Consider the following 1153433-nt stretch of genomic DNA (forward strand, 5'->3'; position numbering starts at 1 on the left):
CCCTCTTTTCTCCTCAGAAGAAATTATTGAATGGGGAACAATTTGCTGACGTTTGTTTTTTCATTTCTGTTTTGTTTGTAATATTGAATAGAATAATTACCCCGTTTGTATGGCGATTTGAATCTGAATTGAATCAGGATTTAGGTCTATATATACCTGAATCGAATTGAATCCGGATTTGTCGATCCTATCCGACTCGGGGAGCTGAATCGAATCGAAAATATTCATATATACCAAACGAATTGAATACTCGAGATATAATTTATGGTGGAAATTGTGTGTGATTGTCTTCTTATTTGCAAATTTTACTGTATGTGTGTATTATGATATCTAGTTTTACTTGCACTTTGTTTTTGGTTAGATTTTTCTATTTTACTGCAAATATATTTAAAAGAAAAATTGTGTTTTCGATTCTATTTCAATTCGATTCCTCGATCTGGTACTTCCATATACCTGGATCGAAATTTCGATTCAGTTTCAATTCGATCTTTAAATCGGTCATACAAACGGGGTAAATATGTGACAAAATGTGACGCCACAACCTCCTTAAACGGAGTTCAGGGAACCACTAAAAAAAAAAACCAAAGATGAAAATGTTCTATTTCAATCGTTTCTGTTTTGTAGGGGAAACTCCATTTTTTTTTAACTCGTTGTATAGTCTTTCCTTGTTTAACAAATTCATAATTATGTAAATAATTTGTCAATAACTGACAAATAAAAGCAGATACATAACATTATACAAATTCAATGCACAACTATTTAGAAAGAACAATGGTGGTGGCCGGTCAATGTTTCCCCAACTCTACAAAAAATGAATCGCGGATGTAAGAGAAGGAAGGAGCAGTCAAAAAAATAAAAATAAAAAACCATTCACATCCGACCGTAGCGTTGCCGAATTGGCACGGTCGTGTACTTTTGGTGTTTTTTTTTTAATTAAATGGTACTGTGGTTCTCTAATGGCTTGAAATGCCACACTAGAAAAATGTATATTAAGGATAAAATATTTACAACATTTAGTTAATTTGACCTTATGTCGCACCCCCTATGTATGGACTTATATTTTTAATTAACTTATTCCTTGATGCTTTTATTTACTTGTTATGTTTCTTTGAAACTTTGAGGGCTTCGCCACACCGAAAAGGTATGCTGTACCTACGGGTAAGTGTATGAAAAAAATTCCGCATCTTAACGTTGATGTACGGGTTTGGAATTTTTTTTGCAAACATACCATTATCGAATACTGTCTTGTGTGGCCATTCATTAAGTTCTTATTATAATTAAATAAATTTACTAGTTTTGCGCTTAATAATTCTCATTAGTTATGCCTTTAGTCTTCAGACTTGTTTTTACTTTTATGTTTCAGTCACGAAATGGCCCAAATTGGCACCTGTTGTTAACATTGGCACTTTAGAAAAAATATTTCCCAGTAACGCCTCCGACGCACAGTGGAACGTCTAGTACAAAATTCCGGACATTGGGTGAAAATTTTTTTTTCATTCTTGTAAATATTTTTTGTTTGTTAATCATAGAAAATTGTCCCTTCTTTCATAATCCACAAGTTATTTTTATCGAAATGTTTTGGTTTCCAAGATACAGAGTCTAAAGTGGGGACTATTCACAAGAAAAAAAATTATGTTTTTCTTTGAAATTTTCATACTCTTATATCTGTATAATTTTTTAAGATATCTTCTTGAAATAAATTTTGTTGATAAGATACTGATATCTAAAATATATATTTAAGAAAAAAATCTTAAAGTTATATTTCTAAATAATTCTAAAATACGTTTTTCTATAACCCTTTTTGAAAATTTCTCTTCAACTTTCAAGAGGCTTTTAAAATGCTTACATATGCCCGCTTTCTTAGTAGTCTAGAATGAAAGCTTAATATTTTGTGTGTAATATTTAAAAAAAATTGGATCCGACCGAATCCGACCCCGTTTTTTAGAGCACCATCTTTATAAATTTAACCCTTTAGGTAGTATTTTTTCCTATCTGTAAAGGAGAGGGTTGGTGTTATTTGGCTAGCTTAAAGTGACATGGGGTATAACCCAGTGCCAATAATTTTTGAAAATAAAAAAATTATTAGCTGCATATGGGTGGTGGGAGAATTTAGGATAAATGGTATATGAAAGGGGAAAAATAAATTGCCCACAAAAAAATTGGGGGAAAGAGGGTGGGTGGGCGAAAAAGTGGGGTGGGTGTCAAAAATCATGGTTTTTTACGATTTCTGTCAAAACTAGACGTCCCATCGAAAAAAGTCAAATGCAAAAGTTGTAGGTAGTATAAATGTCTACAACTTTTACTCATACAATTTTTTTCTATAACCTCAAAAATATTGGAAAAAATGCAAAAATACGATTTTTTTATTTTTTATTTTTATCTTTTACAAAAATGGTTTAAATTTAACAAAACTTGTTTAAAAACTACTTTGTTATGTTTTCTATCTATTAAAAATGTTTTTTGAGCAAAAAGTGAATTTTTGGATTTTTGACGAATTTAATTTGAAAAAATAGCCTATTTTTCAATCAAAAAAGTTACCGAAAAAATTTTTGATTTTTGAAAATTTTGGAATGCAATTATTTAGCTTAAAACGGGTTTTTAAAGATTGTGTGGAAAAACTATACTTTTGTTTTAGAAAATATTGAGAAAAATTGAAAAAGACAAAAAAACGATTTTTAAGATCGATTTTTCCGTAAATGACAGTAATATTGGCGAGAAATAATTTTCCATAGAAACTAAATTATACTTTTCTAATGGCCTTTGACCTTTTTAATTTGAATCTAGCATTAGAATAGCTCTAACGTGAAAAGTTTTTGAGATATTGAATTTTGAACGTCCAAAACACTATTTTTGTGATGTTTTGCATGGTCATATCTCAAAAACGTGATGTGATAGAATTTTTCTGACTTCGGATTTTTGACTAGTGAATTCGAACAGGGCAGAAAAAATCGAATGCCTTGTTAGAATTCACTAGTCAAAAAGTTTTTTTTATAGAAATCAAAGTTAATTTTTCTAATGGTTTTTTGTGCGCTGAGCTCGAATTCGAAGTCAATAAAATTCTATCACATCACGTTTTTGAGATATTTAATTTTATGTGTAGTAAAATAAGGATTTGGTAGTTTTTGTATGTTAACAGCTATTTTAAGTAAAAAAAATTAAAGAACTAAAAATTTTTTGTGATTTTTTATTGGATTCAATTCTGTGATTTTTAAGAAGCAATATAGCAAAAACCGTTTTAGGATCCGTTCATTAGATCAGAAGTTACAGTCCCATGACCACTTTTTGATAGTTTCGATCCACTGTGCAACGTCTCACCTACATAAAGGGGCCAAGGCATAGAAACCGTCGCATCCGTTGATTTGTCGACGGATTTTATTGACCTTGATAAACAACATTTTTATAAGAACCAATTCGTATATTAGTTGGACTTGATGACTGCCGTGTGTTTGTAGGTCTGTTTTCGTGAGAACTTATGTATTTTATTGAATTGTCCGTTGAATGGACTCTTAAAAACGTATAAAAAAAAAAAATTCATATCCCCACTTTAAATAAGTTGAAAATATATAGGGTTGTTTTATTTTCATAACAATGAGTTCAGTCAATGAGGAATGAAATGCAGTGGTTCCGACAAAAGATGTAACGTCTGCTAAGTTTGGATGCAGAATTGAAGAGGGGTTTATCCTGAGTATAAATCCTAGAGAAAAAAATAGTACTGTGTTACGGTAAAATTTATCGCAACAAAAACCAGCTTTCGCTGCTTACTTTCCCCGTTCTCTTTTCGTTGCGGCTGCAAAATACTAGCGAAGTTGAGGGCAACCTTGGTCCCATCAGCCATTGGTGTACCTAGCCAGTGTTTTGCAAAAGCGACAAAAACAGGTGTTCGTGTTGAAGTTCGAGTTGGACAGATGGTCCTATATATTGTCTTTTGAAAATGCCAGCGGATGAGCTGAAGAAGTAACGAGTCAGAGGACTCTTACTTACAACATAACATTAACGATAACATCAAGTTAAACATCAACATAAACATTTACATCAACACAGTAATTTTATTTTAACGTAAGGTAATAATTTTGACGTAAAGTAACATAATTGAAAATCTTTTATATATATGTAAGCCTAATGGGTCTTTAACGCTTTTAAATTTTTAGTTTAGTTCATTAAAAAGACTTATCGGAATAAGGGGTTATAGTTTGGGAAATTCGTTCCTCCTTTCTTCTCGAAAAGTTTGATTTTAGAATTTTGTTCACTCTTCGAAACACTCGCGAATATTTTATGATTAACTGGGAGAATGCTCAGCGAAAGCTTTTTCTCGATTTTAATTCTTTTTATTTTCCTCGTAGAATGTAGTTGGGTTTGGGTCTGAACTCAGCCATTTAGTTTCGGCAAGTTTTGGAAGACCTCCAATAACTTGCTGAATCCGTGTTTGTGTGTGTGAGAGTAAAGTTTCGTTGAGACTCAACAACGGTGGCTTTCCTTAAGAGAAGAAGAGAAGCTTCCAGGAAGCCGGGAATCCGTGACCGACGATCACGAAAACGATTGACTGGATGTATGTATGTGTGAGAGAATGGAATGGTCGAGGGAGGAATGTAATGATGGGGATTTAGCTTGGAAGTTTACTTTTTGGTGAGCTTACCAAGCGAACAGTCTGAAAATTTTTGAGGAGGAAAAAAACAAAAGAGGAAAAATCGAGAAAAGGATTTTGGAGAAGAAGTTGAAATCGAAGAAAGAAGTTGATTTGGAGAAAAAGAAGTTTTTCGAGGAGTGAAGAAAATTGGGGAAAACTTTTGAGGAAGATTAGGAGGCGACAAAAGATAAGTAGAGTGTAAAATAAAAAAAAAAAAAATCAATTGCGAAAAAGCAATTTGTTTTTTTTATATTTGATAGATAAATTGTTTTATTCCGAAAGTTCTTTTTTTATTCGTGTTATAATTCGAGTTTTGGAATTTTTGCTAATTTTTTTTGTCATAAAAAAAATTCCTGGCGCCCATTTTTATTGCAAGTACCCCACTGTACTTGTAATAAAATATTCTCATTAGATACCTAAATTGATTGATTCGACAATCAATAAAATTTTTCAGATTAATAAAATTCTTCCTCCACTGAACCCAGCCCAGCTGAGCAGTCGTGGTGGTAGCTTTTATTAACGAGCTACTTGATGCACTTTTTTTTCTTACATTCTCTTTTGATATCGTGTTCTTGTTTTTATCTGTCAAACTTAAGTCATTCGCGTTTAAAACATTCGTCGCATCGGTGCGTAAATAATTATAATTTTGTTTATTGGGATTTTCGTGAAATCCATCGCGGTTTTTAAGTTCGTTATAAATAATTAATTTAGTAAATATAAAGATAAAGTTTTGAAAAACAAAACAAAATATTTGATAACCAACCCCTTTTTGGCCTAAGAAAAAGTGTAACAACTGGGGAAAGTAAGATACCTAATTATATTTCGAATCTAAAAAGCCCTTGCACATTTTCTGTTCCACCAGGCGTTCTCGAGATATTGAGACTAATGCGTTTTTCAAAATGGCGGACGCCTCACAAGACCAAATAATACGCAAACTGAGATTTATACTCAGGATAAGCCCCTCTTCAATACTGCATCCAAACTGAGCAGACAGACAACTGTCGGATTTTTTCCCATTGACTGAACTAAATGAAAGTTTAAGAAAAGAAAAAGTCAACAAGTCAAAAATTTGTTACGTTATCTCTTTCATAACAATAATATTGTTAGACAGTGACATCTTAAATGAAAAAAAAAATGCATTCTTATTTCCCCACCTAAATAAGTAAAATAAAAAACGCATTTTTATTTCCATTATATAACTCTGTTTCTGTTGTTAGATTGGGACAAACCTTAGCCAACGATAGATGACATCTTTCTCACACACACTCCCCACCTCCACCTCAACTAGTCGAAAATAATGTGTCATTTAAATACGGTTGTAGTGTTATGTAAAGTATAACACAAGGTGGAGAGGGAGAAGTAGTCGAGTAGTCCAACAGATAGGTTCATGCTGTGATTGTGTTGCTCCCACTTCCACCTCCCACCAGAATAGAACACTTTATATGGAACATTTTGTTGCTTAAATTTGTTTTATTTTTTATAGTTGGCCTCTGACCTCCATCGAAAAAGGTGGTTGTGTTACTTCCTTTTTATACTTTTTTTTCCTATAGGTATCTACCTGTCATCCTTATTGCAATTGTCAGGTTGGTATTAATTGATGATAAATACTGAAATTCGTTGTCTTTTTAAAATCAATTATTAAATTTTAATATTCATCAACTATAGTTGACAATAGCAATTGGGGTGACAATCTTCTAACGAACCAAAAAAAAAACATAAAATTCTGATAGTTGGGTAGGTGCATAAATATGACACAAAAGACCTGCCCATATGGCAAATATATAGGTATATTAGAATTCTTTTTATTAGGTGGGGTTTTTGTTTGATTTTTAACTTATCATGTGTTAAATAAATAAACAAGGAATGGGGTTGTTTTTTTGCATAAAAAGATTAAACCACACCCATTTTCGTTAAAATCTATTAAAATAACCAATGAGAATCGATATTCTCTTATTTATGTTTCCATAATTCCATATCGTTCCTCGCAATTGTTGCCAACCCAAAAATCACATGTCATAGCTTAACATAACTTTAGAATTCGTAATTCTAGTTTTTCGTAACTTCGGTTTCGCGGAACTTTGGCGGCCGTAACTCTGTCGCCCGTAACTCTGTTATTCGTAACTCCGTTACCATTTCACGGATTCCGGGGGCTAGCAAAGTAATGCCGCAGATTAGACAAAATCTGAGAGTTTCGAGTTGGATGTTGAGTTGGAGTTGGGGATTGTTACCTCAGACCGAACAAATTTTTTTTTTTTAGGAATCACAAAACTTTTTTATCAACTATATGTAACTGCAGTCGATTCTTAATTCCGCTAAAGCAAATGGTCATTAGAACTGTGTCGAAGTGAAAAACTTGCCAATTTCTTTTTTAAGTATTTTTTAGGAGAAATTCCTAGTAAAAACTTTAAAATAGCTCTGTTTAAAAATGTACTGAATATAAATTGGTCGAATATTCGGCGGCAATGTAAATTGTTTGATATAAATTGCGAGCGTAAGCGAGGAAGAAAATTTTTTTGAAGAAATAAGTTTGAACCATTCTTAGGCTTTATACAAAAAATTAGTACGTTCAATTTTATATATAAAAACATTGAAAAATGAAATTTTTCTCGCACTGAAATTTTGTAGCAAAAAATTGATATATTCTATTATATCAATCAAGTTCTAAATTGCATCGGGAATATTTAAAAATAAAAATTTTAAATAATCCAAGTTGTTTGGCATGAACTAAGTACTTCACTTTTAAATTAAACTTTAAACTTAAATTGTTTAATTTTCTAATTTTAAACAATTTGATAAAAGAATGTTTTACACTCTCTGGAGTGTAGGATATCTACGTTTATTTTCGTTTATATACTGGATTTAAGCTTAACATAGAACAAAAGTGGGTAACAAGCAACTGAAGATATTTCGGACAGTAGAAAAGATGTCGGAAAGATTTAAATAAATTTAACGGTAATATTTCAAAAACGAGATTTGATCGAATATTCCTGTCTTCGGATTCGAGTTCAGCAACCCTTTGAAGAGTATAGTTTAGTCTCGGCGCCAAAAACCTTGTATAAAAACTTGTGTTATTTAAAGGATTCTTAAAAGAACATTTTAAGAACATGGTGGTTTAGGAAATGATCAAAGAGATAATGAGGTAATGGTAAACCCCATAACTCCCCCCCCCCCCCTAATACAGCTATGCTCTTAGGCAGCATATTGTCCATTCCGAAATCCAGTGACCGTTTGTTTAATGTCCCTTAAATTGGTGATTAAAGGAAAGTTGTGGATTATTGTCACTGCATATGCTCCTCAAATTGGATGTGAGCTGGTGGAAAAAGATGCATTTTGGCACAACCTTCTTAAGGACATCCCAAAGAAAGAGTTTTTGTTGTAAATGGACATTTCGGGGAAAACAAACGAAGACTATGAAGATTGCCATGGAGGCCTCGGATACGGCATCAGGAACTCTTCTGGTGAAGACACAGGGGCGTACACACCATTGGGGCAAGCGAGGCCGTGCCCCGCAGCCCCCGTCACGCCCCAGGGCCCCGAATGGAGACAATGCAGAGAAGGCAACTTTTATACAAGATACTTGGCACAAGATTTCCATTCTGTGTAAGTTCCATTCAACTCTAGCCTGCTACATGGTAAGAAACAGGGTTTTCTTTTCCTGGAGAAAAAGAGAGGCTGTGTTTTGGAAGCATTCAATTTGATTTTCCAATCATTGCAATAAGCTTGAATTTCGTTCAGAGCAGATTGCAAATTAGTTTCAATTACAGAACCAATCTTTTGAATAAATGCAAATATCAAAGATTGCGGTCTTACAGTTTTGAGGTTTAGGAAAACCGTGTGTATAAAAAATATACAATAAAGGTCCAAGCCAGATACTCCCAGATAGCCATTTTAATTTTTAAAAAATCAACTTTTTGAATTTTTTTTTTATGCCATTCGTTTGTGATAGCAATAAAAAGTTTTGTGACTCGCTAGGTTTTTAGTTATTAACAAAATAAAAAAAAAGTACCAGTTAGCCATTTTTTTTTCAAAACTGAAATAGTATGGACTTTTTTATACTCATTCGATCAGAAATCGTTTGTGACTCCCGAACATATCAATAAAATCGTTTGTGACAACTTAGTTTTCGAGAAAAATAAGAAAAACTAATTAAATTTCACCACACTTTCATTTTGTTTATCAATATGGGCGAAGCTATGCATAATTTCATGATGCTGAGGTGAGTTTTTATACTTTGAGGTGAGCAACATGCTGCAAATGTATACAAGTATAGAAGATTGTTTGTAAGCATAGACTACTGTTGTTTCTACTTCAATGAAGGAAAATGGAGTTTGAATTTTTAATTTATAAATCAAAATAAGTCAGCGACCACCATTTTCATCTAAACTCTTATGGGTAAACCTTATCTAATGTTTAAGTTCATTCTATTGAAAATTGTTAACATATTTCGAATTTACTAACAAAATCGTTTGCGGTTTAACAAATTGTTTGTGATAGCCTATTTTCCAAAATCTTGTAGTGGCTGGTCTAAATTTTTACTCATTCCATTTGAAATTGTTTAAACTATTAGAATTTACTAAAGAAATCGTTTGTGACAACCTAGTTTGTTTGTGATAGCCTATTTTCCAAAATATTTCTGTGGCTAGTCTAAATTTTTAGTCATTCCATTTGAAATTGTTTAAACTAATACAATTTACTAAAGAAATCGTTTGTGACAACCTAGTTTGTTTGTGATAGCCTATTTTCCAAAATCTTTCTGTGACTGGTCTAAATGTTTACTCATTTCATTTGAATTTGTTTAAACTATTAGAATTTACCACAGAAATCGTTTGTGATAACCTAGTTTGTTTGTGATAGCTTATTTTCCAAAACTGCATAGATAATGGCTGGTTCCATTGAAAATTGTTGATTAATTTTACAGTTTAATTTCTATGACAGATTTGTATACAAGAAGGAGGACAATAACTTAGCTGAACTATTTTATTTTACTGTATTTTTGCATTTTTTATTATTATTTTTATTTTGATAAGAAAATTTCCTTGTTGGTGTTTGTATCAACATTCATTACCTATCTCGCTCTCTCCCATTTAGTTTCTTCATCTCTAAAAATCAACCCTCTCTTTTCTAATACCTATATCAAAGAAGTTGTTAAACATGTTGCTTAAAGTGTAGCCATGATCAAAATCTGGAGAAATGTAAAGCGAAATTTATTTGTAAAAATTATAGTGAAGAAGAGACTATTCTTATCAAAATAAAAATAATAATAAAAAACGCAAAAATACAATAAAATAAAATAATTCAGCTAAGTTATTGTCCTACTTCTTGTATACAAATCTGTCATAGAAATTTAACTGTAAAATTAATCAACAATTTTCAATGCAACCAGCCATTATCTATGTAGGTTTGGAAAATAGGCTATCACAAACAAACTAGGTTATCACAAACGATTTCTTTGGTAAATTCTAATAGTTTAAACAATTTCAAATGAAATGAGTAAAAATTTAGACCAGCAACAGAAAGATTTTGGAAAATAGGCTATCACAAACAAACTAGGTTGTCACAAACGATTTCTTTAGTAAATTGTATTAGTTTAAACAATTTCAAATGGAATGAGTAAAAATTTAGACCAGCCACAGAAAGATTTTGGAAAATAGGCTATCACAAACAAACTAGGTTGTCACAAACGATTTTTTTAGTAAATTGTATTAGTTTTAACAATTTCAAATGGAATGAGTAAACATTTAGGCCAGCCACAGAAAGATTTTGGAAAATAGGCTATCACAAACAAACTAGGTTGTCACAAACGATTTCTTTAGTAAATTCTAATAGTTTAAACAATTTCAAATGGAATGAGTAAAAATTTAGACCAGCCACTACAAGATTTTGGAAAATAGGCTATCACAAACAATTTGTTAAACCGCAAACGATTTTGTTAGTAAATTCGAAATATGTTAACAATTTTCAATAGAATGAATTTAAACATTAGATAAGGTTTACCCATAAGAGTTTAGATGAAAATGGTAGTCGCTGACTTATTTTGATTTATAAATTAAAACTTCAAACTCTTCAAACTTCATTGAAGTAGAAACAACAGTAGTTTATGCTTACAAACAATCTTTTATACTTGTATACATTTGCAACATGTTGCTCACCTCAGAGTATAAAAACTCACCTCAGCATCATGAATCCTATGCATAGCTCCCCCCATATTGATAAGGGCAATTCCATGGTAACTCACGTTACATTCACAAAAATTTCCGATACATAAATAATTTTTTTTTTGTTAATTTTAATATCAATTGATACGAATTTACTATCCATGAACGGAGCATAACCATTTCTTTCATAATTAACAAACAAATTTTTCTTTAATTTTAGTATTTGCTTGGGATAAATAAAAGTATGATGGTAACTCACGATACAAAAATCGGACACGAGATTTAAGAGTCCCACAGTATGAAGTTTTTCTGCGAAATTAAGAATCTTAATTTGTTTTAAATGAAGATTCCATACATAAAAAATTACAAACTTTTAATATTAGTGACAAAACCAAACATTTATTCGATATTTCGAGGAAAAATTTTAAAATGTTTAGGTAACTCACGCTACATTATTTTGGTAACTCATGTTACCTGCGATTTGTGGTTCCAAAAGTAAAGAAAAGATGCATTTTCACTCAAGTTTTTTTTAAATCGAATATTGTGTAACGAAGCTTGCTTAAATGTTAATTTATTTTAGCAATCACGAGGGCATATTGTCATGGTCACTATTAGATTCATCCAATTTTCTGGGGGCTTGTTTTTCCGTCATTTTCATGTGAAATTCTTCTGTAATTGGCAGCTTATGCTTTAAAAATGCTTTAAGATTATTTATTCTCCTTGAATTTAATTTCTATCCATAAGAGAATACAACAAAGAATCTTTTCTTGCAACTTGCATAAAGTGTTACCGTTTGTAAATAGTAATTTGCTATTACAAAAAGTAAAAAAAACTGCATAATTTGTTCAAAATTCGTGTCCACTTTTTCATGGAATTACCCATAAACAAAATGAAATGTAAGTTTTAAAATAAAAAAATGGTATGATACCAAGTTTTTTTTAAATTATTTCTTGGTAAAAATAAAAACCATTAAAATATTAGTATTAAAATAGTTATAGGTAAGGCCGAAAGGCATTAGAATTAAGAAAAATGAAGTATAACTTAGAGTGACCGTATAGGGCCAGTAAGTTTGTTGTAAGTAATTGATGCTAGTTTTTATGAATTTTTGTCTAGCTTTAAGATAGTTTTAAGTTGATGAATAATAAATTTTTTTTTTTTTTTTTTTGTCCGTGGGTAGCTGTTGAAATCTTCAAAAGATTCTATGAGGCCCGGAAAACGCGTGCTCATAGATATGTGCGACTCTTAACCACTAAAACCACCTCCTACTCCCGATTGCAACTAAGTTCAGATGGAACTTATCTAGCAATTTATCTTTCTCGAAGTTAAGTTACGTGTTGTAGGTAACAACTTTCCGATGAAAGTTCCTACTGATGATATTTAAAAATAAATAAATAACATTTGTTTTAAATTAAATCATTTAAGTAATGGTTTAAATTTTGTTATCAAAAAAATACTTTAAAGGAAGCTAAACAAATAAAATCTCTAAAACATTTAAATTTATATTAATCAATGCCGATATTTTGAAATAAGGGAATTAAATTGAAAAATTTCACTGTACCAAATCGGAAGGTTTAGTCCTTCGCAAACGTCGTACTAAGTTTGTCTCGTCGAGAATTTCTAGTATTGTTCTATTAGTATGTTCGACTAACCGTTTTCGATGTTTTTGGGCAAACGTTTTTATTTCTTCGCGAACCGTGGGGATTCCAAGATCCCTGTGAAGATCTTCGTTTCTTATATACCACGGCGCATTTACAAATGATCTTAATAATTTATTTTCAAAGGTTTGTAATCTATTTAAATTTGTATAGCGGGTACAACCCCAGAGTTGAATACCATATGTCCAGACAGGCTTAAATACTTGCTTGTAAACTAATAATTTGTTTTCAATACTAAGTCTAGAATGTTGTCCGAGCAACCAGTACATTTCTCTTAACTTAATATTTAACTGATCACATTTAGTTTTAACATGCGGTTTCCATTTTAATTTCGCGTCGAGAGTCATCCCGAGATATTTTGCCTCATTTGCAAATGGGACTTGAGTAGTATTAATAAAAAGAGGTAGTCTATTTATTTTCTTATATGTAAAGTCCACGTGGACTGACTTAAATTCGTTGAGTGCTATTCGCCACGTTTGTGTCCATTCATTGACATTGTTAAGAGCATTTTGCAATTTACTTGTCGATTCGTTAATTGTTTTGCCTACTGCAAGTATTGCGGTGTCGTCAGCAAAAGTAGCTACAATTGTGTTTTCTGTTTGAGGTATATCGCGTGTGAATAGAAGGTACAGAATGGGACCTAAAACACTACCTTGTGGTAGCCCAGCCACTATTTCCCTAAAGTCTGAGTAATCATTTCCGTGCCTAACGCGAAAAATTCTGTTCTCTAGATATTCTCTAAGAATGATAAAGAGTCCTTCAGGTAGGACTTGTCTTAACTTGAATTTGAGACCCTCGTGCCATACTTTATCAAAAGCTTGAGACACACCTAAAAAGACCGCTGAACAAATTTTCTTTTCTTCGAAAGCTTTCTCAATGACATCGGTGATTCTATGTACTTGATCAATCGTCGAGTGCTTGCTTCTAAAACCGAACTGGTGTTCAGGTATAAGACCTTTTTCTTCTATTATTGGCTGGAGGCGCTGCAAAAATATTCTCTCAAAAACCTTTGATACTACAGGAAGCAGTGAAATGGGTCTGTATGATTTCTTTTCATGTGATGGTTTACCAGGTTTCAAGACCATTATTACTTCTGCGACTTTCCATTGGTTTGGAATATATTCTAACCTAAGAGTGGCATTCATTATGTATAGATGTATAGGAGGTTTATTAAACCTTTCCGTGGGAGCATTTTAAGAATTTCCGCAGTAATTAAGTCGTATCCTGGACCTTTTTTTGACTTTAGCTTCTTAATTTCTTTGTTTAATTCGGCAAGCGTAACATTTCTTGTGATGAAGCTTTCACTTGACGTTATATTCATATTTATACTATCATCCAATGCTTGCCCATTGAATGGTTTGAATGTTTCCTCTAGGTAATCAGCGAAAACGTTTGCTTTCTCTTTGTCGCTTCTTGCCCATTCATTTTGGTCTTTCATAATTGGAGGTGCTGGAACTTTAGGTTTTTTCGTGGCTTTTATAGCTTTCCATAGAGAGTAGTTAGATTCTTTACCTGCCGTCAAATTTTCAAGGTAATTTTTAGCTTCGCGGTTCTTGAAATCTGATATCATCTTTTTAAGTAAATTACTTAAGTGATTTAAATTAGATTTGTGTTGAGGAGCACGAGTTTGTTGCCATTTTTTGCGCGCTTTTCGCTTTTCTTTAAGAACGTCTTTTATCTCTTGGGGATTTTTAGCATCTTTGTACCCTGAAATTTCTCTTTGGCAAGGGGTATTGTTCCATGCGGCTTTTTGGATAATATTCACAAAATTATCTACCGCTGCTTCAAGCTCAAGAGGTGTTTGTAGTGATACCCTTAATTCAGCATTATCCTCAATATCTTTCTTAAAGCCTTCTCAGTTAGTTTTACCGTTTGTTAGCCTAGGTGGTATTTCAATTTTAACAAGACTTTCGCTCATTGTGAGAATAACGGGAGAGTGGTCAGAGAAAAGATCAAAGCATTCCGTTACTTTAATTCGATTTGACGGTATTCCCCTGACTATAAAGAAATCAATCAAATCAGGTATTTTGGAGGAATCTGCCAGCCAATAAGTTGGTTTTCCAGTAGAATGAAAGTCACAATTATTCTCCATACCGGCTTCGTATAATGCTCGGCCCTTTTGAAATATGCATCTAGAGCCCCAAAACGTGTGCTTAGCGTTAAAATCGCCACCAATGATTAACGTTGGTCTAAGTGATTTTAGTAAGTTTGAAAATTCATTTCTATCGATTTTGTACCGCGGAGGGCAGTATATTGATGAAATATTCAATGCATCATGTTTAGTTTTAACCTGCACACTTATAAGCTGCATCGATTCAAGTTCAAGCTTTAAGCCAATCGAGTGTTTGATACATTCTTTTATATATAATGATGCTCCGCCCCTTGCTTTGTTCGACGGATGAATTGCGTAATAATCTAAAAAACCGTTTATATTGAAATTTGATTCTCTTTTAACATGGGTTTCTGATATCAAAAAAATGTCAATATCTTGTTCCCGTATAACCATTTCTAGTTCTCCAAGTCTCTGCCATAATCCATTGGCATTCCACGTAATAATTTTAAGGTTTTCCATCATGTTTTCTTGTATACCGTTGGGGTCGAATAAAATCTTCAATTTTAGCTAGCCTATCACATATTCTATTATTAAGTTTGACCTGATCCTCAAATTTTGACAAGATTAAAGCCAGACATTGAGAAAATGCGTCAGGTTCAGGATGATTTATTACGGGTGTAGCTGCCGCTTTGGCGTATGAGTTTGCACTACTTTTTTCTGGAGACGTCTTTGATGTTGATGGCGTTGTATTTTCTTTGCCGGTATTGGGTCTTACTGTATTTGCCCTTTTAGGTGTCTTAGAAATTGGGTTTTCTGTTTGCTTCAATGGTTTTCTTTGTGTGTGAGTTTTTTCTCGGCGTTTTTGTAGCTTTTTGGCTACTTCACAGCCTCTATAGCTTGCCGGGTGACTTCCATTGCAATTAATGCACTTCGCTGGAGTTTTGCTATTTCCGGTACAGTCTGCAGTTAAATGTTTTCCCGCGCATTTCACACACCTAGGTTCTTTTTTGCAATAGGTTTGCATGTGGTTGAAACCTTGACAGCGTTTACACTGAGGTACTTGCTTTGTACGGTTTCTTAGAGGTTCGATCTTTACAACGAGGTTAAGTATTGTTTTAATTTTGTAGATTTCCTCTAGTTTTTCTGTTTTATCAAACGTGAGTAGGAATAGTGGGAGGCCACGTTGTACCACGACTGTTTCTTTATCTTTTTGTTGTTTTTCCTTCTTGACGATGTTTTCAGCATTTAAAATCTTGTAATTTTGTTCTTTAAGATCACTGATGACATCATTTTTTTGGCATGAGTAGTGTAAGCCCCTCGCCACGACGCGTAAAGGTCTTTCCGATTTGTTTTCGTATGTGTACCACTCTACTTTTTCTTCGTTTAGTCTTCGCGAAAGGAGACGATAGTTATCGGAGTCTTTTACACAAACTTTCCACTTGTTGTTATTAAGCGAGATAACTTTAAAATTCGGCGGCGGTAACGCCTTTAAAATAGTTTGTAATTTATTGAACTCCGCAACCCCGACAACATTAATCGGTGGCGGTGGCCTTATTTTAACAGGTTTTTCTTTGTTATTTTTATCGTTTTCTTTATTTACTTCTACATTCGCTTCTTCCGTTTCGGAAGAGGATGCATCCTCTGGTGGAGACGAAGCTTTACGTTTTTTGGTACGTCTTTTTGAGGATCTTTTCGTTTCACGTTCTAGTTCTTCTTCGTCTGTTTTATATTCAACAATATCCACTTGCTGTGGAGTTTCTTTTGATTCTATTTCTGTTTTAGTTTTTTTTCAACATTAACATAACATTTTCTTTGCGAAGAATATCGACTTCTTGCTGTGTTTTCTTTAAGGCCTCATTTTCATTTCTTAGAAATTTTATTTCTTCTTTCAACTCTTGATAGAGTTGCAATGTTTCGTCGAGCCTTTGACGAAGATCTTTATTGTCTTTTACAAGACTTTGTACTTTCTCTGAGTCTTCTTTTGCACGCTCTGGCGTTTTGGGCGGACTCTTTTGCCCGGATACACTCGATGTTGGTGGTGGTGATCGAGTTATCATGGGTTTTCTTGAAAACGGATTTATCAAGTGTTCGAATTGGAATAATTGGCTGTCACCAGAATCCTTAGAGCCGACCTCCGAAGAGGGTGGATTTTCCAGAAAATCTGAATTGCCACCTGGGGTATTATATCTTTCTGTTTTATTCATTCCATATTTTGTATACGTCATTCTCAGTATACGGAGGGTGGATTTTAGTCGCCTCTTACGACAGGCATGCCTACCTCGGGTATATTCTTTCTTTTCCCCTAACCGAAGGGGTATATAATAAAAATGAATTTAAAATGAAAAAAAAAAAATGAAAGTGTGGTGAAATTTAATTAGTTTTTCTTATTTTTCTCGAAAACTAAGTTGTCACGAACGATTTTATTGATATATTCGGGAGTCACAAACGATTTCTGATCGTATGAGTATAAAAAAAAACCATACTATTTCAGTTTAAAAAAAAATGGCTAACTGGTACTTTTTTTTTAAGTTTGTTAATAACTAAAAAACTAGTGAGTCACAAAACTTTTTATTGCTGTCACAAACAGTCACAAACGAATCACAAACGATTGGCATAAAAAAAATTCAAAAAGTTGATTTTTAAAAATTAAAATGGCTATCTGGGAGCATCTGTCCAAGCCCCTATCTTGGGGTACACCTGCCACAAATTCAACTACATTAGATTACAATTTATTTATAGATACTTTGAAAGTTCGTTTTGAAATAAAAGATGCTATTTTTTTGACCAGATATAGGGGGAAATTCAACTTTACGAGTTTGTGTATCAGCCCATCATTGCAAACAGTGTCAAATGTGTCGTCGAGCAAGACCATGCCCGTGCTTCTTCTGGAAGCAAAATTGTGTTTAATATCCTTTGATATTCTGTCAACTTGATGAACAGTACTGTGATGCCTCCTAAAACCAAATTGTTCTTGGGGCAAGATTTCATATTGGTCAACATGTGATAGAAGCTTGTTTTTGATGATTTTTTCTAACAGAACTTAGCAAGCTTATTGGCCTATTACTAGGCGGCACATTAGCATTTTTTCCTGGCTTAGGAATAGGAATGATTTTAGCAATGTTCCACTCGTATCCTAGCATAAAACAACCGTCAAAAATCGTTTTGAGGTACTTTGTACCTATTTAAGGCAGATTTTTTAAAAAATAGGTTTTTATTCCATCAAAGCCAGGAGATTAAGTGTTTTTAGGGGCTTTTAAAATACTGCTCAATTCATCAATAACTATTAAATCATCAATACCATCAATAGTTCTTGAATTTAAAGATTGAATCGACTGACTTACATTTGTTTCAATATTGATATTGACCGCAAAGTTACTTGCAACTAAATGGTAAGCACAAAATTCACTTGCAAGAGCACAAGCCCCTACTAACAATTTTGCTTCTATAATGCTTTACAGAAGCAACAATTGCATCTGTAAAGCTTTATAGAACCAAAATTGATTGTCGGGGCTTTTTCTTCTTTGGGAAGTATGACGTTATTTCCTACCCTAAAAGCCGGGATATGTGTCCTTTTCTTTTTAACTACTTTTATGATATTCCAGAAAGGCTTACTTCCTTTACTTGATCCCTGTAGTTTATGGTTCCAGGTTTGGTTTCTGAAACTATCAGTAGATGATTTATTTATTTCATTCATAGTTTTCATTTCAGAGTGATAGTATGGATCTCTTGTCCTAATCCATAAAGTTCTGAATTTATTTCTTATTTTAATGGATTCTACAATTTGAGGTGGAAAAGCACTACCAGTATCTCGACTCTTAACTTTTTGTGGAACACCTTGTTCTATACTTTCATGTACACATAATGTAAAAGTGTTAATTGCTTCATCTATTTGTGCAGTATTAATATCGTTTACACTAACCATAGGTATCTGTCTTAATTTTTGACTCAGATATCTCTTAAATCCTTTCCAATTAGTATTTTTGTAATCATAAATCGTATTGCATGTTTGAATAGGAGTGGAATAATTGATTTCTATTATCACAGGTAGGTGGTTTGAACTGAGATCATTTTCAACATGAGGCTGATTAAAAAGTTCAGGCATGTTAATTAAAAATAAATCTAACGTGGATGGATTCGTACACGTTAGGAGGTATACAGGTTAAATCATATAGGCAGGATAAATAATATTAAACGGATGCCTTGAATTCAAGCCAGACAAAATATTTCACCATGAGTTTGCTGTAATGCAACCCCAGTTCCTATGTCTAGCATTGAAATCTCCTCCTACTAAAAATATATCATTTGTTGTAACTAATTTACGAAGATCATTTCTGAAATTATATCTATAGTTTGTGAGGATGAACCTCCTGGAAAATAAATCGAAAACATTTTAATTGAATGACCATTTTCAAATGGTATTTCAATTCCAATATTTTCAATACATTTACATTTGATAACACTGGTCAACAAGGTTTTTGCCACAACAACCAAAATATACTTTTCTAGTAGTTTTTGATGTGCTGAACTCTAATCTGAAGTCAAAAAATTGTTATTGGCCTCCGTTTTTGAAATATTACCGTTAGAAAATGTTTTCGAGGCTATGTTTTTATGTGGGGTAGTTCATTTTGAATTAATTTATAACGGTGCCTATAAGAACTGGTTTTATTATTTTCGATATCTCTTTAGATTAAGCTTAGTTTCTCTTTGGCTCATTAACTGAAACTTAAGATATCTCTAGCAATAATAGAGATATCGGGAAAATTTAAACAGTTTTTGAAAGAAATATCTGTTCTTATAATCACCGTTACAAATTTGTTTATATTGAAATACCCCACATAAAAACAGAACTTCAAAAACAGCCAAAATGACGATTTTTATCATTTTATAACGGCAATATTTCAAAAACGGATTCCAATAAAATTTTTCTGACTTCAGATTCAGATTCAACACCCCAAAAGTATATTTTGGTTCATGTGGCAAAAAAAAGATATATTTTGTTGACCAGTGTAATAGGTAGCAAAGTGTGTTTGACAGATCTCTTAAAAACAACGGCAACACCACCCCCACTTCTCTCAACTCAGTGTAAGCGATAGACAACATAGTCTTTATTGGAAATATTAACATTACTATCTCACCTAGTTTCACTTAATAAACTTATGTCAATATTATGTTTGCTTAGGAAAGTATTAAATCGTTCGGCCTTTGTATTGCATCGACCGAGGAGAGTTATCATTTCTGCTGTGAGAGAGTTGATTTCTTCCGTAGAGAAAAGTTCATTTGTCCCAGCAAAACCGGTTTTGGGAGTTGGATGGTGTTGGCAGCTTCAGTTGGTCTTGGGACTTTGGACCGCTTGTGTCGTGAGTACACAGAAAAGTCATTGATGTTTGGTGTGATTGCTTGCTGCATCGGATGATGAATTGTATTTGTTGTAGTCAATGTGTTGTGGTGTGATCTATTTCGTAATGATAAGTTAAGTCTTATTTTATTGAAACTTTGTCGGCTGATGCAGTTTGGGTCATCAGCTTTATGGGTTTCGTTGCAATTAGCACATTTAATGTCAATGGAATCACAATTTTTTGATTTCGTGGTTTTGCGAACATTTAGCACAATGAGTTCTGACAGGGCAATTCTTCTCCACGTGCCCGTACATCTGGCAATTGTAATATTGTGACATTTTGCTTCTTTGCCTTCGGACAAAGTCCCATTTCACTTGAGTTTTGTAGATTGAACGAAATTGTCTTTTTAGTTCATTTAATTTTATCGAACCACACTCAAGTTAGACCAAATAGAAAATATCTATGAAAGTGTCATAGTTTTTTATTTTATAATTTTAATGTTAAGTCATTCAAGACCGAGGGTTAGTAATTCTTTTTATAGTTCATCAACTTTTAGCATAAGTTCATGAAATAATGCATGAACATTTTCAATAGTTTTTTGCAAAACGCAGACCGAGGGAATTTTAGATTTTCTCTTATAGAGCGGGCGGCCACTGCAGAAACGCTCAACTCATCGAGCTAAAGAAAATTTCAAATGGGAAGTGAAAGAGGGCTATTAGTAGTTACGAAAACCACAGGTCTTCCCGTTCGCATCCTGGCACGATTGGCGTGGTAAAGTGCATTGTGCATCTCATAGTAACTCTATGACAATATTGGTGTCAAATTAAAGGTGATATTGTCAGCTATCAAAATTCAGAGGTCTTCCGGGCGAAAGTCTGGCAGTTTTGTCATGCGGCCCGTTTTAAGGTTAGAAGCGATGAAAGTGAGTTTTTTCATAAAGTCTTGTTTTTTGGTATTTTGGTCGATGAGTTAAGGAGTTTTTTCGCTATAAAATAAAAATAAGAGCTATTAGCATTTAAATATAAAACGATGTTTTGGAAAAAGCTTGATAGATTATTAACAATGACCCAAAGTATATGCAAAACTACGAATAATTCACGAAAAAGTCTCAAATAATACGCTGCGCCCCTTACAATTTACCGAATTAAAAGGCGAATTTAATTTCAAATTAAAGCTAATAATGTCTTCTTTTGAAAACCAGAGGTCTTCCAAGCCAAAAATTGGAAGTTAGGTCACGCAGCTTGTTTTAAGGTTAGGAGCGTTTTTCACTTAAAACGTTCACCCAGGCTGTGGGGTGAAATGTCAAGATGTGGCTTGGAAGACCTCTGGTTTTCAAAAGAAGACATAATAGCTCTTATTTTTATTTTATAGCGAAAAAACTCCTTAACTCATCGACCAAAATACAAAAAAACAAGACTTTATGAAAAAACTTACTTTCATCGCTTCTAACCTTAAAACGGGCCGCATGACAAAACTGCCAGTTTTTCGCCCGGAAGACCTCTGAATTTTGATAGCTGACAATATAACCTTTAATTTGACACCAATATTGTCTTTTAACTCTATGAGATTCACAATGCACTTTACCACGCCAATCGTGCCAGGATGCGAACGGGAAGACCTGTGGTTTTCGTAACTACTAATAGCCCTATTTCACTTCCCATTTGAAATTTTCTTTAGCTCGATGAGTTGAGCGTTTCTGCAGTGGCCGCCCGGACTATTAGATTCTTCTGGCGTTTGCAGAGGAATAAAACGATTTCGCTCTTTAGTGCTCATTTTTTGGTTTTTATTCAGTGAAGACATAATGTCTTAACTGTTTGGAGAGCGAGATCTCTTAGAAATTTTGCTTTACTTGTAAATACCGCACAGAATGGAATACACGTCTTACGCATTCAAATAGCCCATTTGTACTGATTGCATTTTATCTAGTGATTTCCTAGTTGTTGCAAGATCGGTTCTTTTGTGCCAAGCTACCGCACCATAGGTTATTATAGGTCTTACCATCATGGTCAACATCCATCTTAGGATGTATGGTTTGCAGCCCCATGAATTGCTTGCTAATCTTTTGCAAATCATTAAGGCTTTCGTAACTTTACCAGTGGTTAATTCTACGTGTTTGTTCCAGAGGAGTGTGATACCTAGATATTAAACCTCCTTCTGTGTTTTTATTACTTCTCCAACTTATCTTATAGGTTTCATACGGGTAAGAAGTCTTTTTTTGGTAAATGGTATAATTGTTGTCTTTGTAGGATTGATATCAAGTCCAGCCCATAGACACCATTTCGGAATACTTTTCAATCCTCCTTGAATAAAATCGCAAAGAGTTTCTTCAAACTTCCCACTGGCTGTTATTACTATATCATCGGCAAAATCGAGCGTATACCTTGGGAATTCAAATTTTCTAATAGTTCATCAACAACAATACTCCAAAGCAAGGTTAAAGAACCCCTCCCTGAGGACAACCTCTTGTTTTGATGATAGTTTGTACATTAGATGCCCTTACCTCAGCTGTTCTTGTGCTCAGCATTTAATCGATCCATATCACTACAGTGATAGCCTTACAAGAGTTTTGTTTACAGCGACATGTGAGGTGTTATCAAATGCTCCCTCTATGTCTAGAAAGGAATAGAGGGCTTTTTCTTTTGCATCCAAAGCTTTTTGTATGGAATTAGTTAGTTCGAAAAGGGCAGTTTTCCTGCCCTGTAAGCGTGCTGGCGATGGTTAAGTGGCATATTTATTAAAACTTCTGATCTAATGAAGTAATCTATTACTTTCTCCAAAGTCTACAGCAAAAAAAGATGTCAGGCTAATTGGCCTGAATGACTTTAGATGGGTTGTATCTCTCTTCCCAATTCTTGGAATAAAAATAACTTTAGCTCTTCTCCACAGGCTTGGTACATCCCCAAGTGCCATGCTACTACGAAGTATGCTTATAATGTACGGCATCAGGTCTTCCGCCCATTTTTTTTTAGTAAAATAGGGAAGATACCATCGACACCTGGTGACTTAAAAGGTTATAAAAAAAAAACACTGCTAGGTGTTTCAAAAGGACACACCCAAAAAGGAAAAGAAACATGGTGATGGAATGATGAAGCTAAAGCAGTCGTAAAAGCTTTCAAAGCTAGTGCCCCTCTAATAATAGTCCAAGAGCTAGTGGCACATTTGACTAAGGTAGCTCTTGTAAGGCTGAAAATTCGTACAGTGGTAGTTTTTAGCATGCTAAGTAAGAAAATCTTGGTCTGGCAGGCCTCAGCGGTGCACATCATATTAATATATATGACCTTGAAAGTGTAACTTTCATTTTTTTTTGCCCAAAATTTGGCTTTGAAATCGATTATTTCAAAAAGTATTGATTAAAATAACTTGATTTATAAATTAATATAAAGTGTAATATTCTGCCTTTTGAAAAATGTATCACTCATAACTGTAAGTGTTGCCGTCGTTTTTAAATATTTTTTTTTTTTTATTTTGAGTTACTTTTTTAGAAAACTGGTCCTCCCTCCTAAACTTAGGGAGATAGACCCCCCTCCCATAGTAAAAAATGCTTGTATTTAATTCCTCTACAAGAATCCGTTACTAATTCCGCATTAGTTATCATAATTTCCCCAAAAAATATGAATACAAAAATAAAAATCTACACCAAAAATGGTTTTCTAAGACGGAGAAAATTAGTAACGGATTCTTGTGAAATACAAGCATTTTTTACTACGGGAGGGGAGGCCTATCTCCCCCCGTTTAGGAGGGAGGGGCAATTTTCTAAAAAAGTAACTCAAAATAAAAAAAAAAAATATTTAAAAACGACGGCAACACCTACAGTTATGAGTGATACATTTTTCAAAAGGCAGAATATTACACTTTATATTAATTTTTAAATCAAGTTAGTTTAATCAATACTTTTTGAAATAATCGATTTCAAAGTCAAATTTTGGGCAAAAAAAGTTGAAAGTTACACTTTCAAGGTCATATACAGGGTGATTCAGGAGTAATAAGCCAAAAAGCTAGAGCGTGTAGGTTAGGTCGAGACAAGAAAAAAATCGTATGGCAGGAGGGGTCTATATCCCTTCGTTTAGCGGGGAGGGGCAATTAAAAAAAAAAATTGACTTAATTTGGAAAAAAAATTATTAAAAATCAAAGGTTATACTTACAATAAAGTATATCTTTTTGTTATATCTTTTTGTAAAGTCAAAACATTAGTCCTTTACAAAATTTTTAAACAAAGCCATTTTATGGCACAGTTTTTGAAAAAGTAATTTTAAAATCAAAATTTTGAAAAAAAAAATTGGAAAAAAAATTTCAAACTAATTTTTTTCAAAATTTCATGTAATTAAGTACCTACTAATTTAGTTTTTAAAATTCGATGCTCTTATTTATTTTTAAACAAAAACAGAAAACCAGATTCAAAAATATCTTGTCGTTTTCGAGAAACTAACAAAAAACCAAACTACTTTTTTCTAAAAAACCTCTTTATTTTCTGTTTTACGTAGCTGGACTTGTTGATAAATTAATTTATGAAACATTAACCATTCATCAATTATTTTTTAAAAATTCAGACTTAAATAAGGATACAATAAAGTGATACCGTATTAGATTAACCCTGAATTGATCAACTTTTTTCACCTAAAAACTTACCTGAGAATTTTTCTTATTATGTTTGGGGTGCTCGCTGCCATGGATTCTAGCTGCAACGGTCTTAAGGCAGTATAATTGTTTTATTTTAATGAAAAATAATGAAATGATACTTGCGCAAGCAGTTCAAAATAAAAAAAAGGACTTTTTAGATCATATTCTTTAATTTTTAAAGGTTTCAAGAGAATCATTTTTTCCTAGATAACATTTGAATTCTTTTCCTTCGTATTTGCCATGTCTCTTGTCATCGATTAATCTTTTGGATGTACATTATTATTTGTTATTCAATTTCCATTAAGAAATTGCGATTTTATTGCCTAAAAGCCCTTAAAGCTAAAATCCATGGGCGGCGAGCACCATGGAAAATGAAAAAATTTATTCAGGGTTAATCTAATACTGTATCACTATATTGTATTCTTATTTAAGTCTGAATTTTTAAAAAAGTAATTAACGAAGGGTTAAAGTTTCATAAATTAATTTATCAACAAGTCCAGCCACGTAAAACAGAAAATAAAGAGGTTTTTTGAGAAAAAAGTAGTTTTGTTTTTTTTGTTAATTTCTCAAAAACGTTAAAATATTTTTGAATCTAGCTTTCTGTTTTTGTTTAAAAATAAATAAAAGCATCGAATTTTAAAAACTAAATTAGTACTTAATTACATAAAATTTTGAAAAAAATTAGTTTGAATTTTTTTTTCAATTTTTTTTTCAAAATTTTAATTTTAAAAATTTTTCAAAAACTGTGCCATAAAATGGCTTGGTTTAAAAATTTTGTAAAAGGCTAATGTTTTCGCTTTACAAAAAGGTATAGCACGTTATTGTAAGTATAACCGTTGATTTAAAATAATTTTTTTTCCAAATTAAGTCAATTTTTTTTTTAAATTGCCCCTCCCCGCTAAACGAAGAGGAATAGACCCCCCCCCCTGCCATACGATTTTTTTCTTGTCTCGACCTTACCTACACGCTCTAGCTTTTTGGCACATTACTCCTACATGCGGTAGCGGTACGGGTAATTGTATGAAAAAAGTTCCACATCTGAACGTTGATATGTCAGTTTGAAATTTATTTCATACAATTACCCGTACCGCTCCCGCATGTACCCTCCGGTGTGGCCAAGCCTTTACAAGAGCTACCTTAGTCAAATGTGCCACTAGCTCTCCTACTATAATACAGAGCAAAAGTCACGCCACGAAGTGGAATATAGAAACTACAAGAAAGAAGCGAAGAAGGAAATGCGCCCAAATTGAAACAAAGAATACAGAAGAGCTAGATGAAATTTTTTCCCCGACTGCTGATGCTAATCAAGAGCTATGACAAAACGTGAATTAAGACGCAACCATCTTCAAAATAGCAGCTCAAAGAAGGAGAAATACTCAGGAGATCTGTTCGCCAAAGTTCATTAACAATGCTCAAGGCGAACTAATTGTGGAAAACGACGAAATCCACCACATTATATTGTTATGAACTTCTAAATGAACAATTTCTAAATATGTCATAATCGAAGAAGTTAGTGAGGCTGTAAAATACAACAAAAAGGGAAAAGCTGTTGGGCCAGACGAAATACCCTCAGAGTTTTGGAAAAAGGTGGGAGAAATCGGGTCTAGATGGCTCTTGTTTCCAAGCTTATAAAAGGTGATCGCATGACTTATCAATGGAGGGAAAGTAACCTTCTTCCAATATACAAAGGGAAGGAAATTATGAATAATTTCTGATCCACACAGGCCTATTCATGTCATTTATTTGAATGGAGTAGTGCTTCCCAAGTATGAAAAGTTCAAATATCTGCGGTCTATGATAAATAGTGAAGCTACTTGTGATGACGATATCAATCATCGCGTAAGCGTAGGGTGGATGAAGTGGCGCGAAAATTCTGCTATCTTCTGTGATCGAAAAATCCCCGTAAGCTGAAAGGAAGGCTCTACACCGCAGTTGTGCGTCCAGCACTCACATACGGTTCACAATGTTGGACAATGTAAAAAAAGTATGAGAGTAAGTTAATGGCAGCTGAGATGAAGATGCTTCGCATGACAGCAGGAGTAACAAAGCTTTATAGAATTAGAAGTACCTACGAAGATCCGAGGAAGCCTTCATGTTAAAAATACCATCTCCCAAAAAATTTAGCACGACCGACTCAGTTGGTATTACCATGTTCAAAGGAGAGACCCTGAGAACCGTCAAAAATGCAATATCATATAACGTTCCAACACGAAATAGAAAAAAAAGGTAGACCCAAAAACTCATGGTTCAGCCAAATGCAAAAACACCAACACTAAGGTGGCCTTAGAAATGGAACAATACACTGAGCCCAAAAACAACGTAAAATCAATGGAAACCACTTTGAATCAATCTAAAATCTATACATTTTTAGCCTTAAGTGGAAAATTATTGAATCAAAGTAGGGCACTTTGAATCTAAGTTGTTCACACATTAAAAAAAAATTAAAAAGAAAAACTGGCATCCGCTATTGATCGAACCTGCCACACCTAGGTTGACAGGCTTGTGCTTTACCACTGTGCCATCTCACTTATAAAAATTAATGTGGCAAACTGCAATTTAAGCATACGACGATTTTAAGAAAAATGTATGAATAAAATTAAATTTTACCCCAGCGAACCCCACAGGCGAATCACTAGTGTCAAGCAGATCCGTAGGATTGTTATGATCCCCTCCCTCGACATCGAGATCATAAAGGAAGAAGAATGATATATTAAACAATTAATAACAATTATAAACAATAACTTTCGACCACAGCAGTAAATTACCTCGCTGAAAAATAAACATACATCTCAAAAAGCACCCTGGTACACAGTTCTCCCATACACCCAGCCTGCCAGCCATTTTTAGCAGAACAATGGAGAACTTGCAACAACAACACCAATAACAGCAGCAACAACAAATGAAATAAAATGAGATTTTTATATTTTATATTTTATTTATTGTGAAAATTTCGTTTGCCAAAATGAAATTAAAAAGAAAAATTTCAGCGAAAAAAAAAAAGAAATCGTATTCTTTTTGTTAGAAATGTCACTTATTTTCGATAGTCGGTGTCAAAATGCCAAACGTCATTTATTCCGTATCGGGTACGACTTCGTCTCCATTTTATCGGAATGGAGATTTTCACCACATCCATACGCAATCGGCTCCGCGGTGATTATAATTTCCATACTAATTTGAGCCGCCGTGGAGCCCGTTGCGAGGCCGAGCTCGGACTCAGAGCCGATTCGGACTCGTTTGCCTGAATGGATGTCCTCCGATTGCTTATGTATGGGTGTGGTGAAATTCTCCATGCACAAAAAGAACCTGAAAAGGAATCGAAAAAAAGAACACGATGTTTTTTTTATTTTTCAACAAAAAAATTTTCATTTTATTTTCACAAACTAAATATTTTAACAATTTTCTGTTGATACAGCGACTGGAGTGGTGTTGCATGCAATTCGACAAATTGTGGAAATGAATTGTGGCTGTTGAATGTTAGTGGTGGTTTAACGCGTTGGTTTGCCGGAGAAGAAGATTTCCTAGGAAAACCACAAAATGATAATGATTAGAAAATTGGTAAGCTACATTTCAGCAATGCATACCTTCTTTTTGGGTTAAAATAATTAAATTTGTGAACAGGATTAATATTTATGAGGAGTCACGAGCACGACACGCAACACGAGAGGAACTGCCTTTGTCTTTCTTTCGTCAGTTCTCCTTTTCGCACTTTTCACCACGCTTCTACTTCGACTTTGTGTTCATACACAAAAAGTTGTAAGTGTGTGAGTTTAAACTCGTCTAATCTCAGATTAGGCGTTTCCAAATGGAGCAATTATACCTAAACTCCGTTTTTTTGCTTGAAGGGATTTTCCCCAACATCACTGACACCTCACAAGGCACAAGTAGAGGTGAAATGGATTTTATGACATTTCCGTATTCTCTTCAACAACTTATGACAGTAACAAAAATAATCAAAATTGTGATCTCCTCCTAAGCAGGTCACAACCACTGATCTCTGTTATATATTATAGAGATCAGTGGTCACAACTCACAAATTACTAGAGTTTTCACGTTTAGGTGTACATTATCTTTGTATATAAAAACTATAGTACTCTCCCCGATGAAGATTTTGTGTTTGTTTTCCAAACCACTGAGCTGCGTTCCTTTTCTAACAATAGTCAACAATGGTTGTTATGTCAAAAAATATTGTTGATGTGTCATTGTTAGAAATTGTTGGGTTTTTTGCATATCATTTAGGAACGATTTATGATTAGATATTGTTAAACTGTCAAACCATCAAAAAATATTGTTTTGAGAATACTTTTATTTGCATAATAAATTGTAACAAAAAATCATGTTTTTTAATCAAAATTAATTTTCTCGCATCATAAAATTACAAAAATCTTTGTGTTCGTTTTGTAAACAAAACAACCACTTTGACACATCAACAATTTCATGAGTGTTCAACTCATATCATGGAGGTGAGTTGGAAATAGTTACGATTTGTAACTATTTGACACTTCAAAACGAGTTTAGGAACTATGTTCATCTGTCAAATAGTTACAAATCGTAACTTTTTTGTAGTTTAGGAACGACAAAAGTTTACGATATTTAACAATAGTTAACTATTGTTAGATAAAGAACGCACCGCTGAGGCGCTGCGTTCGCCTGTCAAAAAGTTGTGGATTCTGTGTGCAGAAATAAATGAGGGAAATATTTGAAATACATATTTCTTTTAAAAATTATATGGAAATTGTAAGCTTAGTTTGAATACATAGGCTTTTAAATGGAATTGCTATACAATCACAAATAATTATATACAGATGTCTCATCTTCATAGAAAAAAGTGACATATGAAACTGAAAATCACCACTTTGAAGAGCTTTTAAAAAAGCTCTTTTCAATGAAAAATTTGAGAAAATTTAAAATGCTTTTTTTCTCTTTGGAATTCTGATTCTTTATTCCATAAACAAAAAATACCAAGACTGGAAACTCGGCGGTCAACTGATGTTTGCCTACAAGCTGCGAGGTGTGGTGAATGTCGTGAACTTATCGTTGTGTTCGTGTCCGATGTGTGGTGAATGTCGTGAATCTATAAATGTGTGCGTGTTAACGTCATTTACCAACTTGGTGGCTTTCACATATATTCACAGACAACACTGTACACAACAGGGTTTTGGGGGGAAAGACGTACGAAAGTTTCCAGTCTTAGTATTTTTTGTTTATGCTTTATTCTCTGATTCTCTTTTACGTGGTCTTTGAGATTGAGTATCATGTCATCATCATCATGTGTTTTCACGGCTCTCGCTCAGACAGAGCGAGAAGATCTTTTTGTATGGATAGAAAAGAAAATCATGGGCATAACGGTCTTGAGTTGGAATTGTTATTTTTCTGTATCTTTGATTTTTTTTTTGTATTCTTGTTGTGTTTTTGCATTGCAAAACCCCGTTTTAACTGTTTCTTTTTTAAGGTGGGATTTTTGAAAGAAAAATAGAGCTGTGTGTGTGCAGATGGATTGTGGACGTATTTAAAAAAACAACCTGAACAATAAATGAATTTTTTTCTCTAATATTTTTTTCATAAGGTAGGTTGGGATGAGGATTAATAATATGAGCATGAGGTGATCTGTGGTGTTGCAATATTGTTTCTCAATTAAAAAAATGGAAAGGCTAACAGAAAATCGTCGTTTTGAAGTAAAAGAGCACCAAAGAAAATAGAACTCAGATACGATTACCACTCAAGCCCGTTGTGCACATATTTTGTTTTCTTTCTGTCCATAGAAATAGACCTTGTGGCTTGAGTATCGAGTCTTCCTGGCGCAAGTTTTTTGTTTCTTTCTATCTCTTTCTATCAAAAGAAAATACGGTTGATGCTGGTCAGTCTGGCTCAACGAGAACGGTTCATGAAAAAAAAAAACAACAAAAAAACTTACTCAGTAGTTCAGTACCTAACCTACTCACAAAAGATATATTAGAGGAGAAAGAAAGAATAAGGAAGTTATGACAACGCATGTAGGCCTTGGACATGCGCATGAACCCAATGAACTCCGTTATGCTGATCCAGCAAATAAAACTCAAGCAACGGTTTCCCACGATCAGAGATACAGCTCAAATAACTGTATCAAGTATGAACTTGTCGCACTTCACACGATTGGCCAAAAAGTGTCTTATATCGAAGTGCAGTTATGTCGACTCAGCGAATCAGTGTGGGACAACTGCGGCAAAGAAACCAGAATTAGAATAAGTTAGTCTTAAGTTGGACTTGACAAAGCGAAGAACTAATAAATTATCTATAAGAATAATTGTCTTGGAAATTATTTCATTTTTTATAAATTGGTAGTAGGTCGAACCGTTGGGCCAACCCCTCAGGGGTTGGCATTCGCGTTTTTTTTAGCTATCCTTAAATGGATAAGCTTAACTGGCGCCCGAGCAGGGACAGGATAATTGCGTGTCCTTTTGTCCTTACTTTGTAATAAAGTATGAGTGGCTGTACCCATGGGAACACAGCGTGCCATACCTAAGTAGCTGGCAGTAAAATCAAAAATTACTAAAAAAAAACACTATACCCACAAGAGCATAGTGTGGTACATAAAAATTAATATACAAAGGACATAAGGACATGCTAGTGAAGGAATCGTGCCACGAGTAGGTTGCTTGCGATTATCAAAGCTTGCGACTAAAAGGGACAACCACGATACTTCCCTATCCTGTTCTCAGAACCCATGTTAAACATGTGCAATTCTGATGCATATACGCCAAAAAGTAAGGGGCAGCGCTGATGCGGCCTTGGTGAGCTACAATCTTTTTGATAATGATTGGACGTCCATCAAGAAGTGTCTCTCTCTTCACTACGCTGATAAGAGAGATATTAGAACTTTGGAGCATCAGTTAAGCCAATTGACGCAGAAAGGTTCGAAAATGGATGAGTTTTATGCGATGGTAAACCATCAGCTTTCACTCATCATTAACAAAGTCAAAACGGAATCTTTTTCGGAAGAAACTGTGAATGCTTTAATCGAATCGCACAGGAATCGTGCACTAGATGTCTTCATTCGAGGACTTAACGGGGATTTGTTTCGCATATTGATTGTGCAAAAACCTACAACACTTCCTGAGGCATATGCATCTTGTTTGGAGATGCAAAATTTGAATTTTCGCAGTCATGCGATCCATTCAAATAACGCACCTAATTCGGTGACGGCTCCAATTAACCAAACATTCAAACCTGATAATAAATTCCATTCCCTTATTTCCAAAAATCCAAAACCTTTTGTTCCTAGATATGACCAATTTCATTACCCTACAAAAACCAACTATCGTCCTATGATGCAAGGCCCACCTCCGCGACCAAATGCTCCGAAACCTCATGAAAAAATGGATATTGATCATTCGGTACAAACGAGGAAAGTAAATTACATGAATCGGCCGAGGGACAATAACCCTTTTAAGAGGAAAGCGCTGTCTGAAAAATATGCTCAGAAACAACAGAGACTTTTTCACACAGAAATTTGCAACGACGAAGTGGCAAATTACGAACAGGTTGCATTAGAAAACCTCAACGAAGATGACGAGGTAAATTTTATGATGGACGCTTATCCAGCGTACCATATATAGAATATGTAAAAAAAGATGGTACTGTCTTTAAATTTCTTGTTGATACTGGCTCCAACAAGAACTTTATCAGTCCATCCCTCGGAAAGGGAGCCAAAGAACTCAATGATCCATTTCCCGTTCGCTCGGCGGGCGGAAGAATAAAAATAACCAAAAGTGTTACCGGTGAATTCTTTAACTACATCGGTAACCACTCACTTCTGACCTTTTATGTTCTCCCAGGTCTGGAATCTTTCGATGGTATCATTGGCGATGATACACTTCGAGAGGTAGAAGCCGTAATTGATAGGAAAGAAAATACACTGACGATTAAACCTAACATAAAGCTTCCTTTAAAAAACAAATTTTCAAGACAGGTAAGCGTTTTGCTTGAGGATAGTCTACCTGAAAATATTCAAGGTAAGCTTGATAAAATAATCCAACGCTTTAATGATCTCTTCGGCCCAATTAGCAACAATGATCCAATTGACACTGCTGTGAAAGCAGAAATCCGTACTAACGACGACGAACCAATTTATTCCAAAATTTACCCCTATCCTTCCGCTCTGAGAGAGGTGGTGGAAAATGAAATTTCCGACTTGCTAAAAGAAGGAATTATACGTCCCTCAAAGAGTCCATACAATTCTCCAATATGGGTTGTACCAAAAAAACCCAAGCCTTCAGGGGAAAAACAATATCGCATGGTCATCGACTACAAACGTCTTAACCATGTTACAATTGCTGACGCGTATCCCATTCCCGACATAAATTCGACTCTTGCAAGTCTTGGTCATGCTAACTACTTTACAACAATAGATCTTACATCAGGCTTTCACCAAATTGTGATGAAACCCTCAAATGTACCAAAAACAGCATTTTCTACAATGAATGGGAAGTACGAATTCCTTAGACTTCCTTTTGGATTAAAAAATGCTCCTTCGATATTCCAAAGGATGATCGACGATGTCCTTAAAGAATACATAGGGAAACTTTGTTATGTCTATATTGATGACATCATAGTCTTCAGTAAAACCCTTGAAGAGCATTTGAAGAATGTGGAAATTATCTTTAGCAAATTAGCAACGCTAACCTTAAGGTAAACCTTGAAAAAACACAATTTCTTAAGAGTGAGGTCGAATTCTTGGGTTATATAATAACTGACAAAGGAATTCGAGCTGACCCAAAAAAAGTTACGGCAATTCAGAATCTCTTACCACCGGTGAACCTTAAAGAACTAAAAAGCTTCTTGAGACTAACCTCTTACTACCGTAAATTTATTCGCGATTATGCAAAGGTTGCAAAACCTTTAACAAACCTAACAAGAGGAGAAAACGCCCAAATGAAGGCTAACCAGTCTAAGAAGGTTAGCATTACATTGGATAGTAAGGCACTTGAAGCGTTTGACGAATTGAAAACCTTACTTACATCCTCAGAAATTTTGGCATTCCCAGATTTTGAGAAACCCTTTAACCTCACAACGGATGCATCAAATTATGCAATAGGAGCCGTTCTTTCGCAGGGTGAATCCGGCAAGGATAAACCTATTGCATACATATCTCGATCGCTCAATAGTAGTGAAGAAAGCTATGCGACTAACGAGAAAGAAATGCTTGCGATTGTTTGGGCTTTGGATAATTTGAGGTCCTACCTTTATGGGGCAAAAAAGATTAAGATCTTTACAGACCACCAGCCACTAACATTTGCTCTTGGGAATCGGAACTTCAATGCAAAGCTTAAACGATAGAGGATATAACTGCGAGCTAATATATAAACCAGGAAAATCCAATCTGGTTGCAGATGCTCTGTCACGGTTAAAAACGCAAGTCAATCACTTGACCTCTTCAGCAATGGCTGAACCGTCATCAAGTTCGCGACTTGCAACAAATCTCTCTATTACTGAAACAGCAAGTGAATCCGGTTCCTCGACCGAATCAGCAAATGAAAGTAAATTGTCCACAGACTCAGCAGGCGAAACAATCCATAGTGCTGACCAAGATAGTACCGACTTAATTCCGCATGTGGAAGCTCCTATTAACGTCTTCCGCAATCAGATAATCATTAAACTAGGAAAAGGTACTGAAATCTACGAAGAACCTCATCCTGGATACTCAAGACATTACGTTGCAGTTCAGAATTTGGACAAGGCTAGCCTTGCTGAAGTACTGAAAATTAAATTGCATCCAAACGTCCGTAACGGACTCAAAATTCCGGAAACTTGTTTAGGGTTGTTACAAGAAGTTTACCTTGAAAACTTTTCAAGATACAAGATCCGCATAACTCAAAGAGTTGTAGAAGATGTTAAAAACGAAGAAAGGGTTTATCGATTGATTTCTGAAGAACATAAAAGAGCCCACAGGAATGCGAAAGAAAATAAAGAACAATTACTCGAACGTTACTATTTTCCAAGAATGAATAGCCTTATAGAGAAATATGTGAAAAGTTGCGAAGTCTGTATTACAAATAAGTACGACAGACACCCTGTTCAACCCGAATTTCAACCTACACCTATCCCCTCATATCCTTGTGAGATTTTGCACATGGACATCCTTGAAGTTCAAAATGAACAGTACATAAGTTGTATAGATAAATTTTCCAAACTTGCAAAACTATTTCACATCAAGAATAGATCTTCTCTTCACTTGAGGGATAAAATAGTGAAAGTGTTACACTATTTCACTGTCCCAAAAATTTTAGTAATGGACAACGAAAGAAGTTTCGTAAGCCCAATTATCTTGGGGTTCATAAGAAAATTGAATATTAAAATTTATCAGAAACCTGTGCAACGCAGCGAGGTAAACGGTCAGGTGGAAAGGTTCCATTCAACAGTTCTTGAAATTTTCCGCTGTCTTAAAATGGAATACAAAGACCTCAGTCCGAAAGAGCTTTTAAATATCGCAGTTGACCGTTACAACAACACCATCCATTCCGTAACGAAAAGAAAGCCGTGCGATATATTCTTTAATAGAAGGTCAAGGTTTAATTATCAAGGTTTATTGAACTTTAGAATGAAAACTAACAATGAGTTACGAGAAATTATTTCAAAAACACAAAAAGCTAGCAATAAACGTAGGAATATTAAAAGGTCCTCACCAAAGAAATATGAAAGAGGCCAAGTAGTTTATGTAGCCCACAAGAATATAAGAGGTAAAAATAAGCCTCTGTACAAAAAAGAAATTGTCAAAAAGAACAACAGAGTTACAATTATAACAGATTCAGGTAGAAAAATTCACAAAGCTCATTTAAAGAATATAGAACCACAAAACTAAATTGCCAAAAAAGAAAATGGTCTTTGACCTTTACGTAAAATACAATTTTTAAAATTAAAAAATAGAAAACCCACATAACTACTTTACCACAAGAAATCCACATTACCGCTTCATTACACTATTCCATTATTAAAATTAATAAAGTCTAAATTTCAAACGCTTGAGTATGACACACATACTACACATATGTATTGGTATATTCAAAAAAAAAAAAAAAAAAAAAGAGAATGAATACTAAAATCTCGTATAAAAATATTCTAACGTAGAACACTAGAATTAAGGTTACAAATGTAAAAAAACAAAAAAAAAATATTTCTTTCAAAAAAATGTTTATTAACTGTAGTAAAATAAGAAAAGTAGTCCTTAAGATATTGAATGATAGTAATAATTCCTCTTAGGGTTCTCTTAGTCACAGCCGTGCAAGGGTTAAACATCTTCGAGTATAAAACGCCGCTGGTTTCACTGAAGGAAGGACGAGGATGGATCATAAATGGGAACTTTAAACTTATCCATGTAATTAACCTAACGCACTTCGAATATATGCTCGAAAAATTGACACAAGTTGTGAATGACAATATAAAAGAACAAGACAGAAAGTTAGTGATCGAATTTCATCTCAACCAGGCCTATGATCGGTTAAAACTATTGAGAAACAAACCATCTCGTAAAACAAGATCGGTAAACTGGATAGGAAGCGCTTGGAAATGGATAGCGGGAAACCCCGATGGAACTGACTGGAATCAAGTTCTGCAAACCGAGAAAGAAATTGCTGTAAATAACGACCTACAATATAAAATAAACAACAAGCTTCTCGAAACGGCTCAAGAAATGACGCAAAAATTGAATGCAATTATCGGCAGGATTAACAACGGAATAAAGGACATAATTTCCGACAAAATACAGCAAGACTTATTGAACGAAATCCTAGTTGTTAAAGGAGAGATAAACGAAATCGTGCGAGCATGTCAGATGGCCAAGAATGGCTTAATTAACACCAATCTTCTTGATAAGGAGGAAATCGGAAGACTCATCAATGAAGTTGAAACTCTACCATATTCTAATGAAATAGAGGCAATTGAATACGGAACACCATCAGTATTCACTAATGAAACTATGTTACCTTATATACTTTCCATGCCCAAAATAAGAAGCGAAGAATTTAACCTACTACAAACCAGAGCATCAATTAACGACGGAAAACAGATTGATCTGAATTTTAACAAAATCCTGATAAATCATAAGGAAACATATGGTATCGTCAGCAACTGCTTTTCCATGAACAACATGACAGTGTGTAGAGAGTCATCTCTAAAGAAAATTCCAGAACACGACTGCGTTACTCGACTATTAAAAGGCGGTCCAGCAACATGTACTTACCGCTCCAATTCTAGAGAAGTCATTGAACTAATAAATGGAGATACGATTTTCGTAACGAATTTCGAAGGCAAAATTAAATCAAGCAATATCTCAAGGGAACTCAAAGGCACGTTTATTATACAAATACATAATGAAACGATTCATCTTAACAACCAAACTTTTACGAGCCTTGCTGCAATATCCCTACAAGCCTTACCCCCACCTTTAGTTAATATTACCAAGCGAGAAGAAAAACTAGACCTCGGATTCGTTCACAATATTAGTCTCGAAAACATCAAACGCTTAGCTGATCTCCATGAAAATTTTAAGATGTCAATCGTTTCTGAAACAATCATTGTACTCCTGATTGGCTCCATTGTCTATTATCTCTGGAAAAGAATACATCCTAATCTTACCTTACCGCCAATAAGGATATCTGTCAATCCTACAGCGAATGAAGTCCAGCATCCAGTTCCACAGACCCGATCGCAGCACAATCAATTTCCTACCTTCAAAGTCACACAAAATTCTGACGTCATTGCTAATCTACGGGACGTAGATATTTAAAGGGGGAGGAGTTATGACAACGCATGTAGGCCTTGGACATGCGCATGAACCCAATGAACTCCGTTATGCTGATCCAGCAAATAAAACTCAAGCAACGGTTTCCCACGATCAGAGATACAGCTCAAATAACTGTATCAAGTATGAACTTGTCGCACTTCACACGATTGGCCAAAAAGTGTCTTATATCGAAGTGCAGTTATATCGACTCAGCGAATCAGCGTGGGACAACTGCGGCAATGACAAAGAAACCAGAATTAGAATAAGTTAGTCTTAAGTTGGACTTGACAAAGCGAAGAACTAATAAATTATCTATAAGAATAATTGTCGTGGAAGTTATTTCATTTTTTATAAATTGGTAGTAAGTCGAACCGTTGCACAGTGCGTCGATTGTATGGAGATGTTGGAAAAAAATCAAATTTTTGAAAATAAGTTGAGTTTGGAAAAAAAATTGTTTTTAAATGTTATTACAACACGTTTTACAAACTTTAGCGAAATTTCCACGCCCACTCCTGAGTGTGCATATTTATATCTAGAAAACGGCTTGCACAATTTGAATAAAATTGAAGAAATTTGATTATCTAGGCGAGTTCAAAAATACAAAATAGTGTCGACCCTATTCGCCCCCTGCCACGCCTACTTTTGTATACATGATTCAATCCAGGAACTTGTATGTATGGGAATTCGGGAAAAAATAAAAAAACAAGTGTTTTGCTAAGATTTCTTGATTTTCAGGCTCTAAATTTGATTGCATATTTAGTTTTGACTTCATTAACTGCGAAACACCACGCAATCGGGCTGTTGGGTTGGAAAAACAAGCATCAAAAAACTCCCTAGCGGAACACATTATGTAAAAAATACTCGTAAACAAACACTTGTTGCAAGAGAAAGAGCAGGCTTCTGCAAAAAAAACTTACTTTTTTTAAAAGGTATAATTGTTTACTTTCTTTAAATAAAAACACTTTTTTCCCATCGGACCCCACCAAAAATATATAGCTTATCGAAGTTAGTACTAAACACGCACAAAGAAGCTTTGATTTGGACTCTCAAAAAAAATATAAATTTACATGCAAAAAAAAATAATACAGTTAGAATAATTAAATTTTCTCTCCTGAATATGAATCTAGCAAAAAAAATATCATATGTTCTTTTTTTCTTCAACAAATGCTCTTTTGACCGTTAACTAAAAATCTTACTCTAATTATTTTTTTTTTTTTATTGATCTTCTGAGCATCTCTGACGACAGAAGATTGAACTTTATCATAAACTAACTGTTGATTCATTCACTCAGACTAATTACCTTGAATTTGGCATACTTGCTCCACATTTTTGGCAATTTTTTTTTTTGATTTTTTTCCACTAGTCGCCGCACTGTGCGTTGGGCCAACCCCTCAGGGGTTGGCGTTCGCGTTTTTTTAGCTATCCTTAAAAGGATAAGCTTAACTAGGAATATGTACCTACTTGTACATATTTGGGTTGGTTTTTTGTTTTTGTTGGTTTTTTTTTGCAATTTAGTTTTGTTTTTGTTTCCTTGGATGGCGGGATTGAGTAATTGTGTGTAGGTATGCAAAAGGATTGTGAATGCATTTTAAGAAAAGTAGTAGCAAAGATCATATAACTAGTAAAATGCTTACTCTGAAAGCCTTAAGTGAAACCGTAAATATGCCGGAAGTTGACATACATAATTTTGATGACGAACCGGAAACTCGAGAAATCACTTCCGAATTTTCCGAAATTGATCTTTTTTACGAAAATATGGATGATGAGGATGCAATGCGAAGGGAAATAATTTCGGACTCATATGTTTCCACAGAGTTGGCAGCAATGAGATATTTTGTTGGATATGTGGCATTTAAGACAATAAAAAAAATTAAATTGCAAGGAATGTGAACTTAAGTTCAGAAAGGAAGACGAAGTTTTGACTTGTAGCAGTGAAATGTTTATTTTCGCAAAAAACTATTCACAAAATTCTGATTTTGGAAATTTGTATGCTCCATCAGATGATTTTTTCAATATCTGTAGGACACACATAACCATATTCCGAAAAACCTTCGAAGAAGATAAAAATATAAAAAATATAAAAGAAACAATAGTATCAAGGTGTTTAGGAGAAAGGAGCTTAGCAAATATTTCATGGTTTGAAAAATAAAATACATTCTACCTTCACAGAACTAAAGCACTTGATTTCTTATTTTTAGTATATTAAGAAAGCATTGTGTATGGGCAGCAAAACAATTTGTTAAAAGTTAAAAAGAAAATATGAAAATATTGGAAGCTTGAGCATAAAGACGACTGTCTTCAGCTAACTTCCTCTTAGGCAGAGTTTTGTTCTAATCAAAAATGACTAATTTTGTTGAAACAATATTCTGAAAAGCAAACATGTAGGTAACCAATAATTAAATGGGCCAATAAAGGAAAGAAGAAACTTCTGTTTACATGATTTTTCTTATCTTTGTACTGTATATTCAATAAACGATTTAAAATAAAATGCACCACGTACTTGCTCTTGTAGTTCAAAGTACTTATAAGTACATATGTTAATCATTAAAAATGTAAATTTTTTGATGATAACATAACTATAGGTACCTATATCGTTAGAGCCATTTTCAAGAAAGTTGCAATTCCCCAGCTATTTAAAAATCTTGTATGGTATTTACACAAAAAAAAACAACCATGCATATTTAGGTATAACGTAAACATCATCCATACCAATTATCAACAAAATCCTTGCATCCGTTTAGGATGTAGCTTCATGTGCAGATGGGCGCACGGACACACACATACCGTCGCGGAAGTCATGATGAAAACCTTCATAATCGTAATTTTAGTTTTGATTAAAACCTCAAATTTTTTAAACGAAACCAAGAGGTAGGTAGGTAGGTTCTTGCCTAGAAAGCGAGTAAAAATATACGGTGTTAGCGGTTTTTTTTTTTAACAGCTCCCTTACTCGTTACTTACTTTGAGTGCATTGCTTAACTTTGAATGCATTTCTTGAGTCTGCATTTTACACATTATTTTTTAAAACACTTTTTTTTATTATTTTCTGAAACTCATTTTTATACCTATTATATTTTTTGTGCTATACAAGATACCTACCTTTTGTTACCTATTGAAACACAAAAAAGAAAAGAAAAATCCATAGAACAACGATTAAGCAACGAAGAAATACATATGTATAGTTAACTTAATGTCTGCACAAAAATTATCTCACCAAAAATATCGCACTCAAACGCAAACAATGTTTCCCCGTCCCTTATTTTATCCTATTATTTACCTAAACCTATGTAAGTACGTACCTAACCTACCTACCAACAAATAAACACACAAATAAACTTACCACTTAGGTATAATCCAAATAAAAGTTATTTTTGTCCTTTTGTATACTCTTTTTATCTAGCCATTTCGGCACCTGTTACCTATGTGATGCAATCCAAATAAAAAAAAGCTATCCGTATGCACACAGCAAAACGATTCTTTTTTCATGATCACTAAAAAGTGAAAAAATGCATAAATTCTAATAGATCCTCGTACCTATGCCTTTTAACAGAAAAGGAAAACAAATTACCTAAATCGTACACCTAGGTACGTATCCAAATGAGTATGTTCGAACCTGTTCGAACAATTTCAATTTTTTAAAATGATCGTTCGTGCTCGATCGTTTTCTCTCTATACTCGTAAATCATCTTACTCATAAACAAAAATACTCACAAACAAAACCACACAAATTGTTTGAACTCATGAGTATACTCGATCCTCAATACCCACGAACAGAATTACTCGTAAACAGATTGACTGTTCATAAACACTAGGCTTTACTCGAAATGATCGAAAGTGATTGAAATGTTCGAACGTGATCGAAAAATCATGAACAGTTTGAACAATGAAAACAATCACTTCAAATTTCTACGTCCTATAGGTACCTGTTGCATATTTTTTTTATTTAGGTTTTGAGGGTTGGTAGTTTGCGGTACAACTGCAATTAAAGCAGGTTATTTTAATTTTATAATTGTGGTGAAAAGGATTTTCAATGACTGAGTAAATAAAAAAGTAATTAGTCGTTAGGTAACAATACAAATGGGGTAGTGGGGAATGCCCAGTTAATTTGTGCAGGTAGGTGCGTAGTAGAAACATATCCCTAAAAAATATGCAATAATGCGATTTGGGATGATTGTTTTTAAAACAAATTACTATTTTTTCGGGTAGGTATATTGGCGAAATTACAAATCAATTACAAATAGAAAGATACATTCAGTTTAATTCGAAAGGCCCTGTGGATATTCTTCAATGGTGGTGTGAAAATAAAGGCCAATTCAAAAACCTTTATGAAGCACATAAAAACTTGAATTGTATTCCCGCAACATCAGCAGCATCAGAACGAGCATTTTCACAGGCTGGAAATATAATTACAGAACAACGATCGAGGTTGAACCCAGAAACTGTAAATAATTTAATGATTGCGAATTCAAACTTAAAGATAAATGCAATAGGGGTATTCACGATCCGATGCAACTGGTCTTGTATCATTTCAAAAGTGCAAAAGTGTAAAATCTTGCAACACTACAACAACAAAATATATGGATTGAAATTTTACAATGGTCTTGCACTTTTGCTATACCCTAACCCTATTGCAAAATAAAAATACAATGGTGTAAAATTTTTTTGACAGATGGCAGCTCGCCGTCGCGTGTCGCCCATGATGAACAGTTTATCTTTTTTATTCTTAACGGCCATATTATTCACTAGTTTAAAAAATACATCTGGATGTAAAGAAATTGAAATGTCAAAACTAAATCCAAATTAATGATATTCACTATCACACAGAGAAAAAATAGTCGTTTTTAACTATTTTTTAACTGTTTTCAAAGTTAAAATCGGAATAACTATTTTGGATTTGGATTTATTTTTGACATTTTACAATTTTACATCCAGATGTATTTTTTAAACTAGTGAATAATATGGCCGTTTATTCTTTTTTATTTTGTTTCTTTTGATGTAATTTGTGAAAATAAATTAACCCGAACACAACAAAGAATGAAATTATAAAAAAATTGAAAAAAAAGAAGAAGCATCGGTGGAAAGACAACTCCGTAAAAAAAAAGAGTGAAGCTGATATAATTCATATCATGAATTCCATTCAATATTTACTATAGATAAGAAGAGGTGCGTTCACGATCTATTGTATAAAAATAAAATTTTACACTTTTACTAGACCTGTTGCACCAGATCGTGAATACCCCTAATATAAATATTTTTTTTTTCATAAATACAAGTGTCATAATTTTTAAATTAATTTAATTTATTCAATTTTTTGTATCTAGCATTAAGTTTTATTTAATTTTTCTTTTTTTGTCTGTATTTACTTTAATTTTATTCTAATATGTTTTTCTTCATTTCATTATCTTGTCAAATTAATTAATTTAAATAAAACAAATGTAACTTGCTTTTGTGTACCAAACTGATTCTCTTTTATTTATGCTACAAGAAAAACCACCCTCGAACACTTTGAACATTTCCTTTCCAGTTCGAGTAATTTCGATCACATTGATCATAAACATTTTGTTCACGATCATTTTACTCGATTATACTCGAAAAGAAAAATGATCGTTTGAACTCGTTTGAAATGTAGGATTACTTACGAGTCATCATACTCCTAAACAGGAAAGCTCGAACATATTTGAGTTGTGTTGATTCTGTTTGTTCGAGATCGTTTTTTTCGAGTAAGTACTCGATGTTCGTAAACAATACTCGACTCGTTTGGTTCTCTGGTATTTACACACATTAAAATAAATTTCTATTTACCTATCCTCGAAAGTTTTATAAAAAAAAATACACCTACTCGAAATAAACTTATCAACCTGCTTAAACATACATATACCTACCCACCATTCTTCTTTTTTTCATCCCTTTTTTTAAAACAGCCCTCTCGTCGGCCTACTTGTGGGAAGCAATCCAGTTATGAAAAAAGAAAATATCTATAGGTACCTGCTTGCATCACAAAACGATCTTTTTTTGTTTTCATTTGCTTCTATTTAACTTACATCCCGGTCCTTCGCATTTAAGAAATGTATTAAAAATAACCCTCTCCTTCCCACTCATGATAAGATTTTTTTTAATGTTGCGAAGGATTTCTGCTTTATTATGATTTGGACCTATTGACAATTTGAGGGTTGAAATTCATTTTCAACAAAATATTTTTGGTTGGAATCATTTTTTTTTTATGCATTTATGCAAATGCATTTTTTAATAGAAATTTTTACAGCCCTGATCCACACCAAATAAATCTTTTTCAATATCAATAGATACATTACCTACCTCACTAAAGAAAATAACAAAAAACCAAGAATGATCATTTTTATCACTACCTACCTACCTACACTACCACTTGTTTGAATTTCTTTTTCCAACCAAAATAAAATGAACTACATTTTTCAAGGACGATTGCTGTCGCAAAGGAAAAAAAACCTACCTACATATTACGTGTGTACCTACATCTAAAAGCAATGCGCCTGTGCCTTGCGATTAATCAAAAAGGAAACAAAAATATAGAAATAGAAAACCACCCTCCACTTAAAAAAATAACTAAATATCTAACTACCATCGAAAAAAATTTAAAACAAAAAAAAACTTATCAACCTTCTTCTGCTTACACGTATACCTCAAGCACACCAGTCACTTGCTAAAGTTGTTTTTCTTCTTTTTTTCATCAATCTTTAAAACTAGCCATCTCGTCTTCGCCCTGCTTGTGCGAAGCAATCCAGTTGTGAAAAAAAAATATATACCCGCACGGCAAAACGATCCTTTTTGTTTTCATTTGTTCCTATTCAACTTAAATCTCGGTCCTTCGCATTTAATGTCGTTTTCTATTGACGAATCTCAGAATGAGATTTGTGAATTTGACAGCTGTAAGGGGGGGTGAAGAGGGGAAATAGTGGAAGAATCTCAGATTCCATGATCTATTTGCGTCTTGAGATTCAAAAAAATGACAAAAAAATGAATCTGAGATTCAAGAATCTGATTCTGGATTTTTATCAAGATTCACGCATACAAACACACGCACTTTCACACACACTCCTCTGTTTGACATTTGTGTGAACATTTGTTGTTGTTTTATTTTTTTTATACGCACAGATTTCGCACACAAATACAAAACTAGATTTCATATTCTATTTGCAGTGGAAAATCTGAGAATTTTACACAAAAATCTCAAAAGTCAATAGAAAACGACATAAGAAATATATTAAAAATAACTCTCTCTTTCCCACTCATGATAAGAACTTTTTTTTAATGTTGCGAAGGATTTCTGCTTTATTATGATTTGGACGTATTGACAATTTGAGGGTTTTGAAATTCATTTTGACACAATTTTGCTCATACACTCTTGTCATATATATATCTAAAATTGTTCTTATTTAAATTATTATTTTGAATCATGTGTTGTTATCAGTTTCCTGAATAATTTAAGAAAAAAAAAAAAAAAAAAATTATTCATATGTATATTCTCGCAGACAAATGTATTTTTTTATGTTTTTCCTTATTCGTATCAAAATTTAACTCGCTTCCTCCCATTAAATAAATTCATCTATAAAAATCAACTCTCTCTTTTCTACGCAGTCATCGAAAAATTTTAAAATGTTTCTCAACAATTTAATTCTTGGATACATGTTTTGGACCTATATGGGTAAAATCTGATGGTAGAAAATTTCAAGCACAGGACTTTGTTCTACGTGCGACATCTTTACTAATTTTCTCCGCCTTAGAAAACCATTTTTGGTTCAATTTTTTTTTTTTTTGTATTTTATATTTTTTGGGGAAATTACGATAGCTAAGGCGGGAAAAATTAGTAACGGATTCTTGCAGAGGAGTTAAATACAAGCATTTTTTACTATGAGAAGGGGGGGTCTATCTTCCCCCGTTTAGGAGGGAGGGGCAATTTTCTAAAAAAGTAACTCAAAATAAAAAAAAAATTATTAAAAAACGACGGCAACACCTACAGTTATGAGTGATACATTTTTCAAAAGGCAGAATATTACACTTTATATTAGTTTTTAAATCAAGTTATTTTAATCAATACTTTTTGAAATAATCGATTTCAAAGTCAAATTTTGGGCAAAAAAAGTTGAAAATTAAACTTTCAAGGTCAAATATATATATGATGTGCACCGCTGAGGCCTGCCAGACCAAGATTTTCTTACTAAGCATGCTGAAAGCTACCACTGTACGAATTTTCAGCCTTAAAAGAGCTACCTTAGTCAAATGTGCCACTAGCTCTTGGACTATAAGAAAAAAGTCTAGAGTATTTTCAGCCCGACCAGCGCAGCGCAGCGACGCACACTGGGGAAATTTGTATGGGAGTGCGGAAAAAACTCAATAAAAACTGAACCACTGAATCGATTTGGATGAAATTTTCAGGAATGACAGCTTAAGTCGTAAGAAATCATTATTATTCATTTGCACCCACTGCCACGCCCTTTTAAAAATATTGTAAGAGTAATAAAGGATCCAGATATTGTTCTTAGAAAATATAAAAAACTGCTATTAACAATTTACTTGTACCTAAAGCATTTTTTTATTTGTTTGTATTATTGGAACATTACATTAAATGGAAACGAATAACTCATAATACTGTTGTCCCGAATTATAGTTACAAAATACTCAAAAAACCACTTCTATCACATTTTATACAATTTAAAATAGATTGGCATCACAAATTTTTCAAGAGTTTATTCTGTTAAGAGAGCCATTACTCACTTAAATGACTCTGATTCTTCTTAGTAAAGGCATCTATTCTGTGACATTCTTCGTATGAAATGCTAAAAACTGCCATTATTATAAAACATTTAAGCTACATACCCATGTATAACGAAAATTCTGAAGCAAGGTCAGCAAATCAAATGTAATTTTTATGAAGTAGATTTATAAAAAAAAAAATCATGTGTGGAATTCACACGTGGTAGAAATGAAACCTTAAAAAATCATTTTTCTTGGAAAAACAAAATGGAAAACATCTAACTTTTTTCCCATCACCTTTAAATCCATTTTTTTTAATGACAACTTATAATAAATTTTATATCATCTGAAATCTTATTATAAATATTATCATATTTTTACGAAACCTACAAAAAAAAAGTAAGAATTTTTTAAAGCCAAAGCCAACCATGTCAAAATTCCAAACTGATATTACGGTACTTCCTACACTGATGGCTGGTCATCGGCAACAGATCTCCACAGGTGTTTTGAGGTATTTTTCAAGTTTTTCAATTTTAGATTGTGTAACTTGTAGAACACATACCGTTATGTGTGATATATATTACACGAAAGTTAAAATTATTAGCATGCGTATTAAAGTTAAATCAAATTTTCTATATCTATAAAAACAAAAAAGTTATAATCGATTGATTTTTCCTGTCGCTTTTTCGTTTCATCGTGTTTCAAATCACTACGATACTAAAGAAGTTTTCACTTCAAAAAGTGTTGCGAATTAATTTTACTTTCTCCATTTGTCTTTTCGGATAAAGATCTCTAGCTTGCAGCCAAATAAATAAAAATCTGACAAAAACGAGATTTTCTACTTTTCAATTTTCTCGAAAACTAGAAGACATAGAAACATATGGTTTTCAGTGTTTGGTAAGGAATCAATTAAGGCAGATTTCTTTATCATTCAATTTTGTATTTAAATCCCCAGTCTTGACAAAAATAGTATTGGACGTGTTTTTTTTTTTATTTTTTTTTTTTGTTATTTTAAGTAATTTTTAAGAAAATCATTTTTGCGACCAAATGAAGTTTTCAATTGCCGGTAAAAAACGCAGTGGCACCTGGTGGCACCCAAATTTGGCCTCTATGGAAAGGTAATTTCATAAGGAAAATGTTTTTAATAGTCTCTAACTGTAGGCAAGTGTAGCTAAAATTATATATACAAAAATATGAAAAAATCAAGCCATTTTTTTTTCTCTTTAAATAATTATATAAAATAATTAACATCTTTAAAATTAATAATTTCTTCGATTTACAATAGACAAATTATGGCATCTTTACGGAAAAATAAAAGTTTATGAGTCAGCTCAAGCAAAAAAAAAATTACACAACTTTAATTTCAGGGTATTTTCACTTCGTTTTTTATACTTTCAACAACTTGTCCCTTTACAAAGCTCTAAAAAGTAAACTACAAGTCCGATTTTAGTAATTCTTTCTGATTTTGATTCAGATTTTATTCTAGAATTTAGAAATAGTGTTGAAAATGTTCTCCGAGGTACTTAAAATTTTTGACTTTTTTCCGCAAAATCCCCAGTGTGCGACGTCCGAAATTCGAGTCGGCTCGTTGACTAGTTGAGTTAAGTGGTTTAACTCAGCAAAAATCTCAACATACCTTCCTTCGGGTGTTGTCTGGCCCGAAAAGCGAAGCCAAGAAGAATTGTGTGAATTGAAATCGCCCGTAATAACGATTTCAGTGTAAGTAATAAAGAGATAAAGGGAAACAATCCTTTGGATGGAGTCGGACAGAGCATCAAATTCTTTAGAAGTTGAATTACTGTTCATGTAAGGACTTCGATAAATAAAACATGTATGAATGATGCGCTTGTTTATTGTGAATTTGAACCACATGAAATTAAAATTAGTGTTAATGAATTGACCGTATTGTGGTTGAAGTTGATAGGCAACATCATTTCTAATGTATATGGCGAGACCGTTGTGGGAAAAGAATAATGGCACCAAGCAATACCCCTTTAGATTAAATTTTCACTTACCTGGGTATCACCTAGTGCCAGAACAGCTGGCCTGTTTTGTACAGTATAAATGTACACATCAGAAAAATTCGATCTAAGCCCACGAATGTTATATAAATTCCAATTTGAGCTTCAACAAAACAAACTATCACTAGTGTTATGCCTTAGTGACAATTTGTATCGATCCGCCCCTGGTTATTTATCAACACACACAATAATCTATCTGGAATCAAACTGATAACGATTGCGTCATTTTGAGAATAGGTTCCACTCGCGAAACCACAATCGTTATCAAGTCAGACTGCAAGTAAGATGGGGGTAGGAAAAGAAAGGATTACTCATATACTCGTGTACAGTGCACACTGAAGACAATTTGGGAGACGCGAGAGTTTTTGTTTTTGTTTTTTTCTTTTTTTTTGTTTGATAAGCCGTTGTTGTGTGGGTGATTAAACGATGCTATTGCAGTGGTTGTTTCTTTTGTCTTTGCACTTGGTGGGTATATGATTTTTTTTGTTGTATTTAACACTATTTGTAAAGTGGACATTTGTTGTCATTTTTTTTTCTTTTATTGCGGGAGAGGTATTGCGGTGTTGTTGTTGTTGGATATTTTTCTTTTATGATAAAATAATAATCGAAGAAAAAAAGAATTTGGCACTAGGGTGGTTCAAAATGTTTTGTTTTAATTAATTAAAAAAAAAAAAGATTTTCACTACAGAGAGATTCTGTAAGATATGGTTTATGAAATATACTTAATGTAAAATTGAGTATTTTCGCATAAGACGAGTCAGACAAATGCTATATTTTACATTTACTGTTGAAATTAAACCAAAATCGATTTAAATAATTTGATATAAATTTAATATTAAAATGCACAAAACAAACTTTCTGTGCACTAAAACTCATTTTTTTTTCAAAAATGCAAACAAAAATTAAAAATTGCCGTATTCTTTTCCTCATCACCCAATGGGATAGAATACCAGATGCGTTTTTTTTTTATAGAGGTTTCCCCAGTTAGTATTAAATTACAAAATATATATACAGGGTGTCCCACAGTCACCGCCCCCAAACGAAAACCATGGATTCCTGAGGTCATTTTACGTCGAAAAACTTAAGAGGTAATTTTCTCGTTTTCGTCCCGTTTTCGAGTTACCACGGTTTTTATGATTTTTGTTCTCTTTTCCCTTATCTGGCTTTGCCAAACTACGTTTGAAAGATTTTTTTACAACCAATCAAGAATTTATTACAGTTTTAGTTTGTCTCAAATTTTTTTTCTGCGGACAACCTTATCTCCACAATTCTACTCTACATCAAACACAAATTTTTTCGTTTTTTAAGATGTTTTTTACACTTTCATATCATTTAAGTAAAAAAAATGAGTATTAATTTTTTATTTAAATGAATTATCTAAAAACTTTTTGAGCTAATGTGGTTAAGAAAAGAACAAATAGATAAAGCTCAGAAAAAGTTTTTAATTCATTTAAATTAATTTTGTAGTTAAAAATTATATTTTTTTAATTCACTCAGTTTGTTTATTTTTTTAAATTACTTTCAGTAGCCTTTTTTATGAAATAAAACTTATTTTTTTTATGAAAATAAACTGGGCTTTAAATAAAAACACAAAAAAATTAATACTCATTAACGTGTTTTTTTTTAACTTAAATGATATGAAAGTGTAAAAAATAACTTAAAAAACGAAGAAAATTGTGTTTGATGCAAAATTGTGGAGATAAGGTTGAAAAAAAAGTTTCGAGACAAACTAAAACTTTTTTTTTTGTCCACGGGTAGCTAGTTGTTGAAATCTTCAAAAGATTCTATGACGACCGGAAAACGCGTGCTCATAGATATGTGGGACTCTTAACCACTAAAACCACCTCCTCCTCCCGATTGCAACTAAGTTCAAATGGAACTTATCTAGCAATTTATCTTTCTCGAAGTTAAGTTACGTGTTGTAGGTAACTTTCCGGTGAAAGTTCCTACTGATGATATTTAAAAATAAATAAATAACATTTGAATTAAATCATTTAAGTAATGGTTTAAATTTTGTTATCAAAAAAATATATTTTAAAGGAAGTTAAACAAATAAATCTCTTAAGGCCAATTTTTCGTCAGATAAACCTCAGATAGAGCTTTTTCCTAGGAATAAAAGTTTTTTTATATTGACATTAATTCTTCTGATAGTTTAATTGACGATTGAAAAATCAGGGCTAAAACATTTAAATTTATATTAATCAATGCCGATATTTTGAAATAAAGCAATTAAATTGAAAAATTTCACTGTACCAAATCGGAAGGTTTAGTCCTTCGCAAACGTCGTACTAAGTTTGTCTCGTCGAGAATTTCTAGTATTGTTCTATTAGTATGTTCGACTAACCGTTTTCTATACTTTCGGGCAAAAGTTTTTATTTCTTCGCGAACCGTGGGGATTTCAAGATCCCTGTGAACTGTGAAGATCTTCCTTTCCTAAATACCACGGCGCATTTACAAATGATCTTAATAATTTATTTTCAAAAGTTTGTGATCTATTTAAATTTGCATCGCGCGTACAATCCCAGAGTTGAATACCATATTATGTCCAGACAGGCTTAAGTACTTGCTTGTAAACTAATAATTTGTTTTCAATACTAAGTCGAGAATGTTGTCCGAGCAACCAGTACATTTCTCTTAATTTCATATTTAACTGATCACATTTATTTTTAACATACGGGTCGAGAGTCACACCGAGATATTTTGCCTCATTTGCAAATGGGACCTGAGTAGTATTAATAAAAACAGGTAGTCTATTTATTTGGTATACGTAAAGTCCACGTGGACTGACTTAAATTCGTTAAGCGCTATTCGCCATGTTTGTGTCCATTCATTGACATTATTAAGAGCATTTTGCAATTTACTTGTCGATTCGTTAATTGTTTTGCCTACTGCAAGTATTGCGGTATCGTCAGCAAAAGTTCCTACAATTGCGTTTTCAGTTTGAGGTATATCGCGTGTGAATAGAAGGTACAGAATGGGACCTAAAACACTACCTTGTGGTACCCCAGCCACTATTTCCCTAAGGTCTGAGTAATCATTTCCGTGTCTTACGTGGAGAATTCTGTTCTCTGGATATTCTGTAAGAATGGTAAAGAGTCCTTCAGGTAGGACTTGCGTTAATTTAAATTTGAGACCCTCGTGCCATACTTTATCAAAAGCTTGAGACACATCTAAAAAGACCGCTGAACAAATTTTCTTTTCTTCAAAAGCTTTCTCAAAGACATCGGTTATTCTATGCACTTGATCAATCGTCGAGTGCTTGCTTCTAAAACCGAACTGGTGTCAGGTATAAGACCTCTTTCTTCTATTATTGGCTGAAGACGCTCAAGAAATATTCTCTCAAAGACCTTCGACACTACAGGAAGAAGTGAAATGGGCCTGTACGATTTCTTTTCGTGAGATGGTTTTAGCGGTTTCAATACCATTATTACTTCTGCGACTTTCCATTGGTTTGGAATAAATTCTAACCCAAGAGTGGCATTCATTTTACATACCTATATAGGAGGTTTATTAAACCTTTTCGTGGGAGCATTTTAAGAATTTCTGCAGTAATTAGGTCGTATCCTGGTGCTTTTTTTTTGGCTTAAGCTTGTTAATTTCTTTATTTTATTCGGTGAGCGTAACAGTTCTTGTGATGAAGCTTTCACTTGACGTTATATTCATATTTATACTATCATTCAATGCTTGTCCATTGAATGGTTTGAATGTTTCCTCTAGATAATCAGCGAAAATTTTTGCTTTCTCTTTGTCGCTTCTTGCCCATTCATTGTGGTTTTTCATAATCGGAGGTGCTGAAAGCTTTGGTTTTTTCGTAGCTTTTATCGCTTTCCATAGAGAGTCGTTAGATTCTTTCCCTGCTGTTAAATTTTCAAGGTAATTTTTAGCTTCGCGGTTCTTGAAATCTGATATCATCTTTTTAAGCAAATTACTAAGGTGATTTAGATTAGCTTTGTGTTGAGGAGCTCGAGTTTGTTGCCATTTCTTCCGCGCTTTTCTTTAAGTACGTCTTTTATATCTTGGGGATATTTAGCGTCTTTGTACCCTGAAATTTCTCTTTGATAAGGGGTATTGTTCCATGCGGCTTTTTGGGCAATATGCACAAAATTATCTACCGCTTCTTCAAGCTCAAGGGGTGTTTGTGGTGGTACCTTTAATTCAACATAATCCTCAATATCTTTCTTAAAGCCAGCGTTGCCAGATTCCCCGATTTTTCGTATTTCTCCCGATTTTTGGAGCTATTTACGATTGTCCGATTTAATGTTTAAAATTTAGGTTTTCTCCCGATTTTCAACTCAAAAAACTATTTGCATACCTTAATCGTCACTTTTTTCATAGAAACATTTAAAATTTTGTTTTAATGCTAACAGAACTTCACTTGAACGTTTTAAAAATTCCTTTCGTTTAATTGGTTTTCTTTTTTTAACAGTTTTTGGTTTAAATCTACATATCTGTTTCATTCGCTGTTGCAGCCTTAAATTTATATATTATTATAAATTAAATTGTAAATCCTTACATTATTATCAATAAGAAAAAACATAGAATATTTGAATTTGCCGCCTAACTTAAACATGGAATTTAGTACAAACATATGTTTGCCTTTCTCTCAATAATTAAATTCACCACACTCTAAAATTGTACCTTCTTAATCATTGAAATTTAATTTGTAAAGTCTCTTAAAATTCGACCATCGATCGTACAAGTCATCTACTCATGCATTGTTGTTGCAATTTAAGAATAATAAAATTAAATTTATAACGTGGTACTAAGTTTAGTATTTTTTTAATATTATTCTGGAACAAATTCTATACAGAATTTTACATGGCGACCGTGACAGGACAATTATAGTGTCCAATTTAATAAAAAAACTATAGACAATTAAAGTGAAATAATCCCTTAAAAACTTTTAAAGACATTAAAGTGAAAGTGCTCGGTTTCGCGTTCGGTTGAAGCTGTACCCATCATCAAGGAAATCATCGAAAATACATAATTTATGGAATTAAAAAATATTGGTGAGTCTGTATCGTTCAATTTATTATATTAACCTTAAAATAAATTTACTGCGCCAACAAACCATTTAATAACCATCAAATCATTAAATTATCATTGATTCATTGAATTCCTCATTTAAACCTAAATCATCATTTAATCGTCGATTTCGATTATTGCACTCTCACGTATTATTTCACGCTTTCATACATATATAGTTTATACTAATATATTTAATAAAAAAAATCTAACCTTATAAGTTCTTTAAGCATTTATGCTATAAGAATCTTTTGGCAACTCTAAAAATTTGCATGATACATATCTAATATCGAAAAGATTGTTTTCTTGCACATCTCATATTGTTGAGATTCGTTTTTTCGTTCATAAAAAACTGGAATAAAAAATAGTTAAAAAATTCCATAATTTCGCTCGCAAAAGAATTCTCAATTCATCCACGTGACTCGCACATTAAAAATTGGATATTTGTACATATTGGAATTCTCTTACAAATTAGAACACACGCTAAAAAACAGGGTTCTCTTCTCTTTGTGTTCATCGGCTCGCGTTCATTCGGCTCATCATTTGGAAAAAACGATCATCTTCGTATCATCACTCTGCAGCTCATCAATCATCGTCTCCGGTAGTGGGGAAATTTTAACGAAAGCTTAATACATACTTCTAAATTCATCGCTATACTCATCATACATACATAAAATTATTCGTCGTTCAAGAGCATATGGTTGCTTAAGTTCTTTTATGTTGGAGAAATTAGAAAAGCTTGGTCGTACAATTTATTAGCACAAATAATTATATACAGATGTCTCATCTTCATAGAGAAAAGTGACATATGAAACTGAAAATCACCACTTTGAAGAGCTTTTAAAAAAGCTCTTTTCAATGAAAAATTTGAGAAAATTTAAAATGCTTTTTTTCTCTTTGGAATTTTGATTCTTTATTCTCGGATTCTCTTTTACGTGGTCTTTGAGATTGAGTATCATGTCATCATGTGTTTTCACGGCTCTCGCTCAGACAGAGCGAGAAGATCTTTTTGTATGGATAGAAAAGAAAAAAAATCATGGGCATAACGGTCTTGAGTTGGAATCGTTATTTTTCTGTATCTTTGATTTTTTTTCTTGTATTCTTGTTGTGTTTTTGCATTGCAAAATCCCGTTTTAACTGTTTCTTTTTTAAGGTGGGATTTTTGGAAGAAAAATAGAGCTGTGTGTGTGCACATGGATTGTGGACGTATTTAAAAAAACAACCTGAACAATAAATGCATTTTTTTCTCTAATATTTTTTTCATAAGGTAGGTTGGGATGAGGAATACAAATATGAGCATGAAGTGATCTGTGGTATTGCAATATTGTTTGTCAATTAATGTCGAATTCCTTTCAATTCAAAAATCGAATTTTCGGCGATCTCGAAGCGAATTTTTTCTGAAAATCATGCTCCATAGAAAAAAAATTCGCCTCAAACGAAGCAGAATTCGATTTTTTTTGAATCCCTCTTTTTTGAGAGATTTGCACACACACTTGGAACATTTGACATTTCTCAAACGTCAAGCTGACAGCTTTCTTCGTGTTGTTTGTTTATTTGAGAACATCAACTTCTAATAAAGAGTAAATTTTAATTGAATATCGTATTTTTATTGCGGAAAAATATGAAATAAATAAAAAAAAAACAATGTGCGATCAAAATATATTTTTTCCTGGCATAGTTCTTGTGAAAAAGTCAAATAACTGTTACTTTTCTTCTCGTAATTATCATCAGAAATTTTTTTCTCTGTAAAACCACAGCATACGGACAAAATAATAACCTTCTACTTCATTTTCACTCAGATCTTAATAATAACTGCAATTTCCCTTTGATTCTGATTAAAATAACTTTATATTACCAAAGAAAATAAACAAAATTATTGATCAAAGGAATCTCTGGTTTTATTTTGCAGAAATTGTTTTGGTTTCAGCTTGACGTTCATGTAAAAATTGTTGTCAAATGACACACATACAATCGCAAAAAGAATTCGGTCTGTTTTCATGTTCCTTTTTAACACCAAAAATTCGATTTTTTTGAGGTGATTCAAAAAATTGAAAGGAATTCGACATAAAAAAATGGAAAGGCAAACAGAAAATCGTCGTATTTGAAGGATAAGAGCACAAAAGAAAATAGCACTCAGATACGATTACAACTCAAGACCGTTGTGCACATATTTTTTTTTTCTGTCCATAGAAATAGACTTTGTGGCTCGAGTATCGAGTCGTCCTGGCGCACGTTTTTTGTTTCTTTCTATCAAAAGAATATACGGTTGACGCTGGTCAGTCTGGCTCAACAAGAACGGTTCATTAAAAAAACAACACAAAAAACTTACTCAGTAGTTCAGTACCTACTCACAAAATATCTACTATACTCTGTCCGATAAAAATTGGCAGTACAGGGAAGATAGGGCATTTGCATCTCACTCTGCTTCACGCCTTCTGTATATGTCTATCACATAAAAAAGCTCACACAGCGATGCCGCATTATCAAAAAAAAATGTTTCGAAAAGGTACCAGCGTTACCATTTTATCGGTAAAATTTCACAAAAACGAAAAAAAAATTAATTTTTCGTTTAACACCAAAATAACAAAACAAAAAATTCACTCATTTAAAACACAGCCCGACCCCAAGCAAGGGTAAACTATTTTTCCTGTTGAAATGTTAAAATGCATGTCAAAATTTTGACATTAACTGTTTTCCTTCATACACAAAATAAAAAACAAACAGCCACCAACACCACGACAACACATAATGCTTTTTTTCATTTTAAAAGCTTGAAAAAGCATTAATCCTGAAAGCTCTTTCAGAAAAATAATAGAAAAAGGAGTAGTTTATGAAGGAAGTTTACCAATGGTAACTCTTATGTATTGTAAATACTTTTAATAAAAAAGTTTTATCATTGAGTTTCATTCTGCCACAGATCGTGTGGCAGATCGGTCATAGGAGGGTGTACTTCGCTTAATAAAGAAATTACAACAACAATGCCATGGCGCGTCTGTGGTTTTCTTGTGTGTTTCAGGGGCATATTTGTCGTGAATTGCTTTTTGGCAGTCGTTAGGTCCCACTGATTTTTAAAAAGCTCTCCCATAAGGCCTGTACTGCCAATTTTTATCGGACAGAGTATAGAAGAGAAAGAAAGAATAAGGAATATGTACTTATGTATATCTACATAATTTGGGTTGGTTTTTTTTTTTGCAATTTAGTTTTGTTTTTGTTTCCTTGGATGGCGCGATTGCGAAATTGTGTGTAGGTATGCAAAAGGATTGTGAATGCATTTTTAGAAAGTAGGTAGAGGTACCTGATCAATGAATGAAATTTTGTTCTTTAATATTTTTTCATAGGATAGGTTAGGGTTAGGAATAAACACATGAGATCTGGTTATGGGATATTTTTTGTAAATCAAGGAAAAAAGAATGCATGCACAGTTTTATTTGTTTGCGCATTGATTTGTTTTGTCTTGAACTGGGGTATCAAATCATGAATATCTAAGTAGGTAGGTGAAACAAGTAGGTTGTACATATAGTAACATATTTGCTACACTTTGTTTTTAATTTTGATCAAGTTAAGTTAGTAGGTAGGTACATCGTACATACCTATGTCGATCAAATAGTAACTATGTACAAACGTTACTTAACGTAGGTAGAACACAGGTATACTTATTCAAATAAACTCATTTAAACCGTAGTCACTTTCTATACCTATCTATTTAAATCTTAACTAGCGTAAAAGTAAAAGCATTTTTGAAATATTTTGCTGAACTTAGGAAGTAGAGGTTACAACTCGATTTTTCAAATTCAGACTTGATATATTATTTTTTTACATTGACATTTAATAATAATAATCCAGTCAAATAAGAGTTTAACCTCGGAATGAATGTTAGTAGAAATTTTTTTTGCTCAATATCTTCCTTTTGCCATTCTATAACATATCTCAAAAGTCTAGAAAAATCTCATGTCCGCTTGTCGCGATTTCAAGGTCAAATCGCGAAATGAAGATTTTCAAAACTAGCAAAAATAGGCTATGGTATTATATACACATATGATACATGATTTCAAGGTATTTTTTAATGCTTATTCCAAAAAATCTAAAATCAAGACAATCTGACGTCTCTGGAAAAAGTTATACCTGTTTTTCATCTGTCAACTCATATTATTATAACAGTTGCAAACTTACTACCGAAAAACCCTTAAAAGTTATGGTAGATGAACCAAATTTAGCATGAAGATTTTAGAATCCATCATTATTAAAAATCAAAACAATCCATTACAAAAAATATATATACCTACGAAATAATAGTATTTTTTGATGGAGCGGCAAATTTTAGGTTATGCACTAAAGAAGATTCTTGTTCATCTTAGGAAAAAGTGCTAATAGGCTAATTTTTTTATTTTAATCTTTGTTTGGATATTCTTTAACTACCCTCAAAATCTAATCTATTTGTGTCAGATCAACATGAATAAGGTGCATTACTTTTCAGGGATGGTCAGGTTGACTTGTTTGTGAGTTTTGTTGGAATAAGTGTTAAAAAAATGGATTCAGCATTAAAAAATGCCTTGAAATCATGTATCATATGTGTATATAATACCATAGCCTATTTTTGCTAATTTTGAAAATCTCCATTTCGCGATTTGACCTTGCAATCGCGACAAGCGGACATGAGATTTTTCTAGACTTTTGAAATATGTTATAGAATGGCAAAAGGAAGATATTGAGCAAAAAAAATTTCTACTAACATTCATTCCGAGATTTACCCTTTTTTTCTCCTTATTTTACTGTATTATAAATAATTTATAATTTACATAAATCTCATCAAAGTAAATGTATGATTTATCTGCTGGCTGTTAAAACCATTGATGACACTCCCCAACACACAAAAATTTGCCAGACCGTTGTTTATCAATTCTTACTAAATTTAGGGTGCTGATTTCTAGAACAACATAATTTTTTTTCTAGCAGCTCTAGTTTTTAAATTATTCATACATGAAAAGGCATAGAAATTTATACAATTTTTTTTGTTACATTTTTTTTATTTAAAATTTTTTTTTTTGTATTTTTATTTAACTAACTGAATCGAAATACATTACATTAGAAACAAATTTTTCCAACAAAACTTTAAGAACGCTTGTAATAATAAAATCTAAAAAAATAGGTAGTATGAAATTACCCCAAAAATGTGAAAAATTAAAATATTTAAAAAAATAGAGTTCCTAGAAAGCACTCAGTGTGATTTCTAGGCTTAGTGAACCCAAATGCATTAGCTTCGATAAAAAAAAATTTTTGAAAATGTTAACAAGCAGTTAAAATAAGCATAACTTTAAAATTAGTACGAAAAAAATTTGCTCGGTCCCCTCCCAAAATGAAATCCTAGCTACGGCTATGTATGTAGCTGATAGTACGTATCTCATTGTTGTAGGTACATTATAATAGGCAGGTTTATGAACTTAAACTTGTTTTTATCAACTTTAGGTTTTGATCAACTACCTACGATTTTAATTCACAAAACAGAACATAAAAATTTATTTTACAAAAGAAATTATAAATTCTAGGTACAAAATAACAACACAGAGATTTTTCGGGGTCCGTAGCCAGAATCATGTAGAGACAAACAATATTTGAAAATAAGTAGGTAGGTATGTACTTACGAATTTTCAAAAACATAAAAATCTTTAAATTGAAATAGATACCTAGCTGCATTAAAAATACCTAATACATCATATAATTAAACGGCGAGCATAGTTTTTGTGGTACAAATTACCGGGCCCCCAAAAACCGAAGGGGCATAAATTATACACGGAACGAAAGAGAATGACGCGTAGATGTGCAGAATCACATTTTTTTTTACTTTTTATTAACCGAAATAACGAAATTAAACAAATTAAAATTCGATACAAAATAAAAAAAAACAAAAACAACTGGAATTCTATAGGAAAATTTCCAATCGACTGGAATGAAATGTCATTCATGACTGAATGAATGAATGAAAGCATTCAGCGAAAATCAAAAAACATTAAGGTGGGTTCACATTGGTGCGTTGTTTTAAGATCGCACGTAAACTATGGTTAACTTTCATTGTTTTAGTTATCTAAGTTTAGAAAGTAAGATGTTTGTTTTATTACCATGAATTTTTTTGTTAAAATCGAATTCTATTAAAATCAAGTCTATTACTAAGGTCCAATCTTTTGTAAACACTTTTGATACCAATGAAATCTATTTTCGTCCTTTTCTCTCTTCAAAGAACATAAGAATTTGTCAGCAATTACATGAAGCCTCAAGAGGCGCGATTTTTTTTAAACATAATGAGTGCAAAAGAGAAAAAAGATGAAAGAAAAAATTATCCGACCGGAGAGTAGTGGGTCGTGAGTCCGAGACTCTTTTTTGACGTTTCTTTTTCCACTTTTTCTTTTTTCAACATTCCCTCACATTTCTTTTTGCTTCTTGGTGCAATACAACAACAACAAATTTTAATTCTAAAGATTAAATGTCAAATTTGAGTCCTTGACTCAAGAGGCATCGTGTAATAGTACGCGCCTCACAGAATGATTACACACCCGACAAACAATTTTGGTTCTATAAAGCTTTACAGATGCAATTGTTGCTTCTTTAAAGCATTATAGAAGAAAAATTGTTAGTAGGGCAGCCACACAAAAAAATATAAAAGTTCTGACCTGGGATTGCGACTAAATTTTTCATATAGTTTTTGGGTCGCTGAAACCGAATCCGAAGTCCGTTTTGCTCCATCAAGTCAGGTTTTCGAGATAACCTCATAAAATGTCACGAAAACAAAAAATTTGATTCTCTGATCTGGATGTGCGAATATGTTAATCATACAGTTTTTGGATCACTGAATTCAGATTCGAAGTCAATTTCGCCCTATCACGTCAGGTTTCTGGGATATCCTCAAAAAAATGTCAAAACCAAAAAAACAAAAGTTTTTATCTGGGGTTGCGACTAAATTTTTCATATATTTTTGGGTCGCTGAAACCGAATCCGAAGTCTATTTTGGCGTATCACGTCAGGTTTTTGAAATATCCTCAAAAAAATGTCTAAACTAAAAAAATATGACATTTTTTGAGGATATCTCAAAAACCTGAAGTGATACGGAAAAATAGAGTTGGAATTCGGTTTTAGCAACCCAAAAACTATATGAAAAACCTAGACGCAACCCCAGATAAGAAATTTAGTTTTTTTGGTTTTGACATTTTTTTGAGGATATCTCAGAAACCTGACGTGATAGGGCAAAATTGACTTCGAATCTGGATTCAACGGTCCAAAAACTATATGCTTAACATATTTGCACATCCAGATCAGAAAAAAATTTTTTTGTTTTCGTGACATTTTTGAGGTTATCTCGAAAACCTGACGTGATGGGGAAAAACGGACTCCGGATTCGGTTTCAGCGACCCAAAAACTGAAAAACTATATGTAAAACTTAGTCGCAACCCCAGGTCAGAACTTTTATTTTTTTTTTGTGGCTGTGTATCAAAAGAAAATTCGAAAAAAGAGTCAAGCCTCTTGAGGCTTAATGTAATAGCTGACTTTGACAGTTCCTTTACCATTTTACCAAGTTTTCACTTCTAGACGTTTACATTTTTGAATAAAAGTCACTTATATTTTATCGCCGCATGGCAAAGCGTTTTTCTTATGAGGTTCAGGGAAACCTAACAAAAACGTCTTCTTTCTTCCTTATACCTTCCAGCAGAAAGCTTATTTTTTGGTTTAAAAAACAATTTTTGTAGTTTTTCCAAAAAAAAAAATAGCGCTAGAAAGAAATAAAAATTTTTTACTTTTGTAAATTTCCCACTTTTTCACTTTTTAGGCCATTGTGGTTATACCTTTAACAAATTGTTTTTATACAAAAAAAAATATAGTTTCCGCATATTTTGTTTTAATTTTCTAGCCCGAAAAAACATACTTTTGTACTTTTTCACTTTTGGAGCCAATGTAGTTAAAAGCCACTTTATGCAAAAAGTCAATAAGTCAACATTTTCAAACTCATTTTGTGATAGTTTTTTCGACCAAAAAATTAAAAATAATGATGCAGAAAGCTTGTTTTTTGGTTTGAAAAACAATTTTTGTAGTTTTTTTCAAAAACAAATGGAGCTTCAAAGAAATAATTTTTTTTAACTTTTGTAAATTTCCCACTTTTTCACTTTTTAGGTCATTGTAGTTATGGCTTTAACATGAAAAAAACGTTGTTGTGCGACGTTGTTGTGAACTCACCTTTGATAAATGTGAACCTATCTTTAATCATTAATAAGTATCTGAACGCATTCATTAAAATTTTAATGGAAACCTTACCACAAAAATCATTCCAAACTGGAAGTGCGATAAATAACGCCCTCTCCCTTCCGGAAATTTAAACTTCTACAAGCTAAGCTAAGACGAGAACCTACAAAGTATACAATGATGTGAATGACAAATTTGAGTGAAGTTGGTGGAAGTTGAATCATTGTATATATATTTCTAAGAATATATATACAATGGTTGAATGATTGAATGATGGAATTTGAATGAATGGAACATGAAACAGGTTGAATTGAATCGCAAAATGCAAGGTGGAAACACAATGCATTAAGGCGATTACACTTTGCATTTTCTTTTTCGATACTGTTTTTACGTAGTTGAGTGCGGTTAAAACGTAGTTCAACAATATCTAAATCAGGTTTAAAAAATATCAAAAAGTAGGTATATTATATATACCTGCAGTGGCGTACGTTGAGTCGCCGGGGCCCCGGGGTAAAACTAAATTTTGGGGCCCCTTTGATATTTGGGGGTTACAAAAAAAATTACGTATACACCATACGTTTTTTTTGTATGGCTTATTTATTTTTAGGTTTATTTTAATGTTTTAATATGTTCGACATAATTTTTTTTTATTTTGGGGCCCCTGAAAAATTATTTTTAGACCCTCAAAATTAAGTGCTTAGAGGCCCCTAAAATATAATATAATTTTTTTGGAGCCAAGAATTAATAGGTATTAGGGCCTCTGTTCTGAAGTAATATTCGGAATGCCACCAATAACGTAATGTTTCTATTTTGGGCCCTGATGTATTTATGTTGGGGCCCCTGAATTTATATTTAATTTTCCATTTGATTGTTTTGAACCACTTTTGAGGATCCTCAAATAATATTTTTTTGCTTTTTTGGGGCCCCTAATGTATTATTTGTGGTGGCAAAGATTTTTCAAGTAATAGTTTTTGGGGCCCTAAGATAAAATTATAATTTTTCTTTTAAAAAAGCAGTTTATTTTTTTTGGGGCTCCTGGGGTTACCTTTTTTTAAAATCATAATACACATATATTGTGTGGCTACCAATGCATTATACATTACACTGAATGACATAATTTGTCTCCCTGGTTACTTCGTAACTCAATTTATTCTGACAGTTTCCTTCTCTACATTGTCTCCAGTGAGGGCCCTGGGTTCGGTCGGGGGCCCCGGGGCACCGCCCCGCTTGCCCCAAGGGAGTGTACGCCCCTGTATACCTGTGTATTTTGTCTTCAAAATGTGTAGTTAATCGCAACAACAAATACTATACAAAATAATGAAACTATTTTGGTATAATTGTGTTTAAAGTTGTTGCAAATAAAAAAAAAACAAAGAAATTGGCGCTCGAATTTCGAGGGCAGGGTCGGCTAGTATGTATAAATATGCTAACAAATTTAAGGAGTATCTACCTATATTAATTTTGTTTAGCTTTTCAGTATTTTAACTTGGAAACAAATCGATATCTTTAAAACATATTGTAATGTTTTATTCCGGGTTCACAATAAAACTTATTTAATTTCCACTTATATTTCCGTTCAAATAAGAACACACTTTATTTCAACTCAATTTACTTTTATTATTCGCTCAAACAAACACACTTTTAAATCACTTTATTTACTACTAACAATTCGCAACACTTTATTTCACTTTGTACTGTACTCTTTCACTTTCAAGATTAAACTGTATCCGGTCGGTGTCTACGCTGCCTTTTATACCGGAATCTCGAGAACGTCCTCGAAGGCTCTCGTCCCTGTCTCTCGAAACTTCCTTTCCAGGAAGGGCACTTCATACTTCCAGTCTAGTGAGATATTTTTAGATGTGTTCAGTGGGATATTTTTAGATGTGTTCAGTGAGATATTTTTCTTAATTACTAAGGTCCGTTCACATTTCTACCTTTGCAGTAGTAGGTAGTGTGTTCAGACTTTTATCTTAAAAGTAGTTCAGTAATTCATCGTTACATTGCCCCCCTCTTAGGATTGTTCGTCCCGAACAACTCCATTGCTTCTATCACCATTATAACGATGTAAACGGTCACAATGAACTACCTTTAGTTTGCCTCTTACCCCTCTTTGTATACGGTAAACCACGTCGTTAATTCTGGTTATTACTGTGTAAGGGCCTTCCCAGTTTTGTTGTAGCTTCGGTGATAGTCCCTTTTGTCGGTGGGGATTGTAAAACCACACAAGTTCTCCTTCTTGAAACCCTGTTGCTGTCGCTCGTGCGTCATATCTTGTTTTCATCCTGTCACTAGACGCTTTTATATTTGTCCTTGTCCGTTGGTGAATGTCAGCCAGTGTTCCTTTCAGGTTATCTACATACTCATCCATTTCATGTGGCTCGTTTGGAACACTTCCAAATTTTATCTCACTTGGCAGACGTATTGTTGAGCCAAATAGGACTTCCGATGGTGTATGTCCAGTAGAACTATGTGTTGCACTTCTATAAGCCATCAAGAATAATGGAATATGTCGGTCCCAGTCTCGTTGATTATCATTGACTACTTTTGACAGGTGTTCATTAAGTGTCCTGTTAAATCGCTCAACCATCCCATCAGATTGTGGATGAAGCGGTGTTGTTCGCGTCTTCTTGATGCCAAGGAGTGAGCAAACCTCTTGAAAAATCTTAGATTCGAAGTTCCTTCCTTGGTCGGAATGAAGTTCCATGGGTACTCCGAACCTGCTCACCCAATGAAAGACAATCTTATCCACAACTGTTTTGGTTTCCTGGTTTGGAATGGCAAATGCCTCAGGCCATTTGCTGAAGTAGTCCATCACTACAAGGATGTATCGATTTCCGTTGTTGGTTTCGGGAAAAGGACCTGCTACGTCTATTGCAATTCTCTCAAAAGGTGCACCCACATTGTACTGCTGCATCTTGCTTTGGATTTTTCTAGCTGGTCCTTTGCTAGCGGCACAAGTATCACATTTTCGGCACCACTTTTCAACGTCTTCTCTCATACGTAACCAGTAGAATTGCTGTCGTAGCTTTTCCAGCGTCTTGTTGATGCCTAAATGGCCTCCAGAAGTTCCACCGTGCATCTCTCGGAGAACATCATTTACCTTTGACTGAGGTACGACTAGCTGCATTACATAGGATTTACCATCTGCGGATTCCCACTTACGCCTGAGTAGCCCTTCTTGCACATGAAGTGAGTCCCATTGTGCCCAATATGCTTTTAGAGTGGGGCTTCGGTCGGAGATGTCGGCCCATTCTGGTTTCTCTTGATGTTCCTTCCATGCAAGGATGGGTTCGATGTCCGAATCTTCCTGTTGGGCCATTCTGAGTTCTTCATTACTCCAGCCGCAAATGGGATCAGCTCTCGTTCTTCTAACAGCGACAACTTCCTTTTCTTCTAGTCGTGTGCAATGTTTGCAGTCTTGCTTGCACGGGCGTCGAGATAATGCGTCTGCATTTGAATGCAGTTTTCCTCTTCGATGTTGAATCTGACATTGATACGTCTGAAGTATCTCGATCCATCTTGCTACTTGACCCTCTGGATTTTTGAAGTTCAAAAGCCAATTTAGTGCACCATGATCTGTGCGAAGAAGGAACTTCTGTCCATAGATGTACTTATGGAAGTGCTTTGTTGCCAATACTAGAGCTAGAAGTTCCCTTCTGGTCACGCAATAGTTTCTTTCTTGTTTCGAGAGTACCTTGCTGAAATAGGCAACGACCTTTTCTTCTCCGTCATGAACTTGCGGTAAAACAGCACCAACTCCAACATTACTTGCATCTGCGTCAATGATGAATTGTTTGCCTGGAGTCGGATAGGCCAGCACAGGAGCTTCACATAACCGCAGCTTCAGTTCCTGAAAGCTTTTCTCACACTCACCTGACCATTTAAAGGGTTTACCCTTCTCCGTAAGTTGGTGCAAGCTTTTGGCGATTCTCGCAAAATCCTTCACAAATCGTCGATAGTACGTTGCCAGACCGAGGAAACTCCGAAGTTGATGCTTGTCCTGAGGGGTTGGCCAGTTCTTCACAGTGTCAACCTTTTCAGGATCAGTCTTCACTCCTTGGGATGAGATGATATGCCCCAAATATTTAACCTCGGTCTTGAAAAGTGCACATTTCTTTGGATTCAACTTAAGATGTGCTTCTAGTAGCCTCTGGAATACAGCCTTTAGGTTTTCACAATGGTCATCAAATGTTTTCCCGTAAACGATGACATCATCCAAATAGACTAGGCAAGATTTCCAGGTTAATCCATTTAAAACGCACTCCATTAAGCGCTCAAAAGTAGCTGGGGCATTGCATAGCCCAAACGGCATGACATTAAACTGCCACAGACCATTTCCTGTGGAGAAAGCCGTCTTCTCCCGATCTTCTGGATGGATTTCTACCTGCCAGTAGCCACTCTTCAAATCCAAAGTCGAAAACCATTGTGCTCCTTCCATTGCATCTAGAGTATCGCTGATTCTTGGCAGTGGGTAGCTGTCTTTCTTCGTCACATCATTCAGCCTGCGGTAGTCGACACAAAATCGAGTGCTTCCATCCTTCTTTTTGACGAGAACTACCGGTGATGCCCAAGGGCTTTTGGAATTTTCGATTAGCCCGTCTTTCTTCATTGTTGTTATCATTTCTTCAACTTCACCTTGTTTGGCCAAGGGGAGACGTCTTGCTGGTTGACGAATCGGCCTAGCATCTCCTGTATCGATTCGATGCTGCACCAGTTGTTTTCGGCCGTATTGCCCGCTGGGTGAAGAGAAGATATCAGCATATTCATGAAGAAGCCTTCCCGCAACATTAAGCTGATGTTGACTCAGGTTGTCTGAATTGAGAATTTGTTTCTTTAGTTTCTCCGAGTTCATAGTCATCTGTGTATCCACCTCGTTGATCTTAGTTATTGCGGCCACAGATTCACATTGCCCAACAACTTCTCCTTTCTTAAGCTTGATTGGGTACGGTTTGATGTTAAGTATCCGTACAGGTACCATGTTGTTCTTTGGTGCCACAAGAGTCTTCCCGATGATGATGTTTTCGGAACTTTGCTCAACTTCTGGTTCAACCATGAGGTATCGCTGGCTTCCAAAGTTCCCCTTTAACTTGGTCCACACAAAAACTTCTGAAGAAGGAGGCAGGCACATGTCTTCTTTGATGACAGTTCTAATTGTTGTCGAGTTTTCGTTGCCATAGACCATTGGAATCTCTACATTTCTGTATTTCAGGACTTGATTACCTATATCCAAAATGATTCCATGCTCCTTCATGAAGTCGATTCCAAGGATGCACTCGTCACATATATCTGCCACCAAAAACACATGTGAAAACTCTAGTTCAGCTATACGGATCGTAAGACGAACTTCTCCGTACACTCTTGCTGCTTCTCCTGTGGCGGTCTTCAGACGGTAGCTGTTGGTGTTATGTAGCCATGTCATCTTCACCAAGTCTCTTCGTACAATAGAGGCGGTGGCACCGGTGTCAATTGTAGCCACGTGTTGTTTGTTGTTTATGGTCGCTTCCACTGTCAGACTTTTGTTGTCTCGTTTAGTCTGTGAGACTTGAATTGTGGTTCTGGAGCCATTGATACCAGAAATCAGCTTCTGCCCCTCGAAGTTGGTTCTTACTCGTTTTCCCGAATGGGAATCAAGATGAGCATGAGTGTTAGTTGTATCGCTTACCTGTTGTTGGGCAATATTCCTGTTTCCACAGTGTTCGCAAGCAGTTCTTCTTGGTGGCAATCTGCACTGCCGCTGGAGATGTCCTGTCTTGTTACAGTTCCAGCATCGAGCAGCTCCGTCTCGCTGGTTTCTTTGGAACGCGAGTTTTTGACAAGAGCATTCCTCCACTGCAACTTCTCTTACCCGATGAACGCCTTGAGAAGCCTGTTCTGCTGCTTCCATAGTCAGTGCAAACGCTAATGCTTCAGGAAGGGAACGTTTTCCAGCTGTTCGAATTGCTCGCTGAAGATTTATATCAGATACAGCACGTACAAAGGCTTCTGTCGCAAACTGATTGATAATGTCGTCTCCTGCTGTCGGATATGCCAGATGAGCCAACCTTTCAATATCTGCTTGAAGTTGTTGCAGAGTTTCTCCTCTTTTCTGGACTCTTGTATTGAGTTGGACGCGGAAGACTTCCTGCATATGGCCATCTCCAAAGCGTTTTTCAATGACCTGGACAAGAGCGTTAAAGTTACCATTCTTTTCTGGTGGTAACGTTTGTAACAACTCAGCAGCAGGACCTCTAAGAGCAAGAGTCAGCGCTATACATTTGTCTTCGTCATCCCAGCCATTTGTTGTGGCAGCTGCCTCAAACTGTTTCTTGTAGATCGACCAAGAACTTTGTCCATCAAAGGTTGGTGGATGCATTTCCTTCTTCTTTAAATACTCACCAGAACTTTCTCGCACCTTAATTTTTCGAACCTTGTCAAGTTCTTCGGTAAAACTTTGCATTTTCACTTCCATTCCTTTCAATTTGCCATCGAATTTTATTTCTACTTTTTCGAGTTTTTCTTCAACTTTCTCGAACTTTTCTTGAGATTGTTTTTCAACACCTTTGATGGAAGCATCAAGAGCAATGAACTTGTTCTCGATAGCATCAAGCTTACCTTCGATGAGGTTTTTCTGTTCATCTAGAAGGTTCTTTTGCTCTGTGCGTTGTGTCTCAATTTTTTCGAGAACACTACTCTGTTGTTTTTCTAATTGTTCTCTCTGTTCCTTGCGTTGTGTCTCAATTTGTTCTTTCTGTTCTTCAAATTTTGCAAGGAGAACAGCCATCATGGATGACATATCGGAACTAGTACTTACTCGTTCTTCTATCATTTCAACCTCGAATTGAAATGTATCCAAATCTTCGTTTTTCTGGGTTAAATAATCCTGTAGACGAATAATGAGATCATTTTTCGATCCAGCAGTAGGAAGACTTCGCTTAGTCAATTCCGCCTTCAACTCAGTCAAACTTAACTGATTTAGTGTTTTACCCATTTTAACTTTTCAAAACGCGAGCACTTTTACTTATTTCAAAATGTTTTACACTTTGTTTATTGTTAAAACACACGCGCACTTTTTATTTTATTCGCGAAATTATCTGATTCGCACAAATAAATAAGTTTTATTCCACTTTTCTGACACCAATGTAATGTTTTATTCCGGGTTCACAATAAAACTTATTTAATTTCCACTTATATTTCCGTTCAAATAAGAACACACTTTATTTCAACTCAATTTACTTTTATTATTCGCTCAAACAAACACACTTTTAAATCACTTTATTTACTACTAACAATTCGCAACACTTTATTTCACTTTGTACTGTACTCTTTCACTTTCAAGATTAAACTGTATCCGGTCGGTGTCTACGCTGCCTTTTATACCGGAATCTCGAGACTCGAGAACGTCCTCGAAGGCTCTCGTCCCTGTCTCTCGAAACTTCCTTTCCAGGAAGGGCACTTCATACTTCCAGTCTAGTGGGATATTTTGAGATGTGTTCAGTGAGATATTTTTAGATGTGTTCAGTGGGATATTTTTAGATGTGTTCAGTGAGATATTTTTCTTAATTACTAAGGTCCGTTCACATTTCTACCTTTGCAGTAGTAGGTAGTGTGTTCAGACTTTTATCTTAAAAGTAGTTCAGTAATTCATCGTTACAATATTTTTAAAAAATCGTGCTAGTTAGATTATCTATAAATCAAGAACAGCGGAAACGGAGAACATTCAAATGTCTGGTTTGTCTTTGATCCATATTGCAGAAACAAAATATTTAAATAACTAAATACCTACTAAATTGAAAAAAAAAGGAAATAAATTCCTCCTTTCTTTAGTTCTGTTATTTTTCATGTCTTGTAGATAAACGAAGAGAATTACACATTCCAATTTTGTTGTTTCGTTTGTGTAGAGTTAAGGAAATTACTAATTTAATAATAAAATTATTTAGTGGAGTAACTGAAGCTCAAAAATGTTGTAAAGGGCGGAAACAGATCCGATATTCATGATCTTTTCTTACAAACGTCGGTAATTTAAAAATATTCTTATCTCTATGAAAAATTGTTGTGAAAAATTTAAATTACTTAAGACTTTAATTTGTGTTTTCTTGGTTTAAAAAAAAATCCTAAATGATATGAAAAGATTGCCTGGGTTATTTGAAGACATTGTTTAAGCGGCAGAAGCAATTTTCTAACAAATTGACAAATTTGAAAATCAAGTACGGAATTTGAAAGCAGTGTATTTGAGAAACTGGTCCCCAAACTCAGGATTTTGAACTAATCTTTCATTTCATTTAATATTTAGTAGGTATAACAGAACGGTCACGTGGTGAGCAATTACAGTGAAATTTAAACCTATAAAATTATGAAAATTATTATTAGATACCTAAACCATAAAAAATGATTTAGTTACTTCACTTATCAATTTAATTCAGATTATAATTTAATACAACATTTATTGATTCTGCATCAGCTTCGAAGTACATTAATCAACAGTATTTATTTCGCGCAATATTCTTATAGTATATGCATACAAGAGTGATTTATATGTATAGTTAAGTATGAATAAAACAAATTTTTCACAAAAAAAATCAAAAATTTTTGAGAAACCCAACCTTTTCTATAAAAGGTTTATTTTGGTCCTAAAACAAATTGATTTTCCCTCTACGGAATCACAAAAAACTCTTAGTTACCAATTTTCAAGTAGGAAAATCGCTACAGATCGAGATAGAGACAGACGGACAAAATTATTGCGAGACCCAATTTTTCGCTTTTTGTTATCTGGGTAATTCCATGAAAAAGTGGACACGAATTTTGAACAAATTATGCAGTCTTTTTTACTTTTTTTATTAGCAAATTACTATTTACAAACGGCAACTCTTTATGCAAGTTGCAAGAAAGGATTCTTTGTTGTATTCCCTTATGGATAGACATAAAATTCAGGAAGTTTAATAATCTTAATGCATTTTTATAGCATAAGCTTGCCAACAACAGAAGAATTTCACATGAAAATGACGGAAAAACAAGCAAACTGAAAATATGATGAGTCTAATAGTGACGATGACAATATCCCCTCGTGAGTGCTAAAATAAGTTAACATTTAAACAAGCTTCGTTACACACTATTCGATTAAAAAAAACTTGAGTGAAAATGCATCTTTTCTTTACTATTGGAATCAGAAATCGCAGGTAACATGAGTTACCAAAATAATGTAACGTGAGTTACCTAAATATTTTAAAATTTTTCCTCGAAATATTGAAAAAATGTTTGGTTTTGTCACTCATATTAAAAGCTTGTAATTCATTGAAAACAAATTAAGATTCTTAATTTCACATAAAAACTTCATACTGTCGGACTCTTAAAATTCGTGTCCGATTTTTGTAACGTGATTTACCATCAAACTTTTATTTTTCCCAAGCAAATGTTAAAAATAAAGACAATTTTTGAAGTTATACTTCTTTTGCGGCGGTGGGCTATGAAAATTTACTTTTTGACAAGAATGTCAAAGGGATTATGACGCGATCGCCATCTCCGAGACAGCAGGGCTGTCATTTCACATTAAGAGTTGGTAGTACCTACTTTAGTATTTAAAAATGCAGTTCGCCGCAGTACGGTAAAAAAAAAATACATAACACGTGGCAAGTTGCATGTTTCATGTCGCAAGTTGCATGTGGCAAGTTGCCAAAAAAAAACAAAAATGTAAATACTCTCATAAATAAAAGGAAAAGAAAACAACATATACGAGTACTAAATTAAACCTGTATTGATATAAAGGTCATCAATCGTAGATAAAATTTAATTTTTTTTTCTCAAAAATTTAACCCCGGAAATTGGTATGAAGATTCTTAATGTCCCTATATAAAGAATTTTTCATGCATAACTATATTCAGGGAAGTCAGATTGTCCTGGGTTAAGGTACGGAGATCTAGCATCAAGAAATTCCCTAAGATAACCATAAGCTGAGATTGTTAAAAAATTACTCTGTTTGATTATTGTAATAAAAATATAAAACAAAAATAATTAAAATGGAAAATATCAAATGGTATTCACTTATGTACATACATATACTGAGTGAGAAGTATAACTTCAGTCGCGTATACATGTGTGCACACATACTCTTTTTTTTAGTTAATTATGAAAGTAATAGTTATGCTCCATTCATGGATAGTAATTTCGTATCAATTTACATTAAAATTGAAAAAAAAATTATTTATGTGTTGGAAATTTTTGTGAATGTAACGTGAGTTACCATGGAATTGCCCATCTCGAGTTCGATTTTTTTAAGGATTTTTTAACTTGTCCGTAAATTGTAAACCGCAAGTAAAAAAATGAATTTGAAATTTAAAAGAATATTTTTTGGAAAAATAATTTAATTGAAAAAAAAAATAACAACTGAAAAAAAATGCATCAATAAAAAAATTTGTATTAGGTAGGTACAACAGAAAAATATTTGCATTAAAAATAAATTATTATTGCAACTAAAATTGTAAGAAGTTCGAGGTTCGACGAATATTAAAAATGAACTATTTATTGCCCACACCCCCTAACTTTGCATTGATTTGTTTTTTCTATGGAGATTTTTTTTAATTTGCAATAGGTACAGTTTTTTTTTAAGGCAAAATATTGTTTTTGTCAATAAAGATGGTGCAATAGTATTTTTTTAATGCAAAACATTATCAAGTTGCAGTAAATATTTGTTTTAAAAAAGAAAATTTTCACAAACCCATACACACCAGACACCACACTTGTGTGCACAACGTAGCGAACACACAAGTATATTGTCTATGGGCCGCCTTATGCACGCAACGACGTCATGACATGACGCCCCACGACATCGGCTTTATGTATACGCAGATACCCATACTATGCTCATGTTTATATTTCACCAACACTCTGCACCTCATATGTATGCCTAGATGTACACAATTGAACAATCTGATCGGTGCCCAGTGGCCATGAAATCTCAAAACCAGCCGACACTCTCTTATAAAATATTTTCAATTACATACAGTTTATGTACCTACATATCGTCGGCGTAAAGCAAAATTGTTCTTAGTCCTTAAGGAATCCTATGTACTTAGAACAATTTTGCTTTACGCCGACGATATATACCTATTTGAAATATTTCACAGCAGCTGATTGCTTAGAAAGTCAAAGACGAATTGAAATCACTTCTATCTCTGCTACCTACAAGCACTCCTTTTTTTTATTTTCGCGGGAGAGTGAGTAAGTTCATGGTCGTTAAGAGATCCTTTCTTATTGTTCTCTTTTTAAATTAAAAAAAAGCTTTTTTGTCGGCTGAAAAATTCTCTTCTCCTTTTTGATTCCAATTTAAAAAGCTCTTGTCGGCTGAAACGTGTCGGCTGGAAAAAATTTTGATGACAATTTTTTTCTATGGGATGCGATATCTGTATATAATTGTCTGTGTTATTAGCATCATCGCAACATTGTTGCTGCAGATAGTTGACATATGTACTTACATATATCAGAGCATTGTTATCATCAAACTTGTCTCATCGAAAGCTCACTTCGTTCGTCGGCTTAAGCTAGTCGCAGCTGTTTGAAGTTTAGTCGCATGCGAGTTAAACTTTCTCATTTTATTTAATATAAACTTTCTGCATTTATTTCCAAATCGAATTATATCAATTCATTATGACTGGCGAAGCAAATATTGCAAAAACTTTAGAAAATTTAAAAACAAATCGTGCTTCAACTAAGGGTAGAATTTCAAGAATCAAAACTCTTCTAGAAACTAAAACATTGGAGTTTACTGAGCTTGAATGTCGTTTGGGTATCTTAGAGTCTTATTTTAGACAAGCTCTTAATTATCAAACTAGGATAGAAGAGGCTAGTCCTACAGATACAGGTCGTGCTGAAATAGAGGAACTATATTGTTCAACCAAAAGTAAAATATTATCGCTGATGGGCAATAATAGGCGAAGCAGTATTGCACCTGGAGATACTACAATGTCGAATTTGGTACCTTTGTCTCGTCTTCCTCTGCAAAAGCTCCCTAAGTTTACGGGCAAATATGCAGATTATAAAAATTTTATTGGTTTATTCAAAACTTTAGTCCACAACGATAATTCGATTGCAAAGATTGAAAAGTTCAATCATTTGATTTCATGTTTGAGTGAACAAGCTTGTGGGACAATAAAATCATTTCAAGTAACGGAGGAAAATTATTCCAAGGCGTTCGCTCGACTCGAAGAGAGGTACAATAAAAAGGGTTTAATATTTATGGAATATATCTCGTCGCTCTTTGATCTACCTAAAATGAAAGGGGTTTCGGCATCTCAGCTTAGAAATTTGGTTGATGATACTTCTACTTTATTTGACTCACTCAAATCCTTAGCTACTCATGAAGAGATTTGCACTGGAATTATAATTCATTTAGTAATGTCGAAGGTAGATACCCAGACATACAACAAATGGAATGAATCTCTGGATCATTCCAAATTGCCAGCATGGGATCAATGTACAAAAACTTTAATTAATCGTTGCCAGTTTTTGGAAAGCAAAGAATCAAAAACTCCCAATGCTTTGGAAGTCTCTAGTTTTCCTAAATCACAAATTAAAAAGCCTTCGCATGTTTCTTTGTCATTGACAAAATCAATTTGCCTTTATTGTAAATCTTCAAATCATATGATTGTAGATTGCAACAAATTTAAAAACCTACGTGTCTACGACTGCTATAAGAAGGCAAAGACTCTATCACTTTGTATCAACTGCCTTAGTAAAGGCCATGGAGTCAAGGAGTGTTCTGCCAGTAAATGTAATGTTTGTTCGGATCCTCATCACATACTTCTGCATAGGTACGGAGAAACTCAACCTGAATCCTCAGGATCTGAAGCAGTTGCTGGACGGACTCGGACTTCTTTACTAAATTCAACATTCGATGATGCAGATTCTCAAATAGTTTTGGCTACTGTTGTTGTTAGGGTTCGCAATAGTAAAGGGGAATTCGTATTAGCTAGAGCTTTATTAGATTCAGGATCTTAGATAAACTTGATGACCCAATCATTAGCAAACAGTCTTCAGCTGAAGTTAATTCTTTGTCCAGTCAACATAAGCGGTGTTAGTGCTATAGGAACTAAGATTGATTCTCATACTATAACGACTTTACAATCTAGATTTGGAGGGTATGAGAAGAAGGTTGAGTTTTGGATTGCTCGTTCCATAACACACTTCCAACCCCAAAGGCAATTAATGATAGAAACTTGGAATATACCCAAAAATATTGAATTAGCCGACCCATGGTTCTACAAACCTCAAAGGGTTGATATGCTGCTAGGAGCTGAATTATTTTTTGATCTCATGGAATCAGGACAAGTTGCGTTAGGCCCAAATTTACCGGTTCTGCAAAATACAGCTGTACGTTGGATAGTGTCGGGCAGCTGTTATGGACAAGGGAAACGGAGCTGCTTCTTGGTGCAGCTTGTCAAAATGGTGGAAAGGTTTTGGACATTGGAAGAAGTACCTTTCAAATCTGTTCTCACTCCGGAACAAGAACGTTGTGAAGCTCATTTTATAGACAATTTCAAAGTTTTAGAAACGGGACGAATTCGTGTGAAATTACCATTTAAGGACAGTCCATACCAATTAGGTGATTCTTTGGATATAGCCAAGAAAAGGTTTTACTCTTTAGAAAAAAGATTGGACAAAACTCCTGAGATAAAAGCGCAGTATTCGCAGTTCATGCAAGAATATTTAAAACTTGGACACATGTCCCGTGTGAGGCACATCGCATTGAGTACACCCCATTGTTTTATGCCGCATCAATGTGTTATTCGCCCTGAAAGTTCGTCCACCAAATTAAGAGTAGTCTTCGATGCATCGTGCAAAACCAAGTGCAATTTGTCCCTCAACAATTTGCTTATGGTAGGATCCACTCAACAGGATGAATTGTTTTCAATCATTTTACGTTTTCGAAGTCATGAGTTTGCACTAACAGCTGACATACAAAAAATGTATCGTCAAATTGAAGTTGATCCTGATGATCGTCGTTATCAACTTATTCTTTGGAGATTTAACTCCAATGAAAGACTTCAAACCTAATGCTTAAATACAGTTACATATGGAACTGCATCTGCCCCATTTTTGCTCTAAATGAAATTGGTATTCGAAATCAAGCCCAATATCCTCTTGCAAGTAAAATTATTCAAAATGATTTCTAAGTGGATGATCTCATCACTGGGGCCAATTCTATTGAAGAACTTCGAAAAATTCAAGAAGATGTAACCCAGCTGCTAAGTGAATCCGGTTTTGAGTTGCATAAGTGGCACTCAAATGTTATATTAAAACCAGAAGTTAAAGATACCAAATTGGAACTGAAAATTGACGAAATGGAACAAACCAAAACCTTGGAATCGAATGGAATCCTAAGGACGATGTCTTTAATTTCTTTTCCAAAGACACTTTTTCGAGCAATCATTCGACCAAGCGCACTGTTCTTTCTGATGCAAGTAGAATTTTTGATCCTCTCGGACTTCTAGGACCAATTGTTGTAAAGGCAAAACTATTTCTACAGAGGCTGTGGGCTGCAAAGCTTAAGTGGGATGATGAGTTGCCTGACGAATTAAGAAGCTGTTGGATCGAGTACCTCGAAGACTTCAAAAATCTCAATATTCTTAAGATTCCTCGTTTCATTTTTCAATCAGAAATGAAAGCTCTACAAATACATGGTTTTTCTGATGCTTCTATGAAAGCATATGGTTGTTGCCTGTACGCCCGTTGTGTGGATGAGTTTGGTAACGTATCTGTGAGGCTGATAACTGGTAAGTCGAGAGTTGCTCCTACAAGAATACAATCCATACCGCGCTTAGAGCTTTGTGGTGCTCAACTGTTGGCAAAATTGTTTAAAAAGGTTGAAGAGGCAATAAAAGTAGAATGTAGCCAAGTTTTCTTTTGGGTGGATTCCGAAATTGTTCTTTATTGGATTTCGTCCTCAAGTAGTCTGCACGGAACGTTCGTAGCTAATAGAGTAAGTGACGTTCAGTCTCTAACCTCAAATGTTTGCTGGAGACATGTTAGATCAGAAAACAACCCTGCTGATCTTGTATCGCGAGGAAGTCTTGTCCAAGACTTGAATTCATCAATTTGGTTTGATGGTCCTGAATTTTTAAAATATCCTCCAAACCAATGGCCAGAAAATCCAAAGGTCGATCAATTGAATCTCGACTCTTCAATATTAGAAACAAAAAAGATAAAAACGGTGTTAGTCTGTTTCCAAGTCGATACGGAATTTTTGGAACGCCTGGGAAAATACAGTGACATAAGAAAAACAGTTCGAATAATTGCCTATATCCTGCGATTTCGCAAAATATCGAAGGGAAAAAATGAATTGAAGGGTACACCACTTTCTGCAGATGAATTGAACGAGGCTACCATGTCTCTGGTGTGGTCTTTTCAGCAGCAAAGTTTTTCAACAGAGATTGCAGAAATAAGTTCAAAAGACCCAAATCCATCTTTAAAAGGCTTAGCAAAACTATCTCCATTCCTGGATGTTACAGCAGGGAGTTACTTCGCGTTGGAGGTCGTATTCGAAATTCTGATGAGAATTACGACGTTAAATTTCCTATTATTTTGCCAGGTGATAGTCATTTTGTTAAGCAGTACATTCGACATCTTCACATTCAAAACTATCACGCAGGACCTCAAGCTCTTTTAGGTTTTATAAGAGATAGATTTTGGGTTACCAACGCACGACCCTTAGTAAGATCGATGATCTTCAAATGTGTTCATTGTAATAAATACAAACCAAAATTATGTGACCAAGTAATGGGAAATTTACCTAAAGATCGAGTTACACCTGGTAGACCATTCGAAATCTGTGGTGTTGATTTCTGCGGACCCATGCTAACCTCTTGGAAGATTCGTGGCAAGGTGCCATACAAATCATACGTTTCTGTATTTGTATGTTTTGTTACAAAAGCAGTTCATTTGGAACTTGTTTCCGATCTTAGCTCTGATGCATTTATTGCAGCCCTCAAGAGGTTGATAGGTAGAAGGGGTTGCCCTTCAAAAATTTATTGCGATAATGCAACCAATTTCGTTGGCGCAAAATCTAAATTAAAAGATTTTAGAGATTCCTTTTTTAAAGATTTAAATAAAAACACTATTCTTCAGTTCGTTGCAGATAAGGGAATCCAGTTCGAGTTCATTCCACCTCGAGCACCCCATTTCGGTGGTATCTGGGAGGTAGCGGTAAAGTCGGCAGAAACTCTACTCACGAGAACCTTTGGAGGCGCTATTCTTACCTTTGAAGAGCTCAACACTGCACTTGTTGAAGTTGAAGCCATACTAAATTCAAGGCCGATTACAGCGATGTCGTCAGATCCATCAGATTTCACCGCTCTGACACCTGGCCATTTTTTGATTGGCTGTCCAATTAATTCCTTTCCGGAACCGGAAAGAAACATTAATCAAATTTCTTTTCTTCATAGGTAGCAAAGAATAACGGCTCTAAAACATTGGAAGAGGTGGTCAACTGACTACCTGAGAAGTTTACAAGAGAGGTCTAAGTGGTTCAAGGTGAAACCAAATGTTGAAGAAGGATCCCTAGTGCTAATGCAAGACGAAAATCTACCACCCTACAAGTGGGCCATTGCCAGGGTTGAACGAGTTATCCGGGGCAATGACAATTATGTCCGAGTTGTCGATTTAAAGACTGCAGCTGGAAGATTTCGACGTCCAATCACAAAAATCGCACCACTCCACTTGGATTGAAAGCATGGCTTGTCAATGGGGCCGGAATGTTGCAGCCTTAAATTTATAAATTATTATAAATTAAATTGTAAATCCTTACATTATTATCAATAAGAAAAAACATAGAATATTTGAATTTGCCGCCTAACTTAAATATGGAATTTAGTACAAAACATATGTTTGCCTTTCTCTCAATAATTAAATTCACCACACTCTAAAATTGTACCTTCTTAATCATTGAAATTTAATTTGTAAAGTCTCTTAAAATTCGACCATCGATCGTACAAGTCATCTACTCATGCATTGTTGTTGCAATTTAAGAATAATAAAATTAAATTTATAACGTGGTACCAAAGATCATATAACTAGTAAAGATGTCGCACGTAGAACAAACTTCTGTGCTTGAAATTTTCTACCATCAGATTTTACCCATAGGTCCAAAACATGTATCCAAGAATTAAATTGTTGAGAAACATTTTAAAATTTTTCGATGACTGCGTAGAAAAGAGAGGGTTGATTTTTATAGATGAATTTATTTAATGGGAGGAAGCGAGATAGTAGTTAAATGTTGATACGAATAAGGAAAAGAAAAAAAAATACATTTGTCTGCGAGAATGTACCTATGAAATAATTTTTTTTTTGTTAAATTATTCAGGAAACTGATATTAACACATGATTCAAAATAATAATTTAAATAAGAATAATTTTAGAAATATATATGACAAGAGTGTATGAGCAAAATTGTGTGAAAATGAATTTCAACCCTCAAATTGTCAATAGGTCCAAATCATTATAATGCAGAAATCCTTCGCAACATTAAAAAAAAAGTTCTTATTATGAGTGGGAAAGAGAGAGTTATTTTTAATAGATTTCTTAAATGCGAAGGACCGAGATGTAAGTTGAATAGGAACAAATGAAAACAAAAAGGATCGTTTTGCCCAGAGATACCCAAAGGAGATGGGAAACTTTCGTACGTTTTACCCCCCAAAACCCATTTGTTTATTTCGTGTTGTTGTAATCTCTTTTGTATTCGTGAATAAATGTGAAAAACACACATAGTGTAGCCACGGTGTTTTTCCGCACACCTAAGCAAAAATGTCAATTTTTCACGCATACTTCGCCAAAAATGTATATTTTTTCACGCATACTTATCCAAAAATGTCTAAAGCAGCTTGTAGGCAAACCGCGTATGACGTCAGAAGTTTCTCATCTCTTTTGGGTATCTCTGGTTTTGCCGTGCGGGTATATATTTTTTTTCACAACTGGATTGCTTCGCACAAGCAGGGCGAAGACGAGATGGCTAGTTTTAAAGATTGATGAAAAAAAGAAGCAAAAACAACTTTTGCAAGTGACTGGTGTGCTTGAGGTGGGTAGGTATAGGTAGGTATACGTGTAAGCAGAAGAAGGTTGATAAGTTTTTTTTTGGTTTTAATTTTTTTTCGATGGTAGTTAGATATTTAGATATTTTTTTAAGTGGAGGGTGGTTTTCTATTTCTATATTTTTGTTTCCTTTTTGAATAATCGCAAAGGCACAGGCGCATTGCTTTTAGGTGTAAGTACACACGTAATATGTAGGTAGGATTTTTTTTCCTTTGCGACAGCAATCGTCCTTGAAAAATGTAGTTCATTGTATTTTGGTTGGAAAAAGAAATTCAAACAAGTGGTAGGTAGGTAGGTATAGCCCGGGAGCCAGCGTCATTATTCAATGTTAATGATGATAACGCTTAAATTATTTTTTTATCTGTAGTTTAGGCAAATGTAATCAACAAAATCGATGCCTGCCACCTCAACAGTGGGGCAATAAGTGGCAAAAAATTTTCAAAGTTGTAAAAAAAACGAGGTCACATGTCTAACATGATAAGACTTGAAACCGGTCTAGAACGTTAGTTGGCACTGCCTTGAGAAAAAAAAACCATGCCTGCCACCTGGACAGTGGGGCGAAGTTATCCTGCCGCTGACCTAAAGTTGTAAAAAAAACCGTCAAATTGTTATATGTGATAAGGGCTGAAGTATGTTTAGATAGTTAGTTTGACATTTAAAATAGAGGAAAAACCATGCCTGCCGCTTGCGTCCCGGGGAGAAGTCGCCGGCAGGATCGAAAATAGTTGCACTGTCGCATACTGTATACATTCCAAAAATATTTTGTTTTTGGGTAGAAATCTGGGAGAGAAACAATGTTTTGATGAATTTTGTAGACCTTTTAATAAAGAACACTGAAAAAATAATATCAGCTCTAAAAGTCTAATATCACTCCAAAAAAGGGGGCAAAGAGGGAAAAACACCCTTTTTAATCTATTAATTATTTAATTTTATCTAAACAGCTATGAAACTAAATGTATACAAGAAATATGCATATTTTTTGCATAATTTTATATCTTATAACAATAATATAAGTAAAAGGGGCACAAAGAAGGGCAAATGGGATACAAACACATTTTTATATGGTTTCTTGATAACCATATATTCAAAACGAAATTCTTTTAAAATAACACGGTGTAACACTCAAAATATACGCGGGCGGAGACCTATCAGGTTTTGTAGAGCTAGTCGCACTGAATACGAAACGGTATTTGAAAATCCCCTAACACCCCCAAAATCTGGAGTTACGGGCAAAAAAACGGTTTTTGGACCTTCACCCATTGAAAAAATTCTAGCTTCGACAATTTTTTACCCATTTTCGATTTTTGTACAGTTTCTGATAGAAGATAAATATACCTTTTTAACAATGTATAAAACATGTAACTCGGTTAAACCACTTAGAATTTATAAGATGTCAAAGTTCAAAAATTAAATTTTTTTTGTCATTTGCCCAACTTCGGCATCAATTTAAAGTATATGTTTTCAAAACAACATGCTATTTAAAAAATATATTCTAAAACTATATCTATTTCCCAATTGATCGAGGTATTTTTTATGAAAATCACTTCAAAATTGGCTTAGAAAAAAAAAATTTTCGATTTCAACCCAGATACAGAAATTCGAACTTTTAGGTATAGAACAAAAATGTTGTTTCGGCACGTAGTAGGATAAGTTGGACGCCAGGATTTGATGAAAAGTTTTTGTGGAGGAGCTCAATACAAACATTTTTTTTCTTTGGGAGGGTGGTCTATCTCCCCCCGTTTAGGTGGGAGGGGCATTTTTCTAAAAAAATTATCAAAATAAAAAAATTATTAAAAAACAACGGCAACACTTACAGTAATAAATGATACCATTTCCAAAAGGCAAAATTGTGCATTTGATTCTTATTTTTAAATCAATATAATATTACCAATAGTTTTTGAAATAATCGATTTCAAAGTTAAAAATAGGGGAAAAATTTTTTTTAAAACTCATTTTATACTATTTTTGTCCAGACTGTGAATTTTAGTAAATAAATTACTTAGACAGAAAACTGCTTCAATTAATTCCTTATCGAACAATGAAAACTGTATGTTTCTATGTCTTCTAGTTTTTGAGAAAATTGAAAAATAAAAACAAATAAAAACAAAAAATATTTTGAAAAAAGAAAAATCTGATAAAATAATTTTTCAATTTTCCCAAAAACTAGAAGACATAGAAACATACAGTTTTCACTGTTCGATAAGGAAATAATTGAGGCAGTTTTCTGTCTAAGTAATTTATTTACTAAAATTCACAGTCTGGACAAAAATAGTATAAAATGAGTTTTAAAAAAAATTTTTCCCCTATTTTTAACTTTGAAATCGATTATTTCAAAAACTATTGGTAATATTATATTGATTTAAAAATAAGAATTAAATGCACAATTTTGCCTTTTGGAAATGGTATCATTTATTACTGTAAGTGTTGCCGTTGTTTTTTAATAATTTTTTTATTTTGATAATTTTTTTAGAAAAATGCCCCTCCCATCTAAACGGGGGGAGATAGACCACCCTCCCAAAGAAAAAAAATGTTTGTATTGAGCTCCTCCACAAAAACTTTTCATCAAATCCTGGCGTCCAACTTATCCTACTACGTGCCGAAACAACATTTTTGTTCTATACCTAAAAGTTCGAATTTCTGTATCTGGGTTGAAATCGAAAATTTTTTTTTTCTAAGCCAATTTTGAAGTGATTTTCATAAAAAATACCTCGATCAATTGGGAAATAGATATAGTTTTAGAATATATTTTTTAAATAGCATGTTGTTTTGAAAACATATACTTTAAATTGATGCCGAAGTTGGGCAAATGACAAAAAAAATTTAATTTTTGAACTTTGACATCTTATAAATTCTAAGTGGTTTAACCGAGTTACATGTTTTATACATTGTTAAAAAGGTATATTTATCTTCTATCAGAAACTGTACAAAAATCGAAAATGGGTAAAAAATTGTCGAAGCTAGAATTTTTTCAATGGGTGAAGGTCCAAAAACCGTTTTTTGCCCGTAACTCCAGATTTTGGGGGTGTTAGGGGATTTTCAAATACCGTTTCGTATTCAGTGCGACTAGCTCTACAAAACCTGATAGGTCTCCGCCCGCGTATATTTTGAGTGTTACACCGTGTTATTTTAAAAGAATTTCGTTTTGAATATATGGTTATCAAGAAACCATATAAAAATGTGTTTGTATCCCATTTGCCCTTCTTTGTGCCCCTTTTACTTATATTATTGTTATAAGATATAAAATTATGCAAAAAATATGCATATTTCTTGTATACATTTAGTTTCATAGCTGTTTAGATAAAATTAAATAATTAATAGATTAAAAAGGCTGTTTTCCCTCTTTGCCCCCTTTTTTGGAGTGATATTAGACTTTTAGAGCTGATATTATTATTTCAGTGTTCTTTATTAAAAGGTCTACAAAATTCATCAAAACATTGTTTCTCTCCCAGATTTCTACCCAAAAACAAAATATTTTTGGAATGTATACAGTATGCGACAGTGCAACTATTTTCGATCCTGCCGGCGACTTCTCCCCGGGACGCAAGCGGCAGGCATGGTTTTTCCTCTATTTTAAATGTCAAACTAACTATCTAAACATACTTCAGCCCTTATCACATATAACAATTTGACGGTTTTTTTTACAACTTTAGGTCAGCGGCAGGATAACTTCGCCCCACTGTCCAGGTGGCAGGCATGGTTTTTTTTTCTCAAGGCAGTGCCAACTAACGTTCTAGACCGGTTTCAAGTCTTATCATGTTAGACATGTGACCTCGTTTTTTTTACAACTTTGAAAATTAACTGTAAATTAATGCACCACGGGTGCGCCTGCAGGCATCATTTTATGTTTTTCTAATGTAAAAACTGCCCGAAAAAAATAAATTCATCCATTATCAAATCTTTCAAAAATTAGTGACGCTGGCTCCCGGGCTAGTAGGTAGGTAGGAAGTGATAAAAATGATCATTCTTGGTTTGTTGTTATTTTCTTTAGTGAGGTAGGTTATGTAGGTAGGTATCTATTGATATTGAAAGATTTATTTAGTGTGGATCAGGGCTGTAAAAAGTTCTATTTAAAAATGCATTTGAAATTTTAAAAAAATTATTGGAACCAAAAATATTTTGCATAAAAAAATGTTATTGCAACTGAAGAATACCTATTTGGATTGAAAATTAAATTTTTATTGCAACTGAAAATATTTTGCACACAAAAAAATTAAAAATGTTGCATTAAATATTTGTTCATGATCTTAGGCGATTATCTTTGCATTTATGTTATTTTGCAATTATTAAAAATATACTATTGGAGATACAATAATCTTCTATAACTTATTTGAAAGGTAATAATGTAAAGGTGAATACCACAAAAGGATTCTTAAAAATTCAATCATTAAATAGGGTAAATAGGGGTAAAACGAAATTGCAATAAAGTGACTATTTTCTAAAAGCAACGTTGTAGAAAACTGATTTTTTTTTTAAATTGGTAGATACATTTATTGGAAGGCTAACGAAGGTATTGAAAAATTCTAGAAAATTTCAAAACTAAGTTATAAACGATTTTCTTAAACTAAAACATGAAGTAGACCTTTGACATAGTTGTAGGTAGGGGACATTTTTTTGACAATTTGAAAAATGCCATTTGAAAGATAATGCGTTTCAAAATATGAATTTTTGAAAAACTAAAACCTTTTTAGATTTTAGCCACACGATTTCAGATTTTTTGAAAGCTCCGAAAAATTGCTAAACATTAAAAATCACCCAAAAATACCTGCCCCTAAAAAGGTTTTTAGTTTTTCAAAAATTCATATTTTGAAACGCAGACCCTTAATTTTTTTTTCATTATCTTTCAAATGGCATTTTTCAAACTGTCAAAAAAATGTCCCCTACCTACAACTACCTATGCTGCCGTGCTAAGCAAAAAGGGCGCATATCCATTTTTGTAGTTTTGAGATAAATGCATTTTACTGACAAGGGAAAAAGTTGAGAATGGTAAGTGCGCTCAATTTCAAAAATGATTTTAAGATACTTGTAGTATGAAAATTTTAATTTTTAGTTTGCACAATAATTATATATTGTTCAAGCTTCCCAAATGCGTATCTAATTTTTTTTGTTTTATTTTTAGAGTTAGTAATAGATGCATTTTTCTATTGAGGAATACAGCGGAGTAATATTGTTGAGCTCATCTTCATTGACTATTTTGAGCCACTTGGAATTGGGAATGCGCTGTTTTTTGTTTGCATATAAATAAGGGATGGTTTCAGGATGTCAAATATGCCTTTAACTCAATTTTGGATTTTTGGCTCATGCGCCCTTTTTGCTTAGTACGGCAGTATGTCAAAGGTCTACTTCATGTTTTAGTTTAAGAAAATCGTTTATAACTTAGTTTTGAAATAATCGATTTCAAAGTTAAAAATAGGGGAAAAATTTTTTTTAAAACTCATTTTATACTATTTTTGTCCAGACTGTGAATTTTAGTAAATAAATTACTTAGACAGAAAACTGCTTCAATTAATTCCTTATCGAACAATGAAAACTGTATGTTTCTATGTCTTCTAGTTTTTGAGAAAATTGAAAAATAAAAACAAATAAAAACAAAAAATATTTTGAAAAAAGAAAAATCTGATAAAATAATTTTTCAATTTTCCCAAAAACTAGAAGACATAGAAACATACAGTTTTCACTGTTCGATAAGGAAATAATTGAGGCAGTTTTCTGTCTAAGTAATTTATTTACTAAAATTCACAGTCTGGACAAAAATAGTATAAAATGAGTTTTAAAAAAAATTTTTCCCCTATTTTTAACTTTGAAATCGATTATTTCAAAAACTATTGGTAATATTATATTGATTTAAAAATAAGAATTAAATGCACAATTTTGCCTTTTGGAAATGGTATCATTTATTACTGTAAGTGTTGCCGTTGTTTTTTAATAATTTTTTTATTTTGATAATTTTTTTAGAAAAATGCCCCTCCCATCTAAACGGGGGGAGATAGACCACCCTCCCAAAGAAAAAAAATGTTTGTATTGAGCTCCTCCACAAAAACTTTTCATCAAATCCTGGCGTCCAACTTATCCTACTACGTGCCGAAACAACATTTTTGTTCTATACCTAAAAGTTCGAATTTCTGTATCTGGGTTGAAATCGAAAATTTTTTTTTTCTAAGCCAATTTTGAAGTGATTTTCATAAAAAATACCTCGATCAATTGGGAAATAGATATAGTTTTAGAATATATTTTTTAAATAGCATGTTGTTTTGAAAACATATACTTTAAATTGATGCCGAAGTTGGGCAAATGACAAAAAAAATTTAATTTTTGAACTTTGACATCTTATAAATTCTAAGTGGTTTAACCGAGTTACATGTTTTATACATTGTTAAAAAGGTATATTTATCTTCTATCAGAAACTGTACAAAAATCGAAAATGGGTAAAAAATTGTCGAAGCTAGAATTTTTTCAATGGGTGAAGGTCCAAAAACCGTTTTTTGCCCGTAACTCCAGATTTTGGGGGTGTTAGGGGATTTTCAAATACCGTTTCGTATTCAGTGCGACTAGCTCTACAAAACCTGATAGGTCTCCGCCCGCGTATATTTTGAGTGTTACACCGTGTTATTTTAAAAGAATTTCGTTTTGAATATATGGTTATCAAGAAACCATATAAAAATGTGTTTGTATCCCATTTGCCCTTCTTTGTGCCCCTTTTACTTATATTATTGTTATAAGATATAAAATTATGCAAAAAATATGCATATTTCTTGTATACATTTAGTTTCATAGCTGTTTAGATAAAATTAAATAATTAATAGATTAAAAAGGGTGTTTTTCCCTCTTTGCCCCCTTTTTTGGAGTGATATTAGACTTTTAGAGCTGATATTATTATTTCAGTGTTCTTTATTAAAAGGTCTACAAAATTCATCAAAACATTGTTTCTCTCCCAGATTTCTACCCAAAAACAAAATATTTTTGGAATGTATACAGTATGCGACAGTGCAACTATTTTCGATCCTGCCGGCGACTTCTCCCCGGGACGCAAGCGGCAGGCATGGTTTTTCCTCTATTTTAAATGTCAAACTAACTATCTAAACATACTTCAGCCCTTATCACATATAACAATTTGACGGTTTTTTTTACAACTTTAGGTCAGCGGCAGGATAACTTCGCCCCACTGTCCAGGTGGCAGGCATGGTTTTTTTTTCTCAAGGCAGTGCCAACTAACGTTCTAGACCGGTTTCAAGTCTTATCATGTTAGACATGTGACCTCGTTTTTTTTACAACTTTGAAAATTAACTGTAAATTAATGCACCACGGGTGCGCCTGCAGGCATCATTTTATGTTTTTCTAATGTAAAAACTGCCCGAAAAAAATAAATTCATCCATTATCAAATCTTTCAAAAATTAGTGACGCTGGCTCCCGGGCTAGTAGGTAGGTAGGAAGTGATAAAAATGATCATTCTTGGTTTGTTGTTATTTTCTTTAGTGAGGTAGGTTATGTAGGTAGGTATCTATTGATATTGAAAGATTTATTTAGTGTGGATCAGGGCTGTAAAAAGTTCTATTTAAAAATGCATTTGAAATTTTAAAAAAATTATTGGAACCAAAAATATTTTGCATAAAAAAATGTTATTGCAACTGAAGAATACCTATTTGGATTGAAAATTAAATTTTTATTGCAACTGAAAATATTTTGCACACAAAAAAATTAAAAATGTTGCATTAAATATTTGTTCATGATCTTAGGCGATTATCTTTGCATTTATGTTATTTTGCAATTATTAAAAATATACTATTGGAGATACAATAATCTTCTATAACTTATTTGAAAGGTAATAATGTAAAGGTGAATACCACAAAAGGATTCTTAAAAATTCAATCATTAAATAGGGTAAATAGGGGTAAAACGAAATTGCAATAAAGTGACTATTTTCTAAAAGCAACGTTGTAGAAAACTGATTTTTTTTTTAAATTGGTAGATACATTTATTGGAAGGCTAACGAAGGTATTGAAAAATTCTAGAAAATTTCAAAACTAAGTTATAAACGATTTTCTTAAACTAAAACATGAAGTAGACCTTTGACATAGTTGTAGGTAGGGGACATTTTTTTGACAATTTGAAAAATGCCATTTGAAAGATAATGCGTTTCAAAATATGAATTTTTGAAAAACTAAAACCTTTTTAGATTTTAGCCACACGATTTCAGATTTTTTGAAAGCTCCGAAAAATTGCTAAACATTAAAAATCACCCAAAAATACCTGCCCCTAAAAAGGTTTTTAGTTTTTCAAAAATTCATATTTTGAAACGCAGACCCTTAATTTTTTTTTCATTATCTTTCAAATGGCATTTTTCAAACTGTCAAAAAAATGTCCCCTACCTACAACTACCTATGCTGCCGTGCTAAGCAAAAAGGGCGCATATCCATTTTTGTAGTTTTGAGATAAATGCATTTTACTGACAAGGGAAAAAGTTGAGAATGGTAAGTGCGCTCAATTTCAAAAATGATTTTAAGATACTTGTAGTATGAAAATTTTAATTTTTAGTTTGCACAATAATTATATATTGTTCAAGCTTCCCAAATGCGTATCTAATTTTTTTTGTTTTATTTTTAGAGTTAGTAATAGATGCATTTTTCTATTGAGGAATAAAGCGGAGTAATATTGTTGAGCTCATCTTCATTGACTATTTTGAGCCACTTGGAATTGGGAATGCGCTGTTTTTTGTTTGCATATAAATAAGGGATGGTTTCAGGATGTCAAATATGCCTTTAACTCAATTTTGGATTTTTGGCTCATGCGCCCTTTTTGCTTAGTACGGCAGTATGTCAAAGGTCTACTTCATGTTTTAGTTTAAGAAAATCGTTTATAACTTAGTTTTGAAATTTTCTAGAATTTTTCAATACCTTCGTTAGCCTTCCAATAAATGTATCTACCAATTTAAAAAAAAAATCAGTTTTCTACAACGTTGCTTTTAGAAAATAGTCACTTTATTGCAATTTCGTTTTACCCCTATTTACCCTATTTAATGATTGAATTTTTAAGAATCCTTTTGTGGTATTCACCTTTACATTATTACCTTTCAAATAAGTTATAGAAGATTTTTGTATCTCCAATAGTTTATTTTTAATAATTGCAAAATAACATAAATGCAAAGATAATCGCCTAAGATCATGAACAAATATTTAATGCAACATTTTTAATTTTTTTGTGTGCAAAATATTTTCAGTTGCAATAAAAATTTAATTTTCAATCCAAATAGGTATTCTTCAGTTGCAATAACATTTTTTTATGCAAAATATTTTTGGTTGCAATCATTTTTTTTAAATTTCAAATGCATTTTTAAATAGAACTTTTTACAGCCCTGATCCACACTAAATAAATCTTTCAATATCAATAGATACCTACCTACATAACCTACCTCACTAAAGAAAATAACAACAAACCAAGAATGATCATTTTTATCACTTCCTACCTACCTACCTACCTACCACTTGTTTGAATTTCTTTTTCCAACCAAAATACAATGAACTACATTTTTCAAGGACAATTGCTGTCGCAAAGGAAAAAAAATCCTACCTACATATTACGTGTGTACTTACACCTAAAAGCAATGCGCCTGTGCCTTTGCGATTATTCAAAAAGGAAACAAAAATATAGAAATAGAAAACCACCCTCCACTTAAAAAAATATCTAAATATCTAACTACCATCGAAAAAAAATTAAAACCAAAAAAAAACTTATCAACCTTCTTCTGCTTACACGTATACCTACCTATACCTACCCACCTTGTCAAGCACACCAGTCACTTGCAAAAGTTGTTTTTGCTTCTTTTTTTCATCAATCTTTAAAACTAGCCATCTCGTCTTCGCCCTGCTTGTGCGAAGCAATCCAGTTGTGAAAAAAAATATATACCCGCACGGCAAAACGATCCTTTTTGTTTTCATTTGTTCCTATTCAACTTACATCTCGGTCCTTCGCATTTAAGAAATCTATTAAAAATAACTCTCTCTTTCCCACTCATAATAAGAACTTTTTTTTTAATGTTGCGAAGGATTTCTGCATTATAATGATTTGGACCTATTGACAATTTGAGGGTTGAAATTCATTTTCACACAATTTTGCTCATACACTCTTGTCATATATATTTCTAAAATTATTCTTATTTAAATTATTATTTTGAATCATGTGTTAATATCAGTTTCCTGAATAATTTAACAAAAAAAAATTATTTCATAGGTACATTCTCGCAGACAAATGTATTTTTTTTTTCTTTTCCTTATTCGTATCAACATTTAACTACTATCTCGCTTCCTCCCATTAAATAAATTCATCTATAAAAATCAACCCTCTCTTTTCTACGCAGTCATCGAAAAATTTTAAAATGTTTCTCAACAATTTAATTCTTGGATACATGTTTTGGACCTATAGGTAAAATCTGATGGTAGAAAATTTCAAGCACAGAAGTTTGTTCTACGTGCGACATCTTTACTAGTTATATGATCTTTGGTGGTACTAAGTTTAGTTTTTTTTTAATATTATTCTGGAACAAAATCTATACAGAATTTTACATTCGCTATTTGTTTATTAAAATGGAAAAATATTTTAAAGGAATACGTGAGTACCAAAAAGGGTCATTCCGCAATTCATTATCGACAGGCGACATGACGTCAGTCTTGCTTCACTTAAAAGCGATAATCAATTTTTGTCAGACGATATTGTTTTGACGATTGAAAAATTTATTTCCGAGGGATATATTATATATTATGTTCGATTTAACCGAATTTCGGAATTTATTTCGTTATTACACCAGAGCGGGGTTATAAATATTATAAAAAAAATCCATTATAAAAAAAATTGCATGAAAATAATTTTATTTGCAAATGATAAAAAATTGCGTTAAAAAAATGCTAATATATTTAAATTAATTTAATGCAAAATATTTTTTTGTATTAGTTTCGGTATTCGGCCAAATAGTTAAACTATTCGGCCGAATACCGAATACCTGAAAAATAGGCCGAATACCGAATAGTGGCCAAATGTTCGAGGCATCTCTAGAAAAAAGGATATTGTAATGTTTTATTCCGGGTTCACAATAAAACTTATTTAATTTACACTTATATTTCCGTTCAAATAAGAACACACTTTATTTCAACTGAATTTACTTTTATTATTCCCTCAAACAAACACACTTTTAAATCACTTTATTTGCTACTAACAATTCGCAACACTTTATTTCACTTTGTACTGTACTCTTTCACTTTCAAGATTAAACTGTATCCGGTCGGTGTCTACGTTGCCCTTTTATACCGGAATCTCGAGACTCGAGAACGTCCTCGAAGGCTCTCGTCCCTGCCCCTCGAAACTTCCTTTCCAGGAAGGGCATTTCATACTTCCAGTCTAGTGGGATATTTTTAGATGTGTTCAGTGGGATATATTTAGATGTGTTCAGTGGGATATTTTGAGATGTGTTCAGTGGGATATTTTCTTAATTACTAAAGGTCCGTTCACATTTCTACCTTTGCAGTAGCAGGTAGTGTGTTCAGACTTTTATCTTAAAAGTAGTTCAGTAACTCATCGTTACAATATATTATATATTTTGGTTTTGTAATGTGGTGCGCGAAGCACTATTTGTCAGGTTTTTTGTCTTTTTTTCTTTATGTAGTTAAGTTTTTAGAATAATGTAAATTTCTTTCTTATACCTAATAAATACCTATTATTCTGTAGGTATGTACTACAGAAGCAAACTTTGCAAAGTGTTTGTAGGTCATGCACTAATTAGAACTAGGTAGTTTTTTTCAACTTGATCTCGAAAACTCGATCTAGAATGCGTTTAGTTTTTGGAACATTGTTGTGGTAGGTAAATGATAAGGAAGGTAGGTAGGTACACATTTGTGTATGTTTTCAAATTCCGGATGAATAAGGAAGTGGTTATTTTAATTTTAGGGTCCTTTTATTTATTTAATATCTAGGTAGGTATGTAAGTCTAAGTATAGTTATTAACTGTATGGAAAATATTTTCAGTTACTTATTTAAGTTACCTAATATACCTACATATTTCATATATTGACAAAATTTACTGCTGCAACAGCAATAAATGCAAAAATCCCTTTGATGTGCAAATCCAAACATGTCTGATCATAATTTTATGATCTAAAATCGTATAAAGACCTATCAACTCGCAAACCGCCTAATCTCAAAAAATCATTCCAGCAGATGCTTTTTTTGCATTCATTATGATCATAATGTCACATAGTATACTTATAGAAGATAATATATTGCGCATGTTGTTACACATACAAACAAAGAAAATAAAAAGTAACAAGCTGTCAAATTGCATGTGCGAAATAAAAAATAATCATTTTTATCAAAAAAACAACACCGACTTCCATGGATTAAAACTAGCTTTTATGGTTTTTCTAATAGTTCTTATGGCCAAAACTGAACGAAATTGAAATGGGACCACGCTGCAGGGACCAGCTTTCCAATACAAAATTAAGAATTATCAAAATTGGTTCACTCCGTCCAAAGTTATGAGGAGTTTTTGGAAGTCGGTAAAAATTGTAAACAAGAGAGTTGACCAATAAAAATCACAGAAAAGTGACAGTTCCTTTCTTTTGATCTACGATTTTGACAAACTGCGCGAACTAATAAATATGAAAACTCGGAATATATTACCTATATATGTGTACTGTGCTAATGACTATTATATATATATAATATTTTCTATATTTTCTCCAGTTCATCCTCAAACACCATATACATTATACATACACACATATTTACTATATGTACATACGCAAGCATGAATACCAAAAAGTCAACAAGAACATGAAAAACTATCCTTCTTCAATCCTTGCATAGAATACTGTCAAGTACATTATACAAACAAAGCACCCGCATAACACATCCTCTACCTATTTTTCCGCTAAGAAATTCTAATTATTATATATATGCAACATAATTCTCTGATGCACAAACAACTCAAATGAGAATGACATCCACCTGAGTCCGACCTCGGTCCGAATCGGCTCCGACGTGAGTCCGACCTCAACTACCGGCGCGGCGGCTCAAATTAGTATGGATTTAATAATCACCGCGGAGCCGATTGCATATGTATTGGTATTTTCACCACGATTTCTCTTTCGATTTTGTGTTCATACACAAAAAGTTGCAAGTGTGTGAGTGCAACCTCGTTTTTCGCGTTTTGAGGTCGGAGTGTCTTTTCTGAACTCGGTTTTCTTGCTTGAAGGGCAATATTCCAAACCAGTTTTCGTCCACAAACACCATATCAATATAAAGATCTATGTATGTACCTCATCCATGGCTCTGTCTAACATCCGCAGATCCGCTTTGTCATTAGGCGTGTTTTTTTGGCATCGCTATCTGCAGCCAAATTGTATTTCCCAAAAAAACGTATCCGCAGTTGCCCATCCGCAGCTGTCTAGCTGTCAGATAATAAAACAAAAACAACAAAACCGAATTTTATTCAAGATTATTTTTGAGTAGTTTTTACGCATAATTTATTGATTTTTAAACTTTAGAAATGAAACAGACCAAATTAAATTACTAAAAATGGATTTTCCTTATTTTCCATTTGTACATCCATCTGCATTTGTTCAAAGTTTGATTTTTTATTTGGGTTTTGCTTTCGGATAAGTTTTTGACATATTGGGATATGTTCGTAGATTTGGGTACAGTCGTCGTTCATGAATTTGGAGTTTTTATAGGTGGCCCGTTTATATGCAGGGTCGAAAGATCGAAATTGAAATTCGTATGTGAAATGTGGAAGACTTTTTTTAATTTTGACAATAAGGGTCAAAATTTGTATAAATAACTTTTACTTAACTTTAAGGTATAACTACAACGGCCACTTTTTGCAAAAAGTCAAAAAGTGAAAATTTTCAAACTCATTTTGTGATAGTTTTTCTGTCCACAAAATTAAAAATAATGATGCAGAAAGCTTATTTTTTGTTTTAAAAAACAATTTTTGTAGTTTTTTCCTAAAACAATTAGCGCTAGAAATAAATAAAAAATTTTTACTTTTGTAAATTTCCCACTTTTTCACTTTTTAGGTCATTGTAGTTATGGCTAAAGTCTCAAATAGATCATGAAATCTGAGACTTTTCCCCTTTTTCCTCACTTTACATCCACTTCTAGCTGTCAGATTCATAAATTTGAAAAAAGTGGACATATCCAAACTCATTTTTTGAAAGTTTCTGCATACCAAAATTAAAAGCAATGATGCAGACAACTTATTTCTTGATGTCAAAAACAATTTTTTTAGTTTTTTTTTAATATGGCGCTAGAAAGAAAAAAAAATACTTTTGCAAATAAAAACGACATTACAGAAAAATATTAAACACCGTATAATAATTATGTGCGACTTGTTCCTTGATTTTATTTCACTAAAAAGCATTTAAAGTTTAGAGTAGGTTAAGTTTTCATCAATGGTAAATATGTATATAAATGAAATGTAGAAATAATTTTATGTGTGCGTTCCAATACTAATTCAAAATAAACTTAAATAAAAGAACGCACTTTAAGTACGTTGCAGATTGCACTCTGCGAACATAGCTTCGAGACTCTTGAATTATCCGATTATCCGAAATTTTCTCCGATCGAGTATCGATACTCGAAAAAATGTCAATTTCTTATCCGCAGCTAGATTTAAGTTTAAGTTTTATCCGCAGCTGGGTGTTGTATTTGTAATACATGGAAGCTCCCACTGCAGATAGGGATAGCGGTGCCAAAAAAACACGCCTATTGAAAACAAAAATAACCCTTTTATCCACCTATCACTTTTCGCATTCTACATTTTTCTATCGTCATACTTCTTTTTTTGTATCTTCTTACTTCCAACTTGTTTATGTTCCAACTTCCAACAAAAAAAGAGGTATCTTAGAAAAAACAACCCTGGTGGTAAATCGATGAACTAAAATTAGCCGTTAATAGAAAGTAAAGATAAAAAAAATAGAGTTTTATTAATTGTGTTATTTTGCAATAATAAGTAGCTTTTTGATTAATTTTTTTTTGTTGTATCAATTAAAGAAGGTATTTTGTCATTTGGGGAAAATTATGTTGCTTTTTTCATATAACTACACTTTTAAAAATGCATTAGAAAAAGGGCAATTTTGATGTTTTTCATGAAATGATTATTCAAAAATAGGGCCAAAAATGAAAAATCCGCTCAGACCATATTCTAATTTTATCATTACCTTTAAATTGACATATATATCATATGTGTTTTCCACTTCAGTTTCTCTTAAACTAATGCAAGAAAAAAGTCGTTTTGGGCTATTTTGTAAAAATAGTCCAAGTAAGGTATGAACAAAACTAAAAAAATAAAAATGTGGCTAGACCATATATTAGATTAAATGTCAATCTTTCATAAGCAAATAAGTTTTTTGCAATAAGTGGTCTGTGAACCTCACAAACCGTGCAGAAATTTTCTAAATTTCTCGTTTTTCTCAAAATTTTGTCGGGAGGCCTCTTAATGTATTTGGGCTTTTAGGTGTCTTAGAAATTGGGTTTTCTGTTTGCTTCGTTGGTTTTCTTTGTGCGTGAGTTTTTTCTCGGCGTTTCTGTGGCTCTTTGGCTACTTCACAGCCTCTATAGCTTGCCGGGTGACTTCCATTGCAATTAATGCACTTCGCTGGACTTTTGCTATTTCCGGTACAGTCTGCAGTTAAAAGTTTTCCCGCGCATTTCACACATAGGTTCTTTTTTGCAATAGGTTTGCGTGTGGTTGAAACCTTGACAGCGTTTACACTGATGTACTTGCTTCGTACGGTTTCTTAGAGGTTCGATCTTATCAACGAGGTTAAGTATTGTTTTGATTTTGTAGATTTCCTCTAGTTTTTCTGTTTTCTCATACCACAACTGTTTCTTTATCTTTTTGTTGTATTTATTTCTTGATTATGTTTCAGCATCTAAGATCTTGTAATTCTTTTCTTTAAGATCATTAATGATGTCGTTTTTTGACATGAAGAGTGTAAGCCCCTCACCACGACGCACACTGGGGATTTTGCGGAAAAATGTCCAAAATTTAAAGTTCCTCGGAGAATATTTCAATAGTATTTCTAAATTCTAGAATAAAATCTGAATCAAAATCAGAAAGAATCACTAAAATCGGACTTGTAGTTTACTTTTTAGAGCTTTGTAAAGGGACAAGTTGTTGAAAGTATAAAAAACGAAGTGAAAATACCCTCAAATTAAAGCTGTGTAATTTTTTTTTAGCTTGAGCCGACTCATACACTTTTATTTTTCCGTAAAGAAGCCATCGTTTGTCTATTGTAAATCGAAGAAATTATTAATTTTAAAGATGTAAATTATTTTATATAATTATTTAGAGAAAAGAGAAAAAAATGGCTTGATTTTTTCATATTTTTGTATATATTATTTTAGCTACACTTGCCTACAGTTAGAGACTATTAAAAACTTTTTCCTTATAAAATTGCCTTTCGATGAAGGCCAAATTTGGGTGCCACCAGGTGCCACTGCGTTTTTTATTGGCAATTGAAAAATTCATTTGGTCGCAAAAATCATTTTCTTAAAAATTACTTAAAATAACAAAAAAATATTAAAAATCAATGGTAACACTTACAGTTATAAATGATACTTTTTATAAAAGCCAAAATATTAGGCTTAATTTGAGCTTTTAAATTCTTTAAGTTCTTTAAGTGAATTGTTTTTGAAATAATCGATTTCAAAGTCAAAATTTTGAAAAAAAAAATTAAAAAAAACATATCCAATACTATTTTTGACAAGGCTGGGGATTTGAATTCAATTTGAATGATGAAGAACACTGCCTTAATCAATTCCTTGCCAAATACTGAAATTCATATGTTTCTATGCGCTCTAGTTTTCGAGAAAATTGCAAAGTAAAAAATCTTGTTTTTTTGGCTGCAAGCTTGAAATTCTTATCCGAAAAGACAAATAGAGAAAATAAAATTAATTCGTAACACATTTTTTTACAAATCTACTACAATAAAATTGCATTTGACTTTTTGAACTTGGCTCAGAAAAATTAATTTTCGTTATATGTAACTGAAATGTATGCACATAATATATTGAAAACTATTCAAATTAAAAACGAATGAAAAGGGATTATGCGTCTTATTATTATACATTTTATTAATAATGAGAATTTTAAGCATTTCATGCGAAGATCTAAGCAGAAATCTAATGGAATGTCTCAAGATTTAAATTGAAATTATTATTGAAAAATTATATTATTAATGAAATAACACCACATATCTCTCAACCGATGACAGCGCCACCAAGGCGTGAATTAACGAACCCTAATAATAATAGAAAACAATAGGAAATCAATGCCGTCTGCCAAAATATAATTAATTTTACTTATTTAAAAATACTCTCATATAATATAACAGGTCTCAAAAGCAAACTTTTGCAACCAGATTTTTTTAATTACATTTTAGAATTTGATATTATCTTTCTTATTGAAACCTTTTTAGAGGAAAAAAATGAAAATGAATTTTATAAATATTTTAAAGATTATAAATTAACTTTTATTCCAGCAGTTAGATCCAATGTGCATGGGAGAGCTAGCGGAGGCATGTTATGTGGCATCAAAACTAAAATTAATCATTTCGTTCATTGTAAACTTGTTGAAAATAGGCTTGTTGTTAAAATTTCTACCAACCAACGTCAATTCAATATTTTGCCGGTCTACCTTAATTGCAATAGCTGGTTGAATGATTTTGAAAATTTACGCAATTTCTTAAACAATTCCTCGTTGGAAAATGTAATGATTGTCGGTGATCTTAACGCGCGAATTGGTGAATTTCAGAACTCTCCTGCTCATATATTACATGATTTGATGATTTTTGATGAGGTGAGAAATTCAAAGGATGAAACCCTTAACAGAAATGGTAGACTTTTAACGGAATTGCTAGAAGATTTTGGGTTGTTTGTATTAAATGGGGTAACAAGCGGTGACAAATATGGCGAACTTACTTTTATCAGCGGTCAAGGGCAATCAGTAATCGACTATTGTGCAATATCTGGAGAGTGGTGTAACTCAGTTGAAGACTTCCAGGTGCACTTGTCTAGTTTTTCAGCTCACTTGCCACTATTTGTCAAAATACGCTTCCACGAGAACATACAGCAGACGAACGTAGATATCAATCGAAAACTCAGATGGTTTGAAAATAAAGCTTCTCGGTACAAATCTCTTTTGAATCAGCATTACAATCTTCTCCCTCTTCAAGATGAGAGCAATGTTGAACAAATTGAGGAAAGCATTACTAGAGTAATTTACGCTTCAGCTGTATCTACAAGCACTAGCTCTACGCTCAATTTTAAAAATAAATGGTTTGATAAAGACTGTGTTAAACTTCGTAAGCTCTCATTCAAGTACTTGAAACTCTTTAGAAGAACTAACTCGGTTGCGTTTAAAAATATGTACTTACACTCAAACAAAGAATTCAAACAATTATGTCACGAGAAAAAAAGGCTTTATCTAAAAAATCTTGCAATGAACTTGCAGCACTCCAAAAATTCCAAAGAATTTTGGAATAATGTAAGAGAGTTAGGTGGGCAAAGTAGAAGTATGAAGATTTCTCTCGAAGCTGAGACTCTAGCTGCTCATTTTAAAACTCTATTGTTAGCGGAGGAGAATCTTCATACTTTTAGCTTTGCGCTACAAAATGAAGTTGTATCTGAACTAGACTGTCCGATTTCTTGTGAAGAGCTTGATTCAGTTCTGCTGGTTATGAAAAACAATAAGGCCCCGGGTTGTGATGGCATTCCAGTCGAATTCTTTAAAAACGGAACAGTACAACTGAAAAATTATATTGTGGATTATTTCAACAAGATATATAATAATGCTTGCGTTCCTTCTGGTTTTAACAAATCGCTTATTTTTGCAATATTTAAAAAAGGCGATGCTTCCCAAGCAGAAAATTATAGGGGAATCTCCATTCTAAATTCTCTCAGAAAGATCTTTGCCACAACTCTTTATGTTAGGCTTTCTACGTGGATAGAAAATTTTAATCGTCTCAGCATTTTTCAAGCAGGGTTTCGTTCCGGGTTTTCAACAACTGACCACATTTTCGCACTAACTAGCATAGCCAGAAAATATATTGAAATTAATAAAAAGTTATATGTTTGTTTTGTAGACTTCAAAGCAGCCTTTGACACAGTCAACAGGCAAGCTTTGATCTACAAACTGGCGGGCGTCGCTTGGAATATCCAGAAAGTTCTTGGTAGTATATGCGAAATTATTATCTTCCTCTAGTGCAACCGTGTGGGATGGATCCAAGCTGTCTGAATGGTTCCCAACTTCTGCAGGTGTTCCTCAGGGTTGCATTTTAAGCCCTATACTCTTCGCACTATACATTGACTCCATTTCTGAAATTCTTCCGGGTGGCGTTAGCTTCGCTGGTCAGCTAATAAAGGTTCTCCTTTATGCTGATGACTTGGTGTTGCTGGCTGAGAATCCTTCAACTCTGCAACTGCAAATAAACAAACTTCAGGCTTTCTGTGAGACATGGGATCTACATATCAACGTCTTGAAAACAAAAGTTATGGTTTTCGAGAACCGAAGGAGTAGAAGAGTGGAGACTTGGAGACTCAATAACCAGTCGATAGAAGTAGTTCCTGAGTTCAAGTACCTTGGCGTACTGTTGTCTAGCAACTTAAACTTTCGAAATCATGTGAAAGAAAAAAAAGTAGAGAAGCAAAGCTGGCACTCAACATAATGTGGCCAAAATTCTTCGCAAACCAAAACATTGATCTGTCCTCAAAGTATAATGTATTCAATGCCACAGTCAACACTTGTATGTGCTACGGGGTGCAGACATTTGGAGTAGACCCCTTTGAAGATTTCGAAACTGTACAGAGGTACTTTTTCAAGCGTTTATTCCGTCTACCAAACGCTACTCCTACCTACGCAATTCATGTGGAATCAGGTTTGCCACCCATTTACTTGCAAAATCTGAAAGCTCATTCTGTATTTTTAATAAAAGTAATGAAGAGAAGTGAAAATAGTTTACATAGGGCAGTGTTAACTAGGCTATTGCAAACAAATGCTTATCCTTTCAGAAATTGGTAACAGCTGGCGTTATCTCATGATATCGATTTATCTTTATCGGAAAATAACGTTAGCGACTGGCAAAATATGTTCGCAAGGGTCATAGCTAAAGAAGATGACAAAATATACGACCAGTTTTTAACAAGAGCGTCCTCATCACCTTCCAGATTTATTTACCGCAACCTTAACCACCAAATGTTAACCATTGAATGCTATTTCAACACAAAATTTTCGTCAAAAGTTTTAAGCACCATATTCAGAGCTAGAGTTGAATTATTAAATTTGAATTTCATGCCACATAGAGTCGATCTTCAGCAAACTTGTGATCTATGTAACAGGAGAGAGTCTGAAAATATTTACCACTTCATTGCTGTATGCCCAATTCTACAAGAAATCCGAAGATTACATTTCCAAGAAAGTTTTCTGTCCGTAAATAGTCTTTACGAAATATTAAATGGCGCCCGTGGTTGGCTCACCTTGTACAAATATTGCAATCATGCTATGACTTATCGTAATAGTTTTTTGTTAAATTAGTTCTCACAACAAGTCTCTATTCAATTTAAGGGCTGCAAATTATTGCTTTTAATCAAATCTTTATGTTTCAAATCATTAAAATTGATATTCTTTTTATGTTTTAAATCATTAAAATTACTAGTTTTGATGTTGCAAATCATTAAAATTGCTCAAACGTTTCTCGCTCTCCCATAATTTAATTTAAAAAAAAAAAAAAATTTATTTAAAAAAAAAACTTAAAAAATTTTAAAAAATATTAAAAATTTAAAATAATTGAAAATTTAAAAAATTTAAAATTTTAAAATTAAAAAATTAATATTTAATACTTAAAATTTAAAATTATATACAAATTTACTCCTCACATCTATGTTAATATAAACTTTTGTCTATTATTTTGTGTAATATTTATTTATGTAATTTATTATTTCAAATTTATTGTAAATCTTTTTGATACATCTTCTCTTTATATAATTTTATTTATTATACTGAAATGTCATTTCCGGCAGACGGCAGCATTGTCATGTCCGTATTTCCAATAGAAAAAAAAATTGTAATTTATCTAATGAATAAAGGAAGAATCTAATCTAATCTAAATCTTATTGAAAAATACAGGTCATCTGACCCCTTCGTTTATTAAGAAGAATCAAAAAGTGTTTTTTTTTTAAATAATTTTTAACTATAATTTTGGTTTTTTATTTTGCGTGGACGTGGCTCGACAACAGTACCTACTATGAGTTATTCTTTTCCATTTAATGTATTTAAAATCGATGAGGTGATTCCAATAATACAAAAAAATTAAAAAAAAAAAATGCTATAAGTACAAGTAAATTGAGAATCGGAATTCTTTATTACTCTCACAAATTTTTTTAAAAGGGCGTAGCAGTGGGCGGAAATGAATAATAATAATTTCTTACGACGAAAACTGTCATCCCTGAAAATTTCATCCAAATCTATTCAGTGGTTCAGTTTTTATTTAATTTTTTCCGCACTCCCATACAAATTTCCCCAGTGTGCGACGCGTAAAGGTCTTTCCGATTTGTTTTCGTATGTCTACCACTCTACTTTTTCTTCGTTCAGTCTTCGCGAAAGGAGACGATAATTATCGGAGTCCTTACGCAAACTTTCGACTTGTTGTTATTAAGCGAGACAACTTTGAAATTCGTTGGCGGTAAGGCCTTTAAAATGATTTGTAATTTATTGAACTCCGCAACTCCGACAACATTAATCGGTGGCGGTGGCCTTATTTTAACCGTTTTTTCTTTCATATTTGTATCTTTTGGTGTATTTACATCTTCTGCCTCGGAAGAAGAAGCACCCTCTGGTAAGGAGAGAACTTTACGTTTTTTGGTACGTCTTTTTGGTTTTTTTGAGGATCTTTCCGTTTCACGTTCTAGCTCTTCTTCGTCTGTTTTATATTCGTGAATAACCACTTGCTGTGGAGTTGTTTTTGTTTCTTGAAGTTGTGTTTGAGCTTTTTTTTAACATATCATTTTCCTTGCGGAGAAGATCGATTTCTTGATGGGCTTTCTTTAAGGCATCATTTTCAATTCTTAGAAAATTGATTTCTTCTTTCAACTCTTGATAGAGTTTCAATGTTTCGTCGAGTCTTTGACGAAGATCGTTATAGTCTTTTTCGAGACTTTCTTTTTTCTCTGAGTCTTCTTTTGCACGCTCTGGGTGGCGGTTTGGGCGAACTCTTTTGCCCGGTTGAACTCGATGTTGGTGGTGGTGATCGAGTTATCATGGGTTTTCTTGAAAACGGATTTATCAAGTGTTCGAATTGGAATAATTGGCTCTCCCCAGAATCCTTAGAGCCGACCTCCGAAGAAGGTGGATTTTCCAGAAAATCTGAATTGCCACCTGGGGTATTATATTTATCTGTTTTATTTATTCCATGTTTTTGTATACGTCACTCTCAGTATACGGAGGGTGGAATTTAGTCGCCTCTTACGACAGGCATGCCTACCTCGGGTATATTCTTTCTTTTCCCCTACCCGAAGGGGGTAAAACTAAAACTAATAAATTCTTGATTGGTTGTAAAAAAAATCTTTCAAATCAAACGTAGTTTGGCAAAGATAAGGCCAGTTAAACCACAAGAGAGCAAAATTCATAAAAACCGTGGTAACTCGAAAACGGGACGAAAACGAGAAAATAACCTCTTAAGTTTTTCGACTTAAAATGACCTCAGAAATCCATGGTTTTCATCTACGGCGGTGATTGTGGGACACCCTGTATATACAAAAAAAAGTAAATATTATTTATACTACATATTTACAAAAAGAATTAAAAATAAAACTATTCTTATAAAACTAAATATAATTGTACAATTAAATATAACATAACACTTCGAATTAAAGCAGATTTATATCACTTCCTAGATTTAAATCACTTGTCACTTTAAACTTATCACCAAAAACTTGTCACTTAGCACTTATCACTGAACAATAAATATTTAAAGAAAACACTTGATGGTTTCAAAGCACATATCACATAAAACTTATTACTTAACTAATTTCTAACTAACATTTATTACTTAAAAATTATCACTTATTTTTAAACACTTGTCTCTTGGGTAAACGTTCCAAAAACCTATAGGAAAAAAGAAACATCGCTGTAAAGTACATAAAAATTGATTAGTTACAGATATATATAAAAGTAATTAATAACACTGTGCAAGTTTTTTGAAAAAAATTTTTGAGACAGGTTCGCGATTAACTGTTTCGCCCTGTTTCGGACCCGAGAAATCGATTGGCGTCATTAGTTTTTCGATTTATCGGTACGACTTCGAACAAAATTTTTTTTGAAAGATTTTCAATTATTTTGAGAATTTTCCACTTGTTTTAGTCATTTTTCAACCAAAAACAATATTTATATTGCTAATTATTCTGCTCAAACGTTATTTGCTACCAGTAGAAAGACATTAAAAACAATTTTGAACAATTTATTTGAAAATTTAGTGATTTTTTTTGAAAAAATTTAAAAAATCGAAATTTTTTACATTGTTTATCGTTTTTTTCGCTGTTTTTGTTCTCTTTTGCACAAATACATAGCATGTTTTCTATTAAAAATTAATTTAACTGTTAATTTAGTGTTGGTTAAACTTCGACCTTCAATCGACAGCATCGATAACAAAAAAATATCGAGTATATCGATACTTCACAAAACTATCGATAGTTTCAATACTTCCAAATTATTTCACCACAAGGCTACCGATATTATCGATAATTTTTTTCTCAAAACTATCGATAATGGAAACTATCGATATCTACCAAACACTATGTTAATTCGTTGTTTATATCCAATGTCAAACGAAAACTTAACTTCTAGTTCAAATTGTGTTTAATTAATTTCAAAGCTATCGATAATATCGGTAGCCTTCTGGTAAATTAATTTGGAAGTATTGAAACTATCGATAGTCTTGTAAAGTATCGATATACTCGATATTTTTTTGTTATCGATGCTATCGATAGACTGTCGAAGTTTAACCAACACTAAATTAACAGTAAAATTAATATTTAATGGAAAACATGCAATGTATTTGTGCAAAAGAGAACAAAAACAGCGAAAAAACGATAAACAATGTAAAAAATTTCGATTTTTATTAAATTTTTCAAAAAAAATCACTAAATTTTCAAATAAATTGTTCAAGATTGTTTATAATGTCTTTCAACAGGTAGAAAATAACGTTTGAGCAGAATTTTAGCAATATAAATATTGTTTTTGGTTGAAAAATGACTAAAAAAAGTGGAAAATTCTCAAAATAATTGAAAATCTTTCAAAAAAAATTTTGTTCGAAGTCGTACCGATAAATCGAAAAACTAATGACGCCAATCGATTTCTCGGGTCCGAAATAGGGCGAAACAGTTAATCGCGCGCCTGTCAAGAATTTCGACTTGCACAGTGTAATAGCCGTTTTTTAAGATCTCATGTAGTTGTTGTAATACGTGTTAATTAATGATCAAGTGGTATAATAAAAAACGGCTAATATTTACAATATTTACAGTAATATTTAAAATATTAACAATAATATTTACAATAAAATTATAATATTAACAATAACATTTAGGGGAAGTGGGGGCAAGACCGCCTATGGAGGCAAGACCGTTTTTGTACTATGTTGTATGAAATAAATTGCTCGACTGGGGTCGCACGTACTTGCTCTTATGGTAAAAGTTACTCTAATGTCAAAGCTTTTTATTTAATGGTAAACGATCATATATGTGTTATAAAATGATAAAAATTAAGTTTTCGGGCTTAATGATCTTTCAGAGAATTAATGCAATTAATAAAAACTAATTAATTATTTTCCCAACTTTTCTCCGGTTTTTTTCCGGCTTCATCAGGGGATTTTCTTTATTAGTTTCTTAAAAACAAATGGCAGCACTATACATAATTGCACTTGTATTATCGGTGTCTTCTTTGTGGTTCATCGTCATTTTTATGTTTTGCTGGTTGCGGAGACTCTCCAACGTAAATCGTATACGCATACGTCTCTGTTTATGAATAAATTTTAACGTTATCAAAATCTGCATTGTGATCAAGATCTAGCATGTGTTGAAAGAGTGCTGTAGCTGCTTTCTTTTTCCTTATGTCATCTTCATGTTCTGACAGTCTGACTCCTAATGCGCGTTTGGCTGTGCCGATGCATGGTATAAAAAGACAAGGTGTGATCATTAGAGCCGCCATCTTTCTTAATGGGGTAATAAGGTTTTGACGTTTAATATTTGGCAAAGTCAAAGGCAACAACAATTTCCAAGACAAATTTGTTTACAACAACAATTTCAATGGGCAGCTGTCAAAACCTTAAGTAGCCAATTTTAAGTTTTGACAGTTCTCGATACTGAGTTTTTTCTAATGATCATACCTTCTCTCTTTATACTATGGCGCCGATGTATATCTACCTGCAATAATCGTTTCCTTTTCCTTTGCATGGGATAACATAAACAACATCATGCTGGTGTGTTTTCTTGATGGGTGGTTTTGTATTGGTGAATATTGCATTGAGTGTAGAGTTTGGTTTGTGAGCGAAAATAGTTTTTTGTCAATCAATTTCTATTGTTTTATTAAGAGTGATGTTATCAGTTAAGAGAGGGACGCATGTAAGTGAACAATATCTAAAGTTGCCAAGTTTCATATTTGTTGCTTGTTGATTGTTTATATTGTGTATTTTATGTATTTTTGTATTTATTAAATCGTCGATGATTCGGTTTAGTACAGGTAAAATAGGAATTTAAAAAAAAATTGTTACACTCATGAAACTTGGCAAAAAGTTTGCTTTGGGATAAGAACCAAGTACAAAAAAATCTATAAAAAAAAGTTGGGTGGAAGGGTGTTTTTTCGTGGACAAGAGGGAGGGAGTGAAGGTCAAAAATATACTGAAAAAAATTGTTTGTTCAATATCATCATATGACACATATTTTCAAGGTATTTTCTGATGCTGAATCTAATGACATAAAAATAAAGTCAATACGATTGCTCTAAGAAAAGTTATTGCCGATTAAAAACAAGGGTGCTTGTTTTTTTACCTCAACAAGTAAAATATAACCGAAACCCATATGAAAAACATGCTACACTTATAAAATTCGGGATGAAGGTTTTAGATAAAGCAGAGACAAAGGATTCATAAAGTTTTTAAAATTATTTTTGGTGAAAGGGTGTTTTTTTGATGGATTAAGTTGTGTGTGAGGAAGGTATCATAACAGCTAACTTAAATTTTACTAGTTTTTAAAACTTGGTGTAAATGTTTTGGTTGGTATAAGAAGTAAGAGTCTATAAAGTTACAAAATTATCTTGAGAGAAAGGGTGTTTTTTTTAAGAAATGATGAAATTCCGAAATAATACCACAAAATCTAGGAAAAAATTGTTACACCAATGAAAATTGGTAAAAATGTTTCATTTATAACAGAAACCAACAACCCAAAAAGTCTGCACAAATATTTTAGGTTAAAGGGTGTTTTTTTTGGGAAAATAGGGAAAATCCGCGAGAAGTCCAATAAAATAAAACGTACATTCACGAAATTCAATAAATATGTTCTCTTTCTCATGGGGATTACGAATAAAAAAAAAATGTAGAGAAAATATGGGTATATTTGGAAAAGTATGCAATACTAGAGTAGTACTAGTGGTATCCTATTTAAATTCAGGAATTATGTTACTTTTAAGATAAGAAACAAGAATCTAAAGTGTCTTTAAAAATTTCATGGTTAACAGGGTGTTTTTTTGAGTGAAAACAAAAATGATGGATTACCCTAATGAAATTTGTTGAAAACGTTGAATTTTTGATAGAAAGCAAGAATAAAGAGTTTTTATAACAAAAATTAGGTGAAAGGATGTTTTTTTCGAAGAGACAGTAAAATCTGTAATTGGTCCCAAAAAGCCAAGGATTCGTGTAAACGTCTAAGAACTTAAGTATTAACGTTTAATTTGTCATCAAAACCAAAAAAAAAATGAATCATTGGCTTTTTGGGACCAATGCAGATTTTACTGTCTCTTCGAAAAAAAAACACCCTTTTTATGAAAACTCTTTATTATTGCTTTCTATCCCAAAATCATTGATTTTACTAAATTTCATTAGGGTGACCCATCATTTTTCCTAGTTTTTGTGGTATTAATTCGGAATTTTATCATTTCTTAAAAAAAAACACCCTTTCACTCAAGATAATTTTGTACACTTTATAGACTCTTAATTCTTATACCAACCAAAACATTTACACTAAGTTTTAAAAACTAATAAAATTTAAGTCAGCTGTTATGATACCTTCCTCACACACAACTTAATCCATCAAAAAACCACCCTTTCACCAAAAATAATTTTAAGAACTTTATGAATCCCTTGTCCCAGCTTTATCTAAAACCTTCATCCCGAATTTTATAAGTGTAGCATGTTTTTCACATGGGTTTCGGTTATATTTTACTTGTTGAAGTAAAAAAACAAGCACCTTTGTTTTTAATCGGCAATAATTTTTCTTAGAGCAATCGTATTGACTTTATGTCATTAGATTCAGCGTCAAAAAATACCTTGAAAACATGTGTCATATGACGATATTCGACAAACAATTTTTTTCAGTATATTTTTGACCTTCACCCCCTCAATATGTCCGCGAAAAAACACCAGTATTGATTTTATTTTTGGATGTTTTCTTGGTGAACAATATTATCGCTGATGTTTAACACTTTGTTTATAAAATTTGAAGCTGTGTTGATCTTATATTTCATTGGTTATGAGGACATGATTTTTTCAATAGCTGTGTAGGTTGGTATATTCGTGAAAAGTGAAACTACATCGAATGAGACTAGTAAATCATCGTCTTCTAGTATGATATCTTTCAGTACTTAAAAATCTAATATCCGAAGAATTAAACGTTTAAAATGCCTTTCAAGTGAAAGAAAGAATTAAAGATATCATACTAGATCACGATGATTTACTACACAACCAATGATTTACACAGCTTCAAATTTTATAAATAAAGTGTTAGACATCAGCGATAATATTTTTCACCAAGAAAACAAACAAAAAATAAAATCAATACTGCAAATGAACCGAATCATCGACGATTTAATAAATACATAAAATACACAATATAAACAATCAAAAAGCAACAAAAATGAAACTTGGCAACCCTAGGTATTTTTCACTTACATACGTCCCTCTCTTAACAGATAACATCACTCTTAATAAAACAATAGAAATTGATAGATAAAAAACTATTTTCGCTCACAAACCAAACTCTACACTCAATGCAATATTCACCAATACAAAACCACCCATCAAGAAAACAGACCAGCATGCATGGTATAAAAAGACAAGTTATGATCATTAGAGCCGCCATCTTACAAAATGGGGTAGTAAGAGTTTGACGTTTAAATAATAATAATTTCCAAGACAAATTGGTTTACAACAGGCATGTCAAACTCAATGGTAACGAAGGGCCAAAACAGCGAGATCAAAATTTTTATGGGCCGCAGAAAAAAGTAGAACTAAAATTTTTATAAAATAAATTTATGAAAAACAGGAAAAATGATAACATTAATGTATTCCATTTACCATGTTTTTTCTAAGACCAAGGTTAGTTAGGCTGGATCTTATAGGTAACTCATTCCTCTTAATGACTTAAATAACAACTCGCATCGACAGGTACATTTAACAGGAAAAAAGCGAAGAAAATCAAGAGAACTTGTCTTTCAAAGACATAAATCTGCAAGCCTTTTTTCATATTCAGTATTAAAGTTAATATTTTTGTGCGGATTATTTTTGATACGACCGATAAAGATAGATACGGATTTAACTTAAAAAAAAGTAAAAGAATTCTTAAATTTCGATAAATAATAACATAAATAATAACGTGTAATAGGGATTAAGCTCTTAAAGACATTTTCGTTTTGATTCTACGATTTCGGAATAGGCTTGAGGCTCAAAGATTCTATATTTGTGCATAATGGGGTCCTTGCCATAAAACTAAGAATGTCACGTTATACTTCTATACAAAAATTAAATTATTGGATCGGTCTGGAAACTCTCCGGTCATGAAATCCATAAAAAAACGTCGTTTAGAGCTTATTTCCTTTTGTACGTTGTTTTTTATCAAAATTTAAAATCGACAAAAACTTTGAAAATTGAGCAACATGAAACAAAATTTGCATTTTTTTCGCTTGGGCCTAATAATATGGCAAGGTACTGTAAATTATAAACTTAAACTCAAAATTATTAAAAATGTGGAATGGGCCGCAGATTTATGCGTTGTGGGCCGCATGCGGCCCGCGAGCCGCAAGTTTGACATGCCTGGTTTACAACAACAATTTCAATGGGCAGCTGTCAAAAAATTAAGTAGCCATTTTTAAGTTTTGACAGTTCTCGATACAGAGTTTTTTCTAATGATCATACCTTCTCTTTTTATACCAGCATGATGTTGTTTATGTTATCCCATGCAAAGGAAAAATAATCGAGGATTGCTAGCAGATATACATCGGCACAACCAAACGCGCATTAGGAGTGAGATCTTCAGAACATGAAGATGACATAAGAAAAAAGAAAGCAGCTACAGCACTCTCACAACACATGCTAGATCTTGATCACAATGCAGATTTTGATAACGTTAAAATTTATTGATAAAGAGAGACGTATGGGTATACGATTTACGTTGGAGAGTCTCCGCATCCAGCAAAACATAAAAATGACGATGAACCACAAAGAAGACACCGATAATACAAGTGCAATGTATAGTGTTGCCATAACTTAAGCTGTGATACTAGTTTTAATTTTTGTTTGCTTATCAGTTTTTAAGGCTGAGTGGACCACGTAAAAATCGGGTTATCGTTTACAAATCGGTGAATAACTTTTACATTTTTAAAGATAATTGAATGAAATAAATTTTATTATTTAGATAATAAACAAGGCTAAATCCCCACAATTTCCAAATTTGTGCACTTGTAATTAAGAGAGAACAAAACATGATAAAATTTTCGTTCTTTTAGAACGAAATGAAAGACATTGGTTTGTTTCTTAGTTAGACTAAAATTTTTATTTTTTTTATTTCTATTTTGGATTGAGGTTGAATCAAACTACGGAGTAAAACTATTTTGAAAAACTAAAAATGTATTTTTCATAGAAAAAAATTAATCGAAACTGAAGCTATTTTTCCTTATGTTACAATGTTTGAACATGTATAACTTCTGCAATTATTGATAAAATTCATCGAAATAAAAAGAAATAAGTACCTCAACTCAAATACTAACACATTGATTAGTTTAAGAAATTTATATATTATATTTTTCAAAGTATGATTTTGATTTTTATTTTATTTAAAAGCTTAGTTTATGGACTATGGAGTAAAACTATATTTTGTTGGAAAATATTATTTTGTAACCCTCCAATCGCTTTTTAAGTAGTCCCAAAAACAATAAACTGTACTATGAAACCAGAATTTTTAGATTTTTTGTTATATTTTTTTAATTTTTTTTTCATTATTTTTTCTATCAATATCAAGTTAGAAAATAAGAATTGCTATAATAGTTTTCTTACAATTAATTTTTGAAAAAGAGTCTACTTTCCATTTTTTTCCTCAGAAATTCATGGAATGCGTATGTATTGGAATTTGTAGTTCAAACAAATTCCGCTGGCGCAGTTGTATCTCTCTCTCTTTATTATCTTCTATTTTGTTTCTACATGATCTCTCGCACTCGCTCTGTCGAGTGGTTGTTTGGTGGTATAAAGAATAAGATGAACTTAGGTATCTGCGTTCTACATATTGTTTGTACATAGGTTTTTCCATAAAAAAGGATTGGCGCCAGGCTAAGTGCATGCAAAGTGTTGTTGTATTTTTTTCGTGAAAATGAGAGGATATAGGAAATGAATCTCTCGCACGTTTGCAATGTATGGTATCTGGTGTTGCGTGGTAGGTATATGGAATAGGATAAACGAGTTTTTTTTTGTATTCTTGTTTTTTTTTTTTTAACTGGTTTATTCATCTCTTTCATAAATTTATGATGTTGCATGTTAGGTATTCTTCTGAGCAACTGTATGGATATATTTTTTTTCTATGAAAACAAAATTTGGAAAGACAGGCAGTCTGTAATGTTATTCGCATTATAATACAAAAATCTAAATTTTCGAATTTGACTTTATAGATGAAATTGTCTTTTTCTGTGAAATCGCGCACAACTATTCTGCTTCTCAATTACCTCATTTGTATAATTTTTCAAAACAAACTTATGAGAAATATGACCAGCCAAAAACTTCGCTTAGTAGGCGAAGATGGCATCTGTGAAGTCAAATGCCCATCATCAGTCAAAAACTTGACTATAAGCGATGCAGTTGAAAAGAAAAAACTAAAATATCTTCAGAAAAGCGGAGATACTTTTGTACTAAAAAAAAACGACGATTATTTTTATCAAGTGCAAGGACAACTGCACATTACAAAACGATCCCATTGTTTTTTTTGGTGTATGGACATCATGCGATTTTGTTTATATAAAAATACAAAAAGACGACTCATTTTGGGAGGACAAAATAAAAAAACAAACTACTAAATTTTTATAATAATCATTTTTTATTGGAATTATGTGATCCACGGATTCCAAGAAGTATGAGGGTATGGAATACGTAATATAACAGCAAACGATCTACTTTCTATTAGAATATTATTACTTTTCAAAACTATGTGTATTTTTCTAAATCTGTAACACTATTTTCTTTTTTCGTTCCATACCTTCAAATTAATTTTCAATATTCAGTAATATTGTATCTAAAGCAGTCTAACATTTAAATTGTTTTTTGTTTTTTTAGTTATAAGGAATTTGTTATGTTTATCACCTTTCTAAATAAACTATTGAGTATCTTGTACCTACTTTTAACCCCTTGTAACCCAACATCGGAAATTTTAAAATTAATAATGTCAATCGACTAGCCTTTAGCTATAATAAAACACGTATTTTTTAAAAATTCAATATCTTTATTATTTACTTAGTTATTTCGAAATTTAAGGAGTAAAAAAATAAGTTTAAATAATTTATTTTTTTAGATAAATGCAAAAATTGAAGCAAAAAACTTTCTAATATTTATTTTTAGGCGGATTCCTAAAATCCAAAAATAAAACCCCATTACTTTATGCAGAAAAAAATATTTTTTCTGAATTTCGTTGTTTTTACACAAATTTGCTTGTTTTCAAAAAAAGCTGAACTTTCAACTTTAACTGCCAGTTAAAAACTATTGGTGTCATTTTTTGAAAATATGATGTACTATTTCGATAAAGCAATATCTAAAAAATATGTTATAAGCTTCAAAAGAAGAAAAATATAGTTTTTGCAACTTTTGTGGGAACTTTGTTGGTTTGTAACAGATATGTCACATGGGGCTACAAGGGGTTAATAATGAAATAAAATGTATTGTTTTTATACCAAAACTAATTAAAATCCAAAAAATTATTATTATAATTTCGTATGTAAAAACAAAAAATATTTATTTATTTATTTTATCTAACTTAATTGAAGAAAAAAATAAACATATATACAGGGTGTCCCAAAAGTAATGAATCAAACGAAATATGCTGATAGGCCAACTTTAGGGCTCTCAGAATTTAGTAACTTGTTCATCCCAAATCCTTACGGTTTTCAATTTAATGCATTTTTTGTGAATTATCGAAAAATCTCGACTTTGCAACAGTATTTTGCTTCCTCCGGTCATAATTGTATTTTGTTTTTTACAATTCTTTCACTAAAACATTGGGTAATAAGAATAAATAATTATTTAATCAAAATATTTTTTATTTCATACGCCATTTTGCTGCAAATTAATTAACAGTTCCATGTTTTATAAAAACTCAATTACTTAATTTTTTTTCAGAGCAACACACTGCAAAAAATTTGTATGGTGTGACACAGGTTAATTATTTTAAAAACTTGCAGTGTTATTGCACTTTTCAAAAATGTATAAAAGTTTCCAAACTTGAAGTTAGAACAAAAGATATTACAATTTTAATGCACAAAACAGGCCTTTTCAGAGAAAAATAACAAAGAAAAATAAACACATTTCCTCGACTGTTGTTTGTTTATTTCTTTTTGAATAAAAGCCTCGATTTTTGTTTGTTATTTTGCTCTGAAAACCCCTGTTTTTTTTGCATTAAAATTGTAATATCTTTTTATATAATTTTTATACATTTTTGAAAATTGCAATAACACGGCAAGTTTTAAAAATAATAAACCAGTATCACACCATACAATTTTTTTTCGGGATGTTCCTCTCAAATAAAAGTAAGAAATTGAGTTTTTATAAAACATGGAACTGTTACATAATTTGCAGCAAAATGGCGTATGAAATAAAAAATATTTTGATTAAATAATTATTTCTTATTATTAGGCAATGTTTTAGTGAAAGAATTGTAAAAAACAAAAATCAATTATGACCGGAGGAGGCAAAATACTGTTGCAAAGTCGAGATTTATCGATAATTCACAAAAACTGCATTAAATTGAAAACCGTAAGGATTTGGGATGAACAAGTTACCAAATTCTGAAAGCCCTAAAGTTGGCATATCTGCATATTTCGTTTGATCCATTACTTTTGGGACACCCTGTATATGAATAACAATTATATCAATTAATAATATAATATATAAATCTATGTACAAATTCGAAAGAAAAAGTTAAAAACATTCAAATAAATAAACAAATATGTACCTAATAGTTTTAAAAAATAAACGTTTTATTTGCCAAAAAAAAAATGTTAAAAAAATTTGTTTTTAAACTACTAAAATAAATATCATCACTGAATACTATAACAAAGAAAAAAAAAGTCGATCAGATTCCTGCGCATACGAATATGTACTTGCAAAAGTTATATAGAATACCAAGTGATGTAGGTACATAGATGCGCAGAAAGATAGAAAAATTCAACACTGAATATCATACCATTTTTTTCTTCATAAATATACCTACCATGACTCTTGCACATAGAGTAAAACCAACGGAAAACGAAAACACAAGTGAATTCGGTTGCGCAAAGCAAAACCGCAATATACACTTGCAAGGCTTGCAACCCTTTTGCTCAGTGCCGGCTTAAGCACTACCGGCGCCCCTGGGCAAGATTGCAAGTGGCGCCTCTCAAAAAAAATTCATTTTAAAACAATTTTTTAAAATCACGAAAAAAAGCAATAGCAGATTATGTCTTACCTCTCATATACTTGTTAATGCATTTATTAACAATGTGCAGTTTATTAAAGTACATAAGGTTAACTAAAAAAAAAAAAATTAAATAATCATGTCATTTAGGCTCAATTGACAAGTTTACCTTTATATCTGACTTTTTTGTTAAAACACATTTAAAGACTAGGTACAGTTGGTTTTATTTGAACAATAATTTTTCAAAAACTTTTTCAACTAGGTACATTAATATCGTTTTCGATTGGAATCACTCAATGATTCACTCATTCTGAAACCCAATAAAAAAGTTTGAATCGCTTCCACTCAATTCTGAAATTTAATATCTGAATTGGTGAAAAATCAAATAATTTTTTTTTGTTTTTTCACTAGGAGAATAAAAAACTTGCAGCAGGCTTCTGAATGATTCCGGACGCTTCCGGACGGCCAATCGAAAACGACATACATTTAGAAGTATTAGGTTTGCTCGTTGCGAGCTCTAGGGCACTCTGGGTGGCTCCGAATTCGTTGTCCAAGAGATAATAAATTCGATGTTCGCTAAACTAAAGCTCTGAGGTGTTCGATGAAAAATGAAAACCCGAGAAACTCTGATTTTTTTGACAGTTAATTGACATGATTTAGAGTGCCCTGGAGGGGAGAACAACTAACAGACCTATTTTTTTATTCTCACACACGAACGTAGTTCTTATGAGAAATGGAGAAGCTGTCAATTTTTGGCTGAATTTTGGGTTTTCGGGATTTTGGTTTTTCGGGATTTTGGGATTCTGGGTTTTCGGAATTTTGGGGTTTCGAGTTTTTGGGTTTCCGGGATTTAGGGTTTTCTGGATTTTGGGCTTTCTGGATTTTTAATTTCGGGATTCTGTCCGTCTCCCTTCTGTGAATATTAGGATTGCCTAAGTCTTTCAAAAAAATTGGGGCGCCTTGTTCTTCAAAGAAGATTTTGGACACCATTGTCCTTCCGGAAGCCAAACAAATTAACCCAAAATTGGGGGGGCGCCTTCATTCTTCAAAAAGTTTAGGACAAACAAAACGAGCGCTGTTGAAAATGTAAAATAGAAAAAATTGGAGCGCCTTTGTGAAAGTAAAAATGAATAAAACATCGATTGGAAAGACTTCGTTATTTATATAACTTTTGTAAAAGTTCGGGGCGCCTGCGGCGCCCCTCAATTCTTGCGCCCCTGGGCGACGGCCCAGGCTGCCCCCCCCCTAAAACCGGCCCTGCTTTTGCTATTTCCTTGGTGCTGATTTGTTTTTTCTACCTAAATAGACTTTAATTTTATGACTTTGGTTCTCTAGAAAGGGAAAGAGAATGCAAATAAAGATACCGAGAGAGAACTGAGTTGAGATGACGTTGAACGTGAGAGATGTATGGCGAAGAAAGGTCACTAATACACACAAACTCATTTACATAAAGTCTGAGTTCGTCATTCGGGGACACCCACTCTTAATGTCAAATATTTATTTCCGGTTTTTGACTATGGAGTTAAGCTATATTTTGTTTGAAAATATTGTTTTGTAACCCTACAATTGCTTTTTAAGTAGTCCCAAAAAAAATAAGCTATACTTAGAAATCAAAATTTTTAATTTTTTTTTTTTTTTATTATTTTTTTTTTCCATTATTTTTTCTATCAAAATCAAGTTGGAAAACAAGATTTGCTGTAATACTTTTCTTACAATTAATTTTTTAAAAAGAGTCTACTTTCCATTTTTTTCCTCAGAAATTCATGGAATGCGTATGTATTGAAATTTGTAGTTCAAACAAATTCCGCTGGCGCTAGTTGTATCTCTCACATTATTATCTTCTATTTTGTTTCTACATGATCTCTCGCTCTCGCTCTGTTGAGTGTGTTTTGGTGGTATATAGAAAAAGATGGACTTAGGTATCTACATACATTGTTATTGTTTGTACATACACAGGTTTTTTCCATAAAAAAGTGTGGCGCCAGGCAAGCTAATCGCGCATGCAAAGTGTTGTTGTATTTTTTTTTCGCGAAAATGAGAAAAGAGAATAATGGATCTCTCGCACCAGAGATACCCAAAAGAGATGAGAAACTTCTGACGTCATACGGGTTTGCCTACAAGCTGCTTTAGACATTTTTGGATAAGTATGAGTGAAAAAATATACATTTTTGGCTAAGTATACGTGAAAGATCGTAGATTTTTGCTTAGGTGTGCGTAAAAACACCGTGTGTTTTTCACATTTATTCACGAATACAAAAGAGATTACAACAACACGAAATAAACAAATGGGTTTTGGGGGGTAATACGTACGAAAGTTTCCCATCTCCTTTGGGTATCTCTGTCTCGCACGGTCGCAATATTTAGTATCTGGTGTTGCGTGGTATAGGGTCAATGTGGGTAAATGTAAATAGGGGTAAATGAAAACATGACTCATAACAATCTTCAGTTAAATCCCTTTGATGCTTACATAAGTACAAATCGCGGACGCATGTATCTTTTAACTTATACGTCAAGCTCATTGCTGTCCAGAGAGAATTCATTCGACGAGCGTATTTTCCGTGAAAGATAATTTTTTAAAGTGCCAAACAAGTCGTTAGTCTTTCAGAAAAATTAAATATTTTTGCAGGTTCAATTAAGTCAGTATAATTTGCAAATGCTTTTTAGTTTTTAATTTTGATGTAGATTCTATGTGAAACAAACAAATTTTAAAATACAGGACATTTATGTCGATTTGCATGTGTTTACATTTACCCCAGAATATTTTTCACAATGGGTAAATGTAAACAACGTAACAACGGGTAAATATAAACATATATTTTTGCTGAAATTATTGGTTTTAATAAAAAAAAACGTATTTTTAGTCAATTACTATTGCTAAAGTGCCGCGGAGTCCAATTAAAGTAGCCAACACCATAAATTTCAGTGGAGGATGTTCCAAAATCGGTTTTTGATGCAAAAAAAAATATGCCGTTCAGAGCTGCTCACAATGCATTTTGGGTGCCTATATAAAGATTCAAATTAAGAAAACAAAAACTTTTATTGGAATTTGAAAAAGTTTTTGTCAAGTACCTTCTTGAACGTTTTTCAAGTTGTTATCCATATGATAAAGAGGAATTTCTAAATTTTAAACCACCGTTTACATTTACCCCGAATTTCTAAAAAAACACAAACATGGTGGGGTATTTGTAAACATGCCATATTTGACAGTAATTTAAACAACTTGGGAAATATTTGTTTATATTTATAAAGAAGAATTGCCATCATTTCATATTTGCATTTGAAGATACCATTAAAGTTGTTCCGTGAAAACATATAAAAATCTAAAGTCGAAAGAAAAAAAAGATTGTTTACATTTACCCACATTGACCCTATGGAATAGGAATAGGATAAACGAGTTTTTTTGTGTTCTTATTTTTTAAAAACTGGTTTTCTTATCTCTTTCATAAATGTAAGGTAGCCCCGTTCCATTGGAGGTGGTAGTTTACTCATGAGTAGATCTAGTACAAGAATTAACACATGATCTTCTACCACCTACAATGGAACAGGGCTGGTGTTGCATGTTAAGCGACCCATGCACACCGGAGCGACAAAATCAAAACTGTTTGATTTTTTTGTGTCGGTGTGTCATGATCGGTGTCCCGTCTGTGGTAAGGTGTACACACAAATGTGCGCACAAGTGTGAACACAAGAAGTGTCTTGCCTATGGGCCGCTTTAGGTATATAAAGCTAAGAATAAGAAGAAGAAATGTGCAACGTTTTATTTACGTGAAAATTTATATTTTTTATGAAACACTTTATTTATTGGCATTTAAGCATTAGTTACATTGGCTTAAAAGTGTAAAAGTACTTGAGTGAAAATTTTCAAACATAGATAGAAAACTTAAAAAAAGTTTAATTTTTTGATCTAAAAAACAATTTATATACACTTTTTCACATTAAACTAGCGCTAGCGAGAAAAAAATAACAAATGGAAAGAATAATTTCACATAAGTGCGCCTGGTGGGTGCAGCGCCTTACTATCACCAAACAAAAATAAATACATCCCTGTTTGTGAGATTTTCAATTTGACAGCTGTGGATTGAAAAAATCCAAGACAAAAGGACACTTTTATTTTAACAAATTTTATTATTTTTATGACTTAATTCTACCAGAAAACAATTCTAAATTATTCTACGATAATCTATTTATATGTATAAATTCATTTTACATACATTTATGTTGCAAATGAAGTGTATTCACATGTGAAAGGAAAGGGTCTCTGAATGGTTATAAAAATAGCTTTTGCACAATTTTACACAGCAATACATTATTGTTTTTATTGTTTTATCTGTTTTTTATTAACTAAGACTTATTTTCTCACTTTTTAATTCTATAAAAGTTTTTGCAATTGTGTTTAAGTATGATTTTAAAGGGTTTTTGAATTTGAATTACACTTTGGTTTTAATTCTTTCACACACCAGAATGGCTCGAAAGACAGCGTTGGATTTATTTTTGACAGTTTTTTTTCCACGCTATCCTACACTATAAAAGTGATATACACCCATTCCTGTACTTCTTATTCTTAGATATAAAGGTACTATTGTTAGTTCGTACTTTTTGGTGCTTCTGAGCAACTATGTGGAATCCACATTGTGGATATTTATTTTTCTATGAACAAAAAATTTGGAAAGACAAGAAAGGCGGTTTGTAATGTAATTCGTATTATAATACAAAAATCAAATTTTCGAATTCGATTATGGATGAAATTGTCTTGAAATCGCCCAACAACTGTTCCGCTTTTCAATTACTTCATTTGGAGTTTTTTGCATTTTTAGTTGTTAATTTTACTCAAGCACGCGTACCAAGTGATGTAGGTATACATTAGGGTGTCCGTTATTTCCCAAAGTGATGTTTTCGGGGGAGACACCCCCCAGATCGAAAGTTTAGGACCTAAATATGGGGAATTTAGCAAAACCAAATTTTTTGGGGGTCATTAACCCGTGCCTCTAGGGTCATACTTTCCCCATACAAATTTGTATAGGAAATTTTTAACTTTAACATAAATTTTTTTTTCTATCGAGTTAAATAATCTATTGTTAAAATGTTTGTTGATTCTGGTCGGAAAATAGTTCTTTTAAAAGATTACATTCGAAATTTCCCGTTAAAAATGTTTTTATATTTTATTTCGGTTTTAGAAATTATTAGCTGTTTTCGTAGTTTTTGCTTAACTATCACACAATTTTAAATGCAGTTTTATTGGTTTTTAATTCTTTTCAAATATTGCATTCAAAAATGTGTGTATAAATCAAAAATTTTAATTTTTTAAATTTTTATTTCAAATTTTTGCCGTTTTTATAATAAATAAATATTATTAAATACCTTACCCTTTTTTCTTTGCAACTTTTTTGATGTCCTTTCTTAGGTGGATAATTTTTAAACAAAATTCAATAAAAATATTGTAAACATATCTTTTTTAATTCGAGAAAAATAAATTTAAACGTATACAAACGGCAAAAATATCAAATAAAAATTTAAAAAAATTAAAATTTTTTATTCATTTCGTTGAAATTGAATAAGCAGTTTCTGAGATAATCGGATTTGAAAAAAAAAAACGGTTCTATGGCAGGTACCGTTAATAATGATTTTCCAAACAAAAATTTTTCATTAGAAGATAGACCTTAGCTTAAAACTAACATTTGAATTTTTTAAACAAAATCGTTGGAGCCGTTTTCGAGATATTTCAATTTTACTAACATCGGTATATGACAAGTACCGTTATTTTTGGTCCAAAAAAATTAATTCCAAAAACCCCTCTTGATATATAGGTAGTATCTATATCGCAAGTAAAAAATTGGTCTGGTTCTCTTTGCATGATATACCTACTGATACATCAGTTGGGATGGAATCCCCTTATTGGTTTTATTTTTTATGGATTCTCTCGTTAGGCAAAATCACATTTAATAAAAAACCAATCTTTAAAATAGTTTGTTTTCCTTTTTTTGTTTTATTTAATTAATTTAAATTTATAAAATTTGTTTTATAATTCAATGAATTTTAATTTTAAACAACCACGTTGTCTGACTGTGCAAAAAAAGAATTGGAAGATTTTACACTAGAAGATAAAAAGTAAAAGAAAAATGGCTGGTATTTCCGGAAGGTCGGTAATGCTCACACCATTAAAGCAGAGAAGAGCGAAGTTGGTCGCGTTTTAGTATGCATCATTCAACCCTGCAACAGAGATGTACAAGGAGGAATGAATGCATACTTTGAGCTGTAGATGGCGCGAACATTACCGGCCCCCTTGGCATATAGTAGGTGTGTTTTTTATTACCACCGGTCTTAACTGGTTAAAAAAAACGCCTCGGGGCTTAGCGAGAAAAATTGGCAGCACTGCATACTAAATGTTCCGAAATCAGCTGACACAAATAAATATAAAGTTGTCATATTTTTCGCTTTTGGGGTTTCTTGTGTGTTTTTGAAGAAAAAAAGTTTAAATAACTATTAAATAAATATTTAAAATAATAATTGTCATTCCAAACATCAGTTTTGATGTTTTTAAACAAATTCTAAACAATTTACGAACAAGTTAATTTGGTAGCACAGATTTAAATCTGTTGAAAAAGTTAAGCCCAGAGAATTCTCCGGGCTAAACAACTAAGCCCAAGGGGCTAAAGTGTTGTTGCATTTAACATGTAAATTGCTTAGCCCCGACTGCGTTTTTTTTGTAGAGCTAAGACCAGTGGTAATAAAAAACACACCGAGTGCCGAATAATAATTATATATAGTACATTTTTTTTTTTTTTTTTTTTTAGTAATTAAAAAATATATAAATTTTTATTTTGATTATATAATTCAAGAAAATTCAAATTTATGATAATTATTTTACTTAAAATTTAAGATATTGAACAATGATCTGGTTTCACTTCATTTCATTACATTGTTGTTTTTTTTTTTTTTTTGTAATTAAAAAATATATAAATTTTTATTTTGATTATATAATTCAAGAAATTTCAAATTTATTATACTTATTTTTTACTTAAAATTTAAGATATCGAACAATGATCTGGTTTCACTTCATTTCAGCTTTTTGAACTAATACTTCTGTTCGTTGATAGAGCTTGGAATTCGTGGAAAAAAATGATTGCTGACAATGAGTTATAAGACGTTGTTGAACGAATTGAATTTCGGGTTGAGTGATACTACTTGAATCAAACAAAATTGGTTTAATTTTTTTAGGGAATTTGATACGAATATAACGATACACATAGGAAAGAACTCTTAACGTTCGCGGTAACGATGAGAATCTCAATATGATATCTTCAGAAGTACTTACGGTAGTTAATGTCAAGACTGGTTTAATCTCTAAGACTTCGCATTGGGGTTCCATAGAAAGGCTCTCTGGCCATTGCGTTTGAGGTACGCTTAACCACGAAGGGCCTTGCCACCAAAGAACGCTATCCTTTAAATTCGATGAAGTGATCCCCCTTGTAGCAAGATCAGCAGGGTTATCGCTAGACCTTACATGATTCCAATTCCTATTGCCTACATTTTCGATAATTTCACTTGTTCGATTTGCAATGAATGTTTTACAGGTGCCTGGATGTTTTCTGAGCCAAGATAGGACGACAGAAGAATCAGTCTAGAAAAAAATTTGATAAGATCCGATTTACTCCAGTCAAAGCGTCGGAAAAAAGGGCCTCACCTTGCGATGAGAGGCACTGTCAGTTTTTATTTCATGGATCGATAGGGGTATATTTAAAAGGCTTAAACCCAATTTCTCACCACCTGATCATTCTTTTTAGCGGAGTTATTCACAAAAATGCATTTTTTGGGATATTTTACTTCTTAGCTAATATCTTTGCTCCAGATTATTGTAGACCAAAAAATAAACATACATTCTCTTCCTTATAATATTTTCTATCGTTGTATGTAATTTCATTGTATTTGAGTGAGTAAATATAAAATGGCAGCCATTTAAAGTCAAATTCTTGTTATTAAAAAACACATTTTTGTCATTATTTCGAAAAAAGCTTATATCATGACTGACATTTTTCTAACCAATTTTGTAGCTCTGTTCATGTCCTGCATTTTAAAGAAAAAATGAGCTCTTTATCACCAAAGATGGCCGAGCAATTGATAAATCAACGCATGCAAAACCGGTGCGAAAACACCCAAAAGTATCGTCTTTTGGGAATAACTCGACTTCAGAATGTCCTACGGCAAAAAATAAAGCAATGAATTGTTCGTTACAACATTTTCTATCAATTTAGTGCACAATATTTTTGTTGAAACAAATAAAAAATAAGTAATATTAAGTCAAAGTCGTTTTTTTGTTTAGCAAACTCTTGCCATATTATTTTGCAAACGGTGCTAGTATTGGCTAAGAAAATAAATAAATACAATTCCTTTAAATTATCTACACTTAAAAAAAAAATTAGCTCTCTACGACCCACACGAGCCGAGTAATTAATTTTTTAAAAAAGGTCCAAATGACCAACGAAAAAACATAAGACAAATTCTCTTATAATAAGAAACAATGAAAACAGCCCCTCTCACTGAGAACTAGTATTCGAATCATAAACAAGGGAAATTTTTTTGAATTTTCGTACGGATTAATTAATGCTTTCTTAAAATTATAATAGCTCGGCTCCCGTGGGTCGTAGAAAGCTAATTTTTTTTTTGAATTGTAGATAATTTAAAGGACTACAATAATATTTTATTTTCTTAGCCAATACTCGCACCGTTAGCAAAATAATAAGGCAAGAGTTTGCCAAACAAAAAAACGACTTTGACTTAATATTACTTATTTTTTATTTGTTTCAACAAAAAGATTGTGCACTAAATTGATAGAAAATGTTGTAACGAACAATTCATTGCTTTATTTTTTGCCGTAGGACATTCTGAAGTCGAGTTATTCCCAAAAAACGATATTTTTGGGTGTTTTCGCACCGGTTTTGCATGCGTTCATTTATCAATAGCTCAGCCATCTTTGGTGATAAAGAGCTCATTTTTTCTGTAAAATGCAGGACATGAACAGGGCTACAAAATAGGTTAGAAAAATGTCAATCATGATATAAGCTTTTTTCGAAATAATGGCAAAAATGTGTTTTTTAACAACAGGAATTTGACTTTAAATGGCTGCCATTTTATATTTACTCACTCAAATACAATGAAATTACTTACAACGATAGAAAATATTATAAGGAAGAGAATGTATGTTTATTTTTTGGTCTACAATAATCTGGAGCAAAGATATTAGCTTAGAAGTAAAATATCCCAAAAAATGCATTTTTGTGAATAACTCCGCTAAAAAGAATGATCAGGTGGTGAGAAATTGGGTTTAAGCCTTTTAAATATACCCCCATCGATTCATGAAATAAAAACAGACAGTGCCTCTCATCGCAAGGTCAAATGACGCTTTGACTGGAGTAATTGGTATTTGAGGAAGATAGGTTTTAATAAGTCTCGACAGAAGAAGAGCCCCACAGAGTTCTAAGCGAGGTATAGAAACAGATTTTACTGGAGCAACTTTGGACTTTGCGCATACTAGATGTTAATTTATAATTCCATCATGGTGCTGAACTCGCACGTAAAGGCAGGCAGCATATGCTTGTTCCGAGGAATCGCAATCGTCCATCTTTGTATTTTAATTAACTGAATTTCACTGAAAGCTTCTACAAAGGTTTTCCATATTAGAAAAGTGTTAGATTTGATGAGCTCATCACATTTAGTTTCTTCTATCCAAATCCTTTGCATTAGAATTTTTACAGTTACAATAATCGGAGCTAACCAGTCCGCAGGATCAAATAGTTTGGATTTTGTAGGAGTAGTTGAAAATTTGAGGGGTTGAGTTGTGAAGTAGAAAAAATCGTCTTTAGCGTTCCAACGAATCCCTTAAGTTATCGTGGTGCTGTCGGAATCGATTTTTAAAAAGTTTTCGCTTAGAACATGTTCAGAAGGAAGATGATCTAATAAAAAAGATGAGTTCGAAGTCCACTTTCGAAGTGGGAAGCCAGCAGAGTTTAGTGCTTCAATGACTTCGAGTTGGATACTTTTTGCCGTTTGAAGATCATGCGCAACGGAAAGAAGATCATCAACGTAAATATCGGATTCAATTACTTTTGCTGCCAGAGGATACTTAAGTCGAACGTCTTTTGAAAAATGCTTGAGTGTTCTAAGAGCACAGTTCACACCAAAGAATACAGTGAGAAGCTCACAGTCTGCAATACTCTCCACTGGTGAAGTTCTAAATAAAATACGTTGAAATTTTGTCTGATCGGGGTGTACCAAAATCTAGCGGTACATCTTTTCGATGTCCGCATTGAAAGCATATTTAAAAATTCTCCATTTGAGTATTATAGACGGCAAATCACTTTGGAGAGTGGGTCTAGCATAGAGGCAGTCATCAAGACTTTTACCGGTAGACGTGCTGCTTGAGGCGTTAAACACAACTCTTACTTTTGTAGAGTGACTCTCTGGCTTAAGAACTGCATGGTGAGGCAGATAGTATGGAGAAACATTAGTGGAATTGTATCTTTCATGAAGTGTAACTCTGCGCATATGGTTTAACGTAAGGTATTCGTTAAGCACCTGAGAATATTTATTTTGAAGTTCGGGTTTTTTCTGAAGATTAGGTTCTGTGCGAAAAAATTGTTGTAATGCAACATTTCTCGAGTTTCCAAGATAAGATGGTTCGAATTCAGGTTTAAAGGGTAAACTTACTACATATCTTCCATTGGGAAGTCTAAAGGTAGATTTCGTATAAAGGTCTTCACAGTATTTATCTTGTTCAGAAGCAAAGTGTTTTAGTCCAGAAACTTCTTCCAACTCCCAAAACCTTTTGACGCTTTTGTCAAGGGATTCATTATCCACGATACGAGTAGTGTAAGCCTGAACTGTGTGAGGGATTGGTCCGGAAAGACTCCAGCCGAAAACAGTTTTTTGAGCTAGCAGTGAATTTGAAATATGTTTAACACCATTACGTATAATGCTTGGGTAAAGATCTGCTCCGATAAGCAAATTTACTTGAGAAGAATTTTTGAAGGTTGGATTGGCTAAACAAAGTCCTTCTGATTCGTATGGATCAACTGAAGCAAATGACATACAAGGTAAATTATTTGTGAGTTTTTTAAGAATAAGTGCACTTGTGACGATTGATTCGCTTGGAGCTTCACTATTGATTATTGAAATCAGACATTTTTTGTTTGATTTAGCTGTCTGGGTACCACTGACTCCAAGAATCGAAATGTCTGAGGCTTTAGTTGGTAGGTTTAGACGTTGTTGAGTTGATTCTGTGATAATAGAAGACTCGGAACCAGGGTCAATCAAGACCCTTACGCGATGAATACCATCACGACCACGGATATCGATTAAAACTCTTCGATGAGCATGTACAAAAAAGTTCTGTTGTATTTCGTTTGATGAATGGGGAGATGGAGCGGACTGTATGTGAGAACATGATATATAATGGTCTGGGATGGGTGCTGAAGAACTATGACTAATATTCAAGAGGTGAGCTTGTGAGGTACGTGCTTGATTATCTTGTGCTACAAATGGGTTTGAAGCTGCATTGAGATCTCGAAAATTTGATGGTGAGCTCTGAGTCAAGTTTAGAAGTGAATGGTGTCTTTTATTGCATTGACTGCAAGAGTATCGACTGGAACAATTTGCAATGACATGATTTAAAGCTAAGCAATTGATACACATATTGTTTCGTTTTATTAAATCAATTCTCGCTTGCACGGGCATTTGTAAGAATTCAGAGCATTGACGGATATAATGTTGTCCGGAACACGCTTTACATACATAATCCTTTGTTTTTGTATGAAATAGGTTAATATGATTTTGTTTGCGTGAATAAGAGTTATCTGGTGTAGAATACATAATCCTTTGTTTTTGTATGAAATAGGTTAATATGATTTTGTTTGCGTGAATAAGAGTTAACTGGTGTAGAAGTGGTTTGCTTTGAAATCTTTCTAGGACTACTTGAAGATGAAGTATCTAAAATAGATTCTAGAACCTGAAAACGATTGCTTAAAAACTTGTTCATTTCTTCCCATGTTTGGAAAGAGATTGTTCCCACAGGGCGAGAGTGGTAGGAGGCAATCGATTAGCACAAACGAAAACAAGTATTGGGTCCTAAGTGTCGGTACATATACCTTGTATCTTAAGTGCTGACCTACAATCATTTATGTTTCTCTGAAGAGTCCTTATAGCGGAGGATGCTTCATCCTTGAAACCAGGGAGATTAAGTAATATTTTAATTTGATTATTCACCAAAATTCTCTTATTTTCATATTGTGACCGCAGTGCTTCCCATGCAAGATCAAAACTGGCGTTAGTCAGAGGAAATTTACTCACAACTTTATGAGCCTCCCCACTAGTTTTAGCTCTTAAATGGAACAGTTTTTCTACGGCTCCTAACTTTGGATGATTAAAGTAAACTGCTTGAAATATATCGCGAAAAGATGGCCATGACATGTAATCTCCCTTAAAAACCTCAGTGTCACAAGGTGGCAACTTAAGGCGGACGATTTTTCACCCTCAGTTTCATAAGATTGAACAGGAAATGAAATAGGTGTTTTAAGTTTTTGATTTTGAAGTGTAGATTGAAGTTCCAAAAATAGACTTAGCAAGCAATATAAGTCTCATTTGAACTAATGTATTTTTTTACTTTCGATATAGGTACTATAGGGCAAGTTTAGGATTCGTAAAAAAAATCGAACTCGAGATAACAATTTTACATGACATTACGATGATGGAGAATGCCAAAAAAGTGGGTCCGGCAATTCTGTCTGTCTGTCTGTCTGTCTGTCTGTCTGTCTGTGTGTCTGTCTCTATCTGGAGCTGCAGCCTAAACCAGTGAAGTGATTTTCTTCAAACTTGGTAGTTAGCAGTTTTTGGTGATTCCCTAGAGGGGAAATTGAAAATTTTTTTTTATGAACAAAACTAACGGTACTTGCCATATAACGGAAATAGAAAAGTTAATTTTTTTCAAAAACGGCTCTAACGATTTTGATTTAAATTTTTGTGTGTAGTACTACACATAAGAGCCAACTTTTAAAATAAAAAAAATATTTTTTGTACCGTTATTAATGGTACCTGTCATAGAACGGTTTTTTTCGTTTCTGAATATCTCGTACAACATTAACCGTAAGTAAAGATAATATTAAGAATTTAGAAAATTTTCAAAAAACGCATTTTTGGATTTTTAAAAAATATTTCAAATTTTTTTTTTTTGAAAAACCAATTTTTTGAAAACAGATCAATGAAAAATTTTGAAATTTAGTTTTTATGTGTAAATTAATTATTTCTTCAAAATGGCATACCAACTTTTTTTTTGAAAAATGTTAAAAAATTTTTATGCATAAAAAATTATTTTTTTAAAAAACGGCTCCTACAATTTTCGAAATTTTTTTTCTAAAAATACATTTTTATACAAGAAATAAAATGGCATATTTGTTTTTTTTTTAAGATAATTTAAAATGGAGTTTAATTAATTATAAAAACAGATTTAATTTTTTTATACTACTTATGAAATTTCTTCAAAATATCAAATTTTAAATTTCTTGAATAAAAAGCTTTAACATTATAGTTACTTTAAGCATAAGAGCAAGTACGTGCGACCCCAGTCTTGCAATTTATTTTTCTATAGTTTCAATATCTTGTGCACCTTTATATTCTGAAGATCTAATGCATGCCATATAATTTTCTTTGGTATCGGACCATAAGCTTCTAAGTTCTTCTTTGCGAGCTTCTAATGTACCCAAAGTATGGGTTTTCGCGGATACTTCTTTTGCTGCCGCATAGTACTTAACGAGTTGATCCGCAGAGAGAATGAAACTATCGAGTGATGACATTGCACGGATAAAAAATATTAATTAGAAATTGAAATTTCGTGGTCTGGAACTTTCCCCAAACTTCGCAGGGATAGTGAGTAATATTACTGTTTCTGAAACAGTAATGTAGATCCTAAAGGCAAAAAGTTATTCGATAAATGATGATTTGAAACTTAGTGGTCTCAAACTTTCCCCAAACTTCGCAGGGATATTGAGTAATATTACTGTTCAGATCGTTTCTGAAACAGCAATGTAGGTCTTTAAGATAAAAAACGTGGTTTGTTAAAAAATGAAGATTTGAAATTTGGTAGACTCGAACTTTTCCCAAACTTCGCAGGGATAGTGAGTAATATTACTGTTCAGATCGTTTCTGAAACAGCAATGGAGATCCTAAAAAGTTATTTGATAAATGATGATTTGAAATTTAGTGGTCTCAAACTTTCCCCAAACTTCGCAGGGATATTGAGTAATATTACTGTTCAGATCGTTTCTGAAACAGCAATGTAGGTCCTGGAGGTAAAAAACGTGATTTGATAAAAAATGAAGATTTGAAATTTGGTTGACTCGAACTTTCCCCAAACTTCGCAGGGATAGTGAGTAATATTACTGTTCAGATCGTTTCTGAAACAGCAATGTAGATCCTAAAGGCAAAAAGTTATTCGATAAATGATGATTTGAAATTTAGTGGTCTCAAACTTTCCCCAAACTTCGCAGGGATATTGAGTAATATTACTGTTCAGATCGTTTCTGAAACAGCAATGTAGGCCCTGAAGATAAAAAACGTGATTTGATAAAAAAATGAAGATTTGAAATTTGGTTGACTCGAACTTTCCCCAAACTTCGCAGGGATAGTGAGTAATATTACTGTTCAGATCGTTTCTGAAACAGCAATGTAGATCCTAAAAGCAAAAAGTTATTCGATAAATGATGATTTGAAATTTAGACAGTTACAAATATTTCTTCAATATTAAATTTCCAAAACCTTGGAATAGTTTCGATTGAAAAAAAATTTATAGAGAAAAAAATCTCTTATTCTACTTTACGAGATTAAAAGCTCTTTTTGAGGTAAGTACTGAAAATTTAAATTGATGACAATATTTTTTTTTATTAGTAAAACTAAACAAGTTTAGCATCTGAGTTATGTGTAAAAACACAACCTTTAATTTAATATATAAAAATAACCCCCTCTGTTTGGAAGCTAGAGCTAATTTTCTGCGAAAAACAGTGAAAATCAGAGATTTTTGATACTTTGAGCGAGTGTCGGCACCATTTGGACTTATCCAATCGAGCTGAAAAATCTGCAAAGGCGGAACATTTTATACGGTTCCCCCGAAAAAAATTCGACAAAAATTTTTTTCTATGGGAGTTGCGGTCACTCTAATACGTACATTTTAATTGCGTAAAACATAATTCACTTCGTATTTACCATAAACAAAAAATACCAAGACTGGAAACTCGGCGGTCAACTGACGTTTGCCTACAAGCTGCGAGGTGTGGTGAATTTCGTGAACCTATCGTTGTGTTCGTGTCCGATGTGTGGTGAATGTCGTGAATCTATAAATGTGTGCGTGTTAACCTCATTTACCAACGTGGGGGCTTTCACATATCTTCACAGACAACACTGTACACAAAAGGGTTTTGAGGGGAAAGACGTACGAAAGTTTCCAGTCCTGGTATTTTTTGTTTATGGTATTTACTTTTGTTTTTTTATAAAATATTCTCTGCTTCAAACAAGAACAAGTGTGGCAACACTTTTATTTTTGTTTGAATATAAGTTTTCAAACACAATGCAAAAAAAAATTTTACCATTGAAGAAATGATCCCCTTCAAGCAAGAAAACGGAGTTCAGAAAAGACACTCCAACCTCCGACCGAGAAAAACGGGGTTGCACTCACACACTTGCAAGTTTTTTTTTTTTTGAGGTAAGCATATTTCCATAGAGTAGGAACACAAAGTCGAAGGAGAAATCGTGGTGAAAAAACCAATACATATCAAATCGGCTCCGCGGTGATTATAATTTCCATACTAATTTGAGCCGCCTTCGGACCCGTTTCTGAGCCGAAGTTGGACTCAGCTCCGCCTGATGCGGAGATTCGGACCGAGGTCGGACTTGTTTGCTTGAAGGGTCTTTATATTTATGTATCCTGTATTTGCAGTGTAGGTACCGATGCACAAGGTATCTATTTGGTAAAATATAAACTTTATTTTGTCGTTCCCCTCAAAAGAACACACAAATGAATAAATGTTACTACTAAAATATACTGAATGGAATGGTATTGATATTTTATAAAAAAAAAAAATGAAATGAAAAGCAAATCAAAGCTCTTACCCGGTATACAATTTATAGTACATAGATGGATGATGATGATGTGTGCAAATGATGAAGTTGTTGACTGCTGTTGCATGACAGTGGCAATGGAAATTTGTCCGTTGTCTCTAATGATGTGTTGAATGTTTGGTATGGTGGTGTATGTAGATCAGGTTGACACCTTGATGGCTAATCTAATACGATCATGCGATGGACTATAGATGATGACGAAGATGATGGTGGTGGAGGCGTCAATAGAATGATGGTGGTTGACGTGAATATACCCATATACAAAAAAAATTTAAAGATTAAAAATTTTCGGATAGTAGGTACATAGATGGATGATGATGATGTGTGCAAATGATGAAGTTGTTGACTGCTGTTGGATGACAGTGGCAAAAAAAAATTTGTCCGTTGTCTCTAATGATGTGTTGAATGTTTGGTGTGGTGGTGTATGTAGATGAGGTTGACACCTTGATGGCTAATCTAATACGATCATGCGATCTGCTATAGATGATGACGAAGATGATGGTGGTGGAGGCGACAATAGAATGATGGTTGTTGACGTGAATATACCCATATACAATTTTTGTCTTTTTCCTTTTTTGGATAGTACATACATAGGTAGATGGATGATGATAATGTGTGCAAAACTTCAAATAATGAAGTTGTTGACTGTTGCTATCAATCGTGGTCTATGGACATAGACGACGACGAAAGCGATGTGGTATATGCGTCAATATGATCTATAGATGATGACGAAGATGATGGTGGTGGAGGCGTCAATAGAATGATGGTGGTTGACGTCAGTTTACCACAATCCGGCTCGATATGATCAAAATGTTGGGATGGAATCCCCTTATTGGTTTTATTTTTTGTGGATTCTCTCGTTAGGCAAAATCACATTTAATAAAAAACCAATCTTTAAAAAGGTTTGTTTTCCTTTTTTTGTTTTATTTAATTAAATTAAATTTATAAATTTTTTTTTATAATTTAATGAATTTTAATTTTAAACAACCACGTTGTCTGACTGTGCAAAAAAAGAATGGGAAGATTTTACACCAGAAGATAAAAAGTAAAAGAAAAATGGCTGGTATTTCCGGAAGGTCGGTAATGCTCACCATTGTATATATATTTCCATAGTACTATCATGAAGTCGAATTTAGTATTAGTTCATGTCTCCACTTTTTTGAGGTGGCGCTCAGTGTGTTTTTTTTCATACAAATTCTGCTTTTTCAAGTCACCACTAGAGTTCCTAAGATCGTTTCACTTCATGATAGTACTATGGAAATATATATACTATACAATGATGCTCACACCATTCCAGCAGAGAAGAGCGAAGTTGGTCGCGTTTTAGTATGCATCATTCAACCCTGCACCAGAGATGTACAAGGAGGAATGATGCATACTTTGAGCTGTAGATGGCGCGAACAACATCATCTAATCATCATATGCATCGTACACCATAAGCTGATAACTAAACACCTGACCTCTCTCAATTGAGAAAATCTCTGCAAAAAAAAAATAAACAAAAACAAAAAAAATAAACATAGCCATAACAAGTACACTCAAGTGGAAAAAAAAATGTCCTATTGGAAAAAAAACTATTACACTCCGGTGAAAAAAAAATGGTCAGGTTTTTTAACTTATAATTAAATTTTAAAAAAATCAATAACTAATTTATTTTAAATCTATTACAATAATTTACGGTTTCGCTTGATTTTAATTTAACCATCCCGTCGGTAAGAGTATACTTTTTTTTACGAAAAAAAACATGGATACCCAGTGCGATGCTAGCATTTGCCTTTTAGACAACAAATATACTCAAAAAATTCCGTATCGTGGACTTTGTGGTAAAATCTATTGAGACCCTTGTGAAACGTTTTTTCTCTAACCAATCAATTTTAGATAAAAAACTATCATCAATAGAGAAGACTCTTAGTTCGCGTAAAGAGCACTCTCACTGGCGCTTTGATAACATTAAAGAAGAAATCCGTTCTGCCATTGTTCCCATCTTAAATTCATATCCTTTTGATAAAATACTTGAGACATTAAAACCATTCGGTCTGACCTCGAAACATCACTACAATCCACATCAAAATCTGTATCTTCTGCTTCGTGTCAACTAACTTCAACCCTTTCCGAGCTAATATCAAAGATAAAGGACAATAACAATGAACTTACCATAACGCGCACTTTTTTGATGACATAATCGAAGAACTAAAAATAACCTCAAGCAAAATTGATCAAATTTCAACGAACTTTCAACCAATTGAACTACTATAATATTTTCTATTCTTGCCGAAATAACAGAATCAACTTTCAATCAAACTCTGGCACTCAATCCCCCTATCAATTATAATTCATCGATACTTGCCGAGCTAACGGAATCCAATCTCAGCACAACTCCCTCACTCAACCCCCCATCATTCAACGTCGCTCCAAGAGTCACTTCTTCTACCCAAACTGAAAATCCAACTTCGCCCGAGCCTTCTATCACTCGCTTCAACAACACAGGGACTATCAGCGAGTGGAATAATAGACTAAATAAATTGAAAGCCCAAAATGAATTCGACCCTTATTTTTTAAACAATACGCCGACTTATGTTGGAAGAATCTGGATCCAAAATCTTTTTCTGCGTAAATATAAAATCTCTACTGTCGAATGTGGAAAGATCAGCTCCACTAGCTTTAAAATTTATATTCCATCAAAATAACAATGGTTGTTTTGTTTTACTCATGAACCTATATACATATGTGGAAGATAATATTCAAATTTCTAAATGGATTAATGCGAAAATTTATCCCAAAGCAACCTTGCCAAATGTATTTAGCAATAAGAAAAATATTGTAACCAGATCTAAGAACAAATGTTCTCCTCCCACTTCTTCCATACTTCAAAATATATCTTCTTTAAAAAAATCCAAGAAATCCCCAACTCCGCAGCAAAAACGTATATCCTCTAACACGGCTGCAAGTGGACTGTATCCCAATTTTCTCCATTCCCACACCATTAACCCGCAACTAAACCTGTCAACCCCCGTCCTTTTTCTAGGACCTGCCCCACTAACCCTATGCCCGACATTATATCTCCCCCACTTTTTGATCTAACGCTTTCTCCCGCGGCGAAGCTCACAACCAAATTTGCCGCCCCTATTTCTACCAATGATGAGTTTGATGGTCGATATTTGACCTCTAGATTACGTGACAGAAAGCTTTACGAAAATGAAATATTTGACTGTTAACAGTCGAATTGTTTTTTCCTAAACACCGTTTATTTTTAATAAATATGATTTAAAATCATTTATGCTGGTTTATATTTTCATGATTTTAAATCATATTTATTAAAAATAAACGGTGTTCAGGAAAAAACAATTCGACTGTTAACAGTCAAATATTTCATCAATGCCATAGCAAGGCAGTAAAAATAGCTACAATTTATCTTCTTTGAAGACTTGTAGCAACTATATAATTCGCAGTTGCTCTATGCAGCTCGGATTATATGGAATCTCGATTTATTCGGGAAAATATGCGTCAAGACAAGGTGTAATGGTCATCTTCTGATGATCCCAACCATTACATCGGGGCGAAACGCATATATGAACACTTTTATGCTGGTTTATATTTTCATGATTTTAAATCATATTTATTTACGAAAATGTTCGTCTATACCTCTCCTATCTTTACAATAAGTCTGCTAATATTTGCATTAACGGCAAGACCAAAATGAATGTTTTGGTATCTATACAAAAAGAAGGTCTTCGAACTGACCCTCAACAAAATATATGTTCGCTTTCATGAAACCTTAAATATCCCTCCCTCTTCTGTTTTTAAAGACCTAGATACTTACGGTTTGCATTTACAATCAAAATGTTTACCTTTCGTTCGTCACGATAATAAACAATATATTTAACTATAATGTTGCTCTACAGCCTGTGTCTACAATTCGCCTTACCCTCTATTATCAGAATGTAAGAGGTCTTGGTACCAAAACTTCTAACGTCTATGGAGGGAATAAAAATATTCAATAGTGCGCACTACATTATGTAGTGCTGTTTCAACCGATTTCCCTTTACAATAAGCGTGTTGCGCTGTAGTTATAAGATTGGGATCTATGACATTACGCACGTGGATATCAATCATTCGTTCTAGAGTTTTAAGAAGGAATGATGATAAACTGATAGGTCGTCGGAGGTCTTTAGGATTGACATGAGAGAATTTGCCTGCTTTGGGTATGAATACAACTTTATCTTCTCTTCATAGGGCAGGGATGTGTTTCAAGTCTACACATCCATTCAGAATTATCTCTAAGATGGGAATGCGGATTTGTATGGTTTGAAGGCGTTGATGGCCCACTTTTAGCCCGGGAGCCAGCGTCATTATTCAATGTTAATGATGATAACGCTTAAATTATTTTTTTATCTGTAGTTTAGGCAAATGTAATCAACAAAATCGATGCCTGCCACCTCAACAGTGGGGCAATAAGTGGCAAAAAACTTTCAAAGTTGTAAAAAAAACGAGGTCACATGTCTAACATGATAAGACTTGAAACCGGTCTAGAACGTTAGTTGGCACTGCCTTGAGAAAGAAAAACCATGCCTGCCACCTGGACAGTGGGGCGAAGTTATCCTGCCGCTGACTTAAAGTTGTAAAAAAAACCGTCAAATTGTTATATGTGATAAGAGCTGAAGTATGTTTAGATAGTTAGTTTGACATTTAAAATAGAGGAAAAACCATGCCTGCCGCTTGCGTCCCGGGGAGAAGTCGCCGGCAGGATCGAAAATAGTCGCACTGTCGCATACTGTATACAATCCAAAAATATTTTGTTTTTGGGTAGAAATCTGGGAGAGAAACAATGTTTTGATGAATTTTGTAGACCTCTTAATAAAGAACACTGAAAAAATAATATCAGCTCTAAAAGTCTAATATCACTCCAAAAAAGGGGGCAAAGAGGGGAAAAACACCCTTTTTAATCTATTAATTATTTAATTTAAGTCTAAGATCCCGCCATAGGACGACCAACCCTCATCGTTATACCAGTTGAGAGTTATATTTTCTGAAAGCTAGTGTCTAAGGAAATAAATTGCACATGGGTTGCCTAGCGATATCCTGTCAAGGCATAGGGTTGCCAGGCCTTAAAGTTAATTTTTGCAAATTTTTGAATACGCGACCCTGCTTATATGGCAAGCCTAAGAGTTATAAAAAAAATATAATGTCATAGGAAATTTAATTTAAAAATTTTAACTTTCAGGATTTTTTAAAATTTCAACTTTGAGTAGGGTAAACAAAGGTGACTTTAGAAAAAGGGCAAAAATCTATTTTCTAAACAAAACGTGATAGAAATAAAATTGAAATTGGATTCGATAGATATTAAAAAAACATAAAAGCCACACATACAAATAAAAAATGTAAGAAATCTACATTTTATTTTTATTTATTTATTTTATTTTTCCTAACTTATCACATAAAAATTATTTAAAAAATCTTTCATTCTGATTTTTGGTGAATTATTTCTCAAATATCAAATTTGAGTGTCATGACTCTAAAAAGACTATATCTCGAGTTGTAGATTTTTTACATTTTTTATTTGTATGTGTGGCTTTTATGTTTTTTTAATATCTATCGAATCCAATTTCAATTTTATTTCTATCACGTTTTGTTTAGAAAATAGATTTTAGCCCTTTTTCTAAAGTCACCTTTGTTTACCCTACTCAAAGTTGAAATTTTAAAAAATCCTGAAAGTTAAAATTTTTAAATTAAATTTCCTATGACATTATATTTTTTTTATAACTCTTAGGCTTGCCATATAATCAGGGTCGCGTATTCAAAAATTTGCAAAAATTAACTTTAAGGCCTGGCAACCCTATGCCTTGACAGGATATCGCTAGGCAACCCATGTGCAATTTATTTCCTTAGACACTAGCTTTCAGAAAATATAACTCTCAACTGGTATAACGATGAGGGTTGGTCGTCCTATGGCGGGATCTTAGACTTAAATTAAATAATTAATAGATTAAAAAGGGTGTTTTTCCCCTCTTTGCCCCCTTTTTTGGAGTGATATTAGACTTTTAGAGCTGATATTATTTTTTCAGTGTTCTTTATTAAAAGGTCTACAAAATTCATCAAAACATTGTTTCTCTCCCAGATTTCTACCCAAAAACAAAATATTTTTGGATTGTATACAGTATGCGACAGTGCGACTATTTTCGATCCTGCCGGCGACTTCTCCCCGGGACGCAAGCGGCAGGCAAGGTTTTTCCTCTATTTTAAATGTCAAACTAACTATCTAAACATACTTCAGCTCTTATCACATATAACAATTTGACGGTTTTTTTTACAACTTTAAGTCAGCGGCAGGATAACTTCGCCCCACTGTCCAGGTGGCAGGCATGGTTTTTCTTTCTCAAGGCAGTGCCAACTAACGTTCTAGACCGGTTTCAAGTCTTATCATGTTAGACATGTGACCTCGTTTTTTTTACAACTTTGAAAATTAACTGTAAATTAATGCACCACGGGTGCGCCTGCAGGCATCGATTTTATGTTTTTCTAATGTAAAAACTGCCCGAAAAAAATAAATTCATCCATTATCAAATCTTTCAAAAATGAGTGACGCTGGCTCCCGGGCTATTTAGCTTCTCACTTGTAATCAGACCGAGATTGTTTTTTGAATTTGTTTCTGGCCCTAATGGATCGACTCTGTTTATAATGTTTGAGCTACTTGGAAAGTGAGTATATAGTAGCAAATTGAGTGATTCTTCACAGGAGTTGGTCCAGGCTCTTTTATTTGTTTTTAAGGCACTGGGCATTAAAGGGTTTGTTGAGAGAATTTTTCCTAATCTAGAGGCCTCTGAAGAGTCTTTTTTTTTCACAGAAATTTCTCCAAGAAGATGTTTTACATTTTCTTAGCTGTTTTTTGTAGACTTTCAGGGTTTCTTTGTATAGGTCCCAGTCTGAAATATATCTAGTAGATTTGGCGAGATTGAAAAGTTTTCTACAAGCTTATCTGTGCGGTTCTAGCATTGAGTTCCACCAGTGTGGTTTCTGCTTTCCTCTTACTTGTATGAGTGGGCAGGAGTTATTCATTGATAGGTTAAGGGCAGAAGTGAGATCATTGACTTTGTTGTCGAGATCGATTGTATTTGAGGGATAGCTTAGAAATTCGGGTTTAAGTAAGCTTTTCAGAGTTTCCCTGTATTTTTGCCAGTTAGTTTTGCGATAGTTTTGGAATGCTAACATCTGTAAGAGACAGCCGTACTTCCACTGGTGGGATCTAATCCGTTCAAAGACGAAGGAGGGTTAGCGCTACTTAAGGTCGACTCACCTTTCCTTTTATTTTTGTCAGCGTTTATTTTTCTTTCCGCCGAGCTAAATTTTGTCACTGGCGACTTAGCCTCTTTCGAGGCCAAACCCTCGCCGGCAGCCACGACATCTGCCGACACTTGAACGTATATCCCCATTCGATTTGCATTATTTTCGTTAGCTTTATCCATTTTTGTTTTTCAAGTTTTCTAACATTGAGTTTATTGTTGAGTTATGTTTGTGATGAAATCCTGCAGCTGGATTCCTGGAGGATTCCACGATAAGCACCCCCACCACGACAAGGTCAACTCAAAAAGGGTGTACGGAGAAGGGTAGACCCTTTAAATGGTCAGGTGAGTTTGAGAAAAGCTTTCAGGAACTGAAGCTGCGGTTATGTGAAGCTCCTGTGTTGGCCTATCAGACTCCAGGCAAACAATTCATCATTGACGTATATGCAAGTAATGTTGGAATTGGTGCCGTTTTATCGCAAGTTCATGACGGAGAAGAAAAGGTCGTTGCATATTTCAGCAAGGTATTTTCGAAACAAGAAAGAAACTATTGCGTGACCAGGAGGGAACTTCTTGCTCTAGTAGTGGCAACAAAGCACTTCCATAAGTACATCTATGGACAGAAGTTCCTTCTTCGTACAGATCATGGTGCACTAAATTGGCTTTTGAACTTCAAAAATCCAGAGGGTCAATTAGCAAGATGGATAGAGATACTTCAGATATATCACTGTCAGATTCAACATCGAAGAGGAAAGCTGCGTTCAAATGCAGACGCATTATTTCGACGCCCGTGCAAGCAAGACTGCAAGCATTGCACACGGCTAGAAGAAAATGAAGTTGTCGCTGTTAGACGAACGAGAGCTGATCCCATTTGCGGCTGAAGTAATGAAGAACTCAGGATGGCCCAACAGGAAGATTCGGACATCGAACCCATCCTTGCATGGAAGGAACATCAAGAGAAACCAGAATGGGCCGACATCTCTGACCGAAGTCCCACTCTCAAAGCATATTGGGCACAATATGACTCGTTTCATGTGCAAGAAGGGCTACTCAGGCGTAAGTGGGAATCTTCAGATGGTAAAACCTCTGTAATGCAGCTATTCGTACCTCAGTCAAAGGTTAATGATGTTCTCCGAGAGATGCACGATGGAACTTCTGGAGGTCACTTAGGCATCAAAAAAACGCTGGAAAAACTAAGACAACGATTCTACTGGTTACGTGCGAGAGAAAACGTCGAAAAGTGGTGCCGAAAATGTGATACTTGTGCCGCTAGCAAAGGACCAGCTAGAAAAATCCAAAGGAAGATGCAGCAGTACAATATGGGTACACACTTCGAGAGGATTGCAATAGACGTGGCAGGTCCTTTTCCCGAAACCAACAAAGGAAACCAGTATATCCTCGTAGTGATGGATTACTTCAGCAAGCGGCCTGAGGTATTTGCCATCCCAAACCAGGAAACCAAAACAGTTGTGGATAAGATTGTCTTTCATTGGATAAGCATATTCGGAGTACCCACGGAACTTCATTCCGACCAAGGAAGGAACTTCGAATCGAAGATCCTTCAAGAGGTTTGCTCACTCCTTGGCATAAAGAAGACGTGAACAATATCGCTTCATCCACAATCGGATGGGATGGTTGAGCGATTTAACAGGACACTTAAAGAACACCTGTCAAAAGTAGTCAATGATAAATCAACGAGACTTAGATCGACATATTCCATTATTCTTGATGGCTTATAGAAGTCACATAGTTCTACTGGACATACCCCATCGGAAGTCCTATTTGGCTCAACAATACGCCTGCCAAGTGAGATAAAATTTGGATGTGTTCCAAACGAGTCACATGAAATGGATGAGTACGTAGATAACCTGAAAGAAACACTGGCTGACATTTACCAACGGACAAGGACAAATAGAAAAGCGTCTAGTGACAGAATGAAAACAAGATATGACGCACGAGTGACAGCAACAGAGTTTCAAGAAGGAGAACTTGTGTGGTTTTACAATCCCCGCCGACAAAAGAGACTATCACCGAAGCTACAACAAAACTGGGAAGGCCCTTACACATTAATAACCAGAATCAACGATGTGGTTTACCATATACAGAGAGGGGTAAGAGGCAAACTAAAGGTAGTTCATTGTGACCGTTTACATCGTTATAATGGTGAAAGAAGCGATGGAGTTGTTCGGGACAAACAATCCTAAGAGGGGGGCAATGTAATGATTAATTACACTGGTCAACAAGGTTTTTGTTACAGACACCAAGATATACTTTTCTATAGGTTTTTTGGGTGCTGAGCTCGAATCCGAAGTCAAAAAAATTCTACCACATCACGTTTTTGAGATAATCCCGTTAGAAAATCGAAAATGCCGCTTTTTCACCAGTTTTCGAGATTTTTTCATAGCTTTTGGTTATTTCTTTTAAATAAACTTGTAACGGTTTCTAATAGAACTAAATCTTGTCTTTCAAAATCCGTTTAAATCTTTTAAAAATCTCTTATCTTCTTTGAGAAATCTGAAATTGAAATCACATGTTTGGTATATCTCATATTTATTTGCTTTTAATAGTAAATCTCGAAATGTTCTTTGCCAATCGCTTTCAAATTTTGACACAACGTTTCATTTACATTCCAGTAAGTTCTTATCTTGTTTTTAACAAGAAAAAAATTATATTTTTCTCACTAGTAATTATTTAGTATAAGTATCTGACACGGTTACGCTTTGATGTATTTCACTGCGATTAACCACCTTCGCAAATATAAAAACTTGCAAGATTCTAAATGGAACGTTGTGTCAAAATTTGAAAGCGATTGGCAAAGAACTTTTCGAGATTCGCAATTAAAAGTAAATAAACATGAGATATACCAAACACGTTGATTTCAATTTTAGATTTCTCTTCTTTGATAAGAGATTTTTAAAAGATTTAAACGGATTTTGAAAGACAACATTTAGTTCTATTAGAAACCGTTACAAATTTATTTAAAAGAAATAACCAAAAGCTAAGAAAAAATCTCGAAAACTGGTAAAAAAGCGGCATTTTCGATTTTCTAACGGGATTATCTCAAAAACGTGATGTGGTAGAATTTTTTTGACTTCGGATTTGAGCTCAGCACACCAAAATCTTATAGAAAAGTATACCTTGGTTTCTGTAACAAAAAAAAAGTTTAATTTTGTTGACCAGTGTTATTGAACAACTTCTAAGATAAAGATCTGAACACACTACCTACTACACCAAAGGTAGAAATGTGAAATCACCTTTAATAATTAAGAAACTACCTACCCTCTGAACACATCCCTCGACTGCTGAATATCCCTAGAAGGCTGAATATCCTGAAATATCCTACTAGACTGACAGTATGAAGCGCCCCTCCTGGAAAGGAAGTTTCGAGAAGCAAAGAGGAGAAGCTTCAAAGACATTCTCGAATCTCGAAATTCCGTTATAAAAGGGCAGCGTAGACACCGACCGGAGACAGTTTGATTTTGAAAGTTAAAGAGTACAGTACAAAGCGAATAATAAAAGTAAATTGAGTTATAATAAAGTGTGTTTTAATTTGAACGTAAAGATACGTGGAAATAAAATAAACGAAATAAGTTTTATTGTGAACCTGGAATAAAACATTACAATATTTTTGTGTTTTTGTTTTTTTTTTTTTTAATTAAGGTTTTTATAAAAAAAGAGACAAAAAAAAAACACAAATGAAAATAAAGATTAGTACATTGAGTCATTTGATACACTATGTAACAATTGTAACCAAATGTTCTATTGCCGCAGTAGTGGCCATTTGTGCTGCCGTCAAGGCTTGGATGTCAGCAGAAATTTGGTCCAATTTGCAACTAATTTGGTCTGCATACCCCTGCTTATTTTCCTCGGAAACTTGGATGATCTGAATAAGCTCATCGTCTGTAATTTTCATGGATTAAAGAAAAATGTAGTTACAAAATTTCACAAGTTTACCTAAGATAGTGTTGTTTTTTTTTTTCTTTTTGGTTTTTGCTCATCATCAGCATTTACCACATCGTCCACAAACACCGAATGTTCCACCGACTCTTCCGCTTCCAAATTTAGTGTTTGGCTTTTCGGATGTTCCGCAGCAGAAGTTTCTAAAAACTTGGAACATTTTGCCACAGGAACATTTGAATTGCCATTGACCACAACTCGGCCCGAGCAGGCCATAGCATGTTCCTCGAGTCTCTCTGCGTTTGTTTTGTGTTCACCCGTTTTATTTTTGTCCACCTTTTGTGAGCGGAGTTTGTAGGTAACGGCATACCTCCAGTTGTGGAAAACCTAAAAAGATATAAAAAAGACATACCTGTGTATGTATTTTATTTCAATAAAGAACGAGAATCATTGACAACTTAAATTAAACGAGTTTTAAAAAATGTAATTTATATTTTTTGGATAATAATTCTTGACATAAATTACAACTATAGGGGTGCTATTGAGGGACAGCAACGACGCTACATATAAACAAAATACTAAAGAGCAATATTATATATCTTTTTGTTCTAAAGTTGTTTTTTGCTGTCTGGATCCTAAAAGAAATGTTTTATATGTTCTGATTATAGTGATATGTACATTATGTAAACATCGTATAACACTGCTGGTGTTCATATCATGGTATGGAATCTTTCCAATCTGCAATACCCAATTGGGTATTGGGAATTGGGTATAAATGTGGTGTGCGGGAATGGCCTGAAAGTGGAAAGGCAAATGGTATTCCGTGGTATGGATAGCATAGCAGCAGTGGCTGTATGTAATCCATTTACTTTTTTGGAATTCATTTCATTCATATTTTTGCATTATTAATCCAAAGGTTTAATTTGTTATGAGTATGACAGATGATAAAAGATTTTAGTTCTGTTTGCTTTGTTCATAACAGATTCTCGTTTTCGAAGTTTCATAACAGAATTTTATAAAAGTTCGAACTCCTGATTACCAATTATAAAAGATCTTTTATGGATCATTCATAACAGAAAATTCATAGCAGAATTAAAGATTTCACAGAATAGGCCCAAATGTCTATGTTCTTATCTTTCTATTCTTAATGCCTATGTTGGTTACTTATGTAAATGTAATTTGTCTGTAGATAACTGTCAGTGAATGTCTTATCTTTATTTTACATACACATTGGGTTATCTATAGATTGGTTGTTTTCATGTTTGAACAATAAGAACCTAGGTACCTATATAATGTTTTGAATAAGCTCAAAATGAATAAAACGATTAATGATTAGCGTGGAAGTTCAATTTTTTATTTTCGTATTACGGAATTACATTCACAGTGGATTGTAGGCGCTTTAAGAACGCGACGCTGGTCAACCTAAGTTAGTATGTTTGGGAATTACTGAGGAGTTTTCTCCAGATATACACTTTACACTTTTCTTCTGGAGTGAACGCACATTATGAATTAAATTGCCAATTTTCTATATGAGATTTCCAGCCTTAATAAAGGTTGGAATATATTTGTGTTTTTTTTTCTTTCAGATAAAATTAGCAAATTCTTCTTTTTAACTTAGTATCTTACTAAAATGGCTTTAACAATTTACTAAATCGTTTAGAATTTTGCGCCATTTAATTTCGTTCAAGATTTTGGTGTCCTATTTTTGTATAGAAATTTTATTTCGTTTCTGCTGCGTACTAGGCTTGAAAAGTAACGTTTTTTGACAGCGCAGTTCCCCGCTCGGGGCTTAAAAAGAAAAACCCCTAATGTACCTAATGGTAAATACTCGACCTGATTTAAGTACAGCTGTGAAGTGAACATATTAAGCAGATATTTAAACGGGAACAATGAAGGAAAAATGTGAAAATATTATATTTTGATTTTGATGAAGCATTAAAGAGTTATGAAATTTTAAACTCAATACCAGAGTCTTTCCCATGTTAATCATATGGGAAACACAGCTCCCCTACAAAAATCTCTAAAAAATTTAGCTGAGCTTAAATTTAGTCAACAATTTCAGAAGCTCCAGCTTAAAAATCATAGTTATGCTTCCAACTGTATTTTATTTGTCACAGCTTAGCACACAAAAAAAGTGAAGAGAAAGGAGAAAAAGGCCAGCTAAAATTTTGCATGATCTGTGTACTAGACTTTGATTTTAATCGCCAAATTCAAAAGTTAATGAGCCGAATTTTGATAGACCGGAAATCAAAATTTTGAATAGCGAGTGAAATTTTCAAAGAATCTATTTGGCGTTAAAGAGTCGGTTCTGGCAACGCTGTTCCCATAGCATAGTATACCAATTTTATTGATTCACACCCATGCGCTAACATGTTGCATACATCCCTGGATACAAAGTTAGCTCAATGAAATGATTATCAGAATGTGTACCTTAACTGTAAAAAGCTGTTTCTAGAAAAATAATAAAAATAATTCCAAATTAAACGGTGCTATATTAATTATAACTTCGCTCAAACACAAAGATTTCTTTATATTAAAATTGGCAGGAATAATGATTGAGTGTTTCTTGTTACTGATTGAGTTTTTTAACATCAACAATCTTTTAAATGATTTCATCTAAAAATTGCTACTTCTCATATTAAAAGGATGCTCCCATGGATTATTTTCTTTGTCTAATCACAAGAATTATTTCGGTTTTCTATTTTAAAAAAATAAGTAATTAAATGTTTATCTCTCTACATTCTTAAATATTAAGTGGTTTTATATGCTAAACCATTTCAAAGGATGCAGGCCAATTTATTCTCCGAGATACAAAAGACTCACATCAAGAGTAGAAACACAAAGAGGAAAAAGGTTTCATTTTCTCTTAATAGATCGATTGGAGGCCCTAAAGATTCAATAGAGGCCACAAACATAGAAAAATATTTAAGTATTGATAAGACAAACACTTTGAAAAAAACGTATAAAAATAAAATATTGGAGGCCGATAGCAAAGTTATTATAAATAAGCATAACATAATGGAAGAAATTACTTTGGGTAGTAGAGAAAAGCGAGGCAGTTTTGGACGAAAACATATTCGTTTGAGAAATATGTTGAACTATGCAGATGTATATGATACTCTAAATGATTCCGGAAAAGATGTAAGTAATTATAATTCAATACTTTTTCCATTGAAAATTTTGCTAAGATAAAGAATTTAATAAATATTCCTTCTTACGTGACCTTTTTAATAAAATAACAAATTCTACTTTTGTGGGCTACAGGTCTTTTCTAACTTTCCTACTTGTATCAGTCGACGTTTCAGGTATTGATATACCTTTCTTCAGGACTCTATAAATGAAATTTCTTAAGAATAACAAATGAATACTGAATATCTATACTTACAATATTTTAAAAAATTTCAAACCTCTTAAGGTTTCTTAACAATCTGCTTGTCTCTTTTTTTATATATGGTAAAATATCCTAAAACTCAATAATAGAAGTCTTGAAAAAGACGTTTCGTATCATTGAAATTTCAAAATATTAAAATTTAATTATTTTATTTGATAAGAAATTCAGAATTTTTTTTATTTGAATTACACAAACAAATCTGATCTAAAAATTCAAGTTAAAAAAAGAGACAAAATTTAATCTTACGTATTTCTTTGGACAAACTGACTGTAAATACTGCTTATTTATTATAGAATAGAATATTGTTTCTTATTGACCGCAAAAAATCGATAACAAAATATAAAAACACAGATGAAATTTAGTTTTTAAATATTTATTATTTTATCGAATGCATTTCGAACCTTAAATTGAAAGTTCATCTTCAGCGTGAGTTTAATAAAACAAAATGAAATGAACAAAGCTGAAAATGACATTTAAAACAAAAACAACTCGCTTACAAAATTAAATAGCTTACAAAAATAGCTCGCTTACACAAAGTAAATAAATAACAAATTTTACATTAAAAAGAGATGACTCTATTGCACCAGCTTCTAAATATATTAAATTTATTTGTAGTTTGAATGAAAAAAGATTCGTAAGCATCTAACTTAGATGGATTATTTACTGTTTTTAAAATTTGTATGTTGTCAATAATTGGTGTAGGTAACAGAGTGAAACTCTGTGTTGTCGAAATTAAAGATGTGTGATGGTATCGCTTCTTGAATTTCCTTGTTAGTGGAGTAACTAAAGCTCAAAAATTGGCAATGTTAGGGAACCCGGCCGAACAGCTTAGATTTTGTTGATCTTTTTTTTCAAAGCGTCGTCGCGCGATTCCATACAATGAAATTTTAACAAGGAAACAAAAATTAAAACTGCATGCGGCGTTCTGCAGTGTCATGAACATAAGTTTAAAATAAGCAAAAATATATTTAAAGTAAGTTGATTTTTTTGAGTGAAACTAATAGTTGTGTATTTTATTATTTATCAAAGCTAGCTGGACAAACATTTTTTTTTTTTTATTATTTTTTGGTATTCTATGATGTTACCACAAAAAAAATGTGTTGTTAAGTCTTAAAATGGAAGAAAATTTAATTTTGTTTCAAAACCTTAGGCCCTTTATTTCAATTATTTGTTCTGACTTCGTCCAGCGTTTTAAAAATGTATACGCATGTATCTTTCGTGAAATGGTGCTTAGGACCTCGCTCAATATTCTATTTATCAGAATCCGTAAAGGGTTTTTGTGAATAGCTGCGGCCCCCATGCAATATTTTTGTTTGTTCAGATTTATTGGCCAAAAACGTATTTTCGATATTTTCAAAAATCGAAAATCAGATTTTTGTCAATCGCAAATTACTTTTTTAGACTCCTCATAATAATGTAAGACAAAAAGATTAAATAAAATTTGTCGATATCTTGCTTCGTTTTCGAGGTATAGATAGTTTTGATAAACAACTCCCAAAATCGATTGCTTGATGTCGGCTCTTCCCCACCTATTTTGTACATACATATATGTTCTCATATCGGACTCATAATTAGATATATATATCTGAAAATCAATAAGGCACTTGTAGAAATACATATTTAATATAATTAAACTAGTTTTCATAGCAAAAATTAAGTGTACTTGGAACCACGAATTTAGTTCCGCTAGATTGGCAAAATTGCACACTGTGCGTCGGTAATTAAAAATTATTTAAAGTTTATAGATTAAAAATTGTCGGTGTTGCCGTTTTAATTTTTTTTAAATTTAATTGAAGATTTTTGTGAACAAAAAAATTTTTTTTCCAAAAATTTTTCTTAAATTTCATAAATTAATTGATGCCAAAAGATGATCTACTAAATTCAAGGAAAAAAAATATATGGGAGTGAGGGACAATCTTCCATCGTTCAAGCGATAGATGCAATTTTCTTATTAATTGACTTCAAACACAAAAAAAAATATTAGAACATAACGGCAACACATAAAATACTTAAATATACATTTTTAAAAAGCTAGAAGCTTAGTCACATTTTTAAAATTAAAATTAAGTTAATTGAATGAAGGGCTTTTGAAAGTATGGAAATTGAACTCAAATAAAAAAAAAAAATAATTATAGACAAAATTTTAACATGTCGTTCTTAAAACTTTTATTTAATATAAAATACATTTATTTTCAATTTCTTGGGGCCACATTTTTTATGATTTGAAATTATAAATTTAAATTTAAGAGATAACAATGAGCTTCTGGCATTTTAAAAATGTATTTTAAAATATTGTAGGTGTTGCCGTTGTTTTCAAAATATTTTTTTTTTTGTGTTTGAAGTCAGATTGTGAGAAAATTGCATTTATCGCTTAAACGATGGAAGAATGTCCCTTACTCCACTATATTTTTTTCCTTAAATTACCTAGAGAATCTTTTGCTTTCCTTTGTTTTATGAAGTTTAAGCAAAAAAAAAATGGTTTTGTTAAAAAAAATTTAAGTTTAATTTTAAAAAACAATTCGACAATTTTTAATCTATAAACTTTGAAGTATTTTTAATTACCTAATTACAAAACCGTCAAAATCGTTTATAGCTGTTCGGCCGGGTTCCCTAATAATTTGATTTAGTTACTCTACTATGTTGTCTATTGTTCTTTCGTGTTCACTTGCTCTTGTCTTCAAAGCCCTTCTCGTCAGTCCAATGCAAGAGGCATCGCAGTCTTTGCAGGTGATTTTATGAGCACCACTTCGCTCAAGCATTGGTATAGAGTCTTTTGTAGTTCCAAGTGATAAACGAAGTTTGTTGTTGTTTTTGTGTACGATTTTTATGATTGATTTCTCATAGTATTTATGTAATTTGTTTGTGACATTCGGAACGAAAGCGATAGCCACTCGTCTTTGGTCAGATTTATTTGAAATACCTAACAGTCTGCGCGAAAAGAGTTGAAAGATTTCTTTTTCTTATTTTGTTTGAGTGTTTTATTATTAAATTGTCGCTTAAATGTTTGTTATTTTTTTGCCCCCACTTTAAAAAAAAAATAGCAAAATGGCTCTTTTTATTTATAGCTTAAGTTTTTGTTTTAAAAGATAAAAAATAGAACAGTTGACTTGAATTAAGAACGTAGATCTGGTTTCTGATTTCCAGCATTTAGTCGATTGAATTCCGAGAAGGTATATTAAGGGCCATTTTTTTCACTCGGAGTTGAACATAACTTGAGAATTTTTATATTAAAAATTCTCAAGTTTTGTTCAACTCCGAGTGAAAAAAATGGCCCTAAATGCTCGAGGCTGGATCTGCGGACAAGGTTCTTGAAACGCGGGTTATTTAAAAATGGTTTGGATGAAATTATGTTTGAAAACTCTTCATAGCAGTGCTTCAGCTGACAGCTTACGAAAATAGATTAATTGTAAAAATAAGCACTTCCTTGATGACAGCCCTTGATTTAATTAAACCAGGAAAAGATCATGAAAACTGGGTAAACCAAAGTCCAAATTAGTGTATAAATATCGAAAGTTTGCATATACATATTTTGTCAAGAACTGTTTTGTTTTTTGTTTTTTTTTTTAATTAATTTATTTTATTATTAAAAGTTTAACCTATGTCTTCGGTGATGTTTTATAATTTGTTTTTTTTTTTGCTTCACGAAATTTTATGATTGGCCCTTTTTGATTTTTTCCAGCGGCAACACTGCCACCATATGCGTGGTAGAAGGCCTTCCTTTTTTATATCGGTTTCGAAGTTGGACATAAACGCCTCTGCCAACAAAGGAGATAAACTGTTTCCCATACTTCAACCAAAATCATTGCTGTAAACACTTTATTTTATAAACAATGCTTGATTTTTCAGATTTGGAAAATTCGTCTTTTAAATATGAAAACAATGAAGTTCTTAATGTATTTGCTGATTTAAATGCTAAACGAACGTTTTCTTTATTCCTTATATGAGCGTTTAACCCATTAGCACCCGAGTGTAGTAAAAATTAAAAATAATGTATTTTTATGTTATTTTCCGTTTATTTAGATAAAAGTTAAGATATATAGAAAGAAAAATTATTTTTAAAAATTGTTGGTAAGGAGTTATGGGGTGTACTTTTTTTAGTACAATGGGATCATGCATACCATATTAATTTTCACAAATATTAGAATTTTCAAAACACTCTTTCGCAATGCATACTGTAACATTACACATTCAACAGCAACATTTTAACCATAAATGACATTTGCGACACTTTAGTTGTGTAGGCAGTTTTTTTTTTTTAAGAAACTGTTGTCTAGCGCTCTCTATAATGCGATTTTTGAGATATTGGAGTGTTAGTACTTTTGTAATTTTAAGTCGAACATTACCGTAGCTCTATTATTTTTATGTTGTCTTCATCGATGTCTTCTTCATCTGTCATACTGTCCAATGGTCAAAAAATAAGGGATATAAGATAAGGCCCAGGGACATAACCTCGCACGTACACCAAATCCTATCGTGTGTCCACCATTGTTTACACACCATTATTGCTTAAATATTATACAGTGCTTGCACTCAGTATTAGTGAAATATGTTTAGGAGGGGAAGGAGGACATACTGCTTCCCCGCAACTGCTTGGACACACTATTAGATATGGGGTAGGTGCGAAGTTGGTTGTATGCAAAGTTCCTTTGCATTTGAGGAATCTGGATTTAAAGATTCCTTTTGTTGGATACCTTTTGAAAACAAATATGCTAGGTGGGGTATAACTATATAAAATTCTGGTATGGACTGATGTCCCAATAAGGTGGGACATAAGTACAAAATCGAATTTTTCATTTGGGACTAATGTCCCACTTGAGTGGGACTTGAGTGGGTCATAAGCCCCAAAAAAGTGGGCGTAATGTCCCTAAGCCTTCTTTCTTTGAGCCAACTATATAAGCGTTGACTACTTCCGCATTGTTATAAACTAGGGCAGCACTAAAATTTTGGAAAAGTTTTTCATACAAATTTATACTGGGGATAGTATAAAATCCATTCAAAGTACTTGAAAGAAAAATGTATGTATGATCCCACTGTACTTTTTAAAGTACATTTAACTTTAGCTTTGCTTATCTCCGTATTTATGTATAAAAATATGATACAATTTATTATTTTCTTAATTTTGGGTTTATTTCCAATTGATTATTGCAGAAATAAGCAAAACATTTGGTCTATTAAATTTTTTTTTATATACAAACTTTTTCGACCGAAGCAAAAAGAAAAATAATTTAAAATGCTTTGCGCAAAAAGACAATTGGGTACACCCTAATTCAATTTTTAAAAAAATATATGTATTTGGAGAAATCAAAAACACTCAGTTAAATCTAAAAAACATCTTTAAACGAATATTTTATGTCCCCGACTGGTTTTGCATGCACAAAATCTCAATGCATTTCGCTGTACTTTAAAAAGTACAATGGAAGAGAATGGGTTAACATTCTATTTGAAAGATTTGGAATAAATAGAACACTTTTGTATGAAAACTGTGTAACATTTGTTACTAAATTTGCCTGAACCACTGGGTTCAAGTGTTTATTCAATAATGTTCTAATTATATTTAAAGGAAACGAATTGGCAAACTAGGTATCCGTGATTATTTTAATATTCTTTTGTCGAAAGACAATGTCACTGATATCCAATACTCTTTTTATGAAATTTTTTGCCGTATTGATTATAACTTGTTTAGGCTGTTTGGAATTATAACACTGTGCTACAAAATAAAAAAAAAATAAATACACCCGACAAACCACATTGTGAAGGCTGGTCGAATAATGCTAAAAATATTTTTGTTATATTTTTAGAACCCTCCTTTTTTGAAGTTATACTTCTTATGGGACGGTGGGTATGAAAATTTGTTTTTTGACAAGAATGTCAAAGGGATTATGACGCGATCGCCATCTCCGAGACAAATGGGCAGCAGGGCTGTCGTTTCCCCTTTAGAGTTGGGAGAACTTAAGTATTTAAAAATGCAAGTCGCAAGTTGCGTGTGGCATTTGGCAAGTACCATGTGGCATGAATCATGGTGCAAGTGCTTGTGGTATGTGGCAAGTAGCACGAGGCATGTGGCATTGAGTATGCAAAATGTAGCAAGTTGTATGTGGCAAGTTGCGTGTGGCAAGTTGCATGTGGCAAGTTGCATCTAGCAAGTTGCATCTGGCAAGTTGCATGTGGCAAATTGCATGTGGTAAGTTGCATAAAACAAAAACGTAAATAATCATAAATAGGTACAAGGAAAAGAAAACAACATAGACTAAAACTAAACTTGTACCTATTGATATAAAGGCCATCAATCGTAGATAAAATTTAATTTTTTTTTCTCAAAAATTTAGTTCCGGAAATTGGTTTGAAGATTCTTAATTTCCTATTATGAAGATTTTTTCATGCATAACTATATTCAGGGAAGTCAGATTGTCTTGGGTAAAGGTACGGAGATAGCATCAAAAAATTTCCTAAGAATACCATAAGCTGAGATTTTTTTTTTTTTTTTTTTTTTTTTTATAATTTACGCGCACTAAAGGGAGTTAAATACCCTTAATATGTTAAACACAGTGCGAGCTTCAGGAAAATAGGGAGGGATTTAAAAGGAGAAACCGATGCACATTAGTTTTAAAGCTCTGGACATTAAAATGGCAGGGAAAAACAGAGGCGGGTAATATATTCCACATTCGTGTGGTGCGGCTAAAGAAAGAATCTCTGTATTTGACGGTACGGTTAAATAAATACGCTGTTTGATTATTTTAAAAACAATATAAAACAAAAATAATAAAAATATCAAATGAAATTAATTTGATATACTGAGTGAGAAGTATAACTTCAGTCGCGTGTACATGTGTACACACACTCTTTTTTTTTATTTACAAAAAACCATTTTTACAGACTTTACGAGGTAATCTACCAATATCTCAGTCATTTTTTTAACAATTCTCAATGTGTTATATGTTTTTGGAAAGAGGGTTCTCAAACCTTTGAAATGATGTACATAAGTCTATTGTAGGTTTTTATCCCATAAATCTTGAAAAAGTGATTTTTTCCTCAATTTATTCAACTTTACCCATTTTTATTGCACAATAAAGCAAACAAAATAAATTGCACGACTGGGGTCGCACGTACTTGCTCTTATGCTTAAAGTAACTATAATGTTAAAGCTTTTTATTCAAGAAATTTAAAATTTGATATTTTGAAGAAATTTCATAAGTAGTATAAAAAAATTAAATCTGTTTTTATAATTAATTAAACTCCATTTTAAATTATCTTAAAAAAAAAAACAAATATGCCATTTTATTTCTTGTATAAAAATGTATTTTTAGAAAAAAATTTTCGAAAATTGTAGGAGCCGTTTTTTAAAAAAATAATTTTTTATGTATAAAAATGTTTTAACATTTTTCAAAAAAAAAGTTGGTATGCCATTTTGAAGAAATAATTAATTTACACATAAAAACTAAATTTCAAAATTTTTCATTGATCTGTTTTCAAAAAATTGATTTTTCAAAAAAAAATTTTGAAATATTTTTTAAAGATCCAAAAATGCGTTTTTTGAAAATTTTCTAAATTCTTAATATTATCTTTACTTACACACGTTTGTATAAAAAATTTCATTTAAATCGGGTTAATGTTGTACGAGATATTCAGAAACGAAAAAAACCGTTCTATGACAGGTACCATTAATAACGGTACAAAAAATATTTTTTTTATTTTAAAAGTTGGCTCTTATGTGTAGTACTACACACAAAAATTTAAATCAAAATCGTTAGAGCCGTTTTTGAAAAATATTAACTTTTCTATTTCCGTTATATGGCAAGTACCGTTAGTTTTGGTCATAAAAAAAAAATTTCAATTTCCCCTCTAGGGAATCACCAAAAACTGCTAACTACCAAGTTTGAAGAAAATCACTTCACTGGTTTAGGCTGCAGCTCCAGATAGAGACAGACACACAGACAGACAGACAGACAGACAGAATTGCCGGACTCACTTTTTTGGCATTCTCCATCATCGTAATGTCATGTAAAATTGTTATCTCGAGTTCGATTTTTTTTACGAATCCTAAACTTGCCCTATAGTACCTATATCGCAAGTAAAAAATAAAGTTAGGCATAAATTGGTGTATAGTTTTATTAAATTTGACCAAAACTGCGGAATGTAGGCTACATTTTCGTAACTAGAAAATATGGCATATCATGATGTGAATTGCAAGGTGCACAATAGGGTGCTCGTTATTTTAAAATAATTGTAATTTGTATGCTCCTAAGATCTTTTATTGTTGGAAATAAACTAAAAAAAAAATTTTCCAAGTTTCAAGGCTTTAACTTTATTCTAACCCGTGCCGCCAAGCGGTTGAAGTTTCTTATGGAAATAACATGGGGTTTCTTTTACCTTGTTCGATCAATTATAAAATTCCAGCCAAACCATTTGTTCAAAAAATTTAAAACTTTACAGACTCAAACTTTACAAATGTAGCTATCATGTGAACATTTTACAGATTTTTAATCGTTATAGGTAATTTTAGAGATTTAGCTTGGTAAAGAAAATCATTTTTTTAAATTAAAAAAAAAAATACATTTTTATTCACAAATAAGCATAGTATGTATATTTGAAACTTATATTCAATTCAAAGTTATATAATTAACTAGTTTTTTATTTATTTACTACAGTCCTTTTTCTTAAATCGGGAACAGGATTTTTGAATATCGATGTAAGTTGAAGAATGAATAGGTACACAATTAGTTTATTGTATAACTATGAATTGAATATACATTTTAAATATTCATACAATGCTTATTTGTGAATAAAATGTGTTTTTTAATTTTTTTGCATTAATAGTGTAAAAAGCGATTTTTGAGAAAGTCTGAAAAAAAATGATTTTCTTTACCAAGCTAAATCTCTAAAATTATAACGATTAAAAATCTGTAAAATGTTCACATGATAGCTATATTTATAAGGTTTGAGTCTGTAAAGTTTTAAAGTTTTTGAACAAATGGTTTGGCTGAAATTTAAGATTGACCGAACAAGGTAAAGAAACCCAATGTTATTCCCATAAGAAACTTCAACCGCTTGGCGGCACAGGTTAGAATAAAGTTAGAGACTTGAAACTTGGGGAATATTTTTTTTAGTTTATTTCCAACCATATTAGATCTTAGGAGCATACAAACATAGAACACATTTAGAATTGTTAAAAAAATGACTGAGATATTAATAGATTACCTCGTAAAGTCTGTAAAAATGGTTTTTTGTAAATAAAAAAAAAATGGAGGGTTCTAAAAATATAACAAAAATATTTTTATGCATTATTCGACCATACGAACAGCCTACACAATGTAGTTTGTCGGGTTAGGCCAGTCATTATGTCGGAAAAAACGGCTTAGAAATGCAAAATGACCGAGAAAGCTAGATTTTGGATATGTTGTAGAGGATGCTTAAAAAAGCTTAACTTGAAGTTTTCGACCAAGATTTCCTATGAGCTTTTTCCGCCATTTTGAAAAAAAGGATAAAATTGGTTTTTTGACAATAACTCGGCTATCTGACGAGATGCGAAAATTTTACAAAGAGCTTTTTTGTAGCTTTTAACGAGTTCTACAATTCATGCATACACATTTTTTGTGTATCATGAACCGTTTTCGAGATATCGATTAAAAAAGTCAAAAATTTAGGACATGCCATTTGTTTTTTGACATAATCTATTTTTGGGTGATGAATATCGAAAAAATTATTAACATAAAATTTGTAGACCACATTCAGACCTATAATGTCGTATTTTTATATTTTTTTTGGACAAAAATTACGACTTCCAGCCGGCCGCAAAATCGTTTAGTCCACTCCCACCGCCAAGCAAGCCGCCCGGCCCGTTCGGTTGTAAAAAAAACAATCATTCATGTTTTTTTTAATGTTTATATCATTATATCAGTAACACATACATACAAATGTATGTATTTATTTAATAAATAATGAGAAGTAGATGGTAATGGTTTTTTTGTCACCCCAATTTTATTAACCCAAATTTTGTAAATACAGTATACCGGTTTTTTGTGTTGATTGTGCATTTTGTAATTTGCTTCAATCTCAATATTATTTAGTTCATCAAAATTGCAATTAGATCAGTGCCAATAATTTTTGAAAATAAAAAAATTATTAGCAGCATTTATGATAAATGGTATATGAAAGCGGAAAAATAAATTGCCCACAAACTAATTGGTGGAAAGGAGGCGGGTGAATGCCTTGTTCGATTTCACTAGTCAAAAAGTTTTTTTTTATAGAAATCAAAGTATATTTTTCTAATGATTTTTTGTATGCTGAGGTCGAATCTTTAGTCAGAAAAATTCTATCACGTTGAGATATAAACATGCCAATACATCACAAAAATAGTGTTTTGAACGTTCAAAATTCAATATCTCAAAAACTTTGCACGTTAGAGCTATTCTAATGCTAGATTGAATTTAAATCTTCTTAAAAGGCCATTAGAAAAGTATAATTTGGTTTCTATGGAAAATTATTTCTCGCCAATATTATGTCATTTACGGAAAAATCTATCTTAAAAATCGTTTTTTTTTCAATTTTTCTCAATATTTTCTAAATCAAAAGTATAGTTTTGTATACAATCATAAAAGGTTTTAATCTAAGTAACTGCATTCCAAGCTTTTCAAAAATCAAAAACTTTTTGGATTGGCAAATAGCTATTTTATCAAATTAAATTCGTCAAAAATCCAAAAATTAACTTTTTGCTCAAAAAACATTTAAAATACATAGAAAACATAACAAAGTAATTTTTAACCAAGATTTGTTAAAATCAAACCATTTTGGTAAAAAATAAAAAAATCGTATTTTTTGCATTTTTTCAATATTTTTGAGATTATATAAATAAAATGGTTTTAGTAAAAGTTATGACACTTTTGTTACCCACAACTTTTGCATTTAACTTTTTTTGATAGGAGGTCTACTTTTGACAGAAATCGTAAAAAACCAAGATTTTCGACACCAACACTTTTTCGCCCACCCACCCTTTTCCACCAATTAGTTTATGGGCAATTTATTTTTCCGCTTTCATATACCATTTATCCTAAATGCTGCTAATAATTTTTCTATTTTCAAAAATTATTGGCACTGATCTAATTGCAATTTTGATGAACTAAATAATATAGAGATTGAAGCAAATTACAAAATGCACAATCAACACAAAAAGCCGGTATACTGTATTTACAAAATTTGGGTTAATAAAATTGGGGTAACAAAAAAACCATTACCATCTACTTTTCATTATTTATTAAATAAATACATACATTTGTATGTATGTGTTACTGATATAATGATATAAACATTAAAAAAAAAAACATGAATGATTGTTTTTTTTTACAACCGAACGGGCGGCTTGCTTGGCGGTGGGAGCGGACTAAACGACTTTGCGGCCAAAAAAACATATAAAAATACGACATTGTAGGTCTGAATGTGGTCTACAAATTTTATGTTAATAATTTTTTCGATATTCATCACCCAAAAATAGATTATGTCAAAAAACAAATGGCATGTCCTAAATTGTTGAATTTTTTAATCGATATCTCGAAAACGGTTCATGATACACAAAAAATGTGTATGCATGAATTGTAGAACTCGTTAAAAGCTACAAAAAAGCTCTTTGTAAAATTTTCGCATCTCGTCAGATAGCCGAGTTATTGTCAAAAAACCAATTTTATCCTTTTTTTCAAAATGGCGGAAAAAGCTCATAGGAAATCTTGGTCGAAAACTTCAAGTTAAGCTTTTTTAAGCATCCTCTACAACATCATGGTATAAAAAGAGAAGGTATGATCATTAGAAAAAAACTCAGTATTGAGGTTTTGACAGCCCAGCCCATTGAAATTGTTGTTGTAAACAAATTTGTCTTGGGAATTGTTGTTGCTTCTGACTTTGCCAAAAGCCAAACGTCAAAACCTTATTACCCCATTTTGTAAGATGGCGGCTCTAATGATCATACCTTGTCTTTTTATACCATGCTACAACATATCCAAAATTTAGCTTTCTCGGTCATTTTGCATTTCCAAATGTATATAATGACTGGCCTAGGTGTATTTTCAGTGTCGCACCGTGTACGTGTACCAGACAGATACCAGACATTGCGACCGTGCGAGAGATCCATTAGTCTCTTTTCTCATTTTCGCGAAAAAAAAAATACAACAACACTTTGCATGCGCGATTAGCTTGCCTGGCGCCTCTTTTTTTATGGAAAAAACCTGTGTACATATGTACAACCAATAACAATGTATGTACCTACATACCAGAGATCCAAATGAGTATGTTCGAACCTGTTCGAACAATTTCAATTTTTTAAAACGATCGTTCGTGCTCGATCGTTTTCTCTCTATACTCGTAAATCATCTTATACTCATAAACAAAAATACTCACAAACAAAACCACACAAATTGTTTGAACTCATGAGTATACTCGATCCTCAATACCCACGAACAGAATTACTCGTAAACAGATTGATTGTTCATAAATACTAGGCTTTACTCGAAATGATCGAAAGTGATTGAAATGTTCGAACGTGATCGAAAAATCATGAACAGTTTGAACAATGAAAACAACCACTTCAAATTTCTACGTCCTATAGGTACCTGTTGCATATTTTTTTTATTTAGGTTTTGCGGGTTGGTTGTTTGCGGTACAACTGCAATTAAAGCAGGTTATTTTAGTTTTATAATTGTGGTGAAAAGGATTTTCAATGACTGAGTAAATAAAAAAGTAATTAGTCGTTAGGTAACAATACAAATGGGGTAGTGGGGAATGCCTAGTTAATTTGTGCAGGTAGGTGCGTAGTAGAAACATATCCCTAAAAAAATATGCAATAATGCGATTTGGGATGATTGTTTTTAAAACAAATGACTATTTTTTCGGGTAGGTATATTGGGGAAATTACAAATCAATTACAAATAGAAAGATACATTCAGTTTAATACGAAAGGCCCTGTGGATATTCTTCAATGGTGGTGTGAAAATAAAGGCCAATTCAAAAACCTTTATGAAGCACATAAAATCTTGAATTGTATTCCCGCAACATCAGCAGCATCAGAACGAGCATTTTCACAGGCTGGAAATATAATTACAGAACAACGATCGAGGTTGAACCCAGAAACTGTAAATAATTTGATGATTGCGAATTCAAACTTAAAGATAAATCCAATATAAATAATTTTTTTTCATAAATAATTTCATAATAACTTTTAACTTAATTTAATTTATTCAATTTTTTGTATCTAGCATTAAGTTTTATTTAATTTTTCTTTTTTTTCTGTATTTACTTTAATTTTATTCTAATATGTTTTTCTTCATTTCATTATCTTGTCAAATTAATTAATTTAAATAAAACAAATGTAACTTGCTTTTGTGTACCAAACTGATTCTCTTTTATTTTTGCTACAAGAAAAACCACCCTCGAACACTTTGAACATTTCCTTTCCAGTTCGAGTAATTTCGATCACATTGATCATAAACATTTTGTTCAAGATCATTTTGCTGGATTATACTCGAAAAGAAAAATGATCGTTTGAACTCGTTTGAAATGTAGGATTACTTACGAGTCATCATACTCCTAAACAGGAAAGCTCAAACATATTTGAGTTGTGTTGATTTTGTTTGTTCGAGATCGTTTTTTTCGAGTAAGTACTCGATGTTCGTAAACAATACTCGACTCGTTTGGTTCTCTGGTAGATACCTAAGTCCATCTTTTTCTATATACCTACCACCAAACAACACTCAACAGAGCGAGTGCGAGAGATCATGTAGAAACAAATTAGAAGATAATAATGTGAGAGGTACAACTAGCGCCATCGGAATTTGTTTGAACTACAAATTCCAATACATACGCATTCCATGAATTTCTGAGGAAAAAATGGAAAGTAGACTTTTTTTTCAAAAATTAATTGTAAGAAAACTATTATAGCAATTCTTGTTTTCTAACTTGATATTGATAGAAAAATAAGAAAAACAAAATAAAAACATTGTAACAAAAAATTTAATAATTTTGGTTTCTAAGTTTAGCTTATTGTTTTTGGGACTACTTAAAAAGCAATTGTAGGGTTACAAAACAATATTTTCAAACAAAATATATCTTTACTCTTTACTCTTTACATAGTCAATAAACTAAGCTTTTAAATAAAATAAAAATCATAATTATACTTTGAAAAACAAATTAATTAAACCACTTTTAAAAAAAAAAAGTTAAGAAAAAATGACTTTTTAACATTTTTTGTTTTTTTAAGATCTTAAAACTTAATATATATTTCTTTAACTAATCAATGTGTTAGTATTTGAGTTGAGGTACTTATTTCTTTTTATTTCGATGAATGTTATTAATAAATTGCACGTGTTCAAACATTGTAACATGAGGAAAAATAGGTTCAGTTTCGATTAATTTTTTCTCCGTAGTTTGGTTCAATTTCAATCGAAAATAGAAATAAAAAAAATAAAAATTTTAGTCTAACGAAGAAACAAACCGCTATCTTTCAGGTCGTTCTAAGACAACGAAAATTTTATCATGTTTTGTTCTCTCTTAATTACAAGTGCACAAATTTGGAAACTGTGGGGATGAAGATATTCCTAAAATACATAAGCCAAAATGTACCTCAATTTGTTCTTCGCTTAGCGTTCCTTGTTATGAGTTATCTAAATATATTGTAAAAATTTTAAAAAACATAACTCTAAATTCTAAATATAATGTTAAAAATGCTTCATCGTTTATTTCAACAGTTTCTCCAATTATTTTAGAACAAGATAATATTCTTGTTTCTTTCGATGTAGTTTGATTATTTACAAACATTCCCATTCCATTAGTACTAGAATTGATCGAAAAAAGTTGGGACTCAATCAAAGAATAAACCACATTTCCGAAAAATAAATTCTTAAAAATCTTACGTTTTTGTGTGATTGATAATAATTTATTTAACGTTTCTATCAACAAAAACAAGGAGTTCCGATGGGAAGTCCTGCTTCTCCAATATTAGCAGATATTGTTATGGAAGCTTTATTAGATGAGGTTTTTGATAAAATTGCAGATAAGCCGAAAATAATAACAAAATATGTTGATGACATTTTTATAATCATGAAATCTAGTCATGTTAATTCTACTCTAACTGCTTTAAATTCTTTCCACCCGAAAATGTTTACAGTTGAGAATGAAAATAATGGAAAACTTCCATATCTTGACGTAATGGTAATAAGAAAAAACAACAAATTGATATATGATTGGTATAAGAAACCAACATCTTCGGGTCGTCTTATTAATTTTAATTCCGAACAGCCTAAACAAGTTATAATCAATACGGCAAAAAATTTCATAAAAAGAGTATTGGATATCAGTGACATTGTCTTTCGTCAAAAGAATATTAAAATAATCACGGATACCTTGTTTGCCTATTCATTTCCTTTAAATATAATTAGAATATTATTGAATCAACACTTTAACCCAGTGGTTCAGGCAAATTTAGTAACAAATGTTACAAAATTTTCTTACAAAAGTGTTCTATTTATTCAAAATCTTTCAAATATAATGTTAAACGCTCCTATAAGGAATAAAAAAACGTTCGTTTAGCATTTAAATCAGCAAATACATTAAGAACTTCATTGTTTTCATATTTAAAAGGCGAATTTTCCAAATTTGAAAAATCAAGCATTGTTTATAAAATAAAGTGTTTAGGTGATTGAACAAATCACTGTCCTTCGGAAACTTAAAATCACTGTCCTTGCAGAAACTTAAGACTGGGTTCCCTTTTTCAGCGAAGTCAGATCTCATGTAAAAGCATTTGTGTGTATTTGTGAATGTGTTTCGCTCTCTCGCCATCGAATTCTCTGGATTTTTCCTCTCAGGATGTTGGTTATGGTTTTCATTCATTAGGCGTGTTTTTTTGGCATCGCTATCTGCAGCCAAATTGTATTTCCCAAAAAAACGTATCCGCAGTTGCCCATCCGCAGCTGTCTAGCTGTCAGATAATAAAACAAAAACAACAAAACCGAATTTTATTCAAGATTATTTTTGAGTAGTTTTTACGCATAATTTATTGATTTTTAAACGTTAGAAATGAAACAGACCAAATTAAATTACTAAAAATGGATTTTCCTTATTTTCCATTTGTACATCCATCTGCATTTGTTCAAAGTTTGATTTTTTATTTGGGTTTTGCTTTCGGATAAGTTTTTGACATATTGGGATATGTTCGTAGATTTGGGTACAGTCGTCGTTCATGAATTTGGAGTTTTTATAGGTGGCCCGTTTATATGCAGGGTCGAAAGATCGAAATTGAAATTCGTATGTGAAATGTGGAAGACTTTTTTTAATTTTGACAATAAGGGTCAAAATTTGTATAAATAACTTTTACTTAACTTTAAGGTATAACTACAACGGCCACTTTTTGCAAAAAGTCAAAAAGTGAAAATTTTCAAACTCATTTTGTGATAGTTTTTCTGTCCACAAAATTAAAAATAATGATGCAGAAAGCTTATTTTTTGTTTTAAAAAACAATTTTTGTAGTTTTTTCCTAAAACAAATAGCGCTAGAAATAAATAAAAAATTTTTACTTTTGTAAATTTCCCACTTTTTCACTTTTTAGGTCATTGTAGTTATGGCTAAAGTCTCAAATAGATCATGAAATCTGAGACTTTTCCCCTTTTTCCTCACTTTACATCCACTTCTAGCTGTCAGATTCATAAATTTGAAAAAAGTGGACATATCCAAACTCATTTTTTGAAAGTTTCTGCATACCAAAATTAAAAGCAATGATGCAGACAACTTATTTCTTGATGTCAAAAACAATTTTTTTAGTTTTTTTTTAATATGGCGCTAGAAAGAAAAAAAAATACTTTTGCAAATAAAAACGACATTACAGAAAAATATTAAACACCGTATAATAATTATGTGCGACTTGTTCCTTGATTTTATTTCACTAAAAAGCATTTAAAGTTTAGAGTAGGTTAAGTTTTCATCAATGGTAAATATGTATATAAATGAAATGTAGAAATAATTTTATGTGTGCGTTCCAATACTAATTCAAAATAAACTTAAATAAAAGAACGCACTTTAAGTACGTTGCAGATTGCACTCTGCGAACATAGCTTCGAGACTCTTGATTTATCCGATTATCCGAAATTTTCTCCGATCGAGTATCGATACTCGAAAAAATGTCAATTTCTTATCCGCAGCTAGATTTAAGTTTAAGTTTTATCCGCAGCTGGGTGTTGTATTTGTAATACATGGAAGCTCCCACTGCAGATAGGGATAGCGGTGCCAAAAAAACACGCCTATTGTCTCTTTGTGAGATCGCCATCGCACTCACGCGTTCGGGGTGGCATGCAAATGGATGTAGGTATACATAGATCTTTATATGGATATGGTGTTTGTGGACGAAAACTGGTTTGAAATTCAATATTTTCATGAAAGATTTATGGAGTGTATACCTATTTATTTTTGAAATGAAAAAGAAACTTGTTTCCATGTTGATGTTGTGGATGGCATTTGAGTTTTTTGTGTATCAGAGAAATTTTTTGCATTATAATAATAATTATAGTTGTTCAGCGGAGAAGCAGGTAGAGGATGTGTTATGTGGGTTCATTGATATAATATACTTGACAGTATCCTGTGTGTAGTGTGTATAAAAATATGAGTAGGTAGATGCGCAGAAGGATTGATTTTCAGGTTCTTGCTTACTTTTGAGTTGTTCTTCGTTGAGAAATTTTTTGGCTAGCACTCGCGCTGACATGAAAATGTATGTACATACAATATATATAATGTTTAGGTTCATATGTGTATGTTGTTTGAGGATGGACTCGAGATAAATCTTGTATGACATTATGATAATGGAGAATGCCTCAAAAAGTGTCTCCTGAACTGATTTTTTGAAACTAAGGCCTCATGCTGATTGCAATAAATATTTAGCCGAGAATAAATTGATAGTTATGATTATGACTGTGTATAAAATTTAGCCTTGAATAAATATAGCTGTGTGAATTTGGATAGACCAAACAAACCAAGATTAATGCAAAGAATTTCGCTGACACTTGAAAAAAAAACCAAAAGTGTCAACTCGCACGCGCGAGTGCGATATTATAAACACGAAATGAATTTTTAGGAAAAACCCAAGTCAACAAGAACAAAACAACCCTTTTTGAAAACCAAAGATAATGAACTTGCAAAAAATATCTACTATCTACCTACTCTCTTCAGCATCTTCATAATTTCATGAATGATTTCTGCCTGCCTGAGTGAGGAAATAGGAAACAAAAAAAAAAGTATTATGTTAACACAAAAAAAAAAAAATATAACGAGAAAATGAGAGCGCAAGAGCAAGTTTTTTTTTTCAATAAATAGAAAAGAACAGAAAGAAAGAGTTCATCAGCGCCAGCTTATGCGTGGCATTCTTTTGAACTAAATTTGTATGTGTGCGTGATTAATGGAATTTTCAAAGTAAAAAAAGCTAAAATAGACACTTTTTCAACAATTTATATTAAAAATACTGTGAGCAAAAATATATATTTTTTTTTAAACTGATTTGAAATATAATGAAAAAAAAATAATAAAAATAAATTGTGGATGCTTTGACTGCCCCTTTCTCAAAAACAGAATGCAAATATTGGTTTATTAAAATCAAATTTTTAGTGGGTAAATAAAAAAAATATTTTTTTGGCAAACTGGCTGCATGAAAAACTTTATTAACTTCTTATTAAAAAAAACAAAAATATTTTAAAAAATAATCACGCTTTGCCCCACGACTAAAATGCTAAAAAAGTGCATTTTGACACTTTTCCTTCAAATTAACCGTTCAAACTAACTTCAAATTAAATTTTAGTAATTATTTTGGATTCTCCTTATTCCACTTTACAATTTTCTTTTTGTTTCATCTAAAAACACCAATAAATGGTAAAGTTATTCTAAGAAGAGTGAGTAAAAAAAACATGGAATTACAACATATTGACGAAGCTTTTTTTCTAATAAAAAAAAAAAAACATCTGTTGCGCCTACTGCATGAAAACACATTTGATCATTATAAAACAAAAACAAAAAAAATAAAAAGTTTATAAACAACCGTGCCCCAACCAAAATTCTGATTCAATATAGATTTGCAGAAAAAAAAAATCAATTTCGACTCTTATAAAAATCGCCAAAGAAATGTTTCTAAAATTTAAATGATGCAAAAATGTGCATACGTTTATTGCCTTTTCAAAAAGATTTCATAAGATTATCTTATAAACTGCAAAAGTTATAAAACAATAAGTCAACCATCTTCCATTAAAATGCTATGGAAACCCCCCCTTAAGAATGGAATCGCTCATCATAGATCAGATATAAATAGTGGGCATTCCCAAAAAACAGCATTAGCTTTGCATTGTATAGACGAAGGACATAGGCCAGATTTCAATAACATAGACATATTACAAACAGAAAAACATTATAGTAAAAGGATGTTACAAGAAATGTTACACATTTAAGATACAAATAATACTGTCAAATGTCAATGAAGGTCAGATTTTGACGGACTTAGCAGTATATACAGGGTGTCCCACAGTCACCGCCCCAAATGAAAACCATAGATTCCTGAGGTCATTCTAAGTCGAAAAACTTAAAAGACAATTTTCTCGTTTTCGTCGATTTTTCGATTTTTTGCGGTCAATAAGAAATAATATTCTATTCTATAATAAATAAGCAGTATTTATAGTCAATTTGTCCAAAGAAATATGTTAGATTAAATTTTGTCTCTTTTTTAACTTGAATTTTTAGATCAGATTTGTTTGTGTAATTCAAATTTCTTATCAAATAAAATAATTAAATTTTAATATTTTGAAATTTCAATGATACGAAACGTTTTTTTCAAGACATTTATTATTAAGTTTTAAGATATTTTACCATATATAAAAAAAGAGACAAGCAGATTGTTAAGAAACCTTAAGAGGTTTAAAAATTTTTTTAAATATTGTAAATATAGATATTTAGTATTTATTTTTTATTTATAAGAAATGTCATTTATAGAGTCCTGAAGAAAGGTGTATTAATACCTGAAACGTCGACTGATACAAGTAGGAAAATAAGAAAAGACCTGTAGCCCACAAAAGTAGAATTTGTTTAAGAATTTAATGTTTTGAGGCAATTTATTTTACTTTTACTTTTTTGCCAAGTTTCATGAGTGTACATTTTTTTTTTATTTGTTGATTTTATGTACTATTTTACCTGTACTATGAAGTTTTTGCACTCAAAACTAATTGTGAACAGCAAGTGTTTCGCTTAGGACCTCGACCTTGTTGATGATTTTGGACGGAATTTCAATATTACCACTTCTTGTGTTCCAAATCCGGCGGATTAAAATCCGTTTTCAATAAAAACGCAATTTTTTAAACGAAAAAAAAAATATATAAACAAACACTTGATAATAGCAATCATATTTTCTTATTTTTAAAGCATTCAAGAAAAATATTTTTTTCTATATACCATTTGACTTCTCTTCCTTAGTTTTTGTCTTTTCTAACCATTTGCTCAAATATAACATTTTTAAGATTAAAAAACAAGCTTCTTTAATTTTTTTTGTTCGTAATGAAAGAACAATGCCCAAGTTTCTCAGAAGGTAACATTCTTTCGCTTAGGATAATGGTAAAAATGATATTTGACCTATCAACCGAATTTCCGGTTTTCTCCTTGTTAAGTTTGCTGATTTAAAATGTTTTTCAAATCAGAACCTAAATTAGAACGAGCCCGTTCACAGTTTTATATGAGCATTCAAACCGAAAAACGATAAATACATACTTTTATTTAACGAAAAAATAAAAAAAAAATAAGCTGGAAAATCGTTATCACAACCCTTAATCACAGAAAACTGTAAAATTATGTTTAATACTGTTCTAGAGCAGGTGTTGGCTTGGCAGATATTTTTCAGGGAGAAAATTGCAGGGAACTTGAAATTTTAAATAGAAACTGATTTTTCAGGTGAAGATTGAATCTAGAATAGGTAGTTTTTGTTATTTGGGCCCACCAGGCCAATTTTCAAAGCCTGGTAGCGACCCCCAAATTTTATCGGATTTGGAAAATTTTTTTTTGACAATTTTTTTTTCATGAGAGGGAACCATTTGACGGGTTGGGAGAATGTAGTTTCAAAAGTTTTAAAATAAGCCGCACCCTAATACATATATCATTTTTTTTAAAATATATAAAAAAATGGCATCTTGGAATAGAACAAAGTGCGCAATTATCCACTGTGGAGCGACAAAAACTGAATGCCCAGATCCCATATGTAAGATTATTTGATTTCCCAAAAAAAGATACCACCTGTAAAGTAAACGCAATGGCTATCGTTAGTAGGAGAGTCACAAGAACATATAGAAAGCCTTAAATGGCCCTATATACATATGCAGCAAACATTTTGAGAAATCATTCATTTATTGGAAAAAAAATATTTAAGAAGGAATGCATATCCCTCGCTGTACTTGGAGCGATCTGAAGATATGTCTTGTTCACGTAGTGAATCTGTTCATTTTGATCCCAGCAACGCTAGAATTACTTACGAAAAGCAAAATGAAGGGCGCAGGGACATAAGTCCCCGGGACATAAGTCCCGAATTTTTTTCGGGACTAATGTCGCACTTTACTGGGTCATACGCCCCGAATCCAATTCGGGAATTATGTCCCACGTATTTTTTTTTTGCATAAATATACCTATAGAGACTACAGCTGACGAAATAATAGAACCGATATTGTTCTCTCGATTTTTTTTTCGTAGTACCAACTCCAATGTAAGGTACGGTTACAAGCTGTTGGAAAACAAAAGCAAAGTTTGCAAATTTATTGGTTGGTCGAAATTGCATCGCGACAAAATATAAACAAATGTATAAAGTGAAAGTTTATTAATTGAAATTTGTGATAACCGATATGAGTTCTTACCAGGGTTAAGCCTTAAGCGGAAAAAAATTTCTCAAATTCGAATCTCTTTAATTTGGACAACCCAAACGCGAAGCGCAAACAAATTTTGCCCACGGGAGAATCCATTTTGAGGTGTGGAAATGAAAATTCGAGCGAATTTTTGATTATGTCGAAAAAAACATGGTAATAAGGAACTAAGACGTTCACGGGTTATTAAAAAACAACGGCAACACTTACAGTTATGATTGATACTTTTTTCAAAAGTTAAGATTATATACTTAATACTAATTTTAAAATAAAGTTATTTAATCAGTTGTTTTTGAAATAAACGAGTGAGTCAGATAAAGAAAATAGTTTTTCTATTTTATCAAAAAGTAGGTAGAAAGTAAGGAACATATGATTTTCATGATCTGATAAGAAATCAATTGAGGCAAATTACTTATCAATCAATTTCGTATTGAAGTCCACAGTCTTTGTGAAAATTATATTCAATTGGATTGGGGAGATAGACCCCCTTCCCATAGTCAACAATGATTGTATTTAACCCCTCTACAAAATCTCATTATTAATTCTTGGTTCTTAAGTTATCGTACTTTCCCCTCAAATGTTTCTGTTTTACTTGAGTAAAACTAAAAATGCGAAAAAAAGATAGACTCAAATGGCCATACTTCGGTTAATTTTCAATGAAAAAACTTAAGTGAGCACAGCATTTTGAAGGAAATTTAATTTTCTTTTTTTCCTTAATGTTTATGCCTATCTCAACCAAAAAAAAAATGTTCAACTAAAAAAGCAAAAAAACTAAAAAATCGAATTTTTTTGATATTTTTTACATCATTGTTTCGGCTGTTTTGGTATGGAAATTTTTTTTTCAATTTTTAAAAAACGTTATTCTAATAGGGAATTCTCTACAAAAAGTTCTAAATGCAATATATCAAAATTTTGCTTACGAGATATATTGAAAAAACCAAAAAAGGGGCTTTTGCACCCCTATCTTCAATTTCCACCCTCTCATTTAATAGCACTCCGCGGTTTTATCTTCTCTTATAACACATTGAATGATTCCTGCAATAAAAACCCGTGAACGTCTTAGTTCCTTTCTGAATGACATAATCAATAGCCTATCAAGAGAATATTCCAATGAGGAAAAGTGGATTTCGCAATGCATTTTTTTTTTTTCGTTCTTCCTGTAGCTACAACTTTCTTCGGGATCAACTTGGTTTGCACTTGCCACATTCATCATCTTCCTTGGATAGACTGATAAACATAAAAAGCCTTTCTCCTGGGGCTCATATTAATGTTTTGAACGAAATAAGGAACGTAACATCAAAACTATCAGCAAAAGATGGAGAAGTCATTGAAATTTTTGACGAAATGAGTTTACAAAAAAATCTGACCTACAATAAATTCAAAGATGAAATTGAAGGTTTTGTGGATTATAGAAATAACCAAAGATCTAATGATTTTGCTAAATCTGCATGTGTGTTCATGATTCGCAGTGTATGTGGCAATTTTAAGCAGGTGTTATATCATGTTTTTTGTCCAAGCAATAATCATATGAAGCAACTTTGAAAAATTTAGATTGTTACCTTTATATTGCTTAAGATCAAAAGATATAACATGTTAAAAATCCATTATCTCTGGATTGTGAACATAAATTACTACAAATATAGTCCTAGTTATTAAATATTATCTATCTATGGTTAAAATTTCATTTACCGAACTATTAAAATAAAAAGATATAGGTATCTTAATAAAAAACCGTTAAAACGGTTTAACATAATTTGGTCAAAAATAATTTTAGAGCTCGTACATGCGTGCGCTGTGCATAACCAACACCTAAAAATAAAAAAGTACTCAAAACTATCCCTAAAAATAGGTGTTTTTCAAAAAATCATATTTCAAAACGCAACGCCTTAGAAATAAAATGCACGACTGGGGTCGCACGTACTTGCTCTTGCAGTTCAAAGCACTTTTATGTTAGTCTACTTGTAGATTATAAGAGCTGCCTCTATATATGTATATTTTTAAGAAATTTGGTTTATGTAGAGGAAGAACCGACATGGAAACTAAAATTTGTTAAATAAAATTTTCTTTTTGTTATTTGACTTTTTTGAGAAAAACAAAAAATGCAGTTTTATTGCAATTGCTTTGAATATTACGTATGCATAATTTAATCAAAATCGTTAGAGCCGTTTTCGAGAAAATTGCAATTACTAATTTAAGCCGACATTAGTGATTAAAAATAAAATGCACGACTGGGTCGCACGAACTTGCTCTTAGAGTTAAAGTTGCTTAAATTTAAAAAAAAAAATTAAATAAAATCTGAAATTAAATTGCCCTCCAAAACAAGTATGCAGTTTTGATTGATATATTAACATGCATTTTTAGAAAAAAAAATTTTCAAAATCGTTAGAGCCGTTTTTTAAAAAACTACTTTTTAATAAATAATTTTTTGGAAAAAAAGTCTTAGAATAAAATTGGTATGCCATTTTGTAGAAATCACTAATCAACATCTAAAAACAAAATTTCAAAAAAATTCAATGTCCCGTTTTCGAAAATTTGATTTTTCAAAAAAAAATTTTCAAAATTTTTTTAAAAATCCAAAAATATTTTTTTTTTAAATTTTATTTTTGGCTTATATTAAGATTATATAAATGCTTCTTCACAAAAAGTTTCGATGAAATCGAATAAGCAGTTTCGGAGATAATCGGATTTGAAAAAAACGGTTCTATGGCAGGTACCGTTAATAATGATTTTCAAAAAAAAATTTTTTCATTGAAAGATAGACCTTAGCTTAAAACTAACATTTGAATTTTTTAAACAAAATCGTTAGAGCCGTTTTCGAGATATTTCAATTTTACTAAAATCGGTATATGACAAGTACCGTTATTTTTGGTCCAAAAAAATTAATTCCAAAAAACCCTCTGGAGAGTCGCCAAATAACGCTACATACCAAGTTTGACATTAATCGGTCCATCCGTTTAGGCTGTAGCTCCTTATACAGACAGACTGACAGACTGACAGACTGACAGACTGACAGACTGACAGACTGACAGACTGACAGACTGACAGACTGACAGACTGACAGACTGACAGACTGACAGACTGACAGACTGACAGACTGACAGACTGACAGACTGACAGACTGACAGACTGACAGACTGACAGACTGACAGACTGACAGACTGACAGACTGACAGACTGACAGACTGACAGACTGACAGACTGACAGACTGACAGACTGACAGACTGACAGACTGACAGACTGACAGACTGACAGACTGACAGACTGACAGACTGACAGACTGACAGACTGACAGACTGACAGACTGACAGACTGACAGACTGACAGACTGACAGACTGACAGACTGACAGACTGACAGACTGACAGACTGACAGACTGACAGACTGACAGACTGACAGACTGACAGACTGACAGACTGACAGACTGACAGACTGACAGACTGACAGACTGACAGACTGACAGACTGACAGACTGACAGACTGACAGACTGACAGACTGACAGACTGACAGACTGACAGACTGACAGACTGACAGACTGACAGACTGACAGACTGACAGACTGACAGACTGACAGACTGACAGACTGACAGACTGACAGACAGACAGACGGACTTCCGGGACCCACTTTTTTGGCATTGTCTACCATCGTAATGTCATGGAAAAATGTTATCTCAACTTTTTTTTTTGTACGAATACATAACTTGATATATAGTACCTATATCGCAAGTAAAAAGGAAATACCATATTTCTATTATCCGTATTTTTAGAGAAAAACTAAAAACGCAGTTTTGTTGGAACTTTGTACAGCAATATGTGTGTTAAATTTAATCAAAATCGTTAGAGCCATTTTCGAGAAAAGTGCAATAACTCAAAAATTTTGTATGGGAGCTATACGTTCTAAGCGAGATATTAAAAAACAAAAAAAAAACAACCTTGGAAATTACAAAAAAAAACATCTATACCAAATTTCAAGAAAATTCGTTCACCCGTTTAGGCTGTAGCTACTTGTACAGATGGACGCACCGACGCACAGACCCACGGACGTCATGACGAAACCCACTTTTTTTTACTTCTTCATCATCGTAATGTTAGTTTTAATTCAAACCTCGATTTTTTTTTTTTTGATACAAAACCAATACTTGCCCTATTGAGCAAGTAAAAAATTAGTATAAGATGCCTGATTTTTTTCATCAATTTCATTAGCTTTCTAATGACACCTTTCAAAAAGAAAATGTATCCGCCGCACGGTTGTCCAAAATGACTTATCTCGTTGCAAAAATCATAACTTTTGAACGGATTGAGGTAGCGGTACAGTTTACACCTATGAATTTCAAGAAAATTGTTTTACAGTGTTTAGTAATCATCGACCGAAAACAGATTTTCTTAAAAAAAAAATATTTAAATTAAAATTGGTATGCCATTTTGTAGAAATCACTAATCCACATCTAAAAAAAAGTTGAGATAACATTTTTCCATGATATTACGATGATAGAGAATGCCAAAAAAGTTGGTCCCGGAAGTCTGTCTATCTGTCTGTCTGTATAAGGTTCTACAGCCTAAACGGATGGACCGATTGACTTCAAATTTGGTATGTAGCATTTTTTGGAGACCCTCCAGAGGGGTTTTTGGAATTAATTTTTTTAGACCAAAAATAACGGTACTTGTCATACACCAATTTCAGTAAAGTTGTAATTGCTCAAAAACGGCTCCAACGATTTTGTTTAAAAAATTGAAATGTAAGTTTTAAGACAAGGTCTATCTTTTAATGAAACATTTTTTTTTTGAAAATCATTATTAACGGTACCTGCCATAGAAGGGTTTTTTTTTTTAATCCGATATTCTCCGAAACGGCTTATTCGATTTCAACGAAACTTTTTGCGAAGAAGCACTTATATAACTCAAATATAAGCCAAAAATAAAATTAAAAAAAAAATAGTTTTTGGATTTGAAAAAAAAAAGACTTGTGTCACTCGAAGACTGCCGCGGTAAAGCTATTGCATTTCATTTTTTATCGACTTATGCAATTATAATTATTTATTTACCTACACTACACAAAAACAATGATTATGTTTTTTTTTATCTACCTATCAATTCATATACAACAACAAGGTCACATTTGAAAACATGCATACACACAATCTCATGTCATGAACTTCTCCAGACAAAAAAAAAGAAAACACAAGAATACTTTTTCTCTTCTGATTTAATATCGCAAGCGCAATTTCACAAATCACAAGAAGTTGAACAAGAAACAGAAGAATGGGAAGAGAAAAGAAAATACAGATAATTTTTTTGCTTCTGATTTATTCTGCAGACACAGCATTTATGGTCTTCTTCCTTACTCCTCTCTTTGTTGTCTAACACAATTTTTATAACCCTCTCTGTCTGACTTAAGGAAGTTGAACAAGAATCAGAAGAAAATAATAAAATACATACACAAACACACCATACCATACACGTATATAGCGAATTATCTATGTGTGGTGTTGGGGCGTAGTCGTACTTTTTTTTTTGTTCGTTTTCCTTTTTTCTTTTGTTGAATTAAAAACTTTTATTTTTCTTTTGTTTTTTTCTTTAGTTTAACTTTATTTATTTGATAATAATTTTCTTGAATCTATTACTTATAAACTGTCTTTTAGTTTAAAGTTTCAAGTTTTCTTTTTCTTTATGTAGTAGGTACTACTTGCGTGCTTGGTGTGGTGTGGTGACTGTCAACGATGAATGAGAAGAATGACTGACTGAATGGTTTTTTAATACTTAAGGTTGGCAGCAATGCCAATTTTTAATTCGGACCGGGAGGAAACGAAACGTGGGCGCGTTCGGGAATAGGGACAATTTGCGTTCCGCAATTTTCCAAAAAACGGAGTACGCAATTTTCCCTAAAACGGAATACGCTTTTTACGTAGTCGTTTGTGGTTCCCCCCGGTAGAATATTCTGAATTGAACATTACCGCCCGCCTTGCAACCTTGCAACAATAAAAGAGCTGAAACAAACCACCAACACACCAGAACAAATGATAAAGAGTTAAATTATTTAAATTTATGACTTCAATTAAATTTTAATAAAGTATTTAGTAATTTTAAATGTTACACTGAATAATAATTTCCAAAATTAAAAGTACGAGATACAAAATTTTATCCCTATGCTTGAAAATTCAAAAGGCAATAACTAAAATTTATGAGAAATGTTTTCATTATACTCAAATTCATCTATATTTAAGAAAAAATCGTTTTTCACTTTACTTTTGAGGTAGAAGGATGCAAATTTTGGCAATCGAGCGCGTGATTATTCCCTTTTCGGTTCGAATTTCCGCGACGCGAATTTTGTTATCATGTCCGGCGTGCACGTTGATGACTCTCCCAAGGCGCCACTCGTTTGGGGGCAAATTTTCATTTCGTATAATGACGAGATCGTCAATTTGAACATTTCTTACGGGATACTTATATTTATACCGTTTATGGAGTTCCTTTAAATATTCTTCTTTCCAACGAGCGCTTAGTTGATGATGAAGAATTTGCAACTTTCTCCACCGATTTATAATACTTAACGATTGATCTGAATATGACGGTTCGGGCAAACCATTTAACACTCCTCCAGTGAGGAAATGACCAGGGGTCAGTGGGACGATATCTGACACATCTTCAGACATCGGTGACAAGGGTCGCGAGTTCAAAGTGCATTCAATTCGGGTAACAAGGTAGTAAATTCTTCGAAGGTGAATTTTTCATTACCTGCTACCTTCCTGAAACGCCCTTTGAAACTCTTGACCCCCGCTTCCCACAACCCACCCATGTGGGGTGACCCTGGAGGGATAAAATTCCATTTTAGCTTGTGAGCAGCTGCACTAGGGCAATGTAAAAGTGATTTGTGAAAATCAGATAAAAGAACTTTGGATGCACCCACAAAGTTCGTGCCGTGATCTGAGAACATTTGTTCTGGAGTTCCCCGTCGAGAAATGAAACGAGTAAATGACGCAAGAAACGCTTGGGTTGTTAGCTCACTGACAAGTTCCAAGTGTATGGCACGCGTTGCAAAACATACAAAGATACAAACGTACCCTTTGTCTAAACGACATTTTCGACCATAATTACGTCTTAATGAGAAACGGACCCGCAAAATCCACTCCAGTATTCGTAAAAGGGCGACCTAAAAACGTTCTTTCTTTAGGTAACGCACCCATCAATTGGGTTTGAACATGTTTTTTGTACCGAGTACAAACTGTACACTTTGTAATACACTTTTTAACCAGATTTTTAACCTGCGGAATCCAATATTCCGATCTTATCATACGCATCATGATTTGAATTTCACCATGTAGTGAAAGCTCGTGAATGTATTGTATATAAAGTTGAACGAAAAGACATTTTACGGGAAGAAGTATGGGGAATTTTTCGTTATACGATAAAGTTGACAAAGCTAATCTCCCATTCGCACGCATGACACCCTTGTCATCAATAAAGGGATTGAACTTTCCCAACCAACTTTTCGACTCTAATTGTTTTCCCTGTACTAAATCACCATATTCTTTTTTGAAATATTTTTGTTGTGTGAATACAATTAACGTTTGTTCGGTTAGATTAAACTCTTCATATTGTAACGATGAATTACTGAACTACTTTTAAGATAAAAGTCTGAACACACTACCTACTACTGCAAAGGTAGAAATGTGAACGGACCTTTAGTAATTAAGAAAAATATCTCACTGAACACATCTAAAAATATCCCACTGAACACATCTAAAAATATCTCACTGAACACATCTCAAAATATCCCACTAGACTGGAAGTATGAAGTGCCCTTCCTGGAAAGGAAGTTTCGAGAGACAGGGACGAGAGCCTTCGATGACGTTCTCGAGTCTCGAGATTCCGGTATAAAAGGTAGCGTAGACACCGACCGGATACAGTTTAATCTTGAAAGTGAAAGAGTACAGTACAAAGTGAAATAAAGTGTTGCGAATTGTTAGTAGTAAATAAAGTGATTTAAAAGTGTGTTTGTTTGAGCGAATAATAAAAGTAAATTGAGTTGAAATAAAGTGTGTTCTTATTTGAACGGAAATATAAGTGGAAATTAAATAAGTTTTATTGTGAACCCGGAATAAAACATTACATTGGTGTCAGAAAAGTGGAATAAAACTTATTTATTTGTGCGAATCAGATAATTTCGCGAATAAAATAAAAAGTGCGCATGTGTTTTAACAATAAACAAAGTGTAAAACATTTTGAAATAAGTAAAAGTGCTCGCGTTTTGAAAAGTTAAAATGGGTAAAACACTAAATCAGTTAAGTTTGACTGAGTTGAAGGCGGAATTGACTAAGCGAAGTCTTCCTACTGCTGGATCGAAAAATGATCTCATTATTCGTCTACAGGATTATTTAACCCAGAAAAACGAAGATTTGGATACATTTCAATTCGAGGTTGAAATGATAGAAGAACGAGTAAGTACTAGTTCCGATATGTCATCCATGATGGCTGTTCTCCTTGCAAAATTTGAAGAACAGAAAGAACAAATTGAGACACAACGCAAGGAACAGAGAGAACAATTAGAAAAACAACAGAGTAGTGTTCTCGAAAAAATTGAGACACAACGCAAGGAACAGAGAGAACAAATGGAACAACAACGCACAGAGCAAAAGAACCTTCTAGATGAACAGAAAAACCTCATCGAAGGTAAGCTTGATGCTATCGAGAACAAGTTCATTGCTCTTGATGCTTCCATCAAAGGTGTTGAAAAACAATCTAAAGAAAAGTTGGAGAAAGTTGAAGAAAAACTCGAAAAAGTAGAAATAAAATTCGATGACAAATTGAAAGGAATGGAAGTGAAAATGCAAAGTTTTACCGAAGAACTTGACAAGGTTCGAAAAATTAAGGTGCGAGAAAGTTCTGGTGAGTATTTAAAGAAGAAGGAAATGCATCCACCAACCTTTGATGGACAAAGTTCTTGGTCGATCTACAAGAAACAGTTTGAGGCAGCTGCCACAACAAATGGCTGGGATGACGAAGACAAATGTATAGCGCTGACTCTTGCTCTTAGAGGTCCTGCTGCTGAGTTGTTACAAACGTTACCACCAGGAAAGAATGGTAACTTTAACGCTCTTGTCCAGGTCATTGAAAAACGCTTTGGAGATGGCCATATGCAGGAAGTCTTCCGCGTCCAACTCAATACAAGAGTCCAGAAAAGAGGAGAAACTCTGCAACAACTTCAAGCATATATTGAAAGGTTGGCTCATCTGGCATATCCGACAGCAGGAGACGACATTATCAATCAGTTTGCGACAGAAGCCTTTGTACGTGCTGTATCTGATATAAATCTTCAGCGAGCAATTCGAACAGCTGGAAAACGTTCCCTTCCTGAAGCATTAGCGTTTGCACTGACTATGGAAGCAGCAGAACAGGCTTCTCAAGGCGTTCATCGGGTAAGAGAAGTTGCAGTGGAGGAATGCTCTTGTCAAAAACTCGCGTTCCAAAGAAACCAGCGAGACGGAGCTGCTCGAACTGTAACAAAACTGGACATCTCCAGCGGCAGTGCAGATTGCCACCAAGAAGAACTGCTTGCCAACACTGTGGAAATAGGAATATTGCCCAACAACAGGTAAGCGATACAACTAACACTCATGCTCATCTTGATTCCCACTCGGGGAAACGAGTAAGAACCAACTTCGAGGGGCAGAAGCTGGTTTCTGGTATCGATGGCCCCAGAACCACAATTCAAGTCTCACAGACTAAACGCGACAACAAAAGTCTGACAGTGGAGGCGACCATAAACAACAAACAACACGTGGCTACAATTGACACCGGTGCCACCGCCTCCATTGTACGAAGAGACTTGGTGAAGATGACATGGCTACATAACACCAACAGCTACCTTCTGAATACCGCCACAGGAGAAGCAGCAAGAGTGTACGGAGAAGTTCGTCTTACGATCCGTGTAGCTGAACTAGAGTTTTCACATGTGTTTTTGGTGGCAGATATATGTGACGAGTGCATCATTGGAATCGACTTCATGAAGGAGCATGGAATCATTTTGGATATAGGTAATCAAGTCCTGAAATACAGAAATGTAGAGATTCCAATGGTCTATGGCAACGAAAACTCGACAACAATTGAATCGTTTATTTTCAAAACATGATAAGTCCACTTTTTTCAAAATTCGTTTTTTTAACTGAATATGTTCTTGGGGGATAACCACACCTGCCTTCAAAATTTGAAGCATCTACTCAGTCTATATTCGATTTTACAACTAAGAGAAAAAAATTTTTATTGTCAAAACATCATAAAAGTCCCGGACTTATCATCTTTTGAAAATAAACAGCAACTTTTTTATGAGTAATTGACTACACATAGAGAAACTGACTATATTGACTCGAAATCTTGAGTTGAAAGCGTCTTTCAAGTAAAATAACTACTCGAAACATTATATTCTATTCCCAAATGCAATTGTTTGATAGACTGAGGCTTTAAAAAAGTTGTATATTCATTTTAAAACTAATTTCACATTCGTTTATTTTCAAAGTATGATAAGTCCAAAATCGTTTTTATTTTTTATCTTTTAAACAATCGGTCCAAAGAGTAAATACCAAATGATATTCTGTAGCTAGGTAAAAGTTCTACAAAATATATTTTTTATACATTTTGCTACACTTAACAAAAGAAAATAGAACGTTTTTTTCTTCTCCTGAAAAATTTGAAATCATGGACTTATCATGTTTTGAAAATAAATGATTCAATTAGAACTGTCATCAAAGAAGACATGTGCCTGCCTCCTTCTTCAGAAGTTTTTGTGTGGACCAAGTTAAAGGGGAACTTTGGAAGCCATCGATACCTCATGGTTGAACCAGAAGTTGAGCAAAGTTCCCAAAACATCATCATCGGGAAGACTCTTGTGGCACCAAAGAACAACATGGTACCTGTACGGATACTTAACATCAAACCGTACCCAATCAAGCTTAAGAAAGGAGAAGTTGTTGGGCAATGTGAATCTGTGGCCGCAATAACTAAGATCAACGAGGTGGATACACAGATGACTATGAACTCGGAGAAACTAAAGAAACAAATTCTCAATTCAGACAACCTGAGTCAACATCAGCTTAATGTTGCGGGAAGGCTTCTTCATGAGTATGCTGATATCTTCTCTTCACCCAGCGGGCAATACGGCCGAACACAACTGGTGCAGCATCGAATCGATACAGGAGATGCTAGGCCGATTCGTCAACCAGCAAGTATCTTCTCTTCACCCAGCGGGCAATACGGCCGAACACAACTGGTGCAGCATCGAATCGATACAGGAGATGCTAGGCCGATTCGTCAACCAGCAAGACGTCTCCCCTTGGCCAAACAAGGTGAAGTTGAAGAAATGATAACAACAATGAAGAAAGACGGGCTAATCGAAAATTCCAAAAGCCCTTGGGCATCACCGGTAGTTCTCGTCAAAAAGAAGGATGGAAGCACTCGATTTTGTGTCGACTATCGCAGGCTGAATGATGTGACGAAGAAAGACAGCTACCCACTGCCAAGAATCAGTGATACTCTAGATGCAATGGAAGGAGCACAATGGTTTTCGACTTTGGATTTGAAGAGTGGCTACTGGCAGGTGGAAATCCATCCAGAAGATCGGGAGAAGACGGCTTTCTCCACAGGAAATGGTCTGTGGCAGTTTAATGTCATGCCGTTTGGGCTATGCAATGCCCCAGCTACTTTTGAGCGTTTGATGGAGTGCGTTTTGAATGGATTAACCTTTAAATCTTGCCTAGTCTATTTGGATGATGTCATCGTTTACGGAAAAACATTTGATGACCATTGTGAAAACCTAAAGGCTGTATTCCAGAGGCTACGAGAAGCACATCTTAAGTTGAATCCAAAGAAATGTGCACTTTTCAAGACCGAGGTTAAATATTTGGGCCATATCATCTCATCCCAAGGAGTGAAGACTGATCCTGAAAAAGTTGACACTGTGAAGAACTGGCCAACCCCTCAGGACAAGCATCAACTTCTATCAACGTACTATCGACGATTTGTGAAGGATTTTGCGAGAATCGCCAAAAGCTTGCATCAACTTACGGAGAAGGGTAAACCCTTTAAATGGTCAGGTGAGTGTGAGAAAAGCTTTCAGGAACTAAAGCTGCGGTTATGTGAAGTTCCTGTGCTGGCCTATCCGACTCCAGGTAAACAATTCATCATTGACGCAGATGCAAGTAATGTTGGAGTTGGTGCTGTTTTATCGCAAGTTCATGACGGAAAAGAAAAGGTCGTTGCCTATTTCAGCAAGGTACTCTCGAAACAAGAAAGAAATTATTGCGTGACCAGAAGGGAACTTCTAGCTCTAGTATTGGCAACAAAGCACTTCCATAAGTACATCTATGGACAGAAGTTCCTTCTTCGCACAGATCATGGTGCGCTAAATTGGCTTTTGAACTTCAAAAATCCAGAGGGTCAAGTAGCAAGATGGATCGAGATACTTCAGACGTATCAATGTCAGATTCAACATCGAAGAGGAAAGCTGCATTCAAATGCAGACGCATTATCTCGGCGCCCGTGCAAGCAAGACTGCAAGCATTGCACACGACTAGAAGAAAAGGAAGTTGTCGCTGTTAGAAGAACGAGAGCTGATCCCATTTGCGGCTGGAGTAATGAAGAACTCAGAATGGCCCAACAAGAAGATTCGGACATCGAACCCATCCTTGCATGGAAGGAACATCAAGAGAAACCAGAATGGGCCGACATCTCCGACCGAAGCCCCACTCTAAAAGCATATTGGGCACAATGGGACTCACCTCATGTGCAAGAAGGGCTACTCAGGCGTAAGTGGAAATCCGCAGATGGTAAATCCTATGTAATGCAGCTAGTCGTACCTCAGTCAAAGGTAAATGATGTTCTCCGAGAGATGCACAGTGGAACTTCTGGAGGCTATTTAGGCATCAACAAGACGCTGGAAAAGCTACGACAGCAATTCTACTGGTTACGTATGAGAGAAGACGTTGAAAAGTGGTGCCGAAAATGTGATACTTGTGCCGCTAGCAAAGGACCAGCTAGAAAAATCCAAAGCAAGATGCAGCAGTACAATGTGGGTGCACCTTTTGAGAGAATTGCAATAGACGTAGCAGGTCCTTTTCCCGAAACCAACAACGGAAATCGATACATCCTTGTAGTGATGGACTACCTGATGGACTACCTGATGCCTGAGGCATTTGCCATTCCAAACCAGGAAACCAAAACAGTTGTGGATAAGATTGTCTTTCATTGGGTGAGCAGGTTCGGAGTACCCATGGAACTTCATTCCGACCAAGGAAGGAACTTCGAATCTAAGATTTTTCAAGAGGTTTGCTCACTCCTTGGCATCAAGAAGACGCGAACAACACCGCTTCATCCACAATCTGATGGGATGGTTGAGCGATTTAACAGGACACTTAAGGAACACCTGTCAAAAGTAGTCAATGATAATCAACGAGACTGGGACCGACATATTCCATTATTCTTGATGGCTTATAGAAGTGCAACACATAGTTCTACTGGACATACACCATCGGAAGTCCTATTTGGCTCAACAATACGTCTGCCAAGTGAGATAAAATTTGGAAGTGTTCCAAACGAGCCACATGAAATGGATGAGTACGTAGATAACCTGAAAGGAACACTGGCTGACATTCACCAACGGACAAGGACAAATATAAAAGCGTCTAGTGACAGGATGAAAACAAGATATGACGCACCCACCGACAAAAGGGACTATCACCGAAGCTACAACAAAACTGGGAAGCCCCTACACAGTAATAACCAGAATTAACGACGTGGTTTACCGTATACAAAGAGGGGTAAGAGGCAAACTAAAGGTAGTTCATTGTGACCGTTTACATCGTTATAATGGTGATAGAAGCAATGGAGTTGTTCGGGACGAACAATCCTAAGAGGGGGGCAATGTAACGATGAATTACTGAACTACTTTTAAGATAAAAGTCTGAACACACTACCTACTACTGCAAAGGTAGAAATGTGAACGGACCTTTAGTAATTAAGAAAAATATCTCACTGAACACATCTAAAAATATCCCACTGAACACATCTAAAAATATCTCACTGAACACATCTCAAAATATCCCACACTGAACACATCTCAAAATATCCCACTAGACTGGAAGTATGTAGTGCCCTTCCTGGAAAGGAAGTTTCGAGAGACAGGGACGAGAGCCTTCGAGGACGTTCTCGAGTCTCGAGATTCCGGTATAAAAGGCAGCGTAGACACCGACCGGATACAGTTTAATCTTGAAAGTGAAAGAGTACAGTACAAAGTGAAATAAAGTGTTGCGAATTGTTAGTAGTAAATAAAGTGATTTAAAAGTGTGTTTGTTTGAGCGAATAATAAAAGTAAATTGAGTTGAAATAAAGTGTGTTCTTATTTGAACGGAAATATAAGTGGAAATTAAATAAGTTTTATTGTGAACCCGGAATAAAACATTACAATATGAAAGTTCTGACGATGAATATTTTGTGCCTCCATACCTTTTAAAAGAGTGATGAAACCGCTCCATGTAAGCAAATACGCACAAAGCCTTAGGCCAGTTTGAAAATTTAGCTAAATCTTCCTCGAAGTCCTGTACGACCTGTTGTTTAAACGATTTTACCTTTTTTACTTCTAAACATGACTCATCAACTGGTTCAAGCTTGGATTGTGGCCAAAATGATTGGGGTTTCAATAACCAGTGGGGACCGTTCCACCACAAAGAACTTTCTCTTAAATCCACAGGAGATACTCCTCTCGTGGCTAGATCCGCTGGGTTTTCACCCGAAACTACATGTGACCAATCAGTCATCGTCGTATTTTTCAAAATTTCTGCTGTTCTGTTTGCCACAAACGTTTGCCATGAACATGGTTGTTTTTGAAGCCAGGCTAAGACTATAGTGGAATCCATCCACAACATAACTAATGAAACATTTTGAATTTGAAGAGCTGTTGATAATAAACTGTTCAAAGATTATAATGGAATAAACTGATCATTTTAGATAGAAGAACTACCCCTTGCAACTCTAGCCTTGGTAAAGAGATAGTATTTACTGGCGCTACCTTTGATTTCGCCCACAAGAGATGGGAGGTAATTTTATTTTGTTGTTGGACTCGTAAGTAAATACATGCTGCATAAGCCTTTTCGGACGCATCACAGAATCCGTGAATCTGTGAAACAGCGTGCGGAGTGTATTCCACCCATCGTGGTATACTTACATTTGCAACCTCGGGCAAACTTGCCACAAATACTTTCCAACTCTGTTCGGTGGTGGGAAGAAGACAACTATCCCGTTCAATTTTATCCTTCCAAATTTGTTGCATCAGTATTTTTTCTGTGATCACAATAGGGGCCAACCACCCTATTGGATCATACAATTTTGCAATGACGGTTGGAACTGAACGTTTTGAGAAAGAGTTAGACTGTGGAATTGATTGCACCGAAAACGAAAATGTATCTAAAGTAGCCTTCCATTTTATGCCAAGCATTTTTACAGAACTTTTATCATCAATACTTAGGAAATCTTCGTTAAGAAGTGAACCTTTAGGCAGAGGACTCAGTAACTCCTTCGCATTCGACGTCCACTTTCTTAAATTGAAACCGGCAGACTTTAATACTTCAATTAATTCGAATTGAGATTCTACCGCAGTGGAAATGTCATGAGCCCCTGAAAGAACGTCATCTACAAAAAACTCGCTTAAAAGAATTTTTGATGCTTAAGGATGAGACCGATTTACTTCCTTAGCCAACTGATGCAAAGAACGAATTGCTAAATATGGGGAGCAGGAAACACCAAATGTAAGTGTTAACATTTCAAAAACGCTTAGATCATCTTTCGGATTCTGACAAAACAAAACTTTTTGAAAAGGTGTTTGATCGGGATATATTTTTATCTGTCGATACATTTTTTCGACATCACTGTTGAACACGTACTTATAAAGCCGCCAATTTAACATCAAGAGTGTTATATCCGTTTGAAGTGCCGGGCCTGGATACAACAAATCGTTTAAACTCTTCCCGTTTGAAGAGGAACATGATGCGTTGAAAACAACGCGAACCTTTGTTGTCAGGCTTTCCGGTTTAATCACTGCATGATGTGGCATAACATATGATTTGCCGTTTTCGTGAACCTTATCCGAGGAATCACTTGGTCTCATATGCCCTAAATCAATATATTCCGAATCGTACTCATTTTTAAGTATGGGACTATATAAAAGACGCTTTTCATTTCGTAGAAATTGACGTTTTGCAATTTCATACGAATTTCCTAACCCTGGACATTGAAAAGAATCGTCTTTAAACGGTAGCCTTACAACAAACCGACCCGTTTTATCTCGGTACGTTGTTTTTTCGAAAAGATTTTCGCAGAATTGTTCTGCGGCCGTTAAAAATAAGATTTGTGGAATCTCCTCAAAGAACAGCGATCGAGTATATTCGACATTATTTTGAGAAATGGGTGGTTCCAAAGGACCCAGCAATACCCATCCGAAAACTGTGTTCTGAGCCATAATTCGCTAAGGGAAAGTCAAACAAATTTTGAGTGTTTCCAATATCAATGGATATGGAAGGCAAACTGTCCGAAACCGTTTTAAGGACAAGTGCCCGAGCGGGAAGTGAAAATTTTTTATCGAATTTCGATCTGAGAGTGAATGAGCACATTTTGTTTGAAGTTGTTGTTACCGAGGAATTAACGCCTGCAACCGTTGCCCTAACCGATTGAACGGGCAATTTTAACTTTCTTTGAACTTCTTCAGAAATAAATGAGATTTCCAAACCCGGATCAATAAGCGCCCTCCACTCAAAATCAGAGTGATGGTGATGAATCCGAATCATCGCAGTAGCTAAAAGAGTTGTGCGTTTAGTTTTGGCAAAAAATGCGTTTGCCGAAACATTGGGGCTTTCTTCCGTACTTGAAAGCTTGAAATTTGAACTGTCCCTTGGTACAGTATGTTGTTGGGTATTTTGACTTGCAGCTGAAGTTGATAAAAAAAATTGTACCGCTACCTCAATCCGTTCAAAAGTTATGATTTTTGCAACGAGATAAGTCATTTTGGACAACCGTGCGCCGCCGCCGTGGCACTAGAAATTTGTAGAAAAGATGAATTAATAAAAAAAAAGGAGCAGAAATAAATGCACGCTTAACCTAGCTAGCCTATATCCTTTATCTCGAAGATCGGATTATAAGAACTCGAGCTGTAAAGACAATCATATCCCTTGAATTTTTTGTATTTACAAAAACAATGGAAAACTCTCCTGCACCTGCACTCAGCGCAACACCACCAACCAGAACAAAAAAAAAACATACAAAACTTATTTTTTTTGAAGAATGTGCGTATTGTGTGAGTGTGTGTGGTGTAGGTATTGAGAAAAAGAAAATACAAAAAATAACTTTAGCTCTTTCTTTGTCTTTTCTTTCATAGGAAAGAAGAGGTTTTTTTTCAAGAAAGAAGATGAGTGAGATGATTTTGTGTGTATTTACTGAATATGTTAAAGCTTTTGGAAAAGCTTTTTTTTAGTCAATTTCAGTTTCATACATATATCATTTCTCTCCATATGAATAAGACATCTCGTCGCCCGAGAGTTGTTTTGTCGTAAACTCCAAAATGCACTTTTTAAACTGGATATGTCATAATAGGTTTTAGAACGTTCTCTTTTCATTTCTGTTATCAGATTTGTCCTATCGTTTACCGTTACTGAGATAATTAGTGTGCATTTTGTCGTATATCCACAAAATAAGCATCGGATTAGCGTTGGTTTGTCGTAAGCGCCAACTTTTGGCGTTTACGACAAAAATTCTATGTATTTTTCAGCTTTTTTTTCTTCAGTATTGGTTTGTCGTACGTCGTACAAAACAGATAGGGTAGAAAATTTCGAACTTGTTTTGTCTTACATGTACACTCCGCTTCAACTGAATAAGCACACACATTTTCAAAGGTATTTGTCTATTTTTTCCTAAGATTGATCTTTCATGTAACATTTGATGATGTTTACAGTTAGCTTACGATGTTGAGAAACCAAATCAGAAAGAATAATTCTCAAAGTACCGCTATTTTTTTTCGTGTTCTCTTACAAAGTGCAAAGTGGTTTTTTTTCATTTGAAAAAGCTCAATTTTGATGGCCCCGATGACTTCAATTATGAATCCATCAAAATTAAACTTTTTCAAATGAGAAAAACCACTTTGCGTCACTCATTTTTCCAGCTCATATGGAGTCTAGAAAATTCTAAACGAATACCTTTTTGTTGCTTGTTTAAAGTTGGTTTCTTTTGGACTTTTAATGGGTTAAAATGATCCGTGCTGTTAATTACTCTGCGGAGTGTTGAAACACTTGCAGAAACACCAGCTTTTTGTTTGATTTTTGCCCCACAGTCAAATGAATTGGAGGAAGATCTCAAAATTTCTCGTCGATTAACTGCTATTTTTGCCGTTTTTTACCTTAATTCATATTTTTCCTGTACGAAGTTTTATTTTTGAGGTACGAATAGGCAACACACTAAAACTCCGATCAATTTTGGTAGCTATAGCAGACCCGGTCAGTTCTTGTTCCGTTAACAAATTAATTTTAGCTCTGTCGACAGTATTCAAAGCTTTTAATCTACTACTTTTTTTTAAATTTTAATTAAATGACAAAATCTCACTGAGAACATTTCAACCTTTGATTTGGTATGCCAAACACCACAAAACTCTCATAAACAGCGAAGATATTGACCTTGAAAGACCGTGTGTCTATTCAGTTGACGCAAAAAAAAACTGCATTTTTCCATATGGGACGCTTTGTAAGCGAACACGAAAAAAAATAGCGGTACTTTGAAAATTATTCTTTCCGATTTGGTTTCTCAACATCGTAAGCTAACTGTAAACATCATCAAATGTTACATGAAAGATCAATCTTGGGAAAAAATGGACAAAATAGCTTTGAAAATTTGTGTGCTTATTCAGTTGAAGCGGAGTGTATGTAGGTATATGACCCAAATAGAATATAAACAAATATAATAAACCTACTAGAAAAGTATTTATTAAAAATAAGGACTTCATGTGCTATAAGGACAATGAAATTAAAAACTAAGGGCTGCATTAAGCTTTGCGCTACTTGAGGTTTTGCACTATTCCTAGAGGTGCAAGGAAGAAAAATGTGCATCTGAGAGACATCTCATATGTATTTAATTTTGTCATGGTTCTTGTCGTTTGTTCCTGCCGCTAGATACTTGACCTCATCCTCGGTCACAAGTATCGCTTATAAATATGTACACTGGTTGATCTTCTATCGAACACAAGATCAAGAAGTCGACCGTGGGTCGCGGGCGCCGCACACTGGGGAAATTTGTATGGGAGTGCGGAAAAAATTAAATAAAAACTGAACCACTGAATAGATTTGAATGAAATTTTCAGGGATGACAGTTTTCGTCGTAAGAAATTATTATTATTCATTTCCGCCCACTGCCACGCCCTTTTAAAAAAATTGTGAGAGTAATAAAGAATTCCGATTCTCAATTTACTTGTACTTATAGCATTTTTTTTTTTAATTTTTTTGTATTATTGGAACCACCTCACCGATTTTAAATACATTAAATGGAAAAGAATAACTCATAGTAGGTACTGTTGTCGAGGTCCACGTCCACGCAAAATAAAAAACCCAAATTATAGTTAAAAATTATTAAAAAAAAAAACACTTTTTTCATTTTTTTATACAAATTTTTCAAAAGTTTATTCTTTTAAGAGAGCCATTTTTTCCTCAATTAAATGACTCTGATCCTTCTTAATAAAGGAATGGGTCAGATGATCTGTATTTTTCAATAATAATTTCAATTTAAATCTTGAGACATTAATAAAATGTATAATAATAAGACGCATAATCCCTTTTCACTCGTTTTTAATTTGAATAGTTTTCAATGTATTATGTACATACATTTCAGTTACATATAACGAAAATTAATTTTTCTGAGCCAAGTTCAAAAAATCAAATGTAATTTTATTGTAGTAGATTTGTAAAAAAATGTGTTACGAACTAATTTTATTTTCTCTATTTGTCTTTTCGGATAAGAATTTCAAGCTTGCAGCCAAAAAAACAAAAATCTGACAAAAAGGAGATTTTTTACTTTTCAATTTTCTCGAAAACTGGAAGGCATAGAAACATATGGTTTTCAGTGTTTGGTAAGGAATTAATTAAGGCAGTGTTCTTCATTATTCAAATTGAATTCAAATCCCCAGCCTTGTCAAAAATAGTATTGGATATGTTTTTTTAAATTTTTTTTTCAAAATTTTGACTTTGAAATCGATTATTTCAAAAACAATTCACTTAAAGAACTTAATTTAAAAGCTCAAATTAAGCCTAATATTTTGGCTTTTAAAAAAAGTGTCATTTATAACTGTAAGTGTTACCATTGATTTTTAATATTTTTTTGTTATTTTAAGTAATTTTTAAGAAAATGATTTTTGCGACCAAATGAAGTTTTCAATTACCAATAAAAAACGCAGTGGCACCTGGTGGCACCCAAATTTGGCCTTCATCGAAAGGGAATTTCATAAGGAAAAAGTTTTTAATAGTCTCTAACTGTAGGCAAGTGTAGCTAAAATTATATACACAAAAATATGGAAAAATCAAGCCATTTTTTTCTCTTTTCTTTAAATAATTATATAAAATAATCAACATCTTTAAAATTAATAATTTCTTCGATTTACAATAGACAAACGATGGCTTCTTTATGGAAAAAGAAAAGTGTATGAGTCGGCTCAAGCTAAAAAAAATTACACAGCTTTAATTTGAGGGTATTTTCATTTCGTTTTTTATACTTTCAACAACTTGTCCCTTTACAAAGCTCTAAAAAGTAAACTACAAGTCCGATTTTAGTAATTTTTTCTGATTTTGATTCAGATTTTATTCTAGAATTTAGAAATACTATTGAAATATTCTCCGAGGAACTTTAAATTTTGGACTTTTTTCCGCAAAATCCCCAGTGTGCGCCGCTTCGTTCAAGAGCGTTGTCTTGAGCGAAGTGAAAAAATGTCGCAGTTTTATTGTTTTATTGTTGTACACTTATTGATCTTGTCACTTCGTTCACGCGCGCTGTCTTCAACGAAGTAAAGTGAAAAAAAGGTTGCTGTTTTATTGCTGTATACTTATTGATCTTGTATCGAACACACAAGATCAACAAGTCGACTGTAGTCGTGGGCGCTAAGCCCGCGGCACCTCTTCGTTCATGCGCGTTGTCGTGAACGAAGCGAAAAGGGGTTGCTGTGAGTTTTGTTATTGCACCCGCTCGCAAAAAACACCTGCTGGTCGAAAATTATTTTTTTAAGGCGCCATTGTTCTTCGCTAAATTTGCGTTATTGTTTTGCAAATTTATGATACTGATGATACTTTTACACTATTTAATAAAGCGAGCGGTAGAAAAGTGGAATATAAAAGCTCATCAATATTTAAAACATATAAAAAGTCTACCATAGCAACTCCTGTAAATTTGTTCAGCCAATGTCTTCAAATTACTAAAAAATCTAACTCGATAACTAAGGATAAGATTATTTATATTAAAAGCCTTTTTATATTTATGCCTAAATCAGACCAAGAATATTATGAAGCGTCAAATCAAAAAATTAGAATAAATTCTTTAGTTTGATATTTATTTAATTTACTTTTATTTATGACCATATATTAATTTAACCAAACTTGGTTTATTTTTATTTTATTTCTTTCATATTTCATAGCCATAGGATGACTTTTATTTTTTGTTAAGACATTTTTTAAATTTTTTTTATGTTTATGGTCATATTTTTTGGTTTTTATTTATTTTAGATATATTTATTTTAATAATTGAGCCTCTAAGTCAAACCAATACTACTTCTATGTAATAAGAAACTATTTTTTAAATATTTAATTAATAAATAAAAACGAACTGTGAAAATTTTTTAATTTATTTTTTAGTATTGGAATTTTGTACGTGCGCCTACTTTGTCGTACGTGTACGGGATGGAAAAAAAATTTGATTTTGGTGGCGTTTACGACAAACTGATTTTGGATAAAAACCTTGATAATTTGAAAACTAAAATAGATGTGACAATTTTGACAACATAAATATAAAGAAGATATTCCACAAAATATTCTATTAAAAATTGAAAAAAATCTATCGGCCAGTTTTTTTTTTTATAAAAGCTCAAACCTTAAAATGCGATTTCCCAAAATTCCAAAATTGGCGTATACGACAAAACAATTCTCAGGCGACGATCTGTATAATTTATTATCTGTGATTATACTAAACCCCAAATAACTTCATTTAAAAGAGATAATTTTTTAAGTACGGGCTCCTGCTTTGAACAGCATCAAAGCCAAAACTTTGTGTTTACATTAACCCCAGAATATTGTTCATAATGGGGAAATGTAAACAACGCACAGTGGCCCATTTAGGCAAAAGTGCTTGCAATATTCATAATATAGTGAAAAACTTTTAGAAAAACTTTTTTAGATCACTGGATTCACAAATGTTTGGAGCTCGAGTACCTATTCGAAACAAATTTTCAATTTGGGTTATTGGTGTGTGTTGAACGCACCCAACACTGAGAAAGCAGCTCATGTAAAGAACGCATAATCAACTCGTTGAAATATGACAATTCAATTAACGAGTATGTCATTTTTTGCTCATCATCTGTGCTGTCACTTATTCTGTCATTCTTATCCATTATCCAAGTTGCAAGAAAAATAAAATTCTCCTTTTTCCAAATTAAAAAAAAGTGTGTCGTGTTTTTATTTAAAATTTAAAGATTTATTTAAAGTAAATTGTACAAAATAATTATAAAGGTTTACGCCGCAAACATTGGTCCTTCGAGCCTTCAAAGTTAAATTGAAAAAATATAATTTAATAAAGTGGATGTTAAAGGATTTAACCAAAGTGTGGTTCGAAGTGTGTTATAAAGGAGAAATATACATCACGAGGAGAAGACGCCATTTTGCCGCTTTCAAAGTGAGTAAAATTTTCTTTACATTTTATCATTTATTATCAATTTGCAATCAATTACAATGGCAACGAAGAAATTAAATGCAAAAATTTTACAACTTAAAAAAGATGTTGAAAATTTCGGCAAGAAAGGGAAGGCCATTTCCGAAAACTATGTCCAAACTAGGATAAAATTGCTGGAAGAGTTGTGGGAATCCGTAAACAAAATTTATGATGATTTTTTAGAATCTGATGAGGTTGGTGAAAAGGATGTGGATGCTGATGCTGGGGTAGGATCGGTATACGAACAATTTCGTGAGAATTATTGCGTTTTTAGAGCAAAGTTGTTTGATTCGCTGCAAAGCCTGGGTGGCAGCAGCAGTAGTGTATCAAAAGTAGTTGCTGATAAAGAAAAGGAGGTAAGAAAGGAGGATATTCATCTTCCAGCTATTAAATTACCTTCTTTTGATGGCTCCTATCAAAATTGGCCAAATTTTCACGATTTGTTTGTATCGCTAGTTGCTAGCAAAGATTCGCTTTCCGACATACAAAAAATGCATTATTTAAAAACGAGTTTGACAGGAGATGCAGAAAAGTTATTGCTGACTTTGAGTACTGAAAGTCGAAACTATGCTAAAGGATGGTCAATGCTGAAGGATAGGTATGATCACCCTCGCGTTCTTGTAAATATCCAGTTGAATACACTGTTCAACCTGCCGTCGTTAACTCAGGAGCGTGTGGAGTCGATCAAAGATCTTCTTTACACTTCGACACAAGTGATCCACAGCCTTGCAAATCTAAAAATTGAAGTTGAGCATTTAGATCCCATACTAATATTTCTGCTAGTACGAAAATTACCTGGGAAAACTCAACAGATGTGGGAGGAGAAGCTGAACGATCGAGAAAATCCGAAGCAGTTGCCAACTTTCCAGGAATTTACATCCTTCCTTGAGACAAGGTTCCGGACACTGGAAGCAGTCGATCAGCAGCACGGTCAGAGCTCATCAAACACATCACGGAGTTCTTCTCACAAAAATTCGTTCATCGCTCACGCTCAATCTGGAAAATCGAAACTTACTTGTAAAATATGCCTGAAAAATCAACATGCTGTAAGAAAATGTAATAAATTTTTAAAAATGAGTGTTACCGATCGTAGTCAGGTTATAAATAAATTGGGTTTGTGTCGAAACTGTCTAGGGTATAGTCACACATCAGATAGTTGTCCCAGTGGTCGTAGGTGTTTTCATTGCCAACAACCACATCACACTTTACTGCATGTAAATAATACTTCTTTTCAGCCTAGTCAACAACCTTCGAATTGGCAGCAACATGCTAACAACTCTCAGCCGCTACAACATCAGGTAATAAACAACAACCCGCCAAACCAGGTGCAGCAAAATACCCAAAGTACAAGTTTGAATGCAGAAGCTCCTTCGTTCCAAAGTTCAAGTAAACAACCGTCGACATCCAGCAACATAGTATCTCATCATTCTCATCACAGTAGTAAAACAAAAAACTCTCAAGTCTTACTGGCAACAGCCCTTGTGAAAGTGAAGTCTTCGTTAGGTGAATGGTTGACGATGCGAGCATTGTTGGATTCTGGTTCTGAGGCGTCGTTTATCACAGAGTATGCTGCCCAATTGCTACAGCTTAAATCTCAAGCAACTCAAATGGGGGTTTCCGGGTTGGGTTTAGTCAGCAGTGGCAAATCTCTTAAAATGGTGGATATCACTTTTGCTTCACACCATTCCACTTTTGCAACAACAGTGCAGGCTTATGTCTTAAAGTCACTGACTGGCCATTTGCCGGCCCGGACCCTTCACGTTGAGAATTGGACCCATCTCAACGATTATGTGCTCGCTGATCCTGAATTTTTCAAATCATCCAAAATTGATATTTTGCTTGGCAGTGATGTCTTAGCCGAACTTTTGTTGCCGGAGCTCATCCCACCAACAGACAAGTTGATGCCAGTCATGCAAAATACAACACTGGGATGGATCTTATTCGGAAAGGCTCCAATTGTATCTGAATCAAGTCAACAAGTCAGAAGTTTTTTGCAAATTTTACAAACAGACCTTCGAATATTCTGGGAATTGGAAGAAGCACCGTTCAAGCCATACTTAAAAGCCGAAGATGTTGAATGCGAAAATCATTTTATCAACAATGTTCAACGGACAGTTGATGGACGCTATCAAGTGGCATTACCGTTCAAGGGAAATGTTCATCCTGTTCTTGGCGATTCGTATCAAAGTGCTTTACGGCGATTCTATGGACTTGAGAGGCGTCTTGATGCAAATCAACAACTTCGAGACCAGTATTCAGAGTGCATCGAAGAATATATTCAAATGGGTCACATGAGCGAAGTCGACAAGAACAGCTTACCAGAAAATCAGCATTATTTCCTGCCGCATCATGCTGTCATCAAAGAAAGCAGTTCAACCACGAAATTAAGGGTGGTGTTTGACGCATCCGCTAAAACATCAAATGGAATTTCTTTGAACGATGCTATGTTGGTAGGTCCAGCACTTCAACAAAATATCTGCGACATAATTCTTCGGTGGAGGTTGTATAAATACACTTTTACAGCTGACATTGAGAAAATGTATCGTCAGATCTTGATAGCAGAGCAGGACAAAAATTATCAGCTGGTTCTATGGAGAAAAAATACTGATGAACTTATTAAAGTTTACAGGCTTAATACGGTTACCTTTGGTACAGCAGCCGCTCCATATCTTGCGATCCGAACTTTACAAAAGCTAGCAGATGATAATTCGACAAATCAAATTACATCCTCTATGATCCTTAACGAGATGTATGTAGACGATTTAATATCTGGAGGAAACACAGTTGCAGAAGCTAAAGAGAAAATAAAACAAATAAAATCAACGTTAGAGACAGCTGGATTTAACTTACGTAAATGGACTTCCAACTCTGATGAGGTACTATCGAGCATTCCAACAGGAGAACGGGAATCTTCATTCTCAATGCCTCCAGAAGATTCGGAACGAGTTAAAACGCTCGGTGTCCACTGGCTTCCTTCCGTTGATAAATTTTCTTTCTGCTACAATCCGCTTCCAAATCCACAGCCGACAAAACGATTCATTCTATCAACGATAGCACGACTTTTTGATCCCATGGGTTGGATTGCTCCATGCATTGTAAAGGCGAAAATGTTTATGCAACAACTGTGGGCGAAGAAGTTGTCATGGGATGAACAAATCGAATCGTCACTTCTGGAACAATGGAATGTTTTCTACAATGACTTGATAGCTATTAACAAGATCCAGTTTCCAAGGTGGGTAGAAACCATCGGTGATTTATCTCGAGTCGAGTTACATGGTTTCAGTGACGCTTCAGAAAAAGCATACGGAGCAGCAGTGTACTTGAGAGTCGAAGACGATAAAGGCCAGGCGAAAATGCATCTTCTCATTGCAAAATCCAGAGTTGCACCTGTGCAACCAGTTAGTCTTCCTCGTTTGGAACTTTGCGGTGCTGTGATGTTAGCCCAGTTGTTAGACTATGCAACTCAAGTTTTAGGCAACAAAAATATCAAGCAATTTGCATGGACTGACTCAACCATTACTCTCTCGTGGATTCGAGCATCACCAACCAAGTAAGAAACAGAGTTGGAGAAATACAGCGGTTGACCCCAATCAAAATATGGAAACATATTCCAACACAACATAATCCCGCAGACTTGGTTTCAAGAGGTGTTTTGCCATCGGATTTACTTGAAAATACATTATGGTGGAACGGGCCAGACTTTTTATGCGATGCCTGGGTTTTTCAGTATCCTACACAACCATTAATAAGAGTTCATCAAGCCGAGCGAATTTTTCCTCCAATCAACGAACTATTGCATAGATCTTCTGAAATCAATAAATTAATTCGAATTACTGGTTTGATTTTACGTTTCACTAATAATTCCAAAAATTACATACCCAACTGGAAAATCGGACCGATTTCTCCGAGTGAACTCGACGATGCAGCCAAAATATTGGTGAAAATAGCTCAACTCGAAATGTTTCCTGAAGGAATTATGAAATCCAGAGGCATGGCATCTCTGAATCCCTTCGTAGATCCTGACGGTATTATTCGTGTTGGTGGAAGATTGAAGAATGCTAACCTGCATTATGATCAACAGTATCCAATAATTCTTGCTCCAAATCATCATTTTACAAAATTGATTCTGCATGAAGCTCATGAAAAAACGCTCCACGGAGGCATTCAATTGATGATGGGTTATCTTCGGAAAAAATATTGGATTTTTCAAACTAAACGAATTGTTAAACAATACATTCATAAATGCACTATTTGTTATCGGTTCAGAACTAAGCCAGCGTATCAACTCATGGGAGAATTACCATCGCCTAGAGTCAATGTATCCAGACCATTTTCACATACCGGGGTTGACTATGCCGGGCCTATTAGTATCCGGGCTTGGAAAGGCCGTGGAGCAAAAACTTATAAAGGCTATCTAGCCATTTTCGTTTGTCTGGCGACTAAAGCCATTCATCTGGAAGCAGTGAGTGACCTCACTACTCAAGCTTTTCTAGCCGCTTTTCGACGTTTTACTTCACGTCGAGGTGTCTGTGGACAGATCTATAGTGATTGCGGCACAAACTTTAAAGGAGCTGAGTCAGAGTTGTATCGTCTTTTAAAAGATGCCACTCATGACTGGAAAAATGTTGCTGAAGCTTTATCGTCACAAGGAACCAAGTGGAATTTCATTCCTCCTGCTTCTCCCCACTTTGGAGGGTTATGGGAAGCCGGTGTGAAGAGTGTCAAACACCACTTCAAAAGAGTTGTTGGAAATGGGACACTCACTTTTGAGGAGCTCACCACGCTTCTGACTCAAATCGAAGCGTGTTTAAATTCGAGGCCTCTTTGTCCTTTAACCGAAAATCCTGATGACTTTCATGCTTTGACTCCAGCACATTTTTTAATTGGAGCTGAAATGTACTCCGTGCCAGAACCTGACCTTACGATCGGTAAGACGAGTTATACTGACCGGTGGAAGGCAATCCAATTCAGTCTACAAACTTTTTGGCATCACTGGCAATCAGAATATTTGGCCAGATTACAACAACGACCTAAATGGCTCAAATCGCAACCTCAACTTAAAATTGGAGATCTGGTTTTGATAAAAGATGAGAGACTCCCCCCTACGAAATGGAATCTAGGTAGAATTCTAGAAACCTTCCCAGGTAAAGATGACATCACCAGAGTTGTCAACCTGAAAACACAACAAGGCGAATTTAAAAGACCGGTAACAAAGCTATGTCCACTACCAATAAATGAGAATCAACATAATTTATCAAATCAAATCTAAACACAATCATCAATACCGAATCCTTTGCCCCTTCCGTATTTTCAATATTCAAATTTTGCTCACTTCAAAAGAAAACGCACTATGTCATAAAAATACTTAAAGTTGCTCACTTCAACCGAAAACGCAAATTGAAACACATATCTATACACACACACACACATATACACACACACATACATATATATACACACACACACACACACATACACATCCACACACATCCACACTAACATCCATACACATCCACACAAATACAAAATATCATGCATCACGTCATACAATGCTTACAATTTTCATCAACAAATTTTACTTTATTTGCTCATTTCAACTGAAAAACGCATATAAATAAATTTAACTCAATGTTCATTTCTTCATTTTGCTCCAAAATAATAAAAACTTGCTCATTTTATACGAAAAACGCAAAGTTAAATGCAAAAAAATGTTTAAATGGTCATATACTTTAAACAAAATGTACCGAAATTTAAAATAAATACGAATTAAATGCTCAATTATTTAAACAAATGCATTCAAAATGAATTCAAATGTAATTCGCTTAATAATCGAACGTATTTAAAATTTAATTCGCTTAAAATAAGAATAAATCAACATTTTAATATCAAATATAATAAATTTCATTCATTTGAAGTAATTTCATTGATTAAATCAACAAATTAATTCAAAATTCAACATTTAAAATCAAATGCTACAAAAATAGCAGTTGCTCAACTCAATCACACTTTACCAGTAGCAGTATAACAATTGGTGATCAAATTGCACATGACTAATAAGCTGCACATCTCTAACACATAAAGCATTGAAATTTAATTTTGGTAAATAATCGAATTTATACTTCTACTTAAACAAATTTCATCAAAATTCACTTACCTGGATCATCTGCTACATCTGCAACAACTTTTTTTGTCAATTTATTAACTTTTTTCACTACATTCAATTACACTAAAATTCAACACACAAAAAAAAATTACACATGAAGTACAACCGATGCCGTAATTAAAGGAATTTTCCATTGACAAACAAGCCAAGTTGTTGTTGTTTGCCTTCGTCTAACTCGTTGCTTTTATTAATGAACTAACGAGTTTCATATAAGGGAGCTGTATGAGCAACTTCATGGTATTTTTGGTATCATTCACATTTAGCAAAGACACAAACCAGATTTCATTGCTATCAATGTAGTTTATGTTGAAAATAATTTTCATAAACCCTTTTATTTGCCATGTATTTATGCTTTTTTGTTTCTTTTCATGTCTAAACCGAGATGAAACATAAATTTGAAACATTATTTCCAACACAAAACCAAGAAAATCAAGATCGAAAACCACATCTTTTGCCCGGGGAGAATGTTGAACGCACCCAACACTGAGAAAGCAGCTCATGTAAAGAACGCATAATCAACTCGTTGAAATATGACAATTCAATTAACGAGTATGTCATTTTTTGCTCATCATCTGTGCTGTCACTTACTCTGTCATTCTTATCCATCATCCAAGTTGCAAGAAAAATAAAATTCTCCTTTTTCCAAATTAAAAAAAAGTGTGTCGTGTTTTTATTTAAAATTTAAAGATTTATTTAAAGTAAATTGTACAAAATAATTATAAAGGTTTACGCCGCAAACAGTGTGCCTTATAGAGCAATTCAAAGTTAATAATTTTTTATTATGAAAAAAAAATCTGTTTTTTTTATTATTTTTTTCTTAGCTTTGAGTGGTAAAACTAGGAAGAGGGCTTCTAAAACGTTTTGATTTTTATTTTTTTTTTCAAATGCTGCGTAAATATTTAAACCAAAAATAAAAAAAAAAAATAAAAAAATTATGTTTTAATTGTTTAATTAAAGGCTGAGTGGACCACGTAAAAATCGGGTTATCGTTTACAAATCGGTGAATAACTTTTACATTTTTAAAGATAATTTAATGAAATAAATTTTATTATATAGATAATAAACAAGGCTAAATATCTTCATCCCCACAATTTCCAAATTTGTGCACTTGTAATTAAGAGAGAACAAAACATGATAAAATTTTCGTTCTTTTAGAACGACCTGAAAGACATTGGTTTGTTTCTTAGTTAGACTAAAATTTTTATTTTTTTTATTTCTATTTTGGATTGAGGTTGAATCAAACTACGGAGTAAAACTATTTTGAAAAACTAAAAATGTATTTTTCATAGAAAAAAATTAATCGAAACTGAAGCTATTTTTCCTTATGTTACAATGTTTGAACATGTATAACTTCTGCAATTATTGATAAAATTCATCGAAATAAAAAGAAATAAGTACCTCAACTCAAATACTAACACATTGATTAGTTTAAGAAATTTATATATTATATTTTTCAAAGTATGATTTTGATTTTTATTTTATTTAAAAGCTTAGTTTATGGACTATGGAGTAAAACTATATTTTGTTGGAAAATATTATTTTGTAACCCTCCAATCCCAAAAACAATAAACTGTACTATGAAACCAGAATTTTTAGATTTTTTGTTATATTTTTTTTATTTTTTTTTCATTATTTTTTCTATCAATATCAAGTTAGAAAATAAGAATTGCTATAATAGTTTTCTTACAATTAATTTTTGAAAAAGAGTCTACTTTCCATTTCTTTCCTCAGAAATTCATGGAATGCGTATGTATTGGAATTTGTAGTTCAAACAAATTCCGCTGGCGCTAGTTGTATCTCTCTCTTTATTATCTTTTATTTTGTTTCTACATGATCTCTTGCACTCGCTCTGTCGAGTGATTGTTTGGTGGTATAAAGAATAAGATGAACTTAGGTATCTGCATTCTACATATTGTTTGTATACATAGGTTTTTCCATAAAAAAGGATTGGCGCCAGGCTAAGTGCATGCAAAGTGTTGTTGTATTTTTTTCGCGAAAATGAGAGGATGAGAGAATATGGAATAGGATAAACGAGTTTTTTTTTGTATTCTTGTTTTTTTTTTTTAAACTGGTTTATTTATCTCTTTCATAAATTTATGATGTTGCATGTTAGGTATTCTTCTGAGCAACTGTATGGATATATTTTTTTCTATGAAAACAAATTTGGAAAGACAGGCAGTCTGTAATGTTATTCGCATTATAATACAAAAATCTAAATTTTCGAATTTGACTTTATAGATGAAATTGTCTTTTTCTGTGAAATCGCCCACAACTATTCTGCTTCTCAATTACCTCATTTGTATAATTTTTCAAAACAAACTTATGAGAAATATGACCAGTCAAAAACTTCGCTTAGTAGGCGAAGATGGCATCTGTGAAGTCAAATGCCCATCATCAGTCAAAAACCTGACTATAAGCGATGCAGTTGAAAAGAAAAAACTAAAATATCTTCAGAAAAGCGGAGATACTTTTGTACTAAAAAAAAACGACGATTATTTTTATCAAGTGCAAGGACAACTGCACATTACAAAACGATCCCATTGTTTTTTTGATGTATGGACATCATGCGATTTTGTTTATATAAAAATACAAAAAGACGACTCATTTTGGGAGGACAAAATAAAAAACAAACTACTAAATTTTTTTTATAATCATTTTTTATTGGAATTATGTGATCCACGGATTCCAAGAAGTATCAGGGTATGGAATACGTAATATAACAGCAAACGATCTACTTTCTATTAGAATATTATTATTTTTCAAAACTATGTGTATTTTTCTAAATCTGTAACACTATTTTCTTTTTTCGTTCCATACCTTCAAATTAATTTTCAATATTCACTAATTATTATATTTAAAGCAGTCTTACATTTAAATTGTTTTTTTAGTTATAAGGAATTTGTTATGTTTATCACCTTTCTAAATAAACTATTGAGTATCTTGTACCTACTTTTAACCCCTTGTAACCCAACATCGGAAATTTAAAATTAATAATGTCAATCGACTAGCCTTTAGCTATAATAAAACACGTATTTTTTAAAAATTCAATATCTTTATTATTTACTTAGTTATTTCGAAATTTAAGGAGTAAAAAAATAAGTTTAAATAATTTATTTTTGTAGATAAATGCAAAAATTAAAGCAAAAAACTTTCTAATATTTATTTTTAGGCGGATTCCTAAAATCCAAAAATAAAAAATAAAATAAAAAATATTTTTTTCTGAATTTCGTTGTTTTTACACAAATTTGCTTGTTTTCAAAAAAAGCCGAACTTTCAACTTTAACTGCCAGTTAAAAACTATTGGTGTCATTTATTGAAAATATGATGTACTATTTCGATAAAGCAATATCTAAAAAATATGTTATAAGCTTCAAAAGAAGAAAAATATAGTTTTTGCAACTTTTGTGGGAACTTTGTTGGTTTGTAACAGATATGTCACATGGGGCTACAAGGGGTTAATAATGAAATAAAATGTATTGTTTTTATACCAAAACTAATTAAAATCCAAAAAATTATTATTATAATTTCGTATGTAAAAACAAAAAATATTTATTTATTTATTTTATCTAACTTAATTGAAGAGAAAAATATACATATATACAGGGTGTCCCAAAAGTAATGAATCAAACGAAATATTCTGATAGGCCAACTTTAGGGCTCTCAGAATTTAGTAACTTGTTCATCCCAAATCCTTACGGTTTTCAATTTAATGCAGTTTTTGTGAATTATCGAAAAATCTCGACTTTGCAACAGTATTTTGCTTCCTCCGGTCATAATTGATTTTTGTTTTTTACAATTCTTTCACTAAAACATTGGCTAATAAGAATAAATAATTGTTTAATCAAAATATTTTTTATTTCATACGCCATTTTGCTGCAAATTAATTAACAGTTCCATGTTTTATAAAAACTCAATTACTTAATTTTTTTTCAGAGCAACACACTGCAAAAAATTTGTATGGTGTGACACAGGTTAATTATTTTAAAAACTTGCAGTGTTATTGCACTTTTCAAAAATGTATAAAAGTTTCCAAACTTGAAGTTAGAAAAAAGATATTACAATTTTAATGCAACAAAACAAGCCTTTTCAGAGAAAAATAACAAAGAAAAATAAACACATTTCCTCGACTGTTTTTTGTTTATTTCTTTTTGAATAAAAGCCTCGATTTTTGTTTGTTATTTTGCTCTGAAAACCCGTGTTTTTTTGCATTAAAATTGTAATATCTTTCGTTCTAATTTGAACTTTGGAAATTTTTATACATTTTTGAAAAGTGCAATAACACGGCAAGTTTTTAAAATAATAAACCAGTATCACACCATACAATTTTTTTTCGGGATGTTCCTCTCAAATAAAAGTAAGAAATTGAGTTTTTATAAAACATGGAACTGTTACATAATTTGCAGCAAAATGGCGTATGAAATAAAAAATATTTTGATTAAATAATTATTTCTTATTATTAGGCAATGTTTTAGTGAAAGAATTGTAAAAAACAAAAATCAATTATGCCCGGAGGAGGCAAAATACTGTTGCAAAGTCGAGATTTTTCGATAATTCACAAAAACTGCATTAAATTGAAAACCGTAAGGATTTGGGATGAACAAGTTACCAAATTCTGAGAGCCCTAAAGTTGGCCTATCTGCATATTTCGTTTGATCCATTACTTTTGGGACACCCTGTATATGAATAACAATAATATCAATTAATAATATAATATATAAATCTATGTACAAATTCGAGAGAAAAAGTTAAAAACATTCAAATAAATAAACAAATATGTACCTAATAGTTTTAAAAAATAAACGTTTTATTTGCCAAAAAAAAAATGTTGAAAAAATTTGTTTTTAAACTACTAAAATAAATATCATCACTGAATACTATAACAAGGAAAAAAAAAGTCGATCAGATTCCTGCGCCTACAAATACTTGCAAAAGTTATATAGAATACCAAGTGATGTAGGAACATAGATGTGCAGAAAGATAGAAAAATTCAACACTGAATATCATACCATTTTTTTCTTCATAAATATACCTACCATGACTCTTGCACATAGAGTAAAACCAACGGAAAACGAAAACACAAGTGAATTCGGTTGCGCAAAGCAAAACCGCAATACACACTTGGAAGGCTTGCAACCCTTTTTTTTTGCTATTTCCTTGATGCTGATTTGTTTTTTCTACCTAAATAGACTTTAATTTTATGACTTTGGTTCTCTAGAAAGGGAAAGAGAATGCAAATAAAGATACCGAGAGAGAACTGAGTTGAGATGACGTTGAACGTGAGAGATGTATGGCGAAGAAAGGTCACTAATACACACAAACTCATTTACATGAAGTCTGAGTTCGTCATTCGGGGACACCCACTCTTAATCGGATCGACATCGACGTTGCAGATTTCTTCGATGTCGGTTTCTGCCTGCATTTGATGGCTGCACATAGGTTGTTGAATCTCCGTAGTATCTGTTGAGCTTGGCGGTTCAGTTAGCTGTTCCGGTGAGGGTGGTTCTAATTTCTTGACTTTCAGTTTGCTGGATTCAGATTCCTCTTCAGTCTTTTGTTCGATATCCATCGGTTTAATATTAAAGGTGTATAGGTTAGATTGAGACTCGTCCGTCTTTTTTATGTCATTTGGTACATCTTCCACAAACTTCACATCCCTGCTTTTAGTGACAACTCGCGTTCCGGGTCTCCAAAGTCTGTATGTACCGTATTCGTTTTCGTATCCCACAATCATGTGCTTTTTACTCTTCGGGTCAAATTTTCCAATGTTGTGCCCTTTATCCAAAACGTATGCTTTTGTTCCGATGCACTTGAATTTCGACACGTCCGGCTTTTTTCCTGTCCACAGTTCTTCTGCTGTAGTGTTCCCGTTCATTTTTGTTGGACATCTGTTACGGATAAAAGCAGCCGTGCATATCAACTCCGCCCATAACATATCGGGCAAATTAGCTTCAAGTTTCAAGCATCTTGCCATTTCCAACAATGTCCTATGGCTCTTTCGGATATCCCGTTTTGCTGCGGAGTGTATGGTGCAGAGAACTCGTGAGTGATACCGTTTTGTTCAAGGAACTTTTCAAAATTATTGTTTGTGTACTCAGTTCCATTGTCACTTTTAAATGATTTAATAGACTCACCTATATGTTTTTCCGCAAAGGCTTTGTAGGATTTGAATTTATCTAACGCCTCACTTTTGTTTCTCATGAGGTACACTGAAATGTGTCGTGTAAAATCATCAATGAACGTAATGAAGTAAACTGATCTACTTAAAGATTCGGTACGCATAGGGCCGCATACTTCCGAATGGATTAGCTCTAATTTTCTGCTGTTTCTTTTGGCATCACACACAATGAATGGCTTAACTGATTGTTTCGCACAGATGCACGAATCACATTCCTTTTCCAGACGGTTTGGCAATCCAGTTACCATATTTTTCGACAGCATTTGCTTAAGCGACGCAAGATTTAGATGTCCCATCCTTTTGTGCCAAACTTCTAGGGAATTTGTACCATGGCTTGCCAAAAACGCTTGATGTTTCTCCTGGATTAGGAAAAGTCCATGCTTCTTCTCTGCCGTTATCAAAAGCTTTCCATTCTTTTTGTATATTTTGGCATGACGGTCTTCGAATATTACTTTCATTCCACGTTCGGTTGAGATTTTCTTTTAAGTCTGGGATATATAGCGTGTTGAACAGTTTGATGTCTTCTTCCGCATATGTTGAACGTCCCGATAGTATGGCCGTTCCAGTGCCTACGATGTTAACTTGGTTACCATTGGCCAAAGTCGCATACGTTTTTGTACCACATGGCTTTAAGCTTTAAAACAACGATCGGTTTGAGCACATGTGTGACGTGGCTCCTGAATCAAGACACCAAACTGTTTCTTCTTTCGAAATTCTGAAAGCCGATTGTTCTTGAACTGTAAATCCATACTCGTTATCATCGGTTTCAGTCGATTGTACATTCTTAACCTTTTCATTGCGTTGCGTTCAATCTTTCGCCTTATGTCCTCTCTTTCCGCACTTTCGGCAGTCGAAAGGGAATGAATTATTTTTCTTGGAGTTAAAAAACCTTTTTTGTCTGGGCTTTCCCTTGGAATAGAATGCTGTACTTGGCGTCATAGACAGATCTTTCTTTCGGTCACTAACTTCTAACAGCCGGGTACACACGATGTCAAGCTCCGGGTAACTACTTTGCGCATCAAACGCAGCCTGCACGTCTTTGTAGTCATCAGAAAGTCCATCCAGGAGTATGACCACCAACAAATCCTTGGATAGCTTAGCCTCCAACTCCTGTAGTCTGCTCACCGTTGTTTTAAATCCTCGAATAAACTCGCCCATAGTGTGATTGGGATCCATCTTTGTGTTAATAAGGCGCCTGAATTCCTCAGCCTTTTACCTTGGCCCCTTTCTATCGTAAGTTTCAGCTAAAAAAGTCCAAATATCATTAGAAAATCGTTTGTCTTTTACCAGAGTAATTATATTTGGCTCCAGCGACAGGATAAGTTCTGCTCTCGTGTCCATGTCCTTATCGTCACACGCTTGCTACAAGTTCCCTGACTCCCCAGTAGGGTGGAGTGAAAAAAAAGTTGTCTTATTTTTTGTTCTACATAGCCAGGATGGGTGCCATTTGGAACTTAAATAACAGCAAAAAAGTTTCAGATCGATCAAAGAAGTTTTAGAGGGTTCACAAGTCACTTGAAAAAAATGAAAACACCATAAAGGTTAATTTATGAAATTTTTTGAGTTTTTATTGTTTTACTCAGTTTTTTTGATTCGAAAAACATGTACATTATTATTTATTGTTCAATTTTCATTTAAAAATTACGATTTTATTGACTTAAGGCCCTTTCTGCAAGAATCCATGGGCGGCGAGCACCCGTAACCCCCATAATCCAGCCACTTAAAAACCAAAAATAAAGAAATTTCTTAGACAAAAATAGTTTTGGTTTTTTGTTAATTTCTCGAAAATGACAAGATGTTTTTGGATGCGGTTTTCTGTTTTTGTTTAAAAACAAATAAGAGCATCGAATTTTAAAAACCTAAGTAGTACTTAGTTACATAAAATTTTGAATTTTTTTTTTTTCAAAATTTTGATTTCGAAAAATAGGTAATTTTTCAAAAACTGTGCCAGAAAATGGCCATATTAAACATTTTTGTAAAAGACGGCTTTACAAAAAGGTGTAGCACATTATTGTAAGTATAACCGTTGATTTTTAATATTTTTTTGTTTCAAATTAAATAATTTCCTTTTTAAATTGCCCCTCCCCGCTAAACGAAGTCGAATAGACCCTCCTCCCATACGATTTTTTCTTGTCTCGACCGAACCTACACGCTCTAACTTTTTGGCACATTGCTCCATCTCTTTTGAAAATTGCTCCCAGTACATTACTTCCAACAAGCATGTACATTTTAAAGGGCGTTGTGAACCCTCAAGATATTTTTTGATCGGGCAGAGATTTGGTATGCTCTTTTTTGATGACTAATGGCACCCGTCCCTGGTATGTAGAAGAAGAAAAAAAAAAAGAAAAAAAAGTGCAGTTTCACTCCGCCCTACTCCCCAGGCCTTGGCAAAGTCCCTTTAACATATCCAGTTAATCGGACTTTATGGAGGATCGCCTCCATCTGCGGCTTCCACGATACAAAATTATCGCCATTGAATGGCTGGACACGATTTATTATATTTGTGTTCATTTCCAGGTTAGGGCATTTAAATTTTAATAAAACTTTCATTTCGAACCAAATAATAAAACAATTTTCTTTTAGTTAAATAATTTTAAGAATTTTAAGCAAACTGGGCCCATAACCTGGTGAAATAAAATACCGATTTAAAGAATATTATTGGATTTAATTATCAACGTAAACCAACTAACATGTTACTTATTGAAAGGTTCAAACAGGAAGAGAAGGAGAATTGATAGATAACGAGAATGACAGCTGATAAGAGATTATGATAAGGCAAACAGTGTTGCCGTTTAATAAACTAGTTATTGAATTCCAACATCCTCAAAAAAGCAAACTTTGCCTTCCATCGCCTTCACCCTCTGATGAAAAGAAGAACAGGATTGAGTCAGCCAACAAAACTCTTGATCTACAAGGAGCAGCTTCTGCGACCAGTCATTGTCTATAGCTTTCCGGTATGGTTACCATGCGCGTAGGAAGGAGGGGTCCTGGGTGGGCCAGGCCCACCCTAGAAAATCAATGGCCCACCCTAATAAAACCGAAAGTTCTACGGAACCTTTAGTCTGGTATTAGCTCCCACTAACATTTTTTTTTAATATCGCTTGCTGAGAATTATAGGGCTGTATGTATGTTTAATAATTTAATTAATTTTTAAATTAAAATTAATTTTTCAATTAAATTTAATTTTTTACAAAATTAAGATTTTTGGACGTCAAATATCTTTTAAACGGTTAGATAAACGAAAATGGTGTCCAAGGCCTTTTTTGTAGAGCGTTCAATTTCATACAAGAATAAGTAAAGAAACCTGCTAAAAAGCCGATTTATAAAAACATGATTTTTTTTAGTAGAAGGATAATATAAAAAATGGAAATTTGCAAAGCGAAGGACATTTCCATTAATACAAAGATTTCATATTTGGTGAGTATATTCTAGAGATGTCTGGCAATCTATCGGACATCGGAGTATAAAATCAAAAAAAAAAATTCGATTTTTTTGAACCAGCCTTGTGTTTATGTATATTTTTCTTAGTCAGCGATATGTATAAATACCCCGTTTATATGAGCAGTCTAAAAGGTCGGATTCAAAAATTAGCTTTTTCAATTTAGGCCGTGTGTGAATTGCGTTAAATAGTAAACAGCATGTACAATTCTTGACACTATTGAGGTTAATAAAAAATTTTCAGCTGTTAAAAATTTATTGGGTTAAATTTGAGTTAAATTTTTTTTGCTGATGCTTTTTTTTTTTTCTTTATTTAAAAGGAGTATCATGGCAGAAAAAAGGCAGACAAAATTCTAAAAATAATCCATACAGCTGAAATTTTTTTTATTAACCTCAATAGTGTCAAAAATTTTACACGGTGTTAACTATTTAACGCAATTCACACACAGCCTTAGACCGTGTGTGAATCGGATTAAATACTAAGCCGAGAATATATTTTTGATACTTTTGAGGTGAAAGGATAATTTCAGTTGTCAAAAATTTATCCTGCTCTAGGAGCCGGTTTAATTTTTATTTTCAGAGAATACATTTTTTGCAGAATTTTTGGAGTATTTTTTCAATAACTAATCAAAAACTGAAAATAAAGAAAGAAAATTGAAAAAATAGTACAAAATTATGAGTGTATATTAGGAAAAATTTATATTTTTCAATATATTTCGTTTTATTGATGATGAAAAAAATTGTTAGTTACCCATTAATGGCAACTCAAAAATAAAATTCACATGACAACGCGTGTTGGAAGTTTGTAAATTGTTAATATTTATACTTTTTTTTTAAATCATTATTTCTTTCGATTTGCAGAAAAAAAATATTTATCTACGTTAAAAATGTATCCAAATTCACACAGCTAAATTGAGCCAAAGATAATGTTTTATTCACCATACATTCAAATGTCAAAAATGTATCCTCTGCTAAATATTATGGCTTTAGAGTCACATAGTCACCCGCATACAACAACTTTTATTTACAAATTTTTATTTTTATATGTACATACACTTCTGGCTTAAGTTTCAAGAGCACCTTAAACAAAAAAATAAAGCAAATAAAATTGAAAACTTAAGTTTTTAAAGCCAATCGCTGTCATAAATTGCGACTGAATTCAACTTTTGTGTAGCTCAAAATAAAAGTGATGTAACTCCATCCAATTGCATTTCGATATATCAAGCTTTTAAAAAACGGAATACTATATTACAGTACACAATATAAAAAGAAAAACCACTTTTTATATTGAAAGATATTAACAAAATACGATATCATTGAGCAAAAAACACACATTAAAAAAAAAACACATTTACCGATCGAATATATGTATTATTAAAAATAAACTTTTGGCAAATTTTAAGTTATTAAAAACAACAGAGAGTGGCAAATTATTTGCCAATTAAAGGCGAAAATTAAATAAAATGCACGACTGTGTCACGTAGTTGCTGTAAACTAACACTTATGTTAGTTTACAGATTTAAATTTCAAAGAAATTTTGTTGATGTTGGGGAAGAGCCGACATTCAGGGCAAAGTTTTGTTAAATAATTTTTTTTGTTATTAGACTTTTTTGAGAAAAACTAAAAATGCAGTTTTACGCCTGCAAAGTTTAATCAAAATCGTTAGAGCCGTTTCAAGTTCAAGTTATTTGGTATAACTTGAAGAATTTGTATGGGTAGAAAAAGAACAAAAAAAAACAACTTTCAAATTTCTATAAAAATCATCTGTACCAAATTTGAAGAAAATCAGTCCACTGGTTTATGGCTGTGGAAATGTGTACAGATGGACGTACAGACGCACGGACAGAATTCCTAGATCCACTTTTTCTTAATTCTCCACCATCGTAATGTTGGTTTTGATTAACACCTCGACACGAAACCAATACTTGCCTTATATAGACGTAGTAAAAAAAAATTGCACACTAATGGTTATGGCTTCAGGTCGATGAAAACATCTGGCCCACCCTAGATGAAATCTCTAGCTACGCCCATGATGGTTACGGTGAGCATCCGTCCCGGTTAACCCGGGACTGTCCTGTATTTCAACAGCTTTTATTTGTCCCGTATTTGCACATTTTCTGATTTTATAAAAATAATAAGAAATCTCCTTAAAAAAAACCTTATTAATCGTTGATTTTAATAAGATTTCCTTATGAAATATATGGACGATAAAACAATATGGCAATCTGTTAGTTTTTAGCGGTCATATTTTTCTCTGTGTAGAGTAAGAAAAATTACTTGGACAGTTAAATGTCAGTGAAAAACGATTGAAAACTTTCCAATTATTCTAGCACAGTAAAGAATTTCGGTGGTTAAGCTGCGTAAATGTGCATAGAAAAACTAAATTTTCGTATTTCGTCGTGCTGGTTTTATATGAAAATTTTCACTTCAAGACTAGGCTTTAGTTTTAAAAATTTTTTGTCATTTTTTTAGTTCCAGCTTATATTTGTCGAGTTGAAAAGCTATATCAGTAAATGTTTTTTTTTTTATTGAACAAATATTTTTTTAGAAGTTATTAACAGTAGGTAGGTACCTATTATTATAAATCCGTTTTCTTGATTTCGTAAACGGCTTAAATGATTTCAACGAAAATGCTCCCATCAAATCGTGAAATCATGAAAACTCATTTTAAAAAAAATAAAATTTTTATTTTTGTGAAAAATCAATACTTTCAAAACGATCCAAAGAATTTTGTATCTGTCTCGGGTTTTGCTTCTAGAAATATGGTCACCGTAGGTATGGTACACCATCTCCGAGACAGCCATGAAGGAACTACAAATGATCGAGAGAAAAATACAGAGGATACCGGACTTATCTTCGACCGACAGCGCGCATAGGGGTATTTACCTTCAAAAACCGCTTAACGAAGTTGTACTTGACTAAAACCACTGATTAACAGTAATAAAGCTTTTTTCGAATGAATTTATGTATAAATAAAGTATTTTGGATTTGAATTCTGATATTTTTTCAATATCAATAAATATTTGATAGTTAAAATGTCACGGTTATATTTGTTCAATTGATAATAAAATATCAATTCGCCAAAAAATTTTTTTTAACTAAAACAGTCAATAATTTTTCACAAAATTAGAATCACTTAAAAGACGATAAAAGCTAGACGGGCACAACGAGCAGACATGACATCTTCCTCTTTAATATGATACCAAAAATGTTACCGAATAACACCGAATGATATCACAAAACGTCCATTATAAAAGCAGACAAATAAAAAAAAACTGCCTTTCTACTTACATTTCAAATAAATTCATTTTACAAAAAATTAAAGCTTCAAATGCAATGAATATTAGACTGGGCCAAAAAAAATAAAATATTTTTTTTTGAAAGTTACTTCGAAAATCTTGTTCAGGATGATGAAAAAAAAATTTGTTTAAATTTGAGCCGTTAAATATAATTTTAAGAGGTCTATCATCGGTGTTTTTTATTTTTATACATGATATGATGTGTTACAACAGAACTGCTAGACGATCAAAATAAAAAAAATTTCTGTTCATCTTAAATTTAAAAGATATTTATCAATAAAATGTTCAAATAAACTCAAAAGAATTTGATTTTGCTCATAAAAAAGTTCAAAGAAGTAAGTCATTTAGACCTGCCGAAATATGGTGTTTTACTTCATCCCAAAAATTCAAACCCTCACAACAGAAAAACTGCTTGATGAATAAGTCTGAAACTTTGCATATTAATTTCAGGTATATTAAGCTTCAATAATTAAGCCTCAGTTCAATCTTATCAGCCATAGAAATTAAATAGCGGTAAATTTTCTAAAAAACCATAAAAATGCCTATTTTGATAGCTTTTCTAAATTAATCTAAAAAATAAGAAAACAATTTGTTTAACAAAGCAAACTTAATTTCTTTGTAGAAAATTGAATGAAGTTTTAAATGTGTCCTTGAATATTCTGTACAGTGATCCGTTGTTGAGATATTGATAGTCAAAGTCAAAAGTATGGTTTTTGGTTTGATGACTCATATTGCAGTTAAAAAAAAATCGTAGAAGTTTGAAACAAAATGAATCTTAAAGCCAAATAAATAGCCTTTCTAAAAATAATAATCAGTTTTTTCAGAAAAAATTTTCCCACTTTCTTAAGAGAAAAGTAAAAACAAACAAAAATTGGAAAATTTTTGTTTTTTAACAGTTTCAACGATTTAGCTATTTTACCGTTAGAAAGAAAATATTTTAACATTTAATCCTAAAACGAATAGAGCTTTTACACGCTTTTTATTTTGTAATGATGCGATCATTTTTTACTGAGATACAACCTATCGAATATCACTAAAAAAATCACGATTTTTTTAATGTTCCCTTAATTTTTTGGGCTAGTGTATTATAATTATACAATAGCTACATATTATTGTAGAAGCAATCTTTAGTCGAAATTAACATTGTACTAGGCAAAGGAGAGAAACAACGAAAGTTTTTTTCTATTGGACCGAGCAAATTTTGGTAGTGAATAGGTATAACCAAAACATAAGTAAGCAGTTTTTTTAATCTATATGCGTCTGAATATCGAATTCAAAAGTTTGAAAACTTTAATGTTGAGCTTCCTATGGCTTTCGGGGGGTCAATAACGTGAGTTTTCCAATTAATATTATAATGTTATATTAAGGTTCGCAATAAAACTTATTTCGTTTATTTAATTTGCATTTATCTTTCCGTTCAAATAAAAACACACGTTATTTCAACTCAATTAACTTTTATTATTCGCTCAAACAAACACACTTCTACTACTAACAATTTCCAAGACTTTATTTCACCTTGTACTGTAATCTCACACTTTCTAAATTAAACTGTGTCCGGTCCCTGTCAGCGCCATCTATTTATAACCATAGTTCAAGTTCTGGAATTACTGGGAAATTTCTCGTCTTCTGCTTCTAGAAATTTCCTTTCCAAAAGGTGGCGCTGTGTACTTCCCATCCAGTGGGATATTTTGAGATATTCAGTATTCAAGGGAAATTATAACGGATGTGTTCCGAACTTCTGAACACTACCTTCTGAATCAGAAGGTAGGTAGTTTCATATTTATTAAAGGTGCGCTCACATGTCTACCTTCACAATTGTAGGTAGTGTGTTCAGACATTTTTTCTTAAAAGAAGAACAGTTATACATCGTTACATTGCCCCTTCTAAGGATTATTCGTCCCGAACACCTCCATCGCTTCTTTCACCATTATAACGATGTAAACGGTCACAATGAACTACCTTTGGTTTGCATCTTTACCCTTCTCTGCATACGAGAAAACACGTCGTTGGTTCTGGTTATTACTGTGTAAGGGCCTTCCGAGTTTTGTTGTAGCTTCGCTGATAGTCCCTTTTGTTGGTTAGGATTGTAAAACCACACAAGTTCTCCTTCTTAAAATCTTGTTGCTGTCACCCGTGCGTCATATCTTGTTTTCATCCTGTCACTAGACGTTTTTATATTTGTCCTTGTCCATTGGTAAATGTCAGCCAGTGTTTCTTTCAGGTTATATACATACTCATCTATTTCATGTGGCTTGTTTGGAACAAATCAAATAGGACTTGCCATCGAGGATAATGGAATATGTCGATCCCAGTCTCGTTGATTATCACTGACCACTTTTGACAGGTGTTCTTTAAGTGTCCTGTTGAATCGCTCAACCGTCCCATCAGATTGTGGATGAAGCGGTGTTGTTCGGGTCTTCTTGATGCCAAGGAGTGAGTAAACCTCTTGAAAGATCTAAGATTCGAAGTTTCTTCCTTGGTCGGAATGAAGTTCCAATGACACTCCGATCCTGCTCACTCAATGAAAGACAATCTTATCCACCACTGTTTTGGTTTCTTGGTTTGGGATGGCAAATGCCTCAGGCCACTTGCTGAAGTAGTCCATCATTACAAAGTTTCCGTTAATGGTTTTTGCCACGTACTTCTATTGCAATTCTCTCGAAAGGTATTCCCACATTGTACTGCTGCTTCTTGCTTTGGATTTTTCTAGCTGGCCCTATGCTAAATGCACAAGTATCACATTTTCGGCACCACTTTTCAACGTCTTCTCTCGCACGTAGCCACGTAGAATCGCTGTGGTCTCCAGAAGTTCCATCGTGCATCTCTCGAAAAATATCATTAAAATTTGACTGAGGTACGACTAGCTGCACTACATAGGATTTACCATCTGCGGATTCCCACTTATGCCTGAGTAGCCCTTCTTGCACATGAAGCGAGTCCCATTGTAACCAATATGCTTTGAGAGTGGGGCTTCGATCAGAGATGTCGGCCCATACTGGTTTCTTTTGATATTCCTTCCATCCAAGGATGGGTTCGATGTCCTGTTGGGCCATCCTGAGTTCTTGATTGCTCCAGCCGCAATTGGGATCAGCTTTCGTTCGTTTAACAGCGACAACTTCCTTTTCCTCTTGACGTTTGCAATGCTTACAGTCTTGCTTGCACGGGCACCGAGATAATGTGTCTGCATTTGAATGAAGCTTTCCTCTTCGATGTTGAATTTGGCATTGATACGTCTGACGTAGGGCTGTAAAAGTAACGACAAAACGAGTACCCGCATGTATACGTTACTTTTGATACTAATACTCGCATCAATAATACCGTTACTCGTTAATTTCGTATGTTTCGCATTTTTCGTATGTTTCGAGTGTTTCGCATGTTTCGTTACTTTCGCATGCTTCGTATGTTTCGTACATTTCGTATATTTCATGTATTTGATACGTTTCGTATGTTTGGTATTTTAAGTACAGTCGTCGGCATAATTATTTTGACTAATTTACAATTCTCGATCTGATAAGAATAATTTCTAACGGTTAAACTTTATATAGGTAAAGTTAGTGGTTATTTATTAAGTATGTTATGGTGAATCTCATGGTGGTCAAAGTAAGTCATATGATTGAAATTTGGCTTTCGGGCAGCTTTTTCGGTATTCTTCTTTTTCAATTTTGGTAAGGTACCTTTTGCTTATTTTAAGCATGTATCAAACTGTTGAACATGTTAAGGCTCAGATTCATAAAAAAAATTGGAAACATTTCTCAAATAAATATTAAAATTAGGGCATTTATTGTTACAAGTTAAAATTCCCGTTACCTGTTAAACAAATCAACGGAGAACTGATTTGTTTGCGTCAAAGTATGTCTTAGCTAATAAAGAAACACAAGAGTACGAGTACTGAGTAGAATCAGCCATGAATCTGTATAAAACAAAAAATTACACAAAAAAAGACAATTTTTTTTGCGTAGTTCACTTTGAATCCCAGATTGAACCCTTATATCATGGAGCTGGAAATGAAATCTCTAGGAAAGAATTCCTCCTCAGAAAGCAAAGATTCCCAGGAGACTTAGGAAACACAATTTTGGGATTTATTCAGCAAGAAAAGCACTAGTTAACCTCTTGAAAGCATGTTGAAAACTATGAAATTGGCAAAAAGCAAAAGTAGGTATGTTTCGTACGTTGGTATAATGGTGTAAAAATTTTTTTTTTTGAGAAAACCAAAAACAATTTGTATAATCTAAGCTTCATTTTAAGGCCATACAAATTAATTTAAGTTGCTTTGTTCTCGTGCTATAAGAGTTTAAAGGTAGCTATACTGATTTTTTTTCGATTTTTTTTAAATCAATTTTTTTTCTAAATTTTCGACAAAACTTTGGTAATTTTTTTTTTATATTCGTTCCCTAATCTTATCACAATTCTTTAGAGACCTTTATTTCAAAAGTACATCGCGCAGATCTCGGAATATTAACGCTTCAATACAACCATGTCGAACAATTTTTCATTTTTTTTCTATTGAGAGTGATTTTCAAACCTAGTTTTCTCTGCTTTTTTTTAGTTGAAAATTTTGCACTGAAAACAAAACATTTTTTTGAAAAACCAAAAAACTTTTGTACATTCTTAAGCTACATTTCAAGACCATTAACAAAAAGGTCATAAACACATTAGTTGCGGCCACATAGAGGAAATACCAAAATCGTTCTGTATAAATTATGTATTACCAATAACACAACGATACCTTGGCACTACCGTTTTTAACGAGACAAAAGTAAACTGCATATAATTATCTGGAGTTAGCATTCCGACTACTGTAACGATATCGATACGAGATGCTAAATGTGACAAAATTGAGTGTATCACTTCCTTTCTTATCTCATATATCGGATGATGTGTTTCGTATCTCGTATGTTTTGTTACTTCAGTACCCAGTAACGAAACATACGAGTAACGATACTGTTTAGAAAGTAACGTTTCGTTACTCGTTACTGAAGCAAATACCCGCAGTTTAGTAACGAAAACATACGATTTGCTACAGCTCTATCTGAAGTAACTCGATCCATCTTGCTACTTGACCCTCTGGATTTTTTTTTTATGAGCTAAATTAACAGTTAATTGTAATTGTGTTTGTTTTAAATATTAATTCTGCTGGCAGCTTCTTAACTCAGGTTGTTCAAGTCCGGTTTTCATTGTGAAGGTTGGATTAGGGAGGGGGTGAGGCTTTCAGCCACGATAGTGAGCTGATCCAGAATCAGCGTAGAAGGGATGTTCTCTTCGTCGTTGGTTGATATCAAATCCTCATCTGAAGTATTCTAGAATTTCCTGGGGTGGCTGGTCGTCTAAAGCATATCATTCAGATTTGGCTGTGTTGATTTTGAAGCCCCAGCGCTTATAAAACTCGTAAATTCGTCTTATGTGAGCTTCAACTTTCCTTGCGGCTAATATGGGTGACGATCTGAAATGAAGAAAGCTGTAAATAATTTTGATTAGTGAAATTGGAAATCTTAGCTGGAAGAGTTTGTGAATAAGTCCTTGTATCCAGACACTATCAAATGCTTTTTCTATGTCGAGAAAACACCCGACAGTGACTTGGTTTTCGTTTAGGGAGGCGACAACATCGTGTTGGAGTTTTAGGAGTGGATGGAATGTAGAGTGTTTTTCCCGGAATCCGAACTGCATATCAGGCACTATGCATTTGTCGCTGCAAAATGATTTCAGACGCCTAAGTATAAGCTCCTCGAGTATCTCGCTCATATTGCGTAGAAGTAAAATGGGCCTATATCCAGAGGAGGCTTCTTTCCGATAACACTATTGATCTTCTTGAAAGTATCCGGACCTGGCTTGATTGCTTGGAGTCTCTTCTGGAGCTGGATATCGTTGAAGTGCTGTACTGAGTTCCTAAACATAGTGTTTATACAGTTGAGTTCGCTGAGTACAGTTTGGTAGTTGCTGTTGTTGGTATTTAACTCCCTCTGGTGAATCCTTTGGAGCAGTTTCCTTAGCCGTTGTCTATGGTGGTAGAGGTTCTGGATATATATGGGCAGATATTGGTATTTATCTTTGAAGTCCTTCGCTGTTTCTGATTTTCTAGGGCAGTACTGACAGCATTCTCCAAGTCGTCAATTGCAGCATCGATCTGATTGTTTTGAAGATTGCTATTCTCTGCAGGTTGAATGATTGCTCTGCGATGTCTCTCTGAACCCTTGGAACATCCAGCTTAGAATAGTTGATGAATCCTTCTTCTGGCTGGTTTGCGGTGAGGATCTGGTGTTGTAGATTTATAGAGAGGATAACTGCTTCGTGGTCTGAGTCACTAGTGAGTGTTGTGCAAATATAGTTTCTCAATTCTGGTAGAATGAATACTAGGTTTGAAGTTGCAAGAAAGAAGTCAAGCGTTGATGGTGTTCTCGGGAATGTGGGCTTAGGTTTGTTGTAATCTTAATATTCCTGATAAAATTCCGGAGACAAAAAAATAAGACTCTAGTAATTTTTCATTTGATTTGAAAAACTTCTTCCGTCACACTTGAGTATTGAACCTAGACCAAGCGAGTTCAGAAGCCAGTACACTACGCACTGCGCTACCTCGCCCACGTGATTAGCTTCACCCAATTGCAGGTTTTCTTAGTTTATCAACATGCAAATGAATAGACTTAGCATTTTTACTAGCTCCTTCAAGTATGATTATTGTTGTTCGGCTCTTTCATGTTTTTCTCCATAGTCTTAAGCATAGCAACAATTCGTTTGCATATACGAAAGTAGGAAAGTGATTAGAAAGATGTTAGGCGCGGGCCCTGATTATTTTTCATCATATTATGTTTACAGTTTTTTCGTATGTTTCCATACTTTGCAGTAACTGCTTTTTGTTCCGTCAATTCCATTATAATCTTTGAACAACAACAACATCTTGAAGGTGCTACCACCAAGTGTTTTTGCATGTTGATAAACTAAGAAAACCTGCAATTGGGTGAAGCTAATCACGTGGGCGAGGTAGCGCAGTGCGTAGTGTACTGGCTTCTGAACTCGCTTGGTCTAGGTTCAATACTCAAGTGTGACGGAAGAAGTTTTTCAAATCAAATGAAAAATTACTAGACCAAGCACCACACATAAAATGGAATAAAAGGAGTCTGATGATCGGATTGGCATCCGTGAAACAGTACTGTAACTCTAGCCATAAAACACTTGGTGGTAGCACCTTCAAGATGTTGTTGTTGTTCAAAGATTATAATGGAATTGACGGAACAAAAAGCAGTCACTGCAAAGTATGGAAACATACGAAAAAACTGTAAACATAATATGATGAAAAATAATCAGGGCCCGCGCCTAACATCTTTCTAATCACTTTCCTACTTTCGTATATGCAAACGAATTGTTGCTATGCTTAAGACTATGGAGAAAAACATGAAAGAGCCGAACAACAATAATCATACTTGAAGGAGCTAGTAAAAATGCTAAGTCTATTCATTTGCATGTTGATAAACTAAGAAAACCTGCAATTGGGTGAAGCTAATCACGTGGGCGAGGTAGCGCAGTGCGTAGTGTACTGGCTTCTGAACTCGCTTGGTCTAGGTTCAATACTCAAGTGTGACGGAAGAAGTTTTTCAAATCAAATGAAAAATTACTGGACCAAGCACCACACATAAAATGGAATAAAAGGAGTCTGATGATCGGATTGGCATCCGTGAAACAGTACTGTAACTCTAGCCATAAAACACTTGGTGGTAGCACCTTCAAGATGTTGTTGTTGTTCAAAGATTATAATGGAATTGACGGAACAAAAAGCAGTCACTGCAAAGTATGGAAACATACGAAAAAACTGTAAAAAAAAAATAAGACGCTATATTCTTCTGGAAGTTTCTTCGAAGTTGAAGTACAATATCTTTTATTTTTCAGTTATAATACAGTAAAATAAGGAGAAAAAAGGGGTAAATCTCGGAATGAATGTTAGTAGAAATTTTTTTTGCTCAATATCTTCCTTTTGCCATTCTATAACATATCTCAAAAGTCTAGAAAAATCTCATGTTCGCTTGTCGCGATTTCAAGGTCAAATCGCGAAATGGAGATTTTCAAAATTAGCAAAAATAGGCTATGGTATTATATACACATATGATACATGATTTCAAGGTATTTTTTAATGCTGATTCCAAAAAATCTAAAATCAAGACAATCTGACGTCTCTGGAAAAAGTTATACCTGTTTTTCATCTGTCAACTCATATTATTATAACAGTTGCAAACTTACTGCCGAAAAACCCTTAAAAGTTATGGTAGATGAACCAAATTTTGCATGAAGATTTTAGAATCCATCATTATTAAAAATCAAAACAATCCATTACAAAAAATATATATACCTACGAAATAATGGTATTTTTTTTATGGAGGGGCAAATTTTAGGATATGCACTAAAGAAGATTCTTGTTCATCTTAGGAATAAGTGCTAATAGGCTAATTTTTTCATTTTAATCTTTGTTTGGATATTCTTTAACTACCCTCAAAAATCTAAAAAAATCTCATGTCCGCAAGTCCTAATTTTCTTGGTTTGAAAATAAGGTGCAGATTTTAAAAAATTAATAAGAAAAGTTTAAATTTGTATATGTATACCAACATAAGCGAAATGATTTTAAGGTATTTTTTAACACTTATTCCAACAAAACTCACAAACAAGTCAACCTGACCATCCCTGAAAAGTAATGCACCTTATTCATGTTGATCTGACACAAATATCTGAAGTGTTGTTTTTCAATTTTTTCAAATCTGCACCTTATCTTCAAACCAAGAAAATTAGGACTTGCGGACATGAGATTTTTTTAGATTTTTGAGGGTAGTTAAAGAATATCCAAACAAAGATTAAAATGAAAAAATTAGCCTATTAGCACTTATTCCTAAGATGAACAAGAATCTTCTTTAGTGCATATCCTAAAATTTGCCCCTCCATCAAAAAAATACCATTATTTCGTAGGTATATATATTTTTTGTAATGGATTGTTTTGATTTTTAATAATGATGGATTCTAAAATCTTCATGCAAAATTTGGTTCATCTACCATAACTTTTAAGGGTTTTTCGGCAGTAAGTTTGCAACTGTTATAATAATATGAGTTGACAGATGAAAAACAGGTATAACTTTTTCCAGAGACGTCAGATTGTCTTGATTTTAGATTTTTTGGAATCAGCATTAAAAAATACCTTGAAATCATGTATCATATGTGTATATAATACCATAGCCTATTTTTGCTAATTTTGAAAATCTCCATTTCGCGATTTGACCTTGAAATCGCGACAAGCGGACATGAGATTTTTCTAGACTTTTGAGATATGTTATAGAATGGCAAAAGGAAGATATTGAGCAAAAAAAATTTCTACTAACATTCATTCCGAGGTTAAACCCTTATTTGACTGGATTATTAGATATTTTTTGAATACAAAAAAGTGTTGCCAGTTTATACAAAGAAAAAAGTGTTACCACTTGTATAAAATAATTAATTTTAACTTTCAACATCCTCACTTAAAATGAATTTATTTAGAATGACAAATACCCATTTTATTAGCAAACATTTTAACTTTAATATTAGTATGTAAGTGGTTTTGTTAGTATGTCCGCGATCATATTTTCAGAGCTTACAGCTTGTAGTTGAATTTTGTTTTGAAGAATAGAGTCTTTTATAAAGTGATGACGAACATCTATATGTTTGGTCCGGGCGTGATATGATTCGTTCAAAGCTAGTTGTATGGCTCCATGATTGTCGCAAAAAAGTTGTGTTGCAGTTGACTGCGCACCAAATATTTCAGTTTCCAAACCTCTCAACCAAAGTGCTTCTTGTACCGCAACACCCATTGACATGTATTCTGAATCACACGTTGATAAGGCTGTATTTGCTTGTTTTTTCGAGCCCCAAGATACGGCTGCACCTTGTCTTAAGAATAAATAGCCACTAATTGATTTGCGGTCATCGGAGTCATTCGCGAAATCTGTATCACAAAAACCTTCAAGTTTCTCTCATTTTATTTACGAAGACATCTTTTTGCTTTTCATTTTTCCAAAAAAGAAGCAAGTCATCCACGTAAACAGCTAAGATAAGTACATTGCCATTGTACTAAAACCTCATTCTCATCTGATGGCTCTACCAAATCCTCACTATCATCTGCATTGCTCATAGAATCATATGTGGATTGATCTTCATTATCTGTTTCATCATTTTCGCTCTCGTTTGCTGGTGCTAGTAAATTCGTATCATCAGAATTTGCATATAAATGAATCCTCACTAAATTCTGTTCGTTCGACATATCGTTCATCTCATTGTCTTTCTTGGGTATTCGCAATATTTTCTGGTGCTTACTATCGGTGAAATACATCTGCTCTTCAATAAAAACAACATCTCGACTAATGTGTATTTTTCTTTCACTAGGATCATACAATCTATAAGCTTTGCTATTTTCACAGTAGCCTAGCATGATGCATTTCACCGACTTTGCATCCCACTTTTTTCGTCTTTCTTTGGGAACCATTTTCATTGCCACACAACCAAAAACTCGTAGATGCGACAGATTTTGTTTCATACCAGTCCACATTTCTTCTGGCGATTTATTACTCAGCTTTTTATTTGGCGTTCTATTAAGAAGATAAGAAGCGGTGTTTACTGCTTCTGCCCAGTAATTTTTTTTAAATTTCGCATCCATCATCATCGACCGAGCCTTTTCCACGAGAGTTCTATTCATGCGCTCCGCTATACCATTCTGCTGCGGATTATATGGCGCCGATGTTTGATGGATGATGCCACTCTCTTCACAAATTTTTCTAATGGCAGCATTGCAGAACTCTAAACCATTGTCTGTACGAAATACTTTAATCGCCCTACCTGTTTGATTTTCGACAAGATTTTTAAAAATTGGAATTTATTTTTCACCTCAGATTTATGCTTCATTGTATAAATAAATAATTTATTCAAATAATCATCAAGAAACGATACGTAATATGCAGCTCCACCCATGGAACTCTTCTCCATTGGCCCGCAAACATCGCTGTGTACCAGCTGAAGCAAGTCTGTTGTTTTGCTCACCGAAGACTTGAACGGAATCTTAGCCTGTTTTCCTTGCAAGCAAGAAATGCATTTACTATTCGACGCCCCTGCATTCGTTTCGACCTCTAACACGTCTTGGTGACATAGTTCTTGAATACTCGCATCTGCTGCATGACCCATACGCTGGTGCCAGAGTGTTTTGCTTTCAACAGCATAAGTTTTTTGTTCCGTATCGACGCCTAATTTGAACATATTATTTTGAAGACAGCAACTTGCAAGAATGTTGTTGTTACGAAGAATGATGCATTTATTACCCAAAAATCTCACATCGCAACCCTTCTGCGTCATCTGACTGACGGACAATAAATTTGTGCACACCTCAGGTACATACAAAACATCTTTAATTATAATTTTCTCAACAACATTATCATTCTTAATATTTATGCAAATATCACCTGTGCCTACCACCTTCAGTCTACTATTATTTGCAACTACAACGTATTGCTCATTTGTAAATGGATGGAAGTCTATGAAATCGTACCTGTTCTTAGCCATATGTGTCGTAGCACCGGAATCAACTATCCACCCATTGTCAGTGCAATTGAAATTAGCTGCAAAACTGGCCGCCAACGTCTTCTGGTTACTTGTTGATGATGATTTCTTTTTTTCTTTGCAATGCCTTGCAATATGACCATCTTTTCCGCAATTAAAGCAGGAAAACTGGCTGCTCTGATGTTCATTGGTCCTGTTTCTAGTGTAAGTTGATCGTTTTCCTTTCTGCCTGGTGTACATGGCCAATTCTGATTGTGAACCTCCTCCTAGTGAGTTGTAGCTTTCAAAATCTTGCAACAATTTGGTTTTGATGCGGTTTGCAGTTATTTTTATGTTGCCACTCTCAATCGCCATTATCATCGGTGCGAAATGCTCAGGCAGACCACTCAACATCAAACTCCCAACCCACTCATCATCCACAGTGAACCCTATTCAATTCAATTTTTGTGAGGTATCAACTATCGTATCCACATACTCACAAATATCCTTGCAGTTAACCAACTGCGTTGTAGTCAGCTTCCTTAGGAGACCACATCGTCGAGACAATCCGGAATCATCGTAAGTTGATTTCAACTTCGTCCAAATTTCTTTTGCTGTGGAAATTCCTTGGATGTGTACATATAGATTTGATGAAATGTACAACACCAGCCTTGATGTTGCCTTGATGTTGCCTTCTCGATAATTTCAGGTTTCGTCTCGGTGCCTTCAACAGCTTTCCAATAACCCTGCAGCTTCATTGCGTGCTCCACGCCAAACTTCCATGTGTGGTAGTTATCTCTACCCGTAAGTCTTTCAATTTCCATGAATTTTTCCATATTTAATTGGTTACTGGTCCCATAACCTGTTGTAATCTTAATATTCCTGAAAAAATTCCGGAGACAAAAAAGTGTTACCAGTTTATACAAAGAAAAAAGTGTTACCACTTGTATAAAATAATTAATTTTAACTTTCAACAAGGTTGAGAGATGATGACTAGGGAATGTTGATCACTCTTATCGTCCAGCCAGTTGACAATCGTATTTCCATCATTGTTGTTTTCGGTATCCATCCATCGCTGATGTCTTGCATTGAAGTCGCCACCGATGAGTCCATATGTACTTCTGCTGACAGTTTGGTGAAGGATTTGAAGATCGTGTCTTATTTCATTCAACCTTGCTGTGAAATTTCGTCCATTTCGAGCTGGATTGTGATGGCGCACTGTTGTCCAAAATGACTTATCTCGTTGCAAAAATCATAACTTTTGAACGGATTGAGGTAGCGGTACAATTTTTTTTTTAATTTGAAGGAAATTTCCAGGGCTGTTATACCAATGAATTTGAAGAAAATTGTTTTACAGGGTGTTTAGGAATCATCGGCCGAAAACCGATTTTCTTAAAAAAAAAAATACTTAAATTAAAATTGGTATGCCATTTTGTAGAAATCACTAATTCACATCTAAAAAAAGTTCAGATTACACTTTTCCATGATATTACGATTATAGAGAATGGCAAAAAAGTTGGTCCCGGAAGTCCGTCTGTCTGTCTGTCTGTATAAGGATCTACAGCCTAAACGGATGGACCGATTGGCTTCAAATTTGGTATGTAGCATTTTTTGGAGACCCTCCAGAGGGGTTTTTGGAATTAATTTTTTTGGGCCAAAAATAACGGTACTTGTCATACACCAATTTCAGTAAAGCTGTAATTGCTCAAAAACGGCTCCAACGATTTTGTTTAAAAAATTCAAATGAAAGTTTGAAAACAAGGTCTATCTTCTAATGAAAAATTTTTTTTTGGAAAATCATTATTAACGGTACCTGCCATAGAACGGTTTTTTTAAATCCGATATTCTCCGAAACGGCTTATTCGATTTCAACGAAACTTTTTTTGAAGAAGCACTCATATAACTCAAATATAGGCCAAAAATAAAATTTCAAAAAAAATAATTTTTAGATTTTTAAAAAAATTTTGAAATTTTTTTTTGAAAAATAAAATTTTCGAAAACGGGACATTGTATTTTTTTGAAATTTTGTTTTTAGATGTGGATTAGTGATTTCTACAAAATGGCATACCAATTTTAATTTAAACATTTTTTTAAAGAAAATCTGTTCCTTCTGCCTTCATTTTTTTTTCAAAGTACAAAATCTCGGCAGTGCGCAAGCATGCGCAGCTAAATATTTTTATTTTGGATCAACAATTGATTGGTACACATACCCTATTCGGCTTAATGCATGGAACCGTTTTTTTTCAAATCCGATATTCTCCGAAACGGCTTATTCGATTTCAACGAAACTTTTTGTGAAGAAGCACTTATATAACTCAAATATAAGCCAAAAATAAAATTAAAAAAAAAATAAATTTTGGATTTTTAAAAAAATTTTGAAATTTTTTTTTGAAAAATAAAATTTTCGAAAACGGGACATTGTATTTTTTTGAAATTTTGTTTTTAAATGTGGATTAGTGATTTCTACAAAATGGCATACCAATTTTAATTTAAACTTTTTTTTTAAAGAAAATCTGTTTTTGGCCGATGATTCCGAAACACCCTGTGAAATAATTTTATTGAAATTCATTGGTATAACAGCCCTAGAAATATCCTTCAAATAAAAAAAAAAATTGTACCGCTAACTCAATCCGTTCAAAAGTTATGATTTTTGCAACGAGATAAGTCATTTTGGACAACCGTGTGGCGGTAGCTTCGAAGCATTTTAGGCCGGGAATTGTCACTTTTCGGGCACAGTAGGCATTTTTATTGTGAAGGTACAGAGCAGTTCCTCTCTTTCCCTCGCTCTTGTCCGTTCTGAAAGTCTCGTAGTTGACGAAATCAATGTTGTTCCTCTGCGTTACATTTGTTTCGCTGATTAAGGCAATGTCCGGGTTGTTCTTTTTCAGGAAAAGGTTGAATGATGTTCTTTTTTCTAGGCTATATAACGAGTTAATGTTATAAGCCACTATTCGCTGTTTATGTAGGCGCATTAAGCGCTGCATAAGTCAAAGATAAAGGTGGCCAGGGCCATGGACTTCTGTTTTTCGCTTAGATAGTTGTAATTTGGTGGCACGGCGCTACGGGCTTTATCCATAACCGTAATTAGATCGGATCCAAACAGACGTTTAACCTCCTTCGTTAAGTTTTGTCCTGAGTTCTTTGCTCCATTAGAAGGTGATGGCGTTGCTACTGATGTCTTCTTTGGGGTCCTCACTGCTGGCTGAATCTGTGAAGTAGGGTTTCATAAGTGGATTAATTGTTGATTGTGGAACTGGCTTTTTTCTTGAAATAGCTGCAAAACTGATGGCTGGTTTGGTAAAGGTGCTAGCTGACTTGGTGACGAATTCTTGTTGGGCTTTCTTTTGGGTCAGAGCTTGTTTTTTTTCTTCTTGTTTCTTCTTAAGTGTGGGGCATCCTCTGTAATTGGCTGGGTGTCCCTCGGTTTTGCAGTTGGCGCACCAAACATCATGGGTAGAGTTGTCCTTGCGTGGGCATTCTCTGGCAGATGGCTGTCCTTGCACTTAACGCAGACGTAATTCATTCCGCAGTTCACTGCTACATGCCCAAAGCGCTGGCAGTTCCTACACTGGACTATATCATTGGCCTTGAAGCGCTCCCAGTAAACTTTATGGTTCATGATACTTGTCTTTGTGTAAACTTCTGCAACATCGCACGTCTTGCTAAGTTCTACAACAAAGCTGTTGAATCCTTTGTTGGAGGTCTTTCTTGACCTATAGGGGGAATGATGGGCAATCCTTCGATTTTAAGTTCCTCTTCAACTTCTATGGCACTGATGGTGAAGTGGATACCTTTCAGTAGCATCAAGGTTTTCCTGTCTTCTTTTGGGGTAAACGATAGATTTTGGATTTTCATCACTTTCAAATAGTTCCTTATCTCATCGTGGTCTTTTCTTTTTGTTGTACTGATTATGGTTTTTTTTCGTGTTAAGATTCTTCAGAGTAAAAACAAGCAGTTTTCCTTTAGCAAATCTGCGTATTTCAGCAATGTTCCCAGAGAAAACTATGATTGATGGCATGGCACTCTTTTTTGTTGTCTGGCTTGGAACTGCTAATGACTTTACTGGAATCGGCACAGTGGATGATGTGGTCGCCTCCTCCGCTGTGGTTATCGGTGCATCAGTGGGTTGAACACTTTGGTCGAGTACTTCAACAGGGGTGTCATTTTTCTTCTTTTTAGGGTCCTTCTTCTCTGATGTTTTCCTCTTTTTTCTTTTCACTTCCGTGAAGTCTGTTTCTAGATCGATCATTGGTCCGTTGGGTTCGGGTTCGTCCGTATCTGTTTCGATGGTTGATTGGATGTTAGTATCTTCCTCTTGTTGACGATCCATTAGTGCTGGTGGTATTATCGCGTGCTTATCGTGCAACTCCTTAACGAATCTGGGTATTACAGCCAGGGCCCAGGTCATCAATCATTCGAGTAAGGAGAGCCTCTAGTGCAGCGAATGCCGTTACCATGGTGAATTTTTCCATTGTTCCTCTTAATCTGGTGATTATCCTTCTTGCTTTCAATCCGGTGATTTATTACCACACACAATATTTTAAGAAAAACTTTGTGTAATCTTAAGTTAATTAGTTTGTTGGGGATAATCCTTTTTACTACCGCAGGGTAGTAAAACGGGTCCTTTGCACTAATTAATTTTTGGCGGATTAACTAGCTTGGGGAAAATCGTTTTGTCTGTTGACTTCTTGGAATTTCCTTCAGGTAACTGGCAGGTAGTTTTTGTGGTTACTGTCGGGGTGGTTTTTTTTTTTTAATTTTTAATCCGTACAATCGTCCGTGTCTACTGATTGCTCGTGCTGAACTGATGTAATAAAAAAGAACATTACTTGCATCTGCGTCTAAGAATTGTTTGCCTGGATTCGGATAGGCCAACACAGCAGCTTCACATAACCGCAGCTTCAGTTCCTGAAAGCTTTTCTCACACTCACCTGACCATTTAAAGGGTTTACCCTTCTCCGTAAGCTGGTCATCGTAAACGATGACAACATCCAAATAGACTAGGCAAGACTTCCAGGTTAATCCATTTAAAACACACTTCAGTAAACGCTCAAAAGTAACTGGAGCAATAAACTGCCATAGACCATTTCCTGTGGAGAAAGCCGTCTTTTCTCGATCTTCTGGAAAGATTTCCACCTGCCAAAAGCCATTCTTCAGTTCCAAAATCGAAAACCAATGTGCTCCTTCCATTGCATCGCTGATTCTTAGAAGTGGGTAGCTGTCTTTCTTCGTCACGTCATTCAGCCTGCGGTAGTCGACAAAAAATCGAATGCTTCCATCCTTCTTTTTGACGAGAACTACCTGTAATGCCCAAGGGCTTTTGGAATTTTGGATCAGCCCGTCTTTCTTCATTGTCGATATCATTTCTTCAACTTCACCTTGTTTGGCCAAGGGGAGACGTCTTGCTGGTTGACTAATAGGCCTAGCATCTCCTGTATCAATTATCAGTTGTTTTTTTTACTTAAAACTTTGTATCTATTCTATCTGTTAGTTTTATAGCAATGTTTAACAGAAAAAAGAATCTTAAAAAAAATTTACTTACGAGGTTCAAGTAGAAACGGGACGATATGGCAGATGAGCTAACCTTTCAATATTAGCTTGGAGTTGTTGCAGAGTTTCTCCTCTTTTCTGGACTTTTGTATTTACTTGGACGCGGAAGACTTCTTGCATATGGCCATCTCCAAAGCGTTTTTCAATGAGCTGGACAAGAGCGTTAAAGTTGTCATTATTTTCTGGTGGTAAAGTTTGCAATAACTCAGCAGCTGGACCTCTAAGGGCCAGTTGTACAAATATTTAATCCGTGGTTCAGCAACTTTTATCTTCTGAAATCGGTGGTAAGGTTCCGGTTTAGCACTGGTGCAAGGTCCAAATATGTAAAAATAGCCACATCCATGCTTGAACCGAAGTTGACCCGCAGCTAGTCCGCCGAAATCAGTGGGTTAAATTCCTGATCCGAGACTGAACCACGTTTGTACAACTGGCCCTAAGAGCAAGAGTCAGCGCTATACGTTTGTGTTCGTCATCCCAGCCATTTATTTTGGCAGCTGCCTCAAACAGTTTCTTGTAGATCCACCAAGAACTATGTCCATCAAAGGTTGGTGGATGCACTTCCTGCTTCTTTGGATACTCACCAGAAATTTCTCGGATCTTAATTTTCCTAACTTTGTCAAGTTCTTCGGTAGTACTTTGTTACACTTTTTCCGACGATATTATTAAAAAAAATAGTTAGGTACAACAACTATGATGACGATGATGACGACGACGGTATGATGACTATGAGCTGAAATTGTTCAGCGAATTCAAAGAAACAAAAAAAGTGTAACACACACAGCAAATTTATATGCTGCCACCACGGCTAAATCAGCAAGGGATGGGTTCAGCGAATATTATGATTTGATGATTATAATTTAATGAGCGAATTCAAATAAAATAAAAGGTAATAATAAAATTTTTGAATTCCAACTTACTTTCACCAGGGGCGTCGCAAGCTGAAATTTAAAAATGAAAAGGGAGCCAACAATTTTTTTTTGGAAAGGAAATTACAAACCTTTTGGAGCGAAAAACGACGATGGAAAATTAAAAAATAAAAAGAACGAATTTACTTTCTCTAGTGGAGATTTGAAAGCTTGCAATTAAGTAGGGCAAAACCCCAAAATCTTTTCAACCAATTCAACAAATAGTTTTAACTTATTAAAATGGAACGCTAAGTTCAGTTTTTCGAACTGTTCAAAAATTGAAACTAACTGGGTCGCGTGTCCAGCAATTTCGGGAAAATAAACCGAAACAAAAGCCAACGGATTTTTATGAAAAGGTTATCAAAATTCACCAACAATAAAACGAGTTATAATACCAAATATATTCGAATTCTACTTATCTTTTTTTTTCTGGATTGCCAACGATCCTATGTAACTTTTCCACCCCAATTTCACCCTTGACCACTCTGCCAATTTTCTTCCCAATTTTTCTTTTTCAAAAATATTAATTTTAACACACACTAAAATTTTTATTTTCGAAAACTATTTAACAAAACTATACTGCCGAAATTAAATTCTTTATCACTTTAAAATTTTTCTAACAATTATCTTTTTCACAATTTTTAATCTTTACTCTAAGCTTTCCAGTTTAAAAGTGAACGCCAGAAATTTTTCTTCCTGGACGATCCTTTTTCGCTCTCATACCCCCAGTGCTTTCGGCCAATCCGGAGCAGCCGATTCCGATCACGTCATTCAGCAACTCTCAGCTCATTGGCTGCAGAGCGCCCATGTCGGAATCAAACGGTCCTACTTACTCGCACTCTCATTCTCCCATGGTTTTGCGTTATCATCATGGAATTCGCCGGCAGTTGAATCGTTTCCAGTGGCGGGAATTCCATGAACGCATTCAGCCATTCATCCCCATTTTTTTTTACAAGATACAAAAAAAGAAAAGAATTAAAGTAAAAACAATCTAATTTCGGCTAACAAAATGCATTTGTCCCCACCAGGATTACTAATAAATGAGAAAAACTTGGCAAAGATGGCACCCAACCCCATTCATTTTTTTCTTTTGTAGGAAAGTTGGCAATCATTTGTTTTTCACCGTGATTCTAAAATTAATACCAGTGGACTTTTGTTAGATTTGGGGGAATAGAAAAATAACCTTAGCGTTCCATCTTTTACAAAAATATATATAGATATGTTGGGCCCTCGGCCATACTCAAATTTGAGTGTCTTCAGCAATCGGGAACCAAATGTTACCCGTGCTTTTGCTCGTATACCAATAACTTTTATGTCGACCATCTTTTGGTCAGTCTTCTGCATCAACCAGTTTTTGTTTGGCCATCTCTGGGCAGTTTTAATTATGTGTTTGGTTTGACCCCCTCTGGGCCGATTTTTGAAGTCAAGGCACGACCATCTGTCGGCATATTTCCATAATTAAGGCTCGACCACCTGTCGGCCGATTTTATTACTTCACACTCCCTCGGTACAATAGCAGAGTGCACTTCGTCGATTAGCACACCAATCCAATTTAGGTGTTAAGATCAAGTTTATTGTTTCTACAAATTTAAATTTACTGAAAGAGATTACCAATGGCTGATGACCCATGGCTGCCCTCGTCTCTCTCAGTAAATCGAAGGAAACACCTGTAAAGTAAACGGGAAGAAAGGGACAGAAAGACCAGTCATTGTTGCGGTAAATTTTACCGTAACAACTTTGCACTTCTATTTTTTCAAATTTGTCATCCACTTTCTCGAATTTTCCTTCTACTTTCTCGAGTTTTTCTTCAACTTTCTCGAACTTTTCTTGAGATTGGTTTTCAACGCCTTTACATCAAGAGCAACGAACTTGTTCTCCTCGATCGCATCAAGCTTATCTTCGATGAGGTTTTTGGGGAGAGTACGATAACTTAGGCGACAAGAATTAAAACGGTATTTTGTAGAGGATTTCAATACAATCATTTTTTACTTTAGGAGGGGGGCTATCTCCCCCCGTTTAAGCGGGAGGGGCAATTTTCTAAAATATGAAGTAAAATACAAAAAAAAAATTATTAAAAAAACAACAGTTTCAAAAGCCAGAATTATACAATGTACACTTAATTCGAGTTTTTAAATCAAATTATGTACCTATTTAAATTAATTGTTCTCGAAGTAATCAACTTCAAATGTCAAAATTTGAAAAAATGGTTGTCTGTAATGCCGGTTTACGGACGATGATTTTAAGATAACGTTGTCATAAGAAAACAGTGCTTTTATTTTCAAAAGCCAGAATTATACAATGTACACTTAAAACAAAAACTATACCATTAAAGCCAAATATTTCTTCTAAAGAATAAAACCATTTTTTAATTTTTACAATGCGCAAAAATTATTAAAAGAATTTATTAAAAACAATCATTTTTTATGAAAAAAATCACTTCCATCAGCCAAAAATCCATTTTTTGATATAACAATCTATAATAAATTTTATACTATCTGAAAGCCTATTATTTCAGCTCAAAATATTTATATCGCTCATGCCTGTGCGACGCCTACAAAAAGAGCTAGAAGCTTGAAGCCAATCAGTTTTCATAAAAAAAGCAAAAATATCAGTCTTTTTTATCTTCTCACGCCATTAAATTATTTTTTTTCTTTCACAACATATGTATATTAAATTTTATATCATAAGAAAGATTATTATTTCACCTTTCATATAACGCTTCAATCATATTTTTATGATGCATACAAAAAAAAGTAAGAATTTTTTTAAAGCCAACCATGTCGAAATGTCAAACTGAGAATACGGTACTTTCCACACTGGTGGTGTTTTACCCCTATTTACCCTATTAAATGCCGGAATTTTTAATAGTATATTTTTAATTGAAATTTTTGCCTCACTGCTAAAAATTTCAAGTGGAACCGGCGGCGCACTGTTGTCCAAAATGACTTATCTCGTTGCAAAAATCATAACTTTTGAACGGATTGAGGTAGCGGTACAGTTTTTTTTTTTAATTTGAAGGAAATTTCCAGGGCTGTTACACCAATGAATTTCAAGAAAATTGTTTTACAGGGTGTTTAGGAATCATCGGCCGAAAACCGATTTTCTTAAAAAAAAAAAATATTTAAATTAAAACTGGTATGCCATTTTGTAGAAATCACTAATTCACATCTAAAAAAAGTTCAGATTACACTTTTCCATGATATTACGATTATAGAGAATGCCAAAAAAGTTGGTCCCGGAAGTCTGTCTGTCTGTCTGTCTGTATAAGGATCTACAGCCTAAACGGATGGACCGATTGACTTCAAATTTGGTATGTAGCATTTTTTGGAGACCCTCCAGAGGGGTTTTTGGAATTAATTTTTTTGGGCCAAAAATAACGGTACTTGTCATACACCAATTTCAGTAAAGTTGTAATTGCTCAAAAACGGCTCCAACGATTTTGTTTAAAAAATTCAAATGTAAGTTTTAAAACAAGGTCTATCTTTTAATGAAAAAATTTTTTTTGGAAAATCATTATTAACGGTACCTGCCATAGAACGGTTTTTTTTAAATCCGATATTCTCCGAAACGGCTTATTTGATTTCAACGAAACTTTTTTTTGAAGAAGCACTTATATAACTCAAATATAAGACAAAAATAAAATTTCAAAAAAAATAATTTTTGGATTTTTAAAAAAAATTTGAAAATTTTTTTTGAAAAATAAAATTTTCGAAAACGGGACATTGTATTTTTTTGAAATTTTGTTTTTAGATGTGGATTAGTGATTTCTACAAAATGGCATACCAATTTTAATTTAAACATTTTTTTTAAGAAAATCTGTTCCTTCTGCCTTCTTTTTTTTTTCAAAGTACAAAATCTCGGCAGTGCGCAAGCATGCGCAGCTAAATGTTTTTATTTTGGATCAACAATTGGTTTTTGGTGGTACTAGGATAGAATAAACAAGTTGTGTTTTAGATTGTATGGGCAAGCTACCACCATTTATCGTTTTCAAAAGAGGCGCTGTTCAATGCAACATGGATGGATGGCAACATGCTTTCTTTTCAAGAATTCAGCTTTAAAGGAAGGAAGGAATACTTATTATTGTTAATGCATAGTGCAATGCGTAGCCAAATTGTATTATATTTTTATTTTAGTATGAAATATGATTCAATACCATTCTTTGACAGATGATAGAGCATCATCATACTTTGCAATTAAAAAATTCACATTAAAGTTATAATAAATCATTCCGGGGGTCCTAAATAATTTTGTTTTAGTTATTTGATTTAATTCATAAATATAATTGACTCTGAATTGAAATTTAGCTAAAAGCTAATAAAGAAGTGATAAATATGTTAGGAAACTCCGCCATACCATAAACAATTCACTGCCGTTTCTACCAGTACCAGCTTTATTATAGGATTTTGGTACTCTTTTATATTTCTTCAAATTTTGCCAGATCCATCTGAGCAGTACACTTCGTCTTACGTCCATATGAGTAATGGATGTGGCAAAATTTCTAGAAAACTTAGAAACAGAGATCAGATATAAATCTCAACCTTTTGATAGGTTCCTTAATAACTCTTATTTGTCGCCATTTTCAATAAAGGTCAAAAATAACCTTTGTTTTAAAAAAAGAAAATTTTCGGTCAAGGTCTGAGAGAAACCTTTATTTTGTATTTTTGTATGTTTCGGTCAACCAGTGAGATTTATCACTGAGAGAAAAAAATAAATCTCATCTGCAAATTTATCAATTCCTAGAGACATGGGAGTGGTGCCATATGAAAGCTTATATTCTCAGCTACCCGATAGTGGTATAATCGGGTTTTGGAATTTTTTCCAAAATTCCGAGAAAATCGCGTTTGAAAGTTGGAGTAAAATTTTTTTTCGAAAAATCTCCGAATCTTTGAACGCTCCTGGAAGCTAAACCGCTTGAGGGAAATTTTTGGGAGCGATGCCAAATGATAGCTTGTGTCATGCGCCTACGCTTTGCACATTGTCAGATTTTTAAAAAATCATCTTCCATGTTAAACCGCCACATCATGCCTATTTTTTCAGAATCGGGCTTAACTTTTTTTTTAAGTTCTCTCGGTTTGAGAACGCTCTCAAAACTCAGTATGATTTTGATTTTATAGAGGATATAATTATTTATGAACACTTCCAGGGTTCCAGGGAAGAAGCTATTGATACAAATTTAACAATTTCAGCGAGAAAAATTATTCTCGAAATTAATTTTAGCTGACACCTGTTCGCAATTTTTTTCAAATCGTGTCTCCCAAATTTTCAGAAATCTGCATTGCAGATTTTTTTTCATCGATTCTGCAGATTTTTCAAAATATTTTAATGGCAACACTGACTATAACAGATGATTTATGAAACGGACACTTACTATATGTTTGTAGCATACATTACCTATCTTTTAGTAAGAGCTTATGAATTGATTTTTCTACAATTCATAATTCAATCAAAGTCCCTGAGAGCTTCTGAATTGGATCTTCTCACGATTCACAAGTCAGAAATAGCTTATGAATTAAAATTTTGTCTAATTTACAATTACAAACTAGCTTGTGAATTAAATTTTTGTTTAATTCATAATTCAACACTAGCTTGTGAATTGAAAATTTGTTGAATTCATAATTCAAAGCTAGCTTATGAATTGAATTTATGTTCAATTCCTAATTGAAAACTAGCTTACGAGTTAAATTTTTGTTTAATTCAAGATTGAAAACTAGCTTGCGAATTAGATTTTTTTTCAAATCATTGAGTTCTAGCCCAGTAATTTTAGTCATTTTTAAGCCCAATCTGCGGAAAAATTCCTACTGGGCTGAATTTTGGTATACAGCTTAATGGCGGCTTTGTTATGAAGATGTGAAAAATCGACATTGATATCGTGTCCGCGTTAAGAGCTATAGGGGTCAAAAGGTCACGAAAAGTTTTTCGCAAATATCTCGCGACCTATTGATCGGAGGTCATCAGAGGTTATATAAAAATTGATGGTCGTGAAATTATCTACAACATATCGTCGCCCTAGTATTGGAGTGCCGTATACGCCAAATTGCATTTTTTGAACTAGGTATGCAGTCGTATGTTTTCGAAGTTGCTCTTTTCAAATCTGCTATCCGTTTTTTTTCTATCTTTTTTCGTTGCCGAGATATTCACTATTGTTTTGACAAAAACAAGAAATTTTGGCATTTACGTCAAATTTTGCATGCAATGCAAGAAAATTTTGAGAATTGTTTTGAGCTTGTTATCAATTTTCCAAACATGAATTCCATAGAAAAGAGCTTCTCAAGAGAAAAGTTGCAGAATACCTTATAACAGTACAAAATTAGCTGCTGAAAAAGCTTAATGGTAATTTAAGGTTTATACCAAGCTCAAAACTAAAATTGAACCATGTTTAAAAAGTGTGTTCTTAATAATGAAGGCACTTATTGTACAAAAAAGGGAAACATACAATATTTCCAAAAAACGTGGTTCCCCCTTTTGCATAATATTTTTTATCCCAATGTGTACATTTTTATTTTTTTTAGTTAATCCGTATTAACGTAATAAGATAAGTTAATAAAACTAAAAAAGTGTAAGCTACTTCGATAAAAACCTCAAAAATCGAGCAAAATAAACCAAAAATATGTATATTTTCGTATGTGAGTGCAATCTAGTCACCTTCTCTGCGCTCTACTCGCGAAACGGTTCATCTTACAGAAAAATGTGCTGGACATATAGATAATTTCACGACCATCAATTTTTATATAACCTCTGATGACCTCCGATCAATAGGTCGCGAGATATTTGCGAAAAACTTTTCGTGACCTTTTGACCCCTATAACTCTTAACGCGGACACGATATCAATGTCGATTTTTCACATCTTCATAACAAAGCCGCCATTAAGCTGTATACCAAAATTCAGCCCAGTAGGAATTACTGGACTATTCTAAGAGCTTGAGAATTGATTTTTTTTAATTCACAAGCCCATTATTGACTCTTGAATTAAATCAAAGCTTAAGCTAGGAAATAGCTTTTGCAACCCTGGTATATAGGTCTATAAACCGAATCAAGAGAAAAATCTTGCGCAAGTTTGCGCCATTTTAAGTAAACTGACATTTTTAGGTTCAACTGCGTACATAAAAAATGGTTACTTATCCACAATATGGCTCGATTGTGGAAACTTGAAACTTTTTCAACAAAATTAAGCAGTTAATTGGATTGGAAGAGCTTAATGGAGGAGAAAATGCGAAATTTAAAGAAATTTCGAGGCTTTTTGTGTCAATTTGATGAAAAAATAGAAAGAAGGAGAGCTTTATGGAGGGTAACCAATCTTTATCTTTCGAAGTACACCTGGTACTGTATGCCTAGCAGTGTACATAAACTTTAACTCCATGCAAAAAACAGAATAAGGTTTTTTGATTTACCTGTACCTAGGCGTTCTTTCGATAGAAGGGTTGTTGGAAGCAAGGTACAAAAAAAATATGGAAAGCTAGTTTCGATCATACTCAATAATAAATTGAATTACCGACTTGATTAATCATTTGTTTTTTACGTCAGATCCTTAAATTTAAAGCATCAGATCTAATGCTGAATTTCAATCTTTAAAAAGTGACCCAAATATAAATTTTACTTGGTTAACAATAGTTAAATTGCAGAATTACTCATGGAGTTAGATCTTAGTATTATGCATAATTCTTCCGAAAGTGATGGTGATTACTTTATGTATAGAAGTATAAATTTGTTTAATTATTTATTAAGCGATTAAAAAAATGTAATCTAGATAGCGAAACAAAAGCAAACAATTATAAATAAAAATTAAAATAAAAACAAGTTCGCCGCTCAGCTCTTTAAAAAAAAATATCCTAGATTTATGTTTTAGTATATCAATTTCTTTGTTTTTAGGTTGCAATCATAGATATAAGTGCTAAAATACTATACTTGGCTGAATTTCTTATTTTATTCCCAAGATATTAATTTTGCCGTTTTTCCCATACACTCGTTCCAATGGGCGTCTGTGTGCGTCGAATGACAGACTTAAACTGAACTCATTTCCAAGATAACATCCCAATTTGTCAGGAAAATGCGATTTCATAATCATATTTTGACTACCTGGGCTATAATGTCTCTATTCAACGTTGCATAAATTTCTATGTTTTCTATGTTTTCGTGTTCAGAGCAGCGTTGCCAACCCGTTCAGTCAAAATTATGCCTCACTTGAAAAAAAATTATGCCTTTTCAAATAAATTCTGCCTCAATTTAAATTTCTTAGTTTATGCTTAAAAATTATATACAAAAAGTACACAAGTACACAAAACGAAATGTTTATTTAATCAATTTATACATTAAGGGCCAATTTTTCAATATTCAGATAAACCTCAGATAGAGATTATTCCTAGGAATAAAATTTTTTATATTGAAATTTATTCTTCTGATAGTCTAACTGACGATTGAAAAGGCAACTTATTTTTCACGTAACGGAAACTTTTTTTCTTCGAAAGGAATATTTCAAGACGTTGCTTCATATAATTGGAAGAAATAAACGGCCAATTTTTTTCACCAATAAAAAATATTAGCCTACCTATTTGCAAGCGTTTTAGACCTTCTTATAGCAACAAAATTAGATTCTTTTCTAGTAAAAGTGATTAGTGTGAACAAAATTCTTCGAAAAATTAAACACTACCAATAGTTAAATGTTAAAAACAAATTCTGTAAATAAAATTTCGAACAACCTTTATTTAAAAGATATAGAAAATATAAGTTTTTACTCTCTTTAACAAAATATTAAAAAATTATAAGAAAGTTTTAAAATATAAATCAAGAGTAGAAAGAAAAAAATTATGCCTTTTTGGCAAAAAATAAGCCTCAATGCCTTAGCTAATAAAATTATGCCTAAAAGGCATAATTATGCCTCAGTTGGCATCGCTGGTTCAGAGGCAAAATAAGAAGTAGGTACATAGCGCTATGCATTCACTATGACGCGTTTATGAATATAGCTGTATATTATGTATAAATTTAGAACATTGACCTTAATCAAGTTTTGAATGACTCAAATTAAAATAACGAAGAAAAAAATAACAAAAATAATAAAAATTATTTAAATTATTTAGGTCCGTCAAGATAGCACCCACACCCCCAAATTTCCAAAATCTGAGTATGCAATAACTTGTTGCTAATTAGTTGCTCTAATCCCGAATTTGTTGCTCCACCCCTTCCCCCTCAAAATTGATGTGGAAGGTGTGGGTGCTATCTTGACGTCAAGATAGCACCCACACCCATTAAAAACTCAACATTTAAAAAAACTGAGTATGCAATAATTTGTTGCTAATTAGTTGCTCTAATCCCGAATTTGTTGCTCCAAGATTTGACCTTGAAATGCACTTTAACAGTTTTCTCAAAAAAGCTAAATTCCCTAAAAATGAACGCACAGCAACAAAAATGGTGTCAAATTAAAGGGCTTCTCAACACCTTTTCAAAAAGGTCTCATTCGACTTTTAAATCCATCTCCTTCATGTCCAAAATGCGTTGTGGAACTTGTGGAACATATCAAAACGTCAAGATAGCACCCACACCAAGAAAAACTTACAAATTTAAAAAAATGAGTATGCAATAATTTGTTGCTAATTTGTTGCTAATTAGTTGCTCTAATATCGAATTTGTTGCTCCACCCCTTCCCCCTTAAAATTGGTAGAAAGGGTGTGGGTGCTATCTTGACGTCAAGATAGCACCCACACCCCCTAATTTCAAAAATCTGAGTATGCAGAATCTTAGGGATAATTTGTTGCTAATTAGTTGCTCTAATCTTGAATTTGTTGCTCCATGATTTGACCATCAAATCGACTGCAACAGATGCAATTTTTGTGGAGACTTTTTATCTATAATTTTTTTCAAAAAACTAAAAATGCCAAATTAAAAACATGATTTCATGCACTGCGAAAAGTAACTTTAAAATTTTCCATCGCTTTTCATTCCAGCCTTAAAGTCCAAAAACTAGTCAACTCTCACCCCTAAAAGCGGTGTGGGTGCTATCTTGACGTCAAGATAGCACCCACACCCCCAAATTTCCAAAATCTGAGTATGCAGAATTTTAGTGTTAATTTGTTGCTAATTAGTTGCTCTAATCTTGAATTTGTTGCTCCATGATTTGACCATAAAATCGGCTGCAACAGATGCAGTTTTGTGGAGACTTTTTATCTATGATCTTTTTTAAAAAACTAAAGATGCCAAATAATAAACATGATGTGATACTCTGCAAAAAGTTACATTAAAACTTTAAATCGCAATCCATTCCGGTATTATAGGCCAAAAACTAGTTTTTGATGACGTCACTTCGACAAAAAAAAGTAGCACCTCAACGAATTAAATCCAAAAATCTGAAAAATCAGAAATTTGATTCTCCTGTGATGTTTAGATCTAATTTAGATACTAAATTTTTCCATTACGTACCTATATAGGTAGGTCCTACCTAACTAACAAAAATATATCACATCCATAATATGTATAAATTTCAAAAATCTGAGTAGGTATACCTACCTACAGATATTACTTTCTACAACCAATAACCACTTAAGGCGAAAAAGAAAACAAAAATTAGGCCTAACTATAATGCTCCGCATTTTTAAATGTGCCGCAAAAACAGCTTAATCTTTTCTTAATTCGATGTAGATGGTTTTAATTTATCATAGTTAAAAAATTAGGAAGACGAGACTTTTAATTGGAAAGCATCATTAGCGCACTCAAAAATTTTTGGCTTTACTCACTAAGTTCTAAAGGCCTCAATCCCACATTTGACCCCTCTTATATTGCCCAATGTTTTCAAAATTGAAATTGAATTTTAAAAATTAAGCGCTCAGTTGTTTCAAACAAAAGGAATATGATAACAATAAGCATTATTGTTACAATTTCTTGAATATTTAAAAACTTGTACAAATTGTGAATAGAGTGGGTATTTGTATCCTAACATTTTGATGCATTTTTCCGTCGGCTAATTTTATCTTTATATAGCCTTAATTTTGGAGAGATGCATTTCACATTTATTTAATTTCATTTACTACCACTATTACATTTCTAAAACCCTCAACGCTCTTCATCCAATCAGATCGCTACCTATTTTTTTTAAACAAACAAAATAAAAATTTATCTACCTATACTAAATAAAAAAAATCACACATTGATTTTCTTAAGAATAATCGCGTGTGTATGCGTTGATTTTAATTTTGGCTCCGCCCTCGACGTCTACTTTGATGAAAATACACTATCCAAATCAGCAATACCTACACGCCTACACCCTGAAATGTTTCTTTCTTTAGTGCTTTAGTCGGTTTCAGAACTGCTCTGAGGTAAGTATGATTTGCGTTCTCTCGAGTCAAAAATATTATGACTAAGGTAGGTATATACATACATATATATATACACATAGATATAGCTCGTAGGGTCTTTCTTAATTTCATGTGGATTTTAAATGTTGATATTAGTATGAAAATTTTGTTTTCTTTACTTTACGATAAAAATCGTTGCATACCTTAAGGGAAACAGTAAGAAATTAAGTATTTTAAGCCCTGATTTTTAAATCGTTAGTTAGACTATGAGAAAAATAAATTTCATTATAAAAAGATGGGTGGCATAACACCTAACATAAATTTTCTTTATTTTTTAAACTTGGTTTTGTTTTGTTTGATATTATAAGAACTATGAAATTATACAGTCTATCTAAAAAATTATCTTGAGTGAAAGGGTGATTTTTTTTTAAATGGTAGGTATCCTAACTAATTCATTTTCTTATGGAAATTCCGAATAAAGTAAGTCTATATATTTTTTTTCATGTGATAGGGTGTTTTTTTAGGTCTAGCGAAAATTTGGGTTTATTTGAAAAAATGAGTAATAATAGTGGTATCCTATTGAAATTCAGCAATTATGTTACTTTTCAGATTGGAAACAATAAACTAAAGTTCCTACAATAATAGGTATCAAGGGTGTTTTTTTTTTGTAGTGAAAACAAAATTGATGGGCCACCCTAATGAAATTTGGTAAAAACCTTGTATTAGCTATATAAAGCAATACTAAAGAGTTTTAGTAAGTATAAAAAAAAATTGAGTGTGAAAGGGTGTTTTTTGCAAATAGACAGTAATTGGTCCCAAAAAGCCAATGAACCGTGTATAACGTCTAAGAACTTACCTAACTGTCGAAGCGAGTATGTGATTTTTTTTATTTAGAATAGGTAGGTAAAAATTTATTTTGTTTGTTTAAAAAAAGTAAATCACGACCTGATTGAATGAAAAGCCTTAAGGTCATAAACTGTAAGAAATGCAGTAAATGAAAAGAACTGTGAAGTTTAAATGACCCTGCGGAAAAAACATGAAAATTTAAACAAAATTTGTACGAGATTTTAAAGGTTTTTTTAGGAGAATCAAGATATTGTAACCACAAATGCTTATCGTTGTCATATTACATAGGTACTAGGTTTGTTTGAAAAAAAAACTGAGTGCAAAAATAAAGCGTTTTTATAAAAAAAATTTGGTCAAAGGGAGTTTTTTCGAAGAGATAATAAAATCTGCCAATGATTCATTTACTTTTTGTTTCGATGACAAATTGAACATTTATACCTACAATCTAGGTACTTAGGTAAGTTCTTAGCTGTATACACGGTTCATTGGCTTTTTGGGACCAATTACTGTCTATTTGCAAAAAACACCCTTTCACACTCAATTTTTTTTTATACTTACTAAAACTCTTTAGTATTGCTTTCTATAGCTAATACAAGGATTTTACCAAATTTCATTAGGGTGGCCCATCAATTTTGTTTTCACTACAAAAAAAAACACCCTTGATACCTATTATTGTAGGAACTTTAGTTTATTGTTTCCAATCTGAAAAGTAACATAATTGCTGAATTTCAATAGGATACCACTATTATTACTCATTTTTTCAAATAAACCCAAATTTTCTCTAGACATAAAAAAACACCCTATCACATGAACAAAAAATTTATAAACTTACTTTATTCGGAATTTCCATGAGAAAATGAATTAGTTAGGATACCTATAACTATCATTAAAAAAAAATCACCCTTTCACTCAAGATAATTTTGTAGATAGACTGTATAGTATAGGTATATAGTTCTTATAATATCAAACAAAACTTTTTCACCAAGTTTAAAAAAAAAAGAAAAATTATGTTAGCTCTTATGCCACCCATCTTTTTATAATGCAATTTATTTTTCTCATATTCTAACTGACGATTGAAAAATCAGGGCTTAAAATACTTAATTTCTTACTGTTTCCCTTAAGGTATGCAACGATTTTTATCGTAAAGTAAAGAAAAAAAAATTTTCATACTAATATCAACATTTAAAATCCACATGAAATTAAGAAAGACCCTACGAGCTATATCTATGTGTATATATATATGTATGTATATACCTACCTTAGTCATAATATTTTTGACTCGAGAGAACGCAAATCATACTTACCCCGGAGCAGTTCTGAAACCGACTAAAGCACTAAAGAAAGAAACATTTCAGGGTGTAGGCCAGAGATACCCAAAAGAGATGAGAAACTTCTGACGTCATACGTTGTTTGCCTACAAGCTGCTTTAGACATTTTTGGATAAGTATGCGTGAAAAAATAGACATTTTTGGCTAAGTATGCGTGAAAAATCGTACATTTTTGCTTAGGTGTGCGTAAAAACACCGTGGCTACACTATGTGTGTTTTTCACATTTATTCACGAATACAAGAGAGATTACAACAACACGAAATAAACAAATGGGTTTTGGGGGGTAAAACGTACGAAAGTTTCCCATCTCCTTGCTGATTTGGATAGTGTATTTTCATCAAAGTAGACGTCGAGGGCGGAGCCAAAATTAAAATCAACGCATACACACGCGATTATTCTTAAGAAAATCAATGTGTGATTTTTTTTATTTAGTATAGGTAGATAAATTTTTATTTTGTTTGTTTAAAAAAAATAGGTAGCGATCTGATTGGATGAAGAGCGTTGAGGGTTTTAGAAATGTAATAGTGGTAGTAAATGAAATTAAATAAATGTGAAATGCATCTCTCCAAAATTAAGGCTATATAAAGATAAAATTAGCCGACGGAAAAATGCATCAAAATGTTAGGATACAAATACCCACTCTATTCACAATTTGTACAAGTTTTTAAATATTCAAGAAATTGTAACAATAATGCTTATTGTTATCATATTCCTTTTGTTTGAAACAACTGAGCGCTTAATTTTTAAAATTCAATTTCAATTTTGAAAACATTGGGCAATATAAGAGGGGTCAAATGTGGGATTGAGGCCTTTAGGAACTTAGTGAGTAAAGCCAAAAATTTTTGAGTGCGCTAATGATGCTTTCCAATTAAAAGTCTCGTCTTCCTAATTTTTTAACTATGATAAATTAAAACCATCTACATCGAATTAAGAAAAGATTAAGCTGTTTTTGCGGCACATTTAAAAATGCGGAGCATTATAGTTAGGCCTAATTTTTGTTTTCTTTTTCGCCTTAAGTGGTTATTGGTTGTAGAAAGTAATATCTGTAGGTAGGTATACCTACTCAGATTTTTGAAATTTATACATATTATGGATGTGATATATTTTTGTTAGTTAGGTAGGACCTACCTATATAGGTACGTAATGGAAAAATTTAGTATCTAAATTAGATCTAAACATCACAGGAGAATCAAATTTCTGATTTTTCGGATTTTTGGATTTAATTCGTTGAGGTGCTACTTTTTTTTGTCGAAGTGACGTCATCAAAAACTAGTTTTTGGCCTATAATACCGGAATGGATTGCGATTTAAAGTTTTAATGTAACTTTTTGCAGAGTATCACATCATGTGTATTATTTGGCATCTTTAGTTTTTTAAAAAAGATCATAGATAAAAAGTCTCCACAAAACTGCATCTGTTGCAGCCGATTTTATGGTCAAATCATGGAGCAACAAATTCAAGATTAGAGCAACTAATTAGCAACAAATTAACACTAAAATTCTGCATACTCAGATTTTGGAAATTTGGGGGTGTGGGTGCTATCTTGACGTCAAGATAGCACCCACACCGCTTTTAGGGGTGAGAGTTGACTAGTTTTTGGACTTTAAGGCTGGAATGAAAAGCGATGGAAAATTTTAAAGTTACTTTTCGCAGTGCATGAAATCATGTTTTTAATTTGGCATTTTTAGTTTTTTGAAAAAAATTATAGATAAAAAGTCTCCACAAAAATTGCATCTGTTGCAGTCGATTTGATGGTCAAATCATGGAGCAACAAATTCAAGATTAGAGCAACTAATTAGCAACAAATTATCCCTAAGATTCTGCATACTCAGATTTTTGAAATTAGGGGGTGTGGGTGCTATCTTGACGTCAAGATAGCACCCACACCCTTTCTACCAATTTTAAGGGGGAAGGGGTGGAGCAACAAATTCGATATTAGAGCAACTAATTAGCAACAAATTAGCAACAAATTATTGCATACTCATTTTTTTAAATTTGTAAGTTTTTCTTGGTGTGGGTGCTATCTTGACGTTTTGATATGTTCCACAAGTTCCACAACGCATTTTGGACATGAAGGAGATGGATTTAAAAGTCGAATGAGACCTTTTTGAAAAGGTGTTGAGAAGCCCTTTAATTTGACACCATTTTTGTTGCTGTGCGTTCAATTTTAGGGAATTTAGCTTTTTTGAGAAAACTGTTAAAGTGCATTTCAAGGTCAAATCTTGGAGCAACAAATTCGGGATTAGAGCAACTAATTAGCAACAAATTAGCAACAAATTATTGCATACTCAGTTTTTTTAAATGTTGAGTTTTTAATGGGTGTGGGTGCTATCTTGACGTCAAGATAGCACCCACACCTTCCACATCAATTTTGAGGGGGAAGGGGTGGAGCAACAAATTCGGGATTAGAGCAACTAATTAGCAACAAATTAGCAACAAATTATTGCATACTCAGATTTTGGAAATTTGGGGGTGTGGGTGCTATCTTGACGGACCTAAATTATTTCTATTTTAAGTGGAGCCGGAGCGATTGAATATAATTCAATTTTAAAGTTCAAATGACCTCAATTCCAAATTTATAAAGCGTTTCGCTGTGAGTTTTATATAGTGTCGGTAAACATCGACCAAAATAAGGCGTCTTAGTAAGGGAACGACAGATCTAACTAATGAGCCCACTGTCGTACCTGGGCGAAACGCTTTATAAATTTGGAGTTGAGGTCATTTGAACTTTAAAATTGAATCAAATTAAAATATTTATTTATTTATTCCTTTATTGAATAAAATATCTTTTTAGACTACCATTCATTAAAATAATTTAACATTATAGGTAAAATATAATCTTAAAATATACATATTACTTCAATAAATAAGCACAATTTACTTTTAAGATTTTAGCCTGCTCAAATACCACTTGTGTAAGCAGTATTGTTTTCGGAAATACAGCATCCAACAAACTTCGGAGTTGTGAAGTCATTCTTGAACATGCTATGGAATTCTTAAATCATTATTTTACTTCTATTAATAGGTAATTTTTATGTACTTTTCTTGGGGAAAGCGCCTATGAGACGCAAAACTATGATACGCACGACTATGATACGTGTAACGATGTTACGAATTCAAATAATACGAACTTTTTTTTGTGTTGTTTTTGATCTGGCAACAGTAAGAGGAACGTTGTGAAATAATGACAATAATGAAACACAAGATGTCGTCGGTTCAAAGGAAAAACTCACTAAGTGCTACTGAAATCCTATGTAGTTAGTGAGTTTTTCCTTTGGACCGACGCGACGATGTGTAATCAGATTGGTCAAACATTAATAAATAAACCAAGGAGAAGATGGGATTGGTTGAAATTTTTTTGATGAGGTTTCAGAGAATATGTATGAATACGAAAAAGAGGTCTCAGGTCAGATGTATGTGTACATGGGTTTGAGAACTCATGTTTGTAGGAATAATTTTAGAGAAGAAAAGAAATAAATCTGGAGGGATATGCTTCCCTTTGAGGCAACTAAACTGGTACAAAATAATGTACATTTGGGCTTTTGTGGACCTTGTAGGTTCTGATATTATGTGGACATTTTTTTCGAGATTTAGGTAGGTACTGTCCGTGCATCTGTGGGGTTGAAATTTTTGAAGGAGTTTTATGTGAGTTTACATTTTTTTAATGTAAGTACCCCGCATCAGTAGATGTACTTCAAACTTGAAACTTTGCTTTATGAGACGTTGTATGGTTTTTTTTTAACATAAAAATATGTAGAATTCTTTTTTCCCGTAAAATATTCTACATGCCGGTAAAATAATTATTGGTATATAAATGAAGCTAATTGCAATATTGCTGTGATTGAATGGACTCTCGGTCTAACAATAAAAGCACGCATTCGCCCGAGTGTATCTTCTAGGTGCCTACTATGAAATTATGTAGGTACCTACAAAAAACGTTTTATAACATCATAACATGTTTTCTTAGCGCAATAAGTTCGAGATGTTAAAGGACAACGGCAAATTGAAGGTGCTACCACCAAGCCTTATATGTGGAGCTAAAGGTATTCCACGGGTCGCAACGCAACCCGCTACCGCTCTGACAACCCACCTTTTTTGTTTAAAAAAATTTTTAAAACTTCTCATGTAAGTTTTTAAACTATCAAGCAAGATTTTAAGTCAAAAGTAATTCTACCAATCTAATAACTTGACATATTACAGTACCTACTTAAGAAAAAAAGACGCAGCACCACCCTTTGCTAAAGAGGTCAGAGACATACTAAAAATTATTTAAAAAAAATAAACAAATTTGTATTTCAGTTTCAGTTGTTTCAATTTGGTGGGGGAGTTTCATTTTTGTTATTTATTTATCGAAGCAATCACCAATAAGAAATTTGAATTTTTTTTTTGTAGGTCCGAACATTTTTAAATATGTATTTGAAAAGTAATTTCTATTGGCTGGTTATTTTTATTTATTTAAATTTAAAGAAAACCCCCACCTTGCGGAATCTACCGAAATGTGAACATTTTGTTTCTTAATTTTGTTTTTTTTTTTTTTAGTGAGGAACTAACCTCCTTACGGAAAGGGTCTGCATATTTTTTCGTTATAAATAAAATACGCGAATGGGTCGCATGTATTTGCTCCCAAAGCAAATGTATCCTATATTTTATTCAGGACATTGTAAAATTATTTTTTTTTAAGAAGTATGTAGGTACTTTATATAAGAAATACTTATTATCATTTTAAATGGTCTGAGGATAAGAATTAGTTGCTTTGAGAAAAATCACAAGAAAAAGTTTTAGGAGCCTTAGAGCCAATTCTTAATTTGTTTAAGAAGTAAATATGTAAAAGGTAGATACATATATTATACAAGGTGATTCAGGAGGAATCGAGGAATGTGCCAAAAATCTAGAGCGTGTGGATTAGGTCGAGACAAGAAAAATATCGTACGGAAGGGAAGGGTTTATTTCGTCTCGTTTAGCGGGGAGGAGCAAATTAAAAAAAAATGACTTAATTTGTTAATAACGTGCTGTAAGGGCATTAAGGCAATAAAATTATTTTATTTTAATGCAAAAACAATAAAGAAAGCAGGTTATAATAAAAAAGGGGTTTTTAAATCATAGGTATTCTGTGATTTTTAAAGGTTTCAAGAGAATTATACCATTAGATAGTACATATTTGAATTCTCTTCTTTCGTATTTGTATTTTCTTGTCATTAATTTATTTTTGGGATGTACATACATTATTATTTGTTGTTCGTTTTTCATTAAAAAATTGCGGTTTTATTCACTTAAGGCCCTTACAGCAAGAATCCATGAGCGGTGGTAGCCCCCGAAGTAGTAAGAAAAATTCTCAGGTAAGTTTTCAGGTGTTATCCAATGAAAAATGATGATCAATTCAGGGCTTATCCAAGTCTGAATGTTTAAAAAAATAATAGACGAAAGGTATCGTATATGCTTAGTAAATTAATTTTTCAACAAGTCCAGCCACTTAAAAACCAAAAGTAAAGAGGTTTTTCTTTAAAGTAGTTTTGTTTTTTTTTGTTAATTTCTCCAAAATGACAAAATAGTTTTGAATTCAGTTTTCTATTTTTGTATTAAAACAAGTAAGACCATTAAATTTGAAAAACTAAATTAGTACTTAATTAACTAAAATTTGAAAAAAAATTAATTAAAACTTTTTTTCGAATTTTTTTTTGAAAATTTTGATTTTGAGAATTATTTTTAAAAAACAATACCATAAAATGGCTTTATTTAAATTTTTTTTTTAAACTAGGGTTTTGGCTTTACAAAACAGTATAGCACATTTTTGTTGGTCTAAGCGTTGATTTTTAATAATTTATTTTTCAAATTAAGTCATTTTTTTTTAATTTGCTCCTCCCCGCTAAACGAGACGAAATAAACCCTCCCCTTCCGTACGATATTTTTCTTGTCTCGACCTAATCCACACGCTCTAGATTTTTGGCACATTCCTCGATTCCTCCTGAATCACCTTGTATAATATATGTATCTACCTTTTACATATTTACTTCTTAAACAAATTAAGAAGTGGCTCTTAGGCTCCTAAAACTTTTTCTTGTGATTTTTCTCAAAGCAACTAATTCTTATCCTCAGACCATTTAAAATGATAATAAGTATTTCTTATATGAAGTACCTACTTACTTCTTAAAAAAAATAATTTTACAATGTCCTGAATAAAATATAGGATACATTTGCTTTGGGAGCAAATACATGCGACCCATTCGCGTATTTTATTTATAACGAAAAAATATGCAGACCCTTTCCGTAAGGAGGTTAGTTCCTCACTAAAAAAAAAAAAACAAAATTAAGAAACAAAATGTTCACATTTCGGTAGATTCCGCAAGGTGGGGGTTTTCTTTAAATTTAAATAAATAAAAATAACCAGCCAATAGATATTACTTTTCAAATACATATTTAAAAATGTTCGGACCTACAAAAAAAAAATTCAAATTTCTTATTGGTGATTGCTTCGATAAATAAATAACAAAAATGAAACTCCCCCACCAAATTGAAACAACTGAAACTGAAATACAAATTTGTTTATTTTTTTTAAATAATTTTTAGTATGTCTCTGACCTCTTTAGCAAAGGGTGGTGCTGCGTCTTTTTTTCTTAAGTAGGTACTGTAATATGTCAAGTTATTAGATTGGTAGAATTACTTTTGACTTAAAATCTTGCTTGATAGTTTAAAAACTTACATGAGAAGTTTTAAAAATTTTTTTAAACAAAAAAGGTGGGTTGTCAGAGCGGTAGCGGGTTGCGTTGCGACCCGTGGAATACCTTTAGCTCCACATATAAGGCTTGGTGGTAGCACCTTCAATTTGCCGTTGTCCTTTAACATCTCGAACTTATTGCGCTAAGAAATCATGTTATGATGTTATAAAACGTTTTTTGTAGGTACCTACATAATTTCATAGTAGGCACCTAGAAGATACACTCGGGCGAATGCGTGCTTTTATTGTTAGACCGAGAGTCCATTCAATCACAGCAATATTGCAATTAGCTTCATTTATATACCAATAATTATTTTACCGGCATGTAGAATATTTTACGGGAAAAAAGAATTCTACATATTTTTATGTTAAAAAAAAAACCCATACAACGTCTCATAAAGCAAAGTTTCAAGTTTGAAGTACATCTACTGATGCGGGGTACTTACATTAAAAAAATGTAAACTCACATAAAACTCCTTCAACTCCCCACAGATGCCTGACAGTACCTACCTAAATCTCGAAAAAAAATTTCCACATAATATCAAAACCTACAAGGTCCACAAAAGCCCAAATTTACATTATTTTGTACCAGTTTAGTTGCCTCAAAGGGAAGCATATCCCTCCAGTTTTATTTCTTTTCTTCTCTAAAATTATTCCTACAAACATGAGTTGTCAAACCCATGTACACATACATCTGACCTGAGACCTCTTTTTCGTATTCATACATATTCTCTGAAACCTCATCAAAAAAATTTCAACCAATCCCATCTTCTCCTTGGTTTATTTATTAATGTTTGACCAATCTGATTACACATCGTCGCGTCGGTCCAAAGGAAAAACTCACTAACTACATAGGATTTCAGTAGCACTTAGTGAGTTTTTCCTTTGAACCGACGACATCTTGTGTTTCATTATTGTCATTATTTCACAACGTTCCTCTTACTGTTGCCAGATCAAAAACAACACAAAAAAAAAGTTCGTATTATTTGAATTCGTAAGATCGTTACACGTATCATAGTCGTGCGTGTCATAGTTTTGCGTTTCATCGTTACTAATTCCTTTTCTTGAACATGATGTATCGTTTAAAAAAAATACTTTTCAATTTATAGATGCATGACCAATGCTCATACATCAAGATGGGAGCAAGTGCAGAAAATGGTGAGGAAAAATGGTCATTATCATTTAACTGAAACTGAATTGATATACGGTGCAAAATTAGCTTGGCGGAATTCTTCTAGATGTATTGGACGCATACAATGGTCAAAATTACAGGTAAGACCTAAAACTCAATTGGAGAACAACTTCTCAATTACGTTGAGTCGGCTTTTTATCCCCGAACAACACATTTTTGTATTGATTGATAATAAGAATTTTTAAAATTAGATGGATGTCTGCGATTTTTATGACAAAAAAGGTTTAGAAAAAAATCTTAATTCATATTCGAACGGGGCAAGTAGGAGTAAAATGCAACAACTTTGTTCACTAGACTAATACGGCTTTTTAATTTATGAAAACTTATATCGATATTAGGTCTTTGGAATTATAATAACACGGTGCTAGTTCAAAAAACCGACAGATGGCGCTCCTATCTACTAAAAATAATTCGAGTATGCTGAACACGATGGCGTCCTTAGTTTTTCAAAGTTGGCTCAGTTAAGAAAGATTTTGGCATTTGAAATTTTCTGTTTTAAGCCCAAAATCATCGAAAAGCCCCATATAAATTTGGCATTTATTGGTTTTGTATCGACGTTTATAGACTAAATGTATGGTCCTTTAGTAGAATTACAGTATGTAGAAGATATTTAATAAGTAAAATGACTATTCTAACTTTTAAGCATACATGTTTGACAAAAGACTCTTTTCTCTTTGTAAAAAACTTCATATTTTACTCAGTTTTTCTTCAAATTGTATTATTTCTTTTTATACTCGTATCTTATGGCCATTTAAATGACACTATTTCCTACAAAAAATCATTAAAATTCATATAATCTATATATTTTAGAGTGCATACATTTTTCTTTTAATTTTATTTAATGGTGTTAGGCCATTCAAGGTGTTGAAAAAAATTCCCTGCTGTCAGGCCAGGGGGCTATTTCTCGACAAACTACATCAACTTCATCAGCTACTCTAAAAACCAATAGTTAAGCTCCATATAATATTGGGAAATATTGTTTGTGGTCAGAATAATTCAAAAATACTAAAATTTTATCCGTGAGGTCTGATGGAACGGAGATATTGAAGTTTAACTGGCTGAATACAATGGTGTAGCTGTGGCTGAGGCTTGTAGTACTGTCAAAATTTTACTGAGGGAAACAACAACAAAAGTTGGCGGCAGCTGAGCAAAAAGTTGAGAATTCTTCAACTTGCGCTACAAGCTACAGCCACAGCTACACCATTGTATTCAGGGGGTAAAGTCGTTGATGTAGCTGATGTAGCTCGGCGAGGCTCCAGGTGTTTGAGTGTAACTACAAAAACTATATACACAAAATAATGTCTCTATCTCTACACAAATATCACAAAATAATGTCTCTACAGATAATCTCTGTACTTGCATTGATTGTACAAAACAGCACGCAGCATAATTTTTGAATATGTTCACTTAAAATTTATGACAAATCTTTAAAACACTAGATATCCCGCGAAGAAAAATGTAGGTACGAATTTTTTTAATCAAACTTTATATGCAATTGAAGGTTGCTATTTTTGAGTAAAAAAAAACCCACTTGTGAATTCAAACGCTTCCCAAATTCAAAAACTTGAATAATCTAAAAATCCCGTACGTATTTCAAAGGAAAGTAATGTTTTGAATATTTTTGTACTTAATTTTAAGTGAAAATGTTATTCTGCTTGAGCTGCGCTGTTTGCCGTTGAGCTAGATACTTTTTTTTTTGCAAAGGTGCTTATTCAGATTCACTGTAAAGACGCTGTTTTGTTATTTTCTTATGATTCTTTAAAATTACATCCAATACCTGCCTAACAATATACATATCATATGTACTTCAGAACTTTTTTGCTACCACATTTCCTTAAAAAAAAAGTAAAAGACTTTTTTCAGCACTTTAAGTGTCCTAACCCCTTAAAAAAAAGTTTTGGCAAAAAAATTGATACATAGTTATATCGTCGTCACAACGCCAAAACCGCGAATCTGCATTTTTGGACATTTTCACTCTAATGCGTCATTTTGCTTGTTATCGGTCCCTCTATTCACTGCCTCGATCCCAATCCTTCATCTGTTGCATAAGAGCCTAAAATATCAATTTACGTTGCACGTTCCATATATTTAGTCTATAAACGTCGATACGAAACTAATAAATGCCAAATTTATATGGGGCTTTCCGATGATTTTGGGCTTAAAACAGAAAATTTCAAATGCCAAAATCTCTCTTAACTGAGCCAACTTTGAAAAACTAAGGACGCCATCGTGTTCAGCATACTCGAATTATCTTTAGTAGATAAGAGCGCCATCTGTCGGTAAAAAAAGTTGTATTTTCAAGCACAGTGTAATTACACCGACACACAAAATAAAAAAAGTGTCATGTACCAGAAACCAGACCTATCTTCCTATAAGTTTTTGGCCACGCTGAATCCGAATTTCAAGTCCGTTTGGCCCTGTCACCCTTCAGTTTTGAGTAAAATGCAAAAAACTAAAAAAAGGAAGTTTTTTGCCTTTTTAGCGGTATTTTTTACATTTTTCTCAAAACTGGAGGGTGACCGGGCAAAACAAACTTGAAATTCGGATTCAGCGGGTCCAAAAACATATAGAAAGATAGGTCTGGTTCCTGGTACATACAACTTATTTTTTGGTGTGCTGGCACTTTCGCGACATGTCACTTTCATCTTCGGCACACAAAAAAAAGTTTCATGTACCAGGAGCCAGACCTATTTTTCTAGAACACCCTTCAGTATTGAGAAAAATGCAAAAAACTCCATAAAAGTCATACAAATTCAAACGAAATGCAGTCACAGCTCAAAACTGGAGGGTGACAGGGCCAAACGGACTTGAAATTCGGATTCAACGTGTCCAAAAACATATGGAAAGATAGGTCTGGTTTCTGATACATGACACTTTTTTTTTTGTGTGCCGGTGTTATTATTAAATTTTTCATAATACAATACACCTGGTTCATCTATCTTCCGATGATCCCATTGCCGCATGAGTAATCTCCGGTGTCATTTCTATTTGTAATTATTTAGTAGAATTAAGGAAATTACTAATTTTTTAATAAAATTATTTATTGGAGTAACTGAAACTAAAAAATGGCAATATGTTGTAACAGCTCCGATATTCTTGATCTTTTCTGACAAACCACGGTAATTTAAAAATACTATAATCTCTATACAAAATTCCACTGTTTCCGTTTTGTTTTTAAAATTTAAATTAAGACTTTTGTTTGTGTTTTGTTGTTTTTTTTTAAATTGTGTCAAACAAATTTATTAAATGATACCAAAAGATTCCATAGAGCAGTGTTTTTCAAACTTTTTGAGATGAAAAATATTTTGGCGACCCTGCTTACACTATATTGTGTTAGTATGTTTTAGTAGCTGTATACAGTATTCACTGTACCCGCTCAAAACTCGATCTAATTAAATAAGATTTTACTTATTTGGGATGAAATGTTTTCCCGTGTTTCACATGCTCATTGCTATTCCTGCTTACATGGCCTGTGTCAAATCTTTGACCGGCAACAAAAAAGGACTCTTTACAAAATTGAAACTCATAATGCCAAACTCTTCATGAACACACTGCTTTCTTCATCGACAAGTTCTTGCATCGAAGTTACTGCCTGCAGAATAAAAAGGGGCCTAAAGATGTGATCAGAGAAGTGAACTTTATAAAAGGCAAGGCCTTGCAAAGTCCACTTTTTAGGATTAAATGCGATGAATTTAGTTCACTCCACGATAATCTTTCTTATCACGCAGTTGGCTGTCAAAGCGAAAAATACTGACACACGTTTTGGATTAACCAGCTGAATTATTGGTGTTTTTTTTACAACATTCAAAATCTGGTACCCAACTATGTAATTCGATTCTACAAGGAATGTGTTCGAATTCGCGAAAAATGGGTCTCTGTAATTCTGTAAAAAATGAAAATTATACTGCTCCAGTCATGTCAAATCTTTAATTTGGTTTTTTTTTGAAGATTTAGATTGGTATTATTCATTTAAGATACACAGTTTGACTAAAAAGTACAAATGAAATTAACTTTCGAATAGATGCGAAAGTAGCAAGAAGTTACATAGTAGGGCACCTGATCTTCTTGATTACTTAAACATCCTTAATAAGAGCCTCAAAGGATGAGAGGAAAACAATATAACTAGAAAAGAAAAATTCAGAGGATTTCTAGGAAAACTTCTTTTATGGTCAGCGTCTCAAGCAAACAAATTTGATTCTTTTCCCTGCGTTTAAAAAATTCTTAAGGAAAATTCATCGAAAGAATCAATATTTGTTAGCTTCCATATTCCCCTCATAGTACCGAGTTTATTAAATTTTGAGATGAAACTATTGAGTTGCTTTCAAGAAATGGACTCTGAAAGAGAAAATGGAGCTAAGTTGGAATTCAAATCCTTTTTTGAATAATTCGGTTGAACTTGCTAATCCTGTATGTAAAACTGAAAGAAAACCTAATAGGTTTAGCTGAAGGTGGCATGGTAAGAATGGATAGTATTCTGAGCTAGCAAACAAAGCTTTCCGGTTGTTAGTGCACTTCGCCACTTCATACCTGTGTATGTGAAGTCAAATTCTCTTCAATATTGAACATCAAAACTATGAAGAAAAACAGAATTAACTTGCAAAACGATTTAATCGTTTAAGTATCGAAGATCAATCCAAGATTTCAACATTTATTAATAAACATACAAACATATTTTTGTCGCACGGATAATTTGTTTTCGTCTTTTGCTTTTATTTAGCATTATTATTTTTTTTCAGCATTTGGCTCAACGGCGTATACAGGGGGAGTCACGGGGTCATGACCCCTCAAAACTTAAGCAAGAAATTGTTATGTGCTACCAATTTCTTTTGAGTAAGATGATTTTCAAAATGTCGAAGTTTTAGAACATGAACGAAAATGAAAAGTGGAAAAATTATTCGGTATTCAAACGAAATATTTTCCCATATTTCGGGATATGGTCATATTTTTAGCGAACGCTATGCTGGATTGGGATTATTTTGATTCGTTCGATAATAAATATAAGGCATTGATAGACTACAAATAAAGCTGTGTTGTAGAGTTTTGTAAATCCAAATATTTTTTGACTAAACCGATAATAGATAAGAATATAAGCAACCTTGTCTTAAGGCAAATTAAATATTTAAGCAAGCTTAGGTCACTTAAAATAACCTTCGAAAATCTATTTAAGAAAATCTAATAAATATAACTGAATATGTTTTATATTTTAAATCGCTGATAAATACCTGAAAGCTGACGAAAACAGAGCCGAATATTCTAAAATCCTTAGTTAGTGATCTAAAGCATTTCTTTAATTAGTATTGATGTTTGAAATTTCGAAAAGATATCTACCTTAAAACTAGCATAATTTTGTTTAAAATTTTTTGTTACGCCAAAAATATTTTTTGTCTTTACTATTTTGACAGAGGTATTAGAATCCTGTAACCCCCTCGTCTTAACCCTTTCGGTACCAGCGTTACTATCATGTAACATATCTTTGAAAATTTGTAAAAAATATTCCATTAAATAATTTTTTAGGTTTCGATGGCTTAATTGAAAGATAATAATGTCTAGTTACTGGATTAGTTCAAAAATTTAGTCAAATATCATACTTTTATATTTTTTTGACGTGATAACGTCTTATAAATCGATGAACCATGGCAGCCACCACAAAAAAGTGACGCCATTTTCTAGCGTTACACTCTCGCACTTTCGCAGTGCGGCAAAAAAATTCAATTAAAAATAAACTATTAGAGATACAAAAATCTCTTATAGCTTATATCCGGTCAAATTAGACTAAAATAAGGGGGTCAGGTTACATTAATTCCCAGCAAGCTGAAAATTGGTAGGATTGTTGAAAACACCATCATAAATTAAATCTAAAAAGTCCTCATCGATCCGAGGTCTGGAAAAAAAATTTACAAAAACTGTTTTTTCACGATTTTCAGCAAAACGGTAAGTCTTATCAAAAAATTTTCAATGCAAGAATTGTAGACCAGATTATTATATATAAAAAGTGTCATGACACTTTTTTTCCTCAGACCCACCGTTTCTTAGGTATAACGATTCAAAAACTTGAAGTTGAGTTGTAATTGTCATAATCAGGCCTATTCTGAAAAAAGACTCCTAACTGAAAAGTTCCTGAAATTTCATTATTTTTTGAGCTTGATTTTCGTTCTTCAATGGTTAAGAATATGGGGAAAGCAAAAAAAATGGAAATTTTCGTCATTTTTTCCGATTGAGGCCCTTCTCCTGAAACCATTTCCCTAGGAATTTTTGTTTAGATTATGACTGAATATATACAGGGTGTGGAATAGAGAATGGGCAACCCTAAAACGGCTGATAGCTACACTTATGACTGTTCTAAAAACAGATAGAAAAAAGTTCTATCGCAACCGGTTCATAAAATATTGGCTTTTTTTCGTTCAGTGTATTTTAATTTTTATCATCTCATGTTTTCGTTCACTACAACCACGAATGAGTAAATTTTATTTATTTCTTTTTTTTATCATTTTCTTCAATAATTGTATGAGTACATAAAAGCTTTAAAAACTGCATACCTATTGCACATTTTCGTAAAAAAAAATTTTAATATCTGTTTTTTGATGCAAAATGTAAAAAAAGTATTTTATTACAAATTTTAAACACCTGTGGTATAATATAAATCTATAAAAACCTAGGTGGCCAACTTTCTTAAAAATATTCTCGTCTAAGGGGAATATTTTTAAGAAAGTTGGCCACCTAGGTTTCTACCACAGGTGTTTAAAATTTTTCGTAAAATACTTTTTTTTACATTTTGCATCAAAAAAACAGATTTCAAAATTTTTTTTTACGAGAATGTGCAATAGGTATGCAGTTTTTAAAGCTTTTATGTACTCATACAATTATTGAAGAAAATGATAAAAAAAAGAAATAAATAAAATTTACGCATTCGTGGTTGTAGTGAACGAAAACATAACATGATAAAATTTAAAATACACTGAACGAAAAAAGCCAATATTTTATGAACCGGTTGCGATAGAACTTTTTTCTATCTGTTTTTAGAACAGGCATAAGTGTAGCTATCAGCCGTTTTAGGGTTATTCATTCTCTATTGCACACCCTGTATATATTCAGTCATAATCTAAACACAAATTCCTAGGGAAATGGTTTCGGGAGAAGGGCCCCAATCGGAAAAAATTACGAAAATTTCCATTTTTTTTGCTTTCCCCATATTCTTAACCATTGAAGAACGAAAATCAAGCTCAAAAAATAATGACATTTCGGGAACTTTTCAGTTAGGAGTCTTTTTTCAGAATAGGCCTGATTATGACGATTACAACTCAACTTCAAGTTTTTGAATCGTTATACCTAAGAAACGGTGGGTCTGAGGAAAAAGAGTGTCATGACACTTTTTATATATAATAATCTGGTCTACAATTCTTGCATTTTTTGATAAGACTTACCGTTTTGCTGAAAATCGTGAAAAACCAGTTTTTGTGACCTTTGACCCCCCGTAAATTTTTTTCCACACCTCGGATCGATGAGGACTTTTTAGATTTAATTAATGATGGTGTTTTCAACAATCCTACCAATTTTCAGCTTGCTGGAAATTAATGTAACCTCGAATGTCTAAATTGACCGGACTAATATTGAAAAAAACAATAAGATTTAACAAGAAATAGATACAATCATTTTGTTGTCTGAGGACAAGTAGCAAATGCTCAATAAAAACATTTTAAAATACAAACTGAAATACATTAATGGGCAACTACAATTAAATAGAAATGTATCGTAAAATGAAATAACTTCAAAGTAACTAATTGAGAAACAAAAAAAAAAAAAGAAGTAATTTTAAAAGATCTTCATCCGAAAACATCAAAACAGTACAAAAATTAATTTAAGGATTAAAAATGTGAGCCATATGGATATGATCGAGTAAAAATAGCCAAGCTTTTGTTTTACCTCTTTCGCATCTTAGATCATCAGGCAATTTGTTTAAAAGACGAGGGGCGTTAGCTAAATAAAAGTAAGCAAAATGAGTTTTCTTAACCCTAGGCACAGTAACTAAATTCCTGGTGTTAACTCTTAGATTATGGTTAGAATAAAGTCTAATTACATTATATCCTGATTTGTCAAAAAACATTTTTAACACCTTGTAAACACATAAATGTCTCAGTGGAAGGATTTTAAGTTTCTTGAAAAGTTCAAAGCTAGGTGAATGACGATGCACTTTAAACATAATCCTGATGGCATGCTTTTGTTTGACAAAAAGAGGATCTAATTTATTCGAATGCGTACCTCCCCAGCAAGATAACCCATACTGAAGTTTAGATTGAATTAAACCATCGTATACTGACTTTAAAATAGGTAACTGACAGTATAGACTAAGATGGTAAAATTGTCTAACAGCGTTGTTCAAGTAAAGCTTCAAAGAATTGGTATGCTCTTGCCAACAAAGCTCCAAATCCAGACTAATACCAAGGTATTTAAAACTATCTAGACCTATCGATCACAAAACAGTTTTCAGAGCACTTTGTAGCATCATTATACACAGGTGGTAGTTGAATGAGATCAAAGGTAGTCTAAGGGAAATCGAGTGCAACAAGGTGAATGATATAGTAAAGGAAGATCTTTGCATATATTACCAGTCAAGTTAAATAACATAAATTTAAGAAGTTTATGCAAGTGAAACCAATTCCTTAAAACTTCCAAATCATTTTTTATTATTTATGTTTTAAATTAATATAGCTGAGATCAGAATAAGATCTCAGCTATTGTCTGTATCGTCAGCAAAAGCTGTTAATTTACCATTGAAATTTTGAAGAAATAAGGAATTGATAAACTCAATAAAAAGTAGTGGACCCAGCACTGATCCTAGTGGAACGCCCATGTTTATTAAATTCGTTGAACTGATACTATCTTTAATTTTAACTACCTGCTTACGGTTAACCAAGTAGGATGCCAGCCAGTCATACATGAAACCCCTAAAACCTGATTTGTATAATTTACTAAGTAAAAGCTGATGATCAACCATATCGAAGGCATTGGTTATATCTATAAATAAAGCTGCAGAAATTACAGATTCATTCAAGCTCGAGTAGAGCAGAACTTCAAAACAGCATCTTCTGTAGATCGTCCACAGCGGAAACCAAACTGCAACACACTAAAAAAGCTAGTTCTATTCAGAAAAGAAACCATTCTTGACTTTATACCTTTCTCAAATATCTTTGAGAAGATTGTAAGAAGTGAAATGGGACGGTAATTATTCAAGCATGAAGATTCACCTTTTTTATGAAGTGGTATTACAAGGACAAGCTTTAGTGCATCAGGAAAAATACCTCTCTGAACACTTAAGTTAAAAATATAGCTCAGAACATCAGAAATGTAAAAAGAAATATTTTTTTAAAGTTTGACTAGAGATAGAATCCATTGAAGAAGAATTCAAATTTTTCAATCTCATGATTATGTTGTGAATTTCAACCGACGTGAATAATTCAAAACAGAAGCTGTCTGAATGAAAATTGTCATCCACAATGTTACTGATACAATGACGACAGGAACGGTTGAAGATTGACTTACAAAATTTGATATATTTGAAAAAATAATCGTTAAAAAAGTTCGCAATTTCGATTGGTTCAGATATTTGTGAATCATTAGTACAGATAACAATGTCAGCACTAGATTTATTAACATTAAGAATTTCATTTACGATTTCCCATTCTTTTCTGAGATTACCATAACTATCAGCAAATCTTTTTTTATAGTACTCATCCCAACAAAAAGGGATTTCAAATTTTAATTCATTGCACAAAGTGTCATAATAGTTTTTTAGCCTTAAATTATTAGGGTGTTTGGACACAGAGCCGGTTTTAGGGGGGGGCAGCCTGGGCCGTCGCCCTGGGCGCAAGAATTGAGGGGCGCCGCAGGCGCCCCGAACTTTTACAAAAGTTATATAAATAACGAAGTCTTTCCAATCGATGTTTTATTTTTTTTTACATTCACAAAGGCGCCCCAATTTGTTTCTATTTTACATTTTCAACGGCGCTCGTATTGTTTGTCCCCCAATTTTGGGTTAATTTATTTGGCTTCCGGAAGGACAATGGTGTCCAAAATCTTCGTTCATCTTTGAAGAACAAGGCGCCCCAATTTCTTTTGAAAGACTAAAGCAATCCTAATATTCCTCCTACCAATTTAATTTTTGCAAAGGTGCCCCTATAATAATGAATAAGGAAAGAGAAGGGAGACGGACAGAATCCCGAAATTAAAAATCCAGAAAGCCCAAAATCCAGAAAACCCTCTCCCCCCTCCAGGGCACTCTAAGTCATTTCAATTTACTGTGAAAAAATCAGAGTTTCTCGGGTTTTCATTTTACATCGAACACCTCAGAGCTTTAGTTTCATCAGCGAACATCGAACACAGAGGAAATAACTCTGGTTGAAAAAGGAGCTACAAAAAACGATTGACAACGAATTCGGAGCGACCCAGAGTGCCCTAGAGCTCACAACGAACAAACCTTATACTTATAAAGGTATGTTGTTTTCGATTGGCAGTCCGGAAGCGCCTGGAATCATTAAGAAGCGTGCTGCAAGTTTTTTATTCTCCTAGTGAAAAAAACAAAAACAAAATATTTGATTATTCACCAATACAGATATTAAATTTTAGAATTGGGTGGAAGCGATTCAAAGTTTTTTATTGGATTTCAGAATGAGTGAATCATTGAGTGATTCCAATCGAAAACGACATTAATGTACCTAGTTGAAAAAGTTTTTGAAAAAATATTGTTCAAATAAAACCAACTGTACCTAATCTTTAAATGTGTTCAAACAAAAAAGTCAGAGATAAAGGTAGTCTTGTCAATTGAGCCTAAATGACATGAATAATTAATTTTTTTTTTTAAGTTAACCTTTTTAAGTTAATACACTGCACATTTTTAATAAATGCATTAACAAGTATATGAGAGGTAAGACATAATCTGCTATTGCTTTTTTTCGTGATTTTAAAAAATTGTTTTTAGATGAATTTTTTTTTTAGAGGCGCCACTTGCAATCTTGCCCAGGGGCGCCGGTAGTGCTTAAACCGGCACTGTTTGGACACACTAATGCAAAGCTTTTTCTTCTTATTAATTTTCTCTAGCAAAAGCGGAGTCATCCACTTCTTTAGGCAGTTGAGGTTTTTATATTTTCTAACCACCCTGAGAGTACAGTTTGATAAATGAAACTGTAGTTTATCAATAAAACAGTCAAAAGCAGTAGATGTATCATCAGCTTTATAGGCATCATCCCAAAACTCGAAAACAGAGGCGGATTTACCAGAAGGCTGAGTAGGCTGGAGCCTAGGACGGCAAATTTGGGGACCGATCTGTTCACCTCATAGAAGTCAAAAAGCTTTTTCCATGACGACTTTCTGATGTCTTGCAGATATAATTCTGTAAAAAAAATTTTCCAATGACTTTTTTTTCCCGTTAGTCATTGCACATTCCATATTCTAGACTAAAACAGCAAGTTCGCCGCCCCTCAACTAGTAATCGGCATCTACGCCTTTTGCCCATACTTTGTATTAGAAAATCCCCCTAATACGTAAGTCGTTTGTATACTAAAATGACTTGCTCTGGGAGCTACAATTTGTCTTAAGGGGTAATAACACCTTGTAAACCACGAAATCGAGCGTCATTTTCATCAGAGTATAAAACAAAGAAAAAATATTATTTTCTTTTGGTGTTTGTTTAGTTTAATTAAGTATATTAATAGGTAACAGTGTAGGCTAATTTTAATTTTTTAACCCCCCCCGAAAATTTTTTTTTCAGAAAATCAAAAGATATAGTATAAAAAAATACCTACAAGTCTAATATTTGCAGTACTAAATGGTTTGTTTTTGTATTTTTAGTCGAGTCAAATTAGACATAAAATTTGTAAAATCTCGGAATCCAGGGAAAGTCGATGCATCTGAAAAACGAGTATAGGGCTGCATTATAAAAGGGTTAAATAAGAAAGTTAAAAAAAAAAATTCACAGCTCTCGATTACAACAGTTTTTATGGACCGTTAACTGTCATTCCGTATGCAAGCGTCAATCGGAATTGCTGTCTCATTTTAGATTTTGATCAAACTTTGTAGGGATGTTCTCTAGGACTGTAAGGAAGCAAATCCATGATGATTTAATTTTAAGTTGCGTGGTTTCCCCGCTACCCGCATTCGAACTTTTTCAGAAGGTCATTTTCATGTTATTATATCTTTGCGTCTACTAAAGATATCTTTTTGTTTGAAACGCCATTTTAAAGCTTAAGAGTAGTAATTTTTGAATATATATTAAAAAATTACGTAAAAATTATCCCTGAATTAAAAATAATTTTTGAAAAACTGGTAATTTTGCTGATTTTTCATGGTTTTTGACTGGCTCCAGAACCTTGGCTATTATATGTAGGAAGCTTATACTTACCAAATATTAATTATAGATATTTTTCAACAAAATAAATCTAAAATGAACTCGATGGCTGTACTCCTTATGCAAAAATTTTAAGTTCAAAGTTTTGAGTTTTTTGAAAAAATATTTTTTTATACTATGATTTTTTACGATTTGACTAAAGATAGAAACATGAAACTAACAGTGTGTTAAGTTGAAACTTTTAACTTTAAGTCCTCTAAATAAAATTGTGTTATTTTCATATCTTCTTAGTGTACCGCTTGTTTGAAAATTCGCAAAAATGCTAAAAAGCCAAAAAAACCCCTACTTAAGGCTATGATTGCACTATGTTTGACATAAGATAGAAGCATGAAATCAATAGTATATTTAGTTCGTACTCTTAGCTTAACACACTGTAAGTTTCACATTTCTTCAATCAGTCAAATCGTAGAAAATGACAGTATAAAAATTAGCTTTTTTAAAATACTCAATACTTTGAACTTAAAATTTTTACATAAGGAGTCCAGCCATCGAGTTCATTTTAGATTTATTTTGTTGAAAAATATCTATATTTAATATTTAGTAAGTATAAGCTTCCTACATATAATAGCCAAGGTTCTGGAGCCAGTCAAAAACCATGAAAAATCAGCAAAATTACCAGTTTTTCAAAAATTATTTTTAATTCAGGGATAATTTTTACGTAATTTTTTAATATATATTCAAAAATTACTACTCTTAAGCTTTAAAATGGCGTTTCAAACAAAAAGATATCTTTAGTAGACGCAAAGATATAATAACATGAAAATGACCTTCTGAAAAAGTTCGAATGCGGGTAGCGGGGAAACCACGCAACTTAAAATTAAATCATCATGGATTTGCTTCCTTACATCCCCACAAAGTTTGATCAAAATCTAAAATAAGACAGCAATTCCGATTGACGCTTGCATACGGAATGACAGTTAACGGTCCATAAAAACTGTTGTAATCGAGAGCGGTGAAATTTTTTTTTTTAACTTTCTTATTTGACCCTTTTATAATGCAGCCCTATACTCGTTTTTCAGATGCATCGACTTTCCCTGGATTCCGAGGTATAAAGCTAATTTGACTCCACTATTTAGTAATTTAATTACCTGAGTAATTTAATTATCTGAAAATCTCCCTAAAAGTCTCTACCAATATCGTATCGTTAAAGAAGCTGTCGATGAAGTTTTTATAAGGAAAAACAACAATTTTGTGGTCCATTACAACGTTTGGTAAGGGATTTTCAAAAAACTAGTTTTTACCTCTTTGATCATTTCCTAAAGCACTATGTAAACACCAAAAAATGTTTTTTTAAGAACCCTTTAAATAACACAAGTATTTATCTACAAGGTTTTTGGTGTCGAGGCTAAACTATACTTTTTCAAAGGGTTGCTGAACTCGAATCCGAAGATAAAAATATTCGATCACATCTCGTTTTTGAAATATTACCGTTAAATCTATTTAAGTCTTTCCGACATCTTATATTTTTATTTCAGAGAGTACCTATGTAAAATTTTTCGTTATATTTTTAGCTTTCTATTTATCAAATTGTTTCAAATTAGAAAATTAGCTCATGCCAAACAACTTGGATTATTTAAAATTTTTAATTTTAAGTATTCCCGATTTAATTTAGAACTAAATTGATATAATAGAATATTTCAATTTTTTGCTACAAAATTTTAGTGGGAGAAAGATTTCATTTTTCAATGTTTTTATATATAAAATTGTGCGAAATAATTTTTTGTATAAAGCCTACTAATGGTTCAAATTTATTTCTTCAAAAAAATTTTCTTGCTCGCTAACGCTCGCAATTTATATCAAACAACTTATCACTCCTTGTACCAATTTAAACTAGAGATGCCGCCGAATATTCGGCCATTTTATATTCGGTACATTCTTAAATTCTTCTACGGTAAGAAGAGCTATTTTAAACTTTTAACTATGAATTTCTCTCCTAAAAAATACTTAAAAAGGATATTGGCAAGTTTTTCGCTCTGACACAGTTCTAATGACCATTTGCTTTAGCGGAATTAAGAATCGACTGCAGTTACATATAAGGCGTGTTTTTTCTTCAACTCAGTAGCTACTCATTTTTTTATTTTATTCGAAAAACAATAAAGGCTTGGCCACACCGAAGGGTACATGCGGTAGCGGTACGGGTAATTGTATGAAAAAAATTCCACATCTGAACGTTGATATGTCAGTTTGAAATTTATTTCATACAATTACCCGTACCGCTCCCGCATGTACCCTCCGGTGTGGCCAAGCTTTAAAAATAAATACTTACTTGTGTAATTTTTATTATTGTTTTGCGAATAAAATCAAAAATGAGTAGCAACTGAGTAATAGAAAAAAACACGCCTATAGTTGATAAAAAAGTTTTGCGAATCTTAAAAAAAAAATTTGTTCGGTCTGAGGTAACCCCCCCCGAAATGAAATCCTAGCTACGGCTATGTTCGTTATTTCAAAAGGAACTTTGAATACTTTTTTTTTGGATTTAATATATGTAAAATAAACGATAAAATATAATAATATTTATATCGGCAGAATCTTTTTACAATCAGGTACCTATTTCATAGACATGCGACAGGTTTCAGGGGACAATTTTGTAAATGAACACTTGACAATTGTGTAAGTTCTGAGTTTCCGCCAAGTATTGATAGTGAAGTGACAAGTTCCTTAAACCATTTAAAATTACATACATATTTACTTCTCGAATGAAAGTGATGAATATTCTGAAATGCAATTGAGTGAAATACGCTTTCCTTGGCTTAAAAAAAAAAAAAGATTTAACAGATTAATGACAAATTTTGCGACTGTAGGACAGTAAAGCAGAAAAAGTCGGTCATAATTGGAAGCATCCCATAAAAAGAAAATATGCCCTTGGTGCTAAAACCCAAGTATTATGTGCGTAATACCGAATTAAGTTTTCTGAAAGCAAATGTCATACAAAATGGGATCAAAATGTCTGTCGCGAAACAAATCACCCGAGGTATCTCGTTAACCAGAAAAACAAATCTTATCCAAAAAAAAAAAATAAGCCAGATTTTACCAGAAAACCGGCTTTATATCTGGAAAACACTTTCCGTTTTGTTTGGAAAATGACTGAGATACATTAGCGAAAAAATTTAAACTACTTAGTAAAATGCTAAACCAGTTTTAGTAAATTACTAAGTATGTTTCATGTTGAATTATTATTTTTGATGTTTTTTTGTTTTTTTTTTTTTTAAGTTATTTTATTTTTTTAAATATGAATTAATGTCTATTTTTGCTTATAAAATGTTATGAAACATCTTTTATTTTATTGGTTTAAGTTAATTACAAGATTATGGCAATTTTTCCGAATCTTTTCATTTAGCCAAAAGAGCACATTTGCACTCTTCATGTGTTTTACTTATTAAAATAGGGCATAGGTTTTTTCATATTCTTTTAATTTTTTTTAAATATTTAATTTAATGGTGCAAAAACCAGAAACAATAAAATTCAATTTACTAAAAACTACAAAAGTGGATATGCGCCCTTTTTACTTAGCACGGCATTGCACATCTTATGTGTTTTACTAAGCAAAAAGGGCGTATGTCCATTTTCTCTTAAAATGCACAACATACATATAATAAAATAATGAATGCCATAAAATAATACATTTTTTTAAAAGAATATATCATTTTTTAAAATTTTGAAAAATAATAAATTTAAGGGTGCGAAATCCAGAAACACTAAAATTCATTTATCTCAAAACTACAAAAATGGATATGCGCCCTTTTTGCTTAGCACGGCAGTACAGTTTTTAACCGATTGGGCTGAAATTTTGTGTGGAGCTTAAAAATACTATTTTCTAGTGAAGTACGTAGGATTTTTTTGAAATATTAAATTTTAAAGAAATGGCATTAGTTTGAAAAAATTATTTCATTCCAAAAAAAAAATTCGTTGAAAAAAAGACCATAAAATCGCTAAATTTTAATATTTCAAAAAAATCCTACGTACTTCACTAGAAAATAGTATTTTTAAGCTCCACACAAAATTTCAGCCCAATCGGTTAAAAACTCTAGGAGTTAGTTGGTCGCCCGATGGGAGCACAAGATTTTACTATCATCCTGAACTACACCACCATTTAAAAAATTTCACATCATTAAAAAAATTAACATTAGCCTACTCTGTTACCTATTAATATACTTAATTAAACTAAACAAACACCAAAAGAAAATAATATTTCTTCTTTGTTTTATACGCTGATGAATATGACGCTCGATTTCATGGTTTACAAGGTGTTATTATCCCTTAAATCAGAAATTTATTTGGCAGTCCCCTTCGCTCTTCGCCCCTCTTTCCTATGACACGATAATTGTTTTACTTAAGACTTAATTTTGGCGTTCAGAGCGAGTCGTTTTTTGTGTCGCTTTAGTACAAACGACTTACGTAATAGGGGTGAATGTATTCCCCTTTTCCCACTAACAACCGATACATGCCAGTCTAAATACTGGGTGGAGGCTACGAGCTGGCTAGTTTATATAGGTATACCTATATGTAATTTTGTGATTTAAATTGTTTTTTTTTTTTTGTATGAAAATCTTTTTAAAAAAATACGCTAAGAAAATAGAACAATTACACGCAAGAAACCATATTTTAACTTTCGTGTTTTTTTAATAATCACGTTCCTTAGGAGTGTTCACGTGAGAATAAGAAGGACTAATGAAGCTATCATATGTATGTACTTGTACATATTTGAAAAAGTTGATGTGATTTTACTTGGGGAACCCATGGTTGTACAAAAATACCAGCGATTTATTAAAGCTATCCGTGTTTTACTGGCGAAAATACAGCAAAGATTCGGGTGGAAACCGTGAGTTTTAAAGAGGAATTTCGTGATTTTAAGGGGGCAACCAAATCATTAATTTAACCGAACTAACCCTACCCTTGGTTTTAGTGGCCAACCCGTGCTTTAAACGACACGTTCCATGATTTATTTTTTCCCGGCTACCGAAGATTTTGAAGATGATTTTAGCAAAAAAAAAAAAAAACACAATCGTACAGCATGTTATGTAATTTTTCCAAAGTAATTCGGGATGTTTTCGTTTATCGGAGAAACCAGTGATTTTAATGACGCGACATTGTGATTTTACCCAAGATTTTCATAATGTTAAGAACAAACCTGTTCACAGCTGTGGTTTAACCGAAGTGACTCTTGATTTTCGTGCAAACCATCATTTAATTGCGGAACTCAAACTCATTGAAATAAAATGCACGAAATAAACCACTTTTGTTATGGGGTTTTCGTTTGGTATAAAAATCAATTTATTTTTTGATTTAGATCTGTCAAAAAACTGATTTTTTCCACAGTACACATAAAAAGGTAATATCTTCCCACCTGACATTGGTCGCCAAATTGTCAAAACATAATCAATGTCAGACCGTAATTCTTAATTAATTGAAATAACCGACGAAAAACGCACAAAAACCGAAACACCACTAATTTTTTAACAATTATTGATTTATTTTCCGCGAAGAAACACGAAGAAAATTTGTTATTTTTCAATTTATAATTTTTTCAAATGACATTTTTTAATAAATTAAAACAAAACACATTTCCTGTTAACTGCGATTGAAATATAAAAATTAAAGGCCGACCTGACAGATTGGTGCCTATTTTTGACAAACAAATTTTGACAACGTTCGGAAGATATTACCTTATTATGTGCACAGTACACATAAAAAGGTAATATATTCCGAACTGACATTGGTCGCCAGATTGTCAAAACATGACACTCTGGCGACCAATGTCAGCTACCGAAAACGCACAAAAACCGATAAACCACGCACACCATTAATTTTTAAGTGAATTATTTATTCGTCCAGCTCATCTTCGAATAAAAAAATTAACTGTGGAATCAACGGCGGATCCAGCGAAATATGTATCCCCCCCCCAGAACTGGTTCATACTTAAAGCAAATCAAATTATAAGAGTTGTTTTAATTATATGAATAACAACAGAAAAAACTTGATTGAAACTTTGTTTATTTCTGGCTGGAAATGCGAATTGTATAAATAAATAAACGACTTTTTTTTGGGTAAACACGAATTTTTTTTCTATTAAAAAAAAATTTAATTGTATATGCAACTTTTTTTTCATACGGAGGGGTTGAAGTACACAGTTTAAAAAATTTCCACTTTTTTCGTTGTTTTTTTTTTTAACATTAGTGTTGTTAAAATAGCGCAACACGCCACAACATTTCAAAACCTATATATTATTGAACTGCTGGAACATTGAACAATCTTGCATTTCAAGAATTTGCCCAAGTTTGCACCCCCGAACCGGCTTTGAAAAAATTAGTTGTGGGGAGAACGATTTAAAGTTTTGAACTCTGGACTAAAACGTTCGTAAGCGAAATATGTATCAAAACAGCATTTTAGGATTGTACATGCTTTAATGATTTTTAATATTTCCTAATTTTTCTCCCGGGTAATCGTAAGCACTTAAGTGGCTTTAACCAAGAAAATGAAAATTTTTCCTTCCGAATAACTTTTTTGTCATTTGATACCTATTTGATGTGGAAAATGTGCCCAAATATTTTTGGCAAGGTTTTAGACCAAAATACCGCATTGTGCGTCGTTAATATTCGCTGCTTGTCAGTCAGTCGTATGATACTTCACTTTATTTCTAGCTGTGATTGCTGATTTTTTTGCCAATCCGTCCCTTGTGGACGGATGAAAAGCTGAAAAGCCTATACTATACCATGAAAATTTGTAAATCCGCCTCTGCTCGAAAATCAAATCATTTTTTAGAGTAATAAAATCAATTTTATTATGATTAACAAAACTGCCAGTTTTAGATCTATTGACAATAGCATTTTGTACCTATAGCATTTTTTTTGTATTATTGGAACCACCTTACTGATTTTAACTTCATTAAATGGAGAGAATAACTCATTGTAGGTAGGTACCAGGGACAGAATGCAGAATGATGGTTGTTCGCAAGGCGCAACGTTTTATCTCTGTGAAAATTTATATTTTTAATGAAAAAAAATCAAATAATGGCATTTAAGCATTAACTACATTGGCTTAAAAGTGTTAAAGTACAAAAGTGAAAATTTTAAAACGTACTTCTGGATGGTAAACTTAATAAAATGATGCAGAAAGCTTATTTTTTTGGTCTCAAAAACAATTGATATACCCTTTTTCACAAAAAACTTGCGCATTCTAAGCAAATGAAAGGAATAATTTACCATAAGGGCGCCGGGCGGTTGCAGCGAGTTCCCATCACCAAACAAAAATAAATACACCCCTGGACACTTTTATTTCAACAAATTTTATTATTTTTATGACTTAATTCTACCAGAATCCAATTCTAAATTATTCTACGATAATCTTTATTTATATAGCAGAGAAAACGAGGTTTGAAAATCACTCTCAATAGAAAAAAAAAATGAAAAATTGTTCGACATGGTTGTATTGAAGTGTTAATATTCCGAGATCTACGAGATGTACTTTTGAAATAAAGGTCTCTAAAGACTTATGATAAGATAACTGAACGAATATAAACAAAAAATTACCAAAGTTTTGTCGAAAAATTAGGAAAAAAAATAAAATAAGTTTCCACGTTTGATTAAAAAAATCGAGAAAAAAAATCAGTATAGCTACCTTCAAACTCTTATAACATGAGAACGCCGCAACTTAATGTTTATGACCTTAAAATGTACCTTAGATTACACAAATTGTTTTTGGTTTTTTCAAAAAAAAAAATTTTACACCCTCATACCAAAGATTATAGAATACTATAATCTTTGCTCTAAAAAACCATACAAAAAATTATTAAGAAGCAATGGCAACACTTACAGTTATGAATGATACCTTTTTCAAAAGCTAGAATTGTGCACTTATTTATAGTTTTTAAATCAAGTTATTTTAATTAGTTGTTTTCGAAATAATCGATTTCAAAGTCAACAATTGTGAAAAAGACGTTTAAAAAAATACATTGAATACTATTTTTGTCAAGACTTTGGGTTTCATTACGGGATAAATTGATAAAATAAACTGCCTCAGTAAATTCCTTACCAAAAACTGAAAACCATATATTTCTATGCCTTCTAGTTTTTGAGAAAATTGGAAAATAGGAAAACTACTTTCTTTATCAGATTTTTATTTTCTTGGCTATTTTGCTTTGACATTATCAAAAATCAAAAATTTAAAAGTACTGTGCTTAATCTACTTCGATTCCATGAATGGGTTTTATTTCCATTTAAAATTGGACCTTAAAAATAAAATTTCTTGGTACCAGTGTGGTACCAGAACGCTCATTAGTCAGCCTGATAAAGAAAGTAGTTTTCATAATTTCCAATTTTCTCAAAAACTAGAAGGCATAGAAACATATGGTTTTCAGTATTTGGTAGGAAATTTAATTTTACAATTCTCGGCGCCTAAGTTATCGTACTCGAGCCTTGCGTTGATATGAGTTTTTCTCGAAAAAACACGTTTACGGGGGGTATCTCGAAAAAGGAAGCTAATCCGATTTTGGTAAAAATGGATTATTATTGTTGAGGTCCTCAGGAACAAAGCCTCATCTTTAGTTTTTGTCGTCATTTTAGGTCAACCTTAAACTTGTTCAGGCTCACTGTGAATAGTAAAAGAGAAACTGAAACTGGCCTTTTTTAACTGATTTAACAAGTGCTTAAGCATGCTTTTTCATTTAATTTTTTGTTTTTTTCTACACTTTTTTTTATTTTTTTAATTTTTTTAATTTTTTTTTTTCTCATTTAATAGGTACTTCATTTTTATTTTTTTCTATATAGTTGAATGCTTGCGCATGCTCCTATATAGATTAGACTGATTCAAAAATAAATTATTTTTTTTGTTCAAAGCATTGTTGAAAATATTGTTGGAAATGACGAAAAGAAAATACTGTAAAAGTTTCAGCCCTTAATGTTAACATTTAGTACCGCCGCGCCGCATCGCAAATTTCTATTTCCCATACGATTTGTATGGGAAAGATTGTGTATTTGTTTTTAGAATTTTTTATATTTTTAATGGTTCATCCAAAAGGCTTGACAAAATCATTTTCTTTTCTCTCTACAAAAAAGCTCTTAATAGTTTTTTTGATTTACCCCCGCGTTTCGAAGTTATTCAACTTTAAAATATAAAAAGTAATTTTTTTCTCACTGTTTTCCGATTTTTTGACGAAATTATTAGATTTTTCAAAAAATTTGTCAAAATTTACGAATATTTGTATTCTATGTTGTGTTTTTGTTGCACAGATCCTTTTATATAACTCTCAAACCCCTAATACTATCATATTAGATTTCTTCAAAAAATTTGAATTATTCATTTTTTTCAATTAAAAATTATTTTAATTAATTTTTCGCGTCCGTTTTTTTTAAATTTTATAAATGCAATTTTGTAGAGCGTTCAATTTTATACAAGAAAATGATTAAATCTAGCCTTTTTGATGAACCATTAAAAAGATAAAAAATTCTAAACACCAATACACAATCTTTCCCATACAAATCGTATGGGAAATAGAAATTTGCGATGCGGCGCGGCGGTACTAAATGTTAACATTAAGGGCTGATACTTTTACAGTATTTTTTTTCGTCATTTCCAACAATATTTTCAACAATGCTTTGAACAAAAAAACAAATTTTTTTTGAATCAGTCTAATATAGATATTTACTTTTAACATTTTGTAACTGCTTGTAATAAGCAGCCCCGCTCTTATCTCGTGCAAATATCAGAAGTATATACCAGAGAACTAAACGAGTCGAGTATTGTTTACGAACATCGAGTACTTACTCGAAAAAAACGATCTCGAACAAACAGAATCAACACAACTCAAATATGTTCGAGCTTTCCTGTTTAGGAGTATGATGACTCGTAAGTAATCCTACATTTCAAACGAGTTCAATCGATCATTTTTCTGTTCGATTAAAATCGAGTAAATGATCGTGAACAAAACGTTTATGATCAATGTGATCGAAATTACTCGAACTGGAAAGGAAATGTTCATAGTGTTCGAGGGTGGTTTTTCTTGTAGCATAAATAAAAGAGAATCTGTTTGGTACACAAAAGCAAGTTACATTTGTTTTATTTAAATTAATTAATTTGACAAGATAATGAAATGAAGAAAAACATATTTGAATAAAATAAAATTAAATACAGAAATAAGAGAAAAATTAAATAAAACTTAATGTTAGATACAAAAATTTATATTTATTTATTTAAAAAAAATATTTAAATCGGATTTATCTTTAAGTTTGAATTCGCAATCATCAAATTATTAACAGTTTCTGGGTTCAACCTCGATCGTTTTTCTGTAATTATATTTCCAGCCTGTTAAAATGCATTTCACACCACCATTGAAGAATATCCACAGGGCCTTTCGAATTAAACTGAATGTATCTTTCTATTTCAAATTCAATAGAATTCACACTCGTTGTTGTATTTTCATTCATAAAATCCGAGAAAATCTAACTGGCCCTGGAACAAGTTGTTGGTTGTTCGTACAAAATATCTTCAGATGCCGCAGCAGTAGCAGGAACTATTGACTTTATGTATGACTTTTATATTTTTTACATTGTTGGTTATGGTTGTTTTAATGGGAAGCATGTCTTTCACGTTAACATGTTCTCCGTATTTAGAACCGATTTTTATACACTCTGCATTCCAGAGCCTTCTACAGTAGAAAACGGTCTTATATCTTCAATACACAGCTTCACGGACACATCAAAAACTGCTTTCTTATCGGCCATCGACACAATCACTTCTTTGTTTATATTTGGCAAGGTTTCTTTAAAATATCTGTGTCTCAAAAGGTTCGTCGTTGTTTTAAAATTGTTCATCACTTTTTTGCACGACCTGCATGCCACAAAGTTTGGTATAGTATCACCATTTTGATTTTGTATTTCGCCAAAAGTCCCCCATACCTTACTTCGGCAGTTTCTTTTGATGCAAATAGAAAATATATTATTATTAAGATTTAAGCTAATACTTTGTTCTTCCATTATTTTTTATAAAACTATTACTTTTTTAAATGAACTCAGAAAATTACTATTTAAATATTGTTCTCGCAAGAAATCAGCTTTTGAACTAAAATATTTCATTCATAACTTTCCCTTTAACCCTTTCATGCTGATTTGTAATTTCCCCAATATACCTACCCGAAAAAATATTAATTTGTTTTAAAAACAATCATCCCAAATCGCATTATTGCATATTTTTTAGGGATATGTTTCTACTACGCACCTACCTGCACAAATTAACTGGGCATTCCCCACTACCCCATTTGTATTGTTACCTAACGACTAATTACTATTTTATTTACTTAGTCATTGAAAATCCCTTTCTAAAACCACAATTGTAAAATTAAAATAACCTGCTTTAATTGCAGTTGTACCGCAAACAACCAACCCTCAAAACCTAAATACAAAAAAAATATGCAACTGGTACCTATAGGACGTAGAAATTGGAAGTGGTTGTTTTCATTGTTCAAACTGCTCATGATTTTTCGATCACGTTCGAACACTTCGATCACTTTCGATCATTTCGAGTAAAGCCTACCCTTCAAGCAAGAAAACGGAGTTCAACAAAGAAACTCCGAACTCCGACCGCGAAAGACGGGGTTGCACTCACACACTTGCAATTTTTTGTATATGAACACAAAGTCGAAGGAGAAATCGTGGTGAAAAAACCAATACATATAAAATCGGCTCCGCGGTGATTCTAATTTCCATAATAATTTGAGCCGCCTTCGGACCAGTTTCTGCCTCGAAGTCGGACTCAGCTCCGCCTGGATTCGGACCGAGGTCGGACCTGTTTGCTTGAAGGGTAGTGTTTATGAACAGTCGATCAGTTTACGAGTAATTTTGTTCGTGGGTATTGGGGATCGAGTATACTCATGAGTTCAAACAATTTGTATGGTTTTGTGTGTGAGTATTTTTGTTTATGAGTAAGATGATTTACGAGTATAGAGAGAAAACGATCGAGCACGAACGATCATTTTAAAAAATTTAAATTGTTCGAACAGGTTCGAACATACTCATTTGTATCTCTTACCCCGTTTGTATGACCGATTTAAAGATCGAATTGAAACTGAATTGAAATTTCGATCCAGATATATGGAAGTACCAGATCGAGGAATCGAATTGAAATAGAATCGAAAACACAATCTTTTTAATATATTTGCATTAAAATAGAAAAACCTAACCATAAACAAAGTGCAAGTAAAACTAGATATCATTAGACATACATACAGTTAATTTGCAAATAAGAAGACAATCACACACAATTTCCACTATAAATTATATCTCAAGTATTCAATTCATTCGGTTTACCTATACATATTTTCGATTCGATTCAGCTCCCCGAGTCGGATCGGATCGCCAAATCCGGATTCAATTCGATTCAGGTATATATAGACCCAAATCCTGATTCAATTCGGATTCAAATCGCCATACAAACGGGGTATCTGGTATATACAGCTGCGAGAAAAAAAATAGCAGTGCTTTGAAGAATATTTTTAAAAAAGCTTTAAACATTAAAAAAGCTTTGATTTTGGAAATTTTTTTAAGTAAAACTCCTTAAATTTCATTAAAATTTAATTTTTAGTAAGAATTTAATGAATATATGTAGATTTATATTTGGTTATGCGGGCTACTTTGGTCAATTGATTTTAAATGCAAATAAAAAAACTTTATTCCATCTTTTACCCAACGTTTCGTCGCTACTCACGACTTCTTCAGGGGTTTTTTATGATCTTTATTAGAGTGGAGCGTTTTTGGACTTTTCTTTCAGATCACTGCGTGCAACTCATGGTTTATGCCTTGTGCTCTTCTGAACATATTCTGATACTTTTTTTTTACTCGACAATGGAAAAATAAAAATCGGGAAGCCTCTGAAGATTGCTCGTATTTCACGAAAATCGATATTTTATGAGGCGTTAGAACCCATCTGAATTGACTTAATCTTTTTCATTTCACTACCAACTGCTCATAACTTATGCTGAGTGATCTCTAGTACCAGATCTGAACCCCTATTTTGAGTCGTTAATGGAAAAAACGAAATCGGGAAGGCTCCGAAAAATGCACATTTTCGCAAAAATTCAGATTTTTTAAATTGTGTAAAATCCCGCCCAGAACAAATTTCTTTTACAACTTGTCTGTATTTGTTATATTTGTTAGAACCTATTTGAACCTTAAAAGCTATGGAGCACTCAAACTGAGAACTTTTCTGTAATAATGACGTCGTTTATGGGGGATTTAAGAAAATGCTACTTTGACATCCCCTGACCCATTTCAATAGAATTTTAAACTCTAATACTACACTTAAAAACTTCGTTAATAAATTTAATTTTTATATATAACACTAACCTTTGTAACTGCGTTTAATTTATGTCGATATCTTAGTTCAATCCTTAGATATTTGACATTTAGGTGTTTCCATAATTCTTGCCCATGCTTAATTTTTTTTTAACTTTACCTGCAGACGGTTTTCTTAAATACCATACAATCTTTTGTTTTCCACAAACTTTTGTGTTTAATATTGTTAAATTCATAAAAATAAATCGTTAAACGGTATAATTATTACGCCATTTTGACTTCGAAATAAAAATTTAGCATGGGCAAGAAAATAGTATAGGCAAGAATTATGGAAACACCTAAATGTCAAATATCTAAGGATTGAACTAAGATATCGACATAAATTAAACGCAGTTACAAAGGTTAGTGTTATATATAAAAATTAAATTTATTAACGAAGTTTTTAAGTGTAGTATTAGAGTTTAAAATTCTATTGAAATGGGTCAGGGGATGCCAAAGTAGCATTTTCTTAAATCCCCCATAAACGACGTCATTATTACAGAAAAGTTCTCAGTTTGAGTGCTCCATAGCTTTTAAGGTTCAAATAGGTTCTAACAAATATAACAAATACAGACAAGTTGTAAAAGAAATTTGTTCTGGGCGGGATTTTACACAATTTAAAAAATCTGAATTTTTGCGAAAATGTGCATTTTTCGGAGCCTTCCCGATTTCGTTTTTTCCATTAACGACTCAAAATAGGGGTTCAGATCTGGTACTAGAGATCACTCAGCATAAGTTATGAGCAGTTGGTAGTGAAATGAAAAAGATTAAGTCAATTCAGATGGGTTCTAACGCCTCATAAAATATCGATTTTCGTGAAATACGAGCAATCTTCAGAGGCTTCCCGATTTTTATTTTTCCATTGTCGAGTAAAAAAAAAAGTATCAGAATATGTTCAGAAGAGCACAAGGCATAAACCATGAGTTGCACGCAGTGATCTGAAAGAAAAGTCCAAAAACGCTCCACTCTAATCTTTATTTAACATTATGAAAAAAACTTTTTGTTTATTATTTTATACAATTTGTCTAATTTTTAAAAACTTACATGTTGTTTTTTTTGTTGTTGTATTTTACATTGTTTGGTTGGTTTTGTTTTTTAAAATTTTATTTTTATTTCGTTTGAATAAAGAAAATGAAAAATATTCAAACTATTTAATAAATTAACATTAAAAACTATTTAACTATTTAATAAATTAACATTAAAAACAAGAGACTAATAAATTAAAAAGACAAACATAAATTATCACAGTGTAGTTCAGGTACTTATTTTATTGCTAATGCGTAGCTTACAATGGTGTTGTCTCGATCTTCTTGAGTGTTCATCGTTCTTTTATGTTTTGTTGTATGCGCAAGCTTTCAAGAGTATACCTCGTCGTCATTCTCTTCTCTTTGTCGAGTACTCTTACATCATCGAAATTTGGTATGTGGCCGCTATCAATTATATGTTGTGATAGCCCTGTTGATGGTTTCTTCTTTTTTATGTCCGCTTTGTGCTCCGTCATTCTTATACCCAGTTGTCTTTTTGTTGTTCCGATGTAAGTCAAATTGCACTTCTCCCCTTCTGTCCCCCCGCAGCATACCTCATAGACAACGTTGTGTTGTTGGTTCTTTTCAATCGGAGCTTTGGTGTTCGTGAAAATGTTCCTGAGTGTGGCATTTGACTTATATGCGTATGATGCGCTTTCTTGTTTAATGATTGAATGTAAGCTTCTACCGTCTGTTAACTTTGGAATGTAGCGAATGCTGAAGTACCTGATTATGCTGTTGTTGTTATTAGTTGTTGTTGTTTTATTTATCGGATTTGTTGTTTGATTTATTTTCTTTTGGATTAGGTTGTTTATTATAAAATTTGGATAGTTATTCATTTGGAGAATGGTTTTGATTTTGTTAATGTTGTCATCTTTGAATTGAACGTCGCTTATATCAAGTATTTTGTTTATGAAATTTGCTGCTGTGTTGATTTTGTGTGAATTAGGTTGTGTTGATAAGTAATTTATCATCCTTCCTGACGATGTAGGTTTTGAATACCAATTAAATATGATTCTATTATTATTTCGGTGCATTTTAACGTCTAAGTAGGGTAGGCTTTTGTTTTGTTCCATTTCTATTGTAAATTGTATTTTTGTGTGATAATTGTTGAGTGTATTTAGTATTGTTTCTTTATCTCTTTCTTTTATTATCGCAAATATATCGTCTACATACTTTGAAATGTGTCTAATATTTATGTTTTTTTCTTTTAATTTTTGTTTTGCATTGTCAAGAAGGTCATCGATCTTCTATGTGATTACTTTTAAAAAGATCATTTACGATTTCATTATTAATTTTTTGTAGTTTTTGAGTTGAATCTGTTCTTATTTTTTTGTAAGTGTTTCTGTCTTCTAAGAGTTCATTTATTTTATTATTATAATCTTCCTTGTACATTATTACTGTTTTACTTCCTTTGTCAGCTTTTGTTATTATTATTTTATTTTTATGTGTGTGTAGAAATTTTTGTGTTTTTTGGTATACTTTTAGAATGAATTTTTCCACTGTGGTGTTTTTTATGTTTCTCTTATAATCAATGACTTTGTGTGCTATTGTTGACCTGGCTATTTCTTTTTCTCTTTCATTTTCTATTGTTCTAATACTTTGTTCTACGCTTTGTACCCAAATGTAGGTTAGAGTCCCCGTTACCTTTGGGTATCAAAAAAAAATTGTTACCCGTTATCAAAATCCCGAGATATAGGCGTTTGAAGTTGGGGGTGCGAAAAAGCTTCTGGGAGCTGAACGCTTTGACCTAGAGACATGGGAATGGTGCCATATGAAAGCTTATATTCTCAGCTACCCGATAGTGGTATAATCGGGTTTTTGGATTTTTTTCAAAATTCCGAGAAAATCCAGTTTGAAAGTTCGGGTAAATTGTTTTTTTTCGAAAAATCCCCGAACCTTTGAACGCTCCTGGAAGCTAAACCGCTTGAGAGAAATTTTTGGCAGTGATGCGAAATGGTAGCTTATGTCATGGGCCTACGCTCTGTTCATAAAAAACCCCTGAAGAAGTCGTGAGTAGCGACGAAACGTTGGGTAAAAGATGGAATAAAGTTTTTTTATTTGCATTTAAAATCAATTGACCAAAGTAGCCCGCATAACCAAATATAAATCTACATACATTCATTAAATTCTTACTGTAAATGGGTTTAAGTGGACTGTAGTTTTTTATAGGATTTTATATTAAAGTTTCTTAGTCTTCTCTTTTAAAATAAATCAAACACGCTTTTTATTCGACCTTTCTGGGCTTGTACTCAACTTTATTGTGCCGTGATAGCCACGGCAGAGCTTTACAAAAGAATGACGAAAGATAAATTCACAATGGGTTACAAGTTAAGTCGTTAACAGAATAATAAAAATTAATTCACAATAATGATCAGAAAATTTAAGTAAATAACGCAATGGCAAAAATTTAAATTTAGACTGGTAAACATCCTCCCGCCGTTGAAAGATATTTCAACTAAATGTCTATGAATAGCGGGCATAGCTTGGAAATCGGTCGCTTTGCTTCTCCCTTGGATGTTCTCACGGATACAACTCGAACTAGACCATCAGCTCCCGGATAGATTTGAGTAATTCTACCAACGAGCCACTGGCATGGGGGCTGATTGTCGTCTTTGATGATAACGATATCATTTATTTCGATGTCTTTGAGCTTCTCAGCCCATTTATTTCGTTTTTGGAGCTGACTGATGTAATCGCTCGACCACCTTTTCCAAAACTGTTGAACAAGTCGCTGAACATACTGCCACCTCTTTAACGTTTTAACGCCATCGTCTATGGGCTGGTCAGGAACACTTGTCATGGGACGCATAATTAAAAAATGCGCTGGCGTAAGAGGATCAACGTCTCCTTCAAAACGGGAACACAACGGTCGAGAATTGGCGCAAGCTTCTATCTGACAAAGTATTGTTGTAAATTCCTCGTACGAAACTATGGTATTGCCTAGTATTCTCCGGAGGTGAAACTTCACCGTTTTGACGCCTGCCTCCCACAGACCACCGAAGTGTGGAGCATGTGGAGGTATAAAGCGCCAGTTGATGCCCTGGGTCGTCAAATCGTCGGTGACATCACCCTGAAATTGGTCTGAGAAAAATTGTTTGGACCATTCGCGAAGCTGATTATTGGCACCGATGGAATTCGTGCCATTGTCGCTGAAGATGGTGTCGCAACGGCCACGTCTGGCAACGAAACGTCGTAAGGCAGCTATAAAGGCTTCTGACGTCAAATCCGTAACTGCTTCTAAATGAAGAGCCTTGGTAGCTAAACAGACGAATAAGGCGATATAGGTTTTAAATCGCTTGGCACCACGACCTTTCCAAGAACTAACGATAAAGGGACCAGCGTAATCGACGCCGGTGTTGTTTGTAACATTTGTATGTTTACCTTATTATTTATATTTTTATAACATGTACCAATACCAAGTAAATTAGATCGAACCATTATAATCCTATGTATTAATTTATACCAAGCAGTAAATCAATGTAATGTAATTGAACGGTTTTGGCAGTCACTCGAATATTGTCCGCCAACCAAACAACAACTCTAATCTTTATATTTTCAATAGTATTAAGAAATATTATAAGTAATAAAATAAATGAATTCTTTTATAAAAGTTACAGTCTTTCTTTATTAAGAATAAACACAACAAACTGGCGACGAGGAAAAAGTTAAAAGTCGTGCAAATAAAAAAAAAAAAAATTAAAAAAAAGTCAGTCACACAAAAAAAAAAAAGTGAAAATGTCAAGTCGATTGGTTGGCCATATCGAACCATTTGTACCAGGTGCAAATTTCAAAGCATACGAGGACAGAATTCATCAATTCTTCATCGTCAATGATCTTCAGGAAGAAGCTAAGACTCCTTTTTTCATCACAATTGTGGGAGCTGAAATATATGAAGTCTTGATGTCCCTCACGATGCCTGATCTTCCAAGTTCAAAGGATTTTTCAACCCTGATGACTTTGCTACGTAATCATTTTTCACCAAAGAAAAATAAAAGAGCTGAAAGATATGCTTTTTATAAAGCCAAACAGGAGGAAGGTGAGCCAATAAACGATTTCATAGTGAGATTAAAATCTTTGGCCCAAACATGTGAATTTGGTGGTTTTTTGAAAACCAAAACCACTGACAAAATGGTGGCTGATCACATGCTTCAAATTTTGGATGAAAATCTCACTGATCGTTTTATTATTGGTCTTCGCGATGAAAAAATTCAACAAGTACTCCTAAATGATGATTCCCTTACATTCGAGAAATACTGTGAGAAAGCGTTGAATATGGAGCTGTCACAAAAAACATCGAGGTCATTGCAAGCTGTGCCACAACAAGCAATTTATCGTCAACAAAGAAATAACTATTTCAATCGTCAAAGTCATCAAAATGCAGCAAGAAAAAACAATTCGCATACACCATCAGCACAGTCAAATCATCCGAGTCAGTCTAGTCATTCGCATCAGTCCAGTCAGTCCAATCGTCGTTTCGAGTCCAACCATCCATCGTGTTATCGTTGTGGAAGAAATCATAACCCAAACACCTGCCCTGCTAAAAATTGGGAATGTTTTCTTTGCCACGCAAAAGGTCACACATCTACTTTCTGTAAAAAGAAAAATCGAAATCAAGTAAATGCTGTCAACACACTTGATACCGAAGCTATGAGCATAAACACCATCGAGTCATCAGACACATGTGCACAGGGACCGCTCCAGTGTGAGTTACTTGTAAATGGTCAACCTGTCACAATGGAAATCGACACAGGTGCAACAGAATCAATTTTAAGCGAAGCTGAGTTTATTTTAAGATTCCCTAAAGCAAAATTAAATAATATTGTAAATAATCTTTGTTCCGTTACAGGTAGCATTATAAAAGAACTAGGAAGTATGAATGCTGAAGTCAGTCTTGGAGTAGAAAAGTTCGTGTTAAAATTAATTGTGATCGAAGGTCAATGGCCCAAAAAGCCCCTACTTGGACGGACGTGGTTAGATACCCTATTTCCTAATTGGAGACAACATTTTTGTTTTGAAAAAAGAATTCAAACTGTAAGTAATAATTATTTAAACGTAGTCAGTGAAATAAAACAAAAATTTCCGGGTATTTTGAATAAAAATTTAACAAGTCCAATTGTCGGGTTCACAGCGAGCGTTGTTTTAAAAGAAAATTCGAGTCCAATATTTCATGCCGCGTATAACGTTCCATATAAATTACGCGAGAAGGTCGAAGCCGAGTTAATTAAAATGTGTAATGATAAAGTTATTGAACCTATTGAATATAGTCGGTGGGCGAGTCCAGTGGTGGTTGTCCCTAAAACAATTGGTGATATTCGGCTTTGCGTGGATTTCAAAGTTACTATCAACAAATTTATAGAAACCGCATTTTATCCTTTGCCTAATCCACAGGATATTTATGCAAATTTAGCAAATTGTTCGGTATTTTGCGTAATCGACCTCACAGGTGCATACCAACAACTTGCCGTCGATCCAGCTTGTCAGGATTTGTTAGTTATTAATACTTTAAAGGGTTTATATCGCTGTCTTCGATTACCCTTAGGTGTCGCGAGTGGTCCAGCGATATTTCAGTCCGTAATGGATCTTGTGCTCCTTGGTTTTAAAAACGTATTTTGTTATATCGATGACATTCTCATCGGTGGTGCTTCAGAGGGTGAGTGTAAAAAAACTTTGTTTGAAGTGCTAGCAAGATTGGATAAACACAATATTCGTATAAACATCGATAAATGTAAATTTTTAGAAGAATCGGTCGCGTATCTGGTTCATAATATTTCTGTCCGAGGTATTACACCAAAAGACGATAAGGTCAAAGCTATTTCTGAGGCACCTGCACCTCAAAATATAACTCAGTTACAGTCATTTTTAGGTCTAATAAACTATTATGGTAAATTTATACCTCATTTGTCTACGAAGCTAAAACCTTTATATAATTTGCTTCGTAAGGATGTTGAATTTTGTTGGAGTGTCGAGGCACAAAACGCCTTCCAAAACTGCAAAAAATTGCTTTTAACAAATAACATTCTTGAACTTTTCGACCCATCGAAACCAATAATTGTAGCAACTGATGCCAGCCCGTATGGTGTTGGAGCTGTGCTTTCGCACATAGTCAATGGGGTCGAAAAGCCAGTCATTTTCGCTTCCAGCACTTTGTCTGAGTCTGAAAAGCACTACTCCCAGCTTCACAGAGAGGCTTTAGCGATTGTATTCGCAGTCAAAAAGTTCCATAACTATTTATATGGTCAAAAATTTGTCATTTATACGGATCACCAAGCGCTCCGCGAGATTTTTAATCCCAACAAGGGAACTCCCCCTGTAGCTGCTTCACGTCTTCAGCGTTGGGCAGTTATACTATCCATGTACCTTTATACAATCTCATATAAACGCGGTTCGCTCATGTCAAATGCCGATGGTCTATCTCGTTTGCCAATCAAAGAAAGTACAGACGTAGAGCCAGTTGGCATTAATTTTTTTTCGTCTGAAAAAGATTTTTTTCTTCAGCCTTCACTTATTAAAGAACATTTAGTACATGACGATGTGCTCAATTCTGTTTATTCGTTTTTAATGGGTGGATGGCCAAAACAAATTCCACAGTCCTGTTTAGCATTTTTCAAAATTAAAAATACGCTTTCCACAGATGATGGTTGTATTTATAGAGGAAATCGCATAGTTTTACCAAATTGTCTAGTGAACTCATGTTTGAAAATTTTACATACAAATCATACTGGCATAGAACGTATGAAAATGATTGCCCGTTCCTATGTCTGGTGGATTAATTGCGATAAGGATATCGAAAATTTTTCAAAGTCTTGTGAAATTTGTCAAAAGACTCAAAACGTAAAAAGGGAAATAGTGACAACCAAATGGCCGCAGACTAATTCGCCTTTAGAACGCGTTCATATCGATTTTTTTTATTTCTCCGGGAAAAGTTTTCTTATTATTATTGATTCTTATAGCAAATATTGCGAAATCAAATATATGAAAAATACAACAGCTGAAAATACGATCTCACAACTTGAAGATTTTTTTGTCATTTTTGGTTTTCCGGTAGAAATCGTTTGTGATAATGGACCACCGTTCGGTTCCTTTAAATTTCAAAATTATTGCTCTAAATTCAAAATTAAATTAACTCATTCGCCTCCTTACCACCCCAGTCAAATGGACTTGCTGAACGTGCCGTACAAAATGTTAAAAAAGTTTTAAAAAAATTTTGTCTCGAAAAGGAAACGTCTTGTCAAGAAAACATTAAAAACTTTTTGTTTACGTACAGAAATACGCCTACAACTTCAACGTCCAAGACACCTTCAGAATTGATATTTTCTTATAAACCTAAATTTTATTTTGATATTTTGAATACTAAAGTTAAAACAAATTTGGATTATAATAAAAAATTTTGTATTAATAATAGTTCTAATGAAATGTTAAAAAAATTTAAAAATACAAAAAGCCTAAAATTTCAAAGTAGCAACAAATTTAAAGTAGGAGAGCTTGTTATGTATAAAAGCGATTTTAAAAATTTCATTCGATGGATTCCTGCAAAAGTCGAAAAAGTATTAAGCAGGTTTACATATTTAATAAAAGTGAACGATTATATTAAGTTTGTACACGAAAATCAATTAAGATACTCTAGTTTAAACGATAAAGTTTTTATAGCTGATTCTTGTTCAAGAAATATAAAAGAAAATATTTGTATTGAACCTAAAATAAAAATTGAAAATGAAACCAAAATTGAAATCGAAAATGAAAATGTAAACCAAAATAAAAATAAATTCAAAACAAATAAAAAACGACAAAGAGAAGAGTATGAAAATGGTAATTTAAGACCCTTAAGGCGCTCTAAAAGAGTTAAACAAAAACCAGATAAATTTGTACCTACTTAGTTTATGAATTTGATTTATAACGTTATATAAACATTGTATATACTTGAATATTTTTATTTTTTTTGTTTAAAGGTGGTCATAATCTAAGAAAGGGAAGATTGTAACATTTGTATGTTTACCTTATTATTTATATTTTTATAACATGTACCAATACCAAGTAAATTAGATCGAACCATTATAATCCTATGTATTAATTTATACCAAGCAGTAAATCAATGTAATGTAATTGAACGGTTTTGGCACTCACTCGAATATTGTCCGCCAACCAAACAACAACTCTAATCTTTATATTTTCAATAGTATTAAGAAATATTATAAGTAATAAAATAAATGAATTCTTTTATAAAAGTTACAGTCTTTCTTTATTAAGAATAAACACAACATTGTTGAAAGCTAATCCTGGTTCCAGTCGCTGCCTAGGTAAATCTCCCATCTGCTGTTTAAAGGGAATAGCACGCTGTCTCATACAATTTGGGCATTTATAGATGCATCTCTTGACCGCGTGGTGTACATCGAGGATGAAATGCTCCAACGATAATAAGTATGTCATTTGGCGAATTCCCGCATGAAGATTACGCATATGACAATCCAAAACGATGAGGTCTGTTAATCGATGCTTCTTGTGAAGGATTACAGGATACTTTTGATTAAATGGCACCTCGGCATTGGACACGCCACCTACACGCAGTACACCATCTTCATCAATAAACGGGTTCATTCTGAAGATTTTGCTTTTCGCTGCAACGGGTTTATTACGAAGTAAACAATCAATTTCATCGGAAAACGATGTTCTTTGTGATAATCTGAGTAAAGCGATCTTAGCGGAATGAATGTCACTCGGTGACAACCACAAATTATTCAAAGGAATCCTAGGCCTACGGTACTTTCGAATTAGACGTATACAACGCGCAACGACGCGAAGAAGTCGGTTGAGGCTACTAGACCATTGAAAAATATCGAACTCAGGCTCGGCTGAGATAGCGAAACAAGAAACTTCGGTTTCTTCGACGGCTAGGTTTGAATTAGGCAGTTGCGTGAAAATAACATCGGATTTTTGAAGGAATAACGGTCCTTTCCACCACAAATCTAATGAAGGCAAATGTTTGGGCATAATGCCTCTAGTACCACAATCCACTGGATTTTCTGCAGAGCGCACATAATGCCAAACTGAAGACGGTAATTGAGCAGTAACTTGAGCTAGTCGATTATCGGCAAAAACGTTTCTAGGGCGAGGATATCCCTGGATCCAATGCAACACTGTCGACGCGTCTGTGTATGGAAAGCATTCGATGTTATGTGAGTTGAGTGACTCTTTAGTCTTGCTAAGCAGCTTGGTAAGCAGTAAAGCGCCGCACAACTCGAGCTTGGGAATGGTCAACTTCTTTCTAACTGGTGCGACACGCGTTTTAGCACAAACGAGCGATGTGGAAACGCGTCCATCAGCTCTTTTAACACGACAGTATACTGCTGCAGCATACGCGGACTCAGACGCATCCGCGAATCCATGCAGCTCAATCAATTCCCCTTTTTCATGCTGGATCCATCGGGCAATACGAATTAATGCAATGTTTTTTAGATCCGCCCTAATATCAGCCCATTCGTCGTAGAGTTCTGAAGGAATTATCGAATCCCAACTTACTCCTTTAAGCCATAACTTCTGCATAAAAAGTTTCATTTTGATTATGGTAGGCGAAAGCAAGCCTAGTGGATCAAAGATCCGAGCGATATCAGATAAAACCTCCCTCTTGGATAGTTGGGATCGTAACGACGGTAACTGTAGACTGTATTTGAAAATATCAGCTTCAGTATCCCAAACTAAACCAAGTAATTTAACGCTAGAGTCACCCATCGGCAGGTCACTTGAAATTTCGAGGCTTTCGGCTTCAAATGTTGATAGAAATGTCGAAGAGTTAGAAACCCATTTCCGAAGCTCCATACCCGATTCCCTAAGGATTTTACACAAATCGTTTTTAGTTTGAACCGCGTCTTCAACCGAGTAGAACCCTTCGTTGTAATCATCGATGTAAAAATGATACTTAAGGCTGTTGCTGGCCTGAGGATATATTGTTGAACCGTTAATACCTATCTGCTTGAGTACTCTGGTAGTAATAAAGGATGCCGGAGCCGTTCCATAAGTCAGAGTCAAGAGGCGATAGTCGATAGGCTCTTGGTTAACGTCCTCTCTCCAAACAATTCTTTGGTAGTTGCTGTCATCGTCGTTGAACAAGATTTGGCGATACATTTTAGCAATATCCGCCCTTACTGCTACCGCGAATTTTCGAAATCCTATTAGCGAGGTCACGAGATCGTTTTGTATGACAGGTCCTACCATCAAGCAATCGTTAAGCGAAATGCCATTACTTGATTTACAAGACGCATTGAATACTACCCTCAGCTTTGTCGTTGTGCTAGAGGGTTTTAAGACGGCGTGGTGAGGCATATAAAAGGAAGGCTGATGTGATTCGCTCGGCGAAACGGGTGCCATGTGACCTAATAGCTCATACTCACGCATAAATCGGATATATTCCTGTTTTAGATCAGGATTATTAACAAATCTTCGTTCCATAGAATGAAGGACACGAAGAGCCGCATTCCGTGAGTTCCCGAACTCAACGGTTGACGTTTTAAATGGAAGCCTTATTACATATCGACCATCGGGCCGAACACAGTGGGTTGAAACGAAGTGATTTTCGATCTGCTCATGAACGTCTGATTGCGAAGAGTGGATCTCTGGAAAGTCTTCAAATCCCAAAAATCTTTGGAACAGATAATCGAGATCAATCGCAGTTGTAAAGATTTTAAATTGTTGCTGACTATCAGAAGAAATGTTTCCTGCGAGTATCCACCCGAAAGCAGTGTTTTGAGCTGTTGGCGAACCTGACGGATGAACGATTTTACCATCCGAAAGAATATCGAAGAAAACATCAGATCCGAGCAAAATATCGATTTTACTGGGTTTAAAACATTGAGGGTCAGCTAGCTGAAGATTTTCGAAAAACGCAAGTTTTGATTTTGGAATCGGTAAAGTAGGTAAATCGCCAGTCAATTTTGAGAGTATGTATGCTTTTGTAGAAATTATAAACTTTGACTCACCTGATGAGTGTAAACTCAAACTTACAACTCCTCTTGTTCCCAAGGAACTCCCGTTTTGCCCAATTCCATGAATAGGTATTCTAGCGTGAGATCTCTTCAAATTTAACCGTTGTACGCAATCTTCTGAAATTAACGTTGCCTGCGACCCGGAATCAAGCAATGCTCGGCATTTATGTAGCTGGCCGCGAACGTCAACAACAGAAATTATAGCCGTAGGTCAAAGTGTGTAGCACTCTCGGAGCGCATGATTGACTGAATGTACCGACATTCCACAAGCTATATTTTTTGAACAACCCGGTAAACTTACGTCAGGCCCAACGTGACCTTGATGTAGCATCGTATTATGTTTTTGCGAGCAAAGCCTACATACAGAAAATTTACAATCAGATATGTTATGTTTTACGCGGAGGCAATTTTCAAAAATTTTATTTGATTTTACTAGTTCAACGCGCTAGTTCTGTCCATTGGTACAGAAAGTGGTTTCGTTTACATTTTATGCACGGTTGTATACAGGGTGTCCCAAAAGTTAACGTCGAAACGAAAACGGTAGATAGGGTAGGTGGTGACAGTTATCAGAAAAATAATAAAAAAAATCGCAGCCATATATTTTGGGAGTTATGGGCATTTGAAAAAAAGTCGAAAAAATGGTCACCCTGTGACGGTTTTTCATGTGCCGTGACTACAAATCTTAAGTTTTCTCATTTTTTTCTTTTGTTACGGAACCTTGAATAACCCTGCTATCAAATGCATTCAAAAATTTTAACTCAGCTACATCAGTTTTAAAGAAAATATTACTTTTTTTTTTCATTTGAATAGTTTTTTCAAACGATAGTTTTTCATTTGAATAGCTTTTTTTTATTCGATAGTGTTTTCATTTGAATAGTTTTTTCAAACGATAGTTTTTTCATTTAAATAGTCTTTTCAAACGATAGTTTTTTCATTTGAATTTTTTTATATTCAGTTCCTGTTTACTTTCAGTCTATTAGATTGTTTTTTTTTTTTTTATTTAGTCATAATTTTATTTCTCTACTATTTTCGTTTTTCTCTTGATTTCACAATTTAATTGTAAATGATTTTATCTGAATTTGAAGGAAGGACTGAAGAAAGATGAATGATAATACACATATTGTGTGATCTTCCAAATGATATTTTGAAAGTTTTTCAGGACTGAATTTAAGTGTTTTATGTTGGAGTGCCCATATTTTCAAAACAAAGGCGGTAAAGAAGAAAAAGAAAGGCGGCACGGTACATGAAAAGAATAGAAGTTATCTGTCGGTCAGTGCGGTGTCATAAAAAAGTGACAAAACAGAAAAAAATAACTCTTTGACCTGGAAAGCGGAAGATTTTCATTGTTCAGCCAGTGTATGGTTTATGATCCTAATTAGTGGGAAAACCCCTCTTTTCAACCACTTGACGAGACATGGCGCCGGAAGAAGCAAAACATTCGCGCACGCACAAACAGCAGGTATCTGTGTCAACAAGTGGATTTTGTAAAGTGTTGTTAATCGGCTAGACAAATATATGATGCAACTGTGTGGTTAGTTTGGATTATTGTAGGTACAGTGGCGAGCAAAAAACTAGCAGTGCTTTGAAGAATATTTTAAAAAAAGCTTTAAACACTAAAAAAGCTTTGATTTTGGAATTTTTTAAGTAAAACTCCTTAAATTTCATTAAAATTTAATTTTTAGTAAGTGTTTACCAGTCTAAATTTAAATTTTTGCCATTGCGTTATTTACTTAAATTTTCTGATCATTATTGTGAATTAATTTTTATTATTCTGTTAACGACTTAATTTGTAACCCATTGTGAATTTATCTTTCGTCATTCTTTTGTAAAGCTCTGCCGTGGCTATCACGGCACAATAAAGTTAAGTACAAGCCAAGAAAGGTCGAATAAAAAGCGTGTTTGATTTATTTTAAAAGAGAAGACTAACGGCCATATTATTCACTAGTTTAAAAAATACATCTGGATGTAAACAATGTCAAATGTCAAAAATAAATCCAATTCCATAATATTCACTACTTAAATCCAATTTTTTAAATCCAATCTCGTTAAATCCAAACAAATTTAAACTGCTCTCTGGAGGTCTGTTTAACTTTATAAATCCAGATGTAAAATTAATTTTCACAGTGTTCAGTTGTTTTTTCACGTATTTTGTGAAGAAAAAATAAAGATAAATGCAAATTATACAAAATTTATTGAATAAACATATAATTTTTTTTGAGTGAATAATATGACCAAAAAATTAAATCCTTGGATTTATGAAATTCTGATTTAATGGATTGGATTTAAAATTAACTTAAATCCAAACTAAATCCAGAGTGAATAATATGGCCGTAAGAAACTTTAATATAAAATCCTATAAAAAACTACAGTCCACTTAAACCCATTTACATTTGATCCGTTCGAACCGGATAGTGCTTAGTGCTTAAAAAATAATAAAGTAAATCATCTTTGTTGAGTTTCGTAGTTTCGTCTCGAACGGCGACAGACACGAGGAAAAACCTTTTTGTCGGTTCGGTTGTGTTTTCGGCAATACTTTATTGCAATTTGCAATTCGTGTGTGCATAACACCTAATAAAGTGCAAAAACCAACCCCCAAAATATTAAATTATTTCGTGTTTCATAAAATAATTCAAATCACGTGCAAATCGAAATTTGCAGACGACCCGTTACCTTTCTTGCAACGGTAGTTCTTAAAAAAAAAGAGCTTTTTTGTCATTGCGGTTGTGCGAAGTTGAAAAAAATCGAAGAGAAAAGCTTCTTTGTCTTGCGCTTGTGTCCTCTTCATGTGTGAAGTTAAAAAAAAATAGAAAAGACTTGTCTGTGTTTGTGGTGGTGTCGTCGCGTTTAATGCATTTCTTGTGTGTACGAAATACCTACAATAAATAGTAAAAAACAACCACCCAAATACCTTTCATCATCACACATCAAAAATAATTCGTGTTCCCTCATATATCTGGTTTTTTGTTAAAGTGAAGTGCAAACAAAATCTGCTCAAACGTCTGTTACTCTTTCCTTGAAATTCCAACGGTGCTCTTTATTTGTGTATACTCCTCCATATGCATTCTTTGCGAGTTGAGTTGTCCGCGCATAATAATACAAGAGAAAATAAATAGGGGAAATCAAATGTGTGTGTATGTGTGTGTATTTGCGAGTTTCGTCCCTTCAAGCAAACAGGTCCGACCTCGGTCCGAATCCGCTCCGCCTGAGGCGGAGCTGAGTCCGACTTCGGATCAGAAACTGGTCCGAAGGCGGCTCAAATTAGTATGGAAATTATAATCACCGCGAAGTCGATTGCATATGTATTGGTGTGGTGAAAATCTCCATTCCGAGAAAACGGAGCCGAAGGCGGACCTGAGCCGGAACAGCGAAAACCTACCAGAAAGAGGAATAAGAAAGGGATGACATTTCGCATTTGCGACCAAAAAAAGAACAAGATTTATTATTTTTTTCACTTAAATTGTTTTATTTTTTATTTTATTTTGGCAAACGAAATTTTCACAATAAATACAATATAAAATACAATACATTTTTTTTTTTTCATTTTATTTCATTTGATGCTGCTGCTGTTGTTGGTGTTTTTTTAAATACCCAATCGCATGTTTCACCTTCTAGATTTTTCTTCATCATTAGAGATTACATCTACAACACAAGAAGAAACAACATTTTAACCCAAACACTTTGAGCGATAAATAAAACATACCTTTTTTGTTTTCCATATTGTTTATAATTTAATAAAATTGTTTATAATTAATAAACTAACATTATACAAACAACGACACGAGACACGACGCGACCAAACACTTCAACAAAAAATAACAAAATGACGCTTTGGCTCTTGTTGGCCTTGTCTTTCTTTTCCTTTTTCTCATTTTTCACCACGATTTTCGTTCGACTTTGTGTTCATACACAAAAAGTTGCAAGTGTGTGAGTGCAAGCCCGATTTTCGCGGTCTGAGGTCGGAGTTTCTTTGTTGAACTCAGTTTTCTTGCTTGAAGGGGTTAAATGCACAAACGTCAAAATTAAGTGCTACCACTTTTGAATTTAAAGTACTTTTTTGTTTATTTTTGCGTACGTATTTAATTTAACTTTATTTTGTTTTCTTTTCGATATGGATGTGCTAAAACGTCAACGTGCTGCTTTAAAAGGGCAAGTTACGCGAATTTCGGCCGCTTGTTAAACACCTTCGTTACAAGTGTCTAAAGCACGGGCCTTAAAAACAAAATTAGACGGCTATATGACCGATTTTGAACGAATTCAAAATGAAATAGAAGCAATGTTAGATGATGAAGCAGATTTAGCATCCGAAACCGACTATCGTGTCGAGTTCGAGGAATCGTACTATAGTAATGCTGCTATATTATCGGACATAATTGAATCGCAGGGTGTTTCTAATCCATTCGGTGGTGGTGCGAGTGATGAGCTCAATAAATCGTTACAAATTTTAACTGATAACCAAAGCGCGTTAACCGAAATGTTAAAAACAGTCAGTGAACAATCGCGTAGATCCATAAACATAACAAAGGTCGATTCGAACACGCGACTTCCACAAACGAAACTACCGGAGTTTCATGGTGGTTATGACGAGTGGATGCGGTTTCACGATTTGTTCGTCGCGATGGTTCAGGCAAAAGATAATATTTCGGGAGCCGAAAAAATGGACTATTTGCTTTCATGCCTAAAGGGCAACACGTCGTTCGTCATAAAACATTTGTCTCCCAGCAATGCCAATTTCGACGTGGCATGGGATCTGTTAAAATCGCTTTATGATAAACCCCAGTTTATAACGGTTGCACACTTCGATAATCTTTTTGAGTTTCCAATGCTTAAAGGCACCGGTTTAGACGAAATAAAGTGTTTCTTTAGAATTATAAGCGAAAACATAAACGCGTTACGTGCTCTTAAAAAGCCAGTTGAATCTTGGAATACGCTATTAGTGTATGTACTCGCAAAAAAGATGGACGAAGAAACCCGAGTTTTGTGGGTCCAAGCCACTAAAACCAAAGAAGATCCAAGTATCGAAGATCTTATTGAATTTTTAAAGGATCGCATAAACGAGCTCGAAAGCCTTAACTTATCGCGGGACGTGCGTGTTAATAAAAAAGTCGCCTGTAAAACTCCGAGTAAACGCGTCTTAAGCACATCTACAGGGTGTCCCAAAAGTTAACGTCGAAACGAAAACGGTAGATAGGGTAGGTGGTGACAGTTATCAGAAAAATAATAAAAAAAATCGCAGCCATATATTTTGGGAGTTATGGGCATTTGAAAAAAAGTCGAAAAAATGGTCACCCTGTGACGGTTTTTCATGTGCCGTGACTACAAATCTTAAGTTTTCTCATTTTTTTCTTTTGTTACGGAACCTTGAATAACCCTGCTAGTTTTTTGCTCGCCACTGTACCTACAATAATCCAAACTAACCACACAGTTGCATCATATATTTGTCTAGCCGATTAACAACCCTTTACAAAATCCACTTGTTGACACAGATACCTGCTGTTTGTGCGTGCGGGTCACATACCCAGCAACGCTAACTTCCTATATGTGAAGTTCACGTTCTCGTTCCCTTTTACTTTGTTTCGTTTATTCTTTATTGACCTGGTTTGATTAAATGCAATCCAGTGTCCCAATAACTTAACTTATTAAATAATAACTTTCATTACTCAACCTACATTGTTGAGTAATAATAAGAAACACTTTTTAACCTGAATTGCTCCTTGGCAATTCAGCATATTTATACATTGATTCGAAGTCGTTTAAATGTTGTTATTTTTAGTCTTTAAGTTACTATGAACAAATAAAGTTATTCTTGTTTTTATTCTTGGAAAACCAAGAAAAATTGAATCTTTCATTTTTAAACCGATAAGTTGTCTGGCGCAGTCGGTGGCTTTTCCGTCTAAGTATTGTACGAAAATTTATTTAAGTGTCAAAATACTTATTCCTTCTAAGGATTAATTCGGAAATCGAACATTTTTTTTTTTACGGTTAAAATTGAAAAGTTGAAAATTAAAAACAGTGTCAATCCAAGAAAAAAAAAAAAAAGAAAAAAACTTGAAGACTCAAACAAAAAAAATAAATAAACAAACATAAACAAATACTAAAAGGTGTTAAAAGGAAGTAAAATAGAGTTGTCCTTATAATTATTTCGCGGAGTGTATAATATAAGAATTAGAAAAAAAAAAAACATTGCAAAATGGCAAACCACATAACAGTAAAAGACCTAATTACTGAAGCTCGATCCGTTCCAGTGTTCAGAGGAGATGGGTCATCAGAACTCAGTTCGTTCTTGTCGGAGGCTGAAAATATTGCATCTCTGGCAATAGAACAGAACTCGAAGAACTACATTTACAACATCTTCATTGCTAAACTTCAAGGAGAAGCTGCAATGTCGATTAGAAGACTTCCCGACGATAGAAACTGGGAGACTATCAAACAGCAACTCATCAAATCTTTTGGGGTTCAGGAGTCATACCTCAAGCTTAAGGATAAAGCCGACGGAGTAAAATTCAGTAATGTAAGTCAGTTTTATAAAGAATTAAGAGATATTTTAGATAAGCTTAACCTTAAGTATAAATTAGATTCAGAGAAACCAACGGAATTTAAGCCTCAAAATAATGAAAAAAGTATATTAGAAAAATTTTTAAATAAGATAAATAGATCCGATAGTATGTATCTTCGGATAAAAGACGTTTTAACATTAGAAGAAGCTTACTATAGCTTAGTCGAAACTGGTATTAATGACCATATTAAAAATGACAACAATCCAGGTAGACAGTCTAATTTTAAAAATAGAGATCATCACAATTATCAAACTCGTACCTACCACAACAATAATAGGTACAGTGATAATAATAATAGATATAATAATAATCAAAATAGGTTCAATCAAAGTCACGATGAGATATCTCAAAACAGTAACTATAGTAACAAAAGCAGATATCAGACTTCAAATTTTTCAAACAGGAATTCAAACCCCTTCCGTAATAACTCACCATCCAGTTCTCAAAGCCAACAAAATAGACAAGAATCTGTGAACTCAAATCACAATGTAGAAACACACGAAAATTTTCATTTAACGCCTCGGGAAACACATTACCAATAGTAAGCTTAACAGTAGAAGGACAAAAAATAAATTGCTTAATCGATACAGGTTCAGCAATATCAATCATAAACTCCCCTTTGTTTCCAAATAGACTACGTAAAAACTTAGAAATCCCGATACGAATGTCGACTCTAACCGGAGATGAATTGATAAAACAAGAAATTATTACCGAACTTCCAGAAGAGTTCAACGAAGTAGCAACAATGAGTTGGAAAATTCATACACTAAGAAAAAGAAATTTTGACGCAATTATAGGACAGAATTTGTTGAGTCCCCTCAAGGCTTTAATTAATTTAGAAAATAATTCTATCACAATTAATAATAAAACCACTTTTTTCATTTTTGCTTGCCCTTATGAAAATATTATTCAACCTGAAAAGCTGGAAGTAAATCATGCAACCCTTTTAGAACAACTAGAGTCAAAACATTTAAATAATGAAGAAAAACAACATTTAGACAAAATTATAAAATGTAATAAAGATCTCTTCTTTCAAGAAGGACAAAACCTAACGTCCGTAAAAGAAGTTAAACATCAGATTATTACAAAAAATAGTCTGCCAGTGTACTCGAAGATTTACCGTTTTCCAAAGGTACACGAACGTGAAGTTGAAAAGCAAATAGAGGAAATGCTCGAGCAAGGTATTATTCAACCGTCAAGTTCAGCATACAATTCCCCTATTTGGGTAGTCCCAAAAAAAGTCGACAATTCTGGCCTAAATAAATGGCGAATTGTTATCGATTATAGGAAATTAAACGAAATCACTGTTGACGACAAATTTACAATTCCAAATATCGATTCGTTATTCGACAAATTAGGAAGGGCTCAATATTTCACGACCCTTGACTTAGCAAAGGGATTCCACCAAATTCTAGTCGATGAAAAGGACAGGGAGAAAACAGCATTTTCTACCCCACAAGGCCATATGAGTATGTTCGAATGCCATTCGGTCTAAAAAATGCTCCCGCCACGTTCCAACGGATGATGAACCATGTCTTAAGAGAGTATATCAATAAAATCTGTGTTGTTTACCTCGACGATATTCTCATTTTCAGCACCTCATTCCAGGAACATGTGGAATCAATAAATAAGATTCTAAAAAAATTAAGAGACGCTAATTTAAAGATACAAGTGGATAAGTGTCGTTTTTTTGCCAAGGAAACCGAATACCTTGGGCACATTTTAACTCCAGAAGGTATTAAGCCAAATGACAAAAAAATTGATGTTATAAAAAACATAAAAATTCCAAAAACAAAGAAAGAAATCAAAAGCTTTTTAGGTCTAACCGGCTACTATCGCAAGTTTATAAGAGATTATGCTAAAGTGGCGCAACCGTTAACTAAGTGTTTAAAGAAAGATGGATAAATTCGTGTAAACGACAGTATGTATAAAGAAGCATTTTGCAAACTTAAGTCTTTGATAACAGAACATCCAATTTCACGGTATCCAAATTTCAACAAAAAATTCACCCTTACGACCGATGCAAGCCAATTCGCATTAGGAGCTGTTCTTTCACAAGATGGGCACCCCTTATGCTACGCTAGTCGTACTCTAAACGAGCACGAAGTCCGGTACAGTACTATAGAAAAAGAACTCTTGGCTATCGTATGGGCATGTAAATATTTCCGTCCATATTTGTACGGAGTTAAATTCACAATTCAAACTGACCACCGACCACTTAAATGGCTAGATTCTCTGAAGGAACCAAATTCGAAACTACAGCGCTGGCGTATAAGGTTAAATGAATATGAATATGACATCGAATATGTTAAAGGTAAAGACAATAATGTCGCTGACTTTTTGAGTAGATTGGAAGTCCATAATAATGAAACTGATACAGATTTAGCAACAATACACAGTGGATTAGAAGATGTAGATGATTATATACCAATTGCAGATAAAATAGTAAATGTTTACCGATCACAGATACATTTAGTAGAAAATAAAGTTCAAGAAATTATTATAAGAAACGAACGTTTTAAACAAATATTCATCTCAAAAGACGATATATCGAATGAATCTTATTTAAATGACATTTTTAGAAGATCAATAAAAAAAGGAGTTACAGCAATTTATTCAGAATTATCAGATTCAGAGTATAACAAAATTCAAGAAAAGCTTGTGGAATTATTCAGTAATGATAGAACAATAAAGTTTATAAAATGCAACAGAAGAGTTATAGAATTAGAATCTGAAGATGATGCATTAGAAATTATAGAGAAAACGCATATTGAGGGCAATCATAGAGGGATTCTCGAAAATTACCAAGAGATTCGATCTCAATATTTTTATCCCAAATTGAAAGAAATAATCCATAAATACATTAATAATTGCGATAAATGTAATTTGGCGAAGTATGATAGGCATCCACTGAAACCTGAGTTTCAAATTTCAGAAACACCGAAAAAACCAAACGAGATTATTCATGGAGATTTGTTTATATCACAAAAGGAAGTCTTTCTCACAACAATAGATAAATTCAGCAAACATTTGATGGCAACTAAAATAAATGATAGAAATTATATGACTTTTATAACAGCTTTCCGTCAAAGATTTGCAGTATTAGGTAAACCTGATAAAATTATATTAGATAATGAATTTAATTCTTTAAATTTACGAAATTTTTTTAGAGAAGAAGATATTCTTGTTCATTTCTCATCTCCTAGATCTCATACTGGCAACTCAGTTGTAGAAAGAGCCCATGGAACTCTGAATGAACACATAAGACTTTTTAAATTGCAAGACAGAAATTTGACCCCTGAAGAAATAATTTTAAGATCTGTTGAAATATATAACCGAACAATACACTCGACAACACAGTTTAGACCAATAGACTTTATCACAAATAAAATAAATCCAAATCAATATCCAAACATTTATGAAAAAACAAAAAAAAAGAAAGAAAAACTAATAAATAAACTAAATAAAAAGCGTTGTAAAGTTGAGCTTCAAAATAAAGAGGAGATTTTAGTAGAAAACCCAGACATTGTAAGACATAAGGAGCAACCTAAGTACAAGAAAATCCCAACGTCATTTAGTAATGGAAAATTATTAGACAATAAGAATAGAAATGTCCATCCTAGTAGAATTAAAAGAAATTATAAATTCTTTGCAGATAATAATGGTTCTAACGATGTTGCTCGTGCTAATTAACCCGACCAAAATAGCGATACGAATTGAGAAACTAGACACTAATTCGGGTTTCTCAATGATAAAACAGGAAGAAATTAAAGTGATCGAGCGCTATCAAAAACTTGTTCATGTTATTGACGTAGAACAACTAAAAGAAACTGTTATCAGGGTGGAGAACAATATAAAAGAAAGTTTTGGTGGTATGAAAGATGCTGTCTACTTCAATCAACTACAAATATCACTCAATGGGTTGAAACATAAAGTTCAGTCCATATTGCCTCACAGACAAAAAAGAGGATTACTTAACATTGGCGGCAATGTTTTAAATTGGGTTTTTGGAGTGATGAATAACGACGATAGAGAAGATATCGAAAAACATTTACGTTTAGTAGACGAGAACAACCACAATGCTATCACGAACCTTAATTCTCAGACTAAAATCAATCTGAAAATGCAAGAAAATCTTAAAATTATTACAGATTCTGTGGTTTCAAGTCAAAAATTAATGTCCAAACTTTATAATGCTGTAACAGAAATGGACAAATCCATCCTGAAACAACTGCATTTTATGCAAATCTTGACTGACCTGAGAATTTTAGGAGATGAGGTTGAAAAGGTTCAGGATAACATCATGTCGGCAAAACAGGGAACTATGAGTAGATCGTTTTTAACAGATGAGGAAATAGATTTCTATAACATAGACTTTTATAAACTTCAACAAATTAGTTGTCACCTTGGATATGTTAAGAACACTTTGTTCTTTGTTCTTTTAATCCCGGTTTTCAGCCAGGAAGAATTTACTCAATATAAATTAATACCAGTTCCGAACAATGTTCATGAAGAATTAGTTTTAGAACAAACAGATATTATAGTGTCGAAAAATTCCGTTTTTTTAAAAAATGATGAAAACTACATCAAGCAAATGAAATCTCCCAATACCTGTATAATAAATCTCATGAAAAACAACTATGAAAACTGTAAAAGTAAAATCAATAGACAATTTCAAACAATCGAATTAGAATTAGGAACGATATTATTAAAAAACGCTAATAATGTTACACTTGAAAATAACTGCAATTTTATGAAGTATCAATTATATGGAAATGTGCTAATAACTTTTAATAATTGTACAGTCAACATTTCTAACGTGCAATATGCCAATAATGTAAAAGAAATAAAGCAAAGAATAATAGTTCCAAATTATAATGAAATAAAAAATGTAAATAAAGAAATTGAATTGCACGAAATACATTTAAGCCAAATAGAAAATACAAAAGAAATCAAAGAAATTAAATTTTTAAGCAAAAAGCAAGAGATAGTCATTTTTTCATCACTTAGTTTTACAACTATCTTGCTATTAACCATTTTAGTTTTAATATTTTGCAGACGAAATCGAATCAATGTCAAAGTTACAAATAAAAATTTAAAATCTAGTGACGTTCAGGAGAACGTCAAGCCTAACGAAGGGGGGGTCACATACCCAGCAACGCTAACTTCCTATATGTGAAGTTCACGTTCTCGTTCCCTTTTACTTTGTTTCGTTTATTCTTTATTGACCTGGTTTGATTAAATGCAATCCAGTGTCCCAATAACTTAACTTATTAAATAATAACTTTCATTACTCAACCTACATTGTTGAGTAATAATAAGAAACACTTTTTAACCTGAATTGCTCTTTGGCAATTCAGCATATTTATACATTGATTCGAAGTCGTTTAAATGTTGTTATTTTTAGTCTTTAAGTTACTATGAACAAATAAAGTTATTCTTGTTTTTATTCTTGGAAAACCAAGAAAAAATGAATCTTTCATTTTTAAACCGATAAGTTGTCTTGCGCGAATGTTTTGCTTCTTCCGGCGCCATGTCTCGTCAAGTGGTTGAAAAGAGGGGTTTTCCCACTAATTAGGATCATAAACCATACACTGGCTGAACAATGAAAATCTTCCGCTTTCCAGGTCAAAGAGTTATTTTTTTCTTTTTTGTCACTTTTTTATGACACCGCACTGACCGACAGATAACTTCTATTCTTTTCATGTACCGTGCCGCCTTTCTTTTTCTTCTTTACCGCCTTTGTTTTGAAAATATGGGCACTCCAACATAAAACACTTAAATTCAGTCCTGAAAAACTTTCAAAATATCATTTGGAAGATCACACAATATGTGTATTATCATTCATCTTTCTTCAGTCCTTCCTTCAAATTCAGATAAAATCATTTACAATTAAATTGTGAAATCAAGAGAAAAAAGAAAATAGTAGAGAAATAAAATTATGACTAAGGGCCAATTTTTCAATAGTCAGTTAAACAGTCAGTTAGTACTTATTCCTAAGGATAGAGAAAAAATCAATTTTTCAACAAGCAGATATAGCTTATTCCTAACAATAAAACTATCTGCTTCTTTCAGAGACGAATAAAAATTATTCTAAGGAATAATCTCAACCAAAATATTGTGTCAGTTGTCAAAGCTGTTTTGAAAGAATTTTGAAAAAAATACAGTGGAAAACAAGAAAACAAAAACAATCATGAATAAAACTGACGTTTAATTTTAAATATTTTTGAATTTGACAATTTTTTTTTTTGTTATTCTGTAGAATAAATTATTCTTGATTGAAAAATTCAATGTTTTTATCTGATTGTTTATGAGCCTAATAACTTTATTCGTCGTACAGCTAACTGACTGTTTATTAGAAGATTGAAAAATTGGCTCTAAATAAAAAAAAAAACAATCTAACAGACTGAAAGTAAACAGGAACTGAATATAAAAAAATTCAAATGAAAAAACTATCGTTTGAAAAGACTATTTAAATGAAAAAACTATCGTTTGAAAAAACTATCGTTTGAAAAAACTATTCAAATGAAAACACTATCGAATAAAAAAAAGCTATTCAAATGAAAAACTATCGTTTGAAAAAACTATTCAAATGAAAAAACTATCGAATAATTAACTATCGAACGAAAAAACTATTCGAATGAAAATAGTAACAAAATGAATGAATGAATGATTTTAAACTATCGAATGAATGAATATTTTACAACTATCGATAGTTTGATAGTTTTTATTCGATAGTTCCCATCACTAATACCTGCCTACTTCTTTTCTTCTTTCTAATTCTTTTGGTCTTGTATCTCTGTCAATCGAACGATGTTCGTTCGAAGTTCAAGCATGTTGCTAGGTCTGAGTTTTTTCTATTTCTTTTTTATTCGAAGATACGAATCTTCGAAACTGAGTTCGAACTTTTGTCCGGAGGCCTCTTAAGTGCCGATATGACTAGCCACCGCAAGTGCCATCATACTTGGTGCAAATGGACCCCAGCGCGTGCGGTATCCAACGGCGTATACAAGGGGTGGTCACGGGGTCATGACCCCCCCCAAGAACTCAGAACTTAAAAAAGAATTTTTTATGTGATACTGAAATCTCTTGAGTAAGATTACACCGGCACACAAAAAAAAAAAGTGTCATGTACCAGGAACCAGACCTATGTTTCTATATGTTTTTAGGCACGCTGAATCCGAATTTCAAGTCCGTTTGGCCCGGTCACCCTCCAGTTTTGAGCTGTGACTGCATTTTGTTTGGATTTGTATGACTTTTTTGGAGTTTTTTGCATTTTTCTCAAAATTGAAGGGTGTTCGGGCAAAACGGACTTGAAATTCGAATTCAGCGGGTCCAAAAACATATAGAAAGATATGTCTGGTTCCTGGTACATGGAACTTTTTTTTTGTGTGCCGGGGATGAAAGCGACATTTCGCGACAGTGCCAGCACACCAAAAAAAAAGTTGTATGTACCAGGAACAATACCCATCTTTCTATATGTTTTTGGACCTGCTGAATCCGAATTTTAAGTCCGTTTTGCCCGGTCACCCTCCAGTTTTGAGAAAAATGTAAAAAAGACCCCAAAAAAGGCAAAAAACTTCCTTTTTTTGAGTTTTTTGCATTTTACTCAAAACTGGAGGGTGACAGGGTCAAACGGACTTGAAATTCGGATTCAGCGTGCCCCAAAAAAATATATAGAAAGACAGGTTTGGTTCCTGGTACATGACACTTTTTTTATTTTGTGTGCCGGTGTTATTTTCAAAACGTTTGAAATTTTAGAACATGAACGAAAATTAAAAGTAAAAAAAGTTTTTGGTATTCAAACAAACTATTTTACCATATTTTGGGGATGTGGTCATATTTTTAGCGAACGCTATGCTGGATTAGGATTATTTTGATTCGTTCGATAATATTATTTGAGCTGTGCTGTAGAGTTTTGTATGGAAACAAAATCCGGATACGTACCTATTATATTCAAAGCTTTTTAAAAGAAATTGAATCTGGTAGGTACACAAAAATAATATCTTAAGGGCAAGACACTGCTTACCAGCAAATAAAAGAAGCAGCCATTTCTTCTATTTTTTTATATGATGAAGTGAATAAAATATGTTTTAAATAGGGAAGCTTTCTGTGGCCTTGCTGTGTGGAGGTCAATTCTGTTGATAAAATTCGTCATCGGCAAAATGTTAAAGAAGGATATCATTTCTCAAATCTTTTTAGTTTTTTTGCAATGTTCCAGTTCAATACATTCGTCTGATAAAATTTGGTGAATTTTGTTTGCTTACAGAATATGACAGTATTTTGTACATACTAAATTTGCTAGATCTGTTGCATTTTTTGAAACAACTATCGATTTGTTAATCATCAATGGCCAGCCAATTATAGAAGCAATGTAAGCAACATTATCTAAGGCAATTTAAATATTATTATTAAATATCACTTAGGGCTAATTTTTTGAATAGTTAGATAAACCTTAGTTAGAGCTTATTCCTAGGAATAAAAGTTCTTTTTTAGAGTGACATTTATTCTTCTGATAGTCTATCTGACGATTGAAAAAGCAGGGCTGAATCTAATAAATACAACTGAATGTTTTTTATATTGTAAAACGCTGATTAATACCTGAAAACGGACGAATTCGAAAATATCGCCAACATATTTTTTTATGTCTTTACTATTTTAATAGAGGTATTTTAAATTCCCATTCAATTTTAAAACAAAATTTAAAAAAAATTATATTTTCAAATGCAATTTTTTTTACAAAACTTTGCGATTCGTTTGCCTGAGGTTAGGAAGACTTTTAATTCAAAAGTTAAAACTGTTATTAAGTAAAAACGATTTTTATTTTAACTTTCTGGGCTAGCGGAAAACAATGAACAGTTGTTTTAAGGCAAATTATTCAATCGAAGTACTCGTACAGTACATTTTATTTTTAGGAGAGGATAGCCTCAATTGGTCAAAGTTAAAGCCTAGTACGCTGCTGATAAGAAACGAAAAATCCCATACAAAAATGAAACAACGAAATGGTAAACCAAAAATTTCGTTCAACTTTTCGTTCTGTAGTACGCTGTTCGGCACAACGAAATTGAAAGTCTAAACTTCTTTTTCGCACACAAACAATTGCCGGGGACATTCATTGTGTGTGGAAAAATGACATTTTGATTTTTTTTGTTTGTTTTTGTTGTTCATTTTGTCATTGCATGTCTTTCTGCGATGCGTGTTTGCTTTTTTTTCACTTATGTTTTGCAATTTTTGAGTATTTTTCGGTCCAGATTTCGTTCTAGGCTTTAAGGCTTAACGCTAAACTTAAACGAATCTCATACCGTTTTTGTTTGGTTATTTTTAGAACTACATTCGGAACTTTTCGATTCGAAATGCAAGACGCACAAATTTTAATGTTTAATAATTCAAAAAGCCCATTTTCAGGTTTATGCCTGATATCAAAACTTTTGAAAAAAAAAAAAAAAAAAATTGGCATGACCCCCCCCAAGAAGCAAACCTGTATACGCCCCTGGCGGTATCTGGGGGGGGAAAGAGGCGTGGGATAATTTAATTTAATTTAATTTATACACTATAAATGTGGTATATACCCATTCCTGTACCCTTCAAGCCAGAAAACGGAGTTCTGTTTGATTTCTCCATTTGGAAAAGAAATTTTATTCACACATATACAATTTCTTGTGTATGAAAATCTTGTTTGTGCAAGTTAAAAAAAATAAAACAATTTCAGTGAAAAAAAAATAAACTTTGTTCTTTTTTTGGTCGCAAATGCAAAACGTCATTTCTTTTTTTGTTCCTTTTTCTGGGAGGTTTTCGCTGCTCCGACTCGGGTACGACTTCGGCTCCGTTTTCTGGGAGTGGAGATTTTTACCACACCAATACATATGCAATCGGCTCCGCGGTGATTATAATTTCCATACTTATTTGAGCCGCCGCACTATGGGACCCAACGATGTTAATCATCTCAAAATTCCATAACTTTTTTGTTTCTCAATATTTTTTTTTTGAAATTTGGCACAAATAAACTACAATGTATATGCTTCAACATGTAATAAAAATCAGAACTAAAAAAATTATGTATGTATTTATTATAATATTTTCAAAAACAGAAATTATGAAAAATAGCTCAAATTCATCAATTAATAGCTTAATTCATGTACAAAATTATATTTTAAGTCGTTGTAATTTGTGTTAAATACAAGTGAAGTTATCCTGGATATAAGAAAGCAAAAATTGAAAGATTATAAATTCAAAAAAAAATCATACGAATGAAAGATAATATAAAATTCATTGTATAGGCAGAATTTATTTTATAAGTAAGAAAATAAAGAAAAAATGTGAAAGGGATAAGTATCTAAAAACGTAGAGACTAAATTAACCACTTTCTTAATAAAATCAAAATTATTGTGTATTTTATAAAACTAACAACAAAAAAAAGGTTGAAGAGGAAAAAAGTATTGAAACGAAATAGAATATGAAAATTATTAATATTTTATAGAGAAGACTTTTTAAATAAAACAAAAGCTTGAGATAAGAATTAAAATAGCGTAAAAAAATAAAAGTTTGAAAAAAAAGGGATGAAATAAAATAAAACCAAATGTGCAGATTTTGATTTGCGGCAGAAAATGGGACTTGAAATCCGTTCAGAATGTCAAGCTTGTTGGGAATTCCTTTTATAGGGGATCCCAAAAGTAATAATATAAAATATATATCTCAAACTCTTAGCATTTTCGTTTAAATGCACTTCTTGTGAAATTTCGAAAAATTCCTACTTTGAAACTGTATTTAACTTCCCCTGTTCATAATTGATTTTTGTTTTTACAAACGTTCACTAAAACATTGGTAAATAAGAATCAATTATTTAATCAAAACATTATTTATTTTGTTGGCATTATCGCTAGAAATTAGTTAGCAGTTTTAATGAAACTCAATTTCCTACTTTTATTTTAGAGCAACACCTTAAAAAATAAACTGTACATTTTGAAACTGGTTTATCATTTTTATAACTTGTAGTTATCACAGTTTTCAAAAAAAGTATAAAAGATTCGGAAATTGAAGTAAGGATGAAAGATAATATAATTTGAATTCAACAAAACAAGGTTTTTCAGAGTAAAAACAAAAACAGCTTTTGTTTAAACTAATTCGTAGCGAAATAATTTTTTTTTTTTCATTTGTCAATTGTTTATAATTATCATTTATTGTTTAAGGGACAGATTTGTAAAAAAACAAAAATAAATTAAGAACAGGGGAAGCAAAATACTGTTTTAAAGTAGGAATTTTTCGAAATTTCACAAGAAGTGTATTTATTCGAAAACCGTAAATATTTGGGATAAACAAGTTACCAAATTATAATAGCCTATCAGAATTATTCATTTGAATCATTAATTTTGAGACAACCTGTAGATGACAGTAAAAAAAAGATTTGCAAACATTTTTGAAAAATTTTTATTTTATACATTTTTGACCGTAAATCAAAATGGCGCAAATATGCGCAAAATTTTATTTTTATTCCTTAATTTTAAGTTGTATGAGATTCTAAATTCATTCATAACTCGACATCGGCAGTCGTCGGCAAAGGAGAAATCTACAATTTAAAATTAAAATTGGCCAAATTACTTCCCATTAATTGTTATTTTTTTAAAACAATCAATTTGAAGTACATTCAAAAACAAATAACGGATTTATAAAGTAGAGATTCTAACCTTTTTATTGATATACTACATTTATAAGGTTTCTTCACAAACTTCTGAGAAAACTAAGTTTAAACTGTTATATAAAATAGGACGAAAAACAATAAAAATTGAAATGTAAGGTTCAAGACTCATTTTAAGTACTTTTATCCAAAATATATTAAAAACAATGTTTGCTATCATAATTGCGCACATTTCTTTTATGTTAAACAATCATTACTTTTTTGAAATGATTACATTTGTCAAAACCAATTTTGAGATGGTTTTGGTCGTTTGGTCCCATTGTGCGCCGTGGAGTCCGTTTCGTTGTCGAGCTCGGACTCTTTTCGGAGTCGATTCGGACCGAGGTCAGACTCGTTTACTTGAAAGGAATTCCCTTCAAGCAAACGAGTCCGACCTCGGTCTGAATCCGCTCCGCCTCGACTACGAAATGGGTCCAATGGCGGCGGCTCAAATTAGTATGAAAATTATAATAACCGCGGAGCCGATTTTATATGTACCGGTTTTTTCACCACGATTTCTCCTTCGACTTTGTGTTTATACGCAAAAAGTTGCAAGTGTGTGAGTGCAACCCCGTTTTTCTCGTTTTGAGGTCGGAGTGTCTTTTCTGAACTCAGTTTTCTTGCTTGAAGGGTTGGCATTATACACTGTCAGTACCATTCGCGCAAAGCAGTCCGACCTCGGTCCGAATCGGCTCCGACATGAGTCCGACCTCGACTACGAAACGGGACCCACGGCGGCTCAAATTAGTATGGAAATTATAATCACCGCGAAGTCCATTCCGAGAAAACGGAACCGAAGTCGGAATGAATGACGTCCGGCATTTTGACATCGATCGATACTCGAGTATCGAATATGTTTGACATTTCTAAGAAAAAAAAACTCGGTTTATCAATTTTGTTCACTGAAATTGTTTTTTTTTTTTAATTTTAATGTTTTTTTAGCAAAAGAAATTACAATAAATACAATATTAAATATTAAAATAAATATTAAATAAATTAAATCTTTTCATTTGTTGTTGCTGCTGTTGTTGGTGAACCTATGGATGTTCAGTATTCCCTCCACTTAGTGAAAACACTGTGGATTCCTTTGTTGATACTTCCTGCTGATTCGTTATTCTTTAGAAAGATAATGATTAAACAATGAACAGGAGATATATTTATGTTATTAAATACCTGCTGGGGATTCCCAGTCATTCGCATCACATCCGGATGCATTGGTGTACCTTCGGGTAAAGGGGTTGGTTTTTTTCCCAATGTAAATTGGGTGTGCATGTGGTGCACTCGGCCGTGTGGTTTTTGAGAATGTGCAGATTGCTGCTGCTGTCCAACTTCATTAGGTACACTTGGACCGGTGCACAGTGGGTCCCGCCATAGGTCAAAAATAAAAAACGTAAATGTCAATTTTTTAAAATCCAATGATTAAACAACGTTCTACAATCTCCCATCGAACCAAAACCAAAAAAAATTTGACGGTTACCCCTTTTTTCATTTCTTAATAGCCATTCAAAGTCGGTATATAAAAAAATGTACAGTTTTCTTATCGCTGCAGTTATAAGGTGTCAACTTGCGATAGTGATAGCGGGTGTTAAAAATTGTGAACATTATTAAATTGTTATGGATATTAAACGAGAAGTTTAATACTTTCTAAAAACATAAATTATATTGTTAAATAACATTAAGGCTAATTGTAATGGGGCTCGTTAGCGAAGCAATTTTAACCATTTTTATTTAGCTCAATTTTCATTAAATTAGAGATTTAGTTGGTTTGCCTTCGAGTGCTCTCTACAATTTAAGTTCGCAAAAGAAGAATACCGTCCTACCTTTCGAAAAAATAGCGCCGTTTTTCCCCTTTTTTCCCCTTTTCGAGTAATACGAGTTTAAATGACGATACACGGAGAAAAAAAAATTACAACGTAAAACTAAAAAAATTCCTTTTTGGCACTATTATTTTTATAAAAGACTGAACTAGAGGGTAAGGGTAAAGTGCTCGACTGACAGGCAGGTCCATTTCCGGCATTAACCATTTTTTTTATATTTTCAAAAAAAAATTTTTTTTACCTTTTTTTATTTTTCTTGAAAATAACCAAAATTTTTAAAAACTGACTTGATGCATTTTTTTGCAATAATAAATCATATAAAATGATAATACACGTGTTTCATTAAAAAAAAAATGGTCATTATATTTTTGACCGCACTTTGTATGGGAGGTGACCCACTGTGCGGTGGTTTTTTTGATTTTTGTTGATTTCTCGACGAGGCAGGTTAGTGCTGTGGTTGTTTGGTGGAACAATGCACCAAGTACATTTTTATACTAGGGGTATTCACGATCCGGTGCAACAAAAAATTTAAACGATTTAGTCAAATGCTAAACCAGTTTTAGTAATTTACTAAGTATGTATATGTATATGTTTCATGTTGAATTATTATTTTTGATGTTTTTTTTCAAGTTACTTTATTTTTTTTTAATTATGAATTAATGTCTATTTCTGCTTTTCATTTCAATGTTATCAAACATCTTTTATTTTATTGGTTTAAGTTAAATACAAAATTATGGGAATTTTTCCAAATCTTTTCATTAAGCCAAAAGAGCACATTTGCACTCTTTATGTGTTTTACTTATTAAAAAAGGGAGTAGGTTTCTCCATATTCTTTTAAAGTTTAATTTAAAGGTGCGAAAACCAGAAACAATAAAATTCAATTAACAAAAAACTACAAAATTGGATATGCGCCCTTTTTGCTTAGCACGGCATTGCACATCTATCCATTGTCTCTTAAAATACACAACATATTATAAAATCATGAATGCCATAAAATAATAAACTTTTTAAAAAAAAATATATGATTTTTTTTAAATTTTGAAAAATATTAAATTTAAGGGTGCGAAATCCTGAAACACTAAAATTCATTTATCTCAAAACTACAATTATGGATATGCGCTCTTTTTGCTTAGCACGGCAGTATAATACTTTCTGACAACACAATCGATTAGTGTTTTGTGGAAACAATTTCCGAGCTAATGCTTTGAAATGTTGTTTTTCTTATTAAATGTACCTATATTATTCTTTAAATAAAATAGGTTTTAAATAGGAAAAAGATGTGAATTTTGGTTATTTTAAGGGGGCCGGAGAGAGAACACAAGAAAAGTTTTGAAATTCAAGAGTTTACTGTATTCGGCCCTCTTTTATTGATAAAAGTTTAAAAAATGGGGGAAATAAATACATTTTTGAATCATTATGATGTTACAACTTATTAACAATCAAAATTGTTTCTAAATTCTTAAAACACAAAAATTTAAATAAAAAACATTCAATTTATTTAAGCTTAACCTATTAAAGTCAGTGGATAATAAGAAAGAAAGGCCGGATTTAGGAGAATCGGACTTTTTTATAAAAAAAATAAAATAAAATATTTTTTGGAAAATTAATAAATAAAGTACATTTTATTTCAAGAATTATTTGAAAATGTTGATATTTGATTGAGTAGATGATTGTACCAGATTAGATTAACCAAAACATCTAATATTAGTAGACTACCACCTCCAATGGAACATAGCTACTACTGGCCAGTGTTTGTGCATCATGTTTTTGGACAGCCTGCCGACGTTTCCCGAAGTAGACCTGGTGAACCCCACATGCGGAAAAGCCATAATGTCTTACATGTAATGGGAGGGTTGTGATCTCATCCAAGATCATGACTATCGTCGGTAATGGAGAAGAAGATTGTCTTTTGAAAGTTTTAATAAAATAACCAGTTTTAAAACGGTTTCAATATGGCACGATTTAGATTGATTGCATTCTTATGCATTAGAATAATATAAAATAGAAATAATAAAAATTAGAAAAAAAATTAAAATATGCTCACAATGCTTTTTTTTAGAGATGAGAATGTTTTTTTTTTATACTTTTTTTTAGAGAATGTTTTTCTTTTTATTTTGTATATAATTTCTTTGATTTATTCATTACTTATCGCTTATTATAGTGCACTCGCTTACAATTCAACCTTTTTTTGTTTTATTAATTTTGACGTTTTGTTCTTTTGTGAAATATGGGGTTGCACTTGTCCTATGGTGTTTTCCTTTTCGCACTTTTCACCACGATTCTCGTTCGACTTTTGTGTTCATACACAAAAAGTTGCAAGTGTGTGAGTGCAACCCCGTTTTTCGCAGATTCAATTAAGTCAGTATAATTTGCAAATACTTTTTAGTTTTTAAATTTGATGTAGATGGGTAAATGTAAACAACGTATTCTGGGGGTAAATATAAACATATATTTTTACTGAAATTATTGATTTTAATAATAATAAAGTATTTATTGTCAATAACTATTGCTAAAGTGCCGCGGAGTCACATTTTAAAGTAGCCAACACCATCATATTCAGTGGATGATGTTGCAAAATCGGTCTTTGACGTAAAAAGAAAAAAATATGACGTTCAAAGCTGCTCAGGATGCATATTGGGTGCCTATATAAAGAATCAAAGGAAGAAAACAAAAAATTTTATTGGGCTTTGAAAAAGTTTTTGCCAAATACCTTCTTGAACGTTTTTCAAGTCATTATTTATATGATAAAGAGAAAATCATAAATTTTAAATCACCCTTTACATTTACCCCGAATTTGTAAAAAAAAAAAACAAACACGGTGGGGTATTTGTTAACATGTCATATTTGACAGTAATTTAAACAATTGGGGAAATAATTGTTTATATTTATAAAGAAGAATTGCCATCATTTCATATTTGCATTTGAAGATACCATTCAAGTTGTTCCGTAAAAACATATTAAAATCTAAAGTCAAAAGAAAAACAAGACATGAAATTGTTTACATTTACCCACATTGACCCTACTGAGTACATCATAATTTGGCACTTAAATTTTTCGTAGACCCTCAAAATTTCAATTTATCGTCAAAAAACCGTTTTTCAATGCTTTCAGATTTCAATTTTTTACAGTTCTAAACAGAGGAGTACTTGTTCTTTTTGAAAATAATTTTTTTATTATGCTGAAGCACCAAATTGGGTGTAGATTTAATGGGCTGAATCTCAAAGTACAACATTTTTTCACTGTTTTTTAGAGTTCACCGTTTTAAGCTACATTTTGTGTTTTGAAAAATTTTATGAACAGTTTTATTGTTTATATTTTATTATCTTAACGGACTTACCGCGATTTTTGTAATTCAAATTAATTGAATAGTTATTCCCGACGTTTCGACAAGATTCCACTTGTCGTGGTCACGGGTAGACTGATGGCTTGTGGGTAGTTGTTGTTTCTTCTTTTTTCTTCATTCTCTTCTACGTAAATTGTACCGGTGTGTTGACTGTGGTGGCAATTGCATTTGAGATGCTGATTGTTGTTGTAATTGATTTGTTATTGTTTGTTGTGCTGTTAATTGTTGTTGTGCGTTTATGTAAGCTTGGGAGCAGACAAAACTTACAGCATCAGCTTGTTCTATTGTTTGATTTTTGTTTTTGTTTTGTTTCAATTTATGTAGCAGCGGATCCCACGCACCAGAAAGATTGAAACTTTGGTCGCGGTTGAAATTTGTGTGCAATTTTATTTCAATCGCTTCTCGTACTAATCTTGGTACATAGAACCTCTCCGTGGCAATTGATTTAGCTTTATCAAACCTGATAAAATGATCATTATTGTAGGCTCACATATTGCCGATTTTGTGACTTGGTTGTTTTGTATGGCCTTAATATGTTCATTCAATCGGGTTTTAATGCTACGTTTTGTTTCTCCAATGTAGAAAGAGCCACAACTACAGGGCACAGAATATACGCCTGGATTCTGTAGGAGAATTTTATCTTTTGGCGACCGCAGAATTTGCCGAATTTTAGCTGGTGGCTTAAAGATGGATTTTATGCCATGTTTTGATAAAATTCTCCCAATCCCTTCTGAAACACCTTTTCTATAAGGTAGGAACGCTCTTTTTTCGTTGCCTTCAACTACATTATTTGAATCTTGTGGTTTGGGTTTCCAAGAACGTTGTTTTTTGTTGTAACCATTATGTGACAAAACCATATCAACATGTTTTAGTTCTTCATTTAGATGATCTTTGTCACAAATCGCATTAGCTCTATTTATAAGAGAAGAAACCACGGAGGTTAAGTTTGAAGGGTGATGATGGGAAGTGGCATGTAAGTATCTGTCTGTGTGTGTACTTTTTCTGTAGACCGTATGACCTATTGTACCATTTGGATTTTTGATCAACTTTACATCTAAAAATGGTAAGGAATTGTCTTTTTCCATTTCCATCGTAAATTGGATTTTTTGGTGTACCGAATTTAGATGATTTAAAAACGTTTCCACTTCATTGCTTTTTAGTATGCAAAATGTATCATCAACATATCTCTTCCAAATAGTTGGTTTCACTGGAGATGTGTTAATGGCCTTTTCTTCGAAATGTTGCATCCAAATATCCGCGATAACTGGAGCAACTGGTGAGCCCATGGCTACTCCATCAATTTGTAGATAGAACTTTCGATTGAACAAAAAATATCCGGAAGTAAGACACAAATCAAGTAATTCCAATAATTTGGAGTCGTCTTCAGAAGTAGACAATTTCGTTTTTATAACTTGTAAACATTCTTTTATTGGTACATTGGTGAATAAAGATGTTACATCGAAACTAACCATTACTTCATCAACATTTAAAACTATATCCTTTATCATAGAGATAAAATGTTGAGAATTTTTAACGAAAGAGTCACAATTATTTACTAGAGGCTTAAGTCGAATTGCTAATTCTTTGGCTAAAGGATAAGTCGGAGAATCTATTTGACTGACAATTGGTCTTAGTGGAATATTTTCTTTATGTACCTTCGGAAGGTCATATAATTTTGGTGGTTGAGGACAAGATGGTATTATATTTATTTTATTAATAGCCGATTTGTATTCCGTTGTTTTTTGTCTGACTTTTCTTAGAACTCTCGCCGTAGGATCATAATTAACCTCTTGATATGTAGAAACATCTTCAAGTAGGTTTTGTATTTTAGAATTATAATCTTTGACATCAAGAACGACCGTACAGTTACCTTTATCTGCCGGAAGAACAATCAACTCTTCATCTAAACTCAACTTTTTTAACGAATTTCTTTCTTTTAACGTGATGTTAGGTTTTATTTGCTTAGCTTTTCTAATAAGAACTGAAACATCCTGTCTGATAGTTTCGGAAGTTATTCTATCAATTTTATTTCTACGTATACACTCTTCAACACTTCCTATTATTGTATTGTATTATTGTATAGTGCGAGTGCACTATAATAAGCTAGTAGAAATAAAATTGATAGAATAACTTCCGAAACTATCAGACAGGATGTTTCAGTTCTTATTAGAAAAGCTAAGCAAACAAAACCTAACATCACGTTAAAAGAAAGAAATTCGTTAAAAAAGTTGAGTTTAGATGAAGAGTTGATTGTTCTTCCGGCAGATAAAGGTAACTGTACGGTCGTTCTTGATGTCAAAGATTATAATTCTAAAATACAAAACCTACTTGAAGATGTTTCTACATATCAAGAGGTTAATTATGATCCTACGGCGAGAGTTCTAAGAAAAGTCAGACAAAAAACAACGGAATACAAATCGGCTATTAATAAAATAAATATAATACCATCTTGTCCTCAACCACCAAAATTATATGGCCTTCCGAAGGTACATAAAGAAAATATTCCACTAAGACCAATTGTCAGTCAAATAGATTCTCCGACTTATCCTTTAGCCAAAGAATTAGCAATTCGACTTAAGCCTCTAGTAAATAATTGTGACTCTTTCGTTAAAAATTCTCAACATTTTATCTCTATGATAAAGGATATAGTTTTAAATGTTGATGAAGTAATGGTTAGTTTCGATGTAACATCTTTATTCACCAATGTACCAATAAAAGAATGTTTACAAGTTATAAAAACGAAATTGTCTACTTCTGAAGACGACTCCAAATTATTGGAATTACTTGATTTGTGTCTTACTTCCGGATATTTTTTGTTCAATCGAAAGTTCTATCTACAAATTGATGGAGTAGCCATGGGCTCACCAGTTGCTCCAGTTATCGCGGATATTTGGATGCAACATTTCGAAGAAAAGGCCATTAACACATCTCCAGTGAAACCAACTATTTGGAAGAGATATGTTGATGATACATTTTGCATACTAAAAAGCAATGAAGTGGAAACGTTTTTAAATCATCTAAATTCGGTACACCAAAAAATCCAATTTACGATGGAAATGGAAAAAGACAATTCCTTACCATTTTTAGATGTAAAGTTGATCAAAAATCCAAATGGTACAATAGGTCATACGGTCTACAGAAAAAGTACACACACAGACAGATACTTACATGCCACTTCCCATCATCACCCTTCAAACTTAACCTCCGTGGTTTCTTCTCTTATAAATAGAGCTAATGCGATTTGTGACAAAGATCATCTAAATGAAGAACTAAAACATGTTGATATGGTTTTGTCACATAATGGTTACAACAAAAAACAACGTTCTTGGAAACCCAAACCACAAGATTCAAATAATGTAGTTGAAGGCAACGAAAAAAGAGCGTTCCTACCTTATAGAAAAGGTGTTTCAGAAGGGATTGGGAGAATTTTATCAAAACATGGCATAAAATCCATCTTTAAGCCACCAGCTAAAATTCGGCAAATTCTGCGGTCGCCAAAAGATAAAATTCTCCTACAGAATCCAGGCGTATATTCTGTGCCCTGTAGTTGTGGTTCTTTCTACATTGGAGAAACAAAACGTAGCATTAAAACCCGATTGAATGAACATATTAAGGCCATACAAAACAACCAAGTCACAAAATCGGCAATATGTGAGCATTTAGCCTACAATAATGATCATTTTATCAGGTTTGATAAAGCTAAATCAATTGCCACGGAGAGGTTCTATGTACCAAGATTAGTACGAGAAGCGATTGAAATAAAATTGCACACAAATTTCAACCGCGACCAAAGATTCAATCTTTCTGGTGCGTGGGATCCGCTGCTACATAAATTGAAACAAAACAAAAACAAAAATCAAACAATAGAACAAGCTGATGCTGTAAGTTTTGTCTGCTCCCAAGCTTACATAAACGCACAACAACAATTAACAGCACAACAAACAATAACAAATCAATTACAACAACAATCAGCATCTCAAATGCAATTGCCACCACAGTCAACACACCGGTACAATTTACGTAGAAGAGAATGAAGAAAAAAGAAGAAACAACAACTACCCACAAGCCATCAGTCTACCCGTGACCACGACAAGTGGAATCTTGTCGAAACGTCGGGAATAACTATTCAATTAATTTGAATTACAAAAATCGCGGTAAGTCCGTTAAGATAATAAAATATAAATATGTGTAATCGCGAATATAATAGTTTAAAATCTAAAGTTTTATTGTTCTATTTATGCTGAATAAAAAAAGTTTTAATTCATCAAAATTAGTTAGACATTGTGGAAGTTGTGATTTTTTTGCTCGAGAAAAAAATTTCAATTTTTTGGGGCAACGAAAGAAATGAAAAATTAATTTCTCTGTTCATAATTCTTACTTACTTACTTAGGGTGACCAGCGCCGTAAGGCGGCTACAATCCGATGTGCCAGCCAGCTCTATTTTTAGCTAGCTGCTTCCAGTTTCGCACGCCAAGTTGATTGAGGTCCCCTTCCACTTGGTTGCGCCACCTCAGACGAGGTCTTCCTCTACTGCGCCGTCCCTCTGGGTTGGAGTTGAAAACTTTCCGGGCCAGAGCATTGCTGTCCATGCGCTCCACGTGACCTAGCCATCTCAGGCGCGGCACCTTCACTCTCTTAGCTAGGTTAGCGTCCTTGTACAACCCGTAAAGCTCGTTGTTGTATCTTCTTCTCCAATCACCATCAATACACACGGGACCAAAAATCACACGAAGAATTTTTCTCTCGAAACAATCCGAGATGTTTTCATCCGTTAAGGTCCATGCTTCTGCACCATATAGCAGAACTGGGATGATAAGGGACATCTTAGTTGATCGAGAGACTGCTTTGCTGATCAATTGCCTTCTCAAACCAAAGTAGCAGCGGTTGGAAAGAGTAATTCTCCGTTTGATTTGAGCGCTGATGTTGTTGTCCGTGTTTATAGCGGAGCCTAGGTAGACGAAGTCCTTTACTACCTCGAAGTTATGACTGTTGATGGCGACGTTTTGTCCAATGCGTCTGTGTTGAGTGTCCTTTTTTGACGACAGCATATACTTGGTTGTGGTTTCGATGCTTACAAAAGCGCCATTGCAGCTGGCCGGACTTTTGAAAGATAGTGCCTCTGGTGTTGACGTTTGAGTTCTGTATAATTCTTTCAAGGACTATGTTAAAGAAGTCGCATGACAGTGCGTCGCCTTGTCTAAAACCTTTTTCGACATCAAATGCTTCGGTTAAGTCTTTACCGACTCTGGTGGAGCAGCGTGCATTCTCTATCCTGCCCATAATTTCGTAAAGGCCCTAATTACAAAATTTTCGATTTTGATTTTTTTGCATATTTGGAGTAGGAGGATTGTCTCTGATTTATCCTCATTTATTTTTTTAGCCTAGGTCTTCAAATACGTCAGAAAATTGAAAATGAACTTTTGATTTTTTTCATTTTTATATGAAATTTGCGATATTACATTTACTGTTTCCCTCTATAACTCAGAAGTAAGAAAAGTGTAGTTAGGGCCTTTACGAGATTATGGGCAGTATCGTCATCCTGTACAGCCAGGGATGCCAAAACTAAACATAGCTCTATACAATTCATCTCTGTAGATACTCATACGCGGCTTTAAAATGGATGAACAGGTGGTGGGTATCGATTTGTTGTTCCTGGGTTTTTTCCAAGATCTGCCGTAATGTGTGTGGCTTCGTCATCGCCATTGTAGAGATTGCAGAAGTGGTCTTTCCATATTCTCAGCTTCGCTTGCGTCTCTACTACGATGTTTCGCTGTCGTCTTTTTTTTCTCCTGCGAAACCGATGTTCCTCTATTCTTTTCCGATTGTAGAGCTCATTGGCAGCTCTGGTCCTTCTGTGCCACGCCGCTTTGTATGCTTTCTGTTTAGCTGCATGGGCTTGCCGGCATTCATCATCAAACCAGGGGTTTCGTAGTGGTGGCCTTTTGAAACCCAGCACTTCAGACGCGGCATCTCTAATGGCTTCCTGGCAGTGTTGCCACTGGTTATCTATACTTGCTGCTGGCGGCGTAGGACTTCTTAAGAGGTTATTCGAGACGCGATCGGAATAGGACCTGGCACTCTCTTGCGATTGTAGTCGTCCGACGTTAAACTTTCTCAAAGTATTTCCTTGGCGATGGTTTGGAAATCCGCATCCGTACATTGGCTACAACCAGGTAGTGGTCAGAGTCAATGTTGGCTACTTGGAGCGTTCGGACGTCCATAATACTGGAGAAATGTCTAGCGTCGCACGGTTGTCCAAAATGACTTATCTCGTTGCAAAAATCATAACTCTTGAACGGATTGAGGTAGCGGTACAGTTTTTTTTAATTTGAAGGAAAGGACCATGGGCACTTTTGTATGGACTTTGGGCCCATTTTCAACATTGCTCAACAGTGATGAAAGGTCTTGAAGAGTACTTTAATTTATTATATGGGGGTAAAGTCGAAATCGAGCGCAAAAGTGGTGTTTTTTGACCATTTTATAAAATAGTTCTTAAAATGAAAAAAAATATATTAAAAAAAAGTGGCAACACTAACTATAAAGTGTTTCACCTTTTTCAAAAGCTAGACATCCCACCTTTAATCTAGTATTAAAATAAAGTTATTTCTATTATTAGTTTTCGAAAAAAATGATTTATTAATAAAAAATTGTAAAAAATAAGGTAAAATCAAAATATTTAGTACTACTTTTTTTTTCACTTTTTGTGAAATAAAGCTCTAAAATGACTTTTTTAATTCACTGCAATATCAATTAATCAAACACTGAAAACCAAATAGTTTTATCTCTTCTAGTTTTTGAGAAAATCGAAAATTACTAAAACTTCATTTTTTTCCATACGATTTTTTATGCTGAGTATTTACGCTTACTTATCTTGAAGTTAACGAAAGAAGAATATATTAAGTTTGAATAAGTGACACCGAAGTCTTCTATTTCGGTCAATTATTCAATCTGTGAAAATAGACCCAATCCTAATACTTACGGTGATAAAATCAATGGCATATGGTTTGTTCTAGTGCCAGTATCAATAATATCGTTACTCGTTACTTTCGTATGTTTCGTATTTTTAGTATATTTGGAGCTTTTAGTTTTGTTATGGTACAATGTACGTTTGGTAGGTACTTAAAATATTTTACTTTATTTTATTTAGTTATTTTTGCATGGTTTAGACTAGAATTATAATGGAATGAAAACAGTAAAACACAGCCCAGATTTCTTAAATATCTTGAGGACAACGAATAGGTATATTGTAAATCATTGATCAATATACTATACATACATTGAAAAAAAGAACAAAAACATCCAATATAATATTTAAAACATATTTTTTTAAACATTTATGTAGGTAAATAAAAATCAAAAACACTAACTTTAAGAATTTGGTAATTCGTTTTGTTAAACTTTTTTTTTAATGTTGTTTATGTTCTAAATAGTGTTAGATATTTTTTTATTCGAGTAACGACATTGTTTTGAAAATAACATTTCGTTACTCTTTACTGATGTGAATACCCGCATCTTAGTAACGAATACATACAATTTGTTACAGCTCTAGTCTGGATAACTGTAATTTTATTTGCTATAAACAAAACGTTGATATCGGTTACGAGTTGGTCCATGATCTTTCAATTGTGTTCTTTTTTTAAATTCTTTTAATTGTAATTAAAGTAAGACGAATTAGTAGGTGTACTTAATATAAAAAATAATTAGTATATATGAAAAAAATATTAGAAAAAAATCAGCAATGACAGAAAATCGTTGCATTATGTGTTTGCGTTCATGAGCTTTGCGGAGTAGGCGCCATGTTTAAGCAAATGATCTTCCTGCAAGTCGACCAGAGTTTGTTCAATATGTTAATGAGAATGCGTTAACCGAGGTACGTACGTTCATTTGTTTATTATTGGCATTTATATGTCTGATTAATATAAAAGAAGTAAAAACAAAAGAGTTTTAAAAGAAATATTAAGCATAGCTTTATTAATAAAATAATCGTTAGTTATGCTAGGATTCGATAGGTGGTGCTTTAGTCAAGGAAAGTAACAGATATTTAGCAACGATTAAACAATAAATATATAAATATTTTTATAGTTATGAGCTATACATATCTAGATGCTCGTATGTTTAAATAAAAAGACTCATTTCATAGGTGTACATAACTGATTGTTTTCAAGTTGATAAATCTTGTTTTATTTGCTGCACTTGATTTGAACTTGCCATAAAATGCAACAAGAGATTTTATCACCGTAAGTATTAGGATTGGGTCTATTTTCACAGATTGAATAATTGAACAAAATAGAAGACTTCGGTGTCACTTATTCAAACTTAATATATTCTTCTTTCGTTAACTTCAAGATAAGTAAGCGTAAATACTCAGCATAAAAAATCGTATGGAAAAAAATGAAGTTTTAGTAATTTTCGATTTTCTCAAAAACTAGAAGAGATAAAACTATTTGGTTTTCAGTGTTTGATTAATTGATATTGCAGTGAATTAAAAAAGTCATTTTAGAGCTTTATTTCACAAAAAGTGAAAAAAAGTAGTACTAAATATTTTGATTTTACCTTATTTTTTACAATTTTTTATTAATAAATCATTTTTTTTCGAAAACTAATAATAGAAATAACTTTATTTTAATACTAGATTAAAGGTGGGATGTCTAGCTTTTGAAAAAGGTGACACACTTTATAGTAAGTGTTGCCACTTTTTTTTAATACAGTAGAGGAAATTCCCATAAAAACACATGGTTTTAAGGCATTTTTTGTTTGCTGAGTGCAAGTTAGCCATTCATTTTTATGAAATAAGAAAATGTACTCAAAGTTGTTTAAAAAAATATAAAATTATTCACTTTTAACTAAATTAAATAAAAGTTATTAACAAAAAACAAAAATTACTCAAAAAAAGGAGGAAATTCCCATAAAAACACTTACATTTTTATTAAAAAATAACGGTTAATTGGTGATAAGAAAAGTGTTTTTGATAAAATCAATATTTTGTAGAGCCACCACTTGCTCTTACAACCGATATCATTTGCCTTGGCATGGATTCCACAAGCCTTTCCAGTTCCGCGGTTGTAATTGCTGCCCATTGTTCAATGATTGCGTCTCTATGGGATTTAAGTCGGGACTTCGAGACGGCCAGTCGAGAAATGTTATTTGTTTATCCTCAAACCAGTCTCTCATTCTTCGAGAGACGTGGAGAGGAGCGTTATCCTGCTGGAATATGAAGTCAGTTCCGCATAACTCTTCAGCTCTCTCAACCATAACTTCTTCTAACAACTCAGCATACATTTCTGAGTTCATCCTTCCAGGCACAAACGCCTAGCTTCACCTTTAGATGCAGCCCATAAGTCAGCGAGGCTTCATTTCGCTGGAAGTCACATAAGCTGGACCGAAGAGTGGAAAAAGGTTGTGTTTAGTCACGAAAAAAAGTTCAATTTGGATAGTCCGGATGGATTTCAGTCGTATTGGCATGACAAAAGTCTTCAAGCTGAAGTGAGAATGAGTCGCAACTTCGGTGGTGGTAGCGTAATGGTTTAGGCAGCTTTTCCTGCAAATGGAAAGACTGAAATTGCGTTTGTGCCAGGAAGGATGAACTCAGAAATGTATGCTGAGTTGTTAGAAGAAGTTATGGTTGAGAGAGCTGAAGAGTTATGCGGAACTGACTTCATATTCCAGCAGGATAACGCTCCTATCCACGTCTCTCGAAGAATGAGAGACTGGTTTGAGGATAAACAAATAACATTTCTCGACTGGCCGTCTCGAAGTCCCGACTTAAATCCCATAGAGACGCAATCATTGAACAATGGGCAGCAATTACAACCGCGTAACTGGAAAGGCTTGTGGAATCCATGCCAAGGCAAATGATATCGGTTGTAAGAGCAAGTGGTGGCTCTACAAAATATTGATTTTATCAAAAACACTTTTCTTATCACCAATTAACCGTTATTTTTTAATAAAAATGTAAGTGTTTTTATGGGAATTTCCTCCTTTTTTTTGAGTAATTTTTGTTTTTTGTTAATAACTTTTATTTAATTTAGTTAAAAGTGAATAAATTTATATTTTTTTTAACAACTTTGAGTACATTTTCTTATTTCATAAAAATGAATGGCTAACTTGCACTCAGCAAACAAAAAATGCCTTAAGACCATGTGTTTTTATGGGAATTTCCTCTAGGTACTGTATATTTTTTTTTCATTTTAAGAACTATTTTATAAAATGGTCAAAAACACCACTTTTGCGCTCGATTTCGACTTTACCCCCATATAATAAATTAAAGTACTCTTCAAGACCTTTCATTTGATATGCGTTTCATCACTGTTGAGCAATGTTGTAAGTGGGCCCAAAATGCCCATGGTCCTTTCCAGGGCTCTTACACCAATGAAGTTCAAGACAATTGTTTCACAGGGTATTAAGGAATCATCGGCCGAAAACAGATTTTCTTAAAAAAAAAATGTTTAAACTAAAATTGGTATGCCACTTTGTAGAAATCACTAATCCACATCTAAAAACAAAATTTCAAAAAAATACAATATCCCGTTTTCGAAAATTTTACTTAAAAAAAAAAGTTCAAAATTTTTTTAAAAATCCAAAAATTATTTTTTTTTTAATTTTATTTTTGGCTTATATTTGAGTTATATAAGTGCTTCTTCACAAAAAGTTTCGTTGAAATCGAATAAGCCGTTTCGGGGGATATCGGTTTAAAAAAAATAAAACGGTTCTATGGCAAGTACCGTTAATAATCCATTCGAGTTCATGTATTGAGCCGAATAGGGTATGTGTACCAACCAATTGTTGAGCCAAGTAAAAATATTTAGCTGCACATGCTTGCGCACTGCCGAGATTTTGTGCTTTGAAAAAAAAAAAAATATAGGCTTGAGAAAACGCTTACTTTGGCATACCTTGACCCTCGCAAACGCTTAGTTCTCTAGCAACGATTTTAAGGTTTTAATTTTTAGAAGAAATATTATCCATTGTAACTGCGTTTACAATTTTTTTTTATCTTTTTTTATTGGTTGGATATTGTTTTTTGAAGGATGTTCCGTTGTTCTTTTCCGTGATAATTTTTGACAAATTTGACGACAAAATGAAGATTTATTTAATATGCTATCCATATCATCAGATCCACTTGTTTCATCTTTAAGACACGTTAGATCCAAAAAAGAGCTTAAAAAAGCTACTGTCCAGAGCTGATTAGTCTATTAAATATTAAAAGTGATGATGACAGTGAACTTTTTACTAAAAATTTATAAATTATTGTTGAAGATATTTTATGTATAATTTTACATATGTACTATCCGTCTGTCTGTCTGTCTGTCTGACAGACAGACAGACATTTTTTTTTTAAATAAAATTTTTTTTTTAAATAAAATTTTCGAAAACGGGACATTGTACTTTTTGAAATTTTGTTTTTAGATGTGGATTAGTGATTTCTACAAAATGGCATACCAATTTTAATTTAAACTTTTTTTTTTTAAATCTGTTTTCGGCCGATGATTCCTAAACATCCTGTAAAACACTGTACAACAATTTTCTTGAAATTCATTGGTGTATCAGCCCTTCAAATTTCCTTCAAATTAAAAAAAAAATTGTACCGCTACCTCAATCCGTTCAAACGTTATGATTTTTGCAACGAGATAAGTCATTTTGGACAACCGTGCGTCGATCGCAATATTATCAATCTGGTTGACGGTTGACTGATCTGTAGATTTCCATGTCCCCTTATGAATCTTGAGATGCGGGAAACGCGTACTTGCTATGACAACATTTTGCCCCGCACCAAAGTCGACTAGCCTGAATCCGTTATCGGATGTGTTGTCGTGCAGGCTATGCTTTCCGACTGTGCTTCCAAAGATATCTTCTCTTCCTAGTTTTGCATTAAAATTTCCCAGGACAATTTTAATATCGTAGCTTGGGATTTGCTCGTAGGTTTTTTCGAGGAGCTCGTAGAAATTATCATTGGTGGTATCGTCTTTCTCTTCCGTGGGAGCGTGTGCACATATAAGGCTTATGTTGTTGTTATGCCCTGTTGACGGTTGCAGTCGCCTTAGTAGATGTCATGGGTCTTCAATTTTCTCTTGCCCGGCCCTTACCATCGCATTTCTTGGGTGGCAGTTATATCTGCCTTATAGCAGTCGATTGTTCGGCTGCACGTGGTCTGTTAAGGGGCCTAACATTCCACGTGCAGATTCGAAATTCGTTGTCCTTATTTCGTTTGCTAGGGTCGTCATCAGTAAATCCGTCCGTATCCGAGGCTTGTCGTTGTTCCAAAACAACATCCTACTTCTGGTCGGGCAGTTACCCCGGTGGCCCTACTGCAAAAACAAGTTTCGCGATCGCATAGCTCTAAGCTTCATAGTAGTAGTCACCGAAAGCCCATCCGCCACGACAAGGCTTACCCTCAGGGATGGGCTCTGTTCATAATAATGGTAGAAAATTTTGTATGGTCTTAATTTTTAGAAAAAATGTTATTCTTTGTAACTACGTTTAAAAAATTTTGATATAGATTTTGGTTGCTCAGATACCCATGATAACACCAGCCAAAAAAAAATGCATGACTGCATGGGAAATGTAGGTATATAAAAACAAAAAAAAACACAAATAAAAAAAAATCGTTTTTCAAAAAAATTAAACAATATCTGAAATCAAATTGCCCCACAAAACAAGTTTGCAGTTTTATTTGATATATTATATTATTATGATGCATTTTTAGAAAAAAAAATTTCAAAATCGTTAGAGCCGTTTTTTAAAAAAACTACTTTTTTATAAATAACACTAGTTTACAAAAAAATTTGGCCACCAAGTGCCGTTATACTTTTCGTATAGATTTGAGCCCAGAAAACTCGAAAATTTTATCTAAAAAAATATTTATGGATAGGTTTTCGAGAAATGATTTCTCAAGTTATTTTGTTGTTGTTTTTTTCAGCCTACTAAGTATTCGGGCTATATCTTGAGTAATAAACGACTGTTCTTAACAGAAAAGCTAGCGACTGAAAGCTGAGTAAATAAGCAACAAACGCTAGAACAACTTTTCTGGGTCACTCCAGATGTTTAAGTGCAATGTATTAAAACATTTAAAAAAATCGAGTTTTTACAGAAAATTTCCGCAAAAAAAAACTTTATTACTGAAAGAAAAAATCAAAATCTTTCGAATCCTCTTAGTTTTAAATTTAAAAGATGAAAAGATAATTTTCTTCAAAATCTATGGATAAACTATAAAGATATGACCATTTTTGTAACGGTCAGTATTTTCGCCTTTTTCTGTTACTTTTTGAGTTTTTGTCTATAACTTGAAAAGCAAGCCGAATTTGAAAATTCGTATTAAGTAATTTTTTGTAGATTATTAAATTTCCTATCGATACACCTTTAAAAAAATTACGACGAATTTATTAAACAAAATGTGCAACCGGCTCCGCGTAAGATATGATAGATAATGAACCAACCGTCAAAATCGAACAACGAAGACGAGAGAGAGATAAGACAAACATTGTATTGTAACAACAACTGAAACAATGATGCAGCTCACCGGCTAGTCAGCTGGGGGTGGGTTGATCGAATTTGTGTTTGATAAAAAAAAAACAATTTATGCGAATTTGAATGTAAAAAAAAGGGTGCACGATAAATGGATCGAATAAAAAAGGTAAATCGAATGTAGGTAAGTACAAACTTTAAGTACGAGCACTTGATGTGTAGGTGGATGTTCTGGAGGGAAGTGGGTACCGGATAAGCGCGAAAAAGACAGAATATCTCTGTTGTCCATTTTCTGACCCAGGCGGCCCTATTCTGGACATTTACCTGAATGGAACAACACTTCCTAAGTGCGAAAAGTTCAAATATCTTGGATCGATGATCAACAACCAAGCTTCTTGTGATGACGACATCAACCACCGAATAAGTGTAGGGTGGAAGAAGTGGCGCGAAAACTCTGCCATTTTCTGTGACCGAAAAATGCCCCTAAACTGAAAGGAACAGCAGCTGAGATGAAGATGCTTCGCATGACAGCAGGAGTAACAAAGCTTGATCGAATCAGAAGCAAGAAAATCCGAGAAAGACTTCACGTCAAAAGCACCGTCTTGGATAAAATACAGCATGACCGTTTAAGCTGGTATTGTCATGTACAAAGAAGAAACCCTGAGAACCCAGTTCAAAAGGCGATCGCTTACGACGCGCTGGAAAGAAAACGGCAAAGAATGAAACTACGTTATATAGGGCCACGACTCCCGCACATTATCGGGATGAAACAAACGAAGACAAAGGCCAACCGAATTTAAATAAACCACAACTTTTTAGAAAACGAAATAATCAAAATCACTATACTTATCTTTTATGAAACAAAATCCCCTTCTTTTCCCTTCCCCTTCCTTTCTTCTTTCTCCTTCACAAATTTCTTTCTCCTCAACTCACTTTCAAAAAATATTATTTAACCAAACCACTTTCGTACTAATCGAACAAAATTTTATTTTCAGATTCTTAAACTCCTTACTTAATTTTCTCCTCTCAAAATTTTTCCAAAACTTCTTTAGGCTATTGTAGTCAACCAAAAAGTGGTTGGTCATGATAAGCCCATAGTGTTCTTTGACCCCTCTTCCACTCACACATACACTCTCTCCCACTCATAATTTCGTGGAATTCAGCAACGGTGCCACTCCGAGATCGGACTCCAACGAATCTCTCACACTCACACACATACTGTATGGATTCCACAAGTTATTGGAACTGTCCCACAGCTTGGCGAATCCATAGCCGGATTTAGACTTTTCAAAAACTACAATTTTAAGAAAAGAAAAAGAAAGCAAAAAGAATAAAAATCTGAACATAATTATGCTAGGCATTCTCCCAGTTACTCTACTATGTATTAATGTTTTTGAAAGTGCGTCGAAGAAGAAGCATATCCCAAATGACCCAACCATTTTCGAGAAATGAAGAAGGAAAGAAAATACTCAAACCAAAATTAATAACGCGAAAACAACGTTCGGTGGACCTTTGTGCAGATTTGGGGAATCAAGGGTAGAGCGTTTAGCACTCCATTCTTTTTCTACGGCCAATGTTTATTAAAGTTAAAATTATTTAATTTTTTTATTTAATAAATAAAAAATTCAATGTTGAGATATACGTTTTCAAAACTCCTTTTGTAAGTTGCAAAGTGTGTTTCTTGCTGAATGTTTCAAGTGTTGCGTTTTATGTTTAAGAGCTCTGTCTCGCTCTATTTCATCTGCTTATAGTTACATATATAGTTTTCGTGTGAGTCTCCAGCCCGTCCGCTCGCTCAGCACGACTATCCAAGATCCAAATGGGGGTACCTGCTTTATCAACCTCTCCGGGTAACTGTCAAAACCCGTGAGGACAACGGACTCAAATGTGGTTCGAAAAACGGGAATGGTTGAGATGGAGGGGAAAACAGATATCTAGAGTTTGACTTTGATCAAAAGAACATAGTCCGAATAAACATATTAAGAATGGTTTTTGTTGCGGTAAATTTAACCGTAACAAATCCAACACTACCGAAGAGTGAAAACTGGCTTTCAGAAAAGAAACGCTGTGTAATAATTCGCTGCTTCTGACAGGGTAAAATTTCGTCGCCAAACCAATTCGTTGGGGAGATATTGGACATCTCTCCTAAAGATTATGTTTTCGCCGCCTTTTGGTTGCCGACTCTAATCTTCTCCCTATCTCTTCCCTAAGCTTCGTGAAATAATCCACAAAAGTTAAAATATAGAAAAAACTCCTACTCGATTTAGGAAGTGGAATCACCAAGTCCACACACAACATCTCCCAAGGATTGGATACCCCTTTCCTTTCCGTCATCAACCCAGCCGGTTTCTCGTTAATCGGTGTCACGCTTTGACACACTTTACAATTTTTTACATATCTAGTAATATCTGACCTCATTTTTGGCCAGTAATTTTTCTCCCCAATCCTACCAAAAGTTTTTCTCACCCCCATATGCCCTGCTAACGGATGGTCATGATTTTCTTCTAAAATCTTGTTCCTATCATTTTTGGGTACTACTATTTTCCACTCACAATTAGTATCATTTACTACTACATGGTTTGCCTTTACAAACTTGAACAACTCTTCCACTCGCAAAGATGGAAAAGAAAAAGGTTTGTTTTCCACTTCTCCTATCATTTCCATGATTGTGAGGAGAACTTTAGAAAAGCAAAAGAATGTTTAGTTGGTGCACCTATCCTGACGTTTCCGGATTTTTCGAAGCCTTTTGTCGTTCAAACAGATGCTTCGGATTTCGGGATTGGAGCAGTTCTTACACAAGATTTTGAGGAGGGGGTGTCCTGCTATTTGAGCAGATCACTAAATAGAAATGAGAGAAACTATTCCACTACAGAAAAAGAGTGTTTAGCCGTTCTGTGGGCAATAGAGAAGTTGAGGTACTGGTTTTAGCTGGGATTTCAGAACCCAACACTAACATAACATGGATGTTAGTGTTGGGTTCTGAAATCCCAGCTAAAACCAGTACCTCAACTTCTCTATTGCCCACAGAACGGCTAAACACTCTTTTTCTGTAGTGGAATAGTTTCTCTCATTTCTATTTAGTGATCTGCTCAAATAGCAGGACACCCCCTGCTCAAAATCTTGTGTAAGAACTGCTCCAATCCCGAAATCCGAAGCATCTGTTTGAACGACAAAAGGCTTCGAAAAATCCGGAAACGTCAGGATAGGTGCACCAACTAAACATTCTTTTGCTTTTCTAAAGTTCTCCTCACAATCGTTACTCCAAATAAACTATCCTTCTTCAGAAGATCGGTCAACGGTCTTACTAAACTCGCAAAGTTCGGAATAAACCTCCTATTTCAGGATACCGTACCGAGAAAACTTCTTACTTGTTTACTACTTTTTGGCGATGGAATATTTAACATACTTTCTACTTTTTCTGGGTCCATGTGTAGACCTTTTTTGTCTACAACATAGCCCAAAAATTTTAACGACGACCTAACGTAATGACATTTTTTCCATATGTTTTTTAAACGTTTCTGTCACGATGATGATATCATCGAGATAGACAAAAACATATGGTTCCAACTCTGTTCCTATGACCGTATCAATAAATCTTTGCCAAGTTGCAGGTGCATTATGCAACCCCAATGGCATCCTCATAAATTGAAATAAACCCCTACCTGGAACCGTAAAAGCCGTATATTTCCGTGATTCCTTCTCAACTTGAATTTGCCAATATGCTGATTTAATATCCAGTGAACTCAAAAACCTAGCATTATTTAACTTATCTAAGATGGCCGTAATATACGGAAGTAGATATGCATCCCTATCCGTAACCTCATTCAACTTCCTGTAATCTACACAAAACCTATACGAGCCATCTTTCTTCTTTTTTATGACAATGTGAGAAGCCCATGGACTGTCAGATTTTTCTTTAACCCCATCCCTTAACATTTTCTCTAACTCTTTATCAATGAAAGACTGAACCAAAGGCGATACCGGGTAATACCTCTGTTTGATTGGTTCAGCTTTCGTTCTAATTTTGTGCTCCACCATCTGTGTGCACCCTAGCCCTTCTGGCATTTCACTAAAAACTTTTTCCAAAAACCTATCCAAATCTTTCCCCTGTGTCTCGTTCAATTCCGTTAAATTATCCGCAGTAGACAACGAAGCCAACGAACTTTGGTTCGAAAATGTCCATTCCCCGGATTTCAAATCCGGAACTAAGCCCAAAAGTCTGCTCCTAAAATCAGAGTATGGGGTAGTAGCGGGATAACCAAACATTCTAATAAAACTACTTTTTCTTTAACTTTAATTGGAAGTGAAACTTTTCCTTCCACTCCAATACCTGCACCATCCGCTAGTATAACTCTCCCTAAGTCAGTTTTTCCTAACTAAATTCCAGAACCATTAAAATTTCCCATTCGTATCTACCTATTATTGTGCGTGAAGCACCCGAACCCAAAAGTTCTAACATTTTTACACCATAAATTTCAACATTAAGTTGTGGTCGTTGATCCCTATCATTTTGCTCAAGCGTGAAACCTAAATTAACGATAGCCGACTGGTAACCAGTAGGCGACCTAGCAGATTTTAACGGAACTTCCGTCCTACTGACCCGAAAGTTTGTTCCCCGTTTCCCGAGCACTGTTGACAGTTACTCCTTGTAACTCCAACTCTCCCACAACCATAACAACGCCTAGCAGCGGAACACCTATTTGCATAATGGCCTGCTCCATTGCAATTATAACACCTTACGATTTGCCCTGCATTATTATTATTAAAATTTGTATCCCGATTCCTGGATTGAAACGGGTTCGAATTTTGTCCCTGTCCAAATCGAACAATCTGGTTGTTTTCCTTAACCCACCCCTATGTATGCTAGATCTGGTTCTAGCAGATCCCTAATTCGACTATTTGGGGGTGGAACATAAGATAACACGTTCGCCTTTACCGCCTCCAAATCTCTACCTAACGATACCAAATCCTTTATGCAATTTGGTCTTGCCAAACCAAGTTGCGTCTGGTAGAAAGTTGTCAAGTTCCTTTGAATCATTGACAACTTCCTCCGCTCTGGAATTTCTTCCGAAAGTCTACTAGATAAGTTTTGCATCGTCGCAACATAGACGCCGATGGAATAATCGTTGCCCTGCGTGCGATGCCTAATTTCCTCCAGTAACGAATCGTCATAGTTCGGTGGCAAGAACTCCAGTTTAAACTCTCTGACAAGTTCTGGCCACAAATTAATCGAAACTCTAATAGCCCTAAACCAAATTAATGCTTTACCTACGAATAAATCAACCGCGGACCTAAAAAGTTGGGTTTCTGAAACCATTTTTCCCCAACCCGTTCTAAAAATGAGTTGAGGGAGGCACCACAGCGCTCACCAGTGAACTTTATATCCCATTTGTAAATTTGTTCGAATTTTTGTTGTTAAACAACAACCTGCTCCAAAATTTGGCTTTCTGCCCTAAAACTATCCCTATTTCAAACTTCCCTAGTGTCTGTTACTCCTAAGCCCGTCTATGTACTGGCAGAATTATTCACCGACCCACTATTTTGATGTTCAGCTGAACGCTGCTTTTCAATATCCGACCCTGTATTATTTCCCTGTCCGTTTTTATATCCTGCTTCATCATCAATCTCTTCTTCGTCCTCTTCCAACTCTGCCATTATCATGTCTAATTTATTTATAAGAGCCTGCTTGCTCTTCTCATCCGTTTCATTTTCAGGGATTGACCTATCTAATATATTTGAAAGGATAAGCGGGATTAACCAATGAATCCCTACGTCCTAACTTTGTAGCAGCCCTAAGCGTTTTACGCATTTGATCTACTGTCCCGATTTCTAAACCTCGCCACTTCAATTCGTAAGCGAGTTCGTCTTGCGAAAGTTTATTTATTTCCATTCCGAAAAAATAATATGAAAAAGTACTAAAACGCGATTTAAAAATAATTGAAACGATAAAAAAATTTTTTTTTGACAATACCAAGCACGTTGGCAACTCTATTAAAAAAAATATATGGCAACTCTATTGGAAATCCAAAATTTAATATTTGAACACCTAATTACCTTAGTGTAAGAAGAAGCAACCCTAAACTATTTCCGAAAATTTCAAATTAAAAAAAATTTAAGTAATTCCCACCTTCAAAACAAAATGTTAATTGCAAATTTAAAAAAATGAACTCGAGCAATTTTTCTAAAACCGTATTAAAATTCAAAAGAAACCAAAATTGTGTATGAAATTTCACAGCGCAACGATAGTAGCAAAAAGTATTAAAAAAGAGGTTGTCTGTAGAGCCGGTTTACGGACGATGATTTTACGTGATAACGTCGTCAGAAAACAGGTTGTGTGCTTTTGTTTAAAATGAGTCAATTGAATCGTTTACTTTTTTCAAACAATCATAATTTACAAGAAAAAGCTAAAAAAAAATACCTTTTTTATTTTCTCATTATATTATTTTTTTTATTATAAAAGCCAAATATTTCTTCTTAAGAATAAAACCATTTTTAAATTTTTACAATGCGCAAAAAGTATAAAAATAATTTATTGAAAACAATCATTTTCATCAAAAATGAATTTTTATCTTCTCACGTCATTAATTCCATATTTTTCCCTAATAACCTATAAAAAATTTTATACTATTTGAAAGCTTATTGTCTTGTAGATATATATATATCGATCACGTCTATGAGACATTTACAAAAAGAGCTAGATTTTTTTGGACTCGATCAAATTTCATTAAAAAAGCAAAAAATAACATTTATTTTTATGTTCTCAGGCTATGTAATCAATTTTTTGTTTGACAACATATAAAAAATATATTCCATGTGAAAGCTTATTATTTCATCTTTCATATGACGTATCAATCTCATTTCAAAGATGCCTTCAAGAGAAATTACAATTTTTTAAAGTCAACCATGTCGAATTTCCAGACTAAGATTACGGTACTTCCCACACTGGTGGCTGTTGGGGGGGCAACAGACCCCCACTGGTGTTTTGAAGTTTTTCGCAAGTTTCTTGATTTAACATTGTGTAGCTTGTAGTTAGTCTACCGTTATGTGTGATATACCAAATGAAAGGTAATGAAAGGATGCTCATAAAAAAATAATTAAATTTCTATCTGCTCTTGGTCAAAAGTTATAACCTGTTAAATTCTAAAATTTTATTTAACCGTTATCTCAAAATTGTGTTTACGAAAATGATTGAATCTTCGCACACATATAGTCGTAGTCATGGTTATCATTACTCTACATACTTTATTCGGGAGACGGACAGAATCCCGAAATCCAAAATCCAGAAAGACCAAAATCCAGAAAACCCTCAATCCCGAAAACCCAAAATCCCGAAAACCCAGAATCCCGAAAACCCAAAATCCCGAAAACCCAAAATCCCTAAAACCTAGAATCCTGAAAACCCAAAATCCTGAAAACCCAGAATCCCGAGAAACCAAAATCCCGAAATCCCAAAATCCAGAAAGGCCAAATTCCCGAAAATAAAACAGAAAAAATAAAAAACTTGTGTTTCACTGAAATTTTAACTGAAACATAAAAATAAAACCAATTATAAAACATTTTAAACATACAATTTATTATAAGTTAAATATTAAAACTCATAATTCTTTTGATTTTAGTTCAACAATTTCTCCAACTTTACTCAATCATAACAAAACACTGCTGAAAGAACAATAAGAACATGAAATCATGTAAAAAAGAGATACTAACGGAATCATACACTTATATTGTTTCACACTTAGGGTTGTTTTCGTAAACGATATCCCGGATTTTGGGTTTTCGGGATTTCGGTTTTCGGGGTTTTGTCCCCAATCCACTTTATTCCTGTATCTATTAAAGAAAAAAAGATAAAAATAAAAAACGATGAAAATCGGTTAAAAACGTGTTTTTTTAAAACTCGTTTCTTCTGTTATTCAGTCAAAACTCACTAAACGATTCCAAGTTTGGAAATGTATGCATAAGGCCCAAACCTTAATGTTCTATAAGTTTGAGATTTTTTGAACGCTCCATAAAAAAGCTAAAAAGCAAAAATTACCCAAAAATACCCCTAAAAAACAAGGTGTTTTTCAAAAATTCATATTTCGGATGCAGAGTGTTGGAAAAAAATCCGTATGAGACGCCTAATTTTTTTTTCTCTCATCTTTCACCTGGCATCCTTAGAATTGTCAAAAAAAATGTCCTTTACCCAAAATCATCATTTTGTCATAGCCCCAACACGTGTACAACGTTCAAACAACACGTTATAGCTTAGTTTCAATATTTTTTAGAATTTTTCCTTAAATGAAGTTATTCTTTTTTTTTGAATAAGTAAAAAATTAAAAAATTAAAATTAATCTCATCTATCTACGACAAAAAAATCAATTCTCTACATTTTCGCGTTTAGATTTTAGCCCAAATTTCATCTTTCCGTTTTATCCCTGTTTACCCTATTAAACGACGGAGTTTTTAAAAATCCTTCATTTGGATTTGGTAAGCTTTAGGTTATTATCTTCCAAATAAGCTCTAGAAGATTTTTCTATCTCTAAAAGTTTATTTTTAATTTTGAATTGAAATTTTTTGCCGCACTGCGAAAGTGCGAGAGTGTAACGTTAGAAAATGGCGTCACTCTTTTGTGGTGGCTGCCATGGTTCATCGATTTATAAGACGTTATCACGTCAAAAAAATAAAATCCAACAAAATAAAAAAATAGTACTAAAACAGTATTAAAAGAAGTGGGAACACTGATTATATCAATAATCTTGTTTACCACTATCAAATATCAATTTAATTTCCCAACTAAACAATAACAACGCGTGAGAAAGAGACGACACTTTTATCAAATATAAAAAAAAAACTATGCAAAAATAAAAATGAAACTAATTTAAATGCTGTAAATGAATAACCAAAAAAACAATGCAAAAACAAATAATAAAATAATTAAATGATAATATAAAAGAATTTATGTTAAAAGTAAATAATAAAATATGTAGGTAAATTGAAACCATCTTACTAGTACTCCAGTCAAAGCGTCGGAAAAAAGGGCCTCACCTTGCGATGAGAGGCACTGTCAGTTTTTATTTCATGGATCGATAGAGGTATATTTAAAAGGCTTAAACCCAATTTCTCACCACCTGATCATTCTTTTTAGCGGAGTTATTCACAAAAATGCATTTTTTGGGATATTTTACTTCTAAGCTAATATCTTTGCTCCAGATTATTGTAGACCAAAAAATAAACATACATTCTCTTCCTTATAATATTTTCTATCGTTGTATGTAATTTCATTGTATTTGAGTGAGTAAATATAAAATGGCAGCCATTTAAAGTCAAATTCTTGTTGTTAAAAAACACATTTTTGTCATTATTTCGAAAAAAGCTTATATCATGATTGACATTTTTCTAACCAATTTTGTAGCTCTGTTCATGTCCTGCATTTTAAAGAAAAAATGAGCTCTTTATCACCAAAGATGGCCGAGCAATTGATAAATGAACGCATGCAAAACCGGTGCGAAAACACCCAAAAATATCGTTTTTTGGGAATAACTCGACTTCAGAATGTCCTACGGCAAAAAATAAAGCAATGAATTGTTCGTTACAACATTTTCTATCAATTTAATGCACATTCTTTTTGTTGAAACAAATAAAAAATAAGTAATATTAAGTCAAAGTCGTTTTTTTGTTCAGCAAACTCTTGCCTTATTATTTTGCAAACGGTGCGAGTATTGGCTAAGAAATATTATATAGCTAAAATATTATTGTAGTCCTTTAAATTATCTACAATTCAAAAAAAAATTTAGCTTTCTACGACCCACGGGAGCCGAGCTATTATAATTTTAAGAAAGCATTAATCCGTACGAAAATTCAAAAAAATTTCCCTTGTTTATGATTCGAATACTAGTTCTCAGTGAGAGGGGTTGTTTTCATTGTTTCTTGTTATAAGAGAATTTGTCTTATGTTTTTTCGTTGGTCATTTGGACCTTTTTTACAAAATTAATTTCTCGGCTCGTGTGGGTCGTAGAGTGCTAATTTTTTTTTTAAATTGTAGATAATTTAAAGGACTACAATAATATTTTATTTTCTTAGCCAATACTCGCACCGTTTGCAAAATAATAAGGCAAGAGTTTGCTGAACAAAAAAACGACTTTGACTTAATATTACTTATTTTTTATTTGTTTCAACAAAAAGAATGTGCACTAAATTGATAGAAAATGTTGTAACGAACAATTCATTGCTTTATTTTTTGCCGTAGGACATTCTGAAGTCGAGTTATTCCCAAAAGACGATACTTTTGGGTGTTTTCGCACCGGTTTTGCATGCGTTCATTTATCAATTGCTCGGCCATCTTTGGTGATAAAGAGCTCATTTTTTCTTTAAAATGCAGGACATGAACAGAGCTACAAAATTGGTTAGAAAAATGTCAGTCATGATATAAGCTTTTTTCGAAATAATGACAAAAATGTGTTTTTTAATAACAAGAATTTGACTTTAAATGGCTGCCATTTTATATTTACTCACTCAAATACAATGAAATTACATACAACGATAGAAAATATTATAAGGAAGAGAATGTATGTTTATTTTTTGGTCTACAATAATCTGGAGCAAAGATATTAGCTAAGAAGTAAAATATCCCAAAAAATGCATTTTTGTGAATAACTCCGCTAAAAAGAATGATCAGGTGGTGAGAAATTGGGTTTAAGCCTTTTAAATATACCCCCATCGATCCATGAAATAAAAACAGACAGTGCCTCTCATCGCAAGGTCAAATGACGCTTTGACTGGAGTATAGTTTCGATTTGCATATTATTGCACAGCAAAAACAACCACGATATGAAGGGTAGGCAAGCCGCTTCCACAACTTCACCTTCAAACAAAAATGGCCAATAATAGGTAGGTAGGTATAAACCGCTGCTTCTTTTTGTATCACAAAAACTTCCAAATAAGAAAATAAAATTTTTTAGAATAAGAGCACAACTAAATAAAAATAAAAAAAAGGAACAATTTATTCCACCACTAAACAACAAAAACTTGTTCTCAAACACTATTTAGGGAAAATATGCCACAGGTAAGTAGGTAGGTATACATAAAATGTAATTTTTTTTCCAAGAATTTTTTTCTTTTTGCCAAACACACGTATGGGCGCCAAAATTGTTACACTATTTCGCGAATTAACTTTATGAAGATTAGGATGATTACGATGACGAATGTAATTTACTTGAATACCGCGACTTTGGATTATACGAATCCAATTTATAAATTTTAATAGTAAACGAATTAATTAAACAAAATGTGCAACCGGCGGCACCGCGTAAGATATGTTAGATTTTTAGATTAGATTTTTATTCATCAAATTCTTAAATTTCTAACAATCAATGGTTTTGCTTATAAGTATTGAATAATATATAGGGCATGGCAGATATGCCGTCCGCCCGAGTGGTTACTTTACAATACTTAATTTTTTAAATTTTAAGTTTCATGTATCTCTATCTTAGTGATGTTTTTATAAGTATTATTTTTTTACGTTTTTTTTTTTTTTAATAATTTAAAAATAGTTTGAATTCGATTTCTTTTATATATTTACACATTTTCAAAACAGAATATAAAAAATTTTTGCGACTTTTAGTTTAGTCAAAACAAAATAATAGATTTTAAGTGAATTAAAAATGATTTACATTGCATATTATGGCATGAATATAAAAAACAAGAAACACTCATTAATAATTTTATTTCTGTATGATGTCGCTTCAGTATAATATTCTGTGAGCTGATTCCAGTTTTGACCATTTAGCAAGTTCCATACATCTTCTTCCAACATATGTCCTACCAACATATGTCCTTCTTAATTCCTTTAAGATTGGACATGTTCCAAGAAAGTGCCCAATATCTTCTCGCTCGCATGAATTACATATACTGCAGATGTAGTTTAAATCGGGTCTGTGTGGCATATGGTTGGGAGCAAGAGCTCCCCTCACACTTAAATGGCACCTTTTGCACTGCACGACAAGTTTGAATGGTAATAATTTGATTCGTTTAGATTTTAGTTCAATTTGGAGTACCGCGTTCAATAAATGAGTACCTTTCGTTTTCATCAATGGTTCGAATAGTTTCATAAAGCATTTCTTTTATCTGGATTACGTCTTTTCCTACTGCTTTGAAAGTGTATCCACAATTCGCAGCAAGCTTGCGCCAATCTTCGAACCACATATTTTTATACATAACTGCATACATCCAGAGCTGTTTCGGTAACCTTGCATCTTCCATACCCATAATCTTTAACATGAGTCTGCATTCATTTTCAACGATGAAATAAAAAGTGTTGGCAAACCGGTTTCGAGATAGTACATATACTTGGGAGTGTTAATTGGTAAAAAGAATGATTTCCTCAGAAAGAAAGTCAAAAGATTATCTACTATATCATATTTGTTTAGTCCCCACACTTGTGCTCCGTACAAAAGAACCCATTTCGCGGTAGCATTAAAAACTCGGAACTTCGCATTCATTGACACATGTTTATATTTTGTTACGGTAAAATTTACCGCATCAAAAACCAGCTTTTGCTGCTTTCCTTTCCTCTCTTTTCGTTGTGGCTACAAAATACTGGTGAAGTTGAGGGCAACCTTGGTCCCATCAGCCATTGGTGTACCTAGCCAGTTTTTTGCAAAAGCGACAAAAACAGGTGAACGTGTTGAAGTTCGAGTTGGACAGATGGTCCTATATTCTCATATATATATTATAAATATTCATTCTCATATGCACTTGGCAATAAGCGAACCCTGCTTTCGTTTGTGCTTGACGTGTCGTTTATTCATCTCTGATTTTTGTTTTTATTTGACTGTATATTCATATGTATTAATATTTCAAATTTCGCTGACATTTGTGTATTTACTTAAAATAAATTGTGACCTAAATCGGTGCTGATAAAAAGTGTTATTTTCAATAAATAATTAACTATTTTCAATGTGCAATCATAATTTTTCTATTGAAATAAATTTTTGAGCAATTTCAGTGTTCTCTTTGAGTGATAAGTACTTTTACACTGTTTCTTTTTTCATTTATTTTGTTTATTTGTATGTTACTCAAAATAAAACCTTAATTTGCATACTTTGAGGCATTTTATGTATGCGTGATCTACCATACAAAATTTATTGCATACTTCTGAGCACTTTCATAGTTATATAAAACCAAGTTAAACAGGGCCGTAGCTCATACTTTAAAAAGCTTATAAACTTTCAAAACAATAATTTTTGTTCTTCCCTGTTAAAATAAAAAACAATAATAAAACAAACGAAAGCAAAAACTTTTCTTCAAAATGTATTTAAATATAATTGAAACCCTTAAATGTGATATTAACTCTTTGAATGAGAAGGTTGATAGACTAATTGACGCAGTTGCCCTTATATCCGAGCAACTTACAAACAACCATCCTACCACATCTAAAGGAATGACATCAAAAACTCCGAAAATTGATACATTAAAAAGAACATCTACATAAAAATCTTCCCTTTTAACAAATAATGACCGTTCTTTTGTTACACGCGTTACACGAAACACCCTTAAAAGAGAAAACGTAGCTTTAACACCAATTGTACAAAACCGAACAAAAAAAATTGTGCAAGAAACATCTTCTTCGTCTTCAGTGTCCTTAACATCTACGTGTTCTACGTCATCTACATTTACATCTTCACCTACATCCACATCTACATCAACATCTACACGCATTACATCAACAGCTAAATCCTCTCCGCAACCATCATCACTCACCACTGTGTCTTCAATGTCCGCAGTTTTATCTACGTTGCATCTACGTCATCTATTACACCTGCGATTTCTACGTCTTCCTCATCTTCTTCAATCTCACCTGTATCTGAATCTATTGCATCTATTTCCAGTTCTACTCTTAACCAATTCTCATCAACTATGACGTCTTCAGCCTCAATCCTCTGCCTCTGTCCTCTGTTATTTCTCAAAAATCTATTGCTCCAGGACCAGTAAACACACCACCTACTGCAACGCAAAATGAAACTACTATCAAGATCCAACTTAAAGCAGCTGAGAGTTTAAAATGTGTTTTCTTGTCTGGTTTTGACCCCAACACAAAGTGCGACGATATATGCACATTCTTGAGGTCACGTTTTCCAAACGCCAAGCTTAAAATTGAGCAATTACCAACAAAAAATCCCGACTATGCATCGTTTAAGGTGTATGTCACTCAAGATATTTTTAATCATTTGCTTGATCAATGCCGGAAAAAATAATTGTTCATGAATTCATGAACAAAAGGAATAACAATCGCAATCCTTTTCAGAAAATTTTGACAAGACAAGCAAATCGTCGCCAATATTATTATTGATAAGAAAATTTGCTAATCTACATTTCAGTAATGCATGCTTTTATTTTTGGTTGAAATATTCCAATTTGTTAACACTTAACAGGATTCTGATATTCATTATTATAAAAATTATTATATGACGAGCCACAACACGCTAGACAATGCAACAAATAACAAAATGGCGCTATGTCATTTAGTTGCCCTTGCCTTTCCTTCGTTATTTCTCCTTTTCGCACTTTTCATTACGGGTTCTACTTCAACTTTGTGTTCATACACAAAAAGTTGTAAATGTGTGAGTAAAACGGCGCACGTGACGAAATCAAACAGAACTCTGTTTTCTTGCTTAAGGGTTTGAAATGACTTACGTCATTCCTTTTCTGGTTCTTTTTGTGCTCACTGCTCACCCTTCAAACTTAACTTCCGTTGTATCTTCTCTGATAAATAGAGCTAATGCGATTTGTGACAAAGATCATCTAAATGATGAATCAAAACATGTTGATATGGTTTTGTCGGATAATGGTTACAACCAAAAACAACGTTGTTGGAAACCCAAATCACAAGGTACAAATAATGTAGTTGAAGGCAACGAAAAAAGAGCGTTCCTACCTTATAGAAAAGGTGTTTCAGAATGTATTGGTAGAATTTTATCCAAACACCGATTAAAATTCCATCTTTAAGCCACCAGCTTATTTAAGCACACAAGCTGATGCCGAAAGTTTTGTCTGCTCTCAAGCTTACATAAACCCACAACAATTAGCAGCACAACAAACAATAACAGATCAATTACAACAACAATCAACATCTCAAATGCAATTGCCACCACAGTCAACACACCGGTACAATTTACAAGGGAGAGAATGAAGAAAAAAGATGAAACAACCACCACCTACAAGCTATCAGTTTAACCGTGACCACGACAAGTGGAATCTTGTCGAAACGTCGGGCATCAATATTCAATTAACTTGAATAATAAAAAATCGCGGTAAGTCCGTGAAGGTAATTAAAACAAATACGGCTCAAACGATTTTGAAATTTTTTTTTTAAATGCATCAAATAAAACTGCACTTGTTTTGGACAACCTCAAACAATACTAAAGATGTTAAAAACATCAGCGAAAAGGGAACCAAGATCAATGAAGAGATCGACATCACAGATCAACAGAGTTCCATCGAAGAAAAAGAGATAGACCAATCAAATTAAAAAAACTACTTTGATGAATGACAAATTGAAATAGCGGCAAGAAAACAACTTAAAGTTCTAGTTCAAAGACTTCAGCTGCAAGTGAAAAAACTAGAAGAGAAAGTTTCCTTGCTTGACAAGAAAGATTCAGAGTCCACGCTTCAGTTAAGTCCAAAATATATTGAACCTGAATATCAAACTGATGAAGAAGAGCTCTTGTTTGAAACTGAGAAAAAGAAAAATAAGCGTTACATAAAGAAACGTAAACGTAGTCCTGAGGCGCGTGCAAGAAATCAGAATAGCTCTAAAACCGAAAATAATAAAGAGTTGTTTACAGGAACTAAAGAAGCTTAAGGGTGCAAAAAAATAACACCACCACCAATTATGATCTCAGGATTTCCAATTTTTGGAGATCTTAAGAAAATAATAGAAAAATGTACTAAAAAATCTTGCAAATACACATCGTACAACAAAGACAACTAGAAAGTCACAGTCGAAGAAGCCGACGTGTATAGATCTGTCACTGAAGAACTGAGCAAACACCAAATACAATGGCACTCATATGAGAACAAAGCTACAAGGCCAAACAAAGTAGTAGCAAGAGGTCTTCATTCTTCGTGCTCTCCCGAGGAAGTAGTGGAAGATCTTGTACAAAAAGGCTTCCAAGCCCTTGATGCAGTTAATCTATTTAAGAATGAGACAGTTAAAAACTCCTCTGGAGAATCGACGACAAGTAAGAGGTTACTACCTTTATTCATGCTAACTTTTGACAGTAAACAAAGTGTCGAGGAGATTTATAAAGTAAGATCAATCTTGGGCATAGCTGTTAAAATTGAACCACTCCGAAAATCTAAAGTTGTTCCGCAGTGCAAACGTTGCCAAGCTTTTGGTCATACCTAAAAATACTGCAACCGCGAGTTTGCTTGTGTAAAGTGCGAAGGAAAACATGCAACTAAAAATTGTCCGATGAGCAAAGATCAGAGAGCAAAATGTGTGAACTGCCAGGTAATCACCCGACAAGCTATAGAGGCTGCCCAATTGCCAAAAAATTCCAAGAGTTCAGAAGCAAAAATACATCTGCTAGAGACAAACCCAGAAACACAGTAAATACCGATTTAACTGCTGAAAACAATACTAAGAATAAACAGCCTAAAAAAGCTGTTCAAAGTAAAAGCGATGAAAATAAAACCTATTCTCAGATTGTTAAAAATGTGCGGAAGAATGAAGAGACTTCCATAAAAGAAATGCTACAACTTATTCTTCAAAGAATTGATAAACAGGATTTGAATATCAAACAGCTAAGCGATAAAGTCGTTCTTAAAAAACAATGATGGACAGAGCACTTAAAATCGCTACATGAAATGCAAACGGTCTTTTACAATCCGAATTAAAAATCTTTCTAGATCTAAAACATATCGATATTTGCCTGGTGTCCGAAACTCATTTCTCCAATGGGCAAAGTCTAGATAATGTTAAATAAAAAACTATTCATGTTACCACGCTCCACATCCAGCTGACAACGCAAGAGGTGGATCGGCGATTCTTATAAAAGAAAGCTCAAAACATTATGAAGAAACCAAGTTTAGTAATGAAAATATGGAAGAAACAACTATTAGTATTGGTATGAAAAAGAAAGAGTTTAAGATAGCAGCTATGTATATGTATATACTGCCCACCAAGGCGCTCGCCGACAAAAGATGACTATACAGATCTTTAAAATCTTCTCGGGCATAACCTTCTTGTTGATGGAGACTTCAATGCGAAACATACCCATTGGGGTTCAAGACTTATTCCTCCAGATCGCCGACTTACTAACTGGCCTTCCGATACTAATTAAATACCATAAGGAAGCTAAAGAATCACATAAGTGTCGAAGGTAATTATGACCTGTCATCAGATCAAACTCCAGTTATTCTATCACTAAGTGAAACAAGAAAACAAACTGCAGCGATTTTAGAGAAAGGCTTTGAAGTTTTATAAATCTAAGATCTCCCATGGATACAATCGAGCAAATTGACCATGAAGTGGAACAATTTATTGCTGATGTGCAACAGGCCGCTGAAGAAAGTACTCCAACATTTTCTAATAGAAGACAAAATGAAATAAAATATCCTTTAGAGATAAGAGAGTTGATAATAGAGAAAAGAAGAGCTCTAAGAAAATGGTAAAATACTAGATTTCCAGATGATAAAAAAATGTTTAACTGTCTAAGCAACAATCTTAAAATACAAATTTATAAATTCAAAAATGATTCACTCAGTATAATTCTGTAGAATTTAACGACTGATGCTTCAACCGATTTTTCGCTATGGAAAGCAGCCAATCTCCTGAAAAGAACACAGTTACAAAACACCCCCTTGAAATTTCAAGATGGGAAATGGATCGGTAACCCAAAAGAAAAAGCTAACCTTTTCGCTGAGCATCTTGCGAATGTTTTTAAGCCATATCCATCAAACACGGCTGAAAATAGCTTACAGTTTACTGATAAGATAGATGAAAGTGAAATACCAATTGTAAGACTAAAAGAAATAAAAAGTAAGTGTTTACATCAACTATCAAATAAAAAATCACCAGGTTACGATCTAATTACTGCTGGCGTTATTAAAGAAATGCCATTGAAAGCCTTCATAAAACTCCAATATATAATAAATGCATGCCTTGAGCACCGGTATGTCCCACACCATTGGAAAATTGCTGAAGTAATTGTCATACCAAAGCAAGGTAAAGCACCTACAGAAGTGACGTCTTACAGGCCAATATCGCTTATACCAATTATGGCAAAAGTCTTTGAAAAACTGCTTCTGAAGAGACTTAGCAAAATCATAGAAGAAAGAAAGCTAATCCCAAATCATCAGTTTGGCTTTAGAAATAAACATTCCACGATAGACCAAGTTCATAGAATAACGGATGTAAGAAAAAGCATTAGAAGAAAAACAAGTAAGTTCAGCTATTTTCTTAGATGTCGCTCAAGCCTTTGACAAGGTTTGGCATGAGGAACTTGAGTACAAACTGCAAAGGGATCTTCCCATACAGTACTATGAAATATTAAAATCGTACATATCAGACCGATTGTTTAGAGTAAGGTACCAAGAATATTCAAATCTAGCCTTTAAATAATTATTATTTAAGGGGTAAAGTTTATTTGAAAGCTAAATCGCAATAAACAAACTTCTTTATTGCTCCTCTAGTGATTTCATAAAAGAAATATAATTAAATCGTTATAAGAACATTATTACGTAAGTTTTTCTTTAAACAATGCAAAAAGTGACTTAGTCCACTTTCATAATCATGGCACACATATAAACTTTACAAATAAAAAGATAAACAATATTCATTAACAATCAAGCTATACCTTAATAATTCTGAAATGGAGTCCGTCTTCAATATAAGAAACCATGTTCAAAGATTAAGAAGAACCAAGCCTCATGAGCTTATGGTCTAAAAGGCATGGGAAAGTATTAAAAGTTTAAACTTCCCCCAAAGTGATTTTACAAAGTTAAGAAAGAAAAATCTGATGTCGATCTTTCAAGATTTTTCCTGATTAAGAGGTGGTTTTAGTGGTTAAGAGTCCCACACTACTTGGTGTCGAATACTGCCAAGTGTCTTTTGAAGATTTCCTCCAGTAAAAAAAAAAAAAACTTGTTTTGGAAGGCAATTTGATTTCAGATGTTGTTTTATCCTTTTAAAAACGAATTTTATATTTTTTTTATTTTTTTTGTTTGTATATATACATCTACATACATTATACATACATTCCCCAAATTTTTTATAAAAAGTCTTAAAAATTTAAGCAGCTTGAACTCTAAGAGCAAGTTCGTGCGACCCAGTCGTGCATTTTATTTAATTCCAATTTAAAAAGCTCTTGTCGGCTGAGAGGCTGAGACATGTCGACTGAAAAAATTTACATTTTTTGCTAGGGAATGCGATACATATCTGTATAGTATTTGTCTGTGATATTGCTAAGTAGGTACTTAAACGAACTATTGAACTCAAGATTATAATTCTTATTTACAACCTTTATTGAATAAATATTTTTATTAATTTTTTACTGCAGGTATTTGACTGCAGATATGTTACAACTACAAGTGGAATGTTTGAAGCTATATGCAATCACATTAAATACGCAACAAATAAAGGAAATATAAGGTGAGTAAGTATGAAAAAAATATCTATGGTAGTGAGGCGGCTTAGCATTAAAAAAGAGTTCAATCGTGCACTTTGTGATAAAAGTATGAAGTTAACATCGTTGGTAGTACTCAATATAAGAGTTATTTTGAGATATTGGGCCACCTTGTATTCCATCCGGAAGGGAAGATTTGCTGCATATAATAGTATAGGCAATGAAACATTTTTAATTATATGATACATGGTATTTTCTAACGCCCGATCGAATAAAATCAATACCAAAATGTCTCGACCATCATGTAAAAAGTTATTGGACTCTTTATGAATTGTCTTTTACTCAAAGAGCAAAAGCGGTGTTGATAAAATTTTGTGTGGACGTTTCATATACCTACCATAGAAAAAAATAATAAAATATGTCCATAACAAAATTTAAGGTCAAAAGGTGTTTTTTTAGCGAGAAAGAACACTTTTGAAATGGTACCATTGCAACACCGCACAGTGGGTACCGCCAATGGTCAAAAATAAAAAAAGTAAATGTCAGTTTTTTTTTAAATCCAATGATTAAACAACGTTCTACAATCTCCCATCGAACCAAAACCAAAAAAAGTTTGACGGTTACCCCTTTTTCATTTCTTAATAGCCATTCAAAGTCGATATATAAAAAAAGGTACAGTATTCTTATCGCTGCAGTTACACGGTTAAAAATTCTGGAGTATTTTTTAATACAGCTCTTGTATTTAAGCTATTTTCAATACAAAAAATATTACATTTTAATACTTCCAAAATATTAAAATTATTTTTATTTTTATTCTTTTTTGTATTAAATTTCAATATTAAAGTACTAAGTTTATTTTATGTAATAAACAAATTATTAGAAAATAACCTCCGTGGGTTAAATTCTAATCTTGTATTGAATTTTAATACCACTGTATTAGATTTTAATATTTTTGTATTACATTTTAATATAATTGTATTAAAATGTAATACAAATTTATTAAAAACTAATATAAAAAGTATTAAATTGTAATACAAGAATATTAAATTTTAATCAAACGACGCCAGCCACAGTACATGTGTCAGGTCTGCCTTTAATTTTTATATTTCAATCGCAGTTAACAGGAAATTTTTTTTTATTTTAATTTATAAAATGTCATTTGAAAAAATTATAAATTAAAAATAAACAAAGTTTCTTGGCGGAAAATGGTGAATAATTTTTTAAAAATTAGTGGTGTGCGTGGTCTTTTGGTTTTTGTGCGTTTTTCGTCGGTAATTAAAATAATTACGGTAGCTGACATTGGTCGCCAAATTGATTTTTTCCATGTTTTGACAATTTGGCGACTAATGTCATTTCGGAATATATTACTTTTTTATGTGTACTGTGGACGCCAGCAGCCATTTAAAAAAAGAAGAAATCCATTTTTTTGATTCACCTTTTCTAAAAAAAAAATTAAATCAAAAACTGTAAATTTGTACTAATTTGAAGGTGCTTTGTGTTTTTTCGAAGCAAAATGCATACATTGCAGATGAATTTTGATCGGCAGTAAGGTTTTACATGCCACAGTTTGTGAAACAGATAAAATAATATCACCATTAATATATTATTTATGATATTTATTTTCAGTAATGAATTTAGGAAAAGAATACATATATTATTAACTTTAAGTACATTTGGTATTGAATTGAAAAATTTTTGTATTGACTTTTAATAAAATTCTTATTAGAAATTAATATAAAAAGATTAAATTTTAATATGCAATACCTTAAATTTAATACATTTTGTATTGTACCTCGAACCGATCTGCCTTCCATCGGCAACGCACGTGTGCAAGCTCTTGTCCCATCCGAAAAAAAAGTTTTCTCGTTTGTCTTTAAGTCTTTTTAGTGAAAATAGTGCTTTCCCTAAATTACCCAAATTAATAATATTAAAAAAAAGCAATAGCCCAAATTAAAATAAGAAAAAAAAATAAATAAATAATTAAATAAATACAAATCAAAAATAATTTAAATTCCACAAAAGTGCAATGTACAACAACAACACTTCAGTACCTCTCCCAACAAGAAAAAAAAAAAAACAACAAACACTCGCTTTACAATAACAGTGTTACAATAAAAAAAAATATATAATACCCAATACCCACCAAATACAAAAACAATAGAAAAAAAAACCACTGCAGCATCAAATCAACCACATACAACGGCTATAAAAAAAAACAACAAACTCTCGCGCCGCACACTGGGGAAATTTGTATGGGAGTGCGGAAAAAACTCAATAAAAACTGAACCACTGAATCGATTTGGATGAAATTTTCAGGAATGACAGCCTAAGTCGTAAGAAATCATTATTATTCATTTGCACCCACTGCCACGCCCTTTTAAAAATATTGTAAGAGTAATAAAGGATCCAGATATTGTTCTTAGAAAATATAAAAACTGCTATTAACAATTTACTTGTACCTAAAGCATTTTTTTTATTTGTTTGTATTATTGGAACATTACATTAAATGGAAACGAATAACTCATAATACTGTTGTCCCGAATTATAGTTAAAAAATACTCAAAAAACCACTTCTATCACATTTTATACAATTTAAAATAGATTGGCATCACAAATTTTTCAAGAGTTTATTCTGTTAAGAGAGCCATTACTCACTTAAATGACTCTGATTCTTCTTAGTAAAGGCATCTATTCTGTGACATTCTTCGTATGAAATGCTAAAAACTGCCATTATTATAAAACATTTAAGCTACATACCCATGTATAACGAAAATTCATTTTTCTGAAGCAAGGTCAGCAAATCAAATGTAATTTTTATGAAGTAGATTTATAAAAAAAAAATCATGTGTGGAATTCACACGTGGTAGAAATGAAACCTTAAAAAATCATTTTTCTTGGAAAAACAAAATGGAAAACATCTAACTTTTTTCCCATCACCTTTAAATCCATTTTTTTTAATGACAACTTATAATAAATTTTATATCATCTGAAATCTTATTATTGACGCTTCAATCATATTTTTACGAAACCTACAAAAAAAAAGTAAGAATTTTTTAAAGCCAAAGCCAACCATGTCAAAATTCCAAACTGATATTACGGTACTTCCTACACTGATGGCTGGTCATCGGCAACAGATCTCCACAGGTGTTTTGAGGTATTTTTCAAGTTTTTCAATTTTAGATTGTGTAACTTGTAGAACACATACCGTTATGTGTGATATATATTACACGAAAGGTAAAATTATTAGCATGCGTATTAAAGTTAAATCAAATTTTCTATATCTATAAAAACAAAAAAGTTATAATCGATTGATTTTTCCTGTCGCTTTTTCGTTTCATCGTGTTTCAAATCACTACGATACTAAAGAAGTTTTCACTTCAAAAAGTGTTGCGAATTAATTTTACTTTCTCCATTTGTCTTTTCGGATAAAGATCTCTAGCTTGCAGCCAAATAAATAAAAATCTGACAAAAACGAGATTTTCTACTTTTCAATTTTCTCGAAAACTAGAAGACATAGAAACATATGGTTTTCAGTGTTTGGTAAGGAATCAATTAAGGCAGTTTTCTTTATCATTCAATTTTGTATTTAAATCCCCAGTCTTGACAAAAATAGTATTGGACGTGTTTTTTTTTTATTTTTTTTTCAAAATTTTGACATTGAAATCGATCATTTCAAAAACAATTAACTTAAAGAACTTAATTTAAAAGCTAGAATTAAGCGTACTGTTCTGGCTTTAAAAAAAGGTATCATTTATAACTGTAAGTGTTACCATTGATTTTTAATATTTTTTTTTGTTATTTTAAGTAATTTTTAAGAAAATCATTTTTGCGACCAAATGAAGTTTTCAATTGCCAGTAAAAAACGCAGTGGCACCTAGTGGCACCCAAATTTGGCCTCTATGGAAAGGTAATTTCATAAGGAAAATGTTTTTAATAGTCTCTAACTGTAGGCAAGTGTAGCTAAAATTATATATACAAAAATATGAAAAAATCAAGCCATTTTTTTCTCTTTTCTTTAAATAATTATATAAAATAATTAACATCTTTAAAATTAATAATTTATTCGATTTACAATAGACAAATTATGGCATCTTTACGGAAAAATAAAAGTTTATGAGTCAGCTCAAGCAAAAAAAAAATTACACAACTTTAATTTCAGGGTATTTTCACGTCGTTTTTTATACTTTCAACAACTTGTCCCTTTACAAAGCTCTAAAGAGTAAACTACAAGTCCGATTTTAGTAATTCTTTCTGATTTTGATTCAGATTTTATTCTAGAATTTAGAAATAGTGTTGAAAATGTTCTCCGAGGTACTTAAAATTTTTGACTTTTTTCCGCAAAATCCCCAGTGTGCGCCGCACACTGGGGAATTTGTATGGGAGTGCGGAAAAAATTAAATAAAAACTGAACCACTGAATAGATTTGGATGAAATTTTCAGGGATGACAGTTTTCGTCGTAAAAAATTATTATTATTCATTCCCGCCCACTGCCACGCCCTTTTAAAAAAATTTGTGAGAGTAATAAAGAATTCCGATTCTCAATTTACTTGTACTTATAGAATTTTTTTTTTAAATTTTTTTGTATTATTGGAACCACCTCACCGATTTTAAATACAGTAAATGGAAAAGAATAACTCATAGTAGGTACTGTTGTCGAGGTCCACGTCCACGCAAAATAAAAAACTCAAATTATAGTTAAAAATTATTAAAAAAAAAAACACTTTTTTCATTTTTTTATACAAATTTTTCAAAAGTTTATTCTTTTAAGAGAGCCATTTTTTCCTCAATCAAATGACTCTGATTCTTCTTAATAAAGGAATGGGTCAGATGATCTGTATTTTTCAATAATAATTTCAATTTAAATCTAGAGACATTCCATTAGATTTCTGCTTAGATCTTCGCATGAAATGCTTAAAATTCCCATTATTAATAAAATGTATAATAATAAGACGCATAATCCCTTTTCACTCGTTTTTAATTTGAATAGTTTTCAATATATTATGTACATACATTTCAGTTACATATAACGTTACATATAAGTTAATTTTTCTGAGCCAAGTTCAAAAAATCAAATGTAATTTTATTGTAGTAGATTTGTAAAAAAATGTGTTACAAATTAATTTTATTTTCTCTATTTGTCTTTTCGGATAAGAATTTCAAGCTTGCAGCCAAAAAAACAAAAATCTGACAAAAAGGAGATTTTTTACTTTTCAATTTTCTCGAAAACTAGAAGGCATAGAAACTTATGGTTTTCAGTGTTTGGTAAGGAATTAATTAAGGCAGTGTTCTTCATTATTCAAATTGAATTCAAATCCCCAGCCTTGTCAAAAATAGTATTGGATATGTTTTCTTAAATTTTTTTTTCAAAATTTTGACTTTGAAATCGATTATTTCAAAAACAATTCACTTAAAGAACTTAATTTAAAAGCTCAAATTAAGCCTAATATTTTTGCTTTAAAAAAAGTGTCATTTATAACTGTAAGTGTAACCATTGATTTTTAATGTTTTTTTGTTATTTTAAGTAATTTTTAAGAAAATGATTTTTGCGACCAAATGAAGTTTTCAATTACCAATAAAAAACGCAGTGGCACCTGGTGGCACCCAAATTTGGCCTTCATCGAAAGGAAATTTCATAAGGAAAAAGTTTTTAATAGTCTCTAACTGTAGGCAAGTGTAGCTAAAATTATATATACAAAACTATGAAAAAATCAAGCCATTTTTTTCTCTTTTCTTTAAATAATTATATAAAATAATTTACATCTTTAAAATTAATAATTTCTTCGATTTACAATAGACAAACGATGGCTTCTTTACGGAAAAATAAAAGTGTATGAGTCGGCTCAAGCTAAAAAAAATTACACAGCTTTAATTTGAGGGTATTTTCACTTCGTTTTTTATACTTTCAACAACTTGTCCATTTACAAAGCTCTAAAAAGTAAACTACAAGTCCGATTTTAGTAATTCTTTCTGATTTTGATTCAGATTTTATTCTAGAATTTAGAAATATTATTGAAATATTCTCCGAGGAACTTTAAATTTTGGACTTTTTTCCGCAAAATCCCCAGTGTGCGCCGCTCAAATAGTGTTCAGTGCATACGAGTAATCCTTTCTTTTCCTTCCCCCCATCTTTCTGCAGTCTAACTTGCTTAACGATTGTGGTATTGTGAGTGAAACCTCTTCTCAAAATGCCGCAATCGTTATCAGTTCGATTCCAGACAGATTATTGTGTGTGTTAATAAATAACCAGGGGCGGATCGATACAAATTGTCACTAAGGCATAACACTGGTGATAATTTGTTTTGTTGAAGCTCAAATTGGAATTTAATATAGTTAATTGTCGGATAAGGTTTTTAAAAGTTTTGGTATATTTAAATGGTAGGTACATTCAGGGTCGATTATGCCAACATTCGTGGGCTTAGATCGAACTTCTGCGATGTGTACATTTACACTGTACAAAACAGGCCAGCTGTTTTGGCATTAGGTGAGACTCAAATAAGTGAAAATTCAGATTGTTCTGAATTTAATTTAAATGGATATTGCTTGGTGCCATTATTCTTCTCTCACCACGGTCTCGCCATATATATTAGAAATGATGTAGCTTATCAACTCCAACAGGCCATACGGCCTGTGTGTAAACACAAATTTTAATTTCATGTGGTTAAAATTCACGGTTAATAAGCGCATCATTCATACGTGTTTTATTTATCGGAGCCCCAACCTGGACAGTAATTCAACTTCTAACGAATTTGATGCTCTGTCCGACTCCATCCAAAGGATTGTTTCCCTGTATCCTCACACTGAAATCGTCATTACGGGTGATTTCAATGTACACAATTCTTCGTGGCTTCGCTATTCTGGCCAGACAACACCCGAAGGAAGGTATGTTGAGATCTTCGCTGAGTTAAACCATCTAACTCAGCTTGTCGACGAGCCAACTCGAATTTCGGACGTTGTGGGCCAAGCTGACCCAGATAAATACACTGTTAGTGTATTATCGCCTCTAGGCAAGTCAGATCATTGTGTCATATCTGCAAATTTCTCATGTCTCAAAAATCCAGTTAGAGAAAAATCACCAAAGAGAACTGTTTGGCAATACGAGAAAGCCAACTGGGAGGGACTCAACGGTTTCTTTAAAAACTTTAACTGGTCGCTATGCTTCCTCGATAGTGACGTTGATTCCAGTGCAGATATGATCACAAATTTAATTCTCTCCGGAATGAGAAATTTTATCCCGAATAGGGTTAAAACAATCAAACCGAAAGAGAATGCATGGTTTGACTCGAGCTGTAAAGAGGTTATCAGGAATAAAGAGGTAAGTTTCCGTTGTTATAAAGCCAATCCCACTGAGGAAAACCGGAAAAGTTCAAACAGGCTAGAAAGGTCAGCAACGCCCATATCCGACGAACCAAATTCCTGCATGATCAAAAATTAAGACAAAAAATATTTCAATGTCCCACAGGGAGTAAAAATTTTTGGTCATTTGCTAAAACCATTAAAAACTCTTCGTCATCTGCGGTTCCAACGCTTGTCTTCAATGAAACTCCCTTTGTAAGCTCTGTTGAGAAAGCTAATCTCCTTGCAAAGCAGTTCGCTGCCAACTCTACACTGCCAGATAGTGTCATGACTCCTCCAGTACTTGAGTGTGTAAACGGATCCATGGGACGAATCTTCTTTCGCACTCGTACAGTGGCAAGAGTCCTGAAAGACCTTGACATACACAAATCCGCTGGACCGGATAGTATCCCTCCCATCGTTCTGAAGAGGTGTTCTTCCACGCTGGCAAAACCACTGCGTAAGCTTTTTCATCTGTCCTACTCTACTGGACTCGTTCCGAGTGGATGGAAAACTGCATTTGTCCAGCCTGTCCCTAAAAAAGGCGAATCCTCCTCACCCTCCAACTATCGACCAATTGCACTCACGTCCCTTCTTTCCAAGGTCATGGAAACGCTGATTAATTTCCAGCTTAAGAAATATCTCGAAGAACGGAAGCTTCTTAATGACCGGCAGTACGGCTTTCGTAGCAATAGGTCCACTGGTGATCTGATGGTATATCTCACCGAACAGTGGAACAAATCTTTGCATCGTTTTGGAGAAAGCAAGATTATTGCGCTTGATATTTCAAAGGCATTTGATAGAGTTTGGCATCAAGCTCTCTTATCGAAAATGCATGCATTCGGTATCGATGATTCTCTTCTTCATTGGATTAGAAATAACCTTTCGGGCCGTTCAATACAAGTCGTATTGGATGGTTTCAAGTCTGAAACCCACAAAATAAACGCTGGTGTGCCCCAGGGCTCCGTTTTGTCTCCGACTCTCTTTCTCATTTTCATTAATGATTTGCTCTCTGAAACTTCTAATCCATTAAATTGTTTCGCAGATGATAGTACCCTCAGCTTTTCATATTCGTTTGAAGATTCACACCCATGTCCTTCGGATGTGGAACTTCAACGACAAAATATGATAAGCTCAGCATTGTTCAATGGAGAATAAGAAATCGTGTAGAATTTAATGCATCAAAAACACAATGCTGCTTACTATCATTAAAACGGAACCTTCCACCTATGCCACTATCAATGAGTGGCACTTGCATCGAGGAAACTGAGAAACTTTCCATTCTCGGTATGAGTGTAACAAACCACCTTCTGTGGAACGAACACATATTCGATGTCGCCAAAAACGCTGCGAAATGTTTAGGTTTTCTCCGAAGATGCAAGAAATTCTTCTCATCTTCTGATCTAGCTGTAATCTATAAAGCTTACATTCGACCAAAACTTGAATACAATTGTCACATCTGGGCAGGTGCTCCGATAACGTATTTGAGTTTCTTGGACAGAATACAAAAACGTGCTTTCAAAATGATAGATGATAGATCGATAACTGAGACAATTGCGTCCCTAGACCACCGACGCACAGTGTGGGATTTCGCGAATTTAGCGGAATTTAATTCGAAAAATGACTTCTCTTGTTTGATGCCAAACCCGGTTTTTCTTAAAGCTAATAGATTGTAAAAAGTGATAACAAAAGCATTGATAGGTGGGGATCATGTAAACAAAAAAAAAATAGCTTCCAAGTTGCAGTTGGCGATTTTTTTTCTGTTTATTTGGTGAAAGAGATTACTTTGCCCTTAATTTTTTCTCGTGCGTTTGGTGTGCGTTTTAATAAAAGTTTTATTTTGTTTATATTTTCTAAATATCAAGGTATAATTATGTAAGTAATTTTTTATTTCACAGGGTGTTTTACATTTTTGTTTTGGTGATTGAAGTTAAAAAAATGTGTTTTTTTTCGATTTTTGTACCTTTGTTAGAGCAAAACTTTAGTTATTCCGCGTTATTCCGCTTAGACACAATATTCAATGCAAAGCTTGATTTATTATCTATCAAGAATCACTAAAATTTGACACCCCAATTTTGTTATGATATATTTTTTTTTTTTTTTTCTAAATGACCATCAAAAAAAAAATGATGGCATACCGTAAAAATCGAATAACTTTTTGGTATTTTGTTAGAAGAAGAATGTTATAGAATTAGAAACTTTTTTTATTTCACAGGGTGTTCAAAAAATTTGTGAATTTGATTTTAAAATAGTTCCAATAAAAATACAGGGTGTTCAAATTCAAAGTTAACAGTAAGAAAAAAAAGAATTAAGTTATTTTAAAAATTAAAAACGAAAACTATCAATTAATAAAAAAAAGTATTACATCTAATAAAGGGTGTTCCAATTATAATAATAAAAATAAATTAATTTAAAAAAAAAAACAATTAACGCGTATTTTTCACAAAATTTGATATTTGATACTTTGAAAATCGGTATTAAAATTAATTTTACTTGTTATAAGTGCTGTGTTTTGTTATTGTGTGTATATGTACTGTGGAGTATTAATTTTCGTCTTTTTATAATGTGGTATGTTGTTTGAATAATTAGCAAACTATCCTTTTAAATTACAAAATATTTCGGTATTATATAATTTAAAGAATGTCTTTCCAAATAACAAAGAAGGACATATTTGATGTTTGGGTCTCAAAAATAAAAATTAAGCGCTTTGAGGCAGTTATGTCATTTGTTTTAAATGTTTTTGTTCATAACGTTTTCTGAAGAAGCAGTTAAATCATTAAAGGCGTCTGTGAGGACAACTTGTTTTAAGTTAGGTCAGTTATGGTCAAAAAACAGTAACCGTGAAAGCTTTGAATGCAAAAATGCTTCCTGGCTCAGTGGCTATTTAGTAATACCACAGCAAATATTTTACGAAATTCCTTCCCCTTCGAATTCTGCAAGTGTGGGTAGACCTAGAAAATCATTTAATGAGTGCTGTGAAAAAATGAAGGAGAAGAAAGTACAAGGCCTCTTAGACTCATTCAGCTTTGAAGAAATTTCAACTGCATATGAAATTAGTTTGCGAAAAAGTGGAAAAAGGAATTAGTAAGGGTGAAATTGTTTACATTAAAAACAAAACATATAGTAAAAACAATTAAATAAATTCAAATTGGCTTTTTATTTTACAAGAATAACACGATTGGTAAAAACAAATTGTCTATTTCAGTTAAACTGATTTTTTTTCGACAGGAAGTTTACGGTTCTTTGAATTTTTGATATCCTTGATGATGTATGGCAGAAAAATTTCGTGACAGAACACTTACCAATTTAAAAAAAAAACATTGATTGTGCATAAATAAAGCTCCATATTTTAAAACATCCTTTCAAATAGTATCTTGTACGTTTTAGTAGCCTTTTAGAGAATAGTTTCTTTAGTTCATAAACAACGTCATTGACATATCGGTTTGCAAAAAACCTAGTCAATTCTGACAATAATTAACTTTTTTCTTTATTTTATTCATATTTGTCATAAAATTAAACAATAAATCATTCCTCAAAAGTTTTTTTTGTAAATTATGATTTTCAAAAAAAAAGTACTTTTTGGTGAAAATAACCTGTCACTTCAAAGCTCATTTTACAAAAACTTAAATAAAATATCATCAAAATGTGAATTACATTTGATTGTTTTAATTTTAATTAAATATTTTACGAAACTCACCGCGTATTTATAAGAAATATTAAATTATTTCTTCGTCCCTAATTTGATTGTATACACATATTCAATGAACTAATCACAAAAAAAACTACAATAAAATTTAAAATGCAAGCGTTATTAATTTTATTCCGCTAAATTCGCGAATTCCCACACTGTGCGACGTAATGTGTCATTCTTTCTGTAGCCGCACCACACGAATGTGGAATATATTACCCGCCTCTGTTTTTCCCCTCCATTTCAATGTCCAGAGCTTTAAAACTAATGTGCATCGGTTTCTCCTTTTAAATCCCTCCCTATTTTCCTGAAGCTCGCACTGTGTTTAACATATTAAGGGTATTTAACTCCCTTTAGTGCGCGTTAATTATAAAAACAAAAAAAACAAAAAAAAAAATTCTAATATAAATTGTATTATGTTTTAATACAGCTATATTAAATTTAAACTAAAAAATTTTAATATTTGTCATGTATTAAATTTTAATACATTTCTGGTGTAGACCTATATGTAACCCAAAAAATATTAAAAAATACTCCAGAATGTTTAACCGTGTATAAGGTGTGAACTTGCGATAGTGATAGCGGGTGTTAAAAAATTGTGAACAGTATAAAATTGTTATGGATATTAAACGAGAAGGTTAATACTTCCTAAAAACATAAATTATATTGTTAAATAACATTAAGGCTAATTGTAATGGGGCTCGTTAGCAAAGCAATTTTAATCATTTTTATTTAGCTTAGTTTTCATTAAATTGGAGATTTAGTTGGTTTGCCTTCAAGTGCCCTCTACAATTTTAATATTATAACCAATAGTTTTTGAAATAATAGATTTCAAAGTTAAAACAACATTTTTGTTCTATACCTAAAAGTTCGAATTTCTGTATTTGGGTTGAAATCGTAAATTTTTTTTTTCTAAGCCAATTTTAAACTGATTTTCATAAAAAATACCTCGTTTTATTTGGAAATAAATATTATTTTAGAATATATTTTTAAAACAGCATGTTTTTGTGAAAATATGTACTTTAATTTGATGTCGAAGTTGCTTAAAATGGGTAAAACATTAAATGAATTAATTTTGATTGAGCTAAAGGTGGAATTAAATGGGAAACCGACTAAGATATGAATACCAGAGTTACGCACGACGGAATTATGCGCGTCAAAGTTATGCAAAACCGAAATTCTGTATAACTGGAGTTATGAACAGAGATCGAAAGTAAAAGTCAACTTTTTCGCAGGTCTTTAAATAACACACATTTATTGAGATTTTTATTTACGATCCCTTAGTAACCGGTTCACTCAAAAAGTGTTTTTTTTGGTTTCCGTCAGTGGGAAACTTTTATTTTCTTTTTTTTTAGGTTTTGGTCAACAGATGACTTTTATCGCGGAGAGAAAAAAATAAAAGTCTTTTGGTGACTTTTATCGCTGAGAGAAAAAAATAAAAGTCTTTTGGTTACTAACAATCAAGATTTACAAATTTACGCGTCACGTTTATAGAGAGAGATAGGATGATGAAAGTCTAAGTTGTATATCTTAATTTACAGTTTTGCTATACCGTTATTAAATTCTTTTATTTGAATTTGACACTGGTATGTTAAATTAGTCAGTGTTCAAAGGTTCAATAATTGTGAGGTTTAATCGGAGTGAAATAATTATGGGTAGAAAATCAAACGAAAAAGTTAGAAATTATTATGAATACAACTCTACAACGGACAAATCAAAGTGCAGTGTTTGCAATAACGAGCTTAGTGGATCGCATATAACGAATTTAAAAAGACATTTAGAAATAAAACATATAGACATTTTAGAAAACGATATAATAAGAAACAGTTTAGAAAATAATGAAGTGGAAAAAAAGAAAGTGAAAATATCTTTTGAATTAAATAAAGAAGACTTCATTGACTCGGTCATAAAAATAGTGACCAAAGATGGACGACCCTTTAAGCATCTTGATGGCGAGGGCTTTAGGGAAATTGTAAATCCAATATTTAAAGGATTGGGTATGTTGCCCATATCCTCCTCAAATGTAATGGAATTCGTAGACACAAAACTGGAACAGGTGAAAAATGAAATTGTAAAAGTTGTCAAAGGTAGGATTGTTAGTTTAAAAATTGATTGTGCCACTCGGATGGACCGATTAATTTTAGGAGTAAATTTGCAGTTCATTGAACTGAAACCAAACTTTATTAATATTGCCGTAAGAACCTTGGCTATGGTACAGATCGACGAAAGTCATACTGGGGAAATTATTAAAGAAACTATTTTAAAAATTTTGTCTGATTATTCAATCGACTTGAATCAGATATACAGGTAAGTTTCGATTGCCTTCTACAAAAATCGTAAAATACGGAAAATTTTGGAACCCGATTGTACTGAGTAAGTGGCATTGTCTTAACTTCTTTAAGATGGGGCTACCATTAAAAATAACGGTAGATTAAAATTGACGGAAAGGAAAGTAGGCAAAGTGAGGAAAGACAAGGACAAAAGTATCTTTACATACACGGTTAAAAATTCTGTCCTAGTTTTAAAGTCAACCTTTTAAATGCAAAAAAAAAATTGTTTTTAATAGTGCGATTTTATTAAACAATTTTTTAATAACTCTTTTATTAATTTCAAATACAGAAAATTAAAATGTAATCAAATGTATTACATAATTTCAAATACAACACATAAAAATGTAATCAAAAGTATCTATTGAAATATAAGAAAATTTGAATTAAAAACTAATTTCTTTGCACCTAAATTATAACTTTGCCTGGGTAAGAATTGAAATTAAATAATCGTCTTTTTTTCAATACAAGAAAATTAAATTTTAATCAAACTGTATTTAAAAGGGAGCATACTGCTTGAAAGCATTATGTTTATGTAAACACGAAAACAACTAAAAAATACAAATCTGAAAGAAGGTAGTTTTTTTAGTTTTCAATTTTCTCAATAACTAGAGGGCATAGAAGCATACGGTTTTCAGAATTTGATATTAATAGAGGCAGTTTATTTCATCGATTAATTTTATATTTAAATTCACAGTCTTGGTAAAAATAGTATTTAATGTGTTTTTTCAAACTTTTTGATTTAAAAATTTTGGTTAAGTGTACAAGTTCTGGGTTTTGAAAAAAGTGTCATTCATAACTGTAAGTGTTGCCGTTGTTTTTTTAATAATTTTTTTTTTCGTCATATTTTATAAAATTGGCCCTCCCGCCTAAACAGGGGGAGATAGACCCCCCCTCCCATAACAAACAATTATTTTTTACATCTCCTCTACAAAATAGCGTTATCAATTCTTGTCGCCTAAGTTATCGTACTCTCCCCGGATTTAGGGTTATCGCTTAGGGAAAAAACACCTGTACAAAACTATTTTGGTTCAGAAAAATGCAATCGGTAACCTTTTTGTCTGATAAAAAATAAAAACCTGAATTTGCACTGTTTTGAATACGCCTTGTGTTTTTTCGAAGTAAAATGTATAAATTACTTACAAAATTTGATCGGCAATAAGATTTTACTTCACATAGTTTGTGAAAAAAAAATAAAAGAGATATTCTTAACCAAAATTTTTGCATTAATAACTCAAAATTCGTGATTTTTGAGTTATGGCGATATTCAAGTTAATGAACGTAATATTAAACCAAAAAACTACTAACGTATGTTAGTTCAAAATGGTTTTTAAGTTTATTTAATATGTTGGTTTTGCAATTTTTAAAGCATTTGGTTCGTTTTTCACAACTTTAAAAAGGTGTTGTGTTACACTTGGTCAGGGTCGGACTGGCCATATAACCGAGTTGGCGATTGCCACCCGGGCCCTCAGTTATCCCATACAAAAATTCATTAGAACATGTACAAAACAAGCACAAATAAAAATTTCAAACATCATCAGTCTTATGTCTAAAGAAAAGGGGCCCGTTTAACAAGTGCAGGCCCTAAATCGGACTATTTGACTATATTATATTTATAATTGTATATGAAGTGAAAAGTTTTGGGGCCCCAGGGGTGTATGTACCTATACCTACCTTTCGGGCAATCTGGGCAGTGTCGAAATAAAAAAAAACTATAAACTCAACACAATTCGTCGAAAATCCTGATAAAAAATTAATGCAGGATAATATTAATTAATTTTGTTTATAAGTCATTGTCTATTTGCAGCTACAAGTTCAAAAATTTCAAAATCTTTATACACATAGTTAAAAATCTCGCGTTTTAATAAATTTTTCAACTTAGTTTGTGAAGAGCTTTCAAATTTTCTTACAATTTTAAATTTTGTCGACTATCTGTTTTTCTTTTTTTTAATAGAAATTCTGAATAAGATTTATGTATCAAAAATAAAAAAAATAAACTGAGCTCAATGCATGCCTCTTGGGGCCCTGCTCTCATACTCTATTTATTTATTTTTAATATGTAATTTTTAATATTAGAATCGCCAAAAGAAGCACCAAAAATCTTAACATTAAATGTATGTAGCATTTAGTTTTTCTTAGTTCTATGGATCAAGCAGCGGTGCGGGACCTTTTTATTATTTTGCCACCCGGGCCCCTTTGCCCCAGTCCGACCCTGCACTTGGTACTTGAACCTTATGATTAATTGAAAATTGTCATAATTTTAAATAAAAAGTATCTACCTATATTTTTTAATATCAAAGTTTAATAATAAAGTTTAATAATGGTAAAATGGGATTTAAGCATTCAGTACAATTGGGTTTCCAAAATCAAAACAATTTGTTTTTCTGAACAATGTCTTCTTTATTGGCTTTCAGTATAACCTCAGACAACGGGAGAAATATGCTAAAAGCAGTAGAAATTCTTAACGAAGTTTCTGAAAGGAACGAAGAATTGGAAAGTGGGTTAGAGGAAATTTTGGACTCGGTAACATTTCCTAATATACAATCCATACGTTGCGCTGCCCATACACTTCAATTATGTGTCAGTGACGTAGGGGAAAGGTGCGAACAGTGAGACAGTGCAAACAGTGAGACAATCCATTTTTCTCTTTTCTGAAAATAAGCACAGTAACGCTAGTTTGGGTCAAAACGTTTATTTCCCCGTCTGCGTCTTTTAATTTTGTCCCGACTAAATTAAAGCTGTCCATTTTCCTACACCGTAAAATATCAACCAAAATCAGGTGAAAGTAGTTTTTGGAGTGTTATAAAAGGAGTGTATAACACAAAAAAATCTGGTTAGTGGACAGAACTCTTTTTACATATGTATTATATTTATATGTTCTTTCATAAAAAAATATCATGTAATTAGAATTCCTTCTCGTTTTTTCTAATTTTATATTTTTCCGAAAAATGACAAAAAGTAAACAGTGAGACATTTTGTAAAAGCAAACAGTGAGACATAGATTTTTTAAAAAGCAAACAGTGAGACATATAAATTTAAAAAAAAATTTATTATTTTAGCATGACTTCAATATAATTTCGAAGTGTTTTTTCTTTCATTTTTTTTGGGCTTTTTGTTATTTTTATTTGAAAAAATGGGTTAAAGTAACATAAATTAATTAATTATGTACTTGTCAATTACCTAATTATTTGACATTTTCGTAAATTTATTTTTCATCTAAGAATGTCTCACTGATCGCAACCCTTGCAAACAGTGAGACGTTTTGACTTTTTCTACATTTTAGTCCAATGTGATGCTCTCATTCATTCTTTAACTACAAGATTTTTTGCAACATTAAGATAAAATGTGTCTTAAACTGTCTTCAAAGTTTTGTTAAGCTATCTTGAAAACATTCTAAGATATACAAATTTGAAAAAAAGGTGTCTCACTGTCCGCCACCTTCCCCTACATAAAGATGTTACGATTTCTCATAAAATTGAAAGCGCAAGAAAATCATGTAGAATTTTAAGAAAACCAAGAAATAGGTATGTTGCTAATTCAAAAGTATTTTTTGAAATAGTTAGCTATTGGTAGGTAATAGTCTACTGAACCTTTTTAAAAGAAATAATTGCGTTAAAAAGTTTTTATTAAAAGCAACCTATGTATAGTGCTCTTATGTTGCATTTCTTTCATCAGTGTTCATAAGTTTTTGTAAGCTCTGCTTAGCTTTTGATGTTCCTCGTATCAAAATGCAGATGCATTTGTTACACATTAGGTTCAACTATCCCAAGGTTGCATGCAAGCAGATTCAACAAAAAAAAGCCTTGAACGCAATTGTTTCTTTCATTCAACAAATTTCAATAGCCTAAATTACAATATAAAAAAAATCATTTTCTATATCTCTCTTACCTAGACGTATATTAAAGCAATCAAATAAAAATACACCTTCACTTGACGTTTCCACCAGATGGAATTCTACATATGTCATGATAAAAAGGCTTCTGGATCTAAAGTTATTTATTATGGAAGATAATTTTCCCGAACTTTTAGTTGATTGGGAATGGCTACAAGAATATGTAGAATGTTTAGAACCCATTTGGATGGCTACGCTCCAACTACAACAACAACAACTTGTTTTAAGCGATGTGTTTAAAATTTGGATGGAGGTAAAATTGCTTTACGCAAATAGTGCCTGCGATTTAAAAACTCAATTACATAATTGTTTAAATGAACGGGAAAGTCTAATATTGGAAAATGTCTCAATGCTTAGTGCAATTTTTTTGGACCCGAGACTTAATTTAATATTAAACAACAATCAAAAAACATTGGCTAAAACACACTTAAAACAAATTGCTAAGAATTTATTAAGTATAAAACAGGTACAAAATTAAAACAGGAAATCGATTTTCCTTCTTGTCTTGTATGTTTTTTTTTTGTTTGTTTTGTCCCTGATTCAAGTAAAATTTGTTTGAAATTAATCTGTTTCTTTTTTATACAGAGAACTGTCTCAGTTCCGCAAGAAAACGATGAACTTCCAAGTTCTTCACGTCAAACAAGAAGTTCCAACGAATCATTGTTAAATTTATATTTAAATAATATTGAGGAACGTGAGCAAACTGCAACTGTTGAACTCAACAGTGAAATATTGTCAAAACTTTATGCAGATATTGAAAATTTCGAATTGGTCTACCCCCGTTTGCCATTGGAAACCAATATTCTTGTATTTTTCCAGCAAGTTAAATTGAAATCTCCTTTAATTTTTGAGCTGGCGCTAGTTATATTTGGAGTTCCTGCAACACAAGTGACTGTAGAGAGGGCTTTCTCTTCTTTAAGTTTTGTTTTAAGTGAAAAAAGGTATAACCTTGCTCCAAACTCGCTGGAAAATTTACTGTTAGTGAAACTAAATACTTAAAATCCACTAATATAACCCTTTTATGTACATATTTTTCTTTAAATATTGTGAAAATTAATTTAAGTTTACATTAAATTGAAAGATTTTTTTTAATTTTAAAAATATACGATAAACATTAATCATTGTGACTATTATTTTTTTACAGTTTCAGCATTTTTTTCTTTTCAGTACATTTTAACTCCCGTCTACAGTTTTGATTTTTGTCTTAAGATTTGATTTTTGTCTTAAAATAACGTATTTATAGATACGTAAATCTATAACAACTGTCATCATATGTTTTACATAAAAAAAACTTAAGAAAGAGCCTTATTTATCATATTGAACACTTTTGGTTTATTTTCAACGATAAAAGTTTTAGGTTGACTTTTAACTTTTATTTTTTACAAAAAAATTCAACCGATGAGAGTAATTTTTAAAGTAAAAAAATAAACCTCAACCAAAGACCTAAAAAAATATTTTTTAAAAATAAAATTCAGACCAAGACCTAAATAAAGTAGGTATATTTAATATCGGTCAGTGGGATACCAATAGAAAATAAAAGTAACTGTTATTTTTGGTCTCTGGTTATGAATACTAAAGTTATGTTAAGTTATGACAAGTAGTTTTTGGGTTGGCAATAATTTCTACGATATGGAGTTATGGAAACATAAAAAAGAGATTATAATTTCGCATTGATTAAATTAATAGATTTTAACGAAAATAAGTGTGGTTTAATCTGTTTATGGAAAAAACAACCCCATTCCTTGTTTATTTATTTAACAGGCGATAAGTCGAAAAATCAAATAATAACCCCATCCAATAGAACGAATTCTAATTATTATTATATACCTATATATTTGCCATGTGATGTTTTTTTTTTTGTACGATTTTGGTAGGAGATTGTCATGTCAGATGTCACCCCTATTGCGATTGTCATGAACTATCATTTGATGGCTGATAAACATTGAAAAGTGAATGGGCATTTTGGACGTTCGGCGTACATTAATGAAATTGGTATTAAATGAAAAACTATATCTTAAGAAAAATCTGCTATGGAGGTTTGGCTCTATTGCATATTGCAATTTTAGTGTTGCTAATGCATCGTTCAGTATGTGAAGGCCTAATTGAATTATATATTATATATATTTTAAATATAAAGTATGATGCTCTGTACACGGTTAAAAATTCTGGAGTATTTTTTTAATACAGCTCTTGTATTAAAGCAATTTTCAATACAAAAAATATTACATTTTAATACTTAGAAAATATTAAAATTATTTTTAATCTTTTTTGTATTAAATTTCAATATTTAAGTATAAAGTTTACTACTTGTAATACAAAAATTATTAGAAAATAATCTCCGTGGGTTAGATTCTAATCTTGTATTGAATTTTAATGCCGCTGTATTAGATTTTAATATTTTTGTATTATATTTGAGTATATTGTATTACATTTTAATATAATTATCAGCCCTATGATGGTAGCCGATCGGAAGAGATTTGTATCCGATTTGTACGATTTTTTCAGTTTTCATATGATTTTAACCCTTCCGACTGTAAAATCGGACAGATTTACGAAAAAAATCTTAGGTGCGTTGAAAATTCAAAATACATGCGATGCTATGCAGTGAACTGTCAAAATATTTGCGACGGGTAGTGGTTTGTGCTTTTTTTTCTTTCCGATTCCTTCCGATAGAAAATCAAACGTGAAATACTATCCGAAAAATATAAAAACCAACAAAATTGGAATAATAAACAAATAAATTGTTCAAAAACACACAAATGAGTGCACAAAACAGTAATGAACAAGTAATTTCTATTTTTGTATGTTTTTGTGTTTCTAGTGTTTTGTTAAACGTTATTTTCACGATAACAAAAATATTTTTGCAAACTGGTAGATGTGAAGTGAGTGCGTTGTTTGATGTCAATTTTTTCTCCTCAAATTCGGGTACCGTGAATACAAAAATCTTCGGATCGGAACTTTTCTCCGATCGGCTACCATCATAGGGCTGTATACTACGTTTTAATATAATTGTAATAAAATGTAATAAAAATTTATTAAAAACTAATATAAAAAGTATTAATTTGTAATACGAGAATATTAAATTTTAATCAAATGTCAGCAGCCACAGTACACATAATAAGGTTATACATTCCGAACGTTGTCAAAATTTGTTGGTCAAAAATGGCCACCAATCTGTAAGGTCGGTTTGCGTGGTTTTTCGGTTTTTGTGCGTTTTTCGTCGGTAAATAAAAGAAATAAGATTTGGAATATATAACCTTTTTATGTGTACTGTGGTCAGCAGCAGCCATTTTAAAAATGAAAAAAAAATCCATTGTTCGAGGTACCTTTTCTAAAAAAAATATTATTAATATTTGTAAATTTTTACTAATTTGAAGGCGCTTTGTGTTTTTTCGAAGCAAAAGACATACATTGCAGATGAATTTTGATCGGCAATAAGATTTTACATGCCACAGTTTGTGAAACATATAAAATAGAGACAATATAATATCACCATTATTATATTATTTATGATTAATATTTATTTTCAGTAATGAATTTAGGAAAAGAATACTTATTATTAACTTTAAATACATTTGGTATTGAATTGAAATATTTTTGTATTATCTTTTAATAAAATTCTTATTAGAAATTAATATGAAAAGATTAAATTTTAATATACAATAATTGAAATTTAATACATTTGGCATTAAATTCTAATATAAACTGTATTATTTTTTAATACAACTATATTACATTTTTATACATTTTTTACTAACTAAAAAATTTTAATATTTGTCTTGTATTAAATTTTAATACATTTCTGGTGTAGACCTATATGTAACCCAAAAAATATTAAAAAATACTCCAGAATTTTTTACCGTGTAGTTTTCTCCTAGTTTTAGGCCGTGTGTGAATTGCGTTAAATAGTTAAATTCGTGTTAAATTTTTGACACTATTGAGGTGAATAAAAAATTTTTAGCTGTTAAAAATTTACTGGGCTCTGGGACCTGGTTAAATTTGAGTTAAATTTTTTTTGCAGATGGTTTTGTTTTGTTTTTTTTTTTTACTAAAAAGGAGTATTATGGCAGAAAAAAGGAAGAAAACATTTTAAACAATAATCCATACAGCTGAAATTTTTTTTATTAACCTTAATAGTGTCAAAACACGGATGCTCGAGTATCGATCGATGTCAAAATGCCTTACGTCATTCATTCCGACTTCGGTTCCGTTTTCTCGGAATGGACTTCGGTGATTATAATTTCCATACTAATTTGAGCCGCCGTGGGACCCGTTTCGTAGTCGAGGTCGGACTCATGTCGGAGCCGATTCAGACCGAGGTCGGACTAGTTTGCGTGAATGGTACTGACAGTGTATAATGCCAACCCTTCAAGCAAGAAAACTGAGTTCAGAAAAGACACTCCGACCTCAAAAAGGGAAAAACGGGGTTGCACTCACACACTTGCAACTTTTTTCGTATAAACACAAAGTCGAAAGAGAAATCGTGGTGAAAAAACCAACACATATAAAATCGGCTCCGCGGTGATTATAATTTTCATACTAATTTGATCCGCCGCCATTGGACCCATTTCGTAGTCGAGGCGGAGCGGATTCAGACCGAGGTCGGACTCGTTTGCTTGAAGGGAATTCCTTTCAAGTAAACGAGTCTGACCTCGGTCCGAATCGACTCCGAAGTGAGTCCGAGCTCGACAACGAAACGGGCTCCACGGCGGCGGCTCAAATAAGTATGGAAATTATAATCACCGCGGAGCCGATTGCATATGTATTGGTGTGGTAAAAATCTCCACTCCGAGAAAACGGAGCCGAAGTCGTACCCGAGTCGGAGCAGCGAAAACCTCCCAGAAAAAGGAACAAAAAAAGAAATGACGTTTTGCATTTGCGACCAAAACAAGAACAAGGTTTATTTTTTTTTCACTGAAATTGTTTTATTTTTTTAACTTGCACAAACAAGATTTTCATACACAAAAAATTGTATATGTGTGAATAAAATGGCGTTTCCAAATGGAGAAATCAAACAGAACTCCGTTTTTTTGCTTGAAGGGTACAGGAATGTGTATATACCACATTTATAGTGTATAAATTAAATTAAATTATCCCACGCCTCTTTCCCCCCCAGATACCGCACGCGCTGGGGTCCATTTGCACCAAGTATGATGGCACTTGCGGTGGCTAGTCATATCGGCACTTAACCACCACATTTTTTAATAAAATTGCTCCATCTTTTATAATTTCAGATTCTTTTTGAATTTCATTTGTTTTATTGCATTTGGTAGGAATTTTATTTAATAAATCTGAAAGACATGATTTTTCATAATTCATTTTGCAAAAATATAAATTTATTTCTTGTTTACAATCCTTAATATTGTAAAATGATTCATTGCATTTTGCTATATTCTTATCAATTATTATTTTTTCTTTATTTTGTTCGATTGCTCTGGTTTCAAATATTTTACAATTTTTATAAATGATTGGGTATTTTATTAATATTATTATGACATCTTTAGTTTGAACAATCTTAAAATCACTAACATCTAAAAGATCGGATATTGACATAGTTCCATGTTCATTATTTGTTATTTTTTGAATATCTTTTTTATTTAATATGATTGGATTTAAAACTTTAGCTTTGCTTAAAGCAATAGTTTGAATAAGGTTTTGTAACTCTAGTATTATTAATTTGTTTCTTTCTTGTAATCTTCTTGTTTTTAATGTATTTTTTTCAGTATTTAAAACTTTAGTAATTTCTTGGATAGCTTGAAAGATCTGTGAATTTGTAGTTGCTTGTTTATTATTATTATAAATTAATTCATTTAATTTGTTTTCTACTAGTAAATGATCATCATGGTCAGGTACTCCTGATACCCAACTAAGTATTGTTCCTATAGTATTGATTGCTCTTTTAAACCTGGTAATTCTAACATCATCTATTAGTGTCCTCATTAAGGTTATTTCTGACATTATTTCTGCGTTTTCGTTTAAATTTAAGGTGGTAAAATCATACTTTAAGTTTTCTACATTTGATTCTTTTTCTAATTCCGCTATGATTTCATTAATATAAGTAATGTTTGTCATGTGGAATAACGTTCCATATTCTTTATAAACTGCTGTATTACCATTTTCTATAAGTAAATCTTCACTCCTAGAATAATCTATTACATCTGATCTTATTAAAATAATATTTCTTATTGTAATAAAAATAATAATATGTTTTATGAAGTTCATTTCCTGCAAAGAAAAAAATCTATGATTTAATATTATCTTTATGTATTTCACCTTTGTTAGTTAATATTTGATCTTTTTTATCATCTATTACTTTGGTACGATTAAACCTCTTTTTTAATTTCTTTCTTTCAGTGCCGATCGTATTTGTTTTCGTTGCAAACAACACAGGTATTTGTATATGAAGAAATTTGTTTCTTCATGTTTGGCCAGTAGTATACTGTCTTTATTTGATTATAATTTTCAAGAGTTCCTCTGTGTGCTCTTTTGTGTGTATCAGTGATTATGTTCAACTGGTCTTCTTTGTTCGGTATATCCTGTGCATATATTTTAGATCGTAAAAATTTATTACTGAATGTTTCGAGAAGTTTACTTTTAACTTCGTATAGATCTTCATCTGAAGCATAGATACATACTGTACCTGGAACTATATATTTTTTAAATAGAGTGATGGCCTGATCAGTGTTTGTATATGTTATTGTATACCTCTTCAGTTTATTAAAACAAGTCTCAATACTGTCTGAACTTATATTCCCTTTATTTAATATTATCTGTTGCTTAAAACAATTAACAGGCAAGGATGTCGTCTCTATTTGTATGTTATCACTGCTTTCAGCGGAATGAATAGTTTGACTTGAATTTGTTAATATATTTAGGTTTTGTCGGCTTAGTGCGTCCGCGACAAAGTTATCTTTACCTGGTTTGTATATAATTTTCGGTGCCAGCGCTTCATTTTTATATTTGGGTTTCTTTTTGATACTGAGTACGTAAGTGGTTGATGATCAGTATGTATTTCTAGGTCTGCAACTCCGTACAAATAATTCCTTAAATTCTTTAAGGCATATATTATAGCGAAAAGTTCTTTTTCGTTTGTTGCATAAGTTTTCTCTGTTTTATTTAGCGTTTTCGAAATGAATATAATTGGTTTGTCGTCTTGTGACAATACCCCTCCGATTGCATCATTACTGGCATCAGTAGTTAATATAAATTTTTTCTTAAAATCTGGTTGTGTCAACCTTACATTTTCGACTAAATGTTCTTTTAGTTTATTAAATGCTTTTCTACCCTCATTTCCAATGTTTATATTATATTTCTTACTCTGTTTCTTTGATATCTTCCCATTTTCACCATTTAAATGAATTGTTAAGGGTTTAGTTATCTGAGCATAGTTTTGTATAAATTTACGATAGTACCCTGTCATTCCTAAGAAGCTTCTTAACTGTCTAAGGGCCAGTTGTACAAACGTGGTTCATCCTCGGATCAACGTTTGAACTCGGTTCAACTCATTTGCAGTTTCAATTTCAATTTTGTTTTTATTGAACTTGTTATTTACAATTGACTTAAAATTAACTTATGTCTAAGATTCATTGATAGATACAAAATTTTGTTGGCACAGAGGGGGCCTAACCTTATACAATGACTAAGTTATAAAATATAAATAAATATTATACATGGATAAACTTAATTTAAAGTCTGCTGACTAGGTTGTCCTCGGGGTGTTCAGACCCGGATGTCCAGTTGTGGGGTTGGTTGAGTTGGGTTGGTTTGGTTGGCGTTAGCCACGATAGTAAGCCGACTGGGTGTCGGCGTAAAAGTTAACTTCTTCGTTGTCCATTGAAATTATGTTCTCAGCCAGTATATCCAAAGAGCAAAGGTACTTAGGTTCCGGATGTCGTTGTTGGGCTGTCATTCTTCTCATCAGTTGATTGGGATGGTTGGCGATATTTCCTACCAGTACCTTCGCCGATTGCAGTAGATACTTGTCCAGTGGTATGATTTTTGCTTCCTCGTAGAGTCGCTTGTTGCTATAGTATTTCTGCCGCTGTCGGTCAAAACTCATTTGCAGTGTTGTACAATCGAAGTTCATGTCTTAACCCACTGCTGAACCACGATCAGAAGTTACCCACCGATATTGGTGGGTTAGCAGTGGTTCAGCCATGGATCAGTTGATTTTTAAAGGAAAAAATGTTGCTTTCTCACTTTAATCTGAATTTTTTGACAGTTCAGCTAAAAGCTGGTGGAAATTAATATGGTTTTCCCAAATGATTGGGGTGTTTTTTTTAAATTTGTTTTGGATGTGTTTGTGATGCTAAATAATAAATAAAAAAATAACACAGCTTTTACCACTTTTATTTGTATTTCTTAATACTTTATTAATTTTTATAAATGAATATACAATTTTCTCCAAAAAAGAAACAAAAAAAAACATAACAAAAAACAAATAAAACAACCACCCAAGAATCCTCCTCGTCCTGATCAGTGTACTTGATGAAGGTCCGGCCGCCATTAGGAGTGGCAAAAAACTATTTTCACTAAAATAATACTTTATTTTTGTGTATTTTCTTCCAAATCACAATTAATAGATGGACGATACATTTTCACGAACTTTGTGCTTTATAAAATAACAACAACTGACAGTGACATAAGGTATATATATACTAAAATTTTCTTGTATATAAACCTGAACTGGGGTTCAGCTGACTCTCACTTGATCCACAACTGTACAATCCACTCAAAGTTGAACCTGGTTCTAGAGTTAACTCGAGTTCAGCTGATCCGTGGGTTAACCCTCAATTTGTACAACTGGCCCTAACGGCTCGCGTACACCAAATCCGTCATCGGCCGAATTATGCTCGGGCGTTGTCGGCCGAACTCGGCCGATAGAACCAAGCACATAGAAAGAAAAGAGAGTGCGTACACCACTGAAAGTGACATCGTCCGTTGACGTACGTCGTACGTTGGCGCCCGATAATAACCGATCAACCGGCATAATCCGAACTTGTTTGGATTTTTCGTCCGTTGTCGGGTTGATTTATACATAGATATTGCTAAAAGCCTTTTCTTTGCAAAAATTGACGGTAGGAACTTTCAAAAATATACATTTCTTCAAAATATTCAATTGAAAACTATTATTATATGCACTTTAAGTTTCACAAAGTCAGACTACAGACCGGCAGCGACGTCCTAGATCGGAAGCAGTGTATGCAGACGATCGTCCGAAAAAGTCGTCCGAGTAGTTCCGACCCGATGTCGGCCGATAATTCGGTTTTAGTGTACGCGAACCGTAAGAGTTTTTGGTTCAGGATATTCTTTAACTGTGGTAATTTTCTTGGGATCGGTAGTAATTATATTCTCACTGATAACATATCCCAAATATTCCACCTCTGTTTGATAGAATTTAGATTTTTCTAATGATATTTTCATATTTGCTTCTTTCAGTATTTTTATTATTTCATTCAGGTGTTGAGTATGTTCTTCGCTATTTTTTGAAAAAACTATAATGTCATCAATGTATACATGACAGAATTTTCCGATGTATGGCTTAAGAATATCATCCATAGCTCTTTGGAATATAGAAGGTTCGTTCTTTAGACCAAAAGGCAAGCGTATATATTCGTATTTTCCATTATTCACGGAAAATGATGTCTTTTGAATATCAGATTCTTTCATTAATATCTGATGAAATCCACTTTCTAAATCTATCGTTGAAAAGTATTTAGATTTACCCAAATTGACTGGACTTGAGTATGGACTTTTACTTGGCCTAATTATATTATCTTTTAGCATTTTACTTAATTCCTTATTTATAAATTCTGAAGCACTTAATGGATATGGATACTGTTTTGTCCATATTGGTGATTCTATATTAGTTTTTATTTCTGCCACCACATCTGTACGGAATGGCAATGTAATATTTATTTTTGAATGTATTTTTTCGATAACGGAACGAACTTGTTTATTCAGAATATCAACGTTTTAATCTGATTGTACTTTTTCGATTACTTGGTTATTAAGACGTGGTTCGAGACTGTAAATAGAACGTGAGTCAGTCGTACTTGATGACTCTAAGGAAACTTTAATTTCATTTCCTGTTTGTGTTATATTACTCTCCCATGGTAATGGTTCGCCATCCATGAACATCCTTTCTGCTTTATTATTGTATATCAATAAATTTCTTTCTTAATTTAAATTTATATTTGCACTTCGCAAAAGCTTGTAACCTATCAAGCAATCTGCTTCTAGGTTCTCAATTTCGTAAAATCGAACCACTCTATCAAAAATATATATTTCATAATAATATTTAATAGTTGTAAACCCATTCACGGTTTTTACTCTTTTATTAATGTCCAATGTTTTCTTATCACTAAATATTTTTGGAGACGTGTAACAAGACGTTGCTCCAGTATCTATTAATATTTTTAACCATGTGCTATTTATTCTTCTGTATATGTGGGGTAATCCCACGTTCCGTCTAAAAAATGATTCTCTTGAATGTTGTTTATCCTTACTTTGTTTGGTGGTTGGGAGCTTAATTGAACACTTTGTTCTCTTCCTCTTTTAATATTATCATTTTGATTATTATTCTGACTGAAATTTCTATTCAAATTCCTATGTTGATTAAATTGATTGTAAGTATTCCTAAATGGATTATTCTGATTATTATGTACCTGTCTAAACCTTTGCATTTCCTGTGGAGTTACCTTTCTATAAGCTGAAGATCCTAATTCCATTGGATCTGGTCTCTGTTGACTATCCCTATTTGTTTGTTGATAACTATTTTGGGGTGTTTGTTTGTATCTTAATGTATTACCGTGTGTTTCGTTTCTAATGTTATATCTTTGATTGTATTGATTTAGAAATCTACTTCTTGTTTTGTTGCTTTCTAACTCTTGAGCCTGGGCTAGTGCATTGGGCAAATCTTCAGGTTTCATACATACCGTATCAGACATTGGCTGATGAAGACCATTTATAAATGCTATTAATGCATTTTTCCTATATGATTCATTGAATTTCTCAGTGGTTTCACTATAAGTACCATATGTCATTATAACTTTATTTATTATTAATGTCAATTTTTCTGTAACTTCATTATAAATTCTATTAACGTTTTTCTGCCCTGTGTTATCATACTTAATTCATGATTTAAAACATGTATTGGTCTTTTATCCGCGTAGGCGAAGTCTAATCTACTTAAAATGGCTTCAAGGTTAAGTACCGTACCATGACTGGTAAGAACTGAATTCGCATGACCAACTATTTTATTTCTATTATGCTTAAAGCAGCAAAATATCGTCTACTACCAGGAGTGTAGAGACTCATACTCTTTTGACAAGCTTCTCGCCAACTCACATATCCCTCATTGCTACCTTCGAAAGTTGGTAAACTTTTAATAATGTCAAGACTTTCATTGTCTAGTATTTATGGGTCTATCGTTTGTTTTTTATAGTCTGTTACATGATTTGGAAATGTTAAATTTTCTAATTTTTTTGTTAATTCATCTATTTGATTCTGCTGTTGAGCAGTAGCCTGTTCAATAGCTAATTCAATTATATGTTTTATATCTATAGTTGTTGTAGTCATTTTAACAATTTTAGTTTCACTTCTTAAAAATAATTTCTTACGATAATTTTCCGATAATTTTCTCTGCTTCTTAGAATGCTGTTCTCCAATCTGTTGCTGGATACTGGCTTTATGGAGCGAACGGGAATCACTTTGCTGGTTTCTTCCTTTTAGTTCACAATTGATTATACTTTCAGGATACTTTGTTTTTCTCCTATTTATAAACAAGTTTGGCTGATAGCTTCAATTTCACTTTGAAAGTTAGCCTTAATTGTATTTACAAGTACTTATGCAAATTTGACTATTTTTATTCACTTTCACTTTTTACGTTAATAATGAGCTATCCCGGTTGAGCCCCCAATTATATTTATCCGTCGGAAATGAAAAGGTTAATTCAAAAAAATATATTTTTAAACGTTAACTTTATTTTCTTTCTTTACAAATAAAATATTTTATAGTTTTCACATTCATAGTACTCTCCAACTACTCTGCAACTACTGGCAAACTCCTCCGTGTTGAATCTATTTATATCGTTATCCTGATGAGTTGGTTTTCTTGTCCTCAGGGTTTATGGTAGTGTTGGTTAATTACTTTTTGTATCTTTATCTTATTTTGTTATCATAAAATATCTGTTATGTATTTTATCTTGTTTTGTTATTATTATCTTGATTGGTTGATCATAAAATATCTGTTATGTATTTTATCTTGTTACCTGCGGTAATCTTTATTAGGATGTTTGTAGATCATTAGCGATCTTATTTATTTTATAATTTCCTCTTATTTCCTGCTTGAGGTACAGTTGAGTGTTTATAACTTGCGCGAATCAATTTTTGTCATGTTTTTTTTTTTGTCTTTTTTTCGTTATGAAGTAAAATTATAAATGTACCTAGATTTCTTTTCTCTACCTAATAAGTACTTACTACAGAAGCCAATTTTGCAAAGTTTTTTTATGTCATGCACTAATTACAGTTGAGTAATTTTTTTCGCAATTTTATCTCGAACACTCTAACTAGAATGCGTTAAGATTTTAGGACAATTTTGTGGTAGGTAAGGGAGCCAGGTAGGTATGGACATGTTTTCAATTTTAGGTGGTTTTTAGCTGTAGGGTTTTTTAATTATTTAATATCTAGATTGGTAAGTATAATTAGAAACTGAATAACTCTAACTATTGAATGAGTTCATTTACTATTTTTAAATATCTACCATACCTCTTTTCAACTTATATTTTTATTTATTATTGCATGCGGATGTGCATGATTTTAGATAGGTAGGTACTTTTTTATTCTCTTTTTTTGTTTGCAGTCTTGTTCTGGGAATCATTCATTTTTCTCAACGCAACATTTGAATGCTTCTAAAAGAATGTCTGACTCCATTAATGTTGATGGTCCAGTGAAGTTGATGGTGCATTTATGGTCCAAGTTGTCTTTTAGTCCTCCTCTGAAGCATTTCACACAATACTTATTTTTTACCCCAAGTGAAATTACTTTGCCTGTGTGGAGGCCAACAACAACAGCTGCACCTGAAAGTGCCGAATAATTTTTTTTATAGGACCTTTTACTCCAACAGGCATCGGTTACAACCGTTATAAAAGGAATTCCATCAGTTGGGTCTACGTCACCACGAGATACAGCAGCGTCTGCTTCTTCTTTGGCAACTTCCAACATATTTTTTTCAGCGATTTCTTCCCAGGTGTCACCAATTTTCTCTTCAATTTGCTTATATTTTTTGTCAGTGAAGCACGGTACGTCAAGAATTGAAGATAACTCTTCGAGTTGGGAGAACCCACAGCCTATGCTCGTTATTCCAAGAACTGCTCCAATATTTACGCCAATTTCATTTTCTGTGCTTGAGGATATACGCAACTGGACTTTGCACATATTGCATTCCAATATGATATCGCTTTCAAACCCTCTCCTTATTTCTTTCAAAATATTCATGTTCTTCAAACTACATCCAAACTGCGGGGCGTGTTGGTCAATCCTTTTTAACTCATCAAAGAAATATTGGAGGTCTACAATCCGTCTTTATTTTATAAATGCTCTCATCTTTAGAGGGACTTTTGTCAATAAAAAGACCATCAGGAAACATTTTCCATTTACTGATTCATCAAAATTAGAAAAAATGTTTTCAGGAACTGTATTTTCGTCAATATACACAGAATTATTGGCCTCTTCTGGTGTAGTTTGTTCAAGGTTCGTATTTATACGATTTTTGAAACTAAGAAAAAAATGTTTTTTTTTTTTTAAACTTCAGTAACGACAATTTGTTGTATAATGTCAAATATGAATATATTTCAAAATCAGAAAAGAATTTACTAAAAGTAGTTGTTTTAAATTTTTAATATCTGATATTATTATGTATCGACTTTATTATCTTCACTTTGAAGTTTTTTTCATCTTCATAGGTAACTTACTTTTTTCTCAAATTTCTGGCTTGATGACCACTAATTGCCTTCCAGCTCTTTCTTGTTTTTTTACGAGTTTGGTTACCCATTTTCTTTCCTTTAATTTCACTTTTTATTCACTTACTAATCACTTGATGCTTGATCACTTGTATCTACACATTGAATGATCGGTTTTCTGCACTTGTCAGTCAGTTGTGCAATCTCATTCAAAACTATGACAGACATGGGTTTTTCCCTCAATGAGTTAGGTAGGTAGTTACTTTTCTTCCTCAGATTATATACCATTTACCCACACCAGCGCAGCGGCGGGCCGCGGCATGGTATCTACAATAATTCCTACTCTCATTTCGCATTCCATATTTTTTTCAATGCTCATACTTCTTTTTTTACCAACCCAAAAGTCAACAAGTACATGAAAAGCAATCCTTCTTCAATCCTTCACATAAGAAACTGTAAAGTTCATTACACAAACAAAGCACCCACCTACTTTTCTGTGGAGAAATTATAATTGTTATAGAATGCAACAATTTTCTCAGATACACAAACAACTCAAATGTCATCCACAACAACAACATGAAAACAAGTTTTCTTTTTTATTTCTAAATAAATTGGTACACACAACATTATGAAAATATTATAATCCAAACCAGTTTTCGTCCATGAACACTAGAGTGACCGCAAGAAATCGATTTTCGAAATTTGGTCGGGGGAACCTCATGACATGTTCCGCCTTTGCAGATTTTTAGATAGCCAAAATTTCAGCTCGATTGGATGACTCTAAATGGTGCCGACACTCGCTCAAAGTATCAAAAATCTCTGTTTTTTCACTGTTTTTCGAAGAAAATTAGCTCTAGCTCCCAAACAGATCGGGTTATTTTCACTTTTTATATATTAAATTAAAGGTAGTGTGGCTACACATAATTCAGATGCTAAATTTGTTTAGTTTTACCAAAAAAGAAAAATTTTGTCATCAATTTAAATTTTCAGTACTTACCTCAAAAAGAGCTGAAGTGCAAACTCGATTTAAAATAAAACTTTTTTTTAAACTGTTTTATTAAAAAAAAACTAAACAATTAACAGAATTCTAAGGCTGTGTGTGAATTGCGTTTAATAGTTAACACCGTGTAAAATTTTTGACACTAATGAGGTGAACAAAAAATTTCAGCTGTATGGCTTATTGTTTAATATTTTTCTCTGCCTCTTTTCTGCTATGAAACTCCTTTTTAATAAAAAAAAAAAAACAAAACCATCTGCAAAAAAAATTTAACTCAAATTTAACCAGGTCCCAGAGCCCTATAAATTTTTAACAGCTGAAAATTTTTTATTCACCTCAATAGTGTCAAAAATTTTACACTATGTTAACTATTTTACGCAATTCACACACGTCCTAAAAAACAAAAAAAATAACATCGTGTTACATTTCTTATACATAATTAATGAAGTAAATACTAAAAAAATTTAATCAAGTAGTTTTGGAAGCATCAGGATACAATTTTCGGCACTCACTGACTACTTGAAGTACATATTGTTTTTGTTCCTCATCTTTAGTTAAAAGGTTATTAAAATCGGTTATTAATTTCCCTCCTCTTTCTGTCATGTCATTTACGACTTTAAGTGATTGCACTTTTTTAAAGCCTTCTTTAAAATGCGGGTTTTCGGGCGAAAGATTTGGAAGTTCTTTGTGAAAACTTGTGTCTATTTTCAATCGGCTTAAAAAGTTCAATGTTTCTTTGTTCACAATATTTTTTAACCCTGCTGTGACAAATTGTTCATCTTCATGTGTCTGTAGCTTTGGATTTACTATTCTGTTGGTTTCCGTTTCACTGGTTTTCAAAATTATGTTGGCCGTTTCTAATTTTTCGCCATCTCGTAAAGTTAGGTCAAAGAACGCCAGACCTGCCAGCTCTGAACTCAAATACCTACCAAAAATGGTTTGAGAATTTAGCAAGAGCCTTCTCTGAAATATCTTTGTCTATCTTGCGGTATTCAATGCTATTACGCAAAAGATCAAGATCTTGTTGAGGAGCCAGATAAGCTCTTGGGGCATTAAACCAAGCAAAAGTTTTTTCTTGTTGAATGTAAGTCTGATTTTGAAACTACAAAGTCAATTGGATTTTGCCCTAGTGCTTCTATTGTAGCTATAATTATGCGAGAAGCATTTCTATCAGATGCCTTACATCGATCCAATAACATAGAAAGTTTCATTGTTAATAGCTCTTTCACCCCACGACTATACCTCATACTTTTGCTACCCGAGGGCCCAGAGATAGAGAAACATCCATTCTATCCCAATCCGCAGAGTAAAACAGTTAAAAAAAAGTTTAATTTTAAATCGAGTTTGCATTTCAGCTCTTTTTGAGGTAAGTACTGAAAATTTAAATTGATGACAATATTTTTCGTTTTTAGTAAAACTAAACAAATTTAGCATGTGAATTATGTGTAACAACACTACCTTTAATTAAATATATAAAAAGTGAAAATAACCTGATTTGTTTGGGAGCTAGAGCTAATTTTCTTCGAAAAACAGTGAAAAAACAGAGATTTTTGATACTTTGAGCGAGTGTCGGCACCATTTAGAGTCATCCAATCGAGCTGAAATTTTGGCTATCTAAAAATCTGCAAAGGCAGAATATTTTATGGGGTTCCCCCGAAAAAAAATCGACAAAAAATTTTTTCTATGCGAGTTGCGGTCACTCTAATGAACACCATATCCATATAAAGATCTATGTACCTATATCCATGTCTCTGTCTAACATCCGCAGATCCGCAATGTTATTGAAAACAAAAATAACACTGTGCAAGTCGAAATTCTTGACAGGCGCACGAATAACTGTTTCGCCCTATTTCGGACCCGAGAAATCCATTGGCATCATTACTTTTTCGATTTATCGGTACGACTTCGAACAAAATTTTTTTTGAAAGTTTTTTCAATTATTTTGAGAGTTTCCCACTGTTTTTAGTCATTTTTGAACCAAAAACAATATTTATATTGCTAATAATTCTGCTCAAACGTTATTTGCTACCAGTAGAAAGACATTATAAACAATCTTGAACAATTTATTTGAAAATTGTTTTGAAAAAATTAAAAAAAATCGAAATTTTTTACATTGTTAATCGTTTTTTCGCTGTTTTTGTTCTCTTTCGCACAAATACATTGCATGTTTTCCATTAAAAATTAATTAAACTGTAAATTTAGTGTTGGTTAAACTTCGACAGTGTATCGATAGCATCGATAACAAAAAAATATCGAGTATATCGATACTTCACAAAACTATCGATAGTTTCAATACTTCCAAATTATTTTACCACAAGGCTACCGATATTATCACTAAATTTTCAAATAAATTGTTCAAAATTGTTAATAGTGTCTTTCTACTGGTAGCAAATAACGTTTGAGCAGAATTATTAACAATATAAATATTGTTTTTGGATGAAAAATGACTAAAAAAAGTGGAAAATTCTCAAAATAATTGAAAAAAAAATTTGTTCGAAGTCGTACCGATAAATAGAAAAACTAATGACGCCAATCGATTTCTCGGGTCCGAAATAGGGCGAAACAGCATTCTACATATTCCTATCGTCATACTTCTTTTTTTGTTTCTTCTTCCTTCCAATTTGTTTATGTTCCAACTTCCAACAAAAAAGGGGTATCTTCGAAAAAACAACTCTAGTGGTAAATCGATGAACTAAAAGTATCCGTTAACAGAAAGTAACGACTTTTTGATAAAAAAATAGAGTTTTATTAATTGTGTTATTTTGCAATAATAAGTAGCTTTTTGATAATTTTTTTTTTGTTGGATCAATTAAAAGAAGGTATTTTGTCATTTGGGGAAAATTATATTGCAATTAAAAATACATGAGAAAATGAGCAATTTTGAATTTTTTTCATGATATGATTATTCAAAAATAGGGCCAAAAATGAAAAATCCGCTCAGACCATGCTCTTATTTTATTCATTACCTTTAAATTGACATATATATATCATATGTGTTTTCCACTTCAGTTTCTCATAAACTATGCAAAAAAAAAGTTGTTTTGGGCTATTTTGCAAAAACTGTTACTGAAATATTAATATAAGGTATGAATAAAATTTAAAAAATAAAAATGTGGCTAGACCATGCTTTAGATTAAATGTCAATCTTTCATTAGCAAATTAGTTCTTTGCAATAAGTGTTCTGTGGACCTCACAAACTGTGCAGAAAATTTCCATATTTGTCGTTTTTCTCAAAATTTTGTCCGGAGGCCTCTTAAGTCAATTTTGAGAGTTTTGCTAATCACGTTTTTTGTTAGTTTGAATCGTTTGAAAAGTCTCGAACTAAATCTCCTTATGAATCTAATTAGTGGGCGGCTTTGCAAGAAAATCGTGCACTTTGTGATAAAAGTATGAAATTTATATCGTTGGCTATATATCGTATATGAGCTATTATCAGATATTGGGCCACCTTGTATTCCATCCGGGAGGGTAGATACAGAAGGTTTCGTGTGTTGCATCCACATTATTGCATATTATAGTATAACTAATGAAACAATTTTATTAATATAATAAGTACATTAGGGTGGGTCAAAAAAAATCGAAATTCTTTTTTTTTGATTTGGTACTCCGAAAAATCAATTGGTAGACACCTCTAGAATATACACACCAACTATGAACTCTTTATATTAATGGGAAGGTAATCCGCTTCGCAATTTTCCATTTTTACATCAAGCTTTTTTTAAAATCGACTTTTTAGCAAATTTCTTCAAATATTCTTGTGGGAAATTGAACGCTCTACAGTAAGGCTTTGCACACTTTTTTCGTTTATCTAACCGTTTAATAGATATTTGAGTTAAAAAAATCGAGAAAATCTTTAAAAATTCGTTTTTTGTTCTTAATTTGTTACAAAAATTGAAAAATTATAATCAAACGCGCAAGTCATATTCTTGTAGGAAATAGATTGTTCCACAAAAAATGTCTTAATAACTTTCTTCATTATTCTAACCATTCTAAGGATATTCCAGGTCAAATTTAAAAAAAATTATAAAAACATTTTTACTTTTCAAAAATTTCTAAATTCTAATTCACTGAAAATTCATTATTTTCAAATTCGCAAGATATATTCTTGTAAGGGCTTAAACGTTCAAAAAAAAAAATTCCTTGGAATCACATTAATTGCTTTAACCGTTTAAAAGATAATCGTATGTAAATTTTGACCCCCTATCGAATAAAATCAATATCAATATGTTTCGACCATCATGTAAAAAGTTATTGGACTCTTTATGAATTGTCTTTTACTTAAAGAGTAAGAGTCAGAATATTACCAAGTACTCCTTGAAAAATAGAATAGGTAACTCTTATTTGTTACCATTTTCAATAAAGGTCATAAAATAACCTTTATTTTTAAAAAAAGAAAAATTTCGATCAAGATCTGAGAGAAACCTTTATTTTGTATTTTTTTATGCTTCGGTCAACCAGTGAGATTTATCGCTGAGAGAAAAAAATAAATCTCATCTGCAAATGTATCAATTCCAAGAGACATAAGAGGTGCCATATGAAAGCTTATATTCTCTATGCTCCTGGAAGCTAAACTGCTTGAGAGCAATTTTTAAGAGTGATGCCAAATGATTGCTTGTGTTATGTAATGGGCCTACGCTTTGCACATTGTCAGATTTTTAAAAAATCATCTTCCATGTTAAACCGCCACATCATGCCTATTTTTTCAGAATCGGGCTTAACTGTTTTTTTACGTTAAAGTTCTCCCGGTTTGAGAACGCGTGCACTTACAGGGATGGGAGTTTTACCCAAATGTAGGTTTGATGCTACCTTTTGGCATCAACAATTTTTTTTAAATTTTTTTCAAAATTCTGAAATATAGCCGTTTGAAGTTGGGCGGGCGAAAACGAAAAGAGATATAATCTTGGGGCTAAAGAACTTTGAGAGTCTATTTAGTTCATACATTATTTAATACATACTTACTTACTTACTTAGGGTGACCAGCGCCGTAAGGCGGCTACAATCCGCTGTGGATTTGGGCCTCAACCAACAAGCTTTGCCAGCCAGCTCTATCCTTAGCTCGCTGCTTCCAGTTGCGCACACGAAGTTGATTAAGGTCCCCTTCCACTTGGTTGCGCCACCTCAGACGAGGTCTTCCTCTACTGCGCCGTCCCTCTGGGTTGGAGTCGAAAACTTTCCGTGCCGGGGCATTGTTGTCCATGCGCTCCACGTGACCTAGCCATCTCAGGCGCTGCACCTTCACTCTCTTGGCTAGGTTAGCGTCCTTGTACAACCCGTAAAGCTCATTGCTGTCGAGCGAAGAACTTTTCTCTCGAAACAATCCAAGATGTTTTCATCCGCCTTCGTTAAAGTCCATGCTTCTGCACCATATAGCAGGACTGGGATGATAAGGGTCTTGTATAGGGACACCTTAGTTGATCGAGGAAGGGCTTTACTGGTCAATTGCCTTCTCAAACCAAAGTAGCAGCGGTTGGCAAGAGTAATTCTCCGTTTGATTTCAGCGCTGATGTTGTTGTCCGTGTTTATAGCGGAGCCTAGGTAGATGAAGTCCTTTACTACCTCTGAGTTTTGGCTGTGGATGGTGACGTTTTGTCTAATGCGTCGGTGTTAAGTGTCCTTTTTTGACGACAGCATGTACTTGGTCTTACCCTCATTAACCCTTAAGCCCATTTTTGCCGCTTCCGTTTCAATGCTTACAAAAGCGCCATTGACATTACGCTGAGTTCTTCCGATTATGTCAATATCGTCGGCGTATGCAATCAGCTGAACGGACTTTTGAAAGATGGTGCCTCTGGTGTTGACGTTTGAGTTCTGTATAATTCTTTCAAGAACGATGTTAAAAAAATCGCATGACAGTGCGTCGCCTTGTCTAAAACCTTTTTCGACATCAAATGCTTCGGTTAGGTCTTTACCGACTCTGACGGAGCAGCGTGCATTCTGCATCGTTATCCTGCACAGTCGGACGAGCTTTGCAGGGATGCAAAAACTAGACATAGCTCTATACAATTCATCTCTGTATATACTGTCATACGCGGCTTTAAAATCGATGAATAGGTGGTGGGTATCAATTTGTTGTTCCTGGGTTTTTTTCCAAGATCTGCCGTAATATGAACATTTTATCGATGGTGGACTTTCCTGGTCTAAAGCCACACTGATAAGGACCTATCAGGTTGTTTACGAACGGCTTCAGAATTTCACTGCAGCAAGGCCGTCAGCTCCAGTGGCTTTGTTTGACTTAAGCTTGGATATGACTGCCTTCACTTCTTCCAGGTCGGGGACGGAAATGTTGGCCTTCATCGTCGATATTGAATGGTGCAATCTGTCTTTGGGCGGGGTTGGCTTCGTCATCGCTATTGTAGAGATTGCAGAAGTGGTCTTTCCATATTCTCAGCATCGCTTGCGTCTCTACTACGATGTTTCCTTGTTGGTCTTTACAGGCTTCAGTTCTAGGTTTATACCCCTTGTTACGGTAAAATTTACCGCAACAAAAACCAGCTTTCGCTGCTTTCCTTTCCCCGTTCTCTTTTCGTTGCGGCTGCAAAATACTGGCGAAGTTGAGGGCAACCTTGGTCCCATCAGCCATTGGTGTGTTAAAGTATTCTTTCGATGACCGATTGTAACCATTAAACCGTTTAGTTTAATGGTTACAATCGGACTCTCTGCAGTTCCATAGACCAACCTGGAACTTCTTTAAGAACTTCCAAAATGCATTACTCAGCTTTGACCTACTGAGTTGCATTCTGGAAGTTGGCTTGGCCCACTGAGCGTTGCGTCACATTAAGTGTGACACACAACTTCCATTCTGCATAGTTAGTATGCAGTAGGAACAGTGGGTTAGGTTGTAAGGTAATGTGGGCATAACATTCCTCCCTCCTTAGGAAGCTCAAGCCAGGTCTCTGGAACTGGAGTGTTTTTCTTTATTTAATTCTTACAGCTTAATTCTAACAACAATTTACAATTAATTCTTTTTTTTGTTTATTTAAAAAAGGTTAAATAAAATCTTTTTTTTTTTTAACAGTGCTTATGTTGTATCTTTTTTTTATCTTTTAATTTCAATACAACTAACATGTTTTTATTTCTCTTTCTGTAAATTTCTTTTTTTTTTATTTAATTAATTAGTTAATATTTTGAATTAATTTAAATTTATATTTTTGCTCGGTCAGTTTGTTCAAGTTTGGTGTTGTTTAACGGCTTGCTGCGGAGTCGATGATTGTCGTTTCCATGTAGGTACTGAATTATTAGCCTTGACTTCAGTCTGCTTCAACTCGGGAGAACCAATTGCCATTTCTATATCTCATCTCGCACAAGATGCAATTGCTTAAGCTTCTAACACATTTTTATTATTGAAGTATAACAACAATTCTGGATTGATGATGTTGAAGTATAAACATCTTCGAAGGGTATTGATTTATTTTATCGAAGTTGTTTCCAGAAGGTATTTTAAGCAGGACCGGGATCGCCGACATCAGCACTGTTGCCTATTAGGTGACTGTTGTGCAGTTCGACATGTAATCTCGGCTTTGAGTTAAACTACATTTCAACTAATACGGCTGAGCTTGCCATCTTGTATGTTGATGCTTGTAACTACTTCAATTCGAGTAAAATATCCCTTAGATCTTACAGCTTCCTGGCATGGGTGAAACATCATTGTGGTTAAATGTGGTAGCTTTTATGTGAGCAATAGTGTGTGTTTGAGGCAGAGATAAAGATAGGCGGTTCCCCTCCCCCCTGGAACTCGATTTTGTATCTCTAGTACTGGCAGAACATTTTATGTACATTGTACAGTCCACAGCACCTTTCCCAAACATAAACTTGACCATTATTTTAAATTAGTTTTTATATAAAAATTTCACTTCAAATTTAGAACTAGTTTACGTACGTAATAGTTTTTTTATTTAATATCTTTTTTTTTATAAAATTTAATACGGAACTTTTATTTTTTTTTTTTAATTACACTATTTTCACATTTCATAATATTTTTGCTTTTTTTTTAAATATTTTTTTTTTAGTACTTATTACGTTATAGTTTCATAAAAATTTAATATTTGAATTTGATGTTTTTTTTTTTATAAAATTTAATACTTTTTTTTATATATATATTCTTTCTTTTCAAATTTATACTATTTTTACATTTCATAATATTTTTTCCTTATTTTTCTAATAATTTTTAAGTACTTCTTGCATTATAGTTTCAAAAATATTTAGTATTTTATTTTTTTTTTTAAATTTAGTTAGTATATTATTATTACAAAACATACATATATTTGTATTATGTAGATTTACATATGTTTTTTAGAAATTAACTTGTTGTTTATTTTTGGGTAATTTTAAAATTCTTTGCTTTTTGGACTCTAATTGGTTTTTAATTTTATGGTTTTTAATTTTGTTTTAGATTATTTTTTTAATCGTTTTACAATATTATACGATTGATATATTTATAAGTCTTTTCATTTTTGTTACCAATTTTTTATTGAGCTAGCTGTCATCAGAGAAAAAAAAAAACTTCTATGTTTCCTGAAATGAAAGAATTCATTATTATTTATTCCAAACCAAAAAGTTTTAAATGCAAATTTTGAAAATATAAGTATTTGAATGGAAATTACTTGTTTGAGTTTTTGTTAGAAACTTTGCGTTTACTTTTATTTACTCTTTTTGTTTTTCTATCAAATCTTATTTTATTAGTCAAATCTCCGCTGCCTGACAGTTTCGGTTTTAGTTGACCATATTTTGAACGTTTTGAATCTGCCCCTTTTTCGACAAGGATGAGTATCTTACTTGCCTTGACAAATGGCACCGGCAGTTCAATAAACACTTTGTAGTTATGAGTGTTTTTAAAGTATTCTTTATTTGTTTTCTTCTTCTTGATAGAACAATAAAGAAGTTTAAACTTATCTAGACATAAACGCCAGAGATACAACAATTTTAACCCAATACACTCTATCAAAACAAAATAAATATTCATAATGAGTAACCATAGATCAAACTGACCTAGGTTAAATTTTGACCCATATGTTTGCTGTTTCATTTTTACTTGCGATATATGTACTATAGGGCAAGTTTAGGATTCGTAAAAAAAATCGAACTCGAGATAACAATTTTACATGACATTACGATGATGGAGAATGCCAAAAAAGTGGGTCCGGCAATTCTGTCTGTCTGTCTGTCTGTCTGTCTGTCTGTCTGTAAGAACCTCGAGCTACAGCCTAAACTACTGAAGCGATTTTCTTCAAACTAAGTAGTTAACAGTTTTGAGTGATTCCCTAGAGGAGAAATTGAAGTTTTTTTTTTTAGGACCAAAACTAACGGTACCTGTCATATAACGGAAACAGAAAAGTTGATTTATTTCAAAAACGGCTCTAACGATTTTAATGGAAATTTTTCTGCTTACTGTTACAGATAAGAGCCTTCTTTGACAATAAAAAAAATATTTTTTGTACCGTTATTAACGGTACCTGCCATAGAACGGTTTTTTTGATTTATGAATTTCTCATAAACGACAAAACAGATTTCGACCAAATTTTTAATACAGAAACGTTTAAACAATCATTATTTAAAAAAATTTAAAATTTTTCAAAAACCAAATTTTTGGATTTTTAAAAAATATTTCAAAATTTTTTTTTGAAAAATCAATTTTTTGGAAACGAGTTGGTGAAAAAATTTGAAATTTTGTTTTTATGTGTAAATTTATTACTTATTCAAAATTGCATATCAACTTTTTTTTTGAAAAATGTTAGAAAATTTTTATATATAAAAAATTATTTTTTTAAAAAACGGCTCTAACGATTTTCGAAAATTTTTTTCTAAAAATTCTTTTTTATACTACAAATATAATGGCATACTTTGTTTTTTGTAAAAGATCATTTAAAACGGTATTTAATTATTTATTAAAAAGGATTTTATTTTTTTTGTACCACTAACGAAATTCCGTGAAAATATCAAATTTTAAATTTTCCCTAATTTTGTTCAATGAAAAACTTTAACATTAGAGTAACTTTTACCATAAGAGCAAGTACGTGCGACCCCAGTCGTGCAATTTATTTGTGTTGATTTAGGAAACGAAAAGCAATTTGACACTATAGAATTAAGTTTTGCATTCTTTTTTTGTGTTTGCCGTTTTTCGTTGCCTGAGTTCAATGCTTTGCATTTATTATTTACAAAAGTGTCTTCAGATTTAGTGTATGATATCATATGCGGTGCTTGACTGCATAATTTTGATGATATCATCATTTGTGAAGAGAGACTTTTCGGCGTTGTAATTTTGGAGGGCAAAGTTTTAGGGGCGCAGTTTAAAGGTTTTAACTGGCCATCTAATCGTTTAACTTTGAAATATTTTCTCTTAGAGAAACAATTTTCCTCCAAATGCCCCTTCCTAGAACACCACATGCACTTAACTTTAGCCACTTTAGTTGTTTGCGTCACTATTTTTTGTGCGCCGGGACAACTATTCTGTTTATGCTCAAAAGTTCTGCAAGTGTAGCAGAATGATGTTCTGTAACGTATTTGACAATTAATATAGGTGTGGTTTTGTTCTCCACAGAACTCACATGTAATGAATTTCTTTGAGAACCTATTTAATTGTCTACTGGACTGGGGGGAGTCGTCATTCAACCGGTTGTATGTTTGTTTAAAATTTACAAACTTTGTTTGCTTGGATCGTTGATTGAATAAAGAAGATCCAACAACTTTAGCATTTTTTTTACAACTCATTTTAGTATTTTGTAGCAAAATTATAAAAGAGACAAAAAAAAAACAATACTTACCTGCACACAATTTGAGTCTATCCTTTAAGTAGTGTATTCTGCTGATATAAATATATGTATAATTATTTTTATCTGTTCTTCCACACCACCTGATATTGATTTTATTTGTGCGTACTCTTCACGTAAGTATGAAACGTCATACAAAACACTTTATTTTTTTTATTATTTTTTTTACGAAGAGAAAAAAAAAAACAGAAAACAAAAAAAATTTAGTTAGTTCGCGAGGTGAAATGATTAAAAACCGAGGTTCGCGGACCGGCTGCGCCAATGTTAAAGTATTCTTTCGATGACGTTTTATTGAAACAACCGTTTAGTTTAATGGTTACAATCGGACTCTCTGCAGTTCCATAGACCAACCTGGAACTTCTTTAAGAACTTCCAAAATGCATTACTCAGCTTTGACCTACTGAGTTGCATTCTGGAAGTGGGCTTGGCCCACTGAGCGTTGCGTCACATTAAGTGTGACACACAACTTCCATTCTGCATAGTTAGTATGCAGTAGGAACAGTGGGTTAGGTTGTAAGGTAATGTGGGCATAACAGGTGTACCTAGCCAGTGTTTTGCAAAAGCGACAAAAACAGGTGTTCGTGTTGAAGTTCGAGTTGGACAGATGGTCCTATATATTGTCTTTTGAAAATGCCAGCGGATGAGCTGAAGAAGTAACGAGTCAGAGGACTCTTACTTACAACATAACATTAACGATAACATCAAGCTAAACATCAACATAAACATTAACATCAACACAGTAATTTAATTTTAACGTAAAGTAATAATTTTAACGTAAAGTAACATAATTGAAAATCTTTTATATATATGTAAGCATAATGGGTCTTTAACGCTTTTAAATTTTTAGTTTAGTTTATTAAAAAGACTTATCGGAATAAGGGGTTATAGTTTGGGAAATTCGTTCCTCCTTTCTTCTCGAAAAGTTTGATTTTAGAATTTTGATCGCTCTTCGAATCACGCGCGAATCTTTTATGGTTAACTGGGAGAATGCTCAGCGAAAGCTTTTTCTCGGTTTTGATTCTTTTTATTTTCCTCGTAGAATGTAGTTGGGTTTGGGTCTGAACTCGGCCATTTAGTTTCGGCAAGTTTTGGAAGACCTCCAATAACTTGCTGAATCCGTGTTTGTGTGTGTGAGCGTAAAGTTTCGTTGAGACTCAACAACGGTGGCTTTCCTTAAGAGAAGCAGAGAAGCTTCCAGGAAGCCGGGAATCCGTGACCGACGATCACGAAAACGATTGATTGGAAGAATGTATGTGTGAGAGAATGGAATGGTCGAGGGAGGAAAGTAATGTTGGGGATTTAACTTGGAAGTTCACTTTTTGGTGAGCTTACCAAGCAAGAAGTTGGAAAATTATCAGAGGAAAAGGAAAAGAGGAAACGAGATCGAGAAGAAGATATTTTTTTTTAGAAAAATTTAAATCGAGAAATTTTTTTGTAAAAAAGAAAAGAAGGTGATTCGAGGAGGGAAAAAGAATTCAGGGAATTTTCGAGGAGAGGAGGCTGAAAGAAAAGATAAGTAGAGTGTAAAAAAAAGGCAAAAAAATCAATTGCGAAAAAGCAATTTGTTTTTTTTTTTTATATTTGATTGATAAATTGTTTTATTCCGAAAGTTTTTTTTTTATTCGTGTTATAATTCGAGATTTATCCCAATAATTTGTGGGACGCGGTAATTTGCAATTAACGTTCGTTAACGGCCCATTTGCGGTTTTAACTTTTTTTTTTACTTTTTTACTTTTATTTTTTTTTTTGGCTAGTGGTTAACCGCAAGCCTTATTAAACTGTTGTAATCTTTACTTTTATATTTTAAAAAAATTTGGTTTTTAATCCAGGGATTTTTAATCCCACGGTTTTTATCCAATTAAAAATAATTTAAATTTAAACAAATTTTGGTTCTTTTTATTTTTCCCATTGGTTTTTCTTTACTTATTAGTTCGGAATTTTTGCTAATTTTGTTGGTAAAAAAAAATTCCTGGCGCCCATTTTTTTTTATTGCAAGTACCCCACTGTACTTGTAATAAAGTATTTTCATTAGGTATATACCCAAACTGATTGATTCGACAATCAATAAAACTTTTCAAACTAATAAAATTCTTCCTCCACTGAACCCAGCCCAGCTGAGCAGTCGTGGTGGTAGCTTTTGTTAACGAGCTACTTGTTGCACTTTTTTTTCTTACATTCTCTTTTGATATCGTGTTCTTGTTTTTATCTGTCAAACTTAAGTCATTCCCGTTTAAAACATTCGTCGCATCGGTGCGTAAATAATTATAATTTTGTTTATTGGGATTTTCGTGAAATCCATCAAGGTTTTTAAGTTCGATACTAATAATTTAATTAATACAAAACTAAATAGCTGAAATTAAATATAAATAAACAACCCCCAAAAAGTGCAACAATTGGCACCCAACGTGTGTGGAACTGGTGGAAGGATTTGTGTTTTTTTTGTGTGGTTTGGATTTAGTATCGTGATTGTGTTATATTTCTTTTAATTTTATATAAAGAATTAACTGCTTTTCTTTTTTATTAGGCAGATAATTGAGGTGAATTTATTCATTTTTTGAAGAAATCGAAGGTGCTTTGTGGGAAACGAAAGGTACAAGAAGGTACACATACAACACACAATTTACATACAATACAATAAAAAGAGACAGCGGAGGTAGACGGGTACAACAGCAAGTATAATTTTGTTTTTTTTAATTTTTTTTTTATTTCATTACCTACATTTATTTGTTTCATATTTTTTTATACATTTGAATTCATTCGTTTTTTTTTATTATTATCTATTTACCTACATTCTTACATTCATACATACCTACATACATTATTTCATTACATTTTTTATTTCGGTTATATTTTTTTTCTCTTAATTTCATTTATACGGCATTTGATTCGTGGTACATTTTTTTTTGTTTTGTTGTTTTGCTCTCTCACTCAATTGTTGGGTTAGCTGTTCTGCCATAGTTTTTTCTTGATAGTTTTTGTTCATTGTATATAAATTCCATAGTACTATTAAGCCTAGTACGCAGATCGCGCTAAAATTTATCTTTCATACAAATTTCCTCCAAAGATAAATTTTAGCGAGGATTTTTAGCCAGGTAGTACGCAGTTCACGCGCTAAATTCGAATTCTCATCTACTACTTTTGCGAAAAGTCTCCACTCAATTTAGCTCGCGAAATAATGCTCAGCGCATTTTTTCACAGATAAATTTTGACATTTTTGTGGTTGTTGTTGTTGCTGCAAGGAATAAGAAGCAAAAAAAACCTTGGAATATATAAAAGAAGAGGAATAAAACAAAATGAGAACGTAAAAAAGGTATTCTGCAGGTAAAAAAAATATGTAATGTAATATTGAATGTAAGCTGGTATAAGTAAATGAAACTGTGATTCAGCCGTTATTTTTAAATTTAAATTTATCTTGGCTTTTAGCTAACACGTGTAGAGATAAAAATTGTCGAGATAAAATTTAGTTTAGCGCGATCTGCGTACTGGGCTTTACCACTCAAGATTTTGTGTTCCTTGTCTGAACCACCGGGAGCGCTCTAGTCGCGTTGTATTTTCTTGCAGTTTTTTGTCAAATGCTGTGTGCAGAATAAGGGAGGAGTAAAAAAAAATCTGTATTTTATTCTCTTTTGTTTTGTTCCCATTCTTTTCTAGAGGGGTATTTTTTTTTCATACATTTTCTTGCTTCTTGGGAATGAGAAAACTGTAAAAATATTAAATAGAGAGCAAAAAATGTATTCATGTGTTTTCTTTTCGTTTTTATTTGTATGTATTGTATATGAATTCATACACAATGATCTTGATGCAGGTTGTTTTGATTTTTCTGTTTTGAAACTTTTTTTGATCTTCTCAAATTTTTAAAGAAGTAAAGGATTGCAATATTTCATATCAATTTCGGAATTGATATACAATAATTTCAATTTTTGTTCATGTTTGGCATTATTGTATTCAAAGGAGACTGGGCACTTTTGTATGGGACGTGGCCCATCGGTGTAACACATTGTGACATACATCAAATGAAAGGTCTCGATGAGTGTATTGTTTTTTAGTATGGGCACAAGTCTGTATCTCGTGCAGGGAAAGTGCAGTGATGCATTTTATGTTCAAAAATATGTGTAATAAAATTCAGAAAAGTATAGGTACATTTTGATTAGATGCTCGATTAAATTGTTTCAAAAACATTACATAACTGTGTTGGAAGTTCAATTGGGCTATTCCATCACCAGTTTTCACCCATGACTTAATGCATTTTTCGGTTTTTAAAACACTTTTGTATGGGACGTGGCTCATTGGTGTAACATTAGATGAAAGATCTCAATGAACGTGTTATTTTTTTTGTATGGACAAAAGACTATCTCGTGTAGGGAAAGTGCAGTAGTGCATTTTATGCTCAAAAATAAATGTAACACATTGAGACTTACATCAAATAAAAGGTACTGATGAGCGCATTATTGCTTTGAATGGACACAAAACTCTTTCTCGTGGAAGGTGGAGTGTTGCATTTTATGTTCAAAAATGTATTAGGTACAGCTTGTTTTACATGTTTGTGTTTTTAGAACAAAAAAAGGTATGGTTTGGAGTTTAAATTCACTCCAACATTTTATTAGTAATATAACTTAAAGTTTGATTTGCATTTTTGAAAAATTAGTCACAACCATCGTATATTTAAATTACTTTCAAACCAACAAGGTAGTTTCGCACACGACTTCAAAGTACATAAAATCATATACTAACTCAAACATATTTTGGTATTGCATTTCATAAATCCATAAAAACCGATAAATGCATTTTTTTTTTGAAAATTAGAGCAGTTGATGGATTAGTCCAACAAAACAAAGTTATTATAATGTTTTTGAATCAAGTCAATCGAGCATCTAGTCAAAATGTATACTTTTCTGAATTTTATTACATACATTTTTAGACATAAAATGCATCACTGAACTTTCCCTGCACGAGATACAGACTTGTGCCCATACAAAAAAATAGTACACTCATCGAGGCCTTTCATTTGATGTATGTCTCAATGTGTTACACCAATGGGCCAAAATGCCCACTCTCCTTTCATTTTTGGAATTATTTTTAATTTTTTTGGTTAGGTAGGTATTTTGATTTTTGTGTTTTGAAACTTTTTTAGCTTTTCTTAAATTATTAAGGAAGTAAAGGATTAAGGTGAATTGGGCTTAGCCGAGGATTAATTTTAAACTGAGGTTCGGTGGTTGGGCGTTGGAAAACTATCTCCACAGGTATTTTGTGGACATTTTGCACTTTTTAAATTTAAGATTGTGAAGCTTGTGGTGCATGTATCGTTATGTGTGATATATCAAATGAAAGGTTATATTATCTATATGCAAAATAAAGTTAAATCAAATTTTAAATGCTCTGGTAAAAAGATATTTTAGACTAAGTAAATAACATTGTATTTGAATTTTCATAATTGATATACCTAGGTAGGACAGAAGGGGAGGATTTGCCAGGATTTAGGAAAATTGACTTAACGCAAAGTTTTTACGTTTGTTTTAATTTTTTTTATAGGTATCTGATATATTATTGACTTTATTATCTTCACTTATATGTATATCTATCCTATAAATTTCATTTATATTTAAAGAAGATTGAAAAAGGTAAGGAATTGAGGGCGAACAAATTAGTTTTTATAGTTAGGTATTCGGTGAAAAATCATTTTAAAAATTCATTGTTTTGCGCACGTAGGTACGTAAATCAATCTCACAAAAAAGTCCTGTAATTTTGAAATTATTTTTGCAATTTTTCAACAAGTCCTAAAAAAAAATATCTCCAAAAAAAGGTGATTTTCCAAAATTTATATTTCGAAAAAAGAACCTTAGAAAAATATCCCTATTAGACGGCTTATTTGGTTCTTTAATATAGTTCCATTGGCATAAGAGCCAAAATACTATTTAGTGCCTAAAAAGTTGTCCCTTTGGTCGAATTTCATTTTTCTTGAAGAAAAAGTAGGTACAAATTAGTAAAAAAAACATTATTTACATTTCCAAGTTTGAAACCCAAATTTGAATTGAATTATTTACAAATCACGGTAACATTGTGGTTTATCTTGGTAAGTTTTAAAGCTGATTTTTTGTAATAAACTATTAAGGACATTTAATTGAAACATTGTATAGGTATGACTTGTATTAGAAATTGGAATTGATATAGAGTCGTTCGTGGTAAGTGTGCGCAGCCGGTAAGTGTGCGCATTGCTATTTTCTCGAAACTAGTGTAAAAATTTAAATTTCTGCTTATGCACAATTAATTAGATATCTGATCTTCGTCGAAGTCCGTTATATTTATGCTTCTGTTGTTTTTAATGTTTCGAGAAAAAGCAAAAGAAAAAAAAGCTAACTTTCCTTAAAATTTTTTCACAATTTTCAAACTCTGACAGTGACCTGTCTTTGACTTAAAGTGAAGTCAATTGATTTTTTTATTGAGCTTACCCCTGCGAAGGAGTAAGTGTGCACAATATGACCTGTTTTGGTTTTCTTAGAAAAACATAAATAATTTTATAAATATTAGTTATATTTTAATTGAATTTAAGAAGTCAAAATACATGTATCTGTAATAATCAACTTACTTTTTTTATGTACATCCTATATTATGCTTGTAATACTTATTCAAAGACAAACGACTCTACAATGGTACAAGTTATTATAGACCAGTGCCAATTCGGTTTTCATAGGGCAAAAGTTGAAAGGCGAAAAAATAAATTGCCCACAAACAAATTGGGGGAAAGGGAGTGGGTGGGCGAAAAAGTGGGTTGGGTGTCAAAAATCGTGGTTTTTTACCATTTCTGTCAAAAGTAGACCTCCTATCGAAAAAAAGTTAAAATCAAAAGTTGTAGATCGTAAAAATGTCTACAACTTTTACTCAAACCACTTTTTTATATAACCTCAAAATATTGAAAAAGTGCAAAAATACGATTTTTTAATTTTTTATTTTTATCTTTTACAAAAATAGCTGAATTTTAACAAAACTTGGTCAAACATTACTTTGTTATATTTTCTATGTATTTAAAATTAAAAACGTGATGTGATAGAATTTTTTTGACTTCGGATTCGAGCTCAGCGCACAAAAAACCATTAGAAAAACATATTTTGATTTCTATAAAAAAAACTTTTTGGCTAGTGAAATTGCACAAGGCGTTCGATTTTTTCTGCCCTGTTCGATTTCACTAGTCAAAAAGTTTTTTTTTTTTATAGAAATCAGAATATATTTTTCTAATCAAAATTCAAAATTCAAATTTCAAAAAATCTCAAACGTATAGAACATTTAGTCTATGACCGTGCGCATGCCCAAGACCAGCAAGTGTATGCTTAAAAAAAAATTAAATTGAAATATTGTAAAAAAAACTAAAGAAAAACTATTCATAAAAGAGAAAAAAAAGAAATTTTTGATATACTAATATACAATGGATTTATGATTAAAATAAAAAATCACCCTTTGACGTGTTTAAAAAAAAACACCCTTAAACCAAAGAAATAATCAAAAAAAGTTATTTAACTAGGTATATTGTAGCAAATTAAATTATCTTCAAGTTTGCTGAACATTTTGTTTCTGTAGATTCAAAAACACACGAGTTATGAGAAAAAGTAAAATTTTTATAGACACTTTTTCGATACTTTTTCGAGTCCTGAAGTCAAAATGCATTTACTAATTTATAATATTGATGCCGATTTCTGTCAAAAAGAATTGATAACCTTGATATTTTTTATAATTTTTTTTGTAAGAAAACGATAAAAATGCGGGTAAAATGGAAGAAATAATTGAATTTATAAAACAAAATAAGATGGTTAAGTTTTTGTTATGAATTCAATTAGTTCTTCCATTTTAAGAAAATCAAAATGAACGTTTTTTGAACTTTTGAATGATAGATTGTGTTAACTGCCAATATCAGTAATGCCAAATAGCAAGTATTTTGTATTTTTGTTGAAACTTGGCATGGAATTTAGAAATAGAGACATGATGCAGATCTGCGCTGCATGCAGATTTTTCTCCCATAAGAGCCCGTGTTATTTTATTTTGCTGCAGGGAAAAAACTGCTAAATGCTTTCCGTTTTTCAGTACATAGCTGTAGAAAAGAATTCCGGATTATGTGGAGAGTTTTCCTGGCCCTTTTTTCTGTTATAAAGAGCTGTGTTGACGGTTTTATTTTGTTTTATTTGAATTGAATTATTTACAAATCACGGTAACATTGTGGTTTATCTTGGTAAGTTTTAAAGCTGATTTTTTGTAATAAACTATTAAGGACATTTAATTGAAACATTGTATAGGTATGACTTGTATTAGAAATTGGAATTGATATAGAGTCGTTCGTGGTAAGTGTGCGCAGCCGGTAAGTGTGCGCATTGCTATTTTCTCGAAACTAGTGTAAAAATTTAAATTTCTGCTTATGCACAATTAATTAGATATCTGATCTTCGTCGAAGTCCGTTATATTTATGCTTCTGTTGTTTTTAATGTTTCGAGAAAAAGCAAAAGAAAAAAAAGCTAACTTTCCTTAAAATTTTTTCACAATTTTCAAACTCTGACAGTGACCTGTCTTTGACTTAAAGTGAAGTCAATTGATTTTTTTATTGAGCTTACCCCTGCGAAGGAGTAAGTGTGCACAATATGACCTGTTTTGGTTTTCTTAGAAAAACATAAATAATTTTATAAATATTAGTTATATTTTAATTGAATTTAAGAAGTCAAAATACATGTATCTGTAATAATCAACTTACTTTTTTTATGTACATCCTATATTATGCTTGTAATACTTATTCAAAGACAAAAGTGCGCACACTTACCACAAACGACTCTACAATGGTACAAGTTATTATAGACCAGTGCCAATTCGGTTTTCATAGGGCAAAAGTTGAAAGGCGAAAAAATAAATTGCCCACAAACAAATTGGGGGAAAGGGAGTGGGTGGGCGAAAAAGTGGGTTGGGTGTCAAAAATCGTGGTTTTTTACCATTTCTGTCAAAAGTAGACCTCCTATCGAAAAAAAGTTAAAATCAAAAGTTGTAGATCGTAAAAATGTCTACAACTTTTACTCAAACCATTTTTTTATATAACCTCAAAATATTGAAAAAGTGCAAAAATACGATTTTTTAATTTTTTATTTTTATCTTTTACAAAAATAGCTGAATTTTAACAAAACTTGGTCAAACATTACTTTGTTATATTTTCTATGTATTTAAAATTAAAAACGTGATGTGATAGAATTTTTTTGACTTCGGATTCGAGCTCAGCGCACAAAAAACCATTAGAAAAACATATTTTGATTTCTATAAAAAAAACTTTTTGGCTAGTGAAATTGCACAAGGCGTTCGATTTTTTCTGCCCTGTTCGATTTCACTAGTCAAAAAGTTTTTTTTTTTTATAGAAATCAGAATATATTTTTCTAATCAAAATTCAAAATTCAAATTTCAAAAAATCTCAAACGTATAGAACATTTAGTCTATGACCGTGCGCATGCCCAAGACCAGCAAGTGTATGCTTAAAAAAAATTTAAATTGAAATATTGTAAAAAAAACTAAAGAAAAACTATTCATAAAAGAGAAAAAAAAGAAATTTTTGATATACTAATATACAATGGATTTATGATTAAAATAAAAAATCACCCTTTGACGTGTTTAAAAAAAAACACCCTTAAACCAAAGAAATAATCAAAAAAAGTTATTTAACTAGGTATATTGTAGCAAATTAAATTATCTTCAAGTTTGCTGAACATTTTGTTTCTGTAGATTCAAAAACACACGAGTTATGAGAAAAAGTAAAATTTTTATAGACACTTTTTCGATACTTTTTCGAGTCCTGAAGTCAAAATGCATTTACTAATTTATAATATTGATGCCGATTTCTGTCAAAAAGAATTGATAACCTTGATATTTTTTATAATTTTTTTTGTAAGAAAACGATAAAAATGCGGGTAAAATGGAAGAAATAATTGAATTTATAAAACAAAATAAGATGGTTAAGTTTTTGTTATGAATTCAATTAGTTCTTCCATTTTAAGAAAATCAAAATGAACGTTTTTTGAACTTTTGAATGATAGATTGTGTTAACTGCCAATATCAGTAATGCCAAATAGCAAGTATTTTGTATTTTTGTTGAAACTTGGCATGGAATTTAGAAATAGAGACATGATGCAGATCTGCGCTGCATGCAGATTTTTCTCCCATAAGAGCCCGTGTTATTTTATTTTGCTGCAGGGAAAAAACTGCTAAATGCTTTCCGTTTTTCAGTACATAGCTGTAGAAAAGAATTCCGGATTATGTGGAGAGTTTTCCTGGCCCTTTTTTCTGTTATAAAGAGCTGTGTTGACGGTTTTATTTTGTATTTATTTTTTGTTCAAAAACATATATTTTCCGATATTTTTTCTTGATTTTAATTTAATTTATTTTTTTTTTACTTTGACAGAATTCTCGATGATATTTTTTCGTTATCACTTTCGCTGTCGACTTTGAGGACTTAGAAAATTTAATTTTAATTTATTATTTTTAGTTGTGCCATTTTTGTGTAGTATTTTTCGTTTCTCATCTAGGTTTTAATCAATGAAATTTAAAAAACAAACGTTCTACTGGAGGCGGAGAGGAACTATTTATTAGGTTTTATATCTTTCTGAAAAATTGCCCTTCATTTTAAACAGTTTTTTCTTCTTGTGTATTGTTAAAAGATATTATAAATCCTCAAGAGCTTCTAGATTATATGTACATACATTTTAAGATTGATAACTGTTACTTTCGAAATTAAATGCATTTTATATTATATTATTTTATCATTGGAGAATAATTTAAAAATTGAAAGGTAGAACCATTTTTGAGAAGAATTTCTTGGCTAGAGTGTCTAGCCTAAAATTAACATATTAAATTTTCGATTCATTAACTCCCATCCATTTATTCCTTAGCGAATGCAAATAGGTATCTATACAAAAAATAGATTTAAAACTTTTTTACCATAAACAGATCATTGTTACCTGCAAAAAAGTCAAAGTTATTGCATAAATTGTCCAATAAAAAAGTGCGTCCGGTTGAAATTTTCACTCTATTCAACGAAAAACAAAAAAAATTTTATTAAAAAAAAGTGTAACAAAACGGAATAAAAAGTAACATGGTAACAAAATTATTTAATATTTCAAAAAAGTAACACTTTTGTTACACTTGTAACATTGTGGCAACATAAAATTTAACGATTTTATGGTCTTTTTTCAACGAATTTTGTTTTTTTCGAATGAAATAATTTTTTCAAACTAATGCCATTTCTTTAAAAATTAATATTTTAAAAAAATCCTACGTACTTCACTAGAGAATAGTACTTTTAAGCTCCACACAAAATTTCAGCAGGTTAAAAACTGTAGGAGTTAGTTGGTCGCCCGATGGGAGCACACGATTTTACTATCATCCTGAACTACACCGCCATTTAAAAAATTTGACATCATTAAAAAATTTAACATTAGCCTATTCTGTTACCTATTAATATACCTACTTAATTAAACTAAACAAACACCAAAAGAAAATAATATTTCTTCTTTGTTTTATACGCTAATGAAAATGACGCTCGATTTCGTGGTTTACAAGGTGTTATTACCCCTTAAAAGAGAGAAAAGAAAAAAGGGTTGGTTCTTGGCTATCCGCATAAACAAAAAATACCAAGACTGGAAACTGAGCGGTCTAATGACGTTTGCCTACAACATAAACAAAAAATACCACGACTGGAAGCTTTCGTACGTCTTTCCCCCCAAAACCCTTTTGTGTACAGTGTTGTCTGTGAATATATGTGAAAGCCACCACGTTGGTAAATGACGTTAACACGCACACACCCTTCAAGCAAACAGGTCCGACCTCGGTCCGAATCCGCTCCGCCTGAGGCGGAGCTGAGTCCGACTTCGGATCAGAAACTGGTCCGAAGGCGGCTCAAATTAGTATGGAAATTATAATCACCGCGAAGTCGATTGCATATGTATTGGTGTGGTGAAAATCTCCATTCCGAGAAAACGGAGCCGAAGGCGGACCTGAGCCGGAGCAGCGAAAACCTACCAGAAAGAGGAATAAGAAAGGGATGACATTTCGCATTTGCGACCAAAAAAAGAACAAGATTTATTTTTTTTTTTCACTGAAACTGTTTTATTTTTTATTTTATTTTGGCAAACGAAATTTTCACAATAAATACAATATAAAATACAATACATTTTTTTCATTTTATTTCATTTGATGCTGCTGCTGTTGTTGGTGTTTTTTTAGATACCCAATCGCATGTTTCACCTTCTAGATTTTTCTTCATCATTAGAGATTACATCTACAACACAAGAAGAAACAACATTTTAACCCAAACACTTTGAGCGATATATAAAACATACCTTTTTTGTTTTCCATATTGTTTATAATTTAGTAAAATTTAATAAACTAACATTATACAAACAACGACACGAGACACGACGCGATCAAACACTTCAACAAAAAATAACAAAATGACGCTTTGGCTCTTGTTGGCCTTGTCTTTCTTTTCCTTTTCTCATTTTTCACCACGATTGTCGTTCGACTTTGTGTTCATACACAAAAAGTTGCAAGTGTGTGAGTGCAAGCCCGATTTTCGCGGTCTGAGGTCGGAGTTTCTTTGTTGAACTCAGTTTTCTTGCTTGAAGGGCATTTATAGATTCACGACATTCACCACACATCGGACTCGAACACAACGATAGGTTCACGACATTCACCACACCTCGCAGCTTGTAGGCAAACGTCAGTTGACCGCCGAGTTTCCAGTCTTGGTATTTTTTGTTTATGGCCTACAAGCTGCGAGGTGTGGTAAATGTCGTTCGTGAACCTATCGTTGTGTTCGTGTCCGATGTGTGGGGAATGTCGTGAATCTATAAATGTGTGCGTGTTAACTTCATTTACCAACGTGGTGGCTTTCACATATATTCACAGGCAACTCTGTACACAAAAGGGTTTTGGGGGGAAAGACGTACGAAAGTTTCCAGTCTTGGTATTTTTTGTTAATGGTTGGCATACGAAAAGGAATGACAAAAAGAAAATATTTGTATCTTTCGAATGCAACTTGCAAGCTAGCGTTTGTGGCTGCCCTTCAAGCAAACCTCAGTCCGAATCCGCTCCGCCTCAGGCGGAGCTGAGTCCAACTTCGAGGCAGAAACTGGTCCGAAGGCGGCTCAAATTAGTATGGAAATTAGAATCCCCGCGGAGCCGATTTGATATGTATTGGTTTTTTCACCACGAGTTCTCCTTCGACTTTGTGTTCATATACAAAAAGTTGCAATTGTGTGAGTGCAACCCCGTCTTTCGCAGTCGGAGGTCGGAGTGTCTTTTCTGAACTCCGTTTTCTTGCTTGAAGGGTGGATCTGTTGATTTTGATTGCAAGGTTTGACTATAACAAATCTCTTGAAAATAAGGAATACAAAAAATGGTCATTTTTATTTGTACTGGATGCGATATCTATGTACCTAACTATTTTATCTGTGCCAAAACAGTTTCAATCGATTTTTTACGTCACACCCGTTAAGGGATTGTGATATTAAAACTTAAAAGACAGCTTCACGAAAAGTAACTTTAAAAACACATATACTTATTTCCAAAAACATTAGCTGTTGAATGTGGTGCTCAATACCTTTTTTTAGTGAATAGTAAGCAAATCAGGAACAAAAAATGAATGTAATGGAAATACTTTTATGCAAAAACTGAAATAAAAAAAGTAGCTAAGAACTGGGGTTAACTTTTGTTTTAGTTCATTATTTGGAGTTTAAAAATATGGCGACCGTACTTATAGCCTGTATTCACTAGAGGTCAATTGAGATAATTTCGCATATGAGGTCAGTTCAGATTTCAAATTCAATTTTTTTTCTATAGAACATTCGCAGCATGTTTCCATGCTTTCCTTTTTTTTATTACACATGTGTAAAGTAAAATTATTGGTCAATTATTTTCCTGTTATGTACTAAAATTTAAAACATAAAAAGCTTTTAGCTTCAATTTCAATGTCAAATCGCATACAATTTTTAAAACTTCCTCCTTCAAATGGCAATGTTAAATTTGATAGAAATAGTAAGTACCTAATTTTTATTTTTTTATGGATGAAGACTTTGTTACCTATTTCTCTTTAAGTTTAGTTTTCAAAAAATGAAATTTTACCAATAACACAGGTCGACAAAAATAAAAATATTTATTGTGCGTGGGTTTAATTTGCACTTTTTGGGTTCATGGTAAACCAAAAAAATAGATAATCACCCTTTCCCCTCCTAAGATTTGCTTTTGTAGTGTTGGAAACAAAAATACAATTTTCCAGTGTCCAGCTATCTAACAACGAAAAATATCCCTCATTAAACAAGTTCTCATTTACCACTCACAAATAAAATATTCCCAATATGCACCCATACACCCTGTATCACAAAGCCTACATGCATTTTCTTCCTTCTTAATTTTTCTTTAAAATTTCTTCATCAAACAACAGAAACAAAAATATCAAATGAGGTCGTACGAAACTCATCAAATAAATCCATCCAACTTGATCGTACACAATTTTCGCATTATTCCTATCCATCCCCATCGTCATTTTTCGCCCGCAAGATGTACACACGTACACAAAATCTTTACTTTGATGAATTTGTAGCGAACTCGTACGACGGTTTTCTGTGTGAGTTACATCGAAGCTCGTGCGAAAAAAAGGAATGCACTACAGTCGGCGATGTAGGATGTACTCAGTGTTGCCGCAGGCTTTTTCAGAAAAGTAACAACATTTTTTAAAAAGCGTAACAAATGGGAAAAAAGAGTAACAAATTAAAAAAAAAAGTCATAAATCGAATCTTATCTTATTTGAAAGCTTATTTTTACCAAGTCTGCAGGCTGCTGCAGCGAAAAAGAGGTGAAATAAAAAAAACTAGTAGAATTTTCACTTTTCAAAAAGCAGAATGAAATTTTCAGTTTGAGCCTAATGGCTAAAACAGATGTGCGGCACATCTGCAGGCATCGCTGCTTGCAGCGCTGCACCCAAATTACATGTGCATCACTTTTTAAAATATTGATGCCGATTTCTGTCAAAAAGAATTGATAACCTTGATATTTTTTATAATTTTTTTTGTAAGAAAACGATAAAAATGCGGTTAAAATGGAAGAAATAATTGAATTTATAAAATAAAATAAGATGGTTAAGTTTTTGTTATGAATTCAATTAGTTCTTCCATTTTAAGAAAATCAAAATGAACGTTTTTTGAATTTTTGAATGATAGATTGTGTTAACTGCCAATACTATTTGGCATTAGCAAGTATTTTGTATTTTTGTTGAAACTTGGCATGGAATTTAGAAATAGAGACATGATGCAGCTCTGCGCTGCATGCAGATTTTTCTCCCATAAGAGCCCGTGTTATTTTATTTTGCTGCAGGGAAATGCTTTCCGTTTTTCAGTACATAGCTGTAGAAAAGAATTCCGGATTATGTGGAGAGTTTTCCTGGCCCTTTTTTTTTGTTATAAAGAGCTGTGTTGACGGTTTTATTTTGTATTTATTTTATGTTCAAAAACATATATTTTCCGATATTTTTTCTTGATTTTAATTTAATTTATTTTTTTTTTACTTTCCCAGACCCCATTTAATAAAATCTATGTAACTTTCCCGTACTTTAGTGCCATTACTCTACACCCTTTTTGCTTAGCATACCTACCTATTAAAAGAAACAAAATCATCAACAAATTAAAGCTTACGATCAGAATTTAAATCAAATACCAAATCCTGAAAATCAGAACATCAAAACAAAAAATTCCTACATACCTACACAAGCAAGCAACAAGGTCACAAATGAAAATACACACAACACACCCAAAATCTCATGAACATGAAAATTCATATACAAAGACCACACGACAAAAAAATATTCATAAACACACATTACCTGCTAGCAAGAGACAGTATTTTCTCTTTATCTTCTTCCTTCTACTTCTTATAAAAAAAAAACCTTAGCAGCAACTACCTAGTAAGAAACAGTTTACTATCTTTATTTTCTTCCACCTACTACTACTGTCATTTTATTATTCTTTATTTTCTCTTTCTTTGTCGATTCCTTCTCCTTCCCCGTTTTTGCTTCTCGTTCCAACTTGGCTTCTTCTTCTGCTAGAAAAAATGATTCGTTTCCAGACATTGGGATGGCACTAGTAAATTTTGGGTTCGTGAGAGTACCATTGTATATAAATTTTCATAGTACTCTCACGAACCCAGAATTTACTAGCGCCATCCCAATGTCTGGAAACGAATCATTTTTTCTAGCAGCTTTGTTGAAATCTGCACAGAAAGCCAACCATGTCTACATTTCATTACTGAGAATACTGGTGGCTGGTCTTGGGCATGCGCACGGTCATAGACTAAATGTTCTAAAAGTTTGAGATTTTTTGAAATTGGAATTTTGAATTTGATTAGAAAAATATATTCTGATTTCTATAAAAAAAAAACTTTTTGACTAGTGAAATCGAACAGGGCAGAAAAAATCGAATGCCTTGTGCAATTTCACTAGCCAAAAAGTTTTTTTATAGAAATAAAAATAAGTTTTTCTAATGGTTTTTGATTTTTGACACCCAACCCACTTTTTCACCCACCCCCTTTCCCCCAATTTGTTTGTACCTACGTGTGCAAAACAATGAATTTTTAAAATGATTTTTCACCGAATACCTAACTAGAAAAACTAATTTGTTCGCCCTCAATTTCTTACCTTGTTCAATCTTCTTTAAATATAAATGAAATTTATAGGATAGATATACATATAAGTGAAGATAATAAAGTCAATAATATATCAGATACCTATAAAAAAAATTAAAACAAACGTAAAAACTTTGCGTTAAGTCAATTTTCCTAAATCCTGGCAAATCCTCCCCTTCTGCCCTACCTAGGTATATCAATTATGAAAATTCAAATACAATGTTATTTACTTAGTCAAAAATATCTTTTTACCAGAGCATTTAAAATTTGATTTAACTTTATTTTGCATATAGATAATATAACCTTTCATTTGATATATCACACATAACGGTACATGCACAAGCTTCACAATCTTAAATTTAAAAAGTGCAAAATGTCCACAAAATACCTGTGGAGATAGTTTGCCAACGCCCAACCACCGAACCTCAGTTTAGAATTTATCCTCGCCTAAACCCAAATCACCTTAATCCTTTACTTCCTTAATAATTTTAGAAAAGCTAAAAAAGTTTAAAAACACAAAAATCAAAATACCTAACCAAAAAAATTAAAAATAATTCCAAAAATGAAATTTGAATACAATAATGCCAAACATGAACAAAAATTGCAATTATTGTATATCAATTCCGAAATTGATATGAAATATTGCAATCCTTTACTTCTTTAAAAATTTAAGAAGATCAAAAAGAGTTTCAAAACAGAAAAATCAAAACAACCTGCATCAAGATCATTGTGTATGAATTCATATACAATACATACAAATAAAAACGAAAAGAAACCACATGAATACATTTTTTGCTCTCTATTTAATATTTTTACAGTTTTCTCATTCCCAAGAAGCAAGAAAATGTATGAAAAAACATACCCCTCTACAAAAGAATGGGAACAAAACAAAAGAGAATAAAATACAGATTTTTTTTTGCTCCTCCCTTATTCTGCACACAGCATTTGACAAAAAACTGCAAGAACCCTTCAAGCACAGACAATTATATACAGATATCGCATCCCATAGAAAAAAATTGTCATCAAAATTTTTTCCAGCCGACACGTTTCAGCCGACAAGAGCTTTTTAAATTGGAATCAAAAAGGAGAAGAGAATTTTTCAGCCGACAAAAAAGCTTTTTTTTTTAATTTAAAAAGAGAACAATAAAAAGGATCTCTTACGACCATGACCTTACTCACTCTCCCGCGAAAATAAAAAAAGGAGTGCAAGTGGGTAGATAGACGTGATTTAAATTCGTCTTTGACTTTCTAAGCAATCAGCTGCTGTGAAATATTTCAAATAGGTATATATCGTCGGTTTAAAGCAAAATTGTTCTAAGTACGTAGGATTCCTTAAGGACTAAGAACAATTTTGCTTTACGCCGACGATATGTACATAAACTGTTTGTAATTGAAAATATTTTATAAGAGAGTGTCGGCTGATTTTGAGATTTCATGGGCACTGGGCACCGATCAGATTGTTCAATTGTGTGTAGACATATAGACATACATATGAGGTGCAGAGTGTTGGTGAAATATGAACATGAGCATAGTGTGCGTATCTGCTTATACATTAAGCCGATGTCGTTGGGCGACATGACGTCTGCGTGCATAAGGCGGCCGGCCCATAGACAAGATACTTGTGTGTTCGCTCCGGTGTGTATGCGTCGCTTAAATCTGTGAAAATTTTGGTAGATGGATAGGTAGGTAAGCAAGTTCTTAGATGAACTTTATTTTTTTGATGGAAGCAAGGAAAAAAAAGCAGGGTTGTAAAAAAATCTTTTTTAAAACAAATATTTACTGCAACTTGATATTGTTCCGCATTAAAAAAATACTATTGCACCATCTTTATTGACAAAAACAATATTTTGCCTTAAAAAAAATTGTACCTATTGCAATTAAAAAAAAAATTCTCCATAGAAAAAACAAATCAATGCAAAGTGTGGGGGTGTGGGCAATAAATAGTTCATTTTAAATATTCGTCGAACTTCTTACAATTTTAATTGCAATAATTATTTTTTTAATGAAAATATTTTTCTGTTGTACCTCATACAATTTTTTGTATTGATGCAATTTTTTTCAGTTGCAATAAACGTTTTTTTTTCAATTAAATTTTTTTTTTTTTCAAAAAATATTCTTTTATTTTTTTACTTGCGGTTTACGATTTACGGAAAAGTTAAGAATTCGTAAAAAAAATCGAACTCGAGATAACAAAAAGCGATCTATCTCGATCTGTAGCGATTTTTCTACTTGAAAATTGGTAACTAAGAGTGATTCCGTAGAGGGAAAATTTGCTTTAGGACCTTTTAAACCTTTTACAGAAAAGGTCGCGTTTCTCAAAAATTTTTGAATTTTTTTGAAACTTTTTTTTGTATTCATATTCAATTATACAGGGTGATTCAGGAATAATGTGCCAAAAAGCTAGAGCGTGTAGGTTAGGTCGAGACAAGAAAAAAATCGTATGGGAGGGGGGGTGTAACACAATAACGTGTTACACCTTTTTGAAAAGCCAAAACCCTAGTCTTTTACAAACATTTTTTAGAAAGCGATTTTATGGCACAGTTTTTGAAAAATTAATATTTAAAATAAAAATTTTGAAAAAAAAAAAATTTCAAAGTAATTTTTTTCAAAATTTCATATAATTAAGTACAAATTTAGTTTTTTAAATTCGATGCTCTTATTCATTTGTAAGCAAAAACAAAAAACCAAATTGAAAAATATTTTGTGATTTTCGAAAATTAACAAAAAACCAAAACTACTTTTTTCTAAAAAACCTCTTTATTTTTTGTTTTTACATGGCTGGACTTGTTGATAAATTAATTTATGAAACATTAACCATTCGTCAACTATTAAACATTAAGACTTAATTAAGGATACAATAATACTATGTTTCCACCTACGCTAAATCCGAGATTTAGCTAAGTAGATTTAGAATAAATCTCGAGATTACTTTTAAATCTACTTCGCTAAATCTCAGATTTGGGTTCAGTTACCCTAAATCTAAGATTTTCACCTACTTTCAATCCGAGATTTAGAATAAAACTCGAGATTTGTGCTAAATCTACTAAGCTAAATCTCGGATTTAGGGTAGGTGGAAACGTAGTATAAAGTGATACCGTATTGGATTAATCCTGAATTGATCAACTTTTTTCATTGATAACACCTGAAAACTTACCTGAGAATTTTTCTTACTATGTCTGGGGTGCTCGCTGCCCATGGATTCTTTTCTTTTCAAAATTTTTATTATAAAAATTAATTTTTCAAAAACTGTGCCATAAAATGGCTTTGTTTAAAATATTTGTAAAAGACTAGGGATTTGGCTTTACAAAAAGGTGTAACACGTTATTATTAGTATAACCTTTGATTTTTAATAATTTTTTTTCCAAAATAAGTCAATTTTTTTTTAAATTGCCCCTCCCCGCTAAACGAAGGGGAATAGACCCTCCCTCCCATACGATGTTTTTCTTGTCTCGACCTAACCTACACGCTCTAGCTTTTTGGCACATTACTCCTGAATCACCCTGTATAAATCACTCTTGTATGCATATAATATAAGAATATTGCGAGAAAAAAATACTGTTGATTAATGTACTTAGTAGCTGATGTTGAATCAATTAATGTAATGTAATAAATTATCATCTGAATTAAATTGATTAGTGAAGTAACTAAATCATTTTTTATGGTTTAGGTATCTAATAATAATTTTCATAATTTTATGGGTTTAAATTTCACTGTAATTGCTCACAACGTGACCGTTCTTCTATACCTACTAAATATTAAAAGAAATGAAAGATAAGTTCAAAATTCTGAGTTTGGGGACCAGTTTCTCAAATACACTGCTTTCAGTTTCCGTATACTTGATTTTGAAATTTGTCAATTTGTTAGAAAATTGCTTCTGCGGCTTTAATAATGTCTTCAAATAACTCAGGCAATCTTTTCATATCATTTAGGAATTTTTTTTTTTTGAAAAAAAACCAACAAAACATAAATTGAAGTCTTAAGTAATTTGAATTTTAAAAGCAAAACGGAAGCAGTGCAATTTTTCAAGCAAATTTTTCATAGAGATAAGAGTATTTTTAAATTACCGACGTTTGTAAGAAAAGATCATGAATATCGGATCTGTTTCCGCCCTTTACAACATTTTTTAGCTACAGTTACTCCACTAAATAATTTTATTGTTAAATTAGTAGGTAATTTTCTTAACTCTACACAAACGAAACAACAATAAAAATAGAATGTGTAATTCCTTTCGTTTATCTACAAAACATGAAAAATAAAAGAACTAAATAAAGGAGGAATTTACAAGGTTTTTGTGACAGACACCAAGATATACTTTTCTATAGGTTTTTTGGGTGCTGAGCTCGAATCCGAAGTCAAAAAAATTTTATCACATCACGTTTTTGAGATAATCCCGTTAGAATATCGAAAATGCCGCTTTTTATCAGTTTTCAAGGTTATTTCTTAGCATTTGTTTATTTGTTATAAATAAATTTGTAACGGTTTCTAAAAGAACTAAATCTTGTCTTTCTAAATCCGTTAAATCTCTTAAATATCTCTTTTCTTCTTCGAGAAACGTTTGTAGTATTGTAATTTTTTTTTTTTTTATGCAGCGGTGCCCCTTTTTCATTTTGCCACCCGGGCCCTTTTGCCCCAGTCCGACCCTGTACCTACTTGTTTCACCTACCTAATTAGATACTCATGATTTCATACCCCAGTTCAACAAGGCAAAAAAAAACACAAACCAAATCAATGCGCAAACAAATAAAACTGTGCATGCATTCTTTTTTCCTTGATTTCCAAAAAATATCCCAAAACCAGATCTCATTTGTTTATTCCTAACCCTAACCTATCCTATGAAAAAATATAAAAGAACAAAATTTCATTCATTGATCAGGTAGGTAGTACTAGGTACCTACCTACTTTCTTAAAATGCATTCACAATCCTTTTGCATACCTACACACAATTACTCAATCCCACCATCCAAGGAAACAAAAACAAAACTAAATTGCAAAAAAAAACAAACAAACAAAAACAAAAAACCAACCCAAATATGTATGTAGATTGTAGATACTAGTACATAGGTATTCCTTATCCTTTCTTTCTCTTCTAATAGATCTTTTGTGAGTAGGTAGGACCATAGCCGTAGCTAGGATTTCATTTCGGGGGGGGTTAGCTCAGACCATACAAAATTTTTTTTAGAAATCACAATACTTTGTATCAACTATATGTAACTGCAGTCGATTCTAAATCCCGCTAAATCAAATAGTACAAAGAGTGATAAGTTGGTTTATATAAATTGCGAACGTAAGCGAGCAAAAAAATTTTTTTTAAGAAACAAATTTTAACCAATCTAAGGCTTTATAAAAAAAATTTTTTCGTACAATTTAATATATAAAACATTGAAAAATGTACTTTTTCTTGCACTGAAATTTTGTAGCAGAAAATTGACAGGTACATTCTATCTATTGAGTTCTAAATGAAATTAGCAATACTTAAAAACCAAAATTTTAAATAACCCAAGTTGTTTGACATGAGCTAATTACACTGGTCAACAAGTTTTTTGTTACAGAAACCAGGGTATACTTTTCTATAGGCTGAGCTCGAATCCGAAGTCAGAAAATTCTATCACATCACGTTTTGGAGATATTCCCGTTAGAAAATTGAAAATGCCGATTTTTACCAGTTTTCAAAGTTATTTTTTAGCGTTTACTTATTTTTTTTTAAATTAAATTTGTAACAGTTTCTAAAAGAATTATGTCAAAATTTGAAAGCGATTGGTACAGAACTTTTCGATATTTGCTATTAAAAGCAAATAAATATGAGATGCCCCAAGCACTTTGATTTCAAGTTATGATTTCTCGAGGAAAAAAATAGATATTTAAAAGATTTAAACGGATTTAGAGAGACAAAACTTAATTCTTTTAGAAACTGTTACAAATTCAATTTAAAAAAAAAATAAGTAAAAGCTTAAAAATAACCCGGGAAAATAACGGGAATATCTCAAAAACTTGATGTGATCGAATTTTTCTGACTTCGGTTTCGAGCTCAGCACACAAAAAACCTATAGAAGAGTATACCCTGGTTTCTGTAACAAAAAAAAAGTTTAATTTCGTTGACCAGTGTTATACTTCACTTTGAAATTTAACAATAAACTGAAATTGTTTAATACCTATATATAATTTGAAACAAAATAATAACGAAATGTTGTAAATACAGTGCTTTGCAAAAGTATAATCGCACCATATAAAAATGCTATTTATATAAAACCGAGTATTGCAGCGACACCCTACTATTTTTTTATTAAGGGGATCAAAAAACAAGAATATTGAGAAGAACAAAATGTCCCGTTACTTTCTCTTATAATTTTTAGAAATAAAAACAAGTTTTTCTTCCATTGCAAAAGTATAATTAAATTTTTTTTTATTTTGAGTATGGCCAACAAGGTTTTTGTTACAGAGTTTTTGTTGCTGAGCTCAAATCCGAACTCAGAAAAATTCTATCACATCGCGTTTATGAGATATTCCCGTTAGAAAATCGAAAATCCCGCTTTTTACCAGTTTTCGAGGTTATTTCCTGGCGTTGGTAGGTACTACAGTCTCTGAAAAAATCGATACATTTATTTTCGCTTACATACTGGATTTAAGGTTAACATAGAACAAAAGTGGGTAATAAGCAACTGATGATATCTCGGACAGTAGAAAAGATGTCTGAAAGATTTAAATAGATTTAAGGGTAATATGTCAAAAACGAGATGTGATCGAATAAGTCCGTCTTTGGATTCGACTTCGGCCACCGAAACCCTTTGAAAAAGCATAGTTTAGTCTCGGCACCAAAAACCCTGCATAAGTACTTGTGGTATTTAAAGGGTTCTTAAAAGAGCATTTTAAGGTGTTAACATAGTGCTTAAGGAAATGGTCAAAGAGATAAAAACTCTTTGTGATGGACCAAACAATTTTTTTTCCTTCATCACTTCATCGACAGCTTCTGCAACGATGCAAAATTGGTAGTGATTTTAAGGGAGATTTTCATATAGGTAATCAAATCACTAAAATACAAAAACAAATCATTTAGTGCTGCACATATTAGACTTGTATATGTTTATAATATAGGTATCTTTTGATTTTATGAAAAAAAATTTCGGGGGGGGGGTTAAATACCCAAAACCCCCCCCCCCCTAAATACGGCTATGGGTAGGACGACTCGATACTCGAGCTACAAGGTCTACTTCTATGGACAGAAAAAAAAAAAACACATATGTGCACAACGGTCATGAGTTGTAATCGTATCTGAGTACTATTTTGTTTTGTGCTCTTATACTTCAAATACGACGATTTTCTGTTTGCCTTTCCATTTTTTTAATTGACAAACAATATTGCAACACCACAGATCACCTCATATTTTTATTCCTCATCTCAACCTGAACCTAGCTTATGAAAAAAATATTAGAAAAAAAAATGCATTTATTGCTCAGGTTTTTATTTTTAAATACGTCCACAATCCATCTGCACACACACAATTATATTTTTCTTCCAAAAATCCGGCCTTAAAAAAGAAACAGTTAAAGCGCGATTTTGCAATGCAAAAACACAACAAGAATACAAGAACAAATTTCAGAGATACAGAAAAAAAACGATTCCAACTCAAGAGTCAAGACCGTTATGCCCATGATTTTTTTTTTCTTTTCTATCCATACAAAAAGATCTTCTCGCTCTGTCTGAGGCAGAGCGGTGAAAACACATGATACTAACTCTCAAAGACCACGTAAAAGAGAATCAGAGAATAAATAATCAAAATTCCAAAGAGAAATAAAAGCATTTTAAAATTTCTCAAATTTTTCATTGAAAAGAGCTTTTTTAAAAGCTCTTCAAAGTGGTGATTTTCAGTTTCATATGTCACTTTTTCTATGAAGATGAGATATCTGTATATAAATATTTGTGATTAAAGTGTAGATTTTTCAATCAAAATTCGTTTAATTAATTAATTTTAATTAATTTTTTAATCTTAATAAATAAATTATATTGGAGGGTTGCCAGATATCTGTTTTTTTGTTTTTAATTTTTTAAAATTTTTTTTTTTTTGGTTTTAAAGACTTCAATTCGTGGTTGGAGTCTGGTTAACAGAATATTCAAACCATTCGTTCACAATAATTTTTTTTTGTTTAAGAAAGTGCAGGGTTACCATTTTTTTATTTTCTTAATTTTTTAAAATTTTTTTTAAAACTTTTTTTAACTCTTTTTAAATACTTTTTTAAGAAAATTCAATATGAATATAGGACGTTTAGTTCAAGATGAACTGGCCTACGAGATGAAGGTCAGAGGTTTGAAAGTAGGGACGGTCGAAGAGATGCGTAAGGCATTAAGGTCATCGAGGTTGCTCGTTAAGAGGAACTCAATGGAAGTGAGCCAGGTTTATCCCTTCACTTACGAAGAGGATCGCGATGCTGTTAAGGCAAAAATACAGGCGATTAGGGACCTTCTAAAAGTACCTCCGAAGAATCCAAAATCTTCGGAGTACATTAAGATTGTAACGAAGATTAAATGGTGTATAGGTAGGTTAGCTAGGACACCTTGTGAAGCCGAGGAGGAAGTTGATGAGATCAGCTCACTCCGAAATGAAGTTTTGTGTTTGTTGGGAGATCTCACTGGGGATAGTGAGAATAGTGAAAGGGAAGAAGAGTCACCGAAGAAGAAAACTCCAGCTAGGTTAGAAAACCAACTAAAGGTACCGACACCAGTTGGTCAGACTAATGGTTGTAGTCCAAAGTCTGCAGTAGTTTCTAGTGTGGGACGAACAAATTTAGGGCCTATTTTAGCAGCAGTTGCTGATCCAAGGGATGGTGTCAGCAGTCCTCAAGTAAGAGATGTGGTGGTTAGGGTTCCTGAAAATAATGCTAGGTTTGAAACGCGTTCGGAACGGATTTTTGTTCAACAAAAATGCCCAGAAAGAATAGGAAAATGGGGGGTGAAATTTACTGGTGACTCGGACGGAGCATCAGTGAATTCATTCCTGGAGAGAGTGGAGGAACTTCGCTTGGCTAACGATGTTCCAGAATCCCACCTTTTCAAATCCGCTTCGGAGCTTTTAACTGGTAGGGCGTTAATGTGGTTTAGGACAGTTAGGGAAGATATTGAGAATTGGTCAGAACTCGTCAAGGAACTGAAGGCGGAGTTCCTTCCTGCAAATTACGATGATCTTTTACTCGAAGAGATCAATCGTCGTTCGCAGGGAAAGGATGAAACTTTCGGCGCTTATCTTTCTACGATGAGGACATTGTTTCGAAGATTGTCGGAACCTTTGTCAGAGGGAAGAATGCTTGCTATTTTGAAGAAAAATGTAGACCCCTTTTTCCAACTGCAGATTGCTAGTTCCAAACCACGGACCGTGAAGGAACTTGCAATATTAGGTAGGGAGTTAGATAAACTGAAAGTGAATGTGGACACTTTCACCCCATCCTCTAGGGGCAGGAATTTGTTAGAACCAGAGTGTGGTTATGTCCCGAGTTCTTCTGCACAGCATCGAGTGGCAGCTGTGGTTCCAGCTCCAACTCAAACTCCTGTTACTAATAATCCATTTCGTCGGGCAGTTAGGTGTTTTAACTGTAACAGGGAAGGCCATTTAGCTCAGAACTGTTCAGTTCAAAAACGTTGTTTCGGTTGTGGGGCAGTGGGGGTAAATCGTAGGGATTGTAGAAGGTGTTCGGGAAATGGGAATCGGGCTCTTGTGTCAGCTGGACAGGAGACCCATCGGCGTTAATTAAGTCATCTGTTGGCAGCCAATAGGACGATGGGGTTCATTTAAGTTTCACTTTAGCGGCAAATGGTAGGGACAGTAGACCATATTTGGGGGTTAATATTTATGGAATCAAGTTTTTGGGATTGCTTGATTCAGGAGCTTCACGCACCATTGTAGGAGGGGATGGGTGGAAAATTTTAAAAGAGTTAGGACTCAAATTGGGAAAAAGTAGTGTTGGGTCAGTATCGTTAGCAGATGGGGCGGGTGTAGGAGTAGCTGGATCTATTTCTTTACCTATGGAGGTTAAAAATAGATCACTACTAATAGAATGTCTAGTTATACCGAATCTCCCTCACCTGTTGATCTTGGGTGCTGATTTTTGGGCACTTTCGGGTATCGTTCCGGATTTAAGATCAGGTATTTGGAGTTTTTCGAGCCAAGAGATGGTGACTTCGATATCAGACAACATAGCAATTAGGGAAAAATCCGATTTAAATGAAACCGAAAGTAGGGAATTAGAATTGGTTTTAGAGGAGCTTTTTAAATCAATGACCAAAGGATTAGGGTGCACCAATTTAGTTGAGCACGAAATTAGAACATCCGCAGAACCAATTAAGCAACGTTACTATCCTGTTTCGCCGGCGATTCAGAAACATATAGATAAGGAGCTTCAGGAAATGTTAGAAGCTGGGGTGATCGAAAAGTCAAAGAGTCCTTGGGCATCTCCGATTCTTCTTGTGAAGAAGAAGGATGGTAGTTTTCGGTTTTGTGTTGACTATAGGAAATTAAATGAAGTTACTGATAGGGATGCTTATCCACTCCCCTTTATCTCAGCGATTTTGGACAAACTTCGAAACGCGAAGTATTTGTCTTCGTTAGACATTAAGTCTGCATACTGGCAGATACCTGTAGAAGAAGAGTCGCGGAAATTTACAGCCTTTACTGTACCGGGAAGAGGTCTTTTCCAATTTCGCAGAATGCCTTTCGGCCTCCATAATTCTCCGGCTACATGGCAGATATTTATTGATGATGTTTTAGGTCCCGATTTAGAACCCTTCGTTTTTGTGTATTTAGATGACATCATCATCGTCACCGATTCGTTTGAAAAACACATTCTCAAAGAAGTTTTTAAAAGATTAGGAGAAGCGGGTTTAAAAGTAGGTAGGGAAAAATGTAACTTTTGTAGGCCGTCTTTAAAATTTCTTGGTTACGTCGTAGATAGAAACGGACTTCACGTAGACCCCGAAAAAGTGGAAAGCATGTTGAGGATTCCCCCACCGAAAAACCAGAAGGGAGTTAGAAGTTTTGTAGGGACTATTTCTTGGTATCGAAGATTCGTGCCAAATTTTGCAATTTTAGTTAGACCACTTACCGATCTCTTAAAGAACGGTAAGAAATTTGAATGGACCAACGAATGTGAAGAGAGTTTTAGGAAAGCCAAAGAGTGTTTGGTTACGGCACCGATCCTAACATGTCCGGATTTTTCTCTGCCGTTTGTTGTTCAGACGCGTCAGATTTTGGTATGGGGGCCGTACTTAAGTATGTAGTCAGCAATTTGAGGATGGCGAAAAAGCTATCTGTTATTTAAGTCGGTCATTGAATAGAAATGAGAGGAACTACTCTACAACTGAAAAGGAGTGTTTGGCAGTTCTTTGGTCGATTGAAAAGTTGCGGCCGTATCTCGAATGTATTCGATTTACAGTCGTAACTGATCATCATTCATTGGTCTGGTTAAGCAATCGCAAGGATCCACAAGGTAGATTAGCACGTTGGGCCATTCGGCTCCAACAATTTGATTTCAAGATTAGGAAGGGAAAAGAACATTTCGTTCCGGATATGTTATCGCGAGGTGTCCCGGAATTAGTGGAGATCACAGGTGCGGATTTAGACCCTTGGGTAATCAAAATGAAATCATTAGTAGAAAAGAGTCCATTAGCGTACCCATCTTGGAGAGTGGAAAATGATCGTCTCTATAAACATGTAGGGTAAATCATATTGTAGTTCACGAAGAAAGTGAGGTGTGGAAATTGGTGATAGGTAAACAAGATAGAGCAAAAATTCTTAACGAGTGTCATGATGCTCCGCTTTCAGGACACATGGGCGTTAAGAAAACTTTTGCTAGAGCAGCGGAAAAATATTACTGGCCCAAAATGAGAGGGGATATAACAAAATATGTTAGGAATTGTAAAATTTGCCAAAAAGTGAAACCGGTGAACGAGAAACCAGCTGGTCTTATGACGGAGAGGGTAGGGAGTTCTAAACCATGGAAAATGATTTACGTGGACTTGGTGGGTCCATTGCCAAAGTCGTCGAGGGGTTTAATGTATATCTTAAAGGTTGTAGATTACTTTACCAAGTTTCCACTTTTGTTTGCGTTGCGGACGGCGACGGCAAAAGCAGAGTTGGAAGAAAACGTTTTTCTTCTCTTCGGGGTTCCCAAGTGGATCGTCTGTGACAACGGTCCCCAGTTTCGTAGCAAGGAACTGTGCATAAGTTTATATATATTTTGTCAAAATGAGACAACAAAAGGTACACAAATTTTTCTTTAAATTACAAAATTAAAAAAGATAAATAACAACATACATTATGTATATAGATAACAAGAATATAAATAACAAGATTTGAAAATAAATTAAAATATAAATGAGATGAAATAAATTGTTTATACATTTTTAAATTACTAAGAAAACGAATAAATAGGTATATGAAATTATTAACTTTAAACAATGAAAATAGAAAAAACGACAAAGGCAACGTATCTTAAAGCATTCTCTGCTTATGTCAAATGAGAACAGGTCAGAGTATTTATTAAAAGTTTTTGAACATCTATTAAATGATTCATGGGAGGCATAATTAGTCTTTGAAAATGTTTCCTTTAAAAATCTGGTATGTCTTAGAGTGCGCACATTAGAATTGATAGTAATTTTAGAACATAAGAACGAGGATTCAATATTTTCTTTGAGAAGATCAAACGCGAATAGAGCCCCTGATAACTTCCTTCGATTAGCAAGACTACACATATCAATGAGCCTTAGACGATGAGAGTATCGAGGTAGCACATACGACTCAGTGCTCCATCCAAGACCTCTTAATGCAAACAGCAAAAATTGCTTTTTGACAGATTCAAGTTTTTTAACATCGATATCATAAAAAGGAGACCAAATAACACTACAATACTCTAACAAAGGGCGGACCAAAGAACAGTAAATTGCTTTAGTGATATAAGGGTCATTGAATTCAATTGATCTTCTTTTAACAAACCCTAGCATACACATATTTTTAGAGTGTATTTTGTCAATTTGTTGTTTAAAAGTGAGTTTTTTGTCTACAATAATGCCAAGGTCTTTTATTTCTTTCTTTCGAACCAATATCTGTCCAACAATGGTGTAGTTGAAAATTATTGGATTCTTTTTCCTTAAGAACGAAATAAAGTTACACTTATCAACATTAAGTGACATTCCATTCATTTTACACCAACATACAAGTGTGCTTAGACATTCCTGTAACAAAAAACCATCAACATCAGCATTAACATTTTGAAACAACTTAAGATCGTCGGCATATAAAAGGTATCTACAGCCTTTCAATAATGAGGGCAAGTCATTAATGAAAACCAAAAAAAGTAGAGGTCCAAGATGGCTGCCCTGAGGTACTCCCGAAGTTACATATATTTCACGAGATATAACATCACAAAACCTAACACACTGTGTTCTGTTAGATAAATAGGACGCAATCCAATTTAACAAAGTTGAATGAATACCATGTTTTTTTAACTTTAGAAGAAGTAAGCAATGGTCCACTCTGTCGAAAGCTTTGCTAAAGTCGGTGTAGATTGCATCAACCTGGTTGCCCTTCTCCATTTCTAAAAGAATATGGGATGTATAATCAGCTTGATTAGTAATTGTGGATCTAACCTTAAAGAATCCATGTTGATGCTCACTAATGGCCGACTTAAGTGCTAAACTAAGCTTATCAGTAACCATTTTTTCAAATAACTTGGGAATAGACGACAGTATTGCAATTCCACGATAATTTTGTATATTTGAACTATCACCGTTTTTAAAAATTGGTATTAAAAATGAATTTTGCCAAGTATTAGGAAAAATGCCACTAGGAAAATTAAGGGTTCAGCAATTTTATCAGCAGTGTTACGGAGGAACAATGGAGGAATGCCATCGGGACCGCTGTTTTTACTTATATCACTTGATGTCAGTTCCCTAACAAGGTATACCATAGAAATCACCATGAAACCAACATTGCGGTTACTTTCCAAAATATGATGGAAATTATTTTCGTCAGATGTTAAGGGTTTTTGGTAAACTGTTTCAAAGAAAGAAGCAAATAATCCACAAATATCCTTTGTTTCGGTGCATACGCTATTTTCCAAATGTAGGAAAGTTAGACACATTTCGTTTTAAGTTGACAAATTTATAAAAATAACGAGGATTTTTTCTTATAACAGATCCAGTTTTAAAAATATATTGATCATAACGTAATTTGTCGTACACTTTAAATTCATCATTATAGCTTAAAAAAGTGTTATAATCAATTGAGTTATCAGAGGCAATCCATTTACGATGAGCTCTATTTTTTCGGTTTTTTAAGTTAGTCAATATTTTATCATACCAAGGAGGTATTGTGCTAGAAGTCACTATTTGTTTTGGAACAACATTTTCGAAAATAAAATTTAAAATAGCAGAAAACTCAAGCGCTTTCTCATCAACCGTAAGCGAATCAACAAACCAATCATAATCACTCAAAAACAAGTTAATTTTGACATAATCAGCAATTTTAAAGTCGAAAACAAATTTTCTCTCGTTAATGTTTGGACGAGTTTTATCACTATAAAAATATTTTTTTTTTTGTCCGTGGGTAGGTGTTGAAATCTTCAAAATTTTTCTATGAGGACCGGAAAACGCGTGCTCATAGATATGTGGGACTCTTAACCACTAAAACCACCTCCTCCTCACGACTGCAACTAAGTTCAGATGGAACTTATCTAGCAATTTATCTTTCTCGAAGTTAAGTTACGTGTTGTAGGTAACTTTCCGATGAAAGTTCCTACTGATGATATTTAAAAATAAATAAATAACATTTGTTTTAAATTAAATCATTTAAGTAATGGTTTAAATGTTGGTATCAAAAAAACATTTTATAGGAAGTTAAACAAATAAAGTCTTTAAAACATATAAATATATATTAATCAATGCCGATATTTTGAGATAAAGGAATTAAATTAAAAAATTTCACTGTACCAAATCGGAAGGTTTAGTCCTTCGCAAACGTCGTACTAAGTTTGTCTCGTCGAGAATTTCTAGTATTGTTCTATTAGTATGTTCGACTAACCGTTTTCGATGTTTTTGGGCAAACGTTTTTATTTCTTCGCGTGGGGATTCCAAGATCCCTGTGAAGATCTTCGTTTCTTATATACCACGGCGCATTTACAAATGATCTTAATAATTTATTCTCAAAAGTTTGTAATCTATTTAAATTTGTATCGCGGGTACAACCCCAGAGTTGAATACCATATGTCCAAACAGGCTTAAGTACCTGCTTGTAAACTAATAATTTGTTTTCGATACTAAGTCTAGAATGTTGTCCTAGCAACCAGTACATTTCTCTCAATTTCATATTTAATTGATCACATTTATTTTTAACATGCGGTTTCCATTTTAGTTTCGCGTCGAGAGTCATCCCGAGATATTTTGCCTCATTTGCAAATGGGACTTGAGTAGTATTAATAAAAACAGGTAGTCTATTTATTTTCTTATATGTAAAGTCCACGTGGACTGACTTGAATTCGTTAAGCGCTATTCGCCACGTTTTTGTCCATTCATTGACATTATTAAGGGCATTTTGCAATTTACTTGTCGACTCGTTGATTGCGGTATCATCAGCAAAAGTAGCTACAATTGTGTTTTCTGTTTGAGGTATATCGCGTGTGAATAGTAGGTACAAAATGGGACCTAAAACACTACCTTGTGGTACCCCAACCACTGTTTCCCTAAAGTCTGAGTAATCATTTCCGTGTCTAACGCGGAAAATTCTGTTCTCTAGATATTCTCTAAGAATGGTAAAGAGCCCTTCAGGTAGGACTTGTCTTAACTTGAATTTGAGGCCCTCGTGCCATACTTTGTCAAAAGCTTGAGATACATCTAAAAAGACCGCTGAACAAATTTTCTTTTCTTCGAGAGCTCTCTCAATGACATCGGTGATTCTATGCACTTGATCTATCGTCGAGTGCTTGTTTCTAAAACCGAACTGGTGTTCAGGTATAAGCCTTTTTTCTTCTATTATTGGCTGAAGTCGCTGCAAAAATATTCTCTCAAAAACCTTCGATACTACAGGAAGCAGTGAAATGGGTCGGTATGATTTCTTTTCGTGTGATGGTTTGCCAGGTTTCAAGACCATTATTACTTCTGCGACTTTCCATTGATTTGGAATATATTCTAACCTTAAAGTGGCATTCATTATATAGAGGAGGTTTATTAAACCTTTCCGTGGGAGCATTTTAAGAATTTCCGCAGTAATTAAGTCGTATCCGGGTGCTTTTTTTGACTTTAGCTTCTTGATTTCTCTGTTTAATTCGGCGAGTGTTACATTTCTTTTGATTAAGCTTTCACTTGACGTTAAATTCATATTTATACTATCATTCAATGCTTGCCCATTGAATGCTTTGAATGTGTCCTCTAGGTAATCAGCGAAAACGTTTGCTTTCTCTTTGTCGCTTCTTGCCCATTCATTTTGGTCTTTCATAATCGGAGGTGCTGGAATCTTAGGTTTCTTCGTGGCTTTTATAGCTTTCCATAGAGAGTAGTTAGATTCTTTACCTGTCGTCAAATTTTCAAGGTAATTTTTAGCTTCGCGGTTCTTGAAATCTGATATCATCTTTTTAAGTAAATTACTTAAGTGATTTAAATTAGATTTGTGTTGAGGAGCACGAGTTTGTTGCCATTTTTTGTGCGCTTTTCGCTTTTCTTTAAGAACGTCTTTTATCTCTTGGTGATATTTAGCATCTTTGTACCCTGAAATTTCTCTTTGGCAAGGGGTATTGTTCCATGCGGCTTTTTGGATAATATTAACAAAATTATCTACCGCTGCTTCAAGCTCAAGAGGTGTTTGTAGTGATACCCTTAATTCAACATTATCCTCAATATCTTTCTTAAAGCCTTCCCAGTTAGTTTTACCGTTTGTTAGCCTAGGTGGTATTTCAACTTTAACAAGACTTTCGCTCATAGTGAGAATAACGGGAGAGTGGTCAGAGAAAAGATCAAAGCATTCCGTTATTTTGATTCGATTTGACGGTATTCCCCTGATTATAAAGAAATCAATCAGGTCAGGTATTTTCGAGGTATCTGCCGGCCAATAAGTTGGTTTTCCAGTAGAATGGAAGTCGCAATTATTCTCCATACCAGCTTCGTATAACGCTCGGCCTTTTTGAGATATGCATCTAGAACCCCAAAACGTATGCTTTGCATTTAAGTCGCCGCCGATAATTAAAGTTGGTCTTAGTAGTTTTAGCAAGTTTGAAATTCATTTTTATCAATTTTGTACCGCGGAGGGCAGTATGTAGATGAGATATTAAGTACATCATGCTTAGTTTCAACTTGCACACTTATAAGTTGCATCGATTCAAGCTCAAGCTTAAGACCTATCGAGTGTTTAATACAATCTTTTATATATAATGATGCTCCGCCTCTTGCTTTGTTCGACGGATGAATTGCGTGGTAATCTAGAAAACCATTTATATTGAAATTTGATTCTTTTTTAACATGGGTTTCTGATATTAAACAAATGTCAATATCTTTTTCCCGCATAACTATTTCTAGTTCTCCAAGTCTTTGCCATAATCCGTTGGCGTTCCATGTTATAATTTTAATCTTTTCCATCATTCATATTTTGTATAGTGTTGGATAAAATAAAATCTTCGAGTTTAGAAAGCCTTTCAGACACAAATTTGTTAAGTTTTAACTGATCCTCAAATTTTGACAAAATTATAGCCAAGCATTGAGAAAATGCGACAGGTTCGGAATTATTTTTGATTACGGGTGAAGCCGCCATTTCAGCGTATGAGTTTCCATTACGTTTCTTTGGAGACGTGTTTGATGTTGTTGGCGTTTGATTTTCTTTACCAGTGGCGGGTTTTGTTGTGTTTACCCTTTTAGGGGTCTTAGAAGTTTGGTTCTTTGTGGGTTTTCTTTGGGCATGAATTTTTTCTCGGCGTTTTTGTAGCTCTTTAGCTACTTCACAGCCTCTATAACTTGCCGGGTGACTTCCGCTGCAATTTATGCACTTCGCTGGTCTCTTGCTGTTTCCGGTGCAATCTGCAGTTAAGTGTTTTCCCGCGCATTTCACACACCTAGGTTCTTTTTTACAATAAGTTTGTGTATGGTTAAACCCTTGACAGCGTCTACACTGAGGGACTTGTTTTTTATGTTTTTTTAGAGGTTCGATCTTAACTACGAGGCTAAGTATTCTTTTGATTTTGTAGATTTCCTCTAGTTTTTCTGTTTTATCGAACGTGAGTATAAATAGTGGAAGACCACGTTGTACCACGACTGTTTCTTTATCTTTTTGTTGTCTTTCTTTCTTTATTATGTTTTCTGCATATAAGATCTTGTAATTCTTTTCTTTAAGATCATTAATGATGTCGTTTTTTTGACATGAAGAGTGTAAGCCCCTCACCACGACGCGTAGGGGTCTTTCCGACTTGTTTTCGTATGTGTACCACTCTACTTTTTCTTCGTTCAGTCTTCGCGAAAGGAGACGATAATTATCGGAGTCTTTTACACAAACTTTCCACTTGTTGTTATTAAGCGAGACAACTTTGAAATTCGTTGGCGGTAACGCCTTTAAAATGGTTTGTAATTTATTGAACTCCGCAACTCCGACAACATTAATCGGTGGCGGTGGCCTTATTTTAGCAGGTTTTTCTTTGTTACTTGTATCTTTTGGTGTTTTTACTACTTCTGTCTCTGAAGAAGAAGCACCCTCTGGTGAGGAGAAAACTTTACGTTTTTTTGTGCGTTTTTTTGGATTTTTGGAGGATCTTTCCGTTTCACGTTCAAGCTCTTCTTCGTCTGTTTTATATTCGTGAATAACCACTTGCTGTGGAGTTGTTTTTGTTTCTTTAAGTGTTTGAGCTTTTTTTAACATATCATTTTCCTTGCGGAGAAGATCGATTTCTTGATGGGCTTTCTTTAAGGCCTCATTTTGAATTCTTAGAAAATTGATTTCTTCTTTCAACTCTTGATAGAGTTTCAATGTTTCGTCGAGTCTTTGACGAAGATCGTTATTGTCTTTTTCAAGACTATCTTTTTTCTCTGAGTCTTCTTTTGCACGCTCTTGCAGTTTGGGCAGACTCTTTTGCCCGGTTGCACTCGATGTTGGTGGTGGTGATCGCGTTATCATGGGTTTTCTTGAAAACGGATTTATCAAGTGTTCGAATAGGAATAATTGGCTCTCCCCAGAATCCTTAGAGCCGACCTCCGAAGAGGGTGGATTCTCCAGAGAATCTGAATTGCCACCTGAGGTATTATATATATCTGTTTTATTCATTCCATATTTTTGTATACGTCATTCTCAGTATACGGAGGGTGGACTTTAGTCGCCTCTTACGACAGGCATGCCTACCTCGGGTATATTCTTTCTTTTCCCCTACCCGAAGGGGGTGAAAAATATGAAAGTTTAAAAGTTCTATGGAAAATACTAGTTTTGTTTATAATAATTGATTGATTGATATTTGGGGTATAAGATGTACTGCGACCTGTAAGATCTATTGTACCCCCTATTAAGCTAAATGAGTTAGTACCTCATTTTATAGCTCCTCCTCTAACCTAATTCCTTTCATGAAATTGATTATTTGGGGTATTTTCAAAGAGTGCAATTTATCCTCTTCGACTTGGTAGCGACCCATGTGTTTAAATCTTTGGTGTATAAGTGCATTGCAACTACCGAGGATGTGGTCTGGTGTTTCTTCTTCTTCGCTACAGAATCTACATACTTACAGTGGCCACTGGCCAGTGAGGAGCCCAGTGATTAATCTGAGGTGTTCCTACTTAGACTGATACATGATTTGAAACGCTCTCGGTTGTAGTTCCCGAGGAGCATTTTCGCTTGTCTCAGTTTTGGTAGTTCTGCCCAGTTTTTTGCTCTCCTGGACTCCTCGTCTAGTTTTATTTTATTTTTAATGACATTTTCTCCTATTCCGCAATACGGTTCGGGTCCCATTAAAGGGGAATTTGCTCCCGTTTTTGCTAAGGAGTCCGCCTCCTCGTTACCCTGGACACCAACGTGCCCAGGTACCCAGTGGAGAGTGACTTTGTTTATTTTGCCAAGTTCGTTAAGTTTTCCTATACACTCCAATACTAGCTTGGAGTAGATTTCATAGGATTTAAGTGCTTTTAGGGCAGCAATGTTTTTATTCCGGTGATTTAATTCGAGGTTTATTTCTGCACATTTTACAATGGCATTTACCTCAGCTTGAAAGATATTGGGGATTGACCCATAGATACGGAGAGTTTGGTACCAGGCCCAAAAACGCCTGCCCCTGTACCTTCCGCTGTTCTCGACCCGTCTGTGTACCATTTGATGGTATTTTCTTTAAAAGAGTAGTTGATAGATTCACCTACCCAATCTTTTTTACTACTGAGATGTATATTGTAGTTTTTCACAAAGTTATAATTTGTGACCATTTCATCTCTTGGAAAGTGAAGGAAGTTTTCTTCTGAGGATCTGGACAGGAATTCTCTTTCTCTGTTGCCTATGCATTTTCCAGTCCCAGTTACCCTTCCTTGGCAAATCTCATGATAGCTCCCTTAGCAGCACTTTCAATAATAATGTGAAGTGGAGTTAAATCAAGAATAACCTCCATTGCTGCTGTAGGGCATGTTCTCATAGCCCCGGTGATGCAGACACATGCGAGTCTTTACACTTTATCTAGTGATTTCCTAGTTGTTGCAAGATCGGTTCTTTTGTGCCAAGCTACCGCACCATAGGTAATTATAGGTCTTACCATCATAGTGTACATCCATTTTAGGATGTATGGTTTGCAGCCCCATGAATTGCTTGCTAATCTTTTGCATAGGCTTTCGTAGCTTTACCAGTGGTTATTTCTACGTGTTTGTTCCAGAGGAGTTTACTGTCTAGTGTGATACCTAAATACTTAACCTCCTTCTGTGTTTCTATTACTTCTCCAGCTAACCGTATAGGTTTCATACGGGGAAGAAGTCTTTTTTTGGAAAATGGTATAATTGTTGTCTTGGTAGGATTGATGTTAAGTCCTGCCGATAGACACCATTTCTGAATGTTTTTCAATCCTCCTTGAATAGTATCGCAAAGAGTTTCTTCAAACTTCCCACTGGCTATTATTACTATATCATCGGCAAAACCGAGACATCGTATACCTAGGGAAGTTAGATTTTCTAGTAGTTCATCAACAACAATACTCCAAAGCAAGGGTGAAAGGACCCCCCCCTGAAGACAGCCTTTTGTTGTGATGATAGTTTGTACATTAAGACCTGCCCTTACCTCAGCTGTTCTTGTGCTCAGCATTTCATTGATCCATCTCACTACAGTGATAGGAACTTTTTTCCTTTCAAGAGCTTTGTTTACAGCGACATGAGAGGTGTTATCAAATGCTTCCTCTATGTCCAGAAAAGCACATAGGGCTGTTTCTTTTGCATCCAAATCTCTTTGTATGGAATTTGTTAGCTCGAAAAGGGCAGTTTCCGTAGATTTTCCTGCCCTGTAAGCATGCTGGCGATGGTTAAGTGGCATATTTATTAAAACTTCTGATCTAATGAAGTTATCTATTACTTTCTACAAAGTCTTAAGTAGAAATGATGTCAGGCTAATTGGCCTGAAAGACTTTGGATGGGTGGTATCTTTTTTCCCAGTTTTGGGAATAAAAATTACTTTAGCTCTTCTCCACAAGCTTGGTACATGCCCAAGTGCCATGCTACTACGAAGTATGCTAATAATATACGGCATCAGGTCTTCCGCCCCTTTTTGAAGTAGAACAGGGAATATACCATCGACACCTGGTGACTTAAAAGGTTGAAAGGTGTTTATCGCCCAGTCAATTCTTTTGCCTGAACAGATAGCTGTAGCTAACTTCCAGTCTGTTTTGTTAGGTTTGAAAGTTGCACTTTCTATAACATTTCCTGTCATTGGAAGCGATCCTGGGAAGTGAGTGTTAAGTAGCAGAGTCGACATCTGTTCTTCATTTTCAGTAAAGCTACCATCATTGTATCTAAGCGCTAGCGACTTTATGGTTTTGTCTTTCGCTAGAGCCTTGTGTAGTCTCGCTGCAGCTGGAGTAGCGGTAATATTTTCACAAAAACTCACAAAACTATTTCTTTTTGCTTTTCTGATTTCTTTGTTGTAAATTGTCAACTCTGCCGTATAACCTTCCCACTCCCCAGTTCTTTTTGCCTCATTGAACAGTTTACGTACCTTTGATCTCTGTTTCGACAGATTTTTGCTCCACCAAGGAGCATCTTTCTGACTTTTGATTGGTTTAATGGGACAACTGAGTTCAAATGCCTCATTGATTGCTCCACTAAACTCATTAACCATATGGTCAAGTTCAAGGTGACTTTTAGTCGTTCTAGCCGGACCGATTCTTTCAAGATTGATTTGTACCACACTCTTGTAAAGATTCCAGTCGGTTTTCTTAGGGTTCCTTCCAGAGGTGTTCTCTGTGAGAAGGCGTGTTATTGAGAATGTAATTATTCTATGATCAGACAAGGAAGGTTCATTGGATACTCTCCAACCTTCTACCAGCTGACCTAAGTTAGAAGTTCCAAACGTTACGTCTAGGACTTCTTTTCTAATTCTAGTTACGAAAGTGGGAGTGTTGCCCACATTATAAATATCTATTAGCTGTGTATCAGATGGGAGGATCGAGATTCATGAGAAAATACATGCTCAATTTTTGGAGGAAGCAGCTAACTCATCGAGTCGCCTAATCTACAAAAAACTTAACCACAGCTTATTAGAGAGGAACTATTTTCATGAAGACTTCAGCACACAGCAAATAAGTATAATTTTCAAAACAAGGGGAGAACTGTTGCCTCTAAACTTTAGACCTCACAGGAGCGATCTACCATCCCTCTGCTCTATTTGCAACCTTAGAGAAAAGGAAGATGTCTATCATTTAATAGGAAAATGCCCGATTCTTCAGGAATTCAGGAGACTGCATTTTAGTAAATCGTTTTTATCAAGGGAAGAAGTAGTAGAAATACTGAATGGAGCCAATTGGAAAACACTTTACCACTATGTTTCCGATGCCCTTTCTTTTAGAAAGCAATTCACTGAAGTTTAAAAAAAAAGTCGTATTTTATGTTGCAAATCATACAAAATTGCCAACCATTGAAAGATGTCAAAGTTAACAACTCACTTTTATGTTCCAAATCATTAAAATTGTCAAATTGCTAAAAAAAATCATTCTAAATCGCCAAAATCACCGTCAAGAAGCCGTATTTTATGTTGCAAATCATTCAAAATTGCCAACCATTGAAAGATGCCCAAAATTAACAACAACTCTCTTTTATGTTCCAAATTATTAAAATTGTAAAAACGCTAAAAAAAAAAAAAAAAAAAAACAAGAAAAGCGCGGAAAATACAACATATCATCAGTTGCTGCTATTAGGGAATTCCACAAACCTAAATTCATATATATAGTTTATATCTACTAAATAATTTTTTAAATATGCTAATCAAAATTTATTAAATCATTAAATTGTCAATCCGGCTGACGGCTTTTGCCATAGCTTTTAAGAATTGTTAAATACTAAATGTAATCAAACATGTATGAAATAATAAATTCAAATTACTACTACTACTAATAAATATCTAGACATTTTTCCAATATAAAATCTAAAAGGTACTCACCCCTTCTGTTTATGTCGGTACTACCCCATGCTGTGTGATGCGCATTTGCGTCGCAACCCACAAGCAGTGGTAGTTTGTTACTTTTGCAGTAATCGACCAGCCGTTGTACCTCCGTCGGTGGAATGTTGTCTTCGTCACCTGGGAAGTAAGCCGCCGCAACAACAATCGTTTGAGGTATACCATCACACTCAATTTGGGTCTGGATCGGTACCAGATCCCTCGTCATAAATTCTGGAAGACATATAAATTTTATATTATTTCTTATTTTTATGCAAGCTCTGGGCGAGTCGTGCCTCGTGTCCCATATCAAATCAGAGTTACTACTATTTAGACCTCTTACCTGACCTTTGTAGGTCCAAGGTTCTTGGATCAGTGCTAGTCCCAAATTCTTCTTTGCAAACTTTCTTACCAGGACGGCTGATGCCGCTTTTGCGTGGTGGGGGTTAATTTTGGCTAGCTTGGTGATCCCGCGTCTGTTCATTTTGAGTTTAACAGATGGGGACCATTGCCCCCTCATCTGCTAACAGATGGTTTTCTTCCTCCTCAGTAGGAAGCACGTCTGACCCGGCTTGACTCAAGGTGAGGTCCATGCCCTCTAACTCATCGTCGAGACGAACCTTTTCCATACCCATGAGGTCAAGTGAATCTGCCTGGCTGCCGGATGGGAGGGATTGTTGGGTGTTTTGGAGGGGTGGTAGGGAGTTTGTGGGTGGGGTTTCATTGGGCTAGCTTGGTGATCCCGCGTCTGTTCATTTTGAGTTTAACAGATGGGGACCATTGCCCCCTCATCTGCTAACAGATGGTTTTCTTCCTCCTCAGTGGGAAGCACGTCTGACCCGGGTTGACTCAAGGTGAGGTCCATGCCCTCTAACTCATCGTCGAGACGAACCTTTTCCATACCCATGAGGTCCAGTGAATCTGCCTGGCTGCCGGATGGGAGGGATTGTTGGGTGTTTTCGAGGGGTGGTAGGGAGTTTGTGGGTGGGGTTTCATTGGGTTTATTGGAATCTGTAGTAGAAAAACGGGTAGGACGTATGATGCTTTTGGGAATTGGGGCATCTGACATTTCTACCTCTTGGGTCCCTTCGGGTGAAGTCTCCTCTAAAACAAAATTATCATATACATTGATGAAGACAAGATCAAGAATATTAGAAAAATTATTTTTTAAAGCTACAAATTTGATTAAATCCATTATTGCTGTAAAATTCTATAACAGAAGATTGCTGTTCAGTATTAATATTAAGTGGAACTGAAAGCGCTGAGTGAAGCGTACGGGTCACAACTTCGTTATACAGCGCACTATCATCCCCAAGCTTATCCTGCGGAGCGCATCAACCAAATCATCAAGACTATTCTACGAGCTTATGTGTCAGAAAACCATCGGAGTTGGGATTCGCAACTGGCAAAAGTGGCCTGTGCAATTCGAACTTCGCATCATGAGGTTTTGGGAGCTTCGCCATACTTTGCGAATTTTGGAAGGAACATGGCAACTAGTGGCCATGATGTTGGGCTTAGAGTTAGTGATAGGGACCAAAGTGGGGATGAAATTGATAGGCAGTTTAGAAAGTTGAGAGAAGATATAGCTAGGAAATTGGAATTGGAACAACCTTCGAAGAAGAGACAAGCAGTATCAACCTGGCGATCTCGTGTGGAGAAGAAATTTTACGCTGTCTGATGCAGCAAACTATTATGCGGCGAAATTGGCGACCAAATTTGTTGGTCCATTTCGCATAAATAAGAGAGTGTCACCTTGGACCTTGGCTGAGCCAAAAAGTCCCTTCATCTTTTTATTAAATTTAGCTTTAAAATATTTTTTTTTTATATAAAATTATATTGGATTTTCAATTTTAGTTTTTATAGTTCGTGCCATTCTAATAATCTTGTTTATTTTCTTTTTTCTCTTTTTTGATTAAATGTGCCCATGATTATGAAAGTGGACTAAGTCACTTTTTGCATTGTTTGAAGAAAAACTTATTTAAATTTTCTTATAACGATTTAATTATATTTCTTTTATGAAATCACTAGAGGAGCAATTAAGAAGTTTATTTACTGGGATTTCGCTTTCAAATAATTTTTACCCCTTAAATAATAATTATTTTTAGACTAGATTTGATGCCATTTTTGGGAGTGACTTAGTCCACTTTCATAATTAAGGGCACAAATGTGTTAATGATGGATACCCAATGTTGTGTTGTTCACCTTAATCCAAGTCTCTCTTTAAGAAATGGTTTACTTTTCTTGAAAAGTAAGCACATTTCTTGGGAGGTAAGGGTGGAGTTTGTTACGGTAAAATTTACCGCAAAAAAAACCAGCTTTCGCTGCTTTCCTTTCCCCGTTCTCTTTTCGTTGCGGCTGCAAAATACTGGCGAAGTTGAGGGCAACCTTGGTCCCATCAGTCATTGGTGTACCTAGCCAGTGTTTTGCAAAAGTGACAAAAACAGGTGTTCGTGTTGAAGTTCGAGTTGGACAGATGGTCCTATATATTGTCTTTTGAAAATGCCAGCGGATGAGCTGAAGAAGTAACGAGTCAGAGGACTCTTACTTACAACATAACATTAACGATAATTTCAAGCTGAACATCAACATAAACATTAACATCAACACAGTAATTTAATTTTAACGTAAAGTAATAATTTTAACGTAAAGTAACATAATTGAAAATCTTTTATATATACAGTGCTGCTAAAAACATTCCGGATTTTTTTACCACTTTCATCAAATAAAATTTTAAAACACAAAACTGAAACAAAATATTGTTTTAATATTTTTTCTAGGTCGTTCATAAATCAATTAAGCAATTTCAACAGAAAATAATGATCTTTAACACATTACAAAAAATTTAACAATTGAAAAATGAAACAAAGCCAGAATTACGGCTGTGAAAAACTAAAGGACTTTGTACATGAGCTACGAACTACGAACTGCGAACTGTGGATGGTCGCATATTTTGACATACACTCACCGAAATAATTATAAAGGCAGTCGATTTTTTTCGTTTTTAAACCATATAAAGGATATTTAATTTTTACTCCTTGCACGAATAAGATGACAAGTATAATACTGGATTGTTTGCCACCCTTTATTTTTATTTAATTCGTTAAACTTAATTTTAAAAATTATTTTTTGAATTTCTGGTGCGAAATAATTATAAAGGCACAGCTAATTTTCACATTAAAAGTGTGGTTTAGCGAGATCAAATGCAACCAAAAGTAAGAAAAACAGTTGGAAAATGAATTTAACCCATTATGAACATTTTATAAGTAAAATTTTTCGGTTATTTTTAAATAAGGCGTGAAAAACCCTTGATGCAGGCAGAAATGGGCAAAACCAGGGCTTACCATGAAAATTGATTGTCCAACTGCGAAAAATCTGGAGGAGAAGAAAGGTCCGATTGTGTAATTGATAATTTAATTTACAAAGAGTATGGTATGGTTACCTAAAACGATAAGGACGGAAGCCTTTGGTCAAGAGAGAGCCAAAAGTGACAAAAAATGAGGTAATTTTCGTGAGAATTTGACAGCAAGGGAAGTTTTCGAGAAAATAAACTTGGTAGTTTAAATACGACAAGTGCAGCAAATAATTTAGGTGGAATTAAGTCATTCCTACGAAAGAAAAAGTGGAAAACCGGCGCTCTTGTCAAGGCATAAACTTTCCCGCCTTCGCCTCGGTGAAAAGTATAGATTCTGGGATGAAAAATGGAAAAACTTTTAAGTTCACCAATGAGAGAAAGTTTAATTTGGATAGCCTATATGGTGTACACATCGGTTTTTCCATTTTTCATACCAGAATCTATACTTTTCACCGAGGCGAAGGCGGGAAAGTTTATGCCTTGACAAGAGCGCCGGTTTTCCACATTTTCTTTCGTAGGAATGACTTAATTCCACCTAAATTATTTGCTGCACTTGTCGTATTTAAACTACCAAGTTTATTTTCTCGAAAACTTCCCTTGCTGTCAAATTCTCACGAAAATTACCTCATTTTTTGTCACTTTTGGCTCTCTCTCGACCCAAAGGCTTCCGTCCTTATCGTTTTAGGTAACCATACTTGTTATCTTTGTAAATTAAATTATCAATTACACAATCGGACCTTTCTACTCCTCCAGATTTTTCGCGGTTGGACAATCAATTTTCATGGTAAGCCTTAATTTTAGAGATGAGCTAAGTCGTGATTTTTCAATCACAGGTATACCTGTGACTGTGATTTTTAATTCACGGTGATTCTAACCTGTGATTTTTAACCGTGATTTCAATTTTTTTTATGAAAATCCCAAAAAAAAAAGTTACACGTTTTTAACGTTTGTATTTTCCAAAATACACCTTCTTTACTATACTTAAGTAGGAAGTACTAATGTAGCTCAAATACGAGTATATTTGAAACAATGGAGCTGATTTTACAAGGAAAACTGGTTTAAGCAAACAGATCCGCGAAAACATTATTTTGTCTAAGCGACTTTTGATTTCACGGAAGAAATTTATTATTTCATGGGAAAAGTAACTTTGGAACCCCTTACTCTAATCAGTTTTAGTTTTAGTTTTTATTTCGATCAGGGCAACCTGCGATTTCACAGCAAATATTCGGGTGCAAACCGTGATTCTTCTGGAGCCATACGTTATTGTAAGGGGTATAAACATTAATTTACCGAACGTGCGTGAATTTCGGTAAAAACAATTCACGTTTTCAATTAAACATTTATGCAAAAAATTGTTTTATCCAAAATCACAAGTTAAAAGTAATTTTCAATGCATCGGCGTGAATTCCGGTTAAAATAATTCACTTTTACACTGTTGCAAAAAGTTGTTTTGGCCAAAATAAAAATCATTTTCAATGCATTTTCGAACTCTGCTTAAAATAATTCACCTATATACTCGACCTGTTGCAAAAGTTGTTTTGGGAAAAATCACAGGGTGGAAATAATTCCAAAGCATTTGTGAAGTGAATTCCTATCAAACCAATTCACGTTTACATTAGAACTGTTGAAAAGTTGTTTCGGGAAAAATCACAGGTTAAAAATAATTCCAAAGCATTTGTGAAGTGAATTCACGTTACACAAGAACAAAAACTGTTGAAAAGTTGTTTTAGGAAAAATCACAGGTTATAATTTCCAATGCACTTGTGTGAATTCCGATAAAAACAGTTCACGTTGTGCATTAGAGATCAGACGTTAATATACTTGTGTAAATTCCGATAAAAACAGTTCACGTTTGCACAAAAACTGTTACAAAAGTTGTTTTGCGAAAAATCGCAGTTTAAAAAAAATTGCAAAGCAAATGCGTGAATTCCAGTCAAACCAGTTCAAGTTTAATAAAGAATTAAATATATATTATTACTATAATTATTATTCCGTCAGTACAATTCACGTTTACAACAGAAATGTTGCAAAAGTTGTAAAAAATCACAGACTAAAAAAATTCCAATGCATTTGCGTGAATTTCAGTCAAATCAATAAACGTTTAAGCAAAAAACTGTTAAAAAGTTGTTTTGGGAAAAATCACAGTAAAAAAAAGTTCCAAAGCAATTGCGTGAATTTCAGTCAAACCAAATCAGGTTCAATAAAGAACTGTTGCGAAAGCTGTTTTGAAAAATCACAGGTTATAATTTGAATTTCCAATGCACTTGTGTGGCGTGAATTATTTTACGCGGAATTCACGAAAACCCATTGAAAATGACTTTTGACCTGTGATTTTGGAAAAAATAAATTTTTCCAACAGGTCAAGTGTAAACGTGAATTATTTTCCGCGGAAATCACGAAAACCCTTTGAAAATGAAATGAAAGTGAAAAGTAAATATCCAATTCATGGTTAAGGTAATCACAGGTTATTTGTGAACTGTTCACATGTAGTGATTGTGATTTGTCAATCACAGGTTAAAAATCACAGGTCGTGATTTTTTGCTCATCTCTACTTAATTTTGCCCATTTCTGCCTGCGTCAAGGGTTTTTCACGCCTTATTTCAAAGTAATCAAAAAATTTTACTTATAAAATGTTCATAATGGGTTACATTCATTTTCCAACTGTTTTTCTTACTTTTGGTTGCATTTGATCTCGCTAAACCACACTTTTAATGTGAAAATCAGCTGTGCCTTTATAATTATTTCGCACCAGAAATTCAAAAAATAATTTTAAAAATTAAGTTTAACAAATTAAATAAAAATAAAGGGTGGAAAACAATCCAGTATATACTTGTCATCTTATTCGTGCAAGGAGTAAAAATTAAATATCCTTTATATGGTTTAAAAACGAAAAATATCGACTGCCTTTATAATTATTTCGGTGAGTGTATCTTTCACATGAGTTAATATTTCAATTCGCAGACAGCGACGAATTGTCAATTGGGTTCAAGAGTAATTTTGAGGTTAAAGGACTTTGCACATGAGCTACGAACTACGAACTGCGAACTGTGGATGGTCGCATATTTTGACATATCTTTCACATGACAATTCGCAGACAGCGACGAATTGTCAATTGGGTTCATGTTCTCCGCAGCCATGACCAGAATAGAAAATAAAAACAAGAGTAATTTTGAGGTTAAGTCGCGCGCGAAAAATTTATTCGTTGTAGTGTGGATGGTATGTGGAACGCGAATAGAGTTTGACAATTCGTAGCAACCAAACTGCAATTCGTAACTACCAAATTGTTTTTACAAATTTTTCTTATTTTAGCAAACAAAATGCAAATTTTAGTATTCTAACATTAGTATCAATTGGTTTCTTATAATTTGAATCATTTTTTGTTTGAAATTGAGTCGTAGAAATGTGTTAAATCTCGTTTGTTCGTCCATTCGTTCATTCGTTGGTCGCTCTCATGTGCAAAGTCCTTAACCGGATTTTTTAATGTTAATGTTTAAAGTTAATATTTTGTTGAGAAACCTGTGTTTTCGAAAACTGCTTGGCACCAACGAGACTTGGACTCGGCCAAATTTAATAAAATAGAACTAGGAATATGCTCCTAGTCATTTTTCAAAGCTACAAGTACGTTAGTTGCTGAGGTGTGCTTTTTCTTCTCTACTTGTCACTTAAAGATGACCCATAAATTTTCAATCGGGTTCAAGTCGGATAATTGTTGCGGCTATGTCATACCAGGAGTGTTGTCTACCCCGAAATACCGTTTTACGAGCTTTTAAGAATTTTTGGCATTTTAACTTGCAGGAAAAGCCAATGTAAAGGCATTTCTTTCTCCTTTTATGGAGCCATTATCGACTCCAACATCTCTCCATTCTGGAAATCCGTTGATTTAGTGCAACGGGGTAGAGCCTGCAGCTGAAAAAACCCCAAACCATCAATGATCCTCTACTGTGTTTCACGGTAGGGAGCACATTTTTTTGGTTTCAAACATGTCCATGTTTTAGCGCCTGGCTGCCATTTTACAATCGGAATAGAACAAGTTTAAATTGCTTTTATCATTGAAAAACATATTTTTTAGTTTTGTTATCGAGCAATTCAGATGATTTTTTGTAAATACAAGCATGATGAAGTATTTTCATTTTAAAATTTAAAGTTTTTCTTAAGGTCCTTTCATTGCCTACCTTTTTAGACAATGCTTAGCATTAAGGAATGGCTTTTTTCCGAGCGGAAAGAGATTAATACCAAATCTATCAAAGCCCTCCTTACTGTACTTGATGTTGAAGGCAGATTAAGCTCCTCACAAATCGATTAAGAAGTCGCAAAAGGATCTTTTATCAAAAACTCTTTATTCGCCTATCAGTTTTTAGGAATATTTTGTTATCGCATCCACCGTAGTGATCTGCTTTAACTGATTTTTCTCTTTTTTACTGTTTGACGATATCAGACTCACTTGACGTTGCAATTAACAACATCCCAAAGGTATAACATTTGGTTTTATTTCGACTTGAAAGTGTTCTACGACTTAGTAACGAATTTTATGATTATAATGCGTTTTTTCCGTTATTCCATTAAATAATTTGTACAATTTACAAAGCTAACAACTTTGTTTGTCACTGCAAACAAAAATTTTACAGAAGTGACGCTTAAAACCGTTACCTTAGCACCGAGAATCGAAATCCTTGAAAAATTCGGTTAGTTTTGCACAGACGAAATTCTGACTTTCCTTCATTTTTCAATTTTTAAATTTTTTTAATATATGAAAGAACATTATTTTGTGTTCAAATTCCTTAACTGATATATTAAGGATCTAGAAAAAATACTAAAACAATATTTTGTTCCAATTTTGTATTTTAAAATTTTATTTGATGAAAATGACAAAAAAATCCGGAATGTTTTTAGCAGCACTGTATGTAAGCATAATGGGTCTTTAACGCTTTTAAATTTTTAGTTTAGTTCATTAAAAAGACTTATCGGAATAAGGGGTTATAGTTTGGGAAATTCGTTCCTCCTTTCTTCTCGAAAAGTTTGATTTTAGAATTTTGTTCGCTCTTCGAATCACGCGCGAATCTTTTATGGTTAACTGGGAGAATGCTCAGCGAAAGCTTTTTCTCGGTTTTGATTCTTTTTATTTTCCTCGTAGAATGTAGTTGGGTTTGGGTCTGAACTCGGCCATTTAGTTTCGGCAAGTTTTGGAAGACCTCCAATAACTTGCTGAATCCGTGTTTGTGTGTGTGAGAGTAAAGTTTCGTTGAGACTCAACAACGGTGGCTTTCCTTAAGAGAAGCAGAGAAGCTTCCAGGAAGCCGGGAATCCGTGACCGACGATCACGAAAACTATTGATTGGAAGAATGTATGTGTGAGAGAATGGAATGGTCGAGGGAGGAATGTAATGTTGGGGATTTAGCTTGGAAGTTCACTTTTTGGTGAGCTTACCAAGCGAGAAGTTGGAAAATTATCAGAGGAAAAGGAAAAGAGGAAACGAGATCGAGAAGAAGATATTTTTTTTTAGAAAAATTTAAATCGAGAAATTTTTTTGAAAAAAAAAAGAAAAGAAGGTGATTCGAGGAGGGAAAAAGAATTCAGGGAATTTTTGAGAAAGAAAAGATAAGTAGAGTGTAAAAAAAAAGTAAAAAAAAATCAATTGCGAAAAAGCAATTTGTTTTTTTTTTTATTCGTGTTATAATTCGAGATTTATACCAATAATTTGTGGGACGCGGTAATTTGCAATTAACGTTCGTTAACGGCCCATTTGCGGTTTTAACTTTTTTTTACTTTTTTACTTTTATTTTTTTTGGCTAGCGGTTAACCGCAAGCCTTATTAAACTGTTGTAATCTTTACTTTTATATTTTAAAAAAATTTGGTTTTTAATCCAGGGATTTTTAATCCCACGGTTTTTATCCAATTAAAAATAATTTAAATTTAAACAAATTTTGGTTCTTTTTATTTTTCTCATTGGTTTTTCTTTACTTATTAGTTCGGAATTTTTGCTAATTTTGTTGGTAAAAAAAAAATTCCTGGCGCCCATTTTTTTTTATTGCAAGTACCCCACTGTACTTGTAATAAAGTATTTTCATTATATACCTAAACTGATTGATTCGACAATCAATATAATTTTTCAAACTAATAAAATTCTTCCTCCACTGAACCCAGCCCAGCTGAGCAGTCGTGGTGGTAGCTTTTGTTAACGAGCTACTTGTTGCACTTTTTTTTCTTACATTCTCTTTTGATATCGTGTTCTTGTTTTTATCTGTCAAACTTAAGTCATTCGCGTTTAAAACATTCGTCGCATCGGTGCATAAATAATTATAATTTTGTTTATTGGGATTTTCGTGAAATCCATCGCGGTTTTTAAGTTCGATACTAATAACTAAATTAATACAACACTAAATAATTGAAATTAAATATAAATAAACAACCCCCGAAAAAGTACAACACCCTGAGATGTTCTTTTTACCTTCTGGCAAAACTTACGAACTTCATTCCTGTTATAGCATCCCTCTATTTCCACGATCGCTTCTTTCTCGTGTTGCCTCTTTTTTCTCCTGAGAAGCCGATGTTCTTCTGTTCTTTTCCGCTTGTAGAGCTCACTGGCAGCTCTGGTCCTTCTGTGCCACGCCGCTTTGTATGCTTTCTGTTTAGCTGCATGTGCTTGCCGGCATTCATTATCAAACCACGGGTTTCGTTGTGGTGGCCTTGTGAAACCCAGCACTTCAGAGGCGGCATCTCTAATGGCTTCTTGGCAGTGCTGCCACTGGTTATCTATACTTGCTGCTGGCGGCGTAGGACTTCTTAAGAGGTTATTCGAGACGCTATCGGAATAGGACCTGGCAATCTCTTGCGATTGTAGTCGTCCGACGCGACGTTAAACTTCCTCACAGTATTTCCTTGTTGGCGATGGTCTGGAAATCCGCATCCGTACATTGGCTACAACCAGGTTGTGATCAGAGTCAATGTTGCCTCCTCGGAACGTTCGGACGTCCATAATACTGGAGGAATGTCTAGCGTCGATCGCAATATGGTCAATCTGGTTGACGGTTGATTGATTTGGAGATTTCCATGTCCCTTTATGAATCTTGAGATGCGGGAAACGCGTACTTGCTATGACAACATTTTGCCCCGCAGCAAAGTCGACTAGCCTGAATCCATTATCGGATGTGTTGTCGTGTAGGCTATGCTTTCCGACTGTGCTTCCAAAGATATCTTCTCTTCCTAGCTTTGCATTAAAATCACCCAGGACAATTTTAATGTCGTAGCTTGGGATTTGCTTGTAGTTTTTTTCGAGGAGCTCGTAGAAATTATCTTTGGTGGTATCGTCTTTCTCTTCCGTGGGGGCGTGTGCACATATCAGGCTTATGTTGGTGAATTTAGCCTTTATGCGGATCGTGGTGAGGCGCTCGTTGACATAGTTAAAACTCAGGACGTTCTGCCTGAGTCTGCCTCCGATGAGAAATCCACATCAAAATGTGCCCTGTTGCCGGTTGCAGTCGCCGAATTAGTAGCAACAGCCTACTCCGCTTCGACCTGTCGACCATGGGAGGCCCTTCTGCCAAAACAAGTTTCGCGATCGCATAAAGGTTGACCTTCTACTTCTAAAATATTATTTTTTTAAAAAATTATTATTTTTTTACAAAAATTATTATTTTTTTACAAAAATTATTATTTTTTTACAAAAATTATTAGAAAATAACCTCCGTGGGTTAAATTCTAATCTTGTATTGAATTTTAATACCACTGTGTTAGATTTTAATATTTTTACAATTATATTAAAATGTAATACAAATTTATTAAAAAACTAATATAAAAAGTATTAAATTGTAATACAAGAATATTAAATTTTAATCAAACTACGCCAGCCACAGTAAACATTATAAGGTAACATCTTCCGAACGTTGTCAAAATTTGTTTGTCAAAAATGGGCACCAAACTGTCAGGTTGGCCTTTAACTTTTATAGTAAGTAAGTAAGTAAGTAATTCATTTATTGATTTTATAAAGTAATAACATGATTATTATAAAAATGAATTTATAAGCTATGGCATTGCCGTCAGCTCAGTTGGCAATAATATTTTAACAATTTAATTTTTTTTTTTTTGGTTTAAGAAGTTTACATTACAATTTTGTTTTAATCAAATTCAGTTATCAATAATATTCTCTATTTATATGCACTTTTTAAGAATGAATAAAGATTTTTCCAGTTCGGGCCATTTAGCAAATAATTTTAATTTTTATATTTCAATCGCAGTAAACAGGAAATTTGTTTTTGTTTTAATTTATAAAATGTCATTTGAAAAATTATAAATTAAAAATTAACAAATTTTCTTCGTGTTTCTTCGCGGAAAATGGTGAATAATTGTTAAAAAATTAGTGTGGTGTGTTGAAAGTGGTGTGCGTTGTTTTTCGGTTTTTGTGCGTTTTTCATCGGTAATTTAAACAATTAACGATTACGGAAGCTGACATTGGTCGCCAAATATTCATGTTTTGACAATTTGGCGAACAATGTTTTATGTGAACTGTGGACGCCAGCAGCCATTTAAAAAAAGAAAAAAAAACATTGTTTTAGGCACCTTTTCAAAAAAAAAAATTAAATCAAAAACTGTAAATTTGTACTAATTTGAAGGCGCTTTGTGTTTTTTCGAAGCAAAATGCATACATTGCAGATGAATTTTGATCGGCAGTAAGATTTTACATGCCACAGTTTGTGAAATAGATAAAGTACCTAATATCACCATTATTATACAGGGTGTCCTAAAAGTAATGGATCAAACGAAATATGCAGATAGGCCAACTTTAGGGCTTTCAGAATTTGGTAACTTGTTCATCCCAAATCCTTACGGTTTTCAATTTAATGCAGTTTTTGTGAATTATCGAAAAATCTCGACTTTGCAACAGTATTTTGCTTCCTCCGGTCATAATTGATTTTTGTTTTTTACAATTCTTTCACTAAAACATTGCCTAATAATAAGAAATAATTATTTAATCAAAATATTTTTTATTTCATACGCCATTTTGCTGCAAATTAATTAACAGTTCCATGTTTTATAAAAACTCAATTACTTAATTTTTTTTCAGAGCAACACACTGCAAAAAATTTGTATGGTGTGACACAGGTTTATTATTTTAAAAACTTGCCGTGTTATTGCACTTTTCAAAAATGTATAAAAATTTCCAAAGTTCAAATTAGAACGAAAGTTATTACAATTTTAATGCAAAAAAACAGGGGTTTTCAGAGAAAAATAACAAACAAAAATCGAGGCTTTTATTCAAAAAGAAATAAACAAACAACAGTCGAGGAAATGTGTTTATTTTTCTTTGTTATATTTCTCTGAAAAGGCCTGTTTTGTTGCATTAAAATTGTAATATCTTTTGTTCTAACTTCAAGTTTGGAAACTTATACATTTTTAAAAAGTGCAATAACACGGCAAGTTTTTAAAATAATTAACCTGTGTCACACCATACAAATTTTTTGCAGTGTGTTGCTCTGAAAAAAAATTAAGTAATTGAGTTTTTATAAAACATGGAACTGTTAATTAATTTGCAGCAAAATGGCGTATGAAATAAAAAATATTTTGATTAAATAATTATTTCTTATTATTAGGCAATGTTTTAGTGAAAGAATTGTAAAAAACAAAAATCAATTATGCCCGGAGGAAGCAAAATACTGTTGCAAAGTCGAGATTTTTCGATAATTCACAAAAACTGCATTAAATTGAAAACATTTTAATGTGCAATATTTGAAATTTAATACATTTGGTATTAAATTCCAATATAAATTGTATTATGTTTTAATACAACTAGATTAAATTTTAATACATTTTGTATTAGCTAAAAAATTTTAATATTTTTCATGTATTAAATTTTAATACATTTCTGGTGTAGACCTATCCTATATGTAAACCAAAAAATATTAAAAAAATACTCCAGAATTTTTAACCGTGAGGTTGATAAAATTTTTCTGTGGACGTTTCATATACCAATGAAAAAAATAATAAAATATGGGCATCAAAATATTTCAGTAAAAAAATATTTCAATAAAAAATCTTAACAAAGGTGCGGTTAGTTGAAAATCTAGAATTCCTAAATTTCGATGTTCGTACATTTCGTAAGACTTTTTTCTAAAAAATATAGTAACTCAAGTAACTTATTTTTTTCAAGTTTCACACTCAGTGAGCCGTATGCATAAAAGATAGCAAATGCTTTTACTAGTAAATTTTTATATAATTTACTACTTTCCATATACATAAAAGACATAGTAAATGCTGGAGAGGTAGTATTTACTAGAAGAATAGTATTTACTAATTTTGGAAAAATTTTTATAGTAAATACTGATATTGGTATGCATAAAAAACTAGTACGAACTTTTACTTTCTAGTATTCACTGCAAATTTTTCAAGTTTCTAAATACCAACTTGAACATTTACTAGTAAAAACTTTCTCATGTTAAATGCTTCTATCATAAATCGCAACTTTACTTTCAAAGCAATCGGTTTGCAGAGGATTTATTTCGAGTATATATGGCAGCTTTTTCAATTTAAGATCTGAAAAAGTTTATTAAGAGCGAAGAACGCCCGCGAATAATAATTTTAAAATGCTCTACCGTTTTGAAAGAGATAACGTTGAGAAGCTAAGCGAATATTTTATGGGTGAGATATTTTATTTGCAATTAATTGAAGCTTATGTTATGAATAAACAATTTTAAGGTCTCCGCATTTGATTTTTTTATATGAGACTGTTGAGATTTGTTAAGAAGTACGGCATACTTTTGTGGTGTTTTAACAAATTCTAATTGGAACGCAATTCTAGGTGAATTATTTTATTCGTCGAGCTCATTTTCGGAAAAAAAAAATCAATGGTCAAATCAATATTTGACAACTGCGATCGCTGCCTGGTTCACAGACATAAACATACACCAATACAATAGCAAATAAAAATCAATCTGAAAACGTTTTCGTTTCGTAACGAAAAAAATCAATTTATAGATCAAAATATTAATTTACCGAAAACCCTATATTGAACCTTCTGCTTTTGCCATTTTTTTAACGTTTAATACTCACTGTATAACTCTTAAGAATTGTAACACAAAAGATGAAAATTATAAAACGGTAAATTACAGAAGAACGGCATTTATTTAAGGCATTAATGTAGGTCTATAGTATTAACTATTACTTTCAGATGAACTAGTAGTATTTACAGGGAAGAATCCAGTATTTACTACTAGTTCATACTACCTACTAGAAACTTAGGTTTATGCATACCGAATGTAGTAAATAGGTACTATTAGTTTCAGCTTCTACTAGTAGTACTAGTATTTACTATAAACCTTTTACTACCAGTAATCACTATTTTTTATGCATATGCCTCAGTGAAACATGAATTAAAAAAAATAAGTTGAACTTTATTTTTCCCCATTTAATTTAAAGGTCAAAGAGTCCCATTTTTAAACATTCAGAGGGCTTGGGGCTCCTCAAAATGAAATTATCTAAAAAATTTAAGTACACAGTTTTTTCGTTTATAAATAGGGCAATTTTTTATTACTATGCCAAATAGAAAAATAAAAATTAAAATAAAATCGCTCCACCTTAATGTATAACCTTCATTTTATGATATTGGGCCACTAAATATTTTACCTTTAAGGATGTTTATAACGATGCACAGAAAGCAAATAAAATTAATTTATGTAAAATTTGTGGTTATTTGTGGCATGTAATTATCTTCCTAGTTAAAATATTAAAATATTTTTTTTTAATTTTTGATTTTCATAGGATGTATGAAATATATATGGAGTTAAAAAATCCATACATTTTCCATGAGGTGCAATGGTACCATTTCAAAAGTGTTCCTTCTCGCTAAAAAAAAACACCCTTTAACCTGATGCCCATATTTTTTTTTTTTTTTCATTGGTATATGAAACGTCCACACAACATTTTATCAACCTACCTTTTTTTTCAAGGAGTACTTGGTAATATTGTGACGAATCGAGTCCAACACAGAAAAACTCTTATATCTACCCTTCCGGATGGAATACAAGGTGGCCTAATACTCTCAAAATAACTCTTATATTGAGTACTACCAACTATATAAATTTCATGCTTTTATCACAAAGTGCACAAATGCTAAGCCACCCGACTAAATTTGTAATTGTAATTCTGGTTATATTAGTCAAATAAAAATCCCCTGAGGAAGCTTGAAAGAAACCGGCGAAACGTAGGGTAACAAAAAGATGAATTAGTGTTTCATTAATTGCATTCAGAAATAAAGATCATTAAAGCCCAAATAAAACATAAAACTTTAAATCTCGAAGGTGTTGGCTTAAAAATCGTATGAAATGAGTTCTATTGGTCGTATATTCAATATTAATGTCTTAAGAGGCCTCCGGACAAAATTTTGAGAAAAACGACAAATATGGAAATTTTCTGCATAGTTTGTGAGGTCCACAGTACACTTATTGCAAAAAACAAATTTGCTAATGAAAGATTGACATTTAATCTAAAGCATGGTCTAGCCACATTTTTATTTTTTTAATTTTGTTCATACCTTATATTAATATTTCAGTAACAGTTTTTGCAAAATAGCCCAAAACAACTTTTTTTTTGCATAGTTTATGAGAAATTGAAGTGGAAAACATATATGATATATATGTCTATTTTAAGGTTATGAATAAAATTAGAGCATGGTCTGAGTGGATTTTTCATTTTTTGCCCTATTTTTGAATAATCATATCATGAAAAACATCAAAATTGCTCATTTTCTCATGCATTTTTAAATGTGTAGTTGTATGAAAAAAGCAATATAATTTTCCCCAAATGACAAAATACCTTCTTTTAATTGATCCAACAAAAAAAAATTATCAAAAAGCTACTTATTATTGCAAAATAACAGAATTAATAAAACTCTATTTTTTATCAAAAAGTCGTTACTTTCTGTTAACGGCTAATTTTAGTTCTTCGATTTACCACTTCTTCTTCTTCTTCTCCATTATCGACGATAGTCATGATCTCGGATGGGGTCACAACTCTCCCACTTTACTGCTTCACACTACGGCTCCGCATGTGGGGTTCGCCGGGTTGACCTCAGGAAACGTCGGCAGGCTTCTCGATTTTGAATTGTTCCATGTCTAAGGCCAACTGAATGCAGTTGTCGTTGCATTTGTCTTCTCCATGAGTTCTTAGGCCTGCCTCTTCTTCGCGATTGCGTTGGAACGTCGTAAGCGATCGCCTTTTGAACTGGGTTCTCAGGGTTTCGTCTTTGTACATGACAGTACCAGCTTAAACGGTCATGCTGTATTTTATCCAAGATGGTGTTTTTGATGTGAAGGCTTCCTCGGATTTTCTTGCTTCTGATTCGATCAAGCTTTGTTACTCCTGCTGTCATACGAAGCATCTTCATCTCAGCTGCTGTCAGTTTACTCTCATACGTTCTGTACATTGTCCAACATTGTGAACCGTATGTAAGTGCCGGGCGAACAATTGCAGTATAGAGCTTTCCTTTCAGTTTAGGGGGCATTTTTCGGTCACAGAAGATGGCAGAGTTTTCGCGCCACTTCATCCATCCTACACTCATTCGGTGGTTGATGTCGTCATCACAAGAAGCTTGGTTGTTGATCATAGATCCAAGATATTTGAACTTTTCGCACTTGGGAAGTGTTGTTCCATTCAGGTAAATGTCCGGAATAGGGCCGTCTGGGTCAGAAAATGGACAGCAGAGATATTCTGTCTTTTTCGCGCTTATCCGGTACCCACTTCCCTCCAGAACATCCACCCACACATCAAGTGCTCGTTGCAAGGATGTTGGATCTTCACTTATGATGGCTCCATCATCAGCAAAGAATAACTGATTCACTTTCGGATCCGTCACTTTTCCTTCAAGCTGAAAGTCAAGGACTGTAATAAAGAGCAAAGGACTCAGGACGCTTCCCTGGTGCACACCGACTTTGATTGGGAACTCTTCGGTGACTCCTGCGGGGCATTTTACCTTCGTTTTTACTTCATCGTACATGTCCTTGATTATCCGTACGTAGATTTCCGGAACCCCTCGCTGTCTCAGGGACACCCAAATCAGATCTCGTGGTTGTCTATCGAATGCCTTTTCGAAATCAACCAGCACAATATGCAAATCCCTTGAGGAATCACGGTGTTTTTCCATTCGGATTCTTAAACTCTGTATGGCATCTGTGGTTGATTTACCCGAGACAAACCCGAACTGGTCATCAGACAGCCGTATTATTTTTCGCAGTCGGCCGTCCAAAATCCGCTCAACGATCTTCATGGTGTGTGACATCAGCTTAATCGATCGGTAGTTATCACAGTTTCGTGTGTCCCCCTTTCCTTTGTAGATTGGGAGAAGGAAACTTTCTCTCCACTGATTTGGCATTTGGTCACCGCTAATGAGTTTGGAGATGAGCTCAGAGGGTATTTCGTCTGGACCAATAGCTTTTCCTTTCTTGGAGTTTTTCACCGCCACGCTAACTTCTTCGACTGTAAGGTCGGGTACTTCGTCTAAATTAGGTTCGGCTGTTGGAAAGTATATCCTGGGAAATTGCTCATTTAGGAGTTCATCACAATACTGTCGCCACCTGTGGAGAATTTTGTCGTCATTCACAAGTAGTAGGCCTTGAGCATCGTTAATGAACTTTGGTGAACGTATTTCCTGAGCATTCCTTCTCCTTTGAGCGGCAATTTTGAAGATGGCTGCACCCTTGTTCATCTTGGCATGTCGCAGTTCCTGGAGAGCCTGGTTTGCATCAGCAGCTGGATCAGATATTTCCCCAAGCTCGCGATACATGCTTTCCGTACTCTCTGCTTTATGCTGGGCGCATTTCTTCTTGGCTTCCTTCTTGTAGCGCTTGTAGTCCATTTCGAGTCGTGCTTTTTCATCTCTATTATGAGAGGGGCATTTGGACCAAGCTTGGAAAGCGGTCTTTTTCCTTGATATCACTGCTTTGACTTCATCGCTCTACCACCATGTTTCTTTTTCCCGTTGGTAGTTTCCTTTTGATGTTCCTAGCAGTGACCTCGCCTTCGACAAGCAAGTTCGTTGCAGAGAGTCCCACATATTTTGTACTCTGCACTCTTCGTTTTGTAGTCTGCTGATGGTTCCGCACAGATAGTTTCTCATAACAGAGATGAATGCATTGCCTTTTCCTTTGTCCAGGTTGTACCACTTGATTCCTCCGGTAGCCTCTCTTTGTTTGTTTGCTGCCTTCGTCTCCATAAAAAATTCTGTCAGTAGGAGACGGTGTTGCTGGGCGATCGCTTCTCCTAATATCACTTTGCAGTCTTTCACTAGCGGCTTCATGAAACTAGATACCAGATGGTAGTCGATCTGTGTTTCATTTCCACCGCTGCTATAAGTGATAAGGTGTCGGAAGTATGACGATAGAAATATGTAGAATGCGACAAGTGATAGGTTATTTTTGTTTTCAATAACATTGCGGATCTGCGGATGTTAGACAGAGACATGGATATAATAGGTACATAGATCTTTATATGGATATGGTGTTCATGGACGAAAACTGGTTTGGATTATAATATTTCATAATGTTGTGTGTACCAATTTATTTAGAAATAAAAAAGAAAACTTGTTTTCATGTTGTTGTTGTGGATGACATTTGAGTTGTTTGTGTATCTGAGAAATTTGTTGCATTCTATAACAATTATAATTTCTCCACAGAAAAGTAGGTGGGTGCTTTGTTTGTGTAATGAACTTTACAGTTTCTTATGTGAACGATTGAAGAAGGATTGCTTTTCATGTACTCGTTGACTTTTGGGTTGGTAAAAAAAGAAGTATGAGCATTGAAAAAAATATGGAATGCGAAATGAGAGTAGGAATTATTGTAGATACCATGCCGCGGCCCGCCGCTGCGCTGGTGTGGGTATATGGTATATAATCTGAGGAAGAAAAGTAACTACCTACCTAACTCATTGAGGGAAAAACCCATGTCTGTCATAGTTTTGAATGAGATTGCACAACTGACTGACAAGTGCAGAAAACCGATCATTCAATGTGTAGATACAAGTGATCAAGCATCAAGTGATTAGTAAGTGAATAAAAAGTGAAATTAAAGGAAAGAAAATGGGTAACCAAACTCGTAAAAAAACACGAAAGAGCCGGAAGGCAATTAGTGGTCATCAAGCCAGAAATTTGAGAAAAAAGTAAGTTACCTTACTTACTTACTTACTTAGGGTGACCAGCGCCGTAAGGCGGCTACAATCCGCTGTGGATTTGGGCCTCAACCAACAAGCTTCGCCAGCCAGCTCTATCCTTAGCTCGCTGCTTCCAGTTGCGCACGCCAAGTTGATTGAGGTCCCCTTCCACTTGGTTGCGCCACCTCAGACGAGGTCTTCCTCTACTGCGCCGTCCCTCTGGATTGGAGTCGAAAACTTTCCGGGCCGGAGCATTGTTGTCCATGCGCTCCACGTGACCTAGCCATCTCAGGCGCTGCACCTTCACTCTCTTGGCTAAGTTAGCGTCCTTGTACAACCCGTAAAGCTCGTTGTTATACCTTCTTCTCCAATCACCATCAATACACACGGGACCAAAAATCGCACGAAGAACTTTTCTCTCGAAACAATCCAAGATGTTTTCATCCGCCTTCGTTAAAGTCCATGCTTCTGCACCATATAGCAGGACTGGGATGATTAGGGTCTTGTATAGGGACACCTTAGTTGCTCGAGAGAGGGCTTTGCTGGTCAATTGCCTTCTCAAACCAAAGTAGCAGCGGTTGGCAAGAGTGATTCTCCGTTTGATTTCAGCGCTGATGTTGTTGTCCGTGTTTATAGCGGAGCCTAGGTAGACGAAGTCCTTTACTACCTCGAAGTTATGGCTGTCGATGGTGACGTTTTGTTCAATGCGTCGGTGTTGTGTGTCCTTTTTTGACGACAGCATATACTTGGTTTTGCCCTCATTGACCCTTAAACCCATTTTTGCCGCTTCCGTTTCAATGCTTACAAAAGCGCCATTGACATCACGCTGAGTTCTTCCGATTATGTCAATATCGTCGGCATATGCAAGCAGCTGAAAGGACTTTTGAAAGATTGTGCCTCTGGTGTTGACGTTTGAGTTCTGTATAATTCTTTCAAGAACGATGTTAAAAAAATCGCATGACAGTGCGTCGCCTTGTCTAAAACCTTTTTCGACATCAAATGCTTCGGTTAGGTCTTTACCGACTCTGACGGAGCAGCGTGCATTCTCCATCGTCATCCTGCACAGCCGGACGAGCTTTGCAGGGATGCCAAAACTAGACATAGCTCTATACAATTCATCTCTGTATATACTGTCATACGCGGCTTTAAAATCGATGAACAGGTGGTGGGTATCGATTTGTTGTTCCTGGGTTTTTTCCAAGATCTGCCGTAATGTGAATATTTGATCGATGGTGGACTTTCCTGGTCTAAAGCCACACTGATAAGGACCTATCAGGTTGTTGACGAACGGCTTCAGACGTTCACATAGTACGGCAGAGAGGATCTTATATGCGATGTTAAGGAGGCTGATTCCTCTGTAGTTGGCGCAGGTTAGAGGGTCTCCTTTCTTAAGGATCGGGCACACGATGCTGAGATTCCATTCTGTGGGCATGCTTTCTCCGACCATATTCGGCAGATGAGCTGGTGCATACTCCTAACCAGGTCATCTCCTGCTGCTTTAAATAGTTCGGCAGCAAGGCCGTCAGCTCCAGCGGCTTTGTTTGACTTAAGCTTGGATATGACTGCCTTCACTTCTTCCAGGTCGGGGGGACGGAAATGTTGGCCTTCATCGTCGATATTGAATGGTGCAATCTGTCTTTGGGCGGGGTTGGCTTCGTCATCGCCATTGTAGAGATTGCAGAAGTGATCTTTCCAAATTCTCAGCATCGCTTGCGTCTCTACTACGATGTTTCCCTGTTGGTCTTTACAGGCTTCAGTTCTAGGTTTATACCCCTGAGATGTTCTTTTTACCTTCTGGTAAAACTTACGAACTTCATTCCTGTTATAGCATCCCTCTATTTCCACGATCGCTTCTTTCTCGTGTTGCCTCTTTTTTTTCCTGAGAAGCCGATGTTCCTCTGTTCTTTTCCGCTTGTAGAGCTCATTGGCAGCTCTGGTCCTTCTGTGCAGCACCGCTTTGTATGCTTTCTGTTTAGCTGCATGTGCTTGCCGGCATTCATCATCAAACCAGGGGTTTCGTTGTGGTGGCCTTGTGAAACCCAGCACTTCAGAGGCGGCATCTCTAATGGCTTCTTGGCAGTGCTGCCACTGGTTATCTATACTTGCTGCTGGCGGCGTAGGACTTCTTAAGAAGTTATTCGAGACGCGATCGGAATAGGACCTGGCAATCTCTTGCGATTGTAGTCGTCCGACTTCCTCACAGTATTTCCTTGTGTTGGCGATGGTCTGGAAATCCGCATCCGTACATTGGCTACAACCAGGTAGTGGTCAGAGTCAATGTTGGCTCCTCGGAACGTTCGGACGTCCATAATACTGGAGGAATGTCTAGCGTCGATCGCAATATGGTCAATCTGGTTGATGGTGGATTGATCTGGAGATTTCCATGTCCCTTTATGAATCTTGAGATGCGGGAAACGCGTACTTGCTATGACAACATTTTGCCCCGCAGCAAAGTCGACTAGCCTGAATCCGTTATCGGATGTGTTGTCGTGCAGGCTATGCTTTCCGACTGTGCTTCCAAAGATATCTTCTCTTCCTAGCTTTGCATTAAAATCACCCAGGACAATTTTAATGCCGTAGCTTGGGATTTGCTCGTAGGTTTTTTTGAGGAGCTCGTAGAAATTATCTTTGGTGGTATCGTCTTTCTCTTCCGTGGGGGCGTGAGCACATATCAGGCTTATGTTGGTGAATTTAGCCTTTATGCGGATCGTGGTGAGGCGCTCGTTGACACAGTTAAAACTCAGGACGTTCTGCCTGAGTCTGCCTCCGATGACAAATCCACATCCAAATGTGCCCTGTTGCCGGTTGCAGTCGCCGTAGTAGATATCGTGGGTCTTCAATTTTCTCTTGCCCGGCCCTTCCCATCGCATTTCTTGGATGGCAGTTATATCTGCCTTATAGCAGTCGAGGGCCTCCGCTAGTTGTTCGGCTGCACGAGGTCTGTTAAGGGACCTAACATTCCACGTGCAGATTCGAAATTCGTTGTCCTTATTTCGTTTGCTAGGGTCGTCATCAGTAAATCCGTCCGTTTCCGAGGCTTGTCGTCGTTCCATAACTCCATCCTACTTCTGGTCGGGCAGTTACCCCGACGGCAGAAGCCCCCAACCTGGAGGGCCAGGCCCTTTGATGACTCCAAGGACGAGAGGTTGGCTAAGCCGCTCCTTATAGACCTGTGCTCTGAATATGTCTGAGTAGCTCATATAAGGTGTTCACCAAGTAGTTCGGCCTTACTGGAACTGATGACGCTACCGTTGATTCTAAAAAAGAATTCTTCCGCTACCGTCATTTGTTGGAAGTGCCTTGGTGGGAACACTCCTTCGTTGGGGGGGTAATTAGTAGCAACAGCCTACTCCGCTTCGACCTGTCGACCATGGGAGGCCCTTCTGCGAAAACAAGTTTCGCGATCGCATAGCTCTAAGCTTCATAGTAGTAGTCACCGTAAGCCCATCCGCCACGACAAGGCTTACCCCCATGGATGGGAAGTAAGTTACCTATGAAGATGAAAAAAACTTCAAAGTGAAGATAATAAAGTCGATACATAATAATATCAGATATTAAAAATTTAAAACAACTACTTTTAGTAAATTCTTTTCTGATTTTGAAATATATTCATATTTGACATTATACAACAAATTGTCGTTACTGAAGTTTAAAAAAAAAAACATTTTTTCTTAGTTTCAAAAATCGTATAAATACGAACCTTGAACAAACTACACCAGAAGAGGCCAATAATTCTGTGTATATTGACGAAAATACAGTTCCTGAAAACATTTTTTCTAATTTTGATGAATCAGTAAATGGAAAATGTTTCCTGATGGTCTTTTTATTGACAAAAGTCCCTCTAAAGATGAGAGCATTTATAAAATAAAAGGAAGACGGATTGTAGACCTCCAATATTTCTTTGATGAGTTAAAAAGGATTGACCAACACGCCCCGCAGTTTGGATGTAGTTTGAAGAACATGAATATTCTGAAAGAAATAAGGAGAGGGTTTGAAAGCGATATCATATTGGAATGCAATATGTGCAAAGTCCAGTTGCGTATATCCTCAAGCACAAAAAATGAAATTGGCGTAAATATGGGAGCAGTTCTTGGAATAACGAGCATAGGCTGTGGGTTCTCCCAACTCGAAGAGTTATCTTCAATTCTTGACGTACCGTGCTTCACTGACAAAAAATATAAGCAAATTGAAGAGAAAATTGGTGACAATTGGTGGAAGTTGCCAAAGAAGAAGCGGACGCTGCTGTATCTCGTGGTGACGTAGACCCAACTGACGGAATTCCTTTTATAACGGTTGTAACCGATGCCTGTTGGAGTAAAAGGTCCTAAAAAAAAAATTATTCGGCACTTTCAGGTGCAGCTGTTGTTGTTGGCCTCCACACAGGCAAAGTAATTTCACTTGGGGTAAAAAATAAGTATTGTGTGAAATGCTTCAGAGGAGGACTAAAAGACAACTTGGACCATAAATGCACCATCAACTTCACTGGACCATCAACATTAATGGAGTCAGACATTCTTTTAGAAGCATTCAAGTGTTGCGTTAAGAAAAATGAATGATTCCCAGAACAAGACTGCAAACAAAAAAAGAGAACATAAAAGTACCTACCTATTTAAAATCATGCACATCCGCATGCAATAATAAATGAAAATATAAGTTGAAAAGAGGTATGGTAGGTATTTAAAAATAGTAAATGAACTCATTCAATAGTTAAAGTTATTCAGTTTCTAATTATACTTACCAATCTAGATATTAAATAATTAAAAAAAACCCTACAGCTAAAAACCACCTAAAATTGAAAACATGTCCATACCTACCTGGCTCCCTTACCTACCACAAAAATTGTCCTAAAATCTAAACGCATTCTAGTAAGAGGGCCTTGCCAATAATGAATCGCTAAACACACGTTTAAGTATCGTCGGGTTAAATTTTACCGTTAAATTGGGTGTATACTAATAATCAAAATAAACACGTGTTTAACTAACTGTGCTTCAATTACCAGATTGATTACATTTGTTGTCAAAATGACATCATTGAAGTGACATTTTTTGCATGTAATGTAATAATGAACAAAAACATAACTACAAAATACCTACATACCTTCATATATTTTTATTTTGGTTGTCAAAGTTAAAAAATGGAGCCCAAACAAGGGGGCCAAAAGTGTATAAAAAAAAGTTCATCTATCGTGAAGTACGACGATGAAAATTTGCAGATCTATTTCTTTTTAAGTTTTCTTATTCAGCCTTTTCTGAAAATCATAAATATTTATCAATAAAAAAGAGAAATATTTATAAACAAATACATTTTTCCATTTAATTATTTAAAAATTTGCCGCCAATATTATTAATTTTTCTCAACAACTTGTTGACTTGACAAATGTTTTTTTTTTGCTGTCAAATGACAGTGCTAATCGTGACTATTAAATTGGTTATTGGTATGGAGAAATATTAAATATTTAACTGAGCTTTAAATTTGATTATTAGTAAGGCCCAGAGTGTTCGAGATAAAATTGCGAAAAAAAAATACTCAACTGTAACTAGTGCATGACATAAAAACACTTTGCAAAATTGGCTTCTGTAGTAAGTTCTTATTAGGTATAGAAAAGAAATCTAGGTACATTTATAATTTTACTTCATAACGAAAAAAAGACAAAAAAAAAACATGACAAAAATTGATTCGCGCACCACATTACAAAACCAAAATAAACATATAATGTATCCTTTTTTCCAAAAAAAAAAACGAATACATAAGTTATGACAACGCATGTAGGCCTTGGACATGCGCATGAACCCAATGAACTCCGTTATGCTGATCCAGAAAATAAAACTCAAGCAACGGTTTCCCACGATCAGAGATACAGCTCAAATAACTGTATCAAGTATGAACTTGTCGCACTTCACACGATTGGCCAAAAAGTGTCTTATATCGAAGTGCAGTTATGTCGACTCAGCGAATCAGCGTGGGACAACTGCGGCAATGACAAAGAAACCAGAATTAGAATAAGTTAGTCTTAAGTTGGACTTGACAAAGTGAAGAACTAATAAATTATCTATAAGAATAATTGTCTTGGAAGTTATTTCATTTTTTATAAATTGGTAATAAGTCGAACCGTTGGGCCAACCCCTCAGGGGTTGGCGTTCGCGTTTTTTTTAGCTATCCTTAAAAGGATAAGCTTAACTGGCGCCCGAGCAGGGACAGGATAATTGCGTGTCCTTTTGTCCTTACTTTGTAATAAAGTATGAGTGGCTGTACCCATGGGAACACAGCGTGCCATACCTAAGTACCTGGCAGTAAAATCAAAAATTACTAAAAATCACTATACCCACAAGAACATAGTGTGGTACATAAAACTTAATATACAAAGGACATAAGGACATGCTAGTGAAGGAATCGTGCCACGAGTAGGTTGCTTGCGATTATCAAAGCTTGCGACTAAAAGGGACAACCACGATACTTCCCTATCCTGTTCTCAGAACCCATGTTAAACATGTGTTTTCTCTTTTTTTTTTATAGAAATCATCAGTGATGAATTATAAACTGCTACTGCTAAAGTAAGAGATTTTAAGAAAAAAAAAAAGAAAAAATTATTTTATATAATTATATAAAAAAAAAAGGTGGAAAGTGTGAAGTGTGTGAAGCGAAAAAAAAAATATATAAAAAGGTTGTGTGGTTTTTAAAAATTAAAAAAAAAAAAAAAAAAGAAAAAGAAAGAAAAAAAAAATATAAAAAGTATAAAATATATAAAATATATAAAAAAGTTGTGTGGTTTTTAAAAAATTAACAGAAAAAAAATATAAAAAGTATAAAATATATAAAAAGATTGTGTGGTTTTTAAAGATAAAAAAAAAAAAGAAAAAAAAAATATAAAAAGGTTGTGTGGTTCTTAAAAGTAGAGAAAAAAACAACGAAAAAATATTTTTTAAGTAAGCTTTAAAAAAAAAATCAGGTGAGCAATTCTTTTGATTTTATTTGATTCATATTACATATAATAAAGAAAAAAAAAAAATATAAAATGGACCAGATTGCAACTTCAATTACCGAACTAACAGGTGCTGTCAACAACATTCTCAATCAGCTGAAAGGCCTGGAAACTCGATTAAAGAATGTTGAAGACAAAAGCAAATCCACGCCATCTGTTTCAGATAGGGTTGCGGCCCCGTTGTGCTGCCCACGTACTGAGACCGATTTAAAGGAGATCAGTAGACTCCCTGACTGTGTAAAGGAACTACAAGTCTTTGATGGAAATCCTACACAATATGTCTCATGGGTGCACAATGTTGAGTCAATATTAAAAAATTTTGAGATAGTGCGTAATAAGCCTATCTATCGAGCAATTCTGATGCATATACGCCAAAAAGTAAGGGGCAGCGCTGATGCGGCCTTGGTGAGCTACAATCTTTTTGATAATGATTGGACGTCCATCAAGAAGTGTCTCTCTCTTCACTGCGCTGATAAGAGAGATATTAGAACTTTGGAGCATCAGTTAAGCCAATTGACGCAGAAAGGTTCGAAAATGGATGAGTTTTATGCGATGGTAAACCATCAGCTTTCACTCATCATTAACAAAGTCAAAACGGAATCTTTTTCGGAAGAAACTGTGAATGCTTTAATCGAATCGCACAGGAATCGTGCACTAGATGTCTTCATTCGAGGACTTAACGCGGATTTGTCTCGCATATTGATTGTGCCGAAACCTATAACACTTCCTGAGGCATATGCAGCTTGTTTGGAGATGCAAAATTTGAATTTTCGCAGTCATGCGATCCATTCAAATAACGCACCTAATTCGGTGACGGCTCCAATTAACGAAACATTCAAACCTGATAATAAATTCCATTCCCTTATTTCCAAAAATCCAAAACCTTTTGTTCCTAGATATGACCAATTTCATTACCCTACAAAAACCAACTATCGTCCTATGATGCAAGGCCCACCTCCGCGACCAAATGCTCCGAAACCTCATGAAAAAATGGATATTGATCATTCGGTACAAACGAGGAATGTAAATTACATGAATCGGCCGAGGGACAATAACCCTTTTAAGAGGAAAGCGCTGTCTGAAAAATATGCTCAGAAACAACAGAGACTTTTTCACACAGAAACTTGCAACGACGAAGTGGCAAATTACGAACAGGTTGCATTAGAAAACCTCAACGAAGATGACGAGGTAAATTTTATGATGGACGCTTATCCAGCGTACCATATATAGAATATGTAAAAAAAGATGGTACTGTCCTTAAATTTCTTGTTGATACTGGCTCCAACAAGAACTTTATCAGTCCATCCCTCGGAAAGGGAGCCAAAGAACTCAATGATCCATTTCCCGTTCGCTCGGCGGGCGGAAGAATAAAAATAACCAAAAGTGTTACCGGTGAATTCTTTAACTACATCGGTAACCACTCACTTCTGACCTTTTATGTTCTCCCAGGTTTGGAATCTTTCGATGGTATCATTGGCGATGATACACTTCGAGAGGTAGAAGCCGTAATTGATAGGAAAGAAAATACACTGACGATTAAACCTAACATAAAGCTTCCTTTAAAAAACAAATTTTCAAGACAGGTAAGCGTTTTGCTTGAGGATAGTCTACCTAAAAATATTCAAGGTTAGCTTGATAAAATAATCCAACGCTTTAATGATCTCTTCGGCCCAATTAGCAACAATGATCCAATTGACACTGCTGTGAAAGCAGAAATCCGTACTAACACCGACGAACCAATTTATTCCAAAATTTACCCCTATCCTTCCGCTCTGAGAGAGGTGGTGGAAAATGAAATTTCCGACTTGCTAAAAGAAGGAATTATACGTCCCTCAAAGAGTCCATACAATTCTCCAATATGGGTTGTACCAAAAAAACCCAAGCCTTCAGGGGAAAAACAATATCGCATGGTCATCGACTACAAAAGTCTTAACCATGTTACAATTGCTGACGCGTATCCCATTCCCGACATAAATTCGACTCTTGCAAGTCCTGGTCATGCTAACTACTTTACAACAATAGATCTTACATCAGGCTTTCACCAAATTGTGATGAAACCCTCAGATGTACCAAAAACAGCATTTTCTACAATGAATGGGAAGTACGAATTCCTTAGACTTCCTTTTGGATTAAAAAATGCTCCTTCGATATTCCAAAGGATGATCGACGATGTCCTAAAAGAATACATAGGGAAACTTTGTTATGTCTATATTGATGACATCATAGTCTTCAGTAAAACCCTTGAAGAGCATTTGACGAATGTGGAAATTATCTTTAGCAAATTGCAGAACGCTAACCTTAAGGTAAACCTTGAAAAAACACAATTTCTTAAGAGTGAGGTCGAATTCTTGGGTTATATAATAACTGACAAAGGAATTCGAGCTGACCCAAAAAAAGTTACGGCAATTCAGAATCTCTTACCACCGGTGAACCTTAAAGAACTAAAAAGCTTCTTGGGACTAACCTCTTACTACCGTAAATTTATTCGCGATTATGCAAAGGTTGCAAAACCTTTAACAAACCTAACAAGAGGAGAAAACGCCCAAATAAAGGCTAACCAGTCTAAGAAGGTTAGCATTACATTGGATAGTAAGGCACTTGAAGCGTTTGACGAATTGAAAACCTTACTTACATCCTCAGAAATTTTGGCATTCCCAGATTTTGAGAAACCCTTTAACCTCACAACGGATGCATCAAATTATGCAATAGGAGCCGTTCTTTCGCAGGGTGAATCCGGCAAGGATAAACCTATTGCATACATATCTCGATCGCTCAATAGTAGTGAAGAAAGTTATGCGACTAACGAGAAAGAAATGCTTGCGATTGTTTGGGCTTTGGATAATTTGAGGTCCTACCTTTATGGGGGAAAAAAGATTAAGATCTTTACAGACCACCAGCCACTTACATTTGCTCTTGGGAATCGGAACTTCAATGCAAAGCTTAAACGATGGAAAGCTAGGATAGAGGAGTATAACTGCGAGCTAATATATAAACCAGGAAAATCCAATCTGGTTGCAGATGCTCTGTCACGGTTAAAAACGCAAGTCAATCACTTGACCTCTTCAGCAATGGCTGAACCGTCATCAAGTTCGCGACTTGCAACAAATCTCTCTATTACTGAAACAGCAAGTGAATCCGGTTCCTCGACCGAATCAGCAAATGAAAGTAAATTGTCCACAGATTCAGCAGGCGAAACAATCCATAGTGCTGACCAAGATAGTACCGACTTAATTCCGCATGTGGAAGCTCCTATTAACGTCATCCGCAATCAGATAATCATTAAACTAGGAAAAGGTACTGAAATCTACGAAGAACCTCATCCTGGATACTCAAGACATTACGTTGCAGTTCAGAATTTGGACAAGGCTAGCCTTGCTGAAGTACTGAAAATTAAATTGCATCCAAACGTCCTTAACGGACTCAAAATTCCGGAAACTTGTTTAGGGTTGTTACAAGAAGTTTACCTTGAAAACTTTTCAAGATACAAGATCGGCATAACTCATAGAGTTGTAGAAGATGTTAAAAACGAAGAAAGGGTTTATCGATTGATTTCTGAAGAACATAAAAGAGCCCACAGGAATGCGAAAGAAAATAAAGAACAATTACTCGAACGTTACTATTTTCCAAGAATGAACAGCCTTATAGAGAAATATGTGAAAAGTTGCGAAGTCTGTATTACAAATAAGTACGACAGACACCCTGTTCAACCCGAATTTCAACCTACACCTATCCCCTCATATCCTTGTGAGATTTTGCACATGGACATCCTTGAAGTTCAAAATGAACAGTACATAAGTTGTATAGATAAATTTTCCAAACTTGCAAAACTATTTCACATCAAGAATAGATCTTCTCTTCACTTGAGGGATAAAATAGTGAAAGTGTTACACTATTTCACTGTCCCAAAAATTTTAGTAATGGACAACGAAAGAAGTTTCGTAAGCCCAATTATCTTGGGGTTCATAAGAAAATTGAATATTAAAATTTATACGACACCTGTGCAACGCAGCGAGGTAAACGGTCAGGTGGAAAGGTTCGTTTCAACAGTTCTTGAAAATTTCCGCTGTCTTAAAATGGAATACAAAGACCTCAGTCCGAAAGAGCTTTTAAATATCGCAGTTGACCGTTACAACAACACCATCCATTCCGTAACGAAAAGAAAGCCGTGCGATATATTCTTTAATAGAAGTTCAAGGTTTAATTATCAAGGTTTATTGAACTTTAGAATAAAAACTAACAATGAGTTACGAGAAATCATTTCAAAAAAAACAAAAAGCTAGCAATAAACGTAGGAATATTTAAAGGTCCTCACCAAAGAAATATGAAAGAGGCCAAGTAGTTTAGGTAGCCCACAAGAATATAAGAGGTAAAAATAAGCCTCTGTACAGAAAAGAAATTGTCAAAAAGAACAACAGAGTTACAATTATAACAGATTCAGGTAGGAAAATTCACAAAGCTCATTTAAAGAATATAGAACCACAAAACTAAATTGCCAAAAAAGAAAATGGTCTTTGACCTTTACGTAAAATACAATTTTTAAAATTAAAAAATAGAAAACCCACATAACTACTTTACCACAAGAAATCCACATTGCCGCTTCATTACACTATTCCATTATTAAAATTAATAAAGTCTAAATTTCAAACGCTTGAGTATGACACACATACTACATATATGTATTGGTATATTAAAAAAAAAAAAAAAAAAAAAAAAAAGAGAATGAATACTAAAATCTCATATAAAAATATTCTGACGTTGAACACTAGAATTAAGGTTACAAATGTAAAAAAAAAAAAAATTTTCTTTCAAAAAAATGTTTATTAACTGTAGTAAAATAAGAAAAGTAGTCCTTAAGATATTGAATGATAGTAATAATTCCTCTTAGGGTTCTCTTAGTCACAGCCGTGCAAGGGTTAAACATCTTCGAGTATAAAACGCCGCTGGTTTCACTGAAGGACGGACGAGGATGGATCATAAATGGGAACTTTAAACTTATCCATGTAATTAACCTAACGCACTTTGAATATATGCTCGAAAAATTGACACAAGTTGTGAATGACAATATAAAAGAACAAGACAGAAAGTTAGTGATCGAATTTCATCTCAACCAGGCCTATGATCGGTTAAAACTCTTGAGAAACAAACCATCTCGTAAAATAAGATCGGTAAACTGGATAGGAAGCGCTTGGAAATGGATAGCGGGAAACCCCGATGCAACTGACTGGAATCAAGTTCTGCAAACCGAGAAAGAAATTGCTGTAAATAACGACCTACAATATAAAATAAACAACAAGCTTCTCGAAACGGCTCAAGAAATGACGCAAAAATTGAATGCAATTATCGGCAGGATTAACAATGGAATAAAGGACATAATTTCCGACAAAATACAGCAAGACTTATTGAACGAAATCCTAGTTGTTAAAGGAGGGATAAACGAAATCGTGCGAGCATGCCAGATGGCCAAGAATGGCTTAATTAACACCAATCTTCTTGATAAGGAGGAAATCGGAAGACTCATTAATGAAGTTGAAACTCTACCATATTCTAATGAAATAGAGGCAATTGAATACGGAACATAATCAGTATTCACTAATGAAACTATGTTACTTTATATACTTTCCATGCCCAAAATAAGAAGCGAAGAATTTAACCTACTACAAACCAGAGCATCAATTAACGACGGAAAACAGATTGATCTGAATTTTAACAAAATCTTGATAAATCATAAGGAAACATATGGTATCGTCAACAACTGCTTTTCCATGAACAACATGACAGTGTGTAGAGAGTCATCTCTAAAGAAAATTCCAGAACACGACTGCGTTACTCGACTATTAAAAGGCGGTCCAGCAACATGTACTTACCGCTCCAATTCTAGAGAAGTCATTGAACTAATAAACGGAGATACGATTTTCGTAACGAATTTCGAAGGCAAAATTAAATCAAGCAATATCTCAAGGGAACTCAAAGGCACGTTTATTATACAAATGCATAATGAAACGATTCATCTTAACAACCAAACTTTTACGAGCCTTGCTGCAATATCCCTACAAGCCTTACCCCCAGCTTTAGTTAATATAACCAAGCGAGAAGAAAAACTAGACCTCGGATTTGTTCACAATATCAGTCTCGAAAACATCAAACGCTTAGGTGATCTCCATGAAAATTTTAAGATGTCAATCGTTTCGGAAACAATCATTGTACTCCTGATTGGCTCCATTGTCATTGAAAAGAATACATCCTAATCTTACCTTACCACCAATAAGGATATCTGTCAATCCTACAGCGAATGAAGTCCAGCATCCAGTTCCACAGACCCGATCGCAGCACAATCAATTTCCTACCTTCAAAGTCACACAAAATTCTGACGTCATTGCTAATCTACGGGACGTAGATATTTAAAGGGGGAGGAGTTATGACAACGCATGTAGGCCTTGGACATGCGCATGAACCCAATGAACTCCGTTATGCTGATCCAACAAATAAAACTCAAGCAACGGTTTCCCACGATCAGAGATACAGCTCAAATAACTGTATCAAGTATGAACTTGTCGCACTTCACACGATTGGCCAAAAAGTGTCTTATATCGAAGTGCAGTTATGTCGACTCAGCGAATCAGCGTGGGACAACTGCGGCAATGACAAAGAAACCAGAATTAGAATAAGTTAGTCTTAAGTTGGACTTGACAAAGTGAAGAACTAATAAATTATCTATAAGAATAATTGTCTTGGAAGTTATTTCATTTTTTATAAATTGGTAATAAGTCGAACCGTTCGCGTTTTTTTTAGCTATCCTTAAAAGGATAAGCTTAACTCATACAATTGATTTCCTATACCCACACGAAATGATGTGTAACAATATAAACGGCACACTTTAGTGTGTGCACCACTTCTTCTTCACAAAAGTAGGCCAGTCATTATATACATTTGGAAATGCAAAATGACCGAGAAAGCTAAATTTTGGATATGTTGTAGAGGATGCTTAAAAAAGCTTAACTTGAAGTTTTCGACCAAGATTTCCTATGAGCTTTTTCCGCCATTTTGAAAAAAAGGATAAAATTGGTTTTTTGACAATAACTCGGCTATCTGACGAGATGCAAAAATTTTACAAGAAGCTTTTTTGTAGCTTTTAACGAGTTCTACAATTCATGCATACACATTTTTTGTGTATCATGAACCGTTTTCGAGATATCGATTAAAAAAGTCAAAAATTTAGGACATGCAATTTGTTTTTTGACATAATCTATTTTTGGGTGATGAATATCGAAAAAATTATTAACATTAAATTTGTAGCCCACATTCAGACCTACTATGTCGTATTTTTATATTTTTTTTTGGACAAAAATTACGACTTCCAGCCGGCCGCAAAGTCGTTTAGGCCGCGCCCACCGCCAAGCAAGCCGCCCGTTCGGTTGTAAAAAAACAATCATTCATGTTTTTTTTTAATGTTTATATTATTATATCAGTAACACATACATACAAATGTATGTATTTATTTAATAAATAATGAGAAGAAGATGGTAATGGTTTTTTTGTAACCTCTATTTTATTAACCCAAATTTTGTAAATACAGTATACCGGCTTTTTGCGTTGATTGTGCATTTTGTAATTTGCTTCAATCTCTACATTATTTAGTTCATCAAAATTGTAATTAGATCAGTGCCAATAATTTTTGAAAATAAAAAAATTATTAGCAGCATATGGGTGGTTGGAAAATTTAGGATAACTGGTATATGAAAGCGGAAAAATAAATTGCCCACAAACTAATTGGTGGAAAAGGGTGGGTGGGCGAAAAAGTGTTGGTGTCGAAAATCTTGGTTTTTTACGATTTCTGTCAAAAGTAGACCTCCTATCAACAAAAGTTAAATGCAAACGTTGTGGGTAATAAAAGTGTCATAACTTTTACTAAAACCATTTTATTTATATAATCTCAAAAATATTGAAAAAATGCAAAAAATACGATTTTTTATTTTTATCTTTTACCAAAATGGTTTGATTTTAACAAATCTTGGTTAAAAATTACTTTGTTATGTTTTCTATGTATTTTAAATGTTTTTTGAGCAAAAAGTTAATTTTTTGATTTTTGACGAATTTAATTTGATAAAATAGCCTATTTGTCAATCCAAAAAGTTTTTGATTTTTGAAAAGCTTGGAATGTAGTTACTTATATTAAAACCTTTTATTTAAGATTGTATGGAAAAAATATACTTTTGATTTAGAAAATATTGAGAAAAATTGAAAAAAAAAAAAACATAATATTGGCGAGAAATAATTTTCCATAGAAACCAAATTATACATTTCTAATGGCCTTTGACCTTCTTAAATTCAATCTAGCATTAGAATAGCTCTAACGTGCAAAGTTGTTGAGATATTGAATTTTGAACGTTCAAAACACTATTTTTGTGATGTATACTTTGATTTCTATAAAAAAAAAACTTATTGACTAGTGAAATCGAACAAGGCATTCACCCGCCCCCTTTCCACCAATTAGTTTGTGGGCAATTTATTTTTCCGCTTTCATATACCATTTATCCTAAATGCTGCTAATAATTTTTTTATTTTCAAAAATTATTGGCACTGATCTAATTGCAATTTTGATGAACTAAATAATATTGAGATTGAAGCAAATTACAAAATGCACAAAAAGCCGGTATACTGTATTTACAAAATTTTGGTTAATAAAATTGCGGTTACAAAAAAACCATTACCATCTTCTTCTCATTATTTATTAAATAAATACATACATTTGTATGTATGTGTTACTGATATAATAATATAAACATTAAAAAAAAACATGAATGATTGTTTTTTTTCAACCGAACGGGCGGCTTGCTTGGCGGTGGGCGCGGCCTAAACGACTTTGCGGCCGGCTGGAAGTCGTAATTTTTGTCCAAAAAAAAATATAAAAATACGACATAGTAGGTCTGAATGTGGGCTACAAATTTAATGTTAATAATTTTTTCGATATTCATCACCCAAAAATAGATTATGTCAAAAAACAAATTGCATGTCCTAAATTTTTGACTTTTTTAATCGATATCTCGAAAACGGTTCATGATACACAAAAAATGTGTATGCATGAATTGTAGAACTCGTTAAAAGTAACAAAAAAGCTTCTTGTAAAATTTTCGCATCTCGTCAGATAGCCGAGTTATTGTCAAAAAACCAATTTTATCCTTTTTTTCAAAATGGCGGAAAAAGCTCATAGGAAATCTTGGTCGAAAACTTCAAGTTAAGCTTTTTTAAGCATCCTCTACAACATATCCAAAATTTAGCTTTCTCGGTCATTTTGCATTTCTAAGCCGTTTTTTCCGACATAATGACTGGCCTAAAGAGTAAATCGTGCAAACGAACAAAAAAAAAAACTGGTTGTTGTATAGCCCGGGAGCCAGCGTCACTCATTTTTGAAAGATTTGATAATGGATGAATTTATTTTTTTTGGGCAGTTTTTACATTAGAAAAACATAAAATCGATGCCTGCAGGCGCACCCGTGGTGCATTAATTTACAGTTAATTTTCAAAGTTGTAAAAAAACCGAGGTCACATGTCTAACATGATAAGACTTGAAACCGGTCTAGAACGTTAGTTGGCACTGCCTTGAGAAAAAAAAACCATGCCTGCCACCTGGACAGTGGGGCGAAGTTATCCTGCCGCTGACCTAAAGTTGCAAAAAAAACCGTCAAATTGTTATATGTGATAAGGGCTGAAGTATGTTTAGATAGTTAGTTTGACATTTAAAATAGAGAAAAAACCATGCCTGCCGCTTGCGTCCCGGGGAGAAGTCGCCGGCAGGATCGAAAATAGTCGCACTGTCGCATACTGTATACAATCCAAAAATATTTTGTTTTTGGGTAGAAATCTGGGAGAGAAACAATGTTTTGATGAATTTTGTAGACCGTTTAATAAAGAACACTGAAAAAATAATATCAGCTCTAAAAGTCTAATATCACTCAAAAAAAGGGGGCAAAGAGGGGAAAAACATCCTTTTTAATCTATTAATTATTTAATTTTATCTAAACAGCTATGAAACTAAATGTATACAAGAAATATGCATATTTTTTGCATAATTTTATATCTTATAACAATAATATAAGAAAAAGGGGCACAAAGAAGGGCAAATGGGATACAAACACATTTTTATATGGTTTCTTGATACCCATATATTCAAAACGAAATTCTTTTAGAATAATTAGTTTTATTTCTGGCACTAATATAAATCAAACCATAAAAATTTGAGAGTGGTGCGGTGGGGGTGGTTATGGGTCTAAAACACCCTTAATTTTTTTTTTGTTTCATAACGAAACGTAATGTGTATTTTTTTGCAAAAGTCGTAACTGGCACAAATTGATAAGATTATTGCAATCTTAATTTCACATTTTTTATTTGTGAGATCCTTACCAGAATTGCCACTGGTAATATATTTATTTTTAAATGAAACATTTTTTGCAATCAAAAATGTAAATTTTTTCAATATAAATGTCTATTTTTTTTTTTTTTTTCAAAAACATTTTGTTTGTCAATGATGAAGTTGTTTTTATTTAATTCATGGATAAAAATGTTACCTTTTTTTAAATTATCAATTTCTTCATCTGATGAGAGAGATCCCAGCTTCTTTTGGAAATATTTCAAAAAAGATACTGCAGATGTTTACGAGATGTACAGCCGGAACGGTGATAGTAACCTTTGACGAGTATTTCTCACCCTCAATCAAGGACAATGAACACACGTTGCGAGGTACAAACCGAAGTCAAATGTATATCAAATAAAGGGTCCCGATCAAGTCCGGCCTGCAGACTTTCTATCCGAGCTGAGAAATATTAATTTTAAGGAGAGCTTGGTGTCTTTTTTGATCGAAGACTGGAAAAATCAAGAGATGGTGACATTCTTCAAAAATAAAACAGTTTATGTTAACTATAAAAATTGTTACAAATTTGTTACAAAATTGTTACAAAAACTTGACGCCTGTCAAGTGGAGCCAGATTCGAATGTTCTTATTCGCTGTTCCGATACGGACATTCTCGTCATTGCACTTGGAAACATGCAGCACTTGAAAGAAAATGTAAGACTTTGGCTGAAAGTTGGCGTTGGTAATGCAGAAAGGTTCATCAACGTGTCGAAGCTCTACGAATCATTGGGACCAGATTTATGTCAAGCTCTTCCAGGATTCCATGCTTTCACAGGATGTGACTTCAACCCTGCATTTTTCAAAAAAGGCAAGAAGCGGCCACTTACAATTCTTCAAAACTCAACTGATTTCATCGAAGCCTTCTCAAAACTGAAAAACTATCCAGACATCGAAGCACAGATATTTGACATACTAGAAAGATTTTTTTGCTACATATACGGACTTAAACAGTTTAATGACGTCAACGAAGCACGGCTTTCAATTTTCGCCAAATCCTTTAAATGCAACGACAGCTGCGCCAGCAAATTTTGAGATGTGCTTACATCTGAAGTATATGGAGTAATGCATACCGCCAAAATCCCACCGTCCTCTCTCCTTCTAACTGTGGATGGCAAGAAATAAGGGACAAACTGGAGTTTAGGTGGTTTGAAGGTGACCAATTACCAACTTCGGCCAGCGAAGTTTTGATTAAGGATCATTCAAACATTAATGATTCAGGTAAATACATCAACTTTCCATCTTCCTTTGACAATTCATACAGTTTTTAATCTATGTTCCTTTAAACAGACGCAAATATCCAAATTGACAACGAAGAAGATGATGAAGAACCTACCCACAACCAAGTCAGCACTAGCGAAGATTCTGATGAAGAAGATATTTCATGTTTAATGGAGTCATTCAGAAGTGGCGAAGATGTGCTGTCCAGCATTTTTGACTAAATTATAATCTTATAACATTTTGAAAACAAATTAAAACCAAAACTAAAAGCACACACAAAAATGTTTTTTTAAAACTTATTTGTTTTGTAAAGATCTTATGCCAGGTAACAGCAAAAGGTGATTCCCCCCCCCCCCCCCCCCTCCTTACCTTTTTTCTGGTATAATTGTTATGAGGTATATATTAATGCAAAGTATAGGTATATTTTAATATACTTTTACTTTTTTAGACGTTTTGATAAAATAGATTAAAATGGGTATTTTTCCCCCTTTTACCCCTTTGCTTTGGAGTTATAAAAGACTTTTAGAGCTGATATTATTTTTTCGGTGTTCTTTATTAAACGGTCTAGAAAATTCATCAAAACATTGTTTCTCTCCCAGATTTCTACCCAAAAACAAAATATTTTTGGATTGTATACAGTATGCGACAGTGCGACTATTTTCGATCCTGCCGGCGACTTCTCCCCGGGACGCAAGCGGCAGGTATGGTTTTTCCTCTATTTTAAATGTCAAACTAACTATCTAAACATACTTCAGCCCTTATCACATATAACAATTTGACGGTTTTTTTTTACAACTTTAGGTCAGCGGCAGGATAACTTCGCCCCACTGTCCAGGTGGCAGGCATGGTTTTTTTTTCTCAAGGCAGTGCCAACTAACGTTCTAGACCGGTTTCAAGTCTTATCATGTTAGACATGTGACCTCGTTTTTTTTACAACTTTGAAAATTTTTTGCCACTTATTGCCCCACTGTTGAGGTGGCAGGCATCGATTTTGTTGATTACATTTGCCTAAACTACAGATAAAAAAATAATTTAAGCGTTATCATCATTAACATTGAATAATGACGCTGGCTCCCGGGCTAGTACGAGCTCTGCGCGTTTGCGTATCTACTTCTTTTCTTCTTTCTATTTCTTTTTTTCTTGTATCCCTAAGGCCCATTTCACACATCGCCGAGAACCGGATAAACGGCCCGGATACACGGTTGCAAGGATACACAATCTTATGGGCGCCTTCACACGTAGAAACCGAAACCGAAACCGTGTACAGTGTACACGGTTCGGCTGCCGAAATGAAATCAAATGCGCTTGCTACAACCAGACATAGAAGAAATATATATTTCTCTTGTCTTTGTTTGCTTCAACTTAGCTGCCGTTCTGATTTCCTTCTCATGTGCTGTAGTCAAGAAAGGGGTTGTTTTGTTTTTTTTTTTTATATTTTGATGTCAGTTCGTATTGTGAGGTAAGATAGGGTTGTTTTGTGTTTTTATATTGTGAGGTAAGGAAGGGGTTGTTTTTTTTTTCTGTTTAGGTATATCAACATCAAGTCGAAGTGAAACCTACAAGAAAAATTCTTGTTTCTTCTGCAGCTGCAACCGACCGGCTGCCGGGTGTGTGTGAAAGGATACTCATTTTTTGACAAAACCGTGTATCCGGGCCGGATAGACGGTTCTCGGCGATGTGTGAAATGGGCCTAACACTCGAACGATGTTCGTTCGTAGTTCAAACATCTTCTTAGGTCTGAGTTTTTTCTATTTCATTTTTATTCGAAGATACGAATCTGAGTTCGAACTTTTGTCCGGAGGCCTCTTAATCCAGTCAAATAAGGGTTTAACCTTTACGGTTAAAAATTCTGGAGTATTTTTTAATACAGCTCTTGTATAAAGCAATTTTCAATACAAAAAATATTACATTTTAATACTTCCAAAATATTAAAATTATTTTTAATATTTTTTGTATTAAATTTCAATATTTAAGTATTAAGTTTATTATTTTTATACAAAAATTGTTAGAAAATAATCTCCGTGGGTAAAATTCTAATCTTGTATTAAATTTTAATACCACTATATTAGATTTTAATATTTTTGTATTACATTTTAATATAATAGTATTAAAATGTAATACAAATTTATTAAAAATTAATATAAAAAGTATTAAATTGTAATACAAGAATATTAAATTTTAATCAAACGACGCCAGCCATAGTTAATAAGGTAATATGTATCTTCCGAACGTTGTCAAAATTTGTTTGTCAAAAATAGGCACCAATCTGTCAAGTTGGCCTTTAATTTTTATATTTCAATCGCAGTAAGTTTCACAGTTTGTGAAACAGATAAAATAATATCACCATTATTATATTATTTATTATTAATATTTATTTTCAGTAATGAATTTAGGAAAAAAATACTTAACTTTAAATACATTTGGTATTGAATTGAAATATTTTTGTACTGTTTTTTAATAAAATTCTTATTAGAAATTAATATAAAAAGATTTAATTTTAATATGCAATACTTGAAATTTAATACATTTCTTATTAAATTCTAATTTAAATTGTATTATGTTTTAATTACTATATTAAATTTTAATACATTTTGTATTAACTAAACAATTTTAAGTATTAAATTTTAATACATTTTTGTAACCCAACAAATATTAAAAAATACTCCAGAATTTTTAACCGTGTAGGATTGAATGTTAATAGACATTTTTTTTGCTCAATACCTTCGTTTTGTCATTCTATAACATACCTCAAAAGTCTAGAAAAATCTCAAGTCAAAGCGCGCAATGGAGATTTTCTAAATTAGCAATAATAGACAATGGTATTACATACACGTATGATACATGACTTCGAGGTATTTTTTAATGCTGATGCCAAAAAATCTAAAAGCTAGACCATATGACTTCTCTGAAAAAAGTTATATCTGTTTTTCATTTGTTATTTGTTTTTTTCTTGTGAGCAAAAAGTTTATCTCACAAACTTGTAAAGCTCGTTGTAGTCTTAGCGGTGACCGTTGAGTTACTTTACTTATAACGAGTGAGGTTAAAATTGGTTTCAAATGAAAACTAAGTTGATATTGAATATGAAAAATAGGATTGCCATTTTTGAAACTTGAGCTCTTGTTTCGCAACCCTATTTTAAACGGAAAATTGTCAAATAACTTATACTGTCATATCTTAGTAGTTTGATCAAATAAGAAAATTTTTTAAATGCCAAACAAAATTGTAAATATATATTAAGATTTTTGTATTGCTGGATTATTTTTATATTTATATTTTAAAATGACATCCATGGATTTATAGAAGTAAAACAAAAGGTAAATAATAATATTGTAAATAAAATTTTTACATACTGAAGAAGCAGGTTATAGCGATCAGAAAAATTTTTTAAACAGATATTTTGTGATGTTTTCATTCGATTGGAAACACAAATGCTATACCAATATTTAAAGCATTTGTTTTCCATTACAAATTCAAAAAACAAAATATTTATTACAAATAAAAAAAAATGCATTAAAAAACATTGATTGCAACTGAAAAAAATTGCTTTTAAAAATAATATTGCAACTGAAAAATATTTGCCCTAAAAAAATATTTATTGCAAAAAAAAAATTTTGCATTAAAAAAATTTAAGCGCAACTGAAAAATATTTGCATTGAAAATAAAAATTTTATTGGAAATTAAAATATACTTTAAAAAAATTTTATCGCAAATAAAAAATTTTCTAAATAGAAAAAAAATCAAGGGAAAATGTGTGTGCATTAAATATTTTTTCTTAATATTCGTCAAATTTCTTACAATTTTGGGTATCTGACCATACCTTACATTAGTTATTTCAACTACCTATACTATTGAACCTTATCTAAGGCCAAAAAGTCAAAACTGTAAGGGATTCCACGAATATTAAAAAAAATATTTAATACACACATTTTGCATTGATTTTTTTTTTTAATGCAGAAAATGTTTTATTTGTAATATAATTTTTTTGCTATGCAAATATTTTTCAGTTGCAATAACATTTTTTTTTAAAGCAAATTTTTTTATTTGCAATAAATATTTTTCAGTTGCAATACAATTTTTTTTAATGCAATTTTTTTACTTGCAATAAATGATTTTTTTTTAATTTGAAATGCATTTTTACAACCCTGAATAATAATAACATAGCTTTTTCGGCGTAAGGCCATTTTAAACACTTTAATCACTCTAAATACGGTTTTTACAAACTTGTATCTAAAATGACATACGTCTTGACTCTTGTTGAAAATATTCACAAATAAATAGAAACTTATAACTTTTTTTTTTTGTGAAACAGAAACCCACAAGAAACTTGAAAGCTCACAAATTTGTTACTTGTCAAATACAAGTTGCGGTGAAACAGAAAATGGATTTTTTCACAAATTTAAAGTTGTAGATTACAAGTACAATTTTGTGATTACAAGAAACTGGTGAAACAAAATTAATCGATTTTTTCACCAATATTTTGAAAATGACTTGTAATTACAAATTTGTAACTTGGTGAAGATCAACATGAATGAGGTGCATTGCTTTTCAGGGATGGTCAGATTGATTTGTTTGTGGGTTTGTTAAATTCAGCGTTAAAAAATACCTTGAAATCGTATGGGTTATGTTGTTATACATATAAGAATCTAAATTTTGTTATTATTTTTTTAAATCTGCACCTATCCTTAGTTTAACCTGCAAAATTAGGACTTGCGGACATGAGATTTTTTAGATTTTTGACATAAGTTATACAATATCCAAACAAAAATAGAAAACAAAATTAGCCTATTAGCACTAATTCCAAAATTGTACCAGGATGTTTTTTAGTGCATATCTCAAAATTTCCCCTCTTCTCAAAAAATACCAATTGTTCATAGATATGAATGTTTTTTTCATTGCATTGCTTTGATTCTTAATGATAATGGATATGAAAACCTTCATGCAAAATTTGGTTCCTCTACCATAACTTTTAAGGATTTTTCGATAGTAAGTTTGCAACTGTTATAATAATATGGGTTGACAGATGAAAAACAGGTATAACTTTTTTCAGACACGTCAGATTGTCTTGATTTTAGATTTTGGCATCAGCATTAAGAAATACCTCGAAGTCATGTATCATATGTGCATAACCATTGTCTATTACTGCTAATTTTGAAAATCTCCATTTCGCGCTTTGACTTTGAAAATCGCGACCTGCTGACATGAGATTTTTCTAGACTTTTGAGGTACTATGTTATAGAATGCCAAAACGAAAATATTGAGCAAAAAAAATTTCTATTAGCATTCACTCCGAGGTTAACCTCTTTTTTCACTTTATTTGACTGTATTACCTAACTCGAAATTGTTATTTTAAAAATATAATAGTTGGGGTGTTTTTGGTTGCATTTTCAAGATAAAGGTCTTCAGGCTCAGGGAAAATGACAGAGCATCATATTTTGCACTTAAAACACATACCTATTGAAGTTACAACATTTCAACTATCTACATAAAGTGTAAAATGCAATATAAAGCCATTTATTCACACAAAATAGACGTTTAGATGAAAACAACAAAGAAATTTTTTAGATAGAAGAGAGTCTTAGCTGAAACATGATGTATGTAATAGCTTTTAACTCTATCAAATATTATGCACTTTGGCTAAAAAACAAGTGATTTTAGTGTTTTTTAGTATTTGAGTAGGGTTGCCGAGTACTTGTCTGCATTTGCCAGGTGACACCTGACATTTTTTAGATAGAAGGGAGTATTATCTAAAATATGGTGTATAGGTAGTAGACTGATTCAAAAAAAAAAATACTTTTTTTCGTTCATAGTTATATCGAAAATATTGTTGGAAACGACGAAAAAAAAATAATGTAAAAGTTCCAGACCTTAATATTAATATTAAGTACCACCGCATTGCAAATTTCTATTTCCAATATGATTTACATGGGAAAGATTGTGTTTTTGAGTTTGGAATTGTATAACTTTTTAATGGTTCATCAAAAAGGCTAGATTTAATCATTTTCTTGTATAAAATTGAACGCTCTACAAAACAGCTCCAGGAAATTTTTTTGATAAACTGCACCGTTTCGAAGTTATTCAACTTTAAAATATAAAATGTAATTTTTTTATTAATTAATTAATTTATAATTTTAATATTAATTTTTTCAACTAAAACTTATTTTAATTAATTTTTCTCGTCGGTTTTTTTTTTAATTTTATGAATTCAATTTTGTAGAGCATTCAATTTTATACAAGAAAATGATTAAATCTTTTGATGAACCATTAAAAAGTTATACAATTCCAAACACAAAAACACAATCTTTCCCATGTAAATCATATGGGAAATAGAAATTTGCGATGCGGCGGTACTTAATGTTAGTATTAAGGAATGAAACTTTTACAGTTTTTATTTTCTTCGTTTCCAACAATATTTTCGATATAACTATGAACGAAAAAAAATAATAACTCGACGGTCACCTCTCCGAATATGAGTAATAAACGACTAATCTGAACAGAAAAGCCAACGCGTGAAAGGTGAGTAAATAAGCTCCAAACACCAGAACAACTTTTCTGGGTCCAGATGTTTAAGTGCAATGTATTAAAACATTTACAATAAAATCGAGTTTTAAGGGAAATTTCTGCAAAAAAAACTTTATTACTGAAAGAAAAGATCAAAATCTTTCGAATCCTCATTGATTTAAATTTTTCATGTGTAGATCAATATTTTCGACTTTTTCTGTTACTTTTTGAGTTTTTGTCTATAACCTGAAAAGCAACCCGAATTTGAAAATTTTTATTGAGTAATTTTTTGAAGATAATTAAATTTCCTATAGATATGTATTCTTTAAAAAAAATTGAAATTGAAATATTGTAAAAAACTTAAGAAAAACTATTCATAAAAGAGAAAAAAACGAAATTGTTGATGTTTTTACTAAATGGTCTATTTTTATCATTTGAGCATAATTTATAGATATTGAACATGTAAAGGAGAAAAGAAGATACTTTATCTTTAAAAAATTGAATACGGCTAAAATTGGATAAAATATGGATTTTCAAAATCTACTGTTTTTGGTCTTTTTGAACCACTTTTTTAACACATATTTTAAAGAAATGGTGTTTAGCAGTGGTTTTATTGCATGCATTTTTGTATTTAAAATTAAATTAAAACAAATATTAAATCTATTTTCATTTGAAATATTTTATAAAATAAAATTTAGGATAAACGATCATATGAGATTATTTTTTACCGACTTCCAAAAAGGAGGAGGTATTCAATTCGTCTGTATTTTTTTTTTTTTTTTTTTTTTTGTATGTTTGTTACCGCATAACTTTGGACTGAGTGAACCAATTTTGATAATTCTTTTTGCATTAGAAAGCTGGTGGCTACAGTGTAGTCCCATTTCAATTTCGCAAACTTTTTGCCATAGGAACTATTTTAAAAACCTTTTGATCCATGGAAGTCGGTTTTGTTTTTTTTTTCTAAAAATGATTATTAGAAAATAGAGGTATAAATTGATAAAAATAAAAAAATAAAAACTCTTACTTACAACTTCTAAAATGTGTTGAAGAAAAATTTTCAAAAAGACCAAAAACAGAAGATTTTGAAAATCCATATTTTTTCCAATTTTAGCCATATTCAATTTTTGTGAACATTATGTTGAAAAATAAAGTATCTTCTTTTCAATATCAATAAATGCTCAAATGATAAAAATAGACCATTTAGCAAAAACATCAAAAATTTAGTTTTTTTTCTCTTTTATGAATAGTTTTTCTTAAGTTTTTTACAATGTTTCAGTTTGAAATTTTTTTAAAAGGATACATATCGATAGGAAATTTAATTATCTACAACAAATTACTCAATAAAAATTTTCAAATTCGGCTTGCTTTTCAAGTTAAAATTAAAAACTCAAAAAGTAACAGAAAAAGTTGAAAATATTGATCGTTACAAAATTGGTTATATCAGAATAATTTATCCATAGATTTTGAAGAAAATTATCTTTTTATCTTTGCCAGGAAGTGTACTACTCATGAAAAATTTAAATCAATGAGGATTCGAAAGGTTTAGATTTTTTATTTCAGTAATAAAGTTTTTTTGCAGAAATTTCCTTTAAAAACTCGATTTTCTTTAAATGTTTTAATACATTGCACTTAAACACTTGCCGATCTGCAAAAGCTCTGTCGGAAGTGAAGTGTTCTCTTTGTCTTTTAAATCTGTTGATAAATTTTTTTTCCTACGTCATTATTATCTGTTATTTAATAAATGTCTTCAAAATAAAATTTAAAAAATTCAATAGCCCTAAATAATTATTTAAAAAAAAAAAAAAAAACTCCGTGCAATAGAAATCAAATTCAACAAAAAATCAGTGCATAAAATTAAACAACAACACCCATATCAACGCATAACAAAAAAAAAAAATAGAAAAAGTCCAGTAGTTGTAGTGCCGAAAAACAAAAAAAAAACAATGACAACATCAACATTAACCACCTCTCTGTTATCACAATCAGAAAAAAAAATCTCTCGTCGCACAATGCCCATGCACCCATATAATATAGCACATCGAGTATACCTTCTTTTTCCATCCCTCGTCTTTCTTGCAGTCAGATTTGCCTAGCAGCTGTAGTATTGTAGGTATTCAGATTCACTCATCTTCAATACCGCAATTGTTATCAAATCTGATTCCAGATAATTTGTTTTATGTGTTGGTAAGTAACCAGGGGCGGATTGATGCAAGTTATCACTTAGGCATAACACTAGTCATAATTTGTTGAGAGAAGCCCAATTGGAACTTAGTCAAGGGATTCAATATAGATAACTGTCTGGATTAGGTTTTTTTTAGTTCTGAATATTTAAATGGTGGATAAATTCAGGGTCGATTATGCCAACATTCGTGGGCTAAGATCGAATTTCTGTGATGTGTACATTTATACTGTACAAAACAGGCCAGCTGTTTTGGCATTAGGTGAGACCCAAATAAGTGAAAATTCAGAATAATCTGAATTTAATCTTCATGGGTATTGCTTAGTGCCATTATTCTTTTCTCACCATGGACTAGCCATTTATATAAGAAATTATGCAGCTTATCAACTCCAACCACAGTACGACCCGTGTGTGAACACCAATTTTAATTTCATGTGGTTAAAATTCACGGTTAATAAGCGCATCATTCATACATGTTTCATTTATCGAAGCCCCAACCTGGACAGTAATTCAACTTCTAACGAATTTGATGCTCTGTCCGACTCCATCCAATGGATTGTTTCCCTTTATCCTCACACTGAAATCGTTATTACGGGCGATTTCAATGTACACAATTCTTCGTGGCTTCGCTATTCTGGCCAGACAACACCCGAAGGAAGGTATGTCGAGATTTTCGCTTAATTAAACCATCTTACTCAGCTTGTTGACGAGCCAACTCGAATATCAGACGTTAATGGTCAAGCTGAGAACACTTTAGACCTGTTTCTTACCTCGGACCCTGACTGTTAGTGTATTATCGCCTCTAGGTAAGTCAGATCACTGTGTCATATCTGCAAAATTCTCATGTCTTAAAAATCTAGTTAAAGAAAAAACACCAAAGAGAACTGTTTGGCCATATGAGAAAGCCAACTGGGAGGGACTCAACGATTTCTTTAAAAACTTTAACTGGTCACTATGCTTCCTCGATAGTGTCGTTGATTCCTGTGCAGATAAGATTACAAATTTAATTCTCTCCGGAATGAGAAATTTTATCCCCAACAGGGTTAAAACAATCAAACCGAAAGAGAATTCGTTGTTTGACTCGAGCTGTAAAGAGGTAATCAGGATTAAAGAGGTAACGTTTCGATGTTTTAAAGCCAACCCTACTGAGGAAAACCGAACAAAGTTTAAACAAGCAAGAAAGGCTAGCAACGCTCATATTCGACGGATCAAATTTCTATATGACCAAAGATTACGACAAAAAATACTACAATGTCCCACAGGTAGTAAAAATTGTTGGTCATTTGTAAAAAATATTAAAAACTCTAATAAATCTTCCGTTCCAACGCTCGTTAACAATGACACTCCTTTTGTTAGTTCTTGCGAGAAAGCTAACCTTCTTGGTAGGCAGTTTGCTGGCAATTCAACTTTACCAGAAAGTGTCATGACTCGCCTTCACTTGATAGAGTAAATAGTTGTATGGGACCCATCTTTTTTCGTACTCGTGGAGTGGCAAGAGTCCTTAAAGATCTTGACATACACAAATCCGCTGGCCCGGATAGTATTCCTCCCATCGTTCTGAAGAGGTGTTCCTCCACGCTGGCAAAACCACTGCGTAAGCTTTTCCATCTGTCCTACACTATTGGTCTCGTTCCGAGTGGATGGAAAACAGCATTTGTCCCGCCTGTCCCTAAAAAAGGCGAATCGTCTTCACCCTCTAACTATCATCCGATTGCACTCACGTCTCTTCTTTCCAAGGTCATGGAAACGCTGATTAATTTCCACCTAAAGAAATATCTTGAAGAACGGAAGCTTCTTAATGACCGGCAGTACGGCTTTCGTAGCAATAGGTCCACTGTTGATTTGATGGTTTATCTCACCGATCAGTGGAACAAATCTTTACACCGTTTTGGAGAAAGTAAGATTATTGCACTTGATATTTCAGAAGCATGTGATAGAGTTTGGCATCAAGCTCTCTTATCGAAAATGCTTGCATTCGGCATTGATGAATCTCTTCTTCGTTGGATTAGAAAGTACCTTTCGAATCGTTCAATTCAAGTTGTATTGGATGGATTCAAATCTGAAACCCATAATATAAACGCTGGTGTGCCCCAGTGCTCCGTTTTGTCTCCGACTCTCTTCCTCATTTTTATTAATGATCTACTCTCTGAAACTTCTTATATACTTAATTGTTTCGCTGACGATAGTACCCTCAGCTTTTCATATTCGTTTGAGGATTCACACCCATGTCCTTCGGATGTGGATCTTCAACGGCAAAATATGATAAGCTCATTAAATTCTGATCTCGAATGCATTGTCCAATGGGAAATAAGAAACCGCGTAGAAATTAATGCTTCTAAAACACAATGCTGCTTACTATCGCTAAAACGAAAACCTCTCCTTTTGCCACTATCCATGAGTGGTACTTGTATCGAGGAAACCAAACAGCTTTCGATTCTAGTTATGTCCATTACAAACCACCTCCTGTGGAATGAGGACATATTCGATGTCGCCAAAAACTCTGCGAAATGCTTAGGTTTCCTCCGAAGATGTAAGAAATTTTTCACCCCTTCTGATCTAGCTACAATTTATAAAGCATACATTCGTCCAAGGCTCGAGTACAATTCCCATATCTGGGCAGGTGAGACCACTTGAGTTATTTGGACCGAATCCAAAATAGAGCTTTTAAAATGATAGGTGATAGGTGCATTACAGATACAATTCCATCTCTCGAGCACCGCCGGAATGTATCATGCCTGTCCTTATTTTAAAGGTATTTTTTTTTTTTAATGTTCAAACGAAATAGCTAGTTGCTTAAGCAATTCAACCGTGATACTCGTACCATCATTTTACACTAGAGCCCAATTTCGGACGTACCGTTAAGTATAGAGATTCTTTCTTTAGCCGTACTACGAGAATGTGCATTACGCGCCTCAGTTTTTCCCTCCCATTTTAATGTTCAGAACTTTAAAACCAATTGTGCATCGGCATCTCCTTTTAAATCCTTTACACTTTCCCTAAAGCTCGTACTGTGTTTATAAACATATTAAGGGTACCCAAAAACCTTTAGTGTGCGCAAATTATAAAAAAAAAAAAATATGTGGAGTGACACAGAAAGGTGTTTTAGAGTTTGTTGCTTATTTACTCAGCTTTCAGGCACCGGCTTGTCTGTTCAGATTAATTGTTTATTACTCAAGATATAGCCCGAATACTAAATAGGCTCGAAAAAACAACGACAAAAACTTTGAAAAATCATATCTCGATAACCTATCCAAAAATATTTTTTTAGATAAGATTTTCGAGTTTTCTAGGCTCAAATCTATACGAAAAGTATAAGGGCACTTGGTGTACAATTTTTTTTTAATTTTTTGTAAACTAGTGTATTTAGGTAGTTGTTAATTAAAAAATAAGTTTGATTGTTTCACTATGTAAATTTCTATATTGTTAACGTTTCAAGCATAAGTACCCCATCTTGCCCCCCTTCCTCTATATCAATACTTCTCTTCAACTTTTCTTGTCTTCTTTGTCCCGTTTAAGCCCACAATTCGAAATACATAAAGTATGAGTTAACAATTATTACATTTTTTTTGTTTTATTTTTTCTTTAGATCGGCTATTACAATATTTCCTCAGAAAACAGACGAAAACCATGATTTCCGAATTTGGAATAATCAACTAATATCTTATGCAGGTTATAAACAAAACGATGGAAGTGTAATAGGAGATCCAATGAATGTTGAAATTACTGAGGTGAGTAAAATTATTGAGAAGGAAAGAGTTGAAAGAATTATTTTGTTTGTATTCTTGTATGGTGAAGAAATGATTTTGCCCTTGTTTTTTTCGGTACCAATTCAAAAAAGATCGAAAATTAAAAGAAATGACGCAAACACATACCCGTAGCTAGGATTTCATTTCGGGGGGGGGGGGGGGGGGGGTTGGGGGGGGGTTTTAGCTCAGACCAAACAAAATTTTTTTTAGAAATCACAATACTTTGTATCAGCTAGGTATATGTAACTGCAGTCGATTCTAAATCCCGCTAAATCAAATAGTCATTTGAACTGTGTAGAAGCGAAAATTTGCCAATATCCTTTTTAAGTATTTTTTAAGAGAGGAATTCGTAGTTAAAAGTTTAAAAAAGCCCTGCTTACGGTAAACGAATTTAAAAATGGCCGAATATTCAGCGGCATCTCTAGTTTTGTAGGTACAAAGAGTGATAAGTTGGTTGATATAAATTGCGAGCGTTAGCGAGCAAGAAATTTTTTTTAAGTAACAAATTTTAACCATTCTAAGGCTTTATAAAAAAAATTATTTCATACAATTTAATATATAAAACATTGAAAAATGGACTTTTTCTTGCACTGAAATTTTGTAGCAGAAAATTGACAGGTACATTCTATCTATTGAGTTCTAAATGAAATTAGCAATACTTAAAAACCAAAATTTTAAATAATCCAAGTTGTTTGACATGAGCTAATTACACTGGTCAACAAGGTTTTTGTTACAGAAACCAGGGTATACTTTTCTATAGGCTGAGCTCGAATCCGAAGTCAGAAAAATTCTATCACACCACGTTTTGGAGATATTCACGTTAGAAAATCGAAAATGCCGATTTTTACCAGTTTTCAAAGTTATTTTTTAGCGTTTACTTATTTTTTTTTAAATTAAATTTGTAACAGTTTCTAAAAGAATTGTGTCAAAATTTGAAAGCGATTGGTACAGAACTTTTCGATATTTGCTATTAAAAGCAAATAAATATGAGATGCCCCAAACACCTTGATTTCAAGTTATGATTTCTCGAGGAAGAAAATAGATATTTAAAAGATTTAAACGGATTAAGAGAGACAAAACTTAATTCTTTTAGAAACTGTTACAAATTCAATTTAAAAAAAATAAGTAAACGCTAAAAAATAACCCTGAAAACTAGTAAAAAGCGGCATTTTCGATTTTCTAACGGGAATATCTCAAAAACGTGATGTGATCGAGTTTTTCTAACTTCGGTTTCGAGCTCAGCACACAAAAAACCTATAGAAGAGTATACCCTGGTTTCTGTAACAAAAAAAAAGTTTAATTTCGTTGACCAGTGTTATACTTCACTTTGAAATTTAACAATAAACTGAAATTGTTTAATTTTATTATTTGAAACAAAAGAGTAACGAAATGTTGTAAATACAGTGCTTTGCAAAAGCATAATCACACCATATAAAAATGCTATTTATATAAAACCGAGTATTACAGCGACACCCTACTATTTTTTTGTTAAAGGGGATCAAAAAACAAGAATATTGAGAAGAACAAAATGTCCCGTTACTTTCTCTTATAATTTTTAGAAATAAAAACAAGTTTTTCTTCCATTGCAAAAGTATAATCGCATTTTTTTTATTTTGAGTATGGCCAACAAGGTTTTTGTTACAGAAACCAAGATATACTTTTCTAAAGGCTCGAATCCGAACTGAGAAAAATTCTATCATATCGCGTTTTTGAGATATTCCCGTTAGAAAATCGAAAATCCCGCTTTTTGCCAGTTTTCTAGGTTATTTCCTAGCGTTGATAGGTACTACAGTCTCTGAATAAATCGATACATTTATTTTCGCTTACATACTGGATTTAAGGTTAACATAGAACAAAAGTGGGTAATAAGCAACTGAAGATATCTCGGACAGTAGAAAAGATGTCTGAAAGATTTAAATAGATTTAAGGGTAATATTTCAAAAACGAGATGTGATCGAATAAGTCCGTCTTTGGATTCGAGTTCGGCCACCGAAACCCTTTGAAAAAGCATAGTTTAGTCCCGGCACCAAAAACCCTGCATAAGTACTTGTGGTATTTAAAGGGTTCTTAAAAGAGCATTTTAAGGTGTTAACATAGTGCTTAAAGAAATGGTCAAAGAGATAAAAACTCTTTGTAAGGGACCAAACAATTTTTGTTTTCCTTTATACGAACTTCATCGACAGCTTCTGCAACGATCCAAAATTGGTAGTGATTTTAAGGGAGATTTTCATATAGGTAATCAAATCACTAAAATACAAAAACAAATCATTTAGTGCTGCACATATTGAACTTGTATATGTTTATAATATAGGTATCTTTTGATTTTCTGAAAAAAAAATTTCGGAAAATATATACGGCTATGCGCAAACACAATAGGTTCCCAACGTAATAGAGTCCATTAAATGGGTGGAAAAGTAATGTACTGCATAAGGATTTATGTAGTCACTATACAACTGCATAAATTCCTATTCATAAAAAATTATCAATTCATTATTGTAGTTCTAACGAGCTTCTCTCAATTTTTTACATTTAAACGATTTCGCAATTTACCAGATCGAGTTGGTCTGAAGTCAAAGCACACGGGCAGTGAAGGGTTCCAGGTTCAAGTCTCGATGTGTGCATGACATTTTTTTTTTATAATTTGATAATTTTACATAACAAAATCGCACGTACTTGCTCTTAGAATTAAAATTACTTTTACGCAAATTTGGTAAATTTGTATGAAAAAATGAAAATGAAAACAAAAATAAAAAAGACGAAACAAATGAAATTGAGCTTGAAAATTTTTTTTAAAATAAAGTTGGCATCCCTGTGAGTGCAAATGCGCTCTAGTATTTTTTTTATAGTAGTTCACCGGTTGTCGCTACTGTCGCTTAGTTGCAAAAAATTATAATTAAAATGATTGCATTGCAAGGGATGCCAATATACAGGGTGATTCAGGAGTAATGTGCCAAAAAGCTAGAGCGTTTAGGTTGGGTCGAGACAAGAAAAAAATCGTATTGGAGGGGGGATCTATTCCCCCTCGTTTAGCGGGGAGGGGCAATTAAAAAAAAAATTGACTTAATTTGGAAAAAAAAAATACTAAAAATCAACGACTATACCTACAATATGGTGTTATACCTTTTTGTAAAGCCAAAAATCTAATCTTTTTAAATCAATCCCTTTTATTGCATAGTTTTTGAAAAATTAATTTTCAAAGTTGAAATTTTGAAAAAAAAATCGAAAAAAAAAGTTTCAAACTAATTTTTTTTAAATTCGATGTTCTTATTTCTTAAAAAAAAAAAACAGAAAACTGGATCCAAAAATATCTTGTCATATTCGAGAAATTAACAAAAAACCAAAACTACTTTTTTCTAAGAAACCCCTTTATTTTTTGTTTTTAATTAATTTATAAATCACTCACCATTCGTCTATTATTTTTAAACATTCAGTCTTAAATGAGGATACAACAAAGTGACACAAAAGTGACACAGTATTGGATCTACCCTGAATTGATGAACTTTTTCCATTGATAACACCTGAAAACTTACCTGAGAATTTTTTTTAGTTGTAAGGGCCTTGCTTTCAAATTACCAACATATTTAATAACAATGCAATTACTTTTGTAATTTCATAATGCTATTGCAATACAATTACACGTTAATTTAATTGTAATTGCATTTCGAATTACATTTCCCTTGTAATGGGAAAGTAATTCGATTACAATGCAACTCAACTCTGCCTGAAAGACATCGGTTTATTTCTTAGTTAGACTAAATTATATATTTTTTTTATTTCTATTTTGGATTGAGATTGAATCAAACTACGGAGTAAGGCTAGGCTCACACATGCGATTTTCAGTCGTTGCTACTAAAAAATCGCAGTCGCAACATTAAATTACCGTGCACATGCACACACTTGCGACTAAAAAATCGCGTGACTATTTTTTATTGCAAGAAAAAACATTATGTTTGGTCGAAAAAAAGTTGACCGTTTTTCGATAAAAAAAATGCATCATCTCAAGATCAAAAGAGCCAGGAGATACTCACTGTTCAAATCTAATGGTCAAATGACCGCAAAGAAAACAATCACGAAATCCGTTCGTAATGGAAAATTTCATACAAATGGTATCTACGATCGGATTTTATGATAAAATGAATTCATGAAACGGTGCACAGTGGCCCGTTTTGACTTTTTTGCTTGCAAAATTAATATCTTCTAAACAAATAAAGATATCTCCACAATTTTGTTTTTCTTTTTTTCTTGAAGGAAATTTCCAACTCTATGAAAATTGTGAGTTTCAAAAAAAAACTTTACAGGGTGTTTCAGAATTTGGTGTTAAAGTAAGAAGTTTTAGATAAGGTGATAAACACTATGGTATATTGATATACAATCGTCAAAATCAAAAGGAAAAGAACCAAAAAGGAAAAGAACCAATTCGAGTGAAACAGTGGGGAAAAAAGTATTTTTTTTTGTAATTCGTATGCAATTTTTTATTTTTCTTTATACAAGAGTACATTTATAATGTATTTCAGTGATATATTACAAGTCAAATAGTGGAAAAGGGTAAATGTATCAAATTAACATATAAACAACACTAGATTTCTTGAAAACTATCATCTAAGTCCGGGGAAATTTGTAATAAACTCATCATTTCTGGAGAGTATTGTTCTTTCAGATCTTTTTGGGTTCTTACATGCCTTAAGGAAGAAATAAGTGGATGCGATGAGGTTGCAAGCATGTTAAATAGGTCTTCATTCTGCCGAATCCTTGAAACTTTGCACGTGTTTTGATATCTGCACTTCTTGTAGTCTTTATTTTTGCACTCTTGGGCTTCTTCTGACAGTTCTCCAAGTGGTATTGATTGATATTCGATGATATTTTGACTATGCACCAATATTTTGTGAAGAGTAGGTGCGAGTAGTTTTTCAGGATAATTTTGTTTTAGAAGCTCTGCTGTTCTCTAAGTATAATCTCCAAATTTAACTGCATTCACTACTTCCCTGCAATTCAAAACATTCAGTATTATTTTCAGCCTCATAATAACTTCTCCATTGACTCCAGTTATTCGAGCGGTTGCATCTGATTGTTCAAAAAATCTCCTTGAAGTGTTTCCATCATTAGTATTTCCATAGCCTTGCTTTGGTTTATCCACATCAAGTCCAAGCTCATCTCGAAAACGCGTTTGGATCGCTTGTTTTCTTCTCTTTTCCATCTCCTTGGTGTCAATAGATTCATCATAGTCTTCTCCTTCTTGTCGAAGGGTATACGCAAGTTTCAAAATAAATTCCATGCATCTGATTCTAGCATGCAGTGGAGAGATTCCATATTCGTAGTTATGTTCGTCTTCATTTGATCCATCTTGATTGTTGAAGCTTTTTTGTGTCCTTTTGCATATCGGACATGACGGCGTAGACTTTGTTTCTGTCTTTCAAACAAATTGTTATGCGATATATCCATTTTAAATATTTTTGTTGAACTATGCGACTGCTCTTTTAAACTTTAAATGATAATTTCATCTTAGTGTTTCATCTTTTTATACCTTAAAAATAAATACTAGCACCAAAAAATATTCTAATCCTTTTATTACTTATAATTTTATGACATCCCATGAAAACTACCTGTCTGTCTTTATATTTAAATATTAGAAAATTCGTTAATCCGGTAAAAAGCACTTATCAAATTAAAGTACCTGAATGGAATTCAATGATATTAATTAAAAGTTTTATTAGAGGTTTAAAAGAAATAAGCTATAAAACCCTTTCAAACAAATTAGGTAGTAAATATACTAAATATATAAATATCCTTTTAAATATTGGATGCAAAATGACGAAGCTGAGCTTTTGGATTTTTAATTAGAAATATATAAGGATTTTGAATCAGCTGAGCTTGATTACGTTGGAATCTTTTTTTTTTCTATGCAATTTGAAGTCGAAAAAGTGTGCAAAAAACGGTGTTTCAAAAACCATTAAATTAAAAAATAAATTTTTTATTTTTTTTTTCAATTGTTGGTTTAAATAATTACACAGCATATGAAAAAAATAAAAATCAAAACGTTTTAGAAGTCCTCTTCCTAGTTTTAACACTCAAAGTTAAGAAAAAAAATAAAAAAACAGATTTTTTTTTCATAATAAAAAATTATTAACTTTGGCCTGCTCTATAAGGCACACCAATAACCCAAATTGAAAATTTTTTTCGAATACTCGAGCTCCAAACATTTGTGAATGCACTGATCTAAAAAGTTTTTCATTATAGACCCACCCGAAAAATGAATATTGCAAGCACTTTTGCCTAAATGGCCACTGTGCGGTATAAGCTCTGGTAAAAGTGGTAAAGTGATAAATGTCTCAAAATTTGGTAAGGGTTTGACAGCTTGTTTACCAGATTAGAAATAGAAATAGGTTCCTTGCAATGTGTATGTTTGTATCTTATTTTAGGCCCCACGAGTACCATTATTTCACCAAAGCATTGTATACTCATTCTATGGTACTGGGTAAATTTCTTCTCTTAAATTTTTATGAATTTTATGGAATTGTCCTTTTAAATTTCCTATAGTTTATAAAATAAATTGCACGACTGGGGTCGCACGTACTTGCTCTTATGCTTAAAGTAACTATTATGTTAAACCTTTTTATTCAAGAAATTTAAAATTTGATATTTTGAAGAAATTTCGTATGTAGTATAAAAAAATTAAATCTGTTTTTATAATTAATTAAACTCCATTTTAAATTATCTTAAAAAAAAAAACAAATATGCCATTTTATTTCTTGTATAAAAAGGTATTTTTAGAAAAAAAATTTCGAAAATTGTAGGAGCCGTTTTTTAAAAAAATAATTTTTATGTATAAAAATTTTTTTAACATTTTTCAAAAAAAAAATTGGTATGGCATTTTGAAGAAATAATTAATTTACACATAAAAACTAAATTTCAAAATTTTTCATTGATCCGTTTTAAAAAATTGATTTTTCAAAAAAAAATTTTGAAATATTTTTTAAAAATCCAAAAATACGTTTTTTGAAAATTTTCTAAATTCTTAATATTATCTTTACTTACACACGTTCGTATAAAAATTTTCATTTAAATCGGGTTAATGTTGTACGAGATATTCAGAAACGAAAAAAACCGTTCTATGACAGGTACCATTAATAACGGTACAAAAAATATTTTTTTTTATTTTAAAAGTTGGCTCTTATGTGTAGTACTACACACAAAAATTTTAATCAAAATCGTTAGAGCCGTTTTTGAAAAAAATTAACTTTTCTATTTCCGTTGTATGGCAAGTACCGTTAGTTTTGGTCATAAAAAAAAAATTTCAATTTTCCCTCTAGGGAATCACCAAAAACTGCTAACTACCAAGTTTGAAGAAAATCACTTCACTCGTTTAGGCTGCAGCTCCAGATAGAGACAGACAGACAGACAGACAGAATTGCCGGACCCACTTTTTTGGCATTCTCCATCATCGTAATGTCATGTAAAATTGTTATCTCGAGTTCGATTTTTTTTACGAATCCTAAACTTGCCCTATAGTACCTATATCGCAAGTAAAAAGAGCCACTATACAACACTTTCTAGTAATATCCAATATTGTACTTAAAATAATTGTTCCAAGTATCGCACGTGCGGGCAGGTGCATTATATTCTGTATAATATATCCTTATGTGCAGCAAAAAAAAAAAATCGGGAAAAATAGAACCGGATCCATTTTTTTAAACTTTGCGATTTTAAAATCGCAAGTCTGTGCGCTCTCATTTAAAATAATGTGTTTCATTTCTTGCGTCTAAAAAATCGAGTGGTTGAAAATCGCATGTGTGCGCATGAGTTGGCCTCTTTGCGACTGCTACTTTTTAGTCGCTTTGGGTTTAGTCGCAAGTGTGTGCATAACTATGCTGGTCCATTTTTGTTCCATTTTAATTTGCCACAATCGCGTCGCCAAAAAAATGGGACAATTTTCAATTTTTAAATCGCGGCTAGTTTTTAGAAGCATGTGTGTGGCATTGAAATGCATTTGATCCATTTTTGCGACTAAATAATCGTGCGACTAAAATCGCATGTGTGCGCCTAGCCTAAAGCTATTTCGAAAAACTAAAAATTTGTTTTTCATAGAAAAAAATTAATCGAAACTGAAGCTATTTTTCCTTATCTTACAATGTTTGAACAGGTCTAACTTCTGCAATTATTTATAAAATTCATCGAAATAAAAAGAAATAACTAACTCAACTCAAATACTAACTCCTTGATTAGTTTTAAAAAAATATATTAAGTTTTAAGGTCTGAAGCAAAATAAAAATGTTAAAAAGTAATTTTTTCTTAACATTTCTAAATGTTCTTTGTTTTTCAACGTATAATTTTGATTTTTCTTTTATTTGAAAGATTAGTTTATTGACTATGGAGTAAAGCTATATTTTGTTTGAAAACCTTATTTTGTAATAGAGTTGGGCACTTTAGTTCATTTGAGTGATCGATCATTTTAGTTCAAATCACGCTACTGAACTAGTTCTGAACTAGTTCATTTTAGTTCAATTTATTTTAATCACTCCGATTTTGTTAGAATTAAAAAACAAAATTAGTTTGTATCCAAATTTATTCGAAATTGACGCATTCTACATAATAAAACAAATAATACAAACTTAGAATAACAGATATGTACATATTTTATTTTCTATAAAAATTCTTAATTTCGTTCATATACTTGTCGAGCTTTCTGCTTCCTGACGAAAGTCTAGAAGATGTTCGTTTTGCTTTCATTATATCGAAATCATAGTAGTGCAAGACCAAGATGATACTTTTTTTTGTTCTTGCTCAAAAATAAGAAAAAGTGGTGCTTGAAGAAGAACCGTTGATACTGGCACAAGCGACCTTTTGTTTTACATCTAAATCTTGAGGTAGAACAGAAGAACTGATTTCGCTCAACAAAGAACTGGATGCAATTTCATATGCACTTTTTTTTCTGCACCCCTTCTTTAAACGTCTGTCGGGTTAAAAGGGCGCTGTCGTCGTAAAAGACAAGGAGACAAGGAAAAATTCCCTATACAGATGGGACTTCCTTTCACCCAAAAAATATATAAAAAGATGATAATGTAGGTGAGCGCAAGTTGTTGCTGTTTAGTTTGTTGAAACAAATCTTTTTCGCTATTCGCGAACTAAATTGAACTAGGTAAGTGAACTAAGTTCACTAGTTCACCAAGATGAACTAGTTCATTGAACTAGTTCGTTCGCGAACTACACAAGCCTATTTTGTAACCCTCCAATTGCTTTTTAAGTAGTCCCAAAAACAATAAAGGGCCCAAACCATAGAATCCGTTGCGTCCGTTGCGTCGAAGTTTTTTACTTACAGCTCGATAAAATACACACGTTCTTATGGGAAGTCCGTCTCCGTCCGATCCGTCGCTTATGGGTCGCTTCCCATAAGAACGTGTGTATTTTATTTTAAAACTTCGACGCAACGGACGCAACGGATTCTATGGGTCGGGCCCTTAAGCTGTACTAAGAAACCAGAATTTTTAGATTTTTAGTTATATTTTTTAATTTTTTTAGTTAGAAAACAAGAATTGCCATAATAGTTTTCTTACAATTAATTTTTGAAAATAAGCCCATTTCGCATTTTTTCCCCAGAAATTCATGGAATGCGTATGCAAACAAATTCCGCTGGCGCTAGTTGCATCTGTCTCTTTATTATCTTATTTTTTGTTTCCACATGATGTCTCGCACTCGCTCTGTCGAGTGTTGTGTGGTGGTATATAAAAAAAGATCGACTTAGGTATCTACCAGAGATCCAAATGCGAATGTTCGAAACTGGTCGAACAATTTCAATTTTTTAAAATGATCGTTCGTGCTCGATCGTTTTCTCTCTATACTCGTAAATCATCTTACTCATAAACAAAAATACTCACAAACAAAACCATACAAATTGTTTGAACTCATGAGTATACTCGATCCTCAATACCCACGAACAAAATTACTCGTAAACAGATCGACTGTTCATAAACACTAGGCTTTACTCGAAATGATCGAAAGTGATCGAAGTGTTTGAACGTGATCGAAAAATCATGAACAGTTTGAACAATGAAAACAACCACTCCCAATTTCTACATCCTATGTTGCATATTTTTTTTTATTTAGGTTTTGAGGGTTGGTTGCTTGCAGTACAACTGCAATTAAAGCAGGTTATTTTAATTTTACAATTGTGGTTTTAGAAAGGGATTTTCAATGACTGAGTAAATAAAAAAGTAATTAGTCGTTAAGTAGGTTAGGTAGGAACCTGTTCGAACAATTTCAATTTTTTAAAATGATCGTTCGTGCTCGATCGTTTTCTCTCTATACTCGTAAATCATCTTACTCATAAACAAAAATACGCACAAACAAAACCATACAAATTGTTTGAACTCATGAATATACACGATCCTCAATACCCACGAACAAAATTACTCGTAAACAGATCGACTGTTCATAAACACTAGGCTTTACTCGAAATGATCGAAAGTGATCGAAGTGTTCGAACGTGATCGAAAAATCATGAACAGTTTGAACAATGAAAACAACCACTCCCAATTTCTACATCCTATGTTGCATATTTTTTTTATTTAGGTTTTGAGGGTTGGTTGTTTGCGGTACACTGCAATTAAAGCAGGTTATTTTAATTTTACAATTGTGGTTTTAGAAAGGGATTTTCAATGACTGAGTAAATAAAAAAGTAATTAGTCGTTAGGTAACAATATAAATGGGGTAGTGGGGAATGCCCACTTAATTTATGCAGGTAGGTGCGTATAGTAGAAACATATCCCTAAAAAATATGCAATAATGCGATTTGGGATGATTGTTTTTAAAACAAATTACTATTTTTTTGGATAGGTATATTGGGGAAATTACAAATCAGCATGAAAGGGTTAAAGGGAAAGTTATGAATGAAATATTTTAGTTCAAAAGCTGATTTCTTGCGAGAACAATATTTAAATAGTAATCTTCTGAGTTCATTTAAAAAAGTACATAATAGTTTTATAAAAAACAATGGAAGAACAAAGTATTAGCTTCAATCTTAATAATAATATATTTTCTATTTGCGACAAAAGAAACTGCCGAAGTAAGGTATGGGGGACTTTTGGCGAAATACAAAATCAAAATGGTGATACTATACCAAACTTTGTGGCATGCAGATCGTGCAAAAAAGTGATGAAAAATTTTAAAACAACGACGAACCTTTTGAGGCACAGGTGTTTTAAAGAAACTTTGCCAAATATAAACAAAGAAGTGATTGTGTCGATGGCCGATAAGAAAGCAGTTTTTGATGTGTCCGTGAAGCTGTGTATTGAAGATCCAAATGAGTATGAGTATGTTCGAACAACAGATTTGTGGACTGACATTTTGGAAAATTCAGAATGTTTAAGTGATTTAAAATACAAAGTAAAACATTATTTAGTGAATTTGTTTCATCCCGAAATTAAAATGTCATTCAAAAGTGCGACATGTTTATATCCCCCGTGCAATAAAATGCAATTATTGTCCCCAACTGAAAACACTGAAATATATGATTCCATAAAGTCAATAGTCAATGCTACGGCTGCGGCATCTGAAGATATTTTGGACGAACAACCAACAACTAGTTCCAGGGCCAGTTAGATTTTCTCGGATTTTAGGAATGAACATACAACAACGAGCGTGACCTCTATTGATATTGAAATAGAAAGATACATTCAGTTTAATTCGAAAGGCCCTGTGGATATTCTTCAATGGTGGTGTGAAAATGCATTTTCACAGGCTGGAAATATAATTAATGAAAAAAAATCGAGGTTGAACCCAGAAACTGTAAATAATTTGATGATTGCGAATTCAAACTTAAAGATAAATTCAATTTAAATATTTTTTTTTTTCATAATAAATAAATATAAATTTTTGTATCTAGCATTAAGTTTTATTTAATTTTTCTTTTTTTTTCTGTACTTAATTTAATTTTATTCTAATATGTTTTTCTTCATTTCATTATCTTGTCAAATTAATTAATTTAAATAAAACAAATGTGTACCAAATTGATTCTCTTTTATTTATGCTACAAGAAAAACCACCCTCGAACGCTATGAACATTTCCTTTCCAGTTCGAGTAATTTCGATCATATTGATCATAAACATTTTGTTCACGATCATTTTACTCGATTTTACTCGAACAGAAAAATGATCGTTTGAACTCGTTTGAAATGTAGGATTACTTGATAGCCATCATACTCCTAAACAGGAAAGCTCGAACATATTTGAGTTGTGTTGATTCTGTTTCTTCGAGATCGTTTTTTTCGAGTAAGTACTCGATGTTCGTAAACAATACTCGACTCGTTTGGTTCTCTAGATACTCTACTCTAGATACTATCTACATCAGGCATGTCAACCTCAATGGTCACAAGGGACCAAAACAGCGAGATAAAAATTTGTGTGGGCCGCAGAACATGTTAAGCTACAATTTTTATATGTAAAAAAATTTTGTAAAAAAAAAACAGCAAAAATGAGGAAACAATTTTTTTTCATTTACCTTTTTTTTCTCAGACCAAAGTTAGTTATTCAGGATTTTATAGGTAACTCATTCCTCTTAATAACTGAAATAACTGCTCGCATCGACAGGTACCTACTGTGAAATTTGCAAACGATTTTAAATGGCAGTTTTCAAGTGCACAAAAATACTTATAAAATCGAGCATTTCAACGAATTTGGAACTTATTTCGAAGTCAAATTCGGCAATAATTCTATGTTTATGGAACAAATCGAAAAAAATTAAGAAAACTTGTCTTTCAAGAAATATTCTGCAAGTCTTTTTCGTATTCAATTTTATAGTTTAAATTTTTTGCGTAGTATTTTTGATACGTCAAGTCCTGGTTTATCTTCTGATGTTCCAAAAGAGCTAGGTTGCATTTGAATGCAAATTTGCATTTGAATGTTGCATTTGTTCACATATTCGTTATTATTATGAATTTTGCTCGCAGTTTAGAGTTTAACTCAATAAATGTTTTGCTACATCTAGGTAGGTATCATGAATTATAAACTCTGCAACCATTTAAGATAGCAAGATATGCTGGTTTAAAGACTTTTATCATTAAAAACTAAAAAAATATTCCAAAGCCCCAAAATCGTTTGTAGGTTAACTCAGAATATTCGCTTCCTAGTTCACTTTAAGAAATCACATAACTTACCCTGATTTAAGCCACGAGATCTTATAAAATTTACTATTTTGTTTGGTTTTGTCCCATATATATTTGTTGATTAGGAAAAAAAGGAGGTGAATGTGTGTCAAAAGCTGTGAACATAAAATCTAAATTATAATCTAAAACTCAAAATTAATAAAAATGTGGACAGGGCCAGGCCGCAAAGTTATTCGTTGTGGGCCGCATGCGGCCCGCGGGCCGCAAGTTTGACATGCCTGATCTACATTGTTTTTTATACACAGGGTTTTTTCCATAAAAAAGGATGGCGCCAGGCAAGCTAATCGCGCATTCAAAGTGTTGTTGTATTTTTTTTTTCGCGAAAATGAGAAAAGAGACTAAGGGATCTCTCGCAAGGTGTCGCAATGTCGGGTATATGGTGTTGCGTGGTATATGGCATGAGATAAACGAGTTTTTTTGTATTTTTGTTTTTTTAAAACTGTTTTTTTAGTTCTTTCATAAATTAATTATGTTGCATGTTAGATATATAAAGGTACTATTGTTAGTTTGTACCTAAGAATAAGAAGAACAGGAATGGGTGTTTGAAGAAACTAGAGCTGGGCAAATCGTTCATTTCAAAAGATCGAATCGTTCAAAGATTGATTTCATCAAAGATTCGGTCTTTTCTATCAATCGTTCTTTCGTTCATTTAATCGAAACCATTTCTTTTTCACTCATTTCGTTCTGACAAATGAGAGAAGAAACAAGAAATCGCGTATAACCTGAAATATTAACATTTCAATGCAACCATATAAAACAATTTTTCGTTTGTATTGTAATGTTTTATTCCGGGTTCACGATAAAACTTATTTAATTTCCACTTATATTTCCGTTCAAATAAGAACACACTTTATTTCAACTCAATTTACTTTCATTATTCGCTCAAACAAACACACTTTTAAATCACTTTATTTACTACTAACAATTCGCAACACTTTATTTCACTTTGTACTGTACTCTTTCACTTTCAAGATTAAACTGTGTCCGGTCGGTGTCTACGCTGCCCTTTTATACCGGAATTTCGAGATTCGAGAATATCTTCGAAGGTTCTCGTCTTTGCTTCTCGAAACTTCCTTTCCAGGAGGGTCGCTTCATACTTCCAGTCTAGTGGGATATTTTGGGATGTGTTCAGAGGGTAGTTTCTTAATTACTAAAGGTCCGTTCACATTTCTACCTTCGCAGTAGTAGGTAGGGTGTTCAGACTTTTATCTTAAAAGTAGTTCAGTAATTCATCGTTACATTGCCCCCCTCTTAGGATTGTTCGTCCCGAACAACTCCATTGCTTCTTTCACCATTATAACGATGTAAACGGTCACAATGAACTATCTTTAGTTTGCCTCTTACCCCTCTTTGTATACGGTAAACCACGTCGTTAATTCTGGTTATTACTGTGTAAGGGTCTTCCCAGTTTTGTTGTTGCTTCGGTGATAGTCCCTTTTGTCGTTGGGGATTGTAAAACCACACAAGTTCTCCTTCTTGAAACCCTGTTGCTGTCGCTCGTGCGTCATATCTTGTTTTCATCCTGTCACTAGACGCTTTTATATTTGTCCTTGTCCGTTGGTGAATGTCAGCCAGTGTTCCTTTCAGGTTATCTACGTACTCATCCATTTCATGTGGCTTGTTTGGAACACTTCCAAATTTTATCTCACTTGGCAAGCGTATTGTTGAGCCAAATAGGACTTCCGATGGTGTATGTCCAGTAGAACTATGTGTTGCACTTCAAGTCCCAGTCTCGTTGATTATCATTGACTACTTTTGACAGGTGTTGCTTAAGTGTCCTGTCGCTCAACCATCCCATCAGATTGTGGATGAAGGGCTGTTGTTCGCGTCTTCTTGATGCCAAGGAGTGAGCAAACCTCTTGAAAGATCTTAGATTCGAAGTTCCTTCCTTGGTCGGATTGAAGTTCCATGGCTACTCCAAACCTGCTCACCCAATGAAAGACAATCTTATCCACAACTGTTTTGGTTTCCTGGTTTGGAATGGCAAATGCCTCAGGCCATTTGCTGAAGTAGTCCATCACTACAAGGATGTATCGATTTCCGTTGTTGGTTTCGGGAAAAGGACCTGCTACGTCTATTCCAATTCTCTCAAAAGGTGCACTCACATTGTAATGCTGCATCTTGCTTTGGATTTTTCTAGCTGGTCCTTTGCTAGCGGCACAAGTATCACATTTTCGGCACCAATTTTCAACGTCTTCTCTCATACGTAACCAGTAGAATTGCTGTCGTAGCTTTGACAGCGTCTTGTTGATGCCTAAATGGCCTCCAGAAGTTCCACCGTGCATCTCTCGGAGAACATCATTTACCTTTGACTGAGGTACGACTAGCTGTATTACATAGGATTTACCGTCTGCGGATTCCCACTTACGCCTGAGTAGCCCTTCTTGCACATGAAGCGAGTCCCATTGTGCCCAATATGCTTTGAGAGTGGGGCTTCGGTTGGAGATGTCGGCCCATTCTGGTTTCTCTTCATGTTCCTTCCATGCTAGGATGGGTTCGATGTCCGAATCTTCCTGTTGGGCCATCCTGAGTTCTTGATTACTCCAGCCGCAAATGGGATCAGCTCTCGTTCGTCTAACAGCGTCAACTTCCTTTTCTTCTAGTCGTGTGTAATGCTTGCAGTCTTGCTTGCACGGGCGCCGAGATAATGCGTCTGCATTTGAATGCAGCTTTCCTCTCCGATGTTGAATCTGACATTGATACGTCTGAAGTATCGATCCATCTTGCTACTTGACCCTCTGGATTTTTGAAGTTCAAAAGCCAATTTAGTGCACCATGATCTGTGCGAAGAAGGAACTTCTGTCCATAGATGTACTTTTGGAATTGCTTTGTTGCCAATACTAGAGCTAGAAGTTCCCTTCTGGTCACGCAATAGTTTCTTTTTTGTTTCGAGAGTACCTTGCTGAAATAGGCAACGACCTTTTCTTCTCCGTCATGAACTTGCGATAAAACAGCACCAACTCCAACATTATTTGCATCTGCTTCAATGATGAATTGTTTACCTGGAGTCGGATAGGCCAGCACAGGAGCTTCACATAACCGCAGCTTCAGTTCCTGAAAGCTTTTCTCACACTCACCTGACCATTTAAAGGGTTTACCCTTCTCCGTAAGTTGGTGCAAGCTTTTGGCGATTCTCGTAAAATCCTTCACAAATCGTCGATAGTACGTTGCCAGACCGAGGAAACTCCGAAGTTGATGCTTGTCCTGAGGGGTTAGCCAGTTCTTCACAGTGTCAACTTTTTCAGGATCAGTCTTCTCTCCTTGGGATGAGATGATATGCCCCAAATATTTAACCTCGGTCTTGAAAAGTGCACATTTCTTTGGATTCAACTTAAGATGTGCTTCTCGTAGCCTCTGGAATACAGTCTTTAGGTTTTCACAATGGTCATCAAATGTTTTTTCCGTAAACGATGACATCATCCAAATAGACTAGGTAAGATTTCCAGGTTAATCCATTCAAAACGCACTCCATCAAGCGCTCAAAAGTAGCTGGGGCATTACATAGCCCAAACGGCATGACATTAAACTGCCACAGACCATTTCCTGTGAGAAAGCCGTCTTTTCCCGATCTTCTGGATGGATTTCTACCTGCCAGTAGCCACTCTTCAAGTCCAAAGTCGAAAACCACTGTGCTCCTTCCATTGCATCTAGAGTATCGCTGATTCTTGGCAGTGGGTAGCTGTCTTTCTTCGTCACATCATTTAGCACAAAATCGAGTGCTTCCATCTTTCTTTCTTTAGTTTCTCCGAGTTCATAGTCATCTATGTATCCACCTCTTTGATCTTAGTTATTGCGGCCACAGATTCACATTGCCCAACAACTTCTCCTTTCTTAAGCTTGATTGGGTACGGTTTGATGTTAAGTATCCATGTTGTTCTTTGGTGCCACAAGAGTCTTCCCGATGATGATGTTTTCGGAACTTTTCTCAACTTCTGGTTCAACCATGAGGTATCGATGGCTTCCAAAGTTCCCCTTTAACTTGGTCCACACAAAAACTTCTGAAGAAAGAGGCAGGCACATGTCTTCTTTGATGACAGTTCTAATTGTTGTCGAGTTTTCGCTGCCATAGACTATTAGAATCTCTACATTTCTGTATTTCAGGACTTGATTACCGATATCCAAAATGATTCCATGCTCCTTCATAAAGTCGATTCCAATGATGCACTCTTCACATATATCTGCCACCAAAAATACATGTGAAAACTTTAGTTCTGCTATACGGACCTCAAGACGAACTTCTCCGTACACTCTTTGAAGAATTTAACACCATTATTATTTCAAATAAAACGACTGCTCTGTGTCGTGTCTAAAACTGAACTGTTTTATTGAAGTAAAACTAAACTACATTACATCTAAGTCTTATATCTAACACACATATTTCTTAACCTATCTTATCTCTATTTGAATAGGGATATCGACTGTATGACTCGCCGCATCCCTTGTAGACACAACATGCTACTTCCAGATGTGAGTCATAAACCCAATCTATGCGTTCTTTGTATTGTGGTATACAAAGGATCAGCACGGCACACATAGTCTATCTATCCCTACTCATATAAAGCTACCTGCGCATATCTATAATCTTAACTTGATAATTCAACATACTCCCGCCATTGACATCATTGCAAATGTGTCAATTTAAGTGATGAGTGGGTTATGCAGGCCTGTAGCAATATCGTTGAGAGTTGGCAGATTCGTTATTTGTTTCATCAATAAGTTGATTGGTTTTTTGTGAACGTACATGTGTAGATACATCAATTTATAAACGTGCTGCAATAATGTTGTGGAATCATTAAAACCATTTTAAATAGCAACATTAGTATCACTGTCTATGCTTCATATTCAATTTCTGGATTTGCAATTTGTAAATTCATTTTGACAACTTAGGCATCAAATAAACATCTTAGCCTTGACTTTTCTAATGTTCAGAATTTGTCAATGAGTTGACAGTCAAACATCAATTTCAGGTTGCAGGTAATTTTGTAGTCAGCGTTGTAATATGATCATATGACTTCCATAGAATTTCCACGTATTTACGATCGGTTCATGTTGAAGGCATTGGTTTCTACTTACAAGATATGTAGTACTAGAATAAGTTGTAATATTAGAGACTCCAGGACATTGTTGTCGTTAAGTAGAGCTCATCAACTTAATCTTGTAGTGGTTCAAATTTTAATCTTCATTGAAACATCATCTTTATAAGTGAATTACTTCCATCAGAGCACAGGTTCCGTACAGACACCGTCATCGTCATAACATGTATCAATGCGTTGTTCATTTTATAAAGTTTGCCGTTACCATAAGCAAACATGGTTTGTGAAATCTACCAACTCTTTTCTCCTTCCATTAAATTCCAGATTTGATCAGCAGTGGCTTAAAATTATTTATATTTAATATTAAGTATTTATAGAACTGTACGATTAATATGTCTTTTATTTAATAATACATTTTGTGTTATTAATAAACATGAGAACAAATTTCATGTTGTACAATTTTAATTTTGAAACGAAGTAAAATCGATTCAATTTGTAGGTAATACTCGGTCAGTGTAATAACAATAACAACATACAAAATTAAAGATAAAACAAATAATAAAGAAAATATACATGGTTTTAACAAAAGGAATTTTATATTGAACTTAAGTAACCAATAAAAGGAGACAAAATATTATTTAAAACAAGAGGCTTATCTACTTTATTCTTTATAGATTATAATTAACTTCAGTTATTGACAATTGTATGTATATAAAATAAGAACCTACATTTTTTGTTTAAACTTATACTCTCTTTGTATCTTATAAAACAACAAACTAGGAAAAGGACGAACAATGTACATAAACGAATTTGTCGTAATCCCATTGCTTGTCCTTGCGTCTAGTACGCGATAAAGGCCAATTTGGCCAAAGATTTTCTTTGATACCCTGCCACTTTCCCAGCGCATAGGTATATATTTTGCTTTTCGGAATTTGTAAATTTTTATAAAAAATAAACAACAAGGTGCAGTTTATTCTGGATGAAATGCTCTTTTTAAGACATTTGAATTTTTTCCTATTAAATTTCGAAAAAAATTTAAAATATCTGTTTCTTTTAAATTTCGAAACAAATTCAAAATGTCTGCTTTGATTCATTAGATTCATAGGGCCTGGAAAGAGAAATTTATTAAAATATCTTTTTAAATAGGTAGAGATTAATCTTTGCTAAATTTAATTTCTCCAATTGTTGCGATTCCTGAAAGGTTCCTTTCTTATTGTTAAATACTTTGCAGCTTCGAACATATTCGAAGTATTCTGAACCACTCAGGATCTTTCTTTGTTCTAATTTAGAACTTGTCAAATTTAAATGTAATGCCGTTTCAGAATCACTACGAATTGATTTTAGTCCTTTATTTGAACTAGTATTGAAGCTCGGTTCAGTTTCTACAACCGCAGAATCACCAGGTATTTCAGTAAATTTACTGCTTCTTATGTCAGGTTCAACAATTACTGGACCACTTACTATCCTATCATTTTCTAAATTTGAATGTATTGTAATGAAGCATTACAATTTGCTTTAACATTTGCTGCCCTTTACCTGATTTATTTAACCTAACCTTGAATTCAATTAAATAAAAAAAAGGGTAATGTAAAATAACATACGATGTTCCCACGATGTGCCTTGCATGAAGAGCATCCCATCTAACTGTCATCTATAGCAGCCAACAACGCTGCATCGATATCCACCACACACGATAAAGAAGAATTTAGATAACAAAGGAGAATTGATAAAATTTTCTTATCAATCAGTAAGATCTACACTGATGGTATCGATTTGGAAACGAGCAACAGAGCTCGGTGGTGAATATGTTTTATGAAAATAAAACCATACATGAGGAGAAGTGTGGTGAATAACGATAGAATATGTTTCGCTATGTAATATTGTGGATGAGCTGAAGTGTGGTGAATAATAAAGGAAGTATTATTATTATCACTATAGTGCAAGTATGTAAGCAAAATACCAAAATTTTGCAAATGTTTTCGTTCGACAAAAAACTATTGAAAATAACTCTTTGTGCTTAATAATTCACACTGAGTTAAGTTCAATAGTAATATAAGAAGCCGCCATACAAACGACAAAATCATCATTCAATCGTGATCATCTTAAGAAGAAGTAACTCCAGGAGTTAAAACGGAGCTAAGTAAAATAAAAAAAATTAAATTATTAGACTTCCCCCCACCAGCGGTAAGGGGTCTAAATAATATGACCGACCAGTGTATCAGATTACCGGAGGCAACTCCGTGATTTTTACCGGTGGCAACGCCGTGATTTTTACCGGTGGCAACGCCGTGATTTTTACCGGTGGCAACGCCGTGATTTTTACCGGGGGCAACTCCGTGATTTTTACCGGTGGCAACGCCGTGATTTTTACCGGGGGCAACTCCGTGATTTTTACCGGTGGAAACGCCGTGATTTTTTCCGGGGGCAACTCCGTGATTTTTACCGGTGGAAACGCCGTGATTTTTACCGGGGGACACTCCGTGATTTTTACCGGTGGCAACGCCGTGATTTTTACCGGTGGTAACGCCGTGATTTTTACCGGTGGTAACGCCGTGATTTTTACCGGGGGCAACTCCGTGATTTTTACCGGTGGCAACACCGTGATTTTTACCGGTGGCAACGCCGTGATTTTTACCGGGGGCAACTCCGTGATTTTTACCGGTGGCAACGCCGTGATTTTTACAGGTGGCAACGCCGTGATTTTAACCGGTGGCAACGCCGTGATTTTTACCGGTGGTAACGCCGTGATTTTTACCGGTGGTAACGCCGTGATTTTTACCGGGGGCAACTCCGTGATTTTTACCGGTGGCAACGCCGTGATTTTTACCGGTGGCAACGCCGTGATTTTTACCGGTGGCAACGCCGTGATTTTTACCGGTGTCAACGCCGTGATTTTTACAGGTGGCAACGCCGTGATTTTAACCGGTGGCAACGCCGTGATTTTTACCAGGGGCAACTCCGTGATTTTTACCGGTGGCAACGCCGTGATTTTTACCGGGGGCAACTCCGTGATTTTTACCGGTGGCAACGCCGTGATTTTTACCGGTGGCAACGCCGTGATTTTTACCGGGGGCAACTCCGTGATTTTTACCGGTGGCAACGCCGTGAATTTTACCGGTGGCAACGCCGTGATTTTTACCGGTGGCAACGCCGTGATTTTTACCGGTGGCAACGCCGTGATTTTAACCGGTGGCAACGCCGTGATTTTTACCGGGGGCAACTCCGTGATTTTTACCGGTGGCAACGCCGTGATTTTTACCGGGGGCGACTCCGTGATTTTTACCGGTGGCAACGCCGTGATTTTTACCGGTGGCAGCGCCGTGATTTTTACCGGGGGCAACTCCGTGATTTTTACCGGTGGCAACGCCGTGATTTTTACCGGGGGCAACTCCGTGATTTTTACCGGTGGCAACGCCGTGATTTTTACCGGTGGCAACGCCGTGATTTTTACCGGTGGCAACGCCGTGATTTTTACCGGGGCAACTCCGTGATTTTTACCGGTGGCAACGCCGTGATTTTTACCGGGGGCAACTCCGTGATTTTTACCGGTGGTAACGCAGTGATTTTTACCGGGGGCAACTCCGTGATTTTTACCGGTGGCAACGCCGTGATTTTTACCGGTGGCAACGCCGTGATTTTTACCGGTGGCAACGTCGTGATTTTTACCGGGGGCAACTCCGTGATTTTTACCGGTGGCAACGCCGTGATTTTTACCGGGGGCAACTCCGTGATTTTTAACCGGTGGCAACGCCGTGATTTTTACCGGGGGCAACTCCGTGATTTTTACCGGTGGTAACGCCGTGATTTTTACCGGGGGCAACTCCGTGATTTTTACCGGTGGCAACGCCGAGATTTTTACCGGTGGCAACGCCGTGATTTTTACCGGGGGCAACTCCGTGATTTTTACCGGTGGCAACGCCGTGATTTTACCGGTGGTAACGCCGTGATTTTTAAAGGGGGCAACTCCGTGATTTTTACCGGTGGCAACGCCGTGATTTTTACCGGTGGCAACGCCGTGATTTTTACCGGTGGCAACTCCGTGATTTTTACCGGTGGCAACGCCGTGATTTTTACCGGTGGCAACGCCGTGATTTTTACCGGGGGCAACTCCGTGATTTTTACCGGTGGCAACGCCGTGATTTTTTACCGGTGGCAACGCCGTGATTTTTACCGGTGGCAACGCCGTGATTTTTACCGGGGGCAACTCCGTGATTTTTACCGGTGGCAACGCCGTGATTTTACCGGGGGCAATCCAAGATTTACCTATCAACCAAAACCCTTCCCTGCTAAAGAAGTTGAAGGAAGCCGCTGACCGACCTGAAGAAATCATCAAGAACCGGAACCAGACCATAAATATTGAAAGAATTGTTTGTTTGTTAATTAAGATTTTAAGATTTAAGAGTTAAATAAAAGTAAAACCTTTTGATTAAAGTTAAGTGCATACTTTAATTTGTACTTTGGAATCCGGCGAGCGAAACCTCAGTCTTTGACAAAAAAGCACATCACAAATTGGCGCCCGAGCAGGGACCTTAAAGGTCTTTACCGAAACAAACAAACTCTTAAATCTTAAAAAGGGCAAAAACGGCCTAAAACAACATTCAATTTATAATTTTATATAATCAAAGATTATAACATTCAATTTAATTAATAACAATTTGGTCACCAAAACATTTCTGAACTCTTCGGTTTTTTTTTAAATTCTGTACCCTTACCTAAAAGTAAGGCGACCTTGAAGGTCGAGCAAACTTATCAAATTAAAAAAAAAACAAAATTTTATACCGAACCTGCACCGAACCGAAAGGTTACACACCGACCGTACCCCCACCGAACCAAGAGGTTACATACCGCCTATTTTTTTTTTAAATCCCAAGAGGAATAAAAAACAAAAACCGAAAAATTACCGTACCCGTACCGAACCGAAAGGTTATCTACCGTCCGTATCTTTAAAATCCCACGAGCTCCAACAAATCAACCGAGAGGTTACCGTAACTACACCGAACCGAAAGGTTACCCACCGTACAAAATCCCTAGAGGTCCAAACACAACCGAAAAACATCCGTACCCGAACCCGACCGAATTCCCGTTTTAAGCCAAAATGTCTGAAGAAGGCGATAGCTTCGACATATTTTCCAGTATAGGAGCAATTTATCTCCTTAATAAAGAGGAGCTCAAGCAAAGGATGGCTCAACTAGGCCTGAGTACCGAAGGTACCGTGGCTGCCCTGCGTGCAAGTTTCAGCGCACACATCAAAGAAGCCAGAGTCCGAAAATCCATGCAAAACTTGTGCGAAAAAATGGAAAGGTTGGTTGCCGAAAGGGAGTATCATGAAGACGCCCCTCCGACTATCCCCGTTTCTTCCAAAGACTCTTTTGAAATCGAGAGCGTCACTGTATATCCGAGTGGATCTAATACCAACGGAAAGATACAGCAACCAGCGTATACAGAATACCAGTACCGAGTACCAGAGTTACAAAAACATCAGAAACCGATATATACCCCAGCTACTTACGCTGCAATCAACGACCTGGAGAAGATGACTCGGCACCCTGATTATAGAGATTGGTACTACCCATCAAATCTTCCAAGACCAGCCGTTACAACTATCACTTCAGCAGCCCGTACCGCTATTACTGAGTTCGAACAGACGACGAAGTTACCTGAATACCGACCTTTTTACTATCCGAATGAAGATACTCAAGCTATGGGGCCAAAAACGACAATGTCATACGTCCCATGTTCATTACCGAGGCAACACAAAAACGCCAGTAGAATACCGAACGAAGAGACGCCCACCACTTCAGTGGCTGCTCAATTGCCAAGCCACAACCCAAGGGCTAACTACCCCAGAACAATCTTACCAGAAGGATGGTCATGCGATAGAATTCCGATGAACCGTGAAGCCGAGGTATTGAATGTAGTCCGAAAATGGGGTCTACGATTCGACGGCTCCGGGAGTGCATTAGAATTCATAAAACGCATAGAAGAGCTTACCGAATCATACAGGATACAGTCGGGTGACATGTTGCGGGCTATCCCAGAAATTTTTGGAGGATCGGCTTTGTAGTGGTACCGCATTAACCGTGGAGGGTTCAGAAGCTGGGACGATTTCCACCAAGCATTTTTAGGACATTTCCTCCCCATTCGATTCGTTCACAAATTGGAAGATGAAATTTACAGAAAAAGACAAGGCCCTCGAGAAAAGGCCAAGGATTTCATCAGGGCAACCCAATATTTGATTCACCAACATCCTGCTATGCGTATAACCGACAGTGTCGATCGGATATATGACCGACTCCGACCAGAATACCATCTTTACATCCGGCGTAAAGATTTCCGTACGTTAGAGGAGCTGACTAAGCTGGCAGAGGAATTTGAATACATTCAAAGTGAAAGCCGTAACCTGAATACCACTACCACCAGAACAGTACCAAACACTCAACCGAAGCCGTTCCGAGAACAACAACCACGGCGACAAGTTTCTGAACTGGACACTATTAATAACTATGAAACATGTAGAGAAAATTTGTATCACCTAGCCTTAGAGTCAGCACAAAATAAGCCTATTGAAAGGATCAAACAGCCTGTTACAGAATATTACCGATGGTCTCATTGCTGGAAATGTAAGCGTCATGGTCATACCCGGTTCCAATGCAAGAATCATCCCATAAAATTTTGCTCCCACTGCGGAAAAGAAGGTGTTCTGAGCAGGGATTGCACATGCCATCCCCATGGGTTCACCGTACTTGAAAAACCCAAAAATCGTTCATTACGCCAACCAAAACCAAAGGAAATTCGATGCAATGCCGTTTTAAAAGAAACCCAGCAGGCCCTTATGAGGGTTAATGGTGATCCTTCCGTTTACTCCAAAAGGCATCCAACCCGCTCCAAACGTCGAAACCAAAAACCCAGAAACACAAATATCAACGAGGCTAACAAAATCAAAGCTGAATCCGAAAAATATTCGGATAACAGCAATGCAAATAAAAAAATCCGATTAAAGAAAAAAATTAAACATCCCAAAATATTACCTGAATTATTAATACAAAGTTTTTTTTTAAATGTATTTTTAGCTATTTTACCCGAATTGAACCTATAATTCCCGTATCCGCATTCAAGTAAAAGGAATATTTTTTTTCTTCTATTTTTATTTTTTTTATCTCCTTTAATTTTGTATTTACCCGAGTCATACCTGAATACAAACCCGGATCCGACCCAAATCTAGAAAAGAAAAAAAATGTTGGGAGTAATATTGTAACATTTGTTTTTATCCAAAAAAAAAAAAAAAAAAAATTAATATTTTCAATATTTTTCATACTTGTTTTTTTTATCTTTTTTTTTTTTAATATCATATCATTTTGCTGCTGTTATTTTTTTTACCCGAGAGATAATTTCAGACGAGAAGGTTCTCGTCTCCGAAGAAGGGGTGAGTTGTAATGAAGCATTACAATTTGCTTTAACATTTGCTGCCCTTTACCTGATTTATTTAACCTAACCTTGAATTCAATTAAATAAAAAAAAGGGTAATGTAAAATAACATACGATGTTCCCACGATGTGCCTTGCATGAAGAGCAAATCCCATCTAACGGTCATCTATAGCAGCCAACAACGCTGCATCGATATCCACCACACACGATAAAGAAGAATTTAGATAACAAAGGAGAATTGATAAAATTTTCTTATCAATCAGTAAGATCTTCACTGATGGTATCGATTTGGAAACGAGCAACAGAGCTCGGTGGTGAATATGTTTTATGAAAATAAAACCATACATGAGGAGAGGTGTGGTGAATAACGATAGAATATGTTTCGCTATGTAATATTGTGGATGAGCTGAAGTGTGGTGAATAATAAAGGAAATATTATTATTATCCCTATAGTGCAAGTATGTAAGCAAAATACCAAAATTTTGCAAATGTTTTCGTTCGACAAAAAACTATTGAAAATAACTCTTTGTGCTTAATAATTCACACTGAGTTAAGTTCAATAGTAATATAAGAAGCCGCCATACAAACGACAAAATCATCATTCAATCGTGATCATCTTAAGAAGAAGTAACTCCAGGAGTTAAAACGGAGCTAAGTAAAATAAAAAAATTAAATTATTAGACTTCCCCCCACCAGCGGTAAGGGGTCTAAATAATATAACCGACCAGTGTACCAGATTACCGGAGGCAACTCCGTGATTTTTACCGGTGGCAACGCCGTGATTTTTACCGGTGGCAACGCCGTGATTTTTACCGGTGGCAACGCCGTGATTTTTACCGGGGGCAACTCCGTGATTTTTACCGGTGGCAACGCCGTGATTTTTACCGGGGGCAACTCCGTGATTTTTACCGGTGACAACGCCGTGATTTTTTCCGGGGGCAACTCCGTGATTTTTACCGGTGGCAACGCCGTGATTTTTACCGGACGCAACGCCGTGATTTTTACCGGGGGCAACTCCGTGATTTTTACCGGTGGCAACGCCGTGATTTTTACCGGGGGCAACTCCGTGATTTTTACCGGTGGCAACGCCGTGATTTTTACCGGTGGCAACGCCGTGATTTTTACCGGTGGTAACGCAGTGATTTTTACCGGGGGCAACTCCGTGATTTTTACCGGTGGTAACGCAGTGATTTTTACCGGGGGCAACTCCGTGATTTTACCGGTGGCAACGCCGTGATTTTTACCGGTGGCAACGCCGTGATTTTTACCGGGGGCAACTCCGTGATTTTTACCGGTGGTAACGCCGTGATTTTTACCGGGGGCAACTCCGTGATTTTTACCGGTGGCAACGCCGTGATTTTTACCGGTGGCAACGCCGTGATTTTTACCGGTGTCAACGCCGTGATTTTTACCGGGGGCAACTCCGTGATTTTTACCGGTGGCAACGCCGTGATTTTTACCGGGAGCAAATCCGTGATTTTTACCGGTGGCAACGCCGTGATTTTTACCGGTGGTAACGCCGTGATTTTTACCGGGGGCAACTCCTTGATTTTTACCGGTGGCAACGCCGTGATTTTTACCGGTGACAACGCCGTGATTTTTACCGGGGGCAACTCCGTGATTTTTACCGGTGGCAACGCCGTGATTTTACCGGGGGCAATCCAAGATTTACCTATCAACCAAAACCCTTCCCTGCTAAAGAAGTTGAAAGAAGCCGCTGACCGACCTGAAGAAATCATCAAGAACCGGAACCAGACCATAAATATTGAAAGAATTGTTTGTTTGTTAATTAAGATTTTAAGATTTAAGAGTTAAATAAAAGTAAAACCTTTTGATTAAAGTTAAGTGCTTACTTTAATTTGTACTTTGGAATCCGGCGAGCGAAACCTCAGCCTTTGACAAAAAAGCACATCACAGTATAGGAATAGAAGTCATGTCATTTAATAATATGTCCAGTTCTGTTTTACCAGAACTTAATTCATTTCGAAATGGTAAGTTTTGTACCCTTTGATCACTCAGGATCACATCGCACAGTGTGGGAATTCGCGAATTTAGCGGAATAAAATTAATAACGCTTGCATTTTAAATTTTATTGTAGTTTTTTTTGTGATTAGTTCATTGAATATGTGTATACAATCAAATTAGGGACGAAGAAATAATTTAATATTTCTTATAAATACGCGGTGAGTTTCGTAAAATATTTAATTAAAATTAAAACAATCAAATGTAATTCACATTTTGATGATATTTTATTTAAGTTTTTGTAAAATGAGCTTTGAAGTGACAGGTTATTTTCACCAAAAAGTACTTTTTTTTTGAAAATCATAATTTACAAAAAAAACTTTTGAGGAATGATTTATTGTTTAATTTTATGACAAATATGAATAAAATAAAGAAAAAAGTTAATTATTGTCAGAATTGACTAGGTTTTTTGCAAACCGATATGTCAATGACGTTGTTTATGAACTAAAGAAACTATTCTCTAAAAGGCTACTAAAACGTACAAGATACTATTTGAAAGGATGTTTTAAAATATGGAGCTTTATTTATGCACAATCAATGTTTTTTTTTTAAATTGGTAAGTGTTCTGTCACGAAATTTTTCTGCCATACATCATCAAGGATATCAAAAATTCAAAGAACCGTAAACTTCCTGTCGAAAAAAAATCAGTTTAACTGAAATAGACAATTTGTTTTTACCAATCGTGTTATTCTTGTAAAATAAAAAGCCAATTTGAATTTATTTAATTGTTTTTACTATATGTTTTGTTTTTAATGTAAACAATTTCACCCTTACTAATTCCTTTTTCCACTTTTTCGCAAACTAATTTCATATGCAGTTGAAATTTCTTCAAAGCTGAATGAGTCTAAGAGGCCTTGTACTTTCTTCTCCTTCATTTTTTCACAGCACTCATTAAATGATTTTCTAGGTCTACCCACACTTGCAGAATTCGAAGGGGAAGGAATTTCGTAAAATATTTGCTGTGGTATTACTAAATAGCCACTGAGCCAGGAAGCATTTTTGCATTCAAAGCTTTCACGGTTACTGTTTTTTGACCATAACTGACCTAACTTAAAACAAGTTGTCCTCACAGACGCCTTTAATGATTTAACTGCTTCTTCAGAAAACGTTATGAACAAAAACATTTAAAACAAATGACATAACTGCCTCAAAGCGCTTAATTTTTATTTTTGAGACCCAAACATCAAATATGTCCTTCTTTGTTATTTGGAAAGACATTCTTTAAATTATATAATACCGAAATATTTTGTAATTTAAAAGGATAGTTTGCTAATTATTCAAACAACATACCACATTATAAAAAGACGAAAATTAATACTCCACAGTACATATACACACAATAACAAAACACAGCACTTATAACAAGTAAAATTAATTTTAATACCGATTTTCAAAGTATCAAATATCAAATTTTGTGAAAAATACGCGTTAATTGTTTTTTTTTTTAAATTAATTTATTTTTATTATTATAATTGGAACACCCTTTATTAGATGTAATACTTTTTTTTATTAATTGATAGTTTTCGTTTTTAATTTTTAAAATAACTTAATTCTTTTTTTTCTTACTGTTAACTTTGAATTTGAACACCCTGTATTTTTATTGGAACTATTTTAAAATCAAATTCACAAATTTTTTGAACACCCTGTGAAATAAAAAAAGTTTCTAATTCTATAACATTCTTCTTCTAACAAAATACCAAAAAGTTATTCGATTTTTACGGTATGCCATCATTTTTTTTTTGATGGTCATTTAGAAAAAAAAAAAAAAAATATATCATAACAAAATTGGGGTGTCAAATTTTAGTGATTCTTGATAGATAATAAATCAAGCTTTGCATTGAATATTGTGTCTAAGCGGAATAACGCGGAATAACTAAAGTTTTGCTCTAACAAAGGTACAAAAATCGAAAAAAAACACATTTTTTTAACTTCAATCACCAAAACAAAAATGTAAAACACCCTGTGAAATAAAAAATTACTTACATAATTATACCTTGATATTTAGAAAATATAAACAAAATAAAACTTTTATTAAAACGCACACCAAACGCACGAGAAAAAATTAAGGGCAAAGTAATCTCTTTCACCAAATAAACAGAAAAAAAATCGCCAACTGCAACTTGGAAGCTATTTTTTTTTTGTTTACATGATCCCCACCTATCAATGCTTTTGTTATCACTTTTTACAATCTATTAGCTTTAAGAAAAACCGGGTTTGGCATCAAACAAGAGAAGTCATTTTTCGAATTAAATTCCGCTAAATTCGCGAAATCCCACACTGTGCATCGCGTTTCTCTTCATGAGAATCAATTTTGTTATAAATTATTGAGTTTTCTATCACTCTGGAACTGCTAAGAACCTCACTTCCATTTTCCTCTTTGAAAATTGTATTTTCATCCACCATTGAACCACCATGGATCACATCATGTACCTTTTTGTCAGATAATTTGTTGTGAGTTGGATTTTTTCCACTCACGTCAAGTTCTCCTTCATAAGAACTTACCTCATCCAAATATAATGCTTTTTCTTTCACCGTATGATCACTCAGGATTACATCAACTTTAGTGTTTTCAGAAATCAGCTTATTTTTATGGAGTAAGGTGCTGTGATTGCCGAGACAAATTTCACAGCCACGCTCGTGACAATCCTTACTTGAATGTTTACCTTTTAAACATTTAAAGCACAATTTGTAAGTCACAATTGTTCTCCATTTTTCCCTCATACTCAAACTATTAAATTTAAGGCATTGATGTGTGGAATGAAAGGATTTACATCCCATAATGCAATTAAAAACTGAATTTACAGATGCCTTTATAAGGCTTCTTAAAATTATGACCTGTTATAACTGGCCTTTTAATTGGAATTTCCTCTAAGGGAATCCGTTTTTTGTGCTCTCCTACAATATGTAGATTCTTAGCACATGGAGTTTCGAATGAAAATCTCCTGTTTTCTACTTCATTTTGAAGCTTATTACATCTTCCCAGGTTAAAGTCATTATCTCTAATAGAATTCCTTGTGGTATATTCCTCTCGAACTTCTTCCGATAGGCTGACTTTTGGATTACCAAACGTAAAGTTTACATACCACGAATCTTTAGTAGAACTAATGTCAATGGAAGAGTTTTTTATTAAAGGAGTCTTTTCCTTTTCAAATTTAAATTTACGATTCCCCAAGTCATAGTCAGAAGCATATGAACTTTGAGTGAAACGTTTTTCAGTCCGGTTCCATGAGGAGCCTTCCTCTCGAACATTCGAAAGGTTCACCTCTGGTGTACCAAAAAAAAATTTAGGCGGAGAAGTGACGGAAGGTTTTTCAAAAGAAAATTTCTCATCAATTCTTCCAATCTTAAAAGTTTTAAATGTCCGGTTCCAAGAGGAGCCTTCCTCTCGAACATTCGAAAGGTTCACCTCTGGTGTACCAAAACAAAATTTAGGCGGAGAAGTGACAGAAGGTTCTTCAAAAGAAAATTTCTCATCAATTCTTCCAATTTTAAAATTTTTAAATGAACAGTCTCCATTTGAAGACGAATTGTTCATGAGATTGCTATGTTCTATACATAGAGATACATAGACTTTTGTCAGTTCGCCCTCATCGCCAAAATTTTTGTGGTAAGCTACAAACGATTGTTGGGCCAAGGTTTTAGACACCTTGAGTGAGTCGGGTGTCTTGACTCCAGCTTTGAAGTCCTCTAAGGCAGCTTTGAATGACTGAAGTCTTGATTGTAAACTTCTAATTTCATCCATCTCTGCCTCAGTTGGATTTCAAATGAAGGGTAAGTAAATAATTTTAAATTTTTAATTGTCTGGAACTTACCAATTGAATATTCCTTATGAATATCCTCCCATATAAATTCCACAGTACAGCAACTAAAAAGAATATACTTTAGCACGATACATGTATTCAAATTAATCACGTCGGGGTCACCATGAAGAATTTAACACCATTATTATTTCAAATAAAACGACTGCTCTGTGTCGTGTCTAAAACTGAACTATTTTATTGAAGTAAAACTAAACTACATTACATCTAAGTCTTATATCTAACACACATATTTCTTAACCTATCTTATCTCTTTTTGAATAGGGATATCGACTGTATGACGCGCCGCATCCCTTGTAGACACAACATGCTACTTCCAGATGTGAGTCATAAACCCAATCTATGCGTTCTTTGTATTGTGGTATACAAAGGATCAGCACGGCACACATAGTCTATCTATCCCTACTCATTTAAAGCTACCTGCGCATATCTATAATCTTAACTAGATAATTCAACACTCTTGCTGCTTCTCCTGTGGCGGTCTTCAGACGGTAGCTGTTGGTGTTATGTAGCCATGTCATCTTCACCAAGTCTCTTCGTACAATAGAGGCAGTGGCACCTGTGTCAATTGTAGCCACGTGTTGGTTGTTGTTTATGGTTGCCTCTACTGTCAGACTTTTGTTGTCTCGTTTAGTCTGTGAGACTTGAATTTTGGTTCTGGGGCCATCGATGCCAGAAACCAGCTTCTGCCCCTCGAAGTTGGTTCTTACTCGTTTCCCGAATGGGAAGCAAGTTGAGGATGAGTGTTCGTTGTATCGCTTACCTGTTGTTGGGCAATATTCCTGTTTCCACAGTGTGTGCAAGCAGTTAATTTTGGTGGCAATCTGCACTGCCGCTGGAGATGTCCTGTCTTGTTACAGTTCCAGCATCGAGCAGCTCCGTCTCGTTGGTTTCTTTGGAATGCGAGTTTTTGACAAGAGCATTCCTCCACTGCTACTTCTCTTACCCGATGTACGCCTTGAGAAGCCTGTTCTGCTGCTTCCATAGTTAGTGCGAACGCTAATGCTTCAGGAAGAGAACGTTTTCCAGCTGTTCGTATAGCTCGCTGAAGATTTATGTCAGATACAGCACGAACAAAGGCTTCTGTCGCAAACTGATTGATAATGTCGTCTCCTGCTGTCGGATATGCCAGATGAGCTAACCTTTCAATATCATCTTGGAGTTGTTGCAGAGTTTCTCCTCTTTTCTGGACTCTTGTATTGAGTTGGACGCGGAAGACCTCCTGCATATGGCCATCTCCAAAGCGTTTTTCAATAACCTGGACAAGAGCGTTAAAGTTACCATTCTTTTCTGGTGGTAAAGTTTGTAACAACTCAGCAGCAGGACCTCTAAGAGCAAGAGTCAGCGCTATACATTTGTCTTCGTCATCCCAGCCATTTGTTGTGGCAGCTGCCTCAAACTGTTTCTTGTAGATCGACCAAGAACTTTGTCCATCAAAGGTTGGTGGATGCATTTCTTTCTTCTTTAAATACTCACCAGAACTTTCTCGCACCTTAATTTTTCAAACCTTGTCAAGTTCTTCGGTAAAACTTTGCATTTTAACTTCTATTCCTTTCAATTTGTCATCGAATTTTATTTCTACTTTCTCGAGTTTTTCTTCAATTTTCTCCAACTTTTCTTGAGATTGTTTTTCAACACCTTTGATGGAAGCATCAAGAGCAACGAACTTGTTCTCGATAGCATCAAGCTTACCTTCGATGAGGTTTTTCTGTTCATCTAGAAGGTTCTTTTGGGTTTCCAATTTTTCGAGAAGATTCTTCTGTTCATTCTTTTGCTCTGTGCGTTGTTGTTCCATTTGTTCTCTCTGTCCTTTGCGTTGTGTCTCAATTTGATCTTTCTGTTCTTCAAATTTTGCAAGGAGAACAGCCATCATGGATGACATATCGGAACTAGAACTTACTCGTTCTTCTATCATTTCAACTTCGAATTGAAATGTATCCAAATCTTCGTTTTTCTGGGTTAAATAATCCTGTAGGCGAATAATGAGATCATTTTTCGATCCAGCAGTAGGAAGACCTCTCTTAGTTAATTCCGCCTTCAGCTCAGTCAAACTTAACTGATTTAGTGTTTTACCCATTTTAACTTTTCAAAACTCGAGCACTTTTACTTATTTTAAAATGTTTTACACTTTGTTTATTGTTAAAACACACGCGCACTTTTTATTTTATTCGCGAAATTATCTGATTCGCACAAATAAATAAGTTTTATTCCACTTTTCTGACACCAATGTAATGTTTTATTTCGGGTTCACAATAAAACTTATTTAATTTCCACTTATAATTCCGTTCAAATAAGAACACACTTTATTTCAACTCAATTTACTTTTATTATTCGCTCAAACAAACACACTTTTAAATCACTTTATTTACTACTAACAATTCGCAACACTTTATTTCACTTTGTACTGTACTCTTTCACTTTCAAGATTAAACTGTGTCCGGTCGGTGTCTACGCTGCCCTTTTATACCGGAATTTCGAGATTCGAGAATATCTTCGAAGGTTCTCGTCTTTGCTTCTCGAAACTTCCTTTCCAGGAGGGGCGCTTCATACTTCCAGTCTAGTGGGATATTTTGGGATGTGTTCAGAGGGTAGTTTCTTAATTACTAAAGGTCCGTTCACATTTCTACCTTTGGAGTAGTAGGTAGTGTGTTCAGACTTTTATCTTAAAAGTAGTTCAGTAATTCATCGTTACAATATTTTCTATGAGAGTTTTTTAAAAATCTAATTATCTCCGCTTTTTTTTTGAAAATATATTTTTGGAAAATTTTAACGGTACGTTTGATTATTAGTAAGGCATTATGTCTCCGTCAAGTTCAAAACGTGGAAATAGATACATCAAAAATAAAAAGAAGTCAAGGTCAGATATTCGATAGAAATTCCCAATCGAATCCGATTCAATTCAAACTCTGAACCTGCTTATATAAACTTGTATCAGTTGAATGAACGCAATCCGAGTTCTGAGAGATTTTTTAGATGATTTTTGATTGTGAACGATTTGGATGAACAAAACGTTCTTTTCCACTTCGTGGTTTTTGATTGTAAACGATTTGGATGAACGAAACGTTCTTTTCCACTTCGTGGTTTTTGATTGTGAACGATTTGGATGAACGAAACGTTCTTTTCCACTTCGTGGTTTTTGATTGTAAACGATTTGGATGAACGAAACGTACTTTTCTGCTTCGTACTTTCTTATTTTATGAACGAGATTGATTTAAGGATTGATTGATTTGGTTTATAGTGATTGCAATCAATCAGAATTTTTGGTGAACGGGTCAAAAAGACCGAATCAATCACGATTGACACAGCTCTAGAAGAAACCAGTGCGGCATTTTTTTCATTTTTACAAAGTAGTGTTAGTTACACAAACACATTATTGAACCAGGGACGGAGTGCAGTAAAATGGTTGTTCCCAAGGCGCAACTTTTTATCTACGTGGAAATTTATATTTTTTATGAAACACGTTATTTATGTTTATTTTAGTAAAAAAAAAATAAAATATTGGCATTTAAGCATTAACTACATTGGCCAAAAAGTGTAAAAATACTTAAGTGAAAATTTTCAAACATATTTCTGGATGGAAAACTTTTAAAATAAAAAACAATTTATTTACTCTTTTTCACATTAAACTTGCACTAGCGAGAAAAAAAATAACAAATGGAAAGTATAATTTCACATAAGGGCACCCGGTGGTTGCAGCGCCTTACCATCACCAAACCAAAATAAATACACCCCTGTTTGTGAGATTTTCAATTTGACAGCTGTGGATGGAAAAAATCCAAGAAATCCAAGAAAGGACACTTGTATTTTAACAAATTTTATTATTTTTATGACTTAATTCTATCAGAAAACAATTCTAAATTATTCTACGATAACACTGGTCAACAAAATTAACTTTTTTTTTTGTTACAGAAACCAAGGTATACTTTTCTATAGGAGTTTGGTGTGCTGAGCTCGAATCCGAAGTCAAAAAAATTCTATCACATCACGTTTTTGAGATAATCCTGTTAGAAAATCGAAAATTCCGGTTTTTACCAGTTTTCGAGATTATTTCTTAGCTTTTATTTATTTGTTTTAAATAAATTTGTAACGGTTTCTAATAGAACTAAATCTTGTCTTTCTAAATCCGTTTAAATCTTTTAAATATCTCTTTTCTTCTTTGAAAAATCTGAAATTGAAATCAACGTGTTTGGTATATCTCATGTTTATTTGCTTTTAATAGCAAATCTCGAAATGTTCTTTGCCAATCGCTTTCAATTTTGACACAACGTTTCGTTTACATTCCATTAAGTTCTTATCTTGTTTTTAACAAGAAAAAATTTATATTTTTCTCACTAGTAATTATTTAGTATAACTTATCTGACACAGTAACGCTTTGATGTATCTCACCGCGATTCACCACTTTCGCAAATATAAAAACTTGCAAGATTCTAAATGGAACGTTGTGTCAAAATTTGAAAGCGATTGTCAAAGAACTTTTCGAGATTCGCTATTTAAAGTTAATAAACATAAGATATACCAAACACGTTGATTTCAACTTCAGATTTCTCAAAGAAGAAAAGGGATTTTTAAAAGATTTAAACGGATTTAGAAAGACAAGATTTAGTTCTATTAGAAACCGTTACAAATTTATTTAAAACAAATAACCAAAAGCTAAGAAATAATTTCGAAAACTGGTAAAAAGCGGAATTTTCGATTTTCTAACGGGATTATCTCAAAAACGTTATGTGATAGAATTTTTTTGACTTCGGATTCGAGCTCAGCACCCAAAAAACCTATAGAAAAATTATGTCTTGATGTCTGTAACAAAAACCTTGTTGACCAGTGTAATCTATTTATATGAATAAATTCACTTTACATACATTTTATGTTGCAAATAAAGTGTATTCACCTGTGAAAGGAAAGGATCTCTGTGACTTATTTTCTCAGTATTTAATTCTATAAAAGTTTTTGCAATTGTGTTAAAGAATGATTTCAAAGCATTTTTGAATTTGAATTACACTTTGGTTTTGATTCTATCATATTCTATCACACACTAGAACAGCTCGAATGACAGCTTTGGATTTATTTTCGACAGTTTTTTTTTCCACGCTATCCTACACTATAAAAGTGATACATGGTATAAAAAGACAAGGTATGATCATTAGAGCCGCCATCTTACAAAATGGGGTAATAAGTTTTTGACGTTTAATTTGGAAAAGTCGAAAGCAACAACAATTTCCAAGACAAATTTGTTTACAACAACATTTCAATGGGCAGCTGTCAAAACCTGAAGTAGCCATTTTTAAGTTTTGACAGTTCTCGATACAGAGTTTTTTGTAATGATCATACCTTCTTTTTTTATACCATGAAAGTGATATACACCCATTCCTGTACTTCTTATTCTTAGGTTTGTACTTTTTTGTGCTTCTAAGGGCCAGTTGTACAAATTGAGGACTAACCCACGGATCAGCTGAACTCGAGTTAACTCTTGAACCAGGTTCAACTTTGAGTGGGTTGTACAGTTGTGGATCAAGTGAGAGTCAGCTGAACCCCAGTTCAGGTTTATATACAAGAAAATTTTTATATATATATACCTAATGTCACTGTCAGTTGTCCTTATTTTATAAAGCACAAGTGCGTGAAAATGTTTCGTCTTCTTAATTTAACTAAAACCTCATCTATTAATTGTAATTGGCAATAAAATACACAAAAATAAACATAATATTAGTGAAACTAGTTGTTTTGCCCCTTCTAATCTAATGGCGGCCGGATTATGCATTAATTAGTGGACTAATCAGGAGGATGAGGATTCTTGGGTGCCTGTTTATATTGTTTATTTATTTTTGTTTTTTTTTTTGGCAGAAAATTGTATATATTTATAAGAAAAAAAAACTAATAAAGTATTAAAAAAATAAATTAAGCTGGTAAAAGCTGTGTTATTATTTTATTTATTATTTAGCATCACAAAAACATGGAAAAACAAATAAAAAAAACACCTCAATCATTTGGGAGAACCACATTCATTTCCACCACCTATTAGCCGAACTGTCAAAAAATTCAGATTAAAGTGAGAAAGCAACAGGTTAAGACCTGAACCTCGATTGTACAACACTGCAAATGAGTTGAACCGAGTTCAAACGTTGATCCAAGGATGAACCACGTTTGTACAACTGGCCCTAAACAACCATTAGTACAGGTAAAATAGTAAATACAATCAAGAAATAAAAAAAAATTGTTACACTCATGAAACTTGGCAAAAAGTTTGCTTTTGGGATAAGAACCAAGTACAAAAAAAGTCTATAAAAAAAGTTAGGAGGAAGGGTCAAAAATATACTGGAAAAAATTGTTTGGCGAATATCATCATATGACACATGTTTTCAAGGTATTTTTTGATGCTGAATCTAATGACATAAAATAAAGTCAATACGATTGCTCTAAGAAAAGTTATTGCCGATTAAAAACAAGGGTGCTTTTTTTTTTTTTACTTCAACAAGTAAAATATAACCGAAACCCATGTGACAAACATGCTACACTGATAAAATTCGAGATGAAGGTTTAAGATAAAGCAGATTGTAGGGGGCTTTAGCACCCATTTCCACCCTCTCATTCAATAGCGATTTTATCTTATCTCATAACTTCAAGCCATGGAACGATTCCTGCAATAAAAACCCGTGAACGTCCTAGATCCTTTCTTATATACAAAATTAGAATGAAACATATAAATAAAGTAATTGAAAATCGGAACAGTTGTAGGGCGATTTCATAGAAAAAGACAATTTCATCTATAATCGAATTCGAAAATTTAGATTTTTAATACGAATAACATTACAAACCGGATTGGGGACAAAATCCCGAAACCCCAAAATCCCGAAAAAAACCAAAATTCCAAAAACCCAGAATCCCGAAAACCCAAAATCCCGAAAAACCAGAATCCCGAAAACCCAAAATCCCGAATGGGATGCAGAAATCGCGAAAAATTATATAAAATGAAAAATTTGCGCAAATTTTTCATTTTATATAATTTTTCGCGATTTCGGTTTCGAAAACAATCCTAAGCGTGAAATTAAGGTGTTAATACGTAAAAAACAATATAAGTGTATGATTCCGTTAACATCTCTTTTTTACATGATTTAAAGTTCTTATTGTGCTTTCAGCAGTGTTTTGTTATGATTGAGTTAAGTTGGAAAAATCGTTGAACTAAAATCAAAAGAATTTTGAGTTTTAATAGGTGTATTTTTTGTTTATCTATATAGATTTTGTGTAAAAAAACGACATCGGGATTTTTGAAATCCATGCAAATACTTGGCACCACTGTACATACACTTTAGCAGCTGGTCTGTCAAAAATGTTGCTTTTGTTTTGTTTTTATTTAACTCCGAAGTGGGAAGGCCATTACATCCATGTTGGATGTAAAAAAAATTTTCACAAAAAAAAAAAAAAACCATTTGTATGGCCATGGCATCCATGTTGGATTCAAAAAAAAATTTTTTTCACAAAAAACCATAAATCATTGGTATATTCTTAGCTACACTTTAAGACCATAACCATTAAAATTAGTTGCGTCGTTCTTGTGTTATAAGCGTTTGAAGGTATTGTACTTTTTTCGATTTTGTAAAAATCAAACGTGGAAACTTTTTTATTTTTATTTCTAACTTTTAGAAAAAAATTTGGTAATTTTATGTTTATATTTGTTTAACAGTCTTATAATGGATCCATTTAAGACTTTTATCAGAAAAGTGCTTTGCGTATATACCGAAATATTTACATTTCAATGCAACTATATCAAACAAATTTTTTACTATTTTTTTTCTATGAGAGCTTTTTTCAAACCTTATTTTCTCCGCTTTTTTTTGTTAATATTTTCAGATCTTTCTGTATGAACACAACAATTAAACTACCTTGGCACTACTGTTTTTATCGAGAGAAAGTAAAATCTGGATAATTTTCTGGATTTTTCAAAAATCTATACAGATAAAGTTTTTGTTGTTTTTAACACGTACATTGTTTCGATTTCAGAAATCTCGATGTCGTTTTTTTGCACAAAATCTATATAGAAAACAAAAAAACACACCTATTAAAACTCAAAATTCAGGGCTAAGGTACCTAATATGCAAAATCATAAATCTATGAAAGAGCTAAAAAACAAGTTTTTAAAAAACAAGAATACAAAAAAAACTCGTTTATCCTTTTCCATATACCACGCAACACCAGATACCAGACATTGCGACCGTGCGAGAGATCCATTATTCTCTTTTCTCATCCTTTTTTATGGAAAAATCTGTGTACAAACAATATGTAGAATGTTGATACCTATCTAAGTCCATCTTATTCTATATACCACCATGCGGGTCACATACCCAGCAACGCTAACTTCCTATATGTGAAGTTCACGTTCTCGTTCCCTTTTACTTTGTTTTGTTTATTCTTTATTGACCTGGTTTGATTAAATGCAATCCAGTGTCCCAATAACTTAGCTTATTAAATAATAACTTTCATTACTCAACCCACATTGTTGAGTAATAATAAGAAACACTTTTTAACCTGAATTGCTCTTTGGCAATTCAGCATATTTATACATTGATTCGAAGTCGTTTAAATGTTGTGTTATTTTTAGTCTTTAAGTAACTATTAAGAAATAAAGTTATTCTTTTTTTATTCTTGGAAAACCAAGAAAAATTGAATTGTCTTTCATTTTTAAACCGATAAGTTGTCTGGCGCAGTCGGTAGGATTTTCCGTCTAAGTATTGTAAGAAAATTTATTTAAGTGTCAAAATACTTATTCCTTCTAAGGATTAATTCGGAAATCGAACATTTTTTTTACGGTTAAAATTGAAAAGTTGAAAATTAAAAACGGTGTCAATCCAAGAAAAAAAAAAAAAAAAATAATTGAAGACTCAAACAAAAAAATAAACAAATAAACAAACATAAACAAATACTAAAAGGTGTTAAAAGGAAGTGAAATAGAGTTGTCCTTATAATTATTTCGCGGAGTGTATAATATAAGAATTAGAAAAAAAACAGGGCAAAATGGCACCACATAACCGTGATAGACCTAATTACTGAAGCTCGATCCGTTCCAGTGTTCAGAGGAGATGGGTCATCAGAACTCAGTTCGTTCTTGTCGGAGGCTGAAAACATTGCATATCTGGCAATAGAACAGAACTCGAAGAACTACATTTACAACATCTTCATTGCTAAACTTCAAGGAGAAGCTGCAATGTCGATAAGAAGACTTCCTGATGATAGAAACTGGGAAACTATCAATCAGCAACTCATCAAATCTTTTGGAGTTCAAGAGTCATACCTCAAGCTTAAGGATAAAGCCGACGGAGTAAAATTCAGTAATCTAAGTCAGTTTTATAAAGAATTAAGAGATATTTTAGATAAGCTTAACCTTAAGTATAAATTAGATTCAGAGAAACCAACGGAATTTAAGCCTCAAAATAATGAAGAAAGTATATTAGAAATTTTTTTAAATAAGATAAATAGATCCGATAGTATGTATCTTCGGATAAAAGACGTTTTAACATTAGAAGAAGCTTACTATAGCTTAGTCGAAACTGGTATTAAGAGTGGGTGTCCCCGAATGACGAACTCAGACTTCATGTAAATGAGTTTGTGTGTATTAGTGACCTTTCTTCGCCATACATCTCTCACGTTCAACGTCATCTCAACTCAGTTCTCTCTCGGTATCTTTATTTGCATTCTCTTTCCCTTTCTAGAGAACCAAAGTCATAAAATTAAAGTCTATTTAGGTAGAAAAAAGAAATCAGCATCAAGGAAATAGCAAAAAAAAGGGTTGCAAGCCTTGCAAGTGTATATTGCGGTTTTGCTTTGCGCAACCGAATTCACTTGTGTTTTCGTTTTCCGTTGGTTTTCTATGTGCAAGAGTCATGGTAGGTATATTTATGAAGCAAAAAATGGTATGATATTCAGTGTTGAATTTTTCTATCTTTCTGCGCATCTATGTACATACATCACTTGGTATTCTATATAACTTTTGCAAGTGTTCGTAGGCGCAGGAATCTGATCGACTTTTTTTTTCTTTGTTATGGTATTCAGTGATGATATTTATTTTAGTAGTTTAAAAACAAATTTTTTCAACATTTTTTTTTTTTGGCAAATAAAACGTTTATTTTTTAAAACTATTAGGTACATATTTGTTTATTTATTTGAATGTTTTTAACTTTTTCTTTCGAATTTGTACATAGATTTGTATATTATATTATTAATTGATATTATTGTTATTCATATATATATGTATATTTTTCTCTTCAATTAAGTTAGATAAAATAAATAAATAAATATTTTTTGTTTTTACATACGAAATTATAATAATAATTTTTTGGATTTTAATTAGTTTTGGTATAAAAACAATACTTTTTTTTCATTATTAAAAGTAGGTACAAGATACTCAATAGTTTATTTAGAAAGGTGATAAACATAACAAATTCCTTATAACTAAAAAAACAAAAAAACAATTTAAATGTTAGACTGCTTTAGATATAATATTACTAAATATTGAAAATTAATTTGAAGGTATGGAACGAAAAAAGAAAATAGTTTTAAAGATTTAGAAAAATACGCATAGTTTTGAAAAGTAATAATATTCTAATAGAAAGTGGATCGTTTGCTGTTATATTACGTATTCCATACCCTCATTTTTCTTGGAATCCGTGGATCACATAATTCCAATAAAAAATGATTATTATAAAAATTTAGTAGTTTGTTTTTTATTTTGTCTTCCCAAAATGAGTCGTCTTTTTGTATTTTAATACAAACAAAATCGCATGATGTCCATACACCAAAAAAACAATGGGTTCGTTTTGTAATGTGCAGTTGTCCTTGCACTTGATAAAAATAATCGTCGTTTTTTTTTAGTACAAAAGTATCTCCGCTTTTCTGAAGATATTTTAGTTTTTTCTTTTCAACTGCATCGCTTATAGTCAAGTTTTTTATTGATGATGGGCATTTGACTTCACAGATGCCATCTTCGCCTACTAAGCCGTCAGGTGTTGCTCCAAGGTAGTGAAACTCATCATCAATAAAAAATCCGCATTTTTGTACTTTGATTTTTATCGCTTCTTCTAGTTTTTGGATTGCTTTTTTCTCGTTTTGAAGGCCCCATAACATGTTGCAATTTGATACGCGAGTGTACAAAATATGCAAAATAATATTGTGGTAGCTGGCTAAACTTTTTACTTTGCATATTTTTTTTCCCAAATTGGAAGCAGTAACCATCTGATGTCTAACATCAAACCACTTCTCATCAAGGGATTGATTACGCGTTTCAACTTCAATTTCTCTTTTTCTTGAATAATTGCTCTCAATCATTTGAAGTTTTTTTTGCTTTTCTAAGAGCAATTCTTCACTTGTTTTATCTGGGATCTTGGATGTCATTTCAACGTTTCCATAATACGAGTCGGCGCCACTTCTTTTTCTTTTTCTTGCAATGTTCTTAGTTTTGTTGATGTTAGAAGCTAAATTTCTTTTTCGGAGCAAGGTCTTATTTCTAGCTTCGGATTTGACTAAAAACTTGCTTCTAGGAGTATTGGTGCTTTCATTTTGTGTCTTGGTAAACTCTGTGAATGGCCTCTTAGAGTTAAATTGAACCACTGCCGCAGCACATCTATTAGTGTATGACTGCCCAAGAGAAAAGTTTATTCTTTTGCCTCCGACATATTGACATACAACGCTATTAAACTGTTCACAAACATTTGAATCATACCCGTGCATTAAACTATTGGCGTTTCGAACCATTCTTTGTATAAATAATTGGACACACTCTAAGATGCCATGTTTTTGTAAGAGTTCAGTAAAATCTGTGCCAACTGCATCCTTTCCGCTGCAAAAGTAGCTTGCGCAATTTGTATGTTTCCCGAAAACATGGTAAGGTACGTTTTCAAGATCTTTTTGCAATTCTTTCACTTTTTCTTCAAACGAAATTTCACTATTTTTTCTAAATCGCACTGCACTTTTTATACCTTTTATTATGTTGTCTGCTTTCGATCCAAGAGTTTTTCGAGACACAATATTATATTTAGTGTTTTTTGTCAGGTCTATTATTTTTTTTCTTAAATTTCGGTATAGGTGGTTAACACATTCTATTTTTTTTATGGTAAGGTTTGGATAAGGCTTAGCTTCAAGAAGTTTCTTGTATACATTGCTATCACCATCAGCAATAAAACTGTTAAAAACTACACCATATTTTGCGTAGCAATATTTGAAACCTTCTATTAAAATATCTGACTCCATTTTTGTTGAAGGCCCGATATGATTTTTGTTGCACATATGGTCTTTAGCTGGGGAGTTTTTTGTTTCGTTGAGCCGACAAATATGACAATACTTGTTTCTGACGTTATAATATAAAACTTTCTTAGTGTTAAAACCAATTATTGTTGCTACACCAGACAAGGATGAATATTTAGTTCCATATGATCTGTGCGACCACGCTCCATCCGTAACTACCGTAATCAACGGCTTGCCGTCTTCGTCAATATTTCCATTTTCATAAGCAATCTTCTTTTCTTCTTCGATTGCATCCTTCATTTGATTCTCGGCAGACTGGATCCATACTTCTTCCAGATCGCTCGTAAACATATTGAAAACCATGTTACACATATTGCACTTAAATATAAAAAAAACGCTATTAATTTTTGCTTGTTTTTTATAAGATATTTATAATATATAATATATAAGATTTTTATAATATGTTCTAATTATATGTTTGTTTATAGTAACTACCTTCATAGCCGTAGCTAGGATTTCATTTCGGGGGGGGTTAGCTCAGACCAAACAATTTTTTTTTTTTAGAACTCACAATACTTTGTATCAACTATAGGTATGTAACTGCAGTCGATTCTAAACCCGCTAAATCAAATAGTCATTTGAACTGTGTAGAAGCGAAAAATTTGCCAATATCCTTTTTAAGTATTTTTTAGGAGAGGAATTCGTAGTTAAAAGTTTAAAAAAGCCCTGCTTACGGTAAACGAATTTAAAAATGGTCGAATATTCAGCGGCATCTCTAGTTTTGTAGGTAAAAGAGTGATAAGTTGGTTGATATAAATTGGGATCGTTAGCGAGCAAGAAAATTTTTTTAAGAAACAAATTTTAACCATTCTAAGGCTTTATAAAAAAAATTATTTCGTACAATTTAATATATAAAACATTGAAAAATGGACTTTTTCTTGCACTGAAATTTTGTAGCAGAAAATTGACAGGTACATTCTATCTATTGAGTTCTAAATGAAATTAGCAATACTTAAAAACCAAAATTTTAAATAATCCAAGTTGTTTGACATGAGCTAATTACACTGGTCAACAATTTTTTTGTTACAGAAACCAGGGTATACTTTTCTATAGGCTGAGCTCGAATCCGAAGTCAGAAAAATTCCACACATCACGTTTTGGAGATATTCCCGTTAGAAAATCGAAAATGCCGATTTTTACCAGTTTTCAAAGTTATTTTTTAGCGTTTACTTATATTTTTTTAAATTAAATTTGTAACAGTTTCTAAAAGAATTGTGTCAAAATTTGAAAGCGATTGGTACAGAATTTTTCGATTAATTTTTTTCTATGAAAAATACATTTTTAGTTTTTCAAAATAGTTTTACTCCGTAGTTTGATTCAACCTCAATCCAAAAAAGAAATAAAAAAAATAAAAATTTTAGTCTAACTAAGAAACAAACCAATGTCATTCAGGTCGTTCTAAAACAACGAAAATTTTATCATGTTTTGTTCTCTCTTAATTACAAGTGGACAAATTTGGAAATTATGGGGATGAAGATATTTAGCCTTGTTTATTACCTAAATAATAAAATAAATAATATTTCATTCAATTATCTTTAAAAATGTAAAAGTTATTCACCGATTTGTAAACGATAACCCGATTTTTACGTGGTCCACTCAGCCTTAATGACCATATTAAAAATGACAACAATCCAGGTAAACAGTCTAATTTTAAAAATAGAAATCATCAAAATTATCAAACTCGTACCTACCACAACAATAAAAGGTACAGTGATAATAATAATAGATATAATAATAATCAAAATAGGTTCAATCAAAGTCGCGATGAGATATCTCAAAACAGTAACTATAGTAACAAAAGCAGATATCAAACTTCAAATTTTTCAAACAGGAATTCAAACCCTTTCCGTAATAACTCACCCTCCAGCTCTCAAAGCCAACAAAATAGACAAGAATCTGTGAATTCAAATCACAATGTAGAAACACACGAACATTTTCATTTAACGTCTCGGGAAACACATTACCAATAGTAAGCTTAACAGTAGAAGGACAAAAAATAAATTGCTTAATCGATACAGGTTCACCAATATCAATCATAAGGGGAGTTTTCAAATAGACTACGTAAAAACTTAGGAATCCCGAATCGACTCTAACCGGAGATGAATTGATAAAACAAGAAATTATTACCGAACTTCCAGAAGAGTTCAACGAAGTAGCAACAATGACTGGAAAATTCATACATTAAGAAATAGAAATTTTGACGCAATTATAGGACAGAATTTGTTGAGTCCCCTCAAGGCTTTAATTAATTTAGAAAATAATTCTATCACAATTAATAATAAAACCACTTTTTTCATTTTTGCTTGCCCTTATGAAAATATTATTCAACCTGAAAAGCTGGAAGTAAATCATGCAACCCTTTTAGAACAACTAGATTCAAAACATTTAAAAAATGAAGAAAAACAACATTTAGACAAAATTATAAAATGTAATAAAGATCTCTTCTTTCAAGAAGGACAAAACCTAACGTCCGTAAAAGAAGTTAGGCTAGGCGCACACATGCGATTTTAGTCGCGCGATTATTCAGCCGCAAAAATGGATCACATGGATCTCAATGCCTCTGAACACACATGCTTCCCGCGAATAAAAAATTGAAAATTGTGTCTACAATCATTGAAATTCTTGTCATCTAATTTGCGACTGAATAATTATTGCGCGATCAAAATCGCATGTGTGCGCTTAGCCTTAAGTATCAGATTATTACAAAAAATAGTCTGCCAGTGTACTCGAAGATTTACCGTTTTCCAAAGGTACACGAACGTGAAGTTGAAAAGCAAATAGAGGAAATGCTCGAGCAAGGTATTATTCAACCGTCAAGTTCAGCATACAATTCCCCTATTTGGGTAGTCCCAAAAAAAGTCGACAATTCTGGCCTAAATAAATGGCGAATTGTTATCGATTATAGGAAATTAAACGAAATCACTGTTGACGACAAATTTCCAATTCCAAATATCGATTCGTTATTCGACAAATTAGGAAGGGCTCAATATTTCACGACCCTTGACTTAGCAAAGGGATTCCACCAAATTCTAGTCGATGAAAAGGACAGGGAGAAAACAGCATTTTCTACCCCACAAGGCCATTATGAGTATGTTCGAATGCCATTCGATCTAAAAAATGCTCCCGCCACGTTCCAACGGATGATGAACCATGTCTTAAGAGAGTATATCAATAAAATCTGTGTTGTTTACCTCGACGATATTCTCATTTTCAGCACCTCATTCCAGGAACATGTGGAATCAATAAATAAGATTCTAAAAAAATTAAGAGACGCTAATTTAAAGATACAAGTGGATAAGTGTCGTTTTTTTTGCCAAGGAAACCGAATACCTTGGGCACATTTTAACTCCAGAAGGTATTAAGCCAAATGACAAAAAAATTGATGTTATAAAAAACATAAATATTCCAAAAACAAAGAAAGAAATCAAAAGCTTTTTAGGTCTAACCGGCTACTATCGCAAGTTTATAAGAGATTATGCTAAAGTGGCGCAACCGTTAACTAAGTGTTTAAAGAAAGATGGTAAAATTCGTGTAAATGACAGTATGTATAAAGAAGCATTTTGCAAACTTAAGTCTTTGATAACAGAACACCCAATTTTAAGGTATCCAAATTTCAACAAAAAAGTCACCCTTACGACCGATGCAAGCCAATTCGCATTAGGAGCTGTTCTTTCACAAGATGGGCACCCCTATGCTACGCTAGTCGTACTCTAAACGAGCACGAAGTCCGGTACAGTACTATAGAAAAAGAACTCTTGGCTATCGTATGGGCATGTAAATATTTCCGTCCATATTTGTACGGAGTTAAATTCACAATTCAAACTGACCACCGACCACTTAAATGGCTAGATTCTCTGAAGGAACCAAATTCTAAACTACAGCACTGGCGTATAAGGTTAAATGAATATGAATATGACATCGAATATGTTAAAGGTAAAGACAATAATGTCGCTGACTTTTTGAGTCCATAATAATGAAACTGATACAGATTTAGCAACAATACACAGTGGATTAGAAGATGTAGGTGATTATATACCAATTGCAGATAAAATAGTAAATGTTTACCGATCACAGATACATTTAGTAGAAAATAAAGTTCAAGAAATTATTATAAGAAACGAACGTTTTAAACAAATAATCATCTCAAAAGACGATATATCGAATGAATCTTATTTAAATGGCATTTTTAGAAGATCAAACAAAAAAGGAGTTACAGCAATTTATTCAGAATTATCAGATTCAGAGTATAACAAAATTCAAGAAAAGCTTGTGGAGTTATTCAGTAATGATAGAACAATAAAGTTTATAAAATACAACAGAAGAGTTGTAGAATTAGAATCTGAAGATGATGCATTAGAAATTATAGAGAAAACGCATATTGAGGGCAATCATAGAGGGATTCTCGAAAATTACCAAGAGATTCGATCTCAATATTTTTATCCCAAATTGAAAGAAATAATCCATAAATACATTAATAATTGCGATAAATGTAATTTGGCGAAGTATGATAGGCATCCACTGAAACCTGAGTTTCAAATTTCAGAAACACCGAAAAAACCAAACGAGATTATTCATGGAGATTTGTTTATATCACAAAAGGAAGTCTTTCTCACAACAATAGATAAATTCAGCAAACATTTGATGGCAACTAAAATAAATGATAGAAATTATATGACTTTTATAACAGCTTTCCGTCAAAGATTTGCAGTATTAGGTAAACCTGATAAAATTATATTAGATAATGAATTTAATTCTTTAAATTTACGAAATTTTTTTAGAGAAGAAGATATTCTTGTTCATTTCTCATCTCCTATATCTCATACTGGCAACTCAGTTGTAGAAAGAGCCCATGGAACTCTGAATGAACACATTAGACTTTTTAAATTGCAAGACAGAAATTTGACCCCTGAAGAAATAATTTTAAGATCTGTTGAAATATATAACCGAACAATACACTCGACAACACAGTTTAGACCAATAGACTTTATCACAAATAAAATAAATCGGCATTTTTTTAAATTGGGTTTTTGGAGTGATGAATAACGACGATAGAGAAGATATCGAAAAACATTTACGTTCAGTAGACGAGAACAACCATAATGCTATCACGAACCTTAATTCTCAGACTAAAATCAATCTGAAAATGCAAGAAAATCTTAAAATTATTACAGATTCTGTGGTTTCAAGTCAAAAATTAATGTCCAAACTTTATAATGCTGTAACAGAAATGGACAAATCCATCCTGAAACAACTGCATTTTATGCAAATCTTGACTGACCTGGGAATTTTAGGAGATGAGGTTGAAAAGGTTCAGGATAACATCATGTCGGCAAAACAGGGAACTATGAGTAGATCGTTTTTAACAGATGAGGAAATAGATTTCTATAACATAGACTTTTATAAACTTCAACAAATTAGTTGTCACCTTGGATATGTTAAGAACACTTTGTTCTTTGTTCTTTTAATCCCGGTTTTCAGCCAGGAAGAATTTACTCAATATAAATTAATAAGGGCTACTCAGGCGTAAGTGGGAATCCGCAGATGGTAAATCCTATGTAATGCAGCTAGTCGTACCTCAGTCAAAGGTAAATGATGTTCTCCGAGAGATGCACGGTGGAATTTCTGGAGGCCATTTAGGCATCAACAAGACGCTGGAAAAGCTACGACAGCAATTCTACTGGTTACGTATGAGAGAAGACGTTGAAAAGTGGTGCCGAAAATGTGATACGTGTGCCGCTAGCAAAGGACCAGCTAGAAAAATCCAAAGCAAGATGCAGCAGTACAATGTGGGTGCACCTTTTGAGAGAATTGCAATAGACGTAGCAGGTCCTTTTCCCGAAACCAACAACGGAAATCGATACATCCTTGTAGTGATGGACTACTTCAGCAAATGGCCTGAGGCATTTGCCATTCCAAACCAGGAAACCAAAACAGTTGTGGATAAGATTGTCTTTCATTGGGTGAGCAGGTTCGGAGTACCCATGGAACTTCATTCCGACCAAGGAAGGAACTTCGAATCTAAGATTTTTCAAGAGGTTTGCTCACTCCTTGGCATCAAGAAGACGCGAACAACACCGCTTCATCCACAATCTGATGGGATGGTTGAGCGATTTAACAGGACACTTAAGGAACACCTGTCAAAAGTAGTCAATGATAATCAACGAGACTGGGACCGACTTATTCCATTATTCTTGATGGCCTATAGAAGTGCAACACATAGTTCTACTGGACATACACCATCGGAAGTCCTATTTGGCTCAACAATACGCCTGCCAAGTGAGATAAAATTTGGAAGTGTTCCAAACGAGCGACATGAAATGGATGAGTACGTAGACAACCTGAAAGGAACACTGGCTGACATTCACCAACGGACAAGGACAAATATAAAAGCGTCTAGTGACAGGATGAAAACAAGATATGACGCACGAGCGACAGCAACAGGGTTTCAAGAAGGAGAACTTGTGTGGTTTTACAATCCCCACCGACAAAAGGGACTATCACCGAAGCTACAACAAAACTGGGAAGGCCCTTACACAGTAATAACCAGAATTAACGACGTGGTTTACCGTATACAAAGAGGGGTAAGAGGCAAACTAAAGGTAGTTCATTGTGACCGTTTACATCGTTATAATGGTGAAAGAAGCAATGGAGTTGTTCGGGACGAACAATCCTAAGAGGGGGGCAATGTAACGATGAATTACTGAACTACTTTTAAGATAAAAGTCTGAACACACTACCTGCTACTGCAAAGGTAGAAATGTGAACGGACCTTTAGTAATTAAGAAAATATCCCACTGAACACATCTCAAAACACCCACTTCTGACACCAATGTAATGTTTTATTCCGGGTTCACAATAAAACTTATTTAATTTCCACTTATATTTCCGTTCAAATAAGAACACACTTTATTTCAACTCAATTAACTTTTATTATTCGCTCAAACAAACACACAGTTTAATCTTGAAAGTGAAAGAGTACAGTACAAAGTGAAATAAAGTGTTGCGAATTGTTAGTAGTAAATAAAGTGATTTAAAAGTGTGTTTGTTTGAGCGAATAATAAAAGTAAATTGAGTTGAAATAAAGTGTGTTCTTATTTGAACGGAAATATAAGTGGAAATTAAATAAGTTTTATTGTGAACCCGGAATAAAACATTACAATATTATTGGCATAGCATTTAGTTCCAATAATATACTGCAAATTTCAAAAAGTTCAGTAGTGGAAATCAGCTTACTAAACTACGGAAATGTATCAAAACTTGAACTTAAGTTAAGTTAAGTTTTTGTATTTTTAGCTTAAGCTTAAGATATATCAGATAATAAATTTTTTTTTTTTTTTTTTTTTTTTTTTTTTTTTTGACGGGAGGAAATCTTCAAAAGACACTTGGCAGTATTCGACACCAAGTAGTGTGGGACTCTTAACCACTAAAAGCACCTCTTTATCAGGACCAATCTTGAGAGATCGACATCAGATTTTTCTTTCTTAACTTTGTAAAATCACTTTGGGGGAAGTTTAAACTTTTAATACTTTCCCATGTCTTTTTAGACCATAAGCTCATGAGGCTTGGTTCTTCTTAATCTTCGAACATGGTTTCTTGTATTCAAGACGGACACCATTTCAGAATTGGTATGACTTTGCAGTCTCTGATTATGCGATACAGCGTATTTTTTAACAACTTCTGTAACCGTTTCTATTTGTAAGTCACGATGTAGATCGCTATTTCTTATGTACCAAGGTGCATTAACTATTCCACGAAGGACTTTGTTTTGGAATTTTTGGATGATTTCGATATTTGTTTTCTTTGTACAGCCCCATAATTGGATACCATAGGTCCAAACAGGCTTTAGTACTTGATTATACAGCATTATTTTGTTTTGGGTTGATAAATCAGAGTTGTTACCAAGTAACCAGTACATTTTTCTATATTTCAAGTTTAGTTCTTCTCTTTTCTTTTTGATGTGCTCTTTCCACTTTAGCTTTGCATCCAAAATCATTCCAAGGTATTTGGCCGTATTGGCGTAAGGTACAGCTTGATTATTAATGAATATTGGAATATTGTTTATCTTTTTATTTGTAAAGTTTATATGTGAAGATTTTGTTTCATTGAGCTTGATACGCCATTTTTCGGTCCAATCTCTGACTGTGTCGACGGCATATTGCAGCTTTACTGCTCCCCTAGAGACACATTTGTCGGGTACCAAAATTGCGGTATCATCTGCAAAAGTAGCCATTATGGTGTGATTCCCAACTGGGATATCCCTTGTGTATAGTAAATACAGGGTAGGACCTAGGACACTTCCTTGTGGTACACCGGCTTCTATTTTCTTCAATTCCGAATATTCTTGATCGTACCTTACTCTAAACAATCGGTCTGAGATGTAAGATTTTAATATTTCATAGTACTGTCTGGGAAGATCCCTTTGCAGTTTGTACTCAAGTCCCTCATGCCAAACCTTGTCAAAGGCTTGAGCAACATCTAAGAAAATAGCTGAACATACTTGTTTTTCTTCTAATGCTTTTTCTATTACATCCGTTATTCTATGAACTTGGTCTATCGTGGAATGTTTATTTCTAAAGCCAAATTGATGATTTGGGATTAACCTTCTTTCTTCTATAATTTTGCTAAGTCTCTTCAGAAGCAGTTTTTCAAAAACTTTTGCCATAATTGGTATAAGTGATATTGGTCTGTAAGACGTCACTTCTGTAGGTGGCTTACCTTGCTTGGGTATGACAATAACTTCAGCAATTTTCCAATGGTGTGGGACATACCGTTTCTTAAGGCATGCATTTATTATATATTGGAGTTTTATGAAGGCTTTCAAAGGCATTTCTTTCATAACCTGAGCAGTAATAAGATCGTAACCTGGTGATTTTTTATTTGATAGTTGATGTAAACACATACTTTTTATTTCTTTTAATCTTACAATTGGTATTTCACTTTCTTCTATCTTATCAACAAGCTGTAAGCTATTTTCAGCCGCGTTTGCTGGGTATGGCTTAAAAACATTCGCAAGATGCTCCGCGAAAAGGTTAGCTTTTTCTTTTGGGTTACCGATCCATTTCCCATCTTGAGATTTCAAGGGAGAGTTTAGTAACTGCGGTCTTTTCAGGCGCTTGGCTGCTTTCCATAGCGAAAAATCGGTTGAAGCATCAGTCGTTAAATTCTTTAGGAATGTACTGAGTGAATCGTTTTTGAATTTATAAATTTGTTTTTTAAGATTGTTGCTTATACGGTTAAACGTTGTTTTATCATCTGGAAATCTAGTATTTTGCCATTTTCTTCGAGCTCTTCTTTTCTCTATTATCAACTCTCTTATCTCTAAAGGATATTTTATTTCATTTTGTCTTCTATTAGAAAATGTTGGAGTACTTTCTTCAGCGGCCTGTTGCACATCAGCAATAAATTGTTCCACTTCATGGTCAATTTGCTCGATTGTATCCATGGGAGATCTTAAATTTATAAAACTTAAAAGCCTTTCTCTAAAATCACTCCAGTTTGTTTTCTTATTTACAAGCTTTGGATTACTTTTTTCTATTACTTCCGATTCACTTAGTGTTAGAATCACTGGAGTATGATCTGATGACAAGTCATAATTACCTTCGACACTAATGTGATTTCGTTTGATTCCTTTAGCTACGAAAAAGTCAATAAGGTCTGGTATTTTGTTAGTATCGGAAGGCCAGTAAGTAGGCGACCTGGAGGAATAGAATTCGCAATTGTATTTACGGCCTGCTTGGAAAAGTCTTTTGCCTTTTGTTGATATAAGTCTTGAACCCCAATGAGTGTGTTTCGCATTGAAGTCTCCACCAACAAGAAAGTTATGCCCAAGAAGATTTAATAGATCTGTATAGTCATCTTCTGTCGGGGAGCGCCTTGGTGGGCAGTATATAGCTGCTATCTTAAACTCTTTCTTTTTCATACCGATACTAATAGTTGTTACTTGCATATTTTCATTAGTAAGCTTGGTTTCTTCATAATGTTTTAAGCTTTCTTTTATAAGAATCGCCGATCCACCTCTTGCCTTGTCAGCTGGATGTGGAGCGTGGTAACATGAATAGTTTTCTATTACATTATCTAGACTTTGCCCATTGGAGAAGTGAGTTTCGGACACCAAGCAAATATCTATATGTTCTAGATCTAAAAAGATTTGTAATTCGGATAAGTGTTGTAAAAGACCGTTTGCATTCCATGTAGCGATTTTAAGTGTTCTGTCCATCATTGTTTTTTAAGAGCGACTTTTTCGCTTAACTGTTTGATATTCAAATCCTGTTTATCAATTCTTTGAAGAATGAGGTGTAGCATTTCTTTTATGGAAGTCTCTTCATTCTTCCGCACATTTTTTAGAATCTGAGAATAGGCTTTATTTCCATCGCTTTTACTTTGAACAGCTTTTTTAGGCGGTTCATTCTTAGTATTGTTTTCAGCAGTTAAATCGGTATTTACTGTGATTCTGGGTTTGTCTCTAGCAGATGTATTTTTGCTTCTGAACTCTTGGAATTTTTTGGCAACTGGGCAGCCTCTATAGCTTGCCGGGTGATTACCCTGGCAGTTCACACATTTTGCTTTCTGATCTTTGCTCATCGGACAATTTTTAGTTGCATGTTTTCCTTCGCACTTTACACAAGCAAACTCGCGGTTGCAGTATTTTTGGGTATGACCAAAAGCTTGGCAACGTTTGCACTGCGGAACAACTTTAGATTTTCGGAGTGGTTCAATTTTAACAGCTATGCCCAAGATTGATCTTACTTTATAAATCTCCTCGACACTTTGTTTACTGTCAAAAGTTAGCATGAATAAAGGTAGTAACCTCTTACTCGTCTTCGATTCTCCAGAGGAGTTTTTAATTGTCTCATTCTTAAATAGATTGACTGCATCAAGGGCTTGGTAGCCTTTTTGTACAAGATCTACCACTACTTCCTCAGGAGAGCACGAGGAATGAAGACCTCTGGCTACTACTTTTATTGGCCTTGTAGCTTTGTTCTCATATGAGTGCCATTGAATTTGGTGTTTGCTCAATTCTTCAGTGACAGATCTATACTCGTCGGCTTCTTCGACTGTGACTTTCCAGTTGTCTTTGTTGTACGATGTGTATTTGCAAGCTTTTTTAGTACATTTTTCTATTATTTTCTTAAGATCTCCAAAAATTGGAAATCCTGAGATCATAATTGGTGGTGGTGTAATTTTTTTGCTGCCTTTAGCGTGAGAATTTGATTTATCAACAGCTACCACATTATTCGGTTCTTTAGTTTCTGTAAACAATTCTTTATTCTTTTCGTTTTTAGAGTTTTTCTGATTTCTTAAACAAATCTCAGGACTCCCGTTTGGTTTACGTTTCTTTGTGATACGCTTATTTTTCTTTTTCTCGGTTTCAAACAAGAGCTCTTCTTCATCAGTTTGATATTCACGCTCAATATATTTTGGACTTAACTGAGGCGTGGACTCTGAATCTTTCTTGTCAAGTAAGGAAACTTTCTCTTCGAGTTTTTTCACTTGCAGCTGAAGACTTTGAACTAGAACTTCAAGTTGTTTTCTTGCTGCTATTTCAATTTGCCATTCTTCAAAGTAGTTCTTTGATTTTGATTGGTCTATCTCTTTGTCTTCGATGGAACTCTGTTGATCTGTAATGTCGATCTCTTCATTTTTCTTGGTCCCTTTTTCTCCGATGTGTTTAACATCGATAATATTGTTTGGAGTTGTCGGTGATGTAACCCCTGAAGTAGATTTATTTGGGGGAGTTCTTTGCATCTTTGAACTCCGTCTCTCAATATTTATAAGCAATAATTGGTCCTCCCCAGAATCCATAGGACCGACCTCTAAAGAGAGTGGATTTACCAGTTTAACTGGATTGCCACCTGGGGTATTTAATCTATTCGTTTTGTTCATTGCCATAATTTTTTTTTTTAACTTTGTTTTCGTACCATAAATAGGTCAGTTACTTCTATCCATAGTTTATATTCAGCCGCCCCACAGGGTACAGACGCTGACCAGTGTGCCGCACAATATGTGTCAGACGCTCTTGGATTTAATTGTGAGCTGGTGCATTCAGAGCGATATTTCTGTTCTTTTGCTCCTAGTTCCTGAAAAGATAACTCAGGTGACTCAGCTCGTGGATCGAAAGGATCCAACGCTCGTCGTTAGTTGGATATCCAGCGGGCACCGCGAGGAGGTGACGATGCGATTTTGCCGCGCCAAATAATAAATGAATTAATAATAAATAATAAATGAATTAAAGAGTTTTTAGAAGAACAAAAAACGTTTTTATATACTTACATCATGCCGGGATGTCATGCCGGCAGTCAAAATAACGTTTTTTGCCTTTTATAACTGTAATTTTTAAAAAAGGAAGCCAAATAAATATTTATGGCTTCGGATTCAAGTTCAGCACCCTTTTCATCTTCAGAAAAGTATATTTCGGTTCTTGTGGCAGAAAAAAGTTTAATTTAGCTTACCAGTGTTATTTAATACATTTCCGTAGCTTAATAGTCTGATTTTCACTAGTGAACTTTTTCAGGTTTTGCAGTATTTTATTAATTTTTGGAATTATATGCTATGTTAATAATATAAAATATCCTGAATCAATGTTAAACTGAAATTGCATCCATATTAAAGGCTTTGAAAGTAAAAAAAACACATGAAAAAGTGAAGATTTTGTTTAAAAAATGCTTTTTAAGCTACCGAAACATAAAAATCTAGGTTGGAATTGGAATAGTGTTAAAACTATAGCTATATACAGGAATAGCTTTTTTCTAAGCTAAAAACTGCTTAAAAAAACTTAATTATTCGAAATTATCAGTATTTTAATAGTCCCAACCTAAGATTTTATTTTCGAAATATCTCGAAAACCTGAGCCAAACTTTTAAAACGGTTGCCACCACTGAATTCAGCACACTCGAATTAACTAGAATCGATGTGTCTCCGCTCTGCTGCAAAATCGAACTATCATAGTGTTATTTAATTAATTTTATAATTAAAATTAATTTTTTAATTAAATATAATTTTTTACAAAATTTAGATTTTTGGACGTCAAATATCTGTTAAACGGTGTCTAAGGCCTTTTTTGTAGAGCGTTCAATTTCCTAAAAGAATGTGTAAAGAAGCTTGCTAAAAAGCCGATTTATAAAAACATGATTTTTTAGTAGAAGGATAATGTAAAAATGGAAAATTGTGCAGCGAAGGACCTTCCCATAAATACAATCTCATATTTGGTGAGTATATTCTAGAGATGTCTGGCCAGTGCCGGTTTAAGCACTACCAGTACCCCTGGGCAAGATTGCAAGTGGCGCCTCTAAAAAAAAAATCATTTTAAAACAATTTTTTTAAATCACGAAAAAAAAGCATAAGCAGATTATGTCTTACCTCTCATATACTTGTTAATGCATTTATGTAACAATGTGCAGTTTATTAAAGTAAATAAGCTTAACTTAAAAAAAAATTAAATATTCATGTTATTTAGACTCAATTGACAAGTTGACATTTAAAGAGTAGGTACAGTTGGTTTTATTTGAACAATATTTTTTCAAAAACTTTTTCAACTATGTACATTAATGTCGTTTTCGATTGGAATCACTCAATGATTCACTCATTCTGAAATCCAATAAAAAAGTTTGAATCGCTTTCACCCAGAGTTGGGTAATCGAATCGTTAATTACATTACATGTAATTACAGGGTAATTGCATTGTAATCGAATTACTTTCCCATTACAATGGAAATGTAATTCGAAATGCAATTACAATTAAATTACCTTGTAATTTTATTGTAATTACATTATGAAATTACAAAAGTAATTGCATTGTAATTAAATATTTTGGAATTTGAAAGTAATTACATTGTAATTGAAACTCTGAAATTAATTTCTAAATAAAATTAAACATTTTATTTTATTCAAACGAAACAAAATCATTCAATAAATTAATTAATATTAGCTGTGTTTTATTATTCTCGTGATCCAGATCAGATCACTTTATTTGTTAGCTTTACAATAATAAAGCAATATCCTGCTTTTTTTGTAAAGGAAATGAAAACAAGATCAAATCAGGATCACGAGAATAATAAAACACAGCTATTATCATATTACACGAAAAGTTACAATAAAATTACTTGTAATTTATTATTGCTTAAAGCAATAATAAAAACTAACTTTTCAAAGTTTCTGTCCGATAACTTATTTCACCGCGGCGCATTTACTATGCCCGCAAATGAAAAAAAGCCTTTCAATGGGAGCGACGATGAATTTTGTTGTACTTCAGAAACAATGGCTTTGCAACTTGCTACATGAAACTTGCCACATGTAACTTGCAACGTGCAACTTTCCACATGCAACTTGCCACATGAAACTTGCCGCATGCAACTTGCCACTTGAAACTTGCCACATGTAACTTGCAACATGAACTTTCCACATGCAACTTGCCACATGAAACTTGCCGCATGCAACTTGCCACTTGAAACTTGCCACATGCAACTTGCCACATGAAACTAGCCGCAAGCAACTTGCAACATGCAACTTGCCACATACGGCTATATCTCTGAATTTTGAAAAAAAATGAAAAAAGTTTTTTTGATGCTCAAAGGTAGCGGTGACTCTAACTTACATTTGGGTACAACTCCCATCCCTGTAGGTCCACGCGTTCTCAAACCGGAAGAACTTAAAAGTAAACAAAAAAATAAGCCCGATTCTGAAAAAATAGGCTTGATATGGCGGTTTAAAATGGAAGATGATTTTCTAAAAATCTGACAATGTGCAAAGCGTAGGTCCATGACACAAGCTTTCATTTGGCATCACTCCAAAAAATTGCTTTCAAGCGGTTTAGCTTCGAGGAGCGTTCAAAGGTTCGGGGATTTTTCGAAAAAAAATTTTACCCCAACTTTCAAACGCAATTTTCTCGGAATTTTGAAAAAAATCCAAAAACCGGATTATACCACTATCGGGTAGCTGAGAATATAACCTTTCATATGGCACCACCCCCATGTCTCTAGGTCAAAGCGTTCAGCTACCAGAAGCTTTTTCGCTCCCCCAACTTCCAACGGCTATATCTCGGAATTTTGAAAAGAAAATGAATACATTTATGATGCTTAAAGGTAGCGGGGACTCTAACCTACATTTGGGTACAACTCCCATCCCTGTAGGTCCACCTTTTACATGTCTCATGTGGGATAGTTTTTTTTTGAAATGTGGAAGGTTTAGATTTTGGTTTTATTTTGTTTTTAAAATATAATTACTTTAAAATTACAATTTTAATTACAGTGTAATTACTTTTGTAATTTCATCGTTTTAATTACAATAAAATTACACGGTAATTTAATTGTAATTGCATTTCGAATTACATTTCCATTGTAATGGGAAAGTAATTCGATTACAATGCAATTACTAGTGGAGTAATTGCATTGTAATTAATTAGTAATTAATTACAAATGTAATGATTACTCCCCAACTCTGCTTTCACCCAATTCTGAAATTTTTAATTTATTTTGTTTTTTTTTTCACTAGGAGAGTAAAAAACTTGCAGCAGGCTTCTGAATGATTCCGGACGGCCAATCGAAAACGACATATCTTTATAAGTATTGGGTTTGTTCGCCGCTCTGGATTCGTTGTCAAGCTGTTTTTGTAGCTCATTTTTCAACCGGAGTTATTTCCCCTGTGTTCGATGTTCGCTGATGAAACTAAAGCTCTTAGGTGTTCGATATAAAATGAAAACACGAAAAACTCTGATTTTAATTGATATGACTTAGAGTGCCCTGGAGGGGGGAACAACTAACAGACCTATTTTTTTATTCTCAGACACAAACGTAGTTTTTATGAGAAATGGAGAAGCTGTACATTTTTAGCCTTTCTGGATTTTGGGATTCTGGGTTTTCGGGATTTTGGGTTTTCGGGATTTAGGGTTGTCTGGATTTTGGGCTTTCTGGATATTTAATTTCGGGATTCCGTCCGTCTCCCTTCTGCTTCTTTATTCATTATTGCAGGTGAAAAAGGGGTAAACCTCGGAATGAATGCTAATAGAATATTTTTTTGCTCAATACATTCGTTTTGGCATTCTATAACATACCTCAACATGAAGGCCAAAGCGCTAAATGGAGATTTTCAAAATTAGCAAAAATAGACGATGGTATTATATACATATTAGGGTGGATCAAAAAAATCGAAATTCGTTTTTTTGATTTGGTACCTCGAAAACTCGATTGCTAGAAACCTCTAGAATATACTCACCAAATATGAGCTCTTTATCTTAATGGGAAGGTCCTCCGCTTTTCAATTTTCCATTTTTACATCAAGCTTCTACTAAAAAAAATATTTTTTTTATTAATTGAATTTTTAGCCAATTTGTTTACATATTCTTGTAGAAAATTGAACGCTCTACAAAAAAGGTTAAACACGCTTTTTTTTAATTATCTAACCCTTTAGTTGATATTTGAGGTCCAAAAATCGAGAAAATCTTTAAAAATTCGTTTTTTGTTCTTAATTTTGTAACAAATTAAAAAATTATAATAATCAAACGCGCATGACATATTCTTGTAGGAAACAGATTGCTCCACAAAAAAGGTCTTAATAACTTTTTTTATGAATCTAACCATTTGACAGATATCTATATACAAAAACTTTTTTTACTTTTCAAAATTTTCTACTTCACTGAAAAGTCATTATTATTAAATTAGTAAGATGGATAATTGTAAGGGCTTAAATGTTCTACAAAAAGTCCTTGGCATCAAATTGGTTGCCTTAACCGTTTAGAAGATATTCGCATCCAAACCAATGCCCACTGATTTCATTAGTTTTCTTATGGTCCCTATGCATTGCGACTCGGGGCGCCTTTGCGAAAGTAAAAATAAATAAAACATCGATTGGAAAGACTTCGTTATTTATATAACTCTTGTAAAAGTTCGGGGTGCCTTCGGTGCCCCTCAATTTCCCCCCCTAAAACCGGCCCTGTGTCTGGCATACTATCAGAGTATTAAATTTAAATTGAACCAGCCTTGTGTTTATGTATATATATTTTTCTTAGCCAGCGATATGTATAAATACCCCGTTTATATGAGCAGACTAAGGCCCATTTCACACATAACCGAGACCGGCTATCCGGCCCGGATACACGGTTTTGTCAAAAAATGAGTATCCTTTCACACACACCCGGCAGCCGGTCGGCTTCAGCTGCAGAACAAGGGAAGAAACAAGAATTTTTCTTGTAGGCTTCACTTCGACTTGATCTTGATATACCTAAACAGAAAATAAAAAAAAACAACCCCTATCTTACCTCTTAATACGAACTGGCATCAAAATATAAAAAAACAAAACAACCCCTTTCTTGACTACAGCACATGAGAAGAAAACCAGAACGGCAGCTAAGTTGAAGCAAAGACAAGAGAAACATACATATATTTCTCCTGTCTGTGGTTGTAGTAAGCGCAGTTGGTTTCATTCTGGCAGCCGAACCGTGTACACGGTTTCGGTTTCGGTTTGTACGTGTGAAGGCGCCCATAAGAACGTGTATCCTAGCAACCATGTATCCGGGCCGTTTATCCGGTTCTCGGCGACGCACTGTGGGCTAGAAAGCTATTTTAGCTGGAATTAAAATAAAAATGTCAACTTCTTCCAAAATTGATAATTTTGGTCTCATTCGATAGATAAATGAACTAGCTATAATTTCTCATTCAAAGTTGAGGCCAAAACATTCATTGGCTACATAAAAAACACAATCGAAAGCAATTTTTCGAAAAAAAAACAAAAAAGGCCACTTTTTCCTCTATCCAGATATTCGTTTACCGAGTTTGTTTTAACGGATTGATTGTGAAAATTTTGCTAGTTTATCAATAAGTGATATGTCCAAATATAGTATTTGCTAATAAATTGTTATTGGGCCTTACCAATAATGAATCGCTAAACACACGTTTAAGTATCGTCGGGTTAAATTTGACCGTCGCGTTAAATTGGGTGTATACTAATAAAATAAACACGCGTTTAACTAATTGTGCTTCTATTACCAGATCTATTACATTTGTTGTCAAAATGACACCATTAAAGTGACATTTTTTGCATGTAATGTAATAATGAACAAAAACATAACCACAAAATACCTACATACCTTCATATATTTTTATTTTGGTTGTAAAAGTTAAAAAATGGAGCCTAAGCAAGAAGGCCAAAAGTGCATAAAAAAAACTTCATCTATCGTGAAGTATGACGATGAAAATTTGCAGATCTATTTCTTTTTAAGTTTTCTTTTTCAGCCTTTTCTGAAAGTAATGAATATTTATTAATAAAAAAGAGAAATATTAATAAACAAATAAATTTTTCCATTTACTTATTTAATAATTTGCCGCTAATATTATTAATTTTTCTCAAAAATTTGTTGACTTGACAAATGTTTTTTTTTTGCCGTCAAATGACAGGGCAAATCGTGCGTTTTAATTTAACCGTGCGTTTAAAGTTGAGTTTCCCAACTATAAAATTAACGTGGCGTTAACCCTTAACCTGACTATTAAATTGGTTATTGGTATGGAGAAAAATTTAAAGCTCAGTTAAATATTTAACTGAGCTTTAAGGGACAATGGTAATTTTGGCCCTGAGACCAATAACGATGAGTCATATGTCATTGAAAAGGTATTTTTGCGTATATCAATTGTTTGTATGGAGGCAAACTTCAATTCGCTGTGTGGAAAAAGTTATAGACATAAATGTACAGCTGGGTAAGAATAGGCAATATTCGGAGAAACGGCCGTAGACTTACTAACCTCACGAAGTAAGGGTTCAAATTGGTGTCAAATGAAAGATAAGTTGATAGAGAAAATGAAAAAATAGGGTAACCGCTTTTAAAATTGGAACTTCTAGTTGGCAACCCTATTCTAAAAGAAAAAATGGCATATAACATATCTTTGTAATATGATCAAATACGAAAATTTTTTAAATATCACACAAAAGCCTAAATAGTGAAAAAATCAATAAAATAATATTCGGTATGTAGGCCTACAAATTGGCAACCGTATTTAAATTAAAAACAAAAAAAAAAACACATCAAAAAATCTATTTTGACCAAAAGAGTATCTACATACAAACTTTTGTTGACATTCCCTTCTTTCTTAAGATTGTCGGTTGCCACATCAAAAAGTACTCGGCAACCCTACGCAAATGCTAAGAAAGAGTAAAAATACTGGCGCAAAATGTGTGATATTATACGTTATCTTTTGCCTTTAACTCTATCAAATACCATACATTTTTGTTGAAAAATATTTTTCTGTGTTTTTTTTAGCATTTGCGTAGGGTTGTCAAGTACTTGCCCGTATTTTTGACGTGCCACCCGACATTTTTAGGATAGAAGAGGATTTCAAAAAAAGTTTGAATTCTTTTGCTCAAAAAAGATTTTTTTATGTATTTTTTGTTTGTTTTTAATTTAAATAGGGTTGCCAATTTGTAGGCCTACATTCCGAATATTATTTAATTGATTTTTTCACTATTTAGGCTTTTGTGTGACATTTAAAAAATTTTCATATTTGATCATATTACAAAGATATGTTATATGAATTTTTTTCTTTTAAAATAGGGTTGCCAACTAGAAGTTCCAATTTTAAAAGCGGTTACCCTATTTTTTCATTTTCTCTATCAACTTGTCTTTCATTTGACACCAATTTGAACCCTTACTTCGTGAGCTTAGTAAGTCTACGGCCGTTTCTCCGAATATTGCCTATTCTTACCCAGCTGTACATTTATGTCTATAACTTTATCCATACAGCGAATTGAAGTTTGTCTCCATACAAACTATTTATGTACGCAAAAATACCTTTTCAATGACATATGACTCATCGTTATTGGTCTCAGGGCCAGCTCCCATACATAAATTACCATTGTCCTTTGATTATTAGTAAGGCCCATTATATTTAACTTTTGTGTATGAATTTTAAAGTAAAGTATGTTACTAGCACCGATTTTTTATAAAACGAATGTTCCTAAGCTTTAAAAAAAAGCCACGCGTAGGCACACTCTAGAAATAATTTTAAAAAGTAGCTTGTCTATATGGCCTTATGTTTTATATAAAACTATGTCCTACAAGAGCAAACTTTTTTCGCTGTAACTCCGAAAGTTTAGGGAGCAAAATATTCAGAAAATCACTTACGATTAAAAGAAAACAAGTTGAATGTTTTCACATAACTGTTTTTTTATTTGCATTAACATTTTACGTTCCATATTAAGTAAAAACAACTTTTGTTCGCTTCAATGATACCATTTTCGAATTTGATGCGTTCAAACTTCAAAGACCCCATTTTTTTTGTTTTTAGACTAATAATATGTGTTGTAAATTTGAAAACCTCATTTTACATAATAATTCGCTTATTTTAGTTGTTGTTCTTATCATTAGTGTCTGTTGTGCCATAAAATTATCATTATTATATCATTCGACATGATTTTAATGCCTTTAATTGCAATTTTAGATTATTTCAAGAATTTCTATAATTAATTCCAGCTAAAATAGCGTTCTAGCCCACCGTGCGTTCGCTGGGAAGGGTCGGGCCTTTGACCAACAGCCTTCCAAGAGGTCTGTTGAGATCATTTATCTCCTTTACGTCGATGAGACGCAATTCGGCGCCTTGCCATGGAGCTGACGTTTTCTGTATGAACTCCCGAAGCCATTCGAGAGTCACGTCGTTCTCACAGTTCATCACCTTGAAACCATGGACAGTCGTAAGGTTACCGAAGAGTGGAACTGTCCAGCTCTTGACGATAGCCTCATTGACTTCTTCCAGGATTCTTAGTTCAAAGAGATGCCATTCATCCTCAGTCAGCTTGCGTGTGGGCTTACCATAATCAGCTATAGCGACTTGGTGGCCTTTTGCGCTAGCCCGGGAGGTCTTGAATTTCTTCTTCGTCTTATTAGGCGAAGAGTTGGTTGGTGAATCAACCTCATTCCTAGCTCTTTTGGAGGAGCTAGGTGTGTCTTTGATTCCTTGTTCTGCCGCTGCACGCGAACGCTGTTGGGATTTGTCCAGTGCAATTCGCTCTTTTGCTGTAAGGGACTCTGGAGTCCTTTTGGCAAAGCGACGGACAATCTTTTCAGCGTTGCGATTCTGACGGCGACGTAACTCCATTTCGTCGATCGCTCTAGCCTTTCGCTGTCTGGTCCTTTTGTCGATGACCGTAGCTAGGCTTTTAACCGTGGTGTTCGTTAGGTTTACGGGTTCAGATTCCGTGGAGGTGTTTTGGATAACCTGTGGGCAGTGGCCTACCAAATTATCCTTGAACCCCCCTTTATCCTTAACCGTAGTGCTGAACGTGCGGTCCTCGGGTTTGGATTCCATGGAAGTATTTTGGATAACCTGTGGGCATTGGCCTACCAGGTTATCCTTGCACCCCATATTATCCTTAACCGTGGTGTTGAAAGTTTACGGGTTTAGACTCCAAGGAAGTGCTTTGGATATCCTGTGGGCATTGGCCTATCAAGTTATCCTTGCACCCCTCTTTATCCTAACCGTCGTCAGTTGAGTCTTTCTCACCCGCTTGGTCAATCGTATCACTAGGTGCTACGATTGTTTTGGCTGATACCAATACCGAATCCTTAGCACTCGACGTCGATATGATTTTCCCCTTCCCTTGTTTTGAAACATGGGGAGTAGGAGGTCCCATCTCGGTCTTCTTACTCGGACCTTTAGAAGAGGGGGGGTTTGGAGCAAGACTAGCTTTCCCCCCCGAATAGCACAGATGGGTTTTAATTTGACAGATGTAACTCCAGGAAAACAATCAAATTGTTTTCCATTAATTTCAGAAACATATACTTATACAATATTGTAACCCAAACAGCCGCATTTCCCCTCTTGATTTGCAACAAATTTGTGGCAATTGTGTTTTATAAAGGTTAAATTTTGTTATTTCTTGGTTTTATTTGTGTTTTCTGAACTAAAAACATGTTTCATGAAAGTTAACCTAATAAGTGTGCAACTATGAATGAAGTCAAACATCAGCTTTACTTATGTTGTAGAAATGTTAAAGAAAGTAGTGACTTTTATTATTTTTATTAGGATTTGTTATAGTTAAATGAAAATTTTGTTTTCGAAAACATCTAAAAAGTTTCCCAAAAGTTATTATTCTAATTCTCATAAAATGTTTATGTCTTACGATGTTATAAAAAAGATAAAAGTCCAAAGTACTAAATCAATATAATACGTATAATAATTATGATTGAAAATGAAGGTTTTAGTTGTTTATGAACGGAAATTGTAATGCAATTACTATTTTTATCATAAATATTAATGTTTTGCCTTTATAAAATTCACGCGCCTCATAAAATATTGAAATTAGAGAAATAAATTGAAAATCAACAAACAATAATTTTTTGTATTTAGGTACAAAAGACGGAAAAAAACTGGGTAATGTTAGAAAATGGAATATACATCCCTTTTAACTGAAATTTAATATGAAGACAGTAACAATAATATGAAAAACCATTTTAAAATTCATCATATTAAATCAAATTCGTGTTTTGATGGAAGTCAAAATGGCGCTTGTTGCAAGAAACCTCACCAAAACAAGAGAATTTCAAATTAAAACTTTCATGTTATTAAACATATAACTTGAACAAAATAGAAACTTAATGTTATAAAACAATCCCTTTCAACCATTTTACAATTTTGGTGCAACAGAGAAATATGCTAGTTTATAATAAAATGTACACTCTGTTACTGAAACATAACTTTTAGTACTAAGAAATCCTAGCAGCAACGAAACAGATTCAGACGGAAAAATAAAATAAACAACAAACTATCATTTACTTTTAATATACTTTGTCAGGCTTGCCATGGGTATTTTCTGTTTACATTTCCCTTATTTTTCACTTTAAGTGTGTTTTTATTTTAAGTCACATTAAACCTCCAAATGCTAATTGCCATTTTTTTAAAGCCATAAATATGAAATTAATAAAACAAAATGGCTACAATCATTTTTGAATAAAAAACCCCTGACTTCTAGTCTAGGCATCTATTGAAATATGGAACGAATTGTGAACAAAATTATAAAATTAGATATTATATATGTGAAAATTAAATTTTTTATTATGTTGGTACCTATTTGTAATAATATTAAAATATTTTTGTTTGTCCATCGAGAAATCTACGATTTTTGTTTTGTGGCCTGTAAATTTATCTTATTGTCTAAGGCAACTCTGGCATATAATAACATTTCATATTGCTTCCATGGATGGTACTACAAAAAGCATCATCTGTCAAAATGAAATTAGCAAAAACTAATATTTGGAGCTCCAGAAACATAACTATAATATCATTTGCAACTCGTTGTTGTTTCAACGTCAATACTTGAAAAAATGTTGTAATTCTAGTTCTATATTTGTTAAACCAAACTTTCAAAAACTTAAGTGTAATAAAAACTCTTGAACGAAAAACAAAACAGTTGAGCTACAGTCAGATAAAAAATCATATTAACAATTAAGTTACATTGATGTCTGGATGTTACATCTGAATCATTTCTTGATTTGGCATATGTTTAATGAAACTATTGGTAAACAAAATAAATACATTTAAACATGAAATTATATACACTACATATTATGTTATAACAACGATTAAGTTCTTAATTCTATGACCGTTTATTTGTTGTATCTATGTTGGTTGTTATGTTTCATTAAACTGTGGGACAGTAACCAAAATAAAAGAAAAACAACACCTTAGAAGGTATATGCATGAATACTAGGATGGTTCAATTTTATTTTTGTTTTTAATATTTTCGATATCAACCATTGATAGAATGTTATAAAAAATGTGTATTTAACTGAGTGTGAAGCATCAACAAAATAAGTTACATTGAACTTTTAAATATTAAATTTGTTCTAGCAAATGCCCTAACTAATTATAGAAATGGAAAACTAAACAATTCATGATTTTTAATTCATAACGCATTTGTTCAGATTTTTGCTAGATAAGTACTAAAAGTCAAATACAAATAACCTTTTTTTTATATTTCACACTCAGTGACAAATTTGTATAAATGACCGAGATAAAAAAAAAAATAAAGTAAAATCGACCCACCCTAATGTACAATAAATAAGTTCAAGTATATTTGTCTAAAAAAGACATCGAATCAAATGTAGATTGTGTATACCTAGTCATGAAGGCTAATAAAAAAAATTATGCTTTCTTAAAATTTGTATTAAATTTGTATTGTAGGTACACAAAATGATTTTAATTTGTCTTTTACCAACTACTTGAACCATTCCAATGTTATATAAATATTTTGTTCTATCCTTAAATATTGCAAATACTATAATAGTTTGTGTGATGTTGTTTAATCGTTTTTGATGTATTTCAAATTATTCGCAACTAAACCTTTTAATTGAGTTACTCACTTGTTATAAGAGTATGCTGCATAAAGGTTTTATCAACATTTTAGTGGAAAGAAACCAAAATCGAAATTGATTAAGAGTAAATATAACATTCGAGACTTGTTTATAACATCTCAACAACATCTGCAAGGTAAGCCACCTACAGAAGTGACGTCTTACAGACCAATATCGCTTATACCAATTATGGCAAAAGTTTTTGAAAAACTGCTTCTGAAGAGACTTAGCAAAATTATAGAAGAAAGAAGGGTAATCCCAAATCATCAGTTTGGCTTTAGAAATAAACATTCCACGATAGACCAAGTTCATAGAATAACGGATGTAATAGAAAAAGCATTAGAAGAAAAAAAAGTATGTTCAGCTATTTTCTTAGATGTTGCTCAAGCCTTTGACAAGGTTTGGCATGAGGGACTTGAGTCTGCAAAGGGATCTTCCCAGACAGTACTATGAAATATTAAAATCGTACATCTCAGACCGATTGTTTAGAGTAAGGTACGATCAAGAATATTCGGAATTGAAGAAAATAGAAGCCGGTGTACCACAAGGAAGTGTCCTAGGTCCTACCCTGTATTTACTATACACAAGGGATATCCCAGTTGGGAATCACACCATAATGGCTACTTTTGCAGATGATACCGCAATTTTGGTACCCGACAAATGTGTCTCTAGGGGAGCAGTAAAGCTGCAATATGCCGTCCACACAGTCAGAGATTGGACCGAAAAATGGCGTATCAAACTCAATGAAACAAAATCTTCACATATAAACTTTACAAATAAAAAGATAAACAATATTCCAATATTCATTAATAATCAAGCTGTACCTTACGCCAATACGGCCAAATACCTTGGAATGACAAAATAATGCTGTATAATCAAGTACTAAAGCCTGTTTGGACCTATGGTATCCAATTATGGGGCTGTACAAAGAAAACAAATACCGAAATCATCCAAAAATTCCAAAACAAAGTCCTTCGTGGAATAGTTAATGCACCTTGGTACATAAGAAATAGCGATCTACACCGTGAGTTACAAACAGGAACGGTTATAGAAGTTGTTAAAAAATACGCTGTATCGCATAATGAGAGACTGCAAAGTCATACCAATTCTGAACTGGTGTCCGTCTTGAATACCAGAAACCATGTTCGGAGATTAAAAAGAACCAAGCCTCATGAGCTTATGATCTAAAAAAACATGGGAAAGTATTAAAAGTTTAAACTTCCCCCAAAGTGATTTTACAAAGTTAAGAAAGAAAAATCTGATGTCGATCTCTAAAGTCCTGATAAAGAGGTGGTTTTAGTGGTTAAGAGTCCCACACTACTTGGTGTCGAATACTGCCAAGTGTCTTTTGAAGATTTCCTCCCGTCAAAAAACAAAAAAAAAAAAAAATCTGCTTTTTTAAAGAAACAAGTTTGAACTTAATTAAAACCTATAAACAGCATTTCGAATAAAAAAGTTTCCAACAAATTTTTGGGTACAAACATAAAACTGAGTTACAACGGCATTCGTTTCAGATAACCTCAGTATGATACAAATGCAACAAAAATCTTGTTGCAAATCGTGTTTTGTGCTATTCGGGCCAAGCCCTCCCTGTCTATAAAGGGACGAGCGTTGTGTAGCCTGACCCTCTCTTTATCGGACATCTGGCCCCAGTCCAGTTTTCCCAGCCTATGGATTATCCTTTTGCAGTTAGAGATTCTGGACGAGTTCGATAAGTTGGAGCTCGCGATTGAGGAGAACTCACTGACGTCATCGTCGTCGACGTCAATCGCGCTAGCTCCATCTTCCATGTCGAGTTTCGCAAAAGGGTGGAGGAGATTATACTCTTCCTCTTCGGTTAGCTCGTGTTTGCTTGAGTTGTTCATTTTAATTTCTTCGCGCTGCTTATAAGTTTGGATGTATCTTGGAAAAAATAAAAAGAAAAGAAAACAAAAAAGGAAAAAAGAAAAAGAATAATGAAAAGGATTTAGATACATAAGCAGGAAAGTAATAAATAAAAAGTATATATGAAAAAATTTTGTCACTGGCGACTTCTCCTCACGATATTGAGACCGTGAGGCAAAGCCGAAGCCGGCAGCCGTGACTTCTACCGACCGTTAAGCGTACATATATCCCCGCTATGGTTTTGTTCATTGAGAGGGTGGGCTTCTCTTAGTTTGCCAAAACCCTAGCCGGTAGTTGAGGAAACTGCCCGAGAGCTAGAAATCGTGACTAGCCCGCTTGAGGTTCGAGCGTAAGCCTCCTCACCCACGTCAAGGTGGAGACCCGACGAGGGGGGCGTCTTAGAGAATATTTTTGTTGAGAGGAACTAATGTAAAGTAAAACTGTAACGTAAAGCTCTTATACATTCAACATAAATATTCAGTTATATAATCTTTTCTTATATTTGTATAATATTTTTCTATTCACTTGCTAATAAACTCTTGTACTGTAAAGACTTCTGCACTCTGCCTTCTCAATTAAAATCGTCGATTGGGATCTACTCTTTTAATTTCACAACATTATTATGTAGGTATAAAAAAAAAAAAAAAAAAAAAAACAATTTATAAAAACTCAAAAACATATAAATATCTTTCATAGTAAGTACCTACAAAAGTATAAAAAAGTAAACAAAAAAAAAAAATTTCTTAAAAACATAACAAAAATAAATAAATAACTTGATTTTTTTGGTATTTCCTCATAAAATTAATTACTTGCATATGATCACGTCTCCCCTAAAAAAAAGTCTCAAGTCTCCCGCTCACTTTTTTTCGCAATCAATAATAAATAATTTTTGTTAAACCCAAGATAACTTAAATAAAACCTGACGGCAAAATAGACTTCGGATTCGGTTTAAGCAACCCAAACACTATGTGGAAAACCTAGTCGCAACTCCAGATAAGAACTTTTGTTTTTTTGGTTTTGACATTTTTTTGAGAATATCTCAGAAACCTGACGTGATAGGGCAAAATTGACTTCGAATCTGGATTCAGCGATCCAAAAACTATATGATTAACATACTCGCACATCCAGATTTCGTGACATTTTTTGAGGTTATCTCGAAAGACTTGCTGTATGAAATGTATGAAAAATTCACACAAAATGTATTAAAATGATGTATGTTAAATTTCTATGAAACAGTATCATACAATATTGGAATACTTCCCGTCGATTCTCCGTTCATACACTGATGTATAACAGTTTTTCATACAACATTTCTATGAAACAGAAATAATACATCAGAACTGTCAATATCATATAATGTATGTAATGTATTATCTATGAAATAGGCCCCGGGTTAACAGCCCAGATAGCCGGTTGCTAGTTACACGTTCTTATGGTTGCCTTCACACGAATAAATTGAATACTTATGAAGAAAAATCGGCTACCGGGGCGGGTTAGACGGTCGCCGGCTATGTTTGAAATGGGGCTAACTCATTGCCCACAAATCACTGTTTTTAGTTTTTTACTGAATTTCCGACTTTTTAAAGAAGCATTCGAATTTGCTTCCAATAACTGCACAAGTCTGGCTACTTGATTTCTATTGCTAACTATTCTAGCCCTAAATAAAGAAAATATTTGTTAACACATAAAACAAACCTATTTAAACAAATTACTTACATTTTTTTGGAATAACAATCAGCAAGTTAAAAAATCCAAGGCCAAAAACGGCGAAATATTTATATTAAAAAGAAATGAAACGTCAAAACAATAGAGAAAAATTTATCAATTGATATAGAGGCTGCCCAGTTGCCAAAAAATTCCAAGAGCAAAAATACATCTGCTATAGACAAACCCAGAAACACAGTAAACACCGATTTAACTGCTGAAAACAATACTAAGAATGAACCGCCTAAAAAAGCTGTTCAAAGTAAAAGCGATGAAAATAAAGCCTATTCGCAGATTCTAAAAAATGTGCGGAAGAATGAAGAGACTTCCATAAAAGAAATGCTACACCTCATTCTCCAAAGAATTGATAAACAGGATTTGAATATCAAACAGTTAAGCGAAAAAGTCGCTCTTAAAAAACAATGATGGACAGAACACTTAAAATCGATACATGGAATGCAAACGGTCTTTTACAACACTTATCCGAATTAAAAATCTTTTTAGATCTAGAACATATAGATACTTGCCTGGTTTCCGAAACTCACTTCTCCAATGGGCAAAGTCTAGATAATGTAATAGAAAACTATTCATGTTACCACGCTCCACATCCAGCTGACAAGGCAAGAGGTGGATCGGCGATTCTTATAAAAGAAAGCTTAAAACATTATGAATAAACCAAGCTTACTAATGAAAGAATGCAAGTAACAATTACACTGGTCAACAAAATTAAACTTTTTTTTTGTTACAGAAACCAAAGTATACTTTTCTATAGGTTTTTTGGGTGCTGAGCTTGAATCCGAAGTCAAAAAAATTCTACCACATCACGTTTTTGAGATAATCCCGTTAGAAAATCGAAAATGCCGCTTTTTTACCAGTTTTCGAGATTTTTTCTTAGCTTTTGGTTATTTGTTTTAAATAAATTTGTAACGGTTTCTAATAGAACTTAATCTTGTCTTTCAAAATCCGTTTAAATCTTTTAAAAATCTCTTATCTTCTTTGAGAAATCTGAAATTGAAATCAACGTGTTTGGTATATCTCATATTTATTTGCTTTTAATAGTAAATCTCGAAATGTTCTTTGCCAATCGCTTTCAAATTTTGACACAACGTTTCATTTACATTCCAGTAAGTTCTTATCTTGTTTTTAACAAGAAAAAAATTATATTTTTTTCACTAGTAATTATTTAGTATAAGTATCTGACACGGTCACGGTTTGATGTATTTCACTGCGAAAAACCACCTTCGCAAATATAAAAACTTGAAAGATTCTAAATGGAACGTTGTGTCAAAATTTGAAAGCGATTGGCAAAGAACTTTTCGAGATTCGCAATTAAAAGTAAATAAACATGAGATATACCAAACACGTTGATTTCAATTTCAGATTTCTCAAAGAAGATAAGAGATTTTTAAAAGATTTAAGCGGATTTAGAAAGACAAGATTTAGTTCTATTAGAAACCGTTACAAATTTATTTAAAACAAATAACCAAAAGCTAAGAAAAAATCTCGAAAACTGGTAAAAAAGCGGCATTTTCGATTTTCTAACGGGATTATCTCAAAAACGTGATGTGGTAGAATTTTTCTGACTTCGGATTCAAGCTCAGCACCCAAAAAACCTATAGAAAAGTATATCTTGGTGTCTGTAACAAAAACCTTGTTGACCAGTGTTATTAGTATTGGTATGAAAAAGAAAGAGTTTAAGATAGCAGCTATATACTGCCCACCAAGGCGCTCCCCGACAGGAGATGACTATACAGATCTATTAAATCTTCTTGGGCATAACTTTCTTGTTGGTGGAGACTTCAATGCGAAACACACCCATTGTTTATAAGTTTTAAGTTTTATAAATTTAAGATCTCCCATGGATACAATCGAGCAAATTGACCATGAAGTGGAACAATTTATTGCTGATGTGCAACAGGCCGCTGAAGAATGTACTCCAACATTTTCTAATAGAAGACAAAATGAAATAAAATATCCTTTAGAGATAAGAGAGTTAATAATAGAGAAAAGAAGAGCTCGAAGAAAATGGCAAAATACTAGATTTCCAGATGATAAAACAACGTTTAACCACAAATAATTATATACAGATGTCTCATCTTCATAGAGAAAAGTGACATATGAAACTGAAAATCACCACTTTGAAGAGCTTTTAAAAAAGCTCTTTTCAATGAAAAATTTCAGAAAATTTAAAATGCTTTTTTTCTCTTTGGAATTTTGATTCTTTATTCTCGGATTCTCTTTTACGTGGTCTTTGAGATTGAGTATCATGTCATCATGTGTTTTCACGGCTCTCGCTCAGACAGAGCGAGAAGATCTTTTTGTATGGATAGAAAAGAAAAAAAATCATGGGCATAACGGTCTTGAGTTGGAATCGTTATTTTTCTGTATCTTTGATTTTTTTTCTTGTATTCTTGTTGTGTTTTTGCATTGCAAAATCCCGTTTTAACTGTTTCTTTTTTAAGGTGGGATCACAGACAATTATATACAGATATCGCATCCCATAGAAAAAAATTGTCATCAAAATTTTTTCCAGCCGACACGTTTCAGCCGACAAGAGCTTTTTAAATTGGAATCAAAAAGGAGAAGAGAATTTTTCAGCCGACAAAAAAGCTTTTTTTTTAATTAAAAAAGAGAACAATAAAAAGGATCTCTTACGACCATGACCTTACTCACTCTGCCGCGAAAATAAAAAAAGGAGTGGAAGTGGGTAGATAGACGTGATTTCAATTCGTCTTTGACTTTCTAAGCAATCAGCTGCTGTGAAATATTTCAAATAGGTATATATCGTCGGCTTAAAGCAAAATTGTTCTAAGTACATAGGATTCCTTAAGGACTAAGAACAATTTTGCTTTACGCCGACGATATGTACATAAACTGTTTGTAATTGAAAATATTTTATAAGAGAGTGTCGGCTGATTTTGAGATTTCATGGGCACTGGGCACCGATCAGATTGTTCAATTGTGTGTAGACATATAGACATACATATGAGGTGCAGAGTGTTGGTGAAATATGAACATGAGCATAGTGTGCGTATCTGCTTATACATTAAGCCGATGTCGTTGGGCGACATGACGTCTGCGTGCGTAAGGCGGCCGGCCCATAGACAAGATACTTGTGTGTTCGCTCCGGTGTGTATGCGTCGCTCAAATCTGTGAAAATTTTGGTAGATGGATAGGTAGGTAAGCAAGTTCTTAGATGAACTTTATTTTTTTGATGAAAGCAAGGAAAAAAAGCAGGGTTGTAAAAAAATCTTTTTTAAAACAAATATTTACTGCAACGTGATATTGTTTCGCATTAAAAAATGCCATTGCACCATCTTTATTGACAAAAACAATATTTTGCCTTATTAATTGTTCTTACAATTTTAATTGCAATAATTATTTTTTTAATGAAAATATTTTTCTGTTGTACCTCATACAATTTTTTGTATTGATGCAATTTTTTTCAGTTGCAATAAACGTTTTTTTTTTCAATTAAATTTTTTTTTTTTTCAAAAAATATTCTTTTATTTTTTTACTTGCGGTTTACGATTTACGGAAAAGTTAAGAATTCGTAAAAAAAATCGAACTCGAGATAACAAAAAGCGATCTATCTCGATCTGTAGCGATTTTCCTACTTGAAAATTGGTAACTAAGAGTGATTCCGTAGAGGGAAAATTTGCTTTAGGACCTTTTAAACCTTTTATAGAAAAGGTCGCGTTTCTCAAAAATTTTTGAATTTTTTTGAAACTTTTTTTTTATTCATATTCAATTATACAGGGTGATTCAGGAATAATGTGCCAAAAAGCTAGAGCGTGTAGGTTAGGTCGAGACAAGAAAAAAATCGTATGGGAGGGGGGGGGGGGGTGTAACACAATAACGTGTTACACATTTTTGAAAAGCCAAAACCCTAGTCTTTTACAAACATTTTTTAGAAAGCGATTTTATGGCACAGTTTTTGAAAAATTAATTTTTAAAATAAAAATTTTGAAAAAAAAAATTTCAAAGTAATTTTTTTCAAAATTTCATATACCTAATTAAGTACTAATTTAGTTTTTTAAATTCGATGCTCTTATTCATTTGTAAGCAAAAACAAAAAAACCAAATTGAAAAATATTTTGTGATTTTCGAAAATTAACAAAAAACCAAAACTACTTTTTTCTAAAAAACCTCTTTATTTTTTGTTTTTACATGGCTGGACTTGTTGATAAATTAATTTATGAAACATTAACCATTCGTCAACTATTTTTTTTGCCCATGATTTTTTTTTCTTTTCTATCCATACAAAAAGATCTTCTCGCTCTGTCTGAGGCAGAGCGGTGAAAACACATGATACTAACTCTCAAAGACCACGTAAAAGAGAATCAGAGAATAAATAATCAAAATTCCAAAGAGAAATAAAAGCATTTTAAAATTTCTCAAATTTTTCATTGAAAAGAGCTTTTTTAAAAGCTCTTCAAAGTGGTGATTTTCAGTTTCATATGTCACTTTTTTCTATGAAGATGAGATATCTGTATATAATTATTTGTGGCATAACGGTCTTGACTCTTGAGTTGGAATCGTTTTTTTTTCTGTATCTCTGAAATTTGTTCTTGTATTCTTGTTGTGTTTTTGCATTGCAAAATCGCGCTTTAACTGTTTCTTTTTTAAGACGGGATTTTTGGAAGAAAAATATAATTGTGTGTGTGCAGATGGATTGTGGACGTATTTAAAAATAAAAACCTGAGCAATAAATGCATTTTTTTCTCTCATATTTTTTGTGTGTTTTTGTATGTGTTTTTTTTTCTGTCCATAGAAGTAGACCTTGTAGCTCGAGTATCAAGTCGTCCTACCTACTCACAAAAGATCTATTAGAAGAGAAAGAAAGAATAAGGAATACCTATGTACTAGTATCTACATACATATTTGGGTTGGTTTTTTGTTTTTGTTTGTTTGTTTTTTTTTGCAATTTAGTTTTGTTTTTGTTTCCTTGGATGGTGATGGTGGGATTGAGTAATTGTGTGTAGGTATGCAAAAGGATTGTGAATGCATTTTAAGAAAGTAGGTAGGTACCTAGTACTACCTACCTGATCAATGAATGAAATTTTGTTCTTTAATATTTTTTCATAGGATAGGTTAGGGTTAGGAATATACAAATGAGATCTGGTTTTGGGATATTTTTTGGAAATCAAGGAAAAAAGAGTGCATGCACAGTTTTATTTGTTTGCGCATTGATTTGGTTTGTGTTTTTTTTTGCCTTGTTGAACTGGGGTATGAAATCATGAGTATATAATTAGGTAGGTGAAACAAGTAGGTACAGGGTCGGACTGGGGCAAAAGGGCCCGGGTGGCAAAATGAAAAAGGGGCACCGCTGCATAAAAAAAAATTACAATACTACAAACGTTTCTCGAAGAAGAAAAGAGATATTTAAGAGATTTAACGGATTTAGGAAGACAAGATTTAGTTCTTTTAGAAACCGTTACAAATTTATTCATAACAAATAAACAAATGCTAAGAAATAACCTTGAAAACTGATAAAAAGCGGCATTTTCGATATTCTAACGGGATTATCTCAAAAACGTAATGTGATAAAATTTTTTTGACTTCGGATTCGAGCTCAGCACCCAAAAAACCGATAGAAAAGTATATCTTGGTGTCTGTCACAAAAACCTTGTAAATTCCTCCTTTATTTAGTTCTTTTATTTTTCATGTCTTGTTGATAAACGAAAGGAATTACACATTCTAATTTTGTTGTTGTTTCGTTTGTGTAGAGTTAAGAAAATTACCTACTAATTTAACAATAAAATTATTTAGTGGAGTAACTGTAGCTTAAAAAAATGTTGTAAAGGGCGGAAACAGATCCGATATTCATGATCTTTTCTTACAAACGTCGTTAATTTAAAAATACTCTTATCTCTATGAAAAATTGCTTGAAAAATTGCACTGCTTCCGTTTTGCTTTAAAAATTTAAATTACTTAAGACTTCAATTTATGTTTTGTTGGTTTTTTTTTCAAAAAAAAAAAAATTCCTAAATGATATGAAAAGATTGCCTGAGTTATTTGAAGACATTATTAAAGCCGCAGAAGCAATTTTCTAACAAATTGACAAATTTCAAAATCAAGTATACGGAAACTGAAAGCAGTGTATTTGAGAAACTGGTCCCCAAGCTCAGAATTTTGAACTTATCTTTCATTTCTTTTAATATTTAGTAGGTATATAAGAACGGTCACGTAGTGAGCAATTACAGTGAAATTTAAACCCATAAAATTATGAAAATTATTATTAGATACTTAAACCATAAACAATGATTTAGTTACTTCACTAATCAATTTAATTCAGATGATAATTTATTACATAACATTAATTGATTCTGCATCAGCTACTAAGTACATTAATCAACAGTATTTTTTTCGCGCAATATTCTTATATTATATGCATACAAGAGTGATTTATACAGGGTGATTCAGGAGTAATGTGCCAAAAAGCTAGAGCGTGTAGGTTAGGTCGAGACAAGAAAAACATCGTATGGCAGGGAGGGTCTATTCCCCTTCGTTTAGCGGGGAGGGGCAATTTAAAAAAAAATTGACTTATTTTGGAAAAAAAATTATTAAAAATCAAAGGTTATACTAATAATAACGTGTTACACCTTTTTGTAAAGCCAAAACCCTAGTCTTTTACAAATATTTTAAACAAAGCCATTTTAATGCACAGTTTTTGAAAAATTAATTTTTATAATAAAAATTTTGAAAAGAAAAGAATCCATGGGCAGCGAGCACCCCAGACATAGTAAGAAAAATTCTCAGGTAAGTTTTCAGGTGTTATCAATGAAAAAAGTTGATCAATTCAGGATTAATCCAATACGGTATCACTTTATTGTAACCTTAATTAAGTCTTAATGTTTAAAAAATATTTGACGAATGGTTAATGTTTCATAAATTAATTTATCAACAAGTCCAGCCATGTTAAAACAAAAAATAAAGAGGTTTTTTAGAAAAAAGTAGTTTTGGTTTTTTGTTAATTTTCGAAAATCACAAAATATTTTTCAATTTGGTTTTTTGTTTTTGCTTACAAAACTAAATTAGTACTTAATTATATGAAATTTTGAAAAAAATTACTTTGAAATTTTTTTTTTTCAAAATTTTTATTTTAAAAATTAATTTTTCAAAAACTGTGCCATAAAATCGCTTTCTAAAAAATGTTTGTAAAAGACTAGGGTTTTGGCTTTTCAAAAAGGTGTAACACGTTATTGTGTTACACCACCCCCCCCCCCCCTCCCATACAATTTTTTTCTTGTCTCGACCTAACCTACACGCTCTAGCTTTTTGGCACATTATTCCTGAATCACCCTGTATAATTGAATATGAATAAAAAAAAAGTTTCAAAAAAATTCAAAAATTTTTGAGAAACGCGACCTTTTCTATAAAAGGTTTAAAAGGTCCTAAAGCAAATTTTCCCTCTACGGAATCACTCTTAGTTACCAATTTTCAAGTAGGAAAATCGCTACAAATCGAGATAGATCGCTTTTTGTTATCTCGAGTTCGATTTTTTTTACGAATTCTTAACTTTTCCGTAAATCGTAAACCGTAAGTAAAAAAATGAATTTAAATTTAAAAGAATATTTTTTGAAAAAAAAAAATTTAATTGAAAAAAAACACGTTTATTGCAACTGAAAAAAATTGCATCAATACAAAAAATTGTATGAGGTACAACAGAAAAATATTTTCATTAAAAAAATAATTATTGCAATTAAAATTGTAAGAAGTTCGACGAATATTAAAAATGAACTATTTATTGCCCACACCCCCACACTTTGCATTGATTTGTTTTTTCTATGGAGAATTTTTTTTTTAATTGCAAAAGGTACAATTTTTTTTAAGGCAAAATATTGTTTTTGTCAATAAAGATGGTGCAATAGTATTTTTTTAATGCGGAACAATATCAAGTTGCAGTAAATATTTGTTTTAAAAAAGATTTTTTTACAACCCTGCTTTTTTTTCCTTGCTTCCATCAAAAAAATAAAGTTCATCTAAGAACTTGCTTACCTACCTATCCATCTACCAAAATTTTCACAGATTTAAGCGACGCATACACACCGGAGCGAACACACAAGTATCTTGTCTATGGGCCGGCCGCCTTATGCACGCAGACGTCATGTCGCCCAACGACATCGGCTTAATGTATAAGCAGATACGCACACTATGCTCATGTTCATATTTCACCAACACTCTGCACCTCATATGTATGTCTATTTGTCTACACACAATTGAACAATCTGATCGGTGCCCAGTGCCCATGAAATCTCAAAATCAGCCGACACTCTCTTATAAAATATTTTCAATTACAAACAGTTTATGTACATATCGTCGGCGTAAAGCAAAATTGTTCTTAGTCCTTAAGGAATCCTATGTACTTAGAACAATTTTGCTTTAAGCCGACGATATATACCTATTTGAAATATTTCACAGCAGCTGATTGCTTAGAAAGTCAAAGACGAATTGAAATCACGTCTATCTACCCACTTCCACTCCTTTTTTTATTTTCGCGGGAGAGTGAGTAAGGTCATGGTCGTAAGAGATCCTTTTTATTGTTCTCTTTTTTAATTAAAAAAAAAGCTTTTTTGTCGGCTGAAAAATTCTCTTCTCCTTTTTGATTCCAATTTAAAAAGCTCTTGTCGGCTGAAACGTGTCGGCTGGAAAAAATTTTGATGACAATTTTTTTCTATGGGATGCGATATCTGTATATAATTGTCTGTGATGGTATCACAAATAATTATATACAGATATCTCATCTTCATAGAAAAAAGTGACATATGAAACTGAAAATCACCACTTTGAAGAGCTTTTAAAAAAGCTCTTTTCAATGAAAAATTTGAGAAATTTTAAAATGCTTTTATTTCTCTTTGGAATTTTGATTATTTATTCTCTGATTCTCTTTTACGTGGTCTTTGAGAGTTAGTATCATGTGTTTTCACCGCTCTGCCTCAGACAGAGCGAGAAGATCTTTTTGTATGGATAGAAAAGAAAAAAAAATCATGGGCAAAAAAAATAGTTGACGAATGGTTAATGTTTCATAAATTAATTTATCAACAAGTCCAGCCATGTAAAAACAAAAAATAAAGAGGTTTTTTAGAAAAAAGTAGTTTTGGTTTTTTGTTAATTTTCGAAAATCACAAAATATTTTTCAATTTGGTTTTTTTGTTTTTGCTTACAAATGAATAAGAGCATCGAATTTAAAAAACTAAATTAGTACTTAATTAGGTATATGAAATTTTGAAAAAAATTACTTTGAAATTTTTTTTTTCAAAATTTTTATTTTAAAAATTAATTTTTCAAAAACTGTGCCATAAAATCGCTTTCTAAAAAATGTTTGTAAAAGACTAGGGTTTTGGCTTTTCAAAAATGTGTAACACGTTATTGTGTTACACCCCCCCCCCCCCTCCCATACGATTTTTTTCTTGTCTCGACCTAACCTACACGCTCTAGCTTTTTGGCACATTATTCCTGAATCACCCTGTATAATTGAATATGAATAAAAAAAAAGTTTCAAAAAAATTCAAAAATTTTTGAGAAACGCGACCTTTTCTATAAAAGGTTTAAAAGGTCCTAAAGCAAATTTTCCCTCTACGGAATCACTCTTAGTTACCAATTTTCAAGTAGGAAAATCGCTACAGATCGAGATAGATCGCTTTTTGTTATCTCGAGTTCGATTTTTTTTACGAATTCTTAACTTTTCCGTAAATCGTAAACCGCAAGTAAAAAAATAAAAGAATATTTTTTGAAAAAAAAAAAAATTTAATTGAAAAAAAAAAAACGTTTATTGCAACTGAAAAAAATTGCATCAATACAAAAAATTGTATGAGGTACAACAGAAAAATATTTTCATTAAAAAAATAATTATTGCAATTAAAATTGTAAGAACAATTAATAAGGCAAAATATTGTTTTTGTCAATAAAGATGGTGCAATGGCATTTTTTAATGCGAAACAATATCACGTTGCAGTAAATATTTGTTTTAAAAAAGATTTTTTTACAACCCTGCTTTTTTTCCTTGCTTTCATCAAAAAAATAAAGTTCATCTAAGAACTTGCTTACCTACCTATCCATCTACCAAAATTTTCACAGATTTGAGCGACGCATACACACCGGAGCGAACACACAAGTATCTTGTCTATGGGCCGGCCGCCTTACGCACGCAGACGTCATGTCGCCCAACGACATCGGCTTAATGTATAAGCAGATACGCACACTATGCTCATGTTCATATTTCACCAACACTCTGCACCTCATATGTATGTCTATATGTCTACACACAATTGAACAATCTGATCGGTGCCCAGTGCCCATGAAATCTCAAAATCAGCCGACACTCTCTTATAAAATATTTTCAATTACAAACAGTTTATGTACATATCGTCGGCGTAAAGCAAAATTGTTCTTAGTCCTTAAGGAATCCTATGTACTTAGAACAATTTTGCTTTAAGCCGACGATATATACCTATTTGAAATATTTCACAGCAGCTGATTGCTTAGAAAGTCAAAGACGAATTGAAATCACGTCTATCTACCCACTTCCACTCCTTTTTTTATTTTCGCGGGAGAGTGAGTAAGGTCATGGTCGTAAGAGATCCTTTTTATTGTTCTCTTTTTTAATTAAAAAAAAAGCTTTTTTGTCGGCTGAAAAATTCTCTTCTCCTTTTTGATTCCAATTTAAAAAGCTCTTGTCGGCTGAAACGTGTCGGCTGGAAAAAATTTTGATGACAATTTTTTTCTATGGGATGCGATATCTGTATATAATTGTCTGTGGTGGGATTTTTGGAAGAAAAATAGAGCTGTGTGTGTGCACATGGATTGTGGACGCATTTAAAAAAACAACCTGAACAATAAATGCATTTTTTTCTCTAATATTTTTTTCATAAGGTAGGTTGGGATGAGGAATACAAATATGAGCATGAAGTGATCTGTGGTATTGCAATATTGTTTGTCAATTAAAAAAATGGAAAGGCAAACAGAAAATCGTCGTATTTGAAGGATAAGAGCACAAAAGAAAATAGTACTCAGATACGATTACAACTCAAGACCGTTGTACACATATTTTTTTTTTTCTGTCCATAGAAATAGACTTTGTGGCTCGAGTATCGAGTCGTCCTGGCGCACGTTTTTTGTTTCTTTCTATCAAAAGAATATACGGTTGACGCTGGTCAGTCTGGCTCAACGAGAACGGTTCATTAAAAAAACAACACAAAAAACTTACTCAGTAGTTCAGTACCTACTCACAAAATATCTACTAGAAGAGAAAGAAAGAATAAGGAATATGTACTTGTATCTACATAATTTGGGTTGGTTTTTTTTTTTGCAATTTAGTTTTGTTTTTGTTTCCTTGGATGGCGCGATTGAGAAATTGTGTGTAGGTATGCAAAAGGATTGTGAATGCATTTTTAGAAAGTAGGTAGAGGTACCTGATCAATGAATGAAATTTTGTTCTTTAATATTTTTTCATAGGATAGGTTAGGGTTAGGAATAAACACATGAGATCTGGTTTTGGGATATTTTTTGTAAATCAAGGAAAAAAGATTGCATGCACAGTTTTATTTGTTTGCGCATTGATTTGGTTTGTGTTTATTTTTGTTTTGTCTTAAACTGGGGTATCAAGTCATGAGTATCTAAGAAGGTAGGTGAAACAAGTAGGTTGTACATATAGTAACATATTTGCTACACTTTGTTTTTAATTTTGATCAAGTTAAGTTAGTAGGTAGGTACATCGTACATACCTATGTCGATCAAATAGTAACTATGTACAAACGTTACTTAACGTAGGTAGAACACAGGTATACTTACTCAAATAAACTCATTTAAACCGTAGTCACTTTCTATACCTATCTATTTAAATCTTAATTAGCGTAAAAGTAAAAGCATTTTTGAAATATTTTGCTGAACTTAGGAAGTAGAGGTTACAACTCGATTTTTCAAATTCAGACTTGATATATTATTTTTTTTACATTGACATTTAATAATAAATAATTTATAATTTACATAAATCTCATCAAAGTAAATTTATGATTTATCTGCTGGCTGTTAAAACCATTGATGACACTCCCCAACACACAAACATTTTCCAGACCGTTGTTTATCAATTCTTACTAAATTTAGGGTGCTGATTTCTAGAACAACATTATTTTTTTTCTAGCAGCTCTAGTTTTTAAATTATTCATACATGAAAAGGCATAGAAATTTATACAATTTTTTTTGTTAGGTACATTTTTTTTATTTAAAAATTTTTTTTTGTATTTTTATTTAACTAACTGAATCGAAATACATTACATTAGAAAAAAAATTTTCCAACAAAACTTTAAGAACGCTTGTAATAATAAAATCTAAAAAAATAGGTAGTATGAAATTACCCCAAAAATGTGAAAAATTAAAATATTTAAAAAAAATAGAGTTCCTAGAAAGTAATCAGTGTGATTTCTAGGCTTAGTGAACCCAAATGCATTAGCTTCGATAAAAAAAATTTTTGAAAATGTTAACAAACAGTTAAAATAAGCATAACTTTAAAATTAGTACGAAAAAAATTTGCTCGGTCTGAGCTAACCCCTCCCAAAATGAAATCCTAGCTACGGCTATGTATGTAGCTGATAGTACGTATCTCATTGTTGTAGGTACATTATAATAGGCAGGTTTATGAACTTAAACTTGTTTTTATCAACTTTAGGTTTCAATCAACTACCTACGATTTTAATTCACAAAACAGAACATAAAAATTTATTTTACAAAAGAAATTATAAATTCTAGGTACAAAATAACAACACAGAGATTTTTCGGGGTCCGTAGCCAGAATCATGTAGAGACAAAAAATATTTGAAAATAAGTAGGTAGGTATGTACTTACGAATTTTCAAAAACATAAAAATCTTTAAATTGAAATAGATACCTAGCTGCATTAAAAATACCTAATATGTATAAATATGCTAACAAATTTAAGGAGTATCTACCTATATTAATTTTGTTTAGCTTTTCAGTATTTTAACTTGGAAACAAATCGATATCTTTAAAACATATTTTTAAAAAAATCGTGCTAGTTAGATTATCTATAAATCAAGAACAGCGGAAACGGAGAACATTCAAATGTCTGGTTTGTCTTTGATCCATATTGCAGAAACAAAATATTTAAATAACTAAATACCTACTAAATTGAAAAAAAAGGAAATAAATTCCTCCTTTCTTTAGTTCTGTTATTTTTCATGTCTTGTAGATAAACGAAGAGAATTACACATTCCAATTTTGTTGTTTCGTTTGTGTAGAGTTAAGGAAATTACTAATTTAATAATAAAATTATTTAGTGGAGTAACTGAAGCTCAAAAATGTTGTAAAGGGCGGAAACAGATCCGATATTCATGATCTTTTCTTACAAACGTCGGTAATTTAAAAATATTCTTATCTCTATGAAAAATTGCACTGCTTCCGTTTTGCTTTTAAAATTTAAATTACTTAAGACTTTAATTTGTGTTTTCTTGGTTTAAAAAAAAAATCCTAAATGATATGAAAAGATTGCCTGGGTTATTTGAAGACATTGTTTAAGCGACAGAAGCAATTTTCTAACAAATTGACAAATTTGAAAATCAAGTACGGAATATGAAAGCAGTGTATTTGAGAAACTGGTCCCCAAACTCAGGATTTTGAACTAATCTTTCATTTCATTTAATATTTAGTAGGTATAACAGAACGGTCACGTGGTGACTGGTGAGCAATTACAGTGAAATTTAAACCTATAAAATTATGAAAATTATTATTAGATACCTAAACCATAAAAAATGATTTAGTTACTTCACTTATCAATTTAATTCAGATGATAATTTAATACAACATTTATTGATTCTGCATCAGCTTCGAAGTACATTAATCAACAGTATTTATTTCACGCAATATTCTTATAGTATATGCATACAAGAGTGATTTATATGTATAGTTAAGTATGAATAAAACAAATTTTTCACAAAAAAAATCAAAAATTTTTGAGAAACCCAACCTTTTCTATAAAAGGTTTATTTTGGTCCTAAAACAAATTGATTTTCCCTCTACGGAATCACAAAAAACTCTTAGTTACCAATTTTCAAGTAGGAAAATCGCTACAGATCGAGATAGAGACAGACAGACAAAATTATTGCGAGACCCAATTTTTCGCTTTTTGTTATCTGGGTAATTCCATGAAAAAGTGGACACGAATTTTGAACAAATTATGCAGTCTTTTTTACTTTTTTTATTAGCAAATTACTATTTACAAACGGCAACTCTTTATGCAAGTTGCAAGAAATGATTCTTTGTTGTATTCCCTTATGGATAGACATAAAATTCAGGAAGTTTAATAATCTTAATGCATTTTTATAGCATAAGCTTGCCAACAACAGAAGAATTTCACATGAAAATGACGGAAAAACAAGCAAACTGAAAATATGATGACAATATCCCCTCGTGAGTGCTAAAATAAGTTAACATTTAAACAAGCTTCGTTACACACTATTCGATTAAAAAAAACTTGAGTGAAAATGCATCTTTTCTTTACTATTGGAATCAGAAATCGCAGGTAACATGAGTTACCAAAATAATGTAACGTGAGTTACCTAAATGTTTTAAAATTTTTCCTCGAAATATTGAAAAAATGTTTGGTTTTGTCACTCAAATTAAAAGCTTGTAATTCATTGAAAACAAATTAAGATTCTTAATTTCACATAAAAACTTCATACTGTCGGACTCTTAAAATTCGTGTCCGATTTTTGTAACGTGATTTACCATCAAACTTTTATTTTTCCCAAGCAAATGTTAAAAATAAAGACAATTTTTTTAGTTAATTATGAAAGTAATAGTTATGCTCCATTCATGGATAGTAATTTCGTATCAATTTACATTAAAATTGAAAAACAAAATTTATGTGTTGGAAATTTTTGTGAATGTAACGTGAGTTACCATGGAATTGCCCATCTCGAGTTCGATTTTTTTACGATTTTTTAACTTGTCCGTAAATTGTAAACCGCAAGTAAAAAAATGAATTTGAAATTTAAAAGAATATTTTTTGGAAAAATAATTTAATTGAAAAAAAAATAACAACTGAAAAAAAATGTATCAATAAAAAAATTTGTATTAGGTAGGTACAACAGAAAAATATTTGCAATCAAAATAAATTATTATTGCAACTAAAATTGTAAGAAGTTCGAGGTTCGACGAATATTAAAAATGAACTATTTATTGCCCACACCCCCTAACTTTGCATTGATTTGTTTTTTCTATGGATAATTTTTTTAATTTGCAACAGGTACAGTTTTTTTTTTTAAGGCAAATTATTGTTTTTGTCAATAAAGATGGTGCAATAGTTTTTTTAATGCAAAACATTATCAAGTTGCAGTAAATATTTGTTTTAAAAAAGATTTTTTACAACCCTGCTTTATTTTTTTTATTTCTTGCTTCCATAAAAAAAAATAAAGTTCACCTGGATGAATGCAAAAACATGAATAGAATTCGCCAATTCATTCACTCTACTCTATCTAAGAACCTGCTTACCTACCTATCCATCTACCTAAATTTTCACAGACCCATACACACCAGACACCACACTTGTGTGCACAACGTAGCGAACACACAAGTATCTTGTCTATGGGCCGCCTTATGCACGCAGACATCATGTCGCCAAACGACATCGGCTTAATGTAGGTATAAGCAGATACGCACACTATGCTCATGTTCATATTTCACCAACACTCTGCACCTCATATCATGTATGTCTATATGTCTACACACAATTGAACAATCTGATCGGTGCCCAGTGCCCATGAAATCTCAAAATCAGCCGACACTCTCTTATAAAATATTTTCAATTACATACAGTTTATGTACATATCGTCGGGGTAAAGCAAAATTGTTCTTAGTCCTTAAGGAATCCTATGTACTTAGAACAATTTTGCTTTACGCCGACGATATATACCTATTTGAAATATTTCACAGCAGCTGATTGCTTGGAAAGTCAAAGACGAATTGAAATCACGTCTATCTACCCACTTGGTTGCACTCCTTTTTTTATTTTCGCGGGAGAGTGAGTAAGGTCATGGTAAGAGATCCTTTTTATTGTTCTCTTTTTAAATAAAAAAAAAAGCTTTTTTGTCGGCTGAAAAATTCTCTTCTACTTTTTGATTCCAATTTAAAAAGCTCTTTTCGGCTGAAACGCGTCGGCTGGAAAAAATTTTGATGACAATTTTTTTGTATGGAATGCGATATCTGTATATAATTGTTTGTGGTTTAACCGTATAAGCAACAATCTTTAAAAAAAATTTATAAATTCAAAAATAATTCACTCAGTACATTCCTAAAGAACTTAACGACATATGCTTCAACCGATTTTTCGCTATGGAAAGCAGCCTGAAAAGACCGCAGTTACTAGACTCGCCCTTGAAATCTCAAGATGGGAAATGGATCGGTAACCCATAAGAAAAAGCTAACCTTTTCGCGGAGCAGCTTGCGAATGCTTTTAAGCCACACCCAACAAACGCGGCTGAAAATAGCTCACAGTTTGTTGATAATATGGATGAAAGTAAAATACCAATTGTAAGATTAAAAGAAATAAAAAGTATGTGTTTACATCAACTATCAAATAAAAAATCACCAGGTTACGATCTAATTACTGCCCAGGTTATGAAAGAAATGCCTTTGAAAGCCTTCATAAAACTCCAATATATAATAAATGCATGCCTTAAGCAACGGTATGCCCCACACCATTGGAAAATTGCTGAAGTTATTGTCATACCCAAGCAAGGTAAGCCACCTACAGAAGTGACGTCTTACAGGCCAATATCGCTTATACCAATTATGGCAAAAGTTTTTGAAAAACTGCTTCTGAAGAGACTTAGCAAAATTATAGAAGAAAGAAGGTTAATCCCAAATCATCAATTTGGCTTTAGAAATAAACATTCCACGATAGACCAAGTTCATAGAATAACGGATGTAATAGAAAAAGCATTAGAAGAAAAACAAGTATGTTCAGCTATTTTCTTAGATGTTGCTCAAGCCTTTGACAAGGTTTGGCATGAGGGACTTGAGTACAAACTGCAAAGGGATCTTCCCAGACAGTACTATGAAATATTAAAATCTTACATCTCAGACCGATTGTTTAGAGTAAGGCACGATCAAGAATATTCGGAACTGAAGAAAATAGAAGCCGGTGTACCACAAGGAAGAGTCCTAGGTCCTACCCTGTATTTACTATACACAAGGGATATCCCAGTTGGTAATCACACCATAATGGCTACTTTTGCAGATGATGACGCAATTTTGGTGTCTCTAAGGCAGCAGTAAAACTACAAAATGCCGTCGACACAGTCAGAGATTGGACGGAAAAATGGCTTATCAAACTCAATGAAGCAAAATCTTCACATATAAACTTTACAAATAAAAAGATAAACAATATTCCAATATTCATTAATAATCAAGCTGTACCTTACGCCAATACGGCCAAATACCTTGGAATGACTTTGGATGCAAAGCTAAAGTGGAAAGAGCACATCAAAAAGAAAAGAGAAGAACTAAACTTGAGATATAGAAAAATGTACAGGTTACTTGGTAACAACTCTGATTTATCAACCCAAAACAAAATAATGCTGTATAATCAAGTACTAAAGCCTGTTTGGACCTATGGTATCCAATTATGGGGCTGTACAAAGAAAACAAATACCGAAATCATCCAAACATTCCAAAACAAAGTCTTTCGTGGAATAGTTAATGTACCTTGGTACATAAGAAATAGCGATCTACACCGTGAGTTACAAACAGTAACGAACGGTTATAGAAGTTGTTAAAAAATACGCTGTTTCGCATAATGAGAGACTGCAAAGTCATACCAATTCTGAACTGGTGTCCGTCTTGAATACCAGAGACCATGTTCGGAGATTAAGAAGAACCAAGCCTCATGAGCTTATGGTCTAAAAAAACATGGAAAAGTATTAAAAGTTTAAACTTCCCCCAAAGTGATTTGACAAAGTTAAGAAAGAAAAATCTGATGTCGGTCTCTCAAGATTGGTCCTAATAAAGAGGTGGTTTTAGTGGTTAAGAGTCCCACACTACTTGGTTTCGAATACTGCCAAGTGTCTTTTGAAGATTTCCTCCCGTAAAAAAAAAAAAAATAAAAAAAAAAATTGATAACCGTAATACCAAAATGTCTACCAATTGAAAAGTTGGTGAGACGCACCTACCCTGCAAACCAAACCTCAGTAGCTAAGGGGAAAATACAACCACCAACAAACACAAAGTCTACTTTGTAGCTGTATGTGTTTCCTTATTTACCATAATCTCTCCCCTCAAAAAATATTAGTTTTGTTTCTCCTAATAAATCATTTTGTAAAATATTTTTAAAAATCTCAATAAAATCAATTCAATCCAATTTCTAGTATTTATTTTTTCTCGGCTTTGGCGGTTTTTCTATAGCTAAAAAAGTACTTGCAAATTTACATCAAAAGCTCTTCCAGATGTGTTTCGCGGTTGCACTTCTAAAGTACATTTGTCTGCACTTTTAATGGAGGGGACATATATTTCATCTTGCATGCAAGAATGAGATAGCTGCTTCACGTATTCTTATATACAAAAAGTATATAACTGAGTTTTTTCCGAGCTCCTATCTTTTTTCAATGGAAAAGAAGTATTTCTTTTACGTACATATTTCACCGGTTTTTTCTATAGTTCTACGTTTGCTGGGTATTGTTTTACATTTGATTTTCCAGTTCACGCTGCGGTTTGAAGCAGGGGCGTACACTCCCTTGAGGCAAGCAGTGCGGTGCCCCGGGGCCCCAGACCGACCCCAGGGCCCCCACTGGAGACAATGCAGAGAAGGAAACTGTTAGCTTAAATTGAGTTACGAAGTAAATAAAAATGTATTTGAATCACTTCGGATACAAGGGAGACTAATTATGTCATTCAGTGTAATGTATAATGCATTGGTAGCCAAAAAATATATACAGATTTAAAAAAAAGGTTACCCCAGGTTACCCCAAAAAAATAAACTGCTTTTTTAAAAGAAAAAAGAAAATTAAATTAAAAAAAAAATGTTTTTTAAATTAAATTACATTTGTTGATAGATTACTAAATATTACTTTAGGAGCCCCCCAAAAAAATGACCTTGGGGCTCCAAAAATATTATATGAAGGGTCCCAAAATATAATTTTTAAGGAACGTCATTAGTTGAGAGGCAATCAAATATTAATTTGGGGGCCCCAAAATCTATTACTAAAGAGCCCAAAAATATTCATCAAATTTTCTGATGGCATGACAAACTTTATTTATTTTATTTTTATTATGTCTGATGATGGAAAATCAAATATGTAATTATTACTTCAGAACACAGGCCTCAAGAACTATCAATTCTAAGCTTCAAAAATTTTTATTTTAGGGGCCTCTAAACATTTAATTTTGTGGGCCCCAAAATTAATTTCAGGGGCCCCACACTAAAAAAATATTATGTTTGATGATGGAAAATCAAATATGTCTATATTACTTGAGAAAAGAGGGAGGCTGCAAGAACGATCAATTCTAAGCTAAAAAAAATTATTTTAGGGGTCTCTAAATACAGTGGACTCCCTCTTAGACGAACTCCCTCTAAGTCGAATTTCCCTCTAAGTCGAACCGATTTTCGAGTCCCGTGAAAGTTCGACTTAGAGGGAGTCGACTGTATTTAATTTTGGGGGCTCCTATTACAAGTATTTACTACTTTTATGATAGACAATCAAAGTAAGTAAGATGCATTACTAACATATTAAAACCTTAAAATAAACCTAAAAATAAATAAGCCATACAAAAAAATGTATGGCGTATACATACTTTTTTTTTTGTATCTAAGGGGCTCCAAAATTTAGTCTTGCCCCGGGGCCCCGGCGACTCAACGTACGCCACTGGTCTGAAGTTGTCGGTCAGTGAATAAGGTACCAAATTAAAACCTCGGTGGTTTCATGATGTTTTTTGATTTTACCGACTTCCAAAAAGGAGGCCTTATATCTTTGGAGTTTGTACTCGATGAACCAATTTTGATAATTCTTTTTGTATTGGACTGCACTGTGGTTCCATTTCAATTTCATTCTGTTTTGGCTATAGAAACTATGAGAAAACCATAAACCACAGTTTAGATCCATGGAAGTCGGTTTTGTCTTTTTTTTGATAAAAATGATTATTTTTTTTATTGAAGCAAAAAAAAACAAACAAATTTGAGTATTTTGAGCCCACACCCAGTGTTGCCAAAATATTTTCGAGGCAAAAGGCCAATTTTGAAAAATCTTGGAGCCAAAAATAGCCGGTTTCAAAAATGGTCCAAAAAAACGCAAACAATTTTTGTGCATTAAATTAAATTTTTTTTTATATTTTCAAATAACTTTTGCTTATCAGACTTCAAATAAAATTATTTTTTTCATTTTGTTGATAATTATGTAGATATATTCTGGTTTTCATACTGATTTACGGGCGTAAAATTAAATTTCAAATGATAATCAAATGAGAAATGTATGCAAATTGGTTGTCTGTTCACATTTTTTGTGGATATTTGCTGTAAAATACTTTGATTTTAAAGGAGCCTTAAATCGCCAAGTTGAAAACTCAAAGAGCCAAAATCGGATTAATCTATAATCAAAATTTTAAGGAGCGAATTAAAAGCTCAAGGAGCCTGCTTGGCTATAAATAGCCGGCTCTGGCAACACTGCCCACACCGTGTTTGCGTACTCCAAAAATGTGTGTTTTACGTCAAAAAACGCATTTTTTTACGCTCCGGAAAAAAAAGTAAAAATGTCCGGAGGTTTTGCGTCTTGCGTTCATTTATTATTTTTTTTTTTTTTGTACTTGGAAGGATTCCCCGCTTTCAACGCAGGCCACCTGAACTTAAGATCTGAATTCTCAGAGGCTCTGTTCAGTGCCGGTTTAAGAACTACCGGCGCCCCTGGGCAAAATTGCAAGTGGCGCCTCTAAAAAAAAAAATTTTTTTAATCACGAAAGAAAGCAATAGCAGATTTTATCTTACCTCTCTAATGCATTTATTAACAACGTGCAGTTTATTAGAGTACATAAGGTTAACTTAAAAAAAATTAAATATTTATGTCATTGACAATTTTACCTTTATCTCTGACTTTTTTGTTTAAACACTTTTAAAGAGTAGATACAGTTGGTTTTATTTGAACAATATTTTTTCAAAAACTTTTAAACTAAGTACATTAATGTCGTTTTCGATTGGAATCACTCAATGATTCACTCATTCTGAAATCCAATACAAAAATTCGAATCGCTTCCACCCAATTCAGAAATTTAATATCTGTATTGGTGAAAAATAAAATAATTTTTTGTTTTTTTTTTCACTAGGAGAATAAAAAACTTGCAGCAGGCTTCTGAATGATTTAGGACGCCAATCGAAAACGACATACCTTTAAAGGTATTAGCACAAATAATTATATATAATTGTCTGTGGTATTAGGTTTGTTCGTTGTGAGCTCTAGGGCACTCTGGGTCGCTCCGAATTCGTTGTCAAGCGTTTTTTGTAGCTCCTTTTTCAACCAGAGTTATTTCCTCTCTGTTCGATGTTCGCTGAAGAAACTAAAGCTCTGAGGTGTTCGATGTAAAATGAAAACCCGAGAAACTCTGATTTTTTTGACAGTTAATTGACATGACTTAGAGTGCCCTGGAGGGGGGGACAACGAACAGACTTATTTTTGTATTCTCACACACAAACGTAGTTTTTATGAGAAATGGAGAAGCTGTAAATTTTTGGCTGGGTTTTGGGTTTTCGGTATTTTGGTTTTTCGGGATTTTGGGGTTTCGGGTTTTTGGGTTTTCGGGATTTAGGGTTTTCTGGAAACTACCAGCTATGATTTAGTGATTTATATATAGGGGCGCCTTTGCAAAAATTAAATTGGTTGGAGGAATATTAGGATTGCTTTAGTCTTTCAAAAGAAATTGGGGCGCCTTGTACTTCAAAGATGAACGAAGATTTTGGACACCATTGTCCTTCCGGAATCCAAACAAACTAACCTAAAATTGGGGGGCACCTTCATTCTACAAAAAGTTTAGGACAAACAATACGAGCGCCGTTGAAAATGTAAAATAGAAAAAAATTTGGGGCGCCTTGTGAAAGTAAAAATAAATAAAACATCGTTTGGAAAGAATTCGTTAGTTATATACATAAATAACGAAGACTTTCCAATCGATGTTTTATTTTTTTTTACATTCACAAAGGCGCCCCAATTTTTTTCTATTTTACATTTTCAACGGCGCTCGTATTGTTTGTCCTAAACTTTTTGAAGAATGAAGGCGCCCCCCAATTTTGGGTTAATTTATTTGGCTTCCGGAAGGCCAATGGTGTCCAAAATCTTCGTTCATCTTTGAAGAACAAGGTGCCCCAATTTCTTTTGAAAGACTAAAGCATTCCTTATATTCCTCCTACCAATTTAATTTTTGCAAAGGTGCCCCTATAATAATGAATAAGGAAAGAGAAGGGAGACGGACAGAATCCCGAAATTAAAAATCCAGAAAGCCCAAAATCCAGAAACCCCTAAATTCCGAAAACCCAAAAACACAAAATCCCGAAAACCCACAATCCCAAAATTCGAAAACCCAAAATCCAGAAATGCCTTAACTGACAGCTTCTCCATTTCTCATAAAAACTACGTTTGTTTGTGAGAATAAAAAAATAGGTCTGTTCGTTGTTCCCTCCTCCAGGGCACTCTAAGTCATTTCAATTAACTGTGAAAAAAATCAGAGTTTCTCGGGTTTTCATTTTACATCGAACACCTCAGAGCTTTAGTTTCATCAGCGAAGATCGAACAGAGAGGAAATTACTCTGGTTGAAAAAGGAGCTACAAAAAACGCTTGACGACGAATTCGGAGCGACCCAGAGTGCCCTAGAGCTCACAACGAACAAACCAAATAATTATAAATACAGATATTAAATTTTAGAATTGGGTGGAAGCGAGTTTTTTATTGGATTTCAGAATGAGTGAATCATTGAGTGATTCCAATCGAAAACGACATTAATGTTCCTAGCTAGTTGAAAAATTTTTTGAAAAAATATTGTTCAAATAAAACCAACTGTACCTAATCTTTAAATGTGTTTAAACAAAAAAGTCAGAGATAAAGGTAGTCTTGTCAATTGAGCCTAAATGACATGAATAATTAATTTTTTTTTTTAAGGGGTAATAACACCTTGTAAACTACGAAATCGAGCGTCATTTTCATTATCGTATAAAAAATAGAAGAAATATTATTTTCTTTTGGTGTTTGTTTAGTTTAGTTAAGTATATTAATAGGTAACAGAATAGGGTAATGTTAAATTTTTTAATGTTGTGAAATTTTTTAAATGGCGGTGTAGTTCAGGATGATAGAAAAATCCTGTGCTTCCATCGGGCGACCAGGTAACTCCTACAGTTTTTAACCGATTGGGCTAAAATTTTGTGTGTTAACCTTTTTAAGTTAATACACTGCACATTTTTAAAAAATGCATTAACAAGTATATGAGAGGTAAGACATAATCTGCTATTGCTTTTTTTCGTGATTTTAAAAAATTGTTTTTAGATGAATTTTTTTTTAGAGGCGCCACCTGCAATCTTGCCCAGGGGCGCCGGTAGTGCTTAAACCGGCACTGGGCCCAGGCTGCCCCCCCCTAAAACCGGCCCTGGCTCTGATTGCTCAGATGTCATAAGAAGTTAGGTGGCATTTAGTTACGTTTTTTGATATTTAGTTACGATTTTCAGGTGGAATTTTGTATCTGAAAATTCAGATGGATGTGTTTGTGTTGGTGAAGTTGGTAAACCTACCAAATGTGTTACACACCAAAACTGAACTTTGTGATTTTAATACAAGTTATAAATGGATTTGTTTATACTCCGGTCAAATAATAAAATAAGGGGGTGAGGTAACATAAATTCCCAGCAAGCTGAAAATTGCTAGGATTGTTGGAAACACCATAATAAATTATATCTAAAAACTCCTCATCGATCCGAGACCTGGAAAAAAATTTACTTGGTGTCAAAGGTCACAAAAACCTTCTAAGGGGACTATTTTTAAGAGAGTTGGCCACCTAGGTTTCTATACATTTATTTTATACCACAGGTGTTTAAAAACGGTTTGACGTTGAACGGCATGAAGTCCAATAAATTGTATTTATATAATTTAATTACACCTTATTATGACTTCATTTGAGTCGATACACATTTGTTTAGATTTAATTTTACAAAAAACACTACATGTAACGCAAAAGGATATAAACAAACACGTAACTAACCTGAATGCATTTCAGAGCGTATGCACTCCATCATCAGCAATCGCGATGACAATCGCAGCAACAACATTGAAAGCGGTTCTTTTCACTTTTCTTTTAAATTTGTCTTTGGCACATTAGATTAAGAAGGCAAGACTCAATATTGCCGTTGTCTAAATTTAGTGCATTTGTGTCTTTTCGTATGTAAAACGATTCAAATGCATCCAATCGTCTGTGGTCATTTACTTGTTTGAGTAGGGTTACATTTTCGATGTTTATGTTGTTATGCAGATTTTTGTGGCTGATTGAGACGGACACAATTCATATGTTCTTTAAATCTTGTCCCTATGCTTCGTTTTGTTTGGCCATAATATTTAAATGGATGTGGTCTATAAAAATGACAAAAAATTAGTGAATTTACTTGGTTCTACAAAAGACAAAACAACAACATTGAGTAAGTCAGGGATTTACATGATTGAATCACAAATAATTATATACAGATATCTCATCTTCATAGAAAAAAGTGACATATGAAACTGAAAATCACCACTTTGAAGAGCTTTTAAAAAAGCTCTTTTCAATGAAAAATTTGAGAAATTTTAAAATGCTTTTATTTCTCTTTGGAATTTTGATTATTTATTCTCTGATTCTCTTTTACGTGGTCTTTGAGTATCATGTGTTTTCACCGCTCTGCCTCAGACAGAGCGAGTAGATCTTTTTGTATGGATAGAAAAGAAAAAAAAATCATGGGCATAACGGTCTTGACTCTTAAGTTGGAATCGTTTTTTTTCTGTATCTCTGAAATTTGTTCTTGTGTTCTTGTTGTGTTTTTGCATTGCAAAATCGCGCTTTAACTGTTTCTTTTTTAAGGCGGGATTTTTGGAAGAAAAATATAATTGTGTGTGTGCAGATGGATTGTGGACGTATTTAAAAATAAAAACCTGAGCAATAAATGCATTTTTTTCTCTAATATTTTTTTCATAAGCTAGGTTCAGGTTGAGATGAGGAATAAAAATATGAGGTGATCTGTGGTGTTGCAATATTGTTTGTCAATTAAAAAAATGGAAAGGCAAAAAGAAAATCGTCGTATTTGAAGTATAAGAGCACAAAAGAAAATAGTACTCAGATACGATTACAACTCATGACCGTTGTGCACATATGTGTTTTTTTTTTTTCTGTCCATAGAAGTAGACCTTGTAGCTCGAGTATCGAGTCGTCCTACCCATAGCCGTATTTAGGGGGGGGGGGGGTTTTGGGTATTTAACCCCCCCCCGAAATTTTTTTTTCATAAAATCAAAAGATACCTATATTATAAACATATACAAGTCTAATATGTGCAGCACTAAATGATTTGTTTTTGTATTTTAGTGATTTGATTACCTATATGAAAATCTCCCTTAAAATCACTACCAATTTTGCATCGTTGCAGAAGCTGTCGATGAAGTGATGAAGGAAAAAAAAAATTGTTTGGTCCATCACAAAGAGTTTTTATCTCTTTGACCATTTCCTTAAGCACTATGTTAACACCTTAAAATGCTCTTTTAAGAACCCTTTAAATACCACAAGTACTTATGCAGGGTTTTTGGTGCCGAGACTAAACTATGCTTTTTCAAAGGGTTTCGGTGGCCGAACTCGAATCCAAAGACGGACTTATTCGATCACATCTCGTTTTTGACATATTACCCTTAAATCTATTTAAATCTTTCAGACATCTTTTCTACTGTCCGAGATATCATCAGTTGCTTATTACCCACTTTTGTTCTATGTTAACCTTAAATCCAGTATGTAAGCGAAAATAAATGTATCGATTTTTTCAGAGACTGTAGTACCTACCAACGCCAGGAAATAACCTCGAAAACTGGTAAAAAGCGGGATTTTCGATTTTCTAACGGGAATATCTCAAAAACGCGATGTGATAGAATTTTTCTGAGTTCGGATTTGAGCTCAGCAACAAAAACTCTGTAACAAAAACCTTGTTGGCCATACTCAAAATAAAAAAAATGTAATTATACTTTTGCAATGGAAGAAAAACTTGTTTTTATTTCTAAAAATTATAAGAGAAAGTAACGGGACATTTTGTTCTTCTCAATATTCTTGTTTTTTGATCCCCTTTAATAAAAAAATAGTAGGGTGTCGCTGCAATACTCGGTTTTATATAAATAGCATTTTTATATGGTGCGATTATACTTTTGCAAAGCACTGTATTTACAACATTTTGTTATTATTTTGTTTCAAATTATATATAGGTATTAAACAATTTCAGTTTATTGTTAAATTTCAAAGTGAAGTATAACAATGGTCAACAAAATTAAACTTCTTTTTTGTTACAGAAACCAGGGTATACTCTTCTATAGGTTTTTTGTGTGCTGAGCTCGAAACCGAAGTCAGAAAAATTCGATCACATCAAGTTTTTGAGATATTCCCGTTAGAAAATCGAAAATGCCGCTTTTTACCAGTTTTCAGGGTTATTTTTTAGCTTTTACTTATTTTTTTTAAATTGAATTTGTAACAGTTTCTAAAAGAATTAAGTTTTGTCTCTCTAAATCCGTTTAAATCTTTTAAATATCTATTTTTTTCCTCGAGAAATCATAACTTGAAATCAAAGTGCTTGGGGCATCTCATATTTATTTGCTTTTAATAGCAAATATCGAAAAGTTCTGTACCAATCGCTTTCAAATTTTGACATAATTCTTTTAGAAACTGTTACAAATTTAATTTTAAAAAAAATAAGTAAACGCTAAAAAATAACTTTGAAAACTGATAAAAATCGGCATTTTCAATTTTCTAACGGGAATATCTCCAAAACGTGGTGTGATAGAATTTTCTGACTTCGGATTCGAGCTCAGCCTATAGAAAAGTATACCCTGGTTTCTGTAACAAAAACCTTGTTGACCAGTGTAATTAGCTCATGTCAAACAACTTGGATTATTTAAAATTTTGGTTTTTAAGTATTGCTAATTTCATTTAGAACTCAATAGATAGAATGTACCTGTCAATTTTCTGCTACAAAATTTCAGTGCAAGAAAAAGTACATTTTTCAATGTTTTATATATTAAATTGTACGAAATAATTTTTTTTATAAAGCCTTAGATTGGTTAAAATTTGTTTCTTAAAAAAAATTTTTTTGCTCGCTAACGCTCGCAATTTATATCAACCAACTTATCACTCTTTGTACTATTTGATTTAGCGGGATTTAGAATCGACTGCAGTTACATATAGTTGATACAAAGTATTGTGATTTCTAAAAAAAATTTTGTATGGTCTGAGCTAACCCCCCCCGAAATGAAATCCTAGCTACGGCTATGGTCCTACCTACTCACAAAAGATCTATTAGAAGAGAAAGAAAGAATAAGGAATACCTATGTACTAGTATCTACATACATATTTGGGTTGGTTTTTTGTTTTTGTTTGTTTGTTTTTTTTTGCAATTTAGTTTTGTTTTTGTTTCCTTGGATGGTCATGGTGGGATTGAGTAATTGTGTGTAGGTATGCAAACGGATTGTGAATGCATTTTAAGAAAGTAGGTAGGTACCTAGTACTACCTACCTGATCAATGAATGAAATTTTGTTCTTTTATATTTTTTCATAGGATAGGTTAGGGTTAGGAACATACAAATGAGATCTGGTTTTGGGATATTTTTTGGAAATCAAGGAAAAAAGAATGCATGCACAGTTTTATTTGTTTGCGCATTGATTTGGTTTGTGTTTTTTTTTGTCTTGTTGAACTGGGGTGTGAAATCATGTATCTAATTAGGTAGGTGAAACAGGTCGGACTGGGGCAAAAAGGCCCGGGTGGCAAAATGAAAAAGAGGCACCGCTGCATACAAAAAAAATTACAATACTACAAACATTTCTCGAAGAAGAAAAGAGATATTTAAGAGATTTAACGGATTTAGAAAGACAAGATTTAGTTCTTTTAGAAACCGTTACAAATTTATTTATAACAAATAAACAAATGCTAAGAAATAACCTCGAAAACTGATAAAAAGCGGCATTTTCGATATTCTAACGGGATTATCTAAAAAACGTGATGTGATAAAATTTTTTTGACTTCGGATTCGAGCTCAGCACCCAAAAAACCTATAGAAAAGTATATCTTGGTGTCTGTCACAAAAACCTTGTAAATTCCTCCTTTATTTAGTTCTTTTATTTTTCATGTTTTGTAGATAAACGAAAGGAATTACACATTCTATTTTTATTGTTGTTTCGTTTGTGTAGAGTTAAGAAAATTACCTACTAATTTAACAATAAAATTATTTAGTGGAGTAACTGTAGCTAAAAAATGTTGTAAAGGGCGGAAACAGATCCGATATTCATGATCTTTTCTTACAAACGTCGGTAATTTAAAAATACTCTTATCTCTATGAAAAATTGCTTGAAAAATTGCACTGCTTCCGTTTTGCTTTTAAAATTTAAATTACTTAAGACTTCAATTTATGTTTTGTTGGTTTTTTTCAAAAAAAAAAATTCCTAAATGATATGGAAAGATTGCCTGAGTTATTTGAAGACATTATTAAAGCCGCAGAAGCAATTTTCTAACAAATTGACAAATTTCAAAATCAAGTATACGGAAACTGAAAGCAGTGTATTTGAGAAACTGGTCCCCAAATTCAGAATTTTGAACTTTTCTTTCATTTAATTCAATTTTAAATAATTTTTATTATTTTTGTTATTTTTTTCTTCGTTATTATCTTTCATTTCTTTTAATATTTAGTAGGTATAGAAGAACGGTCACGTAGTGAGCAATTACAGTGAAATTTAAACCCATAAAATTATGAAAATTATTATTAGATACTAATACAGTCAAATAAGGAGAAAAAAGGGGTAAATCTCGGAATGAATGTTAGTAGAAATTTTTTTTGCTCAATATCTTCCTTTTGCCATTCTATAACATATCTCAAAAGTCTAGAAAAATCTCATGTCCGCTTGTGGCGATTTCAAGGTCAAATCGCGAAATGGAGATTTTCAAAATTAGCAAAAATAGGCTATGGTATTATATACACATATGATACATGATTTCAAAGTATTTTTTAATGCTGATTCCAAAAAATCTAAAATCAAGACAATCTGACGTCTCTGAAAAAAGTTATACCTGTTTTTCATCTGTCAACGCATATTATTATAACAGTTGCAAACTTACTGCCGAAAAACCCTTAAAAGTTATGGTAGATGAACCAAATTTTGCATGAAGATTTTAGAATCCATCATTATTAAAAATCAAAACAATCCATTACAACAAATATATATACCTACGAAATAATGGTATTTTTTGATGGAGGGGCAAATTTTAGGATATGCACTAAAGAAGATTCTTGTTCATCTTAGGAATAAGTGCTAATAGGCTAATATTTTCATTTTAATCTTTGTTTGGATATTCTTTAACTACCCTCAAAAATCTAAGAAAATCTCATGTCCGCAAGTCCTAATTTTCTTGGTTTGAATATAAGGTGCAGATTTGAAAAAATTGAAAAACTACTCTTCAGATATTTGTGTCAGATCAACATGAATAAGGTGCATTAGTTTTCAGGGATGGTCAGGTTGACTTGTTTGTGAGTTTTGTTGGAATAAGTGTTAAAAAAAACCTTTAAATCATGTCGCTTATGTTGGTATACATATAAAAATTTAAACTTTTCTTATTAATTTTTTAAAATCTGCACCTTATTTTCAAACCAAGAAAATTAGGACTTGCGGACATGAAATCTTTTTAGATTTTTGAGGGTAGTTAAAGAATATCCAAACAAAGATTAAAATGAAAAAATTAGCCTATTAGCACTTATTCCTAAGATGAACAAGAATCTTCTTTAGTGCATATCCTAAAATTTGCCCCTCCATCAAAAAATACCATTATTTCGTAGGTATATATATTTTTTGTAATGGATTGTTTTGATTTTTAATAATGATGGGTTCTAAAATCTTAATTCAAAATTTGGTTCATCTACCATAACTTTTAAGGGTTTTTCGGGAGTAAGTTTGCAACTGTTATAATAATATGCGTTGACAGATGAAAAACAGGTATAACTTTTTTCAGAGACGTCAGATTGTCTTGATTTTAGATTTTTTGGAATCAGCATTAAAAAATACCTTGAAATCATGTATCATATGTGTATATAATACCATAGCCTATTTTTGCTAATTTTGAAAATCTCCATTTCGCGATTTGACCTTGAAATCGCCACAAGCGGACATGAGATTTTTCTAGACTTTTGAGATATGTTATAGAATGGCAAAAGGAAGATATTGAGCAAAAAAAATTTCTACTAACATTCATTCCGAGGTTAAACCCTTATTTGACTGGATTATACCTAAACCATAAAAAATGATTTAGTTACTTCACTAATCAATTTAATTCAGATGATAATATATTACATAACATTAATTGATTCTGCATCAGCTACTAAGTACATTAATCAACAGTATTTTTTTCGCGCAATATTCTTATATTATATGCATACAAGAGTGATTTATACAGGGTGATTCAGGAGTAATGTGCCAAAAAGCTAGAGCGTGTAGGTTAGGTCGAGACAAGAAAAACATCGTATGGGAGGGAGGGTCTATTCCCCTTCGTTTAGCGGGGAGGGGCAATTTAAAAAAAAATTGACTTATTTTGGAAAAAAAATTATTAAAAATCAAAGGTTATACTAATAATAACGTGTTACACCTTTTTGTAAAGCCAAATCCCTAGTCTTTTACAAATATTTTAAACAAAGCCATTTTATGGCACAGTTTTTGAAAAATTAATTTTTATAATAAAAATTTTGAAAAGAAAAGAATCCATGGGCAGCGAGCACCCCAGACATAGTAAGAAAAATTCTCAGGTAAGTTTTCAGGTGTTATCAATGAAAAAAGTTGATCAATTCAGGATTAATCCAATACGGTATCACTTTATTGTATCCTTAATTAAGTCTTAATGTTTAAAAAATAGTTGACGAATGGTTAATGTTTCATAAATTAATTTATCAACAAGTCCAGCCATGTAAAAACAAAAAATAAAGAGGTTTTTTTAGAAAAAAGTAGTTTTGGTTTTTTGTTAATTTTCGAAAATCACAAAATATTTTTCAATTTGGTTTTTTGTTTTTGCTTATAAATGAATAAGAGCATCGAATTTAAAAAAACTAAATTGGTACTTAATTATATGAAATTTTGAAAAAAATTACTTTGAAATTTTTTTTTTCAAAATTTTTATTTTAAATATTAATTTTTCAAAAACTGTGCCATAAAATCGCTTTCTAAAAAATGTTTGTAAAAGACTAGGGTTTTGGCTTTTCAAAAAGGTGTAACACGTTATTGTGTTACACCCCCCCCCCCCCCTCCCATACGATTTTTTTCTTGTCTCGACCTAACCTACACGCTCTAGCTTTTTGGCACATTATTCCTGAATCACCCTGTATAATTGAATATGAATAAAAAAAAAGTTTCAAAAAAATTCAAAAAATTTTGAGAAACGCGACCTTTTCTATAAAAGGTTTAAAAGGTCCTAAAGCAAATTTTGCCTCTACGGAATCACTCTTAGTTACCAATTTTCAAGTAGGAAAATCGCTACAGATCGAGATAGATCGCTTTTTGTTATCTCGAGTTCGATTTTTTTTACGAATTCTTAACTTTTCCGTAAATCGTAAACCGCAAGTAAAAAAAAAAAGAATATTTTTTGAAAAAAAAAAAATTTAATTGAAAAAAAAAAACGTTTATTGCAACTGAAAAAAATTGCATCAATACAAAAAATTGTATGAGGTACAACAGAAAAATATTTTCATTAAAAAAATAATTATTGCAACTAAAATTGTAAGAAGTTCGACGAATATTAAAAATGAACTTTTTATTGCCCACACCCCCACACTTTGCATTGATTTGTTTTTTCTATGGAGATTTTTTTTTTAATTGAAATAGGTACAATTTTTTTTAAGGCAAAATATTGTTTTTGTGAATAAAGATGGTGCAATAGTATTTTTTTAATGCGGAACAATATCAAGTTGCAGTAAATATTTGGTTTAAAAAAGATTTTTTTACAACCCTGCTTTTTTTTCCTTGCTTCCATCAAAAAAATAAAGTTCATCTAAGAACTTGCTAACCTACCTATCCATCTACCAAAATTTTCACAGATTTAAGCGACGCATACACACCGGAGCGAACACACAAGTATCTTGTCTATGGGCCGGCCGCCTTATGCACGCAGACGTCATGTCGCCCAACGACATCGGCTTAATGTATAAGCAGATACGCACACTATGCTCATGTTCATATTTCACCAACACTCTGCACCTCATATGTATGTCTATATGTCTACACACAATTGAACAATCTGATCGGTGCCCAATGCCCATGAAATCTCAAAATCAGCCGACACTCTCTTATAAAATATTTTCAATTACAAACAGTTTATGTACATATCGCACACTGGGGATTTTGCGGAAAAAAGTCCAAAATTTAAAGTTCCTCGGAGAATATTTCAATAGTATTTCTAAATTCTAGAATAAAATCTGAATCAAAATCAGAAAGAATTACTAAAATCGGACTTGTAGTTTACTTTTTAGAGCTTTGTAAAGGGACAAGTTGTTGAAAGTATAAAAAACGAAGTGAAAATACCCTCAAATTAAAGCTGTGTAATTTTTTTTAGCTTGAGCCGACTCATACACTTTTATTTTTCCATAAAGAAGCCATTGTTTGTCTATTGTAAATCGAAGAAATTATTAATTTTAGAGATGTTAATTATTTTATATAATTATTTAAAGAAAAGAGAAAAAAATGGCTTGATTTTTTCATATTTTTGTATATATAATTTTAGCTACACTTGCCTACAGTTAGAGACTATTAAAAACTTTTTCCTTATGAAATTCCCTTTCGATGAAGGCCAAATTTGGGTGCCACCAGGTGCCACTGCGTTTTTTATTGGCAATTGAAAACTTCATTTGGTCGCAAAAATCATTTTCTTAAAAATTACTTAAAATAACAAAAAAATATTAAAAATCAATGGTAACACTTACAATTATAAATGATAAGCCAAAATATTAGGCTTAATTTGAGCTTTTAAATTAAGTTCTTTAAGTGAATTGTTTTTGAAATAATCGATTTCAAAGTCAAAATTTTGAAAAAAAATTTAAAAAAAACATATCCAATACTATTTTTGACAAGGCTGGGGATTTGAATTCAATTTGAATGATGAAGAACACTTCCTTAATTAATTCCTTACCAAACACTGAAAACCATATGTTTCTATGCCTTCTAGTTTTCGAGAAAATTGAAAAGTAAAAAATCTCTTTTTTGTCAGATTTTTGTTTTTTTGGCTGCAAGCTTGAAATTCATATCCGAAAAGACAAATAGAGAAAATAAAATTAATTCGTTACACATTTTTTTTACAAATCTACTACAATAAAATTACATTTGATTTTTTGAACTTGGCTCAGAAAAATTAATTTTCGTTATATGTAACTGAAATGTATGTACATAATATATTGAAAACTATTCAAATTAAAAACGAGTGAAAAGGGATTATGCGTCTTATTATTATACATTTTATTAATAATGGGAATTTTAAGCATTTCATGCGAAGATCTAAGCAGAAATCTAATGGAATGTCTCAAGATTTAAATTGAAATTATTATTGAAGAATCAGAGTCATTTAATTGAGGAAAAAATGGCTCTCTCTAAAAACAATAAACTTTTGAAAAATTTGTATAAAAAATGAAAAAAGTGTTTTTTTTAATAATTTTTAATTATAATTTGGGTTTTTTATTTTGCGTGGACGTGGACCTCGACAACAGTACCTACTATGAGTTATTCTTTTCCATTTAATGTATTTAAAATCGGTGAGGTGATTCCAATAATACAAAAAAATTGAAAAAAAAATGCTATAAGTACAAGTAAATTGAGAATCGGAATTCTATATTACTCTAACAAATTTTTTTAAAAGGGCGTGGCAGTGGGCGGATATGAATAATAATAATTTCTTACGACGAAAACTATCATCCCTGAAAATTTCATCCAAATCTATTCAGTGGTTCAGTTTTTATTTAATTTTTTCCGCACTCCCATACAAATTTCCCCAGTGTGTATCGTCGGCGTAAAGCAAAATTGTTCTTAGTCCTTAAGGAATCCTATGTACCTACTTAGAACAATTTTGCTTTAAGCCGACGATATATACCTATTTGAAATATTTCACAGCAGCTGATTGCTTAGAAAGTCAAAGACGAATTGAAATCACGTCTATCTACCCACTTGCACTCCTTTTTTTATTTTCGCGGGAGAGTGAGTAAGGTCATGGTCGTAAGAGATCCTTTTTATTGTTCTCTTTTTAAATTAAAAAAAAAAAAGCTTTTTTGTCGGCTGAAAAATTCTCTTCTCCTTTTTGATTCCAATTTAAAAAGCTCTTGTCGGCTGAAACGTGTCGGGTGTCGGCTGGAAAAAATTTTGATGACAATTTTTTTCTATGGGATGCGATATCTGTATATAATTGTCTGTGCTTATACATTAAGCCACAAACAATTATATACAGATATCGCATTCCATACAAAAAAATTGTCATCAAAATTTTTTCCAGCCGACACGTTTCAGCCGACAAGAGCTTTTTAAATTGGAATCAAAAAGGAGAAGAGAATTTTTCAGCCGACAAAAAAGCTTTTTTTTAATTTAAAAAGAGAACAATAAAAAGGATCTCTTACGACCATGACCTTACTCACTCTCCCGCGAAAATAAAAAAAAGGAGTGCAACCAAGTGGGTAGATAGACGTGATTTCAATTCGTCTTTGACTTTCCAAGCAATCAGCTGCTGTGAAATATTTCAAATAGGTATACATCGTCGGCGTAAAGCAAAATTGTTCTAAGTACATAGGATTCCTTAAGGACTAAGAACAATTTTGCTTTACGCCGACGATATGTACATAAGCTGTATGTAATTGAAAATATTTTATAAGTGAGTCTCGGCTGATTTTGAGATTTGATGGGCACTGGGCACCGATCAGATTGTTCAATTGTGTGTAGACATATAGACATACATGATATGAGGTGCAGAGTTTTGGTGAAATATGAACATGAGCATAGTGTGCGTATCTGCTTATACCTACATTAAGCCGATGTCGTTGGGCGACATGACGTCTGCGTGCATAAGGCGGCCGATAGACAAGATACTTGTGTGTTCGCTCCGGTGTTCACACAAGTGTGGTGTCTGGTGTGTATGCGTCGCTTAAATCTGTGAAAATTTTGGTAGATGGATAGGTAGGTAAGCAAGTTCTTAGATGAACTTTATTTTTTTGATGGAAGCAAGAAAAAAAATCAGGGTTGTAAAAAATCTTTTTTAAAACAAATATTTACTGCAACGTGATATTGTTTCGCATTAAAAAAATACTATTGCACCATCTTTATTCACAAAAACAATATTTTGCCTTAAAAAAAATTGTACCTATTGCAAATAGATAAAAATTCTCCATAGAAAAAACAAATCAATGCAAAGTGTGGGCAATAAATAGTTCATTTTTAATATTCGTCGAACTTCTTACAATTTCAGTTGCAATAATTATTTTTTTTAATGAAAATATTTTTCTGGTGTACCTTATACAATTTTTTTTATTGATGCATTTTTTTTCAGTTGCAATAAACGTTTTTTTTTTTTCCAAAAAATATTCTTTTAAATTTAAACTCATTTTTACTTGCGATATAGGTACTATAGGGCAAGCTTAGGATTCGTAAAAAAAATCGAACTCGAGATAACAATTTTACATGACATTACGATGATGGAGAATGCCAAAAAAGTAGGTCCGGCAATTCTGTCTGTCTGTCTGTCTGTCTGTCCGTCTGTCTCTATCTGGAGCTGCAGCCCAAACGAGTGAAGTGATTTTCTTCAAACTTGGTAGTTAGCAGTTTTTGGTGATTCCCTAGAGGGGAAATTGAAATTTTTTTTTTATGACCAAAACTAACGGTACCTGCCATATAACGGAAATAGAAAAGTTAATTTTTTTCAAAAACGGCTCTAACGATTTTGATTAAAATTTTTGTGTGTAATACTACACATAAGGGCCAACTTTTTAAATAAAAAAAATATTTTTTGTACCGTTATTAACGGTACCTGTCATAGAACAGTTTTTTTTCGTTTCTGAATATCTCGTACAAAATTAACCCGATTTAAATGAAAATTTTTATACAAAAGTGTGTAAGTAAAGATAATATTAAAATTTTAGAAAATTTTCAAAAAACGCATTTTTGGTTTTTTAAAAAATATTTCAAAATTTTTTTTTGAAAAATCAATTTGTTGAAAACGGATCAATGAAAAATTTTGAAATTTAGTTTTTATGTGTAAATTAATTATTTCTTCAAAATGGCATACCAACTTTTTTTTTGAAAAATGTTAAAAAAATTTTATATATAAAAAATTATTTTTTTAAAAAACGGCTCCTACAATTTTCAAAATTTTTTTTCTCAAAAAAAAAACCTTTTTATACGAGAAATAAAATGGCATATTTGTTTTTTTTTTTTTAAGATATTTTAAAACGGAGTTTTATTAATTATAAAAACAGATTTAATTTTTGTATACTACTTATGAAATTTCTTCAAAATATCGAATTTTAAATTTCTTGAATAAAAAGCTTTAACATTATAGTTACTTTAAGCATAAGAGCAAGTACGTGCGACCCCAGTCGTGCAATTTATTTTACTTGCGGTTTAAGAATTCGTAAAAAAATCGAACTCGAGATAACAAAAAGCGAAGATTGGGTCTCGCAATAATTTTGACTGTCTGCCTCTATCTCGATCTGTAGCGATTTTCCTACTTGAAAATTGGTAACTAAGAGTGATTCCGTAGAGGGAAAATTTGCTTTAGGACCAAAATAAACCTTTTATAGAAAAGGTCGGGTTTCTCAAAAATTTTTGAATTTTTTTGAAACTTTTTTTCATTCATATTCAATTATACAGGGTGATTCAGGAGTAATGTGCCAAAAAGCTAGAGCGTGTAGGTTAGGTCGCGACAAGAAAAAAATCGTATGGGAGGGGGGGGGGGGTGTAACACAACGTGTTACACCTGTTTGTAAAGCCAAAACCCGAGTCTTTTATAAACATTAATTTTTAAAATAAAAATTTTGAAAAAAAAAATTTCAAAGTAATTTTTTTTAAATTTCATGTAATTAAGTACTAATTTCGATGCTCTTATTCATTTTTAAACAAAAACAAAAAACCAAATTGAAAAATATTTTGTGATTTTCGAAAAATTAACAAAAAACCAAAACTACTTTTTTCTAAAAAACCTCTTTATTTTTTGTTTTTACATGGACGAGCACCCCAGACATAGTAAGAAAAATTCTCAGGTAAGTTTTCAGGTGTTATCAATGAAAAAAGTTGATCAATTCAGGATTAATCCAATACGGTATCACTTTATTGTATCCTTAATTAAGTCTAAATGTTTAAAAAATAGTTGACGAATGGTTAATGTTTCATAAATTAATTTATCAACAAGTCCAGCCATGTAAAAACCAAAAATAAAGAGGTTTATGAGAAAAAAGTAGTTTTGGTTTTTTGTTAATTTTTCGAAAATCACAAAATATTTTTCAATTTGGTTCTTTGTTTTTGTTTAATGAATAAGAGCATCGAATTTAAAAAACTAAATTAGTACTTAATTACATGAAATTTTGAAAAAAATTACTTTGAAATTTTTTTTTCCAATTTTTTTTTTCAAAATTTTTATTATAAAAATTAATTTTTCAAAAACTGTGCCATAAAATGGTTTTGTTTGAAATATTTGTAAAAGACTAGGGTTTGGCTTTACAAAAAGGTGGAACACGTTATTATTAGTATAACCTTTGATTTTGAATAATTTTTTTTCCAAAATAAGTCAATTTTTTTAAAATTGCCCCTCCCCGCTAAACGAAGGGGAATAGACCCTCCCTTCCATACGATGTTTTTCTTGTCTCGACCTAACCTACACGCTCTAGCTTTTTGGCACATTACTCCTGAATCACCCTGCATAAATCACTTTTGTATGCATATAATATAAGAATATTGCGCGAAAAAAATATTGTTGATCAATGTACTTAGTAGCTGATGCAGAATCAATAAATGTTATGTATTAAATTATCATCTGAATTAAATTGATTAGTTGTAACTAAATCATTTTTTATGGTTTAGGTATCTTATAATAATTTTCATAATTTTATGGGTTTAAATTTCACTGTAATTGCTCACTACGTGACCGTTCTTCTGTACCTACTAAATATTAAAAGAAATGAAAGATAAGTTCAATATTCTGAGTTTGGGGAACAGTTTCTCAAATACACTGCTTTTAATTTCCGTATACTTGATTTTGAAATTTGTCAATTTGTTAGAAAATTGCTTCTGTCGCTTTAATAATGTCTTCAAACAACTCAGGCAATCTTTTCATATCATTTTTTTTTTGAAAAAAAAACCAACAAAACACAAATTAAAGTCTTAAGTAATTTAAATATTAAAAGCAAAACGGAAGCAGTGCAATTTGTCAAGCAATTTTTCATAGAGATAAGAGTATTTTTAAATTACCGACGTTTGTAAGAAAAGATCATGAATATCGGATCTGTTTCCGCCCTTTACAACATTTTTTAGCTTCAGTTACTCCACTAAATAATTTTATTGTTAAATTAGTAATTTTCTTAACTCTACACAAACGAAACAACAACAAAATTAGAATGTGTAATTCCTTTCGTTTATCTACAAGACCTGAAAAATAAAAGAACTAAATAAAGGAGGAATTTATTTCCTTTTTTTCCAATTTAGTAGGTATTAAGGTATTTAATTTGGTTCTGCAATATGGATCAAAGACAAACCAGACATTTGAATGTTCTCCGTTTCCGCTGTTCTTGATTTATAGATAACACTGGTCAACACGGTTTTTGTTACAGACACCAAGATATACTTTTCTATACCTAGGTTTTTTGGGTGCTGAGCTCGAATCCGAAGTCAAAAAAATTTTATCACATCACGTTTTTGAGATAATCCCGTTAGAATATCGAAAATGCCGCTTTTTATCAGTTTTCGAGGTTATTTCTTAGCATTTGTTTATTTGTTATAAATAAATTTGTAACGGTTTCTAAAAGAATTAAATCTTGTCTTTCTAAATCCGTTAAATCGAGAAACGTTTGTAGTATTGTAATTTTTTTTTATGCAGCGGTGCCCCTTTTTCATTTTGCCACCCGGGCCCTTTTGCCCCAGTCCGACCCTGTACCTACTTGTTTCACCTACCTAATTAGATACTCATGATTTCATACCCCAGTTCAACAAGGCAAAAAAAAAAAACACAAACCAAATCAATGCGCAAACAAATAAAACTGTGCATGCATTCTTTTTTCCTTGATTTCCAAAAAATATCCCAAAACCAGATCTCATTTGTATATTCCTAACCCTAACCTACCCTTTGAAAAAATATTAAAGAACAAAATTTCCTTCATTGATCAGGTAGGTATTACTAGGTACCTACCTACTTTCTTAAAATGCATTCACAATCCCTTTGCATACCTACACACAATTACTCAATCGCGCCATCCAAGGAAACAAAAACAAAACTAAATTGCAAAAAAAACAAACAAACAAAAACAAAAAACCAACCCAAATATGTATGTAGATACTATTACATATTCCTTATTCTTTCTTTCTCTTCTAATAGATCTTTTGTGAGTAGGTACTGAACTACTGAGTAAGTTTTTTGTGTTGTTTTTTTTTAATGAATCGTTCTCGTTGAGGCAGACTGACCAGCGTCAATCGTATATTCTTTTGATAGAAAGAAACAAAAAACGTGCGCCAGGACGACTCGATACTCGAGCTACAAGGTCTACTTCTATGGACAGAAAAAAAAACACATATGTGCACAACGGTCTTGAGTTGTAATCGTATCTGAGTGCTTTTTTCTTTTGTGCTCTTATACTTCAAATACGACGATTTTCTGTTTGCCTTTCCATTTTTTTAATTGGCAAACAATATTGCAACACCACAAATCACCTCATATTTTTATTCCTCATCTCAACCTGAACCTAGCTTATGAAAAAAAAAATATTAGAGAAAAAAATGCATTTATTGCTCAGGTTTTTATTTTTAAATACGTCCACAATCCATCTGCACACACACAGCTCTATTTTTCTTCCGAAAATCCCGCCTTAAAAAAGAAACAGTTAAAGCGCGATTTTGCAATGCAAAAACACAACAAGAATACAAGAACAAATTTCAGAGATACAGAAAAATAACGATTCCAACTCAAGAGTCAAGATCGTTATGCCCATGATTTTTTTTTCTTTTCTATCCATACAAAAAGATCTTCTCGCTCTGTCTGAGGCAGAGCCGTGAAAACACATGATACTCACTCTCAAAGACCACGTAAAAGAGAATCAGAGAATAAATAATCAAAATTCCAAAGAGAAATAAAAGCATTTTAAAATTTCTCAAATTTTGTATTGAAAAGAGCTTTTTTAAAAGCTCTTCAAAGTGGTGATTTTCAGTTTCATATGTCACTTTTTTCTATGAAGATGAGATATCTGTATATAATTATTTGTGATTAAGCCGATGTCGTTGGGCGACATGACGTCTGCGTGCATAAGGCGGCCGGCCTATAGACAAGATACTTGTGTGTTCGCTCCAGTGTGTATGCGTCGCTTAAATCTGTGAAAATTTTGGTAGATGGATAGGTAGGTAAGCAAGTTCTTAGATGAACTTTATTTTTTGATGGAAGCAAGGAAAAAAAAGCAGGGTTGTAAAAAAATCTTTTTTTAAAACAAATATTTACTGCAACTTGATATTGTTCCGCATTAAAAAAATACTATTGCACCATCTTTATTGACAAAAACAATATTTTGCCTTAAAAAAAATTGTACCTATTGCAATTAAAAAAAAAATTCTCCATAGAAAAAACAAATCAATGCAAAGTGTGGGGGTGTGGGCAATAAATAGTTCATTTTTAATATTCGTCGAACTTCTTACAATTTTAATTGCAATAATTATTTTTTTAATGAAAATATTTTTCTGTTGTACCTCATACAATTTTTTGTATTAATGCAATTTTTTTCAGTTGCAATAAACGTTTTTTTTTTTTCAATTAAATTTTTTTTTTTTCAAAAAATATTCTTTTAAATTTAAATTCATTTTTTTACTTGCGGTTTACGATTTACGGAAAAGTTAAAAATTCGTAAAAAAAATCGAACTCGAGATAACAAAAAGCGATCTATCTCGATCTGTAGCGATTTTCCTACTTGAAAATTGGTAACTAAGAGTGATTCCGTAGAGGGAAAATTTGCTTTAGGACCTTTTAAACCTTTTATAGAAAAGGTCGCGTTTCTCAAAATTTTTTGAATTTTTTTGAAACTTTTTTTTTATTCATATTCAATTATACAGGGTGATTCAGGAATAATGTGCCAAAAAGCTAGAGCGTGTAGGTTAGGTCGAGACAAGAAAAAAATCGTATGGGAAGGGGGGGGGGGTGTAACACAATAACGTGTTACACCTTTTTGAAAAGCCAAAACCCTAGTCTTTTACAAACATTTTTTAGAAAGCGATTTTATGGCACAGTTTTTGAAAAATTAATATTTAAAATAAAAATTTTGAAAAAAAAATTTCAAAGTAATTTTTTTCAAAATTTCATATAATTAAGTACCAATTTAGTTTTTTTAAATTCGATGCTCTTATTCATTTGTAAGCAAAAACAAAAAACCAAATTGAAAAATATTTTGTGATTTTCGAAAATTAACAAAAAACCAAAACTACTTTTTTCTAAAAAAACCTCTTTATTTTTTGTTTTTACATGGCTGGACTTGTTGATAAATTAATTTATGAAACATTAACCATTCGTCAACTATTTTTTAAACATTAAGACTTAATTAAGGATACAATAAAGTGATACCGTATTGGATTAATCCTGAATTGATCAACTTTTTTCATTGATAACACCTGAAAACTTACCTGAGAATTTTTCTTACTATGTCTGGGGTGCTCGCTTCCCATGGATTCTTTTCTTTTCAAAATTTTTATTATAAAAATTAATTTTTCAAAAACTGTGCCATAAAATGGCTTTGTTTAAAAGTAAAAGACTAGGGTTTTGGCTTTACAAAAAGGTGTAACACGTTATTATTAGTATAACCTTTGATTTTTAATAATTTTTTTTCCAAAATAAGTCAATTTGTTTTTAAATTGCCCCTCCCTGCTAAACGAAGGGGAATAGACCCTCCCTCCCATACGATGTTTTTCTTGTCTCGACCTAACCTACACGCTCTAGCTTTTTGGCACATTACTCCTGAATCACCCTGTATAAATCACTCTTGTATGCATATAATATAAGAATATTGCGCGAAAAAAATACTGTTGATTAATGTACTTAGTAGCTGATGCAGAATCAATTAATGTTATGTAATATATTATCATCTGAATTAAATTGATTAGTGAAGTAACTAAATCATTTTTTATGGTTTAGGTATCTAATAATAATTTTCATAATTTTATGGGTTTAAATTTCACTGTAATTGCTCACTACGTGACCGTTCTTCTATACCTACTAAATATTAAAAGAAATGAAAGATAATAACGAAGAAAAAAATAACGGTTTCTAAAAGAACTAAATCTTGTCTTTCTAAATCCGTTAAATCTCTTAAATATCTCTTTTCTTCTTCGAGAAATGTTTGTAGTATTGTAATTTTTTTTGTATGCAGCGGTGCCTCTTTTTCATTTTGCCACCCGGGCCTTTTTGCCCCAGTCCGACCTGTTTCACCTACCTAATTAGATACATGATTTCACACCCCAGTTCAACAAGACAAAAAAAAACACAAACCAAATCAATGCGCAAACAAATAAAACTGTGCATGCATTCTTTTTTCCTTGATTTCCAAAAAATATCCCAAAACCAGATCTCATTTGTATGTTCCTAACCCTAACCTATCCTATGAAAAAATATAAAAGAACAAAATTTCATTCATTGATCAGGTAGGTAGTACTAGGTACCTACCTACTTTCTTAAAATGCATTCACAATCCGTTTGCATACCTACACACAATTACTCAATCCCACCATGACCATCCAAGGAAACAAAAACAAAACTAAATTGCAAAAAAAAACAAACAAACAAAAACAAAAAACCAACCCAAATATGTATGTAGATACTAGTACATAGGTATTCCTTATTCTTTCTTTCTCTTCTAATAGATCTTTTGTGAGTAGGTAGGACCATAGCCGTAGCTAGGATTTCATTTCGGGGGGGGTTAGCTCAGACCATACAAAATTTTTTTTAGAAATCACAATACTTTGTATCAACTATATGTAACTGCAGTCGATTCTAAATCCCGCTAAATCAAATAGTACAAAGAGTGATAAGTTGGTTGATATAAATTGCGAGCGTTAGCGAGCAAAAAAATTTTTTTTAAGAAACAAATTTTAACCAATCTAAGGCTTTATAAAAAAAATTATTTCGTACAATTTAATATATAAAACATTGAAAAATGTACTTTTTCTTGCACTGAAATTTTGTAGCAGAAAATTGACAGGTACATTCTATCTATTGAGTTCTAAATGAAATTAGCAATACTTAAAAACCAAAATTTTAAATAACCCAAGTTGTTTGACATGAGCTAATTACACTGGTCAACAAGTTTTTTGTTACAGAAACCAGGGTATACTTTTCTATAGGCTGAGCTCGAATCCGAAGTCAGAAAATTCTATCACATCACGTTTTGGAGATATTCCCGTTAGAAAATTGAAAATGCCGATTTTTACCAGTTTTCAAAGTTATTTTTTAGCGTTTACTTATTTTTTTTAAAATTAAATTTGTAACAGTTTCTAAAAGAATTATGTCAAAATTTGAAAGCGATTGGTACAGAACTTTTCGATATTTGCTATTAAAAGCAAATAAATATGAGATGCCCCAAGCACTTTGATTTCAAGTTATGATTTCTCGAGGAAAAAAATAGATATTTAAAAGATTTAAACGGATTTAGAGAGACAAAACTTAATTCTTTTAGAAACTGTTACAAATTCAATTTAAAAAAAAATAAGTAAAAGCTTAAAAATAACCCTGAAAACTGGTAAAAAGCGGCATTTTCGATTTTCTAACGGGAATATCTCAAAAACTTGATGTGATCGAATTTTTCTGACTTCGGTTTCGAGCTCAGCACACAAAAAACCTATAGAAGAGTATACCCTGGTTTCTGTAACAAAAAAGAAGTTTAATTTTGTTGACCATTGTTATACTTCACTTTGAAATTTAACAATAAACTGAAATTGTTTAATACCTATATATAATTTGAAACAAAATAATAACAACGAAGAAAAAAATAACAAAAATAATAAAAATTATTTAAATTATTTCTATTTTAAGTGGAGCGATTGAATATAATTCAATTTTAAAGTTCAAGTGACCTCAACTCCAAATTTATAAAGCGTTTCGCCCAGGTACGACAGTGGGCTCATCAGTTAGATCTGTCGTACCCTTACTAAGACGCCTTATTTTGGTCGATGTTTACCGACACTATATAAAACTCACAGCATGAATATACTGTGAATTCTAATATTCAAAGGGAATTTGTTTAAATTCAGACCTTAAAAAATGTATGCCCGTGGTCAGGCTGATATAATAACGAAGAAAAAAATAACAAAAATAATAAAAATTATTTAAATTATTTCTATTATTCCTGGGCGAAACGCTTTATAAATTTGGAGTTGAGGTCACTTGAACTTTAAAATTGAATTATATTCAATCGCTCCACTTAAAATAGAAATAATTTAAATAATTTTTATTATTTTTGTTATTTTTTTCTTCGTTATTATATCAGCCTGACCACGGGCATACATTTTTCTAAGGTCTGAATTTAAACAAATTCCCTTTGAATATTAGAATTCACAGTATATTCATGCTGTCAGTTTTATATAGTGTAGGTAAACATCGACCAAAATAAGGCGTCTTAGTAAGGGTACGACAGATCTAACTGATGAGCCCACTGTCGTACCTGGGCGAAACGCTTTATAAATTTGGAGTTGAGGTCACTTGAACTTTAAAATTGAACAAAATAATAACGAAATGTTGTAAATACAGTGCTTTGCAAAAGTATAATCGCACCATATAAAAATGCTATTTATATAAAACCGAGTATTGCAGCGACACCCTACTATTTTTTTATTAAAGGGGATCAAAAAACAAGAATATTGAGAAGAACAAAATGTCCCGTTACTTTCTCTTATAATTTTTTAGAAATAAAAACAAGTTTTTCTTCCATTGCAAAAGTATAATTACATTTTTTTTTATTTTGAGTATGGCCAACAAGGTTTTTGTTACAGAGTTTTTGTTGCTGAGCTCAAATCCGAACTCAGAAAAATTCTATCACATCGCGTTTTTGAGATATTCCCGTTAGAAAATCGAAAATCCCGCTTTTTACCAGTTTTCGAGGTTATTTCCTGGCGTTGGTAGGTACTACAGTCTCTGAAAAAATCGATACATTTATTTTCGCTTACATACTGGATTTAAGGTTAACATAGAACAAAAGTGGGTAATAAGCAACTGATGATATCTCGGACAGTAGAAAAGATGTCTGAAAGATTTAAATAGATTTAAGGGTAATATGTCAAAAACGAGATGTGATCGAATAAGTCCGTCTTTGGATTCGAGTTCGGCCACCGAAACCCTTTGAAAAAGCATAGTTTAGTCTCGGCACCAAAAACCCTGCATAAGTACTTGTGGTATTTAAAGGGTTCTTAAAAGAGCATTTTAAGGTGTTAACATAGTGCTTAAGGAAATGGTCAAAGAGATAAAAACTCTTTGTGATGGACCAAACAATTTTTTTTTTTCCTTCATCACTTCATCGACAGCTTCTGCAACGATGCAAAATTGGTAGTGATTTTAAGGGAGATTTTCATATAGGTAATCAAATCACTAAAATACAAAAACAAATCATTTAGTGCTGCACATATTAGACTTGTATATGTTTATAATATAGGTATCTTTTGATTTTATGAAAAAAAATTTCGGGGGGGGGTTAAATACCCAAAACCCCCCCCCCCCCCTAAATACGGCTATGGGTAGGACGACTCGATACTCGAGCTACAAGGTCTACTTCTATGGACAGAAAAAAAAACACATATGTGCACAACGGTCATGAGTTGTAATCGTATCTGAGTACTATTTTGTTTTGTGCTCTTATACTTCAAATACGACGATTTTCTGTTTGCCTTTCCATATTTTTAATTGACAAACAATATTGCAACACCACAGATCACCTCATATTTTTATTCCTCATCTCAACCTGAACCTAGCTTATGAAAAAAATATTAGAGAAAAAAATGCATTTATTGCTCAGGTTTTTATTTTTAAATACGTCCACAATCCATCTGCACACACACAATTATATTTTTCTTCCAAAAATCCCGCCTTAAAAAAGAAACAGTTAAAGCGCGATTTTGCAATGCAAAAACACAACAAGAATACAAGAACAAATTTCAGAGATACAGAAAAAAAACGATTCCAACTCAAGAGTCAAGACCGTTATGCCCATGATTTTTTTTTCTTTTCTATCCATACAAAAAGATCTTCTCGCTCTGTCTGAGGCAGAGCGGTGAAAACACATGATACTCAAAGACCACGTAAAAGAGAATCAGAGAATAAATAATCGAAATTACAAAGAGAAATAAAAGCATTTTAAAATTTCTCAAATTTTTCATTGAAAAGAGCTTTTTTAAAAGCTCTTCAAAGTGGTGATTTTCAGTTTCATATGTCACTTTTTTCTATGAAGATGAGATATCTGTATATAATTATTTGTGATATAAACAGATTCGCATGTTCATATTTCACCAACACTCTGCACCTCATATGTATGTCTATATGTCTACACACAATTGAACAATCTGATCGGTGCCCAGTGCCCATGAAATCTCAAAATCAGCCGACACTCTCTTATAAAATATTTTCAATTAGAAACAGTTTATGTACATATCGTCGGCGTAAAGCAAAATTGTTCTTAGTCCTTAAGGAATCCTATTTACTTAGAACAATTTTGCTTTAAGCCGACGATATATACCTATTTGAAATATTTCACAGCAGCTGATTGCTTAGAAAGTCAAAGACGAATTGAAATCACGTCTATCTACCCACTTGCACTCCTTTTTTTATTTTCGCGGGAGAGTGAGTAAGGTCATGGTCGTAAGAGATCCTTTTTATTGTTCTCTTTTTAAATTAAAAAAAAAAAAGCTTTTTTGTCGGCTGAAAAATTCTCTTCTCCTTTTTGATTCCAATTTAAAAAGCTCTTGTCGGCTGAAACGTGTCGGCTGGAAAAAATTTTGATGACAATTTTTTTCTATGGAATGCGATATCTGTATATAATTGTCTGTGGTATTATATTTTGTTCAGTATTTTAAGTGATGAGATTTCCTAAAAAAAAAACATAAAAGTCAATGTCAATGTAAAAGTCAAAATAGACACTTTATTTTAATTAAGAGATGTTTTTTATTGGTTTTTAAGACTGTTAAACACTAAAGGGGCGGTCTTGCCCCCACTTCCCCTATGTATATGAATACAATTTAAACTTCATTTCCCTAAATTTTTAAATTAGAAAAAGTTCTTTTAAATTAATAAAATTTTATAGTTTATTATGAATTTTTAACTTTTCTTTCTCTAATAGTCTCATGGGCTTGTTTTTATCTCCAATTTTCTTATTAAGATTTGTTTAAAACTTGGATGGAAAGCAAAGCAGACTGAATGGGATATTCTGCCATTGATAGTGTCTGCAAATGGTCTTGATCCTGATTACTTCGAGTACCCACCAGAGCTTGTATTACAAGTGCCACTGGAACACCCAAAGTAAGTATTTTATGTTACAAGCAGTTAGATAGGTGTTATATAATTAATCAATCGATTAAAAATTCAATTGATAAACTTTACTTCTAGAACCTAGATGCAAAACAAACAAAAATAAAATCTGTGTCAATAAGTTAAAAGAGCTTAAGTCAATTTTTATCATTTTTCAGTATAAGCAAATGAAGTTTGTGGACCAGATTTTTTTTTACTTTTTTTGTGATTACTTTTAAACTGTTGCCGCTAAACCAACAATTTTTTTTTCTGGGTACAGGCTTGTTATACCCTTAATTTTCATATGTATATTTTTCCTTGAAAACGTTCGGGATGGCCGTTACATTTGAAAAAATAACTTACTTTGACTTAAGTATACAATTTTGCAGACATTTCAAGGAACAAAACAGCTTATGTTACTTAAGCTGTTTTGCAAAATTGGGTTTGGTTCAAAATGCATTTTTTTAAAATGGCTTGAGTCGACATAAGAACACAAATGGTTCACTCGACCACAAGTTTAAAATAGCTTATGTTGACCTAAGCGATGAATATATTTGAATTCAAATTGTCATAGTAGCTTATGTCATGACTTAAGCTTATTTAAAAAGTGTATTATTTTTAAGATTTGGACGATTTTATACATAAGCTATTTTGCAAATGCAGTTTTTGTCCAAAAAGACTTAAGCTTTTATGATTTTTTTTTAATTTAACGGTTTATATTTTGCGTAGAGAAATGAGACCCAGACTAAAACAAAGCTGAACAAAAGGTGAACATGTTAAGCAAATAAAATCGATTTTCACTTATGTCGACATAAGCTCTTTTAACTTATTACCACAGAAATGCACGACTGGGTCGCACGAACTTGCTCTTAGAGTTCAGGTTGCTTAAATTTTTAAGGCTTTTTATATAGAAATTTGGAAAATGTAAGTACCTATCCTATATGGGTACAAAAAAAAGTTAAAAAAAATAAAATTCGTTTTTTAAAAAAATAAAATCAAATCTAAAATCAAATTGCCCTCCAAAACAAGTATGCAGTTTTGATTGATATATTAAGATGCATTTTTAGAAAAAAAAATTTCAAAATCGTTAGAGCCGTTTTTTTTAAAACTAATTTTTTATAAATAATTTTTTGGAAAAAAAGTTTTAAAGTAAAATTGGTATGCCATTTTGTAAAAATCACTAATCAACATCTAAAAACAAAATTTCAAAAAAATTAAATTTCCCGTTTTCGAAAATTTGATTTTTCAAAAAAAAACTTTCAAAATTCTTTTAAAAATCCAAAAATTATTTTTTCTGAAATTTTATTTTTGGCTTATACCAAAATCATATAAATGCTTCTTCACAAAAAGTTTCGTTGAAATCGAATAAGCATTTTCGGAGATAATCGGATTTGAAAAAAACGGTTCTATGGCAGGTACCGTTAATAATGATTTTCAAACAAAATTTTTTTCATTAAAAGATAGACCTTGTTTTTAAACTTTTATTTGAATTTTTTAAACAAAATCGTTGGAGCCGTTTTCGAGATATTTCAATTTTACTAAAATCGTTATAAGACAAGTACCGTTATTTTTGGTCCAAAAAAATTAATTCCAAAAACCCCTCTGGAGAGTCGCCAAATAACGCTACATACCAAGTTTGACATCAATCGGTCCATCCGTTTAGGCTGTAGCTTCGTTTACAGAAAGACAGACTGACAGACAGACAGACTGACAGACGCACAGTGGGGCAGAATGCCTTAAAACGTGGTATTAAATCAACCGTAAGAGCTAGGAACCTGAAATTTTGTATATATGCTTCTGAGACCCTTACTAGGCCATATCTAATGCTATAATTGCCACGCCCACTAAAACGCCCACTTATTTGGGATCTAATAAAAATGTTAGTATTTTTCAGATTGAAAGGTTATTTTAAGGCTCAAGATACTTAATAATATATTAATTTCTTATCTGACATAAATTTTATCTATGCTTTTATCCAACTTTACCCTTATTGTAGAGAAAATCTGATTTAAAAAAAAAATCTTTTTTTTTTAATTTAAAGTTTTTATTTTCATCGACTTTTTTAAATTTAATTAAAAAAAACTAAAACAAAATTATAAAATAAGTTTATTCATCACTTTCGTCATCAGATAATTTAGTTTCAACAAAAATGTTTGCTTCGGGAATGCTTGGAGGTTTCAATAGCGCAGGTGCTTCTGGGGGATAAGACTGCAATTTTTTTGGACGAGCACGTTTCTTTGCAGATTCTTCTGCCTTTTTAAAAACAATTGAGGTATTGGGCCAATTTTCGTTTGTTGCATTAAATCTTTGTTCGATTCTAGAAGCTTTGACCCACCGCGTTTTGAACTCGGATTTAAAATGCGAAAAAAGTCTATTGAATTCATTAACTTGGCTAATTTCGGTACTTTTTGTCATATTTAGAAGATATTTTTTTAAAAAATCCATCTGGTCCTCAATCATAACACTCTCATATCTTTTCATAATTTCTACAAGTTGCCTTCTTGTAAAAAAAATTGAATTTGAAGAGATTCCTAAAGCAACGAAAAAAATTAAAAAAAAAAAAGTTAAGGTTCAAAAGTTACGAAAATTCACATATCACAAAAAGGGTGCAAAACGAGCACGTTTTTTTGACGGAATCACAAAATAAACATCACAAACATTTTAAAATCACATAAAACACAACTCGATCCCACTCGGAACACATTTAAAAATCAATGGATTTCACAGAACCTCTAAAATAACCCTTTTAAAAAACTGATCACGGAACTTCACTAAAATTTTACATATATATTTACATATAACAAAAAAAAAATTGTTTAAATAACTCTTACATACCCGAAGTTGAAGGCTGCATACTTAAATTTTTAATGAATCAACAAAAAAAATGAAAAACTGTTCTCAAAGATCACGATGAAAAATCGACAATTTCACTTCTGGCTCAGCTGACTACTAATTAAGCTTAAACAAAACTGTGTTGTGAAAAAAGGGGAAGGACTAAAAAAAAATTAAAATAATTTTTTTAAAGGATGGATATTACTCTATTAGAAAACATTAAAAAATTAAGTTTATTTGCAATTTGGTTTTATTAATTATTGCCAGCTTTTGGGTCGATTTGCCCCATTGTGAGACGGACAGACAGACGGACTTCCGGGACCCACTTTTTTGGCATTGTCTACCATCGTAATGTCATGGAAAAATGCTATCTCAACTTTTTTTTTTGTACGAATGCATAACTTGATATATAGTACCTATATCGCAAGTAAAAAGCGTGTGCGTACACATGTATACGCGATTGAAGTTATACTTCTCACTAACAGAAGTTCCGCTGGGGTACTCCCTGGCTTAAAATATGAAGCTGTCAATTTTTTAGACTGGGGATTAAATGATCTCAAAAAAATAAATAAAATGGCGGCCAATTATTTATATTACTATTAATTTTTTTTCAATTAATCACTTTTTGATTACATTTTATTTTTGTATTAAATTTAAAATTCTTTCTATATGAAATGATTCACTTCCATTACTTGTATTAACAAAATTCCACATCTGAACGTTGATGTGTCAGTTTTAAATTTTTTTCATACAAGTACCCGTACCGCTACCGCATACTCCCTTCGGTGTGGTCACGCCTTAACTTTTTTTATTTTTTTAGTTTTCAGTAAAAAAATAAAGTTTAACAGCCGTATTTATTAGATTTGCTTAAATGGGTTCTCAATGGTTGTTTAGTTAAGCTTGCTTAAATATTTAATTCGCCTTTAAGCAACGTTGCTTACATTTGGATTTATAATTGAGTTCCCACAGATGATTAACTAAACGATAGTAGTGTCAAAAAATGAGGGGAAATTAACTAATCTAGTACAAAATACTACTACAATTTATTCGTTGACGATGATTTTGCTTACGTCGTCGGGTTCCTCAATAAAATACGCAGATCAAAGCCAAAAGAGAGAGTTGATTTTTACTAACCATTTTAATTCTTTTTTATTAATATTCTTCAATTCTTTAGTTTCATTTTAAAATTCAAGCTCCTTTTAGGGAATAATTTAATTTCAAAACAAAATGTAGTCTTCACATCAAAACCCTAGATAAATTAATAGCATGATACTGACCTCACGATCTTAGTAATAATTCATATGTGGTCAAATCACTCTTAAAATGGCTCTAAGCAAGCTCTAAACGTGGTGAATGGCGTTTAAGTTAAGCAATCGTTAAGCAACGTTGCTTAAATGTGTAAACTCTTTATAAATACACATTTTGTACTTAAGAGCTATTTAGAAGTGGTTTAAAGTTAAACAACCTTTAAGATTCTTTTATAAATATGGCTGTAAAATTTTAAATGCAAACAAAATGATTGATTTGCCTCGAATTTACACATTGCATTGCAAATTACTTTTAACCTGCACAAAATTACTTTATACCCTTGACATTTTTGAATTGTCAAAAAGTACTCTGAAAATGGGTCGTATGCAATTAAAATGAGCCAATAGGTGTGTTTTTTATTAACACCGGTCTTAACTGTACAAAAAAAAACGCAGTCGGGGCTAAGCAATTTACATGTTAAATACAACAACACCTTAGCCCCTTGGGCTTAGTTGTTTAGCCCAGAGATTTCTCTGGGCTTAACTTTTTGAAAAGTTTTAAATCTGTGCTACCAAACTGATTTTTTCATAAATTGTTTAGAATTTGTTTAAAAACGTGAAAACTCACGTTTGGAAGGACAAAATGTATTAAAATAGTTTTGCTAGCTTACATTTTTGAATCTCTTTGTAAAACAAACATGAAAAATACAAGAAAATGACGAAAGCGAAAAATATGACAACTCTAAATCTTTGTTGTGTATGCTGTTTTCGGAACATTCAATATACAGTGCTGCCAAGATTTCAGGTTAAGCCCCGAGGCGTTTTTTTTGTCCAGTTAAGACCGGTGGTAATAAAAAACACACCTAATGTGTAGTTTTTCACAAAAAAAAGATGGCCGCGAGAGAGAAAATAGTTTCTCCTTCTTGCGAATTCTGCCCAAAAAATTTCTTCGGACAAAAATCTGAGCTGAAATTTGTCAAAAGGTAGTGCATTCTCTTTTTTTTTTGTTCTCGTCGCACAACCAGGGTTCCCAGGTTTTCAAAATAAAAATCTCCTTTTTTTAACACCAAAACGTTTATGTTTCCCCTCTTTCGTAAAAAAATCCCCTTTTTTCCAGAAAAAAATGTAAGTATTTATTTTTTTAAATTTTTTTTATTTAAATCTTTTTTTAAACAAATTAATTTTTTATTTAATTTATTCATAAAAATAAAAACTTTATAATGGACAAATAAAAAAAAATTAACAAAAATGAAGCTCAAAATACATATTTCAATTTCAAACTAAAAACTGTCAAAATAAAATTTATGAAGTATGGAACCACTTCATAAATTTTATATTGAGGGTAAATCTAAAATATCAGTGCTAATTTAATAAAAAATGGATGTTATTTTCTATATTTAATGTATTTTTGTAAATCATAGAGTATTTATGCCGATTAACCAGGCTTTTTTAACAACGATGTCTTAAAAATGTATAAGTATTTTTTTTTTTATTTTTATTTTTTTTACTGCCGCGGCTGCTGGCTGAAAATTTCGTTTGATATGCCTACCCAAAAAAGTACAGATTCCTTTAATCAAATATTTTGAGGAGTGAATTAAAAAATGGAAGCACCCTAGTTTTTAGTAGAGCTGTCACATTAAAAAATCCACTTAGCGTGGAATACGATAGTTTATTTCGAAATTAAGTTTTATTTAAATTGATTCCATTGTTCAAAGATTGTGTCTAACGTTTTTGTAAGTTTAAATTTATCCCCTTTTAGATATTTTTTCCCCTTTTTTATCCCCGTCCCCTATTTTATCCCTTTCGTCTAAAAATTCGGCAAAAATGGTGATTTTCCCCTCAACCTGGGAACCCTGCGCACAACATTAACAAAACAAACTGCAACATGGCTTTGTCTTGTGTTTTTATTTTTATTAATTGTGTTTTAGTGCTGTTTTACTCAAAATAAATTAATATTTTATGAAAAAAATAACATAAAAAGTGTTTCAAAAATAATACAAAGTGGTTTTTATATTTTTCATTTCTTTTTTTTTTTTCAATTATTGTTCTTGTTTAAAAAAAAAAGCCTTTAAGTGTTTGGCGACTTTTGCTCAATTTTTCTTTCTTTTAGAGGATTTCGTTCCCAATCCTTAAAATTTGACATTTTTGTCCAAAAAGAACTCAAACAAACCCTTTATTTTTGTAATTAATCCACTACAAGTGTTTTATAGAGAGTGGCTTCCACGTACAAAGGAACATGGCTATTAGCAAAAACATCACGTAGAAGAAAAACACTTAAAGTAGTTCTCATGTTAAAAGACTGGCACTAGTGCAGCTGTCACAACAAAAATCTGAAAGCTGTCAAAAAGTAGTGCTTTCTCTTTTTTTTATTTGGTCTTGACGCACAACATAAACAAAACAAACTACAAAAATGACAGTGTAGCCTCGTCTTGTATTTTTATTCTTTTTTATTGCGTTTTAGTGGTTTAGTGCTTAAACTATATAAATTTTTGAAGAAATAATAATAAAAAAAAGTGTTAGAAAAAACTTCAAACATGGCGCTGTGGATTTATTTTTAACTTTTAATTTATTGCGTTTTAGTGGTGTAATACTAAAAATAATTAATATAGGTATTATGAAAAAATAATAAAAAAAGTGCTTCAAAAACAATACGAAGTGTTTTTTTATTTCATATTTTTCGTTTCTTTATTTTAATTTCCAATTAATGTTGTTTACATTTCTTGGTGTTAAAATAAAGCAGACAAGTAATTTTTTTTCCAGGTCTCGGATCGATGAGGACTTTTTAGATTTCTAAATTGACCGGACTATTATATTTCTTTTGTGTTTGGACATTTGTTGCGGTGTTATTGTTTTTTGTTGATATGATATTACAATGCATATGTAATAAATATAATTTTGTGTTCTTCCGCCGTATGTTTATGTGCAGAAATAGAATAATGAAAATAAATAAGGAAATAAAAAAACTTAATAAAGTTGGGGACCAAAGCAAAACTAAACAAACATGGATAGCAGAAAGGGATTTTATGAATCCAACAAAATAATTTTTACAAAGCAGACAAGGAGTGGTGATGAAATCCTATCAGAGAAAGAAAAATTGTGTAAAACTACCCAAACGCTTTTAGCACAAAATTTTCTGCTACTTTTTCAACAACAACAAAAATGTAAACAACAACACCAATTGACAAAAAACATAGAAACGAAAAATATCAAAACAGTTTGTATTGTTTTTCAAACATTTTTCTTATTTATTTTTGCATAAAATATTTATAAAATAAAGCACTTAACCACTAAAACACAATGAACAAAAAAAAAAAACACATAAAACATAGCCACATATCGCCATGTTTGTACTTTGTTTTGTTCATCAAAAAATGTAAACACAAATTGAAAAAAAAAATAAATAAAGAAATGAAAAATATTAACACCACTGTGTTGTTATTGAAACACTTTTTTACTATTTTGTTTATAAAATATGAATTTATTTTGAGTATTACAGCACTAAAACAAAGTAAATAAAAAAACAAGAAAAAAGCCACACCGCCATTTTCGTAATTTGTTTTCTTTATGTTGTGTGACAAGAAAAAAATAAAGAAGAAAAGAGAAAGCACTACTTTTGACAGATTCCAGATTTTTGTCCGAAGAAGTTTTATGGGCAGAAATTCACAAGAAGGGGAAATTATTTTCTCTCTCGCGGCCATCTTTTTTAAGGAAAAATGAACAATTTCAGAGTACCGAAACAGGACTGGGTTAAAAAAGTTGAAAAAAGTAAAAATATTTGTGTTTCGGAACTTCTACTAATTTTTTTTTTCTCTGAGAGGATTTCATCCCCGCTCCTTTAAAAATTTGTTCAAAAAGAACCCAAACATACCTATTTTTAACAATAGTTATACTTTTTAACAGCGCTGGGTTGAAATGGCGCTACCTGCTAATCCCTTTGACAGTTCTTGTCAAAAAGTAAATTTTCACCTCAACGCCGCACAGTGGTGCCATTCTTCGTTTTTGGCGTCAAAATTCATTTGCACGGCCATTTCGGGACGAAAAGTCATGAAATATGGTACACCGAATGATTATAGTATGGAGAATACGAAAAGGCTGCAAACTTTTTTTTTTATTCAAAATGGCTGCTCCAAAATGGCGGAAAGAATGAGCGTTAAAATAGAATTTTCATTTTCAAAACAGTATACAGGGTGTCCGGTAGAAAATGGATAAGCCTAAAATGGCTGATAGGTGCACTTTTGACTGTTCTGAAACCGAATAGAAACAGTTTCTATCGCAACCAGTTTAGAAAATATTAGCTTTTTTTCGTTCAGTGTACTTTAAATTTCATCATCTTACGTTTTCTTTAACCACAACCACGAATGAATGAATTTTATAAATTTCTTATTTTTATAATTTTCTACAATAATTGGCTCACTACATAAGAAGTTAAAAGTTTTTAAAACTGTTGCATCTTTTCTTTAAAAAAAAATTGAAATTAGTTTTTCGATGCAAAATGTAAAAAAAAATATTTTATGAAAATTTTCAAACACCTGTGGTATAAAAAAGATCCATAGAAACGTAGGTGGCCAACTTTTTTAAAAATATGCGCGTCCAAAGGGGATTGCAGAATGGTAAAAGTTTTTATCAAATCTAGAGTTACTAGCAAGTTATTGGTACCAAAGTGCAAAAAAAGCCTATTAATTTAATAAATTATTTCAACTGTAAAATCTTAAGCTTTTCACATTGCTGATACAAATGCATGGGGATCCATGCATTTGTATGTATTTTTTAATCAGTCATATTTGACATAAATTCTTCTTAAACATAACTACTAAAAAAAGTGTTATAACTGTTGAACAATGGCTATAAAAAAATAATTTAACTTTTTTTTAATGCAAAGTAGAAAAAAAAATATTTGTTTGCTAATTCGCTAATAACCAGTTTAAAAGACAAAATAAGAAGTGGCTCACAATATTACCTGTAAATTAAATTGCATCTAACAAATATTGGATGTTTTTCGTAGCCCAATAACAGTGGGAATTGAAAAAAAATTCGAAAACATTGCAACATTTTCGATGAGGTTGCATTGGGCCAACTGGACCAAAGATCTCAATTTTTCTTTAAAACGAGATCATTAAGAAGTCAAAACTCAAAACAAGCTGTCCCGATGCACAATTGTATGCCCATGCTTAAACTGAGCAAACAAATACTTTTTTTTCTACTTTGCATTAAAAAAAAGTTAAATTATTTTTTTTATAGCCATTGTTTAACGGTTATAACGCTTTTTTTTGTAGTTATGTGTAAGAAAAATTATTGTAAAATATGACTGATTAAAAAAACTGATGGAATCCATGCATTTGTGGCAGCAATGTGAAAAACTTAAGATTTTACAGTTGAAATAATTTATTAAATTAATAGGCTTTTTTTGCACTTTGGTACCAATAACTTGCTAGTAACTCTAGATTTGATAAAAACTTTTACCATTCTGCAATCCCCTTTGGACGCGCATATTTTTAAAAAAGTTGGCCACCTACGTTTCTATGGATCTTTTTTATACCACAGGTGTTTGAAAATTTTCATAAAATATTTTTTTTTACATTTTGCATCGAAAAACTAATTTCAATTTTTTTTTAAAGAAAAGATGCAACAGTTTTAAAAACTTTTAACTTCTTATGTAGTGAGCCAATTATTGTAGAAAATTATAAAAATAAGAAATTTATAAAATTCATTCATTCGTGGTTGTGGTTAAAGAAAACGTAAGATGATGAAATTTAAAGTACACTGAACGAAAAAAAGCTAATATTTTCTAAACTGGTTGCGATAGAAACTGTTTCTATTCGGTTTCAGAACAGTCAAAAGTGCACCTATCAGCCATTTTAGGCTTATCCATTTTCTACCGGACACCCTGTATAAGCCAGAAATTGGGATAAATTCATGTCAAAAAGGTGTTAGATTTAAGATTTAGAACTCATAGATTCATATTCTTTACAAAAAAATCAAAAAATTGAGAACAAAGTCCAAAAAATGCCAATTTAGTAAAACACACTTTAAGACCTCTAATTACGCTATTTCATGCATTTTTTTAAATATATCACAATTTTGAGATCTCTTCTATTTATGTTTCATAAGAAAATTGAAAATATTGGGGTTATATGGTTTCCAACTATATGTGCAATATATCAATTTTGCTTGGTTTACGAGGTATATTGAAATAACCAAAAAGGGGGTTTTTGCACCCCTATCTTCAGTTTCCACCCTCTTATTTAATAGCACTCCGCGGTTTTATCTTCTTTTATAACCCATTGAACGATTCCTGCAATAAAAACCTGTGAACGTCTTAGTTTCTTATTACCCAGGGGGGTCATTCCGTAATTTTGAAAACGATAATCGAATCGATGATAATCGTTTTACAGTTTGAGAATCTTTAAAGCTATTTTAAGTGAATTCTGAATCAATATTTCCTAAATAGTTTATATAAATAAAAGTTTTCGTATCCTTAGAAGTCGTGTTAGTCTAGGTGATTTAGTAGTTGCCTCTTCAGTCGATCGTGAACTGTGAAAGAGTGTAGACGCAATCGACTTTCATAGTAAAATTTTAAATCGGTATCGGACTTATCAAGTATCTAGTTAGCCAGTAAGGCTATTAACTCATCCGTAGCTCAGTGATTGTGACGTCGGACCGGAGAGCTAAAGGAACGGCGTTCGATTCCTAGCTGGGCCAAAGTTTATTTGGAGGTTTTTTTTTAAAAACCAATTAAGAACAATTAAAATTCGCTTGACAGCGTATGCAATCTGGTGATATAGCGGGGACATCGAAAGGTGCCCCAGCTACAGAAAAAACGGAGCCAACGGCAACAACAGCCGATATGGGTTGGCAAAATAAGAGGAGGCGGCGGACGATCTTCCAACCGCCGAACTTAGTGAAGCGTCGCTCCGAAAACCCTTCAGCCAAGCTGCCAGCTGAAGAGGAGGAGACGGCGCGAACTTCCACAGCAAGTTTAGCAGCGATAAACGAACAACAACAAAGTGCCCTGCCAACAGACGAGGAATTTGGCTACGAGTCTGAAGGAGGGACACTATACTGGCGACAGTAATTCATTTGCGGATCTTGCATCAGAGCCGGCACAAGATGACGATGATTTTGAGGAGGAGATTATTCTCCAAAAGAAAATCTCGGAGTTTGAGGAGCAAATGGAGTGCCTGAAAGCACAAGTAGCACCCATTATAGAGATGCTGAAGGCAAAGCAGGAGACGCGCCGAGCCAACGAAAAAAAAGAGCTCGCCGATAAGGAAGCCGCTAAAGCAGCCAAAAGAGCGGAGCAACAACAACAACAACTGGCTAAGAAAACAGAGTTGCAAAATCAGCAACAACAACAAAAGCAACAGCCAAAACAACAGCGGCAACGACAACAACAATTGCCAGCACAAAATGCACAACAACAACAACAGCTGCCTGTTCAAGTGCCAGGGCAGCAGCAAAAACAAAATACACAGCCACAGCAGCAACAGCAACAGCAAAAAACACAGCAGCAACAACAACAGCAAGCACCAGATGCTACCAAGCCAGGAGCAGCAGCAGCAGAGAGGACACCAGCAGCAGCCACAGACAAACAAACTAAAGAAAGAGAATGTGCCACCCATCAATGTTTATAAAATGGAGCTAGAAGACACCATAAAATTATGTAAGTCGGCCATAGGCGAAAGCTTTTATATTAAACGTTTAAGTAATAATAGACATGCTATCCACTGCAATACAGTGGAGAATCATAAAAAAATTAGAATGTTATTAAAAGAAGCCACCACTGAGTACTTCAGTTTTACCCCTAAGTTGGAGAAAATCCAAACGGTCCTCCTAAAGGGCATAGATTCCTGCACGGAACCCCAGGCGCTCTATGATGAGCTCCGCCGCAAAGCGAGTGATGATCTCGAGATCATCAGATCAAGGAAGCTGCCGATATTTTTAGTACAGCTCTCACCCAACAGCAAACTGGATAGTTTGAGGAGTATCACCGTCCTCAACTACCAGGTTGTCACTTGGGATAAACTAAAAAGGCGCGGTGACATGCTTCAATTCGTGCGCTGCCAAAGGTTCGGCCATGCCGCAGCCAACTGCGAAATGCAGTCGCGCTGTGTAAAGTGTGGAGAGAACCACAACAAGGGGGAGTGTAAACTCGGGGAGGAACGGGTCGAAGACAAGGCCCAGCTTAAATGCGCAGTCTGCGGAAGCGTCAGGCACCCTGCTAATTATCGGGGTTGTCCGAGGTTTCAGCAAATGAAGCAACAGAAAACTGCGAAGCAAGCTGTCGTTGAAAAACGTCCAGAAGGACGTGCTCCGATTGTCAACCCAAGCATCTCTTTCGCCCAAATGGCGCAAAGGGCAATGCCGAAGGCGACACAGAAGCTATCAAAGGTGTCCCAACAGGCCCCCGCGCCTAAAGCACCGGCGGCAGAATCAGAGGTTTTGACCTTGTTACTGAGCATTCAAGCACAGTTAACAGGGCTTCAAAGCCAGATAAGGGAGCAGACAGTGAGGGTAGATCATATCTACACTCAACTGCCTAGCTTAACGCAACCTAGGTCGTAATGGGCGCGCTGTCAGACAGGCCCCTTAGGATTCTAGCTGTGAATGTAAATTCACTGATTAGGGTCGAACGTAGAGCTAACCTTTTCCAATTGTTGAAAGATCTATGTCCCGATGTGTTTATGGCTAGCGAAACTAAGCTAAACCAGAAACATAAACTGACAAATATTAATTACAATATCGTAAAAAGAGACCGGCCCGACTCCTCTCAAGGGGGCGGTGTTGCAATCTTCATACGTAAAGGCATTAGTCATAAAGTAATATATAATAGTGAAGTGCGAAAATTTCGATCGCTTGAGGTGTGCATTGTATGCATCCCTCTCCAACATGGAAAGCGGGTGTATGCAGTCGCAGCTTATGCGGCAGAAGCACCTCAACCAGCTGACTTTACGACAGAACTCGAAAAACTTTTTCAAGTCCTACGACTGAATTTGGAGGAAAACTATATCCTCATGGCCGGTGATCTGAACGCCAAACACCAAGATTGGGGAAATCAAATACAGAATCAGCGAGGTAATCATCTGTATAATTGGATGAGTCAAAACAATATTGAATATAGGGTTGATCTGCTGGCTACTGAAAGGCCATCGTTCCCAAGAAGCGGTTCTTTTCTGGATTTATTGCTTCTAGACTCTAGACTGACAATAGCAGACTCTGTGGGCCAACACCCAAGAAACTGCCTTCGTACAATTGAGTACGACAGCGACCACTGCGGACTCGCCGCCGCAATACAGCTTCCGAACGAACTTGTGGAATTGGAGGAGTATGTACCGGAGCATTCTTACAACTACGGTAAGATGCGCTGGCCACGCTTCACCAACGCCTTAGCAAGATAACTGCGTTCGAACAACATAGCCCCTCCAAACGACAGAAATCTGTCGAACAGTGAGATTGATGGTTATCTCCAACAAATGGACAATGCCATCCTACAAACGATGAACAGTACAATACCTAAATACAAAGAACGTGACCAAAATAACGTTTACCGAAACGCGACTATTGACGCACTCCACAGACAAAAAAGCGGACTATTGACAAGACTTAAACATTTATACCGGCGATTTACCGACCCACACGATCTGGAGATTAGAACACTGAAGTCATCGATCAAAAACATCAACCAGTTGATCAAGGAAAATTATAGGTTGTCTATTAATCTGTATTGGGACAAAAAAATTAGGTCCGTTAATTCTAGCGACCCGAGTATGTTTCCGCAGATTAATAAGATTTTTAGACGGAATGATCAAAACGAGCTTCCGTGTCTTAAGCTCCAGAGAACTGTGGAAAACAGAGACGTACTTCTGACAGCAGACATAAATCCAGGGGAAGCCATCTTGGACGACGGCCTCTTTATAATCGAAGATCCGCAAGAGAAAGTGGAGGTGGTGGGTGCTGCTTTCCAGCAAGTGTACAAGGTAAATGCTAGCATTAACCCGAACCATGACCTAGAAAACAGGGCCCTCCTTCATCACTTCTATCTACGTAATGATATTACCCAATGGCGATCTGAGAATCGCGGTTTTACCGGGTTTAATGAAGAGCACTTGGCAAACGCCATCATCGCCGAGCAAGCCGGGGCTAACACCCTGTTAGTTACGAAGGTAGAGCTCAAGCTCATCTTCGATTCATTAAAGAAAAAGAAGTCAGCAGGAGTCGATGGTATATCCAATATTGTACTACGACATCTACCGCAAGAAGCTATTGACATTTTTGCCACTCTGTTCAACAACGCTCTGAATAATGCATATTATCCAAAGCGTTGGAAAACAGCAGTGGTACATCCTCTACCGAAAAAGGGAAAGGACAACTCCAATCCGGCAAATCTCCGGTCGATAAGTCTCCTTCCAAGTATCAGCAAGGTATTTGAAAAAGTTATCAATAGGGCTCTGTCTCAGTGGGCTGAGGACAACAATATCATACCGGATAATCAATTTGGGTTTAAGGCAGGACATGACATTATTCATGCCGCGTCTAAACTTGTATCTGATATTCAGTGGAACAAATCTAAAAAACAGTGCACTGGTGCCTGTCTTGTTGATTTGGAAAAAGCTTTCGACACCGTTTGGTTAGAAGGTCTCTATCTTAAATTAACAAGACTTGGTATAAGTAAACCACTTTTATATATGCTTTATGACATGCTCAATGGTAGAACGTTTGTTGTCAAAAGTGGCAATGTAACTTCTACTGGAGTTTTTAATATTAAAAATGGTCTTCAACAGGGAGCGGTGAACTCACCGATTCTCTTTAGTATTTACACCAGCGATCTGATAGGAAGTCTAACTCAGGCAATTGCGTATGCCGACGATCTAATTGCGTACAGAACAGCTCCAAAAGTTGAGGTCATAAGAATTCTCTTGCAACGTGACTTTGACAAAATTCAGCGATATTGTGATGACTGGAAGTTGAAAATCAACTTTCAGAAATCAGAAACGATTCTATTTAGGACTCCCTTGGCTAAAGCCTCAGGGGATACGCGAAGGAACTGGCGGAAGCTGGCGATCGCTGGACCACACGGACATCCACTGCCGAGTAAAAGTGTAGTAAAGTACCTTGGCATCTGGCTAGATCAATATCTATATTTCAATAGACATATGGATGCTGCTCTGGCCAGGGCTAGGGGAGCTATTGCCCTGACGAAACGGCTGTTTTATAGCAGTCGGCTTGACACCAGGGTCAAGGTGATTTGCTACATGGCCCTCATACGGCCGATGATTGTCTATGGATGCCCTGTGTGGTTCAGCGTTGCTACATCTCAAATGGAAAAGTTTCGGGTGTTTGAGAGGCAGTGTCTTAGACGTTGCCTTGGTCTGCACAGAACACCCGAATCTGATTACACGCATTACTATTCCAATGAGGTTTTATACAATAGGGCCAACATAAATAGAATTGATAACTTTATGCTGAAGCTTGTTCGTGGCCACGTTTCACGAGCGATGGCCTCTTCAAATAGCTACATTTTTGGGGCTTACTACCCTAACGACGAATACTTCAAGAGTGTGTGTTTAAGCGGGTATATTCCGCCTGAGGCATTCCTCTATTTAGATAGTCGGGGGCTTGTACAGGATAGATTGGCAGTTCCGCTAATCTATCACGTCGGGCGAAGAACCGTGGACAGGCGACTGCTGTATGACAGGGACATCCTCGCATTAGGCGGAGAAGGGCGTCGTCGGTTCAGTAGGACTGTGTCCGATCGGGACCGAAGAGATAGGGTAAGGCAGGAGAACCAGTTTTGGTGGCTTCATAATAGTGTAAATCGTTAAAGTGGTCTTTGTTTTTACGCCTCGGCCGGCTTACATAGTTTTAGGTGTTTAGTTTTAAGTAGGGACAGTCGGGGTGGCACAAAAAAAAATACAAAAAATACAAAAAAATACAAAAAAAAAAAAATACAAAAAATACAAAAAATACAAAAAAATACAAAAAAAAAAAAATAATAAAAAAAAAAAAAAAATACAAAAAATACAAAATTGCTTGCTGTGGCTGTTCTAGTTTTTAAGTAGTTTTAAGTAGTTTAAGTAGTTTTAATTAGTTTTTAAGTAGTTTAAGTAGTTTTAATTAGTTTTTAAGTTTTAAAATAAACAAAAAAAAATGATCAGAATCCAAGTTTTTTTTAGAGATTATTTCTTGGAAAAAATAAAACCTTGAAATACTATTTGAATTAAATTAGTTTTAAGGCCGAAAGGCATTAGTATTAAGAAAAATGAAGAATAACTTAGAGTGCCCGTATAGGGCCAGTAAGTTAGTTGTAAGTAATTGATAAGTAGGCTAGTTTTTATGAATTTTTGTCTAGCTTTAAGATAGTTTTAAGATGATGAAAAATAAAAATGAATTTAAAATTGAAAAAAAAATTTGAGTAGTTGCCTCTTACTCGGGTGTCCGAGGTTCGATTCCTGAAATTGAAATTGAAGTTGTTTTTTTTTTTATTTTCTCAATAATCGTCAATAAATAAACGATAGCTAAATAGGTCTCGTTTTTGGAGAATTTATTCATTTTTGGATGCAATATTTGATTTTTTAAAAGTGTTTATTAATTTATTCCAATCACCGATTAATTTGCAAACTCCACAAACAAAAAAAAAATATTAATGATTAATTTCTACAAATAACCATAATGTTAGAGTAAATTATTTTAATATGTGTAACAAAACACTACGCATTTTCCAAAATTCTATTCAATGTATGTAAATTTTGACTTTTGGGTCATTAAAAAATTCATATTGGTTCAGCTATAGCAAAATTTTTCGACGTTTAAACGCACTAATTTTGAAAAATGAAAATTTTCAAAAATTATATAGGAACGATACGAATAAGAAGGCAACTTAGAGACAAATCAAATCCTTTGTCTCTTCCAACGCATATCGTGGAAATACATGCATTCTTATGGAAACTCGTGCAATGGAAATTTATATTTTAGGCTCTTATGCAGGCAGTGAATAAAGGGACCGATAACAAGTAAAATGACGCATTAAAGTGAAAATGTCCAAAAATGAAGATTCGCGGTTTTGGCGTTGTGCCGACGATGTGTAAGTGCACATGACCATTTTGATAATACTCACAGATTTTTTCAAAACTTTCGCCTATCCAAAGAAGCTTTCGTATTAGGAACTATTTATTTAAACAACGGCCGCCGTTCAACATACATTCCGCCTATGAAACGAATAGTCTTTCGATACACATATTAAAATAATTTTCTCTAACATTATGGTTATTTGTAGAAATTAATCATTAATATTTTTTTTGTTTGTGGAGTTTGCAAACTAATCGGTGATTGGAATAAATTAATAAACACTTTTAAAAAATCAAATATTGCATCCAAAAACGAATAAATTCTCCAAAAGCGAGACCTATTTAGCTATCGTTTATTTATTGACGATTATTGAGAAAATAAAAAAAAAAAAAATACAATTTCAATTTCAGGAATCGAACCTCGGACACCCGAGTAAGAGGCAACTACTAAATCACCTAGACTAACACGACTTCTAAGGATACGAAAACTTTTATTTATATAAACTATTTAGGAAATATTGAATCAGAATTCACTTAAAATAGCTTTAAAGATTCTCAAACTGTAAAACGATTATCATCGATTCGATTATCGTTTTCAAAATTACGGAATGACCCCCCTGTTTTTTTCGACATAATCAATAGCCTATAACTGAAACTTAAGATATCTCGAGCAATAAAAGAGATATCGGGAAAATTTAAACAGTTTTTGAAAGAAGAATATCTGTTCTTATAATAACCGTTACAAATTTGTTTATAATGAATTACTCCACATAAAAACAGAACCTCGAAAACAGCCAAAATGACGTTTTTTAGCATCTTATAATGGTAATATTTCAAAAACGAAGGCCAATCAAATTTTTCTGACTTCAGAACCCCAAAAACTACTAGAAAAGTATATTTTTGTTCTTGTGTCAAAAAAAAGTTAAATTTTGTTGACCAGTGTAATCAATGATTTGTGCAGATATTGCAATCAGTTGTGCAATTGTGAAATAAATGACCATTTTGCTGTAATTATAAAATTATTTATGTTTAATATTTTCCCTACTTGCTAAAAGTTTAAAAAGTAAAAAGTAAAAAATAATTATTTATCTTATATTGTCCTTGTGAACAATTATTTTTCTGCTATTAATAACAAGTTCTCTTTTATTGTCTTGATGGACAATTTGTTTTTTGTATCTATGTTTAAGTTTATTTCTCTCTCCATAATTTTTTTCAAATATTTTATCACCACTTTTCTTTACTCTATTTTTATTATTCGTCTTAAGCATATTGGTTTGTATAGCAAATAATTTATTATGTAAACCTTTATGATCAATTTTATTGAACAATACTTCAGAGGGTTTATGATCTGTTGAAGAATGTATTGAATTATTATCACAAATAATTATATACAGATGTCTCATCTTCATAGAAAAAAGTGACATATGAAACTGAAAATCACCACTTTGAAGAGAAAATTTAAAATGCTTTTTTTCTCTTTGGAATTTTGATTCTATATTCTCTGATTCTCTTTTACGTGGTCTTTGTGTTTCATGTGCTTTCACGGCTCTCGCTCAGACAAAGCGAGAAGATCTTTTTGTATGGAGAGAAAAGAAAAAAATCATGAGTTGGAATCGTTATTTTTCTGTGTCTTTGATTTTTTTCTTGTATTCTTGTTGTGTTTTTGCATTGCAAAATCTCGTTTTAACTGTTTCTTTTTTAAGGCGGTTTTTTTGGAAGAAAAATAGAGCTGTGTGGACGTGGACGTATTTAAAAAAACAACCTGAACAATAAATGCATTTTTTTCTCTAATATTTTTTTCATAAGGTAGGTTGGGATGAGGAATAAAAATATGAGCATGAGGTGATCTGTGGTGTTGCAATATTGTTTGTCAATTAAAAAAATGGAAATAGAACTCAGATACGATTACCACTCAAGAACGTTGTGCACATATTTTTTTTTTTCTTTCTGTCCATAGAAATAGACCTTGTGGCTCGAGTATCGAGTCTTCCTGGCGCACGATTTTTGTTTCTTTCTATCAAAAGAAAATACGGTTGATGCTGGTCAGTCTGGCTCAACGAGAACGGTTCATAAAAAAAAACAAAAAAAAAACTTACTCAGTAGTTCAGTACCTAACCTACTCACAAAAGATCTATTAGAAGAGAAAGAAAGAATAAGGAATATGTACCTAATTGTACATATTTGGGTTGGTTTTTTGTTTTTGTTTGTTTTTTTTTTGCAATTTAGTTTTGTTTTTGTTTCCTTGGATGGCGGGATTGAGTAATTGTATGTACCTACTTTCCTTTTATTTCTTTCAGAGTCAAGATAGGTAGGTGCTCCTAAATAAAATCTGTATATTATATTAATTACTAGTAGGTATGTATTTTGTTATTAAAACATTGGTTGGGCTAAAAAAGAATATAGCTAGTAGGTACCAGAGATCCAAATGAGTATGTTCGAACCTGTTCGAACAATTTCAAGTTTTTAAAATGATCGTTCGTGCTCGATCGTTTTCTCTCTATACTCGTAAATCATCTTACTCATAAACAAAAATTCTCACAAACAAAACCATACAAATTGTTTGAACTCATGAGTATACTCGATCCTCAATACCCACGAACAAAATTACTCGTAAACAGATCGACTGTTCATATACACTAGGCTTTACTCGAAATGATCGAAAGTGATCGAACCGAAGTGTTCGAACGTGATCGAAAAATCATGAACAGCCACTTCCAATTTCTACGTCCTATAGGTACCTGTTGCATATTTTTTTTTATTTAGGTTTTTAGGGTTGGTTGTTTGCGGTACAACTACAATTAAAGTAGGTTATTTTAATTTTACAATTGTGGTTTTAGAAAGGGATTTTCAATGACTGAGTAAATAAAAAAGTAATTAGTCGTTAGGTAACAATACAAATGGGGTAGTGGGGAATGCCCAGTTAATTTGTGCAGGTAGGTGCGTTGTAGAAACATATCCCTAAAAAATATGCAATAATGCGGTTTGGGATGATTGTTTAACAAATTACTATTTTTTCGGGTAGGTATATTGGGGAAATTACAAATCATCATGAAAGGGTTAAAGGGAAAGTTATGAATGAAATATTTTAGTTCAAAAGTTGATTTCTTGTGAGAACAATATTTAAATAGTAATCTTCTGAGTTCATTTAAAAAAGTAATAGTTTTATAAAAAACAATGGAAGAACAAAGTATTAGCTTAAATCTTAATAATAATATATTTTCTATTTGCGACAAAACAAACTGCCGAAGTAAGGTATGGGGGACTTTTGGCGAAATAAGAAATCAAAATGGTGATACTATACCAAACTTTGTAGCATGCAGATCGTGCAAAAAAGTGATGAAAAATTTTAAAACAACGACGAACCTTTTGAGGCACAGATGTTTTAAAGAAACATTGCCAAATATAAACAAAGAAGTGATTGTGTCGATGGCCGATAAGAAAGCAGTTTTTGATGTGTCCGTGAAGCTGTGTATTGAAGATATTAGACCGTTTTCTACTGTAGAAGGCTCTGGAATGCAGTCATTTGTTAAAGAGTGTATAAAAATCGGTGCTTAATACGGAGAACATGTTAACGGTGTTAATACGGAACCATAAGCAACAATATAAAAAATATTAAAAATTTCTCGTCGATTAACTGCTATTTTTGCCGTTTTTTACCTTAATTCATATTTTTCCTGTACGAAGTTTTATTTTTGAGGTACGAATAGGCAACACACTAAAACTCCGATCAATTTTGGTAGCTATAGCAGACCCGGTCAGTACTTGTTCCGTTAACAAATTCATTTTAGCTCTGTCGAGAGTATTCAAAGCTTTTAATCTACTACTTTTTTTTTAATTTTAATTAAATGACAAAATCTCACTGAGAACATTTCAACCTTTGATTTGGTATGCCAAACACCTCAAAACTCATAAACAACGAAGATATTGACCTTGAAAGACCGTGTGTCTATTCAGTTGACGCAAAAAAAAACTGCATGTTTCCATATGGGACGCTTTGTAAGAAAACACGAAAAAAATAGCGGTACTTTGAGAATTATTCTTTCTGATTCGGTTTCTCAACATCGTAAGCTAACTGTAAACATCATCAAATGTTACATGAAAGCTCAATCTTAGGAAAAAATGGAAAAAATACCTTTGAAAATTTGTGTGCTTATTCAGTTGAAGCGGAGTGTATTACCCCGCACGCATCAAGCGCGAGTATAGTATAATAAATAATACAACCCAGAAATCAACCTAAATATGCAAATCAATCATTGTGTAGGTTCATGTCAAATGTCAATACACATTTTTACACACAAGTGCATATTTACCAATGTACCCACATATCTAATCCTTTACCTATATCCCCGCACGAGCCATGTGATTATTACACAATGCAAAGAACAGAACAAAAAACCCAAAAATGTCAACTCGCACGCGCGAGTGCGATATTATAAACACGAAATGAATTGTTAGGAAAAACCCAAGAGTCAACAAGAACAAAACAACCCTTTTTGAAAACCAAAGATAATGATCTTGCAAAAAATATCTACAATCTACCTACTCTCTGCAGCATCTTCATAATTTCATGAATGATTTCTGCCTGTCTGAGTGAGAAAATAGGAAACAAAAAAAAAGTATTATGTAAACTAGACTGGGCCAAAAAAATAAAATATTTTTTTTTTTAAAGTTACTTCGAAAATCTTGTGCAGGATGATGAAAAAAAAATTTGGTGAAAATTTGAGCCGTTAAAAATAATTTTAAGAGGTCTATCATCGGTGTTTTTTATTTTTATACATGATATGAGGTGTTACAACAGAACTGCTAGACGATCAAAGTAAAAAAAATTTCTGTTCAGTTTTTTTTATATAAAATTAAATTTCCTACAAAAAAGATCTGATTGAAAATTTTCGTCAGACGAGCCGTATTCGAGTAATTAAGCTTTTTAAATCGAAGTGTTTTTTTCAATTTGACTGACTTTGGAATTTTGTGATGAGCAAATAAGTGAATAGAAAAATAAAACCACGACAGATTCTTATAGGAAATTTAATTCTCTACAAAAAAGGTCTTATAGTAATTTTCCCTAAATTGAGTTCTGAAGAAGTTATTCACGATTTAAATCGAGAAAAAAATTAAAAAATCAATTTTTAAATCGTGAATAACTTCTTCAGAACTCAATTTAGGGAAAATTACTATGAGACCTTTTTTGTAGAGAATTAAATTTCCTATAAGAATCTGTCGTGGTTTTATTTTTCTATTCAATTATTTGCTCATCACAAAATTCCAAAGTGAAACAGTCAAATTGAAAAAACACTTCGACGAAAATTTTCAATTATTTTATCAGATTTTTCTTTTTTCAAAATATTTTTTGTTTTTATTTGTTTTTATTTTTCAATTTTTTCAAAAACTAGAAGACATAGAAACATATAGTTTTCACTGTTCGATAAGGAATCAATTGAGGCAGTTTTCTGTCTAAGTAATTTATTTACTAAAATTCACATTCTGGACAAAAATAGTATAAAATGAGTTTTGAAAAAAATTTTTTCCCCTATTTTTAACTTTGAAATCGATTATTTCAAAAACTATTGGTAATATTATATTGATTTAAAAATAAGAATCAAATGCACAATTTTGCCTTTTGGAAATGGTATCATTTATTACTGTAAGTGTTGCCGTTGTTTTTTAATAATTTTTTTTTAGAAAAATGCCCCTCCCACCTAAACGGGGGGAGATAGACCCCCTCCCAAAGATAAAAAATGTTTGTATTGAGCTCCTCAACAAAAACCCTTCATCAAATCCTGGCGCCCAACTTATCCTACTACGTGTCGAAACAACATTTTTGTTCTATACCTAAAAGTTCGAATTTCTGTATCTGGGTTGAAAATTTTTTTTTTCTAAGCCAATTTTGAAGTGATTTTCATAAAAAATACCTCGATCAATTAGGAAATAGATATAGTTTTAGAATATATTTTTTAAATAGCATGTTGTTTTGAAAACATATACTTTAAATTGATGCCGAAGTTGGGCAAATGACAAAAAAAATTGAATTTTTGAACTTTGACATCTTATAAATTCTAAGTGGTTTAACCGAGTTACATGTTTTATACATTGTTAAAAAGGTATATTTATCTTCTATCAGAAACTGTAAAAAAATCGAAAATGGGTAAAAAATTGTCGAAGCTAGAATTTTTTTCAATGGATCAAGGTCCAAAAAACCGTTTTTTGCCCGTAACTCCAGATTTTGGGGGTGTTAGGGGATTTTCAAATACCATTTCGTATTAAGTGTGACTAGCTCTACAAAACCTGATAGGTCTCCGCCCGCGTATATTTTGAGTGTTACACCGTGTTACCGGAGACTATTTTCTATAAAGTAAAACATTTAATTTTAAACACTTTTAACACAATTTAGAGAATTATTATAGGTAAACACAAAATAGTACACTTTTTTCAGTGCACTAAAACAAAAATTTGAAATTAAATTTAAAAATTTACAAATAAAAACGACAAAAAACACGGAGACTATTATAACACACAGCTACAATAAATGACTGGTTCATTGATTTTTGTTTGCTTTATTTCAGTTACAGTTACGTTTTCTGAAATACTGAATCTAAGACACTCTACATAACAGTTGCTTTGAAGCTGCAACAGAGTAGAGTTGAGATAAAAAAGATTATTTGATTTTCGGTTACAAAATTAAAATCTGTGCGCCTTGGGTCGGGTATTGGTACATCTACCCTACTTAAGGGGGGGTTTCCATAGCATTTTAATGGAAGATGGCTTTTGCAGTTTATAAGATAATCGTATGCAACGTACTTTTTTGAAAAGGCAATAAACGTATGCACATTTTTGCATCATTTAAATTTTAGAAACATATCTTTTGCGATTTGTATAAGAGTCGAAATTGATTTTTTTTCCTGCAAATTTAGATTGAATCAGAATTTTGGTTGGGGCACCGTTGTTTATAAATTTTTTATTTTTTTTTGCTTTTGTTTTATAATGATCAAATGTGTTTTCATGCAGTAGGTGTAACAGATTTTTTTTTTTTATTATTAGAAAAAAAGCTTCGTCAATTTGTTGTAATTTCATGTTTTTGTTACTCACTCTTCTTAGAATAACTTTACCATTTATTAGTGTTTTTAGATGAAACAAAAAGAAAATAATAAAGTGGAATTAAGAGAATCCAAAACAATTACTAAAATCTAATTTGACGTTAGTTTGAACGGTTAATTTGAAGGAAAAGTGTCAACATCAACATTTTTTAGCATTTTAGTCGTGGGGCAAAGCGTGATTATTTTTAAAAATATTTTTGAATTTTGTAACGGGAAGTTAATAAAGTTTTTCATGCATCCAGTTTGCCAAAAAAAATATTTTTTTTATTTACACACTAAAAATTTGATTTTAATAAACCAATATTTGCATCCTTTTTTTGAGGAAGGGGCAGTCAAAGCATCCACAGTTTATTTTTATTATTTTTTTTCATTATATTTCAAATCAGTTTCAAAAAAAAAAATATATATATTTGTTCACAGTATTTTTAATATAAACTGTTGAAGAAGTGTCTATTTTAGCTTTTTTACTTTGAAAATTCCATTAATGACGCACACATACAAATTTAGTTCAAGAGAATTCCACTGCATAAGCTGGCACTGATGAACTCTTTCTTTCTGTTCTTTACTATTTATTGAAAAAAAACTTGCTCTTGCCCTCTCATTTTCTCGTTATATTTTGTTTTTTTTTTGTGTTTACATTAGACTGGGCCAAAAAAATAAAATATTTTTTTTTGAAAGTTACTTCGAAAATCTTGTTCAGGATATGAAAAAAAAATTTGGTGAAAATTTGAGCAGTTAAAAATAATTTTAAGAGGTCTATCATCGGTGTTTTTTATTTTTATACATGATATGATGTGTTACAACAGAACAGTTTCAAAAAAAAATATATATATTTGTTCACAGTATTTTTAATATAAACTGTTGAAAAAGTGTCTATTTTAGCTTTTTTTACTTTGAAAATTCCATTAATGACGCACACATACAAATTTAGTTCAAGAGAATTCCACTGCATAAGCTGGCACTGATGAACTCTTTCTTTCTGTTCTTTACTATTTATTGAAAAAAAAACTTGCTCTTGCGCTCTCATTTTCTCGTTATATTTTGTTTTTTTTTTGTGTTTACATTAGACTGGGCCAAAAAAAATAAAATATTTTTTTTTTGAAAGTTACTTCGAAAATCTTGTTCAGGATGATGAAAAAAAAATTTGGTGAAAATTTGAGCAGTTAAAAATAATTTTAAGAGGTCTATCATCGGTGTTTTTTATTTTTATACATGATATGATGTGTTACAACAGAACTGCTAGACGATCAAAGTAAAAAAAATTTCTGTTCATTTTTTCTTATATAAAATTAAATTTGATTGAAAATTTTCGTCAGACGAGCCGTATTCGAGTAATTAAGCTTTTTAAATCGAAGTGTTTTTTCAATTTGACTGACTTTGGAATTTTGTGATGAGCAAATAAGTGAATAGAAAAATAAAACCACGACAGATTCTTATAGGAAATTTAATTCTCTACAAAAAAGGTCTTATAGTAATTTTCCCTAAATTGAGTTCTGAAGAAGTTATTCACGATTTAAATCGAGAAAAAAATTAAAAAATCAATTTTTAAATCGTGAATAACTTCTTCAGAACTCAATTTAGGGAAAATTACTATGAGACCTTTTTTGTAGAGAATTAAATTTCCTATAAGAATCTGTCGTGGTTTTATTTTTCTATTCACTTATTTGCTCATCACAAAATTCCAAAGTGAAACAGTCAAATTGAAAAAACACTTCGATTTAAAAAGCTTAATTACTCGAATACGGCTCGTCTGACGAAAATTTTCAACCCAGATACAGAAATTCGAACTTTTAGGTATAGAACAAAAATGTTGTTTCGACACGTAGTAGGATAAGTTGGGCGCCAGGATTTGATGAAGGGTTTTTGTAGAGGAGCTCAATACAAACATTTTTTTTTCTTTGGGAGGGGGTCTATCTCCCCCCGTTTAGGTGGGAGGGGCATTTTTCTAAAAAAAAATTATCAAAATAAAAAAAAATTATTAAAAAACAACGGCAACACTTACAGTAATAAATGATACCATTTCCAAAAGGCAAAATTGTGCATTTGATTCTAATTTTTAAATCAATATAATATTACCAATAGTTTTTGAAATAATCGATTTCAAAGTTTAAAATAGGGGAAACAAATTTTTTTAAAACTAATTTTATACTATTTTTGTCCAGAATGTGAATTTTAGTAAATAAATTACTTAGACAGAAAACTGCCTCAATTGATTCCTTATCGAACAGTGAAAACTATATGTTTCTATGTCTTCTAGTTTTTGAGAAAATTGAAAAATAAAAACAAATAAAAACAAAAAATATTTTGAAAAAAGAAAAATCTGATAAAATAATTTTTCAATTTTCCCAAAAACTAGAAGACATAGAAACATATAGTTTTCACGGTTCGATAAGGAATCAATTGAGGCAGTTTTCTGACTAAGTAGTTTTTTTACTAAAATTCGCAGTCTGGACAAAAATAGTATAAAATGAATTAAAAAAAATTTTTAGTTCCCTATTTTTAACTTTGAAATCGATTATTTCAAAAACTATTGGTAATATTATATTGATTTAAAAATTAGAATCAAATGCACAATTTTGCCTTTTGGAAATGGTATGTAAGTAGAATGTAACTTAAGATATTTGAAGTTACCTAAAAACTATTTAAAAACATGACAACAACTAAGATGTTTCAATAAAACTCCTTAATTACGCATATGAAACTAATTTTTTACCGACTTCCAAAAAGGAGGAGGTATTCAATTCGTCTGTATTTTTTTTTTTTTTTTTTTTTTTTTTTTTTTTTTTACCGCATAACTTTTTACGGAGTGAACCAATTTTGATAATTCTTTTTGAATTGGAAAGCTGGTGGCTGCAATGTGGTCCCATTTCAATTTCGTTCAGTTATAGCCATATTAACTATTAGAAAAACCATAAAACCCAGTTTTTATCCATGGAAGTCGGTTTTGTTTTTTGATAAAAAAGATTATTTGATTTTCGGTTACATTTCTGAAAACATATCTAGTTCAGGGATAGAAAATATACTTAAGCTAAGATTACATGGTCAACGAAATCGGTCAACGCGTTGACTCTCTGACGTAAAAATGACGTCACAATCTGTCCCAAGAGTGTCACGTCGTGTGATCGTCAACGAAAACTGCTGTCATTGCGTTGACGAGTACGATGACACTCGCGTTGACACACCTTTTTTGGGTCAACGCATTGACTATTTTTGATGAGCGTGTAATCTCTCTGTCAATGCCACTGGGACGCGTTGACGGAGTTTTAGGACTGAGTGTCATCGCAATGACCCTGTCCCAGCGTTGACGAGGCAGAATTTAATACCGTGTCATCGTAGCAGTTTGACAGGGTTTTTTATTAAAAAAAATATTGAAATTTTAAAGCCGAAATAATGCCAAAAACATTTTTAATTATACGACGAGTTCGGTTAAGTCGATACCTATAAATTTCAACGTGTTTTCTGTTTTCTTCATTTTTATTTCTTTTTGTTTTGATTTTTATTTGATACGAATCGACGATGTCTAAAATAAATAAATCACCCGAAGATTGCTTAAAAATATCCAAAAGTCCTAAAAAGAACAACAAATTTGAGAAAAGTGATGTTTTCGAAAAAAGAAATCACCACCCTCAACAGATCCAAGGAAGCTCCCTGCCACCAAAAAGAAAGTTACGAAAAAACCTAATATAAAATCCAATGGCCAAGCAGTCAGCCTGTTTGTAACCGATCAAAAGAATCACAAAAAACAAAAATCTCCTGCAAAGGTTTACGCTGAAAATGAATTCTTTCGAGAACCTACAGCTGAACTTGTTGAAAGTGAGAAGCCTGAAAATATCAAAGCGATACTCACAGTTCGACTGAAGAAAAAACTGAAACACCAACAACGATTAGAGGAACAGAAAAGCAAATGTCCCAGCAAAGAGATAGCTCGTAATCAAGAACATCTTCTCAAATGGAGGAACAATCGTGACGATTGGAAATTTGAGAAGCTTCGACTGATAGGTATCCAAACCACAGTGTTTGATGATACAAAAATTAGCGCTGAAGTAAGGCCAATCGCCTTGGAATATATGTCTGGGTCTAAAGGATAACACCATCGGAAATATATATTGCAAAGTCTTGATTTTTTGTATATAATTGAAAACACGTTCTGATTATATATATATACACTTAGGAGCAAAAAAACGGAATCAAATAAATTATATTATATTAAATACTAAAATTGCCATGGATAACATATTTTTATTCAAAGTCTCATGGTCTCATTTTAAAGCTTGTATTTTTTACTTTGAATTGTTGGTAAAAACATAAAAATGCATACGATAATGTTACCGCTATCTGTCAATAAATTGCACTTCATTTTTGTTATAATGTTAAGTTTTCCAGATACTCTCTGTTTCAATTTCAGTCTTTTTTTTCCAACGATAGTATTAGCGTTGTCTGTCAATGAATTGCACTTAATTTTTTTTTAATGTTAAATTTTCCAGATAATTTGTGTTTTAATTTCAGTTTTTTTTTTTCCTTACATACTTCATTTATGTTGGATGGATGGAACCAACCAACGGATTTTTGTGTTATTAGCATTGACTTAAAGCTTTTGTTTCAAGCTTTTCAATGGTACCATTAACATTCATGTATGTCGATTACTTCACGACCAATTATCATTTTTACAGAACGCAAAATTTGATTCCATTTTTTTGCTCCTAAGTAAATAATGTACATTAATTATGTATAATTATGTAGATACATTAATAAACTCCAATAATAATTTTATTTCCTCAACAAAAAATTTCTTTTTTGACGGTTATGACTTTTTATTTTGTGTCAAACCGTGTGATCGTCAAAGTTTTACGAGTCAATGCGTTGACTCTGATAAGTAAACGTCACGTTGACACACCTGTGCGTCAACGTAATTTGGGACAACATTGACGCAATAGTGTCAATAGTGTGATAGTCAACGCTTTATGCATTGACACTGTGAATTAGACGGTGAGATGACAGAGAAAATATGGATTTTTTTGTGACGTCAGAGAGTCAACGCGTTGACCGATTTCGTTGACCGTGTAATCTTAGCTTTACATTATCTAATATTGATGAAGCAGTTACAAATTTTTATAACATCCTTAACAGCTGCCTTGTAAATTCCATTTTCATGAAAAAGTCAATTAATAATCCAGTCAAATAAGGGTTTAACCTCGGAATGAATGTTAGTAGAAATTTTTTTTGCTCAATATCTTCCTTTTGCCATTCTATAACATATCTCAAAAGTCTAGAAAAATCTCATGTCCGCTTCTCGCGATTTCAAGGTCAAATCGCGAAATGGAGATTTTCAAAATTAGCAAAAATAGGCTATGGTATTATATACACATATGATTCATGATTTCAAGGTATTTTTTAATGCTGATTCCAAAAAATCTAAAATCAAGACAATCTGACGTCTCTGGAAAAAGTTATACCTGTTTTTCATCTGTCAACTCATATTATTATAACAGTTGCAAACTTACTGCCGAAAAACCCTTAAAAGTTATGGTAGATGAACCAAATTTTGCATGAAGATTTGAGAATCCATCATTATTAAAAATCAAAACAATCCATTACAAAAAATATATATACCTACGAAATAATGGTATTTTTTGATGGAGGGGCAAATTTTAGGATATGCACTAAAGAAGATTCTTGTTCATCTTAGGAATAAGTGCTAATAGGCTATTTTTTTCATTTTAATCTTTGTTTGGATATTCTTTAACTACCCTCAAAAATCTAAAAAAATCTCATGTCCGCAAGTCCTAATTTTCTTGGTTTGAAAATAAGGTGCAGATTTTAAAAAATTAATAAGAAAAGTTTAAATTTTTATATGTATACCAACATAAGCGACATGATTTAAAGGTATTTTTTAACACTTATTCCAACAAAACTCACAAACAAGTCAACCTGACCATCCCTGAAAAGTAATGCACCTTATTCATGTTGATCTGACACAAATATCTGAAGTGTTGTTTTTCAATTTTTTCAAATCTGCACCTTATCTTCAAACCAAAAAAATTAGGACTTGCGGACATGAGATTTTTTTAGAATTTTGGGGGTAAATAAAGAATATCCAAACAAAGATTAAAATGAAAAAATTAGCCTATTAGCACTTATTCCTAAGATGAACAAGAATCTTCTTTAGTGCATATCCTAAAATTTGCCCCTCCATCAAAAAATACCATTATTTCGTAGGTATATATATTTTTTGTAATGGATTGTTTTGATTTTTAATAATGATGGATTCTAAAATCTTCATGCAAAATTTGGTTCATCTACCATAACTTTTAATTGTTTTTCGGCAGTAAGTTTGCAACTGTTATAATAATGGAAACGTTTCCCCAACCCGGACATTTTTCAAAACTGAAAAAAAAATGAAAAAAAGTATGCAGAAGTTTTGTACAAGTTGTGTACAGTTTTGTACAACAAAATTCAAGTTTTGTACAAGCTTACAACGAAAGTTATAGCCAAGTGAAAGTACCGGGCTGGGGAAACGTTTCCCCAGCCCGGACATTTCTCAAAATTAAACCAAAAAAAAAAAAAAAAACTATCTACGAGTTTTGTACAGTTTTGTACAACAAAAACCGAGTTTTGTACAAGCTTAGTTTACTAATTAAAGCTAATTTTAGTTTACACTAAGTACACTACGTACCTAGCCAGTTATATCCAAAACTAACGAAATTTAAATGCAAATTCCATTTCAGTTTTGTACAGATAAAATGCCACATCTAATGCAATTGCTGACGTTATTAAAAATCGATACAAATTGATTTGTTCTTAAATAATAATAAAAATCTACATTAGGTGTGTTTTTTATTACCACCAGTCTTAACTGGACAAAAAAAACGCCTCGGGGCTTAACCTGAAATCTTGGCAGCACTGTATATTGAATGTTCCGAAAACAGCAGACACAACAAAAATTTAGAGTTGTTCAATGGTACCATTAACATTCATGTATGTCGATTACTTCACGACCAATTATCATTTTTACAGAACGCAAAATTTGATTCCATTTTTTTGCTCCTAAGTATATAATGTACATTAATTATGTATAATTATGTAGATACATTAATAAACTCCAATAATAATTTTATTTCCTCAACAAAAAATTTCTTTTTTGACGGTTATGACTTTTTATTTTGTGTCAAACCGTGTGATCGTCAAAGTTTTACGAGTCAATGCGTTGACTCTGATAAGTAAACGTCACGTTGACACACCTGTGCGTCAACGTAATTTGGGACAACATTGACGCAATAGTGTCAATAGTGTGATAGTCAACGCTTTATGCATTGACACTGTGAATTAGACGGTGAGATGACAGAGAAAATATGGATTTTTTTGTGACGTCAGAGAGTCAACGCGTTGACCGATTTCGTTGACCGTGTAATCTTAGCTTTACATTATCTAATATTGATGAAGCAGTTACAAATTTTTATAACATCCTTAACAGCTGCCTTGTAAATTCCATTTTCATGAAAAAGTCAATTAATAATCCAGTCAAATAAGGGTTTAACCTCGGAATGAATGTTAGTAGAAATTTTTTTTGCTCAATATCTTCCTTTTGCCATTCTATAACATATCTCAAAAGTCTAGAAAAATCTCATGTCCGCTTCTCGCGATTTCAAGGTCAAATCGCGAAATGGAGATTTTCAAAATTAGCAAAAATAGGCTATGGTATTATATACACATATGATTCATGATTTCAAGGTATTTTTTAATGCTGATTCCAAAAAATCTAAAATCAAGACAATCTGACGTCTCTGGAAAAAGTTATACCTGTTTTTCATCTGTCAACTCATATTATTATAACAGTTGCAAACTTACTGCCGAAAAACCCTTAAAAGTTATGGTAGATGAACCAAATTTTGCATGAAGATTTGAGAATCCATCATTATTAAAAATCAAAACAATCCATTACAAAAAATATATATACCTACGAAATAATGGTATTTTTTGATGGAGGGGCAAATTTTAGGATATGCACTAAAGAAGATTCTTGTTCATCTTAGGAATAAGTGCTAATAGGCTATTTTTTTCATTTTAATCTTTGTTTGGATATTCTTTAACTACCCTCAAAAATCTAAAAAAATCTCATGTCCGCAAGTCCTAATTTTCTTGGTTTGAAAATAAGGTGCAGATTTTAAAAAATTAATAAGAAAAGTTTAAATTTTTATATGTATACCAACATAAGCGACATGATTTAAAGGTATTTTTTAACACTTATTCCAACAAAACTCACAAACAAGTCAACCTGACCATCCCTGAAAAGTAATGCACCTTATTCATGTTGATCTGACACAAATATCTGAAGTGTTGTTTTTCAATTTTTTCAAATCTGCACCTTATCTTCAAACCAAAAAAATTAGGACTTGCGGACATGAGATTTTTTTAGAATTTTGGGGGTAAATAAAGAATATCCAAACAAAGATTAAAATGAAAAAATTAGCCTATTAGCACTTATTCCTAAGATGAACAAGAATCTTCTTTAGTGCATATCCTAAAATTTGCCCCTCCATCAAAAAATACCATTATTTCGTAGGTATATATATTTTTTGTAATGGATTGTTTTGATTTTTAATAATGATGGATTCTAAAATCTTCATGCAAAATTTGGTTCATCTACCATAACTTTTAATTGTTTTTCGGCAGTAAGTTTGCAACTGTTATAATAATGGAAACGTTTCCCCAACCCGGACATTTTTCAAAACTGAAAAAAAAATGAAAAAAAGTATGCAGAAGTTTTGTACAAGTTGTGTACAGTTTTGTACAACAAAATTCAAGTTTTGTACAAGCTTACAACGAAAGTTATAGCCAAGTGAAAGTACCGGGCTGGGGAAACGTTTCCCCAGCCCGGACATTTCTCAAAATTAAACCAAAAAAAAAAAAAAAAACTATCTACGAGTTTTGTACAGTTTTGTACAACAAAAACCGAGTTTTGTACAAGCTTAGTTTACTAATTAAAGCTAATTTTAGTTTACACTAAGTACACTACGTACCTAGCCAGTTATATCCAAAACTAACGAAATTTAAATGCAAATTCCATTTCAGTTTTGTACAGATAAAATGCCACATCTAATGCAATTGCTGACGTTATTAAAAATCGATACAAATTGATTTGTTCTTAAATAATAATAAAAATCTACATTAGGTGTGTTTTTTATTACCACCAGTCTTAACTGGACAAAAAAAACGCCTCGGGGCTTAACCTGAAATCTTGGCAGCACTGTATATTGAATGTTCCGAAAACAGCAGACACAACAAAAATTTAGAGTTGTCATATTTTTCGCTTTCGTCATTTTCTTGTATTTTTCATGTTTGTTTTACAAAGAGATTCAAAAATGTAAGCTAGCAAAACTATTTTAATACATTTTGTCCTTCCAAACGTGAGTTTTCACGTTTTTAAACAAATTCTAAACAATTTATGAAAAATTTGTTTGGTAGCACAGATTTAAAACTCTTCAAAAAGTTAAGCCCAGAGAAATCTCCGGGCTAAACAACTAAGCCCAAGGGGCTAAGGTGTTGTTGTATTTAACATGTAAAGTGCTTAGCCCAGACTGCGTTTTTTTTGTCTAGTTAAGACCGGTTGTAATAAAAAACACACCTATTGTGTGTGTCCTTGAAACCTAATTAGAATATTACCAACAGATTTCCCAAAAGTATACTACTGATTCATAACTTATGAACAAATCTCCCAAAGGTTTGCAACGAACTATTTCAATAAATGTCCCAAAAAATGCAAGCTTTTCGAAAGCGGAAATAACTTCCAAATGTATGCAAGTTATTTCAAATCATAAAGTCTGTTTGTTTTGCATTTTGTAACGGTATTAAATTTTTATTAACTCTTCTATCCTGTAGGTACAGATCCTACACAAAAATGCGGATAGAAGAGTGTCCGGTAGGCTAGGACCAGGCCAGGCATACTTGTTTGCTTGCTGAAGCTCGCCGGATGTGGGGTGGGTTCTTTGGCCTGCCATGCCGGACTACCGTATTAATTTTATGCCTGTTTACAAAAAAAATAACAACGAACAAAAAAAATTACTACCTACTCAAAAGAAACCAAAATTCCAAAAGTTAAAACAAACTAGGACTGAAATAAAAATAGACATAGACAGACAAAACGGACTGAAAAATTAAACTACGTTACTTACAAAAAAAAATTATTATAAATGCTCGAAGATGAACCTAGAATTTTTGAACTGATTCACCTACTCGTCCTTTCGATGCACTCTGTGTCTTTGATGTTAATGACACCCCTGAGCTACCCACCCTCAGCTTCACATATTGAAAGCACCATGGCTGTCAAGCGCTCAATATATATTAATGACAGCCCCTAGAACAAAAGGCAATAAGAAAAACTCGTTATCTCATCATCGATATCTCATCCCTTCAGACCTCCTCGTTTCACAGCCACCAGTCACCCCACTGAAAAAGAATTAAGCTCTCATCTTGCTTCAAGACAAATTAAAAATTTTCAAACCAAGTTCTTCATTTTAAAAATACTTAAATTTTTATTCAACAATGAAGAAAATTCTTATCACTACTATAATTTACAAACTTATATACATATCCATAAATATCCTTCTCGCATTGAACAATATTTTCTTACAAAATTAATTCATAGACATTTAAAGTATTTAAAAAAAATTGAATTTCCAATAGTCAATCAGCTGACACAAAAATGGAATTAAAATCAGAGGTCAATGTCCTCACGTTTCAAAGAAACAAAATTAAATTGAAACGAAAAAAGAAAAATAGGTCAAAGCCCTCGGGTTATTAAAAAAAAAAAGACGAATGAGAATAATCAAAACAAAACAAAAAAAATTACATACATTCACATACCTTTTGTCTGTATCCGTTTACTTGTGCGCACACGTAGAGGGATAGTTGACCTGTGAAATAAAGAAAAAGTACGCATACACAAACACAACAACCCGAGTGAATCTCCCGATGAATTCTTAACACAACGATTGGAAGGTTTGAAAAAAAATAATAGCAACACACACAAAAAATATTGAACAGAGAACGCGAAAGAAATTATGAATGAAATAGGGAAGGTCACAATATAAAAAAAATTAGAACAGAAATTAGATAGGTATATGTAGGTAAATGAAATTTTTAAAGAGGGTAGGTATGTAAGTTATAAATTGAACACATTAAATATAATAACACACAAAGAAAACTAAAATTAGGAAATTAGGAAATTAGAAAAATAGGAAATTAGCAAAATTATTTAAATGGATAGATTATATTAGATTTAAGAAAACAAAAAAAATAGAACATAATGCAAAATATTTTAAAATTATAGTTAGGTATCTAATTTAACACAACACTGGACTTGATTGAAGAATACAGAACACAGATAGGTATCCGAAGCAGGAACAATAATAGAAACAGGAACAGTTTATAGCGAAATAGATTAGGTATAGGCAAATACGTTAGTAGGAAATCGTAGGATCTTGGAAGATGGTGGAAGTATGAAGAAATGCACCGCAAGTAAGCATAATTGGCAAGACGGCAATTTGGTTGTATATTATATTTATACTTAGGTAGGTATATCCGGAATGGAATATGTTCCTTTTTTCGTCTTTATACTTTTTCTTGCTTGAGATGTTTCGAATTTAATTTTTTTTTTTTTTATTTTTTTAAATTATTATTAATTTTTATATCCGGAACTTTTAATTGTTTATTTTATTGAGTTCTTCTTTGCCTTCCTTTTATTTTTCAAAATATATTTATTTTTCTAGTATTTTTATCTTTTTTTTTTAGTATTTAGTTTTAAAATAAAATAAATTTCAAACGAAGCTTCCAACTCAAATCCGAACTGCCCAATCCAAAACTGAAAAATTTTCGATGAAAATTTTCCAGTTTGTTTATTTTCAAAAACAATTCCCTTGGCAACCAAACAAATTCTCTCGCCCGGATAAACGAGCTACTACCGTCTTTGAATTTTATTTGTTTTCTTGTAAAACAAAGTACAGAGTTTTTTTCAGAAAATAGGGTGTTTCTGTTCAAATATCCTAACGGCGACCCTACAAAACACTCCACTCCGACGAACACCAGTGTTCTAGGTGTGGAATGGAAAAGGAGCCCTAATTTTAATTCTCGTTATCTGGTTGTTTGGGATAGTGTTCTGTTTTTGTTTGTTTGTGTGTTATAGGTATTATGTATTGGTGTATGTTTATTGGTATATGTTTAAGTCCTTATGTCCTTGGCGTGAAAAATACCCAAGGGATCACCGTTCATGTCCTGAAGTTCATAAAGACTGCTTCCCTGAACACTTTTCACTCTAGCCTTAACAAACTTTGGACAGAGTTTTGCGTTTAGGCGCTTAAAAGCATCACTCTGCACAAAGTTTCGTTTGTACACAACATCGCCCACCTGGAATCGCACATCTTTACTCCTTGTATTATATGTCTTTTCATACACTTTATGCGCACGATCCAGAGATTGCTTAAGATGGCTATGTATCATATTCATCTTCGATGACTTCGGCAACAGCTGAAACTCCGGGTTGTTCATGGAGTTGAGATTCCTCAGTAGTTTGTAGTCCGAACCGTGCTCAACTTTTGACTGACCAAACAATGCTTCGTATGGAGACATGTCGATTGCGGAATGAATGGTGGTTCTAAGCGCACTGGCAATTGAAGATAGATGTCTATCCCAATGCCTTTGGTCCTTCTCCAAATAGGATCGGATCGCGCTCAAAATCGACCGATTCACCCTTTCACTCGCGTTTGCCTGCGGTGAATAGACAGCAGTTTTGACGTGAGTGACTCCATATGAAAGCAAAAATTTGGCAAAGTCTTTGCTGACAAATTGTTTGCCGTTGTCAGACAAACACGTTTCCGGAACTCCAAACACTGAGAAAATCTGTTCTTCCAGGAATCTCACCGTATTCTCAGTCGTAGCCTGTCGAAGAGGATGAATGTGTACAAATTTTGTCAATTGATCCAAGCAGACGATAATGTGTGTGTGTCCCTTCGTTGACCGTGGATATGGCCCCAAAAAGTCGATGAAGATGTACTGATATGGCCTTTCTACTACAAACGCCTTTCCCATTTTCGGCCTTAATATGGTATTGGGTGCTTTCGAGACTTTGCATACGTCGCAACTCGCAATGAAAGATTTCACTTCAGCCGCCATATTAGGCCAGTAAAACCTTTCGTGAAGACGATACAAAGTCTTAGATATACCACCATGCGAAGCTTTCGGGGGTTGATGAGCGAGAAGAATCAAGGACTCGGTCAACATCGATGGAACCCAAAGTTTCCCCACCATGTCATCTTCGACTGGGTTACCTGTACAATGCTTAACTTTTTTGTACACGTAACCCTCAGAGATTTGAAGGTCAGGAAGTTGATCTTCATTATCCCTGATTGTCTCGATTAACTTCACATATTCCTCGGATTTGAAACTTAAATCATCAAGGTCAACAGGTAAACAGGTAGTGAGTTTATGGGAGTAATAGTAGATGGGTCTCTCTTCACCATCATCGTCCTCCTGACACAAAACACAGCCAACGCCGGTACTCGAGGCGTCACAAAGAATCTTAAATGGTTTTGTGTAGTCTGGTGTTTCTAAAACAGGTGCGACTGTAAGTGCTTCTTTGAGTTGGTTGAATGCGTTAACAGCATCTTCACCAAACTCAAACTTGACTCCCGTCTTTAAGGTATTTGTGATTGGTGCCGCAAGACCGGAATAGTTCTTCACGAACCTACGATACCAACCAGAAAGACCAAGAAATCGTCTCGTCTGGCGAGAATTTTTGGGAACTGGAAAATCTTTTATTGCCGAAACCTTATCCGGGTTGGTCTTCAAACATCCCTCACCCACGACATACCCAAGATAATCCAACTCCTTGAAGCAGAACTTAGACTTATCTAAGTTAATAGTAAGTCCAGCCTCCTTCAACCGAGTAGCGACTATTTCGAGCATCCGCATATGTTCATCAAAAGTAGGGGTAGCAATTAACAGGTCATCGACATAAGGGAAAACATTCTCTCTATACTCATGCGGTATTACCTTGTCAATTAGTTTACACATACGTTGTGAAGCGTTACATAAACCAAATGGCATGACGGTAAACTGAAGCAACGGCAGTCCAGGAATGCTAAACGCAGTCTTTTCCCTTGAGCTTTCATCCAACGGTATCTGCCAAAAGGCGTCCTTCAAATCCACACTCGTGAAGAAATGTGAATTTGTCATACGACTTAGCAAACCTTCTATATTTGGAACCGGACCAGCATATTTCTTTGTAACGCTATTGACCTTCCTGAAGTCGAGGCAGAGTCTGTGTTTCCCGTTTGATTTCTTTACCAGAACAACAGGAGAACTCCAAGCACTGTCGCTCTCTTCAATAACGCCCATCTGAAACATGCGATCCACTTCCTCATAAAGAAGCTTTTGTACCGCCGGAGAAACCGGATAGTGTTTTTGTTTAATAGGGACTGCATCGCCGGTGTCGATGTGGTGGCATTCAAGATTTGTCCGTCCTAAACCATGTACCGCATAGGAAGGAAACAATGCTTTCGCTTTTTCCAAAGCTACTAATTGTTCCGATGTCAATTTGTGAGCATTCGGTTCTGTCTGTGTAACTTGGGTAGTTTGAGGATTCAACTCAGAAATGATATGTGGAGCCAAGTTAAACAGCTTCCAAAAATCAACCCCCAGGTAGAGTTTTTGTTCTAGTGTTGGTACTATGAACAAACTCATTTGTTTTTCCAACCCCTTGTACTCAACACTTACAGTTGCAGAGCCAATAATATCTTGTTTCTGGCCGCTTGCTGTACTGACCCCCAACGATAGCTTTTTATATGAAATTCCATTTTCCCGAAGAAATTCCAAAGCATCTAAACCGAGACAACTAATTGATGCTCCTGAGTCGAGAAGACCGAACACATCTTTGTTGCAAATTTTAACCTTTGCGTAGGGCCTCGGATCGTCAATGTTTAGCAAAGTTGTCGATGATATAGCTCTGTGTAATGTCTTTTTGTCACCAAAGCGCTGACGTAGTTTTGATAGTTTGCAACTTGTAACGTGTTGGGTGAGTTCGGAGTTGAAAATACGAGCACGTGCTTGTTCGTAATTCAACAACCGTTCGTGTAGTGTGGGTTTATTGTTTTCTTGTAAAGTAGGTGTAATGTCTTGTTGTAATATAGGTGTGTTGTGTTCTTGTGAAGTAGGTGCATTGTGTTTCTGTAGTGTAGATTGATCCTGTTGAGTTTGTCTTTTAAGTATTTGTATTTGTTTGTCATTTTGTACATCCGGTATTAAAGTCTTTGTCTCTCTACTGTCTACTGTCTCCTGAACGGATTGCCCGGTCTCTGTTCTGGAGAGCAATATTCTCCGGGGTTCCAATTGCTCCTCCTCTGGTTTTCCGAACAAGAACATTTTGTAGAAATAACGTCCGGTCGTCCACAATTGTAACAAAACAGGGAACTTTTCGCACTAGGACATTTTCGAAATTTTTTATGGCCAATTTTCCTGCAGTTCCAACATTCCGGTTGTTTGTCTCCCTCTCTCGGCTCTGGAAAGTTGACGGCGTCTATGCGTTGTTCGTAGGCTGCATCAAAGTTCATAGAGTCGAGTTCATTCACTTTTCTGGCATTGTATCGTTGGTCATGGTCTGTCTGTCTACGTCTGTGTTCATTATTAAACTTTTCAATGTTACGACAGGTGTATACCATCTCTGGCAAACTGGATGTCTTAAAGGTCAACAGTTTGCTTCCGATTCCAGGTTGTACATTCTGCCGTAACAAGAAAATAAGTCTGTCTGGTCCTCGTGGCGTTCGCAATTTCGAGTTAAGTTTAAGTACGTCCGAGTAGAAGTTGTCAAAGGATTCATTCCAACCCTGTTTCCTGTCATCAAGTTTCCGTCCAAGTTCGTCCTCCGTTTCTAGACTTCCAAAATGCTCTATAAGAGCAAGTCTAAAGTTCGACCAGTCTTGTCCCTTATGCGTCTTTTGATGTACCCAGTACCATTCGGTAACGTCCCCGTCAATAAGTTGGTGAAAACCTTTATGCACCTCCTCCCATTCCACACCATAGGACATTTGAAGATGCTCTAGACGGAACAGAAAGTCGTTAACTGACATCTTCTTGTTGTCGAATTTTACGCCCCAATTTTTAAATTCATTATATATTTTGGGTTGATTTCTATCTAGGCCAAAATTATTTGGTGGATGTGGTCTTTGATCGTTAAGACGCATATTTTCAAAATTTTGAATATTTATAGGTCTTTGATGATTTTTGCTCTGAATTGAAATTGGGATTTCCTCAGTTAAACCTGATGGAAACGAAGACTCCATAACTCGCTGAACAAACCCCTCAAATTCTGTTTGAAAAATCTGCCTTTGATTTTCAAATTTCGTTTCTAAACTTTGAAGTAGAGCTTTGTTTTGAGCTTCTAAATTTGAAGTTACTATTTTATTAATGTGACCATCAAGATCTACCATATTATTTCTCGAAGAAATTGGAGTAGAAGCACATTTTGGGTTAGGGAAATTTTGTTTGGTCATGTCCGGTGTATTATTTTGATCAAATTGGGGAACAGGTAATCTACCTCTAAATCCTGAAAATGGGTTGGTTGTAGAAAATCTACTTGCAGCTAAACGATTTGAACTGTGAGGAAGTTCGTCGATTGCTCCAGGAGCAGATTTTCTTGAATTTGAAAATAGCCCACCAATTTTGTCTTCCAAATTCTCCATATTGAACAAAAAACAAAACAATAACAACAAAAATGAATATTACGCGTGATAGGAAAAACAACAAAGAAAAATTGAAATTAAAAGAGTTATATTTTTTTTTATAGTTTTAAGAGAAAGACAAAGAAAAAAAAAAAAAAAAAAAAAAAAAAACAATTAAATTTTCCTAGAAAATCAAAGAATCTAATATATTAAGTATTCGTTTGTAGTTTAACAAAATCAAATCATAAATACAACGGAGTGACTAATGGCTTCTAAGAACTTTGAGATCCCGAGAGAATGAGAACCATTTGTGCATCGAAAGAAGTTTCAGCTCATCAGATTCAATTTTCAACCAAATGCATCTTATGATGTTTGCAAAAGTTAGTGCAGCAACAGACGACTAGATACTACAATTCCCTAATCCGGACAGCAAAAATCAAGCTTTCATCATAAGGACATTAAGCTAAAAATCGAATTTGTTTAACAGATTCCAAGGATGCGTCTACAGCAACTGACGAAGAGGTGTCAAAACTCCTCTCCCGGACAGTAGCCACATAAACTTGCAAACTCCTAAACCGTGTAGAGAAAATCAAGAGCAATTTGATCAGACGAAATTCCAATGAAAGACACCTGAAATTCCCTATCCTCAAACAATGCTCAAAAACCTAGAAACTCAGCAACAAACAACAGAGTCTTATATCTATTGTTGGACAGAGAATCCAAAATAAGAAACATTGCCCGAGGAAACAAAAATTGTTTGTTCATCCTCAAACATGTAGAAAAAAGTTAAAATATTTTTAAAATTAAATCGCGTAAGAGAAACGAAAAACAATTATGAACCGAAAAGAAAATTTCAAGAATTAATAGAAAACCGAAAAAGCAAAAAAAAAAAAAAAGAAATTAGAGCAAAAATCTAAAGAGTATAAAGGTACCCTTAAAGAAATATTGCCCCACGTTGGGCGCCATCTGTAACGGTATTAAATTTTTATTAACTCTTCTATCCTGTAGGTACAGATCCTACAAAAAAATGCGGATAGAAGAGTGTCCGGTAGGCTAGGACCAGGCCAGGCATACTTGTTTGCTTGCTGAAGCTCGCCGGATGTGGGGTGGGTTCTTTGGCCTGCCATGCCGGACTACCGTATTAATTTTATGCCTGTTTACAAAAAAAATAACAACGAACAAAAAAAATTACTACCTACTCAAAAGAAACCAAAATTCCAAAAGTTAAAACAAACTAGGACTGAAATAAAAATAGACATAGACAGACAAAACGGACTGAAAAATTAAACTACGTTACTTACAAAAAAAAATTATTATAAATGCTCGAAGATGAACCTAGAATTTTTGAACTGATTCACCTACTCGTCCTTTCGATGCACTCTGTGTCTTTGATGTTAATGACACCCCTGAGCTACCCACCCTCAGCTTCACATATTGAAAGCACCATGGCTGTCAAGCGCTCAATATATATTAATGACAGCCCCTAGAACAAAAGGCAATAAGAAAAACTCGTTATCTCATCATCGATATCTCATCCCTTCAGACCTCCTCGTTTCACAGCCACCAGTCACCCCACTGAAAAAGAATTAAGCTCTCATCTTGCTTCAAGACAAATTAAAAATTTTCAAACCAAGTTCTTCATTTTAAAAATACTTAAATTTTTATTCAACAATGAAGAAAATTCTTATCACTACTATAATTTACAAACTTATATACATATCCATAAATATCCTTCTCGCATTGAACAATATTTTCTTACAAAATTAATTCATAGACATTTAAAGTATTTAAAAAAAATTGAATTTCCAATAGTCAATCAGCTGACACAAAAATGGAATTAAAATCAGAGGTCAATGTCCTCACGTTTCAAAGAAACAAAATTAAATTGAAACGAAAAAAGAAAAATAGGTCAAAGCCCTCGGGTTATTAAAAAAAAAAAGACGAATGAGAATAATCAAAACAAAACAAAAAAAATTACATACATTCACATACCTTTTGTCTGTATCCGTTTACTTGTGCGCACACGTAGAGGGATAGTTGACCTGTGAAATAAAGAAAAAGTACGCATACACAAACACAACAACCCGAGTGAATCTCCCGATGAATTCTTAACACAACGATTGGAAGGTTTGAAAAAAAATAATAGCAACACACACAAAAAATATTGAACAGAGAACGCGAAAGAAATTATGAATGAAATAGGGAAGGTCACAATATAAAAAAAATTAGAACAGAAATTAGATAGGTATATGTAGGTAAATGAAATTTTTAAAGAGGGTAGGTATGTAAGTTATAAATTGAACACATTAAATATAATAACACACAAAGAAAACTAAAATTAGGAAATTAGGAAATTAGAAAAATAGGAAATTAGCAAAATTATTTAAATGGATAGATTATATTAGATTTAAGAAAACAAAAAAAAATAGAACATAATGCAAAATATTTTAAAATTATAGTTAGGTATCTAATTTAACACAACACTGGACTTGATTGAAGAATACAGAACACAGATAGGTATCCGAAGCAGGAACAATAATAGAAACAGGAACAGTTTATAGCGAAATAGATTAGGTATAGGCAAATACGTTAGTAGGAAATCGTAGGATCTTGGAAGATGGTGGAAGTATGAAGAAATGCACCGCAAGTAAGCATAATTGGCAAGACGGCAATTTGGTTGTATATTATATTTATACTTAGGTAGGTATATCCGGAATGGAATATGTTCCTTTTTTCGTCTTTATACTTTTTCTTGCTTGAGATGTTTCGAATTTAATTTTTTTTTTTTTTATTTTTTTAAATTATTATTAATTTTTATATCCGGAACTTTTAATTGTTTATTTTATTGAGTTCTTCTTTGCCTTCCTTTTATTTTTCAAAATATATTTATTTTTCTAGTATTTTTATCTTTTTTTTTTAGTATTTAGTTTTAAAATAAAATAAATTTCAAACGAAGCTTCCAACTCAAATCCGAACTGCCCAATCCAAAACTGAAAAATTTTCGATGAAAATTTTCCAGTTTGTTTATTTTCAAAAACAATTCCCTTGGCAACCAAACAAATTCTCTCGCCCGGATAAACGAGCTACTACCGTCTTTGAATTTTATTTGTTTTCTTGTAAAACAAAGTACAGAGTTTTTTTCAGAAAATAGGGTGTTTCTGTTCAAATATCCTAACGGCGACCCTACAATTTGATGCCTTCTATGAAGTAGTAAGTACCATTTTGCGTTTTTTTTTTCAAATAAATAACGTTATGAATAACAACGTACAAAAATAAGTGAAAAATTCAAAAGTGAACATATTGTGAAGGTTTTTTTTGACTGGAAAGCATACAAAAAGGATGCAGAAAATTAAATTTTTTGTTTTTAAAATAATTTGTACTTTTTTTTGACAATAAATAGAAAAAAATATTTTACTTTTGTCGTTTTGCAGTAGGTTCACATTTTGCAAGTCTAAATAAAATTGTATGTTAAAAAACGACAACAAATTCAAAAAATTTATAAATAAAAAAACAAAAACTATATCAATACTCAACAATTTTAATAGGCTTGTTCTCACTAAAGCCACAAATGAGGAAATTTCCCAAATTATCACATTTCGAATGTAAAATCGCATAGGAAAAAATTAAATTTGAAATTTGAACTGACCAGGGGTTCAATTCCCGATCTGTGAAAATGTGAAGTGATAAGTTTTATCATGTTTTCGTAATTTTCGAATTTTCGCTGTTTTTGTTCTCTTTTGCACAAATACATAGCATGTTTTCCATTAAAAATTAATTTAACTGTTAATTTAGTGTTGGTTAAACTTCGACAGTCTATCGGTATCATCAATAGCAAAAAAAATATCGAGTATATCGATACTTCACAAAACTATCGATAGTTTCAATACTTCCAAATTATTTTACCACAAGGCTACCGATATTATCGATAGCTTTGAAATTAATTAAACACAATTTGAACTACAAGTTAAGTTTTCGTTTGACATTGGATGTAAACAACGAATTAACATAGTGTTTGGTAGATATCGATAGTTTCCATTGTCGATTGTATCGATAGTTTTAAGAAAAAACTATCGATGATGTCGGTAGCCTTGTGGTATAATAGTTTGGAAGTATTGAAACTATCGATAGTTTTGTGAAGTATCGATATACTCGATATTTTTTTGTTATCGATGCTATCGATAGTATGTCAAAGTTTAACCAACACTAAATTAACAGTTAAATTAATTTTTAATGGAAAACACATGCAATGTATTTGTGCAAAAGAGAACAAAAACAGCGAAAAAACGATAGCAATGTAAAAAATTTCGATTTTTTTAAAATTTTTTCAAAAAAATCACTAAACTTTCAAATAAATTGTTCAAAATTGTTTAGAATGTCTTTCTACTGGTAGCAGCAAACGTTTGAGCAGAATTATTAGCAATATAAACAATGTTTTTGATTGAAAAATGACTAAAAACAGTGGAAAATTCTCAAAATAATTGAAAAAACTTTCAAAAAAATTTTGTTCGAAGTCGTACCGATATATCGAAAAACCAATGATGCCAATGGATTTCTCGGGTCCGAAATATGGCGAAACAGTTATTCGCGCGCCTGTCAAGAATTTCGACTTGCACAGTGTTATTTATCACAACACGCGTATCCAGTATCCAACACACGTATTGACGCTTTATGTGAAAAATAATAAACAAATAAAAAAAACAACGATTTAAAATTTCAACTACACCCGAATTTGAACCTAGGACGGTGGAGTAAAAGGCAGCTGCCTTATCCACTAGGCTAATGCGAATTTATTTATTAGGAAAACTTTTGTTCGTATAAGCTACCTTCTTATATTTTTCTCATTTAGTACTTTTTAGTACACATTTATCACATTGATATAATTTTTATCACTTCACAGTTTCACAGATCGGGAATTGACCCCCAGGCTATAATGATGCTGAGAAGCTTCTCATCTTGATAAATTTAACACATGAAAAACTCGTATAAAACTTGTAAGAGTGAAAAAGGCGATGTTTTTGCACTCCTACCGCTACCGCTTACCGCATCCGGTGTGGCCAAACCTTTAATTAACTACAATGACATAAAAAGTGAAAAAGTGGGAAGTTTACAAAAGTAAAAATTTTGTATTTCTTTCTTTTCTTTGGAATAAAACTACAAAAATTGTTTTTGAAACTTAAAAGCTTTCTGCATCATCGTTTTTAATTTTGGGGTTGGAAAAAGTATCACAAATATTGATTGAAAATTGTCACTTTTTGACTTTTTGCAAAAAGTGCTCGTTTTAAGGTATACCTAACTACAACTGTGACTTTTTGCAAAAAGTGAAAATTTTCAAATTCATTTTGTGGGAGTTTTTCCGACTGCAAAATTCAAAATAATGAAGCAGAAAGCTTATTTTTTTTTTGTTTAAAAAACAATTTCTGTAGTTTTTTTTTTTCCAAAAACAAATAGCGCCCGAAAGAAATGAAAAAAATGTATACGCTTGTAAGGTTCCCACTTTTTTCACTTTTTAGGCCATTGTAGTTAAGGCCTTATAGTCAAATCTTGAAAGATGAGGGAAAAGAGATGAATATAGAAATCAGGGGTCGAACTACGGCATACGTACGTAAACGTATTGACGCTTTATGTCTTCATCATTTTCTTCTGATTAAATAGAGAGAGCAGCAGTCAAAAGTTAACGAACGTATGCCATAGTTCAACCCCATAAGTTCCTATTTTAACCCTAATTGGGCTTTTTAGCAATCTGTTTTTTTTTTCCTTTCTATCATAACTGCATATCAAAGAAGTACAAGAAAAAACCAAAAAATCAAATCGGAGGAAAACAAACGCAACATGCCTATAATACATAAACACATGCATGCACAAGCATATTATATCCGAATTGAAATGTCAAAAGTTTTTTTTCTGTTTTTTTTTTTGACACTGACGTTTGGCTCAAAAGCCAAAGAGTATGAAAAAAATTCCTAAGTTATACTTCAACGTTCCGATGTGGTACGGGTTGCGGTAACGGTACTTGTATGAAGGCTTGGCCACACCGAAGGGTACATGCAGTAGCGGTACGAGTACTTGTATGAAAAAAATTACAAACTGACACATCAACGTTCCCGATCTGTGAAACTGTGAAGTGATAAAAATTATATCATTTCAATTTTCACAGCGTTTTTTCATTTTATCACTTCACAGGTAACCCTTATGCGATTCTCAAACTCAATGTGATAAATGTGTACTAAAAAGTACTAAATGAGAAAAATATAAGAAGGTAGCTTATACGAACAAAAGTTTTCCTAATAAATAAATTCGCATTAGCCTAGTGGATAAGGCAGCTGCCTTTTACTCCACCGTCCTAGGTTCAAATTCGGGTGTAGTTGAAATTTTAAATCGTTTTTTTTTTTTATTTGTTTATTATTTTTCACAAGAATATTGGGTTGTGATAAATAATTTATCATGTGAAAATATTTTGACATTTTTTTTATTTCTTTCACAAATCCAGAATCGAATTTATTACGAAAACGTGATAAAACTTATCACTTCACATTTTCACAGATCGGGAATTGAACCCCTGGTCAGTTCAAATTTCAAATTTAATTTTTTCCTATGTGATTTTACATTCGAAATGTGATAATTTGGGAAATTTCCTCATTTGTGGCTTTAGTGAGAACAAGCCTATTAAAATTGTTGAGTATTGATATAGTTTTTGTTTTTTTATTTATAAATTTTTTGAATTTGTTGTCGTTTTTTAACATACAATTTTATTTAGACTTGCAAAATGTGAACCTACTGCAAAACGACAAAAGTAAAATATTTTTTTCTATTTATTGTCAAAAAAAAAAGTACAAATTATTTTAAAAACAAAAAATTTAATTTTTTGCATCCTTTTTGTATGCTTTCCAGTCAAAAAAAACCTTCACAATATGTTCACTTTTGAATTTTTCACTTATTTTTGTACGTTGTTATTCATAACGTTATTTATTTGAAAAAAAAAAACGCAAAATGGTACTTACTACTTCATAGAAGGCATCAAATGCAAAACAAACAGACTTTATGACTTGAAATAACTTGCATACATTTGGAAGTTATTTCCGCTTTCGAAAAGCTTGCATTTTTTGGGACATTTATTGAAATAGTTCGTTGCATACCTTTGGGAGATTTGTTCATAAGTTATGAATCAGTAGTATACTTTTGGGAAATCTGTTGGTAATATTCTAATTAGGTTTCAAGGACACACACAATGTAGATTTTTATTATTATTTAAGAACAAATCAATTTGTATCGATTTTTAATAATGTCAGCAACTGCATTAGATGTGGCATTTTATCTGTACAAAACTGAAATGGAATTTGCATTTAAATTTCGTTAGTTTTGGATATAACTGGCTAGGTACGTAGTGTACTTAGTGTAAACTAAAATTAGCTCTAATTAGTAAACTAAGCTTGTACAAAACTCGGTTTTTGTTGTACAAAACTGTACAAAACTCGTAGATAGTTGTAGAATTTTTTTTTTTTTTTTTGGTTTAATTTTGAGAAATGTCCGGGCTGGGGAAACGTTTCCCCAGCCCGGTACTTTCACTTGGCTATAACTTTCGTTGTAAGCTTGTACAAAACTTGAATTTTGTTGTACAAAACTGTACAAAACTTGTACAAAACTTCTGCATACTTTTTTTCATTTTTTTTTTTCAGTTTTGAAAAATGTCTGGGCTGGGGAAACGTTTCCCCATCCCGGTACTTTCACTTGGCTATATTTTTCGTTGTAGGCTTGTACAAAACTCGGCTTTGGTTGTGCAAAACTGTACAAAACTTGTACAAAACTTCTGCATACTTTATTTTTAATTGTGCGATAGGTCCGGGCTGGGGAAATGCACGTTATAATAATATGAGTTGACAGATGAAAAACAGATATAACTTTTTCCAGAGACGTCAGATTGTCTTGATTTTAGATTTTTTGGAATCAGCATTAAAAAATACCTTGAAATCATGTATCATATGTGTATATAATACCATAGCCTATTTTTGCTAATTTTGAAAATCTCCAGTTCGCGATTTGACCTTGAAATCGCGACAAGCGGACATGAGATTTTTCTAGACTTTTGAGATATGTTATAGAATGGCAAAAGGAAGATATTGAGCAAAAAAAATTTCTACTAACATTCATTCCGAGATTTACCCCTTTTTTCTCCTTATTTGACTGTATTATAATAATAATAATAATTTTAGTCACCCTTGGTACACAAAAGACCTAAAAATACTAAGAAGTAAACGAAATAAAGCATGGAAACTTTTTTTAAGAACCCTTTCACCAGTTGATCACGCTTCTTACGTTGAACTATTTGAAGAATTCAAAACTCATTCAAAAAATTTGTACACCGACTATATGATTGAGAAAGGAAATTCCCTAAGAAAAGATCCAAAGTCATTTTGGAACCTTGTTAACTCAAAGAAAAACTCAGATGGATATCCGGCAAACTTCATTCATGACGATATTACATTACATCAAACATTTGACATTTGCAATGCTTTCGACAATAACTTTCGTAATTCATTTGTCAATGAGACTGTTGATGTTGACGAAATCTATTTCAAAAATTTACATTCATATTCCGAAACGAGTTGTACGAACATCCCTGTACTGCAAAGTACTGTGTTAGACCTTCTTTCATCCTTAAATGATGATTGTTCTGCTGGCCCAGATGGTGTGCCACCAATAGTATTAAAAAACTGTAGAAACTCCCTAGTTCAGCCTCTAACATTTTTATTCAAACTTTCCATCAAGTCAGGAAAATTTCCCTCCATCTGGAAAAGTCATTCCTCACTCCTGTTTTCAATAAGGGTGATAAGACAGATATAAAGAATTATAGGCCTATTTCGAAACTATCCTGCATTCCAAAAGTTTTTGAGCAAGTTGTTTGTGATAGTCTAGCATTTTATAGTAAAAATCTGATAAGTGAAAAGCTTTGTAAGAAAAAGATCTACTACAACTAATCTTCTTAGCTTCTTAAATAAATGTTCAAATGCATTAGAAAAAGGTAATGAAGTTGACTGCGTTTACACTGACTTTTCAAAGGCATTTGATCAGCTTAGTCATAAAATAATAATCTTCAAATTAAAAGCTTTTGGTTTTCCACGTATTTTTATTGCCTGGGTAGAATCTTATCTTAACCAAAGATCCTATCAGGTCATATTTTTGATTACTACATCTTGCAACATAAGCGAGTATTTAGCTTCAAAGACTTTTGTGTCCAATTTAGTTCAAATTTAGGATTTACTGAACACATCAATTTTATAGTAAATAAAGCGAGCTCAATGCTTGGTTTTATTAAACGTTAGGCAAAGGAATTTGATGATCCATTTGTTACTCTATCTTTGTACAACTTCTACGTTCGACCCCATCTTGAGTTCGCTTCTCAAGTATGGAGTCCTTTTTATGAAGTTCATAAAAACCGAATCGAATCTATTCAACACAATTTTGTACGCTTCGCTCTAAAAGGTCTTCCTTGGACCGACCCTTTCAACTTGCCACCTTATGAACATCGCATTCAACTTCTTCAGATATAAACTTTAGCACAGAGACGTGTAAATAATGATTTAATCTTTCTTCATCAGCTTATTAATTCCCAAATTGACGCCCCTGATCTATTAGCTTGTATTGGTATAAATTATCCGGGTGGATCTCACCTCCTACGAAGATTTGAACCTTTGCATATCGACTTTCATAGAACAAACTATGGTATTAATGAGCCTCTTAGTCGCATGAGTAAACTTTTTTACTTGAACCATTCATCCTTACGGCCATATTATTCACTAGTTAAGAAAATACATCTGGATGTAAAATTGTCAAATGCCAAAAATAAATGCAAATCCCAAATAGTTATCCCGATTTTAACCATGAAAATAGTTAAAAAGTAGTTAAAAATGACTATTTTTTTCTCTGTGTGATAGTGAATATCATAGATTTTGATTTATTTTCGACTTTTCAATTTCTTTACATCCAGATGTATTTTTTAAACTAGTGAATAATATGGCCGTTAGACTTTAATTTGACGAAAATGGGTTTAAAAACATTGTTTCGAACCAGTGCTCCACAATCGTGACTGTTAATCAATGTTTTAAATAAATTATACATGTTGGATTTTTTGTACTTATAATTTTATAACTTGTAAATTTGTTCGTAATTATTTTGTTTTATATTGTGCATGTGGGAGGTTGTATTTTTTGTCTACTAACCACTAACATGCACTTATGATGAGCCTCTGATTGTAGTTAAAAGCTTGTTCTAAGCTTACTACATCAAAGAATCTGAAGTAAAAAAAAAAATAATGCTACTACATCTTAGTGACCGCTGAGTGACAGAACTAAAACAACCGTTTTAAGTCGATAGCAAAACATAATTAACAAAAGAAATCGAAAAAAATGGTTTCATATGCATTATTAAGAAGTTTTATTGAAACATCTAAGTTGTTGTAATGTTTTCAAATAGTTTTCAGATAACTTAAATATTTGAAGTTAAATTGCAGTTACATATTGGTATCTGTGAAACTGAACAAAAAATGGAGTGATAGAACATAGTGAGAGTAATTTTTTTTTTTTGTAATTGTGTGTGTGATAAGGCAAAAATGGATAATTTCCTTAAAAAATATAGTGATAACAGGCCTAGGAAAAAAAAATTATGAATTGAAAAAAAAATTAATATTAATACCTAACATATGAAGCATAATAAGCGTTCGCTGATAAGTCTGCTTCTACACGAAGACGCAAGGCGCAGAAATTATCTTCGAATTTCCTTTTGATTTTGGTTTCGGTGCGTCGCGTCGCGCGCTCCTACACGTAGATAGTATTTTTTTGAAGACGCAAATTTGACAGCTATTTTCTTTGCTTTTATTTTGTTCTTGTTTTCGTATGACGACTTCTACAGGAAGACGTAGACGCACAAGATCGATTTTTCCTTTGCTCTTATGTGCATCTTATGCGTCTACGTCTTCGTGTAGAAGCAGACTATGTATTTTAATTCCAAAAAAAAGCAACAAATTTTTTTACCGGAGACTCACGGTAGAAAATCTTCCTTCCCTTTTTTTTCGAACTTTATTTCTCCCTTGCTCTTATGTGCGTCTCGAGCTTTGCTTCTTCGTGTAGAAGCGGACTTAGTTTTACTTTTGGTATATTTTTCATTATACTTCTGATCGGTTTTTTTCAGCCTAATTGACACAAACCCTTAGTTGGATAATTGTAAAATAAAAATACCCCATCATCGCAGAAAAAATGGGATTTTTTTTATCTGGCACAGGATTTTTTTTTATTGATGAAGAACACTGGCTGAAAAACTCTTTTATTCGGTTGTCAATTTCATTTTGGAAAAAGTGAAGAATTAACGAAAATAATGGAAGAAATACATATATAAATATATATATAATGGGAAATATATTCACTTTTCGCATTTTCCTCTTTTCAAACAAAATTCTAAAATGTCAAACTTCAAATTCATAAGTGTGTGTGCAAATCGGTGTAAATCTGACTAAAATCGTGGAGTAAATCCGGGGTACTCCGTAGTTTCAAAACTACTCCGGAGTAATTCTTTTTTACGCTTTTGTGGCGTCAAAGAACACAAAACCCTCAAAAGTTGCAAAAATAAGTACTAAAGGGGTACTCTCATTGGAATGAAAGAAAACGACATAAGAAGCTACGGAGCAGCTTTGCTTTTGACACTTCTCACGAATCTGTTCTAACCTGATCTGACTCAAAATCAAGAACAGAAAATCCTGTTCTAAACTGTTCTAGATTTGTCAATGAACAGCAAAGGGCAAACTAGAACATTTCAGCACAGAAAAAAACTCAATGAGCAGCAAAAAGCTGTACTTTTCTGCCTAGAACAGTTCAGCACAGCGTCAGTGAACATAGCTAAAGAAACTGTAGAGTGTCTATGATATCAGTATTGCAAAAAACGAAACTGAAACTAAATAAAAACAAAAAATTCACATAATTTAGACAAATTTAACACCTTAATGTTTTTACACTTTTTGGTTTAGATTAATTAAACGACACGAATTAAAATGTTCACGAACAACCTACATATATACATATACGCACGTAAACATTAAACGAGACGAGAAAACAATCAAAACACGAACCTTGAATGCATTTCGGACTGCTTGCAGTCCATCATCAGCATCACGACTGGTCCAGGTTGTGCAAATATATTGTTATTAGATGAGAGAAAAAAGGTACGATGTAATGTTGCCGTTATCAGCATTGATAGCATTGTTATCGTTATGGATGTAGTAGCTTTCATATGCATCCAATTTTCTCTCATCTGATATTTGTTTCTTTACACTCAAGTTGTTTACATTTAAATTTGAACGTTTATGCTTTATTGCATGTTCTGCAATCGCTGAACACTGTGGTTTATTTTGTTTAATATAAGAGTTATGCTCTTTGAATCTTTTTTCAATCGTTCGTTTTGTTTGACCATAATAAACTCCATCACAGTCTTCACATTTTATTGCATAAATTCCGGATTTTTTGAACTTGTCTATTTTGTCTTTGGTTGAACCCAGTAGATTTTTAAGTTTATTTTGGCTCGAAAAAACAAGGTCAACATTGTGATCGCGAAATTTTTTGGAGATTTTGTTTGTTATTTCCGGCACATAGCACATCGAAGCACGTTTCATTTCACATTTTTCGCTGTTTTGCGAAAATAAAGTTGACAAATTCGATTTTTGGATTTTGTTTGAGTGTTTTAAAATGAGTTTGTCAACTAATTTATCAGAATAACCGTTCATATCTGCTACTTTTTTGATGTATTCATATTCTGATTTGTAGCTTGAAGCAGATAGAGGAAGTTTGCATAATCGATATGTCAGGGAATGGAAGGCTGCGAGTTTATGTTGGATGGGACAGTGCGAATCGATTGTTATGAAGCGGAGGGTACTCGTTGGTTTGTGGTAAACCGACACATCTATTTTATTTTGGGAATTAATTTTTAATTCAAGATCTAGAAAACATATTTTTCTATTTTGTTCTCTTTCGAGTGTAAATTTTATGGACCCGAATTGCTCGTTCAAAACTTTCAATGTGGTATCCACTTTATCTTTCTTCACTATTGAAAATACATCATCAACATAACGGCACCAAAAGCGGGGTAGAAGTTGTTGATTTTGCAAAGTGAAAAAAATAATAAAAATAAAAATTATTTTTATTTTTAAGCGGAGTGATTGAATATAATTCAATTAAAAAGTTAATAACTTTTTATTATTAAAAAGTTAAATTGACCTCAACTCCATATGCGTTTCGCCCAGGTATGACAGTGGGCTCATCAGTTAGATGCTGTCATACCCTTACTAAGACGCAAAATTTTGGTCCATGAATACAGACACTTATAAAAATCACAACCTGAATAGACTGTGAATTTTAATATTTTAGGGGAACATGGTTACATTCTTGCACCTAAAAACAATTGCCCGTGGTCAGGCTAATAAGTAAACAAAGTGAAAAAAATAATGAAAATTATTTTTATTTTTAAGCGGAGTGATTGAATATAATTCAATTAAAAAGTTAATAACTTTTTATTATTAAAAAGTTAAATTGACCTCAACTCCATATGCGTTTCGCCCAGGTATGACAGTGGGCTCATCAGTTAGATGCTGTCATACCCTTACTAAGACGCAAAATTTTGGTCCATGAATACAGACACTTATAAAAATCACAACCTGAATAGACTGTGAATTTTAATATTTTAGGGGAACATGGTTACATTCTTGCACCTAAAAACAATTGCCCGTGGTCAGGCTAATAAGTAAACAAAGTGAAAAAAATAATAAAAATAAAAATTATTTTTATTTTTAAGCGGAGTGATTGAATATAATTCAATTAAAAAGTTATGTCGTTTTCTATTGACTTTTGAGATTTTTGTGTAAAATTCTCAGATTTTCCACTGCAAATAGAATATGAAATCTAGTTTTGTAATTGTGTGCGAAATCTGTGCGTATAAAAAAAATAAAACAACAACAAATGTTCAGACAAATGTCAAACAGAGGAGTGTGTGTGAAAGTGCGTGTGTTTGTATGCGTGAATCTTGATAAAAATCCAGAATCAGATTCTTGAATCTCAGATTCATTTTTTTGTCATTTTTTTGAATCTCAGGACGCAAATAGATCATGAAATCTGAGATTTGTCCACTATTCCCCTCTTCACCCCCCCTTTCAGCTGTCAAATTCACAAATCTCATTCTGAGATTCGTCAATAGAAAACGACATTAATAACTTTTTATTATTAAAAAGTTAAATTGACCTCAACTCCATATGCGTTTCGCCCAGGAATGACAGTGGGCTCATCAGTTAGATGCTGTCATACCCTTACTAAGACGCAAAATTTTGGTCCATGAATACAGACACTTATAAAAATCACAACCTGAATAGACTGTGAATTTTAATATTTTAGGGGAACATGGTTACATTCTTGCACCTAAAAACAATTGCCCGTGGTCAGGCTAATAAGTAAACAAAGTGAAAAAAATAATACCTAAAAATAAAAATTATTTTTATTTTTAAGCGGAGTGATTGAATATAATTCAATTAAAAAGTTAATAACTTTTTATTATTAAAAAGTTAAATTGACCTTAACTCCATATGCGTTTCGCCCAGGTATGACAGTGGGCTCATCAGTTAGATGCTGTCATACCCTTACTAACTAACTACTATAAAAAGTTATTAACTTTTTAATTGAATTATATTCAATCACTCCGCTTAAAAATAAAAATAATTTTTATTTTTATTATTTTTTTCACTTTGTTTACTTATCAGCCTGACCACGGGCAATTGTTTTTAGGTGCAAGAATGTAACCATGTTCCCCTAAAATATTAAAATTCACAGTCTATTCAGGTTGTGATTTTTATAAGTGTCTGTATTCATGGACCAAAATTTTGCGTCTTAGTAAGGGTATGACAGCATCTAACTGATGAGCCCACTGTCATACCTGGGCGAAACGCATATGGAGTTGAGGTCAATTTAACTTTTTAATAATAAAAAGTTATTAATGTCGTTTTCTATTGACGAAGGTAAGGTGACGTGTTCGGTAAAAAACTCTCGAACGGAAAAAGTGATTTTAATAGCACAAAAGCAATGGCTAAATCTAGAAATAAAATATCATTTCGAAAAATTAGCAAAAACAGAACTTGAGCTTTACAGGTTACATTTACAAATTACAAAGAGTTTAAATATAGCGGAATCAATTATGTGGTATGAATTTCAGAACCAAATACAAGAACAAGTTTCACAGTTAACAAAAAAGAAAAATGAAACAATTACAAAGAAATATAAATCATTATGTGATAAAAATAATAAAAAAGAAACTATAAAACCAAAATTTATAGAAGATTTTATTTGCAATAAATTAGATGTGGTTTTTAATGAAAGTGAATTAGCGCTATTAAATAAAGGTCTAAATTTTACTCCAAAACCGAATACACCACAACTTATGGATGAGGTAATGGATATTGAAACAATTATAAAATATAAAACATATTCAGTTCAAGAAGATGTTAGAAGATCTACGAAACAGATTATAGAACAAGTGAACAATAACCCTACATATACGCGACAAAATAATAACTTCGATGTGATAAAATCATTAAAATCAAAAGATTGTGTGTATGTTAAGGCCGATAAAGGCAATAAATTAGTAATACTCAACAAAAATGATTATGAAAATAGAATGTTGAGCGTCATTGAAAAGTGTGAGTATAAGGTCATAAGCAAAAATCCTTTACCAAAAATGATAAGAGATAGTAACGATCTTATCAAAAAAGTGAGTTCTGTTTTTGGTGTATGGCTAAAAAGAAAATTATCAGTGCCGAATCCCCAAGTGCCTCTAATTTATTGTCTTCCAAAGATACATAAAACGGGTGATAGACCTATTGTAAGCAGCATTTCTTCTCCTTCTTATTTATTAGCAAAGTGGTTAGTAAACGAAATGAGACAACTGCCCCCAGTAAAAAGTCTGTCGGTGAAAAATTCTTTCGACTTCGTTGAAAAAGTGCAAAATGAAATCATATTAGAAGATGAAATGCTAGTGTCGTTCGATGTCGTGTCTCTTTTCCCCAGCATTCCGGTTCAAATTGCATTGGTAGAATTTGAGAAGTACCTAAATTTGATTGACATCCCATACGAGAAAAAAGTGTGTTTTTTAAATGTCGCGAAAATTTGTATGGAACAAAACTTTTTCCAATTCAGGGAAAAGTTTTATAAAGTTGAGAAAGGCACAAATATGGGAAATCCATTAAGTCCTTTAGTGTCCGAACTTTTTATGTCAGCTTTTGAAATAAATTTACAAAATCAACAACTTCTACCCCGCTTTTGGTGCCGTTATGTTGATGATGTATTTTCAATAGTGAAGAAAGATAAAGTAGATACCACATTGAAAGTTTTGAACGAGCAATTCGGGTCCATAAAATTTACACTCGAAAGAGAACAAAATAGAAAAATATGTTTTCTAGATCTTGAATTAAAAATTAATTCCCAAAATAAAATAGATGTGTCGGTTTACCACAAACCAACGAGTACCCTCCGCTTCATAACAATCGATTCGCACTGTCCCATCCAACATAAACTCGCAGCCTTCCATTCCCTGACATATCGATTATGCAAACTTCCTCTATCTGCTTCAAGCTACAAATCAGAATATGAATACATCAAAAAAGTAGCAGATATGAACGGTTATTCTGATAAATTAGTTGACAAACTCATTTTAAAACACTCAAACAAAATCCAAAAATCGAATTTGTCAACTTTATTTTCGCAAAACAGCGAAAAATGTGAAATGAAACGTGCTTCGATGTGCTATGTGCCGGAAATAACAAACAAAATCTCCAAAAAATTTCGCGATCACAATGTTGACCTTGTTTTTTCGAGCCAAAATAAACTTAAAAATCTACTGGGTTCAACCAAAGACAAAATAGACAAGTTCAAAAAATCCGGAATTTATGCAATAAAATGTGAAGACTGTGATGGAGTTTATTATGGTCAAACAAAACGAACGATTGAAAAAAGATTCAAAGAGCATAACTCTTATATTAAACAAAATAAACCACAGTGTTCAGCGATTGCAGAACATGCAATAAAGCATAAACGTTCAAATTTAAATGTAAACAACTTGAGTGTAAAGAAACAAATATCAGATGAGAGAAAATTGGATGCATATGAAAGCTACTACATCCATAACGATAACAATGCTATCAATGCTGATAACGGCAACATTACATCGTACCTTTTTTCTCTCATCTAATAACAATATATTTGCACAACCTGGACCAGTCGTGATGCTGATGATGGACTGCAAGCAGTCCGAAATGCATTCAAGGTTCGTGTTTTGATTGTTTTCTCGTCTCGTTTAATGTTTACGTGCGTATATGTATATATGTAGGTTGTTCGTGAACATTTTAATTCGTGTCGTTTAATTAATCTAAACCAAACATTAAGGTGTTAAATTTGTCTAAATTATTTGTCGGTTTTTACGTGTTCAATTTTATTTATTAAAAAAAATTCACATTTTAAAAACATCTTGCTTACCGCTGACGGAACTAAAACAACCGATGTAATAAATCCATTATCATTTCATTTTATTGATAGCATCACATAAGTAATTTAATTTTTTCGGATATATTCTTGATGTCATAAAAGCAGTTACAAACTTGGATTCGGTTGTTTTAATTCTCTCACTCAGTGGTCAGTGGCCACTAAAATGTTAACATTGGGACTTTCTTTTTTGTTTTAATTGGTTGCGTTCGCGTAACGATCCAAGGGTATCCGGATACCTTTGTGTCGTTGTAATCCCATATAAAATCTCAGCTGATCGTAAATATGTGTTGACAAGCAAAAAAATCAAAAGGTATCCTAAAAATTCCTGGATTCTCGTGTATCTTATGGGAGATTTGAAAATAGCTGATTCGTGTTCACAAACGTATCGGATACTTAGGTATCTTGGATCATAGCCGTATTTAGGGGGGGGGGGGGGGGGGGGTGTTTACCCCCCCCCCGAAATTTTTTTTCAGAAAATCAAAAGATACCTATATTATAAACATATACAAGTCTAATATATGCAGCACTAAATAATTTGTTTTTGTATTTTAGTGATTTGATTACCTATACGAAAATCTCCCTTAAAATCACTACCAATTTTGCATCGTTGCAGAAGCTGTCGATGAAGTTTGTATAAAGGAAAACAGAAATTGTTTGGTCCATTACAAAGAGTTTTTATCTCTTTGACCATTTCCTTAAGCACTATGTTAACACCTTAAAATGCTCTTTTGAGAACCCTTTAAATACCACAAGTACGTATGCAGGGTTTTTGGTGCCGGGACTAAACTATGCATTTTCAAAGGGTTTCGGTGGCCGAACTCGAATCCAAAGACGGACTTATTCGATCACATCTCATTTTTGAAATATTACCCTTAAATCTATTTAAATCTTTCAGACATCTTTTCTACTGTCCGAGATATCTTCAGTTGCTTATTACCCACTTTTGTTCTATGTTAACCTTAAATCCAGTATGTAAGCGAAAATAAATGTATCGATTTATTCAGAGACTGTAGTACCTATCAACGCTAGGAAATAACCTCGAAAACTGGCAAAAAGCGGGATTTTCGATTTTCTAACGGGAATATTTCAAAAACGCGATGTGATAGAATTTTTCTGAGTTCGGATTCGGCACTGGTCAACAAGGTTTTTGTTACAGAAACCAGGGTATACTTTTCTATAGGCTGAGCTCGAAACCGAAGTCAGAAAAATTCGATCACATCACGTTTTTGAGATATTCCCGTTAGAAAATCGAAAATGCCGCTTTTTACCAGTTTTCAGGGTTATTTTTTAGCGTTTACTTATTTTTTTTTAAATTGAATTTGTAACAGTTTCTAAAAGTTTTCTCTCTCTAAATCCGTTTAAATCTTTTAAATATCTATTTTCTTCCTCGAGAAATCATAACTTGAAATCAAAGTGTTTGGGGCATCTCATATTTATTTGCTTTTAATAGCAAATATCGAAAAGTTCTGTACCAATCGCTTGCAAATTTTGACACAATTCTTTTAGAAACTGTTACAAATTTAATTTAAAAAAAATAAGTAAACGCTAAAAAATAACTTTGAAAACTGGTAAAAATCGGCATTTTGATTTTTTAACGGGAATATCTCCAAAACGTGATGTGATAGAATTTTTCTGACTTCGGATTCGAGCTCAGCCTATAGAAATGTATACCCTGGTTTCTGTAACAAAAACCTTGTTGACCAGTGTAATTAGCTCATGTGAAACAACTTGGATCATTTAAAATTTTGGTTTTTAAGTATTGCTTATTACATTTAGAACTCAATAGATAGAATGTACCTGTCAATTTTCTGCTACAAAATTTCAGTGCAAGAAAAAGTCCATTTTTCAATGTTTTATATATTAAATTGTACGAAATAATTTTTTTTATAAAGCCTTAGAATGGTTAAAATTTGTTTCTTAAAAAAAATTTTCTTGCTCGCTGACGCTCGCAATTTATATCAACCAACTTCATAGCCGTAGCTAGGATTTCATTTCGGGAGGGGTTAGCTCATACCAAACAAAATTTTTTTTTAGAAATCACAATACTTTGTATCAACTATATGTAACTGCAGTCGGTTCTAAATCCCGCTAAATCAAATAGTCATTTGAACTGTATAGAAGCGAAAAATTTGCCAATATCCTTTTTAAGTATTTTTTAGGAGAGGAATTCCTAGTTAAAAGTTTAAAAAAGCCCTGCTTACGGTAAACGAATTTAAAAATGGCCGAATATGCAGCGGCATCTCTAGTTTTGTAGGTACAAAGAGTGATAAGTTGGTTGATATAAATTGCGAGCGTAAGCGAGCAAGAAAATTTTTTTTAAGAAAAAAATTTTAACTATTCAAAGGCTTTATAAAAAAAATTATTTCGTACAATTTAATATATAAAACATTGAAAAATTGACTTTTTCTTGCACAGAAATTTTGTAGCAGAAAATTGACAGGTACATTCTATCTATTGAGTTCTAAATGAAATTAGCAATACTTACGTTTTGGAGATATTCCCGTTAGAAAATCGAAAATCCCGCTTTTTACCAGTTTTCGAGGTTATTTCCTAGCGTTGGTAGGTACTACAGTCTCTGAATAAATCGATACATTTATTTTCGCTTACATACTGGATTTAAGGTTAACATAGAACAAAAGTGGGTAATAAGCAACTGAAGATATCTCGGACAGTAGAAAAGATGTCTGAAAGATTTAAATAGATTTAAGGGTAATATTTCAAAAACGAGATGTGATCGAATAAGTCCGTCTTCGGATTCGAGTTCGGCCACCGAAATCCTTTGAAAAAGCATAGTTTAGTCTCGGCACCAAAAACCCTGCATAAGTAATTGTGGTATTTAAAGGGTTCTTAAAAGAGCATTTTAAGTTGTTAACATAGTGCTTAAGGAAATGGTCAAAGAGATAAAAACTCTTTGTAATGCACCAAACAATTTTTGTTTTCTTTTATACAAACTTCATCGACAGCTTCTGCAACGATGCAAAATTTGTAGTGATTTTAAGGGAGATTTTCATATAGGTAATCAAATCACTAAAATACAAAAACAAATCATTTAGTGCTGCACATATTAGACTTGTATATGTTTATAATATAGGTATCTTTTGATTTTCTGAAAAAAATTTCGGGGGGGGGGGTTAAACACCCAAAACCCCCCCCCCTAAATACGGCTATGACCAACTTATAACTCTTTGTACCTACAAAACTAGAGATGCCGCTGAATATTCGGCCATTTTTAAATTTGTTTACCGTAAGCAGGGCTTTTTTAAACTTTTAACTAGGAATTCCTCTCCTAAAAAATACTTAAAAAGGATATTGGCAAATTTTTCGCTTCTACACAGTTCAAATGACTATTTGATTTAGCGGGATTTAGAATCGACTGCAGTTACATATAGTTGATACAAAGTATTGTGATTTCTAAAAAAAAATTTTGTTTGGTAAGAGCTAACCCCCCCCCCCCCCCGAAATGAAATCCTAGCTACGGCTATGTCTTGGATAGGGTATCTGTATGCGTACGTGAACGCACCCATTCAGTTTCAATTTCAATTGCGTTTTCAGAGGTGCGTTCTTTTTCTTAAAATAGTTAGCTATTGTTAGCTATAGTTAACTTTTGTCGTTCCTTTATACAAAATAGTTGCGCACATCGTTCCTTTTTGTAAATAAACGGAAAAAAATAAATTAAAAAGAGAGTTGTAATTTTATGGTGCGAGAGAATTTATTCTGAATAAAAACATGATTTTTTGTTTTAATAATTTCAAATGCAAGTATTCTCAAAATAAAATTTGTTGATGGTTTTAGAGTCTTACAATATTCAACAAATAATCGTTTCTAAATGATTTCTAAAAAACCCAACAAATCTTAACAATGACAATTATTCAACAATATTTTTTTTGACATAACAAACATAGTTAACTATAGTTATTAAAAGAACGCACCTCAGACACCACCATTTTAGTTTTAATTCAGTTTCAGTTAGGTTTTCTGGAAAACTTTATCCTAGACACTTAATTATCTTAGACACGACCGTTTTTTTGTTTTAATCTAGTTTCAGTAACGTTTCATTGTAGTAACATAAATTTCTATAGTAGAATCGATTGTGGAATTTTTTTAGCGACACCTTTTGGTGAAGATGCATTTTAGTTTTCTGTAAAACATTGTATATATATTTCTATAGTACTATCAATCCATGAAAATACTTTAGCGACATCTTTTGGTAGATCTGCACTTCAATTTTCTGCATAAGGTTCAAACATAAAATAAACTAGCGGTCCCAGCGGTGGCGACGCAAAATAGAAAATTCTACTTCATGAGAGTACTATAAGAATATATATACAATGTGTAAAAGTTTCAAATTGAAAGTAAAGCGGTTGCTTTTTTACTTGCGAATAGGTACTATATATCAAGTTATGCATTCGTACAAAAAAAAAGTAGAAATAACATTTTTCCATGACATTACAATGGTAGAGAATGCCAAAAAAGGGGGGTTCACATTGACCAACTTACCGGACAGACCGATTGTCATTTGGCTTGATGACGGAATTATATTTTTCGTTCACACTCATCAGACAATTTTCATCAAAACACATTTTTCAGTTTATTTTTAATGTATCTTTTGTCTATTCTGCTCTCAAATTAAAGAGAATGGATTATCACTGTCTGCCGGACAGATATGTCGTTCAATTGACTAACATATCCGTCCGACCACCAAAAAATCGAAATTTTTTGAAAACCATCCGGCAAACCGGACAGGCTGTCGGATGGGTGTTCACATTATCAGAACAGCTTCAGAACAGACCAAATGGCGGCTGGTCTGTCCGGTAAGTTGATCAATGTGTACCCCCCTAAAAAGTTGGTCCCGGAAGTCCGTCTGTCTGTCAGTCTGTATAAGGAGCTATAGCCTAAACGGATGGACCGATTAATGTCAAACTTGGTATGTAGCTTTATTTGGCGACTCTCCAGAGGGGTTTTTGGAATTAATTTTTTTGGACCAAAAATAACGGTACTTTTCATATACCGATTTTAGTAAAATTGAAATATCTCGAAAACGGCTCTAACGATTTTGTTTAAAAAAATCAAATGTAAGTTTTAAGCAAAGGTCTATCTTCTAATGAAATTTTTTTTAGAACCGTTTTTTTTTTTCAAATCCGATTATCTCCGAAACTGCTTATTCGATTTCAACGAAACTTTTTATGAGGAAGCATTTATACAATTTAAATATAAACAAAAAATCAGATTTTTAAAAACAATTTTGAAATTATTTTTTCTGAAAAATCAATTTTTCGAAAACGGGACATTGATTTTTTTTTGAAATTTTGTGTCTAGATGTTGATTAGTGATTTCTACAAAATGGCATGCCAAATTTATTTTAAAACATTTTTTCCAAAAAAATTATTTATAAAAAATTAGTTTTTTTAAAAAACGGCTCTAACGATTTTGAAAATTTTTTTTCTAAAAATGCATCTTAATTTATCAATCAAAACTGCATACTTGTTTTGGAGGGAAATTTGATTTCAGATTTTATTTTATTTTTTTTAAAAACGAATTTTATTTTTTTTTTCTAAATTTCTATATAAAGAGTCTTAAGAATTTAAGCAACTTTAACTCTAAGAGCAAGTTCGTGCGACCTTGTCGTGCATTTTATTTTATTTGGACTGCCAAAAATATTTTTTTTAATTATGTGAAAATCTGAAACTTTTTGCTTCAATCACTTTCATTAAGCGTATGATTTGAATTATTTTTTTTTTGTTTCTACGCAGTCAGCCGGGCGATATCTTTGTATTGCACAGCAATTGCAATAAAGTTATCGAGTTGTTTCATTATTTTGAAGCTTTGAACTTTTTCCGTGAAACACTTCTGCGACAATCTCTGTTAATGTCTTGCTGAAATTTTTGTCATTGCAAGGTTGCACAATGGTTTTAAATTTTTTGAGTTACTCAACAGTTAAGTTAAAACTCAAGTAATTGAAAATAGTTCTCATTGCAACCTTTTTATTACTGCATTTAGGAGAGAAGAATATAAATAAGAAATATATTTATCTGCCACAACCCAGAGTCGGTCACCTTAAAAAAAGTAAACAAGGCCACATAATTTCTGCAAGCATTGCGAACACAGTTGAGTTGAAATTCAGATGTAGAACAAATTTGTACATTTTTTTTTAATGAAAATAGTTTGTAACATAAGCCGTGTTTTATTGGTACTCAGTATTTTACTAAGTAAACATTTTCTGCAGTAAACAACAACAAACGACCTCTGTTATTTATTATTAATATAATCCTTTTCTGTTAAAGAGTCAAAAATGTATAAGTTTCAAAACTTTTTCTCTGTAAACCAACAAATTAAAAACTTTAGTCTATCCTTAGCAATCATTTGTTGTTGTTTTCCGTGCAAAATTTACTGAGCTAAGTACCGAGGTACCCATAAAACATGACTATAAGACAGGTCTACACGAAATTTGTGCTTGGGTTGTGACTATGAAATTATGATAGATATATTGATACTCACCTGAAAAACTTTTTTTTTTTAATTTGCTTTTGAAGTCAGCAGAGCAACTTTCAGTATTCAAGAAAATCTTTCTTTTACTAAAATTATCGAGCGTAATTTTGGCAAAAATTTGGCTGATTTTTGTTTTGTTTTCATCATTTTAATGCTGTTTTCATATTCATGACCCTGAAAGTAGCAGACAACAGACAAAAAAAATCTTTGGCAGCGGATATCTAAGAAACAAGAATAAAAAATGGTTTTCTGTAAATGACGATTTGTTGTAATTTTGATTTTGAATATGTGCCATTTTTTTTTTATTTCGGTAGAGTGTAAAATTTTACAGTAAAAATAAAACTTTGTCAAGCTCTCCTGGGCCAACGAATGGACATTATTTAATGAAATTGAAACAGTATACTTACTTTTAAAAACTCTAAATGTGATATTTCTTAGTTTTTTTTCATTTTTTGCATAGGTCATTTGGCAGCTAATAACTTCCTCAAAAATGACTATTTTTGAGTAAATAAAAAGTATATATAAAGTATTTTGAATGATCTACATGTGCTATTTTTTAGATTTTTAAGTTTTGTAATGGGTGATTTTACATTTCAAAAAAAAATAATTTTTAAAAGTTTGGCCGCGGATATGAAAGCAAATATTACTTTTAAAAAAATTTAAAAATATGCATGTATTTGTTTTTTTTTTTCAAAACCTACATGTGCCATTTTTTAGATTTTCAAATTTTGAATTTTTGAATTTTAAATAAAAAAAAAAAAAATAATTTTTAAAAGTTTTGCCGCGGATATAAAAGCTAATATTACTTAAAAATTTGTTTAAAAAATTTGCATGTATTTGTTTTTTCAAAACCTTTATGTGCTATTTTTTAGATTTTCAAACTTTGAATTTTTTAATTTAAAAAAAAAAAAAACTTAATTTTAAAAATATTATTAAAAAAAAAAAACAAAGATATACTATCCAGTCAAATAAGGGTTTAACCTCGGAATGAATGCTAATAGAAATTTTTTTTTGTTCAATACCTTCGGTTTGGCATTCTATAACATAAATGATTTCAAGGTATTGCATATTATACATACATTTTTTTAAGTAATATTGGCTTTTATATCCGCAGCCAAACTTTTAAAAATTAGTTTTTTGGAAATGTAAAATCACCCATTACAAAATTTAAAAACCTAAAAAATAGCACATGTAGATCATTCAAAATACTTTATATATATTTTTTATTTACTCAAAAATAGTCATTTTTGAGGAAGTTATAAGCTGCCAAATGACCTAAGCAAAAAATCAAAAAACTAAGAAATAGCACATTTAGAGATTTGAAAAGTAAGTATACTGTATCAATTTCATTAAATAATGTCCATTCGTTAGCCCAGGAGAGCTTGCCAAAGTTTTATTTTTACTGTAAAATTTTACACATTACCGAAATAAAAAAAAAAAGGCACATATTGAAAATCAAAATTACAACAAATCGCCATTTACAGAAATCCATTTTTTATTCTTGTTTCTTAGATATCCGCTGTCAAAGATTTTTTTTGTCTGTTGTCTGCTACTTTCAGGGTCATTCATATTCATATAAAAAAAGAAGAAAATTAAGAAGAAAAAAGAAAAATTAAATCGAAATTTTCGTTTTGTTCGAATTTTTGTCAAATGGGAGCTTGAGGCATTATTTGATACCTTCTATTTTCAATATTTATGGTAAAAGTAATTTACTCTGATGGTATTTTCAATATACAAAAATAACTGTATCCAAACTGTAGCCAAGCCAGTTCATATTGAAATTTTTTATTTATTGAAATTATTAATTTGTTTGCATAGTATTTTTATTATTTTGTTGCATATACAGGGCGTCTAGAAAGTAATCGATCAAACGAAACTTAAGATCTCTCAGAATTTGGTAACTTGTTCAGCCCAAATCCGTACGGTTTTCAATTAAATATGCAGTTCTTGTGAAATTTCCCTACTTTGCAACATTATTTTGCTTCCTCTGCCCATAATTGATTTTTGTTTTTTACAATTCTTTCAATAAAAGATTGCTTAACAATAAGAAACAATTAATTAATAAAAATATTTTTTATTTCTTACGCCATTTTTCTGCAAATTAATTAACAGTTCAAAGATTCGTCAAAACTTTATTTCTTACTTTTATTTCAGAGCAAAAAGACGAAAAAAAAATTGTATTGTGTGACTCTGGTTTATTATTTTTAAAACTTAACCCGGTATTGCAGTTTTAAAAAAAGTAAAAAAGTTTCCAAAGTTGAAGTTAGATAAAAAAATATTACAGTTTGAACTCAAAAAAACAGGGGTTTTCAGAGCAAAAAACCCTTTTACTCATCATAACTTTTTTCTTATAATTTAAGTCGAATAAAGTGCTTAAGAAAAAACGTAGATCTTTCAATTATCTACATTTTATACCCATACAGTTTTTTGTATAATGCACGGTTCTTGGACTATAGCTCATAAAACTCGAGTTAGACTCACAAGGTATGAAAATTGTATTTTTGCTCCCAACACTACAAAAGCAAATCTTAGGAGGGGAAAGGGTGATTATCTACTGTTTTCGTTTACCATGAACCCAAAAAGTGCAAATTAAACCCAAGCACAAAAACTATTTTTATTTTTGTCGACCTGTGTAATCAATTTTTATAGTTTTGAGTTTTTTTGCTCTTACTTTAAGAAAAGAGGTGAAAAAACCCAATATCAAAACAGCAATTATAAAAAAAATATAAAAAAAAACTTAGAGCGAGTTGTACGAATATTTAATTCGTCAAATTCCATTGGAGGATGGCTGTGATATCGACGGGGTGTAAAATATATAATGCATATAGGTACTATTTCGAGATATCAATTTGTATGGCGCCCTAGGAAACCAGTCTATACATTCCAAACATGAACTAGACGAGTTGGGTTACATAGATGTTATTGAAAGGAAACCTACTTTCGGCCATATTTCTTTCATCATATCTGCCATAAAAAAAATATATACCTATATATAATATTTCGATCGCTTTGGTTTAGTCAGCGTTGCCACAAAGTGCCCGATCGGGCTATTTGGCCCCCTATCTTATATTTTGGGCCTTTGCCCGGGCCAATTAGAAATGGCCCACGAATCCAATTTTTAGTAGATTCATCTTCATATCGTGCTTAGTAATAATTAAAAGGCTTTACAAAATTAAATATATATCATCGCTATGCATCGCAATTACAATGTGTTTCCACCACACATAAATAGGTACCTACACAGAGAAAAATATGACCACCTAGAAACTAACAGATTGCCATATTGTTTTACTGCACATATGTTTTATGAAGAAATCTTATTAAAAGCAACGATTAATAAGGTTTTTTATAAGGATTTCTTATTATTTTTATAGAGACAATCTTATTAAAATTTGAGTGAAAAGTTAATTTTTTTTGCAACTTGGCACTAGAACAAAAATCGCAATCAATATTTTCATAGCGGGTTCGTTCAGGTGGTAAGGTGGGCGACTATCGCACGCGCAAATCGGCTTTCACAGTGTTTAAAATTCGAATTCGGCAAGTCGTCGCCCTAGTATTGAAGTGCCGTATACGCCATTTTTACATTTTTGGGAAATCGCATTTAAATGTTCGGAAGATAATTGCGAAAGAACTAACCGCTCGTATTTTTTGATATTTTAGTATGATATATAATTAAAATGTGTCTTTTATATACATGCTTTTGGACATCTGCAATTCGTTTTGTTTTCAAAATATTTAAATTTTTGTCCAAAATGAGTTTGCGGTATACGCCATGAAAATCAGAAGTTTCTTTTATTCATATACACGTACGTCAAAGAAAAACATAACGTACGTCAAAACAATTCTCAAAATTTTCTTGCATTGCATGAAAAATTTGACGTAAATGCCAAAATTTCTTGTTTTTGTCAAAACAATAGTGAATATCTCGGCAACGAAAAAAGATAGAAAAAAACGGATAGCAGATTTGAAAAGAGCAACTTCGAAAACATAGGGTAGGATGGTATAAGAGTGCGCGGTTGATAAGAGTGCGCAAAGCGATTTTCTACGGTTTGAAAGGGAGAATAAGACTGAATGCACTTATTTTCGAAAGATCTAAATGAGTTTGATCTGCTGTCAAAATTTCATGCAAATGTGTTTGTAAACAGAGGTGCTAGTTAAGTTTAAGTTTTTTATCACTTTTTTTTCCAATTTTTCTTGCCAAACAAATTAAATTTTCCGCTTAACAACAAAAAATAACAATAAACAAAGTATAGGACATTCAAATGTCGACAAAAAGAAACATTTGAGGAACACGTAAGATTGGTCATAAAGTGCATTGTGAAATACATGTATATTCTTCGATTACATGTCTGAACGTGTAAGAGTGCGCACCATGATGATGTATAAGAGTGCGCGGGTTATAAGAGCAGTAAATGCTATCCAAGGCTTCAAAATAACTGGCATTTGTCCATATACCAGCAAACAGCAGCTAGAAAAAGCAATTCCAACCAAAAAGAAACCAAATACAAGTTTTACAAAAAACAAGCGAATGAAAGTAACTAGAAAATGTCGAAATTTTCTCGGAACCATTAATCGAAGAATAAATAGATTGTTCCTCATGCAAGGAGTGATCGGTCGATAAATACTCTGTTTATTTAAAGATAGGCAGTTTTATTTGCGACTTTTGTGCGAACTTACACCTGTGCGCAGCTGCGCACTCTTACAAACTAAACCGCGCACTCTTACACAATAGGATGTATAAGAGTGCGCAAATTTTCTAATGTGGTATTTTGTTTATAACTTTTGAATTAATACATTTTTGTTACCAGTTTTAAGTTTTCTTCGTTGCTTTGATTATAAACTAAAAACTATATATAAAAAAAGTAGTTAAATTCTTTTTGTTATTGTTTTATTTGGTGTTTTGTCTAAAATGCGCACTCTTATACCACCTTACCCTACGACTGCATACCTAGTTCAAAAAATGCAATTTGGCGTATACGGCACTCCAATACTAGGGCGACGAAGTGTTAAGTAAATTAGAGGCAAGTTAGCCAGTAAAGTTATCAACTCAGCGATAGCTCAAAGGAAGTGACGTCGGATCCGAGAGCTGTAGGAACGGCGTTCGATTCCCAGCTGGGCCAACGTATTTTTAAAAGTTTTTTTTAAAAACAAATAAATTAAAATTAACATTCGCTCCAACCTAGTGGAATCGGATAATATAGCGGGGACATCGAAAGGTGCCCCAGCTACAGCAGTAATCAAGCCAACGGCAATAAAGCCAACGGCAACAACAGCCGATATGGGAGGGCACAAGAGGAGACGCATCTTTGCGAAGCCGAATCTGCCGAACAGGCCGAAGCGTCGTTCCCAAAACCCTTCAGCTGAGCTGCCAGCTGAAGAGGGGGAGGCGGCGCGTACAGCAAAAATCGAAGCGGCAGCAGTTGAACAACTCTCTAGTGGAGGAGGAATTCAATTATATGTCCGAGGGGGGAGAAGGGCATTATACAACGGGTGACAGCAATAATCTCGCTGATCATTCATCGCCAGAGCCGTCATCAGACGAAGAAGAAGAGGAGGAGCAGACCCTCGAAACAAAGATAAATGAGTTTGAGAGGAAGATGGATGCCCTCAGACAAGAAGTCGCGCCCCTGATCCAGCTCATGAAAGCGAAGCAAGAAGCCCGCAGAGCCAAGGAAAAACAAGAGCTCGCAGATAAGGAAGCCGCAAAAGCAGCCAATGCAGCGCAACAACAACAAGAGCAGATTCGACTGCAGCAACAGCAAGTCCCTCAACCTCAGCGAGAACAAAAAGCTGCACAGCATAAGCAACAAGCAAAACAGCAGCAGCGGCAACAACAACAACAATTGCCTGCACAAGTTGCACAACAACAACAACTACAGCTGCCCGCCCAAGTGCCAGAGCAGCAGCAAGAACAGCCACAGCAGCAACATCAACAACAACAACAGCCAGAACAGCAAAATAAAAAGCAACAACAACAAGCAACAGAGGCAGATAAGCCCAGTGGAAGTAAGCAGCAGGTGCGGACTCAACAGCAGCAGGCCCAGGAGCAGCAGCGTGGGAGAGTACACCAGCAGCAGCCACAGACAACACGAAGCAAAAAAGAAAAAGTGCCACCCATAAATGTATTCAAAATGGAGCTAGAGGATACCATAAAACTATGTAAGTCGGCCATAGGCGAACATTTTTTTATTAAAAGACTTAGTAATAATAGACATTCGATCCACTGCCACACTGTGGAGGATCATAAAAAAATTAAATTCTTACTTAAAGAAGCCACCACTGAGTACTTCAGTTTTACCCCTAAGTTGGAGAAAATCCAAACGGTCCTTCTAAAGGGCATAGATTCCTGCACGGAACCCCAGGCGCTCTATGATGAGCTCTGCCGCAAAGCGAGTGGTGATCTCGAGATCATCAGCGTCAAGCCATTCCAAACGGCTTTGTCCAGACGGGAGAAGTGGAAACTGCCGATATTTTTAGTGCAGCTCTCGCCCATCAGCAAACTGGATAGTTTGAGGAATATTACCGTCCTCAACTACCAGGTTGTCACTTGGGACAAATTAAAAAGGCGCGGTGACATGCTTCAATGCGTGCGCTGCCAAAGGTTCGGCCATGCCGCAGCCAACTGCGAAATGCAGTCGCGCTGTGTAAAGTGTGGAGAGAACCACAATAAGGGGGAGTGTAAACTCGGGGAGAAACGGGTCGAAGATAAGGCCCAGCTAAAATGCGCAGTCTGCGGAAGCGTCGAGCACCCTGCTAATTATCGGGACTGTCCGAGGTTTCAGCAAATGAAGCAGCAGAAAACGGCGAAGCAGGCTGTCGTTGAAAAACGTCCAGTAGGGCGTGCTCCGATTGTCAACCCAAGTATCTCTTTCGCCCAAATGGCGCAAAGAGCAATTCCAATGGCAACACAAAAGCCACCAAAGGTTGTCCAACAGGCCTCCGTGCCTAAAACACCGGCGGCAGAATCAGAGGTTTTGACCTTGTTACTGAGCATTCAAGCACAGTTAACAGGGCTTCAAAGCCAGATAAGGGAGTAGACAGTGAGGGTAGATCATATCTACACTCAACTGCCTAGCTTAACGCAACTTAGGTCGTAATGGGCGCGCTGTCAGACAGGCCCCTTAGGATCCTAGCTGTGAATGTAAATTCACTGATTAGGGTCGAACGTAGAGCTAACCTTTTCCAATTGTTGAAAGATCTATGTCCCGATGTGTTTATGGCTAGCGAAACTAAGCTAAACCAGAAACATAAACTGACAAATATTAATTACAATATCGTAAGAAGAGACCGGCCCGACTCCACTCAAGGGGGCGGTGTTGCAATCTTCATACGTAAAGGCATTAGTTATAAAGTAATATACAATAGTGAAGTGCGAAAATTTCGATCGCTTGAGGTGTGCATTGTATGCATCCCTCTTCAGCATGGAAAGCGGGTGTATACAGTCGCAGCTTATGCGCCAGAAGCACCTCAACCAGCTGACTTTACGGCAGAACTCGAAAAACTTTTTCAAATCCTCCGACTGAATTTGGAGGAAAACTATATCCTCATGGCCGGTGATCTGAACGCCAAACATCAAGATTGGGGAAATCAAATACAGAATCAGCGAGGTAATCATCTGTATAATTGGATGAGTCAAAACAATATTGAATATAGGGTTGATCTGCTGGCTACTGAAAGGCCATCGTTTCCAAGAAGCGGTTCTTTTCTGGATTTATTGCTTCTAGACTCAAGACTGACAATAACAGACTCTGTGGGCCAACACCCAAGAAACTGCCTTCGTACAATTGAGTACGACAACGACCACTGCGGACTCGCCGCCACAATACAGCTTCCGAACGAGCTTGTGGAATTGGAGGAGTATGTACCGGAGCATTCTTACAACTACGGTAAGATGCGCTGGCCAAGTTCACCAACGCCTTAGCAAGAGAACTGCGTTCGAATAACATAGCCCCTCCAAACGACAGAAATCTGTCGAACATTGAGATCGATGGTTATCTCCAACAGATGGACGATACCATCCTACAAACGATGAACAGAACGATACCCAAATACAAAGAACGTGACCAAAATAACGCTTACCGTAACGCGACTATTGATGCACTTCACAGACAAAAAAGCGGACTATTGACAAGACTTAAACGTTTATACCGGCGATTTACCGACCCACACGATCTGGAGATTAGAACACTGAAGTCGTCGATCAAAAACATCAACCAGTTGATCAAAGAAAATTATAGGTTGTCTATTAATCAGTATTGGGACAAAAACATTCGGGCCGTTAATTCTAGCGATCCGAGTATGTTTCCGCAGATTAATAAGATTTTTAGACGGAATGATCAAAACGAGCTTCCGTGTCTTAAGCTCCAGAGAACTGTGGAAAACAGAGACGTACTTCTGACAGCAGGCATAAATCCAGGGGAAGTCATCTTGGACGACGACCTCTTTATAATAGAAGATCCGCAAGAGAAAGTGGAGGCGGTGGGTGCTGCCTTCCAGCAAGTGTACAAGGTAAATGCTAGCATTAACCCGAACCATGACCTAGAAAACAGGGCCCTCCTTCATCACTTCTATCTACGTAATGATATTACGCAATGGCGATCTGAGAATCACGGTTTTACCGGGTTTAATGAAGAGCACTTGGCAAACGCCATCATCGCCGAGCAAGCCGGGGCTAACACCCTGTTAGTTACGAAGGTAGAGCTCAAGCTCATCTTCGATTCATTAAAGAAAAAGAAGTCAGCAGGAGTCGATGGTATATCCAATATTGTACTACGACATCTACCGCAAGAAGCTATAGACATTTTTGCCACTCTGTTCAACAACGCTCTGAATAATGCATATTATCCAAAGCGTTGGAAAACAGCAGTGGTACATCCTCTACCGAAAAAGGGAAAGGACAACTCCAATCCGGCAAATCTTCTGTCGATAAGTCTCCTTCCAAGTATCAGCAAGGTATTTGAAAAAGTTATTAATAGGGCTCTGTCTCAGTGGGCTGAGGACAACAATATCATAATGGATAATCAATTCGGGTTTAAGGCAGGACATGATACTATTCATGCCGCGTCTAAACTTGTATCTGATATTCAGTGGAACAAATCTAAAAAACAATGCACGGGTGCATGCTCAATGGTAGAACGTTTGTTGTCAAAAGTGGCAATGTAACTTCTACTGGAGTTTTTAATATTAAAAATGGTCTTCAACAGGGAGCGGTGAACTCACCGATTCTCTTTAGTATTTACACCAGCGATCTGATAGGAAGTCTAACTCAGGCAATTGCGTATGCCGACGATCTAATTGCGTACAGAACAGCTCCAAAAGTTGAGGTCATCAGAATTCTCTTGCAACGTGACTTTGACAAAATTCAGCGATATTGTGATGACTGGAAGTTGAAAATCAACTTTCAGAAATCAGAAACGATTCTATTTAGGACTCCCTTGGCTAAGGCCTCAGGGGATACGCGAAGGAACTGGCGGAAGCTGGCGATCGCTGGACCACACGGACATCCACTGCCGAGTAAAAGTGTAGTAAAGTACCTTGGCATCTGGCTAGATCAATATCTATATTTCAATAGACATATGGATGCTGCTCTGGCCAGAGCTAGGCGAGCTTTTGCCCTGACGAAACGGCTGTTTTATAGCAGTCGGCTTGACACCAGGGTTAAGGTGATTTGCTACATGGCCCTTATCCGGCCGATGATTGTCTATGGATGCCCTGTGTGGTTCAACGTTGCTCCATCTCAAATGGAAAAGTTTCGGGTGTTTGAGAGGCAGTGTCTTAGACGCTGCCTTGGTCTGCACAGAACACCCGAATCTGATTACACGCATTACTATTCCAATGAGGTTTTATACAATAGGGCCAACATAAATAGAATTGATAACTTTATGCTGAAGCTTGTTCGTGGCCACGTTTCAAGAGCGATGGCCTCTTCAAATAGCTACATTTTTGGGGCTTACTACCCTAACGACGAATACTTCAAGAGTGTGTGTTTAAGCGGCTATATTCCGCCTGAGGCATTCCTCTATTTAGATAGTCGGGGGCTTGTACAGGATAGATTGGCAGTTCCGCTAATCTACCACGTCGGGCGAAGAACAGTGGACAGGCGACTGCTGTATGACAGGGACATCCTCGCATTAGGCGGAGAAGGGCGTCTTCGGTTCAGTAGGACTGTGTCCGATCGGGACCGAAGAGATAGGGTAAGGCAAGAGAACCAGTTTTGGTGGCTTCATAATAGTGTAAATAGTTAAAGTGGTCTTTGTTTTTATGCCTTGGCCGGCTTACATAGTTTTAGGTGTTTAGTTTTAAGTAGGGACAGTTGGGGTGGCACAAAAAAAAAAATACAAAAAAATACAAAAAAATACAAAAAAAAAATACAAAAAAATACAAAAAAACTAAAAAAAAAAAAAAAAAAAAAAAAAAATAAATAAATACAAAAAATAAATACAAAAAATAAATACAAAAAATACAAAAAAATACAAAAAATACAAAATTGCTTGCTGTGGCTGTTCTAGTTTTTAAGTAGTTTTAAGTAGTTTTAATTAGTTTGTAAGTAGTTTTAATTATTTATTTAATCCGTTAATAGCCTAACGTTAGAATTTAAAACTAATTATGTACATACAATTTTAATGATAAAATTTTACCTAAAAAATAAATAATAACTATAATATATTAAAAAAGTTTTCTTTAAATGTTTTGCTTTTGACATTGTCGTTTACAGATGAGATCAAAAAGTAATATTTATTGAAGACTGAAATCAATTGATTTAATGGGCTATTCACACCATAGTTTGTTCTGCTGAAAATCGGACATAAAGGCAATTGTCTTCTTATGCTAGTTTGACTATAGCTGAAATTTAGACGACACAGAGTTGATGGACATATTATTGAACCATTGATTAATTTGACAATAAAACAAAGCTGAATATATTTTCTATGTTGAAAAAGTGAAGGGAGATTTATAAGTAAGAGTCTGTGAGAATAGGGTGGGTGTATGGATCTTTGGGACCATGGAAGAAAACGAAGGCAAAAACGCAAAAACCTCCTCTGTATACCTTCAAGTCTATTTATATGAACAGAATAGTAAGGAGCCCATATTACGCAGCCGTATTCGAGTACAGGTCTAACAAAAGAAATATAAAGAAGCTTGAGGACATAGGGATCACAGAAATCACGAGAAAATCGTTTGATAAAACCAAGAATCTTATTAGCTTTTTTTACTATAAAGTTATAATGTTCAGTAAACGTCAACTTAGTGTCAAGAATAACTCCTAAATCAGAGAACTCGGAAAGTTTACAGAGAGAAGAAGAATCTAAAATATAATTATAAGTTATAATTGTTTTTTTGCGTGAAAAACACATAGTTTTACATTTGTCTATATTCAAATAAAGTCGGTTAATATTGCACCATTCCCTAAATCTATGTAGATCTTCCTGAAGCTGTGAGCAGTCATTAATTGAGTTTATAATTTTGAAAATTTTAATGTCATCAGCGTAAATTAAAACAGACGAGTTTTTTATAATGGATGTTATGTCATTTAATTAGTTTGTAAGTTTTTAAAATAAGAAAAAAAAAAAAAAAAATATAAGATTCCAAGTTTTTTTAAAATTATTTCTTGGTGAAAAATAAAAACCATTGAAATATTAGTATAAAAATAGTTTTATAATATTTTTTATAAAACTAATTTTTAAAAGTTTGGCCGCGGATATAAAATCAATATTACTTAAAAATTTGTTTAAAAAATTTGCATGTATTTGTTTTTTCAAAACCTACAGTGCCATTTTTTAGATTTTCAAATTTTGAATTTTTGAATTTTAAATAAAAAAAAAAAAAATAATTTTTAAAAGTTTTGCCGCGGATATAAAAGCTAATATTACTTAAAAATTTGTTTAAAAAATTTGCATGTATTTGTTTTTTCAAAACCTTTATGTGCTATTTTTTAGATTTTCAAACTTTAAATTTTTTAATTTTCAATAAAAAAAAAACTTAATTTTAAAAATATTATTAAAAAAAAAAAACAAAGATATACTAATCCAGTCAAATAAGGGTTTAACCTCGGAATGAATGCTAATAGAAATTTTTTTTTGTTCAATACCTTCGGTTTGGCATTCTATAACATAAATGATTTCAAGGTATTGCATATTATACATACCTTTTTTTTTAAGTAATATTGGCTTTTATATCCGCGGCCAAACTTTTAAAAATTAGTTTTTTGGAAATGTAAAATCACCCATTACAAAATTTAAAAACCTAAAAAATAGCACATGTAGATCATTCAAAATACTTTATATATATTTTTTATTTACTCAAAAATAGTCATTTTTGAGGAAGTTATAAGCTGCCAAATGACCTAAGCAAAAAATCAAAAAACTAAGAAATAGCACATTTAGAGATTTGAAAAGTAAGTATACTGTATCAATTTCATTAAATAATGTCCATTCGTTAGCCCAGGAGAGCTTGCCAAAGTTTTATTTTTACTGTAAAATTTTACACATTACCGAAATAAAAAAAAAATGGCACATATTGAAAATCAAAATTACAACAAATCGCCATTTACAGAAATCCATTTTTTATTCTTGTTTCTTAGATATCCGCTGTCAAAGATTTTTTTTGTCTGTTGTCTGCTACTTTCAGGGTCATTCATATTCATATAAAAAAAGAAGAAAATTAAGAAGAAAAAAGAAAAATTAAATCGAAATTTTCGTTTTGTTCGAATTTTTGTCAAATGGGAGCTTGAGGCATTATTTGATACCTTCTATTTTCAATATTTATGGTAAAAGTAATTTACTCTGATGGTATTTTCAATATACAAAAATAACTGTATCCAAACTGTAGCCAAGCCAGTTCATATTGAAATTTTTTATTTATTGAAATTATTAATTTGTTTGCATAGTATTTTTATTATTTTGTTGCATATATAGGGCGTCTAGAAAGTAATCGATCAAACGAAACTTAAGATCTCTCAGAATTTGGTAACTTGTTCAGCCCAAATCCGTACGGTTTTCAATTAAATATGCAGTTCTTGTGAAATTTCCCTACTTTGCAACATTATTTTGCTTCCTCTGTGATCCGTTCTTTTATTGAACAATGTTAACTATTGTTGTTATGTCAAAAAAATCGTTGTATTTGTTTTTGTTAGATTTTGTTACAAAATGTAAACTTTGATTTAGGAACGACTAAATGTTACATTTTGTTGATCTGTCAAAAGAAAAATTTTTGAGATTAATTTTATGAATGAATAAACAAGAAAAAATTAATTTCGTACTGAAATAATTCTTTTTAATTGAATTCTAAGCAAATTGAAAAAAAAAATATGCATTCAATAATTTCAAATACGGAAACAAACAAGAAATTCTCTTCTCACATCATCCCCTCTCTTCTCCATTTAGTTGTGTTTGACAGATTAACATTGAAACTCAAGTCCAGGAGCTGAGTTGAAAAAAGTAACAAAATGTAACTATTTGACACTTCAACACTGGATTTAGGAACGATGTTGTGACGTCACGATGTTACACTTTGTAACTTTTTTCTCATTTAGGAACGATGAAAGTTAACTATTGTTAACAATAGTTAACATTGTCGAATAAAAGAACGCATCACTGCCCATAATTGATTTTTGTTTTTTACAATTCTTTCAATAAAAGATTGCTTAACAATAAGAAACAATTAATTAATAAAAATATTTTTTATTTCTTACGCCATTTTTCTGCAAATTAATTAACAGTTCAAAGATTCGTTAAAACTTTATTTCTTACTTTTATTTCAGAGCAAAAAGACGAAAAAAAATTGTATTGTGTGACTGGTTTATTATTTTTAAAACTTAACCCGGTATTGCAGTTTTAAAAAAAGTAAAAAAGTTTCCAAAGTTGAAGTTAGATAAAAAAATATTACAGTTTGAACTCAAAAAAACAGGGGTTTTCAGAGCAAAAAACCCTTGTACTCATCATAATTTTTTCTTATAATTTAAGTCGAATAAAGTGCTTAAGAAAAAACGTAGATCTTTCAATTATCTACATTTTATACCCATACAGTTTTTTGTACAATGCACGGTTCTTGGACTATAGCTCATAAAACTCGAGTTAGGCTCACAAGGTATAAAAATTGTATTTTTGCTCCCAACACTACAAAAGCAAATCTTAGGAGGGGAAAGGGTGATTATCTACTGTTTTCGTTTACCATGAACCCAAAAAGTGCAAATTAAACCCAAGCACAAAAACTATTTTTATTTTTGTCGACCTGTGTAATCAATTTTTATAGTTTTGAGTTTTTTTGCTCTAACTTTAAGAAAAGAGGTGAAAAAACCCAATATCAAAACAGCAATTATAAAAAAAATATAAAAAAAACTTAGAGCGAGTTGTACGAATATTTAATTCGTCAAATTCCATTGGAGGATGGCTGTGATATCGACGGGGTGTAAAATATATAATGCATATAGGTACTATTTCGAGATATCAATTTGTATGGCGCCCTAGGAAACCAGTCTATACATTCCAAACATGAACTAGACGAGTTGGGTTACATAGATGTTATTGAAAGGAAACCTACTTTCGGCCATATTTCTTTTATCATATCTGCCATAAAAAAATATATATATATAATATTTCGATCGCTTTGGTTTAGTCAGCGTTGCCACAAAGTGCCCGATCGGGCTATTTGGCCCCCTATCTTATATTTTGGGCCTTTGCCCGGGCCAATTAGAAATGGCCCACGAATCCAATTTTTAGTAGATTCATCTTCATATCGTGCTTAGTAATAATTAAAAGGCTTTACAAAATTAAATATATATCATCGCAATGCATCGCAATTACAATGTGTTTCCACCACACATAAATAGGTACCTACACAGAGAAAAATATGACCACCTAGAAACTAACAGATTGCCATATTGTTTTACTGCACATATGTTTTATGAAGAAATCTTATTAAAAGCAACGATTAATAAGGTTTTTTATAAGGATTTCTTATTATTTTTATAGAGACAATCTTATTAAAATTTGAGTGAAAAGTTAATTTTTTTTGCAACTTGGCACTAGAACAAAAATCGCAATCAATATTTTCATAGCGGGTTCGTTCAGGTGGTAAGGTGGGCGACTAATGATTTGAAGTCTCCAGTTCGATTCCCGGGCTGATCGTCGTTTTTTTCTTTTTTCAAACCCTACAAGTGCAGATGCTAAAACAATAAGGAAAACCCGATTGTTTTAATAAGGTTTCCTTCTTGGATGAAAACCATAGACAAATCTTATTGTCTTTATTTATGTGGTCTATTTTTCTCTGTTTTTGTAAACTGAATTTATTAATTTATCTCGTTTAGTAATTTGATTTTTCTCACGCCAGTTGTTTTTATTTATTTTAAATAAGTGGCTCAAAGCTAAAAGATGTCTCTGAATTAAAAGTTTAAAATGTAAATCTGTGTTTTTCTTTAATTTCTTTAATAAACTAACAAATGTATGGCCAATAAAGCTATTTTAAATATTTATCGTTTTTTGTGTCCCATACAAAAAACGTCATTTAAAATTTTAAAAGCCTGTTTAATGTTTATGAAATCGGCATGCAAACAAATAAAAAAGAATAAATACAATTTTTAATAAATTGCATTTTTATGTTTTTAGGAAAAGTTTGTTAGTAAAATATTTGGCCCACACTTTTGTCAAATGGCCCTAAAAAAAATTCGAAATGGCCCTCTCTGCTTTTTTCTTCGCGGCAACGCTTTTGCAGTTTGAATCAAAACATAGTTTTGATTCAAACTATGTTTTGGTAGCATGTAATATTTTATGATACAACTACTTGCGTTTTGAAAATTACTTGTCAAAAAATCCGAAAATTATTAATTGTGTTGTATATATTCCGTATGAACAATGAAGAAGTCGCTTTTCTCTTCATGTTTGAAAGTTGTCAGAGTCATTTAACTTTAAGTTTTATTTATTAAGTACATGTAAAATAGTACATAAAATCAAGAAATAAAAAAAAATTGTTACACTCATGAAACTTGGCAAAAAGTTTGCTTTTGGGATAAGAACCAAGTACAAAAAAGTATATAAAAAAAAGTTGGGTGGAAGGGTGTTTTTTCGCGGGTGCTTGTTTTTTGTCTTCAACAAGTAAAATATAACCGAAACCCATGTGAAAAACTCGCTACACTAATAAAATTCGGGATGAAGGTTTTAGATAAAGCAGGGACAAAGGATTCATAAAGTTCTTAAAATTATTTTTGGTGAAAGGGTGTTTTTTTGATAGGTTAAGTTGTGTGTGAGGAAGGTACATAACAGCTGACTTAAATTTTATTAATTTTTAAAACTTGGTGTTAATGTTTTGGTTGGTATAAAAATTAAGAATCTATAAAGTGTACAAAATTATCTTTAGTGAAAGGGTGTTTTTTAAGAAATGATGAAATTCGGAATTAGTTCCACAAAAACTAGGAAAAAATTTTTACACCAATAAAATTGGTAAAAATGTTTCATTTATAACAGAAACCAAGAACCCAAACAGTCTATACAAATATTTTAGGTTAAAGGGTGTTTTTTTGGGAAATAGGGAAAAATCCGCGACAAGTCCGATAAAATCAATGGTATAAATGGTACCCCTACGAAATTAAATATGTTCTCTTTCCCATGGAAATTACGAAGTCTATACATTTTTTTTATGCGAAAGGGTGTTTTTTTAGAAGTAAAGAAAATATGGATATATTTGAAAAAAAAGTGTATTACTAGGGTAATATTAGTGGTACCGTATTGAAATTAAGCAATTATGTTACTTTTAAGATAAGAAACAAGCACATAAAAAGTCTATAAAAATATCATGGTTATTAGGGTGTTTTTTTTAGTGAAAACAAAAATGATAGGTCATCCTAATGAAATTTGGTAAAAACATTGATTCTCTATAAAATAATGAGACTGAAAAAAGTTCTAGCGACTTGAAAAAGTATAAATAGCCCAGGGAAATTAGTAAATTAAATCGCATTTTTCGCGGGACAAAATTTTTTTCATGGAATGTGTTCGGGTGGTTGTCCTTATCATAAAAGTCAATTTGTTGGGATAATTGGAGGTTGGGAACAGCCGCCATCTTGGAAAAGAGATTGGTATCGTTTTTATTGAATAGCTCCATTGTTATTCATTTTAACAAAAACTGACAAAGGTAAGACTTATTAACAATAAAATTATCAAAAAAATCATATACAAAACAATTCCGTGAGTTGATTAAATAAAATTTTATAGTTGGTCAAAGTGCGTGTTTGTATCGCAAGGTTGGGGCAAAATGACATTTGTTCATATATCTGACGAACTTTTGATTTGTTTGGATAATTCTGCAAAAATGAATTAAAGTATTTATAATTATCTATAAAATGAGACCACAATCGTTATTGTGACCATCATATTGTAGAAGTAATCTAACTCCAAAACTCTCCATGTACTAGTCAAAAGTGAGAAAAAAGCTAGTTTTTTGCTAGTAGGCCGAGCAAATTGTGGGAGTAGAGGTACAACCAAAATATAAGTACGCAGTTTTGCAGCCATACGCGTCTTAATATCGATTTCAAATGTCTGACAACTCTAATTTTTTGCTTTATACGGTTTTCGGAGGTTAAATAACTTAAGTTTTCCACTTAATGTGAATGGGCTAAATTTATACTATTTCCAATTATAAATATAAAAGCTGATGCTCTATCATTTTTCCTAAATCTGGACACCTCAATCTCTGCGATCGGGTTAATAGAACTCACGATATAAGCTTTCTTAACTAACCATATCACGCTTCTCAATTCAAATAAACAAACAAAATCTAAACAAAAAACCTCTAAAACATAATCGCATCAACGGCTTATATCTTGAGTTCTATTGGTCACATCCTCATGATTGGGGTGTCTAGATTTAGGAAAAATAATAAAGCACCAGCTTGTATATTTATAATTTCAAAAAGTATAAATTTAGCCCATTCACATTAAGTGGAAAACTTAAGTTATTTAACCCCCCGAAAACCGTATTAAGCAAAAAATTAGAGTTGTCAGACATTTGAAATCGATATTAAGACGCGTATGGCTGCAAAACTGCGTACTTATATTTTGGTTGTACCTCTACTCCCAAAATTTGCTCGGCCTACTAGAAAAAAACTAGCTTTTTTCTCACTTTTGACTAGTACATGGAGAGTTTTGGAGTTAGATTACTTCTACAGTATGATGGTCACAATAACGATTGTGGTCTCATTTTATAGATAATTATAAATACTTTAATTCATTTTTGCAGAATTATCCAAACAAATCAAAAGTTCGTCAGATATATGAACAAATGTCATTTTGCCCCAACCTTGCGATACAAACACGCACTTTGACCAACTATAAAATTTTATTTAATCAACTCACGGAATTGTTTTGTATATGATTTTTTAGATAATTTTATTGTTAATAAGTCTTACCTTTGTCAGTTTTTGTTAAAATGAATAACAATGGAGCTATTCAATAAAAACGATACCAATCTCTTTTCCAAGATGGCGACTGTTCCCAACCTCCAATTATCCCAACAAATTGACTTTTATGATAAGGACAACCACCCGAACACATTCCATGAAAAAAATTTTGTCCCGCGAAAAATGCGATTTCATGCCCATATTTTGACTAATTTCCCTGAGCTAAAACAAAATTCGCAAAAAAGAGGTGTGCCTACAGAGGGTTAATAGTAACTTCACAAGTGAGTTGCGATCTAGTGAATAGAAACTTCTTTTTAACTATTTACATTGATTGTATAAGAGTTACAGGAAACTGCACAGAAACTTGAATTTAGTTACATAAGTCAACGTTTCTTGCGCTTTTTCGGTTGCAGTGATGTTTTTGAAACTAATATCTATACACAAATGCGACCAGGAATTTGGTACTAAGAAGTCACCACAACTTTTAAAATTAACTTTTTTTTAGCTATGGCTATGGATATGTGGCGTTAGATGTGCATTCTAATAACTGGTTGGTAGACACATAAGAGAAAGTTATTATGGATGCATTTTGTATGGTCGACCGCATTAGGGTCGAAGGGATAAATTCCATATCTGCGCAATGCATTTTGTATAAAACCAAAAGGGTCCGCAAAATATTGTTTTTGTCGCCAAGGAATTTTCCAACGTTCGTTGCCTTTTAAACTGGTCCACTCCCACATTGATCTCGGCAGTTACTCTTGAGCCCTTTAAAAGTTCCAACATCTGCTGGCTGCATGATAGTAAATTCTATTAGTTTAAACAATTTCGAATGGAATGAGGAAAAATTCAGACCAGCCATTACAAGATGTTGTAAAATAGGCTATCACAAACAAACTAGGTTGTCACAAACGATTTCTGTTGTAATTTCTAATAGTTTAAACAATTTGGAATGGAATGAGGAAAAATTCAGACGAGTCATTACAAGATTTTGGAAAATAAGCTATCACAAACAATTTATATGTATATTTCGTTTTTTTGTATTGCATCTTTGGTGTGGAAGTTAGAGGGGGGTCAAAAATGGCCTGAGTTGTTTCCTGTAAATAAGGGTGTAGTGCCAAAGTTGCTAGAGAACTTGGCTGGGCACTACCGTGCCCCTTGATATGTTAACAATTTTCAATCGAGTGAAGTTAGATGAAAAAATGGTAGTCGCAGACTTATTTTGATTTATAAATTCAAAATTCAAATTCCATTTCCCATCTTTGAAGTAGAAACAACCGTAGTTTATGCTTACAATCAATCCTGTGTAATTGTATACATTTGCAACATGTTGCTCACTTAAACGTAACAAAAATCACCCCAGCATCATGAATCCTATGCATATTGCCTATATGCCCATATTGATAAACAAAATGAAAGTGTGGTGAAATTAAATAAGTTTTTCTTATTTTTCTCGAAAACTAAGTTGTCACAAACGATTTTATTGATATATTCGGGAGTCACAAACGATTTCTGATCGAATGAGTATAAAAAAGTCCATACTATTTCAGTTTTGAAAAAAAAATGGCTAACTGGTACTTTTTTTTAATTTGTTAATAACTAAAAACTAGCGAGTCACAAATCTTTTTATTGCTGTCACAAACAGTCACAAACGAATCACAAACGATTCAAAAAGTTGATTTAAAAAAATTAAAGTGGCTATCTGGGAGCAGCTCGGTTACGTTGATTTATATTTTTTTTTTCAAAAGTAAGAAATTTTTTTTGAAAATTGCTTCTCCTGGCTAAACGGAAGGGAATGGACCCCCCTATACTATACGATTTTCTTCTTGTTTCGATCCAGCCTATATATTCCTTCAAAATCAGTCGTATTGAAGTAAAAAATTAAAATATATTTTTTTTGTAAAGCCATTGCAGCACCTTTTTATGAACGAAATCTGCAAAATAAGCATATCAAATTGTTGGAAATTAGATGATCTTTAAAAACTGTCATAAGTATTTTTTCAATAAAAGTTTTAGAAAAAAAGTTGTGGCCCTTCCAAGTATTTTTTCTTGAAAATGTACATCTATTTTCAAGTATAACTTTCTTTTATTTCAATTTTATAGAAAAAAGTATCTTAATCAAAATTGTAGAAAAATAAATTATCTATAAAACGATGTTAACAAATTTTTTTGTGGGACTAACGGTTCGCAAGATATTGGTAAAAAACAGTTTAAAAACCACTGTTTCCAAGATGGTGGCCAAATGGGGGGGGGGGGGCTATCAACCCCGAAAACTAGATATTATAGGTACTCACATTAACCTCCCCTATACATCAAAACAAAAAAATCTTGTCCTACCCAAAAAGCAAGGTTCGGTCAAAATTTTGAAACATTTCAATGGACTATTAATGTAGAACTTAATTCGATCGACACGGGGACCGATACGAACGACTTGACGAAAACCAATTAATAAGTACAGGTAAAATAGGCATTTAAAAAAAAAAAATTGTTCCACTTATGAAACTTGGCAAAAAGTTTGCTTTTGGGATAAGAACCAAGTACAAAAAAGTCTATAAAAAAAGTTGGGTGGAAGGGTGTTTTTTCGCGGACAAGAGGGAGGAGGTGAAGGTCAAAAATATACTGAAAAAAATTGTTTGTCGAATATTATCATATGACACATGTTTTCAAGGTATTTTTTGACGCTGAATCTAATGACATAAAAATAAAGTCAATACGATTGCTCTAAGAAAAATTATTGCCGATTAAAAACAAGGGTGCTTGTTTTTTGACTTCAACAAGTAAAATATAACCGAAACCCATGTGAAAAACATGCTACACTGATAAAATTCGGGATGAAGGTTTTAGATAAAGCAGGGACAAAGGATTCATAAAGTTCTTAAAATTATCTTTGGTGAAAGGGTGTTTTTTTGATGGGTTAAGTTGTGTGTGAGGAAGGTATCATAACAGCTGACTTAAATCATATTATAAAACGACGAACATGGCTTTTGTGGTACAAAATACCTGCCCACAAAAACCGAAGGGACATAAATTCCATACCGAACTAAAGCGAATGACTTCTAGAAGTGCACAATCAATTTTTTTTTTTACTCTTTTTCAACCTAAATACTAAAATTTTTTACTTGCGATATAGGTACTATAGGGCAAGTTTAGGATTCGTAAAATAAATCGAACTCGAGATAACAATTTTACATGACACTACGATGATGGAGAATGCCAAAAAAGTGGGTCCGGCAATTCTGTCTGTCTGTCTGTGTGTCTGTCTCTATCTGGAGCCGTAGCCTAAACGAGTGAAGTGATTTTCTTCAAACTTGGTAGTTAGCAGTTTTTGGTGATTCCCTAGAGGGAAATTAAAATTTTTTTTTAATGACCAAAACTAACGGTACCTGCCATATAACGGAAATAGAAAAGTTAATTTTTTTCAAAAACGGCTCTAACGATTTTGATTAAAATTTTTGTGTGTAGTACTACACATAAGAGCCAACTTTTGAAATAAAAAAATATTTTTTGTACCGTTATTAACGGTACCTGTGATAGAACGGTTTTTTTCGTTTCTGAATATCTCGTACAACATTAACCCGATTTAAATGAAAATTTTTATACGAAAGTGTTTAAGTAAAGATAATATTTAACTTTTAGAAAATTTTCAAAAAACCCATTTTTGGTTTTTTAAAAAATATTTCAAAACTTTTTTTTGAAAAATCAATTTTTTGAAAACGGATCAATGAAAAATTTTGAAATTTAGTTTTTATGTGTAAATTAATTATTTCTTCAAAATGGCATACCAACTTTTTTTTTGAAAAATGTTAAACATTTTTTTTATATAAAAAATTATTTTTTTAAAAAACGGCTCCTACAATTTGCGAACATTTTTTTCTAAAAATATCTTTTTATACAAGAAATAAAACGGCATATTCGTTTTTATTTTTAAGATCATTTAAAACGGTCTTTTAATTAATTATAAAAACAGATTCAATTTTTTTATACTACTTATGAAATTTCTTCAAAATATCAAATTTTAAATTTCTTGAATAAAAAGCTTTAACATTATAGTTACTTTAAGCATAAGAGCAAGTACGTGCGACCCCAGTCGTCCAATTTATTAATTAAAAATTCGATATAAAAAAAAAAAAAAACAAAAACAACTGGTATATCTGTTGGAAAATCTCCAATCGACTGGAATGAAATGTCATTCATGACTGAATGAATGAATGAAAGCATTCAGCGAAAATCAAAAAACATTAAGGTGGTTTAACATTGGTGCGTTCTCTTAAGATCTCAAGTTAACTATGGTTAACTTTCATTGTTTTAGTTATCTAAGTTTAGAAGTAAGATGTTTGTTTTATTACCATGAATTTTTTTGTTAAAATCGAATTCTATTACTAAGGTCCAATCTTTTTCAAACACTTTTGATACCAATGAAATCTATCTTCGTCCTTTTCTCTCTTGAAAAAAACATAAGAATTTGACAGTTGAATCGTTTATTTCAGAAACGACATAAGTCCATGAGCATAAACTTTTCAGGAGCAACAAAAAACTGTTTTACTTAAAATTCCACAACATTTCAAATTTAGAGCATGCCGAGTTATAATCTAGCCTAAGATGCATTTAGAAACCTTTAAAATATAAACTTTTTTTTAGGTCTTTGCGGGTTTTTAAGCCTTTAAAGTCGGTGGACTTATGTCGTTTCTGAAATAAACGAAATTTTTTTGGTAAAACTTTTGTTTTTATTTAGCTATAGTTTTTCAACCCAACTTTCGATTTTAATAAATTAAATAGCAGTAGATAAAGTAAATCTTTACCTTTTTATAGATGTATAACTTAAAGGCTTGCGTGTCATGATGTTTACCAAAATAATTTAAAACTGGTAAAATGTCATATTATTCAAGAGTTAAAAATGCTGCCACCACCAGAAATCTGGCTAAAACTTTTTAATCCTGAGTGCAATTTTAATGAATTTAATAGATAAAGATAGAGTAATTCTTTACCTTTTTATAGATATATAACAAAAGGGGGTGCGTGTCAAGATTGCTGCCAAAATAATTTAAAACTGGTAAAAAGTCATGTATTTAACAGTAAAAAATGTTGTCACCGGGTGAAATTTGTCCATAGGTATATTTTGAACCCTTTTCTTTCAGTTTTCATATTTTGGGGGGTCTGACATACTTAATTTTTTTTTAGAAGATGAATAACTATACATAAATGAGAAATTTCCAAACAAAAATTTTTTGGAAAAAGTGGACTTATGCTGTTTCTGAAATAAACGATTCAGTTCCTTTACCATTTTACCAAGTTTTCACTTTTAGACGTTTACATTTTTCACTAATATTTTTTTTTCCCTATCTACAATAACCTAAAAAGTGTAAAAAAAGGAAATTTACAAAATAAATTTTTTTTTATTTCTTTCTAGCGCTATTTGTTTGTGTTTATTCAAGCAAAAAATAAGCTTTCTGCATTATTATTTTTGATTTTAAGGTAAGAAAAACTGTCAAAAAATGAGTTTGAAAATTTTCACTATTGTACTTTTTCACTTTTTGAGCCAATGTAGTTACAGGTATAACTACAACGGCCACTTTTTGCAAGAAGTCAAACAGTGAAAATTTTCAAACTCATTTTGTGATAGTTTTTTCGACCAAAAAATTAAAAATAATGATGCAGAAAGCTTATTTTTTTGTTTGATAAACAATTTTTGTAGTTTTTTCCAAAAACAAATGGAGCTTGAAAGAAAGAAATTTTTTTACTTTTGTAAATTCCCACTTTTTTACTTTTTAGGTCATTGTAGTTAAGCCTTAAGGCTTTAAAAGTATAACTACAACGGCAACTTTTTGCAAAAAGCCAAAAAGTGATAGATTTCAAACTCATTTTATGACAGTTTTTGCGACGACAAAAGCTGTGTTCCTTTGGCCTTAAGTATCTACTGCTAAGTACTTCTGGTTGTATTCAACTCCATTTCTTCTATAGAAAAAATGGATTCAGAAGTACTAAAAAGTACTTTACTGAGCCCAAAGGAACACAGCCAAAATAAAAAATAATGATGCAAAAAGCCTATTTTTTGGTTTCAAAAAAATTTTTGTAGTTTTTTTCCAAAAACAAATATTGCTAGAAAGAAATTTAAAAAAATTTAATTTTGTAAATTTCCCACTTTTTCACTTTTTAGGTCACTTTCAGGTATTTATAACTACAATGGCCACTGAAAATTTTCAAACTCATTTTGTGATAGTTTCTCCGACCACAAAATTAAAAATAATTATGCAGAAAGCCTATTTTTTGGTTTCAAAAACAATTTTTATAGTTTTTTCATCTCCTTTCCCACTTTTTTACTTTTTAGGTCATTGTAGTTATGGTTTTAACATAAAAAAAACGTTGTCTTGCGACGCAGTTGGTGTGGTAAAGCCTTAAGAATTAATTTGTTTCATTAAAAAATTTCGACTCTCACTTTCAAAGGGATGTTTTGCTTAAAATTTCACTGCCACACAGTACCACGAATTACCTTTTTACTACTGTATACTGTGAAGATCAACACCTGAACGCACCTTTAATAAATGTGAAACTATCTTTAATCTCTTATAAATATCTGAACGCATTCATTCAAATTTTCCTGGAAAACTAAATACCACAAATACTAAATACTATTTCAACTGGAAGTGCGATAAATAACACCCTCTCCCTTTCGGAATTTTAAACTTATTTCTACAAGCTAAGACGAGAACCTACAAAGACATTTTCGTGGATTGTTTGAATGTATATAATATATACAATCACAAATAATTATATACAGATATCTCATCTTCATAGAAAAAAGTGACATATGGTGATTCCCTAGAGGGAAATTAAAATTTTTTTTTTATGACCAAAACTAACGGTACCTGCCATATAACGGAAATAGAAAAGTTAATTTTTTTCAAAAACGGCTCTAACGATTTTGATTAAAATTTTTGTGTGTAGTACTACACATAAGAGCCAACTTTTGAAATAAAAAAATATTTTTTGTACCGTTATTAACGGTACCTGTGATAGAACGGTTTTTTTCGTTTCTGAATATCTCGTACAACATTAACCCGATTTAAATGAAAATTTTTATACGAAAGTGTTTAAGTAAAGATAATATTTAACTTTTAGAAAATTTTCAAAAAACCCATTTTTGGTTTTTTAAAAAATATTTCAAAACTTTTTTTTGAAAAATCAATTTTTTGAAAACGGATCAATGAAAAATTTTGAAATTTAGTTTTTATGTGTAAATTAATTATTTCTTCAAAATGGCATACCAACTTTTTTTTTGAAAAATGTTAAACATTTTTTTTATATAAAAAATTATTTTTTTAAAAAACGGCTCCTACAATTTGCGAACATTTTTTTCTAAAAATACCTTTTTATACAAGAAATAAAACGGCATATTCGTTTTTATTTTTAAGATCATTTAAAACGGTCTTTTAATTAATTATAAAAACAGATTCAATTTTTTTATACTACTTATGAAATTTCTTCAAAATATCAAATTTTAAATTTCTTGAATAAAAAGCTTTAACATTATAGTTACTTTAAGCATAAGAGCAAGTACGTGCGACCCCAGTCGTCCAATTTATTAATTAAAAATTCGATATAAAAAAAAAAAAAACAAAAACAACTGGTATATCTGTTGGAAAATCTCCAATCGACTGGAATGAAATGTCATTCATGACTGAATGAATGAATGAAAGCATTCAGCGAAAATCAAAAAACATTAAGGTGGTTTAACATTGGTGCGTTCTCTAAAGATCTCAAGTTAACTATGGTTAACTTTCATTGTTTTAGTTATCTAAGTTTAGAAGTAAGATGTTTGTTTTATTACCATGAATTTTTTTGTTAAAATCGAATTCTATTACTAAGGTCCAATCTTTTTCAAACACTTTTGATACCAATGAAATCTATCTTCGTCCTTTTCTCTCTTGAAAAAAACATAAGAATTTGACAGTTGAATCGTTTATTTCAGAAACGACATAAGTCCATGAGCATAAACTTTTCAGGAGCAACAAAAAACTGTTTTACTTAAAATTCCACAACATTTCAAATTTAGAGCATGCCGAGTTATAATCTAGCCTAAGATGCATTTAGAAACCTTTAAAATATAAACTTTTTTTTAGGTCTTTGCGGGTTTTTAAGCCTTTAAAGTCGGTGGACTTATGTCGTTTCTGAAATAAACGAAATTTTTTTGGTAAAACTTTTGTTTTTATTTAGCTATAGTTTTTCAACCCAACTTTCGATTTTAATAAATTAAATAGCAGTAGATAAAGTAAATCTTTACCTTTTTATAGATGTATAACTTAAAGGCTTGCGTGTCATGATGTTTACCAAAATAATTTAAAACTGGTAAAATGTCATATTATTCAAGAGTTAAAAATGCTGCCACCACCAGAAATCTGGCTAAAACTTTTTAATCCTGAGTGCAATTTTAATGAATTTAATAGATAAAGATAGAGTAATTCTTTACCTTTTTATAGATATATAACAAAAGGGGGTGCGTGTCAAGATTGCTGCCAAAATAATTTAAAACTGGTAAAAAGTCATGTATTTAACAGTAAAAAATGTTGTCACCGGGTGAAATTTGTCCATAGGTATATTTTGAACCCTTTTCTTTCAGTTTTCGTATTTTGGGGGGTCTGACATACTTAATTTTTTTTTAGAAGATGAATAACTATACATAAATGAGAAATTTCCAAACAAAAATTTTTTGGAAAAAGTGGACTTATGCTGTTTCTGAAATAAACGATTCAGTTCCTTTACCATTTTACCAAGTTTTCACTTTTAGACGTTTACATTTTTCACTAATATTTTTTTTCCCTATCTACAATAACCTAAAAAGTGTAAAAAAAGGAAATTTACAAAATAATTTTTTTTTTATTTCTTTCTAGCGCTATTTGTTTGTGTTTATTCAAGCAAAAAATAAGCTTTCTGCATTATTATTTTTGATTTTAAGGTAAGAAAAACTGTCAAAAAATGAGTTTGAAAATTTTCACTATTGTACTTTTTCACTTTTTGAGCCAATGTAGTTACAGGTATAACTACAACGGCCACTTTTTGCAAAAAGTCAAACAGTGAAAATTTTCAAACTCATTTTGTGATAGTTTTTTCGACCAAAAAATTAAAAATAATGATGCAGAAAGCTTATTTTTTTGTTTGATAAACAATTTTTGTAGTTTTTTCCAAAAACAAATGGAGCTTGAAAGAAAGAAATTTTTTTACTTTTGTAAATTCCCACTTTTTTACTTTTTAGGTCATTGTAGTTAAGCCTTAAGGCTTTAAAAGTATAACTACAACGGCAACTTTTTGCAAAAAGCCAAAAAGTGATAGATTTCAAACTCATTTTATGACAGTTTTTGCGACGACAAAAGCTGTGTTCCTTTGGCCTTAAGTATCTACTGCTAAGTACTTCTGGTTGTATTCAACTCCATTTCTTCTATAGAAAAAATGGATTCAGAAGTACTAAAAAGTACTTTACTGAGCCCAAAGGAACACAGCCAAAATAAAAAATAATGATGCAAAAAGCCTATTTTTTGGTTTCAAAAAAATTTTTGTAGTTTTTTTCCAAAAACAAATATTGCTAGAAAGAAATTTAAAAAAATTTAATTTTGTAAATTTCCCACTTTTTCACTTTTTAGGTCACTTTCAGGTATTTATAACTACAATGGCCACTGAAAATTTTCAAACTCATTTTGTGATAGTTTCTCCGACCACAAAATTAAAAATAATTATGCAGAAAGCCTATTTTTTGGTTTCAAAAACAATTTTTATAGTTTTTTCATCTCCTTTCCCACTTTTTTACTTTTTAGGTCATTGTAGTTATGGTTTTAACATAAAAAAAACGTTGTCTTGCGACGCAGTTGGTGTGGTAAAGCCTTAAGAATTAATTTGTTTCATTAAAAAATTTCGACTCTCACTTTCAAAGGGATGTTTTGCTTAAAATTTCACTGCCACACAGTACCACGAATTACCTTTTTACTACTGTATACTGTGAAGATCAACACCTGAACGCACCTTTAATAAATGTGAAACTATCTTTAATCTCTTATAAATATCTGAACGCATTCATTCAAATTTTCCTGGAAAACTAAATACCACAAATACTAAATACTATTTCAACTGGAAGTGCGATAAATAACACCCTCTCCCTTTCGGAATTTTAAACTTATTTCTACAAGCTAAGACGAGAACCTACAAAGACATTTTCGTGGATTGTTTGAATGTATATAATATATACAATCACAAATAATTATATACAGATATCTCATCTTCATAGAAAAAAGTGACATATGAAACTGAAAATCACCACTTTGAAGAGCTTTTAAAAAAGCTCTTTTCAATGAAAAATTTGAGAAATTTTAAAATGCTTTTATTTCTCTTTGGAATTTTGATTATTTATTCTCTGATTCTCTTTTACGTGGTCTTTGAGAGTTAGTATCATGTGTTTTCACCGCTCTGCCTCAGACAGAGCGAGAAGATCTTTTTGTATGGATAGAAAAGAAAAAAAAAATCATGGGCATAACGGTCTTGACTCTTGAGTTGGAATCGTTTTTTTTTCTGTATCTCTGAAATTTGTTCTTGTATTCTTGTTGTGTTTTTGCATTGCAAAATCGCGCTTTAACTGTTTCTTTTTTAAGACGGGATTTTTGGAAGAAAAATATAATTGTGTGTGTGCAGATGGATTGTGGACGTATTTAAAAATAAAAACCTGAGCAATAAATGCATTTTTTTCTCTCATATTTTTTTCATAAGCTAGGTTCAGGTTGAGATGAGGAATAAAAATATGAGGTGTACTGTGGTGTTGCAATATTGTTTGTCAATTAAAAAAATGGAAAGGCAAACAGAATGCACATGTGTGTTTTTTTTTCTGTCCATAGAAGTAGACCTTGTAGCTCGAGTATCAAGTCGTCCTACCTACTCACAAAAGATCTATTAGAAGAGAAAGAAAGAATAAGGAATACTTATGTACTAGTATCTACATACATATATGGGTTGGTTTTTTGTTTTTGTTTGTTTGTTTTTTTTTTGCAATTTAGTTTTGTTTTTGTTTCCTTGGATGGTGATGGTGGGATTGAGTAATTGTGTGTAGGTATGTAAAAGGATTGTGAATGCATTTTAAGAAAGTAGGTAGGTACCTAGTACTACCTACCTGATCAATGAATGAAATTTTGTTCTTTAATATTTTTTCATAGGATAGGTTAGGGTTAGGAATATACAAATGAGATCTGGTTTTGGGATATTTTTTGGAAATCAAGGAAAAAAGAATGCATGCACAGTTTTATCTGTTTGCGCATTGATTTGGTTTGTGTTTTTTTTTGCCTTGTTGAACTGGGGTATGAAATCATGAGTATCTAATTAGGTAGGTGAAACAAGTAGGTACAGGGTCGGACTGGGGCAAAAGGGCCCGGGTGGCAAAATGAAAAAGGGGCACCGCTGCATAAAAAAAAATTACAATACTACAAACGTTTCTCGAAGAAGAAAAGAGATATTTAAGAGATTTAACGGATTTAGAAAGACAAGATTTAGTTCTTTTAGAAACCGTTACAAATTTATTCATAACAAATAAACAAATGCTAAGAAATAACCTTGAAAACTGATAAAAAGCGGCATTTTCGATATTCTAACGGGATTATCTCAAAAACGTGATGTGATAAAATTTTTTTGACTTCGGATTCGAGCTCAGCACCCAAAAAACCTATAGAAAAGTATATCTTGGTGTCTGTCACAAAAACCTTGTAAATTCCTCCTTTATTTAGTTCTTTTATTTTTCATGTCTTGTAGATAAACGAAAGGAATTACACATTCTAATTTTGTTGTTGTTTCGTTTGTGTAGAGTTAAGAAAATTACCTACTAATTTAACAATAAAATTATTTAGTGGAGTAACTGTAGCTAAAAAAATGTTGTAAAGGGCGGAAACAGATCCGATATTCATGATCTTTTCTTACAAACGTCGGTAATTTAAAAATACTCTTATCTCTATGAAAAATTGCTTGAAAAATTGCACTGCTTCCGTTTTGCTTTAAAAATTTAAATTACTTAAGACTTCAATTTATGTTTTGTTGGTTTTTTTCAAAAAAAAAAAAATTCCTAAATGATATGAAAAGATTGCCTGAGTTATTTGAAGACATTATTAAAGCCGCAGAAGCAATTTTCTAACAAATTGACAAATTTCAAAATCAAGTATACGGAAACTGAAAGCAGTGTATTTGAGAAACTGATCCCCAAACTCAGAATTTTGAACTTATCTTTCATTTCTTTTAATATTTAGTAGGTATAGAAGAACGGTCACGTAGTGAGCAATTACAGTGAAATTTAAACCCATAAAATTATGAAAATTATTATTAGATACCTAAACCATAAACAATGATTTAGTTACTTCACTAATCAATTTAATTCAGATGATAATTTATTACATAACATTAATTGATTCTGCATCAGCTACTAAGTACATTAATCAACAGTATTTTTTTCGCGCAATATTCTTATATTATATGCATACAAGAGTGATTTATACAGGGTGATTCAGGAGTAATGTGCCAAAAAGCTAGAGCGTGTAGGTTAGGTCGAGACAAGAAAAACATCGTATGGGAGGGAGGGTCTATTCCCCTTCGTTTAGCGGGGAGGGGCAATTTAAAAAAAAATTGACTTATTTTGGAAAAAAAATTATTAAAAATCAAAGGTTATACTAATAATAACGTGTTACACCTTTTTGTAAAGCCAAAACCCTAGTCTTTTACAAATATTTTAAACAAAGCCATTTTAATTCACAGTTTTTGAAAAATTAATTTTTATAATAAAAATTTTGAAAAGAAAAGAATCCATGGGCAGCGAGCACCCCAGACATAGTAAGAAAAATTCTCAGGTAAGTTTTCAGGTGTTATCAATGAAAAAAGTTGATCAATTCAGGATTAATCCAATACGGTATCACTTTATTGTAACCTTAATTAAGTCTTAATGTTTAAAAAATAGTTGACGAATGGTTAATGTTTCATAAATTAATTTATCAACAAGTCCAGCCATGTTAAAACAAAAAATAAAGAGGTTTTTTAGAAAAAAGTAGTTTTGGTTTTTTGTTAATTTTCGAAAATCACAAAATATTTTTCAATTTGGTTTTTTGTTTTTGCTTACAAAACTAAATTAGTACTTAATTATATGAAATTTTGAAAAAAATTACTTTGAAATTTTTTTTTTCAAAATTTTTATTTTAAAAATTAATTTTTCAAAAACTGTGCCATAAAATCGCTTTCTAAAAAATGTCTGTAAAAGACTAGGGTTTTGGCTTTTCAAAAAGGTGTAACACGTTATTGTGTTACACCACCCCCCCCCCCCTCCCATACAATTTTTTTCTTGTCTCGACCTAACCTACACGCTCTAGCTTTTTGGCACATTATTCCTGAATCACCCTGTATAATTGAATATGAATAAAAAAAAGTTTCAAAAAAATTCAAAAATTTTTGAGAAACGCGACCTTTTCTATAAAAGGTTTAAAAGGTCCTAAAGCAAATTTTCCCTCTACGGAATCACTCTTAGTTACCAATTTTCAAGTAGGAAAATCGCTACAGATCGAGATAGATCGCTTTTTGTTATCTCGAGTTCGATTTTTTTTACGAATTCTTAACTTTTCCGTAAATCGTAAACCGCAAGTAAAAAAATGAATTTAAATTTAAAAGAATATTTTTTGAAAAAAAAAAATTTAATTGAAAAAAAAAAAACGTTTATTGCAACTGAAAAAAATTGCATCAATACAAAAAATTGTATGAGGTACAACAGAAAATATTTTCATTAAAAAAATAATTATTGCAATTAAAATTGTAAGAAGTTCGACGAATATTAAAAATGAACTATTTATTGCCCACACCCCCACACTTTGCATTGATTTGTTTTTTCTATGGAGAATTTTTTTTTTAATTGCAATAGGTACAATTTTTTTTAAGGCAAAATATTGTTTTTGTCAATAAAGATGGTGCAATGGCATTTTTTAATGCGAAACAATATCACGTTGCAGTAAATATTTGTTTTAAAAAAGATTTTTTTACAACCCTGCTTTTTTTCCTTGCTTTCATCAAAAAAATAAAGTTCATCTAAGAACTTGCTTACCTACCTATCCATCTACCAAAATTTTCACAGATTTGAGCGACGCATACACACCGGAGCGAGGTATGTTATATATTCCTGTGTATTTTGTCTTCAAAAAGTGTGGTTAATTGCAAGAAAACAACAACAAATACTATAAAAAATAAAGAAACTATTTTGGTATAATTGTGTTCAAAATTGTTGCAAATAAAAGAAAATAAAGAAATTGGCACTCGAATATCGAGGGCTGGGTCGGCTAGTTTTATTAATTTTTAAAACTTGGTATAAATGTTTTGGTTGGTATAAGAATTAAGAATCTATAAAGTGTAATAAATTATCTTGAGTGAAAAGGTGTTTTTTTTAAGAAATGATGAAATTCGGAATTAGTTCCACAAAAACTAGGAAAAAATTGTTACACAAATGAAAATTGGTAAAAATGTTTCATTTATAACAGAAACCAAGAACCCGAACAGTCTATACAAATTTTTTAGGTTAAAGGGTGTTTTTTTGGGAAATAGGGAAAAATCCGCGATAAGTCCGATAAAATCAATGGTATAAATGGTACCCCTACAAAATTCATTAAATATGTTCTCTTTCCCATGGGAATTACGAATAATGTAAATCTATACATTTTTTTTATGTGAAAGGGTGGTTTTTTTTAGAAGTAAGGAAAGTATGGGTATATTTGAAAAAATGTGTAATACTTGAGTAATGTTAGTGGTACTCTATTGAAATTTAGTAATTATGTTGCTTTTAAGATAAGAAACAAGAATCTAAAGTGTCTATAAAAATATGATGTCTTTTTGAGTGAAAACAAAAATAATGGGTTACCCTAATGAAATTTGGTAAAAACATTGATTTTGTGATAGAAAGCAAGAATAAAGAGTTTTCATAAAAAAAAATTTAGGTGAAAGGGTGTTTTTTTCGAAGAGACAGTAAAATGTGCAATTGGTTCCAAAAAGCCAATGATTCATTTCATTTATGGTTTTGATGACAAATTAAACATTTATAGATGAGTTCTTACACGTTGTACGCGAATCATTACTCAAGTATATTACTCAAGTATTACACACTTTTTCAAATATTCCCATACTTTCTTTACTTCTAAAAAAAAAACATTTCACAAAAAAAAAAATTATAGACTTACATTATTCGTAATTCCCGTGGGAAAGAGAACATATTTAATGAATTTTGTAATTTATACCATTGATTTTATCGGACTTATCGCGGATTTTTCCCTATTTCCCAAAATACACCCTTTAACCTAAAAAATTTGTATTTGACTGTTCGGATTCTTGGTTTCTGTTATAAATGAAAAAATTTTACCAATTTTTATATAAGTAACAACTTTTTCCTAGTTTTTGTGGTAATTATTCCGAATTTCATCATTTCTTAAAAAACAACACCCTTTCACTCGAGATAATTTATTAAACTTTATAGATTCTTAATTCTTATACCAACCAAAACACTCATACCAAGTTTTAAAAATTAATAAAATTTAAATCAGCTGTTATGATACCTTCCTCATACACACCTTTACCCATCAAAAAAACACCCTTTCACCAAAAATAATTTTAAGAACTTTATGAATCCTTTGTCCCTGCTTTATCTAAAACCTTCATCCCGAATTTTATCAGTGTAGCATGTTTTTCACATGGGTTTCGGTTATATTTTACTTGTTGAAGACAAAAAACAAGCACCCTTGTTTTTAATCGGCAATAACTTTTCTCAGACAATCGTATTTTTATGTCATTAGATTCAGCATCAAAAAATTCAGCAAATAAAAAATGTGTCATATGATAATATTCGACAAACAATTTTTTCAGTATATTTTTGACCTTCACCTCCTCCCTCTTGTCCGCGAAAAAACACCCTTCCATCCAACTTTTTTTTATATACTTTTTTGTACTTGGTTCTTATCCCAAAAGCAAACTTTTTACCAATTTTCTTGAGTGTAGCAATTTTTTTTTTATTTCTTGATTTTATGTACTATTTAACCTGGGGTGGAATCGGCTAAAATGATATTTGAGTATCATATTTTTTACTATCAAATTTGATAGTTAACTATTTTCCATCTTTTTGAGATCATTTTTAATTTTGGTTTACTTGGTATCACTTGGGTTCGACATCTGTCAAACGTCAGAAAATTTCAAAATAACCGATGCAAAGTTTCAGTTTCTCACTTCCATAGCTACAATAATTGGGAAGACAATTATTAAAAACGTAAGTTAATATTTTTTAAAACACTTAAAGTAATAATTTATAACTTCAATATCTACCTAGCAAATAAAACTCGAAAAGGATCTTACAAAGTAAGCTTACAAAGAATCCCACAAAATATTGTATAAACTTTCAATTCAGATGACAGACCCAAAATGTGTAATTTACTCAAAAAAGTATGTATCTTATGTTATTCGAAAATTTTGTACGAGTCTATTAAAAACACGAAATATTATTTTGAAATTATTTTTTTTGTGTACAAAGGTATGATTGCTTTAGGTCGGGGAGGTAAAATATAATTTAATTTGTTCCTCAATTCGACTCTTCTATTTTCTATATCATATTAATTTGATTTATTTTAATTTTGTAGGCTTAAAATAATTGCACAGGTACAAAAATATTCATTTTTCCCAAACAAAGTAAAAGCACCACGAAAACCAAGAAAAAAATATGCTACAAATGTTTAATTGTATGAAATTGACACCTAAATAGGTGGCAGCTGAAAAAGTCAAAAAAATATGATAGTCACTTTTGACTATCATCTTACACAGACAAATTTTCTTGAATTTAACAGTCAACTATCAAAAATCAGCTTACACGATTCCACCCCTGTGGTGCGTTCTTTTATTCGACAATGTTAACTATTGTTAACAATAGTTAACTTTCATCGTTCCTAAATGAGAAAAAAGTTACAAAGTGTAACATCATGACGTCACAACATCGTTCCTAAATCCAGTGTTGAAGTGTCAAATAGTTACATTTTGTTACTTTTTTCAACTCAGCTCCTGGACTTGAGTTTCAATGTTAATCTGTCAAACACAACTAAATGGGGAAGAGAGGGGATGATGTGAGAAGAGAATTTCTTGTTTGTTTCCGTATTTGAAATTATTGAATGCATATTTTTGTTTCAATTTGCTTAGAATTCAATTAAAAAGAATTATTTCAGTACGAAATAAATTTTTTCTTGTTTATTCATTCATAAAATTAATCTCAAACATTTTTCTTTTGACAGATCAACAAAATGTAACATTTAGTCGTTCCTAAATCAAAGTTGACATTTTGTAACAAAATCTAACAAAAACAAATACAACGATTTTTTTGACATAACAACAAGTTAACATTGTTCAATAAAAGAACGGACCACTGAGGTGCGTTCTTTTTCTAACAATAGTCAACGATCGTTGTTATGTCAAAAATTATTGTTGAAGTGTCATTGTTAGAAATCGTTGAATTTTTTACAAATCATTTAGGAAGATTTATTGTTAGAGATTGTTAGACTGTCAAACCACCAGCTAATTTTTTTTTGAGAATACTTTTATTTCCATTATTATAGCAAAAAATTTTGTTTTTTATTCAAAATAAATTATCTATCATCAAAAAATTACAAAACTCCCTTTTTATTTTCATTTTTTCCTCTTATTTCAAAAGAAAAAAAATCTTTGTGTTCGTTTTGTAAACAAAACATCCACTTTGACACATCAACAATCTCATGAATGTTCAACTTATATCATGGAGGTGAGTTGGAAATAGTTACGATTTGTAACTATTTGACACTTCAAAACGAGTTTAGGAACGATGTTCATCTGTCAAATAGTTACAAATCGTAACTATTTTGAAGTTAAGGAACGACAAAAGTTAACGATAGTTAACAATAGTTAACTATTGTTAGAAAAAAAACGCACCTCTGTAGGTACTAAATTCTTTAGAGTTTTCCATTACAAAATTTTTCCGCACGATAATGATTTCAAATTTATTTATTAGGCACATAATTGTGTAAAATTCTTTTATTTGCAGTTTCAAATGGTTTGCTGAATTAAACCTGAGGTGGTATTCCCTTCCTGCCGTTTCTAGCATGCTTTTTGATTGTGGTGGAGTACAATTTACAGCAACCGCTTTTAGCGGGTGGTATATGTCAACAGAAATAGGCTGTAGAAACTTATGTGACACCAATCGGCGCAATATACTTGAGGTACAGTTACCATTTCAAAATGCTAAACATTGATAATTTAAAAATAAAAAAATGTATCTGTTTTTATATATTTTGTAGAAGGTCGCTTTAAAAATGGGACTAGATACACGAACTTCTTCATCTCTGTGGAAAGATAAGGCATTAGTGGAAGTTAATATTGCAGTTCTTCACTCATTTCAAAGTAGAAATATAACAATCGTAGATCATCACACCGCAAGTGAAAGTTTTATGAAACATTTTGATAACGAATTAAAGATAAGGTAATTACCTTAATTTAAATGAAATATTCAAAGAATCCATTATCTTTGTTTTAAGAAATGGATGTCCTTCTGACTGGATATGGATAGTTCCGCCTTTATCTGGTTCAATCACTCCCGTTTTTCATCAAGAAATGGCACTTTATCATTTGAGACCTTCTTTTGAATATCAGGATGCAGCTTGGAAAACCCACGTCTGGAAAAAGGAAAATTATCAAGGAAAATCTAAGAAGCCGAGAAAAAAATTCAACTTTAAGCAAATAGCAAGGTTGGTTAACAATTTCATATCTATACATATAGATGTAATTTATTATTTTTTTTTTTTTTATTTTAAACAAATAGGCCTTTTGTATAAAATCGATGCTCGCGACATCTAAAAAATATTCTGGTACATAGTATTCTTGAGCCCAGATAAGCTCAACAACACGCGAAGTTAGTTTTGGAATTAAATAAATTAAAGGTAGTTTCAAAATACCTACAATCTTTTTGGCGTTGCCATTTTTGGAAAATATCCTTTTCACACCGAATCAAAATTTGGATTTCAAGCGAAAATTTCACCGAAATCTACTAAATTTTTTTTATAATATCCTCAAAAGTCAATTGGTTTTGTTAGCACACACACTGTTAAAACTTATTTAAGAGTTGTCGTGTGTTGTTTAATTTGATAGGTAGTTTTTTTTCTGTTTCGTGATAACTAAGCTCAAAAGCTTAGTAAAATGAGAAATTTGTATAACAAATGCATGGGACTTTTGGGAATTGATTCTTCTAGATCAGTGTTTTTCAAAGTGTGGGTCGCGACCCCCTGGGGAGTTCGTAAGGGGGTCGCGGCCGCAAGCCAAATATTAATACAAAAAATAACGCTAAAAAAAAAAAACAAAACACAGAACATTTCTTAGTGTGACAAATGTGTTTGTATATGTTTTAATAAATGTTGAATTGATCTTTGATATTTTAACGATAAATAGTTTTCCAAGTTAAGTTTGTGCACACACACTATTATGTGGATGTTTTTTGTTTCGTTTGCGACGGCAAATAATGTCCATGGAATTGAAAGTTGACTTTATTTGTGGTTGAAATTTATTTTCATGGTTTGTTGTGAGTTTGGCTTCAATTTTTTTTGCTTTGGTAGGGCAGGTAAGGTAATGAAGGAGTTATTTAGTGTGGCTGATGAAGGAGGGTAAGGTATTGAAGGATTTATTTTGCGTGGATGGTGAGGGCAGGTAAATTAAAATTATTTATTATAAAAAAAGGATATATATAGTATACAAAGTATATGTATCTACTATAGTTACGTACCATTTACCTACCTAAATGTCCACTTTACATGATCTCGCAAATAGATAGAAAAAAAGAAAAAAAAAAAAATATCGCACCCAAATTCGAAAAGATCCTCATAGCCCGATCATCCTAGACAAAATTTCACTATATATCAAAGTTAATTTAAGTACAAAATTTTTTGATGCAGTTAGGTTTTGGTAGAGGAGAATTTAAAACCACAGTTTTACACCATAATTTGATATGGCGTATCCCCGAAAATGACCCCTGACCCCTAGGTAGTACGGAAAAAGTGATTTCAGTCGAATTTAATAAAATTTTAGTATGTTGTAGTTCATGTGAAGCTCATTACAACTCTCTATGGATGTCCCCCCTTGCCCCAAGTATACCCCCTCCTTACCCCCTTTTATACCCCATTTTTACCCTTTTAATGGGTTGAGTACGATAACTTAGGCGCCCAGAATTGATAACGGTTTTTGAAGAGGAGTTCAATTCAATAATTTTTCTATACAAGGATTGATCTATATACCCCCCACCGCCCCCGTTTAGGTGGGAGGGGCAATTTTGTAAAAGAAAATATTTAAATTAAAAAATTATCAAAAAACAACGGCAACACTTACGGCTATGAATGATACCATTTTCAAAAGCCAGAACTGCACACTTTAAGTTAATTTATAAATCAAGTTTTAATGAATTGTTTTTAAAATAATAGATTTTTAAGTCAAAATATTGGAAAAAAGTTTTTAAAAAACACTGAACACTGAAAAATCGATTTCAAAAACAATTCATTAAAATAACTTGTTTTATAAATTAAAATCAAGTGTGCAGTTCTGACTTTTGAAAATGGTATCATTCATAGCTGTAAGTGTTGCCGTTGTTTTTTAATAATTTTTTAATTTAAATATTTTTTTTTACAAAATTGCCCCTCCCATCTAAACGGGGCGGTGGGGGGTAAATAGATCAATCCTTGTATAGAAAAATTATTGAATTGAACTCCTCTTCAAAAAACCGTTATCAATTCTGGGCGCCTAAGTTATCGTACTCAACCCATTAAAAGGGTAAAAATGGGGTAAAAAAGGGGGCTAACGAGGGGGTATACTTGGGGCAAGGGGGTTGCATCCTTAGAGAGTTGTAATGAGCTTCACATGAACTACAACATACTAAAATTATATTAAATTCGACTGAAATCACTTTTTCCGTACTACCTAGGGGTCAGGGGTCATTTTCGGGGATACGCCATATCAAATTTTGGTGTAAAACTGTGGTTATATATTCTCCTCTACCAAAGAAACCTAACTGTATCAAAAAATTTTGTACTTAAATTAACTTTGATAAAATTTCTAGATTGATCGGGCAATCACATATTGGTATCTAACTTACATAAAATGCAACAAAAAAGAAATTGCACAGGTGTCTACTTTATAAATATGAATAGCTTGATATCTACCTACCGATAATGAAAAAAAAATACCAAAACGGTAAATAAACTTCATCATCATCCTGCTTCAAGTAACCGCCCACACCATTCCCTTACAAAACTTATTTTTCTCCCATTATTTTTTACTATTCTTGAATTCCGTTTTATAGAATAACATATCGCTCACTCTTTCGCACTCATGAAAGATCACTTCTTTAATGTTGCGAAGGATTTCTCTGTTGCGATTATCTCTGCAATAATTTGAGGGTTAAAATAATTTTTACACGATTTGTTCAAGAAAAATCGCATTTAAACTTAAATTATATTATTAGTTGCTATTTTTGTCGTTGTCAATTTATATGAGCTCATAATTGAGAAAAAAATATAAATCCTTGGTAGGTCGTAGGTATCAGAGATCGAAATGAGTATGTTCGAACCTGTTCGAATAATTTCAATTTTTTAAAATGATCGTTCGTGCTCGATCGTTTTCTCTCTATACTCGTAAATCATCTTACTCGTCATAAACAAAAATACTCACAAACAAAACCTATATACTCGATCCTCAATACCCACGAACAAAATTACTCGTAAACAGATCGACTGTTTATAAACACTAGGCTTTACTCGAAATAATCGAAAGTGATCGAAGTGTTCGAACGTGATCAAAAAATCATGAACAGTTTGAACAATGAAAACAACCACTTCCAATTTCTAGGTCCTATAGGTACCTGTTGCATATTTTTTTTTATTTAGATTTTGAGGGTTGGTTGTTTGCGGTACAACTGCAATTAAAGCAGATTATTTTAATTTTACAATTGTGGTTTTAGAAAGGGATTTACAATGACTGAGTAAATAAAAAAGTAATTAGTCGTTAGGTAACAATACAAATGGGGTAGTGGGGAGTGCCCAGTTAATTTGTGCAGGTCGGTGCGTAGTAGAAACGAATCCCTAAAAAATATGCAATAATGCGATTTGGGATGATTGTTTTTAAAACAAATTACTATTTTTTCGGCAGGTATATTGGGGAAATTACAAATCAGCATGAACGGGTTAAAGGGAAAGTTATGAATGAAATATTTTAGTTCAAAAGCTGATTTTTTGCGAGAACAATATTTAAATAGAACCTAATCTTCTGAGTTCATATAAAAAAGTAATAGTTTTATAAAAAACAATGAAAGAACAAAGTATTAGCTTAAATCTTAATAATAATATATTTTCTATTTGTGACAAAAGAAACTGTCGAAGTAAGGTATGGGTAGGGTTGCCAGATATATTTTGACGAAACTAGTAATTGAGATGCAAAATCCCGGACTTTCCCGGACAAACAAGGACAAAAAAGAGTACAAAACTAGGACAAACGAACGCTTAGTTGAAATAAAAAAAGAGAAAACGGAAAAATCCCTCCCTGGTTCCCGTACCAAAGTTTTTTTTCTTATTTTTTTCACAAATAATAGAACCTTGAGACAAAGTTTGGCATTTCCTGTCGTATACTTAGAGCCATTTGCTGAATCGAAACTAAAGCATTTAAGTTCTACATAAATCCCTATGTGACAGTTTACGCGGAGGAAAAAGAAGAGAATAAGAATTTATGTTCAAAATGGCCCTTAGTATATGAGTATTATACTAAACTTTTGAGCTAATATTACAAAAAATTAATAAAATGCTAAAGTCGTTTTAGTTAGTTACTTAGTTAAGAAACAGTCTTTTTTCGACTTAACAACTAACTTACTTAAATGGCTTTAGCATTTTCCTAAATCGTGTTTTACAATAATTGTTAATTAAGTTACTAATAAAACTGGAAAAGTAAATCTTCTCACGAAAATTTGTTTACATATTGTATGCAGGACAATTACAATTGTTTTCTTTCAGGTTTCAGTGCTAATTTTGTAGCTCTTAAAGTTACATGAAAAAATCGGAAGACTCCCAAAAATACCGTTATTTTAAACTAAATATAAAAAAAAATGTGTTGATTAGATAATTCACTAAGCAGTAGCTCATACGCAGTTTTGATTATATTGGAACAGATTATAAAACAAATTGACCATATAATAAACCAAATTAAATACGCCTAGCTTTTAATGAACTCTGTTCGTTCTTCGAACAAGCATACAAGTAGTGAGATATTAAAAGCTTGAAAAGAGTACAATCCCGGACAATTAATAGAAACTATCCCGGACGTCCCCCACACACCAAAAAAAGAGTACATGTCTGGGAAAACCCGGACGGATGGCAACCCTAGGTATGGGGGACTTTTGGCGAAATAAAAAATCAAAATGGTGATACTATACCAAACTTTGTAGCATGCAGATCGTGCAAAGAAGTGATGAAAAATTTTAAAACAACGACGAACCTTTTGAGGCACAGATGTTTTAAAGAAACCTTGCCAAATATAAACAAAGAAGTGATTGTTTCGATGCACACAGGCGGATTTCCCAAAATTCCTGGCCAAAACCTCAAAAATAAAGTAAGCCATGACGGTCGACGTGGCATATTTTTCTAATGTCATTGGCCTGTTACACCCAACGATGATTTGCATAAAATTTTTAACTCATATTTTAATTAACCCCTTCGGGTAGGGGAAAAGAAAAAATATACCCGAGGTAGGCATGCCTGTCGTAAGAGGCGACTAAAATCCACCCTCCGTATACTGAGAATGACGTATACAAAAATATGGAATGAGTAAAACAGAAAGATATTGTACCCCAGGTGGCAATTCAGATTTTCTGGAAAATCGGCTCTAAGGATTCTGGGGAGAGCCAATTATCCCAATTCGAGTCCAGCGAAGTGCATAAATTGCAACGGAAGCCACCCGGCAAGTTATAGAGGCTGTGAAGTAGCTAAGGAGCTACAAAAACGCCGAGAAAAAATTCATGCCCAAAGAAAACCCACAAAGAACGAAACTTCTAAGACCCCGAAAAGGGTAAATACAACAAAACCCGCCACTGGTAAAGAAAATCAAACGCCAACAACATCAAACACGTCTCCAAAGAAACGTAATGGAAACTCATACGCTGAAATGGCGGCTTCACCCGTAATCAAAAATAATTCCAAACCTGTCGCATTCTCTCAATGCTTGGCTATAATTTTGTCAAAATTTGAGGATCAGTTAAAACTTAACAAATTTATGTCTGAAAGGCTTTCTAAACTCGAAGATTTTATTTTATTTTTATATTCAAAATATAAATGATGGAAAAGCTTAAAATTATAACATGGAACGCCAACGGATTATGACAAAGACTTGGAGAATTAGAAATGGTTATGCGGGAAAAAGATATTGACATTTGTCTGATATCAGAAACCCATGTTAAAAAAGAATCAAATTTCAATATAAATGGTTTTCTAGATTACCACGCAATTCATCCGTCGAACATAGCAAGAGGCGGAGCATCATTATACATAAAAGATTGTGTTAAACACTCGACAGGTCTTAAGCTTGAGCTTGAATCGATGCAACTTATAAGTATGCAAGTTGAAACTAAGCATGATGTACTTAATATCTCATCTATATACTGCCCTCCGCGGTACAAAATTGATAAAAATGAATTTTCAAACTTGCTAAAATTACTTACACCAACTTTAATTATCGGCGGCGACTTTAATGCAAAGCATACGTTTTGGGGTTCTAGATGTATATCTCAAAAAGGCCGAGCGTTATACGAAGCCGGTATGGAGAACAATTGTGACTTTCATTCTACTGGGAAACCAACTTATTGGCCGGCAGATACCTCCAAAATACCTGACCTGATTGATTACTTTATAGTCAGGGGAATACCGTCAAATCGAATTAAAATAACGGAATGCTTTGATCTTTTTTCAGACCACTCTCCCGTTATACTCACAATCAGCGAAAGTCTTGTTACAGTTGAAATGCCACCTAGACTAACAAACGGTAAAACTTACTGGGGAGGCTTTAAGAAAGATATTGAGGATAATGTTAAATTAAGGGTATTACTACAGACACCTCTTGAGCTTGAGAAAGCGGTAGATAATTTTGTGCATGTTGTTCAAAAAGCCGCATGGAACAATACCCCTTGCCAAAGAGAAATTTCAGGGTACAAAGATGCTAAATATCCATAAGAGATAAAAGACGTACTTAAAGAAAAGCGAAAAGCGCGTAAAAAATGGCAACAAACTCGTGCTCCTCAACACAAATCTAATTCAAATCGCTTAAGTAATTTGCTTAAAAAAATGATATCAGATTTCAAGAACCGCGAAGCTAAAAATTACCTTGAAAATTTGACGGCAGGTAAAGAATCTAACTACTCTTTATGGAAAGCTATAAAAGCCACGAAAAAACCTAAGCTTCCAGCACCTCCGATTATGAAAGACCAAAATGCATGGGCAAGAAGCGACAAAGAGAAAGCAAACGTTTTCGCTGATTACCTAGAGGACACATTATAACCATTCAATGGGCAAGCATTGAATGATAGTATAAATATAAATATGAATTTAACGTCAAGTGAAAGCTTTATCACAAGAAATGTTACATTCGCCGAATTAAACAAAGAATTTAAGAAGCTAAAGTCAAAAAAAGCACCCGGATACGACTTAATTACAGCGGAAATTATTAAAATGCTCCCACGGAAAGGTTTAATAAATCTCCTCTATATAATGAATGCCACTTTAAGGTTAGATTACATTCCAAATCAATGGAAAGTCGCAGAAGTAATAATGGTCTTGAAACCATCACACGAAAAGAAATCAGGTTTTTGAGAGAATATTTTTGCAGCGACTTCAGCCAATAATAGAAGAATAAGGTCTTATACCTGAACACCAGTTCGGTTTTAGAAACAAGCACACGACGATAGATCAAGTGCATAGAATCACCGATGTCATTGAGAGAGCTCTCGAAGAAAAGAAAATTTGTTCAGCCGTCTTTTTAGATGTATCTCAAGCTTTTGACAAAGTATGGCACGAGGGCCTCAAATTCAAGCTAAGACAAGTCCTACCTGAAGGACTCTTTACCATTCTTAGAGAATATCTAGAGAACAGAATTTTCCGCGTCAGACACGGAAATGATTACTCAGACTTTAGGGAAATAGTGGCTGGGGTACCACAAGGTAGTGTTTTAGGTCCTATTTTGTACCTTCTATTCACACGCGATATACCTCAAACAGAAAACACAATTTTAGCTACTTTTGCTGATGATACCGCAATACTTGCAGTAGGCAAAACAATCAACGAGTCGACAAGTAAATTGCAAAATGCCCTTAACAATGTCAATGAATGGACAAAAACGTGGCGAATAGCGCTTAACGAATTTAAGTCAGTCCACGTGGACTTTACATATAAGAAAATAAATAGACTACCTGTTTTTATTAATACTACTCAAGTCCCATTTGCAAATGAGGCAAAATATCTCGGGATGACTCTCGACGCGAAATTAAAATGGAAAGCGCATGTTAAAAATAAATGTGATCAATTAAATATGAAATTGAGAGAAATGTACAGGTTGCTACGACAACATTCTAGACTAAGTATCGAAAACAAATTATTAGTTTACAAGCAGGTACTAAAGCCTGTCTGGACATACGGTATTCAACTCTGGGGTTGTACACGCGATACAAATTTAAATAGATTACAAACTTTTGAAAATAAATTATTAAGATCATTTGTGAATGCGCCGTGGTATATAAGAAACGAAGATCTTCACAGGGATCTTGGAATCCCCACGGTTCGCGAAGAAATAAAAACGTTTGCCCAAAAACATCGAAAACGGTTAGTCGAACATACTAATAGAACAATACTAGAAATTCTCGACGAGACAAACTTAGTACGACGTTAGCGAAGGACTAAACCTTCCGATTTGGTACAGTGAAATTTTTCAATTTAATTCCTTTATTTCGAAATATCGGCATTGATTAATATAAATTTAAATGTTTTAGAAATTTTATTTGTTTAGCTTCCTTTAAAATATTTTTTTGATAACAAAAATTTAAACCATTACTTAAATGATTTAATTTAAAACAAAAGTTATTTATTTATTTTAAAATATCATCAGTAGGAACTTTCATCGGAAAGTTACCTACAACACGTAACTTAACTTCGAGAAAGATAAATTGCTAGATAAGTTCCATCTGAACTTAGTTGCAATCGGGAGTAGGAGGTGGTTTTAGTGGTTAAGAGTCCCACATATCTATGAGCACGCGTTTTCCGGTCCTAATAGAATCTTTTGAAGATTTCAACACCTACCCACGGACAAAAAAAAAATATTTTAATTGTTAAAAATTGAAACAAAGTTTACCTTGAAGAAAAACAATTCATCGTGGTTTATTCCTTGTTGTGCTTTTTAATTCCAAATATTAAGCCGGGAAAGTTTTTGACCTATTTTGAATCATGGATTATGCACCTGGGGATATTTGTCTATGTGTTTTCAGTGAAGTTTGTGTTAATTTCTCAAGTGTTTAATAAAAAAAAGAAAAAAACGTATTTCTTCGCAGAGTCTAAAAAGAAAACCATTTCATAAGACTTAAAAGTATCAGATCCAGTAACATCGAACTACGTTGTTAGACTTATATAAATTGTACACATATAAGCTTTATATATATGCCAAATTAAGTTGCCACAAAGCACTACTCTGCGAATTATACACATAAATATTGATTTGAATATAACAAAAAAACAAATTTCCTTGATTTTAATTTTGTTTTCAAGTTTACTTTTTGTATTATTTCAAGGTTTATCTTCTGAAAATGTGGTTATATACCGTAAAAACTTAAGACGAATCCATATGTAACAGATATTTTAAGAAAATATACAAAAAAATATCCAAAATCAAACGAATATCCCAAAGAATTGAAGTATTTATTAGATAATGTATGTTTATACAAAAAAATAATGGAATAATGTTTACCTTTTGTTTTTTAATTGAAAATAATTGTTTTTTATGAATAAATTATGTTGTACTTAGTATTTCCTTACTTTTTTTTACCTAGAAAAGTGATTTATTAGTTTTGGCCACAAATTTAAAGAAATCCGCCTGTGTGCGATGGCCGATAAGAAAGCAGTTTTTGATGTGTCCGTGAAGCTGTGTATTGAAGATATTAGACCGTTTTCTACTGTAGAAGGCCCTGGCATTTTTTAAAGAGTGTATAAAAATCGGTGCTAAATACGGAGAACATGTTAACGTGAAAGACATGCTTCCCACTGGAACAACCATAAGCAACAATGTACAAAATATTAAAGACAAATTAGTGGAAATAGTCAAAACAGAACTCGGTTTTATTAAAAACTTTTCGGCAACAACAGATTTGTGGACTGACATTTTGGAAAATTCAGAAAATTTAAGTGATTTAAAATACAAAGTAAAACATTATTTAGTGAATTTGTTTCATCCCGAAATTAAAATGTCATTCAAAAGTGCGACATTTTTTTTTATCCCCCGTGCAATAAAATGCAATTATTGTCCCCAACTGAAAAGACTGATATATATGATTACATAAAGTCAATAGTTCCTGCTACTGCTGCGGCATCTGAAGATATTTTGGACGAACAACCAACAACTAGTTCCAGGGCCAGTTATATTTTCTCGGATTTTATGAATGAAAATACAACAACGAGTGTGAACTCTATTGATATTGAAATAGAAAGATACATTCAGTTTAATTCGAAAGGCCCTGTGGATATTCTTCAATGGTGGTGTGAAAATAAAGGCCAATTCAAAAACCTATATGAAGCACATAAAATCTTGAATCGTATTCCCGCAACATTAGCAGCATCAGAACTAGCATTTCACAGGCTGGAAATATAATTACAGAAAAACGATCGAAGTTGAACCCAGAAACTGTAAATATTGATGATTGCGAATTCAAACTTAAAGATAAATCCAATTTAAATATTGTTTTTTTTTTTATAAACAACAGTGTCATAATTTTTAACTTAATTTAATTTATTCAATTTTTTGTATTAACTAGCATTAAGCTTTATTTAATTTTTCTTTTTTTTCTGTATTTAATTTAATTTTATTCTAATATGTTTTTCTTCATTTCATTATCTAGTCAAATTAATTCATTTAAATAAAACAAATGTAGCTTGCTTTTGTGTACCAAACTGATTCTCTTTTATTTATTCTACAAGAAAAAACACCCTCGAACACTATGAACATTTCCTTTCCAGTTCGAGTAATTTCGATCACATTGATCATAAACATTTTGTTCACGATCATTTTACTCGATTTTACTCGAACAGAAAAATGATCGTTTGAAATGTAGGATTACTTACGAGTCATCATACTCCTAAACAGGAAAGCTCGAACATATTTGAGTTGTGTTGATTCTGTTCGAGATCGTTTTTTTCGAGTAAGTACTTGATGTTCGTAAGCAATACTCGACTCGTTTTGTTCTCTGTAGGTCAGGCATGTCAAGCTTGCGGCCCGCGGGCCGCATGCGGCCCATAATGCATAACTCTGCGGCCCAGTCCATATTTTTAATAATTTTTAGTTTAAGTATATAATATAGATTTTGTGCTCCCAGCTTTCGACATACCTACATGCACCTCCTTTTTTTTCAACAAATAAATAAGTATGGAACATGTACTTAAAAACAAAATTATAAACATTATAAAATCTCGGGGCGTAAATCAGGGGAAGTTCTGTGATTTCTTAAAGTGAATTAGAAAGCGAATATTCTGATTTAACCTACCAAACGGCTTAGGCTTTGATGATAAAAACATTAACATCAGCATGCAATAGTCAAAAGCAATCCACAAAAAAATCTAAACTTTAATATTGAATATGAAAAAAGGCTTGCAGAATTATGTCTTTGAAAGACAAGTTCTCTTGATTTTCTTCCCTTTTTTCCTGTTAAATGTACCTGTCGATGCGAGCTGTTATTTAAGTCATTAAGAGGAATGAGTTACCTTTAAGATCCAGCCTAACTAACCTTGGTCTTCGGATAAACATGGTAAATGGAATACATTAATATTATCATTCTTCCTGTTTTTTTTTTTATAAATTTGTTTTATAAACATTTTAGTTTCATAACATTGAGTTTGACATGCCTGCTGTAGGTATTCATTTGCAGAAATTGTAAGTTTTTTTTCTTTTCCTTGTTGGTGTTTGTATCAACATTCATTACCAAATCTCGCTCTCTCCCATTAAGTTTCTTCTTTCTAAAAATCAACCCTCTCTTTTCTAATACCTATATCAAAGAAGTTGCTAAATATGTTGCTTAAAGTGCCATGATCAAAATCTGGAGAAATGTAAAGCGAAATTTATTTGTAAAAATTATCGTGAAGAAGAGACACTATCCTTATCAAAATAATAATAAAAAATGCAAAAATACAGTACAATAAAATGATCCAGCTAAGTTATTGTCCTACTTCTTGTATACAAATCTGTCATAGAAATTTTACTGTAAAATTAATCATCAATTTTCAATGGAACCAGCCATTATCTATGCAGTTTTGGAAAATAGGCTATCACAAACAAACTAGGTTGTCACAAACGATTTCTTTAGTAAATTCTATTAGTTTAAATAATTTCGAATGGAATGAGAAAAAATTTAGACCAGCCATTACAAGATTTTGGAAAATAGGCTATCACAAACAATCTAGGTTATCACAAACGATTTCTTTAGTAAATTCTATTAGTTTAAACAATTTCGAATGGAATGAGTAAAAATTTAGACCAGCCATTGCAAGATTTTGGAAAATAGGCTATCACAAACAAGCTAGGTTGTCACAAACGATTTCTTTGGTAAATTGAGTAAAAATTTAGATCAGCCATTACAAGATTTAAGAAAATAGGCTATCACAAACAAACTAGGTTGTCACAAACGATTTCTTTAGTAAATTCTATTAGTTTAAACAATTGAGTAAAAATTTAGACCAGCCATTACAAGATTTTGGAAAATAGGCTATCACAAACAAACTAGATTGTCACAAACGATTTCCTTAGTAAATTCTAATAGTTTAAACAATTACAAATTTTTTTCAAATAGGCTATCACAAACAATTTGTTTAACCGCAAACGATTTTGTTAGTAAATTCGAAACATGTTAACAATTTTCAATAGAATGAAGTTAAACATTAGATAATGTTTACCCATAAGAGTTTAGATGAAAATGGTAGTCGCAGACTTATTTTGATTTAGGTATAAATTAAAAATTCAAACTCCATTTCCCATCATTGAAGTAGAAACAACATTACTTTATGCTTACAATCAATCTTGTATACTTGTATACATTTGCAACATGTTGCTCACCTCAAAGTATAAAAAACTCACCTCAGCATCATGAATCCTATGCGTAGCTCCGCCCATATTGATAAACAAAATGAAAGTGTGGTGAAATTAGTTTTTCTCGAAAACTAAGTTGTCACAAACTATTTTATTGATATATTCGGGAGTCACAAACGATTTCTAATCGAATGAGTATAAAAAGCCCATACTATTTCAGTTTTGAAAAAAAAAAATGGCTAACTGGTACTTTTTTTTAATTTGTTAAAAATAACTTAAAAACTAGCGAGCCACAAAACTTTTTATTGCTGTCACAAACAGTCACAAACGAATCACAAACGAATGGCATAAAAAAAATTCAAAAAGTTGATTTTTTAAAAATTAAAATGGCTATCTGGGAGCATCTGGTACCTGCTAAATCAGGTATCTAACAACTTTTGCGAAATTTTGTGCTTTTCCTTATCTACACAGCAGCAGTGGCGTAGATAGGGGGGGGATCAAGGGGATATATCCCCCCCCATTGGGATCGATAATTGTGCAGTATAAACAGTGATGAATAAATAAGTTGAAGAAGCGCACTTTGAAAAAAACGCTATGGATTTCGAGTTCTTGATTAGCTTAAAGGTTATAAATATGGTTTACCAACTTTCGTTGCCATTAAGTCGGTGTTTCAAAGAGTGAATTTAGACTTGGTCCAAGCAATTGAGCTCGCTAAAGATTTAAGGGATCAACTAAAAATTAAACGGGCAGAAGACGACTCATTTTCGAAAGTTTTTTGTATATGGGAAAAATTAGCTGAAATCCTTGATATAGGCGTTAAACATAAGAGAATAGTGAAGCGACAAAAGAATCTTTCGAACCCTTCGGTTCAAAGTACAGTAAAGAATATTTTCGTGTTACTGTTTTCAATCTTTTTCTCGATTTCTATGTAATGGGCCTTGGAGAAAAATGTGCAAACCATGAAAACACACTAGAAGGGTTTCCGGTTCTTTCTAAGGATTCTTCGTCTGAAATAGTAAAAGCAGCTAAAAAATTTAATGAAACTGTTGAGTTTTACCAAAAACTAGACCACATAAAATAGAACAAAAACAATAAGATTTCCTTATAGTTTTCATCCAAGAAGGAAATATTATTTAAACAATCGGGATTTCCTAATTGTTTTACCGACTTCCAAAAAGGAGGAGTTATTCAATTCTTCTGTACTTTTTTTTTGTGTTTGTCACCTCATAACTTTGGGCCGAGTGAACCAATTTTGATAATTCTTTTTGTAGGTATTGAAAAGCTGGTGCCTGTTCAGTACCATTAGAAAAACCATAAAACCCAGTTTTGATCCATGGAAGTCGGTTTTGTTTAAAAAAAAAAAAAAAATACGATCATGTACGGGATTACCTATTCCAACTTACTATAGAAATATTGGTCACAATTTTTGCTCTAGTGCCAAGTTGGAAAAAATATGAAATTTTTACAAAAAATTTTGAAAGATTTTGTACATGAAAATAATAAGAAATCTCTCTCTATTAATATAAACAATTAATAAGGTTTCTTCATAAAACATTTCAATAAGGAAATCTGTTGGTATTTAGGTGGTCCTGGTCATATTTTTCTCTGTGTGAAGAATTAAAAACTCAGAAAAGATATTTGATCAGAAGGAAAAATACTTCCTCTATGAACTCATTGAAAGCGCTCGAAAGCTGCACCGAAAAAAGTTGTCCTGGTATTTATATTTTATTAAAGATATTAGCTACACTGCTGGTTTCTACGTCAACTACCGAAAGAACTTTCTCCAATTTAAAGAGAATAAAAACAATACAAAGAAGCATTATTAAAACTTAAAAAAAAATAATTTGCGAACTAGATCTATCCCCCCCCTTAGCAAAAAGCTATCTACGCCACTGCACAGCAGTGGCGCAGCGTGATTGATTTCAAATGGTAAGTCGAAGAAAAATTAGTCACCAAAAAATTCAATTCCAAATTTTTAATGCACTTCTGCATTATATATTATAATTTTTTTTAATAAAGTTTCCATTAAATAGTGTGCAAAATTCTACGTTTTTCTTTCATAAAACTGTGCAAGAACTTTTTCTTAAAAGTCAAGTCTACTTTTAGTAATTAGAATTTAGAAGAAGTTTTTTTTCTACCTATAGATTAAAGTGCTAGATCAGAAAGTCTAACTTCTCCTTGAGAATGTCTTAAACATGTATGCATGAAATCGCCTTAGAACTAAAAAGATCTCTCGACGCCGACAGAAGCAACAGTTATCTAGGTGTTTATAAAACTATAAGTAAGAGCGTCCTTTTGTTTTCTTCAAAAAACTAAACTGATTAAAATTATTTGAATCCTCTAATCCTAAAATAATACCTATAAAATTAAAAAATAGAGCTTGAACAAAACCATAGTTTTCTAAAGGATTTTCCCGAAGTGAAAATTGCATTGGACCTTCACGTTTTTGAAATACTTGAATATTAACTGGTAGAAAACGTTATTTTTTGGTACTTTTGAAGTGGAATTCTACCAACGTGTATTTTTTTAGAACACTAACTTTTGAATGTCAAAAAGTCATACTCGTATTTTATTGTATAAAATATATTTAGCTCAGGGAAATTAGTCAAAATATGGGCATGAAATCGCATTTTTCGCGGGACAAAATTTTCATCATGGAATGTGTTCGGCTGGTTGTCCTTATCATAAAAGTCAATTTGTTGGGATAATTGGAGGTTGGGAACAGCCGCCATCTTGGAAAAGAGATTGGTATCGTTTTTATTGAATAGCTCCATTGTTATTCACTTTAACAAAAAATAACATAGGTAAGACTTATTAACAATAAAATTATCTAAAAAATGATGTACAAAACAATTCCGTGAGTTGATTAAATAAAATTTTATAGTTGGTCAAAGTGCGGGTTTGTATCGCAAGGTTGGGACAAAATGACATTTTTTCATATATCTGACAAACTTTTGATTTGTTTGGATAATTCTTCAAGAATGAATTATAGTACTTATAATTACCTATAAAATGAGCCCACAATCGTTTTTGTAACCATCGTATTGTAGAAGTAATCTAACTCCGAAACTCTCCATGTACTAGTCAAAAGTGAGAAAAAAGCTAGTTTTTTGCTAGTAGGCCGAGAAAATTTTGGGAGTAGAGGTATAACCAAAATATAAGTACGCATTTTGGCAGCCATACGCGTGTTAATGTCGATTTCAAAGGTCTGACAACTCTAATTTTGTGCTTTATACGGTTTTTGGGCGGTTAAATAAGGTAAGTTTTCCAGTTAACGTGAATGGGCTAAATTTATACTATTTGAAATTATAAATATACAAGCTGATGCTCTATTATTTTTCCTAAATCTGAACACCTCAATCTCGGCTATGTGGTTAATAGAACTCACGATATAGGCTTTTTTAACTAACCATATCAGGCTTTTCAATACATATAAACAAACAAAAATCTAAACAAAATAGCCTCTAAAACATAATCGTATAAACGGCTTATATCACATTCTCAAGATTGGGGTGTCCAGATTTAGGAAAAATAATAGAGCATCAGCTTGTATATTTATAATTTCAAATAGTATAAATTTAGCCCATTCACGTTAACTGGAAAACTTACCTTATTTAACCGCCCAAAAACCGTATAAAGCACAAAATTAGAGTTGTCAGACCTTTGAAATCGACATTAACACGCGTATGGCTGCAAAACTGCGTACTTATATTTTGGTTATACCTCTACTCCCAAAATTTTCTCGGCCTGCTAGCAAAAAACTAGCTTTTTTCTCACTTTTGACTAGTACATGGAGGGTTTCGGAGTTAGATTACTTCTACAATACGATGGTTACAAAAACGATTGTGGGCTCATTTTATAGGTAATTATAAGTACCATAATTCATTCTTGAAGAATTATCCAAACAAATCAAAAGTTTGTCAGATATATGAACAAATGTCATTTTGTCCCAACCTTGCGATACAAACCCGCACTTTGACGAACTATAAAATTGTATTTAATCAACTCACGGAATTGTTTTGTACATCATTTTTTAGATAATTTTATTGTTAATAAGTCTTACCTATGTTATTTTTTGTTAAAGTGAATAACAATGGAGCTATTCAATAAAAACGATACCAATCTCTTTTCCAAGATGGCGGCTGTTCCCAACCTCCAATTATCCCAACAAATTGACTTTTATGATAAGGACAACCAGCCGAACACATTCCATGAAAAAAATTTTGTCCCGCGAAAAATGCGATTTAAATTACTAATTTCCCTGGGCTAATTTATTTCTTTTCAAAATTATTTGTTTTCAAAGATTATTGCAAATAGAAATTTATATTTCAAAATCTTAGAGGTTAGCAAATGACAATTTGAGATTTCTGAATTCAGAACACTAAATTTAAAAAAAAATCACAAAGCAAAGTTCTTGCTCTCGACTTTTTTGTTGTCGAACAATGATATTAAAGTCATAATTAAAACACTAAATCTTACTAGGTATCTAAAAAAATTTCACAATTTTTGCATCATCTAAATTTTTGTTATTTTCAAAAATTGCACTCGCACTGTGTTCCGCTTGGGAGTTGTGCAGTTGTGCCACTTTATGGAAATTGCAGTTACTTTATGCACTTTCTGCCAACAAAAATGCCTTATGACATTAAATATAACATCCACGCATATTTCTTATCATAGTGGAAACCTTTGACACAGCAGACCAGTGGAGAGATACATACAAATTCATATAATAAGTCGGAAAGGAGCGTGTTATTTTCTTGTTCTATACCTTTTCTTATTTTCCTAACTGATTTTCTTCAAATAAAACTTACCTCACCCACAACCTGCGCAACATACATAATTTGGCTCATCAGCTCAGCGATTGCGCGATGCACACAAATTCCCCAAATAAGTCGGAGGAAACCGTCTTATTCCACCTTTTTTTTCTTCCTATGAAAAATGGAATCTACCTCAAGCAGACACTGACATGAGCACTGCGCATTCATTAACTCAGAGCGAAAATTATGAGAGATACATAAAAATTCACCAAAAAGTAAGACGAAGAATATCGTCTTATTTTCTTCCATAAGAAAGCGTGTATTTAACAGAGAGGTCACAACGCCAGTTATAAGTAAATGAAAAAAGAGGAAAGAAAACAAATTTGTTCTATTGTTTATAAGACGACATTTTTCGGGTTACCTTTTTTTTTTGCTCAAGTTTTGTGTTTGTTTATGAAGTGAGTTGAAAAGCAGATAGGTGTGTAGAGTAGAACCAAAGATCATATAACTTTGATCTTTGGTAGAACTAAAACAAGAGTATTTGAAATAATGTTGACAGCGTGTGCAGGTGTTGATTGAAATTATATTCATGTTTCCAGAAGTTTATGTTGTTGAGTTTGAGAATTTCAAAAAGTAAGACGGAAATAATCGAGTTATATGCACCCTTCGCCACTGCTACACAGTTAAGATGAGATATCTATTCGAAAGGCCATAAGATATAAAAGTGATATAATAAAATTTGAAGAAAAAATGAGTAAAATATGAAATTTTTTTACAAAGAGAAAAGATTTTTTTGTCAAACATGTATGTTTAAAAGTTTCAAAATAGTCAATTTACTGATTACCTATCTTCTGCAAACTGTAACTCTACTAAAATACCCACTATTTGGTTTATAAACGTCAATAAAAAACCAATAAATGACAAATACATATGGGGCTTTATGATGATTTTTGGCTAAAAACAGAAAATTTCAAAGGCCAAAATCTTTCTTAACTGAGCCAACTTTGAAAAACTAAGGGCGCCACCGTGTTCAGCACACTCGAATTATGTTAAGTAGATAGGAGCGCCATCTGTTGGTAAAAAAAAGTTTCATTTTTAAGCACAGTGTTATTATTTGAAGGAATTTACTTGATGAAATTTCATGAAATATCCTGCCTTCATATTGTTGTCTTTTGGAATACCTATGTAAAATAATTTTAGAATATAAATTCAGCCCCTCAAGCCCCCCCTCCCCCTGCCTACGTGCCTGTATATGTAGGTATATTAGGTAACCTAAAATTGTAACTGAAAATATTTTCCATTCAGTTACTAACTATACTAAGGCTTACATACCTATTACCTACCTAGATATTAAATAAATAAAAACACCCTAAAATTAAAATACCCACTTCCTTATTCATCCGGAATTTCAAAACATACACAAATGCGTACCTATCTAGCTACCTTATCATTTACCTACTACAACAATGTTCCAAAAACTAAACGCATTCTAGTTCGAGTTTTCAAGATCAAGTTGAAAAGAACTACCTACTTCTAATTATTGCATGACCTACCAACACTTTGCAAAGTTTGCTTCTGTAGTTCCTACCTACGGTAAAATAGAATAATAGGTATTTATTAGGTATAAGAAAGAAATCTACATTTCTAAAAACTTTACTTCATAAAGAAAAAAAGACAAAAAACTGAAATATAGTGCTTCGCGCACCACATTACAAAACCAAAATATATAATATATCCTTTTTTCCAAAAGAACGAATACATACACATACATTTGATTTCCTATACCCAGAAGAAATGAAGTGTACCAATAACAACGGCACACTTTGGTGTGTGCACCGCTTCTTCTTCTCCACATGGGCGTAGCTAGAGATTTTGTCTAGGGTGAGCCAGATGATATCGTCCACCTGAAGCCATAACCGCATTAATGCGCAATTTTTTTTACTTTACTTCTTCATTCATTCAGCTTATTTAAGTTTATTTATATAAGTTTTCGCACAAGTCGGGTTAAATTTTTAGCCGATAATACATTTTTGAAACATTTGAGGTGAAAAGATAATTTCAATTGTCAAACATTTATTCTGGGAGCCGGTTAAATTTTTATCTTCAGAGGATACATTTTTTGCAGAATTTTTTTTGTATTTTTTTCAATAACTAATCAAGCACCGAAAATAAAGAAAGAAAATTAAGAAAGCAGTACAACACTATGAGTGTGTATTAGGGAACATTTATATTTTTTAATATACCTACATTACATAATTGATTTTATTGATGATGAAGAAAATTGTTAGTGGCAACACAAAAATAAAACTCACAGGACAACGCGTGTTGGAAGTTTGTTAATTGTTAATATTTATAAATTTTTTTTAACATCATTAATTCTTTTGATTTGCAGAAAACAAATATTTATCTACGTTAATAATTTATCCAAATTCACTCAGCTGAATTAAGCCAGAGATAATTTTTTTATTCACCAGACGTTCAAATGTCTAAAATTTATTTTCGGCTAAATAATTTAACCCAATGCACACACGGCCTTAAAGTCACATAATTACCAGCAAATAACAGTTTTTTTTTTTGAAAATTTTATATTTTATGGCGTTTTCTATTTGCTTTTGAGATTTTTGATGAGATCTAGTATTACAATTAACACCATGATCTTCTACTCGAGGACATATGAAAGTGTATTTGTTGTACTAGATTTCTACTCACGAGTAAACTAGCATCTCGAATGGAACAGGGCTATTATTATAAATAAAGTTTTGGCAAATTTCAAGTTATTAAAAAAAAACAGAGATTGACGAATTATTTGCCTTTATGTAAGTCTGCTAATATAAACGGGTTATTTACAAATCGCTGGCTGAAACCAATATACATAAGCATATGTACATACATAGGTAGAACCCTATAATTCTCAGCAAGCGATATTATGAAAAAAATGTCAGTGGGAGCTAATATCAGACTAAAAGTTCCGTAGTACTGTTGATTTCTTTAGGGTGGGCCATGGATTTTCTAAGGTGGGCCTAGCCCACCCAGGACTCCCCCCCTTCCTTCACGCATGCTTCCCCTCAAAAAAGTAAATCGTGCAAACGAACAAAAAAAAACTGGTTGTGCGAGCTGCGCGTATGCGTATCTACTTCTTTTCTTCTTTCTATTTCTTTTTTTTTTCTTGTATCCCTAAGAATCGAACGATGTCCGTTCGAAGTTCAAACATGTTCTTAGGCATAGAGGAAGGAATACCTAGAGACGCGACTTCGGTTGGTTTTTCTCTTCCACCCTACAAGCTGCAATGAGAGGAAAAACTCCACAGTGCTTATATGTGGTAGTTTTCCCGTGCATTTTAAATGGCACCAACACATTCAACTGTGGAGTTGAGCTCAAAACACTTAAAAACAATTTAAGTGCTCAGTAGGAAATAAATTCATAAAAAAATAATATAATAAATTCAAAACACGAACCTTTTTTTTTTATTTCTGCACATATTTATTGAAAGGTGGGTGTCTGGAGTGAGCTATTTGAGCTATTCAAGTTCATGTACAAACCAAAATCATGTTAAAATTCAAAATTTGTGAGGACATCTACTGGTGAAAGGAAGGTATTAAACGAATTGTACTTTTCACACGTATTCACAGATAGGAAAACAAGAGAAAAATAAGAGAGATTATCTGAAATTAAATTTGCGGGTGTTTTAGGTAAGGGGGGTACGAGTCGGCTCTCTAGGTATTCCTTCCTCTATGTTCTTAGGTCTGAGTTTTTTCGATTTCATTTTTATTCGAAGATACGAATCTTCGAATCTGAGTTCGAACTTTTGTTCGAATCTCATTATGAACACTCTCAAAGCGTTCTCTACATTAATGAGCACATTAGTTTCAGCCGAAGGTACGAAAAACTAGAGGTACGAATTCTAAAGTTATGTTAAGCTATGAAACGTGATTTTTGGGTTGGCAACAATTGCGAGGAACGATATGGAATTATGGAAACATAAATAAGAGAATATCGTTTCTCATTGGTCAGAACTAAATGAGTAAAGCGAAAATGAGTGTTATTTAATCTTGTAAAATTTTGATTGGATAGGTATAGGTATACATATATGGTTTTGTTTTTGTGAGAAGATCGCAAAAACGTTGAAAAAGAAAAAAAAACATAGGTATACTTATGTAAGTTTGGGGGACATAATTGAAATTAACTTCTTATTTGTCCAACTAATATTGCACCTATGTATTTTTTATTTCTATTAATTACCTAATATAATTATTCATAGCGTATTTTGTAATACCCACTTTGTTATTATTTATATTAAAATAATAAATAATAAAATAACCAAACCACCCCTTTTTTTTACGACGTTATTTTGGTGTGGTGAACTGATGTGCAATGGTCTTTTATATCATTGAAGTTGCGATCATTCACTGAGCTTTGGTCTAACTGGCTGAATACAATGGTGTAGCTGTGGCTGTAGCTTGTAGTACTATCAAAATTTTATTAAGGGAAACAACAACAAAAGTTGGCGGCAGCTGAGCAAAAAGTTGAGAATTCTTCAACTTGCGCTACAAGCTACAGCCAGAGCTATACCATTTTATTCAGCCAGTAAATTACACTCCCGCCCTCTTTTCTCCTCAGAAGAAATTATTGAATGGGGAACAATTTGCTGACGTTTGTTTTTTTCATTTCTGTTTTGTTTGTAATATAGAATAGAATAATATGTGACAAAATGTGACGCCACAACCTCCTTAAACGGAGGTCAGGGAACCACTAAAAAAAAAAAACAAACCAAAGATGAAAATGTTCTATTTCAATCGTTTCTGTTTGGTGGGGGAAACTCCATTCATAATTATGTAAATAATTTGACAATAACTGATAAATAAAAGCAGAGACATAACATTATACAAATTCAATGCACACCTATTGAGAAAGAACAATGGTGGTGGTTGGTCAATATTTCCCCAACTCTAAGAATGGATCGCGGATGTAGGAGAAGGAAGGAGCAGTCAAAAAAATAAAAATAAAAAATCATTCACATATCCCGGTAATGCCTCCGACGTCTCACCTACATAAAGGGGCCAAGGCATAGAAACCGTCGCATTCGTTGATTTGTCGACGGATTTTATTGACCTTGATAAACAACATTTTTATAAGAACCAATTCATATATTAGTTGGACTTGCTGGTTTCCGTTTGTTTATAGGTCTGTATTCATGAGAACTAATGTATTTTATTGAATTGTCCGTTGAATGGACTCTTAAAAACGTATACAAAAAATTCATATCAACATTTTTAAATAAGTTGAAAATATATAGGGTTATTTAATTTTCATAACAATGAGTTCAGTCAATGAGGAATCAAATGCAGTGGATCCGACAAAAGTTGTAACGTCTGCTAAGTTTGGATGCAGAATTGAAGAGGGGTTTATCCTGGGTATAAATCCTAGAGAAAAAAATAGTACTGGGGAAAGAAAGATACTTACTTATATTTCCAATCTAAAAAGCTCTTGCAAATTTTCTGTTCGACCAAGCGTTCTCGAGATATTGAGACTAATGCGTTTTTCAAAATGGCGCACGCCCCAAAAGACCAAATAATATGCAAACTGAGATTTATACTCAGGATAAACCCCTCTTCAATACTGCATCCAAACTTAGCAGACAGACAACTGTCGGATTTTTCCCCATTGACTGAACTAAATGCAAGTTTAAGAAAAGAACAAGTCAAAAATTTGTTAGGTTATCTCTTTCATAACAATAATATTGTTAGACAGTGACATCTTAAATGAAAAAAAAAATGCATTCTTATTTCCCCACCTAAATAAGTAAAATAAAAAGCGCATTTTTATTTCCATTATATAACTCTGTTTCTGTTGTTAGATTGGGACAAACCTAAGCCAACGATAGATGACATCTTTCTCACACACACTCCCCACCTCCACATCAACTAGACGAAAATAATGTGTCATTAAAATACGGTTGTAGTGTTATGTAAAGTATAACACAAGGTGGAGAGAGAGAAGTAGTCGAGTAGTCCAACAGATAGGTTCATGCTGTGATTGTGTTGCTCCCACTTCCACCTCCCACCAAAAAAGAACACTTTATATGGAACATTTTGTTGCTTAAATTTGTTTTATTTTTTAGTTGGCCTCTGACCTCCATCGAAAAAGGTGGTTGTGTTACCTCCTTCTTATATTTTGTTTTCCTATAGGTATCTACCTGTCATCCTTATTGCAATTGTCAGGTATTTGACCAGTGCCAATCCGGTTTTCAGAGGCCAAAAGTTGAACAAATCATAAGCAGCATAAGAGTGGTGGGAAAATTTAGGATAAATGGTATATGAAAGGGGAAAAATAAATTGCCCACAAAAAAATTGGGGGAAAGGGGGTGGATGGGCGAAAAAGTGGGGTGGGTGTCAAAAATCATTGTTTTTTACGATTTCTGTCAAAACTAGACGTCCTATCGAAAAAAGTCAAATGCAAAAGTTGTAGGTAGTATAAATGTCTACAACTTTTACTCAAACAATTTTTTTCTATAACCTCAAAATTATTGAAAAAAATGCAAAAATACGATTTTTTGATTTTTTATTTTTATCTTTTACAGAAATGGTTGGATTTTAACAAAACTTGGTTAAAAATTACTTTGTTATGTTTTCTATCTATTAAAAATGTTTTTTGAGCAAAAAGTGGATTTTTGGATTTTTGACGAATTTAATTTGAAAAAATAGCCTATTTTTCAATCAAAAAAGTTACCGAAAAAATTTTTGATTTTTGAAAATTTTGGAATGCAATTAGTTAGCTTAAAACCGTTTTCTAAAGATTGTGCGGAAAAACTATATTTTTGTTTTAGAAAATATTGAGAAAAATTGAAAAAGACAAAAAAACGATTTTTAAGATTGATTTTTCCGTAAATGACAGTAATATTGGCGAGAAATAATTTTCCATAGAAACCAAATTATACTTTTCTAATGGTCATTGACCTTTTTAATTTGAATCAAGCACTAGAATAGCTCTTACGTGCAAAGTTTTTGAGATATTGAATTTTGAACGTCCAAAACACTATTTTTGTGATGTTTTGCATGGTAATATCTCAAAAACGTGATGTGATAAAATTTTTCTGACTTCGGATTTTTGACTAGTGAATTCGAACAGGGCAGAAAAAATCGAATGCCTTGTTAGAATTCACTAGTCAAAAAGTTTTTTTTATAGAAATCAAAGTTAATTTTTCTAATGGTTTTTTGTGCGCTGAGCTCGAATTCGAAGTCAATAAAATTCTATCACATCACGTTTTTGAGATATTACCATGCGAAACATCACAAAAATAGTGTTTTGGACGTTCAAAATTCAATATCTCAAAAACTTTGCACGTAAGAGCTATTCTAGTGCTTGATTCAAATTAAAAAGGTCAATGACCATTAGAAAAGTATAATTTGGTTTCTATGGAAAATTATTTCTCGCCAATATTACTGTCATTTACGGAAAAATCAGTCTTAAAAATTGTTTTTTTGTCTTTTTTTTTAATAGATAGAAAACATAACAAAGTAGTTTTTAACCAAGTTTTGTTAAAATCCAACCATTTCTGTAAAAGATAAAAATAAAAAATCAAAAAATCGTATTTTTGCATTTTTTTCAATAATTTTGAGGTTATAGAAAAAAATTGTTTGAGTAAAAGTTGTAGACATTTATACTACCTACAACTTTTGCATTTGACTTTTTTCGATAGGACGTCTAGTTTTGACAGAAATCGTAAAAAACCATGATTTTTGACACCCACCCCACTTTTTTGCCCATCCACCCCCTTTCCCCCAAGTTTTTTTGTGGGCAATTTATTTTTCCCCTTTCATATACCATTTATCCTAAATTTTCCCACCACTCTTATGCTGCTTATGATTTGTTCAACTTTTGGCCTCTGAAAACCGGATTGGCACTGGTCTAATACCTGACAATTGCAATAAGGATGACAGGTAGATACCTATAGGAAAAAAAAATATAAGAAGGAGGTAACACAACCACCTTTTTCGATGGAGGTCAGAGGCCAACTAAATAAAATGCACGACTGGGTCGCACGAACTTGCTCTTAGAGTTAAAGTTGCTTAAATTTTTAAGACTTTTTATATAGAAATTTGGAAAAAAAAAATTCGTTTAAAAAAAAAATAAAATAAAATCTGAAATTAAATTGCCCTCCAAAACAAGTATGCAGTTTTGATTGATATATTAACATGCATTTTTAGAAAAAAAATTTTCAAAATCGTTAGAGCCGTTTTTTAAAAAACTAATTTTTTATAAATAATTTTTTGGAAAAAAAGTTTTAAAATAAAATTGGTATGCCATTTTATAGAAATCACTAATCAACATCTAAAAACAAAATTTCAAAAAAATTCAATGTCCCATTTTCGAAAATTTGATTTTTCAAAAAAAAATTTTCAAATTTTTTTTAAAAATCCAAAAATTATTTTTTTGGAAATTTTATTTTTGGTTTATATATAAATTATATAAATGCTTCTTCACAAAAAGTTTCGTTGAAATCGAATAAGCAGTTTCGGAGATAATTGGATTTGAAAAAAAAAACGGTTCTATGGCAGGTACCGTTAATAATGATTTTCAAAAAAAAAAATTTTCATTAGAAGATTGACTTTAGCTTTAAACTAACATTTTAATTTTTTAAACAAAATCGTTGGAGCCGTTTTCGAGATATTTCAATTTTACTAAAATCGGTATATGACATGTACCGTTATTTTTGGTCCAAAAAAATTAATTCCAAAAACCCCTCTGGAGAGTTGCCAAATAACGCTACATACCAAGTTTGACATCAATAGGTCCATCCGTTTAGGCTGTAGCTTCTTATACAGACAGACAGACAGACTGACAGACAGACAGACAGACGGACTTCCGGGACCCACTTTTTTGGCATTGTCTACCATCGTAATGTCATGGAAAAATGCTATCTCAACTTTTTTTTTTTGTACGAATGCATAACTTGATATATAGTACCTATATCGCAAGTAAAAATAAAACAAATTTAAGGAACAAAATGTTCCATATAAAGTGTTCTTTTTTGGTGGGAGGTGGAAGTGGGAGCAACACAATCACAGCATGAACCTATCTGTTGGACTACTCGACTACTTCTCTCTCTCCACCTTGTGTTATACTTTACATAACACTACAACCGTATTTTAATGACACATTATTTTCGTCTAGTTGATGTGGAGGTGGGGAGTGTGTGTGAGAAAGATGTCATCTATCGTTGGCTTAGGTTTGTCCCAATCTAACAACAGAAACAGAGTTATATAATGGAAATAAAAATGCGCTTTTTATTTTACTTATTTAGGTGGGGAAATAAGAATGCATTTTTTTTTTTTCGTTTAAGATGTCACTGTCTAACAATATTATTGTTATGAAAGAGATAACCTAACAAATTTTTGACTTGTTCTTTTCTTAAACTTGCATTTAGTTCAGTCAATGGGGAAAAATCCGACAGTTGTCTGTCTGCTAAGTTTGGATGCAGTATTGAAGAGGGGTTTATCCTGAGTAGGGTAAGCGGGGGTACATTTGACACCGGGGCACATTTGACTTTGCGTTTTTCGGTATGATCGTGCCCTTAATTAACAATAGTTTGGATGAAGAAAGAAGCTTAGTTTGATTTAAAGAAATTTTGCGAAATTTCGCAGTCTTTCATTAACTTTTCGCGGAGTACCACGTGTTTTCGTGTTTTCTGTATTTCTGATCTTATTTTTGACCACCGGTATGTAAGCGATTTCTGAACCTAATAAAAAGTTTTTTCAATGCTGAATCAATATTTTGATATCACTATGCTTAAAGTTAAGTAAATTAAAACCAGCTTTGTAAAAAAATAGTATTAGTTATTGAAAAAAAAGAAAAACAGTTATGAAGCTCCTTCGGGGCACCTTTGACTTTTGCAATTTGGGCACATTTTTACGTTGATTTTGGGGAATTATTTATTTAATAAATTATTTAAAAATAAATCGACATCATTTAATTTTGATTAAGATTTAAATAGAGAGATTTTTTGAAATATTTTATGGTTTTTTGTTTTTTCTTCTTTTTAGAAAATAATTTTTTTGATTTATATTTTTCGTTATATTGTTAAGTAGATTGTTTAAAACCAAAAATGTATTTTTTGTTTCTAATTAAATGATAGACGAGTAAGATCCGCTGATAGTTTTAAAAATGTAATAAACACGATGTGGGGTTTAATCCACCATTGTCAAATGTACCCCTTTTAAAGTCAAAAGTGCCCCGGGATCGGGGCACTTTTGACAAAATGACTTTTTTTACAAAACATAATTTTTTCAAATGTTGTAATGTTGTAAAACAAAAAAAATTACTGTTAGTATAATCTTGAATAGTCAATAAATCAAATACAAAACAAAACATTGGAAAACATTAACAGTTTTCGAAAATACAGACCTTTAAAAACTAAGTGTCAAATGTACCCCCTTCTCCCCTATAAATCTCAGTTTGCGTAGTATTTGGTCTCATGAAAACAGACCTATAAACAAACGGAAACCATCAAGTCCAACTAATATATGAATTGGTTCTTATAAAAATGTTGTTTATCAAGGTCAATAAAATCCGTCGACAAATCAACGAATGCGACGGTTTCTATGCCTTGGCCCCTTTATGTAGGTGAGACGTCGGAGGCGTTACCGGGATATGTGAATGATTATTTATTTTTATTTTTTTTGACTGCTCCTTCCTTCTCCTACATCCGCGATCCATTCTTAGAGTTGGGGAAATATTGACCAACCACCACCATTGTTCTTTCTCAATAGGTGTGCATTGAATTTGTATAATGTTATGTATCTGCTTTTATTTATCAGTTATTGTCAAATTATTTACATAATTATGAATGGAGTTTCCCCCATCACCAAACAGAAACGATTGAAATAGAACATTTTCATCTTTGGTTTGTTTTTTTTTTTAGTGGTTCCCTGACCTCCGTTTAAGGAGGTTGTGGCGTCACATTTTGTCACATATTATTCTATTCTATATTACAAACAAAACAGAAATGAAAAAAACAAACGTCAGCAAATTGTTCCCCATTCAATAATGTAATTTACTGGCTGAATAAAATGGTATAGCTCTGGCTGTAGCTTGTAGCCAAAGATCATATAACTAGTAAAGATGTCGCACGTAGAACAAACTTCTGTGCTTGAAATTTTCTACCCATAGGTCCAAAACATGTATCCAAGAATTAAATTGTTGACTGCGTAGAAAAGAGAGGGTTGATTTTTATAGATGAATTTATTTAATGGGAGGAAGCGAGATAGTAGTTAAATGTTGATACGAATAAGGAAAGAATAAAAAAATACATTTGTCTGCGAGAATGTACTTATGAATTATTTTTTTTTCTTAAATTATTCAGGAAACTCATAACAACACATGATTCAAAATAATAATTTGAATAAGAACAATTTTAGATATATGACAAGAGTGTATGAGCAAAATTGTCTGAAAATGAATTTCAACCCTCAAATTGTCAATAGGTCCAAATCATAATAAAGCAGAAATCCTTCGCAACATTAAAAAAAAGTTCTTATAGTGAGTGGGAAAGAGAGAGTTATTTTTAACACATTTCTTAAATGCGGAGGACCGAGATGTAAGTTGAATATGTAGAAACAAAAATGAAAACAAAAAGGATCGTTTTGTGTGGGTATATATTTTTTTCACAACTGGATGGCTTCGCACAAGCAGGGCGAAGACGAGATGGCTAGTTTTAAAGATTGATGAAAAAAAGAAGAAAAACAACTTTTGCAAGTGACTGGTGTGCTGGTGGGTGGGTATACGTGTAAGCAGAAGAAGGTTGATAAGTTTTTTTTTTTGATTTTAAATTTTTTTTCGATGGTAGTTAGATATTTAGGTATTTTTTTAAGTGGAGGGTGGTTTTCTATTTCCATATTTTTGTTTCCTTTTTGATTAATCGCGAAGCACAGGCGCATTGCTTTTAGGTGTAGGTACACACGTAATATGTTGGTAGGTAGGTTTTTTTTCCTTTGCGACAGCAATCGTCCTTGAAAAATGTAGTTCATTTTATTTTGGTTGGAAAAAGAAATTCAAACAAGTGGTAGGTAGGTAGGTAGGTAGTAGACCAGTGCCAATAATTTTTGAAAATAAAAAAATTACAAGCAGCATATGGGTGGTTGGAAAATTTAGGATAAATGGTATATAATTTTTTTGATTTCGGATTCGAGTTCAGCGCACAAAAAGCCATTACAAAAATATACTTTGATCTCTATAATTTTTTTGACTAGTGAACCGAACAGGACAGAAAAAATCGACTGCCTTGTTCGGTTTCACTAGTCAAAAATTTTTTTTATAGAGATCGAAGTATATTTTTCTAATGGTTTTTTGTGCGCTGAACTCGAATCCGAAATCAAAAAAATTATATCACATCACGTTTTTGAGATATTACCATGCCAAAACATCACAAAAATAGTGTTTTCGACGTTCAAAATTCAATATCTCAAAAACTTTGCACGTTAGAGCTATTCTATTGCTAGATTCAAATTAAGAAGATCAAAGGCCATTAGAAAAGTATAATTTGATTTCTATGGAAAATTATTTCTCCTCAATATTACTGTCATTTACGGAAAAATCAATCTTAAAAATCGTTTTTTTGTTTTTTTTTTTTTCAATTTTTCTCAATATTTATTAAAACAAAAGTATAGTTTTTCCACACAATCTTAAAAAACAGGTTTTAATATAACTAATTGCATTCCAAACTTTTCAAAATTCCAAAATTTTTTCGGTAACTTTTTTGATTGAAAAATAGGCTATTTTTTCGAATTTAATTCGTCAAAAATCCAAAAATGAACATTTTGCTCAAAAAACATTTTAAATATATAGAAAACATAACAAAATAATTTTAAACGAAGTTTCCAACTATTTTTTAAAAGATAAAAATAAAAAAATCGTATTTTAGCATTGTTTTTCAATATATTTGAGGTTATACCTATAAAAAAATGGTTTGAGAAAAAGTTGTAGACATTTATACTTTCTACAACTTTTGTATTTGACTTTTTTCGATAGGAGGTCTACTTTAGACAGAAATCGTAAAAAAACATGATTTTTGACACCCACCCCACAATTTTCGCCCACCCACCCCCTTTCCCCCAATTTGTTTGTGGGCAATTCATTTTTCCCCTTTCATATACCATTTATCCTAAATTTTCCAACCACCCATATGCTGCTTGTAATTTTTTTATTTTCAAAAATTATTGGCACTGGTCTACTACCTACCTACCTACCTACCACTTGTTTGAATTTCTTTTTCCAACCAAAATAAAATGAACTACATTTTTCAAGGACGATTGCTGTCGCAAAGGAAAAAAAACCTACCTACCTACATATTACGTGTGTAATTACACCTAAAAGCAATGCGCCTGTGCTTCGCGATTAATCAAAAAGGAAACAAAAATATGGAAATAGAAAACCACCCTCCACTTAAAAAAATACCTAAATATCTAACTACCATCGAAAAAAAATTTAAAATCAAAAAAAAAAACTTATCAACCTTCTTCTGCTTACACGTATACCCACCCACCAGCACACCAGTCACTTGCAAAAGTTGTTTTTCTTCTTTTTTTCATCAATCTTTAAAACTAGCCATCTCGTCTTCGCCCTGCTTGTGCGAAGCCATCCAGTTGTGAAAAAAATATATACCCACACAAAACGATCCTTTTTGTTTTCATTTTTGTTTCTACATATTCAACTTACATCTCGGTCCTCCGCATTTAAGAAATGTGTTAAAAATAACTCTCTCTTTCCCACTCACTATAAGAACTTTTTTTTAATGTTGCGAAGGATTTCTGCTTTATTATGATTTGGACCTATTGACAATTTGAGGGTTGAAATTCATTTTCAGACAATTTTGCTCATACACTCTTGTCTATATTTAAAATTGTTCTTATTCAAATTATTATTTTGAATCATGTGTTGTTATGAGTTTCCTGAATAATTTAAGAAAAAAAAATAATTCATAAGTACATTCTCGCAGACAAATGTATTTTTTTATTCTTTCCTTATTCGTATCAACATTTAACTACTATCTCGCTTCCTCCCATTAAATAAATTCATCTATAAAAATCAACCCTCTCTTTTCTACGCAGTCATCGAAAAATTTTAAAATGTTTCTCAACAATTCAATTCTTGGATACATGTTTTGGACCTATGGGTAAAATCTGATGGTAGAAAATTTCAAGCACAGGAATTTGTTCTACGTGCGACATCTTTACTAGTTATATGATCTTTGTTGTAGCGCAAGTTGAAGAATTCTCAACTTTTTGCTCAGCTGCCGCCAACTTTTGTTGTTGTTTCCCTTAATAAAATTTTGATAGTACTACAAGCTACAGCCACAGCTACACCATTGTATTCAGCCAGTTAGACCAAAGCTCAGTGAATGATCGCAACTTCAATGATATAAAAGACCATTGCACATCAGTTCACCACACCAAAATAACGTCTGTAAAAAAAAGGGGTGCACAGTGGGTCACCTCCCATACAAAGTGCGGTCAAAAATATAATGACCATTTTTTTTTTTATGAAACACCTGTATTATCATTTTATATGATTTATTATTGCAAAAAAATGCATCAAGTCAGTTTTTTTAAATTTTGGTTATTTTCAAGAAAAATAAAAAAAGTTAAAAAAAATTTTTTTTTTGAAAATATAAAAAAAAATGGTTAATGCCGGAAATGGACCTGTCTGTCAGTCGAGCACTTTACCCTTACCCTCTAGTTCAGTCTTTTATAAAAATAATAGTGCCAAAAAGGAATTTTATTAGTTTTACGTTGTAATTTTTTTTTTCTCCGTGTATCGTCATTTAAACTCGTATTACTCGAAAAGGGGAAAAAACGGGAAAAAACGGCGCTATTATTTCGAAAGGTAGGACCGTATTCTTCATTTGAGAACTTAAATTGTAGAGGGCACTCGAAGGCAAACCAACTAAATCTCTAATTTAATGAAAATTGAGCTAAATAAAAATGGTTAAAATTGCTTCGCTAACGAGCCCCATTACAATTAGCCTTAATGTTATTTAACAATATAATTTATGTTTTTAGAAAGTATTAAACTTCTCGTTTAATATCCATAACAATTTAATACTGTTCACAATTTTTAACACCCGCTATCACTATCGCAAGTTGACACCTTATAACTGCAGCGATAAGAAAACTGTACATTTTTTTATATACCGACTTTGAATGGCTATTAAGAAATGAAAAAAGGGGTAACCGTCAAATTTTTTTTGGTTTTGGTTCGATGGGAGATTGAAGAACGTTGTTTAATCATTGGATTTTAAAAAATTGACATTTACTTTTTTTATTTTTGACCTATGGCGGGACCCACTGTGGGGTGGTTTGGTTATTTTATTATTTATTATTTTAATATAAATAATAACAAAGTGGGTATTACAAAATACGCTATGAATAATTATATTAGGTAATTAATAGAAATAAAAAATACATAGGTGCAATATTAGTTGGACAAATAAGAAGTTAATTTCAATTATGTCCCCCAAACTTACATAAGTATACCTATGTTTTTTTTTCTTTTTCAACGTTTTTGCGATCTTCTCACAAAAACAAAACCATATATGTATACCTATACCTATCCAATCAAAATTTTACAAGATTAAATAACACTCATTTTCGCTTCACTCATTTAGTTCTGACCAATGAGAAACGATATTCTCTTATTTATGTTTCCATAATTCCATATCGTTCCTCGCAATTGTTGCCAACCCAAAAATCACATTTCATAGCTTAACATAACTTTAGAATTCGTACCTCTAGTTTTTCGTACCTTCGGTTTTGCGTAACTCTGACGGCCGTAACTCTGTCGCCCGTAACTCTGTAATTCGTAACTCCGTTACCATTTCAGGTACGAAGGGCAAGTTTAGGATTCGGAAAAAAAATCGAACTCGAAATAACAATTTTACATGACATAACGATGATGGATAATGCCAAAAAAATGGGTCCGGCAATTCTGTCTGTCTGTATTTTTTTTTTTTTTTTTTGTTTATAATAAGCGCGCACTAAAGAGATTAATGTACCCTTAATATGGTGAACACAGTACGAGCATTAGGAAAATAGGGAGGGGTTTGAAAGGAGATACCGATGTACATTAGTTTTGAAGTTCTGAGTTTTGAAATGGGATGGGAAAACAGAGGCGGGTAACGCGTTCCACATTCGTGTAGTGCGGCTGAAGAAAGAATCTCTGTATTTGACGGTACGTCCGAAGTTGGACTCTAGGGTAAACTGATGAGCATTCCTTGAAGCGCGAGTATTACGGTTGAATTGTTTCAGGGGAGGAATGCAACTAGCTATTTCATCGGAGCACTGCTTATAAAAATAACGATAGAACAACGTGAGACATGAGACGTTACGACGGTGCTCGAGAGACGTAATTGTATCAGTTATTGATCTATCACCTATCATTTTTATAGCTCTATTTTGTATTCTATCCAAGAAACTCAACGAGGTTATTGGAGCACCTGCCCAGATGTGGGAGTTATATTCAAGCTTTGGACGAATGTACGCCTTATAAATAATTGCTAGATCAGACGGGGAGAAAAATTTCTTGCATCTTCGGAGGAAACCTAAACATTTCGCAGCGGATTTAGCGGTGTCAAATATGTGTTCATTCCACAGGAGGTGGTTTGTAATGCACATACCGAGGATGGAAAGCTTTTCTGTTTCTTCGATGCAAGTACCACTCATGGATAGTGGCATGGGAGACATGTTCCACTTTAATGATAGTAAGCAGCATTGAGTTTTGGAAGCATTAAATTCTACGCGATTTCTTATTCCCCATTGTAAAATGCTATTAAGATCAGAATTTAATGAGTTTATCATATTTAGCCGTTCAAGATCCACTTCCGAAGAACTTGGGCGAGAATCAGGAAACGAATATGAAAAACTGAGGGTACTATCATCTGCAAAACAGTTGAGTGGATTAGAAGTTTCAGACAGGAGATCATTTATAAAAATGAGAAAGAGAGTCGGAGACAGAACGGAGCCCTGTGGCACACCAGCATTTATTTTGTGGGTTTCAGACTTGAATCTATCCAATACGACTTGTATTGAACGGTTCGAAAGGTAATTTCTAATCCAACGAAGAAGAGATTCATCGACGCCAAAAGCACGCATTTTCGAAAGAAGAGCTTGATACCAAACTCTATCAAATGCCTTTGAAATATCAAGTGCAACAATCTTACTTTCTCCAAAACGATGTAAAGATTTGTTCCACTGCTCGGTGAGATAAACTATCAGATCGACAGTGGACCTGTTGCTACGAAAGCCGTACTGCCGGTCATTAAGAAGCTTCCGTTCCTCAAGATATTTCTTAAGTTGAAAGTTAATCAACGTTTTGTAGAGTAGGACAGATGGAAAAGCTTACGCAGTGGTTTTGCCAGCGTGGAAGAACACCTCTTCAGAACACGTCAATTATCTTGGCGGACACTTTGTGGCGGAATAAAACCAAATTAGTCTCATTAATTGTAGCTAATTAAATGCTAATTTGTTGCGCAAACCAAAAATTTGTAGCTCGTTTAGTTTTTGAGTTATTGAATTTTCCGATAAAATAAGACTGAAGTTAGCGGACAAAATCTGAAATAATTAAAATACATGAGTTAAGTTGGCCTCCGAATTTGTAGCTTTTTAAATGCTTTTCAATTCCATAAACTTGGATTTTGTAGCCCTAACAGTTTTTTTGATATTAAAAATTCCGCTAAAATAAGACTGAAGTTAGCGGACGAAAGTAGGAAATTTAATATTTTTTTGATGCACAAAATTGTAGCTAATTAAATGCTAATTTGTTGCGCAAAAATTAATTTTGTAGCTCCACCCAGTCATTTTTTATTTAAACTTAAAGATTCAGAAGTGCACTTCCGGTTTGACGAGGCCAGTGGAGACTTTTTGAAAAAATAACTTTTTTAAATTTTTTCTTTTGCCATTAATTGTAGTTTTGAATACATTATTTTTGATACAAACCCCAATTTTGTAGCTCAAACCGTTTTTGAAATATTCAGGATTTTGTTTTAAAAATACACCTCAAAAGTACCCTTTCAAAATCCAAAAAAATGCCAAATTCCAAATTTTTTTTTTCAGAAATTTGAAGTAACCTAGACTAAGACGAAATCCAAAAACCTCGATTTTGTAGCTCGATTAGTTTTTTTGTTATTCTATATTCCGCTAAAATAAGACTCAATTTCATATGTAACGGTCAAAATTTTCAAAAAAGTTGAATTTTCAATTTTTTTTCTTTTCTAGAAATTGTAGCTTTGCAAAACAAAATTTGTTGCGTAAAAATTAATTTTGTAGCTCCATCCAGTCATTTTCAATTCAAATTTGAAGTTTAAAAAGTGCACTTCCTGTTCGCTGTACCAATGCACGAAATTTAAAAAATAACTTTTTTAAATTTTTTCTTTTGCCATTAATTGTAGCTTTTGAATACATTATTTTTGATACAAACCCCAATTTTGTAGCTCAAACCGTTTTTGAAATATTCAGGATTTTGTTTTAAAAATACACCTCAAAAGTACCCTTTCAAAATCCAAAAAAATGCCAAATGAGTTTGATTTAAGGCTTGACCACACCGGGAGCACAGATAATAAATTATACACATGTCCTATTCATATGGAGAGAAATGATATATATGAAACTGAAATTGACAAAAAAAAATCTTTTCCAAAAGCTTTAAAATTTCAAAATCATTTAGCTCATCTTCTTTCTTTCTTGAAAAAAAACCTGAGTAAGAAAAAAATGTCCAACGAAAAAGAGCTTTTTCAGATTTATTTTTGAAAGCTCCTTGTCTGGTAAAGCCTGGTGCGCTGCTCGCGCTAAATTTTAGAAGAGATAAAATTCCCATACAAGTTATCGATAATTTGTATGGGATCCATTTTAGCTGAGATAAAATTTTTCGATAATTTGTATGGGAGCTAAATTTTATCTCGAACAGCGAACCATGCTTAAGGCTTATCTGGTAAGGAAAAAAAATGGTTCATATTTTTTTGAGCAGACAAGATATCTGTGGTACGGGTAAAATTGTATAAAAACAAATCCAAACTGGAACATCAATGTTTAAAGGAAAGACCACATCGGAAAGGTATGCGGTAGCGGTACGGTACGGTACGGGTACTTGCCCTTCAAGCAACCTAGTCCGACCTCGGTCCGACTCAGCTCCGCCTGAGGCGGAGCTGAGTCCGACTTGGGATCAGAAACTGGTCCGAAGGCGGCTCAAATTAGTATGGAAATTATAATCACCGCGAAGTCGATTGCATATGTATTGGTGTGGCGAAAATCTCCATTCCGAGAAAACGGAGCCGAAGTCGGACCCGAGTCGGAGTAGCGAAAACCTACCAGAAAGAGGAACAAAAAAGGGATGACGTTTCGCATTTGCAACACAAAAAAGAACAAGATTTATTTTTTTTTCACTGAAATTGAATGTTGTTCGTGGTTGGTGGTGGTTTACCGCTACCCGTACCGCTACCGCATACCTTCCGCCCGACTAACAATTTTGCTCCTATAAAGCCTTACAGGTGTTAATATTGCTCCTATAAAGCTTTATAGAAGTGATATTGTTTGTTGGGCGGTATGGTCAAGCCTAAGGGAAGGTTCTCATTCGCTAACTTATCGGACAGACGTATAATTTTTGGTCGGATCGTCGCGAGGTTTATAATGTGAACACCCAAAACGCCTTTTTGGGTGCTAAGCCGGCTACTTAAGAAATAAATCCATATTTATATTAAAGGCTTGACCACACCGGAGGGTACATGCGGTAGCGGTACGGGTAATTGTATGAAAAAAATTCCACATCTGAACGTTGATGTGTCAGTTTGGAATTTTTTTATTACAATTACCCGTACCGCTACCGCATGTACCCTCCGGTGTGGCCATGCCTTAAAGGCTAGCGGTAACGGATAGCGGTAACGGTACTTGTATGAAAACAATTCCAATCTGACATATAAAAGTTCAGATGTGGAATTTTTTCATACAACTACCATTACCGTTACCGTTACGTGATACAGTATCCCACAATAATGATAATAGTTCATATATTCATACCATACATATTTACCAAGACCTTCTTTGCATACTTATAGGATCGAATACATATCACTTTCGGCTGTTGATGAGAATGTTGACAGGATTCTTAATGTGTACTCCTTTAAGGCTTAGTAAAAGTGAAAAAAGGTCGCCTTTTTGATTCTTACGAGTCTTATATGAGTTTTTCAGGTGTTCCCCAAGATCATTATAGAAGAGAAATTGTTAGTTGCGATGTGGAATGCAACAACGCCTTAGCGCTTCCGGGTAAGTTGTTTAACTTTCTGAAAACAGTAGCCGTTTTTTATTATAACTTGATCCATATAGATCATTAATTAAAATGTATTACCACAACTACATGAGATCTTGCTTTTCATCAGGATCACGAATCGTGATCTTGCTTTTCATCAGGATCACGAATCACGATCTTGCAAGATCTCATGTAGTTGTTGTAATATATTTTAATTAATGATCTATATGGATCAAGTGATAATAAAAAACGGCTAGTGCTACAAAATTAATTTGTTCGCAAATGTTCAAAACTGATGTTTGGAATGACAATTTTTATTTTAAATATTTATTTAATAGTTAGTTAAACTTCTTTTTTTCAAAAAAAACAAAAAAAAAAAAAAATGATTGAGAGGAGCACTTTTTAAACTTCAAATTTGAATTGAAAATGACTGGGTGGAGCTACAAAATTAATTTTTGCGCAACAAATTTTGTTTTGCAAAGCTACAATTTCTAGAAAAGAAAAAAATTTGAAAATTCAACTTTTTTGAAAATTTTGACCGTTACATATGAAATTGAGTCTTATTTTAGCGGAATATAGAATAACAAAAAAACTAATCGAGCTACAAAATCGAGGTTTTTGGATTTCGTCTTAGTCTAGGTTACTTCAAATTTCTGAAAAAAAAAAATTTTGGAATTTGACATTTTTTTGGATTTTGAAAGGGTACTTTTGAGGTGTATTTTTAAAACAAAATCCTGAATATTTCAAAAACGGTTTGAGCTACAAAATTGGGGTTTGTATCAAAAATAATGTATTCAAAAGCTACAATTAATGGCAAAAGAAAAAATTTAAAAAAGTTATTTTTTAAATTTCGTGCATTGGTACAGCGAACAGGAAGTGCACTTTTTAAACTTCAAATTTGAATTGAAAATGACTGGATGGAGCTACAAAATTAATTTTTACGCAACAAATTTTGTTTTGCAGAGCTACAATTTCTAGAAAAGAAAAAAAATTGAAAATTGAGTCTTATTTTAGCGGAATATAGAATAACAAAAAAACTAATCGAGCTACAAAATCGAGGTTTTTGGATTTCGTCTTAGTCTAGGTTACTTCAAATTTCTGAAAAAAAAATTTTGGAATTTGGCATTTTTTTGGATTTTGAAAGGGTACTTTTGAGGTGTATTTTTAAAACAAAATCCTGAATATTTCAAAAACGGTTTGAGCTACAAAATTGGGGTTTGTATCAAAAATAATGTATTCAAAAGCTACAATTAATGGCAAAAGAAAAAATTTAAAAAAGTTATTTTTTCAAAAAGTCTCCACTGGCCTCGTCAAACCGGAAGTGCACTTCTGAATCTTTAAGTTTAAATAAAAAATGACTGGGTGGAGCTACAAAATTAATTTTTGCGCAACAAATTAGCATTTAATTAGCTACAATTTTGGGCATCAAAAAAATATTAAATTTCCTACTTTAGTCCGCTAACTTCAGTCTTATTTTAGCGGAATTTTTAATATCAAAAAAACTGTTAGGGCTACAAAATCCAAGTTTATGGAATTGAAAAGCATTTGAAAAGCTACAAATTCGGTGGCCAACTTAACTCATGTATTTTAATTATTTCAGATTTTGTCCGCTAACTTCAGTCTTATTTTAGCGGAAAATTCAATAACTCAAAAACTAAACGAGCTACAAATTTTTGGTTTGCGCAACAAATTAGCATTTAATTAGCTACAATTAATGAGACTAATTTGGTTTTATTCCGCCACAAAGTGTCCGCCAAGATAAGGGACGTCTTCAGAACGATGGGGGGGGGATACTATCCGGGCCAGCGGATTTGTGTATGTCAAGATCTTTAAGAACTCTTGCTACTGTACGAGTGCGAAAGAAGATTTGTCCCATGAATCCGTTTACGCGCTCAAGTACTGGCGGAGTCATGACACTATCTGGCAGTGTTGAGTTGGCAGCGAACTGCCTCGCAAGTAGGTTAGCTTTGTCAACAGAGCTAACAAATGGAGTGTCATTGAAGACGAGCGTTGGAACCGAATGCCGTTGCGAATATTTTTTACAAATGACCAAAAATTTTTACTACCTTTGGGACATTGTAGTATTTTTTGCCTTAATTCTTGATCATGCAAAAATTTGGTTCGTCGAATATGGGCGTTGCTGGCCTTTCTAGCTTGTTTGAACTTTTTTCGGTTTTCCTCAGTGGGATTGGCTTTATAACATCGAAAGCTTGCCTCTTTAACCCTGATAACCTCTTTGCAGCTCGAATCAAACCATGCATTCTCTTTCGGTTTGATTGTTTTAACCCTATTCGGGATAAAATTTCTCATTCCGGAGAGAATTAAATTTGTTATCATATCAGCACTGGAATCAACGTCAATATCGAGGAAGCATAGCGACCAGTTAAAGTTTTTGAAGAATTCGTTGAGTCCCTCCCAGTTGGCTTTCTCGTATTGCCAGACGGTTCTTCTTGGTGCTTTTTCTTTAACTGGGTTTGTTTGACACGAGAAATTCGCTGATATGACACAATGGTCTGATGTGCCTAGAGGCGATAATACACTAACAGTGTATTTATCAGGGTCAGAGGTAAGGAACAAGTCTAGAGTGTTTTCAGCTCGACCATTAACGTCCGATATTCGAGTCGGCTCGTCGACAAGCTGAGTTAGGTGGTTTAACTCAGCAAAGATCTCGGCATACCTTCCTTCCGGTGTTGTCTGGCCAGAAAAGCGAAGCCACGAAGAATTGTGTACATTGAAATCGCCCGTAATAACGATTTCAGTGCGAGGATAAAGGGTAACAATCCTTTGAATGGAGTCGGACAGAGCATCAAGTTCGTTAAAAGTTGAATTACTGTCCAGATTGGGGCTCCGATAAATAAAACAGCTATGAATGATGCGCTTATTAACCGTGAATTTAAACCACATGAAATTAAAATATGTGTTTGTACATGGACCGTATTGTGGTTGAAGTTGGTATGCGACATCGTTTCTAACATAAACGGTGAGACCATGGTGGGAAAAGAATAATGGCACCAAGCTATACCCAAATAGATTAAATTCAGAACAGTCTGTATTTTCACCTATTTGTGTTTCACTCAGTGCCAAAACAGCTGGCCTGTTTTGTACAGTGTAAATATACACGTCACAGAAATTAGATCTTAGCCCACGAATGTTGGCATAATCGACCCTGAATTCACAAACCATTAAAAAAACTCAAAACTATCTAAAACCTATTCGGACAATTACCTATAATGATTCACTTGTCTAAATCCCAATTGAAACTTCACAAAACAAATTGTCACTAGTGTTATGCCTTAGTGACAACTTGAACTGATCCGCCCCTGTTGGCTATTTAGTAAGACAATCAATAATCTATCCGAGTTAGATTGATAACAACTGTGATTATGTACCACAGCTGCTATGCAAAACTAATTGCGAAAGAAGATGGGAAGGGAAATGAAAGGATTACTCACTGTGCTCATTGCCAATTTGCTTATCGCGACAAACAATTTTTTTTTTATCACTAAAACCGGTTGATGTTTGGTTTTTGTTGCTGTTAATGCAGTGGTTGGTGTTGTTGTTGTTGGTGTTTTGTGTGATGATGCGATGAAATGATGATTTGCCTGCACTTTGGTTATATTTTTTTTTTTTAACTATTAATTTTTATTTCTCGGCGCGGATTATTTTTGGGTTTTATTATTTAAATTAATTTAATGTTTGAAGTAGTGGGTGGCTATTTTTTTATGTAGGTATTTATTCTTTTTTATATAAAAATTATAACACTAAACAAAGAGCAACTGACAAAAAAAATAGAGACACAACGAGAAAAACTTTTATTAAACGAGACGAAGCTTTCGCGTGCGTTGCCGATGGGAGGCAGATCGGCACTGAATATACCTCGAGTTACAGCCTAAACGAGTGAAGTGATTTTCTTCAAACTTGGTAGTTAGTAGTATTTGGTGATTCCCTAGAGGGGAAATTGAAATTTTTTTTTATGACCAAAACTAACGGTACCTGTCATATAACGGAAATAGAAAAATTAATTTTTTTCAAAAACGGCTCTAACGATTTTGATTAAAATAGCAATACACATAAAAGCCAATTTTTGAAAGAAAAAAAAACATTTTTTGTACCGTTATTAACGGTGCCTGCCATAGAACGTTTTTTGTTGGTTTCTGAATATCTCGTCAAAATATTACAAAAAATAAAAATAAATTCAATTTGAATATTACAGAAACAATAATAAACAAATACACTACTAACACAAAACAAAACTAAAACAAATACACCAAATAAAAAAAATAATGTAGTTGTGGTTACTTAGTAACCAAAAGTCCTTTTCAGGAATTTTTCGGCCAATTTTGCCTTAGTACAATTTGTAACTAAATCCAAAATGTTAAATTTTTTGGTCTTCTAAACTTTATAAATAAATACAATACAATACAATACACTGCTAATCACCATTTTTTAAAACATGTGTTAAAGAAAAATAACTCAAAGAGACCAACAACAGTAGATTTTTAAAATCCATATATTATGCAATTTTAGCAGTATTAAGTTTTTGTGACCATTATGTTGAATGATTAACTTTCTCTTTTACATGTTCAATCTATTTAAATTCTCAAAGGATAAAAATAGACCATTTAGTAAAAACATCAAAAATTTTTCAAAGAATGCATACCGGGTAAAAAAATTAATTTTCTACAAAAAATTCCTTAATTAAAATTTTCAAATTCAGCTTGCTTTTCAAGTTATAGACAAAAACTTTAAAAGTTACAAAAACAAGTAACAAAAAAGTTTTTATTCTAGTGTTTCTTGCTTATGTATTCATATATCGACGGTTAAACTTCATAACCTCGTAAGTCGTTTTTGCAAGTTTTTCAGAAATCAAAAAACAAAATGTTGTGTTTCTTGTTTTTTTATGGGATCTATCAATACGAGTGTTTGAATTTTGTCATTCCTGAAAAATGTTCAGAACAACATTGTTAAGCTGAATATACCAAAAGATAGCTCTGAATTTTCTGAATTGTTTGCATTAATAATATTTTTTCGAATTTTTAGACTTACGAGGTTATGAAGTTTAACCGTCGATATGTCAAAAATAGATACCTACATAATACTTCAATATTTGAGCTAAAGTTGAGGGTATAATTTATTTCTGAACAAAGTATAAGTAGAAAAATAGTACATAATTACCTAATTTTTTCACATTTTCACGAAAAAATATATGAAATTTCTTTCTTGCTACATGTTTTCAGTTTTTTAGATAACAGTAAACTTTAATAAAAAAATATACCTATACCATCAGAAAGCTTAAAATACATTAATGCAGTTTGTTAACTTCAATAATAGCTGTACAAATAACAACACAGGCATATCAAAAAAAAATTTCCAGGTACCTACATTAAATAATTTTTTGATACCTTGTCTACCCTTACCACCCACACTTTAAAACTTTTTAATACCTTTTCTACCCTACCCAACCCATGCCATCCGCACTAAATACTTTTTAAAACCTGTCCTACCCTTACGATCCGCACTGAATAACTCCTTTAATACCTTTTCTTCTTTTCCAAAGAAAAAATACCAAAGCTCATAACAAACCAAACAAATATATTTCAACAAAAATAAAATCAACTTGCAATTCAAAGGACGATTGCCGTAGCAAACGAACAAAAAATACTTTTATAGCGATGCGCCTGTGCATTGCGAATTGCGATCATACAACAAGAGAAAACAAAAATAAAAACAGAAAACCACCCTCGGCTAAACAAATTCTTCATTTCAGGAATCCCTGAATTTTTATATTTCATTAATTTCCTTTATTTTATTTTTATTTCGCCATTCTGCTTTGCGACTTTGTGCGGTGAGCATCGTTTTGTTTGGGCTGCGGAAAAAAATTATTAAAAATGAATGAAAATAGGAAAAATGGAAGAGGATGTGCTTTGGAGCACTGCAGGAAATCTCCGAGAAATTCTGCAGGAATACAAATGTTTGAATTTCCTTCTGAAGACTCCATTCGTGGAAAAATTTGGAGGGAAGTTTGTAATCATCAGGGAGGGACAACAAAACTATTTCTATGTGAGAATCATTTTCCCACAGAATTCATTGGGAGTAAAAAATTAAAAAAGGACGCAGTTCCTTCTTTGTTTTTGAATTCAGAAAATGATGATTCTCAGTTAATTGAAATTGAGGATTTTGAGTTGCTTCAGAGTCCTAAGCGCCGCAGAAATAGTGACGAAATCGAAGCATTTTGTTCTAATTGCGAACGAAATTAAAAATACTCACTTTTATTTAAAAAAATTGTCAAGGATGGAAAAGGTTGTAAACATTTTGCGAAAAAAGCTAAGGTTACGCTCTAAATTTCAAAAACAAACGCAGCAAAAACTTTTAAAATTGAGGAAAAATTATAAAGAACAAACAGAAAAGTCCTCAAAATCAATTAGGCAAACTATTCAAGAACTGTCCATATCAGAAAATGCAAAAACATTTTCTAATATGCTGACTAAGCCGAAATCCAAAGTATGGGATAGAGACGAGAAATTGCTCTGTCAAAATATATTTTATAGGTCCCAGGCTGCATATAAATTTCTGCGAGACGGTTTCGAGCTCAATATACCCCATTTAAGTTCCCTTTTTAGGTGGGCACCAGTTAAAAACCTGCAACCTGGATTTGAAAATACAGCTTTTCCTGTTATTAAGGCCAGGGTTTCTGAAATGACAGGTAGGGAGAAAAATGTAATAATGGTTTTTGATGAGGGGGCAATAAGGAGGGATCTTGTTTACAATTCCCACCAGGACATAATTGACGGTTTAGAAGATTCCGGATTTGAAAGAACATCAAAAGTAGGCAAAAACGTTTGTGTGTTCATGATTAGAGGCCTTTTTGACAGTTGGAAGTGTGTCCTTAATTATTTTGTGTCGGAAACAAACATTAAAGGGTCGATTTTAAATGATATTGTGAAAAAGAATATATCCGACCTGAATTCGATTGGCCTTAATGTGTTGGGCATTGTTTGTGACCAGGGTTCAAACAATAGAAATTGTTTCAAATGCTTAGGAGCCATTGATGTGGAAAAACCTTTTTTTTTTCTTAAATGAAAACAAAATTTTTACATTTTACGATTTTCCTCATCTGCTTAAGAATCTCAGAAATCTTTTAATATGTCAAGATATCTTAACACCCGATGGCAAAGTAAGTTTTGATGTATTTCGGGAATTGTACGACATAGAAAAAGATAACGTAACTAAAATGTGCCCAAATTTGACGGAGAAACATATAAATCCGTCAGCATTTGACAAGATGCGCGTTTCACTGGTAACCCAAGTGATAAGTCGAACAACTGTTGCTGCAATTAGGACCCTTGTAGAGACTAAAAAATTAAAAAAAACTTCTAACACTGTTGCATTATCAACTGCTTCATTTTTCGAACGGTTTGACAAATTAATGGACTGCATGAATAGTGACTCCTTATTTGACAAAAATCCGTTCAAGTCCGCTATCCAAGAAGGCAACGCCGTTTATAAACATATTGAAGATTCTCTTCAATACGTCAAAGAGATACAGAGGCTCAACGACTTGGGGTCCTTTCATCACATTTATGGTATTAGGCACACGTTAAATGCTACACTAGGTTTGTATCATAAAATGACATCTAGCGACCAGTCAATTACATATATATTGACAAAGAGACTTAACCAAGACGTTGCCGAAAATCTCTTTAGTGTGGTAAGAGCAATGGGAGGCAACAATAAAAGCCCTTCAGTTTACGAACTCAACATATTACTGGCCAAAGTAATGTCGAGTCGACTACTCCAATGTATGTACACCGCATTCAAATTGTTTGGATGACGAAGATATACCATTGGATATACATTTTGAAAATAAAACAGAAAATGATATATCGACTGATCCAATAGTATCAAAAAGCGACCAGTTAATAGATATGGCTTTATTTCACGAGGAATATCAGGAATTCCTTTCGATAGACACATTTGATAGTGATATTAGAATTGAGCTAACTTCTCTTAGATATTTCTCGGGTTATGTAGTATCTAAAATGCTACCAAAGCTCAATTGTCCCCAATGTGAAGAACTTATTCTGAAACGTGACGAAGTTCTTACCTGTCCCTCTGAATTCTTTTTGTTTGCCAAAAACTATGCAAAAAATTCAGATTTCGGAAATCTTCGTGCACCGTCAGATTTATTTTTCCAAGTTTGCAAGATTCACTCCGCAACTTTTGAAAAGATATTCAAAGAAAAAAAACAAATACCAAGAATAAGAGAAGTTATGATGTCAGAAAGCATTAGATTGACACCTGACTGGTTTTCTGAGCAGGGTAATTGCTTTGACCACAGAAAAGCAATTACGAAATTTTTTTTGACAATTTTGCTCAGAAAACATTGTTCTTGGTACGTTCAAAAGTCTATCAAAAGCAGTAACCGCAAAATACAAATTCTGTCCTAATAAAAAATTCAAAAATAAAAAAAGAATATAAAAGCAAAAACAAACAAAAAAAAAATATAAAATCGAAAATTAAAAAAAAATACAAAATACAAAATCAAAAAAAAAAAAATATAAAATACCAAATTCAAAAAAAAAAAAGAAGCCAGATCTCAACACGTCCACGTCGTTGGCTTTGGGTTACTCAAAGTTGAGAAACAAAATTTGGTGCGGTTACTGCTTTTGATACTTTTTTTTTTGAATATTTCTATAAGTTGCGGAGTGAATCTTGTAAACTTGAAAAAGTAAATCTGAAGGTGGATGTAGATCTACTTAATTTTAGTTTTGGGCATAGTTTTGGCAACAAAACAAAAAATTCGGTGGGATCGAAAAACTTCGTCACTTATCAGAAACAGCTCTTCACATTGGGGAAAAATAGAGTTTTGGAATGTTCTTAAATGCTACATTACCCGAGAAATATTTAAAGAAAGTTACTCAATTCTAAGATTACTATCAAATGTATCTATCGAAAGGAATTCCTGATATTCTTTTTGAAAAAAAGTTTTCTATTAACTGATCGCTTTTTGATACTATTGGATCAGTCGTTATGTCGTTTTTAACCTAATTTAAAAGTGTTTATCCAATGGTATATCTTCGTCATCCAAACAATTTGGATTGGTGAACATTCGAGTAGTCGACTCAAGATTGCTTTGTCAGCAATATGTTGAGTTCGTAAACTAAAGGTCTTTTATTGTTGCATCCCTTTGCTCTTACCACACTAAAGAGATTTTCGGCAACGTCTTATTGTTATAAGTTTTTTTTTTTGTCAATATATATTATGTAATTGACTGGTCGCTAGGTATCATTTTATGATACAAATCTAGTATAGCATTTAATAAATGCCTAGTGTACCACAAATGTGATCAAAGGATCCCAGATCGTTGAGCCTCTGTATTTCTTTGACATAAATTGAATATGTTCATAAACGACATTGGCTTCTTGGATAGCGGACTTGAATAACGAGCCACTATTCATGCAGTCCATTAATTTGTCAAAGCGTTCGAAGAATGAAGCAGTTGATAAATTTTTAGTCCATACAACTTCTAATTGCAGCAACAGTTATCACTTGGGTAACCAGTGAAACGCGCATCTTGTCAAACGTTGACGGATTTATATGTTTCTCCGTCAAAATTCGACACATTTTAGTAGTCTTGTCTTTTTCTTTATCGTACAATTCTGAACTACATCAAAACTTACCACGCCATCGGGTGTTAAGATGTATTTGCACATTAAAAAAATTCTAAGATTCTTAAGAAGATGAGGAAAATCGTAAAATGTAATTTTTTTTTCATTAAAAAAAAAAGGTTTTTCCACATCAATGGCTCCTAAGCATTTCAAAAAATTTCTATATTTTGAACCCTGGTCGCAAACAATGCCCAACACATTAAGGCCAATCGAATTCAGGTCGGAGATGTTCTTTTTAACAATTTCTTTTAAAATCAACACTTTAATGTTTGTTTCCGACATAATATAATTCAGAACACACTTCCAATTGTAAAAAAGGCTTCTTATCATGAACACACATACTTTTGCCTAAAATTGATGTTCTCACAAATCCAGAATCTTCTAAGCCGTCAATTATGTCCTGGTGGCAATTATAAACAAGATCCTTCGTAATTGCCACTTCATCTAAAACCTGTATAACATTTTTCTCCCTACACAGAGAAAAAATAAGGCAGGGATGACTATGCTTCTGGTATATTTAACTTTATTTCTGGTATATTCAACTTTATTCTGATTAAATATACTAGAAGTAAAGTTATCCCTGGTGTTATGTTTTCTCCGTGTACCTTTCATTTCAGAAACAGAAAAGCTTTGTTTTCAAAACCAGGTTGCAGGTTTTAAACTGGTGTCCACCTTAAAAGTGAACTTTAGTTACACTGAGCCAAAAAACAACGTAAAATCAATCTAAACCACTTTGAATCAATGGAAAATCACTACATTTTTAGCCTAAAGTGGAAAATGATTGAATCAAAGTAGCACCTTTTAAATCAAAGTTGTTCACACATTAAATCAAAGTTGTTCACACATTAAAAAAATAAAAAAAGTAAAACTGGCATCCGCTGGGGATCGAACCTGCTATACCTGGGTTGACAAGCTTGTGCTTTACCACTGTGCCATCTCACTTATAAAAATTGATGTGACAAACTGTAACTTAAGCATAGGACTACTTTTTAGAAAAATAATGAATATATTTTTCACCATTGATTCAATGTAGAACGGATTAAAAATTACTATGCGTTTTTTCTCTGGGTGTAGGCATATTCAGATCGAGACCGTTTCGCAGAAATTTATTAGCAGCCTCGGAGCTATGGAATACATTTTGACAGCGCGATTTCTCGTCCTTATAAAACATTTTGGTTTTCGGTTTAGTCAGGATATTAGAAAATGTTTTTGCTTTTTCTGATATGGACAGTTCTTGAATAGTTTGCCTAATTGATTTTGAGGACTTTTCAGTTAGATTCTCAAATTTTATCTCAATTTTACAAGTTTTTTTCTGTGTTTGTTTTTGAAATTTAGAGCGTTAGTCTTTTTCGCAAAATGTTTAAATCCTTTTCCATCTTCGACAATTTTGTCATGTAAAAGTGAGTATTTTATAACATTTTGTTCGCAATTGAAACAAAATGCTTCGATTTCATCATTAGTTCTTTTTCTGCGGCGCTTAGGTGCAACTGGAAATCCCCAATCCCAATTATTTACGAATCATCAGAGTTGGAATCTCAAGACAAAGAAGGAACTGAGATCATTTTTAATTTTCTTACATCCAATGAATTCTTTTCGAAAGTGACTTTCACAAAAAATAGTTTTTTTTCTGTCCCTCCCTGCACTTTACAAAGTTACCTCCAGATTTCTCTTGAATAGTCTCTTCAGGAGACAATCCAAACATTTTATTTCTTTTGGAATTTTTCAGATATATTCTGCAGTACTCCAAACATCATCTTCTTCCATTTTTCCTTTGAAGTTTTATAATTTTTTAATTCCATCCACTGCTTAAATTTAACGATGCTGACTGCACACAGTCCTAAGTCGGCCCTTTAATTTTTGAAACGTCTGTCTTCAAATCTATCTTTATGTCCGTCTATGTGTTTGTCAGTTTCTCTATTGTGTCCGTTTGTCCATCTGTCTGTCCGTTTGGCTGTCTGTCTGTCTGACTGTCTGTATGATCACCGTCCGTATATCTGTGTATCCACTCCTCCGTATGTTCGTTCGTCTGTACATCTGTCTGTCTGTCTGTTTGGCTGTCTGTCTATCCGTCTGTCTATGTGTCTTTTCGTTTCGCTGTGTGTCTGTCCATATGTCTGTCTTTCTGTCTGGCTTTCGGTCCCTCTGTGCATCTTTCTGTCTGTCCATCTGTCTGTCCGTTTGGCTGTCTGTCTGTCTGACTGTCTGTAGGATCACCGTCCATATATCTGTGTATCCACTCCTCCGTATGTTCGTTCGTCTGTACATCTGTCTGTCTGTCCGTTTGGCTGTCTGTCTATCCGTCTGTATATGTGTCTTTTCGTTTCGCTGTGTGTCTGTCCATATGTCTGTCTTTCTGTCTGGCTTTCGGTCCCTCTGTGCATCTTTCTGTCTGTCCTTCTGTCTATCTGTTCGTATTTCTGTCTGAGAGTCTATTTCTTAGACTGTTTGGCCGTCTGTTTCAACAAATGTAGTGCTTGACCTTAAACTTGGAGGTTTTTTGTCTAAAATTACCTTTAAAAAATCGATTTTTTTAAAAATGTTTTGATACATTGCACTTAAACATCTGAAGTTACCCAAAAAAGTTATTAAATTGTTTTTGGCTTATTTGCCGGTTCTTCTGCTCTGATTGATCGTTTATTTCTGAAGATATAGCCCGAATACTAAGTATGCTGGGAAAAATAACGACAAAAAACTTAGAAAAATTATATTTTGAAAAACTATCCATAAACATTTTTTTAAATTAGATTTTCAAGTTTTCTTGGCTAAAATCTGTACAAAAAGTACAAGGGTATTTGGTGTCAAATTGTTTGTATTATTTTGTAGTGTAATCATTCCATCTTTCGAAATGAATATAAATCATGCTTTTAGAAGGCATGAACAATAATCATTTTTATCAAAAAACAAAAGCTACTTCCATGGCTAAAACTGGGTTTTATGGTTTTTATAATACTTCCTATGGCCAGAACTGAACGACCACATGGCAGCCACCAGCTTTCCAATACAAAAAGAATTATCAAAATTGGTTCACTCAGTCCAAAGTTATGAGGTAACAAAAAAAAAAAAATACAGTCCTCCTTTTTGGAAGTCGGTAAAAAGATATTACTTGGTGGTGTTAAACTCCATATTTTTACCTTAACCTCTGAATTCTGGCAATGAAAACAACTAACAATTTGTTTAAAAATCCATTATGCTATTATATATCTTATCAGTAAATTTCAATTTTCTGTCATATCAAATTAAAAATTGAAAAATACAAAACGGTTGAAATGCTCAGAAAACTTTTCTTTATAATTTTGTCAAATATTCTTTTATGAAAATTTTACAAAAAAAAATGTAACATCCCAAAGTGTACTATTTTTTCTCAAGAATTAAACTATATTTAAGTCTGTTCGTTTAAAAAAAAAAAGTATAAAAATGATAATTAAAATCACATTACAACCTACTACAAATTTTATAGGTACCATCTGAAAGGTCATTATTTCAGCTAAGAATATTAATATCAACAAAAAGAGCTGGAATCTTTTAATGCTCTCAGTTTTTATTAAAAAAAAACATCACCCTCTTGTTATTTTTTTTTTTTTGATATGGCAACCTATACTAAAAAAAATATTATTTGAGCTTTAATTAAATAAAATAAGTTACAACTTTTTAAAGCCAACAATTTTTAAAGCCGCACAATGCGATACAAAAAATAATATAAGTGATAAATATTGATTCAAAGATTTATACAAATACATACATACATATTATTGTTAAATCGTACAATATCACTTTTCATTTTTTTTTAATTGAAGATTTAATTTTTTTTAACCTATAAAGTTTCTAGCGCAAATAGAACCAGAGTTATTAATTTTAAGAGTTATCACCAAATTGTAAAATTTTCAAAAAGCAAATAAAAATTAAAAAAAAAGATTTTATATTTCCTATATCCTTTTTTTATAATAAATAATTACAATGGTCGGAAAAAGTATTTTGACAAAATGAACATTTTTCTAACTGATGAGAATAATCTGTAACGGTTAAACATAAAATAAGGAAGTTGACGGTTATTAATTAAGTATATTATGGTGAATCTCATGATGGTCAATGTCAGTCATGTAGTTGGTATTATGCTTCGAGGCTGCATTTTTGTATAAAAAGTACTAAATTTTGAGGGAAAAAAGTATTTTGACAAACGTTCTTTTTCAACGTTGGTAAGGTAAGGTAATGCATTTTACGTGTTTCAAGCACGTATACAACTGATAGACTTGTTAAGGCCCCGATTTGTAAAAAATTGGTCAAAACGGCGAAACTTAACATTGAAATTGGTGCATCTTCTGTTGCAAGTCATAATTTCTGTGTGTCTGTTAAAAAATCTGTGGAGAACTGAATTTATCGCGGGAAACTAAAAATTACCAAATATACAAACACAAAAATATAATTATACTACTAAAAATTTACCACAAATGGACAAAAAACGAAAAAAATGCACTTAAAAAAATTGAAGCATTTTGAAGAATTCACTTTATCGCGGATTGACTCCAAAAAGTCTGAATTTGGAAATGCCACTCTTTCATCAAAAACCTTGTTAGCAAAAGTACCCTTTGCATTGAGCTCGAAGAAGACAATTTTACCATGTTTATGGGAAGATAATACAGTATTTATCTTATAAAACAAAAATCGAAAAAATATTTAACTCTCAAAGGGACATTTTGTTGTGCTTTTCGCTTCTGGAACAAACTTGACCAAATTTTTACGGAGCTTCAACAGTTCCTTTTCGTTTCCCGGATCATTGAGATAGAAATTTGTGAGAATGTAGTCCATAAAAGTTTGTTTTTGAATGAAAGAAGCATACCAATATGTTCCTTTGAGAATTCAGTTTTTTTCAATTTTTGTTTTATGAGATAAATACTGTATTATCTTCCCATAAACATGGTAAAATTGTCTTCTTCGAGCTCAATGCAAAGGGTACTTTTGCTAACAAGGTTTTTGATGAAAGAATGGCATTTCCAAATTCAGACTTTTTGGAGTCAATCCGCGATAAAGTGAATTCTTCAAAATGCTTCAATTTTTTTAAGTGCATTTTTTTCGTTTTTTGTCCATTTGTGGTAAATTTTTAGTAGTATAATTATATTTTTGTGTTTGTACATTTGGTAATTTTTAGTTTCCCGCGATAAATTCAGTTCTCTACAGATTTTTTAACAGACACACAGAAATTATGACTTGTAACAGAAGATGCACCAATTTCAATGTTAAGTTTCGCCGTTTTGACCAATTTTTTACAAATCGGGGCCTTAACAAGTCTATCAGTTGTATACGTGCTTGAAACACGTAAAATGCATTACCTTACCTTACCAACGTTGAAAAAGAACGTTTGTCAAAATACTTTTTTCCCTCAAAATTTAGTACTTTTTATACAAAAAATGCAGCCTCGAAGCATAATACCAACTATATGACTGACATTGACCATCATGAGATTCACCATAACATACTCAATAAATAACCGTCAACTTCCTTATTTTATGTTTAACCGTTACAGATTATTCTCATCAGTTAGAAAAATGTTCACTTTGTCAAAATACTTTTTCCGACTGTTGTATAATTTCCCTGCCCTCACCATCCACGCAAAATAAATCATTCAATACCTTACCTTCCCTTATCAGCCACACTAAATAACTCCTTCAATACTTTACCTGCCCTACCAAAGAAAAAAAACTTGAAGCAAACTCACAACAAACCATGAAAATAAATTTCAACCAAAAATAAAATCAACACTCAATTCCATGGACATTATTTTGCCGTCGCAAACGATACAAAAAAACATCCACATAATAATATGTGTGCACTATCATACAAAAAGAGAAAACCAAAATAAAAACAGAAAACCACCCTCGGCTTAAAAAAATTCTTAGCTACTTAAAAAAATTAACAGCAACGCAAAGGTAAGAAAATATCAAAAAAAAATATATACAAAATACAGAATATCCTTACAGCAGGATACTTCAATAGTAGAAAATAAAAAAAGAAAAAAAAAATACCATCACCCTTGTCGCAACGATAGTGCGCTTCATAACACAACACACAAGGACACGAGAACAAAAAAGAAAAAGAGAGAAGGCCACAGTAATTTTTTTTAAGAGATTCCAATTTTTTTAAGGAATTCCCTCGCTCTCGCAACATTTTCCTACTAGCAACATGTTGTGGTACGCCATATCACGTACCACCCGAAAAATTTGGGGATCCGATAACACTGGTCAACAATATTTAACTTTTTTTTTGCCACAAGAACCAAAATATACTTTCCTAGTAGTTTTTGGGGTGCTGAATCCGAATCTGAAGTCAGAAAAATTTGATTGGCCTCCGTTTTTTAAATAATATCGTTATGAAATGCTAAAAAACGTCATTTTGGCTGTTTTCGAGATTCTGTTATTATGTGGGGTAATTCATAATAAACAAATTTGTAACGGTTATTATAGCAATATATATTCTTCTTTCAAAAACTGTTTCAAATTTCCCGATATCTCTTTTATTGCTCGAGATATCTTAAGTTTCATTTAATAAGCCAAAGAGAAACTAAACTTAATCTAAAGTATAAGTCACTGGTCACAGAATTTTTGCCACAAGAACCAAAATATACTTTTCTGAAGATTTTCGAGTTGCTGAACTCAAATCCGCAATCGGAAAAAATCTATTAGCCTCCGTTCTTGAAATATTACCGTTATAAAAAAAAACCTTTTTTTGCATTTTATAACGGTAATATTTCAAGAACGAAGGCTAATAGAATTTTTCTGATTGTGGATTCGAGTTCAGCAACCCAAAAACCTTTAGAAAAGTATATTTTGATTCTTGTGGCAAAAAAAGTTTAATTTGGTTGGCCAGTGTTGTTTCTGATTCAAAGACCGCTACTTAAATTTTAAATATCTCGGGCAATAAAAGAGATATCGGGAAAATTTAAACAGTTTTTGAAAGAAGAATATATGTTGCTATAATAACCGTTTCAAATTTATTCATAATGAATTACTCCACATAAAGACATAACCTCGAAAACAGCCAATATTACGTTTTTTGACATTTTCTAACGGTAATATTTCAAAAACGAAGGCCAATCAAACTTTTCTGTCTTTAGATTCGGATTCAGCACCCCGAAAATTACTAGAAAAGTATATTTTGGTTCTTGTGGCAAAAACCTTGTTGACCAGTGTAATTTGTATGGGATGCGACATCTTTGTATTCTATAATCTTTGCTTTAAGTCAAAGACAGATCACTGTCAGAGTTTGAAAATTGTGAAAAATTTTAGGAAAAGTTAGCGTTTTTTTCTTTTGCTTTTTCTCTAAACATTAAAAACAACATAAGCTTAAATATTACGGACTTCGACGAAGATCAGGTATCTAATTAATTCTGCATTAGCAGAAATGTAATTTTATACACCAGTTTCGAGAAAATAGCAATGCGCACACTTATCGGCTGCGCACACTTACCACGAACGACTCTATAAAATAATAAATAAAATTTTGTTTTCATAATGTTAAATAAAGATCATAATAAAACCCCTGAAGATGTCGTGAGTAGCGACGAAAAGTTGGGTAAAAGATGAAATAAAGTTTTTTATTTGCATTTAAAATCAATTGACCAAAATAGCCTGCATTACCAAATACAAATCTACAAATGATAGTTGTTTATCTAAGTAACTTTCTTTTTTGCAGAGCTGTTAAATTCACATCCAAATTATTTGGTCGAGCTCTATCCAAACGTATAAAAGCGACCATTTTGTATGCCACGGAGACTGGAAAATCTGAACAGTATTCGAAAAAACTTTGTGAAATTCTAGGACATGCTTTTAATGCACAAGTAAGTTTTCTTGTATATAACAAAAACCACTTTGACTTAATTGTTTTTCGTTACTAAAAAGTGTTTTTTTTGTACATTAAACATCACAAAATCAAAATAGTTTGGACTTTGAAAAAAAAAAGCTTGAATTACAAAAAAATAAAATACGGCAGACGGCAGCATTGTCATGTCCGTATTTCCAAAAAAAAAAAAATTGTAATTTATCTAATGAATAAAGGAATAATTTAACCAGGGCCGGCCCAGCCCAAACGAGTGCCTTGTGCAATAGAGTGGAGCGTTTTTTGACTTTTCTTACAGATCACTGCGTGCAACTCATGGTTTATGCCTTGTGCTCTTCTGAACATATTTTGATACTTTTTTTTTATTCGACAATGGAAAAATAAAAATCGGGAAGCCTCTGAAGATTGCTCGTATTTCACGAAAATCGATATCTTATGAGGCGTTAGAACCCACCTGAATTGACTTAATCTTTTTCATTTCACTACCAACTGCTCATAACTTATGCTGAGTGGTCTCTAGAACCAGATCTGATCTCCTATTTTGAGTCGTTAATGGAAAAAACGAAATCGGGCAAGGCTCCGAAAAATGCACATTTTCGCAAAAATTCAGATTTTTTAAATTGTATAAAATCCCACCCAGAGCAAATTTCTTTTAAAACTTGTTTGTATTTGCTATATTTGTTAGAACCTATTTGAACCTTATAAGCTATGAAGCACTCAAACTGAGAACTTTTCTGTAATAATGACGTCGTTTATGGGGGATTTAAGAAAATGCTACTTTGACATCCCCTGACCCATTTCAATAGAATTTTAAATTCTAATACTACCCTTGAAAACTTCGTTAATAATTTAATTTTTATATAAAACACTAATCTTTGTAACTGCATTTAATTTATGTCGATATCTTATTTCAATCCTTAGATATTTGACATTTTATCTAGGTGTTTCCATAATTCTTGCCCATGCTTAATTTTTTTTTAACTTTACCTGCAGACGGTTTTCTTAAATACCATACAATCTTTTGTTTTCCACAAACTTTTGTTTTTAATATTGTTAAATTCATAAAAGTAAATCGTTAAACGGTATAATTATTACGCCATTTTGACTTCGAAATAAAAATTTAGCATGGGCAAGAATTCCCAAATCTGAAATTTGCACATTTCTACTCACACGATTGTATAAGAAATTAGTATATTTTTTTGTATAGGGATTTTCGAGTGTAACGTGCAAATAACAATCTTGCGCGTATGGAGGAAGTTCGAATCTTTTTTGTTTGAATTAATTTATTCTTGCCGTTAATTTTGGTACTTATACGATAAATGATAATGATAAAATGGTTTAATTTAAGTCTTTTAGAGTTTCAAGCACTACCGCCATTTGCCGCCATTGCATTGCCTCGTTGATTCGTTGATTGAATCCACTGCAAAGATCTCATCCGGAACCATCCGGATTCGTCTTCTAGAACCATTTGAAGTGGAAATGACATGCATTTTAAACCTGACTTGATTTGTTTTTAGTACCTACCTAATATATTACACTGGTTTACAAAATAATTTTATTTTCTGTTGCAGAAACCAAAATATACTTTTCTGAAGGTTTTCGATGTGATGAACTCGAATCCGAAGTAGAAAAAAATTAATCAGCTCTCATTTTTGAAATATTACCGTTAGAAAATGCAAAAAAAAAGGTTTCTATTAGAACTATATTCCTTCGTTCAAGACCTGTTTAAATCTTTTCGATATCTTTTTTATTTCCCGAGATATCTTAAAATGTAGTAAGTGGGTTTGGCTTCATGTATCATAAAGGAGATAATGACATGACGGTATAATTTTCTACAATAATTGACTTTATACATGAGCATTTAAAAATTTTCATGGTGCCGTGAAATAACGCCGAGCGAAATAACGCCGAATTCCAAAATTCGGCGTTATTTCACTTTACAAAAGCGAAATAACGCCGAATTTCAACATTCGGCCTTATTGCACTTTGTCAAAGTGAAATAACGCCGAGTTCCAACTGAGAAATAAGGCCGAATGTTAGAAAAGTGAGCATAAGAGCAGACGCAAGTTAACCGGTATGTTACCCTTTTTTTTATTTTCAAAGGCATATAAGGCCCAAATTTATTTGGGCACAATGGCTCCCATACTAATTTGGGACTTATGTCCATCCCATCGAGGTATAGGTTCAAAAAAAGTTTTGGCTCTTATATGCCTCTTAATTATTCATTAACCTAGATAAGTTTCAAGAGGTGATAAAAATGTGGCGCAGGGACATAAGACCCAAGGACATAACGCCCACTCTTTATTTTTGGGAGTTATGTTCCACTTGAGTGGGACGACATTTAATTTAAGAATTATATCCCACTTGAGTGAGACATCAGCCCAACATATTTTTTATTTAACTGGGACATAAGCCCCACACTTTTCGAAATATAAAATAATAATGTAGAATAACTTTTGTTCTATTTTATTCGCGTTTTGTTTCAGATTCTTTAAATGAAAAAGAAACTTTGAATACAACCAACCTCGCATGATAAGCGCGGGTCATTTTGAAAATTATATCGCAAATAGGGCGGTCACCACAATACAAAGATAAGAAACGAATAAATCCCACCTGTTTTAATTGGTGGAAGGCAAAGCGGAAAAAAATTTGCTTACATGAGAATCTATTTAATTTTCGGAACACAAACGCGAAGCGGAAAAAATTTTGCCCACGGGAGAATCAATTTTGAGGTGTGAAAATAAAAATTCGCGCGAATTTTTATTTTCACACCTCAAAATTGATTCTCCCGTGGGCAAAATTTTTTCCGCTTCGCGTTTGGGTTCCGAAAATTAAATAGATTCTCATGTAAGCAAATTTTTTTCCGCTTCGCGTTTGCTAAGTTATAACACAAACATATCTTTGTTGTTGGTATACACATAAAAACAATAATAATACCCAGGACTTAGGCGTATAAACAGTGATGTATGTTTGGAGGCTGGGGACATGCTGTCCTGCTTTGGATACACTATTGGATAGGCGTATGTGCCAATAGGGTGGGACATAAGTGCAAAATCGAACTTTGTAACTATCCCAAATCCAGTTGGGAAATAATTTTATAACTTGTGAATTCTTCGTTAGTGAGACATAACGTCCATCTTTTATTTGTGGGTCTTATGTCCAACCTGAGTTTGACAATCAATTTGGAACTTATGTCTAACTCAAGTGGGACTTAAGTCCACAAATATAAAGTGGCTGTAATGTCCATGGGCTATGTCCCTTTGCCAAGAATATGGCATTTCAATACCAAAGTGACTACAGGTGGTTACATTGCAATTTTTCATAAGCTCCACTTAGCAGGATTTGCCTCACTGAAAAAGTGAAATAATGCCGAATCGGCGTTATTTCACTTTGTCATTGTGAAATAAGGCCGAATGTTGAAATTCGGCCTTATTTCGCTTTTGAAAGTGAAATAACGCCGAATTTTGGAATTCGGCGTTATTTCGCTCGGCGTTATTTCACGGCACCAATTTTCATATCTGTTGCACTTTTTCTTTGAAAAAATATTGAAATTCGTTTTTCGATGCAAAACGTAAAAAAAAAATTTAAACTCCCGTGGTATAAAAACATAGGACACCCTGTCGATACAGTTACAGACACATGGAAACAAAGGCTAAACATTTTTTCTCCAGTGGTATTTGTATTGGATATAAGACACAAAAACAGAAAAAATAGGAAACCAATTATTTTTATTGAAATCAAAACTCAATACATTCTTTATTTAATTTCAAGAATTTAATATCTTTTAAGAACTGAATAAAATTTGCTGTGTAGATAAGTGGTTCACGCAGAAACGGGACGATATGGATGACGTCCTTCTTTTTTTAATTAGAGACTGTTACCTTAGCATTAAGCAACCATACTCTACAATGCAATGACTTTAAAGTTTGAGTTTTTCGCTTCTTTCTAGTAGGAGTTAATATGGCGACGTTAGTTTTTTTTGTGTGAAAAACATAACTTCATTAGATATAGGACATTTAAGCACAAATTTTGCATAATTATAAAGCCAGTATTTGTCCTACTGCATACAAAAACGTATATAGGACAAATAAGCATAAAATTCATCGAAAAAATTTGGTCTATAGGAAAAAATTATTTTTTTTTTATCTTGAAAACTAAAAGAGATAGGATGATTCTGATTGCAGCAATCGAAAGAGCGTGGTCGAAAATATAAGATGGCATCTATAACTCATTTTCGGCAAAAATGGTCTGTACGACAAATAAGAACTCACGTGACGAATAGCAGAAGGGTAAAAGTTTTTATCAAATCTACACAACCATTCGTAGTTGTGGTAACCAAAAATGAAAGTTGATAAAATTTAAAATACACTGAACGAAAACCTTTCTGAACTGGTTGCGATAGAAATTTTTTCTATTTGGATTTAGTACCGTCATAAGTTTAGCTATCAGCCATTTCTGGCTTATCCATTTTTTACCGGACACCCTGTATAAAAGAATAAGGTCCGAAAAAGAATAGGGTCCACTTTCCTACGGTAATATTTCAAAAACGGGATTTGATAAATTATGTCTGACTTCAGATTCGAGTTGAGCACACCGAAAACCTTCAGTGGCAAGTTACGTTGTCTTCGTTAAATTTCATGTAATAGAACTAGTTTTGAGTTTTTTATTTTAAATAGCCATTTTTTACTTTAGTAGGTGGAGCTGGGTGGAAATTGCTGGTGTTGATTTATCTTTTTATTTCCTATTATTCCTGAAAATTTCATCTAAAACGGTTCAGTAGTTAAGATTTTGCGGAGGTTTAGGTTTTTCCACATTCCCATACAAGGTTCCCCACTGTGCAGCGCACTGTGGGCTAGAACGCTCTTTTAGCTGGAATTAATTATGGAAATTCTCGAAATAATCTAAAATTGCAATCAGGGGGATTAAATGATGTCGAATGATAAATAATGATAATATGGTACAACAGACATAGTTTATTTAATATGTTAAATGCTTACATTAGAAATAAGCTTAAATACTAACAATGGAATCATTAAACTTAAACTCAATATATGAATAATAATTGTCAATTAATCACAATAAAATATACATATATTAACATTGAAACTAAATGTACTAATATAAATAACAACAGAAAAAACTGGTAAATTAATTAAATTGATTAAAGAAGCTATTTTTGAATTTATGGGATTTAACATTATCATTAATAGAATCGATTATATGAAAGTTTTTGTTAAAAATATTAATTAGTTGATTCATAGAGCTATTGACGCCATAGTTAGATCTACTAAAAACTACACAAACTGGTAACCTATTTCTTAAACCAGCACGCCCAACATTAAAATTCAGTCGATCCAACACTGAAGAAGATATTGAGCCTCTTATTATCCCAATTATAAAACATAATTGCAAATACTCTCTGTGAACTGAAAGTGATGGTAAATTAATAAGTTTAAGTCTATCCGAGTATGGAGGTAGGACAATTCTATCGGACCATGAAAGAAAACGCAACGAAAATCTCATGAACCTTCTCTGAATACTTTCAATTCTGTTTATATGAATCATATAGTAAGGTGCCCACACTATACATCCGTATTCAAGAATTGGCCTTACAAATGAAATATATAGAACCTTCAAAACATATGGATCCTAGAACTCCCGCGCAAATCTTTTGATGAAGCCAAGTGTTACATTGGCTCTTTTAATAATGTGGTTATAATGATCAGTAAAAGTTAGTTTCGGATCTAAATTGATTCCTAGGTCAGAAAAATTTGATAATTTACATAATTGCGACGAATTTATCTCATAGTTGTAAGCAATTAAATTTTGTTTTCCTGTAAAGCAACGGCGTATACAAGGGGGGGTCACGGGGTCATGACCCCCCCCCCCCCCCCCCCCCAAGAACTCAGAACTTAAAAAAGAATTTGTTATGTGATACTGAAATCTCTTGAGTAATATTATTTTTAAAATGTTGAAGTTTTAGAACATGAACGAAAATTAAAGGTAAAAAAATTTTTGGTATTCAAACAAACTATTTTACCATATTTTGGGGATGTGGTCATATTTTTTGCGAACGCTATGCTGGATTAGGATTATTTTGATTCGTTCGATAATATTAGTTGAGCTGTGCTGTAGAGTTTTGTATGGAAACAAAATCCGGATAAGTATTATATTCAAAGCTTTTTAAAAGAAATTGAATCTAGTAGGTACACAAAAATAATATCTTAAGGGCAAGACACTGCTTACCAGCAAATAAAAGAAGCAGCCATATCTTCTATTTTTTTATATGATGAAGTGAATAAAATATGTTTTAAATAGGGAAGCTTTCTGTGGCCTTGCTGTGTGGATGTCAATTCTGTTGATAAAAAAAAAACTTTGCGATTCGTTTGCCTGAGGTTACTAAGACTTAATTCAAAAGTTTAAACTGTTATTAAGTAAAAACGATTTTTATTTTAACTTTCTGGGCTAGCGGAAAACAATGAGCAGTTGTTTTAAGGCAAATTATTCAATCGAAGTACTCGTACAGTACATTTTATTTTTAGGAGAGGATAGCCTCAATTGGTCAAAATTAAAGCCTAGTGCGCTGCTGATAAGAAACGAAAAATCCCATACAAAAATGAAACAACGAAATGGTAAACCAAAAATTTCGTTCAACTTTTCGTTCTGTAGTACGCTGTTCGGCACAACGAAATTGAAAGTCTAAACTTCTTTTCCGCACACAAACAATTGCCGGGGACATTCATTGTGTGTGGAAAAATGACATTTTGAGTTTTTACTTGCTCTATAGGCCAAGTATTGGTTTCGTGTCGAAAAAAAAATTTGAGGTTTTAATCAAAACCAACATTACGATGATGGTTTCCAAAAAAGTGGGTCTCGCAATTCCGTCCGTGCTTTTGTGCGTCCGTGCGGTTGTGCGTCCATCTGTACACATTTCTACAGCCTAAACGGGTGGACGGTTTTTTTTTCAAATTTGGTACAGATGATTTTTATGGAATTCTGAAAGTTGTTTTTTTTTGTTTTTTTGTATCTCCCTTAGAAAGTGTACCTCCCATACAAATTTTTCAATTCAAACCAAATAACTCGAAAACGGCTCTAACGATTTTGATTAAACTTTGCAGACGTAATATTCGAAGCAATTGCAACAAAACTGCATTTTTAGTTTTTCTCAAAAAAGTCAAAAAATTGTACATCCCATACAAATTTTTCAATTCAAACCAAATAACTCGAAAACGGCTCTAACGATTTTGATTAAACTTTGCAGACGTAATATTCAAAGCAATTGCAATAAAACTGCATTTTTAGATTTTCTCAAAAAAGTCAAAAAAGTGTACCTCCCATACAAATTTTTCAAATTGTACCAAATAACTCGAAAACGGCTCTAACGATTTTGATTAAACTTTGCAAACGTAATATTCAAAGCAATTGCAATAGAACTGCATCTCTATTTTTTTTTTTTTTTTTCAAAAAAGTCAAATAAAAAAATATATTTTTTTTTTTATTTAACAAAATTTTGCCCTAAATGTCGGCTCTTTCCCAACATCAACAAAATTTTTTTAATTCTATATAGATGTTTTTGTTGTTCATTTTATCATTGCATGTCTTTCTGCGATGCTTGTTTGCTTTTTTTTTCATTTATGTTTTGCAATTTTTGAGTACTTTTCGGTCCAGATTTCGCAAGCATTTCGTTGTCCTCGTGGAGACCGACGCAAAATTTCGTTTCACATCAGCAGCGTTCTAGGCTTTAAGGTTTAACGCTAAACTTAAACGAATCTCATACCGTTTTTGTTTGGTTATTTTTAGAACTATACATTCGGAACTTTTCGATTCGAAATGCAAGACGCACAAATTTTAATGTTTAATAATTCAAAAAGCCCATTTTCAGGTTTATGCCTGCTATCAAAACTACTATCAAAACAAAAAAAAAAAAAATTGGCATGACCCCCCCCCCAAGAAGCAAACCTGTATACGCCCCTGGTGTAAAGCTCATTGATTTACACTTGTCAATATTCAATATAAGGCGATTTGTGCAACACCATTCCCAAAATCTTTTTAATTCTTCTTGCAAGAGCTTACATTCGGATAGGGAATTTATTGTTCGAAATATTTTCACGTCGTCAGCATAAAATAAAGTTTTTGAGTTTTGGAAAACAGAAGGAAGGTCATTTATAAATAACACAAAGAGCAATGGGCCTAGGTGACTTCCTTGAGGTAGTAATACCTGTCTATGACAGGTATGAAGATATCCATGAAAGAAAGTTCTCATTTAGTCCAATTCTTGTTAGCTTTTTCAAAAGTACTTCATGGCTTAGTTTGTCGAATGCCTTACTGAAATCAGTAAATATGCAATCAACTTGTTGCTTTTTCTCAAAAGCATCAACGCAAAATGTCGTAAACTCTAGTAAGTTTGTTACCGTCGATTTTTTCTTCACAAATCCATGTTGATTTTCACATAAAACAGAGGAACAATTAAAGGAAAGAGTGTCACATACTAAGGATTCAAAAAGTTTTGGAATAACGGACAGTTTGGCTATGGGACGATAATTAGTGACCAAATTCTTAGGGCCCTTTTTATGAACCGGTCTGAGGTAAGCATATTTCCATAGAGTAGGAAATTTTGAACACTTTAAGGATTCATTGAACAAGAGATATAATAAGTAAGACAAATAAGATGAACATTTTTTTAACATAAAAGCAGGTAAGCCATCTGGACCAGGACTTATATTATCTTCTAGTTTTAATATTTTATTTATGATTGAGTCTTCAGAGATTGAAAAATTAATTAACGCCAGATGAGAATACTCTTCCGTTGAAGAATAATTATCTGTTGCATCAGACGACAAAGTATCGGCGAAGGCACTTTTAAAATAGTTGGCAAACATTTTTGATATAACTTCTGGAATATGACTGTTTGCATTTTCATAGCTCATATTTAATGGATAACCGTCGAATTTTCTTTTAGTATCAACATATTTCCAGAAATTTCTTGGACTTGATTTAAGTTCACTTTGAGTTTTTGCAATAAATTCTGAATAGATAAAATTAGTGTAGTTTTCAAATTCATTTTTATGCTCCATATATACATTGTAATCTTCATCAGTCCTAGACTTACTAAACTTTACCCAGGCTTTGTTTCTCTTGTTTTTTAAAGTTTTTACATGCATATCGAACCATGGTGGATTAGTTTGTTATTCACTTATTTTTCGTAAAGGAATAGCTTCGATAAAACAATCAAATAAAACATTATAAAATTTTATAGTCATGTCGTCTAAGTTTGAGTTTAAAAATATGGTATTCCAATTTATACTATCAAGTAAGTTAAAAAGTTGATTGAAATTACATTCTTTAAAGTTAAATTCTAATTTATCATTACAATTACTAGGTAGATTATAAACACTCAAGCTCAGGGAAATTGATAATGCGGGGTGGTATCGGTCCTCTTCAATAAGTTTTGAGTCACAAGGTTCAACATAGCTGTCCGATGTTAAACATCCAGAAAAGTAAACAAGGTCCAGAATTTTATTAAATTGATTGCTGACTCCATTCAATTGTTTTAAACCTAATGATGCCATATTATCCATTATGCTGAATTCGTTTGCAGTCGAAGCATTGACAGGAAGTAGCTCTTGGAATTCATCTATCCAAGACCAATGTAAACTTCCTAAGTTAAAGTCTCCAATTACTATAATTTCATCATTTGATTCAGTTTTCTCTGAAATGCTATCCAAGCAATTGCAAAGTCCTTCGTATATCTCGGATTTGGAATTAGGTGGTACATAGATAGCCACTACATATAAGTAACCAGATGACATCTTTAATTTAATGCACAGAATTTCAATTGTAGACTCTAGGAAATCATCGACTAGAGTGCTAACGAGAGAGTTTTTGACAGCTATCAGCAATCCTCCACCAACTTTAGCAGATTCATTAAGAGAATGACGATCACGGCGATAAATTTGAAAACTTGTGTCCAATAGCTCGGTATCAGCGATAGATGAGTTTAACCAGGTTTCAGTTAAGACAATAACTTCGTGCGAAACGTTATTTGCATTTTTGTAGACCTTATTGGTCTTTGTCCGTAATCCATTCACATTTTGATAGTATATTAGTACTTGTTGAAGTTGCTGCAGTTGGATGTTTGCATTGTCAGGTGTTTGTGAAAATGGTTTGGCTGCTTTTTCAATGTTCTATTTACAAACTCGTGCATAACAATTCCAGAAGGCCAAAAAGATTCATTATTTAAAAGATAAAAAACTGAATCTGAGCACCTTATTTTGAAAGATGAGTACTTAGAATAATTCCGTTGAAGCATTTTTTCTACAATAATGCTTTGTAGCGTACCAATCTTGTTTTTTATGAAATTTTTTATGTCTAAGGCATTAGTAGATGGGTCAAGCTTAGAAATGAAAAGAATTTTTTGTCCTTCAACAATTTTTAAACGTGATTCAAAAGGCATTTTTGAGTTGTTCTGCTCTTGAACATGACAAGCTTGAAGTGGAAAGTTACTTGTATCAATATTATTTACGCCCATTGAGTAAAAGTTTGGTAACGTCGCAACTGACAAAATTATTGGTTTAGAGGACATTTGGCATTCATCAGTTCCGGTTATTAGTGTTGGAGTTGTTGGTTTTATTGTTGTTGTTGGTTCAGTAACTTTGGGTGAGGTGTGAGCAGATATAGGTGATTTTTCAGTTGGAGTTTTAAGCAATGGTATAGATGACGACGGAAGAAAGGTCGGGGGGTTTGGTACATTGAAGTTTTGTAGTGGACGAGAAGGCGTAACAGAATCAAATATTGATGTTGCTGTTTTTTTAGTTTATATATATTTTGTCAAAATGAGACAACAAAAGGTACAAAAAATTTGTCTTTAAATAACAAAATTAAAAAAGATAAATAACAACATACATTATGTATATAGATAACAAGAATATAAATAACAAGATTTGAAAATAAATTAAAATATAAATGAGATGAAATAAATTGTTTATACATTTTTAAATTGCTAAGAAAACGAATAAATAGGTATATGAAATTATTAACTTTAAACAATGAAAATAGAAAAACGACAAAGGCAACGTATCACGAAGATTCTTCATCTATCATTTTTTGCAAGATTTTTTTCTTATAGCATTCTCTGCTTATGTCAAATGAGAACAGGTCAGAGTATTTATTAAAAGTTTTTGAACATCTATAAATGATTCATGGGAGGCATAATTAGTCTTTGAAAATGTTTCCTTTAAAAATCTGGTATGTCTTAGAGTGCGCACATTAGAATTGATAGTAATTTTAGAACATAAGTACGAGGATTCAATATTTTCTTTGAGAAGATCAAACGCGAATAGAGCCTCTGATAACTTCCTTCGATTTGCAAGACTACACATATCAATGAGCCTTAAACGATGAGAGTATCGAGGTAGCACATACGACTCAGTGCTCCATCCAAGACCTCTTAATGCAAACAGCAAAAATTTGTTTTTGGACAGATTCAAGTTTTTTAACATCGATATCATAAAAAGGAGACCAAATAACACTACAATACTCTAACAAAGGGCGGACCAAAGAACAGTAGATTGCTTTAGTGATATAAGGGTCATTGAATTCAATTGATCTTCTTTTAACAAACCCTAGCATACACATACTTTTAGAGTGTATTTTGTCAATTTGTTGTTTAACTAATGGATTTTGAAGAGAGTTCTCTGCGTTTGGTTCATTGCTTTTGCGTTTAGATGAGCTTTTAGGTCTAGAGATAATATTTTTAACTTTTGTCTTACTTCTCGTTTGACGTTTGTCGGTATTGGGTGCAGTATCATCACATGATGAAGGATTATTTTTATTTGAGATATGCGAGCGGCTAGAAGCGATATTATTTGTAACTTTCTTGTTAAGTTGGAGCAATTGGTTATGTAGATTTTCGATATGCAGCTTATTTTGTAATACATCACGAACAATATTGTTGTATGCAAATGGATCGCAATCGTCACAAAAGAAATAAAAAGATTTCCTTTCCTTAAAAAGTTTGATGCTGCTGAACGGAGCATTAATACATCTAATATGTAATAATTTACGACAGTTACCATGACAAATAATTGCGTCAATAAGGTAATCCGCAATATTATCACATACAGTGCACGCAGACATATTTTTGATTTTGGTTTAGTTTTTAAATTTTGGATTTATGTAAAAATCAATATTTTTAAATTTTACTTGCCAAAAAAAAAGTTTTGATACACCCTGTACTTAGGTCATGCACGAACCATGAATTTGAGGTTGAAATGTTGGTTATGGTATGAGATGATAGGTGGCAGTTGAAACAGATGGCAGATGTTATGAGTGATGACTGATTACTGATGACAGATAACAGCTGATGCCCTTCAAGCAAACAGGTCCGACCTCGGTCCGAATCCGCTCCGCCTGAGGCGGAGCTGAGTCCGACTTCGGATCAGAAACTGGTCCGAAGGCGGCTCAAATTAGTATGGAAATTATAATCACCGCGAAGTCGATTGCATATGTATTGGTGTGGTGAAAAGCTCCATTCCGAGAAAACGGAGCCGAAGGCGGACCTGAGCCGGAGCAGCGAAAACCTACCAGAAAGAGGAATAAGAAAGGGATGACATTTCGCATTTGCGACCAAAAAAAGAACAAAATTTATTTTTTTTTTCACTGAAACTGTTTTATTTTTTATTTTATTTTGGCAAACGAAATTTTCACAATAAATACAATATAAAATACAATACATTTTTTTTCATTTTATTTCATTTGATGCTGCTGCTGTTGTTGGTGTTTTTTTAGATACGCAATCGCATGTTTCACCTTCTAGATTTTTCTTCATCATTAGAGATTACATCTACAACACAAGAAGAAACAACATTTTAACCCAAACACTTTGAGCGATATATAAAACATACCTTTTTTGTTTTCCATATTGTTTATAATTTAATAAAATTGTTTATAATTAATAAACTAACATTATACAAACAACGACACGAGACACGACGCGACCAAACACTTCAACAAAAAATAACAAAATGACGCTTTGGCTCTTGTTGGCCTTGTCTTTCTTTTCCTTTTCTCATTTTTCACCACGATTCTCGTTCGACTTTGTGTTCATACACAAAAAGTTGCAAGTGTGTGAGTGCAAGCCCGATTTTCGCGGTCTGAGGTCGGAGTTTCTTTGTTGAACTCAGTTTTCTTGCTTGAAGGGTGAGTAGAGTATATTGTTAAATTGTTATTGTTGCTGATGAGTTCAACGATGAAAACAATTAATTGCAGCAGGCAGGCTGGTATGCAAAATGCGATGCAGAATGGAGCCAGCAGCAGGTTATGTTCAAAGCTCAGTTGGTAGCAAGCAGCAACATGAAAATGTAGGCAAGAAGTTCGGATACAATGTACCCTTCAAGCAAACAGGTCCGACCTCGGTCCGAATCCGCTCCGCCTCAGGCGGAGCTGAGTCCGACTTCGGATCAGAAACTGGTCCGAAGGCGGCTCAAATTAGTATGAAAATTATAATCACCGCGAAGTCGATTGCATATGTATTGGTGTGGTGAAAATCTCCATTCCGAGAAAACGGAGCCGAAGGCGGACCTGAGCCGGAGCAGCGAAAACCTACCAGAAAGAGAAATAAGAAAGGGATGACATTTCGCATTTGCGACCAAAAAAAGAACAAGATTTATTTTTTTTTTCACTGAAACTGTTTTATTTTTTATTTTATTTTGGCAAACGAAATTCAATAAATACAATATAAAATACAATACATTTTTTTTTTATTTTATTTCATTTGATGCTGCTGCTGTTGTTGGTGTTTTTTTAGATACCCAATCGCATGTTTCACCTTCTAGATTTTTCTTCATCATTAGAGATTACATCTACAACACAAGAAGAAACAACATTTTAACCCAAACACTTTGAGCGATATATAAAACATACCTTTTTTGTTTTCCATATTGTTTATAATTTAATAAAATTGTTTATAATTAATAAACTAACATTATACAAACAACGACACGAGACACGACGCGACCAAACACTTCAACAAAAAATAACAAAATGACGCTTTGGCTCTTGTTGGTCTTGTCTTTCTTTTCCTTTTCTTATTTTTTACCACGATTCTCGTTCGACTTTGTGTTCATACACAAAAAGTTGCAAGTGTGTGAGTGCAAGCCCGATTTTCGCGGTCTGAGGTCGGAGTTTCTTTGTTGAACTCAGTTTTCTTGCTTGAAGGGTAGTCTCAATAATGCTTCAATAGGCAGAACATATGCTAATATAATAATTTCACTCACCGGGAGAAAGAAACAAATAAAACGCACGACTGGGGCCGCACGTATTTGCTCTTTTTTTTTGTTATTTGACTTTTTTGAGAAAAACTAAAAATGCAGTTTTATTGCAATTGCTTTAAATATTACGTATGCAAAAATTAATCAAAATCGTTAGAGCCGTTTTCGAGAAAATTGAAATAAATAATTAAAGATTTAAGGGAAGAGCCGACATTAGTGATTTAAAAAAAAGGAAATACCATATTTCCATTATCCGTATTTTTAGAGAAAAACTAAAAACGCAGTTTTGTTGGAACTTTGTACAGCATTACGTGTGTTAAATTTAATCCAAATCGTTAGAGCCATTTTCGAGAAAATTGGAATAACTCGAAAATTTTGTATGGGAGCTATACGTTCTAAGCGAGATATTAAAAAACCAAAAAAAACCAACCTTGGAAATTACAAATAAAACATCTATACCAAATTTCAAGAAAATCCGTTCACCCGTTTAGGCTGTAGCTACTTGTACAGATGGACGCACCGACGCACAGACCGACGGACCCACTTTTTTGGACTTCTCTATCATCGTAATGTTAGTTTTGATAAAAACCTCGAAACTTTTTTTTTGACACGAAACCAATACTTGCCCTATTGAGCAAGTAAAAATCATCAACGGGAGCAAAAAATGTTGAGAGCGCCAAAGTATATTCTCTTTTCACACAAGAAAATAAATGAAATCAGTTATATGTACAGATTTAACTATGGGTCAATTTTAGCATGAATTTGCTGTTTAATTTTGATAGATTTTTAGTATTTAACACTATTAACAAAAATGAATTGCCAGGTTATAGTGAAAAAAAATTACAAAATTGAATGGCAAACAAAAGACCACAACTTGAATTAAGAGTCTGGGTTAAAATTCGATTTAATAAATTAATAAAGCAGAGCGAACTAAAAACACTTGTGAATAGGTTGACGATTACTCGGAGTAAGAACAACTACAAAAATAGGTAAATGAAATATTATGTAAAATAAGGTTTTCAATTTTACAACAGATATTATTGGTCTAAAAACAAAGAAATGAGTTTTTTGAAGTTTGAACACATCAAATTCGAAAATGGTGTTATTTGAAAACATTCAATTCGTTTTTTTTTAATCGTAAGTGGTTTTTGTGAATATTTTGCTCACTAAACTTTTAGAGTTACAGCGAAAAAATTTTGCTCTTGTAGAACATAGTTTTATTTAAAACAAAAAGCCATATAACTAGCTACTTTTTAAAATTATTTCTAGAGTGTGCCTAGGTACCTACTCGTGCCTTTTTTTAAAAGCTAAGGAACTTTCGTTTTACATGAAATCGGTTCTAGTAACTTTAAAATTTATAAACAAAAGTTCAGTATATTAGATAACAATTTTTTAGAAAATAGTATATTTAGATAAATCATTGTTAAATTAACAAAATTTTCACAATCGATCCGTTACAACGAACTCAGTAAACGAATATCTGTATGAAGGAAAAATTAGCCTTTTTTGTTTTTTTCGAATACTTGCTTTTCGATTGTGTTTTTTATGCAGCCTATTTTTCAATTTCTTTTTAAAAGCTTTAAATATAATACTTGTTCGGATTTTAAATCCATACAAAGCTCTTCAACATATCGCTCGATTTGGAGCCTATCAAAGCCTTACTATCGAACGAATCCAGCTTACCATTCGCTAAAAATATGACCACATCCCCAAAATATGGCAAATCAGTTTGTTTGAACACCAAACATTTTTTTCACTTTTCATTTTCGTTCATGTTCTAAGACTTCGACATTTTGAAAATCATCTTACTCAAAAAAATTTAGTATCACATAACAATTTCCTGTTTAAGTTTTGAGTACTTGGGGGGTCATGACTAGTGATGGGAACTATCGAATGATTTGAACTATCGATAGTTAGTAACTTAATGATTTGAGCTATCGAATAGTTCATTCATTCGAATAAAAACTATCGAATAAAACTATCGAATAAAAACTATCGAATAAACTATTGAATAAAAACTATCAAATATTCAGTTATTTTTTGCTCACAATTTTTTCATCCGATTTATTTTTTCCAGTTTTTACTAATACATATATTGACATACTTTATTTCACTGTTTGCAGTTTTTTGACTAGAACTTAAATACTATTTCTCAACTAAGGTTATATTAAATAATAAACAACAAGTACTGAATCAGAAAGGAAGATGGTTGTTGCTAAATTTTTTCTATGTTGCGAAAATATAGCCCAATTTTTGCTAAAATATTATATGATTTAAATTAAAACGAAAACAGTGGAAAACCCACACTGAGCCATGCATCCATCATACATTGAAGTACATAATATAAAAATAGCAAAAAAAAATGGAAACAAAATAGTCGAGAAATGACCACTGGAAAGGATTTGTTTCCTTTTCTTGCAAATATCAAAAGTATATACAATAATCCAAACCAACCACACAGTTGCATCATATATTTGTCTAGCCGATTAACAACCCTTTACAAAATCCACTTGTTGACACAGATACCTGCTTTTTGTGCGTGCGCGAATATTTTGCTTCTTCCGGCGCACAGTCTGTCGTTAGGCCAGTCATTATGTCGGAAAAAACGGCTTAGAAATGCAAAATGACCGAGAAAGCTAAATTTTGGATATGTTGTAGAGGATGCTTAAAAGAGCTTAACTTGAAGTTTTCGACCAAGATTTCCTATGAGCTTTTTCCGCCATTTTGAAAAAAAAGGATAAAATTGGTTTTTTGACAATAACTCGGCTATCTTTTACAAGAGGCTTTTTTGTAGCTTTTAACGAGTTCTACAATTCATGCATACACATTTTTTGTGTATCATGAACCGTTTTCGAGATATCGATTAAAAAAGTCAAAAATTTAGGACATGCCATTTGTTTTTTGACAAAATCTATTTTTGGGTGATGAATATCGAAAAAATTATTTGAATAAAATTTGTAGACCACATTCAGACCTACAATATCGTATTTTTATATTTTTTTTTGAACAAAAATTGCGACTTCCAGCCGGCCGCAAAGTCGTTTAGGCCGCGCCCACCGCCAAGCAAGCCGCCCGTTCGATTGTAAAAAAACAATCATTCATGTTTTTTTTTAATGTTTATATTATTATATCAGTAACACATACATACAAATGTATGTATTTATTTAATAAATAATGAGAAGAAGATGGTAATGGTTTTTTTGTAACCGCAATTTTACTAACCAAAATTTTGTAAATACAATATACCGGCTTTTTGTGTTGATTGTGCATTTTTTAATTTGCTTCAATCTCTATATTATTTAGTTCATCAAAATTGCAATTAGATCAGTGCCAATCATTTTTGAAAATAAAAAAATTATTAGCAGCATATGGGTGGTTGGAAAATTTAGGATAAATGGTATATGAAAGCGGAAAAATAAATTGCCCACAAACTAATTGGTGGAAAAGGTTGGGTGGGCGAAAAAGTGGGGTTGGTGTCAAAAATCGTGGTTTTTTACGATTTGTATCAAAAGTAGACCTATCGAAAAAAGTTAAATGCAAAAGTTGTGGATAATAAAAGTATAATAACTTTTACTCAAACCATTTTTTTTATATAATCTCAAAAATATTGAAAAAATGCAAAAAAATACGCTTTTTTTATTTTTTTTTTTTTATCTTTTACCAAAATCGTTTGATTTTAACAAATCTTGGTTAAAAATTACTTTGTTATGTTTTCTATCTTTTTTAAATGTTTTTTGAGCAAAAAGTTAATGTTTGAATTTTTGACGAATTTAATTTGAAAAAATATTCTATTTTTCAATCCAAAAAGTTTTTGATTTTTGAAAAGCTTGGAATGCAGTTACTTAGATTAAAACCTTTTATTTAAGATTGTATGGAAAAACTTTACTTTTGATTTAGAAAATATTGAGAAAAATTGAAAAAAAAAAACAAAAAAAAAACGATTTTTAAGATCGATTTTTCCGTAAATGACAATAATATTGGCGAGAAATAATTTTCCATAGAAACCAAATCATACTTTTCTAATGGCTTTTGACCTTCTTAATTTCAATCTAGCATTAGAATAGCTCTAACGTGCAAAGTTTATGAGATATTGAATTTTGAACGTTCAAAACACTTTTTTTGTGATGTATTGGCATGGTAATATCTCAACGTGATGTGATAGAATTTTTCTGACTAAAGATTCAAGCTCAGCATACAAAAAATCATTAAAAAAATATACTTTGATTCCTATAAAAAAAAAAAAACTTTTTGACTAGTGAAATCGAACAAGGCATTCACCCACTCCCTTTAGCCCAATTAGTTTGTGGGCAATTTATTTTTCCGCTTTCATATACCATTTATCCTAAATTTTCCAACCACCCATATGCTGCTAATAACACTGTGATAGTTCAAAAAACCGACAGAGGGCTCTCATGTCTACCAAAGATAATTCGAGTATGCTGAACACGATGGCGTACTCAGTTTTTCTGGATTAGGTCAAATAAGAAAGATTTTTGCGTTTGAAATTTTGTTTGCACATGCCAAAAATGAGGGTATAAAACACACCATATATTTTCCAATTCTTGATTTTGTATCGATGTAAAATGATGGAAAATCTATTTTTTGGGAGGATTATACGTAAAGGAAGTTATTTGAAAAAAAATCTGTCTAATGACATTTTAAATCATTATTTTATGGCAAAAAGCGTCGACTTTTTTTTCCCTTTTATTAAATTTTTTAACTATAAAGGTACAAATTTATACGAAATTTCAAAAATTTTTTTGTACACACCTTTTATGTGTTAGTACTCTGGAATATTATATATATGTAGATGTAGATATTTAATTACAAAATCAGGCATGGTATCAATATTTTTATTTAAATTTTTTTTAAGTTCAAAAACTATTTTTTTTCTTAAGGTTCAATCCTTTGGGATTCACTCTTTCACAAAAAAATACTCTTGAATATCCCACTTTCATTATAAAAAAGAATAAGTTAAAAACTTTAACTATCTCACTGTTAAAAGTGCCACTTACTTTTAACATAAACTGTAATGATTTGTTGAAAAATCACAAAAGTTGCCGTAACTTTTTCGGAGTTTCAAAAAAACTTGCTCATACTTTCAGACATGGCCGTACCAAAAGCCCCTTTTTTCATATTGCAAGTTTTGCCAGTTTTATTTTTTGTCATACAACATAGTAAGGTAGGTAGGTAAATTTCTACCTATTCGTATTTGTAAACAAAGCCATATTCTATCTCGAAACACAAGATCAAATCGTTGCCACCGAGTGCTGCATTTTAATTTAAGTAAAACGAAAAATACAAGAAAAATTGAAGAAAAATCGACGTTTTTTTTACCATAAAATAATGATTTCAAATGTCATTCGACAGATTTTTTTTCGATAACTTCTTTTACGAATAATAGCTACTTCTCAAAAAATAGATTTTCCGTCATTTTACATCGATACAAAATCAAGAATTGGAAAATATATGGTGTGTTTTATACCCTCATTTTTGGCATGTGCAAACAAAATTTCAAACGCAAAAATCTTTCTTACTTGACTGAGTACGCCATCGTGTTCAGCATACTCGAATTATCTTTAGTAGACATGAGAGCCCTCTGTCGGAAAAAAAAGTTCCATTTTCGAACACAGTGTTATTTTTTTATTTCAAAAATCATTGGCACTGATCTAATTGCAATTTTGATGAACTAAATAATATAGAGATTGAAGCAAATTGAAAAATGCACAATCAACACAAAAAGCCGGTATACTGTATTTACAAAATTTTGGTTAATCAAATTGCGGTTACAAAAAAACCATTACCATCTTCTTCTCATTATTTATTAAATAAATACATACATTTGTATGTATGTGTTACTGATATAATAATATAAACATTAAAAAAAAACATGAATGATTGTTTTTTTACAACCGAACGGGCGGCTTGCTTGGCGGTGGGCGCGGCCTAAACGACTTTGCAGCCGGCTGGAAGTCGCAATTTTTGTTCAAAAAAAAATATAAAAATACGATATTGTAGGTCTGAATGTGGTCTACAAATTTTATTCAAATAATTTTTTCGATATTCATCACCCAAAAATAGATTTTGTCAAAAAACAAATGGCATGTCCTAAATTTTTGACTTTTTTAATCGATATCTCGAAAACGGTTCATGATACACAAAAAATGTGTATGCATGAATTGTAGAACTCGTTAAAAGCTACAAAAAAGCATCTTGTAAAATTTTTTCGCATCTCGTCAGATAGCCGAGTTATTGTCAAAAAACCAATTTTATCCTTTTTTTCAAAATGGCGGAAAAAGCTCATAGGAAATCTTGGTCGAAAACTTCAAGTTAAGCTTTTTTAAGCATCCTCTACAACATATCCAAAATTTAGCTTTCTCGGTCATTTTGCATTTCCAAATGTATATAATGACTGGCCTACGTCCCCTTATGATAAATCAATTTTTTTTGTTAAAAATTAATATTTTTGCTATTAAAATATAATTTAGAAGTGTCAACTCATATGAAAACATATTTATCTTACAAAATAACCCAGGTTATGTATTCAAAATAAGCTCCGAAACATGAGTACCTCGGAAATCGAAAATATTTTGAGGAATTTATGGGAATCTTTGAGAGTGTATATTTCACGTTTGGTAATTGTTTGAAAAATTTTGTTAATGTTCTTTTGTTTATTTAAGTGTTGTTGTAAGACGTATAACAAAAAAAAAATTAAATTTATAAAATTATATATGAGTTATTCAAATTTCTTTGATAAATGGCCAAAAAAAAAAAAATTATTTTTAAACTTAATTAAAAAAAAAAAAACATAAAATCATATCGATAATTTTTTTATATTATTTTGCCTTAGGCCTATACATAATATTGGCAAAGTTTGGTCTGCTTCTGTTCGCGATTACCAGAGATATTCACATTTATGTGCTACGAGTCAAGTACTCAAAATAATTCATTTTTTGAGAAACATCTTCAAGGGGATCACAAAAATGAAAAAATCGATGTTTTTAATAATTTTTAGCCATACACAAGTAACAAAAAGCTGTTTATGTAATTAAAAATATTTTAAATATTGTTTTCAATAAGAAAAAAATTATATTTTTCTGCATACTAAATTTTTAATGTAATTACTTGACTTGGCCACGCTCTACTATGTTTTATAGCGTATTTACCAACCTCGCCGATATACGAATTTACGAAAATGCAAATAAAACGTTATTTCAAAATTTGAAAGCGATTGACAAAAAACTATTCGAGATTTGCTATGAAACGCAAATAAACATACGATTTTTTTATATAGAGAAGATAAACAAAACAAGTTGACTTCAACTTAAGATTTCTCAAAGTAGAAAAAAGATATTGAAAAGATTTAAACGGGCTTTAAAAGAAAACATTTAGTTCTTTTAGAAACTGTCACAAATTTATATAAAATAAATCACCAAGTTCAAGAACATAACCTCAAAAACTGTTAAAAAACGACATTTCAGATTTTCTAACGGGAATGTTTCAAAAACGTGATATGATAGAATTTTTCTGACTTCGGATTCGAGTTCAGCACACCAAAAACCTTACGAAAAGTATATTTTTGTTTATATATAAAAAAAAAAAATTAATTTTGCTCACAAGTGGCTTCTTCAATAAATGTTAATTTCATAAATTATACTAAACAAAAAGTAATAGGTTGTTTAATTTGTTAATTTGTAATTTTTTTACTATTCCTGCCATAAAAACACAAAAAAAGATATTAAAACTCCAAAAACTTAGCTGCAAGTATTTAAGATAAACTTTTGTATGGGCTCGACACACTGTGCGGCGCCATGTCTCGTCAAGTGATTGAAAAGATTGGTTTTCCCTCTAATTAGGATCATAAACTAGGTACACACTTAATGAACAATGAACATGTTCCGCTTTCCAGGTCAAAGAGTTATTTTTTTCTGTTTTAGTTTCTGGGTGATCCAACAGAAAACACATAAATTCAGTCCTGAAAAACTTTCAAAATAGCATTTGAAAGATCACACAATATGTGTATCATCATTCATCTTTCTGCAGTCCTTCCTTCAAATGCAGATAAAATCATTTACAATTAAATTTTGAAATCAAGAGAAAAAAGAAAATAGTAGAGAAATAAAATTATGACTGAATAAAAAAAAAACAATCTAATAGACTGAAAGAAAACAGTAACTGAATATAAAACAATTCAAATGAAAAAACTATCGTTTGAAAAAACTATTGCAATGAAAAAACTATTCAAATGAAAAAACTATCGTTTGAAAATACTATTCAAATGAAAGAACTATCGTTTGAAAAAACTAGGGTTGGGGTCGAAATTCTGTATGTTGCAAAATTCTGTATTCAAAATACTGTATGCCAAAATACTGTATGTCAAAATTCTGTATATTCAAAATGCTGTACGAACAAAATTCTGAAAGTCAAAATTCTGTATAGCAAAATTCTGTACATTAAAATTCTGTATAGCAAAATTCTGTAAAAATGCTGTAAAAAATATCGTTTTTTGTAAAAAAGTGCGCGCGCACTTTTTTACATTATCAAAACGATATTTTTTGCATCATTTTTACAGAACTTTTAAATACAGATTTATTTAAAAGAGGTTTTACTATGAATTTCTAAAAGATCAACTAAATAAAGAGGATAAAAGGAGAGAGAAGACAAAACTCTACACTTATTTAATAAACAATCTGAATTGAACCATATTGCATACCTTAAACGGATTGCAAAAAAAATTAAATTTATATTGATTTTGACAATTTTTGTAAAATGTATTTTGTTTGTTTAAGAAAAGTTTGATTTGTGTTCCTAGAATTGATTTACTTTTTTACTTTAATAATTTACTTCAATAATTAAAACTACAACTTTAATGTCAATAATTATATTTAAAGCTAGTATTATGTGTCTTTTTTATCAAAGGAAATTTCTTGAAAAATACTGTATTGAAAATACAGTATTTTGCCGTACAGAATTTTACAAAACAGAATTTTGCAAGTCAGTATTTTGTTCATACAGTATTTTGACGTACAGAATTTTGTATTTACAGTATAATGACGTACAGAATTATGGTCTTACAGTATTTTGACCCCACAGAATTTTGTCGTACAGAATTTTGACAAGCAGAATTATGACCCGTTCCCAAAAAACTATTCACATGAAAAAACTATCGAATAAAAAACACTATTCAAATGAAAAAACTATCGTTTGAAAAAACTATTCACATGAAAAAACTATCGAATAAAAAAAACTATTCAAATGACAAAACTATCGTTTGAAAAAACTATTCAAATGAAAGAACTATCGTTTGAAAAAACTATTCACATGAAAAAACTATCGAATAAAAAACTATCGAACGAAAAAACAACTATCGATAGTTTGATAGTTTTTATTCGATAGTTCCCATCACTAGTCATGACCCCGTGACTCCCCCCCTTGTATACAAAGTTGGCCACAGTATGCACGCATCAAGACAAACAAAAAAGGAAACTAGTCCGGCCTTGTAACAATTCTATCCACACTTGGATTTTTTGTTTCTATTTATTCCTGCCGGCATCTGCGTGTTGTTTTTTTAATGTATTTGAGCTCCAAATGCGGATACGGATGTCATAAGACACAGCTTGTATAATGGAGCTTATGGAGATTCGATATAAATGAAATATTAACTAACTTAATTTTATTTAATTCTAATAATTAAAACTAGAAGTAAATCGCTATTTGGAATTAACGAATTAAAGTAACGAGTTTCTCATTATGATTGATACCTACTTCCATAAACCAAAAATACCAACACTGGAAACTTTCGTACGTCTTTCCCCCAAAACCCTTTTGTGAACAGTGCTGTCTGTGAATATATGTGAAAGCCACCACGTTGGTAAATGACGTTAGCACGCACACATTTATAGATTCACGAAATTCACCACACCTCGCAGCTTGTAGGCAAACGTCAGTTGACCGCCGAGTTTCCAGTCTTGGTATTTTTTGTTTATGCCTACTTCTTGTTAGCTGTAAAATGTGAAATGATATCAAATAACAATAGGCGTGTTTTTTTGGCACCGCTATCCCTATCTGCAGTGGGAGCTTCCATGTATTACAAATACAACACCCAGCTGCGGATAAAACTTAAACTTAAATCTAGCTGCGGATAAGAAATTGACATTTTTTCGAGTATCGATACTCGATCGGAGAAAATTTCGGATAATCGGATAAATCAAGAGTCTCGAAGCTATGTTCGCAGAGTGCAATCTGCAACGTACTTAAAGTGCGTTCTTTTATTTAAGTTTATTTTGAATTAGTATTGGAACGCACACATAAAATTATTTCTACATTTCATTTATATACATATTTACCATTGATGAAAACTTAACCTACTCTAAACTTTAAATGCTTTTTAGTGAAATAAAATCAAGGAACAAGTCGCACATAATTATTATACGGTGTTTAATATTTTTCTGTAATGTCGTTTTTATTTGCAAAAGTATTTTTTTTTTCTTTCTAGCGCCATATTAAAAAAAAACTAAAAAAATTGTTTTTGACATCAAGAAATAAGTTGTCTGCATCATTGCTTTTAATTTTGGTATGCAGAAACTTTCAAAAAATGAGTTTGGATATGTCCACTTTTTTCAAATTTATGAATCTGACAGCTAGAAGTGGATGTAAAGTGAGGAAAAAGGGGAAAAGTCTCAGATTTCATGATCTGTTTGAGACTTTAGCCATAACTACAATGACCTAAAAAGTGAAAAAGTGGGAAATTTACAAAAGTAAAAATTTTTCTTTTATTTCTAGCGCTATTTGTTTTAGGAAAAAACTACAAAAATTGTTTTTTAAAACAAAAAATAAGCTTTCTGCATCATTATTTTTAATTTTGTGGACAGAAAAACTATCACAAAATGAGTTTGAAAATTTTCACTTTTTGACTTTTTGCAAAAAGTGGCCGTTGTAGTTATACCTTAAAGTTAAGTAAAAGTTATTTATACAAATTTTGACCCTTATTGTCAAAATTAAAAAAAGTCTTCCACATTTCACATATACGAATTTCAATTTCGATCTTTCGACCCTGCATATAAACGGGCCACCTATAAAAACTCCAAATTCATGAACGACGACTGTACCCAAATCTACGAACATATCCCAATATGTCAAAAACTTATCCGAAAGCAAAACCCAAATAAAAAATCAAACTTTGAACAAATGCAGATGGATGTACAAATGGAAAATAAGGAAAATCCATTTTTAGTAATTTAATTTGGTCTGTTTCATTTCTAACGTTTAAAAATCAATAAATTATGCGTAAAAACTACTCAAAAATAATCTTGAATAAAATTCGGTTTTGTTGTTTTTGTTTTATTATCTGACAGCTAGACAGCTGCGGATGGGCAACTGCGGATACGTTTTTTTGGGAAATACAATTTGGCTGCAGATAGCGATGCCAAAAAAACACGCCTAATATTATTATACACTGCCGGTCACTTGAATACGTCCACATTTTAGTTCATCTTATTTTTAGCCTGGCTTGGTATTTATTGCAATGGTACATTTTTTTTACATACGTAACGAGAGAACATCTTTATGCGCTTAGCTTAGGAGAAAAAAAATTGTCTTGGGACCTACCGTTCTTCTCACACTGTAGCTAGACAAAAACTATTCATAAAAACAAGTATATTTTTTGACTCATCTGAATAGACTCAAAAGCAAAAATGTTAATAAATGATGAGTTGCATGGGTCCAAATTGTGTCTGTCAATAAATCTGATTGTCTATAACCTATAAGGACGAAAGAAGTCTTTGAATTAGGCCGAAATAAACGATGCATTGGGACAAAAATTAACACAAGTTAAAATTTAGTATGCAGTTATTAGCGCAATATCCAAGGGTATAGAAACAACATTTACAATCGAAGTTGCTTAGCCACAACATTGGCCGATAGATGTGCAATGATCTGAACAGCATGACTTCGCGCTAAAAATTAAGCTGAAAACCGGTATGAAATGCAGTTTAACGACGGCAAAACGGGTTGTCAGAAGTGGTAAACATTTGAGAAGAACAAATCTTCGCAAAAACTACCACTTTACAAACCACGAAAAGAAACTCGCCTCCAATAGTAAAAAAAACTGTGTTAGAAATTGCAGATCGAAAGTTTTGTAGAAAAAAATAGCTTGCACTTAATGAAACTCCCTTCACAGTTATGCAGACAACTTAAAATAATCCTTCTCTCTACGAAGGTCATACAAATAGGAATTTAGACCTCAGGGTTAACTTAATTCATTTTTTTCCTTTGTAAAATCACCGGTTGGAAATTCGACTTTCACGACATGTTTTTTTTTTTTTACTATTGGAGTATGTGGATTGTGGATTAAGTGGATTGTTATTTACAATTACAATAAAAACAGGTTTCACCGTTTAATTTGGAAAGTTGTAAATGACAACTGTTTTTCACAAATTTGTTGACCTTCTCATCGCTTTGTTTGTTGACCTTCTTAGTGCTTTGTTTCTTGACCTTCTTATCGGTTTGTTTGTTGACCTTCTCATCGCTTCAAAAAGAAAAAAAAAATGATTAAACAAAATAAAATTTATATCGCGGGGTTAATTCGCGACAAAAAAATATTTTGATTGGAAAATTTTCCGAAACAATTACGCACAATCTCAAAGTTAGTGAGTGGCAAAAAATGTTCCAAATTCTTAAATCGAATGGCATTTTAGTTGACAAAGACTGGAAATACTTGAGGGATGTCGTTTGGCAAAATTTGAGGCGTAATACTGTGGTAAGTATTATAAATTATTGCTAGTGGTGAATTTCAACACCTAAAATTAAGCAGATTTCTGTTAAAAACGTTCGTCCCAAAACAACAAAAATGAGTCATCCCAAAGCATCGAAGATGAACAAAGCCGAAGCAACGAAGATGGTTCTTTGGAACAATCAAATCTGAGCACCGGTGAAAAGGAGAAAATGTAAGAAATGAAATGCTTGATTTGGTCTGATGAACTATGGACATACCTTTTTCTTTATACCCTTCAAGCAAACAGGTCCGACTTCGGTCCGAATCCGCTCCGCCTGAGGGAAGCTGAGTCCGACTTCGGATCAGAAACTGGTCCGAAGGCGGCTGAAATTAGTATGGAAATTATAATCACCGCGAAGTCGATTGCATATGTATTAGTGTGGTGAAAATCTCCATTCCGAGAAAACGGAGCCGAAGGCGGACCTGAGTCGGAGCAGCGAAAACCTACCAGAAAGAGGAATAAAAAAGGGATGACGTTTCGCATTTGCGACCAAAAAAAGAACAAAATTTATTTTTTTTTTTCACTGAAACTGTTTTATTTTTTTTTTATTTTCTTTATTTTATTTTCACAAACACAATTTTTATAACTATTTTCTGGTGAAGGTCAGCGGCAGGAGAACTCGATGTAATTCGACAAATTGTGCATGTTGAATGTATGTGGGTGCTGGTGGCGTCAGGCTGCCGAAGAAGATTTCCTAAGAAAAACACATAATGATTAGTTTATTATTTAAAAAATCACTGCGCGAGCACACACCCATATTTTATCGATAAATTCTTTCTTTGCCTTAAAATGATCCCATATTATTTAATATTTATTTAATTTAATATTAAACAAGGCGAGATACGACACGCCACAAACACTGCAAGAAAAAAAATAAAATGAAGTTGACGCTTTGTTTTTCTGTTCCCTTTGTCTTTCCTTCGTCAATTTTCCTTTTCGCACTTTTTCACCACGATTCTCGTTCGACTTTTGTGTTCATACACAAAAAGTTGCAAGTGTGTGAGTGCAAGCCCGATTTTCGCGGTCTGAGGTCGGAGTTTCTTTGTTGAACTCAGTTTTCTTGCTTGAAGGGTAACAGAACACATCAAGAACCAAAACCTAGCCGAAAAAGAAAAACGCAACAACTCTATGACAATGCCGATGTTATTGTCTCTCTAAGAAAAAGAAGGTTACAGCTGGAGATTTATAATCTTCAGCTAGATGCTCTCAAAAAAAAAAAATTGGGTTTACCAAAAAGTGAATACACCACTGCCATTGATAAAGAATATCCAGTTTCAAAGAGTTACGAGTGCGGACAACAAACAACTGAAAAAGTTATTGAATTTCATGGCTATGATATGAGAGAGATAAATGAAAGAGATATGTAAATATTTTTATTTTTGTTTTAGAGGCTTATTTATTTTTTTTTATTAAATAATAAATTTGTATATATTTACAATAAAATAAACAATAATGTTGTTTTTGAAGTTCCGAATAGTTTTATTATGTCTTTTTCGATTGGCCGTCCATAATAGTTCGGAAGTATTCAAAAGCCTTCTGAAAGTGTTTTATTCTGACGAACATGGCAGATGGAAAGCTTCTTGGAACAGAAATAAGAAATTCTGTTCTTGATTTCGAATCAGAATTCAAATCAAAATAAATATTTAAATACTTAAACGTCAAACATGTATGTATATGTATAAGCAAAATATATATCTGTGATTATGTACCAACACAGATATACAATTTCAGAATTGAGTGAAAGCTATTCAAATTGTTTTAATGGATTTCAGAATGCAATTCAAATAAGTAATTGGTTTCATCTTGTCGGGAAAATGTTTGTCAAAATTATGCAGCATTTAATAATTTGAAATGCTTTTTTTGGTTGCACTCTCAAATGGTTGAGGCATGGAAATTTTATTTTAAGACTACCAATCGCATTCTCTATTATCCTCCTTGTTGATTTGTGCGCTCTATTATAACGGTCGATAACTGGAGATGTGGTTCTCGTAACTGGTGTCATTAGCCAATCTTTTAATGGATACCCTGTGTCCCCTAGCAAAACGCTGTTAGGAAAAATGCTTTTTTTGGTTGCACTCTCAAATGGTTGAGGCATGGAAATTTTATTTTAAGAATACCAATCGCATTCTCTATTATCCTCCTTGTTGATTTGTGCGCTCTATTATAACGGTCGATAACTGGAGATGTGGTTCTCGTAACTGGTGTCATTAGCCAATCTTTTATTGGATACCCTGTGTCCCCTAGCAAAACGCTGTGAGGAAAAGGTCGAAATCCGTTTTCAAATGTTGAAAATAATGGGCTTCTTCTGAGTACTCGCGCATCGTGAACACTACCGGGCCAATTAATGTAAGCATTATAAAATGTATAGTCGGGGCCGCAAACGACCATACAATTTATTGAGTGGTTGCCGTGTCTATCGACATACGTTGATTCAAACTCGTTAGGTGAATCAATTTTAACAAGCGTTCCGTCGATACATCCATAAACAAATGGCATACCTTTAGAAAATAGTTATTAGTTTTAAGTGCATTCATTTGTAAGATAGATTATATTTACCGGCAATATTATAGAATCGTTCTCGAATTCTTTCAAAATCTTCTGGCCAACGTACAGTATTTTCAAAGTAAGTATCAACAATGGCAGAACAAACACGATGCACTGTTCTGCATACCGTTTGATATTGTCCACCATTTCCAAGCCAATGTAAAGCTGTTAGAAATTGTTGTGCCGGTGTAAGGGAAAAGTTTTTACTCGACTGATTTGCAATGTGGGGTCCAATTTGCCTTATAATTTCCTCTGCCTTAGCACGTTTTAACCGAAACTTTTCGTTGAAAATAAATTAATTTGAAATTTCAAAATTAATTCGCAATCGATATATTTTTCTTTGTCTATTAAAATCTTCACTTATATCACTGTCCGTGCTATTATGCCTCCGGCGTAAGGTCATTTTTAATGCGATTTCTTACGAAAATTACAAATTGTAATTTATTCAACACACGATCTTTCTACTGCAAGAATTTTTCAGTAACTGAACAAATTTGTAAAAAATTTTGATTTCGTGAAACACAAACTTACAAAAAAATATAAATGTTAACAAATTTGTACTTGTAGGTGAGAGTGGGGCCAAATGTAACACTTTTTTCTAAAATCGATGGTTCTCCTACAAATTTGAAAGTGGGTCAACCAGATCTTTTTTAAATTAAAGACCCATGTTTTAGCTCCAAGATCCATCATACAAATTTAGCAAAACATAACGGTAATGTTGAAAAATAAAGCTTCAAAAAAAAAATCGTGTTGTTTCAACTTACCCCACATACGGGGCAAAGTGTAACACATACCGGGGTAGGTTGTACCAAGAACTAAAAATAAGAGAAAAATACCTTTATTTGTTTATATTTATTTATTTTTAATTAATAACAATAAAAACAAACCTCAGTCATGAAATTTTGGTGCAAATTTGTAAAAAGTGGAGCAAATCCAAGATTTCCAGAGAAAATTTGACAGTAGTCTTAAATAAAAGTTATTAGAATTCATAAATTGTTTTATAAGCTTTATGAATTCAAGTGGTGGTTCAAAAATGTGTTTCCAATTTCAAAATAAATACAAATTCAATTACAAGCATTCATATTCAGGGTTGTTAATTATATTAGGTAAACAATTTTTCAGTATATAGGTAGGTTTTTACATGGTACAACTTGCCCCGGAAAAATGTTACAACTAGCCCCAGCATGAAATTTGGCACATAAAATCAATTTAAAAAAAAAGCGAAACTGTTATAGACATAAAATATACACACAATTTGAGCCAAAACACAGTTGCATATAACAAAAAAACACTTAGCACTCTATCTTTTTCGGGTAAAGAGGTAGACCAAAAATAAAATTAAAAAAAAAAGTTACAAACATGCATTTTTTGGGCACCACTAGTGTAACTTCTCACCCTGTCGTCTAATCTTCATTTGAAGAAAATGTGCCGGTAGATATGCAAAAATTGAGCATTTTTCTCCTTTACGCGTTTCTTAATATTGAAAGGAACATCGCTTTTTTTAGCTGTTAATTCTTACCCCTGTTACATTTAGCCCCACTCTCCCCTACGCAACAAAGAAAATTAACTTTTGGTGAAACTGAAATAAAGAAATTTCTACAAATTTCCCTTTGTAAACAACAAATACATTTTTGTAATACAAAAATTTTGTGAAACAGAAAAAATCGTTTTTTCCACAAATTTGTTAAAAAAGTGCTTGTAATCTACAATTTGTAAGTTGGTGAAATAGACCACTGCAGTGGTCTGGAGTGAGAACTGATGAAAATATAGCATAATTATGTTATTATTGCAAATAGACTGCATTTAAAATAAAAGAAACGGTGACAGGGCGGTCTTACCCCAATTTAGGGGCAAGACCGTTTTTTGTAAGATGTTTTTTCAAAACTTATTATCTTTTGGTCAATACTTTTAATTTTTTTTATATATGAGAGTATATATATATATACAGTGCTGCTAAAAACATTCCGGATTTTTTTGTCATTTTCATCAAATAAAATTTTATACCACAAACCTGGAACAAAATATTGTTTTAATATTTTTTCTAGATCGTTCATATATCAGTTAAGCAATTTCAACAAAAAATAATGATCTTTAACACATACAAAAAATTTAAAAATTAAAAAATGAAGCAAAGCCAGAATTTCAGCTGTGAAAAACTAACCGGATTTATTAATGTTAATGTTCAAAGTTAATATTTTGCTCAAAAACCTTTGTTTTCGAAAACTGCTTGGCACCAACGAGGCTTGGACTTTGCCAAATTATTTCAAATAGAACTAGGAATATCTTCCTAGTCATTTTTCAAAGCTGCAAGTACGTTAGTTGCTGAGGTGTGCTTTTTCTTCTCTACCTGTCACTTAAAGATTGCCCACAAATTTTCAATCAGGTTCGGTCGGATAAATTGTTCCGGCTATTCCAAGCCAGGAGTATTGTCTACCCCGAACTGCCTTTTTATGAGCTTTTAAAAATTTTTGGCATCATAACTTGCAGGAAGAGCCAATGTAAAGGCACTTCTTTCTCCTTTTATGGAGCCATTATCGACTCCAACATCTCTCCATTCTGAAAATGATCCATAAATCCGTTGATTCTGTGTAACGGGGTAGAGCCTGTAGCTGAAAGAACCCCCAAACCATTACTGATCCTCTGCTGTGTTCACGGTAGGGAGCATATTTTTTTGGTTTTAAACATGTCCATGTTTGAGAGCCTGGCTGCCAATTTACAATCGGAATAGACCAAGTTAAAATTGCTTTTATCATTGAAAAACATATTTTTCCGTTTTGTTATCGAGCTATTTTTGTAAATAAAACCATGATGAAGTATTTTTATTTTAAAATTTAAAGATCTTTTAACTGCCAACTTTTTTAGACAATGCTTAGTATTAAAGAATGGCCTTTTTCCGAGTGGAGAGAGATTAAGACCAAGTCTCTGAAAGCCTTCTTTACTGTACTTGATGTTGAAGGCAGATTAAGCTCCTCACAAATCGTTTAAGAAGCCGCATAAAATTCTTTATTCGCCTATCCTTTTTTAAGGATATTTTGTTATGGCATCCACCCAAGTGATCTGCTTCAACTGATTTTTCTCTTTTTTACTTTTTGACGATATCATACTCACTTGACGTTGCAATTTACAACATTCCAAAGGGATAACATTATGTTTTATTTCGGCTAGAAAGTGTTCTACGACTCAGTTACGAATTTTGCGACTATAATGCGTTTTTTCCGTTATTCCATTAAGGAATTTATACAATTCACAAAGCTAACAACTTTGTTTGTCACTGCAAACAAAAATTTTACAGAAGTGACGCTTTTGCCTCAACAGCGAAAATTGAAATCCTTAAAAAATCCGGTTAGTTTTGCACATACGAAATTCTGCCTTTCCTTCATTTTTCAATTTTTTAAATTTTTGAATGTATTAAAGAACATTAATTTGTGTTCAAATTCCTTGACTGATATATTAATGATAGAAAAAATATTAAAACAATATTTTGTTCCAGTTTTGTGTTATAAAATTTCAATTGATGAAAATTACAAAAAAATCCGTAATGTTTTTAGCAGCACTGTATAATGAGAGTTCCTACTGAAAAATCACAAGAGTTTTTGTGAACTAGCTCTTATTTTGAGCTTTTAGTTAACACTTTTTAAATACTTAAGAAATTAAACTTTCAATAGAAAAAAAAACGAGTTAAATAAAACGACGTGCTTAGAGTGCGGTAACTTTTAGTGGAATGATTTATTTTCCGTTTTCTTTTTCTTCTTCTTTTTCATCTTTCTTTTAAAGTGAAATAAATATGGCCGAAAGGCGCGGAATTTAAATATTATAGCAGTTAAGTTCTAGTTAACAATAGTTAAATTGGATTTTTAGTACAATTCAAATTTTAATTCAAACTATATTTAAATTCATTTTAGTTCATTTTAATTAAAATAATTCAAATTCAGTTTTTTATTGTTACAATGCCATTTGTCAAAACACCGGCCGCTTTGAAAGCCTCCAAGGCTTCAAGAATCCTCATCTGGAAGTGGGGCCAGTTTCACGATTGGGCGTCCGATTACCCCTTTTGCGGTTTTGATATCGGCGACCCTGACCCTTCCGTCCTGCCGTTCGACGACCGCCACGACTCGTCCCATTGTTCACTGTTGTGGAGGTGCGTGGTCCTCGTGAATAAGGACCAGTTTGCCCACGATAAGATTGGGTTGCTCGCGAATCCACTTGGACCGAACTTGAAGGCCAAGCAGATACTCCTTCTGCCAAAACTGCTGCTTGAGCCAGCATAGAGTCTGCCATCTTTTTAAGCAGGACATCTGCCGTTCCGGAACTTCCTCTGGGGGCAGTGATCGCAAGGGACTGCCTATTAGTAAGTGCGCGGGAGTCAGGGCTTCTCCGTCGTTGGGGTCTGCGCTTAACGGGGCGATTGGCCTTGAATTTAAAATTGCCTCGACTTCTATTACTACGGTAAGTAGTTCTTCTGCCGTTAGGAGAGCGTTCCCTACGGTACGTTGTAAGAGCGTTTTCGCCGCTTTCACTGCCGCCTCCCACAGGCCTCCGAAGTGAGGTGCTCTTGGTGGTATGAAGCTGAAACTGAACCCTTCGTCTGCTGCGTACGTTTGAATTGCCTTCTGCCCTCTCTGGAACTCTTCTCCAACTTCTTTCAAGATCCTCTGAGTCCCGTTGTCGCAGTGAATCGTCTTCGGAACTCCTTGGCGACCAATAAACCTTTTGAGGGCGAGAATAAAACATTCGGAAGAAAGATTAGTAGCTAATTCAAGATGAACAGCTTTGGAAGTGAAACAATCAAAAACAACTATGTATGTTTTGCACGGTGGCCGACCACGAATTTTTAAAGTGGTATATACTGGGCCACAAAAATCTACACCACATACTAGAAACGGTCTTTGTGCTCTTAATCGATCTGCTGGCAGATTTCCCATAATTTGGTTGAGCAATTTTGGTTTATATTTGAAACAGTTTACGCACTTTCGTACAACTTTTTGACATGCTTCTTTGGCGTTAATTAGCCAAATTTTTTCGCGAAGCAATGCAACCATTGCTTGAGGTCCGGCATGGTAATTTTTTCTATGCAGATACGTTAAGTATAGTTTTATGAACTGAGAATTTTTGGTCAATAGGAACGGAAATTTCGCATCGTATTTAATTGGTGCGTTTAAAAGACGCCCTCCTACTCTAATCAGTGAAAATGAAAAGTTATCATCATTAAAATCCTGTAAGAATGGATTGAGTTTTTGAATGTGATTGGGCAATGTTACATTCTTTCTAAGTTTTTGAATCTCCTCGGGAAATTCATCATTTTGAACAATTTCAACTATTTTAAGAAATGCTAATTGTAACTCTTTGGCCGTAGGTGATTCTTCAAATAATTTCGTTTTTTCTTTAGAAACTGCAAAGAATCGCATTACATGAACAATGGTTGTAACAAGTTCTATGTAGGACGTCTCTTCTTCAATAAACTCCATGAGTTTCGTTCGGGGAATTTCAACCGCGACCAGAGCTAAATTGGTCTTTCTTTTTTCTAAAGCTTCCTCCTCTGGAGATAACTCGAAATGAGAATTCACTGGCCACAACGTTGGATCTTCCAATAGAAATGAAGGACCATTAAACCATATTGAACTTTTGATTTCGTCCACATTACAACCTCTTGACACAATGTCTGCTGGGTTTTGTTTTGTTGGAACATGTCTCCATGATACTTTTTGCGTCCACTCTTGGATGTCGGACACTCGATTTGCAACAAAAGTTGCAAGCGTAGATGGATGTGTTTTTATCCAATGCAACGTTATTTCGGAATCGGTCCAAAAAACAACTTTTTCAACGTCAAGATTCAACATTGCCGATACTCTCATCCATAAGTTAGAAAGAGTATGCGCTGCGCAAAGTTCCAATCGCGGAAGCGATTTGGTTTTCAAAGGGGTCACCCTGGACTTTGCTGTTAATAGCGTCGACTTGATACCCGCCGTGCTTTGACTTCGGATGTAAATGCAACCTCCGTAAGCCCGCATCGAAGCATCAGCGAACCCATGAATTTGAATTTTTGCATTCGAATGGGTTTCAACAAACCTTGATATTTTTATCTCGCAAAGCTGAGATAGGTTTAATGTCTTGCCAACATGTATCAAGGCGCAACGGAATCGACTCATCCCAATCAAGTTTTGCAATCCATAGCTCTTGCAATAAGATTTTAGCTTTGGTAATAATGGGGCACAATAAACCAAGAGGGTCGAACAGACGAGAAGAAACTGAAAGAATATTTCTTTTGGTGGCTCGTAGATCATGAAAACTGCTGTCTAAATTGAAAGAAAAATTATCTTCTTTTGGTTGCCAGCAAATTCCTAACGTTTTTGTAGAGTCATTGAATTTGATTGACTTTTCTGGACTTTCAGCATTATACAATTCTAGATGATTTGAATACCATTTTGCCAATTGAAACCCACGATTTTTTAAAATAACTTGTATTTCATTTTTAATAATTTTTAAGGTTTCAATATCATCGGCACCAGTTAAAAGATCATCCACATAAAAATCTTTTTCGATAACTTTAGATCCCGTAGGATATGAGTTTTTGAAGTTATCACTTAACATCTTCAAACACCGTATAGCTAAAAATGGTGCTGGTGAAGTGCCGTACGTTACGGTGTTAAGGCGGAAATATTGTAGAGGTTGAGTTGGATATTGCCTCCACACTATGAGCTGGTAATTCGAATGCTCTTCATTGATGAGAACTTGTCGATACATTTTCGTAATATCAGCCGTAATGGCATATTTATGAGTACGAAAACGGAGCAATGTCGAAAACAGCTCCTCTTGAATGGTTGGCCCAACCATCAAGATGTCATTCAGAGATACTTGAGTAGATGTTCGACTTGAGGCATCGAACACGACTCGTAATTTAGTACTTGTGCTTTGCGGTCGCAAGACACATTGGTGAGGAATGAAATAGTGTGGGCTTTTAGGAATTTCGTTATTTGTTGGTGACATGTGTCCCAATAACAGATATTCCTTCATAAAATCCATATACATCGCTTTTAACTCAGTATTTCTGGAAAGTTTGCGCTCAAGTGCAAGAAATCTACGTTTGGCAGTTTCAAACGAAGAACCAAGAGAATTTGGTGAAGATTTGAATGGCAGTTTTACCTCAAATCGACCTGTGGGCAAAAGTTTTGTATTTTCTACAAAATGATCTTCACACATTTTTTGTTCTGTTGTTAGAAACTTTTTCGTTTCTCCCGGAATTTCTTCCATTTGCCAAAGTCGCTGAAAGGCTTTGTCCAAGTCTGGCAATTCCTCAGACTGGCATACCAAATTACATTGTTTTGTATTTGAACTCGAGCACATGGGATATTTTGCAAATACTATCCAACCAAGAAGGGTTTTTTGGATAGTTGGGTATTCGGGTCCTTGTTTAATTTGACCAGCAGACAACAATTCAAAGAATGTTTCAGCTCCTATTAACAAATCAATATTTTGCGGCTTATTAAAATATGGATCGCCCATTTGAATGTTAGGAGGAATATTCCAATTAGCTGTATTAATAGCTTGGGTTGATATGATGATATTGAATTCATAACCCAATAATCTTCAGAGAAGGAATAGTCATTAAATCGTGACTTTATTACTGCATTTAGTTTTTTATTAACTTTCGTACTTGCTTTCCCAATGCCAAGTAAATTTAAAGATTTTTCTTCTTTTCGAAGTTTCAACCTTTGCGAAAGTTCTTCAGTTATGAAGTTAATTTGCGAGCCTGAATCGAGTAAAGCTCGAGCTGGCATAGATTCGCCATTTATGCCTTTTATTTGTACGATTGCCGTAGCAAGAATAACTTGGTCAGTCAGTACCGAAGCATGCATTGCTTGGAAACTCGTAGCCGGTTGAGACGATGGGTTATTAAAAGTTGTTAAATATTGATGTAACAACGTATGATGCGAGCGATTACAAACACTGCATCGACTTAGCTTGCATTTTGAAACTGTGTGTCCTTTTCCAAGGCAGTTAATACAAATAGGAACACTCTTTGCAAATTCGAATCTTTGTAAAACAGGAATTGCGGAAAACGATTGGCATGCGGTTATAAAATGATCATTTGATTTGCAGAAAAGGCATTTTGATTTTATTTGTTGTTGTGTGCTTACTGCAAATAAAGACTTTTGATTTCTATGACGACCTACATCTTGTTTTGGTTTGGATTGTTTGTCACATGGTTTAAGTCTTGAGGTAGAAGATTCTTCAGCAGATAAGTGCTGGTATCTTTTGTTAAGAGCTGCTTCACAATCGCTCCATAAAGGAAGGGTGCTGTAATCTAGCTGTTCCTCCCACTTCGACCTCGTGACTGAATCAACTTTCGACATCAAAAAAGCGAAAAAGTTTTTTCTTCTAATCCCGTTTTTATACGTGTAATATTATTTTTTATAACCACCCGCTGGTGCTTTAAATGATCAAGGTTTAAATCCTTGTGTACGATCAAACAACTTTGACCGTCAACCTGGGAACTCTATTTTGTCTTTTCTATGAAAAAGATAGGTAGATCCTGGTTGAGATAAATTAAGCGAAATTACTCTAGATACTATAACTTTAAAATTACTATATTATAGTCGATATACTATAAAAGCGAAACTATAAACTTGTAGCGAACGACGAAATGAAAATGCAGCGATTTTTCCCCTAAGGGTTTTTGAACAAGAAAGAGGTTTTATTAAAATTGAAAGCTTCTATTTATACATACATTTTATTGCAGTTTTTTAGAGAGAGAAATTACGTTATTTTTAAGTAACATTTTTACGGCGAATTCAACAATAAGTTATTATGGCGAATCGTATAAATGAAGCGCCAAATTCAAAAATAAATGTAAAAAAAGTAGTAGAATTTATTCAATTTAAGAGTAAGTTAATTATTCAAAGTTTAATTCAAAAATAAAGTAATTTATGATGATTTGAGCTCCAACATTCCGCCCCCTTTGAAAGGATCACCTTTCAAGACGGAATCGCCGCCAATTTGCGAATAGGTCTTCGAAATGTTCCTCGTTGGGTTTTAACATCGGCGACTCTTACTCGCCCATCAGGACCTTCGATGACTTTGGTGACTCTTCCCAGGAGCCATTTTTGGGGTGGTAAATTGTCTTCGTGAATGATGACCAAGCTGCCGATAGCGATATTTGGACTTGATGTTGTCCACTTTCCACGACCTTGCAGTTCAGTGACGTACTCGTTGGACCATCGCTTCCAGAAATGAGTTTTGACAGCGTTAATTCGCCGCCACCTTTCGAGATAGCTTATGTCGGATACCTCAGTCAATAGTTCAGGAATCGCCTTGAGAGAGGACCCGATCAGGAGATGTGCTGGTGTTAGGGCTTCGAAGTCGTTTGGATCTGTTGATATTGAAGTAATAGGCCTCGAATTCATGATGGCCTCAATCTCGACAAGTGCAGTTGACAGCTCCTCGAATGACAATTTGGCGTTTCCAAGGCTGCGATACAAATGACCCTTAGCGACTTTAACTGCTGCTTCCCAAATTCCACCAAAATTGGGTGCCCTGGGGGGTATAAAATGAAAATTTATATTGGAATTAGTACAATAATTAATGAGATTTTCTTGGTTGGATTTTTTGAACAACATATCTCGCAACTCGCTTAGTTTTGACTGTGCGCCAACAAAATTTGTCGCGTTGTCACAGTGGATGTCTTTGGGAATACCTCTACGACCTATCATTCTTTTTAATGCTCCTATAAAAGCATCTGCTGAAAGGTCTGATACAGCTTCTAAGTGAACCGCTTTCGAAGCGAAGCAGACAAAAACTGCCACATAGGTTTTATAAGGCACCTTCCCCCTGATTTTGTAGTATGTGTAAATAGGACCACAGAAATCAACCCCACAGCACAAAAATGGACGTGAAGATGTTAATCTTTCTGCAGGCAAATCTCCCATTACTTGGTCATATAACTTCGGTCGATATCTTGCACAATGAGTGCACCTTCGAATAACGCTGCGTGCCAACTGTCGAACATTGATGATCCAAAATCTTTGTCTCGTTAGCGCCACAAGAGCCTTTGGACCTGCATGGTAGTTAGAATAGTGCAAATGTCGAATAAGTTCTTTGCTGAAATTGCAATCTTTTGGAAGCAACATCGGATGTTTGTTTTCCTCTGGAATGTCAGCATGTTTCAATCTGCCACCTACTCTCAACAACAAAAGACCATTTCTGTCCTCGATAAAAGGACATAACCATTTTGTCGATCCTTGAAGTTTTGAGTTTGATTTTACTGCCTGGATCTCCTTCGCAAAATACTCCATTTGTATGACATTAACTATGGTGAGTAACGAATAATCTAACTCCTCAGCTGTAAGGTATCGACCTGGGAATGGAATCCTCAGTAATCGTAAATTGAGATATCTTTTTACGTAAGCAAAGATTCTCAAAACTTTGGTGTACGAGCTAACCTTTTCAATTAAATTGAGATAATAGTTTTTGTCTTTTTGACAAACTAAAACAGTTTTCCTGTGTTCTAGCAATAAATCTTCTGGAGGAGGAGAAGCTCCTAATGAACATGGCCCCCTTTCTTCATCCTCGATCAAGAAATCTGGACCCCTGAACCAAATTGAACTTTTAAGCTCTTCCGCTGTACATCCTCGAGAAACTATATCTGCTGGATTGTCAGAAGTTGGAACATGTTTCCAGACCACCTCCTTTGTTGTGTCCTGGATTTCAGCTACTCTATTACCAACGAAAGTATTTAGCTTCGAAGAATGTGTGGATATCCAGTGCAGAACTATTGACGAATCAGTCCAAAAGTAAGTTTCATTGTAGTGCTTGACGATGACCCTTTGTATTGTTACCCAAAGTTTGGATAAGAGATGTGCTGCGCAGAGCTCTAGGCGGGGAAGTGTTCTCTTCTTTGCAGGAGCAACTCTGGATTTGGCGACTAAAAGTTTCACTCCTACGGACCCACTATTGTCAATGCTCCGCAGATAAATGCAGCAGCCATACCCTTTCATAGATGCGTCTGCGAACCCATGTATCTGGAATCTGATATTGTTTTCTAGAAAAACGTATCGAGGAATTGGAAGATTTTGAATTGAGTTGAGATCTGTCATGAATTGACGCCACTCTGTCTCGAGATTTGGAGAAATATTTTCGTCCCAATCGAATTTTTCTATCCAAAGCTGTTGTAGCAGTATCTTAGCCCGGATAATTATTGGACTAAGCAAGCCCATTGGATCAAAAAGAGACGACGAAAGCGAGAGAATAGATCTTTTTGTGTATCCCGATTTTGTATAGACCCGATTAGGTTTGAATGAAAAAATGAATTCATCAGCACGAGGGTTCCAAGAAATACCTAACGTACTGGTGAGATTGGATTCAGTCAATTTGATGTCCTTTGGTGTAGCTTCTTCAATTAAAGCGACATGATTGCTGTTCCACTTCGAAAGTTCTAAGCCAGCTGTACTCAAAATTGAAACGACTTCATTCCGTTTTTGACAAAGAGTATCCAAGTCGTCTGCCCCAGTTAGCATGTCATCAACGTAAAAGTCCGACTTAAGAACAGCAGCACCTTGACTAAAACGTTCGACGTTAATTTCAGCCAAATACTGAAGACAGCGAATTGCTAAAAAGGGTGCAGATGATGTGCCGTAAGTTATGGTATTGAGCTGGTAAGTTTGTATTGGGGTATGTTCGTTTTCTCTCCACAAGATGAATTGGAATTTCCTATCCGATGGATGCACAAGGAATTGCCTATACATCTTAACGATGTCTGCAGTTAGCGCGTATCGATAAAGTCTAAAACGTAGCAAAATAATCAAAAGCTCATCCTGTATAGTAGGACCCACCATTAGTATTCCATTTAAAGAAATTTGTGATGATGTGCGGCAAGATGCGTCGAAGACTACACGTAACTTTGTTGATACGCTATCAGGCCTTAATACATATTGATGCGGAAGATAATAATGATCTTCATCAAGGTTTGGATTGGGAACCAGAGACATGTGACCTAAACGTTCGTATTCTTTTAAGAAATCAGAATATTGACTTTTTATTGATGCATTTTTGGATAACCTACGCTCAAGCGACAAAAATCTTCTAAAAGCAATATCGTAAGAGCCTCCAAGACAGCTAGGATGTTTTTTGAAAGGTAGTTGTACCATAAGCCGACCGCTAGGAAGCACCTTAATTGTGTCTATGAAATGCTTTTCGCATTCATTCTGCTCTTCAGACCATATTGACCGTAGACCTTGAATTTCTTCAAATTCAAAGAATTTTTCAAAATATTTATCAAGACCAACTTCAAGTGTATTGGCTACGCACGATGCTTTCTTTGAAGTGTTGTATTTTGATTTGTATCTTCCAGATACAATCCATCCTAATGCAGTTTGTTGCAATGATGGAAGACCCTCTCCGAGTTTTATCTGACCTGATTCTAATAAATCGAAGAAAGCTTCAGCCCCTAATAATAAATCGATTTGTGACGGTTGATTAAAATTCTCATCAGCAAGCTCTAAATTAGAAGGTAGATTCCAACTGCTTACATTGAGAGATGCTTCAGGCTGATACCCAGTGATGGAAGGTGCAACTAAAAACTCGAGAGAAATTTCAAAGTTGCTATATCGTGAACGGATTGTTGATTGAGTTTGATATTTTATTTTTGTTTCAGTCACTCCTATTCCGACGATGTCAACATTCTTACGATGTTTCCTTAGACCAAGTGAATTGGCGAACTTTTCATTAATAAAATTGACTTGTGAACCAGAATCTAGTAGAACCCTACCGAGTTGAAAGCCTTCCGATGAGTCCTTGATAAGAACTAATGCTGTTGCTAAAATAACTTGTGCTTCAGGAACTTGCTCTTTTTCCATTGCGGAATGAGTTGCAGCTGATGTGCTTTGACCAGATGTATCTGAGGGAGGATCAATACCAGAATTGGTGTCTGCAGGTTGAGTCCTATGCAAAAGGCTATGATGTGCTTGTTTGCAAGTCTTGCACTTATAAGACGACGGACATCTAGATACACTATGACCCTTCCCTAAACAATTCAGACACAAACCTAGTTTCTTGGTTTTCCAAAATCTATCCATAACCGAAAGCTCAAGAAATTTTTTACAATTTGTAATTGAATGGTTAAGGTCTCGACATAAGATACAGGATCGTTGGTTTGCAGCAAGCGAAGTTTGTGGGCGATGAGGATTTACTATTGTTGGCTTTGTTGATGAATGTTTGTTGAATGTCTTCACGCATTGTTCCGAACGAATCTGCTTGCTATCTCTTGCTTCCAAATATTGGCACCGTTTATTGAGTATGCTGGCACAATCCTTCCAATCCGGCAACTTCTTATAGTCCAGTTGTTCATCCCACTTCGATTGTGTATCTGTGTCAACCTTCGACATCGCAATATGAATTATTATTGCGTTACAAATATTCTCATGCGATCCTATAGAAAGTAGCGAACTAATCAACGCCGAAATATTGTCTACTAAGCTACGTAGAGAAACAGAAGAAGCTTTTTGAACCTTGGGTAATTCGATCAGCTGTGAGATATATTCTAAGAAAATGAGGCAATCATTATCATAGCGCTCTTTCAAACTAAGAAGTGCCTTGGGATAATTGGCTTCCGTGACTTGAAAAGCCTTAACTGTGCCAAGAGCTTGATCACTCAAACAAGAAAGCAAGTAATTAAATTTTTCTATTTTTGTCAAACTTAAATCATTTTCTACCAAATTGTTGTACGAATTTATAAAATTTTTATAGTCTGAATATCTTCCACTAAACTTTGGTAAACGTTGTTTTGGAAGATGACTAATTGTATGTGGGACAGTAGAAACTGTCATGTCTGCGATACTACTTCGTCTACCAGTACCCAAAAGCGAAAGAATTTTAGTTTTTGCGGTGATGTACAAATCTTCTATTTCACCTCTACTAGTATCTGTTGGTAATAAAACTTCTATTTTGGTTTGATATGCTAATATTTGTTTAAAATACGACTCCAAAATTCCTAGACGACATTCAAGTTCAGTTGAAGTTAGGGCGTTAGAATTGGATTCCACGATATTCTTTATCCGAGATATACTTCCTTTAGTAGAAGCTCGTTGTTGTTTTAATTCATCAAGTGTTGGTTCAGCCATTTTAGATTTTTAATTTTCTATTATTCTTTAAACAGCGACAGTAAAAACAAAAACGATTATAATTTATTGAAAATTCAATTAAATTTATTCAATAAATCAAAAAATGCTAGGTGGCAACCCTGTTGTAAAGAATAAAATTTCCCAACAAAAAACTGTCCCAACAAATGAAATCTCACGGCGAGTTGAATTCAAAGATAGATTGTGAGAATTGAGATTAATCCAAGATCCAATTTTAACAAGCGAATTTATTCTGTACTAAGAATTTCTTTTCAAAGCATTGAAGGTTAAACCTACGAAAAGGCAAAAGTTGTTTATTGCATTTCAACGACAAAAAATGCAATTCAAAAAAGCTCTATCAGTGAATTGATCATGAAGCAGAAATCTCCCCCGACGACGACGATGATGGCGATGATGACGATGATGACAACGTTGACGACCTGGGTGATGATGTAGTGGCGAAATGAAGATCGATGCACTGATATCAAGTTGAAATCGAATCAGGTGTGTATACCATGGAGATGATATGTGGCTACGATAAGAGAGTACGAGCGAATAGAGCAAAGCGATAAATGAAATCAATTATGTTGTGTGCCGAAATGTTGATCTGTGCACTGAAATCGAAATCAGGTGTGTATACTATGGATCCTATTTGTGGATTGTAAGTAACGAGAGAACGAGCGAATAGAGCGAAACGATATTATGCAATGGTGTGGTGAGTGCGTCAATGGGTTAGTTTTCGAAAATATGTTGGAAACGAAAGCTTTTTAATATTGTGTGTGTGTGTGTGTGTTTCGCCCAAAAGTGGATCGTAAATACACTTTTGTGGATTTTATCAATTTTTACGTGATGAAAGCACCATAAATTATGCGGATGCTGATTATGGTTAGCGAATGAATTTATGTTTGATATATGTTATTTAGTTTATGGAGTTTTGTATTTAAATATTTAATTGTGAAATATATTTATAAAGCAGGATATGTTGTTCATAGTTTTATTTAAATATAGTTAGAATATATTGTATGTATATAGTTTAAATATATATATATAATGTATATTTGAAGATTTAGGTAATAGCAAGTTTAAGGTCTTTTTTGTATGTCGAATGTGCGTTTTTTTTTTTTTTTTTTTTTATTATTATTTAGCTTTTATGTTGTAATTAGCTTTAAAATTAGATCAAGTAGATGCTGGAACAACGCACATTTGAATAAAATTCAGACCGGACATACCTGGGTGGGAATTTTTATACTTATTTCCCACAATTTTCTCTGGCTTTTTAACCTGCTGGTTCGTCTTCTTCTGGGATGATTGATGAGAGTTTTCTCCTTGGATTTTGTTCTCCTTTCTCCTGGATTTTAGCACCAACACCATGCACTCGCGACACGAAACCGATAGCGCGACGTAACCGATGAAATTTTAACTTTCAATGCACTAATTTATAGTTTTTTGATTAAGTTTATAGTTTTTATAGTCACTTTTAGTGCAAAATATATATAAGTTTTCACACAGAATTTATTTCTTTTTAAATTTTTTATAGGAATTTATGTGGATTACCACTTTAAACACGTTGGGCGCCAAAAATGTACGATTAAACAACTTTGACCGTCAACCTGGGAACTCTATTTTGTCTTTTCTATGAAAAAGATAGGTAGATCCTGGTTGAGATAAATTAAGCGAAATTACTCTAGATACTATAACTTTAAAATTACTATATTATAGTCGATATACTATAAAAGCGAAACTATAAACTTGTAGCGAACGACGAAATGAAAATGCAGCGATTTTTCCCCTAAGGGTTTTTGAACAAGAAAGAGGTTTTATTAAAATTGAAAGCTTCTATTTATACATACATTTTATTGCAGTTTTTTAGAGAGAGAAATTACGTTATTTTTAAGTAACATTTTTACGGCGAATTCAACAATAAGTTATTATGGCGAATCGTATAAATGAAGCGCCAAATTCAAAAATAAATGTAAAAAAAGTAGTAGAATTTATTCAATTTAAGAGTAAGTTAATTATTCAAAGTTTAATTCAAAAATAAAGTAATTTATGATGATTTGAGCTCCAACACCTTGGGTGGAGAAGTTTGCCTTTTCTTGCCAGTCATTGTTACTTTATTTATTTAAGAACTGAACAAATGTATTGTGGAATTAAATTATCCATATTATTATCCAAAGAAATTGCTCAAATTGCACCGGTTATCAATTTAAATTATCAGAATTTATGAAAAATTAGTTTATTTTCATACGAAAATACCGAAAAAAAATTAATTAATTGCAACCGTATTAGTGTGCGAAATTTCCAAAATAATTTAATAAATTGTAAATGAATGGAGTTTTATGACTGGACTTATTTTAAAAATCAACAAAAAAAATAATGTTTGTTGAACACACTCTGTATGTACTTATAAATTTGCTTCGCTGTATAACCACACTTGACGAAACTGAACGAAACGTCAAACGAACTGTCAAGTGCCAAATGCCAGTTGTCAAAAATGTAAACAATGTGCCTTTCGCGAAATCGTTTGTTTTTGTTAATTTACTTTTGAGAACAATTAGATTGAAATTAATTAAAATTGTTGTTTAATTCAATTAAAATTGCAATAAATACAAAAAGTACACGTGAATTTTGTTCGAAAAAAACTTTACAACAACAATCAATGAACAAGTGTACGGGATGCTTGAAGCAAAGTACCTATCTACGGTGGTGACAGCGGCGCACAGTGTGGGAATTCGCGAATTTAGCGGAATAAAATTAATAACGCTTGCATTTTAAATTTTGTTGTAGTTTTTTTGTGATTAGTTCATTGAATATGTGTATACAATCAAATGTAATTCACATTTTGGTGATATTTTATTTAAGTTTTTGTAAAATGAGCTTTGAAGTGACAGGTTATTTTAACCAAAAAGTACTTTTTTTTGAAAATCATAATTTACAAAAAAAACTTTTGAGGAATGATTTATTGTTTAATTTTATGACAAATATGAATAAAATAAAGAAAAAAGTTAATTATTATCAGAATTGACTAGGTTTTTTGCAAACCGATATGTCAATGACGTTGTTTATGAATTAAAGAAACTATTCTCTAAAAGGCTACTAAAACGTACAAGATACTATTTCAAAGGATGTTTTAAATTATGTAGCTTTATTTATGCACAATCAATGTTTTTTTTTTAAGTCACGAAATTTTTCTGCCATACATCATCAAGGATACCAAAAATTAAAAGAACCGTAAACTTCCTGTCGAAAAAAAATCAGTTTAACTGGAATAGACAATTTGTTTTTACCAATCTTGTTATTCTTGTAAAATAAAAAGCCAATTTGAATTTATTTAATTGTTTTTACTATATGTTTTGTTTTTAATGTAAACAATTTCACCCTTACTAATTCCTTTTTCCACTTTTTCGCAAACTAATTTCATATGCAGTTGAAATTTCTTCAAAGCTAAATGAGTCTAAGAGGCCTTGTACTTTCTTCTCCTTCATTTTTTCACAGCACTCATTAAATGATTTTCTAGGTCTACCCACACTTGCAGAATTCGAAGGGGAAGGAATTTCGTAAAATATTTGCTGTGGTATTACTAAATAGCCACTGAGCCAGGAAGCATTTTTGCATTCAAAGCTTTCACGGTTCCTGTTTTTTGACCATAACTGATCTAACTTAAAACAAGTTGTCCTCACAGACGCCTTTAATGATTTAACTGCTTCTTCAGAAAACGTTATGTTACCAAAAACATTTAAAACAAATGACATAACTGCCTCAAAGCGCTTAATTTTTATTTTTGAGACCCAAACATCAAATATGTCCTTCTTTGTTATTTGGAAAGACATTCTTTAAATTATATAATACCGAAATATTTTGTAATTTAAAAGGATAGTTTGCTAATTATTCAAATAACGTACCACATTATAAAAAGACGAAAATTAATACTCCACAGTACATATACACACAATAACAAAACACAGCACTTATAACAAGTAAAATTAATTTTAATACCGATTTTCAAAGTATCAAATTAATATCAAATTTTGTGAAAAATACGCGTTAAAGGCACTATTGCTCGAAAAATAAACAATTGTTTTTTTTTAAATTAATTTATTTTTACCTATTATTATAATTGGAACACCCTTTATCAGATGTTATACTTTTTTTTTATTAATTTATAGTTTTCGTTTTTAATTTTTAAAATAACTTAATTCTTTTTTTTTTTACTGTTAACTTTGAATTTGAACACCCTGTATTTTTATTGGAACTATTTTAAAATCAAATTCACAAATTTTTTGAATACCCTGTGAAATAAAAAAAGTTTCTAATTCTATAACATTCTTCTTCTAACAAAATACGAAAAAGTTATTCGATTTTTACGGTATGCCATCATTTTTTTTTTCATAACAAAATTGGGGTGTCAAATTTTAGTGATTCTTGATAGATAATAAATCAAGCTTTGCATTGAATATTGTGTCTAAGCGGAATAACGCGGAATAACTAAAGTTTTGCTCTAACAAAGGTACAAAAATAAAAAAAAACACATTTTTTTAACTTCAATCACCAAAACAAAAATGTAAAACACCCTGTGAAATAAAAAATTACTTACATAATTATACCTTGATATTTAGAAAATATAAAAAAAATAAAACTTTTATTAAAACACACACCAAACTCACGAGAAAAAATTAAGAGCAAAGTAATCTCTTTCACCAAATAAACAGAAAAAAATCGCCAACTGCAACTTCGAAGCTATTTTCTTTTTTTTTTTTGTTTACATGATCCCCACCTATCAATGCTTTTGTTACCACTTTCTACAATCTATTAGCTTTAAGAAAAACCGGTTTTGGCATCAAACAAGACAAGTCATTTTTCGAATTAAATTCCGCTAAATTCGCGAAATCCCACACTGTGCGGTGCGGCGCACACTGGAACGAGTGTATGGGAAAAACGGCAAAATTAATATCTTGGGAATAAAATAAGAAATTCAGCCAAATATGCTTGAAATAGTATTTTATCACTTATATCTATAATTGCAATCTAAAAACAAAGAAATTGATACACTAAAACATATAAATCTAGGATATTTTATATAAAAGAGCTGAGCAGCGAACTTGTTTTTATATTAATTTTTATTTATAATTGTTTGCTTATGTTTTGCTATCTAGATTACATTATTTTAATAGCTAAATAAATAGTTAAACAAATTTATACTTCTATGCATAAAGTAATCACCATCACTTTCCGAAGAATTATGCATATTACTAAGATCTAACTCCATGGGTATAATTCTGCAATTTAACTATCGTTAACCCAATAAAATTCATATTTGGGTCACTTTTTGAGAATTGAAATGCAGCACTAGTTTTGATGTTCAAATTTAAAGATCTGACGTAATAAATAAATGATTAATCAAGTCGGTAATTGAATTCAACGTCGAACTCTTTTGAGTATGATCCAACTAGCTTTCCTTATTTTTTTGTACCTAGCTTACAACGCACAGTGGGTCCCGCCATAGGTCAAAAATAAAAAAAGTAAATGTCAATTTTTTAAAATCCAATGATTAAACAACGTTCTACAATCTCCCATCGAACCAAAACCAAAAAAAATTTGACGGTTACCCTTTTTTTCATTTCTTAATAGCCATTCAAAGTCGGTATATAAAAAAAGGTACAGTTTTTTAATCGCTGCAGTAATAAGGTGTGAACTTGCGATAGTGATAGCGGGTGTTAAAAATTGTGAACAGTATTAAATTGTTATGGATATTAAACGAGAAGGTTAATACTTTCTAAAAACATAAATTATATTGTTAAATAACATTAAGGCTAACTGTAATAGGGCTCGTTAGCGAAGCAATTTTAACCATTTTTATTTAGCTCAATTTTCATTAAATTAGAGATTTAGTTGGTTTGCCTTCGAGTGCCCTCTACAATTTAAGTTCTCAAATGAAGAATGCCGTCCTACCTTTCGAAATAATAGCGTCGTTTTTTCCCCTTTTTTCCCCTTTTCGAGTAATACGAGTTTAAATGACGATACACGGAAAAAAAAAATTACAACGTAAAACTAAAAAAATTCCTTTTTGGCACTATTATTTTTATAAAAGACTGAACTAGAGGGTAAGGGTAAAGTGCTCGACTGACAGGCAGGTCCATTTCCGGCATTAACCATTTTTTTTTATATTTTCAAAAAAAAATTTTTTTTTACCTTTTTTTATTTTTCTTGAAAATAACCAAAATTTTTAAAAATTGACTTCATGCATTTTTTTGCAATAATAAATCATATAAAATGATAATACAGGTGTTTCATTAAAGAAAAAATGGTCATTATATTTTTGACCGCACTTTGTATGGGAGGTGACCCACTGTGCAACGCTTCTATCGAAAGAACACCTAGGTATAGGTACAGAGCCGGTTTTAGGGGGGGGCAGCCTGGGCCATCGCCCAGGGGCGCAAGAATTGAGGGGCGCCGCAGGCGCCCCGAACTTTTACAAAAGTTATATAAATAACGAAGTCTTTCCAATCGATGTTTTATTTTTTTTTACATTCACAAAGGCGCCCCAATTTGTTTCTATTTTACATTTTCAACGGCGCTCGTATTGTTTGTCCTAAACTTTTTGAAGAATGAAGGCGCCCCCCAATTTTGGGTTAATTTATTTGGCTTCCGGAAGGACAATGGTGTCCAAAATCTTCGTTCATCTTTGAAGAACAAGGCGCCCCAATTTCTTTTGAAAGACTAAAGCAATCCTAATATTCCTCCAACCAATTTAATTTTTACAAAGGTGCCCCTATAGTAATGAATAAGGAAAGAGAAGGGAGACGGACAGAATCCCGAAATTAAAAACCCATAAAGCCCAAAATCCAGAAAACCCTAAATTCCGAAAACCCAAAAACACAAAATCCCGAAAACCCAAAATCCAGAAATGCCAAAATTCACAGCTTCTCCATTTCTCATAAAAACTACGTTTGTGTGTGAGAATAAAAAAATAGGTCTGTTCGTTGTTCCCCCCTCCAGGGCACTCTAAGTCATTTCAATTAACTGTGAAAAAATCAGAGTTTCTCGGGTTTTCATTTTACATCGAACACCTCAGAGCTTTAGTTTCATCAGCGAACATCGAACACAGAGGAAATAACTTTGGTTGAAAAAGGAGCTACAAAAAACGCTTGACAACGAATTCGGAGCGACCCAGAGTGCCCTAGAGCTCACAACGAACAAACCTTATACTTATAAAGGTATGTTGTTTTCGATTGGCCGTCCGGAAGCGCCTGGAATCATTAAGAAGCGTGCTGCAAGTTTTTTATTCTCCTAGTGAAAAAAACAAAACACAATATTTGATTTTTCACCAATACAGATATTAAATTTTAGAATTGGGTGGAAGCGATTCAAAGTTTTTTATTGGATTTCAGAATGAGTGAATCATTGAGTGATTCCAATCGAAAACGACATTAATGTACCTAGTTGAAAAAGTTTTTGAAAAAATATTGTTCAAATAAGACCAACTGTACCTAATCTTTAAATGTGTTTAAACAAAAAAGTCAGAGATAAAGGTAGTCTTGTCAATTGAGCCTAAATGACATGAATAATTAATTTTTTTGTTTAAGTTAACCTTTTTAAGTTAATACACTGCACATTTTTAATAAATGCATTAACAAGTATATGAGAGGTAAGACATAATCTGCTATTGCTTTTTTTCGTGATTTTAAAAAATTGTTTTTAGATGAATTTTTTTTTAGAGGCGCCACTTGCAATCTTGCCCAGGGGCGCCGGTAGTGCTTAAACCGGCACTGTATAGGTAAATGAATAAACTTTATTATGTTTTTTGCATGGAGTAAAAGTTTATATTCACTGCTAGACATACAGTACCAGCTGTACTTCGAAAGATAAAGATTTTTTGTTCCAAAAATTAGTTCTTCAAACGTGTCCATATTTATTTCTCGACCAGCAGCAAGTGTTGTCAAAATTAATGCAAATTTAAAGATGATATTCTTATCTATACGGGTTATTTCGGAACTCAACTTTGGATTCGAAAAAGAACGTCGACTAGTATTGACATCATTTGTTGTGCCATACCCAGGTTGTGTCCACCAGAGGTGCCATTTTTTGCCTGAAGTTCTCTTGAATATTTTTTTTACTTTCATCAAACAGAAGCTTATGTCCTGGTCTACGAACTTGCAAAAAAAATAAAGTGGAGCCATCGTTGGTTATTGTCCATAAAGATCTCCTTCTTTCTCTGGCAATGCTGCCATTTTTGCTTCAAACTGACACACAAAGCCTCGGAATTTCTTTAAATTTCGCATTTTCTCTTTCATTAAGCTATTCCAATCCAATTAACAGCTTAATTTTGTTCGAAAAGTTTGAAATTTTCACAATCGAGCCATATTTTGAATAAGTCACCATTTTTGATCAAAGCAGTTGATCCCATAAAATGTCAATTTCATAAAGAATTGCAAGTTGGAGCAGGATTTTTTTCGTGATTTAGTTGAAGAACACATTGCTGATTATAAAACAAAAAAGAACTCAAGACCCATTTTTGACCATTTTTAGAAAATACTTATTAAAGTTATGAACGATGTTTTTTTTAGGCACAAACAAATACACTAAAAATGGACATAAAAAAACACAACCACAAAAAAAATCCACTTTTTTAAAAACCATTTTTAATGAAAACACCTTCATTACTATTATTAACCATTGTTGAATTGATTTATAACCACACGAATATTTCCAAAACTATCAAAAAACTTTCAAAAAATAATCCGAAAAAAATACCAATGTTAACCCGTCGATTACTCGTATACCAATTGATCAATGTATTTTTTTTTTACATTTAGAGCTTTCATATATTTAGGAACACTTAACAATTAATAAAAAGTACCGCTAAAATAGTTGTATTTTTTATTTATTGCTATGGGTCGTCCCACTGTGCGGCGGCGCGACAGATTCAGATTCGACCGACAAATTTATAATTATTTCGTGAAATTTTAGTTTAATTCACTTGTAATGTAATTAAAAATTTAATTAATATACACTCCTGCTCAAATTTAACGCACATCATATTTATTTTACAAAAAAGTCCTACTATTACTTTATCTCACAGTATCGTGGTTATTTTCTCAAATAAGACAGGATTTAGCTTAAATTGAAGGTATGGAATAAAATGTTTGTGGGGAAGATTTGGAGAGGTATGCTGAAGTCTATCTGTCAACCCGCGAAACTTTTAGAGATGAGTCATAAATTTTCATGGAGTAAACTCTGCCTCACAACACCTACGGAGTTAGTGAGATCTCCTAGACCTAATTTAAGTACCCAAAGATACTTGGCTGATATTCTCGAACAGCATGCGGTTCCAATCACCCCTAGATTTGGTCCACAAATCAGTCTGATGCACTATAATGCATGCTAGAGTGGTTTGAGAATATCTTCATGATTAAAATGTGCCACCTTTGAATTGACCACACAGATATCCGGATGTAAATTCAATAGAACATGTCTAGGAAATGTTGAAAAAAATGCATTTGCGGCCGAAATCCACCTCCAAGCATTCTTGATTAACAGAAAACTGCAATGAAAGAAAAGTTACAACAAAACCTTCAAAACTTAATTCGTGGAAAGAATAGACGACTCCAAATTACCATATGCGCTAGAGGAGAAAATGCCAAGTATTGAAAAAAATTATTGGAAAGAACTGTCACGCGTTTCCATTTTTTTAAATTTTTTTTCTTAAAAAACAAAAATTATTTTAATATCAGTTTTCAGACCTTGAATTGCTAAAGGAGAGTGGGCATTTTGGCCCATCGGTGTAACACATTGAGACATACATCAAATGAAAGGTCTCGATGAGTGTATTATTTTTTTGTATGGGCACAAGTCTGTATCTCGTGCAGGGAAAGTGCATTGGTGCATTTTATTTTCAAAAATGTATGTAATAAAATTCAGAAAAGTATACATTTTGTATAAGTATATACGTAAGTAAGTATACATTTTGACTAGACGTTCGATAAAATTGTTTCAAGAACATTACAAAACTGTGTTGGAAGTTCAATTGGGCTATTCCATCACCAGTTTTCACCCATGACGCAATGCATTTTTCGTTTTTTAGAACACTTTTGTATGGGACGTGGCTCATTTGTTTAGATGCTCTATTGGCTAGATTCAAAAACATAATAATAACGGTGTTCTGTTGGACTAATCCATCAACTGCTTTAATTTAAAACAAAAATGCATTTATCGTTTTTTATAGATTGAAATGCAATAACAAAAAATGTTTGAGTAAGCATATGATCTTCTGTGCGAAACTACCTAAATATACGAAGGTTGTGACTAATTTTTCAAAAATGCAACTCAAACTACAAGTTACATATATTACTCATAAAATGTTGGTAGGTATTATGAATTTAAACCACAAACCATACGACATGGATTTAGTCGTTTCTCCACCTTTTTTTGTTCTAAAAACACAAACATTTAAAATAACCTTGAATACATTTTTGAACATAAAATGCACCACTGCACCTTCCACGAGATAGAGTTTATTGTCTATTCAAAGAAATATCAGTAACTTTGATGTATGTAATTTTCAATGTGTTACATTTATCTTTGAACATAAAATGCACCAATGCACTTTTTCTGCACGAAGTATAGACTTTTGTCCATACAAAGAACAAATGCGCTCATTGAGATCTTTCATCTGATGTTTGTCTCAATGTGTTACACCAATTAGCCACGTCCCATACAAAAGTGCTCTAGAAACCGAAAAATGCATTGCGTCATGGGTGAAAACTGGTGATGGATTAGCCCAATTGAACTTCCAACACAGTTATGTTATGTTTTTGAATCAATTTAATCGAGCATCAAGTCAAAATGTATACTTTTCTGAATTTTATTACATACATTTTTGAGCATAAAATGCATCACTGCACTTTCCCTGCACGAGATACAGACTTTTGCCCATATAAACAAATAATACACTCATCGAGACCTTTCATTTGACGTATGTCACAATGTGTTACACCGATGGGCCACGTCCCATACAAAAGTGCCCAGTCTCCTTTGGTTTATCTTTTTTTTGGTTAATAATACTGTTGCAATTTAGCATTTTTCTGACTTGCTAAACAATAAGCAAACACAAAAAAATACAACAAATAATTTTAAAGCCATTTCAAACAAGATGCAGGGGTATAACTAAAGAAAACAAAAGTGTGCGTTAATTTTGAGCAGGAGTTTATTTTAAATCAATAAATAAATAAATTTCACCACAGTTGTTTCTGTTTATTTTTCACTTTATATATGTGTATGTGTGTACATATATATTGAAAATGTGACAAAGATTGAAAGTGGGTGCAAGTGCAATTAAATGGTTGCAATTAATTTGCAAGTTTTTAATATTAGATTTAGTTTTTATTTTTTTTTTTTTATGCACTTTCAATTTTTTTTATACCTCTTTTTCTGACGTATTGTCTTCTTTAGAAGCAACAGTTTTCGTGCATTGGGATGGTTTCAGCAGGCCTAGCGCTTCGGTGGTGATGATGAAACAAGCTGCAACTCTGGTGTTGATATGGGGGTGGTTTTCTACGTAAGAATTGGTAGAATTATGCACTCACGACCGTTTTATGTGATTCCACCGAACTTGAATCAAGTTTAAATTTTTTTTTTAATTAATGGCGCACTTACGTTTAGTGTATATATAACGTCAAATATCTGGGAATACAATTCGATGAGAAGAACCGATTTAACCCTCAAGCAGCAGCCGTTTTGAAAAAAGCCAATTTCGCCTTTCATCGCATTCATCCGCTTATGCGGAAAAGAAACGGACTCAGCCAAAAGACAAAGCTTCTCCTGTACAAGCAGCTCATCAGGCCTATCATCACCTACTGTTTTCCTATCTGGTTCACGGTGACAAAATCCCATCTAAACAAGTTAGCAATACTGGAGAGGAAGATCTTAAGGATCTGTACAGGCATGTACTACGACAGGATACGCAGGAAACACGTCAGCAACAAGAGACTGTATGAAGAAGCCAAAATTATAAAACTCGACAAATACCTTATCCAATCAAGCAAATGATGCCTACAGAACCTGACCAACCACCCTAACCCAATAATAGGAAGAATCATGAACCAGCCAAGTCATCCTAACCAGAGATACTTAGAAGCTAAGGAACTTTTGGATGAGGATTTGATATCAACCAACGACGAAGAAAACATTCCCTTCTACGCTGAATGGGTCAGCTCACTATCGTGGCTGAAAGCCTCACCTCTCCCTTATCCAACCTTCACAATGACAACCGGACCTGAACAACCTGAGTTAAGAAGCTGCCAACAGAATTAAAATTTTAAACAAATACAATGACAATTAACTGTAAATTTAGTTAAAAAAAAAAAAACAATGTAAAAACGTTAGGCCCCTTTTGTGCCAACATAATACTAATATAATCAATGTAAAATTGAAGATAACTAGCTTTAAGCAAATTGTATATATAGGTATAATTACTGTTCAATAAAAATATCGTTAAATTGTTAAAATCGTTTAGTGTATATATATAATATGCGATATATATACCTATGTATATCACTTCGCGACGACTTGAATTAAATATAACAAAATAATTAGTTTATATTTGTCCCTGCTCGGGCACCATGAAAAATCACAAGAGTTTTTGTGAATTAGCTCTTATTTTGAGCTTTAAGTTAACACTTTTTAAATACTTAAGAAATTAAACTTTCAATAGAAAAAAAAACGAGTTAAATAAAACGACGTGCTTAGAGTGCGGTAACTTTTAGTGGAATGATTTATTTTCCGTTTTCTTTTTCTTCTTCTTTTTCATCTTTCTTTTAAAGTGAAATAAATATGGCCGAAAGGCGCGGAATTTAAATATTATAGCAGTTAAGTTCTAGTTCACAATAGTTAAATTGGATTTTTAGTACAATTCAAATTTTAATTCAAACAATATTTAAATTCATTTTAGTTCATTTTAATTAATATAATTCAAATTCAGTTTTTTATTGTTACACTTAAAGCTCAAAATAAGAGCTAATTCACAAAAACTCTTGTGATTTTTCATGGCGCCCGAGCAGGGATTAATTTAAAAATAGTTTTATATTGGTTTTCAAGACAATCAAACACTAAAGGGGCGATCATGCTCCCACTTCCCCTATAACAAAACTAAACCTTCTTTTAATTTATTTTTAAGACTTGCTGTATGTCAGACTATGATATCTCGTTCATGGAACATGAAGCGCTGCTCATTGTAATTGCATCAACTTTCGGAAATGGGGATCCACCAGAAAACGGAGAGGTAGGTGTAGTATTATAGTCATAAGAACTTAAGTTTCACTAATATTTCATTTATCGCTTTTAAACATAGGAATTTGCTCAGGAACTATATAAATTGCACTTGAAAGAATCATGTCTTAAGGAGGGAGCTGAACAATGGTAAATAATCCTATGCAATCTAAAATGATAAAAAATTATTTTTAAATAGGTACCTATAAAGAAAAATCTTCCGTTTTGAACAACTTATAGATTAGATTAGATTAGATTAGATTAGATTAGATTAGATTAGATTAGATTAGATTAGATTAGATTAGATTAGATTAGATTAGATTAGATTAGATTAGATTAGATTAGATTAGATTAGATTAGATTAGATTAGATTAGATTAGATTAGATTAGATTAGATTAGATTAGATTAGATTAGATTAGATTAGATTAGATTAGATTAGATTAGATTAGATTAGATTAGATTAGATTAGATTAGATTAGATTAGATTAGATTAGATTAGATTAGATTAGATTAGATTAGATTAGATTAGATTAGATTAGATTAGATTAGATTAGATTAGATTAGATTAGATTAGATTAGATTAGATTAGATTAGATTAGATTAGATTAGATTAGATTAGATTAGATTAGATTAGATTAGATTAGATTAGATTAGATTAGATTAGATTAGATTAGATTAGATTAGATTAGATTAGATTAGATTAGATTAGATTAGATTAGATTAGATTAGATTAGATTAGATTAGATTAGATTAGATTAGATTAGATTAGATTAGATTAGATTAGATTAGATTAGATTAGATTAGATTAGATTAGATTAGATTAGATTAGATTAGATTAGATTAGATTAGATTAGATTAGATTAGATTAGATTAGATTAGATTAGATTAGATTAGATTAGATTAGATTAGATTAGATTAGATTAGATTAGATTAGATTAGATTAGATTAGATTAGATTAGATTAGATTAGATTAGATTAGATTAGATTAGATTAGATTAGATTAGATTAGATTAGATTAGATTAGATTAGATTAGATTAGATTAGATTAGATTAGATTAGATTAGATTAGATTAGATTAGATTAGATTAGATTAGATTAGATTAGATTAGATTAGATTAGATTAGATTAGATTAGATTAGATTAGATTAGATTAGATTAGATTAGATTAGATTAGATTAGATTAGATTAGATTAGATTAGATTAGATTAGATTAGATTAGATTAGATTAGATTAGATTAGATTAGATTAGATTAGATTAGATTAGATTAGATTAGATTAGATTAGATTAGATTAGATTAGATTAGATTTATTCATTTAAAGAAACATATATGTATACATTTTCATAACGAAGAAAAAAATAACAAAAATAATAAAATATTATTAAAATTATTTTTATTTTAAGTGGAGTGATTGAATATTATTCAATTTTAAAGTTCAAGTGACCTCAACTCCAAATTTATAAAGCGTTTCGCCCAGGTACGACAGTGGGCTCATCAGTTAGATCTGTCGTACCCTTACTAAGACGCCTTATTTTGGTCGATGTTTACCTACACTACATATATAAAACTCACAGCATGAATATACTGTGAATTTTAGGATTCTAAGGGAATTTGTTTAAATTCAGACACTTAGAAAATGTATGCGTCTTAGTAAGGGTACGACAGATCTAACTGATGAGCCCACTGTCGTACCTGGGCGAAACGCTTTATAAATTTGGAGTTGAACGTTGAGGTCACTTGAACTTTAAAATTGTATACATTTGTTAGATAATTTTAACATTATGAATAATTAAGGCATGACAGGACTCTATCGTCTGCCTGAATGGGTATGAATTTAACTTACAAAATTGCTCAATTTTAATTCTTGATATCCTAAAATAAATCAATTAGGTACACATTAATGATTATAATTTAGATACCTACAATAAAAAGATAATTTTACTTTGTATATTACGGCAAAGTATATATATGAAATTGAATTTACAGGGTGTCCCGGGATGAGAGAAGAAGACTTTGAGGGATGATTCTTGGGTATATTCTAAGAAAAAAATTATTTTACAGTAACTCTCTATCTGCAAAGTTGATACCCTTTATATTTATTATATTTATTAGCGATGATTTAAGAAACCGCTTACTTTGGTATGCCTTTACTCATGTTAATGTTAATAACTCCGTTAATACTTATGATAAAAACTTCATTAATGTCTTGATTTTTAGACTTCAAAAATAAATTTTTAATTCGTACCCATTTTTGACTAAAGCAACAAACAGATTTTTTAGAGATTTTACCTGGTGCAGGTTTTCCTAAATATCATAAAATCTATGACTTTTCTGGCAAACTTGTGAACAACATTTTTGTTCATTATTGTTTTCTTCATAAGAATAAATTTATAAAACACTATGTTTATAACACATTTAACGAAGAAAATCGGCCCAAAGTCAAAAATTATCATGGGTAAGAAAAAAATAATTCCATTTAAAAATTAATATCTGAGCAACTAAAAAAGATTTTAACATTTTTTAAAACTATGTATAGCATTTCTTCTAAAAATCAAGACATTAATGAAGTTTTTATCATAAGTATTAACGGAGTTATTAACATTAACATGAGTAAAGGCATACCAAAGTAAGAGTTTTCTTAAATCATCGCTAAAGGGACAATTTTTTTCTTAAATATACCCAAGAATCATGTCTCAAATTCTTCTTATCTCATGCCGGGACACCCTGTATATAAATAAATAAGTTAAGTAAGTTAATATCAAGGTCGTATTCAGACCTTAAGGTATTTATAGGGTGGTGGTACAATTTTTAGGTACTCGATTTGACTGATGACACACTTTCTCCACTTAATGTTTCGAAATGTAAATTGTATCTTGTTACAGAAATTCAAATATAATTTTGTTTGATTATAATACAGAAATTTGTAATTTAAAGCGAGTCACTAAAATCACAGACAATTATACATATACAGATATCGCATCCCATAGCAAAAAATATCGTCGACAAGAGCTTTTTAAATTGGAATCAAAAAGGAGAAGAGAATTTTTCAGCTGACAAAAAAGCTTTTTTAATTTAAAAAGGGAACAATAAAAAAGGACGTTAACACGCACACATTTATAGATTCACGACATTCACCACACCTCGCAGCTTGTAGGCAAACGTCAGTTGATCGCCGAGTTTCCAGTCTTGGTATTTTTTGTTTATGGAAGTGATTTCAATTCGTCTTGGACTTTCTAAGCAATCAGCTGCGAAATATTTCAAATAGGTATATATCGTCGGCGTAAAGCAAAATTGTTCTAAGTACATAGAATTTCTTAAAGACTTAGAACAATTTTGCTTTACGCCGACGATATGTACATAAACTGTATGTAATTGAAAATATTTTATAAGAGAGTGTTGGCTGATTTTGAGATTGCATAGGTACTGGGCTGGGCACCGATCAGATTGTTCAATTGTGTGTAGTAGTAGAGATGCGCAAAACAGTTCCAAAGCTGGAACGAACATGGAACGGTTCTTTTTTCGGTCGGAACTAGTTCCGCGGAACCCTTCAAGCAAGAAAACGGAGTTTCAAGCAAGAAAACGGAGTTCAGAAAAGACACTCCGACCTCCGACCGCGAAAGACGGGGTTGCACTCACACACTTGCAACTTTTTGTATATGAACACAAAGTCGAAGGAGAAATCGTGGTAAAAAAACCAATACATATAAAATCGGCTCCGCGGTGATTCTAATTTCCATACTAATTTGAGCCGCCTGCGGACCAGTTTCTGCCTCGAAGTCAGACTCAGCTCCGCCTGAGGCGGAGCGAATTCGGACCGAGGTCGGACCTGTTTGCTTGAAGGGAACTATCAAGAATTTGAGTTTTTTTCAGGAAAATGCATCAAAAAAAGAAATAGTATGATATTGAATATTTTTTCCTTCTAGTTCCTGGAACTAGTTTCGCGGAACTATCAAGAATATGAGTTTTTTTTAGGAAAATGCATCAAAAAAAGAATATTGAATATTTTTTTCTTCTAGTTCCTGGAACTAGTTCCGCGGAACTATCAAGAATTTGAGTTTTTTTTTAGGAAAATGTATCAAAAAAAAGAAAAAGTATGATATTGAATATTTTTTCCTTCTAGTTCCTGGAACTAGTTCCGCGGAACTATCAAGAATTTGAGTTTTTTTTAGGAAAGTGTATCAAAAAAAGAAATAGTATGATATTGAATATTTTTTCCTTCTAGTTCCTGGAACTAGTTCCGCGGAACTATCAAGAATTTTTTCCTAATGGAAGACATGAAACTGGAACTATTAATGTAGTTCCATGTCCATGAGCATGATTCATAAGAGTGAAGTTGTGGTTTTGGTTTGTGAATTTTTGACGCTCAACTCGTTCGCATCCATGTGTGTTGGCTTTGGATGAGAATTATATGACATGCGTGTGTGTGTTGTGTATTTCAAACAGAGACAGAGACATGTTCGCTTTCGTTTTGTTTCTTGTTCCTCTTCTTCTTTCTTTCTTTTGTGTGTGGCTGTGTCGGAACGATGGAACTGTTTAAATCAATTTTGTGGAACGAGTGGAACTAATTCCAAGTGAGGAACTAGTTCCAGGAACTATTTGGCTAAGGAACTACCCATCTCTATGTAGTAGACATCTACAGTCTAGACATACATATGAGGTGCAGAGTGTTGGTGAAATATGAACATGAGCATAGTGTGTGTATCTACGTATACATTAAGCCGATGTCGTTGGGCGATATGACGTCTGCGTGCATAAGGCGGCCCATAGAAAAGACACTACTTGGTGTGTTCGCTCCGGTGTGCACCATAAACAAAACATACCAAGACTGGAAACTAAGCGGTCTAATGACGTTTGCCTACAAGCTGCGAGGTGTGGTGAATGTCGTCAATCTATTGTTGTGTTCTTGTTGGATGTTTAGTGAATGTCGTGAACCTATAAATGTGTGCGTGTTAATGTCATTTACCAACGTGGTGGCTTTCACATATATTCACAGAAAACACTGTACACAAAAGGGTTTGGGGGGTAAGACGTACGAAAGTTTCCAGTCTTGGTATTTTTTGTTCATGGTGTGCACACAAGCGTGGTGCCTGCTTAGAGGATATAATATATGAAGTGCTTGTTCCTATACCTAATACATTGTAACGCCATATACATGGATAGGGGTCGCCGCTTTCGTTTTTCAGTGCGATTCCGCAGCTGTAAATAAACACGCTTGTTGATGACAGCCATCAAATGAAAATAAAATGGAGACATGTACTCATCGAAAAACTTAAAGAAACTAGAGCCCTCTATAAAAGCTTCACGGAACAAACAGCACAAGCACTCCTATTATATCATCTAAGGATGCCTGGTGTGTATGTGTATGGGTCCTTTAAATCTGTGAAAATTTAGGTAGATGGATAGGTGGAGTGCCAATCTGCCTCCCATCGGTAGCACGTCTGCGAAAGCTTTGTCGGAAGTGAAGTGTACTCGTTGTCGTTTAAATCTGTTTATTAATTTTTTTTCCTACGTCGTTATTACCAGTTACTAGTTAAATGTCTTTAAAATAAAATTAAAAAAAAAAAATAGTTCACTAGCCTTTTAAATAATTATAAAAAAAAAAAAAAACAAAAACCCCGTTCAATAGAAATCAAATTCAACAAAAAATCAGTGCATAAAATTAAACAACAACACCCATATCAGTGCATAACAAAAAAAAAAAAAATAGAAAGGTCCAGTAATTGCAGTGCTGAAAAACAATAACAACATCAACATTAACCACCTCTCTGTTATCACAAACAAAAAACAAATCTCGCGTCGCGCAATGCCCATGCACCCATATAGCACATCGAGTATTCCTTCTTTTTCCCTCCCCCGTCTTTCTTGCAGTCAGATTTGCCTAGCAGCTGTAGCATTGTTGGTATTCACTCATCTTCAATACCGCAATTGTTATCAAATCTGATTCCAGATAAATTGTTGTATGTGTTGGTAAGTAACCAGGGGCGGATCGATGCAAGTTTTTTTTTTAGTTCTGAATATATAAATGGTGGGTAAAGTCAGGGTCGATTATGCCAACATTCGTGGGCTACGATCGAATTTCTGTGATGTGTACATTTATACTGTACAAAACAGGCCAGCTGTGGTGAGACCCAAATAAGTGAAAATTCAGAACAATCTGAATTTAATCTTCATGGGCAGAGGTGGATTTACCAGAAGGCTGAGTTTTTGTGTGATTTTAAACCGTGATTTCAATTTTTTTTTTATGAAAATCTAAAAAAAATACGCTTAAAAAAATAGAACAATCACACGCAACAAACCATCTTCGTGTTTTTTTAATAATCACGTTCCTTAGGAGTTTCCACGTGAGAATAAGAAGGACTAATGAAGCTATCACATGTACTTGTACATAATTTGAAAAAGTTGATGTGATTTTACTTGGGGAACCGATGGTTATACAAAAATACCAGCGATTTATTAAAGCTATCCGTGTTTTACTGGCGAAAATACAGCAAAGATTCGGGTGGAAACCGTGACTTTTAAAGAGGAATCTCGTGATTTTAAGGGGGCAACCAGTGATTTTAATGATGCGACCTTTTGATTTTACCCAAGATTTTCATGATGTTAAGAACAAACCTGTGCACAGCTGTGATTTAACCGAAGTGACTCCTGATTTTCGTGCAAACCATCATTTTAATGCATAACTCAAACTCATTGAAATAAAATGCACGAAATAAACCACTTTTGTTGGTTTACTTGAAGATTTTAAGAGCTGGGTCTATATAAGGGCAAGGGCGGCAAAAACTGAAGAGCCTATACCATGAAAATTTGTAAATCCGCCTCTGTTCATGGGTATTGCTTAGTGCCATTATTCTTTTCTCACCATGGACTAGCCATTTATATAAGAAATGATGCAGCTTATCAACTCCAACCACAGTAAGACCCGTGTGCAAACACCAATTTTAATTTCATGTGGTTAAAATTCACGGTTAATAAGCGCATCATTCATACATGTTTCATTTATCGAAGCCCCAACCTGGACAGTAATTCTAACGAATTTGATGCTCTGTCCGACTCCATCCAAAGGATTGTTTCCCTTTATCCTCACACTGAAAGCGTTATTACGGGCGATTTCAATGTACACAATTCTTCGTGGCTTCGCTATTCTGGCCAGACAACACCCGAAGGAAGGTATGTCGAGATTTTCGCTGAATTAAACCATCTTACTCAGCTTATTGACGAGCCAACTCGAATATCAGACGTTAATGGTCAAGCTGAGAACACTTTAGACCTCTTTCTTACCTCTGACCCTGATAAATACACTGTTAGTGTATTATCGCCTTTAAGTAAGTCAGATCACTGTGTCATATCTGCAAATTTCTCATGTCTTAAAAATCCAGTTAAAGAAAAAACACCAAAGAGAACTGTTTGGCAATATGAGAAAGCCAACTGGGAGAGACTCAACAATTTCTTTAAAAACTTTAACTGGTCACTATGCTTCCTCGATAGTGACGTTGATTCCTGTGCTGATATGATTACAAATTTAATTCTCCGGAATGAGAAATTTTATCCCCAACAGGGTTAAAACCATCAAACCGAAAGAGAATTCGTGGTTTGACTCGAGCTGTAAATAGGTAATCAGGGATAAAGAGGTAACGTTTCGATGTTTTAAAGCCAACCCTACTGAGGAAAACCGAACAAAGTTTAAACAAGCAAGAAAGGCTAGCAACGCTCATATTCGACGGACCAAATTTCTACATGACCAAAGATTACGACAAAAAATACTTCAATGTCCCACAGGTAGTACAAATTTTTGGTCATTTGTAAAAAATATTAAAAACTCAACTTCATCTTCCGTTCCAACGCTCGTTAACAATGACACTCCTTTTGTTAGTTCTCGCGAGAAAGCTAACCTTCTTGGCAGGCAGTTTGCTGCTAATTCAACTTTACCAGAAAGTGTCATGACTCCCCCTTCACTTGATAGAGTAAATAGTTGTATGGGACCCATCTTTTTTCGTACTCGTGGAGTGGCAAGAGTCCTTAAAGATCTTGACATACACAAATCCGCTGGCCCGGATAGTATTCCTCCCATCGTTCTGAAGAGGTGTTCTTCCACGCTGGCAAAACTACTGCGTAAGCTTTTTCATCTGTCCTACACTACTGGTCTCGTTCCGAGTGGATGGAAAACAGCATTTGTCCAGCCTTTCCCTAAAAAAGGCGAATCTTATTCACCCTCTAACTATCGTCCGATTGCACTCACGTCCCTTCTTTCCAAGGTCATGTAAACGCTGATTAATTTCCAGCTAAAGAAATATCTCGAAGAACGGAAGCTTCTTAATGACCGGCAGTACGGCTTTCGTAGCAATAGGTCCACTGGTGATTTGATGGTTTATCTCACCGATCAGTGGAACAAATCTTTACAAAGTAAGATTATTGCACTTGATATTTCAAAAGCATTTGATAGAGTTTGGCATCAAGCTCTCTTATCGAAAATGCTTGCATTCGGCATTGATGAATCTCTTCTTCGTTGGATTAGAAATTACCTTTCGAATCGTTCAATTCAAGTTGTATTGGATGGATTCAGGGCTCCGCTTTGTCTCCGACTCTCTTCCTCATTTTTATTAATGATCTACTCTCTGAAACTTCTAATCCACTTAATTGTTTCGCTGACGATAGTACCCTCAGCTTTTCATATTCGTTTAAGGATTTACACCCATGTCCTTCGGATGTTGATCTTCAACGGCAAAATATGATAAGCTCATTAAATTCTGATCTCGAATGCATTGTCCAATGGGGAATAAGAAACCGCGTAGAATTTAATGTTTCTAAAACACAATGCTGCTTACTATCGCTAAAACGAAACCCCCCGGAATGTATCATGCCTGTCCTTATTTTTTTGAAGGTATTTTTTTAAAAAATGTTCAAACGAAATAGCTAGTTGCATTCCTCCTCTTAAGCAATTCAACCGTGATACTCGTACTTCAAGGAATGCCCATCAGTTTACACTAGAGCCCAATTTCGGACGTACCGTAAATATAGAGATTCCTTCTTTAGCCGTACTACGAGAATGTGGAATGCATTACCCGCCTCAGTTTTTCCCTCCCATTTTAATGTTCAGAACTTTAAAACCAATGTGCATTGGCATCTCCTTTTAAGTCCTTTCCACTTTCCCTAAAGCTCGTACTGTGTTTATATACATATTAAGGGTACCCAAAACCCCTTTAGTGCGCGCAAATTATGAAAAAAAGGTAGGTAAGCAGGTTCTTCTATTCATGTTTTTGTTTACATTTGAATTGCATTCAAACAGGTGAACTTTATTTTTTTGATGGAAGCAAAAAATACAAAAAAATAAAGCAGGGTTGTATAACATCTTTTTTAAAACAAATATTTACTGCAACTTGATAATGCTTTGCATTAAACAAATACTATTGCATTATCTTTATTGACAAAAACAATATTTTGCCTTAAAAAAAAAATACCTATTGCAAATAAAACAAATTTCTCCATAGAAAAAAACAAATGAATGCAAAGTGTGGGGGTGTGGGCAATAAATAATTCATTTTTAATATTCGTCGAACTTCTTACAATTTTAGTTGCAATAATTATTTTTTTTTTAATGCAAATATTTTTCAGTTGTACCTAATACAATTTTTTTCTATCGATGCAATTTTGTTTCAGTTGCAATAAACGTTTTTTTTTAATTAAATTAGTTTTTCCAAAAAATATTCTTTTAAATTTCAAATTAAGGATTCGTTAAAAAATCGAACTCGAGATAACAAAAAACGAAAAATTGGGTCTCGCAATAATTTTGCCTGTCTGCCTTTATCTAGATCTGTAGCAATTTTACTACTTGAATATTGGTAACTTAGAGTTTTTCGTAGAGGGAATTTGTTTTAGGACCAAAATAAACCTTTTAAAGAATAGGTTGGGTTTCTCAAAAATGGCTCTAACAGTTTTGCTAAAAAAATCATATTATTTGGCAAACGTGGTCGTAGGTACCTATCAAATAAAAAAAATATACTTTGAACCGTTATATTTATACAAAAACGTTTTAGGATCTCTTATATGAAAAATAAGGAAAATTTTCCAAATATAATTTTTGGATTTTTAAAAAGTTCAGTTTTTGTTTATGTATAAAAAAACTGTCTAAAATAACGGCTCGATTTTCAAACATTTTTTCTTAAAATTCTTTGTTTTGCAAGAAATTTAATGGTTTAGGTACTTGCTTTGCAGCTAAAAACCATTTTAACGAGTTATTTTTGTAACTTTAAACGAACTTTTATCATTATTTTTAAGTTTTTTTTTTATTTCTTAAGAATTGATAGAGAATTTGTTTTTTTTTGCACTACCAACTTGATTTATGTATGAAGATAACCAAATTTATTTAAAATGTATTAATTCTTCTTCTTACAATTGTTTTTAAGGAGTAGGTAAAAACTTTTGCCTTTTACAACAATCCATAAAAAACTTAGAATTAACTAAATTAGGCTAGGCGCACACATGCGATTTAAGTCGCACGATTATTCATATTCAGTCGCAAAAATGGATCACACGCATTTCAATGCCGGTAAACACTCATGCTTCTAAAAAATAGCCGCGATTAAAAAATTGAAAATTGTCCCATTTTTTTGGCGACGCGATTGTCGCAAATTAAAATGGAACAAATGAACCAGCATAGTTATGCACACACTAAACCGAAAACGACTAAAAAGTAGCAGTCGCAAAGAGGTCAAATCATGCGCACACATGCGATTTTAAACCACTCGATTTTTTCTATTTTTCGCGATTTTTTTTGCTGCACATAAGGATATATTATACAGAATATAATATAATGCACCTGCCCGCACGTGCGACACTTGAAACAATTATTTTAAGTACAATAAGGGATATTACTAGAAAGTGTTGTATAGTGGCTCTTTTTTTATAAACGATAAGAAAGTTAAAAGGACAATTCCATAAAATTCATAAAAATTTAAGAGAAGACCCTTAGAAATTTACCCAGTACTATAGAATGAGTATACAATGCTTTGGTTAAATAATGGTACTCGTGGGGCCTAAAATAAGATACAAACATACACACTGCAGAGAATCTATTTCTATTTCTAATCTGGTAAACAAGCTGTCAAACCCTTACCAAATTTTGAGACATTTATCACTTTACCACTTTTACCAGAGCTTACAACGTTTCATGAATTTACCTTATCATAAAATCCGATCGTAGATACAATTTGTATGAAATTTTCCATTACGAACGGATTTCGTGATTGTTTTCTTTGCGGTCATTTGACCATTAGATTTGAACAGTGAGTATCTCCTGGCTCTTTTGATCTTGAGATGATGCATTTTTTTTATCGAAAAACGGTCAACTTTTTTTCGACCAAACATAATAATTTTTCTTGCAATAAAAAATAGTAGCGCGATTTTTTAGTCTCAAGTGTGTGCACGGTTATTTTATGTTGCGACTGCGATTTTTTAGTAGCAACGACTGAAAATCGCACATGTGCGCCTAGCCTTATAAGTGCATTTAATTTTGTATGTTAAACATTCCGTAAAAACGAAATTCAGTCGTAATTTGGAACTCTATGATTAATAAAATTTTATAAATCATTTGTTATAGATTTAAAATCAATGCCAACAAAAGTTTATTAAGGATAGATAGCTTGAACATTACTGCTATTTTATTAATAAATTCGCACATATTTGACGATCAATTTAATGAAAACATAAAATAATTAAAACGAAAAAGTATGTATTAAAATTTGATTCACTATTTAAAATTAGATGGAGGTAGGGTGGGTGGGGGCAGACATTCTGCCAAGTCTACGATCGTTACATAACATAACATAACATAACATAACATAACATAACATAACATAACATAACATAACATAACATAACATAACATAACATAACATAACATAACATAACATAACATAACATAACATAACATAACATAACATAACATAACATAACATAACATAACATAACATAACATAACATAACCTAACATAACATAACATAACATAACATAACATAACATAACATAACATAACATAACATAACATAACATAACATAACATAACATAACATAACATAACATAACATAACATAACATAACATAACATAACATAACATAACATAACATAACATAACATAACATAACATAACATAACATAACATAACATAACATAACATAACATAACATAACATAACATAACATAACATAACATAACATAACATAACATAACATAACATAACATAACATAACATAACATAACATAACATAACATAACATAACATAACATAACATAACATAACATAACATAACATAACATAACATAACATAACATAACATAACATAACATAACATAACATAACATAACATAACATAACATAACATAACATAACATAACATAACATAACATAACATAACATAACATAACATAACATAACATAACATAACATAACATAACATAACATAACATAACATAACATAACATAACATAACATAACATAACATAACATAACATAACATAACATAACATAACATAACATAACATAACATAACATAACATAACATAACATAACATAACATAACATAACATAACATAACATAACATAACATAACATAACATAACATAACATAACATAACATAACATAACATAACATAACATAACATAACATAACATAACATAACATAACATAACATAACATAACATAACATAACATAACATAACATAACATAACATAACATAACATAACATAACATAACATAACATAACATAACATAACATAACATAACATAACATAACATAACATAACATAACATAACATAACATAACATAACATAACATAACATAACATAACATAACATAACATAACATAACATAACATAACATAACATAACATAACATAACATAACATAACATAACATAACATAACATAACATAACATAACATAACATAACATAACATAACATAACATAACATAACATAACATAACATAACATAACATAACATAACATAACATAACATAACATAACATAACATAACATAACATAACATAACATAACATAACATAACATAACATAACATAACATAACATAACATAACATAACATAACATAACATAACATAACATAACATAACATAACATAACATAACATAACATAACATAACATAACATAACATAACATAACATAACATAACATAACATAACATAACATAACATAACATAACATAACATAACATAACATAACATAACATAACATAACATAACATAACATAACATAACATAACATAACATAACATAACATAACATAACATAACATAACATAACATAACATAACATAACATAACATAACATAACATAACATAACATAACATAACATAACATAACATAACATAACATAACATAACATAACATAACATAACATAACATAACATAACATAACATAACATAACATAACATAACATAACATAACATAACATAACATAACATAACATAACATAACATAACATAACATAACATAACATAACATAACATAACATAACATAACATAACATAACATAACATAACATAACATAACATAACATAACATAACATAACATAACATAACATAACATAACATAACATAACATAACATAACATAACATAACATAACATAACATAACATAACATAACATAACATAACATAACATAACATAACATAACATAACATAACATAACATAACATAACATAACATAACATAACATAACATAACATAACATAACATAACATAACATAACATAACATAACATAACATAACATAACATAACATAACATAACATAACATAACATAACATAACATAACATAACATAACATAACATAACATAACATAACATAACATAACATAACATAACATAACATAACATAACATAACATAACATAACATAACATAACATAACATAACATAACATAACATAACATAACATAACATAACATAACATAACATAACATAACATAACATAACATAACATAACATAACATAACATAACATAACATAACATAACATTTTCAAAAACAAAGTTATGTTTTATTTTTTGAAAAAAATGTTGTATTCATATTCACCACAGATCACCTCATGCTCATTTATTCCACATCCCAACCTACCTTATGAAAAAAATATTAGAGAAAAAATGCATTTATTGTTCAGGTTGTTTTTTTAAATACGTCCACAATCCATCTGCACACACACAGCTCTATTTTTCTTCCAAAAATCCCGCCTTAAAAAAGAAACAGTTAAAACGCGATTTTGCAATGCAAAAACACAACAAGAATACAAGAAAAGAATCAAAGATACAGAAAAATAACGATTCCAACTCAAGACCGTTATGCCCATAAACAAAAAATACCAAGACTGGAAACTCGGCGGTCAACTGACGTTTGCCTACAAGCTGCGAGGTGTGGTGAATGTCGTGAACCTATCGTTGTGTTCGTGTTCGATGTGTGGTGAATGTCGTGAATCTATAAATGTGTGCGTGTTAACGTCATTTACCAACGTGGTGGCTTTCACATATATTCACAGACAGCACTGTTCACAAAAGGGTTTTGGGAGGAAAGACGTACGAATGTTTCCAGTCTTGGTATTTTTTGTTTATGGTTATGCCCATAAACAAAAAATACCAAGACTGGAAACTCGGCGGTCAACTGACGTTTGCCTACAAGCTGCGAGGTGTGGTGAATGTCGTGAACCTATCGTTGTGTTCGTGTTCGATGTGTGGTGAATGTCGTGAATCTATAAATGTGTGCGTGTTAACGTCATTTACCAACGTGGTGGCTTTCACATATATTCACAGACAGCACTGTTCACAAAAGGGTTTTGGGAGGAAAGACGTACGAATGTTTCCAGTCTTGGTATTTTTTGTTTATGGTTATGCCCATAAACAAAAAATACCAAGACTGGAAACTCGGCGGTCAACTGACGTTTGCCTACAAGCTGCGAGGTGTGGTGAATGTCGTGAACCTATCGTTGTGTTCGTGTTCGATGTGTGGTGAATGTCGTGAATCTATAAATGTGTGCGTGTTAACGTCATTTACCAACGTGGTGGCTTTCACATATATTCACAGACAGCACTGTTCACAAAAGGGTTTTGGGAGGAAAGACGTACGAATGTTTCCAGTCTTGGTATTTTTTGTTTATGGTTATGCCCATAAACAAAAAATACCAAGACTGGAAACTCGGCGGTCAACTGACGTTTGCCTACAAGCTGCGAGGTGTGGTGAATGTCGTGAACCTATCGTTGTGTTCGTGTTCGATGTGTGGTGAATGTCGTGAATCTATAAATGTGTGCGTGTTAACGTCATTTACCAACGTGGTGGCTTTCACATATATTCACAGACAGCACTGTTCACAAAAGGGTTTTGGGAGGAAAGACGTACGAATGTTTCCAGTCTTGGTATTTTTTGTTTATGGTTATGTCCATAAACAAAAAATACCAAGACTGGAAACTCGGCGGTCAACTGACGTTTGCCTACAAGCTGCGAGGTGTGGTGAATGTCGTGAACCTATCGTTGTGTTCGTGTTCGATGTGTGGTGAATGTCGTGAATCTATAAATGTGTGCGTGTTAACGTCATTGACCAACGTGGTGGATTTCACATATATTCACAGACAGCACTGTTCACAAAAGGGTTTTGGGAGGAAAGACGTACGAAAGTTTCCAGTCTTGGTATTTTTTGTTTATGGTTATGCCCATGATTTTTTTTTCTTTTCTATCCATACAAAAAGATCTTCTCGCTCTGTCTGAGCGAGAGCCGTGAAAACACATGATGACATGATAGATGATACTCAATCTCAAAGGCCACGTAAAAGCTGAAACACAATCACGCTTCAGGGCGTCGCTTCGTTGCGTTACGTTGAGAAATCCTCAAAGCGCGCTTCTGTCACTTTGACTTTGAACAGCTGATTGCAACATAAAATCTGCTGTCAAATAAAAAAAACACAGTCACTCACAAAATTATTGGGCCAAGTCTTTATCTTGATTTAATTGTGGAAAAATGAAAAAGGATATTAATGTGTTTAAAAAATGCATAGAAATTTGTTTATTCTTTAATCCTATAGTTATAAAAACAAAACCAATCAAAATATATTGTTTTTAACAATAAAACTCAGTCTAAAACATCATTAAATTTTTTTTGTTTTTAATACCTACGTAAATTGTTTTGATTTAAAATATCTCGATGTCGTTTTTTTGTGCAAAATATATATAGAGAAATTAAAAAACACACATAGTTTTGCAATAATTTATTTTTTTTTATTCACATTTGGCGCAATAATAATGTGGGTGACTGTAACTATGTCTGTTAAATGTCAGAAAGCGAGCAAAAGTTCAGTCTGGTTGAACTTTTGCTCGCTTTCTTACGTTTCCTTACGTTTGTCAAAAAAAGCGTACGTAAGAAAAGCGTCATTGTGTGAGGATACACAGATTTCCTATAGTTGAAATTTTCGCAGTTGTCAAAATCGACGGCAAAGCGTGATTGTGTTTCAGCTTTAAAAGAGAATCAGAGAATAAAGAATCAAAATTCCAAAGAGAAAAAAAGCATTTTAAATTTTCTCAAATTTTTCATTGAAAAGAGCTTTTTTAAAAGCTCTTCAAAGTGGTGATTTTCAGTTTCATATGTCACTTCTTTCTATGAAGATGAGACATCTGTATATAATTATTTGTGCTATTAGTGAATTCGACGATAGGAAGATGAACGAATGTCGGTAGCAGACCCTGCACGACCGACATTCTGTTCAACTTATTTGCTATTACTGAATTCGCAGATCATTCGCACTCCATACAATTTGTTTCACTTCACATTCGCGCCAGTTTTGCCACGAATCGGCAGTTTCTTTTAAATAAAAACAAAACAAAAAAAAATGTTCATAGTATGTATTGATTTTTATTTCTCTACTATACCTACAGTTATAAAAAAAATAGTTATAAAAAGTTTTAAGGTATCAAAAAAAAATTTTCAAAAAGGATTTTTAATTTTTAATTTTTTGGAAATAACAACTTATATAGGTAGGTAAATTTTTTTTTCAAGTAAAATTTTGTTCTTCATTTTACTTTTTTCCCTTAAGTTCTCAAAAACTAAGATTTTTTCTTGAAAAAAAATTAGGGTAATGATTATCTTTACAAATGTGAAAGTTATCCACCAATTGATAAACGTTGAGCCGTTTATGTGACGGTACACCCTCTCTACACAACCTGCAATTATTCAATGCTCTTAAACGTAATGGATCTTACATACTTAGACAATTATATACAGATATCGCATCCCATAGAAAAAAATTGTCATCAAAATTTTTTCCAGCCGACACGTTTCAGCCGACAAGAGCTTTTTAAATTGGAATCAAAAAGGAGAAGAGAATTTTTCAGCCGACAAAAAAGCTTTTTTTTTAATTTAAAAAGAGAACAATAAAAAGGATCTCTTACGACCATGACCTTACTCACTCTCCCGCGAAAATAAAAAAAGTGGGTAGATAGACGTGATTTCAATTCGTCTTTGACTTTCTAAGCAATCAGCTGCTGTGAAATATTTCAAATAGGTATATATCGTCGGCTTAAAGCAAAATTGTTCTAAGTACATAGGATTCCTTAAGGACTAAGAACAATTTTGCTTTACGCCGGCGATATGTACATAAACTGTTTGTAATTGAAAATATTTTATAAGAGAGTGTCGGCTGATTTTGAGATTTCATGGGCACTTCTCCAATGGGCAAAGTCTAGATAATGTAATAGAAAACTATTCATGTTACCACGCTCCACATCCAGCTGACAAGGCAAGAGGTGGATCGGCGATTCTTATAAAAGAAAGCTTAAAACATTATGAAGAAACCAAGCTTACTAATGAAAATATGCAAGTAACAACTATTAGTATCGGTATGAAAAAGAAAGAGTTTAAGATAGCAGCTATATACTGCCCACCAAGGCGCTCCCCGACAGAAGATGACTATACAGATCTATTAAATCTTCTTGGGCATAACTTTCTTGTTGGTGGAGACTTCAATGCGAAACACACTCATTGGGGTTCAAGACTTATATCAACAAAAGGCAAAAGACTTTTCCAAGCAGGCCGTAAATACAATTGCGAATTCTATTCCTCCAGGTCGCCTACTTACTGGCCTTCCGATACTAACAAAATACCAGACCTTATTGACTTTTTCGTAGCTAAAGGAATCAAACGAAATCACATTAGTGTCGAAGGTAATTATGACTTGTCATCAGATCATACTCCAGTGATTCTAATACTAAGTGAATCGGAAGTAATAGAAAAAAGTAATCCAAAGCTTGTAAATAAGAAAACAAACTGGAGTGATTTTAGAGAAAGGCTTTTAAGTTTTATAAATTTAAGATCTCCCATGGATACAATCGAGCAAATTGACCATGAAGTGGAACAATTTATTGCTGATGTGCAACAGGCCGCTGAAGAAAGTACTCCAACATTTTCTAATAGAAGACAAAATGAAATAAAATATCCTTTAGAGATAAGAGAGTTGATAATAGAGAAAAGAAGAGCTCGAAGAAAATGGCAAAATACTAGATTTCCAGATGATAAAACAACGTTTAACCGTATAAGCAACAATCTTAAAAAACAAATTTATAAATTCAAAAACGATTCACTCAGTACATTCCTAAAGAATTTAACGACTGATGCTTCAACCGATTTTTCGCTATGGAAAGCAGCCAAGCGCCTGAAAAGACCGCAGTTACTAAACTCTCCCTTGAAATCTCAAGATGGGAAATGGATCGGTAACCCAAAAGAAAAAGCTAACCTTTTCGCGGAGCATCTTGCGAATGTTTTTAAGCCATACCCAGCAAACGCGGCTGAAAATAGCTTACAGCTTGTTGATAAGATAGATGAAAGTGAAATACCAATTGTAAGATTAAAAGAAATAAAAAGTATGTGTTTACATCAACTATCAAATAAAAAATCACCAGGTTACGATCTTATTACTGCTCAGGTTATGAAAGAAATGCCTTTGAAAGCCTTCATAAAACTCCAATATATAATAAATGCATGCCTTAAGAAACGGTATGTCCCACACCATTGGAAAATTGCTGAAGTTATTGTCATACCCAAGCAAGGTAAGCCACCTACAGAAGTGGCGTCTTACAGACCAATATCGCTTATACCAATTATGGCAAAAGTTTTTGAAAAACTGCTTCTGAAGAGACTTAGCAAAATTATAGAAGAAAGAAGGTTAATCCCAAATCATCAGTTTGGCTTTAGAAATAAACATTCCACGATAGACCAAGTTCATAGAATAACGGATGTAATAGAAAAAGCATTAGAAGAAAAACAAGTATGTTCAGCTATTTTCTTAGATGTTGCTCAAGCCTTTGACAAGGTTTGGCATGAGGGACTTGAGTACAAACTGCAAAGGGATCTTCCCAGACAGTACTATGAAATATTAAAATCGTACATCTCAGACCGATTGTTTAGAGTAAGGTACGATCAAGAATATTCGGAATTGAAGAAAATAGAAGCCGGTGTACCACAAGGAAGTGTCCTAGGTCCTACCCTGTATTTACTGTACACAAGGGATATCCCAGTTGGGAATCACACCATAATGGCTACTTTTGCAGATGATACCGCAATTTTGGTACCCGACAAATGTGTCTCTAGGGGAGCAGTAAAGCTGCAATATGCCGTCGACACAGTCAGAGATTGGACCGAAAAATGGCGTATCAAGCTCAATGAAACAAAATCTTCACATATAAACTTTACAAATAAAAAGATAAACAATATTCCAATATTCATTAATAATCAAGCTGTACCTTACGCCAATACGGCCAAATACCTTGGAATGACTTTGGATGCAAAGCTAAAGTGGAAAGAGCACATCAAAAAGAAAAGAGAAGAACTAAACTTGAAATATAGAAAAATGTACTGGTTACTTGGTAACAACTCTGATTTATCAACCCAAAACAAAATAATGCTGTATAATCAAGTACTAAAGCCTGTTTGGACCTATGGTATCCAATTATGGGGCTGTACAAAGATAACAAATATCGAAATCATCCAAAAATTCCAAAACAAAGTCCTTCGTGGGATAGTTAATGCACCTTGGTACATAAGAAATAGCGATCTACATCGTGACTTACAAATAGAAACGGTTACAGAAGTTGTTAAAAAATACGCTGTATCGCATAATCAGAGACTGCAAAGTCATACCAATTCTGAAATGGTGTCCGTCTTGAATACAAGAAACCATGTTCGAAGATTAAGAAGAACCAAGCCTCATGAGCTTATGGTCTAAAAAGACATGGGAAAGTATTAAAAGTTTAAACTTCCCCCAAAGTGATTTTACAAAGTTAAGAAAGAAAAATCTGATGTCGATCTCTCAAGATTGGTCCTGATAAAGAGGTGGTTTTAGTGGTTAAGAGTCCCACACTACTTGGTGTCGAATACTGCCAAGTGTCTTTTGAAGATTTCCTCCCGTCAAAAAAAAAAAAAAAAAAAAAAAAAAAATGGGCACTGGGCACCGATCAGATTGTTCAATTGTGTGTAGACATATAGACATACATATGAGGTGCAGAGTGTTAGTGAAATATGAACATGAGCATAGTGTGCGTATCTGCTTATACATTAAGCCGATGTCGTTGGGCGACATGCACATGACGTCTGCGTGCATAAGGCGGCCGGCCCATAGACAAGATACTTGTGTGTTCGCTCCGGTGTGTATGCGTCGCTTAAATCTGTGAAAATTTTGGTAGATGGATAGGTAGGTTAGCAAGTTCTTAGATGAACTTTATTTTTTTGATGGAAGCAAAGAAAAAAAAGCAGGGTTGTAAAAAAATCTTTTTTAAAACAAATATTTACTGCAACTTGATATTGTTTCGCATTAAAAAATGCCATTGCACCATCTTTATTGACAAAAACAATATTTTGCCTTATTAATTGTACCTATTGCCATAAAATTCTCCATAGAAAAAACAAATCAATGCAAAGTGTGGGGGTGTGGGCAATAAATAGTTCATTTTTAATATTCGTCGAACTTCTTACAATTTTAATTGCAATAATTATTTTTTTAATGAAAATATTTTTCTGTTGTACCTCATACAATTTTTTGTATTGATGCAATTTTTTTCAGTTGCAATAAACGTTTTTTTTTTTCAATAAATTTTTTTTTTTTTCAAAAAATATTCTTTTATTTTTTTACTTGCGGTTTACGATTTACGGAAAAGTTAAGAATTCGTAAAAAAAATCGAACTCGAGATAACAAAAAGCGATCTATCTCGATCTGTAGCGATTTTCCTACTTGAAATTTGGTAACTAAGAGTGATTCCGTAGAGGGAAAATTTGCTTTAGGACCTTTTAAACCTTTTATAGAAAAGGTCGCGTTTCTCAAAAATTTTTGAATTTTTTTGAAACTTTTTTTTTATTCATATTCAATTATACAGGGTGATTCAGGAATAATGTGCCAAAAAGCTAGAGCGTGTAGGTTAGGTCGAGACAAGAAAAAAATTGTATGGGAGGGGGGGGGGGGGGGTGGTGTAACACAATAACGTGTTACACCTTTTTGAAAAGCCAAAACCCTAGTCTTTTACAAACATTTTTTAGAAAGCGATTTTATGGCACAGTTTTTGAAAAATTCATTTTTAAAATAAAAATTTTGAAAAAAAAAAATTTCAAAGTAATTTTTTTCAAAATTTCATATAATTAAGTACTAATTTAGTTTTGTAAGCAAAAACAAAAAACCAAATTGAAAAATATTTTGTGATTTTCGAAAATTAACAAAAAACCAAAACTACTTTTTTCTAAAAAACCTCTTTATTTTTTGTTTTAACATGGCTGGACTTGTTGATAAATTAATTTATGAAACATTAACCATTCGTCAAATATTTTTTAAACATTAAGACTTAATTAAGGTTACAATAAAGTGATACCGTATTGGATTAATCCTGAATTGATCAACTTTTTTCATTGATAACACCTGAAAACTTACCTGAGAATTTTTCTTACTATGTCTGGGGTGCTCGCTGCCCATGGATTCTTTTCTTTTCAAAATTTTTATTATAAAAATTAATTTTTCAAAAACTGTGCATTAAAATGGCTTTGTTTAAAATATTTGTAAAAGACTAGGGTTTTGGCTTTACAAAAAGGTGTAACACGTTATTATTAGTATAACCTTTGATTTTTAATAATTTTTTTTCCAAAATAAGTCAATTTTTTTTTAAATTGCCCCTCCCCGCTAAACGAAGGGGAATAGACCCTCCCTCCCATACGATGTTTTTCTTGTCTCGACCTAACCTACACGCTCTAGCTTTTTGGCACATTACTCCTGAATCACCCTGTATAAATCACTCTTGTATGCATATAATATAAGAATATTGCGCGAAAAAAATACTGTTGATTAATGTACTTAGTAGCTGATGCAGAATCAATTAATGTTATGTAATAAATTATCATCTGAATTAAATTGATTAGTGAAGTAACTAAATCATTGTTTATGGTTTAAGTATCTAATAATAATTTTCACAATTTTATGGGTTTAAATTTCACTGTAATTGCTCACTATGTGACCGTTCTTCTATACCTACTAAATATTAAAAGAAATGAAAGATAAGTTCAAAATTCTGAGCTTGGGGACCAGTTTCTCAAATACACTGCTTTCAGTTTCCTTATACTTGATTTTGAAATTTGTCAATTTGTTAGAAAATTGCTTCTGCGGCTTTAATAATGTCTTCAAATAACTCAGGCAATCTTTTCATATCATTTAGGATTTTTTTTTTTTTTGAAAAAAACCAACAAAACATAAATTGAAGTCTTAAGTAATTTAAATTTTAAAAGCAAAACGGAAGCAGTGCAATTTTTCAAGCAATTTTTCATAGAGATAAGAGTATTTTTAAATTACCGACGTTTGTAAGAAAAGATCATGAATATCGGATCTGTTTCCGCCCTTTACAACATTTTTTAGCTACAGTTACTCCACTAAATAATTTTATTGTTAAATTAGTAGGTAATTTTCTTAACTCTACACAAACGAAACAACAATAAAAATAGAATGTGTAATTCCTTTCGTTTATCTTCAAAACATGAAAAATAAAAGAACTAAATAAAGGAGGAATTTACAAGGTTCTTGTGACAGACACCAAGATATACTTTTCTATAGGTTTTTTGGGTGCTGAGCTCGAATCCGAAGTCAAAAAAATTTTATCACATCACGTTTTTGAGATAATCCCGTTAGAATATCGAAAATGCCGCTTTTTATCAGTTTTCGAGGTTATTTCTTAGCATTTGTTTATTTGTTATAAATAAATTTGTAACGGTTTCTAAAAGAACTAAATCTTGTCTTTCTAAATCCGTTAAATCTTTTAAATATCTCTTTTCTTCTTCGAGAAATGTTTGTAGTATTGTAATTTTTTTTGTATGCAGCGGTGCCTCTTTTTCATTTTGCCACCCGGGCCTTTTTGCCCCAGTCCGACCTGTTTCACCTACCTAATTAGATACATGATTTCACACCCCAGTTCAACAAGACAAAAAAAACACAAACCAAATCAATGCGCAAACAAATAAAACTGTGCATGCATTCTTTTTTCCTTGATTTCCAAAAAAATATCCCAAAACCAGATCTCATTTGTATATTCCTAACCCTAACCTATCCTATGAAAAAATATTAAAGAACAAAATTTCATTCATTGATCAGGTAGGTAGTACTAGGTATACCTACCTATTTTCTTAAAATGCATTCACAATCCTTTTGCATACCTACACACAATTACTCAATCGCGCCATCCAAGGAAACAAAAACAAAACTAAATTGCAAAAAAAACAAACAAACAAAAACAAAAAACCAACCCAAATATGTAAGTTAACACGACACATTCCCATTCCCATTCCCATTTACATTCCTACCCAACTTCCGTTGCTAACAATGCAGACACCTAATATTATTATTTGTTAATTTTGCAATTTCTTAGAAATTAAAACATTTACATTAATCAACCTTTTGTCAATTCATCATTTTGTTTATTTTATTATCAAAAATATCATATTTGTTATTTGTTATGAAAAACATATTCTTATAATATTTTATTTGTTAATTTTGCAATTTCTTAGAAATTATTCAAGCTTTTGTCAATTCATCTTTTTGTATATTTTATAAATAGAAGTAAAAGAAATAATAAAGTCACTTTTTGTTAGTCCACCAAAGCAGTTGTGTTTTTTTTGAATCGAGTTGTCTCAACTTCGATAACTGGCGCCCGAGCAGCTTATTAGTGCGTAACATAAGAACCGCATTAAGTACATCGCGTTACATAAGAACCGCGTACCCGGCAAAAAAATTAATTAAAATTTAAAACACAAAAGCTTAAAGAAAGCCGAGCAGATTTCTAAGTGCGTTACATAAGAACCGCATTAAGTACATCGCGTAACATAAGAACCGCGTACCCGGCAGAAAAATAAAAGCTTAACACAGCCGAACAAGTAGCACCGCGTTACACAAGAACCGCGTAAAGTGAAAGTTTGACGTAAAGCACTACAAAGAATTAAAAACTCTAAATTAAGTGCGTAAAAATTAAACACAGCCGAACAGTAGCACCGCGATACATAAGAACCGCGTGAAGTGAAAGTTCGAATTCATCTAAGCACTATAAAGAATTAAAAACTCTCAATCAAGTGCGTAAAATAAAAACCGAGCAAAGTGAAAGTACGTTGTAACATAAGAACCACGTACTCAATAAACGGATTTTAAATTTCAAGACCTAGTGCGTAAAACATAAGAACCGCACAATAAAGTGTAGTGTAGTGCGAAAAAGCACAGTGTACCTATACAAAAAACTTTGTTGCATTCAAACCGTGGGACTAAACAGAAGAAACCGCACCCTAGTAGCTGACGCAAAAAGGAGAAAACCGGAACCCCAATGATGCAAATTATGCTGTAAGAACAACACAATTAAAGAACAAAATTTAAAATAAATTATCATAGCTATTAAATATAAATTTTGATAGGAAAACTTATTAAATACCTTTATTTTTATATAATTTTTATTATTATTTGACTACTATATTTATACAATTGAATTCCAAGAAAAAGTTAATCTTATAAAAATCTTAATCATATAAAAATACTGTAAAAACAAAAAAAATTTTTCCAAAAAATCCTAACCAATTTAATACAAAAAATCCAATCCCACCCATTTTTTATCGTTCCTTTCCAAAATGCCTGTCACACTCGAAGAATTATCCGAACAAATTAAACAGCTGGTTGGTGCTGTAAACCAAAATATCGAGCAAATTAAATTGGTGAACAATCGTGTACACCAGCTCGAAAGTAGGATTACACCTCCTCAAAATCCTTCCAATACTACCACTTCACCAATTCCCAAAACTGAACAGGACCTTCAAGATATAAGAAAATTACCTGACTGCGTAAGAGACCTTCAAATTTTTGATGGCAATGCAGTACAGTACGTTTCTTGGATCCACAATGTGGAGTCCATACAGTGCCGGTTTAAGCACTACCGGCGCCCCTGGGCAAGATTGCAAGTGGCGCCTCTAAAAAAAAATTCATCTAAAAACAATTTTTTAAAATCACGAAAAAAAGCAATAGCAGATTATGTCTTACCTCTCATATACTTGTTAATGCATTTATTAAAAATGTGCAGTGTATTAACTTAAAAAGGTTAACTTAAAAAAAAAATTAATTACACAGGTCGACAAAAATAAAAATATTTTTTGTGCTTGGGTTTAATTTGCACTTTTTGGGTTCATGGTAAACAAAAACAATAGATAATCACCCTTTCCCCTCCTAAGATTTGCTTTTGTAGTGTTGGGAGCAAAAATACAATTTTCATACCCTGTGAGTCTAACTCGAGTTTTATGAGCTATAGTGCAAGAACCGTGCATTGTACAAAAAAACTGTTAAGGTATAAAATGTAGATAATTGAAAGGTCTAAATTTTTACTAAAGCACTTTATTCGACTTAAATTATAGGAAAAAAGTAATGATGAATACAAGGGTTTTTTGCTCTGAAAAACCCTGTTTTTTGGATTTAACTTCAACTTTGGAAACTTTTATACTTTTTTAAAAACTGCAATACTGGGATAAGTTTTAAAAATAATAAACCAGAGTCACACAATACAAATTTTTTTCGTCTTGTTGCTCTGAAATAAAAGTAAGAAATTGAGTTTTTACGAAACTTGAAACTGTTAATTAATTTGCAGAAAAATGGCTTATGAAATAAAAAATATTTTTATTAATTAATTGTTTCTTATTATTAAGCAATGTTTTATTGAAAGAATTGTAAAAAACAAAAATCAATTATGGGCAGAGGAAGCAAAATACTGTTGCAAAGTAGGGAAATTTCTAAAGAACTGCATATTTAATCGAAAACCGTAAGGATTTGGGCTGAAAAAGCTACCAAATTCTGAGAGATATTAAGTTTCGTTTGATCCATTATTTTCTAGACACCCTGTATATGCAACAAAATAATAAAAATACTATGCAAACAAATTAATTTAATGTTTCAATAAATAAAGAATTTCAGTATGAATTAGTTTGGCTACAGTTTGGATACAGTTATTTTTGTAGATTAAAAATACCATCAGAGTGATTTACTTTTACCATAAATATTGAAAAAAGAAGGTATCAAATAATGCCTCTAGCTCCCATTTGACAAAAATTCGAACAAAACGATAATTTCGATATAATTTTTCTTTTTTCTTCTTAATTTTCTTCTTTTTTTAATTTTTCTGAATATGAATATGAAATAGCATTAAAATGAAGAAAACAAAACAAAAATCAGCCAAATCGGTTAAGACGTTCTCGAGTTTTTGCCAAAATAACGTCCGACAATTTTTGTAAAAGACAGATTTTCTTGAATACTGGAAATTGCTCTGCTGACCTCAACAGCAAATTAAAAATAAAAAGAAAAATGTTTTCCAAATGAGTATCAATATATCTATCATAATTTCATAGTCACAACCCAAGCACATATTTCGTGTTGACTTGTGTTATTCATGTCATTTAGGCTGAATTGACAAGACTACCTTTATCTCTGACTTTTTTGTTTAAACACATTTAAAGATTAGGTACAGTTGGTTTTATTTGAACAATATTTTTTCAAAAACTTTTTCAACTAGGTACATTAATGTCGTTTTCGATTGGAATCACTCAATGATTCACTCATTCTGAAATCCAATAAAAAGCTTTGAATCGCTTCCACCCAATTCTAAAATTTAATATCTGTATTGGTGAAAAATCAAATATTTTGTTTTTGTTTTTTCACTAGGAGAATAAAAAACTTGCAGCACGCTTCTTAATGATTCCAGGCGCTTCCGGGCGGCTAATCGAAAACAACATACCTTTCTAAGTATAAGGTTTGTTCGTTGTAAGCTCTAGGGCACTCTGGATCGCTCCGAATTCGTTGTCAAGCGTTTTTTGTAGCTCCTTTTTCAACCAGAGTTATTTCCTCTGTGTTCGATGTTCGCTGATGAAACTAAAGCTCTGAGGTGTTCGATGTAAAATGAAAACCCGAGAAACTCTGATTTTTTCACAGTTAATTGAAATGACTTAGAGTGCCCTGGAGGGGGGAACAACGAACAGACCTATTTTTTTATTCTCACAAAAAACGTAGTTTTTATGACAAACGTAGTTTTTATGAGAAATGGAGAAGCTGTCAATTTTTGGCATTTCTGGATTTTGTTTTTTTCGGGATTTTGGGATTGTGGGTTTTCGGGATTTTGTGTTTTTGGGTTTTCGGAATTTAGGGTATTCTGGATTTTGGGCTTTCTGGATTTTTAATTTCGGGATTCTGTCCGTCTCCCTTCTCTTTCCTTATTCATTATTATAAGGGCACCTTTTCAAAAATTAAATTGGTAGGAGGAATATTAGGATTGCTTTAGTCTTTCAAAAGAAATTGGGGCGCCTTGTTCTTCAAAGATGAACGAAGATTTTGGACACCATTGTCCTTCCGGAAGCCAAATAAATTAACCCAAAATTGGGGGGCGCCTTCATTCTTCAAAAAGTTTAGGACAAACAATACGAGCGCCGTTGAAAATGTAAAATAGAAAAAATATTGGGGCGCCTTTGTGAATGTTAAAGATGATAAAACATCGATTGGAAAGACTTCGTTATTTATATAACTTTTGTAAAAGTTCGGGGCGCCTGCGGCGCCCCTCAATTCTTGCGCCCCTGGGCAACGGCCCAGGCTGCCCCCCCCCCCTAAAACCGGCTCTGAGTCCATACTAAACGATTACCAAATCGTTAAGAATAAACCTATCTACAGGGCAATATTACAACATATTAGGCAAAAAGTAAGAGGCCCGGCCGATGCCGCCCTCATATCTTATAATATATTTGACGAAGATTGGCAGACAATTAAAAAATGTCTGTCACTGCACTACGCTGACAAACGTGATTCTAGAACTTTAGAACACGAACTAAATAGAATGACCCAAGCGAATAAAACCATCGACGAATTTTATGCGCGGGTCAACCATCAATTGTCCCTTCTTATAAACAAAATCAAAACGGAAGATTATTCTCAGGAGACCATAACGGCCCTGACAGAGAATTATAGGAACAGAGCTTTAGACATTTTTGTCCGAGGTCTCAATGGTGACGTATCAAAAATGCTAATGATTCAGAAACCTCAAACCCTTCCAGAGGCTTATACCTCTTGTTTAGAATTTCAAAACCTTAACTTTAGAAACTTTTCAATATATAAGAAAAATTTTAACAACAATATTACTGCTCCTATGAACCAAATGAATAACAACCAGCATTATGTAAAACCAATATGGAATAGCTCACCTCCTCCAAGACCAACATGGAACAGCTCACCCCCTCCTAGACCAACTAATCCAAAACCCCTACAGCCTATGGACGTGGACAAATCTATTCAAAGTCGTCAAATCAACTATATGAACCGACCTGAAAATAATATAATGCCAAAAAGATTTAATGGATCTGATAATCTTCCGAGGAAGCAACAACGTCTCTTTGCAACAAACGTTATCGCAGATCAAGACACTATAGATGAAGACGAAGAGGATCCATTGAACGAGGAATATTTCAAAGCATACCAAGAAACTTGGGATAACGATGGCAATAATAACGATTTAGCAGAGCTAAATTTTACAACGGAAGCCTCTCTAGCGTACCATACCTAGAGTATGTTACTAGAGATGGTGAAGTATTAAAATTCTTGATAGATACTGGAGCTAACAAAAACTTTGTATCTGAAAGAATTGCTTACAATTGTAAACCAGTCACTTCTCCATTCAAAATACAATCCGCTACCGGACAACTACAAATAAATCGTAAAATTAGTGCCCAATTTTTTAAACCTATCGGCAATAGTACCTCTTTTGACTTTTTTGTCCTTCCAGGACTTAAATCATTTGACGGGATTATTGGTGATGATACCCTAAAACAATTAGAGGCTGTAATAGACAGAAAAAACAATATGCTCATTTTAGCCCCAAACATTAAAATTAATCTCAAAGAAAAACAATCAAAAGAAGTAAATAATATTCAAACTGATATAAACCCTGAAAATTATATTCAAAACCTTTTATGCAAATATGAAAAACTTTTCGGACCAATCTCAGACAGTGGTACAATAGATACCAGCGTTCGTGCTGAAATACGAACTACTTCATCCGAACCTATATACACAAAATCATACCCTTACCCCGCTAACCTAAGAGCAGAAGTCGAAGCTCAAATCAGCAAAATGCTTTCTGATGGTGTTATAAGACCATCTAAAAGTCCTTTCAATTCTCCACTTTGGATTGTTCCAAAGAAACCCAACTCTGCAGGCGAAAGGCAATATAGGCTTGTTATTGACTTCAAACGACTGAATGCAATAACAATTGCAGATGCTTATCCGATTCCGGACATAACAAATACTCTTGCAAGTTTAGGGGAAAGTAAATACTTTACGACCCTTGATCTTACGTCTGGCTTTCACCAGATTAAGATGAAAGAAAGTGACATAGCAAAGACTGCATTTTCAACGGCAAATGGCAAATATGAGTTTACTCGTCTGCCATTCGGGTTAAAAAACGCACCCGCTATATTCCAACGCATGATCAACGACGCAATCCAAAAGATTCCACCCCCAAAAAATCTTAAAGAACTTAAAAGCTTTTTAGGTCTCGCGTCCTACTATAGGAAGTTTATTAAAGATTACGCTAAATTAGCAAAACCTTTAACCAATATAACAAGAGGCGAAAATGCCCAAATTAAAGCAAATCAGTCGAAAAAAGTCGAAGTCCATCTTGACGATCAAGCGTTAAACGCATTTAAATGCCTCAAGGACATGCTTATATCTTCGGATATTCTTATATTCCCCAATTTTGAGAAACCTTTTATTCTTACAACCGATGCCTCCAACTACGCCATCGGAGCTGTCCTCTCGCAAGGCGAAATCGGGAAAGAAAGACCCATTACATTTATATCTAGATCTCTAACCGAGACAGAAGAGGGGTAAACTATCGAAAAGGAGATGCTAGCGATAATATGGTCCCTCGATAAATTAAGAACATATCTTTACGGAGCCAAAAACATAAAAATCTTTACAGACCATCAGCCGCTAACGTTCGCGCTGAGTAATCGCAATACTAACGCAAAACTAAAAAGATGGAAGTCAAGAATAGAGGAGTATGGTGGTATTCTTGTCTATAAGCCTGGACGATCAAATGTCGTCGCAGACGCACTGTCGCGACTCCCCGTGCTTAATATTATAACTTCATCCTCTGGAACTCAACACAGTGCTGAAGAAGATAGTAGTGATCTTATACCGCACTGCGAAGCACCTATTAACGTTTTTAGAAACCAACTTATCTTTTCCGAAGGCAATGAAATGACATGCTACGAAGAACCTCACCCAAAATATCAAAGACATTATATCAAGCTGCACTCTTATGACGAAGAAACTCTTACAAAATTCTTAAAGGAAAAATTAAATCCTAATATACTTAATGGTATCAAAATTCCAGAAAAATTCATTCCACTTTTACAAGAAATTTATAAAGCCTCATTTAGCCAATATAAAATAAGAATTACACAAAGAATAGTCACAGATATAAATAAGGAAGAAAATAAATTTAACATAATACAAGAAGAACATAAACGAGCTCATAGAAATTATATCGAAAATAAAAACCAAATTCTTGAAAAATATTACTTCCCTCAAATGACTAAATTAATTAAAAATTTCGTTAATTCCTGTAACGTTTGTCGCTCGAACAAATACGATCGTCACCCCCCTAAACCTCATCTTCAGCCCACCCCTATTCCATCGTATCCAACCGAAATTCTACACATGGACATCATAGAATTTAAAAAAGAAAAATTCATAACCTGTGTAGATAAATTCTCCAAATTTACGAAATTTTTCCATATCAAAAACAAATCCGCTTTACACATCCGGAATAGAATAATAAAATTGATTCATTTCTTCACTGCTCCTAAGATTTTAGTAACAGACAATGAAAGCAGTTTTATAAGTCCAATAGTTCTAAATTATATTGAAGGTCTTGGCATAAACGTTTACCTAGCCCCTCCACAAAAAAGCGAAGTTAACGGAACAATAGAAAGAGTACACTCAACTATTATTGAAATAATAAGATGTCTTCAACAAGAATTTCCAGACTTAACTGTTAAGGAAATTGTTAACATTGCTACAGATAGATACAATAACTCAATCCATTCGGTAACCAAGAGAAAACCTGCCGATATTTTTTTCGGACGGTCACAAAGAATTAATTACCAGAACCTACTTGATTTTAAAAATATAGTTAATACAGATCTTAAATACGAAATCATTCATAACCAAAAAAACCAACTTAATAGGCATAACAAAAAAAGGTCACCACCAGAAAACTATAAACATGGTGAAACTGTCTTTAAAAGAGACAAACAAATAAAAAGCAAAGATAAACCAGTTTACCATAAAGAAATTGTAGGATTAGATAATAAAGTAACAATAACAACAACCAACGGAAAACGAATTCATAAATCGCACCTTAAAAACATACCTTCTATTACAGATTAAACTGCATCCTCTGTGTGGGAGCAATAGTCAATATCTACGAATACCAAAGTCCACTCGTCGCAATCAAACAAGGAAACGGAAAAATGACCACAGGAAACTATAAAATCATTCATTTTATTAATCTTACAATGTTCGAAGAAGTCATTAGTAAAATTAATACGGACATCAACCATTATATTCCTAAAAACAGCCTTTTCCTACCGCAAATAGAACTACAAAAAACGAAAATAGGAAACCTATTAGAGCAACTCCAAGATAAGACCCACAACAGAGAAAAACGGGCAATAAACTGGATAGGTTCCGCTTGGAAGTGGCTAGCAGGTAATCCCGATGCGACGGATTGGGACAAAATCGTCTTCGAAAACAACAAGCTCTCCACCAACAACAACAGACAATATCATATTAACAAGTATTTAACCAAAGTAACAGACACATTAATTGACAAATACAACAAAATAATCGACAAAATTAATACTAATATCACAGAAAAATATGAACAGATTATTTTTAACAAGCTTAGCCTTTTAAAAGAGGAAATAGGAGAAATAGTTCTGGCAGGGCAACTTGCAAAAAGAGGAATTGTTAACTCTAATTTACTGAGCAAAATCGAAATTTCCGATATCCTTTCTAAAATGGAATCGCTTCCATTTAAAAACGAGCTTCAAGCCATTGAGTACGCTGAACCAATGATGCTTGTAAAAAAATCTGTTCTTCTCTACGTCATTTGTTTAACCCAAAATGAAGATACGACATTTAATAATATTATTGTTAAACCCACAGTAAAGAATAATAAGAGAATTCATTTAAGTTTTTCGAATTTATTTATTTCAGAACATCTCCAGTTTGGTATAATAGGGAAATGTTTAGAAATCGAGGAAACTATCCTTTGTAAAAGATCACAACTTCAAAAGCTCAACAAAGATGATTGTGTACTGAAACTATTAAATGGCGAAAAAGTTAAGTGTGACTTTAATTATGAAAATAGGCCAATAATAGAACTCATCAATGAAAGCACTTTATTTCTTACAAATTATGTCGGTAATATAACATACGGCAGACATTTCCGTAACCTGAACGGTTCATTCCTTATAAATTTTTTCAACGAATCTATCGAAATCGATAACATAAAGTATAGCAACTGGGAGAGTAAAACATATCATATACTACCTCCCTTACTTCAAAATAACCTCACCGAAGGGGAAATAAAACTCGACCTGCAATACCTACACAAACTTCATCTAGACAACGTAGAAAAACTTTCCTTTATTTCTTCAAATAGTAAACTTTTCCTAACTTCAAACCTAACTATTCTGCTCATAGGGGCAACAATGAACTTAATTCTGTTTATCTTTCTGAAAAAACAGTCAAAAAAAACAAGAAAAAACTCCAACTTTCCTCATTTGAACCTTTAAAATTAAACATCCCAGTAGTTGACCCAAACTCCCAAATTAATTCAATAGAACAAATTACTCTAAAAATCTAATCTACGAGACGCAGATACAAGAAAGGGGGAGTTAACACGACACATTCCCATTCCCATTCCCATTTACATTCCTACCCAACTTCCGTTGCTAACAATGCAGACACCTAATATTATTATTTGTTAATTTTGCAATTTCTTAGAAATTAAAACATTTACATTAATCAACCTTTTGTCAATTCATCATTTTGTTTATTTTATTATCAAAAATATCATATTTGTTATTTGTTATGAAAAACATATTCTTATAATATTTTATTTGTTAATTTTGCAATTTCTTAGAAATTATTCAAGCTTTTGTCATTTCATCTTTTTGTATATTTTATAAATAGAAGTAAAAGAAATAATAAATTCACTTTTTGTTAGTCCACCAAAGCAGTTGTGTTTTTTTTGAATCGAGTTGTCTCAACTTCGATAACTTGTATGTAGATACTAGTACATATTCCTTATTCTTTCTTTCTCTTCTGATAGATCTTTTGTGAGTAGGTACTGAACTACTGAGTAAGTTTTTTGTGTTGTTTTTTTAATGAATCGTTCTCGTTGAGGCAGACTGACCAGCGTCAACCGTATATTCTTTTGATAGAAAGAAACAAAAAACGTGCGCCAGGAAGACTCGATACTCGAGCTACAAGGTCTACTTCTATGGACAGAAAAAAAAAAAACACATAATGTGCACAACGGTCTTGAGTTGTAATCGTATCTGAGTACTATTTGCTTTTGTGCTCTTATACTTCAAATACGACGATTTTCTGTTTGCCTTTCCATTTTTTTAATTGCCAAACAATATTGCAACACCACAGATCACCTCATATTTTTATTCCTCATCTCAACCTGAACCTAACTTATGAAAAAAACATTAGAGAAAAAAATGCATTTATTGCTCAGGTTTTTATTTTTCAATACGTTCACAATCCATCTGCACACACACAGCTCTATTTTTCTTCCAAAAATCCCGCCTTAAAAAAGAAACAGTTAAAGCGCGATTTTGCAATGCAAAAACACAACAAGAATACAAGAACAAATTTCAGAGATACAGAAAAATAACGATTCCAACTCAAGAGTCAAGACCATAAACAAAAAATACCAAGACTGGAAACTTTCGTACGTCTTTCCTCCCAAAACCCTTTTGTGTACAGTGCTGTCTGTGAATATATGTGAAAGCCACCACGTTGGTTAATGACGTTAAAACGCACACATTTATAGATTCAAGACATTCACCACACATCGAACACGAACACAACGATAGGTTCACGACATTCACCACACCTCGCAGCTTGTAGGCAAACGTCAGTTGACCGCCGAGTTTCCAGTCTTGGTATTTTTTGTTTATGGTCAAGACCGTTATGAGCATGATTTTTTTTTTCTTTTCTATCCATACAAAAAGATCTTCTCGCTCTGTCTGAGGCAGAGCCGTGAAAACACATGATACTCATGTCGTTTTCTATTGACTTTTGAGATTTTTGTGTAAAATTCTCAGATTTTCCACTGCAAATAGAATATGAAATCTAGTTTTGTAATTGTGTGCGAAATCTGTGCGTATAAAAAAAATAAAACAACAACAAATGTTCAGACAAATATCAAACAGAGGAGTGTGTGTGAAAGTGCGTGTGTTTGTATGCGTGAATCTTGATAAAAATCCAGAATCATATTCTTGAATCTCAGATTCATTTTTTTGTCATTTTTTTGAATCTCCAGACGCAAATAGATCATGAAATCTGAGATTTGTCCACTATTTCCCCTCTTCACCCCCCCTTTCAGCTGTCAAATTCACAAATCTCATTCTGAGATTCGTCAATAGAAAACGACATCACTCTCAAAGACCACGTAAAAGAGAATCAGAGAATAAATAATCAAAATTCCAAAGAGAAATAAAAGCATTTTAAAATTTCTCAAATTTTGTATTGAAAAGAGCTTTTTTAAAAGCTCTTCAAAGTGGTGATTTTCAGTTTCATATGTCACTTTTTTTCTATGAAGATGAGATATCTGTATATAATTATTTGTGATACTAGCATGTGCAGTGGAATCTTTTGCTAAATCGTCTTTCCCTAGTCTCTAGTAATTAGAGAAGTAGAATTTATTTCACTTCGTGCGACTAAGCTTTTGGCTTCGTCATAAGCGGCATCTTTTTCTTCGTCGTCGTCATCATAAACAAAAAATACCAAGACTGGAAACTCGGCGGCCAACTGACGTTTGCCTACAAGCTGCGAGGTGTGGTGAATGTCGTGAACCTATCGTTGTGTTCGTGTCCGATGTGTGGCGAATGTCGTGAATCTATAAATGTGTGCGTGTTAACGTCATTTACCAACGTGGTGGCTTTCACATATATTCACAGACAGCACTGTACACAAACCCTTCAAGCAAACAGGTCCGACCTCGGTCCGAATCCGCTCCGCCTGAGGCGGAGCTGAGTCCGACTTCGGATCAGAAACTGGTCCGAAGGCGGCTCAAATTAGTATGGAAATTATAATCACCGCGAAGTCGATTGCATATGTATTGGTGTGGTGAAAATCTCCATTCCGAGAAAACGGAGCCGAAGGCGGACCTGAGCCGGAGCAGCGAAAACCTACCAGAAAGAGGAATAAGAAAGGGATGACATTTCGCATTTGCGACCAAAAAAAGAACAAGATTTATTTTTTTTTCACTGAAACTGTTTTATTTTTTATTTTATTTTGGCAAACGAAATTTTCACAATAAATACAATATAAAATACAATAACTTTTTTTTTATTTTATTTCATTTGATGCTGCTGCTGTTGTTGGTGTTTTTTTTAATTCCCAATCGCATGTTTCACCTTCTAGATTGTTCTTCATCTACAACACAAGAAGAAACAACATTTTAACCCAAACACTTTGAGCGATATATAAAACATACCTTTTTTGTTTTCCATATTGTTTATAATTTAATAAAATTGTTTATAATTAATAAACTAACATTATACAAACAACGACACGAGACACGACACGAGACACGACGCGACCAAACACTTCAACAAAAAATAACAAAATGACGCTTTGGCTCTTGTTGGCCTTGTCTTTCTTTTCCTTTTCTCATTTTTCACCACGCTTCTCCTTCGACTTTTGTGTTCATACACAAAAAGTTGCAAGTGTGTGAGTGCAACCCCTTTTTTCGCGTTCTGAGGGCGGAGTGTCTTTGTTGAACTCAGTTTTCTTGCTTGAAGGGAAAGGGTTTTGGGGGGAAAGACGTACGAAAGTTTCCAGTCTTGGTATTTTTTGTTTATGGTCGTCATCATCATCATAATCGCACTATGTTTTCTATCTGTGCTTCTTGCTCTTGTGTAGAATTGGAAGAAAAGTTGGAAGTTGTTGTTGTTGTTGATGATGGGATATTGTAATATTTGGAGTCAGTGGCGTAGATAGCTTTTCGCTAAGGAGGGGGATGGATTTAGTTCGCAAATTTTTTTTAAGTTTTAATAATGTTTCTTCGTATTGTTTTTATTCTCTTTAAATTGGAGAAAGTTCTTTCGGTGGTTGACGTTGAAACCAGCAGTGTAACTTATATCTTTAATAAAATATATAAGGGTACTAGGAAAACTTTCTTTAGGGCAGCTATCGAGGGCTTTCAATGAGTTCATAGAGGAAGTATTATTCCTTCTGATAAAATATCTTTTCTGAGTTTTTAATTCTTCACACAGAGAAAAATATGACCAGGACCACCTAAAAACTAACAGATTTTCTTATTGAACTGTTTTATGAAGAAACCTTATTAAAATCAGCAATTAATTATTAAATATTATTTTAATGGAGAAAATCTTTTTGAAATTTAGTAAAAATTTCATAATTTCAAATTTTTCAACTTGGCACTAGAATACAAATTGTGACCAATATTTCTATAGTGAGTTGGTATAGGTGGCAGATGTGCGACTAGAGAGTTAAGGTCTTCAGTTCGATCCCCGACCATGATCGTATTTTTTTTCTTGGTAAGACCCTACAAGTGCATATTTTAAAACAATAAGGAAAACCCGATTGTTAAAATAATATTTCCTTCTTGGATGAAAACCATAAGGAAATCTTATTGTTTTTGTTCTATTTTACGTGGTCTTGTTTTCTCGGTGGAAGAATAGAAGATTGTCCTGCAGCCAAATGTTTGGCAAAACTCAACAGTTTCATTAAATTCTTTAGCTGCTTTGTCTATTTCAGACGAAGAATTCTTGGAAAGAACCAAAATCCTTTCTAGTATGTTTTCATGGTTTCTAAATTTTACTTCAAGGCCCATTATTTAGAAATCGAGAAAAAGGTTGAAAACAGTAACACGAAAATATTCTTTTCTGTACTTTGAACCGAAGGGTTCAAACGATTCTTTTGTCGCTTCACTATTCTCTTATGTTTGAAGCCTATGTCAAGGACTTCAGTTATTTTTTTTTTGGAATCTAGAAACACTTTCGAAAATGAGTCGTCTTCTGCCCGTTTAATTTTTAGTTGATCCCTTAAATCTTTGGCGAGATCCAAAGCTTGGACCAAGTCTAAATTCACTCTTTGAAACTCCGACTTAATGGCAACGAGAGTTGGTAAACCATATTTATAACCTTTAAGCTTATCAAAAACTCGAAATCCATAGCGTTTTTTTTTCAGAGTGTGTTTCTTTAACTTATTTGTTCATGACTGGTTATGTTGTACAATTATCGATCCCAATCAATGGGGGGGGGGGGTATATCCCCCTGATCCCCCCCCCCCCCCCCTATCTACGCCACTGTTTGGAGTTATCGTTGGCATTTTTTATAAGAAGGTTTAGTTGGCACTACTGGGGAGGGTAAGGGAGTTGTATTCACTTTACCGAAAGAGAAACGATTTGGTGTAATAGAGGACTGCACATTCGTTTTGCTAAAAGGCAAATTAGTTTTAACTTTTTGAAAGGCGTTGACCTTTTGTAGAACTACGCACATCTCTACTAACATTATTGTTTTTATTTTCTTTCATGTTTTTCTTCACAGTAGTAGGTATTACGTATTAACACTTGAACTAGATTTTTTTTAATAAAATCAGAACCATGTAAAAGTGCAACACAGTCATAGAGCTTTTTAATCATAGAACATAGATCAATTTTAGAACAAATTTCATACTTCCAGATAATAATTGAGCTGGATTTAATGATTTTTATTTCATTATTTTTAAGAAAAGTAGAAGTTAAATGAAAAGATGCACCGCAAATACCTCACAAGACATTTTCATGGCTGTTAAGTAGATCGGTACACAGAGCAGTCATCGTAGGCAAGTCTTAAACAAATTACACTTTTTCTTAACGCAAGATGCAAAGAGAAACTGATAGTTCCACTTGTTTTTCAAAATAAAATTAGTACACCAGGAGCTCATGATTATCGTCTGTAGCGGTAGGTGTCGGACAGCCTATATAATAAAATCCTATTATTTGATTGAATATTAAATTTAAACAATACAAAAATTTTACTTAAAAAAAGAAAAATCGATCTTTTCCAATTTATTTTTAGCATTCAAGTGAATTCATCAAAGTCTTTTATTAAAGCAAACTCAAGAAATGATTTTACGAAACTTCAACAAAATCAACTGAAGAAAATACGAGGGTGGCGATCTCTTCGTGATTCAACTACAGAGAAGTTTACCGAGGACATCATTGGTCCCCTTTCTAATGTGAGGTAAGTAATTATTTATTAACATACAAACAGGGCTACCTTTGCGCCTCCAAAGAGGCGTTTTTCCAATTTTTTTCAACCAATCCACTTTCCCTCCACTTTTTAAAAACTGTCAAAAAATCCCTCTTTTTGATATTTTGGTTCCTCTTTTTCCTCTTTCTTAAAATTTGTACGTTTGATTAAAAAAATCGACATTTTTTTTGAAAATCAAGGAAAATATGACTTATGCCACTTTCAATTATAACAACTCAATTGAAAAAAAAAATATACATACGTTATTGTTGTTTATCGCTGATTTGATTGTTATAAGGTTATTTTTAATAAATATTATGATTTTTCTTGAAAAAATTATACATACATAGGTAATGTTTTTATATCATTCCTATTTTGTTCATACAAATTTAATTTTAGGAAATTGTGTTAAAAGGTTTGTGTTAATGAAGTATCTCGTGACTGTCGTACTTAACTTATTATATTTTCACATTTTTTTATTGCACCCTCTTTTTGATCAAAATCCTCTTTTTGAAAATCTACGAAGGTAGCCCTGCATACAAACTTCAATATAAAAAAATTTAAATGTATGTGTCAAAATCATGGAGAAGGAAATTTGATGTGCAGGCATTTTATACATATTAATTTACATTTGTTTTGGCAAAAAAAATTAATTTCTATATTATTCTATCCAATACCCAAGAAGCGTTTTCGGAACAGTTCCATAACTCAAAATCTGAAATTCACATTAAAGTCAATTATTTTTAGATATTCATTTTCTTGACACCACTTATGTTTTCACTTATGCCGACTTTTCACGAGTCGATTTTTGCCGTACAATCAATAGCCGTAGCTAGGATTTCTCTTCGGGAGGGGTAAGCTGAGACGGAGCAAAATTTTTTTTACATGCGAGCGTAAGCGAGCAAAAAAATGTTTAGAAGCCTTCCTAAACCTTATACAAAAACTGTATAGAAAAATATCATAAAAAAAAAAATACTGCATATCTACTTCTACATAGATACAATCAATGGTTTAAACAGCAGTTAAATGACAAATGGACTTTTCTCTCACTGATGGTTTGTAAAACATATTTAGAAATAACCAAAAATTGATGATCTTGTCTTTTAGGCTGTTTGTCTAAAGACAAAATTTTTGACATCCGCACATGTTGAATATTAAATGGATACATTTTGGTAGTGGCTTAAAAGTTTTCTTAAGCTGCAAAATAAAAGATTTAATGGTGTTAAAAACATTAGTAAAGCCTAGTACGCAGCTGAAACGAAACGCAAAATTTTGAAGTGTCCAAAGTCAAGAGCGAACATGTTAACGAAAAAATACCATCGGGTATTATAGAAAATTCAAAAAAAAAAAATAAAAGTAAAAATTAAAAAATTAAGAAAAAACATCAGAAAATAAGTTTTATAGCAAAAACAAAACAAATTTAATTTCGTTCAAGATTTCATTAACCAAATTTTGTATGGAAAATTTCGTTTCGCTTCAGCTGCGTACTAGGCTTTAGTCTTTACAATTTTCAAACTCCCAAAACGCGTTGTGCTTTGAATTTTATGTTTAGTCAACATTCTTGTATTATTTTTTACAAATTTCTTTGTTTATTAAAAGTTTTGAACATTAAAGCCTAGTAGGTATATGTACGTAGCTGAAGCGAATCGAAATTTTCCATACATCTTGAACGAAAAATTTCGTTTTGCTTTTCGTTTTTCAGTTCGCAGTTTAAGTGAAAATTTGGAGAGTGTTCGCTCATTTGTTACTTACTTTTTACTGTCCTGTGCATTTTTTTTTATTCCTAAAACAGTTTTTTCACTTTTAACTCATTTTTTTTGTGTTAGAAATTATTTCGGTTGTTTTTTCTAGGTTTTTAATTTTAATTTTTTATTTGGATTTTTTATTTTGACTTTGACAGAATACCCGATGATATTTTTTCGTTAGCATTTTCGTTGTCGATTTTGGAGACTTAAACATTGTTCCTTCCGCTTCAGCTGCGTTCTAGGCTTTATTAACAAAAATACACAAAACCCCTTTAATCAAAAAATGTATTCTCTAAAGATACAAATTTAACCTGCACCCAGAACAGGATAAATCTTCAGCAGCTGAAATTTTGTCTTTTCACCTCTATAGTGTCCATATCCTTGGCTTAATATTTAACTCAATTCAGCTGAAATAATTGTTTTTTTTTTTTTTTTATTAAATGTCACTGTTAAATAAATTGTACATCATGTCTAAATTTGAAAAATCTAATTTTTAACCCCTTTTTCCGAAGTTCAGTAAAATATTTCAAAAAATGTTTTTAACTTTTACAAAAATTATTAGTTTTCGTGGTCTACAAAAAAATTTCAATCCAAACTGTCAATATTATAACGCTTAAAAATGAAAGTTTAAATATCGCACCCTCAGTGCAAAAGAGCGAGAACTCAAAAAACTCCATTTCGAGAAAACGCTTCTTGAAAATACTGACTGTAAACTTTCTCCTATATCTTTCCATGCGACAGCAATTTCCATTATGTCAAAGCTTTATTACAAGAACCATTATGTTTATTTTGTATTTTTAATAAATTTATTTTTTTAAATTTGTTTAAATAATATAAATAATAAGAAAAGAAAAATCTTTTTTCAATTATCTCTCTTTTGCATTGAAACATTCAGAGAAAAAACCAGAACTATGTATTTTGGTTTATCGTTTTGTATTTGTTTTGCATTGGAACCAAAAATTGTTTGAATTGGATTATTTTGGAATGTCTCTGTTTTACATAGATTTTTTTTTCAAAATGAGAAAATCGGTGTGATTTATGAGACTATTTTGGATAATCTCTGTCTTGCATTGAAATTACTGAAGAAATAAAATGCACGACCGGGATCTCACGTACTTGCTCTTGCAGTTCAAAGCACTTTTATGTTAGTCTACTTGTAGATTATAAGAGCTGCCTCTTATAAATTAATAAGAAATTTGGTTTATGTAGAGGAAGAGCCGACATGGAAACTAAATTTTTGTTAAATACAAATTTTTTTTGTTATTTGACTTTTTTTGAGAAAAAATAAAAATGCAGTTTTATTGCAATTGCTTTGAATATTACGTATGCAAAAATTAATCAAAAGCGTGAGAGCCGTCTTCGAGAAAATTGCAATAACTCGAAAATTTTGTATGGGAGCTATACGTTCTAAGCGAGATATTAAAAAACAAAAAAAAAAAACAACCTTGGAAATTACGAAAAAAAGATCTAGGTATACCAAATTTCAAGAAAATACGTTCACCCGTTTAGGCTGTAGCTACTTGTACAGATGGACGCACCGACGCACAGACCGACGGACATCATGACGAAACCCACTTTTTTGGACTTCTCTATCATCGTAATGTTAGTTTTGATTAAAATCTCGAAATTTTTTTTGACACGAAACCAATACTTGTCCTATTGAGTAAGTAAAAAGGTGAGCATTTTGTGTTAGCTCTGTTTCGCACTGGAAATTATGAAAGAGTTTAACTTTTAATATAGTATGAATTGTATAAAAACAGTCATAATTTATTTATTTTGGTTTTGTAATGTGGTGCGCGAAGCACTTTTTATCATGTTTTTTTTTTGTCTTTTTTTTCGTTATGAAGTAATGACAGTTGAGTAATTTTTTTTGCAATTTTATCTCGAACACTCTAACTAGAATGCGGTTAGGTTTTAGAACAATGTTGTGGTAGGTAAGGGAGCCATCAGGTAGGTATGGACATGTTTTCAATTTTAGGTGTTTCTTAATTGTAGGGTTTTTTTTTAAATTATTTTATATCTAGGTTGGTAAGTATAATTAGAAACTGAATAACTTGAACTATTGAATAAGTTCATTTACAATTTTTAAATACCTACCATACCTCTTTTCAACTAATATTTTCATTTATTATTGCATGCGGATGCGAATGATTTTAGATAAGTAGGTACTTTTTAGTTTTCTTTTTTTGTTTGCAGTCTTGTTCTGGGACTAAATATGGAAAGGAACACTGAATGATTTTATGTATGAGATAAGGAAATAGTTTTTCTTTCATGTTTCCGTATAATACTAATAACTCTTTCGCTTACTTAAATTATTATAATTATGTTTTTTCTGCAGTAGTGTTACAAACTGATATTGACACAATTTACTGCCCACTGCTGCGAACGCAATATGTGGAGGAAATAAAACGAGACGATGATTTCTGGAACAATTATTTTTTCAAAATTTTACAATAATTCGCTTCTTCCTGAATTTTTTGGTGATCTTTGAATTCCTCGTGGAATGCCAATAAAGAAACCCACAAAAGAAAATGGATGAATTCAAATATTTTCTGTTTTTTTTTTGTTTGTTTGGTGTAATGTGCAATCTCATTCAAAACTGTGACAGACATGGGTTTTTTACTCTATGAGTTAGGAAGGTAGTTGCGTTTCTTCCTCAGAATATATACCATATACCCACACCAGCGTATCGGCGCGGCGGGCCGCGGCATGGTGTCTACAATAGTTACCACTCTAATTTCGCATTCCATATTTTTTCAATCCTCATACTTTTTTTTACCAACCCAAAAGTCAACAAGTACATGAAAAGCAATCCTTCTTCAATCCTTCACATAAGAAACTATGAATTTCATTACACAAACAAAGCACCCACAACACACGTCGTCTACCTACTTTTCCGCAGAGAAATTATAATTGTTATACAATGCAAAAAATTTCTCAGATACACAAACAACTCAAATGTCATCCACAACATAATCCGCAATGTTATTGAAAACAAAAATAACCTATCACTTGTCGCATTCTACATTTTTCTATCGTCATACTCCTTTCCTCCTTTTTGTATCTTCTTACTTCCAACTTGTTTATGTTCCAACTTCAAACAAAAAAAATTAGTCGTTAACAGAAAGTAACGACTTTTGATAAAAAAATAGAGTTATATTAGGTAATTGTGTCATTTTACAATAATAAGTAGCTTTTTGACTATTTTTTTTTTGTTGGATCAATTAAAAGAAGGTATTTTGTCATTTGGGGAAAATTATATTGCTTTTTTCATACAACTACACATTTAAAAATGCATGAGAAAATGAGCAATTTTGATGTTTTTCATGAAATGATTATTCAAAAATAGGGACAAAAATGAAAAATCCGCTCAGACCATGTTCTAATTTTATTCATTACCTTTAAATTGACATATATATCATATGTGTTTTCCACTTCAGTTTCTCATAAACTATACAAGAAAAAAGTTGTTTTCAGCTATTTTTCAAAAACTGTTATTGAAATATTAATATAAGGTATGAACTAAATTTAAAAAGTAAAAATGTGGCTAGACCATGTTTTAGATTAAATGTCAATCTTTCATTAGCAAATTAGTTTTTTGCAATAAGTGTTCTGTGGACCTCACAAACTGTGCAGAAAATTTCCGAATTTCTCGTTTTTCTCAAAATTTTATCCGGAGGCCTCTTAAGCGTGAATCATAGCTAAATTTCTGTAATTTTGTTTTTAAATTAAAACTTATATGTAATGTAATGAGTAATTGCAGATAAGAGTTGACTGGTTTTCAAAATTTTTTTTGGACTTAAGCTACGATGTCTTATAGCCACAGATTTATATTTTAATAAAAGTTGTCCCAAGAAATATTATGACGCCTTGTGTCAACGTTTTAGTTATCTAACGTGTAAATGGTGCTGCAAGCTATTTTTAAAGTTGACTTTTTATAGATTTGTCATTGCAGGCCTATTATTATGAATAAATTATAAATTTATGTCGAGCCCTTCCCGCTAAATTATCGTAAGGGCTATATTAAATTATAAATTGTGGACAGTATTAATTGTACTTTTCCACGTCGCTTACGATAATTTGGAGGGAAGGGCTGGGTGTATGTATGTTTATTAAATGCATGTTATAAGCTAGTTTTAGTTTCATTTATACACGTTCGCACGAACACAAATATACCGGCATTCCGGGAACGCTTGTTTTGGGATATGATTGAGATTGAAGTTTTATTCTTTTGGTGATATTAGCAGTGTTTTTTTGGCATTGCTATCCGTATCTGCAGTTGGCGTTGACATGCATTACTAAAACAACACGCAGCTGCCGATAGGAATAGAAGCTAAAGCAAGCTTGGAATAGAATTTTGACGATAGTTTAAGTTTACGTTATCCTTTCTCTTGGTTCGTGCATATACATTTTTGTTCAGTGTTGATATTTGGGAAATCCTACTGCGGATAGCTTTGCCAAAAAAAACACGTCTATTATGATCAAAAATCAAGGCCACTCTACATAATATTATATAATGTCAAAAATATTTCGTTTTACTTTGTTAAATTAAAAATAAAAATCAGTTATGGTCAAAACTTCATTCCGGGAAAGCTTTAGGACTCTGAATAAATAATGTTGTTTCACCGCTGTAATTATTATTACTATTTACATTAAAAATTACAAAAATATCTACATCCAGATTACCTCATTGGGTACAAAACCATAATCTTATCTTATTTTTATTTCAAGATTCGCCGTCTTTGGACTAGGTTCATCAGCATACCCAAATTTTTGTGCATTTGGCCAATATATGGATAACATCCTTTCAGAACTTGGTGGCGAGAGAATTTTGAACTTAGCTTATGGCGATGAAATATGTGGCCAAGAACAATCTTTCAGAAACTGGGCACCAAAAATCTATAAGGTTTATATTCAAATAAAAATTTAACTGTCATTATAACCACACACTTAATTCTACAGGTCGCATGCGATATTTTTTGTTTGGATGCTGACGAAGGCATATCGGATACATACCTACTTTCACAAAATGATTCACTTACTATAAATACAGTGAGGTTGGTTCCAATTCAGTTTGAGGAAAAATTGGAGAATTTATTAAGAAAATATCACAATAAAAATGTTATAAAGTGTTCTCTTAAGACCACACCAATAAACCTTACTAACTCAAACGAAAATGATAAAACTACAATCTTACTAAAAATATCTTCACCAAATGTAGAATATGAGCCTGGCGATCATTTAGGTATATTTCCAATCAATAACATTGATCTTGTCGATGGTATCTTACAACGTTTATCAGGACTCGAAGACCCGGATCAAATTGTACAGCTGCAAATTCTCGTAGAAAAACAAACTCCAAATGGATGTTTTAAATGTTGGGAACCCCACAGTAAGATGCCCATTGATACAATTAGATCATTTTTGCTGCGTTTTTTTGATATTACAACTCCACCATCGCGTCAGCTGTTAATTTTTTTGTCTAATTATTGTGGCGAAAAAGAAGATGAAGAAGAAATACTCAAACTTATAAACGACACATCAGCATTTGAAGACTGGAAGCACTGGAAGCTTCCACATCTTTTAGAAGTTATGCAAGAATTTCCATCATGTAGGCCTCCAGCAGCATTGTTTTTGCTCAATCTCCAACCTTTGCAACCAAGATTCTACTCCATTTCATCCTCGCAAAAAAAGTACAATAATGAAATTCATATAACTGTGACTGTTGTAAAATATCAGTCAGAGAATGGGGCAGGACCCGAACGCTTGGGAGTTTGCTCAAATTATTTACAAAAAATGAAAGAAAATGATGAAATATTCATCTTTGTTCGCAGCTCTCCAGCTTTTCACCTACCAGCTGAAATTGAGAGCCCACTGATCTTAATTGGCCCTGGAACTGGCATAGCACCATTCCGATCATTTTGGCAACATTTAGAAGTATTGAAAGAAAACTCACCAGCTATGAAACTGCCTGATACTTGGCTTTTTTATGGATGTCGAAGCTTGAAGTATGACTTATATGCTGACGAAAAAGCAAAACTTATACAAAACAAAGTTTTGAGCAAAGTATTTTTAGCACTTTCTAGAGAAACAAACAAGAAAAAGGTACTCAAACTTAAATGTCAGTAGTTTATTTCATTCCAACATTCTTATTTGTTTAACCCACACACTATAAAAACTATTTTTTAGACCTACGTTCAGGATCTCATAAAACAAGAATTCGAAATGCTTTACGTTCTTATTACACAACAAAAGGCACATATATATGTTTGTGGTGATGTAACTATGGCAGAAGACGTATATCAAACTATAAGGTAACTTATGTTACTATTCACTACTTTAAGATGATTATGAATGCATCTAGCAGTAAATTTAAATAAAAAAATAATTTTAAGTCCATATTATTCACTGCTTGAGTCAAAATTTGTTGACACGTAAAAAGTGTGAACACAAAAAGTATTCACGACTTTTAGTATTAGGTAAGAAAGTAAGCGCGACAAGACTTTGAAAAATGGGAAACTATTATTTTGACCGGGACTTGAGCTGGAAACAGTTAAAAGAGAAATAATACAGTAAAATAAGGAGAAAAAAGGGGTAAATCTCGGAATGAATGTTAGTAGAATTTTTTTTTGCTCAATATCTTCCTTTTGCCATTCTATAACATATCTCAAAAGTCTAGAAAAATCTCATGTCCGCTTGTCGCGATTTCAAGGTCAAATCGCGAAATGGAGATTTTCAAAATTAGCAAAAATAGGCTATGGTATTATATACACATATGATACATGATTTCAAGGTAAGACAATCTGACGTCTCTGGAAAAAGTTATACCTGTTTTTCATCTGTCAGCTCATATTATTATAACAGTTGCAAACTTACTGCCGAAAAACCCTTAAAAGTTATGGTAGATGAACCAAATTTTGCATGAAGATTTTAGAATCCATCATTATTAAAAATCAAAACAATCCCTTACAAAAAATATATATACCTACGAAATAATGGTATTTTTTGATGGAGGGGCAAATTTTAGGATATGCACTAAAGAAGATTCTTGTTCATCTTAGGAATAAGTGCAAATAGGCTAATTTTTACATTTTAATCTTTGTTTGGATATTCTTTAACTACCCTCAAAAATCTAAAAAAAATCTCATGTCCGCAAGTCCTAATTTTCTTGGTTTGAAAATAAGGTGCAGATTTTAAAAAATTGGAAAACTACACTTCATATATTTGTGTCAGATCAACATGAATAAGGTGCATTACTTTTCAGGGATGGTCAGGTTGACTTGTTTGTGAGTTTTGTTGGAATTAGTGTTAAAAAATACCTTTCAATCATGTCGCTTATGTTGGTATACATATACAAATTTAAACTTTTCTTATTAATTTTTTTGGAATCAGCATTAAAAAATACCTTGAAATCGTGTATCATATGTGTATATACTACCATAGCCTATTTTTGCTAATTTTGAAAATCTCCATTTCGCGATATGACCTTGAAATCGCGACAAGCGGACATGAGATTTTTCTAGACTTTTGAGATACGTTATAGAATGGCAAAAGGAAGACATTGAGCAAAAAAAAATTTCTACTAACATTCATTCCGAGGTTAAACCCTTATTTAACTGGATTAAAATGAGAATTTATGAAGATAAAAATATGGGATGTTCATTTCTGATTGGTCAAGAAGGAATACATAGATGAACTATTTATTAGATGAGGTTGAGCTTTGGGGTCTCAGAAAAAAAGAGAATATATAGGTTTTCATAGGGAAAAGAGGTCTTAATTTAATTTTCAGTCTCGGAGCTGCGATGAGCGGGCAACAGTAGGAGTGCGCTCTATTATTTATTACACTGTGCAAGTTTTTTGAAAATTTTTTTTGAGACAGGTGCGCGATTAACTGTTTCGCCCTATTTCGGACCCGAGAAATCGATTGGCGTCATTAGTTTTTCGATTTATCTGTACGACTTCGAACAAAATTTTTTTTGAAAAATTTTCAATTATTTTGAGAATTTTCCACTTTTTTTAGTAATTTTTCAACCAAAAACAATATTTATATTGCTAATAATTCTGCTCAAACGTTATTTGCTACCAGTAGGAAGACATTATAAACTATTTTGAACAATTTATTTAAAAATTTATTGATTTTTTTCAAAAAATTAAAAAAAAATCGAAATTTTTTACATTGTTTATCGTTTTTTCGCTGTTTTTGTTCTCTTTTGCACAAATACATTGCATGTGTTTTCCATTAAAAATTAATTTAACTGTTAATTTAGTTTTGGTTTAACTTTGCCAGTCTATCGATAGCATCGATAACAAAAAAATATCGAGTATATCGATACTTCACAAAACTATCGATAGTTTCAATACTTCCAAATTATTTTACCACAAGGTTACCGATATTATCGATAGTTTTTTCTCAAAACTATCGATACAATCGATAATGGAAACTATCGATATCTACCAAACACTATGTTAATTAGTTGTTTATATCCAATGTCAAACGAAAACTTAACTTGTAGTTCAAATTGTGTTTAATTAATTTCAAAGCTATCGATAATATCGGAAGCCTTGTGGTACAATAATTTGGAAGTATTGAAACTATCTATAGTTTTGTGAAGTATCGATATACTCGATATTTTTTTGTTATCGATGCTATCGATAGACTGTCGAAGTTTAACCAACACTAAATTAACAGTTAAATTAATTTTTAATGGAAAACATGCAATGTATTTGTGCAAAAGAGAACAAAAAAAGCGAAAAAACGATAAACAATGTAGAAAATTTCGATTTTTTTTAATTGTTTCAAAAAAAATTACTAAATTTTCAAATAAATTGTTCAAAATAGTTTATAATGTCTTTCTACTGGTAGCAAATAACGTTTGAGCAGAATTATTAGCAATATAAATACTGTTTTTGGTTGAAAAATTACTAAAAAAAGTGAAAAATTCTCAAAATAATTGAAAATCTTTCAAAAAAAATTTTGTTCGAAGTAGGGCGAAACAGTTATTCGCGCGCCTGTCAAGAATTTCGACTTGCACAGTGTTATTAGTATTAGGGAGAGTTAACTTAGCTTGAAAAAAATATTATTAAAATTCAACGGTTTGACTTACAATGACGTGCTATACCTTCTTGTAAAGCCAAGAACTAACTAGTTCATTTTTTTTATTAAATAAAGCTGTTTTAAGTAAGGATTTTTGAAAAATTAATTTCAAGGCCAAAACTTAACAAAAAAAATTATGTAATTAACTACAAAATTTGTTTTCAAAATTCAATGCTCTCATTAGTTTAATGTCAAAAACAGTAAAGTGAATCCAAACATTTTTTGTCGTTTAAGCCTTGATTTTTCAATCGTCAGTTGGACTATCAAAAGTATAAATGTAAATATAAAAAAAACCTTTTTTTCCTAGGAATAAGCCTTAACTATGGTTTATCTGACTATTGAAAAATAAGCTCTTACGGCCATATTATTCACTAGTTTAAAAAATACAACTGGATGTGAAGAAATTGAAATGTCAAAAATAAATCCAAATCTATGATATTCACTATCACACATAGAAAAAAATAGTAATTTTTAGCTATTTTCATAGTTAAAATCGGGATAACTATTTTGGATTTGGATTTATTTTTGACATTTGACAATTTTACATCCAGATGTATTTTTTAAACTAGTGAATAATATGGCCGTTAGAGAAATAAAAAAAAAAAAACAAATCTATTTTTTTATAAGAAAACCTTTAATTTTTTGTCTCTAGGTGTGATATCAATTACAATTAACAATGATTTAAGAAAATGCTTATTATTGCAGGTATACTACACTCCGCTTCAACTGAATAAGCACACAAATTTTCAAAGGTATTTTGTGTTTTTTTTTTCCTAAGATTCAGCTTTAATATGTCATTTGATGATGTTTACCGTTAGCTTGTGATGTTGAGAAAACAAATCGGAAAGAATAATTCACAAAGTACCGCTATTTTTTTTCGTGTTCTCTTACAAAGCGTCCCATATGGAAAAATCCAGTTTTTTGTTTGCGTCAACTGAATAGAACCACGGTCTTTCAAGGTCAATATCTTCGTTGCTTATGAGAGTTTTGAGGTGATTGGCATAACAAATCAAAGGTTGAAATGTTCTCAGTGAGACTTTGTCATTTAATTAAAATTTAAAAAAAGTAGAAGATTAAAAGCTTTGAATACTATCGACAGAGCTTAAATTAATTTGTTAACGGAACAAGTACTGACCGGGTCTGCTAAGCTACCAAAATTGATCGGAGTTTTAGTTTGTTGCCTATTCGTACCTCAGAAATAAGGTTTGTACAGGAAAAACATGAATTGAGGTAAAAAACGGCAAAAATAGCAGTTAATCGACGAGAAATTTTGAGATCTGCCTCCAATTCATTTGACTCTGGGCCAAAAATCAAACAAAAAGCTGGTGTTTCTGCAAGTATTTCAACACTCCGCAGAGTAATTAACAGCACGGATCAGTTTAACCCATTAAAAGTCCAAAAGAAACCACCCTTAAACAAGCGTACAAGTTAACGGAACAAGTACTGACCGGGTCTGCTATAGCTACCAAAAAGGTATTCGTTTAGAATTTTCTAGACTCTATATTAGCTGGAAAAATGGTTTTTCTCATTTGAAAAAGTTCAATTTTGATGAATTCATAATTGAAGTCATCGGGCCCGTCAAAATTGAACTTTTTCAAATGAGAAAAAACATTTTTTCAGCTCATATAGAGCCTAGAAAATTCTAAACGCATACCTTTTTGGTAGCTATAGCAGACCCGGTCGGTACTTGTTCCGTTAACAAATTAATTTTAGCTCTGTCGACAGTATTAAAAGCTTTTAATCTACTACTTTTTTTTTTTAATTTTAATTAAATGACAAAATCTCACTGAGAACATTTCAACTTTTGATTTAGTATGCCAATCACCTCAAAACTCTCATAAACAACGAAGATATTGACCTTGAAAGACCATGTGTCTATTCAGTTGACGCAAAAAAAACTGCATTTTTCCATATGGGACGCTTTGTAGGAGAACACGAAAAAAAAATAGCGGTACTTTGTGAATTATTCTTTCCCATTTGTTTTCTCAACATCACAAGCTAACGGTAAACATCGTCAAATGACACATTAAAGCTCAATCTTAGGAAAAAATACACAAAATACCTTTGAAAATTTGTGTGCTTATTCAGTTGAAGCGGAGTGTATAACTCATGATAATGATTATTTCTTTGTTTATTCTTTAGGACCTCAGTAAAAAATATAAGCCAAGACAGTGACGTACGTTGAGTCGCCGCCTGGGTCCCCAGGGCAAGACTAAATTTTGGGGCCCCTTTGATATTTGGGGGCTCCTTAGATACAAAAAAAAAAAAAATACGTATACGCCATACATTTTTTTTTGTATGGCTTATTTATTTTAAGGTTTATTTTTATGTTTTAATATGTTCGTAATGCACTTTGATATATTTACTTAAAATGTCTATCACAAAAGTAGTAAATACTTGCACTAGGGGGCCCCCAAAATTAAATATTTACAGACCCCTAAAATACAATTTTTTTTAGCCTAGAATTGGTAGTTCTTGGGGCTCTGTTCTGAAGTAATATGTACATATATGATTTTCCATCATCAAACATAGTTTTTTTTTATAGTGGGCCCCTGAAAAATTAATTTTGGGACCCCCAAAATTAAATATTTAGAGGCACCTAAAATAATTTTTTTAGCTTAGAATTGATTGTTCTTGAGGCCTCTGTTCTGAAGTAATACATACCTACACATCATGAAACATAGTTTATTTCTTTTGGGGCCCCTGAAAAATTATTTTCGGGGCCTCATAATTAAGTGCTTAGAGGCCCCTAAAATATAATATAATTTTTTTGGAGCCAAGAATTAATAGGTATTGGGGCCTCTGTTCTGAAGTAATATTCGGAATGCCACCAATAACGTAATGTTTTCATTTTGGGCCCTGGTGTATTTATGTTGGGGCCCTTGAATTGATCTTTAAAGCCCCGAAGTCATATTTTTTGGGGCTCCTAAAGTAATATTTATTAATCCATCAACAAATGTAATTTAATTTAAAAAACTTATTTTTTAATTCATTTTTGGAGTAAAGGCTTTTGGGGCCCCTGGCCTGAAGTTGTTTGCTTTTTTTGGGCCCCTAATGTATTGCCTTGAAGTTATATTAACATTAACAAATTTTTTTTTGCTTTTTTGGGGGCTCCTAATGTATTATTCGTGGTTGCAAAGATTTTTCAAGTTATATTTTTTTGGCCCTAAGATAAAATTATAATTTTTCGTTTAAAAAAGCAGTTTATTTTTTTGGGGCTTTTTTTTAAATCAATATATATTGTGTGCATTACATGCATTATACATTACACTGAATGACATAATTTGTCTCCTTTGTATACGAAGTGATTCAAATACATTTTAATTTACTTCGTTACTCAATTTATTCTTACAGTTTCCTTCTATGCATTGTCTCCAGTGGGGGCCCTTGGGTCGGTCGGGGCCCGGGGCGCCGCCCCGCTTGCCCCAAGGGAGTGAACGCCCCTGAGCCAAGTATTTTTTTTTCCAAATCCAAACATTAATATTGTTATGTTTTATTCTGGGATCAGAATAAAAATATTTTCCGTTATTTAATTTCCAATTTATTTTTCGCTCAAATGAACACATTTTTAAATCTCTTTATTTGCTGCTAACAATTTCCAACACTTTGTTTCACTTTGTACTGTACTCTTTCACTTTCAAAGTTAAACTGTATCGTTTCCAATACATTTTTTTTTAAACTAGGCTTATAATTAAGATTGTTGGCTCAGAAGGGGCCTAACTTATTTCTACTGGCTAAAAGGATGGGTTTATAAAATTTAAATACATATTTTTGTCGACTTAATCTAATACATGAAAATTAAAATTGAAAAAAATAAATGTCTTGTTAAATAAAATAAGAAAATTAATTAGAACTCAAGGTTTTTATCCCCTGTCGTGTCCGCTGTCCGCTCTTTCGTAGAATGGTCTTCCTTCGTTGAATAGTACATCCTGGAATCTGGCATCGATTATCGCTCTTGGGTGTAGGTACCTTTGCTGGTGAGAATTTCGTCCTGTAGCAGTTGTTGTACTTCCGGGTTTGGATGTCCTTCGAGGTTCCTCAAAATTCGGCTGGATAGTGCCATCATATGCTGGTCGATTGAGATGATGTCAGCTGCCTCGTACAGCTTCTTATTTGGCCAGTACTTCCTCGTTAGGGGGTTCCGATAAAGTCCAGTGCAAACTCTGAGTATTTTCCTCTCGAAGAGTTTGATCTTCTTCATGGCTGATGGTGAAATTGTGAACCAGACCGGGCAGGCATAGGTGATGACGGGCCTGATGAGCTGCTTGTAGAGGAGTAGTTTTGTCTTCTTTGAGAGTCCATACTGCTTCCTTAGTAGAGGATGTACCAGGTGAAACGAAAAACTGGCGCGTTTCAAGATGGCTGCAGCGTGTTTGTTAAACTTCATCCGGTTGGTGAAGTTTACTCCCAGGTATTTGGCTTTGTCCTTTGTAGTCACTACCGTGTTGTCAGGAAATCCTATGGTAATGTTCCGACTCCTTTCAGCGATCCTTCTACGGGCCCTCGTCCTTGTGTGTGGTTGTCTGAAGCAAATTAGTTCCGTCTTGCTGGCGTTGATCTTCAATCCCCATTTGAGGTAGTAGTTCCAGAGATTGTAGATGTGCTCCTGCACTCTACGGGCTGCTATCTCCGGTGATAATGATGTTGAGTATGTGATGGAGTCATCTGCGTACAGTTTGGTCCTCGTGCCTGGCGGGTGCTTGCCCATGAATCCATACTATAAGTTTGGTATTATATTCCTTTCTAAGCAGAAACTTTTTACCTTTCTCAGTAGTAGACTCTCAAGTACTTTGCTAACACAGCAAAGTAGTGAGATGGGCCTGTATCCTTCCACGGTGTTCCTGTCGGTCTTCTTTGGTACTGGAACAATCCTTGCTGTTTTCCATGCTGCCGGAAAATAGCCGTTGTTTAGGCAGTTGTTGAAGATGACTGTCAACAGGAAGAGGGCGATGTTCGGCAACTTTTTCAAGACAAAGTTGGAAATGCCGTCTGGTCCTGTTGACTTCTTTGAATTTCCTGTGATGATGGTCTCACGGATGTCTTCGGTGTTGGTGAAAACGTCGTTGTTCATGGGGTTGTGGGCAGGATTTTCTTCGCTGAATGTAGTTAGTGATGTCTGGTGTCCTTCAATCACTCTTGCTTCTACTTCCATCATGAATTCAGGGAGATGAACTGGTGGATTGTCCGTGAAGTTTCCCTCGAAGTGGTTTGCAAACGCTTCGGCTTTTTCTGCTGGGGTGTGTGCTGTTGTCTGTCCATGGCTGATAGAATCTGGGAGTTGTCGTCTTCTTCCTACGATGGCGTTGATCTTCTTGAAGCAGTCTGGTCCAGGTTTGATATCTTGGAGTCTTCTTTGTAGCTGGGAGTCCTGGAAATGTTTAACCGCCCGGTCAAACATAACTTGGGTGCATTTGAGTTCCGAATAGGTCCTTCTATATTCATCATTCTCCGTGTTGTAGGTCCGATGCAGTATCCGTTGTAGCTTTTTCCTTAGCCTCTGCCTGTGGTTGTTGATGGCGATGATATTCTTTGGGAGGTTCGAGAATCTATCCTTTGATGTCTTCTGGGTCTTCTGGTTGTCCAAGGCGATGTTGACAGCATTCTCCAATCCGTGAATCGCTCCGTCAATTTCGGTGTTTGTTAAGTTGGCGATGTTGGTCACTTCAGGAAGTCTTGCCTCGGTGTCATCGCGGAATTGTCTCCAGTTGACTCGATCATACCTGATGTAAAACTCCGGATCAGGTTGAGTGGTCAATATCCTCTGTCTGAGTCGAATATCAAGCTCCACAGCAAGATGATCCGAATCCGATGGATGTGTCACACAGCGGTAGTTCTCGAACTGTGAGAGAATATTTATGATGTTCGTTGATGCCAAGAAAAAGTCCAGCGTTGATGGTGTCCTCGGGAAGGTGGGTGTTGGTTGTGAAACGATGGCCAGTGAGTGTCAGTGTGGATTGTTGTCCAGCCAGTCCACAATGGTTTCTCCTTGCTGTGAGCTGATGCTGTCCTGCCATCTGGGGTGCCTGGCTTTGAAGTCTCCTCCAATGATGCAATGGGTGTGCTGGTCGCTGTATCGTTTCCGTGTCCGTGCCATCTATTTATACCAATATTTCGAAATACCAGAATGTCTGCGAAGGTTCTCGTCTTTGCTTCTCGAAACTTCCTTTCCAGGAGGGGGCGCTTCACACTTATATTACTAAAGGTGCGTTCAGGAAAAAATCTAGAGGAATGTTCACAATTATATTACTAAAGGTGCGTTCAGGTGTTTATCTTCACAGAAGTTCAGTAATTCATCGTTACATTGCCCCCTCTTAGGATTGTTCGTCCCGAACATCTCCATCGCTTCTTTCACCATGATAACGATGTAAACGGTCATAATGAACTACCTTTAGTTTGCTCTCTGTATACGGTAAGCCACGTCGTTGATTCTAGTTATTACTGTGTAAGCCCCTTTCCAGTTTTGCTGTAGCTTCGGTGATAGTCCCTTTTGTCGATGGGGATTGTAAAACCACACAAGTTCTCCTTCTTGAAACCCTGTTGCTGTCGCTCTTGGGTCATATCTTGTTTTCATCCTGTCACTTGACGCTTTTATATTTGTCCTTGTCCGTTGGTGAATGTCAGCCAGTATTTTTTTCAGGCTATCTACATACTCATCCATTTCTTGTGGCTCGTTTGGAACACATCCAAATTTTAGCTCACTCGGACGACGGCGACGTATTGTTGAGCCAAATAAGACTACCAATGGTGTATGTCCGGTGGAACTATGTATTGCACTTCTATATGCCATCAAGAATAATGGAATATGCCAATCCCAGTCTCGTTGGTTGTCACCGACTACCTTAGACAGGTCTTTTTTAAGTGTCCTGTTAAATCGCTCAACCTTCCCATCAGATTCTGAATGAAGCGGTGTTGTTCTTGTTTTCTTGATGTCAAGGAGTGAGCAAACCTCCTGAAAGATCTTAGATTCGAAGTTCCTTCCTTGGTCGGAATGAAGTTCCATGGGTACTCCGAACCTGCTCTCCCAATAAAAGACAATCTTATCCACAACTGTTTTGGTTTCCTGGTTTGGGTTGGCAAATGCCTCAGGCCACTTGCTGAAGTAATCCATCACTACGAGGATATACCTGCTTCCGTTATTGGTTTCAGAGTAGCCCTTGTTGCACATGAAGCGAATCCCATTGTGCTCCATATGTTTTGAGAGTGGGGCTTCGGTTGGAGATGTCGGCCCATTCTGGTTTCTCTTGATGTTCCTTCCATGCACGGGTGGGTACAATGTCCGAATCTTCCTGTCGGGCCATCCTGAGTTCTTCATTACTCTAGCCACAAATGGGATCAGCTCTCGTTCGTCTAACCGCGACAACTTCCTTTTCTTCTAGCCGTGTGCAATGCTTGCAGTCTTGATTACACGGGCGCCGAGATAATGCGTCTGCATTTGAGTGCAGCTTTCCTCTTCGATGTTGAATCTGACATTGATACGTCTGAAGTATCTCGATCCATCTTGCTTCTTGACCCTCTGGATTTTTGAAGTTCAAAACCCAATTTAGTGCACCATGATCTGTGCAAAGAAGGAACTTCTGTCCATAGATGTACTTATGGAAGTGCTTTGTTGCCAATACCAGAGCAAGAAGTTCCCTTCTGGTCACGCAATAGTTTCTTTCTTGTTTCGACAGTACCTTGCTGTAATAGGCAACGACCTTTTCTTCTCCGTCATGAACTTGCGACAAAACAGCACCAATTCCAACATTACTTGCATCTGCGTCAACGATGAATTGTTTGCCTGGAGTCGGATAGGCCAACAAAGGAGCTTCACATCACCGCAGCTTCAGTTCCTGAAAGCTTTTATAACACTCACCTGACCATTTAAAGCTTACTTCGTAAGCTGATGCAAGCTTTTGGCGATTCTCGCAAAATCCTTCACGAATCATCGATACTACGTTGCCAGGCCGAGGAAACTCCGAAGTCGATGCTTGTATTCCTGAGAGGTTGCCCAATTTTTCACAGTGTCAACTTTTTCAGGATCAGTCTTCACTCCTTGGGATGAGATGATATGCCCCAAATATTTAACCTCTGTCTTGAAAAGTGCACATTTCTTTGAATTCAACTTTAGATGTGCTTCTAATAGCCTCTGGAAAACAGCCTTTAGGTTTTCACAATGGTAATGAAATGTTTTCCCGTAAACGATGGCACCATCCAAATAGACTAGGCAAGATTTCCATGTTAATCCATTTAAAACACACTCCATTAAACGCTCAAAAGTAGCTGGAGCATTACAAAGCCCAAACGGCATGACGTTAAACTGCCACAAACCATTCCCTGTGGAGAAAGCCGTCTTTCTAGCATTTCTAGCTGAATCTTCAATTTTACTCAAAAGAATTTGCAGGTTTATTATTTATCGCGCGTTTGGATTCTTTAAGTTTTTCTTGTAAATGCTTTTTGAATGATAGCGTTTGAGTAATCCAAACACCGAGGTATTTATATTCCTTAACAGTTTCTAGTTTTTCATTTCCCCAAGTCCAACTTTCAATTCTTGCAAGACGACCCGTCCAGTTTCGAAACACCATTGTTTTTGATTTAGCTGTATTTATTTGTAGGTTCCACATTTTGCAGTAACCATAAAGTTTATTTATCATGATCTCGATCATGTTGGGAGATTCAGAGAGAACTACAATGTCGTCAGCGTAGAGCAATATTTTTATGGGCATTCCATCAAAAAGAACTCCTCCCGGAAGCACCGTACCTAGATCGTCTAAATAAATTGAGAAGAGGAGTGGACTCAAGAGACATCCCTGCTTTACACCAGTTGTAGGTTCGAACCAATTTGAAAGAATATTTCCATCCCAAACCGCCGACTTATTTTCTTCGTAGAGTTTTTGAAAAATTTTTAACATTTTTGTTGAGACTCCAAGGTTGCTTAGTTTGAGAAATAGAGATCTTCTGTCAATGCAATCGAAAGCTGCCTTGAAGTCTACGAAGAATGCATACAATTTTTTTCCTTTTTCTACATACATACGAGCAATACTAGTCAGAGAGAAAATATTATAAACTGTTGAGTACCCTTTGCGGAAACCGGCTTGAAATTCGCTTAACAGGTCATTTTCGTTTATCCAGTCTGTTACACGTTTTAATAAGATGCCTGTGAAGATTTTCGTGACAGTGTTTAAAAACGATATACCTCTGTAGTTACTTGAGTTTTTTGGATCTCCTTTTTTTAAAATCGGTAGTATTACACTTTTCTTAAAACTGTGATGTTTAGTATCCGTATCCGTACAGGTAACATGTTGTTCTTTGGTGCCACAAGAGTCTTCCCGATGATGATGTTTTGGGAACTTTGCTCAACTTCTGGCTCGACCGTGAGGTATCGATGGCTAATTCTGAAGTAGGAGGCAGGCACATGTCTTCTTTGATAACAGTTCTAATTGTTGTTGAGTTTTCGTTGCCATAGACCAGTGTTTTTCAAACTTTTTGAGTTCGGGACCCCCATGAGATGAAAAATATTTTGGCGACCCCCTAACACTATAATGTGTCAGTAAATACCATTATACTCTGTACCCATTCAAAAAAGATTTGGCTTATTCGCGAAGAATTTTTTTCGTGTACTGCATATTTTATTTTGTAAAGCTCTACCTGTTTCCTACCATAGAAGGCAAAGCCTTACAAATTCGACTGTTTAGGATTGTATGCCATGAAATGGGTTCACTCCACAACTATCTTTTTCACCACGCAGATGCCAGTGTGGAAAAGTTTTGGTATTAAGAGCTGAATTGATTGAAATTGACTGAAAATTCGAACCATTTTTCTGACCCTCCGTGGCTTTTAAAATTATCATTTCTCGCTGATCTGTTTGACCACTTAAACATCCTTAATTAGACTGCAAAAGACAAAATCAGAGGATTTCTCGCAAAACTGCGGTTATGGTCCGTGTTTCTACAAGCAAACAAATTCGATTCTTTGCCATGCGTTCAAAAGATTCTTGAAGAAAATTCATCGGAAGAATCAATATTTATTAGCTCCCAGATTCCTCTCATGGTGATGAGTTTACCAAAGAAGATGGGGCGTTTTTGGGCCATGAGCGTACATTAATGAGACTAGTCTCGAATTGAAGCTGGAGCTTATTTTATTCAATCTATGAAGTTTTTTTTTAAATCGCAAGTCAGCATAGCCGTAGCTAGGATTTCATTTCGGGGGGGGTTAGCTCAGACCAAACAAATTTTTTTTTTTAGAAATCACAATACTTTGTATCAACTATATGTAACTGCAGTCGATTCTAAATCCCGCTAAATCAAATAGTCATTTGAACTGTGCAGAAGCGAAACATTTGCCAATATCCTTTTTAAGTATTTTTTAGGAGAGGAATTCGTAGTTAAAAGTTTAAAAAAGCCCTGCTTACGGTAAACGAATTTAAAAATGGCCGAATACTCAGCGGCATCTCTAGTTTTGTAGGTACAAAGAGTGATAAGTTGGTTGATATAAATTGCGAGCGTCAGCGAGCAAGAACATTTTTTTTAAGAAACAAATTTTAACCATTCTAAGGCTTTATAAAAAAAAATATTTCGTACAATTTAATATATAAAACATTGAAAAATGGACTTTTTCTTGCACTGAAATTTTGTAGCAGAAAATTGACAGGTACATTCTATCTATTGAGTTCTAAATGAAATTAGCAATACTTAAAAACCAAAATTTTAAATAATCCAAGTTGTTTCACATGAGCTAATTACACTGGTTAACAAGGTTTTTGTTACAGAAACCAGGGTATACTTTTCTATAGGCTGAGCTCGAATCCGAAGTCAGAAAAATTCTATCACATCACGTTTTGGAGATATTCCCGTTAGAAAATCGAAAATACCGATTTTTACCAGTTTTCAAAGTTATTTTTTAGCGTTTACTTATTTTTTTTTTAAATTAAATTTGTAACAGTTTCTAAAAGAATTGTGTCAAAATTTGAAAGCGATTGGTACAGAACTTTTCGATATTTGCTATTTAAAGCAAAAAAAATATGAGATGCCCCAAACACTTGGATTTCAAGTTATTATTTCTCGAGGAAGAAAATAGATATTTAAAAGATTTAAACGGATTTAGAGAGACAAAACTTAATTCTTTTAGAAACTGTTACAAATTCAATTTAAAAAAAAAATAAGTAAACGCTAAAAAATAACCCTGAAAACTGGTAAAAAGCGGCATTTTCGATTTTCTAACGGGAATATCTCAGCACACAAAAAACCTATAGAAGAGTATACCCTGGTTTCTGTAACAAAAAAGAAGTTTAATTTTGTTGACCAGTGTCATATTTCACTTTGAAATTTAACAATAAACTGAAATTGTTTAATTTTATAATTTGAAACAAAAGAATAACGAAATGTTGTAAATACAGTGCTTTGCAAAAGTATAATCGCACCATATAAAAATGCTATTTATATAAAACCGAGTATTGCAGCGACACCCTACCATTTTTTTATTAAAGGGGATCAAAAAACAAGAATATTGAGAAGAACAAAATGTCCCGTTACTTTCTCTTATAATTTTTAGAAATAAAAACAAGTTTTTTTCATTTATTTTCGCTTACATACTAGATTTAAGTTTAACATAGAACAAAAGTGGGTAATAAGCAACTGAAGATATCTCGGACAGTAGAAAAGATGTCTGAAAGATTTAAATAGATTTAAGGGTAATATTTCAAAAACGAGATGTGATCGAAAAAATCCGTCTTTGGATTCGAGTTCGGCCACCGAAACCCTTTGAAAAAGCATAGTTTAGTCTCGGCACCAAAAACCCTGCATAAGTACTTGTGGTATTTAAAGGGTTCTTAAAAGAGCATTTTAAGGTGTTAACATATGTAGTGCTTAAGGAAACGGTCAAAGAGATAAAAACTCTTTGTGATAGACCAAACAATTTTTGTTTTCCTTTATACAAACTTCATCGACAGCTTCTGCAACGATGCAAAATTGGTAGTGATTTTAAGATGATTTTCTTATAGGTAATCAAATCACTAAAATACAAAAACAAATCATTTAGTGCTGCACATGTTAGACTTTATTTTATTTATGTTTATAATATAGGTATCTTTTGATTTTCTGAAAAAAAAATTTCGGGGGGGGTTAAACACCCAAAACCCCCCCCTAAATACGGCTATGCAAGTCAGTGTCTTGAGACATAAGGCTCCAAAGTTCGTTCTAAATGCAAATATCATGAGAACTATAAGAGGTACATATACAGTGAATCAATTTCATATTCGTACCCCTTCAATAAAAAAATTGAATGCGCTCCTAATTCAAAATGACTTCAGACACAAAAATAATAACCATGTGCATTTTAAGTACGTACATGGTTGATATATTTTGTGGAATTTTTATAGTTGATAACAGTCATTTTTCTTAAGAAATGCAAATAAAAGAAAAAACTATAGTAATACTGGGTCAATTTCGTTTTCGTACCCTGTTTTAATCAGTGAAAAAAGTAGGCTTTTATATTTTGTGGCATAACCTTTGGAAGCAATTACGGCTTTCAATCGTCTAGGCATTGACCATTCCAATTTTTCAGTTGGACCGGCGCGGCGGTCATATTTTTTGTCCTAAACGAATGAAGGCGCTCCCAATTTCGGGTTAAATTTTTTGGCTTCCGGAAGGACAATGGTGTCCAAAATCTTCGTTCATCTCTAAAGAACAAGGCGCCCCAATTTCTTTTGAAAGACTAAAGCAATCCTAATATTCCTCCAACCAATTTAATTTTTGCAAAGGCGCCCCTAAATCACTAAATCATAGCTGGTAATGTGGGGATGGAGTGTGTTTCTTTATTTTTTCCGGATATGGAAAAGAATAAACCGACGAGACAAAATAGTTTATGGAGAATATCCAGACTGTAATAATGAATAAAGATACAGAAGGGAGACGGACAGAATCCCGAAATCTAGATAGCCCAAAGTCCAGAAAATCCTTAATTCCGAAAACCCAAAATCCCGAAAACCTAAAACCTTGAAAACCCAAAATCCAGAAAGGCCAAAATCCCGAAAGTAAAACAGAAAAAAATTGTGTTTCTCTGAAATTTTTACTGAAACATAAAATTAAAACTAATTAAAAAACAATTTAAACATATAGATACATTAAAATATCATAAGTTAAATATTAAAACTCATAATTCTTTTGATTTTAGTTCAACGATTTTCCCAACTTAACTCAATCACAACAAAACACTGCTAAAAGCACAATAAGAACATGAAATCATGTAAAAAAGAGATATTAACGGAATCATACACTTATATTGTTTTTTGCGTGTTAACACCTTATTTAAACACTTAGGATTGTTTTCGAAACCGAAATCCCAAAAAAATTTTAGGGATCCCATTCGGGATTTTGGGTTTTCGGGATCGGGCACATCGAACACAGAGGAAATAACTCTGGTTCAAAAAAAATTACAAAAACCGCTTGACAACGAATTCGGAGCGACCCAGAGTGCCCTAGAGCTCACAACGAACAAACCTTATACCTATGAAGGTATGTCGTTTTTGATTGGCCGTCCGGAATCTTTCAGGAGCCCGCTGCAAGTTTTTTATTCTCCTAGTGAAAAAACAAAAAAAAATATTTTATTTGATTTTTCACCAATACAGATATTAAATTTCAGAATTGGGTGGAAGTGATCCAAACTTTTTTATTGGATTTCAGAATGAGTGAATCATTGAGGGATTCCAATCGAAAACGACATTAATGTACCTAGTTGAAAAAGATTTGAAAAATTATTGTTCAAATAAAACCAACTGTCACTGCTCTTTAAATGTGTTTAAGGGGTTATATCTAGTTGTAATGAAAAGGCATTTAGTTATATAAACATAAAGAATACATATCCATATAGCAAATTTAATGTTTTAAAAGAATTCGCTGTGTATTTAAAAAAATATTGGGTTCCGTTATTTTTGTAGTAGATCTCCTAGACGACCTCCAAAAAAAAGGTGTCTGGCGGTGAGCAAGATATCTCTGATCCAAGTCACTTAAAATTAAAAAAAAAACAAAAGATTCATTTTCAGGATAGACGAATGCTGGTAATGAACGAAGGAATAGTCAAAATTTTGATTTTTGACAAAATGGCAGCTTCCCAAAGAAAAAAATCGTTGGTTTTCACTAAAATTTACACTTTAAAGTGGCTTAAATTATTTTCAAAAACCTTTTTCCTTCGTTCATTACCTGACAAAAGTATCTAAGAAAATTGTGTAAATTTTCAAGCCGATTACTCCAGCCGTTTCGGAGAAATTTTGCTCACCGCCAGAAACCTTTTTTTTGGAGGTCGTCTAGGAGATCTACTACAAAAATAACGGAACCCAATATTTTTTTAAATACACAGCGAATTCTTTTAAAACATTAAATTGGCTATATGGATATTAGTCCAGTAATTTTAGGTTTTATCTGCGGAAAAATTCCTACTGGGCTGAATTTTGGTATACAGCTTAATGACGGCTTTGTTATGAAGATGTGAAAAATCGACATTGATATCGTGTCCGCGTTAAGAGTTATAGGGGTCAAAAGGTCACGAAAAGTTTTTCGGAGGTCATCAGAGGTTGCATAAAAATTGATGGTCGTGAAATTATCTACAACATATTTCTAGCACATTTTTCTGCAAGATGAACCGTTTCGCGATTAGAGCGCAGAGAAGGTGACTAGATTAAACTCACATACGAAAAAATACATGTTTTTGGTTTATTTTGCTCGATTTTTGAGGTTTTTATCGAAGTAGCTTAATTTTTTTTAGTTTTATTAACTTATCTTATTACGGAAATACGGATTAACTAAAAAAAAAATAAAAATGTACACATTGGGATAAAAAATATTATGCAAAAGGGGGAACCACGTATTTTGGAAATGTTGTATGTTTCCCTTTTTTGTACAATAAGTGCCTTCATTATTAAGAACAAACTTTTTAAACATGGTTCAATTTTAGTTTTGAGCTTGTTATCAATTTTCCAAACATGAATTCCATAGAAAATGTCGTTTGGAGCTTCTCAAGAGAAAAGTTGCAGAATACCTTATAACAGTACAAAATTAGCTGCTGAAAAAGCTTAATGGTAATTTAAGGTTTATACCAAGCTCAAAACTAAAATTGAACCATGTTTAAAAAGTGTGTTCTTAATAATGAAGGCACTTATTGTACAAAAAAGGGAAACATACAACATTTCCAAAAAACGTGGTTCCCCCTTTTGCATAATATTTTTTATCCCAATGTGTACATTTTTGTTTTTTTTAGTTAATCCGTATTTTCGTAATAAGATAAGTTAATAAAACTAAAAAAAATTAAGCTACTGCGATATAAACCTCAAAAATCGAGCAAAATAAACCAAAAATATGTATTTTTTCGTATGTGAGTGCAATCTAGTCACCTTCTCTGCGCTCTACTCGCGAAACGAATCTTCTTACAGAAAAATGTGCTGGGCATATGTTGTAGATAATTTCACGACCATCAATTTGTATGCAACCTCTGATGACCTCCGATCAATAGGTCGCGAGATATTTGCGAAAAACTTTTCGTGACCTTTTGACCCCTATAACACTTAACGCGGACACGATATCAATGTCGATTTTTCACATCTTCATAACAAAGCCGTCATTAAGCTGAATACCAAAATTCTGCCCAGTAGGAATTTTTCCGCAGATTGGGCTTAAAAATGACTAAAATGACTGGGCTATATGTATTCTTTATGTATTCTTTATGTTTGTATAACTAAATGCCTCTTCACAAAAAAGAAGGTTTTTTTGGCACTTACAACTAGATATAACCCCTTAAATAAAAAAGTTAGAGATAAAGGTAAACTTGTCGACTGAGCCTAAATAACATGACACATGAATATTTAATGTTTCTTAAGTTAAGCTTACCTATGTACTTTAATAAACTGCACATTGTTACATAAATGCATTAACAAGTATATGAGACTTAAGACATAATCAAGTCGTTTTACGACGCATCCACATATGTATATAAAAAAAAATACATTTTCCGTTGTTTTTGTAAATACAAAAAATTCAAGGGACATGATTGGCTTTACAGCTCGAGATCTTATAATCGGATCTTCGAGATAAACGATATAATTAAGGCTAGCTGGGTTAAGCGTGCATTTATTTCCGCTCCTTTTTTTGAAGTTATACTTCTTATGGGACGGCGGGTATGAAAATTTGTTTTTTTTGACAAGAATGTCAAAGGGATTATGACGCGATCGCCATCTCCGAGACAATTGGGCAACAGGAATGTCGTTTCACCCTTAAAATTGTTAGTACTTTAGTATTTAAAAATGCAGTACGCCGCAGTACGGTAAAAAAAACATACAAAACATGGCAAGTTGCATGTTTCATGTCGCAAGTTGCATGTGGCATGTGGCAATTACCATGTGGCATGAATCATGGTGCAAGTGCATGTGGCATATGGCAAGTAGCACGAGGCATGTGGCATTCAGTATGCAAAATGTGGGAAGTTGCATGTGGCAAGTTGCGTGTAGCAAGTTACATGTGGGAAGTTGCATGTGGCAAGTTGCGTGTGTCAAGTTGCATGTGTCAAGTTGCCACAAAAACAAAAACGTAAATACTCATAAATAAAAGAAAAAGAAAACAACATAGACTAAAACTAAACTTGTATTGATATTAAGGCCATCAATCGTAGATATAAAATTAATTTTTTTTTCTCAAAAATTTTGCCCCGGAAATTGGTATGAAGATTCTTAATTTCCAATTATAAATTTTTCATGCATAACTATATTCAGGGAAGTCAGATTGTCTTGGGTTAAGGTACGGAGATAGCATCAAAAAATTTCCTATGAATACCATAAGCTCAGATTGTTAAGAAAATACGCTCTTTAATTATTTTAATAATAATATAAAACAAAAATAATAAAAATATCAAATGAAATTCATTTTAATATACTGAGTGAGAAGTATAACTTCAGTCGCATGTACATGTGTACACACACTCTTTTTTTTTATTAATTCATCTTTTTTACAAATTTCTAGTGCCACGGCGGATACTTTTTTTAAAGGTGTCATTAGAAAGCTAATGAAATTAATGAAAAAAATTCAGGCGTCTTATACTAATTTTTTTCTGAGGGGTTGCGTTTTGAAATATGAATTTTTGAAAAACACCTTTTTTTTGAGATAGTTTTGAGTACTTTTTTATTTTTATGTGTTGGTTATGCGCAGCGCACGCATGCAGGAGCTCTAAAATAATTTTTGACCAAGTTATGGGGAACTGTTTTAACGGTTTTTTTATTTAGATACCTATAATCTTTTTATTTTAATAGATAGATAAATGTAATTTTAACCATAGTTAGATAATAACTAGGACTATATTTGTATTAATTTTATGTTCACAATCCAGAGATAACAGATTTTTAACATGTTATATCTTTTGATCTAAAGAAATAAAAAGATAACAATCTAAATTTTTGAAAGTTGCTTCATAGGGATATTGCTTGGACAATAGAGTGGAGCGTTTTTGGACTTTTCTTTCAGATCACTGCGTGCAACTCATGGTTTATGCGTTGTGGACTTCTGAACATATTCTCATACTTTTTTTTTATTTGACAATGGAAAAATAAAAATCGGGAAGCCTCTGAAGATTGCTCGTTTTTCACGAAAATCGATATTTTATGAGGCGTTAGAACCCATCTCAATTGACTCAATCTTTTTCATTTCACTAGCAACTGCTCATAACTTATGCTGAGTGGTCTCTAGAACCAGATCTGATCTAATATTTTGAGTCGTCAATGGAAAAACCGAAACCGGGAAGGCTCCGAAAAATGCACATTTTATGCAAGAATTATGGAAACACCTAAATGTCAAATATCTAAGGCTTGAAATAAGATATTGACATAAATTAAATGCAGTTACAAAGGTTAGTATTTTATATACAAATTTAATTATTAACGAAGTTTTTAAGTGTAGTATTAGAATTTAAATTTCTATTGAAATGGGTCAGAGGATGTCAAAGTAGCATTTTCTTAAATTCCCCATAAACGACGTCATTATTACAGAAAAGTTCTCAGTTTGAGTGCTCCATAGCTTTTAAGGTTCAAAAAAGTTCTAGCAAATATAGCAAATACAAACAATTTGTAAGAGAAATGTGTCCTGGGCAGGATTTTATACAATTTAAAAAATCTGAAATTTTGCGAAAATGTGCATTTTTCGGAGCCTTCCCGGTTTCGGTTTTTCCATTGACGACTCAAAATAGGAGATCAGATCTGGTTCTAGAGACCACTCAGCGTAAGTTATGAGCAGTTGGTAGTGAAATGAAAAAGATTGAGTCAATTGAGATGGGTTCTAACGCCTCATAAAATATCGATTTTCGTGAAAACGAGCAATCTTCAGAGGCTTCCCGATTTTTATTTTTCCATTGTCAAATAAAAAAAAAGTATGAGAATATGTTCAGAAGTCCACAACGCATAAACCATGAGTTGCACGCAGTGATCTGAAAGAAAAGTCCAAAAACGCTCCACTCTATTGGACAAACAACATGATATAACACCTGCTTATAATTGCCACAGACACTGAGAATCATGAACACACATTCAGATTTAGCAAAATCATCAGACCTTTGGTTATTTCCCTTATCCATAAAACCTTCAATTTCATCTTTGAATTTATTGTAGGTACGATTTTTTGGTAAACTCATTTCGTGAAAAATTACAATGACTTCTCCATCTTTTGCTGATAGTTTTGATGTTACGTTCCTTATTTCGTTCCAAACATAAATATGAGCCCCAGGAGAAAGCATTTATGTTTATCAATCTATGAAAGGAAGATGGATATGGCAAGTGCAAACCAAGTTCATACAAGAAAGTTGTAGCCACAGGAAATCCACTTTTCCTCATTGGAATATTCTCTTGAATGAGATAAAATCAGCTTAGCAAAAGTCTTGGTATTTTGATTTAAGAATTATTTGCATGCCTGTTTGTATTTTCATTTTCAAGACACTATTTGCTTTCTTTAGCTTTTCCATGTTCTTTATATAAAAAGACTGCCTTTTTAAATGAGCTTCGCAGTTTGAACAGGTGACGCATGATTCAATTCTTCAGCATTAATTTCACTACAGTTTACACCAGCTTCATTTTGCTTTTCGTAAGTTATTCTAGCGTTGCTGGGATTAAAACAGAGGGAACAGATTCACTATGTGAACAAGACATATCTTCAGATCGCTCCAAGTACAGCGAGGTATATGCATTCCTTCTTAAATAGGGACATTTATGGCTTTTTGTATGTTCTTGTGACTCTCCTACTAACGCTAGCCATTGCGTATACTTTATAGGAAGTATCTTTTTTTGGGAAATCAATCATCTGGGCATTCAGTTTTTCTCGCTCCACAGAATAATTGCGCACTTTGTTCTATTCCAAGATTCCATTTTTTTATATATTTAAAAAAAAATGATAGGTATATGTTATGAAAAAAAAAATGACTTAAGGTAGTAAATAACAAAGAAAATAAATAAATTAATTAAATTAAGTAAAAAAGGGCTAAGGTAAAATAAATAAAGATATGTATTTAGTATTGAAAAATCTTTTAACTATTAGAAGAACTAATAAAGAGCTAGTGGTACATTTGACTAAGCACTAAGGTAACTCTTGTAAGGCTAAAATTTCTTACAGTGGTAGTTTTTAGCATGCTTAGTAAAATAAAATGCACGACTGGGTCGCACGAACTTGCTCTTAGAGTTAAAGTTGCTTAAATTTTTAAGACTTTTTATATAGAAATTTGGAAAAAAAAATAAAATTCGTTTAAAAAAAAAAATAAAATAAAATCTGAAATTAAGTTGCCCTCCAAAACAAGTATGCAGTTTTGATTGATATATTAAGATGCATTTTTAGAAAAAAAAATTTAAAAATCGTTAGAGCCGTTTTTTAAAAAACTAATTTTTTATAAATAATTTTTTGGAAAAAAAGTTTTAAAATAAAATTGGTATGCCATTCTTTAGAAATCACTAATCAACATCTAAAAACAAAATTTCAAAAAAATTCAATGTCCCGTTTTCAAAATTTTTTTAAAAATCCAAAAATTATTGTTTTCGAAATCTTATTTTTGGCTTATATTTAAATTATATAAATGCTTCTTCACAAAAAGTTTGGTTGAAATCGAATAAGCAGCTTCGGAGATAATCGGATTTGAAAAAAACGGTTCTATGGCAGGTACCGTTAATAATGATTTGCAAAAAAAAATTTTTTCATTAGAAGATAGACCTTAGCTCAAAACTAACATTTGAATTTTTTAAACAAAATCGTTAGAGCAGTTTTTGAGATATTTCAATTTTACTTAAATCGGTATATGACAAGTACCGTTATTTTTGTCCAAAAAAATTAATTCCAAAAACCCCTCTGGAGAGTCGCCAAACAACGCTACATACCAAGTTTGGCATTAATCGGTCCATCCGTTTAGGCTGTAGCTCCTTATACAGACAGACAGACAGACAGACAGACTGACAGACAGACAGACAGACAGACGGACTTCCGGGACCCACTTTTTTGGCATTGTCTACCATCGTAATGTCATGGAAAAATGTTATCTCAACTTTTTTTTTTTGTACGAATGCATAACTTGATATATCTGTGGTAATAAGTTAAAAGAGCTTATGTCGACATAAGTGAAAATCGATTTTATTTGCTTAATATGTTCACTTTTTTTTCAGCTTTGTTTTAGTCTGGGTCTCATTTCTCTACGCAAAATATAAACCGTTAAATTTAAAAAAATCATAGTAGCTTAAGTCTTTTTGAACAAAAACTGCATTTGCATAATAGCTTATGTATGTGTTGAAATAAAATCGTTCAAATCTTAAAAAGAATACATTTTTTTAAATCAGCTTAAGTCATGGCATAAGCTGTTATGAAAATTTGAATTCAAATATATTCATCGCTTAGGTCAACATAAGCTATTTTAAACTTGTGGTCGAGTGAACCATTTGTGTTCTTATGTCGACTTAAGCCATTTTAAAAAATTGAATTTTGAACCAAACCCAATTTTGCAAAACAGCTTAAGTAACATAAGCTGTTTTGTTCCTTGAAATGTCTGCAAAATTGTATGCTTAAGTCAAAGTAAGCTATTTTTTCAAATGTAACGGTCGTCCCGAACGCGACTTAAGTGAATTTTCAATTTAAATCATTTGTGAAGTTTTCTTCGAGCAGGTAAGTTCTTTTAGAGAAAAATATTATTTTTCAAGAAACAAATATGTTTTGCTATTATTTCGGTTGATTTCTAATTCATAATCAATTCAAACCGTTTTTTAGAAATAAAAATATCCTACACAAAAAGCTTTACAAAGATGAACAGATCAAGCAAAATCCTTGCCTTGGCACTTAACAAAATTGGTAAAAACACAGAAAGCGAGCAAAATAAAACCCACAACAGTTACTGCAGCGAAAAAAGTAAGTTTTCTTTGTGAAAAGTTAAAAATCATAATTAAAATCACAAAACTACGTGCGTTTTATATAAAGCTTTAATATGTATTTTCCTTTTTTTACAGCGCCAGCGCGAGCGGTTACGTCTATAAAAAAAAAGAAACTTGAAGATACCGACGTTTTTGAGAGCCCAGTTTTAAATGAATCTGGTTCATCATACAACTATGGAGTGGAATCAAATATTGAGGATCTTCAACTTTTTGACGTCGATGATGATGACGACAGCATAAAAGATCCAGACTTTGCTCCAAGTTCTCCAAGCAGCATTGACGGCAGTAATTACAGCGAAGATACTAGACAAGCCGCACTTATTTTGGAAAGAAATTTATGTGATAATCAGGAAAATTTGGTGAGTACTAGTGTTTGTGAAGAGATTATTGTACCTGAAGAAATTGTTAGAAAGAAGATAATATCACCAGGAACAACGACTCAACCAGACCAGCGTGGATGTGGAGCTTCAAACACAACAAACCCACAAATAGAAAACGAGATCCGGGAACATATAAAATCTTTCCCAGCTTATGAATCTCACTACACGCGAAGAGACAGTTCGTGCAAATATTTTCATAGTGATTTGACGCTTTCAAAAATGTATAGATTGTACTGTGAAAAACATCAATCAGTAGCTTCAATCTCGACATATTCAAAAATATTCAAAACAATGAATATAAAATTTAAAAAGCCCAAGCTTGACACCTGCCACAGATGTGAAATTTTAAAAACGAAATTAGAAATTGGAGCAGAGGATGAAGAAGCCAAAAGTCAATTGCTAAAAGAGCAGGAGGAGCATCATAAACTTGCAGACTTAGCATATAAAAGCAAGAGTAAGGACAAGGATACTGGTAGGAATGACAATTCAATCAAGGTTTACACATTTGATCTACAACAGTGTCTTCCTACTCCGTTCCTTCGGACAAATATCTCGTTCTATAAAAGACAACTGTGGACATACAATTTAACACTCCATGACTGTGTAACAAACCAAGCATATTGTTATATGTGGGACGAATCTGTTGCAAACCGTGGAGGTAATGAAATAGCCTCATGTGTGTTCCAGCACCTGAAAAAAATCCCAAGTACTGTTAATAACTTGATCTTCTATAGTGACTGCTGTGCGGGTCAAAACAAAAATGGATACGTTGCAACAATGTTTCAAATATTTAGCACGAACTCAAGCATTTCCGTAATTGACCACAAGTTTTTGGTGCCTGGCCATACCCATATGGAATGTGATGTTGACCACGCTGCCATTGAGAGGAAAAAAAAGGTATCATCCGTTAACATCCATCATCCAAGGGATTGGTTTCAATTAGTTAGATCCATCGGAAAGAAACCATTCATTGTCCATGAAATGACACGCATAGACTTCCTTGACTTTGCGAAAATGTCAAAGGAAAAATTCACTTGGCGCAAGACATCCGAAGCCAAGACAAAATTTGTTTGGCGAGATATTAAATGGTTGCGTTTTACAACTGATTTTGGATTAATACAATATAAAACAAGCCTCGATGAAAACGAAGAATTTCAACATCTAAATATTAAAAAACGTGGAGTCAATGTCGTTTTCCTTGATGAAATTCCAGTCTGTTACTCTGGGCCTAATTTAATCAGCAAGGAAAAGAAAAAAGACTTGATAGAACTACTGCCTGTAATTGAAAAATCATACCACGACTTCTATTTAAATCTTAAATCCGACGACATTAAAGATAATCACCCTGATTTGACTGATGATGAAAGTGAAGAAGAAAATTAAATTTGAAAACATCTTTTTTATTTATGCTTTTATTTTTCACTAAATTTTATAACCAGTATCGTTCAATTCTGAAAAAAATTAAAGTTGTAAAAGTCTAAAAATGAATTTCCTAATACACACAATACAATAATAATAATAAAATTTATGTTTTTTCTATACCTACTAAAATTCTTTAATAATAAATAAAAAAAATCGTTACTTCTAGTTTATTGCCTTATTTATTTATTCATTTACAGGTTCACAAATTTAAGCTTATGTTGTGACTTTTATCCTTTTTAATTATTTTAAAAAAGCTTAAGTAGAAATAAGAAAGAACAATATAATAATATCATTTTTTTAAAACATCTTATGTCACATAAGCTGTATTATAAATCATAATGCATTTTTTTGAAAAAGCTTAAGTTTACAAAAACATTTTTTATAAGGTTTGTATAGGTTTTCAAAAAAAAATAAACACATGCAAATTCAGGGTATAACAAGCCTGTACCCTGAAAAAAAAATTGTTAGTCTAGCGGCAACAGTTTCAAAGTAATCAAGAAAAAAGTAAAAAAAATCTAGTCCAAAAATTTCATTTACTGAAAAATGATAAAAATTGACTTAAGCTCTTTTAACTTATTGGCACAGATATAGTACCTACATCCTACATATATCGCAAGTAAAAATCTTGGTCTGGCAGGCCTCAGCGGTGCACATCATACATATATATGACCTTGAAAGTGTAACTTTCAACTTTTTATTCCCAAAATTTGAAATCGATTATTTCAAAAAATATTGATTTAAATAACTTGATTCAAAAATTAAAATAAAGTGTAATATTCTGCCTTTTGAAAAATGTATCATTCATAACTGTAAGTGTTGCCGTCGTTTTTAAATAATTTTTTTTTTTGAGTTATTTTTTTTAGAAAATTGCCCCTCCCTCCTAAACGGGGGGAGATAGACCCCTCCTATAGTAAAAATGCTTGTATTTAACTCCTCTACAAGAATCCTTTACTAATTTTTCCAGCCTTAGAAAACCATATTTGGTTCAGATTTTTAATTTTTTATTTAGATTTTTTGGGGATAGTACGAAAACTAAGGCAGGTCCATACCGGACATCTAACATTCACACACAAAAAACGCGACATTATCACCCCTTTCTTTCTTTTTACACACCAAAATCAGAAAAAAGAACAAGATACAATCATAACCTACACCAACTCTCATACATTATAAAATAAAATGCACGACTGGGGTCGCACGAACTTGCTCTTAGAGTTAAAGTTGCTTAAATTTTTAGGACTTTTTATATAGAAATTTGGAAAAAAAAATAAAATTCGTTTTAAAAAAAAAAATAAAATAAAATCTGAAATTAGATTGCAGTTTTGATTGATATATTAACATGCATTTTTAGAAAAAAAATTTTCAAAATCGTTAGAGCCGTTTTTTTAAAAACTAATTTTTTATAAATAATTTTTTGGAAAAAAAGTTTAAAAATAAAATTGGTATGCCATTTTGTAGAAATCACTAATCAACATCTAAAAACAAAATTTCAAAAAAATTCAATGTCCCGTTTTCGAAAATTTGATTTTTCAAAAAAAAAATTTCAAAATTTTTTTAAAAATCCAAAAATTATTTTTTTCAAAATTTTATTTTTGGCTTATATTTAAATTATATAAATGCTTCTTCACAAAAAGTTTCGTTGAAATCGAATAAGCAGTATTGGAGATAATCGGATTTGAAAAAAACGGTTCTATGGCAGGTACCGTTAATAATGATTTTCAAAAAAAAAAATTTTCATTTGAAGATAGACCTTAACTTTAAACGAACACTTGAATTTTTTAAACAAAATCGTTGGAGCCGTTTTTGAGATATTTCAATTTTACTAAAATCGGTATATGACAAGTACCGTTATTTTTGGTCCAAAAAAATTAATTCCAAAAACCCCTCTGGAGAGTCGCCAAATAACGCTGCATACCACGTTTGACATCAATCGGTCCATCCGTTTAGGCTGTAGCTCCTTATACAGACAGACAGACAGACTGACAGACTGACAGACTGACAGACTGACAGACTGACAGACTGACAGACTGACAGACTGACAGACTGACAGACTGACAGACTGACAGACTGACAGACTGACAGACTGACAGACTGACAGCCAGACAGACAGACGGACTTCCGGGACCCACTTTTTTGGCATTGTCTAAAAAAAAAGTTGGTATGCCATTTTGAAGAAATAATTAATTTACACATAAAAACTAAATTTCAAAATTTTTCATTGATCCGTTTTCAAAAAATTGATTCTTCAAAAAAAAATTTGGAAATATTTTTTAAAAATCAAAAATGTGTTTTTTGAAAATTTTCTAAAATTTTAATATTATCTTTACTCACACACTTTTGTATAAAAAATTTCATTTAAATCGGGTTAATGTTGTACGAGATATTCAGAAACGAAAAAAACCGTTCTATGACAGGTACCGTTAATAACGGTACAAAAAATATTTTTTTTTATTTAAAAAGTTGGCTCTTATGTGTAGTACTACACACAAAAATTTTAATCAAAATCGTTAGAGCCGTTTTTGAAAAAAATTAACTTTTCTATTTCCGTTATATGGCAAGTACCGTTAGTTTTGGTCCTAAAAAAAAAATTTCAATTTCCCCTCTAGGGAATCACCAAAAACTGCTAACTACCAAGTTTGAAGAAAATCACTTCACTCGTTTAGGCTGCAGCTCCAGATAGAGACAGACACACAGACAGACAGACAGACAGACAGACAGAATTGCCGGACCCACTTTTTTGGCATTCTCCATCATTGTAATGTCGTGTAAAATTGTTATCTCGAGTTCCATTTTTTTTTACGAATCCTAAACTTGCCCTATAGTACCTATATCGCAAGTAAAATAAAATGCACGACTGGGTCGCACGAACTTGCTCTTAAATTTTTAAGACTTTTTATATAGAAATTTGGAAAATAAAATGCACGACTGGGTCGCACGAACTTGCTCTTAGAGTTAAAGTTGCTTAAATTTTTAAGACTTTTTATATAGAAATTTGAAAAAAAAAATAAAATTCGTTTAAAAAAAAAAATAAAATAAAGTCTGAAATTAAGTTGCCCTCCAAAACAAGTATGCAGTTTTGATTGATATATTAAGATGCATTTTTAGAAAAAAAATTTTAAAAATCGTTAGAGCCGTTTTTTAAAAAACTAATTTTTTATAAATAATTTTTTGGAAAAAAAGTTTTAAAATAAAATTGGTATGCCATTCTTTAGAAATCACTAATCAACATCTAAAAACAAAATTTCAAAAAAATTCGATGTCCCGTTTTCGAAAATTTGATTTTTAAAAAAAAAATTTTCAAAATTTTTTTAAAAATCCAAAAATTATTTTTTTCAAAATCTTATTTTTGGCTTATATTTAAATTATATAAATGCTTCTTCACAAAAAGTTTGGTTGAAATCGAATAAGCAGTTTCGGAGATAATCGGATTTGAAAAAAACGGTTCTATAGCAGGTACCGTTAATAATGATTTTCAAAAAAAAATTTTTTCATTAGAAGATAGACCTTAGCTCAAAACTATTATTTGAATTTTTTAAACAAAATCGTTAGAGCCGTTTTTGAGATATTTCAATTTTACTTAAATCGGTATATGACAAGTACCGTTATTTTTGGTCCAAAAAAATTAATTCCAAAAACCCCTCTGGAGAGTCGCCAAATAACGCTACATACCAAGTTTGGCATTAATCGGTCCATCCGTTAAGGCTGTAGCTCCTTATACAGACAGACAGACAGACAGACTGACAGACAGACAGACAGACAGACAGACGGACTTCCGGGACCCACTTTTTTGGCATTGTCTACCATCGTAATGTCATGGAAAAATGTTATCTCAACTTTTTTTTTTTGTACGAATGCATAACTTGATATATAGTACCTATATCGCAAGTAAAAAAATAAAATTCGTTTAAAAAAAAAATAAAATAAAATCTGAAATTAAGTTGCCCTCCAAAACAAGTATGCAGTTTTGATTGATATATTAAGATGCATTTTTAGAAAAAAAATTTTAAAAATCGTTAGAGCCGTTTTTTAAAAAACTAATTTTTTATAAATAATTTTTTGGAAAAAAAGTTTTAAAATAAAATTGGTATGCCATTCTTTAGAAATCACTAATCAACATCTAAAAACAAAATTTCAAAAAAATTCAATGTCCCGTTTTCGAAAATTTGATTTTTCAAAAAAAAATTTTCAAATTTTTTTTAAAAATCCAAAAATTATTGTTTTCGAAATCTTATTTTTGGCTTATATTTAAATTATATAAATTCTTCTTCACAAAAAGTTTGGTTGAAATCGAATAAGCAGTTTCGGAGATAATCGGATTTGAAAAAAACGGTTCTATGGCAGGTACCGTTAATAATGATTTTCAAAAAAAAATTTTTTCATTAGAAGATAGACCTTAGCTCAAAACTAACATTTGAATTTTTTAAACAAAATCGTTAGAGCAGTTTTTGAGATATTTCAATTTTACTTAAATCGGTATATGACAAGTACCGTTATTTTTGGTCCAAAAAAATTAATTCCAAAAACCCCTCTGGAGAGTCGCCAAATAACGCTACATACCAAGTTTGGCATTAATCGGTCCATCCGTTTAGGCTGTAGCTCCTTATACAGACAGACAGACAGACTGACAGACAGACAGACAGACGGACTTCCGGGACCCACTTTTTTGTCATTGTCTACCATCGTAATGTCATGGAAAAATGTTATCTCAACTTTTTTTTTTGTACGAATGCATAACTTGATATATAGTACCTATATCGCAAGTAAAAAGAGAAGAAGAATAAGTTTCATGAGTGAGAAAAAAATGTCCAATTGAAAAAGAGCTTTTTCAGCTTTATTTTTGAAAGCTCCTTGTCTGGTAAGGCTTGTCTGGTAAGGAAAAAAAAATGATTCATATTTTTCTGAGCAGACAAGATATCTGTATGATTATATTATCTGTGCTGTTATTGCTGCCGTTGTTTTTAATAATTTTTTTATGATTTCAAGTAATTTTTTTTTAAATTGCCCCTCCCGCCTAAAGGGAGGGACATTGACCCCCAGCCCATAAGAAAAAATATTTGCATTGAACACCTCTACAAATAACCGTTGTCAATTCTCGGCGCCTAAGTTATCGTACTAGTGCCTTGCTCTGGTATGAATTTTTCACAAAAAAACACGTTTATGGGGATATCTCGAAAAAAAATCTAATCCAATTTTGGTGAAAGTGGATTATTGTTGCTGAGACCTTCAGGAAAAAGCCTTATTCTAAGATTTTGTCGTCATTTTAGGTCAACTTTAAACTTGTTCTGTTTTTAATTAATATTTTACTTTTCTCCATTTTTTCGCCGTTTTTTTGTTTTGTATAATATTAATTATATATGGTTAAAAAGTACCAAAACAACCTTCAGTTTGACATCAAAAACATACATATATGTACCTCTTTTATAGCTGTCATGATATTGGCATATAAAACGGACAGGTAAGAGTTATCAGAACGAACTTTGGAGTCTTACGTCTTAAGACCCTGACTTGCGATTTAAAAAAAAAAAACACTTCATAGATTGAATATACTAAGCTCCAGCTTCAATTCGAGTCTAGTGTCATTAATATACACTCATTGCCCAAGTCCCATATAATTTAATTTCCAGAAGTTATTTTCCAGAAATGGATTCTGAAAGTGAAAATAGAACTAAGATGGATTTAAATGTTTTTTTTTTTCAGTAATACAATCGAACTTTCTCATCTACTGTCTGTAAAACTGAAAGAAAACCTTATAGATTTAGTACGGGTGGTATGCTAAAAATAGAGAGCAAGTATTCTGAGCTGGCAAACGAAACTTTGCGGTTGTTAGTGCCCTTCGCCACTTCATACCTGTGTGTATAGTTCAGTCAATGGGGAAAAATCCGAAAAAAGTTTTGACGTCAGCTAAGTTTGGATGCAGTATTGAAGAGGGGTTTATCCTGAGTATAAATCTCAGTGTGCGCATTGATTGGTCTTGTTGGGCGTCGCCATTTTGAAAAAAAAGCTCAAGTTACAATTTAGCTTTCATAAGGGTCAATACAAACTATTTTTTGGCTTGCATTAGAAGAAGGACAGGTCTTATACAAATCATTTTGGCGCATTTTACCGAAATTGCAGAGGACTTTCCTTCACCGGTAATCCACAAGCTAATAGCTTGTGACAAACAGCTTCAAATGGCCTTACGGAGGTCTTCCTACAGAGGGTTTATCTAATGAAAAAACCAGATTACTTGCGTAGGATGTTATAATAAGGCCTTATAGAAGTTGTTTTAAGATGTTGAGTTTATGCATAAAAAAAAAAGATTTTATTAAATTTTATTTCATTATTTCTTTTTTCTTTTGATTTTTTCTATTTTGCATTTTCTACATTTTATTTTACCTATTTTATTTTATTTTATTTTATTTTATTTTATTTTATTTTATTTTATTTTATTTTATTTTATTTTATTTTATTTTATTTTATTTTATTTTATTTTATTTTATTTTACTTTATTTAATTTTATTTTATTTTATTTTATTTTATTTTATTTTATTTTATTTTATTTTATTTTATTTTATTTTATTTTATTTTATTTTATTTTATTTTATTTTATTTTATTTCATTTCATTTTATTTTATTTTATTTTATTTTATTTTATTTTATTTTATTTTATTTTATTTTATTTTATTTTATTTTATTTTATTTTATTTTATTTTATTTTATTTTATTTTATTTTATTTTATTTTATTTTATTTTATTTTATTTTATTTTATTTTATTTTATTTTATTTTATTTTATTTTATTTTATTTTATTTTATTTTATTTTATTTTATTTTATTTTATTTTATTTTATTTTATTTTATTTTATTTTATTTTATTTTATTTTATTTTATTTTATTTTATTTTATTTTATTTTATTTTATTTTATTTTATTTTATTTTATTTTATTTTATTTTATTTTATTTTATTTTATTTTATTTTATTTTATTTTATTTTATTTTATTTTATTTTATTTTATTTTATTTTATTTTATTTTATTTTATTTTATTTTATTTTATTTTATTTTATTTTATTTTATTTTATTTTATTTTATTTTATTTTATTTTATTTTATTTTATTTTATTTTATTTTATTTTATTTTATTTTATTTTATTTTATTTTATTTTATTTTATTTTATTTTATTTTATTTTATTTTATTTTATTTTATTTTATTTTATTTTATTTTATTTTATTTTATTTTATTTTATTTTATTTTATTTTATTTTATTTTATTTTATTTTATTTTATTTTATTTTATTTTATTTTATTTTATTTTAATTTATTTTATTTTATTTTATTTTATTTTATTTTAATTTATTTTATTTTATTTTATTTTATTTTATTTTATTTTATTTTATTTTATTTTATTTTATTTTATTTTATTTTATTTTATTTTATTTTATTTTATCTTATTTTGTTTCTTATCCTTTTTTGGAAAGTCCACTGCTTTTTCTGTTGTTCTGAAATTATGAGAATATTATTTTAGAAAAAGAACACATTTTTTTAATTTCGTCACATGGCCCCGGCCAGGAATCGATCCCACCACTCTGCATACCAAGCCAGCACCTTACCAGTAGACCATGCTCGAATATTAAAGAGTAGTGGAAAATTGGGAGCTAATTGAAACCTCACATTGAAATGCAATGTTTTTTTCTAACAAACATTGCATATCTGCAGGATAATTTTTTTGCATATTTACAGGTGAAAAACATTGCATATTTACAAGAACCTCTTGAAACAGGTCTTATAGAGGCCTTCTGTCACTTGAAAATACAAAGACTTCTTTAGAACGGTTAAAACAGGTCTTATAAAGGTCTTCTTTAACTGATATTTACATGTCTTCCTCTAAACACTTCTAGCTAATCTTAAGCAGACCTCCGTTCTTTCCAAAATGGTTGACTTGTGTAATTAAGCCTTAAACGAAACCTATGCAAATTATAGCTTGTCGAATCGAAAAAATTTGACCTTATGCAAGCCAAATTGTTACTTGGGAGCATTAGTGTCAATATCTCGAAAATGACTGGTCGGAAAGAAAATTTGCAAGAACTTTATAGATTGGAAATATAATTATCTTTCTTTCTTTTGTACATCATTTTTCTCTAGGAGTTATACCTTCAGAGTAATAGAACTGCAAAGTATCTCATTTTCAGGTATTTCCCACTTAACTCTAAGGGTTGTTTGAAATATTTAAAATATAAAAAATGCACTATTAGCGGTACTGTAACTCTGAAAATATAACTTCTAGAGAAAAATGGTGTACCAAAGAAAGAAAGACAATTATATTTCCAATCTAAAATGTCCTTGCAAATATTCTGTCCGACCAGTCCTTCTAGAGATATTGAGACTAATGCGTTTTTCAAAATGGCGGACGCCCCACAAGACCAATCAATACGCCAACTCAGGATAAACCCCTCTTCAATACTGCATCCAAACTTAGCTGACGTCACAACTTTTTTCCGGTCCCCTGCATTTGACTCCTCATTGACTGAACTATATATGTGATGTCAAATTCTCTTCAATTTTGGACATCAAAAGTTTGAAAAGAAACAGACTTAATTTGGAAAACGATTTAATCGTTTAAGTATCAAATTAATATCAATCCTAGATTTTAACATTAATTAAAATCATACAAACAAATGTCGCACTGAGACATTTTTTGTGTCTTTTGTTTTTATTTAGACCTATTAATTTTTTTGTATCAAGAATTGCCTTTCGGCCGCGACCACCTTAGAAACTCTACGCGACCCCCCAGTTCGTGACCCACACTTTGAAAAACACTGCCATAGACCAATGGAATCTCTACATTTCTGTATTTCAGGACTTGATCACCGGTATCCAAAATGATCTAATGCTCCTTCATGAAGTCGATTCCAGTGATGCACTCGTCACATACATATATCTGCCACTAAAAACCCATTCGAAATCTCAAGTTCTGCCATACGGATCGTAAGACGAACTTTACCGTACACCCTTGCTTCTTCTCCGCTGGCGGTCTTCAGACCAGATGTAGCCATATCATCTTCACTAAGTCCCTTCGTACCATGGAGGCGGTGGAACCGGTGTCAATTGTAGCCACGTGTTTATGGTCCTCTCCACTGTCAGACTTTTGTGGTCTCGTTTAGTCTGTGAGATTTGAATTGTGGTTCTGGGATCATCGATTTTGGAAACAAGTCGAACATCAGCGTTTGTGTTATTGCTTACCTGTTGTTGGGCAATATTTCTGTTTCCACAGTGTTGGCAAGCAGTTCTTCTTATTGGTAATCTGCACTGCCGCTGGAGATGTCCTGTCTTGTTACAGTTCCAGAATCAAGCAGCTCCGTCTCGCTTGTTTCTTTGGAATGCGAGTTTTTGACAAGAGCAATTCTCCACTGCAACTTCTCTTACCCGATGATTGCCTTGAGAAGTCTGTTCTGCTGCTTCCATAGTAAGTGCGCACGCTAAAGCTTCAGGAAGGGAGCGTTTTCCGGCTGTTCGAATCGCTCAATGAAGATTTAAATCAGATACAGCACGAACAAAGGCTTCTGTCGCAAACTGATTGATAATGTCGTCTCCTGCTGTCGGATATGCCATATGAGCTAACCTTTCAATTTCAGCTTGGAGTTGTTGCAGAGTTTCTCTTCTTTTCTGGATTTCTTGTATTCAATTGAACGTGAAAGACTTCTTACAAATGGCTATCTCCAAAGCGTTTTTCAATGACTTGAACAAGAGCGTTAAAGTTACCATTATTTTCTAGTGGTAAAGTTTGCAATAACTCAGCAGCATGACCTCAAAGAGCAAGAGCCAGTGCTATACATTTGTTGTCGTCATCCCAGCCATTTGTTGTGGCAGCTGCCAAAAACTGTTTCTTGTAGATCGACCAAGAACTTTGTCCATCAAAGATTGGTGGTTGCATTTCCTTCTTATTTGAATACTCACCAGAACTTTCGCGAGCCTTAACTTTTCTAACCTTGTCCAACTATTTAGTAATGTCCTTGAATGTCTCTTCGAACTTTGTGTACATTGCCAACAGCTTTTCTTTGTTTTCTTCGGCACGCTCGTCAAACTTCTTCTCGAAATCAACAAGATTTCTCTCTAAAAGATTTTTCTGTTCTTCTAGAAAGTTCTTTTGCTCATTGCGATGTTCTTCTAGATGTTTCTCCATTTTTCGAGATGATTCTGTAGTTCACTCTTTTGCTCAGTGGGTTGTTTCTCCAATTATTCTTTCTGTTCTCAAATTTACCAAGGAGCCATTATGGACGACATATCGAAACTAGTACTTACATGTTCTTCTGCCGTTTCAATTTCGAATTGAAATGTATCCAAATTTACTTTTTTCCGAGTTAAATAATCTTGTGTTGCCATGAAAATGTTTTGAAAAATCTGCAGAATACTCAATTAATTAATTAATACTCAATTAATTAATAACAAAATTAATTTCTAGAGTATTTTGTTCTCGCTCAAATCGTTAAAACTTTCTCAATAATAAAATAAAATCAACAAAATCGTACTGAATTTTTGTTACAATTTGCATTTGAGAAAATGAAATCTAGATTTCAAGAAGGAAAATTATAGAACGTTATGAACAAACTCCAGCTGATTCGAAAACTAAAGTTAAATAATAGGAAAATTTGATTTGAAATTTCCTTGCCAGGAGGGGGCGCTGCATACTTCCAGTTTGTGCGTTCAGAAAATATCTTAAGGCATGTTTACACTTATATTACTACAGGTGCGGTCAAAAAAATCTAAAGGCATGTTCACACTTATATTACTTTAGTAATATAATATAATATAAGTGCGTTCAGGTTTTTATCTTCATAGAACTTCAGTAATTCATCGTTACAATATGTACGAAATAGTCAGTGCAAAAGGAAATAATATTTTTCATTTTCTGTAAACATATTCGACCAATAAGAAATTACGAAACTTTTCATTTTCTTTGAGACCCCCACCCTAGTCTACATCTATGCACTTATTTCTTTTTCTAACGAATGAGAAATCACATAAAAAAAACAAATATTTGACTGATGTAGAAGGAGCGAATAAAATTGGGTGAGATATGAATATGAATTTAAATTTCAGTCTCCCCTTGGCGGTGAGTGTGGGATGTTGGGGTTCCTCTCTCTTATTTTAAAGCTTGTTTTTTTTTAGTTTTACTTAAAGTACAGGTGTTTTTATAAACGGCGGAGATCTGCGTTAGTACAATCGTCTCTCTGTTTTGTTGCATTAACGAACACACCAATTCTGCAGAGCGTTTGCTTAAGAACAATTTTTTTGCTTAAGAACAATTTTCAGTAGTCACTCAGTTCATAAACGTCAGCCCAAAATTAATCAAATGAGCACGGAATGATTTTGTTCAATAAGGTTTGAGAAAAAAAATAATTCCTTTTTCAGTTCCCGAAAAATCGCGTGGTTCACAAATGAAACAAATTTTCGATGAAAAATAATAATTAGGGTGCTTGTTTGTTTTTTTTTTCCATTCTATTCAATTCCATTTCATTTTTATATTTTACTTTATTTTGTTAACATTATATAGGTATATACATTAGGGCGTTCGTTATTTAGGTTTTTTTCGGGAATCAAGTTCCTAAGTGGAAAAACTGTTTCTAAATGATAAAAAAAATTGGGTTTATTAAATCAGGTTTGTTTTATTAAAACAAGCACACATATGAGTAGCATGAAAAATAAAATAAAACCCAAAAAAGACATGCATGTCCTGACTAAACCACTAGTCCTAGAAAAATGGTTTATACCTTTTTGAATAGGGTGTTTAATATAGAATAGAACATTTTTAAATTTAGGCTGTATCTAAAAAAACAGCCTACTAAGTCAACATATACCTATTTCAAATGAGAAAAAACTTTAACCCTCTTGGGCGCCATCTAGCATCAAAATAAAAATCTGAAAAAAAAAAAATTTTTTTTATTATTTAGAAACTGTTTTTCCACTTAGGAACTTGATTCAAAAATAACGAACGCCCTAACATACATATATACCTATATAAGTTAATGTTGTTAGTTTTTTTTTCAATTCTATTCAATTCCATATATTATATACATATATATATATATATATATATATATATATATATATATATATATATCCTATATATATATATATCCTCCGTCCTTTCCATTTACATAAAGAGCTCATATTTGGTGCGTATATTCTAGAGGGTCAAAAAAATCTAAATTTTTTTTTTTGATTTGGTACTCCGAAAAATCGATTGCTAGACCCCTCTAGAATATACACACCAAATAAGAGCTCTTTATATTAATGGGAAGGTCCTCCGCTTTGCAATTTTCCATTTTTACATCAAGCTTCTACTAAAAAAAAATAATTTTTTTATTAATTGACTTTTTAGCAAATTTCTTTTCATATTCTTTTAGGAAATTGAACGCTGGCCTTAAACACTTTTTTCGTTTATCTAACCGTTGAATAGATATTTGAGGTCCAAAAATCGAGAAAATCTTTAAAAATTCGTTTTTTGTTCTTAATTTTGTAACAAATTGAAAAATTATAATGATCAAACGCGCAAGACATATTCTTGCTGGAAATTGATTGCTCCACAAAAAAGGTCGTGATAACTTTTTTCATTAATCTAACCATTCTAAAGATATTCGAGGTCAAAGTTAAAAAAAAATAATAAAAACATTTTATATTTTTTAAAAATTTCCAGCTCACTGAAAATTCATTATTTTCAATTTAGCAAGACGTATTCTTGTAGGGGCTTAAACGTTCTACAAAAAATCGCTTAGCATCAAATTGATTGCTTTAACCGTTTAGAAGATATTCGTATCCAAATCGCAATGCATACGGGTCATAAGAAAACTATTGAAATCAGTGAGCATTGGTTTGGATACGAATATCTTCTAAACGGTTAAAGCAATCAATTTGATTCCAAGGAATTTTTTATAGAACGTTTAAGTCCCTACAAGAATATATCTTGCTAATTTGAAAATAATGAAGTTTCAGTGAATTAGAATTTTTTAAAAATATAAAATGTTTTTATATTTTTTTTTAACTTTGACCTCGAATATCTTTAGAATGGTTAGATTAATGAAAAAAGTTATCACGACCTTTTTTGTGGAGCAATCAATTTCCAGCAAGAATATGTCTTGCGCGTTTGATCATTATAATTTTTCAATTTGTTACAAAATTAAGAACAAAAAACGAATTTTTAAAGATTTTCTCGATTTTTGGACCTCAAATATCTATTCAACGGTTAGATAAACGAAAAAACTGTTTAAGGCCTTTTTTGTAGAGCGTTCAATTTCCTAAAAGAATATGAAAAGAAATTTGCTAAAAAGTCAATTAATAAAAAAATTATTTTTTTTTAGTAGAAGCTTGATGTAAAAATGGAAAATTGCAAAGCGGAGGACCTTCCCATTAATATAAAGAGCTCATATTTGGTGTGTATATTCTAGAGGGGTCTAGCAATCGATTTTTCGGAGTACCAAATCAAAAAAAAATTTCGATTTTTTTGACCCACCCTAATATATATATATATATATATATATATATATATATATATATATATATATATATATATATATATATATATATATATATATATATATATATATATATATATATATATATATATATATATTAGACTGGGCCAAAAAAATAAAATATTTTTTTTTTTGAAAGTTACTTCGAAAATCTTGTTCAGGATGATGAAAAAAAAATTTGGTGAAAATTTGAGCCGTTAAAAAAAATTTTAAGAGGTCTATCATCGGTGTTTTTTATTTTTATACATGATATGATGTTTTACAACAGAACTGCTAGACGATCAAAGTAAAAAAAATTTCTGTTCATTTTTTCTTATATAAAATTAAATTTCCTACAAAAAAGATCAAATTGAAAATTTTCGTCAGACGAGCCGTATTCGAGTAATTAAGCTTTTTAAATCGAAAAGTTTTTTCAATTTGCCTGTTTCACTTTGGAATTTTGTGATGAGCAAATAAGTGAATAGAAAAATAAAACCTCGACAGATTCTTATAGGAAAATTAATTCTCTACAAAAAAGGTTTCATAGTAATTTTCCCTAAATTGAGTTTTGAAGAAGTTATTCACGATTTAAATCGAGAAAAAAATTAAAAAATCAATTTTCAATTTCGAAATTTTCTAATTCACTGAAAATTCAATATTTTCAAATTAGCAAGATGTTTTCTTGTAGGGAATTAAACGTTCTATAAAAAGTTCCTTGGAAGCAAATTAATTGCTTTAACCGTTTAGAAGCTAATCGTATTCAAATCGCAAATGCATACTTGTCCTAAGAAAACTATTGAAATCAGTGGGCATTGGTTTTGATACGAATATCTTCTTAACGGTTAAAGCAATTAATTTGCTGCCAAGGAACTTTTTATAGAACGTTTAATTTCCTACAAGAAAACATCTTGCTAATTTGAAAATATTGAATTTTCAGTGAATTAGAAAATTTTGAAATTGAAAATTGATTTTTTAATTTTTTTCTCGATTTAAATCGTGAATAACTTCTTCAAAACTCAATTTAGGGAAAATTACTATGAGACCTTTTTTATAGAGAATTAAATTTCCTATAAGAATCTGTCGAGGTTTTATTTTTATATTCACTTATTTGCTCATCACAAAATTCCAAAGTGAAACAGGCAAATTGAAAAAACACTTCGATTTAAAAGCTTAATTACTCGAATACGGCTCGTCTGACGAAAATTTTCAATTAGATCTTTTTTGTAGGAAATTTAATTTTATATAAGAAAAAATGAACAGAAATTTTTTTTACTTTGATCGTCTAGCAGTTCTGTTGTAAAACATCATATCATGTATAAAAATAAAAAACACCGATGATAGACCTCTTAAAATTTTTTTTAACGGCTCAAATTTTCACCAAATTTTTTTTTTATCATCCTGAACAAGATTTTCGAAGTAACTTTCAAAAAAAAAAATATTTTATTTTTTTGGCCCAGTCTAATATATATATATATATATATATATAATATATACCTATATAATGTTAATGTTGTTTGTTCTTTTTGCATTCTATTCAATTCCATTTCATTTTTATGTTTTACTTTATTTTATTAACATTAACATTATGTAACATTAAGTAAAATATAAAAATGAAATGGAATTGAATAGAATGAAAAAAAAAAAACAATATTAACATTATACAGGCATATATGTATATACCTATATAATGCTAATGTTTGTTTTTTGTCCATTCTATTCAATTCCATTTTGTTTTTATATTTTACATTAATTTATTGTAGTTAACTTAATTTTTATTTTTTTCATTTTTCAACGTAGATATTATTTTAACCAAATTATAGGAGAAACAAAAATTGCCATTAGGGTGGTTCAATTTTTTTTTATTCAAAAAATTGATTTTAACTACAGAGAAATAAAACGTGGTGTATGAAATAGTATAGAATTGAGTGTTTTCGGTTAGGGTAACTTTCTGTGAACTAAAACAATTTTTTTTAAAGCAAAAAAAAATTTTTGAGTTCCCTAATTAAAATATTTTTTTCATCGAAAATTTGTTTCATTTCTGAACTACGTGATTTTTCGGGAACTGAAAAAGGAATTATTTTTTTCCTCCAACCTTATTGAACAAAATCATTCCGTGCTCATTCCATTGATTTTTGCCTGACGTTTATGAAATGAGTGACTACTGAAAATTGTTCTTAAGCAAACGCTCTGCAGAATTTGTGTGTTCGTTAATGCAACAAAGCAGAAAGACGATTGTACTAACGCAGATCTTCGCCGTTTATGAAAACACCTGTACTTAAGTACTAAAAAGAACAAGCTTTTAAATAAGAGAGATGAACCCCAACATCCCACACTCACCGCCAAGGGCAGACTGAAATTTAAATTTATAGGGTAAACAGCCCTATTATTGGGAACCTCCCCCCCCCTCCCCAATGATTGGCACTCAGAGTGAAAATGACGTGAAAAGTAAAATTTTGAGACTTAAAATGGTTTGCTTTTTAAGAATTATCTTTACAAATTTCTGCATAATTTGGCATAATTTTTTTTTCTCTTGAAATTGGTAGTCCGGCAAAAAGACCTGTCGAAAATTGACAATCCATTTCGCTCCAAAATTCTTTTGTATCTTGTGAAATCCGTAAGGAAAATGTGGTGCTAAAGGTGTAAAGTATTCAGTGAAAAATAAAGGAAACTATCAACTTTTATTAAATTTAAAGAAATATATTATATGTATAAAGAGAAGGTAAGTTCATTAAATCTAAGTATTTTAGTTAAAATATAATAATTATTAGATGTGCCAATTCGGCCCGTAATTGGCGCATGCCAATCATTGGTAGGCGTAGAGAACATAAAAGAAGCTCTTCAAGCAATTGTTTCAGGAATGTCCAAAAAAGCAGCATCTTTAAAATACAAAGACTTTGCAATTTCGGTTGAGTGACAAATTTCACAAAATACGACCTAGTCCAGAAACGGTCTTAACGGCGGAAGACGAGGAAACTCTTGTTAAATGGATCAAAAGATACGCCGACAAAGGATTCCCTCAAAGAAAATTAGAGCTTAAAATCAGTGTTCAACAATTTCTGAATAAAAACCTAAGGCCAAAAACACATTCATAAACAACTTACCTGGTGAAAAATGGTACAATTTTTTTATGCGACGGCATCCAGCGTTAACTCTAAGAACGTGTGAGGCTGTAACAAGTGCCAGCGCTAATGTTTCTGAAGAGAACATAAGATCGTGGTACAAAAAAACTGAGAAATATTTTAAGGAAAATGGGTATTTGGATATACTGAAAGATCCTAAAGGAGTTCTGAATGGTGACGAGACGAATTTTCAGCTATGTCCAAAAAATGAAAAAATAATCGCGAAGAAGGGAACTAGGAACTTCTATGAGGTTGACCATGCGCAAGCCAAAACAAGCCATTACTGTAATGTTTACATTTTCTGCGTCTGGTGATTGTACCCCTCCAATGATAATTTACCCATACAAAAGGATCCCATCGGAGATTATTTCGTATGTGCCAAAAGATTGGGGTATTGGCCGAAGCGATACTGGTTGGATGAAATCCGAAGTCTTTTATGAATATATATGTAAGCAATGTGCTCTACCCATACTTAGTAAAAGAAAAAATCCAATTGCCGGTTATATTATCGTTGATGGCCACAAAAGTCACTTGACATATGAAATCAGCACTTTGTGTAACCAACTCTAAATAATATTGGTAGTTTTGTATCCAAATTCTACTTCAGCCAGCAGACGTTTCATCCTTTGAACCTCTGAAAAATGAGTGGAAGAAAGCTGTTTTGGGTTGGCGTTTAGAAAAATATTATAAAAATTTAACTTTGATCAATTTCCAATTTCAAGTCGAGCGTCATCTCAAATGGATTCGTTGCCTGTGGCTTATATCCTTGGGATAGAGAGAGGACTGATTATTCAAAATGTTTGGGAACAGATGAATCGTTTATTTCAGAAACAGCATAAGTCCATTTTTCCCAAAAATGTTTTTTTGGAGATTTCTCATTTATGTATAGTTATTCATCTTCTGGAAAAAAATTAAGTATGTCAGACCCATCATGACACTCAAGCTTTAAAATTAAACCACAGACAATTATATACAGATATCGCATCCCATAGAAAAAAATTGTCATCAAAATTTTTTCCAGCCGACACGTTTCAGCCGACAAGAGCTTTTTAAATTGGAATCAAAAAGGAGAAGAGAATTTTTCAGCCGACAAAAAAGCTTTTTTTTTAATTAAAAAAGAGAACAATAAAAAGGATCTCTTACGACCATGACCTTACTCACTCTGCCGCGAAAATAAAAAAAGGAGTGGAAGTGGGTAGATAGACGTGATTTCAATTCGTCTTTGACTTTCTAAGCAATCAGCTGCTGTGAAATATTTCAAATAGGTATATATCGTCGGCTTAAAGCAAAATTGTTCTAAGTACATAGGATTCCTTAAGGACTAAGAACAATTTTGCTTTACGCCGACGATATGTACATAAACTGTTTGTAATTGAAAATATTTTATAAGAGAGTGTCGGCTGATTTTGAGATTTCATGGGCACTGGGCACCGATCAGATTGTTCAATTGTGTGTAGACATATAGACATACATATGAGGTGCAGAGTGTTGGTGAAATATGAACATGAGCATAGTGTGCGTATCTGCTTATACATTAAGCCGATGTCGTTGGGCGACATGACGTCTGCGTGCGTAAGGCGGCCGGCCCATAGACAAGATACTTGTGTGTTCGCTCCGGTGTGTATGCGTCGCTCAAATCTGTGAAAATTTTGGTAGATGGATAGGTAGGTAAGCAAGTTCTTAGATGAACTTTATTTTTTTGATGAAAGCAAGGAAAAAAAGCAGGGTTGTAAAAAAATCTTTTTTAAAACAAATATTTACTGCAACGTGATATTGTTTCGCATTAAAAAATGCCATTGCACCATCTTTATTGACAAAAACAATATTTTGCCTTATTAATTGTTCTTACAATTTTAATTGCAATAATTATTTTTTTAATGAAAATATTTTTCTGTTGTACCTCATACAATTTTTTGTATTGATGCAATTTTTTTCAGTTGCAATAAACGTTTTTTTTTTCAATTAAATTTTTTTTTTTTTCAAAAAATATTCTTTTATTTTTTTACTTGCGGTTTACGATTTACGGAAAAGTTAAGAATTCGTAAAAAAAATCGAACTCGAGATAACAAAAAGCGATCTATCTCGATCTGTAGCGATTTTCCTACTTGAAAATTGGTAACTAAGAGTGATTCCGTAGAGGGAAAATTTGCTTTAGGACCTTTTAAACCTTTTATAGAAAAGGTCGCGTTTCTCAAAAATTTTTGAATTTTTTTGAAACTTTTTTTTTATTCATATTCAATTATACAGGGTGATTCAGGAATAATGTGCCAAAAAGCTAGAGCGTGTAGGTTAGGTCGAGACAAGAAAAAAATCGTATGGGAGGGGGGGGGGGGGGTAACACAATAACGTGTTACACATTTTTGAAAAGCCAAAACCCTAGTCTTTTACAAACATTTTTTAGAAAGCGATTTTATGGCACAGTTTTTGAAAAATTAATTTTTAAAATAAAAATTTTGAAAAAAAAAATTTCAAAGTAATTTTTTTCAAAATTTCATATACCTAATTAAGTACTAATTTAGTTTTTTAAATTCGATGCTCTTATTCATTTGTAAGCAAAAACAAAAAAACCAAATTGAAAAATATTTTGTGATTTTCGAAAATTAACAAAAAACCAAAACTACTTTTTTCTAAAAAACCTCTTTATTTTTTGTTTTTACATGGCTGGACTTGTTGATAAATTAATTTATGAAACATTAACCATTCGTCAACTATTTTTTTTGCCCATGATTTTTTTTTCTTTTCTATCCATACAAAAAGATCTTCTCGCTCTGTCTGAGGCAGAGCGGTGAAAACACATGATACTAACTCTCAAAGACCACGTAAAAGAGAATCAGAGAATAAATAATCAAAATTCCAAAGAGAAATAAAAGCATTTTAAAATTTCTCAAATTTTTCATTGAAAAGAGCTTTTTTAAAAGCTCTTCAAAGTGGTGATTTTCAGTTTCATATGTCACTTTTTTCTATGAAGATGAGATATCTGTATATAATTATTTGTGGCATAACGGTCTTGACTCTTGAGTTGGAATCGTTTTTTTTTCTGTATCTCTGAAATTTGTTCTTGTATTCTTGTTGTGTTTTTGCATTGCAAAATCGCGCTTTAACTGTTTCTTTTTTAAGACGGGATTTTTGGAAGAAAAATATAATTGTGTGTGTGCAGATGGATTGTGGACGTATTTAAAAATAAAAACCTGAGCAATAAATGCATTTTTTTCTCTCATATTTTTTGTGTGTTTTTGTATGTGTTTTTTTTTCTGTCCATAGAAGTAGACCTTGTAGCTCGAGTATCAAGTCGTCCTACCTACTCACAAAAGATCTATTAGAAGAGAAAGAAAGAATAAGGAATACCTATGTACTAGTATCTACATACATATTTGGGTTGGTTTTTTGTTTTTGTTTGTTTGTTTTTTTTTGCAATTTAGTTTTGTTTTTGTTTCCTTGGATGGTGATGGTGGGATTGAGTAATTGTGTGTAGGTATGCAAAAGGATTGTGAATGCATTTTAAGAAAGTAGGTAGGTACCTAGTACTACCTACCTGATCAATGAATGAAATTTTGTTCTTTAATATTTTTTCATAGGATAGGTTAGGGTTAGGAATATACAAATGAGATCTGGTTTTGGGATATTTTTTGGAAATCAAGGAAAAAAGAGTGCATGCACAGTTTTATTTGTTTGCGCATTGATTTGGTTTGTGTTTTTTTTTGCCTTGTTGAACTGGGGTATGAAATCATGAGTATATAATTAGGTAGGTGAAACAAGTAGGTACAGGGTCGGACTGGGGCAAAAGGGCCCGGGTGGCAAAATGAAAAAGGGGCACCGCTGCATAAAAAAAAATTACAATACTACAAACGTTTCTCGAAGAAGAAAAGAGATATTTAAGAGATTTAACGGATTTAGGAAGACAAGATTTAGTTCTTTTAGAAACCGTTACAAATTTATTCATAACAAATAAACAAATGCTAAGAAATAACCTTGAAAACTGATAAAAAGCGGCATTTTCGATATTCTAACGGGATTATCTCAAAAACGTAATGTGATAAAATTTTTTTGACTTCGGATTCGAGCTCAGCACCCAAAAAACCGATAGAAAAGTATATCTTGGTGTCTGTCACAAAAACCTTGTAAATTCCTCCTTTATTTAGTTCTTTTATTTTTCATGTCTTGTTGATAAACGAAAGGAATTACACATTCTAATTTTGTTGTTGTTTCGTTTGTGTAGAGTTAAGAAAATTACCTACTAATTTAACAATAAAATTATTTAGTGGAGTAACTGTAGCTTAAAAAAATGTTGTAAAGGGCGGAAACAGATCCGATATTCATGATCTTTTCTTACAAACGTCGTTAATTTAAAAATACTCTTATCTCTATGAAAAATTGCTTGAAAAATTGCACTGCTTCCGTTTTGCTTTAAAAATTTAAATTACTTAAGACTTCAATTTATGTTTTGTTGGTTTTTTTTTCAAAAAAAAAAAAATTCCTAAATGATATGAAAAGATTGCCTGAGTTATTTGAAGACATTATTAAAGCCGCAGAAGCAATTTTCTAACAAATTGACAAATTTCAAAATCAAGTATACGGAAACTGAAAGCAGTGTATTTGAGAAACTGGTCCCCAAGCTCAGAATTTTGAACTTATCTTTCATTTCTTTTAATATTTAGTAGGTATATAAGAACGGTCACGTAGTGAGCAATTACAGTGAAATTTAAACCCATAAAATTATGAAAATTATTATTAGATACTTAAACCATAAACAATGATTTAGTTACTTCACTAATCAATTTAATTCAGATGATAATTTATTACATAACATTAATTGATTCTGCATCAGCTACTAAGTACATTAATCAACAGTATTTTTTTCGCGCAATATTCTTATATTATATGCATACAAGAGTGATTTATACAGGGTGATTCAGGAGTAATGTGCCAAAAAGCTAGAGCGTGTAGGTTAGGTCGAGACAAGAAAAACATCGTATGGCAGGGAGGGTCTATTCCCCTTCGTTTAGCGGGGAGGGGCAATTTAAAAAAAAATTGACTTATTTTGGAAAAAAAATTATTAAAAATCAAAGGTTATACTAATAATAACGTGTTACACCTTTTTGTAAAGCCAAAACCCTAGTCTTTTACAAATATTTTAAACAAAGCCATTTTAATGCACAGTTTTTGAAAAATTAATTTTTATAATAAAAATTTTGAAAAGAAAAGAATCCATGGGCAGCGAGCACCCCAGACATAGTAAGAAAAATTCTCAGGTAAGTTTTCAGGTGTTATCAATGAAAAAAGTTGATCAATTCAGGATTAATCCAATACGGTATCACTTTATTGTAACCTTAATTAAGTCTTAATGTTTAAAAAATATTTGACGAATGGTTAATGTTTCATAAATTAATTTATCAACAAGTCCAGCCATGTTAAAACAAAAAATAAAGAGGTTTTTTAGAAAAAAGTAGTTTTGGTTTTTTGTTAATTTTCGAAAATCACAAAATATTTTTCAATTTGGTTTTTTGTTTTTGCTTACAAAACTAAATTAGTACTTAATTATATGAAATTTTGAAAAAAATTACTTTGAAATTTTTTTTTTTCAAAATTTTTATTTTAAAAATTAATTTTTCAAAAACTGTGCCATAAAATCGCTTTCTAAAAAATGTTTGTAAAAGACTAGGGTTTTGGCTTTTCAAAAAGGTGTAACACGTTATTGTGTTACACCACCCCCCCCCCCCCCCTCCCATACAATTTTTTTCTTGTCTCGACCTAACCTACACGCTCTAGCTTTTTGGCACATTATTCCTGAATCACCCTGTATAATTGAATATGAATAAAAAAAAAGTTTCAAAAAAATTCAAAAATTTTTGAGAAACGCGACCTTTTCTATAAAAGGTTTAAAAGGTCCTAAAGCAAATTTTCCCTCTACGGAATCACTCTTAGTTACCAATTTTCAAGTAGGAAAATCGCTACAGATCGAGATAGATCGCTTTTTGTTATCTCGAGTTCGATTTTTTTTACGAATTCTTAACTTTTCCGTAAATCGTAAACCGTAAGTAAAAAAATGAATTTAAATTTAAAAGAATATTTTTTGAAAAAAAAAAATTTAATTGAAAAAAAAAAACGTTTATTGCAACTGAAAAAAATTGCATCAATACAAAAAATTGTATGAGGTACAACAGAAAAATATTTTCATTAAAAAAATAATTATTGCAATTAAAATTGTAAGAAGTTCGACGAATATTAAAAATGAACTATTTATTGCCCACACCCCCACACTTTGCATTGATTTGTTTTTTCTATGGAGAATTTTTTTTTTAATTGCAAAAGGTACAATTTTTTTTAAGGCAAAATATTGTTTTTGTCAATAAAGATGGTGCAATAGTATTTTTTTAATGCGGAACAATATCAAGTTGCAGTAAATATTTGTTTTAAAAAAGATTTTTTTACAACCCTGCTTTTTTTTCCTTGCTTCCATCAAAAAAATAAAGTTCATCTAAGAACTTGCTTACCTACCTATCCATCTACCAAAATTTTCACAGATTTAAGCGACGCATACACACCGGAGCGAACACACAAGTATCTTGTCTATGGGCCGGCCGCCTTATGCACGCAGACGTCATGTCGCCCAACGACATCGGCTTAATGTATAAGCAGATACGCACACTATGCTCATGTTCATATTTCACCAACACTCTGCACCTCATATGTATGTCTATTTGTCTACACACAATTGAACAATCTGATCGGTGCCCAGTGCCCATGAAATCTCAAAATCAGCCGACACTCTCTTATAAAATATTTTCAATTACAAACAGTTTATGTACATATCGTCGGCGTAAAGCAAAATTGTTCTTAGTCCTTAAGGAATCCTATGTACTTAGAACAATTTTGCTTTAAGCCGACGATATATACCTATTTGAAATATTTCACAGCAGCTGATTGCTTAGAAAGTCAAAGACGAATTGAAATCACGTCTATCTACCCACTTCCACTCCTTTTTTTATTTTCGCGGGAGAGTGAGTAAGGTCATGGTCGTAAGAGATCCTTTTTATTGTTCTCTTTTTTAATTAAAAAAAAAGCTTTTTTGTCGGCTGAAAAATTCTCTTCTCCTTTTTGATTCCAATTTAAAAAGCTCTTGTCGGCTGAAACGTGTCGGCTGGAAAAAATTTTGATGACAATTTTTTTCTATGGGATGCGATATCTGTATATAATTGTCTGTGATGGTATCACAAATAATTATATACAGATATCTCATCTTCATAGAAAAAAGTGACATATGAAACTGAAAATCACCACTTTGAAGAGCTTTTAAAAAAGCTCTTTTCAATGAAAAATTTGAGAAATTTTAAAATGCTTTTATTTCTCTTTGGAATTTTGATTATTTATTCTCTGATTCTCTTTTACGTGGTCTTTGAGAGTTAGTATCATGTGTTTTCACCGCTCTGCCTCAGACAGAGCGAGAAGATCTTTTTGTATGGATAGAAAAGAAAAAAAAATCATGGGCAAAAAAAATAGTTGACGAATGGTTAATGTTTCATAAATTAATTTATCAACAAGTCCAGCCATGTAAAAACAAAAAATAAAGAGGTTTTTTAGAAAAAAGTAGTTTTGGTTTTTTGTTAATTTTCGAAAATCACAAAATATTTTTCAATTTGGTTTTTTTGTTTTTGCTTACAAATGAATAAGAGCATCGAATTTAAAAAACTAAATTAGTACTTAATTAGGTATATGAAATTTTGAAAAAAATTACTTTGAAATTTTTTTTTTCAAAATTTTTATTTTAAAAATTAATTTTTCAAAAACTGTGCCATAAAATCGCTTTCTAAAAAATGTTTGTAAAAGACTAGGGTTTTGGCTTTTCAAAAATGTGTAACACGTTATTGTGTTACACCCCCCCCCCTCCCATACGATTTTTTTCTTGTCTCGACCTAACCTACACGCTCTAGCTTTTTGGCACATTATTCCTGAATCACCCTGTATAATTGAATATGAATAAAAAAAAAGTTTCAAAAAAATTCAAAAATTTTTGAGAAACGCGACCTTTTCTATAAAAGGTTTAAAAGGTCCTAAAGCAAATTTTCCCTCTACGGAATCACTCTTAGTTACCAATTTTCAAGTAGGAAAATCGCTACAGATCGAGATAGATCGCTTTTTGTTATCTCGAGTTCGATTTTTTTTACGAATTCTTAACTTTTCCGTAAATCGTAAACCGCAAGTAAAAAAATAAAAGAATATTTTTTGAAAAAAAAAAAAATTTAATTGAAAAAAAAAAAACGTTTATTGCAACTGAAAAAAATTGCATCAATACAAAAAATTGTATGAGGTACAACAGAAAAATATTTTCATTAAAAAAATAATTATTGCAATTAAAATTGTAAGAACAATTAATAAGGCAAAATATTGTTTTTGTCAATAAAGATGGTGCAATGGCATTTTTTAATGCGAAACAATATCACGTTGCAGTAAATATTTGTTTTAAAAAAGATTTTTTTACAACCCTGCTTTTTTTCCTTGCTTTCATCAAAAAAATAAAGTTCATCTAAGAACTTGCTTACCTACCTATCCATCTACCAAAATTTTCACAGATTTGAGCGACGCATACACACCGGAGCGAACACACAAGTATCTTGTCTATGGGCCGGCCGCCTTACGCACGCAGACGTCATGTCGCCCAACGACATCGGCTTAATGTATAAGCAGATACGCACACTATGCTCATGTTCATATTTCACCAACACTCTGCACCTCATATGTATGTCTATATGTCTACACACAATTGAACAATCTGATCGGTGCCCAGTGCCCATGAAATCTCAAAATCAGCCGACACTCTCTTATAAAATATTTTCAATTACAAACAGTTTATGTACATATCGTCGGCGTAAAGCAAAATTGTTCTTACCCTTCAAGCAAACAGGTCCGACCTCGGTCCGAATCCGCTCCGCCTGAGGCGGAGCTGAGTCCGACTTCGGCTCAGAAACTGGTCCGAAGGCGGCTCAAATTAGTATGGAAATTATAATCACCGCGAAGTCGATTGCATATGTATTGGTGAGGTGAAAATCTCCATTCCGAGAAAATGGAGCCGAAGGCGGACCTGAGTCGGAGCAGCGAAAACCTACCAGAAAGAGGAATAAAAAAGGGATGAAGTATCGCATTTGCGACCAAAAAAAGAACAAGATTTATTTTTTTTTTCACTGAAACTGTTTTTTTTTATTTAATTTTGGCAAACGAAATTTTCACAATATATACAATATAAAATACAATACATTTTTTTCATTTTATTTTATTTGTTGTTGCTGCTGTTGTTGGTGTTTCTTTAGATGCCCAATCGCATGTTTCACCTTCTGCCTTTTTCTTCATCATTAGAGATTCCATCTACAACACAAACAGAAACACATCACTTTAATCCAAACACTTTGAGCGATATATACAACATACCTTTTTTTGTTTCCATATTGTTTATAATTTGATATTGTTTATAATTATACTAATATTATAATAACAACGACACGAGACACGACGCGACGCGACTATACACTTCAACGAAACATAACAAAATGACGCTTTTGCTCTTGTTGGCTATGTCTGTTTCACTTTTTTTTCCATTTCTCACTTTCCACCACGATTCTCGTTCCACTTTGTGTTCATACACAAAAAGTTGCAAGTGTGTGAGTGCAACCCCGCTTTTCTCGGTCGGAGGTCGGACTGTCTTTTCTGGACTCCGTTTTCTTGCTTGAAGGGTAGTCCTTAAGGAATCCTATGTACTTAGAACAATTTTGCTTTAAGCCGACGATATATACCTATTTGAAATATTTCACAGCAGCTGATTGCTTAGAAAGTCAAAGACGAATTGAAATCACGTCTATCTACCCACTTCCACTCCTTTTTTTATTTTCGCGGGAGAGTGAGTAAGGTCATGGTCGTAAGAGATCCTTTTTATTGTTCTCTTTTTTAATTAAAAAAAAAGCTTTTTTGTCGGCTGAAAAATTCTCTTCTCCTTTTTGATTCCAATTTAAAAAGCTCTTGTCGGCTGAAACGTGTCGGCTGGAAAAAATTTTGATGACAATTTTTTTCTATGGGATGCGATATCTGTATATAATTGTCTGTGATGGTATGATATTCAGTGCTGCATTTTTCTATCTTTCTGCGCATCTATGTACCTACATCAGTTGGTATTCTATATAACTTTCGTAGGCGCAGGAATCTGATCGACTTTTTTTTTCTTTGTTATAGTATTCAGTGATGATATTTATTTTAGTAGTTAAAAAACAAATTTTTTCAACATTTTTTTTTGGCTAATAAAACGTTTATTTTTTAAAACTATTAGGTACATATTTGTTTATTTATTTGAATGTTTTTAACTTTTTCTTTCGAATTTGTACATAGATTTATATATTGTATTATTAATTGATATTATTGTTATTCATATATATTATGTATATTTTTCTCTTCAGTTAAGTTAGATAAAATAAATAAATAAATATTTTTTGTTTTTACATATGTACGAAATTATAATAATAATTTTTTGGATTTTAATTAGTTTTGGTATAAAAACAATACATTTTATTTCATTATTAAAAGTAGGTACAAGATACTCAATAGTTTATTTAGAAAGGTGATAAACATAACAAATTCCTTATAACTAAAAAAACAAAAAACAATTTAAATGTTAGACTGCTTTAGATATAATATTACTGAATATTGAAAATTAATTTGAAGGTATGGAACGAAAAAAGAAAATAGTGTTACAGATTTAGAAAAATACGCATAGTTTTGAAAAGTAATAATATTCTAATAGAAAGTAGATCGTTTGCTGTTATATTACGTATTCCATACCCTCATACTTCTTGGAATCCGTGGATCACATAATTCCAATAAAAAATGATTATTATAAAAATTTAGTAGTTTGTTTTTTATTTTGTCTTCACAAAATGAGTCGTCTTTTTGTATTTTTATATAAACAAAATCGCATGATGTCCATACACCAATATTCTTTATACCACCAAACAACCACTCGACAGAGCGAGTGCGAGAGATCATGTAGAAACAAAATAGAAGATAATAAAGAGAGAGATACAACTAGCGCCAGCGGAATTTGTTTGAACTACAAATTCCAATACATACGCATTCCATGAATTTCTGAGGAAAAAAATGGGAAGTGGACTCTTTTTCAAAAATTAATTGTAAGAAAACTATTATAGCAATTCTTATTTTCTAACTTGATATTGATATAAAAAATAATGAAAAAAATTTAAAAAAATATAACAAAAAATCTTAAAATTCTGGTTTCATAGTACAGTTTATTGTTTTTGGGACTACTTAAAAAGCGATTGGAGGGTTACAAAATAATATTTTCCAACAAAATATAATTTTACTCCATAGTCCATAAACTAAGCTTTTAATTAAAATAAAAATCAAAACCATACTTTGAAAAACAAAGAAATTAAACCACTTTTTTTTTTTAAAAGTTAAGAAAAAATGACTTTTTAATACTTTTTTGTTGTTTGAGACCTTAAAACTTAATATAAATTTCTTAAACTAATCAATGTGTTAGTATTTGAGTTAAGGTACTTATTTCTTTTTATTTCGATGAACTTTATCAATAATTGCAGAAGTTATACATGTTCAAACATTGTAACATAAGGAAAAATAGCTTCAGTTTCGATTAATTTTTTTCTATTAAAAATACATTTTTAGTTTTTCAAAATAGTTTTACTCCGTAGTTTGATTCAACCTCAATCCAAAATAGAAATAAAAAAAATAAAAATTTTAGTCTAACTAAGAAACAAACCAATGTCTTTCAGGTCGTTCTAAAACAACGAAAATTTTATCATGTTTTGTTCTCTCTTAATTACAAGTGCACAAATTTGGAAAAAGTGGGGATGAAGATATTTAGCCTTTTTTATTATCTAAATAATAAAATTTATTTAATTCAATTATCTTTAAAAATGTAAAAGTTATTCACCGATTTGTAAACGATAACCCGATTTTTACGTGGTCCACTCAGCCTTAAGATTGTCGGTTGCCACATCAAAAATACGGGAAAGTACTCGGCAACCCTACGCAAATGCTAAGAAAGAGTAAAAATACTGGCGCAAAATGTGTGATATTATATGTTATCTTTTGGCCTTTTACTCTATCAAATACTATACATTTTTGTTGAAAAATATTTTTCTGTGTTTCTTAGCATTTGCGTAGGGTTGTCAAGTACTTGCCCGTATTTTCGAGGTGGCACCCGACATTTTTAGGATAGAAGAGGATGTCAACAAAAGGATGTCAACAAAAGTTTGAATTCTTTTGCTCAAAAAAGATTTTTTGATGTATTTCTTTTTGTTTTTAATTTAAATAGGGTTGCCAATTTGTAGGCCTACATTCCGAATATTATTTTATTGATTTTTTCACTATTCAGGCTTTTGTGTGACATTTCAATAATTTTCCTATTTGATCATATTACAAAGATATGTTATATGCCAATTTTTTCTTTTAAAATAGGGTTGCCACCTAGAAGTTCCAATTTTAAAAGCGGTAACCCTATTTTCTCATTTTCTCTATCAAGTTATCTTTCATTTGACACTAATTTGAACCCCTAACCTCCATAGCCGTAGCTAGGATTTCATTTCGGGGGGGGGGGGGGGGGGTTAGCTCAGACCAAACAAATTTTTTTTTTAGAAATCTTAATACTTTCAATTTTCAATTTCAATTTAGTTTATTGAACTTGTTATTTACAATTGACTTAAAATTAACTTATTTCTAAGATACATTGGTTGATATAAAATTTTGTTGGCACAGAAGGGGCCTAACCTTAAACAATGACTAAGTTATAAAATATAGATAAATATTATACATGGATAAACTTAATTTAAAAAGTCTGCTGACTAGGTTGTCCTCGGGGTGTTCAGACCCGGATGTCCAGTTGTGGGGTTGGTTGAGTTGGGTTGGTTTGATTGGCGTTTAGCCACGATAGTATGCCGACTGGGTGTCGGCGTAAAAGTTAACTGTTTCTTCGTTGTCCATTGAAATTATGTTCTCGTCCAGTATATCCAAAGCGCAAAGGTACCTAGGTTCCGGATGTCGTTGTTGGGCTATCATTCTTCTCATCAGCTGATTGGGGTGGTTGGCGATATTTCCTACAAGTATCTTCGCCGATCGCAGTAGATACTTGTCCAGTGGTATGATTTTTGCTTCCTCGTAGAGTCGCTTGTTGCTGTAGTATTTTTGTCGCTGTCGATCGAAGTAAAGTCCGGTGCACATCCTCAGTATTTTTCTCTCGAACATTTGTAGTTCCTTCATGGCTGTCTTGGAGATGGTATAACATACCGGAAAGCTGTAGGCAATGACAGGTCGCAGAAGCTGCTTGTAGATCAAGAGTTTCGTTGGTTGACTTAATCCTGTTCTTTTTTTCATCAGAGGGTGAAGGCGATGGAAGGCAAAGTTGGCTTTTTTGAGGACCAAACGGGAGTAATTGTTGAATCTGAGGAGCTCGTTAAAGTTGATTCCTAAGTACTTGGCGCTGCGTTTGGCTGGCAATCTAGTTCCATCTGGAAGTGTCAATGTGATGCTTCTGCAGCTTCCAGCCGATCGACTGCCTCTACCTCCTGATCGTCTAAGGCACAATAGTTCCGACTTGGATGAGTTGATCCGGATACCCCATTTACTGTAGAACTCATACAGTTTCCGAATGTGAGCTTCGACTTTCCTGGCAGCTATGTTTGGCGAGATGGACTTGCAGTATGTGAGTGAATCGTCCGCGTAAAGCAGGTTCTCGCACTCACTTGCAGGCGGTTGGTCTGATGTCAGGATGCTGTATAGAAAGGGGCCAAGTTTGGATCCTTGAGCAACTCCAGCTCGAATGACTTTCATTGGTGATTTCCGATCCTCCACTTGCACAAAAAAGTTTCTGGAAGAGAGAAAAGAAAAAATAATTTTAATTAGTGCCAAAGGAAAGCTTAGTAAATGAAGTTTATGGATAAGGGCATCGATCCATACGCTGTCAAATGCTTTCTCGACATCCAGAAAGCATGCGACGGTAACTTGATTGTTGTTTAAAGCTGAGGTGATGTCTTGGTGGAACTTCATGAGCGGATGCAGTGTGGAGTGCTTCTCCCGAAAACCGAACTGCATGTCTGGGATGATGTTGTTATCGCTGCAAAACTTCTTCAGCTTCCTGAGTGTCAGCTCTTCCAAGAGCTTACTAAGATTGTTGAGAAGAGAGATTGGTCTGTAATTGGAGATGATGTTCCTAGCACCTTTCTTAGGAATCGCCACAATTCTTGCAGTTTTCCATTTCTGTGGGAAGTAGCAGTTGTTTATGCAGTTGTTGAGGATGATAGCCAAGAAGATTATCACTGTTTGCGGGAGCCTCTTTATGATGAAGTTGGAGATGCCATCCGGTCCAGCTGATTTTTTCGGTTTGAATAGGTTAATTATTTCGGCAATCTCTTCTGGGGTAGTCAGGTTTGGGCTGTCAGTAGGATCACTTGCAGGATTTGTGTCGCTGAATGTCACTTTATCCGGGTTAGGTAGCAGAGTCCTTTGGATGGATGCCTCGACTTCCTCTATAAAGTCTGAGTCTGCGGAAGGGTTCGGTGTGAAGTTACTTTCAAAGTGGGCTGCAAATGCTTCTGCTTTTTCCAGAGATGTTGTTGCTTCTCCATTGTTGGTGTTAACGACTTCCGGCATTGGTGATTTCTGTCCAACAATTCGGTTGATGTTCTTGAAGGCATCAGGCCCTGGCTTTATTGACTGCAGTCTCTTCTGGAACTGTGTGTTGTTATAGTGCTGAATGGAGTTACGGAGCATGATGTTAGTGCACTGTAGCTCACTCCACACTGTCCGGTAGTTGGGGTTTGATGTATTCAGGTCCCGTTGGTGAATCCTTTGGAGGCGTTTCCTTAACCGTTGTCTGTGGGCGTATAGGTTTTGCACCTGTTCTGGGAGATGTTTGTAGCGGTCCTTTGATGTCTTCGGCTGTTTTTGGTTGTCCACTGCGCTTGTAATTGCCATTTCTAGGGAGTCAATAGCAGCATCAATTTCAGTATTCTCAAGGTTCTTATTGTGTGGAGGGAGCGTGACGGTTTGTTCGACGTCTCTCTGCAGCCGGTCTACGTCAAAACTTCTGTAGTTGATGAAGCACGCCGATGGTTGTGCTGCTAGGGAGATGGGTTGGTGAAGCTGGATAATAAGCTGAACAGCTTCATGGTCCGAGTCGCTGGGTACTGTTGAACAGTTGAAGTTGCTGTAGGCTGGTTCGATGTGGATGAGGTTTGATGTTGCGAGAAAGAAGTCCAGCGTTGATGGCGTTCTCGGGTAGGTTGGTTTTGGTTGGGAGACTGTTACTAGGGAGTGTAGAGAACTGTTGACATCCAGCCAGTCAGCTATCGCCTTGCCTCCGATGCTAATAGTTGTATCCATCCAAAGGTGATGTCTCGCATTAAAATCACCGCCGATGAGTCCATAAGTGCTTCTTGACAGGATGCCGTTGAGGGTTTGCAGATCTTTTTGGATGTTTCTGACGGTGGAGCTGCACTTGAAGTATACGCTGATAATCGTCAAAGTTTCATCTCTCCCTACGTTTAAGATGATGGCAGTGGCTTCACTGGTGAGGAGTCCGGTGATGATGGTTTCGCTGGTGCTCAGTTTCTTCTTGACAAATATTGCGGTTCCTCTGCGGTTCTCCGTTTTATCCCGACGATAGGTGTTAAATCCACGGATATCGATATTGTTCTTCCTTGTCACGTTGGTTTCGCTAATTAGGGCAATGTCTGGATTGTGGTTCTTCATGAACAAGTGAAATGATGTCCTCTTTTCCAGGCTGTACAATGAATTGACATTGTACGTCAGTATGCGGAGCTTCTTTAATTGCATAATGTAAAGATGAAGGTGGCTAAGGCCGCGGACTTATCTCCCTCACTCAGTTGCCGATAATTTGTGGGAACGGCACTTCGGGCTTTCTGCATCACTGTGATAAGATTATCCCCAAAGAGGCGCTCAACCTCGTTGTTGAGGTTCATCGATGGTGGTGTTGATGTTGGGCCTGGTCTTGATGGCTTCGTTGGTCCTGTCTTGACAGGGATGGTTTTAGCTGGGGTCCTTGTTTGCTGTTGTTGTGGTTGCTGCTGCGTCTGGCTTTTGGTGCTTGTTGGTTTTGGTGTTGTTGTTGCTGTCGTAGGTTTAACTCCTCGTGCTTTTTGGGCCATTGCTGCATAACTGATTGCTGGGCGGGTCAGCGCACAGGCTGATTTTGCAGTAAACTCTTGCTGAGCCTTTTGGCAATTGGCGCACCAAACGTCCAATCCGGTGTTCTCTTTCCTTTTGCACTGGCCTGGTTCGTGTTCCTCCTTACATTTGACGCACACGTACTGGCGCCCGCAGTTGGTGGCAGTGTGACCAAAGCGTTGGCAGTTGCGGCACTGCACGATGTCGTTCGACCTTAACCGCTCCCAATAAACCTTGTGGTTCATTATCAGGGTCTTGGAGAAAACTTCTGCGATGTCACAGTTTTTGTTGAGTTCGACAACAAAGTTATTGCACGGCTTTGCTTGCGCCTTCTTCGATTTAAACTCCGTGACTTTTATTACTGGAAGACCCTTAAATCCTCAGTTCATCCTCCACTTCTATGGCTGCCAGTGTGAAATGAAGTCCCTTCAAGAGCAGTAGGTTCTTCCGGTCCTCACGGGGAGTAAAGGTGTTAAACTGAATCTTCCTAGCTTTTAAGAAGTTCTTAACATCTTCAAATGATTGGCGGTTTCCTGTAGAGATGATTGTCGTCTTAGTGTTTCGGTTTTCGAAGGTCACGTTGATCTTTTTTCCGTTGCAGAATCGCCTGATTTCTGCAATGTTGCCGGAAAAGCAGAAGATTGGCGGCATTCCTGTTGTCTTGTTGCTTGATGTTGGTTTCGTTGGCTGGGTTGAGTTGGTGATGATAGCCGTTGGTTGTTGCCCACTCGTTTGGCTTGCAGTTTTTGGTGCTAGCTGGCTTCCTGCTTGTGGTGGGGCAGTTATTGGTGATTCCGTTGGTGATGATGCCTTGCTGTCTATAATTTTAGTTGGTTTTTTAGCTCCCTTGGCATCTTTGGCTGGTTTTCGCGGTCTCTTCTGACCTGGCTGGGGGGATAAGCTGCCGTCCTCAGAACTAGAAGCAGAGTCACTGATGTCCTCTTCATCACTGACAATAACTTCCTCGCTGGCAGGCTGTTCTTCGTTGGCTGGCTTTTTATCACTTTCGTCGCTTGGCTCGCACTCCGTCTCCATGTTGTTATCTTCTTGGTTTCCCTTGTCTAGTTGTCCTTCTTTGTTTAATTGGATAAAACTTCCCAATGTCATATTTAATCTGGGACTATATTCAGGTCCCAGGTCATTAATGATTTTTTGGAGGAGTTTCTCCAGGGCAATAAATGCGGTGTCCGGATTAAAACGATCGGCCATTGTTTTAATTACTTTTAGGTATGTTTTATTGTTTAAGTTTATGACACTGCTTAATTGCACACACAATATTTTTAAAAAAACTTTCGCGCGCACATTAACCAGCAGCTTAACGGATTAGCTTTGTTAATTAAGATTATGTTTTATTACCACAGGGTAATAAAACGTAAGCCAATTTCCAGGTAATCCTCCGTTGGTAGAAAAAAAAAGGTTTTCTGGGGATTACGGTCGGTGGTTGTTTAATTTCAATATTTATCCGCGGCACGTCTGTGTGCGTCGAATGACTGACTGAAACTGAAATCTTAATACTTTGTATCAACTATATGTAACTGCAGTCGATTCTAAATCCCGCTAAATCAAATAGTCATTTGAACTGTGTAGAAGCGAAAATTTGCCAATATCCTTTTTAAGTATTTTTTAGGAGAGGAATTCGTAGTTAAAAGTTTAAAAAAGCCCTAAATTTTAAGAAACAAATTTTAACCATTCTAAGGCTTTATAAAAAAAACTATTTCGTACAATTTAATATATAAAACATTGAAAAATGGTCTTTTTCTTGCACAGAAATTTTGTAGCAGAAAATTGACAGTAACATTTTATCTATTGAGTTCTAAATGAAATTAGCAATACTTAAAAACCAAAATTTTAAATAATCCAAGTTGTTTGACATGAGCTAATTACACTGGTCAACAAGGTTTTTGTAACAGAAACCAGGGTATACTTTTCTATAGGCTGAGCTCGAATCCGAAGTCAGAAAAATTCTATCACATCACGTTTTGGAGATATTCCCGTTAGAAAATCGAAAATGCCGATTTTTACCAGTTTTCAAAGTTATTTTTTAGCGTTTACACTGGTCAACAAGGTTTTTGTAACAGAAACCAGGGTATACTTTTCTATAGGCTGAGCTCGAATCCGAACTCAGAAAAATTCTATCACATCGCGTTTTTGAGATATTCCCGTTAGAAAATCGAAGATCCCGCTTTTTACCAGTTTTCGAGGTTATTTCCTAGCGTTTTCCTGAATAAATCGATACATTTATTTTCGCTTACATACTGGATTTAAGGTTAACATAGAACAAAAGTGGGTAATAAGCAACTGAAGATATCTCGGACAGTACAAAAGATGTCTGAAAGATTTAAATAGATTTAAGGGTAATATTTCAAAAACGAGATGTGATAGAATAAGTCCGTCTTTGGATTCGAGTTCGGCCACCGAAACCCTTTGAAAAAGCATAGTTTAGTCTCGGCACCAAAAACCCTGCAGAAGTACTTGTGGTATTTAAAGGGTTTTTAAAAGAGCATTTTAAGGTGTTAACATAGTGCTTAAGGAAATGGTCAAAGAGATAAAAACTCTTTGTAATGGACCAAACAATTTTTGTTTTCCTTTATACAAACTTCATCGACAGCTTCTGCAACGATGCAAAATTGGTAGTGATTTTAAGGGAGATTTTCATATAAGTAATCAAATCACTAAAATACAAAAACAAATCATTTAGTGCTGCACACATTAGACTTGTATATGTTTATAATATAGGTTTCTTTTGATTTTCTGAAAAAAAATTTCGGGGGGGGTTAAACACCCAAAACCCATCCCCCCTAAATACGGCTATGCTAACCTCGTGAGCTTAGTAAGTCTACAGCCGTTTCTCCGAATATTGCCTATTCTTACCCAGCTCTACATTTATGTCTATAACTTTTTTCACACAGCGAATTGAAGTTTGTAGCCATACAAACAATTGATGTACGCAAAAATACCTTTTCAATGATATATGACTCATCGTTATTGGTCTTAGGGCCAAAATTACCATTGTAATTAAAATATATAAAAATGTAGCTTTTGACGCTTTAATTTTTCAAAAAATAACCCTGCCATATTTTTAATGGAGTTTTAAATTTAAAGTTTCCATTAAAACTAAAGACTTTAACTAAAGCAGAGTAAATTAAATGAATTTTTAATGATGGAAACTTAAAGACGTCAATAGATTAACAAAGCTTTTAACTAAAACGACAAATTTCAAAATTTAATGGAGGCTCAATAAATTGGCCCTAAGAGTTCTTAACTCACTCTTAATAGGAGTTTTGAGGAATTTGTTAAGCTGAATATGAATGAAAATTTATAATTATATGGTAAGTTGAGAGAGGGAATGAATGTTTTGTGGGTTTTCACTTTTTTGTCTCAGCCGGTTTTTTTTCGGTTTTTCGGTTTTTTTGTAAAAACCGGTTTAAACCACGAGGACAAAAAAACCGAAAAAAACCGGTTGACCGAAGCTAAAAAATCGAAACCGGTTTAAACCGGCCGGTTTTTCCCATCCCTACTTCAGACCATATTGACCGTAGACCTTGAATTTCTTCAAATTCAAAGAATTTTTCAAATTATTTATCAAGACCAACTTCAAGAGTATTGGCTACGCACGATGTTTTCCTTGTAGTACCTATTGTATTTCGATTTGTATATTCCAGATACAATCCATCCTAATGCAGTTTGTTGTAATGATGGAAGACCCTCTCCAAGTTTTATCTGACCTGATTCTAATAAATCGAAAAAAGCTTCAGCCCCTAACAATAAATCAATTTGTGACGGTTGATTAAAATTCTCATCAGCAAGCTCTAAATTAGAAGGTAGATTCCAACTGCTTACATTGAGAGATGCTTCAGGCTGATACCCAGTGATGGAAGGTGCAACTAAAAACTCGAGAGAAATTTCAAAGTTGCTATATCGTGGTGGGGGTAATGCCGTGATTTAAACGTCTGGCACTAATTTTTGTTTTATCAATGGGTAGTGGTAATTTCTTAAGAGGTACCACCAGACGGTTATTCATCTTGCAAAAAATAATATTCTGACTTTTGTATGAAAAGCGCTATTTCGGGACTCTTCAAGGACGTCTGGTGGGGGTAATGCCGTGATTTAAACGTCTGGCACTAATTTTTGTTTTATCAATGGGTAGTGGTAATTTCTTTAGAGGTACTACCAGACGGTTATACATCTTGCAAAAAATAATATTCTGACTTTTGTATGAAAACCGCTATTTCGCTACTCTTCAAGGACGTCTGGTGGGGGTTATGCCATGATCTAAACGTCTGGCACTAATTTATTTTCTATCAATGCACACAGGTAAATTTTCCCAAAAACATGGCCAAAATTATTTTTTGTGTTTATTCAATTTATTATTGCATGATTATATCAAAATAAGATAATTTCCATAAAATTCACCATTTTTAAGTAAATTTACACGAAAATTCACAAAAAAGAAGTAAAAAATGAAAAAAGGTCGTTTTTTTTACTCTACGCCATAGGGTTTCTTTCATTTGACATTTAATAATACAATATTTATACATTCAATAGATTGAAAAAAACAGTTGAACAGTCGTTATTATAAATAAATAAATAATGCAGGCATAGATAACAACTATATATGTACATAAATAAACATGAGTGTGAGTTTGTATGTGTGTATATCATTCAATGACTTGTGAGTTGTGAAACTGTAACTATAAGTCTGCTTGCTCGATCTCTGGTTCTATTAGAAACTGAAGTATTTCAGAGGGAAACGCATTTTTTGTTTTAGGATTTAGTTTTCTCAAACCACTTATTAATGGGTCAGAAGAGACCAAGAGATTATAAAACACATCTTCCATATTTTGCTGCCTCGAAAATTTTCTTGGGAAACTTTCTCGAAACGCTTTATATCTTTGTTTCGTGATGCTTGGGCTTCTTCGCCGAGCTGTCCAGTGAATGAATGAATTTTATTGAGGCTTAAGTTTGGATACATATGGTTATTATGAAACTAAGTTAATTTTCCTTCAACAACTATTGAAAGTGCTTCTTCTGCTGTATATGGAATAATTTTCTGGTCAATTTTTTCCAAAGCTTTTGATATTTTTCAGCACGTGAAGGAGTTGAAAATATTATATTTTTCAGGACTCTTCAAGGACGTCTGGTGGGGGTAATGCCGTGATTTAAACGTCTGGCACTAATTTTTGTTTTATCAATGGGTAGTGGTAATTTCTTAAGAGGTACCACCAGACGGCTATACATCTTGCAAAAAATAATATTCTGACTTTTGTATGAAAATCGCTATTTCGCGACTCTTTAAGGACGTCTGGTGGGGGTAATGCCGTGGTTAAAACGTATGGCACCAATTTATTTTTTATCTGGAGGTAGTGGTAATTTTTCAAGAGCTACCACCAGACGCATATAAATCTTGGAAAAAATAATTTTCTGACTTTTGTATGAAAATCGCTATTTCGCGAATCTTCAAGGACGTCTGGCAAGGGTAATGCCGCGAATAAAACGTCTAGGACCGAACTTTTTGCAATCAAGGTATCGCCCTTTATCGGCTCTATATGAATTTAAGTGGTTATATACTGGACACAAAAATCAAAAATAATGCATTTAAATAAAACAACCATTGTTCCAAGTTCTAGATTTTTGGATTCCACCTTCCACTTTAATTTCTGTTGAAGAAGATGGACGTATTCATTTGACCATCTTTGCCAAAAATGCTGTTGAATATGCTGAATCTGACGAAATTTGTCTAATCTTGAGATATTATGATCAGTTATGTCAGGTTCTGGAAGCGATGTCAACGGAGCACCAATTAAAAAATGACCGGGAGTCAATGCCTGCATGTCATTAAAATCTGAGGAGTTAGGTGTAAGTGGGCGTGAATTCAAGATAGACTCAATTTGAATCACAACTGTGGAAAGCTCTTCATAAGTTAAAGACGCTTCTCCTAAATATTTTAACAACAATGTTTTTGCGGATTTAACAGCGGCCTCCCAGAGGCCTCCGAAATGGGGAGAACGTGGTGGAATGTGTTTCCAGTTAATACCCATTTTTGAACAATTTGAATTAATTGATGATTGAGTTTCAGACGAATCAAGAAAATCTTTTAATTGGTTTCTTGCCTCTACAAAGTTTGTGGCTTTGTCACAGAATATAGTATGGCATACACCTCGTCTTCCTACAAATCGTTTCAAGCAGTTAATAAATGATTCAGTTGTAAGGTTGCATACAACTTCAATATGAATAGCTTTTGTTGAAAAGCATACAAATACTGCAAGATACGATTTTGTTGGAGTTTTCCCTCGAATATTATAATGTGTTCGTATTGGCCCACAAAAGTGCACCCCTGAATAATAGAATGGGCGAGAGGGTACGATTCTTTCCTTAGGTAGATTACCCATTAATTGATTTATGGATCTGGGTTTCGCACGGAAACATTGGATGCATTTAGAAAGTACCTTTTGTGTTTCTCTTCCTACACTCAAAATCCAAAATTGTTGCCGAGAGATAGATACAAGTGTTCTATGGGAAACGTCTGTAGATGTTCTTTATGTAAGTGATCTAAAAGTAATGTGGTAACTATATTATTTTTTGGGAGTAATATTTGATTTTTTGCTTGGGAAGGAATTTCAGCATTTTTTAGTCTTCCACCCACATGTATTAACATTGTTGTTTTATCAAAATATTGGCTTAACGAAATTATGCTAGAGGTATTGCGGAGAGGTTTCCCTGCCTGAAGTGCTTTATACTCTTCGGTAAAAACACTTAATTGAACAATCCTCCACAACAAATGCGTTCCTTTCTGGATTTCTTCCGCGGTTAAAGAACCAGTTCTTCTGTTTCCTTTGCAGCGAAAATTAAAATTCATCATGAATCTATAGCAATGTGCAAAAATTTTCTGCAGTGTAAAAAACGAGTTTTTATGGTTGATTGTATTTATTATATCATTTTGGATTGACATATTTAGCACTGTCTTTGGCCTTCGTTGCCCAGAGATTTCTTCTGGAATCGAATACTCCATTTGTATACTTGAAGTTTGTCTTAAAAACTCAGGGCCATTGAACCAAATGGTTGATCTTACAAGATTACGCATTCCTAACCCACGCGATATAAGTTCTGCTGGATTTAATACTCCCTTTACATAATTCCAATGATTCAAATCTGATTTCGATTGGATTTTTGCTACACGATTTGATATTTATGTCTCCCAAGTATTGGAAGGTGCCTTTACCCATGTTAAAACTGTTGCAGAGTATCTGTAATAACTGACTGATGTGATCGTCCTACTGATTATTGGAATGATTTTTTGCACTAATTCCACCATTAGGACAGCTGCCTGAAGCTCTAACCGAGCTATAGTTGTCGCCTTTAAGGGAACGACACGAGATTTTGAACATAACAATAGAACAAAAACTTTCCCTTCATTATCAATAGATTTTTTCACTACTATCGGAAAATGCAAGCACTTCTAATTTCGTAGCTGAGTCTATTAAGATAAGGCGTGTGATATTAATTTTAACTAGTTTACCCACTTATATGTAAGCCTGTTCTTGAGGCAGATTCTCATCCCACAATATCTTAGATTTCCAAAGTTCTTGTAGAAATATTCTTCCTAGTAATATTACTGGGCCTATCAATCCCAAGGGATCGAAGAATTTTCCCAAGTCGGCAAGAACGCGGCGTTTGGCAATCTTTAAATCATTGGGTGCTTTGTACTTGTAGCAAAATTTGAATGTGTCTTCAGTTGGGTCCCAAACCAAACCAAGGGTTTTAATGACCTCCGACTGATAGATTGTTAACATTCTTTCTCGATCTTCCATTGGAATATTTTCTAGAATACGTGGATCATTTGAACAAAATTTGGTTAAATTAAAATTTCCTTGACTTAATAATTTTATTGTTTCATTGAGAAGCAACTTGGCTTCCTCAAGAGAATCGGCTCCTGTTAGGCAGTCATCCACATAGATATTTTTTGTAATAATTTTTGATGCATTAGGATATATCTATATGTTGAAAATCATCTGCTAATTTGACCAAACATCTTGTAGATAAATAAGAGGCAGACGCCATTCCATACGTAACTGTGTTGAGCTGGTATGTTCTTAATGTGCTCTTAGAATCTGGCCTCCATAAAATGTGCTGATATGCTCTACCCTTTGGATGAATGAGTATTTGACGATACATTTTGCTAATATCACCAGTGAATACATATTTATGTAATCTGAAATTGGCTATAACTGAAAATGAATCTGATTGGACTGTTGGACCAACCATGAGGGTGTCATTAAGTGAATACCCAGATGTCGTCTTTGCAGAAGCATCGAAAACCACCCTGAGCTTTGTTGATGAGCTCTCGGGTTTAATTACACAATGGTGTGGAAGAAAATAATTTGACTTTGGTATGTCAAGCTCTTGAATTGCAGTCATATGACCAAGACGCTCATATTCCTAGTTTTCTAGTTTTTTTCTAGTTTTCTTTCTAATGAATAAAAACGCTTCTTTGCAATTTCTTTTGAACCTCCTAATTTTTGGTTTGGGTGTTTCTTAAAAGGAAGTCGTACTATGTATGTACTGACCCTGGCGTGTTGTTTCCACGTTATCATTAAAATGTTTTTTACATTTAAATTCTTCTTCACTGTAGACCTTTGATCCAACTTCAAAATTTTCACTTTCCCACAGTGATTGGACCATTTATCTAGTGTTCTCAGACTAGGTTTTGACACTGAATGACAATGAGAATTTTGGGAAGAATCTACAGCGCTTCCTGCTAAAACCCATCCTAACCTAGTATTCCGCAATAGAGGAAGATTGTTTGAGATTTTAAATTCTCCTGGCAAAAGAAGCTCGAAGAATAACTCTGCTCCAATTAATAAGTCTATGCGGTTGGAACTAATTGTATTAGGGTCAGCAAGAAGAATGAAGAATATTGGAGGGCAATTGCAAAGTTTGTATGTCCAGAGATGCAGTTGCCATATAATCACTTATTTTTGGCATTATACTGGTCTCAATAATTCTTTTATATGATGAAGTTCTGGATTCTAAATGAACATTTATTACGAAATTGGCCTGACTTTCCCTGCCTCCAATTCCGCTAATCGGAATGTCCTTTCTTCGTTTTATGTTCCCTAACTGCTGGGCTGCTAGGGATGTTGTAATAAAACGTAATTGAGATCCCGAGTCTAACATAGCACGACAAGGAATACGCGTTCCTTTTGAACTCACGACGTTCACAATCACCGTGGCGAGATATACCTCGCGACCCTTTAATACGACCCCTAGAGAATTGTTATTATGGGACCCTGAAGGAAACTCATCCACCCGACCAATACTATTATCACACTTACCGGATGCTGTGTTTTTTTTATTTGGATAGTGTAGTAAATTGTTGTGTTTCCCGTTGCAAAAGTTGCATCTACGTTGCTGCTGACACGACGGGAAACGATGTCCTTGCAAACAGTTGGTGCAAAGTTGAAGCTTCCGCACCTGCTGATTGCGATCCTCAACTGAAAGATTAATAATTTTTTTACAATTAAAGATCTTATGATTATTAATTTTACAATATGGATAATTTGAAACTTCCCTATTTTCAGATGCGGTGGTTACAGCTTTCTTCCTTTCATCCGGTTTCACCGTCTCCAGGGCTTGGAACCTGCATTCGATAAATTCCAGTAGCTGGGTTAGAGTTGGTGTTATTCTTGGTGCTTGTAGGGATTTCTCGAAAAGCATTCGGGTTTCCTTGTCCATTTTTTCCAGCAATAGATGTACAACTAATGGGTCCCATCCACTGGTGTCATAGCCGAGATTGTTGATGGCTTGAATGACTTCCTTTGTTGTATCATGCAGCCTCTTGGGACTTCTGACAGTGTCTACGATGGTATTTGATTGGAACAATCGGCTTAACTGAGCGGATAACAGCAACCGCTTGTTGTTGAACCTGTCAACTAGAGTGTTCCAAGCCAATTCATAATTGTCATCAGTTTCATGGAAATGTTAAATCAGGTTTTGGGCATCTCCAGTAAGATTTGTCTTCAAAAAGTATAATTTATGAGCCGGTGCAATTGGTTGGTTGTGCACCATTTGTTTGTGTAGATCGAAGAACTGCGGCAAATTAAGATAGCTTCCATCGAATTTGGGTACCTCAATTTTTGGAAGCTTATTTGTTGTTCCTCGTCCTTGATTGATTTGAACTGATATTTCGGCTGGCAATGTATTTGTTGGTAGCCAGGTGATCCTCAAAACTAATTCATCCTGGAGTTCAAAGTAAAGCTTCTATAGCTGCATCGCCTCCAAGTCGTCTAAGCGCCGTTGTTACTTCATTCCAATTGGTCATAAGAGTTTTGGTTTTTTGGTTAAATTGCTGCGGTAAAGTTTCCCGCAATTTCAATGGGCACTTATTAAGACCTCCTTGAAATATTTTGCAGGGTAATCGGAATTTGCTATCCGTAGTCATCCTGTTGACTTTTACACTGGTGTCATCTGTTAAAGTGGGCTTTATTGTCAGCCCTGGTGGTATGTTAAATTTGGAAATTGCTGCGGTAACTCCCTCTGAATGCCCTGCTGGGGGCTTAACGGCTGCTGGTCCTACGAGGGTTCCTTTTAAATGCTCTGACTGAGGATGGACTGCTGCGGTCTCCTCTATAACCCCATCAGATTTTTCTTCTTCCGCTACTGCAAACCGCTTGATGATGTCATCTTTTATTTCATCATGATTTTTTTTTTACCCCATCGTAAAAACCTTTAGTGAAGTATTCGTGTTCAGTTACCTGCGGATAATTGTCTCTTATCTCGCTATCAACATTGTCGAATACTTCCTATAATTCATTTAATCTTTTCCACCGCGCATTTAAATAATCCAGGGTTTTCCTTCCTGGACCATCCTTTCCGTAATTGCGAGCAAGTGTACAGATTTCTTTTCCTACAGCTTCTTGCTGATTGGTAAGTTCCTCAATTTTAGCCACCATTTTAATTATTTTTTATATTGAATTGTTAGTAATTGAAATGAACTTCTTTTCTTTTTTTCTTTTTTAGTCTTCTTAACAACGACTCACTTCACTTCACAACACTGTTTCTTTTCTTTTCTTTTCTTTTCTTTTCTTTTCTTTTCTTTTCTTTTCTTTTCTTTTCTTTTCTTTTCTTTTCTTTTCTTTTCTTTTCTTTTCTTTTCTTTTCTTTTCTTTTCTTTTCTTTTCTTTTCTTTTCTTTTCTTTTCTTTTCTTTTCTTTTCTTTTCTTTTCTTTTCTTTCCTTTTCTTTTCTTTTCTTTTCTTTTCTTTTCTTTTCTTTTCTTTTCTTTTCTTTTCTTTTCTTTTCTTTTCTTTTATTTTCTTTTCTTTTCTTTTATTTTATTTTATTTTATTTTATTTTATTTTATTTTATTTATTTTATTTTATTTTATTTTATTTTATTTTATTTTATTAATTTACAGGCCACTAAACTCTTTTAGTAAGTCCTGTCATGGTCGCCAAATGTTCCTTAAACTTTAGACTTTTTATGTTAATGAAATACAAACACTTATATTTTCTTATTGAAGTTAATTATAATTTTATTTGAATAAGATGTGTACTTGAATGTGGTTGGACAGCGAGTGCCCATTATGCCGATCATTTAAAGGTACTTTGCCAAAAATGACAAGTCAGCATAATGAACACTCAGTGCGTGAGACTAAACATTGAACTTTTATTAAATGATCTTATTTCGTCTGGTCTCACGCAGAAGTAGGAGTTGGGTGGAAATATGTATGATATGGTAGGAAGGTAAAAATGGGTGATAGAATACAAAAAAATAAGTAGGTATACATAATTATACTTAAAAAGAACACTCAGTGGGAACTTGTGTTCGTCTTTTCGAAATGCATTCGATATTTAATTTTGATTTTGACGAATACAAATTTAAAATTTGAAAAAAAAAATACTTTTGGCCTTAATTAAAACTATTTACATAATTTTGTGGTCAATTAAGGATTTTCCAAAAAAGCTAAAATATCTTAAATCTAGACCACAAATTTGGTTCAAACTTTCAAGTTTTAAATTTAAAAGTAATTTTATTATAATGGTTTGTTATTTTTCCTGGGCATGAAGACCTTTATCTTGAAGCTTTTTTTAAACAAGACTTTCGAGTTTATTTTGAGTTTTGTTTTTAAATTGGGCAGGTTCAGAAACGTTTGGGACTAAATATTTAGGTTATTTCTCGGTCTCTGATTGGTCAACTGTCAAAAAAATCCTTCCAATTTAGGTAATTTTATTGGTAAGCTCACTGGAAAGTTAGACAAGAAAATTTTCCCTAAACATTTAGGAAAGTTTTTTTAGTCAACTTGGCAGCTGATTGTTTTTAATTACAGAATTACGGTAACAGAATTAAATTTATTTGTTTGAAAAACGAGTAAAAAGTGCATTATCGGTTAAAATTAATCTTTTTTTTTTTTTTAAGTTTAGTGAAATTTGGTGTCTGCCTCATGCGATCTGTAAAATTCCTAAGTAAGTTTCCGAAATATGACAATAATGAAATATACAATTTACTCAAATTTCCGTTCAGAAAATGACGTCCCTAATACTTCTTGAACGTGCCCATTTTTTATTAGTTTGAATATTTTGAAAACTCTTGAACAAAATCTCGAAGTTGTTGGCTTAAAAACCTTGTATTATGAGTTCTATTGATTGGATATTCAGGATTTATGTCTTTAGGCCGTGTGTGAATTGCGTTAAATAGTTAACACCGTGTAAAATTTTTGACCCTATTGAGGTGAATACAAAATTTTCAGCTGTTAAAAATTTATTGGTCTCTGGGACCTGGTTAAATTTGAGTTAAATTTTTTTCTGCAGATGGTTTTGTTTTGCTTTTTTTTTATTAAAAAGGAGTTTTATGGTAGAAAAGAGGCAGAGAAAAATATTAAACAATAAGCCATACAGCTGAAATTTTTTTGTTCACCTCAATAGTGTCAACAATTTTACACGGTGTTAACTATTTAACGCAATTCACACTGATTGATTGATTGATTGATATTTGGGGTATAGGATGTACTGCGACCTGTAAGATCTATTGTACCCCCCTATTAAGCTAAATGAGTTAGTACCTCATTTTATAGCTCCTCCTCTAACCTGATTCCTTTCATGAAATTGATTATTTGGGGTATTTTCAAAGAGTGCAATTTATCCTCTTCGACTTGGTTGCGACCCATGTGTTTAAATCTTTGGTGTATTAGTGCATTGCAACTACCCAGGATGTGGTCTGGTGTTTCTTCTTCTTCGCTACAGAATCTACATATTGCACTATTTACTAAACCCAAAATATGTAGGTGCCTTCTTAACTTACAGTGGCCAGTGAGGAGCCCAGTGATTAACCTGAGATTGTTCCTACTTAGACTAATACATGATTTGAAACGCTCTCGGTTGTAGTTCCCGAGGAGCATTTTCGATTGTCTCAGTTTTGGTAGTTCTGCCCAGTTTTTTGCTCTCCTGGACTCCTCGTCTAGTTTTATTTCATTTTTAATGACATTTTCTCCTATTCCGCAATACGGTTCGGGTCCCATTAGAGGGGAATTTGCTCCCGTTTTTGCTAAGGAGTCCGCCTCCTCGTTACCCTGGACACCAACGTGCCCAGGTACCCAGTGGAGAGTGACTTTGTTTATTTTGCCAAGTTCGTTAAGTTTTCCTATACACTCCAATACTAGCTTGGAGTTGATTTCGTAGGATTTAAGTGCTTTTAGGGCAGCTTGACTATCAGACATAATGGCAATATTTTTATTCCGGTGATTTAATTCGAGGTTTATTTCTGCACATTTTACAATGGCATTTACCTCAGCTTGAAAGATACTTGGGGATTGACCCATAGGTACGGAGAGTTTGGTACTAGGCCCAAAGACGCCTGCCCCTGTACCTTCCGCTGTTCTCGACCCGTCTGTGTACCATTTGATGGTATTTTCTTTAAAAGAGTAGTTGATAGATTCACCTACCCAATCTTTTTTACTACTGAGATGTATATTGTAGTTTTTCACAAAGTTATAATTTGTGACCATTGCATCTCTTGGAAAGTCAAGGAAGTTTTCTTCTGAGGATCTGGACAGGAATTCTCTTTCTCTGTTGCCTATGCATTTTCCAGCCCCAGTTCCTTCCTTGGCAAATCTCATGATAGCTCCCTTAGCAGCACTTTCAATGATAAGGTGAAGTGGAGTTAAATCAAGAATTACCTCCATTGCTGCTGTAGGGCATGTTCTCATAGCCCCGGTTATGCAGACACATGCGAGTCTTTGCACTTTATCTAGTGATTTCCTAGTTGTTGCAAGATCGGTTCTTTTGTGCCAAGCCACCGCACCATAGGTAATTATAGGTCTTACCATCATAGTGTACATCCATCTTAGGATGTATGGTTTGCAGCCCCATGAATTGCTTGCTAATCTTTTGCAAATCATTAAGGCTTTCGTAGCTTTACCAGTGGTTATTATTACGTGTTTGTTCCAGAGGAGTTTACTGTCTAGTGTGATACCTAGATACTTAACCTCCTTCTGTGTTTCTATTACTTCTCCAGCTAACCGTATAGGTTTCATACGTGGAAGAAGTCTTTTTTTTGGTAAATGGTATAATTGTTGTCTTGGTAGGATTGATGTTAAGTCCTGCCGATAGACACCATTTCCGAATGTTTTTCAATCCTCCTTGAATAATATCGCAAAGAGTTTCTTCAAACTTCCCGCTGGCTATTATTACTATATCATCGGCAAAACCGAGACATCGTATACCTAGGGAAGTTAGATTTTCTAGTAGTTCATCAACAACAATACTCCAAAGCAAGGGTGAAAGGACCCCCCCCTGAGGACAGCCTCTTGTTGTGATGATAGTTTGTACATTAAGACCTGCCCTTACCTCAGCTGTTCTTGTGCTCAGCATTTCATTGATCCATCTCACTACAGTGATAGGAACTTTTTTCCTTTCAAGAGCTTTGTTTACAGCGACATGTGAGGTGTTATCAAATGCTCCCTCTATGTCTAGAAAAGCACATAGGGCTGTTTCTTTTGCATCCAAAGCTCTTTGTATGGAATTTGTTAGCTCGTAAAGGGCAGTTTCCGTAGATTTTCCTGCCCTGTAAGCGTGCTGGCGATGGTTAAGTGGCATATTTATTAAAACTTCTGATCTAATGAAGTTATCTATTACTTTCTCCAAAGTCTTAAGTAGAAATGATGTCAGGCTAATTGGCCTGAATGACTTTGGATGGGTGGTATCTTTTTTCCCAGTTTTGGGAATAAAAATTACTTTAGCTCTTCTCCACAGGCTTGGTACATGCCCAATTGCCATGCTACTACGAAGTATGCTAATGATGTACGGCATCAGGTCTTCCGCCCCTTTTTGAAGTAAAGCAGGGAAGATACCATCGACACCTGGTGACTTAAAAGGTTGAAAGGTGTTTATCGCCCAGTCAATTCTTTTGCCTGAACAGATAGCTGCAGCTAACTTCCAGTCTGTTTTGTTAGGTTTGAAAGGTGTACTTTCTATAACATTTCCTGTCATTGGAAGCGAGCCTGGGAAGTGAGTGTTAAGTAACAGCGTCGACCTTTGTTCTTCATTTTCAGTAAAGCTACCATCATTGTATCTTAGCGCTAGCGACTTAATGGTTTTGTCTTTCGCTAGAGCCTTGTGTAGTCTCGCTGCAGCTGGAGTAGCGGTAATATTTTCACAAAAAGTCACAAAACTATTTCTTTTTGCTTTTCTGATTTCTTTGTTGTAACTTGTCAACTCTGCCGTATAACCTTCCCACTCCCCAGTTCTTTTTGCCTCATTGAACAGTTTACGAACCTTTGATCTTTGTTTCGACAGATTTTTGCTCCACCAAGGAGCATCTTTCTGACTTTTGATTGGTTTAATGGGACAACTGAGTTCAAATGCCTCATTGATTGCTCCACTAAACTCATTAACCATATGGTCAAGTTCAAGGTGACTTTTAGTCGTTCTAGCCGGACCGATTCTTTCAAGATTGATTTGTATTGCACTCTTATAAAGATTCCAGTCGGTTTTCTTAGGGTTCCTTCCAGAGGTGCTCTCTGTGAGAAGGCGTGTTATTGAGAATGTAATTATTCTATGATCAGACAGGGAAGGTTCATTGGATACTCTCCAACCCTCTACCAGCTGACCTAAGTTAGAAGTTCCAAACGTTATGTCTAGGACTTCTTGTCTAATTCTAGTTACGAAAGTGGGAGTGTTGCCCACATTATAAATATCTAGACATTTTTCCAATATAAAATCTAAAAGGTACTCACCCCTTCTGTTTATGTCGGTACTACCCCATGCTGTGTGATGCGCATTTGCGTCGCAACCCACAAGCAATGGTAGTTTGTTACTTTTGCAGTAATCGACCAGCCGTTGTACCTCCGTCGGTGGAATGTTGTCTTTGTCACCTGGGAAGTAAGCCGCCGCAACAACAATCGTTTGAGGTATACCATCACACTCAATTTGGGTCTGGATCGGTACCAGATCCCTCGTCATAAATTCTGAAAGACATATAAATTTTATATTATTTCTTATTTTTATGCAAGCTCTGGGCGAGTCGTGCCTCGTGTCCCATATCAAATCAGAGTTACTACTATTTAGACCTCTTACCTGACCTTTGTAGGTCCAAGGTTCTTGGATCAGTGCTAGTCCCAAATTCTCCTTTGCAAACTTTCTTACCAGAACGTCGGTTAATTTGGGCTAGCTTGGTGATCCCGCGTCCGTTCATTTTGGGTTTAACAGATGGGGACTATTGCCCCCTCATCTGCTAACAGATGGTTTTCTTCCTCCTCAGTAGGAAGCACGTCTGACCCGGCTTGACTCAAGGTGAGGTCCATGCCCTCTAACTCATCGTCGAGACGAACCTTTTCCATACCCATGACGTCCAGTGAATCTGCCTGGCTGCCGGATGGGAGGGATTGTTGGGTGTTTTGTAGGGGTGTTAGGGAGTTTGTGGGTTGGGTTTCATTGGGTTGATTGGAATCTATAGTAGGAAAACGGGTAGGACGTATGATGCTTTTGGGAATTGGGGCATCTGACATTTCTACCTCTTGGGTCCCTTCGGGTGCTACGTTTCCAGGCTTATGCAAGGTAGTAGGCACTGATGGTTTCTTTAGGCCTGATACACCAATTTTGCCGAATTTATAGTGAAGTTCATGTTGAGCCTTCACTATAGCCTCGGTCGACTTGGAATCAATGCTGATCACCATCAGTTGCCCCTTTCCTTCTGCCGTGCTTTTGAGCACCTTCCAGGCCTGGATTGCCAGTCCTTCATTTTGGGCTTGGATGAGAGCCAATGACTTCCTGTCCTCTTGCCCACTGCTTTTTGGAAGGAATACAGTGATGTGCTGCATTTTGGGGATATCGTCACCCAAGCATGCCATCAATTCGGTACCCTTCCAATTTTGCAATTCTGAGGCTTTTAGTTTTAGCCAATCTGCTGTAGGTTGCCCTACGCAGTCGACTAAAAGGAAGCCTGTTCTATAATGCAGTCCATTGAATTTAAGTTTGTGTGTCCATCCCAAGGACACCTCCTCAATTATGGCCTCTTCCAGTGTTGACAGTTCGTCAGCACTGAGAGATGCCTCGGGAAAATCCTTAGGTAGGACAGCAACCTTAATTCCAGTTGCCACACTTGCATAGCTTAAGCCCAGTGCTTCAGCACCTGCCTTGACGGTACTAAGTCCCGTTTCGACAGTTGCATTTGTCCTGGGCTTTTTAACTTCTTGTCTCTGAGGAGGAGTTATTTGGCTGCTCTTCCGTTTACCCTGGTCTTGGCTTTTGGGTGGTTCGCTTGAATTTGCTAGCTTTCTCTCCTCCATCTTTTTCTTGGCTTCTTCCCGAGACAAGCCTTGCCTCAGGAATCTGCTATACCATTTCTTGCTCGCTCCACTAAGCGAATCACGGTATAGTGAGTCGTTTTGACCACCTGAACCCGGATTCGGATTAGTGCGTGCTTTTATGGTTATTGTCGATGGAGTCGATTCTGCTTCTGATGGTTTGTTCCCATCTTTAGCATCTACTTCGGCCCTAGTACCATCTTCCACTACCTTAGGAGGGATACTCCCGCTGCTAGCTTCTGATGATACCGCACCTTGAGCTAACCGGTTCTTTTTATGCTGCTTTGGCTTTGCACCTTTTTTGCTGCACCCCGGTTTCGAGTCGTCGCCATGGAGATCTCTCTCCATCTGACTCGCTAAATCGCTGGCGGTGACATCCCGCTGGACAACGATTTTTTTTAAATTTTTGTTGTTGTTAGATTTTTTCGACATTTTATGTATTTTTGGTTAGTTCCCACGTTAAGCTAGAGAATAAAAAAAAAGTCCATCATATCAGAGCTCCGCATGATAAGATAAGGTCTTGATACTCTTTGATTCGACCCGGTTTCAAAGAGGCACCGTTAAAATACAGCCGGATACCCCTGGCTGCAAACTACTCCAATAGGCACGGTTACATCACCTTGGATTAGGGGTGGCAGTTCTTGGTCGTAACTCCTCAAAATTACTGCCGATTTAGGTTTCCCCAAACGCGGTAGATCAGATGAATCTTTGAAACTCAAGCCACCGCACCAACGTCAAGGTGACTGCCACGCGGTGGACATAAACGCAATTCACACACTTAGGCTTAATAAAAATGACAGCATATCTCTGTTATGAAATCGATGTCGAGAGGATTATTTGCTCTACGTATAGAAAAATTAAGTGAACGTAAAAAAATATAGATTTCTTAATTTTTGCTACTTTATTTGTGAGATAAGTTTTACTTTACGGAGATAATCATGCCTATTAGCGAATTCCCTCCCGGGGAGTTGACTGGATTCGCGGTGTATTTTGTAATTAGTGAATTCGACGAATGAACTGTATAATCGATCCCTGTGTCTACGTTCTGAAGGAAGAGTACTCGGACGACCAAGAGAGTTCAAGTCATGGTTGGGACCATCGACAAACTATACCAAGACTGGAAACCTTCGTACGTCTTACCCCCCAAAACCATAAACAAAAAATACCAAGACTGGAAACTCAGCGGTCAACTGACGTTTGCCTACAAGCTGCGAGGTATGGTGAATGTCGTGAACCTATCGTTGTGTTCGTGTCAAATGTGTGGTGAATGTCGTGAATCTATAAATGTGTGCGTGTTAACGTCATTTACCAACGTGGTGGCTTTCACATATATTCACAGACAGCACTGTACACAAAAGGGTTTCGGGGGGAAAGACGTACGAAGGTTTCCAGTCTTGGTATTTTTTGTTTATGCCCAAAACCCTTTTGTGTACATTGTTGTCTGTGAATATATGTGAGAGCCACCACGTTGGTAAATGACGTTGACACGCACACATTTATACATTCACGACATTCACCACACATCCAACACGAACACAACGATAGATTGACGACATTCACCACACCCCGCAGCTTGTAGGCAAACGTCATTCGACCGCTCAGTTTCCAATCTTGGTATTTTTTGTTTATGGTTGGAGCCATTGTAATTTTTAATTTTTTTAAATTTGTTTTTTATAACTGTAGTGAAATAAAAAAAAAATAAATATGGACACTTTTTTTTGTTTTCTTTGTTTTGTTTTGTTTTGTTTTTATTTAAAAAAAAAATTCGTAGCAAAAATGCCGCAAATGTAAGATGAAACAAATTGTATGGAGTGTGAATGATCTGCAAATTCAGTAATAGCAAATAAGTTGAACAGAATGTCGGTCGTGCAGGGTCTGTTACCGATATTCGTTATCGTTCATCTTTCTATCGTCGAATGCATTAATAGCAAAATATTCAAAAATGATTGAAACTCTCACTTTTTCCCATTCTTCGAATTCTATAATAGGGTGAATAAATAGATCATATCACTCGTATGACCATTAGGTAATGTTAGATAATAGAAATCTAGAGCATATAACTTAAATTTATGTATGTGCACTGTGCAGTTATGTAGAATTTATATTGCATTAATTATTATTTTTCTCCCTCCAGCTTTTCACTCTAATACGACTGTTTAGTTCAAAGATTCCATAATGATACCCGTGTTATAACTCAATTTGTTTTATTTTATTTCAGGAAATGCGTAGCCAGCATCGAACAAAATACTGAAAACGAGGCAGAAAAAATTATGCTATCACTCAAGGTAAGATTCTTCCTTATTATTTTTATTATTCGAATCCATAATATAATAATTAATAATATTTTAATGGAATGAACTAATAATATTCGTTGATTTTGTAATAAGGTTTATTTTTTGGGAGTAATAATTCTGCTTGTCAAAATTCTGTACGACAAATTACTGCAGAAAGCAGAAACACAATCACGCTTTGCCAGACGCGTCATCGCGTTACGTTGAAAAATCCTCAAAGCGCGCTTCTGTCACTTTGACTTCGAACAGCTGATTGAAACATAAAATCTGCTGTCAAATAAAAAAAACACAGACACTTACAAAATTATTGGGCCAAGTCTTTATCTTGATTTAAATGTGGAAAAATGAAGAAGGATATTAATGTGTTTAAAAAATGCATAGAAATTTGTTTATTCCTTAATCCTATAATTATAAAAACAAAACCAATCAAAATAAATTGTTTTTTAAACAGAACAAACAATAAAACTCAGTCTACAACATCATTAATTATTGTTGTTTTTAATACGTAAATTGTTTTTATTTAAAATATCTCGATGTCGTTTTTTGTGCAAATTCTATATAGAAAAACAAAAAAACACACCTAGTTTTGTAATAATTTATTTTTTTTATTCACATTTGGCCCAATAATTATGTGGGTGACTGTAACTATGTCTGATAAATGTCAGAAAGCGAGCAAAAGTTCAGCCTCGTTGAACTTTTGCTCGCTTTCTTACGTTTCCTTACGTTTGTCAAAAAAGCGTACGTAAAAAAAGCGTCATTGTGTGAGGTTACACAGATTTCCTATAGTTGAACTTTTCGCAGTTGTCAAAATCGACCGCAAAGCGTGATTGTGTTTCTGCTTTTATTCTTTATGGCATTATAACAGGCATTTTTTGGCAAATCTATCCGCAGTAGGATTCCACAAATATCAACATTGACCAAAAATTCAGATTATAGAATACAAAGATGTCGCATCCCATACAAATTACACGGTGTTACAAAAATGAGGTTTTAAAATATACGCGGGCGGAGACCTATCAGGTTTTGTAGAGCTAGTCGCACTGAATACGAAACGGTATTTGAAAATCCCCTAACACCCCCAAAATCTGGAGTTACGGGCAAAAAACGGTTTTTTGGACCTTCACCCATTGAAAAAATTCTAGCTTCGACAATTTTTTACCCATTTTTGATTTTTTTACAGTTTCTGATAGAAGATTAATATACCTTTTTAACAAGGTATAAAACACGTAACTCGGTTAAACCACTTAGAATTTATAAGATGTCAAAGTTCAAAAATTCAATTATTTTTGTCATTTGCCCAACTTCGGCATCAATTTAAAGTATATGTTTTCAAAACAACATGCTATTTAAAAAATATATTCTAAAACTATATCTATTTCCCAATTGATCGAGAAATTTTTTTTGAAAATCACTTCAAAATTGGCTTAGAAAAAAAAATTTTTCGATTTCAACCCAGATACAGAAATTCGAACTTTTAGGTATAGAACAAAAATGTTGTTTCGGCACGTAGTAGGATAAGTTGGGCGCCAGGATTTGATGAAAGGTTTTTGTAGAGGAGCTCAATACAAACATTTTTTTTCTTTAGGAGGGGGGTCTATCTCCCCCCGTTTAGGTGGGAGGGGCATTTTTCTAAAAAAAAATTATCAAAATAAAAAAAAATTATTTAAAAACAACGGCAACACTTACAGTAATAAATGATAACATTATCAAAAGGCAAAATTGTGCGTTTGATTTTAATTTTTAAATCAATATAATATTACTAATAGTTTTTGAAATAATCGATTTCAAAGTTAAAAATAGGGGAAAAAATTTTTTTAAAACTCATTTTATACTATTTTTGTCCAGACTGTGAATTTTAGTAAAAAAAATTACTTACACAGAAAACTGCCTCAATTGATTCCTTATCAAACCGTGAAAACTATATGTTTCTATGTCTTCTAGTTTTTGGGAAAATTGAAAAATTATTTTATCAGATTTTTCTTTTTTCAAAATATTTTTTGTTTGTATTTGTTTTTATTTTTCAATTTTCTCAAAAACTAGAAGACATAGAAACATATAGTTTTCACTGTTCGATTAGGAATTAATTAAGGTAGTTTTCTGTCTAAGTAATTTATTTAAAAATTTTTTTTCCCCTATTTTTAACTTTGAAATCGATTATTTCAAAAACTATTGGTTATATTATATATTTATTTAAAAATTAAAATCAAACGCACAATTTTGCCTTTCGATAATGGTATCATTTATAACTGTAAGTGTTGCCGTTGTTTTTTAATAATTTTTTTTTATTTTGATAATTTTTTTTTAGAAAAATGCCCCTCTCACCTAAACGGGGGGAGATAGACCCCCCTCCTAAAGAAAAAAAATGTTTGTATTGAGCTCTTCTACAAAAACCCTTCATCAAATCCTGGCGCCCAACTTATCCTACTACGTGCCGAAACAACATTTTTGTTCTATACCTAAAAGTTCGAGTTTCTGTATCTGGGTTGAAATCGAAAAATTTTTTTTTCTAAGCCAATTTTGAAGTGATTTTCATAAAAAAATATCTCGATCAATTGGGAAATAGATATAGTTTTAGAATATATTTTTTAAATAGCATGTTGTTTTGAAAACATATACTTTAAATTGATGCCGAAGTTGGGCAAATGACAAAAAAAATTGAATTTTTGAACTTTGACATCTTATAAATTCTAAGTGGTTTAACCGAGTTACATTTTTTATACATTGTTAAAAAGGTATATTTATCTTCTATCAGAAACTGTAAAAAAATCGGAAATGGGTAAAAAATTGTCGAAGCTAGAATTTTTTCAATGAGTGAAGGTCCAAAAAACCGTTTTTTTGCCCGTAACTCCAGATTTTGGGGGTGTTAGGGGATTTTCAAATACCGTTTCGTATTCAGTGCGACTAGCTCTACAAAACCTGATAGGTCTCCGCCCGCGTATATTTTGAGTGTTACACCGTGTTATTGGAACCCCAAATTTTTCGGGTGGTACGTTATATGGCGTACCACGACCACGACATGTTGCTAGTAGGAAAATGTTGCCAGAGCTAGGGAATTCCTTAAAAAATTGGAATCTCTTAAAAAAACTACTTTGACGTTTGACCATAAACAAAAAACATCAAGACTGGAAACTCGGCGGTCAACTGACGTTTGCCTACATGCTGCGAGGTGTGGTGAATGTCGTGAACCTATCGTTGTGTTCGTGTCCGATGTGTGGTGAATGTCGTGAATCTATAAATGTGTGCGTGTTAACGTCATTTACCAACGTGGTGGCTTTCACATATATTCACAGACAACAAAAGGGTTTTGGGGGGAAGACGTACGAAAGTTTCCGGTCTTGGTATTTTTTGTTTATGCGTTTGACCTTCTTCGGTTTATTTCTTTTTTTGTTTTTATGTGTTGTGTTATGAAGCGAATGCTCTCTGTGGCAGAGGTGATGGTATTTTTTTTTGTCTTTTTTCTGTTCTTCTGCTGAAGTATTTCCTATTTTAAGGATGTTATTTATTTCGTAGGTAGTTTTTTTGTCCTTGTCTTAATTTTTTTGTAATCTTTGTGTTGAAGACTTTTTTCAGAAGCCGAGGGTAGTTTTCTGTTTTGATTTTGGTTTTCAATTTTGTTTTCTCTTTTTGTATGATTGTGATGCACAGGCGCATCGCTTTCAGGTGTACACACATAATACGTAGGTATTTTTTTTCGTTTGCTGTGGCAATCGTCCTTGGAATTGCAAGTTGAATTTTTTTTTTCTTGAAATAGTTAAGCCAGAACTATAATTGGCGGATGGAGTCGGAAGCTACTGTCAATTGTTGTTGTTTTCAATACTAAAATTCTGTTGTAGAGTTCAATTTTACTAAGCCAAAGTCATATCTACAAATGATAATCTGTTATTAAAAATTGTTTTTAACTGAAGAGCAAGTTGAAATCTAGTCACGCATTTTATTTTATTAAAAAAAAAAGAACAACAATAATAGTTAAAAATTTCTTGCATCAGAACCTCCTTAGTGCACATTCAGTGATAAAATATCGAACACACCTCGGAATTTAAAGTGAGCTGTCAAAAAGCAATCCGTCGTACGACGTATTCTATGGGTCACCCCTTTCTGTCCCATCCTTCAACTTCAACGGATGGCTTGACGGAACGGACGCAACGGATTCTGTGGGTTGGGCCTTTATGGAAAACAACAACAATTGACAGTAGCATCCGACTTCATCCGCCAATTATAGTTCTGGCTTTATACATATTTTCTTGGTTTGTTGTGAGCTTTGTTATTATTACTTCGGAAGGGAAGAAAAGGTATTACAGGAGTTATTTAGTGTGGATCGTAAGGGTAGGAAAGGTTTTAAAAAGTATTTAGTGCGGATGGTATGGGTAGGAAAGGTATCAAAAGTTATTTAATGTATGTATGTAGGTACCAAAATGGAAATTTTTCTTTGATGTGCCCGTATTGTTGTAAAAGTACCTATTACAGTTATTATTGAAGTTAACAAACTGCATTTATGTATTTTATAATTTTATGTTTTGTTATTTTGTTGTCATTTTCACCTTGAAAAAATTAATTACTGTTTCTCTACTCATACCTTGTTCAGAAATAAATTATACCCTTAACTTAAGCTCAAATCATTTATCATTGACTCCGAATCTGGACTCAGCGATCCAAAAACTATTTGATGAACATATTCGCACATCCAGATCAGAGAAAAAAAATTTTTGTTTTCGTGACATTTTTTGAGGTTATCTCGAAAACCTGACGTGATGGGGCAAAATGGACTTCGGATTCGGTTTCAGCGACCCAAAAACTATATGAAAAATTTGGCCGCAACCCCAGGTCAGAACTTTTAAATTTTTTTGTGTGGCTGTGTAATCTATCTGTCTCATCAATCCTAGTGAGTGAAACATTTTAGTATATGTTCTGCTAATGAAGCTAAGTTGATACTACATTGAATCCAAAAAATTTTCTTTCATCTCCATACATGTTGCAAAAATCGAGTGCTTGTGAAACTTAGCTACAAATTCCAACTCTATATCAGCAGCATCAACCTGTGTATTTATCGACTGAACAGCAATCAGCGACATCAGGTACCTATATACGAGACAACTTGCTTTCAGTCTTACCTTCTGGGTGAGTCATTTTTAGTAGTGTTCTGCCAAGCAAACCCATTTTGGTACTTCACCTTATATTCTTTTTGTGTTTGTTCTTTATTTACATATTTTATTCACCACTACCGAGGTAAATATTTATACTCACCTTAACAACTTTATTCATATATACTGACATCTTACGGCCAGAACTACAACTACGAGAATATATTTACTCACCACATTAACATCGACATTATTCGGTTTGTGAATTAAATAACGCAAGCAAATACACAAACCTTTAACTACAATATAACCACAAACAATTATATACAGATATCGCATTCCATACAAAAAAATTGTCATCAAAATTTTTTCCAGCCGACGCGTTTCAGCCGACAAGAGCTTTTTAAATTGGAATCAAAAAGGAGAAGAGAATTTTTCAGCCGACAAAAAAGCTTTTTTTTTTATTTAAAAAGAGAACAATAAAAAGGATCTCTTACCATGACCATACTCACTCTCCCGCGAAAATAAAAAAAGGAGTGCAACCAAGTGGGTAGATAGACGTGATTTCAATTCGTCTTTGACTTTCCAAGCAATCAGCTGCTGTGAAATATTTCAAATAGGTATACATCGTCGGCGTAAAGCAAAATTGTTCTAAGTACATAGGATTCCTTAAGGACTAAGAACAATTTTGCTTTACGCCGACGATATGCATGGTATAAAAAGACAAGGTATGATCATTAGAGCCGCCATCTTACAAAATGGGGTAATAGTGTTTTGACGTCTGGCATTTGGCAAAGTCAAAAGCAACAACAATTTCCAAGACAAATTTGTTTACAACAACAATTTCAATGGGCTGGGCTGTCAAAACACTAAGTAGCCATCTTTTTTTTTTTCATTTGACAGTTCTCTATACTTTAGATTTTCTAATGATCATACCTTCTATTTTTATACCATGGACGATATGTACATAAACTGTATGTAATTGAAAATATTTTATACGAGAGTGTCGGCTGATTTTGAGATTTCATGGGCACTGGGCACCGATCAGATTGTTCAATTGTGTGTAGACATATAGACATACATGATATGAGGTGCAGAGTGTTGGTGAAATATGAACATGAGCATAGTGTGCGTATCTGCTTATACCTACATTAAGCCGATGTCGTTTGGCGACATGATGCCTGCGTGCATAAGGCGGCCCATAGACAAGATACTTGTGTGTTCGCTACGTTGTGCACACAAGTGTGGTGTCTGGTGTGTATGGGTCTCTGAAAATTTAGGTAGATGGATAGGTAGGTAAGCAGGTTCTTAGATAGAGTAGAGTGAATGAATTGGCGAATTCTATTCATGTTTTTGCATTCATCCAGGTGATGGAAGCAAGAAATAAAAAAAATAAAGCAGGGTTGTAAGAAATCTTTTTTAAAACAAATATTTACTGCAACTTGATAATGTTTTGCATTAAAAAAATACTATTGCACCATCTTTATTGACAAAAACAATATTTTGCCTTAAAAAAAAAACTGTACCTGTTGCAAATTAAAAAAATTATCCATAGAAAAAACAAATCAATGCAAAGTTAGGGGGTGTGGGCAATAAATAGTTCATTTTTAATATTCGTCGAACCTCGAACTTCTTACAATTTTAGTTGCAATAATAAATTTATTTTGATTGCAAATATTTTTCTGTTGTACCTACCTAATACAAATTTTTTTATTGATACATTTTTTTTCAGTTGTTATTTTTTTTTCAATTAAATTATTTTTCCAAAAAATATTCTTTTAAATTTCAAATTCATTTTTTTACTTGCGGTTTACAATTTACGGACAAGTTAAAAAATCGTAAAAAAATCGAACTCGAGATGGGCAATTCCATGGTAACTCACGTTACATTCACAAAAATTTCCAACACATAAATTTTGTTTTTCAATTTTAATGTAAATTGATACGAAATTACTATCCATGAATGGAGCATAACTATTACTTTCATAATTAACTAAAAAAATTGTCTTTATTTTTAACATTTGCTTGGGAAAAATAAAAGTTTGATGGTAAATCACGTTACAAAAATCGGACACGAATTTTAAGAGTCCGACAGTATGAAGTTTTTATGTGAAATTAAGAATCTTAATTTGTTTTCAATGAATTACAAGCTTTTAATTTGAGTGACAAAACCAAACATTTTTTCAATATTTCGAGGAAAAATTTTAAAACATTTAGGTAACTCACGTTACATTATTTTGGTAACTCATGTTACCTGCGATTTCTGATTCCAATAGTAAAGAAAAGATGCATTTTCACTCAAGTTTTTTTTAATCGAATAGTGTGTAACGAAGCTTGTTTAAATGTTAACTTATTTTAGCACTCACGAGGGGATATTGTCATCGTCACTATTAGACTCATCATATTTTCAGTTTGCTTGTTTTTCCGTCATTTTCATGTGAAATTCTTCTGTTGTTGGCAAGCTTATGCTATAAAAATGCATTAAGATTATTAAACTTCCTGAATTTTATGTCTATCCATAAGGGAATACAACAAAGAATCATTTCTTGCAACTTGCATAAAGAGTTGCCGTTTGTAAATAGTAATTTGCTAATAAAAAAAGTAAAAAAGACTGCATAATTTGTTCAAAATTCGTGTCCACTTTTTCATGGAATTACCCAGATAACAAAAAGCGAAAAATTGGGTCTCGCAATAATTTTGTCTGTCTGTCTCTATCTCAATCTGTAGCGATTTTCCTACTTGAAAATTGGTAACTAAGAGTTTTTTGTGATTCCGTAGAGGGAAAATCAATTTGTTTTAGGACCAAAATAAACCTTTTATAGAAAAGGTTGGGTTTCTCAAAAATTTTTGATTTTTTTTGTGAAAAATTTGTTTTATTCATACTTAACTATACATATAAATCACTCTTGTATGCATATACTATAAGAATATTGCGCGAAATAAATACTGTTGATTAATGTACTTCGAAGCTGATGCAGAATCAATAAATGTTGTATTAAATTATCATCTGAATTAAATTGATAAGTGAAGTAACTAAATCATTTTTTATGGTTTAGGTATCTAATAATAATTTTCATAATTTTATAGGTTTAAATTTCACTGTAATTGCTCACCAGTCACCACGTGACCGTTCTGTTATACCTACTAAATATTAAATGAAATGAAAGATTAGTTCAAAATCCTGAGTTTGGGGACCAGTTTCTCAAATACACTGCTTTCAAATTCCGTACTTGATTTTCAAATTTGTCAATTTGTTAGAAAATTGCTTCTGTCGCTTAAACAATGTCTTCAAATAACCCAGGCAATCTTTTCATATCATTTAGGATTTTTTTTTTAAACCAAGAAAACACAAATTAAAGTCTTAAGTAATTTAAATTTTAAAAGAAAAACGGAAGCAGTGCAATTTTTCATAGAGATAAGAATATTTTTAAATTACCGACGTTTGTAAGAAAAGATCATGAATATCGGATCTGTTTCCGCCCTTTACAACATTTTTGAGCTTCAGTTACTCCACTAAATAATTTTATTATTAAATTAGTAATTTCCTTAACTCTACACAAACGAAACAACAAAATTGGAATGTGTAATTCTCTTCGTTTATCTACAAGACATGAAAAATAACAGAACTAAAGAAAGGAGGAATTTATTTCCTTTTTTTTCAATTTAGTAGGTATTTAGTTATTTAAATATTTTGTTTCTGCAATATGGATCAAAGACAAACCAGACATTTGAATGTTCTCCGTTTCCGCTGTTCTTGATTTATATATAATCTAACTAGCACGATTTTTTTAAAAATATGTTTTAAAGATATCGATTTGTTTCCAAGTTAAAATACTGAAAAGCTAAACAAAATTAATATAGGTAGATACTCCTTAAATTTGTTAGCATATTTATACATATTAGGTATTTTTAATGCAGCTAGGTATCTATTTCAATTTAAAGATTTTTATGTTTTTGAAAATTCGTAAGTACATACAGTAGAGGAAATTCCCATAAAAACACATGGTTTTAAGGCATTTTTTGTTTGCTGAGTGCAAGTTAGCCATTCATTTTTATGAAATAAGAAAATGTACTCAAAGTTGTTAAAAAAAATATAAATTTATTCACTTTTAACTAAATTAAATAAAAGTTATTAACAAAAAACAAAAATTACTCAAAAAAAAGGAGGAAATTCCCATAAAAACACTTACATTTTTATTAAAAAATAACGGTTAATTGGTGATAAGAAAAGTGTTTTTAATAAAATCAATATTTTGTAGAGCATACCGATATCATTCGCCTTGGCATGGATTCCACAAGCCTTTCCAGTTCCGCGTTTGTAATTGCTGCCCATTGTTCAATGATTGCGTCTCGAAGCTCTTGAACGTTGTTAAATTGGCGCCCGTTGCCATAAACACGCCTGGATAGTATTCCCCAGAGATTCTCTATGGGATTTAAGTCGGGACTTCGAGACGGCCAGTCGAGAAATGTTATTTGTTTATCCTCAAACCAGTCTCTCATTCTTCGAGAGACGTGGATAGGAGCGTTATCCTGCTGGAATATGAAGTCAGTTCCGCATAACTCTTCAGCTATCTCAACCATAACTTCTTCTAACAACTCAGCATACATTTCTGAGTTCATCCTTCCAGGCACAAACGCCTGGCTTCACCTTTAGATGCAGCCCATAAGTCAGCGAGGCTTCATTTCGCTGGAAGTCACATAAGCTGGACCGAAGAGTGGAAAAAGGTTGTGTTTAGTGACGAAAAAAAGTTCAATTTGGATAGTCCGGATGGATTTCAGTCGTATTGGCATGACAAACGTCTTCAAGCTGAAGTGAGAATGAGTCGCAACTTCGGTGGTGGTAGCGTAATGGTTTGGGCAGCTTTTTCTGCAAATGGAAAGACTGAAATTGCGTTTGTGCCTGGAAGGATGAACTCAGAAATGTATGCTGAGTTGTTAGAAGAAGTTATGGTTGAGAGAGCTGAAGAGTTATGCGGAACTGACTTCATATTCCAGCAGGATAACGCTCCTATCCACGTCTCTCGAAGAATGAGAGACTGGTTTGAGGATAAACAAATAACATTTCTCGACTGGCCGTCTCGAAGTCCCGACTTAAATCCCATAGAGAATCTCTGGGGAATACTATCCAGGCGTGTTTATGGCAACGGGCGCCAATTTAACAACGTTCAAGAGCTTCGAGACGCAATCATTGAACATGGGCAGCAATTACAACCGCGGAACTGGAAAGGCTTGTGGAATCCATGCCAAGGCAAATGATATCGGTTGTAAGAGCAAGTGGTGGCTCTACAAAATATTGATTTTATCAAAAACACTTTTCTTATCACCAATTAACCGTTATTTTTTAATAAAAATGTAAGTGTTTTTATGGGAATTTCCTCCTTTTTTTTGAGTAATTTTTGTTTTTTGTTAATAACTTTTATTTAATTTAGTTAAAAGTGAATAAATTTATATTTTTTTTAACAACTTTGAGTACATTTTCTTATTTCATAAAAATGAATGGCTAACTTGCACTCAGCAAACAAAAAATGCCTTAAAACCATGTGTTTTTATGGGAATTTGATAGAAATATCTCGATTATATTTCGTGGAATTACCTATTATACCAGAGATAAAGAAATCACAAACGTCTGATCTTCTTGATAGATTGTAAGAGAAGGAAGTATTTTATTGTATACAAAGTTCATGTTTATATAAATGTCATAATTAGACAAAAGTAGTAGAATAGTAGGAAGGTATGTTCAATTCACTTTCTAATACTCTCCCTGAATTGAAATATCACAAATTTATTTATAATTCAATTCCAAATTCAAATTCAATTAAATATCAAATTAAAAAAAAAATAATTCAAGTTCTATTATTAATATTAAATTATTTTAGTTTACATTATAAGTTTCAAAGTATTTAATTGCATTAAAAAAAATTGGCAGAAGGCCAAGTATTTATAATTAATTAAAACCAAAAACACTTAAAAAAATCTCCAATTTGCGACTTGTGGTGGGTTTGGTTAAAATGTCAGCTGGCATTTCGTTTGTTGGCAAATGAGTAAGTTTAATCAAACCCTTCTTAACGTTCTGGTGGATGAATTTTTCTTTTACGTCAATGTGTTTAGTTCGCGCAGAATATGTATTGTTGGTAGCTAAGCTGACTGCACTAACATTGCCACAAAACAGCTCTATTGACTCGGGTGAGTTTATGAAGAGTTCTCGTTCAAGCATTTTTAACCAAATGCATTCTTGTATTGCTGCTGTCATCGACATAAATTCTGCCTCTATCGTTGAGATAGCGATGGTTTTCTGTTGTTTAGTGCACCATGAAATTGCACCACCCTGCATCGTGAACACATATCCAGTAGTTGACCGTCGCTCATCTTCGTCACTAGCCCAATCCGCATCGCAATAACCTTGCAGTTGTGTTTGCGAATTGTTGTATGTTATCTTCCTGTCAATTGTACCTTGTAGGTAACGTAAAACACGCTTGGCGGCAGCCCAATGTGATTTACCTGGGTTGACATTATAGCGACTCAAGACGTTCACAGGAAAACAAATATCTGGTCTTGAAACCTGAACACAAAATTGTAATGCACCAACAAGTTGTCGATACGGTACATCTTTCATTTGACTTCTCTCATCTTCGTTCTTCGGACACATTTTGGAAGATATTTTCTGATTAGTATCCATAGGTGCAACAGTAGGATTACAGTCGCTCATGTTGAAACGAGATAAAATATCTTTTATGTAATGGCTTTGATCAAGAGAAATCGTACCTGTTTTCCTATTTCTTGTTATGCGAACTCCCAAAACGGATGAAATCTCCCCCATGTCTTTCATTTTAAACCTTTCAAAGAGCATATCAGTCAGCCTTTGTTCAAGTCTATCATCATTGCTGAATATGAGGATGTCATCTACGTAAATAGCTACAATGAACAAACGAAAACTTTCAACGGAGTAATAGACGCATTGGTCTGTGGTAGAACGCTTTAGCCCAAAATCCAACAAATCTTGGTTCAAGGTAGAGTTCCAAACACGGCTCGATTGTTTAAGTCCATAAATTGATTTAACCAGCTTACAGTAACGATTTGTTCCATCGGAAAAACCTTGAGGCTGCGACATAAATATTTCTTCTTCCAGCTTGCCATGGAGAAATGCTGTTACAACATCCAATTGACGAATATTCAAGTCAAATTTAGCTGCAATCGCCAACAAATAACGAATTGTTGTAAATCGCACTACTGGTGAAAACGTTTCGTGATAGTCCACACCCTCGATCTGAGTAAAGCCCTTGGCGACTAATCTCGCTTTGTAGCGTATGACTTTTCCCTCGGTATCTCTCTTTGATTTAAAAACCCACTTACACTTGATGGGCGATTTTCCTGGGGGTAAATCCATCATCTTCCAAGTTTCGTTTTGTTGAAGCGATTCAAATTCATCTTTCATCGCACACTTCCACAAACCAGCGTTCTCACTCGAAACAGCTTCTTTAAATGTTTGGGGATCGCTTACAAAGAAAGAATAAGCCAAGTTTGCGTAGTTTGGTTTTGGCTTCCCTTGGTTTCGAGATGATTTCTGGCGTAATTCGATGTTTTCCATGATATCACTTTCATCTGGATCACTTGGTTGCCACATGCTGCCATCGCTTTCATCAAGGAGTGGAGTAAGATTGTCATCAACTGTTTGCGGATTTGACGTATCAGCATCTTCAGAAACACTCTGATTTGAAGGTGAACTGGTTATCTGCGGATCACTAATTGGTTGTAGACCACCAAGAGAACTGCCCTCCTCTGATTCGCATATATCTTCTTTTTCATCTTCGGAATAATCCAACACAAAACCATTAGTATTATTATGTTCAAAATCAATTACCTGACTATTGCGACTCAATTCCAGGAATGTTACGTCCCTGCTTATAATAACAGAATTCGTTTTACTGTTGTAGAGTCTGTATGCTTTCGCATCTGAAGCATAACCGATGAAAGTGCACTCTATAGACCTCTCATCCAACTTTTCCCGCTTTACAGCTGGAACGTGCGCAAATGCTCGACAACCAAACACTTTAAGCATTGATAAATTTGGTTTTTGATTGGACCAAATTTCTTCTGGTGACTTCTCCCCAGTTCCTTTGCATGGAATGCGATTGATAATATATGCTGCCGTCATTGCAGCTTCTGCCCAGAAGGCCTTCGAAAGCCCAGCATCGATTAACATACAGCGTACTTTGTCCATTATGGTCCTATTCATACGCTCCGATAGTCCATTTTGTTGTGGACTATAAACAGCTGATTTCTGATGCAAAATTCCATTTTTCTCAAAAAAATCTTGGAACTTCTTGTTGCAGTACTCGGTGCCATTATCACTTCGGAGGCACTTCAATTTGTGACCTGATTGTTTTTCAGCCATGGCTTTAAATTTCACAAAACAATCAAACACCTCGCTCTTATGTTTGATTACATATATGAAGACTTTTCGTGAAAAGTCATCAATAAATGATACAAAATGGCGAAAACCACTCATAGATTCCACAGACGAAGCTTGACAAACGTCACTATGAACCAGTTCTAGTAGTTTGGTGGCCCGATTTCCTTCATCGGTAAAGGGAGAGCGACTTTGCTTTCCTTTAATACATGTGTCACATACACTGTTTCTCGGAATCGAAACATTTTTTAATTCGCTCTTTAAAAAGTTCATGTAATCAAAGCTAGCATGTCCAAACCGACGATGCCAAAGAATCATATTTTCTTTCGGTTTTGTTGTGATGTTTGGTTCTTCTTGAACCCCGGCAGCAAACGATTTCACATTATGTGCAACATCTAGTTTAAACAAATCATTTACTAAACTTGCAGTAGCAATTATGTTATATTTTACACCCATCTTTCGTAAACAAAATTGATTTGTTGCTTTTTACCATTTGGCTCACTGATAACAGGTTTGCGCAAATATTTGGTACATAGTGGACGTCACTGATTGTTACTTCGTTTTGTTTGTCACCATTTGTTAATAATTGTTGTTTTACACTGCCAACACAATCAATTGGAATTTTATCGTTGTTTGCCACAACTACTTCTTTTTGTACAGGTTCACGAATGTTTTCAATAAATGACTTGTGGTTTGTCATATGCACAGTACAGCCACTATCAATATACCAATCTGATGGTAATTCGCTGGATTGAACTAATAAAGATGAAAAAAGCATAGTTTCACTTCTGTCTGATTTGTATTGTGGCTTTTTTTTTGTTCTTTGCTTTAGGACAATTTTTGACAAAATGTTGCTTGGAACCGCATCCAAAGCAATGCCTTATGCTTTTGCTTTGAAATTTTTTATTTTTTACGACTAAAGCCGCCTCGTTTGAATTACATTTTTCGCTTTCAAACACTAACCCTTGCAACAACAAGTTTTTGACGTAGTCAAATGTAATTTTATTGGAAGAGTTTTCTACCGCAAGAATCATCGGCTTGTACTCAGCAGGCAAACCAACCAACATCAAGGAACCGGCTACTTCATCGTCTATATTAAAGCCTGCCGTTTTCACCTTAGACCATAGTGAACTTATTTGGTTGACGTAGTCCTCCATAGAGGCACATTCTTTTTGCTTGATTGATACCAATTGTTGCAACAAGGCCACTTTTCGACCAGTGCCGGTATCATCAAAAGCCGCCGCTATACTCTCCCACGCTTCCTTACATGTTCTTGCTCCTTCTATATGATTGTAGTTACACGGGTCCAGCAATAAAGTCAACTCACCTATTGCTCTCATATCAGATCTTTTTTGGATTGCAGTTGCGGTGTCGGGTAATAACTCTGTGCAATATTCCCACAAACCCTTGATTATCATGTGGGCTCTTGCACCGACCTTCCATTCCGTGTAATTTTCTCTGCCTTTCAGACGAGTGAATGGTAGTTGCGAAGACATTGCTTCAGAAAAACTTGTCGCAGAATCTTCGGAAAAATTGTCAACTGTTTCCTTGGTTGGTTCCAAGGTATCTTCAGAGGATTCGCTTACTTCAATTTTTGCAATTTTTGCCGGCATGAGACAAGTGCACTTCAGAGGAAATCACCATCAAGTTTCGTACTATTATAAATTGACAATTAATGAAAATTACAAAGAAATATTAATCGCAACAGGTAACTAAATCAATTTAATCTTATTTCTGATAAATATAGGTTGCGGCTGGGCCCATAACCTGATAGAAATATCTCGATTATATTTCGTGGAATTACCTATTATACCAGAGATAAAGAAATCACAAACGTCTGATCTTCTTGATAGATTGTAAGAGAAGGAAGTATTTTATTGTATACAAAGTTCATGTTTATATAAATGTCATAATTAGACAAAAGTAGTAGAATAGTAGGAAGGTATGTTCAATTCACTTTCTAATAGAATTTCCTCTACTGTACCTACCTAATTATTTTCAAATATTTTTTGTCTCTACATGATTCTGGCTACGGACCCCGAAAAATCTCTGTGTTGTTATTTTGTACCTAGAATTTATAATTTCTTTTGTAAAATAAATTTTTATGTTCTGTTTTGTGAATTAAAATCGTAGGTAGTTGATCAAAACCTAAAGTTGATAAAAACAAGTTTAAGTTCATAAACCTGCCTATTATAATGTACCTACAACAATGAGATACGTACTATCAGCTACATACATAGCCGTAGCTAGGATTTCATTTTTGGAGGGGTTTTTCGTACTAATTTTAAAGTTATGCTTATTTTAACTGTTTGTTAACATTTTCAAAAATTTTTTTTATCGAAGCTAATGCATTTGGGTTCACTAAGCCTAGAAATCACACTGATTACTTTCTAGGAACTCTATTTTTTTTAAATATTTTAATTTTTCACATTTTTGGGGTAATTTCATACTACCTATTTTTTTAGATTTTATTATTACAAGCGTTCTTAAAGTTTTGTTGGAAAATTTTTTTTCTAATGTAATGTATTTCGATTCAGTTAGTTAAATAAAAATACAAAACAAAATTTTTAAATAAAAAAAATGTACCTAACAAAAAAAATTGTATAAATTTCTATGCCTTTTCATGTATGAATAATTTAAAAACTAGAGCTGCTAGAAAAAAAATAATGTTGTTCTAGAAATCAGCACCCTAAATTTAGTAAGAATTGATAAACAACGGTCTGGAAAATTTTTGTGTGTTGGGGAGTGTCATCAATGGTTTTAACAGCCAGCAGATAAATCATAAATTTACTTTGATGAGATTTATGTAAATTATAAATTATTTATTATTAAATGTCAATGTAAAAAAAATAATATATCAAGTCTGAATTTGAAAAATCGAGTTGTAACCTCTACTTCCTAAGTTCAGCAAAATATTTCAAAAATGCTTTTACTTTTACGCTAATTAAGATTTAAATAGATAGGTATAGAAAGTGACTACGGTTTAAATGAGTTTATTTGAGTAAGTATACCTGTGTTCTACCTACGTTAAGTAACGTTTGTACATAGTTACTATTTGATCGACATAGGTATGTACGATGTACCTACCTACTAACTTAACTTGATCAAAATTAAAAACAAAGTGTAGCAAATATGTTACTATATGTACAACCTACTTGTTTCACCTACCTACTTAGATACTCATGACTTGATACCCCAGTTCAAGACAAAACAAAAATAAACACAAACCAAATCAATGCGCAAACAAATAAAACTGTGCATGCATTCTTTTTTCCTTGATTTACAAAAAATATCCCAAAACCAGATCTCATGTGTTTATTCCTAACCCTAACCTATCCTATGAAAAAATATTAAAGAACAAAATTTCATTCATTGATCAGGTACCTCTACCTACTTTCTAAAAATGCATTCACAATCCTTTTGCATACCTACACACAATTACTCAATCGCGCCATCCAAGGAAACAAAAACAAAACTAAATTGCAAAAAAAAAAAACCAACCCAAATTATGTAGATACAAGTACATATTCCTTATTCTTTCTTTCTCTTCTAGTAGATATTTTGTGAGTAGGTACTGAACTACTGAGTAAGTTTTTTGTGTTGTTTTTTTAATGAACCGTTCTCGTTGAGCCAGACTGACCAGCGTCAACCGTATATTCTTTTGATAGAAAGAAACAAAAAACGTGCGCCAGGACGACTCGATACTCGAGCCACAAAGTCTATTTCTATGGACAGAAAAAAAAAAAAAATATGTGCACAACGGTCTTGAGTTGTAATCGTATCTGAGTACTATTTTCTTTTGTGCTCTTATCCTTCAAATACGACGATTTTCTGTTTGCCTTTCCATTTTTTTAATTGACAAACAATATTGCAATACCACAGATCACTTCATGCTCATATTTGTATTCCTCATCCCAACCTACCTTATGAAAAAAATATTAGAGAAAAAAATGCATTTATTGTTCAGGTTGTTTTTTTAAATACGTCCACAATCCATGTGCACACACACAGCTCTATTTTTCTTCCAAAAATCCCACCTTAAAAAAGAAACAGTTAAAACGGGATTTTGCAATGCAAAAACACAACAAGAATACAAGAAAAAAAATCAAAGATACAGAAAAATAACGATTCCAACTCAAGACCGTTATGCCCATGATTTTTTTTCTTTTCTATCCATACAAAAAGATCTTCTCGCTCTGTCTGAGCGAGAGCCGTGAAAACACATGATGACATGATACTCAATCTCAAAGACCACGTAAAAGAGAATCCGAGAATAAAGAATCAAAATTCCAAAGAGAAAAAAAGCATTTTAAATTTTCTCAAATTTTTCATTTGAGCTTTTTTAAAAGCTCTTCAAAGTGGTGATTTTCAGTTTCATATGTCACTTTTCTCTATGAAGATGAGACATCTGTATATAATTATTTGTGATATAACCATACTGTACAGTAGCAAACATTGTTTTTCAATTTGGCCAAAAATCAACATCCCAAAATATTTTTAAATTGGTCAAAACACAAAAAAAAAAGCCACTAAGATTTATAATTTATTTTGAATCGTTTACAACATGGCAAATTGTTCTTTATGTAACGAAATGGCTGATTATGGAATTGATTCTATTATATGCAATGGAATATGTCAGAAAATTTTTCACGTGAAATGCATTGATGCTCCACACAGCTCTATAAAATTATTTGCCAAAAATAGATCTTTCTATTATTTCTGTGACGAGTGCGATCCTTTCGCATACACTAATATTGCTCGAAATGTCATTGAAAACACCAACCGTTCAGAAAACATGCACAAACAATTACTGTACCTTTCAGACAAAATTGAAAACCTAGCATCACAACCTCCACATCAAGGCCGACTTACAAGAAGTAAGTTAAAAAATTCTAATGCAAACTCTGAGAAAAGTTCTTCCTCATCTACAAAACGGGAAAGTGACGAAGTGGACAAGAACGCAGATATTGGTCAACTGAATCCTTTCACAAAGAAACAAAGTTTATCTGAATTTGAATCATATGTTCCAACTAATCCCGTCTCCATAACAACACTAGAATCAAGAACAATTTCTTTCACTGAAACTATTGTAAACTATGTAATTGTTTTAACAGAGACGTGGCTATTCCCACACCAACTGCGTCGCACAACAACGCGATTTTTTACGTTAAGGAAAAAAGACGTTTTTGTTAGTTTTTCCCTGAACCTCTTAGGAAAAACGCTTTGTCATGCGACAGTTTGTGTGCGAAAAAATATGAGGGCCTTGCATGCAAAAGTGTAAACTCTGTCTAAAAGCGAAAACTTGTTAAAATGATAAAGAAACTGTCAAACTGATACACATTGTTGACACATTTACCAATTTTCCAAGTATAACGCGGTTTAACATCTTCCTCTCCAGTTATTCTTGTTTCTTATTTCTTATGTTCTTTCAAGAAAGAAAAGGACGCTTAACTACAGCGGCCACTTTTTGCAAAAAGTCAAAAAGTGAAAATTTTCAAACTCATTTTGTGACAGTTTTTCCGACTGCAAAATTAAAAATAATGATGAAGAAAGCTTATTTTTTGGTTTAAAAAACAATTTTTGTAGTTTTTTCCACAAACGAATAGCGCTAAAAAGAAAGGAAAAAAATTTACTTTTGTAAATTTCCCATTTTTCACCTTTATGTCATTGTAGTTAAGGCTTTATTCATAGTACAGGTAAAATAGTACATAAAATCAAAAAATAAAAAAAAAAATGTTACACTCATGAAACTTGGCAAAAAGGTCAAAAAAGGTCAAAAATATACTGAAAAAAATTGTTTGTCGAATATCATCATATGACACATGATTTCAAGGTGTTTTTTGTTGCTGATTCTAATGACATAAAATTAAAGTCAATACGATTGGTCTAAGAGAAAATATAGCCGATTGAAAACAAGGGTGCTTGTTTTTTGACTTCAACAAGTAAAATATAACCTAAACCCATGTGAAAAACATGCTACACTGATAAAATTCGGGAAGCAGGGAAAAAGGACTCATAAAGTTCTTAAAATTATTTTTGGTGAAAGGGTGTTTTTTTGATGGATTAAGTTGTGTGTGAGGAAGGTATCATAACAGCTGACTTAAATTTTATTAATTTTCAAAACTTGGTGTAAATGTATTGGTTGGTATAAGAATTAAGAATCTAAAATGTGTACAAAATTATCTTGAGTGAAAAGGTGTTTTTTTTAAGAAATGATGATATTCGGAATAAGTACCACAAAAACTAGGAGAAAAATGTTACACCAATGAAATTTGGTAAAAATGTTTCATTTATAACAGAAACCAAGAACCCAAAGAGTCTATACAAATATTTTAGGCTAAAGGGTGTTTTTTTGGGAAATAGGGAAAAATCCTTACGAAATTCATTAAATATGTTCTCTTTCCAATGGAAATTACGAATAATGTAAGTCTATAATTTTTTTTTTATGTGAAAGGGTGTTTTTTTAGAAGTAAAGAAAATATGGGTATATTGGAAAAAGTGTGTAATACTAGATTAATATTGGTGGTACCCTATTGAAATTTAGGAATTATGTTACTTTTAAGATAAGAAACAAGAATCTAAAGTGTCTATAAAAATATCATGGTTGCCAGGGTGTTTTTTGAGTGAAAACAAAAATGATGGGTCAACCTAATGAAATTTGGTGAAAACATTGAATTTGGAATAGAAAGCAAGAATAAAAGGTTTTCATAAAAAAAAATTTTGGTGAAAGGGTGTTTTTTTTCAAAGAGACAGTAAAATCTGCAATTTGTCCCAAAACAAATGAAAGTTAACCATTAACCATAGTTAAAGTGCGATCATAAAAGATCGCACCACTGTGAAACCACCTAAATGTTTTTAGATTTTCGCTGAATCCTTTCATATTTCATTTGACATTTCATTTCAGTCGATTGGAAATTTTCGAACAGATATTCCAGTTGTTTTTGTTTTGTTTTTTTTTACTAAAATATCAAATTTTAATTTAATTAATATACCTATTTCGGTTAAAAAAAAACTTCAAAAGTTATACATTCTGCACATCTAGAGAACATTTCCTATCGTTCGGTATATAGTTTATGCCCCTTCGGTTTTTGTGGGCCGCTTATTTTGTACCACAAAATTCGTGTTCGCTGTTTTATTATATGATGATGATGATTGAATCATGCAGAAGACTGCCTCGATTGATTCCTTTTTGAACAGTGAAAACTATATGTTTCTATATAATTATAAATTAAAAAAAAAGGTTACTGTGGTGTATGCGTACTTTTTTTTGTGTGGTGATTAAAAACTAATTCTTCTTTAATTTTTAAACTAAGAGTAGGATAGCGAAAATCAAAGTTGGGCTTTCCCGGGTAAACAAACCAGGGTTTTAAACTAATGATTTTTTCGTAGGAAAAAAAAACACAATTTTTTCGGTTTCTAATAGGAAAAAAATTTGTTGCTGTATCTTTTGAAAAATAGTGGATTAGACAAAAAATGGTTGGCTGCCCTGGGTTAACGTTGTGCAAACGAACTGTTGGAGCTCAAATCATCATAAATTACTTTATTTTTGAATTAAATTATGAATAATTAACTTACTCTTAAATTGAATAAATTCTACTACTTTTAATACATTTATTTTTGAATTTGGCGCTTCATTTATACGATTCGCCATAGTAAGTTATTGTTGAATTCGCCTTAAAAAGGTTACTTAAAAATAACGTAATTTCTCTCTCTAAAAAACTGCAATAAAATGTATGTATAAATAGAAGCTTTAAACTTTAATAAAATTTTTTTTCTTGCTTAAAAACCCTTAGGGGAAAAATCGCTACTTTTTATTTCGTCTCGCCACAAGTTTTCTCGTTTTTCGCTTTTTAGTTATATAAGCTCTTGTATCGTAAATTGAACTTTATAGGATAAAGAAAAAGATACAACATAACATAGTAATATTGAAAGACTAAAATTTTGTTTATATTCGCTTAATTTATCTCAACCAGGATCTTCCTATCTTTTTCATAGAAAAGACAAAATAGAGTTCCCAGGTTGACGGTCAAAGTTGTTTGATCGTACATTTTGGCGCCCAACGTGTTTAAAGTGGTAATCCACATAAATTCCTATAAAAAATTTAAAAAGAAATAAATTCTGTGTGAAAACATATACATATCTTGCACTAAAAGTGACTATAAAAACTATGAACTTAATCAAAAAACTATAAATTAATGCATTAAAAATTTCATCGGTTACGTCGCGCTATCGGTTTCGTGTCGCGAGTGCATGGTGTTGGTGCTAAAATCCAGGAGAAAGGAGAACAAAATCCATGGAGAAAACTCTCATCAATCATCCCAGAAGAAGACGAACCAGCAGGTTAAAAAGCCAGAGAAAATTGTGGGAAATAAGTATAAAAATTCCCACCCAGGTATGTCCGGTCTGAATTTTATTCAAATGTGCTTTGTTCCATCATCTACTTGATCTAATTAAAGCTAATTACAACATAAAAGCTAAACAATAATAATAATAAAAAAAAAAGCACATTCGACATACAAAAAAGACCTTAAACTTGCTATTACCTAAATCTTCAAATATACATTATATATATATTTAAACTATATACATAAAATATATTCTAAATATATTTAAATAAAACTATGAACAACGTATCCTGCTTTATAAATAAATTTCACAAATAAATATTTAAATACAAAACTCCATAAACATATATATATCAAACATAAATTTATTCGCTAACCATAATCAGCATCCGCATAATTTATGGTGCTTTCATCACGTAAAAATTGATAAAATCCACAAAAGTGTATTTACGATCCACTTTTGGGCGAAACACACACACACACAATATTAAAAAGCTTTCGTTTCCAACATATTTTCGAAAACTAAATCATTGACGCACTCACCACACCATTGCATAATATCGTTTCGCTTTATTCGCTCGTTCTCTCGTTACTTACAATCCACAAATAGTATACACACCTGATTTCGATTTCAGTGCACAGGTCAACATTTCGGCACACAACATCATTGATTTCATTTATCGCTTTGCTCTATTCGCTCGTACTCTCTTATCGTAGCCACATTTCATCTCCATGGTATACACACCTGGTTCGATTTCAACTTGATATCAGTGCATCGATCTTCATTTCGCCAATACATCATCACCCAGGTCGTCAACGTTGTCATCATCGCCATCATCGCCATCATCGTCGTCGTCGGGGGAGATTTTTGCTTCATGATCAATTCACTGATAGAGCTTTTTTGAATAGCATTTTTTGTCGTTGAAATGCAATAAACAACTTTTGCCTTTTCGTTGGTTTAACCTTCAATGCTTTGAAAAGAAATTCTTAGTACAGAATAAATTCGCTTGTTAAAATTGGATTTTGGATTAATCTCAATTCTCACAGTCTATATTTGAATTCAACTCGCCGTGAGATTTAATTTGTTGGGACAGTTGTTTTTGGGAAATTTTATTCCTTACAACAGGGTTGCCACCTAGCATTTTTGATTTGTTGAATAAATTTAATTGAATTTTCAATAAATTATAATCGTTTTTGTTTTTACTGTCGCTGTTTAAAGAATAATTGAAAATTAAAAATCTACAATGGCTGAACCAACACTTGATGAATTAAAACAACAACGAGCTTCTACTAAAGGAAGTATATCTCGGATAAAGAATATCGTGGAATCCAATTCTTACGCCCTAACTTCAACTGAACTTGAATGCCGTCTAGGAATTTTGGAGTCGTATTTTAAACAAATATTAGCATATCAAACCAAAATAGAAGTTTTATTACCAACAGATACTAGTAGAGGTGAAATAGAAGATTTGTACATCACCGCAAAAACTAAAATTCTTTCGCTTTTTGGTACTGGTAGACGAAGTAGTGTCGCAGACATGACATTTTCTACTGTCCCACATACAATTAGTCATCTTCCAAAACAACGTTTACCAAAGTTTAGTGGAAGATATTCAGACTATAAAAATTTTATAAATTCGTACAACAATTTGGTAGAAAATGATTTAAGTTTGACAAAAATAGAAAACTTTAATTACTTGCTTTCTTGTTTGAGTGATGAAGCTCTTGGCACAGTTAAGGCTTTTCAAGTCACGGAAGCCAATTATTCCAAGGCATTTCTTAGTTTGAAAGAGCGCTATGATAATGATTGCCTAATTTTCTTAGAATATATCTCACAGCTGATCGAATTACCGAAGGTTCAAAAAGCTTCTTCTGTTTCTCTACGGAGCTTGGTAGACAATATTTCGGCGTTGACTAGTTCGCTACTTTCTATAGGATCGCATGAGAATTTTTGTAACGCAATAATAATTCATAAATATTGATGTCGAAGGTTGACGCAGATACACAATCGAAGTGGGATGAACAACTGGACTATAAGAAGTTGCCGGATTGGAAGGATTGTGCAAGCATACTCAATAAACGGTGCCAATATTTGGAAGCAAGAGATAGCAAGCAGATTCGTTCGGAACAATGCGTGAAGACATTCAACAAAAATTCATCAACAAAGCCAACAATAGTAAATCCTCATCGCCCACAAACTTCGCTTGCTGCAAACCAACGATCCTGTATCTTATGTCGAGACCTTAACCATTCAATTACAAATTGTAAAAAATTTCTTGAGCTTTCGGTTATGGATAGATTTTGGAAAACCAAAAAACTAGGCTTGTGTCTGAATTGTTTAGTTAAGGGTCATAGTGTATCTAGATGTCCGTCGTCTTATAAGTGCAAGACTTGCGAACAAGCACATCATAGCCTTTTGCATAGGACTCAACCTGCAGACACCAATTCTGGTATTGATACTCCCTCAGATACATCTGGTCAAAGCACATCGGCTGCAACTCATTCCGCAATGGAAAAAGAGCAAGTTCCTGAAGCACAAGTTATCTTAGCAACAGCATTACTTCTTATCAAGGACTCATCGGAAGGCTTTCAACTCGGTAGGGTTCTACTAGATTCTGGTTCGCAAGTCAATTTTATTAATGAAAAGTTCGCCAATTCACTTGGTCTAAGGAAACATCGTAAGAATGTTGACATCGTCGGAATAGGAGTGACTGAAACAAAAATAAAATATCAAACTCAATCAACAATCCGTTCACGATATAGCAACTTTGAAATTTCTCTCGAGTTTTTAGTTGCACCTTCCATCACTGGGTATCAGCCTGAAGCATCTCTCAATGTAAGCAGTTGGAATCTACCTTCTAATTTAGAGCTTGCTGATGAGAATTTTAATCAACCGTCACAAATCGATTTATTGTTAGGGGCTGAAGCTTTCTTCGATTTATTAGAATCAGGTCAGATAAAACTCGGAGAGGGTCTTCCATCATTGCAACAAACTGCATTAGGATGGATTGTATCTGGAAGATACAAATCAAAATACAACACTACAAAGAAAGCATCGTGCGTAGCCAATACACTTGAAGTTGGTCTTGATAAATATTTTGAAAAATTCTTTGAATTTGAAGAAATTCAAGGTCTACGGTCAATATGGTCTGAAGAGCAGAATGAATGCGAAAAGCATTTCATAGACACAATTAAGATGCTTCCTAGCGGTCGGCTTATGGTACAACTACCTTTCAAAAAACATCCTAGCTGTCTTGGAGGCTCTTACGATATTGCTTTTAGAAGATTTTTGTCGCTTGAGCGTAGGTTATCCAAAAATGCATCAATAAAAAGTCAATATTCTGATTTCTTAAAAGAATACGAACGTTTAGGTCACATGTCTCTGGTTCCCAATCCAAACCTTGATGAAGATCATTATTATCTTCTGCATCAATATGTATTAAGGCCTGATAGCGTATCAACAAAGTTACGTGTAGTCTTCGACGCATCTTGCTGCACATCATCACAAATTTCTTTAAATGGAATACTCATGGTGGGTCCTACTATACAGGATGAGCTTTTGATTATTTTGCTACGTTTTAGACTTTATCGATACGCGCTAACTGCAGACATCGTTAAGATGTATAGGCAATTCCTTGTGAATCCATCGGATAGGAAACTCCAATTCATCTTGTGGAGAGAAAACGAACCTACCCCAATACAAACTTACCAGCTCAATACGCTGTCTTCAGTATTTGGCTGAAATTAATGTCGAACGTTTTACTCAAGGTGCTGCTGTTCTTAAGTCGGACTTTTACGTTGATGACATGCTAACTGGGGCAGACGACTTGGATACTCTTTGTCAAAAACGGAATGAAGTCGTTTCAATTTAGAGTTCAGCTGGCTTAGAACTTTCGAAATGGAACAGCAATCATGTCGCTTTAATTGAAGAAGCTACACCAAAGGACATCAAATTGACTGAATCCAATCTCACCAGTACGTTAGGTATTTCTTGGAACCCTCGTGCTGATGAATTCATTTTTTCATACAAACCTAATCGGGTCTATACAAAATACACAAAAAGATCTATTCTCTCGCTTTCGTCGTCTCTTTTTGATCCGTTGGGCTTGCTTAGTTCAATAATTATCCGGGCTAAGATACTGCTACAACAGCTTTGGATAGAAAAATTCGATTGGGTCGAAAATATTTCTCCAAATCTCGAGACAGAGTGGCGTCAATTCATGACAGATCTCAACTCAATTCAAAATCTTCCAATTCCTCGATACGTTTTTCTAGAAAACAATATAAGATTCCAGATACATGGGTTTGCAGACGCATCTATGAAAGGGTATGGCTGCTGCATTTATCTAAGGAGCATTGACAATAGTGGGTCCTTAGGAGTGAAACTTTTATTCGCCAAATCCAGAGTTGCCCCTGCAAAGAAGAGAACACTTCCCCGCCTAGAGCTCTGCGCAGCACATCTCTTATCCAAACTTTGGGCAACAATACAAAGGATCATCGTCAAGCACTACAATGAAACATACTTTTGGACTGATTCGTCAATAGTTCTGCACTGGATATCCACACATTCTTCGAAGCTAAATACTTTCGTTGGTAATAGAGTAGCTGAAATCCAGGACACAACAAAGGAGGTGGTCTGGAAACATGTTCCAACTTCTGACAATCCAGCAGATATAGTTTCTCGAGGATGTACAGCGGAAGAGCTTAAAAGTTCAATTTGGTTCAGGGGTCCAGATTTCTTGATCGAGGATGAAGAAAGGTGGCCATGTTCATTAGGAGCTTCTCCTCCTCCAGAAGATTTATTGCTAGAACACAGGAAAACTGTTATAGTTTGTCAAAAGGACAAAAACTATTATCTCAATTTAATTGAAAAGGTTAGCTCGTACACCAAAGTTTTGAGAATCTTTGCTTACGTAAAAAGATATCTCAATTTACTATTACTGAGGATTCCATTCCCAGGTCGCTACCTTACAGCTGAGGAGTTAGATTATTCGTTACTCACCATAGTTAATGTCATACAAATGGAGTATTTTGCGAAGGAGATCCAGGCAGTAAAATCAAACTCAAAACTTCAAGGATCGACAAAATGGTTATGTCCTTTTATCGAGGACAAAAATGGTCTTTTGTTGTTGAGAGTAGGTGGCAGATTGAAACATGCTGACATTCCAGAGGAAAACAAACAACCGATGTTGCTTCCAAGAGATTGCAATTTCAGCAAAGAACTTATTCGACATTTGCACTATTCTAACTACCATGCAGGTCCAAAGGCTCTTGTGGCGCTAACGAGACAAAGATTTTGGATCATCAATGTTCGACAGTTGGCACGCAGCGTTATTCGAAGGTGCACTCATTGTGCAAGATATCGACCAAAGTTATATGACCAAGTAATGGGAGATTTGCCTGCAGAAAGATTAACATCTTCAAGTTCATTTTTATGCTGTGGGGTTGATTTCTGTGGTCCTATTTACACATACTACAAAATCAGGGGGAAGGTGCCTTATAAAACCTATGTGGCAGTTTTTGTCTGCTTCGCTTCGAAAGCGGTTCACTTAGAAGCTGTATCAGACCTTTCAGCAGATACTTTTATAGGAGCATTAAAAAGAATGATAGGTCGTAGAGGTATCCCCAAAGACATCCACTGTGACAACGCGACAAATTTTGTTGGCGCACATTCAAAACTAAGCGAGTTGCGAGATATGTTGTTCAAAAAATCCAACCAATAAAATCTCATTAATTATTGTACTAATTCCAATATAAATTTTCATTTTATACCCCCAGGGCACCCAATTTTGGTGGAATTTGGAAAGCTGCAGTTAAAGTCGCTAAGGGTCATTTGTATCGCAGCCTTGGAAACGCCAAATTGTCATTCGAAGAGCTGTCAACTGCACTTGTCGAGATTGAGGCCATCATGAATTCGAGATCCAAACGACTTCGAAGCCCTAACACCAGCACATCTCCTGATCGGGTCCTCTCTCAAGGCGATTCCTGAACTATTGACTGAGGTATCCGACATAAGCTAACTCGAAAGGTGGCGGCGAATTAACGCTGTCAAAACTCATTTCTGAAAGCGATGGTCCAACGAGTACGTCACTGAACTGCAAGGTCGTGGAAAGCGGACAACATCAAGTCCAAATATCGCTATCGGCAGCTTGGTCATCATTCACGAAAACAATTTACCACCCCAAAAATGGCTCTTGGGAAGAGTCACCAAAGTCATCGAAGGTCCTGATGGGCGAGTAAGAGTCGCCGATGTTAAAACCCAACGAGGAACATTTCGAAGACCTATTCGCAAATTGGCGGCGATTCCGTCTTGAAAGGTGATCCTTTCAAAGGGGGCGGAATGTTGGAGCTCAAATCATCATAAATTACTTTATTTTTGAATTAAATTTTGAATAATTAACTTACTCTTAAATTGAATAAATTCTACTACTTTTAATACATTTATTTTTGAATTTGGCGCTTCATTTATACGATTCGCCATAATAACTTATTGTTGAATTCGCCTTAAAAAGGTTACTTAAAAATAACGTAATTTCTCTCTCTAAAAAACTGAAATAAAATGTATGTATAAATAGAAGCTTTCAACTTTAATAAAATTTTTTTTCTTGTTTAAAAACCCTTAGGGGAAAAATCGCTACTTTTTATTTCGTCTCGCCACAAGTTTTCTCGTTTTTCGCTTTTTAGTTATATAAGCTCTTATATCGTAAATTGAATTTTATAGGATAAAGAAAAAGATACAACATAACATAGTAATATTGAAAGACTAAAATTTTGTTTATATTCGCTTAATTTATCTCAACCAGGATCTTCCTATCTTTTTCATTGAAAAGGCAAAATAGAGTTCCCAGGTTGACGGTCAAAGTTGTTTGATCGTACACGAACCACAGTGCAAAAACCAACAATTTTTACACTAGGTAAATAAAAACAATTATTTTTTGTGATTTTTGAGGAGAAAAAAATAATTCCGTTATAATAACTTATAGACCAGTGCCGATGCCTTCAAAAACATTAAAAAGTACAAAAAAATCATAGTAGGATGAAACCCATTGGAAGAGGAGGGGAATATGATAAGAATGAAAGGAAAAATAAATTACGGGCGAGCCGAGTTCGGGAAGTGGGTGGGTTGAGTTTTTAATGGTAAAAAATGGTATATCTCGATTTCCGGCAAAACTACAAATCCTATAGAAAAAAGTTGTATGGCAAAGTTGTAGGTAATAAAAAGATCTACAACAACACCAACAATTTTTTCACATAACCTCAAAATTTATGTGAAAAATTAAAAAAACCGAGTTTTTGGTTTTCTATTTTTATCTTTTTCAAAACAAAAATTTTTCTACGAAATTTGGTGAAAACTTACCTTATTATGTTCCAATTCCAAATACTCTGTAATTTATTTGATTTAAAATATTTATTTGTTCACCTTATTTTGACTTAATACCAAAAAAACACCCTTATTTTCAATCGAAAATTCACGTGTCAAAATATCAGCTTTTTTCAAAAAGTCGGTGGGCATTTCGTTCGTTAAAATGTCTATTTTCTGATGGTGTAAAAAAAAATTTTACATTGGTATACTATAGAACATGTTCTAGTAAAATTCAAAAAATGAAAAAAGCTTGAATTCTAAAAATTTTTTTTATCATTGTTTACAATTTTGGCCTATTTATTCAAATTTACACTTTAATTACTCAAAAAACGTAAGATTAATCAATGTTACATGAAATGCTTTAAAAACTGCATAGCTATTGCATATTTTCGTAAAAAAAATTTTGAAATCTATTTTTTGATGCAAAATGTAAAAAAAGTATTTTATGAAAAATTTTAAACACCTGTGGTAAAAAATAAATCTATAGAAACCTAAGTGGCCAACTTTCTTAAAAATATTCCCCTTTTACGAACATATGCAATAGCTATGCAGTTTTTAAAGCATTTTTGTACTCATACAATTATTGTAGAAAATTATAAAAAAAAGAAATAAATAAAATTCATTCATTCGTGGTTGTAGTGAACGAAAACATAAGATGATAAAATTTAAAATACACTGAACGAAAAAAAGCCAATATTTTATGAACTATTTGCTACAGAACTTTTTTTGTTTTTGTGACCTTTGACCCCCCGTAAATTTTTTTCCAGACCTCGGATCGATGAGGACTTTTTAGATTTAAGTTATGATGGTGTTTCCAAAAATCCTACCAATTTCAGCTTGCTGGGAATTAATGTAACCTCGGATGTCTAAATTGACCGGACTATTAGTTTTTAAGTTACTTGGCATGCGCGTAAAAAAACGTGTTTCGAGAAAAATGCGTTTAACTTTAAAGTTTTCGTACTGCGGGAGGTTCGAAGCGCATGGGTTTGGGAACTGTATAGGGACTTTCGAGGTTTCATAAAAGGCTTAGACCACTGAAACAGTTTCTTCGGATGATAAATGAATAAATCGAATTGAAAATTCCAGACAGAGTTTCCCCCCTTAAATTAAAACTTTTAAGAACGTTATTCGAAAGAACTTCATCTTTTAATGTTTACTTTGCAGGATGATGACCGTTACCATGAGGATATATTTGGAATAACTCTAAGAACAGCAGAAATTCATACAAAATCAAGAGCTACAGCAAAAATACGGATGAAGTCTCAGCCGAAAATATAAACTTGATGTCATTTGATGGACCCATTTTGAATTTAATCTACCAAGTTATTCGAGCAATATATTCAGTGTTCTAAAATATCTTTAAATGAAAACTTTAAAAAACGTAGTTCTAAAGAACTTTTTGATGTTTCTTTGCGGGATGGTGACCATAATGATGAAGGTATATTTGGAATTACTTTACGAACAGCAGAAAATCATACAAAATCAAGAGCTACAGCAGTTTGTGAGACATATACTCAACTTAATTTATATATAACAAATGCTTTCACACGTGTTTTCGGCAAATACCTACTTTCTTTAAACTTCAAAATAAACTAAACAATTTCAATTCAGGCAGAAATCCTCACATAATTTTCAACCGAAATTTAAAAAAAAAATTGAAACTTGAAAAAAAAAATATATATATATACGACTTATGAATGTTGTTTAAAAAATATAAAAATATATAAATTAAAATAACATGGTATTAGTTCAAGTTTACGCTTGAAATCGATATCAGAAGAATATTTTTGGAATTACTGTTTTATCGAAGGCCACACTTTTTACCATAACCACATGCTTCATACTTTTTTGGAAAGATTTGAATATTTTCCTTCTAAAATAGGAAAAAATTGTTAAAAAAAAAAACAAAATTATTTTATTATTTTAAACAGGCCCTTCAAGTTTGGGGGACCTATTGGATATGACATTCTCATAAAACAGATTCCTCTCTAATAGACCAATAATTCACCACTATCTTTCTAAAAAATGCTAGTAAATACTTGTGTTCAATAAACTTCTTATAAATAAAAAAAATACTTTAGTTGAAATCAACTAAAATCATTTTGGAGTCCGAAAATACCTATAGACTTTGGGAGAATTCCATAGATCGTGATTATTATAACGATATATTGAAGTTTAATTGCTATTTTTCTTTCATTTTTTAATTTAAATACAATTTAATTAATAGCTACGATTTCGTATTTCTGTATGAAACTTTTTTAGTTGAAAAGGAGTGTAATTTACACAATAATAGTTTCAAGAACTTTGAATTTATTTGGATTCCGGCTACAAAACAAAACTCAAGTTAACGTGTGAATTTAAATTTGAAGAGAGAATTAATTATGTGTATGTCTTTATTAGGCCGGAGCTCCAAAACAAAAATAGAACAAATTCGTTTAAGAGTTTTAATAGCTGAATATGATTACTTGGCATAAAAGTTTACATTGGTGCATTACTCAGAAGACGGCAACCAAGCATAACTTTGAAATGGTTCAAAGACACTTATCATAGCAAATTAAATTTTCTATCAAGTTAAGGTGGTTAAAAAATTTCAAAAATTAGTTTTTACTAAAATTCTAACCTATAATAACACTGTGATAGTTCAAAAAACCGACAGAGGGCTCTCATGTCTACTAAAGATAATTCGAGTATGCTGAACACGATGGCGTACTTAGTTTTTCTGGATTAGGTCAAATAAGAAAGATTTTTGCGTTTGAAATTTTGTTTGCACATGCCAAAAATGAAGGTATAAAACACCATATATTTTCCAATTTTTGATTTTTTATCGATGTAAAATGATGGAAAATCTATTTTTTTGGAAGTATTATACGTAAGACAAGTTATTTAAAAAAAATCTGTCGAATGACTATTTAAATCATTATTTTATGAAAAAAAACGTCGATTTTTCAATGTACAAATGTATGCGAAAACTCAACATTTTTATGTAGACACCTTTTATGTGTTAGTACTCTGGAATATTATACATATGTAGATGTAAATATTTAATTAAAAAATCAGGCATGGTATCAATATTTTAATTTAAATTCTTTCAATTTGTTTTAAAATTAAAACATATTTACTATTACTTTCTTCTGCATACTGCATTATATGAGCTTACATACACAACACATAATATATTTGTCACAGTCCATCTCTAACTTAAGGGGGTTTGTCACGCTTATCTGTTTTGACTCCTTTAACGGTCATCTATTTTTTATTTATTTTTTTAGCTACTTGAGCCCATGGGTGTTTTGCCCCCTTCCGATCTTACCTGATATTCTAGAATATTTTTTTTTTTCAAACTCTTGAATATCCAACTTTCATTATAAGAAAGAATAAGTTAAAAACTTTAACTATCTCACGGTAAAAAGTGCAACTTACTTTTAACATAAACGGTAACGATTCCATATTTTATCCTGAAATACAAGATCAAATCGTTGCCACCGAGTGCTGCATTTTAATTTAAGTAATACGAAAAATATTAGAAAAATTGAAGAAAAATGGATGAATTTTTCCATGATTTAAATAGTCATTCGACAGATTTTTTTTCGAATAACTTTTTTTACGAATAATAGTTCCAAAAAAATAGATTTTCCATCATTTTACATAGATAAAAAATCAAAAATTAGAAAATATTATGGTGTTTTATAGCCTCATTTTTGGCATGTGCAAACAAAATTTCAAATGCAAAAATCTTTCTTATTTGACCTAATCCAGAAAAACTAAGTACTTCATCGTGTTCAGCATACTCAAATTATCTTTAGTAGATATGAGAGCCCTCTGTCGGAAAAAAAAGTTCATTTTCGAACACAGTGTTATCAATTAAAAAAAGGAGAAAATTTGAGGACTTTATTTTTATATATAAGGAGCATTTGGTCATTAAACGACAGAAATGTAGCTTTTCAAAAATTAATACGTTTTCGTTATTTTTGAATTTTTTTCATTGAAAGCAAGTTTTTAAAATTCGATAAAAACTTAATAACTAGTTAGTTTTAGACTTTTTAAGTAAGCAGACTTCGAGGTATTGATTAAATATAAACTAAGTATGACAAACACAAATTTTATTTGCATCGTTTATGTATTTTTATAAATACGGATCGAATGGGTGAACCGACAGCTATTAGGCTTGGTCTATTTCATAGAAGAACATTAAGTACGAAATCTTTATCTATTTTGAATGGCCTAAAATAACATTTCTTGTTAAATAAACGACCAAAGAAAAGTTTTTCTTGAAAAACGAGTTTTAAGCAAAACTGTTTTGCAAAGTATGAGTAATAATTGCACTGTCAATGCCGTCTTTACCATAAGGGCACACGGGGCCCGTGCCCAGGGCCCCCATTCTCAGGGGGGCCCCAAAGGAACAAAAATTTCTCTCACACATTTATTCTCAAAACATTTTTGTCGGGTAGACCATCTACCAAAAAAGTTTTAGTTTGTATATGGCAACCAAACAATCAAATAAAGTTTTTTCTACTATACGGAAAATATATGTTTTCAAAATGAAAACAAATTATGTGGCGTTGTATGCGGACAAAATTATAAATCCAAACGACCAACCAAAATTCAATTTTCCAAAAAATAAGACAATAATATTTTCAAAAAAAAACAAGAAAAATATCTTTTTTTTCCACTGTAGCTAGGATTATTTATTAATAAAAACAACGAATTCTCTTCCATTATCTTTTTCCTTAAATAATAATTTCGTTTGAAGTTTGCAAAACTGTCAAATTTTTAGTGCTTGTGTAAAAATATGTGTAGATTCGTATTAAAAGACGAAAAAAGAATCAATTCGTCGGCAAAAAAACATCAATACTTTTTCCGTTGGAAAACGTTCAAGAAAAAACTATTGCCGGCTCGTCGACGGTACATCAATGTTTTGGTTCAATGGAAAACGCCATGGTACAATGGTTGGCAACCCCAAACATTTTTTAATTTGAATTGCTAATTGCTCTCGTATTTAAAGATTGACACATAAAATTCATTAAATAACTTAAAAAAATTGTTTTTCAAAAAAAAATATTTTTTTGTTAAACCCAAAAATAATTTTTTTTTTAAGTTTTCTTAATTTTAATAGCAGTATAAACCTTTCTTATGTCAAAATTTTCATTAAAATCGATTGTGTCGTTTACATTAAAAAATCGGTTCTATGGCAAGTAGGTATCGTTAATAACGGTCCAAAAAAATATTTTTCTTATTTCAAAAGTGCGGCTTATTTGCAGCATTACATGTTTTTTTTTTTCAAACTAAAATCGTTATCCGTTTTTGAGAAAATTGCAATATCTCGAAAACTTTATATTGGAGATCCGTTAAATCCGTACAAATCGTCTGTACCGAGTTTTCAGCAAATCTATCAATCCGTTTGAGCTCTTTTTTCCAATTCTTCAAACTGAAACTTATAACGGATACAGGGTTATTATTGGCAGTAGCAACGATTGATGTCTCAATGCACGTATTATTGGCACCCCCTGCCAATAATAAAGACGCTAGGTACTTTATATGGAACGATATATTGGCTCGCCTTTTTCACCAACCATTGCTTTGAAGCCAACCATTGCACTTATTTTACTTTCCAAAAGGGCCCCAAATTCTCGTGTGCCCAAGGGCCCTAGGATAGTTAAAGACGGCCCTGTGCACTGTACTGATTTTTTTAGACGTTTTTAGGATAGACACTAGTAGTTTGCAAACTTTGAAAGACCCTTGACCCGGTGCGCGAAAAACCGTGAAATTTTCGGACTTTTTTCAGTTTTTAACTTTCAAAATGTAAATGGTGCATGTAGTGTCGTTAAATAAACATGTATTTTGCTTGATTGCTGACATAGAATAAAATTTTTTAAATTTTTACTGAATATTTATTCAGTGTCGACTTTTAGAAAAACTATAATTATAACTCAATATTTACAAAGTAACAATACTTTTTTATTTGAAACTACCGTTTCCTAATGATTTCAAATTCTACTATTGAAGTCTGCTTGATCTTCGAAGTTTTTAAATTCCAGCCGTTGCTCTATTTTCTGACGGCTGAACTGGTAACTGAACGCTCCCATAAATATCTGTTACATAAGTTGAGCTATCAATCGATTTCAATTCTGCAGTACTTTCCAACTTCTTTAGGTGAGAAACATTTCGACGATAAGTCTTACCTGTTTCTTTGGATAAAATGACAACTTCATGTCTCAGACTCATGAAACTGCTTTTGGGCTTCAAGACATTCTGTACACTACAAGAGAATGCTGCCTTGCTCTTGAAAATATGGACGTTCCGGTGTCTAGCTGGGACACAGTGTTGATCTGGTTCATTCTTCAGAAACTTCCCAGTACAAGTCAAAAGCTGTGGGAAGAGAAATTAGGGAATCAAAAGGATTTACCGAAATTTAAAGAATTTACCGAGTTTTTGGAGACACGTTTCCTGACTCTTGAGGTTGTGGGCCAACAGGAACCTGGTGCAGCAGGCCGAAACAAGAATGAGCTACCCGTCAACACCAAGCCACGTTTGCAGCCTGCAAAATCGAAGACTTTCCTTGTGAAGCAATCAGCCAAGAAGCCTTACACGCCAGTACCGGAGACGAGCACAGTGGAGCAATTGGTATGCAAGCTATGCAACCAGGAGAAGCACTCGTTGAAGAGATGTCAGCAGTTCCTGAATATGGACATTGTGCGACGAAGAAATGTCGTTCGTAGATTAAAGGTCTGCGAAAATTGCCTTTCTTATAGGCACTCTCTCCACGAATGCCCCAGTTCCAGTGTCTGCCATTTCTGTCAACAACGACACAACTCATTGCTGCATATTATTCAGCCAATTCCTAGTTCCTAGCACACACACACCACAACAACAACCACAACCTGCAGCTAGTTCAGCTCAGGCTAAAATACCCAGCTCGAACGCGTTTCAGGTGTCCGTGAATCCAAACGCGCCTGAGTTCCAGCCAACAGCAACAACAAATCCAGCCATTCAATGGACAAACTTTTAACTACCACACGTCGCATGGTGATCGTTTTCAAACACATCAGGTGCTTCTAGCGACAGTAGTTGTTCAGGCCCGAAGTGCAGATGGCAGGCTACGCCTTTTACGTGCTCTGATCGATACTGGGTCAGAAACATCTTTCATCACTGAAGCTGCTGCACAACTGCTGAAGCTAGAAAAGCGGCGTACCATGGTCGAGGTATCTGGGCTAGGGTCGGTCAGCAGCGGCATCCCGCCACTCGACGTTTGAGATTGCTATTCAGGCATTGGTCTTCATGTCGGTGACTGGCCATCTCCCGACCCGACGCGTGATACCTGGCCAATGGAAACATCTCGATGGTCTCTCATTAGCAGATCCCCATCTCTACGAGCCTGCTCCCATTGACCTACTCTTCGACGAATATAACATCTCGAAAAGAAACTCGATGCCGATCCGAAACCTTGTGCGAAAGAAATAAATGCAATTGAGCCGGTTTTGGCCACTGCTTTTCAGTATTTCTTCTTTATTTGTTATTTTTCTTTGTTTTTATTTGTTTGGAAACCCAGGCGTTTTTGGCTGCATTCCGCCGATTAACTAAAAGAAGAGGAAGCTGCGAGCATGTCAACAGTGACTGCATGTCAAATTTGGTTGGCGCTAACAACGAAGCAGCGAAGATGATGCATAAAGCACAACATGACTGGAAAGAAATCGTGACAACCCTAGCTAATTTTGGTAAACCTTGGCAATTTATTCTACCGGCTTCTCCCCACTTGGGTGGAATATGGGAAGTGGGTGTGAAATCTATCAGGTATCATTTGAAACGCCGTGTAGGAATGGAGAGGCTAAACTTTGAGGAGCTCGCTACGTTTCTAGCGCAAAGAGAAGCGTGTTTAAAATTGAGACCCTTATGCCCACTATCCGAACGCATAGATGATCTTTCCCGACACCAGCTGCGTCCGAAATGGACCCAAATAAAGAAATTGTCGAAGACTGGCGACTTGATTCCTCTTAAGGATGAGCGTCACTGTTAAAATAAACCGATCGCAAAAATATGCCTTCTACCGCCAAAGCAATCCGCAGCAGACACTACGATAGTTTAAAATCAAATTAAAAGCCAATCTGCAAACAAATCATCAAATCCCAAATACCATCGATGCAAAATAATTAAATCTTAAATTAAAATCTTGAATTAATCTTCTAAATCTTAATTGTCATTTAATAAAATTCAAAATAAAACCCTAAATTATTTTGAAAATAGATTACAAATTAATTGAAAATATTTGCTCAAATCAAATAAAACGCATTAATTTTTTATTTCAAAATTGAATTTATTTTAGTACAAATGTACTGTAGAGTATTATAAACCACAATACATTTTCTTCGAATTAAAATAAAATGTTGTCACAAAAGACATAAAACTTTAAATTTTAATAAAAAATAATGTTCTGCAACAACAACACAAGCATTAAAATTTTACAAAATAAATTAAAAAAATAATTTCAATGAAAATTGCAAAATTACACAAAATATCACAAATTTTAAAATTTAATATGTTCCATATTGAGAAAAAATACAATCCACAAACCTACTGTCAAAATGAATGTAAACAAAATAAAATGTCAGCGGCATCATCTTTAAAATAAAATAAAACAACAATTTAAATGTTTTTTTAATTTTATTAAAATCAATTCACAAAATACATTTAACTTAATTCATCAAAAAATATATTTACTAACAATTCAAATTAATCAAAATAATATTGAAAATAAATATAATTTTATAATTAAAAATATAAAATACAAAAACAATAATTTAAATGTATTTAAATTTAGGCAATTAAATTTAATTCACAAAATAAATTTTATTAAAATCATCAATAATAATTCATATTAATCAAATAATATTGAATATTTACAACATCATATACTTAAAAATATAAAACACAACAAAAATATTTCACTTGTTAACCACTTTGAATTAAAAAAAAAAAATAATAATAATGTCGACACGAATCAGCAAATACGTCACAATTAAAATAATTTGTCGAATACAATTCACAAATTTCACCACAAAACAAAATAATATAATAAAATTATAAGTCGTATAAATTACTCAGAAATAAAACATAACTACTAAATTTCATCGAATTAAAACAATTAAATTGAAGCACCAATTAATATCACTGAATTTAATTCGTCACAAACAAACAAAAAAATAAATTATAATTAAAATGTACACCACTGTTCATTAAACGTCAAACAAAACTATGATTAAAGTTTCAAACATGTATGAACACTTTTAATTTGATGTCACTCAATACTCACTCAATTTAAAGTAAATAAATGTCGCGCTTCGCGAATACATAATTGGAAGTCGAGCACTTTTCACTTTCTAATTAGAACTTTAATTTACCTTATGTTATGTACACTCAGTCACAAAAGTAAGTATACACCCCTAACTTTTTTTAACCAAGACCGCTAAAAATAAAATCTAACACATTCTCGAAAAAAATTTAAATTTGGTTTTATTTCATTAATCATTGCCTACATATTTACAAAAAAAATTATCAAATAATCAATACTAAATGAAAAAGTGACAAAAAACTAAACACAGTACAAAATTTCGCATTACAAAAGTAAGTATACAGAGAAGAAAATACTATGAAAATCGATGTTAAAAGTATAAATACCTAAATTTTTTTGGGAAATAATACATTTTGGGCTACCCCCTAGACTTGACGTGGTCAAACTCACTTGAAGGCATTGATTTTACTAGATTTTTTGCAACATTTGGGCCAAATCTTATCCACTCTTCCTGTAAGACTCGTTTCAGCTAATCCTTTGAATGCTTCCTTACTTTTCTCACCAAATGGTCTCACAGATGCTAAATAGTATCCAAATCGAGTGACTGGGGGATGTTTGGATCTGGTTTTGAAAGTTTTTGATCAAAAATTCTCTCAAACAGACCGAATTTTGCTTAGGGTCGTTACCTTTATTGAAGATAAACAATCCATCTTAGGGCCAGTTTGTTGACACTCGGTAATCTTTAATCAGTGATTATTCCAGTTGATTATCGTAGAATCCGTTTGTTCACTAAAATTTTAATCAAGGAATCTATGATTTGAGTAGTTAATTTGAGATTTCGTTAATCAACCAATTTTGCTCGATTAGCACCATTTAATCAAGGATTTACTGAAATTCAGTTTGTTCATACTTGATTTTCAAATAAAAGCAAATGAAATTTGACATTAGCATGAAGTTTCCCTTAAAAAAAATATAAACAAATCCTTGGCCTTAGAGAAAATTTGTTGATCAATAGTTATAAAAAGTGGGGAATAGATTTTTATCTTCTTCAATTCTGGCTGATGCCATACAAAACAATGCAAAATTATTATTTGTGTATTTATTTTTTATTATTATTCAAATTGAAGGTGCCATTCATGTCATTGTTATTAATAACAAGTTGAAAACAATATATTTTTTCTTATCTTAATCAAATGAATTAGTTTCCAAAAATTCGCCGGCCATTCAATAGCCAAACAAAAAGGTTCCACATACACCACAGTGTACCAATTCACTTTATGAGTCATGGGCAGAGGGCAGTATTAGTATAAAAATGCCTTCCAAGCTGCATCCTTTCTCCATATGTATTTCTTCTGCGAGGCCATTGAAATAGTTTTTTTTCTTCGGCCTTGGAAAAAATTCATGTTCTTTTGGATTTTGGCCGCTTTGAAAAATTTCTGAAAACAGAAGAGTTACCTACAAAAAGTGTTTTACCAAATGTTTATAAATAATAAATAAAAACATGCTATTAATGGTTATAAATAACAATTTTCTTACCTTCCTCGCTGTAAACGCTCTTTTCATATTAATATTCACAAACCAAATGACAAAAAACGTCAATATAATGAAAAAATAACTTAATTCTTGATTAAATTTGACAACAAAACTGACGGATAGACTGGAAAATGGAACGATTTTCAGAAAACCCATGATTTGTTAATCAAGGTGAAAAAAAAGTGAACAAACGCTCTTTGATTATCACGGATTCTTAATTCTCAATTAAGGGGAATCCATAATAATCAAATCGACGATTTAACCCACCCTCAACAAACTGGCCCTTAGCCTTATTATTCGACACTTTGGTGCAGGTTTGTCTATTAAATATCTAAAAAAGAATACCCATCCATTGTTTCCTCAAGGAGACCAAGTAACCCACACAAAAAGCTAGCAAAACTCCCATACCATAAACGAATCACTGCCGTTTTTACCAGTACCTTCCTTTCTTTTCGGATCAAATTCTTTTCTCGGTTTTATAGAAATATTGCCACATCCATAACTCATATTCTCGTAAGACGAAGTGTACTGCTCAGATGGACCTGGTCAAATTTGGAGAAAGATAAAAAAAGTAACAAAATCCTATCAAAAATCTGGTACCTACTGAGAAAAACAGCAGTGATTCGTTTATCATTAAATAAATTCATTTATCATTAAATGCGCGCGCGCTCACTTCGTCGATTTTAGCGAAAAACAACTTTTAATCCACATTCTACCAACACTTACCTGAATTCAATAGGTACACCACAACATTATTAATTATAAAATAAAATTAAACCACCGAAAACTAAGAACACCGGCACTAAACAATACAATTAAATTAATTAATTTAAATTCGCACGAGAATTAAACGAAACCGAAGAACTTCGAATTAATTGAATAAAGCACAAATCGAACACGACACGAGAGTAATACTATGTTTCCACCTACGCTAAATCCGAGGTTTAGCTTAGTAGATTTAGAATAAATCTCGAGATTTATTTTAAATCTACTTCGCTAAATCTCAGATTCGGGTTCAGCTACCCTAAATCTAAGATTTCCACCTACTTTCAATCCGAGATTTAGAATGAAACTCGAGATTTATGCGATTTAGGGTAGGTGGAAACCACAGTACACATAAAAAGGTAATATATTCCGAACTGACATTGGTCGCCAGATTGTCAAAACATGACACTTTGGCGACCAATGTCAGCTACCTAATTCTTAATTGTTTAAAATACCGACGAAAAACGCACAAACACCGATAAACCACGCACACCACTAATTTTTAAACAATTATTTACCATTTTCCGCGATGAAACACGAAGAAAATTTGTTATTTTTGAATTTATAATATTTTTAAATGACATTTTATAAATTAAAACAAAAACAAATTTCCTGTTCACTGCGATTGAAATATAAAAATTAAAGGCCGACCTGACAGATTGGTGCCCATTTTTGACAAACAAATTTTGACAACGTTCGGAATATATTACCTTATTATGTGTACTATGGGTGGAAACGTAGTATAAACTAACTGCAAATATTGCAGCGGTATATGTGGTTTCCATATAGTACTACATTAAAACATTTGTTTTGTCTCGTGTTGATATTGTTTGTATATGTGTTGTAAACTTTGTTATTAATCTCTCTCTCTTTACATGTAAATGTGACAAATGAATGAGAATAAAATCACCCTTCAAGCAAACAGGTCCGACCTCGGTCCGAATCCGCTCCGCCTCAGGCGGAGCTGAGTCCGACTTCGAGGCAGAAACTGGTCCGAAGGCGGCTCAAATTAGTATGGAAATTAGAATCACCGTGGAGCCGATTTTATATGTATTGGTGTTTTCACCACGATTTCTCCTTCGACTTTGTGTTCATACACAAAAAGTTGCAAGTGTGTGAGTGCAACCCCTTTTTCGCGTTCTGAGGTCGGAGTGTCTTTGTTGAACTCAGTTTTCTTGCTTGAAGGGCAACAGCTGTTATTCGTCATCAGTCATCAACAACATGAGTCGGCAATAAAGATCTTGAAAAGTGATGCCAATCTAGTATATTTACTTAGCAGTTTTGAATGACGTTTACATGGAGCGATTTTTGTATTTATCCAGATAAATACTCGAGAGCATAATTACATCAATTTGAGGCGGGAAAATGTACGAAAGTACGTAAAAGTACAAAAAAGTATTAAAATATAGTATACTAAAGTTATGTATTAGGCAATGCTATGCAATACATTCCACATTTTGAGCTACTAATAAAATTCAATAAAATTGATGCAGCGGATATACAATCGACTATACAATTGGTCTTATGACTTAAATAAAATACTACAAAATTATTTCTCATACAAAAGGGTTGTGTTTTATTATTAACGAAGTTGGAATTTAAATTTACAAAGTTTTGCTATTTTTCTAATAAAAACTAGACGTTAATCAGGACATGCATTCCATAAGCTTGTCAAATAATATTTGCTGTTCAGTTTTCCAAACAAATTTCTGACCCTTTTTAGTTAAAAATTGGAGTTGATCAGTTGTGGTTGCAAGAATAGTTTCTAGTTCATCTAAATGGTGAAAAATTCCTGCTTTTGTTAAACGATGGCCTAAGAAAATCAACTCTTCCACTCCAAAAATACATTTTTCCTGATTAAGAGTTACATTATTTTGTTCCAGTATTGATTGAACCAGTGACAATCGAGAGTCATGCTCTTTTTGATCTGCACCAAATACCAATATGTTGTCAATAAAAGCGAAACATCCATCGCATCCACTTAATATCTGCTCCATGGTTTTTTGGAAAAGCTCAGGGGCACACACTATGCCAAACATCAAACACTTATAGCGAAATACAGTAGGTGGCCACATGATTATGACCGATGAAATTTTTCACAAAGTTTTTACGCTAAAAACTAATTTTATTTTATTTTTTCTGTACAGTAATTATTATTACTTCTTTCTCCTATAACGCTCGAGTTTCACGTACTTCCTAAGTAAGAAAAATTAAAGAATAAACAGGCTTGGTAATTTTCCAGGGATGAATTCCACAAATAACGCTCTTTGGGGGTTTTTAGCGAAATACTGCAGAAAACCTCATACCAACTGGTGGAAAAGCTTAGAGGTGAGTGGCTGAATCATTACAAGCACGGAACATAAGCTCATTCAGGTTAAAATAGAGTTCCCAAAAGAATACAGGCAGTTTTGCAACAAAAGGAAAACACACGAAATATTGAAAAAATGGTGATCTCCTCTATCGTCATCAATTTTTTTTACTTTGTTTCTTTAAACAAAAAATTAGTATTGGCATAATGTTTTATACAACCGTACATTATGCCAATACTAATTTTTTGTTTAAAAAAACAAAGTAAAAAAAATTGATGACGATAGAGGAGACCACCATTTTTTAAATATTTCGTGTGTTTTCCTTTTGTTGCAAAACTGCCTGTATTCTTTTAGGAACTCTATTTTAACCTGAATGAGCTTATGTTCCGTGCTTGTAATGATTCAGCCACTCACCTCTAAGCTTTTCCACCAGTTGGTATGAGGTTTTCTGCAGTATTTCGCTAAAAAACCCCAAAGAGCGTTATTTGTGGAATTCATCCCTGGAAAATTACCAAACCTGTTTATTCTTTAATTTTTCTTACTTAGGAAGTACGTGACACTCGAGCGTTATAGGAGAAAGCAGTAATAATAATAACTGTACAGAAAAAATAAAACAAAATTAGTTTTTAGCGTAAAAAATTTGTGAAAATTTTCATCGGTCATAATCATGTGGCCACCTACTGTACTGCCGTACTAAGCAAAAAGGGCGCATGAGCCAAAAATCCAAAATTGAGTTAAAGGCATATTTGACATCCTGAAACAATGCCTCATTTATATGTTAACTAAAAACAACGCATTTTCAATTCTAAGTGGCCCAAAACAGTCAATGAAGATGAGCACAACGATATTACTCCGCTGTATTCCTCAATAGAAAAATGCATTTATTACTACAACTCTAAAAATTAAAAAAAAAAATAGATACACATTTGGGAACCTTGAACAATATTTAATTGTTGTGTAAACTAAAAATTATAATTTTCCTACTAGAAGTTGCTTAAAATCATTTTTGAAATTGAGCACATTTACAATTCTCAACCTTTTCCCTTGTCAGTAAAATGCATTTATCTCAAAACTACAAAAATGGATATGCGCCCTTTTTGCTTAGCACGGCAGTGTAACCCTCTTTGAGTAATTAATGTAGTAATTTCTCTTGACTCCTCCGATTTTTCAAGCTGAAATCGAAAGCCAAATAATTAAGCCTGTATATACATATTTTTATATGTATATATATATATAGGTAGATATCAATTATGTTTATTTTATTTAAAGTTATTATTTACAATATACATACATAGGAAATCAAATCGACAGATTTTTTTTAAATGACGAAAACTTATATACATACTCGTATATGCATGTAGACTCTTTGTTCTGTTTAAAAAGTATATTAAGAAAATGCATTCATTTTTGTAAACTATTTTTTTTTTAAACATCAAAACCTTGAAGAAGTTTTTCTCACAACAACAATTTTGCAGATTCCTATTTTTTGCTTTGTGCCCACGATATATGTTCCCCGAAAAACATTTTCAGCCCTATTTTGAGTTTCACGTGAACAAGATATCACCCGGAAAAATTTAATTTCCCTTTTCCTCTATTGTGAGATGAGGGCGAGAAGTTGTTCGCGTCCCGAAAACTCCTCGTATTTTGCTTAAATGTTTTTGTTTTTGTTTTTTTTTGTGTTTTGTTTTTGTTTTAGTTAAAATGCTAGGTAAGCAGCAGTGAAAAACAAAAAATCAGTTTAGCGGAAAATGCTAATTTCATTCCGATGCAACTTGCAATACCAGTGTCAGCACTGCCAAGAAGCCATTAGAGATGCCGCCTCTGAAGTGCTGGGTTTCACAAGGCCACCACAACGAAACCCCTGGTTTGATGATGAATGCCGGCAAGCACATGCAGCTAAACAGAAAGCATACAAAGCGGCGCTGCACAGAAGGACCAGAGCTGCCAATGAGCTCTACAAGCGGAAAAGAACGGAGGAACATCGGCTTCTCAGGAGAAAAAAGAGGCAACACGAGAAAGAAGCGATCGTGGAAATAGAGGGATGCTATAACAGGAATGAAGTTCGTAAGTTTTACCAGAAGGTAAAAAGAACATCTCAGGGGTATAAACCTAGAACTGAAGCCTGTAAAGACCAACAGGGAAACATCGTAGTAGAGACTCAAGCGATGCTGAGAATTTGGAAAGATCACTTCTGCAATCTCTACAATGGCGATGACGAAGCCAACCCCGCCCAAAGACAGATTGCACCATTCAATATCGACAATGAAGGCCAACATTTCCGTCCCCCCGACCTGGAAGAAGTGAAGGCAGTCATATCCAAGCTTAAGTCAAACAAAGCCGCTGGAGCTGACGGCCTTGCTGCCGAACTATTTAAAGCAGCAGGAGATGACCTGGTTAGGAGTATGCACCAGCTCATCTGCCGAATATGGTCGGAGGAAAGCATGCCCACAGAATGGAATCTCAGCATCGTGTGCCCGATCCTTAAGAAAGGAGACCCTCTAACCTGCGCCAACTACAGAGGAATCAGCCTCCTTAACATCGCATATAAGATCCTCTCTGCCGTACTATGTGACCTTTACAGTGTGGCTTTAGACCAGGAAAGTCCACCATCGATCAAATATTCACATTACGGCAGATCTTGGAAAAAACCCAGGAACAACAAATCGATACCCACCACCTGTTCATCGATTTTAAAGCCGCGTATGACAGTATATACAGAGATGAATTGTATAGAGCTATGTCTAGTTTTGGCATCCCTGCAAAGCTCGTCCGGCTGTGCAGGATGACGATGGAGAATGCACGCTGCTCCGTCAGAGTCGGTAAAGACCTAACCGAAGCATTTAATGTCGAAAAAGGTTTTAGACAAGGCGACGCACTGTCATGCGATTTTTTTAACATCGTTCTTGAAAGAATTATACAGAACTCAAACGTCAACACCAGAGGCACAATCTTTCAAAAGTCCGTTCAGCTGCTTGCATATGCCGACGATATTGACATAATCGGAAGAACTCAGCGTGATGTCAATGGCGCTTTTGTAAGCATTGAAACGGAAGCGGCAAAAATGGGTTTAAGGGTCAATGAGGGCAAAACCAAGTATATGCTGTCGTCAAAAAAGGACACACAACACCGACGCATTGGACAAAACGTCACCATCGACAGCCATAACTTCGAGGTAGTAAAGGACTTCGTCTACCTAGGCTCCGCTATAAACACGGACAACAACATCAGCGCTGAAATCAAACGGAGAATCACTCTTGCCAACCGCTGCTACTTTGGTCTGAGAAGAGAATTGACCAGCAAAGCCCTCTCTCGAGCAACTAAGGTGTCCCTATACAAGACCCTAATCATCCCAGTCCTGCTATATGGTGCAGAAGCATGGACTCTAACGAAGGCGGATGAAAACATCTTGGATTGTTTCGAGAGAAAAGTTCTTCGTGCGATTTTTGGTCCCGTGTGTATTGATGGTGATTGGAGAAGAAGGTAAACAACGAGCTTTACGGGTTGTACAAGGACGCTAACTTAGCCAAGAGAGTGAAGGTGCAGCGCCTGAGATGGCTAGGTCACGTGGAGCGCATGGACAACAATGCTCCGGCCCGGAAAGTTTTCGACTCCAATCCAGAGGGACGGCGCAGTAGAGGAAGACCTCGTCTGAGGTGGCGCAACCAAGTGGAAGGGGACCTCAATCAACTTGGCGTGCGCAACTGGAAGCAGCGAGCTAAGGATAGAGCTGGCTGGCGAAGCTTGTTGGTTGAGGCCCAAATCCACAGCGGATTGTAGCCGCCTTACGGCGCTGGTCACCCTAAGTAAGTAAGTAAGTAAGCAACTTGCAATAGCTTTTTAAATTTCGGACGAACAAAAATATTGCGGGCAAAAAAATGTCCACGTGAAACTTACAACAGGGCTGATAAATAATACAAAAAAAATTGGTTATTTAATTTTTTGAAAACCCCCCGAAATTTTTTTCTGCGTTCGCCCCTGACCCGCATTATTATATGGTCAATAAGGTAAACCAAATGCAAGGTTTTCTTAAAAGAAGCACTAGTAAATTCATAAATACATTGGGAACTTTATTTAAATCATTAGTGAGATCTGTGCTTGAGTACTGATGTACAGCTTGGAATCCATATTATTCTTATTCTTCGGTAAGAATTGAAAAAGTTCAAAGACATTTTACGAGGTTTGCTTTTTTTAAGTTAAATTGGAGAATTGCTAAACCTTCTTACGAAACCAGATGCTTATTATTTGGAATCAAAACTCTGGAAACAAGACGGAAATATTTTTCAGTCATGTTTGTTTGAGATATTTTATATTTATATATTTTTATTTTACAATGCACGCCTTTAAAAAAAACCTATTTTTTGAAGGAAATGTACCATCTAGATTATCACGTGAACGTTTTGTAATAAATGAACAGTATCATCGCAGGAACTATGGGCGCAATGAACCTATTTCCCGTTGCATCAGAGTGGCTAATACTATATGTTCAAGAGTAGATTTTTTTATGATTTGTACAAGAGATACTTTTAAATCGATTGTGATATCTCTAATTTAATGTTACATATTTATATTTACCTGTTTTATTTTTTTATTTTGTTATTTATATTCAATTTTAATTTGTATAAATTCCTATGTTCCTTTTTTGTTTTGCTTGTTACAAAAAACTGTTATAATTGTTAAATAAAGTATAGCATTATTAATTTTATTTATAACCCACCTAATAAAATATTTTTTAATATGTTGGTATAATATATTAGTCTGTAAGAGTTTATATCTCCGATTGATGAAAAATAAATAAGCATTTGAATCACAACCACGACTGGAAAAATCCATTTTGCTGGTCTATTTACTTTATCAATTACACAGGTCAACACGAAATTTGTGCTTGGGTTGTGACTATGAAATTATGATAGATATATTGATTCTTATCTGGAAAACATTTTTTATTTTTTTTTTTAATTTGCTTTTGAAGTCAGCAGAGCAATTTCCAGTATTCAAGTAAATCTGTCTTTTACAAAAATTGTCGTGCGTAATTTTGGCAAAAACTCGAGAACTAGGCCAGTCATTATATACATTTGGAAATGCAAAATGACCGAGAAAGCTAAATTTTGGATATGTTGTAGAGGATGCTTAAAAAAGCTTAACTTGAAGTTTTCGACCAAGATTTCCTATGAGCTTTTTCCGCCATTTTGAAAAAAAGGATAAAATTGGTTTTTTGACAATAACTCGGCTATCTGACGAGATGCGAAAATTTTACAAGAAGCTTTTTTGTAGCTTTTAACGAGTTCTACAATTCATGCGTACACATTTTTTGTGTATCATGAACCGTTTTCGAGATATCGATTAGAAAAGTCAAAAATTTAGGACATGCCATTTGTTTTTTGACATAATCTATTTTTGGGTGATGAATATCGAAAAAATTATTAAAATCAAATTTGTAGACCACATTCAGACCTAAAATTTCGTATTTTTATATTTTTTTTTTTTGACAAAAATTACGACTTTCAGTCGGCCGCAAAGTCGTTTAGTCCGCGCCCACCGCCAAGCAAGCCGCCCGCCCGTTCGGTTGTAAAAAAAACAATCATTCATGTTTTTTTTTTATATTTATATTATTATATCAGTAACACATACATAAATAAAATGCACGACTGGGGTCGCACGAACTTGCTCTTAGAGTTAAAGTTGCTTAAGTTTTAAAGACTTTTTATATAGAAATTTGGAAAAAAAAATAAAATTCGTTTTTTAAAAAAAAATTAAATAAAATCTGAAATTAAATTGCCCTCCAAAACAAGTATGCAGTTTTGATTGATATATTAACATGCATTTTTAGAAAAAAAATTTTCAAAATCGTTAGAGCCGTTTTTTAAAAAACTAATTTTTTATAAATAATTTTTTGGAAAAAAAGTTTAAAAATAAAATTGGTATGCCATTTTGTAGAAATCACAAATCAACATCTAAAAACAAAATTTCAAAAAAAATAAATATCCCGTTTTCGAAAATTTGATTTTTCAAAAAAAAATTTTCAAAATTTTTTTAAAAATCCAAAAATTATTTTTTTCAAAATTTTATTTTTGGCTTATATTTAAATTATATAAATGCTTTTTCACAAAAAGTTTCGTTGAAATCGAATTATCAGTTTTGGAGATAATCGGATTTGAAAAAAAACGGTTCTATGGCAGGTACCGTTAATAATGATTTTCAAAAAAAATTTTTTTCATTAGAAGATAGACCTTAACTTTAAACTAACACTTGAATTTTTTAAACAAAATCGTTAGAGCCGTTTTTGAGATATTTCAATTTTACTAAAATCGGTATATGACAAGTACCGTTATTTTTGGTCCAAAAAAATTAATTCCAAAAACCCCTCTGGAGAGTCGCCAAATAACGCTGCATACCAGGTTTGACATCAATCGGTCCATCCGTTTAGGCTGTAGCTCCTTATACAGACAGACAGACTGACAGACTGACAGACTGACAGACTGACAGACTGACAGACTGACAGACTGACAGACTGACAGACTGACAGACTGACAGACTGACAGACTGACAGACTGACAGACTGACAGACTGACAGACTGACAGACTGACAGACTGACAGACTGACAGACTGACAGACTGACAGACTGACAGACTGACAGACTGACAGACTGACAGACTGACAGACTGACAGACTGACAGACTGACAGACTGACAGACTGACAGACTGACAGACTGACAGACTGACAGACTGACAGACTGACAGACTGACAGACTGACAGACTGACAGACTGACAGACAGACAGACAGACAGACAGACGGACTTCCGGGACCCACTTTTTTGGCATTGTCTACCATCGTAATATCATGGAAAAATGTTATCTCAACTTTTTTTTTTTGTACGAATGCATAACTTGATATATAGTACCTATATCGCAAGTAAAAAGGTATGTATTTATTTAATAAATAATGAGAAGATGGTAATGGTTTTTTTGTAACCCCAATTTTATTAACCCAAATTTTGTTAATACAGTATACCGGCTTTTTGTGTTGATTGTGCATTTTATATTATTTAGTTCATCAAAATTGTAATTAGATCAATAATTTTTGAAAATAAAAAAATTAATTGTAATTAGATCAATAATTTTTGAAAATAAAAAAATTACACCGGCACACAAAAAAAAAGTGTCATGTACCAGAAACCAGACCTATCTTTCTATATGTTTTTGGGACCGCTGAATCCGAATTTCAAGTCCGTTTGGCCCTGTCACCCTCCAGTTTTGAGTAATATGCAAAAAACTCAAAAGAAGGAAGTTTTTTGACTTTTTTGGGGTCTTTTTTACACTTTTCTCAAAACTGGAGGGTGACCGATCAAAACGGACTTGAAATTCGGATTCAGCGGTCCCAAAAACATATAGAAAGATAGGTCTGGTTCCTGGTTCATACAACTTTTTTTTGTGTGCTAGCACTGTCGCGACATGTCGCTGTCATCCCCGGCACACAAAAAAAAAAAGTTTCAAGTACCAGGAAGCAGACCTATCTTTCTATATGTTTTTGGGCACGCTGAATTCGAATTTCAAGTCCGTTTTGCCCGGTCACCCTTCAGTTTTGAGAAAAATGCAAAAAACTCCAAAAAAGTCATAAAAATTCAAACAAAATGCACTCACAGCTCAAAACTGGAGGGTGATGGGGCCAAACGGACTTCAAATTCGGATTCAGCGTGCCCAAAAACATATAGAAAGATAGGTCTGGTTCCTGGTACATGACACTTTTTTTTTTTGTGTGCCGGTGATTAGCAGCATATGGGTGTTTGGAAAATTTATGATAAATGGTATGTATATGAAAGCGGAAAAATAAATTGCCAACAAACTAATTGGGGGAAAGGTGGTGGGTGAATGCCTTGTTCGATTTCACTAGTCAAAAAGTTTTTTTTTTATAGAAATCAAAGTATATTTTTCTAATGATTTTTTGTATGCTGAGCTCGAATCTTTAGTCAGAAAAATTCTATCACATCACGTTGAGATATTACCATGCCAATACATCACAAAAATAGTATTTTGAACGTTCAAAATTCAATATCTCAAAAACTTTGCACGTTAGAGCTATTCTAATGCTAGATTGAAATTAAGAAGGTCAAAGGCCATTAGAAAAGTATAATTTGGTTTCTATGGGAAATTATTTCTCGCCAATATTACTGTCATTTACGGAAAAATCGATCTTAAAAATCGTTTTTTTGTTTTTTTTTTTTTCAATTTTTCTCAATATTTTCTAAATCAAAAGGTTTTAATCTAAAAGTAACTGCATTCCAAGCTTTTCAAAAATCAAAAACTTTTTGGATTGAAAAATAGGCAATTTTTCAAATTAAATTCGTCAAAAATCCAAACATTAACTTTTTGCTCAAAAAACATTTAAAATAGATAGAAAATATAACAAAGTAATTTTTAACCAAGATTTGTTAAAATCAAACTATTTTGGTAAAAGATAATAATAAAAAAATCGCATTTTTTGCATTTTTTCAATATTTTTGAGATTATATGTATTAAAAAAATGGTTTGAGTAAAAGTTATGACACTTTTAATATCCAAAACTTTAACTTTTAACTTTTTTCGATAGGTCTACTTTTAACACAAATCGTAAAAAACCACGATTTTTGACACCAACCCCTATTTTTCGCCCACCCACCCTTTTCCACCAATTAGTTTGTGGGCAATTTATTTTTCCCCTTTCATATACTATTTATCCTAAATTTTCCAACCACCCATATGCTGCTAATAATTTTTTTATTTTCAAAAATTATTGGCACTGATCTAATTACAATTTTGATGAACTAAATGATATAGAGATTGAAGCAAATTACAAAATGCACAATCAACACAAAAAGCCGGTATACTGTATTTACAAAATTTGGGTTAATAAAATTGAGGTTACAAAAAAAACAATTACAATCTTCTTTTTTTGATAGGAGGTCTACTACTTCTAAAAAACCACGATTTTTGACACCAACCCCTATTTTTCGCCCACCCACCCTTTTCCACCAATTAGTTTGTGGGCAATTTATTTTTCCCCTTTCATATACTATTTATCCTAAATTTTCCAACCACCCATATGCTGCTAATAATTTTTTTATTTTCAAAAATTATTGGCACTGATCTAATTACAATTTTAATGAACTAAATGATATAGAGATTGAAGCAAATTACAAAATGCACAATCAACACAAAAAGCCGGTATACTGTATTTACAAAATTTGGGTTAATAAAATTGAGGTTACAAAAAAACAATTACAATCTTCTTCTCATTATTTATTAAATAAATACATACATTTTTTATGTATGTGTTACTGATATAATAATATAAATATTAAAAAAAAAACATGAATGATTGTTTTTTTTACAACCGAACGGGCGGGCGGCTTGCTTGGCGGTGGGCGCGGACTAAACGACTTTGCGGCCGACTGGAAGTCGTAATTTTTGTCAAAAAAAAAAAATATAAAAATACGAAATTTTAGGTCTGAATGTGGTCTACAAATTTGATTTTAATAATTTTTTCGATATTCATCACCCAAAAATAGATTATGTCAAAAAACAAATGGCATGTCCTAAATTTTTGACTTTTTAAATCGATATCTCGAAAACGGTTCATGATACACAAAAAATGTGCACGCATAAATTGTAGAACTCGTTAAAAGCTACAAAAAAGCTTCTTGTAAAATTTTCGCATCTCGTCAGATAGCCGAGTTATTGTCAAAAAACCAATTTTATCCTTTTTTTCAAAATGGCGGAAAAAGCTCATAGGAAATCTTGGTCGAAAACTTCAAGTTAAGCTTTTTTAAGCATCCTCTACAACATATCCAAAATTTAGCTTTCTCGGTCATTTTGCATTTCTAAGCCGTTTTTTCCGACATAATGACTGGCCTAAACGTCTTAACCGATTTGGCTGTTTTTGTTTTGTTTTCTTCATATTAATGCTGTTTTTATATTCATATTCAGAAAAAATAAAAAAAATCAGGAAATTTAAGAAGAAAAAAGAAAAATTAAATCGAAATTTTCGTTTTATTCGAATTTTTGTCAGATGGGAGCTTGAGGCATTATATGATACCTTCTATTTTCAATATTTATGGTAAAAGTAATTCACTTCGATGGTATTTTTATTATACAAAAATAATTGCTTACAAAAATAACTGTATCCAAACAGTAGCCAAACTAGTTTATATTGAAATTCTTTATTTATTAAAAAATTAAATTAATTTGTTTGCATAGTATTTTTGTTATTTTGTTGCATATGCAGGGTGTCTAAAAAGTAATGGACCAAACGAAATGTGCTAATATGCCAACTTTAGATAAATATTTCTGGAATTGGTAACTTGTTCATCCCAAATCCTTGAGGTTTTCGATTAAATATGCAGTTCTTGTGAAATTTCGAAAAATCCCATATTTGCAACAGTATTTTGCTTCCTCCGCTCACAATTGATTTTTGTTTTTTACAATTCTTCCACTAAAACATTGTCTAATGATAAGAAATAATTAATTAATAAGAATATTTTTTTATTTCATACACCATTTTTCTTCAAATTAATTAACAGTTCCAAGTTTCATAAAAACTCAATTTCTTACTTTTATTTCAAAATAACAAGACGAACAGTATTTGTATAGTGTGACTCTGGTTTATTATTTTTAAAATATGTCCCGGCATTGCAGTTTTCAAAAAAGTATAAAAGTTTCCAAAGTTAAAGTTAGATAAAAAAATATTACAGTTTTAACTCAACAAAACGGGGGTTTTCGGACCAAAAAAGCCTTTTATTCATCATAACTTTTTTCTAATGATTTAAGTCGAATAAAGTGCTTTAGCAAAAATGTAGAACTTTAAATTATCTAAAACTGGAGTTAGGCTCACAGGGTATGAAAATAGTATTTTTGCTTCCAACACTACAAAAGCAAATCTTAGTAGGGGAAAGGGTGATTATCTATTGTTTTGGTTTACCATGAACCCAAAAAGTGCAAATTAAACCCAAGCACAAAAAATATTTTTATTTTTGTCGACCTGTGTTATCGTTGTTCTTTTTCTTAATAAAATAAAATACGCTACTAGATTTTATGTATAGGGTAGAAAGGGGGAGGATTTGCCAGGATTTAGGAAAATTGACTTAACGCAAAGTTTTTACGTTTCTTTTAATTTTTTTATATCTGATATTATTATTGACTTTATTATCTTCACTTAAATATTTTTTTCATCTTGATATATTAATTACACGGTGCGACACTGAAAATACACCCGAGAAATAACGTAGTGTAGGCTGTTCGTATGGTCGAATAATGCATAAAAATATTTTTGTTATATTTTTGGAACCCTCCATTTTTTTTTTTATTTACAAAAAACCATTTTTACAGATCTTACGATGTAATCTATCAATATTTCAGTCATTTTTCTAACAGCTCTCAATATGTTATATGTTTTTGGAAAGAGGATTTCCAGACCTTTTGAATGATGTATATAAGTCTTGTTCTGAAATGTGCTGCACAAACATTTAAAAAAAACCAAACATTAACCAATGCACCCTAAATTATTCTATGTTTCATTTTCATCTATGTTAAATTCTTTTATGTTCTCTTATCTTAACGGCCAATGCAGATTTGTACTATTTCTTGCTTATCAACTAATACTAATGCATACTTAAAAACTACAGCTAATGCTAATTTTCGCAAAGCTAACTCGCTCTCTTGCTGTTTGACCATCACCGTGTTCACATCAAAAATTGTTTAGCTCCGCGATAAAATTTATCTAAATTCTGGCCTTGAACTTTTGTTAATTTATTTTGATTAATTACATTAAATCATTCATTAATTAAAAAACTATTTGCTTTATTTCTTATTTATATACATTTTTTGGTCCTTCGAGCCGGATTATTAAAACAATTTTTTTAATTTTTTGGACATTGTGAAACGCAATCGTGGTAAGACATTTAATTGAAAAACAGTTAACTTGTAATTGCATATGGCAATTAAAGGTGACATATATGTATGGATGAAATATGATTTTTTTTAATGTGCATGCTAAAATAGAATAAAATAAGTGTGTTATACATATATGATTTATTAATTCTATGAAACAAATGAGTGATATTGAATACAAAGACCAGAAACAGTTTTGAACATTTTATTCGAATTTTTGGCATCATAAATTATAATTTAGCAATTATGAATGCAATTAAAATTAAACGGGGTCATGCCAAAGGCACTTTGACTCGTGCGGCGGGGTATGCAGATTCTTTACCAGAAGACGTCACGTTATCAGAGCTTGAGATTCGTTTAGAAAGACTTTACCAAGCGTGGTTAGATTTCTTGTCTCTAAATCATGAACTATGCGATTTTTGTGATGAGGAAAATTTTGTTGATCCGGGTCCTGAGTTCGGAGACTACGAAGAAAAATATTTAAAAGCCCATTCGGTTTTTACAAATAGGGTTCGTGAATTAAATTCTCAGAACGTTAGCGCTGACGACTCAATAATAGAAAAATTAGCAGATCAACAGACTTCCTTTTTAAAAACTTTAAACTCCGCAACACAAAAATCATCGGTTAAGTTACCAACTGCTAATATTCCCATTTTTGATGGCAAATATGAGGATTGGTCCGAGTTTAAGGATCTTTTTCAAAGTTCGGTTGACCGGAATACAAACTTGAGCGGTTCGCAAAAGTTTCAATACCTCAAATCGTTTCTGCGAGGTAATGCTGCGGGCTTACTAAAACATATGCGATGTTCGGAAGATAATTATATCGAGGCTTGGGACAGGTTAGAGGCAAGATATGAAAAAAAGAATCTTATTGTGCAGGCTTTTGTTGAATCTTTTCTTTCGTTACCTTCGTCCAACTCCGAAAATATTCAGTTACTCCGTAAGATCACAGATGGGGCCGACGAAGTTATTCGTGGATTAAACGCATTGCAGTGTAACAATCGTGATCCTTGGCTTATATATTTGCTACTGCAAAAGGTAGATTCGGACACTAGACAAGCTTGGGCAGATAATTTAGGTGCCAAAGAAGATCCTTCGATAGACCAATTGTTAAATTTTCTGCAATCTCGGTGTAGTGTATTAGAAGCATGCAGTTCGGTTACATCAACACGAAAGAAACCCCTCGCATCAGTTCGATCACATTATGTAGAATCAACACAAACTTGCCCCAAATGCCATGGTAGTCATATCTTGCCACAATGCACGGATTTTATTAGTCTCGATGTCGTTTCTCGTCGTGAATTTGTCAAAAAACATTCGGTTTGTTTTAATTGCCTTCGTCAAGGTCATGGTTCCTATAAATGTCGGTCAAACTTTCGGTGTAAGACGTGCAAAGCTCGTCACCATTCACTTGTTCATCCTACACAAAATCCAGCAATTGAAGCTTCTTTTTCGAATAATATTCAACCTAACAATACAACACCGCCCACAAATCCTACGATTGTTTCTAATCATTCGCTTGAATCTTCTTGTTCGTCTCAAACAATTCTTCCTACCGCAATTGTTAAGATTCAAGATAACCAGGGATCTTTTCAAAACATACGCGTGTTGCTCGATACAGGTTCTCAGGTTTCGTTTATAACCGAACGTGCAGTTCAATGCCTGGGCCTTAAACGCAAACGATCTCGTATTCCAATAACAGGAATTGCATCAACTTCAGCTGGTGTAACTAATGGATTAGTTACCACCAACCTTCGCTCTCGTTTTAACTCTAGTTTCGTTGAAGTTGATTGTTTCGTAATTTCAAAACTTACTTCGGTATTGCCATCGTTTTCAATCGGTAACATAGATTCAAGTCTTTTGCTACTCGATCTTGCAGATCCAACTTTTAATGAGCCTGGCGAAATAGATATTTTGATAGGTGCAGATAAGGTGTTTAGTATCATAACTGGCCCAGCAACTCGAGCAGATCAACAATCACCGGAAAGGATTCCCACAATATTTGGCTGGGTTGTTGTTGGTCAATTTAACCAAAAACCTTCTGGGGTTGTTAATTTCTGCACAAAATTAGACTTTAGTCAATGTTTCGACCTTGAGAGGTTTTGGAGGTTAGAGGAAGTGTCATATGTACCTGTCCTTTCTTTAGAAGAGCAACAAGCTGAAGATAGTTTTACTAACACTCACTTTCGCCATTCAGATGGAAAATTTGTGGTAGAATTACCTTTTAAGTCAAATCAAAGGACTTATTTCGGAAATTCTCTTTCAATCGCTTTAAATCGACTACAGTCAATCGAAAGAAAATTTATTTCAAATCCTGATTTAAAAAATCAATACACAAATTTTATGAATGAATACTTATCACTAGGACACATGGAAGAGGTACCTTCAAATGAGATCTCAATCGATAACAAAAGTTGTTACTATCTACCCCATCACGCTGTTTTTAAAAATGATAGTAGCACAACGAAAATAAGGGTAGTTTTTGACGGTTCAGCAAAATCTTATAATAGTACTTCGTTAAACGAATGTCTTCTCGTAGGCCCCACAATTCAACGTGATATATTTTCGATATGCCTTAGATTTCGTCGGCATAAATACACAATATCGGGGGACATCGAGAAAATGTACCGTCAAATATGGGTATCACCTAAACATACCGACTTTCAAAGAATAGTTTGGCGAGAAACACCTGAAAGTCCTATAAAACATTATCGTCTTCTTACGGTCACTTATGGCACTGCTTCGGCACCTTTTCTAGCTGTTCGATCACTGAAACAAGTAGCTCTTGAATCCGCTCTTTCTCATCCTGTTGCTTCATCCGTTATCCTTAACGACTTCTATGTCGACGACGTAATGACTGGGGCAGATTCTATCGATGATGTGATTAAGCTGCAAAAGGATCTTGTAGAACTATTAAAATCTGCCGGATTTCATCTCAGAAAGTGGACAACCAACTGCTGGCCCTTGCTGCTGTCTATGCCAGAACAACAAAGGGAATTGTCTCCAGTGGAATTTGAGGAATCAAGCTCAGTAAAATTATTAGGCTTGCAATGGTGTCCATCGAGGGATTCTTTTTCCTACAAGGTTCGCTTGGATAAATGTCACACTGTCACTAAACGTCGGATACTCTCTGAATCATCTAGAATTTTTGACCCAATAGGATTTTTGGCTCCAGTGGTAGTTGGGGTTAAAATTATTATGCAGGATATCTGGAAAGAAAAGTTATCTTGGGACGAAGTAGCTCCAGAGTATCTTGCTGATCGCTGGACATTAATTCATCAAGAACTTCATCAGCTTGAAAATCTGAGTATCCCTAGGATAATGTGGTCGAACAAAACCAATTACGAATTGCATGGCTTCTGCGATGCATCATTAGACGCATATGGAGCTGTTGTTTATTGCAGAAGCGTTAACCCAGACAAAAGTGTATCAATTTCATTGGTGGCAGCTAAAACTAAAGTTGCACCTATTAAAATACTCTCGCTACCCAGACTTGAACTCTGTGGAGCTCTTCTTTTAACTCGTCTAATAAGTAAAATTCAGATTTCTTTACAGGAGAAAGAAACCAAAATATTTGCTTGGACGGATTCAGCCATAGTTCTTCATTGGCTGTCAGCACTCCCAAAAAGATGGTCGGTATTTATTGGCAATCGCACGTCGGAGATATTGTCTTTAATACCTCGTAAGATGTGGAACCACGTACGCTCGGCCAGCAACCCTGCAGATATTGCTTCTCGTGGTATTTCACCATCACATTTGTGCGCAAATGAGATGTGGTGGAAAGGACCTCATTGGCTCAGCTTGGACAGAAATCTTTGGCCTACATCAACCACCGTTTGTGAAGAGTTTTTAGAAGAAGATTTAGAAGAGAGAATAGTACCCAAAACAAAGGTATTTGTATCTAATTTACAAACTAACAATTTTTTGGATCCTATTATTGTAGATAAATTGATTAAAAAAGTATCTAACTGGAATAAACTTATTCGTATAGTTGCATATGTGCGCCGGTTTTTATTTAACTATTATCGGGACCCTGAACATCGTAATTTTGAACCTTTGTCTACTAAAGAATTGTTACATTCTAAAATTGTTATTATCAAAAAGGTGCAGTTTTCGTTGTTTTCGTTTGAAATCGATCTTCTTAAGAATAATAAACCATTGCCTAAAAGAAATAAACTTGTATCACTTACCCCTTTTCTTGATTCCTACGGAGTGCTTCGCGTTGGAGGTCGTATTCAGGAATCAACTCTGAGTTACGATCAAAAACACCCTATGATTTTATGTAAAACTCATCCGATATCTGAACTTATAATAACTTATAAACATAATCAATATTTACATTCGGGAGTAACATTAACTTTTTCGTTAATTAAAGCAAGTTTTCACATACTCGGCTGTAGAAATCTCATCCGTAAAATAGTACACAATTGTGTAGTTTGTTTTCGTCAACGTGTTGTAACCTCACAGCAGCTTATGGGTAATCTCCCAATTGATCGGGTAATTTATTCCCGACCTTTCAGCAAGGTTGGCTGTGATTACGCCGGTCCAATCACGTTGCGGTCAACTAGTTTACGAAATCCGAAATTTGTAAAGGCATATATAGCCTTATTCGTTTGCTTCGTTACAAAAGGAATCCACCTGGAACTAGTGGGAGACCTCTCGACAAATGCGTTTTTGTTAGCCCTAGATCGTTTCGTCGCGCGTCGCGGTAAACCAAGCGAAATTTGGAGCGATAATGGTACTAACTTTCATGGAGCAAAACGTACTCTCGACGAAATGTATAGTCAACTTATTAGTCAACACCATAACACCATTGTAGCTGATCACCTTTCTAAAGATAATATAAGTTGGAAATTTATACCTCCTGCTGCCCCTCATTTTGGAGGGCTTTGGGAGGCAGGTGTAAAATCTGTCAAGACTCACCTCAAACGAGTTATTGGTGACAGCAAATTGACATACGAAGAGATGTACACTTTATTAACAAAAATCGAAGGTCTTCTGAATTCACGCCCAATGTGGCATGTATCAGATACAGAACCGACTGCATTAAGTCCATCACATTTTATGATTGGGGAGCAATATATCGCAGTTCCTCAATCCAATATTTCAAATACTAACATTAAAACTAATTGGTTTGCTTTACAGACTCTCCTCAAAGGCTTCTGGAAGCGATGGCATCAGGAATACCTGACATCCCTTCAGCAACGACCAAAGTGGCAACAACGGAAGATGAATCTTCAAGTAAATGATGTCGTCCTTCTCAAAGAAACTAATTTACCACCTTCAAAATGGATTATCGGTCGTATCACAGAAGTCCATCCTGGGAAAGACGGTGAAGTCAGAGTTGTTACCATTCACACGAATTTTGGAACCTACATTCGTCCTATTGCTAAAGTAGCCCCACTTCCTAGTGCTGAAAGACCGGAGTCTTCCAGGGGGGGCTGAATGTTCTGAAATGTGCTGCACAAACATTTAAAAAAAACCAAACATTAACCAATGCACCCTAAATTATTCTATGTTTCATTTTCATCTATGTTAAATTCTTTTATGTTCTCTTATCTTAACGGCCAATGCAGATTTGTACTATTTCTTGCTTATCAACTAATACTAATGCATACTTAAAAACTACAGCTAATGCTAATTTTCGCAAAGCTAACTCGCTCTCTTGCTGTTTGACCATCACCGTGTTCACATCAAAAATTGTTTAGCTCCGCGATAAAATTTATCTAAATTCTGGCCTTGAACTTTTGTTAATTTATTTTGATTAATTACATTAAATCATTCATTAATTAAAAAACTATTTGCTTTATTTCTTATTTATATACAAGTCTATTGTTTAAACAAATTAAGTGTAGGTTTTTATCCCACAAATCTTGAAAAAGTGATTTTTTTTCAACTTTACCCAATTTTTTTTGCAAAATAAAACAAACAAAAAAATAAAGTAAGGTTATATTCTGAAAGAATATACATTTGAGCACAAATTGGCGTATTTTTTTATTGAATTTGACCAAAACTGCGGAATCTATGCTATTTTTTCGTAAATAGAAAATGTGGCTTTTCATGATGTGAATTGCAAGGTGCACAATATGGTGTTCGTTATTTTAAAATAATAACAATTTGTATGCTCCTAGGATCTTATATGGTTGGAAATAAACTAAAAAAAATATTCCCCAAGTTTCAAGTCTCTAACTTAATTCTAACCCGAGCCGCCAAGCGGTTGAAGTTTCTTATGGGAATAACATGGGGTTTCTTGGACCTTGTTCCATCAATTTTAAATTCTAGCCAAACCATTCGTTCAAAAAATTTAAAACTTTACAGACTCAAATTTAATAAGTGTAGCTATCATGTGAAAATTTTTCAAATTTTGAATTGTTATAATTTTAGAGATTTAGCTTGGTAAAAAAAAGTCATTTTTTCAGACTTTTTCAAAAATCGCTTTTTACCCGTTTAATGTCAAAAAATTAAAAAACATACATTTTTATTCACAAATAAGCGTAGTATGTATATTTAAAATTTATATTTAATTCAAAGTTATATAATTAACTAGTTTTTTATTTATTTACTACAGTACTTTTTCTTAAATCGGGAACACGTTTTTTGAATATCGATGTGACTTGAAGAATGAATACATATACATAATGAATATACATAATGTACATAAGAAAGAAAAATACAAAGTGGCAGGAATATTTGAAGGGTCCGCGGGAAAAACAGCACAAGTCCATTCCAACCCATTTGGAGAAAAATGCATTTTCAAATTTTGTTCTCCATACAACTTATTACTTAAAGCACACAATTTATTTATTTTTTCAGCAAGGCTTAAATTTGTTTTATAAAAGTAAGGATGCCATCAGATAGTGGTCAGTAAATACTACGAGACCTCATCCTTAGTTTATTTTTGACAAAAAGTGGACATGTGCCGTTTTGCCCCTGGGCCCTTCATTTGCTCTTTGCCTGCTATAGGGGCGTAAGTGTTACACCCCTATTACGATTGTCAACTATCAATTCTTTGCCGCTGGGTACAAAGGGGTTAAGTCATAAATGATAGTTTACCAGAAAATGCGATTGAAGTTGAAAATCGATGAATTTTTGAGCATTGATTGATTATATGTTAGAAAGTCACCGAATTTTTTTTAGTACAAAATTTCAACTTTTGTACTAAAATCTAAAAAAATTAGTACAAATCCTGAAACGATAGTTTTTGTGTACTAAAAATAAATTTGACGAATTTCTCGAGGCCTGGTCCTTATATGTACCAAATTTCAACTTTCTAAGTCTTGGTAATATCTGAAAATTTGACTTTCAGCTTTTAGAACAGAGAAGCATAAAACTAAAAAAAATTCGGTGACTTTCTAACATATAAGTCTATTCACACACCGAATTTCAACTTCTTAGGTCCTACGAACATGGAGATATTCGAGTTTAAAGTTTTAAATCTGAAAATGGGAGGCCTTTTTATTTTTAATTTAAATTTATTTTAAATATTTGTCTCACTCTCTTGGCAAAATAAAAATATATAAAAATTTATTTAAACTGTCCTCCTATTTCCGGGCTCCCAATTTTCCCGGCTTAATTCTGAAGCCCCTGGTTGTCCAATCTTCATGAAAAATATTCGGGGGCTTTATCAAAATTATATCTAACATCAGAAAAAAATTCAGACATTTTCGACACATAATTACTGAGATATTTTAAATCGGCCATGGGAGGACAATTTTTTTTGAAATAAAAATTATTTAGATTTTATTTAATTTGAATTTATTTTTCACTATCTTGCAAGCCTCTGTAGAGAGTAGACGTCCCTATATTCTGAGCTGAAGATTTTAATTTTAAATTAGAAATGACAACAATTATTGTAAATTCTCAACGCAAAGCTCCCAAACTACACCATGAGGGGTTCATTTATAATAGGTGTAGAGCTGACGGCTTTAAGACCACCTGGCGGTGCGAAAAGTACAATTTCGAAAAGTGTCGGGGAAGGGCCATTTCTTCGGGAGAGGTTGTGATTATGGCGGCTAATCACAACCATGGTCCTTCCCCGATACTTTCCGAAGTTGCTCGAGTATCGCAGGCTCTTAAGGCGTCAGCCTCTACTTCAACCGAAACAGCAAGGACCCTAGCGCTAAGATCGATGGAAGGTGTGTCCGAACCTGCTTTAGTTTTAATGCCAAAGATGGAAAGCTTACAAAAGGCTGTGGCTGCAAGCGTCGTCATCAGAAGTTGGCGGTCCTTAAAAGTAGAGCAGACATTGACATACCAGAAGCCCTTCTAATGACCAAAACTGCTACGCCCGAAAACTTTTTGCTCGCCGACACGGGCAGGGATGACGAGGACCGAATAATTATATTCGGTTCTCAGTCAGACGGCGTAAGGTTGGCGGGCAACAGCGTTTGGTTGTTGGATGAGACTTTTAAGGTATGTTCAAAACTGTTTTACCAATTATGGGTGATCCATGGCTTTTTTAAGAACAAGGTCCTTCCATGCCTGTACTGCCTGCTCCCAAATAAGTCCAGTTCCACCTACCAACGTGCTCTGGAACTTATTCGCAGCGCTGCGGGAATGGAAAACATGCAGCCTGAATCATTCCTTATAGACTTCGAAAAGGGAGAGGAGCAGGCACTCCGATCTCTTTTCCCAGACTCGAGGATTCATGGCTGTTTTTTCCATTTTGCGCAAGCGGTGCGAAGAAAGGTCCAGAAGCTCGGCATGGAGAGGCGGTACGGCATGGATACCGACTACCACTTGGCCATTCGCAAGTTTATTGCGTTAAGTTTCTGCCGATTGGACCATATTACAGAGCGATATGAGTCACTAGCAAACGCCTTTCTAGAAATCTTTGGTGATACCGAACAGCACGAAGGATTTCTAGAATATTTTGAAAACACTTGGGTGGGACGTCCTCGGAGAGTTCCGATTTTCCGGCACGAAATGTGGAACTGCATGGCCACGACTCTAGAAAACCTGCCTCGGACCAACAACAGTGTAGAGTCGTGGCACAAGGCGTTCCAGGACTCCATAGGATGCAACCACCCAAATGTTTTCAAACTATTGGAGGCCCTTAAAACAGAACATGTGCGCGTTCATGCTCTGTTTGTAAGGGTCGACAAAGGCGAACGCATACCGCTCTATTCAAGGGCCGAATACCAGGAGGCCAATGAACGGCTCTTAAATATCATTCAACAATATGAGTCCAAATCGGCAGAACAATATCTGGAGGCATGCGCGAACTACATTAATGGTAGTTAAGTGAGAGGCACGGGGAACTCACTATAAAAAAGCACCCTAAGAGTGAGAGGCACGGGGAACTCACTTTAAAAAAGCACCCCACCCCCTCATGGGGTAAGCCTTGACGTGGCGAGGGGGCTTACGGCGACCAATACAAAATGAGATCTATCTGCTAGAGATTTTTTCATGGTCGCTACTAATTACCCCAAAAAACATAAAAAAGTTAGATAATATTTAAAATAAAATGCGTAGAGCCGTTCGTGATAACTGATAAGTGTGCGCATTGCTATTTTCTCGAAAGTATTGTTAAAGTTAAAATTTCTGTCGAAGCACAAATAATTGGGAATCCGATCTTTTCGTTCAAGTCCGTAATGTTTATGCTTTTGTCGTTTTTGATGTTTCGATAAAAAGCCAATTTTCCTTAAAATTTTTCATAATTTTCATAATTTTGTGAAAGTGATCTGTCCTTGACATAAAATGAAGAAAATTGATGTTTTTTATTGTTCTTACTATTTGAACTTTGTGTTCTTGTTCAAATTTTACTGATTTCAACATTTGTTTATTTAAATTTTTTCAAAAACAATAAAAAACTGCATTTGGGCTGAAACTGCATCATAACTGAAAATATGAAAGGGGGCGCAATGTCCCCCTTTTTGAAGCATACGTAATTTATTTTTAGTTATTTTAGAGCAATATCTATTTTTCTTCACAAAAAGATTTTCCAGTTCTGAATACATCTATCATATCTATTCAAATTTTCACAGCTTGATCAGGGTGGTAAAAAATCATATTTTCAATAGATTTGCATTAGAAAAAATTTTTTTATTGCAACTAAAAAATATTTGCATTGCAAAGAAAAATATTTATTGCAACTAAAAATATTTTGCATTGAAAAAAAAAAATGTTATTGCAACCGAAAAATAATATTTGCATTGAAAATAAAATTTTTACTGTAAATGAAAATATTTTGAATTAGATAGGTAGGTATCTACCTAAAAAAAAGAATTAGGTACCTAGGTAGGTATTGCAAATACAAAATTTTCTGCATTGAAAATTAGATTCAATATTTTGTTTTTGATACTTTTAGAATTTCTTACAATTTTTACTATAACCCCCCTCCTCAAAAAAAAATTGCCAAAATCCCCTATTTCTAACGGCTAACTAGTATTAAAAATACATCTGGATGTAAAGAAATTGAAATGTCAAATATAAATCGAAATCCATAATATTCACTATCAAACAAAGAAAAAAATACCTAGTCATTTTTAACTATTTTTTAACTATGTATTTTCATAGTTAAAATCGGGATAACTATTTTGGATTTCGATTTATTTTTGACATTTGAAAATTTTACATCCAGATGTATTTTTTAAACTATAGTGAATAATATGGCCGTAAGATTTGGAAATGGTAGATAACCCTACCTTGATGTATATGTACCTTTCTATCTAGATATATAGGTACCTACCTATAAATTAAAATTTGTATGTAGATACGAAGGTAGGTAGGTACATCTGGTTTCTATTATCCAATAACAATAATTCCAATGAATGAAAATTAAAAACAAATACAAAAAAACAGCCAAATTAAAAAAAAAAAACTCATACTTAGCCAAAAATGTCCGACGGAGCTTGTAGGCAAATCAGTATGACGTCAGAAGTTTCCCATCTCCTTCTGTGTATCTCTCTCTGAGTGGAAACAACCAGAGAATTCGATGGCAAGAGAGCAAAACAAAACACATTCACTAATACATACTAATGCTTTTACATGAGATCTGACTTCGCTGAAAAATTGAACCCAGTCTTAAGCTTAAATATCATGCAATGAGATGGTTTTATCTATTCCACGAAAAAAAAACCGTTACAAAGTGCGCTTTTTGATATATTGTTACCACATTGGAAATTTGTTTTTAGGTTTAATGTTTAAATAGTTTGGTAACAATTTTTAATATGTGATAAATTTTGTTTTTTAAAGGAAGAACAAATCTATAATCTCTCTGAATGGATAAGTAAACTTTTTATTTGAGCTCCGCAAAATTGTGTTAAAAGTGCTAGTTAACTCGAATAAATAAAAATAAAAAAGTCAAAAAAGTAAAACCGAACTAAATATTTGTAATTTAATATATTACTCTGGTAAAACAAAAATAGTTTTGTGTAGAAATTTTGAGTTTTATTTATCTTTTAAAAAAGAAATATTAAAAATGCCTGGTGGTGGAAATAGTCAAGAGCATAAGAGAGTGCTGAGATCTGACAAAGCTTCCCTGTCTTCTCCACTCACGTCTCAAGCACCGAGGACTCCCATATCTAACAGCTTATTATGGGATCGAATTGAAGTGCGTCTAGATAAACTCACAAAAAACATCAGTGACTCTATTGTGAAAAAAATAAAAGAAGAAATTGATCTATTGCACAATAGGTTAACAGAACGCATTCTGACATTAGAGAATGAATTTAATATCAAAATCAAAGCTGTTGAACAAAAGTTTCATGACAGATATAGTTCAATTAATAGTTCTCTTCTTACATGCAATGGCAGGCTTGCTCAATGCGAGACTCAGTGTAATGATGTCGATGATCTTCGTGAGCAACTCTCATTAATGCAACTCCAGTCGCAAAAGTATGAAAATGAAAAAAAATAAAAAATCAAATTGATTCGCTCACTAGACATAGTTTATCTGGGGATTTAGTTCTCCACGGAATTCCATTTACAGAAAATGAGAACATTGTTGACATTTTTCATAAAATTTGCTCAACTATAAAACAACCAACATCGATGCCTCTTCACATCTTCCGAACAACACCTACTAGTAAGCAGACAAGCTCTCCTATTATTGTAAAATTACCGCATACAAGCATAAAGAGACAGTTGTTAATTACTGCAGCTCTATTTAACAAAACTAACAACCGCTCTATTTCTCTTGCTGATCTCGGTTTTGAAAGCAATAAATTTGTTAGAATCTATGAAAGCCTAACCAAAGAGAATCACCTGTTATTATTAGAAAGGCTAACGAATATAGAAGAAATAAGTGTCTACACTCTGTGTTCACAAGAGATGGAAGAGTTTTTATTAAAATCTCGCAAACAAGTTCTCCGCTCTATATAAACAACATTGCTTTATTGGACTCCGTGTGCTGTAATGAAACGACAGTAGAAATCAAAAATCAATCTATGCCTGTTTTTGCCAATGTTGATGCCGGTGCTGATGTTGCTGTTTTTGCTGATGTTGTTGTTGCTGATATTCATGATGCTGATGCTGCTGCTGGTTCTAGTGTATTGCTGTTACCGAAAACTTAGTTTGAGTATTTTTGTTTTTGTATGTATAATTTGTTTACACTTTCATGCATATTATTCAATTGTTTTTAAATTTAAACTTTTCTCTTTATAAAGTACCTAGTTCTGCCACTTTAAATTTCTACACAGAACACTAATTTGTTTTTTTTTTCTTTTTTTTTTTTCTCATATTTAAAATATTTATTTTTTGCGTGGCTTACAATATGATGAATTTTTCATGAAAATAGCCATAATTTATTACATTCTTCTTTTTACTTTTTTTTTTTGTATGTCTTGGTTTTTCCGATATGTGTGGGGTATACTTGTTTCGAATGTCTTGGGATGCTGTTTTTAGATTGCTGGCGCTATGGAGCCTGATACAATAAGATGTGTAGTTTTTATAAGATGTGTAGTTTTTATAATGGGTTAAACGTCTGTCACTTAAACGCTGGTAGTCTAAGGTCAAAATACACTATTTTATATCAGATGCTCGGTACGTCTAAAGTGGATGCTGTTATGGTTTCGGAATCATGGCTTTATTCTAATGTTTCATCAAAACTTGTTACCATTCCACGCTTTTCTTTGTATCGGAATGATCGAAGAGATAGGATCGGAGGGGGAGTTTGTATGTTTGTAAGGGATACCCTATCGACAAAACATGTTTTCTCATCCTCTTTGTCTCCTATTGAATTCATTTGTGTTGAAGTCAAAAACGAATTTGAAAAATGTCTACTAATTACAGTGTACTGCCCGCCATGTAAATTTAAAGAAGATTTCATCAAGGAGTTTGAAGACACATTAAATAGACTGAGTTCACTATATAGCAATGTTCTGATTGGGGGGGATTTCAATGTTAATATTTTGGACACAAATGCAACAACTCAGTTATTTCAACATATTTGCAATAAAATCGGTCTCATTACTGTTAACAGGACGTGGCCAACCTGTTTTCAATCAACGAGAAACCCATCTTTAATTGATATGTTTTTGACCAACTCAGTTAACCAGGTAGTTGGATTTGATCAATTGAGACTAACCTCGGATTTCGTTCACGATCTTATTTACTGTTCTTTTAACTTTAATGTACGCAGAAATTTTCGTAAAACTATACAATTTAGGTCTTTAAATCAAATTGATTTAGTCAATTTGTATCAAAATATGAATGCCGTTGGTCTAAGTGACATCTACAATGTTGCAGGTATTGACTGCAAAGTGTCACTCTTAACGCATATAGTCAACGAACTTTATGAAAATCATGTTCCAGTTGTTACAAAAGTATTAAAGTCGCAAAGCTGCCCCTGGTTCACTTCTCAAATTAAAATGCTGATCAAGGAAAGAGAACGTTTCTATAAAAACTACAAAAGAAATCCATCGTTATATTATCGTCGTCAGTTTATTTTCGCTCGGAATAGAGTTACCACTTTGGTTCGTAATGCAAAACGTTCATTTTTTATGAAGCGTCTTGATACGAAGTTGAATCCGAAAGTTCTTTTGAAAAATCTTAAAAACGTTGGTGTCATTGAAGATGAAACTCCTAAATGCTCATACGATCCATCTGTTATGGGCTTAGTACTTGTACCTAATACATCCGATGCGGTACTTTTCAACTTTGGTGAAGGTTACTCTAATGATTGTTTTGAATTCAGGTGTGTCAACGATTTAGATGTTGAGATGGCGATTTGCTCGGTCAAATCAAATGCGAGTGGTTTTGACAATATATCACCGAAGTTTTGTTAAATTGATCCTTCCTGTTCTTCTACCTGTTCTAGTCCGTTTATTCAACTATTGTATATACAGCTGTCAATTTCCTGAGAAATGGAAAAATGCCAAAGTAATTCCTATTCCAAAAAAATCAAACCCCTCAAGCCCATCGGAATTCAGACCAATTAGTTTACTCTCATTTTTGTCTAAGGTTTTCGAAAAAATTATGGCTCAACAGATTCAGGATGATTTGGATATGCACCATAGTTTATCTAAATGGCAATCAGGGTTTAGCCAAAAACAAAGTTGTGAAACAGCAGTTATCAAAGTTACCTCCAGTGCCGTCTTTACCATAAGGGCACACGGGGCCCGTGCCCAGGGCCCCCATTCTCAGGGGGGCCCCGAAGGAACGAAAATTTCTCTCACACATTTATTCTCAATAAATTTTTGTCAGACAGACCATCTACCAAAAAATTTTAGTTTTTATATGGCAACCAAACAATCAAATAAAGTTTTTTCTACACCTGCTCGGAAAATATATGTTTTCAAAATGAAAACAAATAATTTGGCGTTGTATGCGGACAAAATTTTAAATCCAAACAACCAAACCCAAATTCAATTTTCAAAAAAAGAAGCCAATAATATTTTCAAAAAACAAGCAAAATATCTTTTTTTTCCACTGTAGGTAAGATTTATTTATTATTTATTAATACAAACAACGAATTCTCTTCCATTATCTTTTTCCTTAAATAATAATTTCGTTTGTAGTTGCAAAACTATCAAATTTGTAGTGCGTGTTAAAATCAGTGTACAAATATGTGTAGATTCGTATTAAAAGACGAAAAAAGAATCAATTCGTCGGCAAAAAAACTTCAATGCTTTTTCCGTTGGAAGACGTTTTAGAAAAAACTATTGCCGGCTCGTCGGTTCAATGGAAAACGCCATGGTACAATAGGTTGGCATCCCAAACATTTTTTAATTTGAATTGCGAATTGCTCTCGTATTTAAAGATACACATAAAATTCATTAAATAACTTCAAAAAAAATTGTTTAAAAAAAAAAAAAAAATTAATTTTTTTTAAATCCAAAAATAATTTTTTTAAAAAGTTTTCTTAATTTTAATATCAGTTTAAACCTTTTTATGTCAAAATTTTCATTAAAATCGGTTGTGTCGTTTACATTAAGAAATCGGTTGTATGGCAAGTAGGTACCGTTAATAACGATCCAAAAAAAATAATTTTCTTATTTCAAAAGTGCGGCCTTATTTGCAGCATTACATGTTTTTTTTTATCCGTTTTTGAGAAAATTGAAATATCTCGAAAACTTTATAGGTATTGAAGATATCCGTTGAAAAAGAGACATTAAAATGAAATAAAAAAAACGGTTCTTGGAAACCACGTACAAATTGTTTGTACCGATTTTTTAGCAAATCTATTAATCCCTTTGAGCTCTTTTTTTCCAATTCTTCAAACTGAAACTTATAACGGGTACAGGGTACAATGATTGGCAGTGGCAAGATTGATGTCTCAATGCACGTATTACACTGGTCAACAAAATTAAACTTTTTTTTTGTTACAGAAACCAAGGTATACTTTTCTATAGGATTTTGATGTGCTGAGCTCAAATCCGAAGTCAAAAAAATTCTATCACATCACGTTTTTGAGATAATCCCGTTAAATAATCGAAAATGCCGCTTTTTACCAGTTTTCGAGATTATTTCTTAGCTTTTGGTTATTTGCTTTAAATAATTTTTATAAATTTGTGACGGTTTCTAATAGAACTAAATCTTGTCTTTCTAAATCCGTTTGAATCTTTTAAAAATCTCTTATCTTCTTTGAGAAATCTGAAATTGAAATCAACTTGTTTGGTATATCTCATATTTATTTACTTTTAATAGCGAATCTCGAAAAGTTCTTTGCCAATCGCTTTCAAATTTTGACACAACGTTCCATTTAGAATCTTGCAAGTTTTTATATTTGCGAAGGTGGTGAATCGCAGTGAGATACATCAAAGCGTGACCGTGTCAGATACTTATACTAAATAATTATCGATTGATTGTCGTCGTTGACGGTGCTGTTGCTCTTGCTCTTCTCTCTGCTATTAAATATTTTAACTCTGCTAAATGGCTTTAAACTGTTTTAAATGTGACTTAAATATAAAAGATAAAGAAAATTGTATTTCATGTGGAATTTGCTTATTAAATTTTCATTTATCATGTTCTGAAATGTGTGAAAATACTTTAAACTTGATTCGAGTGAATTCCAATTTGTTTTGGAAATGTAATATGTGCATTATTTTTACTCTTTCCCTTTGTGCTCATTCGCTCAAATACATAAGGTGCAAATCTCAGTTAATAAAATAAAAACTGAGCTCTCTGAGTTAAAAACAAAACAATCTAATGAAGAAATCTCTTTCAATAAAGATAAAACAAATAAGTGTACAGTAAATACAAATTCCAATAAGAATATAAGCTCTCCCATACTTGGTGCAGACAGAATAACCCGAGCAAGAATAGCGAAAGCAAAAGTCAATGCCCCTTTAAATGTGACACCAAAAATCCATACTTCTTCTCCCAATGTGATAACAAGAACAAAATTAAAAGCTAAATGTGCAAACAATTCTGCTTCTACTTCTTCTTCACCCAATGTGTCTGCAAAAACAAAAACAATAACTAAACCCACTAATAGTTCTTCCCCTCTTGCAAGTAATACAAAAAAAAATAAAAACGAAACTGAGGTAAACAAGAAAAATACAAAAACCAAAACTAACGGTGACGATGACGATGTCTCTCATTTTATTAGAGACAAAATAAATAACCAAGTTGTTGCTTTAGTTGGAGTTGGTGATTGTGCTTGTGAGGAAGGAGAAAAAGAGATGGTCGTGCTCGCTGATCATGCAGAGAATGGAGAAAAAGAGATGGTCGTGCTCGCTCATCATGCACAGGTTTCTGAAGTCCAATCCATTGCCAAAATTGGAATTACAAATAATAATAATAATACTGAAGAAAATGCTCGAAGTGTTATTGTTGATGTTGTTGGGGATGCTGCTGCTGCTGTCGCTGTTGGTGCTGTTGATGATTCCGGTCATAGGGAAATCACTGTAGCTGGTAATGGTGTTCATATTGTAAATGTTGACACAGCTGTTGTTGGTGTTGCTAAAGATGATGCTGCTGCTACTCCTGTTGATGAATCTAAAACTGAAGATGTTGCTGTTGGTTTTGATGCTGATAGTGTTGCAAGAGGTATTTTTGTTGCTAAGAAACTTCAATGGTTTCATGTATCAAACTTTTTGCCGACAACAACAACAACAGCTATCATTGATTAAACAGCAAATAAACTTAACATAAACAAAACCCAAATTGCTTGCTATAAACTGACGGGAAACAAAGATATTGAGTATCTCAGAACTATAAATTTCAAAATTGGCGTGCCTTTTGAATCTGCAGCCAATTTTTCCGACAGAAGTTTTTGGCCGGAAGGAGTAAGAGTACGATATTTCACAAACATCCAAAAAAACTCGAAGCGTCAATTTCCTATCAACAAACAAACGTAGCTGGAAACGAAGTTCTTAATGAAGATCGACATAAAGATGACAATAATACTTTTCGTATTTACTATCAAAATACTGGTGGAATGAGAACAAAAATTGACAAATTTTATGCTGCTGTTGCTGACAATTGTTTTCAAGTTTTGGCCCTAACTGAAACATGGTTGACCCAGGGAATATATTCATCAGAACTTTTCTCCGGTGATTATCACGTATACAGAAGAGATCGTTACGCTGAAGGTGAATCCAGAGGTGGAGGTGTGCTCTTATCTGTGAGTTCTAAGCTCATAAGTTATCAAATATCTTTATTTAATCAAAATATTGAACAAATATGTATTAAATTAGAATTACCTTTTGCATTACTAAATTTATTTATCTTTGTTTCGTATATACCACCTGGTAGCGATATAAATATTTATTCTTTACATATGCAAAATATAATAAAAGTATTTGATGTACTTGATAAAAACTCACATATTGTTGTATTAGGTGATTTTAACCTTTCACAAATAAATTGGATTTTTTCTGATGAGGATAAAATCTTATATCCTTCCAATGTAACTTCTAAAATTGAATATGAGACTTTAGATTTGCTTTCATCTATAAATGTTAAACAAATTAATGCTATAAAAAATGAAAATCAAAGAATTCTCGATTTAGTATTTTTAAGTAATGACTTAGAAGCTGAAGTTAATGAAATAATTGAACCTATTCTAAATAATTCTGTACACCATATAGCTTTAGAGATTCAGCTAAATTTTTTGTATCTTGACAAACTAAATTTTAATAAAAATGAAATCTCGGTGGAATACGATTATGTAAAGGCTGATTATGTTGCTATTAACACCTTCTTTCAAGACGTGGACTGGAATAATTTGTTTGGTTCAAATGATTTAAAATTATGCTTTGACAATCTCAGAGCTAAAATTGAAGAAGCAAAGATTGGACTAGTTCCTCAAAAAAGGAATAGGTGTAGTGGCAGACCAATTTGGTTCAATAAAAGACTTGCTAATCTTAAAAACAAAATGACAAGGGCACAAAAACAATATCGATCCAACGAAGCTTATAAAGATAAGTTTAAGCAGCTTCGCTACGAATATGAAACACTAAAAAAATTTTTGTACAGTCAATATCTATGGGGCTTGGAATCTAAAATCAAAGCCAACGCGAAAGCTTTTTGGTCTTTCCTTAACGGAAAAAGACAATCTTTTGGATTACCAATTAATATGAGGTTTGAAGACAAGGTTACAAGTGATGAAATTGAAATATGCAATTTATTTGCTGATTTTTTTCAGTCTAACTTCATTCTTGAAACGCCAAAACTAAAAAAAGACCTTAATATTCAGCCAATTACGAGTCTAGGTAAAATTATTTTAACCAAAGAAGAGGTTTTAGAAGAGCTAGCGTCTCTAGATGGAAACAAAAAAGAGGACTTCGATAGAATATCTCCCTTGTTACTTAAAATGTGTAGAGAAACTCTAACAGTACCATTATTGAAGTTATTCAATTTATCACTAAATCAAGGAATATTCTTGGATGAATGGAAAACTTCGGTTATGACACCAATACACAAAGCGGGCTCTAAACAAGACATTGTTAACTACAGACCTATTTCTAAGTTGCAAGTTATTCCTAAGATTTTTGAAGCTATAGTTAAAAAACGTATTTATGAAAATATAAAACGAGGAATCTCCGAAAACCAACACGGATTTGTTAGTAGTAGGTCAACTACTACAAACTTATCTCTCTTCTCGAATTTTTGTACAAAGGGAATGGAGCGAGGTGGTCAAGTAGATGCAATCTACACTGACTTTTCGAAAGCTTTTGACCGAGTACAACATATTATCTTGTTAGAAAAATTAAAAGCATTGGGATTTGAAAATGAAATCTTAAGGTGGTTTGAACAATATCTCACTAATCGAACACAGTGTGTTAAGATTGGTAACAATGTATCGAAGGAAATTAAGAACTTATCTGGTGTTCCTCAAGGAAGTCATCTTGGACCCTTGTTCTTTAATCTTTTTATAAATGACCTTCCTTCTTGGGTGAAACATTCTGGTAATCTTTTGTTTGCGGATGATTTTAAGATTTTTAGAGTCATTAAATCTTCCTACGACTGTGACCTCCTGCAACAAGATATAAATGAAGTATCCAAATGGTGTGAAACAAACTGTTTACATCTAAATATTTCAAAGTGCAAATTTATGTCCTTCACAAGATCTCTTCGACCCATACAATATGTTTATAAAATAAAAAACTATGAACTTGAGAAAGTTGAGAAGATCAAAGATCTAGGGGTAATAATGGACGAAAAATTAAATTTTAAACATCATTATGACTATATAGTTTCGAAAGGTAATAAATTATTAGGTTTTCTGAAAAGGAACTCAAATGATTTTAAGGACCCGCTTACTTTAAAAACTCTGTATAATACTTTAGTGAGATCAAATCTTGAGTACGCCTGTTGTATTTGGAATCCAACTTACGATGTCAGTATTAATAGAATTGAGGCGGTACAGCGTAAATTCACGAGGTATGCCCTAAAAAAGCTAAATTGGGTTGATGATGTTATGCCTTCTTATGATCAGAGATGCCTTATATTAGGTTTGCAAACTCTTGAAACGCGGCGTAAACAATATCTTATAATGTTGGCAAGAGATGTTTTATGTTCTCATATAGATTGTTCTGCTTTACTTGCCCTCTATCCAATTTTTGCTCCTTTAAGGCCCTTAAGAGGGAAAAATATGTTTTTTTATCTGCCACGTTTCTATACAAACTACGGCAAAAATGATCCAGTTTCCAGCTCCTGCATATTATTTAATTCAATTTGTGACATAATCGACCTACATTTAAGTAGATTTTTGTTCAAAAAAGTGTTAATGCTAGTGATATTTTAATGAAAAAAAAACCAATGTAATTGTTGACAATGAATATTTTATTCTATTGTTTTATTGTTGTTATGTATATATTATTGTTATATTCTAATAGAGTTTAAGCTCGATAGAAAGAAATAAATAAATAAAAATAAATAAATTACTAGTGAGAAAATCAAAATATTTTTTTCTTGTTAAAAACAAGATAAGAACTTACTGGAATGTAAATGAAACGTTGTGTCAAAATTTGAAAGCGATTGGCAAAGAACATTTCGAGATTTACTATTAAAAGCAAATATATATGAGATATACCAAACACGTTGATTTCAATTTCAGATTTCTCAAAGAAGATAAAAGATTTTTAAAAGATTTAAACGGATTTAGAAAGACAAGATTTAGTTCTATTAGAAACCGTTACAAATTTATTTAAAACAAATAACCAAAAGCTAAGAAATAATCTCGAAAACTGGTAAAAAGCGGCATTTTCGATTTTCTAACGGGATTATCTCAAAAACGTGATGTGGTAGAATTGTTCTGACTTCGGATTCGAGCTCAGCACCCAAAAAACCTATAGAAAAGTATATCTTGGTGTCTGTAACAAAAACCTTGTTGACCAGTGTTATTAGCACCCCCTGCCAAATAGACACTAGGTACTTTATATGGAATGATATAATGGCACGCCTTTTTAACCAACCATTGCCTTTTAGCCAACCATTGTGCTTTTTTTACTTTCCAAAAGGGCCCCAAATTTTTGTGTGCCCAAGGGCCCCAGGATATTTAAACACGGCCCTGGTTACCTCTGATGTACGTGCATGTATAGACCTTGATCAAATTCGTATAATGGTGATGCTAGACTTTTCAAAGGCCTTTGATAGTATTGATCTACCTTTATTATTGCAAAAACTCAAGACCAAATTTCAATACTCCCATTCTGCTCTGAAATTAGTATACAACTACTTGAAAAACCGTTTACTAACTATTGAAACCGATAAGGGAACATCTAGCCCTTATCTTGTGAATAAGGGTGTCCCACAAGGATCAATTTTAGGTCCTATACTGTTCAGTGTATATATTAATGATCTGCCCGATATTATTACTAACTGTAATGTGCATATTTACGCAGATGATGTCACTCTTTATCTATCTAGGAAACCTGGTGTCTTAGAAGATTGTGTGGCTAGAGTTAACGAAGATTTGAGTCATGTTTGCACGTGGGCTGATTCAAACAAAATTCTATTGAATCCCTCAAAATCTTATGGTTTAGCTTGTTCCAGAAGAGATATTTCTATAAATGAAGTGCCGGCTCTTAATTTAAATGGCGTCACTCTACCATACGTCGAGCGAGTAAAATATCTAGGTTTTGTTATTAATGGGAGAATGAGTTGTTGTGATGCCACATCTGACACAATTAGAAAGGTGTACAGTGGGTTACGTGCTTTGAGAACCTCATCTAGCTTATTGATGACAAATTTGAAATTGCAATTAGTAAAGTCTTTGTTGTTGCCGTTTTTTTCCTATAATTGCTTGGTATATCCTTGTTTAGATTATGTAAACACAAGATCAACGTTGCTTTCAATGATTGTTTGCGGTACATTTATAGCATACCTAGGCACGTGAGCGTTTCTTGCTACAAAACTTCGATACTGGGAATGAGTCTGGATAACTTTTACAGCTTTAAGTCAATTTTAAAACTTCATAGCATAATCCATAATGATTGCCCCGAGTATTTACATGAATATCTTCACTTTATGCAATCGCCAAGAGGCCTAAAATTAGTTTTACCGCGATTTACACATAATAAGGTTGTGGAACAATCTTCCACACCAGTTGCAAAGAATAACATTGTCGCGGGGTTTTCGGAGGGAGTTGCTCAAACACATGGCGGAAAGACCTTAAGATATATCTAATCATTATTTACCAATAATTATAAACATTTAAAATTAATAAAATATTTTGATCTTTTTACTTTGTAAATTTAAATAATAATAAATAATAAAATTTGTAAATATAAATAATATTTTTCGATTCAAAAATATAATGCTTTAATCTACACCATTTATTTGTGACAGATACAACTGTAATTTAGATTTTGATACTTATTTATAAGATTTATCTTGAAGTACAATTGTAAATATTTATCTACAGAAATAAATACAAATACAAATTCAAATACAAAATAAAAACATACATAAGAAAACTGTACAGTTAAACTTTTAAATCGTAATAAACTTTGAACGTTTTTATGCACAATAATGCATAATTTATATATCATTTTCCTCTGAAAATTGAAAATAAAATGGAATAAAACCATTTATTACAATTAAAATAGAACCAAGTTCCTTAATTTTTTAAAAGAAAACAATAACAACATGAATCTATAAATTTTATTTCAAAAATCAATATACAAAACATTATTTTTACATAAGTGGCAATCATGGCGTTAGATTTTTATTTTTCAATCCCTTGCTTCCTTTTTTTGCTTCAAAAGGCATAAAATTTAAAAATTCGCACACATTTACAAAACCTTAATTTTTTATATTCATTTATTATTTTATATTTTTTTATAAATCAGCTGGTAATTTCAAACCAGTTTTGTTTTCTTTCTTTTTTTTATCCCCCTACTTTTAAATTTTGTTCTATTCCTTCATTACCTCCGTATCTTTCCCCTTTTTATGTGGAATCCATTCAAAGAATCTGCGAAATGAGCACTTCTGTCTAAACCGTACGGCGGCGGCGGCGCTAGTGAATTTTTTCCCCGTGAGAGCTTTGTATATATAAAAACTATAGTACTTATATAATAGTTTTTATATACAAAGGTTGTACCTACATCAATTCCAAAAATGAAAATTCAAATATGTGCCCATGATTATGAAAGTGGACTAAGTCACTTTTTGCATTGTTTAAAGAAAAACTTACATAATAATTTTCTTATAACGATTTAATTATATTTTTTTTATGAAATCACTAGAGGAGCAATAAGGAAGTTTATTTACTGCAATTTCGCTTTCAAATAAACTTTACCCCTTAAATAATAATTATTTTTAGGCTAGATTTGATGCCATTTTTAGGAGTGACTTAGTTCATAATTAAGGGCACATATGTACAATGTATCTACATATACAGGGTGTCCCAAAAGTAATGGATCAAGCGAAATATGCTGATAGGCCAACTTTAGGGCTCTCAGAATTTGGTAACTTGGTCATCCCAAATCCTTACAGTTTTCGATTTAATGCAGTTTTTGTGAAATTTCGAAAAATGCTGAACTTGCAACAGTATTTTGCTTCCTCCGCTCATAATTGATTTTTGTTTTTTACAATTCTTTCACTAAAACATTGCCTAATAATAAGAAATAATTAATTAATCAAATTATTTTTTATTTCATACGCCATTTTGCTGCAAATTAATTAACAGTTCCATGTTTTATAAAAACTCAATTTCTTTCTTTTATTTCAGAGCAACAACCTGAAAAAAATTTGTATGGTGTGGCACTGTTTTATTATTTTGAAAACTTGCCGTGTTATTGCAGTTTTCAAAAATGTATAAAAATCTCCAAAGTTGAAATTAGAACGAAAGATATTTTAATTTGAATGCAAAAAAACAGACGTTTTCAGAGCAAAATAACAAACAAAAATCGAGGCTTTTGTTCAAAAAGAAATAAACAAACAACAGTCGAGAAAATGTGTTTATTTTTCTTTGTTATTTTTCTCTGAAAAGCCCTGTTTTGTTTCTTTTAAATTGTAATATCTTCAGTTCTAACTTCAACTTTGGGAACTTTTATACATTTTTGAAAACTGCAATAACACCACAAGTTTTCAAAATAATAAACCAGTGCCACACCATACAAATTTTTTTCAGATTGTTGCTCTGAAATAAAAGAAAGAAATTGAGTTTTTATAAAACATAGAACATGTTAATTAATTTGCAGCAAAGTGGCGTATGAAATAAAAAATATTTTGATTAATTAATTATTTCGTATTATTTGGCAATGTTTTAGTGAAAGAATTGTAAAAAACAAAAATCAATTATGAGCGGAGGAAGCAAAATACTGTTGAAAAGTCGGGATTTTTCGAAATTTCACAAAAACTGCATTAAATCGAAAACCGTAAGAATTTGGGATGAACAAGTTACCAAATTCTGAGAGCCCTAAAGTTGGTCTATCAGCATATTTCGTTTGATCCATTACTTTTGGGACACCCTGTATACTAAGGTGGAGTGATTTTATTTTCGAATTGGCATAGTAATACAAAGTTGCGCTATTTATAAACGAACAAAACTGTATACTTAAAATTTTATAATAATTTCATTTTTAGGTGTCCCAAGCCCTCTGAATGCTTAAAAATGCGACTTTTTTACCTTTAAATTAAATGGGGAAAAATAAAGTTCAATATAAATTTTCTTTTAAATTCATATTTAACTGAGTTTGAATCATCTTCAATCAAAAATCTTAACAAAGGTGCGGTTAGTTGAAAATCTAGAATTCTTAAATTTCGATGTTAATATTTTCGTAAGACTTTTTTCTAAAAAAATGTATCAAAAAGTCAAGTAACTTATTTTTTTGATGTTTCACTCTCAGTGAAACATTAATTAAAAAAAAAAATATGTTGAACTTTATTTTTCCCCATATAATTTAAAGGTCAAAAAGTCCCCTTTTAAAGCATTCAGAGGGCTTGGGGCACCTCAAAATGAAATTATTATTATGGAAATTATAATCACCGCGGTGCCGATTTCATATGTATTGGTGTGGTGAAAATCTCCATTCCGAGAAAACGGAGCCGAACTCGTGCCCGAGTTGGAGCAGAGAAACGTACCAGAAAAGAAATCGAAAAAAGGAATGACATTCGTCACCTGAAGCCATTTTCAACAACAAAAAGAACACAATTTTTTTTCACTAAAAATTTTTCATATTATTTTCACAAACAAAAACACATATGTACATTATCTATATTAATAATTTCTTGTTGATAGGTACTGGCCAGCAGCTGGAGTGGTGTTAGATCTTCCATATTATTCGACAAATTACAATGTGTTACAAAATAATAATCATGTCAATTACTTTGGAAATGACTTAGCAGAGGCTGTAGGTATTACTGAGTAAATCATATTTCTAAACAGAGGACTACTTGTTCTTTTTTGAAAATATTTTCTTTATTATGCTCAAACACCAAATTGGGTGAAGATTTTATGGGCTGAATCTAAAAGTACAAGATTTTTTCACCGTTTTTTAGAGTTCGGAGACCGTTTTAAGCTACATTTTGTGTGGAAATAGTACTATGGAATTGACATACAATGGTGATGGTGAACAAAATGTTCATGATCAATTTGATCGATTTTACTCAAACTGGAAAGGAAGTGTTTATAGTGTTCGAGGGTGGTTTTTCTTAAATAAAAAGAGAGTCAGTTTGGTACACAGTCATTGTATATAAATTTTCAATTGATATTGTATATAAATTTTCAATTGATATTGTATATAAATTTTCAATTGATATACAATATATGTTTGAGTAAAGTGCTTTACGAATATAGAAAGAAAACGATCGAGCACGAACGATCATTTTAAAAAACTGAAATTGTTCGAACATACTCATTTCGATCTCTGGTGCACACACCAAAGTGTGCCGTTTTTATTGTTGCACATCATTTCGTCTATTGTATATAAATTTTCAATTGATATACAATATATGTTTGAGTAAAGTGCTTTACGAATATAGAAAGAAAACGATCGAGCACGAACGATCATTTTAAAAAACTGAAATTGTTCGAACATACTCATTTCGATCTCTGGTGCACACACCAAAGTGTGCCGTTTTTATTGTTGCACATCATTTCGTCTAGTTGTAGGAAATCAAGTGTATGTAGGTATTCGTTCTTTTGGAAAAAAAATGAAAAAGGATTATGTATATTATATATTTTGGTTTTGTAATGTGGTGCGCGAAGCACTACTTTTCAGGTTTTTTCAGTGGGACCCATCGATTTCTCAAAAGTACAAATGCCCCTGAAATACATAAGAAAACCAAAGACGTGCTATGGCATTGTTGTTGTAATTTATTTATCAAGCGACGTACATCCTCCTATGACCTATCTGCCACACAATCGGTGACCAGTGTTGCCATAAAAATCGAGAGTTATTACCACATCACATCACAAATTGGGGAAAATCGGCAAATCAGTTAAAATTAAAAAATCAATATTTTTATTAAAACAGATCTTAAATAAAACAGAATCTTTAATTTCGATAGAAAACTTCCTGTGTAGCATTGTCATTGAGTTCTGAGTTGAATAAGAATAAGCATCAAATCATCTCAAATTCCGGCCTGGACATTTTATTTCATGAGTAAAGGCTGAGATGTGGTTTTGTTTTAATATTTAACTAAATAATCCAGTTAAATAAGGGTTTAACCTCGGAATGAATGTTAGTAGAAATTTTTTTTGCTCAATATCTTCCTTTTGCCATTCTATAACGTATCTCAAAAGTCTAGAAAAATCTCATGTCCGCTTGTCGCGATTTCAAGGTCATATCGCGAAATGGAGATTTTCAAAATTAGCAAAAATAGGCTATGCTAGTACACATATGATACATGATTTCAATGTATTTTTTAATGCTGATTCCAAAAAATCTAAAATTAAGACAATCTGACGTCTCTGGAAAAAGTTATACCTGTTTTTCATCTGTCAACTCATATTATTATAACAGTTGCAAACTTACTGCCGAAAAACCCTTAAAAGTTATGATAGACGAACCAAATTTTGCATGAAGATTTTAGAATCCATCATTATTAAAAATCAAAACAATCCCTTACAAAAAATATATATACCTACGAAATAATGGTATTTTTTGATGGAGGGGCAAATTTTAGAATATGCACTAAAGAAGATTCTTGTTCATCTTAGGAATAAGTGCAAATAGGCTAATTTTTTTCATTTTAATCTTTGTTTGGATATTCTTTAACTACCCCCAAAAATCTAAAAAAATCTCATGTCCGCAAGTCCTAATTTTCTTGGTTTGAAAATAAGGTGCAGATTTTAAAAAATTAATAAGAAAAGTTTAAATTTTTATATGTAGGTATACAATCATAAGCGACATGATTTAAAAGTATTTTTTAACACTAATTCCAACAAAACTCACAACCAAGTCAACCTGACCACCCCTGAAAAGTAATGCACCTTATTCATGTTGATCTGACACAAATATATGAAGTGTAGTTTTCCAATTTTTTAAAATCTGCACCTTATTTTCAAACCAAGAAAATTAGGACTTGCGGACATGAGATTTTTTTAGATTTTTGAGGGTAGTTAAAGAATATCCAAACAAAGATTAAAATGTAAAAATTAGCCTATTTGCACTTATTCCTAAGATGAACAAGAATCTTCTTTAGTGCATATTCTAAAATTTGCCCCTCCATCAAAAAATACCATTATTTCGTAGGTATATATATTTTTTGAAAGGGATTGTTTTGATTTTTAATAATGATGGATTCTAAAATCTTCATGCAAAATTTGGTTCATCTACCATAACTTTTAAGGGTTTTTCGGTAGTAAGTTTGCAACTGTTATAATAATATGAGTTGACAGATGAAAAACAGGTATAACTTTTCCCAGAGACGTCAGATTGTCTTGATTTTAGATTTTTTGGAATCAGCATTAAAAAATACCTTGAAATCATGTATCATATGTGTATATACTACCATAGCCTATTTTTGCTAATTTTGAAAATCTCCATTTCGCGATATGACCTTGAAATCGCGACAAGCGGACATGAGATTTTTCTAGACTTTTGAGATATGTTATAGAATGGCAAAAGGAAGATATTGAGCAAAAAAAAATTTCTACTAACATTCATTCCGAGATTTACCCCTTTTTTCTCCTTATTTTACTGTATTAAAAGGAAAAAGAATTCTTTGTTGTTATTGATTTTGTTTTTCGTTTTAAGATGTTTTTAGGTTTAAAGTGGGAGATCGTTCCGAAATTTGTGAATTGATAAAATCGACAAAACGATAATCGTGCCCGTTTTTTGCCTAACTATTTTAAAACGTTTCTTTTTAAAGAAAAATCTTGGGGACAAACGCAACGCTGTCGTTTCGTCCAGCAATATTTAGAATCAGGTAGAGAACTTAATTCATATCAGTGTTTAGTTAATTTTTTTCGAGTTTATCCAACCAAATTTTCAGAATTTGAGGACCTATCTTCCATTTTTTTAAAATGTACCTAGATTATATAAAAAACCAATACAACAAAATAGTTTGCATTAAATTAATTTTAAAGCATACATATCTCATTTGCAAAAAAAGAGTGCATTTTCAAAAGAGAGAGAGAGCACTCTACTTCTAGCAAGGGCAGGACATTGGCATAGGAAGTGGAAGACCATTTCTATTTCTTGCTGATTCAAACAACTGCGACAAAAGGTGTTGGAAGGAATACCTAGCTTTGCTGCGTGTTCTCCTATCGGCCAATGTTCCGTGCATACCGCAACGATCCTGCTAATTTCTTTTCTGGGTCTAGAGATTAGATCATATGTTTTGGATTTATTACAGGTGGGCCAGATTTTTCTGGATATGACGAAGCTAGTCAAGTTGTGCCACCTATTGTTAGCTTTTGTTAGGTATTTTAAGAAGACATCGAATGTTAACTATTTCTGCTAGTGACTCATGAAGGGCCGTTCATTGCCTGGCCAGTTCATCCGCCTTTTCATTGCCTTCAAAAGTACTATGACCTGGGATCCAGTTGAGAGTGATTGTGAGACTTCCACTCAGTAATGAGAGTTCCTCTCTGCACTGCTAAACTTATTTGGAGGATGTCGTGACCGAAGCAATTGCTTTATAGCTGCCTGACTATCTGTTAGTATAGCTATGTTTTGGTTTTGATTTGGATATAGCCTAAGTAATTTGGAAGCTTCTTTAATTGCCAGCAGTTCCCCTTGGAATACACTGGCAAGGTTTGGTAGTCGGAAGGATTTTGAGATATTGAGGGATTCATAGTAGACACCCGCATCGACCCCACAATCCATTTTTGTGCCATCAGTGAAAATGCAGGTGTCGAAGTCTCTCGTCACAATGCCCTCTTCCCAGTCTGATTTCGACGGGAAGCTGACCTTGCAATTATTCAAAATAGGAGTGCAGTAGTCCGTGGGTGTCAGAAGCATATCCGATGGTATTAAATTTGCTGTGTCACTGTGACCAAAAGGTTTTGCCTTCCAACAGCCTGTTTCTTTTAGCCTTAAAACGCTACAAGAGACCTGGTATTATGACGGTCTATGGGTAAAAGTTGTAAGAGAACGTTTAGAGCCTCAGTGGGCCACGACAAGAGGGCTCCAGTCGACCCTACGCTTGCTGTTCTCTGGATTTTCTTAAGTTTGTTGATGTTATATGCTTTACTCAGTGCAGGCCACCAAACAATGGCGCCGGCGACGTAAGTAAGAATGGGTCGTACAACCGCTGTCTAAATCCATAAAATCATTTTTGATTTAAGACCCCATTTTTTCCCAAAGGTTTTACTGCAGGCATATAAAGCAATGCTCGCTTCTTAATCCGCTCTTAAATTTAGTGTCCAAAATTACACCTAAATATTTTGCGCTAGAAGAAAGTGATAGGATTTGGGCGTTAAGCTGATGTAGAGGGAGGGCAGGGATTTTGATTTTAGTTGTAAAAAACATCAGTTCCGTTTTACTTTGATTAACTCCTAGGCCACAGCTCGTAGCCCAGTTGCTAACTTTGCTCAAAGGCATGTCAGTGATTTCGCTGATCACGGGTAAAAACTTTCCTGATACAAGTACAACCAGATCATCCGCATATGCCACTGCCTTCACTCCACTTCTCTCAAGCTTCAAGAGGATATTGTTCATGACAAGGAGCCTTAAAAGGGGGGATAGAACGCCACCCTGAGGCATACTCCTGTTGTAAAGTAACCATAAAACATCCAAAAACAAATAAATGAAAACGAGACTTATTTACCTATCGTCTAAGCGCTGCTGTTTTGACGACATATTTTTTACGATTAATGACCTAAAGGAAGAAATTTTTCAATCGTCAAAACAATATCGTCTGATAAAAATTGATTATAGCTTTTAATTGAAGTGACGATATCATAACGATATCTTCGGTCGATAATGAATTGCGAAATGACCCTGTTTGTTACTCACGTATTCTTTTAAAATATTTTTCCATTTTATATAAACCAATAGTTTATGAAACAGATAGATTTAAACCAACAACTCGCTGGCTAAGAATTATAGGGTTGCATGTTTGCAAGGGTTTCCATAAATAAAACATACAACCTTATAATTCTCAGCCAGAGAACTGATAAAAAAAAAAAAAAAAAAAACAATTTAACGGAAGAAATTTTCAGGAGAGTACGATAACTTAGGTTAGGCGCACACATGCGATTTTCAGTCGTTGCAACTAAAAAATCGCAGTCGCAACATAAAATTACCGTGCACACACTTGCGACTAAAAAATCGCGCGACTATTTTTTATTGCAAGAAAAATAATTATTTAATTAGAGATGTTTGAGAAAATTCCAATTTTTTTCTCATCGGCTGTTTTGGTCATAATGGTGTTTTAATGAAACAACAATTTCATTAGTTTCCCGACGACGCGACGTTTCGATGGTGATTGCCATCCTCTTCAGGGGATCTTTTATTTACAAAATATATAAATTGAACAATTATAAACATTGGAACAAATATGGGGAAACAAAGTGGTTGAACTTACATTATGTTTGGTCGAAAAAAAGTTGACCGTTGCGATAAAAGTTGACAGTTGCGATAAAAGATCAAAAGAGCCAGGAGATACTCACTGTTCAAATCTAATGGTCAAATGACCGCAAGGAAAACAATCACGAAATTCGTTCGTAATGGAAAATTTCATACAAATGGTATCTACGATCGGATTTTATAATAAGGTGAATTCATGAAACTGTGTAAGCTCTGGTAAAAGTGGTTAAGTAATAAATGTCTCAAAATTTGGTAAGGGTTTGACAGCTTGTTTACCAAATTAGAAATAGAAATAGATTCTCTGCAATGTGTATGTTTGTATCTTATTTTAGGCCCCACGAGTACCATTATTTCACCAAAGCATTGTATACTCATTCTATAGTACTGGGTAAATTTCTGAGGGTCTTCTCTAAAATTGTTATGAATTTTATGGAATTGTCCTTTTAAATTTCCTATCGTTTATAAAAAAAGAGCCACTATACAACACTTTCTAGTAATATCCATTATTGTACTTAAAATTATTGTTCCAAGTGTCGCACGTGCGGGCAGGTGCATTATATTCTGTATAATATATCCTTAGGCTAGGCGCACACATGCGATTTCAGTCGCACGATTATTCAGTCGCAAAAATGGATCACATGCATTTCAATGCCGGTAAACACACATGATTCTAAAAAATAGCCGCGATTAAAAAATTGAAAATTGTCTCATTTTTTTGGCGACGCGATTGTCGAAAATTAAAATGGAACAAATGGACCAGCATAGTTATGCACACACTTGCGACTAAACCGAAAACGACTAAAAAGTAGCAGTCACAAAGAGCCCAAATCATGCGCACACATGCGATTTTCAACCACTCGATTTTTTAGATGCAAGAAATGAAACACATTATTTTAAATGAGAGCGCACAGACATGCGATTTTAAAATCGCAAAGTTTTAAAAAATGGATCCGGTTCTATTTTTCGCGATTTTTTTTGCTGCACATAACGATATATTATACAGAATATAATGCACCTGCCCGCACGTGCGACACTTGGAACAATTATTTTAAGTACAATAATGGATATTACTAGAAAGTGTTGTATAGTGGCTCTTTTTTATAAACGATAGGAAATTTAAAAGGACAATTCCATAAAATTCATAAAAATTTAAGAGAACACCCTCAGAAATTTACCTAGTACTATAGAATGAGTATACAAAATGATTTGGTGAAATAATAGTACTCGTGGGACCGAAAATAAAATACAAACATACACATTGCAGAGAATCTATTTCTATTTCTAATCTGGTAAACAAGTTGTCAAACACTTACCAAATTTTGAGACATTTATCACTTTACCACTTTTACCAGATCTTACACCGTTTCATGAATTCACCTTATCATAAAATCCGATCGTAGATACCATTTGTATGAAATTTTGCATTATGAACGGATTTCGTGATTGTTTTCCGTGCGGTCATTTGACCATTAGATTTGAACAGTGAGTATCTCCTGGCTCTTTTGATCTTGAGATGATGTATTTTTTTTATCGAAAAACGGTCACCTTTTTTTCGACCAAACATAATGTTTTTTCTTGCAATAAAAAATAGTCGCGCGATTTTTTAATCGCAAGTGTATGCACGGTAATTTTATGTTGCCACTGCGATTTTTTAGTAGCAACGACTGAAAATCGAATGTGTGCGCCTAGCCTTATGTGCAGCAAAAAATCGCGAAAAATACAACCGGATCCATTTTTTTAAACTTTGCGATTTTAAAATCGCAAGTCTGTGCGCTCTCATTTAAAATAATGTGTTTCATTTCTTGCGTCTAAAAAATCGAGTGGTTGAAAATCGCATGTGTGCGCATGATTTGGGCTCTTTGTGACTGCTACTTTTTAGTCGTTTTCGGTTTAGTCGCAAGTGTGTGCATAACTTTGCAGGTCCATTTGTTCCATTTTAATTTGCGACAATCGCATCGCCAAAAAAATGGGACAATTTCCAATTTTTTAAACGCGGCTATTTTCTAGAAGCATGTGTGTTTACCGGCATTGAAATGCGTGTGATCCATTTTTGCGACTGATAATCGTGCGACTAAAATCGCATGTGTGCGCCTAGCCTTAGGCGACAAGAATTGATAACGGTATTTTGTGTAGGAGCTCAATACAATTTTTTTACAATGGGAGGGAGGTCTATCTCCCCCCGTTCAGGCGGGAGGGGCAATTTTCTAAAATATCACGTAAAATACAAAAACAATTATTAAAAAACAATGGCATTACTTACAGTTATGAACGATACCTTTTTCAAAAGCCAGAATTGTACACTTGATTCTAATTTTTAATTCAAATCATTTAATTAACTGTTCACGAAATAATCAACTTCAAATTTAAAAAACACTTTAAATACTATTTTTACCAAGACTGTGAATTTAAATATGAAATTAATCAATGAAATAAACTGCCTCAATTAATTTCTAATCAAATTCTGAAATTTATAATATGAAGCATATTATGCTTCTATGACTTCTAGTTTTTGAGAAAATTAGAAATTAAAAAACTACTTTTTTATCAGATTTGTATTTTTTAGCTGTTTTCGTGTTAACATAAACATAATGCCTGCAAGCAGTATGCCCGCTTGCAACCCCACTGCTTGGGCTCACTATTACAGAATTTGGAGTGGGTGCGAGTTTGGGTGTAGGCAAATTTTCTTCAGAATTAAAACGTTTTTTCCGAATTCAAACAAACTTTGTACATACCCAACCTTGACCCCACCCCAAATCCTATAGTTTGCCCCAGCAGGGTAGTTGCAGGGGGGCATCATGCCCCCCCTTACCTATTTCACTTTGATACGCCTTGATTTTCATACCTATACCGTTTTTATTTATTTTTAAGAACTCGTTTTATTTCAAAATTTAAAAGTTTTTTCGAATCCAAAAGAAACTTTGTACATACCCATACCCAACCCTGACCCCACCCCAAATCCTATAGTGTGCCCAAGCAGGGAAGTTGCCATCTCACTTTTATACGCCTTGAACTCATATCTTCACCATTTTTATAAAAAAATCGCGAGATTATTAGAACCAATTTCAAATGGCCCAAGTGAAGCAACGAAGTTATCTGAGCGGGACAGAGTACCCAAAAAGATACTTTAAATCCTGAGAACCAGTGAAGCGGGCCATGGGCTGCAGGCATGATAATTTTAGTCAAGAATATGCAAATCTGATAAAAAGGTAACTTTCTTATTATCAATTTTCTCGGAAACTATAAAGCATAGAAGCATATGGTTTTCAGTATTTGATAAGAAATTGATTGAGGCAGTTTATTTCATTGATTAATTTCATATTTAAATTCACAGTCTTGGTAAAAATAGTATTTAATGTGTTTTTTTTTTTTTAACTTTTTTCGCTTGATATTTGAAGGTTGCGCTAAGTAGGTTTCTAGTAATTCGTCCCAATAGCATCGCATGTTTGTAGGATAATTTCCGCAATGGTAGAAACACCCTACACGAAATGACCAAGCCAACATTTCACGACAAACTTCGTGTGCCAAAAACCTGAAAAAACATCAATTCAAAGTTTGAACTTTAAATTACAACTACAACTCCAAAAGTATATATATCGATAATATAGATATAACTATAGGTATGCTAGGAAGGATGGAGAAAAACCATCCCAAATCCTTACAGTTTTCGATTAAATCCAATTCATAGGAAATTTAAAAAAATCCCTCCTTTTCAATAGTATTTTGCTTCTTCCGCCTATAATTGATTTTTGTGTTTACAATTGAATCATTTATTTGCAAAACATGATAAGTCCACTTTTTTTCAAAATTCGTTTTTTTTGACTAAATTTGTACTCCAGGGATAACCACGTCTGTCTTTAAAATATGAAGTATCTACTCCATCTATATCCGATTTTACAGCTACGCGAAATATTTTTTTAGTATCAAAAACAGAATAAGTCCCGGACTTATCATCTTTTGAAAATAAACAACAGCTTCTTTTTGTGTAAATGGTATATTAGATTAATGGCTGAAAATCTTAAGTTTAAAGCTACTTTAAAGTTAAATAAGCAGTCCGGACATTGTATTTTATTCTCAAATACAATTGTTATTTTTATTTGTAGTTATTTTATACTTCATTTTTATTTAAAATTACATTTAAACAAATTTATTTGTTAAATTGAAGTTTATAAATAATTTTTCACTAAAACCTAGTACGCTTCGACCTAAATTCTAACTTTCATTCAAAATTCTTTCCCAAATTTAGCCGAGCTAAGATTTAACCGAAGATCTTGGCTGAGAAGTACGCAGCTCCGAACGAAAATTCGATTCTATAGCTAGAGCTGAGTACCTACATCTTGGCAAATATCCTCATCAAGGTTTTAGCACGGTTAAAATTTGGAGAGAATTTTGTATGAAAGCTTAAATCTAGCGTTATTTGTACCAGTCTTAATAGCCCAGTTGTGACAAAACAAATAAGATGATTTCGATCAAATGAGATAATTTACTATACACATTTAACATTGTAATAAGATAATCTGCGAAATGATCTCATTTGGGCTTTAGTCGAAACAGGCTTTAAGAATAGTGAAATAAAACTGTTTATAAAATTCAATTTATGATAAAAATTTGTTTCATGTGTAATTTCAAAAGGACAAGTTTCAGTGGTTTTTCTGTAGCTAAAAAATTACTGGTAAATATATGTACATCAGAAGCACTTCCAGATGTGCTTCGCTGATGTACTTTTAAAGTACATTTGTCTGTACCTTGAATGGAGGGGAAATTTATTTCATCTTGCATGCCAGAAAGAGATAGCTGCTTCACGTATTCTTATATACAGAAAGTATACAACTGAGTTTTTTCCCGAGCTACTATCTTTTTTCAGTGGAAAAGAATAACTTCTTTTACGTACATATTTCACCGGTTTTTTCTGTTGTTCTACGTTTGCTGGGTCGTTGTTTTTGCATAATAATAGAACTTGAACTCTGAAACTCAATCTTTTTTGTCTAGTGTTCAAAGCTTTAAAGTTTTGTCTGAGAGAGATGCAGATGATTCGGATTTTGATATATGGAAATATCAAAAATAACTCATAAGAACATAAAAAATAAATCGCCTTCAACGACAATCAATGCAATTATGAGTGAAGCTACGTCTGTTCCAACGGAACGTTTGTTTTCGGAGGCTGGGGCAACCATCACCCAGGATAGAAACAGGCTTCTGGGGACTAGACTGTCCAAACTTCTTTTCCTGAACTCAACTTCTCAATTACTTTCTACCAAATAAATAAACAATGTAAATCCAATGTAAGAAATAATGACATCCGTTTGCTTAGAATTGATAGTAGGTATTTATATATAAATAAAAACGAAAATCGTATTAAAAAAACATTGTAACGATGAATTACTGAATTTACTTTAAAGATAAATGTCTGAACATACTACCTACTACTGAAAAGGTAGAAAAGTGAAGCACCTTTAACAATCAAGAAACTACCCGCTGAACACATCCCTAAGAAATTCGACTGCTGAATATCCCAAAAATATCCCACTGGACTGGAAGTATGAAGCGCCCCTCCTGGTAAGGAAGTTTCGAGAGGCAGAGACGAGAGCCTTCGGGGACATTCTCGAGTCTCGGGGTTCCGGTATAAAAGGACAGTGTGGACACCGACCGGATACAGTTTGATTATGATAGTGAAAGAGTACAGAGTGAAATAAAGTGTTGGAAATTGTAAGTTGTAAATAAAGTTATTTAAAAGTGCGTTTGTTTGAGCTGTTACGGTAAAAATTTGCCGTAACAAAAACTATTCTTTTTCATTCCCACTCCCACCTTAATTTTGTTTTTTAGGTGTCTTTCTTCACCTTACTGAGAGAGAGTAGGACGGCCATGGTTTACCAGCTACTTGTTCTCTCTCTCAGTATGGTGAAGAAGATCGAAAACAAATTTGGCAAATGGATGTCACCAAATCTACGGCGAATAAATGATGCCAAATCACATTTACCAAATCGCTTATTGGACCAATTTACGAAGCGATATTCTGCAGGCGGGATGCCTTTTGCAAAACGAAATAACCAACCTTAAGCGCGGTAGACACTTGGTCCCCGACGCTGAAGTTACTCATATTGAGAATGGCCCCTGGCCCAACGTAATTCATTAAAACAAAAATTGTAATTTTTATAATTGATTTTAAACATTTTCTAAATTTTCTTGACACAAAGTTGTATGTAAGATGGAACGTTTAGAGCGAGTTCTCTTAACCAAAAAAATCTGAGTAGGAGACAAAATGTTTAAAAGCGTCGATTAAAAACAAGGAAAGCTACCACTTTTTCCTCTTCGTAAATGGGGTTTAAAACTACTTCCACACCAAACATTTTTCCTACATTTATTTATTTTTATTCGGTGGGGAAGAATGCTCGGTGAGATGATTAAATTTTTCTTAGGTTTAAAAATTTTAATTTTCTTGCGAATAAATAGTGGGTCTCGGCTGAATGCACTCATGGAATCGCCGTGACCTGGAAGTGATACCAGCGTGCGGCGAATTCCTGAGAATGACTTGCATTCTAATGGGAGAGAAATTGCGAGTAAGCAGGACCGCGGCATTCCGACACGTTGGCGCTCTTTAGCAAACTTGCTATGAGTGGCCGAAGATGACGTGATCGACATCCACCACTCCACATTGGCTGAAAGCTATGGAGGTTATAGTAAGAGAAGTGATTGTTCAGAAATGAGAGTCCTGAAAATTCAATTCTGATTTATCACTGGTGAAGACCGGAGGTCACAAAAATTAGAAGCAAGAAATTAAAATTTTTTTTTGAGAAAAATTGAAGTAATAATTAATTAGAGTTAGAATAAAGAAAAATATATTTTGGAGATAGAAAATTGTGGTTAAAAGAAAATTTGTTGGTGTGGAAGATAATGGAAAAAGGCATTGGGAAAAAATTGAAGCAGGAAGTAGTGGTAGAAGGAGCTCAAAAAAAATTGATAAGTATCAAAATTTATATATATTATTGTTTCTTTCCTTGTTGTGGTTAAATTTGAGAAATAATTTTTGAAAAGAAATATACATTTTGTCTATTACGGTAAATGGTTCTTTTTCCGAAATATTGCGGAACGCGCGTCCCGTTCTCTAAATATATGTATATTCGAGAACCAGGCCTTAACGGTCCAACTCATTGTGTCTACATAACTTTTTCTTAACACTTTTATTTCGAAAAGAATCTGAGTTTTTCTCCTTTCTGTTAGGTTTCTCAGACAATCAAAAGATTAATATTTAAAAATATACTTTGATTCTTTTATTTCCATTGTGGTTTATAATTTTCCTTCACCGTTGTTCTTATCTTAAAAGGTTTGCAATTTCCTTACTTATTTTTCAAAAAAAAAATTGCTGGCGCCTTTTTTGCTTACAAAAAAAGTAACTATGCCCCTGTGGCATTCAATCATTTTAATCAAAATCATTTTTCATTGATTGATTGTTCAATAAAATTTATTGTCCAATCAATCAACTAGTGAACCCACCCCCTTAGTGAACTAGCCTGCCACCAAGCTATTATTTTGCTGTCTTGTAACACTTTTTTAATTAGCTTTCCTCTCAATTCTTAATTCGCCTCTAGTTTGACGTTTTGCATTTTGGCAAACATCGTGGTCGTCATCGTTTCGTCATATTCTTGTCCTTAAACTTTCTTTTAATACAAAAATAAAAATAAACAATTTGCGCAATTAGATTCGGTTTCGGTTAAATAATTTTTGTATAAAGAAAAAGTGTTACAAATTGGCACCCGAACGTGGGGCTTCTTGGAAAAAAAAAATTTGAAATTTTGTGTGTGAAGGAAAACCTCTTCAATTGTTCTTGTGTTGTGTTTCTTTTAGGGAAGTTTTATTAAAATTCTAATATTGTTTCGTTTTACTTTGTTTTATTTTCTTTTTATCAACAGTGCTTCGATTTTAATTGGTCTGATTAATTGTGCAAACCCTATTGAATAAAGTGCATCTACCAGTACCGTTATTGTTATTGTCATCGCATCGAATGTCAGAGGAGTTTAAATACAGTGGGATTTATTTTCACAGGTTTGAAAAAACCAGGAAGTCTGTAAGTTTTTTTTTGTAAATATTCTTACATACATATTCAATTTTGTGGCTAGTTTTTTTTTTTGCTCTTAAGTTAAATTATCAAATTATCCTTTTCAATTACATAGCGGAGAGTGCCCCATGTATGGGGCAGTTTTGAACATGGGAGGGGCACTTTTGAACAGCTGTGTTAGTTTCGTTGTAATGAATAAATAATACTTAACTTTTTAGGTATTAGTTTTTTAATAAGAACAGGGAAATTAGTAATTTAAATCGCATTTTTCGCGGGACAACATTTTTTTCATGGAATGTGTTCGGGTGGTTATCCTTATCATAAAAGTCAATTTGTTGGGATAATTGGAGGTTGGGAACAGCCGCCATCTTGGAAAAGAGATTGGTATCGTTTTTATTGAATAGCTCCCTTGTTATTCATTTTAACAAAAAATGACAAAGGTAAGACTTTTTAACAATAAAATTATCTAAGAAATGATATACAAAACAATTCCGTGAGTTGATTAAATAAAATTTTATAGTTGGTCAAAGTGCGGGTTTGTATCGCAAGGTTGGGACAAAATGACATTTTTTCATATATCTGACGAACTTTTGATTTGTTTGGATAATTCTTCAAGAATGAATTGTAGTACTTATAATTACCTATAAAATGAGCCCACAATCGTTATTGTCACCATCGTATTGTAGAAGTAATCTAACTCCGAAACTCTCCATGTACTAGTCAAAAGTAAGAAAAAAGCTGTTTTTTTGCTAGTAGGCCGAGAAAATTTTGGGAGTAGAGGTATGAATAGGGTTGCCAAACGTCCGGGTTTTCCCGGACATGTACTCTTTTTTGACTGTGCGGGGGACGTCCGGGATAGTTTCTATTAATTGTCCGGGATTGTACTCTTTTCAACCCTTCAAGTATCTCACTACTTGCATGCTATTTAAAGCGAGGCGTATTTATTTTTGTTTATATCTGCTCAATTTTTGCATTTTCTGTTCCAATTTTAATTTGCTTTATTTATTAACTCAATTTTTTTTATTTTCTTTTGCAATAAAATTTTCTGATCAAAAAAAAATTATCTTTATAAATGCTAGTATTTAGAAAGAGTTTTTCTGAAGGTCTTCCGAATTTTGTATCCAACTTTAAGTTTAGAGCTACAAAATCAACACTGAACAAAAAAAAAAAATGATTGTAATGGTTCTTAAATCTATAGAATATTTATACCTAAATTTTTGTAAGTGGGAAGATTAATTTTCCAATTTTATTAGTAATTTAATAATCTCCTATGGTTAAACCCATTGGTTTTTAACGGTATTTTATAATTTTGATTTTTTTTTTTACTAAAAAAGGCGTTTGCATTTTTTTTGTATTATTATCTCAAAAGTTTACTAATAAAATGATATTACTAGTACAATAATGATTTTTTTCCTTCTGCTGTGCAGTCAGGCAATGCCAAACCTTGTCTCAAGGTTTTTCGTATTTTTGTGAAAAAAAATGTTGGGAACAAAGGGTTAAAAATGTGATTTTAACTTAAATCTTAAAAAGATTTTTTTTTAAATCGTGCATTCGATTTGTCCTAGTTTTGTACTCTTTTTGAATTCCTTATTTGTCCGGGAAAGTCCGGGATTTTGCATCCCGATTACTAGTTTCATCAAAATATATCTGGCAACTCTAGGTATGAACAAAATATAAGTACGCAGTTTTGCAGCCATACGCGTGTTAATGTCGATTTCGAAGGTCTGACAACTCTAATTTTGTGCTTTATACGGTTTTTGGGGGGTTAAATAACGTAAGTTTTCCAGTTAATGTGAATGGGCTAAATTTATACTATTTCCAATTATAAATATAAAAGCTGATGCTCTATCATTTTTCCTAAATCTAGACACCCCAATCTTGAGGATGTGACCAATAGAACTATATATAAGCCGTTTATACGATTATGTTTTAGAAGCTTTTTTTGTTTAGATTTTTGTTTGTTTATTTGAATTGAAAAGCCTGATATGGTTAGTTAAAAAAGCTTATATCGTGAGTTCTATTAACCCCATAGCCGAGATTTAGGTGTCCAGATTTAGGAAAAATAATAGAGCATCAGCTTGTATATTTATAATTTCAAATAGTATAAATTTAGCCCATTCACATTAACTGGAAAACTTACGTTATTTAACCCCCCAAAAACCGTATAAAGCACAAAATTAGAGTTGTCAGACCTTCGAAATCGACATTAACACGCGTATGGCTGCAAAACTGCGTACTTATTTTTTGTTCATACCTCTACTCCCAAAATTTTCTCGGCCTACTAGCAAAAAAACAGCTTTTTTCTTACTTTTGACTAGTACATGGAGAGTTTCGGAGTTAGATTACTTCTACAATACGATGGTGACAATAACGATTGTGGGCTCATTTTATAGGTAATTATAAGTACTACAATTCATTCTTGAAGAATTATCCAAACAAATCAAAAGTTCGTCAGATATATGAAAAAATGTCATTTTGTCCCAACCTTGCGATACAAACCCGCACTTTGACCAACTATAAAATTTTATTTAATCAACTCACGGAATTGTTTTGTATATCATTTCTTAGATAATTTTATTGTTAAAAAGTCTTACCTTTGTCATTTTTTGTTAAAATGAATAACAATGGAGCTATTCAATAAAAACGATACCAATCTCTTTTCCAAGATGGCGGCTGTTCCCAACCTCCAATTGTCCCAACAAATTGACTTTTATGATAAGGACAACCACCCGAACACATTTCATGAAAAAAATTTTGTCCCGCGAAAAATGCGATTTCATGCCCATATTTTGACTAATTTCCCTGAGCTACATACAAAAACTCCAAATTGATTATTATATCATATTCAATTAACCAACAAATAATAAAAACTCAGAAAAAATAACATTAAAATTTAAACTATAGTTATCAGTTTATCACATTTATAAGTTCAAAAGAAAAACAAAAACCAAGAAAAATTCATTTAAAATATATCTTAGAAAAATGGTATTCATACCATTTATGCTTCTCAGAGTAAAATAGGTTTATTTTCAATATATATAGATATATTTCTAGACTTTAAATCCAAATGTTAACAAAGCTGATGTTCTTCATGTACCAGGAGCATTAATTGGTGTAGGTAGCTTGACTTTAATTTCTATAACGCTTAAGCGGTATATAATCGAGTTCTCATCGAGAACAGTCTAGCAGAACTTGAAGAATTCAGGCATTTTTTTAAATCTTCAATTATGTTGTAAATATTCCCATTTTTTCTTTAATTTTGCCCACGAATGCTAGTTTCATTATTTTTTTTTATAAGAACATAACGCTTTATTAAATAAAACACATTCACATCACAAATGTCTGATACAAACTGCTCGGCGGTTTTGAACATGTTCAAAAGTGCCCCACCATACTTGTTCAAAACTGCCCCAACTGTGTCAACGACATAAAATGTTGAATAAATATTTAACATTAATAATATTCATTCAGTTTAAAATTCATTAACCATTAACAAAAATTGTATTGCGTTTTGAAATCACGTACCAATTTTTTTTTAAACTCTTACAACTAAAAAACTGAAACAATGCAAAACCACTATAAAAATCACCTTCCACCTATAAATCTGAAAGTCAGCCGAGATAACGATGGAAAGTCACTGACATTTATGGATATCGTGTTGACGGGTTCAAATATCGAAATACTTCTAAAAAAAATTGATATACTAAAATTTTATATGCAGTGTTCAAATGTGCCCCGAGTTCAAATAAGCCCCACTCTCCCCTATATGTATATATATCATTTCTACATATTTCACTTTATTACGGTAAACATTAGAGCGTTTTTTTTATTCATAGTGGTAAATTATATATCGGTGGTTAAAACAAAAAAAAAGCAAGACATACGTGTCTCTTTCTCTCCCTGTGTTGAATTAATTGGTGATTTGTTTACCATTTTCAAGTGATTATAATTCCATTTGAGTTTTTTTTTTTTTGTTCTTGATATCTTTTGACTTTTTTGGTGGTTGTTTTTTTTATTCGGAAGAAAATTGTAGTGACCATATACTTGGTTACATTTTCTCTATTTTTTTTGCTCGTCTTTTTTTGAATATTTTTTTTCAATTGTTTTATTGGATTGGTGTTTTATTCTTGGATACACTTTAGTGTGACCATATTACTAGTGTGATTTAACGTGTTTGCAACGTTGGTTAATATATATATATATTTTATTATTCGTTCAACTTTCTTCTTGATTGTGATTTGGTACGGAAGTCAACTGGGTGTTGATTTAGCCGTAGGTATTTATAACAACTTTCAATAATTTTTTTTTGTTTTGATCTAATTGCTAATCGGTGAAATTGGGTTCTTCTTATTAAGTGAGAGTTTTTTTTTCTTTTTTTGATACGATGGATGTAAATAGGCTAGCTAAGGATGAACTCGTCTATGTGTTACTTCCCCGGGGGTTGAAGGACGGCTCGAAGGTCGACGAAATGAGGATGACCCTCAGAGCTTCTCGTAATCTGGAGCGTTTAGGTTCGATTTCTTCGGAGAGCCATCACTTTCCATTTTCTCTTACTGAGGATTCAAAAGCAGTTAGGTCGAACATTTTGGAAATTAAAGATCTTTTGAAAATACCTCCTAATAATCCCAAGTCTTCGGAATATTTAAAAATTTTAACAAAAATTGAATGGTCTTTGTGTAGAATTGTTAGGGCGAAGGCCGAATCTTCAGATGAGGTGAATGAATTGGCTGACATTAGAGGGGAGCTACTATTACTGATGGCAACATTAACATTTGAACATTTTGAACATTTATTGATTGAAAAATGATTTCACATTAAGAAGAATCTTATAGGTAGTGAATGCTTTACAGTTATTCAATATATATTTTTTTTTTGGAATTTAAATTTAAATTAAAATTAAATATTATGTTTAAAAATACATTATCAATTGATAAAAGCTTGAGCTAAATAAAAAAAAAATAAATAAGATATATTTATATATCACTGGCCAAGTGAATGAAAAGGTTATTTTTAAAACTACTCATGTTTGTACTTCTCCTAAGTGAAAGGGGTAATGAGTTCCATAAAGAGACGGCGTGTACGAAGAATGAGCGCTCCGATTGCAAACAATAAAAACGAGGTAGAATAAAAGTAGATGTTCTTTGCGAACTTGCAAAATCTAATCTGCTGTACAAATAGTCAGGTTGCTTAGTCTGCTTTATATTATAAAAAAGTATTAGAGTTCTGAACTTTATGAGGTTGTCAAAGCTAATAGGCTATTGATTATGTCGAAAAAAACAGGGTAATAAGGAACTAAGACGTTCACGGGTTTTTATTGCAGGAATCGTTCAATGGGTTATAAAAGAAGATAAAACCGCGGAGTGCTATTAAATGAGAGGGTGGAAACTGAAGATAGGGGTGCAAAAGCCCCCTTTTTGGTTTTTTCAATATACCTCGTAAACCAAGCAAAATATTGATATATTTCACATAAAACTTTTTGTAGAGAATTAAATTTCCTATTGGAATAATGTTTTTTAAAAATTGAAAAAAAAAATTTCCATACCAAAATAGTCGAAACAATCATAAAAAAAATATCAAAAAAATCGATTTTTTGAGTTTTTTTGCTTTTTTAGTTGTACATTTTTTTTGGGTTGAGATAGACATAAACATTGCTCCAAAGAAAAAAAGAAGATTAAATTTCCTTCAAACTGCTGTGCTCACTAAATTTTTTCATTGAAAATTAACCGAAGTATGGCCATTTTAATCTATCTTTTTTTCGCATTTTTAGTTTTACTCAAGTAAAACAGAAACATTTGAGGGGAAAGTACGATAACTTAAGCACCAAGAACTGATAATAAGATTTTGTAGAGGGGTAAAATACAATCATTGTTTACTATGGGAGAGGGGGTCAATGTCCCCCCGTTTTGGCGGGAGGGGCAATTTTCTAAAAAAAATATTTAAAATAAAAAAAAATTATTAAAAAACAACGGCAACACTTACAGTTTTGATTAATACTTTTTTTCAAATGCTAGAATTATAAACTTAATATTTATTTTAAAATGAAGTTATTTTAATCAATTCTTTTTGAAATAAACGAGTGATTCCGATAAAGAAAGTATTTTGTCTATTTTTCAATTTTCTCAAAAAGTAGAAGGCATAGGAACATTATGATTTTCATGATTTGATAACAAATCAATTAAGGCAGTTTACTTTGTCGAGCAATTTTGTATTGAAGTCCGCAGTCTCTGTGAAAATTGTACTCAATGTGCTTTTTAAACTTTTTTTTCACAAGTTTTGGCTTTGAAATCGGATATTTCAAAAACAATTGATTAAAATAACTTCATTTTAAAATTAATATTAAGTTTATAGTTCTAGCTTTTGAAAAAAGTATCAATCAAAACTGTAAGTGTTGCCGTTGTTTTTTAATAATTTTTTTTTATTTTAAGTATTTTTTTTAGAAAATTGCCCCTCCCGCCAAAACGGGGGGACATTGACCCCCTCTCCCATAGTAAACAATGATTGTATTTTACCCCTCTACAAAATCTTATTATCAGTTCTTGGTGCTTAAGTTATCGTACTTTCCCCTCAAATGTTTCTGTTTTACTTGAGTAAAACTAAAAATGCGAAAAAAAAGATAGATTAAAATGGCCATACTTCGGTTAATTTTCAATGAAAAAATTTAGTGAGCACAGCAGTTTGAAGGAAATTTAATCTTCTTTTTTTCTTTGGAGCAATGTTTATGTCTATCTCAACCCAAAAAAAATGTACAACTAAAAAAGCAAAAAAACTCAAAAAATCGATTTTTTTGATATTTTTTTTATGATTGTTTCGACTATTTTGGTATGGAAATTTTTTTTTTTCAATTTTTAAAAAACATTATTCCAATAGGAAATTTAATTCTCTACAAAAAGTTTTATGTGAAATATATCAATATTTTGCTTGGTTTACGAGGTATATTGAAAAAACCAAAAAGGGGGCTTTTGCACCCCTATCTTCAGTTTCCACCCTCTCATTTAATAGCACTCCGCGGTTTTATCTTCTTTTATAACCCATTGAACGATTCCTGCAATAAAAACCCGTGAACGTCTTAGTTCCTTTCTAAACTACATAATCAATAGCCTATAATGCCCATGATCTGCATTGAAAAGTTTGATATATGATCGAACAAGCGTTTTTTGAAAATGTATCTGGCCAGATTATTGTAGACAACGTTCAATTTCGTCCTAGTAATAGAGTCGACACAGCAAAATATCTCGCATCCGTATAACAAGATTGGCAATAATAAAGACTTTACAAGTAACATTTTGGTATTGGGAGGCAATGAACTTTGCGTGGACCATAAAAGTCGAAGACCACTGTAGACCTTGCCAATTGTAGCCGAAACATGATCAGTCCAAGTGAGAGAATCGTTAAAGATAATTCCAAGGTTACGAACTTTAGATACATATTCTATAGAAGACTGACCAAGTTTCATAGGCGGAAAAAGTGAAGTATCTAGTTTTCGCTTAAATACATATGCATATGGTTTTCGACTTTGCTGGATTCAATGACAGATTATGTTTTATTGCCCACTGTTTAATTATCTCTAAATCTGCATTCATTTTCTGGATAGCGTTGCAAACACGGTCTAAGTTGAAATTAATATAAAGTTGGACGTCATCCGCAAACATATGGACGGTGCAATACTTAGTGACTTGAGGAAGCTCGTTTACATAAAGTGTGAATAGTAGCGGCCCAAGAATGGATCCCTGTAGGACTCCAGCCGGGACGCCAAGCAACGATGAAATATTATTTCCTACAGCCGTGCATTGCAGGCGACCATTTAAATATGAGCTTATAAGTTTTACTGCCAGGGGAGAAAAACGAAAGGTATGCAGCAGCTTTTTACAGAGGAGAGAATGGTTCACCGTATCAAAGGCTTTGGAGAAGTCTAATAAGGTTAGAAACGTAGAGCAGTTGTTGTCCAAGCTTTTGCGGATATCATCTACAACAAGCAAGAGGGCAGTTTTACAACTCCTTTGCGCTCTAAACCCAGATTGCGCTGGGCATAAAAGTGCGTTGCTTTTGAGGTAAACTTGCATCTGTTTCAATATAGACTTCTCAAAAACCTTATATAAAAAAGGCAAAATTGCTATAGGTCTAAATTCAGAGTTAATTTGAGATTGAGATTTTGGTATCGGAATAATCTTAGCCCTTTTCCACGAAAGAGGATATTCACACGTTGTTAAAATTTGATTGAAGATGTGAGTGATATATTTTAGGAGGAAGGGAAATAGAAGCTTAAGAAACTTGGGATTAATTTCATCCAAACCTATGGCATCAGACTTAACTGACAACAAAGCCTCAACTACGTCAACATCTGCTAAACGAATGAACTGAAAGGGTTCTATGCTGTTGTCCTGATAAGTTTCATCAGCTTGAAAGTTGAAGTGTGAGCAGTCGTTATCTTGTTGAGATTGGGATGCTATTGACACAAACTGAGAATTAAGCACATTGCAATCTACTTCAGCAGATGTGCAGCTTTTTTGCTTACCAACACCCAACTTACGAAGCTTCTGCCATAGAACTTTTCCAGATTGTGTTGCTGGATCAAGGAACTGTTCATAATATCGTTGCTTTGCAATTTTTATATGTGTTACAACTGAATTTCGAAGTACTCGGTAATTATCATAAAAAACTTGGAGCTTATATCGTTTCCAGCGAGCATATACGTCATCACGTTTTCCAATCAAGTCTTTTAGATCCCTACTAAACCAAGGAGGTGAACTTCTTGAAGCCGTTCTACGACGGAGCGGGACATGTTGATCGTATAGAAGATTAATATTATTTACTAGAAAAGATACTTGATCATTTACGGATTGCATCATAAATATATCGTCCCACTGCACTAATGTAATATCTCGCTGAAGGCTTAAATGGTCTATGCGTTTGAAATCCCTATAACTGATAAAATGGCTGGTTTCATTATATTGGATGTCGTAGGTTAAGTAGATCAAGTCATGTTTAGAAAAACCCGAAGCTGGGAGTTGATCGTAAAGCAGGATCTTATTTCGGTTGTTCAAGAAAAACACATCTAAAAGTGTAGCAGAATCAAATGCAAAGTGAGTAGCAGTCAATACATTAGCTGGTGTCAGGTCGAAGCTCTTAAAATTGTCAATTAATTTCCCTGAAGCATGAACATCGAGTAGATTGCAATTTAGATCTCCGCAAATTATGATGTTTTGTGCAGAGCATGATATTTGTTCTAAAACGTCAAAGATAGGCGAAATATCAACGTTTTTATTCGGTCTATAGATTACTCCTAGTAGCAAGCTTTCTAATCCTATTTTAATATTGACAAACAAATAGTCGAGAGCACTGTTAGCGTTTGATTTTGCAATAATTCTACCACGCAAACCATTACGGATGTATACAGCAACACCTCCACCCACCCGTCTGATTCTATCACCTCTGAAAAGTTCATAACCATCAATGTTATATACTGCATTTGGAAAATGTGGATAAAACCATGATTCTGAAATGCAGACAATATCTACATCCGAGTTTTTGAACAGCAGATGAAATTCATCAAGTTTAGGTTTTAAGCTTTGCGCATTAATATGGCAAACATGAATACCTTTTTTCTGTGAGTTCAATACCCGAATCATATTAAATAAATTTAAGTTCACGTCGTCTCTCGTAGAATCATACCCATAATCATCAGCATTAGATATCATGATACACAAAAACAGAAAAGTTTATAGAAGCACATAGGAGAAGGAAAAACATGAAAACAGGAACAATGTGTGTATTAAATAGAGAAAATAAATAAAATAAATAAACCTTGGCCATAGATAAAAACAAAAAAGTAAGTTTAAAGAGAGTATAATATACAAAAAGAGAATATTTAAAAAGTGACAAACATTTAAGTTTAAGAGAAATCAATAAGTAACAATGATAATTGTAAATTAAATACATGTCAAATAATTTGTTGTTCAAGTAAAGCTGTGTCCGCAATGTTTTGTTCATCATCATAATTATTCATCTGACATCTCTCGGCAATGTCGTTTAGACAATTAAAATCAGAAACTGCAACCATTGAATAAGAAGTACAGGAAGGGGTGTATATCACACCTATAGAGTTGGCGAGTGAAGCCACAAAAAAATTAAAAAAAAAATCAAATTTATATAAACTGTCAAAAATTTTATATAATCTGTCAAATTTCGAGCTCTTTTTCCAGGGGCGAACTCACTCTTATTGGTGATGACAAGGCGATGCAATCATTGACCGCCAATGTTTCAGCTACTCTTGATGATTTTAAAACAATTTTCAGTGCGATTTTAGTTGAGGAAAAAAAAACAGTTTAAAATTCGTATATAATTATGATGAAAAATAGCATTTATACGGAAGTCTATCACGAGACCAGTTACATTTCTGTTGGCGCCCCTTGAGTGAACAATATATCTGCACTCCGACCCTTTACCAATACATGTGCATCTGTACAACTCACACTAATAAAAAGCGGCTTCACTTATTTGAATAAACACCCCTTCCTGTACTTCTTATTCAATGACTGCAACACTCTTCTCTCCCACAGTTCGTTTCACAAACACAGACCCATGGTATGTATGAACAGAGATTAATTGACCTTTTTTCTTCATACTCACTGCATGTTGAAGAAGGTTACGATTTCGTATAGACAAGCTCTCATTCACAAAAATTTTTTGGTCAGATTCAAGTCCAAGGTCGCGCAAACAGATCGCACGCTTAGTCTTTTTACCCCTTGAGTGAACAATATATCTGCACTCCGACCCTTTACCAATACATGTGCATCTGTACAACTCACACTAATAAAAAGCGGCTTCACTTATTTGAATAAACACCCCTTCCTGTACTTCTTATTCAATGACTGCAACACTCTTCTCTCCCACAGTTCGTTTCACAAACACAGACCCATGCTATGTATGAACAGAGATTAATTGACCTTTTTTCTTCATACTCACTGCATGTTGAAGAAGGTTACGATTTCGTATAGACAAGCTCTCATTCACAAAAATTTTTTGGTCAGATTCAAGTCCAAGGTCGCGCAAACAGATCGCACGCTTAGTCTTTTTACGATAGTCGGCAAGTGCTTTTAGCAAAGAGTTTCTCTCTGTGACATTAGAGAACTTAAATATAACAGGTGGCTCGTCATTGTTGTGTCGCCGTTTAGTGCGGAAGATTTTTTTTATTGTTGGTGGTCTAACCTCGATGGTATCGCATAGCTTGTTATATAAAGAGTTTAAGTTTTCATTTTCCTCGGAAAGTTTCGGAATGCCAAATACTATTGCGTCGGTTAAATATTCCTTCCTTTCGAGCGCGTCACAACGGTTTCGCAGTGCAGAAATCTCGTCATTTAATTTGAGTTCCATTGCTGTGGTGCGTTGAGACAACTCATTGACTGTTGAATTTGTGCGCTCTATGTTTGCGGTTAATTGAGTTTCAATTTCTTGCATTTTTGTAGAAAACTCATTACGATTTTTTTCCACCTCAGCCCTAAAGGTAGCTGCTAAGGATTCGGTTTGTTGTTTAAGTTCATCATGGAGTACTTCTAAAGAAACACATATATGTTTTGAGGCAATTGAATTGCAAGATGGTGGTGGAGCATGTGAATAAGTTTGTGTGGAGGGGCTTGGTAAGTTAGCGGGTGAACGAGGGGAGCTTACGGAATATTTTTGTGTAATCGGTTTTTTGCTGCTGTTGGAACCATTTCTGGTTTGATGGTCAGGTAACGGTGAGCTATTATTGGACACGATTTTAGGCGAATTCGGTTTAGAGGATGATGCAAGTTTGACGGTTTGAGTACGAGTTGGATATGGGTGAGGAGGGCGAGCAGAGTTAGAATTTAACATCGTGTGATTGTGAAATTAATACAGATATATGTGCGAGAAAATATTTGAATACCGATTTCGTTTTTATTTTTCGATTTTTATGAGTTCAGAACTGAATTATATCTTAAACGAATGGTAGTTTACAAAGTTTATTATTCTTGCACAAATAATTTAGGATTTATGCTTGTCACACGATTTTTAATCAATTTTGCCGGAGACGATATGAACTGCGTCTAATCACTATCGAACATCGAACCGTTTTTGTTTTTGTTTTTTAAAGTCGATTCAAAATGAAGTTTCCGCCATCGAAAACCGTCCAGATCCTTAGAACTTCAAACAAGTCCTTTTATTTTTGCAAACGTGTTCTTGTTACCAGGATTTCATGGAAAGTTTTCAAAAATATCAAAAATCAATAAGTGACCTAACTCAAAGAACGCTTTTTAGAAATGGGACAAAGAGGAACAATCTTCATTTGATGCATTAAAAACAGCTTAGTTTTGTCCTCAAATAAGCCTGCGATGGCCAGCCTTTCATTTTGAGTACAGATGCCAGCAATTACGCTTTTGGGGTATAGTCCAGGGGGGTCATATCATGAACATTCGATCGAATATGCTTTCAGACTCCTAATATCAGTTGAACGCAAAAATAGAGCCATGAAGACACAACTCGCCATATTTGTAGGCCATAACTATTATACGTGATGGTTGAATGATCTTCGGTCCAAAAGATTTGCTATCAACATAGTTAAATGCAAACGTACTGGCTATACACACCTTCATATCTAACGTTTGGCTGTGAGCTTCGCACCATGCACTGATGATATAAATCACGACTTACGAACAATTTCTTATTCTGAAAATACGTTGACAAACAAAAAATACGTTGACAAAGACGACCACAACCTGCTTTAAAAGCGGGTGAATAAATACTAATAATTTCCCATTTTCTTAGCTAAGCTTCAAAAAACTAATCAGCCAAATTTATGTGAAACACAGATGGACGTAATAATCAAAAATGTTGGGTCAACAGCACACGAAGTTGCTTCCAAAGATGACCTCACAATTCTATTGGGATGTTATTACTCATCAGGAATCACAAAATACACATAATCAGCAACGAGGCTAGATGAAGAATCAGTATATGCAACCAGCAAAATCAATCACAGTCGCATCATCGAGACGATTTCAGCGACAGAGGGGGAGATTATAAAACACCAATTTACTGTTAATTCATATAATTCTCATTTAAATGTTTAATATTCTAAATTAATACTTCATGTTTAATCACTTTAAAATAATTTATGTTTGTAATCATATACATATTTCATTGATTTAAAATTATTTCAAAAAATCATATAAAAGGCAGAGCTTGATTCAAAACAAATCACTCTTGTTTGATATTTCGTTGAGCAAAGGTTGCCTTGCGCTAACGTTCTCAAAAAAGTATCACACCAGGGGGAATGGCTTTGATTGTAAGCCAACCTTGAATCGTTTAATTATTTTTTTATTATTTACGACATTTTCTTCAAAGCGCCTAGTAGTCCAATAAATGAAGCTAAAAAAAAGGGGGTTACCCTACAAAAGGTCCGGTAGTTCTAAATTTTTGATATGTTGTTAGGTATGGTTAGTAGATAAAAAAACCAAATTTCCACAACCACGCCCCCTCCGCCCCCTTCAGCATCACCGAAAAACCATAGAAATCTGGCACTTTTTTCACTTTTATGCCCATAACTTTCTTCTGGTGCATTTTATTGAAAAAAAGTTGTTGGTAGACTTGTAGAAAACATAATTTCCTACGAAAATGACCTTGGTAGTATGTTTATACACCCAAAAACAACGAAGTTATGAAGCTTTCAAAAACATATAAAGTTTTGGATTTTGCAATATTTTCAGTTTCTTGTCACTTAACAGTTCTATAACTCTTTAACAATTGACTTTTACGCAAAAGTCTCTATAAGCAATCTTACATTCAATTTAATTACCTAAAATAAAATGTACACTACTTTGATTTTGTGAATCAAATAACCGAGTTAGGGCTAAAATAGTAAAAAAGTATTTTTGATAGTTTTCGACACTTTTTGAATTATCCATTAAATGAAGGATTTGTATCCCACAAAAGGTCGGGTGGTTCTTATTTTATATTTAATCAGGTTTTAATGGTAGATTGAAAAATAGCCACGCCCCCTCCGCCCCCTTAACCATACTCCAAAAACCAATTCTGCATTTTTTCAGTTTTATGTCCATAGTTTACTTCTGGTCATTTAAATGTGCAAAATTGTAGAACACAAAATTTTCTACAACTTGCACATCCAATATCCACCAAACTAAGAATTTTTCAAAAAAGTTACAATTTCCGATTTTTTTTATTTTCAGTTTCTTACCTGTTTACAGCGCTATAACTTCCTAATTTTTAATTTTTAGCCAAAAATCCTTTTGAAGGGAATTCATTTTCATGAATACAACTTTTATCTTTCGATAAGAACCAGGTAATAGTAAGTATTTTTATTTAATAAAAGTCATATTTCTTAATAACCTAGTTTAATATCTCATGCGCTTATAAAGTGGTGGGCTATGAGTGGACGAAGGTAAAAGAATTGGGTTATGAGGGGCAGGGGTAGCAGGTGGGGAAATATAGGAGTAATAGGTGGAGTTGAAGATGGTGAATTATGAGAAAAGTTGGCTTCGTTGAATTTTTCTTCAAATTGATCGATGATATCTGATCTTCTTCGTCGTCATCTTCATACAAAATTCATGTGGACGATTTTGACAGGATTGTCCACAGCAAAACTTACAGAATGTGGAACATTTAAGTCCCTCTTTCATGCATCTGCCAGCTCCCATGCATCTAGACACATACATAGGTATTTGCATGACAAAGCTTTCATCAATTTTTGGGGAGCGAATCTTGCACAGTTTTAATGGGTTGCAATACGTGGCATCCTCTCGTCCAGCCCCATTCCAGAGGATTTTTCTCAATACCCATCCACGCCATGATCTGGTGATAAGTCCGGAGGAAATGAAAGTGTGCCGCATCTGTTGTAGGCGGTAGATTGCACAAATTAGATTTTTCTTGAACTGCTCATAAATTTGAAATATCGAAGAGAGCTTAGAGATATACCACTGTCCTCTCCATATAAAGCCAACAAGATATGTTTTTCCGCCTCCGATATTTTCTGAACTCTGGCATTTAGGTCCTTAACTTCACTGCAGCTTCAAGTACAGAGGGGTTTTTGAAACATTTTGCAAAATTTGTTTTTTCCGAAACCAAAGATGTTTGAGGTGGTGTCACATTCCCTTATGGCATGAATGAGTAATACGTTCTCCATAGAATTGAATGTGAAAAATGAGAATTCATCAGATAAATTGATCCCCCCAGGTTTTCGAAGGTACACGTTCTGGGCCTTAGGTATAGAAAGTCGATGTCTTCCTCAAAAATCTTTGAAGCTCTATGGTACCTCCTTTAGATACTAATTCTGGCGCAACTGGAAGAAAGCATCCGTACGTTTGAGTTGAATCAGGGGTGGTTGTGGTTGCATGATAGTAGAAACTTCAAGTAGCTGCACCTCGTGGTGACTTGATGAAAAGCCAAGGGATGTAATCATTTCAATGAGAAGCTTAGGACCTTCCTATACATATACACTTATTCCTGTTAGAAGGGGGGAAAGGAAGGATCGGGGACGAGCAGCAGCTATAACAGTATTACAGTTTCAAAAAATAGAGGAGGGTACTCATCTGTATTGTAAACTTTAGACCGAATGACTTCCAAAACTGTGCCTGCAGCTGCTTTGACTACTCTCAACCTTTTAACCTTCTCCATACTTCTTAGGCAAACAGGATTTGACTGTTCTATTATCAATTTTATAATCACCCGTATTGTGATTTACAACTGTCAATCGATTGTTGATAAATACTGAAATTTGGGATTTTTAAACCAAAATTATAGGAAAACTGGTCAACTGGAATTTTGTAATTAGATTTCTTTATAACGACTAGGACCATTCTCTGCTCTCAAAACTTTTTTTAATTAAGTAGTAAGATATTAAATTTTAATTTGTATCAACTATCGATTGATAGTTGTATATTAAGGTGGTCCTTATTTTACTCTTTTTCGAAAATTGAGTGCGACGCCCCCAAGGTTGGTTCCAAATCAGGAAAAAAATACACTATTTTTTTCAAATTTTTATCTCTGACCCTTCCGGGGCGATATTGTGTGTCCAGTGTTGGGTAAATGGCGGATTTTTGATATAAACTTCCTAATGAAATATATTTAAATTACCAAGACAGACCTACAGCCCACTTAGGATCATCATTTTGATTGAAAAAAAAAAAAAAAAAAAAAAGGTCACGAAAATAGGATAAGTTATGGTCAGGAAGGGTTAGGAATAAAAATTTGAAAAAATTAGGGCTTTTTTTTCCTGATTTGGAACCATTCTAGGGGGCGTCCCCAATTTTTTGTTCCTAAGGACCACCTTATTCTATGTAGTAATAAGGCTGAACCTCCTTCAATCGTACTTGTCAACTCATCAACTCATGTATGAAACTTCATAAAACTGAAAAAATGCAGAATTGGTTTTTTGAGTATGGTTAAGGTGCCGGAGGGGCGTGGCTATTTTTCAATCTACCATTAAAACCCGATTAAATATAAAATAAGAACCACCCGACCTTTTGTGGGATACAAATCCTTCATTTAATGAATAATTCAAAAAGTGTCGAAAACTATCAAAAATACTTTTTTACTATTTTAGCCCTAACTCGGTTATTTGATTCACAAAATCAAAGTAGTGTACATTTTATTTTAGGTAATTAAATTGCCTGTAAGATTGATTATAAAGACTTTTGCGTAAAAGTCAATTGTTAAAGAGTTATAGCACTGTTAAGTGACAAGAAACTGAAAATATTGCAAAATCCAAAATTTTATATGTTTTTGAAAGCTCCATAATTTCGTTGTTTTTGGGTGTATAAACATACTACCAAGGTCATTTTCGTAGGAAATTATGTTTTCTACAAGTCTACCAACAACTTTTTTTCAATAAAATGCACCAGAAGAAAGTTATGGGCATAAAAGTGAAAAAAGTGCCAGATTTCTATGGTTTTTCGGTGATGCTGAAGGGGGAGGAGGGGGCGTGGTTGTGGAAATTTGGTTTTTTTATCTACTAACCATACCTAACAACATATCAAAAAATTAGAACTACCGGACCTTTTGTAGGGTAAAACTCCTTTATTTACTGGACTATAGATAATTTTATAAAAAAAATAGTTCAACGAAGTTTATGGTTGCCAACTCACTTCATTTAACGTAATTTAAATTACTCAATTATTTTATTAATAAAATTGTTTATACATACATATATTTGAAAATACAACAAAATGTCTTTTCATTTATATTTGTTGTTGATTCAATTCTCTTTTGTTTAATACCTTTGTTCGTTTGTCTGTTCAACGTTTACTGCGGTCTTCGGACAGTATAAGCGCCTCAGAATAAATAAACAAAGCTGCGATTTCTAGATTTGTGATAGATAATTTGAGAACTGATACTACACAATAGTGTTTAGTCACACCCACAAACATCAAGGACGAAAACCTGGTCCCACAAAATTTTATTATAGTTTAGCGACAGTGCTTAATTAAGTACTTTTTTTTAAGTGGCTATAGAAAAAAGTTTTTATGCAATATTGATAAAGAGATACGAAGATTTCTACTAGATGCTGTATCTAAATGTTATATTACCTACTTTAAAAATAAAATAGTGATATGTTGAATCTTAATAAAAATTAAACGTAAAAATATTGTCTTTCTGTGTTGGTTAGGAGAAAAGTTATACTATTTCACATTATTGCGTGATAAAATTTAATGTTTTCTAAAGGTTAAACTCGTATCTAATTGCATCTGTAAAAAAAAATTGCAACTAAGTGCAACTTCGACACGTTTAAGGTTTAAAATGCTTACTTTGTTTCATCCATCCATATTTTAAATTTTGTTTAAGATTCAACTTCTTGAATTACAAAACCTGATCCCTCATAATTTGTCCTAAATTTTAAGACCTTTATGTTGGCGATACAATTAGTAAAACTACTTTTTTAAGCGTTTTAACAAACCATTTGGGTCCATGCTTGAGACTTTTTGTTTGATCAAAAATAGGATTTGGAAGAAAAATGTTTTCATTGAAATTAACAGTTAAAATACTTAATTCCAGTATTAATTACCTTGTCGTTGAAGAAAAACCGAAAACAAAATTTTGTCCGCATAAAACTGGCAAATACCCCTATGTGCAGGGCTCCAATAATGTTAGGTACAAGCAAGACCCGAGGACAAGTACGGTATGCGAAAACCCTTTAATTTGTATCTATTCAGTTTCTGTTGATTCAAGTCATTAAAATATATATCTTAGGTATCTGCTTGTTTCGTTGTTTATTTCTTACATTCAGTTTCTTCCCTAAATACAATCTAGAGTGCGGCCCCGGTATATGTACGTGGGGGGCCCGGGGCACTGCCACGGTACAAGGGAATGCACAATTGTACACCCATGGGGCCCCAAACCTTTCAACTTCTTATATTATTATAAATATAACTTTCAAATAGTTAGTTTTGCTTTGTATGAATTTTGTATTTGTTTTTGTTTTGTACATGTTCTTTATGTATTTTTATTTTGTAACTATGGGATAGCTGAGGGCCCGGGTGGCAATCGCCAAGTCAGTTATATTTCCAGTCCGACCCTGTCTCTGCCTACTTTACACAACTCGGTGCAAACTGATTCTTACGTTAATCGTCCCGATAATATCGTATGCTGAAACCGTTTTTAGTGACCTTGATTCTCTCTCTAGACGGAAATTGCAAGTTGCTTTTAATGATGCAGTTCGTAATGTTCATGGGCTACGCGAAATTTACTTGGTGGTACTGTGCAGCAATACATTAATGAAAAAAACTGTCTGTTCTTACATAAATTATTAAATGTTAAGTCTCCGTCATATTTATACAACAGACTCTCATTCAATCGATCCACTAGAAGCATCAATATCGTCCCATTTCTACACAGTTTTTTGAATTCGTCCCGTTTATTTTTCATACATGCTGTCAGACTCTGGAACTCTCTCCCACCCTCTATCAAACTTATTGTAAACACAAATAAATTCAAATCCGTTATCTTCTTTCACTTCTCGTCTTCCTCAATAGAATCCTAACCCAATACGCTTTTTTGCACTCACAAAGAATGCTATTAATTATTAAATTATCAAATTATTAAATTGTTAAATTATTTTTCTTTTTCTTAGTTTGAACAAATTATTATTGTATAACAATCATTGGTAAATTAAATTTTTTTCTAAAATAGTTTATCCCTGCCATATTATTAGGCCCAAGCGAAAATAGTACACTTACGGCCATATTATTCACTAGTTTAAAAATAAATCTGGATGTAAAGAAATTTCAAATGTCAAAAATAGGTAGTTTCATATTTATTAGAAGTGCGCTCACATGTCTACCTTCGCAGTTGTAGGTAGTGTGTTCAGACATTTATCTTAAAAGTAGTTCAGTAATACATCGTTACAAAAGAATGTACATTGTACATACTGCTACGAAAAAGAATAATTCTGTTTCTAAAAACAATTATAATCAAACAAATCTTGATTTCTGGACAGCAACCACGTTGTTAAGAAATGTCGCCATGACAAGTTGTCAAATGAATTTAATGTAAGAAAGAGATGTTTAATGTAAGATAGAGATGACTAGCGTTTAAAGGGGAAATTGTGTTTGGAGAGTTTCGAAACAAATAAAAGGAGATTGCGACAGGGATGACTTTCTTCTTGATCTCAAACCTCTTCTAAGGCAGACAGCGTAAGAAAATCGTCTCATCTAACCAACATAATTAACCTCTCGTGAACCAGAAATTCTTTTCAATAAAATTTATCATCTTTCGAGATTATTTTCTTTTTATGATTATTTTCTTTCTAATTTCGTTTGAAGTTTGCAAAACTGTCAAATTTGTAGTGCGTGTTAAAATCAGTGTAAACATATGTGTAGATTCTTATTAAAAGACGAACAAAGAATCAATTCGTCGGCAAAACAACATCAATACTTTTTCCGTTGGAAAACGTTTAAGAAAAAACTATCGTCGACGGTACATCAATGTTTTGGTTCAAATGGAAAACGCCATGGTACAATGGTTGGCATCCCCAAAAATTTTTTTAATTTGAATTGCGAATTGCTCTCGTATTTAAAGATTGACACATAAAATTCATTAAAAAACTTTAAAAAATTTTTTTTTAAAAGTTTTCTTAATTTTAATATCAGTATAAACCTTTCTATGTCAATATTTTCATTAAAACGGTTGTGTCGTTTACATTAAGAAATCGGTTCAATGGCAAAAAAATATTTTTCTTCTTTGAAAAGTGCGGCCTTATTTGCAGCATTAAATGTTTTTTTTTTCAAAACAAAATCGTTATCCGTTTTTGAGAAAATTGCAATATGTCGAAAACTTTATAATCAACTTTATCCGTTGAAAATTAGACATTAAAATAAAAAGACAACAAAATAAAAAAAAGGACTCTTGTAAATTACGTACAAATCGGAACGATATATTGGCACCCCTTTTAAACCAACCATTACCTTTTAGCCAACCATTGTACATACTTTTTACTTGCGATATAGGTACTATATATCAAGTTATGCATTCGTACAAAAAAAAAAAGTTGAGATAACATTTTTCCATGACATTACGATGGTAGACAATGCCAAAAAAGTGGGTCCCGGAAGTCCGTCCGTCTGTCTGTCTGTCTGTCTGTCAGTCTGTCTGTCTGTCTGTCTGTATAAGAACCTACAGCCTTAACGGATGGACCGATTAATGTCAAACTTGGTATGTAGCGTTATTTGGCGACTCTCCAGAGGGGTTTTTGGAATTAATTTTTTTGGACCAAAAATAACGGTACTTGTCATATACCGATTTTAGTAAAATTGAAATATCTCGAAAACGGCTCCAACGATTTTGTTTAAAAAATTCAAATGTTAGTTTCAAGCTAAGGTCTATATTTCAATGAAAAATTTTTTTTTTGAAAATCATTATTAACGGTACCTGCCATAGAACCGTTTTTTTCAAATTCGAATATCTCCGAAACTTCTTATTCGATTTCAACGAAACTTTTTGTGAAGAAGCATTTATATAATTTAAATATAAACCAAAAATTAAATTTCAAAAAAAATAATTTTTGGATTTTTAAAAAAATTTTGAAAATTTTGTTTTGAAAAATCAAATTTTCGAAAACGGGACATTGAATTTTTTTGAAATTTTGTTTTTAGATGTTGATTAGTGATTTCTACAAAATGGCATACCAATTTTATTTTCAAACTTTTTTTCCAAAAAATTATTTATAAAAAAATGTTTTTTTAAAAAACGGCTCTAACGATTTTGAAAATTTTTTTTCTAAAAATACACGTTAATATATCAATCAAAACTGCATACTTGTTTTGGAGGGCAATTCAATTTCAGATTTTATTTTATTTTTTTTCTAAACGAATTTTATTTTTTTTTTTTCAAATTTCTGTATAAAAAGTCTTAAAAATTTAAGCAACTTTAACTCCAAGAGCAAGTTCGTGCGACCCAGTCGTGCATTTTATTTTACTTTCCAAAAGGGCCCCAAATTCTTGTGTGCCCAAGGGCCCCAGGATAGTTAAAGACGGCCCTGAAGATATCCGATTTTCTTATACGTATTCGGAAAACTAGATACCACTGGCAATGTAGAGCGGAAGCCATTCAATAATTCACCTCATTCAATAATTCACCTTTTGTTTCTCCCACAGAATCTCCACTAAAAACCGTGACCACGGAAAGAAATAAATCCAGCTTTTCGGCGAGGCCAGCATCAATTTGTTCGCTTATATCGAAGGCAAAAAATGCTGCATGATCATTGACTCAGGTGCAAACATATCAGTAATTTCTGAAAACTATTTGCGGAGAATGCAAAAATTTGTGGTTCTCCTCTTCGTATATTAGGTATATCTGGAGGTATGATCGTTTCAAAAGGTGCAGTTGAATTGAAATTTGTAATTAACCACCAAGAGCACCAACACAACTTTACTTTGCATTTTAGGACTAGGTTTTTTAATTAAAAATGAATGTTTCATAGACTTTGAAGAGATGTGTTTAGAAATTCGAGGCAGAAAACATCCGTTGCACCTTCCGTGAGGAGCTCCAAACAGTTTACTTCTCACAAGGGCATCACATCTCTTGCCAGCACGAACAGAAACGTTAATAACAGTTCAGCATCCAACCGCTTTTGAAGGCGAATTTGCATCGGTCGATTATTCCAAGAATTGTGATTTGCCTTATGGTGTCTTGTTGGGCAAAGGGTTATTGCAACCAATTGACGATGAAATTTTTATTCCATTGCTCAATACTTAGGTTAGGTTGAACGGGGTAATAGTCCGACAAGTCGAATCATCCCACTCGGATCTCGATGGATCCATTGTGATCCCCAGGGTTAGGGTGGGAAGGAATCTGGACGGGTAAGGGAAGGATATATTGGGAATTAGGTGATGGGATTTGTGTTTTGTGCCTCCCTAAACCATCCTGAAATTTGGATGAATTTTACAATGTTTTTTAGTGGCAAGGGCGAGACGTCATCTAACTAATTGAAGAAGTAATCTCCAAGGGTTGCTTTTCTGCTTTTTGATAAATTGGGGCATTCGCAAAGGAAGTGGTATGAGCCCTCTTCTGCCTCTTCGTCTTGACACCCTCTACATTAGTCTGATGAGACAATACCTGTTAACGCACCCTTAAACAAAATCATCGACGAAACAATATTTGGCATCACCAAATATTTTTTCGTCGTGTTTTTGTGGCGGGCAGTTGGCTGCCCTTCCTTCCTTTTTTTGTCCGCCATTTTTATTCAATCATTACTGGCATTCATTATTTTGTCATTCAATCTTTCTCCTTCACTGGCACAAGCTCGCCCTCCATTAAAGTAAAATATAGTTTCAATTTAATACAAGAAAAATCTAACTTGTACAATTGTAAAAAAAACTAACAAAAAAAACAAAGTTAAATCAAATTTGTAATTAAATATAAACTAAAGCTCTTTTGATAAAAAAAAAGAAGAAACAAAAGAAAACTAAAACAAAGGGAATTATCTCTGGGCGCAGCAGCAGCAACATCGACACCACATTTGGTCCATCGAGCCACGGATTTGTGCTCCACCGCCTACATAAATTACCTATTGGTGTCCAACATAAGCGAAGTGCTGCGACCACACTCAGAACCACGTGCACGTACTTCAACAAAAAAGAAAAGTGCATAACTTCGTCGCTTTAGTCGACGAAACGCTATAAAAATAAAATGCACGACTGGGTCGCACGAACTTGCTCTTAGAGTTAAAGTTGCTTAAATTTTTAAGACTTTTTATATAGAAATTTGAAAAAAAAATAAAATTCGTTTTTAAAAAAAAATTAAATAAAATCTGAAATTAAATTGCCCTCCAAAACAAGTATGCAGTTTTGATTGATATATTAACATGCATTTTTAGAAAAAAAATTTTCAAAATCGTTAGAGCCGTTTTTTAAAAAACTAATTTTTTATAAATAATTTTTTGGAAAAAAAGTTTTAAAATAAAATTGGTATGCCATTTTGTAGGAATCACTAATCAACATCTAAAAACAAAATTTCAAAAAAAATCAATGTCCCGTTTTCGAAAATTTGATTTTTCAAAAAAAAATTTTCAAAATTTTTTTAAAAATCCAAAAATATTTTTTTTTGAAATTTAATTTTTGGCTTATATTAAGATTATATAAATGCTTCTTCACAAAAAGTTTCGATGAAATCGAATAAGCAGTTTCGGAGATAATCGGATTTGAAAAAAACGGTTCTATGGCAGGTACCGTTAATAATGATTTTCAAAAAAAAATTTTTTCATTGAAAGATAGACCTTAGCTTAAAACTAACATTTGAATTTTTTAAACAAAATCGTTGGAGCCGTTTTTGAGATATTTCAATTTTACTAAAATCGGTATATGACAAGTACCGTTATTTTTGGTCCAAAAAAATTAATTCCAAAAACCCCTCTAGAGAGTCGCCAAATAACGCTACATACCAAGTTTGACATTAATCGGTCCATCCGTTTAGGCTGTAGCTCCTTATACAGACAGACAGACAGACTGACAGACTGACAGACTGACAGACTGACAGACTGACAGACTGACAGACTGACAGACTGACAGACTGACAGACTGACAGACTGACAGACTGACAGACAGACAGACAGACAGACAGACAGACAGACAGACAGACAGACAGACAGACAGACAGACAGACAGACAGACGGACTTCCGGGACCCACTTTTTTGGCATTGTCTACCATCGTAATGTCATGGAAAAATGTTATCTCAACTTTTTTTTTTGTACGAATACATAACTTGATATATAGTACCTATATCGCAAGTAAAAAGGCTCTTCTGAGAACCACAAAAAAAATCTGTAAATCACCATTGCCTCCATTGGTGCAACGGGAAGAAGGAAGTTTTTTGAAACGCCATTGTTGCGATTGGCGCAACGAGGGAAACAGAATCAGCATCCTCATCAGAACCAGTTGCAGCATTATCAACCTAAAAATTCGTCAAAAATATGCATGCGCATAGGAAGGGGGGTCCCGGGTGAGCCAGGCCCACCCTAGAGAAATCAACAGTACTACGGAGCTTTTAGTCCGATATTAGCTCCCACTGACATTTTTTTTTCATAATATCGCTTGCTGAGAATTATAGGGTTGTACCTATGTATGTACTGTACATATGTTTATGTATATCAGCCAGCGATTTGTAAATACCCCGTTTATATGAGCAGACTTAAAAGTCGGATTCAGATTATTTAATTTAAAATTTTCGCACAAGTCGGGTTCAATTTTTAGCCGATAAAACATTTTTGAAACATTTGAGGTGAAAAGATAATTTCAATTGTCAAAAATTTATTCTGCTCTGGGAGCCGGTTAAATTTCTATCTTCAGATGATACATTTTTTGCAGAATTTTTTTTGTATTTTTTTTCAATAACTACTAATCAAGAACCGAAGATAAATAAAGAAAATTGAGAAAGCAGTACAACATTATGAGTGTGTATTAGCAGGAAACATTTATTTTTTTCAATATACATATGTACCTACATAATTCATTTTATTGATGATGAAAAAAATTGTAAGTGGCAACACAAAAATAAAACTCACAGGACAACGCGTATTGGAAGTTTGTTAATTGTTAATATTTATACATTTTTTTTAACATCATAAATTCTTTTGATTTGCAGAAAACAAATATTTATCTACGTAATTTATCCAAATTCACTCAGCTAAATTAAGCCAAATATAATTTTTTTATTCACCAGACATTCAAATGTCTAAAATTTATTTTCGGCTAAATAATTTAACCCAATGCCCACATGGCCTTAAAGTCACATAAATACCCGCGAATAACAATTTTTTTTGCAAATTTTATATTTTATGTCGTTTTCAATTTGCTTTTGAGATTTTTGTGTAAAAATCTCAGATTTTTCCACGCAAATAGAATATGAAATCTAGTTTTGTAATTTTGCACGACATCTGTTCATATTTATAAAAAAAAACATTTTAAAATAAAACAACTAGAAATTTTAAGATAAATGTGTGAATCTTGATAAAAATCAAGATTCAGAATCTCGGATTCATTTTTTTGAGTCTCAAGTCGCAAATAGATCATGAAATCTGAGATTTTTCCACTTTTCCCCTCTTCACCCCCTCTTTCAGCTATCAGATTCACAAATCTGATTCTGAATCTCGTCAATAGAAAACGATATTAGTTTGGACGTACACATGCGGTTAAGTTAAATTAGTCGGGTTTCGTTAGTTTAGTTTAGTTTTTTATTAGTTGAAGTTAGGTTACGTTAGTTGTAGTTGGTTTGGTTAGATTTGATTACATTAGTAGGTTAATAGGTTAGGAAAGGTTAGGAATGCGGAACTGTTCTTCTTCCACCTTCTTGATTCTGAGGACCTGGTTGGTGTATTTACAGATCTCATTCCAAATATGTTGGCTAATTAGCATCTTTTGGAGTATATTCTCTGAAGTGATGGTGCCAATACTTTTCTCCAGTTCTTCTCTTTGTGCTGGCCATCTGCTGCAGGCGAAGAAGGTATGTTGTGCATCGTCTTCTTGGGAGTCCCCATACTCGCATGTGGGACTACCGATCTTAAGGATTTATGGGAAATTTTGACTGTGATCTTTTAAAGAAACCACCAAAATCAATACAAAATTTTAAAATATGTGGTAAAAGTTACAAAATTACAAAACAAATTTGTATGGGGAAAGTATGGCCTCCGATTTTTTTGCTTCCCCTTATTATTTAAGGAATAAAACTTTGATCTAAGTGGTGTTTCCTCCGAAAAGATCACTTTGGAAGGTAACTGATATCCTCATGTATGGAGTACCTTATTCTATTAACGCTGGAAACTGCATGTAACAAAAACTGCTCAATTTTATTACATAACGAAGTCAGTATACTCATGCATAATAGACAAAAATGTAGTGAACTTAGTATAGTAATAATGTAGTAGTATAGTAATAATTTATAGCTTACCTAAAGTAGGAGCGCTCTGGGGTGAGAAAATCATTACAGTTTTGCCAATGGTTGTTGTAAAGTCCAAGAATCCATAGACGGTCTGAGTCACAAGATCAGCAGATTCAATTTCCGGTTGCGATACGGCAATTGAATTTCTATAACCTGTGTAAAACACATAAAAACATATTCATATTATCATTATTATTATTTTTTATAAGACGGCGTGGGTCCATATCAGTTATTAATGTCGGCTTTTATTTTTTCGGAAAGCTAACGAAGAACCCACTGAACTGATTTTATTCTTAAAACAAACAATTTGCAACATCGATGATTGGAGATGAAATGCAAAGAAGAGAACAAACCTGAGGCTCCTCTAATTGCAAACCATCCATCAAACCACATAGCCATATCTACCTAACTCTAAATTAACTTCATTTAATAAATTAAGAGAATTAAACTTAATTAAACTTTATATAAAGATGTAGGTAGGTTAGGGTTGCCAAACGTCCGGGTTTTCCCGGACATGTACTCTTTTTTGACTGTGCGGGGGACGTCCGGGATAGTTTCTATTAATTGTCCGGGATTGTACTCTTTTCAACCCTTCAAGTATCTCACTACTTGCATGCTATTTAAAGCGAGGCGTATTTATTTTTGTTTATATCTGCTCAATTTTTGCATTTTCTGTTCCAATTTTAATTTGCTTTATTTATTAACTCAATTTTTTTTATTTTCTTTTGCAATAAAATTTTCTGATCAAAAAAAAATTATCTTTATAAATGCTAGTATTTAGAAAGAGTTTTTCTGAAGGTCTTCCGAATTTTGTATCCAACTTTAAGTTTAGAGCTACAAAATCAACACTGAACAAAAAAAAAAAATGATTGTAATGGTTCTTAAATCTATAGAATATTTATACCTAAATTTTTGTAAGTGGGAAGATTAATTTTCCAATTTTATTAGTAATTTAATAATCTCCTATGGTTAAACCCATTGGTTTTTAACGGTATTTTATAATTTTGATTTTTTTTTTTACTAAAAAAGGCGTTTGCATTTTTTTTGTATTATTATCTCAAAAGTTTACTAATAAAATGATATTACTAGTACAATAATGATTTTTTTCCTTCTGCTGTGCAGTCAGGCAATGCCAAACCTTGTCTCAAGGTTTTTCGTATTTTTGTGAAAAAAAATGTTGGGAACAAAGGGTTAAAAATGTGATTTTAACTTAAATCTTAAAAAGATTTTTTTTTAAATCGTGCATTCGATTTGTCCTAGTTTTGTACTCTTTTTGAATTCCTTATTTGTCCGGGAAAGTCCGGGATTTTGCATCCCGATTACTAGTTTCATCAAAATATATCTGGCAACTCTAAGGTAGGTATATGTAACTACAATTACTCAAAACTTGAAATATGTCACTCAACCCCTTCTCATTTGGGCTATAAGAAACAAAATAAATTAAAATCAAGTTGTAGCATGCAGCCGAATAAAAATTGAAAACATTTATCACTTTTCGGATATTTCATTATGGTCACATATATTTATGAAACAGCAAGAGGGAAGGTTAGTTTTTGTTTAAATATGGATTATTTTTTTGTTTGTTCAAGACTTTTAGCGCACTCATCGACTAACATTTTCGTATCTAAGGAAGGTACAATAGTTATCGTGTTCATATCAACTTATCGAAACGAATCAAATTGCAAAAATAATAGAGCAATCTATGTAAGTTGCCGCAAGTCGCAACTAGTTATAAAAAAAATTAGTAAAAAAATATAAACCAAATTTTAATTCGCTTAGTTGATAGCGAAACACTAAAGAAAAAAAAAACAAAATTGGGATTTTTATAGAAAAAAATAAAATAATAAATACTAAGCAACTGCTGTAGAATAAGATGTTTTGCTAAGTTCATATCAATTTATCGAAACGAATCAAATTGGAAAAATAATAGAGCAACAAAATCTAAGTTGTCGCAAGTCGCAACTACAGTGACGAGCAAAAGTGGTCAAATGTTTTGCCTTTTTTGAAAAAGTTGATTAAAACTTAGTGCTCTTTACATAAATTAAATCGTTTTTATTTTATTATTTTTCTATATTATGCCACCATTAATTTTCCTGATTAAAATTTTAAAAAATGCTTCATTGTCCAAAAATGGAGAGTATCATATTGGTATTTGGACTGGACCAATTCTGCTCGTTTTGGAAATAGGCTTTTGTTTCAATATATTGAGTGTACTAGAATTAATTTTTACCACTTTTAACCACTTTTAACAATGCCTCGAGATAGGATCAATCTGTGAAGAAATAATTTTAAAATTCGATCGTATTTCAGCTTAATGGAAAGTTCAAAGCTCATCGCTTTTAGACTTGTGTTTTTTTACTGCCCTTACAATTTCTTCAAAAATTTCAACAGACTTTCAGCCAAAATGGGTCAGGGCCTTATGCTGACTACGCAACTGTCTGAAATTTCTGATTTCCGAAGCAATATTTGACAATTTTAAAGGTTTTGGTGGGGTCTTCATGTAGTTGAAAAATGATATCACACGACACGGAGTTTTCTTTTGCCAAAACAAAACTTGTTAAATTGTACCGTTTTATATCAATATTATATTTTTTTATTTAAATGAAGGTTTTTTCGTTCGTGTTTTCCTTCAAACTCTCTGTTATTATGTAAATAAATATTGTAAAAATAAAAAATTATGTTTCAGTAGAAAGATAATATATATCAAATCTCTGTATGTAAAATGTGCGGTGGCAAACCTTTTTGAAAAAATTATAACGAAATAAAGAAATCTAATCTAAAGTTTCAAGAGCACCTTAAGGGGGGATGTACCGTCACATAAAGGGCTCAACGTGTATAAAGATAATGGAATGAAATAAATTTTGTTATTTGAATTTAGTTAAAATATTCGACCTTATAATTTCTCAATTTGAGAAATCGTAATTTAGAGAGTATTAAAAGCCATAATTTTAGTCATTGTTTTGGTACGACCTTTTTTTTATGTTTGTTTCTTACTCAGACTAAACATTTTATTTGTTTAAATTCTATTTTGGATTGAGATTGAATCATACTATTATTTTGAACAACACATTTAGCCCCGTTCCATTGGAGGTGGTAGTTTAAGCCTAGTACGCAGATGGGGAAACATTTTATTTCTCATATAAATTTTTTCTCGGGACAAATTTTGCCTTGAATATTTTTCCAAGCAGTATGCAGTTCACGCGCAACATTTAAATATTTGGAGCCGCTGGCTGTAAAGAAAAAGTCTCCACTTAATTTTTTGATGCCGGGTACAAAGGGGTTATGTCAAAAAAATCGATTTTCTGATTTTTATTGGACTTGAGTCAGTTTTTTTTTTCTCTTTCGTTTGGTCCTATCGCCATAGCTCTAGCGTATCTCCTTCCGTTAGAAATGATTCGGTACAAAGGGTTTAAGTCAAAATTTTTTTAAATTGTATAGTACTAAGGACGTAAGTTGACTAAACTCCTTTGTTTTTGCATTTTTAATTTTTAAATAAAAAAATTGATCCTAAAGCGTTAAGTCAAGAGGAAGAAAAAAAAAACGAAAAGCGATTTTTCTACCGTATTATATTATTTCAAAAAGAATTTTCACATTTGGTAATTAATCACATTAATATTTCCAACTTTCTTTTATAAATTAAACCTTGTTATCAATGTAAACAAAGATTTTTCTTGACTTACCAAACAAAATTGAAAAAAAAAATGAAAAAAGGATTAATAAATAGTTTTATGCTATACGGAAAAAACTGCGAACTAAAGTTGGTGCGACATTCGCTTAAGGTGCCAATGATTGGGCAGTTTACCCTAGGTAATTTCTCCAACTTCAAAATTTTGCGCAGGATTAAAAAATGTTTTGTAGAGATTAAAATTGTAGAGATAAATTTGTCTTTTCCCGATCTGCGTACTAGGCTTTACTCATGAGTAGATCTAGTACTACAATTAACACATGATCTTCTACTCGAGGACATATGAAAGTGTAGTTGTTGTACTAGATTTCTACTCACGAGTAAACTACCACCACAAATAATTATATCGTCGTCTTTCTTTCTCAACCTCGTATCTCTCTTTCAATAGGTTTTCAGTAGGAAGAAAAAACTTATTATTTCGTACTATAATTTTTTCAAGCCAAATGTTTAAATGTCATTTCATTTGAAATTACAACACGCATAGTTTTCACGTGTTTCAATCTTGTATTAAATTACGCTCACCAGGTGAGAGAAGCATTTTCAGATGCGAGGTTACAGCATAAAGAGTTCCAGTGCAATCGATTTACCGAAAATTTTAGATACGAGGTTGCTGTATTAAAACTAATCATTAAAGAACCAAGAACGTTTGTAGTTTTTAACGAATGCACTGAAGATGACAAAACTATATAAAACACATTTTATGCCATTAGTGAAATATAAAAGGAATGAGATTATTCAACTTCTTTTCGTTGTTAAAAAAGGTTAAAATCTTCGTTTTTTACTTAAACAACGATATACAGTGGGTAAAAAAAGTATTGGCAATTTTACTTTTTTTTAGATTTTATGCCATTGTAACGGGTTTTTTTTCCAAAATGTATTTTTATCTAAACAATAGAACAAAACCACACCTTGTATTTTTGTTTTCTTCGATTAAAAGGTTAGAAGGGAATAAAAAAAAACTGTAAAATATACCTCAAAAAAGTATTGGCAAAACTCATTGATCTTTGAATAAGAGCCCTTATTAAAGTACCGTAGGCTATTTCATACAAAAAAAAAGTTAATTAAAGTGCTTCGACCTATAATCAAGTTTTTCAGCCTTGGAAAATAAAAAAAAATGGAAATTTCGCGAAGTCTAAAGAGTTGAGTAGATGTGTTAAAACAAACCTATAACTATGCACCAAGATGGTTTATCGTACAAAGAAATCGGTGGAAAGTTAAATATCAGTTTATTCCCGGTTCGAAGTATCATAACAAAACACGAAAACATCGGATCAACCGAAATTTTGAAAAGAAACTGGATGATATCGTTTTTTTGATAGTTAAAAACGTCAATTTTTGAGAGAACTGCAACCAAAAAATTCAAAATAGTGCCCCAAAAATGGCAGTGGAGTTCTAAAACACCATAGGTTAACATTTTAGTATGCAAACTCTTTGTAATCTTTAGCACAAATACAAATATTACGGAAGGGCTGCTAGAAAAATGCCATTCATTTCGGAAGTGAACCGAAAAAAACGTTTGGATTTTGCCAAAAAATATTTAAATAAATTCTGAGAGTTTTGAGAATCCGTTATATTTTTGGATGTGTCAAAGTTGAACATTGATTCGTTTATAGGTCGAAGCACTTTAATTAACTTTTTTTTGTATGAAATAGCCTACGGTACTTTAATAAGGGCTCTTATTCAAAGATCAATGAGTTTTGCCAATACTTTTTTGAGGTATATTTTACAGTTTTTTTTTATTCCCTTCTAACCTTTTAATCGAAGAAAACAAAAATACAAGGTGTGGTTTTGTTCTATTGTTTAGATAAAAATACATTTTGGAAAAAAACCCGTTACAATGGCATAAAATCTAAAAAAAAAGTAAAATTGCCAATACTTTTTTTACCCACTGTATTTTTTTTGGTGGTAGTTACTTCTTAAACTATTGCTTTGCTGCACTTTGTTTAAAGAAGAAAATAATAGAATTTTTAATATCAATATAACATCATTATTTTAACTTTAAATTGCAATCATTCGTTGAATGATGCAAATTTTGAATAAGGTGGTTTGCACTCCTAGAGTCATAAAGCAGAGGGCAGAGGGGCCTTCTTTATTTTACCAAAGTTTACTAAGTTCTTAAATTCTAATTGAAGTGTCAAATAGTCACGATTCGTAAATATTTCCAACTCACTTCCATGGTATGATTTTAGTGTGTTGATCTATTAAATAGACGTTTGGTTTTCAAGACAATTCAAACATTTTTATTTATTTTATTAATCAGCGGGAAAATAAAATTCAAATTTTGAATAAAAACATGATTTTCGGTTATAATAATGGAATTGACAAAAAAAAATTGCTCGTTTAACATTATCTAACAACATTCAACATTCCTAAATGATTTGTAAAAAGAACACAACAAATTCTAACAATGTCACTTCAACTTGTTTTCACATACTAACCATAGTTAAATATTCCCAATAGTTAATTATTCCTAATTTCAAAATTTATTCTTAATTTTACATCACTTATGTAACTTCTTCAAAAAGTCGTAAATTATCATATATATTAAATGATAATTTAAAATGAACTTTACACGAGAAATTGCCATCCGGAAATGAAATTTTGTCTTTGCATATTATTCCAAAACTTTGCAGGGTTTGAAATGGAAAGTGCAAAGTTTTTTTGTTTGGTGCAACGAAATCAAAGAATTCTTTGCAAATTGGCAAAACTTTGCGCTTTTCAGAAAAGTACTTTGTGCTTTGCAAATTTGAGGTTGGTGCAACAAAATTTGCAAAGAAGGAATTTTTGTTCTACTTTTCAAAAACTAGTTTCCTCTCCGTAAATTGGAGTTTGGTGCAACAGAAGTTGCAAAATTAAAGTGCAAAGATGCAAAATGCAAAGTAGTTGGTGCAATAGGGCCCAGGTGTGTTTTTTTCGATGTAGAGCTTCGTTATCATCACCATTACCCATTGCCAAATCCACCAACTCTGCACCCCTGCTCCACCTTTTCGACTTAAAAATATCACTATCCACGCATTTTTTCAGTATAAAATTTTAATATTAAAAAGTAAAAATAGCCCATAATATTATACCTTTGGAAATACGATAAAGAAAATTACATTATTTTCACAAAACACTTTTATCACCGCGATTTTGATGACTACACCAGTAACGAAAATCAACCAAACTTGTACAAACCACTCTAATTACGGTAAATTTGAAGGTTACCCATAAGAATTTCAAGAAAAGTTTCGTCTTCATTATAATCTGCATTTGAAAACAAAACAACAATAATATCATTGGTCGCTCTTGCAATATATGAAGTGCAACAACCTCGTATCTTCGAGTTTAAGTAACGAGGTATTGTCTTTGAGAGTGATGTCGTTTTCCATAAACAAAAAATACCAAGACTGGAAACTCGGCGGTCAACTGACGTTTGCCTACAAGCTGCGAAGTATGGTGAATGTCGTGAACCTATCGTTGTGTTCGTGTCCGCTGTGTGGTGAATGTCGTGAATCTATAAATGTGTGCGTGTTAACGTCATTTACCAACGTGGTGGCTTTCACATATATTCACAGACAGCACTGTACACAAAAGGGTTTTGCGGGGAAAGACGTACGAAATTTTCCAGTCTTGGTATTTTTTGTTTATGTCGTTTTCTATTGACGAATCTCAGAATGAGATTTGTGAATTTGACAGCTGAAAGGGGGGGTGAAGAGGGGAAATAGTGGACAAATCTCAGATTTCATGATCTATTTGCGTCTGGAGATTCAAAAAAATGACAAAAAAATGAATCTGAGATTCAAGAATATGATTCTGGATTTTTATCAAGATTCACGCATACAAACACACGCACTTTCACACACACTCCTCTGTTTGACATTTGTCTGAACATTTGTTGTTGTTTTATTTTTTTTATACGCACAGATTTCGCACACAATTACAAAACTAGATTTCATATTCTATTTGCAGTGGAAAATCTGAGAATTTTACACAAAAATCTCAAAAGTCAATAGAAAACGACATGAGTATCATGTGTTTTCACGGCTCTGCCTCAGACAGAGCGAGAAGATCTTTTTGTATGGATAGAAAAGAAAAAAAAAATCATGCTCATAACGGTCTTGACCATAAACAAAAAATACCAAGACTGGAAACTCGGCGGTCAACTGACGTTTGCCTACAAGCTGCGAGGTGTGGTGAATGTCGTGAACCTATCGTTGTGTTCGTGTTCGATGTGTGGTGAATGTCTTGAATCTATAAATGTGTGCGTTTTAACGTCATTAACCAACGTGGTGGCTTTCACATATATTCACAGACAGCACTGTACACAAAAGGGTTTTGGGAGGAAAGACGTACGAAAGTTTCCAGTCTTGGTATTTTTTGTTTATGGTCTTGACTCTTGAGTTGGAATCGTTATTTTTCTGTATCTCTGAAATTTATTCTTGTATTCTTGTTGTGTTTTTGCATTGCAAAATCGCGCTTTAACTGTTTCTTTTTTAAGGCGGGATTTTTGGAAGAAAAATAGAGCTGTGTGTGTGCAGATGGATTGTGAACGTATTGAAAAATAAAAACCTGAGCAATAAATGCATTTTTTTCTCTAATGTTTTTTTCATAAGTTAGGTTCAGGTTGAGATGAGGAATAAAAATATGAGGTGATCTGTGGTGTTGCAATATTGTTTGGCAATTAAAAAAATGGAAAGGCAAACAGAAAATCGTCGTATTTGAAGTATAAGAGCACAAAAGCAAATAGTACTCAGATACGATTACAACTCAAGACCGTTGTGCACATTATGTGTTTTTTTTTTCTGTCCATAGAAGTAGACCTTGTAGCTCGAGTATCGAGTCTTCCTGGCGCACGTTTTTTGTTTCTTTCTATCAAAAGAATATACGGTTGACGCTGGTCAGTCTGCCTCAACGAGAACGATTCATTAAAAAAACAACACAAAAAACTTACTCAGTAGTTCAGTACCTACTCACAAAAGATCTATCAGAAGAGAAAGAAAGAATAAGGAATATGTACTAGTATCTACATACATATTTGGGTTGGTTTTTTGTTTTTGTTTTTTTGTTTTTTTTGCAATTTAGTTTTGTTTTTGTTTCCTTGGATGGCGCGATTGAGTAATTGTGTGTAGGTATGCAAAAGGATTGTGAATGCGTTTTAAGAAAATAGGTAGGTATACCTAGTACTACCTACCTGATCAATGAATGAAATTTTGTTCTTTAATATTTTTTCATAGGATAGGTTAGGGTTAGGAATATACAAATGAGATCTGGTTTTGGGATATTTTTTGGAAATCAAGGAAAAAAGAATGCATGCACAGTTTTATTTGTTTGCGCATTGATTTGGTTTGTGTTTTTTTTGTCTTGTTGAACTGGGGTGTGAAATCATGTATCTAATTAGGTAGGTGAAACAGGTCGGACTGGGGCAAAAAGGCCCGGGTGGCAAAATGAAAAAGAGGCACCGCTGCATACAAAAAAAATTACAATACTACAAACATTTCTCGAAGAAGAAAAGAGATATTTAAGAGATTTAACGGATTTAGAAAGACAAGATTTAGTTCTTTTAGAAACCTTTACAAATTTATTTATAACAAATAAACAAATGCTAAGAAATAACCTCGAAAACTGATAAAAAGCGGCATTTTCGATATTCTAACGGGATTATCTCAAAAACGTGATGTGATAAAATTTTTTTGACTTCGGATTCGAGCTCAGCACCCAAAAAACCGATAGAAAAGTATATCTTGGTGTCTGTCACAAGAACCTTGTAAATTCCTCCTTTATTTAGTTCTTTTATTTTTCATGTTTTGTAGATAAACGAAAGGAATTACACATTCTATTTTTATTGTTGTTTCGTTTGTGTAGAGTTCAGAAAATTACCTACTAATTTAACAATAAAATTATTAAGTGGAGTAACTGTAGCTAAAAAATGTTGTAAAGGGCGGAAACAGATCCGATATTCATGATCTTTTCTTACAAACGTCGGTAATTTAAAAATACTCTTATCTCTATGAAAAATTGCTTGAAAAATTGCACTGCTTCCGTTTTGCTTTTAAAATTTAAATTACTTAAGACTTCAATTTATGTTTTGTTGGTTTTTTTCAAAAAAAAAAAAAATTCCTAAATGATATGAAAAGATTGCCTGAGTTATTTGAAGACATTATTAAAGCCGCAGAAGCAATTTTCTAACAAATTGACAAACTTCAAAATCAAGTATACGGAAACTGAAAGCAGTGTATTTGAGAAACTGGTCCCCAAACTCAGAATTTTGAACTTATCTTTCATTTCTTTTAATATTTAGTAGGTATAGAAGAACGGTCACGTAGTGAGCAATTACAGTGAAATTTAAACCCATAAAATTATGAAAATTATTATTAGATACCTAAACCATAAAAAATGATTTAGTTACTTCGCTAATCAATTTAATTCAGATGATAATTTATTACATAACATTAATTGATTCAGCATCAGCTACTAAGTACATTAATCAACAGTATTTTTTTCGCGCAATATTCTTATATTATATGCATAAAAGAGTGATTTATACAGGGTGATATAGGAGTAATGTGCCAAAAAGCTAGAGCGTGTAGGTTAGGTCGAGACAAGAAAAACATCGTATGGGAGGGAGGGTCTGTTCCCCTTCGTTTAGCGGGGAGGGGCAATTTAAAAAAAAATTGACTTATTTTGGAAAAAAAATTATTAAAAATCAAAGGTTATACTAATAATAACGTGTTACACCTTTTTGTAAAGCCAAAACCCTAGTTTTTTACAAATATTTTAAACAAAGCCATTTTATGGCACAGTTTTTGAAAAATTAATTTTTATAATAATAATTTTGAAAAGAAAAGAATCCATGGGCAGCGAGCACCCCACGCATAGTAAGAAAAATTCTCAGGTAAGTTTTCAGGTGTTATCAATGAAAAAAGTTGATCAATTCAGGATTAATCCAATACGGTATCACTTTATTGTATCCTTAATTAAGTCTTAATGTTTAAAAAATAGTTGACGAATGGTTAATGTTTCATAAATTAATTTATCAACAAGTCCAGCCATGTAAAAACAAAAAATAAAGAGGTTTTTTAGAAAAAAGTAGTTTTGGTTTTTTGTTAATTTTCGAAAATCACAAAGTATTTTTCAATTTGGTTTTTTGTTTTTGCTTACAAATGAATAAGAGCATCCAATTTAAAGAACTAAATTAGTACTTAATTATATGAAATTTTGAAAAAAATTACTTTGAAATTTTTTTTTTCAAAATTTTTATTTTAAAAATTAATTTTTCAAAAACTGTGCCATAAAATCGCTTTCTAAAAAATGTTTGTAAAAGACTAGGGTTTTGGCTTTTCAAAAATGTGTAACACGTTATTGTGTTACCCCCCCCCCCCCCTCCCATACGATTTTTTCTTGTCTCGACCTAACCTACACGCTCTAGCTTTTTGGCACATTATTCCTGAATCACCCTGTATAATTGAATATGAATAAAAAAAAAGTTTCAAAAAAATTCAAAAATTTTTGAGAAACGCGACCTTTTCTATAAAAGGTTTAAAAGGTCCTAAAGCAAATTTTCCCTCTACGGAATCACTCTTAGTTACCAATTTTCAAGTAGGAAAATCGCTACAGATCGAGATAGATCGCTTTTTGTTATCTCGAGTTCGTTTTTTTTTACGAATTCTTAACTTTTCCGTAAATCGTAAACCGCAAGTAAAAAAATAAAAGAATATTTTTTGAAAAAAAAAAAAATTTATTGAAAAAAAAAAACGTTTATTGCAACTGAAAAAAATTGCATCAATACAAAAAATTGTATGAGGTACAACAGAAAAATATTTTCATTAAAAAAATAATTATTGCAATTAAAATTGTAAGAAGTTCGACGAATATTAAAAATGAACTATTTATTGCCCACACCCCCACACTTTGCATTGATTTGTTTTTTCTATGGAGAATTTTATGGCAATAGGTACAATTAATAAGGCAAAATATTGTTTTTGTCAATAAAGATGGTGCAATGGCATTTTTTAATGCGAAACAATATCAAGTTGCAGTAAATATTTGTTTTAAAAAAGATTTTTTTACAACCCTGCTTTTTTTTCTTTGCTTCCATCAAAAAAATAAAGTTCATCTAAGAACTTGCTAACCTACCTATCCATCTACCAAAATTTTCAAAGATTTAAGCGACGCATACACACCGGAGCGAACACACAAGTATCTTGTCTATGGGCCGGCCGCCTTATGCACGCAGACGTCATGTGCATGTCGCCCAACGACATCGGCTTAATGTATAAGCAGATACGCACACTATGCTCATGTTCATATTTCACCAACACTCTGCACCTCATATGTATGTCTATATGTCTACACACAATTGAACAATCTGATCGGTGCCCAGTGCCCATGAAATCTCAAAATCAGCCGACACTCTCTTATAAAATATTTTCAATTACAAACAGTTTATGTAGGTACATATCGCCGGCGTAAAGCAAAATTGTTCTTAGTCCTTAAGGAATCCTATGTACTTAGAACAATTTTGCTTTAAGCCGACGATATATACCTATTTGAAATATTTCACAGCAGCTGATTGCTTAGAAAGTCAAAGACGAATTGAAATCACGTCTATCTACCCACTTTTTACTTGCGATATAGGTACTATATATCAAGTTATGCATTCGTACAAAAAAAAAAAGTTGAGATAACATTTTTCCATGACATTACGATGGTAGACAATGCCAAAAAAGTGGGTCCCGGAAGTCCGTCTGTCTGTCTGTCTGTCTGTCTGTCTGTCTGTCTGTCAGTCTGTCTGTCTGTCTGTCTGTATAAGGACCTACAGCCTTAACGGATGGACCGATTGATGTCAAACTTGGTAGGTAGCATTATTTTGCAACTCTCCAGAGGGGTTTTTGGAATTAATTTTTTTGGACCAAAAATAACGGTACTTGTCATATACCGATTTTAGTAAAATTGAAATATCTCAAAAACGGCTCCAACGATTTTGTTTAAAAAATTCAAATGTTAGTTTCAAGTTAAGGTCTATATTTCAATGGAAAAATTTTTGTTTGAAAATCATTATTAACGGTACCTGCCATAGAACCGTTTTTTTCAAATTCGAATATCTCCAAAACTTCTCATTCGATTTCAACGAAACTTTTTGTGAAGAAGCATTTATATAATTTTAATATAAACCAAAAATAAAATTTTGAAAAAAAATAATTTTTGGATTTTTAAAAAAATTTTGAAAATTTTTTTTTGAAAAATCAAATTTTCGAAAGTGGGACATTGAATTTTTTTGAAATTTTGTTTTTAGATGTTGATTAGTGATTTCTACAAAATGGCATACCAATTTTATTTTTAAACTTTTTTTCCAAAAAATTATTTATAAAAAATTGTTTTTTTAAAAAACGGCTCTAACGATTTTGAAAATTTTTTTTCTAAAAATGCACGTTAATATATCAATCAAAACTGCATACTTGTTTTGGAGGGCAATTCAATTTCAGATTTTATTTTATTTTTTTTTTTAAAACGAATTTTATTTTTTTTTCCAAATTTCTATATAAAAAGTCTTAAAAATTTAAGCAACTTTAACTCCAAGAGCAAGTTCGTGCGACCCAGTCGTGCATTTTATTTTATTTTCGCGGGAGAGTGAGTAAGGTCATGGTCGTAAGAGATCCTTTTTATTGTTCTCTTTTTAAATTAAAAAAAAAGCTTTTTTGTCGGCTGAAAAATTCTCTTCTCCTTTTTGATTCCAATTTAAAAAGCTCTTGTCGGCTGAAACGTGTCGGCTGGAAAAAATTTTGATGACAATTTTTTTCTATGGGATGCGATATCTGTATATAATTGTCTGTGCTACCACCTCCAATGGAACAGGGCTTTTATTATAAATAAAGTTTTCGCAAATTTGAAGTTATTAAAAACAACAGAGATTGGCGAATTATTTGCCAATGAAGGGAGTAAAGTAAAGAAAAATTGCCCATTCATGCGGACGATATCATCTGGCCCACCCTAGACAAAATCTCTAGCTACGCCCATGAAAATATGTACAGAGTAAGTAAAGTTTTTGTGGTTTTTTTTTTATATATTGATCGGCATATACATGCATACATATAAGATATATACATATAGATAATACGTTTAATTTGTTTGCTCAACGGGAAAAGTGGCGTCACATTCTTTCTTTCTTTATTGTTGTATCGCTATCTCGTTTGTTGAGATTTTCTCCAGTCACACTAGGTTATTTAACTGGACAAAAAAGAAAAAAAGCGCAAAACGTTTTCAAAAAGTCATTTAATTTTTTTCTAGGTTCTTTTGAGAACCAAACTCAAAGTTTCTTTGTGCTGCTCGTGCTCCCAGCAACGGTAAAAAAAATTTGGTGTTGGCATTAATAGCGTGATTTTTGATTTACAGTTTTTTATATGAACTCTTATTCATTTTCATTTTAATTTACAGTTTTTTATATGAACTGTTATTCATTTTCGGTACAGTTTTTTTCTTCTCACAGTATATTCTTGTGCTGGTCCCTAAGTTCTTTTGGAATTTCTTCTCAACGCTTTTTTATAAAAATTATCTACAGTTTCCACATTCACATGAAATATTCAAGGTTCTTTGTGAACTCATAAATTATTTCACATTGTTTTAAAATTATTCTCTTTGAATATTTTGCGAATCTACGATTATTTTTCGAAAATAAATAAAGAAACTTTAAAACAACAAATTTGCGATAAATTATCTTGGGGAATTTAAACATATTTCATAATCATCATATTTCATTTTTTTTTTATCTTGAACTTGTGCATTTCTTTTCACTTTTCAAATATTATTTCGCGAACAACGCCGATAATTATCCACGTTTTCACCCAGTCACTCTCAATTTTCAAGGTTCTTTTGAGAACCCTAGTGTTTTCTCAATAAGATATTTTTGAAAAATTCTTTTGTTTGAATTGTTTTTTGAAAGTTTTTTCAAAATAGTTCTGAAAACGCAACTTTTATTCACGTTTTCACCCAGTCACTCTTAATTTTCAAGGTTCTTTTGAGAACCCTTGTGTTTTCTCAATAAGATTTTGAAAAATTCTTTGGTTTGAATTGCTTTTTGAAATTCTGAAAACGCAACTTTTATTCACGTTTTCACCCAGTCACTCTTAATTTTCAAGGTTCTTTCGAGAACCCTTGTGTTTTCTCAATAAGATTTTGAAAAATTCTTTTGTTTGAATAGTTTTTTGAAAGTTTTTTTTTTCAAATTAATTCTGAAAACGCAAAATTAATTAACGTTTTCACCCAGTCATTCTCAATTTTCAAGGTTCTTCTGAGAACCCTTGTGTTTTCTTTATTTATTTATTTATTTATTTATTTATTTATTTATTTATTTATTTATTTATTTATTTATTTATTTATTTATTTATTTATTTATTTATTTATTTATTTATTTATTTATTTATTACTTATTTATTATTTATTTATTCATTTATTTACTTAATTATTTATTAATATATTTATATATTTATTTATTACAAATGTTCAATCATCTAGTCATTTTAATTTTAAGTTTTCTTTTTTTTATATATAAAAAAAAAAACAAATAAAAAACTAAAAAAAATCATAAAAAAGGAAAAAAATTGTATAGAAATATATAAAATATAAAAAAAAATGTTAAAATATAATTAGATAAATGATTTATATTAGTATAATTGTTATTTATATATATTATATATATGTATATATATATGTACATATGTATTTTTTTTTTTTTTTATTTAAATGAAGGTTTTTTCGTTCGTGTTTTCCTTCAAACTCTCTGTTATTATTTAAATAAATATTGTAAAAATAAAAAATAATGTTTCAGTAGAAAGATAATATATATCAAATCTCTGTATGTAAAATGTGCGGTGGCAAACCTTTTTGAAAAAATTATAACGAAATAAAGAAATCTAATCTAAAGTTTCAAGAGCACCTTAAGGGGGGATGTACCGTCACATAAAGGGCTCAACGTGTATAAAGATAATGGAATGAAATAAATTTTGTTATTTGAATTTAGTTAAAATATTCGACCTTATAATTTCTCAATTTGAGAAATCGTAATTTAGAGAGTATTAAAAGCCATAATTTTAGTCATTGTTTTGGTACGACCTTTTTTTTTATGTTTGTTTCTTACTCAGACTAAACATTTTATTTGTTTAAATTCTATTTTGGATTGAGATTGAATCATACTATTATTTTGAACAACACATTTAGCCCCGTTCCATTGGAGGTGGTAGTTTAAGCCTAGTACGCAGATGGGGAAACATTTTATTTCTCATATAAATTTTTTCTCGGGACAAATTTTGCCTTGAATATTTTTCCAAGCAGTATGCAGTTCACGCGCAACATTTAAATATTTGGAGCCGCTGGATGTAAAGAAAAAGTCTCCACTTAATTTTTTGATGCCGGGTACAAAGGGGTTATGTCAAAAAAATCGATTTTCTGATTTTTATTGGACTTGAGTCAGTTTTTTTTTTCTCTTTCGTTTGGTCCTATCGCCATAGCTCTAGCGTATCTCCTTCCGTTAGAAATGATTCGGTACAAAGGGTTTAAGTCAAAATTTTTTTAAATTGTATAGTACTAAGGACGTAAGTTGACTAAACTCCTTTGTTTTTGCATTTTTAATTTTTAAATAAAAAAATTGATCCTAAAGCGTTAAGTCAAGAGGAAGAAAAAAAAAACGAAAAGCGATTTTTCTACCGTATTATATTATTTCAAAAAGAATTTTCACATTTGGTAATTAATCACATTAATATTTCCAACTTTCTTTTATAAATTAAACCTTGTTATCAATGTAAACAAAGATTTTTCTTGACTTACCATCTTTGAACCAAGTTTATTTTTGAAGACTATAGGCTCTAAAGTGTTAAGTCAACACAAATTTTTTTTTAAGACGGTAATTTTCTGGTCAACAGCATATGGATATTAAAATAGATCTTATAAATGATGTTTCTACATAATTATTTTTTAAAAATAATAATATTCAGATTTACAAACAAAAATTGAAACTTCAACTTCATTTTCCTCAAAACTACATTTTCTGACTTAACACCTTTGTACGCGGCGCCAAAGAATTTTGAGCGGACAAATAATGTTCGAAGCATTAAGCCAGAACTATAATTGGCGGATGGAGTCGGATGCTAATGTCAATTGTTGTTGTTTTCCATAAGTTTTCATCCGTCGAGTGCGGTTGCGAGCGCACTCGTCGGATGAAAACTTATGGAAAACAACAACAATTGACAGTAGCTTCCTACTCCATCCGCCAATTATAGTTCTGCCTTTATTCTGCCGGCAAAAATTGTGACAGTGAAAAAAATAAAAACAAAATTGAAAAAAAAATGAAAAAAGGATTAATAAATAGTTTTATGCTATACGGAAAAAACTGCGAACTAAAGTTGGTGCGACATTCGCTTAAGGTGCCAATGATTGGGCAGTTTACCCTAGGTAATTTCTCCAACTTCAAAATTTTGCGCAGGATTAAAAAATGTTTTGTAGAGATTAAAATTGTAGAGATAAATTTGTCTTTTCCCGATCTGCGTACTAGGCTTTACTCATGAGTAGATCTAGTACTACAATTAACACATGATCTTCTACTCGAGGACATATGAAAGTGTAGTTGTTGTACTAGATTTCTACTCACGAGTAAACTACCACCTCCAATGGAACAGGGCTTTTATTATAAATAAAGTTTTCGCAAATTTGAAGTTATTAAAAACAACAGAGATTGGCGAATTATTTGCCAATGAAGGGAGTAAAGTAAAGAAAAATTGCCCATTCATGCGGACGATATCATCTGGCCCACCCTAGACAAAATCTCTAGCTACGCCCATGAAAATATGTACAGAGTAAGTAAAGTTTTTGTGGTTTTTTTTTTATATATTGATCGGCATATACATGCATACATATAAGATATATACATATAGATAATACGTTTAATTTGTTTGCTCAACGGGAAAAGTGGCGTCACATTCTTTCTTTCTTTATTGTTGTATCGCTATCTCGTTTGTTGAGATTTTCTCCAGTCACACTAGGTTATTTAACTGGACAAAAAAGAAAAAAAGCGCAAAACGTTTTCAAAAAGTCATTTAATTTTTTTCTAGGTTCTTTTGAGAACCAAACTCAAAGTTTCTTTGTGCTGCTCGTGCTCCCAGCAACGGTAAAAAAAAATTTGGTGTTGGCATTAATAGCGTGATTTTTGATTTACAGTTTTTTATATGAACTCTTATTCATTTTCATTTTAATTTACAGTTTTTTATATGAACTGTTATTCATTTTCGGTACAGTTTTTTTCTTCTCACAGTATATTCTTGTGCTGGTCCCTAAGTTCTTTTGGAATTTCTTCTCAACGCTTTTTTATAAAAATTATCTACAGTTTCCACATTCACATGAAATATTCAAGGTTCTTTGTGAACTCATAAATTATTTCACATTGTTTTAAAATTATTCTCTTTGAATATTTTGCGAATCTACGATTATTTTTCGAAAATAAATAAAGAAACTTTAAAACAACAAATTTGCGATAAATTATCTTGGGGAATTTAAACATATTTCATAATCATCATATTTCATTTTTTTTTATCTTGAACTTGTGCATTTCTTTTCACTTTTCAAATATTATTTCGCGAACAACGCCGATAATTATCCACGTTTTCACCCAGTCACTCTCAATTTTCAAGGTTCTTTTGAGAACCCTAGTGTTTTCTCAATAAGATATTTTTGAAAAATTCTTTTGTTTGAATTGTTTTTTGAAAGTTTTTTCAAAATAGTTCTGAAAACGCAACTTTTATTCACGTTTTCACCCAGTCACTCTTAATTTTCAAGGTTCTTTTGAGAACCCTTGTGTTTTCTCAATAAGATTTTGAAAAATTCTTTGGTTTGAATTGCTTTTTGAAATTCTGAAAACGCAACTTTTATTCACGTTTTCACCCAGTCACTCTTAATTTTCAAGGTTCTTTCGAGAACCCTTGTGTTTTCTCAATAAGATTTTGAAAAATTCTTTTGTTTGAATAGTTTTTTGACAGTTTTTTTTCAAATTAATTCTGAAAACGCAAAATTAATTAACGTTTTCACCCAGTCATTCTCAATTTTCAAGGTTCTTCTGAGAACCCTTGTGTTTTCTCAATAAGATTTTGAAAAATTCTTTTGTTTGAATTGTTTTTTGAAAGTTTTTTCACATTAATTCTGAAAACACAAAAAATTTATTCACGTTTTCACCCAGTCATTTTTAATTTTCAAGGTTCTTTTGAGAACCCCTGTGTTTTCTGAATAAGATTTTGAAAAATTCTTTTGTTTGAATTGTTTTTTGAAAGTTTTTTTCAAATTCACTCTGAAAAACGCAAAATTTATTAGGTCCGTCAAGATAGCACCCACAACCCCAATTTTCCAAAATCTGAGTATGCAATAATTTGTTGCTAATTTGTTGCTAATTAGTTGCTCTAATCTCGAATTTGTTGCTCCACTCATTCCCCCTCAAAATTGATGGAAAGTGTGTGGGTGCTATCTTGACGTCAAGATAGCACCCACACCCATTAAAAACCCAACATTTCAAAAAACTGAGTACGCAGTAATTTGTTGCTAATTAGTTGCTCTAATCTTGAATTTGTTGCTCTAAGATTTGACCTTGAAATGCACTTCAACAGTTTTCTCAAAAAAGCTAAATTGCCCAAAATTTAACGCTCAGCAACAAAAATGATATCAAATTAAAGGGCCTCTCAACACCATTTCAAAAAGGCCTCATTCAACTTTTAAATCCATCTCCTTCATGTCCAAAACGCATTGTGGAACTTGTGGAACATATCAAAACGTCAAGATAGCACCCACACCAAGAAAAACTTAAAAATTAAAAAAAATAAGTATGCAATAATTTGTTGCTAATTTGTTTGCTAATTAGTTGTTCTAATCTTGAATTTGTTGCTCCACCCCTTCCCCCTTAAAATTGATAGAAAGAGTGTGGGTGCTATCTTGACGTATGGATAGCACCCAAATTTCCAAAATCTGAGTATGCAGGATTTTAGGGATAATTTGTTCCTAATTAGTTGCTCTAATCTTGAATTTGTTGCTCCATGATTTGACCATAAAATCGGCTGCAACAGATGCAGTTTTTTGGAGACTTTTTATCTATTACCTTTTTCAGATGCGTTATTTTATCTATACTTTTTTTCAAAAAACTAAAAATGCCAAATTAAAAACATGATTTCATGCTCTACAAAAAGTAACATAAAAATTTTCCATCGCTTTCCATTCCAGCGTCTGAGTCCAAAAACTAGTCAACTCTCGCCTCTAAAAACTATAAAAAAGGGTGTGGGTGCTATCTTGACGTCAAGATAGCACCCACACCCCCAAATAGTATGCAGGATTTTAAGGATAATTTGTTGCTAATTAGTTGCTCTAATCTTGAATTTGTTGCTCCAAGATTTGACCATAAAATCGGCTGCAACAGATGCAGTTTTTTGGAGACTTTTTATCTATTACCTTTTTCAAAAAACTAAAAAGCCAAATAATAAATATGATGTTACACTCTGCAAAAATTTACATTGAAACTTTAAATCACAATCCATTTCGTTCTTATAGGCCAAAAACTAGTCTTTGATAACGTCACTTCGACAAAAAATTAGCACCTCAACAAATTAGATTCCAATATCTGAGAATGCAGGAATTTGATGCTCATTTAATGCTTGATAGGTATAATAATGATCTAATTTAGACACTAAATTTTTCCACTACGTTCCTAACTAACAAAAGTACATCACCTTCACAACATACAGTACCTTGCCATATTATTAGGCCCAAGCGAAAAAAGTACAATTTTTCGGTTCAGTTTTTGCTCAGTTTTTTAAGTTTTTGTCGAAATATCTTGAATTTTTTTGTCTAATTTACTTGCACATATCATGTAGATACGGATTGACTTGAAAAAAGTTTAAAGATTCATACTTTTTGATAAAAATAACGTACAAAAGGGGATACGTTCCAAAAAACGTACCCTGTGGAATTCACGCCTGGATAATTACCAGACCGGTCCAATACTTAATTTCTTGTACCGAGGAATAACGTGACATTCTTAACTTTATATCAAGGACCCAATCATGCATAAATATAGAAGCTCTGATAGTCTGGGAAGTAAAAAATGTTCTTAGATTTGGGGTAGTTTTTTTCTTTTTTATAAGACCAGACGAGCACAGCTATTCAAAGTACATTATTCCAATAAAAAAACATCCTCTAGTCATAATTGGCTGTTGTACTATCTCAGGGAAAGGATGAAGTTCTTTTTATACTGTGGAAAACGCCATAAATCCGGGCTAACACAAAAAGGAGCTTGGGAACGTTTTGATTCTACGATTTCGGAATAGGCTCGAGGCTCTAAGCTTCTCTATTTATGCAAGATTGGGTCCTTGCCATAAAGTTAAGAATGTCACGTTATTCCTCGGTACAAGAAATTAAGTATTGGACCGGTCTGGTAATTATCCGGGCGTGAATTCCACAGGGTACGATTTTTGGAGCTTATCCCCTTTTGTACGTTATTTTTATCAAAAAGTATGAATCTTTAAACTTTTTTCACGTCAATCCGTATCTACATGATATGTGCAAGTAAATGGGACAAAAAAATTCAAGATATTTCGACAAAAACTTTAAAAACTGAGCAAAAACTGAACCGAAAAATTGTACTTTTTTCGCTTGGGCCTAATAATATGGCAAGGTACTGTACATAAATTTCAAAATCTGAGTACCTGTCTATACAGATATTGATACTGTTACTATTTATATAACTTCAATGGAAATTTGATATCTAATTGATGTTATTTAATTATAGTTCGAAACGAAGATTGATGCTCTTCAAAAAGCTACCTTTCAAATAGATATCTCATCTTAACTTTTTACCTTCACAAGCCTTAACAACATTTTTGATTACGTACCTACTTCACTTCATTCAAGAAAGTGTAGATAAGGTAAACTCAAAATTTCGCAAGAGTTGGTAGGTACCTACTTATGCAACAGCTTTATTCTCCTAAGGGTAAATGCATAGCCGTAGCTAGGATTTCATTTCGGGGGGGGGTTAGCTCAGACTAAACAAAATTTTTTTTTAGAAATCACAATACTTTGTATCAACTATATGTACCTGCATTCGATTCTAAATCCCGCTAAATCAAATAGTCATTTGAACTGTGTAGAAGCGAAAAATTTGCCAATATCCTTTTTAAGTATTTTTTAGGAGAGGAATTCGTAGTTAAAAGTTTAAAAAAGCCCTGCTTACGGTAAACGAATTTAAAAATGGCTGAATATTCAGCGGCATCTCAAGTTTTGTAGGTACAAAGAGTGATAAGTTGATATAAATTGCGAGCGTTAGCGAGCAAAAAAATTTTTTTTAAGAAACAAATTTTAACCATTCTAAGGCTTTATAAAAAAAATTATTTCCTATGATTTAATATATAAAACATTGAAAAATTGCACTGAAATTTTGTAGCAGAAAATTGACAGGTACATTCTATCTATTGAGTTCTAAATGAAATTAGCAATACTTAAAAACCAACATTTTAAGTAATCCAAGTTGTTTCACATGAGCTAATTACACTGGTCAACAAGGTTTTTGTTACAGAAACCAGGGTATACTTTTCTATAGGCTGAGCTCGAATCCGAAGTCAGAAAAATTCTATCACATCACGTTTTGGAGATATTCCCGTTAGAAAATCAAAATGCCGATTTTTACCAGTTTTCAAAGTTATTTTTTAGCGTTTACTTATTTTTCTTTAAATTAAATTTGTAACAGTTTCTAAAAGAATTGTGTCAAAATTTGAAAGCAATTGGTACAGAACTTTTCGATATTTGCTATTAAAAGCAAATAAATATGAGATGCCTCAAACACTTTGATTTCAAGTTATAATTTCTCGAGGAAGAAAATAGATATTTAAAAGATTTAAACGGATTTAGAGAGACAAAACTTAATTCTTTTAGAAACTGTTACAAATTCAATTAAAAAAAAAATAAGTAAACGCTAAAAAATAACCCTGAAAACTGGTAAAAAGCGGCATTTTCGATTTTCTAACGGGAATATCTCAAAAACGTGATGTGATCGAATTTTTCTGACTTCGGTTTCGAGCTCAGCCTATAGAAAAGTATACCCTGGTTTCTGTAACAAAAACCTTGTTGACCAGTGCCGAATCCGAACTCAGAAAAATTCTATCACATCGCGTTTTTGAGATATTCCCGTTAGAAAATCGAAAATCCCGCTTTTTGCCAGTTTTCGAGGTTATTTCCTAGCGTTGGTAGGTAATACAGTCTCTGAATAAATCGATACATTTATTTTCGCTTACATACTGGATTTAAGGTTAACATAGAACAAAAATGGGTAATAAGCAACTGAAGATATCTCGGACAGTAGAAAAGATGTCTGAAAGATTTAAATAGATTTAAGGGTAATATTTCAAAAACGAGATGTGATCGAATAAGTAAGTCTTTGGATTAGAGTTTGGCCACCGAAACCCTTTGAAAAAGCATAGTTTAGTCCCGGCACCAAAAACCCTGCATAAAAGGGTATTTAAAGGGTTCTTAAAAGAGCATTTTAAGGTGTTAACATAGTGCTTAAGGAAATGTTCAAAGAGATAAAAACTCTTTGTAATGGACCAAACAATTTTTGTTTTCCTTTATACAAACTTCATCGACAGCTTCTGCAACGATGCAAAATTGGTAGTGATTTTAAGGGAGATTTTCGTATAGGTAATCAAATCACTAAAATACAAAAAACAAATTATTTAGTGCTGCATATATTAGACTTGTATATGTTTATAATATAGGTATCTTTTGATTTTCTGAAAAAAATTTCGGGGGGGGGTAAACACCCAAAATCCCCCCCCTAAATACGGCTATGGGTAAATGCCTCAATTCTGATTTTTTTTTTTTTGTTTGTTTAATGCATTAATGGCATGTTTTTTGTTCAGTTAAATGACAGTAGAAAAGAGTCTGCCACATATAGATATTTTTATTGCTTTTTTTAATTCTAAGTGCTTTGTTATAGTTTACCCTACTATTCTGCTTCGAAACATAGATTTATGATAACATTGACTATTTTTTTAATTTAATATCAAAATTCGGGTGCGAATTTTTACGATTAACAAAATAATTTGCAAATGAAATTTTCACTTTTAGTAAAAATCATTCATACGCCCTACGTTTTTATTTACTGGTTGTTAACATTTTTAAGAATTTTTTTAATTGAACTTAATGCATTTGGATTCACTAAGCCTTAAAATCACAATGGTTCCTTTTTAAAAGCTCTAATACTTTAGATATTTTAATTTTTCACATTTTGGGTGTATGAAATTTCATACTATTTTTTCACTTTTTCTTATCACAAGCGTTCTTAAAGTTTTGCTGGAAAAAAATCATTTCATTGCATAAATAATAATTTTTAGCAAAAATAAATTGTTTTACTTTAAAAAATAATTTTGTCCAGGTTTGTGATCGAAATACTCCTATGCGTGAGAAAATTCAAATTACTAAAGGAGATAAATTAATGAATTGAGTATACAAATACATACCTATTTATTTGTAGTGGAAACATATTGTAGTTTCGATGCAAAGTGATGATTTATATTTAATTTTGTAAAGCCTTCTAATTATTACTAAGCACGATATGAAGATAAATCTACTAAAATTTGGATTCGTGGGCCATTTCTGATTGGCACGGGCAAAGGGCCAAATTATAAAATAGGGGGCCAAATGGTCCGATCGGGCACTTTGTGGCAACGCTGATCCCAATTTCCCAATCTGCAATACTTTCACCTTCAAATGTTTCTTTCTTTAGTCGATTTCAGACCTCTTCGTAGGTAAGTATGATGTGCGTTCTCGAGTCAAAAATTTTATGACAAAGATATACATATCTATACAAGCCTGTTCAATTGAACTAGAAACATGAGTTGTGAAATTATTCTAAAATTTAGGTTTAATATCTATACACATACAGTCGTATTTATTAGATTTTTGTCTACTTATACACTGCATAGCTTTTTTCAAATTGTTGGAAATATGCTTTATTTAATAAAAATAATAATCACATTATTCGCGGTTAAGACAATTTACTCTTGTGTATAAGTTTGACAGCTATAAGACAACAATAAACAAGGTTTTTGATCACGTTTTTCAAACTTAAACAGTTGTATAAAGTTATACAACGTTTATAAATATGGGGGATAGTAGATATATGTAGCTCGTAAGTCATAGGGTCTTTCTTCAGTTCATCTTGATTTAAAAAATTTAAATATTGAAATCAGTATCCAAATTTGTTTTTCTTTCCTTTGTGAGGGAAATCGTTGCATACTTTTAGGGAAAACCACTTATTGTAAGTAAGTAGGTATTTTAAGAGAAATTAACCACCAAACACTCACAACGAATTGGTAAGATATCTAAAAAAGTATTTCCATCTGTTTGTACCTACTTCAATTAACGTTTCAAACTCCTTGGTAGGTACGTAACCTATGGTATTTCAGTGAGGGTTGCAAATTTAAAGGTAGTACCTACTACAGGTAAATAACTACCCTCATGGAACTTGGCAAAAAGTTTGCTTTTGGAATAAAAACCTAGGATCAAAGGGACCTGATTGGATGAAGAGCGTTGAAGTCTTTAGGAATTTAAGAGTGGTAGTAAACGAAATTAAATGAATGTGAAATGCATCTCTCCAAAATTAAGGCTATATAGAAATTGACTGTGATATTTAAATTAGCCGACGGAAAAACAACATCAAAATGTTAGGATATCAATACTCTAAACACAATTTGTACAAGTTCTTAAAGGTTCTTCTAGGAGATTGAAGAAATTGTAACCATAATGCTTATTGTTATCATATTCCCATGTTTTAAAAAACTGAGTGCTTAATTTTTAAAATTTAATTTCAATTTTGAAAACGTTGGCCAATATAAGAGGGGTCAAAATGTGGAATTGAGGCATTTACCCTTAGGAGAATAAAGTTGTTGCATAAGTAGGTACCAACTTTTGCGAAATTTTGAGTTTACCTTATCTACACTTTCTTGAATGAAGTGAAGTAGGTACGTAATCAAACATGTTAAGGCTTGTGAACGTAAAAAGTTAAGATGAGATATCTATTTGAAAGGTAGCTTTTTGAAGAGCATCAATCTTCGTTTCGAACTATAATTAAATAACATCAATTAGACATCAAATTTCCATTGAAGTTATACAGGGTGTCCCAAAAGTAATGGATCAAACGAAATATGCTGATAGGCAAACTTTAGGGCTCTCAGAATTTAGTAACTTGTTCATCCCAAATCCTTACGGTTTTCAATTTAATGCAGTTTTTGTGAATTATCGAAAAATCTCGACTTTGCAACAGTATTTTGCTTCCTCCGGTCATAATTGATTTTTGTTTTTTACAATTCTTTCACTAAAACATTGGCTAATAAGAATAAATAATTATTTAATCAAAATATTTTTTATTTCATACGCCATTTTGCTGCAAATTAATTAACAGTTCCATGTTTTATAAAAACTCAATTACTCAATTTTTTTCAGAGCAACACACTGCAAAAAATTTGTATGGTGTGACACAGGTTAATTATTTTAAAAACTTGCCGTGTTATTGCACTTTTCAAAAATGTATAAGAGTTTCCAAACTTGAAGTTAGAACAAAAGATATTACAATTTTAATGCAACAAAACAGGCCTTTTCAGAGAAAAATAACAAAGAAAAATAAACACATTTCCTCGACTGTTGTTTGTTTATTTCTTTTTGAATAAAAGCCTCGATTTTTGTTTGTTATTTTGCTCTGAAAACCCTTGTTTTTTTGCATTAAAATTGTAATATCTTTCGTTCTAATTTGAACTTTGGAAATTTTTATACATTTTTGAAAAGTGCAATAACACGGCAAGTTTTTAAAATAATAAACCTGTATCACACCATACAATTTTTTTTCGGGATGTTCCTCTCAAATAAAAGTAAGAAATTGAGTTTTTATAAAACATGGAACTGTTACATAATTTGCAGCAAAATGGCGTATGAAATAAAAAATATTTTGATTAAATAATTATTTCTTATTATTAGGCAAAGTTTTAGTGAAAGAATTGTAAAAAACAAAAATCAATTATGACCGGAGGAAGCAAAATACTGTTGCAAAGTCGAGATTTTTCGATAATTCACAAAAACTGCATTAAATTGAAAACCGTAAGTATTTGGGATGAACAAGTTACCAAATTCTGAGAGCCCTAAAGTTGGCCTATCTGCATATTTCGTTTGATCCATTACTTTTGGGACACCCTGTATAAAGAGAAAAAGTATCAATATCTGTATAGACAGGTACTCAGATTTTGAAATTTATGTATGTTGTGAAGGTGATATATTTTTGTTAGTTAGGAACGTAGTGGAAAAATTTAGTGTCTAAATTAGATCATTATTATACCTATCAAGCATTAAATGAGCATCAAATTCCTGCATTCTCAGATATTGGAATCTAATTTGTTGAGGTGCTAATTTTTTGTCGAAGTGACGTCATCAAAGACTAGTTTTTGGCCTATAAGAACGAAATGGATTGCGATTTAAAGTTTCAATGTAAATTTTTGCAGAGTGTAACATCATATTTATTATTTGGCTTTTTAGTTTTTTGAAAAAGGTAATAGATAAAAAGTCTCCAAACAACTGCATCTGGTGCAGCCGATTTTATGGTCAAATCTTGGAGCAACAAATTCAAGATTAGAGCAACTAATTAGCAACAAATTATCCCTAAAATCCTGCATACTCAGATTTTGGAAAAAGGGGTGGAGCAACAAATTCATGTTCCACAAGTTCCGCAGTGCAGTTTGGACATGAAGGAGATGGATTTAAAAGTTGAATGAGACCTTTTTGAAAAGGTGTTGAGAGGCCCTTTAATTTGATATCATTTTTGTTGCTGTGCGTTAAATTTTGGGCAATTTAGCTTTTTTGAGAAAACTGTTGAAGTGCATTTCAAGGTCAAATCTTGGAGCAACAAATTCAAGATTAGAGCAACTAATTAGCAACAAATTAGCAACAAATTACTGCGTACTCAGTTTTTTTAAATGTTGGGTTTTTAATGGGTGTGGGACTGTGTGTGCTATCTTGACGTCAAGATAGCACCCACACACTTTCCATCAATTTTGAGGAGGAATTAGTGGAGTAACAAATTCGAGATAAGAGCAACTAATTAGGAACAAACTAGCAACAAATTATTGCATACTCAGATTTTGGAAATTTGGTGGTGTGGGTGCTATCTTGACGGACTTAAATTTATTAACGTTTTCACCCGATCATGTCAAAATTAGACGATTTTATTTTTGCGGCAGATTTGCTTGTCAAATTTCATTCTTCGGCAAAGGAAGTGCCTGAAACCAGCCATTTAATTACCACATTAGATGCTCGAAAATCAGAACTTAAAGATTTATGGAATAGTGTCAAAGAGAAATATGCTCAATGTTCTCGTTATATCCCTACTTTAGAGGAAGAACCCCTCGATATGGATGCAATTGAATCAAAGTACAGAAACAGCAATGAAACTTATGTGAATTGCTTAAGATTGTTTCTTGAGTTCCAAAACAAACTGAAACCTGACCCTGTGGTTGTTAAGGAGTTTACAACTGTCAATATGCCACAGAAATCCGAGTCCTCTCATTGTATCAAATTACCACCATGTGGGTTCCCATTGAGTTGTGACCTGTAAGGATACCAACCAAGAGGGACAATTGAGGCCTGCTTAGCTTTAGTATGGTTTCGTTTTTGTTCTTAGAAAGGATCGGCCACAGATTTCTTGAAACTCGACAGGTGTCGAGAGCTGACCATCTGTCGTTCGCAGAGTTTAAGAAGCTTTGTTTTAGTCTGCTTTTTTCGTGCTCCATTGGCATAAGCACCCATGAAACGGTTTGGCATGGATCAAGTGTTGATCCTGTTTTGGCCAGTTCATCTGCCCTTTCATTTTCCTGTATATCACGATGTCCTGGGACCCATCGAAAGGTTACTATGTTCGTTGTGCTTAGGGACCTGAGTGTATTTCGACACTTGTCAAATAGTTTGGACTTCGTGACGACAGAGGAGATGGCTTTGATTGCAGCCTGGCTGTCTATGATGATATCAATATTTTTGTCAATTAAGTTAAGTGCGGAGAGGATATTTGCTGCTTCGCAAACTGCAAAAACTTCCGCTTGAAAAACACTACAGAAGTTCCCGGTTCAATAATTTGTTTATGGGAGGGTTATCTGAAAAGATGCCTGACCCTACTCCTAGGTCTGTTTTAGACCCGTCAGTGAAAACCGAGACATGGTCTGCAATAATGACCCTGTTTGACTCCCAGAGTTCCCTTGTTGGGAAGTCTGTCGGCGCTACTGGGTTAACCCTCCTTCAATCGAAGGGCACTAATAGCTGCCAGTTTTATTTGTAAAAAGGTTGATCGGGGCCATTGAAATTAATGTTTCTAGGGCTGCGGTGGATGTAGTTCTCATGGCACTAGTAGTACCTATACACGCGAGTCTCTGAATTTTGATCATAGTTTTTAGGTTGATTGTTTTATCTAGAGCTGCCTTATAATGGCTGTATACATCCAGTGAATTGTTTTGGGATTTGGCCCCCCATTTTTTAGCAAATATTCTACTGCAGGTGTAAAAAGCAATCGAGGCTTTCTTTCCACGTTCTTTTGCATTTTCTTTCCAATTAAGTCTCCTATCGAATATCAGCCCAAGATATTTCGCTTTACCAGTAATGGTGTGGCAGGGGACTAGGTATTAATGAAAAAATTTTGGCACGAGCCAAAATTTTATATCCCAGCGGACGGTGTCGGCATGCTGGCGTTACGCGCGGCTATGGCTCGTCGGAGGGGGGGATCTTTTCCGCTGTCTGTTAGTCCACAAATATTAAAAAAAATCATGCCGATCTGAGGAACTAGAAAAAAATGAAGAACAGGCGTAGTTAAACGCGATGATTCTCTTTTCAAAAAAAAAATTAAATGTTTTTGTTGATGTTTTAACGGAAGCTGACCTAAAAAAAAGAAGTATAATCAGCGGAGCTGATTGTAGAAAAAGAAAAGGGGAAAACACACACAAGAAGTATAGGGGTCGGATGTCCATGACCCCTGGCTGTACCCACCCAACCACTGACAACTGTCAGGGCTCCATGGTCGTCAAATGTTGACGACCCCGAAAGTTATTTAATACACGCTGGCTATTTACATATCCTTATTTGTTTTTTTTTTGCTTGCCTCTTCATCGCCCATTAGTTTTTGAATTATCTCATCATCTCAGATACATAAGAAAAAGTTCAATTTTTTTGAGCCGAATTCATAAATTATTTATTTTTTTTTTATTTAAAAATCAAAATTTAACTTAAAAACAAGGCAATCCATAGAATTTTTAACATTTGGTTTTGAAAAATAAATTATTTAATACATTATTTAATAAATTATTTAATACACATCCCAGTAATAGAAAAAAGAAGTAATAAATGCGTTAGATTCGCAAAACTTAGTTTGAGTAAAATTACTTGAGTTTTAAAAGTGAACAAGATCATACATTAAACCAATAAGCGAAAATCCGAGATAAAAAAAAAGATCAAATTATTACACTGAGTAGGTATTCAATCAATTAAATTGAGATAACGAGGTTCGAGTTCGCAATGAAAACTCTTCTTTTTTTTCTATTTTCTTTAAGACTAATTTCGGTAACACGTAAGTATTTTTGGTAAGTACCAATTCTGTTATATATATATATTTTTTTTTTTTTATAATGAAAGATACGAACGTACAATACGCAAAAATTGATAAAATTTAAAGTTAATTTACTTACAGCTTCTCTTTCTCCAGGTGATGATCCGTGCGCACGAAGATCCCTGCTGCCTTGATTAGGAAATAATTTTGTTAATGTATATTTTATGTAGTGCTGGTATTTTCTTTTTTTTTTCTTGTTCTTTTTTTGTTTTAGGTTTTTTTTTTTTGTTTAACTATTGAACTTTTTTTTTTCGGTGTGCAAATTTTAATTAATAAAAAAAAAACGCGATCGGATTTTCACCTTTACAGACAATTTTTTCAAAGATTTAACACTCGGCAAGAAGAAAATAAAATGCACGACTGGGTCGCACGAACTTGCTCTTAGAGTTAAAGTTGCTTAAATTTTTAAGACTTTTTATATAGAAATTTGGAAAAAAAATAAAATTCGTTTTTTAAAAAAATTAAATAAAATCTGAAATCAAATTGCCCTCCAAAACAAGTATGCAGTTTTGATTGATATATTAACATGCATTTTTAGAAAAAAAATTTCAAAATCGTTAGAGCCGTTTTTTAAAAAACTAATTTTTTATAAATAATTTTTTAGAAAAAAAGTTCTAAAATAAAATTGGTATGCCATTTTGTAGAAATCTTTAATAAGCATCTAAAAACAAAATTTTAAAAAAATTCAATGTCCCGTTTTCGAAAATTTGATTTTTCAAAAAAAAAATTTCAAAATTTTTTTAAAAATCCAAAAATTATTTTTTTCAAAATTTTATTTTTGGCTTATATTTAAATTATATAAATGCTTCTTCACAAAAAGTTTTGTTGAAATCGAATAAACGGTTTCGGAGATAATCTGATTTGAAAAAAACGGTTCTATGGCAGGTACCGTTAATAATGATTTTCCAAAAAAAAAATTTTCATTAAAAGGTAGACCTTAGCTTAAAACTAACGTTTGAATTTTTTAAATAAAATCGTTGGAGCCGTTTTCGAGATATTTCAATTTTACTGAAATCGGTATATGACAAGTACCGTTAATTTTGGTCCAAAAAAATTAATTCCAAAAACCCCTCTGGAGAGTCGCCAAATAACGCTACATACCAAGTTTGACATTAATCGGTCCATCCGTTTAGGCTGTAGGTCCTTATACAGACAGACAGACAGACAGACAGACAGACTGACAGACAGACAGACAGACAGACGGACTTCCGGGACCCACTTTTTTGGCATTCTCTACCATCGTAATGTCATGGAAAAATGTTATCTCAACTTTTTTTTTTTGTACGAATGCATAACTTGATATATAGTACCTATATCGGAAGTAAAAAAAACTTTAATTAATTGATGACGACTGATGCGATGATATTGACGGCTGGATGTTGATCCTAACAGATGGTGGTGTTCTGGGACGAGAACTACGATTCGAGCCCAACAACATGCACAACTGATCGTTGGCTGCCACGTGCTGAGGTGCTGAACTGGGCGGAGGATTAATTCAGGCCCAACGAACAGCACCTTGGGACGGAAAATACTGAAATTTCTCCCAGTTATCCTGTGGCACGGTTTCAACAATGTTCAATACAAGGTACCCATTTTTTTTTATACGCGCACCACTCAGGTTCGGCGGAGCTCAGGCGATTATCCTTTTGGACGTTTGGAGGGCCAGAGCGGATGACTTTACGTCGCGCTGACCTGAGGGTGCCGATAAAGGAGACGGCCGAATGTTCCGATAAAGGAGACGGCCTGAATATTCTGGTCAACACCAAACAAATCAGGCCCAGAGCGTAGTGCAGCGCACTTATTTCAATAAATCTGTGGAGAAAGTACTCACTTTAACAACACGAATATACCCGAGAGAAAAATGTTTAGTTTTTCTCAAATACTCTACGTACCTTGTATTAATTATAAAGCTTCTTTACTCCTCGCCACAATTAAAGAATAAAATCTTTAACTAAATCTTTAACTTTAAACCAGAGATTTGGTTAAATTTTCTTGGCTGATGATGGAGTAGAATTTAATTTCGGACTTGGCTGTCTGCCGAGTCTGACCGGTGGAATTGAAAAGAACGCATTTTGGATTTGCCTCGCTGAGTTTCGTTAGAAATTAAATTCGCGGTTTCGTATACTCAACGAAAGAGTGACGTGGCCACGTTCAATATTTAGGCATTGCCAGAACTTATTATTTTGGTGATGGTATGGAATTCCATGCACAAGGTTCACACTAGTGTGTATTGTACTCAGGAGTTAGACTATCCGCTACAAAATCGTGGATTGGGACAATACTTGTATTGTCAGAAGACATGAAAAACGGTCGGCGATTACTACTTGGCTTCACGAAGAAAAAACAATGATTAGCGTTGTTCATTGGTGGTAAAGTGATCAATTTGACCCACGCCCTGAGATACATTTCCAATTAAGAATCAATCGATAGTATTTTCCAACTAGCTGGTAACATTGAACGTAGTTGCTTCTCGGTGTTAAGTCGGCCTTAATGCTAAACCAAAAAAAAATTACCACAACTTTACTCAATCACATCCCTGCCGCAGTTAAATTCTAACGTGCCTGCAGTCGTTCACTTTTCTACATCTCTGCTTCAACTGTCAAAATAATAATTTCTTTTTTTCGTCGGGTTCTCATCTGTTGTTATTTTTGGAAGTATTTTGCTCCAATTTGTCTTTAAAACAAAACAAAAATCATTTTTCTGGGATAAATGCCACTTACGGACGATCAATGATGGAGTATCAAGCGCGCAACATACTTCAACAACGCTCTTCGGATTTCGAGATGTCCGCAAGACACCAAAAAAAATTGAACTTGGATAATAGATTTCGAGTATGTGGCGTTGTATCAACAATAGTATTCATCCAGAAACCAAAATCCAACACGCAACGAGAGCAGCAAAAAAAAAAACAACTCGTCCGACGATTCATGAGGAGCCGTTTTGAAAAGTGTTGGAAACGTTGAGGTCAATGAAGTGCTTATTTCAAAACCTTCGCAAGCTAACAATATTGCTTCGCTTTGCAGTCATAGCGTTGTATTGGTTTCAGGCAACCAACAAAAAAAAAATGAATTATTAATCTATGTTCGTCACATACATGAAGTAAGAATACATTTTAAACAAACGAATCTAATTTTCTTATTAATTTTTTTGTTTTGCTTTCAGTACCCCCATTAGAAGTACAATAACTCCATCATCATAAAGAAAAGCAGCGCCCTAAAGTCATAATCTTGGCACCACCTGGCCGGCGGAATCTTGAATTCAGACCAAAGAAAAAGAATTCTTTTGAGAGAGTTGTCGCTTCACAAATATCATCTTTATCGCTTTCCTGGATAGCTCGACTCTAATGGTGATTCGTGTTTATAGAGTTGCTCGAATTGGATGTTGTTTTGTAAGCTGATTTGCTGTTTGGTTTTGTTTTTATAAAATTTCTTTTTTGTTTAGTTACTCTTAGCCGGTATTTAATTTTGTATGTTTAATTATTTATATATTACCATTCGTGTCACGGGTTTGTGTACTGTTTTTATATTTGAATAAACAAAAAAAAACAAGATGTTCTTACATCGGATGTTAGAGATCTTGTCTTTTTACTTTTGGGTTAAAGAAAAAGTTGTTGCTCGGATGAGATTTACGAAGCTTCGGAGTATGTATAGGGTAGTTTTATAAGTCGGGCAAACTTTGGTGTTCGCGGATATAATAAAGTTTTGCTTTTAAATAGTCGATTGGTAAACGGCGATACCAAATTAGTTGTCTACGCTAGGTTTTATTTTAAGGTGCGCCTCTAAAAAAAAATATATGGTTTATGGACTCATCGACGCAAGTCTTTGGCATGGTAGATGCCGATTCTTTTGCCTTGTAGGTTTTCAATTACGTAAAGATTATTATTTCGAGATCTTACTCTACACTTAACAAATTTGTTTGATAGTTTCGCATTGAAATTTTTAGAGGCATTGCTCGCAACAAAATTTCGGCGGAAAATTTCCTCACCAGGTTTAAAAATACGTACGGCTGATCTTGCATTGTATGATTTTTCGTTGCGTTTATACGCCTCATGCAATTTCTCTTTAATTTTTCCTCGCATCAGTTGCAGGGCGTTCGGAGAGGGTAATACTTCGATTTCACCATCGCTTAGGGATTTAAGTTGTTTCAGAATTTGGTATGCACTTCCATGGGTAATCATATGATGACCAAACAAGGCGAAGAATGGGGACATGCGTATGGACTGATGTACAGAAGTACACAGGGCTTGTTGGATTTGTGGCAAGTGAAGGTCCCATTCCTTTTGATCTTCTTTAAGATACGTCCGTATGGCTGATAATATTGATCGATTTACCCTCTCCGAAGCGTTCGCCTGTGGAGAATAGATGGCATTTCTTATGTGTTTGGTTCCATACCTACTTGGAGAGAAAATTTTCGAATTCCTTCAAAACAAACTGTTTTCCGTTGTCGCTGTGCACGAACTCTGGCACTCCGAATTTCAAAAAGATTTCTTTTTCGAGGAAATCAATTACGAGTTTAGAGGTAGCTTTATGCAATGGTTTTAAGAATACGGATTTTGTCATGTAATCGAGTGCAACGAAGAGAAACAAATTTCCCTTTTTGCTTCTCACATAGGGGCCCATAAAATCTATATAGATTTTTTGGAACGGAAATTCTATATTTTGTTGAAATCCCATAGGGGGTCTCATTATAAAGTTTGGGGATTTGTTTTCTTTGCATTTCGTACATTGGTTGACAAAGTCTCGCACTTGCTGAGCCATTTTAGGCCAAAAATAGGTTTCTTTAATTCTTTCTAAGGTTTTTTGTATGCCACCATGGGCACAATTGGGAGGCTCGTGGTTTTGAGCAATGATTTGTTGGGTTAAGCCAGATGGTAACCAAAGCTTCCAAAGGCTGTCTGAATTAACATTACTGTTTTGGCTTGGAATCACCTTTTTGTAAATAACACCGTTTTTCAGATCTGGCAAATTCAGTGAATTTTTAGTGATGGTATTAATAAGATCGAGGTATTCTTGCGTTTGAAAGTCAGGGGAATTTGTAATTGGTGAAAATGTGAGCTGATCCATGTGTGCTCTGGATAACGCATCCGGCACTAGATTCTGTGATCCTTTCACATGCTTTATATGGAAAGAGTAGGCTTGAAGTTTCAAAGACCAACGAGCTAGGCGACCACTGAGATCGGTTAAGTTCATCAGCCATTTTAGGCTGGCGTGGTCGGTAATTACCGTGAAGGTACTACCTTCCACATATGGTCTGAACTTATGAATGGCTCGTAATGCAGCGAGACATTCCTGTTCTCCGACACTATATTTTTGTTGGCAAGCATTTAACTTTTCGGAAAAATAGGCGATAGGTTTTTCATTCTGTTATTCGTCGTGTTGATATAGAACAGCACCAATACCTTTTGACGAGGCATCACCCTGTATTATAAATGTTTTTTTAAAATCTGGGGTGTTTAAAAGCGGAGTAGATGTTAATGCTTCTTTCAAAGCTTCGAAAGACTCATTCGCTTCGGAAGAAATAGGAAATTTACTTCCTTTTTTAAGATAGTCAGATAAAGGAGCGGCTAGAGCTGAAAAGTTCCGGATGAAGCGACGATACCACCCACAGACACCGAGGAATCGCCTCATCTGTTTCTGCGTCGTTGGTAGCGGAAACTCTTTAATAGCTGAAATTTTATCGGGGTCGGCTTTTACATGACCCTGTCCGATAATGTAACCTAGATATTTCAATTCTTTGAAACAGAAGAAAGATTTTTCGACGTTGATGGTCAAGTTAGCTGATTTTAAGTGATCCGCCACCAACTTCAGAATTTTCAGGTGGGTCTCGAAGTCTGGAGAGATAATCAGGAGGTCGTCAAGATAAACAAACACGAATTCCCTAAGCGCCGAAGGGATCACTTTATCCATTAACCGACACAACCTTTGGGGTGCGTTACATAATCCAAAGGGCATGATGGTGAATTGATGCAATGGTCGCCCTGGCACAGTGAATGCGGTCTTCTCTCTTGACTTCTCCTCCAGAGGGATCTGCCAGAACGCATCTTTGAGATCAACACTACTCATGTAGTGTGTATCTCCAAGTTGGCTGAGCAGACTCTCCAGAAGAGGTTGCGAGTACGCATCTCCCTTTGTAAGAGAGTTCACCATGCGATAGTCCAAGCATACTCGATCCTTACCAGGTTTTCTGATAAGAACTATGGGTGAACTCCAAGCACTGTGGCTCTCTTCAATAACTCCCAATGAAAGCATGCGATGATTATCTCCAGATTCTCCGGTGACATAGGATAATGTCGCTGCTTCACCGGTTTAGCGTCTCCTGTATCGATTATGTGCTCTTCAAGGGAGGTTTTACCCAGCCCAAGCTTTGCAAAAGAAGGAAATAGGGAGATCACTGACTCTAACCGGTTTTGTTGCTCCGAGGTTAACTCGTGCATGGGAGGTTTAGGTTTACTTAACTTTTCTTCGACAGAATCTTTGCTGCCGGGAGGACAGAATAACTCGCTGATAAAGGCTGATACGCTCGGAAGGTTTTGGGTTGATATTTTCAGAATCGACTTTTTCATTATCACCTGATAGGCCGAAGACTTCACTAATGATATGTGGAGCGATTTGAAATTTGGACCAAAAGTCCACTCCAAGATAAAGGGGTTGAAATAAATCGGGCACTAAGTAAAGGTCGAGGGGTTTTAATAATTTATCATATTCTACGGGTACGGATACGCGTCTTACAATTCTCTGACCTTTACCGTCGGCTGTTTTAATTTCCAAATTTAAAGTTATGATGGGGATTTTAAGGGATTCCACGAATTCTAAACAACCTTTTCCTAGACAAGAGATTGAAGCACCGCTGTCTAGTAAACCAGCCATTCCTCGTCCTTTAATTAAGACTTTGGCGTATGGCCTAATATCTTTAGGGGCACTTTCTAGAGTGGTTTCTTCTAGTAGAGTTTGGAAAGCCGATCTTTTTGTTGTTCTTAGTCGTGTTTTTAGTAATTTCAATGGAATGTCAGGTTGTGTTATTTCTTCCAAGTTAAAGATACGATTTCGAATCTTTTTATAATTAATTAGTCGTTCTTCGAATGACTTTTTATATAAAGGTATAAATTTATCTTCAGGTTTATTTAAAGTTTTAATTTCAGATTGAATTTCAGGTTTTATTTCCAGTTTTATTTCAGGTTGCCCGGAAGTGTCTTTAATAACTTCTTTAGGCTCACGAATCAAAATAGTTTTGGGTTCTAGTAGATTATCACTTCTATCAATTATAACTGACAAATCAGTATCTAGAAGTTTAGGGTGACGTTCATTTTCAGTCTCTGGGGATTTAGAGACTGAAGGGTTATCTCGACATACAGTGGGAGTGTTTGTCGCGATGTCTTTTATTTTTACTCTGGGATTGTTTGGGTTTGGGTCGAACGTGACTCCCCAGGTGGCATCACGTTCGATTTGAAGTTTCCCTTCGGGTTACAATTTGGGCAATCACGAACCGTATAATTTTCCGTTCCACAATGATAGCAGTATAATGGCTTTCTGATCTTAGAAGGGCAATTAGTAGCAAGGTGTCCCAGCGTTTTACAATTGTAGCACTGCAAGTGGCTTTTGTCTTGACCAGCCTGTCCAGATGGACGATTATAAGTAAAGGCGTCAATGTTTTCAACATTGGGCTCGAAAAAATTTTCCTCACTATACGACCCATTTGGCCAATGTATTTCGTGTACATTTCTCACGAAGTTAGTACGATGTTGTGGGGCATAACGTTCTTGTAGCATTTTTTCAGTTCGTCGACATTCGTCTCTAAAACGTTCTAAAGAGAGTATACTCATCGGGTAAACGAATGCCATGAGGCGAGCATTTATGTTGTTTCTTAAAATCGGAATTAGTTCGGAGTCTTTCATTGGTTCGCGTAATTGTCTTTTCAGGTGTAATAAGGACGTATAAAATTCGTCAAACGGTTCTTGGGGTGAATGTTTTCGATCCATGATCGTTTTTTAAATTTCGAGGTCACTTTCGTATCTTCGAAATTGTTTTAGTAGGGCATTTTTGAGAGTCAGCCAATCGACACGGCGATGTTCTCGTAGGTATTCGAAATACCAATCGGAAGCAGTACCTATTAATAGATGATGAAAATTACGGAGTACTTCTTCCCAAGGGCAGTTATACTTTTCTTGTAAAATTTCGACACGTGAGACAAATTCTCTTATGGGCATTCCTTTGGTCGTGTCGTCGAAACGAATACTCCACAACTTCTCAAAGCGACGTGCGTATGGCCGGTCATATGAAAATCCGAAATCTTGTCTGTAATTATTTGGCGGGTATCTCTCATCGCAATAGGGTTGACTGAGATCAACTGGGTCATGGCCGTAACGAACGGATTCTACCCGTTGTGGGTCAAGTCTATTTGGGTCAGTTCGATTATTTTGGGAGTTATAATGATCCCTGTAAATAGGATCGGGTTGTGAAAAATGCACTCGGGGAATGTCTCGAAAATATGGATCATCCCGTTCGTATTCGTACGGATTACGATTTCGATAGTATGTTTCGTTTCTATTTCGTTCTGAAAAATCTGGTAGATTTTTTTGAATGTGGTTAGGTCTATTCAGGTCATTTGGAGCATCATGAGAACGAGAGCTTGTGGAAAAATAGTTAGATGGGTTTGAAATGTTTGCAAACGACACTGGTTGGTAGGAAGTACTTGGTAATTTTTTCTTTTCAATTGGAGGGTTTATCGGAGGTAGCAAAGTTTTCATGCTTTGTTCAACGTTCTGTTGGATTAGCCCAGGCAAGTCTTTAAAGAGAGATTTTCTTAGATCTTCCAAGCTCGCATCAACAACACTCTTGATATGATTATGAAGACGACTAGAGGAGGGATGTTGTGTCTGTGATGGGGAAGTTTCTAGTACCTCATTATGACTTATATCATTTCTCCTATCATTGTGGTTAATGGCGTGAGCACCATTATCAAAATATTCGACATAATTGTTTATTTGTGGTAACGAAGCTGGACGATTGTCAATAAAACTTTGGTTCAAGGCGGCTGCACCATTCATTGGAGCAGTTGCAAAGCGTGACATTATAGGACTCGAAGTATTTATGGTAGTGACTGTGGCAAGGGTTGTTGAACTGGTTGTGGCTGTGGTAAACAGTCCACTTCGGGATGTGGCAAGGGTTGTAGTGACGTTCACCGTAACTGGTTGATTTCGAATTTGAAAAATGCTCCCATTGTGAAATAAATCAAAATTGGGTGTATGAATCATGTTCATTCCGGATTGATTCAGATTCTGAGGAGGCGAATGTCTGACTGGATTGAAACCAGTTTGAACCGTGGATAAAGACAAGTTATCCGATGGCCCGCGACTACGAGTTGAAATGGCATTTCGATTGGCGTCGAAAGCTGAGTGCCTACTGGTTTTGGGGAGAGCCCCATTGCTCGATTTTCTGTTGGCACCGGTCATGGTATTGTTTTTGTTTATTTTTTTTTTTTTTTTTATAATTCTTGTTGTGCAAAAATAAGATTTTCTCAAATAAGAAAAATGTGAATAATTATAATTATTATAATTATTATAGTAACTATGCAATTTGAATTTCACGAAGAAAAAAAAAAATTACATGTATATAGGTTTAGGTTGTTTCAGGTTTTTGGACTTGTAATTAGGACAGATAATTCGAATTGGGTAATTTCAGATTAAATCGGTAGATATTATTTTAATTTGTTTAGGTTGTATTTTCATAAAAGATCGGGCGATTTCGAAAAGGCGAAGTAAAGGTAGGATATATAATTAGAGCGTTGCATAACACGAAAGGAGAAAATTTGTTTATTTTTTTTTTTTTTTTTGACGTACTGTTAGATAGCTTCCGATAGTAAAAAGTTTTTTTTTTTCGTCTAATACTTTATCGACTCTCTATTCATCTGCAAAGTCTAGTGCAACAGTTTCCACTATACAGCAGAATGGACTCCTAGAAGATTGCGACAGATTTTTGGTATTGATAAGGCAAGAGAAATATGCTCGAAAAACATTTTTTTTTATATATATATATTTTTTTTTTTGAAAATGAGAAGAAAATAAAATTTTAATTATGTAACCTTGCAAACAACGGCCAGTGTGTTTGCAATTGCAACTTTTTCAAAGAAGAGATGTTCAAATATGGCTACTAAAGTAATCAAACTCAAGCATGTCTCGAAAAAATTAAGGACCAACTTTTAGTGTTGCACTTTTTTGGTTCTACAACCTAGGGTCGAACTCCTAAAAATTTAGTCATTAAAAAAAATTATTATGAAATATGCTGAGGATAAGTTGCGAAAAGGGGGCTTAAGCTGTTTCCAACTCGACAGCCCCACGTTGGGCGCCATTTTTATTTGTGGCAGCGGACTAGGTATTAATGAAAAAATTTTGGCACGAGCCAAAATTTTATATCCCAGCGGACGGTGTCGGCATGCTGGCGTTACGCGCGGCTATGGCTCGTCGGAGGGGAGGATCTTTTCCGCTGTCTGTTAGTCCACAAATATTAAAAAAAATCATGCCGATCTGAGGAACTAGAAAAAATGAGGAACAGGCGTAGTTAAACGCGATGATTCTCTTTTCAAAAAAAAATAAAATGTTTTTGTTGATGTTTTGACGGAAGCTGACCTAAAAAAAAAGAAGTATAATCAGCGGAGCTGATTGTAGAAAAAGAAAAGGGGAAAACACACACAAGAAGTATTGGGGTCGGATGTTCATGACCCCTGGCTGTACCCACCCAACCACTGACAACTGTCAGGGCTCCATGGTCGTCAAAATTTGACGACCCCGAAAGTTATTTAATACACGCTGGCTATTTACATATCCTTATTTGTTTTTTTTTTGCTTGCCTCTTCATCGCCCATTAGTTTTTGAATTATCTCATCATCTCAGATACATAAGAAAAAGTTCAATTTTTTTGAGCCGAATTCATAAATTATTTATTTTTTTTTATTTAAAAATCAAAATTTAACTTAAAAACAAGGCAATCCATAGAATTTTTAACATTTGGTTTTGAAAAATAAATTTCGAATCCCAGTAATAGAAAAAAGAAGTAATAAATGCGTTAGATTCGCAAAACTTAGTTTGAGTAAAATTACTTGAGTTTTAAAAGTGAACAAGATCATACTTTAAACTAATAAGCGAAAATCCGAGATAAAAAAAAAAGATCAAATTATTACACTGAGTATTCAATCAATTAAATTGAGATAACGAGGTTCGAGTTCGCAATGAAAACTCTTCTTTTTTTTCTATTTTCTTTAAGACTAATTTCGGTAACACGTAAGTATTTTTGGTAAGTACCAATTCTGATTTTTTTTTTTTTTATATAATGAAAGATACGAACGTACCAGCCAAATACAATGTGTATATAATATATGTAAATAATTTACTTACAGCTTCTCTTTCTCCAGGTGATGATCCGTGCGCACGAAGATCCCTGTTGGCTTGATTAGGAAATAATTTTGTTAATGTATATTTTATGTAGTGCTGGTATTTTCTTTTTTTTTTTTTTGTTCTTTTTTTGTTTTAGGTGTTTTTTTTTTTTTTTTTTTGTTTAGCTATTGAACTTTTTTTTTTCGGTGTGCAAATTTTAATTAATAAAAAAAAAACGCGATCGGATTTTCACCTTTACAGACAATTTTTTCAAAGATTTAACACTCGGCAAGAAGAAAAAAAAAACTTTAATTAATTGATGACGACTGATGCGATGATATTGACGGCTGGATGTTGATCCTAACAGATGGTGGTGTTGTGGAACGAGAACTACGATTCGAGCCCAACGACATGCACAACTGATCGTTGGCTGCCACGTGCTGAGGTGCTGAACTGGGCGGAGGATTAATTCAGGCCCAACGAACAGCACCTTGGGACGGAAAATACTGAAATTTCTCCCAGTTATCCTGTGGCACGGTTTCAACAATGTTCAATACAAGGTACTCTTTTTTTTTTATACGCGCACCACTCAGGTTCGGCGGAGCTCACGCGATTATCCTTTTGGACGTTTGGAGGGCCAGAGCGGATGACTTTACGTCGCGCTGACCTGAGGGTGCCGATAAAGGAGACGGCCGAATGTTCCGATAAAGGAGACGGCCTGAATATTCTGGTCAACATCAAACAAATCAGGCCCAGAGCGTAGTGCAGCGCACTTATTTCAATAAATCTGTGGAGAAAGTACTCACTTTAACAACACGAATATACCCGAGAGAAAAATGTTTAGTTTTTCTCAAATACTCTACGTACCTTGTATTAATTATAAAGCTTCTTTACTCCTCGCCACAATTAAAGAATAAAATCTTTAACTAAATCTTTAACTTTAAACCAGAGATTTGGTTAAATTTTCTTGGCTGATGATGGAGTAGAATTTAATTTCGGACTTGGCTGTCTGCCGAGTCTGACCGGTGGAATTGAAAAGAACGCATTTTGGATTTGCCTCGCTGAGTTTCGTTAGAAATTAAATTCGCGGTTTCGTATACTCAACGAAAGAGTGACGTGGCCACGTTCAATATTTAGGCATTGCCAGAACTTATTATTTTGGTGATGGTATGGAATTCCATGCACAAGGTTCACACTAGTGTGTATTGTACTCAGGAGTTAGACGATCCGCTACAATGGTTAGCGGAGTCCCATTTATTGTGGGAGGAATAATATTTGGGATATTTCTTTTTCTTGTAAATAATACTAGTTCCGTTTTGAGTGGGTTTACATTGAGACCGTGGCCCAGTTTTTAAGGGCTGTTTGAAGAGGATCTCGCAGGGTTGGAACAAATTTTCCTGAGGCCATGATGATAATGTCGCCGGCATAAGCCACAACTTTTACACCGTTTTGGCTAAGCTTGGTTAAGATCTGGGTAACAACCAGGAGCCAGAGTAAGGGTGACAGGACTCCTCCTTGTGGAGTGTCTCTACAAGTTCTTACCTTCAGCTTGCTGCTACTCATTTCTGCGTTTACAAGTCTAGTTTGAAGCATCGAATCAATCCAGTTTGACAGATTTGAATCGACACCACTGGAGTTAAGGGCTTGCCGTATGGCTGCGTTTTCAACATTGTTGAAGGCCCCTCAATATCTAGGAATGCTCCCAGAGTGAATTCCTTGTAGTGGATTGATTGCTCAATCGTACCTACCACTTCGGGTAATGCTGTCTCAACAGATTTTCCCTTCATGTATGCATGTTGGGCCTGTGAGAGAACATTGTCGTCGAGTTTAAAGCGAATATGTGTTTCAATTAGTTTTTCTAATAGTCGCAGAGGCGACCGTCGAGTTACTTAGCTCATAAGGTTAGAGGTTAAAATTAGTTTCAAATGAAAGATTAGTTGATACTGAAAATAAAAAACAGGATTGCCACTTATAAAATGGGAACTTCCATGTGGCAACCCTATTTTAAAGGAAAAATTGTCTAATAACTAATAAATGCATATCTTTGTTGTTTGGTCGGATAAAACCATTTTTGGAATGCCAAATGAAAGTAAAAAAAAAAAAATAATAAAATAATATAAAGAACGTAACCTTACAAATGTGGCAACCCCATTTAAATGAAAACAACACTGACAAAATCTTCTTCGAACAAAACAGTATAATTTTGTATGCACTAGAAAGCTGAGCTATAAACCATCTTTTAGATTATACTTTTTTCTATCTAAAAAATTTCGGGTGCCACCTCGCAAATGCAGACAAGGACTCGGAAACCCTACTCAAAAGCTAAAAAAAAACACTAAAATCACTTGTTTTTTAAGCCAAAATGTATATATGTATATGTATTATTGTTTATTATGTTGGAGCTACTCTTCTCAGGAGTTGTGAACTTGTCACAGCCCGGGAAATGAGTGCACATAAGTTATTCGATAGTTTCAGAGCTAGATTTTGTCCAGGTTTCATCTGGGCATTTTAAGAATCCCGGAGGGGTGTGGACCTTTGACATAACTTTTCTAAGCCTAGCTGCATCATTTGTGGACTCGATGTCCTTGCAGAATTGCCGCCAGGCCGCTCTTTTGGCATAGGTGGTTCGGTTTTTATATGCATTTTTGCTGATTTTGCAGAGATCCCAGCTGGGTTGTTGCTGTTTTTAGCTCTGTTGTAGAGCCTCCTAGAATTTTGCTTTAAAACGGAAAGCTCGTTTGATCACAATACGGGGTTGAGCTTTATTTAGCTTTGGGTAAGGGGCAAGAGCTTTCGTACACATTGATTATGTCTGATGTAAGATCATTTACAAGTTTTTCTATGACTGAGCTGTTTAACAAAGGTTGACTTACATATTGGCCCAACGATGAGGCCTTAATTTTATTATTATAGGCTTCCCAATTAGTTTTTCTAGGATTTCTTAGAGGTTTTGGACTTACAGCATCATTCCTTATTTGGAATGTTAACATTCTATGGTCTGAGAATGTAACATTACTGGACACTTTCCAGTTACTTATCTCAATAGAGTTAGAGTTCCTGGATAGTGTCACATCAAGTACTTCTATTTTTTGTAATGAAGGTAGGTTCATTAATTCTATTGTGTATCACCATATTGTTTTTAATAATAAATTCAAAAAGTGACTCACCTCTTGTGTGATGGTGGGCGTTAGCATCACAGCCTGCCAGAAAATCCAAACCTTTCTTACCGACTTCTGCTACCAACTCCGTAAACGCTATTGATGGTGGAGGGCCCGGTGCATCACCTGGCATGTAGAGGTAGACGGATGTTATGATCAGAACTGAGCCCCTTCTCTTTCACATTTGACCGTCGTCATATCTGCGCTACAATGAGGGGATAGAAGGAAAAGATTTAAGATTTTTTTCGCTACTATACATGTACGATGGTTACCTTCAGTAGGCCCTTTTTTACTATAAATAGTGAAATCTTTGGATTTTATTACCGCTATTCATCCACGGCTCTTGTAATAGGGCAATGCCGATGCTATTGTTTGACAGAAATGAGGTTAGGGTGGCAGCTTACAACTTGCTGTGTTGCAGATTGAGTTGCAACACTTTCATAGTTTTGTTTTGAATTATTGTTTGTTGTTTAATTATTGTTTGTTGGCTGCCGTTACCGCATTTATGCCAAATCTTAGAAGGAAGTCTAGTGATGGTAGCATAGCCATGGTTTCATGGTTGAACATAATTATTGCTTCCCGACCTGTTTTCGTAGGTGCCTCCATTTGCATGACCTTCCAATCTGCAATGGGGAGGCTTGGGTTTTGTGCTCTTAGGTACCTTTCAAGGGTGTTCTCGTCGATATTGGGGCCCGGTATGTTAATACGGACTTTGGGTCTGGTGGGAAGGTCATCTTTAAGAGCAACACTAAGCGTTACTCCTTCCAAAAACCCCTCCATGCAGCCTACTTTATCTTTGAGCCAGTTCAGAGTGGGTTCACCGCAACAGGCAAGAACCTTAAAGCCCTTGATTGTCGATAATGGCCCGAAGGATGGAACAAAACCTGTGGAGGCAAGTATCTCTTCGTTAACGAATTCGAGAAGTTTAACCTCCACTTGAGACCACTGTTCATTGGTTAGTTTTCCTTCTAGGCTCCCTGCATTTATAACTGCCATCTGAATGTTCTCTGGCGTTTGTGCACTGTCTGCAGACTTATATTTCTTGGGGGCAGATGTTTTTGGGGACGACGTGTCGCTTTGCCTGCCTCTCTTTTGGCGACTGCTGTCGCCAGCATCGAGTGTTTGGGACCGTTAACTGGTACTACGCTGATGAACTTTTTTGTTATCATTTCTTACTTTTGTGTCGGTTGGAGCTACGTTGTTTGGATCAGACTTCGCAAAAAGTTTACGGGCCCAGCTTAGTCGTTTCGAATCTCTTAGACACAGTTTCTTCGGGTCCCCATTGCCATATCTTCGTACGACTCTCCTCGCATTTTCGATCTTTTTGAGATCTGGAGTTAGATCTCCCACCTTATTCTGTTTGCTTGGATGCACCTTTCCTTCATGAGTCGATTCAGCCTCTTTTGAGCATCGCTGTTCATGTCCGGTGTTTCTCAAAACCTTTGAGTAGGTCACAGACTTTGGTAGGTTCACTTTTCCTTTTGTCCGGAGTCGACGTAACTTTGGTTCCTGTCAAGGACAGGGTTTTGGCCAAAGTTTTGTCTTGTGGGTTGTCTATGTCCATGCCTTTCGCAGGATTTTCCGCCACTGTGACATCTGCGTCCGAGCTGTCTGAACTGGGCAGGGATTGAAAGTCGACGTCATTGAGAATACGATTCTCCTTATCCGAAGACATCTCTGCCCCCCAGTTCTCACAGTTTCGTCCTCAGAGTTGGTAAGGTTCATGAGATATTCAGAAAATACCTCATCAACCCCACCGGCAGTAGGCCTGCTATAGGATGGAGCGTCATTAGTTCCTTGTTGTTTTTGTTTGTTGTCACTGGCGACTTGGTTTTACTCAAAACTAAGCCCTCGCCGGCAGCCGTGGCCTCTGCCGACACTTGAGTGAATATCCCCACTCGATTTTTGTCTTCTTCGATAACTTTTCCATAACTTTTCATTTTTTTGTGTTGTGTTGGTTTTCTTGGTTTGTTTGGTCCTACAGCTGGGTTGCTGGAGTACCAAGCCCCCCCACCACGCCAAGGTAAAACCATGGGAGGGTGGTCAATACTTCTTAAAAAGACATCACCATTCCAAGAAATAAAATAGTCGGTAAGATGGAAAAAGCTGAAATTTGTGGGATCCCCCTAAAAGATGAGAACAACCTAAATACAATAGATGGCCTTACAGAGAAACAAGAACGAGAATTCAGAAATTTACTTCAAAAATATTCTTCTGTATTTTCAGTGGGACCAGCAGACTTCGGACGGATAAATTTGACACAGCATACCATCAGTATAGGTAGGGCTGCCAACTTTTTTAAGAAGGAATAGACAATAGAGTATATTTGATTTCAGAGACAAAAAAAAAGAGTACATAAACGTTCAAATTCAAAATTCATGTAAATTAAGAGCTCAGTTTTGATCAATTTCAATGAAGCCTTATTCCTCTCATCTCACCACTTCATATTCATGACCCAAAATACTCTCTCAGTGAATCCTGAAGTTGCAAGAACAGATAGTATATAGATCACAATTTTTGCAGTTACCAATATAATGCATCGAAATAAAAAGAAGTAAGAAGCTTAAAGCTTTAATAGTCTAAGAGCCCAGAGCAGATTTGGGAATTTTTGGATAACCGAAAATGGGTCATATGTATGTGTAGGTAATAGCGTCCTGATGAAGAATTCGAAAGTCTGGCAGGTTTATTTCACGGCATTCTATGGTTTATGGGGAGTTGTAAAATGCATTTTTTCCGATTTTTGTGTCGAGTATATAACCACTTAGTTCGGTCCCAGACGTTTTATTCACGGCTTTACCCTTGCCAGACGTCCTTGAAGATTCGCGAAATAGCGATTTTCATACATTTTTCATAGCGATTTTCATAAATAAAAGTTGGATGTTTGACTTAAAACAAAATATTTATGCCACATTATTGTAAGTTTTAACATTATTTTTTGTTCTTTTAATATTAAATTAATATTTAGAGGAAATTGCCCGACCCACCTTAATAATGGGAAACACACTCCCACTCATATCAAATTTGTCTTGTTTTTACATAACGTACACGATAAAGCCTTCTCTTCATACCTTATGGAAAAACATATTTTTAGTATAGTGTTTGAAGATATTGAGAGGGATTACTCTTTAAAGTTCGGTATCTTTGGTTTGAAAAGTCATATAATCTTCAAAAGTATACCAAATTAATGGAAATCTGATGCTTTACAACTTTAGTGATGATAAAAAATTATGTAACTATCACAGTGACTAAGAAAAATTAAAAAACCGAAAAAATAAAAAATAAAACGACATGACCTAAAAATTGTTGTCCTCGCTGAAAAACAGTGAATGCACAAGAAAAGTTAATTATATTAACTACAACTTTGGTTAAGTAACTTATTCGGTCAAGCCAGTAGTTAAGTAGATATAGACCAATTCGCGTTTTTCAAAATGGTGGATTTCACCAGGGGGTTGGCGTTTCGAAAACCAGGAGTTAAGCTTTTCTAGTACCCTTCTCTCAGATTTGAAAAAATCAGCCGTCCTGTATTTCGTTCCACGAAAAAGTCTATCTTTCCTGTACTAAACTAATATTTCTGAAAAAGCAAAAAACAATCTTTTTTAAACATTTATCTTTTATTAATATTTAAAACATTTTTTTTGTAAAAAAAATGTAGGTATTAATATTATATTTTATATGTTATATTTTTTCATTTCGATGAATTATATTGATAATAGCAAAAGTTACAACAGTTCAAACACTGCACACAGTGAGCCTGAACATGTTTAAGGTTGACCTAAAATGACGACAAAAACTAAAGATGAGGCTTTGTTCCTGCAATAATAATCCGTTTTTACCAAAATCGGATTAGCTTCTTTTTTTTCGAGATACCCCCGTAAACGTGTTTTTTACGAGAAAAATTCATATCAGCGCAAGGCTCGAGTACGATAACTTAGGCGCCGAGAATTGAAAACGGTTTTTAGTAGAGATATTCAATGCAATCATTTTTGGTTTTGAGAGGGAGGGTCTATGTCTCCCCCTTTAGGCGGGAGGGGCAGTTTTCTAAAAAATCAAACAAAAAATTATTAAAAAACAATGGCAACACTTACAGTTAGGAATGATACCTTTTTCAAAAGCTAGAATTGTACACTTAACTATAGTTTTTAAACCAAGTTATTTTAAACAGTTGTTTTCGAAATAATCGATTTCAAAATTAACAATTGTGAAAAAGAAGTTTAAAAAAAATACATTGAATACTATTTTGCCAAGACTTTGGGTTTCATTACGGGATAAATTGATAAAGTAAACTACCTCAATAAATTCCTTATCAAATACTGAAAACCATATGTTTCTATGCCTTCTAGTTTTTGAGAAAATTTAAAAATAGGAAAACTACTTTCTTTATCAGGCTCACTAATGAGGGTTCTGGTACCACACTGGTACTAAAAAATTTGATTTTTAAGATCCAATTTTAAATGGAAATAAAACAAATTCATGGAATCAAAGTAGATTAAGAAAGTGATAATGGCAAAGCAAAATAGCCAAGAAAATAAAAATAAGATAAAGAAAGTAGTTTTCCTATTTTCCAATTTTCTCAAAAACTAGAAAGCATAGAAACATATGGTTTCCAGTATTTGATAAGGAATTTATTGAGGTAGTTTGTTTTATCAATTTATCCCGTAATGAAACCCAAAGTCTTGACAAAAATAGTATTCAATGTATTTTTTTTAAACTTCTTTTTCACAATTGTTGACTTTGAAATCGATTATTTCGAAAACAACTGTTTAAAATAACTTGGTTTAAAAACTATAATTAAGTGTACAATTCTAGCTTTTGAAAAAGGTATCATTCCTAACTGTAAGTGTTGCCATTGTTTTTTAATAATTTTTTGTTTGATTTTTTGGAAAACTGCCCCTCCCGCCTAAAGGGGGAGACATAGACCCTCCCTCCCAAAACCAAAAATTATTGTATTGAATACCTCTACTAAAAACCGTCTTCAATTCTCGGCGCCTAAGTTATCGTACTCGAGCCTTACGTTGATATGAATTTTTCTCGAAAAAAACACGTTTACGGGGGTATCTCGAAAAAGGAAGCTAATCCGACTTTGGTAAAAACGGATTATGATTGCTGAGGCCTTCAGGAACAAAGCCTCATCTTTAGTTTTTGTCGTCATTTTAGGTCAACCTTAAACTTGTTCTGACTCACTGTGTGCAAGATCAAGAAAAATAGCATCAGTTGCGATTCATATTTTTCTATAAAAAAAAAAAAACAAAGCTTAAGTTTTTGAAAAAAGCTTACTCCTTCCTTTGATTCAATTTTATTCCAAAATAGAATTTAAAAAAAACAAATTAAATTTAATACTAAAACAACGAACAAAATTATAATGTTTTGTACTCTCTAAATTACAATCGTTCAAATTTAGAAATTATAAGGTCGAATATTTAAGCCTAGTGTTTTCTTTTTCATTCAATTATCTTTAGAAATATGAAAGTTATCCACCAATTTGTAAATGTTAAGATGTTTATGAGGTGGTACACTTAGCTTTAAGCAAAAAAAGAGTATTTTGACGTACTCTATCAGAGTTATGGATTATAGAGTACACATACTTGAAATAGAATACAATACTCTTTTTTAGAGTACGGTTGGCAACCCTAAGTACAGGTGATGCGAAACCAATTAAGCTAAGGGCAAGGAGTTTTCCGATAGCCAAGCAAAAAAAAATGGACGAGTTTCTAAAAAAAACATGCTAGAAAGAGGTGTAATCGAACCTTCAAACAGCCCTTAGGCAGCCCCAGTAGTTTTGGTGGGCAAAAAAGATGGTTCCACCAGGTTTTGCGTGGACAACAGGCGCTTAAATGAAGTCACAAAGAAAGACTCATATCCGTTGCCCTTGATGGAAGACCTGCTTACATCCGTTGGAGGATCATCTTGGTTTTCCACTATGGATCTGCAAAGCGGTTATTGGCAGGTAAAGATGAACGCCGAACAAGGAAAAAACAGCATTTACCAGCGGCACCGGCCTATGGCAATTCCTTGTCATGCCATTCGGGTTAAGCAACGCTGTTGCTACCTTCGAAAGGCTAATGGACCGCGTGTTCAAGGGCTTTCCTGTGTATTTAGATGACATAATTTGCCATTCAAATGGATTTGAAGAACATCTGGCTAAGCTTGAAGACATTTTTATAAGATTAAAGGAGGAGTTCCATTTAAAAAAAAAGCGTTAAGTTCTTAGGTCATATAGTGTCCGAATCTGGGTTGATTACGGATTCCGACAAAGTGGAAGCTGTCCTACAGTGGCCAATCTCAAAAACTAAAGGCAAGTCAAAAGTTTTCTTGGTCTCTGTTCCTATTACAGGAAATTTATAGGAGGCTTCTCGAATATCGCAAAGCCATTATTCGAGATAACTGAAGATAGACGTCGCGTCGTTTTCAATAGAGCCCTCCTTGTGACGAATCTTTAAAGAAACTAAAAACAACTCTTACTACTGCCCCCATATAAGGCTTCCCGATTGAAGAAGGAACTTTCGTCCTGGATACGGATGCTTCAAACGTTGTTTGTGCAGTATTGAGCCAAAAACAGGGTGAGTCGGAAGTAGTTCTAGAATATTTAAGCAAGACGCTAAACCGAAATGAACGTAATTACTGCGTCACTCGGAGGGAGCTCCTGGCAGTAATTCTAGCTTCAAAAAGATTCCATCATTATTTATTCGGAAGGCGTTTCTTATTGGAGACAGACCATGCTTCACTTAGATGGCTACACAATTTCAAAACACCAGAACGGCCGATGGGTAGATGGATCGAAAGAATCCAGCAGTATGACTTCCTCCACCGACCTGGAGCTAAACATGGCAATGCCGATAGCCTTTCGAGAAGACCCTGCGGCAGTTGTAAGGTGTGCTCTCGTGCAGAAGAAAAGGAAAAACTAAACGCCTAAGTTCTTACTCTTCAGACAGTGCCGTTGACGATGGAAGAAAGACAGCGAAAAGATTCTACTTTAGCGAAGGTAAGTACGTGGTTAGAAACAGGTAATCGTCCATCAAAGCAAAGCATTGTCGGAGAAAACTCAACCGTCAAAGTATACTGGAGTTTGTTCTGGCAACTAATCTTGTTAACGAAGTCGCACAGTGCGGCGACCAGTGGAAAAAAGTCAAAATGTATGATCTTCTAAAACGGGTTTTGAAAAATGCAAAAATATAGCCAGACTTCTAACTGTATGAACTGTACATTTTTTTTTGTAAAATGCACCTACAGCAAGCTATACAACCTCTTATAGGTAACATGTCAAAGCAGGCCATTTAGTGATGATCTAAGAAGCGCTGCACCGCGGAGTTAAATTGCTCCAAATAAACCGGTTTTTAATTGGATACTCTTTAGAACAGTAAGGTTAATATATTTTATTGTTTTTTTTTTGCACTCGAAAGCCTTCGATCGTTTTAATAATTGGTAAAGTAACGCTTTATTTTCAAACTTCCGCATCATTTTTGATTCACGTGCATTCATTGTTTATAAAGTGAGAAATACGACCTTTCCAAAAAGGTATCATTCATCCGCGTCCACCCGCTTCCCTGCAGGCTATCACTGTTTGTTTCAAGCCATTTTACACACAATTTGTATGAAAAACGCACTTTTTGAGTTATAAAAATAACAATCCTTAGTGTACTTATGTTACAAAAACTTATAACCGAAATAAAAATGTTTTTATACACTATTTACTTGCCATGAGACTAAAAAATAACGGTACAAGAAAAGATCATAAAAATTAGGCTGTTTTGAATTTTTTCCATACTTTGAACTGAATCAACTTACTGTGATTCGTTTCGAAGGTCTTCAAAGAAGATTTGGGAAGAGACAGTTTCCTAGAAGTCGTGCCCAAAAGTTTTGTTCCAGACGTACTGGCGTCCCAACACAACAGTTCCTGCGGGGGCCATTTTGGACATAAAAAGACACTGGGTACGCTTTAAAGAAGATATTTTTGGATAGGTCGCACCACAGATGTCAAAGTCTGGTGCCTAAGCTGTCACCAATGCACCGCTCGAAAAGGTCCTTCCACCAGGACTCGTGGCAGACTTCAAGCTAGCATCACAGGTGCTCCCTTCGAAAGAATTGCTGTGGATGTTCTGGGCCCTTTACCACGTACAATGGAAACCGATTCATCATAGTAGTAATGGACAATTTTACGAAATGGCCCGAATGCTTCGTTGTGCTCTTCGATTACTTAGCCAAGTTCACCTGTCGACAAGAAACTGAGTGGGACAAACACCTACAACCGGCACTTCTGGCTTATCGCACGGCAGATCACGAGTCGACAAACTTCTCTCCAGCGCAGCCCTAGTAATGTTCGGTCGCGAGCTCAAATTACCCATCGACTTATTACGAAGCACCCCACCGGAGGAAGCAATAACAATTCCCAAGTATGTATCAGAAGTTCGAAGGAGGCTTCAGAATGTCCATCAAGTTGTCCAAGCCTACCTACAATTAATAGTAGACCCAATGAAATCCAGCTGAAGAAAAAGTGTGGTTCTACAACCTGAAACGACGAGTTGGTTTTTGAGCTAAGCGACTGGGAGGGACCGGTGAAGGTGAAGTGTCTTTCGGATCTAGTCTACCAGATACGAATTCCCGGAACTCGCAAGCTGAAGGTGGTGCATTTGAATCTTCTGGCGCGGTATGTGGAGCTTACTATGACTCAGTTGGAACTTTGAGTCTTGAAGAGGGGACTTTGTTACGAAAAAGAAGAATTCTGTTTCTAAAAACAATTATAATCAAACAAATCTTGATTTCTGGACAGCAACCACGTTGTTAAGAAATGTCGCCATGACAAGTTGTCAAATGAATTTAATGTAAGAAAGAGATGTAAGGATAGAGACGACTAGCGTTTAAAGGGGAAATTGTGTGTGGAGAGTTTCGAAACAAATAAAAGGAGGTTGCGACAGGGATGACTTTCTTCTTGATCTCCAACCTCTATCTTGGCAACGTCGAGATTTTGTAACAATACTATAACTCTGCACAAGAACCTAATATCCCAATCGTACAAGAAATAACTCGACTTCTGGTAAGAAGAGTTAATTTGGAAATAATACTGCCCGATCCATTCCTTTATTTGCCCAAATTAACGAATACTAAATTGTCTTAAAAAAAAAAATGTAAAAAAAAATGTAAAATTAAAAAGTAACAAACTGTACCTACTGTGTTTTTTCGTTTCCAAAGGGACGCGACTGCATATTCCTATAAAAAAGAGAAATGCAAGATTCTTTCTTTTAATTGCATCTAAAAATTAAAATAAAAAGGTCCTAGTTAGAGTTAAAAGTAAGACTAAGATTCATAATTCAATCCTTGATTGAAAAAATAAATTTTAACACCAATTTGTAACGTGAGGGGTGAGGCGTGTAATCTAACATTTCATGCCATGTGTCGACTCACCAACTTTTACCAGCTTAAATTATTTTCGGCGTAAAGTAACTAATCTCACTCACTCGCATTGATGCATTGTATATAAATTCCATAGTACTATTACCACTCAAGATTTTGTGTTCCTTGTCTGAACCAGTTTTTCTTGCAGTTTTTTGTCAAATGCTGTGTGCAGAATAAGGGAGGAGTAAAAAAAAAATCTGTATTTTATTCTCTTTTGTTTTGTTCCCATTCTTTTCTAGAGGGGTATTTTTTTTTCATACATTTTCTTGCTTATTTATATACAATGATCGATGTCGAATAAACTAAATCTCTGCACAGAAAACAATAAAAAAAAAATAAATCCAAACCAGAAAATCTCAATTTTATTCTTTTTCTTAACTTTCTTCAAAAGTTGTTTGTGACAAAATTATTCCTTTCAAACTTTTTTCATGACCTTGGTTTGTCTCTTCACTGTTTTTGCACACGCTGAAACAGAAAATATTGATCCTTTTAATTAGTTTTTAATAATTTCTCTAATGATTTTTCTGGTGGGAAAAGAAAGCGGAAATGCAGTTTGCAATAATTGTTGTTGAGTGTCTCTTTCTATTTGGAATTATTCAATGGTACCTCAACTATTTACATTTTGATTATACAACATAATATGTAATTTGCTGGGTGCTCTTATACTACGAAGAAAAGAAACCATGAAAATATTCTTACTGAGTAAGTTCATAACGAAACAATTCAGCAGGTGGTGTCAGACTTGATTTACAATCGAGACTTTTTTGAGTGTAGGTATGAAATGAATGTATCTAATATCCGTAAAACACTGTAGGTAATCATAGAACATTACTTTTCCTTTCAAACAAATACTATATGCCATGAAAGGGGGAATTGAAAGTACAATAATGGTAATGGTAATGCTTTATGCTCATTTTTTTTAATCAGTTGATTAAAAATGTTTTAATTTTTAACTGTTCTATTGATATGACCAACGAAAAACTCAAGAAATTGAAATCTGCCGTTTGTTAGATTTAACAGATCGCTATATACTCCAGTTTAAGCGTCATTTGACCTTGCGCAAGTTATAAACACTCAACTGTACCTCAAGCAGGAAATAAGAGGAAATAATAAAATTAATAAGATCGCTAATGATCTACAAACATCCTAATAAAGATTACCGCAGGTAACAAGATAAAATACATAACAGATATTTTATGATCAACCAATCAAGATAATAATAACAAAACAAGATAAAATACATAACAGATATTTTATGATCAACCAAATAACAAAATAAGATAAAGATACAAAAAGTAATTAACCAACACTACCATATTTTATGATCAACCAAATAACAAAATAAGATAAAGATACAAAAAGTAATTAACCAACACTACCATATTTTATGATCAACCAAATAACAAAATAAGATAAAGATACAAAAAGTAATTAACCAACACTACCATAAACCCTGAGGACAAGAAAACCAACTCATCAGGATAACGATATAAATAGATTCAACACGGAGGAGTTTGCCAGTAGTTTTGTGAACTAAAAGGAAGAAACCAGCAAAGCATTCTAAGAAGCAGAGAAAATTATCGGAAAATTATCGTAAGAAATTATTTTTAAGAAGTGAAACTAAAATTGTTAAAATGACTACAACAACTATAGATATAAAACATATAATTGAATTAGCTATTGAACAGGCTACTGCTCAACAGCAGAATCAAATAGATGAATTAACAAAAAAATTAGAAAATTCCAAATCATGTAACAGACTATAAAAAACAAACGATAGACCCACAAATACTAGACAATGAAAGTCTTGACATTATTAAAAGTTTACCAACTTTCGAAGGTAGCAATGAGGGATATGTGAGTTGGCGAGAAGCTTGTCAAAATAGTATGAGTCTCTACACTCCTGGTAGTAGACGATATTTTGCTGCTTTAAGCATAATGAGAAACAAAATTGTTGGTCATGCGAATTCAATTCTTACCAGTCATGGTACGGTACTTAACTTTGATGCAATTTTAAGTAGATTAGACTTCGCCTACGCGGATAAAAAACCAATACAATTTTTTTAATCATGAATTAAGTAAGATAAAACAGGGTAGAAAAACGTTAATAGAATTCTATACGGAAAAATTGAAATTAATAATAAATAAAGTTATAATGACAGATAACATTGTCGCGGATGCACCAAGCCGACAAAACCTAAATATAATAACAAATTCAAGTCAAACTATTCATTCCGCTGAAAGCAGTGATAACATACAAATAGAGACGACATCCTTGCCTGTTAATTTTTAAGCAACAGATAATATTAAATAAAGGCAATATAAGTTCAGAAAATATTGAGACATTGAAGAGGTATACAAATACAAACACTGATCAGGACATCACTCTATTTAAATAATCATTTTTAGCAAAAAACAAAACCGACTTCCATGGATCAAAACTGGGTTTTATGGTTTTTAAAATAGTTCCTTTGGTTTAAAATTAACGAAATTGAAATGGGACCACACTGCAGCCACCAGCTTTCCAATACAAAAAGAATTATCAAAATTGGTTCACTCAGTCCAAAGTTATGCGGTAACAAACATAAAAAAAAAAAAAAAAAAAAAAAAAAAAAATACAGACGAATTGAATACCTCCTCCTTTTTGGAAGTCGGTAAAAAATATATAGTTCCAGGTACACGGTACAGTATGTATCTATGCTTCAGATGAAGATCTATACGAAGTTAAAAGTAAACTTCTCGAAACATTCAGTAATAAATTTGTACGATCTAAAATATATGCACAGGATATACCGAACAAAGAAGACCAGTTGAACATAATCACTGATACACACAAAAGAGCACCCAGAGGAACTCTTGAAAATCATAATCAAATAAAGGCAATATACTACTGTCCAAACATGAAGAAACAAATTTCTTCATATACAAATACCTGTGTTGTTTGCAACGAAAACAAATACGATCGGAACCCAATAAAATTTCCTATAGGTACTAAATCCATACTACAAAAAGAATCAAATGTAGAAAACTTAAAGTATGATTTTACCACCTTAAATTTAGACGAAAACGCAGAAATAATGTCAGAAATAACCTTAATGAGGACACTAATAGATGAAGTTAGAATTACCAGGTTCAAAAGAGCAATCAATACTATAGGAACAATACTTAGTTGGATATCAGGAGTACCTGACCATGATGATCATTTACTAGTAGAAAACAAATTAAATGAATTAATTTATAATAATAATAAACAAGCAACTACAAATTCACAGATCTTTCAAGCTATCCAAGAAATTGCTAAAGTTTTAAATACTGAAAAAAATACATTAAAAACTAGAAGCTAAAGTTTTAAATCCAATCATATTAAATAAAAAAGATATTCAAAAAATAACAAATAATGAACATGGAACTATGTCAATATCCGATCTTTTAGATGTTAGTGATTTTAAGATTGTTCAAACTAAAGATGTCATAATAATATTAATAAAATACCCAATCATTTATAAAAATTGTAAAATATTTGAAACCAGAGCAATCGAATAAAATAAAGAAAAAATAATAATTGATAAGAATATAGCAAAATGCAATGAATCATTTTACAATATTAAGGATTGTAAACAAGAAATAAATTTATATTTTTGCAAAATAAATTATGAAAAATCATGTCTTTCAGATTTATTAAATAAAATTCCTACCAAATGCAATAAAACAAATGAAATTCAAAAAGAATTTGAAATTATAAAAGATGGAGCAATTTTATTAAAAAATAATCACACTGTAAATAATGATAAAATTAATGGTATTTATTTAATAACATTTAACGAAACTGTTAATATAGATAATAAAAACTATACAAACCCTACTCAAAAAATAGTTAGCTATATAAAAACACATGCCATAAATGCATAAACAAAAAATACCAAGACTGGAAACTTTCGTACGTCTTTCCCCCCACAACCCTTTTGTGTACAGTGTTGTCTGTGAATATATGTGAAAGCCACCACGTTGGTAAATGACGTTTACACGCACACATTTATAGATTCACGACATTCACCACACATCGAACACGAACACAACGATAGGTTCACGACATTCACCACACCTCGCAGCTTGTAGGCAAACGTCAGTTGACCGCCGAGTTTCCAGTCTTGGTATTTTTTGTTTATGCATAAATGACTATGTTGTTGAGTCATACATATTAGACCCAAATACTGAGCTAAAATTTAAATTTGAGAATATTGACACATTAAGTTACTTAAATATAACAAAATCCAAGTCAGTTATTGGAATAAGTACTATAAGTATAATTATTGTAATTATTATTATATTAACCTTATTTTTTAAGAAAAAAGAAATCAAAATCAACAACAATATACCGATGCAACATATAATCGAATCAACGGCTCCACAACAAGAGATGACATTAGAAAAAGGACTTGCCTTGCTTCAGAAACATATTGATGAATCGGGGCGATTCATTTTGAGCGATGGGGGGAGTTATAAACACTCAACTGTACCTCAAGCAGGAAATAAGAGGAAATAATAAAATAAATAAGATCGCTAATGATCTACAAACATCTTAATAAAGATTACCGCAGGTAACAAGATAAAATACATAACAGATATTTTATGATCAACCAATCAAGATAATAATAACAAAACAAGATAAAATACATAACAGATATTTTATGATCAACCAAATAACAAAATAAGATAAAGATACAAAAAGTAATTAACCAACACTACCATATTTTATGATCAACCAAATAACAAAATAAGATAAAGATACAAAAAGTAATTAACCAACACTACCATAAACCCTGAGGACAAGAAAACCAACTCATCAGGATAACGATATAAATAGATTCAACATGGAGGAGTTTGCCAGTAGTTGCAGAGTAGTTGGAGAGTACTATGAATGTGAAAACTATAAAAATTTTATTTGTAAAGAAAGAAAATAAAGTTAACGTTTTAAAATATATTTTTTTGAATTAACCTTTTCATTTCCGACGGATAAATATAATTCGCACAGAGGCACTGTCAGTTTTTATTTCATGGATCGATAGGGGTATATTTGAAAGGCTTAAACCCAAAAAAAAATTAGCTTTCTACACAGAGAAAAATAGACCACATAAAATAGAACAAAAACAATAAGATTTCTCTATGGTTTTCATCCAAGAAGGAAACCTTATTAAAACAATCGGGTTTTCCTTATTGTTTTAAAATCTGCAAAATAATAAAAAAACGATGACCAGGCTGGGAATCGAACTGGAGACTTCAAATCATTAGTCGCCCACCTTATCACCTGATACCTGAACCAACCAGCCATGAAAATATTGATCGCGATTTTTGTTCTAGTGCTAAGATGCAAAAAAAATCAACTTTTCAGTCAAATTTTAATAAGATTTTCTCTATAAAAATAATAAGAAATCTCCTTAAAAAAAACCTTATTAATCGTTGATTTTAATAAGATTTCCTTATGAAATGTATGGACGATAAAACAATATGGCAATCTGTTAGTTTTTAGCGGGTCATATTTTTCTCTGTGTACGACCCACGGGAGCCGAGTTATTATAATTTTAAGAAAGCATCATTCCGTAAGAAACTGTTAAAAATATCCCTTGTTTATAAGTCGAATAATAGTTCTCAGTGACAGGGGTTGTTTTCATTGTTTCTTGTTATAAGAGGATTTGTATCATGTTTTTCGTTGGTCATTTGAAACTTTTTTTAATTTCTCGGGTCGTGTGGGTCGTCGAGAGCTAATTTTTTTTTTTTTTTAATAGGACACTGAGTCAAAAAAATCACTAAATTTTTAGCCTTAAGTGGAAAATGATTGAATCAAAGTAGCACACTTTAAATCTAAGTTGTTCACACATTAAAAAAAATAAAAAAAAGTAAAACTGGCATCCGCTGGAGATCGAACCTGCTATACCTGGGTTGACAAGCTTGTGCTTTACCACTGTGCCATCTCACTTATAAAGATTCATGTGACAAACTGTAACTTAAGCATAGGACGATTTTTAGAAAATTAATGAATATATTTTTCACAATTGATTCAAAGAACATATTAAAAATTACTATGCGGTTTTTCTCTGGGTGTAGATAATTTAAAGGACTACAACAGTATATTATTTTGTTAGCCAATACTTTCACCGTTTGCAAAATAATAAGGCAAGAGTTTGCTAAACAAAAAAAACGACTTTGACTTAATATTACTTATTTTTTATTTGTTTCAACAAAAATAATGTGCACGAACAATTAATTGCTTTATTTTTTGCCGTAGGACATTCTGAAGCTGAGTTATTCCCAAAAAACGATATTTTTGGGTGGTTACGCACCGGTTTTTCGTGCGTTCATTTATCAATTGCTCGGTCAACTTTGGTGATAAAGAGTTGATTTTTTCTGTACAATTCAGGAAATTAAGAGGGCTACAAAATAGGTTAGAGAAATTTTAACCATAATATAAGCTTTTTTCGAAATAAAAACGAAAATGTGTTTTTTAAAAACTAAAATTTGACTTTAACTGGCTGCCATTTTGTAGTAACTCACTTCAATACAATGAAATTACATACAACAATAGAAAATATTATAAGGAAGAGAATGAATGTTTAGTTTTTGGTCTACGACAAACTGGAGCAAAGATATTAGCTTAGAAGTAAAATATCTCAAAAAATGCATTTTTGTGAATAACTCCGCTAAAAAGAATGATCAGGTGGTGAGAAATTGGGCTTAAGCCTTTCAAATATACCCCTATCGATCCATGAAATAAAAACTGACAGTGCCTCTGTGCGCAAGGTTAGGCCCTTTTTTCCTACGCTTTGACTGGAGTAATAACTGGTTTCTTAGTTTTAGTTGCATAAATTTTGTTTCGATTACAAAATACTGTCTATTAAACGAATGTTGCTTTGTAGTTCTTATACAAGTTAAATGTATCTTATATCAAGAGTTAGACTTGGGACAACTTTCTTAAATTAAAGAGTTAAAAGCTCTTAACAATTATCATAGGTACTTCTTGTTCTGTTGATTCGTGTGAAAAATATATATATTCATTATTCTGTTAAATGATTTCATCAATACTTTGTTTCTTTGTAGTCTTGTATATGAAAAATGTATCTTGCATTAAGAATTAGTCTTTGGACAACTTTCTTCAATACAAGAGCTTTGTACCAACTTTAATTTTTTCATGTGTGCTGTCGGTCGTGTAAAAACTAATTTTTTGTTTTCTACTTTTGATATACATAGTAATTATTTTTGTTTAATTAAAAAAAATCATTTCGATAAAAAAAACAATTTCCTTATTACAATTCACAACCAATACAATTTAAATACTTCGTGAAATTTTGTAAACAAGTGCACTTTACATGCTGTGGCACATTTATTATTTATAATTTAGTTAAAATGAATTTTCAATGCATCATACAACTAATTTTTATTCTCGTCGGTAAGTTACTGAATCATTTGTATTTTGATGTAATATTATGACACTGAATTATAAAATTGCTAAAACTACCTAAACAAAAGGTGCATAGAGTTACTCAATAACAGAATTATTTAATTTCATTGATTTGTTTTAGCAAAGCAACCATTAAGTGTGGCCATGTATATCGAAGCAATAGTTGTTTTTTTTTGTTTTCTTTTCTCGAGATTTTTGTGGAATAATTTAATTTAGCATAGTTCGTTGCAAGAACTACTTTTATGATTTCTCTACTTGCATAGCATATACAAACAAAAATAAAGTCATTTGGAGGTCGTTGTATGATATTTATAGATGTAATGTAATACATATAATGCGACGGCGCACTGTTGTCCAAAATGACTTATCTCGTTGCAAAAATCATAACTTTTGAACGGATTGAGTAAGCGGTACAATTTTTTTTTTATTTGAAGGAAATTTCTAGGGCTGTTATACCAATGAATTTCAATAAAATTATTTCACAGGGTGTTTCGGAATCATCGGCCAAAAACAGATTTTCTTTAAAAAAAAAGTTAAAATTAAAATTGGTATGCCATTTTGTAGAAATCACTAATCCACATTTAAAAACAAAATTTCAAAAAAATACAATGTCCCGTTTTCGAAAATTTAATTTTTCAAAAAAAAATTTCAAACTTTTTTTAAAAATCCAAAATTTATTTTTTTTTAAATTTTATTTTTGGCTTATATTTGAGTTATATAAGTGCTTCTTCACAAAAAGTTTCGTTGAAATCGAATAAGCCGTTTCGGAGAATATCGGATTTGAAAAAAAACGGTTTTATGGCAGGTACCGTTAAAAATCCATTCGGTTCCATCCATTAAGCCGAATAGGGTATGTGTACCAACCAATTGTTGATCCAAAATAAAAATATTTAGCTGCGCATGCTTGCGCACTGCCGAGATTTTGTACTTTGAAAAAAAAAGGCTTGAAAAAACGCTTACTTTGGCATACCTTGACCCACGTAAACGCTTAGTTCTCTGTTAATAGTAATGCCAACAACGATTTTAAGGTTTTAATTTTTAGAAGAAATATTATTCATTGTAACTGCGTTTACAATTTTCTTTTATCTTTTGTTATTGGTCAGATATTATTTTTTGATTGATGTCCGTTGTTCTTGTCCGTGATAATTTTTGACTTTGATGTCAGTTTTTTTCGAAGAATGCGTCGTAAACATAACGTTTTCTTACTTTATTCTTATAATGATAGTAATAATGAATAAAAAAGTCATTCATAAGGTTGTCGAAAAAGCCACACATTGTATGATACTTGTAAAAACCAGCAACGGATGAAATTTTAATTTTTAATTTAAAAGGCTAAGAAAAAAAAAATTATTTTGGATTTTATTACGAATATAAATTGATATAGTTTTTGCAAAATTTTTTACCATATCTACCAATTTTTATAATCTGCTACTTTCATTTTCCTATTTAAGTAGATTCCTGCTATTACTAAGCCAAAAGGATTACCTATTATAAATCTTAAGCTAGGTTCTTCCCAAAAGTAAGAGATTAATTTTTTTATTACCTACTAATTATATTAAGGGTTGAAGGATATGTTTAATTATAGATCCTTATTTTATGGTCCAATAAAACAGGTAGAGAGAAATAGTAAGTTCTCTCACTAACCCAATAAAAGAGCTAATAAGTAATGTATTTTGGGTAGATTAAATTTTACCTGTAAAATAATCCTTGTGCATGTGCATGTTTTACTGTTATATTAACTCTGACTATGGATAAACTTCATTAGTTTTCAAAACGTTTGACTAAAGACCGGATCGTGTTAATTAAATTTGAATATGAATATTTTAAACAAAGTCTTTTTGGAACATTTTCACAATGCTTCGAATTCTGAAGAATTTGTGCAATTGTTTCAGAATCAATACTCAGAAATTAGTGTTAATGAAGAAACTAAAAAGAAACTTCAAAAGTTATATGCGATATTTAAGCAAAAATGGATACAAAGTAGTAGACACAATGAAAGATTTCTCACTAAAAATGAAGAATTTTTGAACAGAACATTTACTATACAAGAGGATGAAATTGAAGACAGTCCCGTGCCAAGTACATCAAGAGGAAGGCCTTCGAAATCCTTACAGGCATGTTCGGAATACACCAAAAGGAGGAAACTACTCGAAACTACGAGCAATATTTCGACGGAAAATGTGTCAATAGCTCTAAGTATGAAATATAACAAGGATAGTAATAAGGCAAAAGCGGACATCACAAAAGCAGTTCTGAGTGCTAGCCCATTAAGAGTGCAGCGGATTAAAGCGAGTATTCCTACACCTCAAAGGGATCCAATAAAATATGATGGTCCGACTGCACTTGCCTTGTTCTTGGATATGGGACTTTCTAAGGAAAAATACAAATTGATGAGAAAATCATTGCGAAGCCATAACGTTGACGTATTTCCAAGTTATAATGTGTTAATGGAAGCTATGATAGAGGCCACTCCATCAAACCTTATAATAACAGAAACTTCTGTTGAAGTGAATCTTCAAGATTTGGTGGACCATACAGCAAAGAGGATAATAAACAGCCTAGACAACAGGGAACTACAAATACTACCAACACAATTAAATTTGTTAAGTAAATGGGGATGCGATGGATCTTCTGGGCAAAGTGCATACAAACAAAGAATAGTTTCAGAAGATGGTGATGTAGTATCTGACGCGAACATGTTTATGGCATCACTAGTTCCACTTCGTCTAAAAGGTGATTTAAACGAACATTGGAAGAATCCAAGGCCGTCATCTGTTCACTTTTGCAGACCGATAATGTTTAAATACGCCAAGGAGTCCAGCGATATTATTCAGACAACTGTCAGCAATATAAGGAACCAAATTAAAAATCTAGCACCAACTGTAATCACACTTAATGAAGAAAAAAATGTGATGGTTCGACATGAATTCTTTCTGACTATGATAGATGGAAAAGTTTTGAATGAACTAACAAGCACGAAATCTACACTATCATGTCCAATCTGCAAAAGAACCCAAAAAAATTTTCAAAAAGAAGCAGACGATTTAGCTGAAGCAGATGAAAGAAACTACGAGTTTGGAATTTCGCCTTTACACGCTAGAATAAGATGCATGGACTTTGTACTTAAACTAGCATATGGACTTAACCAAGAAAACGAGGCCACCGACAAGAAGGAAGCCGAAAAAAGAAGAAAACTGGAGATACAAAAGGAATTTAGGGAGCAGCTTGGGTTAATTATTGATACCCCAAAACAAGGATTCGGTAATACAAATGATGGAAACACTTCAAGAAGATTTTTCGAAAATCCAGGAGTTACATCAGCTATAACCCGTGTAGACGAAGAACTTTTGAAGAAACTGCAAGTAATTTTGAATGCACTATCATCTATGGAATCTATAAATATAGATAAATTTAAGGAGTATACAAAAAGCACTTCGGATCTTTTAAAATCCAAATATAGTCACAAAATCTTGACCCCAACACTTCACAAGATTCTGGACCACGGTGGAGAACTAATTAGCCATCAAGTTCTACCAATAGGGGAACTTTCAGAGGAAGCACAGGAAGCAAGGAATAAAGATTACAAGCGATATCGATACTCTAATACTTGCAAGGTTTCAAGGAAACGACAAAATGAAGATTTATTTAATATGCTATCCATATCATCAGATCCACTTGTTTCATCTTTAAGACACGCCAGATCCCACAAAGAGCTTAAAAAAAGCTACTGTCCAGAGCTGATTAGTCTATTAAATATTAAAAGTGATGATGATGGCAGTGAACTTTTTACTGAAAATTTATAATTATTGTTTAAGATATTTTATGTATATATTTTTATTTTATACATTTATACCTATACATATGTTTTCAATTATACTTGATTTTTTTTAAAATTTTTTGGTCCGTTTATTTTTTCCCTTTACTGTTTCACATAAAATATGTCACTTAAAAATGTATAAACCATTATTATTAACCGATTAAAGCAAAAAAAAAAAATTCTTTGCCAAATTTTAGCATCCACTGTTGTGATGAATTTTATTTTAGAACACCCTATAAACACTTAGGGGGTCATCATTTTGTTTTTACCAAAATTTCCAAAATTAAAGACAGTTTTTAAAGTTTAACTTCAATTGTTTTTTCTGTAAATTCCGTTTTTTAAGAAAATCTGTTTTTGGCCGATGATTCCGAAACACCCTGTGAAATAATTTTATTGAAATTCATTGGTATAACAGCCCTAGAAATTTCCTTCAAATAAAAAAAAAAATTGTACCGCTAACTCAATCCGTTCAAAAGTTATGATTTTTGCAACGAGATAAGTCATTTTGGACAACAGTGCGGCGCTAATAGGAGTATTCTGGTCGAAAAACTGGACAAAAGTCGATTTTCTAAAAATCTAAATTTTGAATTACATTTTTTTGCAAAGCGTATGGTAAATATACGTGGTAAAGTGTGTGGTGTGACAAAACAAGTTCAAAGTCAGCTGTTTATTTACTGCATTTTTTTTTTGTAATATGTGGTGATTTGGTGAGTGTTGTTTTGAGATTGATTGTGAGCGGGTGTGCTTTTGAACATAAAATTTTCAAATGGAAAATACAATTGGAGTAATAATTAAAGAGTAGTTATGGAAATATAATTTTTTTTTTGTCAAGGGAAGTGTTTTGTTATACAGGAGTAATGTGCCAAAAAGCTAGAGCGTGTAGGTTAAGTCGATACAAGAAAAAAAATCGTATAGAAGGGGGGGTCTATTCCCCTTCGCTTAGCGGGTAGGGGCAATTTAAAAAAAATTGACTTATTTTTGAAAAAAAAAAATTAAAAACAATAACGTGCTATACCTTTGTGTAAAGCAAAAACCCTAGTCTCTTAAAAAAATTTTAAACAAATCCATTTTATGGCACAGTTTTTGAAAACTTAATTTTCAAAATCAAAATTTTGAAAAAAAAAATTGTCAAAAAAGATTTCAAACTAATTTTTTTCAAAATTTTATGTATTTAATGACAAGTTAAGTTTTTAAAATTCGATGCTTTTTTTTATTTTTAAACAAAAACTGAAAACAAGATTCAAAAATATTTTGTCATTTTCGAGAAATTAACAAAAAACCAAAACTACTTTTTTCTAAAAGACCTCTTTATTTTCTTTTTTTACGTGGCTGGACTTGGTGATAAATTAATTTATGAAACATTAACCATTCGTCAATTATTTTTTAAACATTCAGACTTAAGTAAGGATACAATAAAGTGATACAGTATTGGATCAACCCTGAATTGATCAACTTTTTTTCATTGATAACACCTGAAAACTTACCTGAGAATTTTTCTTACTATGTCTGGGCTGCTCGCCGCCCATGGATTCTAGCTATAAGGGCCTTAAGGCAGTAAGATTGTTTTATTTTAATAAAAAACAATGAAATAATACTTGCGCAAGCAGTTCAAAATAAAAAATGACTTTTTAAATCAAATTCTTTGATTTTTAAAGGTTTCAAGAGAATCATTTTTTCTTAGATAACATTTGAATTCTTTTCCTTCGTATTTGCCTTTTTTTTGTCATCGATTTATCTTTTGGATGTACATACATTATTGTTTGTTTTTCAATAAGAAATTGCGATCTTATTGCTTAAAAGCCCTTAAAGCTAGAATCCATGGGCGGCGAGCACCCCAGACATAGTAAGAAAAATTCTCAGGTAAGTTTTCAGGTGTTATCAATGAAAAAAGTTGGGAAATAGTTAAGAACCTCAGTCCCCTGAGGACTGATAATAATCTAGACCCAAATGGCTTAGATAAATTGACAGAGGAATTCACAGGAATTCTACGCGATGCATTGGACAAAAGTTGTCCTCTTATTACCGCGACGAAGAAAAACAACAAACCACCCTGGTGGACAGTTGAGCTCAGTAGCATAAGAAAAGAAACTAGAAAACTTTTCAATCGTGCTAAACGCACTAGAGCTGAAAGTGATTGGGAATCCTACAAAACCAGTCAAAGAAAATTTAAGACAGAAACTCAACGAGCCAAACGATGTTCTTGGAGAAACTTTTGTAGTACTATCGAATGTACAAATCATTCGGCAAGACTAAGGAAGATCCTCTCCAATACAATCACTCCTATAGGCTCCCTAAAAGGGCCTGATAACCAATGGACTGAATCTTGTCAAGACAGCTTAAAACTCCTGGTGCAAGCTCACCTCCCAGGTAGTAACTCTGAATTGGAAAATGTTTCCACAAACTCTTTGCACTCATTTTGTGAAATTCCTAGAGAAATTATTACGAAAGAAAAGTTGATCTGGGCCATCAACTCCTTCTCTCCTTATAAATCTCCAGGCCTGGACGGCGTCTTCCCCTTGATGCTGCAAAAAAGTAGTGAATTCATTATTCCATACCTGATCTCAATATTCCAAAATAGCCTACAACTGGGATATGTCCCTAAAACATGGCGTGAAGTCAAAGTTGTCTTTATACCTAAAGCTGGTAAATCCAGTTACACAGAACCAAAAGATTTCAGACCTATCAGTCTAACTTCTTTTACACTCAAAACTCTTGAAAGATTAATCGATATACATATCCGCAGTTATTTAAGACCGGAGACTATATCACCCTTTCAGCATGCATACACAAAAGGTAGAAGTGTAGAAACAGCCTTACACTGTGCAGTCAGAACAATAGAAAAGTCACTTGTGGTTAAAGAATATACCCTCGCAGCATTTCTAGACATAGAAAAAGCACTCACTGATCTTAAGATAGAAGACACAGTCATAAAATGGATCGTGTGCATGTTAAAAAACAGACAAATAAATAGAGAATTAGGTGGGTCACATATAAAAATGTACGCATCTAGAGGAACTCCGCAAGGCGGTATTTTATCACCTCTTCTTTGGATTTTGGTGATGAATGAGATTCTCATCAAACTGAATAACAGCGGTGTCAAGGTTATAGCCTACGCAGACGATCTAGCTCTTCTAGCGACAGGTAAATACCTAACCACTGTAAGCGAACAATTAGAAAGCGCATTATCCAAGGTCAGTAACTGGACCAGGAGATGCGGTCTCAAAGTAAACCCCCTTAAAACAGAAATGGTACTTTTCACAAACAGAAGGAAAATTCCTCCTTTTGCAGTGCCAAAAATTGATGGCACCCCACTTAAGATTTCGGATAAAGCGAAATATCTCGGAGTGATCTTGGATAAGAAACTTAACTGGGGTCCAAACATTCAAGAAAGATATAAGAAAGCCACGTTTGCACTTTACTCATGCAATCGAATTCTTGGCAGAAACTGGGGACCAAATCCTAAAATAATCATGTGGATGTATACCGCCATTGTCAGACCCATTCTGACTTATGGCAGTTTAGTCTGGTGGCAAGCTCTGGAGAAATCCACGAACTTGAAGACCCTAACCAAAGTACAGAGAACAGCATGCATTAGCACTACGGGGGAGATAGTTTTTTACTGAAAAATGCTATGGGCTCCCAGTACTCACCGTTTTGCTGTTGCAAAACCGCTCCAATGTCCGTGTTGGACGCATCAGTCGTGATGCTAAGTTTTGTTCTGCAAACAGAATGCTTTTTGTTGATGGAGAATTGTACAGCGGCGGTGGTGGATCGTGGTGGCTTCTTCTGATGTTGGCGGAAAACAAATTTCAACGTGGCGGTTGTGGCTTGATCAGTTCCGGTGGAGGTTTGTCAGGTGAAAATTTAGTTGGCGGATTTTTGAACGTGTTGTCCTAATGGTGTTTTTGTGGCTTTGATGGTGCTGGCAAATTTGTTCGACTTGGCGGTGGTGGCTTGGATGGTGCTGGCAAATTTTGTTCGACTTGGCGGTGGTGGCTTGGAAGGTGCTGGCAAATTTGTTCGACTTGGCGGTGGTGGCTTGGCGAGTGCTGTGGTAGTAGTGTCTTATTGGGCCAAAAAAAAATTTTCGTGGCGGATGTTAGACCCTGGTAGCGCAGCGATTTTTTTCGCAGGATTTCAATTGCCACACACTTAGCAACACCCAATATCGTTGGTTGACGCACAATGAAAAAAAAATCGTGCTTGCACGAACAGCTATGATTTTGCCACACCCAGCGACACACAATTTGAGCAAAAAAATTTTGATTTTAAATCGCTTAGTCCTTAAAGCGACGTCGGGGTCACCAATATTGTAAATGAAAAAAATGTTCTTTATGTTGAATTACAATTAAATTTTAATATGGCAAGAAAATGAGAACTTATAAAATATGGCGCGTGGCCGACTAATTCTATGCGCAGTCAGATTACAATTAGTTTTTCTTTATAAAGTGATAATTCACAATAGTGTGTTGCAGGGTGCGCAACCTTTACATAAGAAAATGAAATACAAACGAATTCTCTCTCTTCTTATTCATTGGTGCTGCCATCTGTGTGGGGTTTGTGAAACACGTAAGTGAGTCTGCCACTACAAGGTCCACTCCAACCGCAGGGCTGGAAGCAATCCTTAATCTCACTCCCTTAGATCTATTTGTACAAGAATTAGCAGCAAACAGCGCCCTACGACTCAGTCAAACCAACATTTGGAATACTAGTCAAAACGGCCACACTACGATCCTTTCTAACTACGTTGGCAACAACGTAAGTACAGATTACATGACCCCTTACTTAGACTTCAACAAGTCTTTTAATGTCAGTTTCCCAAACAGACAAGATTGGGAAAACAGTGTACCTTTCTCAAATGAGTCGACTATCGCCATCTTTACTGATGGTTCGAAAATGAATACTGGGGTTGGTGCAGGTTTTTACTCAGAAAACCTTAACCTTGCCAGTTCTTTCAGGCTCCCCGATCACAGCAGTGTCTTCCAAGCCAAGATATTGGCAGTGAAAAATGCTGCTAAACAAATATCCATGATGGCGATATCACCTGCTGACATCACCTTTTTCATTGATAGCCAAGCGGCAATAAAAGCGATTTCTGCCACCTTAATCAAGTCAAAGCTTGTTTCTTGCTGTCGCGAAGAGCTTAGGGTTCTTGGTATGCAGCATAATGTAAGACTCTGCTGGGTTCCCGGCCACAGTGATGTGTTCGGCAACGAAAAAGCGGATGAGCTTGCAAGGGAGGGCTCAGTTCTTGATCCCTCTCTCATAGACCATAACATCAGAATCCCACAATGTGAATTAAAACGAAATATTGTCAACAATATTTCACAAAAAACAAATGAAAGATGGAACCTCCTAGAATCCTGCGGTCACACCAGGAAACTATGGCCGAACTTCGACGAGAAAAAATCAAACAAGATCTTACTACTTAGTAAACCTTCCTTAAGATCCCTAATAGGCATCTTAACGGGACATAACCTACTAGGATACCACAAAAAGAAAATGGGGCTTAGTACGGATGATCTATGCAGAGGCTGCGGCAATGAGGACGAACAGGAAAATACTGTTCACTTCCTCTGTCACTGCCCAGCACTCTGTCGCACTAGGAAAAAATTCTTAGGAAACTACTTCTTTAATGAATTAGAAGAACTTTCGGAACTTTCAGGCAATAGCCTACTGAACTTTGTAAAGTCCTCCAAATGGCTCGAACAGCCATAGCATTCATAGGTTATCACTTTTTCATGAAGTTACAATACTTCAGGGTATCACAAGGGATCTACATTGATCTAAGTGTGACGGTAACAAGATCAACTGTCAGCCCATTTAACCTAACCTAACCTAATGAAAAAAGTTGATCAATTCAGGGTAAATCCAATACTGTATCACTTTGTAAGTCTGAATGTTTAAAAAATAATTGACGAATGGTTAATGTTTCATAAATTAATTTATCACCAAGTCCAGCCACGTAAAAACAGAAAATAAAGAGGTTTTTTTTAGAAAAAAGTAGTTTTGTAACAGGATGCTTTCGGCGGTTGAGATATCGTAGGGTCTTTCCGAAATAATAACACTCTGACACCACAGGATAATTTGAGTAATTTTATTGAACAATCGAGGATGAATAAAATAACCATGTTTGGAACTACTTCTATTGAAAGAGTATTATTATTTCAGTCTGCGACTAACTACTCTCTAGAGCAGTCGGTTATATTCTCGATTGAAATGTCTAAGACGTGCGCTATATGCAATATTTCGATAAATAAACGATCTAAAAGTATTGAAGTTATTGAATGTGAATTATTCTGTGGCCGAACATTTCATAAAAACTGCGTTGCTATTTCCGACAGTGATTATAAATCACTATTAAATCAAAACTTTTTTTGGAAATGTAATTCGTGCGCAAATTTTAATTTCTCATCATTTCTCAATAATTTCCGTGATCTCTCTAAGACTGTTCTTGATATAAAAAATGAACTTTCTTCCTTAAACTACTTCTAAATAGCAGTTCGCCTCCCCGTAAAACGGCAAAAAAATCAGAACTAAGTAGTATAAGTGCAACAACTGAAAACAATGAGATTCCTTATACTCAATTAACTGATTCGATCTCAATTCCAACATTGCCTCTTTCATTTTCTGCTGCTGCAGCAGCTGCTGTTCGATTACATGCATCAACATCTTCATCAACATCATCTTCATTACCATCATCATCAAATTCATCGTCATCATCATCATCCTCATCATTATCGTCTTCGTTACCTCCTTCATCATCACTAGCCTTAACAAATCTATCAAATGCCTTTCTACCTTCTCTTGTACCAATCAAGGAGAGTTCTCCATATGTAAACATCAATTCGCAACATGTACCAACTAACAACAAAAGTGTGTCAAAAATAAAAAAAATTTTTGGTAGTGACCCGTCTTCACTTTGTGCTCTCCCAAATATAAAATGGCTTCATTTGTCAAGATTCGATAAAAATACTAAATCTAGTGACATTGTTGATAGTATTTCCCAAAAAACAAATATTCCAAAAGAAGAGCTAAAATGTTATGCTCTCATTAAAAAAGATGCTGATTTATCAACTCTTAAATTCATCACTTTTAAACTCAGTGTACCCACTCATAAACTTTCTCTAGTTCTTGACCCGTCTGTATGGGGTTCCTTTGTACAAGTAAAGGAATTCATCATACATAAAAAAACAGAGAACCCAAACCCACCGCCAACAACAATAAATGCAAATGCACCTCCACCTACAAAAACAATTTCAACTGCACTTCCACCAACAATATCATCACCATCACCGCCGCCTCCACCACCGCCACCACCACCCCCAACACCACCACCGCCAACACCATCACCTCCATCATCAGCAACAAACCTAGCCGTACAACCATCTCCGCAACTAGAACACCCGCCATCAACTAATTGACTATCATCTTCTTCACCACCATCGACACCAATGTCCTCCCAAAAACCTGTTGTCTCTGTTTTGTCATACTCTCAAACATCAAAACAACCATCTTCGAATGATTTTCTTTTATATTATCAAAATTCTGGTGGACTTCGTACTAAACTACAACAAATACTTCTTTTTTCTTCTTCTTCGCAATACGACATAATCGCTCTTACTGAAACCTGGCTTAATAACAATCACCACGATGCCGAGATGTTTAATAATAATCAGTATGCTGTTTTTCGCAAAGATCGAAATTATGATTTACTTGGTTGTGAGAGAGGTGGGGGAGTTCTTGTTGCTGTGCGCTCTATTTTTCATTGCACTAAAGTTGAGTTGCCGTCATCTGTTAATTCTCTTGATGTCGATCAATTAATAGTAAATATTAAATTAAATTGTATAAATGAACTTTTTCTTATTGTTTCTTACATTCCACCAAGTAGTTCATTTGATTTATATAAAGCTCACATTGAAAATTGTAGATTTATTCTAAAAAGCCGTAAAGAAAATCAAAAAGTTATTATTATAGGTGATTTCAATTTGCCGAATGTTAAGTGGATTTTTGATCCTGATGAAAAAATACTTGTTCCTTTTAATGTTATATTTAATCATGATTGTGAAGTTGTTGATACTTTTGCGCAATTTGATCTTAGGCAACTAAATCATTTCCATAATTCTTTTAACAATGTGCTTGATTTGGTTTTCGTTGAATCAGATTTGCGCGTTAGTATAAACAACTGTATGGTTTCTCTTTTTCCTAACACAATTCATCATGTCGCTTTCAGTTTGCATGTAGAATTTTATGAATATTTTTCAGCTGAATCTCTCGGTTCTAAATTTAAATATAATTTTGCTAAATCAAATTATGATTTAATCAATAATCTTCTCAATGGAAAGGATTGGCAGGCATTATTTGTTGGTGCAAATTTTGATGAGTGCTACGATTCATTTTTAAAAATTGTGAATGATGCAATTGCATTATACACACCTAAAATTAAAATAAATAGCGCTTCAAAACCTGTGTGGTTTAATAAAAGATTAATAAATCTCAATAATAAAAAAAATAAGGTTTATAAGCATTTTCGCAAATCAAACAATGACCGTGATCTTTACAAACAATATCGATTATTGCAAAAGAGTTTTGATACTTTGAATAAATTTCTTTACAATCAATATCTATTATCTGTTGAAAGTGAATTAAAATCTAATAGTAAAAGTTTTTGGAAATTTATAAATGCTAAAAAACAATCAAATGGTATTCCTAATCTAATGCGTCACGATGGCATATCATCCTCGGATCTTACAGTAATTTGTAACTTTTTTGGTAAACATTTTCAATCCGTTTATTTAGATAGTAATCCAAATATAAATATCGATAATCATTTTAATAGCGTTGATAGTTGTCTGAATATTGGAAGTTTAAATTTTTCAATTGCTGAAATTGAAAAAGCTTTATCTACGATCAAAGTTGACACAAGACTTGATATGGATGGAATTGCACCTATTATTTTACAGAAATGTTCAATAGTGTTTGCTGTTCCTTTACAAATAATTTTCAATCGATCTCTTGAAAGTGGTGAGTTTTTAAGTACGTGGAAGCGTTCTATCATTACACCAATATATAAATCAGGAAATAGGCAGGAAGTTTCAAACTACCGCCCTATTTGTAAGATCTCTACCGTTCCAAAAATTTTTCAAAAATTGGTTTATGAAAAATTAACTTCAATGGTTAAACATGTTATCTCTCCTTGCCAACATGGGTTTATCGCTGGTAGATCTACCAGCACCAATTTAACAATTTTCTCTAACACCATTTTAAACGGACTTGAAAAGGGTTTCCAATTCGATGTTGTATATACAGACTTTTCCAAAGCTTTTGATAGGGTGAACCATGATATATTACTTATGAAGTTGAATAAAATTGGGTTTCATTCAAACTTGCTGAACTGGATACGGACATATTTAAAGGGTCGCATTCAGTTTGTTCGTATTAATAATTTTCTTTCATCGCCTATCAATGTTACCTCGGGTGTGCCACAAGGAAGCCATCTTGGTCCGCTTTTTTTCTTGTTATTTATCAATGACATTCCCAATGTTTTTTAAAATTCTAGATGTCTAATGTATGCAGACGATTTGAAGATCTTTCGCTGTATAAAATCTGAACATGATTGCATATTGTTGCAAGAAGATCTTCAAAAATTATCAAATTGGTGCTGGATTAACTCCTTCTTCTTCTTCCTTTTTTTTTTTCTCAGCGCTGTTATGATCTCGATGTCGAGGGGATCATAACCTTCCCACGTTACTGCTTCACACTAGTGATCCGCCTGTGGGGTTCGCCGGGTTGACCTCAGAAATCGGCGGCAAGCCTCCCGGTTTTGTATTGTTCCGTTTCTGAGGCCAACTGAATGCTGGTGTTTTTGCATTTGCTTGTACCAGGAGTTTTTAGGCCTACCTTTCTTTTTATTTCGTGTTGGAACGTTATATGATATTGCTTTTTTGACGGGGTTCTCAGGATCTCTCCTTTGAACATGGCAATACCAACTGAGTCGGTCGTGTTCAATTTTTTGGGAGATGGTATTTTTAACATGAAGGCTTCCTCGGATCTTCGTACTTCTAATTCTATCAAGCTTTGTTACTCCTGCTGTCATGCGAAGCATCTTCATCTCAGCTGCCGTTAACTTACTCTCATACTTTTTGTACATTGTCCAACATTGTGAACCGTATGTGAGTGCTGGACGCACAACTGCGGTGTAGAGCCTTCCTTTCAGCTTAGGGGGCATTTTTCGATCACAGAAGATAGCAGAATTTTCCCGCCACTTCATCCACCCTACGCTTACGCGATGATTGATATCGTCATCACAAGTACCTTCGTTATTTATCATAGACCCCAGATATTTAAACTTTTCACACTTGGGAAGCACTACATTATTCAAATAAATGTCTGGAATAGGCCTGTGTGGATCAGAAAATGGGCAGCATAGGTATTCTGTCTTTTTCGCGCTTATGCGGTACCCACTACCTTCTAGAACATCCACCCATACATCAAGTGCTCGTTGCAGGGATATCGGGTCTTCACTTATGATGGCTCCATCGTCAGCAAAGAATAACTGATGCACTTTTGGGTCCGTCACTTTGCCTTGAAGCAGGTAATCAAGAACGGTAATAAAGAGCAGAGGACTCAAGACGCTTCCCTGGTGTACACCTACTGTGATTTCGAATTCTTCGGTGACTCCAGCTGCACATCTTACTTTAGTAACTGCTCCATCATACATGTCCATAATTATCCGCACATAGGTTTCCGGAACTCCTCGTTGTCTGAGGGCCACCCATATCAGATCTCGTGGTTGTCGATCGAATGCTTTTTCAAAATCAACCAATACCACATGCAAATCCTCCAAGGAATCTCGATGTTTTTCCATAATGATTCTGATACTCTGGATTGCATCTGTGGTTGATTTACCCGCAACAAACCCGCACTGGTCATCAGATAGCCTTGCTGGATTAACTCCTTACACCTAAATATTGCTAAATGTCAAAGCATAACGTTTTGCCGAAAACGTACATCAATTAATTTTTCCTATAGTATAAATAATACTTCTCTTTCTATAGAATACTTATGATAAAAACTTCATTAATGTCTTGATTTGTAGAAAAAATGCTATTCTTTGTACCTGCATCTAACCCTTGAAAGATAACCTACGTCGAATGTACGTATGCAGTTTTTGTGTTTTATTTGATTTATGCAATAAAAAATTAAAAAAAAACTCCTTTTCTTGTATTGTACTATTAGCATGTATGTACCTAACAAATTGAGTTAAACTACGAATTGCAGAGAGAAATTTATAAATTTATTCTTATGAAGAAATCAATAATAAACAAAAATATTGTTCATAAAATTGCCAGAAAACTCACAGATTTTATGATATTTAGGAAAACCTGCACCAGGTAAAATCTCTAAAAAATGTGTTTTTTTGCTTTAGTCAAAAATGGATACGAATTAAAAATTTATTTTTGAAGTTTTCGGGATATTCGGTTTTCTGGATTTTTGGTTTTCGGGATTCTGGGTTTTCGGGATTTTGGATTTTCGGGATTTTGGGTTTTCGGGTTTTCTGGATTTTTGGCATTCTGGAATTTCGATTTTGGGATTCTGTCCATCTCCCCATCTCCCTTCTGTTTCTTTATTCATTATTACAGTCTGGATATTCTCCATAAACTATTTTGTCTCGTCGGTCTATTCCTTTCCATATCAGTAGTAGTTGGTGGACCACGGCGTGGGAAAATTTTGGATGGGATGTATGCCCTTGAATTCGTTTGAGGTCACGGCGCGGCGGTGTTGTTTAATGGGTTTTTAATGGGTTTGTGTTTGAGGTGGCCGCCTTGGCGCCGCCGCCGCTGCGCTATGGGTACTTGTGGAATTTAAATTTAAATTTAAAAAATGCATTGCCGCAGCGGAGATTTGAACCGGGAACCTATGGCGTGTCGGGTGTGTGACACTTGCACTAGGCTATCGAGGTAGTTGTAGTTTGATGCGCGAAAGTATCTTTTATGCGTACAAAAAAGTTATTTATAGAATCTTTTGGTATGCTTGCCTCCGCCGCTTGCTGCAGCGATGAATATTTTTTGAATTGAATCTTAATCCTATCTTAGCCTACACTGACATTTCTTGATTTCTTATCTGTACTGCATTGTTGGTGGCTGTCTGGATGCTCCCACGTATGGTGGATGTGCTGACGTATATGCGTACAAAAAGTTATTTATAGAATCTTTTGATATGTTTGCCGAGTAGTTGCTGGTTGTGAAAAATGTATTTGTGTGTGGTTTCGAATAAGAAATTTGGTTACATATTTGATTTAAAGGGGATGTTGATGCATTGAGAAAAAAGAAGAACATTTGGATTGTATGTAGCTCGATATTGGAGATTTAAAAAAATACATTGCCGCGGCGGAGATTTGAACCGGGAACCTATGGCGTGTCGGGTGTGTGATACTTGCACTAGGCTATCGGAGTAGTTGTAGTTTGATGCGTGTATAGCATATTTATGCCTACAAAAAAAAAGTTATTTATAGAATCTTTTGGTATTTTTGGTGAGTAGTTGCTGGTTGAGTTATTTATAGAATCTTTTGGTATGTTTGCCGAGTAGTTGCTGGTTGTGAAAAATGTATTTGTGTGTGGTTTCTAATAAGAAATTTGGAAAAAAAGAAGAACATTTTGATTGTATGTAGCTCGATATTGGAGTGTAAATTAAAGGGCGAAGCAGCAGACGCATCGGAATATGATCAATTGAAAAATGCATTTGTGGCGCCGTCGCCGCGTGCTGCAGCAATGAATATTTTTTGGAGTTAAATTAATTTGTAGAATCTTCTGGCGATGACTGCATTTTTTTTTTTATTTTAAGGTCGATGCATCTTGAAAAAAATATAATTTTTATGCCTACAATTAATCTAAAACTCAATTTTGTTTGTATTCAGTAAAGTAATAATTTATTTCCTTATGTAGGTATTGAGATTACATAGTTTTAGTTTTTCTTAAATTTCTTAGGAATCCATGAGTTGTGTTTGGATGAAAACCCAAGCCATTTAACAGATATCTGATTTTTTTCGTTTGAAGTACTTTTTCAATTAGGAATGTGTCGGGAAATTTCGTTTTTTGTAGTTCAAGTTCGTAGAATCCACCCCCTCCGAACAGCTTCAAAACGCTTTTTAAACAGCTAGGAACAGCTCCAAACCGCTTTTCGAACCGCTCCGAACAGCTTCAAACCGCTTTTTAAAACAGCTCGCAACAGCTCCAAACCACTTTTCGAACCGCTTTTCGAACAGCTTTTTGAACTTTTGAACTGTACATTTACACTGTATTTAGTTTCAGAAAACTATCAAAGCCTTTCCTATAACGACCTTTATTCAAAGACACATCTTTATCAATAACTAAAAAACCATGTTTAATGTTCCAACATTCTGCACATAATTTTTGAAATGTTGAAAATGACATATCTGAATTAACATGATCATTGTAGATATGTTTTAAGTTCATATCATCCTGTTTAAAGACAATTAGAAAATTTGCATTGTCTCTAATTAAATGTTTGGGTATTCTGGTATATGTCTGGCACAAATAAAAACTATCAATATTATGATGTCGCCCCATGCTAAAGTATGTTCGAATAGTGTCTTGTTTTTCACAGGCAATATCATCAAATATAAATATGGAGTTTGGTATAGCTTCTTCAGGTGGAATAACTTCACTGTTATTGGAAAAGACAATTAGAACCCCATATGCTTTATTGGTTGGACGGCTCTTCGTAGAAATTCATATTTTAGCTTTTGTAAAGATTTCGAATAAATATACATATATATTTTCAAATTTCAACCCATTTGGATGTTGAAGCAATGTCATCATTACATTAGTTTTTCCGCAATTTGAGGGACCTGTTATAAAACCTCTTATGCTATTGGGCAATAATATGCTTTGCTTTTTTGTTTCAATTCTTTTAACCATATCCATGTTTTCTATTGGTAGCCGATGTTGTTGTTTTATGAATCGCATGATGACAAAAACTAAATGATTTTCCCATATATATCAAGGTTTTATTGAAAAAATTTCATAACATTATTAGTGACCTTCGAACATCGTTGTATACCTAATAAAATGATAGATTTTTCTAATCAACCTAATAGTCAACGAAAAATTGTGAAAGGAGAAGGTTTATTAAATTCTGTAATTAATAAACTACCAGTTGAACTTCATTTACCTGGTTACCAATACTGTGGGCCTGGAACAAAACTGGAAGAACGTTTAGCTAAAGGCGATCCAGGGATAAACTTACTTGATCAAGCTTGTAAACAGCACGATATTTCATATTCCAAATTAAAGAATACTCCTGAACGACATATAGCAGATAAAATTTTAGCTGAAAAAGCCTGGCAAAGAGTTAAATCAAAAGACGCAGGTCTAAGAGAACGAGCAAACGCATTATTAGTCACCAACTTGATGAAAGCAAAAGTAAAGTTTGGAATGGGTGTAACTGATAATAAAACTAAAAAGAGCCTGTGTAAGCTCACATTTAACAAATCAATTAAAAATGTGGGGAAAATTGTTATGACTAAAAAACCCCACAATTTAAACAAAGCTATTAAAATAGCTTTGTCAGCGGCTAAGAGAATAATTAAGAGAAACAGAAATATTAAGACACCAAGAGTTATATCTGTACCTAAATCAGGTGGAGTAGTACCATTCCTTGTACCTCTGTTTGCAGGACTTTCAGCACTAGGTGCATTATCTGGAGGTGCTGCAGGTATAGCTAAAGCTGTGGATGAGACTTTTAATGCTAAAAAAGATCTAGAAGAAAAGAAACGTCATAATACAAAAATGGAATCTATTGCAATGGGTAATGGACTACATCTAAAACCTTATAAGAAGGGTCTTGGATTGTTTTTACATGTACAGCCAAAAAACTGTTAGATTCGCTACCCAAACGTGCATTAAATGAATTGGATATCATTCATTTTGCAAAAATGAATATTCCTCATTTTCGTGGTGTTTATATGCGAGATAATTTACCCCGGTATAAGCCATGGAAAAATGAATGTGGAATCGTTAATCTAGATTCTTTAAAAGGACCAGGAACACATTGGGTAGCATATTGTAAAAAAGGCAAACTAATTGAATACTTTGATAGTTTTGGGAATCTTCAACCTCCTATTGAAATAATACATTATTTAGGTTTAAATATCAAATACAATTATACTAAGTACCAAGATTTCAATACGTTTAATTGTGGTCATTTATGTTTGAAATTCTTATATGATTGTTACTTCTAATAAATAAAGATTATTTTTGAAAAAAATGTTCATTGTTTAGCTCATCGTCTTGGCATTAACACTTACACTAAGCGGGGAAACTTCCTATCTATCAGCCGAATATTTTCCACCATTATACTTGAATAGGGATTACGTTTGTGGCCTCGTAGATTTTCAAACATATAACTCAATTCCAAATGTGGATAAACGAAACAATTTGTTCCATATAGGAGAACACGAAATCGAAATCCCAGTAGGATCCTATGAAATAGATGATATTGCATTCTTGATTTCTAAGACATTGCTAATGCAAAATTCTACCGCCAAAGTAAGGATAGAAGCAAACAATAATACACTAAAAGCAGAAGTTGAAAGTAATAAGACAATTTACTTTGATAGACCTAGATCTATTGGAACATTATTGGGCTTTAGTAAGCGTGTACTTGAACGGGGTAAAACTCATATGTCAGATTTAGCGGTTGACATTAATAAAGCAAACGTCATAAGAATTGAGTGCAACATAATTGTTGGTTCCTATTTTAATAATACTCCTGTACACACTATTCATGAATTTTCACCCGAAGCAGGAGCAGGGTATAAAATCATAGAGGTTCCAAAAAATGTCATCTATTTACCTGTGAACGTCAAGCAAATAACTTCTTTATCATTAAGGCTTGTAGATCAAGACGGTGATCTAATAAATTTTAGAGGAGAAACAATAACCATTCGATTGCATTTACTATCGAAATCAACGTAATGTTACTCTATAATTATATATCTGAAGTCAAAGGTGATCATTCAATTAGTTCTGAAAAGACATCGAAGCGATCAAGACCAAGATTGTCTCTTGAAAATAAAGCATTTCTACTATCACTAGGATTTGTCCTGAAATAATACAAAAAATGAGCGAAATACTAAATATTAGTCACTGTCCTAATTATGATAATAGCATTACGAAATTTGAGTATCATAGTTATTTAGCATTTCTTCAATCCTTCAATACCAGTGATGAAATACGTATCCCTATACAACAGCAGGATCTGTGCATTTTACCAAGTGAAAGTTTCATTTATGTAGAAGGAAGTCTAACAAAAGCAGATGGAGGAGTTTCTTCCACAGCAAAACTATGTAACAATGCTATACCATTTCTTTTTGAGGAAATACATTATGAACTCAATGGTATCGATATTGAAAACAATAAAAATGTTGGTATTACAACATCAATTAAAAATTTCAAATCATTAAATGAGAATGAAAGTAAAAGTTTGGTAAATTCTTCATGGACTGGAAAGGATAGTATTTCACTTTCATCGGGTAATTTTAACTTTTGCATTCCATTGAAAAATCTTTTAGGATTTGCTGAAGATTATAAGAAAATCATTATAAACGTAAGACATGAATTGATTTTAATTCGAACTCGAACTGATGAAAATGCCTACATTAATACAGAAAAAGAAAATTTAAAAATGTCAATCCATAAACTACAATGGAGGGTTCCTCACATTACCTTATTCGATTCCAATAAATTGGTACTATTGAAACAAATTCAATCGAAACCAATTAAAATGCATTTTAGAAATTGGGAAATGTATGAATATCCTACTCTACCTACTAACACGGATCATGTGTGGACAGTCAAAACCCCAACTCAGCTTGAAAAACCTAGATATATTATAATTGCACTACAAACAGCGCGTAAGAACTATATAAACAAAGATGCTAGTAAATTCGATCATTGCGATGTTAGCAATGTGAAAGTATATTTGAACTCAGAAGCATATCCTCGGGAAGATTTAAATTTGAAGTTTAATCTAAATCATTATGCTATTCTCTATGAGATGTACAGCAAGTTTCAACAATCATATTATCAGAAACCACCGCTACCACTCTTATCCCCACAAGAATATAAAGATATTGCTCCAATTATGGTTATTGACTGTTCTCGTCAAAATGAATCAATTAAAAGCGGACCTGTCGATGTAAGAATTGAACTCAAAACATCCACCCCTGTTCCAGATTTAACAACAATGTATTGTCTTATTCTTCACGACCGTATAATTGAATACAATCCAATTACAGGAGAAGTTCAAAAACTTATCTAAAACGTTACAATTTGTACACCTTTTTAAATAATAAAAAATATTTTATTTGCCGATAAAAAAAAACATTGTGGTTCATTTTTTTTTATTTTTAAGTTTTATTTTTTTATTTTCAAAGTCTGAAGAAGAAGATAAAACATAATTTAATTACAAAATTATTCTTTGCATCCTCTTTTAAATCCATATGGCAATGAACTGTGATTGCTAAGAAAACGTCTTTTTTCTGCTTTGGGCTTATACGTTTTGGTCTCCGCTACAGTCACAACTTGGTGACCCTGTGTACGTCGAATATTATTAGAATTAATAATTATACCTTCATTCTCCGATGATGAAGAATTTAGTACTGCTTCTTTTATTGAGTCGAAATTGATTTTTTGTGATGATTGGAAATTAAGACAAATGCCCTTTACCTTGCAGACTATGTGTTCTAAATGATCGTTTGTACTATAAAGTTTATACACATAGTTTTTTGGACCAACGCTGACAAATTCTGTTATAAAACTCCCCTGGCCATAAGTTTCCAGTTCATTGGTCATGTCACCAATAAATTCTCCAGTAGGCGGCTCGAATTCTCCATCCCGGCTAACGTATATGACAGAATCAGTGTCATAGTACAGTGATCGTTCCTCTAATTTTTCCAGATAGCTGTATAATTTAAGGCGGGCCAGGGTTGTCGTATAGGCTGCAATACAAACATTTACTCGGGATGAAGATTCAATGGCTTCCTCTTTCATTTAAAAGGTGATTACCAATTTTTCTTCATTAATTGGTATAATATGTAAAACTTTTATAGAAGGATATGTAAGAAGAAGAAATAAATCCGAAGGATCACTCAAAATACAAGTTTGTTGTTGGTTTTGTCGTTGTCCGAATTTCCCCCAAAATGAATTCAGAATCAATTTTGCCAAAGATCTTTTACCAGGATTATCACAAATTTCTGTGTCTTCCAACTCTATATTTTCTTTTTCAAAAAATTCTTTTAAGTAATTCTCTTTTTCTAAAGAAGATGTGCACTTAACAGGCCATCCCGATGCTTCCTGTTTCAACTTCAAAAACTTGTTCATCATTGGTGTGAATAATCCTTCAGAATTTGTGTCTGGATCATATTGGGTTACATTATATTCCCAAATTTCATAAACATCAATCAATTTATAGCCTTTTTCAATTGCTTTCAAAACTTCGTCAATTACCCACCTCGGAATGATAACAATATTGTTCTTGATTTTTTTCACTGCTGCAACTTGTGCACAATGAAAACATGAGTCTATTGTTTTGTTTCATTGGGAGGACAGGATGAAGTAGATTCTCAGGTGGCATAATTTTGCATTTTACAAGTCCATTCATACCTTCTAGTTTTAAGCCAGAACAATGAGTATGAACTTTAGGATGTCCAATAGGGAATTTCCCGTTTTTGCATACCCATGGATATAGGGAGCATACATCTATGTATTGAATTTTTTCGCCTTCTTTACATTTGTAATAATTGTATGTATTCCCTGTTCGACCTCCAAAGAAAGCATCACGAGGATTGAGCGGAGAACTTTGTATAAGTGGATGTGTATTTAAACACTGCAAATCTTCCTTACTCATAGTCTTTAAATAATTTTGAAAATCACAACCCCACATTTCAATAACTTCAAAATTGTATGTTTTTAATCTTTTAATTTTTGATTCAGTTTTTTCATACCTCCGATTGAGAGTATCACTCTTCCTTTGTACGCATGTTGTATGGTTATATTTCTCTTTTTCTCCTCGCAAATCATCCACTTAATTGCTTCTACAGATTGATTATCCATACATCTGTAACCGTTCCTCTGTATTAAGCCAATTGTGTTAGGAAGAAGAAAATTACGCCTGAAAACAAGGTTACAAGCGGAGGCTATCGTTACTGCTTCCAAAAATGGTTCAACATTATTTTGCATTAGAAATATTTTCTAAATACTAAACATGCCTCGGTCAATATCTCCACATCGCTTTTGCAGTATTCTTCAAGCTCATGCTGCATTACAAAATAATCATTTACATGCTCTGAATGCCATTTCAAAAAATTATTTCGCTCCTCTACTCTCATTGTATCCGGACTATAAAATTCAATAGCCGGTAGTTTCCCTGTATATTTTTCATTTATTTTCATGTTGAATAAATGAGGGAAATAACCTTTTTTTAATTCTGATGGCAGATTGAATGCTTTGGGTAATTTTGATAGAGCCATTGGGAAATAATTTAATGAGTCCAGAAATTTGACATTACCAATCTCCATTAAAATTATTTTAGTTCCACGCATAAGTAATTCGGGATTAAGGCTTGTTTTTTGCAGTACATAATTTAAAATAAATTGATGATCATAAGCCTGGCCATTGTGTGCTATCACAATCACCTGTTTGTAATTTTTTCTGACATTCAGAATATATTCCGAAAACTTTTCTATTACATATCCTTCTTTTTCTTCTTGTTCACGTATTATGTGTCGTGAATGCTTACATTTCTGGCAGAAAAATAGATTTGGTATATCTATACATTGATCACATTTCTGTTTGAATATACATAAGTTGGGCTCGTGTAGTTTAGCTCTACTATTAATTTCTTTTTCTTGCCGACTTTCCAAGTCGTAGAATATGTATAGACAGTTTTTCGAACAAAGTGTTCTTTTGTCTGGTTGAATATAGCAATGATGATCCCTTGGCACATGTTTGTCACATTGTTTGCAGAAGTATTCATCACAATAATGTTCTCGATTTGATGCGTATGTTTTTAAGCATGAAGAACATCTTTTAATCAGCTCACAAATAGAATTGTTACTCGTAGATCCACCTGCTTTGTGGTAATCGAAACACTGCTTTCCTCTGAAGCTTCGATAGCAATTATCACATAAAATCTCACAGGATGTTTTAACGCTAGAGGTTTTGTTTTTACATTGGGGGCAGAAACGTACACATCTATGATGATTTTTCGTGTTATACGGCACATGACATATTTCACAGTAGTAACTACAGCAAAATGCTGACGTCAACGATGTTACAACACGATAATGGTTCTTGTGATATAGCAAATTAATCTTTTTTTCTTCGAGACTACCATTAGCGGTAGAGACACCTTCAAATATTATTTTTCTCTCTTTGGTGTCATACTCGTACACAGTGATTTTGTAGCCTTTTAGGTGATCTTGGAATATTTTCAGTTCAGGAATCCCGCAACCATCCTCTGGTATACTTATTTGTATTTGTTTAATGAGTCTCAAAGCTCTTTCTGTTTGGACGTTTCTAACATCCTTTCTTAACTTTTGAATGTTGATTTCTTTATCAACATATACCATGGCCACTATCAATGCTCTTGGCAAACATAAGTTGTCCTTATTCTCAATACGTAAGATCCCCTTACGTTTAGCACATTCTTCGTCAAATGTGTTATACATAGAGGAGGGCTTAATTGATCCTTTGCCTCTGGGCATTTTAACAGCCGTAACTGCCAAGCTAAATTGATCCGTGTTTACCCCTTCAGAGTTGCTTTGGAATATACTGGCTATCATGGTCCATACATCGTTGAAGGACAAATCTCCACAATCCCGGAAATTAATCCAGCCACTGCCCCGCTCGCTTGAGAAATTCTTCCCACAAAAAGTTACCCCTATTTTATCTGTGGGGGCTAGATCACTTGTAGCAATCTTCAACATCTCGTTCACTGCCTCCTTTACCCATGAAGTTGGGTATCGAGCGGATCTTGAATTCAATTTTTCGTCCCTTTGAATTGAACCTCTTATTTTTGGATGTGATATCACTCACAATTTCGATTTTCTAAAATAAACAAAAAAAGCAATCAGAGAACAACCATTTTCAGTAAAAAAATCAGAAACATTTTAAGTTATTTTTTGGAATATTTGTAATTTATTATTTTTTCTTTTTTAAAATTTTTTGTTGTGAGTTATACAAATTATTTTGACTATCATAGTAGTCATTGTAGCTGAAGATTACCTCTTCAGATGAGAACATTTGTGCCTGTTCGTGTTCCTCAATAGGGGTTGTCGTGGCTGCTATGGCTTCTTGCTGTTGTTGTAGTTGCTGATTTCCGGGGGTTGTTGTGGGTTGTTGTCGTTGTTTTTCCTTTGTTGGCTCTTGCTTCTGAAATATTTTTCATAAGTTAGTATTTTATTTTTTTATATTGACATATAAGTATAAAATTATATCTGTATAGGTAACTTACCTTATTTTCCTTCTCGTGGAAATCTATATGAAATGAGTTGTGGCCATATGGGGTCACAACTTCAAAGGCTTAATTAGCCAACCCCTCCACATCCTCATCGTCCATCTGGTTATAGCACCTTTTGGGGAGGTAAACCTCAAACTTGTCCAACTCCAGCATGATGGAGGGGCCATATTCGGATTCTCTTCTAAAGCCCCGAACGATGTTGTATTTCTTCTTCAGATCCAGCTGGACCAGCCTTTTATAAGTTTTCCTCTTTGAGGATACAACCTTTTTAGGTTGAATGGTCGTCACCTTAGACTTTAGTTTAGCTTAAAGTCCTGACATTTTTTTTTTAAATTACTTTAAATAAATTCAAAAATGAAGTTAACACTTGAACGTATTCAAAAGAATATTTTTTTATTTTGAAAATGCTCTACTCTTTATACTAAGTTCCTTTCCTCAAAATTTCTTTGTCATCCCCACTCTAATCTTAGAAAACCAATATAATTTGTTCATGGTTTGTGATCCTACAGGCTAGTCCAAGATTTCAAACATATAATCCAACACAGAACGATTCTTGGTCACTGTGAAATATTCAAGAGTACTCATAATCAAAATATAAGTTAAGAAACAATTTAATTTAAATCAAAAAGTAAACATCCAGCAGTCATCCTCATCACATATTGATATCCAATCCATATTGATAAACAGTTTTAAAAGAACACAAACAGTCAGCACATCACCAATTACCTTACGTCAGCACATCCACCATACGAGGGAGTATGCAGACCGCCACCAACGATGCAGTACAGATAAGAAATCAAGAAATGTCAATGTAGGCTAATAGTCCGGTCAAATTAGACTAAAATAAGGGGGTGAGGTTACATTAAATCCCAGCGAGCTGAAAATTGGTAGGATTGTTGGAAAAACCATCATAAATTAAATCTAAAAAGTCCTAATCGATCCGAGGCCTGGAAAAAAATTAACGGGGGGTCAAAGGTTACAAAAACTGGTTTTTCACGATTTTCAGCAAAACGGTAATTTTTTTCAAAAAATTTTCAATGCAAGAATTGTAGACCAGATTATTATATATAAAAAGTGTCATGACACTGTTTTTCCTAAGACCCACCGTTTCTTAGGTATAACGATTCAAAAAGTTGAAGTTGAGTTGTAATCGTCATAATCAGGCCTATTCTGAAAAAAAAACTCCTAACTGAAAAGTTCCTGAAATGTCATTATTTTTTTAGCTTGAATTTCGTTCTTCAATGGTTAAGAATATGGGGAAAGCAAAAAAAATGGAAATTTTCGCCATTTTCCGATTGGGGCCCTTCTCCCGAAACCATTTCCCAAGGAATTTTTGTTTAGAATATGTCTGAATATATACAGGGTGTGCAATAGAAAATTGACCACCCTAAAACGGCTGATAGCTACACTTATGACTGTTCTAAAAACAGATAGAAAAAAGTTCTATCGCAACCAGTTCATAAAATATTGGCTTTTTTTCGTTCAGTGTATTTTAAATTTTATCATCTTATGTTTTCGTTCACTACAACCACGAATGAATGAATTTTATTTATTTCTTTTTTTTTTATAGTTTTCTACAATAATTGGATGAGTACATAAACACTTTAAAATATTTCATAGCTATTGCACATTTTCGTAAAAAAAATTTTGAAATCTGTTTTTTGATGCAAAATGTAAAAAAAGTATTTTTGGAAAAATTTTAAACACCTGTGGTATAAAAAAAATCTATAGAAACCTAGGTGGCCAACATTCTTAAAAATATTCTCTTTAGACTAGAATATTTTTAAGAAAATTGACCACCTAGGTTTCTATAGATTTATTTTATACCACAGGTGTTTAAAATTTTTCATAAAATACTTTTTTTTACATTTTGTATCAAAAAACAGATTTCAAAATTTTTTTTACGAAAATGTGCAAAAGCTTGCAGTTTTTAACGCATTTATGTACTCATACAATTATTGTAGAAAATTATAAAAAAAAATAAATAAAATTCGTTCATTCGTGGTTGTAGTTAACGAAAACATAAGATGATAAAATTTAAAATACACTGAACGAAAAAAAGCCAATATTTTATTAACTGGTTGCGATAGAACTTTTTTCTATCTGTTTTTAGAACAGTCATAAGTGTAGCTATCAGCCGTTTTAGGGTTGTCCATTTTCTATTGCACACCCTGTATATATTCAGACATATTCTAAACAAAAATTCCTTGGGAAATGGTTTCGGGAGAAGGGCCCCAATCGGAAAAATGGCGAAAATTTCCATTTTTTTTTTGCTTTCCCCATGTTCTTAACCATTGAAGAACGAAATTCAAGCTAAAAAAATAATGACATTTCAGGAACTTTTCAGTTAGGAGTTTTTTTCAGAATAGGCCTGATTATGACGATTACAACTCAACTTCAACTTTTTGAATCGTTATACTTAAGAAACGGTGGGTCTTAGGAAAAAAAGTGTCATGACACTTTTTATATATAATAATCTGGTCTACAATTCTTGCATTAAAAATTTTTTGAAAAGAATTACCGTTTTGCTGAAAATCGTGAAAAACCAGTTTTTGTGACCTTTGACCCCCGTAAATTTTTTTCCAGGCCTCGGATCGATAAGGACTTTTTAGATTTAATTTATGATGGTGTGTCCAACAATCCTACCAATTTTCAGCTTGCTGGGAATTAATGTAACCTCGGATGTCTTAATTGACCGGACTATAAGATAAGATTATGATTCAATTAGACGTTCACATTTTAAGGAGGTAAAAGTTAACAAACAATTTAATTAAAATCAAAAGTAAACATCCAGCAGTCATCCTCATCACACATTGATATCCAATCCAATCCATATTTATAAACATTTTTAAAAGGACACAAACAGTTAGCACATAACCAATTACAATACGTCAGCACATCCACCATACGTGGGAGTATCCAGACCGCCACCAACGATGCAATACAGATAAGAAATCAAGAAATGTCAATGTAGGCTAAGATAGGATTAAGATTCAATTCAAAAAATATTCATCGCTGCAGCACGCGGCGACAGCGGCACAAATGCATTTTTCAATTGATCATATTCCAATGCGTCTGCTGCTTCGCCCTTTAATTTACACTCCAATATCGAGCTACATACAATCCAAATGTTCTTCTATTTTTCCAAATATGCAAATTTTCTAATTGTCTTTAAACAGGATGATATGAACTTAAAACATATCTACAATGATCATGTTAATTCAGATATGTCATTTTCAACATTTCAAAAATTATGTGCAGAATGTTGGAACATTAAACATGGTTTTTTAGTTATTGATAAAGATGTGTCTTTGAATAAAGGTCGTTATAGGAAAGGCTTTGATAGTTTTCTGAAACTAAATACAGTGTAAATGTACAGTTCAAAAAGCTGTTCGAAAAGCGGTTCGAAAAGCGGTTTGGAGCTGTTGCGAGCTGTTTTAAAAAGCGGTTTGAAGCTGTTCGGAGCGGTTCGAAAAGCGGTTTGGAGCTGTTCCTAGCTGTTTAAAAAGTGTTTTGAAGCTGTTCGGAGGGGGTGGATTCTACGAACTTGAACTACAAAAAACGAAATTTCCCGACACATTCCTAATTGAAAAAGTACTTCAAACGAAAAAAATCAGATATCTGTTAAATGGCTTGGGTTTTCATCCAAACACAACTCATGGATTCCTAAGAAATTTAAGAAAAACTAAAACTATGTAATCTCAATACCTACATAAGGAAATAAATTATTACTTTACTGAATACAAACAAAATTGAGTTTTAGATTAATTGTAGGCATAAAAATTATATTTTTTTCAAGATGCATCGACCTTAAAATAAAAAAAAAATGCAGTCATCGCCAGAAGATTCTACAAATTAATTTAACTCCAAAAAATATTCATTGCTGCAGCACGCGGCAACGGCGCCACAAATGCATTTTTCAATTGATCATATTCCGATGCGTCTGCTGCTTCGTCCTTTAATTTACACTCCAATATCGAGCTACATACAATCCAAATGTTCTTCTTTTTTTCCAAATTTCTTATTAGAAACCACACACAAATACATTTTTCACAACCAGCAACTACTCGGCAAACATACCAAAAGATTCTATAAAAAACTCAACCAGCAACTATTCGCCAAAAATACCAAAAGATTCTATAAATAACTTTTTTGTACGCATAAAAGATACTTTCGCGCATCAAACTACAACTACCTCGATAGCCTAGTGCAAGTGTCACACACCCGACACGCCATAGGTTCCCGGTTCAAATCTCCGCCGCGGCAATGTATTTTTTTAAATCTCCAATATCGAGCTACATACAATCCAAATGTTCTTCTTTTTTCTCAATGCATCAACATCCCCTTTAAATCAAATATGTAACCAAATTTCTTATTCGAAACCACACACAAATACATTTTTCACAACCAGCAACTACTCGGCAAACATATCAAAAGATTCTATAAATAACTTTTTGTACGCATATACGTCAGCACATCCACCATACGTGGGAGCATCCAGACAGCCACCAACAATGCAGTACAGATAAGAAATCAAGAAATGTCAATGTAGGCTAAGATAGGATTAAGATTCAATTCAAAAAATATTCATCGCTCGACAAGCGGCGGAGGCAAGCATACCAAAAGATTCCATAAATAACTTTTTTGTACGCATAAAAGATACTTTCGCGCATCAAACTACAACTACCTCGATAGCCTAGTGCATGTGTCACACACCCGACACGCCATAGGTTCCCGGTTCAAATCTCCGCTGCGGCAATGCATTTTTTAAATTTAAATTTAAATTCCACAAGTACCCATAGCGCAGCGGCGGCGGCGCCAAGGCGGCCACCTCAAACAAAACACAAACCCATTAAAAACCCATTAAACAACACCGCCGTGACCTCAAACGAATTCAAGGGCATACATCCCATCCAAAATTTTCCCACGCCGTGGTCCACCAACTACTACTCATATCCGTCTTACAGTCTTTCAGATGATACAAAGAAATGGCAAGTTCTTATAAATTGCATTGGCGCCAAACACTACCAACTTCTTTCAAACTTAACAGCCCCAGATGAGCCTGACGCAAAAACTTACGATGAGTAAGTGGTACTCCTGAAAAATCACCTTAGCCCAAAATCAAATTAGATTACCGAGGAGCATAAGTTTTTGCTCAGACTCCAACACGAGGGGGAGTCGATATCCAATCATGTACATGGCTTAGTTACAGAAGCTGAGCGCTTACTGCAATTTTACATGTGTAGTCCAGTAATTTTAGGTTTTATCTGCAGAAAAATTCCTACTGGGCTGTATTTTGGTATACAGCTTAATGACGGCTTTGTTATGAAGATGTGAAAAATCGACATTGATATCGTGCAACGGCGTATACAAGGGGGGGGTCACGGGGTCATGACCCCCCCCAAGAAGTCAAATCTTAAACAATAATTTGGTAAGTTATACTTAATTAAGATGATTTTTAAAATGCTTAAGTTTTAGAACATGAACGAAAATGAAAAGTGAAAAAATTTTTTGGTGTCAACGAACTATTTTACCATATTATTTTGAAGATGCGGTCATATTTTTAGTGAGCAGCTCTTATAGTCCAATAAATGAAGCTAAAAAAAAGGGGGTTACCCTACAAAAGGTCCGGTAGTTCTAAATTTTTGATATGTTGTTAGGTATGGTTAGTAGATAGAAAAACCAAATTTCCACAACCACGCCCCCTCCGCCCCCTTCAGCATCACCGAAAAACCATAGAAATCTGGCACTTTTTTCACTTTTATGCCCATAACTTTCTTCTGGTGCATTTTATTGAAAAAAAGTTGTTGATAGACTTGTAGAAAACATAATTTCCTACGAAAATGACCTTGGTAGTATTTTTATACATCCAAAAATAACGAAGTTATGAAGCTTCCAAAAACATGTAAAATTTCGAATTTTGCAAAATTTTCAGTTTCTTGTCACTTAACAGTGCTATAACTCTTTAACAATTGACTTTTACGCAAAAGTCTTCATAATTAATCTTATAGACAATTTAATTACCTAAAATAAAATGTAACCCACTTTGATTTTGTGAATCAAATAACCGAGTTAGGGCTAAAATAGTAAAAAAGTATTTTTGATAGTTTTAGAAAATTTTTTAATTATCCATTAAATGAAGGATTTGTATCCCACAAAAAGTCGGGTGGTTCTTATTCTATATTTAATCAGGTTCTAATGGTAGATTGAAAAAAAAATTCATAGCCACGCCCCCTCCGCCCCCTTAACCATACCCCAAAAACCAATTCTGCATTTTTTAGTTTTATGAAGTTTCATATATGAGTTGATGAGTTGACAAGTACGATTGAAGGAGGTTCAGCTTTATTGCTATAAACAACAGGGTGGTCCTTAGGAACAAAAAATTGGGGACGCCCCCTAGAGTGGTTCCAAATCAGGAAAAAAAAGCCCTAATTTTTTCAAATTTGTATTCCTAACCCTTCCTGACCATATTTAATTAAGAAGTTTATATCAAAAATCCGCCATTTACCCAACACTGGACACAGAATATCGCCCTTGCTATAGTAACTTCTTATCAAAATAGGGCCAGGAAGGGTCAGAGATAAAAATTTGAAAAAATAGGGTATTTTTTTTCCTGATTTGGAACCAATCTAGGGGGCGTCGCACTCAATTTTCGAAAAAGAGTAAAATAAGGACCACCCTAATAAACAACTATCAATCGGAAGTTGATACAAATTTAATTTTAATATCTTATTACTTAATTAAAAAAAGTTTTGAAAGCAGAGAATGGTCCTAGTCGTTATAAAGAAATCTAATTACAAAATTCCAGTTGACCAGTTTTCCTATAATTTTGGTTTAAAAATCCAAAATTTCAGTATCTATCAAGAATCTATTGACAGTTGTAAATCACAATACGGGTGATTATAAAATGGATAATAAAACAGTCAAATCCTGTTGGCCTAAGAAGTATGGAGAAGGTTAAAAGGTTGAGAGTAGTCAAAGCAGCCGCAGGCACAGTTTTGGAAGTCATTCGGTCTAAAGTTTACAATACAGATGAGTACCCTTACCCATCCTCTATTTTTTGAAACTGTAATACTGAAGAATAAGAGTGGCCCTTTGGATAAATGGAAAAGGAAATGTTTGGCCTTATCCCATGCTGTTATAGCTGCTGCTCGTCCCCGATCCTTCCTTTCCCCCTTCAAACAAGAATAAGTGTATATGTATAGGAAGGTCCTGAGCTTCTCATTTATATGATTACATCCCTTGGCTTTTCATCAAATCACCACGAGGCGCAGCTACTTTAAGTTTCTACTATAATGCAACCACAACCACCCCTGATTCAACTCGAACGTAAGGATGCTTTCTTCCAGTTGCGCCAGAATTAGTATCTAAAGCAGGTACCATAGAGCTTCAAAGATTTTTGAGGAAGACATCGACTTACTATACCTAGGGCAGAGAACGTGTATGTACCTTCGAAAACCTGGGAGGATCAATTTATCTGATGAATTCTCCATTTTTCACATTCAATTCTATGGAGAACGTCTCATTCATGCCATAAGTGAATGTGACACCACCTCAAACATCTTTGTTTTCGGAAAAAAACAAATTTTGCAAAATGTTTCAAAAACCCTCTGCTCTTGAAGCTGCAGAGAAGCTAAGGACCCAAATGCCAGAGATCAGAAAGTATCGGAGGCGGAAGAACATATCTTGTTGGCTTTATATGGAGAGGACAGTAGTCAATCTCTAAGCTCTCTTCGATATTTCAAATTTATGAGCAGTTCAACTAACTTAATTTGTGCAAACTACCGCGTACAACAGATCCAGCACACTTTCATTTCCTCCGGACTTATCACCAGATCATGGCGTGGATGGGTATTGAGAAAAACCTCTGGAATGGGGCTGGATGAGAGGATGCCACGTATTGCAACGTATTGATGAAAGCTGTGTCATGCAAATACCTATGTGCCTAGATACATGGGAGCTGGCAGATGCAGGAAAGAGGGACTTAAATGTTCCACATTCTGTAAGTTTTGCTGTGGACAATCCTGTCAAAATCGTCCACTTGAATTTTTTATGAAGATGTCGACGAAGAAGATCAGATATCATCGATCAATTTGAAGAAAAATTCAACGAAGCCAACTTTTCTCATAATTCACCATCTTCAACTCCACCTATTACTTCTATATTTCCCCACCTGCTACCCCTTCCCCTCATAACGCAATTCTTTTACCTTGCGCTTTATAAGCGCATGAGATATTAAACTAGGTTATTAAGAAATACGACTTTTATTAAATAAAAACACTTACTATTACCTGGTTCTTATCAAAAGAATAAAGTTATGAAAATGAATTCCCTACAAAAGGATTTTTGGCTAAAAATTAAAAATTAGGAAGTTATAGCGCTGTAAACAGGTAAGAAACTGAAAATAAAGAAAAACGGAAATTGTAACTTTTTTTTGAAAATTCTTAGTTTGGTGAAAATTTTGTGTTCTACAATTTTGCACATTAATTTTTCACATTTAAATGACCAGAAGGAAGCTATGGGCATAAAACTGAAAAAATGCAGAATTGGTTTTTGGGGTATGGTTAAGGGGGCGGAGGGGGCGTGGCTATGATTTTTTTTTTCAATCTACCATTAGAACCTGATTAAATATAGAATAAGAACCACCCGACTTTTTGTGGGATACAAATCCTTCATTTAATGGATAATTAAAAAATTTTCTAAAACTATCAAAAATACTTTTTTACTATTTTAGCCCTAACTCGGTTATTTGATTCACAAAATCAAAGTGGGTTACATTTTATTTTAGGTAATTTAATTGTCTATAAGATTGATTATGAAGACTTTTGCGTAAAAGTCAATTGTTAAGAGTTATAGCACTGTTAAGTGACAAGAAACTGAAAATTTTGCAAAATTCGAAATTTTACATGTTTTTGGAAGCTTCATAACTTCGTTGTTTTTGGATGTATAAAAATACTACCAAGGTCATTTTCGTAGGAAATTATGTTTTCTACAAGTCTATCAACAACTTTTTTTCAATAAAATGCACCAGAAGAAAGTTATGGGCATAAAAGTGAAAAAAGTGCCAGATTTCTATGGTTTTTCGGTGATGCTGAAGGGGGCGGAGGGGGCGTGGTTGTGGAAATTTGGTTTTTCTATCTACTAACCATACCTAACAACATATCAAAAATTTAGAACTACCGGACCTTTTGTAGGGTAAAACTCCTTTATTTACTGGACTATTAACCAACAAACAAAATAACGGTCGTTTCTATAAAGCAATCTTAATAGTTGTTCAATTTTAAACGTATCCTTAACACGTTGACCACCATGTGACCCACCGGTGCCGGTGGGTCACGCAAAATTTTCCCAGGAGGTCACAGTCAGTTCATTTTTAAATGGATGTTTTTTTCATGTGGCGATTAATGTTTTTCTTCTTTGGCACCTAGAAAAAAATACGTTCTTGATAGTGCAAAAGAAAAAATATTATATGTCGAATTCTCAATAACCAAAAATTCGATCTGCAGTCGACTTGCAGTCGCTACTTTTTCCTTAAATGAATTCCAATGAAAAAAAAATTCGCTACTTTTTCCCGAAGAATCGATCCTTTTAAATCGAGACGTATTTACACACATTTTCACAAACACTACAATTTTGTCAAATACAAAACGTCAAACCAAAATAAAATTTTGTAAAGAAATGAAGAACCAGAGCCAATTTTTGTTTATTTGTGAAATATAAATCATTTTTAGTGAACAAAACAAACAAATGTTACGTTGTCTTGTTCCTACTATGAAGTTTTGTATAGTTTTTTGTTTTTCATCGGTCACTTAGACACAAATACAGTCACAAAAAGAAATCGCTCCCTTATTTAATTACACAGCCACACAAAAAAATATAAAAGTTCTGGTCTGGGGTTGCGACCAGGTTTTTCATATAGTTTTGGGGTCGCTGAAACCGAATCCGAAGTCCGTTTTGACCCATCACGTCAGGTTTTTGAGATAACCTCAAAAAAAGTCACGAAAACAAATTTTTTTTTCTCTGATCTGGATGTGCGAATATGTTATTCATATAGTTTTTGGATCGCTGAATCCAGATTCGAAGTCAATTTTGCCCTATCACGTCAGGTTTCTGAGATATCCTCAAAAAAATGTCAAAACCAAAAAAACAAAATTTCTTATCTGGAGTTGCGACTAGATTTTTCATATAGTTTTTGGGTTGCTTAAACCGAATCCGAAGTCTATTTTGCCGTATCACGTCAAAAAATGTCTAAACTCAAAAAAAAAGTTCTTATCTGATATTTTTTGAGGATATTTCAAAAACCTGACGTGATACGGCAAAATAGACTTCGGATTCGGTTTAAGCAACCCAAAAACTATATGAAAAAT

General features: G+C 33.1%; 13 protein-coding genes and 1 long non-coding RNA gene across 20 annotated transcripts; 9 read left to right on the forward strand and 5 right to left on the reverse strand.

The window, feature by feature from the left end:
* Positions 1 to 72806: 72806 nt before the first annotated feature.
* On the forward strand, positions 72807 to 74156 carry LOC129906742 (uncharacterized). Its single transcript, XM_055982641.1, has one exon. The coding sequence runs from the start codon at positions 72807 to 72809 to the stop codon at positions 74154 to 74156; it is 1350 nt and encodes a 449-aa protein (XP_055838616.1).
* Positions 74157 to 74165: 9 nt separating this feature from the next.
* LOC129906750 (uncharacterized) lies at positions 74166 to 75212 on the forward strand. The gene has a single exon (XM_055982650.1). It carries the CDS (start codon positions 74166 to 74168, stop codon positions 75210 to 75212), a length of 1047 nt encoding a protein of 348 aa, XP_055838625.1.
* A 604-nt stretch (positions 75213 to 75816) lies between these two features.
* On the forward strand, positions 75817 to 77603 carry LOC129906759 (uncharacterized). Its single transcript, XM_055982663.1, has 3 exons — positions 75817 to 76556; positions 76637 to 77157; positions 77293 to 77603. Exons 1-3 carry the CDS (start codon positions 75817 to 75819, stop codon positions 77601 to 77603), a joined length of 1572 nt encoding a protein of 523 aa, XP_055838638.1.
* Positions 77604 to 123678: 46075 nt separating this feature from the next.
* Positions 123679 to 125091, reverse strand: LOC129906767 (uncharacterized). The gene has a single exon (XM_055982676.1). The coding sequence runs from the start codon at positions 125089 to 125091 to the stop codon at positions 123679 to 123681; it is 1413 nt and encodes a 470-aa protein (XP_055838651.1).
* Positions 125092 to 140552: 15461 nt separating this feature from the next.
* On the reverse strand, positions 140553 to 172024 carry LOC129905210 (uncharacterized). Of its 3 annotated transcripts, none has more exons than XR_008770566.1 (3): positions 171470 to 172024; positions 140793 to 141122; positions 140553 to 140738 (listed from the first exon to the last, which is right to left on the reverse strand). It is a non-coding gene; the product is annotated as an uncharacterized LOC129905210 (long non-coding RNA). The 3 variants fall into 3 exon arrangements; XR_008770565.1 differs by having other exon boundaries at positions 171455 to 172024; XR_008770564.1 differs by having other exon boundaries at positions 140793 to 141147; positions 171455 to 172024.
* On the forward strand, positions 143122 to 965803 carry LOC129905198 (nitric oxide synthase). 5 transcript variants are annotated; one of them, XM_055980616.1, is made up of 19 exons: positions 143122 to 143876; positions 242397 to 242533; positions 247330 to 247492; positions 341511 to 341602; positions 365171 to 365206; positions 475168 to 475309; positions 594766 to 594944; positions 696374 to 696548; positions 696627 to 696808; positions 696864 to 697073; positions 752066 to 752210; positions 809073 to 809177; positions 809247 to 809314; positions 848120 to 848284; positions 854770 to 854944; positions 855001 to 856143; positions 856228 to 856352; positions 935144 to 935210; positions 965573 to 965803. In XM_055980616.1, exons 1-19 carry the CDS (start codon positions 143520 to 143522, stop codon positions 965684 to 965686), a joined length of 3780 nt encoding a protein of 1259 aa, XP_055836591.1. In that variant the 5' UTR covers positions 143122 to 143519; the 3' UTR covers positions 965687 to 965803. The 5 variants fall into 5 exon arrangements, with proteins under 5 accessions (XP_055836591.1, XP_055836593.1, XP_055836592.1 ...); XM_055980618.1 differs by having other exon boundaries at positions 143123 to 143876; positions 594805 to 594944; XM_055980619.1 differs by lacking the exon at positions 143122 to 143876 and adding an exon at positions 188797 to 188959.
* On the forward strand, positions 276465 to 286161 carry LOC129905199 (uncharacterized protein K02A2.6-like). The gene has a single exon (XM_055980621.1). It carries the CDS (start codon positions 277892 to 277894, stop codon positions 281351 to 281353), a length of 3462 nt encoding a protein of 1153 aa, XP_055836596.1. The 5' UTR covers positions 276465 to 277891; the 3' UTR covers positions 281354 to 286161.
* Positions 786040 to 800017, reverse strand: LOC129905206 (uncharacterized). The gene is made up of 2 exons (XM_055980634.1): positions 797973 to 800017; positions 786040 to 790245 (listed from the first exon to the last, which is right to left on the reverse strand). The coding sequence occupies exon 2, from the start codon at positions 789291 to 789293 to the stop codon at positions 787851 to 787853; it is 1443 nt and encodes a 480-aa protein (XP_055836609.1). The 5' UTR covers positions 789294 to 790245; positions 797973 to 800017; the 3' UTR covers positions 786040 to 787850.
* On the forward strand, positions 879134 to 882432 carry LOC129905202 (uncharacterized). The gene is made up of 2 exons (XM_055980629.1): positions 879134 to 880503; positions 880602 to 882432. The coding sequence occupies exons 1-2, from the start codon at positions 880401 to 880403 to the stop codon at positions 882287 to 882289; spliced, it is 1791 nt and encodes a 596-aa protein (XP_055836604.1). The 5' UTR covers positions 879134 to 880400; the 3' UTR covers positions 882290 to 882432.
* LOC129905205 (uncharacterized) lies at positions 931820 to 935227 on the reverse strand. Its single transcript, XM_055980633.1, has one exon. The coding sequence runs from the start codon at positions 933355 to 933357 to the stop codon at positions 931822 to 931824; it is 1536 nt and encodes a 511-aa protein (XP_055836608.1). The 5' UTR covers positions 933358 to 935227; the 3' UTR covers positions 931820 to 931821.
* On the forward strand, positions 957358 to 960787 carry LOC129905203 (uncharacterized). Its single transcript, XM_055980630.1, has one exon. The coding sequence runs from the start codon at positions 959027 to 959029 to the stop codon at positions 960785 to 960787; it is 1761 nt and encodes a 586-aa protein (XP_055836605.1). The 5' UTR covers positions 957358 to 959026.
* Positions 965804 to 998056: 32253 nt separating the features above from the next.
* Positions 998057 to 998488, forward strand: LOC129906773 (uncharacterized). The gene has a single exon (XM_055982689.1). The coding sequence runs from the start codon at positions 998057 to 998059 to the stop codon at positions 998486 to 998488; it is 432 nt and encodes a 143-aa protein (XP_055838664.1).
* Positions 998489 to 1101340: 102852 nt separating this feature from the next.
* On the reverse strand, positions 1101341 to 1101862 carry LOC129906786 (uncharacterized). The gene has a single exon (XM_055982714.1). The coding sequence runs from the start codon at positions 1101860 to 1101862 to the stop codon at positions 1101341 to 1101343; it is 522 nt and encodes a 173-aa protein (XP_055838689.1).
* A 23390-nt stretch (positions 1101863 to 1125252) lies between these two features.
* LOC129906796 (uncharacterized) lies at positions 1125253 to 1128947 on the forward strand. Its single transcript, XM_055982724.1, has 2 exons — positions 1125253 to 1125410; positions 1128023 to 1128947. The coding sequence occupies exons 1-2, from the start codon at positions 1125253 to 1125255 to the stop codon at positions 1128945 to 1128947; spliced, it is 1083 nt and encodes a 360-aa protein (XP_055838699.1).
* The last annotated feature ends 24486 nt before the right edge of the window (positions 1128948 to 1153433 follow it).

The sequence above is a fragment of the Episyrphus balteatus genome, chromosome 1 (assembly GCF_945859705.1).
Source record: "Episyrphus balteatus chromosome 1, idEpiBalt1.1, whole genome shotgun sequence".
NCBI classification, from domain to species: Eukaryota; Metazoa; Arthropoda; class Insecta; order Diptera; family Syrphidae; genus Episyrphus; species Episyrphus balteatus.

Bases quoted from the DNA above. Each gene is read 5' to 3' on its own strand.
- LOC129906767 (XM_055982676.1), bottom strand. From the start codon at position 125,091: ATGTGTATCAATTGCTTAGCTTTAAATCATGTCATTGCAAATTGTTCC.
- LOC129906759 (XM_055982663.1), top strand. From the start codon at position 75,817: ATGAAAGCTCTACAAATACATGGTTTTTCTGATGCTTCTATGAAAGCA. The intron at 76,557-76,636 runs GTCTTTTCAGCA...TAAAAGGCTTAG, and splicing joins GCTACCATGTCTCTGGTGTG to CAAAACTATCTCCATTCCTG. The intron at 77,158-77,292 runs GTAGAAGGGGTT...AGTTCGTTGCAG, and splicing joins AGCCCTCAAGAGGTTGATAG to ATAAGGGAATCCAGTTCGAG.
- LOC129906750 (XM_055982650.1), top strand. From the start codon at position 74,166: ATGACCCAATCATTAGCAAACAGTCTTCAGCTGAAGTTAATTCTTTGT.
- LOC129906773 (XM_055982689.1), top strand. From the start codon at position 998,057: ATGACAACAATTATTGTAAATTCTCAACGCAAAGCTCCCAAACTACAC.
- LOC129905202 (XM_055980629.1), top strand. From the start codon at position 880,401: ATGAACAGATCAAGCAAAATCCTTGCCTTGGCACTTAACAAAATTGGT. The intron at 880,504-880,601 runs GTAAGTTTTCTT...CTTTTTTTACAG, and splicing joins CAGTTACTGCAGCGAAAAAA to CGCCAGCGCGAGCGGTTACG.
- LOC129905198 (XM_055980616.1), top strand. From the start codon at position 143,520: ATGCAGGCCAATTTATTCTCCGAGATACAAAAGACTCACATCAAGAGT. The intron at 475,310-594,765 runs GTGAGTAAAATT...TTTCTCTAATAG, and splicing joins TGAATGTTGAAATTACTGAG to TCTCATGGGCTTGTTTTTAT. The intron at 697,074-752,065 runs GTTGGTTAACAA...TCTTTTTTGCAG, and splicing joins AACTTTAAGCAAATAGCAAG to AGCTGTTAAATTCACATCCA.
- LOC129906742 (XM_055982641.1), top strand. From the start codon at position 72,807: ATGACTGGCGAAGCAAATATTGCAAAAACTTTAGAAAATTTAAAAACA.
- LOC129906786 (XM_055982714.1), bottom strand. From the start codon at position 1,101,862: ATGGCAGTTATAAATGCAGGGAGCCTAGAAGGAAAACTAACCAATGAA.
- LOC129905206 (XM_055980634.1), bottom strand. From the start codon at position 789,293: ATGGGCGATCCATATTTTAATAAGCCGCAAAATATTGATTTGTTAATA.
- LOC129906796 (XM_055982724.1), top strand. From the start codon at position 1,125,253: ATGCTTTTTGTTGATGGAGAATTGTACAGCGGCGGTGGTGGATCGTGG. The intron at 1,125,411-1,128,022 runs GTTGTCCTAATG...ACTTCTAAATAG, and splicing joins GTTGGCGGATTTTTGAACGT to CAGTTCGCCTCCCCGTAAAA.
- LOC129905205 (XM_055980633.1), bottom strand. From the start codon at position 933,357: ATGTCGAAAAAATCTAACAACAACAAAAATTTAAAAAAAATCGTTGTC.
- LOC129905199 (XM_055980621.1), top strand. From the start codon at position 277,892: ATGTCAAGTCGATTGGTTGGCCATATCGAACCATTTGTACCAGGTGCA.
- LOC129905203 (XM_055980630.1), top strand. From the start codon at position 959,027: ATGTCGAAGGTTGACGCAGATACACAATCGAAGTGGGATGAACAACTG.